The sequence below is a fragment of the Macaca fascicularis genome, chromosome 20 (genome assembly GCF_037993035.2).
Source record: "Macaca fascicularis isolate 582-1 chromosome 20, T2T-MFA8v1.1".
Taxonomy (NCBI): domain Eukaryota; kingdom Metazoa; phylum Chordata; class Mammalia; order Primates; family Cercopithecidae; genus Macaca; species Macaca fascicularis.
The window spans coordinates 51901696-53055128 of NC_088394.1; the positions used below are offsets into that span (position 1 = coordinate 51901696).

At 44.7% G+C, this 1153433-nt stretch overlaps 28 protein-coding genes, 7 long non-coding RNA genes, 1 other non-coding gene and 6 pseudogenes across 104 annotated transcripts; 23 read left to right on the top strand and 19 right to left on the bottom strand.

Annotated features, from left to right (window-relative positions):
* Positions 1-3983: 3983 nt before the first annotated feature.
* CES5A (carboxylesterase 5A) lies at positions 3984-37841 on the bottom strand. The gene is made up of 13 exons (XM_065536844.1): positions 37620-37841; positions 36319-36523; positions 34126-34264; positions 25946-26079; positions 23735-23888; positions 21144-21248; positions 19208-19312; positions 17325-17465; positions 14152-14220; positions 10629-10776; positions 7390-7539; positions 4533-4605; positions 3984-4447 (listed from the first exon to the last, which is right to left on the bottom strand). Exons 1-13 carry the CDS (start codon positions 37690-37692, stop codon positions 4198-4200), a joined length of 1746 nt encoding a protein of 581 aa, XP_065392916.1. The 5' UTR covers positions 37693-37841; the 3' UTR covers positions 3984-4197.
* A 118689-nt stretch (positions 37842-156530) lies between these two features.
* On the bottom strand, positions 156531-358179 carry LOC123566807 (uncharacterized). 6 transcript variants are annotated; one of them, XM_074027002.1, is made up of 6 exons: positions 321774-321968; positions 319000-319079; positions 265530-265817; positions 262723-262902; positions 159590-159642; positions 156531-158615 (listed from the first exon to the last, which is right to left on the bottom strand). In XM_074027002.1, the coding sequence occupies exons 1-3, from the start codon at positions 321890-321892 to the stop codon at positions 265783-265785; spliced, it is 234 nt and encodes a 77-aa protein (XP_073883103.1). In that variant the 5' UTR covers positions 321893-321968; the 3' UTR covers positions 156531-158615; positions 159590-159642; positions 262723-262902; positions 265530-265782. The 6 variants fall into 6 exon arrangements, 3 of the variants coding, with proteins under 3 accessions (XP_073883103.1, XP_073883105.1, XP_073883104.1); XR_012428841.1 differs by lacking the exons at positions 319000-319079; positions 321774-321968 and adding an exon at positions 357992-358179 and having other exon boundaries at positions 156948-158615; XR_012428842.1 differs by lacking the exons at positions 319000-319079; positions 321774-321968 and adding an exon at positions 269174-269284 and having other exon boundaries at positions 156948-158615.
* On the top strand, positions 272422-302711 carry LOC141409266 (uncharacterized). The gene is made up of 5 exons (XR_012428845.1): positions 272422-273277; positions 275234-275374; positions 291052-291112; positions 298277-298342; positions 302615-302711. It is a non-coding gene; the product is annotated as an uncharacterized lncRNA (long non-coding RNA).
* GNAO1 (G protein subunit alpha o1) lies at positions 356939-523972 on the top strand. Of its 2 annotated transcripts, XM_005591961.3 has the most exons (9): positions 356939-357803; positions 358023-358065; positions 437538-437679; positions 494884-495044; positions 501324-501452; positions 503322-503451; positions 517938-518091; positions 521427-521642; positions 522650-523972. In XM_005591961.3, exons 1-8 carry the CDS (start codon positions 357686-357688, stop codon positions 521612-521614), a joined length of 1065 nt encoding a protein of 354 aa, XP_005592018.1. In that variant the 5' UTR covers positions 356939-357685; the 3' UTR covers positions 521615-521642; positions 522650-523972. The 2 variants fall into 2 exon arrangements, with proteins under 2 accessions (XP_005592018.1, XP_005592019.1); XM_005591962.4 differs by lacking the exons at positions 517938-518091; positions 521427-521642; positions 522650-523972 and adding exons at positions 507418-507571; positions 510335-514749.
* On the bottom strand, positions 470022-470553 carry LOC135968872 (uncharacterized). Its single transcript, XR_010583882.1, has 2 exons — positions 470429-470553; positions 470022-470165 (listed from the first exon to the last, which is right to left on the bottom strand). It is a non-coding gene; the product is annotated as an uncharacterized lncRNA (long non-coding RNA).
* On the top strand, positions 510490-514749 carry LOC135968871 (uncharacterized; annotated as a pseudogene).
* A 3988-nt stretch (positions 523973-527960) lies between the features above and the next one.
* AMFR (autocrine motility factor receptor) lies at positions 527961-586036 on the bottom strand. The gene is made up of 14 exons (XM_005591964.5): positions 585577-586036; positions 574517-574609; positions 569309-569473; positions 567851-568003; positions 564800-564840; positions 564505-564637; positions 562620-562753; positions 561366-561476; positions 556188-556378; positions 552917-553020; positions 535353-535487; positions 533601-533684; positions 530421-530605; positions 527961-529552 (listed from the first exon to the last, which is right to left on the bottom strand). Exons 1-14 carry the CDS (start codon positions 585829-585831, stop codon positions 529405-529407), a joined length of 1932 nt encoding a protein of 643 aa, XP_005592021.1. The 5' UTR covers positions 585832-586036; the 3' UTR covers positions 527961-529404.
* On the top strand, positions 536974-561656 carry LOC141409265 (uncharacterized). The gene is made up of 2 exons (XR_012428844.1): positions 536974-537081; positions 561071-561656. It is a non-coding gene; the product is annotated as an uncharacterized lncRNA (long non-coding RNA).
* Positions 586037-590020: 3984 nt separating the features above from the next.
* On the bottom strand, positions 590021-613890 carry NUDT21 (nudix hydrolase 21). The gene is made up of 7 exons (XM_045382713.2): positions 613643-613890; positions 609143-609343; positions 607979-608042; positions 600910-600999; positions 595996-596071; positions 595569-595683; positions 590021-593663 (listed from the first exon to the last, which is right to left on the bottom strand). The coding sequence occupies exons 1-7, from the start codon at positions 613756-613758 to the stop codon at positions 593642-593644; spliced, it is 684 nt and encodes a 227-aa protein (XP_045238648.1). The 5' UTR covers positions 613759-613890; the 3' UTR covers positions 590021-593641.
* A 236-nt stretch (positions 613891-614126) lies between these two features.
* Positions 614127-640527, top strand: OGFOD1 (2-oxoglutarate and iron dependent oxygenase domain containing 1). Its single transcript, XM_005591967.4, has 13 exons — positions 614127-614311; positions 615822-615967; positions 621458-621504; positions 625744-625844; positions 629349-629465; positions 630085-630176; positions 630375-630503; positions 631452-631565; positions 633572-633651; positions 634056-634357; positions 638543-638665; positions 639227-639285; positions 639766-640527. Exons 1-13 carry the CDS (start codon positions 614158-614160, stop codon positions 639925-639927), a joined length of 1626 nt encoding a protein of 541 aa, XP_005592024.2. The 5' UTR covers positions 614127-614157; the 3' UTR covers positions 639928-640527.
* Positions 640528-648300: 7773 nt separating this feature from the next.
* BBS2 (Bardet-Biedl syndrome 2) lies at positions 648301-681462 on the bottom strand. Of its 3 annotated transcripts, none has more exons than XR_012428847.1 (17): positions 681225-681462; positions 675618-675845; positions 671094-671219; positions 670778-670840; positions 669921-669998; positions 667304-667408; positions 667134-667220; positions 663846-663981; positions 663496-663635; positions 662535-662679; positions 662088-662450; positions 660889-661018; positions 659560-659691; positions 658830-658967; positions 657750-657862; positions 649494-649642; positions 648301-648780 (listed from the first exon to the last, which is right to left on the bottom strand). XR_012428847.1 is itself a non-coding variant. In XM_045382942.2 (17 exons), exons 1-17 carry the CDS (start codon positions 681339-681341, stop codon positions 648674-648676), a joined length of 2097 nt encoding a protein of 698 aa, XP_045238877.2. In that variant the 5' UTR covers positions 681342-681462; the 3' UTR covers positions 648301-648673. The 3 variants fall into 3 exon arrangements, 2 of the variants coding, with proteins under 2 accessions (XP_045238877.2, XP_005592026.3); XM_045382942.2 differs by having other exon boundaries at positions 662279-662450; positions 663915-663981; XM_005591969.4 differs by having other exon boundaries at positions 662279-662450.
* Positions 681463-686555: 5093 nt separating this feature from the next.
* On the bottom strand, positions 686556-692900 carry LOC101926672 (uncharacterized). Its single transcript, XR_010583874.2, has 5 exons — positions 692055-692900; positions 691443-691508; positions 690311-690429; positions 689350-689485; positions 686556-687151 (listed from the first exon to the last, which is right to left on the bottom strand). It is a non-coding gene; the product is annotated as an uncharacterized lncRNA (long non-coding RNA).
* Positions 692901-696991: 4091 nt separating this feature from the next.
* On the bottom strand, positions 696992-711630 carry LOC141409267 (uncharacterized). 2 transcript variants are annotated; one of them, XR_012428848.1, is made up of 3 exons: positions 711456-711630; positions 706350-708537; positions 696992-697778 (listed from the first exon to the last, which is right to left on the bottom strand). It is a non-coding gene; the product is annotated as an uncharacterized lncRNA (long non-coding RNA). The 2 variants fall into 2 exon arrangements; XR_012428849.1 differs by lacking the exon at positions 696992-697778 and having other exon boundaries at positions 705619-708555.
* A 25523-nt stretch (positions 711631-737153) lies between these two features.
* MT4 (metallothionein 4) lies at positions 737154-741127 on the top strand. Its single transcript, XM_045382241.2, has 3 exons — positions 737154-737240; positions 739827-739892; positions 740871-741127. Exons 1-3 carry the CDS (start codon positions 737210-737212, stop codon positions 740960-740962), a joined length of 189 nt encoding a protein of 62 aa, XP_045238176.1. The 5' UTR covers positions 737154-737209; the 3' UTR covers positions 740963-741127.
* Positions 741128-746536: 5409 nt separating this feature from the next.
* On the top strand, positions 746537-746598 carry LOC123570700 (U7 small nuclear RNA). Its single transcript, XR_006694956.1, has one exon. It is a non-coding gene; the product is annotated as a U7 small nuclear RNA (small nuclear RNA).
* A 15602-nt stretch (positions 746599-762200) lies between these two features.
* MT3 (metallothionein 3) lies at positions 762201-763755 on the top strand. Its single transcript, XM_005591968.4, has 3 exons — positions 762201-762294; positions 762545-762610; positions 763521-763755. Exons 1-3 carry the CDS (start codon positions 762264-762266, stop codon positions 763628-763630), a joined length of 207 nt encoding a protein of 68 aa, XP_005592025.1. The 5' UTR covers positions 762201-762263; the 3' UTR covers positions 763631-763755.
* A 20525-nt stretch (positions 763756-784280) lies between these two features.
* LOC102135658 (metallothionein-2-like) lies at positions 784281-785187 on the top strand. The gene is made up of 3 exons (XM_005591970.3): positions 784281-784377; positions 784686-784751; positions 784958-785187. The coding sequence occupies exons 1-3, from the start codon at positions 784350-784352 to the stop codon at positions 785047-785049; spliced, it is 186 nt and encodes a 61-aa protein (XP_005592027.1). The 5' UTR covers positions 784281-784349; the 3' UTR covers positions 785050-785187.
* A 15803-nt stretch (positions 785188-800990) lies between these two features.
* Positions 800991-802311, top strand: LOC101867369 (metallothionein-1E). The gene is made up of 3 exons (XM_005591976.5): positions 800991-801089; positions 801674-801739; positions 802088-802311. Exons 1-3 carry the CDS (start codon positions 801062-801064, stop codon positions 802177-802179), a joined length of 186 nt encoding a protein of 61 aa, XP_005592033.2. The 5' UTR covers positions 800991-801061; the 3' UTR covers positions 802180-802311.
* Positions 802312-806496: 4185 nt separating this feature from the next.
* Positions 806497-807837, top strand: LOC102137984 (metallothionein-1F). The gene is made up of 3 exons (XM_005591975.5): positions 806497-806595; positions 807185-807250; positions 807598-807837. Exons 1-3 carry the CDS (start codon positions 806568-806570, stop codon positions 807687-807689), a joined length of 186 nt encoding a protein of 61 aa, XP_005592032.1. The 5' UTR covers positions 806497-806567; the 3' UTR covers positions 807690-807837.
* Positions 807838-812903: 5066 nt separating this feature from the next.
* On the top strand, positions 812904-814247 carry LOC123570532 (metallothionein-1E-like). Its single transcript, XM_045382246.2, has 3 exons — positions 812904-813004; positions 813595-813660; positions 814007-814247. The coding sequence occupies exons 1-3, from the start codon at positions 812977-812979 to the stop codon at positions 814096-814098; spliced, it is 186 nt and encodes a 61-aa protein (XP_045238181.2). The 5' UTR covers positions 812904-812976; the 3' UTR covers positions 814099-814247.
* Positions 814248-815445: 1198 nt separating this feature from the next.
* LOC135968885 (metallothionein-1E-like) lies at positions 815446-816884 on the top strand. The gene is made up of 3 exons (XM_065537421.2): positions 815446-815544; positions 816058-816123; positions 816658-816884. The coding sequence occupies exons 1-3, from the start codon at positions 815517-815519 to the stop codon at positions 816741-816743; spliced, it is 180 nt and encodes a 59-aa protein (XP_065393493.1). The 5' UTR covers positions 815446-815516; the 3' UTR covers positions 816744-816884.
* An 889-nt stretch (positions 816885-817773) lies between these two features.
* LOC102136852 (metallothionein-1F) lies at positions 817774-819114 on the bottom strand. Its single transcript, XM_045382247.3, has 3 exons — positions 819016-819114; positions 818370-818435; positions 817774-818004 (listed from the first exon to the last, which is right to left on the bottom strand). Exons 1-3 carry the CDS (start codon positions 819041-819043, stop codon positions 817913-817915), a joined length of 186 nt encoding a protein of 61 aa, XP_045238182.1. The 5' UTR covers positions 819044-819114; the 3' UTR covers positions 817774-817912.
* Positions 819115-820870: 1756 nt separating this feature from the next.
* LOC102136451 (metallothionein-2-like) lies at positions 820871-822207 on the top strand. Its single transcript, XM_005591971.4, has 3 exons — positions 820871-820969; positions 821563-821628; positions 821973-822207. The coding sequence occupies exons 1-3, from the start codon at positions 820942-820944 to the stop codon at positions 822062-822064; spliced, it is 186 nt and encodes a 61-aa protein (XP_005592028.3). The 5' UTR covers positions 820871-820941; the 3' UTR covers positions 822065-822207.
* A 5707-nt stretch (positions 822208-827914) lies between these two features.
* LOC102136051 (metallothionein-1L-like) lies at positions 827915-829714 on the top strand (annotated as a pseudogene).
* Positions 829715-836155: 6441 nt separating this feature from the next.
* Positions 836156-837490, bottom strand: LOC102139102 (metallothionein-1B-like). Its single transcript, XM_005591978.4, has 3 exons — positions 837395-837490; positions 836726-836791; positions 836156-836388 (listed from the first exon to the last, which is right to left on the bottom strand). Exons 1-3 carry the CDS (start codon positions 837420-837422, stop codon positions 836297-836299), a joined length of 186 nt encoding a protein of 61 aa, XP_005592035.1. The 5' UTR covers positions 837423-837490; the 3' UTR covers positions 836156-836296.
* A 2862-nt stretch (positions 837491-840352) lies between these two features.
* LOC141409268 (uncharacterized) lies at positions 840353-841193 on the bottom strand. Its single transcript, XR_012428850.1, has 2 exons — positions 841115-841193; positions 840353-840781 (listed from the first exon to the last, which is right to left on the bottom strand). It is a non-coding gene; the product is annotated as an uncharacterized lncRNA (long non-coding RNA).
* Positions 841194-846152: 4959 nt separating this feature from the next.
* On the bottom strand, positions 846153-847448 carry LOC102139484 (metallothionein-1E-like). Of its 3 annotated transcripts, XM_065536818.1 has the most exons (4): positions 847184-847448; positions 847106-847112; positions 846760-846825; positions 846153-846244 (listed from the first exon to the last, which is right to left on the bottom strand). In XM_065536818.1, exons 1-4 carry the CDS (start codon positions 847202-847204, stop codon positions 846153-846155), a joined length of 186 nt encoding a protein of 61 aa, XP_065392890.1. In that variant the 5' UTR covers positions 847205-847448. The 3 variants fall into 3 exon arrangements, with proteins under 3 accessions (XP_065392890.1, XP_065392889.1, XP_005592036.3); XM_065536817.1 differs by lacking the exon at positions 847106-847112 and having other exon boundaries at positions 846760-846833; positions 847182-847448; XM_005591979.3 differs by lacking the exon at positions 847106-847112 and having other exon boundaries at positions 846760-846828; positions 847180-847448.
* Positions 847449-850820: 3372 nt separating this feature from the next.
* On the bottom strand, positions 850821-852246 carry LOC102140106 (metallothionein-1A). Its single transcript, XM_005591983.4, has 3 exons — positions 852146-852246; positions 851582-851647; positions 850821-851047 (listed from the first exon to the last, which is right to left on the bottom strand). Exons 1-3 carry the CDS (start codon positions 852171-852173, stop codon positions 850956-850958), a joined length of 186 nt encoding a protein of 61 aa, XP_005592040.3. The 5' UTR covers positions 852174-852246; the 3' UTR covers positions 850821-850955.
* Positions 852247-853802: 1556 nt separating this feature from the next.
* LOC123566757 (metallothionein-2) lies at positions 853803-855140 on the bottom strand. The gene is made up of 3 exons (XM_005591981.4): positions 855041-855140; positions 854383-854448; positions 853803-854035 (listed from the first exon to the last, which is right to left on the bottom strand). Exons 1-3 carry the CDS (start codon positions 855066-855068, stop codon positions 853944-853946), a joined length of 186 nt encoding a protein of 61 aa, XP_005592038.3. The 5' UTR covers positions 855069-855140; the 3' UTR covers positions 853803-853943.
* Positions 855141-860272: 5132 nt separating this feature from the next.
* Positions 860273-861597, bottom strand: LOC102141023 (metallothionein-1E-like). Its single transcript, XM_005591984.5, has 3 exons — positions 861497-861597; positions 860849-860914; positions 860273-860501 (listed from the first exon to the last, which is right to left on the bottom strand). The coding sequence occupies exons 1-3, from the start codon at positions 861522-861524 to the stop codon at positions 860410-860412; spliced, it is 186 nt and encodes a 61-aa protein (XP_005592041.1). The 5' UTR covers positions 861525-861597; the 3' UTR covers positions 860273-860409.
* Positions 861598-863339: 1742 nt separating this feature from the next.
* On the top strand, positions 863340-864161 carry LOC107126435 (metallothionein-2-like). The gene is made up of 3 exons (XM_015443127.4): positions 863340-863438; positions 863546-863611; positions 863933-864161. The coding sequence occupies exons 1-3, from the start codon at positions 863411-863413 to the stop codon at positions 864022-864024; spliced, it is 186 nt and encodes a 61-aa protein (XP_015298613.1). The 5' UTR covers positions 863340-863410; the 3' UTR covers positions 864025-864161.
* Positions 864162-870382: 6221 nt separating this feature from the next.
* Positions 870383-871656, bottom strand: LOC102144029 (metallothionein-1-like; annotated as a pseudogene).
* A 3851-nt stretch (positions 871657-875507) lies between these two features.
* Positions 875508-878401, bottom strand: LOC102142606 (metallothionein-2-like). Its single transcript, XM_005591989.5, has 4 exons — positions 878000-878401; positions 876740-877595; positions 876082-876147; positions 875508-875738 (listed from the first exon to the last, which is right to left on the bottom strand). Exons 2-4 carry the CDS (start codon positions 876861-876863, stop codon positions 875647-875649), a joined length of 282 nt encoding a protein of 93 aa, XP_005592046.3. The 5' UTR covers positions 876864-877595; positions 878000-878401; the 3' UTR covers positions 875508-875646.
* A 184-nt stretch (positions 878402-878585) lies between these two features.
* On the top strand, positions 878586-879924 carry LOC102141421 (metallothionein-2). The gene is made up of 3 exons (XM_005591985.5): positions 878586-878684; positions 879285-879350; positions 879693-879924. Exons 1-3 carry the CDS (start codon positions 878657-878659, stop codon positions 879782-879784), a joined length of 186 nt encoding a protein of 61 aa, XP_005592042.3. The 5' UTR covers positions 878586-878656; the 3' UTR covers positions 879785-879924.
* A 10323-nt stretch (positions 879925-890247) lies between these two features.
* LOC123570533 (metallothionein-1X) lies at positions 890248-891959 on the top strand. Its single transcript, XM_005591990.5, has 3 exons — positions 890248-890345; positions 890945-891010; positions 891725-891959. Exons 1-3 carry the CDS (start codon positions 890318-890320, stop codon positions 891814-891816), a joined length of 186 nt encoding a protein of 61 aa, XP_005592047.1. The 5' UTR covers positions 890248-890317; the 3' UTR covers positions 891817-891959.
* A 122-nt stretch (positions 891960-892081) lies between these two features.
* LOC102146530 (developmental pluripotency-associated protein 2 pseudogene) lies at positions 892082-895819 on the top strand (annotated as a pseudogene).
* Positions 895820-912876: 17057 nt separating this feature from the next.
* Positions 912877-937439, bottom strand: LOC135968848 (uncharacterized). The gene is made up of 3 exons (XR_010583836.1): positions 936928-937439; positions 914361-914442; positions 912877-913688 (listed from the first exon to the last, which is right to left on the bottom strand). It is a non-coding gene; the product is annotated as an uncharacterized lncRNA (long non-coding RNA).
* Positions 937440-937550: 111 nt separating this feature from the next.
* On the top strand, positions 937551-1055733 carry NUP93 (nucleoporin 93). Of its 6 annotated transcripts, XM_005591991.5 has the most exons (22): positions 937551-937633; positions 953534-953726; positions 963763-963880; positions 1004221-1004283; positions 1011092-1011220; positions 1023301-1023375; positions 1027452-1027541; positions 1029654-1029793; positions 1035245-1035377; positions 1036811-1036968; positions 1038112-1038277; positions 1038565-1038658; positions 1039487-1039678; positions 1040397-1040523; positions 1040640-1040712; positions 1041005-1041049; positions 1042543-1042659; positions 1043678-1043796; positions 1045041-1045158; positions 1045596-1045679; positions 1047476-1047604; positions 1050277-1055733. In XM_005591991.5, the coding sequence occupies exons 2-22, from the start codon at positions 953548-953550 to the stop codon at positions 1050385-1050387; spliced, it is 2460 nt and encodes an 819-aa protein (XP_005592048.1). In that variant the 5' UTR covers positions 937551-937633; positions 953534-953547; the 3' UTR covers positions 1050388-1055733. The 6 variants fall into 6 exon arrangements, with proteins under 6 accessions (XP_005592048.1, XP_005592049.1, XP_065393252.1 ...); XM_005591992.4 differs by lacking the exon at positions 1047476-1047604 and having other exon boundaries at positions 1050277-1050543; XM_065537180.2 differs by lacking the exons at positions 937551-937633; positions 953534-953726; positions 963763-963880 and adding an exon at positions 987959-988344.
* Positions 1055734-1069294: 13561 nt separating this feature from the next.
* SLC12A3 (solute carrier family 12 member 3) lies at positions 1069295-1135166 on the top strand. 50 transcript variants are annotated; one of them, XM_074027014.1, is made up of 27 exons: positions 1069295-1069592; positions 1071155-1071301; positions 1072369-1072444; positions 1073771-1073866; positions 1074138-1074277; positions 1074669-1074779; positions 1076415-1076526; positions 1076718-1076848; positions 1081379-1081463; positions 1082351-1082505; positions 1082823-1082930; positions 1083412-1083535; positions 1085602-1085703; positions 1086947-1087102; positions 1088164-1088263; positions 1089253-1089364; positions 1089743-1089883; positions 1090707-1090813; positions 1092728-1092810; positions 1095212-1095289; positions 1096081-1096182; positions 1097615-1097726; positions 1102953-1103039; positions 1105815-1105950; positions 1107858-1107925; positions 1134211-1134307; positions 1135034-1135166. In XM_074027014.1, exons 1-26 carry the CDS (start codon positions 1069311-1069313, stop codon positions 1134302-1134304), a joined length of 3045 nt encoding a protein of 1014 aa, XP_073883115.1. In that variant the 5' UTR covers positions 1069295-1069310; the 3' UTR covers positions 1134305-1134307; positions 1135034-1135166. The 50 variants fall into 50 exon arrangements, 41 of the variants coding, with proteins under 41 accessions (XP_073883115.1, XP_065393164.1, XP_065393165.1 ...); XR_012428852.1 differs by lacking the exons at positions 1134211-1134307; positions 1135034-1135166 and adding an exon at positions 1116660-1117906 and having other exon boundaries at positions 1097102-1097726; XR_012428853.1 differs by lacking the exons at positions 1134211-1134307; positions 1135034-1135166 and adding an exon at positions 1116660-1117906 and having other exon boundaries at positions 1071158-1071301; positions 1097102-1097726.
* On the top strand, positions 1109374-1110493 carry LOC102139988 (small ribosomal subunit protein eS24-like; annotated as a pseudogene).
* On the top strand, positions 1135081-1147091 carry HERPUD1 (homocysteine inducible ER protein with ubiquitin like domain 1). 4 transcript variants are annotated; one of them, XM_005592002.4, is made up of 8 exons: positions 1135081-1135321; positions 1138782-1138859; positions 1138948-1139022; positions 1140249-1140379; positions 1142481-1142603; positions 1143144-1143494; positions 1145360-1145465; positions 1146339-1147091. In XM_005592002.4, the coding sequence occupies exons 1-8, from the start codon at positions 1135175-1135177 to the stop codon at positions 1146501-1146503; spliced, it is 1176 nt and encodes a 391-aa protein (XP_005592059.3). In that variant the 5' UTR covers positions 1135081-1135174; the 3' UTR covers positions 1146504-1147091. The 4 variants fall into 4 exon arrangements, 3 of the variants coding, with proteins under 3 accessions (XP_005592059.3, XP_005592061.3, XP_073883138.1); XR_012428861.1 differs by lacking the exon at positions 1143144-1143494; XM_005592004.4 differs by lacking the exon at positions 1138948-1139022.
* Positions 1147092-1149651: 2560 nt separating this feature from the next.
* On the bottom strand, positions 1149652-1149730 carry LOC123570747 (small nucleolar RNA U3; annotated as a pseudogene).
* Positions 1149731-1153433: the final 3703 nt, after the last annotated feature.

The window sequence follows — 1153433 nt, forward strand, 5'->3', positions numbered from 1 at the left end:
TTGCCAACACAAGCCCTGCTGCCCGTGGGCTGGCCCCCTTGCCACCACTGCTCTGGGTTACACTTCCTCCACGCTGTGGCTGGCCATCCCATTTCCTACCCATCCTTTAATTTCAGACTTGAGCTCCAGCCCATTCATGGAGCACAGTGAGCTCTTTGCAGTGAATTCCCTTGTATCTTGACACAATCAAGTGGCAAGGTAGGATTTTCTCTCCCCAGCCCTTCCCGTCCTGGGGAATAATGAGCCACACTCTTGATAGAAACTTTTAGCAGAGCACACGGGGCAGGACTGAGTGGGATCTTTCCCTGCTGGGGAAAGGGAAGCTAGTCTTGTAGATGCGTTACCTGGGGCAGCACCAGGTGGGGCAGCTACCCAGGTGCAGGGCCTGAGCCCGCTTCCCACCCTCCCCTGCAGCTCTGCCCAGGGGGAATCTGGACTGAGTTCATCCAAGGAGAGGAAATCCCTTATGCCCCTCTGAGGTAGGCCCCTGGAGACTTAATGGGAAAGTCCAAGAAGTGGAAAAGGGAAACACTGCTGGCCCCAACCTCTGTTCTGCTAGTGAGTTTAGTCTTTTCAGTCAGACTTTTCAGGGAGTGGATTGTACCTTTTCCTTTTTCCAAATGTTACAGAGGGAATGGATAACACTATATTGTATAGGTTTTTATATAATTTAACTATTTTGCATGGTTTTATTGTAGGGGCATCTTCAGCGATGAAACACTACCAGCATCTCAGGAACCTCAGAATAGAGAGAAGTGTCTTTCCTTTGTGATAATGCTGCCCTCTACTGGACATGAGGAAATTCACAGGTGAAGACTAATGTTTGTCCCTGCTTCTGCTTTGATTTAATTTAATGGAAAGGGTTCAAGACTGTTTAAAAAAAAGTGGGGAGGGGGGGGAGAGGGAGGCAGTGGGTCCTGGAAAAGTAAATTGTTTATTTTACAATAAGAAAGTGATTAAATATTTTATTTTTTTTACAATGGTGGAAAATTAGAAGTGATTATGAAAGTGGTGTGTACCCATCATGCTGGTGAGCAGGATGTGATTTGGCGCTTTAGGAAAGTGAATTTGTAGAACTTAAGAATATTGATTTATAAAGGCCATGGCCGTTGACCCAGTGCATCTTATGCAAATCTGGATGCCATAAATAATATTTGAAAATAGAAGTACTGGGGTGGAGGTTGCAGTGAGTGGAGATTGCGCCACTGCACTCCAGCCTGGGTGACAGAGTGAGACTCTATCTCAAAAAAAAAAAAAAAAAAAAGTCATTCCCAACATTGCTCATCAAATTATAACCATAAATATACAGGATTAAACTAATGGCTAAAGAGACTATGACACATCAACACCAGGCAGAGGATAAAGCAGATTTTTTGTTTGTTTGTTTTGGAGAGCCTCTAGGAACTTGAAAAATACATATGCCACACTCTTAAGACCTGGTGGTTCTTAATCAGCTGTGTTCATTAAAATGGCAGAAAACTGAAAAAGACTTCTAGGTCCCATCCAAGGAGATTTTGCTTCCAATTGACTGGCTAGTGGCCTGGCCATCGGTATTTTGGAAAAGCCCTCCAAGTGATTCTTTTACTTCCACCCCAGATAGAAAATTCTAAATTAAAGGGGGAAAAAAAGACCCCAAGTGGCACTTAAATAAATGTCAACTTTAATTCCACAAAGCATCTGATTGCATGTGGACAGAAAGAGAAGGAAAGAGGGCCCTATATCTGGATAACTTAGAAATGTGCTCCCCCTAGCAAGATATCTACCAAAATTAGAACTGTATTTGAGGATGCTGGCACTGCGAGCAATATATAAATGATGCGTGTAATGTCATTTAATATGATCGTATTTTTAAAAATGAGTTGAGTGGTGTTTTCTAGCTGTTAGTTTTTCCAAATATCAATATAGAAATTAGTCTTCTGCAGCTGCAGAGGCAATTCAGTTTCCAGCTTGCTTTCATGTGGCCTACAGCCATAAAGTGGCCCAGAGCATCTCTGATCCACCCCTCCCACAACCACCTAATCCAGAGAATGCCTTGGACCATCTGGTGAGAGAGGTAGCTGCGTGGCAGTAAGAGTCCTGCTCTGAAGTGACAAGAGCCTTAAGGTCTAGTTTTGACTTACTGCTAACTTGCTGACACTGCAAACTTGCTGAGTGATCTTGGCTGAATCCTTTCACCTCTCTGAGGGTCACTATGAAATGAGAGGTCAAGAGTCCAAACTTTAACACCTTCAGAGGTTGGGTAATATCAGTGAGTAAAATGGACCAGGCACAGCACAAAGTGGAATGGTGCAGACTGGGAAAAGTGGAGAACTTCTACCTCTGTAAAGGGGGCAGCCACCACTCAGTTCCTGCAGATTACTCTATCTTTGCTGAGGATGGTTGCACAGGGAGTACACTGCAGAAGGATAACACTTTACAGAAGGTGTCATTTGCATCATAGATGCAGACATTTATCCATGGCAGTTTCTGAAGATGTCTGTAGAAGGTTTTGAGGAAGGGGCACCTTGTAATTTGCATAAAAGGTGTAATATGGACCGCCAGAAGTGCTGGTTATAATGTGCGAATGCAGCTCTGTAATAGTATCTTCTGGGTTTTCTTGTTATTGTTGTTTCCTGAAGAAGCTGGAAATATGGCATTTAATGTGAAATTTCCCTAATTTAAATTTGCTGGCCACAAATTCCAAAACATATTTAACATTGTGTGGGCCAAACAAAACACTTCAGGGGGTCAGATTCAGGCTCTGAGTTGGAGATCTCTCACCCAGACGAGTTGCTGGCATCTCAGAAACCCTCCTATTCTATGCATCTTATGTAATCTTGAAGCAATCATGAAGAAAAAATAATGGCCCTGGTGAATTATATGGATATAATATGGATTATGTGACTATGCAAAGTAAGAGTGCATCCTTTGAATGACGGTATTTAACATTCTCCCTACCCTGTGACTAATTTTGATTTGTCCTTTCTTAATGTAAATGCTATTTCTCCAGAGAGAGCCTCCTAAGACTTTAATCTAACTTAGGTTGCCTCTGTTACACTTTCTTGAAAACACCTTATTCTCCTGAGTAACACCTATCGAAGTTACAGTATGAGATATCCACTTGCGTGAATGTTTGCTTAATGTCTGTTTGCTCACTCTTAGGTAGCAGCCAGGTTTTCTTCACTGCTGTATCCCGGTGGGGATACGCCTGGTATATATCAGACGCTCAGTGTAGATTTATTTTTTATTTATTATTATTATTATCTTATTTATTTATTTATTTTTTATTAAGGATTCTTGCTCTGTCACCCTGTCTGGAGTGCAGTGGTGCGGCCTCGGCTCACTGCAACCTCCACCTCCCAGGTTCAAGTGATTCTCCCACCTTAGCCTCCCAAGTAGCTGGGACTATAGGCACACACCACCACGCCTGGCTAATTTTTGTATTCTTTAGTAGAGATGGGGTTTCACCATGTTGGCCAAGCTGGTCTTGAACTCCTGACCTTAAGTGATCCACCCACCTCAGCCTCCCAAAGTGCTGGGATTATAGCTGTGAGCCACCACACCCAGCCAGTGTGGATTTACTGAATGATAGATTCATCTCGACCCCATCACAGAAGCTTCATTTCTTCTTGACATTGCTGATCTGACCCTTGATGCCTAGAATTTGACTTCTAGGTTTTTTTTTATTTTGGATGACGTTAGCTTTCTATGGCTGAGGATACCCCGTCACCCACACGTCTCTCTGAGCCACAGAAGAGACCCAGCTCAAACCCATGATGTACAAGACATCCATATTTGGCTTGTGGCTGAAGCCGCGATGGGCTGGGGTGGTGGACTCACATTTTGGGTAACATTCACAGACATCTTCTCTGATAGAAAGTGGGTGCTGGGGGCAGGGGGAGTGTTATCAGCACAGAATTAAATTCTGCCCCCTTATCCATATTTTACATTCTGATTTTATTTCATATGAGTTATAAAATCATTTTTATGACAACTAATAGGTCAGTTCTTTTCCAAATTTATTGAAGAAATCGTGTTGCCTTCCAAGACAAATTGCACTTTTTGATGTTGAAAAGAATTCCATAAGGATCATTCCTAAGTCCGTAAAATATCAGCAAAAGCAGCTTGTTCTGCAAAGATCCCCATAGAAAGCAGCTGAACTTGGAAAGAAGCTAATGATTGCGGGGAAAAATTGTAGGAGGAGAAGGGAAACCAAAATCACGGAAAGATAACTTCCCAAGGAACACAAGAGAAAAAGAAAGGCTGGAGGAGAGAGAGGAAAATTAAGAAGGAAAGAGGACTATGGAGCGTGTCGGAGGCAGACAGGATCAGGGGGATGGTGCTGGTCCAAAACTCCACCCGCGGTTCTTTGAGTCTCTGTCCGAGGCTCATGTTCAAGTCCAGCTGCAGGTACTGCTCGGTCAGATTATAGGCTGGCCACAGAGGCAGGTCGTCCCCATTGGGATTCCTGGAAGGGAGAGCAGAAACAGGAGTGAGATTTTCCTCCTCACACCCCAGGCCTTGGCATGGGGGAGACTGGGAAGTTTACATACCCAGTTCGAGCAAAGGTAGCCCAGTATTTCATCATCTTCCGGCTCAGCAACTTCTCCTCCTCCGTGGCTCCTTCTGAAGGAGATAATCACAAAATGCTGCTGCTCTCGGTGAGGCTGGGAAAGCCCGGGGTGCCTTGTATTTGATGAATCCCTTTCACACCCCTCCTCCCACTGGAACCTTACAAGCCTACCAAGTCACTGTACCCATTTTACACATGCAGATACTAAAGGTCAGAGCAATGGGCACCTGCCCAAGGAATTGTGGCTTCTGAATGGTGGAAGCTGAACACACATCTTCCCTGTCCACCCCATGTTCCTGCAGCCAGTCCCATGATGCTGCAGGTTCCCTGGGGACACAGACCAGCTTGCTCCCTCTCTCTGTCTCTGTTTTCCCCTCTCTCTCTCTTCCTTCTCTCCATCCTCTCTTCCTTCTCTCTCCCCATCTCTGTCTTCCATCTCTCTTCCCTCTTTTTCTTCTCTCTCTCTCCTCTCTCTTTCGTCCCTCTCTCTTCCTTCTCTCTCCCTCTCTCTCTCCCTTCTTTCTTCCCTGTCTCTCTGTTCCTTCTCTCCCTGTCTTCCCTCTCTCTTGCTTCTCTCTTTCCTCTCTTTTCTTTCTCTCTCTTCCTCTGCCTCTGTCCTTGAACACACACTTTTACAATTAATTTTTGTATTTCTTTATATAAAAAGTAGAAAATCCAAAATGCAGAAAGAGCATCTAATATCCAATGAAAATGTTTCCCTTTCATCTCTTCCCTGCAGACACCCAGTGACCAGCCTCAGCGGCACCTTCCCAAAGACAGGCTCTGCAGGTTCCAGGGTATAAACGGACACCTTTCTACACATCTGGCCGGAGACTGGACACGTATTCTACATATTGCTCTTTTTATTAAAATTGATCTCATAGATAGGACTTGTCACTTATCAAACTGCCATTTGTTGTTCTATGAACATGTAATATGTAAATACATATTTACATGCAATTATATATAAATATATAATGTATGTGTCATGTTTCCGATCTTTTGCTGGTAAAAGCAGTATTTTAGTGTGCATATATATTTTGCACATGTGGAGGTATACTTACACAAAAACTCTAGAAGTAGAATTGACAGGCTAAAAACTATATGCGTTTTAATCTACGTTATTTATTTTTATAAAGATGGAGTCACACTCTGTCACCCAGACTGGAGTGCAGTGGCACCATCATAGCTCACTTCAGCTTCCAACTCCTGGGCTCAAGCAATTCTTCCTGCCTCAGCCTCCCAAAGTGATGGCATTATAGGCATGAGCCACCATACCTGGCTAAGACTACATGCATTTTTTTATTTTATAAAATAAAAACAATTTTTGAGACAGGAGTCTCACTCTGTTGCCCAGACTAGAGTTCAGGGCCATGATCATTGCTCACTGTAACCTCAAACTCTTGGGCTCAAGTGATCCTCCCACCTCAGCCTCCTGAGTAGCTGGGACTACAGGTGTGTGCCACCATGCCTGGCTAATTGTGTTTCTTCTTATTTTTTTTTTTTTGTAGAGAGGAAGTATTACTATGTTGCCCAAAATGTTCTGGACCTGCTGGACTCAAGCAATCCTCCCGCTTCAGACTCCCAAAGTGCTGGGATTACAGGTGTGAGCCACCATGCCCAGCCTTACATGCATTTAAATGTTGATAGATTTCTCTATTAATGTATAAAATTGTTTTTCACGCCTGCTAGAATACATTATTTTAAGTGTTTTGTTTTTTTCAACTTTGATTGATGAAGAATAATTCCTTGCTAAGGATGGTCTGCAGTTTTCTTGTTACGAGGGAGGTTGAGCGGATGTTCATATGTCTAGAAGGCACTTGTGTTTTCTTTTCCACGAACTGTCTGTTTGTATCTGTTACCCAGTTTTCAATTAGGTTATTCTTTTCTTACGAATTTTAGGAGCTCCTTAGACATCAAGGAATTTCACCTTTTGATACATATGTTGTTCACTTTTTCCAGTTTAGGCAGTCCCTGTGCCATTACACAGGATGGGCTCAGGAATGGTTGCTGAGAAATAACAGTGACATTTATTAGCTATTCACTCTTACTTTATGGGGCTTATTTTATTTAGTCCTTATGACAACCTAGGAGGAAGTTCTTTATTATCTGTGTTGTAAGATGAGGATGAAACACTGAAATAATGAATAAACCACAGTGCACAAACACACTCTATATGGAATGTTCTATCCTCTTTGTCAGGAGGCCAATGTGAATAAGTTAAGAGCCTGCATTGTGTAATGTTTCTAACTAAATAGTTTAGTGATAGCTCCTGTGTGTAATTTTCCCTGCAAATTTTTTCTATTGATAACCTCATCTGATTGGTTTATTTTAGGCACCAAATATGTCATAAATTTAAGAATAAACGAGCTAACATCACAAGTAACAGTTCACAAGCCTTTACATGAGCTCATCGGGGTGCAGACCACTTGGAACTGGAATTATGAAAAACATGGTCCTTGCCTCTTAAAGCCTCAGATTGTGGCCTCATGGGATTTCTGGGAAGGGGAGGGAGGGTAAGACCCGTGGTTAAAGAAAAGGAAGAAAATGGTTCTAATATATATCTATTTAAAATTATTTAGATTGCTTGAGCACTCTGAAGTGGCCACACCTGTAGGTTTCAGTACAAAGAGAAGCCCTCATCAAGCAACTGTCACGGTGCTTTTCCATCTTGTCTTCTAAAAATGGAAGTGAGGGCATTTTCCAGAGAAAGGTTGCGTCTGCCTGTAAACCACAGAGGTGATTAAATGCCAACCCCGAAGTCCTCCGGGCTCTTGCATAGTGGTGGGGTAAGCAGGGGGCTTCATGTGAACTGTGGGGAGTGGCCAGTCCCTTACCGAACATAACAATGTCACCCTTCAGGAAGGCACCACCGAACACAAAGCGGACTTCATCAGCGTGGTCGGCTTTGACAAAAGCTGGCTTCGTGTCTTCAAAGCACTGGGGCCGGTGCCGAAACTCATAGAAGTAGACAGGTGCACCAGCATCTGAACAAAGGTCAGGGAAGGTCAGACATGCAGGCAGCGTGGAGCAGGGGGCTGGCTCTGTGTCCCCATCTATTAAGTCTTGGATGTATAGACCAAGGGGTGGGACAGCTCAGAGACAAGAGGCTACCTAAGCCAGCCTCACTTCCCCCTTCCTCATCTGAGGCTGGAATTTCCTGTTACAGCAGAGCTTATATCCCTGGTGATGAAGAGCTCACGTCTGAGAAGTCAGTAGTTCTGCTTCTCAAAAAACGTCCTCCATATTCAACCAAGATCTACCTCGTTGGGACTTTCTCTCAAAGTTCAAGTCTTTTACCCATTCTTGGAAAATACTTTCTTTTCATTACTGAACTGTAAGGGTTCTTCTATCTGGATATGATGATTTTGTCAAATAATTGTATTATGAATATTTTCTCCCAGTCTGTGGTCTGCCTTCTCATTTTCCTAACAATATTTTTAAGGCAAAATGTACATAAGTGAAATCTGCCACTTTAACTATTTGAAAGTATATAATTCAGTGGTTTTTAGTACATTTAGGATGTTGTGCAACTATCACCACTATTTAGGTCCAGAACATTTTCATCACCCCAAACAGAAACCTCAGACCCATTTCGCAGTCATTACACAGTTCTACTTTCTGTCCCTATGGATTTGCCTAATCTGAACATTTCGTATAAGTGAGATCATACAACATGTGGCCCTTTGTGCCTGACTTCTTACACTTAGCATAATGTTTACAAGGCTCATCTGTATTGTAGCATGCATTCATATTTCATTTATTTTTATGGCAAACTGATAGTCCATTGTAAGTATGTACTGAATTTTGTTTATTGATTCATCAGTTGATGAACACTTGGGTTGTTACCATTTTGGCCTATAATGAACAAGGGTGCTATGAACATTCACATACAATTTTTGTTTGAATATCAGTTTTCAGTTATCTTGAGTATACCCCTAGGACTGGATTTGCTAGGTTATATGGAAACTATGTTTAACTTTTTGAGCAACAGCCACAACATTTTTCCGCAGGGGCTGCACTGTTTTATGTTTCCAACAGCCGTGTATGAGAGTTTTGGTTTCTCTATACCCTTCACACTTGTTCTTATTCCTTTTCTTTTTTAAAAAAATTATAGCCACCCTAGTATATAACACATGCAAAAGAATAAAGGTAGATTCTTCCCTCATACTATATAGAAAAACTAACTCAAAATGGATCAAAGACCTATATTTAAAACTAAAACTGTAAACCTTTATATGAAAATATAGTGGTTAATTTCTACACCCTTGAATTTCGCCGTGGATTCTTAGATATGACACCAAGAGCGCAATCAACAATAAAAATGGATTAATTATATTTCATCAAAATTAAAAACTACTGTGCAACTTTGGTGCATTATCAACAGAGTAAGAAGGCAACCCACAGAATGGGAGAAAATATTTGCAAGTCATATATATCATAATATCTCATAAGGGATTGATTTCTACTATATATACATATATGGAACTCTTAAAACCCAACAACAAAAAACAATTCAATTCAAAAATGGGCAAGAGTCTTAAACAGACATTTCTGTAAAAACATATATACAAACATCCAATAAGCACATGAAAAGATGCTCAACATCTCTAATAATTGGGAAAATGCAAATGAAAACCATAATGAGATACTACCTCAAACCCATTAGAATAGTCATTATTTAAAAAACAACAACAGAAAATAACAAATGTTGGTCAAGATGTCGAGAAATTGTAACCCTTGTGCATTGCTAGTAGGAATGTAAAATGGTTCAGACACAGTGGAAAGCAACATGACAGTTCTTCAAAAAAATTAAACATAGAATGACATATGATCCAGCAATTCTACCTCTGCCATATACCCCAGATAACTGAAAACAGGGACTTGAACAGATATTTCTACAACTATATTAATTCCAGCATTATAGTCAATAGCCAATTGTAGCCAATAGCCAATTGTTCATTGCACAATAGCCGAAAGGTGGAAACAACACAAATGTCCATTAATGAATAAATGGATAAACAAAATGTGATATATACATACAATGCAACATAATTCAGCCTTATAAAAGGAGGAAATTCTGATGTATAGTACAGCATATAGGAATCCTGAGACCTTATGCTATGTGAAATAAGCCAAACAAAAGGACAAATATTGAATGATTCCATTTACATTGAGTAACTAAAGTCACTAAAGTAACTAAAACGTCAATCATAGAGACAGAAAGTAGAATGGTGGTTATTGGGGTCTGGGGAAAAGAGGAGTGGGGAGTTATTTTTAATAGGTACTGATTTTCAGTTTGGGATGATAAAAACGTTCTGAAGATGTATAGCGGTGATGGTTGTACAACAATATGAATGTACTTAATACCATTGAACTACACACTTAAAATGGTTAAAATGGGAAATTTTTTATTAAGCATATTTACAATTTTTAAAATGTAAAAAAGAGTATGCCATTTCATTTATAAATATTTACGAATTTTCCAGATTTCCTTTTGTTATTGATTTCTAATGTCATTCCCTTGTGGTTGAAGAAGATACTCTGCATGATTTCCATCCTTTTACATTTATTGGGATTTGTTTGATGGCCTAACATATGGTTGATTCTGGAGGAGGTTGCATGTGCACTTGAGAAGAATGTGGAATCTAATGTTACGGGGTGGAGTATTTGTCTGCCTTTAAAATAGTTGAATTAAAGTCTATTACTTTAGGAATCCATTACTCCTTAAAGCTAAAATGTTTGTTCCATTACTATGTATGGCTAAGATGTTGAGGAAGACATTTCTAGAAAGAAGAAATCCCGGGGGACAATGCCCAGAAAATTATAGGGAGATGAGAATTTTCTACATGGTCCTAAAGAAGGGGAAGAAACAGAAACAACTGATCAACATTCCCAAATTCTGAAAGGCAAGTGAATGACACAGGTCCCCATGGCACGTTCCCATCCAGACACAGACACCCTCTCTGTGAAGGAACAGAGGCAGAGGAGGCAGCCAGTCAGTAGACAACATGGAGCACCGTGGCCACCAGCCTCGCTGGGCTGTGGTCCTGGAGCGGGGTGCCCAGACACTCACCTCGGTGATATCGAGCTGTGATCAGTGCAGGGACCACAAAGAACACATCTCCAAGCAAGTCCAGAAGACCATCTCGGATTTCAGTCAGGGAGTGCTTGTCATGGAAGTATTCATTAGCCACAAGGTGCAAATACTGAGGCGGGATGTGCTGTAAAAAAAAATCTTAGTCATAGGAGATCCAGATCAACCACAGTGGCCAACACGTTAAACACTCACCTGTGCAGGTATGATTCTGAATGCTTTACCCACATTGCTTCATTTAATCCACACAGCAACCCTATGATGCAAGTATCAAAACTAGCCCCGTTTCACAGATTAAGAAACTGAGGCTTAGAGAGGTGAAGTGGTTGGGCCCCAACTGGAAGAACCATGATTCTTTCACAAGTCTATTTGCATCCAAATCCCATGCTCCTGACCACAGGCCTCTCTCGCTCATGTCTCAGAATGAGTCACTCCTGGGCAAAACTGGCTGCATCGTCTGTGGAGCTCAGTGCAAAGTAAAAACATAAACTCCTTGTTAAAAAAATCATTAAGAATTTCAAGATGGTGACAACGGAGCATTAAACCAAATGTAGGACCCTTCTGAGCAACAGGGTCCTCTGTGACTACACAGGCAGAACATCCATGAAATCAGCCCTGCTCCTGGTACCAGCACTGCCTCCAGCCCTTAGCTATTATCTTACCTAAGCTAGTTGGTCTCTTGGAGCCTCAGTTTCCTCATCTGTAGGGATGTAGAGGATTATATGAGATGTGAAGAGAGAAGTATGCTGCTTGGCCCAGAGTAGGTATTCAGTCCTGTTGGTTCCCCCAGGCCCCATTGCTGAGTGCCTTAATAGGACATTCGATGCTTCTCTGACCTGGCAACAGCCTGCCTCCCAGGCTTCTCCCTCTCAACTTCCCCCAGGCACTAATGGCAAAGAGTGCATGGTAAATTCCATGAAGATTCAGGGATCTGGTGCTGTAGGAAATGCTGGAAAGGTGTTGTAGCTCAAACCCGTACCACTAAGACAGCAGCCACAGTCCTTGATGGGTTTCTTTGGAATTTGGAGGCGAGGCAGTGTACACCACATTGGAGAATGCTGCTCAGACTCGTTTATCGGGTCCTCAGGAAGCTGGTGGTTTTTAATCAGGCCAGAGCAAGGGAGGCCTCTGCAGTAGGTCCAGTTTATGGCGTAAGGGCCTGGCCTCTTTGGCCATATAACCAGCAGAACCCATAGTGCTGGAGGTGTCCAAGGTGGGTATAGACGCTGTGTGGAGTCTCAGGTGAGTCCCCATAGGACAGTCAGAGTGCAAAGTCCTAGGGTTCTGGGGTAAGGCTATGCCTTCTGCATCAGAGAACTACTTACTGTTTAAAAAGTAGCCCCTAGCATGCTACCGTGCCTAGGAGAAACACACGCCCTTCCATTCCTCTTGCACTTTCCCACACAACGTACTTCCCACTCTACTAGAAATGTCCTTCTGCTCAGTTGTTCCCCTCCCCTAAGGATCAGATCAATGAGCATCTTCTCCATGAGGCCATCTCCAGTCCACCTGAGAATTCCACTGTATGATTTATAACATCAGTATCTCTCAAACCTTAGTCCCAATTCATCATCAGACAGCTGCAACTTGTCAAACATCCCTCCACCGGGGGGGCCTGAGGGATCTCCGCCTGTAGTGTTTCTTTCTGTTTTCCTTCTTCTTTTTTTTTTTTTTTCCTTTTTGAGACAGAGTCTCTCACTCTGTTGCCAGTCTAGAGTATAGTGGCGAGATCCTGCAGCCTCAAACTCCCGGGCTCAACAATCCTCCTGCTTGGCCTCCCAAGTAGCTGGCACCACAAATGCATACGACCAGGCCTGCCTAATTTTTTTTACTTTTTGTAGAGACAAGGTCTCCCTGTGTAGCCCAGGCTATTCTTGAACTTCTGGGCTCAAACAATCCTCCTGCCTTGGCCTCCCAAAGTGTTGGGATTACAGGTGTGAGCCACTGTGCCCAGTTTCAGAGGGCTTTTCCTGAAATAGAAATCAAATCGTGTCCTTCTTCCTTCTGTTCTCAGTCTTTAGGACGAAGTGTATGCTCATTACATAGCTTACAACAGATGAAAGCATTCTCTCCTGCTGCAGCCAACCCTCAGCTGATCTCTTCACACCCTCTGCTCCCAGCTGGTACTCTTGGTTCTTCCCAGTTTATCCACCCACCCATTCCATCACCAGACAAGCTCCATTAATCTTCCATAACGCTTCTCCCCAAGACAGCTGCCTGTCCCCTTCTGTGTGCACCACAGAGCCTTGGACATTGCTGTGCTTCGTGTGTACTGTACTGCAGTGTCTTGTCATCTCCGTCCACCCCATATTGCACCCCAGTGCCCAGGGAATGCAGGGGCATGTGGACTCTCACTAAACATGTGTTCCATGGACAAGTGAACAAAATGAATATTGGCACTGAGTCCACACTGAATAAACGTTTATGGAAAAAGAGGAAGATGGAAAAAGGAGAAAAGAAAGGAAGGAAAACAATCCATCTCTATATCCTAGTGTCTAGAGTAAGACCAGATACTGCTAAGTTTGTGCAGTGAACGAATGAATGAGTGATGGAACAATAAATGAGTGAATGAATGAGTAAATGACTGGTCTTGCCAGAGCCTGGCCTGATGCCTGGCTGGTGTGTGGTGAATACAGGTCCCTAGTCCTGTGTGTGTTTCAGCATTCAGAGCTTTTCAGACTGTAGGTAGATAATGTAGCACCCATGCTGCATGTTACGACACAGGCTCGGGGTGGGGGCAACACCCCAAAACCCACATTAATGCATCCACAGAGAAACATCTGAAGAGTGGGATAAATAACATGATAAATGTGTGGGAATGAAAATGACTGATAGCCACAAATCAGTTGAGGTCCAGTTCTGCTCCTGGGTGGGTTACAAAAACCCTCTGGATTTTTGGAGCTCTTCCAGGTCAGGGATTGTGGATTGGGTTTATGGGCCTATTGACATAGTTTGGACCTGTGTCCCCCACCAAATCTCATGTTGAATTGTAATCCCTAATTTTGGAGACGGGGCCTGATGGGAGATGATTGGGTCGTAGGGGCAGTTTCTCATGAATGGTTAGCACCATCCCTTTGGTGCTGTTCTCACGATACAGCTCTCACGAGTTTTGGTTATTTAAAAGTGTGTGGCACCTCATCCCTCTCTCCTTCCTCCTGCTCTAACCATGTAAGACGTGCCTTCTTCCCCTTCGCCTTCCACCAAGATTGTAAGTTTCCTGAGGCCTCCCGAGAAGCTATGTAAATGCCAGCATCATGCTTCCTGTACAGCCTGCAGCACCATAAGCTAATTAAGCCTCTTTTCTTTATAAATTATCCAGTCTCAGGTATTTCTTAATAGCAGTGCAAGAGTGGACTAATACACCTGTGCTTAGTAAAGGTCTATTGAATGACTGAGTGAGTGAGGAGTGTCTGTGCCCCTGGCCTCTCCCGCTGAGTGTGACCCAGGGCTATCTGTTAAGTGCATGTGTCTCTGGAATACTGCAGCCTCCCAAGTTACTTACCAGGATGTTTTGTATCAGATGGAGGGCAAGGGACTTGTTGGAGCCACTGAGGATCTCAGGAGCCTCCTTCTGTGGAGAGAAGCAGTGCCCTCTGTAAGCCATCTGGTCATCAGAAGGTAAACCCATCTCCCTGAGGGCATGGGCAGCTGACTTTCACAGGGGAAGCTGGATAAGGAGCCCTGAAGCCCAGGCAGCCACATGTGGAAGTGGCCTCAGTGTCCTGGTCAGATAGTTAATTTCTTCTCACTTTTGATAAAAGGCAGCTGTTCCCTGTCATTCCACCTGCAGCCTTGTGGGGCCTGAGTGGTTACCTTGTGAGAAGGCTCCCATTATGGGCTAAATTGTGGCCCCCTCAAAATTCACACATTAAAGCCTTAACCCCCTGCATTTCAGAATGCAACTATTTGGAGATAGTACTTTTAAAGGGGTGATTATGTTAAAATGCAGCTGTTAGAATGGGCCCTAATCCAATCTGGCTGATGTCCTTATGAGAAAAGAAAGTTTAGACACACAAAGCGATATCAGCACCTTAATCTTGGACCTCCAGCCCCTAGAACTGTGAGAACATAAATGTCTGTGGTTTAAGCCTCCCAGTCTACGGTATTTTATTATGGCAGCCCTGACTGCCTAAGAGGCCCCAACTTGGCTTGGACATCAAGTTCAAAGAGAAGCCAGAAAATTTCCAAACTGGTGTTTGTTGTTCTCCTTCTCAAGACCTTTGTGGGTGGGGCCTCTGAGAAGCCACAGTGGGAGGTCAGGCAGTGGCGGTGAGGCTGGTGGCTGAAAACACAGGTTCCCTGCACTGCCCTCACCACCTGAAAACTTGGCAAGGGACTCAACTCTTCCTGCCTCAGGCTCCTGATCTGTAAGGTGGAGTTTGCAACGAGTACCTCCCGCAAGGGTGGTGATGAGAACTGAGCGAGTTGATAATTGTAATGGTACTTGGTACGTAGTAAGCACTTCATGTGATTATTTGTTAAATTACCATTTTCTGGCAAAATCACAGCTTTAAAACGTGAGGCGTCAGAAACACTATCCACGTGGCAAATGAATTTTCTTGGTATGTTTTCTGCTGAAAATCTTGGGGTAATGAATCACTACGGCAGATACTTAAATGAATACTAGGGCCGTACCTGTCTCCTAGAATCTCAGGGAACCCTCAAGTCATTTAAATTACCCACAAGCATATTTTAACTACAAAAAACTTCTCTGTACATTAAGGAGCTGGGATTTGTTTCTCAGGGATTTCCTGTGGTCTCTAACAGCTAGCAATGGGTTTAAAGGCAAATTCACATGGAATTTGAGCACCCACACAGGCTTTTGAGCTCTGCAAATTCTGTTACTTGAATAACTCCAATATCTAGCATTTACTGAGCACTGACAGTATGCCAGGTTGCTTGATGTATACCTGTGATGCAGGTGCTAAGATTAGCCCTATTTCACAAATGAAGTAGGGGAAGCTCAGAGAGGGTGGGCAACTCCCCTAGTATCACACAGCAGGTAAGCAGAGAACTCAGCATTTAAAGGCAGAGCCTAGGCTGGGCACCACCCCATGCCTGTAATCCCAGCACTTTGGGAGGCTGAAACAGGTGGTCTCCCAAAGTGCTGAGGTCAGGAGTTGGAAACCAACCTGGCCAACATGGTGAAACCCAGTCTCTACTGAAAATACAAAAAAAAAAAAAAAATTAGCTGGGCATGGTGGTAGGTGCCTGTAATCCAGCTACTCAGTAGGCTGAGGCAGAAGAATCCCTTGAAGACAGGAGGTGGAAGTTGCAGTGAGCCAAGATCACACCACTGCATTCGAGCCTCGGCAACAGAGGAAGACTCTGACTCAAAAATTTAATTTAATTTAATTTAAAAGGCAGAGCCTAAACACATGAAAATTATACACCACTGTCTCCTTACTAGCCGGGAGATGTTGGAAAGCTGCTTTAGCTGCTCTGATCCTCAGTTTCTTTAAAATAGGGAAAATCATGCCTGTTTTCAAGTTGTTGCTTGGATGGCCTGTGCTTGGCACTGGAAGGCACTGGGGAACTGGTTACAGTAGTTACAGTGCTGGTTGTCATCACTAGCACCTGCCTTCTTCTTTCTAACACACACCCAGAAATCACTGAAATGCCTTACTGAAGCCATGAACTGTGATTCAGTGGCCTCGTCTGCAATGTGAGGACAAAAATTCCTAGTCCTACTTCAAAACATTGCCCTGGAGGACAAATTAATAATGGCAGAACATGCTTTCACAACTCAATGAACTGGGACTCTGGTTCCAGACAGCCACTGAATGGCTTTGTAATCTGATCTTCTTTATTTTTTAACCCTATTTTGTCCAGCTTAAAATGAGGAGGTCAATCTATATAAATGAGCTTCAACAGTATTAGGAATTTGAACTCTCCACTCATCCACAGATGAAAAGTTTATTTCCAATGAACAGAGTCTTGCTAAGCCACGGAATCAAAAAAATCATGGGTCTTTCCCGGCACCTGGGCCTCAGCTCAACAATCTCTCCCTAGAAGAGCCTTTCCTGACCACCTGTTAACCTCCCTAAAGATACATTCTCTCCCCACTTGTGTCCTTCATAGCATCTATCACTCTCTGAAATCGTCTTCTCAACCTTGTGTCTCATTTGTCTCTCCCCACCAGAGTGTAAGCTCCCAGAAAGCTCATATGCTCAGTTTTTATAAGTCTCTAATAAATGCTCAGTACATACTTGTTGAATAAATAAAATGATTTAACAATTTTGCAACTTATACAACCTTAGCATTCTCGGATGTCAAATGCCAGAACCAAGGCTGGACATGAACAGTTTAAAGGACTGAAGTTTTTCAAACCTATCTGAATGTCAGCTCTGAAGTGGTAACTGCATTTTTTGGAAACGATCATTTATAATATTGTCTGAACAAAGACGAAGTGGACCCATCCCCTCTTTCCTTTTTATATAGTTGTTTCTTCCACCCTAAGCCTCATCACATGAGGAGGAAGGCAGACACTTGTTGTGACTTGACCGGTCCTCACTTGCCCTCTTTCAGAGAGAGGAAAGGTGATCACTGTGTGCTTGGCTGGTGGGCTTCAGCATTTACAACACCTGTTGTCATCTGTGGAAATGCCCAACTGTTGAAGCCAAGAGCTGCATCATGATTTGAGAGAGTGGCAGTGTGAACAACCAGAATTCTTACCATAGGCAGCAGGAAGCCACACTCATGGTTATTGACTCCGATGATGGAAGGAATTGCTTTAAATGCTTTCTGAGACAATAGATCTAGAGGCTCATTAGGAAAGAAAGCACCATCAACCACTCGAGTGAAAGACTTTGCTTTCTGTAATAAGGAAGGAAAAAAAAAATCATCAACTATTTCTGTTCACAAAATCTGCTGTCCCAAATCCTGGCCAAGCAAAGCCAACCCAGTCTAGCACTGGTTTAAATGCACTTAAAAAGTAAAAACAAACACTACGGGCCCAGCTCAATATATCAGTCCCTGGCAGCTCTGCCATGTACTTGGGCAAGGTGGCTAAAGTTGTCTGTGCCTTATTTTCTCATCTGCTAAATGGGAATAATAATAATATCTACCAAGAAAAACAGTGGCTTGTGACATGGTTTGGCTGTGTCCCCACCCAAATCTCAAATTACAGCTCCCGTAATTCCCACATGTTGTGGGAGGGACCCAGTAAGAGGTAATTGAATCATGGGGCAGGTCTTTCCCATGCTATTTGCATGACAGTGAATAAATCTCACGATATCTGATGGTTTTATAAAGCGAGCTCCCATGCACAAGCTTTTTTTTTTTTTTTTTTTTTTTTTGCCCACCACCATGTAAGATGTGCCTTTGCTCTTCCTTCAGCCTCTACCATGATTATGAGGACTCTCCAGCCACGTGGAACTGTGAGTTTATTAAACCTCTTTCCTTTATAAATTACCCAGTCTCAGGTATGTCTTTATTAGCAGCATGAGAAGAGACTAATACAGCCTAGCCCAGAGATACTCAAAGTGTGGTTCCTAGACCAGCAGCATCAGCATCATCTGGGAACTTGTTATAAATGCACATTCTCAGGCCCACTTCAGGCTCCTCAATAAGAAACTCTGGGGTGGGGGCGTAGCCCAGGAACCTTCTTGTAGCTGGTCCTCCAGGTGATCCTAATGCATATTCAAGTTTGAGAATTACTGGCCAAATGCAAAGGTAAAAATGGTGGTAGATGGAGTGGTCAGGACTGTAGGGGTTGGTGTGAACATCTTCCTCAAGTGTCTCCCTGAGCGACAGTGTCTTGGACATGCCTGGATATATTTTGGGTCTCAGAAAGCAACACTCAGCCCTAATCATGGTTTCCTTAGGTTTCTGTTTTGGAATTTGGGTAGAAAGGAGCATATGAAAGAAAGAGTTTGACACTACATCAGGTCCAGGATTTATTATCCATTTCACTGAGTCCAGATGGCTCAGAGTGACATTCAGTACATACCACATAACTAGCAAATGTTAAAATCTGAAAGATAATGATCTTGATCGTTCAAAGACCGTCATCAAAGGCTCTCAAGATTGAAAGGGACATAAAGATCACCCGGTTCAATTAACTGTCACTGACTGAAAGTTTGTCAGAGGTCAGCTAGATTTTGCTTGAATACCTGGAGAGGTGGGCATCTCACCACCTTATAAAGGAGCCCAGTCATTTTCCAGACACCTGAGATCTTGAAAAGTTTTCAGTTATGCAGAACTAAAATGACTTCCTAATAGAACTTCCAGCTCCTGATTTTGACTTCAGCTTCTGGAAGCATGCGTAACAAGGGTGGTCCCTCTCTCCAGTGAGATGCTTTCAGGGACTTAGAGACAAGCCTTGTACTTTGCTGAATCTTCTCCAGGCTAAGTGGCACCCCTGCCCCAACAATTTTCTTAAATTACCTACAAGGGTTCTATACCCCTACTTGTTTTTTTTTACAGCTGTTACCAAGTATCCCCAATCCTCCTCTTTTCTATGTTCCAAATCCAAATAAATAACAGAGGGGTAGGATTAGTTAATCTCTCCATTCAAAGGACAAGCCCGCCCCCAAAACTGCCCCCTCTGTCCTCACCTGGCTGAGGGTCAGCAGCTCCTTGGAGGATTTTGTCCTCAGGCACCTCAGCAGGTCCTCAGAGTCTGACGCATTGTTCCCACAGAAATGTGCAACCACCTGCAGCTATTTTGCAGAAAGGGCCAGGTTAGAGCATGACATTGGAAGCATCTAGGAAAATGGAAGCTGGAAAATGTCCTCCAATCAGACACAGGTTTGTCCTCCATACATGAGTCCATCCTGCTACCCCTGCCTAGCCCCACACCCCTATAATGGAAGGTGCACATGGCGGACAGGTTGCCACTGCATCACCCTCACTCTCTTGCCTGGCTCTCCCTGTCATCTTTAGTGAACACCACAGCTGGGGATGAGAGTTTGCCAGTCTGTGACCGTGGAATGGAATCAAGATTCATGGTCACAAAGAGATCGGTCCTGTGAGCTTGGCTGCATTGGTACTTGGCCCCTCCAGAGTCTAGAAGCCCAATCTTAAGGTGCTAAACAAGACAGAAACACCAAGAGCGAGGAGCAGCTTTGCAAGCTCCTTTATTGTCAGTAGAGGCAGGGCTCCAGATCAGATTCTTAGCTTGTCAGCCCTGCCCAAACCCCAGGCCCACACACAGCCTGGAATGTCCTACCTGTCTTTTTCCTGCCTCTATACCAATCCTCCTCATTCTATAAGGCCTATGTCCTTCCCTCCACGATGTCCTTTCAGGGCATTGCACCCCCCAGAAACCCCTTCCTCATCCAATCTCCTATAAGCTCGATGTTCCCCACCTTCCATGACTGGCCCATTGCTGAACACCTGCTTTCCTTGTCACTGAACCTTCCACATTTGTAGAACTCGCTCCCTGAAAGTGATGGTTCTCAATCTTCTGGGAGTCATGGATACTCTGAGAATCCAATCAAAGTCACAGACCCTCTCCCTGGGAAAACGTGCAAGCATGTGGAGTCTGGCACAATTGTGGGACCACTTCCCAAACCTATCCATGGATTCCAGGATTTAATCCTATCCATGGATAGGTGATAAAAAGATTAGATTGCCCTCAAGTTTAGGATGTGCTTTCTCCACTGATAAGTCCCAAAGCTCTAACAGAGCAGGGAAAATAGTGGGCACCCAGTGATGTGTGTCAAATGAATAAATATATGCCCAAACTGAAAACAGTTTTATGGAGAATGTTACCAAAATCAGTATTTCTGTGTATTGAGGGTATTCTTTTTACAACTTTATAACTCTATGTTACTGCTCTTGGTATACACTGTTACTTTCTGTAAGATGTTTAAGAAAATTTACCACAAAAATGATGAATACTCAAGAGATGGCTCCACAGCCCAGTGCTTAATTAATGTGCATTGAATGAAACAGCTCATTTGTTAACTCATTCATTCAGAACACTTATGGCTGCCTGATATATACCAAGTATTATGTTGGGGGCCTGAAGGACAGAGAGATCCTGGTCTCTAGGGCCTCACGATCTAGTAGATAATTAAGACAAGAGACAGATGAGAAATATCGTGTGATAGATGCCTCTTATAATCCCAAGCCAGACAACACTAATCAGTCACAGTGTTATTTCCCACTGAGCTGGAAACAGCCTCTGAATCTTTCTTAACATAATGTCCTGGGTATCCATTCCCAGCAGAGTAGCGTAGGCACAGAAGAGCTGTATAGGATACAGGGCACTGAGTTATATATCACAAGCAAAGAATCACGGTAAGATGTAAGAACCATAACACGCATACACACACACTTGTGCACACCAGTGGTGTGGCGTTGTGTAGCTAGTTCCATTTCCTGTGGAACCAGATATTTCATGGAGGAACAAGGTTCACCTTGGGCCAGCATGAGGTTCCTTGGGCATGGTCACTAAGGAAAGCCAAACACGTGGTGAGAAGGTGCCCGAAACATTCTCTGCTAACTGAGGAGAGGAAGCTGGCAAGGTGTTAACAGTATACATACGTCCTCACTCTTCTCATAATCATAGGCTTTCAGGTAAGGGATGATGGCCACCCCACTCTCCATGATGGCTTTGTGGAATAAGCCTTCGGCCATGGGAGACAGTATCTGGAGAGAGAACACAGAAGACCCAGGAAAAGTTACTCCCCAGCGACACACATACCATTCACTCCTCTTCAAAGAAACCTTACCAGGAAGCCTCCTTAAAAGCTCTAAGCTTAGAGGGGAAAAAAGCCCTGGTTTGGGGGTTAAAGGACTAGCTGTGAAGGTTTGGGCAACTTACCTAACCTCCCTGAACCCCTGGTTCTTCATGGACTTTGATGTCAAATGTTCAGGCATGTGATTTCTAGCTCCTTCACTTCCTAGCTAGGTAACCTCGGAGAAGTTGCTTAATATATCTATTTTTTTCTTTTTTTTTGAGATGGAGTCTCACTCTGTGGCCAGGCTGGAGTGCAGTGGCACAATCTCAGCTCACTGCAACCTCTGATGCCCAGGTTCAAGTAATTCTCCTGCCTCAGCCTCCAGAGTAGCTGGGATTACAGGGCCGTGCCACCATGCCCAGCTAATTTTTGTATTTTTAGTAGAGATGGGGTTTCACCATGTTGGCCAGGATAGTCTCAATCTCCTGACCTCTTGATCCACCCACCTCGGCCTTCCAAAGTGCTGGGATTACAGGCATGAATCACCACACCCGGCCAAGTTGCTTAATATTTCTAAGTATCAGTTCACTCCCCTGTAAAGCTGGAGTAAAAATTGAGCCCATATCACAAAACTGTTGTGAGGAGCAGGGGAAGTAATCAACATAGAACTCTTCACACAGGGTCTGGTCCAATTTTGATCATGAAATAAAGGCTGTTATAATATATGAAAAGTTAGGTTAATATAATTCACCTTAGAAGGTAATTTTGAAGATGTAAAAAGACCACAGATATTGTCAAGTGCTATTCAGCAGAAGCTTTCTTAACTCACCACCATGTCACTGATTGCTGCAATTAACTTGCCAACTGATGCCAAGGAAATGCTGACCACTGAGCCAGTGGGCCTTTTTCTAGCACCTCTGTACATTTCTCTTCTCACCAGTTTCTTGGCAAGAATCAGGTTTGTTCGCTTCCAAACCTGTTTTGTCATTTGCACTTGTTATTGTAATTACATAATCAATGAAATATGAGAACAAATGAACTGTATGTGTAAAAAGAAAATTAAATTATGTCTGGAAAAAAATTCTTGATAAAAGATGGCTAAAAAATATTGCGTCAGGTCAGGCATAGTGACTCATGCCTATAATCCCAGCAATTTGGGAAGTCAAAACAAGAGGATCCCTTGAGCCCAGAAGTTCAAGACCATCCTGGGCAATATAGCTCAATACAGCTAGACCTCATCTCTAAAAAAATTAAAAAAAAAAAAATTAGCTGGGCGAGGTGGCGCATGCCTTTAGTCCTAGCTCCTTGGGAGGCTGAGGCAGGACAATTGCTTGTGACCAGAGTTTGGTCTGCAATGAACTATGATCACCCACTGCTTGCCAGCCTGGACAACAGAGTGAGACCTTGTCCCAAAAAAATATATTGCTGTCACCGGGCACGGTGGCTCATGCCTGTAATCCCAGCACTTTGGGAAGACAAGGCAGGTGGATCACCTGAGGTCGGGAGGTCGAGACCAGTCTGACCAACATGGAGAAACCCCATCTCTACTAAAAATACAAAATTAGCCAGGCATGGTGGCACATGCCTGTAATCCCAGCTACTCAGGAGTCTGAGGCAGGAGAATTGCTTGAACCCGGGAGGCGGAGGTTGTGGTGAGCCTAGATTGCGCCATTGCACTCCAGCCCGGGCAACAAGAGCGAAACTCCGTCTCAAAACAAATCAAAACAAAAAGCCATATATGTGTGTGTATGTATATATATATACTATACGGATATCTATGTATCTATATATATAGATATATAGATATATAATACATATATTACTGTCAAATCGTGCGTGGACAAGAAAGAAGTAAAATATTTGCAGGAAAAGTATAAAAATCCCAAATGCAGTAAAATCAGGCGGCTTTGCATGCATCTTTAAGTTTGCACCCACTGTAAAGAAACTGCAATTTGAGGACAGCGAATTTTGCGGGTGGTTTATGCAAGATAATCCATGTTGGAACTCGAGTCGGCACACCAACTCTGCAAACATAAGGCTCCATATCAAACTGTTGGTGAGGGAATATACATTTTATGGTTTCAATTAAAATAAAATATTTATATGCATCTTTTGGCATTTCATGACTTAGCTGAGTTTCCTATTAAACAAGTAATTACCACTCTGGTAATTGAATACTAGGGATTCTCCTCTACAAATACAAGGGATTTTCCCTCAAATTATTACTCACTCTGTGACCTCAGGTGATTTATTTAAAGTTTCCCAATGACACTGTCTTGTCTGTGAAATTAGACTGAGCCCCTAACTCATAATGTGTGTGTGAGGCTTGAAAAAGACAATGTGTATTAAAGTGTTTGTTCAACATGAAGGCACCAATCAAATGTTAATAATTCATCATCATTTTTGGAAACTCCTGCACTGAGATTCATTCAAATTACAAAGCAGAGAACTCACAAGGCTTGAAACACTTATGGCTCCCGCGGACTCGCCAAAGATGGTCACAGAGCTGGGGTCCCCACCAAAGAACTCGATGTTCTTCTGGACCCAGGACAGAGCAGCCACCTGGTCCTTGAAGGCCCAGTTCCCCGGCACGTGCTGATCCCATGTGCTGAGGACAAGAGGCAGGGTGAGAATTCTCAGTCAGCCATGGTGTGTTTCCCACAGCCCTGGATGTTGTCAGCAGAGGCTGTGGGCAGGCATCAGTGGGGAGGGGACTGAGAGTCAGAGGCCTGGAGAAGCTAGGGAAACTGGGCTCAGTTCTCACGCTTTGCTGGGATTTGAATTTCTTTGAGAATTTGATGAAAGCTATGCACCCGAGAAGAAATGCACATACAATATTGTAGGTGCAATTTCAAGTATTCATGGGCTCCTCAGAATCCATGAATCCCAATCCATGAATCCTATGTTGCCCAGGCTGGTCTGGAATCCAAGAATCCGATCCTGAGAGTTGGTCTGTACTAGAAAGCAAGGGTTTCCTGGGCACAGAATTTTCCATGAAACTAAATTAATGCTAGTCATAATAACAATAACAGGCCAGACGCGGTGGCTCACGCCTGTAATCCCATCACTTTGGGAGGCCGAGGCGAGCAGATCACAAGGTCAGGAGATCGAGACCATCCTGGTTAATATGGTGAAACTCCATCTCTACTGAAAAATCAAAAAACAAAAAAAACCAAAAATATTAGCTGGGAGTGGTGGCAGGCACCTACAGTCCCAGCTATTCAGGAGGCTGAGGCAGGAGAATGGCATGAATCCGAGAGGAGGAGCTTGTAGTGAGCCGAGATTGTGCCACTGCACTCCAGCCTGGGAGACAGAGCGCCGTCTCAAAACAAAACAACACAATAACAGCAGCTGCAGCAAGTACAGGACACTGTTCGAAAGACTTTAAGGCTAAGAATCCTACAACCCTCACACCTATGAGGTAGGTGGTGCTGGTTTTTCTTCCTTTGCTTCTTTGGGTCTTCTCCACCCTTCTCTGCCCTGCCCCCGAAAAGCTGACCTCTAGGAATGGCATCACCCAGGCCTCAGCTGTGTGCCATGAGGGTGGGCTAGAGAGAGACTGCGATGTTTATCCCACCACCCCATGCTCCATCTCTGATGGGAAGTGTTTGGGCAGAGGCTGCTTTTTTCCACAGTAGCAGCTCATGCCAACTCCCTTCCACTAAACCTGGAGCCTGCTGTCAGGACACCAATGGATACATCAACTCTTTAATTCAGGCACAGAGAGGTTAAACCCCCTTGCCCAAGAGCTAGAAAGCTGCAGTTTTGGGATCCCACCCCCCAATCCTGCTCCCCCTGCCAATTGTATGTTTTCCAGGATGGAATTAATGGGAGAACAAATGAAACAAGTGGAAATGCCATAGAACCAAAGAAATGTCTAGACTGAAAGCATGCATGCAGTGCACACCATATATGCACGTCATCCTGGGGCACATTCTACTCCCCTCCATTTTCCAGTTCCCCAGACTGCTCCTTCCCCTGGTCCCCTCCACTGTCCGTGACCACTGAGCTGGCTCTGACTCCACCTTCTCTCTTCCAGGACCCTGCATCTGGTCAAGAGTCAAGCCCTGCCAATTTCACCTCCATTCTACTGTGGCTCCCACCCTGGACCCCGTTTCTTCATCTCTGTTTATCCTGAGAAGCATTATACCTTAATGGTTACCATCTCAGCCTCGAGCACAGGATTCACAGTCTGGTCACTTATTATATGGGTGACCTTGGGCAAGTCACTTAACCTGCTTTGCCTCAATGGTTCTCACATCTAAAATGGGAATAATGATAGTGCCCACTCCACATGGCTGTGAAGATTGACAGCGCCAGGCAGACAATAAGCATGTCATACACTCATGTTATATACATGTTAGCTATTGCTTTTGTGTTTGAATGACCCCATGGCCTGCATCAAGACAGTGCCTCCCAGTGGGGCTCCCCATCTGCAGCTGGACACCCCTGGCTCACCCTCCACTCGGCTTCAGAGTGAGATTCCTGGTAAACTACTTTGAGAAAGGTAATCCTGGCCCCTCAGTCTGTGTTGGATAAAGCCCAAACTCTATGTACAGCCTGGCATTCAAGATTCACTCGTTCTTAGGTCGCTCGGCATTGTCTCCGGCTACTGCATGCCTGCTCGTTGGGGATCTGGGGTGTCGATTACTTGGAGAGACTCACGTGAAGAAGCCAAATATTCCCAGCCGGTACTGGATGACCACAACCAGCACGTCCTCATAGGCAGCCAGAGCGGACCCATCGAAGATGGAGGCTGAGCCAGTCTTGAAGGCACCCCCTGGAAACCACACCAAGACCTGAGGTGGGGAGAGGAGTGTCCAGTCAACCAGGATGCACCACCTCCCCTCCCCATGCAGGTGAGGCACACGTTCTTAACACCAAATAGAAATGTCCCACTTGCTAAGCGGGGTACGAGGTTTTGTCTTTTGAAGAAGGCCCAGGGTTAAGCATGTGGGCTCTGGCACCTGAGTGCCTGGGTTTGACTCCCACTGCCACTGACTAGCTGTGTGACCTTGGGAAGATTACTTAGCCTAAAGCTCATTTTTCTCATCTGTAAAATGTGAAGAAGGAAAGTATCTCACTAATGAAGTTATCATGAGGTTTAAACAAAATTCTGCATCTAAAGCTCATAGAACAATGAGCAATAGCACATTTCAAGTTTCAAGTGCTCAGAAATAGCTCACTAAATACCAGTGAGCCTGTGACCCACAGGAAGATGGAAACCATTGTAAGCATATATAAGAGCAAAAGCAGCTCAAGGTGTTTCAGAGAAAAGCTCTCAGAGAGAGGAGAGGAAAGGAGGGGAGGGCAGAAAAGGAGAATGGAAGAGGGGAGGGGAGGGGAGGGGAGAAAAAGAGGAGGAGGAGAAAAAGAAAGAGGAGGAGGAAGGGAGAAGGAGAAGGAGGAAGGAGGAAGAGGAGAAGGAGAAAGGATGAAAAATGAAGAAAGAAAGAAGAGAAAGAAGAAAGGTCAGGCGCAGTGGCTCATGCCTGTAATCCCAGCACTTTGGGAGGCTGATGTGGGCAGATTGCCTGAGCTCAGGAGTTTGAGAACACCCTGGGCAATATGGTGAAACCCTGTCTCTACTAAACCAAAAATTAGCCGGGCATGGTGGCAGGCACCTGTAATCCCAGCTAATCAGGAGGGTGAGGCACAAGAATCCCTTGAGCCTGGGTGGCGAAGGTTGCAGTGAGCCGAGTTTGCACAACTGCACTTCAGCCTGGGAACAGAGCAAGACTCTGTCTGCACCCCCCACCTCCCTCCAAAAAAGAAAAAAAAACCGGGAAGAGTAAAAATTGTATTGATTAGAAAAATTGGGACCAGGAAACATAAGACATTATTCAAGTGGCATTATCTCTATTTATACATTTAATAACAAATCCCTTCCATTCTGTTTCTTGAGGTCATATTAGAGATTACAGCCTTTGGGGCAGGTAAAGAGAAGAAAGCCACAGAAGAAAGGGGAGGTAGACAAAGCGCTTTCTTTGGTGCCAGAATCTAGTGCCTACTGTGTGTACAACATGGAGCAAGTCATTTATGACCTTCCTAGGCCTCATCTTCTCCATCTGTGGAATGGGTCCAAATCGTCCTTACCCAGTTAAATCAGGTGATGAACTGTGCCTGGTACACAGCGAGCATTTAATAGACATTACTGTTATGATACAAGACAGCCATCTTCCCCTGGCAGAGGCATGGGGAATGGAAGAGGATGCGAGGGTTTGGCTAAAAAAATAGAATATGCCTTTCCCCCACTCACTGACATAGGGATATTTTATATTCTTAAATGAAACACTTAACATGATTACCTGACTGTCTTCATTATAAACAGAAAAGTTGGAGGATAAAATTATCCTTTTTGAAAAAAGAGAGTGCGCCTAAAATGGCCGAATAGGAACAGCTCCAGCCTCCAGCTCCCAGTGTGAGCGACACAGAAGACGGGTGACTTCTGCATTTTCAACTGAGGTACCAGGTTCGTCTCACTGGGGCATGTCGGACAGTTGGTGCTGGTCAGTGGGTGCAGCCCAACCAGCAAGAGCTGAAGCAGGGCGAAGCATCATCTCACCTGGGAAGGGCAAGGGGGAAGGGAATTCCCTCCTAGCCAAGGGAAACTGAGACACACAACACCTGGAAAATGGGATAACTTCCACCATAATACTGCACTTTACCTAGGGTCTTAGCAAATGGCACACCAGGAGATTATATCCCACGCCTGGCCCAGAGGGTCCCACACCCACAGAGCTTCTCTCGTTGCTAGCACAGCAGTCTAAGATCTAACTGCAAGGCAGCAGCGGGGCTGGGGGAGGGGCGGCCGCCATTGCTGAGGCTTAAGTAGGTAAACAACGCCACAGGGAGGCTTGAAGTGGGTGGAGCCCACCACAGCTCAGGGAGGCCTGCCTGCCTCTATAGACTCCACCTCTGAGGACAGGGCATAGTGAAACAAAAAGCAGCAGAAACCTCTGCAGATGTAAATGTCCCTGTCTGACAGCTTTGAAGAGAGCAGTGGTTCTCCCAGCATGAAGGTTTACATCTGAGAACGGACAGACTGCCTGCTCAAGTGAGTCCCTGACCCCCTGAGTAGCCTAACTGTGAGACAACCCCCCACGAGGTGCAGACTGAAACCTCACACCTCACACAGCTGGGTACACCTCTGAGATGAAGCTTCCAGAGCAAGAATCAGACAGCAACACTTACTATTCAGCAATATTCTATCTTTCGCAGCCTCCGCTGCTGATACCCAGGCAAATAGGGTCTAGAGTGAACCTCAAACAAAATCCAACAGACCTGCAACTGAGGGTCCTGACTGTTAGAAGGAAAACTAACAAACAGAAAGGACACCCACACCAAAACCCCATCAGTATGTCACCATCATCAAAGACCAAAGGCAGATAAAAACCACAAAGATGGGGAAAAAGCAGTGCAGAAAAGCTGGAAATTCAAAAAATCAGAGCACATTCCCCCCTCCAAAGGAACACAGCTCATCGCCAGCAATGGAACAAAGCTGGATGGAGAATGACTTTGACGAGCTGAGAGAAGAAGGCTTCAGACAATCAAACTTCTCAGAGCTAAAGGAGGAACTAAGTACCCAGAGCAAAGAAATTAAACCCTTGAAAAAATAATGGAAGAATGGATAACTAGAATAATCAATGCAGAGAAGTCCATAAACGAACTGATAGAGATGAAAACCATGAATCGAGAACTAGGTAACAAATGCACAAGCTTCAGTAACTGACTCAATCAACTGGAAGAAAGAGTATCAGTGATTGAAGACCAAATGAATGAAATGAAGTGAGAAGAGAAGTTTAGAGGAAAAAGGGTAAAAAGAAATGAACAAAACCTCCAAGAAATATGGGATTATGTGAAAAGACCAAATCTACATCTGATAGGTGTGCCTGAAACTGATGGGGAGAATGGAACCAAGTTGGAAAACACTCTGCTGGATATTATCCAGGAGAACTTCCCCAACCTAGCAAGGCAGGCCAATATTCATCTAGAGGAAATATAGAGAACGCCACAAAGATACGCCTCGAGAAGAGCAACTCCAAGACACATAATTGTCAGATTCACCGAAGTTGAAATGAAGGAAAACATGTTAGGAGCAGCCAGAATAAAAGGTCGGGTTACCCACAAAGAGAAGCCCATCAGACTAACAGGAGATCTCTCAGCAGAAACTCTACAAGCCAGAAGAGAGCGGGGGCCAATATTCAACATTCTTAAAGAAAACAATTTTCAACCCAGAATTTCATATCCAGCCAAACTAACTTTCATACATGAAGGAGAAATAAAATCCTTTACAGACAAGCAAATGCTTAGAGATTCTGTCACTCCTAGGCCTGCCCTACAGGAGATCCTGAAGGAAGCACTAAACATGGAAAGGGACAACTGGTACCAGCCATTGCAGAAACATGCCAAATCGTAAAGATCATCGACACTAGGAAGAAACTGCATCAACTAATGAGCAAAATAACCAGCTAATATCATAATGACAGGATCAAATTCACACATAACAATACTAACCCTAAATGTAAATGGACTAAATGGTCCAATTAAAAGACACAGACTGGCAAATTGGATAAAGAGTCAAGTTTACTGTATTCAGGAGACCCATCTCACATGCAGAGACACACATGGGCTCAAAATAAAGGAATGGAGGAAGATCTACCAAGCAAATGGAAAACAAAAAAAGGCAGGGGTTGCAATCCTAGTCTCTGATAAAACAGACTTTAAACCAACAAAGATCAGAAGAGACAAAGAAGGCCATTACATAATGGTAAAGGGATCAATTCAACAAGAAGAGCTAAGTATCCTAAATATATATGCACCCAATACAGATACAGGAGCACCCAGATTCATAAAGCAAGTCCTTAGAGACTTGCAAAGAGACTTAGACTCCCATACAATAATAATGGGAGACTTAAACACCCCACTGTCAACATTAGACAGATCAACGAGACAGAAATTAACAAGGATATCCAGAAATTGAACTCAACTCTGCACCAAGTGGACCTAATAGACATCTACAGAATTCTCCACCCAAGTCAACAGAATATACATTTTTCTCAGCACCACGTTGCACTTATTCCAAAATTGACCACATAGCTGGAAGTAAAGCACTCTTCAGCAAATGGAAAAGAACAGAAATAATAACAAACTGTCTCTCAGACCACAGTGCAATCAAACTAGAACTCAGGACTAAGAAACTCAATCAAAACCGCTCAACTACATGGAAACTGAACAACCTGCTCCTGAATGACTACTGGGTACATAACGAAATGAAGGTACAAATAAAGATGTTCTTTGAAACCAATGAGAACAAAGATATAACATACCAGGATCCCTGGGACACATTTAAAACAGTGTATAGAGGGAAATTTATAGCACTAAATGCCCACAAGAGAAAGCAGGAAAGATCTAAAATTGACACCCGAACATCACAATTAAAAGAACTAGAGAAACAAGAGCAAACACATTCAAAAGCTAGCAGAAGGCAAGAAATAACTAAGATCAGAGCAGAACTGAAGGAAATAGAGACACAAAAAACCCTTCAAAAAAATCAACGAATCCAGGAGCTGTTTCTTTGAAAAGAAACAAAATGGATAGACTACTAGCAAGACTAATAAAGAAGAAAAGAGAGAAGAATCAAATAGATGCAATAAAAAATGATAAAGGGGATATCACCACTGACCCCACAGATATACAAACTACCACCAGAGAATACTATAAACACCTCTATGCAAATAAACTAGAAAACCTAGAAGAAATGGATAAATTCCTGGACACATACACTCTCCCAAGACTAAACCAGGAAGAACTTGAATCCCTGAATAGACCAATAGCAGGATCTGAAATTGAGGCAATAATTAATAGCCTACCAACCAAAAAAAATCCAGGACCAGACGGATTTACAGCCGAATTCTACCAGAGGTTACAAGGAGGAGCTGGTACCATTCCTTCTGAAACTATTCCAATCAATAGAAAAAGAGGGAATCCTCCCTAACTCATTTTATGAGGCCAACGTCATCCTGATACCAAAGCCTGGCAGAGACACAACAAAAAAAAAGATAATTTTAGTCCGATATCCCTGATGAACATTGACACGAAAATCCTCAACAAAATACTGGCAAACCGAATCCAGCAGCACATCAAAAAGCTTATCCACCATGATCAAGTGGGCTTCATCCCTGGGATGCAAGGCTGGTTCAACATATGCAAATCAATAAACATAATCCAGTATATAAACAGAACCAAAGATAAAAACCACATGATTATCTCAATAGATGCAGAAAAGGCCTTTGACAAAATTCAACAGGCCTTCATGCTAAAAACTCTCAATAAATTTGGTATTGATGGAACGTATCTCAAAACAATAAGAGCTATTTATGACAAACACACAGCCAATATCATACTGAATGGGCAAAAACTGGAAGCATTCCCTTTGAAAACTGGCACAAGAGACAGGGATGCCCTCTCTCACCACTCCTATTCAACATAGTTTTGGAAGTTCTGGCTAGGGCCATCCGGCAAGAGAAAGAAATAAAGGGTATGCAATTAGGAAAAGAAGAAGTCAAATTGTCCCTGTCTGCAGATGACATGATTGTATATTTAGAAAACCCCATCATATCAGCCCAAAATCTCCTTAAGCTGATGAACAACTTCAGCAAAGTCTCAGGATACAAAATCAATGTGCAAAAATCACAAGCATTCTTATACACCAATAACAGAGAAGCAGAGAGCCAAATCAAGAATGAACTCCCATTCACAATTGCTTAAAAGAAAATAAAATACCTAGGAATCCAACTTACAAGGGATGTGAAGGATCTCTTCAAGGAGAACTACAAACCACTGCTCAGTGAAATAAAAGAGGACACAAACAAATGGAAGAACATACCATGCTCATGGATAGGAAGAATCAATGTCATGAAAATGGCCATACTGCCCAAGGTAATTTATAGATTCAATGCCATCCCCATTAAGCTACCAATGACTTTCTTCACAGAATTGGAAAAAACTGCTTTAAAGTTCATATGGAACCAAAAGAGAGCACGCATTGCCAAGACAATCCTAAGCCAAAAGAATAAAGCTGGTGGCATCACACTACCTGACTTCAAACTATACTACAAGGCTACAGTAACCAAAACAGCATGGTACTGGTACCAAAACAGAGATATAAATGGAACAGAACAAAGCCCTCAGAAATAATACCACACATCTACAGCCATCTGATCTTTGACAAACCTGACAAAAACAAGAAAGGGGGAAGGATTCCCTATTTAATAAATGGTGCTGGGAAAATTGGCTAGCTACAAGTAGAAAACTAAAACTGGATCCTTTCCTTACTCCTTATACAAAAATTAATTCAAGGTGGATTAGAGACTTAAATGTTAGACCTAAAACCATAAAAACCCTAGAAGAAAACCTAGGCAATACCATTCAGGACATAGGTGTGGGCAAGGACTTCATGTGTAAAACACCAAAAGCAATGGCAACAAAAGCCAAAATTGACAAATGGGATCTAATTAAACTAAAGAGCTTGTGCACAGCAAAAGAAACTACCATCAGAGTGAACAGGAAACCTACAGAATGGGAGAAAATTTTTGCAATATCTTCATCTGACAAAGGGCTAATATCCGGAACCTACAAAGAACTCAAAGAAATTTACAAGAAAAAAAAACAACCCTATCAAAAAGTGGGCAAAGGATATGAACAGACACTTCTCAAAAGAAGACATTCATACAGCCAACAGACACATGAAAAAATGCTCATCATCACTCGCCATCAGAGAAATGCAAATCAAAACCACAATGAGATACCATCTCACCCCAGTTAGAATGGCAATCATTAAAAAAATAAGGAAACAACAGGTGTTGGAGAGGATGTAGAGAAATAGGAACACTTTTACACTGTTGGTAGGACTGTAAACTAGTTCAACCATTGTGGAAAACAGTGCAGCGATTCCTCAAGGATCTAGAACTAGAAATACCATTTGACCCAGTCATCCAATTACTGGGTATATACCCAAAGGATTATAAATCATGCTCCTGTAAAGACACATGCACACGTATGTTTATTGCAGCACTATTCACAATAGCTAAGACTTGGAATCAACCCAAATGTCCATCAGTGACAGACTGCATTAAGAAACTGTGGCACATATACACCATGGAATACTATGCAGCCATAAAAAAGGATGAGTTGGTGTCCTTTGTAGGGACATGGATGCAGCTGGAAACCATCATTCTCAGCAAACTATCACAAGCACAGAAAACCAAACACCGCATGTTCTCACTCATAGGTGGGAATGGAACAATGAGATCACTTGGACACAGGAAGGGGAACCTCACACACCGGGGCCTATTGTGGGGAGTGGGGAGGGGGGAGGGATAGCATTACGAGATATACCTAATGTACATGATGAGTTAATGGGTGCAGCACACCAACATGGCACATGTATACATATGTAACAAACCTGCACGTTATGCACATGTACCCTAGAACTTAAAGTATAATTTAAAAAAAAAAAAAGATACCTCAAATTTAAAAAAAGTCAGACTCCTTTTAAGTAGTGTCTTTTCTGAAAGCTTACAGGTCACTAAATATGCAACAGATTGGAAAAACAGAACAAAATAAAAATTAAAAGTCAAGGCACTGCCAATAAAGAATCAATCAGAAAAACTGATCACGTGAATCTATCATTTGAATGATTTTTAAAAATTGTTGATGTGATTACATTTCCCTTTTACCCAACAGGGGGTAGTTCCGATTCCAGACATGCAGCTGCACTGCCTGGATCCCAGGCCAAGGTCCTGCTAGCTGGAGCTTGAAGCACACACAGCAGGCAGCCTTACGGGGAGCTTGGAGCCTGCATCGGCGTGGGCAGGCGCATAGATGTTCAGGTACAGGCAGTCTTCTGACGCGCCAATATTGGGGTAATGCACCTTGAGCATGTGTTGATCTAAGCGCAGCCACTCTGAGTTCTGGAGGCACCTTGGAGAAGGAGAGGAGAAAACCCTCAGAAAAAGTTATCAGCAAACTTGCCTGGGAAGGGCCAGTTCTTCTGAGAGCAGGGAGGCCTGGCCGTCTCCTCTGCCTGAGCAGAAGAGGCAGCTACTGGTACAAAGTCCAATCATACCCAAACCCCCATGGTTTCCAAAACAAACAAGCAAGCAAATTATAATTCTCTTTGATCTGGTTCCTGGCTAGGAAAGCACATGGTGTAGAATAATTGCACCATTACCACCCACCACCCTCCTATGCCACCACGATAATATAGACACACATAACAAACCAAGCTGGCCCAACAATTCCCTAAACCACAGAGGGCAGGACACAGTCGAATAACAAGGGCTTTGCCCCTGCGGCTCCCTCTTCTGTCCCCAGAAGAGCAAAGGAACATTTCCAGTCCTCTGTACCTGGAACAAACCGGGATAGACTCCCGCACCCAGGCTTTGCTCAAGCCGGGCCCTCTGCCTCGACTGCTCTCTCCCCATATCTGCGTGCTCACATTCTTCCCTTTGTTTCAGATTCACTCTAACTTGCCACCTCCTCCCAGAAGCCTTCTGAGATTTCTCCAGTTCTACTATATCTCTTCTTTGGAAACACCCACCTACTTTGTGTTCTTTCCCAGAACTTGTCCTAAGCTTGTTCGTGTGCATTATCACCATCCCCAGCTCAGCTCTGAGCACCGGAAAGCCTACGACTCTACAGAGGTTTTAGTCACCTCTGTACCTCAGAGCACCAGCAGAGCATGATACACCATAAGATTAAGTGAGGCTGTCATGTGAATGTTTCTACCATACTGTGTGCACAATCAATGCTAGTTGTTTTCGTAATAGAATAGTGCGCAATATCGCTGCTCGTCTTCTCCTGACAGGTGTTCATGCCTCCTTGCCCCTTTTGTATGTTGTTGATCAGGCCTCAGTGCTTTCAGAAAAGCCATCTCTGACCTCCCATCCAAGCTGGGCCAGGTGGGTTTTTGTTTCCCCTCAGCACCCTTCCCTGACACCCTAATGGTTGCCCTTCCCATCTTATATTTTAACTGTCAATTACTGTTTACATTCCTGCCACCATCACCCCTCTGCATGCTGCCTGAGGACAGCGGTGACTCATCCCCTGCCATGTCCCCAGGCCTAATGGAGAGCCAGTTATCAAGTTGGTTCTCAATGAATATTAGTTGGGTGAATGAATGAATGCACACAACAAATGAGTTTCAGCTTGATGTCCTCAGTCCTTGGACCACATCGGGTCATCTTCTGTGGCTTAGGGAATATCCTGGCACCAAAATTTATTCTACCAGGAACCCATGTGGCCCAACCTGAGAGCTTGACAGAATCTAAAGAGGTGGAAGATTCTAGGGGGATTTTCAAGTCTCACTGCCCACCCAGTAAGTCTCACCTCACCCCTCCACAATTAACCTGGTAACTGCTTACCTACCCGAGCTTGAAAATCTGCAGTGACCAGGAGCTCCTTACCTCCCAGAGTCCCTGTGTCACAGAGACACATCCACATGTTCATTCCACGGGTATTTATGGAGTTCACCATGGGCCAGGTATTGCATCAGGCACAGTTTTGACAGCTGGAGCTGACACCTTTCTAGTGTGGTTCTTCTCAATAAAGCCCCACCCAGTCTGACCACAGAGGCCAGGCTTGGGTGAGAGGTCACAAGAAGATACCTAGACAGTCCCTTCTGATCAAACGACTCAGTAAACCCATCTCAGCACTTCCAGAACACCTGGCTGGTGATCAGTCTCTAGAGAACATTCAGATAATAGTTTCCTGGGATCGGCTCGGGATATTCTGATTCAGAAAGTTCAGAAGGGAGCTTGGAGAATCGGCATATTTTTAAAGATGCCTCCAGCGTCCTGGCCATCAGTCGGTTTAGGAGTCAGGAGATTACCGAACCACTGGCCCGAGTCTCAAGCCCTCTTTTTCCCTCCTCCCCCATCCACGCCAATCCCTCTTCTTTCTCACTGGGCTGCATGACCTGCATTCCTGCCACTCCCAGAGCCACAAACCACCCGTGGGCCCGAACCTGGTCTTACAAATTAGGGTAGGAGGTGGCTTCTCGCAAGTTATCCCAGGGCGATGCAGGCTGAGGGTTCGTAAATCGCAGGGGTCCCAGCGGGGGAGCAGCAAAGGGGACTCCGAGGAACACGTTCACAGGCACAGGGCTTCCCAGCACAGTGACTTGCTTGCCCTGAATCCATCCCAGCCTGGTGTTCCTCTGTGGCCCTTCAGCAGAAGGCCCTGGGGGAACACATGGAGGAATCAGGAGCAGGCTGGGGACAGGCAGGGTCATGGCCCACCCAGCCTGTGGCTCCCCAGTGGGGACATGCTTCCTTCACCCAGAGGCTGTGCAGCTGACAGTATCCAGGTTCCCTCTCCATGAATCCAGGTCCACGGCTTCTTCCAAGATTGCTGTAGAAGTCACCCCATGAGACCACTGACTTAGTTTCTCCTAGGAGCCCAGCAGCACCTAGCCACAAAATCTCCTCCATTCACTCAGGAACCCATCTCCCTTCTGCTGAGAGCTCTTTCTTTCTACAGGATTGACACACACCAAACTCTGTAGATCCTGGGATGCCACAAACTCATCTTCCCAGGGGTTCCTACACTTCTGTCACTCCACACCCTCTGGCACCACTGCCGGCACATCTGTGCAGCACCTGCATGATTACTGGCTTTTTATTTTTTTCTTAAAATTTAATTTCAATAAACTCCTTTTAAAATTTTACCTAGAAGAATTCCAAGTAATGACATTTATGGAATTGTGGTTGGTGAGTTAGGTATATGCTTTTGAATACACATGAATATTCATGGATGAAAATTTAAAATTCTCAAGCAGATGCTTCCTGAAATCAACCCATCTACTTCCAGCAGCATGGCACTTTGGGAGACTGGGCATGCAGGAGTCTCAGTCGCCACACAGAACGTGCAGGCCTGGGAAGGAAACTGCCCGGCTACTTACTTAGCAAGACCCGGGTGTCTTAGCACTGTTTCTAATGTCATTTCATTACTGAAAGTCCTGTCGCTGCAGTCAGGAGTGCAGAAGCACAGGCTCTGCTCCTCACACCTCCCCAGTGCTCAGGATAGTGTCCCTCTAAACCCCTTGCAGCGTGTGAGCAATCCAAGGGCAGAACCAGGGTCTTTTGTGCTCTACCCACCCCAAGAAGGAAGCTCTGGTCCTAGGTTCTCGGCAACACCAGAACATTGATGCCATCAAAGTACTGCATAGCTCTCCACAGACCCTCAGAGACCTCTAAAAAATAACCTCGTTTCTACCAGTGGAAAATCCTCTCCCACCCCATCTTCTGAGAGCCCTCTCCCCCATTGGATATCTCACCCTTGGTGGGGGCTGCAAGGACCCAGATAGCCCAAAATAGGATCTGGCCTGGGTGCACCCAATTCCCACTCATTTGGCTGCCTGCCCGAACTCCGTGAACATCGACGGCTGCTGCTGACCTCAGAGAGCTTCAGTTGGGAGCCAGAAAGAGCTTCTTGTTAACTGGTAAGTGCTGAATAGGCAGGCAGAGGCAGCCGAGTTACTGAAGAACAGCATCAGAACAATATTCTCAAAGGAATTGACCAAGCAAGACTTTCCTGTTCTGATTTACATAAGAAGCTGACGATTAACTCTTGAGTTGGGGAAAGATAATTTGATCAGCTTTGGACTTCCGGGATGGGGGAAATAGAAAAGACATTCCAGACCAGGCAAGACATTTTAGGATTACGAGTGCCAGAGGCCCAAGGATGAATGTGGTTTCCAGCCCCGCTTGTGGGACACAGTGCAGGCTGGAGAAGCCGAGAAGTTTCTGAGAAGAGGAAGAAGGTTGCTGCTGGGACAAGCCAGTGGCTCTGAAGGCACAAACACTGCCAGCTCAGACTGGCAGCCCGGCTGGCCCTGCCAACAAGAGTCTTCAATGGCCATTTGGTCTACAGCCTCCTTGGCAACCTTGAGGCCTCTTAGATTATATTATTTCCCCTCTGGCCCTTCATGGTTGCCACCAAAAAGATTCTCCCTGGACTTCAAATCTGTCCCTTCATCTGACCAGAAATATTATCAATTCTCTACACCACTGCTCACTCAACTGTTTTAAAGCACTTCACACAAACTATCTTGTTGCCAACACCACCACCCCCAGTGTGGATGTCTTTCTTCTCCAGCTTCTTCTTTAAAATCCAATTTAACTGCCACCTCTTCTGAGAACCTTCCCCTGATTCTCCTGAACTTCTCAGTGCTTTGCTTTTCCAACCTCTCTTATTCTCTAATAAACCGTAGCCATGACTCTCTTCCTCCTTGGAGTACACCTTGGACTTTTCCAGGTGCATATTCATCACAGTGTCTTACATGTGCCCTGTGGCTTCCCAAAGCTCAGCTCTAGACCTTTTGTCTTCCCAGTTTGTTCCATTGCCACTACCAAATTCACTATCAATTTACTTGATTTTTTTTTATTTAAATTGAGATTATTTTAAAAGCTGTTATTAAAGAAAATTGTATCTACCTAGTGCAACAAGGATAGTGTTTTGGGAAGAGCAAGCCAATATATCTTGCATTTCTATACCACAAAACCATTCCCTTACCTCTAGCAACCATTACAATGAAGGGGAGGTATATGGTGGAGAAGATCCCCAAAATAGGACAAACAGGAAAATCCGGCCCTTCTGTACAGTGGATTTTGGAAAGGAGAAGGGAAGAGAGGTAGGGAAAGCACCTGTGATGCAAAGTGTCCTGACTCCCCCTCTTAGACATAGGTCCTAAAGGGGTACAGCAATGGGGGAAAGTGATGGGGTGCAGTGAGGGGCTGAAATGTGTGCCAAGGATGAAATGTGTGCTAAGCAGTGAAGGGTTCTCCAGGAGGATACTGACAGAAGGGTTCCACATCTCAACCAACCTGGGGCAGCCACAGCAGAGCAGAAGTGGTTGGGCCAAGAGAGATCTCAGAGAGTGCTCCCACTTCCGTTGGATCCCCAATTCCTTGAAATGGATCCAGACATCACCGTGTGGCTTTGAAGAAAACTCAGAGGTGACTACCAACCTGGCTGGGAGCTAGAGGAGGAGGAGGAGGGCAGGGGGCTACAGATGCGCTTCATGGACTCGATAACAGAGTGAAACCACAGCCTGGCCTGTGCTGGAGCACAGTGCTGAGCACTATGCACGGTGAGGTGGGGCACTGAGCCAGCCAGGGAGGGTCAGTGGGCTTTGATCAAGACGAGAGGACAGACCATGAGCTCACCACGTGAGAATTCATCCTCCTCCCAGGAGCCCGGGCAGCGGGACGTTGCTGTGGAGACCACAACAACGCAAGGACTTCTGCAGGTGGGTCCAAGCTCCCTCTGCCCTCTCACTCATGTGGTCCTATTAGCATCCCTTGACTTACACAGCCTGACACCATCTTGGCAAGGAGTGTGGGTGGGGTGGGGAGCAAATCTGAGAGGCTATGGATTTATTTGAAGTGATTATGCTATCTAAAGAGACCGTTTAAGTTACTGAATAGGACTTTACCAGACTGAGTTAGATATAATTATCTATCATTAACCAGAGGGGCGAAGAATTCTCCATGCTAAAAATGGAAATTAACAAGCATTATATATATACACATACATATGTGTGTGTGTATATATATGTGTGTGTGTATATATATGTGTGTGTGTATCTATGTGTGTGTGTGTATGTATATATAACATGCTATAATACTACCAAACTGAGTCTTTCTCTTCCACAAAATCAGAATGCAAAGAGAACTATAGAGGAAATGGTTTCCTAATGAAACGCCTTCTATTTGCTGTTCTCTTTAGGTACCGCCTCTGTCGCAGGCATCCCCTAATGCACAGGACCTACTCTGTGAGGAATACTGATAATGTCAGGAATCAATGCCACTAGCCTTCATTTACAGAATGCCTTATAGGTACCAGACCCTGGGCTAAATGCTTTCTTTGCATCTGTTACCTAATTTAATGTGATTAGTCTCATTTTGTAGATGAGGAAACTGAGATTTTGCAAGATGGGATTGCTGGTCCAATATCACAAAGCTGAGAAGCAGCAGCTGGGACTAGAGCTCAGGTTTCCTGCCCTTGAGCTGCAGGCTTTGCAATTTGGGGAGGAGGGAGTAGGAAAGGAGAGGCAATAGAAAGATCTGGGAGGATGGGCCGGCTTCTGCAGTTCTTGGGCCATGAAAAATTACTTAATCTTCTAGAAAGCTGAATAACCACCTTGGACCTTGATGTCCCCATCAGTAGCACAGGTCAGTGGCCTGGATGGCCCCTGGGAGACACAGACCTTTGATAGGCTCTCCCTGTTCTCCCAGATTACTCTGCTGAAACCCTGAGGGAGAAAACCAAGATGAGGGCTAAGGACTTGTTCTTTAAGCAGCTTGGTTTAAAACATAGGTTCATCTACCTCTGCCGATAGGTGGTAAAGATCAAAGCCCACTTTGGGATCCTCATAAAGAGAGGCTAAAGGAACCTTGAAGGTACGAGAGCAATGGCAGCTGCCTCAGGGTGGAAACCAGCCTGTAGGTGGACAAAACAAAGAAGTGGTGCTCTGGTGCTGGAATCAGGTCACTAGGCAATGCCCCATACACCACATATGGACCCACAGCTAGGAAGCCTTAAAGCTTCCATCTCATAACCTGTTTCTTCAAACCTCTCACACATTCATATTAAACCCAAACACTTTAACTTGACCTTCAAATTTTTTCTCATCTGACTCCATTCTATGATTCCAAACTAATGCCTCACTGCAACCCCGCTGCTACCCCCACCACTGCACCCCATCACTGCACCCCCACCACTACCCCCACCACTGCACCCCATCACTGCACTCTACCACTGCACCCCATCTCTGTGCACCATCACTGTGCCCCATCATTGCACCCCCACACTGCATCCCACCACTGCACCCCATCACTACACCCCATTGCAGCACCCCATCACTATACCCCACCACTGCACCCCACCATTGCATCCCACCACTGCACCCCATCACTGCACCTCCACCATTATCCCATCACTATACCCTACCACTGCACTCCCACCACTGCACCCCACTACTGCACTCCATCACTACACCCACCACTGCACCCCCACCACTACCTCCATCACTGCACCCCACCACTGCACCCCCACCACTGCATCCCACCACTGCACCCCATCACTGTGCCCCACCACTGTACCCCACTACTGCACCTGATCACTGCACCCCACCACTGCACCCCATCACTGCACCCCTGCCACTGCAGCTCCACTGCTACCCCCATCACTGCACCCCCACCACTGTACTCCACCAATGCTCCCCATTTCTATAGCCCATTGCTGTACTCCATCACTGCACCCCCACCACTGCACCCCACCACTGCATCCCACCACTGCACCCCATCACCGCACCTTCACCATTATCCCATTGCTGTACCCTGCCACTGCACCCCACCACTGCAGCTCCACTGCTACCCCCATCACTGCATCCCACCACTGCACTGCATCACTGCACTCCATCACTGCAACCCCACCATTGTACTACATCACTGTACCCCCATTACTGCACTTACCACTGAACCCTCACCAATATACTTCATCACTCTACCCCACCACTGCAGGCCACTACCTCCCATCCCTGCAAGCCCATGGTTGTGCCCTATCACTGCATCCCATCTCTATACCTCATCACTGCACCCCATCACTGTACCTCCACTCCTGCATCTCATCACTGCACCCCCATCACTATATCCAGTGTTTGTTATATTTTCCTCCCCTGGAATGTTTTGCCTTGAATTCTTTTTTTCTTTCCTTTTTTTTTTTTTTTTTTCAGACAGTGTCTCTCTGTCACCCAGACTTGAGTGCAGTGGCATGACAAACTCCTGGGCTCATGTAATCCTCCCACCTCCATCTCCCAAGTATCTAGGACTACAGGTGCACACCACCACAGCTGGCTAATTTATTTTTATTTTTTTATTTTTGGAGAGATGGAGTCTCACTATGTTGCCAAGTCTGGTCTCCAACTCCTGGTCTCAAGTCATCCACCAGCTTCTGCCTCCCAAAGCTCTGGGATTACAGGGGTGTGGCCAGGCATGGCCCACCACACTCAGGTGACTTCTTTACCCGATGAAATCCTACTTGTCTTAAAGATTCCATGAAAAACCACTTCCTCCATGTAGACCTCCTCATTACCAAATGCTAGATTCATTCTCCTCTTCCCACTCATGCACTTTTTGATGACTCTATTATTTACAATACGCTGCCCTTGTTCTATAGGTGGTATACCCAATGATAATGATGATGATGACTATGACAAGGACCATGTGATCTCTCATGCAGGTCACAAAACTTCAGCCCACCTCGGATTTAAGCCACAGCTGCAGTGGACCGTAGTGTGCAGGCCCAGCCTCCCTTTGCACTGACAGCATACCGCCTGCAGCATGGGTGGGCCCCTGGCTTTCTATTTTCTGCCCCAGGGCAGAAACGTCCCTTCTGTCTTTGCTCAAGTGAGATTAGAACTACAGGACAGGTGGAGTCCCCCAGGAGGAACCCTCAACAGAAGGGCCATGAGAGCTGAGGGAGCTCTGAGGCATTCTGTGTGCTGCATGAAAGTCCTAGGAAGTGGGGCTCCCATTGCTCACAGCAGCAGTCTCAGGAATATCCCCTCGTCTCACCTTCCCTCCTCCCCTCCACCCTTGCTCCCAAGAAATCTACCTTTTTACCCAAATCCCTGCCTCAGGCTCTGTTTTCAGGCACACAAACTAAGTCAGTCGATAAGTATGAGAAGGAGACCTAGAGAGCAAACCCTCAGTGAGATTCTGAAACTGGATCTCCCCGCTAGTCAGACAGCATCCTACTACTAAGACTGTCAGTGGTGGACCGGGATGTGGTTCAGAGGGGTGGGCTGCCCAGAGGCGTGTATTAACGCTAGCACCTCTAGGTCTAGAGGCAAGGGTAATCACAATTATTGCGGCGTTGGCTGCCTTTTGTTAACTGCCTTGGAAATCTTGAAGAAAATGGCAGTCTCAGTTAATCAGCTATTAACACAGAGTACACTGTGAAAATCAGGTCTCCTAGCAGCTTTTAAAGATAGCTGTGTCTCCTGGAACCATAGTTAAACAACACTGAAAATTAGACCCAGAGTTTACTCATAAGGTTAAGGTTGAGCCTATACCCTTGAAAAATCTTCTAAGCTAAAGTTAGGACACCAACAGGGAATGATTGAGACCCTGAGACCTGGAATGTCTGAGACCCCAGACATCTGGATGGATGCACTTGAGAACAATGAATACCTGGCTTCTCCTAAACTCTCCAGCCTGGCAGAAGCAGGCCTGTTCTTACTAGGGGACACCAGACACTTGTACTCTGGTAACAATGCATAGACTTGCCCGGTGATAGATACTTCCCAAGATAAAGCTTTTCCTCATCAAGATCACCCAATCCACTCATTGTTCCAGGCCGGTAACCAGGGCCAAGCTTACGCATAGCTTAAACAAGAACATGAGTCCCTTCCCCAGAAGAAAAGGGCTTTCCTACTGAATGAATTGCATGATGTGGCTATTACGTCCTGATAGGAAGAGAGAAAATCATGCGTGGAGGTGGGTCTTGGATGGTGGTGAGCCTGAGGGGTGGAGCAGAAGGTAAGACTGGGTAGAGAGAATTTATTAGCACAAGAACACATTCTCATGGTGCAGGACTTACTGTCCTCAGAGAATGCCTCGGGTAGATGCTAATAAACTATGAGAGTGGACCCATGAAGCATGGACATGATGACAGCCTACAGCAAATGCGATGGAGATGTTAGAATTAGCCAGTTAGAATGGTCAAGTATTGATGAAGAGATGAGAAGGTTCAGGGATGTGGAACTGTTAAAATAAATACATCTCCTAGAATAGGGACGCACTATCTGATAATGTTTCCCGAGAGTGACAGAGGATCCCTTCACTAGGGCAGTAAGGAATTTGCTAAGCAGGAAGAAATTATTTGAGAAGCTCAGTGGTGATAATCCTCGTTAGCTACCATAGAAATGGGCTCCCTGGTATCAGTGTGAATGAGTCTGGAATAGCAGAGACCAGGTGGTGCTGCATAACCAGAGGTAAGGTGGAGATAATTACCTTAATGGGCAAAAAAACAGTGGCAACCAAGATGCCTTGTCCAACAGAGATCTATGACAATGGCTAATAGATCATGGTGTTCCTAGAAGTAAAGTAGACAGGCAGCCAATTTGAATATTGTTTAACTTGTAAAATCAGAGAAAGTCAAGAGATGATGATTAGAAGTTTATGTCAGCCATAACAGTGAAAAATCACAATCCCTTACTAGATCCTTCCAGACCTGAACCACTTCTCAAACCTACTGAGCTCATGGTTTTAAGGAGTCTGAGTCCTTCAAGAGAGGACTATGCAACGTCACCATAGATATAGTGGCTATAAACATATCCCCAGTCCTTCCCAAGAGTGATTTATAGCCAGGACTTATCTCTTAATGGAAAGTTCTGGATGCACAGTCACTTGGTGCCCGTGGTCTAGCATTTTTTTGATATCAGGAACCACTAATGCACAGAGACAATTCTCAAAGGGGTTTAATTCCCTACTATGGTAGACATAGCCTTATACCAGAATTGCAGGGACCAGATCATGATCCTCCCACTGGAGCTTGCCATAAGCTCCACCTGCACCTTAGACTTTTCTTCTACTTTAGAGGAGAAATCCTAGCATGTTCTGCCCATGGAATTCCTCAAGCCTTCACTGATATGTCCCTTTCTTGAGTTTCCAAAGGGCTCATCTCTCACCCTCTGGATAACAAAGCCTCCAGAGGGCTGGCCACCTCTTGCTCTTCTTGTCCGTTGAACATGAAGTGGCAAACGGAACCTGTGAGTGTGATGTTCTTGGGACAACCAGGCAGGGTAGATGTCTTTGGACTATATTGTGAGAGGCAGCTATCACTGTAACTGAGTATTTTTCATCCCATGTAGATGCGAATTTTTCTAGTTGGAATGGAAAAGACTGAATTCACCAAATCTATAGCTGCAGTATACGTTACAGGAGAAGCCTTATTCACCTGCTCAAGCAGCGATGCCACACCTAGCACAGCAGCTATGATCAGAGTTACCACTTGGTTGAGTGTGCGGTAGTCTACGGTCATTCTCCAGGGGCTGTTCAACTTCTGCAGCAACCAAACTGATGAACTGAATGGAATTGTGAAAGGCACCACCACCATTGCATCTTTTTTTTTTTTAGATGGAGTCTCGCCTCGCTCTGTCACCAGGCTGGAGTGCAGTGGCACGATGGCTCACTGCAACCTCCGCCTCCCAGGTTCAAGTGATTCTCCTGCCTCAGCCTCCAGAGTATCTGGGATTAGAGGTGTGCACCACCATGCCCAGCTAATTTTTGTATTTTTTTTTTTTAATAGAGACGAGGTTTCACCATGTAGGCCAGGATTGTCCTGACGTCTTGACTTCATGATCTTCCCACCTTGGCCTCCCACAGGCATGAACCACTGCACCCGGCCCACCATTGCATCTTTTAGGTCTTTAACAGTGGTGCTAATCTCTGCTATATCACTCTCTGAGGATACAATATTGTTTTTTCTTTACTAACTTGGCCATGAAGTGGGAGCCTACTAGCTTCTGGCAGTTTCGGAGGTTTCTATTTGGGCTTCCCCACTGTGATAGCTCTTACCTCACAGACCATGGATTCCTTATGGGGGATTACTCCAAGTATATCCTTCCCAACTGATGCACCTGGGCACTGCAGAAATGACCACTAGCTGGGTCATTGGCACAGTGAGCCCACTGTGAGCCAGTCTTTAGCTAAAGTTTCATTCACTACGTGGCTCTCGTAGGTCCCCACTCTAACAGAGGAGTCATGGTGACACTTTAGGTCTCTACATAGCACTGTCACTTCAGACTCTGTGTCCATTAGTCCTGGAAATATTTGCTCAGTACGTAGTCACCCGAATAAATAACCATATGCACCTTCAGAAAAGAACTAGAAAAATTATCATGGTATATACTTGCTGCAATTGTGCAGAGTCCTTTCTAAGGACCTGGCCACCTTTTCTTTCAGTGGCTTCAAGATCTGACAATTGGCACAAATCTGGGAACTGAGCAGAAATTTGTAGCGTTTTACTGGGGCAGCCCCTGTCAGCCTTATGCTACTTCTCCATGCTTGCTTTATCCTTTTTCATGGATGCAAAGCAGCACCTATGTCAATAGTCTGTCTATGTTCCCCTATAGACACCACACTCCTTTAACCATCTCCACCACTCCTTACAGGTCAAGTCCCTTTGTCTGATCCTCTGGCCTTGGTGATCATTAAAGTAATTGCAGCCTCCTGCCTTCTGGCAGTTAAATGCCACTACCCAGCCTCAGGATGAGTGACTTTGAGACTCCCTCTTCTCTATCAATGTTAATGAACTCAGCTCTATGGCCACCTCTCCTGCCATGTCCCCTGGCCTGCAGAAGAGGGCCACCCCACCGCCACCACTAAACTTCCTCCTTTTTTGTTGAGACAGGGTCTCACTGTGTTGCCCAGACTGAAGTGCAATAGCATGATCACAGTTCACATCAGCCTCAACCTCCTGTGCTCAAGTGATTCTCTTTCCTCAGCCTCCCAAGTAGCTTTGACTACAGGCACATGCCACCATGCCTGGCTAATTTTTAAATTTTGTGTAGAGACAGTGTCTCCTTATGTTGCCCAGGTTGGTCTTGAACCCCTTGGCTTAAGTGATCCTCCCACCTAGGCCTTCCAAAGTGCTGGCATTACAGGAGGGAGCCACTGTGCCCAGCCTTATAACTAAACTTCTTAGTGATACTGGTGCTCCTTTCAAGAGCACATTTGTGGTGAAGTCTTCAGCCTATGGTTCAACTGTGTGTGCCCTCCCACTACTGCTGATAAGGGCCTTTTCTTAATCTCTCCCCAAGGCTGCTTTGATCTCACACTTAGCCATTATCTGCTCTTTAACAGCTCTCTGTCTCTCATTATCCTTCTGCAGTGTGCAGCTTAGCCATACCTGGCCTACTCTACTGCCTTTGTAGGCTTTGTTCTCCATGTATTTTTCAAATACTTACATCATCGCCCCTCCTACAGCATTCCCCCTAATGTGGGACACTTTTTTCAGATCACCACCAGCAAAATCTAGCAATTGAGTCATCACCTTGTGCCTCATCAATCACCCAAGATGGTATCCTCCACTCCTACTAGGTGATCCAGTCCCAGACCCCCATCTTACCACCTGTCTTCTAAGACCACTTTCTTGGTCTGAGAAGGATTAAACATGCAAAGGAGCCGACACCAGGACAGGATTAAACACGCAAAGATTTCATTAGGGGAGATGCCTATGGATGGGAAGTGGGGAAGGAGCCAGGAAAGTCCAGGAGAGCTGCCAGACTGTGATACAATCTGCAAAGGAGAGATAATAAGGTTGGGTAAAGCATCTAGCTACCATGAAGACTGAAGACGGTCCAGCAAGTGTTTCAGGGAGACTGAGAGCCTATGTCAATCACCAGAGGAGTCTTGAGTCTCCCAGAAATGGGTCTGCCCTTGTATCCCTGCTACACTCAGTTGTTAGCTGGGAGCAGCCTGTGGGAAGCATGGCCTTGATGTAAATGCTGTGACAGACTTCAGCAGCAAGTAGCTGGCGCCCTGGTTCAATGATTGGAAGCCATAGTCAGAAGCCCACAAGGTTCATTCTCATGGCCACTACCTACTATGGGATATCAAGTGAGTAGGCAACCAGAGCTGCCCATTATGAGCTGAGTATTTTCAGATCCAGCAACAAGATGAGGCAAGCACATTTGGTACATTAGAAATTGTGACTGAGCAAGTCTGGCTAGCACAAGAAAGTTACATACACATGGCTGACCCCACGTTGTCTCCCTCTACTGCACCAGTGCTTCCCCTCAATCACATCCGTCCACTACCTCATGGCAGATTCCCTATGGCTAGCTGGTGGAAGAGGCAAACAGGCCTGGTTTACATATGGACTGCCCTAAGAAGATGGGCTAAAATTCAACTGCTACACAACAGCCACTCTCAGGAGTGACCTCAAAAGATAGTGGTGAGAAAAACATCCTCCTTGTGTCCACTTTTAAGCAATATACTTGGTTACCACTTTAAATAGTCACAAAAGAGTTAAAGACATACATGACTTCTGAACAGTGGTGAATGGCTTCGCCAGTTGTTCAGGGGCCTGGGAAGTAACAGATAGGATCCTAAATCAGTGACAAAAAAGTGTGAGAAAGAATCATGAGGATTCATCTATGGGAGTGGGACAGTGTGTAGATCTTTGTGTTTCATGTTAATGCCCAACAAGGAACTCTACAAACAGAGGGACAAAACTCATCCAAGTCATGTCAACCAGCCTCCCTCCTCAGCCGTGTAGTGCTTGCACAACAAACCCATGAATGAATATGAACAGAATAGCTATAGTGGCTAAGCACGGGCTCTGATTCACCAAGGTTGATCTTGGCAATACTGCTCCTGAATGCCCACTGGCCAGCAGCAGAAACTAATATGAGCCCTCACTACAGCACTATCCTAAGTGGGAATCAAACTCTCTTTGGTAACTTGTTGATTATGTCAGACTCCTAACTCTGGGATATGAGGAGACATGGTAGACTCATCCTTACCAGAATTGACACCTACTCAGGATATAGATTTATGGGTTTGCCTTCCCTGCTCACAGTACCTTTGTCAACATCACCACCTGAGGGCCCTTGCCTAATCTGTATCATGGGATCCTATGTAATCCCGTGATTACATAAGATGTAATCACATCAACAAAAGGGAGTTATTTTGTGGTCAAGGATGGGTCTGTGAACAAATGGCCACAGGACCCACTGGTCCTACCACATGCTGCATCCACTGGAAACAGCATAATAGAACAATGGAAGGTCTATTAGGAGATCTGCTAAGGAATAAACTTGGTATCAACACGCTGCAGGGTTGGAATGTTGTACTACAGGATGCAGTATACACTCTATAATACTTGAAATGTGATACTGTGCCTCAAAGGCTAGAATAGACCAGTCTGAGAATCAAGAGGTGAAAGAAATATTGACCCCTGTCACCATCACTCTGCATCACTTGCAGAATTTGTGCTTCATGTTCCCCAGAGGCTAGGCTCTGTGGAATATCAGGTCATTTTTTAGGGGTGGAGGGATGCTTCCACGGGTCAACAGTTGACTGGTTGACCCAGCAAACAGTCCACTGAACTTGAAACTAGAACTGCTCCCTGATGATTTCAGACTCTTGTTACCAGTGGACCAGAGGCAAAAAAAAAAAAAAAAGCTACTAAGTTACTACACTGATTATCATTAAAAACTAGGGCTGTGGCTATATATAAGGGTGCTTTTCTGTTCAGTTACAGAAAATTCATTGTGGCAAGCCAGGTCAACCAAGGTATCAGATCCATCAGGGATAAGGGTCTGGAGCACTTCACCAGGTGGACTTGGACTCAGGCCCTGTTGCAGCAATAGATACTGAACTTGTTCTTCTAATTCTACCGCCTTAGGTCTTTTATGGAGATTGAAGCTGGCACCAGTATGAAGACTATGTGACAGTGTAAACTTAATGTGGGGTATGAGCAGATCTAAGTGGAGCAAGGAGTGGACTGTAAAAGATATTGTCACGGGTGAATGGTGACTATCTGAGGCAGTGACTCTCTGAGGCCGACTTTACCAGTTGTGGGTTAAAAAAGGCAGATTTATTAGACAAAGTATGAAAATATGTTGCAAAGGAGCAATGGGTAGAATCAGCAAGAAAGGAGATGACTCCAAGGAAACAAAGGCTTGCTGGAAATTGTATAGGATGGTTCTTGAGTTGCAGCGTACTGCATGCAGTACTGATTATGGCAAGGTTACAGGGTGCTAACTTGCAATTTTTCTGTCAGCCAAAGGTCTGGTGATAGCTGGGCACAGGAATATTGTGAGTTATTTGCACGGAAGGGCTGTGTCCTGGACCATGAGGAAAGACAAACTTGTAGCTTATGTGCTTTTTCTTTTTGTTTTCCTTCAGTCCTGCCAGCCCGACTCCTTTTTTCTAATTAAGACTCCACAGGTATCTCTAGTGTTCCACATCTCGTCCTCTCTGCCCACCTCTGATTTCAGCTGCAGTTGTTGTAGACTGTACCATGGGAGTACAGATTCACTTCATGTTAACAAATTTCACCTCAATCACGGGGCCATGCAGCTTTCCATTTACTGTCCCCAGGGTCTTCCTGATGTTGGAAAGTCTACCTGGCTCATGCACAAGTTAGCACAGAAGGAAGGCACAACCTTTAACCAATGGGGCAAGAGTCAGTGGATAAAGGCTCCAGCTTCCTGTTATTCAAGTGAACAATTCTAGCAGGTATTCTGTTAATTGTCTAATAGGTCTCTGGAACCAAGACCCAAGTTGACGATAGCAAAAATCTCAACAAAAGACCGTTACATTCACTTTTCCTCCACTACCCTGTTTCATGTTCCCTTATTCCCTTATTCCTGGGATTGTCTGCTAAATAAACTACCTGAACCTTAGTCTTTGTCTCAGGTTCTGCTTTTCAGGGAACCCAGACTAAGATTTCCATTTTCATTTATTGCTTGTGTCAGTCACTGTGCTAAGCATTTTGCAAGCATGTCACATTGAATCTTCACAAAATGCTATGGAGTTGATTCTATTGTTATTCTAATTATAGACGAGGAGGCTAAGACACAGAAAGGTTAAGTGAAGGTCACAGAGCTGGTCTTCAAATCTAGATCTCTGTCTGACTCTAGCTTTAACCATCATGCTATTCAGCCTCTCCCACCAAGGTATGAACTGCATGAGGGCAGGGACATTTTGGATTCACTTTGCACCCTCAGTGACCAGCTCAGAACCTGAGAGCAGCACTTTAACAAATGTTACATTTAAAATTATGAATATGCTTCTCTCTCTAATCTGATAGTTAAAGAGGAGCTTTACTCAAAAGTAGCCTAGAATGACCTAAACCCAGGAAAATATTCAACCCTGAAACCTGCTAGGACTCTAAAGGGGCAAAACTGGATGTGGGCCTAAGACATAGAAAAAAAAAAGATTTTTTCCTCTGTATTCTCATACACCATTCAACACGATGCTTCTGACACCAAATGTATGTATTTCCCCATACACCAAGACATTCTTCAAGAAATGCCAACTAGGTATCTTCTAATGCAATTCAATTCTTACACTATGTACCTGAAGATAGCAGCAAATCGCACAGGTTGGGGGCTCAGTCCCATAAGCCTGCTCCCCACTTCAGATGCCAGTTGCAAGTAGTAGGTTGTGACTCTTACTGGCTACAAATTGGGGTTCCCATGACCCCTCCTTAGATTCAATTAATTTGCTAGAATGGTTCACAGAACTCAAGTAAACACTTCACTCATTTATTGGAAAGGATATTACAAAGGATACAAGTGAACAGCCAGATGGAAGAGATGCAGAGAGCAAGGTATCTGGGAAGGTGCATGGAATGCTTATGCTCTGTCTGGTATGCCACCTGCCCCACCCCTGACCCTAAACCTCCACATGTTCAGCTATCCAGACGCTCTCCCAACCCAGTCCTTTTTTTTTTTTTTTTTTATGAAGGTTTTATTTTGTAGGTGTGATTGATTCTATCATTGGCCATTGATAATTAACCCAACTTTCAATGTCTCTCCCCTACTTTCTAATCACATGGTTGGTTCCCTTGGTGACCAGCTCCCATCCTTGGGTTATGTGGGAGCCCCCAGCCATCAGTCATCTCATTAGAATACAAAAGACACTCTTATTGCTCTAGGAATGTAAGACGTTTTAGGAGCTTTATGTTAGGAAATGAAGGATGAGGATCACTTATATATTTCACAATATCACAGTGGGCTAGTCTTAAAATAGAAGCTTCTTAGAGACTCTCACACAATTGGATTTCAGAACCAAGTCATAGTGACCTTCCAGCCAGGAAAAGATCAGAGTCAACGCTCACTAAAAGAAATTTTGAGTGCCCTTGATAGTAGCATAAGCTGAGTCTGTAGGGGTCTTGCAAACATCCAAGAAGGATGGACTCCATGTTTTCCATCAGGCTGAGAAGGGAGAAAAGGTATGGGAAAGTAGAGAAAGGCAAAAGAAAGGCAGAAAGCTTAAGAAGCATTCCAAGACAACTTGAAAAAAAAATGAAAGAAGCTGAAATTTTTAATTGTAAGAAATACCCAGTTTAGAAAAAGAAAATCACGTTACTTAATTTCAAATTTCAATGAATATTCAGACATGATTGAGGCAGCTTAATGTTCCAGATGTGGGCTTGAGTTATTATTTTTTTTAATTTTACTGTTTTGTTTGTGAATTTGTGGAGGCAAATATAGAAGAGAATTCTGTGTGAGCATTTTAGGATCAATCAATGACAATCTTGCAGGAACTCCTCCAGAGAATAAAAAAGTAGGGAATACTTCCAAACTACTTTAATGAGACCTGTATAACCTTGATTGCAAAACCCACAAAGGACTTTATGAAAAAATAAAAATTAAATAGTGATATATCTTATAAACCTATGTGAAAAAAAATCCTTTAAAATACTAGCAATTCAAATCTAGTGATATATAAAAACATGTATCACAACAAACTGAGGCTTATTCCTGGTGAGGACTAAGCTCTGTTTTTTTCTTATCTTGCCCAAATATACGAGGGGTCTGGGGAGTCTTGCCCTTGTGAACTCCGAAAATCTGAGACAGGTCTTAGTTAATTCAGAGAGTTTATTTTGCCACTGTTGAGGATGGGCACCTGTGACGCAGCCTCAGGAGGTCCTTGTTAGATATGAGTTCTAAATTTCTCTTCAAAGAATCAATATGTCAGTATGTTCAATTCTTTTCCTTCTACTTTTAAACTTAACTTCCATGTAAAGCAAACTTTTTCGATCACCTGCTTCACCCTGACTCATTCTGATTATCTGCTCCACCCTCATTCCAATTACCTGCTCATTCTCCACCCTGACTCATTCCAATTTCCTGCTCTGCCATAACCATTTTTCCTGCCAAACCACTCACACTGTCACTCTCTTTAAATTAGCCAATCAGAATTAGTTTAACCTGTGTGGTCTAATCCTAGCCAATGGGGAATGACACAGCAGCAGGGGCCACACGTCAGGAATAAGAACCCCTTCCCTCCCTTGTCCAGGTGTGCGCTCACCATTGCTCCATCTGTGAGGGCACACCCTTCTATAGAAGCAAATTGCCTTGCTGAGAAGAAAAAAAAAAGAAAATCTTATATTCGAGTGCTATTTTGCAGCACCAAAACTTTAATAACATCCTGATGACGTGTGCCCAAGGTGGTTAGAACACAGCTTGGTTTTATATATCCTAGGGAGACATGAGACATCAATTAACATATGTAAAATGAACATTGGATCAGTCCAGAAAGGCAGAACAACTCAAAGCAAAAGTGGGACAACTCAAAGTGGGGAGGGGGCTTCCAGGTCACAGGTAGGTGACAGACAAACAGTTGCATTCTTTTGAGTTTCTGATTAACCTTTCCAAAGGAGGCAGTCATATATGCATTTATCTCAGTGAGCAGAGGGATGACTTTGAATAGAATGGGAGGCAGGTTTACCTAAACAGTCCCCAGCTTGAGTTTCCCTTTAGCTTAGTGATTTGGGGGACCCACAATATTTCCCTTTCACACCCTACAAACCATAAATTCTCATCAGATGGGTTTTATTTAACCCTCTATGTCATGACTTCCTTTCTAATCTGACTCTAGCATAACATACGTGACAAAGAAGAAAATAAAATATTTTACCCCAAAACATGTTTCTTTGCCATATTTTGAAATGGCCCTGCAAAGCCATCCTTTGTGGGGATAAATTTACATCTGTAAAGAATCTCTATTAACATAGCTAGATCTTTTTCTTCCAGGTGCTCCCAGTCCTGAAGAGATTAACAGAAAGTCTAGCACCTTTTAAAGGCCTGAATAGAAAACATTTGCCATCTATTGTCTCTAAGGGCAGCCACTATGAGATTTCAAAAGAAACTTGGTCTCCACAATCTTTTATCTTAACCTGGACATTTCTATTCTATTGATCCCAGGTCTTTAGACAAACTCAACCAATTGTCAACCAGAAAATGTTTAAATTTACCTATAGCCTGGAGGCCCCCCCATACCCCCAACACCACCATCCCTGCTTCAAATTGCCCCCTTTCTGGAACAAACCAATCTATTTCTCAAATGTGTTTGATCAGTGTCACGTGCCTCCCTAAAATGCATAAAACCAAGCTGCACCCCAACCACCTTGGGTACATGTTCTCTTGACCTCTTGAGGGCTGTGTCACAGGCCATGGTCACTCATATTTGGCTCAGAATAAATCTCTTTGAATGTTTTTCAGAGTTTGACTCTTTCTGTCAACATTGGTGTGCAAGGTTTGTTTAATATTTGAAAATCAATCAGTGTGGTTTACCACATAAAAAATGCCTAGCTTAATACAAAAAACTTAAGCAATTATAATTTTGGCTTTTTAAATTAAAGTTTTTTTCAAAATATAAGTCTGCTTATAAGAGCACTAATGGAATTTTGCTTCCAATTAGGACATAGAAGCTGTTTACAGCTCCCACTCTAACAACAACAACAACAAAAATAGTAGGTAGACTTTTAAAAATTGTATATATAAAGCTATCAAAGAACTATGGACACAGAGAAACCTAATTGAGCTAAATTCCACAGAGGGAACAATTTGTTCCTAAATGAGTACAGATGAATATAGATGAGTACAGTTATATCTTTGGGAGAAGTTGCCAAGTTAAGGTCAAAAATAGGTAAAAGGATTAGCCTATCAGAGGCAGGGGAGTTATTCAGGGACAAGGAGAAATCACCTAAGCTTCTAAAGTCAAATGTGGTTTAGCCTGACAGGTTGAAATCTGGAAAAATGACAAATTCAGCCTTCTGGTCCCTGCCTGACAATTCTCTTCCACAGGAGTTTTTCATTTTTCTGAGTAGGTAGTGGCACTGAGAAGCTGAGGAAGGGCTGGAAAACAGAAAGAAATTTTGTGTATTCACAATGCTTATCTATCAAAGCCCCAGAGAAGTGAGGGATTTGTTTCTATACCTTCGAGACATTTGAAACCAGAGGTCAATCATAACTAATCAAAGCCTCAACCCTTACTCAGCTTAATTTGTGCTTAAACTGATCAGATCAGATCTGTTTTCAATATCTGTGTGAAATAGAAAAAACAATTGGAATCATAAAGAAACAAGAAAATGTGAGCCATAATCAAAAGACAAGTAAGGTCAATAGAATCAGTTCCCATAAATGACAAAAACATTGGTATAACAGACAAGAACTTTAAGGTGATTACTATGAGCACATTTAAAAATTTAGAGGGGAAATTGGACAAAATAAATGGAAATATGAAGAATTTCAGTAGAGAAATGAAAACTCTGCAAGAAACCAAATTAAAATTCTAAAGTTAAAAAATACAACACATGAAATAAAACATTATTTAAATGTGCTTAACAGCAAACTAGACAGTCGAAAAAATTATTAGTGAACTTGAAAAGAGGGTAATATCAAAGAGTCAAACAGAAGCACAAAGTGAAAAGAAGAAAATAAGAAAAATAAAAGCATCAATAACTTAAAATATAATATAAAATGATCTAACCTATGTATAATTGAAATCCAAAAGAGCAGAGAAAGACAATAAAGTTGCACAACTATTTGAGGAGGTATCAGCTGAAAAACTGATAAAAGGCACCAAACTGCATATCTGAGAATCTCAACATATCTCAGGCAAGATGAATACAAATTTAAACGCCAATTTAAAAATCACTTCTTAGTATATTATAATCAAATGCTGAAACTAAAGCTTCAGAAAGTTTTGCCAAAAGCCAAAGAATAAAAGACTCATTGGATTGTAGAAAAAAGCAATAAAAATGGTGGCTATTTTTGTTAGAAGTAATAGAAACCAAAAGATGAAAAAGTAATGAATGAAAAATAAATGTTTTTCTAAAATTTTATAGAAAGAATATTTTTAGAAAATATTCTTCAAAAATGAATAAAATAATAAAATAAAAATAATAAATAATAAAATATGCAGAGAAAAAAAAGCTGGGAGAATGTGCTACCAGCAGACCCACACTGTAAGAAATAATAGGCTGGGAGCAGTGCCTCACACCTGTAATCCCAGCACTTTGGGAGGCCAAGGCAGGCAGATCATGAGGTCAGGAGTTCAAGACCAGCCTGGCCAACATAGTGAAACACCATCTCTACTAAAAGTACAAAAAATTAGCCAGATGTGGTGGCAGGTGCCTGTAGTCCCCGCTACTTGGGAGGTTGAGGCAAGAGAATTGCTTGAACCTGGGAGCCAGAGGTTGCAGATTATGCCACTCCACTCCAGCCTGGGTGATAGTGTGAAACTCTGTCTCAAAAAAAAAAAAAAAAGAATAGAAATAATAAGTGATGTTTTTAGAGGATGTGGGTGACATCAAAGAAAATGATGGAGCAAGGGACTCCAAGGTCCCATTTCTCTACAAAAACAGTAAATATACTAGCAAAAATGTCAGCATAAACTTTATCTGAACACAAAAAGGTAATAAAATCTTTATAATAATCAAACATTCGCTGCAGAAAAAGGTTGCTGAATCTCAACAGAAGAGTTTTGTCACATTTTTGGCACCCTCTTCCACTCTTTAGTTCCATGGCAGTTTTGACGGAGGTAGCCTACAATGCAAGACAAATGCATTAGCTACTGCCACCTAGGACAAAGAATATATCCCAATGGAAAACAAGAGTCCCATGTTGTGGATCCTTGGGGTAAACGATAAACATACCAAAAAGCTTGGGAGGAAAGATGGGAAGTGAGATACCATAAGGGATAAGGGCTTTGAAAGCTCTCACATATTCCTGGGAATCTAGAAGACCACGTGCTTGCCAAAAGTAGGGAGCATACTCAGAAAAAACCTCTGAGGGCCCTAAGCTCTCACATCTGGCTGACCTTCAGACTCTGCCCAAACAGAAGGTTAAGGGTAAGGCAGAGATGTAAATTGTCCAGCTCAGTGTAGAAGACCTGCCTTAAGACACACACACACAGAGTACATTTGCAAAGATTGGAAGAATTTGTTTTATTTTCCCCCCAGGAATTCAAAGAAATCTCTGTCAAATTACTACCTGACTACTAAGCTAACCGAAGACTTAAATGTCCACAATAACAAATAACAAGCTTTCCAAAAATGCGTTTATGAACTCCAACCTATGAGAGGAGCTACATGGGCTGTGTTCAGCAAAGCCATGGGGGCAGCACTGTCCCAAAGTGTGGGAGCCCAACCCTCACACCAGTGTGTTCTAGATGTGGCACATGGAGTCAAAGGATATTATTCTGGAGCTTTCAGATTTAACATCTGCCCCGCCAGACTTTTGACTTGTATGGGGCCTGTTACTACCTTCTTGTCTCAGTCTTTCGTGATGAAAATGTCTACCATTATATCTTGGAAGTGTCTGTTCTACCATTGTTATCTTGGAAGCAAATAACATGTTGGTTTTGTTGTTGTTGTTTGTTTGTTTGTTTGTTTGTTTGTTATTTTACAAGCTCATAGCTGGACTTTGGATTTAAAAATTTGTGCTAGAACAAGTTAAGACATTTAGGACTATTTGGATAGAATGATTGTATTTTACATGTGAGAATAACATGAGTTTGGAGGATCCAGAAGTGGAATGCTATGGTTTGGATGTAGTTTGTTTCCACCAAAACTCATGTTGAAATTTGATCCCCAATGTGGCAGCACTGGAAGGGGGGTCTGGAGGGAGATGTTTAGGTCATGGATCCCTTATGAACAAATTAATACCTTCCTGAGGGGATGAGTGAGGCCTCACTCTCATGAGAATGGATTAGTTCCTGAGAGAGAGGAGAACCTGACGTTTAAGAAGAGTCTATCTTCCTCAGTTTCTATATTAGTCTGTTCTCATGCTGCCAATAAAAACATACCTGAGACTAGGTAATTTATAAAAGACAGAGGTTTAATGGATTCACAACTCCACATAGCTTGGGAGGCCTCACAATCATGGGAGAAGGTGAATGAGGAGCAAAGTCACGTCTCACATGGCAGCAGGCAAGAGAGAGAGCATGTGCAGGGGAACTCTCCCATATATAACCATCAGCTCTCATGAGACTTGCTCACTATCATGAGAACAGCCAGGGAAAGATCCACCCTCATGATTCAATTACCTCCCACTGGGTCCCTCCCATGACATGTGAATAGTATGGGAGCTATAATTCAGGATTTGGGTGGGGACACTGCCAAACCATATCAGTTTCTCTCTCTTGCTTCCTCTCGCCATGTCATTTTTTTGCACATGCCTGCTCGTTTTCCACCTTCTCCATGAGTGGAAGCAGCCAGAGGTCCTCATCAGATGCAGCTGCTCAATCTTGAACCTTCAAGCCACCAGAATCATGAGCCAAATAAACTTCTTTTCTTTATAAATTGTGCAGCATTAAGTATTCTGTTACAGCAACATTAAATGGACTAAGACATCATTGGAGGGATGGGGACACTGAGTGTTAGGATGGAGTAAGGCTGGGGCCAGAACTGAGGTTCCTGACTCTTGGCCAGTGTCTTTCTCCATAGAGATGGTAGAGGTTTCTCACTTTCCTCTGCCAGGGTGGAGGGCTTCACAATCTGACAGGCACTGTAGACTAAAGGGTACATCCATTATCTCATTTAATCCTCATGACAACCCTGGAAGGAGGGTTTAGCCTCATTTTAAATATCACAAAACTGCTTTAGAAAAGTTATTATCTTGTGTAAGGCCCTGAATACTGAATGGCAGAGTCAGCATTTGAAAGTAAAACTTTATACGGAAGTCCATGCCTTTAACTCCTACTTTACCTACCTAAGGAGAGCAGTGCTTATCCTAGGGAATGGATTCACAAATGTCGATTTTCTGTCATTTGGGAACCACAGGAGTATTTCTGCACCCCTAGACTAACCCTCATTCTCCCATCCCCCCATCCCCTATCTCATGGCCTGCTCACTGCTGTGGAAAGAACTCGCCCTCTGCTCTTCTCCAGCTTGTGTCTCCAGGGACTGCTAAGTATTCCATTTGCTACACCCAAGCCAAGAGCATCCAACCCCAGGGTACCACTCCCTGCTGTTCTGCCAGAGAACCATTCCCTGCTGTCCTATGTAGGAAACAAAGCACTTTGCCTAGGGTTAGTGGGAGAGCCAGCAGGAAGCCAGGGGCAGGAGGAGTGATCTATTCATTAGTCTCACCAAAATTCCAAGATGCTCCCAGGAGTAGAAGACAAGAGTTCTTAGAGGAGGGGAACAATGGTTCTAGGGTCTTCTAAGTGGCCCAGGCTCCTGGAAGGGGACCAACATGAAGATTTGCCTTGCTTTTCTTGGGAAATACTTGGCCTTTCTTGTCAGTCAACACCCAACCCAAAAGGGACTAATCCTGTGGAAGCCAGCCTCAGACTAGAGATGACCTGTTGAGAGCCTGGATGCAGAGACACACCTCCAGAATACCCAAATGTTCCTGATGGAAGGACACTGAGACAGCATCTCTTCCAAAGCTCTCAATGTACAATGGGGAAACTAAGATCCCACATGGGACAGAGAGCTTCATGTTTTCATTTTCCTTTAGAAATACTGACAGTTGACCACGTCTTTACCATCAGACTTTAAAAGTTAATTTGCCATCCATAACACATTATTTGTAATAGTAAAAACTGGAGCCAACTCAAATGTCCAGCATTGGTAGAATAAAGAAATTTAGTAGTAGGATAAATAAATTGTGGTATATACATATAGTGGAACACAATACAGCAATGAAAAAGAATGAACTGCTACTTTATGCCATGAAATGAATGAATTTCCCAGATGAAGTCAAACTAAAAAAGCCAAGCATGAAAGCGTATATACTGAGTAAGTCCCAGAATGTAAATTTGAAAAACAGTCAAACTAATCTATAGGGATAAAAGTCAGAATAGTGCTTGCCCTGGTGGTATGGACAATGACTATGAGGATCAGGGGTTTCAGGATGCTCTCAATTTTGTTCTGTGTCATGTGGCTACAAGAGTAAAAATTGGTAAAAATTGATTTATGCACTAGGGATTTGTGTGCTTTCCTATATACATGCTACACATTATACTTCAATTAAAAAGTAAAAGCAATAGTGGGTCATTCTTTAGTTCATACATGTAAAATCATGTGTAGATGCATCAAGAAACCGAAACGTGGCCATAAGATGTCTAGGGTGGGTAGATCTGCAAGACAGGAGTTTGAGTGACTTTTATTTTTTTCACAATTTTCTGCATTGTTTGAAACTTTGCTTACAATAGGTATGCACTGTTTTTAGAATCAGGGAAAAAAGCTGGTTCTGCTTATTTTGAGGAAAAACATAACTGAAGTAAAATAAAAGCAAAAAAACCCTGAAGAGATCTTTAAAAAGGAAGACTTCAAGTGAAGTATAATGGCACATCATAAACAATCAATAAATATCTGTAGAATGAATGAACAACCCCATGAAGTCATTCCGATGGACCAGGAAACTGAGACTCAGGGAGAAGTGCTTTAAAGTCTCATCTCCAATTATGGAAGAAAGATTTTGTCCTCATAAAAGGATGCATCACTAGGAGGCATATGAGGCCCAGGGGCCACTGCCACAGTCAATCCAGGTCTCCAGCACCATGGGAGAAGCTGAGGGCCTTCTTGGAAGATCATCTGGCCAGGCAGGATATGGTGGTCCCAACCCTGGGATCATCACAGGCATGGTCACCTTCATGACCACTTTCCCAGAGACCACTGTGTGTCTGGCACTGGGTTGGCAGCCAAATTTACTTTTCTCAACCACCTCATAATGGAAGTCTTGGTGGTTACATTTTGTAGATGAGGAAGAAGAGGTTTTCTCAAGTTCCTACAACTGGTGTGGCAGTACCTGGGGGAGGCTGAGACAGCGGTACTAAGGTAAGCATTAAAAATCCCATACAACATAACTCAGAATGGATATAAATACACCACAGGTTTGTTTACCACCAGCAAAGCATGTACCTGGCCTACCTAGCTGGAGACTCTCCTGTTTACGTGCCTGCCCTAGGTCCTGATGCTAGCATCTCAAAGGTCCTGAATGCCTGAGCCTATAGAGGAAGGGGGAGAGCAGCTCTGATTGGTAGCACAGAATGGACAGTTCCCTTTCAGGATAGATACAGAAGTCAAGAGCTTGCACTCCCGTTGCCATTATAATGGAAGTCTTCCTGGAGAAGGTTTCCAAATGAGAATGGCTAGAAAACACCTTGCCCTGCTGCATATCCTTCTGAGCTGGGAGCCAGCAACACTGAGGAAGCTGTTGAAATTATCTCCTGAGGCCCCATGAAAAATCCAACTTGGAAAGAGGATCCTGGATTCACATGGTCGTGTTGAGCTGAGAGGCTTCAGGGTTCTGGGTCTATCTGTTGTCAAACTGTCTCCTGCAACACTGGTTCATCAGAAGAGCCTCTGGTATGGTAACATTCCTTCCATGGACCTTCAAAGGAGAATCTCACCTTCTAAGTTTTACTATGTTAAAGCAGTGGTTCCCAACCAAGGTGTTTTTGTCCCCCAGGGGCATTTGGCAATGTCTGAAGATATTTGGTAGTCACAGCTAGTGGAGAGGTACTGATATCTACTGAGTGGAGGCCAGAAATGCCACCAAATATCCTACAGGGCAGCCTCCCACTATTTTCTGGCCCACAAGCTCAATAGTGCTAAGGCTGAGAAACCCTTGGCTAAACATATGATATTGTCTATATTTGAAAATTTTGACCTACAAAAACACCCAGTGATTTCCCATGACTCACACTGAGTTTCAATAGATTTCAGCTGAAGAGAGGATTCTGAAGTATTTTTAAAATTTGCAAGCTATTAATCAAATCCAAACCCCTCCTTGCACAGAAGGCAGCCATGTGGCCCAGAGAGGGTAAGGGGATTTCCCAGCATCACAGGGCAGCAAGTGCGGATCCAGACCTGAATGCAGACCCCCCTTCATCCCTAGTGACCCTCTCTGTCAACACAGAAGCCTGACCTCCATCCCCGGTTCATTTCTCCCACCACGGGAAATGGCTTCTTTCCCACTTACTGCTCTCGTGCCCTGCCCCATGAGAAGTTTCCCAGAGAGTCGTTTCCCATCACAAACTTGGGATGATATTCATTCAGACTCACAAGAAAACCTGTTTGCTTAAAAAGAAAGAAAATGGGAACAAAAGAACCGTATTTTCAAACACCCATGCAAAGTAAGGTCAGCTGTAGGGAACTAAGCAAGATTAACACCCACGAGGTTGATCAAGACAGAAGAGGCATGTGAGGAGCACATTGGGAATGACAGGGCTTTCCTCTAGAGGAATAATAGCTTTGCACCAATGGACAAGGAGCCTTTCACTCTAAAAGAATGAGTCCAGGGAATCCCATAGTAAAGCCTGTGCAGGGACCTGAAAGAGAGGAGGGGAACTTGTCTTCCAGGAAAAATGAAATTGCGATGCCACAGCCACTTTCAGGGGCTGAAGACCCACAGCCTACAGCAAAGCTCTGCTTGTCAGGGCTGAGAAGTTCCCTGGTGCTTGTCCAGGGGAAAAAAGCAAGTGCACCACGCAGATTTGTGGTGAGGAACAAGAGTCGAGCTTACTTTGCTCTGCAGCCAAAAGCCAGGGAGCGGTAGGCAGTTGGACCTGCCAACTTATACAGTATTCAACTCACTCACACTCCTTTGACTACCAAGACACTTAAATCTCATCCACTCAGTACCTTGCCCAAGTTTTATTCAAATACTTGTCTATAAAGCACACGTGGGAAGTGCTTATCCCACCCCGCATCCTCATTGTGTGATAGGGAAACTGAAGCACAAAGAGGAAGTGGTTTGCGTGAGTCAGAAGGAGAGCTGCCCACCTCTCTCGTATCTACACCAGGGCCCTGATATAGTTTGACTGTGTCCCCACCCAAATCTCTCTTGAATTGTAGCTCTCATAATTCCCACGTGTCATGGTAGTGACCTGGTGGAAGGTAATTGAATCGTGTGGGTGGGTCTTTCCCGTGCTGTTCTCACGATAGTGACAAGATCTGATGGTTTTATAAAGGGGGGCTCCCCTGCACACTCTCTCTTGACTGCTGCCATGTAAGACTCCTGACTTTGACATTCATTCACCTTCTACCATGATTGTGAGGCCTCCCCAGCCATGTGGAACTATGAATCAATTATACCTGTTTGCTTTATAAATTACCTAGTCTCGGGTACATCTTTATTAGCAGCATGAAAACAAACTAATACAGGCCCTTTCCCAGAAAGGAAGGGAAATAAAGCCAGCAAGCACATACCTTGTAGGCATCTTAGTAAAAGATGTTTGTTTTGTTTTTAAAGCTTCACACTATAAAGTTAAAATAAAGCCCCTCAGCAAAAAATACACAAAGTTGCCCGACCATACAGTTTGGGAAGCAAATTCCCCATCCTGGCAAGAAAGCCTTCCTCTTACAAACTGCGCCCTATCCTTGGCTCTGGTCTCTCCAGATTTTCTATTTATCGAGGTGGCATTTATATTCCCTGGTGCACTGAGCACCAGCCATAGTGGAGGACTGGAATCACCTGCCAAGGCCTGAATTCCCCCAGCTTCCCTCTGAAGGCTTCCATGGCAAACACTTACACCTCTCATTTTATATGCAGGATTTAGGCCAACCCAAGGGCCCTTGCAAATATTTTTTCTGACCCCACTGGTGTTGTTCCTCTTTTCCTCTTATATATCAATGGGTTTTATTTTAATTTTGAGGCTTACAATTACATTGCAGCTGTGCTGGGATTGTCTGTCTGTTAGCACGTGGCTTTAGCAGCCAGCAGCAGCCAAAATTCCTCATCCTTGTTCCTTTCAACATGGAAGGATCGCAGCCTTGGTGAGGACTGTAATGAGGAACAGGAGAATTTACCCTCAAATCAAATCCTTCCTCTTTGATCTCAGCCTTTTTGACTGTGCATTTGGCTGCTGAATACTGCTTTGATCCTTCTGCCGAAAGCCACCAAAGATTTTCCATGTCCTCTGCTCTGTTTATAGAATGAAACAGAAACTTCATCCTCTGGCAGGCCAGGGCAGCCGGCAGCAGGGGATGAGAAATGTGAACATTTACTTTAATGGTGACTGCATTTGAGGAGGCTGTGATCCATGGAGCAAGGAATGGGTAGCAGTAATTTTTCTTATGTGACAACTTCTGTCCAGTTTGCTCAAGTCCCAAGGATGGTCATCCCCACCATCCAGTGGGAAGAGATGGCCCAGTGTCTTCACTGTTTACCACTTCCTGACCATCAGGACTGACATCTTAAGGACGTGCCTGTGGGAGGAATGTGGGAGAGGAGACCACTTTGGATTCTTCTCCATGTCCTGACCTACATCCTGTGAAATCATTGTTTATCCAAACTCTTCCCCAGAAGATACTCAGGAAGGAGTAGTTATTCGAGGCATCTTTTGCAGCTGTCAGAGTCCTGAACCCAGGGAATTTTGAAGGAAACTCAGAAGACACAAAAGTGCAGTCCCTGTCAGATATAATCTTATGCCTCTTGATTTATATATAGGAAGACATGAAGGGCATCATCCGAATTTCTGCCTCACAGCTGTTGCCTGAGATGCCACCATTGGTGACTCCTTCCTTACAACACACATGCCTGGAGGAAGATGTGGGGTGGTGAAGAACAAGACCCTCAGATGAGGGGATGAGTTTGCCAGACTGGAAAATCCAGGTCAATATGGAAGTAGCAGAGATCAGAAGAAAGATAGGAGAGAGAGAGAGGAAAGAAAGATAAACAGAATAAGGAAGAGGGGCAACAGAAACAAACTGCACATGTTATAATTCTGACTGGGGGAATGGCCATTTCACCTCTACTAGGCATCAGTCTGAACTGAGATCCCTTTGGTCACAGAGTTCTAGACTAGGACTCATTAGTCTAAAGGGATGCAGAGAAAAAAAAAAAAAAAGGACACAACTCCTACATCTAAAGATACTGCCTTTGAGTTGGGGAGAAACAGGGCACTCCTGGTGTGATGCTCACCAGTGCACTTGTGTGGAGGTGTCAACATGCTTTCTACACCAGAATATGAGATTCGAGGGGGCAAGAGCCATAACTGCCTCGTAAAAGGACATGCCTAGCACAGTGCATGAAACCAGAAAGAGGTTCAATCAACATTTGTTTTTAACATACTACTTACAAAGAAAAAAAGAAACAAAGGAATTGAGTGCAGAAAATTGTCACTGTGCAGTGATTTGGGGCAAGATAAATGAGTTCTGGTCTTGTTTCTGCCATTATGAGTATTTTTGAGTGAGGAGGCCTAGGCAAGTCATACCAACCTCTGTGGTCTTCAGTTTTCTCACTTATAAAAAGGGGATTATCATTTTTCCAATCCACAGAGGTATAATGGCAGTCCAACTGCTTTGTAAGCTTTCAGGGACTAATAAGGAAGAAATAAGATAAATAGTAAAAATAAAGGACAGTGAGGGAGAAGCGCTGCTGAGCAGGGTTATCAGGTGGACTTCTCTGCAATTTTACTCTCTCAGCAGTTTGAGATCTTACTGGGGTCTTTCTAGCTCTGATCCTCTTTACAGACCTTTTACATCAGAAATTGCAAGACCTGGAAAATTAACTGTCTTAAATCAAATCATTCATAGAGCCATCAAAGAATTTTGTCTAGTTGAGAGGGATTTCGATTGCAACTCTTCCCCTATGGTATAAAGCCCTGCGTTGTAAGGCAGGGGGAAAGGGAAATATTTACAACCAGATGGGGAAAAAATTGCAAGAAGTTATTACAATCATTAACTTGTAGGCACGTAATAACATAGCTTCAAAATGCATAAAGCAAAGACTAACAGAAAAAATAAGGAGAAATAGAAAATCTATACTCATAGGAGATGATTTTAACAACATAGCCCTGTTAAATAGGGAAATCAGACTATACTTGGATGCTCCAGAGAAAGACTTCTCATGTCTGGGACTGAGGAAAATAAAAATAAAATGAGGAAAAGGAGGTTCCTAGACTTTAATTTCTCTGTAGAGATGAAGAATTGACATGATCACGAAAGAGATCCAGTTCAACTCACTGTGGTTTCATTGGGATTTGGGACCAAAGCCAAGGCTAGAAATGAAATATAATTGTGCTTGTGTTTATTCTCTGTGAATCTCTTTCTTTCTGCACCTGTCAGGGAGGAGTACCAGGATCGGGGCAGAATTGAACTTAAGTGTAGAAATAGCCAGGATTTGATGGCAGAGGGAAGGAGAATTTGTGAGCTTCATAGAAAGTCTGAGAAGGCCAAAGGAAGGCAGATAATAAGGCACCAACTATAGATTCACTCTGAGATCCTAATTCCTCCACTCCTGGACCTCTCAGGGTCAAATCTCTACTATCATTACCACCACCACCTGTCCAGTGATTACACAGGCACTGCATAAATATGTTATACTCATTGTCTCTCTTAATCTTCACAAAACCTATTTCAAATGGGAAGTTTTTAATACTAGTTCCATTATACAAAAAAGGAAACAAGTTCAGAAAAATTCAGTGATTTGCCTATAGTAGCACAGCTAATAAGTGACAAAGTAAATAATAAGTGGAGGAAATAGACCCACCTGGCACAGCATAATGGCACCAGACACTCTCATCTTTCTAGTCTTAGGTCGGGCCTCCCCTTACCACCAGCTAGGGGTCAGTACCCTATGTTTCTAATCCATACCTCCCCCTACATCAGTCTAGAAGACTGCAAGCAACACAGAGTGTCAACTTGTCTTGTTCTCTCCCGGATGCCCAACTCCTAGTGCTATGTCTCACCCAAAAAGGGTATCAGGATATTTTTATTAAATTGAATTGAATAGATTGACAAAAATCATCCAAAATCCACCATACCCAGGCTCCATCCATGCAAATGGAAGCACATGGCTACTTGAGTCTCAAGTTTCATAAATTTTCTTTAAATTTTGGAAGGTTGCTAAATGTGCCAGTGGCCCAGGGCAAGAAGTTCTTCTCCCCAGACTTCTTACAGCAGCAAAGTCCTGCCCTTCCCATCCATGATGTTTCCCAGGCTCTGCATCCAGGCTTTGTCACACAGACAACTTCCTTTGCAGACTAAGCATGGATGGTTTCTACATTGGTATTATAAGGTGGGGGCAGTTTTATGGCTAGGGGTACTCTATTTCCCAGTTGCTTTTCTCCTTTTATCCAGGTTATCCTGGCACTCCCCAGAATATCTTTAAATCTGATTTTTTTTTTTTTTGAGATGGAGTCTCGCTCTGTCGCCCAGGCTGGAGTAAGGTGGCACGATGTCGGCTCACTGCAACCTCCGCCTCCTGAGTTCAAGCGATTCTCCTACCTCAGCCTCCTGAGTAGCTGGGATTACAGGCACATGCCACCATGCCCAGCTAACTTTTGTATTTTTAGCAGAAATGGGGTTTCACCATGTTGGTCAGCCTGGTCTCAAACTCCTGACCTCGTGATCTGCCTACCTCAGCCTCCCAAAGTGCTGGGATTACAGGCATGAGCCACTGCGCCTGGCCCTAAATCTGATTTTTAACGTGATTCTTCCTCCCATGCCCAGAGCAAGTCCCAGTTTCTCCAGGAAAACTCTGTCTTGGTTCTTCTGAGCTCTGCAAAGCACATAGATAAAGTTGGGCCTTAGCATCAAGCTGCTGACGCAAAGTCCTCGTGATTACAAAACTATACCCCCAATGGAGAACAAAGAATACAATGATTAATTGAGAAGTGGGAGGAAAAGGACGCTTTTATTTTTTTTATCACCTAGGAAATCTTTGTACACTTTAGATATGCCACGTCATTTAATCATCACAACAACACTCTCAGGAAGTGTTACTGTCCCCACATCACCTGTAACAATAAGACTCAGAGAAGTTAAGCTCCTTGTGCAAATCCACAGAGAGAGAAAGTGACAGACGGGATTTGAATTCAGGTCTATCTGTCTCCAGGGACCTGCAGCCTCAAACTGGACAAGCAATACGTCCTACAGACTCTGTTACAGATGGTCAACGCTGGTGTCCCTCCAAGGTGCACATATTCCCTGGTCACAAGAAAGACACTCAGGCTTAAACAAGACAATGTCTGACAGAGATCGTCCTCGTTTCCTGGTGAGAGCATTTGAGGAGACGGATGTTGATTGATGTGGTTTGTAATAATACTCATTTTTCTGTAATTACTCCTTGAATTCCAGCCAAAGTGGGCCACACAGAGCTGCAGCTGTACGAGATGTCTGGATTCTCCCAGTCAGCAAAGAGTTGGGAACAGGGTGGTCACAGAGGAGCCAAGCTGGGGCAGAAAAATGTCTCCATTCAGTGAATACTTATCAAATCCTTGCTCCACACCAGACCTTGCAGGAAGGGAGAAAAAAACCTTGAAGTTGACAATGCAGTTCCTTCAGGTCAATTAAAAGTTTATTTAAAGGAGTGCAAAAATAGAAAAAGGGTGGTTTCTTCCTTTGAGGGAAGCCACGGGCATGTGAATGAACACCAGCAGTGTGATGTGCTGGGTACCAGAATTGGAGTATGCTGGGAAGTCCAGAGAGAGGGGCTTCCCAGGGGAGTTGGAGAAGATTTCCAGCAGAGGTGTTTTTAAGACAGACCTTGCAGGCAGGTCTTATGCAGCTGCACAGCAGGTAGGTAAGAAGCTAAGAGGTAGACAGGGGGACCAGCTTGGCTAAAAGCTGTGAGTCCTGAGCCAGCATGGTGTGCTTGAGGCACAGCAAGAAGTTCTGGGTCAGATGCATCCACTGTCCCACCACGTGCTAGCTGGGAGACCTCAGGCTAGTTTGTTTCTCTGTACCTCAGTTTCCTCTTTCATGAAATGGGGAGGAATAGTCTCTGCCCATAGGGTTGTTGTAAAGCTTAAAAAGTTATTACACATCTAATGCTCAAAACAGTTCCTGGCATAGATAGTTGCTCAATTAAGCTAGTTAATTTTATTTGGTGCTGCTGTTGATAATGATGTTGATGACGATGATAAGATACTAATGAGAAATAAGAACAGTACTTTCGGCCAAGGACAAGTGAGTCAGAGCTTCAAGTGCTACGGGAAGAAATGAGAAACTTCATCCCATGGGCAATAAGGGATTCTCTGTTTCTGAATGAAACTACAGCAGACAGAAGAGCATTGGACTTGATACAAAGAAGCCAGCTCCTCAGCATCAGCTACGTTTGTCAGAAAGGGACAAAGGATCCAGCTCCTGCAGCATCAGCCATGCTTTGTCAAAAAGGGAAATGGACTTCCACGATCTCGAAGCCACTGTATACTGAGGATTCTCTGCAGCTTAGCTTTCCCCCTAACTAATTTAATTGCCAAGTGCTATGCATATGAAAGGTTTTGGATTTATTCGGTGCCTCCAAATTCCCAGACATCGTGTGATACTCATAGAGGTAATGTGTGGTTGAGGAAACAAAGTTAATGCTAAGAAGCAGAAGTGTCTCCAAACAGCATGCAATCAAATGGTTAATCATGCTCCTGGGGCTCAGGGAGCAAGTGACATAGGCCCTCAGGGAAGGGGCAGATACATGTGGACCAGCATAGTCAGAGAGGACACCCCCGTTATTCTCAGGTGAGCCCCCCACAGCAGGTGGCGAGGCCAACTCACTCATCCCAGGCTTCCTGGGGAAGAGTACGGAGAGATGAGCTCAACCTGACAGGACAAGTCTCCTCACCACTAAGCCCCTGTCGCTGTCCCTTCTTGTGCCTGATGAGCGGGTCTGTGGAATTAACGAGGAAATCTCCAGGGCTCCTGCGAATTGAGACGCACGGCAGATCTGCTCCACAGGAATCTGCCCATCTTCCTTCTTTCTGTCCCACTCACTGGATCCCTCCATTCCCACTCACCTCTCTCAAAACTGTTAGAAAACGGCTATGGATGTGCCACTGTCGCCGGAAGCCCTCCTAGGCTATCAGAGTATGTACTAGTCTCTTGTCTGGCCTCAGTATTGAAGAACCATCTCCTCCTCCCCCTGCCCTGTCTGATTCTTCATCAGTTTGCTCCCCCGCAGCCCCCATCCATACACCCCTTAAATCAGCCTAACTCTCCAGCTTCATTTCTACTCCTTCACATCTTGGGGCCTCTGATTTCTTCACTCTTCCTCCTTGAACACCGGAGCCTCCTCTTCTTGTTCCTCTTATCCTACCCAATCCCATCGGTCAGCATCCTACTGCAGGCTTCTTGTCCTATAGTGTCTTCTCAGTTTTTTGTTTGTTTGTTTGTTTTTGAGACGAAGTTTCGTTCTTGTTGCCCAGGTTGGAGCGCAATGGAGCAATCTCGGCTCACCACAACCTCCACCTCCCAGGTTCAAGGGATTCTCCTGCCTCAGCCTCCCAAGTAGCTGGGATTACAGGCATGTGCCTCCACGCCTGGCTAACTTTGTATTTTTAGTAGAGACAGGATTTCTCCATGTTGGTCAAGCTGGTCTTGAACTCCCAACCTCAGGTGATCCACCCACCTCAGCCTTCCAAAGTGCTAGGATTACAAGCGTGAGCCACCGCACCTGGCCCCCATAGTGTCTTCTCTGTGATAGTCCACACTAATCTTTCCCTTCTTGATATCTGTATGTTTGAGGTGACCCACAGTTCTCGCAGTTTAGTTCATCTTATGTCTTGTATTGTCCATAAGTACCTTGACTTGTAGGCCTGATTCCCCAAATAGATTGGGTGTCCCGTGGAGGCCTCTCGACTTCTCCACCTGCAGTGGGCATGGTCACTTAGTACCAGCTCCAGAGAGGCTCCCCTTCTCAGGGGCTGAGGGCTGAACCCTTCTTCCTCGTTTCTCTCCATTCCAGACAAAAATTCCCCAAAGAGAACAAAGGAAGCTGTTCATATTTTCTCAAAGAGAATAATATGCAGAGAGAATCTAGAACAGGGAATGAATGTTCCACATTTGTAGATGTGAGGAGTGGAGAGAAATGATGGGATTTATAACAAGCCCACAAAAGGGCAGTTTTCATTTGCCTTGGTTTGAGTAAGGCTATACAGCCTCCTTACCTCTGAGAGACACTGCCCTCCACTTTCCCTCCAGAGCTGGGAGGACTGGGAACTTGGGAAGCCTGAGTGAATTTCCTCATTCCTTTCCACTTGTCCTCAATTCATTGTTGAGGAAATGGAGGGCTAGAGTCTTTCCTGCACCCTCTTTCCCACTGAAATTGGACACAGAATGAGGATAAAAGTTAACCTGCTAATTTCAACCCGCTCCTCAGATTCATCAGCAAAACCAAACTGTGCCTAGAGGTTAAAACAAATCAAACCAAAAGCAAAGCAGGAATGACTGCAGTTAGTCACCAAGGAGAACTATGTTCTACATTGGGGTAGAGCAGAAAGGTGGCAGAGAGGAACCATGGATATTTGAAGGAAAGGAGAAAGCTTTAATTCCATGGGTTGAGCACGTGTGTGTGTGCATGCACACACACACACAGGCACACACACACATGCCTGGAGGCAGAGGAACCTGATCTCACCCTCTCTTGAGTTCTGAGCTACCACGAATAAGAAAAAGGGGCCAGTGGGTAAAGTGAATGACCCACAGGTGAATGGCAGAAGATCTGAGGTCTGTGGCCCCATCTAGCTCTATGTCCGCTGCACTGGCTGCCTGGGAAAGTTAGGAAATTTGAATTTTGGTTACCTCTGCTGGTCTTGGACAAGTTCGTTACCTTCTCTGGGCTCCGTGCCTCCATCCTCAAAATGAGGGATCTGGACCAGATGGTCCCTAAGGAGCCCCCAGCCCTGCCTTCCAAGATGGTGTGAGTGCTTACAGTCTGCTAAGCCCGTTAGACGCATTGCTTGCATGAGTGCCCAGCCTGAGTTGGTCATCCAGCCGCAGAGTTCACTCCAGGACATTCACCTCTGCTCCCTGAGTGCTGGGCAGGTCTCAGCCTCAGTGAGCTTGACATGCCATCTGGACACTGGCAATATCAGGTATGTGACAAGGGGCACCTGCCATTAGCCTCCTCACCTCAGGACGCAGAAAGCAATGGCGATGTGCCCTGTAGCCACACCCCCTCCTCCAGGTCACTCACAGCTAAGAGGCATCCTACAGCCCACTCCTCTAAATGCATCATGCAGCCACCTCCAACAGCCACTGGCCTAAGTCCACTCTGCCATCAAAGAAGCCAAGGTACCTGCTTACCCCACACCTGACAGAAGGAGCTATTCCATGGCTCAGCAAGGATGCCCTTCACCCCAGCGCTCCCAGTCCTCTCCAGCAGATAAAGGTCCACTTCAGTCCACCTCTTCCAGGAAGCCTTCTTTGACTATGCTAGTCCACACTCATCTGCCCCTTCCCTGAAGGCCTATGCCACTTGCTCCCTGAGCCCCAGAAACACCATTAACCATTTGATTGCACACTCTTTTGAGACACTGCTGCTTCTCAGCTTTAACCTTGTCTCCTCAATCACAACGTAAACTCCGTGAGCACCACATAAAGCCCAGGAGCTTGGAGGGACCGAATAAAACCAAAACCTTCCATATGCATGCACTTGGCAATTAAATTAATTAGGGGGAAAGCTAAGCTGCAGGGAATCCTCAATGTACAGTGGTTCAAGAGCACAGAAGTCTATTTCTCTTTCTGGCAAAGCATGGCTGATGCTGCAGGAGATGTGCCTACATCCCCTCGGTGCCCCATACCATTTCTGCACCCTCTGGCCCAGCTGCCCATGGCTATCACTTGCATCTTTGCCCTTGGGCTGCCAACATTCACTGTGCTCACACCACGTGGAAGACTGGAGGTACCAGGGTGTGATGGGTGTCAGGGTAAAACTGCCCCTGCTTCCTCACTCCCTGGCCTGCCCTAAAGCCTGTTTCACACAATTTCCCAGAGCCTCCCTATGGGATTAAGCTCTTGTCATCCACACTGTGGCTGCTTTTCTTTCTCTTTGTCCCCTCCCCACTCATCTGCCAGTGCTCATGCCTCCTAAACAAACTACATTCACTCAGTCCTCTTTTTAGTGCACGAACTGTGCTAAGACAAGAGCGACCCCAGGTCCCTTCCATCTTGTTGCTCTGCACCAGCCCCCGCATGTCCTACTGCTCTGCATGGTCAGACTGTGTCCCAGGTATATCTATGCTCTGGCTTACAGAGAGAAAAAGAGAAGATACTCAGGGAAGCAATTTTCCTGTAAGTGAGTGAAGTAGAAGCTGCCCCCATCCCTTCCTTTCATATGCCTTTGGTGAGAATTTAGCTACAAGGGAGGCTGGAAACACGCCCAGCTTAAAGTCTATTAATAAGGACGAGGAGAAATGATCGTGGTGGACAACATACAGTCTCTGCTACAGAACTTGAATAATACTCACCCATTTATTGTGCTCCAAAATAAGCCAAAACAAAGGTGCATGTCTTTCATGTGCTGCTTTGTTTAATTCTCACATCACAACAGAAGTGTTACTACTATTGTTTGCAGATAAAGAGATGAAGGCAGTGAGAATTTCAGTATCTTACCTGAAGTATCACATGAGTAAACCCAGATCTGGCTTATGGGTTTTCTATTCTGTGCTTATTCCGTTTTTTATTCCCATAAATGTATTTTATCTGGTGCAGTATCCCTACTTGGAAGGTGACAAAAAGGGAGGGCCAGGAAAGGGAAGAGACTAACCCAACTCACATAGAGAGCAAAACGCAGAACTGGGCCAGAATCCAGGGTCCTGGCCACTGACTTGCTGCTTTGTCTATGAAGCTTCCTCTGAGCCAGCTACCTCCAAACAGCTCTTACCCGGACCCAGACCAGTGCCTATGGGGCTGCCAGGGAGAGGGATGTGTATTCTTTGGTCTAGTTGAATTCAGAGCCCCCGTCTTAGACCACAGTTGCATCTGAAGTTTCTAAATAGAAAATCTACTAATCAAGGTGACAGTGATGGCTCAGTGTCCCTTGTTACCTGTGCAACATCCAATGCTGTCAGCTCACAGGCCTTGAATCAACTCCCCGCCCCTCCCAGAAGGAGAGGAACGCGTATTCTCGTGGGCCTGACTGTTGGCACGCAGGCATTAGACAGGGAAGCGGGATTGGGCCACCAGGGTCCTCAGATCCTCCATGAAGTCATCTCCTTGCTGTCGTCAGTGTCAGTTGCCTAGCAACTGCCTTTGGCAGATGGTGGCACTGAGTGCATGCCAGTCTCTCCCATGGCTAAAAATACATTCCGACGACAACAGGTCTATTTTAAAAGATACAATGCGCTCTCAACGTCTTTCCTTGTCTGTGAGGAGCTGTGCTGTGCTGGGTCTCTCTGGGCTTCTGATTTTGTCTGCTAGGGTGGAAGGGAGCATTCGAGGAAAAAAACACACAAGGCCAGGCACCAAGGGGGTACTCAGAAAGTTGTCATGGAGGAGGAGGAGGAGGAGGAGGAGGAATAGGAAAAGGAGGTAGAGGAGGAAGAGAAAGAGGAGAAGGAGAATGAGATGGAGGATGAAGACGGAGGAAGAGGAGAATGAGAAGGAGGAAGACAAGGAAGAGGAGGAAGAGAAGGAGCAGGGGAAAGCCGAGGAGGAGGGAGAATAAATAGTGACCTGGGAAGTAAATGGGTAGTGTTCAGCAGCAAATCCTCTACTTTGGCCATATTCTTTACCTACTGGAGGGTGGGATTAATGAAGAAAAAGCATAGACTCACAGAAGCCTAGAACTAGAAGACACACAATCCCATTTCACCGTTGAGAAAACAGAGGCCCTCAGAGGTGAAGAGAAAAAGGGCTCTTTGCCATCGTTCAGTGTGCAAGAACTGAGCCCCCGGGTGTGGGCACGAGGCCACAGAACTCCAACTCCTCTTGCATACCTACAGGCAGTTTCATCACCCAGCACCTTGTAAGCGCCCTGGGTTCACCTTGCCTGCTGCCTAGACAGAGCAGATTTATCAGGACAGGGGAACTGCAATGGAGAAAATAATTCATGCAGAGCTGGTTGTGCGGGAGACCGGACTTTTATTATTACTCAAATCAGTCTCCCCGGGCATTTGGGGATCAGAGTTTTTAAAGACAATTTGGTGGGCAGAAGCTTGGGAAGTGGGGAGTGCTGATTGGTCAGGCTGGAGATGGAATCATAGGGGGTCGAAGTGCGGTTTTCTTGCTGTCTCTGTTCCTGGGTGCGATGGCAGAACTGACTGAGCCACATTACCGGTCTGGGTGGTGTCCGCCGATCCATGGAGTGCAGGGGCTGCAAAATCTCTCAAGCACTGATCTTAGGCTTCACAATAGTGACGTTATCCCCAGGAGAAATGTGGGGAAGTTCAGACTCTTGAAGCCAGAGGCTGCATGACCCCTAAACTGTAATTTCTAATCAGTAGCTGATTTGTTAGTCCTGCAAAGGCAGACTGGACCCCAGGCAAGAAGAGGGTCTTTTCAGGAAAGGGCTATTATCCATTTTGTTTCAAAGTCAAATCATGAACTGAATCCCTTCCCAAAGTTAGTTCAGCCTATGCCCAGGAATGAACAAGGACAGCTTAAAGGTTAGAAACGAGATGGAGTCGGTTAGATCTGATTTCTTTCACTGTTATAATTTCATCAGTTATAATTTTGCAAAGGCCGTTTCAACCTCACCAACTCAGCCTTTCTGTTTAATCACTATCACTCTGCAGCCTTCCCTGGTTCAAAGAGAGTATCGAGTCCCTTCATGAATGCATTTAGTCATTCATTTATTTAACAAATATTTATTAAGCATCTACTGCCATATGGTGCCAGGCCTTGGAGATACAGCAGGAAACAAATTCACACAGTTCCCATGTCATGTTGCCTGCAGCTCACTAGGTGAGGCAGGCATTGAGCTGGCAAGCACAGGGTGCCCTGTGCTGCAGACATCAGAGTCAGATCCACATCTGGACCTACTTACTAGCTCTGCAGCCACAGACTTGTCATTTAAACAGGGCTGCAAGATAAAATACAGGAGGTCCAGTTAAGTGTGAATTTCTAGTAAATGACAATATTTGAAAATATCAGTATGTCTCCAGTATTGTATTATCTAAAGTTCAACTTTTATATTTTGCAACTATATTTTTATTTGCAAAATCTGGCAACCTTACCCTTAATATCACTTTTGTTCAGTTTCCTCAACTATAAAATGGGGGAAATAGTATCTACTTACAGATAATCTCTTTGGATTAAATGAAAATATGTACATATCTGTGACTGGCAGGTAAATGTCACTTTCTCCCCTCTTCGAGAAGGACTTAACCAGGGGGGTTGGCCTGGCAGATGATGTGTCTGACCCAGTGGTTCCAAAATCAGGATTTTGTGTTAGCCCAGCAGTTTCCCCAGGGTCTGGTAGTAGGTGGTGGGTGGGGGTAATTCTGCTGTTTCCTGAGGATAAGCCAGGGGATGAAGGAAATCTACAAGTGGACACCTGACTTACAAAGAAATCGGGAACCAACCAGTTATCTGGGAGTTTGTGTCGGATGCTTGCTAAGGATATGCCAGGGTTCTATCTAAGACTTGCTGCATCAGAACGTCTAGGGAAGGACATACCCTTTAAACAAAATCCCTGATAACTCTCTGGACTCTAAAGTTTGAGAATTGCTGGTCTGGGGAGCAGGGAGGAATTGCTGCCCCTGAAGAATCCTAAAGGGCTGCTTTAGAATGTGGGATCCTGGCCTGGATCCTGGAACAGAAAAAGGACACTAGTGGGAAACTGGGTGAAATCGGAAAAACATCAGCAGTTTCGTTAATGATATTGTACCCTCGTTAATTTCTTAGTTTTGACCCCTGTGCCATGGTTACATAAGATGTTAACATTAGGGAAAGCTCGGTGACGGGCATATGGGAACTCTCTGTGCTATTATCACTACTCTTGTGTAAATCTCAAATTAGTTCTAAATAAAAAAGTCCTTTTTTTTTTTCTTTTCTTTTAAGCTTCCTTTGGCTCAAAGCCTGCATTGGACCTTTCCCCAGTCCCATTGTGCATCAGAGGCCCAGTGTGTGTGTTGATATTACTCCAGGCTGGAATTAGTTAAGCAAGTGCAGGTAGCTGTGAGCCTCACCCACACCCAAACACACACCAGGTACCGGGAGAGCATTTGCTTCTTCTCATTGCCATTCACACCGGGGCTTAAATGTCAACTCCAATGAATTACATTTTAATCTGTCTAAGTGATCACCCTGGCCAAGGTCTTAATTGGATGCCAGGCACACCCGCTGAAGGACATGCATAATTCATCAGCTGGGAGGCTGCAGAAGGGCTTTCATCCTGGGCCAGGGAAGGGGGAGGAAAAGGAGGGAAAGGGGAGAAAAGAGCAGTGGAGGGCGGTGGAGAGGGAGGAGGGAGAAAAGAAAGAGGGAGGGCAAAGGAGATAACTGGAAGGAGAAAGAAGAGATGTTTGGGGAGGAGAAAAGCTGGACATTAGTGGGAAACTTGGAAGGGAAGAGTTGGAGGAGAAATAGCAGGTGGGGGTGGAGGGGAGGGCAGGAAGAGGCCTGGAATATCTGATCATTGTGCTAACAACAAGGTCTTTAAGCTCCGCTAGAGGCCATCTCCTCCAGGAAGTCTTCATTCACTCCGCCAGGCAACCTTGGGCCCTCCTTCTCTCTCTCCCTTAATGCCAGGATGTACCTCTGTTCACTTTGACTACTCACAGGTCCTATAATGTTTATGAAATCGTCTGTCCTTCTCCAGACCCTGGATTGTCTCTCCTTTGCATGATGTCTGACTTGATGATGGATCACCACTGCCTGGCAGAGTCCCAGTGCAGAGTGTTGAATGGCTGAAGGATGGATTTCTAGTTCAGACAATACAAAGAAACTATCTTCACATCACTGTCCAATGGGTTCTTCTTGCCCACCACACAGGCAAAACCAGACAGTGGTACTGCAATAAAGAAACAGTTTAATAGACACAAGACCAGCCGCACCATATGGCAGACAGCAGTATTACTCAAATCAATCTCAAAAAACTCGGAGGCTAGGGTTTTTCAAGGGTTGTTTGGCAAGCCAGGGATTCTACTTCTGGGTGGGGGCCACAGGACCAGTTGGGTAAGGGCAGGTCCAGGTAGGGCCACTGGTAGTCAGAAATGCAAAAACTTGAAAAGACGTCTCCAATGGCCAATCTTAGGATCTAAGACAGTGATGTTTTCTGCAGGAGTAATTGGGAAAGCTGCATATCTTTTGACTTCTGGAATAATGACTGGCAATGGTTTATGTCTACAACTTAGCAGAATTCAGCCTCCTCACATCCTCTTAACCTGGTGATCTTTCATTAGCTTTACAAAGGTGGTTGAGTTTGGGAGAAGGCCTATTATCATTTATACTATAAATTAAATGTTTCCCAAAGTTAGCTTGGACTAAGCCCAGGAATGGGTGGACAGCCAGCCTGTCTGGCTAGAAGCAAGATGGAGTCAGCCATGTCAGATTTATCTTATCATCATAATTTTGCAAAAGCAATTTCATTAACTAATTAACCCAGATAGGATTTAAATCACATGAGCCCCCTGGCTCTGCCATCAAACTTACTTCAGCTATGTCAATCAAGTTCCCTAACACCACCCTCTACTCAGCCCCAACTTCTGTTTTCTTTTCCTGCCTCCCATCACCAGAGACCAAAAACCACACAGGAAAGTAAACACAGCTTTAGTGGAATTGAAAGGGAAAGTCCATATTTATTTGAACATACCTCCTGCTGCCTAGTCAGGAACACAATCACCTCCCTGTTCCCTGCTTTCCCCAGTCCTCTCCAACCAGGCTTCTCTTCCACTCCAGCTGCTGGTCCAGGTTGCCAATCAACTCCCTGTGGTCAAAGTTAATGACCTCTTCTCAGAGGTATTCACCTTAACTGAACTCACAGCAGCATAGACTTCTCTCCTTGACACAATTTTCTCCTGATTCCTGACACCACACCCTTCTGCTCTTCCTCCTTCCACCTTGGTATCTTCATGCCCATTTGCTCTGCTAAATTTCCTCTGTTTGGCCAAACCTTGAAGGCTGGCAACCCCCAAGGCTCATTCCTCAGAGCTCTGCTCTCCTCTGATCACTGTTCTTACTTTAATCATCTTATCTAGTTCCATGGTTTTAAGTGTCATCAAATGCTAATGGTTCCTAAACACTTACTCCACCTTCAACCTCTCTCTTAAGCTCTAAGCACAAACATTCATTTGAATGTCTGTATTGATTACCTATTGCTGCATCACAAATTATTCCCCAAATTTAGTGGTTTAAAATAATAAGTACTTTTTATGTCACATTTTCTGTAAGTGAGAAATCAAGTGCCACTTATCTGAGTGCTTCTAAGTGCGGTTCTGTCATAAGATTATGGTCAAGCTGTTGGCTGGAGCTGCAGTCTCATCTGAAGGTGTAACCAAGGGAAACTTTGCTTCCAAACTCACCCATGTGGTTGCTGGCAGAGTTCTGTTCCTGGTAGGTCATTGGACCAAGGGTCTCAGTTCCTCACTGGCCATTGGCCAAATGCCTTCTACAGTTCCTTGCCATGTGGGCATCTTAGGCAGCTAACAGAGGGGCAACTGGCTTGCTTTGGGGCAAGGGAATGAGAGAACAAGAAAGAGTACCCAAAACAGAAGCCATGGTTGTAAGCTAATCTTAGGTTCCATCACCTTTCCCAAATTTTGCTTGCTAGAAGTGAGTCATTAAATCTAGCCCACACTCAAGGACAGCGAATTACAGAGGGCATGAACAGCAGGACACAGGGGTCACTAAGGCCATCATAAACATACATATGAAATGAAGTATGTCCATAACAGAATTGATTTTCCCCATCCCAAACTTCTTCCTCAAGTTTTTCCTATCTTAAGAAATAATGTAGCATCATTGTCATAATTGTGCTGTCAACTGGATAAGATGAAACTGTAGCTCTCAGAATCCCCCTATTGCATGGTTCTGTGAGAGAGTTGGCCAAAATAGGAACTTGCACAAGATTTAGAAAGTAGGAAGTGAAGCAGCAGTCAGCATTCTTGAAAGATTATCATAGTCAGATATACTGATGGGTAGGCACCGAGGTACCTGGAGCATCTCTGCTTGACCCCATGCTCTTCTGTTTTGTATCCAGCTTGTCTTTCTAATGGTAGATCTTGCTGACCAACATCTACCGAAGGCCCACCTCCACAGGCATGGCTGCAGGCCCAGAGAGGTACAAACTGCACAGAGGCAGCAGTATCCCATCACCCTCTACATGAGCTTTTCTCACGGCCTCCCCTTGGTGGCTGGATGTACTGGGTTTCTTGAATGTGTCAACTACTGTTCCAACTATAATAAATCCCTCATTCCATAATAATCATAATGCTGGCTCTCTCTTATCTCAATTGAAGTATCTCCTCCCTAGAGAGGCCTTTCCTGGATTTACCTCCCTGTCTATGTTCCATTCCTCCTATACCATTAGATTCTGAAAGAAGTAATCATCAGTAACGCTTACCAACTTCTTACCATTTCCCACATATGGCACTATATATTTTATGCCATCACAGATCATTGTAACATCATTTTTGTAATAAAGGGTGTGTCTAATCCTATTTTCAATGGTGAAATGAAGGCACAAAGAAGTGAAGTATTTGCCCAGGAGCTTACAAATAAGCAAGCAAATCGATAGTAAGAAGAGGATCTGAAACCACTTCTGCCTGACTTCTAACACATTCTCTCCATCACACTATAATGCTTCCCCATGTCTGAAGCTGTAGTTGGGAGTTTCTTAGCCTCTCAATCTCAAGGTCTTCATTTGTAAACCACAGGCACCTCAGAGAACGATCATGAGCATTCATGGTTCTTAGCAAATTTTTATCCCTTCACACTTCCCCAGCCCTACAAATCTCAAAATCCAGGGTGAGTATCTCTACCAAGGTGGGTCTTCAGATGTAATCGAGGTCTGAGCAGAGGATCCATAGGCCTATCCCATCTTATGGGGGCAGATTTCATCCTGGGACCTTGGAAGCACCCTGCAGGACCCCCTATCTACCCCACTCCACCTCTCTAATGGACTGAGACCCAACTCTCAGCCACATAGAGTCAATCACAGAAGGCTCAGGGCTGGGCACCAAGCCTTCTGCTGGGCAATGATTCCCTGCACAGACTGAGTCACCCCAGGGCACAGGCTTCCCTTCCTTCATAGTCTTCACCAGCTTTTTGTGTCAGGCCCTTAAGACTTACCTGAAACTCTTCTGAGGTTTGTGCAACATATGAAGACATATAGTCAGAGAAACAGACTCATAATTTGTCAGGTCAAAGGGCTATGGACAAGCTAGAGTCACGTGAGTGTCACTGTGATTAGTTTCATATCCATTGCCTCCTAGTTAAAGCCCGAGGTCTTCACCTACCACCCAGGGCTCTCTGGAATCTGTCTTTAGCCAGGATTCCTTACCCAAATGATTTTATCTGCTCTTTCCTGAGAAAGTATGGACTCTTTTGCTCCTACAACTCTCAACTCAGAATCCTGCACCCTCCTGGTGACCTCTCTTTGTCTCTTTACCTGCTTTCTACCCTTGTTCAAAGGTACATGTCAAAGCCACTAGCCATATACAGATGAAACAACCTTTGTGAGTGATTTTTTTCTTTTAAGAATTAGAAAAATCGCTACTTTTAAAAAATAAATTTATACATTCCAAAAATGTTTTCCCATCTGTTATCTCATTTTATCTACCAAAAATTATTAGGTGAGTTGGACATAAACCAACCCAACTGTAGAATTGTGGAAATAATCATAGCAGGCACATATGAGGTCCTTCTCTTTGCCCGGCCGTGTGCCAGGCACTTTCTGTGAGTTAAATACAGTGCGTCCTTCCAAAAGTCCTGAAAGGCAGCTATAGCTATTACCGCCATTCTCCAAAAGAGAAAACTGAGGTTCAGAAATATTTAAGAATGCCTGAGACTTCCAGTTCCCAAATGGTAGCATAGAAGTAAGCTAGCTTCACATACTTCCATCACCCTTCCTGACAAACAGGATACCGAAAACAAATATACAGTGCCAAGATTATCATCAGAAATAACCCAGCACTCAAAGATGAGGATGAGACAGTTTTGGGAGCTGCAGAGATGTGAAAAAACTCCAAGAAGGCAGTAAAAGAATTGGACTCTCACATCCATGATGCTCCTCCCCTCATTCTGCCCAGCACCAAGTATGCAGAAAATTGTTCTCCAACTTACTGTTTCTACACTGCAAAAGGTGAGATTGAGAAGAGCAACCAACTTCTCCACCATCTTGGTTTCTCTGACAGGAGACCTCTCTCTGCCTTAACTCACAGAAAGCATCACAAGTGCCTGAAAGGAGAACCATCCTTGATAAAAGGCAGACAAAAAGGGGAGGCAGGACTTACAGCAGAATCACACTGCAGGAGGTTTGTCCCACAGGTCTTCTGTGACTGAATCCCTAGTCAGCCTTCCTGCACTGCTGAGGTATCCCCTTTGAGACTACCCCATTCAGAAAGGGCAGGGCTTAGATCATTTATTAGAATGAAGGTGAACCTGGCTTAAGGCACTACCTAGAATTGAAAATGAGTTAATGACTTAGTGGTGAAGAACCTCTAAACAAATATATCCAATAAAAAACAAAACAAGCCAGCCAGGAAAGATGGAAACAAATAATCCTTCAATGAAAAGACATAAACATACATCCATAAGAAGCAACTGCAGACAGGAACCATGATCTCCTCAGATGGACAAAGCAAGGAACCAGTGACTGACCCTAACGAGATGGTGGTATGTTATTTCTTTCACCAAGAATTCAAAATAGTAGTTTTAAGGAAACTCAATGATCTTCAAGATAACACAGAAAAGCAATTCAGAAATTTACCAGAGAAACTTAACAAAGAGACTGAAATAATTTTAAAAAGCAAACCAAAATCTTGGAACTGAAAAATATGTTTATTGAACTGAAAAAATCATTAGAAGTTCTTCTCAACAACAGAATGGATCAATCGAAGGAAAGATTAGTGAGTTTGAAGATAGGCTTTTGAAAATACACACTCAGAGGAGAAAAAAGGAATGAAGAGCAATGAAGATTATCTACAAGATGTTAAAAGTTATCTCAAAAGGCCAAATCTGAGAATGATTAGTGTTCAAAGAGAGTTCAACAAGAATGGGAGATAAAAAGCTTTACTCAAAGAGAAAAGACTTCCCCAAATTTGAGAAAGAGATAAATATCTAGGTATAGGAAGGTCAGAGAATACTAAAAAGAGCTGACCCAAGTAAGACTAGTCCAAGGCATATAATGTTTATTATAATTAAACTCTCAAAGGTCAAGGACAAAGAGAAGATCCTAAAAGCAACAAGAGAAAAGAAGCAAATATTATACAAAGGAGCCTCAATTTGTCTAGCAACAGACTTCTTAATGGAAATCACACAGGCCACGAGGAAATGGTATTATACTTTCAAAGTGCTGAAAGAAAAAACTGTCACTCAAAATTACTGCATTCAGCAAAGCTGTTCTTCAAATATGAAGGAAAGATAAAGTCTTTCCCAGACAACCAAAAGCTGAGAGAATTCACTACCACCCGACCCATCAGACAAAAAGTGCTAAGAGAAGTTCTTCAATCTGAAAGGAAAAAAAAATTAAAGTGCAAAGAAAAAAAAATTGAAGGCATAAAACTTACTGGTAAAATTAAGTAAACAGACAAACCCAGTATACACTAATACTGTAATTATGGTGTGCAATCCACTCAAAACTCTCGTATGGAGGCCAAAAGACAAATATATCAAAACAATAATAGCTACAGCAAACTGTTAAGAAATGGGTAATATAAAAATATGTAAGTTGAGACAAATGGAAGTCAAAATGGGAGAGGGAGTGGAGTTAAAGTGTAGGTTTTAAAAATTACTTTTCTTTCTATTCTTTTCTTTGTGATCTAAGATAAGTTGTCAAGTCCTTATAATAACTTGTTATTTCTATAAGATATTTTTTGTAAGCCTCATGGTAACCACAATGTAGAAACTTATAATAGATTCACTAAAAATAAAAAGCAATGAATTAAAACATACTACCAGAGAAAATCAACCACAAAGAAAGACAGGAAGAAAGGAAGAGAAGAGTTACAAAGCAACCAGAAAACAAGCAACAAAATGTCAATAGTAAACTCTTACTTAATAATAACACTGAATGTTATCACTGAATGCAAGGGAACTCAATTCTCCAATTAAAAGACATGTGGCTGAATGAATAAAGAAACAAGACCCAACTATTTGCTGCCTATAAGAAACCCACCTCACCTAAAAAGACACAGAGACTGAAAACGAAAGGGTGGAAAATGATATTCCAAGCAACCAGAAACCAAATAGGAGCAGAAGTAGCTATACTTGTATCAGAAAAAATAGACTACAAATCAAAGGCTGTGAAAAGAGACACAAAAGGCCACTACATAATGATATAAAGGAGTCAATTCAGCAAAAGGATATAACAATTACAAATATTTATGCACGCAACACCAGAGCTCCCAAAGTATACAAAGCAAACATTAATAGATCTAAAGGAAGAAGATTGCAATACAGTAATAGTAGGAGATTTTAACACCCTGTTCTCAGTAATGAGACAGATCGTGCAGACAGAAAATCAACAAAGAAACACTGGAGTTAAACTGCACTCTACATAATAAGCCTAACTGAAATTTATAAAACATTTCACTCAACTGCTGCAGAATACACATTCTTTTCATCAGCATATAGAATATTCTCCAGAATAGATCATATATCAGGTGATAAAACAAGCCTCAATACATTCAAAAAAGTAGAAATGATATCAAGTATCTTTTTCCATAACATGGAGTAAAATTAGAAATGAATAACAAGAAGAACGTTGGAAACTTTACAAACACGTGGAAGTCAAACAACATGCTCCTAATGACCAGTAGGTCAATGAAGAAGTTAAGAAGGAATTTAAAAAATTATTGAAGAAAATGAAAATGGAAATACAACATACCTATATATGGGATACAGCAAAAGCAGTAATAAGAGAGGAGTTTATAGCAGTAAACAGTTATATTTAAAAACTAGAAAGACTTTAAAGAAACAATCTAATGCACTTCAAGGAATTAGAAAAGCAAGAAAAAAAGCAAAATTAATAGAAGAAAGAAATAATAAAGATCAGAGCAGAAATAAATGAAATTCAGACTAAAAAAATACAGAAGATTAACAAAATGAAAAGTTGCTTTTTTGAGAATATAAGAACAGATCTTTAGCTAGACTAAGAAAAAAAAAGAGAGACAACCCACATAAATAAAATCAGAAATGAAAAAGGAGACATAACAACTGAGACTAAGAAATACAAAAAGATTATAAGAGACTAGTATGAACAACTATACTCCAACAAATTGGAAAACCTAGAAGAAATAGATAAATGTCTGGACACATACAATCTATCAAGATTGAACTATGAAGAAATATAGAACCTCAATAGACCAATAATAAATAATGAGATCAAAGCCATAATAAAATGTCTCCCAACAAAGTAAAGCCCCGGACCTGATAGCTTCACTGATGAATTCTATCAAGCATTTAAAGAAGTAACAACAATTTTTTGAGGTTGGGCACCAAGATGGCCAAATAGGAACAGCTCCAGCCTGCAGCTACCAGGGTGAGAGACACAGAAGACGGGTGATTTCTGCATTTCCAACTGAGGTACAGGGTTCATCTCACTGGGGCATGTTGGACAGTCAGTGCAGGACAGTGGATGCAGCCCAATGAGTGAGAGCTGAAGCAGAGTGAGGCATCGCCTCACCCGGGAAGCAAAAGGGGAAGGGAATTCCTTTTCCTAGCCAAGGGAAACTGTGACACACAACACCTGGAAAATCAGGTAACTCCCACCCTAATACTGCACTTTACCAAGGGTCTTAGCAAATGGCACACCAGGAGATTGTATCCCATGCTTGGCCCAGAGGGCCCCATGGAGCCTCCCTCGTTGCTAGCACAGCAGTCTGAGATCTAACTGCAAGGTGGCAGCGAGGCTGGGGGAGGGACGTCCACCATTGCTGAGGCTTAAGTAGGTAGACAAAGCGGCTGGGAAGCTCGAACAAGGTGGAGCCCACCACAGCTCAAGGAGGCCTGCCTGCCTCTGTAGACTCCACCTCTGGGGAGAGGGCATAGCTAAACAAAAAGCAGCAGAAACCTCTGCAGATGTAAATGCCCCTGTCTGACAGATTTGAAGAGAGTAGTGATTCTGCCAGCACAGAGTTTGAGATCTGAGAACGGACAGACTGCCTGCTCAAGTGGGTCCCTGACCCTCAAGAAGCCTAACTGGGAGACATCCCCCGCTAGGGGCAGACTGACACCTCACACCTCACATGGTGAGGTACACCTCTGAGACAAAGCTTCCAGAGGAAAAATCAGACTGCAACACTTGCTGTTCAGCAATATTCTCTCTTCCGCAACCTCCGCTGCTGATACCCAGGCAAACAGGGTCTGGAGTGGACCTCAAGCAAGCTCCAATAGACCTGCAGCTGAGAGTCCTGACTGTTAGAAGGAAAACTAACAAACAGAAAGGACATCCACACCAAAACCCCATCTATACGTCACCATCATCAAAGACCAAAGGTAGATAAAACCACAAAGATGGGGAAAAAGAGTTCAAAACTCAAGAAACCAGAGTGTCTCTCCCACTCCAAAAGAATGCAGCTCCTCACCAGCAATGGAACAAAGTTGGATGGAGAATGACTTTGATGAGTTGAGAGATGAAGGCTTCAGTTGATGAAACTTCTCAGAGCTAAAGGAGGAACTACGAACCCAGCGCAAAGAAAGTAAAAACCTTGAAAAAAGATTTGACTAATGGATAACTAGAATAACCAAGGCAGAGAAGTCCATAAATGACCAGAGAGAGATGAAAACTATGACACAAGAACTACGTGACAAATGCACAAGCTTCAGTAACCAACTCAATCAACTGGAAGAAAGTATCAGCGATTGAAGATCAAATGAATGAAATGCATCAAGAAGAGAAGTTTAGAGAAAAAAGAGTAAAAAGAAATGAACAGAACCTCCAAGAAATATGCGATTATGTGAAAAGACCAAATCTACATCTGATTGGTGTACCTGAAAGTGACAGGGAGAATAGAACCAAGTTGGAAAACACTCTGCAGGATATTATCCAGGAGAACTTCCCCAACCCAGCAAGGCAGGCCAACATTCAAATTCAGGAACCACAGAGAATGCAACAAAGATACTCCTCGAGAAGAGCAACTCCAAGACATATAATTGTCAGATTCACCAAAGTTGAAATGAAGGAAAAAATGTTAAGGGTAGCCAGAGAGAAAGGTCGGGTTTCCCACAAAGGGAAGCCCATCAGACTAACAGCAGATCTCTTGGCAGAAACTCTACAAACCAGAAGAAAGTGGGGGCCAATATTCAACATTCTTAAAGAAAAGAATTTCAACCCAGAATTTCATATCCAGCCAAACTAAGTTTCATGAGTGAGGGAGAAATAAAATCCTTTACAGACAAGCAAATGCTGAGAGATTTTGTCACCACCAGGCCTGCCCTACAAGAGCTCCTGAAGGAAGCACTTGGAAAGGATCATCCGGTACCAGCCATTGCAAAAACATGCCAAATTGTAAAGACCAGCGATGCTAGGAAGAAACTGCATCAACTAATGAGCAAAATAACCAGCTAACATCATAATGACAGGATCAAGTTCACACATAACAGTATTAACTTTAAATGTAAGTGGGCTAAATGGTCCAATTAAAAGACACAGACTGGCAAATTGGATAAAGAGTCAAGACCCATCAGTTTGTTGTGTTCAGGAGACCCATCTCACGTGCAGAGACACACATGGGCTCAAAATAAAGGGATGGAGGAAGATCTACCAAGCAAATGGAAAACCAAAAAGGCAGGGGTTGCAATCCTAGTCTCTGATAAAACAGACTTTAAACCAAAAAAGATCAAAAGAAAGAAAGAAGGTCATTACATAATGGTAAAGGGATCAATTCAACAAGAAGAGCTAAGTATCCTAAATATATATGCACCCAATACAGGAACACCCAGATTCATGAAGCAAGTCCTTAGAGACTTACAAAGAGACTTAGACTCCCATACAATAATAATGGGAGATTTTAACACCCCACTGTCAACATTAGACAGATCAACAAGACAGAAAGTTAAGAAGGATATCCAGGAATTGAACTCAACTCTGCACCAAGCAGACCTAATAGACATCTACAGAACTCTCCACCCCAAATCAACAGAATATACACTCTTCTCAGCATCACATTGCACTTATTCCAAAATTGACCACATAGTTGGAAGTAAAGCACTCCTCAGCAAATGTAAAAGAACAGAAATTATAACAATCCAGCTCTCAGACCACAGTGCAATCAAACGAGAACTCAGGACTAAGAAACTCAATCAAAACTGCTCAACTACATGGAAACTGAACAACCTGCTCCTGAATGACTACTGGGTACATAACAAAATGAAGGTAGAAATAAAGATGTTCTTTGAAACCAATGAGAACAAAGATACAACATACCAGAATCTCTGGGACATATTTAAAGCAGTGTGTAGAGGGAAATTTATAGCACTATGTGCCCACAAGAGAAAGCAGGAAAGATCTAAAATTGACACCCGAACATCACAATTAAAAGAACTAGACAAGCAAGAGCAAACACATTCAAAAGCTAGCAGAAGGCAAGAAATAACTAAGATCAGAGCAGAACTGAAGGAAATAGAGACACAAAAAAACCCTTCAAAAAATCAATGAATCCAGGAGCTGGTTTTTTGAAAAGATCACCAAAATGGATAGACCACTAGCAAGACTAATAAAGAAGAAAAGAGAGAAGAATCAAATAGATGCAATAAAAAATGATGAAGGGGATATCACCACTGACCCCACAGATATACAAACTACCATCAGAGAATACTATAAACACCTCTACGCAAATAAACTAGAAAACCTAGAAGAAATGGATAAATTCCTGGACACATACACTCTCCCAAGACTAAACCAGGAAGAAGTTGAATCCCTGAATAGACCAATAGTAGGCTCTGAAACTGAGGCAATAATTAATAGCCTACCAACCAAAAAAAGTCCAGGACCAGATGGATTCACAGCCGAATTCCTCCAGAGGTACAAGGAGGAGCTGGTACCATTCCTTCTAAAACTATTGCAATCAATAGAAAAAGAGGAAATCCTCCCTAACTAATTTTATGAGGCCAAAATCATCCTGATACCAAAGCCTGGCAGAGACACAACAAAAACAGAGAATTTTAGACCAATATTGCTGACGAACATTGATGCAAAAATCCTCAATAAAATACTGGGAAACCGAATCCAGCAGCACATCAAAAAGCTTATCCACCATGATCAAGTGGGCTTCATCCCTGGGATGCAAGGCTGGTTCAATATACGCAAATCAATAAATGTAATCCAGCATATAAACACAACCAAAGACAAAAACCACATGATTATGTCAATAGATGCAGAAAAGGCCTTTGATAAAATTCAACAGCCCTTCATGCTAAAAACTCTCAATAAATTTGGTAATGATGGAAGGTATCTCAAAATAATAAGAGCTATTTATAACAAACCCACAGCCAATATCATACTGAATGGGCAAAAACTGGAAGCATTCCCCTTAAAAACTGGCACAAGACAGGGATGCCCTCTCTCACCACTCCTATTCAACATAGTGTTGGAATTTCTGGCCAGGGCAGTCAGGCAAAAGAAAGAAATAAAGGGTATTCAATTAGAAAAAGAAGAAGTCAGATTGTCCCTGTTTGTAGATGACATGATTGTATATTTAGAAAACCCTATTATCTCAGCCCCAAATCTCCTTAAGCTGGTAAGCAACTTCAGCAAAGTCTCAGGATACAAAATCAATGTGCAAAAATCACAAGCATTCTTATACACCAATAATAGACATACAGAAAGCCATGTCTATGAATGAACTCCCATTCACAATTGCTTCAAAGAGAATAAAATACCTAGGAATCCAACTTACAAGGGATGTGAAGGACCTCTTCAAGGAGAACTACAAACCACTGCTCAGTGAAATAAAAGAGGACAAAAACAAGTGGAAGAACATTCCATGCTCATGGATAGGAAGAATCCAATGTCATGAAAATGGCTATACTGCCCAAGGTAAATTATAGATTCAATGCCATCCCCATTAAGCTACCAATGACTTTCTTCACAGAATTGGAAAAAACTACTTTAAAGTTCATATGGATCCAAAAAAGAGCCCGCATTGCCAAAACAATCCTAAGCCAAAAGAACAAAGCTGGACGCATCATGCTACCTGACTTCAAACTATACTACAAAGCTACAGTAACCAAAACAGCATGGTACTGGTACCAAAACAGAGATATAGACCAATGGAACAGAATAGAGCCCTCAGAAATAATACCACTCATCTACAACCATCTGATCTTTGACAAACCTGAGAAAAACAAGAAATGGGGAAAGGATTCCCTATTTAATAAATGGTGCTGGGAAAACTGGCTAACCATATGTAGAAAGCTGAAACTGGATCCTATCCTTACACCTTATACAAAAATTAATTCAAGATGGATGAGGGACTTAAATGTTAGACCTAAAACCATAAAAACCCTAGAAGAAAACCTAGGCAATAGCATTCAGGACATAGGCATGGGCAAGGACTTCATGTGTAAAACACCAAAAGCAATGGCAACAAAAGCCAAAATTGACAAATGGGATCCAATTAAGCTAAAGAGCTTCTGCACAGCAAAAGAAACTACCATCAGAGTGAATAGGCAACCTACAGAATGGGAGAAAATTTTTGCAATCTACTCATCTGACAAAGGGCTAATATCCAGAACCTACAAAGAACTCAAACAAATTTACAAGAAAAAAACAAACAACCCTATCAAAAAGTAGGCAAAGGAAATAAACAGACACTTCTCAAAATAAGACATTTATACAGCCAACAGACACATGAAAAAATGCTCATCATCACTCGCCATCAGAGAAATGCTAATCAAAACCACAATGAGATACCATCTCACACCAGTTAGAATGACAATCATTAAAAAGTCAGGAAACAACAAGTGCTGGAGAGGATGTGGAGAAAAAAGAACACTTTTACACTGTTGGTGAGACTGTAAACTAGTTCAACCATTGTGGAAGACAGTGTGGTGATTCCTCAAGAATCTAGAACTAGAAATACCATTTGACCCAGTCATCCCATTACTGGGTATATACCCAAAGGATTATAAATCATGCTGCTATACAGACACATGCATAGGTATGTTTATTGTGGCACTATTCACAATAGCAAAGATTTGGAATCAACCCAAATGTCCATCAATGACAGATTGGATTAAGAAAATGTGGCACATATACACCATGGAATACTATGCAGCCACAAAAAAGGATGAGTTCATGTCCTTTGTAGGGACTTGGGTGCAGCTGGAAACCATCATTCTCAGCAAACTATCACAAGAACAGAAAACCAAACAGCGCATGCTCTCACTCATAGGTGGGAACTGAACAATGAGATTGCTTGGACACAGAAAGGGGAACATCACACACCGGGGCTTGTTTGGGGTGTGGGGAGCGGGGAGGGATAGCATTAGGAGATATACCTAATGTAAATGACGAGTTAATGGGTGCAGCACACCAACATGGCACATGTATACATATGTAACAAACCTGCACATTGTTCACATGTACTCTAGAACATAAACTATAATAAATACATAAATAAACAAACAAACAAAAACAAACAAGCAAACAAAAAAACAAGTTTTCTCAAACTCTTCAAAAAAATTGAAGAGGATGGGACACTTCCAAACTCATTCTATGAGGCCAGCATTACCCAGATATGAAAGTCAAATAAGGACACAACAAAAACAGAAAACTACAGGCCGTATCACTGAAGAACTTAGATGCACAAATCCTCAACAAAATGCTAGCACAAACTACATCACATTAACAGAAGCAAGAACTAAAACCACTTGCTAGGCTGGGCACAGTGGCTCACGCCTGTAATCCCAGCACTTTGGGAGGCTGAGGCGGGCGGATCACAAGGTCAGGAGATCGAGACCATCCTGGCTAACACGGTGAAACCCCGTCTCTACTAAAAATACAAAAAATTAGCCGGGCGTGGTGGCAGGCGCCTGTGGTCCCAGCTACTCGGGAGGCTGAGGCAGGAGAATAGCGTGGGCCCGGGAGGTGGAGCTTGCAGTGAGCCGAGATCGCACCACTGTACTCCAGCCTGGGCGACAGAGCAAGACTCCGTCTCAAAAAAAAAAAAAAAAAAAAAAAAAAAAACTTGCTTATTTCAATAGATGCCAAAAAGCATTTGATAAAATTCAACATCCCTTTATGATAAAAAAAAAAAAACCCTCATCAAACTGGGTATAGAAGGAACGTGATCAAAATAATACATGTCATATATGACAAGCTCACAGTTAATATCATACTGAATGGGAAACAATTGAAGGCCTTTTCCCTAAGATCTGGAGAAGACAAGTATGCCCACTTTCACCACTTTTATTCAGTATAGCACTGAAAGCCCTGGCCAGAGTAATTAGGCAAGAGAAAGAAATAAAGGGCATTCCAACTGGAAAGAAAGAAGTCAAATTATCTTTTTTCACAGATGACATGGTCTTATACTTAGAAAAACCTAAAGAATCCACACAAAATCTGTTAGAATTGATAAACAAATTCAATAAAGTTGCAGGACACAAAATCAACATACAAAAATCAGTAGCAATTAAATATGCCAATAGCAAACAATATGAAAAAGAGATCAAGAAAGCAATCCCATGTACATTAGCTACAAAGAATATAAAATATCTAGTAATCAATTTAACCAAATAAGTGGAAAATCTATACAAAAAACTATAAAACACTAATGAAAGAAATTGAAGCAGACACACACACAAAAGATAATCCATGCTCATAGATTTAAAAAATTAATATTGTTAAAATGACCATACTACCCAAAGCAATTTATAGATTCAATGCAATCCCTATTAAAATACCAATGATATTCTTTACAGAAATAGAAAAAAAATTCTAAAATTTACATGGAACCACAAAAGACCCTTAATAGCCAAAGTAATTCTGAGCAAAAAGAACAGTCATAATACCTGACTTCTAAATTTATTTCAAAGCAATTGTAACCAAATCAGTGTGCTACTGGCATAAGAATAGACACATAGACCAATGGAACAGAGTAGAGAACATAGATAAAAATTAAACACATTTAAAGGACAATAAATGATGCTGGGAAAACTGGATATCTACATGCAGAAGAATGAAACTAGACCCCTCTGGCTTACCATACACAAAAATCAAATCAAAATGGATTCAAGACTTAAATTTAAGACCTGAAACTTTGAAACTACTAAAAGAAAACATTGGAGAAGTGTCACAGGACATTGATCTGGGCAAGATTTTTTGTGTAAGACCTCAAAAGCACAGACATCCAAAGCAAAGATAGACAAATAGGATTACGTTAAGTTAAAAAGCTTCTGCACAGCAAAAGAAATGATCAACAAAGTGAAGAGACAACCCACAGAATGAGAAAATGTTTGTAAACTCTCAACCGACAGCAGATTAATAATCAGAATATATAAGGAACTCAAACAACTCAATAGCAAATAAACAATCCAAATAAAAAATGGGCAAATGATCTGAGTAGACATTTCCAAAAGAAGACATACAAATGGCCAACAAGTATATGAAAAACAATGTTCAACATCACTAATCATCAGAGAAATGCAAATCAAAACAACAATGAGATACCATCTCACCCCTGTTAAAATTTCTTTTATCAAAAAGACAGGAAAAAACAGATGCTGGCAAGAATGCAGAAAACAGAGAACCCTCGTACACTGTTGGTGGAAATGCAAATTAGCACAGCCATTATGGAGAACAGTTTGGAATTTCCTCAAAAAACTAAAAATAAAAGCACCATATGATTCAGCAATTCAACTACTGGGTATATATCCAAAACAAAGCAAATCAATATGTTAAAAAAAATCTCTGCATTCCAATATTTATTGCAGCACTACTCACAATAGTCAAAATAGGGAATCAACCTAACTACTCATCAATGGATATATGGATAAAGAAAACATGATGTATACACACAATGAAATATTTTTCAGCCATAAGAATGAAATCTTGTCATTTGCAGCAACATGGACAGAACCAGAGGTCATTATTTCAAGTGAAATAATCCAAGCACAGAAAGACAAATATCACATGTTAAATTGGACTTAATCAAACTAAAAAGCTTCTGCAGAGCAGAAGAAATAATCAACGAGTAAATAGACAACCTACAGAATAGGAGAAAATATTTCCAAACTATACACCTGACAAGGGACTAATATCTAGAATCTACAAGGAACTTAAACAAATAATTCGTATGTGGGAGATAAAAAAGGCAGGTAAGGGTAGAGAGGAGGGGAAGAATGAAGAGAAGTTAATTAATGAGTACAAATATATGGTTTCATGGAAGAAATAAGACCTACTGTTAGCTAGATCTGTACGGTGACTAGTGACTATAGTTTATAACATTCTATCATACATTTTTAAATAGCAAGAAGAGATGAATTATAATGGTTCTAGAATGAAGAAAAAATATTTAAGGTTATGGGCATGCCAAGTACAATGATTTGATCCTTACAAATTATATGAATATATTAAATTATCACTAGTACCCCAAAACTATGTACATCTATTATGTATAAATTTTTTTAAAAGAATAGAAGAAAGGCAGTAAATCTGTTCTTTGTCCTTCAACTAATAACTATAAAGAGGCTTCAACAAAAGTTGTGGAAAATGGAATTAAAAGATAAAAATTAAGAATATAAACTTTATTTATCAACATAAGCTGCATCAAGTTCAAGATACTTTTGTAAGCAATGAAGTTAGCCATTTGGTCCATCCCTAAAGAACTGAGGGTTCTTGCAATTTAACCATGTCAATGAAGTCATTTTTACATTATTAACTGAAGAAAAATGAATGCCCTTTACAAATGTTTTAAGATTCGGAAATAAAAATAAGTCAGAAGAGGTCAAATCAGAACTTTAAGGCGAATGCCTAATGGTTTCTCACCAAAACTCTGGCAAAATTACCATTGTTTAATGACATAAATGAGCAGGAACATTGTCATGCTGGAGAAGGACTCCCTGGTGAAGCTTTTCTGAGCATTTTTGCTAAAGCTGTAGCTTTCTCTAAATATTGTCATAATAAGTAGATGTTATTATTATTATTTGACTTTCAAGAATGTCAACATGCAAACTTCTGTGAGCAACCCAAAAAATTGTTGCTAAGACCTTTGTTCTTGCCCAGTCTGTTTTTGCTTTGACTGAACCACATCCACCTCTTAGTAGCCATTGCTTTGATTGTGCATTGTCTTTAGGATTGTACTGGTAAAGCCATGTTTCCTCTTCTGTTACAATTTTTCAAAGAAATGCTTCAGGATCTTCATCTCACTTATTTAAAATTTCCACTGATGCTGGGAAAACTGGATAGCCACATGTAGAAGAATGAAACTGAATCCCTGTCTCTCACCATATACGAAAATTAACTCAAGGTGAATTAAATACTTAAACAGAAAAAAAAAAGGCTTAAATATAAGACCTGAAACCAGAAAAATTTGAGATGAAAATCTAGGAAAAACCCTTCTGGACATTGATGCAGGCAAAGAATTTATGACTAAGACTCCAAAAGCAAATGCAATATAATCAAAAATAATAAATGGAGCTTAATTAAATGAAAAGGCTTCTGCACAGCAGAAGAAATAATCAACAGAATAAATAGACAACCTACAGAATTGGAGAAAATATTCACAAACTATACATCTGATGAAGGACTAAGATCTAGAATCTACAAGGAACTCAACAAATCAGCAAGGAAAAAAACAAGTAATCCCATTAAAAAGTGGACAAACTACATGAATAGACATTTCTCAAAAGAGGACATACAAATGGCCAACAAAAATATGAAAACAAATTCTTAACACCACTAATCATCAGGAAAATGAGAATTAAAACCACAGTGAGATACCACCTTGCCCCAGTCAAAATGGTCATTTTTTACAAGTCAAAAATCAATAGATGTTGGTGTGGATGCAGTACAAAAGGAATGCTTATACATCGTTGGTGGGAATGTAAATTAGTGCAACCTTTACGGAAAACAGTATGGAGCTTTCTCAAAGTACTAGAAGTAGATCTACCATTTGATCCAGCAATCCCACTACTGGATATTTATCCAAAGGAAAAGAGGTTATTATATTTTAAAAAGTTACCCGCATTCATATGTTTACCACAGCACATTCACAATTGCAAAGATATAGGATCAACCTAAGTTCCCATCAACTGACAAGTAGATTAAAAAAGTGGTATACATACACCATGGAATACTACTCAGCCATTAAAAAGAATCATCTTTTCCAGCAATTTGGCTGGAACTGGAGGCCATTATCCTAAGTGAAGTAACTCAGGAACGAAAAACCAAACACTGCACGTTCTCACTTATAACTGGGAGCTAAGCTATGGCTTTGCAAAGGCATACAGAGTGGTATAAAGGACACTGGAGACTCAGAAGGTGGAAGGGTGGGAGGGGGATAAGGGACAAAAAAAATCCCCTGTTGTGTACAATATACACAGTTCAGGTGACAGGTACACTGAAAACCCAGACTAATCACTATACAGTACATTTATATAACCAAAACCCACTAGTACTCCTAAAGCTTTGGAATTTGTTTAAGAGACACTCAACCTTCACCTTAATAAGAAGTAAATGTCATTTTTTTTAAAAATAAAATAAAATTTCCACTGAGACTCTGCTCTTGTCTATAGCTGATCTGGGTGCAACAGTTTTGACACCCATCAAATGTAAAGTTTGCTCAACTTTTTCAGTCAGAATTTGGTAAGCTAAACCAATTGAGATGTCTATGGTGTTGGCTGTTGATTCTGCTGTTAATCATTAGTCCTCCTCAATCCCTTCCCCCCATCCCCTGCTGTCCCACATGCTCCTGACCTGACCTTGTCTTGACAATTCTACCTGTGTCCCCAGGACTCAGAGGTCCCAGGTGACTCTGACCTGGGACCATGATCATGGGAAGGTCTTCTAGCATGCATCCAAGGCCCTAGATGGATGTCGTTTGCCCTAGATGGATGTCGTTTGCTTCCCAGCCACAGCCTGCAGGATCATAGAAGCAGGTTAAGTTCAGGGGTGGAGCACAATCTGCAACATTAAAGATACAGGCCAGTCCACAGACCCAGGAGGTCTAGGAGCACGTGGCCAGTGGGCTCTACACAGACTCCACAAGCTGGAACCAGGGCTCACCTGGAGGTGAGTGGGTCACATGGGCAATGGAAGGGAGCAGATTAGGGTCTATCGGGGGAGCACATCAGAGTAGCCCCAAGGCATGGCCGAGTCAGACCATGAGATGCTTCCCACTCCCCTTGGAAAATGGCTTCCCAACAGCCTCCTCAAGGGAAGTGGGCGCTTGGCTCGCAAGCCTGGCTGGCGGTCACATAGTGCAGATGGGCTGCCAACAGCATTCCCCTCATACCCCCTCCTCAGAATCCCCAGAAGAGGGGCGAGCAGCATGCCTGCCTGTATATCCCCTCCTGCCGCATTCAGACAATCTGCCTACATCTCCTGTGTGCGCCCCACCCCCATGACTCCCCACATCCACACTGGCCCCTCCACATCCACAGACCCAAGTCATCACTTCAAAATCAGAGTGCTTCAAAATTAGGGCCAGGCCCAACATTTATGGAGACACCCTAAATACTCAGCAATCAAGATAAATACTATTTTCATGCAATATTTTTAAATGAGTGCAAAATATGGCCATGGTGAACAAACTAGCAAAAATTTACATGAAGACAGCATCTGACAGGGCATAGATTGTATTGAAGAAAGTGAGGTCGAATCATGAAAGTGCAGGATTAATTGCCATCTTAATTGAAAATGTTGATATTTTGCTCACAATGGAATGTTTTTTGCATTGCTTTGAAATTTTTTAAAATATTGTAGAAATATTAAGATAGACATATCTTAAGTACTGATTTTTGGCCCCCACTTCAGTTCTGAGACTGAAGTGAGAACCTTACTCTCCTCAGCTTAATCTCAGTTCCGTAAAACCCAATTGTGGTCCCCTCACTACCTTCCTTGGCCCCAGCAGTGGCTCCCCAGTATTGTCAGGGCAAACTCTGTGTCCTCTAGGTCCTCATGGTTAGTTGGGTCTCTGCCCACCTCTTTGTCCCAATCACTAATGGTCAGATTGAACACACCCACGTAGCCATAAAGAGTGTTAGAATATTGAAAATACTTCCTTATCCCAAGCACACCTATACCAAATGTCCCCTGACATCCTCCCTCCTCCTCCAGCACCCCATTAGAACCCCCCACAATTCAGCAGCCAAAGGACCAATGTCTGACCAACTGGATCCCCTAGGCTCTGCACATGCAATATTTTAAATAGTCCCCTGTCCAGCTTCATCCTTTGCCAGGCTCCTCTCCCTGCTCCAGCCATACCAGCCTTTGCCCTGTCTCTCTGAATATGCTGTTCCCTCTGCCTCGTACTTGATACCTTCCCCTCCCTGCCCAGTTATCTCTGACTCATCCTTCAGATCTCCCTCAAGTGTCACTACTGCAAGGAGTTATTACAAGAGAGGGTCTATTATAAAAGCCAGTTTGGTTCTGGTTTTTGCACCCCTTAGCCATGTGATGCCTTGTGGCACCTTGGGACTCTAGAGAGAGTCCCCACCAGCTAGAAGGCCCTCGTCAGATGCAGCCCCTCGATTTTGGACTTCCCAGCCTCCAGAACTGTCCCAGGCTTTTCTGACTCCCTTTTGAATGGTTCTCTTCATGCTGTGAATTACTTCTGTGGTTCTGATCACGGTTGTAATTTTACATTGTTTGTGTGCTTTTCTTAAAATCAGTTTTCTAGTGCTAAACTGTAGGCTTCATGAAAACAGAGAGATTAGGCCTGTCTGTTTTATCTCCAATGCCTATCAAAGTACTGACATATAGACACATAGACACATAGTATGTCTGTTCCCTTGAGAAGGGGAATGGAGGAGATGCATAAGAGCCATTTATAGGATATGTCTTAAGTCATAGACAAAAAAAAATACATATATATATATCCTATTTCAAGATCATGGTGCCTGAAATCCCACCACCAGTATGATTCTGTAAGGTTGGACATTTTTGGTGAATTACCAGATTAAGCCCAAAGCCCCATTATCCATATGGAGAAATCAAGGCCCAGGTAGATAAAATGAGTTTTCCAAGGCCATATAGTAATTAGTGACAGAACCAGGGTTCTTTCCAGTGCTTTTTCCACTCCCTCCTCTGCTATTCTTTCTTCATCCCAGGAATTACTTCCAATGTCCAAACTTCTCTACTGTAAATATTCTTCCTTCTCATTCCCTTCCTGCGTCTATTTTCTACACCACATGTACTAGACAGAATGGAGTTGGGAGCCACGGAGAAGAGAAATCTATGCAGCCAATGAGGAACAGAGGCAAGATCCTTTAACCAAAGGCCCTCCACCTCACCATGATGCCCAAAGGGAATTAGCCTAAGTCTGTTCTGCCACAAAACACTTGGACTTAGTCAATGACAGCCTACTGATGCAAGGTCAAGTGCAATCTTCTTAGCCTAACATGCCAGGCCTTGGATGATCTGGTCCTTCCTCTGTCTCCACCCTATCCCTTGCTATTGCATCTCATATCCCACATTGCAGTCATTCTGGACTGGCCTTAACCCTATTCTCACCCCTCTGATCCTTTATGCATGTCACTTCTACTTTCTAAAAGGCCCTTCTCTTAATCTATCAGGCCAACTAACAGTCCTCAGTCCTTTGGGGCCTGCCTCAGGCATCCCCTTTTCCAGGAAGCTCTTCCAACCTTCCCCCAAATTAGGTTAGATTGGGTTGCAAACCCACTGCACCCTGACTCCTGGCCTTTCACTACTCAACCATGAGATTTCTGAGGACAGGGACCCTGCCTTGGGCACTGCTGTGTCTCTGATGCTGAATCATGTGATGCTTTTGAAGCATCTACCACATGTTAAATGCACATCTGACATGGGCTGCCATGGTGTGAATGTTTGGCCCCTCTGAAACTCATGTTGAAACCCAATTACCAATGTCACATTATGAAGAGGTGGGACTTTTAAGAGGTGATTGGGTCATGAGGGCTATGCCTTCATAAATGGATTAATTCACTCAAGGATTAATGGATAAATGGATTGATGGGTTATCACAGGAGTGGGTTGTTTATCACAAGAGTGTGTCTATTATAAAAGCCAGTTTTGTTCTCTCTCATGCAATTGCTATCCATGTGATGCCCTGTGCCATCTCAGGACTCTGCAGAGTCTCCACCAGCAAGAAGGCCCTCACCAGATGCAACCCCTTGATTTTGGACTTCCCAACCTCCAAAACTGAAAGAAATAAATTTGTTTTCTTTATAAATGACCCAGTCTCAGGTATTCAGTTATAGCAACAGAAAATAGACTAAGACACTGGTGGTACAATGGTGAATACAGGTCTCTGTTCTTGTGGAGTTTACTTTCAGTGGATGAGACAGAGAGTAAATATGTTAGTTAGTTAGTTAGTTAGTTAGTTAGTTAGTTAGTTGCTTAGTTCATTTGTTCATTCATTAAATGACAGATTGTTATTAGTGTTTAAAATAAATAGTGTATTATGACAGAAAATAATGGAGAGGGGAGGGTGGGCAACTCTGGATAGAGTCATCAGGGAGGCCTCGCTGAACAGGGTGAGATCTAACCTGAGACCTGAAGGATAGGAAGGAGCCAGCCATGAGACCAACCAGGTGGAGGAAATGCACAGGCAAAGGCCCTGCAAAAAGAAAGAACTTGTTGAGTCTGAGGCAGAATAAGCAGCTCAGTGAGCTAGGGGCTGATGAGATGAGGTTCAAGAGGAAGTCAGGAGCCAGATCACACAGATTCAGTGATAAGTGCAACAGGAAGCCATTGAAGAAGAACTCTGATCTGGCTGCTGTGTGAAGAATGAATTTGGGGGATACAAAGGTAGGAGTAGGGACGTTAATTAGGTAACTATTCCACAAAATTTGGTAACGATGATGGAAGCTCAGACTAGGGTAGCAGGAGGGAGAAGAAAAATTGTATGAGGATAAATCTGATATCTCAGTAGTTAAGTAACACTCAATACATACAGAGTTTATTTTTTGCCTACATGAGACTCCAGTGTGAGTTGGGAAGTCCTTCATCTTGCAGCTCTACCATTTGGAATACATGGCCTTCAAGACACCCTATCAGGGAAAGAAAGAGATGAAGGAGGCATGTCATGGGTTCTTAACTGTTCTGACCAGGAAGTGCCATATGTCACTTCTCTTCACAGCTTATTGGCCAGAACCAGTCACATGACTCCATTCTAACTGCAAAAGAGAATGGGAAATGGAGGGGAGGACATGAGATATCTCATAAGCACTTTGCAATAGAAATGGGCGTACTCAAGATACACTTTGGAGGTAGAAGTGACCTGACTACACAGATCAGATGTAGGGATTTGGGATAGTAATGATAAAGAAACGGGAAGAGTAAGGGATAATTCCCAGATTTCCCTCATTAGCAATTGGGTGTAGATTTAACATATCCCAAACTAAACTATTGCCCTTTCCTTCCCATGAATCTACTCTCTTCCTCCATCTTAGTTGGTGAAAATTCCATGTTTCTGGTTTCTCAGTTCCAAAGCCTTGGAGTCTTACCTGAATTGTATACTTTAAGTGGGTGAATTTTATCTCACTAAAGCTGTTACTATATGTATATACTACATACATACACATCACACATATGTATATACATATACACACATATCTAGAATCTGTTTACTTCTTTTACCTCCACTGCTACTACCCTGGTTCCAGTTACTACCATCTCTCACCTGGACCACTGAAACACAGCAGCCAGAGTGATTCTGTTATAATGTAAAACAGATTGGGTCATCATCTGCAAAATACACAGCAAAGACTAAAACCACATTATTTGCAATGATCTACAAAGGCCTACATACTATGACCTCTCTTTTTTAACCCTTGACCTCACCTCCTCCTTCTCTCATCTCCTGTTATTCATTCTCATCCACCCACACCAGCCTTCTTGCTATTCCTCCAATGTACCACGGGTTCTTGTCTCAGGGCCCTTGCACTTGTTCCTGCTCTCTGATTTGCTCACTCATACATCTCCTTCTCAATACTTTGCTCAGATTTTACCTTTATAATGGGGTCTCCTTGACTGTCCTATTTAAAATTGTGACCCAACCCCAACCTCAACGTGTTTAATCCCCTTTATTGTATCAACATTTTTAGAGCATTTATCACCTTCTAACATATTGTATAATTAATTGTTATAGCTAGCATTATTGTTCTGTCTTTCCTCACTAAAATGTAAATTTCAAGAGAATGTATATTATTGTTTTGTTCACTGAAGCATTCCAAGCATCCAGTAGACACTCAGTTAGTATTTGTCGATTAAACAAATAAATAAATATGTGAAATGTGTCATCACATAGAATGGAGAAGTCTCTGGCCCATAGTAGGTGCTCAGTAAATATCTGTTAATTCAATATCAATACAATATTGACCCACAGACTGGACTTAAAAATGTTTCCCACTGCATGAGGATAGGGATTAAATGAGATTATGCATAAAGTGCTTGACCCATAGTAGATTCTCAGTAAGTATTAATTTACTATAACTTTGCCTCAAAAGCTATGTTCTTCATTTTATTAGTCAGGATTATCCAGAGAAATAGAACCAATAGAAACCAAGAGATTGTGTGTGTATGTGTGTGCGTGCACGTGCGTGTGTGTGCATGTGTGTACGTCAGGAGAGGAAGAGAGAGTGATTACAAGATACTGCCTTGTGTGACTATGGAAGCTGTGAAGTCCCAAGTTCTGCAGTCAGCAATCTGGAGGCCCCAGAGAGCCCATGTGTAACTCCAGTCTAAGTGCAGGGCCTGAGAAACAGGAGAGTTACTGGTGTAAGTTTCAGTTTGAAAGTTGGCAGCCTGGAGACCCAAGAAGAACTCATGTTTTTGGTTTTGGGTTTTTTTGGTTTTTTTTTTTTTTTGAGACAGTCTCGCTCTGTCACTCAGGCTAGAGTGCAGTCGTATGATCTCAGCTCACTGCAACCTCCACCTCCTGAGTTCAAGCCATTCTTGTGCCTCAGGCACCTGAGTAGCTGGGATTACAGGTGCTCACCACCACATCTGGCTAATTTTTGTATTTTTAGTAGAGATGGGGTTTCATGGTGTTGGCCAGGCTGGTCTCGAACTCCCAACCTTAGGTGATCCACTCGCCTTGGCTTTCCAATGTGCTGGGATTACAGGCATGAGCCACTGCACCTGGTCTAATGTTTCAATTTGAGTCCAAAAAGTGGAATAAAAAAAGATATTCCAGCTCAAAATAGGCTGGAAGAGTTTCTTCTTATCTGTGGGAGAGTCAGTCTTTCTGTCCTATTTCAGCTTTCAACTGATTGGATGAGGGTCACCCACATTAGGAAGGGCAATCTGCTTTACTCAGGCTATTGATTCAAATGTTAATCTCATCTAAAAACATCCTCACAGACACAGCCAGAATAATATTTAGCCAAATATCTGGGCATCCCATGGCCCAGTCAAGTTGACATGTAAAATTAATCATCACATCCATCTTAGAATATGATTTTTTCTCTTTCCATGTATCCAAGGTCCAACCATCCTTCAAGGCCCAGTAAAGAAACACCTCTTCCTAGAAGTCTTCCACCACACTCCTTTTCACTCTGAGTTCTATGCCATTTCTAAACTTTATTTATAGTCAACCTCAGATTCTCTCTGGGTAGATGTCTATGTATAACTTCTTTGCCAGTGCATTCTTCCATGAACTCTCCTGGTGGTGTTTCATTCACTAATGCTTTTTTTTTTTTTTTTTGGCATATTCTTTCATCCATACACACTCCACCTAGTCCTCCTGGCAATGTACACAATATGAGAGACAGGCATGCCTTCCAACTGTCTCATCACAAAGTTATAAGAAATAGAAGTTAATAAACAGGAAGCAACATGTAAAAACATAGAGTCAAAGAGATGACACACAAAAGCTAAAATTTCCATTGCTGCCAATATTCCAATCTGTAGATGGGTCTTTAACAGTCACCGAAGTAGGGAGCCCATGAGCCCATATTCTCAGGCCTGCCTTCTTCCTGACTTCAGTTCAGCATTCTCTAATGTGGTGCTTCAGCTCTCACTCCTCCTTAGAGCCTCTGCACCTCCAGTCTTCCCAGCACTCCAGTAGCCATGCTGTTATTTCTGGACCATCCTCAGCAGCATGCTTAACTTCCCATGATACTTGGAAATCTACCTTCTATGCCTCAAAGAATTAATGGAAGAGGAAGAATTCATGGAGAGACCTGGGGTTTGCCTTGCACAATGTCATCTTTGCAGCTCTGCAATCCCACATCTTCTCCTCCCATATGTGTTTGTATAGAGCACTTACTGGAAAATCCATTTGAGAACCCTCTAAGATCTCTACCCAGTCAGATAATTCTCCTCCCATGCACTTCTGGCCATGATGATCTTTATATCAAAGCATCTACAAGCTGCAAAGTGGAGTCATCCTATGGTATATCTTTTCTATTGGACCCAAGCATACATTGGGTTGCTCCAGCTGGCCCCTAAGTCTGAGGGCCAGTTCTTAGTCCTATCATTTTTTGTGTCTCCCAGACTTTTAATAGTAGGCACTCCTCTAATCCCTGCTCATCACTGAGTGATACCAATACAGATCAGAGGATTAGCTAATTCAGTGGAGGGATGCTTTTTGAGAGTAGACATTGGCTGCCAGTGGCTTCCAGTAGCCAAAATAGTTTTTATTTTAGGTGACAGGGGTCACATAAAGTTGAGGAACACTTTAATGAGGAAAACATTTTTTGAGTATCTATTAAATATAAAGTATTGTACTGTAGCATTTACCAAGTGCTTACCATGTGTAAGGCATCATCTGATATGCTTCATATATATCCACATACCTTAAACAATTTAATCCTGAAAAGAACTCTAGTGGGGGAGCATTATAACTATACTCCCTTGACAGATGAGGAAACTGAGGCACACAGATGTTAAGTACAGCAGCAAATGGGCTATAGGAGACCAGGTAGATACATGATACTATCACAAAGAGCACAGTAAGACAAATACCACAAGAAAACAAAGCAGAGAGTGTAGTTCTCTCATCTGGGATTTCCGTATGTGCTTTGCCTACCTGGAGAATTTAACATGTCCTTCAGGACCCAACTCAAGATCTCTGCATTTTAGTAAAGGCTTCTCTAACCCCTGCCCCCAGCAGAGCTGTCTGCACCCTTCGTTGGCCCCTCCTGCTGGGACAAAGCATTGGCCCAGCCCCAATCACCTTGCATGCTTCCATATCTGCCTCCCTCGCTGGGCCATGAGTTCTCCTGGAGGGCAGGACAGATTGTGCTTCAAGGCCTTCTCAGCACCAGCCCTTGTTGATGATACAGCAGTGAGGCAGGCTTACCTGAAGGCCTTCATCCTGAAGTGACATGTGACTTCCACTCACATTCCATTGCCCGCAGCAAATGGCATGCTTCTGGTTGCGTTCCACACCTGAGACTTTGCCTGGTGAAATTCAGCTATGCCAAAAACAAAAACAAAAACAAAACATGGGGATGGGGACTGCCAGTTGGCTGAGTGACAAACAGGTGGTGGATGGCCAAGCCAAGTGGGCATATCATATTCACACCTGGGACCCCTGCAAAGAGGCGCTTCTGGAACTGTAGGAAAGTTGTGAGTCTGGATGGTGTGGGCTATGGTGGAAGCCTTTGGGACACAGAAGAAGGAGCCCACGCTCCTTCTTCATAATTCTTCTTCTTAATTATCAGCCTGACCTTGGACAGGGCCCTTTCCCACAAGGGTCCTCTTTCTTTCCATAGGCAAAATATTGGGCTACAATCTTACTGTCTTGTGGTTCTAAGATTCCAAGCTCTTGACAACCATGCCAGGCACCTGCCTCATCTATGTGCCAAAAATGTTATGTACCCCCTAGTTTGGCATCCTGAGGAAATTTAGCAAAATTTGCCAAATACTATACAGAAATAAATAATTTTCCTTTCCCATCTTTAAAAATCGTCTTTTTTTCTACTGACCATTTTCTCCTCCTCGAATATTGAGTTCCATGAGTGAATAAGCTATGTCATCTCTAAGTTTCCAGAAATGTAGATTCCATGGAGTGAGGGAAAGAAGGGATGAACCATCTTTTCCCTTTCGTCACAGGAAGCTGCAGCACATTTCCAAAGTAAGATGGGCTTCTAATTATTAAAAATAAACTCTGGCCCACAGCCTGATTTGCACATTAATGTAGCCAGCAGATGCAGACTTGCAAACATGCTCTCTGGCTCCATACTGAGACCCAGCTTCTCTGCCCATTTTTCATGCTGAGATTCTCTAAGGACAACCATTTCTGTTTGGAGAACCATGAAATCAGCTAATTGCTCTCTCAAGGAAGGGGATGCTGCCCTGGGGCTTAAGGGGACAATGGGTCCCTAGAATCTGACTGAGGAGCTTAAGGAAGATGAAAGGAAACTTAAGATATGTAGATATATTGGGAGGCAGGGGTGGATGGATCACGAGGTCAGGAGATCAAGACCATCCTGGCTAACACGGTGAAACCCCATCTCTATTAAAAATACAAAAATTTAGCCGGGCACGGTGGTGGGGGCCTGTAGTCCCAGCTACTCGGGAGGCTGAGGCAGGAGAATGGCATGAACCTGGGAAGCAGAGCTTGCAGTGAGCCGAGACCGTGCCACTGCACTCCAGCCTGGGCAACAGAGTGAGAGACTCCATCTCAAAAAAACAAAACAAAACAAAACAAACAAACAAACAAAAAATATATATATATATGTATTAAGACTATTTTCATATTAAGTGACAGAAACACCAACTGATACTGGCTAATGCAGAGGAAGTGGGGTGGGGGTGGGGTTGTTGCTATTTTGATTTGTTTTGTTCATTACCTGAAAAGTCTAGAATGTGGGAGATGATTACTAGCTTCAGAAATGGCTGGATCTATGCACTTAAGCAAGCTCATTAGGAGTCTGTCTTTCTCTTTCTTTAGCTCACTTTCCTCAATGTGCCCTTTTACTCTCAGGCAAACTCTTCTCAAGCTGTGACAAGATTTCATCCCCATAGGTAAATAACCCCAGTGAAGAGAAATTCTGTTTCCTACTAGTTCCCACAAAAGTCTCAGAAATGACATTTGTACAGTTTGAATCACATGCTTAGTCCTCAACCAATCATTGCAGCCTTGGGATAGAATACATTAACTGGTCAGATCAGAGCACATGGAAGTAGGGTTAAGGTCCACCCCACTCACATCTCATGAACTAAGAGTACAAAGAGGTAGTACCCTAAAGAAAAATCAACATTAAAACCTGGACTAAATATGTACGCCATTCTGAGGACTCTGTATAGTAAATACTAACAGGTAGATAGGGAAGTAAGACCAGAATTCAAAGTACCATTGAATGTTATGAATTATTTTTTCCCCTCTGTTATCCTAGGACCAGAACATGACATGGCCTGACACCCTGATGTGGTCATTAACATGAATAGAGAGCTCTAGGAGACACTCTATAGTTCTGGGTCAAGAAGTAGGAAAGGGAACTCCTACTCTCAGATGGGAATGGACTGAAAAACACCATCGACAAATAAGACCTTACTGACATTTATGGAATACCCTCATCCAACAAAAGCAACATTCAATTTTTTTCAAGTGCGTATTAAATATTCACCAAGATAGATCATGATCCTGGATCGTAAAACAAGTTTTAACCAATTTAAAATAAATGAGATTATACAAAGTATATTCTCAAACTATAATGGAATTAAACTGGAGATCAATAAGAGAAAAACCAGAGGAAGATATCTAAATGCTAACGTATTAAACAACACACTTCTAAATAATTCATAGGTCAAAAAAGAAGTCCCAAGAAATATGAGAAAATATTTCAACTGAATGAAAATAAAAATACAGCCTATCAAAATTTGTGAAGTGCATCTAAAATAGTGCTTAGATGAAAATGTATAGTATTGGTTAAAAAAGAAAGAAAGAAAAGCAAAACTGAAAAAAAGAAAATAAAGATCTCAAATCAGCCATCTAAGCTTCCACCACAAGAAACTAGAAAAAGAAGAGTAAAACAAAACCAAAGTAACCAAAAGAAAGAAAGCAATAAAAGTAATGCAGAATCAATGAAATTGAAACAGAAAGACTATGGAGAAACTTAATCAAGTCAAAGGTGTTTTTTCAATAATTGAAAAAATCAAAATGTGTCTAGCAAGACTGATAGAGGAAAAAGAGAGGAGATACAAGTGATTAATATCAAGAATGAAAGAGAGGACATCACTACAGATCCTGTGTCCATTAAAAATAATAAGGAAATAATACAAACATAAATAAACTCAAAAACTTAGATAAAATTGAACAATTCTTGGAAAACCACAAAAAACAAAACTCATCCAAGATGAAATGAATAACCTAAATAGTCATATAAATATTAAAAAATTGAATCTATATTTTAAAACCTTTCAAAAAAGTCATTTCCAGGCCTGATACCTTTATTAGAAATTCTACAAAATATTTAAAGAAGAAAAAAACATTAATTCTACACAATTTCTTTCAGAAAATAGAAGTGAAGGAAACATATACCCACTCATTTCATGAAGCCAGTATACCAAAAACATACAAAAATAGTGACAAATAGAAAACTGCAGACTAATATCCTTCATAAATATAGAAGCAAAATTTACCAACAAAATAACAGCAACCAAATCAAAAAAACACATAAGTGGAATTTACAGCAGGAATATAAGGCTGATTCAATATTTGAAAATCAATCAATGTATTCTACTATATTAACATTTTAAAAGACAAAACGCATCTTCATATGTAATCCAGAAAATGCATTTGACAAAATGCAACAATTCATGATTTTAAAACAAAGCTCTCCATAAACCTGAAATAGAAGAAAACATCCTCAATCTGATAAAGAACAAATGTAAAAAGCCTACAGCTAACATTCTACTTAATGGCAAATTATGAATGTTTTTCTTATCAGATTGGGAGAAAGGCATGGATGAATTCTCACTGCTCCTTTTTAATATTGTACAGGAAGTCCTAGCTATTTGCAATAAGCACAGAAAAGAATCAAAAGGCATACAGACTAGAAAAGAAGAAATAAAACCTTCTATTTGTGGACAACATAGCATTCTATACAGAAAATCCCAAGGAATCTATAAAAGCTTCTAAAACTAATACCTGAGTTTAGCAAGATTGCAAGGCAACACACAAAATCAATCATATTGCTATATATTAGCAATAACAAAATTTTAAAACAATGTCATTCACAATACCCCTTCAAAAAATGAAATACATATATAAGATCTGTATGCTGAAAACTATAAAAAATATTTATGAAAGAGGTTAAAGAAGACCTCAATAAATGGAGAGATATACCATATTCATGGATTGCAAAACTCAGCATAGTTAAAATATCAGTTCTTCCCAAAATGATCTACAGATTTAACACAATTCCAATAAAAATCCCAGGAAGATTTTTTTTTAAATACTGACAAATGAACTTTCAAATTTATATGAACATGGAAAAGAACTAGAATAGCCAAAACAATTTTGAAAAAAGAATTACAAAGTTGGAGCACTTACACTACCTGATTGTAAGATTTTCTATAAAGCTTCAGTAGTTCAGATAGTGTGGTGTCAGCAAAAGGACAGGCACATAGATAGCATGAGGGAGTTTCTTGGGATGATCAAACTGTTCTATATTCTGATTGTGGCAGTGACTGCACAAATCTATACCTGAGTTAAAAGTCATAGAACTGTACATCCTTCCAAAAGTCAATGGTACTCTCTTATATTTTAAAAATAAAATTTCTTTTTAGACCTTTTCATTGAAAAATAAACTTCCAAAGTGTTAAGTCAGTTCACTGGAGAAAAGAAAATCTTTTTTAACAGACGTGCTGAAACAATCCATATGGAAATGATGAACTTCAACTCTATCTTCATTCCATATGCAGACATAAATTAAGATCTAAGCATAAAAGTGAAAACCATAAAGCTTCCAGAATAAAACACAAAAGAATACTTTTGCATTCTTAGATTAGACAAAGATTTCTTGGGACATTAAAAAGCACAAAGCATAATGAAAACAATAGGTAACACAAACTTAAATTTTTAAATCCCTACTTATGAAAAGACATCATTAAGAAAACGAATAGGAAAAAACAAATAAGGGAGAGGTTTTTGCCACGTTTACATCTGACAAATGACTTGTGTATAACACATAAAGAATTCCTACAAATCAACAATAAAATGGCAAGCTAACTTTTTAAAACTGGGCAAATATGTTAAAAGATACTTCACAGAGGAAGATACACATATAGCTAATAAGAAAGGGTACTTAACATCATGCAAATTTTAACTACAGTGAGACATCGTTTTATGCTCACCAGAATGTCTATTCTAACAATACAAAATGTGGAACCTATGAACCATCTGGAACTCTGGTGTGTCTCTGTTGGGAGTGTAAAATGGTATAACCATTTGGATATCTGAACAGCAGCTTCTACTAAAGTTACACATGCATCTATTGTACGCTTCAACATTTCACTCCTATTTCAACAGAAATGGCTTCACATGTGCACTTAAAATGTGGAAGAGGATGCTCATTGCAGTCTTAATCATAATATCCAAAACTGGAAATAAGTCAAATGTTTTCAGTAGTAAAATAGATAAACAAATAGTGGTATGTCCACACAATAAAATACTATTCCACAGCAGTAAAGAAAAAAACAACCTGGATGAATCTCAAAAACATTACAGTGGGCAAAGGAAGCCAGGCACATAATAGTACATACTGGGCGATTTTGCTCATGTCAAGTTCTAGGACACACAAAACTAAGCTAAGGTGGTAGGAATCAGAACAGTGGTTGCCTGTGGGCTTGGAAGGTTTGCTACCAATGAGCCCAAGATAACTTCCTGGAGGGATGTAAATACTTTGTAGCTTGTTTTGGATAATGGTTTCACAGCTGATTACAATTTTTCAAACTCATGAAATAGAACATTTTAGAGTTGTGCATTTCTATTGTATATAAATTTTTACCTCAATTTAGTTAAAAAAAGAAACCATTTATAAATGCAGCACTTTACTTTCTACAAACCATTTTCACACCCATTCCCCTATTCCCTCCATATAATCTTCTCATCAACCCTAGGCACTAGGAAGATCAGGATTATTGTACGAATGAGTAAACCGCGAGAGATCAGAATGACAGAGTGACTCCCAAGGTCACACACAGAGCAAGCTCTTGCCAGAGCAGGGACCAAAGCCCAGGTGTTAGGACTCCACAGTCAGTGCTCCTTATGCAATACCTTGTTTTTCAACATGTTTTCCCTTTCTTTCAGGCATTACAGAGATCCCCAGTGGCACAGTAAATTTCAGCTTCCTCAATTCTCACCACATTAATCTCTTTTGCATACTCAAATTCTGCCTAAGATTTCATTGAAAAGTTTGTGAATTACTGACGTTACAGATGCTAAAACAAGCATACATATCCAGGGATTTCTCTTTTCCTTTGCATACCTTTGTGGTATAATTTGGGAGACATTAGAGTCCAATTTTCACTCTGGACCAAAAGCAGTTACATCTGTTCGAAACAGTGCAGGCTCCAGGCACCAGCTATTATACCAGAGTACATAGAATAGAAAGACAGGCTGGAGAGGAAGGGCTTTAACCACAGTGTGATATCAGCCTAGTCATTCCCCCTCTCTGAGACTCAGTTTCCCCATTTTTCATACAAGGGGCCTGGACCAGATAAGCTTTAACTGAGTATCCAGTAAGAGGGTCTAGAGCTGGAGGGGCAGTATTCATCTTCTTCTGAAACCTCCCATATGAGTATTATCAGCCCAGGTATCCCACCTGAAAATTCTCTTTCCAGAGAAAAATCGCAAGTCATTGAGCTGAAGGGGACTCACCTCCACGCAGAGAAGTGACCAAGACCTCCAGGATAAATCATCTTCCATTTCCTGTCTAAGGAGACTTCAAGGGATCTGACAACCTGTCTGTATTACTTATGGGCTAAAAAACTGTATTGTGAAGGCTTGGATCCCAGTCTTGGTTCCATCAATAGCTGACAATGCGACTCTGAACAAGACCCCTCTCCTCCAGGGACTTGTCACCTCACCCATAAAATGGAGTTAATGGCCCCTAATGACCTCCTGGGTTGTTGAGAAGATCTAATGAAGTAAAAGGTAAGAATACGCCTTGAACAGAATAAACTCTCTACCACCATTGGGGGCTCTCATCTTTTGGGACAGGGAAGCCAGGGGCATCTTCTAGCACCTGTGATGCGAGCCAACCTTTTTTCCCCATCCCTGTGCAGTGCCACTCAGACCACTAGATGGCGGTAGCTGTCACTTGCCAATTCTGGAAAAAAGGGTGTGGGAGAGCCAGGGGGCCGCCTGCTTTAGGAAAACTAGGCCAAAGCCAGCCCGTTACATCACTTCTGATCCAAGCAGCCAGTTCAGTCTGGATTTTTCCTTATTGCAGGCGACAATGCAAAAAACTTCCAGGCTCCTGCGCATTTCAATGCTAATTGTTAGGCCTGAAAACAGTCTTTAACTCCCAAGGACTGGTCCTGCAGGATCTGTCCCATCTTCTCTTGATACAGGCTTCTCTACTTATGGCCTCCTACTGCCCTCTCCAGATACCCCATACTAATATCCCACCCTCAGCCATGCATCAAGTGAATTTCTCGTCCTGCCTTTAAATCTCAATCCCATTAATCAGGCACTTATTGATATCTACTTGTGTGCAAAGGCCTGCACCAGGGGCCATGCTGGGGTAAGTGGGACCCAGACCCTATCCTCAGGGGAAAGAAAGGGGACTACAGACTACATAAGTTCAAATCCGCCTCTGCTTCTCACTTGCTATATGTGTGATTTGAACGAGTCACTCAAGTTTTCTCTTCTTCAATTTCGTTCATTTTTAAATGGGATTAATAATAGGCTTGTTTTATTTGTTAAATGAGTTCATACTGGCCAGTTCTTTGGCTTGGAATGGGGTCTAGCACTTATTTATTTAATAAATAAAATAATCATTTATTGAGTACCTATTAGGGGTAGGTACATTATCTGATTTAATGCCCATATTAATGGCTCGGAAAAGTTAAGCAATTTGCACAAGGTTATTCAGTGAATCAGAAGCAAAGTTAGAAATTGAACCTGGTCTGTCTGACTCCAGGAGCGCTGCCTTCAGCTGTTCTTACAGAAAGTGAGCAGCTAAACAAACATACCAAGGGACCAGCAAACCTGCAGACTACACTGCCAGTCCCAGCCGCACAGCTGCAAATCGGGCATCCTAAACCTGCCGTTCGTGTCTCAGTGATCCTGTCCTGCATTTAGCTCTAGCACTAACTGGGGACTAACACTAACCTCTAGCACTAACCCCTCCTTGGGACTCAATTTATTCACCTGTAAACAAGGCAGCTTGAAAGATCAGTATTTTCCACGCATGTCTAGTTGTCAAAATCACCTGGGGTCTTTCTTTAAAGTATGGAATTTTGAACTCCACGTCAGGTCTGCTAAAATAGAATCTCCAGGGGAAAGGTCTGCAGATCTATTTTTAACAAGTTATTCAGAAAATTCTTAGGACCAGGAAAGTTAGGAAAGCATCCTAGGCCCAGATGATCTTAGCAATTCTCCCAGCTCCTACTATCACTCAGTCGGGCTCTTGATCTGCCTCCCTAGAAACCCATCATGAACACTATAGTCCCTCTCCCTATGCCCCAGGATTTGACCCTCCTGAGCAATTCCCCATCCTGCATGGATTTGATAGCTCCTTCCTTCCTGTAAGGCGCTTAGGTTCTTAAGGGAGCTAAAGCTATTTAAATAATGAATGGAATTTACTGTAGCATTTGGAATCACTTAAGCAATAGAAACATGATTGCAGTAAAGTCTCCTTAAAAATCTTTTCATCAGGTTAGAAAGAAGATAAAGTAACTTCTCCCTTGACTTTCCTAATAAGCAAATCAGGATGTTTTGACAAGACTCAATTCTAAATTTCTGCAATATCCATTTGGAAAGGTGTAATGTTCACTGTCAGAATAACAGTGCCCTGTTGCCCCAGTCTGATATACCCAGAAGTCGTAGGTGGAACCACATTTCAGGCCAAGGACAGGGTTACCAGCTCCTGTGTCCTGGTGAAGAGCTTTGTGAAAAAAATGGGAAAGAAGCCGCAAGGCACAAAGCCAGCCCCAGCTCCATTCTATCAGCTCGTACTATAAATCCTTTCGATCCTTGTTCTTTCTGTTTGCAGAGTCATCAAATGGCACAACTGAGCAATATTGGCTGCCCATTTTTCCTTCTTTCTGCTGCAGTCTCTCAGTTCCTGCAAGCAGCTGACCTCACTAACCTGAAACAGACCTGAAATTCTCACTGTTAGGCCATGCCCTTGGGCTTAAGGAATGTTTTCTGGAAGAGTATGTACCTTGGGTTGAGTTTTGGAAGACTGGTGTATCAGTCAGCTGTTGCCGTAAGAATGCCACATAACAAAGCACCCCAGTACTCAGTGCTTACAGCATTCAGTTATTCTCACTCATACATATGTGGGTTAACTGGGGCAGCTCTGCTGATCTCACCTGGGCTCAGCTGAGTTTGGCTCTGGCCTTCGGTTTGATCCAGGTGCTCCAAATATCCCTCAGTTCTTCTTGGACCACCAGGCTAGCCAAGACATGTTTCTCTTATTGTGATGGAAGAAGCCCAAGAGGGCAAGCTCACCACTCAAGTCTATTTCAAGCTGCTGCTGACTTCACATCTGCTCACATCCCATTGACCAGAGCAAAGGGTAATGACATACAATCTGCCCAATGTGAGACCAAAACAAGTCACAGAACACAGAAGGGGCATGGGAAGGTTAAAATGGAAAGAGAGTCAAGTACTTGGGGACAGTATCCTGCAGTTGGAATGACACCAGGGAGGGATGCTGGGGAAGCTAGAGCTGGGCTTCATTTGGAATTCACTTAAGCAGTAGAAAAACGGTTGCAGTAATGTCACACCAGGTTGTTTGCATCAAACAAATCACAATTTCAGCAAAAGATCAGATGGAGAAGAGACACTGAGTGACTATCTTGTCCCACCCCCTCAGCTTCCTGATAGCCTGATAGGAAAAGGGGCTTATGGAAGGTCATTAGGCAAGTAAGAAGCAGAATGAGGAATATTATCTGTGCCTAAGCAATTTTCCCATCTGAGATTCTCCTAAACAGTCAGGAAATTAAAATTTCATTTATTTGACAAACATTTATTTAGCATCCACTCTGTGCTAAGCACTGTTCTGGATGTTAGGAACAAAGAAGTGAACAAAACACTTTCATAAAGCTTCCATTCTGCTTGGAGGAGGAACACACTAGATGAACAAGGAACTCCATTGCATGGTGATAAGTGCTATGAGAAAAAATAAACGTGGCAAGGGAGATGGTTAGTGCCAAAGTTGGGGGTGTAGGGAGAGGAGGTTAGTGTCATTGATTGGGTGGTGAAGGAAGGTCTCAGACAAGAGGATATTTGAAATGGAAGTTAAAGGAAGTGAGGGGAGGAGCCATGAAGATATCTCGGTGTTTTCAGCAGGGAGAACTTCAAGTAGGTCAGGAACAAGCTTGGCATGGACTGGGGTGAGCAAGGGGGAAGTAGTAGTAGGAAAGGTCAGCAGGACAGCAGGGGAGGGCCAGATCATAAAGAGCCTTGGGAGCCATGGAAGGGCTAGGAGTTTTGATTAAAATGAGATGGAAAATATTGGAGAGTGCTAAGCCAAGGAGACACAAGAATGGACTTTGGTTTTAAAAGATCCTTTTGACTGCTATGTTGAGAATAGATTGTAGGGGCTAAGAGTTTGGAACCTGAAAGCCAAAAAAATAAAAAAGAGAAAGAAAAAGTGATGTCTATCAATTTAGAGGTTGATTTTGCCCAGGTTGAGGACGTGCCTGGGATAAAGAGACACAAACCACAATAGGATCTGTGGCTCATACTTTTTCCAGGGATGATTTTAAGGACTTCAATATTTAACAGGGAAAAAAACAGGCAGGCAGGGAAAGGAGAAAAAAAAAAAAGAGGGAGGATATGGTCACATTTTTCTGAGGCTTTGATTAGCACTCCCTGAATCCACATGTTGCATGTGAAAAGGAGGGGGCAGAGGAACAGTCAATTATGTATTCGTCTCGCGCTCAGTTAATCTGCACTTTACATAAGATAAAGTAAACACAGAGTACAGGAAGAAGTCGAATATAAATTCATCTCGGGGTAGGCGGTGGAAAGGGGGTACAATTTCTAGTCTCCTCTTGTCCTGTACCATAAAGATAAGCTGTTAATTTACATTGTCAGGGTAAGGGAGGCCCCCTGGGGAGACATGTGGCCTTCTATCTTGCAGCTATTTAGGAACAAAAGGAAAGGCAAGTTTTTTGAGTTACTTGGTCTCCAAGCTTAACTTTTCCCTTGACGTGTTGAGTTGAGGGTCTCAAGATTTTATTTTCCTTTCACAGCGGCAATTGCTGTGATCCAAGTTAGGGATGGTGATAGTGGCTGGAACCCAGGGGCTGGCATTTCAGGTGGTGAGAAAGGGTCAGATTTAGGATCAATTTGGATGGTAAAGCTGAGCCCATTCTCTGATGAATTAGATTAATGTGGTGTTAGAGTTTGAGGTCAGAAATGACTCCAAGATTTTTGTCTTGACTGACTGAATAGATGTAGTTGCCATTTTCTGAGTTGGGGACTGTTGCAGAAGGAGCAGATTTGGGTGGGCAAATCAAAATGCGTGTGTAAGGGGCTGTTGCCTCCCCATACTTTCTGGCTGGCCATATGTAGCTCCTTTCCCCAATCCCAGGGCAGGTTTAAGGGTTTCTGTAGCCAAATATAGCCACAATGGTGCTTTGCTCTGATACATGTAGTAATTTTCAGTAAATGCTTGATCATAGGTTGGGATCCACAGGAAGCAGACCCTGAGATGAAGTTTAGCAGGCATGAGGTTTATTAGGGAGTTGATCTTGGGGTCACTGCCAGTGGAATAAAGGGGAGGAGGCAGATTGGAAAGAGGGAGACAGTGAGCTGCAATGCAGTGTCAGAGAAGCATGGGGAGTTCTGAAGATGAGGTGATCCTTCAGAACTGCCTGAGTTGGGGCAGAAGACTGAGAAAGTGGGCTGCTGGTCACGGGGGGCAAAGCCATTCTTTTATCTGAGGCAATCCCCAAAGGGCAGAGAGCTGTGAGCTGTACCACTGCCAGCAGCTGAGGAAATATGTCCTTCATTCCTAAAAGCAGATCTAGGTGGCACATCACAACGCCCAACACATCCCCTCATGCCAGACATGAAGAAGCAGGCTGAGTTTGTTATGACCATCTCTTCTCCTGCACTAATAATTCACGGCTGGTCAGCAAATGGCAAACCCATCTGAGTTCACAAGCTTTCCAGTCAGAGGTGAGGCAAGATAAGAATATCTTGACAATGAAAATAAACACAAATGGAATTCCCGGTGGAAGGATGCTACCAATGGAACCATGAATTGCAAGTGCAGCTGTTGGCCAGACTCAAAGGGCAGACCCAACCCTGGTAACTTCTAGTCAAACCACTCACTCTCATCTTTGGAACTGTGATTTAAAACATCAATATTCAATACATACAAAGTTGAGGAGGTTGGATAAAAATAGTGAACCAGGCACAATCTCCACATTCCCCTTCTTATCCTAAACTCCTAGAAAAAAAGAAATAATAATAATAAACATTGATGATAACAATAATATAAATAAAATATAATATAACCAGTACAGTATATAAGTAAGAATATAACAACATACAATAATAAAAATCCATAACAGTGTAGGAAAAAAAAAAAAGGGTATCCCCGGTGGATTAAAAAGTTAGGAATGACTGAAAGGGAAAGGCAGATGGAGAAGACTAAAGAAGGAAACCACATCCCAAGAGCACAAAGAAGAGACCTGCTACAAGAAATGAAGGAGTACCAACATCCAAGGCAGCAGGAGTACCCAAGGATGACTGATAGGATGATTGCTTGGGGTTCTGAAGAAAATCAACCTTATGAAAAAAAAGTCCTAAATTTAACCATCTGAAGAACTAAATTGGACATGAAGAACTAAATTTAACAAACTGAAGAACTAAATTCCCATGGAAAGAATTAATAGAATCAATAAGAAAATACTTTATAAAAGTCTAATCAGTATTCTGATGCAAGGGAATGTAGCACACATACAAAATTATCAGATGAAGATCTTGGAAATTACAAACTTGAGTATTGAAATTTTTAAAAAATCAATATATGAGCTGAATATCAGAATAGATAAAAAACCAAGAGAAAATTACTAAGCTGGAAAACTCAACCAAGGACTTTTCCCAGAAAGAGAACACAGAAGGAAACACAGATGGAAGTTAAGAAAAAAGTAAAGAGAAATGGAGAATGAATCCAACAGCATGATAATCCATTTAATAGGAATTCCAGAAATTGCAAATAAGAGTGGAGAAGAAATAATTAAGAGGCAGAGAAAAAAAAGATGGAAGTCTTTAGAATGAAAACAAAAGATGGTAGTCTTTAGATTGAATGGATCTATCAACTGCTGAGTAAGTAAAATAAAAAGACCCACACTTAAGCTTTTTTTGGAAAAATTTACAAGGAAGAAGAGAAAATTCTTCCAACAAACAAAACAGATTAATCAACTTTGGCTGCCATGGCAAAATACCACAGACTGGGGAGTTTAAACAATGGAAATTTATGTCCTCACAGTTCTGGAGGCTGGAGAAGAAAGAGAGTAATAGGAGAAAGTAAGCTGTAAAGAAATAAAAGTTTTTGATATTTTTTGCTGGGAGGATCTAGGAAGTGATTGACTCTAAATATCAGTATGTCTCTTAAAATGCATCAATGCATCAATCTATGGGTTAGCGATAAAAAATAGGATGAATAATTTCAAACAATTATAGAAGAAAAAAATGAAATGAAAAGTCATTTAAGTGGAAAATCTTAGATTTAGAAACTAACATCCAGATACGTGATGCTTGTAAGATACACCTAAAGCAAAATGAGACAGAGAGGTTAAAAATGAAATAATGGAAATAACTATGTTGTGCGAATTCTAAGAAAAGGAAAGCCAAGCTGTAATAATATCAAACAAAATAGAGTTCAAGGAAAAGAACAATGAAAGGAAGTAGGGGGATGGAGTATCCATGTTGATAAAATATAACATCAATAGAGAAGATATCTCACCTATGAACTTTTATGCACCCAGTAACTTAGCTTCAATACAGAAAGCAAAAACGGAAGGATATACAAGGAGAAAGTGTTAATCTACAATCATGGTAAGAGACCTTGTTATTCACCTCTCAGAAATCACCTGATCAAGTAGCTGTGGATCAGGGACAGTCAGAGAGAATTTGAAGAACATACATATTATAATTTTACAGTGTGATCTAATAGACATAGATGTTAAGAAAAGGAGACTTCATTATTTTCAGTCACACATGGAACATTAAAAAAAAAATTACTCATGTAGTAGGCCACAAACGAAATCTCAACAAACTTCATTAGAAAGAAGTCAGACAGGTTACCTTCTGGGACAAAATGTAATAAAATTAGAAATTAATAACAAAAAAATGGCCAAACAATTCTATGCACCTGAACATGCTAAATACCTTTTAAATAACTCTTAGGTTAGCAAAGAAAAAAATATTACTATTTAGAAATGAATGACAAGGAGAGGCCATATATCAAAAACCTGAGATATATACCTAACTCATGAAAATGTATAGTCTCAAATAAAGTTCTTAGAAATGAGGAAAAAATTGAAAGCAAAGTCAATAAGCTCTTTAATTCAAGAAGTTAGAAAGAGAAAAACAAAATAAGCTCAATGAAATTAGAGGAAGATATTAATAAAGATAAAATGCAAAAATTAACTAGAACACAAAAAAATCAATAGTATAGATCAATAAAACTAAAAACTGTTTCTTTGAAAATATCAATAAATTAGAACAGCCTGTGGCAAGACTGAGAGTGAGAATAGAGTGAGTAATGGTCACAAAAATCAACAACTTTAAGACATAATAGAGACATAACATACAAAGCACATTTTAAATTAAAGAGAATTTAGACCAAAATATTTTAAAATCTAAATGAATGAATAATTTCCTGGGAAACAATAAATCACAATAAATAATAAATCACAAAAATTGGTTCAAGGAGAAAATCATGGAAGACCAATAATCGTATAAAAAATTGAAATAGTAATTTAAGATCTACCCCCACTAAAGTGCACCAAAGTGAGAAACTTTATGGTCAAGTTCTAGCAAACATTCAAAAAATCCATAATCCCATGTGATATACTATGCAGGGCATGGAAGAAGATAAAAGCTACTCTAACTCATTCCATGTGGCTACCATAACCAAATACCAACAGTGGGCGGGGAAAACATGGATGAAAGGAACAAGCCAGTATTATTTATGAGCAAAGATACAAAAATTCTATCTAAAGTATTAGAAAGTCAAAACTAGTAAGGTATTAGGAACAAAAAATGTAAGAATAGTCCAACATTAGAAAGCAACTGATGTTCCTCACTAGAGTAAAATCATCTCAATAGATACTGTCAACTGATGCTAAAATTTAATATAATTTAACAACAATTTCTGATTAAAACTAACAAATTCAATTTGTAATGTTTTTATACCATAGACCTACAGTATACATCATAGTTAATGGTAAAATATCAGAAACAGTCCTTTTAAAATCAGCAACCAGGCAAAGATGTCTATAATCACTATCACTTTTCAATATTGCCCTGAAAGCTTACATAAAAACAAGAGAAGAAAATAAGAAATGTAACTCTGAAGAGAAAGAGACAAAACTGTTAGTATTTGCAGTCAATATAACCATCTATCAGAAAAACCCACAAGAACCAAATGTGATTTAAACAAGTTGACTAGATATAAAATCAACACACAAAATTAATAATTTTAAAGTAGCACAGCAATAACTATGTAGAATATTTATTTTCATAACTCTATTCGCAAAAGAAAAAAAAACTGAAAAATACCTCTGACAAATTTCATAAGAAATGTCAGCAGAAGTGGTATAAAGAGTTAGGATGTTAAGGGAAACCCAGTTGTGATGTTATTAGGTGGAGTAGAGCTTAAATACCTGGTTTTGTTTGTTCCGCTTTTTAGTTTTTCTTATTATTTTGCTTCAAATGATATTTTCTTTTAAATTTTTAATTATTATGGGTACATAGTAGATGTATATATTTGTGGGGTACATGTAATGTTTTGAAGTAAGCACGCACTGTGTAATAATCACATCGGGGTAATTGGGGTGTCCATCACCTCAAGCATCTATCAGTTATTGGTGTTAGAAGCATTCCAATTCCACTCTTTTAGTTATTTCTAAATACACAATACATTATTGTTGACTATAGTCAGCCCGTTGTGCTATCAAATACTAGCACAAATTCATTCTGTCTAACTATATTTTGGCACCCATTAATCATCCCCACTTTTTCCCCTGCTCCCCACTGCCCAAGCCAGCCTCTGGTAACCATCATTCTACTCTCTATCTCCATGAGTTCAATTGTTTTAATTTTTAGCTCCCATATGTGAACATTCAAAATGTGTCTTTTAATACCTGCTTTTTAGGTTCTATTTCCCTTACAGTAGAACCAAGCTCAGACAGCAAAGGCCAAAATCAAACACCTGCTTGTGGATCCAAATGTGCCGGGCTTTGCAGGTTCAGTATTTCATTAGCAATTAAGAAAATATCTTTTCCGGAAGCAGAATGAGAGCATACATTGCAAGCAAAGGGAAGGGAGCAGAAAGAAAATTGGAGGAACGTGGAAAACAAAGCCTAGAGACATGCTAAAACTTCTCATGGTCGGTCCTGAGACCGAGGTGAAGCTCAGGAGTGGGAGAGGACAGGTCTCTCCCCCTACACATGCCCCAAAAAACCAGGGTGGCCAAACAGATGGTGCAAAACATTTTTAAACCACTTTTAACACAGTAACTTTTTTTTGCCTGCTTGCTCTTTATTCCTTTAGTCAAAAGTCTTACCAGCTGTCACCATCTCAAGGAAAATGTCAGGGGCTTGTGGCTGCCTGTGCCTCTCCTCACTTTGGTGGGGGAGAGAGGTGTGGAACCTCAGCCAGCTACAGTCCTGGCTGCAGAACTGCTGAAGTGGCCGAGGGTAGGGGGAAGGCCTCTCACAAAAATGAACCCACCATGGAGGCTCCCAGCCAATCTCTTCCACATATCATCCGTTCCAGGGACTAAGTATATATACTTTCCAAAGTACTTTCCCTGGGTTCTTGTCTCCTCTGGACATCCCTGAGACAAATATTATTCCCATTGCATGGAGAGAGCAATGGCAAAGCCCGGCTTCTAGCTTTGCAATCTACCATCTGTGGGTTTTTGGAAAAGTTCCTTTTTTTCTCTGGACCTTAGCTTCTCCACATGCACAAGGAAATTGTCCAAATGTTCTCCAAAGTTGCTTCCAACTCTAAAGCTCTGATGCATTGTCTAATACCAGTTAGACATCCCCGATCCTCCTCTCTGAATGACAGCTCTGGCTGCTGCTTCCCTGACCCCTTCCTTCTGCCCCAGGGAGAGCTCAGTATACACCACATAAATCAGAACCTGAGAACCGCAAGAGGCTACCAAAGTCACTTCCTTAACTTTTTTTTTTTTCCTTCTTTTTCAAACACCAATAAGTAACTTTTTTAAATGGAAGCCAAGTAGGGCTGTTGGTTTCCTGCTGAATCAAAAAAAAAAAAAAAAATTGATGAGTAATTTGCTGAAACTAATTCCCCCCATCTTTTAAAAATCACACATTTAAACTGATTTAAAGAGACCTTTAAAGAAGAATTTAAATTTTTTTTCCTCCTTGTTTAACTATATAATTGTTTTCACTCACAGTAATATTCTCTTGGAGGCGTATGCTTGACTTACTTAATAAATCTTTCTGCACATTTGAAATCATCCATTAGCAATAAGGAGCTTGACACTCCATTACCCACAATAAATTTCACTGCCATTAAATCGCCACATGCCGCATGGAGGAAAGGAGATACCAGGATGGCCTCTCTAAGACAGGGCAGAGTCAGAGCTCAGCATGGAGCCTGCTCCAAGCCTGCCTCTCAGTCTTTAGCCCAGCCCTGGGCTCTCCTGGCAGTCAGGGTATCTATCTAGCCTATCTTGGGGCTGACCCAGAGAGACAAAGTTGGGTGGGTAAATCCACATCTACTCTAAGGCTCATCTTTCTCATTCAGTGGGTTTGGGACTGGGGTCCAGGCAGTAGCACCCTGTGGCTAATACTCACCTTTAGGACATGGCATGGAGCAGGGCAAACCAGAACGGCCATCAGGCTCACCCTTGGTCCTAACACAAAACCTCAGCATCCCAGCTGGCCTTGACACAGAGCCCCAGTCCTCTTGCACATCATGTACATGGTACAGCTGATAAAGAAAAGTCAAATGAGTTCACCACTTTCCTCTACCGTTGCCAGCTGGCTGCATTCTCAGGGGACACTGAAGCGCAGCTTACAAGCTGATGACGTCTCTGCTTACCATGAACGGGCAGCTCCAGCGTGGAGAGAAAGAAAGAAATCATTGACTGGGAGGACCTCAGAATCAGAGCTGAAAGTGACCTCAGAGGCCATTGATTCGGGGAGTTCTGAAGCTTTGGTATGTCAGCATCACCTTGGGAGCTTATTAAACATATTCATGTCCAGCCCCTCCACACACCGAGGAAATTCTAACTCAGAAGGTCTGGGTGGGCCTGGGTGTCTGAAGCCTCAAGAGCAGCAAATGCTGACACATCCAGATTTTTAAAAACCAGTGATTTGGCTTCCAGGTTCTCAACATTGGCTATACAAAGTAATGAGCTGGGGCCAGGCGTGGTGGCTCATGCCTGTAATCCCAGCACTTTGGGAGGCCAAGGCAGGGCAGATCACTTGAGGTCAGGAGTTCAAGACCAGCCTTGCTAATATGGTGAAACCTTGTCTCTACTAAAAATACAAAAATTAGCCGGGCATGGTGGTGCAAACCTGTAGTCCCAACTACTCAGGAGGCCGAGGCAGGAGAATCACTTGAACCCAGGAGGTGAAGGTTGCAGTGAACCGAGATTGCACAACTGCACTCCAGCCTGGGCAACAGAGTCTCGCTCTACCTCAAAAAACAAACAAACAAACAAAAAACCCAAAACCAATGTAACGAGCTGGGAAAGGTTTAAAAGTACCAATTCCTGGGCCTCATGCCACACTGATTAAATCAGGATTTCTAGCTATAAGCCTCAGACATCAGAATTATTTAAAAGCTCCCCAAGAGATAACAATAGGCCATGAGGATTGAAAACGACTGTATGGGTAGTTGTTTTCCCTTACCGAAGGAAACTAAGGCACAGAGAGGGGTTGGAACTTGCCCCAAGTCACACAGCAAGTGAGAAGGATTGCTGCGTAGAACCCAGGTCTCCACCAGTGTGATGTGAGCTCCTTGTGTGCGCCAAGGTACGTGTGGGAAAGGAACAAGTTGGGCTCAGGTTGGTTACTGGTGCCCAAGGAAGAGTGCCATGCCCTGGAAATAACTGTCACTCTTCAGGGAATCAAGCACCTAGGCTGGGTCAATGTTGCTGGTCTGGGACCACACTTTAAGTAGCAAGGGTCCAGATCCCTTTTATTTACCTCCTCCTCCCTTCGCAATCCCAGTATTCAACCGTCAAGCAACAATTCCCAGTTTTCCACAGTCTCCGCACATAGTGAGGTCATGGAAATGAATGCACTTTGTCATCTGGACCTTAGGGAGGGATGCTAAGTGTTGTGAATGAATGGCATGTCAGGTAGATCCTGCTCAGATGGTAAGTGTTCTGAGGGCAGTTCTGAGTCCCCTTCTCTTGTCTCTCTTGGATTGGGCTGAACGGTCAAAATTTGAAGAATGCCCAAGGCCCTGCATGGCCTTGGGCAAGTCACTTCCTTGCAAGAGTCCTATCTGTAAAACTGGGATAGCTAATACTCACCTCCTAGGATGTCATTTGGATTAAATGAGACATTGGATGGAAAGGGCCCAGCACAGGAGGGATGTGTAAAACATAGTTGACTGTCTCCATTTCCTTACAGAGATGCCACAAACAAGGCAGAGACACTGAACTCAGGCTGCCTGGGTCCAATCTAGACTGTTTCACTTCTTAGACCTGGGGCAAGTGGTTAACTTTTCTGGCCTTGATTTTCTCTTCTGTATGAAAACAGCACATGCCACAAAGGGTTGCTGTGAAGTTTAAATTAGAAAGTGCATTTAAGGTGCTTAGCACAGTGCCAGGCACACAACACAGTAAGCACGCCATAAACAGCTATTATTTTGGCTACTGTTGTTGTTACTATTGGTGCTGCAGATCCCTGACCTCCTTTGCAATCAGCACGGTAAATGTTGGGAGCCCTATTCCTGTTAATGGTGGGGACTTGCATGAGACTTTCCACCTTAGGAAACATACCATTATTGCAGTGAGGATTGCAAAGTAAGCCAGAAAGAGCTGGCTGGATTTTCAGCCCCCCTAGCCTGGGACTCCAGTCCTCAGAGCAACTAGGCAATGGTGCCCTTCACATGGCAGGAGGGTATCCCCTGTTGGTGCCTGATGGAGTCTTGTTTATTCCTCTATTAGGGTACTTGTAATATCCGAGTTCAATCATTTTTTTGCCCTCCAACCAAGACCCCAGAGTCTAGGGCCAAGCCTTTTTCATCTGTGTGTCCCTTTTGAAGCCTGGGAAGCAGTAGTTTCTCTAGAATGTTCACTGGATAAATGAATGAGTGAGCTAATGAATTCATACTGGAAATTTTTATTGAATTTAATAAACCTAAACATCTTATTACCCTTTTTGGAGTTGAGCAGTGTGGTGGAGCCCCACTAACAAAGAGCAGGATCTACTACTTATCTCAGGACAGCCAGCCCCGTCAAGGATGGGGACAGTTTGGGAAGAAAAGGGAGCCCACAGGATAGAGGTTTTCTGCTGGCAAAATTCTCTTAATTCCATGTCTGAACTAGGGAAATTTATCTGATGCTCTTGGAAGCAGAGTGTGGAAACTGTGGAGAGGGTTCCTGGAAGGAAAGTCAAGAGGAAGCCTAGAAGGGTAGACTCTGTCCTAGACTGATATCCTGAATCCAGAGCCTCCAGACCACAGAACATTGGGTTAGAGCTTATGAATCAGAGTGAATGCTACCATTTGAGTTGCTTCACCATCACACAAAAGCTTGAATTTCCACTAAAACTGCAATTTAATACTTTAACATAGGGACTCCTCTACCCTAGCAGTGGTGCTGAGTTCCAACCCATTTGTTTCCCCAAAATGGGCAGCATAAGCTCCTTAGAACCATTTCAGATGGTCCCAGCACTGCACAGATGGGGAAAGCAACCAAGAGAAGCTTTGCATTGCCAGGAATATTGATGGTTGGAATGTAATTGCTATTGCAGTGATCCAGGAGCACGCTATGTTGCAAATGAACAGAAACCTGTAACTCTTGCATGATTAAGTCACTTAACTTAGTAAAAGATAGTGTTGTCTTCCTCCTTGTCTTCTCCTTTAGAAGAACAGAAGGTCACAGTCATGGGACTTAAAATAGACCCATAAAAGCCAAAGGTAAGCAGATAATCAAAAGAAATGTGGTAAAGTTGGTCTTCTATTGCACTGTGCACTGAGCATGAGGCAAGAGCAAAATTAATGGGCTCAAGCAAAGTTTAAATGGAGGTAGGCATCTCTCCAACCTTAAGGGCTTTGGGGATTTGTGAAGGTGAGAGATGTCCTTGAAGTTAGTTCCACCTCTGCCCAGGCTCCTTGGAGCAGGGACCATGTCATTGTCAGATTCATGTTACCATCACCCGATACAGTCTCGCTCCCGGCCCATAATAGGTGCTCGACATGTGTTTGATGAGTCTCCAGGATGGTGTAGAAATTACTCATAATTGAAAGAAGACTATGTTGAAAAAGAGAGAGAAGCTTTGCTAGAGGTCAACAAACTATAGCCTGTGGGCCAAATCTGCCTCAAAACATTTTTGTACAGCTCGCAAGCTAAGAATGGTTTTGACATTTTTAAATAGTTGGAAAAAATCAAAAAAAGAATATTTTGTGACAGGCAAAAATCATCAGTGTCCATAAGGTTTTATCAGAACACAGCATATTATTGATAGCTGCTTTTGTGTGTTACAATGTGAGAGTTGAGTAGTTGATATAGAGACCCTATGGCCCACAAAGCTCCAAAAAGTTTACTACAGGGTTTAGTCCTTTACAGGCTTAATCCTCCTGTTCTAAACCTTTAAAATTGGTGAAGAGTTGGGAGAGAGTGAGATACACACATACACACACACACACACACACACAGAAACTTGGTAGCAGAGAAAACTGCTTAACAACCAGAATGTGTTAGTCAGCTTGGGCTGCAACAACAAATTGCCATAGACTTGGTGGCTTAAACAACAGACATTTATATTCTCATGATTCTGGAGGCTGTGAAGTCCAAGATCAAGGCACCAGCAAATTCAGCGTCTGGTAAAGGCTTACTTCCTGGCTTACAGATGGCCATCTTGCTGTATCCTCAGATGTCAAACAGGAGAGAGAAAGAGCACAAACACAAAACCCACTCTGGTGCCTCTTTGTGTAAGGACACCAGTCCCATCATGAGGGCTCTATCCTGATTATCTCATCTAAACCTAATCAACTTTCAAAGCCTCCATCTCCAAATACCATCACATTGGAAATTATGGTTTTAACATACTTGGTGGAGGTCAGGGAATACATTCAGTCCACAGCACAGAGTTATTAAAAATGATATACATAGCCTTGAAAAGAAGTGTTTTCTCTCGCTGGAAGTGTCTGCAGATAGACATGCACTTCTCAGAGATGCTTTCAGAAGTTTCAAGAATTAGGACAGGGAACAGGCAGATGATCTTTAAACCCCTTCCAGCCCTGAGGTGTCCAGAGTTTATGACTCAGACACAATTGAGGCCAGAAGGTGCCAAGGTGACTCTCTGGTCTAGGGGTCTCTTATGCCTTTGGGTTTTCATATTACATTCTCCCTGCTCTGCCTGTCTTATGGGAAGCTTTTCTAATTACAATGAGCTAGAGGCTCCACTGAAGATTTTTCATCTTTCCATCAGGTAGGCATATCCAGAGATACTGGACTGTAAATTCTGAATGTATTTGTTAAACCTAAGTGATAGCAGTTGCTGACAAGGGGAAAGTTATTTCTTTATTCACCAAGTCTCAAAGCTTTTGATATGAGTCAGTCTTCAAACATAAAGGTGACTTTGCAATTGCATATGGTTTTCTCTGGGACCACTATTTCTCATTTGAAGCCGTAAGAGACTGATGTACCTGCAGTTCCGGTCTTCCATCTCAAAGGGTTCTATAAGCTATCTTAACTTAAAAATTTTCCTTTTGGTATCAACACAGGCCAGATTTGGGGTTAGGTGTTGTAGTGGGGATAGGCATGGAAGCTGTTCTTTTGTTTGTTTGTTTGTTTTTTTTTGGTTTGCAAGAGCATGTCACTGTTGCCCAGGCTGGAGTGCAGTGGCATGATCTTGGCTCACTGAAACCTCTGTCTCCTGGGTTCAAGTGATTCTCCTGCCTCAGGCTCCCAAGTAGCTGGGGTTATGGGCATGTGCCATCACACTCAGTTAATTTTATTGCATTTTTAATAGAGATGGGGTTTCGCTATGTTGGCCAGGCTGGTCTCAAACTCCTGACCTCAAATGATCCACCTGCCTTGGCATCCCGAAATCCTGGAATTATAGGCATGATCCACCACACCTGGTGAGGTTGTTCTTTAATCCTGTTCTACCTAATGAATAGTCATTGATGTGGACAAATGAGGGAAAGCCACAGAAGAGAGCAAAGAGCAGGCTGAGCAGCTCCCCAGATAGCTCAAAGTAACCCTGGAGAATCAAAGTGGCTGGAGAAGAGGTTGATGTGGCTTAAAAATATTACTGTCATTTCAGTGGCATGAATCAGGTTTTACTGTAATAATGCTGTGTAACAAATAATCCCAAAATCCTAATGGTTTACAATACTAAGCATTCATTTCATACTCATGGGCCAACTTTAGTTTGACTGTTCTCAACTAGGCTTAGCAGAGCTCCACAAACTAGACTAGACCCATGCTTTGGGTTGTTTCAGATCTCTTCTCTGTGTCTTCCCTCAGAGTGGGACATGTTCTTATAATGTAGAGCAGAAGCTACAAGGGAGCTGGAAGAAACTCACTTAAGGTCTCAGCTTGGAACTTGCACTATGTCACTTCTGCCCACATCCCATTGGCCAAAGCAAACCATATGACCAAGCCCCAAATCAATAGTGCAGGAAGGTATACTAGAGCTATGGATAATCCATGGCTAGGACATAGAGGAAAGAAAGAATTATGGACAAGTAATATAGTCTAACACAGTGGGTGACCTAATGTCCCTTTACTTCACAAACTTTGCTGAAATGCTACAAGAAAATCAAGATCATTTTCCAGACTCATTTAATAGAGCTCAGGGATTATAAAGAAATTTTGGTTTGAGATGGAAAGCATGAGGGTACAGACCATTATTCTGAATACCACTGGTCTCATGAATCCCAGGAGATACAGAAGTTTATGGGAGTTGGGGCTGAATCCTCTAGAACTTAAAGAAAAAACACCAAGCCCACATGAATGCAGTTTCTTCTATCTTCACATCCTTTAAAGACTCTATTTAACCAGTTAGTCTGCTTGCAGTTCACCAAGATTGTATCTTGTGTTTTCACCATCAGTTAACACATGATGGGTTATTTCTGAATACCCAGGATAATGATAAAATAAACAAAAAAAAGTATAGTTCTTTTTATGTGCTTGCTTCTTAACAGTTTACAAAATGTTTTTACCTACATGATCTCCTTTAACACTAACAACCATCCTTCCAGGTAAACAAAAGGAACACAACAAAAGGAAGGTAACTCCATTTTAAGAAGGTTTTAAAAAGGTAAGTGATGTGCCCAAGTTCACAGATAGGTATTAAAGGTCTGGGACTGGAGATGAGATTTCCTAACCCCTTGTCCTCTCTCCCTGCTCCTATCCAGCCACACCTACCTCTGTAATTTTCCTTGGGCACTGCAATCACGCTTCCCTCTTAAGGTCTTTGCACCTTAAGTTCCCTCCGTCTAGAATGCCGTTCCTCCAAATAGACCAGGGGTTTGCTTTCTCACTGTGTTCTGTTCTCCGCTCGATTGTGCCCACTTCAGAGGTGTCTGAGGCACCCTGCCTACAAATATGCATCTCATTACCCTCTATGCTTTTGCTGTCCTTTGCTTTTCTGCATAAGGTTCATCACTCTGTGACGATACATTCTACATGGAGATGTCTGCTTGTGTATTATCTGTCTCTCTTCTGAAATGGGAGCTTTACAAGGGCAGGAAGCTTGTCTATTCACTGCAGTATCTAGCAGCACCCTGAAATAGGAATGGTATATGGAAAATGCTCAGTAAATATTTTTGAAATGAATGGATCAATGAATGGAATAAATTAGCTTTAGTTCTTTCTCTCTCCAGACATAACCCTCTCTGACACCTTACCTATGGCAGGTGTAAAACTTTGCCAAAACTGTCTATGAGCTTCACTCAACCTTTAAGAAGAACTGAGCCCCAAGACACTATCAATGATGCTCCGACCCCACTTTAGGCCCTTCCAGTGGTTGTTCTGGCAACACTGTATGATCAGCAGCCTGGATCAGAGGCTTGAGGAGCCAAACCAGAGTTCAGGAGGACAGCATCTTGTGTCCCTGGAGCAGAGATCTTGAGACAAAGTCCTGACAACTGGCATCTGCACCAGAAGCATATGATAGTCTGGATTGATGCTCCAGGATCTCTTCATAAGCATGGCTTCCTTAAGCCAGTTTCCTACTTGGCTTCAGTACCCAAAAGGCTCCTGCTAAGAGACCCCATAACCCTGAGGATTTCTTTAGCACAGGAAGTACATAATCTTGCTTTGTCCTAGGCCCATCCTGTTGAGAGCAAATGAAGACCCATCTCGACCACCCCATGCAGTGGGAAGAAGACCTTCTCCCCTGCCAGCGTCATCCTTGGTCCATTAAGGGTTATTATGCCACTACTCATCAACAGACACCCAACCCCCACCATAGGATTTTAAAGTAGAAAAGAAACACATGTTAAATAGTCTCTATCTCTATCCAGACATCAAGATACATAACTCACATTATAAGCACAGTACACCTCACATATATGGAACCACCAGCCATGTGACCTTGGCTGGACATCAAAAGCTTTCACTTCTCAAGAGCTTCAGTATCCTTCAATATCCACAAAATGAGAATCTGTCTCAACTTGTTGCTAGAAAGATGCCGAGAGATGATGTTTGATTCTCTAATCTATCTCTAGTGATTTATTTAATGGGTTAGTTTAGCTCTTTCCATTTCAGTTTCCTCTGTCATAAAAATAGGAAAGCCAAATAAATACTAAAGTTCCTGCCGGCTCTAAATGTCTATAAAATGTCTTCAGATTGTTCAATGAATTTGGTAAGCTTGCCAAATATTTTATTTCTGATACAATAAAATACATAGTACATTGTAAACATTTTAATTAGAACAGATTACATAATTTACATGATATATGTTGCATTATGTCAAATACATGTGTGATAATACACCTCAAAATTATGACAATGTGTGACTCACATAATAAAAACAATTATTCCTTCCAGTTCACACGCCCAATGCTTAATTTGATTTGGAGATAAATAAAGCATGGAAATTACCAATTGTCTCATGGTTACAGTGTTTTAAAATACCAATTGCCTTGTAAAATGGATCTGGGGACAATTTATAGCAACCCAGGCTCATCGGAGGGCAGGAAGATGCCATTTCAACTGTCTTATCTTTTCCTGATACCTGCATCTGTCTAGATGTGAGAGCAGGACACATCCAGCCTCCAAAGGAGTGGTATAGGATTTAGTACCACAATCTCCACAAACTTAGACCTTGGATTGCATGGGTGGCAGATCGCAGGGCCAACAGAAGAAGAGCTTTCTTGCATCAAATCTCCAACAAAATGTGAGCTTCACAAGGGCAGGGACTGAGTCTATTTGCTTACCACATTACGCTTGGCACACAACAGGTAGTCAACACTTATTTGTGGAAGGGAAAGAGCAATAAGACGTTACAAAGATCCCAGAGAGGCCCAAGCCATAGGCAAGATGACCTCTTGGTGGGGATATTGCCAAGAGAAGCCTGACATTCCTGGGGACCGGGGATCTAGGTCTTTATGAATCCTGAGATTCCACCAAGACCTACAAAGATGAACACAAAATGGGGAGCTGAGGAGAGACAAGACAGTCTCTCTTTCTCATTTAGGCCCAAAGAGCAATGAATAGATATGGTATTGGCTGAGTTATACTCAGCTGGGTAATTTCTCTTCTGGAACAGGGACTTTCGAAAGCAAATTTACATCTGAAGCTGAGCTGCTGGTGAAATGAATAATAGAGTTCAGCCCAGGCTGGGAAAAGCATGGGCTAAACTATAAGCATGGTCCCAAGAAGAATCAAAGCTTGGCCTCTATATTAGCTTCGTAAGGCTGCCATAACAAAGCACCACACCCTGGGTGGCTTAAAACAACAGAACTGTATTCCCTCACAGTTCCAGAAGCCAGAGTCTGAAATCAAAGTGACAGCTGGGCCTTGTTCCCTCTGAAAGGTCTAGGTAAGAATCCTTCCTTGCCTCTTTCAAGTTTCTGGTGGTTTTCATGGCATTCCTTGGCTTGCAGCTACGTCACTCTTATCTCTGCCTCTGTCTTCGTAAGGACTTCTTCCCTGTGTGTCTGTGTTACTGTCCAAATTTCCCTCTCTTATATGGACAGTAGTCCTGGGATTAGGATCTATCTTTTTTTTTTTTTTTTTTTTTTTTGAGACGGAGTCTCGCTCTGTCGCCCAGGCTGGAGTGCAGTGGCTGGATCTCAGCTCACTGCAAGCTCCGCCTCCCGGGTTCACGCCATTCTCCTGCCTCAGCCTCCCGAGTAGCTAGGATTACAGGCACCCGCCACCTCGTCCGGCTAGTTTTTTGTATTTTTTTTTTTTTAGTAGAGATGGGGTTTCACCGTGTTAGCCAGGATGGTCTCGATCTCCTGACCTCGTGATCTGCCCATCTCGGCCTCCCAAAGTGCTGGGATTACAGGCTTGATAGGACCTATCTTAATCCAGTTGGCCTCATCTTAACTAAACTAATTACTTGGGCAAAGATCCTATTTTCAAATAAAGCCACATGCTAAGGATCCAGTGAACATGAAGTTTTGGGAGACACTATTCAACTGAGCCCAGCCTCCGAGGATTATAATGGGACACTCCCCCTGGGGGAGCATGGCTGGATGTCAGAGCCTAGCCACTCCAACGGCAATGTTTGCCCTTCTGGAGCTCTCAAACCCCTTCTGCCACTAATGTGCCGGCCTCAGGGAGGCGTCCCTGAGGGAAAATCACTGTGCCTCCTTTAAACACGCACACACAGAGTTAGATAGTAGACAATCTGATGGTTCTTTTAAGTCCAGAGGGAAAGTCCTGCCATCTCCACAGGGCAGAGACCCTACAAGATCCTCACCTCCTAAAGTGACCACAAGGATGTGGATATGGCTGAAGTCATACGAATCCAAGAGAGGGAGACCACTGAAGCCAGCATCCCTGCTCCTGACCTCCCTGGATGCTCTAGCAGTCTCTGCAAGAGAGTCCTGGCCCCAGCTCCTCCCCACAGGGCTGTGGCTTAGTTCTTGTCTCCACAGATAAACCAGTAAGCCTCAGAAGGGATGCACCAGATGTGTGTGTGTGTGTGCACACGCGTGCACGTGCGCGCGCACGCGTGCATGTGCTCAGTGCTTTCCTGGAACTGCTTAGCCCTGAGATGGCAAGGGGTTAAGGGGAGAGCGTGAGTAGAATCAGAATACAAGAGGACCTCTCCCTCCTTCCAGTAACCAGTGGAATACTGCTCTGCCAGTTCCACGTGATTAACCTGAATTACCCCTTCACTGAGGGATGAACAGACCTTAAAAAGCCAGCTAATGTGGCATATTCCTGTAGTTCCAGCTCCTCGGAAGGCTGAGGCAGGAGAATCGCTTGAACCCGGGAGGTGGAGGTTGCAGTGAGCCGAGATCATGCCACTGCACTCCAGCCTGGCGACAGAGCGAGACTCCATCTAAAAACAAACAAACAAACAAACAAACAAAAAGCCAGCTAATGTAAGATAATTGTTCCAACAAAATACAGCCTATGAAAGAGATTGGAAAAGAAAGTGGGGTTAATGGTTAGTAATTATGCCACTGAAAATCTAGGCAGCAGCTCCCAACCTCAAACATTTAGCACTGAGGAAAACTCCCAAGCGCCCACTGCTGCCTGATCCCCATGCCTCTCCCAGCAAGCCTGGAAGATGAAGCTTCGGGAATCACCCTCCCCACTTTATAGATGGGGATATGGATCCTTGGGGATCATAATATGGCTAGCAGGAAGTGGCTCCTTCAAGGACATCCAAAGAACCCCCTTCATTTACAGAAAAGGAAGATGAGGTCCAGAGAAGGTGATGCATTGGAACAATGTCACACAGCTGCTAAGATGCCAAGTCAGAACTGAACCCAAGTTTGCCTGACTGGAAATCCAGGGCTCTTTCCACAATACCCCGTGATGATGTGGTTTTGTGGCTTGCTCAGTTTCCCATGGCTAGTGGGTGACGTAATAGGGTCTTAACTGAAATGAGGGTCTTCCCCCTTCTTGTCTAGCCTCCTTTCCCGCTTCCTACTTCTAAGACTCAAAGAGGATCACCTGATCACCAGCTCAGACTTCCCCTTCTTGTTTCACTCTTACTGATGGCCACTCCAGGACCCTCCCCAAGGAGACTTGGCGGGTCCACGTGGGAAGAATGGGAGACCCCATGACTAAGCACTTATTGGAAGGACGAGTCCTTGCCTTTACTACACCACCAGGCTGTGTTCTCAAACTGGGCCAGACATTTGTTATTTTGCATCAGCTCTAAATGCTGAATAGCAGAGAAAAAGTGGGACACGTTGGAACTGGCTTTTCTCAGTGCCAACAAAGTGCCATTATTTTAACTTCATTTGTGCAGTACAAATGAGAAGGAGATAAATGTCGTGTTCCAGCCAGAGTCTATTAGTGGGTATCAACTGTAACACAGAAAGATTGTACAATCTGGCCATGTTAGAGAAGCGGAAGGAAAACTGCACCCGAGGTCTTAGCTCTTACATTCCTTCAACCTGGGGTTTCTGAAATGTGAAGCCAGATAAAAATGCAGACAGTGAATTACATACCTACAGCCAGTTGCCTATACTTGTTCCTCAAATTAAATACTAATTCTAGCTGGGTGACCTTGGATATGTTCCAGGTACCCACTTGAGGTTACCCAAGGTTACCCAGTTAGAATTATTATTTAATTTGAACAAAAAGTATAGACAACCGGCTGGGGGTATGTAATGCACTGCATGCATTTAATTTTAAATTTTCTCATCTGTAAATTTAAGACAATATCTGACCTGCCCGCTATACCATTTTTGTACAAGAATTAAAGAAGCAAATGGAAGGAAAATTGCAACTGTTCCATAAACGTTAATTATGCACTACACATAATATACACACAAAATAATTATGCAGCTAAGCAATTTGGAAGCATATTATAAGTGTGTAAATCAAAATATACTATATTGATGTTTCACTTCCTGATGTTACTTGTTTGTATAATAATCCTGTGAGATCCAATAGAAAAGAGGAAGGAATGTTTAAACCTTTATTCTTTTTGTTTCATTTTAATACATTCTCGTTCAAGTATAGAGCATGTCATATAGAGAAGTACTTGATGAATTTTTGCAAAGTGAATACATTCCTATCACCAGCAGTCAGAGGCATAATTAGGATATTATCAGCTCCTCAGAAGCTCCACACCCAACGTTAAATTAAACTAAATTTGGCCTGAGGATATCTCCGTACTTGAGGCTTTGTATAATGAACTGCAACCTATCTTAGCAGGTAAGCTCACCGAAAGCCTATCTTAGGAGTATACTTTTGTAACAAACGGCTGAGTCTCAGCCAATCAGAGCAGCCAAGCTTCAGTCAATCACAGGTGCCCCACTGATCAGGCCACGTTCAAATAAGGCAAATGCTGAGCTGTAACCAATGGAACTGCCTGTGTACTTCATTTTCCTATTCTGTCCATAAATGCTGCCTGACCCCATTGCAGTCTGGAATTCTCTGAATCTGTTCTGGTTTTGAGGGCTGTCTGATCATTATTTTGTGTGCAAATTGTTCTTTGCTCAACTAAACTCTGTTAAGTTTTAACCCACTCCCTTCGGGCTGGACTGTTTCCCCACCAGAGGAAGCCCCCAAAGGCTTCATTCCCAGGACAATAATCTACTAATCTCCAACCCCCCACCAAAAAAAAATAAAAAATAAAAAAATATTTCTTCATTAGGGATTTCAAATCAAGTCTGAAAGATTTCCATGTCGAAACCGGTCTAATTGACACTTTTACTTTGTCTAGAGTTTTTCTTTTAATAGATTGATGTCAGAGTGGTGTCCAGAGTAGAACTCCAGTGACTCCCCAGGAGCCCTGAGTGAAGGCAAAGGTACCCACCTGGGCCCACTGTGCCCTTTGACTTCTTGCAGCAACTAGGGTAATAGGTAAGTTCTCTCTCAGATCCTGAGCTCCATGAACTTGTATTTTGAGCTCTCCAAGTTTGAGTGCTTTTTATCTAGACTGGGTTAGAAGTCACAAAAGAAACAGGACTGGGTTCTGTAAGGAGGCCTCAAGTATCTGACTAGGTCAGACAGAAACCAGACTGGGTTCAGTAGGTAAGGTTCCCAGAAGACAGGGAATCATGAGTTCAACTGTATCCAAGGAATCTAGAATGCCTCCATCTGGAACTCCAGCCAATTTCATGTGTAAAAACTACAGGCCTGGGACCCGTGCTTTTCTAGAGAAATGGGTGAACCTTACCAAAGGGATTATAGAGTTACAGTGGTCACAGTAGGAAGTTTTAACCTAGGTAAAATTGTTCACTTGTGAGATGCATTAGAAAAGAAGGAATAAAAAATGCCTCAAAAGCAAAGAGGTGTATTTTTTTATTGGTACACAGAGACTTCCAAAAAACTAAATGAACCAAAAATTGCATCTCTAAAAGACTCCTTACAAAAGGCAAACAGGTGCCCATCTTCACAACTACAATAATTACAGGGACCAAGAGGATATACACACACACACACACACACACACACACAAAAAGGCAAAGGTGTGTGTGTGTATATATATATATATATATATAGAGAGAGAGAGAGAGAGAGAGAGAGAGAGAGAGAGTCTCACTTTGTCACCCAGGCTGGAGTGCAGTGGCATGATCTCAGCTCACTGCAACCTCCACCACCTGGGTTCAAGCAATTTTCCCACTTCAGCCTCCTGAGTAGCTGGGATTACAGGCACCTGCCACCACACGTGGCTAGTTTTTGTATTTTTAGTAGAGACAGGGTTTTGCCATGTTGGCCAGGCTGGTCTTGCAATCCTGACCTCAAGTGATCTGCCCACCTCAGCCTCCCAGTATACTGGGATTACAGGCATGAGCCACTGCACTTGGCCCTTTTTTGTATATATTTTAAATCAAAACCAAAGGGTTCCAAACTGGTGAGTTCTGTGTCCCCAGATGTCTTTATTATAAACAGCCAGCCCGCTGGAAAATATATTGTCCATTTTTACACCAGCCATCTGATGGACCCACTCCCTTTGGGGTGCACTGTTTCCCCACCAGAGGAAGCCCCCAAAGTCTTCGCTCCCAGGACAATAATCTACTAATCTCCCAGAAAAAAATAATATTTTTTTCATTAGGGATTTCAAATCAAGTCTGAAAGGTCTCCATGTCCAAATATGTCTAATTGACACTTTGACCATTTTTTGAAAAATATTTGTAAGAATTAGTCCTCTTCGTTTTTCTTTTTTTTTTCTTTTTTTTTTTTTTTTTGTTGTTGAGACGGAGTCTCGCTCTGTCGCCCGGGCTGGAGTGCAGTGGCCGGATCTCAGCTCACTGCAAGCTCCGCCTCCCGGGTTTACGCCATTCTCCTGCCTCAGCCTCCCGTGTAGCTGGGACTACAGGCGCCCGCCACCTCGCCCGGCTAATTTTTTGTATTTTTAGTAGAGACGGGGTTTCACCGTGTTAGCCAGGATGGTCTCGATCTCCTGACCTTGTGATCCGCCCGTCTCAGCCTCCCAAAGTGCTAGGATTACAGGCTTGAGCCACCGCGCCCGGCCCTCTTCGTTTTTCTATTTGATCCTGCTTCTCCCATGGGAACCTCTCAGTCAGCTAATGCCCCTCTTCTAACCCACTGCTGACAAAGTGTTCTAACAACTGTCCCCTTTTTTCCTTGTCATGATCTTTGGTATGCCTCAGAACTCTTTCCTGGAAAAAAAATTAAACAATCAACTGGTCTATCATTCAGTCTTAAAAACAGACAGAAAAGAATGACGCAGTCTCTGACTATAAGGCAAGATTAGAAGTATCCGTGCTGAGTCCAGGCATGCAAAATGCCTGGCCTAGTCTTCAGTGGGAACCACTCACTTAGTATTCTAGCTAAAAGACACAGGCTGAGCTGGGAAACCGCCGATTTAGTCAAATTAGTCTACAAAATATGCCTTTCTGGCATAAGGACTATTTTCAGCTGGTTATTTTGAGACCCTTTTGTAAGAAAGTTTTTCATCTATACAGAAAATTGTCATTTGAAAGAGTGTCTCCCTCCCTGCACTGGGAAAAGAGGGAGGACTAAGTCACTAGAAACCCTTACAATGGAGAAGGCTTTGGCTTAAATTTACATAAGAAGCCTTACCTTTGTTTAAGATGCTTTTTCTGGCCATCTTATCTTAACTGGGCCTTAACCTATATGTTTCTTTCTTGGTTTAGGCAAATAATAATATTTAGGCCTGAAACCTAAATGCTATGCTTTTGATATGTAAAATTCCTACCTTGTTTTACCTAAAAGCCATTCATTAGGAAATACAAATTTAGGATAGAAAAAATTTAGATGGTTATTACAAACAAGGTGAATAAAATGGACAGTTGTGGGGTTAAAAGAAAGGTTTTGTTACAACACTATTGAAGGTTAGATTGACCAAAGGGAGTCCCTGCTGGTCCCTAACATAAGGCCTCAAATCAGCCTGATCCATTTATCCAAGTTTGGAGAAAGTTAAAAAGCCAAAAAGTGGAGATAACAATGAACAACTTTGCTAGCAATGGCTTAGAGAAGTAACCTGGCAGGTCAGTTTAGAAAAGGGCACAGGTTATTTGCCTCAGTCTCCTCACTGGAATGGGTAAAATGGTCAGGAGATTGTCAATCAAGAAAAATGATGCGACAAGTCTCAATCATTTTAGGAGCTTTATTTGCCAAAGTTAAGGACTTGCACCTGGGAGACAGATCAATGCCTTTCTCCGAAGATGATTTTGAGGGCTCCACATTTAAAGGGGAAAGGGCGAGATACTGAGACGTACACAATTTTCATTTAAGAGGTGGGTAGGGAAAAATAATCATTCATGTCTTTGTCTGGCTCAATGAATCTGCATTTTTTTTTTACATAACATGACATAGACAAAGGGGGTAGAGGAAAAAATGCAGGGAATCTGCTTTTACATAAGCTAACGTAGACAAGGTGGGGCAGGGGAGCAACCAGATATGCAATTGTGTCAGGTGGGCAGGGGGGTGACTGCACCTGTAAAGATAAGCTATCAATTCACATTACCATGGTGAATTTTAACAGAAACACCTTAGGGTAAAGATCTTGGAGCTTGCTAGGAAATTCTTTATGGGCAAAATATGGGGAAGGCATGTACCTTTTCATTTTGTAGCCATCTTGTTCAGGAACCAAAGGAGGAGGCAGGTTTGCGTGACCCGGTTCCCAGCTTAACTTTTCCCTTTGGCTTAATAAGATTGGGGTCACAAGATTTATTTTGCTTTCACAAGTTAAAAAAGAGAGATATCCTCACAATAAGTGACTTTTGGGAAGATGAAAGTGGTCTTGGAAGAAGAGATGATGGTTTATGGCAAGGTCTGTCTGGATGGGATGAAGTCTCCTCTCCTCTGATAAAAGTTAACCTTCTGGTTGCTGAGACTCCCTGTGGGGAGGACTGATAACAATTAAGTTCCTCTAGGATAATCTGTCCTTAGGCAGATAAAATGAATTCAGAAAGCATCACCGTTCTTACCTGCTGGTGATCAATACAGCAAAGCAACTTATTTTGGGATGGTCTGAGCCCATTTTATGCTGCTATAACAGAATATCTGAGACTGGGTAATTTATAAAGAAAAGAGGTTTATTTACCTCACAGTTCTGCAGGATGGAAGTACAAGAGGCACGGCACCAGCATTCATTCAGCTTCTGATGAGGGCCATGTGCGTGGTCAAAACATGGCAGAAAAAGTCAAAGGGAAAGCTGACACGTGTGAAAAGGTAAAACCCAAGGGGTGTCCTTGCTTTATAACAACCTGCTCTCAAGAAACTAGCCTGTTCCTAATGCAGCAAAAACTCACTGACCCCCACAGGAAGGCATTAATCTATTCATTAGGGATCTGCCCCCATGACCCAAACACCTTCCACCAGGCCCCATCTCCCAACACTACCACATTGGAGATCCAATTTCAATATAATTTCGCCAGGGATAAACCACAGCATTCCACCCCTGGTCCCCCAAAACTTATGTCATTCTCACATACCACATAGAATCACTTCATTCCAATAATCCCAAAAGTCTTAATTCATTTCAGCATCAACTCGAAAGTCCAAAGTCTCATCTGAGACTCAAGGCAAGTTCCAACTTGACTATACAATCAAAAACAAGTTATTTACTTCCAACATACAATGATGGAATGGCATTGGGTACACATTTCCATTGCAGAAGGGAGAAATTGGCCAAAAGAAGAAAGGAGTAACAGGCCCCATGCAATTTTGAAATCTAGCAGGGCAGACATTAAATCTTGAAGCTCCAGAATAATCTCTTTTAACTCTGTATATCTTTCAACTCCATCCTGGGTACATTGGTGCAAGAGGTGAGCTCCCAAGGCCTAAGACAGCTGACCCTCAAGGCTTTGCTGAGTGCAGACCACATACCTACTCAATCTCATAGGTTGGAGTCAAATGCCTGCAGCTTTTCCAGGCTGAAGCTGCATGTTGCCAGTGGCTCTATAATTCTGGAGTCCCAGTGGTGGCCCCACCCCTTCAGTACCACTAGGCATTGCCCAGGTTGGGGCTTTCTGTGATGGCTGTGTCCCTACAGCAGATTTCTGCCTGGTCTCCCAGGCTTTCCAATACATCCTCCAAAATCTAGGTGGAAGCAGCCAAGCCTCCACAGCTCTTGCATTCTAGGCACCTGCAGACTTAATAACACATAGAGGCCCCCAGGCTTATTCCTTGCATCCTCCAGAGCAGTGACACAAGCTGCATATGGGGCTGCTTGAGCCACAGCTGGAATAACTGCTGAGCTCAGTGCTGGAATTTGGGGAGCAAAATTCTGAGGCAGTGCAGGACAGCAGTGCCCCAAACCTGTGCCCCAAAATCATTCTGCCCTCTCAGGCCTCTGGGCTTGTGATGGAAGAGGCAGCCCGAAAGAATTCTGAAATGCCAGTAGGATCTCTTTTCCATTGTCTTGACAATTAGGAGCTGGCTTCCTTCTATCACTACTAATCTCTTTAGCAACCAGTTACTCAGCCACACCCTTGGTTTCCACTCCTGAAAATATTCTTTCATTCTCTACCACATGGCCAGGCAACAAATTTTCCAAATCTTTATGCTCTGCTTCCTATTTAATTATAATCTCCTCCATTAGGTCATTCTTTTGCTGTCATAATTGAACATAAGCTGTTAAAAGTAATCACATCTCTTCTTGAGCACTTTGCTGCTTAGAAATTTCTTCCGCCAGCTTTGCTATTCCATTGCTCTTAAGTTAGGCCTTCCACAAAGCCCTAGGACATGAACACAATGAAGTCAAGTTCTTTGACACAGTGTAACAAGAATGGCTTTTTCTCCAGTTCCCAATGCCTTGTTACTCATTTTCATCTGTGGCCTTATCAAAATGGGTTTTGCTATCTATATTCCTATCAGCATTTTGGTCACAACCAGTTAACCAATCTCTAAAGAATTCCAAACTTCCTCTCCTCTTTTTGTCTTCTTCTGTGCCCTCACCAGAATTGTCCTTAATGCTTTATTCACTGCAATACAGTGTGTTTCTATCTTGCTCCTCCAAATACTTCCAACCTGTGCCCATTACCCAGCTCCAAAGCACTTCTACATTTTCAGGTGTCTGTACAACAGCACTCCACTCCTTGGTACCAATTTGCTATCTTAGTCCAGTTCTTGTTGGTATAACAAAATATCTGAGACTGGATAATTTATAAAGAAAAATGGTTTATTTAGCTCATGGCTCTGCAAGATGAAAGTACAAAAAGCATGGTTCTAGCATCTGCTTGGCTTCTGGTGAGGGCCATGTGCTGGGTCAAAACATGGCAGAAGAAGTCAAAGAGGAGGTGGACACATGCAAAGAGGCAAAACCCAAGGGGCACCCTCACTTTATAGCAACCTGTTCTCATAGAAACCAATCCATTTCTGCATTAGTGAAAACTCACCCCTGAGGGAGGGCATTAATCTATGCATGAGAGATTTGCTCCCATGGCCCAAACATTCCTGTGGCTCCACCTCCCATCACTGCTACATTGGGGATCAATGTTTTTTAAAAGACAGTGTCTCGCTTTTTCGCCTGGGCTGTTCTTGAACTCCCGGCTTCAAGCAATCCTCCTGTCTTGGTCTCCCAAAGTGCTGGGATTACAGGTATGAGCCGCTATACTCCTCCTGGGGATAAAATTTTAACATGAGCTTTGATGGGGATAAACCACATTCAAACCACAGTAGATGGCATTTCCTGAACTCCTTCAATGGCTATCTTTGCCTAATGGGAAATTCAAACATAACTGTTAAGAGTGAATAAACCAGGTGAATGTAGATGAGATAAAAGTTTATAAATTTGTCATAGTTTCAAAAATCTTTCTCAGTAATTTGAAATTTTAAAGTTATGTTATGTTAAATTAAATAGTTGATATTTATGAAATATCTGAGTCATTTCTAAGTTAAAATACTGAAACATTAATTTCTAAACATAAGTTTAAAGTACATATACTTCAGCTTCTTGTTTTTATATGGTATAGAGAAGCTAAATATACTTGGATCTGTTAGTGAACGTTAAAAAATTGTTCTCTGAGGAAGCACATGTTTCTGGAAACTATGAACTATATATTCATAAAATGTCAGTACATGACAGTTAAAAATTGCTTGTTGGGTCTTCATTAGAATTAAGGCTACAAAGAGCTAAAATTCTAAAATGGTCATTAAAAATGGAAATAACAAGGGAAACAACACCATCATGTGAGGAAAGTAAAATATGCCTTTGGTAGGGAAAATAGACAAGTATGAAGTAGTTCTGTTTTATTAAGAAAAAAAAGACTAGATAAAGAAAATGTGGCACATATATACCATAGAATAGTATGTAGCCATAAAAAATGATGAATTCATGTCTATTGCAGGGACATGGATGAAGCTGGAAATCATTCTCAGCAAACTAACACAAGAATGGAAAACCAAACACTGCATGTTCTCACTCATAGGTGGGAGTTGAACATTGAGAACGCATGGACACAGGGAGGGGAACATCACACACCAGGGGCGTGGGGGCTAGGGGAGGGATAGCATTAGGATAAATACCTAATGTAGAAGATGAAGGGTTGGTGGGTGCAGCAAACCACCATGGCACACGTGTATACCTATGTAACAAACCTGCACGTTCTGCACATGTACCCCAGAACTTAAAGTATAATAATAAAATAAATAAATAAATAAATAAATTGTCGGAAAATTTAAAAAAAGAAAAAAGAGAGTAGTTTTGTCCTAAAATAGAATGACTGGTTGTTCCAAAATGAGAAGAGGAGAAGTGTAGGACAAAAACTGAATGGACAAGAAAGTTGTAGAAAGTTTGTGAAAGATGAATCTTGTGAAAGAAATTTTATGGGTAACCAAACTAGCTAATATGAGAAGGAAATTATTTGTAAGTTTCTCTAAAAATTGAGCAATAATATACTGAAGCAAAACTGGAATTTAGTCCTTTCTGTTAAAAAAACAAGGTTTTCTTAGAGTATTGGCCTCTGCTTTTAATAGGAAATTACGAATGGTTTTTCTTTACTTTTTAGGGTAACTGGCCTAGAAAATAAAGATTCTATGTTTTAACAAGATAATTTTCTGTGCTCCATGTTGTCTTTATTAGATTTTTGATCACTTAAGGAAACTGAGTTCTCACTATGAAAAGAGCTAACATTATTCTACAACTTTGTAACTTTCTGTATTTGCCTTGAAGTCTTTTCATTATCACGTTAAATGAGTGACTGTTGTTCACAATAACCTGTGATTCTATTTTGATTAAGTGTTTTAACACACTTTGGTTTTTTACATACTTCCCAAAAATCAAATTTTAAATTAAGTCTTTTTGACCTTTTGAACTGTGGGGTTTTCCAAATGGGCCCTTGGAACTGATCAAAAGAAAATTGTTCTCTCTTATAAAGGAGATATTAAGCTAATTAGGCTTACTTGATATGGTAAATTATATGGGAAGCATTGTCAAATAAGAAATGATGTTTTACCTCCTTTGAGTCATACTTGTATGAATGTATTATTAATATATATTTTATAAATTATATAAAATTCATAGAAATCTAATAGTCCTGGCATATTGCTATCAGTCAAAATTCTAGTTATCTTAAATTACTATATGCAACAGAAATAACTGTATCTTTGTCAATTGTGTCATCATTGCAATGAAGTCTCCTTGGATCTTCAACCATGGTCACTTTAAGTCTTTTTATTCACAGTTAATTGTTTACTCTGGTACTTTCCTGAGCAACTATAAGCCTAAAGTGTTTCATCTTTAAGAATATTTATGGAAAGGACTCTGACAAGTTCAGGTTTCTGATAACTTTAAGATCATACTATTGGCCTGGGTGAGGATTCCCAGAACTCTAATGAAGAAACTGACTGGTTCATGAAACTGCTAACACAGCATTAAGTGAAACAAGAAGCACAAGAAGCAGTTAAATAAAAGGGAAATGATTTGGCAGATTTTCAGGCTAAGTCAGCCAGTACTAATGTTAAGATAGTCCATTTAAGTGAACTCCTTATGATTGATCCTCAAATTATCTATGATAACCTATTTAACAAACAGTGCTATGCAACTGAGATGGAGAAACAATCGGATTTAAGAGTCTGTAAATCTAGAGTTAAACTCATGAAGAATTTAGACAGCTATCTGGTTGGCTGCCTGGTTCTTTGTGAGTCCTTAAAGCTTCCGTTATTAAAAGTTTTGCACTCCAAAACTCATCATGGACTAGACAAAATGAGACAAAGTATAGAAAAATATTGGTATGGTGATTTTTCTAAAGTTGCTAAACTGGTTTATAACCCATGTTTGGTTTATCAAATCCTAATCTTGAGAAGATAATCAAAGGTTCAAATGGTACATGTCTGCTACCTAATGAGTCATTTGTGCATTTACAGAGGTATTTTATTCAGTTACCACCTTCCATGAGATATGAATATGTTTTTGTAATAGCCTATATTTTCTGGTTGAACAGAAGCTCTCCATGCAGGAAGACCAATACTACAACTGTAAGCAAAAGGTTATTCAAAAATGAATTTCCTTTATGGGACATTTCCAGAGAAATCTACAGCAATAGAGAGACCCATTTTACTGGGAAAATTATAAAGCAATTAAATCAGTTGTTAACATAATGGCACTATCATTGTCCCAGTCATCTTCAGTCTTCTGAGAAGGTTGAAAGAACAAACGGGAACTTAAAAACTGAAATTGGCAAAGTTAACTAAATTGATTATATTGCCTTGGCTAAAGTTATTACCATTGGCCTTAATGGCAACCAGATCCAGCCCCAGTGGAAAAACGTAACTTGATCCCTTATGAAATAGTCACCAAAAGGCCTATGTTTCTAATAATAAAAACTTATGCATCTCCTGCTCTCCTAAACTGATGTGATTACATGCTGCAAGGCTTTAATGCATTATGCCAAAGTATATTTTCACTAGGTAAAGGAAGCTTTTTATTGGATATTTTGGATCATCAGAGAATGACTGCCCTTGAACTCTGCTGGGAGGGACCATGCCAAATTCTTCTCTGCAGCCAAACTTCAGGGCCTCAAATCTTAGATCCACATCTCTCAACTCAAAAGGGTCCCTCCAGACCCTGGGAACTGCATACTTTTTAAAGACATTATGGTAAAGCTGACCAGAAAAGGTTTTTCCCCAGAGGCAGACAGCATCTTCGATTTAGACAGCATTCCCAAGATGGATCAAGACTTCTCTGTCATCAAACTCTTAACTTCTTCCTTTTCCCCCTATTTCCTGATGTCCAAATCTCTTCTCTTTCTTTTTTTTTTTTTTTTTTTTTTTTTTTACACACACACACACACAAAATCCATGGAACATAATTTGTAGATAGATTTATGGTGTTTGTTTTTCTAGCAAAAAAAAAAGAGTGACCATTGGGTTTATGAAGATAAGCTAGTTATCACTGAGGAAAGATTCCAATGGGATTCCTGGGAACTCACTCTCTGTGGTAGTGGGGTACCAGTAATATGAAACTTCAAGCTAATCCATACATTGAAAAAACAACCTTGGACTTTGTGGCCAACCAGACCTCCTAAGGATAGAAGTTCAAATGGGTAGAAGTCACTCTCCAAAAAGTATATAATGACATCTAGGTTCAACAAAATTACTTAATGGGACATCATGATTTCTATCTACCTTTTCCTCAAGCTGGGGGCTTGTGTATGGTACTGAACAAAATTGAATGTTGTACCTACCTCTCACCTGATTTTGCTACTACAGAAAGCTGAACTATAAAGGTGGCTGGTACTGCTGTTTCTTTAAACACTGCTACCAAATGCATTAAGGAAATTTGTCAAGGGAAAGGAACACATGATGTATTTATAGGAGCAACTAACAGTTGGTTGGCAGACATCCGATGGCAAACTTGACTTTTCCAAGGTTTCAAATCTTGACGTTCTTCTAGTAAGTCTCCAGTTTACTATCATTTGTATTAAAGGCTAGGAATGAAAGTGGATACTTGATTAAATCAGACCATTCTACAGAGAACTACGGCCCTAAATTGCCATCATACAATTGGACTATAGCCAAGTGAACTCAAATAATATTGAACTAACTATATTGGCCTGAACTTTAACTTGTGTGATTTAGATCAGTTCAGTTTGTAAAGACTACTGTTAAGGTGTACACTTCGGTCCTTTAGTATTTTCCTCCTGATAGTCATTATAATAGTCCCCCTGGTGTGCTCTATTCTGTAAAGTCTTAAGTGTTTGGATACAGCCATCCATCAAGCACTGAGTGATTTTACTTCAACTAAACCAGCAAGAACATAAATAATTATTTAACTCATGTGATGTCTGACTTGCGAATTCTTATATGGAAACCAAAAGAATCCTTTTATAATGATTACAGAGAGTGGCATCAATGCCCAAAGTTTTGGACAATCTCTCAGAATTGAGAATCTGACCAAAGGGGAGAATTGTTAAACGAAACTAAGTGGCCTGAGGATGCTTCTATACTTGAGTCCTTATGTAACTTACGTTAGTTACATAAATTAAAGTAGGCTACCTTATGTAACTGAACTGCAACCTACTTTAGTAGGTAAACTAACTGAACATTCTGCATAGCAGTAGCTCATTTATTTTTGCCAGGATCCCATTGTATGAAAATACCTTTATTTATTTACTCTACTGTTAATGGACATCTAGGTTGTTCTCAGTTGGAGACTAATACAAATTAAGCTGCTCATAACACCCCTGTATATGTCCTTAAGGACATATACGTAGATTTTTTTGAATATATAACTGAAAAAGGAATGCCGAGTCATACCCAGAGTTGTGAATGTTCAGCCTTATCAGATATGGGCAAATTATTTTCCAAAGTGTTCTTTTAATTTATACTTAAACCAGAAGTGTATGAAAATTTCTATTGGTCTGTGTCCTCACCAACACTTGACTTTGTAAGTCTTTTTAAAATATTCAACCATGCTGATGGGTGTCAATAGTATCTCATTATTATTATTACTTTTTTTTCGAGACGAGCCTCGCTCTGTCACCCAGGTTGGAGTGCAGTGGCGTGATCTTGGCTCGTTGCAACCTCTGCTTCCCGGGTTCAAGAAATTCTCCTGCCTCAGCCTCCTGAGTAGCTGGGATTACAGGCGTGTGCCACCATGCCTGCCTAATTTTTTGTATTTTTGGTAGAGCCAGGGTTTCTCCATGCTGGCCAGGCTGGTGTCGAACTCCTGACCTCATGATCCACCTGCCTTGGCCTCCCAAAGTGCTGGGATTACAGGCGTGAGTTACCACGCTAGCTCTCATTATATTTTAATTGCCCTTTCCTGATAACTGATGAAGCTGAGCACTTTGTCATGTGTTTTTTTGTTTATTTGTTTGTTTGTTTTGTTTTGTTTGACAGAGTCTCACTCTGTCACCCAGGGTGGAGTGCAGTGGCACGATCTTGGCTCACTGCAACCTCTGCTTCCAGGGCTCAAGCAATTCTCCTGCCTCAGCCTCCTGAGTAGCTGGGACTACAGGCACGCACCACTGCGCCCAGCTAATTTTTGTATTTTTAGAGATGGGGTCTCACCATGTTGGCCAGGCTGGTCTCGAACTCCTGACCTTGTGATCCACCCGCCTCAGTCTCCCAAAGTGCTGGGATTACCAGCATGAGCCACCGCGCCCGGCCTTGTCATGTGTTTATTGGCCATTTGGATATCCTCTTTCAGGATGTGCCCCTTCAAGTGTTTCCCGCTTATTTGTATTGTGTTGCTTGCCTATTTTTAATCTGTAGTTCTTTATATATCCTGGATATTGTACTGTAAACATTTTCCCCCTGTGTCCTGCCTTTTCACTCTTTCAATCTTTTACCTTTTTAAGAGGAGAGATATAAAGCCCATAGGGAGGCAACTTGACCAAGATCTCCCAAAAAGCCAGTGGCACAAAATGGGAGGAAAAGCTCATATGATTCAGGTCCCAAGATACCACTCTGTGCAATAAGGAATTATTTTCAGGGAAAACGTGAAAGAATTAGTGGTAATCAACTTACAATTTTCTTCAGAAAGTAATAAAAAATAGTAAAATTGTGTTATGAAAAGTGAAATGCTCATACAAAGAGAAGTGAACTAAGTATTGGGACAATCATGTAAATTATTCAAGCCAAAGGCCTTCATTGCTTCAATTATTTATTTTTTAAGGCTTCAATTTCTTTTAATTAATTTTTTCCAAGTTTCTATTTTGAAAAATGTCAAAACTACAGAAAGATGAAAGAATATCATAGTGAAAACACGATTTTTGCTTTTTACACACGTGTGTGTATGTAGCTAAACTACTTTAAAATAAGTGTCAGACACCATGACACTTTGTTCTCTAATATTTAAGTGTATTTCTACTAACAACAAGGGCGTTCTCCTATGTATCACTAATACCATTATCATACCGAAGGAGTTTAACAGATAATATTATACCATTCAGTCATATTCAAATTTCCTCAGTTTTCCCAAATATATCTTTATGGCTTCTTCTTTTTTTCTTTTATCTAGGATCCACTGAAAGATCATACATTTAACTTAGTTGTCACACCGATTTTATCTCTTTTAATCCAGAGCAGTAGCCTTGCCTTTTTGTGGTCATTGATGACACTGATGTTTCTGAAGAATCCAGGCCTGTTGTCTCACAGAACACCCCATGTTCTGGATATCTCTGATCGCATCATCAGGATTAGATGAAGTTTAAACCGTTTTTCTAGGAATAACCCATGCTACTTTTATTTGAGTCATCAGTGTTTTTCAGACTTGGAATGCACATTACTGGTGATATGTGGGATGGTTTAAGTGGCACCAGGATGATTTTAAGTGATACCATGGATAAGACTTTTTTTTTAAATTTGGTAACACAGCAGTTTTATTTTTTATATAACAGTTTTATTTAGATATAACTCACAGCCATATAATTCACCCATTTAAAATACACAATTCCATGGTTTTTAGTATATTCAGAGTTGTACAATTACAACCACAACTGATTTTAGAACATTTTCATCCCAAAGAGAAATCTTGTCTACTTTAGCCATCACCTCCTAACTACCCTTCATTCCCCTGAAAACATCCCCACCCTCCATCCCTTCCCCCACCTCTCCATCCAACCTCACTCCCCCTTTCCCACTCCCAAACCTAGGCCGCCGTTAAGCTACTGTGTCTGGATATTTGCCGTTTAGGGATGTTTCGTATAAACAGACTATACCATATGCAATCTTTTGTGACTGGCTTCTTTTTTTTAATTTTATACCACCTGTGGGAGTGACTGGCTTCTTTAACTTAGCATAATGTTTTCAAGGCTCATTCATGGGTAGCGTGTATTCGTACTTTATTTCCTTTTATTGTTGAATAATACTGCAACGTATAAATATACCACATTTTATTTATCTGTTTATCAGTTGATGGGCATTTGGGTTGTTTCACCTTTTGCCTATCACAAATAATACTGCTATAAATATTCGCATAGTAATTTTTTGCGTAGATGTATGTTTTCAATTTTCTTGGATATTTACCCAGGAGAAGAATTTCTGAGTCACACAGCACTGTGTGTTTAACATTTTGAGGAACTACCAGGCTATTTTCCAAAGAGGCTAAGCCATTTTACATTGCCATTAGCACTGTATGAAGGTTCACATTCTTCCACAGCCTCACACACACTTGTTATCATCTGCCTTTGTTATTATAGTCATCCTAGTTGGTGTAAGATGATATCTCATTGCGGTTTTCTTCTGCATTTCCCTGATAGCCAATCATGTTGAGCATCTTTTCATGTGCTTATTGATCACTTCTAAGTCTTCTCTGGAGAAATGTCTACTCAGATTCTTTGTCCCCATTTTAATTGTGTTATTTGTCTTTTTATTATTGAGTTGTAAGAAGGGTACTTTTTCTAATAACAAAAATCACTGCTGTTTCTTTGTTAAGAGTTGCAAATGCTTCCTCCCAGTTGGTTGTTTCCTTATTTTTCCGTCAGGCAGAACTTTTATGATGGTTTTTTTGTTTGTTTTTGTTTTGTTTTGTTTTGTTTTTAGAGTGGTTTTAGGTTCACAGCAAAATTGAGAGGAAAGTACAGATTTCCCATATACCCTCTGCCCCCATGCATACATAGTCCCCCCATGACCAACATTCCCCAAGATAGTGGTATATTTGTTAAAATCTATGAATCTATATTGACACATCCTTATCACTCAAAGTCCACAGTTTACCTAGAGTTTACTCTTGGTGTTGTACATTCTATTGGTTTGTACAAATGTATTATAACATATATCCACCACAATGCTAGCATACTGGTTATTTTCATTGCCTTAAAAATCTTCTGTGCTTTCTCTATTCGTCCCTTTCCCCAACCACTAGCAACCAATGATCTTTTCAGTGATCTGGCAACCTCTGTCTTATAGTTTTGCCTTTCGAAATGTCATATAGTTGGAATCATACAGTACAAAAGCTTTCCACATTGTTTTCTCTCACTCAGTGATATGCATTTACATTTCTCCCATGCTTTTTCATAGTTTGATAGCTCATTTCCTTTTTCATTTGTTTGTTTTGGCCCACTTTTATAAAAACGGAAACCAATTTTTGTAGCATTAATTAGTATTTTATTGTCTGGATGTACTACAGGTTATTTATCCATTCACCTACAGAAAGACATCTTGGTTGCTTTCAAATTTTGGCAATTATGATGCTACAAACATTCATGTGCAGGCTTTGGTGTGAGCATAAGTTTTCAACTGCTTTTGGTAAATGCCAAGGGGTGCAATGGCTGGATTGTATGGTTAGAGTATGTTTAGTTTTATAAGAAATCACCAAACTGTCTTCCAAAGTGGCTGCATCATTTTGAAATTCCACCAGCAATGAATAAAAGTTCTTTTTCTTTTTAACTTTTATTTTAAGTTCAGGGGTACATGTGCAGGTCTGTTATATAGGTAAACTTGGATCATGGGGGTTTGTTGTACAGATTATTTCATCACCCAGGTATTATGCCTAGTATCCATTAATTGTTTTTCCTCATCCTCTCCCTCTTCCTAACCTCCAGCATCTGATAGGCCCCAGTGTCTGTTGTTCCTTTTTATGTGTCCATGTGTTCTCATCACTTAGCTCCCATTTATAAGTGAGAACATGAAGTATTTGGTTTTCTGTTCCTGCATTAGTTTGCTAAGGATAATGGCTTCCAGCTTCATCCGTATTCCTGTAAAGGACATTATCTTGTTCTTTTCTATGCTGCATAGTATTCCATGGTATACATGTACCACATTTTCCTTATCTAGTCTACCATTGATGGGCATTTAGGCTGATTTCATGTCTTTGCTATTATGAACAGTGCTGTAATGAACATACGCATGTATATGTCTTTATCATAGAATGATTTCTATTACTTTGGGTACATATGCAGGAGCAGGATTTCTGGGTTGAATATTTCTGTCTTTAGGTCTTTGAGGAATTATCACACTATCTTCCACAATGGTTGAACTAATTTACACTCCCATCAACAGTGTATAAGCTTTCCTATTTCTCCAGAACCTTGCTAGCATCCGTTTTTGTTTTTTTTGTTTTTTTTGGGTGGGGGGGGTTGTTGTTGTTTGTTTTGTTTGTTTTTTGAGATGGAGTCTCACTCTTTGGCCCAGGCTGGAGTGCAGTGGAGTGATCTTGGCTCACTGCAACATCTGCCTCCCAGGTTCAAGCGATTCTCCTGCTTCAGCCTCATTAGTAGCTGGGACTACAGGCACATGCCGCCATTCCCGGCTAATTTTTGTATTTTTAGTAGAGATGGGGTTTCACCCTATTGCCCAGGATGGTCTCGATCTCCTGATCTCGTGATTCACCCACGTCAGCCTCCCAAAGTGTTGGGATTACAGGCATGAGCCACCGTGCCCAGCCACATCTGTTATTTTTTGACTTATTGATACCATTCTGACTAGTGTGAGATGCTATCTCATTGTGATTTTGATTTGCATTTCTGTGATGATCAGTGATGTTGAGCTTTTCTTTCATATGCTTCTTGGCCAAATGTATGTCTCCTTTTGAGAAGTGTCTGTTCATGTCTTTTGCCCACTTTTTAATGGAGTTGTTTGGTTTTTTTCTTGTAAATTTGTTTAAGTTCCTTATAGGTGCTGGATAGTAGACCTTTGTCAGATGCATAGTTTGCAAAAATTTTCTCTCATTCTATAGGTTACCTGTTCACTCTGTTGATAGTTTGTTTTGATGTGCAGAAGCTCTTTACTTTAATTAGATCCCATTTGTCAATTTTTGCTTCTGTTGCAATTGCTTTTGGCATCTTTGTCATAAAATCTTTGCCTGTTCCTGTGTCCTGAATGGTGTTGCCTAGACAGGGTTTTTATAGTTTTGGGTTTTACATTTAAGTCTTTAATCTGTCTTTGGTTGATTTTTGTGTATGGTGTGAAGAGAGGAGTCCAGCTTCAATCTTCTGCATATGGCTAGCCATTTATCACAGCACCATTTATTGAATAGGGAGTCCTTTCCCCATTGCTTGTTTTTGTCAGTTTTGTCGAAGATCAGATGGTTGTAGGTATGCAGCCTTATTTCTGGGCCCGCTGTTGTGCTCCATTGGTCTAGGTGTGTGTTTTTGTACCAGTACTATGCTGTTTTGCTTATGTAGCCCTGTAGTATAGTTTGAAGTTATATAGCATGATGCCTCCACATACCAGCATTTGGTGTTGCCTGTGATCTGGATTTTGGCCATTCTAATAGATATGTAGTGGTATCTCGTTGTTGTTTTAATTTTCATTTCCCTGATAACATATGACGTGAAACATTTTTTATAGGCTTATTTGCCATCTATGTATCTTCTTTGAAAGGGTGTTTCCTAAGACATGTGGCCCATTTTTTTTTTGAGTTGTTTGTATTCTTATTGTTGAGGTTAAGAGGTTTTTCATATCTTATAAGTTTTTTATCTGATATGTATTTGCAAATATTTAATCTCAATCTGGCTTGTCTATTTATTCTCTTGATCATGATTTTTGCGTAGGAAAAATTTTAGATTTTATTGGTCCAGCTTATTAATTCCTTCTTTCATGGATCATGCCTTTGGTATGACGTCTAAAAAGTCATTGCCAAAACCAAGGTCATCTCTTGTTATCTTCCAGGAATTTTATAGTTTTGTACTTCACATTTAGGTCTGTGATCAGTTTTGAGGTTTTTTTGTATTTGAAAGGTGTAAGGTCTGTGTTTAGATTCATTTCTTTGTATATGAATGTCCAGTTGTTCCAGAATCATTTGTTGAAAAGACTATTTTCTGCATTGTATTGCCTTTGCTCATATGTATTGCAATGCCTTTCCTACACTGTATTACTTTTGCTCAATGATCAATTGACCAAATTTATGTGGGTCTGTTTCTGGGCTTTCTATTCTGTCCCATTGATCTATTTGTCTGTTCTTTCACCACATTGCTTAATCACTGTAGCTTTATAGTAAGTCTTTAAGTTGGGTAACGTCAGTCATCTGATGTTGTTCTTCTCCTAAATATTGTGTTGACTATTCTGGGTCTTTGCCTTTCCAGATGAAAACTCACATTACAATCAGTTTCTTCCTATCTACAAAATAACTTGCTGAGATTTTGATTGGAATTGCATTGAATATATAGAACCAGTTGGGAAGAACTGATATCTTAAAAATTTTGTCTTTCTATCTATAAACACGAAATATTCTGCCATATTTCCATTGTATACTTTTATGGTTTCATATTTCACATTTAAATGTTTGACACTTTTGAAATATTTCCAAATGGCTATGCAGTGATTCCAACATCATTTACTGAATTGTCCTATAATTTGGGGTATCTTCTTTATCATATTCTGAATTACCATAGTAGTTGGACCTATTTCCGGATTTTCTATGTTGTTTCATGGGCAGCGCTATTCATTCACCACAACTACCTTGCTTTAGTTTTTGAGGCTTTATAGTATGTTTTTTTTATCTGGTTAGGCTAGCCATTTCTTTTATTTGCAAGTATCCTTCTTACCATTCTAGTTTATTTTTTCAAGTGAACTTTGGAATGAGCTTATCTAATTAAAAACAAAACCCTGTGTATACTATTATGTTAGTTGTAAAAATAAGTTAATAAGAAATGACATTTTATTATTATGAGTTTTTCTATCCAAGTGTGTAGTTATTCCATTTTCTCAAGTCTTCTTTTGTATCTTTGGGGATTTAAAAGTTTTTGTTCCTATATGTATTGCACATTTTTTATTAAGTTTATTCCTGGTGTTATGTCTTTATATATGCATGGCCACTGTAATAGGGTAATTTCTCCATTATATTTTCTAACTGGCTGTTATTTGCATATGCAAAAGTATTGATTTCTATAGTTTTGAATCCTGCCACCATACTAAATTATCTTATTGTTTGTAATTTTTTTTAGTTAATTCTCTTGAGTTTTCCAGATATACAGTCATAAGATCTGCAAATAGTAATAGTTTTACATCCCACTTTTCAATTTTTTTTTACTGTCAATTTCTTTCTCTCGTCTATTTAAATTGGATAATTTCTCCAGTACAATTTTCAATAACGTGAGCATTTTTGCCTTGCTCTTGTTTCTAATTAGAATGTTACAAATTCCTGAGTAATGATGATTTTGGCTTTTAGGTTAAGAGAGATATATTTTATCACATTAAGAAAGTAACCATCTATATCTATTTTATTAAGTGTTTTTTTTAATCAAAGCTAGAACTATCTGCTCTTTGAAAGCTTTATAGAGTTTTTCCTTGTTCCCTTCAAAACTCACATTAAAATTTATGACCCAATGTAACACTATTAAGTGGTGGGGTCTTTAAGAGGCAATTGGGTCATGAGGGCTCTGCCCTCATGAATAGATTAATCTACTGGTGGATTAATGGGTTAATGAATTAATGGATTATTACTGGAATGCATTAGTCATCATGAGAGTGGGTCTGTTATAAAAGCTAGTTTGGCTTTTGTGTCCCTCTCATCCTGCAATGCCTTCTACCATGTTATGACACAGCATGAGGCCCTCATCAGAAGCTGATCAGGAGCAGCCTCCCAGTCTTGGACTTCCCAGACTCCAGAATAGTAAGAAACAAATCTGTTTTCTTTCTCAATTGCCCGGCCTCAGGTATTCAGTTATAGCAACACAAAATAAAGTAAGACATCATCAATACCTGGTGCTTTTTTGGGAAAGTAGCTCTTTGATTATTTTTTTCAATTTCAGTTTATTTAGGTAATTTACTTCTTCTAAAGTTAGTATTGATAAATTATATTTTTCTAGAAAAATATCTATATCATCTAGATTTTTACATTCATCTGCTTAAAGTAGAACCAAGTGGTTTCTTTTAATTTTTTAAAATTTTTCTCTGTTTCTTCATTGTTTCGCCCTTTCAAGTTCTCATTTGTGTGTTTACATTTTGACAGTTATTTCTTAATTATGTTATCTAATGATTTATGTATTTCATTGGTTCAAAGAACTAGAGCTGGGATTGATTTACTAGTACTGTTAATCTGTTTTCTAATTTGTTAATTCCCACTTTTATCACTATTGATACCTTCCTTCTAGAGTCCTTCAATATATTTTGGTATATTGTTTCTAACTTTTTGAGCATAATGCTTAACTCATTTTATTTTTTCTTTTGCTATTTAAGCTATGATTTTTTTTTCTCTGTACACTGCTTTATCTGTGTAGTAGTTTTCTAAGGCTGCCATAGCGAAGTACCACAAACCAGGTATCTTAAACCCAGTTCAAGACTCACAGTTTTCTGAGAGTTGGAAGTACAAGATCAAGGCATGATTAGGGTTGGTTCCCTCTGAGGGCTGTTAAGAAGAATCTGCCCCATGCCTCTCCCCCAGCTTCTGGTGGTTTGCTGGCAATCTTTGTCAGTCCTTGGCTTGTAGGAGCATCACCCTGATCTTGCCTTCTCTTCACGTAGTCTTCTCCCTATATGTGTGTATCTGTGTCCAAATTTCCCCTTTTTTATGAGGATACCAGTCCTATTTGGTAAGGACACCCCTTCTAATGACTTCATTTTAACTCAATTACCTCTGTAAAGACCTTATCTCCAAATAATACATTTTGAGATAATGAGGGTTAGGACTTCAACATATGAATTTGGGTACACAACTCAACCCATAGTATTCCACAAATTCCGATAAAGAGTACTTTCATTACTGTTTTTTCCTAAAACAATCTTCCATTTTGATTTGTATTTCCTCTCTGAGCATTAAGAGAGCTTTTATAATTTCCAGATGGAAGGAGTTTTTGCTTTCTCTTTTGTTATCAGTGTTTAGTTTTAATGAATTATAGTTACTCAGTGTTATCCATACTATATCTATTTTGGGAATTTATTAAAGATTTATTTATGAGTTAATATATGATCACTTTCTATGAATGTTTTCACAGCTTTTGAAAAAACAAAAAGCTTATTCTGTATTCTTTAGTTACATGGATTAATCATGTCTGTCTCATTAATTACTTAGGTATTCTATATCCTTGTTTATTATTGTCCTCTTGGTATAAAATAGACTGAGAAAAGTGAATTAAATTCCCTTTATATTAGGGTATCTGCCTATTTCTTGTGTCTAATTTCTGCTTTATAAAGGTGGATGCTATATTATTTGGCATATAGTTATTCATAAATGTTATCTTAAACTGATTTATATCATTTACATTAAAAGGTACCCTTCCTTCCTTATTTATTGATCTTTGTCTTGAATTCCATGTTGTGTGATATTAAGATATCAATCACTGCTTTCCTTGTGTTTGTATTTCTCTGGTGTATCTTTAACTCTTAAACTTTGTGAATATCTTTGTTTAGATGTATCTCTTACATATAACAGAGTTGTGTTTGCTTTGCGATTCATTCTGAAAATTATCTTAATGAAGATTTACTTTTATTAACAGATAAAATATATTTAGTCTTTGTCCTATCATATTATTTGTACTGTGTTCCTGTTGAATAATTTCATTTTTTAAATCTTTTCATTATGTGGCTATTATGGACTAAATGCTTGTGCTCCTCTCCCAAACCCCACCAAAATTTACGTGTTGAAATCCGTACCCCAATGTGATGGTATTAGGAGGTGGGGACTTTGAAGATAATTAAGTCATGAGTGAGGAGGCCTAATGAGCGAAATTAGTGTTCTTCTAAAAGAGAGCCCAGAAAGTTATCTTGCTCTTTCCACCACGTGAGGATAAAATGAGAAGTCTTCAGTCTGCAGCCCTGAAGACAGTCCTCAGCAGAAGCTGACCATGCTGGCACTCTGATCTCAGAATTCCAGCTTTCAGATCTGTAAGACACAAATTACTGCTGTTTATAAACCACTCAGTCTGTGGTATTCTGTTATAGCAACCTGAACTAAGACACTATAGCTTTTATGTGTAATTATTCTAATATTAAGAAAGTCTGTATTTGTGTTCTAACAGTTGCCTTTATAAGTGTAGTATTATTTTAATTTTCTTAGCTATCTATTTCCTTAGTTAGTTCTTTATTATAAACAATAGTGAAATAATTATATTTTCTCTTTCTTTCCCTGTCATGTTTCTTCGTTCTCCCACATAGCTCAGAGATGAGGACACCACTGATAATTAATAAATATTGATTAGCTGTTACTACTTTCTAAAAACAAAACACAACAAAATGCACACACAATGTCAAGAAAAGAGATTTCATTCTCTTTCCTCTTCTGCCTGGATATTCCACTCTGGTTTGTCTAGAATCGTCTCCCACTCCTGTTTGAAAACATTCTCTCTGACCTAAAGACAGGAAATTTAATACCTTGGAGATAGATAAAGATTGAGTCAATGCAAGAATATATGACACATTCATATTTCCCTGTTACATCCCGATTTCTTTATTGCTTAGGCTCTGAATATGGCCTAAAACCAGAGATTAGTGGGTGAAATCTGAACTGAATCTCTACAGGGCCAACATTCATCAAATGCTGACATTCCAAGGTGCTGGGTCCACAGGACTGAGAACACAAGTCAGGAAATAGAAGCAAATTTTAGGGACTTACCTGATTATCAGAACGAGTCACATGGCCTATGGCATCTGCCTACTGCATATAGCATGGCCATAGGTCTCAGGGAACAAGGCTGCTTTATGCCTGATGAACCAAGGTATTTCAGTTTGGGTAACAAATTATAGAATCATCCCACCTATAACCCACACACATTAAATGTGACAATTAGGTCATATCTAATTAGGCCAGTGATAAGGTAGCCTTGACCATCATTATCACTGTAAATAGAAAGCACACACCTTGATGTTGCCATTGATTGGCTGCCTTTCTGGCTAAGTCTCAGTTTCCTCCTCTGTAAAATAAAGACAAAAAGGGGATGAGTGCATTGATCTCAAAAGTGTATTTCATTGGCATATCAGCATTGGAGTTTTACATAGTTCAACCATTTTTCATTATGATCACATTATGTAGGTCATGGTTATTTTAAGGCTTAGAACAAAAATGCCCAGAAAAGTGCTTTCTAAGTCATGTGACAGTGGTTGAATGACAAGCACTGTTACTATGGAAGATTTCCTGGCACTTACTTTCTTTTGGAAAGAAAAAAAATGAAACATTTCTCTTGATTTTTACAAGAGTTGAGTTCACGGAAAGAAATCTTCCACCATCCCAGGGATGTGCACAAGGTCTATAGGATTCATGAGGACAGCAGTACCCGGTTTGTAGGAATCAGGATCTGAGCAGGGTGTCTTTTGTGCTCACAGAAATTCCAAGCATACAATAGTTTCAGGTGACAGCCAATTCGTGGGAGACTCTGGGGACCTTAATTAAAAGGTCAATTTTTTTGAAAGTAAAATTATTTAACTCAGGATTTTGACAGTGTGCATTAGAAGTATTCATGATCTGTTCTCTCTGGCTGGAGTTCAAACTAACTGAAGCACAGACTTCTGCCTCTAAGGAATGAGTAACAAAGACATTCACTGGAAAAAAGTAACTAATACATATCCCAGACCACCCTTCCCTTGTCCACCTCCATCTCTTGTATAGAATCTATCTTTAAAGGAAAAATGTCTAGAGATGAGACCCAGAGCTTTGGATCCACCTGCTATTTTGGGAAATTTTTCTAAGTATCTTAGTTATACTACATCCTTTCTCTTTCCCTACCTAGAATGACTTATTCATTTGCCTAATCCATAAATTCCACCCTCTTAGATGAGAGGTCAGCACACGTTTTCTCAAAGGGCCAGGTGGCAAATACAGGCTTTGTAGACCATATGATCTCGGTTGCAACTACTCAGTTTTATGGTTGTAGTGCAAGAGTTACTGTAGACAACACATAAACAAATCGGCGAGGCTGTATTCCATCATAATTGTATTTATGGACACTAAAACTTGAATTTCATATCATTTTACTGGTCATAAAATATTCTTCTTTGGATTATCTTTCAACCCACTGAATATGTGAAAACCATTCTTAGCTTATGGGTCATACAAAAATGGCGGTAGATCAACATACTTTGCCAACCCCTCCTCTATATTGTGAGGAACTTGAGAGCAGGGCTGAATGAGAATCATCTCGCTATCTCCTAAGGCTGGGTTTCACTGCCTGACACTAGAAGACATCCAAAACTGTGGAGGAAGAAGTGAGAGACAAAGGCCAGAGAAAGCACAGCAAGTGAATCCATCACACACCCTTGTTGCAAGGGAGGTCAGTCTTTATGGTGGTTAGCAAGGGAGGAGGGAGTTGGGAATTGTTTGGGAATGGGGCGAGGGGAGTGGGGCCTTAATAGTGTCCATCTCACATATTGTTGTGAGGGTAAGTGAAGCAAATGTGTGTAAAGCATTGCACAGAAGCACTCAGTCAATGGAAGCTACTATTATCAATAGGGCAAGCTTCGATATTTTCAAAATCATAAAACATAATCTCTACATTGCCAGTATAAAAACTGCTATTTCTCAAAGTTAGAAAGCCTCACACCCTCATTTCACAATGCCAATAATTACATACATTTAAGGTGAATGAAGACTGAAATAGAAGAGAGAGAGAGAGACTGTCTGTGAGAGAGAGATATTCAGCTATTGATGTATAGCATTCCATATGTACATAGAGTTACACACACACAAACACACACACACACACATGCATGCATTAAGAATAAATGAGGAAAGCCAGGTGTTGACAGATAGGTTCTGCATTCTGAATGTTAAATTAGATAACTCAAGCACTTTCCTCAGGCTAAAATCCTGAGTCATCCTTCTCTGTGTCTCTTTCCCTTTCCCTAGTTAGTCAAAAAGTTCTGTAGATTTTGCACTGCAATATGCCTTCTATTTGTTCTCTCTTTTCCACTGCCCAAGTGCAACCTTTGTCACCTCTTATCCAGACAATTGCAATAACTTCCTAAGTATACCCCTGTCTCTAGTCATTCTGCCCCCTACCAAAACAATCCATTCTCACCTTCTTGCCAGTTGTCTTCTTAAAGCAAACCTCTGACCATGCCACTTTCTGGCTTGAAAAATTTAAATAGTTCCCGGTTGCCTACAAAGTCCCAATGCCTCAAATATTATTCAAGGATGTCCTTACTTGCCCTCAACCTCCCTTTCTCACCTTCTCATTTCCTTACACACTCATAGTCCAGCTTACTTAGAAACTGTTCCCTGTTCTCTCAGCAAATGCCTCCCCTATGCTTCGTGCATTTATCTTAAATCACACTAATCCTTCTTTGCTCTTCTACATCCTACCTAGAGGGATGACAGTAGCTTCAACTCTGTCTCATGGAAGACTACAGAGCACCTAGAATTTTATGGACCATAATTTGTGCAAAATTATCTGATTAAATCAATAAAGCTTTCAGTAATTCCTTCTGATGTTTTTCTAGTCCTGGGACATTTAAATGTGCTGATGACTGACAATTTAAAATTGAAATGTTCCATCAAATGAGCTGGGAAAGAGAGAGTTGATTCAGGACAGCAGGGTCAGGATCAGGACTGGACAAGGAAGAGGCCTGGTTGCAGCTCGGTTTGGTTCTCTTCCTCCCTCTAAATAGAGATGTCAGATGAGCTTTCACATAGCAGAGAGACATGTACTCTGTGCTGACCCCAAGTGGGAAGGAAGCTATTATTATTGGTGCCAGGCATTATACTGGATGTGCCATTTTGCTGCCCAGTTAACCATCCTAATATCTCTTAAGGTAGGGTTTCTCATTATCTCTATTTTCTATCAGAAATGAGAGATCCAGAAGTGAGTAAATTCTTAAAGTCACAGTGTTGGGATTCAAAAACAAGTGTATCTGACTCCAAAATCCCAGTCTTTGCACTTATCCAAGATCATACAGCGGAATAACTAAATTTATTTGTTATTAATTTTTAAAATTGACACATAATAATTGAACATATCCCCTGGGGTACATAGTGCTGTTGCATCTATTCTCAGCTTTTTGGCTATGATCACGTATAGCACAGTGATATACATATAATGCAATACATATAATATAGTAATCAGATCAGGAAAATCAGCATATACATTATCTCCAACATATATGACTTCTATATGTTGAGAACCTTCAATATCCTCCTTCTAGCTATTTGTATATTCTAACTATGTAATACATTATTGTTAACTAAAGTCATCCTACAGTAGTAGACAACAGTAGAGCTTATTCCTCCTATCCAGTTATACTTTTATATCCTTTAACAAATCTTTCCCCGTTCCCCACTTTCCTTATCTTCCCCCACCTCTGGTATCCTCTGTTCTACTTTTACTTCTATGAGATTGACTTTTTTTTTTTTTTTTAACCTTCTACATATGAGTAAGAACATGCAGTGTTTACCTTTCTGTTGCTGGCTTATTTTACTTAATAAAATGTCCTCCGTTCCATCCACATTGCTTCAAATGACAGGCTTTCATTCTTTTTTATGGCTGAATAGTATTCCATTGTGTATATATACCACAATTTCCTTATCCACTTATCTGTTGTGGGACACCTAGGCTGATTCCATTTCTTGGCTATTGTGAATACTCCTGCAATAAACATAGGGGTGCAGATGTTTCTTTGGTATACTGATTTTCTTTCTTTTGGATAAATATCCAGTAGTAAGGTTGCTTGATCATATGGTAGTTCTATTTTTAGTGTTTTAAGGAACTTTCATATTGTTCTCCATAGTGACCATACTAGTTTATATTCCCACCAAAAGCATGTAAGAGCTCCCTTTTCTCCACATCCTCACCAACGTTTGTTATTTTTTGTCTTTTTGATAATAGCCCTTTTAACTGGGATGAGATAATACCTTATTGTGGTTTTCATTTGCAGTTCCCTGATGATTAGTGATACTGAGCATTTTTTCATACACCTGTTGGCCATCTGTGTGTTTTCTTTTGAGAAATGTCTGTTCGAATTATTTGCCTATTTTTTAATTGGATTGTTTGGATTTTTGCTGTTGAGATGTTTGAGTTCATTATATATTTGGGATATTAATCCCGAATATGGATTTGGGATGGAGAGTTGGATGGAGAGTTTCCAAATCTTTCCTCCCACCCTATAGGTTGTCTTTTCACTTTATTGATTGTTTCCTTTGTTGTGAAGAAACTTTAGTTCGATATAATCCCATTTGTTTATTTTTTCTTTTGTTGTCTATGCTTTTAAAGTTTTATTCATAAAGTCTTTTCCTAGATCAAAACCCTGAAGCATTTATCCTATGTTTTATTCTAGTAGTTTTATAGTTTTAGGTCTTCCATTTAGGTTTTTTACCCATTTTAAGTTGAGTTTTGTATAGCGGAGAGGTGAAGGTCTAGTTTTATTCTTCTGCATATGGATATCCAATTTTTCCAGCACCATTTATTGAAAAGACTGCACTTTCCCCAACAGGTGTTCTTGGTACCTTTGTCAAAATTAGTTGGCTATAGATGTGTGGATTAATTTCTGAGTTATCTATTCTGTTCTATTGGTCTATGCTTCTGTTTTTATGTTAGTACCATGCTCTTTTGGTTACTACAACCTTGTAGTATATTTTGAAGTCTGAAATAGTGTAATGCTAGTGTAATGCCTCCATCTTTTTTTTTTTTCTGAGAATTGCTTTGGCTTTGGCTATTTGGAAGATTTTGTGGTTCCATAAATATTTTAGATTTTTTTTATTTCTATAAAAAATGTCATTGGCATTTTGATAGGGATTGCACTGAATCTGTAGATTACTTGGGTAGTGTGGTCATTTTAATAATACTAATTATTCTAATCCATGAGCATGGTATGTTTTCCATTTTTTTATCCTATTCAATTTCTTTCATCAGTGTTTTGTAATTCTCCTTATAGAGATCTTTCACCTCTTTGGTGAAATTTATTCCTATGTATTTTTTCTATAGCTTTTGCAAATGAGATCACTTTCTTGGTTTCTTTTTCAGCTAGTTTGTTGTTTGTGTATAGAAACACTACTGGTTTTGTATGTTTATTTTGTGTTTTATAACTTCATTGAATTTGTTTATCAGTTCTAGAAATTTTTTGTCAGAGTCTTTGTGTTGTTACAATTATTAAATGGAAAGCTTTCAACTTTTCCCCAATCAGTATGATGCTAACTGTGAATTTGTCATAGATGGTCTTTATTCTGTTCAGGTACTTTCTTCCTATAACCAATATATTGAGAATTGTTATGAAGATATGTTGATTTTTATTAAATGCTTTTTCTGCATCTATTGAGGTGATCATATGGTGTTTATCCTTCAATCTACTGATATGATGCACCACATTTATTGATTTGCATATGTTGAACCATCCTTGAATTCCTGGGATAAATCCCACATGATCATTGTGTATTATCTTTTTTTCATGTGTTATCAGATTTAAATTGCTAGTATTTTGAGGATTTTTATGTCTAGGTTCATCAGGGATATTGGCCTGTAGTTTTCTTTTTTTGTTGTTGCCTTGTCTGGTTTCGTCTCAGGATCATGCTGGCCTCAGAAAATGAATTAAGAAAAACTTCCTCAATTTCAATTTATTGAATAGTTTGAGAAGAACTGGTATTAATTATTCTTTAAAGGTTTGGTAGAATTGAGTGGTAAAGCTATCTAGTCTTGGACTTTTCTTTATTGAGAGACTTTTTATTACTGATTCAATCTCATTACAAGTTATTGGCTTGTTCAGGTCTTCTATTTCTTCTTGGTTCAATCTTGGTAGGTTGCATGTGCCCAAGAATTTATCCATTTCCTCCAAATTTTCAAATTTATTACCATATTGCCATTCATAGTAGTTTCTAATGACCCTTTGTATTTCCGTGGTATCTGTTGTGATGTCTCCTTTTTTGTTTCTGATTTTACATATTTGGGTCTTTTCTCCTTTTTCTTGGTTAATATAGGTAATGATTTCTCAATTTTGTCTTTTCAAAAAAATTCTTGTTTTGTTGATCTTTTGTATTTTTGTCTCATTTCATTTATTTCTGCTCCAATCTTTACTATTTATTTATTTCCACTAATTTTGGGTTTGGCTTATTCTTGCTTTTCTAGTTCCTTGAGATGTATCATTAGGTTGTTTATTTAAAGTCTTTCTAGTTTTTTGATGTAGACATTCATTGCTATAAATTTGTCTGTTAATACTGCTTTTTCTGTGTCTCATACATTTTGAGATATTGTGCTTTCATTTTCATTTGTTTCAAGGATTTTTAAATTTTATTCTTAATTTTCTCCTTCACCCATTGGTCATTCAGGAGCATGTTTAATTTATATATATATTAGTATAGTTTAAAATGTTCCTCTATTGTTGATTTCCAGTTTTAGTCCATTGTGGTCAGATTAGATGCTTGGTAAGATTTTGATTTTTTAAAAATGTTTTTGATACTTGCATTATGTCCTAACATTATAGTCAATCCTGGAAAATATTCATTCCTACTTTTCACTGGAGTGTGTTTTTATTAGCAACATAAAACTGGAAGCAGCCATACTGTAGTAGCAAAGCTAGGCATTTTATTTACCAAGATATTTGAGTTATATCCCTAAGTTTTATAAGCTAAAGGTGAAGTGGAAAAGAAAAGTTATAATTTATTGAATACTTACTATGTACTAGGTACTGTGCTAAGTAAGCCTGCTGGTACATATAATTGCATTGAGAGCTCCCAACCCCCTATGAGTAGTTCTTCTTAACATCCACATTTTACAGATTGTAAGACTGAGGCCCAAAGAAGTTAAAATAACTTGACAAAAGCCACACAGATAAAAAACAGAAGAGCTAAGATTCAGTCTAGATACAACCCCAAAGTCATACCCAAATAATTATAATAAAGTAATAAGTGGCATACTACAGAAACAGCAGAAGACATGAGAAACGAAGTGGAGATCAGGTAAGCTTTCACACAGAAAGTAGCAAATAGACTGGGTTTTAAAGCATAGATAGACATCCATTAGGTATTTGAGTTGGTGGAAAATGCATGTGCAATGCCCTGATGAGAGAAAGGGGACCTGTCCAGAAGGATCAGAGGGTTGAATGCCATGGGATTATAGGGCATGCCTTGGTCTCCTGAGTAGCTGGGACTAAAGGCACACACCACCACACCCAGATAATTTTTGTATTTTTAGTAGAGATGGAGTTTCACCATGTTAGCCAGGATGATCTTGATCTCTTGACCTCGCACCACTGCACTCCAGGCTGGGCAATAGAGCGAGACTCATCTCAAAAAAAAAAAATTACTTATTCACTAGGCATGGTGGCTTACACCTGTAATCCCAGCAATTTGTGAGGCTGAGGTGGGAGGATCACTTGGAGCCAGGAGTTCAAAACCATCCTGGGTAACTAAGCGAGACCTCTGTCTCTACAAAAAAATTTAAAAATTAGCTGGGCATGGTAGTGTGTACCTATAGTCCCAACTACACAGGAGGCTGAGGCAGAAGGATCACTTGAGCCTAGAATTTCAAGCCTGCAATGAGCTGTGATTGTGCCACTGCACTCTAGCCTGGACAACAGAACAAGACCCTGTCTTTAAGAAAAAGAAAAAAAGAAACGTGTCAGTGTATATAATACAAATATAGATACATATGTATAAACACACACACACACAAATATACTATACATATACACACATACATACATATATACACACATGTAAACATGTATGCATGTTTATGTATGTATATATATGCATATACAGTCATGTGTCACTTAATGATAGGGACACATACTGAGAAATGTGTCAATAGGTGATTTCATCATTACACCAATGTTATACAGTCCACCTACACAAACCTAGATTATATACTATACACCTAGGCTTTATAGTACAGCCTATTGCTCCTAAGCTACAAACATGTACAGCATGTTACTGTACTGAATACTGTAAGCAATTGTAATACAATGGTAACTATTGTGTATCTAAATATATCTAACAGAGAAAAGGTATAGTAAAAATAGAGTATACAAGATTTAAATGGCACAACTCTATAGGGCACTTGCCATGAGTGGAGCTTGCAGGATTGGAAGTGGTACTCGGTGAGTCAATGAGTGAGTGGTGACAGAATGTGAAGGCGTAGATTATTACTACTTGTAGACTTTATAAACAATGTACACTTAGGTTACACTAAATTTATTTACATTTTTTTCTTTCCTTAATAATAAATTAGCCTTAGCCACTGTAACTTTTTTACTTTATAAACTTAAAACTTTTTTTTGACTTTTTGACATGTGTAACACTTAGCTTAAAACACAAACATGTTATACAGCTATACAAAAAATTTGCTTTCAAATATTTCTTTCTTTACAAAAATATTTTTCTTAAATCCTTATTCTATAAGCATCTTTTTTCTATTTAAATTTTTTAAAACTATTTTGTTAAAAACTAAGACACAAACACACATATTAGTCTAGGCCTATGCAGGGTCAGGATCATCAAGATGTCACTAAGCAATAGAAATTTTTCAGCTCCATTATAATCTTATGAAACCACCAACATCTATGTCATTAACTTAAACATAATTTTGTGGCACATGACACAGCTACTACCGTTACTGCAACTACAAACTCTCAGTATCTCACAGTTACACAGCCTGCCCGGGAACCCTGGGCTTCATTAAGCTCTTAAGACACATTCTTTTTGCAGCCATCAGTCAAACATGAGCCTCCTCTCTAGGTTTTCTCCCATTGCTTGAGGTCCAACACCTTGGAATTGTCCCCAGGAAGGTGATCAAAGAATTGAGATGTACAGTTCAGACTTCAAAAGCAAAAGAGAGACTTGGGTGGTTTGATTTACCAACCAAAAGTGTAAGACAAGAAGGAATGGGAACTGTCCTCGGGGTGGTTCACCTGAGTTACTACTAAGTTTAATTTAGTAGCTGAAACCCTCAGCTCTTGTGTCGACTCAACTCTTTTAATAACTTCTACTCACAATCCGCTGTATCACTCTATTGTTTGTGGGGAAGCCTCTCTCTCTCTCTCTCTCTCTCTCTCTCTTTCTCTCTCTCTCTCTCTCTCTCTCATTTTCTATGACTAGAAATGAGTGAAAAATGCCCACTCCCTCACACGACTTTAACTCCTCTTCTAGTGCTGATTTTCTCCCATTTCCTCCCATCGCCACTTCTTTGCAATGGAAGCGTCAATACTTGTGGGCAGTTTCTTAATTATTAAACACATTTGCAGTTGATTTCCTGGACATAACAAGAGTGCCATTCAAGGTCCCTGGGGCTCTAAGAGTGCAATTCTGGAAGTCAAAGCTTCTCACCTTACCCACCTGCATCGGCCCTCAGGAGGTTTAAAATCGAATGGTTCTCACATCACCTGGCCCTGCAATTCACCCGTCTGATTTATCATACTTGGCTGAGGGCCTAGGACTTGGTTCATAAAAGGTTTCTGGCTGGATATTTCACAACCCAACAGTATATCTGTAATTCATGGTGGTTTGTTTTATATATAGCAGCAGAAATTCAAGCACCCTCACCTGTTTTTGTGACTGTTTTCAAGTGTCATTAACAAAACTTTGAGCACCTAGAAATTTGTTTTTTTTTTTTAAATCTGCCTGAACTTGAGACAATTTCTGGAGCTAGTAGATTAATCCAACAAATAGTTATCCTATACCTGCAATGTGTAAGACGCTGATCTGGAGTAGGGTAGGTGTGGACTCTTTATCTGTTTTGTAAATAAAGTTTTATTGGAACACAGCCACACCCATTCATTTACATATGGTCTATGGTTACTGTCAAACCAGTGATACAGTTGAGTACTTGCAACAGAGATTGCATAGCCCATAAAGCCTGAAATATTTACTCTCTGGCCCTGGATCAGACACTCAACATTTTGTAGCAAATTGTCTGAAGGATCCTACTGGTTCTCATAGAGTTCACCACAAATACTGGTGACTCTTAAAATCTATAGCTCTATTTGGACCTCTTTCCAAAGCTCCAAAATCATAATTTCAACATTCTGGGGGCATCTCCACCTGCTGTCCCAATATTGACTTCCCAAGCTCAATATCCCCACAGGAACCTTTCTTCCTGTGGCATCCCTCATCTCATTTATGACATCATCCCAAAGATCTTGAGCCTTGGTCCCCTGGGTGACATGCCAGGATCTTCCCTTTCCCTCAGCTCCACATGTAACTGCCATGAGTTCCTCCTATACATGTCCCTTATCCGTCTCCTCTATTCCATCCTTGCTGCCATATCTACCTTCATCTCCTGCGTGGACACTGCAGAAGTTGACCCTTTCAACCCTGGGGCTCACCTCACTGTACGGGAATAAGAATCAACCAAGCTAAGGCACAAAGGAAACATGAGATACACGGCTTTTCATACAATTTAGGGGAATGGCTAAAATAACGATAGCCAATACTTACATAGCTCTTACTATATTTGAGGCACAGTTCTATGTAACTTAACTTATGATAGTGCCTTGGAGCCTCATAATTAACTTACGAAGTAGGCATTCTTTCTATCATTCCCATCTTACAGATAAGGAAGCTGAGGTTCAATGAAATTGAATAACATGTCCAAGGTTACAAGCAAGCAAGGGATGGAAATGGGATGCAAATTTAGGCAGTCTGACTCAAGTCTTTGCTCTTAATCACAAGTCTGTGCTATGCTGCCTCTGTTGACCTGAGCTTTTTTGTATCTTGCCAGGGTTAACAACATTCAATCCACAGTCAGATCAGGTCACAGCTTCCTCATCGGCTGGAATGTAGAGAAGTCTTGCACAATGGATCTCAACTTGACATACCAGGAAAGAGGCTGCTCATCCACTAGGCTTCTCCCTCCTAGTGGTGAGGAGTGAAGAGTGAGGCCCAGGGGCTTATCACAGAAAGGATCCCAGAGCTGCAGTGGTGAGGGGAGAACACGATTGCAGGATGGGGCTGGAGTAGTTGGGGCAATTATAGCCTTTAAGCAGGCTTTCTCTTGCATTTGTCTGAGATAAAATCCATTACCAAGTTGCCTTTCTGCTCCCAGATCTGTCACTCTACAAGCTTTTATCCTGAATAGCAACACACTTAAATATTCAGCAAGTGCCCCGCAGAGCAGTAAATACTGAAAGCACACATAAAAGGTCATGGTCTCCATCCCCTCCCTCCTCCCTGGATTTACAGTTTAAGAGGCAAGACCCCAAAGTTGCACTCTTAATAAAATGTGGCCTAAAAATGTAGAAAGAAATTATTTCTTGCCCTGTTTTTTCAACAATGACTTTCTCATGTCTTTGTTGGGTATAATCAGAGGGAGGGAAAAGGCAAAATCATTTGAACAAAGTATATGAAGAATTTACTCTATGCAAAGCTCCGTGCTTGGCATTGAAAGGGATCAACAAGAGTGTCAAATAATTACTACCTTCAAGAAGTGTTCTGTCTAGCAGTGGGATAGGTTCTTTGCCTACATAAATACAACACCATACTATTGCCCATAAAAGGTTTACAGAAGGAAAACAATGGTGAGAACGCTGCTCATTGGGCCCCTGTGATACACTGTGTTCAATGCTGCAAGTCTTCACTGTCTCATATAATCCTTACTGCAACCCTGCAAGGCAGGGATAATTAGCCCCATTTTACAAAAGAGAAAATGGAGGCTACTCAGAAAGGTTAAGTCACCTGCCCTAGAGGAAGAAAAGCTGGGATTTAAACTGAAGTCATGGAGACTCCAAAGCCCATAGTAGAGGCATTATGTAAGTTTCTTTTTGCCCCAGTGAGTGAGTGGAATGTTGAGGGGGGTGATTTGGGCCCGTGCATCCCAAGCAGAGGAAAGAGCATGGGGTACCAGAAGAGGGAAATGTAGGATTTGTGCCAAGGATGGAAGAGGAGGGAATCTGAGAGCAGGTGGAGGCTTTGACTGGGTAATGAGGAGGTTCTCTCATTTGGTGGCCACAGGCTAACCACCATGGTGGTTCCCCCCAAGGGCCTCACATTTTTGGACATAAAACCAGCCTTAGAAATTTCTAGCTTTTTCTGATTTTAAGCCAAATCATGTCCATCTTCCTCAATACTGTTCCTATCCTCTTTATTAGCACAGCCAAATCTTGAGCAATTTTAAGCTGAGCAAACATGGATGTCCAGGGCAGACTGCTTGTCCTTGCAGTGGGCCTTCATGCTCCAGTGATGGAGATGGCAGGAACTCAGCCGCCCTCCCACTAATCCCTTCTCCCTTGGAGAGGAGTAGTTATTGCCTTGCATCTCTGTCTCATCAAAGACGAGCCAAATTGGTTTGTGGGCATTCTACTGGGATTGGTATGTGGCGTGTTGCGTTAATAGAGTGTTTGAAGTATAGCCTTTAGAAAGTATGCTTCCATTTGCAGCATTGTGTCATAGTCAGAGACTCAGCATCAACCACAAGAAAGAACAAAGTCTGAAGTCTACTTATTGGATGAAAATAAGTAGATAAGCAGGGGTAGGAGATGAAGAAGTCTGTGGAAGAGACCCAATCCTTGTTTTCAATAGCAAGCACATTTTCACATTGTCCAAATGACGTCTTATGAGCAGAAAGATTCAAGGTCATTGGAGGAAATAAGCATAAATTAACCAGGCCAATTTCCACAGTCTCTAGAGTGATGTGCAAGGGTGACCTCTAGGGTCAAAGAACTTGGATCATAGACTCATAGCAGAAATGAACAACAGAGATTAGCCCTCTTTTTAAAATGGAAGAAGCTAAAGCCCAGGGAGTACAAAGACTTACCCAAGGTCACACAGATGGTTAGCAGTGGGACAAGATCTGAAGTATCCTGCTTTCCAGCCCAGGGTATGTTTATGACACCATGATGCCTTCCAGGAGAATGTGACCATGAACAATTGGTAAATATTTTAAGATGTCAGAAACCTGAGTATGGGTGCAAAAGGCCAGGGAGGGCTTCAAGGAGGACATCGAAGGATGTGAAATGGGCTTTGAAGAATAGGTGGAATTTAAATGGGCAGAGAGCAGAGGACATTGCAGAGAGAGGGGGATGCCCTCCACCTGCCCAGAATGTGCCAAGCCTGGCATCTCAGTATCAGAAAAAGAAGTCAGCAGATTCTTGTGGTGAAAAATTGCTACAACAGTAAAATTAAATCCCCCTTCCCGGAAGAAATGTAAGCCCTTGTAAGAGATGAGAAATCTAAACCTTTGTGCCCTAGCTTAATAGTTTTCAGAAACCAACAAACTCCTTGAAAGGTTGAAAAGAAAAGGAGGAAAAAACTCAGCTTGCCTCCCTGCTTAAAGGAAGAGTGGTTCCTGCTGGCAGCTGTAAACATTCACAGAGCACCCTGAGGGCTTCAACCACAGCAGGGCATCTTGGGCAGGGACAGAGCTCCCCAGAGCCCGGGACGGGCCAGGTCCAGCCTCCCCAGGGTCTTACCCATTCACCAGTGGGTGGCAGGACCACAGGAGACCTGAGTCACCCTGGTTAATCATGCTCAGATCATTGGCCCATAACAAATCTCCCTCGACTGGAATAAAATGTAGCCTCTAAAAGGATGTAGAAAAAGATGGCAGCTCACATCAAAGCAGCATTTGTAAAATGAGCCCAGGTGAAAAGCCCAGAACACATGCCCAACACAGGATGATGACAGAGAAATAAAACATATTTAAGGAAGAATCAAGATTGAAAAGAAAAATGAACACAACTGTGTCCAGTTGGTGGGATGTTGGATGCTTTTTTTATCTTTGAAAATAATCTTCATTACAATTGTATGTGATATAAATAATAAATAAATACGTTTTGCCATACTTTTTTGAACTTTGCCAGCCTTTGTCTCCAATCCACCCCAACAGATGCTGAGCCCGTAAAGGAATTAGACAAAGTTTTTCTCCAGCACTTGCCCCACCCCTACCTGCCTAATATCCACAATTTACATCCTGCCTTATCTTCCCCAGGCTTAATTCCTTAACCATTATCTCAAACTAATGACTTCTCTCCCTTCTTCTTCCTGCCATCTACCTCCCCCAAATATTTCCTAGTATTGAAGCTCTTCTCAGTGCTAGCAGTGCAGTCGCTAACTTAGTGAAGGAAGGGGCAGGTAGGTTTCCCTCTACGATAATGTGTCTGCTTACTGTAGTTAGATAGTCTGCAAAGATGGGCATTGTCAATGCCTGCCCTCCCTGCATACATAGGCTACTCCCTCTCCTTGCATCTGAGATGGCCTTAATGACCTGCTTGACCAACAAAATGCAGTGGAAGTGACAATCTGGGGGCTTCCAAAGGCCAGGTCCCCAGGGAGAATGGTGGGCAGTAGGGCTGGCTGGGTAGGTTGGGATGCAGTTCTTTAGCAGCTCTCCTTGAGAAGCAGCCCTCTGGGTTACACTGTCAATATGTCCCTGAAGGCTGGGGTCAGTGTAATCTACACCCTCTGCTCCAATCTGGTCACTGATTGTTCCCAGCTGCAAGCTTATTGCTTTGCTGAAAGACTAGAGATTCAAGAATGCAAGAGTTAAATCTAAATAAATCTCCAAAGAATTCAAAATGCACACGTTTTTGTGTATAAAGCGTGCCCCCATTGTGTTTATGAACTGTAGCAAAGTCCACACATTCACTATCCATTAATATTGATGGGCCATGAAGATGCTTTTAGGTGGGAGGGCATGATCATAGCTCAGAATTAATGGGTGAAAGAATCAATCTCATTTCAACCTCTAGGGAAAGGCTGAAGATAGAGCTGGGGAAGGGTCATGTGTACTGTCCCCAAAGTATTAGCTGACCTGGGTTCCCAGCTCTACTGGTAATTTACAGCGTGAACTTGGGTAAGTCACTCTCCCTCACTGAGCCTCAGTTTCTTTATCTGCACAGAACAGAGGATCTCTGAGGTTGCTTTAAGTTTTGACATTTTATGATTCTATGAGAGAGAGGCACATTAAATGAAGTGGAGAAAAGAAGTTCTCACGTATCTGCCATCAACTTCAACACATCTATGGAATTCGGACCAAGTACTAATGGCATTAATGTTTTGCTAGTGCTGTGCATCATAGTGTTTGGCTGAAAATAAGATCAAATCTCAGATTCCCATACAGTTGACTTTTCCTCAAGGCATCTGGAAACTATGACCACAAGTTTCTCCGTGTATCTCTCATTCCTGAGGTCAAATTTCATTCTTGCATGCTTCAATGTAATACATGTAGATTTAGCCTCATGCACAAAAACACTTTCGCTAGGAAAGGGGACATACTCTTCATCAGATTTTCTTTTTCACTTGTTGGGAATGTAATGTAACAACTCCACTGTACCATAAATTTACTTCAATGACTTGGAAAAACAATGTTCAGCTTCTTGATAATACTTAAATTTTATAGTAAAATTACTATAAGCAAGAAGCCATGAAGCTCATGATAAAGGAAATTACCAGCTCACTGACTTACAAGTTGAATGCTCTCAGTTCTTTAATTCAAGAAGTCACCATTAGTTTTATTTAAACGAAAACTTCACAACACGAGGTTGTGGAGTTCACACGAAACTTCACAGCAGTGTAGGTCTCAATATCCCTAGGTCTGAGTACCAAGATGCACTTTCCTATACACCAACAAGGGTTCCCTGTCTCTGGGATTGAGGCCCAGAAAGGGGTTGGAGGTGGCATTTGCTGGCACTAGGACATGGTCAGTTTATGCTGCTTCAGAAATGATGCCCCATCCACCCTTTCTGTAGGTGCTATTCCTCCTCACCTGTGTCAGCTGAGACAACACGACAGACCACCTCTCTCTCTTGCTGAGCAACAAGGTAGGAGTCAAAGAAACTGGGGGATTCCACTAGGAATTCCTCATCATTTCCAACTTGCAGAAAGTAGTGGTGAAATGGAACCTCGAAGCAGAGCTCATTCTGCACCCCTCCCTTTAATATACATCCTGATGAATGCCCAAAGGCATTCTCCTGCTTTCTCCTTTGAGTGAGAGAGATTTGGGGTAAGCAAAGGCAATGCTTAGTTTTGGGGGAAAAATGCTACTATGTAGAAGGGCAGCCTAATGCGTGGTTCTAAGAGTCGAGAGGCAGGATAACACAGTGGTGAAGAGCGTGGACTCGGGACCCCGACTGTCTGGCTTGAATCTCAGCTCTGCCACTCGTCACTGGTGTGATGTTAGGCAGGTTACTTAACGTCTCTGTTCATAGGTCGCTCATCTGTAAAATAGGGAAAGTTACAGTGCTTATCACATGGGGATGTTGAGATGGTTAAATATCAGACATATGAAGCACTGGAGCAGTTCCTGGCACATGCTCTATGTTTGCTATCTCATTGCTGTGGGGGCTTCAGTAGCTACCAAGAAAGCCATAAAATCAAGCTGGTTTCACACCTGCTGGCCTCCCGGTAGACTGTGGCCAACCAAGAAAGAACAACCTTTCCAGGTCCTCCCTACTGGGGAGCTATACAAGTCATGAGCAGCTCCTGGCCTCATCACACTGTGGAGTTGGGGAAGGGCAGTAGAAGGCAGGGGAGTAGGGAGTGGGACCTGACACATGCAGGAGAGTGACAAGGGCAATGACTGGACAGTCAAGACACTGGGTTCCGGCTTCGGATCTTCCTTGGATTATACATTTGACCCCTGTGGGGGTTGTTCTGGGAGGCCTCTGTGGTCTTCCCTGCTAAGACTCTGACACACTAGGGCCTAGCACACCTGCCCAATACCTCACTCTTGGGAAACGAGGTACTGACAACCTCAGCTCCCCTTTGAAAATTCTGACTTGCCATCATCCCCTCACCACCAACTTCTCTAAAACTAGATCTGTAGCCCTTGTACCTGCTTTATCTTGCAGGGTTGGACTCATTCCAGATCCCAGCTGCCTCCCATTCACACCTGCCTCTGTCCTGAAATAAAGTGACCATGCTGGACAAGTTTATGCCCTTTATATCCTCCACATTGCCAGAATCCCCAACATCCTAGGACCCTAGAAGCTTTTAGGACCCCATGGATCGCAGCCTATTGATCACACCCTTTTTGCCTTCAGTAAGTTTAGCTCTTTTCAGGGAAACCCTGAGATAACTAAGCTATACTTGCATCTCTGTCCTTATCAAAATAACAGCACATTTTTCTGGGTTATGTCAGCTCACTGAGCTGTCAAAGACACTTGAGAGGAATCAAATGTTCTTCGTGGATGGTGTGGCCACACACACACACACACACACACACTCACACATTGCTCTTTAAATCACTGTATAGTAAGTCAGGCAAAGACAGAGGGTAGAAGTTCAGGAAGAAGAGAAGTTTATATGCACTCACCCATTCTTCGTCCAGGTTGAATCTGTGGGTTTTAAAAATCCAGCTGTGTCCTGATTCTTACCTTCCTCTAGCTGAATAAAACGTTTGGCCACCAGGGTTTAGTAAACAACTTTGCTGAGTGGGCAGAAAGGAGAGTGGGCTCCACTTGGTGCTGCCCCTGCTCCCCTGTCTCTGCAATGGCTAATGGGCCACATGGTGATAGATGGGGACATGGAGTGACCTCCAGAATTTGTGCTAGAATGTGAATGTCTAACATAGGAAGCCTTATCGAATTTCAGGCAAGTGAGTGATAGCTTTGCCACATGATGAGCTCTCATCAGGTCTTTCCTGACTGATGTTTTCTCTCACTTTGTAGGCTCCCTTGAGGAATACATTTAATTGGAAAAAAACAACATACGGTTTCTACTTAATTAGACCCATCTCCCGTAAAATTAGAATTCTTTACTAAAATATACAAGTACAAGCATTAATCTGAATTAGCACAAATGTTATACTGATAGGGGCTGCCTATTTCAAACCCAGAAATATAAATACATAGATATAATTAGATGCTTTACTCGCCAAGACTTAACTTTCTTGAGTGAATATTTAAACGAGTAGATCTTTACTTTGTGGATGTTTCTGGACGTCTTGAGACTATCTTGACAGCTCTCACCCCCCTCCTGTAAAAATGCATTTATAAACAACATTTTGCCTACATTTCTAAGGTATGCATAGACTGTCCAGAGCCCATCCATGGACTTCTTTCCTCCCCCATCTCCCAGGTCTATGGACCCACGTTGAGAACCCCTCACTTGGTCTCAGCCTTGGTCCTAGCTTAAATGCTATGCATTAAGAACACCTCCTGAATTTTTGCAACATTGGGATTTGAGTAAAATCCTTTCCCTAGCCTAAATGATGTTTTAGATCCTGAGATTTAGTGATGTTTGGCATCAAAAGCCCACGTGAATTTTTCTTTATTAAGGCTTCAACTGCCCTAGCAAAGATTTCTCCCAAATTAATGAAAGATGGGCCTTTATTTGCTCTCTACCTTTTCCACCTTGGAGGCTTTTTTTTTCCAGCTTATACCCAGGAAAAAGAAAATAGAAAATTGTTAAAGAGTAACAAGGTCTTGCTGATTTTTACAGAAACTCATGATTTGCTTTCTTCTAATTAGGAGGGGTTATTTTTTTCTTCTCTTTTAACAAACATATTTAAAGTTCCTGAACGACTTTGTAATCAACAGTCTAAAATATGGGTATACATGCTTAATCTTTCTCTTTAAAGACTCTCCTATGACTTAAACTCTATTGCCTTTTGTGTAAGTTCCCACCACCTCCACCTCCAAAAGAAACAAAATATCTTTATCTAGACCAGAGAAATGGTGTTAACAAATATGCTGTCTTTGTTAGGCTGGAATTCCTCATATCTGATGTCTGAAAATGTTATTCATAACATCCAAATTGGATAAGGCAGAAAGTGAAGCTCTGAGCATTAGTCTCTTCATCTGTAGAAACAAGGCTGATAAAAACACTAACAGTGAAGGGTTGCTGTGAAGACTAAAGGATGCAGTGTGTGTAAAGTACCTGACACAGCACCTGTCACAGGGCAGCTAATAGACACCTTCCAAGAGGGCTCACGCAAGGGTCGCTGCAGCACCACGGACAGCTCCTTGCGCCCGGTCATATTGGAGACGGTCTTCCTTCCTATAGTTTAGGGTTGCTTCACCAGGCTGCCCTGCTCTATGGAGAAAGACTCTCCGGTTCTAAAAAGAACCTTGACCACCTCTTTCTTTTCTGTGTTAAGGAAATGATCCTCTTCATTTCTATCTGAAAGTGCAACCCATCAACATGAAAGGAATCTAAGTTCTCACAGGTTTTGTTGGATTCAATACTTGGAATTTCCATTAGTGTCCTATGGCTAATTCCCCAACCAGCCATGCTTCATAAATACTTATTCCCTGGAGGTGAGGACAGGGACATTAGGGCTCTTTGTATCTCTGGCTCCATCCTTACTGTATTCCTTGACTAGCATTCACTTCCAGAGGGAATACTCTGGCCCTATCTGTACCTTCTTTGACCTGGTGTGTGGGTTTCAGGGCACTTTCCTGCTACATTTAGGACAGCCAGCTCCCACAAGTGAAAATACCAGCCAAGGCACTATCTTTCTAAATAAAACGCTGACTAAATGTTAGCAGGCTTTTTCGTCAGAATGGGGCAGGAGCTGTGAGGGGGGCTGAACAAACATGTAGATGTGCTCTTTGGGGACAGTCATCAGCTGTTCGAGTTCCTGCCACAAGCTGCTCCATGTAGCTGCTCACATAAGAGCATGTGCATCTACGCCCTGTTCTCCCACCTCATCTACACTACAGGGCTCTTGGCTCCTCAGTGCTAGCAGCACAGGTTGGCAATACAGGTGGGCTCTGCAGTTTTGATCTGGAAAATACATGTTAAATTCAGAATTTTGTAAAAATCAATATTAACTCATCATTAGTTGATGTCAGATTAAGTGCACGCTTTTCATTCCCAGTTGTCCCCTGACTATGTGTGGCTCTTAACACTTTCATTTGCATGTGTTCTGCCTCCTGCCAAACTGGTTCTGTCAAATATTAGGAGTTTGATTATTATTTATCAGCTTTTCCCTAAGACAAGTCTTGTTACTACTTGCATGGACAATAGTAACAGCCTCATGCCTTCTTTTTCCACATTTTTTCTCCACCTTCAACCCAGTTTAGAATAGGCTGCCAGATTGAATTTCCTAAAGTTTATCTAAGTATACATGGCCCTGCTTAAAATCTTTATTTTTAATGGTTCTTTACTGCTTACAAAATTACTTACAGACCCCTCACCCTGATATTCCGTGTCCTTGATTTGGATGTAACCAGCTTTTCCTGCCCTTTTTCCTAATAAGTAGCCACCATGTATCAGCTGGATTAATTGACAATTCCTAAACACACTTGTCCTCGTGCCTTTATTCATGTGCTTCTGTCCTTCTGGAATGATCTTCCCCTTCCCATAAAATCCTCCCATTCTTTAAGGAAAGAAAGAATTATTACCACAAAACCCACTCCTTTGCACAATCTTTGCTAAGTAGCAATAAAAGCTAACATTTATTAAGCACTGAGGATATGCAAGACACTGGGCTAAACATATTACAAACATTATATATTATTTATTCCTAGCAAAGATAACCTATTACTGCCTATATTTTTCAGATGAAGGAACTAAAGTTTTTAAGAAGCTGTGCTGTTTGTCTAAGATGTCAGAACTATTAAGTAGTGAAGCAGGATCTGAACCCAGGCAACCTGAGTTCAGGGTCTTCACCTTTAAACTACTCTTCTGTGCTGCTACACTCAACCCCTAGCACTTGACAAACTCTTACAGTGTTTATTCCACTCCATCTCTGTCCTGCACTATAATTATTGTCATGTACGTGTCTTCCTTTCCCTTACTCTGGATACTGAAAGCATTACTAATTTTGTTCTATTCATCTGTATCCATAAACAGCACAGTACCTGAAGCTTCAGTGGGAGGAACCTCAATAAAAAGTGTGGAGGGGGCTGTTAGGGAGAGTATTATAGATGAAGGAGAGAATGTGATCTGCCTCAAGAGGTCTGTGACCATGAGAAAGAACAGAGTAGATCTCATTCTAAACATATTCTACAGTACCTAGGAAATGCCTACTTGTCTGGGGCAAATGGTCAAGGAGCTAACATCATTTCAGCCAGGCAAATCCCAGAATTCAGCTGCAGGGAACTGCAATTTCCAGTCAGCTCTTTCTTCCACCCTTGTCCATAGGGACTGCAAAGGAATAATAGCAAACTAATTCAGAGAGCAAGAGTCGTGATGTGGTTCACCTCAGGAAAAAAGTGTGTGGCCTGGGGGAAGCTAGTCAAGCCTTGGGCTGAGGCAGAGCTGCCTGGAAGCTGGAGGGTGAGGACCCAAGGGGAAGGGATAGACAGGATGACCCACTAATGGGCTCCTTCATACTCTGGCTGTATGGGTCAGGATCTCAGCACCCACAAGTTGGCTGATTTGAGAAAATGGACTCTTCTCAAGAGTGTGGTAGGTGGTAGGGAATTCATGGAGGGAGGGTGCTGTGTACTGGGGTGAATAACAGTAGGGGCTTAAGGGGGTAAGAGGGAGAAAGTGTGGAATGTGGAGGCAGAGAAGCTGTCTAATAGGAGCAGTGACCTTCAGTGAGGTCTCACAGACAGCCCACAGGAACCTTGGAGCAACGTTCTCCCAACCTCATTCTCGTTTTCCTCTAACCACCTACTTAGACTCCTCATTGGCTAAAGCCAACCAAAGCAGCATTCCCAGGCACAACTGCTCTATGTAGCTGCCCACATAAGAGCATGTATGCATATGCCTGGTTCTGCCACTCCATATCCAAGACAGGGCTCTTGACTCCTCAGTGCTAGCACCGCAGGTTGGCAATATAGGTGGGCTCTGTAGTTTTGCTCTGGAAAATATATGTGAAAGACATAGTGCCGGGTGCAGGAGGATAGAGAGTGGACCTGGAGGGGTAAGGGAAAGATGGCCGAGTTAGAGTCACAGTCTAACCTCAGTGACCTTGTGAATGAAGTACAGACTCTCTGAGCATTTTGTGGACTGAACTTTGCTCTCCCCTTCACCAAATTTTTATGTTCAAGCCCTAACCTCCAATGTGACTATATTTGGAGATAAGGATTTGTATTAGTCCGTTTTCACACTGCTATAAAGAAGTTCCTTGAGATTTGGTAATTTATGAAGGAAAGAGGTTTAATTGACTCACAGTTCTGCATGGCTGGGGAGGCCTCAGGAAACTAACAATCATGGCAGAAGGGGAAGCAGGCACCTTCTTCACAAGGCAGCAGGAGAGAGAGAGTATGTGAAGGAGGAACTGTCAAACGCTTATAAAACCATCAGATCTTGTGAGAACTCACTCACTATCACAAGAACAGCATGAGGGAACCACCCCCATGATTCAATCACCCCCACCAAATCCCTCCCTTGACACATGGGGATTATGGAGACGACATTTCAAGATGAGATTTGCTTGGGGACAAAGAACCAAATCATATCAGGCCTTTAGGAAGGTAATAAGGTTACATAGTTCACAAGAATGTGGTCTTAATCCAATATGACTAGTGTCTCATAAGAAGAGAAAGAGACACTAGGGATGTGTACATACAGAGGAAAGGACAGGTAAGGACACAGCAAGAAGGTGACCATCTACATACCAAGGAGAGCAGTCCCTGCTGACCTTGATATTGGACTTCTGGTCTCCAGAATTGTGAGAAAATAAATTTCTGTTGTTTAAGCCACCCAATCTATGGTATTTTGTTAAGGTAGCCCCAGCAGACTGGAACAGAGCAAGAGGAAACCTTAGATAACATTCCATCTGACAGTCAAATTCACAGAGGAGGAGTCTGAGCAGCAACGAGGGATATGCTGTCCCCAACACCTCGTGGCAGTGTAGAGGCGGAGTGTGGACTAGAACCCACAATGGCAAACTCCCAGACCAAAGCCTCCCACGACACCCAGAAACTACAAGTCAGAGATCGTGGGTTAAATCCAACTTGCTAATGTATTTTGTTGGGCTTGTATTCAGTGTTGGGTTACAGCTGAATTGATTTCCCACTTTGATAAACCAGGTGATTTCATATTAATATCCAGATGTTCAACTTCTGTTTAAAAATCAGAAGATATGGCAACTCTGGACTCACATTCTAGGGTATCTACACACAGCCTGAACTGAGCTGTGGCTCTGTATGTCCAAGGGGTCCACACCAACCAGCCTGACATCATGCATGCTACTCTCATTTAGTCACTGTATGGCCCCAATAAGCACTTCAAGTATCGACCCTGATCACACAACCTATTTTTTTTAAAGAAAACATGCATGGATATCAACTACTAATAAACATGCTACCCCTCACAGAAATGCATGCAGTCAGTAGCTGGAGACTGCAAGACTTTGGAAACATGGGACATAAGACTGTCTTCTGGGAGACAAACTGTGATGTCAACCCACAGTTGTTCAGGCTAAGTCATCTTAAAGAAATAAATGTGCCCTGAGTGTATGGTACAGGACAGGAACCTAAATGTAACATAAAGAATGTGCCAATGGGTACAATAGGCTGAACGTTTGTGCCCCCTCTCCCAAATTCATATGCTGAAACCTAGTCTCCACTGGGATGCTATTAGGAGATGGGGCATGTGAAGTGATTAGGTCATGAATGGAATAATTGCCCTCATGTAAAAGGGCCCTGAGAGCTCCCTTGCCCCTTCCACCAAATGAGGACACAGTGAAAAGACAGCCATCTATGAGCCAGGTGTGAGCTCTCAGCAGATGCTTCGACCTTGATCTTGGACATCCCAGCCTCCAGAACCGTAAGAAATACATTTCTGTTGTTTATGGGACCCTCAGTCTATGGTATTCAGTTATAGCAGTCCCAATGGACTAAGACAATCATGTGGGGTTGATTAACCATGAACACTTAGAAAACAAAGTAGAGTCAGAACCAAAAACTGCTGATAACCACTCAAGCACCACTCAGGAAGAGAGGGCTGTAGTCAGAAACACAGCTGGACCATTCCCAGGACAGATAAGGTCCACCTTGCAATGATTGCATAGCCCATTAATCATGTGAATTATTTCATGCTACTTACTCTGAGGCCATGCTCACCAACTCCACTTCAGATCTCAGTTTCCATATAGAAAATGACCAGCCTCTCTCACCCTCACCCTGCTCGAAGGAGACAAGAGTATTAGTTTCCTTGTACTGTGTTGTGCTAGCTTTCTAATAGATTGCATCTGTTTTGGGAGCTTGATTAAAGGGCTCCCACCTCTGAAGATCAATTTGACTCTCCTTGCCCTGAAAAATCTGGTTTCTGCGCCTGTGAGACTGAGCCAGATGTTCCCCTGGAGGCCTCTTGGGAGCCAGCAAGCTGGCCTTTCTGGCACATTTCCTCTCTTCTCCCCTCCTCTACCCCCATGCACATGCCAGAACTTCATCTTTAGCCATATGGCCTCACTTTAAAATAGTAATACTAATAGTACATAAACACTTTAACAAGGATCTTCTGGACACAGAGACTTAATGAAAAGAAGAAACACTTGGATCTGCATGTTCATAGGTGGCTATTTAAATTAATTCAAATTAAGTTAAATTAAAAATTTAGTTCCTCAGTTACTTGCCACATTTCAAGTGTCCAATAGCTACATGTGGCTAGTGGTTGCTGTATAGCTGTACAGCACAGTTATAGAACTGTTAGGAAAGGAGATAAGTGTGAACAGAGGCACTTTTTGAAGGCTCTTGAATCATCCCCCTTGGGCCTCCAGATGCTGCATCTATGAGTGAGATCAGGTTACTTGCAGAGCCAGAGTAAGTGAGGGGAGCAGGGCAAGAGGCTCAGGTCAATCTCTTAGGGCCTGGCTGATGTCCACCTCACCAGCCTCCTATCTACAGATAAACTTGAAATCAACTGGGAGTTCTTCGCAGGTGCTTCATCACTTTTCAGCAGCTGAGGGCTTGCAAAATTCCAAACCTCGGAGGAAACTCCAAACACGTCTTTCCTGGGACCTGCCGCTCACTGAAACTCCACAAAGGGGACCAGAGGGCAGTAAAAGAACAAGCCCTCTCAACAAGATGGCCCTGCAAGCGCCAGGTTCTCTGCCAATTTATTCATTCATTCCTCATCAGAGCTTCATGAGGATGGCAGTGCAGGATGACGAAGGCCACTTTGCAGATAAGAAAACTGAGGCTCTTGGTAAAACACAGAAAAATTTCAGGTGAAGCTAGAATTTGAGTCTTAATTTCCCAACTCCTGGCTTAGTGCTTCTTCATCATATACCATGTTGCCTCTTTAGAAAACAGCTCCCAAGATTGCAAACCATTTGCCCAAGTGGCAGAGGGTTGGGACACATAGTTTGAAAAGGTGAAGATGTCTCCGCACCACTGACCTCTCAATGCAAGGCAATGGGTGAGAATCCAGAGGAGGCCCAGTTTGGATGACAGGGTGGGGACCTTGGGAAACGCACTTCACTTACAATGAGGAGTTCTGCTTTCCAATCTGTAGTGTGTGGATGGTGCTAACGCTAATTGCCTTTTCTTAGCCACATAGGGACGCTGGAATGATAGATGAGATCATGGATGAGAAAAATCATCAGGAAGATGTTAAGAAGCCCAGAGGATTATAAGCCTCCTCCTTCTCAAAATGCAAACAAAAGTAAAGCTAAAATAAACAGGCATTTTTTTTTGCAGTTTTTCACTTTTACGAAAGAGACAAATGTCAAATAAATCAAGTTTACTTCAGACAGATTATATATAAATTTTCCCCTGGGAGTCCACATGTCAGCAAAGGTTCAGCTCAGCCTCCTATACTTACCCAGTTGGTGTCCAAAATAATGAGAATTACTCATAATGATGTAACAAGGCCCTACCAGACCGTGACGGGCCTTCTGAATCACTAGAAGCACATCCCTAGATTTGTATACAGCAGATTTCACTGTACTATCATTATGTGGACGCTGGTAATCTATGTGTTGTATGTATGGCAGCCCTCTTTTAACAGAATATTGCTTTTTTCCCTAATTATTTTGGGAAAATGGGAATTTTATTCTATTACGGAGAATTATTTGGATTTGTCATTGACTTTTTTGAGGTTGTAGCTGCTGAGGGAGAAAAATTTTATTTTCCCTGAGTCTTAACTTTTGGTCTAGCTTTATGTTTCATATTATATGGGTTGCAGTGAACAATGTTTTATGAGATGGGACATGGAAAGTCTCACTAAGGGCCAGCTATAGTGGCATGCAACTGTAATGCCAGCTACTCAGGAGGCTGAAGCCGGATTGCTTGGGGTCAGGAGTTTGAGACCAGCCTGGGCAACATAGCAAGACCCCATTTTAAAAAAGTATATTGAGAATTAGCTAAGTGAGGTGCCATGCACCTATAGCCTCAACTACTCAGGAAGCTGAGGCCAGAGAATCACTTGAGCCCAAGAAGTTGAGGCTGCAGTGAGCTATGGTCACACCAGTGCACTCCAGCCTGGGCAACAGAGCAAGACCCTGTCTCTAAAAAAAAAAAAAAAATGAAAGAAATAAAGTCTCACCAAATAATAGGCTTCCAAGAATAAAAGAGAAGAGCAGCCAAAAGGAGAGAAAGACAGAGTGTGTGTGTGTGTGTGTGTGTGTGTGTGTGTGTGTGTGTGTGTGTGTGTGTGAGAGAGAGAGAGAGAGAGAGAGAGAGAGAGAGAGAAACTGAGCCAACAGTAGTGCTTCTTCCAGTGAATCCTGTACCATCAAGTTCCCACCTGTGAGTGAAAGGATTTCTAAGCCCCCCAGAGAGTTTACAGGGCTGACTCCAATTCTCACAAAGCGAGTCTACACATATCGAACAGCTTTCCCAGCTGCACCAATTCCAATTTAAGAATCATCCTGAAGCACATTGCAAGTGGCTGACAGAACCAGACTTTAGTGAGTGTAATGCTGTCTAATGGAATTCTCCAGGCAATATTTCTTAGCTTTTCAGATGATTCTCATTTCAGCTCAAGCCTATTGATCTCCTGCCAAATGATCTGGGCAGCTATGTGCACTGTTTACTGAGATGCTTCGATTCGTGCCCTGTATTAACCACCCTTCAGCTAAGTGGGGTTCCTTTTCCTTTTCACTCCAGCCTGGATCTCCCTTACCATTTCACTAGAGCAGGATGCACACCTGGAGGACTTTTATTACCCTGCCAGGAAAGTGACTTTTGTTCCAAGTTACCTTTTCTCCCAAAGTCAAAACCATTCCACCCACTCACTTAACAAACATTTTAGACCACTCAAACTAAGGCCTGTCCCCTCAAGCTCAGTTAAATTACCAGAGTTAATCTGAATCCAATTTCCCATGTAAAACGTGCACACACGTGTGTTTAGGGGAAAGGTTGACAAGGTACTGTATGTAAGTATAGGTTACACTCCATAAATAGACTAGAGAAAAGTCTTTGCGATCATGTTTTTTGTATTCAAAATGTACACTTTTCAATCCATCTGGACTCTATCAAGAATCCTCTTCTCTGTGACTTCTGTCTAGGATTCTTTATCTGACTTTGATAAGAATGGAGCCCTTTAGGGACCTGTCTGGATTGTCCAGTTGGATCTGAGACATCTGCCCAAAGCAGAAGCCCAGGCTTCATCTGGGATCGGAGCGGAGGGATGAAGGAACTGGAGAGTGCAGATACCAAGCAAAGGAACTGCATCAACCACTGGGGAGACCATTCCACTGTGGACAAAACAAGGCCTGAGAACCAAAATGTCTGGGTGCTCTTCCAGGTCAGCCACTTGCTCACTTATGACCTTTCCTAAAGATACCTAACCTCTCTGAGCCTGAGAATTTCATTAGAAAAATGAGGGTGAGAAGTGTCCATGTTCCTTCCAGAAAGAAATAGGGCTACATCTGTGAAAATGCTTCATAATTATTGTTTCAGTCAGGTTTGGCTAGGGTATGGTGCAGTAACAAGCAATCCCAAACATCTCAGTGGTTTACCACCACCAAAGTCTATTCATTCCTGGTACATTCCCCAGGGCAGTGGGGCTCCACTCCTTATAGTACCAGAGACCCAGGTGATGGAACTCTATGCTGACAGCTGCTTTCACAGCTCCCATGCCAGGAGGCCAGGGATGTAGTGAATCATGTACAAGTTCTTGAATCTTCCATCCAGAAGGGGCAGATATCACTTCTGCTAACATTTTGCTCACTAAATCAAGTCAGATGGACATGCCTACCTTCAAAGAGATGAAGAAGTACAATTCCATTAAGAGCAAAGGTGCTCTGTGAAACTAATCAACCCAAAGTTTTAGTCTCCTTACTTACACAAGCCCCTTCCAGTCCCCAGGAGACGCCAAAACAACATAATTACCATGGCCATGCTCTTTGTTAAATTTGTAAAGTAAGATCTTTTTGTGTATTTTATGCATTTCTATAAACTTTAGGTCCCATAAAACCTGAATCTGTTCTAGATAGGAATAACCACTGGAATGTTTGTGAATAGCTATGAAGAATAATGAGAATTACCTACGTAAAATGAGCGTTTAAAACATGCTACTCTGTTCTCCCAAGCTGATACAGAATCGGAAGATGGATAGCATTTGACCTAAAAAATAAGGCTTAGGGAGAGTGATGATGACTAGGCTTCCTCTGCTCATCTTCTTCTCTTGGCCCCAAGCCCTCTTGCCACATCGTGCTTTATCTGAGCTTAAGTCTTGCCTCCCCATTAGATCACAAACTACTTGAGAACATAGACTGTGAGCTATGGGCTTCTAAGATTTTAGATTTGGATGTGGCCTTAAAGGTCATATAGTATTATTTAGCCCAATCTGAGAACTTAAAGAGGAGAGGGACTTGTCAAAGTCACAAAACTAACAGGAAGAGCCAGGTCTCCAAACTTTGAGTCAGTACACTTTTCTTTGTATCTCTCATATGGGTCATTAAATACATACATATTACTTGGTGAAACATATTACAAGATCAGTTAAGATGAGAAATGGTGTCAGTGTCACTATTGAGATGTCATTACTTCCTAGCCCTGCACAGCAAGCAATATCCCAAGCTGCACACCAAATATCTCTATCCTTTCAACACTGATCATCACCATCTTTACCTCAATTTCCAGACTTAAGGCAAAGCCAAGGGGAAAGTCCTTGTATATCACATTTCCTAATCCTTCCCACAAAGGCAGCACGCCCCCCAGTCCATCCCATCCACACAACAGACTTCCCCAGTTTTCTCCAACCATGGACCATGTTCCTGGGTCATCTCATCTACTCAGTCGACTCTCCAGTCCTCCCCATCTACCCACAATATTCTTCAATCATCCCTGTTTATTAAATAGACACCTCAGATCTCCCCATTCACACACACATTCCACATTTCTTCCCATTCACACTCCCCAAACCTCCTCAATCACGTACCACTCTCCTCAGTCCTCCCCATTTACACACCACACTCCCCAGTTCTCGCCATCTACATACCAAACTCTCCAGTCCTCCCCATCCACACACCATGCTCCCCAGTCCTCAGCCTCTGCCCAAGACACTCTACAATCCTCATTCACACACCACACTCCGTAATCCTGCCTATCCACACATCACACTCCCCAACCTTCCCTGTTCACAAACCACATTTTTGAGTCCTCCTTGTCCATGCAATGGACTTCCCAATCAACTTTATCCACACACCACACTCCCCAGCCCACGTCATACACACACTACACTCTCCAGTCCTACTCCTGCATGCACCACACTTTGCAGTCCTCTTCCTTTACACACCACACCCCCCAAAGCTCCCAATCCACACACCAACTCCCCAGATTTTCCCATCATCCAGGAACCACACTATCCAATCCTCACCCTCTGCACAAAACTCTCCAGCGTCCTCCCCACCCATGCACCAAATTTCTCAGTCCTCTCCATTCACACAACAGATTCCTCAGTTCTCTCTGTCTAAGCAATAGGTTCCACAGTCAACCCTATCTACACACCATATTCCTCAGTTCCCACATCCACAGACAACACTCCCCAACCCTCCCCATTTATGCATCACATACCTCGGTCCTCCCGACTTTACACACACTCCTTGATCCTCCCCATTCATGTACCACACTCCCCAGTCTTCCCCATTAATGCACCACTCTCCTCCCCATCCTTACACCACACTCCTCAGTCCTCTCCGTCCTTACACCATGCTCCTTAGCCCTCCCCAACCTTATACCACACTCCTCAGTCCTCCCCATCTATATACCACACTCCTCAGTCATCCCATCCTTATACCACACTTCTCAGTTCTCCCCATTCATGTACCACACACCTCAGTTCTCTCCATTCATGCTCCACACTCTCCAGTCCTCCTCATTCATGCACCACACTCCCCAGTCCTCCTCACTTATGCACCATGCTCTCTTGTCCTTTCCATTCATGCACCATGCACCTCATTCCTCTCCATTCATGCACCACACTCTTCAGTCCTCCTCATTCATGCACCACACTCCCTAGTCCTCCCCATTCATCCACCACACTCCCCGGTTCTTCCCATTTATGCACCACACTCTGGTCCTCCCCATTCATGCACTATGCACCTCAGTCCTCCCCATTCATGCACCACACTCTCTAGTCCTCACCGTTCGTGCACTACACTCCCTAGTCCTCACCATTCATGCACCACACTCCCCAGTTCTCCCCATTTATGCACCATACTCCCTGATCCTCCCCATTCATGCATCACACTCTTCAGCCCTCCCCATTCATTCACCACACTCCCCACTCTTCCCCATTCATGCACCACACTCCCTAGTCCTCACCATTCATGCACCACACTCCCTAGTCCTCACTGTTCATTCACCATACTCCCTAGTCCTAACCATTCAGGCACCATCCTTCTCAGTCCTCATTTATGCACCATACTTCCTGGGCCTTCCCATTCATGCACCACACTCTCTTGTCCTCCCCATTCATGCACCACACTCCTCAGTCCTCCCCGTTCATGCACCACACTCCCCCGTCTTTCCTATCCATATACCACACTTCCCAGTTTTTCCCATTCACATACAATATTCACCAGTCCTCTCTATCCACACAATATAGATCCACGCACCACACTATATCCTCCTTTCCACCTCTTCATAATCACATAGACTATTACAGCTAAAAAGGAACTTGGGAACCATTTGTTTAATCCGCATATCTTATTTATTTATTTATTTATTTTCGAGATGGGGTATCATTTTGTTGCTCAGTCTGGCCCCTAACTTCCGGGCTCAAGCAATCTTCCCACCTCAGCTTCTGGAATAGCTGGGTTAGAGGCCCCATATTTTATAAATGTGGAAATGATTTTCAGAGATATTTAAGAGTCTGTTTCCTAGGACTTCTTATTTCAGAGGAAAGCTCAGGGATCCTGATTCTAGAGCAGCTGTACTTCCATTTTTCCAAATCCCTGAAATATGTAGGAGAACCTTATCATTCACTTTACTAATGACTAACGCTAAGTGTCTAAGGGATGGTAAAGACCATTATTGATTATTGTTTATAATCTGATTGCTCTAACCTTGATAATGCAGTTGAATGACTAAATTTTATTTATGGAGATACTTTTCTTTGTGTGTGTGAAGAAAATTTCTGCCTAGAAGCATTGGCCAATTTTTGTTTTAGAATATGACACTACACCTTCTTGAAGTGTCTTCTCCAGAAGTTCTCAGCTGCAGAAAGAGAAGAGCATGAGACTTCTCTGCAGTTGGTGACCCCCTTGCTGCATGTTGCAGCCTTCCGACATGGTCACCAGGCATCTTCACCTAGTACAACAGGCGCAACAGTCAGAGTGCAGGGGGAAAATAGATGGCACACACATACACACACACACACACACACACACACACACACACACACACACACACACTATGACAAGTTGGAAATAGTTTAACAAAGGTATTATTTATGAAGTTGTGACCAAGGTATGGAGAAACCACAAGAGATAGTGCAGTATCCCAGGGCCTGTAACAGCAGGCTGCAGGAGTCGGGTGGGGGACCAGTTATGGATCCCAAAAGTGGAGAACCATCCTGGGAGAGAACCATCTGACAGGACCTGCTTTTCAGTGGAAGGCAGCAGCCAGTTTACAGAGAAACCACAGGGACAGAGATGCAGGAATAAACATCCTGACTTTGTTTTTCTCCTTCTCTCAACATTTCCCACCGGGGCTTCCCATTGGCCAGAAGAAAAACATGTTCTTGGATTTAATCTGAACAAATAACTGTTCTGAGTGGGAAAATGATGGACAATGCCCCTGGCAAGGCAAATAGGAGATATCAGCACAATTTACTCCAACACTCTCCATCTCTAAAAACTATCTTGGCAATCACATTGAAAGTGAAAAGCCCTTCCTCCCAAAGGCCATCTCCTCTCCCTGCCACCAAGTAAAATATCACATCCAGTGCTGGAGGCCCAGAATCCCAATCTTAAAGATTTGCAGAAGTGCTCCAGCCAGGCTCATTCTCTTACAACTGTGGCTTATAGGAAAAATCTTCTTGTCTAATTTAAGCCCATTTCACTGCCTGTTAAACTTGTTTCTATTGATTCTGTCCTCTGAGGAGCTGAAACATGGTGACTCCCTTGGCAATGGAAAGCACCGCAGGTTGAAGGTGAGAAGATGATGTCTAGTCTTTGCTCCATCCCTGCCAGCAGTACCTGAGGCAAATCATTCCATCGCTCTGTGCTCCTCTTAGCTGTCAGGTATTTCACCAGAAGAAAATTACTGCTTTTTAAGTGATGTAGAAAAAAGTACACTTACACCAGGGAAAGATTTTTCTTGATGATTACATCCTGAAATAGAAAATTTCTCAAGGTATCCTTGAAGATGATCATTAAACACTTCCACCCACCAAACCATTTATTTAACATGTTCTAACCCTACTTTCCTCAATTTTTCATTATAAAGCTGTGTTTTCAGCTTCCTAGATTTGTCCTTGATCCTTACCAAGATGAATTTATTTCTCATGAGCTTCTTTTTAGTATCATTTCTAAGAGGATCAATCTGAGCTGCTTAAAGCCTTCCTGGTGTTTGTGCTGTGAACACCTGCTCAGAGCACTTATGCCACTTGTGATTTCCTCCTCAATTCACTGCCCGAGTTAGAACAGAGCACCTAATCGCTCCCATATCTCAGCCAGCCCAGCCAGCCCTGGTCCCCTCTTTTTGGTCTGGAAATGGAAATATTAGCAATTTCTCTCCTGCTGCTTAGTACAGCCTCCAAAATGTCCACCTACTCTTTCAGAGTAGCCAGGGTCATCACTCTTTTCCAGCCATAGTATATTTTCAAAGTTCAACTGGCTCCTATAGCTTATCTGTCCTAACTCTTGTTTTACAAATAAGGGAACCAAATAAAGAGACATGAAGAGGGAATCTTTATGAAATAATTTCAGACTGTAAGTTTCAGTTTCCCTAAATGTAACTGTTCACATATTTCTCAAATCATTTAAAAAATATTTTGTGATTAAATGAACTAAAAAGAAAAAGAAAAAAAACTGGGGCAACATAATAATATATGTTTGATAAAAATCAGGGAGACTTGTTTCTCCCTAATCCTCCCTGCTAAGTATAACCTTAAACCCATATAAAATGCAAGAGGCAGTCAAAGGATTCTGAGTATTGTGAAGAGGAAAGGGGACTTGTTAGGGACCTCAGAACCAGAGAGAAGCATAGCAGCAGGGCATCTTCTGATTTCCCATCCAGCAGAAAAAAGCAATTTGGGTCCAATGTTTTCAACCCCCAATTTAAAAACAGAAAGCACTCAGGTAGCTCATTCCTCCCCTAGATTGAATGGGAGCCCCACTGTCAACACCTGGTATGCCTGATGGCACCAGCAACTGGAATCAAACAAGAACTTCACTGATAATAAGTGACCAGGAAAAGTGGTCTTCTTCCCCACTGGGCTTGAGACTCCTCTCCCTCACTGAGAGACACCAGGTATCCAAGGGACACCAGCAAAGGGAATTCTGCCAGAACAAGCGGCCCAGCTTAGGAAGCCCCTTCATTACCGTGGGCCTGAGATTCCCCTATCCCATGGATACACTTGGTGGCCCAGGATGGGAAAACCTCTTCTGCTGTCCCAGGCAGTGCCAGCGGGGACCAGTGGGAGGGCTAGCAACATCCAAAAAACCAAACAAACCAAAATAACACTGCAAAGCTCTAAAAATTAAACTTTTATCAGAACCACAGCCAATAACAGTAGGCCAAAACTGTGTGCTAAACTTAAAATGACTGCCTGTTAAAATAAAAAACAGTACTAATCCAAACTCCCATTATAATAACCAAAATGTCCAAGATAAAATCAGAAATCACACTGGTCATACCAAGAAACAGAAAAATCACAACTTCAATCAGAAAAAATAATCAACTGGTGCCAACATCAAGATATATCAGATGTTGAGATTATTTATCAAGTACTTTAGAGCAGCCATCATAAGCCCCAGATACTCAGGAGGCTGAGGCAGGAGAATGGCGTGAACCCAGGAGGCAGAGCTTGCAGTGAGCCAAGATCATGCCACTGCACTCCAGCCTGGGTGACAGAGCGAGACTCCATCTCAAAAAAAAAAAAAAAAAAAAAAAAAAAAAAAAAAAAAGCTTTAATAAGAAATTATAAATTATTTGGAAACAAATGGAAAAATTAGAATCTCTCTACAAAGAAATATAAACTATAAAAAAGAACCACGTGGAAATTATATAACTAAAAAATACAATAACAGAAATTAAAAACATGCTGGATGTGTTCAATAGTAGAATGGAAATGACAGAAAGTAGAATGAGTGACCTGGAGGACAGATCAATAAAATTCAACCATTCTAAACAACAGAGAGAAAATAATTTTCAAAAATTATTTAATTTTTTTCCTGTTAAACAGGAAAAAACACAGGGCCTGCAAGACCTGTGGAACAATAACATTGGTATTATTGGAGACTTAGAAGCAAAGAGAAAGAGTGGAGCTGACGGATACATTAAAGAAATAATTGATTTTTTTAAACTTTCAAAATTTGATGAAAAACATAAGTCTACAAATTCAAAAAGGTGAGTTAACCTCAAATTTAATAAATCAAAGAGTATCCAGGCCAAGTCACAATGTGATTAAATTTTTGAAAATTAAAAATGAAGACAAAATCTTGAAAGCAGCCATAGAAAAACATTAGTTTAATTATGGGGGAAAACAATTTGAATGACAGCAGATTTCTCAGTTGAAACCATGGGGGCCAGGGGAAGTGGCATAATATTTGTCAAGTGCTGAAAGAAAGGAATTGCCAACCATAAATTCCATAGCGAGCAAAACTATCCTTCAGAAATTAAAAAAAAAAAAAAAAGACATTCTCAAATGAAAGAAAACTAAAAGAAATTGTCACTAGAAGCACTTCTTTTAAGAAAGCGTAAAGGAAGTTTAACATATAGAGAGAAAATGGTAAAAGAAGGAAACTTGAAGCTTTCAGAAAGAAGAGAGAACAATAAAAATATGGGCACATACAATAGACTACACTTCTCACGACTTTTAGAAATAATATTTGATGATTGAAACAAAAATTATAACTCCTTCTGATACTTAAAACAATAATATTTAAAACTGGGGAAGACAAAGGGAAGTAAGGTTTTCACACTTCACTAGAACTGATAAAATATCGATACTAGATGATGATATGGAATATGTATATTGTAATGTCAGAAAAAAACACTAAGCAAACTTCATACAATGTACACTCAAAAATACTAAAAACAATAAATAGGAGTAAATAGTATCTAAAAAGATAATAGTAAAAAATTTGCAAATAATTGAAAAGAGAAAAAAGATAAAGAAGCATTAAAGATCAACCTAGGCTTTATGAGAATGCCTAAGTACACTGGTTTGAGGTCCACATTTATACTAACTATAAAGTACATGAATTTCCAAGTCAAGAAATCAGCATTACAAATGGTCCTCAGCAAATACTTCTCCTGAGGTCTTGGGAAGAAATTAATATAAAATCACTCCATTAAGAGGAAACACTCTCAAAATAGACCTCATAAGATTCCTACAGGGAAAGCCTCATTAAAATAAACTCACAATGCAAAACTTACAGTACAGGAAAAAATGATCTTGAGAAAAAGATATAATAAACTATAGAAATAGACACCAAGAAAACTTTAACTAACTGAACTACACAAGTGACAATAAAATGTGTGTCTTTTACATTATTGAAGAAACAAAAAGGAATCAATAACATGAGAAAAAAGAGACAAAGCAGATATGAAAAATTACCCAAATGGAATTTCAACAAATGAAAAACAGTAGAAACTCACAGCAACTAGGGTGATATGACTCATGTATACATGTGAAACTATACTTGTATGGGAGTGCAACTGGGAAAAAATGTAGATGCCATCAAAGAATCACAGCCTACTCCAAACAACCAAGAGAAAGAGAGATCACCTGTAAATGGAGGAACCAGAAAACACTTAATAAAGGAAGCAGCATTTGAAATATTCTTTAAGAAATAAGTCATGTTTAAAACAGTGGTCATTTTTGGCCAGCAAATATATCTTTATTTGACCTTCACAATGTATTTCTTTAATCATTTTATTTTGAGGTAATTACAGATTCACATGCAGTTGTAAGAAATAATACAAAGAAATCCTATGTACCATTTACTTCATTTCTCTCAATGGTAACATCTTGTAAAATGATAGTACAATATCACAACCAGGATATAAGAATCTATACAGTCAAAAGAGCCAACACTTCCATCATCACAACATGAAATCCCTTATGCTCCCTATTGCAGCTACAATTTCCTGCCTTCATCCCATCTTTAACCCCTAGTAACCACTAATCTGTTTTCCATTTCCATAATTTTGTCATTTCAAGATTTTGTATCAATGAAATCATACAGTGTGAAACAATGAGATTAGCTATCACTCAGCATAATTCTCAGGAAATTCATCCACATTGTTGCATGTATTAACAGTTCTCTCCTTTTTATTGCTGAATAGTATACCATGATATGGATGTATTATAGTTTGTTTAATCATTCACCCTTTGAAGAACATCTAGGTTGTTTCCAGTTTTGGGCTATTATGAATAAAACTGCTATAAACATTTATATACAGGTTTTTGTGTAAATACAAGCTTCATTTCTCTGGGATAAATGCCCAGGAGTGCAATTGCTGGGTTGTATGGTAATTGCATGTTTAGTATTTTAACAAATTGCCAAACTGTTTTCCAAAGTGTTATACCATTTTACATTCTCACTTGCAGTGAATGAATGATTCACTTTCTCTACATTCTGAACAGTGTTAGGTAATGCCACTACTTTTATTTTTAGCCATTCTGATAGGTGTAGTGATATCTAATTGTGGCTTTAATTTTGCATGTGTCTAATGGCTAATGATGTTGAAATATTTGCATGTGCTTATTTGCCAACTACTAATATACATCCTTTTCAGAAAAATGTATGTGTTTTTTGTGCATTTTCTAATTGGATTGACTTTTTGATATTGATATTTGAGAGTTATTTATATATTCTTTGTTCTGTTCTGTTTTGAGACATGGTCTCACTTTGCCACCCAGGCTAAGGTGCAGTGGCGCGATCTTGGCTCACTGCCCCCCAAATAGCTGAGACTACAGGCGCGCGCCACTACATCGTATTTTTGTAGACATAGGGTTTAACCATGTCGCCCAGGCTAGTCTCAAAATTCCTGACCACAAGTGATCCACCCACCTCAGCCTTCCAAAGTGCTAGGATTACAGGCGTGAGTCACCACACTCGGCCAAGAGTTCTTTATATATTCTACCTATTAATACTAGTTCTGTGTTGGATATACGTTTGCAATTATTTTCTCCCAGTATGTAGCTTGTCTATTTATCGTCATAACAGAATCTCACAGAACAAAAGTTTATTAATTTTAATGAAGTCCAATATATCAATGTTTCTTTGCATAGATTATACTTTTGTTTAAAGACTATTTGCCTAATGTTAGGTCCTAAAGATTTTTTCCGATTTCTTTTGTAAGTTTTGTAGTTTGACATTTTACATTTAAGTTCATGAATAATTTTAGGTTAATTTTTGTATAATATGTGAGACGTAGATCAAGGTTTTTCATTTCTGTTTTCCCTATTGATATCCAATTGCTCCAGCACCATTTGTTGAAAGGCTATCTTTTTTCTCCACTGAGTAGCATTTTTGCACCTTTGCCAAAAATCAGCTGGGCATATTTCTGTGATTCTATTTCTGTGTTCTCTGTTATGTTCTATTGGTCTATGTGTTTATCTGTCTGCTAACATAATTAAGATGCAATCTTAATTACTGTAGCTATATAATAAGTTTTGAAATTGAGTAGACTGGTTCCTCGTATTTTATTCTTCTCTTTCAAAGTGGTTTTAGCTCTTATAGTTCTTTTGCCTTTCCATATACATTTTCAAATACTCTTATCTAAATCTACAAAAAAATATCCTGCTGAGATATTGATAGGAATTTTGTTAAGCCTCGTCCTAGTACATTTTGTGTTGCTGTAACAGAATACTTCAGGCTGGGTGATTTATAAAGAAAAGAGGTTTATTTAGCTCATGATTATGTAGGCTTGGAAGCATAAAAGCATGGCACCAGAACCTGCTCAGCTTCTGGTGAGGGCTTTCCTGTGGCATCACAATATGGTGAAAGGTTGAAGGGGAAGTGGGCACATATAAAGAGAGGAAAACCCCAGGGAATCCTGTATTTATAACTACCCATTCTCACGGGAACTAACCCATTCCAAGAGAACAAATCCAGTCTCCCACAAGCCAGAACTCACTACTGTGAGAATGGCACCAAGCCATTAATGAGAGATCTGCTTCTATGATCCAAACACCTCCTATTGGGCGCCACCTCTCAATACCACCACATTGAAGATCAAATTCCAACATATGCTTTGATGGGGACAAACTCAGGTCATAGCAAACCTGTCTATCAATTTGGAAAGAAATGACGTCTTTACTATGTTGAGTTTTCCAATTCATAAGTCTGTATCCTTCTCCATTTAGTTAGGCCTTTGATCTCCTTCATCAGTGTTTTGAACAACAGTAATGTTCAGAATGCAAGTTTTGTACATGGTTTCTTCAATTTACATGCAAGTATTTTATATTTGAGTGATTGTAAATAGTATTTTTTTTAATTCTGATGTCCATGTGTTCATTGCTAGAATATAAAAATACAATTAATTTTCTAACAAACATTTATCTTGGGACCTTGCTGAACTAACTTATTAGATCTAGGGGTTTTGTTTGTTGTATATTTCTTAGGATTTTCTACCTAGACAATCATGTTATCTGCCACTAACAATACTTTCATTTCTTCCTTTTTTATATGTCTGTCTTTTATTTCCTTTTTCTGCCTTATCGCATTTGCGCTATATTGAATGTGGTAAAAACAGAAATTATTGTTTCATTACCAGTCTTAGGGAGAAATAATTCAGTCTTTTGTCATTAAATATAATCTTAGCTGTAACTTTTTTCTATATTCTCTTTATCAAGTTGAGGAAGTACCCCTCTACTCCTAGTTATATGAGATTTTTTGAAATGAATAGGAGCGGGATTTTGACAAACGCTTTTTAGGCATTCATTAACATCACTTTGTAATTTTTCTTATTTAACCAGTTGATATACTGGATTATACTGGTTGACTTTCAAATATCGAACCAGCCTTTCATCCCTAGAATAAACCCCACATGGCCATCATGTACAATCCTCTCTTCTCTCTCTATGCGTGTGTGTGTGTGTGTGTGTGTGTGTGTATACTATCTGAATTCTATCTGCTAATATTTTGTTAAGGATTTTTGCATCTAAATTTATGTGGGGTATTAGTCTGTAGTTTTCTTTTTGTGTATTGCCTGTCTAGTTTTGCTATCTAGTTAATCCCAACTTCATAAAATAAAAATGTTCCCTCCTTTTCTATTGTCTATAAGAGATGTGTTGGTATTAATTTTTCTTTAAACATTTGGTAAGTTCTCCAGTGAAACTATCTAAGTCTGGAAATGTTTTTTGGACGGAGTTTTTAAAACTAAGCATTCAGTTTTCTTTTTTCTTTTCTTTTCTTTTTCTTTTTTCTTTTTTTTTTTTTTTTTTTTTTGTCGCCCAGGCTGGAGTGTAGTGGCACGACCTTGGCTCACTGCAACCTCCACCTCCCGGGTTCAGGAGACTCTCCTGCCTCAGCCTGCCTAGTAGCTGGGATTACAGGCGTATGCCATCATGCCTGCCTGATTTTTGTATTATTAGTAGGGACGGAGTTTCGCCACGTTAACCAGGGTGGTCTTGAACTCCTGACCTCAGGTGATCCACCCGCCTTGGCCTCCCAAAGTCCTGGGATTACAGGCCACCAAGCCCTGCCGCATTCTGTTTTCTTAATTGAGAACTATTAAAATTACTTAATTAATATTGGGTGAATGGCATTAGTTTATGTTTTTCAAGGAATTAACTCATTTTATATAAGTTTTCAACATTAAATGTGTAAAGTTGTAGATAGTATTCTTGTATTATCCTTTTGATGTCTGCAGGATCTGTATTAAGATCATATTTTATTCTTGATATGGTAATTTGTATCTTCTCTCTATTTTTTTCTTTGTTAGTCAATCAGTTCTTGGAGAGGCTTGTTGATTATATTGATTTTTGCAAAGAATCAGTCTATTGTTTAATTGTTTTCTCTATTGTTTTCCTATTTTTAATTCCACTAATTTCATCCCTTGTCTTTATCATTTCCTTCTTTCTGTTTGCTTTGGGTTTATTTTGCTCTTCTTTTTCTAGGTTCCTGAGGTGGGAGCTTAGAATATTGATTTTAAGCTTTTACTCTTTCCTAGTGTGTGTGTGTGTGTGTGTGTGTGTGTGTGGTGTGTGTGTGTGCATGTGTGTGTATATGTATTTCTTCTTCTTTTTTTTTTTTTTTTTTTTTGAGACAGAGTCTTACTCTGTTGCCCAGGCTGGAGTGCAGTGGTGTGATCTCAGCTCACTGCAAATTTCACCTCCCAAGCTCAAGCAATTCTGCTTCAGCCTCCCGAGTAGCTGGGATTATAAGCATGCCCCACCACGCCCGGCTAATTTTTGTATTTTAGTAGAGATGGGGTTTTGCCATGTTGGCCAGGTTGTTCTCAAACTCCTGACCTCAGGTGATCCACCTGCCTCGGCCTCCCAAAGTGCTGGGATTACAGTTGTGAGCCATGGCCACCCAGTCTTTCCTAGTGTGTGTGTGTGTGTGTGTATGTGTATATATATATATATATATATATATATATATATATATATATAGTGCTACAAATTGTTTTGCAGCACTGTTTCAGCTGTGTTCTACAAATTTTCATATGTTGCATTTTCATTTTCTACAGTTTATTACATTTTTAAACTTTCCCTTGAGAATTATTCTTTGACCCATGAATTATTTAGAAGTCTGTTTTTCAGTGCCAAAGTGTTTGGAGACTTTCCTGTTATTTTTCTATTATTAATTTTTAGTTTGATTTCATTGTGGTCAGAGAACATGCTTTCTATAATTTCACTTCATTTAAATTAGTTGAGATTTGTTTCATGGCCCAGGATGTAGCCTATCTTGGTATGTGCTTATGGGCACTTGGAAACAATGTGTATTCTGTTGTTGGATGGTGTGTTCTGCAAATATTAGATTAGATTCTGCTGATTGATGGTATCATTGAATTCTTCTATATCCTAGTTCATTTTCTGTCTAGTTGTTCTATAAATTTGGAAGAATGTGATGTTGACAACTCCAGATGTAATTATGGATTTGTCTATTCCTCTTTCCAATTCTGTTTTTGTTTCACATATTTTGCAACTCTACTATTCAGTGCATGTGTATTCAGGATTGCTATGACTTATTGGTGGTCTGACCCTTTTATGACTTTATAATGGCCTTTCTGTTTCTGGTAATATTCTTTGCTCTGGAGTTTATTTTATCTAATATTAACATAGCCACTCCTGCTTTCCTTTCATTAATATTTATATGATATATCTTTTTCCATTCTTTTAATTTCGACTGCCTATATAATTATATTTGAAGTGAGTTGTTAGACAGTAGTTTCAATATGTGTTTTAATTCACTCTGCCAATCTCTGTCTTTTACTCTATTATAAACCATTTATATTTAATATAATTACATGTACAGAAGGGCTTAGGTCTGCCATTTTGCTTTCTGCTTTCTATTCTCTCTATTTTGGGTTCTCTGTTTTCTCTTTCTGCCTTCTTTTCTTTTGCCTAACTTTATTCCTGCTTCCTGCCTCCTTGAACATTTATTACAATTACATTTTTATTTATGCTTTTTGAGTGTATTTTTGTATATCTTTTTACTTGTTAATTGTTAATTTAGGTATTGCATTATATATACATAGCTTGTTACACTCTAATAGTGTCATTTGACCAATTTGGGTGAAGTATAGAAAACTTACCTCCCTTAACATGCCCTTACCTTCCCGCATTTAAATACAATTATCTTAAATGTTTTCTCTGCATACACTTAAAACCACATTATGCAGTTTTATAAATTTTAGTGTAACTGTCAAACATAATTCAGAAAACTCAAGAAAAGAAGGAAAGTCTATTGTATTTACCTGTATTTTAGCTTTTATATTTTCTTCCTGATGTTCCAAGGCTCCTTATTTTACCATTTACTTCCCATTTAGAGAACTTCATTTAGCCATTTCTTTAGGGTAAGTCTGCTGGTGATAAATTCTATTACATTTCCTTCATTTGAGAATATCTTGATTTCCCCCATTCATTCCTGAAGGATACTTTCACTGGATATAGAATTCTGGGTTGACAGTTCTTTTCTTTCAGCATTTGAAAACAAACAAACAAACAGACAAACAAACAAACAAAACTGTACTGCTTTCTTCTGGCCCCCATGATTTAAGATAAAAAAATCTGCTGTTATGTTGTTTGCTTGCTTGCTTGCTTGTTTTTCCCCTTCAGGTAAGATGTCATTCTCTAGCTGCTTTCAGGACTTTGTCTTCAATTCTCAGAAGTTCAATTATTATGAATCTTGACCTGAATTTCTTTGGATTTATCCTGTTTGTGGCTCAGTAGATTTATACCTCTTGCCAAATTTGGCAAGTTTTCAGCCATTATTTCTTTCAGTGCTTTGTCATCTTCAGTCTCTCCTGTTCTTTTGGGATTCTGAGAACATAAATGCTGGATGTTTTATTGTAGTCCCACAGGTCACTGAGATTTTTTTTTTTCAGTCTATTTTCTCTGTATTGTTTACATGAGTTATTTTATTGTTCTATCTTCCAGTTCACTGATCCTTCCTTTGTCACTTCTATTCTGTTAAACCTAGCCACTGAGTTTATTACTTCAATTATTTTACTTTTCATTTTTCATATAGTTCTTTATATCTTCTATTTCTTTGCTGAGATTGTCTATTTTTTTTATTTGTTTCAAGCATGTTTATACTGCACATTGAAGCATTTTTATCATGGTCACTTTAAAAATCTTTGTCAGATGTTTCTAATATCTCTGTCATTTTAGCATTGGCCTCTATTGATTGTTTTTCATTCAGTCTGAGATCTTTCTGGCTCTTGGTAAGAAAAGTGATTTTTTTAACTGAATCTTGAACATTTTTTATTAAGTGATAAGACTTCATATCTCATTTAAACCTTTTGCTTTAACTTCATTTCTTTAATGCCATGTCAGCAGGGGGAGGAACAGCACTTGCTTGTTACTGGCAAATGGAGGTAAAAGGCCAGATTTCTCACTGAATCTTTCTTGACACCCAAAGTGATTATGCAGGTTGGGGGGAGAGTTCCTTGTTTCTTCCGGGCAGTGGCAGGAGCTCTGGCTCCCCAGGTGGTCTCCCTTAACACTTGGGTGGCATGGTTTTATTACTGCTGGCTGATAGTGAAAGTCCTGACTCTCCACCAGACCTCCTCCTACACCACCCTAGCAGGGAAGAAAAGAGAACCTCATTACTGCCAGATGGAGATGAAAGTCCATGCTACAAAGTTCCACAAGTGATCTTCACCAACACAAGGTTGAATGGAAGAGGAAGAGGAAGAGCTGGTCATGCAAGTTCTCAACTTGGCTCGATCTGACACTACCCTGATAAGGATGTTGGATGCCTTATTACACCCTCATGGAGGGTAGAACTCAAAGCCCCCCATTTGACCTTTGTTGACATGGCTGGGGATGGGACCACAGTTTTTCCAATAATATTTGGTTGGAGTATAATAGCTACCATCTAAAAGTTGCTAGGCTTTCTCTTTCCTGGTACTTCAGCCAGAGATAGTATGCTTTTGTTGGGGCTTAGCTTTTCTGTGCCCATTGGTGTTTCTGGCTTGTTGACTTCTTCAATTCCAAGTCTGGGATATATGACATAAAAAGAAAGCCCAGGGAACTCACCAGTATGTTAAATCTTGATTCCTGAGATCCTAAGTCTGTCTTCTTTCCACTTTTCAAAGTCTTCTTATACTTGTGTTATAAATACTGTCCAGGATTTTAGTTGTACTTATTAGGAGGAAAAGGGGAATGTGTAACTACTCCATTTGTCCAGAAGCAAAAGTCACTCACAGCCTAACTTTAAAATTTGAATTTGTTGCCAACATAAGTTTTCAAATGTGAGAATTCAGATATATGGTTTCTCTTGAAAAACTGGAATATCTGGCAATATTGGACCCACATTCCAGAATGGAAGTAAATGGCTAGAGTTGCATTGTCCAATATGGTAGCCCACTAGCCGTATATGGGCTGTAAAAGTTTAAAATTAACAAAAATTAAGTAAATAAAAATTTTAATTCCTCAGTCATACTGGCCACATATGACTAGTGACTACTGTATTAGATAGTTCCGCTACAGAACACTTCACATTTCCACCATGAAAAACAGGAAGTTCTTTGCACAGCACTGGATTTGAGTGTAATGGGAACATGCATGTCCTAGTATGCCATATCCTTACCACGTGATAATATATTAGGTCATGTCATTCATTTACCTCACCTGCTGGAAAATTTGTATTTATAATCCCTAATCTACAGGGTAAGTAGGATTTTTGACTTATGGAGATGCAGAGGTAAGCATTCCAGATGGAAAGCCCAGCGGGAACAATAAGGCAGGTGGGAGCTGTGGCCCTAGAAAATCAAGGCAGTTAGCTTTGGACAGAGATTAAGAGAGGAATAGGGAAAGAAAAGCAACATAGATATCAAAGACTCACAGAGAGGATATAATAATAGTCCCCATTTTGCCTCCAACTAGTTGTGTGGCTGGGCTAAGAGGAGACCTTGCCAATCTCACCTTGGATCACTTGCCCTTTTGTTCTCTGAGCCCCAGCTTACACTGGCTCTCTCTCAGCTCATTGGATGTCCCAAGTAACTTCCTTCTTTAGGATCTTCACATTGCCTAAGCCTCAGCCTGGACCACTCTGCACCCCAAGTTTCAACCCTACATGCTGGGCCAACTCCATTTAACCAGCAAACTCCCCTGGCCATTTGTACTCATAGCCCCACATTCAAGTCCATGGCACTCATCACAATGTGTATTTATCATCAACTGGAGTATGTACTTATCTATTTCTCTCTACCCTGCATTTAGCTGTGAGTTTCAAGAGAGCCAGGACCATGATCATCTTTGTCCACTGCTGTATTTTCTGAATAAGCAGAGTGCCTAGCACAGAGTAAACACCAGAGCAAACATTGATTGCTAAAGGTATGAAAGTTCTTCAGACCTTAGTTACTGCATCAGCAAAATGGGGGCAATAGTAACAACTGCCCTTGCATTACAAACATATTAGGAGTATAAAACAAGATAGATGATTTTTACATTTAAGACCAGAAAGCCATAAACATTTTTATTATTGAAAGGAATGGTGTTAGTTAAATAGTAGCCAACTATGAGACTCTCTGGTGGCCCTGTTAGATGGACACAGTATAGAACTCAGGAGCTTAGTTGTAAGCTGAGGTCCCAGAGTTGTTAGAAAGTGGCTGGACAGCACTGCTATGAAATTTGCCCTCATAGTACCCAGTTGATTACTGGATGTTTTGTTTGGCACTAGATCTACTAGCTTTTATTTTAATCTAAAGCCTGATGGATTTCATTCCAGAAGGAGGTACATTTTAGGTCTTAGCTAATTACTTCCAAGTCAATCAAAGAGCACCAAACCTTCTGGGCCTCAGTTTCCCCATTTGTTTAATAAGAATAATAATTGCTGTTCTGTTTAACTCATACGTTTGTAAAGATCATGTGAGACAACTAATGGGAACACAGCTGACAAATTATAATGCACTGTGCAAATGTAGGGTGTTCTTATTTGGAAGTAGTATTTGGGCTTCTTGCCCTACAGTGCTGTGTTTACAGGAGGATTGGCCCAAGGCCAACAAGGGTTTTACCATTAAAGAGTATTCAATCTGAGTGACACAGAAAGAATTCTGAGTGTTGACCCCCAACAAGGCCAGAAAGATAAGAAATGCATTGCAATCTTTGCTAGCTCTATTCCAACACCTGCAGACCCTGCCTGGGGAGGCCTTGGGGCAGTGACTGACCTGATTCATAGTCAGGTATCCGGTGCTTTTCCTTCACTACCTGCAGCTAAGAACTTCAAAGGTAGAGCAGAATGATCCCAAGAGGGTGGACCAACTGAGCCCCACAATTAGGCAAAGCCTTTTCTTTCATCTCAGCGTCCCTGCCCCGACCTGGGACAAGGTGAGGCTGGCATGTCAGCAGCATTCACCTCTCAGTACAGCAGAGGGCACTGGTGCCTTCATCTCAGTCCACACCCAGGCCCATTCTGGAGGGGCGAGTCCTCCTGTGCATGTGTGCAGGTCAGGAGCATACGCCAGGCCCTCTGATACCTGGGAAAAGCACTCCCATCCTCCTCCTCTACCCCAGTGACCACCCCCAACCCCGCTGCAGCCAAAATACATACTCACATGTAGGCATAGAGACATGCAGGCATACACATACGTATATATGCACAATTACATGCGTACACACATATACACACGAAAACACATGTGGATAGACACAGTAGGGAGTTTTCAAGTGAATCCCTACAAACTACTATAGCTTAAGCCATTTAACATCTATATGGAACAACAACAACAACAAGACAATTGCCTCAGGTTGGAAAGCTTGAAATTTCTTTTTAATTACGCAAAGAGATGAGTCCATTCCACCAGACAACCAGGAGTTGGTGCAATCAAGTGACCAGGGGGCTGCAGTCTAGAGATCAAAGAACCTTTTCTAGCCCTAACCAACTGTACCACAGTCTGATGTGACCTGAGGTCAGGTACTACCTTCCTGTGCTCCAGTTGTCTCTAACATGAAATAAGGACATTGGTCTCAACATTCCATGCACACTTTAATCTCCATGGCTCTGTTCTCCCCTGCTTCCTTCATCTTCCAAATCACAGACAGGGGAGGTGTCCTGTCTCCGCTCCATTGCCCAATCCCTGAGAAACAGAAAGCACAAAGCCAGCTGAGCTAGAGGAGCTCCCTTCCTCCCTTCCAATGGTACTTAAAATGACTTTAGGCACTGATGGCGTATAGGGCATCATTTTAAGGTGTATGGGTTTATTTGACTAAATTAGAAATCAAGAAAGAGGTCAAAAATGAAGTCAGATGATGATTTTAAAGGGAACTGAGTTCATTCTGTCTTTTGCCTCGGGTAGGTGGGATCCCATAGGAACCTGAGCTTCTGGGGAGATTTGGAGCTGGGGTATTAAGCCTGTAGTTTTTTTATTCTAAGAAATAGGTTTTAGAGGGATGGGCTAGAGAACCAGCACCAAATTTCAGCAAAATTATGAGGTCAGTGACATTTCTGTTCTGTGTTCCTTCCTCCCATTGAGGGCACCTTCGTGTCCCATTTTCGAGACAGCCATCCAATGGCTTCGTGGCAGACACAACTCCCTCCTGACCACTCCCAGGCTCTCTTCCCACCCCCGGAAAACTGCCCTGGTTAAGTGTAGATCTCTAGATGTCACCTGATTTCAATGTAGGAAAGTGGATTTGTGTCCCGAAAAACCACTTCACTTCAACAAAATAGGTAATGCTATCTATGAGGGGCCAGACCTATGCTAGGAGACAAGTAGGGCAAGATCTTGCCCTCAAGGGACTCCATGAGTGACATTCAACTATGTTCCTCCCTGCCTCCGTTCCCTGACAGTTCAAAGCTGTGAACATGATTCTTTTAGGTGGACTTGAGATCCCAGTTGGCTTGAGGCCTGCCCTTCAACCATCCTCAGTCATCCAGAGGAAGCATGTGTCCTGGCAATGCTCATTCTCCACCATCGCCTTCAAATATTGAACATCTGAACCCAAGAGCTCACCATGTCTTCTCCATTTCCGATCACAGAGTTCAAATGCCCAGCTTATTGATAATGCACTTGGAAATCTGTTTTCTTTCTTCTCTAAGGGAATTGTGTAAAATGTCCATTTCCTCAAATCAAAACATTTCCAAGAGAATTAGCCAATTTGTTGCCTTATTAAAAATAACAGCATTATAAGGGAAGAGATGGCTTGGACTCTGCAGGAGAAAATCAGAAAATTAATTCTTCACAGATTCTTAACTTTCGAAGCACACAGTAGTCCAGTGTGACGGAGTAATCGTATGCTCCTCTGTTTTGCAACTGGGGCAACTAGAGTTCCCCCGTGTCAACCAAAAGACCCACATAGGCATATTCCATCATTGCTGAAGGTTTGAGAATGGTGCCTATCTAACAGGGTGCCTGTCCTTGATCATTACCATGGTGACTGTTTTAATATGTCTGAGTGTGTCTGGGAGGACTGGGCAGTCACACCCAGTGACTCTGTCCCATGCATGTTAAATGGGAAGAGCCTGGGGTGTCAAGCTGTTCATCTGAGCCCCCTACAGAGGACATGACCAGACATCAGGAGAGCAGGTTCTACTCCTAACAAGCTTTCTGCCAGTGGAGCTCTGGGAGCAGAGCCAAGCACCTCCCGCTCCAGGTCTCAATTTCCTCATCTGTAAAACTATGACTTTGGCTTGGAAGCAGGCTGCTGTTGAACCAATTCTAAACCATAATAAAGTTTTCCCTGAAATGAGGAAAGATGAGGCCTGCCTAGTGAGTTCCTCTCAAAGCCATACGTATTCAGTTTTAAAAACTGTCCTTTATCTTCACCACAGGTCTTGCTTACAGATAATGTTAAAATTTCACTTTAAAAAATTAAACAATCGTGCAAATAAATGATAGTTGAATTCTGTTTTGTTTTTAATGTCTTAACTTGGCAAAATTAAAAGTTGGCCAAAAAAACAAAAACAAAAACCAGCAAGTCCTTGTCAGTCCTCAAAATATCTTTAGAATTATACAGGTCTATGAAATTGAAAGAACTAGGAACCACTGGGTTGGATGGTCTCTAAGCTCCCTTCTGGCTGGGATTCTCACTGTGTCTGCCACACCTGTTGATGGAAAGTCCATCACGGCCCTTACTAAGAAAAGTAGTTGTCCATTTTTCAGTGTTTTAGTGGTTCTCAACTATGGCTACACCTAGGTTCACACAGCAGCCTTAAAAAGAATATTGAATCCCCAGCGTCCCTCACCCAAATAAATGGAATTGGAGTCCCTAAGAACGCAGCCCAGGAATGGGCACTTGGTTAAAATCTCTCCAGGTAGTCGCACAAATGTGCAGCTAGGAATAAGAACCACTGACTGAGGACCAGGCGCTGTGGCTCACAACTGTAATCCCAGCACTTTCGGAGGCCGAGGTGGGTGGGTCACCTGAGGTCAGGAGTTCAAGACCAGCCTGGCCAACATGATGAAACCTCGTCTGTACTAAAAATATAAAAATTAGCCAGGCGTGGTGGTGTGTGCCTGTAGTCTCAGCTACTCAGGAGACTGAGGCAGGAGAATCACTTGAACCTGGGAGGCAGAAGTTGCAGTGAACTGAAATCATCACTGTATTCTAGCCTGGGTAAAAAAAACCCACTGACTGAGATGTTCACAGGCCTGAATGTGTAACAGAATAACTTGGGGGAATTTGATAAAAATTCAGATTTCTAGGCTCTACGCCAGACTTACTAAGTCAGAAACTCAGAAACTCAGAATCTCTAGGGCCAAGGCATCTCCATGTTTGCAAACTTCCCAAATAAGTTTATTGCAGTCAGTCCTTAGACTGATATTTATAAATCACAGGTAGCTATTACATGTTAAGTTGGGGGGTCTCATCACTGCTCCTCTATGCTGTTTTTCTGACAAAAGGGTCAATCTGAAATATCAACATCTAGGAGTTTTTCATTTCCCCACAGCATCCTCCATTGGAATGTCTCTGTCTAGGAGTCCAATAACTTCAACCAGCCCATTTCATCTGAATGAATTTGAATTGAAAGAAGGATGAGTAGGTAATGCAGAAAGAGGTAGAAAAGTGCCAGAAATACGGGTTTCTCTGTCACTCTCTTGCCCTGCCTGGCTCTAGATATGCCACATACTTGAGCTGCTTCTCAGGAACGGTGGCCATGACATTAGACCATCCACAAACCCTCTTGCACAGATCCGCAGGTCCCCTAGCACAATACAGCTAGGCCACTGGCCATCAAGGGTAGAGGTAAACTCCCCATGAGAGCATTCATGTTAGACCATTGCTCAGCATATCCAGAAGTGAAATGTTCAGCAAAGCTTCAGCTGTCTACATTCACATTTTTATCAGCTTAAGCTTCCCTTTGAGATGCTGAGCTTTGTTTGCTATGTTCCTAAGCAAAGCCCAAAGGAGTTGGAAACCTTCACAAAATAATATTAAGCATCCAAAGGCTTTTGCATGAAAGAAATGGTTGAGACAAGATCTACTATAAAATAGACTAGTGACAAATGACAGCAAAGAAATGCATCCAGAGCATAAAGACTGTGCTTATGCCTCCAAATCTCCATGAAATGCTCATGAGAATAGTAAGGGTTGGAATCCAGGAGGAAATGCTACATCTAAAAGGCCTCCAATCTAAAGCATCAGCCCTGCATGTCTGCCCTTCCTTAGCCCAGCCTCCCAGCCCAGATTTAAGATATGATTGTTTTTAAAAGGGAGTAACAGACACTGAGCTGGCTCCTGAGAGGATAAGCATTGAACATATGCATTCATTCATTCATTCATTCCATAGTAATGGTAATAGTCAATATTTATTGAGCCCTTATTGTGTAAAAGACACTAATCACTTTTTACCTTTATTTTTATGTATTTTTAATAAAATAAAGTTTAATAAATTTATTTAATAAAACTTAATAAAATAAAGACAGGTTCTCTCTCTGTCACCAGGGCTGGAGTGCAGTGGCATGATCCTAGCTCACTGCAGCCTTGAACTCCTGGGCTCAAAGGATCCTCCCACCTCAGCCTTCTGAGTGGCTGGGACTACAGGTGTGCACAACTATGCCTGGATAATTTTTTTAAAAAATTATATTTGTAGAGATGGGGGTCTCACTTTAGTGCTGAAGCTGGTCTCAAACTCCTGGGCTCAAGTGATCCTCCCACCTTGACTTTCCAAAGTGCTGGGATTACAGGTATGAGCCACTTCACCCAGTCAACACTACTCTAATCACTTTAAATGTAATAATGCATTTGCAATTCACAAAGATTCTTTAAGATGGGTACCATGATTAGCTACATTTTGTAGGTAAAGAAACTGAGACACAGATGGCTAAGTCACTTCTACAGGAACACACAAGAAGCACCTGTAGGAGTCAGGGCCCAAACCTAGACAGCCTGGCTCCAGGAACATGTACCAGGCACTGAGCCAGACATCTGGGGATACAACGGTGGGCGGCCGTGCAGAGTGCCAGGATGGTGAAAGGTTAAGTTCGAGGCCAGGAAGGCAGTGGGAGGGTTGTGGGAGGTAGATCTCCCACTGATCCACCAGTGGCTTTTCCCCTCTGTAGCCTGTTCCTCTGTCTGTAAAATGTGAGGGTGACCTAAATATTCTCTAAGACATCCTTAGATCAAAAGGGATCAGAAACATAAAGTAGTGGACTAGGCTGTGGAACACAGTGGACAGGAGTTTCTGTATGTGTAGAGAAGGAGTGGTTTAAAGAGGGAAAGCAAGCCCCTGAAGAAAGATGGAAAGATCCACTCTGTCCTACTCTATAATCTGGGGGACGGGGGCAGGGGAGGCAGAAAAGGAACCACCCAAAGCCTCCTTCTCTATCATCTGGGAAGCTTGTGCACAACCGACGAGAGAGGGCAAAGCAAAAACAAAAAAAAAAGAAAAAAAAAAACAACAAGAATAGCTTTTCCTCTGCTCCCTGGTGAGTTTTCCTTTAAATGATGTATCAGCTGTCACTATAAAGGGAATTAGAGACACAGGGAGTTTGAGACAGGAACTTTGCTGGTCATTTCAGTGTACATGTTCCCAACAACCAACAGCATCAAATATTCATCCCCATCTGAAAGCAACCCTGCCAAGGCATCAGAAAAGTGCATTTGCTAAATACCTAAACATCTGGACAGCAGCCTTTCCAGAGGAATCAGAGCCAGAGAGAGCAGAGTCAGAGCTCAAAGTGACAGCGTAACTAGCTTAAGCAGATGAAAGGACAAAGGTAGCCAGCCCTGCCATTGAGTGGGGCAGGCTGGTACGAGAAGAGACTTGGCAATGAGCCCCCAGTTTACAGCAATGGCCTTGGCTAACAAACAAAATGTGTTGGTCTCTCCATCTTGCTCCAAGGTCAAAAATGAACCTCCTGTTCCATCTTTATCCCAATCAAACAATCTGATTCTAGGCCACTCTTTGAGCTTGGCAAAGCACAACCAACACCCTTCATGATGTGCTGCACTTTTGCAGATTAATTTGGATCTGTTCCCGTGACAGCAATCAGCCTGGGACCTGATGCTTTTGGCTGAGCATACTTTACAGCTCCTGGTAGCACCAACACCATGAACCTCCCTCTCTTCCCCTCTCTGACTCTCTTTATTTTTGTTTCCTCTCTCTCTAATAAAGCTACCATGAATTTCTTTAAAACGAATATTTTTAAAATGCTATGTTCTAATAGGTAAGCATGGTACTATATGGCCCAGCAATTCCACTCCCAGGTATATATACCCCCCAAAATTGAAAACACACGCCCGTACAAAAACTTGTGCACAAGGGTTCATAGCAGCATTCATCTATTAAAAGAGCTCAAGAGTGGAAAAAACCCAAAAGTCCATTGATGGATGAAGAAATAACAAAATGTGGTAATTCCATACAATGGAATATTATTCAGCCATTAAAAAAATGAATTACTGATATATGCTACAACATGCATGAACCTTGAAAACATTATGCCAAGTGAAAAAAGCCAGTTCCAAAAGACCATATATTGTATGATTCCGTTTGCATGAAATGCCTAGAATAGGCAAATCTATAGAGACAGAAAGTAGATTCGTGGTTGCTTAGGGTTGGGGTGACGGTATGGGGGAGTGACTAACTGCTAATGCATATGAGGTTTCTTTTAAATGAGAGAAAGATGTTCTAAAATTAGATCGTGATAGTGGTTGCAGCACCCTGTGAATATACTAAAAAACATTAAATCATATACTTTAAATGGGTGAATTGTATGGTGCATGAATCATATCCCAATAAAGCTGTTTTAACATGAATATATTCCTTAAATATGCTTTATAATGCAATATCATAAAGCTTACAAGGTATTTAGCTGAACTACATTCTTACACAGCCCTAGAGAAAGCAGAAGTGAAAGTTCTGATTATCTCCTTCCTCCTTTTCTTACTGCAGAGAGATGTTCTCACAAAAGTGGGAAATAATTGCCTAATACATTTCACCTCACATTTCAATCTCAAGCAGATGAAAATCAGGTGTTTTTATAGCTGCAGAGGTCCAAGTAAATGATCACGGTTTAGCCAAAAAGAAGAATGATGGAAACTGGATACACCGAAGAGGTTTTTTTGACATGATATGATAAAATAGAAATATAATCAGGTACAGAAGTCTCACTCTAATGAACAATAGAAAACAGGAGACAATCTTTGGTCCTGTATTGTTAGATATTTGCCTGCAAGAGGCAGAGGAAGTGTCCTAAGACTTCAAGATTCTTCTCTTCTAGTCACACTTCCCTGAGGCAGGGACAAAGGGTTCAGCTTGCCTCCCAGAGCTACTGAGATGGACAATGCCGGGGACCTAGAAAACCCTCGGGTTCTGTCTTCATTGTGACCCCCATATTCCCTGGCAGGATCTCTTTCAGATTGCATTGGCTATTTGGTGCCATTGGTGCTATAGAGCCTTGGCTGTATGACCCTGGGAAGGTTGCTTGACTTTGGCAGTGTTCAACTTCTTAGCAGGAAATTAGTTCCTGCCATGCCACCTCTGAGGCTTGTTCTGAAAGTTAAGTGAGGCTGGGCATGGTAGGTCACACCTGTAATCCCAGCACTTTGGGAGGCCAAGGTGGATGGATCACCTGAGGTCAGGAGTTCAAGACCAGCCTGAGCAACATGCTTAAACCCCATCTTCACTAAAAATACAAAATTAGCTGGGCGTGGTGGCACATGCCTGTAATCCCAGCTACTTGGGAGGCTGAGGCAGGAGAATTGCTTGAACCAGGGAGGCAGAGGCTGCAGTGAGCCGAGATCATACCATTGCATTCCAGCCTGGGCAACAAGAGGGAAACTCCTTCTCAAAAAAAAAAAAAGGAAACGAAATTAAGAGAAATCATGATGGGAAATGCTTTGAAGACTATAAAATACTTTTCACATGTAAAGGTTTGTTCTAACTAATCTGCATCTTGAAACAACGTGAGTTTTGGCCATAGGGCATTAACTCTCAGATGTGAGGGTATCTGTGGTCACATGCAGACCATGCCACTGCAATGTGGGAAGACCCATCAATATTCAGAAAAGCAGAGCCTCTGAGAACCAAAGAATATTGAAATCAAGAGGAACTTAGAAAGTACCTGAATCAAGGGTCCCCAAACCCTGGGCCATGGACTGGTACTGGTTTGTGGCCTGTTAGGAACTAGGCCGCATAGCAGGGGGTGAGCAGCAGGGGAGCAAGCGAAGTGGGGCTCCACCTCCAGTCAGATGAGCAGTTGCATTAGGTTCTCACAGGAGCACAAACCCTATCGTGAACTGTGCACGCGAGGGATCTAGGTTGTGCGCTCCTTTTGAGAATCTAATGCCTGATGATCTGTCACTGTCTCCCATCACCCCCAGGTAGGACCATCTAGTTGCAGGAAAACAAGCTTAGGCTCCCACTGATTCTACATTATGCTGAGTATGTAATAGTAATAGAAATAAAGTTCTCAATAAATGTAGTGCCCTTGAATCATCCCTAAACCATCCCCCACCCCCATGCCATCTGTGGAAAAATTGTCTTCCATGAAACCAGTCCCTGGTGCCAAAAATGTTGAGAACTGCTGATCTAGTAGTCCTTACTGGTACTTAAATCTTCTGCCTAACTATGTTGACAAATAATTCAGAGTCAAATCAATGGACTTTGTGTTCTGATCAACTTAAGCACCGTTTTTTCTACTTAGGAGGCAGATCCCAGCAGACCCACCTGAAAGACTCAACTAAATTAAATCCAACAAATCATTTGTGCGCAGACTTGGGCTAGAAATTGGAGGTGGATGCCTGCTGTGTTGGAGCTTCTGATCTGGTTGGAGAAATAAACTTACGTATTTGAGTCAATCAGAAGACAATTCGAGGCAGTGTTTAAGCCAAACACCAGACGGCATGTAGAGTCCCTGTATTAGTTTCCTATGGCTGTTGTAACAAATTACCACATATTTGGTGGCTTAAAACAACACAAATGTATTCTCTTACAGTTCTGGAGGCTAGGAGTATAAACCATGTTTTATAAGGCTAAAGTCAAGGAATTGGCAGGGCCGGTTCTTTCTATACGCTTTGGGGAGAGAATCTGTTCCGTGCCTCTTCCAGCTTCTCGTGGCTGCCAGCCTTCCTTGGTGTATGGAGGCACCATTCCAATCTCTGCTTCCCTAGTCACACTGCCTTCTCCTCTTCTGCAGTCACAGCTCTCTCCGCCTACCTCTTCTAAGGACATTTGTGATTACATATAGCACCACTCAGATAATCCAACATAATCTCACCATCTCAAGATTCTTAATTTAATCACATTTGCAATGTCCTTTTTGCTATATAAGGCAACATTTGCAGGTTTGGGAGATTAGGACCTAGATATTTTTGGATGCCACAATTCAGCTTATCACAGTCCTCAATAGCACCAATGGTTGGTCGGGTGCGGGGAGCAGTGGGGATAAATCAATTTTGACCAGGAAAGATGGTTTGAGGATAACGGAGTTAGGATCAACTTAAACATGGACAGAATTTGATCAGGAAGAGAGAAAGAAGAGCACTACATTGATCAATAAAAATAATGAAAATAATCAATTAGGCTGGTATTAAGCATCATTTATGAGCTCATATTTGTGCTAAGTCCTTCAATCTGTAGGGAGATCAAATTCCCGAACACTTGGTCTCTGTCTCAAGAAGGCTTTAATGTATTAGGAAATGAAACATATATGTGCATAAAGCAGTGAATATACCACTCAGTGCTTTCCACTGGGAAAAGGAGTTCAGTGTAAGCTGTGGTCAGCACAGCCTCACTAGGAGAAGGGGGCCTTACATGGGTCACCCACTCTTTCAAACAGCCAGTAGGGGTGGGGATGGGCTGAGGAGGATGAAGGCTAAGAGGGGGCAGGAAGCTTGGCAAGAGGCAGCTCACCGGAAACCTTATCCAGCACAGTTACAGTAGAACAGTGGGACTGAAGCCAGGCTCCAGCAAATCAGGAGAAAATGGATGGGTAAGAATTGGAGGCACAGCAAGAAAGAAGGGGAGAAAAATAAGAAGAAATGGGCACTCTTTCTAAAAAGAGTGACCAGTCAGAAAAAATTAGGGGGTGGAGTTTGGTTTTGTTCAAGAGAAGAGAAATCTGATCATACTTGAAAGAGAAAAAGAGGAGGAAAGGGTAAAATCAGAAATCCTGGAGAATGAGGTGATATTCGTGAACTGCAACTTGTAAAAACATCTTTGGTCTGGCACACTGTTCTCAGGATGAGGAAGGTGGCTAAGAACACAGCTCCAGGGTTAACCCTGAGGCCACCTCTCCCCTCTTCATTGGTCCATTGGTGAGGGTAGGGGGCTGCATCCTGCTGGGTCACTTTGACATTTCCCTAAAGTTTGCAGGATTTATTTAGAAACACATTTTAGCTGGCAATAGAGGTAAGGGAGGTAAGAATTATCCCTCTAACTATTTCGGGCCCCATTCCAGTACTAATGAGGTATCAAATCATTAATAGGTGGAGAAGCTTGTTAGCCTTGGCTTCGCGTTTTTGTTGATAGTGAAATACTGTCCTTAAGCCTTCTGTCTCATTTGTTAGCAATGTCCACCTTTTTCAATTCTCTCTAGGCGACAAGAAGGCATGGTATCAGAGGCAGAGAAAAAGGGAGGTGAGCTGGAGGGCAGACAGGTAGGTAGGTGTTCTATGATCTCTGCTGAAAGGATGAAACTTAAACATAGAACCCCTAAACCTTTGGCTCTCAGGTCATGAGAATATTTCAACTCAATTGAACAAGGATTTATCGGGACCTGCTGTGTGCCCGCCACTCTGCTGGATGTTGACACAACATGGTTACGATTTATTTCCTGGCCCTTATGGAGGTCATGCCTTTTGTGGGAGGTAGAATGAAAACAATTACATCCATCAAAATTTCATTCTTCTGTATGCAACACAATCCTGAAAAATAGGGAAAGGTATTCAGGGCTAGTTGGGAACATTGTCATTCTGAACAAAATCAGGATTTGTGGCATGAAGAAAGACAGGAAGGGCCAGGCATGGTGGCTCATGCCTGTAATCTCAGCACTTTGGGAGGCCAAGGTGGCCAGATCACCTGAGGTCGCGAGTTCAAGAGCAGCCTGACAAACATGGAGAAACCCTGTCTCTACTAAAAAATACAAAATTAGCTGGGTGTGGTGGTGGCGCCTGTAATCCCAGCTACTCAGGAGACTAAGGCAAGAGAATGACTTGAACACAGGAGGTGGAGGTTACAACAAGCTGAGATCGCGCCATTGCACTCCAGCCTGGGCAATAAGAGCAAAACTCTGTCTAAAAAAAAAAAAAAAGACAGGAATAACACAGATTTAGAGGGCACTAACCGGTCTTCCAGAGCAACCAACTCTAATACAGTTTAAGGGGGCTGTACCCAAAATAGGAATCAAGTGATATGGAAGCATAAGGAAAGGAGAGATTAATTCTCATACTGGGGTGGATAGGGGGCACCTATTATGGTTGACAGAGACATTTTTTCACCACGGAATTTAGACTTGAGCTAGATTTGAAGAATTATCAAACTTTCACCAGGTTAGAGAATAGGATGCCCCATGGATTTGGAACTAAGAGCACTGAGGTGGGGAAGTGCTTGACAGATTTAGTGAATGGCAAATACGGGAAGAGAAGAGGTATTGGAGGCTGTGGCACATGAGGGTAGAGAGGAATTTGAAGGGTATGCAATACCATGCTGAGGAGTTTTAACTTCATCCTGCATACAATAGGGAGTCGTAGAAGACTTTTTTTAAGTAAACTAAAGAGACAGTAAATATATCAGTTAGCTATTGCTGCCTAACAAATTACTCCAAAATCTCAGTAGCTTAAGGCTACTCCTAACATTTCTTTCTCGTTTACAAGACATGGCTATTTATCTTCTATCTTTGATCCTAGGGAGGATGATACTTTTTTTTTTTTTTTTTAGACAAAGTCTTGCTCTGTCACCCAGTCTAGAGTGCAGTGGCACGATCTTGGCTCACTGCAACCTTCGCCTCCCGGGTTCAAGCAATTCTCCTGCCTCAGCCTCCCGAGTAGCTGGGACTACAGGTACCCGTCACCACACCCCACTAAGTTTTTGTATTTTTAGTAGAGGCGGGGTTTCGCCGTATTAGCCAGGATGGTCTCAATCTCTTGACCTAGTGATCTGCCTGCCTTGGCCTCCCAAAGTGCTGGGATTACAGGAGTGAGCCACCTCACCCAGCCGGCAGGATGATTCTTTGCTAGAAAAGAAAAGCTTAAGAGAAAAGTGGGGACCTGCAGGTGGCCACGCAGCAAGTATCATGCCAGAGCTGCCACTGAGGTCAGAGGGCATACCTCAATTCCTTTGATTCTTCCTTGATCGCTTTCACTGACAGGTGTCCATCTCAGCCATACTCTTGACATTGATTATTTTTTTCTTCATTTTCTCATTGTCTGTGGGCAAACCTGGTCTCATCAAGTAACTTAGCTTCCTCAGTTACACAGATGCCTGCTTCTCTTGTTAGACACACAGGGTAAGTACAATAAAGATTTCTTGCCTTGATTATCATCTTTTTTTTCCAGTTACTTTGCCTGTATCATAAGGTCGAGTGTTATTTACTAATTTCTCTCACCTATGGAGCACCTGTTAGGAATTAGATTCAGCAGCCAGGACATCTTGGAGAAACAGCAACAGGCTGCTCCTATGCTCTCTGGGAACACCGTGTTCATCAGGCTGTCTTGGTGTTTCTGAGCCCCAGTGTTTAATTTATTAACTACTCTTCAGTTTGGTGATGGGGAAGAGACCTAAAATTAATAGGTCCATGCCCTATAATTGATTTTACACCATTCTAAATGGGTTGGGATCAGTTTAAAGAAGGTTTGGAGATGGGTTCTAATCCTTACCAGGCCACTTACTAGCAATAAGTTACCGAAGTCACTTAATATTATTGAACTAGCTTTTTGTGTGTGTAAAATGGGGATAATGATAATTTGCACTACACAGTGGCTGTTGGGGTCAAATAAGGTAAAGTGATATAAATGTTTTGTAAATAGTACTATGCACAGGCACATTATAAAAGTTTTCCAGGAAGCCTACTACCTTTCCTTATATCCTAATTCCTTACCCCTTAAATCTCAATCATAACAATCGTCATCAAAGAGGTCTTCTCAACAAGTCGAATCCAATCTAGTCTGACTTCAAAGTACTAATATTTCTTGTTCTTTCTAAAGCAAGAAAAAATATGATTTCAGGTTATGCTTCTTTCAAAAAAAGAAGTTTATATTTTATATGGCTTTCCATTCCCAACACCACCACATATGAGAGGGATATTGACAGAGAGCCAATTTAGAGGAGAGGGTTCAAGATGGCATAGGTAGGTGATTTGAAAGAGCAAAGAAAAAACAGGAAAAACGAAGACTATTTTGCAACTAGAGGTATGATGATAGCTAAGGTCAGTTTTTGAAAGGACCACTGTGAACCTGAAGGGTCAGGTTTATTTGTTTTTGTTTCAATTTGTTTTGTTTTCTATAGGCCCTTGTCTTAACTCAAGTTTCCTAGGAAACAGAGAGCCTGAGGTAAGGTTTAAGGGTTGAGATTCTATTTGAGAGGTGCAATCCCAAGGCAATGAGAGAGGGGGAAAGAGGAAGTGATTGCTGCGTGACATGTTAATATACTGTGTGATTAATGTCATGTGTTAACATATATCATGAGCCATGGAGAGACACAGCTGATCATTGTTCAGTCCACATGCTTCATCACACAGGTTCTCTTCAAACAGAGACAACGGTAAAAGTGTGCCTTGGAACAGTCTGTGAAACGAAGCAACAAAAGGATATTTACCCTCCTATCATCTTTGCATTGGTCAAAATTTGACCACTCAGGGAATGAACTCCCCTGCATGCCCAGGTGGCCCCTCAGCAGCTATTTGGGATGTCAGATCTCACTCCTTATGGTAGAGCATTTCATCTATGTCTGGAAGCAGTAGGAGTAGCCAAAAACTCCAGATGCATAACTGGTTGGCCAGGCTACAAAGCAACAGCAAAAGGAGATGTGGCCGCTTTCTGGACAAGTGACTGGTGGTCCCCAGGAAATGAAACCATACAGACTCACGCTGACTCAGCGTCTGTAGCTGTCATTCTCAGAGTGGCCTCTACTATGAGCGGTCTCTCAAAGAAGGGCAGACATGGTGGTGGCTGAGATGGACAAGCAGCTGAGGGTGCAGAGATTAGGGTGCCAAGCAGATAAGAAGAGGTACATAAGAGACATTCTATACAGGCTCCTTTGTTCAGTATCTTTTGGTGCCAACTAGGTACCAGGCACTTGCCTGACCATGAGACTACAAAATAAATTAATAAATCTCACTAAGTCACAGCCACTTCCTCAAAGGCATGCACAGCTCTGTAGATGCAACAGAGACATGGGCAAATTATTGCAATATAAAATGATAAAATGATAAGCACAGTATATAGAAGGCATAATACAGAGGCATGCTAGAATGCTATTGCTCAAGCAGAAGGGGAAACAGCCTTAAGAGCTGTACAGATGTGGATTGGGCTGCTTCACAAAGTAGTGGATTTCCTGTCTCTGAAGTGTTCAAGCACCAGCTGCCAGCCACCAAACTAATATGCCATATGGAAGACAAAAGCATCCAGTAGATGAACTAAATGAGGCTTGAGACCACTCCAGTTCTGGACTGCTATATTCTTATGGTGGATTTATACTTGACATCCACAGCCAGATAGCTCCATTGGTTAGAAATTTTCATTAAATATCTACATTTGAGGGTCCCATATAAGCTGGTAGTTTTGTTTCAGTTTTGTCCAGACCATACCCTGAACCCCATCTGCTTGTGTCGTAAACACATGTCTTTGGTCACCAAGAGGGCAGGATGAGAGAGTATGACAGATTGCCTTACTGCTTCTAGCACAGAAAAAATAGTTTATACCAGGAACAGCCAACTGGAAAATATACTAGAACATACAATAGCCGATATAGCAACAAAATTATAAATATCTCTAAACTAATCCCACAAAGAACATATATAATACATAGAATTTTCATGTATTCAAAAAATTTGAACAATTAAAAGGCATTAAAGAAGATGTGAAAAAAGTAAAGGGCCATTCCATGTTATTAGATGGAGCAACTTAGTGTAGAAATGTCATTTCTCACTAAATTAATCCATAAATCCAACGCAATTCCAATAAACATTCCAGCAGAATATTCTGAGGGACTTGAAGACTTGATTCTAAAATTTATATGAAACAATAATGGTACAAAAATAGCAAAATCTATTTTGAGAGCAAAGAGAAGGTATCTGTTCTATATGATAGTAAGATACACTACAAGTCAAAATATATTTTTATGAAGGATGCTAGTGACACAGTTGCAGAGAAGGAGATCAATAGAGCAAAATAAAGAGCTCTGAAAAAAATAGTATAAAATAGGGAAGGATCACAAACCAGTGAGAAAAGGATGGGATGTTTGTTCAATGTAGTTGAGGAAACTGACTGACTCTATGAAGAAAAATCAAGTTAGGTCCTTGCTTCAGACCATACATAAAAATAGTCCCATACATAAAAATAGTCTTCAGACCATACATAAAAATATGTTAAGGACCTAAATGTGAAAAGTAAAATTATTAAAATAATACAAATGAATGTAGATAACGTCTTTGTGACTTTGGAGTAGAAAAGGACTTTTTGAACAAAATGCCCAAATTGTAAAACATATTTAAATTTGATCCATCTGACTACATCAATGAAATTATGCTTAACTAACAACCCCACAAAGCTGATAAATAGGTGGCAAATTGGAAGAAGATTTTTCATCATTTAAACAAACAGATGGATATCTACACCATAATAGGAATCTTAGAAATAAAGAAAAAAATAGAAAATGCAATAAGAAACAAAGAATATAGATATGTTATAGAAGGGTGGGGTGGCCATATCATTTATTAACTTAACCGAGACACCTTAACAGTGAAAAAAGACACTTTGAATAACTTCACCAGGGCAACAGCCAAAAACCTGGACTGTACCAAGAAAACCAGGACTTGTAGTCACTAGATAGAAGGGGAAACTGTAATAGCTAATAGAAGAGATGAAGAGATGCTTAGCCTTATTAGTAATAATATAATTAAATAAATGCAAAATACAATAACAATGAGATACCGCTTTCTACCCCTTAAGGCTGCAAAAATTAGAAAACTGTGTAATACCAAGTTTTGGCTAAATGGGTACCATTGGCAAGTGTTAAATGATGTAATTTCTCTAGCAAACAATCTGACAATACCAAATGGGATTAAGTAGATTTACACTCTAAGGTCCAGTAATTCCATTCTTGCGTATATACCCTGGAAACATGCATAAAAGACCACAAGTAGAGATGTGCAAGGATGTTTTTTTGCAGCACTGTGTTAACAGGCTGCTAGAGGCAACCTAAGTGTCCATCACAAGGGGAGCAGGTAACAAAAAGCAATAGGCGCGTATGACGGAATCAGATACTTCGACTGAAGCCATGACCTGGATGTGTATACAGCAGCACAGATGTCAAAACCATAATGTTGAGGGAAACATAGTCCATACAGAACGAGATTAACACAAGGCCATTTGTGGAAATAAAAGTACATACATAAACAAAACAACACTGTGTGTTTTCAAGGATAAAAGCGTATTCCAGGTCATATATAAAACACATTACAGTGGTTGCCTAGGATGAAGAAAGGATGAGGAAGTATGGGAATGTGAATTGGAAATAAAAAGGTGAAAATACTAAAAGAAAAAAGAAGAGGAACTTTGATCTTTACTCATCATAAACTGATGAGTATGATTAACTCAACAATGAGCTGCTGAGTTAAATAACCAGCCAACAAAAACAAAAATGTTTCTCCCCCATTGAGGATAGGTCCAGCGTGTCACTTTCTAAGATGAAGTCCCTCGGACCCCAGTTAATCTTATCTTCTTTAAACCCTCATTAGTCAGAACCTAATCCCCCAATTTCTTTTTCTCAATCATAGTTCTTTGTCTGCATAGGGGGTCAATCCTCTCAGTCTAGATTAAGAAAAATATGACAGCTTATGAGAAGTTTACAGGAGATCTATCTCACCAAACTCAAGGGCATGCAAATGCCAGACAGGCTCACGAATGACAGTGGCATGGGGCCTACGTTATTCTGCACAGGACCATGTAGTCAAGCTCCCTGTCTACACAGTTGCCTTATTTGCTCTTTGCAGCTGGTTTTCTTTCCCCCTCAAAGACATGTACGTGTCTTTGCTATGGCTTCCACATGTACATGTTCTCCCTTCAAGGGACCAACTAGGTATGCCATCAATATTATGCCTTGAGGTCCATGACATATTCGGAGAGTCCATCAAGTTTATATATAGTTCACCTAGTCTGGTGAACTAAAAAAATTCAGCTAATGCTTTGGCTGAATCCCGGTCAAGGTGATTATAATCACCCACCCTCCAGGCCCAGAAGAGCCTCTCCTGTGTGCATTCCCTTTTCTCTAATCATGTGCTTCCTTCCCACCCTGTGACTGAGGGAACCTTCACTAACAGGTGCAGTAGGTGCAATGTTACAGTTGGAACATTTTAGAGCTGCAGTTTTAGAGTTGGGAGAATACTTAGCAGTCATCACTCAAGCCATCTGAATTTTACAGATGGTGAAATTGAGGTTCAAACAAAAAGGATGAGAGGTCCAATGGCAGAGGACTGTGGGAGCATAAGAAAAATTCATCATTTCTCTATGGTGCCATTTCCATGACTGCACCCAAGCTGTTTCTCTCCTATTTCGGCAGTTAATTCCCTTATCAGCAGCTGAGGACCAAATGAGTAAAAGCAAAACTATGGGGGCCTGAGTAGTTTCAGGTGATCCACAAATTTGACATAAAAACAAAACCAAAAAAGTTCATAAATGAAGGCCACTGTGTGGCAGATGCTGTTAGTTCCCCACCCTCCCAATACCCTTCAGAATGCACCAGCCTACGTCCGGTTGCCAGGATCTGTACCTTTCTCTAGCTGCCTTACTCCAAGGCACCATCAGCCTCCAGTGCTGGGGAGGTAAACGCTCACTCCCAACAGCTCTCAAACAATGACTGACAGAAGGTGGTGTATACATACCCCAGCCCCCTCTCCCTTCAATGGGATAACTTGGAGGCATGTTTCTACACCAGTTCAGTTTCCTCACAGGATCAAGTTCCTCATTCACAGTGGCAGCTGTTCTGATAAACACCCTGTACTGGCTCATTTCCTTTTCCATCTCACTCTGTCTCTCCTGCTGGTGTTTCCTACACCTCCCAAACAACTACTTGTACTTGATTCCTTGTCTCGGGGTCTGTTTCTAGGGAACCCAAACTAAGAAAGCTTCATAAGAGATGTGCATTCTTGGCTGGGCATGGTGTCTCACACCTGTAATCCCAGCACTTTGGGAGTCTAAGGCAGGAGGATTGCTTGAGTAGTTCAAGACCAGCCTAGGAAACATAGTAAAACCCCATCTCTCCAAAAACTTTAAAAGCTAGTCAGGTGTGGTGGTGCAGGCTGACCTAGGAAGCTGAGGCAGGGATTAGAGATTACAGTGAGCCATGATCACACCACTGCACTCCAGCCTGGACAACAGAGTACGACCTCATCTCTAAATAAATAAGTACTTACATAGATAGACAGGTAAAGTGCATTCTCTCTGGCCTTGAGAACAAAGTGCATTGTCAGAATAGGCTAGGTTATATTACTGTAACAAAAATAATTTCAGTGACTTAAAGTTTATTTCTCCAGTCAAAGAAGATATTATGACTCTTCTCAGGTAGCTCTCCTTCCAGTGGCCACTCAGGGATCTCTGCCCGGTCCATGTGTGGCTCTAGTATCTTGGGGGCCTTCTTTTCCAGCCTTGTGGAGGATGGAAAGAGGGAGGATGGAAAATTACAAGATGTTTTAAGGGGCAAGCTTGGAAGTATTCTACATCATTTCCACCCACATTGAGAATTCAGTCACATGATTTTACCTGAATGCCTTTTGTGTGTCCAGGGGGAAAGTAAAGGGGTCAATGAAAGCATCCCATTGTCTTTTCCAAATAGATATACAGGGCATCCGGCTGGAGCCTAGAATGGGAGAATCCTGACTTCCAGGCAATAGCCCTGGTCAAGGAAAAGGTTTTGGCCATCAGCAGCAACCTCTTTTTGGCCTTTGTCTTCCCTAACTCCTGAAGCTACATCTCCTACTGATCCCACCTGCAGATCTTGGCTGGTGTCAGTCATTCATTTAACACACAGTGTATGAGCACCTACTGTGTGCCAGACGTTATGCTAGGCATGGGAGATAAGCTGGTTTCTGAAGCACTGGTTTTGGCCACAGCAATAGGTGTTTCAATAGCCATCACACACCATTCAGTGGGAACTTAGCATCTTTGTTATTGCTGAAGCACTGGTTTTGGCCACAGCAATAGGTGTTTCAATAGCCATCACACACCGTTCAGTGGGAACTTAGCATCTTTGTTATTCAACTGGTTTCCCCGGAGCCAGCCCTTACAGGGCAGGACTAAGTTTCCAGGGAGTCTCCAGCACTGCACATTGCCTCACCCCACCAGGTCTCTAAATCAGGCTGTTCATGAGCCTAGACCTCTGCTGAGTTTCCCTCTCTGGGGTTTGCCAATTTCCCCCAGTCTCCCCTAAGATGGCAGTTCTTAGTCTGGGGCCTACGAACCTGGATGGTAAACAAAGGCTGCATTTTTATTCTCTCTACCCCCTAACTCATGGGTTGGCACATTATGGCCCACAGGCCAAATCTGGTTGGCTCACCACCTATTTTTTCATAGCCTGTGAGCTCTGATCGTCTTTTACATTTTCAATGGTTGGAAAACATAATCAAAAGAGGAATAATATTTCATGACTTGTAAAACTTACATGAAATTCAACTTTCACTGTCCATAAATAAAGTTTTATGGGAACACAGCCATGCTCATTCATTTACATATTATCTATGGCTGCTTTCAAGCTATATCAGCAGAGTTGAATAGTTGCCAACAGAGACCATATGGCTCACAAAACCTAAAATATTTACTATCTGGCCCTTTACAGAAAAGTCTGCTGACCTCTGCTGTAACTGAAAGTTAGCATTTTCTTCGATTATGAATAAAGGCAATAACCAGAGTGGTCACAGTACCTGTGACTTTGTCACCAATAGAATTCACAGATATTTTCATGGCATTGCATTGTTACATATTTTGAAATATCATATATACTTATCATTATTTCAGAATTAAAGCAATTATTAGACCCATCATTTTATCTTGTCATTTTAAAGTATTAAAAAAGAAACACATACATTATTATATCACATAATTGTAGAGTTTTTAAATTTTTCATAGCTATATTTCATTACAATTGTGATCTTACGTATTTTGGTTCAGGTATTTTAAAACATTATTGTAAAAAGGGATCTGTGGGCTTTGCTAAACTGCCAGAAGGTTTATGGCACAAAAAGGGTGAAAGTTCCAGTTCTAGGAGAAAGAGGACCCATCTGGCAAAGTCCTGATTTCCCATCCAGCTCTGGTTAGTTCTCTTGTGCAGAGGGCTAAAGCCATCTCCCTGTATCCCATCAGCTCACTGGGAATGGAGAGCTCCCAGACGAACAGGGAGTTTGTGTTGCCTTACTGGCCCCATGTTAGCACTTGACGCTTGAATCCTTGGCAGCACTCATTTCTTTCCCCAGTATTGCCTGACCACCAGTGCCCTTGCCATGCCCATGGGGCCTGCATCTTGAGCTGCCCAGCCACTCTTACCCAGCCAGCCTCAGGACAGCTTCGACGTCAGGGCCCATGGACTCTGTTAGAGACTTTGGAGGTTCAGTTTCAGGATGGGGGCTGGGAAGGGATGGCAATGCCAGGGCCCAGGGACTGATAGCCCAAGAGGACCCTCTTGCCCTTTCCTGCTCCTGTTTCCTGCAAGAATGTCATCTTTACTAAGTTAGGTCCAGGTTACCTGCCCATCCAAGAAAGATGGGGGCTCATGTTGCTTCACACAGGAAGCACCACATTGGACTTTGTATGGAGAGGCCACATTTACTGCCCCTAAGGTCCCAGCATCTACAGGACCTAGATTCAATAGAGACATTGAATCTAAAATTCCCACTTGGCAATTTGGGAGACTTTAAGGTACTATCCTGAAAAGGTCACATGACTTTTGACTAAGCTATATATACATGGAAACCTCTAGAATAAATATGGAGGACAGGACAGGGTTGCTCCAATTGGCAATATGGTTAAGATCTTCAAATTTATGTTTCTTATTAAATTGTACCTGAACTTTCCTAGCAAGAGAACATGATCACATAACTACGTGTGTGTGGCCCACGTGGGTTTTCAGAGCCAGTGAAGGTAGGACAAGGCTGCTGGGTGCAGCCAGGGCCCTGAAGGAGATATCTGAAAGCAGACACTGTCAACCTGAGGAAAGTAAGTTGTTGTTGAAGACTAATTTCCCAACCCCCTCATTCCTCAGGAAATCTCCTCACAGAGCCTACAAAGTTCTCCTTCTCAGGGCCTTTCTGAAAAGGAAAAGCTCCCACAATGGTCTCGGTGATGGAAAGATAGGCTCACCAAGGATTCCAATATTCAGACATCATCTGCTAAACATTAACCAAGAATCTCCTGGTGAACCCATTAGTGAACCAGGCCTGAGAAAGCTATCCACAGTTTGCCTGGGCTTGCTCAGTCCAGGGAGGGTGCAGACATGAAGCATCAGTCTCGGAGATGGGTGACCAGCCACCTTAGTTTTCCAAGAAAGCCCCAGGAAAACTGGGACAAGTTGGCCACCCTACAAGAGACCTCCAATTCTGCCTTCTAGACCTTGCCAGTTGTCTCACTAGGTGACTTCGAGCAAGTCTTAATTTCTTCATGTATGACATGGCAGCCTGTCATCTTATTAAAACCAACCAGCTAAACATACTATTGAGTCTGTTGGTTGGTACTCCAGGGTCAATATTTATGAAGAACAAAGCTGGTCTAATATCACTGCTTTGATACACACCATCATTATTGCCTCTTGCATTCTCTACTGCATTTCCTTCCAAAGGATATTCACAGCTATAGTCTCATTTTATCCTAACAACTCTGTAAAAGAGAAAAGATAAGCAGGAGAGACCGAAATTATAGTTATCCCCATTCTGCAGATGCACAGACAGGATCCCAGAAAGAAGTGACTTTCTCAAGGTCACCCAGTAAGTAGGCAGGTGGCTCTGTTCTCTGGATTGCTCCTCAGTGCCTTTGCTTAGAGTCATCACATTTGAGCAACTCTGCATGCTGATGATATTCAACCCCACCGTATCTCGTGTGCCACCTACCCTAGTTCTTGCCTCTCTGTGAGAACAGGTCCAGTGTGTCACAGGTAACACAGACTTACAATCACAAAATGGGATACTGCTATGAGGGATATTGATGAGACTTTAAAGATGGAGTAATTGGCTGATAAGAAAATGAGCCCTAAAGTAGATAATAATATTGAGCTCTAAAGGGGATATTAGTATTGATCTGCCTCATCAGGCCTGTTGGGAGGATTAGCTCACTGGCAATTGTAAGAAACTTTGCAATGAAGGAGCACAAATGATAGCACATTTGAGACTCACCTTATCCCCTTTGGGATGCGTCTCCCTAGAGTGATTTAAGTAGTAATCTGGATGCCATAGCAACTAAGACCTGCCTGATGGAACCCTTCATCCCTCTGCTCCCTGTGCACTTCTGTATTCTTTAACTCAGCCATAAGGTGAAGACTTCCCTTTCCTAATAAAACAAAAGTGCAGCAAAAAGCACTTGATTTTTGGCTCCTAAAAGCAGCAGGGGCATGGCAAAAATGTAGGATGCTTTTAAGAATTCCAGCTAGATGCAATACTCTTATCTGTGGCCACAGAAGTCATGGGTGGAAGAGTCATGCTTAGAAAAATCAAAGATGGTCAAAGGGGCTCTGCCAAGTAGGGGCTCAAGAGGGACCATATAGGAGGCATTGATTTTGTGGTTCTGATCTGGAGTTCTCTTTACTGCCATTACAGAAACATTAGCTCTCTCTCACACCCGCTCCCACAACTAGCCCATGTGGAAAGAGTTCTCTGGGTGTTTTCATAATGTCATTATTGTAGTAATATTGGTTTCAGAGTAAGTGTTTAATAAATGCTGACTGATCGATGTTCCGGTGTTTGTGTGTGCATTATGTGCTTACTCACAAGCAAGCTTTTCCAATTTTGCCTTTGTTTTGCACTGAACCACATGCTTTTTTTCCCGAGCCCCTTGTGAAAAAAAGAAATGAATGAAGAAGTGATTTGCACAGTTATGCAGCTTAAAAATGACAGAACCAAGATGTTCCCAGAGCTTTTGACACCAAACCTAGAGCTTCTTCTATTCTGCCCTCCTGCTCTCCATAACCATGCTGCAATCCAATCACAAACCCTCAAGGGGACTTATGTCCCATGTTTGTTTTTATTTTCTCTGTGCTCTAACCAGCTAAGTGTTCACTCAGCAACAGTCATTCATCAAGGGAGGCCATTGAGCAGGGGGTTCTGTTGACTGTGCTAGGGGCAGCCCAGCCTCCCCACTGCCCCAAGGATACCTCTAGGGGACACCTGCAACCCTTCTTTTGCACAGAAAAGTAGTGAAGTTCATGTTGGTATTCAAGATGCCTGCATTTTCTCCCCATCCTCTCAATTTCTTCCCTCTCAAAAGTATTTTAAAGAAAAAGATTTAAAATTGCTTGGAAATTGTAGCAAGATTGCCTGGTTATTGATTCAAATTCTGGCAGGCCTGACTTGAAGCTGTCTCACTTGTTACTGTCACCAATTCCGATTGCTAAAGAGGAATCCTGAGGATTTGGGCTGAAGCCAAATGATCCAGGAATCCCTCCATCCCCCACCCCACCTCCATGCAGGAGAATTTCATATTTCCATTCCAGCTGAGGTCTGTTGCTGGATATTAATTGGGATTTCGGTTGGTGCCTCTCACTCTGGGGTTTTGCTTAAACTAATATTTTTGGTTCTTTGTTCCTGTATCTTAACAGCAGACAACAACCAACCTCTGATTAGCCACAGAATGACAAGAGCTGGGTTTATCCAGCAATTTGGCAGATAAACACAATAACAGTAGCCTTCGAAGCACTGCTATTGGGAATGTGATAGGGAATGTGTTGTGGCAAAGAAATCCTAGACTTTGTGTCATCCTCTGCATAGAAAAAGAATCTGGGTCTATTGCATATTATAAGAAAAAAGGATATTAAAGAGACAATAAGATAATAGTAATAACAGTCTGCTTATATGCTAAAAAGGTTTGAGACACAATCATACAGACCTGAACCTACTTATTTTGTAGGCTGCCTTTAGCAAATTTTCTTTGCTTGGTTTCTATGGAAACTGGAGGCTGCACATGAGCTAGAGACACTCAGTAGTCTTTCCTGGCAGATGTGTCCATTTCAGATATCTCTGATTTAAGTGATGTCATGCTTTAACCACAAAGATTAAAAGAAAAAGTAATACTAATCCATTTGCTGTGCTCACATAATTACTGCTGAGAAAGTCTATGTTGATAGCTACTATTTATTGAGCACTTGCTGTGTGCCAGGACATATTCTAAGCAACCATATATCTTTGCTCATTTAATCTTCCCAGTAGCCCCATTGGTTTAGTATCTGTAACAATCAAGGTCCAGCCAGGAAAACAGAAACCACTCTAGGTCTCTCAAATACAAGGAATTGAATACAAGGAATTAGTTATGAATGCAGTGAAATTGCTGAGAGGCCAAACAAGGGGCTGTGAGGCAGCTCAGAGAGTAGCAAATGTAAGAACCCACTCTAAACCCTGGGGCTGGAGAGACAATGGGAAGAGGTCATGTTTCCTGTGCCAAGTTGAGATGGAGTGGCATGAACTAGAACTATCATGAGAACTCCATGTAGGAGCTGAGACCAAGTTTCCAGTTAAGCTTGTTTTTAGAGTTCTACTGGTAGAGGTTGAGAAAGCTGACACCAGATTTTCTTTCCCTATTTCAGGAAAAGAGAAACATGCTCACTAGCTTAGTGGGGTGTCAAGGCTCTTTCTGGAGGGTAAGGAAATCCAATAACAGCAGAACACTAACCTCTGTTTACCCAACCCCGTGTCATGGTCACCAAGCCCAGGGCATGGGTCAGTGGTTGAGAGGACACTGGAGCTGCAGCCTGGAGCCTCCTCCTGAGGGGTAGGAGCTATCTGGTGGGCACTGGACCTACAAGACTACTACCAGCACATCATAGGAAGCAAAAAGAGAAAGAGGGAGGAATACCCTGTCTTCTCTCTGTCTCCTGCCCTCAGACCTTCTGTCAAGTTCTCCTATTGGCTTGAATCTGGGGCCAGAAGTCAAAGGATTCTGGGAAATGAGTTCCCCTGTGATACAGAGAAGAGTGGAGGAAATGCAAAGATGAACCTGAGAGCAAACTAGTAGTTGATTCGTGGAGTATTTCTATACCCATTTTATGAGTAAGAAAACTGAGGCACAGAAAGATTATTTTCCAAAGACAAACATTAGCAAGTAAAATGACTTGTTATCTGGTTAAATCCACCCCCTTAACTGCTTCATAATATCTTCTGTGGAGGGAAAAAGGATGTCACATACATAAAAATCCTTTATCACATGCCCTTCACCCAAGTAGCCCAGTTGATTATGAAAACATGTAATTGTGGGGGCCTGCCCATCTTAAATTTGCCCATCTGGGGGTTCTGGATATTTATTTAATGTATGCCTATAATTCCAGATGATTCAGCCTGGCTACATACTCATGCCTTGAGTCATAAAAATATGAAAAGGGCATGTCCTGACTAGTAACATGGACCTGGGAGTAAGGGGAGACTGCACTGAGGAGGAACCTCACTTTTCTCATATTGGCTTTGATTCCATTTGGTTAGAGTGTCACAAAGAGGTGAGGGGGAAAGTAGGCAAAAATTCCCAGTTCCTGTTTCCTTCCTTAATGTTTGACCATCTGCTGCTGCTAAAGTTGTTAGAGAAATCTATCAGTGGAAAGCTAAATGTCTACCTGAAAGCTTCATCTTTTCTCTGAATTGGAAGAAGAAGACTGTTTAGCTGAGGGACACCTTGGCAAAACTTGAAGAGAATTGTTTCATCTCATAGCCAGGGCAGACCCTTCCTAGAGGCAGTCATGTCTTCAGAGAGCTTACTTGAAAACCAAGAAATGTTGCAATATAAGGATTTTCAGTGGCTAGCAAGAAGAGAACATTTTTGGTGAGCTTATTTTCCTTGTTTCCGTTTAAATGTATGCTTTATGTGAAGGAACTTCTGTATTTGTAAGGCTAGTCCTGCTTACATTAGCAGACAAATCCATGGAAACGTGCGGATGCTTATCTTCCTTCCCAAAGGGTCTGAAGTGCTTCCCTGGTTAAGGACCGCTGAAGGGGGATGCTTTTCTCCCACTGAATCCCCAAGACCAGCCAGGGAAACTAGTGGACTCTGTTTCTTGCAGGACAGCACGGTTCTGGCCTACCCCTGACCTTAATCCCAGGGAGAAAGCAATTTATGGAAATCGAAGCAAGCAGAGTATAATCCCTTCTGTCCCCCTCAAAAGATTTTTTCCAGAACTAATGAAACTTAAGGCCAGGTAGGGTGGCTTATGCCTGTAATTCCAGCATTTTGGGAGGCTGAGGCAGGAGGATCCCTTGAGGCAGCGAGTTCAAGACCAGCCTGGACAGCATAGCAAAATCTACAAAAAAATACAAAAATTAGCCAGATGTGGTGGCATGTGCTTGTAGTCCCAGCTACTCAGGAGACTGAGGTGGGAGGATCACTTGAGCCCAGGAATTTGAAGCTGTAGTGAGCTATGATCACACCACTGCACTCCAGCCTGGGTGACAGACAGAGTGAGACCCTGTCCCTGAAAAAAATAAAATAAAAATAACTTAAAATAGCTTTGCCATTGACAGCAATAGATATTTAATGGCCAGGAAGTCTTAATACCTACTTTCTCATTACTGATATGAGATGAGATACATTTGCATAACAAAGAGTACCTGTTAATTTTGCCAGATGCCTGGCTAAAGACAAGAAAGAAAAATCCTATATCCTGTGACCTCCATGAGTTTCCTTTAAGTCTGGATCCAGGCTATGTGGGGCCTGATACAGTCCTAGGGGCCCTCCTTAAGAAAAAGAATGTAGAATTAGGACCATTGACTTAGGTATAAAAATGTTTATTCATTTAGAATGAGAAAAGAGATCACAACACATTAGGAAACTGTTAAAAGCCAAGAAATGCCAAAAACTTACAAAATCTAGAATGTAATGCTTTTGTGTTAATACTTTTCTGACTTTTTTACACTTTGTGATTATCCCTTCATACAATAATTCTGTGATATCTTCTATCAAGAGACTAGAAAAATAAATCAGCATTTTCTTCAACATAGTTGACCAAATTTACCTTTTTATTTTTCATAGTTCAGAAAAATTTATTTTGGCTTTACAACTCATTATTTATAGTGAGGTGCCCATTTTTAGGACTGTAGTCAAATATGGAAAAAAACTTCTAAGTGTTTTCTATATATGAGCTAAGACTTAAGGGTATTTCAGGTTTTCTCATGAGGTGATTAATCTTAAACATACACTTTGAAAGGACAGCAGTCACTAACCACTTGTTGTCAATGTCCTTGTTTCTTTATACTAAGTGACTTGGCCTAGAGGACATTGGGAGTGTCCCTAAATGCCACTACTTAACTAGATTATGAAGTGACTGAATGAAGCAGATGCACACCCACTGAACCCAACATCCCCAATTCAGCTTCCCATTAGGTATTCCCTAAAGATTCCCATAGCTATTACAAAGCCACATAATACAAGGGGATAATGACAGAAGGGAAGCTGGCATGAAAAGAGAGAGCAGTCTTAATTGATTGCTGTCAAAGAATTTTTCTGGTTGGCCATGGTGGTGCACACCTGTGGTCCCAGCTACTTGTGAAGCTGAGGCAGGAGGATCACTTGAGCCCAGGAGTTGGAGGCTGCAGTGAGCTACGATCACACCAATGCACTCTAGCCTGAGCAACAGAGTGAGATCCTGTCTCCGAGAGAGAGAGAGAGAATCTTTTCAGGTCCTTGAATGGGGATTATGTGAAGGAGGTACCCTGAAATTTACAATCTAAGCTTTCTTAGTTTGTGATAAATCTGCCTCTGGTTTTATCATCATTATCATCATCATTATTATTATTACTCCTGCAACATGGGGGCTTTCTGGGGATTCCAACAAGATAATGCATACAGATGTGGAACATAACAGGTTGTCAACTGATTGTATTTATCATCATCATCATCATCATCACTGTACTTGGCTCTCAACAAGAGATAAGGAAGGAAAGGGTGTCATGGCCAAGAGGCTTTCTGGAGGAGATGACCCTCCTGCTGGGTCTCAGAGGCTCTCCTTTTACTTTAACACCTGTAGTGCTCAATTCTTTTCAGGTAAGAGCTTGCAGTAACCAATTTCCAGGATACAACAATCTAGACAGAGCAGAGGATATTCAATGGGTTCATATTTGCTGCCATTTTTTCAGTCTGGACTAAAGTAAGAGTATTTGATTATTCAAGTCATTTTAAAATTGATTTTATCATCTTATTGAAACTCTAGGAGTAGCAGAGTTTAAAAAAGGAAGGAAAGAAAGAATGACAAACAACCTCAAATCTCTATTTGTTCGGGATGTTTTAGTTTTGAAAGATGTTGGTAAGGTGATCTACCTGTATCAAATTATTCTATAGAGAAAAGCTTTATGGAGAGACACACAGGCTGGATCTTTCCTCTCCAGAACCAGCTAAAAATAGTTCTCTTCCTTATCTCATGGGAATCTGACCCATCTCAGCCCATTGAATTGGTACCAACAAGTGGTACTGATAGGGGAGAGCCATGCTTCTGTCTTCCCATGGAAAATTACATTTGGTGGAAGAGGTGGGGCAGAGAGTAGGTTCCTGCAGGAGGTGGCACACAAGGCTCCCAGGAAGGTAGGCAGCCTGCCAACCACCTCCTTCAGCAAGCAGAGACACTCTGCCTTCACCCAGACCCCGCCAAGCACAGCCACAGAGGCAATGCCTGCCTTGGCGTGGATGGAGTACTGTGCCATGAGCCCTGTGCATGGCAGTGGTGGCAAGTCTCCTGAGTCCCCAAATCAACAAATCCACCCATCTACCCAGGCCTGAAACTACTCCTGTAGTCAGCCCCTTGGGTTAAGGATGGACAGCCCTCCATACGACTAAGATACAAATGTGTAAAGCCCTCCTCCAGCCAGGCGCTAGCTCTAGAGCTGAGAGTGAACTACTGGATGGCCCAGCTGGCCAGCATGGCCATGAAAGGAAGGGCTGTTCTAGCACCTTGTTCGGGACTCCCCACAGCGCTTTGCAGGTCTAGGCTGCCACTGTGATTCTCCAGACCTCTCTTTCCTGGAGCTACCACAGCCGCCACCAAGCTCACACACTTTCCTTCCATTCCGTTGTCCAAATCCCACCTCTCTGCCCATCTACAGCTCCGACAGAGCCTTTCCAGACCCCACCCATAATGGTCACTCTTTCCCCTGACCTCTCATAGCTTTTCATTTATTTTAAGAAGTGAATTGCTTTTTACATTGACTCATAGTTAGGCATGTCTTTATTTCCATTCTACTGGTTGCTGTGTTTCCACCACGCTTATAAATGCTTGCTGAATAAATGAACAGATGACAGTCTGGAATCAGAGAAGAAGGTCCAGGCATAGATCTCTGGAGAGTGTGCCTGAGGAGGCCCAGCAAGAGTGCTGGGGAGCTTGGAGGGTGACTCAGGATGCTGCGTGTTCTGGGGGTACCAAAGGCCTTAGCAGGGAGAAGGAGGGGTTTCATAAGCAAATCCTGACATCCGATAATGCCTGTGGGCAGTCAGGACCTTTTGGGTTGCAAGAGACTAGAGTTAGTTCAAACCAGCTTCAGCAAGAAGGGTATTCTTGGCTTTCTTGGATGGGAAGGATAGTGAAGTGGCTCACAGAATGGAAGGAAGGGTTCCAGGAACCAAACCCAGGATAGGAAGTGAAACCCACTAAGGACCCAGGAGATGCCTCTCCTCTCCTCTCTTCCCTCTCTTTTTCCTTCTCCTCTGTCCCCTCCTAGATCCTTTTTCCCCTCTCTCCTCATCTCTCTCCCTCTCTTCCTTCTCTTTCTCTCTCTCCATCTCATTTTCACTGTCTCTATTTTAATAGCACTCTCTTTTACATCAGAAAAGTTCTCTCCACATGCCAGAGAAAATAGCTCCTAGCAACTCCAGATATAAATCCTTAATGATTTAAAACTAAGAAAAACTAGCTTTCCACCTCCAATCAGAAGATTCCATGGGAGGCCCCCAAGTGGCCTGGATTCTGTGCGTTCACCCCTTGGACGAGTCACTGTGTCCAGGGATATGACACCATTCTTGGCCCAACTGTGTGAAGAAGGAGGCCAGGCAACATGATTGACAGCTCCACTAGGACCACACGGAGGCGTAAAACAAGAATGTCAGAGTCTCGCTACACTAGCAGACAAGGGCTTGGGGATGGGCTCTTGGAAGGGATGATGGGGAGGACTCAGAAGTAACTTCAGGCCAGGGTGATGATATCAAGACCAGGGATGTTTTTCCAGGCAGGAAAAGAGAGGCCCTCTGAAACTTTGGATTTTTGTCTCTTAAGGACACCCTATTTAAAAAGATCTCAATCCAGCAGCTCCTTTGAACTCTACCTCTAGCCTGAGAGCTGAACCTCAAATGGCAACTCCAATTGTTTGGGTTTTGTTTTAGAGACAGGCTCTCACTCTGTCACCCAGGCTGGAGTGCAGTGGCACAAACATGGCTCACTGCAGCCTTGACCTCCTGGGATCAAGCAATCCTCCTGCTTCAGCCTCCCACATAGCTGGGACCACAGGCATGCACCACCACGCCTGATTAATTTTAAAAAAATTTTTTGTAGAGATGGAGTCTCACTTTGTTGCCCAGGCTGGTCTCAAACTCCTAGGCTCAAGAAATCTTCCCACGTTGGCCTCCCAAAGTGCTGGGATTACAGACGTGAGCCATCACGCCCAGCCTGTAACTCTGCTTCTTGTGACAATCAGCCTTCTGTCAATGCGTCTCAGAGCCTTGCTGCGACGCATAAGAACCTCCAACCTTTCTCACCTATCAAGCTGCACTGGATTAGGACTCAAGCACCTGATTTTGAGCCGTGGCTCACTTTCTCATTTATAAACTGAATTGTGGATAATATCTGTACTCCCTTCTCTTAGAAGTTGTTGTGAAGATCACGTAATGGAATGTGTGAAAAGGGCACACAGCAAACTATAAATTACCACACAAATTTAAGAACTTGCTATTTCGGCCGGGCGCGGTGGCTCACGCCTGTAATCCCAGCACTTTGGGAGGCCGAGGCGGGCGGATCACAAGGTCAGGAGATCGAGACCATGGTGAAACCCCGTCTCTACTAAAAATAGAAAAAAAAATTAGCCGGGCGCAGTGGCGGGCGCCTGTAGTCCCAGCTACTCGGGAGGCTGAGGCAGGAGAATGGCGTGAACCCGGGAGGCGGAGCTTGCAGTGAGCCGAGATTGCGCCACTGCACTCCAGCCTGGGCGACAGAGCAAGACTCCGTCTCAAAAAAAAAAAAAAAAAAAAAAAAAAAGAACTTGCTATTTCAAAGTCATTCACCTCACCTCGCACTTGAGGCTCTATATCACTCTCATTAAACTTTCTTTCATTTGCCTCTTCTGCCTGAATAAAAATAAAATTATGCTTTCTAATTATTTTTTAATTAATTATGGTCCTTTGTAAAAGTGATACACACACATAGTTTTCAAAGGCACTTAGTTTGACAAATGCATGATTAAAACAGTAGCCTTCTGGTCACCTATAGAAATCCCAGATATTTAGCCAGGTGTGGTGTTGCACACCCATAGTCCCAGCTACTCTGGGAGGCTGAGGTGGGAGGATCACTAGAGCCCGGACATTGGAGGCTGCAGTGAGGTGTCTATGATAGTGCCACTGTACACCAGCCTGGGCAACAGACAAGATCCTGTCTCAAAAACAAACAGAAAATCAAAAAACAGATATGCTCATCTCACACCACATTGATGCAAACATCTTAAAATAGCATTCATGCTCATCATTACTTCAAAATTACAGTCATTCTGTCCTTGTTATTTAATGTGCTCATTAAAAAGCACATACATTGCTATATCCCTATTTTGTTTTCTGACATTTTGACAACTCTATTTCAATGTGATCAGTTTCCTTTGTACTCCTATGTGTTTTATGTGCTTTAAAATATTATTGTCTTCATTCCTCTCTTCCTCCTTCTCCCCAATTTTCTATAAACCTTAAACTGCTCTAAAAATAAAGTCTATTAATAAAATAATTTTGTTTCACTTTTTAAAACAACATTATTCTAAGAAGAGATCCATAGGCCTCATCTGATTGTGGGTCCACAGCATAAAAAAAAATACTTCGTATCCTTGTTTCAGTTCAATGTCAGGTGCTAGACCTCCTGGTTTAATCCTCTCATTGTGAAATCATATTCTGTATTTTTGTGCTTTTGTTCTACTTTCTGCATAATTTCCTCAGTTTGATCTTCTGACCCCATCCATGACTATTTTATTGCTGCTGCATTCCCTTTGATAATATCCTGGTCTTATTCCATAGCTGTTCTATCCTCTCATCTTGCTTAGGCCATCAAGTCTGGGGTGTGATTTATTCCTGCTGATCTCAGACTGTCTGTTTGCATGTGGAAAAGGTACTATAAGGTGATTGGGAGTTCTGTATCTAAGTGCAGGGCTTGCTGGCTGCTTGCTTCCCTGGGGGGTTATTGATCCGTCACTAGGCAGTTCATTGTGGGACCCCCACATGGCAGAATCTGTGGATCTTTCCTCTTGGGGAAGTCCATGTCTTCAGGGAGAAATCTCCTAATTCCCTGCTTGGAGGGACTGGGGATGTACAAGTCAACATCTGGGAATCACCCAGCAGGAGAGACTTGGACCTTATCCCTTGTTTTTCATTTAGCTCAGTGCTGTTCACAACTGTTCCTGGCTATTCCCTCAATCTGAACTCTCTCTCATTCAATTATCCAGGGATTAAATCTCCTATTTCCTGCTGGAGCAAGGGAGAAATAGTTGGGGGTTGTTTGGACTGGGGAAGGAGATCCCCTGAGACAGATCTTCGACCCATCTGCCTGTGTTCCTCCCGACCCTCTCCTGGCTTTGATCATTGGTTGGAACCTTCAATTCCTGAGCCCTTCCGAGGTTCTTGGATGCGAGCTGGCCTGCTGCCTCTCAGCTTTCCCCTCTGCCAAGACAGCACTCAGCCTTCCACTTTTCACATTCCCAAGTTCTGCTGATCTTTCTTGTCCGATATCTTTTTCTCTCCATTTTTCTTCATTCTTGTAAGTTTATACCTTTTCTTTGCCATCATGTTAGTGGGGGTTGGGGTAGGAGCTGAGACTACAGAGCATACTCAGCCTGTCGCATTTATCAGCATGTCTTCTAGCCTTCCAGTTTCTCACTTTAGCCCAAAGAATAAAAAAAGGCGCCATCAGTCTTTTACTGATACTTGTGGGGACTTTTATATCCAACTTGACGTTGGTGCAACGTGATTTGACAGCAAGAAAACAGTGCTCTTGAATCTTGGCTGCCAGCCACGGGACCCGAAATGTCAGCACCCATCCTTAACAATAATTAACCTGCAACTACAGGAGATGAACTAAAATATGATAAAGAAAGCAGAGGGCCAGGCGCGGTGGCTCTCTCCTGTAATCCCAGCACTTTGGGAGGCCAAGGTGGGCAGATCACGAGGTCAAGAGATCGAGACCATCCTGGCCAACATGGTGAAACCTTGTCTCTACTAAAAATACAAAAATTAGCCAGGCATGGTGGCGGGCACCTGTAATTCCAGCTACTTGGGAGCCTGAGGCAGGAGAATCGCTTGAACCTGGGAGGCAAAGGTTGCACACTCCCGCCTGGTGACAGAGCGAGACTCCGTCTAAAAAAAAAAAAGAAAGAAAGAAAAGAGAAGTATCCAGCATCCAAAATGGTGATCTTCAGATGGAGTTGGAAATGTCCACCTCCTCCAGACAGATGACCAGGCTAAGGGAACAGAAAGGTATGAGTCCTTCTCTGCCCCTCAGTCTCCACCCAATGCTGGGATTTAAGAGATGAAAGATGGACTGAACGAAGCAAGGTGAGGGAGACTGAGCCCAGACACAGTTCCTGTTAAGAGAGAAGAAAACAATATTTCTAATTTGCCAGGACTCTAATTGGATAGGATTTCTATATATAGGCATGATTATATTTTCTGGGGTCTGATGAAAAATCAGAGGTGAGGTTTGGGTTCAAGAGCACTTTTATAAATAATAGCCTAAGGTCCAAGATTGAAAAATGAAAGTGTCCTGGCTATAGCTCCCTACTCTACTGATGAGAAAGTCTAGCACTGGCCAAATCTAATCTGAGCCACAGGCCTACCACTACACGACTGGAGCAAAATTCAGCAGAACTGGCCACACTGTTGTGGAGAATGGCCAAGTTAATTACTCGGCCACACGCTAGTGCATCAGGACCATTCTGAGAATGCTTCGCCCTAAAACAGAGACCCAAGTGGAAAGAATCATGGGAGGTCTGTTTGCCCTAAAACAGAGACCCACAGTGGACAGAGCAGTGACCAGAGGTGGAAATTCCCATGGGGGTGATATGGTTGGGATGTGTGTCCCCTCCAAATCTCATTTGAAATGTGACCCCCAGTCTTGCAGGTGGGGCCTAGTAGGAGGTGTTTAGGTCATGGGGGCGAATCCCTCATGAATGACTTAGTGCCCTTCCCAGTGGTAATGAGTGAGCTCTCACTCTGTTAGTTCACACAAGAGCTGGTCGTTTAAAAGAGCCTGGCATCTCTCTTGCCGTGTGATGGCACCTGTTCCCCATTTCCCTTCCATCATGATTGAAAGCTTCCTGAGGCCCTCACCAGAAGCAGACACCAGCACAATGCTTCTTGTACAGCCTGCAGAATCATGAGCCAAATAAACATTTTTCTCACTCAGCCTCAGGTATTCTTCCTTTATAGCAATGCAAAATGGACCAATTCAGAGGGCAAAGTATCTCAACTGAGAGATCAATTATAGGCTAAATTATTATAAAATTCCCTGCCTCCAAGAAATTCACTCCAAACACAAATTACACAAATAGTTGGCTACTACTCATTGATGTGATTTGAAAGCAGAAGAAGGAGAAAAAACGTGGGTATTACATTTCTCTTTTCTATATTTAGGTTTCTTTATCAAACTTCCACCCAAAATATAGGAAGAAGTTCCCACAGGACCAGAGCTGCCATGTAAAGATGTGTACCTTGTGCCCTGGAGAGCTCCAGAGCATCCTCAGGTCGCAGGCTGTGGCCATATATGGAACACCCCAGCGTTTTCCCACTTCCAGATGCTATGGTCACACAACACCAGATAAAGCTTTCACAGTGAACAACCAGGCCACACACAAACGACAGACTGAGGCTCCACCCTCTGGGTCTCCGATTAACCACCATTCTAGATCAAGTTATTTTTGCCAGAAGTAGGAACTAAGTACTGTGGATTCTGCAGGGTCTCTCCTAGCAGGCATGTTTCTACTTTTCGTCAAGGTCTACAACTTCCGCGGCCCTCTCTGGGGACAGCCCAGTCAGATTCTGGATGCTTCCTTCCTTATCTAACTGGATACATTCTTTTTTTTTTTTTTTTTTTTTTTTTTTTTGAGACAGAGTCTCACTCTGTCACCCAGGTTAGAGTACAGTAGCGGGATCTCGGCTCACTGCAACCTCCGCTTCTCAGGTTCAAGCGATCCTCCCACCTTAGCCTCCTAAGTAGCTGGGATTACAGGCGCATGCCACCATGCCAGGCGAATTTTTTTTGTATTTTTGTAGAGATTGGGTTTCACTATATTGCCCATCCTGGTCTCAAACTCCAGAGCTCAAGTGATCTGCCCACCTTGGCCTCCCAAAGTGCTAGGATTACAGGTGTGAGCCACTGCATCCAGCCTAGGATACATTCTAACCACCACCACAACCCAAAGGGCACGGTTCCCTCCTTAGTACCACTTCCATAAGAGAGCAGCTGACCATACTTGGCCTCTGAAGATACTGGAGAAGAACCTGGAGTCTCCTCAGAGTTCCTCCCTACCTATCCCATTGTATAAGGTCAGCCACCACTTCTGGCTCCATAGTTTAATACATGGACTAATCTTGTTCCTCCTGGTATCTGTCCAGACCTTGTCACCAAAACCATAGGGAACTTGTCCTCGAAGAAGTACACCCCATTCTTCATACAATAACAGACCATCCACATGGCTTCCCAAACCTCTCCCTTGAGCACAGAGGGGCTTTAGGAACACTGAATGCTCACAGTCCCAGTAGGCTTCATGCAGAAATGATATAATGACCATGTAAATACACATTTACAGTGACAGTCATTATACAGCAGAGCTAAGCCTTAAAGTCACTAAAACGGAATATTCGGATCAAAGTCTTTCAGATTCCAACCTCTCCTTTTTTTGGTTGTAATCTCCCTCCCGCCATGCTACCTGTGGTATTCCATTTTCTTTCCCCCATCTTTGTTTTTGTGAAGATAAAAGCAGTTTGAAATGAGGACTTGAAGTCACCTACCGCTCTGCTAGAAGTTGAAATCTCCTGTTTTTTTCCCTCTCTATGTACAAATATATACTTGTCTTTTATGATCAAAGGTAATGGTGATGCTTCACCAAAAGACAAGTGAGAGTGAAGGTAATAATAATCTATTCACGATCACAGTGAGTCTTTGTACTATTTTGGTCAGGACAGCCTTACCCAATGTCTGAGTACCTCTCTTAGGTAGCTAAAAGTGCTGAAATCTGCCTAGCCCTGTCCCTGAAATCTGCTCCTCACTGCCATACAGTGGAGTACTTCAAAATAATTAGTAATAATAATACACAGTTCATTTATTTCACCATTTGCTGTGTGCAAGCACTGCTCTCAGTTGTTCCGGTGTATTATGTCATTTAATCCTTCTGAAATCCCTCCGAAGTAGGTGTTACTAACAATGCCCATTTTACAGATGGAGAAACTAAAACACAAGAGATTGAGTCACTTGCCTCAGGTTACACAGCTGGTAAGGATTTGGACCTAAACAGTCTAGCTCCAGAGCAGACAGGCGGAGCTCCAACACTCTGCCACACCTTGAGACCGTATGAATAGCTACAGCTCTGCTAAACTGGAGGAAAGCAATGAACAGTTCTTCACAGTTTATCCACAGATATCTCTTTAAAGAGGTAGGGTGTGTTCTTCCATTTAGGCTGCTATAATAAAATACAGACTGGGTGGTTTAAAACACAACAGAATTTTTTTTAACCGCAGTTCTGGAGGCTGGGGAGCCCCGGATAAAGGTGCTGGCAGAGTTGATGTCTCGTAAGAGCCCACTTCCTGGTTGATAGATGGTATCTTTTCACTTTGTCCTCATTTGGCAGAAGCGGCAAGGGAGCTATCTCAGGCCTCTTTTATAAATGCACTAATTTCCCTCATGAAGGCTCTACCTTCATATCCTCATCACCTCCCAAAGACCCTACTTCCAAATACCATTACATTGGGACTTGGGTTTTAACATAAAAATTTTGGAAGGTCACAGGCATTCAGTCCATAGCATTCCACCCCTGACTCCCAAAATTCATGTCCTTCTCACACACAAAACACATTCGTTCTATCCCAGTAGCCCCAAAAGTTTTAATTCATTCCAGCATCAACTCAAAAGTCCAAAGTCCAACATCTCATCTAAATGTCATCTAAATCAGATATGAGACCCAAAGTGTAATTCATCTGAAGGTAAATTCCCCTCCAGCTATAAACTGTTAAACCAAAGAAATTATATGCTTCCAAAATGCACTAGTGGGACAGACATAGGATAGACAGTTCCATAGCAAAAGAGAGAAATAGGAAAGAGGGTAGGAGTAACAGGTTCCGAGCAAGTCAAAACAGTGGCGCAAATTCCATTACACATTAACACTCAAGAATAATCCTATCTGGCTTGATTCTCTGTTCTCCAGGCCCTCTAGGGTGGGGGTCTCACCCCTGGGACCCATTGGGGTTATGTTCCTGCCCCCAAAGTTCTTCCAGACAAGGGTTGGACCCCCAAGGTTCTGGGCAGCCCCACCCCCAGGGTGGCTCTGTGCATGGGCCCTACCCCCGTAGTGGTTCTCTGCCTGGGCCTTGTGGCTCCCTAGGGCTGGGGTCCCAAGCCAGAGGCTCCGCTTAGCCCACCCACACCATGCTGGAGCCTGTCAGAGTCACATCTGGGGTGGCCAAGGAGCATGGCACCAGAGTGTGGGGAGGGGAGCCCATGATGTGAGGCAGTGCCAGGTAGGGTGTGCCAAGGTCCAGCAGGTACTGGTGGCTTCCACTTTGAAACTGTTCTGCCCCTGGTACCCTTACACTCTGGGCCTGTGATAGGAAGTGGTAGTGGGGGGGTGGCAGCTGATGATTTTTGCATTGCTTTTGGGCTCATTCTTCCATTGTCTTGAACAATAGCTCGTGGATTCTGTTGAGATGGCTGATCCATACTAATCTCATCAAATGGTCATTTGTCCACACTCTTAGGGAGTTCTTGTCTGACTACACGTTTTCATTTTAAACAATATAGATAGGCTGAGAATTTTCCAAATCTTCAAGTTCTGATTTCTTTTTTTTTTTTTAATTTATTTATTATTATTATACTTTAAGTTGTAGGGTACATGTGCATAACGTGCAGGTTTGTTACATATGTATACTTGTGCCATGTTGGTGTGCTACACCCATCAACTCATCATTTACATCAGGTATAACTCCCAATGCAATCCCTCCCCCCTCCCCCCTCCCCATGATAGGCCCCGGTGTGTGATGTTCCCCTTCCTGAGTCCAATAGCAAAGACTTGGAATCAACCCAAATGTCCATCAGTGACAGATTGGATTAAGAAAACGTGGCACATATACACCATGGAATACTATGCAGCCATCAAAAAGGATGAGTTTGCGTCCTTTGTAGGGACATGGATGCAGCTGGAAACCATCATTCTTAGCAAACTATCACAAGAACAGAAAACCAAACACCGCATGTTCTCACTCATAGGTGGGAACTGAACAATGAGATCACTTGGAGCTGATTTCCTTTTTATTAATTATTCCATTTTAAAACCATTTTTTATGTCTTGCATTTTACTATAAGCAGTCAAGAGAAGCCAGGCCATGCTTTTGACACTTTGCTTAGGAATTTCTTCAGCCAAATATTCTATGTCATTGCTCACAAGTTCTACCTTCCACAAAACGCTAGGACACAAATACAATTCGGCCAAGCTCTTTGCCACTTTATAACAACAATGGTCTTTTCTCCATTATCCAATAATGGAGAAACATCTTATTGATGTTCCTCATTTCCATCTGAGGTCTCATGAGAATGGTCCTTACTGTCTCTATTTCTACCGATATTATGTATAGGGTTACTTACATATTCTCCAAGAAGATTGAGATATTCCCTAAGGCTCTCCTTTTTCTTTTCTAAGCCTTCACCAGAATTTCCCTTAATGGTCCATTCATGGCAAAGTAATCTTTTTGTAGGATGCGTCTTAAAACTCTTCCAGCCTGTACCCATTATCCAGTTCCAGATCCAATTCCACAATCTTAGGTATTGGTTACATAAGCACCTCACTCCCAGTACCAATTTCTGTCATAGTATGTTTGGGCAGCCATAACAAAATATCATAAACCAGGTGGCTTATAAATAACACAAACTTATTTCTCACAGTTTTTTCTCACAGAGACTGCAAAATCCAAGATCAAGGGGCCAGAAGATTTGGTGGCTGGTGAGGGCCCACTTCCTGGTTCATAGACAGCATCTTCTCACTGCATCCTTACATGGTGGAAGGAAGAAGGGAGCTCTCTCAAGCCTCTTTCCTATGGGTACTAACCTCATGAGGTCAGAGCCCTCATGACCTAATCACCTTCCAAAGGCCTGACCTTCAAATACCATCATACTGGGCATTAGGACTTCACATAGAAATTCTGGAGGGACACAAACATTCAATCTACAGGATAGGGTCTCAGAAAAAGGTTCCGAACTTCACTGGGTTCCCCCTGCCACCGGCCATGGTGGCACTCTGCTGCTCGCCATGTTAGCACACCTTCAGATGATTCTCAAGTGAAATGTCCCTCTGGGATGTCCCAGTTTTCTCTGTGTAGTGCCCCCTCCACACCCTTCATTCCCACCTACTGATCTGTGAAACTTGGTTTGCTCATTGGATATCATGTTTCCAGGCAGCCCTGCAAGTTTTGACAATCCATTGCCTCTCTCTCCTCTCCATTCCACGATCTTCACATTCTCAACCAGTCCACATGTTCCTATGCTAGTTGCCCTTTCCAAAGTTAACATTTCCAAATGGCAAGATAAGTTCGGAGTTATTTAAAAAAAAAATACATGCACTTGAAACATACCATGAAAATGGTGGGCTTTCTTTCTCTCTTTCTTTTTCTCTTTCTTCTTTATTTTTTCTTTCTTTCTTTCTTTCTTTCTTTCTTTCTTTCCTTCTTTTTCTTTCTTTCTTTGCTTCTTTTTCTTTCTTTCCTTCTTCTTAAATATCATCCTTATCCTCCCTGCAGATGCAGTGAGCTCAAGCAGCCTCCTATTTATTGGTTTTCCCAGGGAAGCCAATTTCAGTTCAGTTCCCACTGTTTCATAACACAAGAGCTCAACTTACACACTTCCAAGCAGAGGGATGGGTGCTCAGTTTTGTTTTCTTCTTCCCTCAAGAAAATGCCTCAATCTCAGTTTCAGGCTTAAATAGACTTAACAGCCATGAGCTTTATAAACTCTGGCATGCCATAAATAGTCCTTTTCATCAAAATCTGTAAATCACAATTCTACTGTAAAAACCAGAGCTACTCAGATAGCTGCCCACAGCACTGAGCATGGTGCCTTGCATTTAGTGGCTTTTAATAAAGATTTGTTGATAGACTGATTGATCCAGGTCTTTCATATCAGGTGTAGCCTGAGTTTCTTAGATATTTTTCAGGGGATATAAAGTAAGATTTTTTATTTTTTTTTATTTTTTTGAGATGGAGTCTCCCTCCTGTTACCCAGGCTGGAGTGCAATGGCACAATCTCCGCTCACTGCAACCTCAGCCTCCTGGGTTCAAGTGATTCTCCTGTCTCAGCCTCCTGAGTAGCTGGGACTACAGGCATGCACCACCATGCCCAGCTAATTTTTGTATTTTTAGTAGAGACGGGGTTTCACCATGTTGGCCAGGATGGTTTCAATCTCTTGACCTCGTGATGCGACCGCCTCAGCCTCCCGAAGTCCTGGGATTATAGGAATGAGCCACCGTGCCCGGCCTAAAGTAAGATTTTAAACCAATTCTTTATGCACCAGCCTCTCAGTTCTTATAATCCTTGAGCCCAGAATCTTAGAACCTATTTATAATGCATGAGTTTCAAAGCCCCTATGGGGACCAGAGGGCAAAAGCAAAGGAAAGGCAAACTAGTAAAAGCTTCTACACTCTCTGGACCATGTCACAGTGATAAGTGGGGGTCCTCATAACTCCCTGGAGGAACTAAGAAAGACTGAGGGGCCCTCTGGATCTTAAGAAAAAGGCAAACCAGGAATTTCATTATGACAGTTGAAAGTTTTGGAGTCAAAAATCCTGATGTGACAATGTACCAGCCCTGTGGCCTTATGCAGGTTACTTAGCTTCTCTGGGTCTGTGGTTTATGCACCCAAATCAAGTTGTAGAATATCTGTCAGGATGAAAGGCGGAAACATGTTAAGCCCTTCAGACAGTACCTGGCATGTAGAAAGCATCAAGAGTGTTTTAGGCCGGGCACGGTGGCTCACACCTGCAATCCCAGCACTTTAGGAGGCTGAGGCGGGTGGATTGCTTGAGCTCAGGAGTTCGACACCAGCCCGGGCAACACGGTGAAACCTCATCTTTACTAAAATACAAAATAAATTAGCCAGGTGTGGCGGCATGTGCCTGTAGTCCCAGCTACTGGGAATGCTGAGGCAGGAGAATTGCTTGAACCTGGGAAGCGGCGTGAGCTGAGATCGCGTCACTGCACTCCAGCCTGGGTGACGGAGTGAGACTCGGTCTCAAAAAAAACAAAAAAGGGCCGGGCGCGGTGGCTCAAGCCTGTAATCCCAGCACTTTGGGAGGCCGAGACGGGTGGATCACAAGGTCAGGAGATCAAGACCATCCTGGCTAATAACACGGTGAAACCCCGTCTCTACTAAAAAAATACAAAAAACTAGCCGGGCGAGGTGGCGGGCGCCTGGGAGGCGGAGCTTGTAGTGAGCTGAGATCCGGCCACTGCACTCCAGCCTGGGCGACAGAGCGAGACTCCGTCTCAAAAAAAAAAAAAAAATGTGTTTTAAACAATTAGCATAGCAATATAGTGAGGGAAAGTGTACTGTACTTTTAACTTTATGAAAATTGGGAGTCCATGCATACCAATTACAGTAACTCAGCTAACCAGAATATTCAAGTAATCAGAACACCCTACTTTCCCAACATGCCACGTAGATTGGAGCTCACAAATGAAAGCGTTGAACGGTGAAGAAACAAAGTGGGGATCTGTAATTCATGGATTTAAACAGGATTATAAAACACCGGCAGTGCTAAAATAAAATCATATGATAAATTTTTTAAACAAAATTATGACTTTGGGAACCGGTATCCCATAGGAGCTATTCTAAAATTGCAAGAGGGAGGAGAGGAAGCTGAATTACTACATGCTTATTTTAGTCATCAGACTTTAGTAAGAAAAACGATGGGAGAGGGGCAAACAAATACAACTAAAAAAGTAATTAAGGCCTTGGAAACAGCTGTTGATAAAAACACAGGTAAGGGGATTTTTAGAAAAATTATGTGTAACAAATCTGCAGGTGGAATGAAATGGGTCCCCAGGCAGTGAAGAAACTTGTTCAAAAAAAAAAAAAAAAAGCTTGCTGAATCATGAACAAATCACAAAAGTAATAGTAATAACAGGAAATTTTGCATTAAGTCTTATAGGGAGCTTGGGAGAGGGAGGCGTTTTGGGCAGCTCAGTTGCTTCTAGGTAAAGAGGCACAGCGAGATGACAAAGATAGTAGTGCAAGGCGTGTCCCCTACTCGACCCCCCTCAGTGGCTGGCCATCATATTTAGAGGATGGATTATGGTCAGAATCAGAATGACCAAGACTATAAGGAGAATCAAGGCTGGGCACGGTGGCTCACGCCTGTAAACCTAGCACTTTGGGAGGCCAAGGCCGGCAGATCATTTGAGGTCAGGAGTTTGAGAACAGCCAGGCCAACATGGTGAAACCCCATCTCTACTAAAAATACAGAAATTGGCCAGGTGTGGTGGCAGGCACCTGTAATCCCAGCTACTCAGGAGGTTGAGGCAGGAGAATTGCTTGAACCCGGGAGGCGGAGGTTGCAGTGAGCCAGGATCATGCCACTGCATTCCGGCCCGGGCGACAGGGCAAGACTCTGTCTAAAAAAAAAAAGAAAAAAAGAAAAGAAAAGAAATCAAGTCTGCAAGTGTTCTTTATGCTCTTCTTATGTCCAAGGCAACAAGCCAAGTGGGAGATATAAAGATGATCAAGACTGGCTCTGGATCTCAGGAAACATTGGGACCATAAAGACAACAGCTATAAACACAATAACCCAAGGAAAAGGCCATCAATACTGGGACAGAATTTGCCCTAAGAGTATCAAGAAAGGCTTCCTGTGGGAGGCAGCATTTGAGCTGACCTTGAAGGGATAGAAAAAAAGAATAGGAAAAGTGTTTCAGGCAGGAAAATGGCATTCATCCATCCAAGTATCCATCTGATTAACAAATAGTTATTGGGCACTCACTTGCCGTTAGACACTGTGCTAGTAGCTGACAAGAGACTTTCCAGTAAAAAGAGATAAAGTCCCGGCCCTTGAGGAGCTACATGGGAGGCAGATGTTAACCAAAGCGTCAAACCTTCAGATGTAACTTGCATGTAGCCAATGCCATAAGGGGCACTCTGAGGTTCTGTCCAAGGCTCTAACAGCGACATCTAGCCCAGTAGAAAATTCAAAGTGGGCCCTTGCTGAGGATAGCAGAATGAGATCCGAAGGGTGAGTCAAAAACATCCATGCAGAAAGAGGAGACCGCAGCATTCCCGACATGGGCAGCAACATGCTTTAAGACGAGAAAGAAGCGTAAGAGTAAGTCTGAAATAGGCCCAGAGGCTGGAATGTGGCAAGTGGGAAATAGTGCATGAGAAACAGGGCCACAGAGGCAGGTGGGGTCTTGAGGGTCTTGGTGAGAAGCCACCATCATTTATTCTAAGAACAATGGATAGTATTGGAAATATTTTTATTGGCGTCCTTGTGTGGTGAGAAGATAGGAGGTGGCAAGGTGAGAGTTTTATCTTGGAAAGATGATCTAACTGAAGTGTGGAGACTAGATGAGGGCCAGAGTGGACGAACCTGTCTGGCAGGAGATAGGGTGGAGGTCAGGACTGGGAGGGCAGCAGGAGTAATGGGGAGAAATGATGCCAAGAGATATTTGGTGTAGGTCAACCAGACTGGAAGGTAGATTTGGGGACTTTGGTAAGGAAAAGGGAAGAGTTAATGATACTCCTGGCACTCAGGACCACACAGATGGTGGTTCCAATCCCTAGGTAAGGAAAGGAGCTATTATGGTAGACAGAGATGCACTGTGTGAAGACACATGTGTGAAAATCTGGCTAATATTGTGTCTCCCCCAGTAGACTACAAGTTCCTTTAAGGCAGGAACGGAGACCCTGTTTCTTTTTGCTCAAAATTGTGACCTCGGCAAGTAATACAATGTCTGACAAACAGCAAGTGCTCCGTAACTGCTTGTTAATTGATAGGATGTTGGATGAACGATTCTGGTTTTGGACATGTATAGTCTGAGGTGTTTTAAGGCATCCACAAGGAGATGTGAGGTAAAAAGCTAGATATATGAGCTGCAGCTCAGGGGAGAAGTCAGGATGGGAGGTACAGATGCATGATGGGCCAAGGTCAGCAGAAAGAGGGAAAAGCTCAACAGGCTCTGGAATCAGCCTTGAGGAATTCTAGCATGTCAGGTCCAGGAGTAGAGCGAAAGAGCATAAAGAAGAAAGAGAAACAGCAGCCCAAGTCAGAGGGAGTGTTTCAGGAAGGATAGAGTGGTCAACGGTGTCAATTGCAAGTAAGATGAGAACTGAAGAATGTCCTTTGGGCTTAGCAACACTGAGGTCATCAGTGACCTTTGTGGGAGCTGTTTTTGTGGAGCGATGGGGTGGAAGCCAGACTGGAGGCGGTGAGGAGTGGGAGGTGATGAAACGCTGACAGGGAGTAGACGCAAACCTTAGGAGGAGAGGTGGGGCAGATGTTGAGCAAAGGCAGGAGTATGCCGGGCACATTTGAGCAGTAAGAACAGGCTAGTGTGGCTAGAACAGAGAGTTCCTTGTGCATTTTTTCCTGCCCCAACATCCCCTGATGGACAGACACTCCAGGTTATTAATGAAGATCAGAGTATGAGGAGGAGTTGATTTCACTGAAGTGATGAGCTTGAGTTTTAGAGATGTTCATTTTGCAGGGGGCTTGTGCAGCAGACAAGGGTAAAGAGATGTCTGCAGGGTAGCTGGAAATACAGGTCTGGGGTGGCATCTGCAAACTACAGCCACCAGCCAAATACAGCCTGCCACCTGTTTTTGTACGGCCAGCCCACCAGCTAAGAATGGCTTTTACATTTTTAAATGGTTGGAAAAATCAAAAGAAAAATAATACTTGGTGACATGTAAATCGTATATGAAATTTGAATTTCAGTGTCCATAAATAAAGTTTTATTGGAACACAGCCACACTCATTCATTTCCATATTGTCTATGGCTGCTTCTGCACTACTACAGCAGTTGAAGAGTTGGGACAGAGACCATTGGCCTGCACAGCCTAAAATATTTACTATCTGGCTCTGCGCAGTAAAAGTTTGCCAATCCTTGGTCTAGGGCATAGAAGAGCAACCAGAGCAACTCCTGTCAGTCTACATTTCAGAAAAGAATTAAGTTAAAAAGACCAGACCACGCTGCGCATTAAGGAACACAGGTGGCTGGCCATTTGTGGGGTGTGAAGGGGGTGGCAACGGCCTGATCCTTCTGGGTCTGTGATGGACATCTGCTATCCCTCAACGTGTCCCCCTCTTGCTGATGTAATGAGCAGGTCCCCCACAATGCTCGGCGTAAAGGGTACATCTTCACAGAAACATTTCCCTTCCTTAAGTGAGCTCTCTGCTGTCTTAAACAAAGCTTCTTTCCCTTCTCCTTATGGCACTTGTCACCATGGTAATTAAATAATTATTTGTAGAATTCTTGGTTTAATGCCTGTCTCGCCCACTGGACTGAGAAGCACTATGGTAATGACTTAAGACAGCAGGCTCTAAAAACGGGCTGCTTGATTCCATCCTGGCTCTGGTTACACTGGCTGGGTAACTGTGACTTACTTACCCTCTCCTGGTCTCAGTTTCCTCATTGGTAAAATGTAGACAGTGAGATTCTGTACCTTTCGGGGTTGTGAGGATTAAATGAGATAATAGAGGCAAAGTGCTCAGGGTGGTGCCTGTGATAGCCTAAGTGCTCAGTAAGGGTGTTACCATCAGTAGCCATTCGGATGCGGGGAGCATGGGAAAGGAGTGGGAGAAAACAAGGATGAAACCTGCATTTCATGGCAGCTGGCAGATGGTGATGCCATTTCCCGAGTCAAGGAACATGAGAAGAGGAGTGGGCTTGGGGGACTTGCCACGTCCAAGGTGCCTGGAGACACCCAAGTGGCAATGCAAGGTAGACAGGTGGGAACGGAGCTCAGAGGGTTGTTGGGTGCAGTAGAGGATCGTAGATGTGTGAAGATGGCTTGAAATCGCTGAGGGGGAAACAAAAGATTGTTGGGCTGTGTTTTTGGTGTAGGTAAAAATGCTCTAGCATTTGTCGTAAGTACTCTGTCCACACCTCAATGAACATAAGCTATTATGATGTTATGTTCCTTGGGAACTGGGACTAGCTTGTCCTGTTGACTGCTGGATCCCCAGTACTAGTACTTCAGGCACAGCAGCTAGCATATAACAGATGTTCGACAAATATTTATCAAATAATAAGTAAAGGAATGAAGGAAAAGAGACACACTACATATTAAGTTGATAACCAGGTTGGAGGTTACTGCAAATGTGTGACCTACCCTGGACCATCATCAGCAATCCTCACACATGACGACAGCTTCCTACTTCAAACACCTGTGTCTTACTGCCTAAGGAATTCCCTGGTGACAGGAGCAGGCTGACCCATGCCTGGGGCAAACTGGAAGTGCTAGGGAGTTAACATCTCAGAAGGAGCAAATCTCACCCACTAAGGGATGGCCCTTGGTGGAAAATAGCCAGCACTCTCAGCCCTCAGTTGGACATTCTGTGAGCTGTGCTCTTGCCAAGGAATTGGCTCACATGTGTCCCCAGTGGATCCATGATCACCACACAGCAGCCAGAATTCAGGATCACAGGAGGGTGAAAGCTATGGTCAACTAGTCAAAGGGATCCCTAAACATCTGAATCACAGGTCCTCAAAACAAGATGAAAATGAGGAAATCAGCATTTGGGGCTTCTGCTAGGACCATAGTCATCTGACCCTTCGTGTCTGGACCCCACAGCTTCCTGGAAGCAGGCTGGCAGCTGACCAAGCACTGATGAAGGTGTGAGGCAGCTCTATAACGAAAGACCTGGTCACCATGGACAAATGACATCAGAGTCAGTCTCCTTATCTGGCCAAAAGGAGGTAATTACCTATCTGCTTGCCTCAGAGGTCAAAAGAGCAAACTATTGCAAGAACAGAAAACCAAACACCGCATGTTCTCACTCATAGGTGGGAATTGAATAATGAGATCACTTCGACACAGGAAGGGGAACATCACACACCGGGGCCTATTGTGGGGAGCGGGGAGGAGGGAGGGATAGCATTAGGAAATATGTATAACGTAAATGACGAGTTAATGGGTGCAGCACACCAACATGGCACATGTATACATATGTAACAAACCTGCACGTTGTGCACATGTACCCTAGAACTTAAAGTATAATAATAAATAAATAAATAAATAATTTTAAAAAGAGAGAGTAGAAGAGACAGTGCTTTTTAAGGTCAGAGATCTGAAGACACAGTGGGGAAGATGTTACCAAAGCATCCCTGGGTTCAATTTCCCCAAAAGCCTGCCAGTGGACAAATCCAAGTTGCTTCCTGGGTTTGCCACTTGCCCTGGCTCACCTGTCCCACCTGAGAAGCACTGAGGAAGTGGAGACTGCACAGGTACCACTGTTACCCCCTGCCCCCACCAAGAATCTTCTTTCTTGTGTAGTTTTAGGAGTGAAGGGAACAAAACCGTACAAGGAAGGAGCCAATAAATGTGCACATATCCTGCATCAGCAGTTGGCCCTTTTCACATTCCTCTTTTGACCTTCCTAACGGCACTAAGAAGTAAAACGTCCCCGCTTCAGGTGAGGAATCTGGGGTCCGAGGAGATTAAATAACTCGTCCAAGAGCACACAGATAATAAGTGGCAGAGTGGGGATTTGAAAACAGGAATTTCTGTGTGGCTCCCAAGCCCATGGGCTTTCTACTGTAGCACATCCAGTTCTGCCTGCATCTGGAAAATCCTCTCCAGTGATGTCATAAAATGTTACTGGGCCTCAAAGGTCCTTCCCAGAAGGCTCCAGCCAGTATATTAAGAACATATGAATTTCCTTTTTTTTTTTTTTGAGACAGAGTTTTGCTCTCATTGCCCAGGCTGGAGGGCAATGGTGTGATCTCGGCTCACTGCAACTTCCGCCTCCCTGGTTCAAGTGATTTGCCTGCCTCAGCCTCCTGAGTAGCTGGGATTACAGGTATTTGCCACCATGCCCAGCTACTTTTGTATTTTTAGTAGAGACAGGGTTTCTCCATGTTTGCCAGGCTGGTCTCCAACTCCTGACCTCAGGTGATCTGCCTGCCTCAGACTTCCAAGTGCTGGGATTACAGGTGTAAGCCACAGTGCCCGGCCAGAACATATGAATTTTCTCTATCAGTTAAATACAAATAGTCTAACCCAGCTCTTGTGATTCCTTCTTTGATTCAACCCAACTTCTCCCTACCCTAACTCTGAACATACTCTCACTGTTTCTAGGGGCCAACTGAGAAGCCCGGACATTCAGATCATTCAGACCACAGGGAGGTAAAACCAGGGTGAGGAGAGGAAAATGAAACTTGCAAAGATGCAGAGAGAAAAGGATGCAGCCATGGAAACCACAAGGGGAGGCATGGCCTGTTTGGTTCCTTTCCTAATCACACAGAAATATATGTGTGCCAACATTATCTTTCACTGAAGACACCACAAATTGTCAGTGCCTGGTAAATTATAGGCATTCAAATTATGTAATGAATAAACCAACATGCTCATCCCTCCTTCCTTCTCTCTGTTCGACTTTTGAGCTATGAAGTCTTCCTGGGTTTGGTAATCATCTCCCACATCCTTTGCCCCTATCTTTCTATATCCAATGTATTTCACTCCTGTTAGCATATTGGCCCAGCTGACCCTGGGCTTTCTGCTGGATTGCTGAGCCATTCGTGACCTGTAGTTAGAATAAATTCAGAGACCAGTTACTCCTGAGGACAGACAACCACATGGCAGTGACTGGAGTCACCATACACTCGGCCCTATGTGCACCAGTTATGATGGTTTCTAGACACAGTGATTAAGTCTTTGGCCTTGGAGTTGACAGAGAAGACCTTATAGGTGTGACAGTCTATTTCCAAAGGAAGAGGTCCAGTCTCTCTAGGGCTTTGATTCTTCAAAAAAAAAATCCTGTCCCAATGTCATGTTCTGTCCTAGAATATCAGCAGAACATCAGAGGTGGGCAGACCCATGAGATTTCCCTAATTCTGTTTTGTGCTCAGTGCATAGTTTAAAAAAGGACAAATAGAGAAGTTTGTAAAGTGGCTCCTAGAATTCTGCTTCTGACCATGATGAAATCACTGGTATCAACTGGTTCTGCTATTACAAATGTTTATGATGCTAAACAAAATGTATGAAACAACTATTAATGCTTTCAGATATTGTCAACACATATCACAGGCTTGTCATGCTTGTGAAAATATAAACAATTGAGGTGAGACCCTGGATTTCTGCCTATAACCCAGAACAGAGGAGGAACACAATCAGATAGGAACCTTCCTGAGATGAAGAGACAAGGATCAAAGTTAAGGGAGGTTGAGGTGGCTGGAATGTGAGGGACACAGTACCAAAGAAGAAGCAGCTACAAGGAGAAAGAGCTCCAGACATCCTCGTTGGGTGCCCTAGAGTATTTGTCTAAACATTAAGCTGCATATTTGTAGGATAGGGCTCCAAAAGATCACACAGAGAACAATTATCAGAAAAAGAACAATTCCCAGTGAGCTGTAAACTGAACAACTATGAGAATTTACACGTGGTCCAGGGCGTGGTGGCCCACGTCTGTAATCCCAGTGACTCTAGAGGCTGAGGTGGGAAAATCAATAACAACATTCACAATGTTCTGCATGAAAATAATCAGGAAAATGTAAGCTCTAACAGAAAAATCAATCTTTGCAAGCAGATCAGAAATGACAGAGATGTCGGAATTGGCAGATAAGGAATCGAAAACAGCTATAATAGTTTCAAGGAGCTAAAGGAAAACATGAACCAAATGAGAAGAGAAATGGAAACTACTTTTAAAAATCCAAATAGAACTTCTAGAGCTCAAAATACAGCATCTGCAATAAAAATATTAACTGGATAGGACTAAGATCAGATTAGATAATGCAGAATAAAATATCAGTGAACTTGAACACAAGACAGTAAAAACTATTCAGTCTGACACACATAGCGGGAAGAAGGCTGAATAGACAAAGAAAGACTAAGAGGACATGGCTGTATCAGTCACGGTTCTGCAGAGGGACAGAACCAATGGGATATATATATATGAATTTATTAGGGAGAACTGACTCACATGATTACAAAGGCAAAGTCCCATGGTATGCTGTCTGCAGGCTGGAGAATGAGAAAACCTAGTTGCGTGGCTCAGTCCAAGTCTAAAAGCTTCAAAATTCAGAAAGCCAACAGTGCAGTCTGCAGCCTGAGGCTCTGGGTCTGAGAACCCCAGGGGAGCCACTGGTGCAAGTCCCGGAGTCCAAAGGCTAAAGAACCTGGAATCTGATGCCCAAGGGCAGAAGAAAAGGCATCCCACTCTGGAAGAGAGAGAGAGAGAGGAGCTAGGTTAGCTCTTCATCTAACTTACTTGTGCTTTCAGGGTCTGCTCAGTCCAATCACGTATATACCACTTCCATTCGATAATGGAATGCTGCTGTGCATGCCTGACTTTGTGGCTAGATGGGTCAGATAACACCTACTCCATGATAGGCAGCTCAGGTCATAAGGAAACTTGGTGGCCCATGATCAAGCATTCAGTTTCTATTATATTAAGGCCCAGTAGCAGACCGACTAGGTTTTCTATGTCTCAAAAAGAGAGTAGTAGGCCAAGCGCGGTGGCTCATGCCTGTAATCCCAGCACTTTGGGAGGCCCAGGCAGGCAGATCACCTGGGATCGGGAGTTCAAGACCAGCCTGACCAACATGGAGAAACTCCATCTCTACTAAAAATACAAAATTAGCTGGGCATGGTGGCAAATGCCTGTAATCCCAGCTACTCAGGAGGCTGAGGCAGGGGAATCGTTTGAACCCAAGAGACGGAGGTTGTGGTGAGTGGTGAGCTGACAGTGTGCCACTGCACTCCAGCCTGGGCAACAAGAGAGAAACTCCATCTCAAAAAAAAAAAAAAAAAAAAAGGTAGTCATCTGCAGATGCAAGCAGGACCTCGCTCCAAACCCTCAAGGCCTCCTTTGTGATTCACCTATAGGGACCTGCCAATGCTCCAGACAGCATCCCTATCTGCCACTGACACCTCAAGCACCATGGAATCTGCTGGATCATGTGGTCCAAGAACCAGAGCAGCTTGTGCAGCAGCCTGGATCTGTTGCAGAGCCTTCCCCCGTTCTGGGCCCCACTTAAAACTAGTAGCTTTTCAGTCACCTCATCAAGGGACCAGAGCAGCACATCCAAATGAGGAATGTGTTGCCTCCACAATCCAAATAGGCCCACTAGGTGTTGTGACTATTTCCTGGTTGTAGGGAGGACCAGATACAACTTATCCTTCACCTTAGAAGGGATATCCCGACAGCCCCACATCACTATACCCCCAGAACTTCACTGAAGTAGAAGACACCTGAATTTTATTTGGATTTATTTCCCACCCTCTGTTATGCAAATATTTTACCAATAAGTCCACAGTGGTTGCTACTTCTCATTCACTAGGTCCAGTCAGCTTAATGTCATCAACGTAATGGACCAGTGTGATAGCTTGTGGAAGGTAAAAGCAATCAAGATCCGTGGGAGCTGAGATTATGACATACAGCTGGAGAGTTGACATACCCATGAGGTAGGACAGTGAAGGTGTATTACTAACCTTGTCAGCTGAGGGCAAACTGCTTCTGGTGGGCCTTATGGACAGGTATGGAGAAAAAGCCATATGCTAGATCAATAGTTGCATACCAGGTACCAGGATATGTGTTAATTTGCTTAAGTAAGGAAGCTACATCTGGTACAGCAGCTGCAATTGAAATCACCACTTTATTAAGCTTACAATAATCCACTGTCATTCTCCAAGATCCATCTGTCTTCTGCACAGGCCAAATAGGACACTTGAATGGGGATGTGATGAGAGTCACCACCCCTGCATCTTTCAAGTCCTTGATGGTGGCACTAATATCTGTAAACTCTCCAAGGATGTGATATTGTTTTTGATTTACTATTTCCCTAGGTAGAGGCAGCTCTAATGGCTTCCATTTGGCTTTTCCCACCATAATATCCTTCACTCCCAGGGGGAGTTGGGGGACCAATGTGGAAATTCTGCCAGCCATGTCTATTCCAATTATGCCTATTCTAATTATGCATTCTAGAACTGGGAAAATACCTACAGGATAGGTCCAGGGACCTACTGGACTCACTGTAAATTGGAACTGAGCTGAAACTCCATTGATTAACCTAGCCCACATAATCCCCTACTCTAACTGGAGGGCCACAATGACGTTTTGTGTCTCATTTAAAAAAATCCGGCCGGGCGCGGTGGCTCAAGCCTGTAATCCCAGCACTTCGGGAGGCCAAGACGGGTAGATCACGAGGTCAGGAGATCGAGACCATCCTGGCTAACACGGTGAAACCCCGTCTCTACTAAAAAATACAAAAAACTAGCCAGGTGAGGTGGCGGGCGCCTGTAGTCCCAGCTACTCGGGAGGCTGAGGCAGGAGAATGGCTTGAACCCGGGAGGCGGAGCTTGCAGTGAGCTGAGATCCGGCCACTGCACTCCAGCCTGGGCGACAGAGCAAGACTCCGTCTCAAAAAACAAAAAAAAAAAATTCCTTTAAGTGATCATTGTCTAAAGCAAAGATAATAACAATGTATTGTGGGATTTATAACATATGTAGAAATTAAATATGTAACAATAATAGCACACAGCATGACAGGAGAAATGGAAGCATACTGTTTTAAGGGTCTAATATGTAAAGTAGCATAGTTTTTGGAGATATACTTTGGTAGTTAAAGACACATATTGCAATCCCTAGAATAAACACACACAGAAAAAGAAGAAATAAAATGAAATAATAGTAATATAAACAATAAAATGTATTAATAATAAAATGAAAAATAGTAAAATAAAATGGAATACAAAAAACATTCAATTATTATCATTCAAGAAAAGACAGGAAAAGAACAAAAAATAAATGAAACAAATAGCAAGTTAGTAGACTTAAAGCCAACCATTTCAATAATTGCATTACAGGTAAGTGGACTAAATGAAGAAATTATAATGCAGAAATTGTCAAACTGGACAAAAAAGTAAGACCCAGCTATATTACTCAAGAAATTAACATTATATATACAAACATAGTTTAAAGGTAAAAGTATAGGGAAATGATACACCATGCACACACTATAGCTGGAAGAGCTATATTCATATCAAAATAGACTTCAAGGCAAGGAATATCATCAGAGATAAAGGGAAACATTTCTCTTTTTTTGAGATGGAGTCTCAGTCTGTCACCCAGGCTGGAGTGCAATGGTGCAATCTTGGCTCAATGCAACCTCTGCCTCCCGGGTTCAAGTGATTCTCCTGACTCAGCCTCCTGAGTACTTGCGATTACAGGCGCATGCCACCATGCCCGCCTAATTTTTGTATTTTTAGTAGAGACAGGGTTTCACCATGTTGGTCAGACTGGTATCGAACTCCTGACCTCGTGATCCGCTTGCCTCAGCCTCCCAAAGTGTTGGGATTACAGGGGGCAGATAAAGATTTCATAGACAGGACAGAAAATATACTAACCATAAAGAAAAAAATTGATTAAAATTGATAAATTGAATTGCATCAAAATTTAAAACTTCTTGTCTTCAAAAGACAAGTGAAAAGACACTAAGAAAGTGAAAAGACAATCCACAGTCCAGAAGAAAATACTCATACATATATCTGGTAGGACTTATATACAAATATAAAAAGAACTCATAATGCAATAATTAAAAAGACAAATTGAAAATTTTAAAGATAAATTTTTCAGCAGACATTTCGAAAAGAAAATACACAAGTGTCCAGTGAGCACATCATCAGGGAAATGCAAAGTAAAACCATAATGAGATGTGACTACATACCCACTAAAATTTAAAACACTGACAGCATTGAGAGTTGGTGAGGATGCGAAACAACTGGAACTTTCATACACTGCTGATAGGGGTGTGAAATGGAATCATCACTTTGGAAAACAGTTTGGCAGTGTCAAAGTTGAACATCTTATATTTACTATATGACCTAAAAGTTTCACTCGGAGGTATGCAAATAAGAGAAATGAAAACACATTCACAAAAGGCTTGTGTGTAAACATTCATAGCTACTTTATTCACAATAGCCAAAAATGTGAAACAGCCCCAAATTTAGTCAACATGGACAATCAAGTTGTAGTATAGTCTCTATCATAGAATACCACTCAGCAACAAAAAAATAATAAACAGTAAGGAGGAATCTTTAAAACATCATGCTAACCAAAATAGACTGACACAAAAGACTACAACCTTTATGACTGCACTTTTGTGGAGTTCAAGGGCAGGCAAAACTAATCTATATGAATAGAAATCCAGCAAGCGGCTGCCTGGGTCGGGGGGTGGAAGAATTTACTACAAAGGGGCTCAGAGGTATTTCTGGGGTGATAGAAATGTTCTATATCTTGGTTGTGATGGTGGTTACATGGGTGTATACATCTGTCAAACCTTATCAAAATGAACACTTAAAAAAACAGGCGCATTTTGGTGTATGTATGTTATACCTCAATAAAGTTGACTCTTTTAACAAGAGGTTTTTGTCCTTCAGGAGGTGTCATTCCAGATGGGGAAGCCATATTAGAAACGCAGGGGACTCCCCTGTGGTTCCACATAAGCCAGAAGGGCATTCTACATTACTTTATGCTTTGCATACCTAGGTGCCATGAAGATCCAAGGAGAGGGAGGTGGGTGGCGGACTAGTCAGTGTAAGTTTCATGAGGAATCTGATGCTTGGAGAGAAGGTTTGGAAAATAAATAGACTATAGGGTCTTGGTAAGGTAAAGGATTTATAAGGTAAAGGTAAAGGATTTACCTTATTTATAAGGTAAAGGTAAAGGATTTACCTTATTTATAAGGTAAAGCAAGGTAAAGGATTTATAAGGCTGAAAATGGGCATTCTTGGGGGGATCCTGAGTTGGGCGATGGCAGTGTGAGAGTTCTATGGGTGGGGAATCCGAGGGCAAGAGTCCAGGAAGGAGGCTCTGGAAGGTGGGTAAACACCGACTGATGGAGGTCTGCTCTAGTGAGGTGACCTGGGGATACAAAGGAAGGAGTGGACCTGAGATCCATTCCAATGAGCACAAGCCCTTGGGGGATGCTGGTTGTCTCTTATAGAACCTTCTAAACCATGGAGAGGATGGAGCTGAGACTCTGAAGTCAATTGCCCTAGCTCCAAGCTGGCTCCACCACAAAAAAACTTTGGGAAAATTTCTTAAGCACCCACACCTTAGGTTTCTCATTTGTAATATGGGATGAATAATTCTTAACGTGCAAGGTCATTGAGATGATTAGAGGTGAGGTAGATAAAATAGCTGGCATAAAGTAATAATAAATGAAAGACATTATAATTAGTCCTAAGGTTCATCAGAGATTCCTGAGACCCCCTGTGAGGTGTCTCCTTCCTTTAGGTCTCAGGGGTGGGGTCACAACTATGCCGGATTAGTGAAAAGCAAAACACTAATAAATACATCAATGTACAAGTGTACTCATCATCAAGGACAAGGAACAATAGGTACACATGTCCTTTACATGTGTGTGGCATGTGGTCAGCAAAAAGAGAAGGAGGTGGGTCCCTTTGTCTCTTTCACTAAAAAGCAATGGGTCAGGGCGCCCAACTATGGAAATCTTGGCGAAGGGGTTCATAATTCAGTTTCTCCACTGGGAGAAAGATGCGCTTTTAATCTGCAAATTGATGGAAAGTAGCCTACTTACCCTAACATTTCTGTCATTAAGTGGCCTCCTTGATACTTTGATGCAGGTAACTGTGACTTTCAGGGAATCCTAGGAGACCAATTGTTCCAGACTCTCTTCTCCAGGTAGGGGCATGTGTTGCAGGTGTCAGACAAGCACAAACTTAATACAGTTGCTCAGATCCAGGGAAGATTATTTTTCCTACATTGAAAAAGACAAGCATTTACTGAGCATCCACTGTTTACAAGGCAGGTAGTGTATTAAAGGCCTTACCTGAAGTGCCTGGTATAACCATTCATTTATTCAGCAATTATTTATTGAGTTGCAACAAGAAACTGCGTAAGATGTCAGGGATGCACTGGGGTCAGGGAGACAAGCAAACAGATCACAACCACAGGGTGGTAAATATCACAACAGAGTAGGACCAGGGCAGAGAGGCAACACCTAATCTGGTCTCGGCAGAGGAAGGTGCAAGAAATCTTCCCGGAAGGAGTGAGACCTAAGCAGAACACTGAAGCCCAACTGAAAAGTAAGTTAATCGGGTGAAGGGGAGGTGTGGATGGGAGGTTGTGGGGGAGTGGAACATTTCAGGCGAAGGAAAGAGCAAGCCCTAAGGCCTGGCAGTAAGAGAGACAGAGAGTAGTTCATTAGAGGAATTATTAGCAGTTCACTATGGTTGGAGCAGAAAAATGGCTGCAGCAGTAAGCAAAGGTCTGAGCATGAAAGACTGACAGGCCTGGAATCGAGTTACAGATTTAGCAAATGAAAATACAATTGCTAAACCTGATGAACACTACCTTAGCCAGGTGATCAAGGTCTGCATCGACAGTGGTAAGTCATATGGACAGTACAGACCCTTAATGAGATGTGCTGAGAATGGCTCTTGACCTCTATGGTCTTCCTCCCAAAAAAACAATACCCCAGCCTAATCACGAGAAAAACATCCGACAGGCTGAAGTGAGGGGCATTCTACAAAACCCAAGACCAGTGCTCCTCAGAACGGTCAAGGTCATCAAAAACAAGAGAAGTCTTAAAAACTGTCACAGCCAAGAGGAACTAAGGAGACTTGACAACTAAATGTGATATGGTGTCCTGAACAGGATCCTGGAATAGAAAAGGACATTGGGGGAAAACTAAGGAAATCTAATGAAGTATGGACTTTAGTTAAAGATAATATATAAATCTTAGTTCATTAATTGTGACAAATGTATCATACTGGCATAAGCTTTTTTTTTTTTTTTTAGAGATGGCGTCTTACTCTGTCACTCAGGCTGGAGTGCAATGGCACAATCATGGCTCACTGCAGCCTCGAATTCCTGGGCTCAAGTGATCCTCCCACCTCAGCCTCCTGAGCAGCTAGGATTACAAACGTGCGCCACTGTACCAACTTGACGTAAGATATTAGTTATAGGGGAAACCGGGTGCGGGGTGTGTGGTAACTCTGTACTATCTTTATATTTTTTTCTGTAAATCTAAAATGATTCTAAAATTAAAAGTTTATTTAAAAATGCAGGTTGCCCAGTTAAATCTGAATTTCAGATAAACAATGATTTTTTTTTAGTGTTAAGTATATCCCATGCAGTATTTGAAGCATCATTATACTAAAAAATTATTCAGTGTTTATCTGAAATTCAAATTTTACTGGGTGTCTTGGCAACTCTGCCTTGAAAGGGGTTTACCCTGAGAACAGTAAGAAGGGCAGTGATGAGCTACCGAAGGTCACAGCCAGGACGGCACATGATGTGCCACTTCTACAGCAGATGTACAGGTGAGGAAACTGAGGCTCGGTGATTTAGCCAGTCTCCCCACTAGCTCAGTGGGGAAGCAAGGATCTGAACATGGGCCTGCGTCACCCTAGGCCCGTGTCTGTCCATTACACCTCCAGAGTTCACAAAACTTTTCTTTTCTTTTTTTTTTTCAACTTTTAAGTTCGGGATACACTTGCAGGATATCCAGGTTTGTTACATAGGTAAATGTGTGCCACGGTGGTTTGCTGCACAGATCATCCTATCACCTAGATATTAAGCACAGCATCCTTAGCCATTCTTCCTGCTTCTCTCCCTCTCCCCACCACCCCTCGGCCCCGACACGCCCCAGTGTGTGTCATTTTCCTGTATGTGTCCAAGTGTTCTCATCGTTCAGCTCCCACGTATAAGTAAGAACATGCAGTGTTTGGTTTTCTGTTCCTGCATTAGTTTGCTGAGGATAAGGGCTTCCAAATCCATCTATGTCCCTGCAAAGGACATCACAAAACTTCTTCCAGAAACATCCACCTCCATGAAGAAGAGCATAAATTCGCCCTTGTTGGCCAAAAAAAAAATGAAGTCGGGGGTCAAGAGCACATATTGAGCCTGGAGGACTCCAGTAAAAGCAGGCAGGTACTCCTGAGTACTAAAACACAGGGCCACACTTCCTGCTGGCCACCAGCTCTCCGCGGAGGTCTCCCTCTCCCTCTTCTCTGCCTTCACCATCACAGTCAAACCAAGGATACTCAGAGCCATGAACTGAAATGTTGGAAGGGGCCTTAGGAGCCATTCATTCATCCAATATCCCACTTAGGGCAGGATTCCCATCCACAGTTGTCACCATGAATGTCACCTCCCTGGCTTGGCTCTTAGCTCTTGGCGCCTGTTTGTGGCAGTCTTTTCTCACCTTCAGTTCCCTGCTTCCAGTCTGTTCAGGTGTCAGAAAGCAGTTCACCAAGCAAACTAGACCTATGTGTTAAGTAAAAGTCAGGGGTCTCAAGCAAGGGCCCAGAAGACTCTTCCGTGTGGAAAGAGAAACTTTGTAATGTGTATTCCTGCTGCTCAGGGATGTTTGGGGCTTACCTCCTCCCCACCTTGTTCCAAATAGATGTTGCTGCTTTAGACCTGGGTTCCATAGCGATGAAGTTAAATAACTGCATTTAGCTCAGCACAGCCCAGGAGTTACATTAGCGTATTTTAGTAGCACAAGGGAGAATACAGAGGATCAACAGAAGGGTGACGTGTGCTCGGCCGGCAGAGTCTCCTGCAGGAAATTACTGACGCCAGCCAGCTGCTCCAGGCCCCTGTCGGGCTGTTTCTCCTCCTCTCCTATCTCTCAGGGGATGGCCGTCCTGCTATGGCTTGTCAGCTCTGGAAGACAAAGAGGGTAAAACTCTCAGTCTGCTGAGTGCCTGTCTCCAGCACGTCCCCTCCAGAAGCCACTGCTAAACACAGCCCTGCCAGGGGTGGGGGTGGGAGGAAGTGTCCAGCAATCCTCTTTTCTCTAGAAATGGGATTGGAAATGGGGTAATCGTCTAAATGGGCATCCTGATGAGTCGATAAGCATAACTCCCATTTTATTACGGTGATGAGGCTGCCTGGGCGGGCGTAATCCCTCTGCTGGGCTCCAGGCGATTGCCAGGCAGCCAGCCACTACCCCGCCTCTCCACCGCAGCTGCATTAGTCTGATGGGAAGAGGCTGAGCTCTCTACTGGACTGCATTTCATAATGGCATTTAAAAGTATGGATCCCGGGTCACGCCAGAGTCCAGGACACTGTTGGCCAAACTGCCTCTCCCCCTTCATACATGGTCAAAATGCAGGGCTATGCTCAGCCAGGTAAGATGAAAAAAATGTCAGGGAAGATCCCAACTTAAAATGGATCAAGAAAATATGATATTAGGTTGGTGCAAAAGTAATTGTGGTTTTTGCCATTAAAAGTATTAGCAAAAACCACAATTACTTTTGCCCTAACCTAATATAATGGAAAAACTGTGGATTCTAGCACCCAGCAGTCCCACTAACTCTCTGGGACCTCTATTTCGTCATCTGCATTATGTGATTTGCATGGTTCTTTCCTGCTCTCCCACATAAATTCATAGATTCATGACTCTCCAACCCAGCCAGGAATTCCACCCTTATAGACTAATGCCTTTGTGTTGTAAAGGCGGTTTTATCTTTCATACCTCCCTATTGAAATTATAATTTTCTACTTTATTAATGCACACTTTGTGGGAGAGGAAAACCTGTTAGTAGCTGGAAGCGAGGACCTGAGGGAACAGGACAGGCAAAGGAGGAGTAACCAGGAAGATGCAAGGGGTTCAGGAAGGGAGGTGCAGAGACACCCAAGGCCATGTCATCTGAGAATGGGTAAGGTCTGGGTAAAGGGCTGCAGATTAGGGCAGCTGGTTCTACCAGTGGAGCTCAGGGGCCTACAAAATAAATCATATCATGTGTGTATATCTCACTCCTGAAATGAGGCTTCATCTTTACCCTATTCACTCAGGTACTCACTCACCCATCAGCCAGGAGGCAAAGAGGTACAGAAAAATTAAGACTGCTTTTAGGGCCAAGTGTGGTGGTTCACACTTGAAAGCCCAGCACTATGGGAAGCCAAGGTGGGAGGATCACTTGAGACCATGAGTTCAAAACCAACTTGGGCAACATAATAAGACCTCGTCTACACAAGAATTAAATAAATGAAAATTACCGGGGTTTGGGGTGGGTACCCATAGTCACAGCTACCCAGGTGGCTGTGAGGTTGGAAGATGGCTTGAGCCCAGGAGGTTGATGCTGCAGCGAGCTATGATCATGCCACTGCACTCTAGCCTGAGTGACAGAGAAAGACCCTGTCTCTAGAAACACAGACAGACAAACAAACAAACAAAAAACTAGACTTGGATCCTAAAGCTGGGCCCTAGCAGCAGTGCCAGTATTTAATTGTCATATGACACTGAATAAGTCATTTGCTATTCTAAGCCAGCAAAATAAGGCTAATGCCCACCTTGCACACTCCATGGGCAGGGTTGCCACCTTGCACAACTCTGGGGGGTGCCATGCCCACAGGAGTCTACATGAACTGAGCTCACCAGACCTAGGCAATTCGCAACTTGCACAGCCAAATGTAGCAGCTCGACTTGTAGTTAAAATGTCAAACGACATAAGCTACATTAGCCATGAACACTATTAACACAGCAGTATTATTATATCGGTCACATTCTAGAAGAGGGTGCTAGATATATAAAACACATATCCTTGAAAAGCTGAAATTTAGTAGCATCAAGTTTTACATTCTGTCCAATTCAACGATTATATTACCCTAGTGTTATCTTTGTCATTCAGACTATAGGAAGCATTAAAAAGAATAGGAAAATAGGTGTGGCTCCAAACCTAGGGTGAGGCAAATATTCGTCCTTATGCACAATGTATCTCCCTGGTCCCAAGCCCACTTTGCCCTTGGTACTATCAGCCTCTCGAAATATTCTGAGACACTCAGGGGATCTCAGGGAAGACCAGCCACCATGATGGACATCTCAGATCAGGTTAGGAGGACCAGAAATGTCCAACCCAAGAGGAATTTCCTTGGATGTCACAGCCTCTCACACACCAACTCACCATCAGGTCAGGGCAGCATGTCCTGAAAGCACCCTCTCCTACTGTTATGCACTGAATGTCTGTGTCCCCTCCAAATTTATATGCTGAAATCTAACCCCCAATGTGATGGTGTTTGGAGGCAGGACCTCTTTGGGAGGTATTCAGGTCATGAGGGTGGAGCCTTCATGAATGAGATTAATGCCCTTCGAAGAAGGGGTCAGAGAGCTAGCTTGCTCTCTTTCTGCCAGGTGAGGATACAATGAGAGTCAACTGCTTGCAACCCAGAGAAGCCCTCACCAGAACCTGATCATGCTCTCAGACTTCCCAGCCTCCAGAACCGTGAGAAATAGGTGTCTGCCATTCATAAGTCACTCGGTCCAAGATACTTAGTTATAGCAGCCCAAATGGACTCAGATACCTCCCAACCTTCCACAGGCCACTTTTGCCTGAGAAAGGAAAAAAACCACAGATTTGTGACTCTCCAACTGCCCACTACTCCACTGACTCCAAATCCCCTCTGATTTTTCCTCTGCCCATTGGTGAGGTTCAAGTCAGGCAGGTTAAAAATGTTAAAATAATGTAAAGTTCCTTGATCCCTTGCTGCCCTTCCAGGAGGGGGAAAATGGAAATAGAGAATACTTAAATGCATTTGTTCCCATTTCTCCATTCTCATTCACTGTCCTGATTCCCATCATCTGCATCAGATGCCTCCTAATGTGTCTCCCTGGTCCCAAGACGCGTTACCCTCCACACCTCCACCCCACACGCCTCTCAGAGCTTCTGCTCTAAAACACAGCTCTTGGCCAGTCATGTCCTGGGTTGCAGGCTGCACAGTGCCCCTGTACCCAGAGGGCACCATCTCAGCCACAGGCTTGTTCCCAACCTCACCTCTACCTGCTTCCTCTCACATAACCAACATGGCAGCCCCAAGGAGTGGCTCTCTGTTCCTAAACAACCCTCATGTATCTATTCATTCAATGCATGTTTACTTGAGAGTCTAAGGTGCATGGAGCCCTGCACTGGGCACTGGAAATGTAGCAAAGGCAAACCCTGCCAGGATCCTGGAGCTCCCAACCTTCCAGGGAAAACAGACATCAGTCAGATAACCACAAAAATAAATGTGTGACTACAAACCGTGATAATTGATAAGGAAATGTGCTCTGAGATGTACCAGGCAGAAGGGCTGAAGCAGTCAGGGGGATCCAGGGAGGTTTCCCTGAAGAAGTGATATTTGAGCTTACACCTGAAAAATGAGAAAGGATGAATTAGGTAACGGGGGTGGGAGGGGAGAGTGGCAGCAATAGGAGAAAGCTTTCCAGGCTGAGGGGCTGCCTGGGCTGGGGGCCTGTGAGCAGACTGCTGCCACTCGGGACAGGGCTGGGGGCACTGGGAAGGTCTCCAGGGGCCAGATGATGAGAGGCCTTAGATGCCCTGCTGAGGATTTGAGTCTTTATCCTAAGAGAAATTAGAAGGCATTAAGAGGTTTTAAGCATTGGGAGGGAGGTAGTTTGGGGACCGTGTGACATGAGCAGATTCCAGCTGCAGTGAGAAGGGGCTGGAGGGCTCAGGGTGGATGTGGGAGGTCCATTGAGGAGGTAGGTATTGCCTCCAGTCCAGGCAAGACACACGGATGCCAACTTGGACTGGGAGCTGAGAACGGAGCAAATGAACTGACCAAGTCAGTTTACCAAAGTAGATGGATGGGTGGTGCCATCTGGAAAGATGGAGCACCAGCAGATGATTGGATTTGGGTGAAAAGATCCTGAGGTCTGTTTGGGACAGAATGGGTCTAGGGAGCCTTTAAAGCTCCCAAGTGGAAATAACAGTGGCGGATGGGTCTGGGATGGAGACACACATTTTGAGAGTCATCTGCACACAGACTGCAATGGAAGATATGGACATGAACCAGATTTCTTTATATCACACTTAAAGCCACCTCCTCTTTCCAGTCACTCCACCTGTACCTGCCCCCACGCAGGGAGACAGGTCTCTGCTGCCTCACAGTGACCCCATAGGCCTCTGTATGAGCTCTTGCTGCTATAGTGCCTCTTATATATTGTTTTATGGCCACTCGCTTACATGTCTGTTTTCCCCACTTATGATCCAGGAACTCCGTGAGGACACAGACACATGGCTCTCCTCCTGATGTCCTCAGCACACAGAGCACGGCCTGACCCTTTTGTGAGCAGTAAGTTTTACAGGCCCACTTTTCTGACCCACCACAAAGCCCCAGTACAATGTTGTTCTAGAAAGAGGTGAAAATGCTGGCCCAGACCCAAGAGCCTCATCTAAAACCCAGTCTCAGAGTCCTCAGAGGGGAAACTATCTCACTTCCACATAGAAACCAAGATAGGCATTGAAGAATTTTTAAAAAAGAATGGTATTGATGTTTCCCCACTGTTACTACAGATAAGCAAGCACTCAGGGAATTTAAGGGGGATGGATTGGCAGGTAGAGAAATGGGTAAGCTCGGTCCTCAAGGAGCTTCCAGTACCATCTCTTACTCAGAACTCGCTGTGCTCATTATAAGTCAAAACAAAGTTATGTGTATTTCATGCTCAATATCTACAAAAAATCAAAGCCTCAGTCCTCAAGGAGCATATAATTTCAAGAAAATATAGAACAAACATAGATGAAAAGTTCACTCTGTCAATACACACAGAGCCACCCCTACCCTCTCCAGTGCCTTTTTCTAATTAGAAAAAGGTACCTTTCCACTAGGCAGACACAGCACCTCAGTCAGCAGGATATATGACTGGGCTGGATTCTGGATTTAAGCCCATGTCCCCCTACACTGACCTGACATCTTTGTGCAGTGCACAACCTGCACAACACATATATGACAGGAGTAGCAAGTGCTGATAACAAGGAGGGATCCATATAGGATGGATGAACAGAGACTAGCTAGAATTGATTGGGTAAGAACAGAAGAAACTACTACAAGGAATGCCAGAGGTATATCCAGTGACAAATCAGATTTGACCAAGGCAAAGGGTACACTTGATGGAGTAAGAAAATGAGATTGGGAAGCTTAGTTGGGGAGTAATCAGGGAAGGCCTCAAACACCAAGCTAAGGAGTTTGCACCTGACCTTGCAGGAATTGACCCCGCCTAGGGTCATTATCCTCCTTTCACCAAAGTAGTGCCATGGAGCGTTGGCTGCCAGGATCAATTGTCACCAAAGAAAGTGCCCACTTTCACCCTGAAGGTCATGAAAGATACCACGTAACAAGAAAACAACTAAATATCTTTGTGCTGACACAGAACCCCTAATAAGGTCCAATCCCTTGCATTTGTAGTCTGCATAAAAATGTATGTTTTATGTCCAATATATTTATTGTTACAATAGTCTCCTTTGATTAATAGGATAAGAAAGCAGGGCAATTAAGGACCGTGGTGAAGGTCAAAGAAAAAATCCACGGGGGCAAAGCTGTGACTTGAACCCAGGTCTTTCAATCAGAATCTGATGCTCAAGGGCACTCAGCCTCCCTGCACTTGCCTCGGCAGAGTCCCTCTCTCACCAGTCACCACGCTGACTACTTGAGTTTGCCAGCCCTGGGTCCTTTCCAAGAAAAGACAATGCTTCCAAACAAGCAGTAGTGACATTGATTATTCCAAGCCAGAGGCAGGGGATTCTGGATCATTTCCTTAAAGTACTTGCTCAGCAGCACCCGGGTCCTCACCCTCACTGCCCCTGGTCCCAGGAAAGATATGTACAGTGCTTCATTTACATGAAGGGGAAAAGAATTCCCTGTGGATTTTTGCAGTCTCATTTCCCTAGCTTGTCAAATGCCAGCAGCAAGCCAGTCTGGCTGCATTGTTAGCTTGGTTGCATCTTATTTTTGTAGTGTTTTGCAGATTGCAGCAGCTTTTTTTTTCCAGCTGGGTGAAAACATGTCACCTTTAAGCTTCCTGGTGTATCACTCAAAAGATTTTCCTATTCTCCTTGGACTTCATAATACAGAATTCTCTTCTGCTATCACAAGCCATTTTTTTTCCTCCAGGAAAGAACATAACATTTATTTTTAACACCATCCTCCAAGATATGTGATCAAAATGTAATTTTTTAAAAAACAAATAAATAAAAGACTTTCCAATATGTCATGCAAAGCATAAAAGACATGCTGTTCAAAAGCTAAATTTCAGTCATTGCATTTACATTCCCTTTTTTTTCTGCTTCACCCTTTTGTTACTAAGGAAGTCGGAATGAAAGGGGATTTGTCTCTTTTTCTCAAAAACCCATCTCTCGCTGCTAAGTTTCTCCACACCTGAATTCACACATCTCCCACATCATGATAATTACCTCCATGGTAACCACTCATGACATCACAAACACAATGTGATAGCAGAAGAAATAAGAGCTCCTGAGATCCTGTTGGATACAAATGCCCTGTACGACCTAAGGGCCTCCACAGCAGGAACAAAAGGAATTTTGTCTTGAGATTTTAGCAGAAAAGTAATTTTTGAAATCTATTCTTGGATTTGGACGTTTATTGGATTTCAAAGCTTCTTGCTGCCCAGGAGCTCGTGAATATGGTCAAAGGTCTGTGAAATTTCCAAAGCAGTACCACAGCAGATGAACCTGAAAGCAAACTGGAGGGACCAACAGAGTCCAGCCTATAGACATAAATCCTTAACTACACCTAGACCTCACTGTCCTTTCCAATGGTCAAAAGAAGGGCTCTTGAAATGGCTCCACTGTTTTATAGAAAACAAGGTGTTCCTAAGAAGTCTTTTTCTCCTATCTTTTTCTTACCCAAAATAAAGGAATGGCCCAAACCTCAAGCCAGGCTTACCAGCTATAAACAACTTGGTGGTCAGCAGCCAAAAGAAGAGTGGACACGTCATGGTCATGTGGCACGTACACTATACAAGTTTCACAGAGAAGAATGGAAGCACTTGATTGTTCGACAGAGTGGGGAGATGTGAGAGGAATATTAACATTCACTTTCCACAGGCATTTTTTTCTGCAAATGGCACTGCTTTGGGACTTAAAATTTTATTCCAAATACTATTTAGATGCATCAGGGCTCTCAAAATATGGATTTCAAGTTGGAGACATCAAAGTGCATTATTTACTAAAACCACTGCAGCTTTTCCCCCCTCTCCTTTCACAAGATGCTATTGTAAATTCAAGCTGCTTTAATCTCGGTGATTAAAAAAAAAAAAAAGAAAAGGAAGAAAGAAAAAAAAAGTGCAGCTTGAAGAGGAACTGAACTCACAATCTGGGAGCTAGAAAGTAAATATTACCCAGAGAGTATCTCACTTTAATTACTGGCCCGAACATTGGTTTCAATTTACATGTGTCTTAATTAGCCACGGAAGGGTTCACCTATTATTCTCTAAATACAAAACTTAAAAAGCAAACAGAAAATAGGGAAAGAAAGGCTTATTTAAGGGTCTCCAAGGATTAATCTTTGCATTCTTCTCATTTTTTCCCCGAATTTGGGGATAAAATTTGTCGCAGGGAATTTGATCTTATGGAAACATAGAGTTTGGTTTGTGAACACAATCTACTTCTGAACACTATTTTAGCAAACAGAATTTTAGAAGCATAAGGCTCTAGCAGAGGGCTATACAGAATTTTGCATAAACTAAATAACAACTGTTTCCTCCTGAAATGCAGGAAATCAAGCTTCACGGATACGTTTGCTGATTGGGTGAGTGAATGAGTGAGTGAATGAGTGAAAACTCCAGGCTCCTTTACTCTTCCTACCTTTCTTTAACATCCTTAAACTTTTATTTGAATTTTTTAAAGTTTGTAAATTGTTTTGCTTGTCCATCTTGGACTGTCAGTTTCTGCCACCAAAAAAAAAAAAAAGAGTAAAATTAATTGTAATTGACTTTAAGTTCAAAACTGTGTCACACCAGATTTCTAAAAAGTTGCATTCTCAAAACAACTAGGCATTAACAACTAGGCTTAAAGAAGCCTTAGAATGGCTGTAACTAGAGAAAGATGTGTGGCTGACTGATTTACCGAGGACTAACAATGACACTTGGGGATTAAGCATTTCTGGATTATGAAGACATAACCTTTTTTATTAAGTCTTGAGCCCCTGACTCCAACTCCACCAACCAGCCAACAGTTATTCAAGCAGGTCCAACGGAGTTTCTGCACTGGGCAAGGAACTCTGTTAAATGCTTTGGGGGATAAAAAGAGGTCCAGTGGTGTGGTGGCTCACACCTATAATCCCAGCACTTTGGGAGGCCAAGGCAGGTGGATCACTTGAGCCCAGGAGTTCGACACCAGCCTGGGCAACATGGCAGAACCCTATCTCTATAAAAAGTACAAAAATTAGCCAGGCATGGTGGTACATGCCTGTAGGAGCTACGAGGGAGGTTGAGGATCACTTGAGCCCATGAGGTCAAGGTTGCAGTGAGCTGTGAGCATGCCACTGTACTCCAACCTGGGTGACAGAGCAAGACCCTGTCTCCAAAAAAAAAAAAGAGGTCGAGTACATGGTTGTTAAGAAGTTAAGAAGTTTGTTAAGGGAGGTAGAACCTCTATAGACCTATAGCAAGTACTTGTTCTAAGTTCTAAGGACCGGGAGACCACTTCTAAGTTGGGGGACAATTATGGGCTCTACAGAAATGATAATAGTCAATCTGTGAGGACTGAGCAAGAATCAATGGAGAGGTGTAATATATGCACTGTCCCCAAGCCAAAAGCCTGGTATATATTTAGAATAATGAGTACAGGACTGGTTTTGTAGAGTGTCTGCTGTGGCCAGAGTGTGGAACAGAAAGGGGACCTTGCAGGTCAAAGCCATGTACCCAAGAGTGGATAATATGGTCAGCCTGTGATCTCAGAATCTGTGTAGAAGTGAGAGGAGAAGAGGAAAGGAGTGACAATGGCGTATAATGAGAGTTCTAAAGGAGACTTCTATAGCTTAAGATAGAGATAATGTTACTCTAAGTGTCTCTGGCAGGAGCCAAGAAAGAGAAAGAAGAAACATAGCCTACTATTAAGCTGTTGGGCTCTAGAGCTTACCGAACCTTGCCCTGTTGGCCTGGAATGAGTTTACTGGGTGCTCCATAGATGCAGTGGCTCTCACCCAGTAGCATCTCAAAGGTACTGCTCTGCTTCTAGTAGTTATGCCAATCATGACATAGTAGAAAGCACTGGCAGCTGCTTCTCAGATGGCCACAACCCCAAGACAGCATGTTAGGAACCACTCACCTATCAATCCCAAAGTCCTTAGGTCTTCAGCAAAGCTTGGACCACTTGGCAAAGTCTTCTGTCTCCAGAGGAATGATGGGAAAAGCTATGGGACAAAAATCAGGAGAGTGGTGCTGGCTGATCCTGGCCTGGATATTGACTCCCTGGGGACTTCAGGTGAGTCTCTTCCTTTCTCTGAGACCCAATTTCATTTGTTAAATGAGGAGGTTGGAACAAATACTTGCTTCTATGTCTTGTATTCTATGAGTTGGGATCAAGTGACTGTCCCAAGTTCATGAAGCTACATGGAAGTGAGATCCTAGAACAGATCCTGTGTCTCCTGACCCATCAATCTAAAGTTCTTTCCATAATGCTGGGCTGCATGAGCAGATGTTAAGGGTAAGAGGTAACATTCATTGAGTGGATACCACATGCCAAGTGCTCTCTCTTGTGTGTCTGTACTATATCTAGTTAGTTCTTCCATCGTCATTTGTGTTAGATAAAATTTTCAAATCATTTTACAGATAGGAAACAAACAGAAAGATTAAGTCAATTACCCATAATCACACCATTAGTAAATGCAGAGCTAGGATTTAAAGTCAGTCCAATTCCAGAACCCATTGTCTTCATCTCTACTCTCTACACAGTAGAATAAGAAGGAGTAGCTCAGTGACATAAAGGACATGGAACCTTAAAACAGAAAATATGGCAATCTTTCAGACGTGAATTCACATTGGAAGTATGCGAGCTTTCTGAAGAAATATTTTGGTTAGTGTTGCTTGCCTGCACACCTCCCCACTGATGACCACATGAATAGTCCCTGAGGGATCATTTGAGATCCAGTGGCTTTTAATGTGGTCTGAATGGAGTATGGATAATGACCATATAGAAAATCAGGAGGCAGTGGCCTCCTGGCTGACTCCTCTAGCTTATAAAACAAGGAAAACCAAAACCACCACAGATTATTTTTACTACAGAATAAAACCCAAGAGGAATCATCCCATTGAAATCTTTAGGGAGCCACGCTGACATCACCCTGAGGCACACACACAGGCTCACCCAGCAGACTACAACTTGGATTCACAACTATGCCAAGACAGACATTATTTTAAGTAAAATAAGGGGAGGGAGGACTTAAAACTTCTTTCAGAGGCCTATATGACATGATCTCTATACTTTCTTTTACCTGTAATATCTAAGATCTTTCTTCTAGGAGAGTGAGTTATTTTTGAGCAGATGTTTCTATTGCTAATAAATATGTGTTAGTATGACAGAAAGAACCTTGGATGAAGACTAGTGACTGTTTCTAGGCCAGCTCTTTCACCAAGTGGCCTCTTGACCTTGGCTGGTCACTAGACTCTCTGGAGCCCTAGTTCCTCACCTGTAGAGAAGGGATTGATCTCTCTGAGTCAGCCAAGGACCAGGAGCCCTTGAATTGTGAATTTTGCTAGATAGATCCACCAAACAAAATTGTGATCCATGGAGATTAAATTCAAGTAAGAACAAGAGGCAGTGCTCCTCTGGAAAAGAAATTAAGTTCAGATAAAAAGCTATGCCTTTCTCTGGTTCTGGAAGCTTGGCTGGGCCTGACCTGCTGCCAAGCCTTGGGGGCTCCTCAATCTATCCACACAGCAGGGAGAGCAAAAGCTCCCTCCCTGGGAAGCTGTTTGCATGAAGCAAAGCAGTGCAATCCTCCTTGACCTCCCTGGAGGGAAGGTTTGCCTCCTTCTCAGGGAGAGTTTCCACAGTAGAGATAGTAGAATACAGGACAAAATGAGCTGGACTGGATAGACAAGGCTGAGAGGAAAGCTACATATGAGACCACTGGATCCCTCTGGGATGGGGACACAAGCCCCCTTCATGATTCTGCCTCTTCAGAAAGTGGGTTTTCCCATAGCTCTGCCAGAAAAGCCTTTGTCACATTCTTGATGCTCACACACCCAGATGATGACTGTTTCTCCCTATCCTTCCATTCATGGTTGCATTTACCAAAATTTATATTTTTTCTGAGCCTCTAGGACCTTTCCCATGCTGTCCTACAGAAGCAGATAAGCTTTACTCAGTATTATCTGCATTGTGTAGAGTTGGGTACTTCAAAAGGAACTTCACATTTCCAGCTACCCTGTTGTGTCTCAGGATAATCAAAAGTATTCTGGAATTTTTTCTATGCATTTAAATTTTTCGAGTAAGGTGAAATTGTCAAACCCATTCTAAGGTGGGAAAATGAAGCATGGAAGAGTTGGGATTTATCCACAATTACACACGTAGTATGTGTCATGCCAGGATTTGAAGACAGTCAGTGTGACTCCAGAACTCATTCTTTTTTTTTTTTTTTTGAGACGGAGTCTCGCTCTGTCGCCCAGGCTGGAGTGCAGTGGCCGGATCTCAGCTCACTGCAAGCTCCGCCTCCCGGGTTCATGCCATTCTCCTGCCTCAGCCTCCCGAGTAGCTGGGACTACAGGTGCCCACCACCTCGACCAGCTAGTTTTTTGTATTTTTTAGTAGAGACGGGGTTTTACCGGGTTAGCCAGGATGGTCTCAATCTCCTGACCTCGTGATCCGCCCATCTCGGCCTCCCACAGAACTCATTCTTAACCTCAACTCTCCACACTACATAATACAATAAGAGAGGGAAGCTCAATGACATAGGGACACTGCAAATTTACATACAAATGTATTCACATATATAGGTGTGGCTTTGTTTCCTTTCTGTGTGGGGTTTGCATTTTTTTTTAGGATAAATGGGATCATACACTAGGTACTGTTTAATGAATTGCTTTCTCATATAACATATGTCTTGAAGATATTTCCATGCAGTTTTAGAATACATCAACCTTATTTGTTTATAATCTCAGTATATTCTACTATATGGATATTTATTTAACTTTCTTCCTACTGATAGAAAATTAAGTTTCTATTTAATTAAGTTTCCAGTTTTTCAATTGCAATGCTTCAGTTAATATCTGGTACTGTATGCAGACATATGAATATTTCTGTAGTATAGATTTTTAGTAGTGAAATTGTTTGGTCAAGGAAAAATGCACATTTTTGTAGTAGATTTCTGATAGGGTTTTGCCACCTTGGCTAAGGTCACAGTTAAAGACACCAAGCTGATGTGGACTCCAGAGACAGACATTATGGATGAGTATCCCTATAGCTTACACATAGTACCTCACATATTCCAAGGAGCCTTTACATATATTAGCTAATTTACTCGATAATAAGTTATGAGAGGCGGCCATTCTCATCTTCAGATAAAGAAACTGAGACCAAGCAAAACTAGAGAGATTTGTCCAGGGTCAGTCTGTGAATTAAAATCAGAGTTAGAACTAGAAAAAAAAGTCTCATTTGTATTAAGGCTATTTCATTAAAACCACATTGGTATAATAAATTGCATACAATAAAATGTTTGGTTTGTGCTTGGCTATTAGCATATCCATATATACAAGTTTTTAAAAGTAGACAACATGAGCACAGTTGAGCATTGCAAGTTGTGAGGATAGAAATGTACAAGAGAAGATGGGAGTTGTTTTCCAGTTTGAAAGTACTATGATCTTATGATCCTAGAGAAGTAAATAAATAAAATGAAGAGAAGAACTCAGAAATAAAAAGTAAAAGATACCAAAAAGGGTGGTTGGGATGGGAGAGTCTTACAAAAACTGATCCCAGGAATCCTCACAGAGAGTTGCAAAAAAGAAGCCCTCAGGACATACTAATGTCTTGTGAAAGCCAGAGTAACCCAGGCTCAGGCTTCTTGCCTAAAAACAGTATATAACCTAGAAATTTCTTCTCCAAACCCACAACAGGAAAAATGACAATTACTTAATCAACAGAGGATCTTTAGTAGAATCCACCTCAAAGATAATTTACTCCAAGTAAAAGATTTTACAGTTAAATATTTCTTATGATTGAACAATAGGTATCATTAGATAAAAGAATTTTGAAGAGGAATGAGTAAGCTTCTCTGCAGAAATGAATACAGAAATCTGTTCTTGATCATCTTGATCAGAATAATGACAGAAGGAGGAGGAAACTGTAATGATGTTTTGATAAACTTGCTCAGTCAGGTGCCCTAACATTTACATGTACATTTCAAATAAGGATTCTACAAGGACTTAAGATACCTCCTCTCAATAGCTATAAAGACAGCCTGCCCAGTCTCAGCTCCTTTCACTTAGTTAGTATGCAATTTATCTAGAAATTGTAACTCCCCTCTAGTTCTGACTATATAACTTGCAAATGAGATAAATTAGGACACAAAGACAAAGACTCATACTGAGTAGTGTCTTCAAAGATGATTGTCTATCAGTACCAACAAATGCTTTTGAAAACATAAGCTTTCTCTACTAACTGCTCGTTAAGAAAGAGAGTGAGCGACACACACACACAAGAGAGAGAGGGAATGAGTCCATTTAAGAAACATATATTCTGAAATCTATGTGGTTCTTAAGGAGAAGGTCTTGGATTATGAGAAATAGTTGGCAAGAGATTGCACCCTATTACTGCATACCACTGGGAGTTTGGGCTAGAATTTACAATTTTGGCTTTACACAGGATACTCAGTGTCCTGGCCACCCTGCATAAAAGATTGGCTGTGGATTTTGCCAAGGACTTATTCACATTTCAGCTGACCAAGATCTTCAATAATCGTCTGACTTCTAAACTACTCATTCTGAGGTCTTCTGCAGCAGTCCACGGGAAACAAAAGCCTTCATTTTCATTTAGATTTCTCCGTTGACTGGCTCCAGCAAAGAATCTCTTCTCTCTTTCTCTCTCTCTCTCTCTCTCTCTCTCTCTCTCTCTCTCTCTCTCTCTCGGGATTCTTGATAAATATGTAGCTCATAAGGAGAGCAAGCAAGGGGTTCAATCTGTGACAGGAAGGAGAGGAACTATGACACCTTTGTAGGACTCTCAACAGATGCTCACTGCACAGAGGGCTTGAAGGAACTATGAGATTGTTGTTGCTGTGGCAACCACGCATGCCTAAATGAACAACAAAATTAATAGTCTTAACAGCCTTCGGTGGCATCAACAGGATGACAGCACTTCCTTTACTGGGAAATGTGTACCCTCAATAGTGACCCCACTTAGGTATGGTGCTCATATAAAGAAAAATAATGTTTCATAACAGCAAACAAATAGAACAACCATCATGTGTATGTGCCACACAAACTTCTCTAAGCCACAGACAGCAGCCATGTTACTCTGTTTCCCTGCTGAAGTTAAGAGGCACCTTTCAAATTCCCAGGCCTTTTTGTGGCATTCTATTTAATTTCATCATGCTGCTGCTAGTCTCCTGTTGAGCTTTTGTTGTGAGCCAAGAAGGCTAATGGAGAGCTAAGGGAAACCAGAACTAGACACAAAGAGAAAAAAAAGGTAAAATTAGCTGAAGCCCATAATTGGACTCTGCCTGACCTTGAGGAAGGCACAATACATGTTAATTAAGCAGACTAATATGTTGCTAGCTGGAGGGGCTATTCTAGACAGCAGAAACAAAGTTTAAAACAGGTAAGAAGTTTTTTTTTCTTTCTTTTCCTGGGTTGAGGTTAGTATTCTGGATTTTTCTATATATTTAAAATAATTAGATAAATTTTATCCTTGGGTAGAAATAGGAAATAGGAAAAGAAGCTTTCTTAAGATGTTAGATATTATTAAAAATCTGCTGGGCCAAGAAACATTTTTAGATCATGAGAACTTTTTGAGAAATTGCCCAGTTACTGCTCTATTAATTGAACTGTACAATGAACATATTTGTACCTTTCAAATGAGTGTAACATTCGGATCCAATTTTAGGCAGAAGTTTCACTCCCCAAATGTTTATTATTATTATGACAGAATTAGAAAGAAGAAAATATTTCAGGTTAAATAATTTGTCCAAAGTTCTGGGCAATGCCTACATTGGGAATTGAAACCTTTGTTGGAAAATGTGGACTTGGACATTAAAGCCTGTACTAATTGAACGGGGTCAAATGAATGGGGTAGCTGGCTTAGAACAGAGACAGGGCAGCTCCAGGGTCAGACATCCTAATGCCAGTCAGTCCACTCAGAAATACACTCAAGTTTGCCAAAAAGAATAAGCAAAAATATATAATAAGCTCCATGCAAACCCATCACAGCTCAGCGTATACACAAGACTGATAACAGATTTGAGATTTCACCTTCCTTCAAAAAGAATGAAGTGCACACCTATGCTTACAAATCCCATGTAGCGAATTATCAAAAAATGTTCTAAGTAGATTTTTGAGCACTATAGAATATGAGTTAGAGTCACACAAGTATTGCTGTTTATGATGCTACAATATCAGCCTGATGACATGTTAATTTTGCAAACAAATAGGCAATAGTACACTGCATCTTTATTACACAAAATCTAAGGAATTTATGCCTTAAACACAGTCTTATGAAGTTGTGAGAGTTGTACATGGGAATGAAACTGTCATCTCAAAAGTTCCCTCTCCTCCTCACCCCAATAATGACCTCCTACTATTATAAACCTATAGTAAGTTTTATAGAACAGATTTAGGTGAGAATACATTATTAAAAGTAATTATGTATTCAATACTAAAAATCTCCCTTTGTCAATGTCCTATTTCTGAACTTGAGTGCTGGTTACATGGGTGCATTCACTTTATAAAAATTCATCAGAGCCAGGCACAGTGGCTCACACTTGTTGTCCCAGAGCTTTGGGAGGCTGAGGTGAAAGGATCGCTTAAGGCTAGGAGTTTGAGACCAGTGTAGGCAACATGGCAAGACCCCATCTCTACAAAACAAAAGAAAAAATTAGCCAGATGTTGTGGCACCTGCCTGTAGTCCTAGCTACTTGGGAGGCTGAGGTGGGAGGATCCCTTGAGCTCAGGAGGTCAAGGCTGCTGTGAGCTACAGTCACACCACTGCACTCCAACCCGGCTGACAGAATGACACTCTGTCTCCAAAAAAAAAAAGAAAAAAAAAAAAAAAGAAAGAAAAAGTCATCAAGCACAGCACTATACAATCTTCTGAATGTTAGACTTCAACAAAAAGTTTTTTTAAAAACCTTCTCTTGTTTCTGCACTGCTGATCTCAGATGAATTATACACAGTTAGATGTTGCTTTAGAAACAACACATTTATTCCTATCAATGTGAAGGTTAAAAAAATGTTTTGTAAAGTAATCATATTGTGAAAGTGCATCAAATAAGCTCATTATTTAAATGAATGAAAGATGTGAATTGTATCTCTGACTTGGCCACTAACTGGTGGATGAATTTGAGCCTCTCTATAGGCTTCAATTTTCTCTCAATTAAAAAGGGCTGGGTGAGCTACCGTCCAGTGTCTCTTCCAACTTCAATATACGGTATTAGGTAGGTGCAAAAGTAATCATGGTTTTGCAATTACTTTTTGTTTGTTTGCTTGTTTTTGTTTTGTTTTGTTTTGTTTTGAGGAGTCTCACTCTGTTGCCCAGGCTTGAGTGCAGTGGCAGGATCCCAGCTCACTGCAACCTCTGCCTCCCGGGTTCAAGCAATTCTCCTGCCTCAACCTCCTGAGTAGCTGGGATTACAGGCATCTGCCACCACGCCCAGCTAATTTTTGTATTTTTAGTAGAGACAGAGTTTCGCCATGTTAGCCAGGCTGGTCTCGAACTCCTGACCTCAAGAGATATGCCTGCCTTGGCCTCCCAAAATGCTGGGATTACAAGCATGAGCCACCACACCTGGCCTTGCAATTACTTTTCATGGCAAAAACTGCAATTACTTTTGCACCAACCTAATATTAGGTAGTAGGACAAATGACAAATGAGAATCCTTTAGGTGAATCTCTCTGTAAAACAACAAACCACTTCCTGGTTTATCTCAAGAATTTAAGAGGGAAGAAGGGTAGTTGGAGTGAGCAAAAGTCTGATTGTGTGATAACCTTGACTCATATGACTAGGCCTTGTTAACCACAAGAAAGCCTCAGTCTAGTCACATAATTCTGTAGTCCCCGCAAAAAGGAGAAGTTGTAAATTATTTCCTCCATTAAAGTCTGGAATCAGTAAGACTAGAATTAACCTTTTCCTGCCAAAAGAATTGTGCAGGGTTTTCAGTAGATCTAAGTTTAGTCAAAGGATCTCCTATTCCCCAAACACGTACTGAGCTCCTACTGAATGCCAAGCTTCCCAGTAGACACTGGGGATAAGATGGCAAGAGGGGCAGACTGGGTCCTCCCCTAGGGGCCTCTGAAGCTTGTGGAGGATACAGACAAGTAAGCAAGCAGTTACAGAGGTATTATATTGTACATGCTGTAAAGAGCGAAATAAAAGGCACAGGAGGGGCACATAAAGTTTTCTGGAGCAAGTGATGTCTAAATAATGGGTAAGAGTTAGCCACATAACTATGTGTAGCTCAATGCTAGGAGGCACCGCAGCCTGGAGCTGGCTCTGAAGTCAGGCTACTTAGCTTCAACTCCCTGTACTTAATAGCTGTATGAGCCTGGGTAGGGCTCTTAAGCTTGCTGAGCCTCAGTTTCCTTATTTGTGAAACGGGAATAATTACAGTGCTCATGGGTTGTTGTAAAGATTCAATGAAAGGATCCATGCAAGCCTTCCTTAGCACAGAGCATAACTACTATTACCATCATTACTGATAGTGAGACAGATGTGGGGAGAGGACAGGTAATATTCCAGGCAGAAGGCCTGTGCATAGACAAGCCCAAAGGGGACAAAGAATATGGCCATTTGGCATCCTGAAAGTCATCCAGTCCAGATGGAGAAAAGAGTGGGAGGAATTGGTGTGATGAGGTTGGAGTGGAAGGTGGAAGGCAGGCACTGGAGGGTGAAAGGCCCTCTATGCTGTGTGAAGGGGTTTGGACTTCATCCTGAAGAAATGAGAAGCACTGAAGTCTTCTCAAAGGAGAGGCTCATGATGTTCACGCTCCAATTTATTAGTAGGGGAGAAGTGGGCTGCCCATGTAAAAAGTATTTTTATTTTACCCCAAAGCATTAAGACTCTGCATCCACTAGCCAGTTTCCTCTATAGAGGATAAGGTTCTGTTGGTCACTAATATCCAGGGATTCCCTTCTTTTGGTGCATTCAAGATGCTGGATGCTCGAATAACTGCAGTTAACTCAGGAGAGACATTACAAAAATAATGTAATTCAGCCTCAGAGATCCAGTTCAGAAAATTAACATACTATATCTTTTCATGAGCTATGAGTTGCAATATACAGTAGGCCTCTCTTGAGTCATTAAACTTGCTCTATTAGATTACAGAAAATCCCAGACAACTCACCCTGCCCTGGCTGGATTTTTGTAGAATGCAGATCTCTTTTTTCTGACAGAGGAAAAGCAAGCATGAAACATAGGAAGAGAGCTTTGTGTAGTATGGGGTGCAAGATACACACTTTCTGCCCTTTCTGTTTCTTTAAACCTGACCTCTAACGGAAACTTGAATAAGAACAAATCAAGGCTTCTTGAGATGAGTAAGTATTAGAGTGAAGTCCATATGGGATGGATGTGAGCACTGACATGATTCAACACTTATAAATGATCTGTAAGAACAAGCAAGCAATAAATCTCTGATGCAGTCAACCCTAAGAGCTTCTGGGTAGTTTAATGCCAAGTCAGCATGAACCAACTCAGAGCAGCAGTGGAGAAGAGAATGGCAGGTGTGATGTAAGTGTATTTGGAAGAGAACGGTCCACAGCTCACCTGTAAATGAACTACCAGTTACAACCCAAAAACAACACCTGGAATTATGGTGTGGTCCCTGTTAGTCTATTAAGGCCAGAAAAATTAGAGTATCATCGTGACAGTCACTAAAAGCAAAAGAGGAAGCAAACCACCATTCGTCAGCCCTCTTAACCAAAATGGAGGCACACCCACTCCTAAAATGCCATGTGGCTTTATGGCCATGCACAAAGAAACAGAAAGCAGAAACTGCTGGCACTTTCGCACATCTCCTGTTTGTCCACCACACTAGCTATAGTGTTTTGCACTCAACAACGAGACTTAAGTATCAGTAATGAATACTAGTTTGCTCATGCATTTAATATTTATTGCAAACCGGCTAAATGCAAGGCACCATCTTAATGCCTGGGAGCAATATTTAAAAAGGCGAAATATGCACACTCACCCTGAGTGGCTTAGTCTCTGGTAGATGTGATGAGACTTGGACATTATAACACAGGGCACAAAGTAATAAAAAGCCACAATAGAGGAGCAGATGAAGTGTTATAGGACTATCCTACACATATTTAAAGAATATTATTACGTCAATACATCATATATATATATACACACATATATATATGGTCTATTTTTATTAAGCACATTTGTTTTAAAGTTTGACCTGGACAGCGATGATCATTGTGATTATACTAACTGACAATTCCATTAATGCCCAGAGCCAGCAGCTGATATTGACTAGCAGGTCACAGTGGCAACAGGAAGATGAGAAGTTTCTGAATGGAGCTGCATTCCGAGGCTGCTAACAATAGTGGATATTAAGACAACTGACTTTTCTCTAATGGAGGAAGGTGGAAGGGAGAGTTTATGTAGCTTCCCAGTGAGATCCACCATCGTTTCTCCTGCCTATGCCCACAGGGCACTTGGTTTATCCTGCAATTGCTGCAAGGTGCAAGAGCCCTGCCCTAAAATACTCTTTAAAGGAGGGGAATAAAAAATAGTCTCAGGATGAAGTAGCTGACATCCTGTCTCTTCCCAAGTCAGCTTAGAGAAGGCATTTACTATATTAATACCAACAACACTGTCTTCCCCTTCCCCATACCACTCCAGAAGGTACACATTGGATTTATTTAGGAGATTAATTTTGTCTGTAGAAATACTAGTTCTCCCTAACCCTCATAATCAGAGTTCAAGGGAGAAATCAATAATACTGTAGTAAGGCTTGAGAGATAAATGTCTTTGGGAGCATGACATTTTCATAACTCCTAAATATTCATACCTCTAAGCCAAGGAAACTAGAAAAAGGAGTTTCAATTTTGCCGCTTAACAATGGCAACAAAAGCCAAAATTGACACATGGGATCTAATTAAACTAAAGAGCTTCTGCACAGCAAAAGAAACTACCATCAGAGTGAACAGGCAACCTACAGAATGGGAGAAAATTTTTGCAATCTGCTCATCTGACAAAGGGCTAATATCCAGAACCTACAAAGAACTCAAACAAATTTACAAGAAAAAAACAAACAACCCCATCAAAAAGTGGGCAAAGGATATGAACAGACATTTCTCAAAAGAAGACATTTATGCAGCCAACAGACACATGAAAAAATGCTCATTATCACTGGTCATCAGAGAAATGCAAATCAAAATCACAATGAGATACCATCTCACACCAGTTAGAATGACAATCATTAAAAAGTCAGGAAACAACAGGTGCTGGAGAGGATGTGGAAAAATAGGAACACTTTCACACTGTTGGTGGGATTGTAAACTAGTTCAACCATTGTGGAAGACAGTGTGGTGATTCCTCAAGGATCTAGAACTAGAAATACCATTTGATCCAGCCATCCCATTACTGAGTATATACCCAAAGGATTATAAATCATGCTACTATAAAGACACATGCACACGTATGTTTATTGCGGCATTATTCACAATAGCAAAGACTTGGAACCAACCCAAATGTCTATCAATGACAGACTGAATTAAGAAAATGTAGCACATATACACCATTGAATACTATGCAGCCATCAAAAAGGATGAATTCATGTCCTTTGTAGGGACATGGATGCAGCTGGAAACCATCATTCTCAGCACACTATCGCAAGAACAGAAAATCAAACACCGCATGTTCTCACTCATAGGTGGGAATTGAACAATAGGAACACTTGGACACAGGAAGGGGAACATCACACACCAGGGCCTGTTGTGGGGTGTGGGGAGGGGGAAGGGCATTTGGAGATATACCTAATGTAAATGACGAGTTAATGGGTGCAGCACACCAACATGGTACATGTATACATATGTAACAAACCTGCACATAGTGCACATGTACCCTAGAACTTAAAGTATAATAAAAAAGGAAAAAAAAAATTTTCACTGCCTAAAATACAAGCCCTCTTACCCCCCCCCCCCTTTGTTTTTTTTTTTTTTTTTTTGAGACAGGGTCTCGCTCTGTCAGCCTGGCTGGAGTGCAGTGGCTCAGTCACGGCTCACTGTAGCCTCAAACTCATGGGCTCAAGTGATCCTCTCACCTCAGCTGCCCATGTAGCTGGGACCACAGGCACTCACAACCACACCCAGCTAATTTTTTTATTTTTTTCTGTAGAGATAGGGTCTCTCTGTGTTGCCCAGGCTGGTCTTGAACTCCTAGGCTCAAGCGATTCTCCCACCTCAGCCTCCCAAGTAACTGTGACTACAGGCATGTGCCACCACACCCAGCTAATTTTTGTATTTTTTATAGAAACTGGGTCTTGCTATGCTGCCCAGGCTAGCTTTGAACTCCTGGGCTCAATCCATCTGCCCACTTTAGCTTCCCAAAATGCTAAGATTACACGCATAAGCCACTGTGCCCAGCCAGCTCTCTTACTCTTCTCTGTATGCTCTGACACGGAAAACAAGCTTATGTTGCTAGCTACCTGTGCAGTTATCAATGTCCACCTCTTCATGAAACCTCTTTAATTCATGCAAATAAGAGATAGGCTTTCCCCATTCTCCATCATTTCCACCATTACATTTGCTTTTGCCTCTGCATGTGTTAGTGGCGGGAAGGGCATATTTATACAGCTGTCTCTCAGTTAATAGAACACATTTAACTGGGAATAGAGTTCCTAAATGTAATGCAATCACATTTCAGAATAATGCAAACTTCTTAAGATCATACAAATAATAATAATACAAAAATTTAAATAATACAAAAATTTTCAAGTATATGATGTTATTTTAAATGTTAGCAATGAAATTGATGAAGTAGTATCTATCTGCTAGGTTTCTAATGTACTAAGGTATATTGTTAGATGCTGCACAAGTTTTTTTTAAGTTGAAGATATAGATCCTATTTTTAAGAGGCTTATAATCTAGTTGGGAAGATAAGTTTTAAAATATACTCAAATTAAGTGTAATAATTAAATATTACAACAGTACCAAGATGTCTACTAAGTCCAGAGAGTTTAAGGGATGGAAAATAATGAGTGTAAATGTTAGACTTTATTTCAAAAGTGCTTGGGGTTGTTGGAAAATCACCAAGGCTTTAGGAATTTCTACCTTTCAGCTAGAATCACTGTGATAAAGGGTAAAGTTGATGGCACTACTGTCAAGAGTTTCAGTTACTGTGTTATGTTTGCAGTATTTTTAATTTTGTGCTTTATTCTTTTTTTTTTTAATTTATTTATTATTATTATACTTTAAGTTGTAGGGTACATGTGCATAACGTGCAGGTTTGTTACATATGTATACTTGTGCCATGTTGCTGTGCTGCACCCATCAACTCGTCATTTACATCAGGTATAACCCCCAATGCAATCCTTCCTCCCTCCCCCCTCCCCATGATAGGCCCCGGTGTGTGATGTTCCCCTTCCTGAGTCCGAGTGATCTCATTGTTCAGTTCCCACCTATGAGTGAGAACATGTGGTGTTTGGTTTTCTGTTCTTCTGATAGTTTGCTAAGAATGATGGATTCCAGCTGCATCCAAGTCCCTACAAAGGACTCAAACTCATCCTTTTTTATGGCTGCATAGTATTCCATGGTGTATATGTGCCACATTTTCTTAATCCAATCTGTCACTGATGGACATTTGGGTTGATTCCAAGTCTTTGCTATTGTGAATAGTGCTGCAATAAACATACGTGTGCATGTGTCTTTATAGCAGCATAATTTATAATCCTTTGGGTATATACCCAGTAATGGGATGGCTGGGTCATATGGTACATCTAGTTCTAGATCCTTGAGGAATCGCCATACTGTTTTCCATAATGGTTGAACTAGTTTACAATCCCACCAACAGTGTAAAAGTGTTCCTATTTCTCCACATCCTCTCCAGCACCTGTTGTTTCCTGACTTTTTAATGATTGTCATTCTAACTGGTGTGAGATGGTATCTCATTGTGCTTCTGCACAGCAAAAGAAACTACCATCAGAGTGAACAGGCAACCTACAGAATGGGAGAAAATTTTTGCAATCTACTCATCTGACAAAGGGCTAATATCCAGAACCTACAAAGAACTCAAACAAATTTACAAGAAAAAAACAAACAACCCCATCAAAAAGTGGGCAAAGGATATGAACAGACATTTCTCAAAAGAAGACATTCATACAGCCAACAGACACATGAAAAAATGCTCATCATCACTGGCCATCAGAGAAATGCAAATCAAAACCACAATGAGATACCATCTCACACCAGTTAGAATTTTGTGCTTTATTCTAAACATAGTATGACTTATTAAAATATTATATTCTTCCTTATCCAAGTCCCAAAAGGGTTTCCACTAATTAATTAAAGAATTTCAACTAATTAAGGAATATCTGTACTGTTCAATTGTATTTCATCTGGTTTCTTTTATTTTAAGAATAGTTGACATGATTATTGCCTTCTCTGGGTTCTCTAAAGTCTATAGTAGGTGCTAAAGAATCACAAACACATTCTGTACCTAATAAATGAATAAAGACGTTGTTTGGGAGAAGTAGAGATTCCATTTTGTGGATGCTTTAATTAACAACTGAACTTGTAACTTTCGTTCAAACAAAATAGAAATCTTAATTGCTAACCAAATTAACTCTTAAACTTGAGTTTTAAAACGGCATAGTTTGGGATTCTTCGTTCTCTTTCCCTTCATCTCTAATATACAAAGAACCCAAAAAGGTATAACACCTAGAAAAGACAAAAATTGGCCGGGCGCGGTGGCTTACGCCTGTAATCCCAGCACGCCTGTAATCCCAGCACTTTGGGAGGCTGAGGCCGGAGAACGGCTTGAATCCGGGAGGCGGATCTTGCAGGGAGGCGCAGCTTGCAGTGAGCCGACATTCCGCCACTGCACTCCAGCCTGGGCGACAAAGCGAGACTCCGTCTCAAAAAAAAAAAAAAAAAAAAAAAGACAAAAATCAAAGTTGAACATTTGGATTCAAATTGCAGAGGAAGAAAGGGAATATTTTAGAAAATCGCAAGGGATATGCCTGCTGTTATTGCTTTAAATCAGTTCGAGCACACACTGCATTTTAAGTAGTTGTTTGCCTGGTTTGTGTTATTTTTTTTTATATAAATAAACATAAAACTATAATCTTAAATGCACGGTGAGAACCCAGATAATTGCTTTTAGTTTTATAAGTGAGAGTCGGCTGTGACTCAAAACAGAGAATCTGAAAGCTACTTCTGGAGATGACACTATATGCATTCAAAATGATGCGGGTGAAGGACTTCCTGAGTGAAGCAACAGAGCACCTGTGGTCACTCCAGCCGTCTTTCCAAGCTTTGGTTTCATCCTTTGAGAGCTTCTAGAAACAGGGATTCAGATGTTTATATGTTTAGAAAATGCAGGATCAATTCTTTTGTTGCTAACTATAAAACTAAATTGTCCCCAAACTATTCAACTTCACACTTACATACATAAATTATAACATCATAGTTGAAAGCTTCTAAGCCTAATTACTGTGCCCATATGAAGATTATAATGCACCCCATTCTTGATTATTCGAAGACTAATTATTTAGGCCAGGCACTTAAGCTTGTCCTTATTCCCTTGGTTTTCTGCCATTTGGTTATTTTAAGGTTCACTGGCCTCTTCACATGCAGGGCAGAGGAAATAAAAAAAAACATGAAACTCAAATCAGTAAAATTTAACTTCCCACGTGATCTACTAAAACTTCTGGGATAGAGAAGGCAGATGAAATTAATGGTTAACATGAAGATGGAAGTTCTCAATGTATTTGATTTATTCACAGCGCTCTCTCGCGCGCTCTGTCTCCAGTAATAAGCTGACCAGATGTCTTGAATTAAGTACAGGTAAAATAGAACTTGATGTTGACTTTTTGACCTTCCTGTTTTTTCACTTGGTTGATGGATTATGTCTCTCAGCTCTTCCTCCCTTTGTCCTTCCTTCTCCCTTTCCTTTCTCACTGTTAGCAGGAGTTACATTCATTCACTAAATGACATTCCTTTTATTTTTGCCTTTGAAGGGGGGAATCCCTGGGATTTCCAGGCCTTTTCTATCACACTTTAGTAGCTTTGCTAAGCCAAACCCCAGTTCTATATGCTTATATGCTACCCCTAGTAGAGAACTGGTTACAGTCCTGTGACCCCTCCTGGGCTGCAAGTTTTATCATTTCTTTAATCCCCTATCTGAAATCTTGTCACATTAGCTATTTATGTAGATATTAAAATGACCCAATATCCAGCCACCCAGCTCTCTCTAACCCCGCTCCCACCATGTTCCTCTGTACATGACAAAATTCTTAGCCAATAGGATATAAATCAAAGCATTACTTGTTTCAGTTCTGCCTCCCACTCCATGGGTTGTTCATCAGCCAAAGCTACAACAGTTTCCTGCGGCTTAAACTGTTTAAAATTCTATCAAAAGCTCAGACCACAGAAAGGAAGGATCCCCAGGGAACAGTATGCCTATGAATAAGATCCCCCAAACTCATAGGATTCATCTTCCATTAGCTCTGTGGGGGCACTAAAACCCCTGTTAAGCTTGTAATTTTGTGCCCAATATTAGAAACCACCGGATCCTAGATGCAGCCCTAAACCTGAAGGGTAGTGACCAGCTGTTCTCTCCACCTCCTACCAAAGCCTGAAAGGTTCATCATGGTTCCAGGATAATGAAGGAAGAGTAGAAGAATTCGAGTTACAGGTCACAGGCTTATGTTCAATTACAGCCTTTTCTAGTCTGATCTATGTGATGTGATGTTTTATGTTATATTGTGACTCCCATATCTTAGGTCTATATTGTTATCTACGTCCAACAGACTCTAAGCGTTTCATGTGCACCATCTCTAATCATCACAGCAACCCTGAGGTAGGTACTATTAATATCTATCAGACATTAGAAACTGAGGATAGCCCTGCCAGGAAATAGCAGAGTTGGATTCAAACCCAGACTGACTCCAAAGTCCATGCTCATTCTACTACATTATTTCACCACCCTAGTCCTGACCTATTTATCTAGTCTTATTCTCCCACTTTCTCAAATCTCAAGCTGCCACCAATTGAATCTTGTTATGAGCTAGTCTACAAAGAAGCCCAATCTGTGTTCTTAGTAAGGCCTCATTCCTGTGTAACTAACCAGGCCTTTCACTTAAGACTACTGTAACTTCATCCCGGCCCTGCCAGGGAGGTTATAGCTCCTGCCCAGGATTCCCCAACCAAGGCCAGTGTCCCCATTAAGACTCTTTTCCATGTGGACTTTTTACAAAATCTACCATGAAGAGCAAGGAGGATGAAAATGAAATTGTATGAACTATAGAAATGTAAATGGCATATGGGAGCATAGATTACTAAGAAATGGAAATAAGGATTAAGATAATCTGGAAAGTTAACACCCATCTAATACGAGGTTGATAAATAATAAAATATACCAACAATTGACACAGAAATTAAAATCAGTAAAATAAAATAGCATACATTCCTGAAAGACACAAGGTAGACTTGAACACAAGCAAAAATATCCTCTATTCTTGGATAGGATGATTCAGCATCACATATATATTGGCTCTTCCTAAGTTAATTTATAATTGAACTCAGTTCCAATAAAAATAACAACAAGCCTTTCTAAAGAGTTAGACAAATTGAAACTACAGTTCATATGGAAAAACCATCCTTTAAGAATAGCCAGAAAAATGGTGAAAAAGAGAAACTATGAGGGTGGAGTGGGGAGGGAGAAAGAGCCCCATCAGACAGTCAAACATACTATAAAGCTTCCAAGTTCCCATTTAATCTACAAGTTAAAGAAAGGCTCTTAACTATGATTCAAAACCCAGCAGCAATAAAAGATTAATAATTGTGACTACATAAAACTTTTTGTATGGCAAAATAAAAAAAAACCCACCCTAAGCAAATCAAAAGACTCTGACAAACTAGGAGAAAATATTTGCAGCATATACCACAGACAAGGTGCTAATATCCCTAATAAACAAAGAACTATTAAAAATCAGGAGACAAAGGACCAAAAGTTGAGCAGAAAAATGGAAGGACAACATGAGCAACCACACACACACACACACACACACACACACATGCACGCATGCACAATCTAAAATGGCTCTTAAATGTATGAAAAATAAACTCATAGAGAAATGCAAATTAAAACAACACTGAAATACCATTTCTCATTTATTAGATTGGTAAATAAATTTTAAAAGCATGGCAACACATTCTCTTGGGAAGGTTGTGGGGAAACAAGCACTCCCATATACTGGTGGTAGGAAGGCAAGCTGATGCCACCCTTCTGGAATAGAATTTGGACATTATCTAACAAAACCACACATACACAAAACTTTTGATTGAGTAATCCCACTTCTGGGAATCTAATCTGAACATATACCTCCAATAAGACAAAAATACATATTCTCAAGATTATTCATTGCAATATTGTAATTACTAAATGTTGAAGACACTCTATCTGCCCATTCACAGGACAGTAGTTGAAAAAACTATCATGAAATACTGTATTATATATAGCTGCAAAAAAAAGAATAAGGAAGATCTCTATAAATTGATATAGAGTAATTTCAAACAACAACAAAAGTGCAAAAAGAGTATAGGAAGAGCATAGGAAAGAAAGGGATTTAAGAAAATATCTGTTATTTTGTGCAGAAGAAATACAGGAAGGATAAACTGGTAGCTAATGAACATGGTTACTTTACAGTTGTAGGTGGGAGTAAGGGGAAAAAAGCCATGAGAAATAGTAGTAAGAATAGGGGAGCAACATTCCTCTGAATATACCTTTTTTTTTTTTTTTTTTTTTTGAGATGGAGTTTTGCTCTTGTTGCCCGGGCTAGAATGCAGTGGTGTGATCTCGGCTCGCTGCAACCTCCACCTCCCGGGTTCAAGCGATTCTCCTGCCTCAGCCTCCCAAAAAGCTGGGAGTGCCCACGGCCATGCCCAGCTAATTTTTGTATTTTTAGTAAAGATGGGGTTTCACTATGTTGGCCAGACTAGTTTCCAACTCCTGACCTCAGATGACCCACCCGCCTCAGCCTCCCTAAGTGCTTGGATTACAGGCGTGAGCCACCGTGCCCGGCCTGAATACACCTTTTGTACACCTCGGACTCTTAGAACCATGGTAAAGCTTCATGGTAATACACAGTTTGGAGATCACAAGAACCAGGCTTTCCACTGTCTAAGAAAGAAGTTACAAATGAGGAAAGGAAGCTGGGTGTGGTGGCACACGCCTGTAAGCCTTAACACTTTGGGAGGCCAAAGCATGAGGATTTCCTGAGGCCAGGAGTTTGAGATCAGCCTGGGCAACATAGCTTGACTGCATCTGCCTCTCTACAAAAAATTTTAAAAGTAGCTGGGTATGGTGGCACACGCTTGTAGCCTCAGCTACTTGGAAGACTAAAGCAGGAGGATCACTTGAGCCCAGTAGTTCGAGGCTGCAGTGAGTTGTGATTGCACCACCGCCCTCTAGCCAAGGTGATAGAGAGACTGACTCTAAAAACAGAGATAAAATAAAAAACAAATTATGAAAGGAGAATGGCTAGAACAAACCCTGTGGTGTTAAATTAGAATTAGAGGCATCACAAAAACTCATGAATTGTAAGATAGATATATATATACACAGATGGATACATATATCTATATGTATATGCATGCATTTGAATGCATACATATGTTTCCTTGTTCTGTCCACTTTGAGAAAGCCTAGAAAAAGGGACACCAGTAGCAATAAGAATATCTGGTGCCCAAATCTTGGTCTCTAAATAACATTTTCCAGTGAAAAGTACAAGGGTTCCTTGGAGAAGTGGCTGGTTCTAGAGCTGGGGGAAACGTACAAATGAGCCTGGAATATCTTGGGGTGCCAGAGAGTAAAGAAGTGCTCAGAAAAATGATGGGCCTGTTGAAAGGACACAGAAGCCAACTTGAAGGAGCTCCCCATAGCTGAGTAATGGCCAAAGCTGACAATCTGAGTAACAATAAAGATGATAATAATAGTATTAGATTATAATCCACAGAATAAAATAGTCATGAGTCCATGTTGATCTAAATAATTAATTAAATAAATAGGGTATAACCCCATCACAAAAAGACAAACATTGAATGATTCCTCTTATATGCAGTATCTGGAGTCGTCCAATTCATAGAAACAAAAAGTAGAATGGTGGTTTCCAGGGACTAGGGGAGGGAGAAATAGCAAGTTAGTGTTTAATGGGTATGGATTCTCAGCTGGGGAAGATGAAAAAGTTCTGGAGATGGATGGTGGTGATAGTTGCACAACAATGTGAATGTACTTAATGCCACTGATCCATACACTTAAAAATGGTTAGAATGGCAAAAGTTATGTTATATATATTTTACCATAATAAATTTTAACAATATTTACAAACAAATAATACACAGGGGGAGGAAATAGCTCTTACTTATAGTAGAATTCTAACTAATAAATACAGAGAAAATAAGGCAAAAATATCAAATCTCCAGTAGGCAAACATCAGAGTACTAATTGCTGCAGCAAAAACTACTGATGGATGTTAAAATTATTGGGCATATGATAAGAAACAGGATATTTGCATAGAGTCAAAGTCTCTCCCCCAAAGGTACTTACTAATTACAAAGGGAAAAATCATAATTTTTAAGTAGAGAAACTTTGCAGACATCTTAGCTATGTGATGAAATTTACCACTGGTAAGACATTTTGACATGATTGACACAGCATTAATTCTGTGATACTCCTGCTAAAAGGCATCACCTAAACCCAATCATGAGGAAACATTAGACAAACCCAAACTGGGAAACATTCTACAAAATAACTGGTCTACAAATCTTCAGACACATCAAGATCATTAGAGTTAAAAAAAAAAATCTTTCATACTGAAGGGGATTAAAGAGATTTGACGACTAAACACAACACATGTTTCTGAACTGGATCTATTTTCTATAATGGACATTATTGGGACAATCAGTGAAGCTGTAACAAGATCGGAGGATTAGGTGGTAGCAATATATCCGTGTTAATGTCTTTATTTTGATGATTGTATTGCAATCGTGTAGGAGAAATGTACGTGCTGGAAATATACACTAAAGTATTCTGTGGTAGCAGGGCAACAGATCAGCAACTTATTCTCAAATTGTTTGGGAGAGGGAAGTTACTTGTACATAACTTGCACACAAAAATTCGAGAATGTTTCAAAATTAAAACATAATAATTATTATAAAAAGATAGAGGGCCAGAAAATATAAAAGAATGGGAAGAGCTCCAACATATATCTTATGTAATTCCAGAAGCAGAGAATAGAGGAAGAGTCAGAGAGGCACCATCAAGAGAAATAATGGCTGAGAATGGCCAAAAATTTTCCAGGCTGAGGAATAAAGAAAGACATGAGCCCTCAGACTGAATGTTTATATCAGTTGCTGAGACAGAAAAACAAAAATAAATCCACCTCTAAGCATATCATATTGAAAATTCAGAACAGCAGGGATAAAGAGAAAATCCTAAATACTACCAGGAGGGAAGACAGATTACCTACAAAGAGCCAGTCATTAGACTGAAAGCTTACTTCTCATTGGTAAATTGACACCAGCAGACAGTGGGGAAATAGCTCCCAAGTAATAAGGGAAATAACAAGAATTGTATATGGAGCAAAACCAGTGTTTTTCTGACTGTAGTAAGTCGTGAAAGGATATACTTCAGCAAGAAGAAAAATGAACCCAGAAGGAAGGAGTGGGATATAAGGAACATAATTAGCAAATAAATTAACAAAATATATCAGCATATCTCTTTATGTATTGGTTATTAATAATAACAACTGATTTTGTGCCTTCTAAAATAGGTAAAACTAAATTCTACATAACAATAAAATGGCAGATTAAAGAAGGAACTCTGGATAACTTAAGTTTGGTAACTGGTAAATTCCTTGTTTTGTTCAAAAGAAGAATAGAGAAACTAAAAAAACTATAGATAAAGTAGAAAGCTTAGAGTATATGTTAAAAATGTGAAGAAATAAAAAAATAGAATCTAAAGTTGTCAAACCACTGGGGTAGAGGCAAGGGAAGGGATAATAAAAATGTATAAATCCAAAACAAAGGAAGAAAGAGTGAAAAAAGAAGTAGGTAAAAAGCTTGATAAATAGAAAATAACATAAGATTGTAGAAATAAGCCTAACTATGTCATTAATCATAATCAATGGACACAGATTAAACTCAGTTAATCCAGAAAGTTCCCATAACTATGGATAAAAAAGCAAACACCAGTGACCAGTCACACCAGTGACGGGCTACTTTCAAGAGACACCCCTAAAACAAATACGGAAAGATTGAAAATAAAAAGATGAAAAAATATAGACCAGGCAATACCAGCCCAAAGAATTCTAGTGAGCAATATTAACAGCAGATTAAATGGAATTTAAGGCTAAAAGCATTATCAGAGATAAAGAGCTGCACTTTGAAATGATTTTTTAAAGTCTACAAGAAATATAACTATCATTAACTTGTATGAATCTGCTAATACAGCTTAAGCATACCTAAATGAAAAACTGATAGAATTACAAGGAAAATTGGATAAATTCACATTCACAGTGAGAGATTTTAAGACAACTTTCTCAGACAATGATAAATAAATCAGATGAAGAATCAGAAACACAATTAACAAATGATCTATTGGACTTATACATCAAAAGAATACTACACCCCCCAAAATAGAGAATATATGTTTTTCATATGTATGTGGCATAATTACAAATATTAATTGCTAAGTAGCAAAGTAAGTCTCAACAAAATTCAAAAAATCAATAGCATACAGTTTGCATACTCTGCTTATCACAATCTAGTTAAATTAGGACCAAACAAGAAAAGAGGGTAAAAATGAAAACACCCCTATGTTTGGAAATAAAAATTGCATTTTTATACAATCAAGAATTAAAGAGGAAATGATAATGGGATTGTAAAAGATTTAGAACTGAATTAACAGTGAAAATGCTCATTCTGAAAGTGTTCTTTTAAAACTTGTAGTATGCAGCAATGCCAGCCCTGGACTTTTCCCCAACCTATCACCCAACCCACTGACCTGGAGCCAAGGCTAACAAATTTCCTTTCTGCCTATCTTCAGAATAGAAGAGGGGTAGATATTTTTTTCCAATTTAATCACTGTATGGGTCATTTTTCAAGGTCCTGTACTTATCCTGAAGATCTTCAATCCAATTTCCCACTTTGCTGGCGACCTCAGCTTTGTCTCCTGCTCCCCATTTAAGGTCTATGAAAATTGAAGCTCAAAGGATGAAAACAAGGGGATCTGAGGCTTTCCTCAACTTTCTCTCCAGGTTCACCATTTATTTTAAGATTTAAAAAAAAATTTATTCAGCATTTTAGAAGTTTCAAATTGGGAGGCTTTCTTGGGATAACTAGTCTACCATTTTGTCCAAAATGGAGTGCCACCCTTAGGCACATTACCTATCCCCTCTGTGTCTTAGTTTCTTCCTTATACAATGAGGATAAGAATAAAATCTATAAGTTTGGTGGGGGTAGTCAATGAGGGACTGCATGAAAGCCCCTGGCGCTAGTAAGTACTCAATAAATGCTGATTATTAGAAGCAGCAGTTGTAGTGAACTTAATGCCAATAAGGAGAGTACCAAAAAAATCAATATTATAGAACAATCTCATCTACGAATATAAATGGGAAATTCCTAAGAAAAGTTAAGCCAATGAAACCCAGCAGGGTATAAAGAATACAAAATGGCTAGGTAAGTTTATCCCAGGATGCCAAGATAGTTCCTCATCAACATATATTTGTGTGTGTGTGTATATATATATACACATATACACACACACACATATATATATATATTTGACCATACTAAAATTAAAGGAAAATACTACATGGCATGATCATCCTAATAGTCGATGCATAGAATTTAATCTTCATTCATTGTAATTACTCTTATGAAAGTAGGAGTAACAGAGACCTCCTCAATCTAATAGAGTAACTACATAACACCAAAAGCAAACCTCAGAAATACAGATGAATCTGCAGAAGGATTTCCACTGTAGTCACAAAACACAGAAATCTACTTTCACCATGATTATTCAACATTATACTGGAATTTCTAACCCCGTGCTATCCAATAGAAGTGTATTAAGAGTTAAGAACTGCATAGGCATTTTTAAATTTGCTAGTAGGCAGATTTTAAAAAGTAAAAAGTACCAGAAGTTAATCATAATAATTTATTTTATTTAACCTGATATATCCAAATTATCATTTCAACATACAATCAATTTCAAAATTATTAATGAGATATTTTACTTTTTTTTCATTTTAAATCTTAAAAATCTGGTGTGCATTTTATACTTCCAGCACAACTCAAAGCAGCTACATTTCAGATGCTCAGTAGGCACATAAGAAAATGTACTGAACTTCATATGTAGTCAGGGAAAAGCATCAGGTTGGCAAGCATTAAAAAGTCTGAGAATGTCAAGTATTGGTAAGAAGGAAGATTCTATATTGTGGGTAGGAGCACCCTACCATTTGGAGAACAATATGTAATAAATTTGATGTAGACAATATTCAGTCCAATAATTCCACATCTAGATATATACTTTAGGAAAATTCTTCCCCAAGTGTGTAAATAAATACTTTTGATGGATGTCCTCATAAGCTTTGTTTGTAATAGGAAAAGTTATTGGAAACTCTAAATATCCATAGGTAGAAGAAGGAAAGAGAACTTGAGGTGAACACACACAACGGAATAATACATCACAGTTAAAGTAAACTAAATGTATATGCACTAAGATGGATCAAGCTCAAAAAAAAAAAAAAAGGAGAATTTGTATATTATGATAGAATTTATGTCAAATTTTTAAAATGTATAAAAGCTACATATATTTTAGGCATATTCTATAACTAGTAAAAATATAAACGATATAGTGGATGGCTACACAGCATAATAATCATAGTGGTGCCTCTCAGAAAGAACAGAGGGAAGGAAATGAAAATGAGAAAGGATGGGATCAAAGATTTATCAGTAAAATATTACTTTCTTGATTAAAAAAATGAAGCAAATGTAACATGTCATCTGGAAATTTTATTTGATGGCTACATAAGTGGTACACTGTATTGTCCCTAGCACTTTTCTGTATTTTTTAACATTTTCACGATTATAATCATATAATGCTTCTTGCTATCTGAGTATCATGGATGAAAAATTCTTACTTGCTACACAGACTGAGTCTTTTCCATTGAAAGGAAATTTAGAGGAAATGAAGTCCTACACATGAATGATCTGTGTGTATACCAACATATGGATGCACATGCGTGAGTGACAGGTCCAGTCTAGTATCTAGATACTTGATCTGTGTCTAGAAGAGTGTCTGGAACATAGCAGTGCCTTAATCAGCACTGAGTCCATGAATGCATGAAGTGTGTTGCACTGGTGGACGGGACCTTCAAGAGTCAATTTGCACCAAGGGAGATTTGCCACGCTTGTGCTGTGATTAATTAAAACCATGCACTTGGTTTTCCAGATACATTCAAAGGATTAAACTGGCCATGGGAGGCAGAATGCGATACCTGACCCAGATATTGATTTTTGGTCCAACTGGGGTCTTGGCTTTATGGAAGGAGAAAGGGTATCTAGGCTACAGAGGAAGTGCCTTTTTCCCCATGTTACTCTGAACACAGCAATTCCACTTTGGTAGCCAAGTGACAAAGCATGTCACAAGCTGTCATGAGCAGGAGAGAGTTGGAGGAAGGATTTTTCCCTAAGTCCGCAGACACAGCATGGCTTTAGTTCAGCAAGGACTCCAGGAGACTCTGAATTATGGATTTGCCACAGAAAGCTGTTATGTATCTCTACTAATGAAGCTCCATGGTAACTTGACCTACCATTATATAGGTTTCCATGTCTCCAGATCAAACCACTTTCCCACATAAAACACATATGTACCACTAAAGCTGATCTAACAGCAATTTATAGGAAGACAGATGAATAGATGAAAGATAACATTAGATTAAGATAGATAGATAGATAGATAGATAGATAGATAGATAGATAGAACTCCTTTTCCCTGAGAGTTTCACTCTATTAGATAAATTTAGCTGCAAAAGGATTGAACAAATATGCCAAAACTCATGAGAATTCTCTGTTTTAAAAAAAGTAAGATCTTCAGGAATGTTTTTGCAATTAACTATGCTCCATGTATAACAAACCTAAATACAAGAATTGGCAACCAGACCTACAGATACTGTAAAGAAGGGAATGCTGAGCACTTCATATTGTCTTTTGGCACCAAGTTAAAAAGACCAGGATGTGGTTTCAATTTTGGATGTGCTAATTATGTTTGTCAATTGTGAGTTTTGCTTAATTAATTAGTCATACAAATTTAGCTTGAGTTTTTTTTTTTTCCACATCTAAATCATTACTATAGCAATTAAAAAGCTGCTTTGATTAGCTCCTTTCACAGTATGTAGCACAGCATACTCTTGTCAACTTCCTTTTGACAATCTAGCATTTGGGTACTGTTTGGAGAAAATATATTCTATATGTTTGGGGAAAAATAAAAACCAAGGCAGGAAAGAAGAAAAGTGGCCCAGCAGAAGATAAGTCAACAACTATTGCCACCATAAAATGAGTGAATACAGACTGGAAATTGTAATAACACATGTTCAGGAGGAATACCCAGGGGTGGAGTGAGAGAGTGCTGAATAAACCAGGGACATGTTTCTTTTGGAAAATTAAGATGGGGAGACGGTAACAAAGATAAGTCTTTGACTCCCAATCAATGTCAAAACCTATAAAATACTATAGGAACCAAGCTTGTCTTTGTCTGGGACACCTAGCCTGATTCTCATAATCACAAATAAAGGCTATGGGTAGGGGGCTTCTGCCACATGAATCTCTCCCCATGGCCATTTCATACACTAACAAGCCCAACTGTCAGGGACATTGTGTGATACTAGGTTGAATTTCCTCTTAATTGATACATAGGTGTTACCTTCCCTATGAACCACCCGTGGATGCTGTATCACTCTCCTTTCTGCAGAGTGAGAACTTGACACATAGTGGGATTTAATATATTCCCCCATACCACACTGAAAATTAGAAGCAAATTCAAGAACAAATACAGGATTTTAACTTCCATTCAGAACAATCTGTCAACCAAACCTTCCCATGCTTGCTCCTCACCATTAGCCCTGCAGGCAGGATGATAGCAGGCAACAGCTAATAGGTTATTATATACCCATGATGTTTATAAAACACAGAACCAACAGCAATTATTTAGAGAATATAATGCCATTTCTCATTTTAAAGTCATTCCTAAGGGTAATAACTTTACACATGTGGTATGTCTCAAAGGGTCGCCAACATCTTTAATAGAATCCAACTGTGGAATAGAAAAAATATTTCATCTAAGAAGTGGATCCTAGCTGTCAAATAAAAAGTCGCTGTTGAATGCTGTAAAGTACATTTTTACACCCATGGAACTCATGGAAAAAATTAGAGTTAACATGGATAAAGGGATTTTAAAAGGCGAGAGAGGGAAGAGTTTCTTCAGGAGTCTCCAATGACAAAAATGTGTGCATTTTCTGAGACCTCCAGAATGAATTACTAAGGTATCCTCAAACAAAAGTGGTTTTGCTATTCAGAAATGCATATGTTCGAAATAAAGAAAATTAAAAATTAAAAAGACATGATTCAGATTTTGCAGTTTTTTTGATACCCAAAATCCTACAGCACTCTAAAAAAATTGAAATTAATTTTCAAACTTTACTCAATAAATTTGTCCCCCAAAATATCCCAAATAAGTGCATATTTGGATACATGTACATATATATATGCTGAATATATTCCTATTAAATTCTCATATATTTAGGATTTCTCAATATGACTGGTGCTGGATGAGTCCTGAGATCCGGCCCACATCTTCAGGGATCTCCTTTAGCAATTATGTGCACACACACACACACACACACTCTCTCTCTCTCTCTCTCTCTCTTTCAATTTTCTGTTCTTCTGGATCCCTCCCCTGTGCATATTGATAAACTCATGCCTCCCACTTCAGCATTTTCTCAAGCAATCATGCTCTCCCTCCTTCTGCCTTCACAGCCATTCTCCTAAAGGAGATATCTATTCTCACCATCTCCACTTCCTCGCCACTTACTCACTTCTCAGCCCACTGCAATCTGGCTTCCACTGAAACTGATCCTGCTGAAGTCACCCAAGCCTCTCGATTTGCCAAATCAAGTGAAAACTTCCCCCCGTCTATTTTACAAAGTCTCCCTGAATCGTAGACACTACTGATCTCTACCTTCTTGAAACTCTGCCATCGAGATAACACTCTTCTCTGTCTCTCTTGCACTCTCTCACTGTCTCTCACTGTCACCCCGGCTCCCTCTTTTCAGTTTCCATCACTGCCTCTTCCTCCTCCAATATCTCCCTAATTGTTGAATGTCCCAGAGGTTCTTCCTTACCCTCCTCTCTTTCTCCTAGATTCCTTATGGCAGATGCATTCACACAAGCCAGAAGCCTGGGACTTATCCTAACACAATGTCATCTTCATCTCCATATTCACCTCAAGTCTTATTGATTTTGTACTTTCATTTTCTGCCCAGCCTCTCTGCTCTTGAGCCTACTGTCCACACTGCAAACGGAGAGAGATTAAGAAGTAAATCTGGTCATATCACTCTCCTGCTTACCACCTTCCAGTGTTTCTCCCTCACCTATTATTGTGGATTTATAAGTTTTTTAAAAAGGAATCTTTAGGCCTGGTCTGTAGCTCATACTTTTGATCAGAGCACTTTGGGATGTCAAGGCAGGAGGATTGCTCGAGCCCAGGAATTGGAGACCAGTGTGGGCAACACAGTGAAATCTCATTTCTACAAACAAACAAACAAACAAACAAAAAAAACTTAAAAATTAGCCCAGCATGGTGGCGCTTGCCTGTAGTCCCAGCTACTTCGGAGGCTGAGGCAGGAGGATTGCCTGAGTCTAGGAGGTCGAAGCTGCCATGAGCCATGATTGTGCCACTGCACTCCAGTCTGGGTGACAGAGCAAGCCTCTGTCTCAAATTTTAAAAAAGGAATTTTTTTTTTTTGCACTGGGAGGTAAGCTCTGTGCAGGTTATGCCCGCAAAATGCTTGGCACCTAGTATGTGCTCAATAGACCACTGTTGGGTAAAATGAAATCTTACAATGAAGTCCAACTTGAAGCATGCACACAGTAAAACTGAGAAATTCCCATTAAGACAAGGGTAGGAGCAGAATCCTCCCTGCTTGCCCTGAACATACCCCACCAGTACCCCAGGTACCTCTGTGAACCCGCTACTGATCTGCGGCATATCTGGAAAACCAGAAACCCATGTGATAAAGTGTAAGCTTCCTAGTACGGGATAGAGACCCTTGACAAACTAATTTCTACCTACCCTCCAACATCATTTCTGATTGATCTCCGTCTTTGCCCTTCACTCCAGCCTTGATAGGCTGAATTACTGCCACGCCTGGACATGCAGGGCTTTGCACATGTGGTTCTTTTCTGCCTAGAATACTCTAACCCTCCTTGACAGCCTGGAAAACTCCAACTTACTCCTCAAGAGCAGCTCAAAGGTGAAGATTTTTCTGATTCCACAAGCAAAATGTATTACTCCCTTAGTGCCATAAATATACCTCATACATATCTTTATTATAAGTCTTTTCACACTCTGTATCATTTTTTGTTTACAGGTTTACTAACTCTACTGGGCTATAAAGGCACGAACTCTTTCTTATTTATTTTTGAAACCCAGGGATTAGCTAATGCCTAGTACCCAGGAGATACTCATTATATGTTTGTGTAATAAATGCAATTCTACTGGACTGAATCTTTTTTTTATCTCATATCCTTTTGGTAATGTCATTTTGCATGTCACAGTGTCCCATGTTAAAAACTGACCAGTTAATCTTCTACTATCTATGTTTTAGCAGAAATGAATAGGGATGAAGACTTACAGATTCAAATAAATATTTAGAGATAATGTCTTTTTAAAATTTTACTTTAAGTTCCGGGATACATGTGCTGAACGTACGGGTTTGTTACACAGGTATACACATGCTATGGTAGTTTGCTGCGTCTATCAACCCATCATCTAGGTTTTAAACTCCACATGCATTAGGTATTTGTCCTAATGCTCTCTCTCCCCTTTCCCCCACTTCCTGACAAGCCCCAGTGTGTAATGTTCCCCTCCTTGTGTCCATGTGTTATCATTGTTCAATCCCCACTTATGAGTGAGAACATGCCATGCTTGGTTTTCCATTCCTGTGTTAGTTTGCTGAGGATGATGGTTTCCAGCTTCATCCATGTCCCTGCAAAGGACATGAACTCATTCTTTTGTATGGCTGCATAGTATTCCATGGTGTGTATGTGCAACATTTTCTTTATCCAGTCTATCACTGATGGGCATTTGGGTTGGTTCCAAGTCTTTGCTATTGTAAATAGTGCTTGTGAGTCTTTTTAATTGAAATTGAGATGTCTGAGATCTAATGGGTTATTACAACTGTTCTTCTCCTGGGCACTGCTGAAATAATGTCTTGCTTCTTAGGTTTTATATAATAAGATAAATAAGATAGGAAAAACATGTGGGTCATATTTATTCAATATGAGTGAGATCAATAGAGTATAAGAATGTGATCCCTTAGCAGGTTCAGAAGGGGGCCATCTCTTTAATGATATAAAATCGAAAATGAGAAACATCAGATGCAGAAAAGAAAATTTTAGTTAAAGAAAATTTGATAGCAAATTTAACTCAAGCTATGTAAATGAGACTTCCCAGGGAATGAAAAAATATCTTCTCATTCTCTCCAGCTGGTCTCCAGAGTCGATGTTTCTACAACAATAGTTGCATCAGTTTCCTCACAATTCTGTAACATTTGGGTGCTAAATGCAAACCAGAAAATAAAACTCGGTGTGTTGGTCTCCTGGTAGATGATTTTTGTTTTCCACTTCCAGGGCAGTTTTGCAAATCATGTAGTGAAGAATCATATTCATCTTTGATATATATATCTCAATCAGATTATGGTAACCAGTAATTTACCTACCATCTTATTAGCCAAAAATATCTGGTATTACTTAAGACTTCTTTCTGTATGTACCAATGTAATATTCTTGATGTTCACAAAGATGGTATTGCGGGACCCTGAAGTACCCACTAAATCCTGGAAGAACAATGAAATCCCTTGAGTTTCAAATCCAAGTGTACCTTATTGTATGTATTCTAATTCTCTGAAAAATAGGGACTCATGTAGAGCATATATGGTTGTTTGTGTGTGTGTATGTACCTGTGTGTGTATGTATGTAGAATATTTGTTTGTAACACACCCAGTCCACCACCCATAACCCATAATAAAAAACTTACACTAAATCAGTGGTCCCAGCTGGTCACAATGCCTCACACCTATAATCCCAGATATTCAGTAGGCTGAGGAAGGAGGATCACTTGAAGCCAGGAGTTTGAGACCAGTCTGGACAACATAGTGAGACCCAACTCTAAAAATTTTTTTAAAATTAGCTGATCATGGTGGTGTGTATCTATCGTCCCACCTACTTGGAAAGCTGACATAGGAGGATTGCTTCAGCCCAGGAGTTCAGGGCTGCAGTGAGCTATGATTGCACCACTGCACTCCAGCCTGGGGAACAAAGCAAGACCTAATCTCTAAAAAAATTTTTTTAAATAAATACGTAAATCAGTGGTCCTTCAAGTATGGTCTAAAGACCCTTGAGGAACCTGGAGAATTTGTCAAGAGTTACACAAGGCCAAAACCATATTTATAATAATGCTAAGACATAATTTGTCTTTTTCATTCTCATTCTCTTGCAGATTTGAGTTTTCCAAAGGTTATATGACATGTGATATTGGAACAGGTTGAATGCAAAAACATATATGAGAATCCAACAGTATTCTAATAAACTAGACATTAAAGAGGTTAACAAAAATGTAAAACACCACCACTCTTCTCATTAAAAGTTTGTTTTGGGAAATATAGTTATATTTCATTAAAATGTCTGATGTATGCTGAAATGCAGTGGGAGAATTTGAGATTTATTGTGCTTCCTGAATCTAAGGATTCATGTCTTCTACCTATTCTGGAAAATTCTCACCAATTACCTCTTTAAATATTTTTCATATCCCCTCATTCTCTTTCATCCATCTAGAATATCAGTACAACATATATGTGTTCTTCAAATGCTCACATATTCAATGTTTTTTATATTTTTCCATTCTTGCAACTCTGTGCTGCACTTTAGGTACTTCCCTCAGATCTTTCCAGTTCACTAATTCTTTTTACAACTGAATCTATTTTGGTTATTTAAGTATTCCATTGTATTCTAAAATTTGATTATCACTTTTTTTTTTTTTTTGGAAGTTCTACTTTGTTTTATAAAATCATCAGGTCATATTTATGTGTGTGTTCTTATTTACAGTTATTCCTGATATTGTTTCCTTAAACCCTTTAAAAATATAAAACTCGTTCTATATTCTCTATCTGATTGCTCAGTTATCTGAAGTTCCTGGAAGTCTAATAAAGCTGTTTTTACTGCTTGCATTCATGCATGGAAATCTGTTTCTTTTGGTATGCAATTTTGGATTGTGAATTTATGTTCAATCAAACCTTTTATCCGTGGGAATTATCTTAAGTCTGTTTTCTGTTGCTTATCACAGAATACTGAACCTAGGTAATTTATAAAGAATAGGACTTATTTCTTACAGTAATGGAGGCTGGGAAGTTTTAGGTCAGGGGGCCACATCAGCTGAGGGACTTCTTGCTGGTGGGGACTCTGAAGAGTCCAAAGGTGGTGCAGGGCATCACATGGTAAGGGGACTGAGTATGCTAGCTCAGGTCTCTTTTCTTCTTATAAAGCCACCAGTCCCTCTCCTGTGATAACCCATTAATCCATTAATCTATGAATGGATTCATCCATTCATGAGGGCAGATCCCTTATGACCCAATCACTTCTTAAAGGCCCCACCTCTCAATATGACCACATTGGGGATTAAATTCAACAGGAGTTTTGGAGGGAAGAATATTCAAACCATAGCAGAATCTTAAGTAGCCTAGGATGAAGACAGGAGTCTTTGGAGAGGATTTGCATTTGCTTCTGTTAGGCACCCAAGGTGTCCCAAGGTACTATGTATTAGAACTCCTATCCCACTTGAGGGCAGGCCTGAGGTTATAAATTCTCAGGACATACTTTTCGTTTTTACTCTGTATGCCCAAGCCAAGCCAGACAATTTGCCTTATTATCTCCTTTTGCTAGTTATTTTTTTCTATCCATCTTTTAGGGCTTGAGGGTTCCAGATTATTGTGAGGATCCTAGCTCCTCTCTACACCTTGCTGGGTCCAAGGTCTTATCTTCATGCGGCTGTTGAACACCAAGCATCTTAATTACCTGCAACTATAAATGCCCCAGGGCATCAGTGGCTTCAATGTCTGCTCCTCCCTTGGTTTTCAGCTTCTTCATTTTTTGATCCCTGGAGATTTGCCTTGCTTTTTTGCAAGCTTAGTTCTATATATGAGATATTTGTTACATATTGTTTAATATTTTAGGTGTCTTTTTAAGGGGATTTCCAGGTTATCTTGTTTGCCATATTGCTCAGGAATATAAACTGATACAAATTTCTGAAAGATGAAATCCATATACCATGCAACCAAGCAATTTTACACAAAGAAATTTATCCTTTGCATGGAAATTTGGCAACATCTGTCAAAATTTAAAATGTACATAATTTTTAATCCAGCAAGTCTACTTTCTAGAAATTTATCCTACATATATACTCACACTTATACAAAATGCCATATGAATAATGTTATTTGTTGCAGCAGGCTTTGTGAAAGAATAGAAATTGTCAAATGTCCATCATTAGAAGACTAGCTGAGTAAATTAAACTACTTCCCACAATATTCTGCAATTGTTAAAAAAAAATGAAAAACTTCCATATGATCTGATATGGAAAGATGTTTACGGTGTAAGTTGCATGACTTCTTTACATAAAAAATATAAAATATGAGAAGATGTGCTTGTATATTCATTAAAAGCTGAAAAGATACACAATGGTTAAGGTAGTTTCCTATAGGGATCAGGACTAGGCCATTGTTATACAAAACACTGTACCTAAATGAGAAATTTGCTAACTTGAAATTACTTTTACCCATTTATTAATGAGTAAGAAGTACCTTACTACATTATTAGTAGTAGTGTTACTAAAGGCTTTTAAAAATAAAGTCCTTCTCCCCAAAGTGTTCTGCAACTCTTATCATCTACTACCTGCCTGTCATTCTTTACCTGTCATTTAACCTACCTGTCCTCTGCTGACTTTACTAGGACATTCATTACCTAATGCTCTAAATATAATTTTATAGACTGAAATAGATAGATTTCATACTTCCATCTGTCCTGAGAAGGAATGGTTTACAGTGTACATAAAGGAGTTATATTTTAAATGCCACACCACTGCAGAGGGAAAGGAAGGGCTCACTGAGAATTAACTGAAAAGCCAGCCCTATTGCTTTGGCTACGTCACAGTTTGATCAGCAGGAGAGACTGATTTCAACATCTGAGCCCAGCTGTAGCTTCTGGCTGGAACCTTTGAATTTTCAATGAGCTGCTTAATGTCCAAGGACTAGAAGCTGAGTTAGGCATTTATACAGCTGGGGACATCTTCTGGCATGAGTTTGAAGGTTTTCTTTTGAACATCTTCATTCCTTCATATGATGAACTCCTGGAGATGAGAGTGCACAGCTTGAGTTATCTGATTTCCCATTAGATTTAGATGTGCAAATATAACAAAGCCCATGTAATTTCATATACATTCATAGCCTTTCACATACTAAATTGCAACTCTCTTTGCTTCATTCTCCTTGAAATAGGCTTCATATTAGTGCTGTGATGAAAGCCAGCCCAGATATTATTCTAAATTTTGGATTATAATTTTCACCATATTGTAAGGTTAGGGCATAAGTTACTTCAGATATCTTTGTAGTAATTGGTTGCTTTGTAGATATGGACTTTTTGTGTTTGTTTGAAAAAATGAAGAAGCAGATCAGAAGAAGAGAGAAATTTTCCTTTTAGAAAAATAATTATTTCCTTTTTGAGTTTTTATTCCCATCAAAGTCCATAAGAGTTGACACTGAGGCCGGGCGCGGTGGCTCAAGCCTGTAATCCCAGCACTTTGGGAGGCCGAGGCAGGTGGATCACGAGGTCAGGAGATCGAGACTATCCTGGCTAACATGGTGAAACCCCGTCTCTACTAAAAATACAAAAAACTAGCCGGGCGTGGTGGCGGGCGCCGTAAGTCTCAGCTGCTTGGGAGGCTGAGGCGGGAGAATGGCGTGAACCCGGGAGGCGGAGCTTGCAGTGAGCCGAGATCACGCCACTGCACTCCAGCCTGGGAGACACAGTGAGACTCCGTCTCAAAAAAAAAAAAAAAAAAAAAAGAGTTGACACTGAGCTCTTTGGAAAATGTAGATACATATAAATAGAAATAGCAAAGATGGCAGTTTCTGAAATAATGTAATCTACAGGCACCAGAACGGAATATTTCTTGATTATTGGCACCCCAAAGTATCTTTCTTTTTTTATTATACTTTAAGTTCTAGGGTACGTGTGCACAACGTGCAGGTTTGTTACATATGTATACATGTGCCATATTGGTGTGCTGCACCCATTAACTCGTCATTTACCTCAAAGTATCTTTCATAACAGTCCTCTTCAATGCCATGAGTTTCCTCATTCTTTGTATTTCTCAATCCTCTAATAAAACGCAAACATTTTAGAAAAGACGATCTTTGGAGGCCATGTTCAGTCATTAAATTCTATATCCATCATATCACTTTCCAGTGTGAGAAGCTGAGAAGGACTTAAACACAAGATAGGTAACAAGAAGGTAGTAGACAAGTATGACAGGGAGGTCCATCAGGGTGGCAAAGGAGGAAGGACATTTAGCAATAATGGACCAATACCTATGCATTGAAAAGGTGCTTCACTGAAAAACAGTGAAAATAGAGTTACGAAATAATAGTATCCAGCTATTTAATTTCCTAAATATGGCCAAAGGTATAGTGCAACTGGAAATCATATTAGGAATAAAAACAAATGGGTTTCGTAAAGAAGGTTAGGATTCCAATTCTGCACATACGAAGCTCTAAATAAATATGAAACTGTTTCGTACATGACACACATATGAATTCTGGGTAAAATATTAATCCTCCCAAAATTTAACAAATAGCTAAGCTTAAAAGAAAGTGAGAACTCCCCCAGGTGATGGGAATACAATGGGAACATAAAGCCAGGGCAGTAGGGGAGTGCATGGGTAGGCGATTTAAAACCTAGGAACAGGTTCTGGAGCCTGGGAGCTGGGATTTCACCACCCACAAAAGGCTGCTTCGGGATAGAACAGGCTTGTCCAACCCATGGCCTGCAGGCCACATGCAGCCCAACACAAATTTGTAAACTTTCTTAAAACATTATGAGACATTTTTGTGATTTTTTTTTCAGCTCTTCAGCTATCGTTAGTGTTAGTATATTTTGTGTGTGACCCAAGACAATTCTTTTTCCAATTTGACCCAGGGAAGCCAAAAGATTGGACACCCGTGGGGTAGAAGGAGGAGAGGCGCTGGAACTGAGGCTTCCACATAAAGCCAAGGCCCTTGAAGGGCTGCTCAGACTGGCAATTATCTGCTGTCAGCTGTGAAAATGCCACCCACCAGCTCAGCAAAGCAGTAAGGCAGTTTTTACCTGCCTGAAACGTTGAATAGAGAAAATGCCCCTGTGAGACAGCAAGCCATTCAGATACCTTGGCTGGAAGAACTACCTGAAGGTACACTTCAGGAAAATAGGTAACTGAACCCAGAGCAAAGATGAAGTGTGAGAAACAATGAGGAGGTAAGAAACTGGTAAAACACCAACACCAAAATCATTAAGATATGATTCATTTCATGGATATTAAAACAAGAAAGAACTTCAATACTGGACATGTGAGACTCGGGTTGGATTTCCAAATAAAATCCAGCTATATGCTAATTCTAAGAGCTACAATTAAACCAGAATGACACAGAAAGTTTAAGAATAAATGATGGGGAATTTTGCATCAGAAAAAATGCTAACCAAGGTGCATTTATATTAATATCAAGCAGAAAAAAACTCTAAAGAAAAAACAGTACAGTATCATTAGGAATACATAATGGTAAAAGAGTAATTTACTGAAAGACATAATAATTCTGAATTTATATAAACCTAGCAACATAGCCCCAAAATATATGCAAGGAAAATAGAATTAAAAAGATAAAGGGAAAGATCCACAACCATATTAGATTTTTTTAACATGCCACTTTCATCACAGATAGATCAAAAGACCAGAAATAAGTGAGACTATAAATGATTTGCTAACCCAATTAAGAGACTCCATGCAATGACAATAATTATATAGAATACGACATCCAACATTTTGAGAACTAATATTCTTTTTTCAAGCAAAAATGGAACACATATTAGCACAAAGAAAAATTTCAAAAACTACCAAACAAAATATCACACAAACCAAGATGTCTACTCAAAATATAATAAATTTAGGAAACAATAACAAAAGGTTATTTAAGAATTTTTCATTTTGAAAATTTTAATGTATTTCTAAATAATCCGAGTCAAAGAAGAAATCGCAATAAAAATTATAAAATATTTAGAACTGATTCACAAAGAAAACACTATATTTCAAAATGTGTGCAGCTAAATGAACTAATCCTAAAACTGAAAATTAATGATGTAGGCGACTCAAAATAATAGGAGAAAGTTGATGAAATGAAAAACTAAATATTGGAGCAGAAGTTAATGAAATGAGAAACAACAGAAACAAATCTTGAAGTCGCTTTTTAAAAGAAATTAACTATTTTGTTATCAGGGCTAATCATGGGGGAAAAACAAAAAACATAAACAAAACAGATCTGAAAGTAAAGGGTGAGCTAATCACAGATAGAATAGACATTTTTTTTTTATATCACAAGAGAACAGGCTGAGTAACTTGATACCAATAACTGGAAACAAAAAATTGAATAATTCTCTAGAAAAATATAACTTACCAAAACAGACTCATGACAAATTGAGAAGTTGAACAGCTCTATATCCATTAAAGAATTGGAATTGATCATTAAAAATCTATATCACCCTCTATAATAAAAAAAATCACACCATGCTGGATGGTTTTATTGGAGAACATGTCAAACTTCCAACAATCATCATTTTAAAGTTTTTGAGAGAGTACATAAACACGGAAACTTCACTAACTGATTTTAATAAGACTGACATAACTTGGCACCATAACTGAAAAAGTACCGTATTAGAAAGGAAATTTGGCCAGGTGCAAGGGCTCACACCTGTAATCCCAGCACTTTGGGAGGCCGAGGCAGGGGCACTGCTTGAGCCGAGGAGTTCAAGAAAAGCCGGGGCAACATGGCAAAACCCTGACTCTACAAAAAATACAAAAGTTAGCTGGGCGTGGTGGCAGTAGCCTGTAACCGCACCTACTCAGGAGGCTGAGGTGGGAGGATTGCTTGAGCCCAGGAGTTTGAGGCTGTAGTGAGCTGTAATTGTGCCACTGCACTCCAGTCTGGGTGACAGAGTAAGATACTGTCTCAAAAAAAAAAAAAAAAAAGGAAATTTGTAACTCAGCTCATTTATGAACATATTTGCAAAAGGGCTAAATAAGATACTAGCAGAGCAAAACCAAAAATTTATACTTAAAAAAAAAATACGTATCATTACCAAGTAGAGTTTATCCCAAGGATTCAAGGCTGTGCTAACATTAGAAAATATTTTAATGTAATTTAACATATTTATAAAGGAAAAAAATTATCTTATTGCATGTACAAAAAGTATTATTAAATGTATATGTATTTATAATTTTTTAAACCCTCAGAAAATCAAGAATAAAAGGAAATTTCCTCAACCTGACAAAAGCATACTTTTAAACCCTATAGAAAATATCATCATAATAATGAAACTTTATTAGCATTTCCTTCAAGACAAGAAAGAAGAGAAAAAAAATGTTTGCCATCAGCACAACTATTCGACAATGTGCTGATAGTCTTAACCAGTGGAATAAGACAGAAAAATAAATAAACAAAACTTAATAACAAAGTAATCATTGCTTTGTAGGCAATGATTTGTAGGCAGGTTCGAACTATTTTTAAGGCCTTTGGCGAATTTTGACATTTCTGCACAAAGTCTACCTTTCTAAATTAGAATCCCAAAAACTACAATTTCCAGGTTCCTTTGCTGTTTGGTGTAGATTTGTAATTTTGATTTTCCCACCAGAGGCACCTATTGGAGGCTTTGATCCAAAACTGGGTTGTAAGTCAGATGTTGTTATAATTATTAAAAACATTCCCTTTCAGACTCAAAAGAGTCCTGAGTTGAACAATAAATTGTGCATTTGCTCCATTACATAGACAAAAAGGCAACATGTAGAGATATATTTGACTGATGGAAATCATGACAGAAGCGGCATGGATCTGGAACTCTTAGCAGTGGAAGCCTGGATTTAGCAGCTTCTGTATTACGGTAAAGGACGTGTAGTCCTGGTGCCAGCAACCTGTGTTTCAATAAGCATTGAAGGTGACTCTGATGCATGCCTAAGTTTGAGAACTAATGCTCTAGAAAAATTCTTGCCCGTGTGTACAAGAATAAATACATAAGGATGTTTACTACAGCACTATTTGTAATACAAAAATAAGTGGGAACAACTTTAACATCATCAGTAAGGGAAGGGAATTAAGTAAACTGGCTTAGTTGTACAATAGATTCTATATAGTTCTAGTTCAAATGAATGAACTAATCTCCATAGATAAATTTCAAAAACCTAATGCTGAACGGTAAAAACAAATTGCAAAAGGATATGTATGGCGTGATAACATTTATTTAAAATTTTGAAACACATAACACCAGAAATTATATATTTACGATATTTACATGTGCTTTTTTAAAACACAAAAACATTGAAGGGATCACACATATCAATTTCAAGACAGTAGTTACTTCTCAGAAGGAAGGCGAAAAATGTCTTGGGGGCATCCTTTAATATTTTATAGAGCAAATATGATAGCATTTTGGACAAAGATTCATCAATTTTTGCCATTTCTCTATGCTTTTCTTCATATTTGAAAAATCATAAGTTAAATGGTAAGATACAGGTTTGTTCTTTAAGCTCACTTTCACTTGGTAAATTTGGCAGATAAAATGGTTTTATAAAACATCTGGTAATGTTGCAGTGCTTCATTTCCAGAGGCCTATTGCCAGATAGAAACTCGGTCTATAATCAAAGGTGAATACTGTAAACACCTCAGTAAATATATATTTTTTGGTTCAGTTTATATTCAACTAAATCCCTGGAATTGCTGGCATTCATCAATATAGGGAAGACAAAATACATCAATCCCAAATGAAAACTACAGGAGTAACACATCTTCAGGACTATCTATATATGAAATACTGAGATCTAACGTTCCTTAAATGAGGAGTCTGGGCAAATCTCTCTGTAAAATAAATAATTGTTTTTGAACCTATTTGTAAGTTTCCATTTTCAAATGTTTTATTTTCCCGATAAGTTATATACCTATAACAGTTCAAAAGTAGAGAACTCAGTTCTCCAGCATCGTTACCTTTCCACAATACTGAAAGAGTAACTCAAGCATGCTTTGGAGGAGTAGAGTTGAAATCTAAGACTAATCTGTCTACCCATCTATTTGCTCACATATCTACTATTTTTTTCCATCCATCTGATGCTCAGGTAATCCTCTGAGATGGCTTTCACGTGTCCATTCCAGACTGTTCCAGCATTTTGTATTCAAGTGAAAACCCATGACTGTTAATTTATAAACACTGCATTGACAAATGACAGGTAAGAAATAACAATTTGTAAGAATTGCATTATGTCTAGGATTTTATTAATCTTAAAAAAAATCAACTTAGAATTTCTACTAGGTAACATTAAAATGTATCTGCACACTTACTAAGAACCAGGTTAAAAACAAAAATAAATAAATAAAGTATCACCCATGTGAACTTAAAACACAAAAGCATTTTTACTAATTTTATGTGTATTAAAATTTTATGTATTGCTAATATTTAGCTATTAATACCTACTCAAATATATCAACATTTTGAAGAAATGCAAAAGCTGCTGAAGTGTTAAGAACTCTGAGAAATTGTAGGAAAAATGCAAATGAGACATCAGAGAAGAACTCACAAAGACTAGGAGATTGAAATGGAGCCTTGGCAAAGGATACGAACAGACATTTCTCAAAAGAAGACATTCATACAGCCAACAGACACATGAAAAAATGCTCATCATCAATGGCCATCAGAGAAATGCAAATCAAAACCACAATGAGATACCATCTCACACCAGTTAGAAAGGTGATCATTAAAAAGTCAGGAAACAACAGGTGCTGGAGAGGATGTGGAGAAATAGGAACACTTTTACACTGTTGGTGGGATTGTAAACTAGTTCAACCATTATGGAAAACAGTATGGCGATTCCTCAAGGATCTAGAACTAGATGTACCATATGACCCAGCCATCCCATTACTGGGTATATACCCAAAGGATTATAAATCATGCTGCTATAAAGACACATGCACACGTATGTTTATTGTGGCACTATTCACAATAGCAAAGACTTGGAATCAACCCAAATGTCCATCAGTGACAGACTGGATTAAGAAAATGTGGCACATATACACCATGGAATACCATGCAGCCATCAAAAAGGATGAGTTTGTGTCCTTTGTAGGGACATGGATGCAGCTGGAAACCATCATTCTTAGCAAACTATCACAAGAACAGAAAACCAAACACCGCATGTTCTCACTCATAGGTGGGAACTGAACAACGAGATCACTTGGACTCGGGAAGGGGAACATCACACACTGGGGCCTATCATGGGGAGGGGGGAGGGATTGCATTGGGAGTTATACCTGATGTAAATGACGAGTTGATGGGTGCTGACGAGTTGATGGGTGCAGCACAGCAACATGGCACAAGTATACATATGTAACAAACCTGCACGTTATGCACATGTACCCTAGAACTTAAAGTATAATAATAATAAATAAATAAATAAATAAATAAATAAATAAGTAAAATAAAAATAAAAAAAAGAAATGGAGCCTTAGGAAAAAAGAAGTCAGAGAAGGAAGAAAAAAAGGAGCTTCTGAAAATGAGAAGAGTAACGTGCTGAAGGGCTCATCAAAGAAAAGTCCCAGATACAAATGCTTCACTAGCTGTAAACGATGAGGACCAGTTTATCATGTAAAATGAGAGTACTAACCTGTAGACTGCATTTCATGGTACTGGGAACCAAAGTTAAGCGCATCAAATAAATATATTAAATGTCACGGTGGAATATTTCACTGAAACATCTACTCAGTTATGAGAGCTGTTTTTATTGCACACACGAGAAGCAAAAAAATGTGAAACAATTTATATACAAGAGGGCACAAATATGAAATCATTGTCTGTATTTAACAATAAACCATGTAACTATTTTGAGTTTAACAATCATACCAATTATGTGTTGTATCTAAGATAGCTGATTGTTTATCATGAAATATAAATGAATATGAATAAAATGTGTTGCTATATTATGAATAACAGAAACTGCTAGAACTACATATGTTCAGTAGTTTATGTCACTAATCTCTAGATATATCAAAAATCATAATGCAAACTTCCACAGAGTATCACAGATTTGAGGCATAAACAGAGCTTCCCAAAACTTAAAAGTAGAAGGAAGATGGTATCATCACAAGCTGAAAATCAATGTCTATTAGTAGTTGCTTTTCAGCCCTAAACAGATTCATATGTCAGTTTCACTGAGGATATTGACTATGGCATAACCTCATAGGTTTGACTACGTAAAAACCTTCTCTCCCTGAGTTTCTTCCAAAATTAGATGGGAAGCAAATGTGAGAAGTCTTGAACCAAGTGAAATATTAATTAGGTTCATATACAGTTTGAAGTGTTTGGGGTTTGCTTGCTTTTGTTTTTTGCTAGTGTAATCCTTTAAATACATACACATTTGTTTCTAAACAAACTGATTTATTAGGTGAATTTTAGTTTTATTTTTGTTGGAGACAGAATGTTATTAGAAAAAAAAAAGCACACACAAAAAAAGTTGAGGTTACATTCCACTCCCCAGAGGAAAACATTTTCAAATATTTTAGCTGTTTCTCTTTGTGGTTATCTTCATATTTCTAAATAATATGTTTAAACTTCTGTATCTTGATTCATCAATTCTGGGTGTTTATTGACTTACCATACCATTTTCCACTTACATCCATTTCCTATCCCCATTTTTCCAACATAAATATATCTATTTTCTTTTTTAATTAAAGCAATATTCAATTTGTATTTGCTGGATATTTAAATATCACTCAGTGCTGAGTTAAGTGGTTAACTATGATTACCTCTCCTTTTTGTGCAACTGGTTTTTTTTTGAGTTAACAATTGTTCCTCCTTAAAATCTGCTGAGACTTCTAGACCCTACTACCATTAATAGCAATTCAATTCACTTTCCACATGTTAAAACCAATCAGAAGATTATTTTGCCCTAGAGTCCTCCATCCCCCACTTCCAGTTGGGACTAGTTGCTCTCTAGGCCTAAAGTATAGTTGTCATCCTGGGGTTTTCCTTCAGCATCATCCTGAGAATTTGCTACACACCTTTTTTCCTTCCTGAATCCCGTGCCTCCTTTTTGTTGTTTAGTCCCTCATTGTGGTGGAGCATATCATTCTTCAGCTTCCTGAGAAAAGACAAATGGATAAGGAAGGGAGCTGAAGGGTGTCACCATTCAAAATGCACACTTTAACTGAACCCTCCTATTTCCAGTCCAACATCTCACTCCCTTTCCTTCTTCCTCAGTTTTTAACCTCTTCATGATAGGCTCTGAAATAAAAATTATTTCAGAGAAAGTAATTGTCAAAACTAAAATATATTTCATTTGCAAAAGATAGGATTTGTTGTAGGAAAAATGAATTTATAGGTCCAAAGCTTGGAGTAGTCAGAGTAAAGGGTCTTTACCATAAGTCATACAGTAGGAAGGATATAAGTTACAAAGTAAGGGCATTTCTCAATACATAGGGTGAAAGTAAAAGCCCTGTCTGAGTTCCAGGAGGGCATCTTGGGCAGGGGGAGGGAAACAAAAAACAAAACAAAACAAAACAAAAAACAAAAAGCAAAACAAACAAACAAAAAAGAGAGTAAGAGAGTGGAGACGCAACAAGAGCCTACTTTCTCCCCTGCCATCTTGGAATCAAAAATCTCAGGGAATGATGGAGACTCACAGACAGGCATTACAAAACAAGTGGGCATGCTTGTGCTCCACTTCTCAGAGCATAGCCCAAGAAGCCGCAATACAGCAGAGTGGCAAGGCAAAACATGCTGAAAGGAAGAGAGTGTGTCATGGCAGGATATCACTACATGATACTTATGACTATGGATCCCAGTTACACCCAGAAGATGCCAACACACAATGCCCAAGGCAGAAGGGAAGTCAGCTGGACTGCTATACTGCAATTGCACGTCAGAACACAAAAACTAGATACTCTTCCCCAGGAAGTATCAGAAACCACCTAGGAACTCAGATCATCCTGTAGGTACTCAGGAGACAGGTGAGGAGATGGGAGGAGTTTCTCCTCCAAAGAGTCTAAGTTAAACTGAAAGAAACAGTTTTAATCCAGAATGACTATGTTACCATGAATGGAGAGTTACAAGTGCAGAAATGCAGGTTAATGCACAAATTGAGTTAAGCTATAGAAAAAAGAGAGGATAACATTTCTGCACATCCATCTGGTAGTGTGTAAATTGCAAGCTGCTAATTAACATTAGTGGTTTGGTCTAGGGTTTAGCAAGAAGTCATGCTGACTTTAATTTATACCCCTGGTTGATGGTCACAGGCTATTTCCTTGTAGCAGTTCTCTGCCTTTGAGCATGGGACTTTTATGTCACACACAGAAAGCCACAATGCAGTGACGGGACAGCATCCTCTCACCTCTATTTCTGTACACACTGCATGTTAGCCATATCTACAATAACTCAAAAATGGCTGTATTTCTTACAGAGCCCTTCCAAACTGAGACGATTACCCAGAACTTGGGTTTATTGGCAAAGGGAGAGGCTGGTGGCTGGCCACTATCTTAGGGGAAGAAGGAAGAATTGCTTCAGTGAAATTCTTCAGTGAAAGTTTTAAGACCACAGATCTCAAGCCTTAGTTAGCATGAAAATCACCTGGCAGGCTTGGTAAAACACAGATTATTGGATCACATTCCCAGAATTTCTGATTCAACAGGTCTGGGGTGGGGACCTGAGAGTCTGTACTTGTAATAAGTTCCCAGGCAATATTGATGCTGCTTGTCTGGGGACCACACTTTGACAGAACGACTGCCTTTAAAATATACTAGAGGCTCAGGTCAAAATCTCCCTTACCTATCAGACTACTAAAGCAAAATAAGTACGGTGTATCTGTCCCTTCCCCCTTTCTGTGCCCAACTAAGCTACCTGTAGCAGTTAGGAATGCATTCAGCTGCAGCTAACAGAAAACCCTTCTACCACTGTTAATCAGGATGGAAGAGCACAGTGTGTCATAGCAGGATGTCACTGTATTATATTTATGACTAGGGATCCCAGTTACACCCAACGGATGCCAACACATAATACCCCAAGGCAGAAGAGGCTGGCTGGACAACTTCACTGCAATTGGGAGTCAGTGCACAAGGACCTGATATTTCTCCCCAGGAACTAATAAGGAGATAAAGAATTATATGGCAATGGACAATGCAAGGATGGCACAGTTTCTCAGGGAGATCATAAAGGCCCCATGTTCCTGCTAAACTCTGCTCTGCCAATGGCGTTTTGCTATGTCTAAGAACTAGCTCTCTAGAAAGAGTGGGAAAAACCTGATCTGCAGCATTTGCCAATTTCCATGGTGAAAATATTCCCACCATGGTGATGTCACTGAAGGTAGAGTTAGAGAGAAGTGGGCACAATACCAGCTCCAGCAGCAGCTCTACCCTCTTTAGGATATAGCTTTGATTCTCGAGGTCTCCATTTCATCTCTCAAGATGGCTGCAGCAGGTCTTGTTATTAAGAAAATCAAAGGTTTTCCAGCAGCCTAACCCACCAAATTACTGCCTATGTCTTATCAACCAAAAGATAGCTGATGGCTTGTTAGCTGGAAGATGACTAAAGGGAGGGAGGTTGGAGCAGCTAACAAACAGTGTCTGTCCCCACTTCTCTGATACAATTTTCTCTTCAAGGTTGCCCTTAATATAAATCTGACTTCACTTATATAAAAGAGGGAGGAAAACACACAGTGATACGCTCTGCTCTCTATTCCTCCCAGAAGTGGCCTGGAGTTACACACCACCTCGGGATAGCGTAGTTACAAGCAGTATTTTATGGAAGTAGTGTCAGGCTGAGCCAAAGCCGGGAAGTGTACCTGATTTGTTGGTCAGTGTTGTGAAGGCGTGGTGAGCTCTTCCAGGCTGACAACACATAGCTGACGTGGCTGAGGATGTAGAAGCTGAGTATGATATAAGACTGTCCATGAAGGGCCATTTTCCTGTTCAGATGATCCCTTTTTACTGTACCTCACTGAAGTGAAACTGAGTTATTCTAGAACACAGTGGACCAAGAGCAAAACTGTCAGCAGGACTCAGGCAAACAAACTCCTGGCATCCTCCTCAATAAGTCAGACATCCATTCTTTTCCCAGAGCCCATATGAAAGGTCTGAGACTCTGAGTGTGGCACCTATTGATTATCTAGTAGCAGAAAAAAGAGTTGGACTGAAGCTTGCAAGAGTGGATATTAATCCCATTCTTTCAATAACTATCTCTGTGACCTCGAACCCGTCACATCTCTCCTCTCAGCTTCAGTTAGCTCATCTGTAATTGAAGGAGTTGAACTGTGTGCCTTTGTCCTATGGGTCATCTGAGCATTTAAGCAGGAAAAGCAGCTAAATATTTTTAGGAGGGTGACAGGGATAAAAATTAAATTTCAACCACACTGCTGTTAATACTAAATGGCTACCTAATCAGACCTCTCCTCCAAATTAATCTGTAATGATTTCGATCATAACTTACAGTTTGTGAAGTGCTTGCTTCTATATTTTTCTCCCATCAACCAATTTGATGTAAGTAGGGCAGGCATTTTTATCTCCATTATTTTCCTCCTCAGGGTAATGTACAATTCTCATTCTAGGATTCCCATAGTCTACAGCAGCAATTCTTCAAGCATGGTCATAGGCCACTTGTATAAAATCTCTGCAGGACACCTATTACAAATTCCTCTTCCTGGACTCTATTCCAGATCCACTAAATCAGAATCTCTAAGGTTGAGGCCCTGAGATTTGTTTGCACTTTTGACATAACATCTCCATGTGATTTTTATATAACCCAAATTTGAAAATCACTAGTTTAAAAAATGTATTTGGAGGTACAAGTGCAGGTTCCTTGCATGCATATATTGTGTGGTGGTGAAGTCTGGGCTTTTAGTGCACCCATCACCTGAATAGTGAACCCAATAGGTAGTCTTTCAATCCTCATACCCCTCCCACCTGTCCACTGTTTAGAGTCTCCAATGTGTAAAGGAAGCTAGCATTTGAGGCCTATTATGTGTCAGGCACTATACTGGCTGCTTCATATGAGCTCTTTCATTCAATACTCATAACAACTCAATAAAGTGCATATATATATACGTATATACTACATATCTATATACAGTTTGTCAATAAACTATTTTGGAGTACTTTTATATTTATGGAAAAGTTGCAAAGACAGCAGTGATAACATACCCCTCACCCAGTTTCATTGTCCCTGTTGTTATTACCTTATGTTACCTTGGTTAGTTTGTCAAAATTAAGAAATCAACACAACATTGGTACATTACTGTCAATTAAACTCTCAATTTTATTCAAATTTCACCAGCTTTTTCATTAATGTATTTTTGTATGTTCTATAATCTAGTCCAGGATACTACATTACTTTGTCTCCTCTGATCTGTGACAGTTTCTCATTCTTTTCTTGTTTTTCAACACCTTGACGGTTTTGAGGAGTCCTGGTCAAAGTAGTACAAAATAGTAGAATGTTCCTCATGTTTGGTTTGTCCGATGGTTTTCTCATGATTAGACTGGGGTTATGGGTTTTTAGAGAGAATACAACAAAGGAAAAGTATCTTTCTCATCACCTAATATCAAGGGGTACATAATATCTATATGATATCACCTGATGATATTAATAAAATCTATGCTTGTAATCCCAATTCAAATAGGAAACAAGTTTATCAAGCCTAGTGTTCTATAACTGCTAAATGGCAGAACCAGGATAAAGTTTAATTTCTTTTCTCTGCCATTTTGGTTGCAAGTGACCACTCTAGTTTTATTCTCTTCCCATAAAACCCTCCATTTCAGCTCAATTTGCCATTCTCTGTGTTTCTTGCTCTACTCAACTCCCCTATGTTTTCCAAGTCTTTTTCAGTGTTCAGCTCAAATCCAATCTGCTCATTGAAATCCTCCATGATCCCCAACACACTCTTCTTTCATGAAATTATAGATGCTCCTCTAATTTTCCACTTAGCACATATTGTCTTAACCGCTGTCTTTCCAAGCCAAAATGAAACAATAGGGAGAGACCAGCCTATATGTGAATCCATTTGCTCCTGAGCTGAATAACATTGGTGTCTTACCTTCTGTAGTCTTTCACACTGTATTCAGAGGAATGCTTCTGTTAAAACAAACTAAATATGGCCTGAGAAGGGCTCTGTACTTCTATATTTGAGTCCTTGTGGATGAACTGCAGGCTAACTTAACAGGCAGACAAGACTGAAAACCTAACTTAGGAGTATGTGCCTCTAACAATCACTGAGTCTTGGCCAATCCCAGCAGCCATACTTCAACCAGTCAGACTGCTGAGTGTTTAAACTGTGTTCAAACTGTGTTCAAATAAGGCAGACATCAAGCTGTAACCAATCCATCTGTTTCTGTACCTCACTTCCGATTTCTGTATGTCACTTTACCTTTTTTGTCTATAAATTTGTTCTGACTACGAGGCATCCCTAGAGTGCTTTGAATCTGCTGTGATTCTGGGGGCTGGCCGATTCACCGATCGTTCATTGCTCAATTAAACTTCTTTAAATTTGATTCGGCTGAAGTTTTTCTTTTAACACTTCTAAATTGCAAATCTATACCATTACCATGCTTAAGACTTTTCAATGACTCCCTATTATTTACAAAACCCAAATGTCTACCCTTAACATATAAGGCTCTTATGAGTTAAGCCTTGCCCATTATTTCATTTTTATCTCTAGCCATCACATCACACTCCACTCCACAATATCCTGCATTCCAGTCATGATGAACTACTGGCGATTTCTAAGTGCCCTGTGACTCTTCTGAGCCCTATGCCTCTACACATGCTCTATTATCAGTGAAGAGACCATTATAGAAGACTCCAGTTCACCCTGGCTGATACAACAGGGACAACGATAACATTATGTCATAGGAACGTGAAAAGTAGGGAAGTTGTCCAGCAACTCAACAATGCCATCAAAGACCCAGAGTCTTTGTATCCTTTTGCTTTGCCATCCTCAGAAAATGTGATTTGTCCTCAGGTTGGCTCCCTTCATAGTCACAACATGGCTATGGTAGGTTTAAGCATTCCTTCCAAGCACAGCAATGCCTACAGACAAAAATAAAAAATAAAAATAAAAGAGCTACCTCTTCCAATGTTTCCCTCTTAAGGTCAAGAGACATTTCCAAAGCCCTCCCAGCAGACTTTTTCTTATATCTCATTGGCCAGAACTGGTTCATATGCCTACTCCCCTAAGGTAATCAAACAAAAGGAATGGGCCTACCATAATTATCTTAGACCAATTAGCGCTTATTCCTAAAGGCAGGGATAGAGTCACTCTCCCTTGGGTCAAGTAGAGGAGGGGACACTTGAGCAAAATCTCAACTCTGCCGAAAGGAAGGTAATTGGTATTTGGTGGGCAGCCAGAGGTATCTGCCACACTGCTGTTACTGCCTTATCCTTCTTATCTACTAGGCAAACTCCTTCTTATCCTTTAAGACTCAGCTCAAATATTACCTCTTGCAGGAAGCATTCTCTGATATAACCAAGCAGAACTGAATGCTACTTCTTCTGATCCCCCATATTACTGGGTTCGTAACTCTGTGATAGCACTTATTACATACCTATAATTCTGCTACCTTTAGAAAAAGTGAAACCTTGGAAGAAAGCACCATTTTCTATTCATGTTTGAGTTCAACTTTGTTGAAGGAAAGAGAAGGGAAAAGAGGAAGAAATGAAGGCAAGAAAAAAGGAAAAGAAACTCTCAGGCTGTTCATCTGTAAAATAGGGATAATTTTACTTTCTAATTGTTGTAAAGATTAAATAGAATAATATACAGAAAGCATTCAACACAGTTCTAACACACAGAGTCCTATATATATTTTTAACAACATGGACCTCATTTTGTATTTTTTAATACTATCCTCCCACCCTTTACACACATTTCCTAGCACAACGCTTTGTATAAGTATAGTTGCTCAATAAATATGTTAATAGTTTACCGCAATCTAAAAATAAATTGCAGATTATTGAACAAATTAAGCAACCAGCTCAGTTTCCATATCTTGCTTTCCTTTATTAGATTGCCTTAAAATTTTTTAATAACATTTCCTAAATATTCTATTAACAGAACTCTTAACAGAAGCTTTCCTGCAACCATCCAAAACCTTAGATCTGCACTCCCCCCTTGGGCAACCTTTCACTAGACACTCTTTTGTTTTACAGTCTACTCTCATCAGTATTCTGGGCTTCATTTCATATCTGTCCTTCTGAGGTATGCTTCCCTCCCCTTCCTAACACTTCTTTGTTGCTAAAAATAAGTGATGTCCCTTCAGAGCAAAAACACTTGGCAAATCAGTTAGCTTTTATAGGTACAGCTTTATACTGGTCTCTGTGAGATTGGGGAATGGATGAATTAAATAAAGGAAGAAGCTCACCACCATCTTCTTCTCTCCATGTACTCCTGCATTCCTCAAAGGACTTTACAAAACCCATGTAAAAATAGCAATGCCACACTCATCAAAAATGCAAAAGCTAAAGGATGCTAACTGAGATTTTGCATAACGCTAAAGAGTAAATAAAATAGCCAGTTCATAAGATCGCCAGAAAACATTTTGAGGAAGCATTTAATTAAAGGGCCCCAGGCCCAACTCAACAAAGTAGAGCTGTTGGTGACGATGATTTAACAACCACGCTTTTCCAAGGAAAACCGTAGCATATAACATAGCCAATTTCCTTTAGATTACAATGAATATCTTTTGGACTTCTCTTACCTAGATTATCTCTTGGTATGACACTGTCAGCTTGTGTTCTGCCTGTACTCAGTTCCTTATATATCCTGTGTTGCTTTTTGACATTAACCCTGAAAGTAGCATTGATATATTACCTAAAATATCCTTTTCACCTATTACATATTCAACTACTTGAGATACTCTATTTCCCTACAAGTGAAAATTTTCTATTAAATATGTTTAATAATCCTTACATCTGGTATATGTATAAACATATTCATGTGGATGGATCCATATGTTCATGAGTATCAAGGCATGAACATGTTGCATACATGTATATACTCAAGCACAAATTTGTATATGTACATACCCGAAAGCGAATGTACCTGAAAACGAAATGTGGTTTGACCACTTTGAACTTCTGAAACTCATCTCTGGAGTTACATTGTCCTAATTTCTTTGAATGAAAGTAGTGAAATTGCAGCACAAACTAAAATTGCTTAGAGGCCTAAATTTAAAGGTAACCAGCTCAATTTAGTACTCAATTAAATCCTATTCTGTTTAATCTGTTGGCAGTTGTGTCAACCTGCTTGTCAACTACTATCTTCTGATTTTTTTTAACCTCACCTCAAAAATCATTCTACCTTCTCTTTATTTTCTTGAGTTCATACCAAGTTCCCTACCTGCTATTCAGTATTTCATACATATCCTTAGGGCCATGGTTCTCAAAACCTGATTTCTAGGCCTCTGGTTATTAGCCTTGGTGGCGGGTACCTGTAATCCCAGCTACTCGGGAGGCTGAGGCAGAAGAATGGTGTAAACCCGGGAGGCGGAGCTTGCAGTGAGCTGAGATGGCGCCACTGCACTCCAGCCTTGGTGACAGAGCAAGACTCCATCTCAAAAAAAAAAAAAAAGCTTCTTTAGATGTATAAATAATTCAAAGAGTGAGTCACACAAAAATGGAGATGGGGGGTGGTGAAGAATTAGAAGTATTCTCTAGTGTAGATGGATATTATCACAGAATCATAGAACAGAAAGAGCACATCAAAATCCCAACAAAGTTATAATTGATGGGGTATCCAGCTATTAACTTAGTATCTTCAGTGTTGGGAAACTGATAGCCATCCAAAAGCATGCCTTCCAATCATAACAATGCTGTCTCATACATCAAGGTACTAACTGTCTTCTTGCAGTTTCTACCATTCAAATATTTATCATAAGCCTAGTAGAGTGATTAATCTACAGTAGCATTGAGCCACTGACCCCTTTGGGAATCTAATAAAAATGATGGGCCCTCTTCATAGAAAACTACACATGAAAAATAATTTTTCTCACAATTTCAGAAAGCTTACAAGTTATGTGAAGCCCCTTCATCCACGGACCCCCAGGTAAAGACTCCTCACTCCTGTTTTTTACTGAGTAGAGAAATGGAGGAGAAATAAGCCATGGTTTCCTCCTTCAAGGACCTTACTTTCTGATAGCAAATGCATGTGAAACAGTTAATAGTAATAAGGCAGGATATGGTTAAGTACTAATCATACACTGAGAGACAGAAAATTCTACTTCTGACAACACAGCAAGATAAAATCCTTGCAAATGGCCATTGTACACTCACATTCCATAATGGAGATAAAGTTTTTGTTGAGTTCTCATCTGATAGCACAGCACCAGGGAGCAGAAGAAGGTTCTGGTCATGTTCTGGTACATGATACTCAACAAATTTTTAATGAATAAATAAACCACCATTTACTTATCAGTTGTTTAAAATGTTCCCTGACCTTCCTGAGAAGAAAGTTGAAAAAAACAATAAAATAATTTCACTACCTCCAAGCTTCTTTAGGAATAGCATTTCCATTCATCCCACCTCTTAATTCAAAAATGTCAGTCTTTCTAAACTCAAAATAAAACTCTATGAGACATGTTTTAGGTGAGTTGGGAAAGGTTAAAAGAAATGTGTCCAAAGTTACAAAAACGACACTACAGAATAGAATCCAGAAGGTTCTCATTCCAATAGGATCTCAAGAAGGAAGCACTGGTACTTCCATTTTAATGTCTTAGTAATAATATCTTCTAACAGAGTAATTGGACAGCTTTAACAAGTGGTTAATTTTCTCTGAAATCCAGATGTTACCCTGCTTTCTTTATATGGGGAGACCTTGAAGATCGGGTAAGGAAATACCATCAAATAAGGTAACAGGAAAAATGGCCAGTTTATAATCATTTCTTTTTTTTTTTTTTTTTTTTTTTTTGAGATAGAGTCTCGCTCTATTGCCCAGGCTGGAGTACAGTGGTGCAATCTCGGCTCACTACAAGCTCTGCCTCCCGGATTCACACCATTCTCCTGCCTCAGCCTCCCAAGTAGCTGGTACTACAGGCGCCTGCCACCACACCCAGCTAATTATTTTGTATTTTTAGCAGAGATGGGGTTTCACCGTGTCAGCCAGGATGGTCTCGATGTCCTGACCTCATGATCCGCCCACGTTGGCCTCTGAAAGTGAGCCACCACGCCCGGCCCATAATCATTTCTATTTGCTCTCAGAATTGCTCTGTAATGAAACACAAAATATTTTTTTCTAACCAGGATTGTTGTTCTTTTGTTCTTCACATGCATATTATGTATTATAAGGATGGTTTTGTTTGGTGTCATTTTGTTTAATTAAAAGGATTTTAACTGAAGGCAAAATCTTGCAAGAGAGTCAAAGGAGTTAACACTCTACCAACTATAAATGAAATACATAGCTTCATTTAACTCCTTATACTGTTTTTTCCCAGATAAATCAAATAATTAATGTAATATAAAGAGGGATCAGAATGTATGCATTCAGGTCCCACCTTTACCATCCAATCATTACATGGTCTCAAATCAAATCAAATCAAATCAGACTGAGGTCAGTCTGAGCCTCAGTTTTGCCACCAGTAAAATAAAACTGATAGGATAACAAGACTTGCCTCGTTGACCTCCATGGTTGAATTGAGGTTTTTGTGAGATTATTCACATGAAGACAGTCCTTTAAAACTCTGTATCAGTGTTGAGACAATACAGTTTCAACCAGAAGAGATGCTTAGTTGGTTAAGTTGGATCTACTGGCGATAGTTGGATCTACCTCCACTTGTGTAGTGTCAGAGCCTTAGGGGTCAAACTGGAGTAGTGGGTATAGGAGTTAAGATCACTGCCATACATACTTTTCCTTCACCTTCAACTGTACCTCAGCCCAGTACTACTAGGATTCTAACTAGCTAAATAGCATCTGAGTTGCCCCTAATTTCATGAACATTCAAAGCTATTTTGGGGAAAGGTAAGACACATTTAATTACTTTTCCAAAGCCTGATGGCAGACTAAAAACAACAAGTGAATTCAGCAACTCCAGGGTTCCAGTTTGTTATTCAATTGCCACTTAACTGTTATTAATGTATACTACAATATAAGTATATCCTTATGACACAGTTGATAAATGAACGTGATAAAAGGGGAAAACAGTCCTTATTTTTTAAATTAACATTTACAGAGTCAGGAGAGTTCAGAAAAACAGCAGTTCAAAAGTGTCATCCTGAACAGATGGCTGCTCTCTACATGCTATCTCTGAAGGGGATTTTTTTCAAAGTAAATAGAAACAAATGTTTTGGTGCATTGTGTACCAAAATACGTATCTTACGAGAAGCATTTTCCAGAATGAGATGAGTTTCTTATTAATCACATTTTTACGACAGAGACAAAAACTGATTTTGGAGCTAGTTTAAGACATTCACTGTTATTCTATGATTAAATTACTATTAATAGATAATATGTTTAGTTACTTCTAAGATATTTAACACATTTCATTTTAAATCTGCCCATTCTATCCTCTTGTCCCCTCCTCCACCCCCATTTAGTTTCCAACAACCTTAAGCCAAAAAGGGAGTTTGTCTCTCTTTAAAATATTCCTTTAACATCCAATAAAATATGAATGTCTTTAAGAGAACAATACAGATTGTTCTTTCATTAACTCATTTATTCAATAAACATATTTCAAGGATCAACATTGTGAAAGGGAAAAGTACTTACGAGCCCCAATTCTGTCACTGATAATATGACATTAAAGACATCTCATAATTATTCCTTGCCTCCGTCAGCCATTACAATATTTGACCTGCCCACCTGGCAAACCCTTATATGAATGCTCATTCATTCATTCAGCAAATATTCACTGAGCCCCTACTCTGTGCTGCTCACTGGCATGGTGCTGCAGATCTGGTAGTAAACAAAACAGACACGGGCCTGACTTCATGAGTTCAGTTTAAGAGAATTAACAAAAGGAAACAAAAACAAAAGGTTCTACTTGAACAGGAAGAGTCAGAGAAAGACATTCTAACTTGGAGTCTTCAGGATGTAGCCTCCTTTTGCCCAAGCTACTGGTGAGTAGAGAAATGGTATAGATTACAAGAGAAAAACGTCATTATTGTGCAAAAAGGAACCACCTCATCACTGCTTCATATCCATGTTGGCTCAAAGTATGAGCTAAAAATACAATCCAGAAGTTTCTTCCTTCCTCTAGGTGTGCTTTTTCGCCCTATAATAGCTCACAGTGACATTTTTTTGAAGGGAGGTATTATGCTATAAATGTAAAGATATGACTTTAAACACAAATGCACAAATAAAAGCAGCATTCTAAATAACACAGGAAAATGTGACATCTTCTCTAGTCCAGTATTTCCCCAAATATGGTATGTAGACCACTGAAAGACATGAAATTATTTTAGGTGGTACATAGATAAAGCTTTCTTAATAGTTATGTGTTCATTTTAATGTGTATCAGAAAAAAATATATACCCTGAATATAAAAAACATTATTTCACTGACATTTGGGTTTAGTATGAGGCTGAAGTAGGTAGCACTATAATCATTTACTTTACGTAGCCTACATGAATTACAGGGGCAGGGCTCAGGCATGCCTATGAATGTTTTCAGCCTTCTGCCATAATTTTAGAGACACAGACAGCATAAGTGCTATTAGTACAAGTATACTAGCAATTGAATCTCACATCCTGTTCCATGTGTATTGCTGCAATCTTGTCTGGGATAGGCCATTTGTTACTGGAAATAACAATAGTTCCAGAAACAGACTTGGGAAAGGCCTCACTGGCTCAGTTTAGGTCATGTTCCCATTAAAGCAAACATTGTGGCCAGTGGGATGAGTTTCTTAAATTGGCCAGGCCTCAGCTTCGTTGCCCTCTCTGCAATCTGGGGTTGGGGGTAACCCTACCTAAGCCATATGGATAAACAATAGAGGAGATGTGGTTCCACAAAAGAAAAGAGAGGGACTGCTCCACATTTGTATAATGAGGATAGTATCTCTTAAATCACAGTACTGAGGTGAGGATTAAATGAAATAAAGTATATATTGCCTGATGGATACAATGAGTGGCCCAAAATAAGTGCTCAACAAACGGTGGTACTAGGAGTAATAATAATTTTTATTATTGTTTGTAAATAGGATGATTTTTGTTGCTGTTATAGTAGTAATTTTCTGAAACAGTTTTAGGGTCATATTTGTTATCTTAATTATTTTATTTGCCTATAAGTGAAGGATAATTATTTGAATATAATCTTTGCAGAGCTATTATGTAAAGGTGGCACTTCCTCCAATTATATGCTTAATTTGTTTATTATCTCCATGCCTAATCAAGGTACTCTGAATTACCACAATAAAATTTTCTATATCTCACCAAACAGCTTTCTGCTTCACTCTTAAGTGACACATAGTTTAATCATGACATCATCTTAAATAATTACTGAACCAATAGTGTTAATAATACTATATTTGCAACAATAAATTGCAATATATTTTTCATAGAACCCATATGATTTTGTGAGTTAATTTAGTATGAAACTTACATGAGTTTCAAAATTAAAAGTGGTGATATTAAAAAAACAACAATATCAGCAGGAACTTACTAATGTTGCTAGAATCTTTATTTTTTAAAAGTATATAATGTGATTAGGAAGAAGAGTTAAAACAAACATGAAGACTAAAACATAACAAAATAAAATCATTTATTCCTCTTTGGATCAAGAATTTTACTGTGTGTATCCTTTAAATAACACAGTTAGTTGAAGATTTATGATAGACTAGCATAAAATCAAAAGTTAACCAAAATATTTATAGTAAAACAATATATGAATAACATATATTTGTTTCATAATATTATGAGTAAAGATTATCATCAGCCGGGCGTGGTGGCTCATGCCTGTAATCCCAGCACTTTTAAAGGCTGAAGTGGGTGGATCACCTGATGTCAGGAGTTCAAGACCAGCCTGGCCAACATGGTGAAATTCCGCCTCTAGTAAAAAAAAAAAAAAAAAAAAAAAAAAAAAATTAGCCGGGCATGGTGGAGGCTGAGGCAAGAGAATCACTTGAACCCGGGAAGTAGAGATTGCAGTGAGCCAAGATCACACCATTGTACTCCAGCCTGGGTGACAAGAGCGAAACTCCATTTCAAAACAAACAAAAAAAATTCATCTATTATGATTATTGCTGAGTGTGGTGGCTCACGCCTGTAATCTCAGCACTCTGGAGGCTGAGGCGGGCAGGTTGCCTGAGGTCAGGAGTTCAAGACCAGCCTGGCCAACATGGTGAAACTCCATCTCTACTAAAAACACAAAAATTAGCCAGGGGTGGTGGCACACACCTGTAATCCTAGCTACTTGGGAAGTTGAGGCAGGAGAATCGCTTGAACCCAGGAGGCAGAGGTTGCAGTGAGCCGAGATCGCACCATTGCACTCCAGCCTGGGCAACAAGAATGAAACTCCATCTTAAAAAAAAAATTATTATGAAAAATTCATAGACAATATAAAGCACTGAATAAGTTTCTTCAATATATTGAGTCCTCAGCAAGATATAAAATATAAACCATATCAATTTTAAAATGTAGATATGGTATATTTATTTTACCTTCATTTGTATAAAACTTAACAAGAGTTCGAGAGAAATAAGACAAAGGTAAGTGAAATATTGTCTAAATATCATAAATTTAAAATATTCTAGTTTACAGTCCCACCAACAGTGTAGAAGTGCTCCTATTTCTCCACATCCTCTCCAGCACCTGTGTGTACATGTACCCTAGAACTTAAAGAATAATAAAAAATATATATATATACACATATATATATATATATATATATATATACACACACACAGTCTAGAATAGTCACAGAGGAATTTAAAATCCTAGGACTAAGTGAGGTAATAACCTCTGATATTACAAAATATAAAAGTGATTGCCAAAAGAAACAAAGAATTGAGTTTACCTTAAAGTTAAATCCTATTCAGACTGTCAAATAAATGAAATGATATATTAGCAGAAATGACCAGATTCCTATCTACACATAGTGAAGGCAGCTGAAAAAGCTCCCTGGGGACAAAGCCATTTCTGTTTGTGGCTTTTTTATGTTCTAGTGCTTCCTTACACTGAATCAGTTTCTTACAAAAATATCAAAGACCAAAATGCATATCTATAGTATATACTTTAGTAGAAATATAAATGCATGTGGCTTTCTACCAAAAACCTCAAATGAATTAAGAGAGGCATTGGGGTTTGCTTTTAGTAAAGAACTATGAGTTCCTTTTTCTTAGATTTTTTTGCATCTATATTCATGAGGAATATTAGTCTGTAATTTTCTTTTATTATAATGTCTTTGTCTGGTTCTGGTATCAGGGTAATGCTGGCCTTATAGAATGAAGTCAGAAGTATTTCCTTCTCTTCAATTTTCTAGAAGAGAAATGTTATTACTTCTTCCTTAAAAGGTTAGTAGAATTCTCAGTGAAGTCACCTGGGCCTGTCATTCTCTTCATGGAAAGTTTTTTAACTATAAATTCAATGTCTTTAATAAATATAGGATTATTCAGGCTATCTATTTCTTCTTGACTAAGCTTTGTTAGTTTGAGTCTTTTAGAATGAATTTGTCCATTTAATCTAAGTTGTTGAATTTATTGGCATAAAGTTATTCAAAATATTCCCTCATTATCCTTATTAATATCAGTGTAATCTGTAGCAGTGTAACTTCTCTCTATCGATATTGGTAATTTGTGACTTATATTTTTTTCCTTATCATTCTGGCTAGAGATTTAGCAGTTTTACTTATCTTCTTAAAAACCAGTTTTTTGTTTCATTGATTTCTCTCTACCGTTTTGTTTAATATTTCACTGATATCTGTTCTGAAACATTCTGGTATGTTATTATTTCCTCCCTTTTTCATACTTTGAGATTCACTTACTTCTCCAGTTTCCTTTCTTTCCTCCTCCTCCTTTCTTCTTCTTCCTTCTCTTTTCCTTTTTTTAAGAGACAGGGTCTCGCTGTACTGCCCAGGCTGCAGTGCAGTGTCTATTCACAGGCATGATCACACGGCCTCAAACTCCTGGGCTCAAGTGATCCGCTTTCCTGAGCCTCCTAGGTAGCTGAGATTACAAGCATGCACGACTGCACCTAGCTTCCTCCAGTTTCTTAAAATGGAAAGTTAGGCTATTGATTTGAGACCTTTCTTTAATGCTGTAAATTTTCCTGTAAGTACTGCTTTATCAGCATCTCACAAATTTTAGTATATTTTCACTTTCATTTAGTTCAAAATACTTTCTGCATTCTCATTTGATTTCTTCTTTGATTATAGTGACTTAGAAGTATGCTATTTAGTTTTTTAAAATTTGGAGATCTTCCATACATCTTTCTGTTGCTTATTTCTCATTTAATACCATTGTGGTTAGAGAATATACTTTGTATTGTTTTAATTTTTAAATGTGTAAAAGTGTGTTTTATGGCCTAGAATATATGCTTGAAAAGAACATGTATTCTGTACCTCATGAGTAAGGTGTTCTATAAATGTCATTTAGGGAAGTCTAGTTGATAGTGGTTTTCAAGTCATTTATATTTTTACTAATTTTCCATTTACTTGTTTTATGAATCACTGGGAAAGCAGTGTTGATCATTCCAAATATAATTGTGGATTTCTCCTTTAACTTCTGCAGTTTTTGTTTTATTCATTTTGAGGCTGTGTAATTAGATGCATAAATGTTTGAATTGTTATTTCTTCTTGATGAATTTCTCCTTCCATCATTATGAAATTACATTCTTCATCCTTGGTGATAGTCTTTGCTCTGAAATTTACTTTCTCTGATATTAGCCACTCCAGCTTTATTTTGATAAGCGTTAGCATGGTATATCTTTTTTCATCCTTCTACTTTTAAACTCAACTGTGTTTCTTGTAGACAGCATATATTTTTTATTGTTTTTTATTCAATCTGATAATATCTTCCTTTTAATTGGAGTGTTTATCCCATGTGCATTTAAGGTTAACCATTGATATGGTTAAATAAGTCTAACATCATGCTATTTGTTTGCTATTTTTCCTATTCTTGTATCTCTTCTCCGCTTTTTCAGCATACTTTTGGATTATTTTTATTATTCCACTTTATCTCCTTTGTTTATTATCTATAACTTTTGTTTTGCTATTTTAGTAGTTGCTTTAGGGTTTATAGTATACATCTTTAACCTATCACAGTGTAACTTCAAGTGATACTAGTTTATATAGAAGATCCCTAAATTATATACTTCCATTTCTCCCCTCCTATATTTTTTGGTCATATATTTACTTATGATATGCTGTAAACTCCATTTTGTCATATATTTTACTTATAATATTCACTCCACAGCATATTATATGGTTGATGCAAAAGTAATTGCAGCTTTTACTAACAAAAGTGATGGCAAAACCTAAAAACTGAAATTGCTTTTGCACTAACCTAACATTATTTGTTGTCTTTTAAAGAGGTTTCAATAATAAGAAATGTAGTTGTCATTTCTGGTGTTATTTCTTTCGGTAGGTACCTATTTCCACTGGTGCTATTTTACTTCTGCCTGAAAGACTTTCTTTAGAATTTCTAGTAGTGTAGGTCTAATGTCGATAAATAATTCTGTCTTCTATGTGTGAAAAAGTGATTATTTTGTCTAGATTTTTGAGAGAGATTTTCTCTGGGTATAGAATTCTAGGTTGATAGTATTTTTCTTTTGGTATTTTTCAGATATTGATCCAGTCTTATCTGTAGCATTTCCAAAGAGAAATTGGTATGAATCCTTATCTTTTTTCTCTGTACATAATGCATCCTTATTCCATAGCTGTTTGTAAGATTTACTCTTTATCATTGGTTTTGAGCAGTTTCATTATAATGACACTTAGTGTAGTTTTCTTCAAATTTCTTGTGATTGGGGTTCACCATTGATATGGTTTGGCTCTGTGTCCCCACCCAAATCTCACCTTGAATTGTAATAATCCCCACATGTCACGGTAGGGACCTGGTGAAAAGTAATTGAATCATGGAGGTGGGTCTTTCGCATGCTGTGCTCATGATAGTAAGTCTCATGAGATCTGATTGTTTTATGAAAGGGAGTTCCCCCGCATGAGTTCTCTCTTGCCTGCTGCCATGTAAGACATGACTTTGCTCCTCATTTGCCTTCTGTCATGATTGTGAGGCCTCCCCAGCCATGTGGAACTGTGAGTCAATTAAACCTATTTCCTTTATAAATTAACTAGTCTCAGGTATGTCTTTATTAGTAGCTTGAGAACAGACTAATGCAACCATGATCCTTGGATCTATGGATTTGTAGTTTTCATCAAAATTCAAAATTTTTATTATTATTTCTTTATTGACCCTTATTTTTTTCCTGATTTCCCTTTGTGAACTCTAATTATACATACATTAGCTGGCTTAAAGTTTTCCCTCGCTGCTCTTTATTTTTAAGCAGCTTTATCAAGACGTAATTCACATACCATGAAATTCATTCACTTAAAGTATACATATTAATGGTTTTTAGCATATTCAGAAAATTACGCAACCATTACTACTACATAATTTTAGAATGTTTTCATCACTGAGAAATCCCATACTTATTTCATTAGTTTTCCATGGATACCACAACAAATTACTGCAAACTTAGTCGCTAAAGCAATACAAATGTATTATCTTAGACTTCTAGAGTCAGAAGTCTGAAATGGTCCCACTGGGCAAATAGCAAAGTGTCTGCAAGGCTGCATTCCTTTCTGGAGGCTGTTTAGAAAGACTCATTTCTTTGCCTTTCCTAGTTTCTAGAAGGCACCCACATTTCTGGGCTGATGACCCCCCTTCCTGCATCTGCAAAGCCAGAAACACTGTATCTAATTATTAACATTTCTCTCTCTGACCAAACCTGGGAGAGGTTTTCTAGTTTGAAGGATTCATGTGATTAAATATTCAAGTGGATAATTCAAGATAATCATTTCATCTCAAGACCTGTACACTTGATCACATCTGTAAAGTTCTTTTTGTCATGTAAGGTAACACATTCACAGGTTCTAGAATTAAAATGTGGACATCTTTGGGGACTACTCTTCTGCCTATCACACCCACTAACAGAAACTCCCTCATCCTCCCCCTTTCCCATTCTGGGTAACCACTAATTTACTTTGTTTTTATAGATTTCCCTATTCTGGACATTTTATATCAATGGAATTATATAATATCTAGTCTTTTGTGCCTAGCTTCTTTCACTTAGCATGTTTTCAAGGCTTATCCACGTTGTAGTATTTATCAGTACTTCATTTCTTTTGGATAATATTTCATCGCATGGAATGGATATGTCACATTTTATTCATCAGTTCATCAACTGATGGACATTTGGGTGGTATCTACTTTTTGGCTTATGAATAATGCTGCTAAGAAGATTAAATTTTTATGTGGACATATGTTTTCATTTTTATTGGGTTTACAATTACAAGTGGAATTGTTGTACTGTAAGGTATATTTAATTTTTTGAGGAAATATCAAACTGTTTTCCAGTTTGCTGGTAGGCAGTATCATTTCACATTCCTACCAGCAATTGATGAGGGTTCCAGTTTCTCCACATCCTTAATAGAACTTATAATTGTCTGTCCTTTTTATTATAGCCATTCCAGTAAGTGTAAATTGGTATTTCACCGTGGTCTTGGTTTGCATTTCCTTACTAAGAATGTTGAGCACCTTTATAGGTCATTGCTGGCTATATGTATATCTTCTCTGGGGAAATGTCTATTCAGACCCTTTGTCCATTTTTTAAATTGAGCTATTTGTCTTTTTATTATTGAGTTATACAAGTTCTTTATATATTCTGGATACAAGTCCCTCAACAGGTACATAATTTTAAAATATTTTCTCCCAATAGGAACGCCTTTACGCTGTTGGTGGGAGTGTAAATTAGTTGAACCACTGTGAAAGACAGTGTGGCAATTCCTCAAGGATCTAGAACTAGAAATACCATTTGACCCAATGATCCCATTACTGGGTATATACCCAAAGGATTATAAATCATGCTACTATAAAGACACATGCACACGTATGTTTATTGTGGCATTATTCACAATAGCAAAGACTTGGAACGAACCCAAATGTCCATCAATGATAGACTGGATTAAGAAAATGTGGCACATATACACCATGGAATATTATGCAGCCATTAAAAAGGATGAGTTCATGTCCTTTGCGGGAACATAGATGAAGCTGGAAACCATTATTCTGAGCAAACTATCACAAGGACAGAAAACCATACACCACATGTCCTCACTCATAGATGGGAATTGAACAAGTACCCTTGGACACAAGGCAGGGAACATCACACACCAGGGCCTTTGGGGAGTTGGGGGCTGGAGGAGGGATAGCATTAGAAAAAATACCTAATGTAAATGATGAGTTGATGGTTGCAGCAAACCAACATGGCACATGTATACCTATGTAACAAACCTGCACATTGTGCACATGTACCATAGAACTTAAAGTATAATAATAATAATAAAAACTTCTCCAATCTGTGAGTTGTCTTTTTACTTTCTTGATGGTGTCCTTTAAAGCCTGAAGATTTTAATTTTGATGAAGTCCAACTTACCTATTTTTCTTTTGTCACTTGTATTTATTGTGTTGTATCTAAGAAACCAATTGGTCCAATAACAGGAAGATTTATTCCTATGGTTTCTTATGAGATTTCTTTTTTCTTTAGTTTTAGCTCTTAAATTTAGGTCTATGATCAATTTGGAGATAAAATAATTTCAGCATTTGGTGTGAGGTAGAGGTCCAATTGATGCCTTAAAATGTAGGAATCTAGACTTTTTTTTTTTTTTTTTTATCTGTTTAATTGTCTTGATACCCTTGTCAAAAATCAATTGACCATAAAAGTAAGGATTTCTTTCTGGACTCTTAATTCCATGCCATTGATTAAATGCATTCATAATGTTGAGCAATCATCTATATATGTCTCTAAATATCTTTCCTTGTGCCAGTATTACACTGGCTTCATTACTTTAGCTTCACAGTACATTTTAAAATCAGGAAGTGTGAGTCCTCAACTTTGTTCTTCTTTTTCAGTATTGTTTTGTCCATTCTGAGTCCCTTACATTGTCACATGAATTTTAGGATCAGCCCGATAATTTTTTTAAAGCCAGCTGAGATTTGACAGAAATTACACTGAATCTGTAGATAAATGTGCAGAATATTGCTTTCTTAACATTATTAGTTAAGTCTTCTAACCCATTAACGCGAGATGTCTTTTCAATTATTTAGATCCCCTTTAATTTACGTCAACAATATTTTGTGGTTTTTTTGTTTTTGAGACAGAGTCTTCTCTGTTACCCAGGCTGTAGTGCAGTGACATGATCAGGGGTCACTTAGCCTTGACCTCACTGGCTCACGCAGTCCTCCTACCTCAGCCTCCCAAGTAGCTGGGACTTCAGGCATGTGCTACCACATCTGGCTAATTTTTAAATATTTTTGCAGAGACAGGGTCTCAATATGTTGCCCAGGCTGGTCTCAACTCTTAGGTTCAAGCAATCCTCCCACCTCAGCCTTCTAAACTGCTGGGATTAAGGCGTGAGCCACTGTGGCTGGTCAAATTTTGTAGTTTTGAATGTATTAGTCTTGCATTTCTTTTTCTAGCTACTTTTTTCAATTGGTGAAAATTATATAAATTTATGGTGTACAACATGATGTTTTAAAACACATATTTCGTGGAATGGCGAAATCAAGCTAATTAATATGCATTACCTCACATACTTCCCATTTTTAGTGTGATGAGCACACTTAAAATCCACTATCTTAGCCATTTTCAAGTATATAATACATTGTTACCAACTATAGTCATCATGTTGGACACTAGCTCTCTTATATAAAAAGGATACACTAAGATCAAGTGAGATTTATCCCAGGAATACAAAGTTGGTTTAATATCTGAAAATCAATGTAATATGCTATCATAATAGAAAAAAGAACAAAAACCACACGATCATTTCAACTGATGCAGAAAAAGAATTGTTGGATTTTGTGAAACGCCTTTTCTGCATCATTTGACCAAATCCCACTTGATCACTGTGTATCCCTTTTATACATGGCTGGATTTCTTTTCTAACATTTTGTTGAAAAATTTTGCATCTATATTCATGAGGAATATGGGCTTGAGGTCTTCTTATGATGTCATTGTCTGATTTTGGTTTTCTGGTGACATAGATTAAGTTGGGAAGTGTTTCTTCCTGTTCTATATTTTGAGAGTTTGAGAAAGGTTAAAATTGATTTTTCCCAATTTTTTATTGTGGTAAAATACATATAACATAAAATTTATTATCTTAACAATTTTAAGTGTATGGTTCAGTGTATTAAATGCATTCATAATGTTGAGCAATCATCATCACCATCAGATAATCTATTTTCATCTTGTAAGACTGAAACTCTATACCCATTAAACAGTAACTGTCCATTCCCCACTCTCCCTGGCTCCTGGCAACCACCATTCTCCTCTCTGTCCCTATGATTTTGCTCTATGATTCTGACTACTCTATTTACCCCATACAGGGTAAACAGAGAATTTGTATTTTTGTGACTAGCTTATTTAATTTACCATGATGTCCTCAAGGTTCATCCATATTGTAGCATATGTAAGAATTTCATTCCTGTTTAAGGCTAAATAATATTCCATTCAATGTATATACCACATTGTGCTTACCCATTCATTCATCAATGGATACTTGAGTTGCTTCCACGTTTTAGCTATTGTGAACAATGCTACTATGATCTTAGGTGTATACACATCTCTTTAAGACCCTTTCCATTCTTTTGGGTCTATGTTGAGAAACTGAATTGCTGGGTCATATGTTAATCCTATTTTCACTTTTTTATGAAACTGTCATACTGTTTTCCACAGTAGCTGTACCATTTTACATTCCCATCAAAAGTACATAAGGTTCCAATTATTTCCCAACCTCAGCAATACTTGTTTTTCTTTTAATAGTAGCCATCTTTATGAATGTGAGGTGGTATTTCGCTGCAGTTCTTATTTGCATATCCCCAGTGAGTAGTGATAATGAGCATCTTTCCATGTGTTTACTAGCCATTTGTATATCTTCTTTGAAGAAATGCCTATTTAAGTCTTCTTGTTGAGTTTTAGGAGTTCTCTACATATTCTGGATATTAATGCGTTATGAGATATATGATTTACAAATATTTTCTCCCATTTTATGGGTTGCCTTTTTACTCTGTTGATATTGTCTTTCGATGAACAATTTTTTAAAAAAAATAATGAGATCCCATTTGTCTACTTTTTGTTTTGTAGCCTGAGTGTTTGGTGTCATATCCAAGAAAACATAGCTACGTCCAATATCATGAAGGTTTGCCCTGTTTTCTTGTAAGAGTTTTAGAGTTTTAGATCTTAAATTTAGGCATTTGATTCATTTTGAGTTAATTTTCATATGGTTTTAGATAAAGGTCCAACTTCATTCTTTTGCATGTAAATATCCAGTTTTCCCAGCACCATTTGCTGAAAAGATTTTTTTTCCCCCTATTAAACAGTCTTGGCATCCTTGTCAAAATCATTTGACCATATATGTGAGGGTTTATTCTCAGGCTCCCTAATCTTTTCCATTGTCTATACGGCTATCTTGATACCAGTACCACACTGTTTGCTCACTGTAGCTTTGGCATAAGTTTTGAAATCAGGAAGTGTGAGTTCTCCAGCTTTGTTCTTTTTCAAGATTGTTTGGCTAAATCAGGGATCCTTGAGATTCCATATGAATTTTAGGTGGAGTTTTTCTATTTCTGTAAAAATTGTCATTAGGATTTTGATAGGGATTGCATCAAATCTGTAGCTCTTTTAAGTAGTATTGACATCTTAACAATATTAAATCTGGAACTGATTCTCTGAATGTTTGGAAGAATTCACCAGTGAAGGCTTTTGGGTCTAAGCCTCTCTCTGTGGAAAATTTTACATTACTAATTCAATCTCTTTATTTGTTATAAGTCTATTCAGATCTTTTATTTCTTGAGTCACTTTCAGTTGTTTATTCATTTCATCTAAGCTAATTTTTGGCATTCAATTATTCATTTATAATCTTTTTATTTTGCTAAGGTTAGTTTTAGAGTTTTATTAACATTAAGTTCATAGTAATGTTATGACATTTAATGTTTTAATTATGTAATGTTATGAAATTTAATGACATTGTTTTACTAACATTAAGGTTAGTAGTAATGTTTTCTCTTTCATTTCAGGTTTAGTAATTTAAATTTTCTCTTTTATTTCCCCCTGGTCAGAAAAGCTAAAATCTTATCTATTTTGTTGATGGTTTTGAAGAACCAACTTTTGGTTTCATTAATTTTCACTATTGTTTTTCCATTCTGTATTTCACTTATTTCCTCTCTAACCTTATTATTTCCATCATCTGCTTACTTTGGGCTTAGTCTGCCCTTCACTTCACCTTTTCTATGATGAAGATTAGAATATTGACTATTTTTTTCTTATTTAATATAGGCATTTACAGCTATATATAATATAATACAGGCATCTATAGTCACTGCTTTAGCTGAATTCTACTGGTTTTGGCATGTTGTATTTATATTTTCACTTATTTCATTGTATTTTCTAATTTCTCCAGTCATTTCTTCCACAGTCCACTGATTATTTAGGAGTGTGTTATTTTTTGTATATTGGTGAATTTCTCAAATTTCTTTCTGTTATTAGTTTTTAATTTAATCCCATTGTGGAAAGAGATACACTTTATTGATTTCAATCCTTTTAAATTTATTGAGGCTTATTTTGTGCCCTAGCACTGGTCTAGCCTGGACAGTATTTCATGTCAGCTTGAGAAGAATGTGTATTCCACTGTTGTTGGGTGGAGAGTTCTATAGATGTCTGTTAGGCCTAGTTGACTTATATATTGTTCAAGTTTTCTATTTCCTTTTTAATCTTCTATATATTGATGTTATCCATGATTGAGAGTGGGATACAGAAGTCTATTTTTATTGAATTATTTTTCCCTTCAATTCTGTCAGTTTTTGCTTCATATATTTTGGGGGCTCTGTTGTTATGTGCATATATTTTTACAATTATTATATGTCCAACTGTTATATCTTCCTTTTATCATTATAAAATGTCCCTCTTTGTCTTTAGTAAAAATTTGTGTCTTAAAACCTGTTTTGTCTGATATTAGTACAGCTCCTTTACCTCTTTTGGTTACTGTTTGCATGGTTCCTTTTTCCTCATCCTTCTAGTTTCAGCAGATTTGTATCTCTGAATCTAAAGTGTGCTCTTTTTTTTTTTTTTTTTTTTTTTTTTTTTTTTTTTTTGAGGCGGAGTCTCGCTCCGTCGCCCAGGCTGGAGTGCAGTGGCGCGATCTCGGCTCACTGCAAGCTCCGCCTCCCAGGTTCCCGCCATTCTCCTGCCTCAGCCTCCCGAGTAGCTGGGACTACAGGCGCCGCCACCACGCCCGGCTAATTTTTTTGTATTTTTAGTGGAGACGGGGTTTCATTGTGTTAGCCAGGATGGTCTCGATCTCCTGACCTCGTGATCCGCCCGTCTCGGCCTCCCAAAGTGCTGGGATTACAGGCTTGAGCCACCGCGCCCGGCTAAAGTGTGCTCTTGTAGACAGCAGATAGTTGAATTATTTTTTAATCCATTCTGCAAATCTCTGCCTTTTACTTTGCATATTTAATCCATTTACATTTAATGTAATTACTGATATAATTCGTGTCTGCCTAATTTAAAATTTTCTTTTTTCTCTGCGTATTCATTCTGGATAGTTTGTATTTCTATGCCATCAGGGTCATTAGTCTTTTTTTTCTTTAATATCTAATGTGCTATTGACACCATCTAGTTTATTTTTTATCTCAGACATTATAGTTTTTGTCTCTAGATGTTTAATTTGGGTCTCTTATAAACATTTATTTGCAGTCTCTACTCACAGATATAATGCAGTTATAATAACTTTTAATATCTTTGTCTTCTAATTCTAACATCTGCATCAGTTTTTAGATGGATGGATGACTTTTCTTAATGTGGGTCAGATTTTCTTGGTTTTCTGCATGCCCAGAAATATTTATTTTGATCCAGTCATTATGAATGTTGCCTTTTTGGCTGCTGGATATTTTCATATTTTAAAAAATATTCCTGAGTTTTGTTTTAGGACATGGTTAAACTCTTTGGAAATAATTTGATCATTTTGAATCTTGCTTGTGAGGCAAGACCAATGTATAAAAACATTTAGTCTGAAACTAATTATTCCCCACAACTGAAACAAGACCCTTTTGAGCACTCTCTCCAGTACTTTATAAATTAGGAGACATTCTGGTCTGGCTGACAGAAATAGGCACTATTATTAGACCTGTGTAAGTACTGTCACTGTTCCCCCTAACTCTCTTTGATGGTTATTTCCCCAGTCTTTAACAGTTTCCTCATATGCACGTGCCAATTATTAATTGGAATGCTCAAAAGATTCTCTGCAGATCTTTGGAGTTCTGTGTGCAGCTTTCTTCTCTCCAGTAATTTGTCCTAAGAACTCTAGCTTCCTTGGTTTTCCCAGACTCCCAGCTCAATCTCTTCAACCCATGGAGTCTGCTAAGCTTTACCTGGCTTCCTCCTTTCTGCACCACAACCTAAAAAAAAATCCCTCAAGGCAGTAAGCTGTGGTAATCATGAGGTCACTTCATTTGTTTCCTGTCTGTCAGGAATCACTGTTATTCCTTGCCTGATGTCCAGGATCTTGAAAACCATTATTTCATGTATTTTGCCTGTTCTTTCTTATAGCTGTTTCAGATGGGATGGCAGATAAACAGGCAGTAACACTTATTCCATCTTGACAAGAAACAGAAGACTTTCCCTGGTTTTCTTGATGGCTCCCATGGGCTGCAAATGGCTGAGAATTTTTCCAAACCACAGGGGGTACCTTATGACACACTTGATGTAATGTAAAAGGAAGTCTATAACATGCTCTTCGAAGTATTCCTTCCAAAAATGTTTAATCTGAATCTGAGGACTATTGCATCCAAGTCAGGGTAGGCCTCACATAAGCCACCACCCTACAACCAAGAGTAATTACAGTTGGGCTCCTCCTGTCTCCAGAGTTCCTTTCTCTTTATATCTATATATACATGACTATATGTTACACCTAAAATGGCATACATAGGCACATTGGTGAAGCCAATATTTAAGCATGAATCCAGATCCAAGAGGAAGAAGATACCTTCCTCCATTGTCCTAAAATATAGGCCACTGATGGAGATATCACTGATTCATGCATTTCTAAGTCACTATGTTATCTTTACCTTAGAGACAGCAGGGCCCAAATCACGAGGCAAAATCTGAACTCTTAAAATTCTGATGTACTTGAATGAACTACTAGCCAGAGTGCATCTAGCTGGGCATTATAACCTCTATAAAGTTTCCCCAATCCAGTGAGCAGAAAAATACGAACAAAATAATATTCTAAAGTGTAGCAATATTATGATATTCAGAGATTTCTCATGGAAAAGTAGTTTTCCCATGATCTGTCAAAATCAAGTTTGGCTGGGGATGGAATGGCCCTGATAAGGATCAAGCTCCAGAGACTAGGTTTCTCAAAATGTGGTTTTCCCAAGGTATCTCAAAATTATCTGGAGGGACATGTTCAAATGCAGATTTCTAAGGCCTACTTCAAAGTTACTGAATCACAACATCTAAGGATGGAACCCAGGAACCTGCATTTTTAATAAGCACATTTGGGGATTTTTATTAACATTAAGGTTTGAGAATGACTATAAGCAATCCCACTGGGACTAGGCAAGATAGCAGGTTCATATGACAGGCACCAAAACTCCAAATGTGTAGGCACCCAAAATCCAAATATGTGGGATTCATGCTATAGACGTCTGTTAGGCCTTAATCATGGTGTGAAGGGAGTCTGATAGTAAGCAAAGGATTATTGTAGGTTATTATAGAGGGGAGAGGAAGGCACCATGATGTCAACAGGCAGATATCCAAAAGTAAAGAGATGTGTAGGGAGTCATGCATTGACAATAGGCAAAGTTCCAAACAGACAGATGATCGGCATCAGAGATACAGCAGCTTGTAATAAGAATCTAGTCATGCAGACTTTGGTTTAGGAATTGGCTTCTAATTTCAATGAGGTTGAAGGAATCAAGGTAGAACCCCAATCTAAAAGCAGGGTCAAAGGCAGACACACAGAATCTAAAAGAGGCTTATTACTAGAACTAGTCACAAGCACCAAGGCAATTGCCTACTCCATAGGGCCAGGGTAAGCTCAAAAAGGATCAGCACAGAGACTGATGTGATGCTCAACCACCCAGAAGCGTTTGGATTTTCTTGCTTATGGCCTGGATTAGTCCAGGACCTGTGCCAAGGGTTAGCCTGCCCTAGGGAGCTAAGTGGCCCTGCTGAAAAGCCTAGAAAAGACCTACCTGGCTCAACTTCCCATGCCCTACCTGAATTCTGTTTAAGATGTAAGCCTCAGGATGTTGTCACAGGAGTGATGGTAGTTTTCCAAAGTAGTTACAATGATAGTAGTTAGATGTAAAAGAAGTTGATTCCTAAATAGAGTAGCTCCCTAAAGGAGGTAGGAGGCAGCTGGAACTAGATTCTGGAGCCAACAGCAAGTTATCTTCACCCTTAAGAAATTCTGAAATGTCTCAGCTTAGTCCTCTAGGCCAGGGAACCCAGATGTTCTCTGTGCAATTCTGATTTTCTTTAAAATAGCAGATTACTTTTGTAGTTTAAAAAAAAAAAAAAAAAAGCCTTTTCGACTGGGTACAGTGGCTCACACCTGTAATCCTAGTATTTGGGAGGCCAAGGCGGGTGGATTGTTTGAGCTCAGGAGTTCGAGAGCAGCCTAAGCAATATGGTGAAACCCTGTCTCTACAAAAAATAACAAAAATTAGTCTGGCATGGTGGCTTGCCCCTGCGACCCCAGCTACTTTGGGGGCCTGAGGCGGGAGGATCACTTGAGTCAGAAGGTGGAGGTTGCAGGGAGGCAAGATCGCACCACTGGCTCTCCAGCCAGGGCAATAGAGTGAGATCCTGACTCAAAAAAAAAAAAAAAAAAAAAAAAGGAAAAGAAAAAACTTTTAAAGTTTTTTATATACATACATTGAACATTTTGTTTTAACCTAAAACATATAAATATACATTCATGAACCAGACTGTCTTTTATTTCCTTAAGATGACGTCCTGCTCTTGTCACCAGGCTGGAGTGCAATGGTGTGATCTCAGCTCACTGCAACCTCTGCCTCCTGGGTTCAAGCAATTATCCTGCCTCAGCCTCCAGAGTAGCTGGGATTACAGGCGCCTGCCACCATGCCCAGCTAAATGTTTTTTGTATTTTTTTTAGTAGAGATGGGGTTTCACCATGTTGGCCAGGATGGTCTCAAAGTCCTGACCTCAGGTGATCCATCTGCCTTGGCCTCCCAGAGTGCTGGGATTATAGGCATGAGCCACCATACCCAGCCCATGAACCAGACTTTCAATGAAGAGCAAAGATGTATTTTTCTATGTTATTTGATTGGAGTTCCGATATCCTCTCCACCGATTTCTAAAAACCTTAATTTTTAACTGACAATTGTATAAATTCATAAATCCTTGGTTCCTCATGCTTAGAGCCACTGGTATCTCTAAGGTTATGAAAGCATCATGCTGAATTCCTCCATCCCCTCAATGACACCCTTTCAGCAAGTAATAGCAACTAATATTAGATAGTTGAGTGATTGGTAGGAAGTGAAGAATCAGGAGAACTGTTAGAGCCATACCAGAGAAAATCACAGGAAAGGCAGGAGTGCAAAGATCTAGTGGAGGCTGTGAGAAAAGGTAAATCCCTTGTTAAGCTCATCTGCCCCTTTAGTTACTGTCTCACTCCTGGACTTAGTGACTCCCTTAGCTATACTTTCCCAGCCCCCTGGGATGTTCCCCAATCATCCTACTCACTCACAAAGAAATATTGTCAAAATCAATTGGGTGATGATTAGGAGCCATTATCTGCCTGCTGTGCTGAAAAGGACACAGGGCTATCTGCAGAAACCTTTCATGACAGGCTAAAAAAAAAAATTCCAGTATATCTAGGAGTGGTGTCACTTCTAAGTGCGAAAATCAAAGTCAATCCATAGTCTTTTCATACTATTGGCTTGTTAGGTTTACAAGGTGTTATATTTCTAAAGCAAACACCATACAAAATATGAAAAATTCATGCTTGACTTAAAGGGAGGAAAAAAGTAAAGGGAATCATTTTGACAGTGGAACAGATATATTCAGATTCAAGGATTGAATAAATATATTTGTAACGTTTTCTTGCTTTGCCCTCTGGAGCTCTGGATTCTGTAGTCTCCCTAATGTCAGTCCTCCAGGTTCTCTGTCCTCACAACTCGGATTTAGAATTATGGATAAAAGGTGCCTAAAATCCAATTTCTTGATTGAGGAAACTGAGGCCTGGAAAGTGAATTAAGTCTCCCAAAGTTGGCCAGAGACTAAAAGTCTTGTCTCTTCTTTCTGTCCAGTGTTCTTTTCACTCTGCTGCCTTTCTTGGTATTACTTCCCTTCAGTTTTGAAAATTACTTTCATTTATTATTTGTCCAAACCTACTGAAACTGAAGCTTCACAACACATTTAATAGTTGCATATTATCTACTGCCAATTTCTGGTTTTCACCTTTGAGGGAGTGGATGCTGCAAAATACGGAGAATATTCTGATAAATATGCACTACAAAGATAATCTATTCTGTTGTAAGAGCTAGGAATGATTTATTGGAATAGATATCATGGGATTGTACGTTTCTTGGGTAAAGTTCATTATGATGATCAATAATATCCAACAAAGTAGAAGAAGGATTACTGAGTAAAGTAAAAGCCCACTAAAATATGAATAGCATAATTGGTGCCTGTGCTATTTAAAAAAGCAACTGAGATGAACCTTGGATCTTTGGGAAGTGGCATGATGTGGCAGAAAGAGCACTGTCTTGGAATTCAGAAAATTAAGGTGTCCATCCTGATTATTCCATTTATGAGCTATGTGATCTTAGGTAAATCACTTGAACTCCTCTAAGCTTAATTTCATTGTGCATGCAATGAAAAACAGAAATCCTGGCTATTTGAAATAGCTGTTAAAAGGATTTAATTAAATAATATATGAGAGATTATTACAATTCACAAGTCTGAGACCATATGCCTCTGCATGATGGCAGAGGACCATGTGTGTTTATTCAACAGTATATTCCCACCATCTAACATAGTGTCTGGCACATGGTAAGCATACAATAAATATGGAAGACACTCATGAATTAAATAAATGAAGATAATTATAGTAAAAATATCATTCTTATCACTATTTCTTGCTGTGGAAATGTTTATGGGGGGATAAAGCCAAGTATATGAATAGAGCAGAGGCAGGGGAGGCAAGAAAAGGAACAAAATGATTGGTATCACTTCCTTCCTAGAACAGAAGCAGAGGTTACAGAATCAAAAAAAGAATGATCAAAGTGACCAATCTCCAAATCTACCCTTCTTCTTTCATTGCCTCATTCACCCCACCTCTCAATCCCACCACTGATTTTTTTTTTATGATTGCCTTTGGGCATCGACCTCATTAATTTCAGAGTCATGGTTAAGCCATTGCTTTCAGTGTTTTTATTAAGACCTGTATATGTCATCTCTGTAGTCATTAGAAACAATGCTGTTTTTCATTTATATTGGATGTAACTAATTCAGAGTTCTTTCCTCTTAGACCTCTCCAATGACTAAAATGGCCGGGGGAAAGACAGTGGACTTCAGGGACTACTTGAGAGGAAAATCGATACAGTTCATTTCTTTTTACTTCAACTTCTAAAGGATTCTAGGTAAAAGTCCTACGAGATAGGTGCCTGGTTGAAAATGTATCTCTCACTGAATTGTCCTCTTTTAGTTTTATAGATGTGCTCCATCACACACATAGGAATTTCATAAAAATGTTTTTCTCTGCCACAGAGGTCAGGGCTTTGCAGGCCTTTGGAGAATAGATAACATGCCTAAATGTCAGCTCATCTAAAGAACCATGTTATACGACTGGAACGCCTCGATCTTGGTACTTGGCAGACTTTGGGAACACCTCAAACCACATGTACTTTAGAGAATGCAGACAGGTCACAAAATTAATTCAGTCTAGTCTGGCCAAACACTCTCAACGCACTTCTAAATTTGAACTAATTGATAGCCTCTCCTCCCCCAATTATACTTATTATAGCCAATTCAATTGGTTTTAACTGGATTCACATAAAATTCACCTACTTTTTGCTTTCACAAATATAACTGACAGGAACAAACAAAAATAGTTCTATCTGTAAAAAGCAAGGCAGTAATAAGACTTTGGACCTTGAAGCTTACAGAAGACTAATGAGATAAAGTCTAAAATGTGTTTGAGCTGCATGTGTGAAAGGCTCTATGAAGATAGAAAATATGATAAATAATGCAAGTAACCTTTGTGTCAGGAAAGCTCCTGTCTTCTGGAGGATATAATAAGTATTAAATAAATATTTTACAAATATGTTCCTGCTAATCTTATCTGTCAACTCCAGCCCAGGTAGGTTGAAAAGGACTATTATTCCCATCAAAACAAGTAAGAATCTTAGTTTCTAATGAAAAGTTTTCCAAGAAAATTCCAGTTGGAACCCATGACTTTAGGTAACGCTTTCATATTAAGCCAAGCTTCCGACCTCAATTTCAGCTCTTGGTCCATTTTATTGTCAATGTGAAAGCACTAGTCCTGGCCCCCTCCAACTTTCCACTCTATTCAAGCCAAAGGCATCCCTGTGGGATTCTCTAGCTATCCTAAATTGAAAAAAAAAAAAATCACAAAGCACACCCTCTTTGGGGTTCTTGAACCATCAAAGAACACTCAACAAATTATGTTGTCAACCGTGACCACATAATGGACTTCAATAACTTAAGAGCTCAATTCAATTACCTATAAACCTTAATCTGCTCCTTCATGAAAATCCCTTCACTTAAAAGTACACAAAACCTGTATTTCTTCTTATGACATCTCTTATCCCTAAAATTATAAAGAAGAAAACTAATTTTTTCATGAAATCTACAAAATAACAAAATGGGACACAAAATTGAGCAAAAAATTTTCTGATGGGAATGTCAAAAACATCTGGCAAACACTCTTCTCACAAGCTGGCATAGGCCAATAAATCTCCCATTCGTTTGTTTAAAATCCGTATCATTTCATTTTCCAGAACCTTACTTGAAGACAAGCTATTATCTTTTAGAACTCATCTAATCTTAAGCATTTTCTAGAATAATCAAGTAAAAAAAATTCCACTAAAAAAATTAAAAAGTCTCAGAGGTGGGAAGAGCTTTGTTATATTGTCTGATTTAACTCTTGCCTACTGACTGATGAATTTAGTTAACAAATATTGAAACTGATGACCTGTGGGCAGTGGGCCATCCTTGATCTTTGGGGTAATAAGACAACTTTGTCCCCTAAAAGGAGTTTACAGTCTACTAATGTTTTCCCAAAGTACCTGAGTACTTGGGGAGAAGGTATGAATGTAAAAATGAAGATTCCTAACCTTCGCCTCAGACTTATTGATTCAGAAATTCTAGGGATTAAACCCAGAAATCTGCTCTTTAAAAAGCATCTTGGGTAATTCTTGTGCACAACGTTTGAGAACCACCACTCTGGTAGGTCTGAGAGATGTGCACAAATATGAGTTACGGAAATGCTGAATAGAGGGCTCGTCTTTTAGATACATAAAAAAATTGATCAGCACCTTCCCTCATTAATGCCAGATACAAACTGGGAAAAAAAAGAAGTCATCTATTAGCCAAAACCAGACATTCTTCTAAATCATATTCACCACTAAGTTGGATTGTGAGTTATAACAGAAACACTTAGTGCAGAAATCCAAAATTTCTAGTGACCTACCATTCTCCCTAAAATGCCTAATTCACTGCACGCATTGGCTCAAGCCTATAATCCCAGCACTTTGGGAAGCTGAGGCTGGCGAATCACTTGAGGTCAGGAGTTGGAGACCAGCCTGGCCAACATGGTAAAACCCTGTCTCTACCAAAAATACAAAAAAAAAGTAGCTGGGCATGGTGGCGCTCACCTGTAATCCCAGCTACTCATGAGGCTGGGGCATGAGAATCACTTGAACCTGGGAGGCAGAAGTTCCTGTGAGCCAAGATTGCACCACTGCACTCCAGTCTGGGCAACAGAGTGGCACTCCATCTCAAATAATAATAATAATAATAATACTAGTAATAATAATAATAAAATGACTAATTCACCGTATATTTAGTTTCATTTAGGTTATGAACCACATATTTTCGCCTATTTTCTTCCCGTTAGAGTAGTATTCATAAGGAAGAGTAATTTTCATAGTTTTTATACCCTTTGACAGAAATACAAAAAAACTAGTAAACATAAAAAAAAAGTTGAATTTATAAACATGTGAGATATCTGGGCTTTAAGAAAGTAAGTTCTTAGAATTAACTGGCACATATGGATTCTGTATAAGACCAACACTTTATACACAGAAAAATCACCTGGGGAGTAGCTATCAATGCAAACGGCTGAAGAGTCTGAGTTAGTAAAAGTAAGATGGATAACTGAATTTTTAACAAGCACCCCAGCTAACTCTAATGTAAACTGTTTTGAGAAAACATTCCAGAACTTTCAAGATTTCAAGATTCCAAGCTCGTGACATCCCAACCTGTCTTCATGTCTAAATCAATATATTAAACATAGTAGAGTGCCAGTGCATACATATTTAAATAATCAAAGTAATTTTATATTTAAGTAAAGTATTAAAAGGGAACAAATAGGGGAATTCAGTTTACCTAATCAGAGCCCACATTCTGTAAGTCAGAACTGGGGAATCTCATTGATATAATGAATTGCCCTCGAGATCTAGGAGTTACAAGCAGTAAAAAAGCAACTTAATGTAGGTTCTGCTGTTGTTCATTTTAGAGAGTATATAAAATACTCTAATTACCTATTTTTAAAATTAAAAATATGCTGAATGGTATATGTGTGCAGCAAAGGGAATGGCTGAGGTTGGAGGGAGAGTTATTCTCTGGACATCAGCAATAATCCGAGAAATAAAATTCTGAGGATCATATAAAACCAAATGGAATCTGTCTTTGGTCTAAGCATCTCCCGCTGCTGATGTTAGGATAGTAATTTCCTCATTCCCACAGGAATTAATTGTGAACAATTAAACACTTGTGGTATTATCTAATTACTAATACTTCACAGAGAACTGAGAGATTCTTATCCTCATGTCCTCTGGGGAAACCTGAATATGAGTGGGTTCTGGGGTTGTACGCTTTCTGTAAGTCAAGGAAGCACACTTTATATGTATATATAGCATGCTGTTTCTCAGATAGTCCACAAACATGTGAAATGAGCACTGGCTTACTACTTACAGGTAGTAGTAAGAATAACTGTTCGTGACCCTAAACAGTTAGCGGCTCAGCTTCTTCAGCTATAAAATGGGTACCCAGGTTGATCTGTATTCATGGTCCAGGTTCTTTGCACTCAGACATGATGCTTCCCACGCCATGTGCTTAACTGAGGTTTATGTGGGAGGATCACATGAGATAATTTTTGTAAAAGTGCTCTGTAAGCTGTAAAGCACTATACAGATGAAGCGGATTATTATTAGTCTTTTACGAAGCCCAGCGATAAAGATGCAAAGTGACCCAGAAAAAGAAAACTGAGTAGACAAACCTGAAATACAACATCTATAGCCCCTAGAACAGTTACCCTGTACGTGGTAGGTAGGTGCTTAATAAGTAAAGAAAAACACAAAACAGGTTTGTGCCTCCATCATACTAGCTCTGATACCAAGAAGAAATAAATACACCTAAGGTCAATGATAGTTTCATTTAACCATACAAACCCGAATAATCCAAGAGCCTAAGATTTTAAATTAAAAATTACTTCAAAGAAAGAGCACGGAAACGTGAAATGTGACCCAGCATTCGAAATGAAATAGTTATATTCTTACCTCTTCAGTCTTTCCAATGCAGTCTTGCAGGGATACAGGACCTGGGTGAGGATGTAGAGTGCTTCCCTGCACCTGGTAGATCTACATAACTGTTCCTAGCAATCTCTTGAGGAAATAACACATTCTATAGAATGTTGGGTACCTAAGCTCTCTGTTTTGGATTTGAAAGGCTGCGTTTTAGTTAAGCCAAACCAGATTTATCCCCTAACATTCCCCAAAAAACACGCACAGAAAAGAAGAATGAGGGGGGCGGGTAGATAGAGAAGCAGTTATTCACTTTAGAAAACAATTCTCTATAGGATTCCTTTGTCAGTTTCCTAGACTATGTAAAATGTGATTCAAATTAAAATATTTAAATCACATACCCACAACTTGACATAGGCAGCTATTTGTAAAATGAGGCAAACCCACACTGGGAAATACCAAATTAAAAAAAAAAAAAAAAAAATCAGGGGAAAAAATATTTTCTTCTGGGTGGCCCTAAACTGCCTTCTTTTTCCCCATTGCAAATGTATTTTTATGCTGGGTTACATTTCCAAAACAGAAGTGGTTTTTTTTTCTATGGTTGAAATGAAACAAACAAGTTTGCTTTCAGAGCCACAGAAATGCCCAACTGTTAGGAAAAAAAAAAAAAAACGTTTTCCACTGGCCGCTTGCCTCTCTTATCCCCATGCAACCTTGCCTATTGGCCCCTTTCCCTAGGAGAGCCCCTGGGGCTGTCTGATGGAACTGATTGTAAAACTATTTTGTGCAGTAAAAAATTTGTTTCTTCAAAATCTGAGACCACCCAGAACATGCCCAATCTTTGGCAAATATCGACTGGTTTTCTCAGTATTTGACTAGCTGTACACCGAGTAACTGACCCGGGTTTCTGGGTTTTTTTAGAAGAAATGAGGGGAAAATGTTTCAGAAGATGAAAAAAGGAAGAAAATCTCTCATCCAAGAGTCTATTCAAAATTCATTTTGTGTGTTTCGAAGGGGGAGGACAAGAGAATTTAGTGCAAAGACGGCCTCCACCAAGCTAAACCGTCCAACATTTGCAAAAGCTTTTAAAATAAACTGCTCAGGGATCAGGGGTTTGCTGGAAACTCCCAGTCGCTTGAAGCCCTGTCCCTCCGCTCAGGGCACCCAGGCCTCCCCAAGGGTGGGCACCCCTCCTGCACGGAGAGCGGCGGCTGGGATCTCGGAGCAGGGTCGGCGATGGCCCTGGAGGCAGCGGCTCCCGGAGAAAAGGCCCTGGCTTTTCTCCGCCCGCTCCGTTCCTCTCCTTACAGCCTCGGCTCCCACATACTAAGTGCTCAATAAATGTGGACACAGGAAGCGAAAAGGCCGAATCTGTCCTCATGCCCCCAAGGCGAATTCTGGGGCGGGAGGGTTTATTCCGACCCACTACCACATCGCGTTTCCTGAGGTAACCCGGCCTCGGCTCTGCGGCCCCAGCGGCTGCAGAGCCACTGACAAGGCGGGCTGCGGGCGACAAGATGGAGAGCCGGCCGGAGAGGGACAGAGGCCGCGCTGGCAGCGAGCTGGGGGGCCCACCTGACCGCCGTGCCGGCAGCCCGGTCCCGCGCTCCCATTGACAAGGAGGTCCGCGCCGCCGGCGCTTGGGGCGGGGGCGGGGGCGGAGGCGGGGTGGGCCCCGGCGCGCGCCCGGCCCCACGCCCCGCCCCCGCCAGCCCCGCACGCGCCCACCCGGGGGAGCCGCTGGCTGGGAGGGCTCTGTGGGGAGGGGCAGGCCGCTCCGCGAGCGCGTGTGCGCGCCGCCGACGGCTGACGCGAACCCCGGCGCGCGCCTCCCCCGCCCCGCGCCTTTCCCGTCCCGGGGGCCCGGCGCGCGGCCCTGCTGACGTCAGCGGGCGGCCCGCGGAGCCGGGTGCGCAGAGCCGCTGGCGCACTCGCGCGCTGCACTCGCCTCCTCTCCCCGCCCGGTCCCTGGCGCGCGCGCGCTCGTTCGCTCTCCCATTTTTTTCCCCTCCCTCCCTGCCTCTCTCTCTCTCCCTCTCCCTCGAGCTCCCGGCTGGTCGCGGCTCCCTGGCGCTCTCCCTCTCTCTCCGGTAGGCTCACCGAGCGATGCGAGCTCTGGGAGACAGCGACGCCGCCTCCCGCTAGAGACCTGCCCCCCGGCCCGGCCCCCTGCCCAGCCCTGCCCTGCGCGCGGGGGTCGGCGAAGGCGCCGCGGACGCACCGACGGCTGAAGAGCGGCGATGCACATGCACTAGCAGCACCCCCTAACTCACTCCCTCCACATCCCGCGCCGCCGCCGCCGCCTCCTCCACCTCCTCCTCCTCCGCCGCCGCCTCCTCCTCCTCCGGCAGCCGCGGCAGCAGGACCCACCCTGCCCCCCACCCCACCCTCCGTCGGCTCCGGCTGCGGCTCCAGCCTCGACTATTATTTTATTTATTTTGGGTCGTGCACAAGCCTCAGTGCCTGCAGCCCGCGCCTCCTCGGCCCGCGGGCGCCTCCTCCCTCGGCTGCGGAGCCCCAGACCCCGGCCACACTCGGTTCGACAACCCCAGACCCCCGCCAGCTGCCGCGAGTCTCCGCTGCTGGAATCTTGTTAGCGGCTGGCTTTTTGGGGGGTTCTGGTTTCCCGACATTTTTGTTTCCAGCCCAGGAGAGGATATCGTGATTTTCCCCCCTTGAGCCCAGGCTCTGCTCTCTGGGGGGGTGGGGGGCGCTCCGAGCCGGGGAGCCGTGCCAGCCGAGTCGTGCGGGCTGTGGCAGGGAAGGGGCCACCATGGGATGTACTCTGAGCGCAGAGGAGAGAGCCGCCCTCGAGCGGAGCAAGGCGATTGAGAAAAACCTCAAAGAGGATGGCATCAGCGCCGCCAAAGACGTGAAATTACTCCTGCTGGGTAAGGACCGCCGCTGCTACCCCCATCCCCCGACCCCGGCCACTCCGCACCCCCTGCCGCCAGCTCCCCCACCTCACCCGCGCCCGGGAGACCTGGTCCCCAAGTTGGCACCACCATGTGCCCAGGATCGCCCACCCCCTCGCATGCCTTAGTCCCCCCTCCCCCTGTTCCCTTAAGCTGACACTCACCAGTTTTTCCCCACTGTCTGTGTCCCAACAGGGGCTGGAGAATCAGGAAAAAGCACCATTGTGAAGCAGATGAAGTAAGTCCCTGTGGCACTGGGATTTGTACTTTTAATAAGAGTAATTTTTAAAATCGTTTTTATTACCTTGCTTACTCCACATTGCTCTCCAGGCCTGTTTTTTAATTCGTGCACACACACACATACACACACACACCCCTATATTTGACTCCCCTCCCCCACTCCCTACGTTGGTTCTGGGTCCTCCACCCCAACTCCTGGGTGGGTGTTTTTTGGGAGGGGGAAGGGGAGCGCCTGTAGTTGTATGAATGACAGTGTCCGCCATATTGATCAGAACATCACATTATTGGCATGATTATGATCATTACTCTTGCTTGTGGAATATTTTTTGTGTCTCCCTGCCTCCATTTCTGTGTCTCTGTTTCATTCTGTCTCTATTTGTCTCTCCTCTTCCCTCCATACCTCCGTATCCCCCGAGGTCCGTAATCCCACTTCCCCTGCTCTTCTCCTGGGGCAGTGATTTTGAACTTGGCTAACATGGAGGGGACCCAGCCCTAGACTAGGGTGGAGGATCAAGCGTCTGCTGTTCATGCATTTGGTGCTGAATTGGAGGCTGTGGTTTCTACATACCCTCGCACCCCCCCGCCCCGGCCCCAGAAAAAGAGGGCCAGGGTTAGGGGAGGGGTCGTGTGCTAGGGGAAGAAGTGGGTTTCCAAGCGTACGTGACGGGCACAGTTTTATCCAAGGTAGAGGTGGAAGGGGGAGGGAAGCTGCCTGTGAGGCTGAATGTCCGCCCCTTACTGCTCCCAGCTCCTCTCCTCCCCACCCTCCCAGCATTGCTGTCCTGACACCCGCAGTTTTCGTTCGCTCCGTGGCCTTTATCAATGTATTTTTTTACACTCTGCATAGGCCGTGTTCCATGTAATCTACCCACAATGCGGATTTCAGGCCCCACTTGCCGCCGCCCCCTTCTGCCTTAGCTATCAGTTTCCCCTCCTAATTAACTGGGGGTGGATTTGAGTGATGGTTGAAAATTAAAACAAAATGGGATATTCCTTCCCTTGCACACTTTCTCAATAAGGAGCCTTGCCCCTCCTTTCCACTTGCAGGCTCGCTTCTTGCGCTATCCACTCGGCAGTTCCTGGTGAGCCCACAGGCAGCTTTGCTTGGGGAGGGGGTGGCCGGCAGCGAAGGGGTGTGCGCCCTCCGGGCCTCCAACTTCCGTTGGCCTGTCAGTTCGAGACGGAGAGTTCGTTAAGACCGTTTAGCGAAGATTCCACGTCGCTTTGCTGTGACACCTTCGTGCACACATAGCTCCTAATTAGGGGTTGCTGTGCAGTAAACAAAAATGATTATTTTCCAACTTGACAGAATAGCCGAAGTAATTGCATCGCGTAGGGAAACAATGGAAAATAAAAACCCCTTTCGTGGGAAGGTGGGAATGGGAGTGGGAGACGAAGCACGCTTGCGGTTTCAGAACCAAGATGCAGAAAATCTTGCATGTGTAACAGGCATGACAAGCGGGTTCTAGGCGGCGCCATGATGGTAGGGAGTAGCGACTCGGAGACAATTTTCCCATCTGCTTGACATGTTCTTATTTTTGTTCGAGAGCTCCCTGGGGCTTTCTTCGCAGAGGCCCCCTCGGCTCGCCGCACCCTTCTGAGCCAAGGGTAATTTAGCTTGGGGCTTCTCTTGAGCTTGTGCAACCCAAATTGATGGGGAGGCGGGGCCTCGGGAATTGCTCTTTGCAACAAGGTGCATGTTGCATCTGTCTGGAGCCCTTGCAGATCTGTAAATGCAAGCCGCGCCACCCCTTTCTCTCGAGGGGGGACGTTTTAAAACTTCAGAAGTCTGTAATCAGCAGTGGCTGACTCAGAGCCCGGTAGAAGCCCCAGCCACCTGAGCTGGATGAGGTTTCAGGCGTTGCAAGTGGTGGACAGCGCCCAGCCGAGGCCGGAAAAGTCGATGGGGCTCAGTTCGGCGACGCTCGGCTAGGCTCGGTGCGGTCTGGGCGCGGGGCTCGAAGGGAGTCGGCGGTGTTCGGAGCCGAGTCGGTGTCCTGGCGGAGAGAGCCGAGCCGCTTCGGAGGGGGTCGAACGCATTCGGAAATGCTCGGGGGAGGGGAGGGCGCCGGAGGGGAGGAAGGAGGGGAACAGGCCAGAGTCTGCAAATTAACTTTTCATCCGCCAAAGCAACTGCCTTCGCTAAACATGCCCCATAAATTAGGTTGATTTAATGAGAAGTTTAAAAATATATACTGAATCCCCCAAAGGGGTGCCTTGCCTTTTTTTATTCAAAGAGAGCTGAGCGCTCTGAGGAAATAGGTGTGCCACTTTAGGATGAAAATTCCTGATTATGTACTGGGCAGGAAATCTTAAATGAAGGCTGGATGTAGACTTCCCCAGGAAAGTCCTATGTGTCTTGCATTTGGTTACACAGAGGAGGGGGGAAAATGAAGTGAGTGATGTTTGAGATTGTTAAATCAGAAGTCAGAGCATTTCTTCTTTTTCCCTTTACTTCTTTTTTTTTTTTTTTTTTTTTTTTTTTTTCACCCTTACAGGACACCTTTTTCAAGAAAAATGTCAGGAAAAACAGATTTTGTAGGTAAAACAATTTTTTTTAAAGCACAATACACCAGCTCTCTTTAGGAAGTAGGGTAGGTCTGTTCAAAAGGTCCATCACAAAGGTTTCTGGTCCCTGTTTGGCACAAGGGACCCTGGCGTCCTGTCCTCCTGAAGCATTCATGAATGGCAGCTTTCCCTGTGAGCCCTCCAGCTTGGCTTGAAATACATCAGATCAGGGCCTTGTGCCAAGCTGAATACAGGACTTGTTTTATTAACCACAAAATGTGGGATTGGTGTCACTGTATCCTAGTAACAAATTTTTTTGAGTCCTCCCTTGCAGATATGGTTTTTGAGATGGCCACTTGACTGAGAGTCACTTTAAGTCAGGAGAATTCTGTGGATGGGGCCAGGCCCGAAAATCTAGGTGGCATTTATAGAAAGCAGTTTCCAACTTCCTTGTGCAGTACGATTGGTGACCAACCTATCAGGCCATATGTACTGGTTAATTAGGAAACTGTGTTGTTTCACCTGGACAGATGACATTCAACAGAGAGCCCTCTTTAGGTTATACCCTATGATAACCCAATGATTTCCTAATGGGGGGCTGTAGTCTTAAGAGCTCAGCACATTGGATAGAGAGGAAGAATATGGATATTCAGACATCACTGAATAAAACTTCTTTTATTTAGCATTTCCAGAAAAGAGTCATTCCATTGAGCCTGTGTTCTCATCCTTGTTGTGGTGTGCTAATTAGAAGAAACAGGCTTCTGTATATTCCTATAGTAACTGAGGTTAAATGATAAAGGACCGGCTGGCAGTTGCTATTTAGAACAAAGGGGTAACATCTTCATCAGCCTAGGAACATTGCAGAGATACTGACATAAAGTTCTTCTGCTTGATACGTGTTGTAAGGGGAAACGTGCATCTGCTTAAGAGATACCACAGTTTTAGAGTGTCATTTGAAAAGCCTGATTCTCAGTACTTATATTAAAATTTTTATTTGAACAATAGTGTTTTGGGGTTTTTTTCCCCCTTGTGTGTGTGACTGTGAATTCGTGTGAGGGAGCTCTGTCAGACAATCCAAAACATTTCAGTACTGAGAAATAAACTGATAATTGAGATAGCACAAATGTAATTTTATACATACCATGTGTGAGTAACCACTGACTCTTTTTTTGCATGGCATTTTAAATAATTTTGCTTGTTAGGGGGTCGTGACCTCACCTGTGATACAGCCTCATCATTTTATAGTCAATCAATAAGACTCTGAGTTATTCAGACTAATCAGAAATTTTTTAAAGAACTGTCAATTTTATTTAATTACCAAACCCTTACAAAGAAATCCCTTAACGAGTTGTAATTTTATGAGGTATAGAATTGACAGAATATCACTTTAAGTGATTTCCCAGTTCTGAACAAATAGTGACACCCACTTGGACCATGTACCTGGTGAAAATGTAAAATGAACCGTGGAGTTGCTCTGGGAGCTACAATTTGCCCTCATTCGAGGTGTTGAGTTTTCTGTAATGTTGAGTTCAGGCTATCTGTCTCTGGAGCATTAAGTGGAATTTTTAGAAAGGGAGTTCAAAGGTGGCCATGAGGCATTGCATGCTAGCTGCTAGTCTTTGCCAAAACGGGCACCATAAAAATCGAGCACTTTGGTTGTGCGTTCATTCCCACAGTACCTGCTTAGTGCCATTTTAAAACAAATTTAAGAATTTGCCTGATGAAGACGTCACTGCTCATACAAATATTCCAGCCTGACAAGTGGGATGTGATTCAGAGAACAGACCCTATCCTGTCAGGAAAGGCTGTCTTAAAAGGTCACCTGTCACCAAAAAGCTGATGGTTTTTTTCCTCCCAGCTGACCCTTACTTTGTAATTAGGGTATCTACTGTTTGGTATGGGTTCAGGGCAAGCTTACATCCTTCACTTGATCTTAGCCAAAAGGCTGAGAAGTGGTCAAGCTTGCATTCTTTCAGCACAGTGCTCTTCAGCACCTACTAAATGACAGGCATTAGGCATTAATGGAGGTGAATAGCAACCTGCAGCCATTACTCCATGAAAGTGCAGCCGTCTAAAAGGACATTTCCCACACTTGCCTGCAGGGTCGCACGTTGGGGTAGTATTCCACTGAGAACCACTCTTCTAGATTTGTAGACTTGTTATTTCTGCAGTCATCTCGATGGCTGCTTTGCCTCCCTCCCTTCCTCCCATCTCTATGTTTATTCAAATGGATGCACCTTGCTCTCCGGAGACAGCAAGAGCGTGAACGGAATGTCAGATCAAGTAGCAGATGAGTTCTCTTTTCCTGATGGATGGTGCTGTCTCCCTCCTTACTGTGCACTGAGCTGTAAATACCAGCAGACCTTCCTGCCAGAAGAGTGGCAAACGGTCCACCTGATCTCCTCAGGAGTCAGTTGTGGAATTCTTGAGCCTCAGTTACCTATTGGATTCTAAAGTAGAACCTATATGCTTGTTGGAAAGGGTTGTTTCCAATTAGATGAAATGGGTGAAGCTTCATGAGAATCAACATGGCTGGAAAAGAATGCAGAACGTCTGTTCTATGTGCGAACAGGGCTGGATTAGATTTACGATGCTCAGAGTGGGAGTGTGTCTTATTTCTTTTAACACATGGAACTCCCAGATTTTATTGTGCTTCTTCACATGCCACATCTGCTAAAGATAGGACAAGATCACTCATGTTTTTCAGCTACTCACAATACCCTATCTCCGTTAACACTGGAGATTTAATATGAGTAGAATGAGGCCCTATTTTTCTGATATGTGCTCAGCCCATCTGGATACTGGGACTCAACTCGCTGCCTCCCAGAGTGTTTTCATTGTCATTTCTTATGGAGCCAGACAGACCATTATCACCAGAATACATCTTGATCTGAAAGACAACAGAAAAACTGGTGAAGGGGTGATTCCAAACTGAAAAAAAAAAAAAAAAAAAAAAAAGCAAAAAAACCCAAAAACACATTTTGGAAAGAGTTACCCTCAGAATTGACACTAATAGAGAAAACTTTTGATTCTGAAGAAAGAAAAAGTGTGCCTGTTTGTACATACCCACAGACTTGTGGGTTTACAAGTGGCATATGCTATGAGAACAGCACTCACCTCACTTTCTTACTGATTGCATCATCATAAAAAGCTTGAAGATCTCAAATGAACTCCATCCTAAGAATTTCTTCAAATCTGTGTCACATTCTTATTTTCTTCCATCCCTGTCATTCACACACAGTACTGGTAGAAAGGAATCTGTCCAACAGATCCGTGATTAGCACTGGGGGGAAGGAGAGGAGAGAGCAGTGGCCTGTTCACTGATTCAGAGAAATAGGTAGTTTCTTGTGTTTAGAGAATCAGTTTAGCATGCTTCTCTAAAATTGAGAGGTGGTTAACAGCATAGACTTTGCAAACAGGCTGCCTGGCTTCAAATCTTGGCTCTACTGATAACTAAATATGTGACCTTAGACAAGGCACATAACATTTGGTGCTTCAGTTTCCTTACTGTAAAATGGGACTGATAATGAAAATAATAGGATTGTGGTGAGCATGAAATGAGTTAAAATATGAAATGATGAAATGTGCTTTGAGTAGTGTCTAGAATGTGGAAATCATTATAAAAATGTTAGCTCTAGTTTTTATTCCTTTGATTAGTGGGTGTTCCCTTCCCATATGGAGTTCTCTTGTCAAGTAAGTATGTGGGACTTAGCCGCCCTGAGAAGCAGAAGCGGGGTGCTGTGGTTCATGCTCATGGCTTCTTCCCCTTGCCTGCTCTGCAGCACCAGTTATATAACAAACTGTGTTGTCATAACTAATGTGACATTTTTGATGGCACAGCTGCTTCAGCCCAGGAGACTGGGGTGACATTTCAAAGGGTGGGAAAGAGCACTGAACGAGGAGTCCAGGTCAGTAGCTCTGCCTCTGCGCCTCCGAAGGCTCAGTTTTCTGAAAGAGTTGGACCAGGGATACCCCAAACTCCTTTCCTGTTGTCAACAGTTTATGAAATTGGGAATTCCCTTCGTTTTCAGGGTCTTGATGTTCTCAATATTAAAGCATGAGTTATGGTTTTATCCCGTGGGGGTGTAGGGTATCCATGAAAGTTCTTTTAAGACTAAGTTAATTGCGGAATAGCATCCTCAGCCACGAAGCTTTGTCAGCCAGGAAATTTGTAGTTCTGAGAGTCAATTTGAGAAAAACACCTCTAACCAAACTTTTCATGCAGGCATGGTTCTTAAACCAAAGAGGAGGATCTGAAAATATCTCATTAGTAAGAAACAGGATGTTTCTGGGAGGAGAGAGCCAGTAACATTACAAGAGAAGTGGTTTTTCCGTGGCTTCCAGGATGCCCAGAAGTGGAGACAGCCCTAGCATTCACCAGGGTTGGCTGCATATGAAGAAACTTGCCTGGGTTAAGGTGCCTAAAACCTAGGGAGCAGTGAGATTTGCAGACTAGTAAAAGGGGAGGATCAGGAGAACTGTATTTTAATTTTGATTCACTCTCTCATTTAACTTTGGGCAGATCACTTGGCCACCCTGGGCCTCAATTTGCTCATCTGTTAATTGGGATACGGGTTTTCACTGTAGAATTTCTCAGGGCTCTTTCAGGTTTCCAGCTCTAAGATGCAGTAAATGCAAAGAGAAACTTAGAAGCCTGAAAGGTGGTGGGGAATAGTGGGAGTATTTACCACCCACAGCTTTTATCTGCTGAGCCATCTTTAGTTCTAATTTTCTTTACAGAGAAGAGGAAAAACATTGTGCTTTTCATAGCACCAAAAAATTAAAGTAAAATAAAATCCTGCAAGGCTAATAGTTGGTGCCCTGAATTTGGTCCCCCCACTCTCTTGATTTGTCAGCCATCCTAGAAGCAAGTAGAATGGAGAAAAGAGAAAGGGAGACTAATACATAAGGCTAGGATTTCATAGCTAACAATTTACCTTGGATTCTCTGCCTGTGTCTTAGCCAACAGATAGGTTTTCTGTAGAATATTGTTACTTATGAGAATAGCTTGTCCCGTGCTTTAAAATTGTTCCTGGGGTCACCTGAAGCAAGGATGTTACTTATTTTTGCTCATAGTACAGCAGCATGCCCAATGCCTGGCACAAAGGAGGTCTTAATAAATGTTAGTTAAAGAGAAGGAAGAATATGAGGTATACGAGGAATGAACCTTATTATTCTCCATAAACCAAAATAATCACATTGAAAGCTTTTGGTGGCCATGGAAAGTGTTCATCATTTTCAGTCTATTATATTCATTTGTTTGTCAACATGTGAGCAAATATAGTCATCAATTCCATTTTACAGATGAGGAAGTGAGGTTCAAAGAAGTAAGGTGGCTTGCTCAAGGCCACACAGCTTAGTAGGTGACAGGGTTGTATTCAGACAATGATTTGTCTAATTCCAAAGCCTGTGTTCTTTTCATTGTAACTCCACACCCTTCTTACTAGACCACCACCAGTATGGGCAGTAGAGACCTGGCAGTCTAGGACTTCACACCCAGATGTTGATGGTGCCAGCCGTGGTTGAGGTCAGTGGCTGAGAGAACAGAAAGTGCCTAATTGGTGCTGAGTTCCTTCTGGAGGTGGTAGTAATGGTCATCATATATCACATTGATTTGGATACCAGATTATTCCCTAGCAACCATCTGGACGGGACTTAAAGTAATTTTCCATTACTGCCTCAAAAATAGGGGCCATTTTCAGATTGTAACAGAGATAAGGCTCTGGCTTTGGTGGAGGCAGGTGTCTTGGAGAACTGTGGAAAGACAGGATGATAGGAGATCCATCCATCTGTCCATCCATAAGCATTTATGATTGCCTACTTTGTGGGTAGCATACACACAGTGTCATGGAAGTACAGAGGAACACCTCAGTCCTTGTCCTGAAGGAACTCATGGTCTGGAGGGAGCTACATGTAAAAGAGTCTTGCACTTCAGGGTAGGAAGGGCCACGATGTCTGTATGCACAGTGTGCTGTGGTAAAACAGAAGGCACCCTCTCTAGGCAGGCAGTTCAAGGAAGACAGCCAAGAGAAAATGGCATGAGAACTGAGCCTTTAAAACAAGTGGTAGTTCAGCAGGTCGAAAAAAAGGAATGACAGGCAGAGGGACTGGCATGTGTAAAGGCATTAAGATGTCACCACATGGAACATGCTAGAAGTGTAAAATAGTTTGATTTGACTAGAACAAAATATGTAAAAGGAGTGTTGAGAAATGAGGAATGAAAGATGGGACAGAAACCAGATCATGAAAGGCCTTATCTATTGTGCTAAGGACTTTGGATTTTATTCTGAAGATAATGAGATGCCACCTGAGGGCTGTCATTAGATCACCTGTGTAGACTGGAGAGGATCAGCTCTGGAGGTTGGGAGACCAGATGGAAAGTTACTTCTGTGACCCATTTGGGAAAAAGATTAAGAACTAAGTTAAAGCAGTGGTAGTGTGGGTGGGGAAAGGAAACAGATTCAAGAGATATTTGGGCAGTGGAGTAATTGAATTTATTTGTTGATCAGTTGGAAGAGCATTGAGAAGGAGATAAATTTTAATGAGTATAGACAAAAATGATTCCAGGATTCCTGGTTTGGGCTACTGGTAGATGGTAGTACCATTCCCTGAGATGGAAAAATGCAGGAGGAAGAGAGAAAACTTGGGGAGAAAAGTGATGACTACATTTGGTCATGTTGGTGATTCTTGTGGATCATCCGAGTGGAGATCCTGATGGTGGTTTAGATAGGACACACCTGGGGAGAGGGGTCAATTTGAAATTCTGTGGTCTTTTTGAGTGGTGAGAGCCATAGAAGTTGGTAACCTTAGTAGGCTGAGTGAGAAGGAGAGAGAAGGCAGGGATGTGTCTCCCGTCACAGACATGTTCCAGCTCCAGGAAATGAGAATAATTTAGGAAGAGGAACCTGTGAGGGAAAATGAGAAGAGGTGATCTGAGAGATGAAAAAGAAAACCCAAGGCAAAGTAGCATCATGAAAGCCAAGGAAGAGAAGACTTTCAAGGGCAGGAAGTGGTTAGTTGAGTCAGATATTGCAGTAGACAGATAAGATGAAGATTGGCGGGTGTCCATTGAATCTGGCAAGTTGTTGGTGACCTTGGCAAGAGCAGTTTCAATAGACTGGTGGGAGAAAAGCCAAATTGCAGTGGAGTTAAGAAATGTATGGGATTGAGGAAATCCATGGAGGACCTCTCTCCCGGCCCAAAAGAAACGTGGGCTACAGAAAAAAAAGGGGTGAGAGGTAGGGAGGGAGAGAGCAAGTGTGGGGTCCTGGGAGGGCTTTGCTTTTATAGTTCATTTGGCTAACATGGGAGTAGTTGGATCCATTGAGAAGTTGTCCAGAGCCCTGATGAATTCCATCAATTCCATTTTACAGATGAATGGAAAAGTTGAAGGTATAGGAAGGAGGAAGTGGTAGAAGGAACACAAGCCCTTAGGGGATGGATAGCTTGATCTTGACATGAATGTGCATCTCCTTCCCTAAGACAGACAGGAGGGCAGTAAGGATGGGAAGTTTGTAGAGAAATTCTAGGGTATAATGATGAGGACAGGAAGTTGAGCTCAGGAGAGATGACCCCTAGTGTCTAGTTGAATGAACATGAGAAGAAGAGAGTATATCAGAGAAGTCTTCTCCATTTTGAACCTGTGAGGAAACACAGGAGCAGGGAAGAGGTGGCAGAGAGAGAAGATGGCAGATGAACCCATAAGCATGAATTTCAGGTCCTTACAGGGTAACAGGAAATGTTCAGTTGTTTGCTTGGGAGGTAGTTCTGGCATTTAGAAGAGAGATCTGGGCTAGAAGGAAAAGTGGGCTTAGCTGCCCTTGTGGTCGGGCCGTGAGAGTGGATGTGGTATCCCTGGGGTGAACATGCAGATGGCCAGGAGAGGGAGGGCCCAGGGAAGGGGCGCACCACTGTGGCAGTGAGGAAGGGAACCTACCTTCAGTAGACCCACAGGTAGCTCCAACTGGCAAAAGGAGCCAGAGAGCAGAGAAGCAGGAGGCAAACCCAGAGCACCCTGCCACAGTAGATCCCCAGAAAGGGAATATGCTTCAGGAATTCTGGGTGGCGAGTAGGGTTCTGTTTCTTGGCATTGCCAAGTTAGGTAAGTTCTGAGGAGAGACCATTGTATCTAAAGCTATCGAGGGCCTTTAAAAGTGCAGTTTCAGTGGAGGGAGAGGGATAAAAGCCAAACTTAAAGAATTTTTATGGTAGAAATAGGTCTGGACTGGGAGTCAAGAATCCAAGTTCTCATCCCAGCTCTGTTTCTGTTATTTAGCTTGATGGTCCCCAGGCAAGTTCCTTAACTTCCTTAGGACTTAGTATCCTCACATACAAAATTGGGAAACTGGATTGCGTGATCTATAAGCTTCTACTCAAGTCTTGAGGTCATAATTTGTACTTCCTGCCCAGCAAAACAGATGTTCTTGTGGCAAAGGAATTCCCCTCCTTCTCCCTTGGCCACCCCCAACTGACATAATAAATTATTTAAAAAATTAAGCTTTTTGAACTCTAGTGCTAATTGAGAAAGAAAACTGGGACATCAGCTCAGGGAATTCTGGACACCAGTGCATGTAGTGTCCACGTGTACTCTCCACTGAGAATGTGGGGCCCTGTGAGGTAGGAATTTGTCCTATAATACTGTCAGGGTTACGAGACCCGGATGGTTTGATGCTCTTCCACAGGGAGAAAGGCTGAAGGTGGTTCCACAGTACAAAGACAAAACAACTCTTGGGGTTCCCCTCTTTTTGAATTCACGTAGAAAAAAGAAGGAAGGCTGTAATCTGAGCTGGCTGTGTGCAGGAGTTCCAGCCAGGGCAAACAGCAAGAGCTGGAGGGACCCATGCCTTAGGAGATGGACAAGCCTGAGGGCACCAGTGGGCAAGGGCAGGAGAGGCACCCACTCTATCTCCCTGGTACTCCGTGGCCTCATTGGTGGGAGGACCTTGGGGAAGGGATGGTAGAATGGGGATACGTGGACAACCTAGTTCTGAGCTGTGGCCATTCTTCCTACTCTTAATTCCCCATGTGCTATGGAGGGCCTATTTCTTCTTTGAATCCTTTCCTTAGAATTTCAACCACATGGCCCTCGCTATTCCCTGTCTTCTTTGGTGCGTGTTTGTTCATTCTGTGAAGGCCATTGGAAGACCAACCATACTTTGGCACTTTCTCAGTTTCTAGGAATAGATCCTTTACTAAGATAGACAAGCTCCCTGCCTCAATGACCTTACAGTTTTAGAGAAGAAAGATAGTACAGGAATAATTGAAGGCAAAGATCATTTCATATAGTCATATGTGTTCTAAAGGAGGAAACTGGGATTAAATAATGGAGAGGGATTGAGGGAGATGAGGGGTAAAAAGGCAGGTCAGGAAAGATCTGAGGAAAAGAGAACAGCAGATGCAAGGCCCTGGCACAGAAATGAGCAGAAAGAAGGCCAGTGGAGCTCTAGACCACAGAGAAGGAAAAATAGCACACAATGAGGTTAAGGAGGCAGTTAGGGCCAGGCGCAGTGGCTCATGCCTGTAATCCCAGCACTTTGGGAGGCTGAGGCGGGCGGATCACGAGGTCAGAAGATCGAGACCATCCTGAGTAACACGGTGAAACCCCATCTCTACTAAAAATACAAAAAATTAGCCGGGCATGGTGGTGGGTGCCTGTAATCCCAGCTACTCGGGAGGCTGAGGCAGGAGAATCGCTTGAACTCGGGAGGCAGAGGTTGCAGTGAGCCGAGATCACACCATTGCACTCCAACCTGGGCGACAGTGCGAGACTGTCTCAAAAAAAAAAAAAAAAAAAAAAAGCAGTTAGAAGCCAATGTGCAGGGAAGGCCTGTTGGCTATGGAGAGACATCTGGGTTTCATTTTGAATGCCATGGGAGATTGACAACTTGACCTGACTTATGCATTAAAAGATACCTCTGCATCCTGGAAAAGGCAAAACCACAGGGATGGAAATTACATCAGTGGTTTCCAGGGAATTGGGTGTGGATGGAGCTTGCAAAGGGGCACAAGGGAACTTTTGTGGGTGATGTAAATATTTTCTCTCTTAATTGTGGTGGTGGTTATACCACTGTGTGTGTTTATCAAAAGTCATCAAAACTGTATACCTAAAAAGATTGAATTTTACTCTAAGTAAATTATACTTCAGTAAACCTGACTTATAAAATACATATTTTTTAATCAAATAAAAGAATTGCAGTGAGACTTAACAGAATCCCTCTGGCCGCCCTGTGGAGGGTACATGGCAGGGAGCAAGCCTGGAAACAGGGGCGGTTGCACAGTCCAAGCCATACGCCCCCTCAATGCTGTTCTTACAATTCAGCCTGTGTTATGTGCTGTTCCTAGTGGCTTCCTTACATCAGCTTATTGATGTGTGTTCCTAGTTTTCCTGTTTACCTAGCTTTTCCTTAAAAACTGGTTTGAAACCTCAATGTGGATAGAAACCATCTGCTTCTTTTGTGTGGGCCCATGGGAGATGCTTATTACGTATTACTCTCCTTACATTTAAGTAGTCTTTAACATTTTCAAGCAATTCATGATCTCCTTTGAGCCTTGCAACATCAGGCTGCACATATGTTACCATGTTCCCATTTTACAGATGAAGAAACTGAGGCAAAAATAAGTGAGTATAGCAGTGTGAAAGAAGCATGAACTTTGGAGATTCTGGCTTTGCCATTTGTTGGCTATCAGTGTGATGTGGGAAAATTATTCAGTCTCTCTGAACCTCAGTTTCCTGATTGTTAAGAAAACACCAAAATATAAAAAATAAATAAACACACTGCAGATACACTCTGAGGAGTAAACGAGATAACACAGCTAAAAGCAGGTAGCAGATAATTGAAATTCCCTAAATGGTAGCTATTTGTATCATTTTTGCTATCAGAGAAAACATGATTTATTTAAGGTGATGTGGCCAGTACATGGTAGAACTAAAGCCTAGTTTTTCTGATTCTAGGTGTGTTTCTTTTTCCATCACACCACTCAGAACATTCTTAGTTGTTATCAATTAATTGGTCCAGGGCTAACTACTTTTTACCAACTCAGATGCTTAAATTCAATTGTTGATTATTCAGCAAATATTTATTAAGCACTCACCATATGTTCAACACTGTTGGGGACACAGGATATAATAGTGAGTTAAAATAGGCTCCACCTCTGCTCTTACAGTTAATAAAGCAGAATGGTGAGGGAGCACCTACCTCAGTGTGGGGTCTGGGAAGACTTCCTAGAGGAGGTAACGTTGACACTGTCTTTAAAAGAAACATTTTTGTTGTGATGCAGATCAATATACATGCAGAATGTACATTAATCTTGTATGTTTTATGGACTTTTAAAAAGCAAGCGCTCCGGTAACCATCACCAGGTAAAAAAGTAGGACATTGCTAGTGCCCAAGAATGTCTCTAAATATCCCTTTTTGATCACAACTCCCTGCCTCACTCCTTACTACCTTAACTTTCGTGGTAAGTTTCATGCGTCCTTGCCTTTCTTTAGAGTTTACCACCTACATATGCATCCTCTGATCATTTAGTCTAGTTTCGCCTGGTTTTGATATAATTGGAATCATGCTATTTGTATCTTTCCTTCAGTATTACATTCATAATATCCCAGTTGTATGTAACTGGAGTTGATTTTCATTGCTACATAGTATTCTATGGTATTCATTTTATGAATATTTTTAATTTTTCTATATAGCATTCATAAATATTAGTGGATATTCATGAATGTACTATTAATTATTCTTCACTTCATTGCTATATAGTATGCATTGTTACAGACCAGCTGTGACTATACTGTAATTTATTTATCCATTCTACTGTTGATGTGGCATTTTGTCATTTTGAGTTTGGAGCAGTTATAAAAGATGCTATCAATTGTGTGTGTGTGTGTGTGTGTGTGTGTGTGTGTGTGTGTGTGTGTGTGTGTGTATGTGTATTCTGGGGCACATGCATTTGTGAAGGGTTCTTTGAAGAGGAATTGCTGGGAATCTTCAACTGCATTAGATAATATACAGTGTTTTCCAAAGTGGTAATTCCATTTTTATACTCACAGTAGCAGAAATAATTTCTGTTGTTATAAATTCTTGCCAATATTTGGTACTGTCAGATTTCTTCATTTTTACCAAACCAATAGGCAAGTAGTAGATCTCATTGTGGTTTTATTTTACATAGTCTGGATTGCTAAAGAGGTTGAACAGCTTTTCATATATTTATTGGACATTTGGATTTCCTCTTTTGTGAGGTAGACCTGTTCTTTTGCCACTTTTTAAATTAGGTTGTAATTTTCTTATTAATTTGTAGGTGTTCTTTATATGTTCTAAATACTAGTCCTTTTTGTTTTTTGTTTTCATTACAAGTATTACCTCCCATTCCCTGGCTTGTCTTTTCACTTTGTTAATGGTGTTTTGTGCTGAAAAGATATTTCTCTTTTTTTAATGTAGTCATGTCTTTCAGTCTCGCTCTTTTTGGTTGGTGTTTTTTGTGTGTGTGTGTGTGTGTACTATTTAAGAAGAAGTCTTTCCTTATCTTGAGGTCCAAAGGCTACCCTCTATTTCCCCCCTCTTTAAAAAACTTCGAAGATTTATTTTCTTTTCTATTTAAGTGTTTAATTTACCTGTAGTTGATTCTTGTGTATGATGTAAGTTGTTTTTTCTCTAATGAATACTCATTGGTCCCAGCTTTCTGTCACTGTTCTGTGGGGCCACCGCTGTCATAAGTTAAGCATGTATGTGATAAGCATGCAGGGACCTGTTTCTTGGCTCGTATACCATCCCATTGGACTCTGTTCTTATGACAGTGCCACACTGTCTTGATTACGACAGCTTTATAACATGTCTTGATATTTGGTTTAGCAAATCCCACTCCCCTTGGTCTTCATGAGTGTCTTGGCTCTTTGTGCTTGCATGTAAATGTTAGAATCAGTTTTTGTGATGCACACACACATACATATCCCTATTAGGATTTTGATTAGTATTTATTCGAATCCACTACTCTGAGTAGAATTGATGTCTGTAAATCTTGAGTCTTCCTGATCCATGAGCATGATATGTTTCACCATTATTTATCGTAATTTCTCTTAAGAAATATTTATAATTTTTCCCATGAAGAGCTCATGTACTTTTTGTTAGATTTATAACTAGATACTTAATGTTTACAATGGTTTTGTAATTGCTTCTTTTTTTAAAGAGCGGTTTTAGATTCACAGCAGAATTGAGAAAGGGGTACAGAAAATTCCCATACGTCCCTCCCCACACACATGCACAACCTCCCCTTATCAGCAGTTCTCACCAGAGGGCACAGTTATTCCAGTTGATGAACCTACACTGGTGCATTATAATCACCCAAAGTTCATAATTTACCTTAGGCTTTACTCTTGGTGGTGTACAGTCTATGGGTTTGGACAAATATGTAATGACATGTATCCATCATTTTGGTATCATACAGAGTATTTTGACTGCCTTAAAAATCCCCTGTGCTCCACCTGTTCTTTGTTCCTCCCCCAACTCCTGGCTACCAGGAATGTTTTTGCTATCTCTATAGCTTTGTCTTTTCCAGAAATGTCACATAGTTGGAATCATACAGTTGGACTCAAAAGACTTCTAATATGTAGCCTTTTCAGATTGCCTTCTTTCACTTAGTAATATATATATATTTTCATGGCTTGACAACTTCCTTTTAGCACTGTCTGGATATACCACAGTTGTTCATCCATTCACCTACTGGAGAACATCTTGGTTGCTTCCAAGTTTTGAGAATTATGAATAAACCTGCTGTAAACATTCATGTGCAGGTTTCTGTGTGGACATAAGTTTTTAACTCCTTTGGATAAATACCAAGGAGCACAATTGCTGGACTGTATGGTAAGAACATGTTTAGTTTTGTAGGAAACTGCCAAATTGTCTTCCAAAATAGATATATCATTTTGCTTTTCTACCAGCAACAAATGAGAGTTCCTGTTGTCTGCAGCCTCACCAGCATTCGGTGTTGTCTGTTTTTGGATTTTGTCCATTCTAATATGTGTGTTGTGGTATCTCCTTGTTAGAGAAATTTGCATTTCACTAATGATAAATGATGTAGAGCATCTTTTCATATGCTTATTTGCCATCTGTATATCTCCTTTGGTGAGGTGTCTGTTAAGGGCTTTGGCCCGATTTTTTGATTGGGTCGTTTGTGTTCTTATTGTTGAGTTTTAAGAGTTCTTTGTATATTTTGGATAACAGCCTTTTATCTGGTCTTTTGCAAATATTTTCTCCTAGCCTGTGGTTCATCTTCTCAGTCTCTGGTTAATTGCTTCATTTTTTGAATTGCGTTTTGCATCTGTTTCTGGTATATAGGAATACAGTTGACTTTTGTGTATTGATTTTTAAATTCATCCACCTTAATTGTTGTATAATTCTAATAGTTAATGTGTAGATTCTAAGGCCCAGAGAGGGGAGTGATCTGTCTAGGTTCCTATGGCTAGCTAGTAGCAGAGCAAGCATGAATGCGGTCTTATTTCTGCTGACTTTCAAAGAGAGAATATTCAGGAAGGGTTAGAGAAAGCCAGGTGGGGAGAAGGAAATAACATTTATTGAACACCTGTTATTTAAGATGCTTAATATGCGTGATCAGCTTAACTTTCATTGGAGGCAGATTATTGATAACCCCTTTTTATAGATGAGGAAAATAAGATTCAGAGAGATGATGAAATAAACTTGTTCAGGCATATCCCTGAAAGAACAGTTTAGGGTTGGAGGAGTGCTGTTGCTCTGTTAAGCATACACCAGACTACATGCCTTCTGCATTTGAGCATAGACACCCCAGAACTCCCTGGGCCTCCTACCTCCAGCTATGCTGTCCTCCAGGGTCCCCTCCCAGCCCAGCTCTAGGGCTGCTTGTATTAAAGCTTTGCTAGCATCTTTAGACTTGTGCAGGCCTGGTTACTGTCAACTCTTGGGTTGAGTTTCTGCCCAAAGTTCTGAGGTCAGTCTCCACCCCTGCCCTTCTACATAGTTCCCTCCCAACCAAGGAAATGAGTTCACAACTTGTTGGGTTCTAGGAACCAAATTAGGAGTTGCTCTGGGCATCTTGTTTCAGTCTCGACTTGAAAATGCATTGAGGTTTTATGACTGCTTTGTTATACAGTGGCCTAGACAGAATTTATGGTCTCAGTGCTTCCCAGCACCCCCTCCCCCTTCTCGTTGATTGTCCGGAGCTGCCTGCATACAAGGAGAGAGTTTGCTGCTGCTGGCTGTGCAAAGGCATGGGGAAATGCTCTGTGTGTGAACACAGCCCAGCAGTACTCTATTCAGCCTGACAACTTCCTACTCTGGAACACATGGCTCTTCACGGGGTGACTGTAAATTATGCAACTCCAGAGTCAAAGAATGAGAAATAATGGGGGAAAGGAAGGGACAAACTGCGGACTTTAGCCTGGATCTGAGATGTGAGTGTGCAGACCCAGGCTACTTGGCGATTGATGGGAGGAGAGTCTTCAACGACTGAGAAAAACCAGGAAGTCCTGTCAAGGGACTACTTGTGAGAGTGGCTTTTACTGTTTAAAAAATGTAAATGTTCTTTTCAAGCTCTGTTTACTAATTCAGGGAGAGTTTTAGAAACTTGGAGGGACATTTACAAAAGAAAGTAGTCACATGCGTTACCAAAAGTAATTGAATGCCATACACGGTATGTAACCTTTGTCCTGATGGCTCCAACTCATCCTTTTTCTATTATTGCTTCATGCTAAAGATTGGTACTCCTAAGGGCAATCGTACAGACGCTTGCCCTCCCCTCCACCCGCAATGGTCCTGGAATGCAGTGAACTCTGCTTTGATAAGCTTTGTGGAATGTTCCTGTCTCTTGGCTGACTGTCATCTCTCATGTCTTGATGCTTTCAATGGTCCCACCTCAAGCATTATTCCCTTCTCTTGTTCTGCTCTGAATCTGCGATGGCCCAGAAAACTAAATGACCAGGTTTGTCACAATAGAGTGTACAGCAAGAATAAATAGGACATAAGTGAAGACCTGAGGAACTCTTCTAGAAGTAGAGTGCTTGTGCTTTAGTGCCTGGACGTGTCTGCATTTCTGCCTATCTGTGACACAATATTAAGTATGTAAAAATGAATTGGCAATTGTGAGCTACTATACACATGTAAGTGATGGTGACAAGGTTGCTGTTGTGCTGTGTAGGTGCTCAGAGTTCTTCATTGTGCTTGTCCTTCCTGGCTCCTGGTAGGGTTTCGATTCACAGAAATTGCTGGACAGGCAGCTTCCAAATAAGAGTGATGAACTATCGTTTCTGACAAAAGATGTTGGACTGGCTGTGGCAGCAAGGAGGCGATCGGGAAACTCCCTAGAGCACAGGGCCTCTGGCAGGCTTTTTCTATAACATGACATGGGCACACACAGGGTCAGGCTGCCTATAGTCAGAGACATCCCCAGGAGCCCTGCCCGGTGGCCAGCACCACGGGCATCTGCCCACCTGTGGGAGAACTCAAAGTCTCACAGCTAAGCCAGGCCAGACCCAGTTGCTACTTTTTGGTCAAGACCTGCTGTAGGAATTCTTCTGGGGAAGAGGGAATGTAAATTTGTCTGTTTTCAGATATTTGTAGCCTTTACACAAAAGTTTTTGAAACTATTTGGTTAAAATGCTTTCCACCGAGGTTATTGTTCTTTCATTTTTCTTTTTTCACTCTGCCGATATCGATTGAGCTTCTACTGTGTACTGAGCACCATCTTAGGTGTTGTAACTGAGCAAGGCACACAAAATCTCTGCCCTCCTGGAGTGTTCTGACATTCTTGTTAGGGGAGACAGGCAATAAACAAGGAAAATATATGTAGTAGTATATATCAGTTGGTGACAAGTGCGATGGAGAAAAATAAAGCAGGGAAGGGGCATGAGGGGGAGGGAATGTTGGTTTTTGGTTTTGGGGGTGTTTTTCTGAGATGGGGTGGCGGAGGATGAGTCTTACTATGTTGTCAAGGCTGGTTTTGAACTCCTGGGCTTAAGTGATCCCCTTGAGTGGCCTGAGATTACAGGTGCACGCCACCATGCATGCCTTGATGTTACAGTTTTTTAAGTCGTCAGGGAGGGGGCCATACTAGAAGATGAAACTGGAGAAAAGCCTTGATGGAGGCGAGGGAGCCAGCCATGTGCACCTGGGGGAAGAGTGCTCCAGGCAGCCAGAAATAGACAGTACAGAGGCTCCAAGTCCCGAGTCTGCCCTGCGTGTGTGCGAACCACAAGGAGGTTTATATGTCTGGAGTCACAAAAAACTGGAACAGTGGGTGCCCTCGTGGAGACAGTAGTTTCTCTGGGTGTGGTCTCACTAAACGCAGGGGCGGGAAAGAAATCCCCATCACAGACTCACATGGACCTATGACTTGTGGGCATTCGGACTGTGTTGTTCCCCTGCCAGGCCTGGGGCTTGGGGTTGGTGTCCTGTGGATGTGTGTGTGTGTGTCCTGACAAAGGAGGGACATGGAAAGGAAGGATCCCTTCCATGAATGAAGGGGGTTGATTCTGGCATAATCTGGGAAGAATTCTAGGAAGACTCAGTTATTTTTGGTTGGTTTACAGGAGACAAACACTGAACATGTTGGGCTGCCTTGCCTTGCTGGTCTCGTAGTGGAGGAGGCTCTCTTTGCTGGGACTTCCCGTTGGCCCTAGCTCTGCACCTGCTCTCCCATATCAGCATTACCAGACCATGAGCACTGAGGCTTTCACAGGACAAGGAGCCTGGCCCCAGACCTCATTCAGGGCTGCTGACCCGGCTTTGGGCTCCACAGCCTGGGGTCTAGGTGCAGACTCCTGGGAGCAGAGTCACAGGGGCAGGTTTCCCCAAGTTTAGTGGTATGCAAGTACACACTTTATTTTAATGTGCTTTAGGACAAAAGATTCCTAACACATCAAAACCACATAATTATTGCTTAGGATGAAGTTAAAGTAAACAGGACGTTTTTTAAAAGACACTAAAAATCATGTGGGTGGCACAAAAATCCTATCTAAGTAGTGCTAACCTCAAGTCTGCCCTCAGCATGGGAGTACCAATTTCTGTCTAGGGGTTCTGTTCTCATCTCTTAGGGATGAGAATGTCTTGAAAGAAGTCCTCCTCTGCCATCCTGGGGACATAGTAGCTGTCCCTCTGTCCCAACCCCAAGCCTGTGAGCTGGCCACAATTCTCACTTCTTGCCAACACTTGCGTACCAGATGTTTCTGTCCCATTGCCCGTGCCTGGCCTGGGCCCCCTCACTGCCATCACCTCCCAGCCTTCCTCTGGGTCCAGTGCATAAAGTCTCCTCAGCTGCCATCTAGAAATGCTGTTTCTGCCCTTCACTGCCCTGCTCGGTCACCCTCTGCATTGAGTCTGGGCATTGGCTTGGCTTGGAGGACATAGCATGGTGTAGTGCACCACACTGATCCTGAGTGGACTCCCCCTCCTACAGAATGCCTTCTCCCTGGCACCCACCACCTCCTGCCTCCATACCCATAGCTGCTGGCTGCCTAAGCATGCTTCTTCCTCTTTCTCTATAGATCTGGCCTCCAATTGCCGCTCAAGTCTCATCTGGTCCATGGGATGTTCCTCTGGAAGCTGAACCACACTGATCTCTTTAGTTATCTAATTCTTTTACACAGGATGTCTGTACCCTACCATTGAGAGTTTTTATATGCCCTCAAGGTCCAATAGAGATGACTCCTTTGTCTGGGTGTCGCAGACACACGAGCACACACACACATGCACTATTACTAGAACAGAATGGTCTTGCTCACCACGAGCCTGACACAGAGCTCCGTGCAGGAACCAGTTGAAGAGAAGCGGTTTCAGCACAATGAAGGGTACCAGCCTGGCTTGAATCCTGGCAATGCAACTTTCTAGCTTTGTGGCCTTGGGCAACTAGGTTTGAGGATGATATGAAACAGTGTAGAAATTACTGAGCCCAGTACTAGGAACATAATAAAATAATTGTGGTTGTTACTGTTCACTAATTGGCAAACATTTTCTATATGTAGATTTGTTTCCTTGTCTAGGCTGTAAACCTCCTATGGATTCATGGGGCACAGTGAATATTCAGGGTACATTTACATAATAAGTAGAGTGGTCCATTTACACTGTTGTGGGTTCTCTCATAAATTGGCTGTTAGGTGTAGAAGTTTTTGCAAGGTTATGTGAAACTTCAGTGTACATACATGATACGTATCATTTGTGTGTTTGGTTCCCAGTGGGTTAAGAATTGTTGAGCTTATCAAACCACAGTTTTTTATTGAGTACTTACTGTATACAGGTGAGAGGGAAGTGTATACCCCTGCTTTCTTCCTGATGAGAAGACTTCCATCTCTGACTGCCCCATCTCCTTTCTCCACAGCCTGGGTGTATACCTCTGCTCCCTGTCCCTATAGATCGTGGAGTTTTTAGCTCTCCAGCAGGTGCTAGGACCAGGTCTCAGCAATAGAGGAGTGAGTGGCAGGGCTGTAGTCCACCCTTCTTCACAATTATTTCTACTGCTAGGAGCAAAAAATCCAAAGGAAACATCATCTTGATTTAGGCAGTGGTTACACAGTTGATACAACTATAAAAATCCACTAAAATGTACACTTACAATGTGTATGTTTTATTATAGGTAAATTGTATCTCCATTTTTTAAAAGGTGATCATAATGCTTTTTATTAAGCAAAGGAAGGCCTAGGGAATTAAGCATTGCCCCTCTGAATTCACCAGCCTCAATTCTATCAGGAGAGCCAGCCTCATTCTCAGGAGAGCGGGGGAGGCATTTGAACCCGTAAAAGTCAAGGATACACCCCAGGCAGCCTAGTTTTCCCTACTCAACTCTTAGGCACTGGCCATCCGTGAACCTTCTTCATTCTTCACATTTGCACCAGCGAAGAGATGCCCTGGCACCCGCTTCAGACCGCAGCTCTTTCTTTGGCACAAACCTGCCTGCCATTGTGAATCATAAGTGTTCAAGTCTTGTCTTGCCACCTTGGGGTTTTTTACCTACTGTACAATGGCGATAAGACCTGGTCTGGCTGTTAGGAGTATCAAATGAGATAATGGATGTGAAAGTCTCACAGGACCATAAAATATAAGCTGTCAACAAAGTGCACCTTCAAGCCCAGCTTATTTCCACAGTATTCAAGAGCCACAAGGTTTGGAAGGGTAGTAAAGTCTAGTGATTCAGCAGGTAGGCTCTGGAGGCAGACAGCCTAGGTTCATTGGTCTTGGCCCTGCCACTTACTAGCCGTGGGACCTCGGCCAAGTGCTTATCCCCTTGGTGCCTCAGTTTCTTCCACTGTCAAATGGGAATAATGATAGCACTTACCCCACAGGATTGTAGTAAGGATTAGATGAGTTAATCCAGATAAAGCCCTTGACTCAGGGCTCAGCTATTCAGCTAATATTGCCGGGAGCAAGGGTCTCTGCTGAGCCTTGAGAGAGGACGTCTCTATTGGGCAGAAACAGACAAAACCCAAAGAGATCTCATTTGAATGTAATGCTTCATGTCCTGGCTATATTTTCCATAATTTGGAGCTCAAGATTGATTGGTAAGTTTTTTTCATGCTGAAACCATTCATCTTTCAAGTTTTCCTAATAAATAAGGGCACATGTTCTTGCCTTCAGAGTTTTGCTGCAGCGTCTATCATGAGCCCTCTGATTTACAATTCAGCAGAAAAGTGATAGACTGGGTATTCGTGTTCAATCCAAGGTGATTGCTGCATAGTCATTTTTAACAAGACACCAGATTCGGCTAAACACTTGCAGTGAGGTATTGTGCGTATTAAATTCAGGATGCTGGTCATACAGGCTGAGGCTCTGCATCTTTCTATTGTGAGTAGTGAGTTTAAAAATCACATAAAACTGACAGAGTGGGCTCTGTGCTGCCTAAGGGGGCAAGAGACCCTTGTTATTAGAGTCAAGTGTTGACTCTTTCTCCATCTAGTGAATAAAGTAAGTGAAGTGAAGTATTGAATGAGTGTTTGTGAGGCCCTGGGTAAGGGGGTTACATTTGTTGAAGGGCTGGTGAGTGACAGGTGTTTTAGATGTAAAATTATTTAATCATCAGTCATTATACCATGAATTAGGTAACAGAAAGGGCAGAGGTGAAGATGGCCCCTGACAAAACTTCTCCATACCTATTATATTTTTAAATCTCCCCCACAGCTCTTTGGACAGCCATGTGAACAGATATCTTTGGCCTCTTTTTGCAGGTAAAGAATCTGAGGTTGGAGGCAGGCTGGGACAAGGACCCAAGCCTCCTGAGTCCTAGCCTGGGGGTCTGCCATCATACCTACCTGCTTACAAAAAACTCACCCCTATGTCCTACATATGCTCTTTCTCCCACATATGCTCTTTCCTCCCCTCTGTGAAAAAAAGTACCTCAGAATGTGCTTTCAGAGATCATTCTTTCAAAAATCGTTCACTAGAGCTTACTGTGGCCAGGTTTCCTGGTAAGTCCAGGCTTCCAGTGCAAAATGACACATGGACTTTCTTCTGCAATCATTCACAGCCTTCTGGAGAAGTTTGGGGTCCAAAACTGAGGTTCTTAATGTCTTTTGGGTCACAAACCCCTTTGAGAAACTGATGGAAACTATGAAGAATTTCCTTAGAAAAATGCTCCTGTGGTTTTTAATTTAAAAAACAAATGTTTGCATATGGGGGTTGCTATGGTTTGAATGTGTGTCCCCTACAAAATTCGTGTAGAAACTTAATCTCTAATGCAACAGTATTAAGAAGTGAGGCCTTTAGGAGGTGCTTAGGTCACAAGGGTTCCACCCTCGTGGATGGGATTAGCGTGGGTTTTGTTTCGTTTTTTTTTTTTTTTTTTTTTTTTGAGACAGAGTCTTACTCTGTCACCCAGGCTGGAGTGCAGTGTACGATCTTGGCTCACTGCAACCTCTGCCACTCAGGTTCAAGCAATTCTCCTGCCTCAGCCACCTGAGTACCTGGGATTACAGGCGCCTGCCCCTGCACCCTGCTAATTTTTGTAGTTTTGGTAGAGACAGGGTTTCACCATCTCAGCCAGGCTGGTCTTGAACTCCTGACCTCGTGATCCACCTGCCTTGGCCTCCCAAAGTGCTGCAATTACAGGCATTAGCCACCGCACCCAGCCTGGCATTAGCATTTTAATAAAAGAGCTCAAGGGGACAAGTTCACCCCTTCCATGCCCTTTTGCCCTTCTACCTTCTGCCATAGGAGGATGCTTCAAGAAGGCCCCACCAGACACTGAATGTCAGTGCCTCAACATTGGACTCCCCAACCTCTACAACTGCGAGAAAATAAGTCTCTCTTCTTCATAAATCCCCAGTCTCAGGTATTTTTTTTTTTTTTTTATAGCAGCATGGACAGACTGTGACAGGGGTTAGCAGTCTCCCAGAGGCAGTCTTGGGACCCGCCATACCCTACCTCAAGTGTTCACGGATTTCAGATGAAGAAGTCATGGGGCCATGAGCAGTGGTTCATGCCTGTAATACCAACACTTTGGGAAGCCGAAGCGGGTGGATCTCTTGAGGTCAGGAGTTCATGACCAACCTGGCCAACATGGTGAAACCCCATCTCTACTAAAAATACAAAAATTAGCTGGGCGTAGTGGTATGTACTTGTAATCCCAGCTACTTGGGAGGCTGAGGCAGGAGAATCGCTTGAACCCAGGAGGCGGAGGTTGCAGCAAGCCGAGATCGCACCACCACACTCTCCAGCCTGGGTAACAAAAGGAGACTCCATCTAAAAAAAAAATAAAAATAAAAATAAAAAGCCAGATGATGCAGATGATGAGATTATAGTCTTATTCTTGAGAACGGTTGTTAATTCTCCAAAGGCATCTTGTACCACAGGGTACAAGGATAAAAGCATGGGTGTGACTTTTCTGGTCATCGTCATCATTGTTTCAGGAGTCAAAGTTGTACATGTGTCAATGTCCTGTGGTCTTTGATTTTTCATTCCAGGGTTGGAGGGGAAACCAAGGCAGAGAGAAGGGTAACCAGCACCAGAGCCAGTAATGTCTGGAGAGAATGTAGCCATCTAACCCCAGTGCTCTGCTTCTATGCAGGGATGGCAAGAGGCTAGGTGGGATGTTGAGGGAAACTTAGGAAAAGAGCTGGAAGTCAAGCACAGAAGTTTCGCAATGGGATTTATCAGAGTTTTTAAGATAACTCAACTTTGAGATGAACAGGAGATTGAGAAAGCCTTTATAAGGTCTTCTAAGTGATGCTGACAGCTGAGAGTGGCATGCCCCTGAGAGTCTATGATTATCTCGCAGGAGAGATTTTTATGGGAGCCTTATTAAGAACAGAGCATGTCAGTGGGAGGGAGGGAGGGAGCAGCAGCGTGTTCACAGCTCTGGAGGGCAATTGAGGCAGCCTCCTTGATTTGCAAAGTGCTTTGCAGTCCTTTTTCATTATTTCTGCAACAGACCCATGAGATTGGTAGAGAACCACCCTGCTCCCCACAAATTGTAGAACACTAGGAGGTAGTGGGCTGTCCATCTAAAGGTGTCTTTATAATAACGGGACGGACCCTGGGTTTGCCCCCTCTACAACCAGCCTGATGTGATAACCTAGATTAGAATACCTTCCCACTCCCCAGACCTTGGAGTCCTGTGGTCCCTTGTGTCAGTGACCTCCTCAGAACAAAAGCATACAAGCTTGTCCCCCTATGAGATTGTAACCCCTCAAGCATGCTCACTAGGTGGAGGAAATTCTGACAGCCCTACTCCAGGCTTGAGGCTCACCCTGGAGCCTGGTAACTTCAGCCTCCATCTTAGGTGTGTGTGAGAAGGGAAATGCGGAAATGCAGTGAGCCAGGGAAAAACCCAGGAGAGACAGGTCCTCGGAGAGCGTTTTGTCCAGTCCTTTCCCTTGACACATGGGAGAGCAATGTGACACGCTTTGCTGCTAGTTGGTGAAGACTGGCGATGAGTTGGTAATGATAGCTAGCATGTTTTGAGTGCCACGTCCCAGGCATGGTGCATGGTATCACCCGTGCACCCTGCTAGATGAGCTTTGCAGTGTGGTTGAGTGCCCGTGTTATATACGGGGACCCTGGTGCTAGAGCCCCAGCACCCAGCTCCAGCACCTTCTGGGTGTGTGACTGGGTTTCTTACTGTGGCTGTTTCAAATGGCCACACATTTTGTGGTTTAAAACTATAAGATTTATTATTTTACAGTTCTACTGGTCAGAAGCCCCATTCAAGTTCACCAGCCTAAAATCAAGGTGTCAGCAGGCTGTGTTCCCTTCTGGGGCTTCTAGTGGGAGAATCCATCCGTTCCTTGCTATTTGAGATTGTTGGCAGAATTCAGTGCTTGCCGTCGTAAGAGCCCCCTTTTCATCCTGGCTGGAAATTGAGGGCTGTTCCCAGGTTCTAGAGGCGGCTGCCACATATCTTGGTGGAGGCCCCCACTCTCCTCTATCTTAAAAGCCAGCAGTGGCGAATTGAGTTTTTCTCAGGCACATCTGACTCTTCCTCTATTGTTATATCTCTCTCTCTCTTTCTCTGATCCAGCCAGGAAAGGTTCTCTGCTTTTAAGGACTCATGTGATTAGATTGGGCCTACCCGGATAATCCAGGATAATCTCCACATCTCATAACCTTAATGACATCTGCAAAGTCCCTTTGGCCATGTAAAGTTCCAGGGATTAGGATGTAGACCTCTTTGTCGGGGGAGGGGGCATTATTCTGCTCATCACAGTGATCTAGGGAATTGCTTGACTTCTTGGTTTAAGTGGGGAAGATGATGGTACCCACCTTGGGGTTATGAGGGTGGGACGTGGAACCCCTCATAGCACCTGGAATGTTGGTAAATACTTAGTTGGTGTTAGCTGTGAGAGTTGTTATCAAACCTGTTTTACGGTTGAGGACACTGAAATTTAAGACTTTGAGTAACTCACCTGAAGAACAAGATTTAAACTCCTTGTGAGAAAGGACAAACTGCATTGTATTCATCTCTTTCATCCCCCACAGTGCTGGCCCACAAAAGATTTTCAGTAAATGGATGTTGAATGAATGAGGGGAACCAAAAAGAGTAAATTACTTATCTGAGTTCTGTTAGACTCAGAGAAGGTCAGAGATGAAGGGACTCTCAGAAGAGGTCAAGTTCAAGCCTCTCATCTTATACCTGGGAATCTGAGGCTCAGTGGGGAAGGGGGCCTGCCTTAGGAGATGGGCAGTGCAGAGCCCCAGGATGTGACCAGTGCCTGTCTGGCCAGTATGTCTTCCTTTGGAGCAGGCTGTATTCATTTCCGTGGAGGTCTCTGGATCCTGTGGTCTAAGCCAAGCCAGAAACTGGTCCAGTAGGATAGAAGTGTTGATTCTGGCCTGGCCGCTGGTGCAGCGTCAGGCAGAGGAACTCAGTAGAAGAGTGAGAGTCCTGCCCTTTCTTCCTGTGGTGGCCTTTGCAGAGGCCTATCTAAAGCTTATTCTCAGGCTTCTCTAGACCTCCTGAGGCTGCTCCCCAGTAGAGCAACAGCCAGATGCCCATGGCCCACTCATGCCCATGTTAATCCCTTCTGCTCTGACCTAAGGCTGCATGACATAGATGGGGGACTTGGGGTTTTTTGTTTGTTTGTTTGTTTGTTTGTTTGAGACAGAGTCTTACTCTATCACCCAGGCTGGAGTGCAGTGTTGTGATCTCAGCTCACTGCAGCTTGCCTCCGAGGTTCAAGCAATCCTCGTGCCTCTCTCAGCCTCCCAAGTAGCTGTGACTACAAGCGTGCACCACCACGTCTGGCTAATTTTTTGTATTTTTAGTAGAGATGGGGGTTTCACCATGTTAGCCAGGCTGGTCTCGAACTCCTGACCACAAGTGATCTGCCAAAGTGTTGGGATTACAGGCATGAGCCACCATGCCCGGCCCAGGACTTGGGTTTTAGTCTGCCCATTTACATTTATGGCTTTGTGGTATTTAGGACCATCTGGCTTCTTGGAACTAATTTTTTCATATGTAGCCCTTCTAGACACTTTTAAGGTCTCAACCAATCCTGGTTTCAGGTGCCCTTCAGAGGATGGTTCAAAAACTTTCACATCAGCCTTGGGGACAGAGCTGTGCTGTTATTCCAAGGGCTTCTGGCTCCACTGAGGCTGAACACAACTTGGCAGCCAGTGAAATCTTTCTGGACAGCTGGTAGTGTCCCCCATCTCCATGGGAGCCAGCTAAGGCAGGACAGGGTGCTGACCAGTACCTCTGCTGTGCTAGGCTGCCCCTGACACGAGGCAGCCACAGGAAAAGCCATTATATCTCTGTAGAGCAGCATGTGGCATTTATGCTGTCTCATTGGAATCAGGGCTTCGTTGTCTATTTGTTTGAGGAGGATTGAGCAAAATCTGAATTTGTTTTCCTAGGCAAGAAATGCCAAGTGTCATGATGTCAGGGTTACCAGGTAACTGAGTGGAGGAATGGAATATATGGGTGGTGCCTGGGAAGGGGAGCTAATGCATGTTCCTACTACATACAAGCTCCAGGCTTGGCACTTTTGTGCCTTGCTTACCATGGTTTACTGCAGGTATGATTTGCCCAGTTTTATAGAAGAGAAAACGGAAGTTGGGAGGTGGTGACTCTCCCTGGTCACCCGGAGGGAACTAGCATAAATTGTTTGGGCTCTAGCTAGTTAAATATGAGCTTAGTTCAGTTGCCAAGTCAACATCTGGGTGTGTGCACTCTGTCGAGATCTGATGGGGCTGGAGCCATCTTCTCTGCCTTCTAATGGGAGGATGGAGTTCATTCTAGCAGATAGGGAATCAGTAAAACATGGCATAGAAATCATAGCCTCATCCATTAGTAAGACAGTAAGCATTTATTGAGTCTCTTCTGTGTGCTCTTTCTAGTCACTGGGGATATACCTCATTCAGGGAACTGCCATTCTAGCTTCATGAACACGGAGAAACAGACAAAATGAACTAAATGAGATCATTGCCAGCACTGTGTGCCATGAAGAATGTGGTGGAGGATAGCTGGGGAGCTACTTTAGCTAAAGTAGGCAGGGAGAACTTCCTGAAGGAATGAAATCTCAGCCAGGATGCAAATGATGAGAATGGGGCAGCCATGGAAAGGTCTGGGGAAAGAGCTTTCCAAGCAGAAGGAACGGGAGTACAAAGACAGTACAAAGACAGAGCCAGTGGTGAGCCTGAGTGTGCGGGGAAGCCATTGGAGGGAGTTAATTAGGAAAGAGATGATCTGACTTACTGAGTTTGTTGTGGCTGCTGTGTAGAGGATGGGCTGTGGAGGGGCAAGAGAGGGAGCAGGGAGACCAAGGAGGGGGGCATCATAGCCTTTCAGTTGGGTGAAAGATGGTGGTAACTGGGACCAGGGTTGTGGCAGCAGGCAGTGAGAAATTATTGGAATCAGACAGTATTTTGGAATTAGAGTCAATAGGGCCTACTTATTTTAGGATAGTGGTGTGCTGGTAAACCAGCCAAGGGTGGGAGGGAGGCCCTTGTTGGTAGAGCTTGCCAGTTTCTGTGGTGTAATATTCCCACCACGGCTGGTTTCAAGCTACCCATCTGGCCAGTGAGTGATGCGAAGTTAGCTCTCATGAGCTGGTGCAGCCCACTCCAGCACACCACTGGGTCAGGCCATGGAAGATAGAAGCAAGAAGGACTGAAGAGCATTCCATGGCTTTGGTCTGAGCACCTGGGTAGATGGGGATGCCGTCTACTGAGGTAGGAAAGACTAGAGGTGGAAAGAAAGAGCCTGGGGCAGTGGCAGGAAAAAATGGTTTTGCTCTGGCCATGTTAATTTTTAAATACACATTAGATATCTGTTTTATAAGTTTTGGGCACTTGCATCCTTTATGTCATTTAAGTGTCAGTCCTTTCAATAACTATGAATTTGGTGGTTTCTTCTCCATTCACAGAACAATAAACTGAGGATGCAAGGGACCAAGACACTTAACCAAGGTTGTACAATTAGTAAATGACACAGCTGGATTTGAACTTAGTTGGGTCTGACCCTGCCCCAACAGCCTAATCATCACCCACACTGCCCTCCAGAAAGCATCCCACTCTTAGCTTGATGCTACGTGTTTGGGATTTAAAAGGGGGTCTTTAGGACGTTTTGGAACAGCCTTTACACCAGAGAAGTAATCACAGAATGGTTGCTCAGAGACCAGACTCTGCCCTTTGATATGTTGTGTGGTTTTGTTTTTTAAGGGGTGTGGCAGGTAGGGAAAGAGGAAGGTGGGGAAGGGAAACTGTTAGTTTCATTTTGTTTTATTGGCCCATGTAGTGTGTGTTTTTAGAAAAAAAAAAAGAAGAAAGAGAGAAATGTAATGGCTTTAGACAAGTCTGCACACCCCCACCGCTGCTCCTGGGCTCCTCCATTCCCTGCTGTCTCACCACCTGCCCATCTGACACACGTGACACTTGCTTGGCTCAGGAGGCATCCAGTGTCCCCTGCTCTAGAGGAGCCCAGGTGTAGTGGCCTCCACAGGCAGGCTCTTGGCTTCATCCTTGCACCTCAGGGAGTGAGCACCTGGTTCCCACCCTGTCTGTAGGCCTGAGCCGGTCACTGGGGCCTGGGGTGCATTTGATTTGCACTCTCTACTGCTCCCTTCCTGACCACTGCCAACTACCTAAGACATCACTGTGCTTCAACGGTAAGAGCTGTGGTCTTTGACCAGGCGCAGTGGCTCATGCCTGTAATCCCAGCACTTTGGAATGCCAAGGCAAGAGGATCACTTGAGCCCAGGATGTCAAGGCTACAGTGAGCCGTGACAGTGCCATTATGCTCTAGCCTGAGTGACAGAGGAAGACCCTGTCTCAAAAAAAAAAAAAAAAAAAAAAAAAAGAATTGTGGTCTTTCCAATTCTATACATACTGAAGCAATCCCACCTCTTTCCCTGGCTTTATTGGTATTATTTTCCCTGGTATTATTGTTATTATTTTGCTAACATAATGAGGCTTGGAGGCATTGTTTTCTGTCTACAACCTTTTGGCCTACCTTCTGGTGATATGTTCAATTTAATGGCATTCTTCAGCATTACTAGGCGTGGCTGGAGCTGAGTGGAACCTGCCATCAGGTAGTCTGAGAGAAGCAGACAGCTGCGTAAATGGCTGTGTCTGCCTGGATCCCTTGGACTGAGAAGCCTCCATTCCCTGCCTGGGCAGTGCTGGGCTTGGTTACCTGAAGAGGCATAGCAGGATTGACAGGAAGGTCTCACCCCACGGTTGGCATGACCGGATAGCCCTGAGCATGATGCCAGGGCTGATGGCACTTTGCAGAGCCAAAAAGGGAGGCCATCCTGCCTCCGACTGCCTCCGTCTGCACAGTTATATGTTCCAAGTGCAACCAGAGAGGAAGGCTTCCCCAGGCTTAGCCAGGGCCACTACCAGGCCAGACTGGAATAGGCCGAGACATACTAGAGAGTGGCAGGGTTTCTCCTGGCATTTCCATGTATGTACCTCTTTAGTAAAAGATGTTTGAACTGGTAACTCTGTGTATATGCACATGTATGTGTATATATATGTGTGTGTATATATATACATACACATATATTTATTTATTTAGATTATGTATATTAAAATACATAAATAAAAATAGAAAAATAGAAAAGTTAACTGAAAGTATCATGATTAGAAATGTGATGTTTTCTTCCATGCCCCTATGGATCCTGACCCCCACCTTGAACGTGCCGGCCCTGAGCCAGGAGTAGGAGCTGTAAGTGCATCTCTGCTTCCCACCAGGGCAATGGGAAGAGCTTCGTGGTCAGAAAATTTGGCTCCAAGCCCCAGTTCTGCTAACTCACTTGCAGCATGCTGTGGGCACATCTCCTGGCCACACTGCCCCACTTCTGTCAGGTCTGCATGAATGTCACTTTAAGACCACCCTATGTAAATTAGCACCCCACTGTTACTGCCCCTTCACTTACCCTGCTTCATATTTCTTAAAAGTGCATAGTGCTACTGACGTGTGTGTGTATGTATATATGTTTATTTGTAGGTTTGTTGTTATACATGTTTGTTAGCTATCTTTACTCGTGTAAGCTCCATAAGAGCAAGGATTCTCTTTTGTTCTCTGCTGTGTGCATGGTACATAGTAGGAGCTCAGTAAATATTTGTTGATTGAATGAATTAACTTGGTTTTATATAACCCAGTGCTACTTAGTAAACTTTTGTAATGGAGGAGAAATGAAAAAGACATTAATGCTTGAAAGGAGGATTTGGAGGGTAGAGGCAGAATCATTTTGAGGAATATCTGCTTTGTATAGTGGATACCATTGCTGTTTTTTTTGTTTGTTTGTTTGTTTGTTTGTTTTGAGATAGAGTCTCACTTACTCTGTCACCCAGGCTGGAGTGCTGTGGCATAATCTCAGCTCACTGCAACCTCCACCTCCCAGGTTCAAGCCATTCTCCTGCCTCAGCCTCCTGAGTAGCTGGGATTATAGGCACATGCCACCACGCCTGACTAATTTTTTTTTGTATTTTTAGTAGAGACAGGGTTTTACCATATTGGCCAGGCTGGTCTCAAACTCCTGACTTCAAGTGATCCACCCTCCTCAGCCTCCCAAAGTGCTGGGATTACAGGCATGAGCCACTGGGCCGAGCCCCCATTGTTGTTTTTACACCTGTGAAAACAAGTACTGGGGACCAGGAGCTATAAGTAATTGAATCTCTGCTAACAACCAGGCACTGTTCGTGGATGGATGGATGGATGGATGGATGGATGGATGGATGGACGGACGGACAAATAGTTAGAATTTAATCTTCACAATAACCCAGTGAGATTAAGTTTCATTGTCTCCATTTCACAGATTAAAGAACAAAACAAAAACACAAAACCTTGAGGCCCAGAAACTCAAGTGTATCTAATTCCAAAGTACCTAAAACCGTGACTAACAGAATGCAGGTACCCAGTGAGTGTCTGTGGAATGAAAGAAATCCCAGCTTGTTACACTCTTAGAACTTCTCAAGCTTTTCCACCAAGTAGCTTTTGTGGAAGAAGACGGTGAGTGTGTGCCCAGGAGAGTCAAAGGGCATTGCCTGAAGCAGTTCACCTCAAACCAGAGTTGTGGTTTTTTTTAACATCTGGCTTTTTATTTTAAAAATCCATGTGAATGTCTGTATTATCCTTCATATGGTGAAACAAACTCCTCCTGTTTGTTTTACAGGAAAAATGATGCTTTTGATCATTTGGTCACTTATGTTACATAACTTTAAAAAAAATTCAATGAAAGCTGCTGCTCTGCATTTACTGCAGGAGTGGCATGCTCCTGGCGTGAATTTTGTGCACCTACGAGGTGTCCAGCCTGGTGTACAGTGACCACAGTGGAGGCTGCTGTAGGGCCTGGTCTCTTCCATGCCCCTCAGTGGGATCTCGTGCCATTTGCCCCCTGTGCAAACACAGGTTGTCCAGAGGAAGCGGGACATTCACCTCCAAGCCCCAGCCATCTGTTGTTTCAGGCCTGGATAAGGGCTTCACCTGGGTGAATGGGGCCTTCAGCAAACAGTGCCTCACCTGGTCCCCTGATAAGGGGTTACCTCTCCAGCAGATTTTATAGCTCTGCCCTTCATCCATAATCAGAGCGTGGGTGGGGAGAGACAGAGTATGAAATATCCCTGAAGCTATTGGAATAGCCTTTATGGTTTGTTTTATATAAACCTGTGTTCTGGTGTGGTATGTGAAACGGACCGCTGAGACTCAGCCCACCAGACTTTGATGTCACATAGCTAAGGGCCCCTTTTCTGGTTCATGTTTCAGTGACTGGGTTTCTGAGCATCTTCTCTAATGTAGGGGTCTAGGCTCCAGGATTTCCATTGACTCACGGATAATGGCTTTGTGTCTTTGCTTTCCTCTTCCTGGAAACCGAGTTCAGGCATGTCCAGAGTCATGTGTGGTTTAAAACTGGAAGGGCTCTTAGAGACCATCCAGCACCTTGCATTTCTCAGATAGGAAACTGAGGCCCAAAGACAGAAAGGGAGGCTGCACCCCATTGTGCTCTGTCAGTCTGCAGCCTCTCAGCCCAGGGCTGTGGAGTTGGTGCCCTGGGTGTCTGTCCCGGTCAGGAAACAGCTGAGGCTTTGTTCAGCGTTTCTCATCTAGTTAATCCCCACCTTGTGGGTATGTCATATAGCCAGGACCCAAAGAGAGGAAGAGATGAGGAGAATGAGGATGTACAAGTCCCAAAACAGGACGACATCATTACCTGGGCAGTGTGGCTTATGCTTTATGTGAAAGACTCTGTTGGTCCATGCTCAGACTCAGCCCAGCCTACCCCATGGCCAGGTCCAGATCTTGACTGGCAACTCACCTCCCAGCCCTCTGAAATCCACCGTGGGGTAGGCTCAGAGCACACTCATCCTTACCCAAGAAAAGAACTCCATTCAGGACTCTGCCCAAATGTCACCTCTTCCAAGAGGCCTTCCGTGACACCCTGTCTCAAATAGCAGTCCTCATCACTTGCTGCCCCCATGCTCTGCTTAATTCTACATTTATTACCACTTTTCCTTTATTCATTTGTTCATTTTCTCTTTTCCTTTTCTACAATATGTGTTCCCTGAGAGCCAGGTCCGGGTCTTTGTCCCCAGCACCTGGCTTGTTCTCTGTGAGCAGGGATTGGAGAGAGTGGAACAACTGGGAGTAGCTGGGGGGGACAACTGGGAGGGACTAAGAGAACTGGGAAAGTGGGAGGGATGCATGCGGTCAAGGAAGAGAATGAGCACCCTTTTCTGAACCACTTAAACAAATCTGAATGCAGACTGTGTTTGAAAAGAGCTGCTTCAAGGAGCTCATCTGTGATTCCTTGAAAAATCACCAGGCTTGGTATTGGGCACTGGCACCTGAAGTCAAGGGTTTTTGATTCCCTGGTGGTCCAACCTGTATTTCCCAAGGGACCTTTACTCCTCTGAGGCTCAATATCCTCTCCACCTGGCAGGACAGGGCCCTTGGCAAGGTGGAGCCTGGTCCCAGGAGAAGGTGCACCTCCGTGACAATGTCGTCCCTGGGGCCACCTGCCAGTGCTTTTCCCATCTAGTTGGCAGATCAGAGAGAGAAAGAGAATGTGGGGGCTGGGTGGGGGGGGCGCCCAGACCATCTGGTCCATTCCCATTTATTGCAGATGGGCAAGTGGGACTGATGCCTAGAGAGGGTAAAGGACCTACCTAAGGACACATAGCAAGGCGTTGACGGATATCTGCTTTAAAATGTTTTCTTTACTATTGCTCGTCTTTTGATGCATCCTCCCTCCTACAGCCTCTCCTACAAAAAAAAAAAAAAAAAAAAAATTCACAAAAACTTAACAAGAGTTTCCTAATGCTTGCTGTAACCTAACTGACCCTCTTGAGCCTCGTAGCTCTGAGAAGTTCGTGGATCTTCAGAAATGCACCCAGTAAGATGAATAGTATTTCTGTCTAGAGAGAGTGGTTCTAATGAATCAGGCATTTCCCAGGTTCATATCCTTTGGAATTCTGGTTCTGTGAGCTTTGAATTTGTGTTCTATACCTCCTCTCAAAAGAGCTGTAAGGTCAAGCAAGTGTAGAAAATGCTGCCTGCTACAAAAACTCTTGGAGAGACACAATGGACTTTAACATATTAAAGGCTCTGAGAAGTTCTATAATTAAGAAAAATCCAACAGCTCTTTTTGTGTAATTCAGAGTTTCCCACACTTGTTTGACCTCAGAACTCTTTTTGCATGAAAAACTATTGGCCTCTCACAGAGCTGGTCTTCCTCCAACCACAGACCCAACAGACCACTCACACAAGGGAGTACTCAGCACTTACTTGTCATTTTATACAGTTATGGCTTTTTGTTTTTTCAGTATAAAATACATTGGAAAAAAACATGACATATAATAGGCTTCCTCAAAAGGGGTTGGGGTGAAGTGCCCTCCAGCTAACTTTTTACTTCTCATAACCAGAAAGACAAAAGACAGCTTCACGAAGACATCTCCTCTTCTTTATAACCTTGTGATTCTATTTTTATTGTTCTAAGAGCCTATAGGCTATTTCTATTTTGTGAGTACAACAAAACATGCCCCTTACTCAAATGGCTTTCAAGACAGGCCAGAAGGACTTCACCATAAGGAAAATGCATCTATGACACTTACGTAGCTTGGAAGGTGGAGTATCGTTACACTAAATGGATTTGAATCCTGCCATCACCAGGAATCATTACTTAATCTAGCTGTGTCTGTTTCCTCATCTGTAAAATAGAGTGCTCATAGTACCTGGCTAAAATTGTTTTGAGGATTATATGAGATCTGTGTTTAACATTTAGAATGGGTTCCAGTACAAAGCCAATACTTACCTATTACTGTTATTATCATAGAATGAGAGCTCTATGTAGGCAGTGACTTTGTTTTGTTCACTATTTGCATGCCCCAGTGTCTAGAACAGGGATTAGCACATAGTAGGTGCTTACTAAAGTTTGGTTGGATGAATGAGTGAATGAGAAAATGAATGGAAGGTCTTCTATGTATGGAGAGCAACACACGTTTCTGAGAGTCAGATTCCAGCAGAGAAGGCACCAGATTAAAAGTGAGCTGCTTGCTGTAGGCCAAGGCTTTCGCTTCCTCTGCGATGTCCTCTCTGTGTATGAATGAGAAGCCAGTGCCCAAGAGGATGCAAGTCATGGTGTGGAACTCAGAAGCAGAGCATGAGGTGATTTCCTGGAAGGTGATGGTGTCATCTGAATGTTTCAGGCCTCGAGGTTCCAAGCTTGTGGATTTCTATTCCTGGTTACTACACGCAGGCCTGTGTCTGCCCAGCCAGAGAGTTGCCAGCATGAGAGTTGCCACCATTTACCCTTGGAGCCTCCCAGCGAAGATGCTGCCTGTGGAGCTGCTTTTGAAGGGGAAGTGCTTCTAGGTGTCTGAGGCAGGCTGAGGGCCCCTTGGCCACCTTGACACTCTTGTTCCCCAAAGGCTCCATGTCCCCTTGTCTGTGGGTTGGCACCACATAATGGCATGCAAACCCTTGGCCTGCTGATGTTGATTTTACCTTCTCTTGAGGGAATATAACCAAGGCACTGGACCAAAATAAACAGCCCAGATGCTGTGCTGACCCAGCTCTGCTGGGAAGTATTATATTGATTTGGCCCTAGCCTCTACCTTCAGTAACCTCATCTCTGCCTGAGGCTCCTAAGCTGGGAGGTTGATTCACTTCTTTCTTTGGCAGTGTGTTCACCCAAATACCCACACCCACTTTGTTTATATTCCTAAAGAAGCCAGCATTAGTTATTTTTAAGGACTGTGAGTGGCCCTAGGTGCCCAACCCTCCTGGTCTGGCTGGAGGTAGGAGGTGACACCCCAAGGTGAGTCTACCTGTGTCAACCTCTCTGGCAGGAAAACCCAGTAGCCACCAGCCTACGGAATGCGAAAGGCCTGAGCAAACACTTGTGCAGCCAGCCAGGCTCATGGCCTTGGCCCTCTGACCAGAATGCCCTTAGGCTGGGGGTACTCATGGTTGGTGGGGTGGGGCAGTTCAGACTGATCTCCAAAGAGGGGATTGACAGACATGCTCAGGGCCTGCAGCTGAATACTGTCTTTAGGGAAGTGCAGCTGGAAAGAGGGTTTAGCTGTGATTCAGCCAGGCTGCAGTTCCACAGCCTTGCCCAGGAGGCTTTAATAGCCAGTTTGAGGAGAGCTCATTGAAAGTCTGCATGAACCCATGAACTGTTTCACAGTTGACCCAGCTTTCCAGTTCTGCAGCTTCCATTTTCCCCAGTCCCTAGGTGGTTTGCTTCTCAAATCCAGGGAGTCTTCTCTGAGGGTACAAGCGTTTTTGAGGGAGTGTGATTCAGAATGGGACCAGCCCCTTCCCCTCTGGTCCCTCCCAACTCCTGTTCCAGTGACCACATTGGTCATGCAGGGGGCCCTTTCCAACTCAAAGATCCTCCAAGAGAAAACATTCTAGCATTAAAAATTGAGGAAAACAGTCTATCTCTGTCCCCCTGGTCATCTGCCTGGGCCAGAGAATCTGTTTCACTTGAGGGGTGGGCAGTGTGTGGCCATTGGGAGCTACACTGCATCTGGCTAGTTAATGTTGAGCCACCAGCTGCCTGTGAAAATGCTGTCTATGTCTTTCTTACCCCACAGCTCCTTGGGGAGTTTAAATAAGGTGCTGTGGCACTTGAGTTCTGCAAAAGACACCTATTTGCTGACCAGGCAGAGATGCTTAGCCACAGCTCACAACTCTGAGGGTGCCGTTGGAAGAGGAGGAAGGGGCATGGCATATAAAGCTCATGCCCCCTTGAAGGCTGATGATTGAGACAAGTTATGTCTTCTAGCATTTGACTCCCTCAGAGAGATTGCAGGACTTCCCTCTGATTGCAGGTGACTCAGTCCACTCAGATCACCCAGAAACTTGATAGAGATTTAGAATCTTAAAGAAGACAGAAGCTTAGACACAGCATGTAGCCCAGCCCATCAACAGATGAGGAAGCTGAATGCCGCAGGGATTACAAGGAGGTAGGTAGAGCTAGCAGAACTGAAGGCCAGCGGGACACTACACAGTCCAGGTGAGGGGCTCCCCTGCTGCAGCCTGTGCCTGTCTACCATTTCCCTTTGGCTCCTGGCACCTGCCTGGTCAGGTCTCCTGAACATCCCCTGAGAGCACACACCAATCTGACAGTGGTTCCTAAAGGCAGTGCTCCTAGGAGAATGCCCACTGAGAGGGAGGCTTGCATTTAACATGGGACTTTGGTGGAAATGCAGAGTGTGTCCTGTCCTCCCAGGCCTCCCTGGATAATCTTTCAGGACTGTCCTGCTGTGCAGCCAGCAGCCTCTGTGTCCTTACTCTGCTGGGATCACCCAGCCCTGCCTGGGAGCTAAGAGAGTGGCCTGGCTTGTAAGTAGCCACTTGCCCTTTGGATTAATATGAATATGCATGATTCTGGCAGGAGATAAGATATTTATCTTATTTATTTGACATGCGTGGATTTCATGGCTCTATGTGAAGTAGGAAGGGAAATGGAGTGGTGGAAGTTGGTAGATGGGCATTTTATGTACACGACTTGGACCTTTATCATTTGAAATTTTCACAAAGGGGAATCAAGGCTCTCCTGTTTTCACTGAGATGGTGATTCTTTGAGTCATAGCCTATTTTGACTTGGAGAAGCTGGGCACCAGGTCTCCACTCAAGTTCAGGCAGTCATTCTTGGTTTCACTTCTCAGGTAAAGAGACATGTTCTCCCATCATTGCTTCCTAGATCTTTCCTAAAGATGGTGAACCAGTTGACCTTTGCTGGCAAGTCCACATTGGTCTACTATGAGGGAGAAGAAGTGAGTGGTGTGGGCAATTCTGGCTGAAGTTTAAATTGCAGAATTGAACCTTAGGCATGAGTTTCAAAGTAGATGTGTTGGGGAAAAGAGAGCCTGGGTTAACTGTATCTTTTCTAGTCCCTTCACAAAACACAGACACACACACACGTACAGAAGGAGAGAGAGACGGAGAAAGAGAGAAAGAAATCATTCAGTTTGAATCCATAGAATTGACCCTGGGAGGTAGATTAGAAGACAGAAAGGGAAAGTGGAGGTGGCTTTCTTAGGAGCTTTAGACATTTCCAGGTATGACTTCCAGATAAGTCTGAACCTCAGTGTTCTAGGCCAACCCAGTCAGTTCATATTGACCAAGGTCAGAGAGACAAAGTACCAGTCTTTGGTCACCCTGCAAAAAAACCTGACTCCAGTCCAGTGCCCGTTTCAGTCTACTATGTTACGTCTTTCCTAGAGTGACCTTTCCAAGCTGGTCCATGGCTCACCAGAGCAAATTGTTCTCATAGCATTATGGTTACACCAGCACTTTGTTTCCAAACGCAGTGATCCTCTGTAATTACCAAATACCTATGGCTCTGAAGGACTTTTGAACACAAAGGCAGACTCACCAAGAGAAAACAAAGTCTCACCACCATTTAAAGTTTTCAGATTCTGAATACATTCTGAAAATGGCAGTCAGAAGTGCTTTAGCCAAGGGCCATGTCCCAGGAGCATGTAGGATTGTGCGTTTGGATATCTGTGTCTAGCTTCATCACTTACTGCTGGGTGATCCTGGATGAGTTTCCTTAATTTATCTGTGCCTCATTGGCCTCATCTGTAAGAGGAGAGTTATAATAGAACTTAGGTCATAAAATTTTTGTGAGGATTAAGTGGAATGCTGTACATGAAGTACTTAGCACATTGTTTGGCACAAAATAAGTACTCAAAAAATATTTTCTATCAGTATTTTATTCTTTTGTTTTCAGGTAAGTCTCTCTTATAATTAATTATACATGCTATCAACCAGTGCAAATTAATATGGTATCAAGAATATGAAGAATCAAAAGACTAAAGAGTAATAACGTTAGCTGGTGTGGTTTATGCAGTCATTCGTTAAACAGATATTTGTTAAGCACCGTCTATGTACCTGACATGGAGCTGAATATTGGAGTTGAGTAAGATAGATGTGGTCTTACCTTCATGAACCCCTCCTCTTGCAGGGGAGACAGACATTTAATGAGTAACTACAGCTGTGCAGAGCAATGCCACAGGGTTGCCTGCATCTGAAAGAGGAAAGAGAGGAAGGAGAGAGGAGAAACCATGCATTCTGGTGGCCACCCCACTACTGCAACCAGAAGAACACAGCCATCTCCCTGGAAATCATTCTGTATAAATTTAACTCTAGGGGGAAAAACACAGCCGGTCCATTTCCAAACTGGAATTCTCCCCCCATGTGTTTTTGGGAAGCACAGATGCCTTGGCGTTTTCCCTCTAACAATAACAGAGATTGTTCACAATTATGAATGGTTTTGGTTGACTTCAGCTCCAACAAAACCATGAATCATTTCATAACTTCTGAAATTGCAAAGAAATAACAAACACTCTGGCTCCAGAAAAAAAAAAAAAAAAAAATGGACACATTATGAAGCACAAAGTCATCTAAATGAAAATGTGAATTCTTTTTTGTTTGTTTAGCAGCTGCACGTTGCAAGGCCAGCTGGCAATGGATAAAAGACCCGAGTTAGTATCTAGGTTCCTGGGGTACCACTTGTACAGTTTCTTCTGTGGGATCCATAAGCAGCCATGATATAAACTTCGTTCTCCATCTTTCTCAAAGCTTTGGGCTAGCAGCATTATTTCATACATTTTACAATATTCTGAGGAAGTGAGGGTGAAAGGAGGTGCTTGGGCTGAGGCTTGTGACAGAGGGTCTCCATCATGGGTCCCATCATAGATCCCACCCGCCCCACACACATCTGTGGGATGACTTTTTTTTTCAGCAGGTCTGCTGCATCCTCCTGATATCTGGCCACCAGATGAGGTTTTCAAAATGTGGGACCAAAAGGATCAGGCTTCCCCCAGTCTGTGACAGCCTCTGAGGTACCAACAGGGCCTGGCATTGGAGCAAGGTTGGCTACTCCTTCTCTTCGCTGTTAATCCAGAAAACTGCACCCTTTCCTGAAGGCTGGAGGCACACAGCTATCCTTGATTGCAGTCAAGTCTTGCCTGTACATGCGGCCAGAGGCACAGTGGGTTCTAACACCTTGGGGCTGAGACCAGATTGGAGAGTGGGGGACAAGCACATGACCACAATGCCACAGTCACAGAGTCTTCCTCCCCACCCTGTTAACTTTGTTTTTTCACGTTAATAATGTCAGCATGGTGGTGGCCACCCCAATGCTGCAAGAACATTTGTTGAAAAGACACTTCTTTTAGAAAACAGGCTCGGGGGAGCAATTGTTTCCCCTCAAGTCTGCCTCCACTCCTGATCTCTTTCCACACTGCAGGGTACACAGCAGACAGCAGTAGACTCAGGCCCATTGGCATAGCATGTGCTTCCCACACATGCATTTTTTAAAGTAATAATTTTGTTACACAATTAATGCTTATTTCTCATAGGTAGTGTAGGATATACACACTTTAAAATGGAAGAAAATAAATATAGCCTGTATTTCTATTACTCAGAGTGAATAATAATTCGCATTTGGGTATATATGTTTCTAGACTTCTTTCAATGCATGCGTATGTGTTTTTAAACAAAAGCTAGTATCAAACTGAACACATAATTTTATTGCCCCTCTTTACTCTCACTGTACGCTCTGAACATTTTCCCATATCTACAAATATAATTGCATATCACTTTGTGCCCTGCAGACATCTCTGTAAATTTCTGGAAGATTTTTCCTTTTGTGCCCTTCTCCCTACCATCAGAGATGGAGACAATAGAAAATACGCTTCACTGTCACATCACAGACTCACATCTTGAGCACTGATGTAAGTTTTGCACTAGCCCATCACAGGCACTCTGCCTGAGACCCTTCCTGCTTTAGCTGTGATTATGAGTGCCCAGTTCATCAGCCAACTCATTGCCAAGGTAGAGCCTAGCTCTGTAAAATGCCCACCAGCTTTGGCACCAGGAAAACCATGCAAAGTTGCATTGATGCTACTTACAAGCCCCAAATAGGTGGTCTCAAAAGAGAAAAAAGACTTATGTTTTAATAAAACTCCCTTTAGTAATTAGTTGCTTTAATAAAAGGCCACTTGGGTCACTGTCTGCCTCCCCAACCTAGACTTCCTGCAGTTGGGAAAAACTTTCCAGGGACAGAGAGGGTTCTAGGGACATACTGGTCAGGCCCTGTTCCCAGCCGCTGAGGGCACAGAGACTGACAAGGCACCACCCCATGAGAATGTCTGTACTCTTTTGGAGCCTACATCTGTAGGCGCTGAGGCATCACATTCTTCAGGTTCTAATGAGGAATTATTTCAGTGATGAGTTGTAGAAATAATCATTTAATGTTTATGATTCTGAGGAAAATTTAAGAATTTCTGTATTCAGAGCATATTGACAAATGTGGCAACCACTTCACATAATCCACACACTAGATCCTTGTAAATGTCATTGTTATCACTGGAGCCTCAGCTATGGTTGTCCTTCCCAAGCTGGATGAATAGGACTGCCAGTTATTCACTAAAGATAGAGATAGCACATGGCTTCTCTTAGTCCAGGCTGCTGGGCAGAGGCTATGGCATTGCCCTGGGGTAGGGGGTGCAGGTCTCAGCAACTATCCTTGAGCCATTCAAAAGGGAGTCCTGTCTCCACAAAGATGCTCATAGGTCAGGCTTTTCAGTCAGAAGAACAACTTGCAGTTGTTTTCTGGGGCCACAGGAGATGACTGGATGGGTAGGTGGTCTGGAAAATGAAGAAGCAGGAGGCTTCACATAACACACCCGGGATTTAGGATGGGGACACAGTCAGCCCCAGTGTAATGGAGATGGGAACTCTTCCTCAGGTGTGTCTGAAAGCCACCTCAGCAGCCTCCAGGGAAGTGTCCTCTCATTGGTCTCAGCTCAGTGTGTAGAGGGCTCGGGAGTGGTTAGAGGCAGGCTCATGCAGACACCGTTCCCTGGACTATGCTTGTCTGTATGGTCATGGAGGGATTTTTTCTGCCTCCCCACATCCAAATTCAGCTTAGCAAACTGTCACTGGGCACCCGTGCTGGTGCCTTGACTCTGGTATCTGGCTGAGGAGGCAATGTGAAGACCAGGAACTTCATATCCCAGGGTGACAGCAGTTTTCAGCATCTTTCCTAGAACTGCTTGGTTTTTGAACCATGGCGCTGTTTAATGCTTTTATTGAGTGGTGGGTCCCATATGTGTATACATTTGAGCTTGTCAGTTTGACAGCATTTCTTCTGTTGTCTTGAACTTTTATCTGAGCCTCCTATCAGAATCTAATTTTTCCCATTTCTCTCAACCTTTGCCAAGTCCTCCATGTAATGCCTACACAGGATCTCCAGAGGAACTCCATAGTCTGATTTGGGTTTAATTGGTTGGTCTTAGATTTCCCCTCCCTCTCCAGGCTCAGGGTGCCTCATAGCTGGGCACTGAGGGTGACACACTTGTGAGCTATAGAGCGGGCTGGGGTGTTTCTCCTCATGCACGGTCACCCCTCAGAATGCATAGGATGCTTATAAAACTAGAACAGGATGAGACTCTGTGGGATATGGTTTGATTTACCTCAGCTCGGGAAGCCCACCCCTATGGAGAAGGAGAAGGCAGGGAGAAGCCAAGGGAATGACGGTCAAGTCCAGGATGCCTCCAAGGGGACAAGTGCTCCTTCCAGGAGGTGGCATCAGCACCATCCAGCTCTCTCTAGGGCTCTGTACTCTCTGTGTACTTGGTGGCCCAGGCTCTACTTCCTGCTTTGTGGAGTGGGACCTTGAGAACCAGGCAGTCCTGCCACTGCAGCCCAAGGGGAACATGCAGTTCTTTGCCACAGGCCTTACAGTGCTCTGATGCTGCCCCTGTGGAACTTTTCCCAACCAGTTCAGGGCACTTTGAGGGGCACAGTGATGCTGGGAGCCTGTGTTGTGAGTCCCACTGCTATCCAGGGAAGGCCAGCGTGAATGAGTAGCAGTGCTGGGGAGTGAAACATCACATCTCAAGCCCTGTCAGGCTCATGTGCGGCGCTAGCGATGCAGCACTGACTGCACACAGCATGCCACTCAGTCACTGAGGAGGGGAAGTGAGCCCCTTTTAGTTCACTTCCAGTGCTTCCCATCGAGTTGTGGAGAGAGTCTCCATTGGGCACTAGGATGGCTTAATATCCCTCTAAAGTTTGCCAGTCTTTTGAAACAAGAGTCTTTTATAGGTTTGTTTGCATTGTATTTGTTTTTGTGGTTATCTCCTATTTAAAGCAGGTGATACCATTTAAGGCAATGATGTAAAATTTCCTTTTTAAATAATAACAAATAATAATAATATTTGTTTCCAGTGTATAGAATTAAACTACCAAGCAAATGAAGCATAATGGTATAGGCTATGGCCAAAAATCATGAGGGTAATCATTGAGTGACTCAAGTTTGAGAAATGCTGAACCAGACCTGCTGCTTTCCGTATCCTGCAGTCTAGTGTCCCTTCGTGACAAGGCGTTTGAGAAGGTATTTTGATTGAGTTTATGTTTATACCACTCATGAAGAGCTCCCAGTTACAAGCCTGTGGGAGCTGGGCATGAGCAGAGAAGCTGTGCTGCTTGCTGACAGAAACTGGCCTGAGCTGCAATGGAAAGCTACACTGAGAAGATGAAAAGTCCTGGTCTCAGAAGCCCTGTACCTGGAAAAGGGCTAAATCCTAGGGTGGTCACTGCCAGAGTTAGGGGGTGCTGTGTCATTCATTCAACCCACTCTCCTGCCAGCCCAGGACAGCCTCTGGGGCACAGCAGTGATAGCAGAAATGCTAATAGCAAACATGCATTGGACTCTCACTGCATTCTGGCACTTCACCTGAGTCATTTACTTCTCATAATGCTGAAAGGTAATAGTGGTAGTGGTAGTAATAAGGGAAGGAGAAGAAGGAAGAAGATTAAAAAAATTAATATTTATTGAATATTCACCCCCAAATGATCTATAAATTGAACGGATTAATCCCTATCAGAATCCCAGGTGCCTTCTTTGTAGAAATTGACAAGCTGATTCTAAAATTCAAATGGAATTTCAAGAGATTCAGAATTGCCAAAACAATCCTGAAAGAGAAGAATAAGGTAGGACTCACACCTCCCAATTTCAAAACTTACTACAAAGCAATGATAATCAATACAACATGGTACTAGCAAAAGAATAGGCATCTAGATCAATGGAGTAGAATTGAGAGTCCAGAAATAAACTTATACATCTATGACCAACTGATCTTTGACAAGGATGTCAAGATCATTCAGTGAGGAAAGAATAGTGTTTTCAACAAATGGTACTGGGACAACTGGATAGCCACAGGGAAAAGAATAAATTTGGATCCTTATCTCATGCCATATACAAAAATTAATTCAAAATGGATCAAAGACTTAAAAGAATAAAAACTGTAAAACATAGGGGTAAATCTTCATGACTTTGGCAAAGCATTCTTAAATAAAACATCATAAGCAACAAAAGAAAATAGATAAATTAGACTTTATCAAAATTTAAAAATTGTATGCTTTAAAGCAGTGGTCCCCAACCCCTGGGCCACAGACTGGTGGGAACCCACCAGGCCATACAGCAGGAAATGAGTAGCAGGTGAGTGAGCAAAGCTTCATCTGTATTTACAGCCACTCCCCATTGCTCCCATTACCGCCTCAGCTCTGCCTCCTGTTAGATCAGAAGCAGCATTAGATTCTTATAGGAATGGGAATGCTGTTGTGAAATGTGCATGCAAGGGAACTAGGTTGCATGCTTCTTATAAGAATCTAATGCCTGATGATCTGTCATTGTCTCCCATCATCCCTAGATGGGACCATCTAGTTGCAGGAAAACAAGCTCAGGGCTCCCACTGATTCTACATTATGGTGAGTTATGTAATTATTTCATTATATGTAACAATGTAATAATAATAGAAATAAAGTACACAATAAATGTAATGTACTTGAGTCATCCTGAAACCATTCTGTACCCCCCAACCGCAGTCCATGGAAAATTGTCTCCCATGAAACTGGCCCCTGGTGCCAAAAAGGTTGGGAACTGCTACTTTAGAGGATATTATCAGTAAAGTACAAAGACAACCCACAGAGTGGGAAAAAAAATATTTGCAACTCATGTATCTGATCAGGGATTTGTATCCAAAATATATACAGAACTCTTACAACTCAATAATAAAAAAACAACCTAACTTAAAAATGGGCAAAGGATCTGAATACACACTTCTCCAAAGACAATATACAAATGACCAATAAGCACATGAAAAGATGCTTGTCGTTACTGACCATCAGGGAAATGGATGGAGAAAAAAAGTAGATTACTGGTTGCCAAAGAATGGGAGGGAGCCCAGGAGGGTAAGGGGTGACAGCTAGAGGCTACACAGTTATTTTTCTTTAGCAGATATATGTTCCAGAATTGACTATAGTGATGGTTGTACATATCTGTGACTATACCAAAACAAACTAAATTTTATACTCTAAATAGGGGAATTGTATGACGTGTGAATTATATCTCAAAGCTGTTGAAAACATTTATTGAGCTCCAGGCACAGTTGTAAGCATTTTACGTATATTAACTCATTTGCAGTCACCCTATGAGGTAGGCCCTATTATACGAATATCACCATTTTGCAGCTGAGGAAACTGAGGCAGAGTTGCCCAGGGCACTATTAATATCTCCTTCTAGTGCATAAGGACAATGAGGCACAGAGTTTAGAGTTTGCGTTCTGTCTGTGGTCATACAGCGGGTACAGTGGAGGCAGAATCACTGTGATCCCAGACCCCCACTCTTGGCCACTCGTCATGCTATACTATAGGGAAAGCAAAGGATTCCTGCCCATGGGGAGCTGTAGTCTACTTGAGCATAGGCACATAAATGGGAAAGAGGTTGAGAAACTGTCGGGATAACCACCTACTAATTTGCTCTGAGACTTTAGTTAAGGCACAGAATTCCTGGGCCTCAGTTTCTTGCTCTTTTAAACCAAGTCTTAGACTGGATAAAAGAGGGCCCCATCCTGGGGTTCATGAAAGTAGTAATGCTGGTCTATGGATAACCCTTAGCATTTAAAAAAAAAAAAAAAAAAAAAAAAAACCAACCTAACATTCTATTTGCATTCAGGCCTGGAGAACACAGAGCATCTTTGCTCTTGGCTGTAATTACACCCCACCAGGGCAGTAACCCTGGTTACCTCCAGCTGATGAGAAGCTTTGATTCGCAGTCACGTATCTGACTCTGCTTGACAAGAAGAAACTGGATCCCTCATTGCTTGTTCTGGGACCACTTGCTGGGGAAGGCCCCTCAGGTCTGAGGACTTCCGCTGCTTGGTCAGACTGAGATTCTCTAAGGTCATTTGAACCCCTGGGACTTGCCCTCCCTTGGACTCCCTGGCTTTCCTCTGGTCACTTGGGTCCCAGCTATTTTTTCCACCACAGCCAGGGTTCCCTGTGGCTGGCCCAAGCTAAGGTGGGTGTGCGGGGTGTGCCTGGCCAGCACAGCCAAGCTGAGCAAATGCGTGTGCTGTCAGGAGCATGGACGGGGCTCCCGGTGCTCAGAGCCCACCACCGCTTCTGCTGTTCCTATAGGCAGAAGGCAAGGCCCGATTCCCACTGAGTAACACCTTCTCTAGTCGTGCCTGGGGAGCTCTGCAAATAAACCAGATTGGGAATAGTCAGGGTGTGGGCTACTCATGGCCCCTCGGGTCTATCCAGTGCATTTCCTCTGGCATTAAATTTCAAAGAAAGTTTCACTAAAACATTTTCCATTGGGTAAAATTCATGCCTTTAGGATCAGCCTACACTAGAGTCGTAGGATAGCTAAGCCAGGAGAAAACCCTGGACAACATTTATTTATTTTATAGACAAAAAACCTCTGTTAAAGATGCCTCATCTACCCTGTTGTTCAGGGAGATGTGGCCTCTGCTAGGCTGTTGTGGCTGAGCCGATGATCAGGGCAATTTATCCATTCTTAAAAATCAGGTGAGCCCTGCTTCAGCTCTGTGCAACTGTTAAATTCAGTTTGTATGGATTTGTCTTGGAATCACGGCCCTGGTGTTCCGCTTGATTCAGCTTGGCTGGGGTAACTCTCAGGTCTTTCATAGAAGAGTTCACAACCCTGGCCAGTTAAAGGGTTTTGTGCCCTCAGGCAGTCAGAAAATCTTGTCCACTGACTCATTCATTAACCCACAAACAGAACAAGCATTGCCCTAAGTATTTGGGGGTATGAAAGAAGCTGATGTGGATGTGTTCCTGTCCCAGAAGGAGCTGATGGTTGTATCTATGAAGGTAAGCATTTTTGTAGATAGGAGCACCAGTCACCCTAAGCAAAGGCAGAGAATGCTTAGGCCAGACAGAGGGCTGGGGCACTTGAATAGAAAGAGAGCAATTCTTGGGTACAAGAAGCCTAAGGGAAGTTTTCTGGAGGAGGTGGCATTTGAGCTGGCCCCTATAGAATCAGTAAGATTGGGAAACTGATACGGTGTACTTTCTCTATCAAAACATGGCCCACGGAGAACAGAAAACATAGCAATTGAGACGCAGTACCAAGTCGGGAGGGTAGACTTATAAAAATTGTGAAAAGTGTTGGGAAAGGAAAATGCAGGCATTTTAGGAGAGACTAATGAGAGGTTTATAATTCAGATTGGGCGTGCAGCGGGGTAAGGGGCACCAGGATTCAAACCCGGATCTTAATGTTTCCAGAGCCCACACCCATAATTACTGCCCTGCTTCCTCCCAGCTGAGATCTCTGCAGGGCCCCTGGGTGAATCAGAGACAGAAGTCAGGCCTCCCAACCCCCTGGGTCAGCCCTCTTTCCTCACAGCCTACCTGCTGCCTGAGCTGCTGCCTCAGGCACATGCCTGTGTGCCTGGCTGATGTTTCCCATCAGTGGCTGACTCCACAGTGTGCTCTTGGAGGTGAGGTCAGGGACAGCCCAAGCACCCAGACCGCTTAGGGCAGACATGCAAGTCTCAGGCCCTCCCGAAACAGTCGTTAACCTTTCTTCAAAGGTCATGTTGTGGAAAACCTCTACTGCAGCCTTCCAGCTGTAATCACAAAGGGCATCAGTGAGAAAGCCTTTTCCTGGGAATGTCTGTTCTTGGTAACATGCCCAGGTCACAATCTGGAACATCAGAGTCCTGTTCACAGAAACAGGGATCCTGTTGCAGGCACCCTGGCCCCACCATCGCCCAGGCCTGTAGGGTACTTCTGGATGCTGGGCGATCAAGTTCAGTGTCTTCTGGCTCAAGGCAGCTCAAGTAAACTTCCCAGCTGCGGCCTGAGAAGCACGAGGACCCAGTGTGTCCACCAACCAGAGGTCTTTGTCCTCTGCCCAGGATTTCCCATAAGGAAAAGCTCATGGCTCCGCTGTCCCCCAGCACCCTGCTATGGAGCTTGTTCTCTGTGCGTCCATGTTCCCCGTCATGTGCCCTCCCACTCCAGCGATCATTGCTAGTCTGCTGCTGTCACTTCCCTCCTCCTGTCCCTCCTTTCCTCTCTGACTACCCTTTCCCAGAGTGCAGGCCTTTCCTCTCCTCTCCCTGGGTGTCATTCTCTTCAAAAAGGTTTTTTAAAGAGCAATGTTTAATTTGTGTTTGTTGACTAAATGAATTAATCAAGTAGGGCTCTTCATTATGTAATGCCTTGTACATGTAAAAGATTATATGACATCAATAAAAGGTATTAAGAATAAATAAAATGCCCACTATACCAAGTTAAGGCCCCCATCTATGTGGCCCTCTGCCCGAGTAACAGCCTCCTTAAGTGGCCCTTTTTTCCTCTTCTCTCCCCAGTCTAATCCACTGTCCACCTGACTGCTGGGGCCCTTCTTTGCCCTGCTCAGCTCCCCTCCATTGCTGTCACCAGCTGCCCAGGTCAGCATGGCCCGTCAGCAGAGCACAGAGCACGTGGGCTGGTGCCAGCCATCCAGGCAGAACAGAACTGTGCTAGCCTGCGCCCTGCACCCTGCTATCTCCCTGTCTTGGGGCATACAGTTTCCTTTACCTGGAATAACCCCACCCACATGTCCCATGTCTCTGCCTGTCACACCCACCTTTCCTTCTAGGCCGCAAAATGTCATGGTTTTCCCAAAGCTGTACTCAATTTCTCCACTCAGCTGTACTTCCTCCTTCTCTGAGCGCCTTTAAAACATAGGTGGTTTTGCTTTTCTCTTGCAGCATATCTGACATTTTGCTACCTTTTATTAGGGTGAGGTGTTTTTTTTTTTTTTTCATTTCTAATCTCACATACTGGATTTATAAGCATCTTGTGGACAGCCACATGTCTTTGAATTTGTAGGGCCTAGTAGAGCATCTTATGCATACATAATAGGTGCTCAACTAATAATTGGATTAGAATGGATTGAATGGTCCTCCCCCAAAGCTCACCTCACATCTCCTTCCTGGAAGTCCTATAAAAATAGGCACTTGTCTCCCTAGGGAGAAGGGCTTCTTGGAGCAGGAATGTGGCTGATGCTTGATAAATAATAGCTAGATGAATGAATATTTGCAAGCATCCTGCCTAAGATAGAGGCGTGGACTCAATGCTTCCTGGGGCAGAAAGTTGTTTAAGCTCTATCACTTCTTGATAAATAATCCCTACATGAGGATATTTGGAATTGCCAACTAGGTATCATGTGAAGGCAAAACAATTATGATACTGAATGTGCATTCTCACACACATTGGTTGAGGATTACAGCTCTCAGAAGATTGTTCAGAAAGGCATGATGTCTCTCTGTGGGTCTCTTTGGGGACAGGGGATTTTGAGGGAGATTCTGTCAGCCCAGTCTCAACTGTTAGTGCCTTTAATAAAACACAAACTGATTTTCTTTAGACAACACTAAGAAAATCATGCACAATTCTTTCAAACAATTTTTAACAGTAAAACATATTTGTACCTTTTAATTGTGCTGTCTTAACATTTAGAGAAATTAATATGCAAAAACTTTCACCACTCTTAACTCTCGTTTCTGTTTTCCAGTGCTACCTTCCAGTCTTTGTCCATAGGTATGAAAGAAGCTTTCATTTCTGCCAGAAATGAAATCAAACTTCTGATATTTTCCTGTTATAAACATCAAATGTAACAGGCAAACTTCGTGAACACCTACTGTGTCCAAAGCCATGTACTGAGAAATAGCAGGGGATACAAAAAGAGTTTGTTCACTGCACAAGTTTATACTAAACGCTTGCCCTGTGCCTAGAGCTGTTCTGGTCCACGGGTAACAGCTGTGGGTGAGACAGGTCCTCAGCTTCCAGGATGGAAAGGCAGACACCAAACAGAAAAATATGTCAGGGGCATATAGGCTATGAAGAAAAATAAACAGGGAGGAACTTAGAGAGGGCCACTGTTTTATGAGAGTGGTCAGGGACATTCTCTTCAAGATAACATTTAAGCAGCCTCTGAAGGAAATGTGGAGGTGAGGGAAGAGTGTTCTAGGCAGAAGAAATAGCAAGTGCAAAGGCCCTGAGGTGGGAGTGGTTTTGATGTGTTTAAGAAACAGACGCCTCTATGGTATTAGGGGTAGGGTGGGGAAATATGAAGTCAAGAGAGGGAGCAAGGGGCTAGGACTGGGCTACTTTGGAGGCTACAGAAAGACTTGGACTTTTATTCTGAATGTGGTGGGAGCCCATGGGAAGTGTTGATCTCACTTTGGAGAACAGCTCAGGGATAGGAGTAGACGCAGGGAGATCATTAGGGGGCTCCTGAAGTTTCTCAAGAGAGAGACTCTGGTGGCCTGTATAAGGTGCTCTCCTAGGCCCTACAAATTCAGAGACGTGGGGCTGTCCACAAGAAACTACGGTGGTAGTGATTTAGGGAGGTAGCAGAGCAATCAGGTCCTAGATGTGTTTTGAAAGTAAAGCCAACAGATTTCCTTTCATATTGAATGTAGGTGTGAGAGAAAGAGGAGTCAAGGTTGAATCCAAGGTTTTTGGCCTGAGTAACTGATAAAATGGAGGTGATGGTCTCTGAGATACAGGGAATAGGGGGTAACAAGTTTGGGCAATGAAGTCAGGAGTTTTGTTTGGATTCTCGAAGCTGCATATGGCTCCTCCTAAATTAATGGCAGGTACTGCCACAATACCGTTTCCTTCAGAGCCCCAGCATGGCCTCATCATCTCAACACAGTGCTGCGGAACCCACTCCTAGAATGACAACCATTGCACTTTCCTGGCATTGACAGACAATCCAGTCATGTGCACTGCACTGGGGAGGGGAGAGGAGTGCTGGGGTGGAGGCTGTTCTGTGGACAACATGATCAGGGAAAGCACCAAGGCGGAGAAGAGCTGGAACAGAGCTTTTGTGTCAAGGAGCCACTGGCTGCAAGTAACAGAAAACCCAATTCAGAAGGGCTTAAACCATACAGGAAATTATGAACACATATATCAAGAAGTCTGGAAATCAAACAGGCCCACGGTTGCCCAATGAAGCTATCAAGAACCCAAGTCTTTTCTCTCTATTCTTTGTGCCAGTCTCAGCACACCAGCTGGCTCTTCCCTGCAGCAGCTCCAGGCATTATGGTTTCACCACCTAAATCAAGGGAAATGACAGGGTCCAGCCCCTCCTTATTTCAGAAGCCCTGCTGGGAGACTGGCCCTTACATTGGACAGATTTGGCCCTCATTGGATAGATTTGGGTCCCATGTCTCTTCTTAAGCCAATCACTGGTTAGGGCAGTCGGTTTACATGATGTGCTTCTGCCAATCAGGAGGAGATAGGGACACCAGGACACAGCTCAGACTTGGCCAGCAAGAAATAGAACAATGGCGGATGGCTTGGCCACCAGCAGTGTCTGCTCCAGCCCCAAACCATCAGGAAGAATTGGTACTGAGAAGTAAGAAGGGAGGGCATTCTAGGTAGGGAGAAAAGCATGAGCAGAGGCACAGAAGCATGAAGATACAAGGTTTGTCCCTCACACAAGTTGGCCGGGTTGATGAGTTGTATACAGTGTGGCTGGAACAAAGGCCAGAAAGAAACCATAATTGCTAACCTTATTTGGGGACCTTCTTGGCTTACCAGGGGTCTTCAGACCAGTCCTTAAAAACCACAGATCTAGAAGGCCAATCCATCTCAAGGAAGGAATTCTTGAAGAACTGTAAGCCCTGGCCAATTAGACTAGAAAAAGCCACTGTTAATATTCCCCTAAGCACTTCCACTTTGGGGGAAGATGGAATGTCCTCAGCTTAGTCCCTGTGCTGATGCCAGGTTTAGTTGGGTGGCTCTTGGGTAGAAAACAGAGCACGCAAGACAGAGCTTTCCTTTGGAAAACATAGCCAGAAGCTGATCCTGAATGTTAGTCATCCTGCTTTCGTTTAGATTGTATATCAAACCCTTTCAGGTGCAAATGGCAGAAATCCTACCACACTGACTTAAATAAAAAACAAGCTTAGCCACCTCTCTCCTTGAAAAGTCTGGCTCCTGGGGCTGTAAGGATGTATCAGGACCTAGTGTCTCCTCTCTGGGCTCTGCTTTCCTCCATGTTAACTTCACTTTCAGGTGGATTCACCCCTCAGCCTCAGCTTCAAATCCCCATACAAAGTGTGAGTTTCTTTACTGGATATCCCAGGAAGAGTCTTAATGCTTCTCACTGATTCTGATTGACTTATGTTCGCATCCCTGAACCAACCATTGTGGTTTTAGGGAATGGAATATGTTGACTTAGTCCCCGCCTTAATGACATTGGCCAAGAGTTGGGGAGAAGTGGTTCTTCAAACACTTGATGTTGGCAAAGAGGTGAAAGAATGAATACAAGGCGACCCCAAACCATAAATGTCCAATCTATGATTTTACCCCCGAGTCTAAGAAAGATCTCACATTTTTCACTTTAGCGTCACTTTATGTGTTTTACAGTCTACAACAGGCTATCAGAGGCATCCCACTTAATCCTAATAAGACCCCTATAAAGGAGGCTGGGTGGCAATTATCCTATTTATAGATGAGGAGACTGAGGGTTAGAGAAATGCAGTTATTTGTCCAGGACCATCTAGATCAAAATTGGCAAGTCTGGCCTTTGAACCTGGAACTTGTAACCCCTCGTCCAGTCCTCTTGCCTACCTTCCAGTGAAATTGCCCATTACACTTATGACTTACAATGTGTCTGCCTGCATATTCAAGGCGAGAAGTTCTTAAAACTTCTACAAGTGAAATCAAGTTCACTTCTGTAAGTGAAATCAAGTTGAAGAGTCAGCTCAAGGAGTGCAATATGTAAATGGTAAAATAAAGAACATCATTAAGCTCAAGGGCATGTTTTAATAACAGTTAATTAACTTACAAAATAGCAAATATTTTCTCATTCTGCCGAAATGGGTCCTAGGAAAAAGGATTGTAATATAGAACCCCAGGTGGTCAAGTGCACGTTGGAGTTCCCTAACAGCCTCCTTTATAAAGAAGAGCTTGCCTATAGCTTTGTTTCCTTACTCTCCAGCCTCACCTTCCTTCCCTTGCCTGTGTTCAAACCATTGCCCACTAATAGTTCTGCAGATTCCACGACAGAAGTTAATCTGCTTGGAAGGTTCATCCACTTAGCTTTTCCCCACAGGTGTTATTTTGCTACCTGGTGAGAGGGCCTGCCTGTCTCCCTCTCACTCTGCACTCTAGCACCAGTCAGTGAGGCTGCCATCTTCCCTGATCAAGAGCTGGCTCCAGAGTGAACTTAAAGCACCCTGTTAGATTTCCTGGCATTTGTAAGGACCTTTTCTGGGGCCCAGACAGAACCAGAGGCCTCCAGCCAGAGGTACCAATCCTCTGAGGCCCTGGTGCATGGGCAAAAAATTAGACTTGTTGCCTCCAGAAGGACCTATAAGCAGAAATTATAAGAAGTATAATAAATCATCCTCCTGCCCTCAAAGTAGGGCCACATAAAGGAGGGTAGAGGGAATTCTGTATCAAATGAGCTGATCAGGCCAAAATGTGTGTTTACGACTCATTGAGAACATATTTGCAGGTACATGGTAAACTACAAGTACTATACTGTGCCCCCTTTGGTTGTTAGTCTCTGGATGGCACAGCCAATTGCAGTACAAGGTGGGACAGCCCCTGTGAACCCAAGTCTTCTGACTCCATGTCCCCAAGGCTGGCCCCCTAGATGCCAGGCTGCTGGGCAGGATCCTCAGACAAGGCTAGGGAAAGCAGTGAGTGCTGTGCTTCCTGGGTCAACTTCAGCCAGGCACTGGGAGGCAAAAAGAGCAGTTCAGATGAAGTGGGCACTCTAACGCCTTACTCAGAGCACAAGCTTCCAAGTAACACAGAAACTCAGTTCTGCCACTCACCACCTGAGTGACCTTGAGCAAGTGAGTTGATCTCTCTTGGCCTCCATTTCCTCCTCTGAGGAATCTTCTAATAGTACCTTTCTTGGAGAGTTGTGAGGATGAAATGGGGAGGTGCACACAAACCACCCAGCATGATATCTGGCACAGGGTATTTGCTTGATATGTTCACATAGTGAGGCTAACGTAGGAAGAACTTCTCATCACAGCTCATCCACATCCCTTCATCAGGAATGCTCAAGTAGACCCTTCTCCCATCCTTCCTCCTGGCCCCAGCCCCATCCAGCTGTTCCTTCTTGTGGGCAGTGGAGTGGGCCCTGCCCTCAGGACAGATGTGCCCTGCTGCCCTTGCATGCATTGGCCTGTTCCCCCCGACCAACCCCAACAGCTCACAGGGCCTCCTGGCAGGGGGAGTGCAAGTCACCCTGAGGAGGTGCCATCCGTGCTGGAGCCAGATTCTGAGGCTGCAGTGAGACTTTGGGCTGAAGCACTCACATTGCTTGCCTTCTGCCAGGAGTTCTGCTAGGGAGCTGCCCTCAGCTAACCTCTGAGTGTCTGACTAGATAGCAGCAGCGGCAGCAGCAGCCATGTCTGGAGCCAAGCATTTGAGCAGAGAACAGCCCCTCCTTCTCCTGGGCCCCCTCTTGCCTGGCCCAGGTTCCAGCCAGCTCTGGCTAAAAGACTCCCCAGGGCCGCCTGGATCTGGTGCCAGGACCCTTCATCCGCCTCGTTCCTCCATCTCACCCGCAGCAGCGTGTGACTGACCAACTCCTCCTGCCACTTTGTCTTATCACGAAGATTAGCAGGGAGGAAGCTGGGATGTGGAGTCAGAAGACCAGGGTTGGAGCCCCAGCCCGACTGCTTGCTGGCCTGTGACCTTGAGCAGGTCCCATCCTTTCCACACTTCTGGAAGATGGGAGAAGAGAATCTTTATCCTTTCTCCTTAATTGGGCAAGTGTGATTAACTGTAATACAATGCAGAGTTGCCTGATGAAAAGCATTTAAAGCAAGCCAGAGGTGTGTTTGAGTGAAAGATGAAAATATTCTTTACAGCCCAGTGGGGCGGGTGTTGATCACTCTTCATCTGTTTGGTGTTGGTAGGTGAAAGCAGGCAGCTCCCTGGGCCACTGTTCGGCCTCCGTGCTGAGCCCTGTTACCTACTGGGTCCCTCTCCAGTTCAGTCCCCAAGGGAGGTGTGCACAGACATGGATAGCCAGGATCTGACCCGATGGGCCATGCACTTTGCCATCGCGTGGAAGCAGAGTTGGGGACATGTGGCGGCTCGTGGGATGAAGGGGCCAGACCTGGGCCCTGCCTTCTCCGCAGCCTGGGGTAGCAGGGAAATGCCAACCCTTCCTGGGATTGAGCTTCTAATTAAAAAACAAACAAAAAAATGGTTGAAATTCTAATTAAAAGTTGTATTAAGTTCCAGTGTACACAGGGGGCATTTTTTATAACGTTAAATGTTCCCATTTAAGAACATACGCCTTTTCTTCAAATCTGGTTTTATGCCCTTCCATAATTTTTTTTTATTAAACACACACACATTGTTTATTTGTTTGGGGAAGATAAAATTGTGTTTAATTAAAAAAATAAAAAACGTGTCTTGTAAAATTTGTTAAATTTATCTCTGTGATCAAGTTTTGTAAGTGATCCAGGTCCCAACAAATGATCTATTCCAGATTCAAGGAATGTAGGGCCCTGCATATTTCTAGTAATTCAAATTATATTATTTATTTTCTCTTTTATCTTAATTTTTGCTTATAAGACATGTCCATTTTTGAAATAGACATCTTTGAAATTTCACATTAAAATTTTATTTGTTCCATTTCTAATAATGCGTGCTTCATATATTTAGCTTCTGTGTTTAATGCATTGAAGTTTCTGATGGTCATTAATGTCTTCATAAAATAAGTGTTCCTTTTATCATTACAAACATCTTTATCCTCTGCAGCATTTTTTTAACTAAAATTCCCCCTTGTCTAATTAATTTTGACACTCCTGCCCTCCTTTTGTTTGCATTTGCCTAGTATCTGGTTGCCTATGCATTTATTTTCAACGTTTCTGTATACCTTTATTTTAATCAGTTTTCTTATAAACGGCATGCACCTGGACCTTGGTTTTTGTTTTAATTTCTTAACCGAGTCTGGCATCTTCTGTTTTTAATGAGTAATCTAATCTGTTGACTGATGTACTGGATTTTATTTCTTCCATCTTACAGTATGTTTATAATTTCTTTCCATCAATATTTTGTTTCCCTTGCTTGTGCTGGTTTAATGTAGTTGTTTCAAATTTCATCTTTTCCCCATATTAATTCGAAAGTTCTCTACTTTTCCCTTTCATTAAAGGTTACATTATTTTTCCCTTAATTCATAATTAAACACATATTGCTCTCATGTTATTTGAAAACAAGATAACATGAAATAACTGTTTTATCCCTCCAAGATGTTGCATTCTCTCCCTGCTCTTCCCTGCTTCAGTGGTATGAGATGTTAAAATTGTTTCCCTGTCCCTACTTAAGATGAGACCTTGGAACACTTTTGCTCCCGTCCTCTTCAACTCCTTGATTCTGTTAGGAACATTTAATATTTTTAGCTTTGAGCTGTTGGTGGAATTTCCCTTGTAGTAGGTCCCTTCTATTTTCAGAGTCCTTCTTTAGCAGTTCCATTCCCAGAGCATCTACCATTCTCCATTTAGATTTAGGAGAAAAGGGCGGGGCAGGTGTGTGGCAATCTTCCTTACTCCTCAGGGTTTCCTGACCAGTTCATTTTCCCCAGGTCAAGGAAAAATGTTCTGGCGCGTTTGTTGTTGCTTTAAGTATTTTCCATAGATGAGATGTATGGGTGATAAACTATGAATTCTTGCATGTTTGCTCTAAAAAATGATGGGCAAACTATTTGAGGTCTTTGGTTATCTTTTCTGAGTAGTGTGTACATGGTATTCTGCTCTCTTTCAGCTTGTAGTGTTTCAGATGAGAAGTTCATTGTCAGTCTTACTCTTTTTTCCTTATAGGCAACATTTTCTTTCTGTTTGGAAGCTTTTAAGATTTTGTGTTCATCTTGAAGTTTAGCAATTGTACCAGGGTAACCTATGTGTATGTCTTTTCTTGTGGTCCTTCCTGGAACTGTGTGAGCCTTTTCAATCTGTAGATTCAGTTCTTTTTTTTCTGTTCAGGGCGATTATCTTCTGTTTGTTATTTAATTATTGGCTGTCCTCTCTCAGTTCCTTTTTCTTCTTCTAGAACTCCCAATGTTTTTAAGTTAGATCCCCCTGGATCTGTCCTCCGTGTCTGTTATCTTTTCCCTTATAAGTTATATCTCTTTATATTTTTGCTCTGTATTTGGAGATAGGTTTTCCATTTTGTCTTCTAGACCAGTAATTCACATCTCAATAGGGACTCACCTGCGATAGTTGGGAAGACATTGTTTTAATATGTGAGAAATCTTTTAAGTCTGCCCTGAATTGCTCTAGGGCTCATGTGATGTTCTGCTTGAGTTTTCATTTGTCACTTGGAGCAGCTGTACTTCACTGGGCTTGTACACTGTTCTGACAGATCATCTTCTGCCAGGACTTTGAAGCATATTTTGCGTGTTCTTTGTTCTTTGTACCTCTCATTATGGAGCCCAGAGTGGCAGCAGTCCACAGCTGGTGGGAGTAGAGCTGTCCGTACTCTTGGAGCCAGTGGTGTTGAGGCGGGTGAGCCAGCAGTCTACTCCTGAGACATCTGTCTGCCTTACTTCCCATTCCCCTTTAGCTGCAGGGCAGGGGGTTACAGCCCACTGGTTCAGCCACTTCTTGGTCTGACCTGGGTCAGTCAGGCAAAGCCAGTTTCTACCTCCCCTCTGTTACATCCCAAATTCCACCCCGTACACACACACACTGGGGATCCACAGGTCTTCCTTGGCCAAGTTCTTTCCAGCATCCATGGCTTTTGATCCTTGCCCCAAAGCTCTCTGAAGCTGGTCTCCAAGTAAGGGAGATCCCCACACCAGTTTTTCAGCCTTGTTTCCCACATGTACTTCCATCTGCCCAAAGACCTCAGCAGTTCTGTAACTTAGGATTGGACAGATAGATTAGAGATGATAATCTCTTTCAGGTTGCCATGTTCTCAGGATTTGTTGCCTTTTCTCAGTTGCTGATGGATCAGCTAAGACTAGAAGTCAGTCTCTCTCTCTCTCTCTCTCTCTCTCTCTCTCTCTCATTTTCTCTCTGTCTCTCTGTGTGTGTGTGTGTCTTTTTTTCTGGATAGGCTATCCCTGTGGCTGCACTCAGGGGCCACTAACACCCCCCATTAATCTTTGTCTAGTTGAATCTGATTAGACACTGGACTAGCTTCCAGAATCATGTACTCCAGAGTGCCTCAAATTATAGGATGCACACTGCCAATGGCCCAAGATGAGTTGCAGTGGTGCAGGGACAGTGTTTGAGAACGTTGAATCTCTTGGTGGGAAAGTTGTTTGTTCAGTTCTCTTTTAGTTCTTCTAATTATGGCGAATAGTCTCGAGTTTGGCATTACTATGCCTTTGACACATCATGTCTTTAGCACTCATTAAATTCCCTTTTAATAAAACAGAGAGCAGGTGTCATGCCCAGTCTTCAGTAGGCAACAGTATTTTCTGTGGTGGGGAAGGCTGAAAGGGGACTGGGTTTGGGGGGGAAATTAGTAGTTCAGTTAGGAACCCATTTATTCTGCCCTGCCTAGTGCATATTTAAATGGAGATGTTGAGTCGGCAATCCATGGTGTTAGCCTCGGAGCACTCCAGTGTTTAGATATTGGATTCCTTCCCCATTGCCAACCAATGCAGAAGGTGCCTTTCCCACTTGTTGGCTAAATGTCTTTGCATCGGCTCGCTCAGGAGGTTTGTTTCCCATCACTCTGGGCCACTTCTCAGCAGCCGAGGCCACGTGATTGTCATTAGTGTTCCATGTGTCTGACCAAGCAGCACTTAAGTGCAAACATGGACCATGGCCAAGCTTCCAGCTGTGTAGAGCCTTCTGGCTGTGCATCTTGTTGGGTCCTTGGAGGGGGTATGGTATCCTCCAGTGAGGCTTCATAAAAAGGTGGAAGCAAGCTGAACCGTTTTCACAAATTTGAACATGGTTCGCACTAATGATTCATTGGACCTGTCAAATTTCTGGCTACTGACCATATTTATTAGGATGAAAAAAAAAATCTTCCATTAGTTTAGCACTTTTCCTTCTTACCAACATGCTGGAAACATTTATTCTACCTGAAATGTGAGGTTGATGCCATTAACTGGCTTGGTGAAGGAGTCCCAATGCCAACAGGACCAGCAGGCTGGTAGACTGAGGGCTCTGGCCTGGTGGGGCGTGTGGATCACTGGAGAGCACCAGCCTAGCCCACAGCAGGCAGCCAAACTCAGGTCTCACCTAAGGAGGCAGGCCAGTATGTCAGATTCTTCAGGAGAACCAGAAATCAGTATCCTTTTGTGAAAATTCTTCTGATTTATAAATGTTTGCTTAAAGGAAAAAAAAATAAAAAGAAAAGAAAAACTCAAAATTACTGCAGGCCAAACAAAATACATCTCCCTGGCCCAAATCCAGGCTGCAGATGGCCAGTTTGAGACCTCTGCTACGTGACTGCGGGCCAGCCAATCACTCTGATTCTTATACTTCCCACCATTACTGTGAAACAGAACCACTACCAGGCTTATTGAGGTGGAGATTATGAGCGGGATTCTGCTTTAGCTCCCAGGTCTGCTGCTTACTGGCTCTGAGATGTTGGCCAAGTAGCCAGTTAACCTCCCTAAGCCTCAGTCTCCTTATATGTAAAATGAGGATAACTGTGTTATTCATTCCTATCGTGAGGACTTAATGAGAAAATATACATAAATGTCCAGCACAAAGTTGGTGTTTTGTCAAGAGGAACTGTTGTTACTGTTCAGTAACACGTGAAATGCTTGGAAAACCTGAAGGGGAGTGTTGGGCATTTGACAGTTATGGGTAGTGGCACACCGCCCAGAGCAGAAAACCCCTCGCCTATGGTTCTGTCGTAGTGGGGGGTAACAGGGCTTGATCATGGTGAATATATTCCTGGAGTCCTGGAACTTGCCATTCAGGGAGAGCCCTGTTCCCCAGCAGCTTCCCTGTGGGCTGGTGTCAGAGGCAAGCCTAGCTGCTCTCCCACACATCAGTCTGGACAGACTTGCAGCCTCTGGGCAGCCCCTGCCTGTTACAGAGCCCTTCCCAGGATTGAAAGGTGCTAAGAAGGCAGGGGAGAGTTTCCTGCAGCTCCTCTGGGAGAGACAGGGGATTGGGGCAGGCAATAGCTCTTGGGTGAGAGTAGGCAGGAGACCTTTCAGTCTGAAGTTAGACAGGGAAGCCCTGTGCATTTCTGGCCTCAAGAGCCCCATTGTTAGTGCTTCTCATTTTGACACGGATGTCCCAGTCAAGGCCACTCCTGTACACAGCCCTTTGTTCTTTATGGAAAGTGCTGCCAGGCACACATACACCTGGCTTTAGATGGCATATACATTCTTACACGACCAGTTGAAGAGCCTTAGGGACATTTTGTGATCAGGGGGCATCAGCAAGTCCATGTTGGAGCTGGGGACGTGCAGGAGCCAGTGCAGGAAGAAAGCCTGGTTTCAGAGAGCGTGGGTAGCACCACTTTAGGAAGCCCCTCAAGAACGGGAGCAACACACCTGAAATAGGACCAAATGCATCTTCAGCCTCACATGCTATGTGAATGCTGCCTCCTTGTCAGGGAACGTGATCTGCGCCAGTCAAAGAGGCAAATGCCAGGCCTTGCACTCAGGAGGTATTGGGTAAATGTCTACTGAACTGAATTCCATTCTTGGGAGCCCTATTTGTGCCACATCTAATGTTGGAAATTGTGTATATTCCCTACCCCTTCTCACCATCCTTCCTGGTTTCCAACTGCCCCTGTTCCATACCGTCCTGATCCACATGCATGTTGGAGCTTGAAGCTCAGTGGATACAGAAGTGTCTTGGGACAGTTGTGTCAGCATTGCTGGCCGTGGTGATAATAAGTAGATGTGACTATGATGGTGATCCCAACAGTGTGAGAGCTCTCCCTAGACGGTCTTCATCCATGCATCCGTTGTTCACTCCTTCAGTAGCCATGCGTCTGGCACTGGCCAGGGCTGAGCAGACAGTGCTGGGAGTGGTCCGCAGAAGGGGCAGGGCAGGGGGTTCATGTGATAAAGATTAAGCTAGAAAACTGGAAAGGCATTGTAGAGGGGTAAGAGTTTATGACTCAGGGCCAGTGTGACAACAGAAATCTTCTGATTGTTGGGACCCCCTCTTAATGTGAACATTGTTTAATGCCTTTCCCCTTTTTCGCAGTTGGTCAGAAGTCTTGACTCTTACCAGCCTGGTCTGCTTCCTCTGAATGTGCTTGAAGTCATCAGTATTCCTTGGGTATTTAGTCTGAGGGCCGTCCATAAAGTGGAGAGCTCTTGAGAGCACCCATGTTTGCTAACCATATAACCTTGGGAAAGCTCATTATCTTTCTTATTAACCAGTTTCCTCATCTTCAAAGTAGAGCTAGCACTAACACTTGCATAGCTTTGACTAAGGCTGTTGCCAGGAGGCGGGGGTTGTTGGGAGGATTCAGTGTGGCAGTGTCCGTGAAGCCCTTAGCACGGTGCGTGCACCTGAAGGGGTTCAACAGACGTTGCTACTACTCTATTCCCCCGGACCCAGCTCTTGCTACTGTGGTGTGGCTAAGTGACAATAGGCAGTGTGGGCTGTGGGCCGTTTTTTGTTTTGTCTCTACCTGAAATCCAGATGAGAGTCTGAGAGAGTGGACAGTCTCAGGATGGTAGCTTGAGGGGCCTGTCCTCCTTAGCCTGCTTGTCTTCTACATGCACCAATTTTAGGCTTGATTCACACTGAAAATTCCTCAGCTGCCGGCTGCTGGGCCAGAAGCAGGCCGTTCTCTCAGAGAGGCCCAGATACCATGATGAAGGCTGAGCACACCTACCCTCCTGCTGGCCTCTCAGAGTGCAGCAGAGCCTCTACTGAGCCCGACTCTGAGAGAGCACAGCTGGGCTCACCACAGGGTCTGCCACCCCTACAGCCAAGTGCGTGCTTTGGCTTTGGCAGTCAGAACTCACTTCCCCACCCAAACATCCCTAGAGAGGGGATCGATGTGGAAGCCCACAAAGTGATCTTTGTGGACTCTTTTTTGGGGGGCATGACCACACTATCATGGTTATTAATGAGGAACTTCCATATGCTTGAGAAGGCCTGGGGTGGGAAACCTGGGAGCCGCGGCGGGGCTATTTAAGTCCACCACACAGAGAGTGGCATCCTTTCTGGGCCACATCTACCTCCAGGAAAGGAAGACTGGCTGGGCTGGGTTTTGCTGTGCCTCTCTGTGAATGTATTTCTCTGGCAAGACATGCTGTCACCTGGAATTCTCCCCTACTCTTGTTCAAAGGCCCAACAAAGGGGTGGTGCAGAGGGAACCAGAAGAATGTGGCTCACATCCATGCAGTCAGAGATGTTTGGGGACCTGACCCAATGCAGACATGGCCCTCTTTGTCCAGCAAAAGTTGGCATGGCAACTGACCACTGCCATTTCATTTGAGGAGACGTGAGTTACCCTGGAGAGGAATGTGCATTCAGACTTGCTTTTGGCAGATTTTACCATAAGCAGTCCTCCCAGAGGACATTAGAAATCATGATTTCCCTGAGGAGCCCCGATCTGGGGTGATCTGTACCTTTTGCCTTGAACTCTTTTAGGCAGGGAGCTGAGAAAGGTGTATTTTGTCTGTTTCAGAACACTCACCTAAAATGGTCCACCATCTGGGGCAACGCTTAGGAGGCTCTGTGGCAAATCTCAAAAGCACGTGTGCCAAGCAGCCCACACTGGAGAATGAGGGATTCTGTCCGTGCCCCTTTGTCTCTTCAGGTTGCTGGTGGTATATTGGTGTCCTTCTCTTCCACATCACGTGGCAAGGAGAAGAAACACAAGTCCTCATATAAAAAGAACAGGAAGGGGAAAATCAAGAGCCTATGAAAAGCATTTTCCAGGCTGGCTAGGTCTGTAATGTAGAAGAGACACAAGGGAGTGAAATTCCCCATGTTTTGGGGTTAGGTGGAGTCGGGGGAGGAGTGGACAGTGCTTTGGGATCAGCTGATCCCCAAAATGCCCATAAGAGAAAATGACCTCCAGTATGGCTTGCTTGGCTCAGCCGCTTGCAAAGTGGGGTGGGGACAGATGCTGTCCTATGGTGGTGTAACCCTCAGAGCCCTCAGAACCTGTACAGTAACCAGGCAACCCCTTTCAGATCAGCAAGTCTGTGTGACCATCCGATGCCCTGCTGCCATCTTTCCGAACAAACATCCAAGGGCTATGCAGCTTCAATGCAGTCAAGACTCCTGACTGCTAAGAACAGAAACCTGCCCTAGAGTGACTGAAACACATTGTCTCATATCACTGACTAGCCTAGGGGTACAGTAGCTTCAGACATGGCTGGATCCACGTGTGTGCGATACTGACAGGTGTGGATCGGTAACTCGCTCAGCCCTGGGACTTAGGCTAGGAGTGGGGAGAATCCTCAAAGTGTGAGAAAGGATGGTTCCCCCAAGGCAAGTTGAGCTCCTATCTCTCAAGGAAGGGAGGAGTTGCACAGGCAAAGCAGCAGATGCCCACTACAGCCCTCATTTGCCATTTGCAGAGCTCAGGCTCCCTCAGGCATATTCTGCAGTGAGTCACCACCGCGCCCCACAGCAAGTCGCGAGGGAGCCAGGAGGAACCCAGATAGGAGCCCTCCCACAGGCTGTCAGAGCCCCACCTGGTCTGCTTGGATGACAGAGCCTTTTGGACTTGCCTGGTGTCAGAAAGGGCGATGTCTTAGGTAACCTGGGTTTGTAAAAGCCTTGTCTGTGAGCTGCCAGCCAAAAGACAGCAGCTTTCATGGTCTTTTCTCTTTCCTGTGGTTCATGAGAACACATCCAGGCACTAATGAGCAGGAACATAAATAATGAACAAACATACCGTCGACAGGAAGGCAGGACTTTTTTTTTTCCCCAAAGACTGAACAAGATGAGCAAAGCTCTGCAGCCGTACTTGTGCATTCTCCACAAAATATAATTAAAAAGCTATGCAGTCTGCTCCCAATGTACAGTATTGTTCATATACTAAACATAATGTACTAATAGGAATATTTCACTTCATTATGTCAGCAGAATATGAAAGGGAGATCTAGCAGCTGCCCTTATCAGGCAGATGGGAGACCAGAAATGTTACTTAGATCTAGGCAGTAAAATTGACATTGAACCAATTTGCCTCACTCGTGCCTCTTTTACTGTGTTTAATGAAAGCTCATGTCTGCACATAAGGCATTATGAAGAGGACTCAGAAGCCATAAAGCTCTCTGTCATGTCTCTGCAACATAACCAGTTAATTTAACCATTTGGTTTCAAAGAACAGTTTTGGATTTTCCCAGAAGTAAGCCTACAGAGGACAGCATAAGGCAGCTGTGTGTCCTGACCCTTAGAACCCTGTGAGAACCAAGACGCCAGGGTTGAAGGAGGGGAACCTGTGCCAGTGAGTGAGGGAGTGAGTCTAGTTACAATCACTAGGAAAGGGCCACAGACTCCGAGCCCAAGGGGGTAAGACTGTTCAGTCCGCAAGGTAGAGATGGAATTGGCAGCCAGGGCTATGAGTGGGGGATAGTGGGGAGAGATATGTCCATCTGGGGCCACTGTTGACAGGCTACCCACCTTCACAGAAAGGAGTTATATGTGGAGCCCTCATTTTAGAGCCAAAGAGGTCCCAAGCAATCACCTGTTTCATTCAGCCATTCAACCAACATTGATTGATCATTCGCCAAGTACCAAGCCCTGCTCTGGGCACTACAGTCTGTGAACTCAGCCCTTATGGAGCTCACATCGACATGTGGGGAAACAGACAGTATACAAATAAAAATATGCATACCAGGTGGTGATACATGTGATGAAGGAAAATAAGGAAGAATAAAGGCACGGAATAATGGAGGGAAGGGGCCTTAGTCAGACTGGACTGAGGAGGTGACATCCGAGCAGAGCCCTGAATGCAGTGAGGTATGCAGGTCTCTATTTCAGAGCTCCTCAATCTTTTGTCCAACAAGAACTCTTTGATTATTTGCCCCCATGAGTCACTATGTTTTGTGAGCTGTTGTAACCCAGAAAGGATGCATTTGACAAAGACATAGACGTAGACATAGACATAAATATGACCGTGGCCCTCAGTCAACCCGAGAAACGGGGCAACCACAGGAAGTTGATGCAGCCCAGCCCCAAAGCCAACACCTGACCTGTCCAAGAGGCTGGGCAATACACATAGAAAATGAGTCCAGAGTCACAGTGGCGTGTCCAAGCTTATGCCAGCTGGTCAGCAGAGCTAAGACTTAGACCCCAGGTCTCCTGAGTGATGAAATTGGGGTGGAAGCTGCCACAGTCAGTGGCAGTATTTCCCAAACACACAGGCATGAAAAAGGCGGTGGCTGGAATCTGAGGGTGGATCGGGAGGCCTGAGGTCTTCCCAAGAGGAGGCCGACAGAGCTTCATTGAAGGATTTACTCCACCACCAAGGGGGAGCCCCAGGCCAGGGCCAATGATGCTGGCCTGAGAAGGATTCTTCTGCCCTCATCACCTGGGGTTGCAATGTTGATGGCCAATCTGCATAATAACCTGAGTCTTGTATCTCCAAAGTCCAAGGCATAGTATCTCTAATCTACAGCCAGGGGCCCCAGACCAGCAATGCTACCCGGAAGAGGAGAAAGAACAGAGCTCTAGCAGGCAGTTCTCTGAGCATTACGCTGCTGTGGACCGAAAGCTGGCCTATGCAGCACCCACCTCCACCCACCCCAGCGCTGTGACCAAGGGAAAGGGCAGGGTCCATGTTGTTTTTCAGATAATCACAGCAGAGGCTCTGCACTGGAATCACAAGTCCTGGCCTTGCCCCTGGCTCTGTCTGGTGACAATTGGCAGCTGACATCTTTGCTTCTGGCCAGAGCTACCCCTTATTAAAAATGGCATCTTTATAATAGATTTCTGCAAGTCATTGTCAACAGGACATCCTTCTTGTTTTGTACCAGTCATTCCTCTGGGGGACTGATTTGCCTGTTACTATTATTTTAGAACTCTTTAGAATACCCTTTTATTCTATATTATTCTGATATTAGAATATCAAGTTTTAATATAGTATTAAAAACATAGTATTAAATATAGCATTTTAATATAGTATTAATTACTAATTAATATATTTTATAGTATAGTATATAGTATTAATATAGTATATAGTATAGTATACTAATATAGTATTAATAATTACTAATTAATTACTAACGGGGTTCTAATTATTTTTTAAATAAATGTTCATATACCATACAGCTTCACTGCACAATTAAACAGCTGGATTTTTAGCTGGGTCTTTCTTCTCTTCTTTCCAAATAGCCAAGAGATCCATTTGTGCTCATGTTATTCATCCTCACTCTGTAAGGCCCAGGTGTCACCCAGCCTCTGTCTTGTCCCATCTAGGTTTTGTGGTTTTCTGCCTCCCTTGGGAGAAGCACCCTTATGGTTAGACAAGCCCCCCAGCCCCAGCAGCTGAATCTGAAGCTGGAAAGAGTTCTCGTTCGTGAGCAGCCCAAATGTCCACCATGAGGGGTTTGGTTGAATAGCTCATAGTCCATTCAGATGATGAGACTAAGCAGCTAATAGAACCCCAGGATGACATGGAGCCACATCAATGACTTTTCCCTGAAGTCGTCTCTGGCCAGGCTGGATGGAGCCTGGTGCCCCTCTTCTGCATGCCCACAGCTCCTGGGCTACATAGCAACTCCAGCAGGCAGGCTTGGCCATGCAGGTCGGGCTCACTGCCCTATACCCAGTGCCTGGAATGAAGAAAGCACTTCATAAATAGTTGTTAAAATGAACATCCAGTTCAGTGTAGAAAAAAGCATGTACAGCGTGATTCCATTTCAGGGAAAATAATACTTGTGCGGACTCCCAGGTAAAAGGACTGAAATATACCCCAACATGTGGACGGTGGTTCCCTCCAGCTGGTGGGATGGTGGCTGATATTTTTTTCTTCTTTTTTTGCTTAGCTGTGTGGGCTGTAATCTATAAGTGTTCCAAGAACAGGCCTTTCAGTCAGGGCTGGAGAAGTCAGGGAAAGAGGGGGGAAAGCTGCCATTTAAAAATGATCCACAATTAGAGCAGAACCACTGGTGGGAGGCAAGATGGTTTGGGGACGAATGTGTTTTTTTAAACAGGTGAGCGTTTTAATGTGTAGCTGAGAAAAAATTTTAAGTAGTACGTTTGCCATAGCACTGGTCCCTGCTGCTCCTCTGGCCTCATCCCCCCCCTTTCCCTGTCACTCACTAGATTCAAGTCCTGCTGGCTCCTCGCCATTAGAACACTAAAGGTGCCCCGGGGTCTTTGCACTTGCTGCTCTCTCTGCCTGGCGTGTTCTTCCTCACCAATATGCAAGGCCCACTCCTCATCACTGAGGCCTCAGCTTCATGCCACCTCGTGGCTCTTAACTCTACCCTCCCCCACTAACTACTAGTTTTGTGTTTATTACTCTATAATCATTTGTTTACTTCTTTATGTCTTCCCCTATTGAACTGTGAGTCCTCTGAAGTCAGGTCCTCTGTCTGTCCTGTTCGCCAGTCTCCTGGGTGCTGTGTGAACTGCACCTGGTACATAGCAGTCAGTTCTGTTGGGTGAGAAGAGGAGGATGCCGTCAGTGAGGGGTTGAAGGAGGCTGTAATTTCAGGGATGGCTGAGCTCTGCCAGTCAAGGAAGCAGCCTTTATGCCTGGAAAAGAGCAGAGCTTCTGACCTCCCATCAGGGGCCTCTGTGCTCCTGGAATTCTGGGAAATCAGAAATTAAGGCCCAGAATAATTGCTTTGCAAAACATACACATCTTACCTCTGCCCAACTAGTGGTCCCTCTGAACCCCTCGTTCAAAACGTGAATACTGTCTGGCCCACCACACCCCATTCAGTTGGGTCAAGGCACTGCTGCACCAGGTGGAAGGAGGGCCTGTGGCTTGGGAAACAAGACTTGTGGTCTAGCCCTGCTTTGGCACTGAATTGCCTGAGACTTTTAAATAATATTAGCAGCTGACAGTATTGGGCCCCACTGAGAGCCAGGCCTTCCCCGTACATTAATACCGCCAGTGACCCTGTGAAGGGCCAAATCGTTGTCCCCGTTTTGCAAGGGAGAGACCTACACTTAGGGAGGCTGAGGACTTGCCCACAGTCTGACTGTCAGTGAATAGGAGACTCAGGGTGTGCCCCACTCTTAACAGGTGCTCAGTATATGCATATTCATGGAGGGAATGAATAAACAAAGGAATGAGTGGTGTCCTCTAGGGGATTTGGGCTGCTGCACTTCCTAGACAGCCCTCCCAGTCCCCAGACACCACCACGCCCACACCATGTGCCCTCCGGACCACTGCAGACCACTCCGCTTAGTCCTCACTCTTCATGGTATCCCCTGAGTCAGGAAGCCAGGTCCCTCCTGCGGGTCCAACACCACTGGCCACAAGACCACATTCCAGGGAAAGGAAATACAAGAGCAGAGTTAGTGGGAGCTCCAACAGGGAGAAGAAGAGGGAGGAGGGTCCAGGGGGGGCCCTCTCTCCCCCTCCCCCTGGGGTGCCTGCCCTCTGCTGAGCCCACCTCCAAGTAGGTATGCTGCCAGTGCCTGCCAGTGCCTCTCAACCAGGCGATGTTGATGACATTTCCCCCATTGATTCAGCTTGCTGTTCATACCTTCTCCTTGAGTCAATGGAAGCCTCCTTCAGGAGGGAACAGCAGACCCGTGCCAGTGCCAGCTCCAGGGAAGCCCTACTGACTGGGGTCTCTGGCTTCCGGTCCCACCGACCAGCACGTGAGCTGCCTTCATCCATTTCACACATTCCCTGAGCACTCTGTGGGCCAGGGGGGCTCTGGGAGGCGCGAAGGGACCACACAGTGTTGTCTCCAAGCGCTGGTGCTCCCCTCTTGTCTGGATTTCCCTACCTTGTCTGTCCAGCCAGCACCTGCTCCATGGTCACTGCTGTTTCCTGAGAGGCCGGTCCTGCCCTCCACCGTGCACCTGTACTGTAGGTGCTCCTTCAGGTCATATTTTCCCCTTATTCCCATTGTGATTTATAGAACCATTTGTGACATTACTTCTTCCATATCATTCTTCCCTATTAGAATGCAAACTCCACAAGGGCAGGGATTGTGTCTGTCGCTTTTTTCCCAGCCTGTGATATGGTGGCCGGCACCTAGTAGGTATGCAAATAATATATGAAAAATCAATTAGGGAATCAATGAATAGAGATGCTTACAGAATACACCCCTGTCCCCCACCCCTACAGGAAAGCCTCTAAATTATTGGGAGCTGGATCTTTTGAGACAGAAGGTAAAAACATCTTTCCATTTTGCATTTGATTAGATGTTTTTCTCACCTGGGGTCACCCATCACCTCCCCTTTCCCAGGGGAGCACCAAGGGAGGTAAGAGGCCTGTAGCACAATGGAAAGGCCTCTGGGGGTTTTGTCCCTGCTCTGCCACAAACTAAATGTGCCTATAGGCACATCTCTTCCTCTCCACGTCACAGTTTCCCATCTGGAAAATGACTCTTTCTGTGTGGGCTCTAAGCAGAACCATTTCTTTGGCCAGTCTTCGCTGCAAAGGAGGCAGGGAAAGGAACTCTTCATGAGAAGGGAGTGGCTTTCAGGTGGCAGCCAGCACATCTAACACACGTATCCTTCAACTGGCCCTTGGCAGATGCCACTTTTTTGTTGTTAATTTTCATTTCTTGGCACTAGCCTTATCTTACCATCTAGATTGAGAGGCTCTGGAAGGCAGGGACCAGGCCTCAGAGGCTTTGAAGTCGGAAGAGACCTTCCAGCAGGCTGATCCCAGATGTGTCACTCCAGGAGATTTGTGTGGTTAATGACTCTACCCCTTTCACTCAAGTATTCTCTCTAGGTGAAAATGGTCCCTAGTAGGTTAAACATGAAGTGTCTGTCACTCTCATTGGAAATGACTTGTTTTTCTTCCATATAACAAGTACACATTTTTAAACATAAAACATACAAAGAAGAAAAATTTTTAAAAATCACTGAATGCCACCACCCGAAAGTGATTATTAATACATCTTGTTACATATCCTCACGTAACATCTCCCTCTCCTTCCTTCTCCCTCCATACCACACCCTACCTCCTGCCCCCACCCACAAACAGTTTTTTGAAAACAGCTGCACAGGACACACACTGTAACCAGCATTTTCACTTTACCATCCTGTCCAGATCCTGGTCTCGTAGGTTCTGTGGAGCCTTCAATTCCTGGAATGTGGCTTCCTCCCTCACTGGCATCTGACAGTTGTTTGATTAAAAATGTGTCATGTGAGGCCAGACAGGTCCGTCCCTACCTCCACTGGGGAGGCAGATGGCTCCAGGGGCCATGTCCCATTACTGCCAAGGTCTCCCTGATGGCTGGAAACCACTGGTGCTGGGCATGGGAGTGAAGCACTGGGCCCTGACCCTGATCCAGGCAGCCACAGCACAGCTCTCCGTCAGCGTTCAGAAACACATTTTGTGACACGTTAAGACAGCCTCAAAATCAGGAAATCCACCTTCTCATCCCACAACCACTCCCAACGTGTTCATTTGGTAAATGGTAAATGAGCAGATTCTCTGCTTTAGTCCAGAGAAACCCCCTCTGCCGCCCTTCTTCTTTTCTCCACTGTGGCTTGTTAACCCTTGCTGCTGCTGCTGCTGCTGCCGCTGCTACTGCTGCTGCTCCTCCTTCTCCTGACAAGCAGTGGTCCTCCCAGCCTTCCCTCCCCATAGACCCACTTCCCATCCTCTTCCTCAAGAGGATAGATGCAGGACACCTGACTGACTGCATATTCTCCCCTGTCCCTTGTACCAAGTATGGCAACAATAATAATAGCTAACACTGATTGACTGCCAACTGTGCTGGGCACTCTACATGGATTCATTCTTTTGATCCCAACCAGGAACCAGCTCTGTTACCATGCCCATCTCCCAGGAACAGATGTGGAAACAGAAGCGCCCAGTCTCACAGCTAGAGAGTCTGGCTCTAGAAGCCCCTGCTTCCTGTAGATCATTAAAGGGATTGTGATGGAGGAGGAGCAGCAGTCCAGTCCCAGGGCGGGGGCCAGAGCACTGATAAAGGGAGCAGACGAGGAGCATTTAATCTAGCTGGAGATGGAGTGAAAAGCCATGTGTCCCAGCAGCCTAGGGCCTCTGAGTTTGTGAACCTCCAGAAGTTGGGGGGGAAACCGTATGTGTCGGGACATTTGTCACACTCTCAGAGGAGTCTATGATTCAGAGAAGGAGAATGGCTGCTGGGCCAGATGAGCCTCCAAGGTCCCTTCCAGCTCCCAAGCCTGTGGTTCTGTGACCATATAAGGTCAGCGTGCCTGGGGAGTCTCACTGCAGCTAAGTGCAGTCCTGCACTGCAAGGGGGAAGCAGAAAGCAAAGGGAGCCCAAGTCCAGGCCTCCTGCAGGGTCCCTAAGGCAGCAGAGAGAGAAATGGAGGTGCGGGGAGAACCAGGGTTTCTCCTTGGTTGCCTCTTCCCAGAAAGCTCAGACTCGCGCAGGCGGGCTGGGTTGCCACCCTCTGTCTCTCGCCGTATCCACGTGAGATCTCCTCTCAGCAGCGTTGCCAGGTTTCCAGAGTCCAGCTGGCGGTTTCTGTCCAAAGTCAAACACTCCACAGTCAGCCCTTGGCTGTTCAGACCTCCTGTTCCTCATGGTGCTTCTGGTTTGGTGGCCTGGAACACCCCTCAGAGTCCCTGAATTTTTGGTGGGCATCAATGCAGAATCTAGCTGGATCTCCCTTTGATGTCCTGGCTTTGCAGTCATAAGAAATCTAGTAGGTCCCCACCCTGACACACACACACACACAACACACACACACACACACACACATCTGCCTCCTTTAGTGAGTGCTTTGGAGAGGGACAGGTGTGGGGCATCTGTGTACTCCTGAATCATGTAGTTATGTCTCACCTTATCTGAGCACTGTCTGGAGCTCAGCCCTATGCCAGGAGATATGAGAAGAGAGCAGAGATAAGTGAGATGTGGTGCTTTAATTTTAAAAACTAAAAATTAGTAAACAAGTCTTCTGGGAGATGATCTCTGATTATTATTGTTATCAAGGTATAAAACATGTACCTTTTAGTCATGTCTCTGTTGGTTCTAAGTGGCAGAAACCCAAATGAAGTTAGCTTATGCAAAATTGAGAGGGAATTATTTGGCTCATATCACTCAAAAGTTTTGGGTGGGCTTCAGGCATGGTTGGACCCAGGGACTCAAATGATGTTTCTGGGACTTGATTCTGCACTCTATCGCTCAGCTATGTAGATGAACAGCCCACCTGGGGCTGCTGCAATGTGAGATGCCACTGGCTGTTGCTAAGGTATCTCCTGGAGCCTCGCTCCTGATTTCCAAATCCTGGCCTTGTCACCTCCACGACTCAGACCTGGGCTGTCACATTAGACTGAACTCTCCAGGGCTGTATCTCCAACTCCAACCCAGAGGCCTCCTTTCCTTGCCAGAACATTGGGCAGATACAACAGGGCAAGTTCCAGTGCTTGTTTTGTGGGTGAAATCTCTGGATTCTCCTGGAGATAGGGACTCAGGGCAGAAGGAGCAGACCTGCCTTTCAGCATGTGCCATTTACCAGCTGTATGTCAAGTAAGTGGCCTAACCTACCTGAGCCTCAGTTTCCTCATCTGTAAAGAGGAGATAATTTATCTCCTGGAATTGTTTTGAAGGTTAAATGAAATGACACATGTAAAGCACTTAGCACAGAGGGTAAACCCTCAAACGGGAGCTGCAATTATTCTGCTTATTTTATACTACAAATGAAAGACATTATACTTGCCAGATTTTAACTTTAGAATGAAAATACTATTACTTTTTTTTGGTTGAGACAGAGTCTCGCTCTGTCACCCAGGCTGAAGTGCAGTGGCGTGATCTTGGCTCACTGCTACCTCCACCTCCCAGGTTGCCGCGATTCTTCTGCCTCAACCTCCCGAGTAGCTGGGACTACAGGTGTCCACCACCACATCCGGCTAATTTTTGTATTTTTCAGTAGAGACAGGGTTTCACCATATTAGCCAGGCTGGTCTCGAACTCCTGACCTCGTGATCTGCCTGCCTCGGCCTCCAAAAGTACTGGGATTACAGGCATGAGCCACTGCGTCCGGCAGAAAATACTAATAGCTACCATTTGTTTTATACTTACTATATGATAGGTACTTTTACATTTATTCCTCACAACTCTTTGCTTATGAGGAAACCAAGGCAATTAAATTGTTTACCAGGGACACACAGCTCATCCTATTCAGTGCCCAACCTCTAACCACTGCTCTACTCTGCCTTTCTAGAATGGTGTGGGGAAATAGAAAATAAAGAGGGTCTTATTTGATACATTTAAGTATATTTGCCTCAAATCAATGCTAGAAAGAAAAAAAGAAGAGGAATGTGGCATTAAAAAAAAGCTAGGGAGAAGACTTAACATTTAAAAATTCAGTGTTTTTCTGAGTGGTGGGAGTATGAATAATATTTCTTGTTGGTGAAACCCCATCTCTACTAAAAATACAAAAAATTAATTGGGCATGGTGGCGGGCGCCTGTATTCCCAACTACTCAGGAGGCTGAGGCAGGAGAATGGCCTGAACCCGGGAGGCGGAGCTTGCAGTGAGCCGAGATCCCACCACTACATTCCAGCCTGGGTGACAGAGTGAGACTCTGTCTTAAAAAAAAAAAAAAAAAAATTCTTCTTGTTCTGTATGTATGGTCCAAATTTTCTAGTCTTAAAGTACTTATTACATTGTAGTAGAAGGGGATATAAAATTCTACTCTGAAACAGGAAGCCTATTTTTAACCTAATATAAGCCAGTTTGAACAACTTATAGGGCTAATCATGATTTGAGCAATTTCCTCCAAATTGCAACATTTCTGCAAACTGCAAATGAAGCTTCTTTATCTTGGGACAACCCAGGCAACAGATTGAGACCTGCCAGCAGTATTTTCAGTCCATGAATTGAGGTGTGATAGAAAGGACTGTGAGCTTGGAGACCTGTGTCCTGTTCTTGGCCCAGGCTCTTACCTGCTGGGAGACATTGGGGCAATTACTTATTTTCTTTCAGCCTCAGTTTCCTCTTCTGTCAAATAGTTATAATAAAATCCCACCCTTTCCACCTGATCAAGTGTGTATGAAGATTAATGATATCAATAGGTGTGAAATAGGTTGAGGGAGGTCCCAGAGTCAGCCAAAGGTCTAGAGAGCATTCCCAGGAGAGTGGTAGGGTCTGCTGATCCCAAATGAAGCATGAGAAACTCAATGCAGTGGCTTCTGGGGAAGCATGTCATGCCATGGGGACTAGCAAATCCTGCCTGCACCACTCAGGTCACCCAGAGGGCCCCACTCTCTTAGGAGAATCTAAGTACCAGTTGCCTTTCTTTTCTGTTTTTTAGTATTTACGCTAGAGTTTACAATGTGTATCTTGACTTATTACACTTTACTTTCAAGTAATAATATATTAATACTACTTTTTTTACTTATAAGAATCTTTCTACAGTATAGACTATACTTTCATTTTATCCCTCCCATCCTTTGTGCTATTGTTGAAGTTTTATTTCTATGTATGTTATAAACATCATAATACATTTTTCAGCTTCTTCCCTCTGTTTCAATTTAGATAGTTTCTATTGCCATGTTTTCAAGTTCACTCATCTTCTGTATGTCTAATCTGCTGTTAATCCCATCCAGTGAAATTTTTATTTTAGATACTATATTTTCATCATTTTATATTCCTTTTGTTCTTTTTTACGTCTTCCATTTCTTTCCTCATATGTTCCTAATTTCCTTCAATTTCTTAGAAATATTTAAAATAGATGTTTTAAAATTCTTATTGTGAATTCCATGATCTCTGTCACTCCTGGGTCTGCTTCTGTTGACTGTATTTTCTCCTAGTTATGGGTCATGCTTTCCTGCTTCTTTGCATATTCAGAAATTTTTTGTGTGATGCTGATATTATGAATATTGTATTGTTGAATGTCTAGATTTTGTTGTTCTCATTTAAAGACTGTTTGACTTTATTCTCCAGGTAGTTAAGTTACTTGTAGATCAGCTTGATTTTTTTTTTAAGTTTGTTTTTAAGCTTCGTGAGGGCAGGTCTAAAGCAGCCTTTACTCTGGAGCTAGTTCAGCCCTGTTGCTATGGCATGAGCCTTCTGGCATCTCTGCTGAGTGCCCCAGGCGTTCAACAAGGACTCTTCACTCTGGCTGTTTGGAACTTGAATATCTCCTAGCCTTGAATGAGCTCTGGGAAGCGTTCAACTGATAAGCAACCTGATGCTTGTTCTTTCTTTAGTAATTGTTCCTTGACCAACTGTGGAACCTCACCCTATCCAGCCACAGACTCCAGGGGGACCCCTATGCGCTGTCTGAAGCATCTGAAGTGCTCTCTCTTTGCAGTTTTCTCCCCTCTGGCACGCTGCCCTTCCAGCTACCTCAGCTTTCCTGAACTCACTTTTTCTCTTCAGCTCAGTGAAATGGCTGTGTTCTGCCTGGGTAACCTCCTGCACTGTGGTCTAGTAAACACCTAAAGGCGGACGCCCAGGCCATCATAGGACTCCCCTCCTCGGTCTCCCTTCTCTCAGGGATCACAGTCCTGCACTGTCTATTCTCCAGTGTCTGAAAATGCTTGTTTCATATATTTTGTCTGGTTTTCTAGTTGTTTACAGTGGGAGCTAGGAAAGATCCCTTTGAGATCTCTCTGGGGTGGTGTACCAGGGGCCTGCACTGGTTATGTACTCCCTCAAGATACTTTTACAAAACTGGACTTAGGAATAATAAAAGTGGACAGAGAGTTGATAGGGTCATTCTGATCTGCTTTTTAGAGAATCTCAGAGTGAAGACCCACAAACCAGCACCAAGTGGAATTTTGCAGCAGGAATCATTATTGTCCATCAACTGATGACTGGGTAAATAAAATGTGGTACATCCCTACAGTGGAATACTATTCAGTAATAAAAAGGAATGAGCTACTGATACATGCTACATTGTGAATGAATCTTGAAAACATCGTGTTAAGTGAAAGAAACTAGTCACAAAAGACCATACATTGTATAGTTCCATTTATATGAACTGTCCAGAATAGACAAATTTATAGAAACAAAATGTACATCAGTGGTTGCTTAGGGTAGGGGCAGGGCATGGAGAGTAACTGCTAATGGATACAAAGTTCCTTTTGGGGAGATTGAAATGTTCCAAAATTAGATTGTGGTGATGATTGACCAACCTTGTGAAATACTAAAAACCATTGAATTGTATACTTTAAATGGGTGGAGTGTATGGTATATGAATTATATCTCAATAAAACTGTTGTTGTTGTTTTTTTTAAAAAAAAGAAGAATTTTGAGCCATTTTCTCCTGCATGAAGGTAACGAAGGAATGGGAAGGAGCTGTGGTATAGTAGAAAGGAGGTCTCAGTTATTATATTGGTGCATGAACGTGTCACAAGTAGTGTTCTATCTGGGACTGAAAATGTGACCACAGAAGAGTTTACATAGTTCATTGGGGGAGGACAAATGTGGGATGTTAATCTTAAAATTCGTTTGCTCTTTCTGGATTACTTTATTTAGAAGAGGATTCTTGTGGTTTTGGCATGAGCCCCTCCTTCTAGTTTTCTCTCCTGCCCGGATCCTTGTCAGCAGTGAGCACAATGTTGAGTGGCTAGCAGGCAGTGCCACGTGGCCTCTGAAAGTTGTGACTTCTCCTTTATGTCCTCTTTGTCCCTGTTCAGATCCACCAGAACGAGGGCGGTATGTGGTTAAATCCTAGCCAAGGACGAGAAAGTAGGCAAACCCTTTTATTGACTTTTCTGTTGTCAAAGATAAAGATGGTTATTTGTTCCTCTTAAGTGAATCATTTTACCTTCATTAAAAGCTGTGAGTTTTCTGTGAAAGAAAAATGCATCATCCATTTGCAGACTTTTTCCAGGGATTTTCAACAATATGCCTCTGTGTGTAAACCTAAGTTGGGACCCTGAGCTTTGCTTAAACATATATTGAGTGCTTAATGTATGCCCTTCCTGTTCTAAGTGTTTTCAAGTATTATCAGCACCTCATTGACGGATTTTTCTTTCATTATGTAGGGAATGTGAAAAGACTGCATTTCTTTTTTCCAAGATTCTGTTTTTAAGTAATTTAAGTAGCTTTTCCCTTTAGATTTTATGACATTAATGTAGCAACTCAGTAACTCGGCAACCCAGCTGGACCTGGCCCACAGCCAGCCATTGCTTCTCATGCCTGTGCTCTCTGTGTTGATGAGGACAATGCTCTCATCAGGTGTGGTATGTGTGGTTTTTCTCTAGGATCATCCATGAAGATGGCTTCTCCGGAGAAGACGTGAAACAGTACAAGCCTGTTGTCTACAGCAACACCATCCAGTCCCTGGCAGCCATCGTCCGGGCCATGGACACTTTGGGCATCGAATATGGTGATAAGGAGAGAAAGGTAGGCCCCTGAGTCCATAAGCGCAGCAACAAGAGGTTCTGTCTGTGTTACCCCACTGCCTCCTCTTTATAGTGCTGGGCTGGCTTAAATGAACGAGAAGAGACTCTGCTATGTATGAAAGATATATGGTGGCACAGTCACCAACCTAAGCCATTGCATCCACACCCCTGGCAAACTCCCAGCAAACTCCCCAACTTTGCAAGTTGAGTGTTGCAAGGGCTACAAAACTCCCGGATTTATTTTGCAGATGAGGAAGAGTTGGTGACAGTTTTAAATTGGGGCTGCCACAACACTGTCTAAGTACCTGTCCTTGGGCAATTAACTTGAACAGAAAAAAATATATATTAAACAAAACAAGCCTTGCCTGGCCACCATCTCCCTTCCTTAGAAGAACTTTCCTTGCCTTGCTGTGGAGTGGGGAAGGCCATTGGAACTGACTATCCTTCCTCTTTTATACCAAGGGCTGTTTTCTTCCTCCCCCAGGGAAGTATGAGGACCTACAGGGCTCTCCTTCCTGTAGAAAGTCAGTGTTCTAGAACAGGGACTGTTTGGGGGTAATGTTTCCAGGCTTCTATTAAGTGGTGAGTGGAATAAGTACTCTATAAAAACCTCTAATTTGCAAACATTTGTATTAACTGTTAAGACTGAACTATATACAGCTACACTGGCAAGGCTAAATAAAAGGAGGGAGGGAGAGAGGGAGAGGAGAAAATAGCCTCAGAATTCTATCCAGAAGCAGCTCTTTGTCCCTGTTTGGGACTGAATCTCAGTGATCCTCCCTCTGGGACCTGGAGATTGGAGAAGCGGGCAGAGGACAGGTAGAGCCTCCAAGCACCTGGGCTCTGCATCTGAGCCTCTGGATGTTGAGCATTCATCTCTGATTGTTGTGTGATTTGATTGTACATTATACACACATCCTGTCTTTGCTAAAAATCATCTTCCTCACAGAGGAAAACTGTCCTGGTTGTCTCTGTGTCTGATAAATCATCTGTGACAGGCAGCTTTAAATGTAAAATTTAATATATTATGCACAAAATCCTAATTCCATGGGGCAGAGTCATCCAGGCCAGGCACTGACTCCTCCAGGTGCTGGGGAATTGGGTGACTGAGGGTATGTCCGAGGCCAGCCCGAGGTGGAGAAACTGGGCACTAGCAGGGGCACCTGGGCCCATCTGCTGCTCCTCCTGGAGGCTAAGTTGGGAAGTTGATTCTGCAAAGGAAGCACTTCTCGCTGGAAGACTGGCTTTGGGTTTGGTCACAGAGCCAGGGCCTGTGGAAAGAGGGAATGGGGGAGTGGATGGGTCCATTCACTGCAGGTTGATGATGTGCAAGGCTTTGAGCTAGGTGCTGTGGATACCGGAATGAGCACAGCAGGGAATGGTGTCTGGTTTCAGAAAACACCTATTCAGATCATTAGAACTAGCCCAGATATGTACACTGCTTCGTTCTTCTTAATAGCAATAGTAGGAATGAAAACAGCAACCATTTGTTGAGCACCTACTGGCTGCCAGGCACATACTAAACACTTTACATATACTGACTCATTTTATTTAACTTATTTTATTACAGCCCAGAGCAGGGAGTGCCTCATCTTATCTTCAGTCATGGTACAAGCCACAGGCCTCTGGTCTCTCTCTCTCCCTTTGGCTAAGTGGGGAGCATGGTGTCTGAATCTCAGCCAGAGAGCAGACACAGTGCAAAAGGCACACCCCCTACACACACACACACACACACACACACACACAGGGTGTGTGAGATCTTCCAGGAGCAAATGTATTCATCTCCCAGCCAGCTTTTCCTGAAAATCTCCTATACTGATTATAACCCGGAAAAGTCAATGTGGCTTTGGAATACTTTTCTCCTTCCATTTTGGAAAACATTCATTGTTCCCATGGGATTTTTTTTTTTTCCATTTTATTATCCTGAATGGAGAGATGATTGCTTGGGAATCGCTAGGACTATGATACGTTAAGGACTGTACTGCAGGCCCCTGGGAAACAGGGTCCCTTCTCTGGCTATTTCTCCTCCGTGGAATTTCCCAGTCAAGTAGTCAGCCTTTAAGCAGGAAGGAGGGGAAGGTTCCAATGGAAGGAGAGACTGAGAGCTAAGCAGGACTCCCTGGAGAGTCCACTGGACACAGTCGAGTCCAAGCCCAGTTCCGTTATGGCAGGTGGCACCATGGCCAGCACCTGGCCCATCCCTAGGGCAACACAGACTTGTCTGGTGTGACACTCAGGCACCGCCTTCCTGTATTCTTAAAACTGTGAGGAGCAGGAAAGGAGTGAACCCAAGACCCAGACCACAGCAAGCCAGACAGCTGGAAAAGGCATTCCTGGGAGTGGACTGGTGTGGATTCGCAGCCTGTGGAGCTGGCAGAAGAGAGTGGAAGCCACCACTTCTGTCCTCTCGATAAGGACACATACCAGACCTGAGAGGGCTGCAGTATCTGCTGGTGTAGGGGCAACTCAGAGCCAAGATCCTTCCCTTTCCATGTTCTCATGGAGCTTCCTATCTAGCAGTATAGGCAGCAAACAAGCCCACAAGTAGGTGACTGCATAATGTCAGATAATGCTAAGGGCTGCAAGGAAAACAAAATAAGGTGATGTGAGAGCCTGATCTGGGGGTGGGAGGAGCAGATACTTCAGAGTGGGAGGACGAGGGGACAGAAAGTTCCAGACAAGCACCCAGGCCCTAAGGGAGGAATGAGCCTGGCGCAGAGGAATATAAAGCTCTGTTCAGCTGGAGCTACCTGCAGCCAGGCAGCTGCTGATGTCCAGATGCCCTGAGCCCAGAGCTGGGTCCCCACATTCTTCGCTTGGGTCCCCAGCCACACTCCATCTAGGGGATCTGCCATTTGGATGCTGGGGAAACCACCTTATGCTGTAGAAGTCCAGATCCATGTTTTGGTCTCAACAGAAGAGACTTCCTTCCCTCTCATGTTTTCTTCACCTCTGCTACCCACCACCAGTCATCAGGGGGTGTCTGGAGGAAGACAGCCTCACTCCCACCACCTGCCGAGGCCAGCCAGCCTTGCACTCTCCACACAGAAAAGCACCTAAGAGCTTCCTTGCTGTATCTCAGTGTCAACCCCTAGAACAGGTAGGTGTCGCTGACTTCCCCTGGCAGCGGACTCATCGCCTGTCCTGGCCCCCAGGGAAAGAGGACTGGCCAGTTTTTCCCTCAGCCTCTCTGGTGTGGAGTCACTTGGAGCCCCGTGACTGTGCGTGAGCCTGAACCTGAAAGAACCTCCGCGCAGAGCAAACAGCGGGGACCTCCTTACATCCTTCTGTGGTTTCCACACCCCAGGCCCCAGCCTCAGACTACAGACCCCTCCCAGGGACCCCATGCACTCTCACGCCTCTGGGCCTTCGCTGGGGTGTGCTCTCTGCCTCTAGTGCACTCCTCTTCTCTTCCCCTCTTCCCCGTGGAACTGCCCTACTCAGTAAGGGCCCGCTAAGCTTCATCTTGTCCATGAAGCCTCCTTACCTTTTCCTCCCCTGAGGAAGAAACTCAGCTCAGCGCTTTCTCCATGAAGCTCTTATCTCACACACTAGCATGAAGATCAGTTGTTTATGCATCTTTCTGTAGAGAAGTGGGCCCTAAGGTGTAGTCAGAGTCCTTTGAGCAGCTCATAAACCCGTGAGCCTTCCTTCCAGAACAGGGGACACAGCACACATCTAGGAGATTCTGCATGCAATTTCAGGGGGGCCTGGCCCACCAGCGGAGCCCAGCCTAAGAACCCCTTCATCATTGGAGGTCTTCTGATCAGGGCCTATGTCGTTTATCTTTGGATCACCTCCTCACTCCAGTAGCCAACACAGTGCTCAGCACTTAGTAGGTCTTCAAGACCCATCCCATTAATGGAATGACATTTCTAACTTTCCCAGTGTTCACAGAAAAAAAGGCAAAGTGCCTGTAGCTTTATCACTACATGAACAGCTGTTGATTGAGAACCTACCATGTGTAGGGCTGGTGCTAAGCCCTGTGTGAAGATTCAAAGGCATGTGAGTTGGAGCCTTTAAGGAGCTGGTCATCTTCTTGGGAAGATGGAGCTCACAGGCAGAGTGAGCACAGCCCTTGCACGTGGTGGGCAGGAAGAGCTGCTTAGTGGGAGTGAAGCTGGAACCGTCCCTGAGGCAAAGGTACAGTTTGACAGGTACAGGTGTAGGTGAGCAAAGGCCCTTGAAGCCAGGAAAAAACATGGTAGAAACAGTGGCTGGTAATGAGGGAAAGGAGAGTTAACTGGCAGAGGAGGCCAGTGGCCAGAACAGAGGACTGGGGTCTGGGCAAGGTGTGGGAAAACTGGAAGGTCCAGTTAGGTCCAGATTTGGTGGGCCCTGGAAGGTAGGCCAAGGAGTTTGGGGTTTATCCTGTTAAAGAGATTTTGAGCTGGGATGGAATGAAAGTGAGATTTTAGGAAATTACGATATGGCATGTGCAGAGTGGACAGGGCGGGGAGGGGGATGGCGAGGGAAGACTAAAGATGGGGAGGCAGGTAAAGAAACTCCAGCAACAGACCACGAATAAGGTGCGAGGGGCTAGGTGAGGGGTCAGAAAGGCAGCAGAGTGATGCATAGCAACAAAGGAAATACAGGGGCCTGGTGATTAATTGACTGTTGGAAAAGGATGGGCACAAGGTGGAACCTCAGCCAGAAAGCCAGGAGGCTGGGTGGGATCGGACCACAGAGGGTGTGTCCCCTTCCAAACCTAAGGAGTTTCCAGGTGGGGGAGGTCTGCACATATCAGATGGATAGATTCAGAGAACTGAAGCTCTGGAAATTACTGACTCCAGGATAATAACGGCTTTCCATTTTTATGTTTCAGAGCCTTTATTGGAAAAGGATGGGCCTGTTATTTGTCCTGTTATTTAATAAATTTTCCTTAATGCTTAAATTATTTAATACTAACAACTACGTGTGCAGTGGGTGCTATTGTTGTCCTTGTTTTATAGGTTAAAAAAAAATGAGGCATGGAGAGGCTAAGTGACTTGCCCAGCGTCATGCAGTACTAATTATATATGTATACAGTGTAGACATGGAAGCCTAATAAGACTAGAACCTGTGTGGCCCGGGTCCAGAGCAGAGTCCCATTTAGATAGACGCAGTATGATCAGGCAAAACAAATCATTCAAAGAATCCCATCCTTTATCCGGAGTCTCTCTAAGAACATGAAAAGGGACCAGAGACAGCTCCCCCTGCTGTTCTCAAACATCCTCTCCTGCCTCCCACGTCTGTCCCACCCCACTCCCTTGAGCTGCCTTACTCCCCCGGGTTCTTCAGAGACCCTCTTCTCCACCCCAGCGAGCAAGGCTGGTCCTCTCTCCCCTTCTCTCTCTCCCACCAAAGGGGTTCCGGCTCTGCCGCTCCTTCACTCCTCCCTTTTTCTTCGTCTCCCTTTCCCCTCCCCTCCTATCTCCCTTCCCCCCCGCTTCTTCCCTTTCCCTGTGTCCTCCTCCCTCCTTCTCAGTCTCCTTTTCCTCCTCCCCTTCCCTCTCTTCCTCCCTCCCTCCTCACCCCAACTCATTATTTTGTAAATTGTCTTCACCTGAGCCAAGCTCTCCCCCTCCTCCTTCCTCTAGCCTTAGCCCAGGGCCTACATCTGCATCACAGAAGCAGAGGGCCTTGTTCTGGCTGAGCTGGCCTAAACTCTAACACTGGAAGAAAGGGTTGAGGAGAAACTGAACAATTACAGGATTAGAAGGTTCACTTGGACCAGTGGGGGGATGGGGAAAGCCTTTGAACAGGCCTGTGTTAATACAGTTCCTCATACACACACGTGTATATATAAACATATGTAAAATGTACATGTGTATATGTGTACATCCTTGCATATGTAAAATACATTGTAAACAGATGGACTGGTAGCAGTCATACATTGAACTTGTATGAGACTTTAGTCAGTTGAAAATACTCCAGTTTTCATTTTCTCACTATTTGTGCCTATACCTGTTTCTCTCAACTATAAAATCCTTAAGGGCAGAGCATAGATCCTATTCCTCTAGCACAATGCCCGACACAGGAAGTACTGGATACTAAGTTTAAACCCCAATTCTACCACCAACTATATGGCCCTGGGTAAATTATGTAACTTCTCTAAGCCTCAGTGTTTTGGACGGTAAAATAGTAATGATCCTGATACCTCCCTCGTTCATATCTGCTGTGAGAGTAAATGAGATAATGCCTATAGCATGCATAGGATAGTGCCTGTCACATAGCAACTTCTCAACGTGTGTTGGCAATTATTCTCATTATTTGTCTACAATCGTTGTTTTTGATAAAGTATTGATGAATTCTACTCAAAGCAATCTAGTGAGGAATGGGCAAGGTTTTATCTGCAGTTTTCATGTTAGAAACAGAAGCACAAGGTTCTTAACTGGCCACCCAAGGTCATGTTAGCAAGCCTGGGTCTACTCAAGCTGTGCCATAAAGCCAAATACCAACACTGAAGTTTACAAGACAAAAGACTGCGTTTATCTGCAGGGGGCTGAGTAAGGAGGCAGCTCATGCTTAACACCTCACTTCCTCAATGGCCCTACAAGCAAGGGCTTTTAAAGGCAAGGGTACATTTTAGGAAAGCAGAAGCTACAGGCAAAACCGTAAACCTATACGTGGAGGTTATACATTGGTTTGGCCCAAAAAAGCAGGATGTCTTGTGGGGTGGGCTTTGAGGTCATAGGTAGATCCAGAGATTCTGTGATTTGCAGTTGGTTAGGAGCGAGCTTTTGTCTAAAACCTTGGGGACAGCCAAAATGAATGTTAAGGTCTGGCCTGTAGGTGTGTTTCTCTCCAGGCCCCTCAGGAAGAAATTTAGAAGAAAGATCGGTGGTCAGCGTTCCGTCCTTAGTTCCCGCTCTTCTGAGGTCTACTTGGCTGCAATGGGCATTTTCCATCTGGTGGGGGTCCAGGTTTCTGAAAAACAACTCGGGGACATATGTTAAGATGTTATCTTTAGTTTCCATAGGGAACCAAACATCTTGTGGCTCTAACTTACTTGGGTGGCTATTATTTTAAGCTATTACAACCTCCTTGCTTCTCAAGTTGCTCATTTACTTCTCAAGGCTAGCTAGGTGCCTGGAATTTCCCTTGAAGAGACTCAAGATTTTTCTCTCTTTCCATGCTTTTTCGGGGTGTGGGGGGGCAGCATGCCCCTAACAGGGGGCTCCCTGCTCTATCTCAGTCACCTACCTAAACAGAATGAAAGATGGGTGCCAGCTGGGATTGCCGCCCATGCTCTTGTTCCACCAGGGGCCTTCACTGGAGCTGTATCCCCTAGAGATAATGGTAGCTTTTTGGGAGGCAGAATCAGATTTCACACTTAGTTTTCAGAATGTCATTGGATCTCCTCTGGTAAAAGAAATCTTGACATTTAAGTCACACAGTGGAGCTCAGGACACTATGTTTTTTAATAATCATGGAAATATCGTGGTGCCACCTCTACAATGCAGTGCGGTTCACCTTGTGGTTTGCATGAATTCTGAAACAGATGAAAACAAGGATGCTATCTGGCCTGTGTCTCCCTGAGTCCCCTTGGGCTTAGAGATAACTTTAGTGGTAGTTGATAGATCTGATGGCGGCTGGAGGGTGTAACAGATGAAGCCTTCATACTCCCATAGCCCAAACATGAGGCCAGGAAGAGGATGTAGATGCACCCCATGCTGGGTGCTGAGGCTGTCCACCTACAGCAGCCCCAGACCCTGCCCTGACCCTTTGCCAGCCAGGTGAATAGAGCTTGAAACTGCTCCATTCAAGCCCATCTCATTCTGCTGCTCCATTTTGCAGATGGAACATAGGTTTCATCTGGCCCAAACAGGAAAGAGACTTACCCAGGGGAATATGTGGCAGATCCAGGACTAGAGCATTCAGCTCCCTGCATCACTGCTCAGTCCTCTTTCCATCTCAGCATGCTGCTTCCAGTTACCCAGCCCATTTGGGGACTCATTTTCTTTTATTCAGTTGGTTAATCAATTATTCTATAAATACTTATCACTCAATTACTTACTACTTACAAATGCTTACCTCCTGGGGAAGTGCACAAGATGGCAGGGGTGGGTACAAAGATGCAAAGATCAAGAGGCTCCCAGTCTTGAGCAGAGATGCCAGCCCCAGAATGAGAAGGTAAATGCCTTGGTTTCCAGGACTTCTCCCAGCTCTGAAATTCTAGCTCTCCAGGGCTTAGTGCGGCATCAGCACTGCTCCCTGATCCAAGGCTGGATCGGGCTGCAAGCTCCTGATTTGAAGGAAGGCATCCACCATCTAAGCCCTGCCACAAGGAGCCTGAGACCTGGCTACTGGTACTTTGGCCCAGGGTGGCAGCATCAGTGGCTTTCCCTCACCCTTGTCTAAAAGGAAGAACCAACTCAAAGGAACTGCAGTTTTCAATATGGGAAAGGAAGAGGGACTAAAGTGTCAGATTTTTGAAATGTCTCTTAGCTGCTCCTCCCCCTTAGAGTCTTAGGTTTCCTTAGCTAAAAGTGGTGCCCTCCCCCCAAGCCCATCTCAGCTGCCCCCCAGCAGCACACTGTACTTCATGGTTGTCTTACCCTTGGGGCCAGACAGCAGGTCTGGAAGAACAGGTCAGTCTTGTTCATCATGCCCACTGCTAGCAGGGGTCAGTGAATCCTGTGCCTGAGTGATTCCATTCATCCAACGGGTGTGCTTCCGGGTCAAGTGCTGGCCTGTTACTAGGGATACACATGCCTGAACAGATGTGTCCAGGGAGGAAAGGATGAAAGATGCAGAATACGCTTCTTTCCATGCCATCCTGATCCCTCCACAGCGTTTGCCATGTGTGCTTCCATTCATGCATTCCCACAGCAGTCGCTCAGCCTGGAGCAGGCACTCAGCCTCCAGGGCTCCAGCACGTTGGGCCCTGCAGAGGCCCCAGCCAGCACCTAGCCTTCATCTGGACTGGCCTGCCTTCTCTTCCGTGGCTTGCAGAGTTGAGTGGATGCTCAAGGCTGGGCTGCCATCAGTCTCTACATGTTCATTGCCTGTAGAAAAGGGCATGGAATTTTAAAAAGAAAATTTAATTGAAAGACTTCAACAAACAGTAAACGAAAACTGCAGGCGGTGATGCCTTGCACTTGTGTGTTCTTTCTCTCTCTCACACTCCACCCCCACCCCCCACCACCACTGTAAGCCCTAATTACTCTGCTCTGATGATGGGAAAATCTTATAACCACGTAAATAAATATTCCTCGGCATCAGGACCGAAGAGGTCCCCACCAATCTTGGATGTCTAGGAGCCGCCCCATTGCAGCCCCTCTTCTACCCCCATCCCACCCCACCTGGCAGCTATGCAGGGGTAACTGACAGCCTCCCCTCTGGAGAGGGGTCATTGTGTGTGCATCCTTTGGGCTTGTGGTACCTGTTTCAAGGTGGCAAACCAGCTGCCAAGCAGACCTCAGCCTTAAGAGCCATAGGCAACAGCAGAGAGGGGCCTGCCTGGCCAGCGCCCTGTATTTTGAGACTCCTGGAATATTGAAAATTGAAGAATTCCTGGCCAGGTGTGGTGGCTCACGCCTGTAGTCCCAGCACTTTGGGAGGCCGAGGCGGGCGGATCACCTGAGGTCGGGAGTTCGAGACCAGCCTGAGCAACATGGAGAAACCCCGTCTCTACTAAAAATACAAAATTAGCCAGGTGTGGTGGCGCATGCCTGTAATCCCAGCTACTAGGGAGGCTGAGGCAGGAGAATCGCTTGAACCTGGGAAGCGGAGGTTGCGGTGAGCCAAGATCACGCCATTGCACTCCAGCCTGGGCAACAAAAGTGAAACTCCGTCTCAAAAAAAAAAAAAAAAAAAAAAAAAGAATTCCCAAAACAAGGTCACAAAATTGTGCTGTATTTTAAATACATCTACTTAACAAATCAGTACTTTGGGCCTACCACAAATGCAGTGAAATAAAATTGTGCTCCCTAAAAAAATAATTACAGGATTTGTAAAAGTATTAATTGACATTGCAGTGCTGGCCATGTGGTCCTGTAATGGGACTCAAGTCAGAGCCCTGTGCTGAGCACTGTAGCTTTCACTGTGAGAGGTCTCTCTTCTGACTATGTCTGGGACCTCATTTGGTCCAAGCCCCAGAATTGAGTCCTTTGTTGATGTATAGTCCCTTTCTGGCCACCAGATATACCATGTAGGAGCCTGGGAAACCAGTAAGGTCGATTTTAGTTTGCTGAAGGAAGAGGCGCCAGGGATTGAGAAGGGGTTAGGTTTGTGGCCGCAGCGCCACGTGGGGAAGGCTGTGAGTCACAGGTAGGGTGGGGACAGCCAAGGTGGTATCTGCCCCTGCCCTGCTGGGAGTGTAGGGGGTCACAGTCCTACACATGTGAGATGGAGATGGCTTCCCTAGGAAAACCAGAGCCACTTTCCATCCTCCTGCTACACACACCTGCACACACGCTCATCTGCTTTTGCTTTACTCTGCTCCGTTCCCTCTTCTTTGCCAGGCAACCAACAGTGGTCTTATGTCACTGCTGAAGACCCCACTCTGAGTAAGTTAGGACACTTTGGTTGCAAGTGATGGAAGATACAGTCACACTGGCAAACTGGCTTATTCAAACAAAATAAAATACAAAACAGCCGCAGGCCCAGAGAGTCAGAAATTCAGACACACCTGTGGGGAGTAGGGGCTTGATCAGCAGCTCAGGGGATGTCCCTGGCTTCCCCCATCTCTCCACTCTGCTCCCCTCTATGGTTTTCACCCTCGACTCCATAGCATCACTCCTGCACCAAGCAGGAAAATGGCTCCAGCAGCTAGGTCATCACTCGTAACCTTGTGTGCATCCTGGGACATCAGCAAGCGCAAGGTGCATCTGAGCAGCCACCGAGTTCTGCAAGTCTCTCTCTCTCTGTCTCTGTCCTCTGTGTGTGTGTGTGTGTGTGTGTGTGTGTGTGTGTGTGTGTGTGTCTCATTGCCCTTCTTGACTCAGTCACCATGACCAAGGGGGCTGAGGGGTTCCTGGGACAAAATAAATCCCCCAGAGGAATACCGGAAGCTCCTGAAAAAGGAAATAGAATAGGAGGAAATGGATTCTGGGGAGGCCACCAGCCGCCCACAGATCTCTCCTTCTCATTGGGGCTGCCAGCTGTGCTGCCCCGTGCAGGAGATGACTCATGTCGTAGGGTGGAGGGCCGGCCAGGCTGAGTCCAGTGCAGCGGGACCATGAGATGGCTGAGCTTGGAAGCAAGCCAGCACTGCTGCTCCCATGGCAGCCTCTCCCCCGGGTTCCCATGTGGCAGGACACATGGGTGCACAGCCCCCAGCCCACCATTCACCAATGGTCTTGCCTTTCCACTGTGGCCACAGCAGGGGGCCAGGGAAGAGCGGGAGGTGAAGAGGGGAGATGGGCCAGTAGCAGAAGAGGCCTCCACTAGAAGTCAGGTCCCTAGGAGCCTGCCCCAGCCAGCAACAGACTTAGAGCTAGTCAACACCTCGCTTCAGAGCTGGGGAGGCACCGCCCCAGAGGGCTGCCCAGGGAGGCAAGGCAGGCAGCAGGAGTCAGAGATGTGACTTTGAATCCTGGCCCTGCCCTCCACCAGCCAGTGGACTTAGCACTAGTCACCTGGCTCACTGACCCTCAGATTCCTCATCTGAAAACTGGAGATCATACTAATACCTACTCACAGGGTTGTTATGACTAAAAGAAATGATGCACGTTAACAGCTAAGCAAGGTGCCTCGCACCAAGTAACTGTTCAGTGAACAGTTACTGCCATTTCCCTCCTCTTGCCCATACCTCACTGCCTGTTAGTGAAGGGCCAGGACAGGAACGTGGGTGTGACAGTTGTTTCAGAACCAGAGCGAAGGGTCAGTGTCAAGGCCTCTTTGCTACTACAGGTCAAACAGGTGGTGTCATCCCCTCCCAGAATCAGCTGTCCCTTCTGATTCCAGGCTGGAAGACGGTATGCCTCAGTGCGTGCCCTCTTGCTGGCTTTGTAGGATTGGAGCTGAGGAGGGCTGCTTCTGACTTGGGGCCCAGCATGGCCTGAGAGAGGAACCCAAAGAAATAGAGACAAGGAGAGAGCAGAAGAGATCACAGAGAGGGAGGAGAGTGGCAGACACTGTGTGACTGGGAAACACTGAAATGGCGCTGCATAGACCGTGCACCAGTGTCCAGTGTGAGCAGTGCACTCAGCACAGTACCTGTGCAGAGTAAATGCTCCTGAAACAGCTGCTGCTCTGTTCCTTTTCATTAGGGCTGCCTATGGCTCTGTGAATGTCATTCCACAGCCCCTCCAGCCAGATATGTCTTCTTTCTCCCCTTGGATGCCCTCAGCACCTGACTTTCTCATTCATTCACTGGTTTATTTACTTGAGAAATATGGACGTGGCCTTCTCTGTGCCAACAGCGTGCTGAGTGTTGTGTGCACCATGGTGAACTGACGCAAGCAGGTGTGCTGCTACCCAGAGCTCAGCTGGCGAGCAGGTGGACAGCCTCAGTGATTCCAGAGAGCAGAGTGTCCTGACAGCAGGCCTGCCCTAGCCTGTGCTGAGAACAGGGTATCTGACAAAGAGCTGAAGGGACTGGCACCGTTGGGGCAAACAAGATGGGGAGGTGGGGAGGAAGAACATTTCAGGCAGGTGAAACAGCCTGTGCAGAGGCTCTGAGGCAGGGGAGTCCCATCCCAGTGTAAGGGTCTGAGAGAAGGCCAGTGTGGCTGGAGCCCAGAGGTCGGTGGGGACAATGCAGGAGATGAGGTGGAAGAAAGAGGCAGGGGCTGGCTCTTTCGGGTGAGAAGAGCTTCCAGGCCATGGAAGGAATTTTGGCTTTGTTACTGGCTCAGCAGGAAGCCACTGCAGGTTTTAAGCAAGGTGCAGACATGGCTTCCGTTAGGAGAGGCTTGCAGTGGCCATGGTGAGAAAGGAGAGATGGGCAGCAAGAATGGCAGCAGGGAGAGGGCCTGAGAGGCTCCTGCAGGCATCCAGGGGTGGTCCAGAGAGAGAGTTGGGCATTGCTCTGGGTCTCCGTCATCCACCCAACATGGAGCCCCTGTGGCATGGCACAGAGCATGCCAGACCCTGCAGGTGTCTGTTGAGTGGGCAGAGAGAGGTCCACCGCCCTTAAGCAACACAGGTGGGCCACCAGACCCAGAGCATAACAGCAGTCCTGGCCTCCCTGCACCGGGAGTCCTGGGAGAAATCATCTCCAGACTCTATGCATCCAGAGAGCGGCCACTTCCTTCCCGCAGCCCCTGACCACAGCCCTTTCTGGGTATTCTGACCTCTACTCCCTCCACCCCCACTCCAGCATTAGTTTCCTCATCTGTACAATAGGGATCAGGTATATATTTATGATGATAAAGTAACCCTGAATGGGGCACCCTTGCAATACACTGCACTTCACCAAACACAGCATGAATGTTTCACTACCACTGGCATCCACAGACGTTTCCTGGCCCAGACGGTGAGCTCACATCACCCAGGCCAGAGCTCTCCTTTCCTCCCTACCGAGCCAGCCCAGGAGGAGCTTATTGAGGAGATGTGGATTGGGGGCAGATGTGGACTGGGGGCAGATGTGGACTGGGCGCATTAGCACCAACAGACTCCCCTCCCCCAGTATCTCTGGTCTGAGGTCCCAGGGCACAGTCCTGAAATAGCTCCCTGTCGAATTAGGTCCAGCTTTCCCAGCTCTGTGGGGGCCCTCCCACTTCTTTCCCAGCTTTCTATCTCCCTTCCTCCTTCCTGCTATACTTGTCATGGCAACCCCACTCCCTGCCTGGTGCCTAGACCAGCTGGTTCCCCTGATGATTACTGTCCAAGGAGAGGAAGGGCAGCTCTCCAGGCCCAGGCTGGCTCCCTGGGCACCGTCCTTCAGGCAAGAGCACCTGCTGAGGCACAGTCCAGGCCGGGGCTTCATCACTGTTTTTAGTCTGTGGTTATGGACTTGAATGCTTAAGTCCTTGACTCCCAGATATTTCCCTCCCCAGGACCAAGTCCGAGAGTTATACTCTGCCGGAGTTAAGAAGCCTGATGATAAGGTCACAGACTATTGTGTCTTCTCACGGAGAACCACAGTGCACATTTTTGACGTGAAGCTCTGTGTGATGCAGTAAAGAGCACAGGCTTTGGCGGCAGACAGGCTCCCCGTTGTTTAGCTTTGTGATCTCAGGCCGGTTCCTTAATGATCCTAAACCTCAGTTTCTTTATCTGTAAAATGACAATAATACTAGTGTGTATCAGTCAGGATACAGGCTCATCTACTGTGACAAAGACCCCCCAAAATAACAGTGACGTGACTAAGACAGAAATGCATTGCCTGAGCAGCCCAGATGTGACACAGGGTTGAGCCCTCTGCCATGTTGCTCTGTCACACATGGGGTCTCTGTGTCCATTGCAGGTCTATGATGCCACTCCAGCCGTCCCTTCCAGCCAGCAGCAAAGGGAGTAGGAGTAATGGACGGCTGTCTTTTGCAGAAGGGTGGCTGGATTGTAGGAGGTCTCCATAGTGTAGGCCAAGAGCTGTCTGAGTTGAGGGAAGAGCTGGTGCCAAGCAGTGTTCCACAGGGGTGATTGGAAGTCCCCTCACTAGACCTGGTTATGACATATCAGATTTACTTTTTATCCATGGCCCAGTGATTATCCCTGACCCAGAACATCAAAATCTTAACCCCGTCTGCCCCGGCCACAGAGGGGCGAGCTTCTCTTCATACGACGGGAATCCCCGTCTTGCTGGGCAGCTCCTGGTGGACTACACCGGGGCTGCGCAGCCTTCCAAGGAGCCTTTGCTGTTGCTGTGTCCGGCACTACCCCACCTCCCCAGGGAGGCTTCGCCGACTGCCCAATGCGTCCCTTCATTGTGTGTCCCCATCCCTTGTTGTCGGTGGCAGCCCTGCGAGAGCTTAACTGCCACAGGCCGCTTCCTAGGTAAGCACTTTGCTGTGAACATGCACTTTTGTGCTGGAAGAATCACTGATGCTCTTCTAGCCCAGGATACGGTGGCCAGAGCTCTCCGTGAGTAAATCTGGGAAGACAGACCATATGTCCTCTCGGGAAACCACAGCATTACAGTATCGAAGGCACTCAGTGGAGTCCTACAGTAGGCATATCTGTCGACACACATCCCACCCAGGGCTTCACAAGCATTTTTTTGTTTGTTTGTTTGTTTTGAGTAATTCTATTAAGTTATGTAACCACTGTCTGGAACTTGTTGCTCTCAGGTCGTTCCTCTCACAGAGGGGACACGGAGGCATAGTGTGGGACTGGGCTGAGATCGTCCTACCAGGTGACAGCAGAGCTGGGAAGAGAACCAGGTTTCCTGTGTTCTAGGCCAGGGATTTTCCCACCTGTGTGCCTCTCGCCTGTCCCCACTGAAAGCAAGAACCACCTCCCAGTTTCCAGAAACTGCTCCAGGTCTGCCTTTGCTGCTCCAGGGTTCCTGTCCCATGCACCCATCGGCATCTGGCCCCCCAAACAGTCAGAGGGCAGGGCTGCTGTCTTCCGCTTCTCCTGCTGCCAGATTTGCCCCACAGCATCCAGCCCGCTGGGGAGCAGATCAGCCTGTCACTGAGAATGAAGCACCCAGGTTTGGGGCTGGGCCCTCTTTTTTGCCATCCATCAATTAGAGTGGTTCAGGTTGTCACTCTAAGACCCTCACTTGCACTCCACTTCCCTCCAGGAGTGACAGGAAAGGGCAGCACTGGCACCTCTGTGTGCCTGCACCGTGGCCAGCACATTCCTCATGTCAACCCATTTGATCCTCTTCTCTTGCACCTTGGAGGGCACCGTGTTTCTTGCCAGGACTCTGATTGATATGTAGGTTCTATTATTATTTTCATTCTACACGTGAGAAAATGAAGTTCACGGAGGGGACTAGCCCAAGGTCACACCACTCATAAGTGGTGCAGCTGAGCTCAAACCCAAGCAATTCAGTTCCAGAGTGTGTGCTTTTAACCCAGGGGTCCACAACCCCTGGGCCACAGACCAGTACTGCTCCATGGCCTGTTAGGAACTGGGCCACACAGTGGGAGGTGAGCAGTGGGCCAGTGAGCGAACCTTCATCTGCATTTACAGCCACTCCCCATTGCTCACATTACTGCCTGAGCTCCGCCTCCTGTCAGATCAGCAGGCATTAGATTCTCATAGGAGCGTGAACCCTGTTGTGAACTGTGCATGCGAGGGTTCTAGGTTGTGTGCTCTTTATGAGAATCTAATGCCTGATGATCTGTCACTGTCTCCCATCACCCCCAGATGGGACTGTCTAGTTGCAGGAAAACAAGCTTAGGGCTCCCACTGATTCTACATCATGGTGAGTTGTATAATTATTTCATTATATATTACAATGTAATAATAATAGAAATAAAGTGCACAATAAATGTAATGGGCTTGAATCATCCCCAAACCATCCCCCATTCCCAGTCCGTGGAAAAATTGTTTTCCACAAAACTAGTCCCTGGTGCCAAAAAGGTTGGGGACCGCTGCTTTTAACCCACCCAACGAGGATGCACGCCCACATCATCCACCTTAACTTTCCTACCAGGAAGATCAGTGGGAGCCACCACCTTGGACCAGGCACTGAGCCAAGCACATAGTTGATAGCCAGTGAGTACTGAGAAACCAGGAAGAGGGCAGCCTCAGCCAGCCATCAGAGTGACTCTGGCATCGGCTGTGCCTGCAGCTGGCTGGCCACGCCATGGTCACATCCTGCTGGCAGTCGGACCCGAGGTGCCTCTGAGCAATGGAGGCCTCATCTGCTCCAGTCGAGGCTGATTTTACTACCTTCGCTGGCTCGTGGGGTCTCACCAGCCACCAGGAGAGGAGGGTGAAAAGATCGCTCCCACGTGTCCCCATATGGGGCACGCCAGGAAGTAAGACCAGAGCACATACTTGGGCTCCTGGCTGTAGAAGTTCCCAAGCTATATAGGGAGAGGAGAATCAGGCCTGGCCTCTAAAAGGAGGCTACTTCCTCCTGGGGAAAAGTCAGGGAAGGTGGGAAAATGCAGCCTTCACAGCCCTGTGTCATAAGCCACCCAGCTCTGATAGCAAGAGTGGCCAGCGTGAGGGCCAGTCTTCCCTCTGTGTGACTTTCTGGCCTCTGGAGAGTCAGGAGCTCAGGCAGCCTGGGGTCCCCTGGAACTCAGCAGCAGGGGTGGAGGGGGGGTAGGGTCTTTGTCATGAACCGGAAGCATACCAGGCCTTCACTTAGAACACTGACCCCTCACAGAAAGACCAGCCCCCAGGCCCTGCCCCGGGTGGCAGGGTGACCTCAGGCCCATCCCTTACCCTACATGGTCTCCATTTTTTCATCCATTAGATCTGAGTAACGAGATCTAAGATCGCCCCTCCCCCACCCCACCTCCTTTTTAGTTCTATAAATTCCCCTGGCAGAACTTAATTGCTAAGTTTAGGTGATTGCCAAGCACAAGGTTCTTCCTTTGTATCCAAAAAAGAGAGGTGGGGGGGGGGGAGGAAAAAAAAAACACAGAGTTTCAAAGTTAGGGCGCCTGTGTTCAATTGAAGATTGACTTTCTCTTAAGGAGGGAGTTGTTCCCACAGCCTCCAGGCTGTTAGCAGCAAAAGCAGCCCAGCAGGAGGGGCAGCCCTTGGCAAGCCCCCAGTGCAGGCCACTTGCCCCACAGTATCCAGCGCACTGCGGGGCAGATCAGCCTGTCACTGAGAATGAAGCACTCAAGTTTGGGGCTGGAACCTCGTTTTTGACATCCATCAATGAGAGTGGTTCAGGGTTGTCACTCTAAGACAGGACTATAGCCCGGGCGGGGGACTGTAGAAATGGGCATGGTCCCCACCTGGTGGGGACACCAGTGTGGACTGGCACACATGGGCCACGGAGCCATCGGGGTGAAGCCACTAAATCAGGCAGAAAAACACGGTCAAGTGTTAGCACCACAGCATCTGTGTCAAGGGTAACCATGTCTCAGGGACGCAGGAGACGAGCGGCCCCGTGCAGAGCTGTCAGTTTTAGTCTGATCAGTCCAGAAGGCTCCCGGTGTGGTGGGGAGAGGAAGGATGGATTTCAGTAGCGGCTTGCTAGATGAGGATGAGATGGCAGAGCATACGGTGCAGGCTTGTGGAGGGGGTACGGAGGCCAGGGAGGTCTTTGGGCAGCTGGCTGACAGCACTGTTACAAACATTTTGCACACATTTTATTAGTTGGCCCACTCCCCAAACCCAGACCACATAGGCAAGTGTCCCAGGGTACTATTGGGGTACCTGGAACCCAGAGCAGTGAGGAATGTCCCTGTCCCAGTCCCCCAAACAATTGCACCAGCCTCTCCAGCTTCCCACTGCTTCTCCTGCCTCTCACCCCATCATCTGTGCTCCACACAACAGCCGAAGTGAGCTTTTAAAAATGCATATCTAATCCCCTGCTTAAAAGCGCTCAGTGGCATCTTTGCTCTCAGGATAAAGCCAGCCTTATCTCCTGCAGCTCCTGCCACAAGCTCTGCTGCTGACTCTTTAAATGCCGCAACCTCCTGGCCTCAGGGCTTCTGAGTGAGTTATCTCCTCCATAGAGGACTTCTCCACCACTGCTCCCCTCCCCCAGGCCTGGGTTCCACCGTCACCTCCCCTCCCTTGGAAGCCTTTCCTGACTCCCCAAATAGGCTGGGCCTCTTCTCCTGCCTTTCAGACCCCTGGTGTATGTGCTCACCTGAGTATTTGATCAATGTCTGTGTCCCCTGACCCAACAAGGCTGTAAGGGACAGGGGCAGGGCCTATATGACTTCAGTTGGAGTCAGTCTCCAACACCCAGCATGGTGCCTGGCCCAGAATTGGTGGGTGCTCTATTAAAGTCTGCAGCTAATCCGTGGTAGAGCTGTTCGTGATCCCAGATGTTTGAGTACCTGGCCCATTGCTTTCTGTATGGCCCCTTATAAAATCAGAGCAGGTAGTTAAAATCAGATCCTGGAGACCCAGAATGAGTTTGGAGCCCGAGTTCTAGAACCCACTTGTTCATAGGCCCTCTTGCAGGCCTCAGTTTTTTCACCTGCTGTATTGAAACCACACCTGCCCAAGCACTGTGCAGGAAGTAAACAGTAGGGGTCACACACGTGAGGCATGTGAGAGGGGGTGCCTCCTGAAAGCTGGCTCTGTGCATCCACTCCTGGAACCTGGCCCCTCTCCAGGCAGGGCACAGAGGCAAGCACCCCCAAGAGAAACCCTACACCCATTAGCATTCCCTCCCCACCCCACTGCCTGCAGCCCCTGGCAACCACTGATCTGCTCTCTGTCTCTATGGATTTGTCTATTCTGGACATTTTATATAAATGGAATCATACACTATGTACTCTTTTGGATCTTGCTGCTTTCACTTGGCATAATGTTGTCAAGGTTTTTTCCGTGTTGTAGCTGAATCACGTTTCATTGTATGGCTATACCAAATTTCATTCATCCATTCATCATTTGATGGACATTCAGGTTGTCTCCACCTTTCAGCTACTATGAATCATGCTGCTATGAACATTCATGTACAAGTTTTGTACAGACTCATGTTTTCATTTCTCTTGGGTACATAACTAGGGGCGGAACTGATGGTTCATAAGATAGTTCCATGTTTGACTTTCTGAGGAACTGTCAAACTGTTTTCCAAAGTGGCTGCACCATCTTACGTTCCGATCTTCCACATATGGGGGTTCCAGTGTCTCCCCGTTCTCACCAATACGTGTTATTGTTCATCGTTTTTATTATAGCCATCCTCGTGGGTGTAATGGTAACTCATTGTGGTTTTCATTTGCATTTCCCCAGTGATTAATGATATTAAGCATCTTTTCATGTGCTTTCGGCCATTTGTGTATTTTCTTCAAAGAAATGTCTATTCAGAATTATCTCATCTTTAAATTGGGTTATTTGTCTTATGGTTAAGTTGTAAGAGTCCTTTATTCCGGATATGAGCCCTTTATTAGATATGCGATTTGCAAATATTTTCTCCCCTTCTGTGCATTATCTTTCCAATTTTGTGACGGTGCCGTTTGAAGTCTCACCTCATTCTTCCTTTGCCTCTGCCCCCTTGCCAGAGCCCCTCACTCCTCCAGACCTACTCATCTGTCTCTGTTATTTTATGCTACTGCAACAAAATACCTTAGAATGGGTAATTTAGAAACAACAGAAGTGAATTGCCCATATTTCTGGAGGATGAGAAGTCCAACATCAAGAAACCAGCAGATTTGCTGTCTGGTAAGGGTCTCTTCTCTGCTCCATAGATGGTGCCCTGTCACTGCATCCTCACATGGCAGAAGGGACAAAAGACTCCCTCAAGCCCATTTATAAGGGCACTGATCCCATTCAAGATGGCAACACGCTTATGATCTAATCGCCTCCCAAAGGCCCCACCTCTTAATATCATTGCCTTGGGGATTAGGTTTTGAGCATGCGAATTGTGGATGGACACAGATATTCTGACCATAGCACCATTGCCTGCCCTGACTTCGGGACTTACACTCTTTTGGAGCTTAAGGAACTGGCTCTTTCTTGCTCCCCATTGCTCCACATTCCCCACCAATGTTCCCCAGCGGGCTCTTGCCCAGCAGACAATCTGAACTGCACCCAGGCTGCAGTCATCCCTGAGTTTGGGGACTTCTGAGGCTGTGTGCTGAGTTGTGCCAGTAGCAGGAGGAGCCCACCATTCACTGAGTATCCCCCTGTGGCCACGTGCTGGATGCTCGCAGGCACAGATATATCCCACTGTATCCCCAGAACAATCTCAAAAGATACTGGTATTTTTCTACCCTGTGGAGAAAATGGAGCCAGAATTTAAATTTAGATTTTTTTTTTTTTAAGACAAGGTCTAGCTTTGTCACCCAAGCTGGAGTACAATGGCATGATCTTGGCTCACTGCAACCCCTGCCCCCCAGGCTCAAACCATCCTCCCACCTCAGTCTTCTAAGTAGCTGGGACTACAGGCACACATCACCATACCCAGCTAATTTTTGTATTCTTTGTAGAGATAGGATTACATCATATTGCCCAGGCTGATCTCGAACTCATGAGCTCAAGTGATCCACCCACCTCAGCCTCCCAAAGTGCTGGGATTACAGGCATAAGCCACTATGCCTGGCCAAATTTAGAATTTAAAATGGAGCTGTTCACTGTCTTATTACACAGCATGTTCATGGCTTATGAGCTGCACGTTCACCTCTGCTGTCCTGTTTGATAATTGCCTACTCTGAAAAGGACCCAGTATTTAAAAATACTGGAGAAAGTATTAATACTTCCGTAGGTATAAGCCCTAGTATGGTAGCAACAGAAGTTTCTTGACACTCTGGAAAATGCCCAGCTCCACCTGCTGTAACCAACAGCCCCGAAATCTCAAGGCCTCAACACAGTGAACGTTAGTTCCTTGCTCCCACCAGTCTAATGTGGAAGTGGTGGAACAGGGGTTGCCCTGTCCCTATGTAGGCCCGAGCCAACTCCCCTGTGGTCAGTGGTTCAGCCTCAGCTGAGGGTCTTCTGCTGGACTCCTGGTATCAGGCCAATGGACTGGGGAAGGTCACAAGGGAAGTTTTCGGGGCCGGGCCAGAACTTGGTCCCTGGTCACACCTAACTGCGGGGAAGTCTGTGAAATGCCTAACTGTGACCTCAGGAAGAAGAGATGAAATCCTTTTGTCAGTAGGGAGCCAGTCTCTGGCATAGTGCTCAGGTGCGAATTTTAGCCAAACTGCTGCCAACTGGAAGCAGCACCTTTGCTGGGGTGACAGGTTCATTTTTTTTTGGCTCTGTTGGCTGCATTCTGCTCCTTACTTGGGCCCAGCTGAGCAGTTAAACAGCTTTGCTTCTCTATGACATGACAGAGCACACCTGAAAATTCATTTCTTGGTGCTGTGGTGGTGGCTTCTCACCCTGTCTCCTGTCCCAGCTCTAAAAATGGACTGCCCTTCTGATATGAAAATGCATGACGTCTTTGGAACACGAGTCCCATGTTCTGTGTGCAGACAGTGTGCCAGCAGCTTCTCCCGTGTGATGTCAGTATTTCCCTGGCATGGCACACATACTTTGGTGGAATATGAGGTTAAATGGTACGTGGATAAACTTTTTATTCCTACTTTTGTAGTTGCATATCGGTTTTAATATGTACTTGAAAAAAGATCACTAACGTATCAAACCCACAATTTCATATCTATGACCGAAAATGAGGCTAATTTCAGAGCTGTCCTGATATCGGGTGGGGAGAAGCAATGAATGAATGAGTGAGTTTGGGAACGTTGCATGGGGTGAAAAGGCTCAGATGCCCAACCACCTTGCCAGACTTGCTAGTGTGTGACCTCTCTGCACCCTTCCTCCTCTGTAGCATGTTCCCACATGAACGTAGGGTATAGGAAGCTTGGTGTGCCAAGTGATTAACAGCAGTACCTGGCACATATTTCATGCTTAGTAGGCGATAGGTCCTAATGTTATTAGGAAACACCAAATCATATCACTTAACTGTGCTGACAGTATTGTGACAGGGTTATTACTATACTTTATAGATGAGCTAAGAAAGGTTAAGTTGCTTGCCCAACTGGCAGCAGAGCCATGCACTGACCCCCAGTGTGCCTGACTCCTACCTAGGCCAGGCTCTGCGAGGGGTGTTCACTTGCAATCCTGGCTCTGGCACTAACTTAGGAGGACACTGCAGGCAGGCCCCATCGCTCTCTGGGCTTCAAGCTTCCCATCGGTGGAATGGGGGACCAAGCTTCCCATAGGTGGAATGGGGGACCAGCATAACTCTTTGTGCAGGATAAGTCTCGAAGAATGTGGAGGCTGCTCTCTTTGCTCCAACCACACCAGAAGCCTTAGCTTAAAAAGAAAAAGAAAAGGTGGACTGGATGTGAGCTAGGTGTCTGCATGCAATGCCTCTCCCAGATCCTCTGCCTGTCTCTGGATTCTTGCTGCTGCCTCTCTCGTCACACTCCTTTATGACCAAGCTTCCAACCTACCCCAAGTGTAAACCATCATTTGTTTATCTGTCATCTGGTGATGGACATTTCACTTGTTTCCATTCCAGGACTCTTATGAATAATGCTGCCAGAACACTGATGTACAAGTTTTTGTGTGGACATATGTTTTCATTTCTTGCAGTAACTACCCAGCAATAGAATTGCTGGGTCACGTTGGGAGGGTATGTTAACTGCATAAGAAATTTCCAAACTACTTCCCCAAGTGGTGCTACTCTTGAAAATTCTACCAGCAACATATAAGAGTTCCTGTTGTCCTGCACACTCGCTGACATTTGGATTGCCAGCCCTTTTAATTAACTGCTCAAGTTTGTGCACAGTGGTATTTCACTGTGGTTTTAATCTGCCTTTCCGTGGTGACTAATAATATTTGGCACCTTTTAACATACTTTTGGGCCATTCGTGTATCTTCTCTTGTAAAGTAACTGTTCAAGTCTTTTATCCTTCCCTTTTATTGGGTTGTCTTCTTATTAATGAGTTTTAAGATTTTTTTTAATATCCCCAATACGAGTTCCTTGTCAGATATATGTACTGTTTCATATTCTCTCCCCGTCTGTGGCTTGCCTTTACAATTAGCATTTTTAAATGGATTGTTTAATGAATGTTGATCTATCCACCCTCCAGCTTCCACGTCTAGTCTATACCTCCCTTTCCAGCATTGGGAGCCCTTTGCTAGTTATTTCTATTTGACTGTGAGAGGTCTTCATCTGCAGATAAAGAAGTGGTAATGGCATCAGAGGTTGAACTTGTGGACTCTGGGGTCAGACAGTCCTGGGTCCAAGTCCCAGCTCCCTGGCTCACAGATGGGCAGGTACTTCTCCTGGCTCTCCTGAGCGTTGCTTTTCTGGTGTGTAATATGAGGATAATAAGTCACCTACCTCCTTGTGCTGCTGGGAAGATTAAATGAGATGATGATCTCAGGGGCCTAGCTCCTATCGAGTGCACACAAAGGCTGGGCTGTACCTGTTAGCACTCCTGTTGCTAAGGCACGCTAGCACCCCAGGCCCAGCCCATGTGAAACCACTCCGCACAAAGCAAGCCTCTTCTCCCTTCCATCTTTATATCGAAAGCACCACCTTTCTCCCAGTTATCCAAGCAGAGACCCTGGACTCCTCCTGCCCCTCCATGTCTCACTTCCTGTTGCAGAATGGTTCTTGAATCAGCCCTTCCTCTCTCTGCCCAGGCCACTGCCCTGGTGAGGCAGCCTTCCCTCTCCTTGGTGTTCGTATGGTGCTCCTCACCGAGGTGGTCTTCCTGCTTCTGCCTCCCAATCTTCCACGCTGCTTGCCGCCGACACCAATGTCAAAGGCTTCCTTTCTGAATCAGAAACCTGGCGCTCCTGGGTGGGTGTTTGGGGAGACCACAGGCAAGGCTCAGCTGTCACTGGTGTCTTCCTTGGTTATAAATAACAGGCTCTATTCTTAGCCAACCAGCAGTTAATTCTCCTCCCGTACCTTCCAGAGCCTCTATTAGGGACCTTTGGCTGTCCTTACTGGAGACAGGCCATTCCTTGGCCTTTGGCAGGACCCATTCCTTTGATACGTGATCAGAAAATTTAATTATAAAGCCAATTACTGATTTCCTGAGCTTTACAAGGGAGACAGGAAAGTTTGATTAAGTTTGAATTTGTGTTTGGCTGATTGCCAGCCAAAGCCGAATGGGCTTGTGGGAGATTTCTGTTGTTGCTGATTCTGTTCCTGTTTTGCGGCAGCGCTCTTGCGGTGGGGGCAGGCGCACTGGTGTTGTGTTGTGAGTTTTTTACCCCTCTTACTTGCTGAATGGCTATTCCTCTGTTGTGATGCATGAGATGTAAATCCCCCAAAGACCGGTTGCCAGAGCAACGGGCTGGAATTGAGCTCAGCTAAACAAAGTCCTTCAGCTTTGAAGGGAGAAGCGCTTGTTTCCCATGTGGAGTTGAGTTATAGTGGCCCTCAACAAGGCTGCATTCAAGGATGCCTGCATGAACAGGCATGCAGAGGGGGCCGCTGAGCCTGCTGGAGGATCTTCAGCGGCGTGTCTGGGCTCTAACTGCCTCTAGGACCTACCCAGGGGGACACACAGATGCTGAGGCTGAGGATCAAGGCTATTCAGGGTGCCTCTGCCCAGCTGGTCACCCTCACCCTAGAACCTGCAGGACTGGCCTTCAACCAGTGACAGCCTGCTGGGCTCCAGCTACAGCCCAGCACAGGTGGAGACTGAAAAGCGACCCTTTGTCTCTAGCCAAAGCACTTGCTTTTTCAGATACTTTATGGGAAACCAAACAGAGCCTGTGATGGGACCCAGTTGGAGCTCCCGGTCAGAATCTGAGTCGGTTCTAGAGACCCAAGTTTCTTCCCTAGCAATAAAATGAGGGAATCCTAGTTCTCTGGAAGCTGTAGCCATCCCACAACTCTTCCTACAAGGTACACATTATTCAGGAGTGATGGTGGGGTCCCACTTCAAAGCATCTCCCTCATGCCTAAAATCTCCCAGTTAGAGCCCTTTGGGTGTTAAAGGTTTTTAGGTCTCTAAGAATCCTGGTTAAAGTACTAATACCCCTGGAAGGAGAAGCATCTACCAGTAGGGATTAGCCATCAGCTAACTGAGAAAACTGCCATTTGGGAGTAGGACACGGGATTCCCTGTACCTAGGGTAGGGTCAGATAAACTCCACCTGCCTCCCAGCTTGCTTGAGGCCAGATCCAAATGTGACGTCTTGCACCAGAAACATTCATATCTCTAACATTCATATCTGGTGTGATGTACCAGAGCTCACCAAGCACTCATGCCCTGCCCTGTACCCTCATCCGCGTAGCAAGCTCATGAGCCGGCACTGCCTTGACCCCCAGTTGCAGACAAAGAAGCCAAGGCTCAGAGAGGCCAACCACCTTGCCCAGCATCACACAGCTGGGGAGTACAGAATTTGGACTCAGACCTGGGATTTCTAAATCCAAACCCAAGCCTGTTTCCTGTGCGCACAGTCACCACCCAGTGGATGCCATGGACACTGCGCGCCTGTTTTGTCTAACTGGGGTGTGTGTGTGTGTGTGTCTGTGTCTGTGTGTGTGTGTGTGTGTGTGTGTGTGTGTGTGTGTGTTTAAAAGGTGGGGATTTTTTGTTAAGTTTGAATTTCTGTTCTTTTCTTTTTTAAATGAAACTGTTATAGCTTCCTGGTGGAGTTGTAATTAGGAAATTCTGGGTTAGTCAGCTAGGCAGAATTGAAAAATAACCAGGTGGTGCTGGATGGAGTACTTTTTACCCTCCTTAGAAATTCAGGTTTTGTCAAACTGGGGAGGAGGGAGTTGTGAAGATGGAAAAATGTGTGCAGCTGGGCTGGGTCAGGGAGTGTGTATTCTCTTCTTTATGTAGAACTAGGCGATTAAAAAAATAGTTATCAGGTGGGAGTGCTGGCTCACGCCCATAATCCCAGCACTCTGGAAGGCAAAGGTGGGCGGATCACTTGAGCCCAGGAGTTTGAGATCAGCCTGGGAAACACAGCAAGACCCTGTCTCTACAAAATAAAAATAAAAAATGATCCAGCCATGGTGGTGCATGCCTGTGGTCCCAGCTACTTGGAAGACTGAGGTGGGAGGATCACTTGAGCCCAGGAGGTAGAGGCTACTGTAAGCCATGTTCACACCACTGCACTCCAGCCTGGGCAACAGGGCAAGACCCTGTCTCAAAAAATAAAATAGTTATCTTTGTGTAGGATGATCTTCTGCACGTGCAGATATGAGGCAGCCTATGAAAGATGGTGAGGAAACAGGTGAAGAGGAACCCTGGCTGGCGCCCAGGCTTTGGCAGGAAGAGGATGCGAGCCCCAGATGTGGGTTAAGGGCTCTCAAACCAGGTGCATGCAGAGACTCCATTGTCACGTCCCTTCCAGCTTGCACGTACTGATCAGCGACAGTGATGATGACAAGGGCAGTAACAACTGCCCCCATACGTGGGGCATATATGCCAGGCTCCGAGACACTCCGTCATTTCTGTGTCACTCTGACAGTCTTCATTTTAATAGTAATATGCTTATTTTAATAAGAATCCAAAACATAGCCCATCTAGCTCATGACTGCCCAGATATTAGAATGGGGCCAAAGTAGGGGTTTAACTTTTTTTAAAAATGAGTCAATTAAATGAAACATACGAATATAAGGATGGGGTATCGTGGATTGGACAGAAATTGTGAAAACTAGACAGAAAGGTCTGAAGTTTGGGAAGGCTTGCCTCATCCATATGAGCAGGTAAAATGATTAACCTCATTTTACAGATCAGGAAACCGAGGCTCAGAAAGGTTGAGTAACTTGCCTACAGTCACACAGCTGATAGATGGCAGAGCCAGCACCAAAAGACCCAGGCTTGCCTAACTCCAAAGGCACGACTTGGGGCTGCTGTCCAGATCCACATTCCTACCTTCACTCTCCAGATGAAACCCTCAGTGCTGGGTTAGCTAGCCTTCCTGGGGCTGTCCAGCCCTGGAGAGAGAAGGCTTTCTCACTCCTTTCTGAAGCATGAACAGAGGCAGATCCCACTCTGGGGAGGTAGGGCCCTGGGGCCTGCTTCCTCCAATCTGCTGCGTCTAACTCTCTCAAATAAAAGCCTTTTCAGAAAGGGCCTGGCATGAGGCTGCATGTGACTGGCAGGGCTGTGACTGCCAAGGCTTCACTGTGCTTCCTCGCCCCTGCCCCAGTGCCTCCCAGCCCGCGGCAGCCCCCACCTTCCTTTCTTCCCTGGTCTCTCTTAGCTCTTCCTTCCTTCTTTTTTTGTCTCTGAATCATTTTTTCCAATTAGCTGTTGACTGTCTGTTAAATAATTCTCTGAATGATTTCTAAAAGCCTCCTGATCACTGAAACCTCAGAGTTGGAAACACATTTATATTTATGTGGAACTGAGCTTTTAGAACATTATTAAATTTGCATGGGGAGCTAGCAGAGTAGCCACTTCCCCACAATCCAGATCATGAGGAAGCAGCATCTTCAGCAGGATGGAAATAGTTCCACAAGCCGCTCTGCCTGGTTTATTACTCTACTGGGAGAAATCAGCACAGTCTACCTGGGGCTCCGGAGGCAGCATGGACCCAAACAATGTGAGCAAATGCTGTGGCTTAGAAACCACTCAGATGCCTGTGTTTCATAATCGGCCAGCTTCCTAACCTAGGATTCTGGGGCTGCGACCTCAGAAATGAAAGGCAGATTAGGGTGTGTGTGTGTGTGTGTGCGCGTGTGCACATGTGCATGCGAGTGTGTCTGTGTCTGTGTCCAAGTGTAGCTGGATGTGTATTTCCTGGGGGTGGCTTAGTGTGTGCATGACTACATGCCTTCTGTCTCTTAAGGAGAGAGGCTGTAGCTTTCGTCCCATCTCAAAAGGGCCACCTATAATCCTAAAACATTTGCACTAATGACCCACTATGTACCAGGCGTGTAAGCTGCTAGCTGAGGCCTCTGAGCAGGATAATTCTCATAGAATTTAGAGTTGAGAAAAGGGAAACAAACAGAAAAGGCTGTAGATAGTGGTCAGGCGGTACAGAGAATTTAAATAAATGGGTGGCTTCTCTCAGTCAGAGTGGTACCAGCTGGCCCCTGACTGCAGCTCACCATGGCCAACTGTGTGACATAGTAACAGTTAACCTCTGCTGACTGGTCACCATGCTCCAGGCACTGTCTTAAGTGGCTTGTATTCATTCCTTTAATCCACATAACACCCTGAGAAGTTGGGACTATTTAAACAGATTAGAATGCTAAGGTTTTGTGAGGTCACACAGAGAGCAAGTGACAGAGTCAAGACTGAATCTGGGGTTACTCACCTCCAAATGCTTTCCTGGGTAAAATACTGGCCTCTCCAGACTTAGTTTTCTCATCTTTAAAATGAGTGAATTCCTATTTGGCGTATCCCTGACAAAAAAATAATTATGTTTTTAAAAATATAAACTTTTACACAAATCGATCTGAAAATCAGCGTCCTGCTCCCACTTGGCTCTGGTGCCCTTGATGGAGCTGAAGTCTGTCTGGGGTGGTTCCTGAGTTTTCTTAGATTCCTTCAGGACTGCCAGTTGAACCACCAATGTGTGGAGTTTTATTTAAGCCTCATTTTAAAAATCAGACCATTTGATTTGTCTCCCACTAACTTGTCAAAGTTCCAGCAAGCAGGTTTTAGTTCCAGAAGCCAGGTGCTTGCCACTGCCAGGCCCCTGAGGTGGGCGTTCTCACCAGCCCATTCCCTGCTGAGCCGCCATAGGCCCATCTCCCAGCCCAGGGCAAGGCCACATTTCCTCAGACCCCTGAGAGCTCCAAAGTCAACCTGTGTGGCCGGGGTGAATACAGGCAAGCTGATGTGGACAGTGGATACCGGTGAACAACAAAAATAACAGATAGCCATGGCAGTCAAGTAAACAGAGTTGGGCTTATGCTGACAATACAATCGATGGGGTGGGTTTGACCTTTTTTCTGTTTCAAGCCCCACCAAGAATACTAGTGGACCATGTAACATCCCTCAGTCAAAACATGGGCGTGACTTGGATTTGCTTTTGAGGGTCAAAGAGAAGCCTTACAGAAGGGGTGTGGGGGAGCCAGAAGCACAGACTCTGGGGGTCAGAAAGATCTAGACTCAAACCCCAGCTCTGTGCCCCGGACTTCCTTTTGCCTCTGCCTTGCTCTCAGTGATTTCTTCAGGGCATGAAGGGGCTGCAGGAAGGGCTTTCTCTGTTCGCCCTCTAAGCACTTACCACAGAAGCTTGGCATTTTCCCATTATTTTTATGTATATGTGCATGTGTGTGGAGGGAGATTAGGTTTTTTAAATTTTTTCGTTGCATTCTTTTGTTTTGTTTTGGTGAGTTCTTCATCAAAACCCTGACTTGTGCTTGTTTTATTGTGCTTCTCTTCCCAGTGGAACACAGCTAAATCATTCTGCCCCACGGAGTGGCTCAGTCAGAGTGCCAGATGCGGGTGATTAATAAGCTGTAGTTGCCATCATGTTGAATTGTTACTATTGTCACTCAGTGTGCTGAGCACCTGACTGCCCTAACTCATTTAGAATTCAGCCATCTGTGAGGTGCACACTGTCACCATCCCCAATTTACAGATGAAAATACTGAGACCTTATTAGGGTCTCAGTATTTGGCCTGCTCCCAAATGACTGCTTGAAGCGTTACTCCCTTGATATGGAGGTGTGGGCAGAACATCCTGGGGCTCTGAACGCCCCCGCCCAAGGGTCCTGCCTGTGGGTCATCCAGCAGCAGCACCTCTGTCCAGTCTCACACTGATGTGAACAGTCTTCTCTGATCTGCAGCTCACAATCTACTTCCAGCCCCACTGTCACCCTCTCCCCACTTGTGTGCCATGTTCAGTTCTCAGGGACCCCAGAACCAGCCCAAGCAGACTAAGGTTCCCTGGGTTCTAGAATCTTGATAGCTCAAACCACTGGCTTCTCCCTGAAGGGTTTCGACACACCCCCCCACCCACTTCCTCCCTAGCCTTTGCTTCCCAGCCAGCCCTACCTCCTTCCCAGGATCTACCAGCTAAGCCACCAGTGACCCTGGAACAGTGAGCTAGCCCCTCCTCTCTGTACCTCAGTTTCCCAGCTTGTGTGATGAGGGAGCATAGACAGCAGCAGTTCTATGGGCCCCTCCAGCTCAGACATTCTCCAGATCCCCATCATCTCTCATCTGACAACTGCAGTGGCCTCCTTGGAGTGCTCCCCGGGGGCCACTCTTCCGAGCCCCCAGCCCCATCTGGCTATACACAGCAGCCAGCATGAGCTTTTGAAACAATATTATTTCGCTCCCTGCCTTTAAAACCCTCCGGGACTTCCTACCACACATAGAATACAAGCCAAACTCCTTCCCATGGCCAACAGTACCCTACATGACTGGGGGTCACGCCCGGGCTGCCCCTCCTCAGAAGGTGCTTTGAACACAGCCAGCCTGCCAGCCCCTGGCTGCTAGGAGCTGCTGCTGTGTTGCTGATACCATCACTGTATGTACTGATTTCTCACCCAACTGGTGCCTTAACTTCATATTTAAGGCTTGCCCTGACATTTCCCTTTTCTTACATGTTCCAAATTATTAAAAACAGCTGCTTTATAATTAATTGAACGAATCACAGAAAAACACTTTTTTTTCTGTCTATAAATAATTCCACCTAAACTCTTCTGGGAGGACAAAATGCTGTGACAAGGAACCAGCACACACCTGGCACCTGCTGTCTCCTCCCCAGCCTGGACTTGAATTCATCTGAGCCATCTCTGGTTCCCTCCCCGGCCTAAAATGGGACCTCCACGCTCAGCCGACGTGGGTTCGGTGGAGAAGGGTCGCAGGAGTCCTGAGCAGCTTTTGACTGCTCGTTCTGCCTGCCTGTGGACTGCTTCCCATGATTTCACCACTGCCTTCTGTATGCCGAGCTCTGTGCCCCGTCCCATGCTGGGGTGGGGTGTGCCAGGGGAAGATATCACTCCTGCCCCAGAGGAATCAGTCTTGTTTTCCAGATGGACACTTGGAGACCCAGGCAACCAAGTGGTGTGATGTAGAGCTCAGGGTGGGGTCACAGGAGAGCCTCGTGCAAGGGGCTCTGCTGAGGCCAGCATTTTCTGTGTGGACAGACTCTGACATGGGAGAGGCTGGGAAGTACCAGAGCATGAGTTGGCATCTTGGGTGCGCAGTGACTTCACCCTCTGGAGCAGTAGGAACCCCTCGTGACTGTCAGAGTTTGCGGACTTGCACGCTTGACAAAGCATTACAAAGCGTGATGGCTGACAGCGACCTCAGAGATGATCACATCTAAAGGGTGACATGGATGTGTCTTGTGTGCTTGCTATCGTTGACCCCCAGCTCTTGTCCCCGGCAGTCACTGTGTTTCAGTCATGGCACTGAATCTGCCCTCAGAGTTCTCTCGGGATAGCCATTGCCCCAGGCAGCCACTACCAGTTGGTTGCAGTCAGCCCTTAAGTTGAAGCCAGTTTCCCACCTCTGATCTATCCAATGCGACACTCTCATTTTATAGACACTGGCAAGGGAAAGGGCACTGAAAAGCCACAGCAGAACGCCTATCTTGCACCCCAAGTTTTCTAACCTGCTACTTCATTCCTTTTTAGATCTTTCCCTACCAAGCTCTACCAAGTTCATTCACTCGGCAAATGTTTACTGAGCACCTACTGTGTGCCCAGCTTGTTGGTACATCCTGGATACAAGAGGGCGCCTGGCATTAGGAGCCCAGCATTCAGTGGAGAGACCTGTAAACACAGAACACAGAGGCTGGTGGGAGCCACACTCACTGCCACCCTCACGGGGGAGAGCAGAGACCCTGCCGCCCCAGACTTCAGGGAGCTCCCTGCATCTGCTTTTCCTGATTCTCAGGGCTTTGCCCATGGTACTGAGGGCCTGTGTTCTCTTTAATCCTTCCTGCCATCCCAGGCAGGCAGATTGCAGGTCCCTCTTCAAGCTGGTGCTCTTGAAATATTGTACATCATTTATTCAGCAGGTCCAGGAAGATGCTGTTAATGAAACTTGTTTCTTTATTGTTCAAAATAAGGGATATATTAGATGTGCTGGACTTAACATAACACTTTAACGTTGCTGGGAGCTGACTTTCATGGCCATTGTTCCTAACAAGAGAAGACTGGTGCCTCACAGCCCCTGAAAGGACAAGGGCCCATAATTACACAATTAGGCTGAAACATCAGTTTACAACTTTTTTTTTTTTTAAATGTAGGCAAACTTCACTTTTCTGCCTAGTTCCTGTTTTTTCTTCAGTTTTCATTCACAACTTTCCAAACCAGATAACTTCTTAGGAGGAATATTAGAGGGTTTGAAATTTACATAATAAACAAATGCCTCCACCCCAGAAGACAGCCCTGTACCATCCATGACTGAGTTTCAGAGTTTCACCGACCACCCACCTTGGCTGGCTGAGAGCTGGTGGCCTGGCCCATGCCTCCACATGCAGTCTGCACAGGTGGGGTTGTGTTGATACTCAGCTGAATAGGTGGGTGACAAGGAAGGACACTGTCCACCTCCACTGGAGCGCATCAGCACTCATTTCTCCAGTTGCTCTGGAAGCATCCACGACAGGTAGGGTTAGCCAGCACCTTATGCTGCTCCCCCTGTGACACTGCAGCTACCCTCATGGCTAGTATGCCCCACAGCCAGGCTCTCCTGGGTCTCCTGTTGAGGTGAGCAGAGACCTTGAGAACAGGCTCTCGGCCATTTCTCCTATTTCCTGACCCCACCTTCAGCTCACCCCGCCAGACCTTACCAGGACAAGGAGATGGTACCTGGTGCCCATCTCAACGTATAGCCTAGAGTCCATTTATTCCACGAGCAGCATCTTGTAACTGAACACAATAGTCAGTGAAGCAGATGTGGGCCCTGTCCTCACAGAGCTTACAATTCCCCTAGGCAGAGAAACAGTCATCAAGGAAACAAACCTGTCTAATTGCAATAAGTGCTGTTAAAGAAAATCATGTTAGGATGAGAAAAACTTGCTTTAGATTGGGAGGTGGGGGTGGTCAGGGAAAGCCTTATCTTGGGGGTTAAAGTGAGACTGGAAAAATAAGAAGGAGCCAATCTGGCAAAGACTCGAGTGCAGGAGGAGCCAGTGCCGAGGCCCTCTAGTGGAGAAGAGGCTGGTGTGTGTGCAAAGCCTCGAAAGGGATGGGTGGAGGGCGGGGGTGAGGCTCAGGGGAGGAAGGACCTTGACCCCACATAGACTTGTAGATAGAGTTTGGAATGATGGAGAGAGAACCCTAATTCCCAGCCCCAGGCAGAACTCCACCGTGGGGGCTGTATTCATTTCCCAGGGCCGACATAACAAAGCATAATCACAGTTCTGAAGGCTGGGAGTCTGAGATCAGGGTGCTGGCAGGGTTGGTTTCTTCTGAGGCCTCTGCTCCTTGGCTTGTAGATGGCCGTTTTCTCCCCCTGTCTTCACATGGCCTTCCCTCTCTGTAGTCTGTGTCTCAATCTCTATAAGGACTCCAGTCCTATTGGATTAGAGCCCATCTAATCATTTTAGCAGAATTACCTTTTTAAAGACCCTGTCTCTAAATACGGTCACATTCTGAGGTCCTGGGGGTTAGAACTTCAACCCATGAGTTTTGGGGGAACACAGTTCAGCTCCTAACAGGGAGCTTCCCTGCCGTCCTCTGAGATGGAGCTTGTGCATCAGCAGATTTTGAATGCTGCAGCAGGCTGAGGAGCCCAGTCCCACTGCTTGCTCCCTGTTCCCTCTTTGTTGAAAGGAATGATTGACAGGTGTTGATGGGCGTCGAAGACAAAAGGGCACCAAGCAGACTTTCTTACTGAAGGTTAGTCAGAAGCCTTCCTCGCGTGAGTTAGTGGTGTTAATGCAGGGTCCTAGAATGACCTGGAATCTTCAGCAGCCCACACTCTCGGAAATCCCCTTCATCGTTACGGCAGAATCTGCAGAGTTTAGGCAGGGAAGTGAGTTCACTGGCCAGGACACAGGAGAGCTGGCCACATTGACCCTGCCCCTTCAGGGTTTCCTCCCAACCCGTAGCAGAACCCCTTGCCAGAGAGAGGCCCAGAAAGGGTAGTGCTGAATTTAGTGGGGTGGACTTACGACCAGCCGTCACCAAGACCCCTGAGATCAGTGTTTCTTCAGCCTCCAGGGCTAACCTGCTGAGGGCCAAGGTGCCTGCATACCCACAGACCAGCCTCCAGTCACTGCCTCCACCTTGTGTTAAAGATCAAAATAACTACAAGACGGGAAATGTCCTAGAGAAACTACCTTGAAATTCAGAAAACATGAAGCCAGGCTTCATCTAATTAAGATGACATTTTAAAAAGGGGGGAGTGGGGGGAGGCTTGGGTGGCATTTTAAATTGCAAGCTGATTGTGCAGCCTCTCTAATTTTGGTTCTGAGCAAAGATTCCAACTGGACCAGAAAACAGGACTTCAAAGGCACTGCCTACTGCTGGCCAAGCAAAGGGAGTGAAAAGGGCAGCGTGGGGCCTCGGGCACAATGTGGCCGGGAACTCTGGGCAAAGGCTGGGGGCCGCGGGGGGCTGCAGTCCTTGGGAGCCTGCTGTGCCTCTGAGGAGATCAGTGGAGCCGCGCCTGGGAGGAGAGCTAATTGAGGTAGCGACTTCTCCTTGGAGAGTGTACTTTGGTCCACCCCGGCCCATCTTGGGGGCAGTCACTGGGCAGAACTCTGGCCTGGTGGTCCCAGGCGTGCCCCCACCCAAGTCTCCCCCTGGAGCTACAGAAACAGGCCTGGTTCTTATGCAAAGCGCCCAGTGCCCTCCAGGAGGTGGCTGCTCCCTTCCGGGGACTTCTTCCTGCCAGCCTCCAAGATTCACCAGGCGGAGAAGGCCAGCTCCCTCCTTCCCAGAATCCCGGGAGGGGCAGCCCCAGTCCCTTTCAGCTTGGAGGGCAGTGGATGGGCCTCCGTGTTGGTAGGGAGATACGGTGGCCAGCTGGCCTGGGAGATGAAGCATCGGCCCCCAGAGGCTCCTGCATGTCTCTCCTTTTTGTGCACCATGGCTTGTCTCACAAAGCCAGCTTCACTCAGCAGATTTTGTAGTTATTGTTATTATTACTCATTCTACTGACATGGATCTGGGCACATGCACACACCCCACGATTTAAGTGCTCCACAGTCAGAGAGCCCATTCCCCAGACCCTGGGTTCTCACAGGAGCCCTGGGAAGAGAGCATGGCAGGGAGAACACCATTTACAGTCGAGGAAACTGAGTCACAGGGAGTCACATAACTAGCCCAGATCCTCTGAGGCCACACCCTGGCACTTCCCACAAGTGTGGTGACCTTGCTGGAGTCACTGCTTCCCACTTGACATTTCCTGGTGGAGCCACCGTGGTGTGTCTTCCATTCCCTCAGGCCACTGTCTCACTCTCTCTCAGCAGAGGTCTTTCCTCAGCTCCTCCATAGGAAGGATGGTGAGATGAGCGTGAGCTAACAGATGGGAGGAGTTGAAGGAGCTGGTGGGCAAGGGACCTTGGTTCTTCCATGGTGGCCAGTGGGGAGCACGCAGGGTTCCACTGTGGCACCATTGAAAGACTCAGTGGTGGACGAGAGGGAGATTAGGAGGCCAGTCTGGAGCCGCTGCCCTCATCCATGCAGGGAGGCAGGGGTGTCCTTGCAGGGTAAGGAGAAGGGACAGATTCACACCTTCATGAGGGTAAATGACCTTGGGAATCAGCCAGCTACAGGAAAGGAGAAAGAGAAGAGTGGAGCCAACTTTGGGGTCCCCAGCCTGCATCATGGGAAGCACAGAAATGCCATTGGAATAGAGACTGTGTGTCCCCAAAGAGTGGTGTGGGCTTTCCTGGGGCACACAAATGACCTGGCAGTTTATACAGACCAACATCTTTCGTTTTAATAGTTTTATTATTTTAGTGTATATTAGAAAAATTAGCACACAAACCTCTGGTTTTGTGGATATTGTGGCCTAGGATAAGCTGGCTTTTTTTTTTTTTTTAATGAGTCCAATTTAATAACATTTTTAAAAATATTGAGTCAGCCGTGGTGGTGAGGTGCTGATAGGGCAGAAAGCTGGAGAATGAGGCAGGAAGGAATGTGATGCTGGAGCCTTGGATGGGAAACCAGGAGGGGAGTCCTACTGGGGACACATTGAGTTGAGTCTGAAAGGCCACTAACCCAGAGATTAGGTAAGGGTTATCCAGTTGTCCTCTGCACAGAGGAAAATCAGGCAGGATCTGGCTCAGGGAGAAGGTGACTCGGGAAAGCAAGAAGGGGTTTGAGGACTGAGCCCTTGGGAACATTGGCACCTAAATGTTGGGTGGCGGAAGGGGACCACAGTGGAGACAGAGGAGGGCTCACAGCGGACTGAGGTGAACCGGCACCCACAAGGCTGGGCGCCCAGAGAAGAGGAGAAGTGGGCGTGACGGAGTGGAGAGGGAGGCAGCAAGACAAAAGGAGGAGGAGGGGGAGGACAGTGGTTTGAGGGGGACGCCGGCTCAGAGGACGGGTTAGGATGGAGGGGCCAGAGACCCCCAACCCCACCTTTTCATCAGGTCAAGTCTTAACTTGGGGTGAAGGGTACAGAATTTCCTTCTGGGGGTTTCCCTGAAGTTCATGTGGCTGGATGGGGCATTAGAGGCTTGGGAGGAAGCAGTCCTGGACTTGGTTTCTATGGCTCTCTGCAGGCTCTCTCCCAGGCACGGGAGACAGCCCCCTTCCCACCTGCCTCACTGAAGCTCAAGTGCTCTTCTAGCTGCTGTAGGGACAGGCAGGCAAGGCGGGGTCCCTCTTGCTGCTTCTCAGCTCCCTTCTACGAGGACAGTGGCCACTAGGAGACCAGAAGTTACCATGACAACAAAGCTCCTTCACAGAACAGAGCCCCTGGGCCCCCTGCAACTATGTCCGGGATATTTGAGGTGATCTTCTTCTGTCAAAAAGCATGAGGCCCCAAGCTGGCTTTTAGAGATGGGGAGAGATGGTAGGAGGAGGTAGGGACAGATTCATGTTGTCAGCTCTCCCACCCAGCCAAGGAACGCGTGGATGCCCTTCCCTTCCCATAGGATGCCACACATTCTTTGGGGAGTCCACCAGTGAGCTCATTCCACCTTGAAACCAAGACCAAGGAACCAAGGGTGGGGACAAGGACAGAGAAGGGAGCAGGAGGTCTGTGGGCTTGGAAGCTTGGACTCAGTGGCATGACTAGATCACTGCTGCCTGCCTGCAAGCACTGTACATTCCCAGCCAATCAGGGTTGTTCTCAGGCCTCACAGGACCGGAAACCAAGGCCCTTCTGCTAGGAGAAGAGGCAGGTGAAGTGCGCTGCTTCCAGTCCCACCGCCCAGGGGCCAGACCCGGACCCTCTGCTCCTGCGCGTGCCGCTCTGCTCCCTGAGAGCTGAAGAATGTGCAGCAGTGCCTGCTGTGCTGGGTGCTGGGGCATTGCTCCCCAGAGTGGGGAAAGGACGTCAGTTTTAGCTGGCATGATGGATTAACATGTTGATTTTTATCTCTATATTTGTGAATTCATTTTCATGGGTATTAGAAAAAGATAAAAGCTAGCATATTAAATACATCCTTTCCCAGACATTGTTGGTACTAAATTTCCTTTTGCTTGAAATGAATTTCAGTAGAAAAAGTCTGAAGAAAAATATTAGGTCAGATGCAGTGGCTCATACCTATAATCCCAGTGCTTTGGGAGGCCAAGGCAGGAAGATCACTTGAGGCCAAGAAGACCAGCGTGGGCAACACAGTGAGACCCCATTTCTAAAAAAAAAAGAAAAAAGAAAAAAAATCAGCAGGACGTTGTGTGCTCCCGTAGTCCTAGGTAGTCACAGGAGGCTGAGACAGGAGGATTGCTTGAGCCTGGGGGGTTCAAGGTTGCAGTGAGCTATGATCTTGCCACTGCACCGCAACTTGAATAACAGAGCAAGACTCCATCTTTATAAAGAAAGGAAAGGAAAGGAAGAAGGAAGGAAGGAAGGAGAGAAAAAGAGAGAGAAAGAGAAAGAAAGAAGGAAAGAAGGAAAGAAAAGAGAAAGAAAAAAAATATTAAGTAAATTAAAGTACAGGTCATATACAAACACAGCAAAAATTTAATGATCATTTATTGAGCACCTATTATGTGCCTGCAGTGTTCTGTGGATACAGTGGTGAACAAAAATTATGTGAGTAACTGAGGCTTGAGAGATGCTGCTGTGGAACATGACTTTTACCCTTTTTTTTTTTTTTTTTTTTTTTGAGACGGAGTCTCGCTCTGTCGCCCAGGCTGGAGTGCAGTGGCCGGATCTCAGCTCACTGCAAGCTCCGCCTCCCGGGTTTACGCCATTCTCCCGCCTCAGCCTCCCGAATAGCTGGGACTACAGGCGCCCGCCACCTCGCCCGGCTAGTTTTTTGTATTTTTTTGGTAGAGACGGGGTTTCACTGTGTTAGCCAGGATGGTCTTGATCTCCTGACCTCGTGATCCGCTTGTCTCGGCCTCCCAAAGTGCTGGGATTACAGGCGTGAGCCACCGCGCCCAGCCGACTTTTACCCTTTTTAGGGCGAGTATTGGCACAGCACAGATCTCTGAGACTCCAGAAAACTCATCTATGCTCTTTCACCAGCTTACAGCCTTATTGAGAGGGCACTCTATTGCTCACTAAAGCATTAGAAGAGGGACCGTACTCAGTAATCCACAATGTAGGATAAACAGAGGTCAGATGTCAAATAGAGAACAAAAGCCAGGAGAGGAAGGACAATGGCAGAATGTGTTAGTAAGAGTGCCCCTAGCTGCTATAACAAATACACCCAAAATGTTTCATGGTTCAGATGCAATAGGTTATTTCTTGCTCATCTACTAGTCTGGGGCAGGTGTTCTTGGTGGGTGGGTGGCTCTCCTCCACACAGTGACTCATGGACCAACACCTTCCATCTTATGGCACTACCACCCCCTAGGATTTTGTCATAATCTGCGTACAGGAGACACACTCACATCTTAAGAGCCTTGACCCAGAAGCGGTATGCTTCACGTTCACATTTCATTGATTTCAACTTGGTTACATGGCAGGTTGTGGCCTACAGAAAAGTTCCCAACTAGCAGGCCATGAGAGGGCTGAGATCCAGTGCACCTTCCGTTTTCTAAGCCTTACAACCTGCAGAAAGGAACTCCTTTTTTCTAACTGTACTGGCTGGCTCTATCTACCCTGGCCAGGGTGCGGGGCTTGGGAGTGGAGATGGGGGAGAGAGGCATGGAAGAGGGTAAGAGGAGTGACAGGGATGAAGGAAAGCAAGAAATGCCTTGGAGGGGAGTGGAACCTGAGCCCAGGTGGCACTTGGTGGCCCTGTAGTTTCAGAGAGTGAGTGCCAACCTGAGCCGGTTCCCCCTGCCCCACTGGGTTAGGAGCTGCAGTGCTGACTTCTCACCGAGTGAGCCCTGTGCAGCTCTTCCCCAGCAGATGGCAGAGTTGACACCCTTCCCCACCTGGGCCTGAGCCCATACCTAGAGTCACCCAGTCTGTCAGGGAAGATGAGGATGGCAGGGCTAAGTAGAGGCCATGCACCCTGATCCCAACCTCAGAGAAAGCTGTTGGGGTGATGGTGCCTTGGCTGGAGCAGACCACCCACCTGGCCCAGCGCTGAACTGAGAACCTGAGGGACACATCCTCTCCCTCCTCCCTCCCTGCTAACATAGCCTGGCAGATGAATCCCAGAGGCTTGGCTCAGCCCCTGACCCCCTGTACCCCAGGAGCCAGGCTCTGGGAGTCAGAGAAGCTGGCATCCAGCCCTGGCTCCACGGCACTGTCCACCTCCTGCCCCAACCAGCACGGCCTGCTGGGACCTCCCTGCCTAGCCCAGCTGCTGCATGGCCATGGGCGCCACTCTGCCTCACCTGTGTTTTAGTTGACAGGAGTGTTTGTCACCCTTGTTTTTACACCTGTCGCCATCCCACCTGCCACATGTAAACACTACCAGCATCAACACGGTAACGCCAGTTCCCCTGGGTGGGCACCAGCCCAGCCCTCTGGGAGCTGAGGAGAGCAGGTGATAGCAGCTGGAGAGGTCCCAGGGCCAGCCTTCCCTGACCCTGCCCTCGGGGAGACAGGGCTGCCAGGCTCTGGGCCAGCTCTGCCCCTGGCTTACTGATGGCCCCACCTCCTACTCCTGGGCCTCCATTTCCTCTCAGAAGACGAGGCCACTAAATCACAGGGAAGCAGGGCTACACGGGGCTGGCGATGTGGGCTCCGGAGTCAGGCGGCTGGCATTCAATCCCAGCTCTACCACCTACTGGCTGAGGGACCGTCGGCAAGTCTCATAACCCATCTGATCTTCGGTTTGTCTGAGTATAAAATGGGGGAAATGATAATAGTTGTGAACATCAAATGGAGTAAGGCTCCTGGTAGGTGCTCACTAGACACTGGCTGCTGTCATGATCTCTTGGGGTCCCTCCTTGACACCAGGCCCCTGAGTGCATGTGTGGTTGTGTGTCTGTCTACCTGAGCCCCAAGGCTCGCAGCAAACACTGAAGCGGCCACAGCCTGGGCTTGCTGTATCCCTCTGGACTGGTTGGCTCAGCCAGCCCTGACCCCTGAACCCAGAGGGCCCTCCTCAACCCCAACTCTGACAACCTTCCTGCCACCACTGACTTTCTGCAAAGACTCATAATTCTGGATTTCCTTCCTGAGGTGGTGGCTGTAGCCGAAAGCCTCACTCTCACCCATGAGAAGGTCTCCTGAGAATGAGCCACACCTCCACAGGTGGAGGCCTCGCCATCCAGCCCTGGGATATGCTGCATGGGATGGTCTGCCCAGGGCCTTCCAAGTGGGACACATGCCACTGCTCTGTGAGATGAGATGGCTCAGTGGGACAAGGCTCACACATTTAATAGCATGGGCTCACCGAGTCGGAAAGTGGTTCCTTCTTCTCTCTCAGCTTGTCTGAGAACCTCAAAAAAGAAAGTCTCAGACTGGTGCTTGGACCCTCGTAACACCTCTGAACCTATCTCCTAGGTCAACAGAGAGCAAGGCGTCAAGCCCAGAGCCTTCAACAGGCAAGGGATCCAGAGAATTTAGAATCCTATTCTGCTCTCATTGTAGTTATTCTTATGGGTATTTTCTATTTAAAATACTTTATACACGTTCTTCACTTATCATAGGGATATGATGTTTATAGGGTAAAAAGATGTGTCAAGGAAAAACAGTAAGTATTGCCCATTAGCTAATGCAGGACTTCGGCAGAACTTATGAAGATATTAGAGTATGATGTTTGGGAAAGAATGCTCTTGTCCAGCAGCTCTTAAACATTTTGGTTTATACTCCTAAAAATTATCAAGGACCCCAGTAAGCATTTTGTTTATGTAGGTTATATCTATCAATTTTTATTATATTAAAAATTAAAATTAAGAAAAATTTAAAATATATATTTATTTGAAAATAACTATAATAAGTCCATTACACATTAATATAAACAAAATTTTTATGGAAAAGTACTGTATTTTTCAAAAATATTTTAGTAAGGAGAATGTCATCGTTTTACGTTTTTGCAAATCTCTTTCATGTCTGGCCTGATAGAAAATGGCTCGGTTCTCACACGTGTCTCTGCTGTCTCCCTGTTGTGATGTGTTGTTTTGGTTGAAGAAAAATTTGGCCCCACACGAACAGGGAAGGAGTATTTTACTAGCCTTTTCAGATAATTATTCTTTGAAACTCCCAGAACTTGGCAAATGGTAGTTTCTTAAAGGAGAGTTGCAATGTGGAATCTGAAAGTGTTACCAATGACCCTTCTTTTATTACTTTTTTTGAGACAGGATCTGTCTCGCCCAGGCTGGAGTGCAGTGGCACGATGACAGCTCACTCCAGCCTCAACCTCTGGGCTCAAGCAATCCTCCCACTTCAGCTTCCCCAGTAGCTGGGACTACAGGTACACACCACTCCCAGGTGGCCACCACGCCTGGCTAATTTTTTCTAATTTTTTGTAGAGGTGGGGTCTCACTGTGTTGCCTATGCTGGTCAATGACCATTTCCTGTTCTGTCACGTTAAAATTCACTGGCTTGCCTTGCACTTTGAGTGGATGGATCTCTTACCATGAATGATTTTTAACACCATTTTGGTCATTTGGAAAATATTGGTTCATGAGTTACACAGATCTGAATGTTGACACATTTCAGCGCATTACACCAAAAACTCACATTTGTTAATATCGACACTGATCTTTGAGAAAAGCTTTAGGTATTGGGAAGTTATCAAGTTTACAGTGGTAAACACGAGTCTTCCACAATTCTGGGTTTTCACTTGAAAGCCAGAATTTTATAATTTTGGTAACAAATACGTCAGTGATTTTCTTTGAAATCGTGGCTCACTGGTTCATTTTTGGGAGAACTTCTGCCAGAGACCCCAGTCTGAAATCCCATTGCTGGCCTCTCAGGCTTTTCAAGGAAAAGCAGTGTCCCATAAAGGAAGGGGCAAGTCCAGCTTGCAACTCAACCTTTCCCCAGTACAGCCACCACCCTTACATTTGCAGCATGGGTTTTGTGCCTACTTCCCATGTCATCGTCACACAGAATTCTAAGACATGTACCCAAGAGTGGAATTTTTTTTTAAGTCGTAATTTTTACTCCTTCACCAACGACGTTCTTCAGTCCAGCCAGCATTTGCTTTCTTGGGCATGCATGGTCGTAGGGAGTGCAATGGCAGCTCTGCAGTCCAGCGCCGAGTCCAGTGCCGGCGCCTGGCTTCTGGCTAAGGGGACCATGGCTGTATCTGCTGCTGCTACTTTTGCACCATCCGTGCAAATGTTAACGCTGTTAGGAAGGCAAGTGACATCTTAGTTTTGTTATGAAAATAGTTTGGGGCTGGGCGTGGTGGCTCAAGCCTGTAATCCCAGCACTTTGGGAGGCCGAGACGGGCGGATCACGAAGTCAGGAGATCGAGACCATCCTGGCTAACACAGTGAAACCCTGTCTCTACTAAAAAATACAAAAAATTAGCCGGGCGAGGTGGCAGGCGCCTGTAGTCCCAGCTACTCAGGAGGCTGAGGCAGGAGAATGGCGTAAAGCCGGGAGGCGGAGTTTGCAGTGAGCTGAGATCTGGCCACTTTCCTCCAGCCTGGGTGACAGAGCGAGACTCCGTCTCAAAAAAAAAAAAGAAAATAGTTTTGATTTCATGGACCCCCCTGAAAGGATCTCAGAGACCCCTCGGGGTCCACTGGCCACCTGTTGAGAACCGCTGATCTAGCCAATCCCTTCCTTATGCACTGGGGACACTAAGACCCCAAGAGGAGAAAAGACTTGCTCAGAGTCCCAAAGCCAGTCAGAGGCAGAGACCTGAAGCCCAAAGCTCTGAGATCCTGGAAGCAACATGATCTGCACCTTTTCTAACAAAACAGTATCTGGCCACTCCGATGAACGGCACAGGAGCCAGTGTCCCTGGGGAAGGGACAAGGAGGCAAGAGGGATGAACCAGCCTGGGGAGAGGCACCAGTTGGCCAACCCTGTCAACTTCAGGACTTGCCCATTCCCACCCTGCACCTTGTGTGTAGTGCTGCAGCCTCCATCTTTTCTCTTCCATGGCTGTGTTGCTAATGTCTCACAGCCGAGGCGGCTGTAATTAAACTATTCACCATCGTCACTTCGTGTTCTGAAGAGATGAGGTTGGCCATTATCATTTTTCTTCCCTTTGAATGAGCTCTGTGTGGGTAATTTCATTCTGCCCTCGTTCATTTCTTAGAAATTTTGTCTATCCAATTTAGTTCTTTTTTCCTATCTTAGAACATTGGGCTTAGGGGAAAGGAGGTGGAGGGTGAGGGCATCATAGATTTGGAAATTTCTGTCCCATTCACCTTAAAGCTTGTTTGGGACAGGATAGTGCCTGCTTGGTGGTGCGGCTATCCAGAGAGCCCCCATCCAGGAGAGATACCCAGGAGGTGTAGAATGGGGGTCTGGACCCGCCAAGGGGAGAAGGGCACCAAGAGAAACAGGCACCACTTAAGGCTGTCCCAGAAGGGCAGTGGTTGAAGCTTTGGACAGACGGCGTCCCCACCCCATTCCTGGTGGTCAGAAGCCTTGCTGACATGAAAGCACCCCTGCCCCTGGGGGTCCAGGACAGGCTTCTGTTGCTGATGAAAGTGAGCAGGGGCCAGGCACGGTGGTTCACACCTGTAATCTCAGCACTTTGGGAGGCCGAGGCAGACAGATCACGAGGTCAGGAGTTCGAGACCAGCCTGGCCAACATGGAGAAACCCCATCTCTACTAAAAATACAAAAATTAGCCGAGCATTGGTGGCAGGCACCTGTAATCCCAGCTACTCGGGAGGCTGAGGCAGGAGAATTGCTTGAACCTGGGAGGCGGAGGTTGCAGTGGGCCAAAGATCGCACCACTGCACTCCAGCCTGGACAACAGAGTGAGACTCTGACTCAGAAAAAAAAAAAAAAAACATGAGCAGGGCCTCCATCCTGCGTTTCCTCTCCCCGCCGTGCCCTGCCAGGCCTCCACTAGCTCCTCTAGGGCCCCCATGCCCACTCTACACAGATGCTGGCAGGACTGACAACCCCCCTGCTCCTGCAGGAAGAGGCCAGAAGCCCAGGCCACACAGAAAACGTGAATGTCCCAGGCCCCAACACATGAAAGGCCTGGCATTTCCTCTGCCAGGCTCTATGAGGAAGTGTTTTCCCCCACCAGGGCTGCCCCAGGATGGACACTGGCTGGCCCACCAGGGGCAGGGCACCCCCTCATAGGCATGACCAGCAACCCGGCCAAGAGGCTGTCTGTGCTCGAGCCCCTGAGCCATCTGCGTGCCCACAGGGTGGCTGTCCTAAGTTTAACGTTCTAGGGCTGCATGACCCCACTGCTGTCCTCAGGCCCTGCTGATGGCTGCCAGGGCCATCTGGTGCCTCCAGGACCCACTGTGTTGCCTGAGTCTCACCTCACCTCTCTTTAATTCCCTCATCACCTCTCGAGGAGCCCCCAGGAAGACCCATGTCTCCCAGACACAGCCCGTCATGCCACCATCCACAAAGCTGTTCCTCCTGAGGCCCAGCCCCTGCCTCCTTGGGGTGGCCTCCCTCCTCCCCAGCTGGCGCTGATGGGTCTGATGTCCCTACTAGACTGCAGGCATGGGCACGGCAGGGTCCAGGCCTGGCAGTTCTGTTGCCAGCACTCAGCCCTGGGCTTCACACGGAGATGTCCTCCGGTCTGTGGAGAAGGAAGATTCCTAGGTCTATGGCTCCTGCTTAACTGGGCCCAGGGCCAGGGATGGGAAACTGCACCAGATGCTGATAAGTGGTTTCTGGGTGAAAACTTTCAGGTGTGCGGGAACCAGTGACAGGGCCTCAGAGGACTTGGGCCACAGTTGTCTTCCCACCCCCTGGCCCCTGGTTCTGGAAGGAACATAGTAAGCAGCTTCTGTCTAGGAAAAACCTGCTTCTCAGTCATTGGAAGATCCCTGAGTTCTGAGGCTGAAAAGGAAAGAAAGTGAGGATCAAAAAACCCAAGCCTTCTTTACCTCCACAGGAGGCAGCCTGGGTCCAGGCAGGGAAGGTTCTCAGAAGGGCTTAGCACAAATCCTGGGGAACCCAGAAGGTTTGAACTGCTTTCTCAACGCAGGTGGAGACTTCAGGAAAGCCTTCCTTAACACAGCCACGGACCCCCTGACACCGAGGGGACCATGGGACAGAGGCAGGGAAAGCCACAGCAGCTGCTTTCCCTCCACCCCGTTGTGTTCAAGGCACCAACTACTGGGCTGGGGAGATTCCCTTTATGTTGAATGTGAAAGTCCTTAAGGCCCAGACCCCACTGAGTGTCTGCCACCTAGCAGGTGTAAATGGATACATAGTAGATGGGTGAATGGATGAGTGGATCAAGGAGAGAATGACTGGGTGGGAGGCGAGTTGGATCAAACAGGAGTGGATGAGTAACTAAGGGATAGATAGATGCCAGGGAAGAGTGGAGGGGATGGTGGTGGATTGGGAGGGATGTGAGTGGATGGATGAACTAGGGTGGCTGATGGGTAGATGATGTATGGATGGGTAGGTGCACAAGGTTTGATAGGTGGGTATCCTGGGTAGGTGGTGCAGGATGTGTGGCTGGCTGGCGGGAGACGGGGTGATGGATGGATTTGAAAGAAGAGAGTGGGAGGATCATCATCCTAACTGTAAAAGGAAAGCAAGATTAGAGATGGTACTGAATCCTTGGTTCTGCTGCAGGATCTTTTTGGGGAACCAGGAAGGTTCCCTTCCCTAAAGCAATGGGGGGTCCATGAGGTCCCCTTCCTCCTCGAGAGACCCTGTGAGCTGACGACGTTCTGTAGGTCCAGGCCTTGCTCGGACTCCTAAGCCCAAGCAAGGAAAGAGCCACAGCCGCCAAATGCCTGCATCACCCCAGTTGTTGCCACTACCAAAGACTCGTCACAAATGTCTAACGTGCCCCTGGGGTGGCGATTTGGTACCACTTCCACTGAGAGTCACAGGCAGAGAGGCATCTGCCAGCCCAGGGCCAGGAGAGCAGACCCCCGCCCCGGAAGAGAGTCTCCCCACTGTTCTGAGACCCAGCTGCAGAGAGGGAGGGGCAGGGGGCTCTCTCCTGTGCGGGAGAGAACGGAGAGAATGTGATGGTATTTCCTCAGATGTGCAGGCCTGGGTGGGATCGCTAGTTACTAAGTACCCAGAATTCTCTGCCAGCTGGAATTGTAGTGCCCAGGCTGGGCCCCCAGTGGCTGGGGTCTCTCTGCCCCTTCCCATTGAAGAGCAAGTCGGCAGCCCAAAGAAGGCAGCGATGGCCGCCAGGCCCGGTCCTGCAATACCTGGTCTCTGGCTCGGCGGGTCTAGCTCACCGCTCCCTCTCCCATTGGCCTGTGCACTCCTGCCCCCTGGTGGGTACAGGGACAACTACAGTACATGGGGCAGGGTGGGGCCACATGGAGGCTTTTCCGTGCAACTGGAGGACTGGGTTTGTGTGTGTGTGTGTGTGCACGCGCGTGCATGTCTGCAGACTCACACTTCACTTGGCCTAAAAGATTAGAGATGAAGGAAAGCTCTGAGTGATCCAAAGCAGCTCCTCAAATGGAAGGGGTTATTATAATAATTACTATGATTATTGTTATCAAGATTATCATGCTTGCCTAGAAAGTCTTGTACAAAGCAGGCTTATTTTGTGTCAGCTTGTTGTTTGTGTCTGAGGCATTTCATCTTTGCTTATAATAACTAACATTTGCGGGCTTCTTTCATGTTGCAAAGCTGTGTCACATCCTCAGCCCGTTTTATCTGCACAAACAGCCCTGTGCAGTGGGAAGTAGTGAGAGAACAGAGGCTCAGAGGTTAAGTGTTCTGTCCAAGGTCACAGGGCTAAAAAGATGCAGAAGCCAGGATTTGAACTTGGGTCACACAATTAAAATCCCTGTTCATTCCCCCATCATATCCTTGGTTCATTCCCCACCTCATCCCTTGAGAGAGAAGAGGCCTTTTATTAGGCTTTAGCTCCAAGCCTCTTTGCCACTGATATTTGCTGAAAAGCTTACATTGCCATGAAGAGAAGGGAAGGGTTTTGAAGACTCAAGTGTTAGAAGTGCAGTTTGCCATCCCGGTTTCACACAAAGAATATACCTGGGCTTTTCCAAGTCACTGCAGTATCTGACGTGTGAGTGGAGAATGTGGTCTTCTATCCTTGTCGCTAAGGTTCTCTTGGTCACCATCACCACCCCTGGGGTGTGGCACAGGACAGACAGGCATCTGCTACATCTCTGAGAAGCAGGGAAGGAGGTGCTATGGCAAGAGAAGCTGGTGCAGGGGGACTGTCTATGTCCTGGTGGGTAGGAGCTGGGTGCACAGGGGTCAGGGCCCTGACTGGGCTCTGGGAGCCTACACCCCTCCTCGGAGCATGGGTTCTATCTCCGGGGACCAGCTGGCTGACTGGAGAGAGATTTCGGGAAGCAGCACCCCTCCCTGCTGGGCACCATGGGCTGTTATACTGATTGTCACCGGGATACAGCTTCCCCAGCACACTTGTGACCAGCCGCCAGCAGCACATGTCCTCGTGGCAGGACACAGGGCCTGTGTGCCAGGATAAGGGACCCCCTGTGTACTGCCAGTTCCGGAGCGTCACTACCCCACCACCTCCTGGGCATCCTGCTCCCCAGCAGCAGCCCAAAGCAACCCACTTCTGGGGGACACCTGTACCAAGTTGCCCACCCCCTCTCAATGCTGGAATGTTCCCTGGGCCCTGTCTCCACAGGCCTCTTCCTCTCCCTGCCCACCCCTTTCTCCAGCTGCTCACAGGTGTAGTGCAAAGTTTACATAGGGGGTTCTCCAGAGCCTCGAGGTTCCCCCAGAATGCCTCACCTCCACCATGGCAGCTTCGAGCCATTTATTTGTCAGCATTAAGAATGAGATATCATTTAACCGGAAAGATTGTACTGGTTACTATGAAAAAATATGTTCTTGCTGTCTTTAAATCATGGATGTGGAAAAGTCCTGTAGGTGGCCTTGAGAAATGACAACCTGCCCTGGCCTCCTGATCCTAAACCCCTAAGAATGGCATCTCGCTTACTGTTAACACTCAAATGCGCAGCCCCAGCCATGCCCTGAAGAAGAGTCCCATCCTCCTCCCATGTCCCCGATCATCATGAGGGTGGGCAGGTTGCTCTTATCTCTATGTGGCAGCCCTGGGCAGCCCATGGGGTGGAGCCATGTATACTCATCCACTGGGTGGGCACCAGCGCAGCCCACCCCTCAGGGCCATCCCTGTGCTCACTTCCCTCCGATTGTTCACACAACAGCCTTGCAAAGAAAATGATGGTGCTGTCATCCCCATTTTGCAGGTGAGAACACTGAGCCTCAGAAAGGTGACACCCCTTGCTCAAGCTGGAAGCTAAAGCTGGAGCTCAGGTCTGGGTAGCTCCTGAATTTGCAGTCTGAAGCCCCCAGAAGGCTGCGTGGAGCAAGACTAAAAGTCCAAGGAGGGAGTGAGCAGAGGAGGTTCCTCGAAGGGTGTGGGGTGGCAGGAGAGTCAGATGTTGGATTCCATGGTGGATTCCAGCAGGCGCGGAATGATGAGGTGGGGGCATTCTGGGCCCTTAATGACTGCAAAACCCATCCCACCTGCACCTGCACATCTGAGGAAACGCAGTCAGGTTTTTCCTCACACACAACAGAGAGCCCCTCCCCTCGTCTCTGTAGCTGGGCCTCAGACCCATGGGGACAGTGGTGGGAAGAGGGGCCCACTCCTTCATGCCTCAGGCAGACACGCATAGCCATGAACTCCTTACAGGACTGCCTGCTACTGAATCCCCCAGACTGCCTTTAGTGTGCAGCACGTGGCCAGTGCTCACAACACAGCTAGTGCCTTGCCAGTCCCATGGGAGAGAGAGGGGCCGCCCACACAGGAAACAGCACACGGCATGTGGGCACTGTGCATGGGGTGTGGCCGGATAGTAAGAGAGGATCGGATTCAGATGCCGGGAAAGCCAGTGGTGCTGCGGGAATGGGAGGGTCTTCCTGCAGGAGGTAGGCCCCACATTAGCCTTGGCAGATTAGGGAGCGCAATAGGACTATGTGGGGTACAAGTGCAAAAATAAACCGAACAAACAAACGACATATCCTCCACTGGATTTTTCAAAGCAGGGGATTGATCGACTCAAGTAACTAGAAAGCCCAGAGGTCTCTGTGGCTGCAGGCACAGCTGGATCCAGGCATTGACATGTTATCATGACTCAGGTGCCTCCCTCTCAGCTCTGCTTTCCTCAGTGATGGCTGCACACTCAGAGGGGCCCTCCCTTTGAGAGCCTCCCTTTCCTACTAGCTGCTGCAAGTGTCCTGGGGCTGGCTGGTACTGGAGACTGATTGTTAGTCTAATTTGACAAATAGGGATTCTTTGCCTAAGCCAGACTGTTCACAGGCCAGTGAGATGGGTTGTCCAAGCCTAGAGCATGTGTCCACCCCTAGAATCAGGGGAGATCCAGCTCAACGCAAACCGCTCAGACTGGGTTGGAGAAGGGTGCTTCCCTTCTGGGAACTAGGGCTCTTCTGCCAGAAAACAAGAGAAAAAAGCCACAGAGGCGGAGAGGGCTGGGCAGAGAGGAGCGGGCAGGCCTTCACTGCCACCTGGAAGCGGTCATTGCCGTCTCTCCTGCAGCACTGCCTGGGCGGGAGCACACAGTGAGTTTTCTAAAGAAGTCAGCTCTAGCAGTCTGCCCTGTGTAAACGCTCACAGGCCGGACCTGGTATCTTCATCCATTCAGGCTACTATAGCAGAATACCATATGCTGGGTGGCTTATAAATAACAGAAATTTATTTCTCACAATTCTGGAAGCTGGGAAGTTCAGGATGAAGGTGCTGGCAGATCAGTGTCAGGTGGGGGCTACTTTCTCGTGGACGGCCCCTTCTTGCTGTGTCCTCACGCGGTGGAAGGGGTGTGGGTCTCTGGGGCCTCTTTTATAAGGGCACTGACCCCCTTCGTGAGAGCTCCACCTTTAAGACCTAATCACCTCCCAACAACCCCATCTCCAAATGCCAGCATCTTGGGGGTTAGGATTTCGGCATAAGAATCTTAGGGGGACGTAAACAACCAGACTGCAGCACCTGGTGAGTCTGCCCAGAGGACATGCGTGTGTTTTGTCATGTGTCATATGGCCTGGGCACCCAGGCATGCTCTAACCAGCAAGAAACAGCAGTGTGGTGGGGCCGTAGCAGAGAGAACGGTGCTAGAAAATACCCCACACACACCCCCCATAGGCCCAGGAGGAGCCTTGGATAGGAAATTCAGGCTCAGTGTGAGCCCCGTCCCCCAGACCCCTGAAAGCAGGCAGACAAAGGAGCAGGGCCTCCCCTGGCTCTAGTAATTGCTTGTGAAGCCCGCCACCCTCCTTTGTGCTGGCAAAGCCCCTCCTTCCCCTCAGGCCTGGCCCTTCCGTCTTATGCATCTCCCTCCCCTCTGCTTGGGGGCTAGGTTAGGTGCCAGTTAGTTCTCAGCTCGGGCCTCAGGCGGCCAGGTCTTGTCTGAGATGTCAAGTCCAGAGCTGCTGGCTGTGGCACACAGAGGACGCTGACTTTGAGTCCAGGCTCTCCTTACTGACGGTGTGATCTTTAGCAAGCTGCCTCACCTAAGCAGGATACCCACCTGCCATAATCACTAAATGAGATACAAACTGACAAGAGCTGGAGGATAGATAGGACTGAGTGAGAAACTGGGGCCAAGCCTCATATTAAAATGCCAAGGATCCATACATCCTGCAAACGTGGCTAAGCACCAGCTCTCTACCAGGCGCTGTGTGAGGCCCAGGTACCGCGAGAAGTCAGGAAACGGTCCCTGCCATGAGTACCAGGCACATACAGCACCAGCTGTACCGCGGTGTGTGCTGTGCGCTGTGGGAGCAGGGAGGTGGGCTTCCCTGAGGAGGTGACATTGGAGATAGGGTGGGACGGAGACCAGAGTGATCTGGGCAGATGGAGCACCTTAAGGTAGGATTGCCAGCTTATTTGGGGAACAGGAGTAAGGCTGTGTGACTGGAGCCCCATGAGAGGGGGAAAGTGGGAGGATGTCAGGACAGAGAGGCAGGCAGGGGCTTCGTAGGCCCCAAGGAGTCTGGAATGCAGGAATGATGGGCAGCTGTTGAGAGGAAGAGCTATACCCATTAGGATTAAGTTTAACTGAATACCAGAGACTCTGGAAATTATGCCTTAAATAAGACAGAAGTTGAATTTAAGTATTAAGAAAATACACACTGAAGATAGTGTGAGGATGACTTCAAGATAGTGTGGAGTCTGGCCCCTGACCTAGGCTGCTTTTGGGTCACTATTCCACTATCCCTAGGGTGTTGACCTTGTCTTCATGATCCCATTTATCTGCTAGAGCTCCAGCCATCACATCCAAGTTCCAAGCATTAGGAAAGAGGGAATGAGAGAAAAAGGGTGCTCCTTACCTTTAAAACAACCTTCCCTGAGGCCTTACTTCACTTCAGCTTACCTGTCATTGTGCAGAATTTGTCACATGGTCACAACTAGCTGTAAGCAAAAAAAAAAAAAAATTCAGCCTTCTCGTTGGATATCAGTGTGCCCAACTAAAAATTTCTGGATTCTTTTCGTAAAGGAGAAGGGGAGAATTGACATTAAGAGGAAACAAATGGTCTCCTGCTGTGTGAGGAACAGGCTGAAGAGGAGAAGGACCAAGGCGGGGAGGCCTTGGGAGGGAACCATGGAGGCCTGGACTCAGAAGTAGAGGAGGAGATGGGGAGGAGCAGACAGCTGAAAGCAGATTTGAAAGAGGAACCGCAGGGCACTGGGCATAGGAAGGTGCAGTGAAATCAAGCAGGTCTCCCGGTCTTTGAGTTTGAGGGGTTGAGCCAATGTGGAAGACAGGAGAGAGCAGGAGGGGCGGGGGCCCAGGGGGTGTTGCTGCCAGCACAGGACCCCTCCCAGCCCGCAACGGGAAGGCCTAGACCCCTGGGCTGTCTGCTGGAGAATCCCAGGAAATCATCTATCCCAGATGTCCCTAAGCTGTAGAATGCATCCCACTGCAGTGGGACCCATTAAATTCCAGGCCACACATGGAAGCTCAAACGTGGGAGCACAGTAGTTTTGTGGCCTCGGTTTGTAAATTGTACCCTCTTGAGTGTCCTCCTGCAAAGCCTGTTGTGGCTCCAGGGCCCCTACATTAGCGTGTGATCCTCAGGTCCAGGGAAGGTCTTGCCTCATAGGTGTCCCCTACCCTGCTCTCGGGTCCTGACTTGTTCTGACTCAGCTGCTCCACAGATCTGCAGAAACCATGAAGGTGGGGCCCAAAGAAGGAAGTTTGGAAAACTCTTGCCAGGTCCACCACCCGCATTCCTCAGATGGGAAAGTACCCCGAGATTGCCCGAGGTCAGCCAGGCGCGAGGAGCAGGATCGCTGCAGGTCCCTGACTCATAGTCCTTGCACTGTTTTTAGCCCCAGGTGGAGGCGCCGCCCCTGCTCACCCACCTGTTGCTGCCCTGAGTCATCCCTGCCTGCCTGGGGCACCCAAAGCCCAGGCCCCAGGGCTGGCTTTCCAGGTCACTGCTGCCAGGGGGGCTCGGACAACCTTCATGCCCGGTGAGGGCGAAGTCAGACCCCAAGGACTGGGGTGTTGGGGATACTGACCCTTGGGAGCTGGGTCAGGTCAGCATGGGGACTTGATCTTCCAGCCTCTGCACCATTGTAGCTTCCTTCCTAGGACAGGCAATGGGAGGGGGCACAGCTGCCAGAACTTTCTCACCGCCCTTCTGCAGTGGACAGGCTCTGACATGTAAATGGCACCTTAGCTGGACAGCTCAATTCTGGATGAGCTTTGGCCTCACACTTCTTTTGTATAGACCTTTTGTTGGCCACAAAACTTCCAGATGCTGACCTCATTTTCTTTGTGTCTCTCCCATCCCCAAGGATGCCTGCAGACTTTCAGTACCTCCCACTCCCTTCTAGAGCCACGTGCCATGGGCTGGGCAATCAGTCTCTCTCCTCTGGCCTAATCAGAGGGTTGGGAGTTGAAGGGGTTTGCGGCAGAATAACTGTCTAATAATAATACTGCATGCAGCCGGGCGCTGTGGTGCATGCCTGTAATCCTAACACTTTGGGAGGCCAAGGTGGGTGGATCACCTGAGGTCGGGAGTTCGAGACCAGCCTGACCAACATGAAGAAACCCCGTCTCTACTAAAAATACAAAATTAGCTGGGCATGGTGGCACATGCCTGTAATCCCAGTTACTTGGGAGGCTAAGCCAGGAGAATCTCTTGAACCCCGGAGGCAGAGGTTGCAGTGAGCCGAGATCATGCCACTGCACTCCAGCCTGGGCAACAAGAGCAAAACTCTGTCTCAAATTAATAGTAATAATGTACACATGAATAAAATATCCCAATTCTGGAGAGCCCGTGAAATCGGGGAGATGGTAGGCCTGGTGTATGCCACTCCCAGACCCCAGTGGGGTCTCGGTCTCTCTACTTGGCTCCAGGACTCATGCAGGCTGAAAGCAGGGGTAAGGCAGCTGGAGGAGGGCCCCCAGCTCCCTGCCTCCACCTCCTCCAGTGCTGAGCATCTTGTCTCGGGCCTGGTAGTAGTCAGGGTCTCTGTGAGTGTGAGTGGCAGAAACTAATGGGACGGGGCTCACAGGCCAGGTCACATGAAGGGTAAGGGGATCCAGCCTTGGGGACCTAAATACCATGACACTTCTCTGCTTCTTTCTGGTAGCTTTATTCTGAGAGGCTTCTCCATGGGTTGGGGGACATTGGTCTCAGTGATACTAGTGGCTTTGGGGCCACATCCTCCTAAGCTTCCCCCTTTGAAAAATCCCAGGGAAAGACTACAGGTGGCCCAGCATGGTCACATGCCCACCAGCCACCTCCTCCACTCATTGACCCTCTTCCTTGCCTTGGCATCTAACACCTGGTTCCCAGGGCCTGGCATGGACTGGAAGCTGGCCTGGGCTCCACAGGACTCAGGGTCCAGCACACTCCTGGCCCAGCCCTGTGCTCCCAGCCATGCCTCTCCCTGTTGCTGGGACATCTCGCAGTGCCACTCAGCTGGTGCACACCCTGAAGCATGGTGCCCCGGGCAGGCAGTGGTCACTAGGCAGGGATGTTCTCAGGGCCTGCAAGGATTCAGCCAGGGACAGAGGGCCACTCGGGTGGTGGTCAGCTTGCACTTTGGTTAGGAGAGTGGTCTGAGCAAAGTCCTGTCAGCCACAGAGACATGTGAAGAGCAAGAAGACAGGGTATGTCTGGTGCCGGGGCTGAGACAGGGGTTTGCTGTCCTCAAGACAGCGTCTAAAGGTTTAGGTTCCTCTAGAAGCTTCCCTGAGACAAGGATTTGGGTGAGACAAGGAGTTTATTTGAGAGGTCATTTCAGGAAGCACCGAGGCAGTGGGGAAGCCACACAGGAAGGGAGGGAAGCCAGGAAGGGGAACTGACGGGTGGCCTGCCACGTTGGCAGCTGGGGCTCCATCCTGTGGGATCCTGTCTGACTGTGTAGCTTGTCTCAGAATTGCCTCCCTGGGAGGGCAAGGAAGCCGGGGTATTTGCCCATTCCTGTCTGTCCTGGGCACCGACTCCCAAACTGTGCAGCCAGCTATACACCCGAGGCAGTGAGCTCCATGGGCAGAGGCAGGAGGGTGGCCCGGGCAGCACCTGCTCTGCTCTCACCTCCTCCGAGTTGGACACTAAAGGCTGTGGCTGCCTCAGATGGAGCGCAGATCTTCCTGGGCAAGGCCAGTTCAACTGTGGTCTAGACCCCTCTACCAGGCACTGTCGGCCATCCAGGGTGCTCTCGGCACAGGGGGGTCTGATCACAGAGGGTGGGCCTGGAGTCCGAAGGCACCTCATCTTGAGTCCCAGCCCTGCCACTCACCATCGGGTTGTGAAGTGAGTGTCTTCCTCTCTGTGGCCCTCAATTTCCCCACTGTGAAGTGGGGATGGTAATACTGTATTAGCTGTGCCACAGCAATGCCGTCTAACAAGCCTCTCCTAAACCCAGCCACTTAGTTCTGCTGCAGATCAGAGACCCAGGGCAGGCTCCACTCTGTCCCGTATCCCACCCCCAGGACACCAGCTCCCCAGGTCCGCTTCCCAGGATGAATGACAGAGCCTCATGGCGATGGCAGGGCCCATGAGGACCAGCAGGAAAATGGCCTCTCAAGGAGCTGGCACAGTGCCACTCCTGCACCATTCTGTGGACCGTGGCGAGTCCTGTGCCATACTCAACATCAAGCAGACAGGAAATGTACAGTGCCTTTAGCAGGAGGAGCTGAAGAGGCACAGGACAACGGGTGTGGGCAGAGGAGGGGTGAAAGGCCCAATGACACAGCTCCTGCCACTCGCTCTTGAGGTGGGGGAGGTTCTGAGGACGGAGTGTGTCCACCAAATCCTTTGTACACTAAGTACTACTCCCGTGTGCAAGGTGGCAGTGACAGTGCCGTCCTGGGATGTCTCCAGGAGCCTTCTTGTCTTCAAAGACCACCACACGCCTGGTTGTGATGTTACATGCATGTGATTGTAGTCTTTGAAAACAGGTGACCCTACTTTGATATTCAGGATGAGGGGAAGGGGAAGAATCCTGTTAATTATGCAGTACTTTTTCTGTAATTTCAAGAAGGCTCAGCCTACACTTGTGCACCTTAAGCAAATTCAGTTACACCCACTCAGACAAGGAGGAAGGGAGGAGGCAGAGGAGGAGAGCGCTCCAAGCTCATTACCTGTCCTTTCCCATTCCCATGTTTCACCTGACCTAGGGGCTTCCCCTGCCCCCAGAGAAAGGTAGGCCCCAGATCACAAACAAATCAAGAAAAATTAATAAAATGGCCTTTGACTTTGAGCAATCCAAGGACCAAAGTTCTTGAGATTTAATGTTGGCATGAGATATTTTTGCCATCTGCACTCACTTGGCAACCAGCCCCTCCCCTCCCCCAGTCCTGAGGCACAGCCCCCCCTGTGGCCCATCCCTCAGCTAACCAGAATTCTCCACCGAAACACCTGCTCCTCCACATAGCCCAGTTCTAAGGACTCCATTCCAGCCTGCGTAAGAAGTGTAGAAAATTACAACTCAGCAAAGAACATTGATTTTTTTTTCTCCCCCAAACAAAATAACTGTGTTTTCAGGATGAAAGCAGAGCTGCTGGTTGAGTTGGAGGGTGGAGAACAGAGCCCAGCCCACTCTCCCTTCCTGCCCCAGAAAACTCTGGGGCCCCATGGGCTGTGGCTTGGAGCTCTTGCTTTAGGATGTCCATGTGGTAGAAGGCCCCACAGGCCCCATGAACCCCGACTGTGCATGCTCAGGTCGTGGCCCTGCCCAGAGCAGGCTGTGAGCTGAGCCGTGGTCCTGCCACCCTGGCTGGGCCCTCATCACAGTCCCAGCCAGGGGAGAGCCCTTGGCTGGCAGGGGTCTTCTGTCCCCACCGAAGTCTCAAAGCCCACCATCCACCTCTCCTTACAGGCTGACGCCAAGATGGTGTGCGACGTGGTGAGTCGGATGGAAGACACCGAGCCCTTCTCTGCAGAGCTGCTTTCTGCCATGATGCGGCTCTGGGGCGACTCAGGAATCCAAGAGTGCTTCAACCGGTCCCGGGAGTATCAGCTCAACGACTCTGCCAAATAGTGAGTGTCCCGGCGGGCGCACAGTCTGGAGCCGGGCAGTGATGCGGGAGTGGAAGGGGACTGGCGATGGGGATTGGCAGAGCAAGGATTCTCGTCTGAGGTCATGCCTGCCGGGAGATGTTCTACTACAGGTGGGGGGTGTCAGGAAGGAATGAGAAGGGGCCTCTCTTCCTGCCCCCCACAGGAGAAGGAAGAGGCCAGAGAAGGCAGAGGACACAAGAGACAACCACACAGTGGAAATTCCCAGAGGGCGGGACCTTGTCACTGGCCTGTCCCAAGGAGTGCCTGGCATTGCAAAAAGACGGCTTTCAAGTGTAGCAGCTTTGGTTTTTCATGGGGAGCCCCTGACCCCATAAATACAAACCAAACCAACAGCCATACAGGGAGAAAATAAATGGTGCCATTTTGTTTTATTTTAGAGAAAATAATAAGTTTTCCATTCCCTTATCTTCAAAATTAAAAATAAGGGCCAGGCGCGGTGGCTCAAGCCTGTAATCCCAGCACTTTGGGAGGCCAAGACGGGTGGATCACGAGGTCAGGAGATAGAAACCATCCTGGCTAACACGGTGAAACCCTGTCTCTACTAAAAATACAAAAAACTAGCCGGGCGAGGTGGCAGGCGCCTGTAGTCCCAGCTACTCGGGAGGCTGAGGCAGGAGAATGGCGTAAACCCGGGAGGCAGAGCTTGCAGTGAGCTGAGATCTGGCCACTTCACTCCAGCCTGGGCGACAGAGTGAGACTCCGTCTCAGATAAATAAATAAATAAATAAATAAATAAATAAATAAATAAGGAATATGTAGGTCTAATTAATATAATAAATGTATACTTTAATACTCTGTTATAACTAAATAAGGGAGATGACAGGAGGGCAGGAGGATGGAAGGAGGAAAGGAAGGGGACAGAGGGAGAAAGAAGAGGAGAGAAGAGAAGATGGAGAAGTGGGAAATGGTAAAAGCCGGAGCTGGTTAGAAGGTGCTCCCGGCTCTTCCCATGACCGCAGGTCACAGGTCCATTGGCTGCAGCTTTATCACTCTAGGCATCTCCAAGGAAATCCTCACTGCTTCCGTGCCCTTGGCCCTAGATTGGAGGCTCCAGAGCCCGGGGATGGTCAGTGTCGGTCAGGGACATGTCTTCTGTCATGGAGACACTGGGATTGCCCCCTTGGCTTTTGGGAAACACACCCCACTTTTGCAATTGCAATCTGGTACCCATACATTCAGTGGGGACTTTCTGCAAGGAGCCTCTGCACTTTACCCCACTGGCTGGGAAGACTCTGACATGATCCAGTCCAGCCATTTTCACCAGGTCTTCTCAGCTGGGGCCAATTTGCCTCCAGGGGACATTCAGCAACATCTGGGGACATTTTTGATGGCTGCAGCTAGAGTGGTTCTCCCGGCAGCTAAAGTGGTGCTCCCGGCAGCTAGAGTGGTGCTCCCAGCATCTAGCAGGTAGAGGCCAGAGATGCAGTTAAACATCCCGCAGTGTGCAGGATGGCCCCCACAACAAAGAGTTGCATGGCCCCAGACATCCATAGTGCCAAGATTAAGAAACCCGGATCTACGCAGTGCCAACAGACAATGGCTGAGGCCAATGTTCACTCCTGGACATTTCCACAGGCCACATGGCAGCCAACAGACTAGGGGCTTGAGCAAGGCCAGGAGCAGCTTCCCATTTCTGCACACCTAGATTGACCACAGGGCAAATGCCAAAGTCCTGTGAGTTCCAGGTGATGACTACTTAGGTCCCTGGGCCTGATGAGCTCCCAGGGACACCCTGGGGGTCAGGGCAGTGAGCCCAGAAGCTCAGTGTCCACCATTCCGTATGCTCAAATCACAGACCAGAGCCAGGCAGGAGAGAGTGACTTTCAGCTGCCCTCCTCCCTTCTCCCACTCCTTGTCCCTGCCCTGCCTCCTCCCCAAGAGTCAGCAAGACCCTCAGGGGCCTTTAGGGCCAGCTGGCCCAAATCTGCCTTCTAGTGGCTCACCAAATCCTGCTCTCCACTTACATTTTTACCCATTTCACTAATTATAACATGAATCCATTACAAAAAAAAAAAAAAATTTAAACAAATGCAGAGGCATATAAAATGAGAAGCAATCTTCTTCCTACTCCCCTCACCAGCCCTGCCCCTCCCACTTTTACCCACTTCCATTTATTTGTCCCAGTGGCATCCAGAAAAACTTGATCCTCCGACTCAAAATAGTATTTACGGCCACCCACTCTGGAATCAAGGGAGCTCAGCTCACCTTCCTTCCTTCCACCGCTCTCCACCTTCACCTCCGGCTTTTTGCTAGTTACAGGATTATTTTTAGTTCTTCCGGTGCTTACCTTTATAACTTTAAATAAGAAACTTGAGTCAGTATTTGTCAACTCCCTACCAAGTAAGCTGAGGAAATTCTCCTCCCTGCAGCCTCGTCTCTGCCTTCTTTCAAATTTTCCACTTCCCAGGTTGATGATGTTACTATTCTCTTCTGTCACCATGGCTGGGCCTTCTGTGTCTCCTCTCTGGGAGAGGGCGGGAAAGGCAGGGGACACACAGGTGCTCAGGGCCGGAAGGGCCTGGCACGTTTCCTGTCTTAGCAGTTAGACCTCAGCTTCTGACAAAGTCTTGGGCCCAGTATAGAAAGCAGATCAGAGTAGGTTTGTTGTGCTGGAAAGGAGAGGGAGGCCTCACAGGGCTGCCACAGCACGTGCTTCCGGAGGGTGCCACTGACACCCTAATGCCCCAACCACCAAAGCACCTCTCTGCCCAGCCCTTCACAGGGGAGGGACCAGGGCACAGGCTCCTGACCAGGCTCTTCGTGCCCCCCGGCCTCTCTGAGCAGGGCTGACTCTCCCCTCTGGATAACCACCTAGAGGCGGGTCCCAGAAACCCTGAGCACATCCATCCAGGGGCTGTGAAAGGTACTCTGGGGCCTGGTTGGCGCTGGGTTTCCTCAAATCCAGTTCCCTACTGCGTTGTCCATGCTGGCATCCGAAGTTTCTTCTCCTCGCCTTCTCTCTTGACCCTACTCCTATCGGGCTCTTGCTCCTCCGCCTGCTGAGATGGCTCATAGCCCAGTCCTATCCTGGGGGCTGCTCCATCAGCCTCCTCCCACTCAGGGCTCAGGGTTCAGTCCCCCAGTACCTGGGACCTCCTTTCACTCCCAGCACCCTCCTCCTCTCGGGCTGCCCTTTCCAGACTCCCTCAATGCCTCCTGCCCACCCACCCAGGCAGTTGGTGACAGGGGAGGTCTGCTGGGGGCTGCTGTATCCTGTCCCCAAGCTCCATCCTAGAAGCACCTCCTGTCGAGGACTGGTGCCTGGTGACCTTCTCCTGTCTCGTTTTAAACACCTTGTACACTTGGACAACTCTCGAATTCATATCGCCAGCCCAGCCCTCCCTCCTGACTTCTGCCTGCTCAGTGTCTGTTTGAACATCAAATGAATCTCAAGTTAACATGAGCCCGTGGGACCCCTGGCTCCCATCCTCCCCATAGAACCTGCTCTGTGTGCTCCTCCCTCCCTGTACATGTGTCTCATTCCACCACTTGGAGATCTCTCTACCTCTGCTCATCCTCCTGTATCCCACACCCAGGCCACCAGCAGATGCAGCTCCTCTGGCAGGTACATCAGATGCTGACCACTCACACCCTCCACAACCACCCCCACTGTGCCAGTGCCATCTGGTGATGACAGCAGCTCTGCAGGCCCCACCCGCTGACCTGCTGTCTTGACAGCAGCAGGGCTGTTGTCAACATGCTTCTGGCCAGAACCCTCGAGGGGCTCCCGTCTCACTCAGAGTAAAAGCCCAAGCTCTGACAATGACCTCAAGGGCCTGCTTGCCCCAGCCGGACTCTGGCCACCCTCACCTCCACCACCTTTCCCAGCCTCACCCACCACCTGGCCCCTCCACGCATGCTTCCTGCCGCCCCACCTGCCAGTTTTTCCACCGGGCCACTCGAAGCCCACTTGCTCCCTCATTCCCCTCAGTCTCCCCTGTCCAGACGCCTTCCCCAACTACCCTACATCAAATAGCAGCCCCCAGCAGGCCTCCCCCATCACTAATAGCCTGATTCGTTCTCTGACACTACCTCCCGATGTACTGTATCTCTGACTCTCCTGTTTATCACCTCACACACGTGTGTACACTCCCCCGGAACGCAGGCCCTGGGAAGGTGGGGCTGTGTTGACTGCCCCATCCCCAGCTCCCGGAACAGTGGGTAGGTGGGATGGGCAGCAGGTGCGCAGTCAGCCTTCCCGACTGGGTTGCTAAGCAGTTCTCCCACACCTCACCCCACCCTCCACAGCCGTCTCCTTGCATGAGGCTCGGCCAGCACAGAGAGGCCATAGGGCCAGGTTGCCCGTCTAAAGATGGTTTGCCCTGGCTGGGAAAGGAAGAGCTGGACCAGACACTTCCAGGCTGGTGTCCAGCTGCAGATGCGGGGGACGCCCTCACAGCTTGGAAGCAGAGGTCATGGGCGCCAGGGCAGGGCAGGCACAGAGGCTTGGGAGGGGCTCCTTCTGGCTGAGACCAGAGCCTGCCCAGATACCACTGGCTGGCGAGGAGGCTGTGGGGCTGGGGGCACGTACAGGTTTGCTCTGCAGCCTTGGCTCCCTCACCCCCATCCCCACATCGTGCCCTTCCATGGAGGGCAGTCAGGCTCAGGAGAGAAGACCGGGAGTCCTGTTTAAATTTTTTTTTCTGGATTTTTTAAATGCTAATAGAGTCCAATTTAAGAGCATAGGGTCTGGAGCCAGTCAGAACTGGACTGGAATCCCAGCCAAGTTCATTTTTATTTTTTTTTTCTTTTTTCTTTTTTTTCCGAGACAGAGTCTTGCTCTGTCACCCAGACTGGAATGCAGTGGCACGATCTCAGCTCACTGCACCCTCCGCCTCCTGGGTTGAAGCGATTCTCCTGCCTCAGCCTCCTGAGTAGCTAGGATTACAGGCGCCCAGCTAATTTTTGTATTTTTAGTAGAAACGGGGTTTCACCATGTTGGCCAGGATGGTCTCGAAATCCTGACCTCATGATCCACCCACCTCGGCCTCCCAAAGTGCTGGGATTACAGGCGTGAGCCACCACGCCCAGCTGCCAAGTTCATTTTCTCTCAATGTGACTTCAAGCTTACCTCCCTGAGCCTTGGAATCCACCCTTTTGTTTTCTTTTCTTAGCGGCATTCTCACAAGGATTGTCACTGGGTTCTATCAGTGAACACCCTAGCTGGTGACGGCATCTGCCCTTCCCAGCCCTGTGGACATTCATGAGCTGGTCAGCATGCCCATCTCTCATGCAGTGGTGACTGCAGGTCCAGCCAGCAAGCTGGCCCCTAGCAGGTCCTGGAGCAGATGCTCCACATCGTCCTGTGGTTCAGACACTCGGGGCTCCTCCCTGTGGGCTGCTTGTGGTTCACCCTGGCAGCTGGGATGGGTGGCCTGGCAGGCTCCATGGATCACTGAGTCTTCCTTCAGGCCTGGCCCAGCTCCCTACTTCCTGGTTTCCCAGATCCTACCTGGCTTTAGATTCAAACTTCACCCATAATGAACCCCAAAGCTCTTGCAGGCAGCATCCTCTCAGTGCTTGGCCTGAGGCCTGGGCAGGTGACATGCAAAGGCCTGGTCTGTTCCCACAGCAAGAGGGAGCAGGGATAGAGAGCCTTGATTCCAAAGACTGGGTCCCAGGGAGGCCCAGCCACTGTATGGCTGTGTAGCCCTGAGCCTCCAAGAGCGTCAAATTGGAAGGGGCACACAGACCCCTTGGTAAGTGAGAAGGAAGTGTGGAGAAGGCAGGGAGCTGCTCGGGGGCCTCCGAAGCCCCAGAGAGTAATAAAAGTATGGCCTCTGGGGCCAAGGGTCTGGGTCATGGCCTCAGGCGAAGTACTTACCTTCGTTGAGCCCCAGTTTTAGTACATTTAACTCGGAAATTACGTATGAAACACGGTTACACATGGAAAGAATAGAACCTATCTGTTGGCCGTTATTATTTTTTAAATGAAGAAATGACAAAACAGTATTATTATAAACATGGTAGTCTCATATAAAAGGTTGACCTTGTCTAAGTGTCCCAGGAGCTGCGTGCGTAGCCCTTTTGGCTATGAATGAGAGTGTGAGGCCAAGACCTAAGACCCTCTTCCTCAGTCGCCCCCACTCCCTGTGGCCTGGGATGGAGGTGATATCATTTCCACAGTGACCTGGAGGGGCCCTGACTGAGACTGGACTCTGACGGTGGGTGGCCTGGCCAGTCCTGAACGATGTTCAGGCGTTTGGTCCATGGTCCCCTGTTTGTTGCTGTCCTCAGCTACCTGGACAGCCTGGATCGGATTGGGGCCGCCGACTACCAGCCCACCGAGCAGGACATCCTCCGAACCAGGGTCAAAACCACTGGCATCGTAGAAACGCACTTCACATTCAAGAACCTCCACTTCAGGTGAGGCCCAGGGAGGCCCCCAGGCCCTGGTGAGGGCTAAGAGGGGACATGCCCAGCCTCTCAGCGCATTTCGTCGGCAGCGCCCAAACATCATCCTGCCCCAGGGACCCCACGGGTTGGGGCAGGCAGCTGGATACCAGAGGAACCTGCCTGTGTTTCCGCCGAGTTTAGGGGCTGTGGTGCGCAGGGAGGCTTCCTTGGAGAAGATTCCCAGAGTGGGGCTGTGAGGAGGAGGGAGGGTTTGGACAAGGAGGGCAGCCCGTCCCTGAGGTGACTTCTGAGGAGGAGGAGGAGGTGGGCTACCAGGGGGCCCTTCCAAGATCACCTTATGGGGAGGGGCCGAGAGTGGGGCTGGGTAAGCCCAGGCTGCCACTGTGAGACCCTGAGGACCCACGTCACCCCACAGCTGGAAGGAGCAGAGCGAGCGGACCCACCTTCTCCTGGTATATGTGGGAAGCTGAGGCCTAACAAGAGCAGAACTTTCCTCAGGCACGGAGCGCAGCTAGAACCCAGGGGCTCTGGGCCTCAGAGCAGGGGCCTGATGGGTGAAGTGGTTCCCCGGGTCCTGCTGCAGTGCTGTGTCCCCACCTGCAGTAACCCGCATGCACGGAGGCCTGGGAGCCCTTGCTCCATCCTGCAGGGAACAGAGGCCAGCACAGAAGGGGAGGGCAGGGACCCCCTGCAGGGAGAGCTGAATTCTAATATTCCCTGCTTCCCATGTCCCCAGCTCCCGCCCACTCCTGTTCAGACTGAGGGGCGGAGGCTCTGGGCCCAGGAACCCCTAGGCCTCCACGGATCTGGGAAGCAAAACCTTGGTCAGAGCAGGCCTGAGGGGCCTCCCTTGCCTTCCCAGGCTCCTTGGTCTCTCCTGCTCCTCCAATGGGAGCACAGGATGGGGATCTCAGCTCAACCTGGCCCAGCAAGGCAGGGTCTAAGAATAAGCATTCTGGAGGGGCCACAGAGGCCATCCACCAACGCCCCTGCATTACAGATGGGCAGGTGGAATCTAGGGGAGCCAGTGATAGAATGAGAAGCAGACCCATTCCTTGCTCCGAGCCCACTCTTAATCTCTGCCTGCAGTCGCTCTGTTGTGTCCAGTGGGACCAGGGATCCTTCCCTGTCCCCCTCTGGCAGGCTGTGTGTCAGCAGGCGTCCCAGATCTAGGAGGCTGCAGGGCTTCTCGCTCTGGGGATTGGGGTGGGAGACTGACCTTTTACTTCTAGGACATAAGTCCCACCTGCCCACAATCTCTCCCAGAGTTTTTGTGCCCCCTCGGGAGTAGAGTCTGAGAGGCGGAAGAGGCCAGGCTCTGATCTGCCAGAAAGGGGCCGTACCGGGCAGAGGTGAGAGCGCCAGCTTTGTCCACAGCCAGACCCAGCTCCACCGCAGCTGGACTCTCACCAGCTTGGGCATGTCCTAAGCCCATGGGTGGCTCACTTCTGCCATCCACATAACAGGTGACATCTCCTGCCTGCTTCCCCCCCACGCTGGTTTGGAGTTTGTCCAGAGCAGACCCAGGAAGGAATAGACTGAGAGGAGGGTGCTTCTGAAAGGACTCTCAGAGTCCTTCCTGGGGGTGGCTCAGGTGCGCCCCCTTAGTAAAATACCTCAGATGCAAGGGCAGGTCTTTGAGTCGTGATATGTGAGCACAGCCAGTCCCAGGACAGACTCTGGGGGCAGTGCCTGGGGATGACAGTGATCCAGCTGTCTGTCAGCACCTGGAGTGACGAGGTCTTCTAGTAAGGGCTTCTAGTGAGGCTCTGAGCACCGTGGCCCCCATCCTCTGCCTCTCAGCATGCTCACAGCTTGATCCCCAGGCAGCCCTCACCTGCCTGGACCCTGCACCTACCAACTCCCTGCCTCCTACAGGCTGTTTGACGTCGGAGGCCAGCGATCTGAACGCAAGAAGTGGATCCATTGCTTCGAGGACGTCACGGCCATCATTTTCTGTGTCGCGCTCAGCGGCTATGACCAGGTGCTCCACGAAGACGAAACCACGGTAAGTGGCCTGGGCCCCCCGGGCAGGGGGCAGCACTGAGGAGACAGCCGCAGGACAGGTGAGCCCTGTGAGCACTGGGCCTTGGGTGCCCACAGTGGCTCTGGGGTCCAGCCAGCTGTCACGGTTAGAGGTTTCCATCATGGGTGGGCCGTGCCGGCTCTCTCCACCAATTCTGTATTGCCAAGGCAAGTGCCTCATGATGCCAGTGTGACAGAGCCTATGTGTGCAACCTGATCACACATAGCCATGCAGAATGTGCCTCTTCCGTAACTTGGTGGAGTCACAGAGGCCATCAGGCCAGAGCAAAATTAAGCAAACCCTAAAAAACCAGGAGGCAGCCAAGCAAGAATGTACATGCAACAGAAATAGCAGTCTTAGCCTGACAGCCATCCCTGGGGCACTGGCCTCAGATGCTGCTGAAGCAGTATGGGGCCGGGGATGCTGAGGAAGAGGTGGGGAGGGCCCAGGATGCTGCAGGAGAGTTGTGTGGGGCTGGGGGTGCTGGGGAGCAGTGTGTGGGGCTGATGGGCCAGGAAGGGCAATGGGGATGGGACATGCTGGTGAGTGACAGTCATGGCTCTGGGCTCCTTTGCCAAATGCCAGATTCACATTCAGCCTGGGGCCTCAGTGAGGGGACATTCCCCTGGGAGAGTGCAGCCTTCCTCTGGGCCTAGTCCTGGCTCTGCTACTCACTGGCTTGCTGCTGAATTAGGCAGCACCTTTCCGGCTCAGTTACTGTTTTCCATAAAAGGGGGATAATAATAGTACCTGCCTGTTGGGGGCTGTCGGCAGTGGGATGGGTGATCCATGTGCAGCGCTCTGGAGCTGTTTCTGGGACAGCAGTGCCAAGCTGGTGGTTGTACGGTGACTGGTGATTGCCCTGAGCCTGCGGGTCTACTCCATGGTCCCCTTCTGGGCTGCAGCCCACCAGGCACCGACAGGGTCACTGGAGATAAGCCCCAACACTCCTGACAGTGGGGCCCACAGGCCGTGGGGTCACAGCCTGGCATCTGTCATCTCCTTCTGTCTGGAACACGTGCAGACCCCAACCCACGCCTCTGCGGGCTGGCACCGAGGGTTTGAGGTTGGAGGTGGAGCTTGTTGTCATGCTGGGCCTTGAGTGAGGCCTGTCTTCTCTCTGGGTCTGTTTCCTCATCATTTCTGGCCCAACTGGTCCACTGGGCTTTGCGAGGATGGGATGAGCTTTGGGGTGTGGGCTACTGGGCACAGTGCTATAGGGAGGAGGAGCCGCCGCCCTGAGGGGCTTACACAGAGTGATGGGGCTTTGGGCTGGTGGTGTGGGTAGTCTGGACCCGTTCCGTGTACAGGCTCACCCGCCTGGCTCTTCCTATTTCAGGCCCACCTGTACCCCTGACTTGGGTTTCTGCTGTAATTGTTCTCAATGGCATCTGCAGGCAGTGATGTCAGTCACCACCAGCTGAGTCTTGATGCTGAGTGGGGCAAGGGTGGATGCACTTCCTGGGCCATGCTTGGACCCAGACTCACTGGTCACCCAAAGCCCAGGTCAGCCTCCTAACCACGCGCCCGCACAGTGACTGCCCAAACATTTCCCACTCCCCACTGCTGGGCTCTATGCCACTGGGGCCACTGCTCCAACTCCTGGGGTCTGAGCTCCACTTGGCTCATCTTTTTTCCCTGTGTCCACTATGGTTTCAAAGACAGCAAAGGAGCTGGAGGCAGGAAGCCAGGAGGGCCCTTCCCCCTGGAATCCAGCCTCTCCCTGGACTTGCCCTGCCAGGCCTGTGGGTGGCTTCAACCCCAGTCCCAGGCCCACCAGCCATGGGGCTGGGCTCTCACTCACCTCTGGAAGATGGAAACAAAGGGACGTCTGGGTGGGCCTAGCAGCCACAGGCCCCAAGCTCTGCGGCCCACGGCTCCCCAGTGAGCATGAGCCTGGTGCTGGGCCTGGCACTGGGTGACCTTCCAGCCTGTGGGCCTTGTTGCCTGGAGCACTTGCCCTCCAGTCTTCTCCACCTTCTCTCACCTTCCTTTTTCCCCGTTTCCCCCACCCTTCCACACAAGGGCTGGAGCAGAGGACCTTGGAGAAGCCAAAGCACATGGAGCCAAGGTCACAGGCAGGCTCTTCCTGTGTCCTTCCTTCCCCAAAGCTGGCCACCCTTCACAGCCCGGGGAAGAATAGCAACTCGTGCAGGGAATGGGGATGACTTTGCAACCTGACAGCAGCCACAAAGGCAGCTCATTACCGTGGTGGCAGCAAGAATACTGCTGCTGTAGAACTCAGCAGTCGTCGCCGTGTGCTGGGGGCGCGTGCAGAGGTGGCAACTTGGGAGTCAGACAGATCTGGTCCAGGGTCTAGCGTCGCCCCTGCCACCTCTGTGATCATGGGCAACCACCCCACCCTGCCCGGGCCTGCACCTCCTCCTCTGTAAATGGTGACGATGGTAGAATGGCCTCGCAGGCCACATGAGGACCACTGGGCTAAAAGCTGTAAACGTGCCTGTACGCAGGAATCATCACTCAGTGAATAGCTCCTGCGGCTACTACATTCAGACGCCATGGCTAGAGATCAGGTTCTAGGATGTGGGAGCTCTGTCTGCCTCAGAGAGGCAAGAGCCAGGCCCCAGGGACTCAGGCTTTGGTCCTCAGCCATCCTCTAGTCAACGCTGCGCATCCCTCTCTGGCCTGGGGTGACAGCTGGGGTGACAGCCCGCGACAAAGGTGTCTGGAAGCAGCTCCTGGAGCCAGGCCAGGAGAGCCCTGGGGCTGGTGGCTGCCACTGGCCCTCCAACCGCCGTGTCCACTGCATCCCGGGAGCCCGAGAGCCTGGTCCTGGCCTCGTACCTGCTCTCAGCACCACCCAGCCGGGCCTGCGGCTGCCACAACTTCTCCACTACCACAGTCGCCGCCACCGCCTGCAGGGCCTTATCTTGCCAAACCAAGGCCAAAACCAGTTCTGAGAGACCCTCCAAGCCCGGAAGGTATGAAGCACCTCCCTCCAACCGAATCCATCAGCTAAGAGTTGAAAGCAGCAGGTTCTCAGGGCGCCGCTGGGTGACTTTGCTGTGACAACTGCCCAGCCTGCCCCTGCGCCCGCACTCCTCTCCAGCCACTTGGCCTGGGCGCCTCCTACCCATCCTGCATCTCTTGCCCTGTGGTCCACAGGCCCAGGATGGCCATGGCCCCTGTGAGCCCGCACAGAGCTCTCTGCAGGAACTGGCCGGGTGCCCTGGCCCTGAGACTGGTTGAACCAATTTTTCAGTATTTTTCTCTCTTTCTCCTGTTGGGTTTTTATCTTCTTCTCTGTTTTAATCTGTTTTGCTGTGTTTCATCTTGGGGTTCCTCTGGCCCCTCTACTGAGAAACCAGCCCCAACAACCAGTTCTCCCAGAGCCTCCCCAGCCCCAGCCCACCAACGAAACCACCAACCACACCAAGGCCACAGCAAGCTCACCCCCGAGACGCCATCCCCCTGGTGTCTGCTTCCAACTCGGGATTAATTCGAGGATCTCTTAGTCCTCGGTTAATGTTTCCCAACTGAATGCGTGCACCCTTCCAGCCTTGCTGTCGAAACCGAATGAGACCCTGGTAGAGAAATCTGCATGAGCGGGGTTCCGCGCAGATGCGTTCGGTGGTGGTTGCGGCCCCTGCCCTGTACGTGCATGGTGCATGTCCTCTCCATGAGCTGGAACCTCTCCAGTGACCTCACTGCCCCCACCTGGGGCCAGCTCTCTTTGGAAGGGGGCAGCATCCCCCAACCCTGCCCGGCCCTGCTCCGCCCCGTCCTGCCTGCGTGTGGAATGAAACAGGACCACGTCCCGTCTGTCCTTGTGGATCCTCCCGTCTCCGTCCTGGTGGTCTCTGTCCCGGTGGTGCGTCCAGCCACATTGGTGGACCTTCCCTTTGCTTGTCCCGCTGTGTCATTGGCCGTGGTGGGTCAGGGCTTTGGATGCTGCCGCCCCTCACTCACCCCTCCACTCTGTTGCAGAACCGCATGCACGAATCCCTGAAGCTTTTTGACAGCATCTGCAACAACAAATGGTTCACAGACACGTCCATCATCCTGTTTCTTAACAAGAAGGACATATTTGAAGAGAAGATCAAGAAATCCCCGCTCACCATCTGCTTTCCTGAATATACAGGTAGAGACCCCTCCAGGGACAGCAGGCCCCCGAGGGAGTGGGCCCATTCCCAAAGCCCAGTCCACCCTTCCTGCGCTCTGTGGATGCCCCCGACTCTGCCACAGAGAATCCACACAAACGGGCCCCGCCCTGCCCCCAGATTGTGCTCTAGCGAGGAGGGGCAGCTAGCTGGGGCTTCCTCATCAGGGAAAGCAGGTGGAGCCCTGGCTCTGCCACTTATGAGCTATGTGACCATGGTGGCCTCTGGGAGCCTGAGCTCCACTGTCTGCGCACAGGGGATCTCTGTGACAAGAGAACGCTGAGAAGATGAGGGGCGGGGCACAGAGGCTTGGAGTCAGGCAGCCCAAGGCTTATGGCCCAGCTCCGCCACTCACAAGCAGCTCAGGCAGGTCATGCAGCCTCTCTGAGCCTCAGTCTCTGGGTCTGTGAGGTGGAGTGATGGCTGTCATTGCCCTCGCCTCCCTCACCGGGTGCTGTGAGGAGGGAATGAGCTGATGGGCACGCAGAGCTTCGTGTGGTGCTCACATCGGAAGCTCCCCGCCTGTCTGCTCTTGCCTTTGGGGTTATGCCTGTAACTCACACGGGGCTGCTGCAAGATTCAAATCACATTGCTTTGCAAGCAGCAGAGCCCTGGCCCCCTACATAGGGTGCTAGGGATGAGAGGCCAGCCCTGCCAGTGCTGTGGTGGGTTTACCTGACCATGGGGTGGGTGGGCAGCCAGGAAGGCAGCATGACCAGGGTCTCCTGAGGAGCTGCAGGGTGGCGGCCCTGGTCAGTGACCCCAGAGCGGTTACAGGGCCCCAGCATAGCCCGGGTGCCCATCAGTTCTTCTGAGATGGCGAGACCCTGACCAGAGAAGTGAGTGGGAGGAGAAGTGGGGCACCCTCAGCCCGACCTGCCCTGAAGCCTGGAGGGCACAGAGCAGGGGCCAACAGAGTCCCAGTGGGGCACCCCGGGGGCTTGGGGCCAGGCAAGCAGCACAGCTCTCCTACCTCCTACCTCCACCCATCCCCCATAATCAGACTGAGTGCCTGGCAGGCCAGTACCCAGGCATGTCCAGCTGTAGTTGAGTAGGGCTCAGCCTCCCTAGAAGCTCCCAGCCAGCTTCCTCTCTAGCCATAGTTGAGGGCCTGTGGATCCTGCCCTAGTGACCTGGGCTTGTGGCCTTTGGGGCAGTGGAAACAGGTGGGGTAGGTCAGTTACCAAGGCCAGTTTGGGGCTGAAGTGGGGAAGGAGGAGGGGACAAGGGAGGCTGAGTAGTCAGCTGCAGTCCTAGGACACTCCCTAACCTCCAGCCCAGATTGAGCAAAGAGCTGAGGTCTGGCAGACCCTCCAGGCTTTCTGCACAGCAGCCTACTCCAGCTTAGAGCTGTGGCTCTGAACTCCAGCTCCCCTCCCTGCTGCCCCCTCCACGGATTGTCACAGCCCTGCTTGTGCCTGGCAGGGATTCCTGGAGGCTGAGGGCCTTCAGTGCAAAGCTGGGGTCCTGTTCTTCTGCCCCTTCCCAAACTAGAAGCTTCTCTTCTAGACTCTCCTCTCCCTGTGTCTACCTGGGAACCAGCTCAATGTGGTGTCCCCGAGGAAGGTAGCATCTGAGCCAGGCGGTTGTTAATCCCCTGTGAGTGAACATCAGAAACAAGAAGTTTGTAGGCTCTTCCTCCCACCTGGCCCAGCAGTGGCCGCAGGAGGTGATGTCAAAGCCTGCTCTGTGAACTCCTAAAGGCAAAGGCCCACCCACAGGGCATGCATCAGCCAGGGCTACCTGCATGAGCCCAGTGCCCTCAAACCTCCTTGCACGTGACCCACGGTAAGATGCAACATTTGCCTCAGGAGTCCATAAATGACTGGGCGTGGTGGCTCATGCCTGTAATCCCAGCACTTTGGGAGGCTGAGGTGGGCGGATCGCCTGAAGTCAGGAGTTCGAGAACAGCTTGGCCAACATGGCAAAACCCCATCTCTACTAAAAATACAAAAATTAATCGGGCGTGGTAGCGCACACCTGTAATCCCAGCTACTTGGGAGGCTGAGGCTTGAGAATCACTTGAACCTGGGAGGCAAAGGTTGCAGAGAGCTTTGATCACGTCACTGCACTCCAGCCTGAGTGACAGAACAAGAACAAGATTCCATCTCCAAAAAAAGAAAAAGGAGACCATAAATGCATGTATAAAAGGAAAATGGAAGTTTCACGAAACAGTGCTCCCTTTAATACAGGTGATTGGCTGGGCACAATGGCTCACGCCTGTAATCCCAGCACTTTACGAGGCTGAGATGAGAGTATCACTTGAGCTTAGGAGTTCAGGACCAGCCTGGCCAACATAGTGAGATCCCATCTCTATTAAAAATAATAATAGTAATAATTAGCCAGGTGTGGTGGTACATGCCTGTAGTTCCAGCTACTCAGGAGGCTGAGAAGAGAGGATCAGTCACTTGAGCCCAGGAGGTGGAGGCTGCAGTGAGCCCTGATTGTACCACCACACTCCAGCTTGAGCAACAGAGCAAGACCCTATCTCAAAAAAAAAAAAAATAGATAAATACAGGTGATATACTGAGAGACCTGATATTTTGTATCTTTCATGACTTTTACACTGTCCCACTGACTGGATCCAGGACCCCCTATTGACTTTGCTGACCCCTCAGGTCCCCTCCATCAGGTTTTCCCTGTGCAGTTGTCTCTGATGGCCACACAGGCCAGGCTGGGTTCGTCCACGCCAGGCAGTCCCATGGGCCTCTCGCCTCACCACACCTCGCCTGTTTGCTTTGCAGGCCCCAGCACCTTCACAGAAGCTGTGGCTTACATCCAGGCCCAGTACGAGAGCAAGAACAAGTCAGCCCACAAGGAGATCTACACCCACGTCACCTGCGCCACGGACACCAACAACATCCAGTTTGTCTTTGACGCCGTGACGGACGTCATCATCGCCAAAAACCTGCGGGGCTGTGGACTCTACTGAGCCTGGGCACCCTGCCCGGCACCCTTGCCCTGCCTGGCCTGCCGCCCCCCTCCCCTGGAACCAGGCTCCACCACTCTCAGACCACTCTTTGCACTTGAGGAAGAAGACCCCAGAGGCTGGCACCAAGGGAGGGAGGAGGGAGCATCCTCCACCTGCACCCCCCAAAAGAACTCGTGGTAACGCATGGGCGGGGCGGGGCCGCTGAGTGCATGCTGCAAGGCCAGGAGACTCCGCCGCTCAGAGCTCAGAGCCTCTGCGTCATCTCTGAGTGCTTTATCAGGAAGCTGTGGGGGCAGGGCAGGGCCGCCGTGTGGCCCAGATGGGCACACCCTGCACCTGATGTCTCACTGGAAGCCTCAGTGTCCTCCTGTCATCTTGCATGGTGCAGTGGCGCAGACAGCCCTGCAGCAGGGTGCTGGCAGGGCGGGGTCATAGGAGCCATCCTTCCGCTGTGCCTGGGGTCTCTGGTGGAGGGCAGTTCCGTCAACGAAAGCCAGGGTGGGACCAGGTCAACTTGGTATGGGTGGGAGGACTCAGGCCTTGGCGATGGCCTCCATCTCCCTGCTCCCTCCCCTGGGTCTCAGCCCTTCCTCCTCTGGGTCGTCCTCACTTGCCTTTGCTCTCCCAGAGAACCCCCACCCCTGACTCCTCCGAGTTCTGGAAATGCTTCTTGAGACTGACTTATGGCTCAGATAGATGGTGGCGGGGAGGGGAAGAGGGAGAGGTGGGAGGCACGGGGGAGGTAGGTGGAGGCTCCTGTGTCGCCTGGGCTGGGGCCTCCCGCCCAGTCCTTGCAGGCCAAGGGTGACCCATTTCCTTTTTCCAGTCACCAGGAGCTCGGGTGGTCACTCTGAGGTGTGAATAGATATGTTTTTTCTTCAGTCCACACTGAATTCAACTCAAACCAGCAAAGGCCTTCGGGCTGGGGATTCTGTAGCTGCAGAGGTCTGGGCGGGACGGAAGGTGGGGTATGGTGTGCAGCCAGTGCCCTGCCTCACTGTCTTGGTGAAGAAATCAGGGAGTTTGTCCGCAGCCGTTGGTGTCTTCTCAGCCCCTGGGGATAGAGGACAGCAGGGGATGGAGCTGACACCCTGGAGTATTTGGGCCCAGGCCAGCACAAACACACTCCCCTGTCCCCCACTCTAAAGGGAGAGTCCTAGGACCCCTTAGAGGAGGCCTCACTGCCCAGATCCCTGAGCAGAAGAGGGCGGGGTAGCTTCTCCTGGGGACGCAGGTCTGGCTGGCCTTGGGCAACCAACACACCTCTCCCACTCCAAGATGCCTCCAGGTGGCTGAGGCCACCGCCCACACCCAGGCCAGTCGTGTGCTTGTACAGCAGGCTGTGCCTGGGGATGTAGATGTGCCATGGAGGGAGGAGGGTACCCCCTACAGGCCTCTGCCTCCCTCCTCAAGCCCTCTGTTCTCCCTGCCCCGACTCTGGACACTGCTTAGTCCCCGGACAGGCAGGGCCCCTGGGTTTCCACTTGTAGCCCCCGGACTGCCCCAGAGCCAGGAAGCGCCAGTGCCAACAGCTCTGGACTTGTTGGACCCACAGGCACAGAGCTCTCAGTGGGGCCCAGGAGACCCAGGGACCTTCCATAGTGCCAAATGCCTGCAGGGACCAGTGCCTGGGAAGCCTCTGGCAGCCAGGCTGCGGGAGTCCCCCATCAGCCCAAGTCCATTCTGTTTTGTGCACCTCGGTCATGTTTTGGACCTTGCACCAGGTGCTGGGGCGTGGCAGAGGACAGGCCCTGGGAATCCAGTGTCCTACCATGGACATTGGGCAGCTAAGCCATCCTGCCCAATATGGAAGACATGGCAGTTATTTCTCAGCAGCACCACCCTGGGTGAGGCCGGCTGTGCCCCTAACTCTGCTCCAAACTAACCCCAGGCTCAGAAGCAGCTGGCAAAAGGGGGATGCTGGCCACGCTCCACCTCTAAGGCCATCACCCTGGAGGTGGAAGTCACTGGGCTGAAGGGCTCTTCATATCCCCCAGCAACCTCCCTCAGACCACAGTGGCCAGAGCACCAGGCTGGGTCCAGGCTCCTGATCCAGGCCTTCCCTGTCTATAGAATTGGGGCTGGAGGAGTGGGTGCTCAGGCCTTCCCGCCGTCCATCCCCGGCCTGCCTTTCTCTTCCCTTGGATGCTCCAGCCTCCTCAGTTTCTTGCACTGCTCTCAATCCTCCCACCCTGGCCGGCGGGGGGTCCTTGGCCCTCAGGGGTATCCAGGGAGAAATTATCTCCCTGTGCGTGACGCCTGTCATCCATGTCGTAACCAGTAGCTCCACCTTGTGGGTGGCGACTGAGGGTGACAGATAAGATTTGGCTCCGTCGTGGATGTGGATGTGGGAGGAATGTTGTGAGTGACCAGACATGGGTGCGTTTCTAATCCACAGTGGTCCTGTGTGTGCCCTGAGGGGCCATGCTAACCTCTCCTATGGCTCGGATTTAGCAGGCCAAGCAAACTGATTTCTACAAAGAACGTCTTTGCCAAACTCATGAAAATTATGCCTGCCACTTTCATGCCTATGGGCCAGTTTTGTGACCTGCGCCACTGGCAATCATAAGAACCAGGTCTTGGCCTTCCCTCTGAGCACCAATAGAGGTCCCCAAGGCTCTCTGGCCTGAGTAGGGCATGGGGTCTGCCCAGCCCCAAGCAGACCCATGGGGTCTGCCCAGCCCCTGGGCCCCTGGCCAACAGCTTTGGCATTCTGGGTTCCATGGGGACCCTGGAGCTCAGGCAGAAGACCACCATGCCTGCTGCCAGGACGCGGCTGTCTGCCAGGCCCTCCCCACAGCCCAGCTCCCTCTGGCGGGAACTGGAGGCATCTCTGCCCTCCATGGTCTGCACTGGTCTTCCCTGAGTGTTCTTAGGAGCAGAGGCAGCCCCAGGTTCCCACCTGCAAGCCCTGTCACTAAGCTGTCTACAAACCCCAACAGGGAAGACCCCGGGGTGGTCTCACCAACGCCCTTCCCTTTGGCCAACATGAGTCCTGCAGTGGGGAGCTTAGCCCCTGCTCCCACCTAACACTCTACAGTTAGCACCCAGGGGTTGATTCTGGAAGTTCTTCCTTTTTCTAGCCTGCATCCTTCCTGGTCACCCCCTTTATTTCTCAGTCTGACCTGGTGCACTCTTGGCAAGTAAGTTCCCTGCAGTCCCAGGTGGATATTTAATGAGCACGCCAACTGTTTCCTCCAAGTCAGCGAGTGGCCTGCCCTCCTCCTTTTCAAGAAGTCTGGGGCACAGAGCCTCCTCTGGCTGCCTCTTCTCTTCTCTGAGCCTCTGGGAGCCTTCAGGCACAACCTGGCAGTTCTTAGGAGCCGAGACCTGAGGCTCCAGCTCCCCCGCCACCAGAGATTCAGTGTGCAGTGCTGAAGGCAGTCACCCTCAAGCAGTTCCTGCTGTCAGGCTGCAAGCCTAGAGTGCAGGATCCCAGCAGCCCAGGGAACAGGACCGGGGCGTGAGCTGCTGCCGTGGGGTCTGTGGTAGGGCTCCCCATCTCCCACCCCTCAGCAAGAAGAGTCCTGAGCCCACCCTGCCCAGAGAGGAGCTGGGGCCTCCAGACAGACCCCACTCCAGCCAGATGAAGGCCCCTGTCAAAAAAGAGGCAGGCGGGGGGGAGAGCAGAAAGAATGGCCCCGAATCCAAACTCCTGGATCCCCTTCTTGAGAGAGGGGCTCCCCCTGGAAGAGAAGCTCTCATCCCCAGGCCCAGTGCAGCAAGACCACCAGCAGAGACCCACTGCCCTTCCTGGCAGAGCCAGCAGCTCCGAGGCACTACTGCTCTCCTCCCTTCCCTCCCCACTCTCCCCTCCCTTTCCCTCCCCTCCACACCCACCCTGTTACTCCCACAGCTCTGGGCAGCCAGGCCCTCCCCTCCTGCCTCCTGGTCTTCTCTACTCCGCTGGTTCTGACCCATCCCTTGGCTCTGCTGGCCATCCCTCACCCTACCCCTGCTGAGTACCTTCTGCCTCCCCACACACCCCCCTTCCCCGTCTAGGCCAGGTGGGCTCAGGTGTCCCAGGCCCTCCTTAGAAAAGCCGCCTCTCTCAAGTGCAGTGGTCCCCTCCCACCCCCGTCGCTGCCGCCCACCCCGTATTAACTGTAATTTTGTAAGAAGAGTGACTTGTTGGTTTAATAAATCTCTAGTTATTGTAATAATTTATTGGCTGCCATAATGTATTTATTAGTCGCCTACCGTTAATAAACAGTGCCCGCTTTCCTAGCATGAGTGTGATGTGTTGTCAGGGCCCAGGGAGCTCCTGCCAGGGGCACTTGCACGATGTGTGTCCTCGGGCCCTGCCCCATCCTGGTCCCAGGACTGCGGGCAGCCTGGCGGAGCGGGCACACTCCTGCTGGGGACGGAGAATCAGGGCAACTGGGCGCCCTGCCCTCCTGTCAGGATCACCATCTGGTAGGAGGCTGCTCCGTTGCTGCACTGCGCCGAGCCACCTTCCTGTCCTGGAGAGCTTGGTGCCCACCTGGACACTGCTGTGGGTGACGCAGCAGTGGCCATGGTTGTACTGGCACCGCTTCCTGCTGCTCCTGGGCCTCCACTGCAGCCTGGGGCAGGTGGAGGTCTCGGGGGTTGGCTGTCGGCCATCTGTGACCTCTGGCTTCTTTCTCTTTTCTCGAATGGTGGTATCTCTTCTTTGAATGTAGCCCGGCGTCTGCTTCCTCCGGGGAGCTTGTGAGGATGAGCTGTGCTCTCAGCTCCTTGGCAATGGGCTCCACGCAGCGTGCCAAGGGAGGGCAGTCAGGCCTGGGGGGCTGGCAGGGGTCTCAGTGCCGGCGCCTCCCCTGCCCTGCAGGATCTCCCCTCCTCACTGCCCTCCCCAAGTCTCCAGGATCAGCCACTTTTTGGGGCTCCCTCCAAGGCCCTCTCCCCATAAAAACAGGCTTGGTTATGCCTGTCCTCTGCTCCCCAAGTCCTCCCCTGCGCTGCCACTCCTGGGACCACAGACTGTGCGTCATCTTTCTCCAGCTGGACTCTCAGCTCTCAGAGAGCAGGAGCCTAACGTGGTCATTCTTATATCCTCGGGGCAGCCCAGCAGAGAGCCCTGCACGTAGATGCCAGGCAGTACTGACCGGAAGAGTGAGTGCATGTGAGTCATGCTCTGTGGCCCTGAGGCGTAGGGCTGTGGCGGGGGCTCAGCCTTAACCAGTGGAACTGTGGAGCCTGAATGAGCCGGCTTTGATTTCTCCTCCACACCTAAGCTCAGTGGCCAAGGGGGCACAGTCCCCACTCCCAGCTCAGGTCACTCTAGTGGCTGCTCCTGGCAGTGCCTGGGCAGATGTGCAATGGAGGAGGGAGCTTGGCTCTGGCTGTGGGTTTCCAGCTCTTTGTTACGCAGCTGCAGGCCGAGGTGGCTCTGTGGAGTGGGGAGCGTGTTCCTGTGGAATCATTGGGGTCTCAGAACCTCACCACTCTGGCCTCATATGCGGCTCAATGAACTTGAGTGTGGACGGCCCGAGGCCCTGGACACAGGTTCACTGGGCCTCCCAGAAGCCTCCGGTTGCCCTTTTCTGAACAGACCCCAATGAGGTGGCTCAGGGCAAGCGAGATCTGCTTCTTCCCGGTGGGATCACACAGATGACAGGAAAATGCTCCTGGAGACTGAGAATGACTGAGGATGGGAGAGTGATGAGATCATGTGCGTTTACTGAGTCTGTTCAGCAGAATGAAAGGCCAGTGCCATGTACTACAGCTCCTGGGGCTGGGGAATAAAGCCATGCCAGCTGTCCAGGTGCCCCTGAGAGGCAGCTGAGAACTCTGCCCCTCTACCTACCAACTTCAGCCAATAAGAACCAGGGGCTGGGGCTGGCCGCCTTTACAGGTCATGGTAGAATGATGCAGGCATCGGGGAGATACCGAAGGGAGGACTGGCTGTGAGATGCGCGGAGCCCGCCATGCTGCTGTTAGTATTGATTCCTCGAAAGCCCCACAGCCTGATACGGACTGGAGAGACCCATTGCATAAGTTCTGGATCTGGCCCATCTGTGTCACCGCAGTGTCCCCTCAGGCCGGATGAGGTTAAGTGACATAAGGCAGGGAGAGCGCTGGTACAGCATGGTCCTCGGTGACTGGTGTGGTCACTTCATCTTCGTCACCCTCCTTCTGCTCAGAGGGGGACGGTGCGGCAGTGGAACCAGCAATTCCTCAGCACCCACAGTGTGCTCATCCCTGGGGGAGATCATCTCCCCATAGATGCCCAGTGGCATCTACGCCAGCTCTCTTCTTTTTCCTGTTACTTGTGTCACTCTTCTTATTTCAGAGGTAGAGTTTAGCCTGGGTCACCTCTGAGCTTTAGATCCAGGGAGCTGGGTTTACAGTGGGCAAGTTTCCAGGACTAGGACAGGGTTCTTGGGGAAAATAAGCGGAACTGTCCCTTCCTCCACCTCCCTGTGCAGGAATGGATTCAGTCACAGAGACTAAGATGCCCTGTGTACTGCTGAGAAACAGACTACCCAAGTGAATGTGCTCAGGGTCCCAAAGCAGAGTTTTTGCCCAGGGCAGAAGGCTGGCCCCTCGGTTCGGCTTCTTTGGGGTGCCCATCATGTTCATCCATTTGCTAAACAGGCTCCTGTGTGCAGGGCAGCCCTCCACATCTGCCTTGCTTAGAACACCATGCAGTGTCAGATGCGGCTGAGGAGGACCCAGCCAGAGGAGGTGCGGCCAGTCCCCCAGGCACTCCTGGAGGTAGCCCTGCCAGGAGCCTCTCCCCTGAGTGGTGGCCCCCAGGAGGCTGGCAGGACGTGGCATGCCTTCCCCTCAGGCCACGGGAAGGGCCTGGAGTCTCTCACCACTCCCAGAGGACATCCCCCCACCCAGGATGGGCCCGGGAGGAGAGGTCTAGGCAGGAAGGGCCAAAGCCCAGCTCTCCGGCTCCAGTCCAGACTCCACCACCCCCAACACACACACACAGAGGCACACACACAGGCGCACACACACTCAGGCACATGGATGCACAGGCATGCACACACAGGTGCACACACATAGGCACACATGCACACGTGCACACACAGGCACACATAACAGGTACACGCGCACACACAGGCACACAGGCGCATGCACACACACGGCCACACACACGTGTGCTGGGAGACCTTTGCATAGCTGGGAACTCTGCAGTGGGGAGAGCCTGGGTCACCCTGTCCTCAGCCTCCCCAGAGAGCCATGGCTGGTGCCCAGTCCAGTCTCTGCCTCTGGCCCCAACATGACAGGTTCTCTGGAAGCAGGGAATGAGACGTGCTGTGAGGTGTGACTGATTCAGGTTCCATCTGGCAGCCTCTCGGAGGAGCTGCCGAGTAGCCCAGTCCCTCTCTGTCAAGCCTAATTCTCTCCTTCTCTTTCCCTGTCTCTGTGTCTCCCTCCCGCTGTCTGTCCTCTCTCCTCCCTTCCTGCGGCCGCAGAACCGCATGCACGAGTCTCTCATGCTCTTCGACTCCATCTGTAACAACAAGTTCTTCATCGATACCTCCATCATTCTCTTCCTCAACAAGAAAGATCTATTTGGCGAGAAGATCAAGAAGTCGCCTTTGACCATCTGCTTTCCTGAATACACAGGTGGGTGCCAGGCAGTCCTGTGCAGGGGGAAGCCTGCCCCTGACAGGGACCCATGGCTCAGAGAACAGGCTGCTCGGCCAGCACTGCTGGGGCTAGCTGGCGAGCGGGACCCATTGCAGGAGTCTGGTGGGGCGCAAAAGAAAAACAGCACTGTGCCACCAGGTTTGGGCTTCCCAGGACACAGCCCTCAGCGTGGTGAGAATGGCCCCTCCTAAGATATATGTGGTAGGACCCAGTCACTCAGGAGTGACATTGTGGGGAGCAGGGGGCAGGACGGGATCACAGGCTTCCCCCTTCCTTCTGGTCACCCTCTAGGAGAGATCTCAGGATAGCCTCCTGTAATCTCAGCAGTGGCCTCCCCTCACCCCTGCCCAGGGCCACACAGCACCTTTGCATGAAACCAAAAGGTGGACACATGGCTTGTGAGCAGGGTGTGGGCTGCCTCTTGGCCCCACCTGCTTTCTCTGCTCCCTGTTTCGGTGCCCAGAACATGCTTCATCTCTGTGCAGCCGCCCAGCCAGACCACTCCACCCGCCCCACATCGTGCCCGCCTTCCCTCCCAACCCCAGCCCCGTGCCCGCCTTCCCTCCCCAACCCCAGCCCCGTGCCCGCCTTCCCTCCCCAACCCCAGCCCCGTCGCACCTCCCCTCTCCCCTTCTTCCTCCGCCCCTGGTCTTTGCCCCAAATCCAACCACTCCAGCTATCTGCAAGCCTCCTCCATCCTTGCCTCAGTTTCTTCTGACTTCTCTGGGGCTTTCTTCTTGCTCTCAGGGGAATGTATCACAGACCTCCCCACCCCCCTAAATGAAGCTCTTTCCAAATGGATGATGAGGGAGGGTGGCTTCTGTGGGATGGGCCAGCTCTGGGCTGCTGCTAATGCCTAAAAGCAGCGTTGATGGGATGCCAGAGCCCAGCCCTGGTCCCTCTAGGGGCCGGGAAGCTTCCAGAGGTCCCTGGGGTAGGAGTCGCCTTTGCAGGCTGCAGAGTATGGAGGGCCAGCACCCTGCCATGGAGCAGGAGGTGTCTTGTCATCCGCCAGGTCAGGGCACAGGTTGGCTCGGCCAAGAACCCATGTTCTGACAGCCCCGGAGTAAGACTTTGGGCTCAGTCCCAGGGCCACATGGGTCCCCAAGCCCAGCCACAGGGCGCCACATCCAGCATAGGTCGATGCCCGTCTCCCCACCCTTCCCCACAGCTGGGAGCAGTGTGTGAAGAAGGCCTGTCAGCTGGTTCTGAGCACAAACCGTGTCCTCACTGACAGTCCATGCTGATGTGAATTTGCAAGGTGGTTCTTGCTCTTCCCAAGGTGCAGAGTGGGAGGTGGGGCCAGGAACTATGCACTGCGCTCAAGGCTCTCGAACAAAGAAAGACCCAATAGGGCAGGCAGCCCAGGTGGCCTCTGCAGCCAGACCACCTGCAGCTCAGCAAGTTGCTCAGTCACCTGTGCCTCATTCTAATCTGGTCAACACAATGGATAATCATGCCCAGCCCAAGGATGACTGGAGGCACAGCTGCTTGGTGCCAGGTCTACAGAAGCGCTGGCTGTGGCTGCCATTGGTATTATTCAGAGGATGGAAACTAGGGGAGGGGGAACTGGCCATGGAGAAGGTGCCCTCTGCAGGATGGAGTGAGGGCAGGAGGCACAAGACAAGCCCCGAAAGGCCAGCCCCAGGTGGCCCTTAGGCAGAGCCAGGCTATAGCCCACTCTGGGCAGCCACTGCTGACCTCTCCTGGCCACAACAATGGAGTCCAGCAGGCCCCCGCCGGCCAGGGCTACCCTCAGAGACAGGCCCAACCCTACGGCTCTTTCTTGTCCAGTGTCCCACTGGGGCCCGACTTGGGAGTGGCCATTCTCACTGCTGTGGAGTGCAAGCACTAGATGCCCCCGCAAAGGGCAGTCGGAACCTGGGAAACATGAGTTCTCCAGGGCCTTCAGAGGGATCCAGTTTGAATTCAGATATCATGGATGACAGATGGTCACCAGTGCAGTGGCCCCATGGAGCACAAGCCTGTGAGGGCACAAAACAAGCAGCACGGGTGGGATGGGAGGTGACGTGTGGGCCACCGTGGCCGGGTGGCAGCAGGGCTGTGTGAGTATGCTGGGCTCGGCAGACACAGGGAAGGCACGAGGCACTCCTCCCACCTGGACGGCTGTATGTGGCCACCTTCCACCCTGGGCTGTGCCCGGTTCGGCTCTCTCCAGACAGGAAGCTCCTGGGCAGGGTCCACACGGGCTGCTTTGTCCAATCCTTAACAGCTGTGCTGGGCTGGGCATCTCTGCACCAGCGAATCAAGGATGAGGCTTGGCCCTGTGGGTCCAGGCACTCCTACTGGGCTGCCCAGAGCTGATCTCTGCCATGATAACCCACCCAAGGATGCCCCCACCTCCTGCCCCTTGCCCCTTGTACACCCAAGGAATTGGTGGGGACAGAGGGCCCCCAGTTGGCACATACATGCTGATGTCCCCTTAAACTTCCCACCTTGGGGACATCGATGCCCCCATGTCCTGGCCACTCGCTCAAGAACCACGACTACTACTGATATGCTGCCAGCCCTGCCGAGTGGCCTCTTAAAGGAAACCAATGAGGAAGGAGCACAGGTCCCGGGTAGGCCCCTCTCCAGACTTTGTTTTCCTGGTTTATTGGAATCAGCAGGATTGGTTTAGACCATGGGGCGGTGCCTCAATTTGCTCATCTAGGAAGCAAAAGGGATCATCTGTGGCCACTGCTCTCCCAGGCGGGCTCCTGGGTGGATTTTGGTGTGAAAACAGTAAGGGATCTTGCAAAGTCCAAAGCCGGGCAAATGCTCGCCTGTGTGTGGTTGGTGCAAAAGTAATTGCAGTTTTGCTATGAAAAGTAATGGCAAGGCCGAGCGTGGTGGCTCACGTCTGTAATCCCAGCACTTTGGGAGGCCGAGACAGGTGGATCACCTGAGGTCAGGAGTTTGAGACCAACCTGGCCAACGTGGTGAAACCTCGTCTCTACTAAAAATACAAATATTAGCTGGGCGTGGTGGCAGGCATCTGTAGTCCCAGCTACTCGGGAGGCTGAGGCAGGAGAATCACTTGAACCTAGGAGACAGAGGCTGCAGTGAGCTGAGATAGCGCCATTGCACTCCACCCTGGGCAGTAAGAGCAAAACTTCGTCTGAAAAAAAAAACTGTTATTTAATTTAAAATGCAACTACGGCTTGGAACTGCCCAGCAGTTCTTCCTGCTGCCTTCCTCTCATCCCACTTCCTGGGACACGCCACAACCCACTTCTTGTCTTCACGTCCCCAGCCCTGTCCACCCACAGTGCTCACCAGGGCCTCTCCCTGTTCTGTGTCTTGTTACAGGCCCCAATACCTATGAAGATGCAGCCGCCTACATCCAAGCACAATTTGAAAGCAAAAACCGCTCACCCAACAAAGAAATATATTGTCACATGACTTGTGCCACAGACACGAATAATATCCAGGTGGTGTTCGACGCCGTCACCGACATCATCATTGCCAACAACCTCCGGGGCTGCGGCTTGTACTGACCTCTTGTCCTGTATAGCAACCTATTTGGTAATGATTCCAGCACCTACAGAACAGCTTGCGTGCGCGCGCACACACACACACACACACACACACCACTAACAAATGCAAGTTGGTAAATAAACTTTAAAGAGGCATAACAAAACCTTATATATATATACAAATATATATTTAAAAAATCTTTTTAGTTTGTACTAGAAAGAGCTGCAGACAGAACTGACCACCATCCCATAGCTCATGGAGGTTTTCCTGGGACGGCACGTGAGCATGCACGTGTGTTTGTGTACACACACTCACACATGTCCAGACGGGAGCTGGGTTTGGGAGTCCCTCCTTTTGAGGATCGCCCTGGGGTGTTCCTCTCTGATCCCCATTTCTGAGAGCAGGGGAATGGCAGAACAGCCCTGGCCTTGGCCCAGCCAGCTCTCTGTGTTCCGCCCTCGGAACCTCTGCGCCCTCAGTTCCGTCCTGCTCTTGGCAAATTCCAGACCCTTTCAGAAATGGCCAGCGCCCTAAGCCTCTCCTTACTCTACACTCCCAACAACAGAACAATTTAAGGATGCTTCTCTTTCGGGTGGTGGTGGTTGTTAATTTCAGGAATTTAGAAGAATCATTGCTCCGACCAATCCACTGTCTCCTGAGTTTTCTTTATTCATGTTAAGATGGCAAGAATCAGAGAACAGGGAGACTTGGTGTGCTTTCTAAAAGCAGCTGACAGGAGGGGACCCACGTTCACCTGCAAAGTTGAAGCCAGCCCAGCTCCAAGAGGGCACATGGGAAGGCGGGGAGCGAGGGGAACAGGCGTGGCCTGGGGAGGGCCGGACTTGTGGGCCTGACCCGAGTCAGGGTCCCAGGGGGGCCAGGCTTCCCCAGGCGCTGGGGATGGGCTTCACTGGGGTTCCAGACCCCTCGTGCTGCTGCTCCATCTCGCCCCACCCCAGCATTAGTCAAAATGTTCTAGGGTTTTTTGGTTGGTTGGTTGGTTCTTAAAATCAAAGAAAATGGTCAGACTGGACCCCTTATCTCTCTCTCTACAGACTGCTTCATGGACTCTTTGCTGTTGACGTTGATCTCCTGGTAGCATGACCTTTTGGCCTTTGTAAGACACACAGCCTTTCTGTATCAAGCCCCTGTCTAACCTACGACCCCAGAGTGACTGACGGCTGTGTATTTCTGTAGAATGCTGTAGAATCCGGTTTTAGTTGAGTCTTCACATTTAGAATTTGAAAGGAAAAAAAAGAACATTTCTCATGTGCTTTGTAGCTTAAAAAAAAAAAAAAGGAAAACTCACCATTTCATCCATATTTCTTTCTTTTTCTTGCAAAACAAACATACCCGTCTGCACCCACGCCGGCCCCCGTCCCACCTCGCGGCGCAGCCCTGGCGCTCCTGCTGGGGGGCAGGGCCCATCTGCCGCCTGGGGTCCCGGTGCGGTGCACCGATCCGAGGAGTGTGCTCAGGCCGGGCTTTCCAGAAGGCCACAGGCCCCTGCAAACCCTGCTGCCTGCCGGCCGCCCAGACACCACAGACGCCACCTCGCGGCCCTAAGCCACTCCCGCCACATGCTTACTCCAGGTTTGTATAGAAAAAGCACAGCTCTCACTGGCCAGTAGCTGCCAAAAAGAACACCCATCGTATATGGAAATCCAGCCCCATAGAAAACAATCTGCCCACCAACCCCCTTTCTACAGATAGCCTTTGTGGGGTTTTTTGGGTTCTTTTTTTTTTTTTTTGTCCTGCTGAGTACTATGTATTACACCCCCAATCCAAGATCAGTTTTCCTAGTCTTTGGGAAACGGGTTGTGGTTTTTTTCCTTTGCTGTGTTGGATTTCCGGTCCCGGCTGATACCCCCCTTCGTGTGTGCGCCCCTCCCCACCTCTGCCTTTGTTTCGGTGCCCTGTGTCCGCTCTCTCATGTGGGGATGTTTGTGCTGCAGACAAAAAGAACAAAAAAAAATTTTTAAATACCACAAGATGGAAAAAAAAACACAAAAAAATTTAAAAAGATGGAATGTAGTGTTTACATTAAAGCCACCGTTTTCATGACCAATCCTATGTCATTTCTACTTTGACTAATATCCAAACCCCAAACCTCTTCACGGTTTCACTTTTAAGACTTAATCTTTGCTGAAGAAGACCAGTCACAGCCATTTCAAATAAAGAGGAGGCAAAAAGACAAAACACACAAAAAATAAAAATAAAAAAAAAAAAGGAAAAAAGAAAAAAAAGCCCACGGGTCTTTGTAAGCCTTTCTATTCCCAATCGGTGAGGTTTCTGTGATATCTTACACACTGCCAGTCTACTTCTCTGACTAATGGAAAATTCCTGTGTAGCTCAATAAAAGAGAATGTTTGTCTGTACTCCTGAGTCTCACCCTGTGCCTTCCAACAATGGTTATTTGGGGTGGGCTTCATTCTGGCAGGAGAGGGAAGGAGGGACTCGGCCACACACGCTGGCAGGCCGGCAGTTAGGAGTCCCTGACAGGACCTTCCCATCCCCAGGGCCGTCACTGGGGCCCCAGCTCAGAGCACAGTTGACGCGACCACTGCCCAGTGCCACCTGGGAATGAGGGCAGGGGAGCTGCCACTTTCTCCTGCTATGTCCTCTCCTCCCGGCTCCTGGCCCCTCCTCACCCTCAGCAGGTTGTTTGCTTTCGAGAAATGAGGTGGAAGTGGGGATTAGGAAGGAAGAAATACAAGGAGGGCAGGCGAGCCCCCTCTCCTATCATGCAGGATCCTCTTTCTTCTGTAGCCAGCGGTTCCCCCACAGTGGGAGGAATGATCCCAAGAATGAGGCCAATTGCCTGAGCCCATCTGCACCCAAGAGTTCCCAGCCACTCACATGCCCAGGACGAGCTTGGGCCCAGCCTGACCAGGAAGGCTGCCTTCAATTTGCTCCCTGACTACACCTGGATGTCAGGAAGGCCCCTGCAGACCAAACATGCAGAGGGTAACCCAGCAGTGCAGTGGGGCGTGCGGAGTCTGATCCTTGTTCCTCCCCCAGACTGTAGGTCTCACCCATCCCCTACATCGGCCCGCTTTTGCTGTAATAATTAGCAAATGGGTTGCAATAAGGGCCTGGAGGCAGCAGCAGCCCACTGAACTCCTTGCATCATATCCACGTGCCACTTACTGGCCAAGCGGCCAAAAGCATCATGTATCATGCCGTCTTCAGTGAGATGGGGGAGCTGCCAAAAGGTCAGTTACCTGGAATCCTCTCTGCATCCCAACAAATGGGAATTAGAGGCTCAGAAAGGCCTCTCTCGGGCAAGTTCCAGCAGCCTTTTGAATCAAGGGAGTGGAGGCAGGGGATATTGTTTCAGAGACTACGGAAGAACAAGAGGCACTGTTATGAATACCCAACCAATACAGGCACCCCTTAAACCCCTTCTGCTTTTCCCCCAGTTCCCCAGACCCCAACTTGTTATCTGCAGAGAGGGGCACATGACCTACCTTCTCTATTGAGGGGAAGGTTTGCAATCCAGGCCCCAGTTTGACTCTGTAACAAACCAAGATCCACATGGAAGGCTGAAGGAAACCATGACATTTTCTATATATGGCATATTTGAATTTCTCTAAAAACTGAGCCATATTCTCGTAGGGTTCTTTCCCAACTTTCAAATGAGTTTTGCGGATAAAACCAACAGAAGTTTATTTGCCTCATTTTTCTTAGATGGGAGGTCATAGCATTTTTTGGAAAGGATGCAGCAAAAAGGCCAATTAAATTGCAACAAGGAGAGTGGGGGCAGAACCTATCTGTTATATATATTTTTAAAGATCCTTTTCTCCCTCTAGCTTATCTGTGCACACAATTGGAAAAAGCTAGTTCTAATTAGAACCAAATCAAATAGGAGATTTACTTCCAATGGTACCTAAAAACCTTCTAGAAGAAATTCTGAGAAAACGGCCTCTATTCAGGAGGTAAACAAAAGGTATCCATCATCGCCACCTGTGGAATCCCTCCAGGTCTGATCTCTGCCCTGAAACTCTACTGAGAAAGTCGAAGAGTCAGAGTCACCATGAACCTCTTCTGGCTCTGGGGGCTGCCAGATTCCTGACTGTTCTTTGCCCAGTTAGACCACCCAATGAAGACGGGGCTCCAAAATGCGCCTTTGCTGCCTAGCTGGCAGTTGCTTAGGGCAATAAGACAAGTAATTAAAAGAGTAATTCTCTAAAGGGGGGAAATGAACACAAATAAAACTACTGAGATTATAAAAAGCAGACCCAACACATTTTTTTTTTCTAAACCAGGACTAATAACTGACAGTGATGTTGGAATGCTAACATTCAGAGAATGATCCGAGCAACATTCCGGCTGACATCAGATCTGAAACCAGTTAAAATCCTTTAAACACTGAAACCGCCTGCTTTAGATGCCCTGCAAGATTTAAAAAAAAAAAAAAAAAAAAAAAAGCCCTTTCACTGCTACAGCCAATTCCATTCCCAGAGAATTAGTTCCTTTTGGTTTGATATTTGTGTGACTTTTGATGTTTGTGGATAAGGCATTGCCACCTGGGAGAGTATCTTTGGTTAAAAAGATCCAAAACCCAGAAATACCAGCTGTTTGTCCCAGCTAAAATCGGGTAATACAAGATTTGAAAGGATTTCAAGAGCTCTACGGTTAGAAGTCAGCTTAATTAAAACCTGATATTCAGGATATATGTTTATATTGGTAAGGCCTTCCTGCTTTTTCTCTTTTGGGATCCTGTTTTTGGTAATTTTTTTCTAGTTGACTGGAACCCCCTCTTTAAAAAAAAAAAAAAAAAATGATGTGCTTGTTTCCTCTGTGCACTTCGTTTCCTAAAAATCATCCTCCCACTTACTTCCCCTCTTCCCTCCTCTTTTTTCTTGGCCATCTTGGCTACCACATGAAAAGATCTAGAGGGAACCTCTAATGACTCAGAGCTCTTAAGGAAAACAGAAAAGGCATCACAGACTCCTCTCTTGGGGAGAAACCTGTTTTTCCCCCGCAGAACCAGAACCCCAAGAGTTGCAAGTGGACAGATTCCTCTCAAGTCAACTCTGCCCTCTCGTATTTCATGACTGATCTCCTTGGTCCCAGAGACTGCTCTGTCCCGCACTGTGAGAGCCTGGCCCTGCGTGTGTGAGGGCTGCCAGAGGCGGCTCGCTGCGGTTGTTTACAGTAAGTGACTATCTACAAGCTCCACAAGTGATTCTAACATGCAGCCAAGGTTGGAACCACGTCTAACCTAACAGATAAGCAGCAGCCCGGCAAGACGGAGGCTCCAGATGACGGAGGGCCTTCGAGGGCAGGTAGGCGGCCGCTGCTCCTCACCAGGGCTTGTTGGCAAGGCCGTGGTTTCCTTTTCCATGTGTGTCCTGCTCCAGCAGGACTGAAAGTCACCACTGACAGGATCAAGTCGGCTGGCTACAGATAAAAGGGCACATTGTCTACTCAGCCCAAGTGGAAAATCAGGCCCAAGAGGCCACCTGGGCACCTGGATTCACATCAACACAAGGAAAATAGCCACATGGTCCACCATCCTCTATGGTACATAAAAGCCTCAACATTCAAAAGGCAACAAAAACTGACGAGAATCCAGGAGGTCAACAAAACAGGGCCACTAAGAAAATGGAGAGGGCAACACAGCCTCATTCCAAAAGAGCCCACAGAGGCCAGGGGCAGCTCAACCACCATCCGCCAGAGCACCCGGACGCTCCTGCTGCTACGCTTACAAACCCGGACCCACAGCCCGACCTGAGTGCTGCTTCTCCAGGGGCTGGGTGTGAGGACCATCTGCCTGACCCTGCAGTTAGCCAGGGCAGCAAAAGGGGTCCTGGGAGGGGAAGCCCCAGCATAACTGCCACTACCCTCAGCACCTGTCCCGGATGCCCCCAGGAAGTGGTGAAATCCTTAAGTATCCAGGTGTAAAATGGAGGACAGACTGAGGACTTCACTTCTTGGATCATTTTAAGCTACTTAATAAGCCCCTGCTCTAAACACTGTGGTTTGGCTGTTTTGTAATGTGTCAAGACCCTCTAAAATTGATCCAAATAATTTTGTCTTCTCACACATCAGAAACATGTGAATATGTGGAATTAGTGGCACCTATAGTGGGTGCAATGTGTAAAGCATAACGTAATTCGAGGAGAGTAAAATAATCTTCTGTTACCCACTTACCTGAAAAAAAATGATATAAATACAAGGGGAAGAAAAATGCAGTTCTGCCTCCTCCACATATACTACTAGGAAAAATAAAAGTTCCCAATTCAAAAACATGGGAAAAACCCTCCAACCAAAATAGTACACACAAAATCCAAATCAAAATGGGGTTTAACGTTGGCACCTCTGGAAAGAGATGCCTTAGCTTCCAGCCACACACATCAGTAGAGTTTGCTTTTTATTATTATTACTGTTGTTTTACAATAAAAACAAATAGCTATGCTCTCAGCAAAACAAAATTTTTTTTTAAAAAAATCACAGAAATTTACTAACAGCATTTCAAGGTAAGGCTTTTGAAAGATTTATTGAAATAAATTATCTTTGCCTAAAAATTTACCTATCACGTTTTTCAATTACTTTTCAACATTCTAAAAACTTTCAGTTATGTAAAATACATTTAAACTTTGCCAATAATTGTAGATAATACTGGATTCTTCCCAAAAGGACTACCACAAAACAAAGCTTTCAAACAGTTCAAAAAAAAAAAAAGTAATCCAGTGGGGCATAAAACTGAAGTCTGCAACCTAAGACTGCACGGTTCAAATCCTTAAAGTTAAACATGTGAAGAATTTGAAGAGATTTGGGACCTGGGCCTGCTCCAAGGCATGTAGGTTCACACCTTACCTTCTCTGCTGAATTAAACCAGGAAGAACACAGCTAGGAAAACGCAGTGCTCCCAGGATGAAAGATACAAAAGTTCTCTTTTATTTCTTTAATAAAGCCCTTCGAGGTTTACTCTCCCATCTTGCAAGGCCCACATCTTGTTCAAGGACCAAACTCACAGGCTTTAGCATTGCCTAATGTACTTGACCAGTGAATGAAAACCATAAACCAAAGCTTGCTGCTTAACCACTCCGCAGGTCCAGAGGGGACAAGGAAATGCTGAGAGGGGAGGGAACCCATGGGGCACACTCATGAGATGCAGGAGCACCAGAGTTCGCGGAAATCAAGCCGGCTTTGGACTGGGGGATCAGAAAGTCCCAGATACAGTGGGACAGAAAGGGGTGATTTTGTCACACCCTGCAGCCCTGGGGTTTCCCCTCCTCTGCTCCAGGTATTGAACCAAGAGTTATTTTTCCAAGACGCCCTGCTGGCTCAGGGGTGCCTGAGCCCGTGGGCCTGGCCTCTGGCACAGTCTACGTGCTTCCACAACAAGGACAGCGGTTTGATAACAGATGTTACCCCATGATGTGGGGGCGGGCTCACACTGTGCGTCTCCCCGACACTCTTCCCACTGGATGTGGTGCTCAGGACACCTGCATTTGTGGGATGTACACACGAGGCAGGAATTGAAGTTGCCTGCTGCAGGCAGGCGACTGCTCACTTCCTCCTGATCATCCCCTACCCCAAGCAGTCCAGTCAACACCAGAAGAGATCATGCCTAGAGTTAAAATTTGCAGTGTTTCTAAGGGGAAGAGAAATGTCACATAGAAAGTATTACAAAGAAGGATTAAATTTGTCAGCTGTCCAAACACTATAAGACCACATGCTTTATACAGCGGCAATGCAGTCAAGCCCGCTTCTCCACACAGCGGGCAGAACTGGGACAGGCCTCCTCCGGTCGGTTGGGCACAGGGCGCAGGAGGCAGCTGAGGAAGGCAAGGGAGCGCTAGGAGGTCTGCTGCTTCTGAAGCCTCCGTTCCGCGGCGGCAGCCAGCATCCTTCGACGCAGGGTCACCGGGTCAGAGGACGCACCTTCCGAGGGAAGGAAGCTCTCTGAGGCCGCATCATCTTCAGAACTTTTGTTCAAGAAACGTCTAGAAAAAAACAGAAGTTTTTTCTGTCTCATGGGAGAGATGGATTGCTGTGGAACACAGCCAGAAGGCTGATTCCACATCTCCCCACGTCCAGGCACCTTCATGAAGCTGTCACTCAGCACCACCTCATGACCAAGACATCCAGCCCCCAACAGATGGGAGCTAGTTCTCTCTGCACCAGGGAGGAACCCTTCAGTGCTGCTCCGTGCTGTCTCTCTGTGCCCTTCCCCTCTACCCACAGACACAGCACAGAACCCTCACAATCACAGGGTCTGCCAGGGCCCAAACCCACTCGATGAACACAGTACTGGCCCTGTCCTCAAGAGCTGGAACAAAACCCCCTCTATCTACAGGATACACCTGCCGCAGCTGCCACCAACCATGGGGGTTTGACGCACAGATGCTCCATGTGTGTTCATAATGCTCGGCTGAAAGGCAGAGTGGTCAAGAGGGAGGACACCTGGGAGGCAGACGCCAGGGCCAGGCCAGGGCTAACCTCTCCGGCCTCCACTTCTTCAGCTCTGTGTCGGCCGAATGGGTTAACAGAGATCCCTCTTAGAGCTGTGAAAATGATTCATATAAAGGGCTTAGAATAGGTTGGCACACAAGTGCTCCCTTGGCAAGCGTGGCCAAAGGGGCACAGGAGATAACTGAGAGTACCAGCATCAGAGGTAGACCAGTAGGGGCCAGTGTTACCAGATGCTCTGGATTTTTCAAGACAGGCTTGAAATCTGAGTTTTAGGTTGGCATGTAATGGCTTTTCACTGTTGGCATCTGTTTAAAAAGAGAAGACGTGGGCCTGCCAACGGCCTTCAGCCACTGGTTTTTGACCTGGATTATGCCAAGCGGGGCTGGAGAAGCGACTCACTTGCGAGCTTGCTGGAGGAGCTCGTCCTTACGCTGCACCAGCATGCGCTGTCTCTCATCAGCAGACTTGGAGAAGCGGCTCCCACGAGCCTCAAAGTCTTCCACCTCACTGGGCTCCACTTCCACCTCGCCAAAGTCCAGCGTCTCCTCCAGGCGAGGACTGAGGTCCAGTGGCACACGCTCGGTCTGGACATGGGGCAGCAAGCAAGGAGGCAGCTGTGAGCACAGGCCTCCCTCCTAAGCAGGTTCCTCACCTACAGCGCACCCTAGACAAGGCAGTTCTGGATGCAAAGAGAAGGCTGCTGCCAAGCAGGGAGGCAGAAACTAGGAACCACAAGCTACAGCTAATGGAGCAGCAGCTTCCCTGAGGGCAGGCCTGCTGCCTATAGCTTGAGTAGTACTAAGAACAGGGCCTGACTCACACAGAATGTTCAGTATCAGAGGGATAAGGAAATGATTTCCAGCATGAAAAACTTAAGCACCTTCAACCTGCACTCTCAGAATATGCTACCAACACGACAAATGTGAGTTTACATCCTGGGAATTTTCTGTTCACTTCTACTAATTGCTCAAAAATGTAAACCAGTCTTATCAAATCTTCTGCACAAATTTTATATCCTCAATTGACTCTGAAAACAGAGGTAAAAAGGAAAACTGCTAAGCATCTATTTATTTATTTATTTACAGAGCGGGTCTCACTCTGTCACCCAGGCTGGAGTGCAGTGGCACAATCTCGGCTCACCACAGCCTCAACCTCCCCAGGCTCAGGTGATCCTCCCAACTTAGCCTCCCAAGTAGCTGGGACCACAGGCTCATGCCACCACATCTGGCTAATTTTTGTACTTTTTGTAGAGACAGGGTTTTGCTTTGTTGCCCAGGCTGGTCTCAAAGTACTGGGCTCAGGCAATCTACCTGCCTCAGCCTCCCAGAGTGCTGGGACTGCAGGTGTGAGCCACTGTGCCCAGCCCTAAGGATCTTTTGAAAAGAGACAGGATAGATTATATGGTTCCTTGGCTTTGGTTGAAGCTCCAAAGTCCACGACAATGCCCAGGCACCCCCGCGTCCTGGCAGGTGCCTGACCATCTGCGCTGCTCATGCTCCCACATGCAGCCCTGGGCTGGCCAGGGTCAGCCCATCGCCTGCTGCTAGGCTGTGACAGAGCGGAGGTGGGTGCAGCTGAGAGGTAGGCTGTTTTACTTCAGAGTCCCTGCTGGAGCTACCCTCATTTTTTCCTGCCTTCAGCTAAGCTTGAGAGTGAATTTCAAGAGAACCACTCGTATCCCCTAGAGTCAAAGGACGGGGGACCTGGTGGCTGCCCACACTTGACAAATCCACAGAAAGAAACTGGCAGAAGTCAATAAAAACACAGCAGGTGGGGAGCTGTGACGGGAGCACGCTTGCCCTTCCACTGACAACAGACAACACTGTGTGTGTTCCGGAGCTTGGAAAGGCCTCCTACACAACGGAACCAACCTAAGGTTGTTGAAAACAACTCTGCCCTAAGGACCACTTGGAGAGGTAATGGGACCCCCATGAGGGTGGGAGTGGTCATCAATAGCCAGCCCAGGGTCAAAGGAGGAGTTTCTGGGGCCAGAGAGGGACAGGGGGATAGTTGGCAGAACATGTACACACACACACACAGACACAAATAGTTGGCACATGTATGTACGTACATACACACACACACGCTGGGGTCTCACTGTCCTATCCTATCCATCTCCTCTAAGCCTGACCCTAGGGCAGGTTAGAAAGAACGGTGAGTGAGGAGGCGAGGAGATGTGAGAAGGACAAGAGCCGCCCACTGCGGCCCCTGCTCTGTGCAGCTGCATGCCTAAGACCAGCCTGAGCGGGGCAGGGCAGAGATTAGAACGGAGGGAGAGTGGAAGGGCTTACTTGGCTACAGTGAGGTTTCTGTTAACTGTTACTCAAGGACTTTTTCTTCACAAATGACCAAAAATGTTGCACAGCAAGGTTTCTTGTGAAACACATACTTTCCTCTATTTTATATATATATATAAAATCCAGAAATCTTCATGCTAACTCTAGAAGCAGAGGTGGAAAATCAAGACAGGGACTGAATGTGCTGTACCCACAGATGCCCCCAAGTCCACCCAGCGTCCATATCTCAGCTTCACCAGCTATCCAAAAACTGGAAATGCAGACATGGACCCCCTTCCTTAGAAGTCATGCACCATTTCACAAATGATGCATAATCCAATTACAGATGTGGATATGAAAATCTTAAGCCAGTAGTGTTTACTGGCCTAGTAGTGTTTACTGTTTCCTATCTGTAAAACACGAGAGGTGAAAGCTTGTGTCACTCACCAGTGCTTCTAGAGGAGACCTTGCGCACCCCGGTAAGGAAGGCAGCACCACCCTAGACCCAAGCCAGTGTGCAGGAAAGCCCTGCACGGCGCCAACACAGAAAGGCCAAGGAGGGGTTGTTCAGTTTTTATTTGTGGTCGCATAAGCAAGTGCTCTGACAGTATGGTAACTGAGGAAGCAAAGGGAATCACAGAAGAGGAGTGGGATCCAGGACCACAGATGTAGGGAGGAGGGCGCAGGTGGGGGTTGGGGGAGGTGGCGCCTCGACCCTGCTGCTTGGAGTTAGGGTGGCCACCTCAAGGCACCCAAAGTGGGCCAACAGACAGATCTGGTTCTCAAGAAAGCCAGGCTTCCCCCAGCCCCACCCAGCCTCAGGCAGTCTCAGTTTTGCAAAATGCACGGAAGTATCTGGAAATCCTGAGTTTGACAAGTGAGGTGGGGGGAGGGCATCTCAATGGCCTCGGCTCCCTGGAGAGCTTGCCCTAGGCCATCCCCATCTGGGTTTAGATGGGTCCAGGCACCCTCAAGGTCCTCAGCCCAGCTTCCTTCTGTCATTCCACTGGCTCTCACTCAGGCTCAAGGTGGCAGGGCTGGCCCAGGGGAAGACAACCCCCTTCTCCTCCAGCATGAGGGCAATCCCCAGGCAATGGCTGCCAGCTCTGGGTGGAAACAGGCCACACCACGGGCACAGCCTGACTGGCTGCCCTTCATTATTGGGGCGGATACAGCACAGTTTCTTCTGTCCTCTTGCCCTAAGCCTTGCAAGCCTCAGGACTGAGGAAGAACCACTGCCGGGACTGGACCACATTCCGCCTCCACAGCTCCATGAACTCTCTCACTAGAGTGCGGGTCTTACCTGAGCAGAAGTTTCTCCCTCTTCCTGGTCACTGCTTGGCCTTTCCACGGGGCTGTTCAATGCAGGTCTGATGCTATCTGACCGCTGGAAGAAAAACAGCACCACAAACAATCCAGAGTCACTCAGAAATCAAATCACAGACTCAGGGAAACCCTGGTGTGCAGAGGGAGCTGTGGTACCCAACCCAGCCTGTAACTCTAAGGAAGTCTACAGCACCACAGAAATTAAAATGCCATAAAGATTAAAAGCAAGACAAAGGAGCCTGGGGCCTAACCTAGAGTTCCAAGTCTTAGAGTCAGCAACTGGCCCCACAATTAGTTTGCTTTTGAGTAACAGTAATTAGACAACAAAAACAATGATAACAGCAGAGAACACAGACTGAACACGTAACTTCAGCATGGCACCAAGGAAAACTGGGACATGACTGTCTCATCTATCTTCGCATCCTATGAAACAGGTGCTGCTGTTACTGTCCTTCTAGCCAGTTAAAGATCTCACACAATGCTGCAGACACTCTGGGGACCGGCCAGTAAGGTCTCACCACCTCAGTGCTGGCTGGCCAGTGTCTGTATTTCATTGCCTGAGGACTTTCTGTGGCTGTATGAGGTAGTTCAGCCACCCCCAGAGGCAGACCTCAGCCAGTGAGGGAGAGAATTCCTCTGTGAAGACACCAGCTCCTCATCTCCTGCGAGGGATATGTTCTGCACTGGATCCCAGAGGCCCCAAATGGGAAGGAGCTTCAGCTACCCACAGTGGTAACCTGCTTGATAACAAACCCGTTACTGGCCACCCTCCCCTCCCCAGCTCACATCCCTACACACAACCTGTGATCCCTGGGACCACTTCCCAAACTAACTATGTGCATTCAAATCCTTGTCCCAGAGTCTGCCTTCGGGGAAATCCACAGCCAACAGCCAGGTCAAAGAGCTGAGAACTGGGAACCACATCTAATATCTCAGCCCATGTGACTGAGTCTATGCTGTTTCTTCTTCAAAGAGTCTCAGGTTTTAGAATTTTATTAATAGATTTCCACATATTTTTACATATTAAAATTGAATAATCTGGGGTAGATTATTCCCTGGTCATATGCAAATTCCATGGTCCTGCCAGAAGGCTCATCTATATTAATACTTCTTATGCTCATCAAAGTAGAGATCTGACCTTTTTAAAAATCAAAAATACCACCTCAGATAGATGAATGGTAGCTAGTGGAACACCAAACCAGTATGCAAAGCCAACTAGGGACAAATGGCACAGCTCCTAGAGCAGGGGGTTGGCAAACTGCAGCCTGAAGGTCAAGTTCACTACTCTACTCTACTTACTTATAAATGAGCACAGTCTTGCTCATTTACTTAAATACTATCCACGGCTGCTGTATAGTACTATGACAGCAGAATTGAGAAGCGACAAAGATTGTGTGGCCTGAAATGCCTAAAATATTTATTACCTGCCCTTTAAAGAAAAAAATGTTGCCAATCCTTGTCCAATAGGAACCAACACTATGACTTCCTGGACTGGCAAGGGCAGGCTGGTTTGGAGTATATATTTGAATAACAAGCTACTCAAATACTCACCTTATCTTTGATGTGTCTGTTCTCAGTTATTCATTAGGCAAAGTTAAGAGAGTTGATAGAAACCATTCATTAAGTCATAAATGATATTGAGCTGTTAAGTAACTAAACAGTTAACCTACAGTATTCAATCTTTGTGAAGATAGAATCCATTTATCATGCTTTAAAACCCCAGTTTTACCTGTGTAGGAAAAGGTACTTGAATCCGTCCTTCTAAAATGTTGTCTGTTGTTATTTCAACTGAGCGTGTCAGCTGGAGGTCCTGCAGCACTAGATGGTATGGAACCTGGGGAAACATCTCTTGAATCTGATGAGCCTATAGGAATACAAATACAGAGTCCACAGAAACGTTCACTGTCAACAGTTGCTCACTGAAGTCACAGTGTCTGGCAGGCTTTGGGCAGTGAATGTGGCATCATGCCCTGAAAACACAGGTAAGGGAGCCACCTTTATTCGGTAGGTTACCTTCACACTGTAGTCTCTTTAGTATTTTTCCAGGAAGCCAAACAGGCAACTGTGGACAGCATCAATTTCAACATAAGAAGAGCACAGAAAACCAACTGGATCCCAAGAGAGGCTCGGCTAGAATATTCTAGTTTTAAAAAGTGTTCATTTTAACTACCATTCGAACCAGCAATCCCACTACTGAGTATATACCCAAAGGGAAAGAAACCATTATATATAGCCGGGCGCGGTGGCTCACTCCTGTAATCCCAGCACTTTGGGAGGCTGAGGCGGGTGGATCACCTGAGGTCGAGAGTTCAAGACCAGCCTGACTAACATGGAGAAACCCCGTCTCTCCTAAAAATACAAAATTAGCCAGTCATGGTGGCGCATGCCTGTAATCCCAGCTACTCGGGAGGCTGAAGCAGGAGAATCGCTTGAACCCAGGAGGCAGAGGTTGCGGTGAGCCGAGATCATGCCATTGCACTCCAGCCTGGGCAAAAAGAGCGAAACTCCGTCTCAAAAAAAAAAAAAAAGAAAAGAAATCATTATATATGAAAGATACATGTGCTCATATGTTTATTGCAGCACTATTCACAGTAGCAAAAATATAGAATCAACCTAAGCACCCTTCAACACAGGATTTGATAAAGAAAATGAGGCACATATATACCACGGAATATTACTCAGCCATAAAAAAAAACAAAATCGTATCTTTTGCAGCAACACTGATGAAACTGGAGGCCATTATTCTCAGTGAAATAACTCACGAACATAAAGTCAAATACCGTATGTTCTTATAAGTGGGAGCTAAACAATGAGTATGCATGGCCATCAAGAGTGGAATGACAGACATTGCACTATGAAAGGTGGGAGGGTGGGGGGGTACGAGGGGAGGGTTGGAAAACTACCTATTGGGTACAATGTTCACTCTTCAGGTGAGGTAACACTACAAGTCCAGACTTCACCACTGCGCAATACATGCATGTAAGAAACCTGCACTTGTAACCTGTAAATATAGCAAATAAATAAATGTTTTAAAGTATTCATTTTAAAGCTCAAAATATCTTGGGTATAAAAATGTGTTTTCCTTTAAGATATAATTTCTAAAGGGAAAAAACTTCTGATACACACAGCATGGATAAAATTCAAATACATTTTATTAGGTGAAAGAGGTCTGACTCAAAAGCCAGGCGTATGATTCCATTTATATGGCATCTGGAAACAGGTAAAATTATGGGGAAAGAAACTTGATAAGTGGTTGCCAGGGGCTGAGGGTCGGGGAAGGAAGTGGTTGCCAGGGGCTGAGGGTCAGGAAAGGAAGTGGTTGCCAGGGGCTGAGAGTCAGGGAAGGAAGTGGTTGCCAGGGGCTGAGGGTGGGGGAAGGAGGTGACTACAAAAGTGTGTCCGGAATTGGTGGGTTCTCGGTCTCACTGACTTCAAGAATGAAGCTGTGGACCCTCACGGTGAGTGTTACAGTTCTTAAAGATGGTGTGTCCAGTGTTTGTTCCTTCACATGTTAAGTGCTGATTTGTGTATTTATAAACCCTGAGCTAGACACAGAGTGCTGATTGGTGCGTTTACAATGCTTTAGCTAGACACAGAGTGCTAGACAGAAAAGTTCTCCAAGTCCCCACTTGGTTAGCCAGATACAGAGTACCGATTGGTGTATTTACAAACCCTGAGCTAGACACAGAGTGCTGATTGGTGCGTTTATGATCCCTTAGCTAGACATAAAAGTTCTCCAAGTCCCCACTATCCTCGGGAGTCTAGCTGGCTTCACCTAGTGGATCCAGCAGCGGGGCCAGAGGCGGAGCTGCCTGCCAGTCCCGCGCCGTGCACCCACACTCCTCAGCCCCTGGGCAGTTGATGGGACTGAGCGGGGTGGAGCAGGGGGCGGCTCGGCAGTGCGGGAGCCCACCGCGGGGATGGAGGGCGGGTTCGGGCATGACGGGCTGCAGGTCCCGCCCTGCGGGGAGGCAGCTGACGCAGAGTCCTGCCCTGCAGGGAGGCAGCTGACGCCCGGGGAGAATTCGAGTGCAGCCCCGGCAGACCGGCACTGCTGGGGGACCTGGCGCACTCTCTGCAGCTGCTGGCCCAGGTGCTAAGCCCCTCACTGCCAGGGGCCGGCGGCGCCGGCCGGCCACTCCAAGTGCGGGGCCCGCTGAGCCCACGCCCACCCGGAACTCGCGCTGGCCCATGAGCACTGTGAGCAGCCCCAGTTCCCGCGTGCACCTCTCCCTCCACACCTCTCCGCAAGCAGAGGCTCCGGCCTCGACCAGCCCAGAGAGGGGCTCCCACAGTGCCGTGGCGTGCTGAAGGGCTCCTCAAGCGCCACCAGAGTGGACGCCAAGGCCGAGGAGGCACCAAGAGTGAGGGCTGCTAGCCATTGTCACCTCTCAAAAGGACACTGTGGAGTTTTGGAGGGTGAGGATCAAACTGTTCTATATCTTATGATGATAGATACACAATTATGTGTTGAACTGGATGTTAAAAAGGGTAAATTTTTACTCTATTTCAATTATGCCTCAAAAAAAAAATTATAGAGAATGCAAATTCCTTATATTGCCCTGGAGCTGTAGTTTTCAAACTGTACTCTGGAGACATCTCAGAGTTTACGTAGGGCTCTAGGGTGGGTGTATGTGTAGGGAGAGCAGGCATAGGCCTGGCCACACCACCATCCATACTTTCATTCAAGCAGCTCTGGATTTTTTTCCCACATATGTAAATTAATTCTATAAATGTTTACATTCAAGGTTTTATTTTTGGAAAGGTTCTAATAACTAAAACAAAAAACAGGAAGAAAAAAATAATCGCCTTAGAGGCACAATAAAGTCCCCCTGAGGTATTAGCTCCTAGGAACGTGTTGTTCTGACTGTAGAAGGAGCAGGGAGTATGTCAACGTCAGGACCTTGAAGGAAAAGGTCGGCACCAAATTCTGCTTAGAGCTCTTGCTGGGGGTGGAATGTTGGCAAGATAAGCAGTGCCCAGGGCCCCCAGGGCCTCCTCGTTCCTGCAGTCGGCTTGTTTATGTAAACATGAGTTGATCATTATTTTCCCAGGTCAGGTCAAACCTAACTGGGCAAGAGTCCATAAAAACCTCTAAAATCAGATAAAATTTCTCTTTATTCTTACACAGCTTCTCCTTCATTTCCCAAATAAAAAATGCCTAAGATCCATTTTACTAGACCAAAGCTTTTCTACCAGAAAATCCAGCAAGTTAATTATTAGATCTTAATAAAAAATGCATGGTTCCAGTAAATTAGTTGTACCAAAAATAGTCCACTCCAAACCATCACAGAACTGGAGGAAGAACAGCCAGAGCCTGCCTGAGAATTCTAAACAACTCCAAGAATGGAATTCTGATTCCTAGGAGGGTTGCACACCCTTGAAGTCTGACTTTGTAAAGGAGGCAGGTGGGGTGGTCCAGCTGCAGAGCTTCAACAACTGCCTGGCCCCAAAGAACCCCCACAATGCCTGCCATGAGCCCAGCAGTAGCTGCACTGGGCTACCAAACTCCCAGGCCACCTATGCACACCAAGATGTCACCCTCACTCTCTGCTGACAGCCCAGCTGAGGTTTAAGGAGAAAGAGGAACCAGGAGAGTCATGCTTCCTTCTTCTTTTATTATGGCCCCAAACAGATAAGATTCGCCATCTTAACCATTTGTCAAGTGTAAGTGAGCCCTCAGTACCACTATATAGGTGAGTTTCACAGGCTGATTCAGCCAGCCCTGGATCAAGTGTTACGTTGTTACTGACATGTACTGTATAGTTAGGCCGAGGATGGCTGTGTCTGTACTGAACACGCACAGGCTTTCTTGTCATTATTTCCTAAACAATGCAGTGTGTAACAGCCATTTACAGAGCATTTACATTGTATTAGGTATTAGAAGTAGTCTAGAGATGACTCAAAATATATGGAAGATGTATGCAGGTTATATGCAAAGAGTATCCCTCTCCCCTCGCCTTTTTTTTTTTTTTTTTACCTTAAACTATTAAGGGTTAAAGTGTCCCATCTTATATCAGAGACTTGAGCATCCATGGATTTTGGTATCTGAAGGAGGGGGTCCTAGAACCAATCCCCAGATATCAAGGGATGACTACATAGTGTGGCAGTGTTAATCACAGGCACATAGCTGTGCAACAGATCTGAACTTTTTTATCTTGCAAAACTGAAACTATATCTAAGGGAAACACTCCTATTTCACCTCACCCCAGCCCTCCTGCAGTCATCATTCTGCTGTCTGTAAGCGTTTTATGTGGTATTTGTCTTTTTGTGGTAGACTTATTTCATGCAGCATAATGTCCTCCAGGTTCATTCATGCTGCAGTATGCAAGAGGATTCCCTTCCTTTTGAAGTCTGAGTACTATTCCACTGTACAGGTTTGCCATATCTTCCTTATCCATCCATCTCCAGCAGACATTTCAGTTGCTTCCACCCCTTGGCTGTGAGCCACGCCTTCTTTTTAAACCAAATCTCAAAACGCCTGTAGCTAGATATCCATCCTTCCTCACAACCCTCTCTCCTGCTCAGCTCCCCACCCTAGCCTAGCTTGTTCTTTCAGTTGACTCTTCTACTTGTTCTGTCCCATCAATCTCTACCCCTCTGGTGATCATTCCTATGCACATACCAGACGTACTTTCGAATCTACCCTTAAAAAAAAAAACAGGCCGGGCGCGGTGGCTCAAGCCTGTAATCCCAGCACTTTGGGAGGCCGAGACGGGTGGATCACGAGGTCAGGAGATCGAGACCATCCTGGCTAACACGGTGAAACCCCGTCTCTACTAAAAAATACAAAAAACTAGCCGGGCGAGATGGCGGGCGCCTGTAGTCCCAGCTACTCGGGAGGCTGAGGCAGGAGAATGGCGTAAACCCCGGAGGCAAAGCTTGCAGTGAGCTGAGATCCGGCCACTGCACTCCAGCCCGGGCGACACAGCGAGACTCCGTCTCAAAAAAAAAAAAACAAAAAAAAAAAACAGCCGGACACAGTGGCTCACGCCTGTAATCCCAGCACTTTGGGAGGCCGAGCCAGGTGGATCACTTGACGTCAGGAGTTCGAGACCATCCTGGCCAACATGGTGAAACCTCCATCTCTACTAAAATACAGAAAATTAGCCAGGTGTGATGGTGCACGCCTGTAGTCCCAGCTACTCAGGAGGCTAAGGCAGGGGAATTGCTTGAACCAGAGGTTGCAGTGAGCCAAGATCCCGCCACTGCCCTCCAACCTGGCGAAAGAGTGAGACTCAGTCTTAAAAAAAAAAAAAGGTGGGGGGGGGAGCGTGGAGGAAAACCTGACTTGTAACTGACAAATTGCTACAGACTCAGTGTAACAACTCGGAGAGGTAAAAATTCCAGGGCACTCAGGCCGAGGGAGCTCCCCTGTAATACCGTGAGATTCGGTGCCAACAGTGATCCTACAAGCATCCCCTCCTGCTTCCAGCACAGGGAAGGGAAAAAGCACCTCAGTGAAATCAGCCAGGACACTCTGTTCTTAACAACGTCTGCCCTCAGGAGAAACTACTCAACCAGAACCTCATCTGCTGGGGTCTGATTAGAGCTGCACCCACCAGAGGGAACTCCAGTCCACTCGAGCTATCCTGTCCCACAGGAGGAGGGAAACCGGAGAAGTAGGTTGAAGTTCACAGTCCAGAGCACGGGCTCACTAAAGGATGGAGCTCTAATCCCAGGACTACAGAATACTTCTTTCCCTCCCCCGGCACCTACATCACGACAGGCCTGTTCACCACAGCCCCTTTTACACAGTACATCGTGTTCAACTATCATGAAAAAATTATAAGGCATACTAAAATGCAAAAAACTCAATTTGAAGAGGCAGAGCAAGCATCAGAGCCACACAGAGCAGAGATGCTGAAATTAACAGACTGGGAATTTAAAACTATGATTAATATGCAAAGAGCACTAATGGATAAAGTGGACAGCATGCAGGAACAGACGGGCAGCATGAGTAGGCAGATGGAAATCCTAAGAAAGAACCAAAGAGAAGTGCCAGAGACCAGAAACACCAACACGAGCGAAGAATTCCCGTGGCAGGCTTATTAATAGATGGACCCAGTTGAGGGAAGAATCTCTGAGCCTGAGATACACACTTTGAAAATGGAAAAGCAGGCCAGGTGCAATGGCTCACACCTGTAATCCCAGCATTTTGGGAGGCCAAGGCAGATGGATCAACTGCGGTCAGGAGTTCAAGACCAGCCTGGGCAACATGGTAAAACCCCATCTCTACTAAAAATACAAAAATTTAGCCATGCCTGTAGTCCCAGCTACTGGGGAGGGTGAGGCAGAAGAACTGCTTGAACTTGGGAGGTAGAGGTTGCAGTGAGCCAAGATTGTGCCACTGCACTCTAGCCTGGGTACAGAGTAAGACTCCATCTCAAAAAAATGGAAAAGCAAAGAGAATAAAAACTGAAAATAACAGAGTAGAAAATTCAGGGACTGTGGGACAACTACAAAAGGTGTAAACGCACTTAATAGGAATCGCAGAAGGAAAAGAGAAAGGAACACAAGAAGCATTTGAAATGATAATGGTTGAGAACTTTCCCAAATTAATGTCAGACACCAAACCACAGATCCAGCAATCTTACAGAGTGCCAAGCAGGACAAATGCTAAAAATAAAAAAATAAAAAAATAAAGAAAATAAAAGGACACCAACGGTATAAAATCCAAATTATAGAGAATCAAAGATTAAGAAAAACATCCTGAAAGAGGCCAGAGGGGAAACCACCTTACCTCTAGAGAAGCAAAGACAGGAATGACATTGACAGCTCCTCAGAAACCCCACAAGCAAGAAGATAGCGAAGGGAAACATTTAAAGTGTTAAGAAAAGACTCACCAACAGAGAATTCTATACCCCACAAAATTATCCTTCCAAAGTGATGCAGAAACAAAGACTGTCTCAGACAAACCAAAGTTGAGGGAATACGTTGCTGTGAGACGTGCCTTACAAAAAATGTTAAAAATAAAAAATTGATGAGAGAGAAAGAAATCGATATAGGTCAGAAAGCTCAGCTCCACATAAAGAAAGGAAGAGCATCAAAGAAGGTATAAATAAAGATAAACAAAAACTGTTCCTTAATCTAACAGAACATTCGGTTCAAAATAACAGCAACAGCGCATTCAGTTTATGTGTGCTCGTGCGTGTGTGTGCTTATGTACTCACATACAGGTGAAATGAATGACAACAATGATACAAGGGACAGGAGCGAGGAATTAGGATTGTTTTGTTATCAAAAGGTACTCACACTTCCCATGCAGTGGTACAGTGTTATCTGAAAATAAACGAATTAGTTGCAAATGTATATTACAAACTCTAGAGCAACCATTAAAACAAGCTTGTCCAACCCATGGCCCACACAGCTTTGAATGCAGCCCAATACAAATTTATAAACTTTCTTAAAACATTATGAGATATTTTTAATTTTTTTTTTTTTTTAGCTCATTAGCTATCATTAGTGTTGTATTTTATGTGTGGCCCAAGACAATTCTTCTTCTTCCAACGTGGCCCAGGGAAGCCAAAAGATCGGACAACCCTGCATTAAAACAAGTAAAAAGAAGTATACTAATACGCTAAGAAAGGAGAGAAATGGAATTCTATAAAAATGTTCAATTAAAACCACAAGAGGCAGAGAAAGAGTGGAAGACAAAAATAGGAACAAAAAACAAGGGCAACAAATAGAAAACATTAACAAAATTGTAATTATTAATCCAAATACATTAATAATCACTTTGAACATCAATGGCTTAAATGTACCAAATAAGAGAGGTTGTCAGAGTAAATAAAAAAAAAAACAAGACCTAACTGAATGTTGTTTACAAGAAACCCACTTTAAAACAAAGACACATACAGATTAAAAGAAAATGGATTAAGAAAAATATACCACACCAACACTAACCAAAAGAAACCAGGAGCAGCTATATTACTTTCACAGAGCAAACATCAAAGCACGCAAAGTTATCAGGGATGAAGAACAGCATTACAAAATGATCATGGGGTCAATTCTCCAAGAAGACATGGCATCTTTAAAGTATATATACCTGCTGCACAGTGGCTCACGCCTGTAACCCCAGTACTTTGGGAGGTCGAGGAAGGCAGATCACTTGAGGTCAAGAGTTTGAGACCAGCCTGGCTAACATGGTGAAACCCGTCTCTACTAAAAATACAAAAATTAGTCGGGTGTGGTGGCACATGCCTGTAATCTCAGCTACTCAGGAGGCCGAAGCAGAAGAATCGCTTGAGCCCAGGAGGTAGAGGTTGCGGTGAGCCGAGATCGGGCCACTGCACTCCAGCTTGGGCAACCAAGTGAGGCTCTGTCTCCAAAAAATAAATTACTTAATTAAATTAAATTAATTAATAAAGTATATACACCTAACAACAAAGCATCAGACAAACTGAGGCAAAAATTAAAAGAACCACAAAGAGAAACAAATAGATTTGGAGACTACAACACCTATCACAAATGAGTTCGCTAGTGAACTCTACCAAACATTTAAGGAAGAAATTATACCAATTCTCTACAATCTCTTTCAGAGGATAGAAGCAGAAGGGATACTTCCTAACTCATACTATAAGGTTAGCATTAATACTAAAACCAGAGAAAGATTACAAGAAAACTACAGACCAATATCTGTCATAAACACATAAGTAAAAATCCTCAATAAAATATTAGCAAATCCAACAATGTATAAAAATAATTATACACTACATCCAAGTGGTATTTATCCCAGGTATGTAAGGCTGGTTCAACATTTGAAAATAAATTAATATAATTCAATATTACCAACAGGCTAAAAAAGAAAAGTAACATGACCTTATCAATAGATGCAGAAAAATCACTCGACAAAATCCAACACCCATTCATGATAAAAACTCTCAGTAAAATAGGAATAGAGGGGAACTTTGTCACTGTGATAAAGAATATCGACAAAAACCCTACCACTAACATCATGCTTAATGGTGACAAACTCAAAGCTTTCACATTAAGATCAGGAACAAGACAAAGATGTCCCATCTAACCACTGCTTTCCAATGTCATCCTGGAAGTCCAAACTAATACAGTAAGACAAGAAAAGGTAAACAGATTGGGAAGGAAGAAATAAAACTCTTCAGATGACATGCTCGTCTACATAGAAAATCTGGAAGAACTGATAAAAATACTCTTGGAACTAATAAGCAATTAAAGCAAAGTTGTGAGATACAAGGTTAACAATACTAGAGTCAATTGCTTTCCTATATACAGAAACGAGCAAGTGGAATTTGAAATTAAAAGTGCAGTATGCTTTATATTAGCCCCCACAAAACAAAATATTTAGGACAAAATACGTATAAGATCTATATGAGGAAAATTACAAAATCTTGATAAATGATAACAAAGAAGAATGAAATAAATGGAGAGAGAGTCCATGTTCATGGACAGAAAGACTAAATATTGTCAGGATGCCCATTCTTCCCAACTTGACGTACAGATTCAATGCAATCCCAATCAATATTCCAGCAAGTTATTTTGTGGATATTGACAAAATGATTCTAAAGGTTATATGAAGAGACAAAAGACTCAGGATAGCCAATACAATATTGAAGAAGAACAAAGTTGGAGAATATGACACTGCCTGTCTAAAAGACTTGTTACAAAGCTACAGCAATCAAGACTCTGTGGTATTGGCAAAAGAACAAATAGATCAATGGAACAGAACAGAGAGCCCAGAACTAAACCCACATAGTTAGCTGATTTTCGACAGAAGAGCAAAGGCAATACAACAGAGAAAAAGATACCCTTTTCAACAAATGGTGCTATAACTGGCCATTCACATGCAAAAAAATAATCTAGACACAGCCCTTATACTCTTCACAATAACTCAAAATGGATCACAGGCCTAAATGTAAAATGCAAAACTATAATGCCCCTAGAAGATAACAGAGAAATAAATAACCTACGGTATGGCAATGACTTTTTAGATACAACACCAAAGGTACGATTCATGAAAGAAAATAATTGATAAGCTGGACTTCATTAAAAGTAAAAAGTTCTGCAAAAGACTGTCAAAAATAAGATGACAAGCCACAGACTGGGAGAAAATACTTGTAAAAGACACATCTGATAAAGGACTGCTATCCAAAATATACAAAGAATTTTTAAAGCTCAACAATAAAAAAACAACCTCCCTCGTCAAAAAAATGGGTATAAGACCTTAATAGATACTTCACCAAAGATAGATATACAAATGGCAAATAACAATATAACAGGTTGCTCCATATCATATGTCATTAGATAAATGCAAAGTAAAACAAGACACCACTACATATATATTAGAATAGCCAAAATCTGGAACACTGACAACACCAAATGCTGGAGGATATGGAGTAATGGGAACTCTCATTCACTGCTGGTGAGAACGCAAGATGATACAGCCACTCCGGAGGACAATTTGGCAGCTTCTAAGAAAACTAAACAATTTTACCATTTGATCTAGCAATCATGCTGTTTAGCATTTTGTATTAGTCCATTTTCACACTGCTGATAAAGACATACCCAAGACTGGCAATTTACAAAAAAAAAGAGGTTTAATCAACTTACAGTTCCACATGGCTGGGGAGGCCTCACAATCATGGCAGAAGGCAAGGAGGAGCAAGTCACATCTTACATGGATGGTGGCAGGCAAAGAGAGAGAGCTTGTGCAGGTGAACTCCTCTTTTTAAAACCATCATATCTCGTGAGACTTACTCACTATCATGAGAACGGCAGGAGAAAGACCTGCCCCCATGATTCAACTACCTTCTACCAGGTCCCTTCCACAAAACATGGGAATTCAAGATGAGACTGGGGTGGGGACACAGTCAAACCATATCATCCCGCCCCTGGCCCCTCCCAAATCTCATGTCCTTATATTTCAAAACCAATCACACCTTCCCAACAGTACCCCAAAGTGTTAACTTATTTCAGCATTAATTCAAAAGTCCACAGTCCAACATCTCATCTGAGATAAGGCAAGTCCCTTCTGTCTATGAGCCTGTAAAATCAACAGCAAGTTAGCTACTTCCTAGATACAATAGGGATATATGCATTGGGTAAATACAGCCATTCCAAATGGGAGAAATTGGCCAAAACAAAAGGGCTGCAGGCCACATGCAAGTCCGAAATAAGGTATGGCAGTCAAACCTTAAAGCTCCAAAATGATCTCCTTTGAATCCATGTCTCACATCTGGGTCACGCTGATTGCAAGAGATGGGTTTCCATGGTCTTGGGCAGCTCCACTCCTGTGGCTGCTGTGCAGGGTACAGCCTCCCTCTCGGCTGCTTTCATGGACTAGTGGTGACTGTCTGCAGCTTTTCCAGGTGCACAGTACAAGCTGTCAGCGGATCTACCATTCTGGGGTCTGGAGGACAGTGGCCCTCCTCTCACAGCTCCGTTAGGTGGTGCCCCAGCAAGGACTCTGTGTAGGGGCTCTGATACCACATTTCCCTTCTGCACTGCCCTAGCAGAGGTTCTCCATGGAGGCCCCACCCCTGCACCAAACTTCTGCCTGGGCATCCAGGTGTTTCCATACATCTTCTGAAATCTAGGCAAAGGTTCCCAAACCCCAATTCTTGACTTCTGTGCACTTGCAGGCTCACCACCACCTGAAGGCTGCCAAGGCTTGGGGCTTGCACCCTCTGAAGCCAGAGGCCCAAGCTCTACACTGGCCCCTTTCAGCCATGGCTGGAGCAGCTGAGACACAGGGCACCAAGTCCCTAGGCTGCACACAGCACAGGGACCCTAAGCCCCACCCACGAAACCATGTTTTCCTCCTAGGCCTCTGGGCCTGTGATGAGAGGGGCTGCTGTGAAGACGCCCTGCAGATATTTTCCCCATTGTCTTGGGGATTAACATTCAGCTCCTGGTTACTTATGCAAATTTCTGCAGCCAGCTTGAATTTCTCCTCAGAAAATGGGATTTTCTTTTCTATCACACTGTCAAGCTGCAAATTTTCCAAACTTTTATGCTGTTTCCCTTTTAAAACTGAATGCCTTTAACAGCACCCAAGTCACCTCCTGAACTTTTTGCTGCTTAGAAATTTCTTCTGCCAGATACCCTAAATCATCTCTCTCAAGTACAAAGTTCCCCAAATCTCGAAGGCAGGGGCAAAATGCCGCCATTCTTTTTGCTAAAACATAACAAGAGTCACCCTTGCTCCAGTTCCCAAAAAGTTCCTCATCTCCATCTGAGACCACCTCAGCCTTGATTTCACTGTCCATATCATTATCAGCATTTTGGTCAAAGCCATTCAACAAGTCTCTAGGGAGTTCCAAACTTTCCCACATTTTCCTGTCTTCTCCTGAGCCCTCCAAACTGTTCCAACCCCTGCCTGCTAGCTAGTTCCAAAGTTGCTTCCACATTTTTGGGTATTGACAGCAGCACCCTACTCCTGGTACCAATTTACTGTATTAGTCCATTTTCACGCAGCTAATAAAGACATACCCAAGACTGGACAGTTTACAAAAGAAAGAGGTTTAACGGACGTTCCACATGGCTGGGGAGGCCTCACAATCATGGTGGAAGGCAAGGAGGAGCAAGTCATATCTTATGTGGATGGCGGCAGGCAAAGAGAGAGAGCTTGTGCAGGGAAATCCTCTTTTTAAAAACCATCAGATCTTGTGAGACTTATTCACTATCACAAGAACAGCATGGGAAAGACCTGCCCCCATGATTCAACTACCTCCCACTGGGTACCTCCCACAACACATGGGAATTCAAGAGGAGATGTGGGTGGGGACACAGTCAAACCATATCAGCATTTAACCAAGGAAGTTATGAACTTATCTCTACATAAAAACCTGTACACAGATGTTTATAGCACCTTTATTCATAACTGCCAAAACCTGGAAGCAACCAAGATGTCCTTAAGTAGGTGAATGAATTAACATATTGTGGTATATTCAGACAATGGAATATTATTTGGTGCTAACAAGAAATGAACTATCAATCCCTTAAAGATATAAAGGAAACATACATGCAAATAATTAAGTGAAAGAAGCCATCTGAAAGGCTACATACTGCAGGATTCCAACTGTATGACATTCTGGAATAGGCAAAGCTATGACAATAGTAAAAAGATCAGTGGTTGCTAGAGGATGGGGGAGGAAAGGAAAGGCAGAGAGTGCTTACAGAATCTTTAGGGCAGTGAAAATACTCTATATCATGTGGATACATGTCACTATGTATTTGTCCAAACCTACAGAGGGAACACAAATGTAAACTATGGACTTTGGGTGATTATGATGTGCCAACACAGGTTTATCAACTGTACCAAATGTGCCCTCTGCTGAGGGATGTTGATAATGGGGAAGGCTGTGCATCTGTGGGCACAGGAGGTATACAGGAAATCTCTGTACCTTCTTAATTTTGCTGTAAGCCTAAAACTGCTCTAAAAAATTAGTCTTAAAAACAAACAAAAAAGACTCATGAGTATTCAAAAGAATTAGAAGCAGGGTCTCAAAGAAATATATGCCTACTCATGTTCACAGTAGCATTATTCATGATAGCTAAAATGTGGAAGCAATGCAAGGGTCCATCGACAGATTAATAGATAAATAAAAAGTGGTATATACATATAATGAAGTATTACTCAACCTTAAAAAGGAAGAAAATTCTGACCCGTGCTACAACATAAACCACGATGACATTATGCTAAGTGAAATAAGCCAGTCACAAAATGAGAGATATTGTATAATTCTACTTATATGAGGTACCTAGGTAGTTAAACTCATACAGAAAGTAAGTAGCATAATGGTTGCCAAAGGCTAGAGGGAGGGGAGAATTAGTAGTTAACTGTTTAATGGGTATAGAGCAAGGGTATCCAATATTTTGGCTTCCCTGGGCCACACTGAAGAATTGTCTTGAGCCACACATACAATATACTAACACCAACGATAGCTGATGAGCTTAAAAAAAAAAAAAAAGGCAAAAAAATCTCATAGTTTTAAGAAACTTCACAAAGTTGTGTTGGGCTGCATTCAAAGCTGTCCTGGGCCACATGCAGCCCACAGGTTGGACAGGCTTGGTACAGGGTTTTGATTGTGCAAAATGAAAAGAGTTATGCAGATGGACAGTGGTGATAGTTGCACAATGTGAATATACCACTGAAATGTGCATCTGAAAAATATTAAAATAGTAGATATAATGTATTTTACCAAAATAGAAAAATTTTAAAAAAAATTCACTTTCTTAATCTTGTCTGTCAGAAAAAGAATATGTACTAGCATTGGCTTGTATGTGCCTATAAGCCTTCTGGAGCAACATAATACATAAGAAACTAACCCAGGCTGTTAGGGGGCGTAGAAGCTGGGCACATGGGAAAAAGATGGGAGCATGACTTCACTGTATACTCCTCTCTAGGTTCTGAACTTGTAAATAAATGATCTATTCAAAAATCTTAAACAAATGAAACACTCCCCTGGATGCCACACTCCTATCAAGCTACCACCTCTACTGCTCTGTCCTTCTTTGTAACATACTTCCTGGTATGGTCTATTTCTTCAGCTCCCATTCATTTCAATCTACCACAATCTAGTGTCCAAACCCTTGGGCCATGAAAAGTGCTGGTTCTTTTCCAGCTAATCAATCACTCCCACTCTGCCAAATCCAATATGCACTTCTATGAGTTCATCTTGTAAGAATTCCACACGCTTGACTCTTCCCTCCTGGAAACCCAACTCCTCTGTGCTGTGCTGCCACCTTCTCCTGGTCTTTTCCCTCTCCACCAGCTGTCATGGCTCCTCCCTCTGCCAGACCTCTGAACATGGCAGGACCTAGAGCTCAGATGTTGGCCCTCTTCTCTTTGCCCCCTGCTTTAGATGTCACCTCCAGGCTTCAATCTCCCAAATGTGCATCTCTCGCTTGATCTACTCACTGAGGTCTAGAACTGCCTACAGACCACTGCAGACTTACCCAAACAGAACACCGTGACCCATCCTCATGCCTGTTCCTCCCGAGTCTTCCCATCTCAGTACATGGTACCACTGTCAACTCAGCTGCTTAATTCAAACCCAACAAGGCAGCTTCCATTTCGCCACTTCTCTCATCCCCCATATCCAACCAAAGCACCAAGTCCCACCAGCTCATCTTATAAAACTGTCCTAAACCTGCCACTTCTTTTCACCTTTATTACCAATACCCCTGTCCAAGCCCCTATGTGAGTTTGCCTTGACTACTGCAGCAACATCCTAATTGCTGGTCCTGTTGCTTCCATTTCTGACCTTCTATAATTCATCCTCCTCCCAGAAGCAAAATCATTCTGTTAAATGTCCTGTCAGTCCCCTGGTGGTGGTGGTGGGGTCTGTAAGAAGCTTTGAATGGCCTTCTAATACTTTTACAAGATCTAAATTTGCCTGTGGCCTGTAAGACCCTGCATGTTCTGGCTCTGAAATCTCAATTTATATCACAGTCTTGCTTCCCTACTTGCTAGGCCCCAACCATAATGACCTTTCTCAGTTCCCAGCACTTTCTTACCTCATAGCCTTTGCACCTACTGTTTCCACTGCCTCCTCTCCCCCGATCCAGCTCCATCTCATCCTTCCTGTTTTAGCATACATATTACCCCTCAAACAGAACATCTCCAAATGCCTCCTCTAAAATGCTTCCTCTGCCTCTACCCACCCACTCCACCACACTGCCTACCTTACTGCTACCAGAGCACTCATCACCATCAGCAGTCATCTTATTTATATTTATGACCTGTCTCCCCAGTTAGTATCTACCCTACTTGAGAGTAAGACTTGAGTCTACCTTACTGACATTGCAGGTGCTATGCTCGCCACAGTGCCTATCTCAGGAACAGGCTCTCAGCTCAAATTTGTTCAGTCAGTCAATAAGGATTAACTAATGAATAAACCAACGACCTTCCAAAGCACTGGCCGGGCTTATGCAGGTCAGCCAGAGCCCTAATCCAAGCAGGACTAAGGTGGTTTGCACTGGATTTGCACTGGTTTGCACATGTTTCTCCATCATTGTAAAATAATAACACATTGCTTTGGAAAAATACAAAGAAACTTGAAGTATTCAAACAATATCCTTGAGCCAACAATACACCTCAACATTTCAAGGCACATACACACGTGCATGCATACACACACACACACACAATTTTTGGAGGCGAAGGAGGAAAAAATGGGGAACAAAAACATACATTTGGTGAGCCTCATACAATTTTTTTTTTTTTTTTTGAGACAAGAGTTTCACTCTTGTTGCCCAGGCTAGAGGGTAATGGTGTGATCTCGGCTCACTGCAACCTCCATCTCCCGGGTTCAAGCGATTCTCCTGCCTCAGCCTCCCAAGTAGCTGGGATTACAGGTGCATGCCAACATGCCCAGCAAATTTTTGTATTTTTAGTAGAGACAGGGTTTCACTATATGGGCCAGGCTGGTCTCGAACTCCTGACCTCATGTGATCCACCTGCCTCAGCCTCCCAAAGTCCTGGGATTACAGGCGTGAGCCACCATGCCCAGTCTCTTTGCTTTTTTTAGAGATGGGGTCTCACTCTGTCACCCAAGCTGGAGTGCAATGGTGTGAGTATAGCTCACTGCAGCCTCAAACTCCTGGGCAATCAAGCCATCTGCCTGCCTCGGCCTCACAAAGCTCTGGGATTACAGGAGTGAGCCACAGTGCCCAGCCTCATAAAATTTTTAATGCAAGGCACATCGTTCACTCCAGTCGATAATTCCCCAAAATATTTTGGCTAAAGGCTATATGCAGTGGCTCACGTCTGTAATCCGAGCATTCTGGGAGGCCAAGGCGGACGGATCACTTGAGGCCAGGAGTTCGAGACCAGCCTGGTCAACATGGTGAAACCTCGTCTCTATAAAAATTAGCCAGGCATGGTGGTCCATGCCTATAATCCCAGCTACTCGGGAGGCTGAGGCAGGAGAATTGCTTGAACTCAGGAGGTAGAAGGTACAGTAAGCCAAGACTGCACCACTGCACTCCAGCCTGGGCAATGAAGGAAGACCCTGTCTTTTTTTTTTTGGCTAAAATCAAAGGAGTCCCAAGGTAGGCCTAGATTACAACAGAGTGAACCTAGTAGTGTTCAGAAAAGGTTAGATTATCCGCCAAAGAAATAAAATGAAAGTTTCAAAATTTAAAACACAGGAATGTAAACAGTCCCAGTAAATAAAAAGAAGCCCCTAAAATTCCTTCTATTCTGCCAGAGCAGAGTAAGACCAACAAGGTCATATACCCAGCACACACGCTCTAGCTGTTCCTTCCCTCCTAATTCCTAGTCATCCTCTTAACGCAGCTAGCAGGCCTTACCATTGCATTGAGCTGGGAGTTGCTGGCCTGTGTAATGCCAAGAATGTTGGTGGTGTGCATCACTTCAACCGAAAAACTTGGCAGCCAGCTCGCAATCCGAGACCCTGAAACAAACAAGAATCCAGAATAAGTTTCAGAGCCCTGACTCCTTCCCCCATCATCTGCTCTCACAGCAGCCGCTGTAATGGCTGGTGTTCCCTGAGGGCTTCCTATATGGCAGGCCTCTCATGCCAAGTGTTCCACGTGGACTAGCTCATTTAATCCTCACTACATCCCACATGGTACCTCCTATTATCATTCTCCTAGTATCCTTCTCAAAGATACAGCACTAATACCCTTGGTCTTTGGTCTCTGAGGCACTCAGAAGTTAGGGGACTTGTCCAAGATCACACAGTTTAACTATGATGGCCAAGATGTGAAGCCAGACAGGCAAGCCCTAGAACCCTTCACTGCTGAGCAATCCTGCTTTCCAGGGGGGCTGGATGCAGCCCAACCCAGCACCCTCACGCGCTCAGCCTGGGAGATGAAGAAGCTTTTCAAGGCTCTAAGCTTCTATAACACATGAGCTTTGGCTCCTCTCTTTCACGAGCTACACAAATGACTATTCATTTGGAGGCATTTTCACATTTACTTTCAGGAAGTATTTTTTCTTTAATCTTAAAAGCCTTGGTTTTCTGATTCAAAATTCTTTTTAAATCATGCTATTCTACAACACAGGCTTGTAGACTAACAGCACCAAAAAGTCTGCTACTTCTGTTATTTCCCGAAGAAAACAGGAGCCCAAGATACAACAGCACCAAGAATAGGCTGTAAAACAACCCAATATCAAGCTACACGTTTAAGGCTGCTTTTCATTCCTTCACAAAGAAACTCTGATGCATGGAATAGAAAATCAAGTGTGGCCAGGCGCAATGGCTCACACCTGTAATCCCAACACTTGTGGGAGGCTAAGGCAGACAGATCACAAGGTCAGGAGATCGAGACCATCCTGGCCAGAACGGTGAAACCCCGTCTCTACTAAAAATACAAAAATTAGCCAGGCATGGTGGCACGTGCCTGTAATCCCAGCTACTTGGGTGGCTGAGGCAGGAGAATCGCTTGAACCAGGGAATCGGAGGTTGCAGTGAGCTGAGATCACACCACTGCAGTCCAGCCTGGAGACAGGGTAAGACTCCGTCTCAAAAAAAAAAAAAAAAAGAAAGAAAATCAAGTGGAATGGCCATCTCAAAGGTCTTGAGATGGGTACAAACAAAATGTACCCATTTAAGAAATGGATACTTATTTCATGTACTAACTAGGGAGAAATAAAGTTGAGTTTATCTATTTTGACTAAAGTTTTAGTAGTCATAATTCATAAAATAATGGATTGGATAGCCAGGTCTCATCTCCAATATTGCTAGTATATTTCAGAAGTTTTACCTGGAAGAGCCCTTCATTCACAGCCACCAAACCAGGCCCCCTAAACCCCTCTAACATTCTGGGCGCAGCCAGCCAAGTAGCCCCACCTACTCTTTTGGAAGATATGACTCTACTCCCCCTGGTCCTTTCTTTGAAGGATTTCACCAACATGACACCATCCCCACTGTACCCCATTCTTGAAACTCAAATTGGGGATGTGAATAGCACTACTGCTAACAAAATTCCAGGGACACTTGTGTTACAGTAACAATTATAAACATGAACTCACAGAATTTAGCAGTACTGGACTGTTGAAAATCAACAGCAGCTTAATGTGAATTAAGGAAGGATGATCAACCAGACCCTGATATGTCACAGCCTTAGAATTTTAAGTGTGGTTTTCATTACAACTCCTTTTAACACTGCTGGGAGGCAGAACATTTATATTTTATGGACAAAGCAACAGGGTTCCAGCTCTGATTCTGCTTGTGGTACTCACTAGAAAGGCTTCTCAATGATCCTTCATTATATGCTTAAATGCTACACAAATGCAATACATTATTAGGAAAGGTTAACTATTGAGCTAATTAAGTGTGCTCCTCGAAGGCATGGTTGATTTAGTTTTACTTCTCCACCCTCCTGCCCCACCCTGCCCATACTGACATGGAATCGGGCAAAATGCCTGGCATCCCTCTGTTTGTTCTATCTCTATCCATCTGTCTATCCATCCCTCCCACCTAAATGCTTTCAATTAAAATTGAAATACAGTCAATGCGTAGCTTAACAACAGGGACACGTTCTGATAAATGTGTTGCTAGGTGATTTCATCGTTGTGCAAACATCATAAGAGTGTATTTACATAAACCTAAATGGTATAACTTACTATACACCCAGGCTATATGATATAGTCTATTGCTCTAGGCTACAATCCTGTACAGCATGTTACGGTACTGGAGGCAGTTGTAACACAGTGCTAAGTATTTGTGTATCTAAACATATCTAATAGAAAACATGTAGTAAAAATATGGTACAAAAAAACACAAAACACCTGCATAGGGCACTTACCAGGAATGAAGCTTGCAGGATTAAGGCTGCTCTAGGTGAGTCAGTGAGTGGTGAAATGTGAAGGCCTAGGACATTACTGTGTGCTCCTGTAGACTTTATAAACACCGTACACTTAGGCTACACTAAATTCATGACAAAATGTTTCTTTCTTCAATAAATTAAATTTAGCTTACTATAAGTTTTTTACTTCATAAACTTAATTTTTAACTTTTTGACTCTTGTAGTAACACTTAGCTTAAAATCCAAACACCCTGTACAGCTATTAAAAATATTTTCTTTTTTATTCTGCAAGAGTTTTTCTATTTCTAAAAGTTTTAATTTTACTTTTTAAATTTTTTTGGCTAAAAACTAAGATATAAACACACACATTAGCCTAAGCCTACACAGGTCAGGAGCATCAGTATCGCTGTGGTCCACCTCCACCTCTTGTACCACTGGAAGGTCTTCAGGGGCAGCAACACGCATGCAGCTGTCATCTTCTAGAATAACAATACCTTATTCTGGAACCTCCTGAAGGACCTGCCTGAGGCTGCTTTACAGTAAATTTTTTTTCTATGTAAGTATGAGTACACTTTAAAGTAATGATAAAAATTGTAGTAAATACCAGGCCACAGGAATTTTTTAGGTCCATTATCATCTTATGGGACCATTGCCGTATATGCGGTTTGTCATGGACTGAAATGTCGTTATGGGGCACATGACTGCATAATATTAAACTGGTCTGTACAGGGCAATTTATAATTAAAATAGTATCTGCCTAGGGGAGAACATCCCTTAGGTATAGTTTTAGAGGTTGAAACCAACTAACCATCGAAATGGAAGAAGTGATTGTGTTGGTTTAAGCGAGGTCTCCCTTCGGCTGCTGCTACAGGAACCAAATTCTCATCCAAATTCTCTCCTTGATGGTCTTCCCTGACACGATTATTGTCAGCAATATTAAGAGACATTCTGCATGTTGGACAGGAGGTGTCTTGTTCTAGCCAGGAACGAAGACAGGAGCTACCAAAAAGTCCAAAAGAACATACGTCAGCATCCTCGACTGTTCCTTAGCATACTTTGTAAGAATTCACCCAGAAGTACTCTGGATCTGTCAAATGTGCTCCAATTTGATTTTCTCTCCACCACTAGTGAGATTTAAGTGTTAAGAAGCATTTATGGACATTACCTCTTTGCCCTACTTCATTTTAATACACTTCCAGCGTGTCCTGCTGGGAACATGAATTCTTTACCATATGAAGTCATCTACCAAGCTCCTGGTTGTGACCCCTTTTCAATGGGACTTCCTAGCATGGCTCACCATCTTCTCATCCAATTCTATTTGGCTACTTCAAAATCCATGTGGCTGAATCATCCAACACCCTGGCCTCTCGTATCCTTGAGTCCTCCACTCTGACGCTCACATCTTTCACTCTGCTTTAGCTACCACTAGCACAGTCATAGCCTTGGCCTTGTCTTCAAAATCTTGATGTCAAAAATCTCACTCATTCACTCAAGCTCCTCTCCTTCCAACTCACTTATCTGGCACCAAACTTGCTAAGACCTCCCATCTGCTTTTTCCTTAAGCATGACAGCCCTACAGGTCCTTACCTCCCCGTTCCCCTGGCTCACCTGTAACTTCTCCTCTCCATTCACCACCTCAACCTCCTCCACCCTCTTCTCTTTGCATGCTGCTTTCCCAACAAGGCTGAAGCTTCTTTTGCCCTCTCTCAGGAGATGATAATGCATTAATTATGGTAGACACTCAGTAAATACTTGAGGTGTCCATTAAAGGAAAGGATACTAGAGTAAGAAGCAGAAAATGTGAGATCAGTCCCAATTCTCCCTCTAACTAGCTGTGTGATCCAGGCAAACCCTTCAGCCTCTCTTGACTAGTCCTCTCCACTAAAGAATGAGATGGCCGGATGAATTAATCTCCAAGGTCCCTCCCATTTTATGAGAATTTGTTATCTTTCTCTAAGGGCGCAAGTAGGCACTCAATAAAAATGCTGTATCTTCTTTTAAATATCTATGAACATGTGTAGATATAAAGTTATAAAGGAAAACCTCACCATAATACGATAATCCTCAGAGTCTCCAGCAACCAAATGGTACATAAGTAACAGGAGTTTCCTAGAGGCCAAGATAGAGCTACTTCTTACTCACTCCGTGTCATGAGAGTGTGTGACAGTCGTCTGTCTGTATGTATATACCCAACTCTATCATATTTTGCAATAATTAAATACCTATAATTTGTCTGTGATAATTTAGTCAAATAAGTGATTTTTTTTAAGTCCACTTCTCCTAGTGACACCCTGAAATCACACCACTAGTAGAATAACATTAGCCTTGCGGGGGATTACAAAAGTATGCAAGATCCTTGCCTTCCAATAACGCTACACTGTGACATACTTTTTATAAGCAAATCTAAATTTATTTCACAGAGTGCAAAATCCTCCCACATTAAATATAACAGCCTAAAAACTCCAAGGTGAGTACAACTAGTTAGATATAGTTTTCTGTTTTGAAAAAAATGCTAGAGTTCCTTAACTGAGAGAAATCAAACTTTAGAGAGAAAACGGATCTATTCACTGGACTCTGAAATGTTGTAAAAATATCCTCTATAGCAACAAATTATCTAGCTATTGTGTCTGCAAGAATATAGGCATTACCTTTATCACAAATTAAAATGAATTTGCCTTAGATTCTCAGCACACAATCATTCCCAAAGCTACAAAGTAAAGCCAACCAAGAGCACATCCTAACAACTATTTGTTCACTCAACCCGAGGCAGATAAGTGTTTTAAAATTAAATCCTAACTCTTAAGCAACCACTGAGTAAAGAAGAAATCACTTTGGGAAATGAGACACTTTGAGACAAATGAAAACAAAACCACAACGTATCCAAACTTATGAGATGCAGTGGAAGCAATGCTCAGAGGCCAATTTGTAGCAGAAAATGCCTAAAAAGAAGAAAGCTCTCAAGTCAAAAACCTAACTTTATGCCTATAGAACCAGAAAAATAGCAAACTAAACCCAAAGCCAACAGAGGTATCTAGAGTAATTCATAGAGACAAAATATAGAATGGTGAGTGCCAAGGGCTTCGGGAGAAACAGAGAGGGACTTTCTGTATACTGGAGACAATTTCAGTTTCATAAGATGAAAAAGTTCTGGAGATAGATGGTGATGAAGGCTATACAACAATATGACTATACTCCATGCCACCAAACCATATACTTAAAAATAGCTAACAGTAAATTTTTTGTTATATTTTACCAGAATAAAAAAACTATATTTAAGAATTATTACTAAAAAACAAAACAAAATTCACCATAATGAGATAACACTTCACACCCACAAGAATGGCTATAATAACAAAAATAGAAAATGACAAGTGTTGGCAAGATGTATGAAGAAACTAGACCCCTCAGGTATTGTTGGTGGGAATATCAAGTGGTACAGCTGCTGTAGAAAACAGTTTGGCATTTCCTCTAAAGTTAAACAGAATTATCACGTGATCCAGAAATTCCACTCCTAGGCATATACCCAAAAGAAGTGGGAACAAGTCCTCAAACAGATACTTCTCACAAGCACATGTTCCTACCAGCATTATTCATAATAGTCAAAATGTGGAAACAACCCAAATGTCCACCAATGGATGAATGGATAAACTAATTGTTTAATTTATAAAATTACTTAAATTCACCCATAAAATGTAATGAAGTACTGATACATGCTACAACTTGGATGACCTCAAAAAATATTAAGCGAAAGACGTCAGTCACAAAAAGTCACGTTATATGATTCCTTTATATGAAATGTCCAGAATAGGTAAATCCATAGAGACAGAAAGTGGATTAGTGGTTGCCAGGCGATGGAGAAGGAAGGAATGAAGAGTGCTTACTTAGTGACTATGAGGCACTATTGTGGAGTGATAAAAAGGTTTTGAAACTAGCGAGAAGGGTGGTTGCATAACATTGTGAACACATTAGCAGCCACTGAACTGTACATTTTAAAATGGTTAAATGTATATTATCTGAATTTTGCCTCAAAGAAATTAAATCATAGAATTAATCTAACATATGCTTGAAGATATTATTTCTGAGCTAAAATAGAGTTATTCTGAGTTTATTCTTCCCAACTAGCCTCCAAGCTCCTTAGGGGCTAACTGAAATAATTTTGAGAAATGTGTGCAAATTCCCTGGTCTTCCCAACCTCAACGAACGTGCACCGCTCTACACCCAACTGTCCAACCCGCACAACTAGGGAAACCCTGGCACCTCTTTCATTCCTCACTTTCCCTCAGCTGGTCTAGCACCACATCCTTCCTGATCCCCTCAAATCTGTCTTCTCACTAACTCTACTTGTACCACCAGAGTCCAAGTTACAATTTCTTTTTTTTTTTTTGAGACAGAGTTTCGTTCTTGTTGCCCAGGCTGGAGTACAATGGCGTGACCTCAGCTTACTGCAACCTCCACCTCCCAGGCTGAAGCAATTCTCCTGCCTCAGCCTCCCAAGTAGCTGGGATTACAGGCACCCGCCACCACGCCCAGCTAATTTTTTTGTATTTTTAGTAGAGGTGGGGTTTCACCATGTTGGTCAGGCTGGTTTCAAACTCCTGACCTTGGGTGATCCACCTGCCTCAGTGTCCCAAAGTGCTAGGATTACCCCTGAACCACTGCAGCCATTACTAACCAATCCCCCTGGATCTCTTCAAACAGCAAATCTTACCCGCCAATCCTTACTCAATGTTCAACAGCATCTCACCACTCCCAGTGGTCCTCCAGACCCTGCCTATGTGTCTTCTGCCTCAGCGGACACCTTGTCCTTTACTCTCTGGGATCAGCCACACAGCTTCTCTTTTAGTCTCTTCCATTTCTTCCTGCTGCACAGATGCACCCTCTCTCTCAAGTACCTAGTACCACCTGATCCCTCCTTTTGTTGACTTAACTCCTACTTATCCTCAAGAGTCACTTCCTTCAAGTTTGAGTCGGATTTTTTCATTACAAGCTCTCAAGAACTATGTTCCTTTGCTTTAAAGCACTTATCTCATTGATACTTTAAAATTCATAAATATGCCTGGTTCTGATTCACGTTTGAATCCTCCGTTCGACTGTAAGCTACAGGAAAGCAATGACCACACTAGTCATTTTCATTTTATCCCCAGAGCCTAACACAGCACTCAGCACATAAAAAAAAAAAAAAAAAAAAAAAAATCTGTCAACAATGTGTTGAGTTACTGAGACTCTAGCTCCAAAGCCCTATATAAAAAAGAAGAAGAAAAACCCTTTGAGACTATAAAATAAAGAAAGGAAGATTAAAGATGCAAAGATCAGAACTTTCCCAATATGCAAAATTGAAAACACATGCAAAAGGCCAAAAGATACCTCAAGGTCCATTAACATCAAAACATCAAACTTATACACACAGTCATTTATGTGAGACAGACAGAGCCCCAGTGACATCTTAGATCTACTTCCATCTGGAAGGATTACAGAAGAGACTATTTGTAATCCTTGATAACAGACACAGCTCTTTTGTGCTGTTTAGTGGTCCTGGTCTACAACCCATCTCAATCCACTTCTCTGGTGAGATTTTAGGCTTCTTTTGGGCATATACAAAATGCAAAATTATATATTCTCTCTCTCCCAGTTAGATAATAAGCTGTCTGAAAATAAGGACTCCCCGCTAATCCTTTCTTTTAAATCTTACAGACATATTTGCTGTACTTCAGAGCTAAAATGGAGAAGAAATATGAAGACAGTTACCATACCCAGAAATTAAGATGGCAAACTATGGGAGGGAAACAGTCCTATGATGTAGGGAAGAGGCTAAGGAACAAAGAAGGACACCCAAGAGCTTCCCAGAACACGCAGTGCCAGCAGCAAGGCCAGGCGGAGGTAATGTCCCCACTCCTCCACTAGGATGAGTCTCAAGCCTGGGTACAAAAAGCACCCACACACCCTGGACAGAACACCCGTCCCACAGGGCCCTTCACAAAGCTCCTACTTGTGGAAAAGATGTCCGCAGGGCAGTTTCCGCGCAGCCTGCATGGAGTCCCAACAGATGGCACAGTCGTCATTGTTGACAGCCAGCTCCTCTGGAGTTGCAACTGCAAACCTGTGGAAACAAAACAAGCCCAGCAGGAACCTTGGTCAGTTCCACACACACACTAAACACCACTTGATAGACTGCACCTATATCACAGCACAGTTACAGAGAAAGCGTGTTCAGCAAAACATTCTTGATAATCAAAAATATAATTTACCTTCAAAGCCCATTAAAAAGTGAGTGAGAAACTTATGCACAGGAACTTTGTCTAAATAATGGCTGCTAGGCCGAGTGCGGTGGCTCATACCTGTAATCCTAGCACTTTGGGAGGCTGAGGCAGGAGGATCATGAGGTCAGGAGTTCAAGACCAGCCTAACCAACATGGTGAAACCCCGTCTCTACTAAAAACGCAAAAATTAGCCGGGTGTGGTGGCGGGCGTCTGTAATCCCAGCTACTCAGGAGGCTGAGGCAGGATAATCGCTTCAACCCAAGAGGCGGAGGTTGCAGTGAGCCGAGATTGCGCCACTGCATTCCAGCCTGGTGACAGTGCGAGACGACGTCTCCAAAATAGTAATAATAACAATGACTGCTTTTAGTGAAGACATCGGAGAACATATCCAGACAAATCAGAGAAGTAAGGCCCCCAGAGATCCAATCTGTGTCCCTGGCCACAAAGAAGTGATCCAGGCTGTCCCCCTGGGCACAAAGAGGATACCCATTAATCTTGCACCTCCAGGCATGGTTTAGCCTCAGCTTGGCAAAAGAGTGCCTCCTTCAATGAGGTTAAGTATGTGTGTGTAAACATGCATATGCAGAGAATAATTGAGACCCACTTTCACGAAATGAGCAGGACAGAAGCCCAATGAAGCGTCTATTTGATAATAATGACAATAAAATCATGACGAATAAGAGCCTAATACTGAGCACTACGTGCCCAGTACTATTCTAAATACACGAATTATCTCACCAAATTCTCCCAAAGGTTCAGGCAGAAGGTTCTGTTTTCATCCCTAATTTAGAGATGAAGTAAACTGCCCCAAATCACCCAGCACCTAAGCGGGGATTCACACCCGGGCAGTCTGACTCCAGAGCCTCTCCTCTCCACCACTGTTAGCAGTTTACAAACATGCATTCTGACATACTCTGGAATCTGTTGTTATTAAAAAGCTAAAATGAGTAAACTTAGGCAACATCAACTTATGTTTCCTCACCTGGCCTCCATGTTCCCAACCACACGCAGATAGTTCTTGTGCCGACGAATTCGACGCTGCACCTCATGAAACAGGTAACGAAGCTGCATAAAGATGACCAAGCTAGCCATGGATAACCAGATGTTGCCAAATAACTTAGAAAGAAAGAGAGTAAAATACACGGTAAAAGTGAACATGAACTTGCTAGTGATGAAGGCGCAGTATGCAGCAGAAGCTCTTCACTGTTGGCGATGGTGAACTGCAATATTTTTCAGAAAGGAAATACACAGATGTATCTCATTACTCTAAACAAGGCATATCCTCGTCTGCCTAGGTGCTCCACTGCCAGTCATCTTTCCTGAGAAACTCATCAGAAATGGAAAAGCTTTATGCAAAAAGATGTCTATCCATGAAATTATAAAAGAGAAAATATGAAAATGAACAAAATGTCCAGCAGAAGAACAGTTAGGTTGTAAACTTATATAATGTAAAATTATATACTCATTAATTACATTTATTTATATTATACAACTACATATTACACTATTATATTTGTATATGTAACAGTTCTGAAGGTCAATTATGGGAAGACTATATTAGATAAATAAAAAAAAGCAAGATATAACTAATTTTATCAAACTAATACATGATAAAAAATATGTAAAAATGTGAAATAGCAAACAACCGAATATAATCTAAATAACCCACTGTGAGATGTGGTTTATTAAATCATGGTACAGCTATCTGAAGACATTTTTATCCTGAAAGTATTAAAACGGCTTAGAAGAACTGATGCTAGCATAGGAAAATGTTCATAATACATTTTTAAAACTATATGTCTATATGTCTAAAATATCTCAATTTATGAAGGTATGTACTCAAATACATAAAAAGAAAACTGTTAAAAGAAGCAGTTAAACACAACAAAATCTTCAGGAAACAAGCATGAGGAAAAAAATTAAAATTTAAAAAAAGAAGACAAAAAAATCTTAAGAGTTATCTTTGGCCATTTGTCCCCTTTTTGAGGGGGGAGGGAGGCTTTTTTTTTTTGAGATGGAGTCTCACCCTGTCGCCCAGGCTAGAGTGCACTGGTGCGATCTCGGCTCACTGCAACCTTCATCTCCCAGGTTTAAGCAATTCTCTGCCTCAGCCTCCCCAGTAGCTGGGATTATAGACGTGAGCCACCACGTCCGGCCGAGCCTCTTTTTTTAAAAAAAAGAATTACATGCTTTCTTTAAAAAGTATGTTTTCAAAGTTTCTTTCAAAAAGCAGACTTAGAAATATGCCATGTCTAGCCCAATAATTTTTAAATGATACTTACTGGGCTTATAATTTAAATAAACTGCCCACCAACTATTTTAATTCTCACCATTACTAGATCACTGAAAGGCCAACCAATGAAGCAGATCTATGACACTGTAACTTCTAACATATCAAAGTAAAATGTAAACAATGATGGTAGTAGGAATGTAGGAATTAAGTATAAAGACTTTTTTTAATTACAAAGATGGAAAATGTATGAATCCATGAAGTAGCTAACACTGCAGGAATTCCCATTACCACCTACAAAGTAACTGCTAAATATTTAAAGCCATAGAAACTGGGGAAAGGCAGCTCCTTACTTTCATGCTAAAAGAATAATCTATTGACTTGGTCAGCAGAGTTAACTAAGTCTCCCAGGACAACAAACACCTCCTGAGTTAGGCACCAGCCAAAGCAATTCCACGGCACTGCCTTACACCCAGTGGCAAAAAGAGGGAGGGTTTGCAGCCACATTCATTTTTAGTCTTTTAAGTAGTCCATCCGCATCTTATTCCTAAAGTTTCATTTTTTAATAAAGAAACCATTACTGTTCCTGATTCTGAAAGGCTTGCCCTCTGTTAGAGCTTCTTCTGAGGAAACTTACCAACATGTGAATATGGTGCATGAGGTCCAGGGACAGGAGAGTGAGCTCCATGACGAAGTCTGTGTAATAGACGTACGTCCCCTTTCCTTCCCACGTCCCTTCGTGATTGAGGTCCCAGAGGTGAATTACGTATCTGTAATGAAGAGAGAAAACACCTTAGTAATTTACTGTTACAACTGAATTTGGTTTAATCATACTGTAATTTAGTCAGATTTTTATATATTTCATACCTGCTACATCTTAAAATCAACTGTATGAGTAGGCCTCAATCACCTCCCTCTCCAGTTTCACTCACCGTAAAATCACATGTGCAGTCCTCACTGTCACAAGAAGAGACTATAAAAAAGGATATTTTCTTTTTAGTAAAATTTAGCGTTGCTCAGACCAAACTTATTTTTATAAAATGATAAAAGACAAACATTTCTCAGTTCAATTAAAAAGCAGATTGTTCAAGTTTACCCATTATTTTATTTTCTCTGCTTCAAAGTTCCATAAAATATTTTTATGACATAGAAACTCAACTTTTATTGAGGAAAAGTCCTGTTAATAAGTGACAACCAATTACACCTATCCCCTGGGAATCCCCCTACAATCTTGAGGTTTATCCTGGTAGTTTGACCATCAATTCTATTTCACACAGCATTAAGTCACTATCACTGATTACTCAGAAGGGTGATGCTGTAACTCCAAGTATAGTTCAGGTACTGCTATCGTAGACATGAGGACCTGCTCTCTCCCTAGTGCTTTGTGCACTCCCTTTGTCCACCAGCAGAAAAAAGAATGAAAGCAAGCAAAAGCAAAATAAGGCCAGCCACATCACACCTTTAATCCCAGCACTTTGGGAGACCAAGGCAGGAGGATTGCTCAAGCTCAGGAGTTCAAAACCAGCCTGGGCAACATGGTGAAATCCCATCTCTACAAAAAAATACAAAAATTAGATGGACATGGGGGCACGTGCCGGTAGTCCCAGTTACTTGGGAGGGTGAGGTGAGAGGATGGATTGAGCTTGGGAGGTGGAGGCTGCAGTAAGCAGAAATTGCACCACAGCACTCCAGCCTGGGTGACAGAGCCAGACCCTAGACTCTGTCAAAAGCAAAAGAAGAGAAGAGAAGAGAAGTGAAGAGAAGTGAAGAGAAGAGAAGAGAAGAGAAGAGAAGAGAAGAGAAGAGAGAAGAGAGAAGAGAGAAGAGAAGAGAGAGGGGAGAGGGGGAAGGGGAGAAGGGGAAGGGGGGAGGGGAGGGGCAGACAAAATAAGCCTCTTGTGACTTTTTTTGTTTTTTTTTTTTTGTAGAGACAAGGTCTTTCTATGTTGGCTAGGCTGGTCTTGAAGGGTATTTTTTATTATAGAAATTGATGGCCAGGCACAGTGGCTAACACCTGTAATCCCAGCACTTTGGGAGGTCAAGGCAGGCCGATTGCTTGATCTCAGGAGTTCAAGACCAGCCTGGTAACACGGCAAAACCCCATCTCTACAAAAAAATCAAAAATTGGCCTGGCATGGTGGTTCATGCCTGTGGCCCCAGCTACTGGGGAGACTAAAAAGGGAGGATCACTTGAGCCCACAAGGTGGAAGTTGCAGTGAGCCGAGATCGCACCACTGCACTCCAGACTGGGCAACAGAGTGAGACCTTGTCTCAAAAAATATATATATATATTTTTCATTAAGAAAAAAGTCCTCGGCCGGGCGCGGTGGCTCAAGCCTGTAATCCCAGCACTTTGGGAGGCCGAGACGGGTGGATCACGAGGTCAGGAGATCGAGACCATCCTGGCTAACACGGTGAAACCCCGTCTCTACTAAAAATACAAAAAAAAACTAGCCGGGCGAGGTGGCGGGCGCCTGTAGTCCCAGCTACTTGGGAGGCTGAGCCAGGAGAATGGCGTGAACCCGGGAGGCGGAGCTTGCAGTGAGCTGAGATCCAGCCACTGCACTCCAGCCTGGGCGACAGAGCGAGACTCCATCTCAAAAAAAAAAAAAAAAAAAAAAAAAGAACAAAGTCCTCTTAATCTAGTAGAATAAAACTATTACATTGTTTATGTTTTAGATTAAATTCCCATTTGTAAGTGAAAAATATTTTACAGGAGAAACACTATGAATATAAGAAATTATTTAGTTTAAAATATCAAATCTGTAATATGATAAATTATCTTAAAAGAATAAACACTAACAAGCTAAAATAAAAGTATATACTATAGTATGATCTGACAGGCCTAAGTTAATTGGGTTTATTTTTAGGTATATCCTTTTCAAAGTTTGGACTAATATTAGCTGAAAGTTAGAGAACCAAAAGAAGGCAAATGTAAGTAGCATTCTAACTGTGCTTTGCAATATAATATACCTAAAGCAATAAGTCATTATAAATAGATTTTTCAACAGGTTTTGTGTCAAGATGAAATACAGTTGCATATTTTTAAAATACAGAAAGTATTCACCTAAGATTACATATCCTAGTGTTTATATTAGGACTATTGTATTTTAATTATATTATAATATGATAATTAACATTATATATTTAAATGTTCCTTTTCTAATTTTACTTACACTACTAAATGTACTCCAAAATGAATGCTGTCAAACAGAAATAAACTTTAACTCTGCTCTACCAAATTCCCAATTAGTAGTTCACATTTAGTAAGTGTTTTGACATTAGCCAATTAGCTTCAGTTTATCTAATATCTCATTTTTTAATTAACAATACTAATTATGGGTATTTTGCCTTTGGACTAAGGAAAAAGCAAATACAGCCATTAAATATAAGGACATACAAAGAATTTTTGTTTTGTTTTTTTTTGAGACGGAGTCTCGCTCTGTCACCCAGGCTGGAGTGCAGTGGCGTGATCTTGGCTCACTGCAACCTCTTCCTCCTGGGTTCAAGCAATTCTCCTGCCTCAGCTTCCCGAGCACGTGGGACTACAGACGTGCGCCACCATGCCCAACTAATTTTTTTTTTTGTATTTTTAGTAGAGATGGGATTTCACAATATTGGCCAGGCTGGAGAATTTTTATTTCTACTGAACAGAAATTGGTATTTTCAGAAAGGTTTAAAAGAGTAAAAAATTTTTAAATCTTAAAGTATTCATGAATAGACCAGATTTTTCCTTCAAAATTTACATATTCATCATTTTGTAAAATCTTTATCCCCTATGTAAAGAAAGAATTACATAAAATACCACACAAAAGCATTCAGTACCAGTACCCAGCACACAAAAAGGAACTGAAATGCTTGTTAAAATGAAAGACCAAATATCCATCTGTCATTTCCTGGGTGAAAATAACCTGTCAAACATCCAGCTTCCTTGAAAACAGACAGAAACACAATCTGAGAAAGTCCTGCGTCCAGCATCTCACCTCTGCAGCCATGAAAGCCAAGGTGTGCATTCCGTGGGTGTAGCCGGTGATGCAGCAGACGGCCGCCAGTCCACAGCAAGAAAGCAGCATGGCAACCAACAGGGACAGGACTCGACCGTGGCTGCTCATTGGCGTGGTGGGCGAGAAGGAAAGCTGAAATGCACACAGTGGGAAACTGCTCATTCTTCTTCATGGAAGTGTTAAACTTCACTGAGAAATTCAAGGTCCATCTTGGCTTCTCTACTTAGGGTTCTGTGCTAAGCACAGAAAAGCATCCCACTACTATACGGTCCTATTCTACAATAACCCAAATATGAGCATGAGCTGATATTTAGAGATCCCTGTCATATAATATACTGAATATAACAATATGCATTATATTTTTATCCCTTACTCTCAAGGATCCTCCTAGCACTGGGATTATAAACCCCTAGAAGCAATGTTCTGAGGGTATACAACTCTCTCCTCTCACCTTCAACAGGACTCAGGACATGCCTGTTCTGTTGTATTTCTTTCTTAATCTTGCTCTAGTCCTCCTCTCTGAAACTGGCATTCCCAGTCTATTAGGGCTAGAACAACTGAAATGCAATCCAGGCGCAGATTTACCACTATTACAATGTGATGTCAGCACTATGCAAAGAGAGGCAACTGTCTGAAAAGAAGGCCTGGAGCTGTAACTCCTGAGGTCGCAGGCGGAGATTAAAAAAACCAGTTTGGGAGGTTAGAAGTTCCTGTTTGTGGCTTCAAATGAGGGTTGAATGTGAAAGAAATAAAGGTTTGAGAGTGAGATTAACTCACACCAAGGTGCAAGGTCCATGTGGACTGGGTAAAGACAGGGAAAAACACGGCCCTGGAGTGGGTTTAACTGAGGGGCAGCATTGTGGGTGCACATTTATCTGGGACTCATGAGACTACTTCAGGTCACTAATGGGTGGGGGTTCACCCATACAGCTATGATCTGAAACCAAGTGACAGATCTTGTACCAGACACAAAAGGATTCACTTCTGCAACCAAGGAAGCTAAGGGAACTAATTCAGTCCTGGCCCGGGGTGGAAAGAGTATAAACTAGTCAGAAAGAAGAGCTCCAGGAACCAGGGTAAGCTGGGGGAGACAGAAGGAGACTGGAACAGAAAATATCTAGAAAAGACCAGATTTTATTGTTTATGTATCAAGGTTTCCTTGCACTGTGAACAAAACAGTCTGCATAGGTGAAGTGACCCCACGTGAGCTGTAATGTAAACACTATGGGATTGGGAAGAAAGCTCACCAGGAGACTACGATTCTGCATCTCTTGGCTGCTGTAGAAAGTTCTTCAAGAAACAGGCAATGGGGGCCTGATCTAGAAGTCTTCCCAGGAGAGCCACCTTGACCATGCCTGCTGTGGCTCATTCACGTTACACAATTCAAAGCTGGCAAACGTGTGACTAAGCAAGCAAAAAGCTTGGCTAAAAACTCACATATTCAAATCGATCCTTGCAGAGCTGAACCATCAGGTGCAGAAAGACAAGTCCGGCAAACCAGAGGCACCACATGACCACCTCTTCCACTGTTTGGACATTCAGCACACCAAAGATGAAAATGAACTTGTAGAAAATAAAATTCCAAAATTTGTCTTTGAGATGCTAAAAAAGAAAAATGTTTATGAAGGTGAGTACTATCACACCTACCCCATTTGAGGGAAGTTACCATAACAAAAGCTGGTTTCTATGGAAGATGTATTCCACACTTGGCTTTCTAACACTTGTCCTCAAGAAAACAGAAGAAAAAACAAAAAGCAGCCATCTGAACAGAGGTAAGACACCCAGAAAGTAATCTATAAACTCTGGACTATAACCCTAAATCAATTATGGTATGTTAGCTATTCAAAGGATAGTGATATGAGTTTAGTAACTTATGTATTAAGAAATAGGCCCAACGCAGTGGCTCATATCTGTAATCCCAGCACTTTTGGAGGCCGAGGCAGGTGGACAGCTTGAGCTCAAGAGTTTGAGATCAGCCTGGGCAACATGGTGAAAACCCATCTCTACCAAAAAAAAACAAAAAAACAAAAATTAGCTGGGAGTGGTGGTGCATACCTGTAGTCCCAGGCCTACTCAGGAGGCTAAGGTGGGAGGATTGCTTGAGCCCAGGAGGTCAAGGCTACAGTGAGCCATCATCATGCCACTGCACTCCAGCCTGGGCGACAGAGCAAGACCATCTCTCAAAAAAAAGAAAAAAATGCTTACATTTTTAATGCACAATGAAAAAGAATGGTAAGGGCTATCATTTTTACTACTTCTACCTTCCAGATTCTCACACAATAGAAAAGATTAGACTTTTTTAAAAAAATTACTAAATTAAAAAATAACACAATCACTTGCCAGCCCATAATAAATGGGGCATAAAAAGGACAAAGAAAACAAAAAATGATGCCTTACCATTTTTATGAATTTTCCTGTCTTTTCCCTATGTGCAAGACACATTAATTTTTGCACAATGCTTTCTTTCACCTATCGTATTGTGAGAACCTTACCAATGTCAATGAATATTCTCTGAATATACCAATATACCGTTTTAATGGCTAAAGATGGACACTGAAACTGTTTTAAAATTTTCACCATTCAAAGAAACATTACAATGAGGGCCAGGCGTGGTGGCTCACACACAAAATCCCAGCGTTTTGGGAGGCCAGGGCAGGCGGATCACTTAAGCCCAGGAGTTCGAGACCAGCCTGGGTAACATGGCAAAATCCTGTCTCTACTAAAAATACAAAAATTAGCTGAGCAGTGGCACATGCCTGTAATCCCAGCTACTCAGGAGGCTGAGGCACGAGAATTGCTTGAACCTGGGAGGTGGAGGTTGCAGGGAGCCATGATCGTGCCACTGCACTCCAGCCTGGGCAACAGAGTGAGACTCTGTCTCAAAAAAAAAAAAAAAAAAAAAAGAAAAAATTGTGCTGAATATTTTTGTATGTATCTTTGTATGAGTTACTTCAGCACTGTCAAATCAAAAATTGCAAATGTTTTTATGGTTTATAGTAAAATCTACCTAACTTCCAAATCAGTCCTGTAAGTATATATTCTCATGGGCAGTGTGTATGCATATTTGCTTTACTGTACTCTTTTACACAGAGGGCTTCCAGTTTTAACAATCTTCACTAACCCTGAAATAGGAGAGAATAAGGAGGGTCTAGTTCACCCCACATGTTAAAATAGACTATCAAGCCGTCTAGGGGGCTCAGGGAGAACTGAGTGAAGAGGATAATTATGGAAGCATGATTCTAAGTGCGTATATATATATGTGTGTATATATATATATATATATATTTTTTTTTTTTTTTTAAAGAGACAGGGTCTCACTCTGTCATCCTGGCTGGAGTACAGTGGCCCAGTCATAGCTCACTGCAGCCCCAATCTCCTGGGCTCAAGTGATCCTCCCACCTCAGCCTCCTGAGTAGCTGGGATTACAGGCACATGACATCATGGCTAATGTTTTTTATATATATATTTTACAGAGATGGGGCCTCCCTCTGTTGCCAAGGCTGGTCTCAAACTCCTGGGCTCAAGTGATCCCACCTTTGTCTCCCAAAAGAATGCTTTTATATGTAATTTGGAACCATGTAATTGTTTCAGAAATTCAAAAAATAAACAGAAAAAAGCAAAATGTACTACAAATTAATAATGTGACTCCTTAAAGATTTTGAGAACTTAAACGCACTGTACTCTGACCAGACATCTTTCGTAGAGAACAAAATAAAGTGGAAAAAACTCATAGACTATGCCCTAACTCGATCCACCAAAAGGGCAGAGACACCCCAGTAACAATGAGCACACTCAGTCAGTATACAACTTGGCTTCTAAATATCATTGCCCAATAACATGAACTAGGAATCACTGGTGAATGTCTGTTTCCAGACCTGATGCAGGAAAAGTACAAGGTGAACTTAGGACATTTTGTGCCCTGGTTTTGAATGATACTGCCACTTGGCTCTGCCATTTAGTTTCTGTGTGACCTTGGGAAAGTCACTTAACATCCCTGTGCTTTAGTTTCCTCATCTATACAATAGGTCTTACAATAACAGCATATACCTCATAGAATTTTTGGGGGAATTATACATAATATATGTGAAATGGTTAGACAAGTGCCATACTAGGCACTAAGCACTTAAAAAAAAAAAATCAAAAAGCTTCCTTGCTCTAAACCTCCACTTAACATTTTAATCATTTTAGATATTCGATGTCTTTGCCTCTAGCATTACTCTATTTCTAGAACTTTAAGCACCCACAGAGCAAACCCATGTCAATCCTAGGGATTTCTAACTCAAAATGGTTCCTAATTGATGCTACTGGATGACATTAAACATCAAATAAACCAACATAGAACAGCAGGGAAGATGCGATCGATGCTGAAAAAAACAAAAGTGGAGCTGGATAAGAAATATGCTCATTAGGCCTGGCGCGGTGGCTCAAGCCTGTAATCCCAGCACTTTGGGAGGCCGAGACGGGCGGATCACGAGGTCAGGAGATCGAGGCCATCCTGGCTAACACGGTGAAACCCCGTCTCTACTAAAAAATACAAAAAAAAAAACTAGCTGGGCGAGGTGACAGGCGCCTGTAATCCCAGCTACTCGGGAGGGAGAATGGCGTAAACCCGGGAGGCGGAGCTTGCAGTGAGCCGAGATCGCACCACTGCACTCCAGCCCGGGCGACAGAGCAAGACTCCGTCTCAAAAAAATAAATAAATAAATAAATAAATAGGCTCATTATAATTACCTCTGGATCTAGTAAAAAAAAATCTCTAAAATACTCCAAGGTTATACTTTCTATAAATTTCAACCTGATAGAACTAACCTTTTAGGGAAAAGCAAGTATATAAAGCCCACTGGTGCCAGATCAATCCACCAAGTCTGCCTGGCCTGACCAATTTCTGGTCTACAAATAAAAAATTTGAAGAAAAACTTGAAGAAGTATCAAAAGAAGCATTTAAGCCAGTAGAAGTGGCTCACACCTGTAATTCCAGCACTTTGGGAGGCTGAGGCGGGCGGATCATTTGAACTCAACAGTTCGAGACCAACCTGGGCAGCATGATGAAATTCTGTCTCTACAAATACCAAAACAATTAGCCGGGTGTGGCACATGCCTGTAGTCTCACTCAGGTACTCAGGAGGCTGAGATGGGAGGAGACTGCTTGAGCCCAGGAGGTTGAGACCGCAGTGAGCAGAGATCACACCACTGCACTCCAGCCTGGGTAACAGAGCAAGACACTGTCTCCAAAAAAAAAAAAAAAAAAAAAAAAAAAAAGACAGCATTTAGAACCTATCTGGGAGACCTCTAGAGTTGATACTGGAGAAAGTACTGAATACTAACTAATGAAAAATCTCTGGGAATACAAAACAGTCCTGTTCACAATGACATTCAAGGGCTCAACCACCAAGTAATACATGTCAGCTCTAAACCAGGTCTTCAGTTGATTTTATAAAAGGAAATTTGGGTTGAAAAGGGTAGGTAAGGAAAGAATGGAACATTCTGAATACAAAGTAAAGCTGCTGTTGTGCTTTTCATGTAGTAGGTTCCTGTGTCTTATCACTGGGATAAGATAGAATAAAACACAGTTTTGTTCTTATGTTGTGATTTTGAAGGCCAGTTCTAAATTCTTACTTTAAAACATACCATGCCAGGCACGGTGGCTCACGCCTGTAATCCCAGCACTTTGGGAGGCCAAGGCAGGCGGATCACCTGAGGTCAGGAGTTTGAGACCAGTCTGGCCAACATGGCAAAACCCTGTCTCTACTAAAAATACATGGATTAGCTGTGGTGCACACCTGTATTCCCAGCTACTTGGGAGGCTGAGGCAGGAGAAGTGCTTGAACCCGGGAGGCAGAAGTTGCAGTAAGCTGAGATTGAGCCACTGCACTCCAGCCTGGGTGACAGAGCAAGACTCCATCTCAAAAAAAAAAAAAAAAAAAAAAAAAAAAATCTACACCCTACCCACTCAAATCCTCAGGGAACTGCCAATCTATACGGTATGCTTGTGGCATAATTCTTCATTGAAAGCGTTCCCTGCCTGTTCTGAGTCACTTTCCAGTTTCAGACAATCTCACCCAAAACAAGAACAAATCTCCTAATTTTATGCTTTTAGAATTCTTAATTCACCTTCCCACAGAGAAAATTGTCCTGGTAAATTCTTTTGGAAAAGAACCCACATTCTACAGAGTGACATTTATGATCATTCAAAATCAAACAAATCTAGGCTTCTCTAAAAACGACATTCCTAAAAATCATGAAGAAAAACAGCCATAAAAAACAATATTGGGACAACTTGGCTGCACTGAATATGAACTGTGGATTAGACAAAGTATTTTTTCAATGTTAAATTTCCTAATTTTAATCACTGTGCTGTAAAAATGCCTTTGCTCTTAGAAAATGCAAACTGAAGTATTGAGGGGTAAAGGGGTAATGATGTCCACAACTTACTCTCAAATGAATCAGAACAAAAGTATGTATAAATAAAAAGTGACTATTAAAGCAAATGGAACAAAATATTAACAACAGGCGAATCTGGATAAAGGGTATATAGGAGTTTTCTGTAGTATTCATGGAACTTTTCCACACATCTGAAATCATAAGAAATACAAAGTTTAAAAAAAAATCTAGTCACAAGAATCCATCCTTTCAGTGTAGCCTTACCTGTCTCTCACTTACTCGAAGAGGGCCAAACACGATACACTGGATGAGCTTTGCCACCAACATCAAAACACAGCAAGCAGTATTTACTAGAACCTGTAAACAAATCGGAGAAAGGAAGTTTATTTCTTCCTGCTGAAAAATAAAAGCAGCTCTAAAAATCTCATATTAGGAATTCAGCCATCATTTCCAGTGACTGAGCCTTTCTGGTTCTCTCCCAATGCAAGATAAGTAATATCTGAAAAGGCACACTGTTCTGGGCAGTGGGTGTTAGGGGTAAGGATTGGGAAGAGAGGCACCAGCTTACCAACTAAGTCACAGCTCTTCTTCCAATATGCACCCTCCAGCAGGCCACCTTATCTTTCATCCTTAACTGAATTGTATGTATACTTTGTACTCTTTGTGCAAAACTACATGAACCTTGTAAACTGCAGGTCCTTCCCAAGTACCTCATTTCCAACATTATTTTGATAGCCTTAAAGAAAACTGTTCTAGAAATTGAAGTTACCATGAATAGTAAAATCCAGCAGGCAGAGATTCTACCCTGCCAAACAAATAGGAGGCAGGGGTAGGAGTGTGGATGGTCACAAAAAAAGTCTCATCATGAGAAACTAATAACCAAAAAATATAACAGAGAGAATATTTTAACATTTATTGGAATGGAAAAATCTTTCAACCAAAAGATAAATGTGCTCCATGCTTGGTGTTGGCTTTGAAGTAAAGCTTCTGTGGCACTGCAGTGGGGTGGAATGGGGAAAACAGAAGGAAAAGAAAACTGGTGAGAGGGGCTAAGAGATGAAAGGCAACCTGGGGATACCAATGCAAAACTAAGGCCTTCTTCAACAGTCTATGAGAAAACTTAAAAAACAAAACAAAACAAAATAAAACCCTAAATGATGAATATCCTTACACCTAAACACCAAATCTTAATGCTTACAAAATGGAAGAGTTGGCTGTCTCCAACCCAGAGATTACTGTGGGGTATCACATTACTCTGAATGACTCCAAAAAGCCAAAAGGACCTTGATAAAAACAGTACAGATGACTTGTTGAGAGCAAATGAAAAGGAACTCCAATTCAATGTAAAGCTGCTTCTGCCTCTGATTCACTACATTTACCATATTACCCTTGCCAAGTCATTCTTCCCTCTACTTTTAAAAGCAAATGATAATTTTAAAGAAGAAAGAAAGGGGACAGAAGAGAGTAATTTAAGAAAGCAAGATCCCGAGGCCGGGCGCGGTGGCTCAAGCCTGTAATCCCAGCACTTTGGGAGGCCGAGACGAGAGGATCATGAGGTCAGGAGATCGAGACCATCCTGGCTAACATGGTGAAACCCCGTCCTACTAAAAAATACAAAAAAAAAAACTAGGCCGGGCGCGGTGGCTCAAGCCTGTAATCCCAGCACTTTGGGAGGCCGAGATGGGCGGATCACGAGGTCAGGAGATCGAGAGACGATCCCGGCTAACACGGTGAAACCCCGTCTCTACTAAAAAATACAAAAAAATAGCCGGGCGAGGTGGCCGGCGCCTGTAGTCCCAGTTACGCGGGAGGCTGAGGCAGGAGAATGGCGTAAACCCGGGAGGCGGAGCTTGCAGTGAGCTGAGATCCGGCCACTGCACTCCAGCCTGGGTGACAGAGCAAGACTCCGTCTCAAAAAAAAAAAAAAAAAAAAAAAAAAAAAACTAGCCAGGTGAGGTGGCGGGCGCCTGTAGTCCCAGCCACTCGGGAGGCTGAGGCAGGAGAATGGCGTAAACCCGGGAGGCGGAGCTTGCAGTGAGCCGAGATTCGGTCACTGCACTCCAGCCTGGGTGACAGAGCAAGACTCCACCTCAAAAAAAAAAAAAAAAGAAAGCAAGATCCCTGAGATCACCTCAGGGTCTGTTTAGTACCTCACACCATCCCTCCCTTGGGAGAACAGTTAAGGGCAGCCCTGATTCATTACAAATGATTAAATTTAGTTCTATTCTGTCTGCCTAATGGGCCAAAGTATGTAATATATTTTTAATGGATTGAAACAAAAATAGTTCTGCTGAAAAAATAAACTGTTTTAGTACTTAAATCCTTCAAACAACCAGGAACAAAAGCTGAAACTAGTTGCCCCAAATATCCTAATTTGTGTAACAGGCCAATTCAAAATGGTCCAGATCACCAGGAGCGTGGTGGCTCACACTTGTAATCCGGGCACTTTGGGAGACCAAGGTGGGAGGACTGCTTGAGGTCAGAAGTTTGAGACCAGCCTGGAACACACAGCAAAACCTTGCCCCTACTGAAAAATATATAAAATTTTTAAAAAAGAAAAAACAATTCAGGTAACTTGAAATGTTCATTTTTAAGGTGATGAAATAGATGCTAAAGAGACTCACCTTCATTGTGATCTAACCAGTCAATCTCAGCCACATTAACTAAGAGAAATGTTGTAAGACAAAACCACAACCCCTCATGTCACATCCCCTAGACAAACATGCCCCAGCTTTATTACGACGCAATTTCTTAAAAGAATTCTTCCTGTTTTTACATGTAGTCATACGAATTTAAAAAATAAATGCAACACATTTAGCACTTGTTCGAGGCATGTGGGAAATCAGAAAAATGATGGAACTCTGAACCCTAAACTCAAAGAACTTTTAGAATCTACAAGAGATAGAACATGGTAAGCAGTTTAACAGAAGGCCAAGCAGGCTACCATGAGAGTAATGATGGAGAAAAAAAACAAATTTAGGGGCACTTAAACATTTCTCTATTGAAAACAGCACTGTCACACACATCTCAAGTTATCAAACAAAAAAAGTATTATTTACTATTTCTCAAACTCTTTAAATAAAAGTCTATTTTTTTTTCTGACAGTCTCACTCTGTTGCCCAAACTAAAGCACAATGGCGCAATCTCCGCTCACTGCAACCTCCGCCTTCCAGGTTCAAGCTATTCTCCTGTCTCAGTCTCCCAAGTAGCTGGGATTACAGGTGTGAGCTACCACACTAATTTTTGTATTTTTTTGTAGAGACATGGTTTCACCATGCTGCCCGGGCTGGTCTCGAACTCCTGGGCTCAAGTGATCCATCTGCCTCGGCCTCCCAAAGGACTGGGATTACAGGCATGAGCCACTGTACCCAGCCTAAATAAGTCTTTGAATTCAAATAAGGTATAAAAAATGTGTATCTTTAATTTATCAAAAAAAAAAAAAAAGTAAAAGTCTCTTATAATCCCATCACCCATAGACAACCACTTCCTATTTTAATTTAAATGAAGATTTGAAAATTAACATGGCTAAGCAGGAAAAAAAAAAAAGCTTGAGTATACTGATACTAAAAAGGGAATTTATGTAAAAAGGAGAAAAGCTGTTGTGAACTTTGTAACCAAAGCTACAAAGGATTGAAAGCAACTGAAAATTATTTTAAGATTATAAACAAAGTTTTTTAAAACACCTTAATGATTATTAATAACATTACATGTCTATTTATAGAAAAATGCCTTAATTATAATGATTATATGTTAATTACAAATACTGACCAGGCACAGTAGCTTACACCTATAATCCCAGCACTTTGGGAGGCCAAGGTCGGGGGATTGCTTGAACTCAGGAGTTCAAGACCAGCCTGGCCAACATAGTGAAACCTCATCTCTACAAAAGATACAAAAATTAGCCAGGTGGGATGGTGTGCACCTGTAGTCCCAGCTACTGAGGAGGCTGAGGTGGGAGGATCTCTTGAGCCCAGGAGGTCAAGGCTGCAGTGAACTGTGATTGCACCACTGCACTGGGCAACAGTGCAGCCTGGGCAACAGAGTGAGACCTTGCCTCAAATAAATAAATAAATAAATAATATTGTGTTATACATATAACTTCTCAACTTCAGTTAACAAAGGCTTGAAAAACTGTAAATACAACTGAGCACCCCTAATGCAAAAATCCAAAATCTGAAACGCTCCAAAATCCAAAACTTTCTGAGCACCAACATGGTGTCATAAGGGGAAAATTCCACACCTGACCTCATGTAATGAGTCACAGTCAAAATGCAGACTTACAAGAGGTTACTGAGTGTCCCTAAGGGAAAAATGAAACTGCCTTCAGGGTATGTGTATGAGGTGCATATGAAACAGAGGAATTTCACATTTACATTTGGGTCTCATCCCCAAAATATCTCATTATGTATATGCAAATATTCCAAAATCCAGGAAAGAAATCCCAAATCTAAAACTTCTGGTCCCAAGCATTTTGGATAAAGTATTCTCAACCTATACTGAAAGAAACTTAACTGGAGCATTCCTTATTTAAAAGCAAATCCCATTGGCTCATGTCTATAATCCCAGCACTTTGGAAGGTCAAGGTGGGTGGGTTGCTTGACTTCAGGAGTTCGAGACCAGACTGAACAACATGGTGAAACCCAATCTCTACTAAAAACACAAAAAACGTAGCTGGGCATGCTGGTGTGTGCCTGTAGTCCCAGCTACTTGGGAGGCTAAGATGGGAGAATCACCCTAGACACAGGGAGGTCGAGGCTGCAATAAACCAAAATCACACCACTGTACTCCAGCCTGGGCAATCGGAGTGACATTGATTAAAAAAAAAAAAAAAAAAACTGCTTAAAAAGTAAACTAAAATAAATAAAATAAATCCCTGGGTCAGGTGCAGTAGAACATGCCTGTAATCCCAGCACTCAGGGAGGCAGATGAGGGAGAATCACGAGGTCAGGAGTTCGAGACCAGCCTGGCCAACATGGTGAAACCCCATCTCTACTAAAAATATAAAAATTAGCCAGGGGTGGTGGTGCTCACCTGTAATCCCAGCTACTCAGGAGGCTGAGGCAGGAGAATCACTTGAACCCGGGAGGCGGAGGTTGCAGTGAGCTGAGATCGTGCCACTGCACACCAGCCTAGGTGAGAGTGAGACTCCATCTCAAAAAAAAAAAAAAAAGAAAAAGAAATCCGGGGTCAGGCGCGGTGGCTCACGCCTGTAATCCCAGCACTTTAAGAGGCCGAGGCCGGCGGATCACGAGGTCAGGACATCGAGACCATCCTGGTTAACACGGTGAAACCCCATCTCTACTAAAAATACAAAAAATTAGCCGGGCTCAGTGGTGGGCGCCTGTAGTTCCAGCTACTCAGGAGGCTGAGGCAGGAGAATGGCATGAACCCGGGAGGCAGAGCTTGCAGTGAACCGAGATCGTGCCACCGCACCCCAGCCTGGGCAACAGAGCGAGACTCCGTCTCAAAAAAAAAAAAAAAAGGAAATAATATGTGCACATACATGTTTGTATAATATGTAAGTGTGAACTGTCAAGGACTTGATCAATTTGGGTATTTCTTAGTCTCCTACTTAACACCAGCACTTACTACAAGAATCTGATAATTGCCATTTCTGGAAGAGAGAAGCAGGTAACAGGGAGAGAGCGAGAGATCTACTTTTCACTGCATATCACTTCTGTACCCCTTAACTTTTTTTTTTTTTTAAATTTTAGACGGAGTTTCACTGTGTCGTCCAGGCTGGACGGCAGTGGCGCGATCTCAGCTCACTGCAACTTCCACCTCCCAGGTTCAAGCAATTCTCCTGCCTCAGCTTCCCAAGTAGCTGGGATTACCGGCACCTGTTACCATGCCTGGCTAATTTTTGTATTTTTAGTAGAGATGGGTTTCCCCATGTTGGCCAGGCTGGTCTCTATCTCCTGACCTCAGGTGATCCTCCCGCCTCGGCCTCCCAAAGTGCTGGGATTACAGGCGTGAGCCACCATGCCGGGCCTGTACCCCTTAACTTTTGTACCCTGAGCATGCATTATCTATTTTTTTAAAATTTTTTTAAAGTTTAGAATCTACTAAACTAACCTGACTAGTTCTACAATTCCACATTATTTTTCTCACCATATGAGTAACAAACCAAAACAAGTTTGCCTGTTACAGCACAATATTTCAACTATGGCTGGGCGTGGTGGCTCATGCTTGTAATCTCAGCACTTTGGGAGGCCAAGGTGGGTGGATCACCTGAGGTCAGCAGTTCAAGACCAGCCTGGCCAACATGGTGAAACCCTGTCTCTACTAAAAATAGAAAAAATTAGCTGGGCATGGTGGCGCACTCCTGTAATCTCAGCTACTTGGGTGGCTGAGGCAGGAGAATCGCTTGAACCCAGGAGTCGGAGGTTGCAGTGAGCCGAGATCATGCCATTGCACTCTAGCCTAGGTAACAAAGAAAGACTCTTGTCTCAAAAAAAAAAAAAAAAATTCAACTATATTAAAACACTTCAGAATGTTTCTCATAGCTATAGTGCTGTCAAAGCTTCAAATCATTTTTTAAAAATTCACCAAATGCCTTTTTTTTTTCCAGTCTACACAAAATAAAAACAAGTTTTACTTGTCCCTGTTTAGAGTGTAGCAGGTCAGGCAGCAGTGATCCCAGCAACTCTGACTTACTCAAGGCTCAAAATTAATTCCCTTCACTCCAAGGCCCAGGAGGAAAATGTCCCCTCCAGAATGGTTCTTACTCTTCCACTGGAGAAAACAGAAACTAAATTATAAAATAGTTAGGCCTGACTGTGAGGAAAAGAGAGGAAGGTGCATTTATCACCATGTAACCCTACAGGTGTTTTTGACCCTGTAAAATGTTGGCCACCAATGGGGGCTTATTTATGAGCTTGCAAAGACACGGGATTAAACTACCAGGAACTGTTTCCAAGACACGGTCAACCTGGATATTTTTTAAGACACCTGCCTACACCAGCACCACTCCCCCACACCCCCTACCATTTGGTGGTTTCCTCCCTTTAAGGACAATCCACGTACTGTTACCTCTCTGCAGGCTCCCAGAGACAAACACATTATACAAACATGCACACACTCCCCCCCCTCATCACATAGATGATGACTGTGTTCCTCCTTTAACAATACTAGGGAAATAGATGACAGTCCACATGCAAAGCACACCTAGGAGGTGATCAAATAGTAGTCCCCTTCTCCCTTACCCAGAAGGCATTCCTTTTATTTTTAATTTATCTAGGCTCACATCCAATTATTCACAAGTTTAGTGTTTTTTCCTTCAGCTGCCCCAACACTTCTGGAGCTAACATTTTTTCCTCATATACCTTGAAATAGTCAACTCATAGAGACTCATACCTAGGAAGTCACTTTCAGCTCTTTTGTTTTTTTTTTTTCTTGTAGAGCAGGGGATCTCACTATGTTGCCCAGACTCCTGGGCAGCTCCTGGGCAACTCCTGACCTCAAGCAATCCCCCCACCTCCTGCCTCAGCCTCCACCTCCCAAACTGCTGAGACTGCTGGTGTCAGCCACTGAACCCAGCCCTTAAGTGTTATAATAATATGAAAATAGGCTCTTTAAAATAGGAGTCAGCCAATTTTTCTCTAACGTACTCTCAGACAGTGAATATTTTAGGCTCTGGAACTTCCTTAATTTATTTAATTTGTTTTACAACCCTTTAAAAATATAAAAAACATTCTTAGCTGTTAAGACAAAAATAGGCCTAGTCAAATAGGCCGCGAGTTTGCCAATCCCTGTTCTAAATGGTCAATTCACTTTTATCCACTTTTATTTGTAGTTATTTTTCCCTTTGAGAGTTCTATTTAAATGATATTATTTGCACAATTAATCAGAACCTTGACACTAGTTTCATATTTCTATCTCTCCATTTGCATATCTTGCTCTTAGAATTTTAGAAGCAGATATTTAAGAAAGCAGAAAAGGGAACTAATAAAAGTAATAAGTAAGAATTAAAAAATGAAAAAGCCAAAACACCTGAACAATCCAAAACCATGCTAGAAGGGACCAAGAGGGAGCTGAATAGAAGCATTATCTGAGCAATGTAAAATAGCCCAGAAATGAGTAACAAAATAAAAACTCATCTGAAATCAAACTTTAGGGTGGAAGTTTTAGAAAGACAAGGGGAAACAAAAGGTCAGGTCAAACCCACATATCTGTTAGTGTAAAAACCCAGAAGCCTCCTCCCAAATCCGTTCTCAATGTCATGTATGAGGGCCACCTGGAGAGGCCCCCTTGGGAGGAGGAAGTTATAGGTCACTAGATCTCCCGTCCTCTTCCCACTCTACATAACTCTATCTTCCACACTGCTCCCAGACTATCTTCTGAAAGAAATCATGACAGCACCCCTATTCCTCCATGCCCCACCCCCACTTAAGCCCCAATACTGTCCACACTTGGTAGAGCAAGCAAGGTCAAGGTTACATGACACCATACTCCAGCCTCTTCCTAGGTTAGTTTTTCAACCACTAGTGTCCCTCAGATCACCTAGGGCATTCATTAAAATGAAGATTCCAAGGCTCCACCCTTCTCTCTGAAATGGATCCCCAGGGAAACTACACTTTACAAGTACCCCAGATGACCACATACCAGGCTGCCAGAGGTCCACACTTTGAGAAAGAAACCTTCAAAGGGGTTGCTCACCTCCTCCTCTCACAGCAGAGGCACCTGCCCCACCTCCTTCACCCCCCAGTCTCCTCTTCACCTTCTCAACCTCCCTCTTAAACCAGAAGATTCAACAGATTTTTTATTTAACAGCCCAGCTTCCAGACCACCCTGCCTGTGCCCAGCACTGTCCTCCCCCAGCCAGACCGAGCTCCACATGCTGGTTTCTTTATCTGGAATACCCATTGCTGCTGGTTGAGACCCTTCCCACCTTCCAAGATGGTTCAAACACCACCTTCCACGAACCCTTCCCTAGGCACAATTCCTTTCTTTTTCCTCCAAACTCTGCTGCATTTTATTTATCTATTATCACCTGTAAAATTGTGCCATATTACTGAGGGTAGGGGAAAGTGTTGTTCACAGATATGCCCTCCAGAGTGCCCAAAATAACACCTTCAAAAGGTTTTAAATTGAGTTTGTTCATGAAAAACCTCCTGTGATGCTATCAGACCGATATTATTCTAAACTGTGCTCCACAAAGATAAGTTTTAGGAACTGCAATATGTTAAACAATATCTAGCAGGACTTGCACTGGCAGAAGGATCAGTCTTTGTTTTGTCTTACTTGGCCTTGGCAGGCAGTGTTTGTGAAAAAGTTGAATCCGAATTCAACAGAACTAGGGGAGGATCCAGTTGACAAAGGCACCACCACATAGGGTATTCACTCAACAATCTTATCTGTCCCACCACTGGGGAAGGCTTTTGAGATTGTCACTTCTACTCAGCTGCTAAAGCAGAAACTACATAAACACTGAGTGATGAGACAAACTCACAGTGAGCACATGGAGGCTCTGAGAAACCAAAGCAGGCCAAAATAAACACGTGGAAATAAACACCCAGAGGAAAGATGGAGGAAAAACAGCACTAGGATCAACTGAGAAATGAAAATATCATCAGCAGAGAGTAAGAAGTGATAAACTTGCCAGAGGTAAGACCTCTACTGAAAATGCTGGAAGAAAAGGAAATTTCCTAAAAAGTAATCATCATCACAGAAAAATCAACAGCCTTTTATGTAATGTTTTCTGAAGAGGTATTAACCTTAGAATCTGAACATGGCTTTTATCAAAAGAAAGTCCTGCGGGGGAAAATCCATTAAATAATGCCAAGGTTGTTATATAAATAAAATAAGGGTTCCTTCTCAAAGGCTTATTTATATCTCAGACTTAAAAAATATCAAAGACTACATTATAATCTTAACATATGGCAAAAACACTCTCTATATCACTTTAAGTTGTTTACCTGCTAACTCAAATGCAAAATCAGATTTGAAATTAAGCAAGAGATGTGGGTGAGTTCTTTCTCTTCTCCCTTCTTTGGGTCTGTAAAGTTCAGTTTTACACAGCAGTAGACAAACAGGAACTTCACCCTTCACTGCCTTCTACTGAACTCTCCATCAGAAGGACCAGGAGACTTAATCCACAGCCCACAGAGTCCATAAATCCCACCGCTTCCTGATGAAGCACAGTGGGACTAATTATAACAAATGAGTTGCATATCATCCTGTCAACTTGGAATATTAATCTCTCAGTCATTTACAGCCTACTTTCAACCCCAAATGGGAACTTGGAAGGAGACAAAATACAAGAAGCCATATTAAATCCAAGTGAGACTTTAAATCCTGGAGAAACTTTTCTGATCACTGTGGGATTTACGTAAGTATTCAAGGCCAAGGTGAAAGCAAAATTCTGTAGCCAAAATATCATTGATCTGCTCAGTCTGAAATTATCTATTCTAATGAAGGAAACCAGCATGTGTGCCTTATCAATGCTGCTTATCTCGCGGGGGCAGACAACCTGGAAACTGCGTTAGAATAGATCCTCAAATAAGAAACATTCAGTTAACATGATGGGCTGCCTCTTGACACTGCGAATGTTTTGCTGTGTTCATACATCAAAGGAAAACTGTCATGAATCATCAGGTAAAGGCAGCAGAAAAGGAAGCACAGTTTGCCTGGTGTTTGTTTCATTAAACAGCTCCCAAAGGGGACAATCGAATACTAACCGGCAAAAAAGTTGTAGGAGACGCCTCTCTCCAACTGGAATGTCCAAAGACATCCAAGTGCTGAAAATTCCCCCATACTCAACGTCTGAATTCTCCCCTCTGCCCTCTCCTTTTCGTCGGAAGAAAACCCGCTAACAACAATCCCATGCTTGACCAAGTGGGAAAAGCTTTCAACTTCCCTCTACTTTGTCCAACCCTAGGGATAACGCACTCCCAGATCCCGACCTCCCCTTGAACCTGCCCTCTGAGATCTTAGTCTAGTTTCTCCCGAGGGTCCCCAGCCCCTTCCTCCCCACTGCCCTTTAACCCCTTCCCCTGCCCTGGGCCCCGTCCGCACCCCAACGCAGACCCTCGCCCGCCGCCTCCCCGACTCCCTTCCCGGAGCCCCCAACGCTGCCCTGCCCCTCGGGGCCTCCTCCTCGCAACTCCACATGATGTTCCTCCCGCCCGCGGTTCCCCCCCGCTGCCCCCCAGCGCCTCACCACTCTACCTAGGCAGCGCTCCCGCAGGCAAGGCCGCGCCCCCCAGGCGCTTGCCCTCCGGGGTCCCTGGCGCAGGGGCCCCTTGGCCCACCACGCCCCCCGCGGATAAAGGGTGACGCAGCGGACCCCGTCCCTGCCCCGCGGGCCCGGTCGCCTCGCTCACCCACACGAAGAGGCTATCTGAGAGCAGGTACTGGGCCACGTCGCGGGCCCGTGGTCCCCCCGCGCTCGGCCGGGCGGGCGCCGGCGGCTCGGGTTGCAGCGAGGCCGTTAGCTGGTCCGGCTCGCCCGGGCCGACCTCAGGCTGGCTGAGCGCGCGGTAGGCGCTGATTATGGTGCCCAGCAGGGCCAGGCCGCTGAGGCCCGTGTAGGTGCGGAGGCTGGGCCAGGGGAAGCGCTCGAGGAAGAGCAGCGGCATGGCGGCAGCGGCGACCTCCGGTCTCCGGGCCTCCCCGCGCTGCGGCCGGGCCCCTGCCGCGGTCTCGCGAACGGCGCCCACGGGCTCTGGCGTCGCTGTCGCTGCCGCTGCCGCTGCCGCTGCCGCCGCCGCCGCCGCCGCCACGCCGGGCCGGGCCGGGCCGCTCCTGGCTGCTGGCGCCGCTCCGCCCCGCGCTGCTCCCGCTGCTGCCCCTGCCGGCGCGGAAGAGCCTCGGCGGGCTCCGGGCAGGCCACCGCCCCCAGCGGGACGCGGGCGGGACGGGCGCAGGGGCGCGGCCTTCGTCCCCCGCCCCCAGCGGTCGCGCCGCCGCCTAGCGGGCGTAGGCCCAGGCCTCAGGCCCCGGGGGCCGGCACCCAGCATCATCCGCTGCCCGCACCACGGCTCGGCTGGGCCCACGGACACAGAGGGCACCTGCTCCGGCCGCGGCGCGGGCGTCACTCGGGCCCGCAGGCGCTGACGGGCGGGCCGGGCCTCAGGGCGCGGGGGACCCTGGCCACCAGGCCGCTGCCCACTTAACCCCCACCATTAACCCTCTGAAGCTAGTTACCCCCAAGCACTCCTAGGGGCCGAGCAGCTTCCCTGGTGCCCAAAACCCCAGAAGAAAAAATATTAACAGTCTTTCAAGTTTCTGCTGTTTACTAGTAGCCTCCAGCAGAAACTAAAAAATGAACCTGATTTAGCGGGAAATAAAAATGTGTTCCCTCATACACCAGAAGTGAGAATGTCAAATGGTGCGGCTGTCTTGGAAAATAATCTGCCCTTTCCTTAAAGTCAAACAAGAGTGACCATTTGACCCAGTAATTCCAGTCCTCTAAGAAAAGTGGAAACATACCTCCACACAAAACTTGTACACAAATGTTGATACCATTCTAACAACCAAAAGATGGAAACAACGCTAATGTCCATCAAGTGATGAGTAGATAAATGTGATATATCCATACAATGTACTATTCGGTCATAAAAATGAACTACTGATACATGCTACAATAGGGATGAACCTTAAACACGTGCTAAGTCAAAGAAGACAGCCACAAAGGTCCACGTGTTGTGTGATTCCATTGATATGAAATGTCCACAATAGGCAAGTACATATACAGACCCAGAAAGTTGATTAATGGTTGCTTAGGGATGGGAGGAAGAGGGAAGGTAGGGGGTGATAAAGGGCACAGGTTTCTTTTAAGAGACAGGGTCTGTGGCCCAGGCTGGAGTACGTACAGTGGCAGGAGCATGGCTCACTGCATCCTCCACCTTCTGGGCTCAAGAAATCTTCCTGCTTCAGTCTCTCCAGTAGATGGGATTATAGGCATATGCCACCACACGTGGCTAATCCTTAATTTTTGGTAGAGACAGCGTCTTGCTATATTGTCCAGACCTGTCTGTGGCTCCTGAGCCCAAGTGATCCTCCCACCGCGGCTTCGGAAAGTGCAGGGATTACAGGCGTGAGTCACTGGCTGGGACAGGTTTGTTTTCAAAGTGATGAAAATGTAAAATTGAGGTGATGATTGCACAACTCTGAAAAATCATTGAATTGTACACTTTAAATAGTTCTATCTCAATATGTGAATTGTATCTCAATAAGCTGTTACCAAAGGGAAAAAAATGTTACCTTGGGAGTTTTATTCCTTTTGCATCCCCAAGGCCTGTAATACTTCCCAGCCCAGAGTAGGTGCTCTGTAAATATTTGTAGGATTTTCCAAACTTTCTAAAGAAAAGGACCAAATTATCTTTCAAAGTCTTTCTTCATGCCTAATATTCTAAAAGTCTATTAACTATAAAACAAAAGATCTCTCAGGCTTACCATTCCACTTTGGAAATTTTAGAAACATCTTGTTAAAGGGTCTTTGATGAACGTTTAGTTTTACCGGGACAAGGAGAGGTCTTACCTTTGTACACGTGCATTTTTTTAAAACAAGGTCTATATGAATACTAGACTTGAGTTCACTTTGGTTTTTTTCCCACAGCCATGCAATTAAAATGCTACACTTTAAACTTTATCAGTAAAACAAAGGAAAACTTTATTTTGAAAAAATATTGTAATTTTCAGGGAAGTGTTCTACTTTACAGGTCAAGATCTGGGCCATCATAACTTTTAAACCACTAACTGGTAATCTTTATTCAATCCTAGCCACAGTAGTTCTAAACTATCACAAACCAAATTTGTCCTGTCACCCTTACAAACAGGCTGCTCTTAATAGATCTGCCCTTATTAAACTTTTAGAAGCTTGGACTTTCTGAAACTTCACATGAACAGGGGAAGTTAACCCAACTATAAAAGCTTATTTTTTGTTTGCATTTTTAAAGAATGTAAACGGTTTGTGTTTGGATCTTTTACTAGAATTAGTAATTTTTCTACCATTACTTTTTCCTTTCCCACTCCAAGAAGGTACTTTGCACACCCTTGTCTCAAGGAAGGACATTTTGGCAATAACCAAACAAGTCTTCTTAAGTCTTAACCAATACTTCTAGTTCTTGGTAATTGCATCTTACTCCATGAGAGGACCAGGGGAGGAGGCAGGACCCAAAAGGGATGAATGCTTAATGTGCCTGGGGAGACTGAATCAACATACAGGCTACCTGTCAGCTGTGTCCCAAGCCCCAAGTGTGGCGGACTGATGACAGCATCAGACTTTGAGAGGCTGGTCCTGCTTGGACAAGAATCAGTAGAGTCCATGATGAAAGCTCGAGCTTCCTCGTCACCACCACCTTCATTTCAGAATACCACTATGCCTTCTAGATTTGAGACTTCAAATAGCTCCTTCATTTCCATTATGACTGATAGACTGAATTTCCTGCCATCTTTGTGGGATGGTGGTTCTGACTTGGTTTGATTTAAAGGGAATAAAATAATTATTTCAGGCAAATCAGTTTGTGTGGACTAAGATTCATACCTAGATACAATGCTATTTTCATTTTTAAAATATCTCAAGTCCTTTCATATTCATGACTTCATTCACCATCATGTGAGACTGGTTGAGTGGCTTTGTTGTTGCTTAAGATTCTCAAAATCCTAGAAGCTGAACTTCACTATCTAATCCAGTAGCTTTAAATGTATTCCCATGGCATGCTAGTGTTTCATCAGCTGGACCAATATGTTCCACAGCTAAATCTAGCAGAGAGAAAAATAACCAACTCTTCAAGTTTTTAGAGGAAAAACTAAATTAATGGATACATTGCTATTTGTAGCTTTTCTTTCATATTTATTTTTCTTTTTTTTTTTTTTTTTTTTTTTTTTTGAGATGGAGTCTCGCTCTGTCGCCCGGGCTGGAGTGCAGTGGCCGGATCTCAGCTCACTGCAAGCTCCGCCTCCCGGGTTTACGCCATTCTCCTGCCTCAGCCTCCCGAATAGCTGGGACTACAGGCGCCCGCCACCTCGCCCGGCTAGTTTTTTGTATTTTTTTTTAGTAGAGACGGGGTTTCACCGTGTTAGCCAGGATGGTCTCGATCTCCTGACCTCGTGATCCACCCGCCTCGGCCTCCCAGAGTGCTGGGATTACAGGCTTGAGCCACCGCGCCCGGCCTCATATTTATTTTTCATAGACCTCTGGTGCCTGCTATAAAATACACAAGTAGTAAAGTTTTCAGAAAAACCTTTCAATTACTTTCTATCAGGTTTCATTCAAACTTCTGTTCAGATATAAAGGCTGAAAAGGCTATAGTTTTATCAGACACACATATATTCCCATATTTTGGGTAAACTTTCTATTTAACATGACATTGAATTACACAGTATTACATATGCAGCAGGCATAGTGTGTGTCATAGAACATTAAGAATTCCAGGCAAGTTTGAGAAAATAACTAAAGGAGTCAACCCTCTCTTTGCAGATGACGAAACGGCCTCAGTCCCCAATGATATGGACTACACACAGTTAACAACGCAACTTCTAACTTCTGGCCTTCATGTTCCAAATCTAGTGACCCTTTCACACCGCAGGAAACTAAGTCTGCTAAAAACACTACTAACACATAATGGGATGGGTGGGAGTGTGTGGGGCACAAGGCGAGGGCAACATCAATGACCCGGCCATCAGGCCCTTGCTATTATGCTAAGCTGTCTCTTACCTAAAGGACCTCGGCCGCTCACAATGAAGAACCATGCAAGATTTCTACTAGCACAGTAGGGTCAGCAGCCACACATACAGGACTATCCCAAAACAATCACAGAGTCATTCTCTTCCAAATATTTTTTATTGAAATGACAATAAAATAAAAAAAGAACAGTGATCACTTTAACCAAACTTTTACTTTACAAATATAAAAATATAACCAAAACTTGTTTCTTTTATACATTTCCCATAAACGTAATACCAGAAAAGTTCTCAAAGCCAAACTATAAATGATGCTTGTATACTATGATATAAACACAATAACCAAAAGTTTAAATTTCTAAATACATGACCTTTCCATCAACAGAACAGCATAATCAATATATCTTCCCAATTTATCTCTATTTTTACGATATGATCCATTACTAAAATACAAAATACACCTAAACTGGCCCAATCTAGACTTACCTAGGTTTTAGTAAGTTTTTCCCCACAAAAACAAGCTTAATAAATATAATACAAGCTAATATTAAAATGTGTTTTATGGCTCAAATCAAATTACAGTATTAAGTTTCTCATCACGATTTGAACAACAAAAGCAAACTGCTTGAAATGAGTCCAGTTTAACCCAAATAGTCAATGATGTATAACAAGTGGGGTAAGTATGGGAAAATCAAATCTTATGCTACAGAAAGTTGACTTATACTACAGTCAACAACCACTAAGCCTTCTTTGGCAATGAAACTTACAAAACTGCAAACTCTGAAGCAGTCTCAGTGATTGGCACATACTGTTCCAAACACTATGAACTACAGTAAAAACATTAAGTTTGAGGATGGAAAAGCTACCCCAAGCATTTCATCTCAAGTGACTGAACAAGTACTGTAAAAATAAAGTCATTAAAAAGCCGAGAGCATAAGAGCACAACATTTAAGGAAGGGAATTTTAAGCCGATTGCTTGCTGGCCTGTTGAATTTGAAGTACTTCTACCTCTCACTTCTAATTAAACATGGACGAAAACAGACTGGCTAATTTGGTTACACTTCGTCCAAATACAATGTTAACTTAATGGAACCCTTAAATATCCAAAATAATAAGTGAATGCTAGTTATAAGACAATAAAAAGTTTAAAATTCTTCCAAATGTGCTGTTAACAGTACAAATTCAAGTGCAGAATTATTATGCCATTTTAAGTATTATATACTTTTTTAAAAAATCACAATGGTCTTCCATCACATGGCGAAAAAACAAATTTCACTCTTCTCCAAAGGGGTAAGTCCATCCTAAAGGTAACTACAAACAATTGTGTAAAACTTTATAGTTTTTTCCCCCAATCTATTCAACATATTCCAGTGTCATTTAGTAGTTTTATATAGAATCTGCACTATACTTGGATTACTCAGGGAAAATAAGATGACATATATTGTAGTTTTAGAACGCAAATGAGAGCTTTCATTTTAGACAAATGTACAACATAGGAGCCACTAAAAAATATGGGTCTATTAATCAAGAGCCCATTTCAAAATGATTCAGCATTTAGTATGTAGATCTGGAATGCAGAGTTTCTGGAAGTATTAGAACTTACGTATCAAAAGAACTTAGTGTTAAACAGTGCACTTATACCCTCTTCTAATACTGTAGACATCTACCAACCAGATTTGATTTCCCCTAGTTCTATTATTTCCATCAGAAAACCAAAAACAAATTATTGGGATCCACCTGTAACTGACCAGAGCAAAAAGTTTTTAAGACTTCCGTTTATGTGTTACGAATTTTACATTCAAAACCAGATCTCTTACATTCCAAGGTTAGTAACCCAGCCATCCTGAATCAAAGGCTTTTCTCAACTAGGCCTTAGTGTATGGATGACTGGCTCATGTACTTACTGTATATTGGGAAGAAGTGAAAAAGTGGGAAGTGAAGAATTTGTCAAAGTTACAAAGAACATGAGTGGCCTCAAATCAGATGACTCTTCAACTCAAACACTCCTTACTGAGAGCACTTTATAAAACACACAACAAAAAGTCTACCTCTCTCTATCCTCCCCAAACTGCAAAAGTGAACATCTGAAATGTGGCCACTGTAGCTTTTCCCTCAGAAGCAATCATGGAAGGTGAGCTGAATCAATCCATCTTCATATCCACTTCCTCCAATCTAAAGGTCTTGCTCCCTGATCTAAAGGAATAGCTGAAGGATGCAGCTAATGGATGAGCTTACCAGCAAAATACATGAGAAATATGCTAATGTAGGCTAGAGGGGTAGGACTGTTAGGGGCAGGAGGGAAAAGGACAATTCACAGAACTAGTGGCTTTTTCAAAGGAAATCAGGGGGCATTTTTGGTCATGGGGACTGGTACTCACCTACCACTAAGGACACGCACAGTTACTCACTACTTAACTACCATGTGAGGGTTTGGCATGACCCCAACTAAAAACACTTGAGTGTTTATTAATATAATTGCTCAGCTACACTTGGCCTGATTTTCTCAAGTATCATATACCTTTGTCATCACCCAATATTCAGGAAAATAGCCCTGTGACTGGTACCATACTAATCAAAAGTTCATTCCTATTAAAAACCCTTTTTTCCTTAAGTAGCTACATCTGGCAAGATTCCTTTTTACATTAAGCCTACAGTCAAGTCTATAATAAGGCATACACACTACACTTTGATCATTAAATAACGACACAACCAGCAAACTCCTTTGCTCTAATATTTTTTATTCCCTCAAATTTGATCTGAATTTATCAGTACTTTTTAAAGTTTTTAAAATTTTGTATTTTTCTCTTAACCTGACAAAATCTGTCCTCTGCCTTACCCCCAGTTTTTGGTTGATTCACATTATTCCAAAAATATTTTCGAAGGCTCCGTCATTTGCTAAAACCAAATTTTCTTCTCTATGTATATAACTTCAAGTTAATTGAATATTTGTGCAATCTCAGAGTTCAAAACCTAATACGTCCAATTTTAGAAATTTCCTTCACAGATCACTATTTTTACCATGGCTTTAAGAATAAGACACATAATTTTGCAACAGCACAAATAATTAATATCCCCATTATGTGAAGAAAACTGAGCTCTAAATGAGTCTCTTCTTATACCAATTCCTATGATTGCTGATCAAGCCAATTTTAATAGTTTCCTGTACGTTTAAGGTCTGTTGCTTGCAAACCAAGGCCTGGATGGTTATAAAATGTACTGGCCAGTGAATTATATTGGGAGTTCTCTGCAACACAATTCATTTAGGAGTTGCACCTTGGACTCAATCAGACAAACACAGTTTTCAAAAGTAATGGAAGCTCTTCATCATAAAAATATAATACAGTCTTGGAGTATGTGCCCAAGAATGGTATCAAAGCAAGGGTTCAATAAACTTGACTGACCTAAACCTGTCATTGTGTTGTAACATTCACCATCCTAAGGTGGAGGGAAAAATGATCCTTACCTACAAGAATTTTAGAAGTTTAATGAGAAATTAAAATAAAAAAAGAAGTCAATTTTCTTTAATGTTGTACAAAAAGTATGAGTAGAACCAAAAGTAAATAAACATTATCACATTTGTTTACACCACTATCTAGTTCTTCATATTAATTTTACTATTCAAACAAAAGAAAGTAGGTGGCAATTTAGGGATCGCAAAAGAGATAAAACCAAAAAAACTTTTCTACCACATTTATTCTACACTGTATATAGCTGTGCTCACAGAGACAAGCGGCTTCTTTTACTTCTCCACTGCGCAGGAATTCAGTTGTATATAAAATTGAACCTGAATTTTAAAAAGAACAATACCTTTATTAAAGACAGTACATACTACTTTCCACGTAAGATAAAGAAATTTATCTGGATGTTTCTACCCTCTCTTAACATGTCTGGCATTTTCTTTTTTTCCCCTTCAAATGCCTTTTTACCATCTTTGGCATTTTCTACACCAATTTTCTCCCACTGGTCACATCTTATGCATTAAAAACACTGTTGCTGAATACTTATAATAAAAAAATTAAGACTATAAATTTGATTAATTATCCACTATTAAGTTCCTTAATGCTGGAAAAGTTTCTACATGTCCTTATACTCTGACTACTCAGCACAGATACTGCACTTGGCAAGTAGCTGTTTGAATAAATAATATGACTCTTTTTCCCCCATATGCATTTCAACTTGTAATCTAGCAGGAGGCCCAAGTGGAGTGACAAAAGATAAAGTTTGATTAGTGACGAAGTAGAAAGAGCAATTTCATACTCAATAAGCTTTCACAAAAGGCCAATTTCACTAACATTTATTAAGTATGTACCAGATTACTGGCACTGTTGTAAGCATTTTATATGCATTATTTCACTTGGTCCTCACAATCCTCTGAAGTAGAGACTACTATCCCCATTTACAGATGAAGAAACAGTCAAATAGGTAAAATAGTTTGTTCCAAGGTCACATTGCCAGCAAGTATTGAGACTGTGATTCAAATCCAAACACTGACTGCAGAATCTACATTCATAACCACCATATTATTCTGCAATTCCTATCGATGGCTGGCTCTAATAGAGACCTCAACCAGTACAAGTCAGTTTTTAAAAAACTGCATTTCGGTCGGGCGCGGTGGCTCACGCCTGTAGTCCCAGCACTTTGGGAGGCTGAGACGGGCAGATCACGAGGTCAGGAGATCAAGATCATCCTGGCTAACAAGGTGAAACCCCGTCTCTACTAAAATACAAAAACAAAATTAGCCTGGCGTGGTGGCGGCGCCTGTAGTCTCAGTTACTCAGGAGGCTGAGGCAGGAGAATAGCGTGAACCCAGGAGGCGGAGCTTGCAGTGAGCTGAGATCATGCCACTGCACTCCAGCCTCGGCAACAGAGTGAGACTCTGTCTCAAAAAATAAAAAAATAAAAAAAATAAAAAACTGCATTTCTTATCACTCTAACTGCCTAAAGATTCAAACCCCATGTAAAAGTTCAGGACCTAATCCCACAAGCCTCAATGTGGGCCAAAATATAGTAAGTTTCAAAAAAGGAAAGAGAATATATTACACCAAGATATTCAATTTGCCACCTTTTTTTTTTTTTTAGATGGAGTCTCGCTCTGTCACTCAGGCTGGAGTGTAGTAGCGCGATCTCGGTTCACTGCAACCTCTGCCTCCTGGGTTCAAGCAATTCTCTGCCTCAGCCTGAGTAGCTGGGATTACAGGCGCCGGCCACCACACCTGGCTAATTTTTGTATTTTTAGTAGAGATGAGGTTTCACCATCTTGGCCAAGCTGGTCTTGAGCTCCCAACCTGGTGACACACCCACCTCAGCCTCCCAAAGTGCTGGGATTACAGGCATGAGCCACTGCATCCAGCCAATTTGCCACATTTTTATACAGACAACTCCACTCATGTTTACACACTGTTGACTATTTAACCATCTCTTCTTTGAATAAAGACATCAACCTTAACTCTTAAGAATATCAGAATTAGGGAAGAGCATTTGCACAAATACCAGAATGTCATGCCGAAACTTAATAGTCTGGGAATGGTATTAGTCACAATTCATCTATGGCTTGCACATGACCTAGGAGACTACTAGAATAGTTTCCTTAAAGACCAAAATTCATGAACCATACCTTCTCAAGTGGCTCAGAATATTTTAAATTTTACAGTTAATATGGATGAACCAAAAAATGTTCAACTTTCTGTACCTGCTCAACAGCTGAGGGAGACTAGAAATGATGGGTCCATATCCTGGTGCATTGTCATACAATTCAAACAATGGTGCAGCTACCAGCTTGTAATTTTTAGGGACTGCAAACAAGGCTAAAATAAAACAGAATTCATTATTATAAGTTCTTATATAATCACTGCTTCCATTTCATTTTTAAATTAATTACCAATTTTACATTTAACAAAAAGTTTAAGAAAAAAGATAATCTCATTAACACATTTTGGTTATGTCTTTTAAGGTACATTTCCTAGTCACAGATTTTAAACTAAAAGCATGGTGTGTATTTTTAGTTTTACAATAAACCCCAAATTCAAGGAACTTTGCGAAAAACACAAATAGAGGTATCCTTGAAATTACTGTACAGAAGTTTTTAGATGGTTACCTTCGAAAACAAACTAACTTACCTTTTTCTTGAAGCTGAACCAGAAACAACTTCTTATGTTCCTTAGGCTTTGTAATATGTGCAGGAATATATGGATACTGAAATTACAAATGAATACAACTTTAACATGTATTCCATGGCTTCATTTCTTTACATGCTTACTCCCCAGTATAGTATAAACTGTTGGGAGAAGCATACTACTTTCTGTTCTCTTTACCAGGACTTATCTAACAGATACACTAGTAAATAAATGCTTTAATGCATATAAAATAACAAGCAGTAAACCAGTCAACCATTCAAGATAAAATATGTAGTCACAGGATTTATAGCTTCAGATACTTACAACATAATGAAGTCTGATTTAATTAGTATCTTTAATAAAAGGCTTTTGTTTGTTTGTTTTTTGGGTTTTTTTTTGTTTTTTTTTTTGAGACAGTTTCGCTCTCGTTGCCCAGGCTGGAGTGCAATGGCGCAATCTCGGCTCACTGTAACCTCCGCCTGCCGGGTTCAAGTGATTCTCCTGCCTCAGCCTCCTGAGTAGCTGAGATTACATGCATGCGCCACCATGCCCAGCTAATTTTGTATTATTAGTAGAGGCAGGGTTTCTCCAGGCTGGTCTTGAACTCCCAACCTCAGGTGATCCGCCTGCCTCGGCCTCCCCAAGTGCTGGGATTACAGGTGTGAGCCATCATGCCTGGCCTAAAAGCTGTTTTGTTTTGTTTTGTTTTTAAATATATATATAGGCTGGGCACTGTGGTTCACGTCTATAATCCTAGCACTTTGAGAGGCCGAGGCAGGCAGATCATGAGGTCAGGAGATCGAGACCATCCTGGCTAACACGGTGAAACCCCGTCTCTACTAAAAATACAAAAAATTAGCCAGGCATGGTGGCGGGTACCTGTAGTCGCAGCTACTCGTGAGGTTAAGGCAGGAGAATGGCATGAACCCAGAAGGCAGAGCTTGCAGTGAGCTGAGACTGTGCCACTGCACTCCAGCCTGGGCAACAGAGCGAGACTCTGTCTCAAAAAAAAAAAAATAACCATCATCATATATACATATATATGTGTGTATCAGTACGTTAAACAGTCTAGAATCCTGATGTAGACCTGTTTACTACATTAAAAATTCAAATATAGCCTGTGAGGCATTTGACAAGATGCTTCTTGCTCCTCCTCCCAGCCCCAACCTCAAACCTCCCCGTATCCCAGGGTGCATGTTTCAGGAATACCAGAAGAGCAGTCTAAATGAAGTTTTGCCAGATGGGCAAAGCCAAAGCCATTTTACTCGATGAAATTTAGAGAATTTAAAGGGATGAAGAGAATCAGAGAGGGAAGTTGCTACCCGGGAAGGAAAAATTCTGACACAGAGAACAAAAAAAAAAAAGTCTAAGGGTTATACAATTCTTGTATAAATCCACAATACACTGAGAAATCTACTTTTGCTGTTGGAGTTGTATTTGAGCGGGGGAATTTAAAATTGCTGAAAACAGATAAAAGGGGAAAGTGAGATAAAAGCAGAAGCTGCCAAAAGGAGGTATTAGCATCATCCTCAATTTACATAGAAACGCATGCTAAGAGAGGCTAAGTATCTTTCCCAAGATTACTCAGCCAAGTTGTGAAGCCAAGATTTAACTGTATCTATTCAACTCTTATCTAATTATAAAAGCCTATGTTATTTTCCACTATGTTACTCATTGGCACCTAACCAGTATTCCAGTTAGAATAATTATATACTAGAGCCATCCCTAGGGTACAATGAATTGAGGCAATTGTCCCAGGCTTTGGAGGTTCCTTAAACTGTCATGAAAACCAGATACAATAACAGTCGCAGAGAAGTGAGAAGTGGCTTGAACAGCACAAGCTAAGAGATCTGTGGATCGCATACAACAAAAGTTCCCAAACCATGACCAAACAAAATGAGTAGCATTTCCCCAAATTTCCTCTGCTGTCAAGGCTACGTGTTCCTATTTTTTTAAGCCTTTCTTCTCTGGTCTTAATGTTTAAGTCGACTGTAGTTTATACAAAAAGACTGAGATAGGGAGATGATAGGCTCCTTTTCCACTGACACCTAACTAACACTCTAGGCTTCCTAAATAAATCAATACACTTACCTTATATTGAATACCACCAGGGCAAACTCTAGGCTTTAGTGAATGAAGGGAACTGTCCTAGGACAGTGGTAGGGGAGATGAGTGAGGATATTCAGAAAAGTTATCTGGAAAATGACTGGGGTCACTACTAAGGATTTTTCAATTAGATCAAGGGATGTTCAGAAAGCCGAAAAAAGTTTAGAATAATTGTACTATGTATCTTTGAACAAGTAACTTCACTGTTTCCATATGAAATTGTTCTTCCTTAAAGCCAAGATGTGTTCCTGGCAATTCTTAGTGAACACCAGCATCAGCTTCCACAGCTCCTATCTTCCTGTCCCTCTGCCATACGAGGGAGTCAGAAGCAAAAGAAAAGAACAGTCTTTTGCTTGGTTGATATTTTGTGCAGCGCTTGACCTGAAACATCTTGTCATGTAAAGGAGCTATAAAGTCATAGGGCTTTTTAATTTGCCTAAAGAATTCAGGATTCAACTTTAAGAAGTTCCACCATTAGCAAAAATAGGAATATTTGAGCATCAGTAACATTATCACTCATTATCGTGGATTAAAATATTTCAAATTATTTAAATCCAAAAGGTCATACTGACACTTTGAAGGTCAATGAAACATGTTTGTGTGTGTGTGTGTGTGCCCCCATTACACTACCTCCGATTTCAGGGCAGCTGTGTTTGAAAGGTATCAGAGAGTTCCCTGTTTGCTGCCACTGTCTCAACAAGCAATCAGACTCAACATGGAAGTGCAAGGGAGTTCATTATCCCATGGGGGATAGGAGTCCCTAGCCATCTATCTTTCTGACAATTACGAGGTACATTCCACATGGTTCCCAGTCCTTAACAGAACAAACCCAGTTGCCCACAGGTGTAAAAAGATCAGTAACATGCCCTGTCTTACTTCTGCTGCTTCTGGTCTCACTCTCCCTGTATTCTGCTGCTTCCTGGAATCACCTCTCAAATTGCCTGTACCCAAGTCTTGGTCTTATCCTCTCTTTTGAATAAAGTCAAGTCTTTAGATGATGGTAAGGAATTAAATCATTCTTCTGAAAAATGTTAAGTAAAGGAAAAGCAGCATATATTTTTTTTTCTACACAAACCACATACTTCAGTAGTACATAAGTTTCTTTTTACATGAGGATCACAACCCTTATGAATTCATAGACCAGGAAATGATCATCAATGAGCTGCTAACATTATAAAAAGAGACAACCAAATATTTTTAAATTCCTGATGGAAGTACACTATACCACTTGCGGTAGACTGCCTTAAGATGACCCCCAATGACTCCTGTTTCCTGGTATTCACTGCTTTGTGTAGTCCCTCCTACAGTGTACCAGGGTTGGCTTGTGTGACCAACAACATACTGCAGAAGTGATGGTATGCCACTGCCAAGATTAGGTTATCACAGACTAAGGGTTCCTACTTGGGCACTCCTCTAGCACTCTGTCTCTCACTATCTCTTGGAACACACAGCCTGGGGGAAGCCAGCTGCCTGAGAGTTGTCCTTTTAGAGATGTTCTCATGGCAAGGAACTGAGGGAGACCTTGAGACAACAGCCAGCAACACCTGAAGCAAAGCTTTAGTCTAACAGCCCAGATGAAACCGAGAAGTCTGCTAACACACAAGTGTAAGCTTGAGATCAGATACTTTAACCCCAGTTCTGCCTTATGATGCAGTCCCAACTGACAACTTGACTGTAACTTCATGAGAGAGCCTAAGCCAGAACCACCCTAAGCAACTCCCAGAGGCCGAAAGGCTGCTAAATTTTGAGGTAATTTGTTATGCGGCAATAGATAATATACCACCTATGACAAGCCTTATTACCCCTCCCCAAATTAACTGAGCCTGAATACAATTTCTCAATCTAACTATCAATTTGCATGACACACAGGGGAAATAACTACATATTCAACAACAACAGGGGAATGCAATCAGAATGGAAACATTCGCCTATTTTCATTAACAAATAAAATACAAGGGAAAAAAAGGTGCCAACTGTGTAAAAGAGACTTTAGAGACTATCCTAATCCAAACAAATTATAAAAAGAAAATTGAAATAATCAGGATATGTGAACAGTGACTATATATTTGACAATAATATGGAATTGTTTTAGTATGATAATGACAGAACTACGGTTGTTTTTAAAGAGATCCTTATCTTTTATGATTCACAATGAAATATTTACAATTGAAATGAATAGCTAGGATACGCTTCAAAATAATCCAAGATAAGGGCAGGAGAATGGTGCGGTGGAACAAGGGGCTGTGATGTGCTAACTGTTAAAGGCAGATAACGGGTAGCGCAAGTCATTCACTTTTACCATTCTCTCTTCTTTTGTATTTGTTCTATTTATTTATTTATTTTGAGAAGGAGTCTCGCTCTGTTGTCCAGGCTGGAGTGCAGTGACACAATCTCGGTTCACTGCAACTTCTGCCTCCCAGGTTCAAGCAATTCTCCTGCCTCAGCCTCCTGAGTAGCTGGGATTACAGGTTTGTACCACCAAACCCGGCTCATTTTTGTATTTTTTTAGTAGAGATGGGGTTTCGCCATGTTGGCCAGGCTGGTCTCAAACTCCTGACCTCAACAGGTGATCCACCCACCTTGGCCTCCCAAAGTGCTGGGATTACAGGCATAAGCCACCTTGCCCAGCCTTGTATTTGTTTTACATTTTCCTTTAAAATAAGAAGTGCTTGGCTTAATTTTGTAATTTAAATTAAGGAGGGAAGAAAAGAAAATTTCAAGTCAAATTCTACTTTAATCTTTTTTAAAGTGGCTAGAATTAAACGAGCTTTCTGCTTCCAAAATGCCTAGCAAATATAACTGAACACTAACCTGAGGAGGTTCAAAATTTGGTCTCCACCAGTTACCAATGCAGTCATCAATGACCCAGTCTTGCAAAACTCCATCCTGACGACCCAGTATCTGTCAAAAAGAAATAAGACAGCCAGTGAACAACTAAATATATGTACTCACGAATCCCCTTCTTCAGTGAAAAGAAAATTCTTAGCAGTGCTCCTAATAGAGACAAAGGGATAATATGCCTTCCATATAGATTTCATCTCTATAATCTGTTATTATAGATGTCACTCTGCCCAAGACATATAATATTAGTTCAAAATTGGCAAGCTAGTATTAACATAAAAACTGTGTTCAAAATTCAACTTTCATTTTTATTAATTTGTATAGCAGAACATTAAACTTATTTTAATCAAAGTCATACTCTACATATTTTAAGTGGCCAAAAACAGTTCCACAATGTTCATGGTGAGAAACTGCAGTTCTCTGTCCTGCTTCACCCATTCCCACTGGCTATAACTTTCAACTCTTGGTTGTTTTTCCCCTATTTGCTTCTATTTTTAAAGCGTTCTTCTTGGTCTTAAATAAACGGTTTATTTTAGGGTAGTTTTAGATTTACAGAAAACTTGCAAAACTTTAGCAGAGACTTCCCATATACCCCACACCCAGTTTCCCCTATTGTTAACATCTCACATTAGTAAGGCACATTTGTCAAACTAATCAACCAATACCAAGACAAGGTTATTAATTGAAGTCCATATATTATTCAGATATCCGTAATCTTTAACCTAATGTCCTTTTTCATTTTTCAGTCCCAGGATCCCATCTAAGATACCATATTACACTTAATCTTCATTTCTTCCAAGGTTCCTCTATATTGTGACAGCTTTTCATATTTTCCTTGTTTTTGATGATCTTGATAGTTTTGAGGAACACTGGTCAAGTATTTTGTAAAACATCCCTCAATTAACTGAGGTTATGAGCTTTTGGGAAGAAAAATAGAGGTAAAAGGGCCATTCTCATCACCATCATATCAAGGGTACACGCTGCATCAATGTGGCTTATCACTAATGCCAACCTCGATCACCTGGCTGAGGTACTGTTTATCAGGTTTCTTCAATGTAAAGTCATATTTTTCAAAACTTTTTTTTTTTTTTTTTGAGACGGAGTTTTGCTCGTTGCCCAGGCTGGAGTGCAATGGCACAATCCCGGCTCACTGCAACCTCCGCTGCCCAGGTTCAAGTGATTCTCCTAACTCAGCCTCGTGAGTAGCTGGGATTACAGGCACACACTACCATGCCCAGCTAATTTTTTGTCTTTTTAGTAGAGACGGGGTTTCACCCTGTTGTTCAGGCTGGTCTCAAACACCTGACCTCAGATGATCCGCCCGCCTCAGTCTCCCAGAGTGCTGGGCTTACAGGCATGAGCCACTGTGCCGGGCCTCAAAACCACATTTTTCTAAGAGATAGGGTCTTGCTCTGTCACTCAGGCTGGAGCGCAGTGACGCAATCATGGCTCACTATAACTCCTGGCCTCAAGCAATCTTCTGGCCTCAGGCCCACAAAGCACTGGGATTACAGGTGTGAGCCACCATGCCCAGCCAAAATATTCTTTTATGATGGTTTCTTGATTTTTCATTTTCATTTTATTTTTCTGAGACAGAGTCTCGCTCTGTTACCCAGGCTGGAGTACAGTGGTGCAATCTCGGCTCACTGCAACCTCCGCCTCCCGGGTCCAAGGGACTCTCCTGCCTCAGCCTCCCGAGTAGCTGGGACCACAGGTACCTGCCACCACACCCAGCTTTTTTGTATTTTTAGTAGAAATGGGGTTTCACCATGTTGGCCAGGATGGTCTCGATCTCTTGACCTCGTGATCCACCCACCTCGGCCTCCCAAAGTGCTGGGATTACAGGCGTGAGCCACCGCGCCCAGATTTTCATTTTAAAAACTTTTTTAAAAGCCTATAACCCTCTATTATGAATGAGAATTTAGATATTAAAATCACATGACCTAGTTATACTTTTTCTTCCAGCATCTTCCCATTATCAATATTTGGTTAAGTCAACATTCAGTATTTAAGTTAGTATGATCAGGTAGATCAGTCACAACAGAGTAACCATATCTCCTCACTTGTTCAATCTTCCTGTTCTTTAGTTAGTAACTTTCATTTCCTTTGCTATCACTAAATTCGTTTCCCACATTCTCCACGAGAATTTAAATTTCTTCTCAATTCAAATATCAATTGTCAGTTATTCTATTAATTTCATCTTTTCTAAGACATGTTTTTGTTTTTTTCAAGACAAGATCTCACTCTGTCACCCACGCTGGAGTGCAGTGGTGTGATCTCCACTCACTGCAACCTCCACCTCATGGGCTCAAGTGCTTCCCTCACCTCAGCCTCCCCTGTCCCCCAGCCTCCCGAGTAGCTGGGACTACAGGTGCAAGCCACCGCACGAGGCTAATTTTTCGCCATGTTGCCAAGGCTGGTCTCAAACTCCTAGGCTCAAGTGATCTGCCCATCTTGGCCTCCCTAAGTGCTGAAATTGCAGGCATGAGCCACCATACCCAGCCTAAGATACGTTTTTCTATCATCCTGCTGTAATCTGTACTTGATAGTCTCAACCCTGCTTCCCAGCTGGAGTCCTAGGGTTTCTCTTGGTCTCTCTCCTATGTTGTTAGATCTTAATATTTCTAATTCTCTATCTTCTTATTTTATTCCAGTTTGGGGGTGAACACCCTCTAGTAGCTTCCTGAGAAAAGGTACAAGAGATGAAATTTTTTGAAACTCTGCATGTACAGAAATAACTTTTACCCACACATTTGATTTATAGTTTGATTAGAAAATTCTTGGACAGAGATCATAGTCTCTCAAAATCACAAAGACAACACTCCACCATCCTTTAGCTTCCAGAATTATTTCTGGGTAGTTTAATGCAATTTCTGATTTTGATGTTTTGCATTTAACCTCTCTACTTACCAATCCTCCACCTCCCACTTTGGAAGCTTTTAGGATCTTTTTATTTGTTTGTAGGATCTAAAATTTCATGATGACATGCCTTTGCATGGATCTTTAAACATTCACTATAGAAGCAAGGCCAGTAGGCCTTTTCAATCTAAAAACTCATGCTCTTTGAGGTTTGAGAAATTTTCTCCAATTATGCTTTACTAATTCTTCCTTTACTCTGTTCTATTTATCTGTAGTTTATATTGGTCCTTCTAGAATGACCCACTAATTTTATCTTTTCTTACCTACATTCTATCATCTTTTCATTCTATTTTCTGGTAGAATGAAACTCTTAACTTTTTACTGAATTTTTTATCTCTTCCAACATTTTTTTAAATATCCATGAGGTTTTTGTTGGCTAAAATGCCTTTTTAACAGCACTGTTTCACAGATGCAAAATCTCCTCTTATTTAACCAAGAATATTAATCACAGTTTTGTCAATGGTTGAATTTACTGCTTCTGTTAAGGTCCTTTTGCTTCTTTTGATCTCTTTCTTGTTAAGAAGTTTTCTCCAAAAGCCTGGTGATATTTGGTTGTGTACTCACAAGGTAGAAGCAACAAGAGGCTTAATTGTCACCTCTGTGTGCATGAGTGATAGGACTACGATTTTTTTTTCTTTTTTTTTTTTGTAGACGAAGTCTTGCTCTGTTGCCCAGGCTGCTGTGCAGTGGCGTGATCTCGGTTCACTGCAACCTCCACCTCCTGGGTTCAACTGATTCTTCTGCCTCAGCCTCCTGAGTAGCTGGGATTACAGGCGCCCGCCACCACACCCGGCTAATTTTTTTTTTTATTTCAGTAGAGACGGGGTTTCACCATGTTGGTCAGGCTGTCTCTAACTCCTGACCTCGTGATCCACCCGCCTCGGCCTCCCAAAGTGCTGGGATTACAAATGTAAGCCACTGTGCCCGGTCCAGGACTACATTATTTCTATAGAAAATTCTTGCTTTGTTTTGGATATGGGTTGTCTCCCTGCCCCCAAACTCATGCTGAAATCTGATCCCCAATGTGACAGTGTTGGCAGGCAGGGCCTAGTGGAAGGTGTTTAAGTCATGGAGGTGGATCCTTCATTAATAGTTTTAATACCCTTCTGCCATCAGGAATGGATTAGTTCCCTGGAGACTGGGTTGTTCAAGAGCGTGGCTTCCCGGATTCACTCTTGCTTCCTCCCTTGCCATGTCATCATCTCTTTGCACATGCCCACTCCCATTTTGCTTTCTACCATGAGTGGAAGCAGCATGAAGCCCTCGCCAGCTACCCAATCTTGCCACCACAACTGGTGAGCCAAATAAATCTTTTTCTTTATAAATTACCCAGCCTCAGGTATTCTGTTATAGCAATATTAAACAGACTAAGACAGCTCCAAAATGGCAGTATCTGAAGTTTTTCTTGGACTGGTCACTTTTTCCAGAAACAAGATTTCCAACCCTCAGCCTGGGATATATAAATCTAATTGTTGGCTGGGCCTGGTGGCTCATGCACGTAATCCCAATGCTTTGGGAGGCTGAGATGGGAGGACTTCTTCAGGCCAGGAGTTTGCGACCAGCCTGGGCAACATAGCAAGATCTCTATAAAAAAATTTTTTTTAATTAGCCAGGCATCGTGGCACACACCTGCAGTCCTAGCTACTCAGGACGCTGAGGCAGGAAGATTGCTTGAGCCCAGGAGTTTGTGGTTACAGTGAGCTATGATCACACCACCATCCTCTAGCCTGAGGAACAGAGTGAGACCCTGTCTCTAAAAAAAATAAATAAGCTTAGACCGCGCACGGTGACTCACATCTATAATCCCAGCACTTTGGGAGGCCAAAGCAGGCAGATCACCTGAGGTCAGGAGTTTGAGACCAGCCTGGCCAACATGGTGAAACCCCATCTCTACTAAAAATACAAAAATTAGCTGGGCATGGCAGTGGGCACCTGTAATCCCAGCTACTCTGGAGGCTGAGGCAGGAGAATCGCTTGAACCCAGGAGGCAGAGGTTGCTGTGAGCAACCATTGCTCACACTGGATATCACACCACTGCACCCCAGCCTGGGCAACAAGAGCAAAACTCTGACTCAAAAAAAATTTTTTTAAAATAAGCCCAATTGTTAACATCCTGTCAGCCTAATAGAAGTCCAAGAGTCTGACTATTCAGAATGGGAACTCTTGCTTATTCTTCCCCATCCCCTAAACTTTTTTCATTGCTACCTGTTCTCTGATTCAATTACTACAGAGAATCAATCATCAGCCAGTCTTTGCCTAATTACAGAGTGGGGAAGACAATCTAGATACACAGATTGAACATCCCAATCTGAAACTCCAAAATCTCAAACTTTTTGAGCACTGAAATGATGTTCAAAGGAAATGCTCAGGCCGGGTACGGTGGCGCACGCCTGTAATCCCAGCACTTTGGAAGGCCAAGGAAGGCGGATCACCTGAGGTCAGGAGTTCCAGACCAGCCTGGCCAACATGGTGAAACCCCGTCTCCACTAAAACTACAAAAATTAACCAGGCATGGTGGCAGGTGCCTGTAATTCCATCTACTGGGGAGGGTGAGGCAGGAGAATCGCTTAAACCCGGGAGGTGGATGTTACAGTGAGCCGAGATTACACCATTGCACTCTAGCCTGGGTGACAAGAGAGAGACGTCGTCTCAAGAAAAAAAAAAAAAAAAAGGAAATGTTCATTGCAGCATTTCAAGTTTTGTATATGGGATGCTTAACTGGTAAGCATAATGCAAATATTCCAAAACCTGAAAAAAAATCCCAAATCCTAATCACTTTTTTTTAAATTTTTTTGCATATATAGTAGATGTATATATGTATGGGGTACACAAGATGTTTTGATACAGGCATGCAATGCATAATATTCACATCATGGAGAACAGGGTATCCACCCCCTCAAGCATTTATCCTTTGTGTTACAAACAATCCAATTATACTCTTTTAGTTATTTTAAAATTTACAATTAAGTGATTACTGACTATAATCACCCTATTGTGCTATCAAATAGTAGCTAAACACTTCTGGTCCCAAGCTCTCAGACAGGGAATACTCAACCTGTATAAATATACTTCATATATACTTTGAACCAGTCCAGTTTTCAGCCCATGCATGCCCCCACTTTCATAAGTACCTAGCACCTTCAGTTCCTCAGTCATTCTGGTACTCTGCAGTGTTGGATTCTGCCTGCCTGTCTGTTGGACTAAGGTTTCTGCCAAGTTAGTTATAATTTGCCCATCTGTTTTCCAGTTTCCAAAAATTTTGCTTTTGTGAGTCTCTCATTTTGCACTCCCTCAATCCTACTGCACTTACATCTTTGTACCAGACATTACATAAATGGAAGTCCAAGCACAGTAAATGTTTAAGAGTTATAATACATTTTTAGAAATACTAGAAAGACAAACCAATAGGTCAAAAGTAGGAGAATTACAGGTGACTTTAGTTTTGTTTCTCCTTTGCTTTTCTGTGTTTGCCAAGCTTTTTGCACAGAGAATGTATGAGTTTTGTAAAGGGGGCAGGCGGCAACTGCATGTTAAAGAAGAAAACAAACATTGAAAACAACTTACAGTCTCAAAATCCTCAGTATCTATGCATTTGGCCCCAAGTCTTTACATGCAGGCATTACAATGATTTTTTAAAAGTAGAATAATTTGGGCAAAGTCTAAAAAATATGTGAAAAAAGTGAAAACACAGGCGTCTTTCTCTTTTCAAAATTCCATAGAGGCCTACTCTTGAACAAAACTACCTGCATTCAAACCTCTAGCTCTACAACACACTAGCTATATAACAAGAAGTAATTTAAACTTATTAATATCTGCTTCCTAGAGTTGTGGTGGTGATTAAAGGAATTAGCACATGTAAAGCACTTAGAACAGTGTCTAGCACAGTAATACTTAAATGTCAGTTTTTATCATTGCTGTGACACAGTTTAACATTTTAAAAATTGAAGTAAGTGTAAGTTCAACTTGTAAAAAAAATCAACATTGTACTAACATTCTGGGGTTTAAGTTGTATTTATTGAAAACTCAATATTCCAAAATAAACATCCTTTTTACAAGACATTAAAAGCCAAATTAACTATTAAGTTGATGGTATGCAAAGTTAGGTTAAACAGAAAAATACCTCTGTCATTAAGCGTTTTAGTCCTTCAACTTCATCTTCTCCTGGGTTAAGTTCACCACCAGGTCTGTATAAAAGTTAAGAATTTCAGCTTTCAACTTAATGCAATTTGGAGATAACAAAGAACACAATAAATGTTATGTCTATCAAGTCACTAAGTAACATATTTCAGTGTAATAAGGCAATCAAAACAAGTATCAAAGTGAAGGGGGAGAATATGCTTGAATTCATGTCAATTCCCCAGACTAACAGTATACAAACCCTAGGTTTTTTTCCTCTTTGTATATATTTATTTTTATTTTATTGTCGATTCAAGGGGTACATGTACAAGTTTATTACATAGGTATATTGTGTAATGCTAAGGTTTAGGCTTCTAGTGAACCAATCACCAAAACAGTGAACATAACATCTAACAGGAAGTATTTCAACTCTCGCCTCTCCCTCCCGCTCCCCACCTTTGGAGTATACAGTGTTCATTTTTTCCAACTTTATGTCCATATGTACCCATCACATAAACCCTAGTTTTAAACCAACAGAATACATAACATAGCACAAACATAAACAAAATTGCTAACCACCAGTCCATCCCAATCTCGTCTCTGGAAGCTATCTGATGATAATGGAGTCTAGAAATGCCCAGAGAGGAATGGATCATATTCTTTAGGCCTAAACAATGGGACACTTTTTCAAGAGCGCCATCTAAGTATTGGAGACCTTTCTTTTTGGTATAATCTAGTCAAATAGTTGTGGATCAAATGTTTGAGAGATGCAGGAGCTTAAATGACAAAAAAATAAACTGTTATCCACAAAAACCTAAGTCATCTTAAGAATAGGAAATGCAAATCATACCAAGAAAGAAATACCAATTGTTCTTGGTGATGCTACAATGACATCTAGACATTGATCTTGAACTCAACTATTCCACAGGGTTTCTACCAAGCTCAATCACTAACATCGACAACATATAGAAACACGCAGATTACTAGTTAGGAAAATAAACGAGCACCGCAATGGAGAAAAATTACTCGTGATTTTCTCTTTTTAAAGACATCATTAACAGCAGTGTTTGTTGAAATAAATGACCGAGGGCTAAAATTGTAGTCCACAGCTGCATAAACAGCAATCCTACTAAAAACTGTCTTGCTGTTAATTTCCAACACTACTTACAGTTTGAAGAAAGTTGTTCCCAGCTGTAGCAGTAACACATGGGGTAGCCGGTGCTCATGTACAATCAGAACCCCTTCTACAGTCCTCCTCATTCCAATTTTATCAAATTCTTCCCTCATGCGCTGAAATCTGGCTGCCACAGAGCTGTCCTTCTCATAGAGGGGCTCTTTTGTACCAAAAGTATAATTGGTAAGAGGGTACCTGTGATCCAAAGACAAACATCTAACATGAGAACTGAAGAATATAATTTACCATGACAGACATTAGCATAAAGAAACCACAGTACAAAAAAAAAGTGCATATGTTGTACTCAGAGACACAGGATTTGTACAGTTACATAACTAAAGTTAATGAGACAGTAGAGATTGGAATCTTGTTCTCTGGACTCTTAAAGCCAGAGCTTCCGGCCGGGCGCGGTGGCTCAAGCCTGTAATCCCAGCACTTTGGGAGGCCGAGACGGGCGGATCACGAGGTCAGGAGATCGAGACCATCCTGGCTAACACGGTGAAACCCCGTCTCTACTAAAAAAAAAAAATACAGAAAACTAGCCGGGCGAAGTGGCGGGCGCCTGTAGTCCCAGCTACTTGGGAGGCTGAGACAGGAGAATGGCGTGAACCCGGGAGGCGGAGCTTGCAGTGAGCTGAGATCCCGCCACTGCACTCCAGCCTGGGCGGTGGCTCAAGCCTGTAATCCCAGCACTTTGGGAGGCCGAGGCGGGCGGATCACAAGGTCAGGAGATCGAGACCACAGTGAAACCCCGTCTCTACTAAAAATACAAAAAATTAGCCGGGCGCGGTGGCGGGCGCCTGTAGTCCTAGCTACTCAGGAGGCTGAGGCAGGAGAATGGCGTGAACCCAGGAGGCGGAGCTTGCAGTGAGCCGAGATCGCGCCACTGCACTCCAGCCTGGGCAACAGCGTGAGACTCCGTCTCAAAAAAAAAAAAAAAAAAAAGCCAGAGCTTCCATGAGATCAAGCTACTCCTCCATACTTTAACTTTCAAGTGTAGATAACACTATCCTTAAATGCTTAGAGAAATGGTTATCTGAACATTAGTAATCCTCTGGTTTTAGACCATGGCTGCTATTCCAACAAGACCAATTTGGCTAATAATTAATGTCCCCCTGCATTCCTCTGACTACTAATCTAATCAGAAAGTTTTAATTATGGGTGCTAATGGCTAATCTCTTTTTTCTAAAACTAAGCCACCACTTTTCATCAACATCCCTCCAGTTATTTTCTATTTCTCTCAGTCAACTATCCTCAGATTTTTCTTGCACCACAGCCTTTCCTTTTCACAGCAACTCTTCTACTTTCTCTTTCTGTCCTCTAACCCTATTTACTAGCCTTGGGCATTTATTCTATTCAGTCTCCTTATTGTTTCCTTCTCCTCATCTGAATCTTCTACCCACCCCTTTACCAAGAATTTAAAATATGGCTCAAACTGTTAAAGACAGTTTTCATCTTGCCTAATAAGGATCAAATTTTTCTTTAAAGATACTTAAAAATTCCATACTTATATGTCGTACGCCCTTAATTAAAGCCTTACAGCAAGAAGCCTTTGAGTAAGAATTTACGCCACATTTGCCCACCTATAGTATCTATTCTACCAAAAGCCCTTGACATTAATAGTCAACATTATTGCATCTACTACACTCAGCCATTCTTGAAAGGGGAAAAAAATCAAGGTTGCCAAAACTTTAAAAATTACTTTAAGGCCGGGCGCAGTGGCTCAAGCCTGTAATCCCAGCACTTTGGGAGGCCAAGACGGGCGGATCACGAGTTCAGGAGATCGAGACCATCCTGGCTAACACGGTGAAACCCCGTCTCTACTAAAATACAAAAAAAAAAAATTAGCCGGGCGAGGTGGCGGGCGCCTGTACTCCCAGCTACTCGGGAGGCTGAGGCAGGAGAATGGCGTGAACCCGGGAGGCGGGGCTTGCAGTGAGCTGAGATCCGGCCACTGCACTCCAGCCTGGGCAACAGAGCTAGACTCCGTCTCAAAAAAAAAAAAAAAAAAAAAAAATTAATTTCAGAAGCCAAGTTCTAGGCATATGAAAAAGCTATAAAAGAATTAAAATATACCATTTCAAGGATGCTTTAAAGATTTAAAGAACATCCCCAGTAGACCCAAGGCTAAATCTAACACCATCATCCATAGCAGCGGCAGATATGCTACACAGCACGATGTGCCAGGCAATTTTTTCAAACGCTTTACATATATTAACATTTAATTCTCACAACCTGAGTTAGAAAGAATTAAGGATAGCCATTACACATCTCTGTTGCAAGAGCCAGCTCCAATATATCAGTAATGTCAAGATGAAATGTCAGAATTTTCACCTGTGAAATCAGAGTGCCAGCCCAGACATACATATTGTTCTCATCATACTGTGAGCTTCATAAAGCAGGGGCTACACCTTACTTCCTCACCACTGTATATCCAGTATTGTGCACAGTGCCTGGCACAAAGTAGGCATTCATGCAATATTTCCTGAAAGAAAATATACTGGGGAGGCCGGGTGCGGTGGCTCAAGCCTGTAATCCCAGCACTTTGGGAGGCCGAGACGGGCGGATCACGAGGTCAGGAGATCGAGACCATCTTGGCTAACCCGGTGAAACCCCGTCTCTACTAAAAAATACAAAAAACTAGCCGGGCGAGGTGGCGGGCGCCTGTAGTCCCAGCTACTCAGGAGGCTGAGGCCGGAGAATGGCGTAAACCCGGGAGGCGGAGCTTGCAGTGAGCTGAGATCCGGCCACTGCACTCCAGCCTGGGTGACAGAGCGAGACTCCGTCTCAAAAAAAAAAAAAAAAAAAAAAAAAAAAAAAGAAAATATACTGGGGAGAGCGCATTTGTTTTCAACTTAATATTAACTCAGGTGAACTTAAGTTCACAACACAATGATTATTTCTGAATATTTATATTTATATAGGAGAAGAAATGTACTGTAAATCAACCCATAATTTTAATAGAGCGAAGATTAAAATCTTGCTGAAAGCTAACTATTTTGCCAAGTTAATTCTACATAATGGCTTGGTGCAAATTAATTCAGTAATCAAGACAAAACAAGAAAAGACTGTGGGTTTTAGCTCTAATCACCACTGAAAGTAACCCAGAAGCTGTGCTTTCATACTTTTAAAAAGGATAACATTTGCCTTTACCATTTGATGGATTTTTTTCTTAATTTTTAAAAACATTTTTGTAGAGACAGCCTATGTTGCCCAGACTTGTCTACAACTCCCGGCCTCAAGTGATCCTCCCACCTCGGCCTCCCAAGGTGCTGGGATTACAGTCTTGAGCCGCCACTCCTGAGGACTTTTATACACACAACTATCGACTAATTCCAGATTTTATAAACCCAGCATTTCCATCATCTAAATTTCCAAGCCAACACATTTTACAAAATAAAACAATGTTAACCATCTTTTCAACTTCAAATCACTTTGGTTGGCGGACGGAGAGAGAACGTCCATTTATTTTAATATAAAACAAGAGAAACACCTAAACTGCCCTACGAAAACATCAATACCACCAAATCCTTGCACTTGTACACAGACTGGCATAAACTGGCCACTTTCCTCCATCAGGAAAATAGAGGCACCACGTTGCCTCGAAAACAAATCCTCAGACACGATTTTAAAAAGCATTACTGACAATTTCTTCAGACATCTCAAACGTCAATTACCTGCTACAGCGAGTCTGCTGCTGAGAGTGACCTTGAAATGCAATGGTTTCAAGTGTTGAAACGGAAAGGTGTTGAAAATAAAACACAGCCCACAATGGGTTTTCTGGTACAAACATTCTGGTTCCCTCCAGTCTGAAAGCCCAACCATAGCAGCATCCTTACTCCCAAGGAGGGGCCTACTTGGGGTGCCTGGGATGCTGGCGTTGAGACATCATCAGACGACGCGAAGGCATAAGGCATGAGGCAGGGCAGACAGCCCTGAGCACATGAATAACATGTGTTGTATTCATAAACCGAAATATTTAAGTAGCAATTAAAAGGAAAAAAACTAGACCTAGGCATTACAGCTGGATCTCGAAAGCTTACTGTCAGAGTGAAATGTGCAAAAATGATACTAGGTTATACCATTCGTACCACATCAACAATCACAAAGCAATACCATATACGTGATGCCAAAGCATAAACATTTCACGGGAAGGATAAAACACACACACACACACACACACACACATTTTGAAGTTGGTTACCTCTGGAGAGGTGGGGAAAGGATGAGTTAAAAGCAAACTCCGTTTTTCCCCATTATGACCGAATACATAGGATGGGAACAAGCCTTCCTTTACAGAAAAGGACTCTTAACTCCCGGAGGTAGGAGGATGAGAAAGGGGCCTGAGGGAGCGAGGAAGGCGCGCATCCGCCAGCGGGAGTTGGAGGCTGGGAGGTGCGGAGGCGTGAAGCAGGCCGAAAAGCCGGGGACGCGCGGGAGAGTCTGTAGGAGCGCTCACGAGAGAAATGCCCGCCAAGGCCGCCCCGCACTTACAGATTGATGGTGCGCTCCAGGGTGAGGGGCTTGGTCTGCTGGATGTACTTGTTGCCGAACTGAGTGACCCCCCGGGGCCAGCCGGTCTGCGAGCGATTGGGCGGTACCACAGACATGCTGGCGAGCTCCGGCGCTGGCGGCGAGCAGAAAGTGGGAGGCAGGGGAGACTTTCCCGGTGCGGGAAGCGGTTATCTGCAACCCCCTCAGCAGCTACCGCCCGCCATTAACAGGAGAGCGCAAGAGGAGGCGTAGGCACGCCGGAAGTGAACCCGGAGCCTCTGGCGGCAGGAAGTAGAGAGGAGGTGGCCTGCCAGACCGAGCGCCATTGGGCCAATAGCTGGTGGGATGGCTGCAATAGCTGGAGCTCCCATTGGTAAACCGGGTATAGGTTCCGCCTCCTCTTGCTTTGGTGATTCCCATTGGAAACACAGTAAAGGAGGCATGCCGGGAATTGTAGTCCCCTCAGGAAAGTAGCGTCTTGATCAGTGTGGCGTGGTTCTGTACCTTGGGAGGAGATGAATGGGAAGCGGCCAGCGGAGCCTGGCCCAGCCCGGGTGGGAAAAAAGGGAAAGAAGGAGGTGATGGCGGAGTTTTCGGACGCTGTTATGGAAGAAACCTTGAAAAAGCAGGTGGCTGAGGCCTGGAGCCGCAGGACGCCGTTCAGTCACGGTAACCGGGTGCTCTCAGGGAGGGGCCGCCACGCAGGGATCTGGGGACCTCTGAAAAAGCCCTGGGACTCGCGCGCAGCCCTGGGTAGCGGGGCCGCCAGGGAAGACGCTCTTGGAGGACTTTGACCACCTTGTATCCTCCTGCCTCGGCTGCTGCTCCCTTTCACTCCAAATTCGGTTTGAATTTAGAAATGTGAGAAAAGGGAGAAATGGAGGCCGGAGAGTTTTGGGAAGCAGAGGGTATGCAAGTGATAGTTGCATTCTGGAGTCACAGATTACTGAGTTAGAATCCTCTCCCCTGATTGCGCGTCGCCGGGCAATGGAATTAACCTTATTGAACTTCAGTTGCTTCCTAAGTAAAATGGGATAGTTCATAGTATTTACGTCAGAAAGTCTGTGAATGGGAGCAATACACTAATGCTTGCAAGCTTCAGTAAATGTTTCCCTGAGTAAGGCCCAATACACATCTGGACAAATACGGGAGTAGCTGATGTCATTTCTCCTGCAAGGGCGTTGCTCGGCTGTCCCAGGAGAGTCTAGCCAGGGCATTTGTGGCGAGCTGCCAGCTCGGCTCCCTAGTGTACTCGTCTCTACGCGCCTGTAGTTTGACTCCATGTTGTATGAAAATAAACGCGCGTTGACCAAGGAAAGGAGCCTACGTTGAACGATTCCAGCCTCAGTTTTAAATATCACCTTATGTGTTCAGAGCTCTGCTTCATGCGCCAGGCATCCCCTTCTAGAGTTTGCCGTAATTTCTCTTTCGTTGTCAAGTGCTTTGAAGAGGTGAGTCCTGGGTAGGCTGGATGCCTATAGAAAACGATGGCGTAGTGTTAAAGTGCAGGCTCTGTTCTCTCAGTTTCTACATCTGTAGGATGGAGAGAGTGATAATGTCTCCCTCAGAGCTGTTGAAAAGATTAAATGAGATAATGGGCCTGGGACATGGTAGGTGGTGCTGATGATTACAGGATGGGGATCTAGCCAGCTGGAAGCAGTGGGTAAATGTTGGGGTAGAAATCAAGGAATTAGAGGCGGTTATGCCTGAATTGACCTGAATTTTTTTTTTTTTTTTTTTTTTAAGTACAGTAGGTAGTAAATGCCTCTGACAATAACTTAGGAAAAGAAAAAGCAGGGAAACTGTTGGCCAGTATTGCTACTCTCATTTAACATGCTACCCAAAGTTTGAGGGAAATGAATTAAGAATCTAAAATACATTCAATTCAATATGTAATCATTGAAACACATTTTTAAAAAAGAGTAGGAACCTTGATTTAGTGACATCACCCATCACTCATCTCAAGGACTGTGTTGTAACCATAGTATATTTAAAAAGTAGTATTTCATGGGTAAAGAAGAAAGGTCAGAGCTTATGATATTTTCCCCAAATCTTAGACTTTAAGTATTAGGTTCCCCAAAATTCATGACCATCCCCTTTCGTATTAGCGGTGCTGTGTTACTTGGGGGTCAAAAATACAAAAGGAAAAAAGCCATAGATAATATTTTCCTTCCAACAGAAGTCATTGTCATGGACATGGACCCTTTTCTTCACTGCGTGATCCCAAACTTCATCCAAAGCCAAGACTTCTTGGAAGGGCTTCAGAAGGAACTGATGAACTTGGACTTCCATGAGAAGTATAATGATTTATATAAGTTCCAGCAGGTATTTATTCCCCTGCCACATTAACTCTTCCAGCTCAGAAATTCACTGTCTCTGAAATCATTCAATACCTTTTGCCTTGAGGTTTTAGGATGGGTTTGCCTTGAAGGGTCCTTGCATTGACATTGTTAAGAGCATGCCTTCATTTAACCAAGCTTACTGAATGTTAACTATATGTTAAGTGCTGTAATTATTATATGGAAGCCTTAGACAGTGCCTGTCCTGTAAGACTTCAAAATCTAGTGTTTTAAGTGCAGGCTCTGTACTCTCAAAGACTTCTCAGTTTCCTCATCTGCAGCATGGGGAAAGTGATAATGTCTTCCCCAGGTACACAGATTTCTATGGGTCTCATGGCCTTGCCTCCTCTTGGATGTCTAGTAAGTGTCTGACTCTTGAGTCCAAAACTAAACTCCTGGTCTTCTCTAAATTTGCTCCACCTGCAGTTTCCCCATCACAGTTAATAGCAACTTGATCTTTCCAGTTGCTCAGGCCAGAAGTGATAATAGGGGTGAAGGTGATGGTGATAGAGATAGTGAAGAAACAAATTAAGCCGATGAGTGAATATGTATAAACAAAGGGATTAAGTACATGTGGGTAAGTGGTATGATGATGAAGAGAGTTGTACGTTGGGAGACAATTGCCATTTAAGATTTTGAGTTCGGGCTGGGTGCAGTGGTGCATGCCTGTAATCCCAGAACTTTTGAGAGGCCAAGGCGGGTAGATCACCTGAGGTCAGGAGTTCGAGACCAGGCTGGCCAACATGGTGAAACCCTGTCTCTACTAAAAATACAAAAATTTTCTGGGTGTGGTGGCACACACCTTTAATCCCAGCTACTTGGGAGGCTGAGGCAGGAGAATTGCTTGAACCCGAGAGGTGGAGGTTGTAGTGAGCCGAGATCACATCATTGCACTCCAGCCTAGGCAACAAGAGCAAAATTCCATCTTGAAATAAAATAAACTTTTGAGTTCATGTTTTTGTTTCAGGTGGCTTGCTATATTACAGTATGGTCTACATTGCAGTAGGGCAAAGAGTTAATATTCTTTTTTTTTTTTTTTTTTTTTTGGTGGACAGTTTAATTGGGCAGAAAAGACGATCTCTTTTTTGTTTTTTTTTTAAGGTTGGTTTTTCTACCCTGGAAGACACAGCCTAGTCTAGGTATAGAAATACAGGTCATTGGTTTCCCCAGTTTGGGGGTATATCTTTCAGTGCATGGAGGATGTCACTCTTAGAAATCCTTTGTAAACCTCAGGGACATCTGTGCTTCAAGTTGGGAAAAAAAAGAAAAAAAAAGACAAATGAAAAGGTGAAGATTTTTTTTTTTTTTTTTTTTTTTTTGCATTTTCCCATTTTATTTTATCTGGGATAAGAGAGTAAGTAACGAATTTCTCTCTCTTATTCTTCTATGCTAGAGCTGATTGGTCAGATGGATATATCCTGACCTTCCCCAGATCTTTCTGTCTTTGGGCCTTATACACATGACTGAATTAACCAGGATAAATACATGAAAGATATGACTCTTAATAATTCAGAAAGCTGAAAACTAAACTGCTTTCCATGGTAAGGTTGCACAAAACCACAGTTGCCTGCTATCGTAATTATCACACACTTGGCCTCTTGTTGTTTTAGGGCCATATGCATCTGATTACTAAAATTGAAACATCAAAATAGTTTTTACTTAATGCAATTTGGAAGATTAAAAATACTGGAAGAGGGCCCAGTACAGTGACTCACGCCTGTAATCCCAGCACTTTGGGAGGCCGAGGCAGGTGGATCACCTGAGGTTGGGAGTTCGAGACCAGCCTGACCAACATGAAGAAACCCCATCTCTACTAAAAATACAAAAAATACAGGGTGTGGTGGCACGCACCTGTAATCCCAGCTACTCAGGAGGCTGAGGCAGGAGAATCGCTTGAACCCGGGCGGTGGAGGTTGCAGTGAGCTGAGATCGCGCCACTGCACTCCAGCCTGGGTGACAAAGTGAGACTCCACCTCCAAAAAAAAAAAAAAGAAACAAAAACTGGAAGATAAAAGGCAAAATAATAAAAAGAGCCTTGGGTGATTGAAAAAAAAAGGAGCTGCCATTACTTTGGAAGTTTGGTGAAACTACTATGAATAATTTTTACTGTTAATCTCTGTTAGACAGGAACTCTTCACCCTGACAGTAGATGTAAAACCTGGTTTCATTCTCCTGCCCCTTTAATCCTCATCCATGCCCTTTTCTTTGCTTGTGGTATGAATTGACTTGATAATTGGGTCTCTGACATCTTCCAACTCCCACAACCAACTCTGTCATTAGGAGTTGCCCAATATTCTGTATTTTTTAAAGCAAGCATTATTGAGTGCATAATTTATGCCATGCTAAGTGCTTTATATTTATTCATTAAATCCTCAAAACAATCCCATTACTATACCTGTTTCACAGTTGAGGAAACTACATTAGTTTTTCTTTTTCTCTGGATCATTCCCTTCAACATAACAAAAAGAAAAAAAGCTGTTAGTTCTTATCATAAGAAAAAACAAAGTTCTTGACCTAATTTTCCCTTCTGCTACCACCCAATTGCTGTGCTTCTCTTGACAGCAGAATTTCTTATAAGAGTTGTCTGCACTGTGTCCAATTCCTCTCCTGTCAGTCTCTGGTAAGCCCATTTTAATCAGGCTTTTGCTTGTACTACTGCACTGAAACTACACTTGTCAAGGTCACCCATAACCTCCATGTTACTAAATCTGATAATCAGTTTTCAGTTCTTCCTTGGCTCATCAGCAGCATTTGACCTACTATATCACTGTTCTTGCTGGAGACATTTTTTTCACTTTACTTTCAAGTTACCATGCTCTCTTGGTTTCTCTTCTTCCTCAGTGGCCATTTCTTGTTAGCTTCCTTTGCTAGGTTTTCCTCTTCCACCTGACTTCTTAATGATAGAGTACTCTGCATCCTAATGCTTGGCCTCCTTCCCTAGGTACACAGATTTCTGTGGGTCTCATGGCTTTGCCTCCTCTTGGATATCTAATGAGTTTCTGACACTTAAGTTCAAAACTAAACTTCTGGTCTTCTCCCTCTAAATCTGCTCCACCTGCAGTTTTCCCCATCACAGTTAATAGCAGCTTGATCTTTCTGGGGGCTCAGGCCAAAAAGGAGGTCGTGCTTGATTCCTCTCTCACCTTATATCCAGTCCATCATGAAACTCTGCTATCTCCACCTTCAAAATACAGGCAATGGCCACATGACATTTTCTGTCAACAACAGATACAATAGTGGTCCCATAAAGTAACACCTATTTTTACTGTACCTTTTCTATATTTAGATATGTTTAAATACACAAATACTTCCTATTGTATTGCCTGTGGTATTCAGTAGAGTAACATGCCAGGTTGTTTGTAGCCTGGAAACAATAGGCTATACCATATAGCCTAGGTGTATAGTAAGTTCTACCATCTAGATTTATGTAAATGCACTCTATGATGTTGGAACAACGGTGAAATCACCTCACAACAAATTTCTTAGAGTGTAAATGACATGCCACTGTATATCCAGAGAAGCCCACTTCTTACTACTTTCACTGCCAAAGGCCAACACCAGGCTCAAGCTCTCTGTGTCTCCCAGGGATTATTCTATTAGTGTATCAACCATTTTCCCTTCTACTGTTGCCTGCTTAGACAGTCGCTGAAGTCATTGTATTTTTTTAAAATGTAAATGGGCCCAAGATAATTAAAAATGTGTTCCCATAAAAACTTGTACACAAATGTTCATAGCAGCTTTATAATTGCCAAAAAGTGGAAACAATTTAAGTAATGAATAAACAAAATGTGGCATACCCATAGAATGGAATACAACTCAGCCATTAAAAAGAATGACATACTGATACTACCACAACATGGATGAACCTTGAAAACATTAGGTTAAGTGGAAGAAGTCAGATGCAGAAGGCTATGTATTATATGATTCCATTTATGTGTAATGTCCAGAATAGGTAAGTGGTTGCCAGGAGCTGAGGGGAGGAGAGAAGAGGGAATGACTACCTAAATGGGCACAAGGGTTTCTTTTTGGAGTGCTAAAAAGTTCTGAAATTAGGAAGTGCTGATGATTGCCCAACATTGTGAATATACTAAAATCCAGTGAATTATACACTTTCAAGAAATTGAAATTATGTGGATTATTATGTGTTAGGCAGATATTATCTTTAAAATTGTTATTTCTCAAAAACTCCAATGACTCTGGTTTTTTTTTTTTTTTTTTTTTCTTTGCTTCAGGAATCATCAGGTGAAGCCTCTCATTTCTTTTCTTTTTTTTGTTTTTGAGGCGGAGTCTCGCTTTGTCGCCTAGGCTGCAGTGCAGTGGCCGATCTCAGTGCACTGCAAGCTCCGCCTCCTGGGTTTACACCATTCTCCTGCCTCAGCCTCCCAAGTAGCTGGGACTTCAGGCGCCCGCCACCTCGCCCGGCTAGCTTTTTGTATTTTTTAGTAGAGACGGGGTTTCACCGTGTTAGCCAGGATGGTCTCGATCTCCTGACCTCGTGATCCGCCCGTCTCGGCCTCCCAAAGTGCTGAGATTACAGGCTTGAGCCACCGCGCCCGGCTGCCTCTCATTTCTTTAAGTCAAAGCCAAAGTACTTAAAATGGCTTTAAGTCCCTTATTACTCTTTTTTTTTTTTTTTTGGACGGAGTTTTGCTCTTGTTGCCCAGGCTGGAGTGCAATGGCGAGATCTCGGCTCACTGCAACTTCCGCCTCCAGGTTAAAATGATTCTCCTGCCTCAACCTCCTGAGTAGCTGGGATTACAGGCATGCGCCACTACGCCCAGCTAATTTTTGTATTTTTAGTAGGGACGGGGTTTCACCCTGTTGGTCGGGCTGGTCTCAAAGTCCTGACCCACCCACCTTGGCCTCCCAAAGTCCTGGGATTACAGGCGTGAGCCACGGCACCTAGCCCCACTATTGCCTTTTTGGCCTCATCTACTACTGCCCTCCCTCTCCATCTCTGCTCTTGCAATAGCTTGAATAGGCCAGGCATGCTTCATGCTCAGGGCCTTGAATGCTTTGTGCCTTGATATTCCCTTGCCACACTTTCCAGCCTCCTTCAAGTCTTTGTTTCACCTCCCTGAAGTCTACCTTGGCCAACCTATTTATAATTGCAAACCACTCTCCAGGCTGAGCACTCCCCATTCTTCTTTCCCTGGGTTTCTTTTTTTCCCTTATGCACTTCTCACCATCTTTATACTAATCTGCTTTTTGTGTCTGTTGTCTATCTCCCTCAACAGGTGTAGAAAGTAGACTATAAAAACTTAAGTATTTGTTTAATGAATAAACCCAGAGAGTAATAACTTGGCAAGTCACAGACCCATCCAATGGAGGGGCCCTGTATTAAACCTAAGCAGCCTGGCTTCAGAGTCGGGGCTCTTAATGACAATGCTAGGACCAGAACACTCACTAAACAGCTCTCCTTTGTGTGTCTCTTATGTGAAGGAAATCCCTTTTTTTCTCTCTTTTCATGATCAAGTCTGATGATTTGAAGAAGAGAAGAGAGCCTCACATCTCTGCTTTAAGGTAAACAATCATATTTGTTGGGTACTAAATATGTGCCAGGCAGAGTAGTAAGTGCTTTAAATGTTACAATATTGTGTATGTCATATAATTCTTGTTGACATTGTTAACCCACTTTGTAGAGGAGGAAGGAGACCAAGAAATTGAGTTTACATAGCTTAAAATTAAGGGAGCTAGCATACAAACCTAAGTCCGTCTGATTCCAAGACCCAAGTTCTGAGTGATAAAATGCTCAATCTTGTTAGTAATCAAGGAAACAGAAGTTAACACTGGAGATACCATTTTTCACACATTGGGTTGGTAAGTATTAAAAATAAAAACTCTAGTGTTGACAGATATAGATAGATACCTTTATACACTGCTGCAGTCTTTCTTAGAAGATGGTTTTATTTATTTTTTTATTTTTTATTTTTGAGATGGAGTCTCGCTCTGTCGCCCAGGCTGGAGTGCAGTGGCCGGATCTCAGCTCACTGCAGGCTCCGCCTCCCGGGTTTATGCCATTCTCCTGCCTCAGCCTCCCGAGCAGCTGGGACTACAGGCGCCCGCCACCTCGCCCAGCTAGTTTTTTTTTTTTTTTAGTAGCGACGGGGTTTCACCGTGTTAGCCAGGATGGTCTCCATCTCCTGACCTCGTGATCCACCTGTCTCAGCCTCCCAAAGTGCTGGGATTACAGGCTTGAGCCACCGCGCCCGGCCAGAAGATGGTTTTAAAAGATGTATCAGAACCCTTACAAGTATGCATATCTTTTTGTAGAATAATTTCACTTATAAGAATTTATCCTGAGGGCCGGGTGCGGTGTCTCCCGCCTGTAATCCCAGCACTCTGGGAGGCCGAGGCGGGTAGATCACCTGAGGTCGGGAGTTCGAGACCAGCCTGACCAACATGGAGAAACCCCATCTCTACTAAAAACAAAATTAGCTGGGTATGGTGGCACACGCCTGTAATCCCAGCTACTCGGGAGGCTGAGGCAGGAGAATTGCTTGAACCCAGGAGGCGGAGGTTGGGCTGAGCCATTGCACTACAGCCTGGGCAACAACAGCGAGACTCCATCTCAAAAAAAAAAAAAAAAAAGGAATTATCCTGAGAAAATAAGGATATGCTCAAAGATTCCATACAAGATTATTTATTGTAATATTGTTTATAATATTGAAAAATTATATACAAATTTTATGGCCCATGGAGATTTAAACATAATAGTACAAAACATAAAGTGGAAACTCTACAACCATTAAATATGATACATACGAGTTTTGACACACGAATGTGGTAGTTATCTATTTTCTCAATTCTAAGAAACTTTTAACATTTTAACACCTCTGGGATCTAGTGTCTCACACAATCACTTTTGTGTCCTACTTTAATTGACAGCATTTTTTTTCTTAGTAATATATAAAATAATGATACTTAACACATTTTTGTCAAGAGAAAAAAAATAATACACACAATTTGATGCTTTGTTGTTTTTTCTGACCAGTGGATTCACATCACACGATCTTATTTTAAAAAGAGATACACACACCTACATTTGGGTGTCTGTGTGTACAAAGTAAAAGATTTGGAAAAATAGAGTATTTAACTCTTGCTAGTAGGAATACAGATTTTTTTAACAGTTTTTTGCTTACATGGGATTTTTTCCTAGTTTCTATAATAAGTATATGTTGCTTTGTAATAGCTGTTTTTCATCTATATGATACAAATTATTCTCATTATATATTTTTTTCTCTGCAATACTTCCATGTATTATAGGCAGCTTGCACAGTTTATTCTAAATCCTGAAGTATTGCTTGTGTGTTAACTGTAACACATTATGTTTCATATTTACTTAGATTTTTTTCCCCCTAAAGAAAGATTATCATGCATTAAGGCGTTATCTCCTTAGTTCACAACACCCCTCTGCTAAGCATTTCATGTGGGACTGAGTTACATTCCACACCGAAGGCTTACAGCCAGATGGTGAGCAAGCTGCAACTCCTTAATCATTACAGAGAGCTGATCTTTTTATTTCCCACTTGGGTTCTGTGAGTTCCTTCATGAATACAATTAACAAATGCTAACAATGACAGAAAATAAGCCCGACCTTGTGACACTTTCATAGTAGAGTAGAAGAGCTTTTTCTGGAATTTGTGAAAGCTGATGTTACCAGTAAAGGATTTAAGACTATTAGTTGCTTAAAGTATCACGACTTGAAGAAATACTTCTCACTCACATTATCTGAAGCCTGGTTCAGCAGTTTGCTATCCTGACCCATTTTATATGATTTGCAACTCTGCCTTTAAAAGTTATATGGACTGACTGAGCACAATTATTTTATGGAATGTTCTTTAAGCTTGTTCACAGCTGATAATGGAATTTTTTGGTTTGAGTAGTATATAATACAAAAAGGTATTTCATAATGAAACCTTAGAGATCAACCTGGAGATTTGATATTTAGTTATAAACAGGACAGTTCTATTTTATGGGAATTTCAGTTATGTGCATTTGGAGTAGGATGATCCAAAAAAATATTAAGTATCTTTGTAAGCGTAATTTGAACTAATGTAAATCTTTTAAAAATGTTTTTAATTCCTCAAGGTTAGTAATAATTCATAATTTCAAAGTTGATTGGTTGAGTGAGTTATAAATTGTGTTAAGAGATTTCTACATGGAGAGCCAGTTTAGCTGGTAAATGGAAGCGTTCACCATTTTCTATTGGTATCCTGTTAGCATCAGAACTTCTATGAAAAATTATACTCATTATTATGCATTTAATTCAACACTCATCATTATTGCCATTTAAAGTTGTTTTAATCTTCTAAAACAGTGCCACCCAAGTGTTCATTAAATGGTGGTACCAGTATTAGTGCTTGTGATTTATAATAAATGTATATTTGGTCTTGGTCTCTATTCCTGGCACAGACCTCTCTGACCTTCTGCAAGGGAAGAGGGGTTGGAGGTTGAGTCAATCACCAATAGCCAGTCACCTAATCAATGATTCCTTCGTAATGAAGCCTCCATCAAAAACCCTAACCAAAGGAGTTCAGGATTGCTGAACCCATGGAAGTGCTGGGAGGGTGGTGTACCTGGGGAGGACATGGTGTGGAAACTCCACACCCCTTCCGCATACCTCACCCTATACGTCCCTTCTGTCTGACTGTTTCTCAGTTGTATCCTTTTATAATAAACTGGTAATCTAGTAAACAAACTTATTCTGAGTTCTGTGAGCTATTCTAGCAAATTATCAAACCTAAGGAGGCAGTAATGTGAACCTCCAGTTTATAACTGTTTGGTTAGAAGCATATGGGTCACAACTTGAACTTGTAATCAGTATCTGAAGTGGGGTTGGGGGAGGGGGCACACTGGGGGCAGTCTCATGGGACTAAGCCCTTAACCTTTATTAACCCCTGGTAGAAAGTGTCAGAATTGAATTGAATTTTAAGACACTCAGCTGGTGTCAGAGAATTGGACAGTGTAGGGAGATAAGCCCACACATTTGGCATTGGAAGTGAAGTAAAGTGTGTAAAGAAAAACAGTTGAGGCCAGGTGCAGTGGTTCACGCCTGTAATCCCAGCACTTTCGGAGGCAGAGCCATGCGGATCACTTGAGGTCAGGAGTTGGAGACCAGCCTGGCCAACATGGGCAAAACCCCATCTCTACTAAAAATATAAAAATTAGCCAGGCGTGGTGGTGCACGCCTGTAGTCCCAGCTACTCGGGAGACTGAGGCAGGAAAATCGCTTGAACCCAGGAGGCAGAGGTTGCAATGAGCCGAGATCATACCACTGTACCCCAACCTGGGCAACAGAGCAGGACTCTATCTCAAAAAAAAAAAAGAAGAAGAAAGAAAAGAAAATATAAACAGTTGAGCTTTCCATTTTAGTGCTGAAAAACTTGTCTGAAAACCAGTAACTTGGACTAGAACATTGGTGTGATGGGTTGTTATGACAAAGGCCAAACTGCTGCCTTGATAGGGCATACTTTAAATTTAGGAGAAAGAAAATACTGAGAAAACATGAACCATTAGAACAAAAACTAACAAAAACAATGTAGATAGAGATTTACATTTATTTTTCTGGGAACATTAGACTTAAACTATGCAAATTTGAACTGAGAAACATTTCTCAGAATGTCTCAGATGTGATCTGAGAATGGATCTCTTGAATACAATGTGATCTCCAGGAAAGAAAAGTTGTGGCCTAGATCCAAATCGTTGTGGCCTAGATCCCACACTGTGGCATAACAAATTATCTTTTGTTTACATTTCTAGGAAAATTCTGTTTGAAGATTTCCGGTCCTGGCTTTCTGATATTTCTAAAATTGACCTGGAATCAACCATTGACATGTCCTGTGCTAAATATGAATTCACCGGTAAGGAAGATAAAGACCTGGTGTCTATAAGATTTAAAGGCTTTAATTCAACATGAATGGAGAGATGGTATCTGTGCACCAAAACATTCAACTGAATGTCCCTGCAAAGCATCCGGATCTTCCTGATGAAGACCCAGTTCATAGACAGAAATACCTACCTTATTGGAAGGCATAAGCAGTGGTTGTCTTTCAGAATATGATGAAAGCTACTGACCATATTTTCAGCAAAATCCCCATGACATACATACACACCAACTGTACATAAAATATCAAGAAATTCAGAGTGATATATAAACTCTATTCTTAGACTTCCTAAGGAACAACCATCTCCTTCAATGCTATTTTCCCTTCTCTTTTTTATTTTGAAGGCAATAAGTGAAAGCATTCTTAAAGGAAAAAAAAAAATCAATATTGTAGGTATATAGTGTAAAACCATGATAGCCTTCTTTACCTTCTCCCTGCTCCCTCTTCTCTTCAGAGGTACCCATTGTCACCAGTTTGGGGTGCATCCTTCCATTTCCCTTTCTGAGCATATAAATGTTTTTTTTTTTTTTTTTTTGGATACAAGCTTGGTTTTTCACCCAGAAGGAAAAGGTTTTTTTCTTTTTTAAATTTTACTAAATAAAATAATCATTTGAGTGTGCTCTCATACACTGTCCTGGAAGTATAGATGGCTCACAACTTTTAGAGGATGACTTGGTGATACATAGGATCATAGGATATCTTCATTTACTGCCATGTTTTCTTTTTTGTTTTGTTTTTTGTTTTTTTCGTTTGTTGGTTTGTTTTGAGACAGAGTCTCCCTCTGTCACCCAGGCTGAAGTACAGTGGCACGATCTCAGCCCACTGCATCCTCCACCTCCCGGGTTCAAGTGATTCTCCTGCCTCAGCCTCCTACGTAGCTGGGATTACAGGCATATGCCACAACGCCTGGCTAATTTTTGTATTTTTAGTAGAGATGGGAGTTCTACCAGTTGACTAGGCTGGTCTTGAACTCCTGACCTCAAGTGATCCACCTGCCTTGCCCTCCCAAAGTACTGGGATTACATGTGTGAGCCACCATACCCAGCCAGTATCTTTTTTTTTTTTTTTTTACTTTGAAGTAATTTCAGACTTGCAGAAAAGTGGCAAGCATAGTACAAATAATTTATTTTTTCCTGTTTTACTTGAGAGTAAGTTGTTGGCATGATGTTCTATGACCCCTGAATACTTCAGTAATTTCTACAAGGACATTCTCCTACATGATAATCATAAACCATCAGAATCAGGAAATTAATGTTGATGCCTTATTCAACATCAATGGATTATCTAATCCCCAGGCTCCATGCAGGCTTCATTATTTGGTCCTTTATAGCAAAAAGACCCAGTCCAGGATTGCATGTTGCATTTAGTTATAATATTGTCTCTCCAGCGTCCCTCAATCTAGAACAGCCCTTCCATCTTTCCTGGACTTTCATGATCTTTATGCTTTAGAAGACTTACAGATGAGTTATTTTGGAAAACTTTCCTCGGTTTGGGATTGTCTGGTGTTTTCTCATGATTAGATTCAGGCCATATGTTTTTGGCAGGATTACACAATTGATACTGTGTTCTCACTGTATCAGGTGGTGCATGGTTTCAGTGTGTCACATGATTAGTGATATTAACTGTGATCACTTGATTAACGTGGTGGCTGACATCAGGTTTTTCCACTGTTCTTTTTCTCTATCGGTATGTATTTTGTGGGGAGATACTTTAAGATTATGTAAATATCCCATTTCTCATCAAATTTTGATTTGCTTATTTTAGCATTCTCTGATGTTTCTTGCTAAATTATTACCATGAAGGTTGCCAGATGGTGATTTTATAACAATAATTTCTCTACATTTATTGTCATTCCACTCTAGAGAAGACATTTCTCCTGATATATTTATTCATTCATTTGTTTATATTGGTATGGATTTATGGATTGCTATTTGTGTAATGAGCATGTTATCAGTTACTGTCATTATATTGATGCTCATACTGTCCCTGATTTATCAAGGAGAACCCCTTCAAACTGACTTCTGTGTCCTTTTGCTATGTCCCCATCATTCTTTTTTTTTTTTTTTCTTACTTTCTGCAAAACAAGATTTTCCATGCCAAGGTCCTAGAATGACCTGGAGTTGGCCATTCTTCCAAAGAATCCTGGTTCTTTTTAGTGAAGAATGATACTTAACAATCAAGATCTGGACTCTTAAGTGTCTTTGCTATTAGGGTGTCACTGCTCCCAGACCCTTTCAGCGTGAAGAAGTGGTGAATATCTGTATGCATGTACATACACACATGGATGCACACACATACATTTACATTTGGAGTGTATTTCTTTTTTTTTTTTTTTTTTTAGACTGGGTCTCGCTCTGTTGCCCAGGCTGGAATACAGTGGTGTGATCTTGGCTCACTGCAACCTCTGCCTCCCGGGTTCAAGCGATTCTCCTACCTCAGCCTCCTGAGTAGCTGGGATTGCAGGCATGTACTACCATGCCCTGCTAATTTTTGCATTTTTAGTAGAGATGGGGTTTTGCCATGTTGGCCAAGCTGGTCTCCAACCCCTGACCTCAGATGATCCACCTGCCTTGGCCTCCCAAAGTGCTGGGATCACAGGCGTGAGCCACCAGCATGCCCGGCCTATATTTCTATATACAGATCTATAAAACTATAGATATAGGAAACTGAATTCACGTCGATTCTTCAAGTTCCAATTGAACACCACAGGATTCATTCTAGATTTCTGCATTTCCATATTTGTAACTCCATTCTTGAGCAGTGAAAAACCTGGCTCCCATTATCTTCAATGTATTTATTCATTTATTGCAACAATTCCTCCACGTGTAATTGGTTGCAGTTCACCATAGCCTTCCCTCCCTCTCAGCCTGCACAGATGCCTATCTTGCTAGCCCCACGACATGGCTTTTAGAAGTTTCCCTCATGAAATTAATGGGAACAAGTGCAAAAGATCCATGTACAATAATGTTCATTAAATTAGTCTTTATAATAGCTAAGAAACAGAAACAACTTAATTAACAATAGGAAATCTATTAAAGGGGGGAAGGAGGTAAGTTCATAATCCATATAGTGGAATAACTACAGCCATTAAAAGTGATGCCAAGTGTGTATATTGACAGGGAAAGATACTTGCCATGTAATTTAAAAAGCAGGCCACAGATAGCCACTGCTGGATGCTACTCTTTTAAAAAAGTAAATACATATATGCAGGAAAAATACTGGAAGATTATATGTAAAAATATTGTTCATGGTTATATCTGGATCTATCTAATTATGTGCTCTTTAGAGTTTTTAGAATTTTCTGTATTGACTTATTTGTTTACTTATAAAAGAGGAGAATTGTCATTTTAAAGCTGGAAGACCTTTAAAGCTGGAGCGGACATTACAGTTGAATGTCAGATGGACTGATATTAAATGCACAGTCAGGTGTCAGCTGGTCACTGTCTGCAGGGATCTAAGGTGTGCATTAAACTATTGCAGATGCCCTGCTGTGCCATGATGATGAGCTGGAAGGGCGCCGGATCGCCTTCATCCTATACCTGGTTCCTCCCTGGGACAGGAGCCTGGGTGGTACCCTGGACCTGTACAGCATTGATGGTAAGATAAGTATAAGTGCATGCACTTCACCACCAGTGGCCACTTCTGAGTTAAAGCTGAGTTGATTCAGTATCATGTTCTTATCTACAATGTCTGTACTCCTCAAAGGAAGTGGAAGCTATTTATTATAGTGACTACCTCAAGGGGAATAAATGCCAGCCCTGACAACCACCTCTTTAAGTTAGATTTGAAAATGACTCCAGAGATCAATTAGAATCCATTTAAGATGAGAAACAGTCAGACTGAGCTTCTGAATACTGATTGTGGAAGGGTAGAGTACATACAAAGCTGCCTGTGGCTATGAATCTGCCAGGACCAGTCCATTTGACAGAAAGTCAAGGTTTTTTTGAATGTCTAGCACCAGAAGTTGACTCCAGGAAACTTTGAGAACTTATTCCAGCCCTTCTCAATAATAGATGGATGGTGTAGTAAGAACAGATGCCACGTAGTCAGACTTGCAAGTATGAGTGAAACAGATGGAAAGGGCAGTATTTCAGGGTCTGAAGGGCACATCAAGATGCCCTCAGAAGTTTGGAAATTGTCAAGAGTAAAATGAGGCAGCCTGGAGGTGGTTAATGGTAATGAACCACATTTATGGATGTGTTCTCTCCTGGTGCAGAACACTTTCAGCCGAAGCAGATTGTCAAGTCTCTTATCCCTTCGTGGAACAAACTGATTTTCTTTGAAGTATCTCCTGTGTCCTTTCACCAGGTAAAGATTGTAAGCCACAAATAGAGTACCAAGGATTATGCTTTTTAATCACCCATTATCCAAACATGACAGCTTCCTGTTAGACTTGTTATCCGATGTTGTTTTAATGCTTAACATGGAGGACCCTGAAATTAATGTGCATTGGCAGTAATCCCCCTTATTCTTCGTGTTGATGTGCTCCTGGGCTTGTCCTTTCAGGTGTCTGAAGTCCTGTCTGAAGAAAAGTCACGTTTGTCTATAAGTGGCTGGTTTCATGGTCCATCGTTGACTAGGCCTCCCAACTACTTTGAACCCCCCATACCTCGGAGCCCTCATATCCCACAAGATGTAAGAAGAATTGCTGATATCCTTACCTTAGGAGTTATAGCATATCATTTGTTTCTCCGATTTTAAAATTAGCTGTTCCTTTTAATGAAACTGTACCTTGAGCTTGCCCCGTCCCTTTCCACTTCTCTTTTTTTCTTCCTTTTTTTTTTTTTTTTTTTTTTTTGAGACAGAGTCTTGCTCCATTGCCCAGGCTGGAGTACAGTGGTGCGATCTTGGCTCACTATAACCTCCACCTCCTAGGTTCAAGCGATTCTCCTGCCTCAACCTCCTGAGTAGCTGGGATTACAGGCGCCCACCACCATGCCTGGCTAATTTTCGTATTTTTAGTAGAAACAGGGTTTCACCATGTTGGCCAGGCTGATCTCGAACTCCTGACCTCAAATGATCCACCCACCTTGGCCTCCCAACGTGCTGGGATTACAGGTGTGAGCCACCGCACCGGGCCTCCACTTTTCTTAAGTAAACTTTTGATAGTGTCTTTCTTTTTTTTTTTTTTTTTTTTTTTTTTTTTGAGACGGAGTCTTGCTCTGTCACCCAGGCTGGAGTGCAGTGGCCGGATCTCAGCTCACTGCAAGCTCCTCCTCTTGGGTACAAGCCATTCTCCTGCCTCAGCCTCCCGAGTAGCTGGGACTACAGGTACCCGCCACTTCGCCCGGCTAGTTTTTTGTATTTTTTAGTAGAGACAGGATTTCACCGTGTTAGCCGGGATGGTCTCGATCTCCTGACCTCGTGATCCGCCCGTCTCGGCCTCCCAAAGTGCTGGGATTCCAGGCTTGAGCCACCGCGCCTGGCCTGATAGTGTCTTTCTCAAGCAGAGTTTCCCAGTACTTTAATAGGAGAAACTTATGAAGTGAGGATTTGCATGTATTTTATTAGTGTGAAATGATGTAAGAGCAAAAGCAATAGGAATTATTAACTCACATTTTGCATCTGCTGCCTTTTCATAAGCATGAGATTTTGTATGATTGGATCAACCCTACTTATCTGGACATGGATTACCAAGTTCAAATTCAAGAAGAGTTTGAAGAAAGTTCTGAAATTCTCCTGAAGGAGTTTCTTAAGGTAGGTAGGCTTAGCGTATGTTGTTCTGAATATTTTGTTTGGCATGCAGTTTTGCTTCCTGAATGGGTGCATAGGCATCACTGGGGAGTTTTTGTTTTGTTCCTGATTAGAATGTTTATGTCATTCCCGTCTTCAAATGAAATACAGAAATGATGATAACACTAACAGTATCAGCGGTGTGCTTAGTGGGTTAAGAATCCCTTGGGTATTCCTCAGTTCTCTAGAGTCTTAAACACACACACACACACACACACACACACACACACACACACACACACACACAAGCTTCCACCCTGAAAAGGAGTTGTGTGTAGTTACCTTTCTATTCATCTAATATGGTGCTTCTTATTACTTTTAAAAATAGATTACTAATAGAGCAATATCTGTTGATGAACGTTTGACAGTGATGAGGCAGCTTGTTATAGTAGAAAGAGATTAGAAATCAGAAGACTGGCTGGGCGCAGTGACTCACGCTGTAAACCCGAGGTGGGCAGATCATCTGAGGTCAGGAGTTTAAGACCAGCCTGGCCAACATTGTGATACCCCATCTCTACTAAAAAAAAAAAAAAAAATTAGCCGGGCATGGTGGCATGTACCTGTAATCCCAGCTACTCAGAACACTGAGACAGGAGAATCACTTGAACCTAGGAGGCAGAGGTTGCAGTGAGCTGAGATTGTGCCATTGCACTCCAGCCTGGGTGATGGAGCAAGACTCCGTCTCAAAAGAAAAAAAAAGAAAAGAAATCAGAAGACCTATTCTCATGCCCTGGCTCTGGTTTTACTAACCTGGGCAGATCACTAAATCACTCTGGGTATTTATTTTGTCTTCAGTTAAACTGGGATTCATACCTGCCTTGTCTTTCTCACAGAGTTGTTGTGAAGGCCAATAAGATAACTTTTGCTGGCATGGCACTTTACAGTGGGTCCCATGGAACCATGGTCCCAAGAGCTATTCCTCCAAGAAAAAAGGTTGAGAGACTCTACATCCTGTCTCTCTCTAGGAATTTTATAGCTGACATTAGCATATTAAGATTTTGAGAAGTATTATAGTAAATAAACTGAATACCCTATTCAATTGAGTTTACCTAAACCATGCTATGGGATCTTTCCTTTTTCACACATTTATAACGGATAGGACTGCTTGGGAAACTGAATTAAACAAATAAATGGAAAGCCTCTTGTGGAGAATATTTTAATAGATTAACCAGCTTCCTTGTGTCGTACTTAACTTTCTGAATTTAAAATGGTTATTAAATTAGGGGCCTAGAGAATCTGAATTGTTATACAGAGATTGTCATGGTAATGACCTTGATTGTAATGCAGTTTAATTTTTTTATCCTCACAACATCTTGTGAATTGTATTATGGTCTGTATTATGATCCTCATTTTATAAACGCAGCAGTTTGGGAGGTTGAGCAGATTGACGTAAGGTATATAACTACTTAAGAGAATGAGCCACAGTGGCACTCAGATCTCTTGACTAAAGCAAGCCGATGATGTATCCAGTCTTCACCCTGGCTTTACCACAGCAGGAGTAGGGGATCTTGTATGAAAGGAGTGAGAGTCGGCCAGGCGCAGTGGCTCTGGCCAACTCCCAACACTTTGGGAATCCAAAGGCGATGGATCACCTGAGGGTCGGGAGTTCGAGACCAGCCTGACCAACATGGAGAAACCCCATCTCTACTAAAAATATAAAATTAGCCAGGCGTGGTGGTGCATGCCTGTAATCCCAGCTACTTGGGAGGCTGAGGCAGGAGAATCGCGTGAACCCAGGAGGTGGAGGTTGTGGTGGGCCGAGATCACGCCATTGCCCTCCAGCCTGGGCAACAAGAGCGAAACTCTGTCTCAAAAAAAAAAAAAAAAGAAAAGAAAAGAAAGGAATGACAATCAACTGCGCCTTTTAGGAATTAGCCAGATTGGTGTTTGGCAGAGCTGCTGTACCTGCCAAACCAGTGTGGGGTAATAGGGAGATCTGCTGACTGCTGCTTTATCTGCTCATTTTCTAGCCTGAGAAATTCGCAAAAGTCTGTGAGGCCTTGGAGCATGGAGATGTGGAATGGAGTAGCCGAGGTCCCCCTAACAAAAGGTAGAACCCGTCATCTGAGATATTTGCTTCTACATTCAGCACCTATAACTTTTTTTTATAACTAGTAAAATGACAAAAAGCCTAAAGGAAAAATACACTGAGGTGATGACAGGCAATTCATGAAAGAAAGTCAAATAACCAACAGGAAAAAATATACAATCATGCACCAAAGCTCACACCCAATAATAGGACACTTGCCCTAATGATGTTTTGTTCTCAGGGACATCCAGTAGCAGGATGTCCTAACCAAATCCTAAGAAAATCTCACTATTGTAATAACTTGTGCTTTAGTAAGCTGTGCCAAGATTTAGGAAGAGAGGTACAAAGCTAATGATCAGCTTTTATCCCATGAGTCATTTTACATCTGTGGCTCTGCTGAACAACTTGACATTGCTGTTTTTCAGGTTTTATGAGAAAGCTGAGGAGAGTAAGCTTCCTGAGATATTGAAGGAGTGCATGAAGTTATTTCGCTCTGAGGCACTATTCTTGCTGCTCTCCAACTTCACAGGCCTGAAGCTTCATTTCTTGGCCCCTTCGGAAGAAGAGATGAATGACAAAAAAGAGGAAGAAGCCGCTGATAGCACTGAAGAAGGGACTAGCCATAGTCCTCCTGAGCCAGAGAATAATCAGACAGCCATCAGCAACAACAGCCAACAGAACAATGACCAGACAGACCCAGAGCCAGAGGAAAATGAAACAAAGAAAGGTAAGCTGTTGTTAGGATTTGTCCTCACTTACCATTAACCATTCACCATTCAAACATGTATTCATTCAACAAACATTTACTGAGCATCTACTGTGCCCTAAGCCCTATTTCGGGAGCTGAAGAACAAAACAGACAAGGTCTGTGGTCTTTGGGAGCTTACATTCTGGTAGAAGAAGACAGAGATTATATATACAAACAACAAGAAAACGTCAAGTAATGATAAGTGCTATGCAAAACATTGTAATAGGGTTATATGACAAGAAATGACTGAGTAGGCCGGGCACCGTGGCTCACGCCTATAATCCCAGCACTTTAGGAGGCCGAGGCAGGCGGATCACCTGAGGCCAGGAGTTCGAGACCAGCCTGACCAACATGGCAAAACCCCGTCTCTACTAAAAATACAAAAAAAAAAAAAATTAGCCAGGCATAGTGGTGAACGCCTGTAATCCAAGCTACTCAGGAGGCTGCGGTGGAAGAATCACTTGAACCGGGGAGGAGGAGATTGCAGTGAGTCGAGATTGCACCATTGCACTCCAGCCTGAGCAACAGAGACTACAACTCAAAAAAAAAAAAAAAAAAAAAAAAAAAAGAACGAAAGAAAAGAAAAAGAAATGACTGAGTAGCCTCTTAAATAGGTGATCTAGAAAAGCCTCTCTGAGGAGTGCCATTTAAACTCAGATCTGAATGTAACAGCCTAAGAAAACTTGCTTGAATTTAGACAAACAAGTAGAAGGAAATTATTACAAGTAGAAGTTTAATCATCTGCAACCAATATGGAGAAGAGAGAAATACAAGAAATTTAAGAGGTAACACTCCTGTGAAAATACTGGCACCATTAACCAAGTAGCGACAAATTCAGCTTAGATGTTTCAGCACTTATTACTATGTCAGATGAGAATATCTGTCACCCAGTTTACCATTCCCTGCTTCCACTCAGATTTCTTGAAAACCCTGTGCAGTTAGGAGAGCAAAGACAAGGGGTGGATACTTGGGGAAACAAAATCAGTGGTTTGAGATGCTAACTGAAAGCAACATAACTCATTCTGTGGCCTTCCAAAACCGACTGACCAGTCACTTTGGCCACTGCAGATATTTAGAAAAACCAGACCCAGGTGGCTTTTTCTGTGCTATTTTAATACACAAGGTAGCCTTTCTTTGAAAGATTAGTTTTCCGTGTTAATTGATACTGGCATTTATGCCCAGACCCTAAGAGGAACCAGACTCAGTATCCATGGAGCCTCAGTCTCAAAGGGATTTTTTAAAAACTTTATCCACTTCTGTTTGATTTTGTTTTGTTTTTTGAGACAGGGTCTTGCACTGTCACCCAGGCTGGAGTGCAGTGGCGCAGTCACAGCTCACTGCAGCCTTGACCTGGGCTAAAGCGATCCTCCTGCCTCAGTAATCCCAGGTAGCTGGGATCACAGGCATGTGCCACCACACCCAGCTAATTTTCTTGATTTTTTTTTTTTTTTTTTTTTTGTAAAGATGGGATCTTGCCATGTTGCCCAGACTGGTCTCGAACCCCTAGACTCAAGTAATCCTCCCATCTTGTCCTGCCAAAGTGCAGGGATTATGAGCGTGAGCCATCACACCTGGCCAAAACTTGTCCAGCTCTATTCCTTTTTTGGTTTCATTTTTATGGGAACCTGCAACTTAGGATAAAATCTATATGGGCAGCCAAAAGATGCTTTATTCCATTGTTGAGCATCTACTGTATACAAGAGGCCTTGGGCCAAAGCAGAGTAGGGAATACAAAAGTGAATGAGAAACGTCACTGATTACAAAGTTTACCATCTTGAATAGAAGCTATAAATCTTGGCAAAAACTATCAAATTGCTGGGCATATGATAGCAGTGCTAAACATTGGCATAGATGGGGCACATCTAGTGAGATAACATTACAGACCTGATAACTTTAAGATGTTTTTAAAAAACTAACACGTCAATTTCAGAATGTTTAGAAAACAAGCAAAAGGAAAATAATCATCTATAAGTGGCTATATTAGCATTTGGAATATATCCTTTCACTGTTTTTTTTTTTTTTTGCTATGTAGACATATACATGTATGCACATATGGGGGGTATATTTTTACACATGTATTTTTAATGTAATAATGATTATTGATATAATGATATTAATGATATGATTTTAATATAATAAACAGAACATATATATTGTTCTGTAATCTTTTTTCCACATAATAGTTCATAAACCTCTTTCTCATCCTTTTACATCCTTTATAACGATAGAACAGGTTTATACACCCTCCTCACTTAGGAAACCCTTCCACCAAAGCAGTTTTTTGGATTTTTGTTTGTTTGTTTGTTTGAGATGGAGTCTTGCAACAGCCAGGCTGGAGTGCAGTGGTGTGATCTCGGCTCACTGCAACCTCCGCCTTCCAGGTTCAAGCAATTCTGCCTCAGCCTCCCGAGTAGCTGGGACTATAGGTGTGTACCACCACGCCCAGCTGATTTTTTGTATTTTTAGTAGAGGTGGGGTTTCACCATGTTAACCAGAATGGTCTCAATCTCCTGGCCTCCCAAAGTGCTGGGATTACAGGAGTGAGCCACCACGCCCTGCCCACCAAAGCAGTTTTACATGTATCTGCTTTCCAACATAGCATTTCTAGATTTTATTTCAAGAATGTATGCCACAACTGAAAGTTTTGAAAAACACTGTTCTCTAGTATAATTTTTAATGCCTGCAATCTATTGGATCAGATGACCTTAACCAGTCCTGTGTTGAGCATTTAGATTTTTTCCAGTTCTTCACTGTCATAACAAATGATGCAACCATTGTGTCTTCAGAATGCTTCTCAGAAGTATGGTGATACATCAAAGACTGCTCAAAATTTTAAGGCAGTTGCCAAATTGCCCTCCCCAAAACTTGTGTCAGTCTGCACTCTCACCAGCATTGTACATGATGATGATTTCATTCTTCCTAGCAAACTTGTATTTTCTTTTCCAACTTGCTTATTCTTTAGGTGAAAATGGCATTTGCCTATCATTGACTAATGGTGCATGGTTGTATATTTTTCCCTTTTTTGGTTACTTGATTTTTTTTCATGAGTTGCCTGTCATTACCTCAGTGTATTTTCCTTTGGGATTTTTGTCATTTTATCAGTTATTAAAAAAAAAAAAGTTACATATAGGAGTATTAACCTTTTTTTTTTTTCTGAGGTAGAATCTTGCTCTGTCACCCAGGCTGGAGTACAGTGGCGTGATACCAGCTCACTGCAACCTCTGCTTCCCAGGTTCAAGCGATTCTTATGCCTCAGCCTCCTAAGTAGCTGGGATTACAGGCACACGCCACCATGCCCAGCTATTATTTTCGTATTTTTTAGTAGAAACGGGGTTTTGCCATATTGGCCAGGCTGGTCTTGAACTCCTGACCTCAGGTGATCTGCCTGCCTCAGAGGAGTATTAACCTTCTGTTTAACAGGTTGTAATAGTTTATTTTTTAATTTTGTTCAGCATGGTTTAAATTTTATAAAATATTTTAGTAATCAGGTCTATCTTTGCCTTTCCTGGTTTCTACTTTAGGTAATAACATGCTGAGAAATCGCTAAGGTTAGATAAAATAATAATCATGGTTTTTTTTATATATATATTTTTTGCAACTAGACTTCTTTTCCATCTGAAATTTATTATTATAGAGAGAAATCAAACTTCAACTTTTTTTTTTTTTGTGAGATGGAGTTTTGCTCTTGTTGCCCAGGCTGGAGTGCAATGGCACAATTTCAGCTCACCACAACCTCTGCCTCCTGGGTTCAAGCAATCCTCCTGCCTTAGCCTCCCGGGTAGCTGGGATTACAGGCATGCACCACCACGCCTGGCTAATTTTATATTTGTAGTAGAGTCAGGTTTTCTCCATGTTGGTCAGGCTGGTCTCGAACTTCTGACCTCAGGTGATCCGCCTGCCTCGGCCTCCCAAAGTGCTGGGATTACAGACATAAGCCACCGTGCCCAGCCCAAAATTCAACTTTTTTACCCCAAAATAGAGCTGGTAATTTCTGACAATCTTTTATAAGGCTGGATTGGTAGAATAGCACTTCAATCAAAGGTTTGAAAGGAATGGTTTCCCTGTATTGCTGTATCATTCCTAATTATCATTCCCTTACAATCTAACAGTTCTATCAAGGTTATTTTTTAAAGTTGCTCATCCTTCTTTTTTCTTCCTTCTTAGAATCAAGTGTCCCCACATGCCAAGGGGAACTGAGGCGTTGGAAGACTGGTCACTACACTTTAATTCATGACCATAGCAAGGCTGAATTTGCCCTAGACTTAATTCTCTACTGTGGCTGTGAAGGTAAGAGAGTGGAAAGCAAGCAGTGAATTATTCCCCATAGGAGGGGCAGTCTCTTCTGAGGGACCCTTTCCAGCTGAACCAATTCATAAGTAATTTGCCTAGTTCAGAATCTCAGATCACGGGATCTCAAAGTCGAAGGGATTTTAGGGGTCATGAGTTCCAGTCTCCCAGTTCAAAATAGGATTTATATCTGTGACTAGGGAATGGGGAGATGGACCATGCCATAATTTTCCCTTAAGTGTGCTCCCAGATCTATAGATTTTATGTAATTGCCTTTCTGGGAAAATATTTAGCATTTAATTCTCTCTTAATTTTCTTATTCAAAGTTTTTTGAAATAAGTCTGCATTTCAGTTCAACTGTCTCAGGAAATTAGGCATTTAGGGGAAGGGAATCCATGACAAACTAGATGATAATAAGTTCAAGCTCATAAGTCATAGAACCAGTTACTGCTGAACTCCCAGATTGCCCACTGTTAAGCAGCATGGGGTCAGTGATTTAAACAGATGATGCAACTCTTGCAATGAGGGCTTTCTGAATGCTATTTGTTTTTCTCTTGTAAGGCTGGGAGCCAGAATATGGTGGTTTTACTTCTTACATTGCCAAAGGTGAAGATGAAGAGGTAAGTTTCTTCTGATAGCAAACTATCCTTTTTAGTTATTCAGAATGCTTTCATTTTTCAAAGACCCAATTTTTATGACCTTTTACCAATATCTTTAGCTAATAAATCTGTTGGTCTGCCAGGCAATGGTTCTAATTTCTAGTAGAAAATACTCAACATGGAATAAAGATGCTAAAGGATACTCAGTAAGTATTTATTTTACCCTCCTGAGAAATTCCAAATTAAGAGCCTTGTGCATTGCCACAAATCTTACAATGTATAAGAAATAAATATAATAGGTAAGTACCTTTCTAGTTATATGCTGGAATAGGGCTTGTTGGAAAATGGCTTGACAGCCACCCCTAGTAAAGGTTCATTCAGAGGACCCCTCTATCCCCAGATTAAGTGCTTGGTATGGAAACCATCTGTTCCATGGTTAATCATCCAAGAGTTGAGAATAAGTTCTATGTTCTGATGTGTCATTGTATTTTTCTTTTTCAGCTGCTAACAGTGAATCCAGAAAACAATTCTTTGGCATTGGTCTACAGAGATAGAGAGACTCTGAAATTTGTCAAGTATATTAACCACCGAAGCCTGGAACAAAAGAAAACCTTCCCAAACAGAACAGGTTTCTGGGACTTTTCATTCATATATTATGAATGACAGCACTGGACAAAGCTGAACAAAAATGTGACCCTTCGTCAGTACTGGGAAGTCTGGAAGAGCTAAGCATGGAGTCAAGGAGAGCTACATGGTAGCTTGCCTGACAGTGTTCTTAAAACTGGTTGTCTTTTACTAGGACTCATAATGACTGTCCTCAACCAAGACCTTGAGCTTGGAGCTACATACTTATCTCTTGATTTAAAAAAAAAAAAAAAAAAAAGTTGGCTTTTTTAAAACATTGAGTCCTTCTTTTTCCATATTGGCTTCTTCAGTGAATTTTTAACTTCAATCTTTTTTTTTATTGAGGTAAAATATTTATAACATAAAATTGACCAGCTTACCCATTTTTAAATATGCAATTCAGTGGATTAAGTACATTCCCCTTGTCCAGCCATCACCATCATCCATCACCAGAACTTTTCCATCTTCCCAAATTCTGTGCCCATTGAACAATAACTCCCCACCCCCCTTCCCCTAGCAACAGCCATACTTTTTGTCTCTGTCATCAACTTCACTACTCATATTTCTCATATAAGTGGAATCATTCAGTATTTGTCCTTTTGTAACTGGTTTCACTTAGCATAAAGTCTTTATGATTCATCCATGTTTCCAGCGTTTCGGTTTTTTTAGAAAAACTCGTAAGTTATTGCAGCCAGGCATGGTGGCTCATGCCTGTGATCCCAGCACTTTGGGAGGCCAAGGCAGGCGGATCACCTGAGGTCGGGAGTTCAAGACCATCCTGACCAACATGAAGAAATCCCGTCTCTACTAAAAATACAAAATTAGCTGGGGTTGGTGGCACATTCCTGTAATCCCAGCGACTCAGAAGACTGGGGCAGGAGAATTGCTTGAACCCAGGAGGCAGAGGTTGCAGTGAGCCAAGATTGTGCCATTACACTCCAGCCTGGGCAACAAGAGTGAAACTCTGCCTCAAAAAAAAGAAGGGAAAAAAAAATGATTGCAGATTTTGTTCTTCTCAATCATGCTGGTTTAGAAAATTACAGAGCCTTACATCCTGATCATGCTGGACCTTAGAATTCTGACACAGTGAGTCATCACATTTCCTCCCACTGCCTGTGGCCTTGTTCCACCATGACTCTCACAGGACAGTGTAGGCTTAGACAATGTGTAGTATTACTCCTTTGGAAAGGGTCTGGCCTACCATCACATGCCCCAAGAAACTTCTGGTTGGTAAAGAAGATAGGCTGCTTATTGCCATGTGTAGTCACTTCCAAGTGCCCACTGCCTTTCCATCCTGGAGTTTTGCTCTGTCGCCCAGGCTGGAGTGCATTCGCGCGATCTCCGCTCACTGCAAGCTCCGCCGCCTCCCGGGTTCACGCCATTCTCCTGCCTCAGCCTCCCTAGAAGCTGGGACTACAGGCGCCCGCCACCATGCCCGGCTAATTTTTTTGTATTTTTAGTAGAGACGGGGTTTCACCGTGTTCACCAGGATGGTCTCCATCTCCTGACCTCGTGATCCACCCGCCTCAGCCTCCCAAAGTGCTGGGATTACAGGCGTGAGCCACCGCGCCCTGCCTGCTTTTTATTTTAAGAGATGGAATGCTAAAAAGCCACATCAGAATGCCAAGAGGCTGTGCATCTTGTTAATTTTTTTCTTGAACTGTTCCAGGGAGTTATATCATAATTACCTATGTGTGGTATGCATGGGTGGATGAAAGATGCTGTTCTCATTCCATCCCAACACAGTCTCCTTCCTTTCTCTTTTTTACATTTATTTTTAGCTTTTGCAGTAGCATTTAGTGTGGGTTTTACTAATTAATAGAAAAAGCACTGGGCCTTTAAACTTCTTAACCACTCTTCTCTTTCATCTCCTAAAACTTTGAATATTCATTCTTTCCTGAAGTTTGCATTTAAATGAAAATGAGTTTCGCTTTGTCTTTTAGGTTTAGTTTCAAAAAGGTTTAATTCTGTACCCCAGCCAGTTACGAAATGTTTTAGCAGGTATGCCCTTGATATGGAGATTTATTTATTTATATATATTTTTAATTTTTATATTTATGTAAATATATTTATATATTTTACGCATGTAGTAATATTACGCATGCAATATTAGTTCTATTAGTACTAATATTAGTAGTTATAAAACACTAATTTTTAAATGATGAGATAAAAAGAAATATCTAGAACTAGTTCTAACATTGTCTTCCCTTATGCATATGGTAACGAACCATTTTACACAATACTATTTTGGAGACCACAATTTTGTGTGTGCGTGTTTGAGACGGAGTCTCACTCTGTGGCCCAGGCTGGAGTACAGTGGCATGATCTCGGCTCAGTGTGACCTCTGCCTCCTGGGTTCAAGCAATTCTGCCTCAGCCTCCTGAGTAGCTGGGATTACAGGCACCCGCCTCCACACCCAGCTAATTTTTTAAAATTTTTAGTAGAGAATGGATTTCACCCTGTTGGCCAGGCTGGAGACCACAATTTTTTAACCATAGTGTAGCAGCACTCAAGTGGGACTGCGAATGCTTTGTTACTAATGGTTTATGTCACAGCTTGCCTTTTCTATGTTCCAGCTGACTGAAGGTCATCTCACTTGCCTTCTGTTGTGTTTTCATGAGTGAGGAGAAAGGGTGTCAGTGGCATAACTTCAGGAAGAGCCAGGGAAAAGTGCTTAGGTAGGTGACACTGTCATGTATGCCAACCTTGGAAAATAGTTTGAGACTCATGGCTGTAGGTACCATCCAAGGCCAATTTTCCAATTATGGAAAGCCAAATCTAAATCTACCTCACAAATGTTAAAAATGTGCTTGTTAGTGTCTCCTTTATCTCAGTGTGTTTATAATCTGTCAACACACCATCTTTTATACACTACAAAAAGGGACTCGGGTGTCTGAGGGGAGAGAATCCCTAAGAGCCCAACTCTGATGTTGCTATCAGTTACATCATCTACAGCAGCACCTCTTAGACTGTGAAGGATGGTGTAACTTACAGATTGTGTTTCTGCACTGAAGACACACAGTGATAGCGAAGCTTGTTTTCCTTATAGTACTTCATTTTGCATCTTGATTACTTTTTAGGGCCTGGGGCCAATGTCAACAACTGTTAGGTAGCAAAAGAAGAATTAGAACATGGGCATCTTTGTTTATACCTCTTTCAGATAAAAGCTATGATATTCACCTATAAAATACATGGTTTCTCTCTTTATTCTTAATAGTGAGTCTCCAATTCTTATAACTCCCATTTTTATCCCCAAAGAAAATAGCTCCATGGGCCCAGCACAGTGGCTCACACCTGTAATCCCAGCACTTTGGGGGGCCCCAAGGTTGGCAGATTACCTGAAGTCAGGAGTTGGGAGACCAGCCTGGCCAACATGGTGAAACCCTATCTCTACTAAAAATACAAAAATTAGCTGGGCATGCTGGTGCATGCCTGTAATCCTAGGTACTTGGGAGGCTGAGGCAGGAGAATCGCTTGAACCAAGTAGGCAGAGGTTGCAGTGAGCCGAGATTGCACCACTGCCCTCCAGCCTGGGCAACAGAACGAGAATCCGTCTCAAAAAAAACAGCTTTCTGTTTTTTCAGACTTTATTATATAAATAATACATGCTCATTGTGAGGTAATAACATGTAATAATCTAAAGATCACCTGAAATCCCACCATCCTATGACAGCCACTGGTAGCTTTGTCATTTTTCAACTTGGCTAGACTGAACTACATTTCCCAACTCTCTTCCCTATGTCTCAGGTTAGGATGAGCCACAAATTCCTATGCCAGATCTGCAGGGTCCAATGCAGCAGCCCTTGAGTAGCTGGCACACCTTGCCGGTGTGAACCACACCTGTGCCTGGGCCTGCAACCACTCCACCTTCCCCTGGATGGATCTTCCTTCAGCTCCTCTGCAAAGGGTCTGTTTCAGCAGAATGCCCACACCATCAAGGTCAGAAGCAACAAAAATGGACAGATTTTAGCATCCTCATGGGCTCTAGCCCATGCCTGTGGGTTGCAGTTTGTTCTCCCCAACTCCACATCTTTTCTGACTACCTGCCCTATGGCCTTCAAGCTCCAGCACTGGACAGGAAGAGAACAGCCTTACAGAGACTACTTCACTACTTCTTCTTTTTATGTTAACCATACTGGAAATGAGGAACATTTTCACAAAACTTGTGAACATATTTGCATAAATAAAACGTCTAAGGAAGTACCCTACAAATAACATTAGTCCTTAATTTTAAGGATGTGGAAAATGAAGGTTCCAAGAAAAATAATCTGTTAGTTTTGAACTAGGCTTGTCTACTGTTTAAAGATTCCTCTCAAAATTCCACCAAAGTGTGGGTTTCTTCCCCCACAGAACACCCCTCACCCAAAAAAAAAAAAAAAATCAAAGCTTGGGTTACCTCTCCTAGACCAGTATTTTTTTTTCTTTATTATTATGATTATTATTATTTTGGGATCGAGTCTCCCTCTGTCACCCAGGCTGGAGTGCAGTGGTGTGATCTGAACTCACTGTAACCTCTGCCTCCCAGGTTCAAGCAATTCTCGGATTACAGGTGCCTAACACCACACTGGCTAATTTTCATATTTTTAGTAGAGATGGGATTTCACTATGTTGGCCAGGCTGGTCTCAAACCCCTGACCTCAAGTGACCCACCCACCTCAGCCTCCCAAAGTTCTGGCAGTTATTTCTTGAATAAGAAGTTTTGGGGTACATTATCTCGTCAACACCGTGACATACTTACCACTACTAAACAAGGAGGAAGCGCAAACCCTGTTGAAAAGGTCCTGGGTTGAGGAGATCTAGTGAAATGATGCCAGAGGAGAGCTCTCCAGCCTGCATGGAACTGGGTGTCCTGATGATTCTCTTCTGATGCAAAATCAGTCCACAAAGACAATTTAAAAATGACTTGGGAACTGTCCATGTGACATCACTTTTAGGAAAAGCAGATTCTGTACTGTACAGATCACAAGATGACTCCGGAGCTAGAGCATAGAGTGTGGGCAGGGGCCAGATGGAAAAAAGGCAAAATGCGAAACACCAGGCTGTAATGGGTGTCTTACTGTACTTGAGTTTCCAAATGAAATTGGAGGTAATTTAGTTCTATAATGACAGGACTGTGCATTGGCAGATCTGTAACTGCTAATTATAAAATTTGAAACATTAATAACAATGTTGAAAATCATTCCTGTAAAACACTTCTAGGGTTGCATAATAGTTTTAAAGTTCCTAGTTCTTTGATTTCTGAAGCTGCTGACAGGCGTATTGAGGACAGATAATCCCAAGCAGAGCGGCAGATGCTATTCTATGCTCAAGGCATTAGCTCAGCACTGGGGCGAGGGTGATGCTGGTTAAGATGCAGACACCATTCTTGCTTAACAGGGGATTAAGATTTAGGTAAAGAATTTAATAAGGGTTAAGGAGTAGACATGGGAGAGGAAAGGTCACCTAAGGAGAGAGCATTTGAGTGGGGCCTTGAGGTACTGGATAGGCAGTCATGGTGGGAAATAATAAAAATTACACTCTTAAAAATCCTCAGAACCTGAATTATGGTACTGAAAGCTTTCTCTCAGATATCAAAATCCTCAAAGTCAGCTTTAAATGACAGCTCAGTGCTCAAAGCTTCAATATAATTCAGCAGTGAAATACCACTTCGCCGTAGCTTCTAGAAGTATTCAGATTCTATCAGGATAGAAACATATGGCAACAAAATAGAGAAATTGCTGATAAACTCATTTCTCCTTGTCCAGTTTTTCCTCATTCCTAAGCTGAACAGGATGAGTTCTAAGTGGGGGAAAAAAAGGCAGTTGCATGTTTTATGAATGTTTTCACTTCAGCCAGTCTTTACTTGCTTGGGAAGTTTGGAGTCGAAGAGGCCCTGACTATTTGGTTCCAACACCTCCTTCACACCAGGGCTTACCCAGCTGTGGGACCCTGTACAGGACACTCTGTCTTGGAGCTCAGAGCCTCATCTGTGAAATAGACACTGCCATCAACAGGATCAAATTACTGTGAAAATAACCTATAAATCAGAACAACTTAAGATGTCTTGCTGCAGGTCAATGCCTTCTAGCCTGGCCATGAGTATTTTTAGGTCTAAGAAGGAAGTTTTTTGGCTTAAGAACAACAGAGTGACCTTTGATGAGATTATGTTACTAGACTCCCTAAAAATGAATGGCATTATATAATTTAAAACTAGCACCAACTAGAGATTTTAATCTCAAATGGTATAAATTAGACTATGGTTAAAACAAAGACTCAACAGTAGGACTCAAGTTTTGTCTTGAGTCACTAGACAGGTCACACAGGTCACTAACTCTGTGACCTGAAAAGGAGGTTATCTATGCCTCAGTTTCCTCCTCTGTGAGGCAGATTTATTTATTTATTTATTTATTGGAGACGGAGTCTCCTCTGTCACCCAGGCTAGAGTGCAGAGGCACGATCTCGGCTCACTGCAACCTCCATGTGAGGCAGATTTACGATGATACTTTACTATTTTGGAGACTGAAAATAATACAGTATATGTGGATTATCTCTTGAGTTTATAGGTTGAAAATGGAAAACAAAAGTATTAGCATATTCTCATAATTAGGACTCCATAAGGCTTACATTTCAGATACAGGAGGGCCGATCCTAAAGTGGCCACATCAAAATCAGTAAAATTAATGTATACTAACCTCAGGGAAATGCACCACTTCCACTAAACTATTATGCTATGCTATTATGCTAACTATTATGAATGCTATTAAGATATTAAAACTAACTGAAGTTTCACTCATTAAACCAGTCCTGAAATCTCCGTTAGGGCAAAATTTTTCCTAAAGAAGAGACTGCTAGCTGTTGGCACAAATACCAGCGTTCTCACAGGCACACAGCTAGATTCCATCTCCCGGCCTCCCCTGCAGATGTGGTCACGTGATTCGATGGAATTCCGAGTGGAAATGATAGTGTGCTACTTTCAGACCACACTTTTAAAAGAAGCCATGTTTTCCTCTTACTCTCTTCTACCAGCTTAGCTATACGGTCATGCTCCACTTAACAACAGGGATACAGTCTGAGAAATGCATCGTTAGGCTATTTTGTCATCATGCGAACACCGTACAGTGTGCGCTTAAACACACCTAGATGGTATAGCCTACTCAACACCTAGGCTATATGGTATAGCCTGTTGTTCCTAGGCTACAAATCTATACAGCATGGTACTATACTGAATACCGTAGGCAACTGTAACATAATGCTAAGTATTTGTGTAATTACACATAGCTAAACACAAAGGTACAGTAAAAATATAGTATTATAATCTTATGGTGACCTAAACTTCATTATCTGGCACATGGCTGTAAATAACCACAAGGCCCTATGACAGCCCTTGTCAAATAGTGTTCCAAGTGAGATAATAAAGCCCCACTGTCCTAAGACCTCCCTCCACTGTATGTACTGAATGTGAAACTAGTCACCCAAACCTTTTTCCTTAGGCTTATTCCTTTAGGGAACTCAGGTAGAAAAGTTTGTCGTAGGGGATGACAGAGCCACATGATTAAAGGAACCTGGGTCCCTGCATAACTATGGAGATATCCTTACAGAACAAATGAAAAATGAGTCATTATGATTTTGAGGTCTATTTGTTACAGCAGCAAACATTACCCCAACAAAGTGATCACTCTAAATTGACTCTTCCTTAATGTAAATTTGTTGTTTGCACCCACCTTTCGGTGATTAACAAGCACACAAATCCAAATATCCACTTTTTTTTTTTGAGAGTTTCGCTCTTGTCACCCAGGCTGGAGTGCAGTGGTGCGATCTTGCTCACTGCAACCTCTGCCTGCTGGGTTCAAGCAATTCTCCTACCTCAGCCTCCTGCATAGCTGGGATTATAGGTGTCCACCACCAAACCTGGCTAATTTTTTGTATTTTGAGTAGAGACCGGGTTTCATCATGTTGGCCAGGCTGGTCTCAAACTCCTGACCTCAGGGGATCCACCCGCCTTGGCCTCCCAAAGTGCTAGGATTACAGGTGTGAGCCACTGCGCTCAGCCCAAACATCCTTTTTTTTTTTTTTTTTGAGACAGGAGTCTTGCTCTGTCACCCAGACTGGAGTGCAGTGGTATGATCTCGGCTCACTGCAACCTCCGCCACCTGGGTTCAAGCAATTCTCCTGCCTCAGACTCCCAGGCAGCTTGGACTACAGGTTAGTGCCACCACACCCGGCTACTTTTTTGTATTTTTAGTGGAGACGGGGTTTCACTGTGTTAGCCAGAATGGTCTCATCTCCTGACCTTATGATCCGCCCGCCCTGGCCTCCCAAAGTGCTGGATTACAGGCATGAGCCCTGCACCCAGTGCACATTTTTGTTTTTCTCTACAAAATACAAATGGGCAATTCTGATTTGGTGGTGATTTTATAATCAATCAACACAAAGTTTAACATCTTTACCTTTTAATTAAAAAGTAGATAATCAATTTGAAAAGTACAAATTCAGTTACAATTTCAAGAAAAAATATGTATTTATATACCATAAATAAGCAAAAATTGGACTCTGAAGCCCTAATACTTCAAAAGCATTCATCCTATTCCATACAAACCTAGTATTATTCAGCAACAGTACTACTGATTTTAAAATAGAAAGTGAATCTATCTTCACAAGTAGTTCTCTGTCTTTAATTTATACAACTCACCAAGGTTATTTTCATTCTTAGCACCTAGGGTTCACCAGGGTATGATCCAAAGCAAACCAGCATAGGTTTTTAACAGAAAATCTTTGCCAAGAACTTCATGACCTGTATTTTCCTCTCCTATGAAGAAGCTGTCCCCACTCGCATGATTCTGAACAGTGTGTTGATGTTATTACTTCGAATTGCATCCCGACAAGCAGTGATCACCTGATTCTTTGGTTTTCCAACTGCATGAGAAGAAACATCAGGAACCAAAAGATTGTTAGATGTGAAATTATAAAATTAGAGGCCAGTTTTAAAACAACATAAAACCAGGAGGGAAAATAGTTATATGTGAAATATAACTAATTTATCTTACCATTCTCTAAAAAAGATAACTTGGTGAGGGAATTTATTGAAAAAACTGACTTAAAGACTGTCTCAAACCTAGAAACCAACAGTCGGTTTTACAGAAAAGGATCAAAGCTCATAGTCACCTAGCAAAGATTATTTCTAAAGAGGTCAAAACATCAATCCAAAACAGCGGAATTCAGGTATAAATCTCTGGCTATATTTCTGCTTCCTTGGGTTTACCCTCTTGTTCTTTTTCTAAATTTTTAAGTTAGACACAGCATTAATTTTCAGTCTCTTTTTTGCTAATTGGGCCTTGATGGTTTTATATATGCTTATATATTTCCTTTGGGTTATATATAGTAGGTTTTTCTTTAGAGGATGCAGGAAGATCTAAGAAAAAGAGCTGAAGGTTTTCTTTCCCTTTGAAGTCCGGAGACAAAAGCCAAACACCAGGCTGACTGGCTGAAACACAAGTGACTGGTGCCAGCTCTGGAGTGTGAAAGGTATGCTACTTTCAGCCCCAATATGAATTATTGGATGTTACCACTATCTTCAATGAGTTCCACCAAAAACATTACAGATGAAAGTGCAGTGTTAAGAGACTTACCCCGCAGACGACCTGCTCTTTGAATTGCTTGATTTACTGCTTTGAGGTTTCCCAACAGCTCTGTGTGATTGTTACTGCGAATTTTATATCCATTTAGCAAGTCTCTATTAAGGTCATACAGTTCCATATAACGACTCTTCATTGTTTTCCTGTGCAAATCAGTAGAAATTTGACATCATTTCATGTTGATACGGCAAGCTTTAAGAAAAACTTGCAAACTTCTTGGACATACAAAGAAAAGAAGACACTATTTTTAAGCTATATTTTCATTAAAATGGAGTAACTGCTAGTTTGCTTTGAAAATATGGATAAGTTCCACAAAAATATTCTTTTCTTTCCAAATAAACAAAAGGCAAATGGCCTTCCTTGGTTACTGGTCAATGGTTGGTTTTGATTTAGGTGGTTAAGAATTCTCAAGCCCACTGTGCTGGGAGTACGGACAAGTGAGCAAGGTGACAGCTCACCTTCGAAGTTTAAGATGAATATTCATTCAACTAATTTGGCCTGGTTGACAACTCAGCCTTGTATTTTATCAAAGTTTTAAAAACAAAGTCATAAAATTAAAACAGAAATGAGATCTATACTACGCAACAATGAAAATGACTAAAGAAAAATATAGCTGAAGATACCAAATGCTAGCAAAGAAGTGGGACAAGTGGAACTCTCATGCATTGTGGACAGAAATACAAAAAGCTGCAACTACTTTGAAAGGTGATTTGGCAGTTTCTTATAAAGTTAAACACACACTGTACGACCCAGCAATCCCATTGTAAGGTATTTTACCCAAGAGAAATGAAAACATATGCCTACAAAAAACTTGTATGCAAGTATTTATAGCAGCTTTATTCTACTCACCAAAATCTGGAAACAACCCAGTTATCCTCAATTGGTGAATGGATAAATACCATATATCCATACAATGGAATACTATTCAGCAATAAAAAGGAACCAACTACAGATACATGCAGCAATGGGGATGAATCTCTAAGACATTATGTAAGTGAATGAAGCCAGACTCAAAAGGATATATAGATATAGATATCGTATGATTCCATTTATATGGTATTTTGAAAAGGGTAAAACTATAGGAAAAGAGGCCGGGCACAGTGGCTCACACCTGTAATCCCAGCACTTTGGGAGGCCGAGGCAAGTGGATCACCTGAGGTCGGGAGTTCGAGACTCGCCTGGACAATATAGTGAGACCCTGTCTCTACCAAAAAAAAAAATTAGCAGGGTGTGGTGGTGTGTGCCTGTAGTCCCAGCTACTCAGGAGGCTAAGGTAGGAGGATCACTTGTACTTGGGAGGCCGAGGGCTGCAGTGAGCTGTGATCACACCACTGCACTCCAGCCTGGGCAACAGAGTGAGATTCTGTCTCAAAATAATTGTTTTTTTAAAAAAGAATGATATTGTCAAATGACGTGACATGTCAGACCAATGGACTAGTGCAGAAAATCCAGATATAGATTCAACTGTGTACAGAAATATGATATATGATAAGGGCAGTATCTGAAATCATCGTGAGCATGATGAACTTTAAAAGTAGTAGTATCAGGCCCGGCACCATGGCTCACGCCTGTAATCCCAGCACTCTGGGAGGCTGAGGTGGGTGGATCACCTGAGGTCAGGAGTTTGAGACTAGCCTGGCCAACATGGTGAAACTCTATCTCTACTAAAAATACAAAAAAAAATTAGCTGGGCATGGTGGCACATGCCTGTAATCCCAGCTACTTGGGAGGCTGAGGCAGGAGAATTGCTTGAACCAAGAAGGTAGAGGTTGCAGTGAGCTGAGACAGCGCCACTGCACTCCAGCTTGGGCAAAAAGAGCAAAACTCCATCTCAAAGAAAAAAAAAAAAGTAGTATTAAAATAATGCAATGTGGCCAGGCACAGTGGCTCACACCTGTAATCCTAGCACTTTGACAGGCCAAGGAAGGCAGATCGCCTGAGCCCAGGAGATCAAGACCAGTCTGGGCAACATAGCAAGACCCTGGCTCTACACAAAAATTAGCTGGCTATGGTGGCACATGCCTGTAGTCCCAGCTACTCCAGGGGCTGAGGTGGGAAGATAACTTGAGCCCAGGAGATTGAGGCTGCTGTGAGCTGTGATCTCTCTGCACTCCAGCCTGGGTGACATAGTGAGACCCTACACACACACACACACACACACACATAATAATATTATAATAATAATGCGACAGTCATATGGAAAATGATAAAACTGAGTTTATTATTTATATGAACACGAGGATAAACTCCAACTGGAACAGAGACTTAATGTAAAAAAGGAAAATGTACAAGTACTAAAGGAAAACAGGTGAATTACTACTCTATTCCCTGGTGTTAAAGAAAACTTTTCTAACAGTAACACAAAATGTAAAAGTATTAAGAAAATGTGGCTGGGCACGGTGGCTCACACCCGTAATCCCGGCACTTTGGGAGGCCAAGGCGGGCAGATCACCTGAGGTGACACGTTTGAGACCAGCCTGGCCAACGTGGCGAAACCCTATCTCTACTAAAAATACAAAAATTAGCCAGGTGTAGTAGCGCTACTTGGGAGGCTGAGGCAGGAAAATTACTTGAACCTGGGAGGCAGAGGTGGCAGTGAGCCGAGATCATGCCACTGCACTCCAGGCTGGGCAACAGAGTAAGGCTCCATCTCAGAAAAAATAAATAAAGTATTAAGAAAATGAGTGATCAATTTGACTACATAAAAAATTTTAAAAGCTCTTACAAGGCAAAAACCAACATTAAAGCAAAAATTTTTTTTTAAATCTAAGCACAGGGAAAACCCAAATGACAAACTCAGGAAAACATATCTGCAACTTACACCACACATAAGAGATTAATATACCCACTATGGTTTGGATGTGGTTCATCCCCACCAAAACTCATGTTGAAGTTTAAATGCCAGCGGAGCAGTGTTGGGAGGTGGGCCTAGTAGGGGGTGTTTGGGTCATGGGGGCAGCTCTCTCATGAATAGATTAATGCCATCTCTCAGGAGTGAGTTCTCACTCATGCAGGAATGAAGTAGTTCTCAAAAGAGCAGGTTGTTATAAAGCGAGGGCACCCCTCAGGCTTTGCATCTTCACACATGTCCCCTTCTCCTTTGACATTTTCTGCCATGTTTTGACCTCATGCATGGCCCTCAACAGAAGTCAAGTGGATGCCAGTGTCATGTTTCTTGTAATTCCCAGCCTACAGACCCATAAGCTAAATCAACTTCTTTTCTTTATAAATTACCCATTCTCAAGTATTCTATTATAGAGGCACAAAATGGACTAAGACAGTACCTGATATGTAAACAGACAAATAGTTCACACAAAAAAGAAATGCAAATAGCCCTTAATTAAAACAATGAAAAATGCCCAGTGCTGAACATAATAAATGGCTCCTAAAACTCAACAGCGAAAGAAAAAAAAAAAACAACACTAGTAATCCAATTAAAAAATGAGCTAGGGACTTGAATAGAAATTTATCCAAACAAGAAAAACAAATGACCAACAGGTATATAAAAAGATGCTCAATGCCACTAGTCATCAGGGAAATGCAAATCAAAACCTCAATGAAATATCATTTCACCTCTGTCAGGATGACAATTATCCAAAAAAAGACAACAAGCGTTACCAAGGATGTAGAGAAATTGGAACCCTTGTACACTGCTGATTAGAATTCAAAATGGTGCAGCCACTACAGAAAACAATTTAGAAGTTCCTCAAAAAATTAAAAAAAAACTACCATATGATCCAGCAATCTCACTTCTGGGTATTTATCCAAACAAACTGAAGTCAAGACCCTGAAGAGCTATTAGCACTCCCACGTTCATCACCACACTATTTACAATAACCAAGATGTGGAAAAAACATAAATGTTCATCAACAGGTGAATGGATAAAGAAAATTTAGTATATATAAACAATGGAACACTATTCAGTCTTAAAAGAGATGGAAATTCTGCAATATGTGACAACATGGATGAACTCTGAGGATGTTACGCTAAGTGAAATAAGCCAGTCACAGAAGGACAAATATTATGTATTTGCATTGAGTATCTAAAATAGTCAAATTCATAAATCAAAGAGTAGAATGATAGTTGAAAAAGGGGAAGAAGAAATGGGAATCTGCTTACCAATAGTTTTAGTTAAGCAAGAAGAATCAGCTCTAAAGATGTGCTGTACAACACTGCACCTATAGTCAACGATAATGTATTATACACTTAAAAATGTGTTAAGAAGGTAGATCTCATGCTGTGGTCTTACCACAATAAAATAAAATTTAAAAAATAAAAATGAAAACTAAGAGACCATTTCTCATCTACTGGAGTATGCCAACACACCCCCCTGGTGAGGCTGAAGAGAAACAGGCAATCTCATACATTGCTTATGGGAATACAAAATGATGTAACACCTACGGAGAATTTGACAAGATCTTGCAAAATTCTGTATGCATGCATCATTTACTGCAGTAATCCCATTTGTTAAGCCTTTTTCTCAAAGGTATCCTGGCAAAAATAAAAAAAGATTTACATAACAAAACTATTCATTAAAGCATTATCTACAGTAGCAAAAGAACAATCCAAATAGAGGAAACTGGCTGAAAAACAGTCAGAAAATGGAGTACTATGTAGCTGTAAAGACAAATGAGATGTATTTCTCTATACCATGGTGGAAAAATCTCCAAGATATATATTTTAAATGTAAAAAGCAAGGTGGAAAAAAAAAAAAAGAAAAAAAAAAAGCAAGGTGGAGGCCGGATGCAGTGGCTCACATCTGTAATCCCAGCACTTTGGGAGGCCAAGGTGGGAGGATCAGTAGATCCCATGAGTTCAAGACCAGCCCAGGCAACATAGTGAGACCCTGTCTCTACAAAAAAATAAAAAATTAGCCGGGCTGGTGGCTCATGCCTATAGTCCCAGCTACTCACTAGGCTGAGGTGGGACAATCCCTTGAGCCCGGGTGGTCAAGGCTGCAGTGAGCTGTGACTGCATCACTACATTCTAGCCTAGGTGACAGAGCAAGACTCTTATCTGAAAAAAAAAAAAAAAAAAAAAAAAAAGCAAGGTGGAGAAAAAGATGTATACATACTATGACTTAATCTAAGATATGAAGAGGTGTGTGTGTATATATCTGTGTGTATATAGTTAAATATTCAACTGGTTATAGTAAAAGGGAGAGAACAAAAAGAAGGTCACAGGAATGGAAAGTTAGACTTTTCTGTGCATGCCTGTCTTATAGATCTAACTTTGGAATCACAAAAAGGTTGTAGTAAATATGTAATAAAATTAAACCAAAAAGGTAAAAATGCCAATCCTCCAAAACTGAGAGCAAAATAAAACAAGGAACCTAACTCTGTATCAAATCTGTGGCATAACCAAAAGAGAAATAATCTCAAATGATTTTAAGATACAGTAATTTGACTGAAACTCCCTGCTGGGATATGCCCTAAAGGCACAAAAAACTAACACAAAAAAAAATCTTAAACTGTTTTCAGCAATCATATTGTTGATAACAACTTGGCTAATATTCTTAAATGTTGTGTCTGTGCTGTAAAATGAAGCAAATAAATAGTTATGTTGATACTGATTGAAGCCATGATATTCCCCCACTTTTTTAAAAGAGATCTTGCTCTGTCATCCCAGGCTGGAGTGCAGTGTCATGATCATAGCTCACTGCAGCCTCAAACTCCTAGGTTCGAGATCTTCTTACCTCTGCCTCCTGAGTAACTAGGACTACAGGCATGCACCACCATGCCCAGCTAATTTTTTTTGTTTTTTCTCAGAGACTGGGTCTTGCTATGTTGCCCAAGCTGGTCTTGAATCCCTGGGCTCAAGTGATCCCCTCACCTTGGCCTTGCAAAGTGCTGGGATTACAAGTGTAAACTACTGTGCCCAGCCTGAAGCCATGATTTTCAATGTGAGAGAGAAGAGATGCAGTAATAAAATCAAAGTTAAGAGCCTATATTCATAAATTTGAATGGTAAATAGTATGAACTCATATTTTCTCATTGAAAAAAAAATTTCCTAGCTCTATTCACTGAAAAGGCCTAAAAACAATAATCAACCCAGTAGCAATGAACACCTTTAGTGGTCAGACCATGATCTCTAAATACCATTTCTCATGTAAAAGAACCAGGACTGGAGAGAAATGGCTGGTTCCATATTTAGACTGGGCATGTACCAGATAAGCCTAAAACATTTCATCACACAAGAAAACAAAGAACCAACCAAATTAATGGGACCATGTCCAAAGGCAACTGTATCCAACCTAAAGAGACTTCTATAGACCCACAGACTGGAAAATCTAGCTGCAAAAAAATAATAATAACTGATATAAATTGAAACACATTAAATATGTTCAAATATATGGGTATATAAGGACTTAAAAATCTCACTGGTCACTTAGTGCATGCTGGAGACCAATGCATTATTTTAAAGCCATTAAATAAAGCTGATAAAGAACCTGTCTTTCCTGTACAAACTGTACCTCAGGGAACCAAGTAATTCATTAATTCATGAGGGAACATTATTTTTCATAGAAGTAGTTCAACTAACATATGAAGAAAATAACAGAATTAGAATATCACTATTTTGCAAACCCCAAAAGAAATAATGAATCTAGGCAATGATCATCAATGGCTGATAATATCATAAAAAGAAACAATCAGAAATTGCATGCTTCCTCACGGAAGTAAACAACACTACTCAGGAAATATTCTTGCCAAAATTTGAAATTGAATCTAATCAAGCCTCCAGATCCACCACTATCCCTTCTACACAGGGGACAGAAGAATAAAGTTAACATTACCACAAGGATACAACCAGCAAAATCCAAAATGGGACCCCACAGGAAAGGGAGAGAAGAGACTGAATGGGCAAGCAAAAGCGTGGATTAAAAGATTTCCAACCAAATCCAATGTATGGTCTTTGATCTGGATCTTGATTTGAACAAGCCAACTTAAAACACACATGTCCACATTTATAAGACAACTGGGAACATGTAAACAGATGAGATATTTGTAATATTAAACAATTATTGTATTTTTCTAAGTGTGATATGGCATTGTGGTTTTTATACATACATGTGTATATATACATATATGTGTGTGTATATATATAATATTGAAAGGCCCTTTGTCTGAAATAGTTGTGGCTAGAATTACACAATGTCCAAAATTTGCCTCAAAATTATCTAGTGCCTGGGAGGGGAAGAAGGTGAGTGTAGAGATGAAAAAAGATCAGTCTTTAGCTGATAACTGTTGAAGCTGGGTGGGTGGTATATATGAAATCATTATGTTCAAGTACCTTTGTATGTGTTTGAAATTTTCAATAATACAATTATCTTAAAAACCATTTACCTCTGAGCAAAACCATTATAATTATTTGCCAATAATTCAGGCCTCTCAGAAAAAAACACAAGCAGCACTCTGGGTGAACTCTTGCCCCTAATATATACATATAAATTTCATCTATGATTTGTTAGCTATTTTACTGAATTTTTCTCAGTACATTTTATTGGCAAGGTAAATTTGGCATCCTAGCAAGCACCAAGGAAGACCTGCACATACTTAACTTTTTTATTGTAAAATATTACATATTCAGAAAAATTCACAGAATACTTAACAAAGTCAAACAAGACATCAGACAGGAAGTTTCCCAATGTGTTTTTTCTGAACATAGTCCCTCCTTCTCTGGGAGAAAATACTATCTTATATGATAATCTCTTCCCTGAATTTATTTATATTTTTATTTATTGCATGTTTCCCAAACTATACAGTTTACTCTTTTCTCTAACTATACACATGGATACATTTTATAGTCTTTTAAGTCTTTCAGTGTGTATTATGCTTATCAGATTTTTCCTTGCTCTTATGTGTCATGGAGATTCATATGCTCTCACTGCTGTGTAGTATTCCATTGTATGAATATATCACAATTCATCCACTGTTGCTACACTGTTCATGCTAATTTGGATCGTTTCCACTTTGAGATTTTTATAAACAATGGCTTTACAAATATTCTTATATAAATATCCTGGTTTATAAGCATACATATAACTAAGCTGTAACTTTCTCTAAGCTATAAACCAGGAATAGAATTGCTGGGTCATAGAGGACATGCATTTTCAACTTTACTGATAATGCCAAGTTATTTTCCAAAGTCAATGTAACAATTTATACTTCTACTGGTAACATCTGAGAGTTGCTATTCCATACTGCTCACATTTTTAACCTTGTACCTGTTCTAACCATGACAAATACTCACATGTCCCTCATCAGACGAGCATCCTCAGCTCCGACCAGCAAACTTCGGATCAGATTAGAATGATCAGCCATGTCAGCACTGAGCTTCTGATGCACTGAATGATATTCATCCACCTGGAGACCATGAACACTCAGGAATGAAAAAGGCCTCACAAACTTCTTGAACCCAGACAAATGAAAAGACACCATTTACCAGATACAGAGACCCCTTCTTTCCTCTATTCATTTATACCAATTAAGCTACTTCCCGTTATTTCATCTCTTTCTTAACAAGTTAACTCATCTGTGCTGCCTCCAATTTCAACAGGACACTCCATGTGAATCTTCCCCATGCTTTAGTACCAGGAGCCCCCATAACACACATATTAATATTTCAGGGATTTGCAGTGGGAATATTGTATACTTTGGGGCCAATCACAATCCTCTTTATTTTGCTCTTTTATCTTGAATTTGGGTTTTTGGAAAGACCTAAACTGAAGACCAAAGCAGATACTACAAATAAGATGAAGAGCTAACAAAGGAAAATGTTAATGTTTAAATGCATCACTTTAAACTAAAGAAAGCAAGCATGGTGCTCAAGAGCTAAACACTTCCTTTTATAAAAGAAATCCTTAGGGCCGGGCGCGGTGGCTCAAGCCTGTAATCCCAGCACTTTGGGAGGCCGAGACGGGCAGATCACGAGGTCAGGAGACTGAGACCATCCTGGCTAATACGGTGAAACCCCATCTCTACTAAAAATACAAAAAACTAGCCGGGCGAGGTGGCGGGCGCCTGTAGTCCCAGCTACTCGGGAGGCTGAGGCAGGAGAATGGCGGGAACCCGGGAGGTGGAGCTTGCAGTGAGCTGAGGTCCGGACATTGCACTCCAGCCCAGCGACAGAGCGAGACTCCGTCTCAAAAAAAAAAAAAAAAAAAAAAGAAATCCTTAAGTAGTAAACTCTCTAATACTAGTTCAATTTTTACTTCAAGAATTGCAAAAATTCTTGAAAACATCACTACAAGTACATCTGTAGTATCATTAATCTCCTCAGATATTATTAGACTACCACATTCTCACAAATGCATCTACCACGTGCCCTCACCTTCACTAGCACCTTTCGTAATTCCTCAAAATAGACAGGAAAATCCGCTTCTACCTGAAGGTCTTCAATAGCAAAAAATGATGCCATTGACTGAATGATATCACCAGCCAAATCAATATCATCAGTATTTATAGTGATCTACCCAGAGAAAAAACAGACAAGTTTAGCATCTTCAGCCATTAAACAAACTTAGCTAAAATGGTACCTGAATTTCCCCATACTCATTATATTATACTACTATATATATAATATATATTATAAATATTATACTCCTATAATATTTATAGGCAGTGTTGAAAAAGGTAAGTTTATCTCTCAAAGAAATTACAAACTGCATTATTTCCAGCAGCTAGCTAAAAGGTAAATCCTCTAGCCTTAGAAATGAAATGACAAAATCATCCAAACAATGAAAATGTTTTTGTTGACTTCTGTATTCTCAATTCTTTCCAAATTAGACAAGGAAGAGATGAAGGGAAGGAGGTAGAAAACATCTATTCTAGATTATACCCCAGTGTCTAAGATGGTAACACTAACAGACTAAGTTAAACCATGTGAAAAAAATAAAACAAAACATGTGGTTTTATGACCTTGACATTGATGTCCCCCACCTCACTTTGGACTGAATGGTAAACACCACATGAGAAATCCATGCCCTTCTCATTCCATGGTCTAAGTGTTTGAATAAATAAATTTAAAAAAGAAATCTATGCCCCATTATATTAAACATTACCTCTCCAGTAAGTTTTATTTTTATATACAGGTGGCCACCATTCCGTAAAGATGTGAAACACACTTGAAATGGAGCATTCTGAATGTGAGTGTCTTCTGGTAACAGAAAGTTCTGACTGAGCCATACAACAGCCTTAAAAATGAACACAATGAAATAAGCCTCCACTTTTAAGGTACAGACATTCTTTTTTTTAATATGCCTCTAAATATGAAGGTACAGCCATTCTTGAGGGAAGAGTTCTCCTTTCTAGTTTTACTGCTTTGTTGAGGATAAAAAAAAAAAAGAATTATATGTCATCCTACACCAAGAAAATACTAAAACACTAGTCACACTCCCTTTTCTCACCTCACCCATGCTCTTAAGTAACATTCATAATTATGCCTGGCCCCACAGCAGATATGATTTCATTGCGTCTTCTACTTATACATAGTCTAATATGCAATGTACAAATGATTCAGGTATGATGCTGATTCTGTTACACAACAGCTCTTCTGTGGGTATAACCTGGACAATGTAGTGTGCTTAAAACCATTCCATTCTATTCTTTAAGAAGTGTAAAATGAAGTATACATGGGCACACACCACAGATATATCCACACAATAAGGAAAATATAAGTTTTAATGTTAATAGCAGCAACACCATGCAGTGGCTTGCAACACTGGTTCCACAAGAGAACCACCCATGAGACCTTCTGGAAGGGCCCAGCTGTAGAGTTTGTGGTTCCACCGGCCAGGCAGAGGGCTGAGAATCCACATGATTAAAAAGTCCCACCAGGAATTCCAAAGCCCAGCCAAGGTTAAAGTCCACCGGTATCAGTTCTTTCAAATGTATAAGGTGGTACTATTACACCAATCATGTAATCCTTGGGCTCCCCCAAAAAAGGTGGGTAAGATTATCCTCACCTACAGATAAGAAAACTGAGGCTCACACTGGTGAGGGGAATTCCCCAAGATCACTAAGAATTTAATGAGTTAACGTAGCCAAAAACGTTCTTAGCTCCAAGTCCCACTATCTTTTCATCTTGCTGCAGGTTCCTCTTGAAATACTACACCAGGACAACCACACTAAGACCACAACGGAAAGAGAGGAATTAAACACTGGTAAGAATTCACCAATAACAGGATTGCTCAGGTGCTTTTTCAAAGTGAGAGAAGATATGTTAGCAATATTTTTATTACAGGTTATAAGCCACCCCCAAGTTAGAGAATTCTTTCATATCCTATTTACTGCCACCAATATAACTCATTCATGTAATTTTCCCTTCTATAAATAACATCTAAAGGGTTCTACTGTGTAAAAGCATTGAAAGAGAAAAGCGAGATACTCACCCTCTGTGCCCGTTCTGCAATGGTAAAGTTAACATAACTGATTGGCTCACTGGCAGGGTCCAGGCTGGTCAGCGCATACATGGAGAATCGAGGGAGCTGTCTTGTCAATTCAAATACATGAAACTGGGTGCTATGGCCAATCAATGAAACATAAGAGAATTGCTTTATATAGAATGTTGCTTCAAAATGCAAGGCCCAGAAAATAAAGCCACTTCTGGGTCATCAAATGATATTTAAGGGTTTCACTTAAGAAGGAACCCTCAAAACACTTGAGGCTTAAAGTACTATAGTAATATATAAGGTTTAGGATTTAAAGATAGCATGAGTCTACATATATACCTGCATGCACTAAGGGTTTAAAACACCATAAAGGGGATGTAAAAAGTCTCTTATCTTCCACAAATATAGCAGGTTTTCTTCACTAGCTGAGATTATGTATGACTGTAATATAAAGTTGCATCCTAACTCTTGTAGTTTTAGTGGCCAATACTACAAATTGACAAATTATCAATTAAACATTTTGTGATTATGAGATCACCTGACTAAAAACAGAAAATAACGATCTTAGCCAGGCGTGGTGGCTTGTGCCTGTAATTCCAACACTTTCGGAAGCCGAGGCAGGCGGATCACCTGAGGTCAGGAGTTCAAGACCAGCCTGGCCAACATGGTGAAACCCTGCCTCTACTAAAAATACAAAAATTAGCAGGGTGTGGTGGTGGGCGCCTGTGGTCCCAGTGCCCGGAAGGCTGAGGCAGGAGAATGGCTTGAACCCAGGAGGTGGAGGTTGCAGTGAACCGAGATCACCCCACTGCACTCCAGCCTGGGCGACAGAGCGAGACTCGGTCTCAAAAAAAAAAAAAAGAGTCTCAAAAAAAAAAAAAAAGAGATGGAGTCTCGCTCTGTCGCCCAGGCTGGAGTGCAGTAGCAAGAACTCAGCTCACTGCAAGCTCTGCCTCCCTGGTTCAAGCCATTCTCCTGCCTCAGCCTCCCAAGTAGTTGGAACTACAGGTGTGCACCACCACGCCTGGCTAATTTTTTTTTTTTTTTTTTTTTGTATTTTTAGTAGAGATGGGGTTTCACCATGTTAGTCAGGATGGTCTTGATCTCCTGACCTTGTGATCCGCCCGCCTCAGCCTCCCAAAGTGCTGGGATTACAGGCATGAGCCACTGCGCCCTGCCAAGAACCATCTTAAACTTACATGTCAGTTTTTTCTTTTTCTTTTTACAGGTTTCAAATTGAGGAAATAAAAGGTCACGGGAAACTTTGGGTAGATAGAACCATGAAACGGTTTCTCAAGCCCCCAGAATCCACTGGGCATATGGAAAATATATATATCTTGCCCTCCTTTAAGTGCTGTCTTGAAATGAACTGTGACTTGCAAAGGGTCACCTGCTTCTGTAACCCACGAACGCTTTCAAGTGCAGATCCACAGGGACGTCTTTGGGAGGCGCAATAGGGATGCAGATGGAACTGGAGAGGTTGTGAATGCTGGGATGTACCACGTGGCTTTCACCTGTAAAAATTCCCTCTGCAAAAATCAATACTGCTCGGATGATGGTGTCTGCAGGGAAGAGGAAAAACAGTTTAACACCGACTCCGAGATGGCGCAGGTGCCTCTAAACACCAGCTGTGAGTACTGTCTTACCATTAGAAGTAGAAATGCATAATTCTGTATGAGCAGTTTGGGTCTCACTCCCCAGGCTGACTGACAGCGTGGTGTGGAGCCTGGTATTGGCTGGGATTATGCCCCGATGCCCATCAGCCTCGTTCAGTGGACTGGCCAATTCAGCCTGCAAAACACCCCAACCATTTCCTAGTCAGTCAACAAAACACTGAACTAATATCAATTTTAAATAACACTGCTATTCAGCTTCAAAAGACAGAGCTTCCAGAATCTTATTATTATAGTAATCTGATTCTTTAGAATTCAGAGAACTCACCTCATTAGTGCTCCCTTGCTCTATCTGGCCCTGTGGGAAAATACCCTTGCCTCTTTCTATGGCTATGGTCCACTGTATCCCACCATGCCTTTTACATTTTTAAGTATTGTTATTTTAAAGTAAGCAAAGAAATTCCATTGGTACACCAAATTCAAATATAGTAATGCACGACAGGACAAATTAAAGGAACATTTCAGCCAGTTTGCTGTATACACACACACAGTTTTTACAATTGCCAATTTTTAAATTATTTGTTTTTGAAAAAGATAAAAGACATTCTATACATATTGTTCTTGCCTTTCGTCACTTAGTAAAACGACAAATACCCTTCCACATCAGTCCAAGTATTCACTCTTTGAGCTGCTTAATATTCCCCAGCACATACTCCCTACTGCTGACAAACACCTAAGTTGCTTCCAGCTGCTTTCACTGCTATAAATAAATAGTGCTGCAAGAAATGTCCTTGAATAATCAGGAAAACATTTCTACGGTTTAACTACCTGGAAGTGAAACTTCAACATCAAAGGATATATCCCCTCTCAATTCTGACACTGGCAAAAAAAAGGCCACACCCTGGCAATGACACTGTCATTCTTCCGCATTTGCTGATCCTCCTGGTCAGTCTCAACATTTCAGCCTCCATTACCTGGTCACATTAAGACCTACCTTGGCATTTTCCTCATAGTTACGGAGTTCCAGCAACAGATTCTGCTTCTTCTGACTCAGCTCTCGGATCAGGTCCTGCTCTACGCTGGTGTCCATGAGGTTCCCCTTCATCTCAGCCGTGCCAGGAAGATAGCCCCGGACTGAACAGAAGGAAGAAACTCCAAGCATAACCAGGTATACTTTTAGGTCATCAATTACCTGCTCTTAAAAACAAAAACCTAAGTTCTCCCCAACTTTGGTGAATTTATTAGAACTACAGGATCTCAGTACTTCTGGTGAAATTTCCTGACATTCTGACCCACTCAAATGGAAAATGTGACTTTTTAAGCATTTTTCTCATCCCAATTTACTTTCCCCATCCACTGAGCAGCAGATTAACTGCATGTGGCCATCCATCCGGTAATCTCCCTCTACCACACCGGCAATTGCAGAAGAAAAATTGTCCTTAAAGATGACCTCCCCAGTTCGGTCACTTCGAGCATCAACCTACAAACAAAACACAAATTTAAAAGTTGCTTATGCTACACATTTAAAAACCACAATTTAAAAATAAAAATCAGCTTTAAAGGTCATTTAGTCTAGCAGTTTTCAAGAGTATTCTATGAAGCCCTACGACTTCTCAGGAGATACATATGACTGCTGGGGCCAAGAGGGACCCTAAAGAGCCTCAAGCAGCTGTGCTTTCTTCTTTTTAAATAAAAGCTGTTTTTCATATTGGCCTTCACACAATGCTTCATTTGAAGAAATGTGTCTGCTAAGAGGCAGAACATATAGTACACACAGCACAGTGCAAAACGGCATGGGCTTAATGGCCAAACTGCTCAGGTTCAGAATCTAGCTCTGCCACATACTATCCAAGGCATCTTGCAAGCTTCTTAACCATTCTGTGCTTGGTCTTTTCATCTGGCAATCAACAACCAGAACATGGAGAAATTCACAGTACTATACCTCATTGGGTTATAATGAGGCCCAATAAAGTTAACATATATCAACAGGGCCAGACACACAGAAGTACGTAATAAATGTTAGCTCTATATAAAAATTGCATCTTTATTATATATAAGTGTGTAAAGTATGTTGAATCTGAAGTTCAAAAACTACAGTTAGCCCAATCTTCCACCACACAACCTTTTACAACAACCCTGTTAAGAGTTTCTCTTCCACACAAAAACCATTCAGATCTTTAGAGAGCTCTCCTATCCTCTAAGTCTCCCATTCCCAAGAGAGAGAATAAAGAAATGACTGATCAGAAACAAATGCATCTCAGAAGTGATCATAAATGACCATCACTTAAAATGATTGATGATTATGAGGCCGGGCACGGTGGCTCATGACTGTAATCCCAGCACTTTGGGAGGCTGAGGCGGGCGGATCACGAGGTCAGGAGATGGAGACCATTCTGGTTAACACGGTGAAACCCCGTCTGTACTAAAAATACAAAAAATTAGCTGGGTTTGGTGGTACGCACCTGTAGTCCCAGCTACTTGGGAGGCTGAGGCAGGAGAATTGCTCAAGCCCAGGAGGTGGAGGTTGCAGTGAGCTGAGATCGTGCCACCGCACTCCAGCCTGGGTGACAGAACAAGACTCCGTCTCAAAAAAAAAAAAAAACAAGGTGATTATGTTCCAGGCAAGGACACAGGTATTATCAACAAAAGGCTAGCTACAGAAAATCTAGCAGAGCAATCATTTCGATGACCAATGCTACTCACTATTTTTGTCTTTTCATAAACAATCTTCTGGGCAAAACTTTGCAATAAAAACATAAAGTAATTTAGGTTACAGCCTACCCTTTGTCTACAGTATATCACTGTCAAGTATCCATGCTATTAATAACATCATGGAAGCCCGAAAATTATCAATGCTAAAGCCTGTGAAAGAACGAATGACCTGTATTTTTACCAAAGCACATTAACGTAGCCCTCTAACTCAGACTAACCTGAACTTGCATCTTTCTACTAGTTAAAGCCTAGCTACCTAATGGCTTCTACCATGGCATTTCCACAATATTTAGCAAATAAGAAGGCTCATTTACTAACTAAGAAGCAGGACTATAAATTAATATTTCTGTGGATATTCTGATCTTTTGCTTAATCCAACAGGGAGGTTTTACCCTGAAAGGAAAGGATGGCCCTCCAACTCATCAAATGACATACAAAAGACAAAGTTAACTGGCTGGCAGCATTTATTTAGTATTTTCACACCCGTATTCACAAGTTGGATCTGTATATTTCCTTTCTGTATATTTCTGTTAAATGTAGATAATCAGTTTTTCCATTTATATAATTTTCTTATCTTTTTCATGCTCAGGAACAGATTGCATAATAGAAAGTCCTTAAAATTTCAAAAGCATTTAACTATAAAAACATCTAGGTCAAGAATTATATTTCGAGGTAACCTGACAAGTTTTCAAATCTAGTAGTTTTCTAATTCTTAAGTCAGTCATAATAATTTATATTCCCTCAAAATATGATCCACTGCTATGATCTGAATGTTTGTGCCCCCACAAAATTCCTATCTTGAATCCTATTAGCCAAGGTAATGAATGGTATTGGCAAGTGGAGCCTGTGGGAGGTGATTAGGTCATAAGGGCAGAGCCCCCATGAACAGGATTAGTGCCCTACAAAAGAAGGCCCAGAGAGATCCCTTGCCCCTTCCACCCTGTAAGGCTCCTGTCTATGAGGAAGTGGTCCCTCAACAGACACTGAATCTACCAACACCTTGATAGCGGGTTTCCCAGCCTCCAGAACTATAAGAAATGAATTTCTGTTGTTTATAAGCCACCCACCCTATGATATTTTGTTACAGCAGCCCAAACCAACTCAGACATCCATTTCACAGATTTTCATATTTCTTAATAAGCAACTATACAGTCTTATAATTTTTTAGTACCCCTACTAATGACAAAACTAAGTGGAGAAGCAGAAATCAACAGAGTAGCTTTTTAGAATCTGTTCTCCACATAACACCAAAGGAATGTTTACAAAGGTGCTAGAGAAAAGTAAAGATAAACCAAAGAAGAAAAGGTAAGAATTTGCTGATCCCCTTCAGGCAATCCAACACTGACAAGACAAGAAAGCGAGGGCAAATGGTATCCATGGAGATCTGGCAGCTACCTAGGCAGCTTCTAAGAAGACAATCCTGACTTGCCAAAAGACTGTAAAAAATTCTGATTTGAAGTTAAAAAAGGAAAGTAAGCAAAAGGATTTTATTTTAAAGTTATAGCTCAGAAAACAATATGCTAACATGATTCTTCCCATTAGTGCTAAGTTGTCAGGCAGTTTTGAAGATTTATTAGAAAAGAGCTATTGAAACAATTCCTTAAAACTCTTTTTTACTGTTCTACCACCTAGAATCAATCTGGCTGATGGATTCTCAGTACTTCAAATAAGAGATTTAGAAAGAATCTCCTTGAAGATTTCCCCCAAACACCTCTTATGAGACTTAACCGTCTCTCACTCTGCAGCTCTTGACAATGATAGCAGGAATAATGTGTCAAGATTATTAAGTTAAATGTGAAAACACTGCCAAGGAACGAACTGAAGTTTACATCCCAATGTTACTGTTCTAAGTCCTACAGCCAATACACCTTGGACAATTATTACTCTGAATTATACCCGAACTTTGCTATTCAAACTTACCTTCCCATTGGACCAACCAGTTATCAGTTCATTCACTCCATCAGAATTAAGGTCAAAAGCATGAATGCTCATGGCATGATTTTTCGACTGAAAAAGAATTTCAATAATTAGCACAGAAGTCTCACAGTAAGTATCAAGTGCCTGAATATGAAAGGCTGAATTATACTAACTTTAATTCTCCAGTATCGAGCTGTTTTGTCATAAACTCCAACTGTGCCATTGGAAAGGGCATAACCAAATCGACTGCCATACATGGGACAAAGAGAGGTGACTACCTGCAAAACAATCCATAAAAACACAACATCTTTTCATTAAGGCCCAGTTTACTGTCAAGTACAGCTTTGTAAGACTTCACACTCCTTATTACAACTATGTTAAAATTAGATTTAAAAGCGCTTCCAATCCATTAGTGGGGAATGTATTCCTCTTCTCTATGATACATGTCATCTACTTCACAGTTGTATAATCAGATTTAAATAAACTCACAGAGTTTTGTGTTTTAGAGCAACCTTATGTGGCAAGTTTCAGAAAATTATTTTTAAAAAACACAAAAAAACTGAAGGACTAAGGAAGAAATAAGCTAACTACACTGCATATACAATAGATATATGTTCACCCAAGAGGCTTTAATGATTAATACTTAACTTATAACATTCTACAGTCTCAATTTTTAAAAGACTTGTAACAATTCACAATTGAATATCTTACTTCATGTATATACTTTTCTTTCTATGACATAACTTGTTTGCTAGAGGTAAAAGAAAGAACACATAATCCTTTGAAAAGCAAAAACACAGGCACCTGTATTTGTTTAGTATGTTACAATATATAGAATGCATATATGATACAGAAATATGTATAGGACTGTTCAAGAATTTGACATCCTTAAAAGGACAAACTTTGAGGTACTGAACAAAACTTTCCTTTAAAGTTAAAACCAAAGCTTAATGATATCCATGATCCTGCAGATCTACTTTCTAATTCTGCTCCTAATACAAGAGATATTAAGAAATAAATTGTATAAAGCAGAGAATAGTTATATAATTTCCTTTACACCTACAGCTTTTCTACAAAACCACCCACTTCACTTAACTATGAATACAAAGTGCTGTGTAGGATCCCAGAATTATTTAGCTCAAGGCATTCTTCTGACAATACTTCGTACTGTTCAACTGCCAAATGAATCATGATTTTGCTGATCTGGGAAAAGATATCTGAACTAGGAGCAAAACCTAACAAAGAGAACAGAAAAATGACCCTGCAAATGAACAATGCTATGAAGTCCATTTTCATAAATGTAGCCCCCGATTCCTGAGCTCCTTTACTGCTTCCTTAGTTCACCAGTTTCTTCCTTTTGTGGACTAGAAGATCAACAAGTCCCCTCAAATCCCTAACCCTATTCCAGGTTCTTGTCCTCTTTTCTAGGATTTAGGAAAGAGGCGTTTCAAGAATTCAGTCGCCTCACATCTAGTATTAACAAGCAGTAAAAATCCAACAAAATCTGAATGATTCCCACCAAAGAAGGAAAGATTTACCACAAATTAGAATGAAAGGGATATGAGAATGCGGGACACAGCATCTATCAGACAGGGATTCTCAAGTTGTTTTTTTTTTTAGTGGCGGGGGAGGTTGCAAACCCCTTTGAGAATCTAATGAAGGAGAAAGCACACCTAAGTACATACACACAAAACAGACTCCCGGGCCGGGCATGGTGGCTCATGCCTATAATCCCAACACTTTGGGAGGCAGAGGCGGATGGATCACCTGAGGTCAGGAGTTCAAGACCAGTCTGGCCAACATGGCAAAACTCCATCTCTACTAAAAATACAAAAATTAGCTGGGCGTGGTGGCAGGTGCCTATAATCCCAGCTACTCGGGAGGCTGAGGCAGGAGAATCACCTGAACCTGGGAGGCAGAGGTTGCAGTGAGCCAAGATCACGCCACTGCACTCCAGCCCGGGCGACAAGAGTGAAACTCCATCTCAAATAAAATTTAATTTAATTTAATTTAAAAAAAAGAAAGACCATGTACAAGTAACTTAACAAAAAATGTAACATCAGGCCAGGCCCGGTGGGTCACCCCTGTAATCCCAGCACTTTGGGAGGCCAAGATGGGCGGATCACTTGAGGTCAGGAGTTCAACAGCAGCCTGGGCAACATGGCGAAACCCCATCTCTACTAAAAATACAAAAATTAGCCAGGCGTGGTGGTGCATGCCTATAGTCCCAGCTACTCATGAGGCTGAGGCATGAGAATAGCTTGAACTTGGGAGGTGGAGCTTGCAGTGAGCCAAGATCGCACCACTGCACTCCAGTCTGGGAGATGGAGTAAAACTCTGTCTCAAAACAAACAAACAAACAAAAAACCAGAACATAATTTTCCTCATCTATGGAAATAATAATAATTTATCTTCCTATTAGGGTTGTTATAAGGATTCAATATGTTACTTCATATAAAGTACTTACAGCACAACCTGGCATACGATGGGTACATAATAAATGGTTGCCATTATTATTATTTGCATGTATTAACTCATTAAAAGAAATGCCTTTTGTATTTAACTATATTCAATAATTTTTCTCTATTTAATCAGTCTTTTCAAAATATATCTTAATTAGGATTTTTGTTGCTTTTCTTTCCATAACATACAGCTCTGTCTGACCCCCCCAGTTTTCATCCTAAAACCACCTGGGTTGGGAGCTGCCCCAGCACTCTCACTTGGTGTTTCATCTGACGGTGCTAATCTAGCTTGCCCAAGGTTACCACAGTTCGAGGTGGCGCTTCTTACCTCTGTTTCTGTCATTTCTGCCACAATCTCATCTTCCTTAAAAACTCGAATATCAAAATCCTCAGATCCAACAAGAAGCTGAAGGGGAAATACCATACATGCTTAGGTGAGTAAGTGAAAACAACAAAATTTCCATAAACAAAACAAAAAAATTGCACAATACTTTGCATGCTGTTTCTGCCACCCAAGATTGACAACCTCCTAATAGTCTGATGCTCAGAAATGCTCCCTCTAATGGGAGGATCAGAAGATTCAGTCAGTGAAGAAACAGGGGCTACAGCAGCTTTTATCCTGCCATAGGAGCTGCACATCTTGCCAGAATACGTTATTTCCCTGAGTACCTGAAAATGTTCCCTGGATCAGCAACTTTCTCTGCCTACAGATGGAAGCCCTGTTCAAACACCAGAGCCCAGTGTCCATGGACAAGAGAGGGGCAAATCAGTGCCCAACACAGCACTTCACACCAACTGACTCCTCAAGAAGCTAATTTCTAGGGTAACCATAATTTCAAAGGCTAAAAGCCAAACTCTAAAACATTTAGATTCCTCAAAAAAGTTGGCCAAAATTGAAAACTACATACAATATGGTTTCAAAGCATTAGGAGCAATTTATAAGACTGTGAATATAACTGAAATCCCAACTCTTCTACCCTCTCTCCCCTCTCCTGTGTCTCTGAAACACCATGGCTTTGATCTTTGTACTTATGACACAAGCACAAGTGATTTATTGTTCAAAAGAGAAGAGAAAGATGAATAAGGCCAACTTCTGATCATTTAGGCAACAGAGCACCAATGTCACTGTCATGGCAAAATTTATTTGGCTGAACACACAAGAGAGGTATCTCCTCCCCCACATACCTCTTTCTTTCCATCACCATCAAAGTCACACAAGGCCAAGGAATTAACATTGTCTCCAGTAACCTGAAAATAAAACCCCAAATCATTAGTATGCCATCATTTTTCCATTTACTCCAAATATATTAACTACATGAAGGAGAGGATTACACAAAACACGAATGAATGCTATTCAAATTATTCATATCCTTTTTTAAAGAACAGAATTATAAATATTGTTCTATATTTTAATTACTCAGTGGAGTTGGTGGTTAAAAAAGAACAACATTAAAAGTGAAAATGCTTAAGGGTACCAAAAAGAATGTTTTCTTCTTCATACCGTCCAAAAGAGATCTCTTCCTTCATGATTAAAACCCTGCAGAGCACAATTGCCACCAATAATCGCAAGAGGGGAAGAAATGTCTCCCAACGTTCCCAGCACAATTGCATTTGCCCCATCTGCTACCTAAGAAAAGTAAAAGGACACATTATCTTAGACACAATAATCTGCAGGCACACTGAAGGTAATGTATACCCATATTTTTATTTGGACACCCAAATTCCTCTGTCATCATTTGTGAGAAGCCAGATGGTCTCCTGAGAGGGCAGCCAGGGCTGTCCACTGAGACCTAACCCTGTGGCTTTTGCAAGGATGAGCACAGATACAGGGTAAATCAGAGCCTTGGCTTTCACACTAAGCCACTACAAAATGCAGCTACAGTACTCTGTGGGCCCTCTGGGACCACAGGTTTCAGAGGGCAAATTCTCCGGAGAATCAAGACTTATGCCTTTAAGCACCCAAACTTGGTAATTTATTTTAACTGTTTTGGATGGAAACCTTTTTAATACTTGTAATCCAGTTCTTTACTACTCTTTTTAACTTTACTATTCTTTGTACTAAAGAGTACAAAGAATAATAAAACACCCATGGTCCCACCATCCAAAATAAATATTTTAAACTTCTTGAATAAATTACATAAGTTAATTTATTTTTGAAAGACTCAGGGACATCTTTGTAAACACTGTTTATGGTACAGGAAAATAACTGTTACTTATATAATCTTTAAGTAGGAAAACTATGAAGATTGGCTATATAGGCAAGAAAAGGTTTCATAAGAAATTAAAACTGTTAAATGGCCAAAGAAATAATAAAGTTAAAAGGTAAACAATGAAGTGGGAAAAAAAACCTTTGCAATATAGAAGACAAAAAGTTAATATAAGAAGAAGGTTAATAAAAGGCAAATAAATACAAAAATGGTAAACACCTCAACCAAAAAATTAAACAGGAAATATTAGAGATGAAATACACTCAACAAACATGAAAAATGTTCTTTCTCACTGTATATCATTTTTCACTTTTTGGATTAGCAATGAAAAAGAACAATAATATTCACTACCAGTTAGGGTGTAATGAAACAGGCATGATCATCATTGAGGGGGGTGTGGAAAATGGTAATCTTTCTAGGGAGGAATTTACCAATATCTATCAAAAATCTCATTTTTAAAAAAGTCTTTGACTAGGCAATTGTAAAGCTGGGTCTTTGTAATGTTAATTTATGTGTCAACTTGGCTAGGCCATGGTACTCAGATATCTGGTCAAACATTATTCTAGAGCTGTTGTCAGGGTATTTTTCAGACGACATTAACATTTAAATCAGTAGATTTTGAGTAAAGCAGATTATTATCCATAATGTGGATGGGCCTCACACATTATTTGGCCCACACATTAATTGGGCCAAATTTTGAGTAAATTGAGTAGATTTTGAGTAAAGCAGATTATTATCCATAATGTGGGTGGGCCTCACACATTAATTGGCCCACGCACATTATGGATAATAATCTACTTTACTAGTAAGTCCTTCAATACTTTCTATTAAGTACTTTCTATCAAGTATTGAAGGACTTAATAAAAAAGAGACTGACCTCCCCGAAGGAAGAAGGGATTCTACCAGCAGACAGCCTTTGTACTTGAGCTTCAATATCAATTCTCTCCTAGGTCTCCAGCCTGCTGTCCCACTACACAGATTTTTGACTTGCCAGTCTCCACAACTGTATAAGCCAATTCCTGAAAATAAATATTTCCCCCTCTAATATGTACATATCCTATTGGTTCTGTTTCTCTGGAGAACCCTGACTAATATAGTCCTAAACTTAATTTCACTTCTGAACAAAAACAATGTGACCTTGAAATAGGCAAAGGGCAGAAAAAGTCCTAACCACTAAAGAAAAAATGTGATCAGTTGGACTTCATAAAAATGAAAAACTTTTGTTCATCAAAAGACACATGCCTACTGGAACAAGCCACAGACTGGGAGAAAATATTTAGTATATATAAATCTGATAAAGAACTTGTATCCAGTATATCCAAGAAATGTCTACAAATCAATAATAAAGAGACAAACTACCAATAAAAAATAGGCAAAAGACTTAAGACACTTCACAGAAGACACATAAATGGACAACAAACACAAGAAAAGGTGCTCCGCATCAATGATTATCAGAGAAATGCAAAATGAAACCACAGTAAGATATCACTTCACACCTTCCAAAATGGCTAAAATTAAAGACTGGCAACAACAAATGTTGACAAAGGATGTGGAGCAACTGGAACTCTCCTACACTGCAGACAGGAGTGTAAAGTGATACAACCACTTTGCAAAAACAGTTGGGCAGTGTCATAAAGTTCTTATAAACCATACAGTCCAGCAATTCCACTCCTGGGTATTTACCCAAGATAAATTAAAACATATATCCACAAAAAGTCTTATACAAAAAGTCTTATTAAAAACAAAAGTCCTATATGAAAATGGTTGTTAAAAACTGAAACAACCCAAATGTCTATCCACTTGTCTATCACCAAGAGAGTGGATAAACAAACCATAGTATGTTTACACAATGGAATATACTATTTTTGTTACTTAGCAACAACAACAAAAGATACTTTTATATGCAACAACATGGATAATTCTTGCAAGCATTATGTTAAGTGAAAGAAGCCAGACACCAAAGAATACGTTCTGTATGATTCCATTTGTATGGAGTTCAACAACAGGAAAAGCTAATCTAAGCCGACAGAAGTCAGAACGGTGAATGTCTATGGGAGATAGAAACTGACTGGAATGGGGCACAACAACATTTTCTGAGGTGATGAAAATGTTCTATATTTTTATTGGGGTATTGGTTACAGGGATCCAAACTCATTGAACTGTACACATAAGGTCTGTGCAATTTTCATGTATGTACATTTTACGTCAACAAAAAAAAGAAGACAACCAGTCAAATGCAGTGGCTCACATCTATAATTATAACACTTTGGGAAGCTGAGGCAGGAAGACTGCGTTAGCCCAGGAGTTTGAGACCAGCCTGGCCAACATAGTGAGACCCCATCTCTCTAAAAAATAAACAATTAGCTGGGCGTGGTAGTACACACCTGTAGTCCCAGCTACTCAGAAGGCTGAGGTGAGAGAATTGCTTGAGCCCATGAGGTCAAGGCTGCAGTAAGCCATGATCATGACACTGCACTCCAGCCTGGGTGACAGAGCAAGACTCCGTCTCAAAAAACAAAAACAAAAAGAAAGAAAACCATCTGCATTTTCAGGAACTTATCCTCAGGAAATAATTAGGGAAGTGGTCAAAGATATACAGTTATTACACTATGAACTGTAATAGAGAAACAATGGAAATAACATAAATGTTCAACAACATGGAATGGTTAAACAAATTATATTAACACAATGAAATACTATAGAACCAATAAGAATGACATAACGGGTATGTAGTAACTTCATATAAAGATGTTCACAACATATTATTGAATGAAAGAGCCACACATAATAGCCAGGGAGTTAAATGTCCATTAACTGATAAATGGATAAATAAAATGTGGTAGATACATACAATGGAATATTATTCAGCCATAAAAATGAATTACTGACACATGCTACAACATGGATCAACCTTGAAAATATTATGCTAAGAAAAAGAAGGCACTCACAAATGATTACATATTATATAATTCCATTATTTATGAAATGTCTAGAATATGCAAACTTCTAGAGACAGAAAGTAGATAACTGGTTGCCTAAGGTTAGGAGGTTAAAGAAAAATGGGGAGTGATACTAAAGCGTATGGATTTTCTTTTGGGGGTAATAAGAATGTTGAAAATTGATGATGGTGATGGTTGTACAGCTCTCTGGATACACTAAAAACCACCGAATTGTATACTTTAAGTAGGTTAGTTGTACATGTGAATCATATCTTAATAAAGCTGCTATAGGGTAAAAACAAGTAAAAGGCTACATGTATATATGATCCAATTTTACTACAAAATGTATTCATATATGCTTGGTAAAAAATCTCAGTTCAAAAATTCAAGTGTGAAGTGTTATTTTTAGATGAAAAAACAGGTGTAATTTCTTTTACTTTTTACTTCCTTATCTTTTCTGTAATAAACATGAATTGCTTGGGTATTAAAGTTGCAGCAGCCTGTAGGTGGTAGGCTACAGTAAGGACTTCTCCTACAAACTATTGCACTAAACTTGAATGCGAGTCCACCAGGAGACCTGTCTACTGGCTTTCCAGGTCTTGGTTGAATTTTCAACAGGAGATCTTGACAGATGGTGGTATCACAGATACACCTCATAGAGATAAGCTCGAGTGTCACCAAGTGATTAGCAACCATAACCAAATAAGTAAGTTCCGAGTACATAAAGCAGATGTTAATAGCAAAATCTCCATGTTGTTTATGTACACTATAACAGTCATATAATCAACATACCAAAATAAATGATCTGATCTCTTCTAAGCATAAAAAATGGACATTAATGAATAATGACAATTTTATGGTTATAAAGGTCATACTTGCCTCTCTGTAGAACAAATCCGAATTATTGTAGACATCATAAGCCAGAAGATTAGTCTGTGTCCCCACTAAAAGGGCATCATAGCCAAGCTCAGGGTTCAATACGCCTGCAGTCAGGCAGCTGACTGCCTGGTTAATGTTGAGAAGAGAAACATCAGATTCCAGGGGGCTCTGGAAGACCCTGGATGCACTGACATGCTGGTTCCGTGTATGAGGATTATGAATAAAAACCTGAAACAAAAATAATTAATTACATTCCCTTAAAATATAAAAAATTATTGTCATACATTTTTTTTAAAAAAAGAACCAGGTTACTAACACATCCACATTAACAAGAAGTCACTTTAATCTCCTATGAAACTTAAAACACTCGTACATAGTTCAATACATGGACAACTTTCAGTCATTATGAATCATGGAAATCCAGTGGTTCTTAGCCTTGTAAGGAACAGGGTAATGAACAAGATCTAGTCACTGTTTACCAGGCCAGCTTACATGCTACCCACCAGCAGGATGTCAAAGCACTCTTAGAAGCTAGCCTTTTCCTGATCAACCTAGAATAAGCTGCTACCAGCTTCAATGCGATTGCCACACACCAAGAAGATTATGGAAAACAGAATAAACACTACCTTTATTATCTTTCATCCGAGCACCTAATGAATTCACTTCCTAGACCTTAAAATGGTCTGCTACTTAGTAAACCTGTTTCACAAACTTAAACCGAGTCATGCAAATCAAGTATCTTGAAAGCTTTCATAATTTATACCAGTGACGTAGAACTAAGTAATTAGACCAAAGATAATCAATTCAACAGTTTCAACTATCATAAATATAATCTGAGTGTCTGCATAAATTATTCAACCTTCCTAAACTTCATCTGTAAAAAGGAGGTTTGGACTAGAAAATACATTCTCCACAGGGGCGAGATCACTCCCAGGACAGGTAAATGGGTTTGCAACACAGGAATCGTGTAGCCCTTCGCAGGACCACAGGACCACAGTACAAAAAGAGATATACAGTATATCTGAGGTATCAGAATTTCACTGGGGAAATCTTCATGGTCTAAAAAAGTTCCAAGGTGGGCAACATGAAAAAAAAGGTTGGGGGGATGAAAAATACTGGACTAGGGGTCCCTCTAGCCCCTTCTATTTCTAAAATGCATAAAATTTACATGAGTATTTTATCTCTTTCACATAAATCCAAACAGAATTAATTTTAAATTAATACCTACCCAAGGTAGCCTATTCAACAAAAAATAATTTTCAAAAGAATTGACTAAAAACATAGAAAAGATGTGCAGCCACTGAACACTGCCTTCATGTTCCGTCTGTGTAACACTTGACAACATGCTTTGGTCAATGTTAATTGCATTTGAACCTGACATCAACCCTTGATTTTCAGATGAGGTCGGAAGAGTTAAGGCCCTTTGCCAAGGTCTTGAGACCGGTGACAGGGCTAAGACAAGAGCCTGATGTGCTCCAGACCCTGAGCTCCAGCCACCACCACATCACACTTCCTTTTATAACAGTTCTGAACAAACCAATTCTTACAGAGTTTTCCACAAATCCAATATGCTGAGAAAGAACAGGAGGGGAAATAGCTTACAGGCTCCATATTCATTCTTACTGGAATGGAAAGAGTTTGCAATTTTTATCAAGAGCAACAAGGGTCTCAGGAATCAGACTTTCCCCCAGTTCACTCCTGCTGTTCTCTGCACCCAGAGAGTCCACAGGGAAACAAGTCTGTCCCTTCAGGCAAGGAAAGAAAGCCAACCTCAGTCACATGACAAAAGGACCACTCCCAGGGTTTCCAAAGGACTGGCTGAAGTTCACACATCTGTTCTAGCTGAGGAGGTGCTGCAAACAAGGTAAATTCAACTGACCCCTAAGCATTACCGTGAGAGAAAAAAATGTCCCCAGAGGAAAACTCTAATGTTCACCCTGCAACAGATTCCTTTTATTTATTTATATGTTTTTTGAGATGGAGTCTTGCTCTGTTGCCCAGGCTGGAGTACAGCGGCACAATCTTAGCTCACTGCAACCTCTGCCTCCCGGGTCTCAGCAATTCTCCTGCCTCAGCCTCCCGAGTAGCTGGGATTACAGGGGTGCACCACTACGCCCAACTAATTTTTGTATTTTTAGTAGAGACGGGTTTCAGTTGGCCAGGTTGGTCTCGACCTCCTGACCTCAGTTGATCTGCCCATCTTGGCCTCCCAAAGTACTGGGATTGCAGGCGTTGAGCCACCATGCACGGACAGAGACTCGTTTTAAAAATATCCTTACTGCCGGGCGCAGTGGCTCACGCCTGTAACATCAGCACTGGGGGAGGCCGAGGTGGGCAGATCACAAGGTCAGGAGATCGAGACCATCCTGGCTAACACGGTGAAACCCCGTCTCTACTAAAAATACAAAAAATCAGCCAGGCGTGGTGGTGGGCACCTGTAGTCCCAGCTACTCGGGAGGCTGAGGCAGGAGAATGGTGTGAATCTGGGAGGCAAAGCTTGCAGTGAGCTGAGATCACGCCACTGCACTCCAGCCTGGGTGACAGAGCAAGACTCCATCTCAAAAAAAAAAAGGATATATATATCCTTGCTAAGACCCAGAGTCAGCTCCATGTTCACAACAGGGTCCCAGATGTAATGATAAAGTCCTGTTTCTAGAGATGCAGGCTTTAACCCTAGCTGAAATGTTTTAATTGCTTTTAAGAGAATATATCCATAGCATTGAGTGATAAAATACTAATTATTTTTAAGGTCTCGAGACAGAAGATCAGGTCAGAACTTTTTAGATTTGTTTATAGGGCTGAACACAAAGTATCTATCCAATTACACAGGACAAAGGATCTCCTTTATTTTATTTTATTTATTTATTTATTGGCCATTTTCGACAACAGCCCTAGAATCAAGCATTCCTGCATTCCACTCCAGGTCACACCCTATCTAAGGGCTGCCCTAGGGACCTCTCCCTGATCTCCCTGTTTCTACTCTGATACCTACCTTCCTGCATCCCATCACAGAACATCTGTTCTCCACATACCAGCCAGTTAGCCTTTATCTAAAACATAAAGCAAATTCCATCACCCACTTTATCAAAACCCTCAGGGACTTCCCAACTTACTCAGTATAAAAACCAAGGTCTTTGCCATGGCCTTTAGGTTCCTATATGATCTGGCTTGTGGTTACCTCATGGCAACCCTCATTGCCTTCCAGCCCCAGTGGCTTCCTTGTGCTCCTGAAACACATCACGCGTATCTCCAGCTCGAGGCCCTTGCACCTGCAGATCCCTTTGCCTGCAAGGCTCTTATCCCACAAATCTGCAGAGCTTGTTTCCTCAGTTCCTTCAAACCTCTTATCAAATGTTATTAGAGGCCATCTGACCACCTATCTAAAACAAAAACAGTAAGCTCCCATCATACTGAATCCCTTATTGTTTTTCTCCTACGAAAACACTTGCATATTCGGTTAACTGCCTGGTTCCCCCTCTCAAATGTAAGCTTCGAGGGGGCAAAACTTGTCTGTCACATTCTCCAATGCACCTGTAGGGCTAAGAACACTGCTCAGCACATAGTAAGCCGTCAAATTAGGGGCTGAGTTAAGATCAATGGGATATTTTCAGTCCATTTATGTATCTGCTATGCACCTACAGCACAACCAACATGAAGTTCTTTTTGGCATTTGTCAGTGCTTTTTTTTTTTTTTTTTGAGACCGAGTCTCACTCTGTCGCCCAGGCTGGAGTGCAATGGCGCGATCTCGGCTCACTGCAACCTCCACCTCCCAGGTTCAAGTGATTCTCCTGCCTCAACCTCCCAAGTAGCTGGAATTATAGGCATCCACCACACCTGGCTAATTTTTATATTTTTAGTAGAGACAGGGTTTCACCATGCTGGCCAGGCTGGTCTCGAACTGCTGACCTCAGGTGATCTGCCCGCCTCAGCCTCCCAAAGTGCTGGGATTACAGGCATGAGCCGCTGCACCCAGCCTGTCAGTGGCTTCTAACTGTAACAATAACTAACATCATGACGTGCCAGATCCCGTATTAATAGCTTAACTCAGTTATACTACTTAATGAAAATGCAGCCTTTCTTTTTACTTCCATATCTCAAGGCATATAACATACAATATACGTGGAAGGGTCCTAAAAACTATAAATTGTTACACAAATGCTAACTTATTAAATCCACACTGGGTCAGACAACATGCACTCTGACTACATTCCACACTTTCTAGTTGAGTGGCCCCAAGCACTGTGTTGAACCTCTCTCAACTGCAATTTCTAGTCAATAAAGTGAGAATCATAAAAAGAAAATAACAGGTAACAATTAGTGACCATTTCCTGTATATCAAGCGCTTTATATTTGCTTCCTGTATTGTCAAATGTATTAACTTTAAAGCTCATGACTCCACATATTAGGTACTATTATTAAGTGCCTTGCCCAAGGTCATGAAATTAGTAGATACTGGAGCCAAGAAACACTATACCTATGCCATGCTGCCACCCTTGGCCTGGTAGCAATGATGCTGAGATGACTCATGTAATAAAGTTCTGTGCCTGTTATTAGCCTTGTCACTACATTCCATGTATTTTGGGCATGCCGCCGTCAAATACACAGGGCTCTGATTTGCCTTGTCTGCTAACTTTCGGACTATAAGCTTTCTGAAAGTAGGGACTCCTTTCACATCCGAGTCTCCAAAATCTATACGGAAGGTGTTCGGTAGAAGTCTGGTGAATGTTAAATGATCATGTCTCTTTTATCTCTTTGACTCTCACATCTTGCCCAGTAATCACACAAAGTAAGCACCTAATACTTAGTGAATAAATTATGGAGAAAGAACTGAATGTACATGGGCAAGGATCAAAGTGCAATTTGAGTAAGTTTTGTATTGCATTCTTTTGTCGTTGTTGTTCGGTAAAGGAGCAGTGTGAGAGGCTGGGTGCAGTGGTTCACGCCTGCAATCCTACCACTTTGGGAGGCCGAGGCAGGTAGATCACTTGAGGTCAGGAGTTCCAGACCAGCCTGGCCAACATGGTGAAATCCTGTCTCTACTAAAAATACAAAAAATAGCCGGGCGTGGTGGTGGGCGCCTGTAATCTCAGATAGTCGGGAGGCCGAGGCAGGAGAATTACATAAACCCAGGAGACGGAGGCTGCAGTGATCCGAGATCGTGCCACTGCACTCCAGCCTGGGCGACAGAGCAAGACTCGTCTCAAAATAAAAAAAAAGAAGAAGAAAAAGAAGAAGCAGCAGTGTGAGAGAGTGGGAGGAATTCCGAGTTCCAAGTGACAAGCAGAGGCCCTTGGCTTGAATCTGGGGTCGGTTATTACTGGAACCCGAACCAAGCCCCTTCCCTCCGGAGACGTCTATTTTCTAAGCTCCTTATGTCCAGGGACCCCGACCTCGCCTGACGACAAGAAAACGTCAACTTCTCAGAAAAGTTCTTCCTCTAAGACCCCACTGTCCTCTGTAGGATGGAGCTACGAGGCGCTAGCCGACCGGTTGCCGGGCAACACGGGCTGGGGGCGGGGTCGGAGGGGGGCGGAGTCCCGGGGCGCGGCCGGCGGAGGTTCCGGGGTTCACCGGGGCCCGGGCTCCCTGCGGGTGGGAGCGGTTACCTTGCCCGCTTGGGTGGCGGCCGCGAGGCACGGGTGAGTCCCGTCGTAGCGCCCTATGGCCACCATGCGGGGGCTGATTTTGTGGCGCAGTTTCAGGGTGAACACAGGCAGCAGCATGATGGCGGCGGCTTAGGGGAGGAGGGCTGGAGGCTCAAGGCCAGCGCAGCGCAGCCGGCTTCACGCGGCCAGGTGAGGAGTGCAGAGACACTACCTGCCGGGCCCCAGCCGCCTCACGCCTGACGCGAGACAGCGCCGGACGAATCCGTCCACGTACCGCCTGCTGCTCCTGCGGCTGCGCAGACCCGTCCGCTCCTTCTGCGGCTGCGCGGTAGAGCCGCGGCGCCTTGTGCGGCTGTGTGGTGGAACCCCTGCTGGGCTGCGGCTGCCGTTGATTCCCACTGCGGTGATTTACCTCTGTGAGTTGAACTCCACTGATGAGCCTACAGGTTCAGCCCCGAGGCTTCCCCTTCTAGCACCACAACCAAACTGCACCCTGCAAACTTCACACAATGCTACGCAACTCCAGAGAGTCATTAATTCAAGATTTATTTCTTGAGTGTCGGCTCTGTCCCTTGCTTTAGCCGTTGTGTGGAGGAAAACCATACCAATCCTTAGACTCACGTTCGGTTTAGGGCTCCCGGTAAGGCTCCCTATATATTTTTAAGTGCAAACCTGCAAAATTGAAAAGTGACCAACAAAATTTCCTTGAGGGCCTATTGTGTGTCAAACACTGTTCTAGGTAATAAATAGCAAACAAAAGACAAACCTCCGCTTTCCTGGAACTGACATACTAGTCAGGGGAGATAAACACTAAACAAGAAATGCATGTAATTTGGTAGTGAGTACCAGAGAGGAAATTCAGGGAAGGAAAAGGGGAGAGAGGGTTGGAGGGAATGCAATGTTAAGTAGGGTGGTAGGAAAGAGACCTCTCTGAGAAAGTGACATTCAGGCAAGGACTATTAGGAAGTGAGGAAGCCAGCCTCGAGGGAGGGTGTTCCTGCAGAGGAACTTCAGGTGAGGCACCGGGGCTCACTCTGCTGCCTTCTGGCAATGGACAATCTGGGGTGAATGATGAGATGAGCAAGGACCGCTAGAGGAGGCTTGGAGTAGCCAGCAAGGAAGTACAATCAGGAGAGTATAGTGTCCTGGAAGCTCGAAGAGAGGGTGGCCAGGAGGAGGAAAACAACTGTGTCCGATGCTGCAGGCAGGGCTTGAAAGATGAGGTCTGGGCCGAGGGCGGTGGTTCACGCCTGTAATCCTAGCACTTTGGGAGGCCAAGGCGAGTGGATCACTTGAGGTCAGGAGTTCAAGACCAGCCTGCCAACATGGTGCAACCCCAACTCTACTAAAAACACAAAAATTTGCTGGGTGTGGTCGTGGACACCTGTAGTCTCAGCTACTTCGGAGGCTGAGGCAGGAGAATCGCTTGAACCGGGGAGGCGGAGGTTGCAGTGAGCCAAGATCATGCCACTGCACTCCAGCCTGGGTGACAGAGCGAGACTCCATCTCAAAGAAAAAAAAGACGAGTTCTGGAATAGTCTTGATACTTGCATTTTGTAATTACAGTTATATGAATGAGCATTTTTTTTCAAGCCTATTGGTGTGTCTGTGACTATTTGTAACCTCTTTTGCAGATAATATCAAAATACTAATGTTAAAAGACTAAGATTCGTAATCTTTTTAAAATTGATTTTTATTTTATTTTATTTAGAGACAACATCTCATGTCACTCAGGCTGGAGTGCAGTGGTGCTATCACAGCTCACTGTAACCTCGAACTCCTGGCCTCAAGTGATCCTCCAGTTTCAGCCACCCAAAGTGCTAGAATTATAGGTGTAAGCCACTACTCCCAGCCTAAATTTAAAGATCTTGATGGAATGTAAGACCTGAGCCAGTGGCCCTCCAGTCCCCCTCTGATGGACCATGCTTCTGAGACCCAGCCTCTTTCTACCTCATCTCCACCCCTACCCTTCTGTCACCTGTCTACACCCTAAGTCCTATAGCAGCTCCCTGACCAGCCCTGCCATGGAAATTACCCTGGGTCATTGGAACTTACTTTGTTTTGTGATGTCCCTTCTCTTTAGTCCCCAGATTCTACCTACACAAAATCATCATTTCACTGAATCCACTCAGCTGTATTACTAGCTGATCACAACTTGATCAGCTACCTCTCCCAGGAATAGCTTGAAAGGAATGACTCTCTAATGGACATCATTTCAGATCCTTTATTTTTTCCTGATAAACATTTATGGAGGGTATCCATGTTCTGGATGGTGTTCAAGGACCTAGGGATACAGCAGTGAACAAGAAAGATATAATTCATACCCTTATGGAGTTTACATGCTCTAGGGGATAGGAAGCAACAGACACTAAACATGAAAATAAGTAAGATCATTTCATCTGGCGAGAAGGCTGATGTGCTAGGGCTCAAGAAGGTCTCTTAGAGGAAGTAACATTTGAACCAAGAACTTTGTGACAAGTAAGTGGCAGCCATTCAAAAATGTGAGGGACGGGCAGTCTAGACAGAGGGAACAGTAAGGGCACAGGACCAGTTTGGACATGTTTGAAAACCAGAAAGAAAATAATGTGGCTGGAGCTTAATGTATGAGAAGGGGCCAGGTCACCTAGTGCTTCTGAGCCAGACCAAGAAGCTTGGGTTTTACTCCAGCAGGCAGACAAGTCCTGGACTTCTATGTAAGGCTGGTCTTGGCCTCTGTTCACCTGGCCACGCCTTACTTACTGTATGGACTGCCTTGGTGGCCTCTAACTTTGTGATTTCTCTTCCTAATAGGACATTACAGTCATCAGCATCAACATCATTAACATTTACTGAGCATATTTTGTTGTTGCTGTTGTTGAGACGGAGTCTCGCTCTGTCACCCAGGCTGGAGTGCAGTGGCGCGATCTCAGCTCACTACAAGCTCCACCTCCCGGGTTCACACCATTCTCCTGCCTCAGCCTCCAGAGCAGCTGGGACTACAGGCGCCTGCCACCTCGCCCGGCTAATTTTTTGTATTTTTAGTAGAGACGGGATTTCACCGCATTAGCCAGGATGGTCTCGATCTCCTGACCTCGTGATCCACCCGCCTCGGCCTCCCAAAGAGCTGGGATTACAGGGGTGAGCCTCCGCGCCCGGCCTTACTGAGCATTTTTTAGGTGCCATTCTAAGAACTTTATATGTATCATCTCACTTAATCATACAATAATTCTACAACCCTACATAGGGTTATTGTATGATTATATATATAATGTATAATAATATATGATTATACAATAATCCTACAATCCTACATAGGATTGTAAAATGGGATAACCATACAATAATCCTACAATCCTACGTACACCTGACAAAACTTTACCATTGTTACTTCCTCTATAACTCTTCATTGGCTCCCTATTTTCAATCAAAAAGAGTCCAAGCACTTCAGCAGATTACACAAAGATTTCCAAATTCTGACCACTGTTGCCCGCCTCATCTTTTGCTTCTTCTTTCTTCAGACTTGATCCTTCTCAGATGCCATGTCTAGCCTCTCTGCTCAAATTGTGCCCTCTACCCAGAATGTCCTTCCCCTCCCTTCATAACTTCCCCCCGTCCTTGAAGACTCAGGTTGGACATCACCACTCCAGCAAATCATGTTTGACAGCCTCCCTCACTGCTATTTCCACCCTTAGGAGGCAGCCACACTTACCCTGCGCTTCCATCAGATCATGTATCATAATGAGGGTACTTGAGTTTAGGATATCCCTAGAGAGATAGGGAATACCCCATCCTCCCTGCCAAGCACTGATCAGGGCAGGGGACTTACAGGTTTTCCTCTGAGGAGAAAGGCCCAGGGCTGACCCTCTTCTGCCAAATGTCCAATAATCTTCTCTGCCTCCCAAGACTCACCAGGAATCATTGGTTCTTCCGAGGAGACCCGTGTCATCCTCACATCAGTGAGAGCTGGGACTCCCGAGGATCTAGTCCTTGAAGGTGGGACAGGAGTTGAGAGCTGGTGGGCTCTAGGGAGACAGCACTACATAGCAGGTAAGCCTTTGACCCTCAACCATATCACACCCGGGTTCAGATGCCTCCTCCATCAGCCACTAGCTGAGATTTAGGCCCACTATTTAATCCCAGTTCTCATATTTATTGAGCATCTTCTCTGTGCCAGGACTACACATACTCTTTTTTTTTTTTTTTTTTTTTTTTTGAGACAACGTCTCACTCTGTCATCCAAGCTGGAGCACAGTGGTGTGATCATAGCTCACTGTAACCGGAAACTCCTGGCTCAAGTGATCCTCCTCCTGCAGCCTCCCAAAGTGCTGCAATTAGAGGCATGAGCCACAATGCCCAGCCACATACTAACTCATTTAATCACCACCACCCTTGGAGGGAGACACTGTCATCATCCCTGTTTTACTAGAGGGGAAACCAAGTCATGGGAGACTCCATGATGTAAGCCTGAGGTCACACAGCTAATAAGCAGCAGAACCAGGATAGCTGACCAGGTGGTCAAACCACAGAGCCTGACCTCCTCACCACTGCACTTTCCTGCCTCCTGCAGTGAACCTCCCTGAGCACCAGCGTCCTCATCTAGAAAAGAGAAATATTAGCAGTCCTCATTCTTAAAGCAAAGCCTGGCCTTCAGTAAGGGCTCCCAGAAATGGTTATTATTATTACCTCTAGGTGAAAGCACTGCCTTTGACTAGTTAGGGTCACTGTTCTAACAAATTTGATCTTTTTTCTTTTGCTAGTAGGTAGCATTGCTCCCAGTTTCCTTTTGGCCCTGGGATTGGAAAACCAAACTAGTAGCCAAGTTTTAGTGGGAATTGGTCAGGACCAAAATTGAAGATCCTAATTTCCAAGGGCGGGGGAGCCTGATGGGAGGGTGCCTTAGGCCACACCTGCCACCTGCCACTCCGTCTTCTTGTCCTCACATTGAGTTTGCAATGCACCCCCACTAGAGGGTGTGCAGGTGTAAAAAACAGAGATTCAGGCACCTCAAGACTGGATTAAAGGCCTGGAGGGAGGCAGCATGGAGGGCTCCCCAGCACAGGAGATTCCAGCAGCTGCAGGGCCCACCTTGAGGAGCAGACTTGGGCAGGGAGGCCACCTGGAGAAGGACTTCTGCCTTTTTCTTTATGCACTGTATATGTTTTTGTTTGTTTGTTTGTTTCATTTTGTTTCTGAGATGGAGTATCACTCTGTCACCCAGGCTGGAGTGCAGTGCAGTGGCACGATCTTGGCTCACTGCAACCTCCGCCCCCTGGGTTCAAGCAATTCTCCTGCCTCAGCCTCCCGAGTACCTGGGATTACAGGTGCCTGCCACCATGTCTGGCTAATTTTTGTATTTTTGGTAGAGACAGGGTTTGACCATCTTGGCCAGGTTGGTCTTGAATTCCTGACCTCATGATCCACCTGCCTCGGCCTCCCAAAGTGCTGAGATTACAGGCATGAGCCACTGAGCCCGGCCTATGCACTGTGTATGTTTATGCTGTTTTTCAGCATGTTTGTTTTACTTTTGTAATTTAAAACAAAACAAAACCTTTAAAATAAAGTAGTGTAAGGGCAGGGTTGTCTGTGGATTTCAGGAATCCAAATCCAGGGCCTCCCCCACCCTTCTTGATCCAGAACCTGCCTATAAAGGACCACAGTCTTCAGTTTCCCCAAACTCTTTAAGGCAACTGGCAATTAGGACCACTCCTCAATTCGCAGAGGGACAGGGTCCGAGAGACCCCCGGGACAGAGCAGGCGGAACAGGGCTGGACTCCGTGAGAACTTTCCACCCAGCTTCCCTTAGGGAGCAGTCCTCCCAGGCTTCCCGTCCTTCGGTCTTTCATCACTTGACTTCCTTTCTGGAATTCCTGGTAACTCTGTGATGTGTCTGCTGTGGGCTGTGGGGGTAAAGCTCTCCATGTTGGTCTCTTCTGTCAGCTCATTTCACACTTGCAAGAAATGAAATTAAGAATCATATGTTCAAAGTCACTTTGCAGTGTGTCATATGAAAAGCAGAAACAGTACCTTCCGGTCAGTAGACAGGAGGAAAAGCTACGACTGCTACTAATAGCTAACATATGTTGAGCACTTCCTACATGCCAGACTGCTAAATTATTTACTTATATGATCATCTCAATCTTCCCAATAATCATGTGAAGGAGGTAATATTATTATCCCCAATTTATGGATCAGAAACGAATTCAAGCCCAAATTCCACCACACCACACACACATATCCCACGGAAGTGGTAGGAAAAGCCACTGAAATCAGTGTTAGTTACCTCCCACCCCCACCCTCAGAGACCCATCAGAACCCTGGATACCTAGTGGTGCCAGAAAAGGGGCAGAGGGTCTTGGACCTCCAGTTTCATGTTTGTCACAAGCAACCTTGAGATATCCAATCACATGATACCCTTGGCCAAGCTCCCAGTGGCCTCTTGTTATGGTGGATTCTCTGACATTTTCATGGGCTCGAAAATCCCTGGAGAGGCCACACGTCCCAGTGTCCAGGATCCCCTATCCCTCAAAGCATTGTGCAGCCCTCCTCTCAGGCCCTTGCTCCACCCCCAGGTGAGGCCAGGGTCCACAGTGTTTCCTAGATGCTTATAGATCAAGCCTGTAAATAATCTTGGAAAGAGTTGCTGAAAATGAGACTAAGAGAGAAGCACTTACATTAAAATGGAATCACTGCACATCTAGAATGTGTCCTGTACAGGGAGGCCAAGGTGGGTTGATCACGAGGTCAGGAGTTCAAGACCAGCCTGGCCGACATGTTGAAAGCCAGTCTTTACTAAAAATACCAAATTAGCTGGGTGTTGTGGCACGTACCTGTAATCCCAGCTACTCGGGAGGCTGAAGTAGGAGAATCGCTGGATCCCAGGAGTTGGAGGTTACAATGAGCCAAGATCATGCCACTGCACTCCAGCCTGGGAGATAAAGCGAGACTCCATCTCAAAAAAAAAAAAAAAAGAATGTGCCCTGTACAGATAAAGGAACTGTTTCTAAAGCTCCCCCACTGTAGAGTTTTTGAAATTGTATTCTGTTATTCTCCATTCACCTCTCCAGATCCATCCTCTCTCTCCTGTCTCCTGGTCTATGCTAAGAAGGCCAACCGTGGCAGATTTCATGGCCCGTTTCCTTGCACCATCAGGTAATCAGATGATGGGAGGGGAGAAAGGTCAAAAAATTGATTCCTCTCCTGCTGCTGGGTGTAATTTTGGCAGTGGTTATATTCCTCTACCTACCACCACTGCTTCTATCGGGTAGTTCCTGAACCTCTACTCCAACTTTCCCTGGGCCCTGTAATGCCACCTCTCTCTCTCCTTCCTTCAGGGTTAGGGACAGTGACAGTTCCCAGTGTGCTAGTCTCTAGGTGCTTCATCATCTCTCCTGGATGTCCCTAATCCTGCCCACACCTCTGTAAATTGTCCCTTCATTAAACTCTGGTTCTGTTGAAAGGTAGCAGGCTCTTCCACACCAAATATACCATTTGGCATGAGGATTATTTTGAGCTGAAAGCAGCTGAGAAGAAGTAGATATAAGAAAAGCTTTCTGTTTGCCTCTATTTGCCTAAAGCAGGACATAGGCATCCCTCCTTCCCTTCCTACTGGGAAGGACAAAGGTCGATTAATGAAGATGTCTTCAGGGCCTTATTAGATCAGAGGAATCTTCCTAACAAATTTTTCTAACCAGTCTTTATCTACCATTAGTTTCTTGTATATTTGCCTTCCTACAATTTGCGATCCCTTGGACTCAAGGTCCTTTTTGTCTTATCACTTCTCTAAAAATGTATTGTCTTTTGTCAGAGATACTATATAAGCTGGAATTCTAAATCACCTCTTTGAGAATTACTCATTCCCTGGCTGTCTCCCATGCACGTGTGATATATACACGTTAATACAATCTTGTTTTTCTCTTGTTAATCTGTCTTTTGTTGCGAATGCTAGCAGGGGTCCCAGCTAAGAACTCAGAAAGGTAAAGGGCAAATTGTTTTTCCTCCCCTAAACTGTAAACACGTTGTACTCCCTCTTTCCTGCTGGAAACTGACTGTTACACAGACTGTGCTTTTGAGTTGGCCTTGGTGAAGAAGGTTCTTTTTGGAGTTAAGCATCAGGGTTTCCTGTAAGGGTCATGTGGCTACAGCTCACCTCTGCCTCTCCCCCAGAATGGCAGCATGGTCCAGCATCTTCTCTCGCTCTCTCCTGGTCCAAATCTCTACCCAGTCACAGTCACCTCCCAGCAGTCTCTCTGCTCCCACTTTGCCTTCACAAATCAGCCAAATATCTTTATTTTAAAAAGAGAGAAAATAACATTTTGCAAGATGTAACCTTTAGAGGAAAATGGGTAAAGAGACTTGAGGTCTCTCTATATTATTTCTTACAGTTGCTTGTGAATCTATAATTATCCCATAATGAGAAGTTCAATTTTTAAAAGTTCAAAGGTAAGAACAGAGGAAGATCAGGGAGCAGTGTGAAAGACACTATGAAGAAAACACAGAAAGAAAAGATGACTATGAAATCACTGTGCTGGGAAAGGGAGAAGAATTGTTGTCACAATTCAAGGTACTTAGGTAGCTAGCTCTCAGCTTTATCAGTATCCAAAAATGGCACTTCAGAATTTAGACATCGGGGAGGAGGTGGGGATGGTGAATGGGTACCAAAAAAATAGAAAGAATGAATAAGACCTACTATTTGATAGCACAGCAGGGTGACTGTAGTCAATAATAACTTAATTGACATTTTGAAATAACTTAGAGTATAATGGGATTGTTTGTAATTCAAAGGAGAAATGCTTGAGAGGATGAGGGGACAGATACCCCTTTCTCCAGGATGTGCTTATTTCACATTGCATGCCAGTATCTCAGCATCTCACATAACCCATAAATATATACATCTAGGCACTCACAAATTTTTTAAAAATTAAAAAATAAAATAGAGAAAAATCAAGTAAAAATATTGTTTTAACTACTAAACAAAACAAAACAAAAAAACAAAATGTCACTATCAAGATGCTTCCTCAACATGAACTTTCAGGAATTGCGGTCACAAAAATACAACAAAGATGGTAGAGTTGAGAGACTGGAGACTGGAGAATGAAGTGCACACTCACCAAGATCCCGGCCTGTCCTGCACTGGTTTCAAAAAGGTCTAGAGCTGTGCTCTCCAATATGGTAGCCTGAGTCATATGGCCATTGAGAACTTGAAATGTGGCTAGTTCACTGAAATAAGCTGTAAGCATAAAATACAAGACAGATCTGCAAGAATTCACATAAAATAAGAATTTCAAATATCTAACTGATATTTTTATATTGATCATATTTTGAAATCATAATATTTTGCATATATTGTGCTAAATAAAGTATATTATTAAGGTTTTTATAAATGAGAAAAGTCCTGGTGTGAAAATATTTTCAACACTTACTGAATAAACCAAAGAAACTCTCACAAGTGTTTTGTTCCCTTTTGGATCACTTCCAGCAAAATACAAATATACTGTTATTTCCCCTATTTAAAAAAAAAAAAAAGCTTCCTCTGCCAAGCACGGTGGCCCATGCCTGTAATCCCAGCACTTTGGGAGGCTGAGCAGGCGGATTGCTTGAGCTCAGGAGTTCATGACCAGCCTGGTAACATGGCAAGAGTCTGACTCTACCAAAAATACAAAAATTAGCTGGGTGTGGTGGCACATGCCTGTGGTCTCAGCTACTCAGGAGGCTGAGGCAGGAGGATTGCTCAAACTTGGGAGGCATAGGTTACAGTGAGCTGAGATCGTACCACTGCACTCCAGCCTGGGTGACAGAGTGAGACCCCCTCTCAAAAAAAAAAAGAAGCTTTCTCTATGAATAAATAACTCCAAATAGTATATGTGTACTTCCTCCACTCCGGAGGTGAAGTTTAACTCTCCTCCCATTTATAGATGGGCTGGACTTCATGACCTGATTCCAAAAAGTAGATTATGGAAAGGGAAAAATAGTGACTTCATAGGAGGGTACCTGGCAGACACCATTTTAACCAAGTGACCAAGGTTAACATCACCAGCGATAGAATTTGGTGTCAAATACTCCCTGATATGTTGGGATGAGAAGGGCATGTCATCTCTGTGGTTTTCTTCCCCAAATCTATAAACTCTAATCATAAGAAAACATCAGCTAAACCCAAATCGAAGGACATTTTACAAAACACCTCACCAGTTTGCCCCAAAACTGCCACGTTCGTGAAAAATGAAGAAAGTCTGAGAAACTCACTGATCAGAAGAGAATAAGGAGACATGATTACTAAATACAATCCTGGGTGCACTCCTGGAATGGATCCTGGAGCAGAAAAAGGACATTAATGAGAAAATTGGTGAAATCTGATTAGAGCTGATAGTTTGGTTCGTGATACTGTAGCAATGTTAATTTCTCGGTTTTGACAAACATACATGGTTATGCAAGATGGTAACTCCAGGAAGTTGGGCAAAGGATCTGCAGGATCTCTTGCCTAAGGCTGGAGATTGGGGTAGTAATAGGAGAATCAATTGTAAAGAGAACTTTTTGGGGTGATAAGAAGGCTCTATCTGTATTTTGATTGTGGTGGTGGTTACATAGTTGGATATATTTGTCAAAACTCACCAAACTGTACATTTAAAGTGACTGTATTTTGTTATTTGTAAATTATGCCTCAAGAAAAGTGATTTAAAATATTTTTAAATTAAAAATGGCCAAGCGTGATGGCTTACACCTGTAATCCCAGCACTTTAGGAGGCCAAGGTGGGTGGATTGCTTGAACCCAGGAGTTCGAGACCAGTCTGGAAAACAAGGTAAAACCCTATCTCTACAAAAAATACAAAACAATTAGCTGGGTGGGGTGGTGCTCACCTGTAGCCCCAGCTACTTGTGAGGCTGAAGTGGGAGGATGGCTTGGGCCCAGGGGGTCAAGGCTGCAGTGAGCCGTGATCACAACATTGCACTCCATCCTGGGCAACAGAGTGAGACTGTCTCAAGAAAATAAGTTAATTTTTAAAAATAAAATCATGTCAGTCCCATATATAAAATTATCCAGTGGCTTCCCATTACACATGGAATAAAATCCAAACTCCTGACCTGGCCTACAGAGTTCTGGTGTCTGGAAATCGTTCCAACATATCAAATTTGGTCTCACCTCCTGGCCTTGGCACTTACAGTTCCCTCCACCTGGAATCCACCTGAAATGTTCTGCCCCAAATCTTTTCAAGTCTAGCTGTGAAGGGGTGGGGTCTGAGCCTTCTGCACCAATCTCAACGTGAAACTAAGCACCTCCTACTCCAGGTTCCAGATCTCCTCAAGCTCCAGCCTAGGCTTCTCGGCTCATCTGAGAATCAAGACTCAGGCATCCACCCCTGACTTCTGCCCGTCCCCAGTGGAACTCAGATGGGTCTGCAGGCCCTCCTAACTTTGGTCGAACTCAGAAGTCTCACTAAGCATCCCTCCCAGCTCTACATCCTAGCTTAACATCAGCCTATCCCTCTTCACACACTTCCCTGGCCTGGCTTCCCCGGCAAGAAACATTCTAGCCTAATGTCATCCAAGCACCTTCAACAGTTCCTGGCACTAGCGGGTGCTCTTTAAATATTTGGTGAATGAATGATTGCCTATTTCAATAAATCAGTATTCACATCTGAAATAACTCATTTGGCAGGACCTACTATACCACCTTACAATTCTCTCCACCTGGAATGCTCTGCCCCTAGATTGTTTCAAACCTGGCTCTTACAATCAGATCTCAGCTCAACACTCCCTTCCTCAGAGAGGACTGCCCTGCACCCCTAGTCTCTCACATCACCCTGCTCTATCTATCCCAGCCTGTAGGATTCACCTACATAACTTCTCCCCATTGAAAAGTACAGAATAGATTATATGGTTTTGCACTAATAAGCATTGAGAAGTGATGTTTCTTTTTCTTGTTTTGCACCATTTACCACCTCTATATCATGCAGATAACATTCACTAAATGCAATCCTGGGTACAATCCTGGACTGGATCCTTGAACAGAAAAAGGACATTAGTGAGAAAATTGGTGAAATCTGGAGAGTGTAGTTTGGTTAATAATATTATAGCATATTATTACTATAAGTATCCTTAGATTCTAGGCATCCTTAAGATTGTAGGCAACATGAGTGAGCCAGAGACTACGGAAGCAAAGAAGGGAAGCCATGGGAGAGTGATCACCATTTGCACACATATGAGGATCAGGACTTCATGTTTTTATAAATAACAATAAAGCATCGCATCCTCAGTCATTCAAAGATTTATTCAGTCAATTACTTTTAGGAAAATCAGAAAGATTTGACCCACCGGGATCCAAATATCATAATAGCCTTACCAGACAATTCACTCCAAGCATTTTGATTAATTTTTGTTGATATGGTTGTTACTTTTCTAACATTCTCTGGCTTTTGGCATAAGCTTCTTTTTTTTTTTTTTTTTTTTTTTTTTAGACAGAGTCTCGCTCTGTCACCCACACTGGAGTGCAGTGGCACAATCTCAGCTCACTGCAACCTCCACACCTCTACTTCCCAGGTTCAAGCAATTCTCCTGCCTCAGCCTCCCAAGTAGTTGGGATTACAGGTGTGCGCCACCACACTGGGCTAATTTTTGTATTTTTAGTAGAGGCCAGGTTTCGCCATGTTGGCCATGCTGGTCTTGAACTCCCGACCTCAAGTGATCCACCTGTCTCCGCCTCCCAAAGTGCTAGGATTACAGATGTGAACCACCATGCCTGGCCAGGCATAAGCTTCTGATTTTGAAATGACTATATAACTTACATGAGTTGTGATTGTTTTCAATCTACCAACCTACTCTTCTTAATCTTTTCATTGTTAGGATCTGTAAAAAACTCCTCCCACTTTCATCTCCACCTGCCAAACCCACAGTAGTAAATGAAATTGATGGGAAGGTGTGACCCGAGATGTGCTAACAATAACAAGCCTGCTTTGCCAGAGCAACAAAGAGCTAAGAAGTCTTCAAATGATTCTGAAATTAGAGGAGGCCACACCTGGATGCAGTAAGCCCAGGTCTCAAGGGGCAGAGGAACCGGCTTCTGGCCCATCCTGTCCTGGGTTTAGATCAAAGCTGATAGCTGGAGTCTGTTCCATTTTCCAAGAAGTGTGCTCTTTATAGCCCCCTGGAGCCATTCCTGGGTGCGACTAGCATCAGACGCTGGCTCAGGCTTGACTCAGCTTTAGTAACTACCTATTTGAGCGGGAAGCCAACCTCTGGAGCACCTGCTCTGGAAGGTTTGAGTTTTTCTACTTTGGTACAAACTCCTATAGCTGAAAGCAATATGCAGCTTTGTGAATCTGAACATCATGTCCTCAGGGGACATGGAAGACTAAAGGAAACTCCAAGTTCCATTTCCACATTCATGGCATTTCCAGGTAGGAAGGAGCCAGAGAGATCACCAGCCCAGGCTTCTGCCCAAGGCGAGAATCGCCATCCTGCCCCTGTGTAAATACTTCCTGTGTGCGGGTGGCTCACATCTCACATGGAGGCCATTACATTTCAATGCAGTTCCCACGCTGAGACCAGCCTGGACAATAGAGCAAGACTCTGTCTCTACAAAAAAAAAAAATACAAAAAAATTAGCTGGGCATGGTAGCATACACCTGTAGTCCCAGCTACTCGGGAGGCTGAGGTGGGAGGATCGCTAGAGCCCAGGAGGTCGAGGCTGCAGTGAACTATGATCGCACCACTGCACTCCAGCCTGGGTAACAGAACAAGACCCTGTCTCTGGAAAAGAAATTCTCAGAAATGCCCAACTCATAATGAGCCACATTATCAGTCTGTGGAAACGGATTGGCTTCATCACTCTGCCCATGTCAGCTTCTCGGGTACTTGAAGATGTATCGTCTTCCCTCCAAGCCTCCTCGATGCTGAAACCCCCATGTGGCCCCTTCATGGGATCCTGGGGAATGCAATTCCTAGTTTTTTAATCAACCTGGGCACACTTTAGCATCACATCTTCCTTAAGGGACCGGCTCTGAGAGAAACAGAACTCTAAAGCAGATGTGGACATGTCATGAGAACCTCCTCTGGCTCCCTACACCCAAAGTCTCCCTTTCCCTCTACCCGCCTCAGCTCCCAGAGGTAACACAGAGATCAGGGCCGTGCCAACACTGTAGAACTCTCCAGAGGAAGATACCGAGAAACAAAGATCAGCGCTCCCCCCTCCTTTTTTTTTTTTTTTTTTTTTTTTTGGCAATTGATTAGAGGTTTATTTTGCCAAGGTCAAGGATGTGACTGGGAAAAAGAAACACAAGTCACAGTAGGATCTGAGACCTGTGCTTGTTCCAAAGAGGATTTTAGGAACTTTGATACTTAAAGGGGAAACAGCATTATCCCCTTTGATATTTAAAGGGGAAAGAGCTTCCTCTCCTCTTCCTCAAGGAGAGAAAGGGAAATAAAAAAGGAGAGAGAGTAGGCAATGAAGCCAAGTGGTTACATTTTTGTGAGGCTCTGATTAGCGCTCAGTGAATCGATACATTTTTTTGTGTGGAAAGAGGGAGTAGGGGAAAAGTCAGTGATGCATTTTCTGGTGTTCAGTAACTCCATTTTACATAAGATAAAGTAAGCATGCGAAATTACAGCTATCTATTTGGGAACAAAAAAGGCAGTCTCTTGCATGACTCAGTTCCCAAACTTAACTTCCCTCCAGTGTAGTGAGTTTGGGGTCCCCAGATTCTCTTTTCTTTCAGCAGCAGCAACTATGTCCAGCTTGTCCTTGGCAGTTGCATGCTACCACTTAGCCCTGCCATCCTGAAATCCAATTACTCCCATTTGATTTAGGTTTCCTAATTCAGTGACTGCAGTTCCCACTGTTAAGTTCTAGCCTACAGAGAAATCACAGTACTGCTGCCTTTTTTGTTTTTGTTTTTAAGACAGGGTCTCGCTCTGTCACCCAGGCGGGATTGCAGTGGCACTATCACAGCTCACTGCAGCCTCAACCTCCCAGGCACAAGTGATCCTCCCATCTCAGCCTCCTGAGTAGCTAGGACTACAAGTCTGTGTGCCAACACACCCAGAATTTTTGTATTTTTTTCGTAGACATGGGTTTTGCCATGTTGCCCAGGCTGGTCTCAAATCCTGGACTCAAGACATCTGCCCACCTCGGCCTCCTCCCAAAGTGTTGGGATTATAGGTGTGAGCCACCATGCCTGGCCTCACAGAGCTTCTTAAGGATGTGGGGGTTCCTCTCACAGATTTATTTCTGACAGGACTGGAAAAATCATGTCTTTTGGACCCTCCCAGTGTGGTTGACTAGGTCTTAAATGACAAATCCATCGACAAAAGTGAACTGGCCGAGGTGCTGAGGGGCTTGATGGATCCCTGCACAACACAGAAAAGGCGTGCTTACCTGCAGAAGGCGTGCTCACCTGCGGAAGGCATGCTCACCTGCGGAAGGCGTGGTCACCTGCAGAAGGCATGCTCACCTGCAGAAGGCGTGCTCACCTGCGGAAGGCGTGCTCACCTGCGGAAGGCGTGGTCACCTGCGGAAGGCGTGCTCACCTGCAGAAGGCGTGCTCACCTGCGGAAGGCGTGCTCACCTGTGACTGTGAAGACGTGAAATGGAGAGTAGGATTTGGGACACCACACAGGATAAACAGGCAAAAGGGGAAGCTGGGACCACCTGTTTTGGGGTGACTCAGTATCTCAGAATGTGAGCTTGGTTTGTTTTTTTTTTTTTTTACGTAAATTTCTTCTTATTGGAGAAAAAAAGAAACAAGCAAGACTTGGCAGTATGTTTTTTAGACATAGATACCAATGAAACAAAAACTGCATTTTAAATTTTTTTAAAACAATTTTATTTCCAAAGATTACTGGGGAACAGGTGGTGTTTGGTTACATAAGTAAGTTCTTTAGTGGTGATTCATAAGATTTTCGTGTACCCATCACCCGAGCAGGATACGCTGCACCCAATTTGTAGTCTTTTACCCTCACTTCCTTCCCACCCTTTTCCCCTGAGTCCCCAAAGTCCATGGTGTCATTCTTATGCCTTTGCATCCTCATAGCTTAGCTCCCACTTATAAGTGAGAACATACGATGTTTGGTTTTCCATTCCTGAGTTGCTTCACTTATAATAGTCTCCAATCTCATCCAGGTTACTGTGAATGCCATTAATTCATTCCTTTTCATGGCTGAGTAGTATTCCATCATATATATGTGATATATGTATCATATATATCATATATATCTGTGGATAAGGAAACTTATCCATATATATGTATATATATACACCACAATTTCCTTATCCACAGAATGTGAGCTTGTTTAGAGATAGGGGCTGTGCAGAGAAAATCAAAGTAGGGTGTCATAATCGAATGCATTATCCAATATGACTGGTGTCCTTATAAAAAGGGGAAATTTGGACATGAGACACACACACAGGGAGGGTACCACATGAAGATGAAGACAGAGATCAGGATGATGCTTCTACCAGCCAAGCAATGCCAAGGATGGCCAGCAAACCACCAGAAGCCAGGAGAGGCGTGGAACAAATTCTTTCTCACGGCATCTGAGGGAACCAACTCTGCCAACACCTTGATCTTGGACTTGTAGCCTCTAGAACTATGAGAAAATACATTTCTGTTGTTTAAGCTGCTCAGTTTGTAGTACTTTGTTAGGGCAGCCCAAGCAAATGAACACACCACCCCTAGGCCTAAAGGAATAAGGAAACTCTGTCTCAGGAACCCAGTGAGAGGGCACCTAGCTGGAGCTGCTGGAGGCAGCAGTGTAAGCAGGAAGCAAGCACTGAAAATCTCAACCTCCTTCTCCTCCCACCCTTGTCTCCTGCCTTGCTTAAGCCACCTGGAAGCCAGTGAGGAAAGGAGGTGGGGGATGCAAGCCAAGAGTATGCACCCACTTGGAGAGGATGTTGTCCACGCTTCCCTTCTGACCTATCTATGTGGGGTCCTTAGTTAATGGAGCAGGAAGGGAACTCAGGAGCACCTGATCCAGCCCTTTCCTTTGACCCCTGGGGAAACTGAGTCTCAGAGGGGAATGTAAGAACGCAACCAATCAATGCAGAGTCAAGGCTAAGTCAGTTCTCTTGACTCCCCGCCATGCGCTCCTTCTGAACAGCAGGGCTGCTTTTTATCGCTGGTGTCTTTCACCTTCCACTCACCCACCTGAGCTCTTTAGCCCAGAGCCTTTTAGAAATATTTCTTTAATTTCTTATTTGAATAGGTAATACTTTGATATACCAAATTAAAAGGTATAAAAGTACATACATGAGGATGTGGAGAAATTGGAATTCAATCTTTGTTCATTGCTAGGGGAACTGTAAAATGGTGCTGTGGAAAACAGGACAAGTCCTCAAAGATTAAACAGAATTACCTATGATCCAGCAATTCCACTCCTACGTATATACCCAAAAGAAAGGAAAACAGGCCGGGCGCGGTGGCTCACGGCTGTAATCCCAGCACTTTGGGAGGCCGAGGCGGGCGGATCACAAGGTCAGGAGATCGAGACCACGGTGAAACCTCGTCTCTACTAAAAATACAAAAAAAATTAGCCGGGCGCGGTGGCGGGCGCCTGTAGTCCCAGCTACTCAGGAGGCTGAGGCAGGAGAATGGCGTGATCCCGGGAGGCGGAGCTTGCAGTGAGCCGAGATAGCGCCACTGCACTCCAGCCTGGGGGACAGAGTGAGACTCCGTCTCACAAAAAAAAAAAAAAAGAAATGAAAACAAGGACTCAAAAAAACACTTTCATCAATGCTCACAACAGTATTATTCATGATAATGCTTCCAGCCTAAAGGCAGAAGCAACCCAAGTGTCCATCAACAAAAGAATGCAGAAACAAAACATGGTCGGTACATACAATGGAATATTATTCAGCCATGAAAAGGAATGAAGTTCTGACCCCTGCTGTAGTATGGATGAACCTTGAAGACATTACGTTAAGTAAAATAAGCCACCTACAAAAAGACAAATATTGTATGATTCCACTTATGTGAGGTACCTAGTCAAATTCATAGAAGCAGAAAGTAGGATAGAGGTTACCAAGGGCTGGGGGGAGGAGGGAATGGGGAGTTATCGTGTAATAGGTACAGAGTTTCTGTTGTGGATGATGAAAAAGTTCTGGAAATAATGGTGATGGTTACACAGCTTTGTGGCTTAATGTCACTGAATTGCATACTTTAAAGTGGTTAAAATGGTAAAATTTATGTTATATATATTTTATCGCAATAAAACGTATATTTACTTTTTTTTTTTTTTTTGAGACAGAGCCTCTGTCACCTAGGCCGGAGTGTAGTGGCATGATCTCAGCTCACTGCAACCTCCACCTCCCAGGTTCAAGTGATTCTCCTGCCTCAGCCTCCTGAGTAGCTGGGATTACAGATGCCCGCTACCACACCTGGCTAATTTTTGTGTTTTTAGTAGAGACGGGGTTTCACCATGTTGGCCAGGCTGGTTTCAAACTCCTGACCTTAGGTGATCCACCCTCCTCAGCCTCCCAAGGTACTGGGATATTTACTTTAAGGCCAGGCATGGTGGCTTCACACCTATAATCCCAGCAGTTTGGGAGGTCGAGACGGGTGGATTACTTGAGCCCAGGAGTTCGAGACCAGCCTGGGCAACATGGGAAAACCCCATCCCTACAAGAAATAAAAGTATATTTACTTTAAAAAGGACATAATGTGTAGAATGAAAGAAAGTCCCCCTCCCATCCCAGTCCTCGCCACCACAATCCCCTCCCTGGAGACGCCCCACTGACAGAGTTCCCTGGGTCTCCTTCCACACATGGTCTGTGGTTACACAGGTAAGTCCTCTCTTCTTAAACATACGCCTTACCTAGCTTTTGTGTACTCCATAAATGGTAGAATACTACATGCACGGTTTTATATTTTTCTTTTTTCATTTCATATGCTTTAGAGAGCATCCTCATTTTTTTAAGGCCACATAGTATTTCTGCACAAAGCCTTTTATGTAGGAACTGTTCCACTAATATTTGAAGATGACAACAATTGCATTTTAATAAGTACATTATCTTAACTCCAAAGAATGAATTAGGAATGGTAGAATTTCAGGCCAGGTGCGGTGGCTCATGCCTGTAATCTCAGCACTTTGGGAGGCCAAGGCAGGAGGGTTGCTCAAGTCCAGGAGTTCGAAACCAGCCTGGGCAATGTAGTGAGACCCCATCTCTATGAAAAATAAAAAATTAGCCAGGAATGGTGGTGTGCGCCCATGACCTCAGCTACACAGGAGGCTGAGGTGGGAGAACCGCTTGAACTCAGGAGGTCAAGGCTGCAGTGGGTCATGATCTCACCTCTGCCACTCCAGCCTGGGTGACAGAGTAACACACTCCATCTCCAAAAAAAAAAAGGAAAAGAAAAGAAAAGAAAGAAGGAAGGAAGGAAGGAAAGAAAGAAAGAAAAGGAAAAAAGAAATGGTAGAATTTCATAAACCTGCAAAGTATGTGTATGCACGGAGAGAGGATGGGATAGGAGTTTAGTCTTTTAGGTCAGCTTTACAAAGTTTACGGGGGCCACATCTGGCAAAAGTGCTAGATGCTGGTTACAATAAATAACAGCCAACGACTGTATGGCTCTCATCCCACAGCAGCTACTGTTATAAGCACTTTAACCATGTTGACTGACTTAATCCTCGCAACAACTTGATGTTGTAGGTGCTATTATTAATTGCCCCCATTTTACAGGTCCGGACTCTGAGGCAGGAAGAGATTAAGTATCTTGCCTAAGATCCCCTGGCAGTGAAGGACAGAACCAGGGATTGAACCCACAGAGTGGGACTTTAGGGCCCTTGCTCTTGTTTTGTTTACTACATGAGCTGCCTCTCAGGCACGCAAACACTTACTGAACTTCGTGCCAAGCCCTGGGCTTCCTACTGAGAGAAATATAATGATTCCTTAGCCACAAACCTCACCCTCGAGGAGCGACAGGGACACAGTTCACCCCAATACAAGGCAGACAACTTATCTGTGTTATACAAGAGGAACATATAGAATGTTCTGGAGGCTAAAGGAGAGATGGTACCCAACACCGAATGCCATGTGGAGGATGTGACACTTAGATATGAAAGGGAGCAACAGCCATTTGTTACATCGAGTCTTCCTGACAATTCTATTATCCCCATTTCATAGGTTTAAAAAGATTACTATAATCCTAACACTTTGGGAGGCTGAGGCTGGAGGATTGTTTGAGCCCAGAAGTTCAAGATCAGCCTGGACAATATAATGAGACCCAGACTCTACAAAAAAATTTTTTTTTTAATTAGCCAGTATAGTGGTGCACACCTGTAGTCCCAGCTGCTTGGGAGGCTGAGGCAGGAGGATCACTTGAGCCCAGGATGTCAAGGTTGCAGTGAACCACGATTGCACTACTGCACTCCAGCCTGGGTGACAGAGTGAGACCTTGTCTCAAAAAATAATAATAATTAACTGAGGCTCCCAGAGATGCATTAAAGTGGTGGAGTTGGGATTCTCTCCCAGGCTTCTCTAACTCAGAGCCGTGCCTTGCCAAGACAGCCTGGCAAGGTCTTCCCCACGCTGTTCACATCAACCCATCAGGGATGTTTGGGTTCTTTAGTGGGCTTGGTGCGAACCACCATCCTTGGCAGGGCTGCACCGGGCAATTAACAAACCAAAAGCACTTTGAAGATAAAATTGTCCATAAAAAGGGCTGGTTCCCACAGGTGCAGGCAGTGAGGCAGGGACAGTTTGTGGGGAGGCTTGTGGTGATGACAACATGGGATCCTTGAACAAGGAGGCTGAGTTTCCAGGCCCTTCCAAAAATCTCCTTCTCTGGCCCTGGGAAGCTATGATTTGAAACCATCCCTATAAAGTTTATAAAATTAATCAGCTGACAAGGGAGGGAGGGAAGTGAAACTAAACCAAGCTTTCAGGACATTCAGCATTAATCACTAGGTCACCTTGCTCCCTGGCCTCTTTCCTCATGGCCATTCACTGCCTCTTGCCCTCGAATGACATAAACCCTGCCACCCCTTAACTGCTCTGTAGATAACAACTTGAATGTTGTGAAATGTTGTTTTCCATTTGAGATAGTCTTTCAAGTCCTGCGTAACAGTGAAAGTACTGACGTCAGCTGGTCTGAAGGACTCCACTGACATCAGCTGGTCAGAAGGACACCATGAGAAGCTGACACACCAAAAAACCCAGTTTCCACATCCTGATGATTTCATTCCTCTTACCCCAACCAATCAATGGCCTCAATTTTCCAGCCCCTCACCTGCCATGATCCTCTTAAAAACCCCAGCTCAGCCTGGGTGACAAAGTGAGACTCTGCCTCAAAAAATACCCCAGCCCAGCACTCCTTGGAGAGATGGATTTGAGTCTTCTTCTATCTCCTTATGTGGTGCTCTGCAAAAACTTTCTCTGCTGCAAACCCTGCTGTCTTAGAGTATTTTTCTGTTACTGTACCATGGTCATACGAACTTGTTGGTCCTATAACAGACTGAAGGCAAAACATTCCAAACTTCAGCATGCAGCACTGTCCTCTAAATTTTGCCATAACTATGTTCTACTGTGCTATAGTTTATTTAGTACTATCTTCATTAAATTAACTCACTTAAAAATTATTCATCCTGGCCAGGCACTGTGGCTCACCCCTGTAATTCCAGCACTTTGAGAGGCCAAGGCAGGCAGATCACCTGAGGTCAGGAGTTCAAGACCAGCCTGCCCAACGTGGCAAAGCCCCGTCTCTACTAAAAATACAAAAAATTAGCCGGGCGTGGTAGCAGACACCTGTAATCCCAGCTACTCAGGAGGCTGAGGCAGGAGAATCGCTTGAACCTGGGAGGTGGAGGTTGCAGTGAGCCAAGATCGCACCACTGCACTCCAGCCTGGGGGTCAAGAGCAAAACTCGGTCTCAAAAAAAAAAAAATTATTCATCCTAAGCACTTAATCTTTGTGAAATTATTTTCAATGCATTTATAATTTCTTTTTCATATACATAAATTAAAACTATTTAAAACAACAACAACAAAAGTTTTTCTGTGGATCATCTAAAAACCTCTCCCTTTTGGGAATGCCAGGCTAGGGCACCTCTCTCACCTCTAACCCCACACTTCCTCCTGCTCCATGACTTTTAGCAACTTTCTTTTCTTTCTCTGAGCCTCAGTTTCCTCATCCCCAGATTCCTTGCAGCTCTTATATAAGGAATTGGTGAAATGCAGCCTCAAGCCAGTCAGCCTGGGCTAGAATCCTGGTCCTGCCCTTTCTTGCAGTGTGACCTCAGGCAAGTTATTTAGCCCATCTCTGCCCCAATTGCACCATCTGTGAAATGGACACCACTTCACAGGGCTGCTGAAGGGCTTTGCGTCTCCTCTAAGAAGCCCACCCTGACCGTTTGATTGTATACACCACATGTTGCCTACCCCGGCGACTTCTGGGCCTGTTTACTTGTACTTTTTCCCATAGCATTTATTACCTTCTGACAAACAACTGCATGATCTAACAAACTGCATGATTGATTGGTTATGTTTACTCTATTTCCTCCTGCCCTCTCTGAGAATGTAAATTCCACGAGGCCAGGGATATTCACCAGTTTTGTTTGCTGATGCATCTATTCCAAGTACCTAGGTGGAAGACTGCCTGGCCCTCAATTAATATTTATTGAATGAAGGGAACGACTGAATGACTCCTGAGTCTCATAGCCTCCCACACGGGGTAAGAACCCCACATCCCAGGAAAAGTCAGTAAAACCCCTGACCAAAGAAAGTATTCCCTTCAGTTTCATAGTTTGAAGGAATAGGGGCTATTGGGGAACAGTCCCTGACTCAAAGGAAGGCAGTATTTTGGGCTTTCTAGAAGTACTAATGATACATCAAAGGAAGTGAAATTGTCATCAAAATCAATGCCTTTCAGCAAGTCCAGCAGATGTGGGCGGGGCTGCTGTCCTGTGGGTTTTGAAAGGGGTGTGTACTGGGAGAGCCCCCATGGTCACCTGCTGGCTGTGATTTCTACCTCCCTGTTGGGTTGGGAAGTTGTAGTTACTTTTACTAAGTGCCTGCTAAGTACCAGGGACTTCCTACAGATTAGTTCATTTATTCCTCAAAACAGCTAAATGTTGGCTGGGTGGGCATGGTGGCTTACGCCTGTAATTCCAGTGCTTTGGGAGACCGAGGCAAGAGAATCTTTCAAGCCCAGGATTCAAGACCAGCCTAGACAATATAGAGAGACCCCACGTCTACAAAAAATAAAAAAATTAGCCAGGTGCAATGACACACACCTATAGTCCCAGCTACTTAGGAGGCTGAGGCAGGGGGACCGCTTGAGCCCAGGAGTTCAAGGCTGCAGTGAGCTCTGATGGCACCACTGTACTCCAGCCTTGGCAACAGAGTGAAGACCTATCTCTAAAAAAACAACCAAAAAACAAAAATACAAATAAATGTAGTGGTGGAATTATGCCTATTGTACAGATGAGGAAAGAAGGATGAAAAAAGGAGTGAGTTGCCCAGGGTCACCCAGCTGACTGATTAGTACCAGAGTCTGGCTGGAACGCTGCCCTGCTCAGGCTTAGGCTTACCGTCCCAGTCTATAGCTCCTGCTCATGGCGCTCTCAGACCCTCACTCCCACCATTTGCCTCTGACCTGTGGATCTTGGGCTTCCCTGAAACAGGACTGGAACGAGCTTCCTTAGATGCTGATGTAGCAGTATATCTATTCACCATGGAAAGATGGTTACAGCATCACTTGAAACCCAGACCTTGCTTTCTGAGCCCAAAGGAGTGTCCCACCTCATCTACTAGACTGGTCTCCAAGAAATCTTGCCTGTTTCTAGAGGGATCAAAGGAGCCTGCTGGCCAGGTGTGGTGGCTCACGCCTATAATCCCAGCACTTTGGGAGGCTGACGTGGGAGGACTGCTTGAGCCCGGGAGTTTGAGACCAGCCTTGGCAACATAGTGAGACTGTTTCTACAAAAAAAAAAAAAAGAAGAAGAAGAAGAGGAGAAGGAGAAGAAGAAGAAAAAAAAAGAAAAGAAAAGAAAAGGAAAAAAAAGTAGTTGGGTGTGGTGGCACATGCCTGTAGTCCAGCTACTATACTATACCATATAACTATATTATCTATTCAAAACAAATAAAACTGGCTGGGCACAGTGGCTCACCCCTGTAATCCCAGCACTTTGGGAGGCCAAGGTAAGCGAATCACCTGAGGTCAGGAGTTCAAGACCAGCCTAGACAACATGGTGAAACCTTGTCTTTACTAAAAATACAAAAATTAGCCAGGCATGGTGGTCGGCACCTGTAGTCCCAGTTACTCGGGAGGCTGAGGCAGGAGAATCGCTTGAACCTGGGAGGTGGAAGTTGCAGTGAGCCAATATCATGCCACTGTACTCCAGCCTGGGCGACAGAGTAAGACTCAATCTCAAAGAAAAACAAACAAATAAAACTAAAAATAGTGAATGTTAAAAAATAAAGATGATCACAATTTTTGATTGGGGAGGTTGCAAAGTAGCTTGTTTAATATAAGCTAATTGTTTTTGTGTTTTAAAACTGTATGTATGTCACTAGTAATGGGACAAACTGACATCACACACCTCTCGGCAGGACAGACTGAGGACACAGCATCATTTCTGTTGCTGACAGAAATGCAGAAACTGTTATATCTAATCTTAAGAAAGTTTATCAGGCAAACCTTGAGGGGCACTCTATATAATAACTGGCCTATACTCTTCAAAACTGTCAAGGTCAGCCTGGCTTGGTGGCTCATGCCTGTAATCCCAGCACTTTGGGAGGCCAAGGCGGGTGGATCGCTTGAGCCCAGGAGTTCCAGACCAGGCTGGGCAACATGGTGAAACCCCATCTCTATTTTTAAAAACAAAAGAAACCTGTCAAGCTCATGAGGAAAAAGAAAAGCTGAGGAATGGTTTCACGTGAACAGAGAATAAAATACAGGACAACTAAATGTAATTGTTGTTCCTGGGTTAGATCCTGAACCAGAAAAAAAGTTGCTGTATAGGCCATGAGTGAGATAATTGTGGAAATTTCAAAAACTGTGGTCATGGGAGGCTCAGATGGGTCATAACACACATCAGGTTGGTCATTTCCTGGGCTACATACCTTGTATAGAATAACATTATACAAACAAGTTCTCTTTAGAGTTCCAGTACACTTATAATAACAATAAAATAATAGGACCGTAGCAACCTTTTGTCCTACCTTAGTGACTTGATATATACACTGAGAACAGCTCTCAGTCTGAGGAAGGTCAGTTGAAATCCTTACTGTACAAGTCCAGATTTTAAGGAAAATGAGTCCTGTGATGAGTTTCCTCATGCTTCGGCCATGCGTGGACCAGTCAGTTTCCGGGTGTGACTGGAGCAGGGCTTGTCGTCTTCTTCAGAGTCACTTGGCAGGGGTTGGCGAAGCTGCTCCCGTCCACATGCTGCTCACAGTCTACTGATGTTCAAGGATGGTCTCAGAGGTTGGGCCTGCTAGAATAAACTGAGTCCAACACCTCTACACAGTTATGTTCAACTGGGCTCTCTGATACCGGGAGCAAGGTGGTGGGGTTTAGGGTGTTGCAAACTTCAATGGTTATGTGGGGATTTTCACATAGTAAGCTTTGGTACTTGGTTAATCTAGCATTTCTTAACCAATGATGTCCTTTGGTATTTATTAAAGTTACCGCAGCGTGGAGGGCCTTTATATTCAGGTTTTGCCTAAGGGTTAGTTTATCTGCTTCTTGTGCTAACAGGGCCGTTGCTGCTAGGGCCCTTAGACCTGGGGGCCAGCCTTTGGAAACCCTGTCTAGTTGTTTTGAGAGATAGGCCACTGACCTTGGCCAGGGCCCCACAGTCTGGGTTAAAACTCCAACTGCCGTTTTTCTCTTTCTGACACATAGAGTGTAAAGAGTTTTGTCAGGTCAGGTAGCTTCAGGGCTGGGGACGACATGAGTTTTTCTTTTAACTCATGAAAACCTCATTGCCATTGGTTGTAATAGATGTAGTTTATCTAATCTACATTTTTATTAACTGTCACCCACCAAAATATGGACTTAAATCCTGCAGCTATTTGATTTCAAGTTTTAAATTGATCTGGTATTCCTCATGGGACTCCAATTGCATCTAAACAGACATGAGAGTCTAAAGACCCATAAGGGGCTTCTCTCACTTTACGATGTCCTATTTTTTTTCCTTCTGATTGATGAAATGCCAGGGTGAAAGGGATAGCCAATTGGACTAAAGTATAAGTGCCACTCCAGTTATTCAGCAGAGTGCCCAATAAAAGGTCCACCACAATACCACCACGCATCCGCTCGGGGATGAACAAGGGCTGACTGATAAGCTCTTGAAAATTCTTAAGCTCATCTCATCCCTTCAGGTCTCCAAGGAATGCTGTTTCCTCCCTGTTGTGAGAGACATGAAGTGAACTTAGTATTGGGAGGGAGAAGCTGGATGGCCCTCGGGGGCTGACCTGAAGGGTGCCGGACTTCAGGATATATCAGAGAGAGCTTGGCATGACTTATTACTCCAGGCTGTAGAATTCTGGAAAAGAGCTACCATGCAGCCTATGCCTGGTCGACTGGAGGACCACCTTAGTGGAAGGGGGACAATCTGGGCCTCTGGACTGCCATGTGCACAAGCATAACAATTGCTTTTGTTTAACGCACAAATGGAATATTTGATCCATTTTAACCAGGCATTTGCATCTTGATATCCTGTCTTAATTGCTAAAGTTTGTTTTAAGTCTTTAACTTCTATGATCCTCTAGTAAAATGAATGTATGGTTTTAGGAAATTACAAAAACTGGTTGGGGCAGTCAATCTTTGCTCTTTAGTGGTCCACAGAACGTTGGACCAAATATGGCATGAAAGCTCTACATCGGGGGGCAAGACTCATGGTTGGCACTGGAGTCTTTATCAAAATCTCCCTGGATTAAATGGTCCTAGTTTACCAGTGCCCAGTCTGAGGAGAGTCAGGAGGGACAGAAGTACTTTTCTGAAGTAGAAAGCTGTCTTTGACTTGGCAAGTCCCCCACAGGGTATAACAAGGCAAGCACTAAATGCAATAGTTTGAGGTGAAATTGATTTGGTTATGTTAATAACTAGATGGTCAGCAATAGAGCACAGAAAGAAGAAAGAGTAATAGAATAGATGAAAAGAGTTAGATTTTTCTTAGCTTTAGTTTGGTAGGATTTTCCTCTGGGACTATGGCCCACAACTCTGGAGGGGGTGGTGCTTTCTTGACTCGGGTGTGATGAGTCCATCCTTTTTTTGCTGTACGAACAGCAGTCTTGGTGGTTAGCAGCACAAGGTAGGGTCCTTCCCAGGATGGCTCGAGTTTTTCTTCTTTCCACCTTTCGATGAGAACGTGATCTTCAGGCTGGTGCTGGTTTACTGGAAATTCTAGGGGTGGTACATGTGCTAAAAGACTTTTAGTTTTTGAGAGAAAGGAAAGTGGAAGATAAACCAAGTATATACTTTCTAAGAAATTGACCTTTTGTTTTAAATGTGGGGACCTTGGCAGTGGACTTTATTGTCCTTAGTGCCTTTTTACTGAGAAATTTCCTTTAGCACCTATTTTTATTAGTTTTTAGACCAAAGAAAGCTAAACACTATTTTATATTTAATAATGCTTTTTGTATGATTTTTATACCAGATAAGCTAAATGTTATCTTTATATTAGTGTGTTATTAATGTTAAACCTAATTTTAATAAAACCTTGTAGACATAGTTATCTAATTTTTAATGTTTTACTATAGGGTAAGATTTTATAGACCCTTTTAACCTTTTATAATTTTTGCTAAAGAGCAGGTTGGTGCTTTAAGAAAAACCTGTTATGCTTTTACTTTAATGTCCAGTCCACAGAAAAACTGGATGATACTTATTTAACTTTAGCTAATATGTTAAACACAGAATTTTCTTTACAATTAATGTTTTAAAACTTGCTTAAATCTTCAAAACAGGCCGGGCGCGGTGGCTCAAGCCTGTAATCCCAGCACTTTGGGAGGCCGAGACAGGCGGATCACGAGGTCAGGAGATCGAGACCATCCTGGCTAACATAGTGAAACCCCGTCTCTACTAAAAAATACAAAAAAAAACTAGCCGGGCGAGGTGGCGGGCGCCTGTAGTCCCAGCTACTCGGGAGGCTGAGGCAGGAGAATGGCGTAAACCCGGGAGGCGGAGCTTGCAGTGAGCCGAGATCCGGCCACTGCGCTCCAGCCTGGGCGACAGAGCAAGACTCTGTCTCAAAAAAAAAAAAAAAAAATCTTCAAAACAATAATTTTTTAAACTTTTTAATGTAGGTAAAAATATACATTCTTATGCCTCCTCATAAGGTTACTTATGCTTCCTCATAATGGTTACTTTTAAATTACACAACATTTTTTGCATAAATTCTTTTTTTAACACACTTATTTTTATAACCATTTTTTTCTTTCATGACTTTTACAGGCAATTTTTCAACATGCCTTAACTTTCTGACTTACTACAAACATTTCTTTCTTTAAACAACCAGTTAATTTATTTCAGGACAAGAATTTACCATATAACACTCTTTTTATATAAATTCCACCCCCCCCCTTTTTTTCCCTTTTCTTTTTTCGAAGATAATAACCATTTGTTTCCAAAACGAACCTTTTTTTATGTCTGTGTACTAGACTGTCTAAGGCCACAAGAATAGAAGTTACTATAATACAGGTTACACTGTTTTTCTTTTTTTTTTTTTTTGAGACGGAGTCTCGCTCTGTCGCCCAGGCTAGAGTGCAGTGGCGCCATCTCGGCTCACTGCAAGCTCCTCCTCCCAGGTTAACGCAGTTCTCCTGCCTCAGCCTCCTGAGTAGCTGGGACTACAGGCGCCCGCCACCACGCCCGGCTAATTTTTTGTATTTTTAGTAGAGACGGGATTTCACCATGTTAGCCAGGATGGTCTCGATCTCCTGACCTTGTGATCCGCCTGCCTTGTCCTGCCAAAGTGCTGGTATTACAGGCGTGAGCCACTGCGCCCGTCTGACACTGTTAACTTTTAGCAAACTTTACTTTTGTTGAAAATCTTGTAAGTTTGGAATTTTAATTATCCTTTGCTATTATTAAGACCTTGTTTTGTCCAAATTAGAATTAGTATAGATGGCTTTTTTTTTTTTTAATTACCCGGAAGGAACCATCAATCATCCTGTCCTGAAGGGAGTTCCTCTTAGGTCTGGTCAGACCTTCGTATGGTAATTGAGATTTAGATCCCCTGTTAGGAAACCTGCTGGGTTAAGGGAATTTTCAGCGGTTAATGTTAAATCATCTTTTTCTTTCTTTCTTTCTTTCTTTCTTTCTTTCTTTCTTTCTTTCTTTCTTTCTTTCTTTCTTTATTTCTTTCTTTCTTTCTTTCTTTCTTTCTCTCTTTGACTTTGTCTCTCTCTCTTTGACTTTCCTTTTGCCTCTGTCTCTCTCTCTCTCCCTGTCTCTCTCTTTCTTTCTTTCTCTCTCTCTCTGTCTCCTTGACTCCCTCTTTGTCTGTATCTTCCTCTCTGTCTCTTCCTCTCTCTTTTTGCCTCTTTTCCTCTCTGTCTCTTTCCTTTCTCTCTCTCTGCTGGTCTTTCCTTGCCTCTGCCAGTCGCTTATGCTGCTGTTTTCTCAACCACTGTGTGTTGGGGGCGGGGGTCTAAAACCAGCTGTAACCAAGTGTCTCTGTATGGGAGCTGGTCTGGGAGCCCTGGCTTACAGGTTACCTTGTGCCATACCTTTGAAACAGGGGACCTGTCCAGGCTTCCTTCTAATGGCCAACCTACCTCTAATGCTGGCCAGTCTATCTTACACAAAGTTTTAAGTTTTCCTGGTGTCATAGTATTCCTTAGTCTCCCTTAAATGCTTTTTTCTGAAATTTTTCAACATAAGTTCCTAGTGGGGTGAGCTTACTTTGTGCCTCACCCGTGTTTCCTAGAGCCAAAACACCATGCTCACACCACACACACACCACAAAACAAAGAACGGGTAAAAAGGGCACACACACACTTTAGTAATTTACACCAAACCAAAATCAAAACCAAAATCAGAGTATCCAAAAATCCAAGCCAGGTCAAAACCAGAACCAAAGTATCAAGCAATCCAAGTCAAGTCAAAAACAAAAACCAAAGTGCCGGTATAGGCACACCGTGGGTGATCAGGCCTCATTTCCACTCAAATGGAGTGGGCAAGTTCCCAAGACCGGTCCTATCAAGCAATTCAAACCAAGTCAAAACCAAAACCAAATCAAAGTGCTGATAAAGGCACGCTGTGGGTGATCAGGCCACACTTCCACTCACATGGAGTGAGCAAGTTCTCAAGACTAGTCTTACCAAGTTTCAGATGTCTGGACTCCAAGTATCAGTTCCTTCCCAGTGTTCAGCCACTGCGTTGATCCTCCACAGGGGCCTGCCAGGCACTGCTCTGGCGAGGCGTCCAACCGGAGCAAATGCCTACCCAGGAGCGCTCTCAGGATCCGCGTCGCTCGGGCTGGTCAGGGTCCCCCACAGGGATGTTCCACAGGGCAGGCTTAAGCAGCCTAAGGAGCTGCCTCGACCATCCACCAATCACCTCGCTTCCCAGTCAGGGAACCAAGAAATGTAGCAGGACGAGCCGCAGACAAAACCGCTCAGACACCAAGTTAAAGAAGGAAGGGATTTATTCAGCCAGGGTCATCCGCAAGACTCCTGTCTCAAGAACCGAGCTCCCCAAGTGGGCAATTCCTGTCCCTTTTAAGGGCTCACAACTCTAAGGGGGTGCATGTGAGAGGGTCGTGATCGATTGAGCAAGCAGGGGGTACGTGACTGGGGGCTGCATGCACCGGTAATTAGATCAGAACAAAACAGGGCAGGGATTTTCACAGTGCATTTCTACATAATGTCTGTAATCTATAGATAACATAGCCGATTAGGTCAGGGATCGATCTTTAACTACCAGGCTCAGGGTGTGACGCCGGGCTGTCTGCTTGTGGATTTCATTTCTGCCTTTTAGTTTTTACTTTTTCTTTCTTTGGAGGCAGAAATTGGGCATAAGATAATATGAGGGATGGTCTCCACCCTTACTGGAACATTTGGACCAATGTGTGTCTCATCATGTCCAATGACTCATGTCTCCTTTCAGGTTTTCTAGCTATAAGCCCAATAGCGATAATTTACCAAGGTGTTGGGTATGTGATGGCAGCCCATGCCAAGGGCAGCCTCCCTATCCCACAGCAGGCCTGTCCTGGGACGTTGCAGGGCGTCTATCTGCCCATCCCTGAGAAGCAGCACTTCTTAGTCACTCTGGGTTCGTTTTCTCCCCACGTCTTTCAAAGCTTCGATGGGAACAGAACACTTCGTTCAATAGGAGGCCCTGAAAGGCCCTTTTGTGCAGCATCCGTCCCAGGAACCAGCTCAATGTTCTCTGAAAGAAAAAAGGCTTGGATAAAGACTGGCATTTTAAGAACCCTGGAGGTCAGGCCCTTGGTAATGAGCCTCATTAGTATGCAAACACACGCAGAGCAAAGCTTTAGCTCCTCCTGAACCTAGCTCTTTGCAGATGTTGATTTTATAGGTGGGATTTTTTTTTTCCCCTTCAGCATCTGTGGGGTTGCTGCACAGGTAGGAGATTTTTTTTTGCCTGGAAATGTAGCTGAGACAGGTCACTTCCCAGGCATTCTGCCAGGTTCTGCATTTCTGTCCCAAACAGGAAGTGGTCTCCTGGCAGATGTATTCTATTTATAAACAAATGAGTATGATTAGTTAGCCTCCTCCCACTTCCCTCATTCCCCTACAAACATGGTGGTATCCTGATCCATTATCTTGACCATGCCTGCATTGTGCACAGAGCCTGGGTTTTGGAACCAGATACACTGAGGCTCAAATCCTCACTCTGCCTCTTCCTGACCTTTGCAGATGACTTCTTTGAGCCAGTGTTTTCCTCTCAAATACAGTTTACAATAGTACCTGTTTTGCAAGTGAGGTGCCGGTGTCTTAGGATGCTAAGATGCAAAAATGAGATTTGGTGACCAGAGAAGAATACAATTAGAAGCAACTCATTGGCCAAGATTTTCCTGTAAGGAGATGAAATCAAGGAAGTAACTACTGAGCTCTGAAAAAATGCAATCAAATCCTAACATTTCCTTTTGGGTTGAAACTCAGAAACTTCCTATTACCCTCAAGGTAAACACAGACACACGCGCACACACACACACACAAAAACAACAAAACAAAACAGAACCAAAAACACCCATACTCTGGCTCCAAAGGCTCTGGGTGTGTGTGATTTGGCTCCTATTCACTTCCTAGCTGCCAGTCTATCGTCTGACCTTGGGCTCTGGGGCTCTGAAGGTCTGAGACTCCTTAAGCTCCCTCATCCTCCCTCCAGCCTCTGATCCTGGAAGCTCCCTCTCCCCAGGATATTCTCCCATCCTCTCCTCCCCGCTGGCTAACTCCAGCTCAGTGTTCAGATTTCAACTGTAGCATCACTTACCCAGGACTGGGGGGTGTTAAGCCCTTAAAAGGGTTATTTGCTTCTGTGGCTTCTAGGGCCCCTACAAGTTCCACTTTGTAACGCGCACTACACGTGGAATTTTTTTTTTTTTTGAGACAGAGTCTCGCTGTGTTGGCCAGGCTGGAGTGCAGTGGCTCAATCGCGGTTCACTGCAACCTCTGCCTCCCAGGTTCAAGAGATTCTCATGCCTCAGCCTCCCAAGTAGTTGAGATTACAGGCACATGCCACCATGCCTGGCTAATTTTGTTTGTTTGTTTGTTTTTGTATTTTTAGTAGAGACAGGGTTTCATCAAGTTGGCCAGGCTGGTCTCGAGCTCCTGACCTCATGTGATCCACCCACCTTGGGCTCCCAAAGTGCTGGGATTACAAATGTGAGCCGCCGCACCTGGTCATGCAAGTGGAATTTCTGATTCCCTATTTTCCTTGCTGGGTTTGCAAGCTCCGTGGGGATGTATTTCTACCTGGTACCATGGCTGGCACAGAGAAGGGACTCACTGAGTACCTGGGTGAGAAAGAAAATGGGAACTAAAGGAAAAGATAGGGTAATAGGGGAGATGTGAATATACTGGGGTGCTCCCCAGGTTCCCACAGCAGAGCACAGCCACTTGTTCATATACCCTCTGGATCACACCCCCTGGACATGGGATGAGATGAAGCATATGGTAACACTTTAAGGAACAAGCCTTTGAAATCCCCTTCTGAGCTTTACTGTGTACTTAGCTCTTTCTTCTGCCTTGGAAAGCTTCAAAGTCATTTCTAAGCCCTAATTACCCCACACACCACAGCCCCAGGCAGCCGCCAAACTTGGCCAAACTTGGCCTCAACCCTCCCAGTTGCAAATTAGAAAACTGAGCCCCAAAGTAAAAGCTTGCCTGGGGCCCAAAGAGAAAACCCACCTGAAATGTCCCTTGTTCCTCAGGAAACCACCTATGGAACAAGGGCTGAGGGCTGAGAATTCTTTGGGCCTCAGTTTCCTCACAGGAGTGTGAGACGTTCCCTGCTGTACAATTCCTTGATTCTCCCCTATGGATTTACCCAGTTCAGGAGCTGCAAGGAGGTAACACCCAGGCTGCCAAATGTGTTGTGAGGATCTCAATGTTGTTTTTTTCAATTGGAGATTTTGTATAAAACTATCTATTTAGAGGTTCTTTTGAAAAATCAATATATCTGGCAACACTGAACTCACTGTTTCCATCTCCATATGTATAAAACTGGCTGCAGTTGAGCAGTAGCTGCCTCTTTTCTACAGGTCATGTTTTCTCTGCTTTGCCACAGTCTCCACTGTTCCCTATTGTCTCTGACCTGGCTCACGTTACTCATTTGTGAAACCTGCTAAACCCTGTAGGCATTTGATTCACAGCTCTTGCAGTAAACACTTTCCCCTTAGTCACTACTTCTAGCTATACTGGCGTTCTCTCAGTTTCTCAAAAAAGTCAAACTTTTTCCAGCCGCAGGGTCCTTGCGTATACTGTTCCCTCTGCCAGGAATGCTCTTTCCTCCACAAGTTGCAGCTGAAGGGTCACCTTCTTTGTCTGAATTGGATTTCCCTTCATGTATCTGTATTCTTCCATGTCACATATCACACTTTGTGATTACTCATGGGTGTGATGATTTGTCTGTCTTCTCTCTCCCCTATTAGAATATTAGAATTAGGAGGGCAAGGACTTGCTTAAAGGATTGCTACCTCTGAAGCATGCAATCTAGAGCTGGGTACATCTTAGGACCTTGGTAAATATTTGTGTGATAAATGCATGAATGAATACATGAGCGGGTCTCTGCCAGGCATCCGTTCCATGAGAAGTGGCCGCTAGGTGCAGTGGCTCACACCTATAATCCCAGCATTTTGGGAGGCCAAGGCGGGTGGATCACTCAAGGTCAGGAGTTTGAGACTACCCTGGCCAACATGGTGAAAAACAAACAAACAAACAAAAAAGACAGAAAGTTAGCTGGGCGTGGTGGCATGCCTGTAATCCCAGCTACTTGGGAGGCTGAGGCAGAATTGCTTGAACCTGGGAGGCGGAGGATGCAGTGAGTCAAGATTGCGCCACTGCACTCCAGCCTGACACAGCACTCCAGCAACAGAGCGAGACTCCGTCTCAAACAAACAAACAAACAACAACAACAAAAAAGAAGTGTCCAATCATCCCATCTTCCTGCTTCCTGTGGGGTTGGTAAAAAGATGTCACTCTCTGGCCTCCCTATGTCCTCGGGCCCGATTCAGCAGGTACATGTGTTCTACTTCTCCAGAAGCCCTAGGATGAAAGGTGGGTGAAGACACTTTAGGAGCATTTGCATTCAAACCTGGGTATATTTGTCAGGCAACTACAGATGCCTACAGAGATCAAAGGGATGATGAGATGACAGAGCTAGGAAATGAGGCCTTTTCTCCACGTGGAGAAAAGGAGGCTTGGCTTGAATTAGATCTATAAAGTCCCAAAGTGGATGCAGAGGGATGGATGCTTCAACGATTAGAAGGATTCGAGGTCTCCCTTGAAGTTTAAAAGAGTTCAAGGCAAAGAAGCATCTCCTCCAACGGCCTTGACTCAGAAGGATCTTACGGAGTGTTCTGCTCCTGAAGTGCCACCCCCCAGAAGGAACAGCTCCTTGTCATGGTTTAAAAGTTGTCCATGTTTAAAAATTGCAATATCACCTCACCCCCCACCGCCTCCCTGCCACACACACAGTCCTGATTTTCAATTTCTCTATAAAACCAGAAGAGCTAAGCCGGGCATGGTGGTTCACAACAGTAATCTCAGCACTCTGGGAGGCCGAAGTGGGCAGATCATTTGAGGTCAGGAGTTCAAGACCACCCTGGGCAACATGGTGAAACCCCATCTCTACTAAAAATACAAAAATTAGCCGGGTGTGGTGGCGCCCACCTGTAATCCCAGCTATTCTGGAGGCTGAGGCAGGAGAATCACTTGAACCCCAGAGATGAAGCTTGCAGTGAGCCGAGATTACACCACCTGTACTCCTTCTTGGGAGACAGAGTGAGACTCCATCCCTGCCCCAATTCCCCCCACCGAAAAATCAGAAGAGCCAGCAAAATTTGACCCTTATTCCCAAATCCCAATATTCAACTGAAGCTCAGACAGTTTGCCATAGTCCCCACCCACCACCCCCTTTTACCTACAGTCAGCCTACTTCACTCCTATGTATTAACCACCTAGCCCCTGAATGCACTTAAGTTTGCTTTCTTTAATTCAAAGTTTCCCAGGAATTCATCAGCTCTGGATATTGTTGACTCTAAGGTGATTCCCAAATTGAGATGGGGCTGTTTGCTCCTGGCTGAGCTGGGAACTGAGGGGCCTAAGGTCTACACTTTCCCCAGCCCCCTGCCTCCCAACTGCTGACCTCTAGGTCCTGTAATTCTAGCACTGGGGCCAAGCACTTCAAAGCCAAACAAGATCTAAATTTAGTTGGCACACATCCTCTTTGGCCTCGACCTGTTTTCTTCTGCCAGGCAGAGCCTTCTGCACTCTGCTCACTTCCTATTAAAATTAACAAGCGTTGCAGGCAGGCATCAAAGGCCGGGTTGTGCCTTTAATATTCTAGGCAGGCCCAGGCTGTGATCACAGCCCCTCCCGCTTCCTCCCTTCCAACTGAACTGGGGAAAGTGGTTTGGCTGGGAGTGCCAGAATCAGAACATTGGCCATCCTTGTCTGTTTGATATCTGCACGAAGGAAAATTCCAGGGCCAGTAGAACATCCCCACAGCAATTTTCTTCAAAGTGCCCTGCAAAAACTGGCCAATTATTCTTAAGAAGCACCCTTAAAGGGATATGTTATTATCCCTATTTTATTGGCAGAGAAACTGAGGACAAGTGGCTTGCCCAAGGCCACAGAGAGAGAGAAAAAGAGAGACAGAGAGAGAGAATCAAAGCAGTGACAGCATATATCTGTGTCCACCCCAGGCTCCCTCAGACCTGTATCTGGCCCAGGAATTCTAGCACACCCAGGCCTTCATGCCCAGCCAGGGTTGTCGTGGCCACCCTGTCTCATTCTCAGGCTGGGCTCCCCAGATCCAATCTGTGTGAGGACATTAGGTCAGTAACCCACAGGCACTACTGATGGGGGCAACAAGCTCTGTCATCAGCCCCTTTACAACACAAGAAATGAATGCTGCGGCTAATTATTCTCCTTCTATAAATGCTCAAACTGTTGCCTTTGTTTTTTCTACTTAACATTAATTGGAGGTTATCTGATTTATTTTTATTTTATTTTATTTTTTTTGAGACTGAGTCTTAACTCTGTCACCCAGGCTGGAGTGCAGTGGCACTATCTTGGCTCACTGCAACCTCCACCTTCCAGGTCAAGTGATTCTCCTGCCTCAGCCTCCTGAGTAGCTGAGATTACAGGCACACACCACCATGCCCAGCTAATTTTTTGTATTTTTAGTAGAGATGGGGTTTCACCATGTTGGCCAGGCTGGTCTTGAACTCCTGACCTCAGGTGATTTGCCCATCTCAGCCTCCCAAAGTGCTGGGATTACTCCCAAGCGCCTCCCAAAATGCTGGGATTACTCCCAAGCACCTCCCAAAGTGCTGGGATTGCTCCCAAAGGCATGCACCTGGCCTGATATATATATGATTATATACAATATTTTAATATTTTATATACATAAAATATATATATTTTTAAGAAAGGGTCTCACTCTGATACCCACTGAACTGCAATGGCATGATCATGGCTCACTGCAGCCTCGACCTCCTGGGCTCAGGTGGACCTCCTGCCTCAACCTTCCAAGTAGCTGGGACCACAGGTGCACACCATAATGCCTGGCTAATTTTTTAAACTTATTTGTGGAGATGGGGGTCTTGCTATGTTGCCCAGGCTGGTCTTGGACTCCTGGGCTCGAGCTATCCTCTGGCCTCAGCCACCCGGAATGTTGGGATTATAGGCGCGAGCCACCTCACCCAGCCAATGATCTTATTATTTTCAGAGGACTATATATTCATACTGGAGAAATCAACACACAATCAGTGTACAATGGTCTGGGTTTGTAGTGAAATCCCTGCTAGGTGGGTAAGGACTCTCTGGTTTGAGCCTTGGTCCTGCTACCTGAGGGCTGTTCAAACAGAAGCTCACAGATCCCAGGGATTTCAGAACAGGAGGAAACGGTGGAAATCTGGAAACCCGCTCTGTGTCGAGCACCCTGCGAGGGCTGCAGGGCCTGAGCTGCTGAATTCACACCCATGTCTTTGGAGGAAAAGCATGAGCAACAAGTGCCTAGGACAATGAACAATCAGTGAGGTTTCTCCCAAGAGTGTCTATGATCCCAATGCCTTCTATACAAACTAGTTTTGGGGAACATTGGCTTGGGGAAGGGGTTGCCCCTCTGGAAATCTTAGGAACAGGCATCCTCCAAAAGGTTGTCTCCTTACTCCAGGAACAGAGCTGGGAGGGGCCTGAGTAGTCTTCCAGGTGTGAACACCTCATTCTTTCAAGGAAATGGAGGCCCGGGCAGGGAAGTGAACTCGTGAGTGAGTGATGCCAGTGGGTGAGTCTGGAGGATTCAGATGCTCTGAGTCCCAGGCTGGTGTTCTTGCACTAGGAGAGAGAAAAGAGACAGGAGACAAATGAGAGGTGAGAGGGTAAAGGAAGAATGAGAGAAAAGGAGGAGGAGAGAAAAGGGAGAAGAAGGAAAAGAAGAGATGAGGCCAGACGCAGTGGCTCACACATGTAATTCAAGCACTTTGGGAGGCTGAGGCAGGCAGATCACCTGAAGTCAGGAGTTCGAGACCAGCCTGGCCAACATGGTGAAACTCCATCTCTACTAAAAATACAAAGTTAGCTGGGTATGGTGGCAGGTGCCTGTAATCCCAGCTACTTGGGAGGCTGAGGCAGGAGAATCGCTTGAACCCAGGAGGTGGAGGTTGCAGTGAGCCAAGATGGCACCATTGCACTCCAGCCTGGGCAACAAGAGCAAAACTCAGTCTCAAGAAAACAAAAAACAAACAAACAAACAAAAAAACGGAGCACGAGAGAAGAGATAGGCTCTTTTTAAGGTGCACTGGGGCGCCTTAGTTAATTTCACATCTGAGCATATGGTTCTGTGATGCCCGCCAACGACTTCTTTTCTGGGTGTCTGAACTCTTCAATGACATCATAAAACCTTCTTTGTACCACAGGTTGAACCACATGGCACTTTGTGGGGTCCTCGCGATTGCTTCATCCAAGAAGTTGGTTCTGCAAATGGCCACACTCCATAGCCGCCTAAGAGGTTTCAAAGGCACCTGGAGTTTCCTCCCCAATTTGCCAGCCCACTCAGCTGAGTCGCATTGGGGTGGAATGATAGGCAAGGCACTTCCCCTGTGGGCCTCAGGCTCCCAATCTGCAAATGGGGTTTAGACTAAGAGAAAGTTTGGACCATGTTCCTGCTCTTAGAGCTCTGGCATATCTAGAATTTTGTCAATTCCAAGTTACTCTGCTTCTCTCCTTCTTCTTCAAGTATTTGTGAGAGGCATTACAGACCAAGTCCAGAACTCCTTGCTATGAATTAATTACAACTGGAAGAAAAAGGTTCTAAATGAACAGGGGATAAAGTGCCAGGAACCTAACACAGACCTTGCTCAAGTCGGTAAGACCATCCCTCATGGGGTTAGCAACCGCTTTTGGTGGACGTGAAGGCCGAGGGCGCTGATCCCGGCTGCCACCTCCCTCCACTCCCCAGCTACTTTGGGCGACCTCCCTGGGGACATACCAGTATGTTCATCATCTTCATCTTCCAAGGGCATTTTTGAGCCTCCTAAACTGGAAAGTTATTAAAAATCAGAAGCGTGGAGAGACAGAAACACCCAGTGTGTCTGAGAAAATGATATAAATTGGGATTGGTGTGTGCTGTGTCCGGCCAAGCAATCATGGGGTGCAGCATGTTAGAAACAACACTGGACCACAGAGAGGAGGTCCACATGGCCAGAGAATTTACGATAGCGTGCTTTGCCTCAGTAGTAATTAGGGAAATGTAAATCCACAACCAAGGAAGTGACATTTCATATCTGTTGTATCTGTCTCAACCAGAAGGCTAACCCAAAGCCTAGCACACTGTTTAACTGGCAAAAATTAGAATCCAGGCATGGTGGCTCACACCTGTAATCCCAGCACTTTGGGAGGCTGAAGTGGGAGGATCACTTGAGCCCAGGAGTTTGAGCCCAACCAGGCCAACATAGTGAGACCCCCATCTCTCCAAAAAAAAAAAAAAAGAAAAAAGAAAGAAAAGAAACGATTAGAAAGTCTGATAATACCAAGTGTTGACAAGGACGTAGAGAAATGGATACTTGAGTACTTTGCTTGTGGGAGTGTCAACCTCTACAGTGAGTGATTTGGGAATATCTAGTAAAGTAGAATAAGCACATTCCCTTCAAACCAGCAAGTCCACTCCTAGGCATGCCCCCTAGAGAAACTGATGGATTTCAAATAAGGAAATATGTCTATGTGGACATTCATTGCAAGAGTGTTCATCATAATGAAAAGGTGGAAATGTCTGTATGCCCATCAACAGGGAAAAGGAGAAACTGTGAAATAGTTCTATAGTAGAATACCATAAAGCAGTTAAAATCGTAGGTCAATTTTGAAATTTCACACTATCATAAGATCTCTGGCCACGCGGGGCCCCTCTCTGTGGTCCAGTGTTCTTTCTAACATGCTGATGCTGCAGCCTGTGATTGCTCGGTGGGACATAGCACTCACCAGTCCCACTTTGGGACCAGTTTATATCATTTTCTCAGACACACAGGATGTCTCTGTCTTTCCACACTTCTGATTTTTAATAACTTCCCAGTTTAGGAACAAAAAAGACAAAAAAAGATAATAAGCTACATGGCGAATGATGCCATTTTATACAAGGTTTATAAACCTGTAACACAAGACTATGTAATTTTTATAGACACATACATATGCAGTAAAAGCAGAAAACTATGCGTGGTCTGGAGACAGTATAGGTCATAAAAAATGAAAGAAAACTATGTGGACATGATAAACACATAATTTGTAAAATTGGTTCCCTGGTTTGGTGGTGGAGTAAGAACGAGATCAGGGAAGATTACACAGGGAGTTTCCACAGTCTTTGACTTTTTTCATCTCTTTAAAAAATTGAAATGAATAGAACTTAATGTTAGTATTTGATAATGTGAGAAGGTTTCTTTTTTTTTTAATTTATTTATTATTATTATACTTTAAGTTGTAGGGTACATGTGCATAACGTGCAGGTTTGTTACATATGTATACTTGTGCCCTGTTGGTGTGCTGCACCCATCAACTCATCATTTACATCAGGTATAACTCCCAATGCAATCCCTCCCCCCTCCCCCCTCCCCATGATAGGCCCCTGTGTGTGATGTTCCCCTTCCTGAGTCCAAGTGATCTCATTGTTCAGTTCCCACCTATGAGTGAGAACATGCAGTGTTTGGTTTTCTGTTCTTGTGACAGTTTGCTAAGAATGATGGTTTCCAGCTGCATCCATGTCCCTACAAAGGACACAAACTCATCCTTTTTGATGGCTGCATAGTATTCCATGGTGTATATGTGCCACATTTTCTTAATCCAATCTGTCACTGATGGACATTTGGGTTGATTCCAAGTCTTTGCTATTGTGAATAGTGCTGCAATAAACATACGTGTGCATGTGTCTTTATAGCAGCATAATTTATAATCCTTTGGGTATATACCCAGTAATGGGATGGCTGGGTCATATGGTACATCTAGTTCTAGATCCTTGAGGAATCGCCATACTGTTTTCCATAATGGGTGAACTAGTTTACAATCCCACCAACAGTGTAAAAGTGTTCCTATTTCTCCACATCCTCTCCAGCACCTGTTGTTTCCTGACTTTTTAATGATCGCCATTCTAACTGGTGTGAGATGGTATCTCATTGTGGTTTTGATTTGCATTTCTCTGATGGCCAGTGATGATGAGCATTTTTTAATGTGTCTGTTGGCTGTATGAATGTCTTCTTTTGAGAAATGTCTGTTCATATCCTTTGCCCACTTTTTGATGGGGTTGTTTGTTTTTTTCTTGTAAATTTGTTTGAGTTCTTTGTAGGTTCTGGATATTAGCCCTTTGTCAGATGAGTAGATTGCAAAAGTTTTCTCCCATTCTGTAGGTTGCCTGTTCACTCTGATGGTAGTTTCTTTTGCTGTGCAGAAGCTCTTTAGTTTAATGAGATCCCATTTGTCAATTTTGGCTTTTGCTGCCATTGCTTTTTGTGTTTTAGACATGAAGTCTTTGCCCATGCCTATGTCCTGAATGGTACTACCTAGGTTTTCCTCTAGGATTTTTATGGTATTAGGTCTAACATTTAAGTCTCTAATCCATCTTGAATTAATTTTCGTGTAAGGAGTAAGGAAAGGATCCAGTTTCAGCTTTCTACTTATGGCTAGACAATTTTCCCAGCACCATTTATTAAATAGGGAATCCTTTCCCCATTTCTTGTTTCTCTCAGGTTTGTCAAAGATCAGATGGCTGTAGATGTGTGGTATTATTTCTGAGGACTCTGTTCTGTTCCATTGGTCTATATCTCTGTTTTGGTACCAGTACCATGCTGTTTTGGTTACTGTAGCCTTGTAGTATAGTTTGAAGTCAGGTAGCGTGATGCCTCCAGCTTTGTTCTTTTGACTTAGGATTGTCTTGGAGATGCGGGCTCTTTTTTGGTTCCATATGAACTTTAAAGCAGTTTTTTCCAATTCTGTGAAGAAACTCATTGGTAGCTTGATGGGGATGGCATTGAATCTATAAATTACCTTGGGCAGTATGGCCATTTTCACGATATTGATTCTTCCTATCCATGAGCATGGTATGTTCTTCCATTTGTTTGTGTCCTCTTTTATTTCACTGAGCAGTGGTTTGTAGTTCTCCTTGAAGAGGTCCTTTACATCCCTTGTAAGTTGGATTCCTAGGTATTTTATTCTCTTTGAAGCAATTGTGAATGGAAGTTCCTTCATGATTTGGCTCTCTGTTTGTCTGTTACTGGTGTATAAGAATGCTTGTGATTTTTGCACATTAATTTTGTATCCTGAGACTTTGCTGAAGTTGCTTATCAGCTTAAGGAGATTTTGGGCTGAGACAATGGGGTTTTCTAAATATACAATCATGTCATCTGCAAACAGGGACAGTTTGACTTCTTCTTTTCCTAACTGAATACCCTTGATTTCTTTCTCTTGCCTAATTGCCCTAGCCAGAACTTCCAACACTATGTTGAATAGGAGTGGTGAGAGAGGGCATCCCTGTCTTGTGCCAGTTTTCAAAGGGAATTTTTCCAGTTTTTGCCCATTCAGTATGATATTGGCTGTGGGTTTGTCATAAATAGCTCTTATTATTTTGAGGTACGTTCCATCAATACCGAATTTATTGAGCGTTTTTAGCATGAAGGGCTGTTGAATTTTGTCAAAAGCCTTTTCTGCATCTATTGAGATAATCATGTGGTTCTTGTCTTTGGTTCTGTTTATATGCTGGATTATGTTTATTGATTTGCGAATGTTGAACCAGCCTTGCATCCCAGGGATGAAGCCCACTTGATCATGGTGGATAAGCTTTTTGATGTGTTGCTGAATCCGGTTTGCCAGTATTTTATTGAGGATTTTTGCATCGATGTTCATCAGAGATATTGGTCTAAAATTCTCTTTTTTTGTTGTGTCTCTGCCAGGCTTTGGTATCAAGATGATGTTGGCCTCATAAAATGAGTTAGGGAGGATTCCCTCTTTTTCTATTGATTGGAATAGTTTCAGAAGGAATGGTACCAACTCCTCCTTGTACCTCTGGTAGAATTCAGCTATGAATCCATCTGGTCCTGGACTTTTTCTGGTTGGTAGGCTATTAATTATTGCCTCAATTTCAGAGCCTGCTATTGGTCTATTCAGGGATTCAACTTCTTCCTGGTTTAGTCTTGGAAGAGTGTAAGTGTCCAGGAAATTATCCATTTCTTCTAGATTTTCCAGTTTATTTGCGTAGAGGTGTTTATAGTATTCTCTGATGGTAGTTTGTATTTCTGTGGGGTCGGTGGTGATATCCCCTTTATCATTTTTTATTGCCTCTATTTGATTCTTCTCTCTTTTCTTCTTTATTAGTCTTGCTAGTGGTCTGTCAATTTTGTTGATCTTTTAAAAAACCAACTCCTGGATTCATTGATTTTTTGGAGAGTTTTTTCTGTCTCTATCTCCTTCAGTTCTGCTCTGATCTTAGTTATTTCTAGCCTTCTGCTAGCTTTCGAATGTGTTTGCTCTTGCTTCTCTAGTTCTTTTAATTGCGATGTTAGAGTGTCAATTTTAGATCTTTCCTGCTTTCTCTTGTGGGCATTTAGTGCTATAAATTTCCCTCTACACACTGCTTTAAATGTGTCCCAGAGATTCTGGTATGTTGTATCTTTGTTCTCATTGGTTTCAAAGAACATCTTTATTTCTGCCTTCATTTCGTTATGTACCCAGTAGTCATTCAGGAGCAGGTTGTTCACTTTCCATGTAGTTGAGCGGTTTTGATTGAGTTTCTTAGTCCTGAGTTCCAGTTTGATTGCACTGTGGTCTGAGAGACAGTTTGTTATAATTTCTGTTCTTGTACATTTGCTGAGGAGTGCTTTACTTCCAATTACGTGGTCGATTTTGGAGTAAGTACGATGTGGTGCTGAGAAGAATGTATATTCTGTTGATTTGGGGTGGAGAGTTCTATAGATGTCTATTAGGTCTGCTTGCTGCAGAGATGAGTTCAATTCCTGGATATCCTTGTTAACTTTCTGTCTCGTTGATCTGTCTAATGTTGACAGTGGAGTGTTGAAGTCTCCCATTATTATTGTATGGGAGTCTAAGTCTCTTTGTAAGTCTCTAAGGACTTGCTTTATGAATCTGGGTGCTCCTGTATTGGGTGCATATATATTTAGGATAGTTAGCTCTTCCTGTTGAATTGATCCCTTTACCATTATGTAATGGCCTTCTTTGTCTCTTTTGATCTTTGATGGTTTAAAGTCTGTTTTATCAGAGACTAGTATTGCAACCCCCGCTTTTTTTTTGTTCTCCATTTGCTTGGTAAATCTTCCTCCATCCCTTTATTTTGAGCCTATGTATGTCTCTGCGTGTGAGATGGGTCTCCTGAATACAGCAGACTGATGGGTCTTGACTCTTTATCCAGTTTGCCAGTCTGTGTCTTTTAATTGGAGCATTTAGTCCATTTACACTTAAGGTTAAGATTGTTATGTGTGCACTTGATCCTGCCATTATGCTATTAACTGGTTATTTTGCTCGTTAGTTGATGCAGTTTCTTCCTAGCCTCGATGGTCTTTACATTTTGGCATGTTTTTGCAATGGCTGGTACCGGTTGTTCCTTTCCATGTTGAGTGCTTCCTTCAGGGTCTCTTGTAAGGCAGGCCTAGTGGTGACAAAATCTCTAAGCATTTGCTTATCTGTAAAGGATTTTATTTCTCCTTCACTTATGAAACTTAGTTTGGCTGGATATGAAATTCTGGGTTTAAAATTCTTTTCTTTAAGAATGTTGAATATTGGCCCCCACTCTCTTCTGGCTTGGAGAGTTTCTGCCGAGAGATCTGCTGTTAGTCTGATGGGCTTCCCTTTGTGGGTAACCCGACCTTTCTCTCTGGCTGCCCTTAAGATTTTTTCCTTCATTTCAACTTTGGTGAATCTGGCAATTATGTGTCTTGGAGTTGCTCTTCTCGAGGAGTATCTTTGTGGCGTTCTCTGTATTTCCTGGATTTGAATGTTGGCCTGCCCTACTAGGTTGGGGAAGTTCTCCTGGATGATATCCTGAAGAGTGTTTTCCAACTTGGTTCCATTTTCCCCCTCACTTTCAGGCACCCCAATCAGACGTAGATTTGGTCTTTTTACATAATCCCATACTTCTTGCAGGCTTTGTTCATTTCTTTTTCTTCTTTTTTCTTTTGGTTTCTCTTCTCACTTCATTTCATTCATTTGATCCTCAATCGCTGATACTCTTTCTTCCAGTTGATCAAGTCGGTTACTGAAGCTTGTGCATTTGTCACGTATTTCTCGTGTCATGGTTTTCATCTCTTTCATTTTGTTTATGACCTTCTCTGCATTAATTACTCTAGCCATCAATTCTTCCACTTTTTTTTCAAGATTTTTAGTTTCTTTGCGCTGGGTACGTAATTCCTCCTTTAGCTCTGAGAAATTTGATGGACTGAAGCCTTCTTCTCTCATCTCGTCAAAGTCATTCTCCGTCCAGCTTTGATCCGTTGCTGGCGATGAGCTGCGCTCCTTTGCCGGGGGAGATGAGCTCTTATTTTTTGAATTTCCAGCTTTTCTGCCCTGCTTTTTCCCCATCTTTGTGGTTTTATCTGCCTCTGGTCTTTGATGATGGTGATGTACTGATGGGGTTTTGGTGTAGGTGTCCTTCCTGTTTGATAGTTTTCCTTCTAACAGTCAGGACCCTCAGCTGTAGGTCTGTTGGAGATTGCTTGAGGTCCACTCCAGACCCTGTTTGCCTGGGTATCAGCAGCAGAGGCTGCAGAAGATAGAATATTTCTGAACAGCGAGTGTACCTGTCTGATTCTTGCTTTGGAAGCTTCCTCTCAGGGGTGTACTCCACCCTGTGAGGTGTGGGGTGTCAGACTGCCCCTAGTGGGGGATGTCTCCCAGTTAGGCTACTCAGGGGTCAGGGACCCACTTGAGCAGGGAGTCTGTCCCTTCTCAGATCTCAACCTCCGTGTTGGGAGATCCACTGCTCTCTTCAAAGCTGTCAGACAGAGTCGTTTGCGTCTGCAGAGGTTTCGGCTGCGTTTGTTATTGCCCTGTCCCCAGAGGTGGAGTCTACAGAGACAGGCAGGTTTCCTTGAGCTGCTGTGAGCTCCACCCAGTTCGAGCTTCCCAGCAGCTTTGTTTACCTACTTAAGCCTCAGCAATGGCGGGCGCCCCTCCGCCAGCCTCGCTGCTGCCTTGCCGGTAGATCACAGACTGCTGTGCTAGCAATGAGGGAGGCTCCGTGGGTGTGGGACCCTCCTGGCCAGGTGTGGGATATGATCTCCTGGTGTGCCTGTTTGCTTAAAGCGCAGTATTGGGGTGGGAGTTACCGGATTTTCCAGGTGTTGTGTGTCTCAGTTCCCCTGGCTAGGAAAAGGGATTCCCTTCCCCCTTGCGCTTCCCAGGTGAGGCAATGCCTCGCCCTGCTTCAGCTCTCGCTGGTCTGGTCGGGCTGCAGCAGCTGACCAGCACCGATCGTCCGGCACTCCCCAGTGAGATGAACCCAGTACCTCAGTTGAAAATGCAGAAATCGGCCGGGCGCGGTGGCTCAAGCCTGTAATCCCAGCACTTTGGGAGGCCGAGATGGGCGGATCACGAGGTCAGGAGATCGAGAGACGATCCCGGCTAACACGGTGAAACACCGTCTCTACTAAAAAATACAAAAAAATAGCCGGGCGAGGTGGCGGGCGCCTGTAGTCCCAGCTACTCGGGAGGCTGAGGCAGGAGAATGGCGTAAACCCGGGAGGCGGAGCTTGCAGTGAGCTGAGATCCGGCCACTGCACTCCAGCCTGGGTGACAGAGCAAGACTCCGTCTCAAAAAAAAAAAGAAAATGCAGAAATCACCGGTCTTCTGTGTCGCTCGCGCTGGGAGTTGGAGACTGCAGCTGTTCCTATTCGGCCATCTTGCTCCGCCCCCCGAAGGTTTCGTATTTAATTCTCGATTCTGGTCTGTTTTAAAAATAGTTGAGAATAAAATATAATTTCTATTCTATTAAAAATATTTCTTAGAGACACGGTCTCCCTCTGTCACCCAGGCTAGAGTGCAGTGGCACAATCATGATTTGCTGCAGCTTCTTGGCTGGACCTCCTAGGCTCAAGCAATCCTCCTGCCTCAGCCTCCAAAGTAGCTGGGACTACAGGTATGTGCCACCACGCCTGGTTCATTTTATATTTTAAAAATTATTTTTAATTATTATTATTATTTTTTGAGATGGAGTATCACTCTGTCGCCCAGGCTGGAGTGCAGTGGCACGGCTCATGCAATCTCCACCTCCCGGGTTCAAGAGATTCTCCTGCCTCAGCTTCTCAAGTAACTGGGATTACAGGCAGGTGCCACTGTGCCCGGCTAATTTTTTTGTATTTTTAGTAGAGGTGGGGTTTCACCATGTTGGCCAGGCTGGTCTCGAACTCCTGACCTTGTGATTTGCCCGCCTTGGCCTCCCAAAGTGCTGAGATTACAGGCGTGAGCCACCGCGCCCTGGCCATCATTTAAAAAATTTCTTACAGAGACAAGTTATCCCTCTGTTGCCCAAGCTGGTCTGGAACTCCTGGGATCAAGTGATCCTCCTTCCTCGGCCTCCCAAATTACTGGGATTATAGGCATGAGCCACCACATCAGCCAAAACAATAATTTGAAAAAGAAGAAAAAACATAGAAAAGCACTGAGCCATGAGCTCCGTCCACTTGGGACTGCAGACGCAGATCTGCTACAAATCTCTGTTGTCCTGGGCAAGTCCACTAACCTTGCTAGGCAGGGCCTGTATTCAGCAGTTTTCCAACTGGTTCTTACTCAGCACTATCTCCCCTGGTACCATAAAGGCATTATGTGTGAGGGGGGAAAGGTGGGATGTACAGGATAAAACAGATTTTTGAAAGAGGAGTTGCCTGCGTAGATAGGGAAAGTTGGGGACAGATGGACCTAGCATCCCACCTACAGCAGCCCCTACCATTCTCCACGAACCCTGGGGCTCTGAGCATGCACAGCTTGAATACCCCTAGTCCAGCCCCAACATCCCATGAGGAACCTGGAGGCTGCCTAGACTGGCAGAAATGAAGGGACAAGATTAGAGTGAGATGGGTGAGGCCGGGCGCGGTGGCTCAAGCCTGTAATCCCAGCACTTTGGGAGGCCGAGACGGGCGGATCACGAGGTCAGGAGATCGAGACCATCCTGGCTGACACGGTGAAACCCCGTCTCTACTAAAAAATACAAAAAAACTAGCCGGGCGAGGTGGCGGGCACCTGTAGTCCCAGCTACTCGGGAGGCTGAGGCAGGAGAATGGCGTGAACCCGGGAGGCAGAGCTTGCAGTGAGCCAAGATCACGCCACTGCACTCTAGCCTGGGTGGCAGAGCGAGACTCTGTCTCAAAAAAAAAAAAAAAAGAGTGAGATGGGTGAGTTGCCTAGGACACAGCATTTCAGGAGGTGCTCACTCTTGGGGTGGTTCAAGTGCCCCCCTGCCCTTGTGTGCCCTCATAGAAACCCTGCCTGCGCTCTCCTTTTCTGATAGTCATGGACACACTCATCACCCCTACTAGAAAAGCAAGCTCCTCAAGACCACGGCTCAGCTCTGTGTCTGGTTCACTCACCCCATCCAGAGGGCAAGCTCAAAGCTCGGCATGCAGTAGGTCTTAAATATTGTTGCTGAAAGATTGATTAAAGAAGGACAGAAGAAAAAAGAAAGGTAAAAAATGGCTGGGCAAGGTGGCTCACATGTATGATCCCAACATTTTGAGAGACCAAGGCAGGAGGATCATTTCAGCCTGGGAGTTTAAGACCAGCCTGAGCTACACAGCAAGACCTGGTCTCTACAAAGAATTTAAAAACAAAATTGGCTGGGCGCAGTGGAGCACACCTGTAGTCCCAGCTATTCCAGAAGCCAAGGCAGGAGGATGCCCTGAGTTCAGGAGTTTGAGGCTGCAGTGAGCTCTGATCATGCCACTGCACTCCAGCCTGGGTGACAGAGTGAGACTCTGTCTTAAAAAGAAAGAAAGAAAAGAAAGAAAAAAAAAACAGAGGAAGGAGAAAGCAAGCAAAGAAGAAAAGAACAAAGAAAAGAAAGAAAAGAGGAGGGAAGGAAGAAAGAACGGACGGGGAGACTCCTCACCCTCTCCAAAGCCAGCATCTGGGCTGCCAGCCAACCTGGACCAGTCACTTTGCTGCTGGGGGCAATGAGTGTGGGTAATTGTTGGCTTCAGCCTTACTCATCCTTCCTGGGGGCTGTGTGCAAAGCAGAGGGTTTCACTTGCCCAGTGGGTACTGAATTATAGCTGTGGAGCCGAGTCCCATGTAATTAACCAGCAGCCGCAAGCCCCGGAGAGTCTGTGAAGGTTGCCTAGTGCACAGGTGGTTTGGGCCCTGAGCAAGGCAACTCCTAATTAGCCTTGGCCTGGTTTTTACAATCCACAGCGCTGGGACCCACCTCCTGGGAGGCTGGCTACACATTGGCTGTGGAGTTCCTTACTGGGGCTCCCAGAGTGGAATTGGGTCCCAGAAAAGCAGAATTTTGCATGTGTTTGTGCATATATTTGGGTTGGGAAGAGAGGCTTCCTTAGAACTACTCTAAGAGAGTAGTTCTTCCATTTATAATCATCTTCCTTTTAAAGATGACACACTGGTGTTTAGAGAGGTGACGTGCCTTGTTGAAAGCATTGGGGCTGAACTCCAGATATATGTGACTCCATATCAAGTTGCCTTATCCCTCCACTATAAACACTATAAACATGAAACCTTAATATCATTTACCATTCCTTGAACACTTGGTGCGTTAAATGTCAGACCTTTATTTTCTCAATTCTCACCATAACTTCATGAATAGACCCACTTATCCCCATTTTGTAGTTGAAGTTCACAGAGACAAGGGGGCGTGTCTGAGGTTATGCAGCAAACAGAGAGAGGAGCCAGGATGAAAACCAAGTCTGAAGGTCTGCAGCCCATGATCTTCACCGTGTTGTCTCTTGCTAGGGAGTGAAAGGCTGATGAGAAACGACAGTCAGCATGGGGAAGACTGGACCATAGCTTACTCTCTGGATGTTAATGGTTGATGAAGCTGGGAGGCAGAAACATACACATTGTACCTCAGATACCATTGCACTTCTTCACACTGATTAGGTGGGCACACTTTTCAAAGTCTGAATAAAGGAAGTGTCGGAGGAGGTACTGGGGAAATGGGGACTCTCAGAAATTGCTAGAAGGAGCATAAATTGGCATAGGATCTTTGGAGACCAATTGCCCCATACAACCTAGCCATCCTTCTAGGGAGGAATGAACACTCATCTATCTACGTAACATGAATGGGACTATTCCTTCCTTGCAGCATTTTTGTAATAGAGGATATGTGAAAGCAAGTTAAATGTCAGTAGGGGAATGGATAAGGAAAATATGGTGTATTCATACAATGTGATATCATAATCAGGCATCAGCATAGATAGATCTCAAAAACATGGTGATGGGGCCGGGCGTGGTGGCTCACGCCTGTAATCCCAGCACTTTGGGGGTGCTGAGGTGGGCGGATCACCTGAGGTCAGGCATTTGAGACAAGCCTGGCAAACATGGTGAAACCCCGTCTCTATTAAAAATACAAAAATTAACTGGGTATGGTGGCTGGAGTCTGTAATCCCAGCTGCTTGGGAGGCTGAGGTAGGAGAATCGCTTGAACCTGGGAGGTAGAGGTTGCAGTGAACTGAGATCATGCCACTGCACTCCAGTCTGGGCAACAGAGTGAGACTTCATCTCAAACAAAACAAAACAAACAAACAAAAAACATAAAGATGGAAGGAAAAAACAGTTGTAGAACAATATTTACGTTATAGTACCACTTATGTACTTTTAAAAAACACATAAAGCAATACTGTATACATGTATACACATACATAAGAAAAGAATAAAAACAAGAATGGAGAGAATACACTTGAATTTTATCATTGACTTCCTTTGGAGAGAGGGGGGAGGAGTCTGGGAAGAAATATAAAAGGAACTTCAATATATTCAATTCAACAAATTGAGCCCCTGCCTTGTTCCAGGTACTTTTCTGGACACTGAGTATATGGTAGTGAGCAAAACAGACCAAAATGCCTGCACATGTGAAGCTCACATTTTGGAAAAGGAGTCAGACAATAAACTAGACAAATATGCAAAATATATAGTATGTTTCATGGTGAAAAGTACCAAAGAGGAAAAAGAAAGCAAAATGGCACACACATAGTGTGGAGATTTCAGATAAAGTGGCCAGAGATTACCTCACCTGAAGGAGAGGAAAAATATCTCCAGATAGCTCAAGCAGATACCTAGGGGAAGATGTTTTAGAGATGTGCAAAGGCCCTGGGGCTGAGGCATGATTGACAAGTTCAAGTATTGAGCCGGCAGAGAGGCTGGGAAGTGCCATAGAGACAAAGGCAGAGAGGGAACAGGGGCTGACCTGGTGGCCAAGAGCTTTTTTGTTTACTAGGTGAGATGGAAAGCTTCTAATGGATTCTGAGCAGAGCAGTGACACAATGTAACTTTTTTCTTTTCTCTTTCTTTCTCACTTGCTTTCTTCCTTTCTTCCTTCCTTTCTGTCTCTCTCTCTCTCTCTTTCTTTTTTTTTTTGACAGAGTCTCGCTCTGTTGCCCAGGCTGGAATGCAGTGGCAGGATCTCAGCTCACCACAACTTCCTCCTCCCAAATTCAACCAATTCTCCTGCCTCAGCCTCCAGAGTAGCTGGAACTACAGGCACGCACCACCATGCATGGCTAATTTTTGTGTTTTTAGTAAAGACAGGGTTTCACTATGTTGGCCAGGCTGGTCTCGAACTCCTGACCTCGTGTTCCACCCACCTCAGCCTCCCAAAGTGCTGGGATTACAGGCGTGAGCCATCATGCCTGGTTGTAACTTTTATTTTAATAGAACCACTCTGAGTGTTGTGTGGCTAATTAGGGGGTTTGGAAAGAGGTAAAAAGGATAGCAAAAGGAGCAGAGGCAGGGAGGCCAGTTAGGAAACAAGTGCTGAGTCTAGGGTATATGATGGTGGCTCAAATCAGGTAGCAGCCATGGAGGCAGACAAGACTGCGGGAGGATCTGGCAGGAGGTAAGCAGGAGCTCAGCTGAGGACAGGAGGAATTTGAGATGCTGTTGGACATTCACATGGAGGTATTGAGTAGCAGCCAGGCTACGAGATTGGAGTTCGGAAGAGAGGCTGGGTTGAAGCATAAGTTGGGGGCAACCAGCACATAAGTGGTGTTTAGAGCCATTAATCTGTTAATTTTTTTTTTTTTTTTTTTTTTTTTTTTGAGATAGAGCCTTGCTCTGTCACCCAGGCTGGAGTGCAGTGATGCAATCATAGCTCATTGCAGCCTTCAATTCCTGGGCTCAAACATTCCTCTTATCTCAGCCTCCCAAGTAGCTATGACTACAGCTGTATGCCATCACACCTGGCTTTTTTTTTTTTTTTTTTTTTTTTTTTTTAAATAGAGGCAAGGTCTTACTATGTTGGCCAGGCTGGTCTTGAACTCCTGAGCTCAAGCGATCCTGCTGCCCTGGCCTCCCCAAGTGCTGGGATTATAGGCATGAGCCACCGTGCTCAGCCCTGTTGAATTTTTATTTCTTAAAACAGCTGAAGCAATAGGGCAGTGTCAACATCTGTTAATTCTGGGTGGTAGATACAGTGGTGTTTGGAATACTATTCTTTGTACTTTTTAGTATGTTTCAATTTTTTCTAATAAAAAATTAATTAATAAACAGCTTATAAAGCCACAGAGGCTTTAATGTGCTGAACAATTCTGTCACGAGGCCTTTGGACGTAAGGCATGAGTGCCAGCAACAAGCTGAGAAGTCAAATTCAAATATCCCCCGTCACCAACCTAAGCTCAGTGGCAGGGCTTGGCCCGTCTCTCTGGGCTCCTGTTTTTCCTATTTGGACAACGAGGGGCTGGCTTCTGACTTAGCAGCGTTCTTCCAGTGCTGATCCTCTGGGATTCAAGCTGGTGCCCCATAGGCCACTCTGCCCTCTCTGATTTTACCCCCAGGGTCTCATGCCTACTCCTACATATAAGGCCAGAAATACCCCCCAGGAGAGGCCTCTGTAGGTGAAACGTCAACTTTGCTTCCAAACAGAGAGAAACTGCAGCAAAGAGAATCAGAAAGGACAGTGCCCCATGCTCTCTTGGCCCTGGGACTCAAAAGTTCCATTGAGTGTAAAAGCTGGGAGCCCCGACGCTAAAACCCCACAATATTTACGGCTGATGAATGCATCCTGCTCAGGACTACAGAACCATATGGTGATCTATGAGCCTGAAACATGCAAATGGGTGGGTGGCCAAACCAAACTACCAATTTGTATTAGATACAGATCGTGATAATCCTATTAATAGTAATAATGTCGGTGATAATAATATTGCGCCAGATTTTGAACTCAGTGATTAATATGTATTCTCTCATTTAACCTCCACAACAACAGTGCTGTAGGGTTGTCATTTGCACGAGCTTGATTTTGCGGATCAGGAAACTGAGGCTCAGAGAGGTCAAGCAGCTCTGAGTCTCAGAGCTCAAACAAGTCTCCCTATGCTGCCCAGGCTGGTCTCGAACTCCTGGCCTCAAGCAATCCTCCCGTTTCAGCCTCCCAAGGTTCTGGGATTGCAGATATGAGACACCGCATCTGGCCTGGTTTTGATATTAGCATTCAGTTGGGGCCTTAAGCAACTTCACACTGTCCATCATCCAAGGAAAAAGCGATTCCTGGCCTAGGCAGAGGAGGGAGAGAGATGGCTTCAATAAGGTGAAGGAAAATCCCTTCCTGTCTCTGGTCTCACTTGGTTAAGCCAGACCTTCTAAGCCATTAATACTTGCTGGAGGGCAGCCCAAGAGGTGGAGGAGGCTGGGCCTGCCATGAGAGATGTGCCAGAACTGGGCTGGGGGTGCAAGCCTGGGAAGATGGATCCAGCTTCAAGACTCTGGGAGCAGCCACACCTGGTCATGGATCTCCTGGGCTGAGATGTCCTCCAGACCTTCTGAACCATAAACTGCTTTTACTCACCATTGGCTCCCCAGTGCCCAGCACAGTGCCTGACCCTTGGAGGGTGATGAATGAATACATGTCCCCTACTAGGCTGTGAACTCCTTTAAGGAGGGCACCACTTGGGGATCACTACAGTATTGCCCCCTCCTCCCCTCCCCAGTGCCTGCCACAGTGACCTGCTGATGACCATGGAGCCAAACCCCTTTCTCCTCATTAGAAGCTCTCAGCCCAAAATCCATGGTTCCATGGGTCAGACTGAGGCCCAAGTGGTCCTTATGGATGAATGATGGAGACCCCACCAAGCTGAGAACTTGGAGGAATGATCTCCCATGGTTATGGCCAGGCCCATTTTTCGCCTTTCTGAATGGCAACAGCATATTTCAGCAGAGGTCCTCAGTAGAGCCACACGCAGGAGATACATACATTTGTCCACTCGTCACTCACTTAGTCATTTGTTCACTTATATATCCACTCTCTCACTCATGCCTTTGGTCCTTTGATTACTCATCTGATTAATTCATCCATTCATCCAACATTGTGCAGAATGTTGAATGGGTTTAGAGATGCTTCAGGCACAGGTTTTTTACCTGAGAGCTCCCAGATTGGGGCGAGAAAGGTAAGAGCCATCAACACAAATAATCATACAGCAGCTTAGCAAGTAGTAAATGTCATGAGAAATATACAGACACATCAGCCAAGGGATAGAGAGAGAGATTTCTCCCAACTAAGAAAGGGAGCGATCAGAGGTGGCTTCCTGGAGGAAGTGTAATCAGCACCAGCTCCAGAATTTCTCCATGGGGACTGGGTGCAGATGGCAGCTTGTCAGGGAAGCTTGAAGCTTCATCCTCTATAGGGCACTTTACAAAAGACTGAAAAGTAGGCCGGGCATGGTGGCCTGTAATCCCAACACTTTGGAAGGCTGAGGCGGGCAGATCACTTGAGCTCAGGAGTTCAAGACCAGGCTAGGCAGTGTGGCAGAACCCCATCTCTAATACACAAAAAAATTAGACAGGTGTGGTGGCTTGCGCCTGTGGTCCTAGCTACTTGGGAGGCTGAGGTAGGAGGATCCTTTGAACCCGGGAGGTGGAGGTTGCGATGAGCCGAGATCGAGCCACTGCACTCTAGCCTAGGCAACAGAATGCGACCCCAACTCAAAACAAACAAACAAACAAATAAACTGAAAAGTACTCAGCTGCCCATACCAAAGAATGGGGTTATAATGGAGAGTGAAGAGGTGGTTAAATCTCCCCCAAGTCCCCTCTTGCTGCATCTGCTTTGTGTGTGGTCTAGAAGGAAAGTTTGCATGCTCTGGGTGGGCACAACTCCCTGATTTTCCACCCTTTCACTCATGAGGAGGGTGTGGCCAGTAGAGGTTCTTGGTGGGACCTTCTAAAGCTCAGGGCCAAGGATAGAGGCCCCCACCTGCCCATAGTAAGGGGTTTTACAGTCAACCAGGGAAGATAGGATGAGGCCCCAAGCTGAGGCAGGAGGAGCCCCTATGAAGGAGGAAACAGAAATGGCAGATAACAGAATGCATAGGACTTATAGGACTTGGAGACAGGGTGGACGTAGCTGCTGATCTGAGCTGCATGTGTGCATTTGAGCCTCAGCCTGGTTCCCTGAAACCTTGCCAGGTGGGTGGGTGAGGTGGGTGCAGCCACCTGCACCCCTAGTGAAAAGCCACCCAAATGACTGTACTGCTCGGTCTCTCCTCTGCCCTCCTCCGCCTACTCTTCCCAACTCCCAGCCCAAGGTGCCTGGCTGGGCCGTGTGCAGGGCGTCTGGCCCCAGGGAGAGGTGGGGTGAGCTGCAGACTACACCCACATGGCTATAAATGGGGAGCCTCTGGCTGCTGATCACTCAGCCTCCCTTCCCCAGCCGTGACAGCACTGGAACCTTTCGGACACCTGGACCATGGACCCCAGGGAATGTGTCTGCATGTCTGGTGAGTAAGGAAGCCCTCCCTGGGGTCTGGGAACCTTGGACCAGCTTCCTACAGGGAGTCTGCAGGTCCCCGATGAAAACTTATCTTCCCTCCAATTAGGAGCCACCAATGGGGTTCGTCCTGGGAGCTGACAGGTGGACTGGCCACCTGTGAGGCAGCTCCTACTCTCTGTTGGCTCCCAGCCTGATTTTCTAGAATTGATATCCTGGCTCAGGGAATGGCTGACAGGGGACCTGCAAACTTTGGTCCTTCTAGCATTGGCCCCTAAGGGCACCCACCAGAGTGAGGAGAACGCTGGTCCAGAACCTGGCAACCTGGTTTGGGTCCATCACTGCCATCCCCTCCCTGGTGCTTATTCTTTCTGGTCCTCACTTTCCTCATCTGTAGACTGAGATTCCTTATTCCCAGCCAACCACATCCCAGAGCTGCTATGAAAGTGCTAAAACCATTAAGCACCTGCAGATGTCAGGGGAGTTGTGGACTCCCCTAACTTATGTGGACTCTTGAGTCACTGAAGCTGCTTAATTCCACAGGAGCATGTTGGTCAGAAGGAGAGAAATCGGGGTTCAAAGCCATCCTGGGCTTTTACAATCATGGAAATAGTATAAAGAAGTCTCACAAGTCTGGGTGCTGTGGCTCACGACTGTAGTCCCAGCAATTTGAGGCTGAGGCAAGAGAATCACTTGAGACCAGGAGTTCAATACCAGCCTGGGCAACATAGTGAGACTCCATGTCTACAAATTCTTTTTTAAACTTACCTGGGTGTAGTAGTGTGCACCTTAGTCCCAGCTACTCAGGAGGCGCAGATGGAAGGATCGCTTGAGCCCAAGAATTCGAGGCTGCAGGGAACTAGGATTGCACCACTGCTCTCCAGCCTGGGTAATAGAGCAAGACCCAAGGAAGGAAGGAAGGAAGGAAGGAAGGAGGGAGGGAGGGAGGGAGGGAGGGAGAGAGGGAAGGAAGGGAGGGAGGGAGGGAGGGAGGGAGAGAGAGAAAGAGAGAAAGAGAGAAAGAGAGAAAGAAAGAAAGGAAGGAAAGAAGGAAGGAAGGAAGGAAGGAGGGAAGGAAGGAAGGAAGGAGGGAAGGAAATAAAGTCTTACAAGACTCCTTTGTCTTTTAACTGGACATCTCTGTACCAAAAACTTGCAAAAGAGGCAGAAGCTTCCAGCATTTTGAAACTGAAAATGAAAGATGGGATAATTTTTTTTTAAGTGTAGATAGTCATTATGGTATAAAACCAAGGTGGTGGCTCACATCTGTAATCCTGGCACTTTGGGAGGCCAAGGCAGGATGATCGCTTATACCCAAGGAATTTGAGACCAGCCTGGGCAATATACTAAGACCCTGTTTCTACAAAAATTTAAAAAATTAGCCAGGTGTGGTGATGTGTGCCTGTGGTTCCAGCTACTCAGGAAGCTGAGGCAGGGAGATCACTTGAGCCCAGGAGCTTGAGGCTGCAGTGAGCTGTGTTCCCACCATGGCACTCCAGCCTAGGTGACAGAGCAAGACCCTGTCAAAAGAAAGGAAGAAAGAAAGAAGGAAAAAGGAAAGAAAGAAGGAAAGAGAAAGGGGGAGAGAGAGAGCGAGAGAAAGAGAGAAAGAAAAAAGAAAGGGAGGGAGGAAGAAAGAGAGGAAGGAAAGAGGGAGGGAGGAAGGAAGGAACGATGAAAAGAAAGAAAAAGAAAGGGAAGAGGAAGCGAGGAGAGGGGAGGGAAAGGGAAAGGAAAGGAAAAAACAAAACAAAGTGTGGCTCTGTGGCTCTTGTTTTGAGTTCACTGATGTTCCTTCACCTTTCTTAAACCATTCATGGTTTTCATCTTGACTTGTGAAGGTGACGAGGGTGTAAAAGGGTTTTTTGTTTGTTTGTTTGTTTGTTTGTTTTAAGACAGAGTCTCACTCCATCACCCAGGTTGGAGTGCAGTGGCACGATCTCGGCTCACTGCAACCTCCATCTCCCAAGTTCAAGAGATTCTCGTGTCTCAGCCTCCCTAGTAGCTGAGATTACAGGTGTGTGCCACCACACCTGGCTAATTTTTTTTTTTTCTTTTAGAGATGGGGTTTCTCCATGTTGGCCAAGCTGGTCTCAAACTCCTGGCCTCATGTGATTCACCTCCCTTGGCCTCCCAAAGTGCTGAGATTGCAGACGTGAGCCAGTATGCCTAGCCAAGAGAGGGTGAAAGGCTTTGATAGTTCTCAGAGGAACCTTGGGCTTGGAAACATTGGCCTCGTCTGTTGGTTCTCATTATACTTAAGAATTATTTGAGTTGCTTTTCAAAAATATGGACTCCATTTCCCCACCAAGACTTATGAATCAGAACATCTCAAGGGTTGGTCCCAGGAATCTGCATTTTTACAATTATCCCAGGCATGATTGATGCAGCCATGTCAGTTCCCATCCATGGCCTATGACTGTGGACTATTGCATGGTTCTTGACACTGGGGTGATGCTCAGTAGCCTTGTCACCCTCTCGTCCAGCCAGTCCCTAAGGACAGCCCAGAAGCCTTGCCACTGTGACAATCGGCATCATGCCTTGTTTCCCACTCCATCTCCATCCTCACGTTCGTGGTGGCTGTCCTCTCTTCCAGGAGGAATCTGCATGTGTGGAGACAACTGCAAATGCACAACCTGCAACTGTAAAACATGTCGGAAGAGTGAGTATGGTGACTGGGGGCACCATGGGCTGGGAGTTAGAAAAGTCTCATCCAGGCCAGGCATGGTGGCTCACGTCTGTAATCCCAGCACTTTGGGAGGCCGAGGTGGGTGCATCACCTGAAGTCAGGAGTTTGAGACCAGCCTGGCCAACATGGTGAAACCCCATCTCTACTAAAAATACAGTAATTAGCTGAGCATGGTGGTGGGTGTCTGTAATTCCAGCTACTTGGGAGGCTGAGGCAGGAGAATTGCTTGAACCCAGGAGGCAAAGATTGCAGTGAGTGGAGATCACGCCATTGCACTCCAGCCTTGGTGACAAGAGTGAAAATCAGTCAAAAAAGAAAGGAAGGAAGGGAGGGAGGGAGGGAGGGAGGGAAAGAAGGAAGGAAGGAAGGAAGGAAGGAAGGAAGGAAGGAAGGAAGGAAGGAAGGAAGGAAGGAAGGAAAAAGAAAAGAAAGAAAGGTCCAATCCCCATTCTCAATCTTCCAGCCACGGTGGATTGGGGCTTGCGGGGAGGGAGTCTAGATGCCTTTTACCCATTTGGGAGATATCTGAAACGAGAACCGTGTAGAGACCTATGGCAGAGCTCTCCATGGCTGCAGCCTACCCAGGGATGAGGCCATCCATAGCGTTTGGAGCAGGAAAAAGACTGAGGGGAGGTTCTGTTCTGCCGAGTGGTAACAGGGATAGAGCACTGGCCTGGCGTCATGAGCCCTAGGTTCTAGTGTTGCCTTTGCCACTGTCTCATGACCTTGGCAAACCTCCTTTCTGTGGGCTTCTGATGGACTCTAGATGGCCCCTGGGATCCCTTCCAGTTCTAACATCCCTCAACTTTCTGTCCCAGGATTTTTGCTAATGTGGATTGAAACCTCATGCACACACCCCTCTTTTCCTACTTCCTCTAAGTGGTGGGAGGGGCAGTGGTGAGATGGGAGTGTTGACCCATAGCAGATCTGCGCATCTCCTGACTCTTTCAGGCTGCTGTCCCTGCTGCCCGCCAGGCTGTGCCAAGTGTGCCAGGGGCTGCATCTGCAAAGGAGGCTCAGACAAGTGCAGCTGCTGCCCATGAAACCCATCCATCGTGCCCACCTCTTCCCAGGAGAGAAACCTGGGAAGTGTCTGTACAGTGCATGAATCGAGAAGGTGGAATAATTGTACAATAGGTTGTGCTTTTTATATATTTGCCCAAATGTGGTGTTGGTCACATTCATGTAAAGTACTTGGGGCAATAAAGTTTTCACTCTCTTGGTTGTCTGGTGGCTCAGAGCATTGTTTTACCCTAACCCAGCAGGACCAAAAGGGCTGCTTCTGTTGCAGATCCTGTAACCGCCACCCACCTGTACCTGTGACAGATGGTTGCCTACTGCAAGCTCCTGCGACTCTGCCTGGGGACTTTCTCCTCCTGCACAAGCTTGCTTGACCCATGCACAGGACAGGCCAGGAGTATTGAGGAGCTAAAGTCCCTGGGAATAGCCCTTCGCTAATGACAAGTGTAGGGCGGTGGGTAAATATCCCAGCATCTTTACCCCTCAAAAGGAACAACTCTGAGACTCATTCTATGCTGTCTCCCAGAAGTCTCTAGAAGCACTGAGCTTCAAAAGCTCACAGAAGTAACCTGCTCATTAGTGTAATCTACAGTGGCCTCCTTCCTTGCCTCACCTCCCCAGTTCCCCACCATTGCTTTCTGGGATCTCCACCCAAAGAAACTACTTGATAGGGTCTGCTTTGTGGGTAACCTAATCTTGGCCAGGCTCTCCTGCCATAGCCCAGAATGACTCATTGTGCAAACATAGCTGTTTAATGGGTTTGAGCACTGAATCACTCATGAATGAAGGCTGTGTGTATCTAAAGGAAATCTCCAAGGTCAAGACATTGAGGGCATTAGCTGCCCTGGTTTGGTTATTTGGACCAGTCTTTAGGACTGGATGACCTGGAAGGCATGAACCAGGAAGAAGACGCTGGTGGAGGTGCAGCAACAACATCCTAAGCAGAACTCCTAGGAGACGACTTTTTGGCTAAACAGCTGAGAAAGCTGAAGTCCCTGGAGGCTGGCATTGGAGACTGGGGGTGATCCTCAACTCTCACCCACACCACCATCCTCAACAGAGCTGAAGACAAACCCAAGCTCTGAGATGATTTTCATTCATGTCATCAAGGGCCTGAACTAGGGCCCATCAGAGACTAGAGCGGCCTCCTCCTCCACCAGCCTCTGTCAAGCAATCGTCAGATGCAGGAGTGGGTGAGCATAGAGCCTTTGCCAAGGTCACAGAGCAGCCCCAGGGTGGGCTGGGCTCAGCTAGCAGGATTTACTGCGTGCTTCCTGGAACTGATCACTTTCATAATCCACACTATCATTATCCCTGTTTGGAACTTAGCCGGGGCCTCCCTAGGAAGGTTTTCACCCTCTGTCCATGAGTTGTGCCTTAGATGCAGAATCATAGTGCAATGGAAACAGCTTGGCCCTGGGAGTCAGACACTCTACCCCTCCCTGGCGACATGACCTTGACCAAGTCATTTACCCTGTTGAGGCTCAGTTTCCTCATCTGTGAAATGCATCTCCTTCACAGAGTTGTAGACAGAAACTGTAGCATAGAATCTGTGCACAGAGCAGGTGCTCCATTAACAGGGATTTTAGCAGAACTACAGCCTATCCTAGACTTCTGTTGCTTGATCTCTGAAAAGGCCCCTGCCAAGTCATTCTCTGTCATCGCAGAGCTCTTAAGCACCTTGAGAAGGACACAATGCAAGGGATTATACCTTCCAGGGGAAAGAACAGTCCCTTGTGCCTCCAGCAAGCAGGTTGGCCACTCACCCTGCAACCTCAGCCTCAATACCCACTGAGATGCCAACTCATCTCATCCAAATGCCTTTAGAGTAGGTACTTCTGCAGGATCTCACTTACTCCCATCACATCCTTGAAAGGGAGATTCAGCCTTCAGATTCTCATATTAATAATAATAATATCAACAACTAATATTTATTGAGCATTTAATATGTGTTCAACACCTAATAAGTGCCAAGCATTGTCCTAAGCAGTTTATAAACATCATTTCATGGACTTTGCACTATCAGGACCACTTCAGAGCCAGACAACCAGGGCTCTGCACTGGGCCCTCTACTTTAGAGGACCTGGTCTTCCTCTTCCCCACAGGAGAGGAGTCCGAGGGTCCCAGGAGATCAGTCCAACTAGAACTCATGCTCATTCCTCCCATAAGTCCCCCATCTAGCACTGTCTAGACAATACTTTGAGTACCTGGGATCCCAAAGGCTAGTTCTAGGGTCTGCGTAGTCCCCCTCTCCCACCTGTCTATGCTTCCTGAAGGTGCACCATGCCATCAGTCTGTACACTCCTGGGCCAGAAGGATGGCCAAGGGCAGAGGTATTCAGAGATGGGAGGATGTGTGAACAGAGATTGGACACATGAGTTTTTATGTCTACATAGAGTGGAGAAGTCAGGGTGGAAAGAGCAAGGGGTGAACTGCACGTAGGCCTCCATTCTTGATTTTGCCCTAGGCTCTGCAAGTGTTAGGGGCAGGCCTGCACTAACAACACTGGAAGAGAATCCTGTTAGATAATAGGATCCTCTTAGATCCCCCACTTTGCAGAGGAAGATGCTGAGGCTCCAGGAACGTCAATGGCTGAAAGTCACAAGACTTCCAAGGGGCAGAACTGGGAACTGAGCTCAGGTCTGCCTGACCCAGAGGCCATGCTCTTGTCTATGTGATATGGATGAGGCAGAGAGGAGGCTGCAGGCAATGCTGCCCCAGATCCAGGCACGAAGAGTCTTTGCCTGGGGCCTTGTACTTTAGACAGCACATACACCACAAGCACACACGTGTGTTAAAGCAGCGGCCCCCGACCTTTTGGGCACCAGGGACAAGTTTCGGTGGAAGACAACTTTTCCACGGACAGTGGGGCAGGGCGAGATGATTTGGGGATGAAACTGTAGTTACATTCTGATAAGGAGCACACAACCTAGATTCCTCCCATGTATAGTTCACAACAAGGTTCTCATTCCAATGGAATTCCAATGCCACCTCTGATCTGACAGGAGGCAGAGCTCAGGTGGTCACATTCACTTGCCCCACGGCCTGGTTCCCAACAGGTCACCGACCAGTCCTGCAGCCCTGGGGTTGGGGAAGCCCCTATTAAAGAATACTTGGGGACCCTGTCACTCAGGATCTTGTATTTGCCATTACAGTGTGGTCAAGTAATCCTAAACATCTTCTCTGGTGACTAACACTGTTCAGGCCCTGGGAAACACTTCTCCATCTCTTGCCCTATGTCCTCAAAACAAAGAGTGACTATATTTGAATGCCAGGACGGTTTTATAGATTGTCCCAATGCTGATGTCAGAGATAGACACTGTCTTCAAAGTACAGGGAGGATTTAAGTGTAGAAATTAGAAAAAAGACAAATTAATAAACTCATCAAATCCTCCTCAAAAAGCATGAATGCAACCGACTCTCATGTCACACATCATTTCCCATGAGAGTGACTTGTCCATTTCCTCGCTTTTTTTGTTTTCCAATTTGTGTTTCCAGAATATTTATGATTTTATGCTAATTGCAGAAGCTGCACAAGGCAACTGAGGAATGTTTTGTAATATTAAGCAATTCATATTATTCACATAAATTCACATTACTCTAAAATTGGTGTAGATAGAGCTATAGCTATAGATAAATATACAGATATACATACTATGGACTGAATGTCTGTGTGCCCCCAAAATTCGTATGTTGAAGCCTAAATCCCCAGTGTGATGGTATTTGGAGGAGGGGCTTTTAGGAGGTGATTAGGTTGTAGAGTCGAGTCCTCATGAATAGAATCAGTGACCTTATAAGAAGAGATGGGCTGGGCCCAGTGGCTCATGCCTATAATCTCAGCACTTTGGGAGGCCAAGGCAGGCAGATTGCTTGAGCCCAGGAGTTCGGGACCAGCCTGGGCAACATGGGAAAACCCCATCTCTAAAAAAAAATACAAAAATTAGCCAGGCATAGTGGCACACACCTGTAGTCTCAGCTACTCAGGAGGCTGGGGTGGAAGGATTGCTTAAGCCCAGGAGGCAGAGGAGGAGGTTGCAGTGAGCTGTGTTTTTGCCACTGCACTCCAGGCTGGGCAACAGAGTGAGACCTTGTCTCAAAAAAAAAAAAAAAAAAAAAGAGGCACGAAATGATCTCTCTGTCTCTCTTCTCACTGTATATGAGGATACAACCAGAAAAAGGCCACGTGTAAACAAGAGAGTGGACTCTCACCAGACACCAGATATGTCTGCGCCTCGATCTTGGATTTCCCAACCTCCAGAACTATGAGAAATAAATTTCTGTTGCTTAAGCAACCTAGTCTATAGCATTCTGCTATAGCAGCCTGAATTGACTAAGACATACATAAATATGTAAGATATACCTTTCTATATGTAGACAGAATTTTTAAATATTTCAACTGGATGAACATCAAGTTCTAGAAGAATGAATCATTTTATTTTAATAAAAATATTTAATAAAATTTCATTAAATCCTTAAGAAATTAAATAGGCCGGACATGGTGGCTCAAGCCTGTAATCCCAGCAGTTTGGGAGGCCAAGATTGGCAGATCAGCTGAGGTCAGGAGTTCAAGACCAGCCTGGCCAACATGGTGAAACCCTGTCTCTACAAAAATACAAAGCTTAGCTGGGCATGGTGACATGTGCCTGTAATCCCAGCTACTCAGGAGGCTGAGGCAGGAGAATCGCTTGAACCTGGAAGGCAGAGGTTGCAGTGAGCCGAGATCTCACCATTGCACTCCAGTCAGGGCGATGAGAGTGAAGCTCCGTCTCAAAAAAAAAAGGAAGAAAGAAGAAAGGAAGAAAGGAAGAAAAGAAAGAGAGAAAGAAAGAAAGAAAGAAAGAAAGAAAGAAAGAAAGAAAGAAAGAAAGAAAGAAAGAAAGAAAGAAAGAAAGAAAGAAAGGAAGGAAGGAAGGAAGGAAGGAAGGAAGGAAGGAAGGAAGGAAGGAAGGAAGGAAAGAAAGGGAAGAAAGAAAGAAAGAAAGAAAAAGAAAGAAAGAAAGAAAAGAAAAGAAAGAGAAAGAAAGCAATTAAATAATACCAGGACATTGAAGCTGGATGGAGAAATGTAGATGATCTTGGCGGCTTAAGAATTCTTAAGCACATGCGTCTCTGGGATGACCACCTCTGGCTGCCTCATAACAGTAGAAAAATAACCCCCTATTTAGGGTTTCAGCCACTGTTCAGCTAAAAGCAATCTGATGTATTGTATAACCATGAATAAGTCTTCCATGCTCTGTCTGTTAAGTTGTTATGAAATTTGGAATAAAATAAAATTTGAAATAAAATGTCAAATAAAATTTTAAAGCCAGATGTGGTGGCTCACGCCTGTAATCTCAGCACTTTGGGAGGCTAAGGCAAGAGGATCGCTTGAGCCCAGGAGTTTGAGGCTGCAGTGAGCTATGATCATGCCACTGCACTCCAGCCTGACAGAGCAAGAGTCTGCCTCTAAAAAATAATAATAAACAAATAAATCAATCATTTTTACAATATTATGATTATGTAAGTACTGTTTACTGGAGATCCAAGGATAAATGGATCCACAAAGAAGAATATGTAACTCCATAACTCCGTATCAATAAACGTGGACCACTTAGAGAAAGAAGTTAAGCTCTTTTAGAATTTGTCTAGCAGATTTTCCACTTCTCACCAGAAAACCCATACAAAAATAGAAATAAAAGAAAGAAGAATATTCTTTTCTGAGACTTGCTCAGAATCAGGTCACATTTTAGTTTGCTTACAATTTGGACTATTATTTCCTTACAGGACTTTTTTGTTTTCCTGGCATTTCAACTGTCTTTTTTCCCCCTTGTGTAGGCACATGGGCAGACATGTCTTTTTTACTTTATCATTAAGATCATTCTATTTTTTTTTTTTTTTTTTTGAGACAGAATCTCGCTCTGTCGCCCAGGCTGGAGTGCAGTGGCACTGTCTCGGCTCACTGCAACTCTGCCTCCTGGGTTCACACCATTCTCCTGCCTCAGCCTTCCGAGTAGCTGGGACTGCAGGCACCCGCCACCACGCCCAGCTAATTTTTTTGTATTTTTAGTAGAGACGGGGTTTCACCGTGTTAGCCAGGATGAGTCTCGATCTCCTGACCTCGTGATCCACCCGCCTCGGACTCCCAAAGTGCTGGGATTACAGGCGTGAGCCACCGCACCCAGCCAAGATCATTCCATTTTTAATCACGCCATTTGTTGAGTGATCTAATATTCACTGACTTGTTTCCAGATCTGCTATACAACTGTCATTCTGGGATATATTTTCATTGCTCTCCTAGTTTAGAACCATTGCTTCTTGGATTTCCCTGTCATTCTCTATCTTGGATTCCTTTTCATTTTGCTAGAGTACATCCTCAAGCAATTTTTTACCAAAAGGATGAATTGGGAGAAACTTCAGTGTCCCAAATGTCAGAAAGTATCTTTATTTTTCTCTCATGCCTAACTGACAGTTTGATTGGATATCAAAGTTAAGTTCTGTTTTGTTTTGATACGGAGTCTCGCCCTGTCGCCCAGGCCGGAGTGCAGCGGTGCGATCTCGGCTCACTGCAACCTCTGCCTCCCAGGTTCAAGCGATTCTCGTATCTCAGCCTCCTGAGTAGCTGGGACTACAGGCACACACCACCACACCCAGCTAATTTTTGTATTTTTAGTAGAGACGGGGTTTCACCATGTTGACCAGGCTGGTCTTGAATTCCTGACCTCAGGTGATCTACCCACCTCCACCTCCTAAAGTGCTGGGATTACAGGCACGAGCCGCCGTGCCCAGTTTAAGTTCAATACCATTTTCTCTTAGCACTTTGGAAGGCATTATTCTATTGTCTTCTGAGAGTCAGTGTTGCTGCTGTTGTGAACACCAACATTACCTACCTGCCTTTTATTTCCCACTGGAAGCTTTTGGGTGTTTAACTTATCCTTGGCACTCTAGGATATGTAGTATGGGTCCAAATTTGAATTTTTTTTTTCATTCAACATGCTCTGTGTTTGCTAGGCCTTTTCATTCTGAAGAATAACATTTTTTTCCCCTAAAGTCTTGGAAAATTATTTCTTTAATAATTTTCACCCCTCCATTCCATTTTCTCCTCTAAAACTCCTATCAGTGGTTACTGGTTTTCCTGGATCAATCCTCTATGTCTCAAAATATTTTCCTTTAGTATGCATCTATTTCTGTCTTAATGTACGTGGGTCTCTCTCTCTCTCACCTTTTTAAGTGAGACATTAGAAAGTACTTTTTGTAGTACTTTCACTGATGTTTAAAAATTTTGTCAACCATACTTAAATATATAAGACCCTCTTCTTCTTTGAATGTCTCTTCATCATAATATTCTGTTTTTATTTTATGAGTGGAGGTTTTATTTTTGAGACAGAGTTTTGCTCTTGTTGCCCAGGCTGGAGTGCAATGGCGCGATCTCGGCTCACTGCAACCTCCGCCTCCCAGATTCAAGTGATTCTGCTGCCTCAGCCTCCTGAGCAGCTGGCACTACAGGCATGTGCCACCACGCCTAGCAAATTTTGCATTTTTTTTTCTTTTTTTTAGTAGAGACCGGGTTTCTCCATGTTGGTCAGGCTAGTCTTGAACTCCTGACCTCAGGTGATCCACTCGCCTCTGCCTCCCAAAGTGCTGGGATTACAAGCCTGAGCCACCGCGCCCAGCCTGGAGTCATTTCTTGAATCATTCCGATGAGTTAAAGGGTTTTAATTTCTTATTGTTTTCTTTTTTTTTTTTTTTTTTTTGGAGGTCTAAACAAATATTTATTGAATTCCTATTATAAGCCAGATTTTATACTCTGACCTAGGGATAATATGTGGTTAAGTTTTCCTTGAATTATTTCTGCTTCTTTGAGCTGAAAGAAGGCTCTGTGGGTGAGTGGAGCTTGCTGACTGGCAAGCTTGGTTTTAGTGTGCCCAGTGGGGAGATGGTAGCCAAGTTTGGCCACTCCTTAGGGTCAAAAGAAGAAGGGCTATCTTCTATGGGGTCGACCCTTATCTAGAAGCCCTGACTCCTCCTAGGCTGGTTACTCAATTTCTTCAGAGAAAATCTTGCAGTCTCAGCCTGGGGGAAAATGGTGGGGCTGCCCAAAATAGTGGTACGGGGTTGTCAGTGTGACAAACACATGTCAGTTCTACAGCCAGACCTTCCATTTAGCTGCCATCTTGGTTTTTACTCCTGCTTCCTCTTCTGCTCTCTCGGCCTCACCTCACCCCACCAAACCAAAACAAAGCACACCAAAATCTCCTACAGACTTCCTCACTTCTTGATTTGAGCTGTGGCTTTCTTTACTCTCATTTACCCATAAATGTGATTTAACTCATTCCAGTATTCCAGAAATGGTAAAATCTCTGATCTCTTGATGTACTGTCCCAGCCACCTCCCCCAACACAGCTCTTTAGTTGGTTTTTCTTTTCCCCTCTTTATCCTTCTTTACTTTCTTTCAATGTGTGTTCAGGAGGAGGAGAGGAACATCCATGTGCTCAGCCTCCCATCTTGAGCCAAAAATCTGAGCGAGGCTTTTTACTGGTACGATTTTGAATCTTTATGATAACTCTGCAGTATAGAGATTATTGTCCATTCCACAGGTGAGGAAAATTGAGACTCAAGGAAGCGAGAGACCTCGTCCCAAGCTCAAGCAGAACCAGCTGGTGGAGAAGCTTTAAGGCCATGAGGGAAGGTGAGCTGGAGGGGAAGAAAGGTCGCAGGGATAAGTGAGCAGAGTGGCTATGTGTGGCCCTGAGGGATAACACTTGAGCATTGAGAGGAAACACCAAGGAAACAGATTTTAGGTCAAGAAAAATAAGAGCTCTCTCATGGTAGAGCAGCCTAGAGCAGGAAAGTGCTGTGTCAGGAGGCTGACACATCATGGCTTGTGTTCCTGTACTGCCTAAGGGACAATGGCAACCTCAGAGAGGCTGTGACCCACTCTGCACCTGCTCAGGCCATACCTGGACTGGGGTGGAGGCCAGAGGAGGGTGTGGTGAGAAGGCAGGAGGAGCCCAGATCACAGGACAGGAAGGCAAGGTCCTCATGTGGGCTGTAGGGGGCACTCCAGGCCCAGAGACAGGGGCAGCAGGAATCATCTGAGTTTTGAGGGCGGACGTTCTCACTTCACTCTGGCTGCTGTTGGGGCCCAAGACAGCCTAGAAAAGTCGTGGGACCTTCACACATGGCTGCTGGGAGGACAAATCAGGACAAGCTCTCCAAGGGCTCAACAGGCCATAACAACGTGCAAATCACCCAGATTCACAAGGTGTGGGCTTTTAAAATAATTTGGCAATATATGATGAGTACATCAAAGAACCATAAAAACAGTCTTCCTGCTTGACCCCGTCGTTTTACTTCTAGAAACCTATTTTAAGGAGTTCACCATAAATTCAGAAAAGAAGGAAAAAGAAAGCTGGGCATGGTGGCTCACACCGCAATCCAGCACTTTGGGAGGCCAAGGCAGGTGGATCGTTTGAGCCCTGGGAGTTTGAGACCAGCCTGGGCAACAGAGTGAAGCCTCATCTCTACAAAAAATACAAAAATTGACCAGGCATGGTGGCTCATGCCTGCGATCCCAGCACTTTGGGAGGCCGAGGTGGGAGGATCGCTTGAGCCCAGGAGTTCAAGACCAGCCTGGGCAACATAAAAAGACTCCATCTCAGTTGTCAAAATATTTATTTAAAAAACATTTTTAATACAAAAATTAGCTGGGTGTGGTGGCACACACCTGAAGTCCCAGCTACTTGCAAGGATCAGGCAGGAGGATCACCTGAGCCTAGGAAGTCAGGGCTGCAGTGAATGTTTGCACCACTGCACTCCAGCCTAGGTGACAAAGTGAGACCCTGTCTGAAAAAAAAAGAAAGACAGCCTTACTCACAAAAAGATTCACTGCAGTACTATTTACATTTGTGAAAAACTGGAAACAACCTAAGGTCCAAGTCTACGAAAATGTTCAAGTAAGCTAAGACTATTAAAAATACAAAACAGACCGGGTGCTATGGCTTATGCCTGTAATCCCAGCACTTTCAGAGGCTGAGGCAGGCAGATCAGTTAAGGTCAGGAGTTTGAGATCCACCTGGCCAGGTGAAACCCCTGTCTCTACTGAAAAATACAAAAAAAAAAAAAAGTAGCCAAGAGTGGTGGTGCATGCTTGCTACTCAGGGATGCTGAGGTTGGAGAATCGCTTGAACCCTGGGACAGAGGTTGCAGTGAGCCGAGATCATGCCACTTCACTCCAACCTGAGTGACAGAGTGAGACCTTGTCTCAAAAAAAAAAAAAAAGCAAAAACACAGAGAATGGTTATAGCAAAACCTAAACAGATAATAGGCCATAAATTAGTTATGCAGTGGTTTTTCAAAAAGAAGCCACAGAGAATACAAAATACTGAAATGAAATATACTAAAATGTCAACAGGGATTGTGTTCAGATCACAGTAAAAGATAATTTTTACTTTTCCTTCTTTCTGTGTTTTAGAATTTCCCAAAATTTTCTGAAGTAGCATTCTTTAAAATAAATAAATACATTCTGAAAAGGAAAAAAAAATAGCATGTATCCTTTGAGCCAGAAAGTTTACTTTAAGAAATGTTGTATGGAAAGGAAAAAAAGAATCATGAATATACACATACAAATGCTCCCAAGATGTTTATCACAGCATGAATTATAATAGTGAAGATTTGGAAACAATCAAAATGTCTCAAAGTAGGGTAGTGGGTAAGTCAATTATGGAATGAATCTATTAAAATAAAATTGTAGAAGTGAAATTCATGTCATGGATGTTCACAATCTACTGTTAAGCAAGGAAGAAAGTCATTTATAAATCAGCGTGTACTGTGGGCTTCTAATTTTATATTTAAGTTATATATGTACTTTTCATATTTTTCCAGAATTTTCTACAATCAACAGAGAAGGAAGAGGAGTTGGGGAGAAGAGCTAGACCCAGGTGGAGACCCAGGTGTTTTTAAAATCTGAGGCACAGATGACATGAATTATCAAATTTAATTTTGAAGACAAGGAAAGGGAAGAATATTTGGAATTGAAAACATCTTGGAAAAGTTGGGCCATTTGATGACAAGAGATAGAGGCTAAATGGAGGATTCCCCCTTCTCTGTACCTGCCTTACTGTCCACCTTCCCTTGCAAATTACTTCCCCAAGTGTCCTCCTTTGATCTGACATATTTGAGCCCCCAAACACCTTTGTCAACAAGGCAGGGGCACCCCATGACACTCTGCATTTGATAGAGGCCAAACGTGCAAGTTGGCAATAAGGCTGGGATTGTGAAGCAGGTTTTCTGATTTCCCCGGCTCTTTTCCTCACATGTTTGAGCTGCTAAAAATCAAGACAGGTTTGTTACCTGCCTTGATAAAGTGGAGCAGGATATCTCAAATTTGCCAATATTGACATTTGGGGCCAGATGAGCCTTGGTTTTGGGGGGTTATCCTGTGCATTTTAGGATGTTTGGCAGTATCCCTGGCTTCTACCCACTAGAACCAGTAGTGCCACTGCCCCCCAACCCCACCACTATCAAAAATGTTTCTAGACATTGCCAAATGACCCCTGGGGGCAAAACCACCCGCAGCTGAGAACCACTGAGATCAACAAGGAGTGAGAGGGATCTTTGATGCCCCAAGGTCATTCCTGGGAGAAGGCAATGCTGCCTGTTCCTGCACCTGGGAAGCTAATAACTAGGAAGGGAGAGAGGGGAGACTAGTTTATGCAAAATGGCGTGGGTGCTACCAATCTACTATGCAGACTCCTAGCAGCATTTTTATTCTTTCCTTCTCTTTTCTTCTTTTATTTCTCCTTTCCTTTCCTTTCCTTTCCTTTCCTTTCTCCTTTCCTTTCCCTTTCTTTCTTTCTTTCTTTCTTTCTTTCTTTCTTTCTTTCTTTCTTTCTTTCTTTCTTTTCTTTCTTTCTTTCTTTTTCTTTCTTTTTTCCCTCCCTCTGTTGCTCCCTTCTTTCCTTCCTTCCTTCCTTCTTTCTTTCTTTTTTTTTTTTTTTTTTTTTGAGACAGGGTCTCACTTTGTCACTCAGGCTGGAGTGCAGTGGCATGATCTCAGCTCACTGCAGCCTCAACCTCCTGGGCTCAAGCGATCCTCCCGCCTCAGTCCCCCAAATGCCTGGGACCACAGGCACGTGCCACCACACCCAGCTAATTTTTTGTATTTTTTGTAGAGATGGAGTTTCACCATGTTGCCCAGGCTGGTCTCAAACTCCTGAGTTCAAATGATCTGCCCGCCTTGGCTTCCCCAAGTACTAGGATTACAGCACTTAATAAAAGATCAACACATGGGTCAGGTGTGTGAGACACCGCACCTGACCCATGTGTTGATCTTTTATTAAACAGCTTCCTCCTCACCCAGGCTGTGGGTTCGTGAAGAAGGACATTGTCTTACTCATCTTTGTATCTGGCGTTCCTAACACAAGGTCTGGATTAAGGCTGTGCTCAATAGATATTTGTGGTCTGAAATGAAATTCACCACCATGTTACTCTTTTAAGCCAAGCAGGATGATGGGGGCTACAGGGTAACTTCATGCCTCCGTATTTAACTCAGCCTGACTCTTCATGACTCAGCCTTCAAGGTGTCCCACAAAAAGAATTAGCCCAAAGTCAGACTCACTCAATTCTCACATTCATTCATTCAGCATTCAAAGGACATTTCAGGTACACAGGGAAATTTGCTAAGCACAGGAGTGGGCAGTGGGAGTGGAAGGAATCATCCCTCCTGGCCCCCAACTTCAGGGACCTCAGAGTCTGTCTTGGAGATGTCAGAATATCTTGTCTCCTCTCCTATAGGGAGAATATATCTCGACAAGACCCCACAGAAGTGCCAAGGAGGGGAGCTTACAGCTGGCTGCAGGCAGGAGTGAAGGCTTCCCTGGAGGAGGTGGCATTTGAGCAGGGCCTAAAAGGATACATAGTTTTTTTGTTTTGTTGTTTTGAGACAGGCTGGAGTACAGTGGAAAGGTCTCAGCTCACTGCAACCTCTGCCTCCCAGGTTCAAGTGACTCTCCTGCCTCAGCCTCCTGAGTAGCTGGGATTACAGGCATGTGCCACCACACCCAGCTAATTTTTGTATTTTTAGTAGAGACAGGGTTTCACCATGTTGGCCAGGTTGGTCTCAAACTCCTGACCTCAGGTGATCCACCCGCCTTGGCCTCCCAAAGTTCTGGGATTACAGGTGTGAGCCAATGAGCCCGGCCTGAAATTTCTTTTAAAAGGAAATCTCATATCACTACTGTGGAAGAGATGCTGAATCATTTGCCATAAACAGGAGGTAACCATGGAGACAAATACAGAGAACATAAAGCCAAGTTATTGGCCGGGCGCGGTGGCTCAAGCCTGTAATCCCAGCACTTTGGGAGGCCGAGACGGGTGGATCACGAGGTCAGGAGATCGAGACCATCCTGGCTAACACCGTGAAACCCCGTCTCTACTAAAAATACAAAAAAACTAGCCGGGCGAGGTGGCGGGCGCCTGTAGTCCCAGCTACTCCGGAGGCTGAGGCAGGAGAATGGCATAAACCCGGGAGGCGGAGCTTGCAGTGAGCTGAGATCCGGCCACTGTACTCCAGCCCGGGCTACAGAGCAAGACTCCGTCTCAAAAAAAAAAAAAAAAAAAAAAAAAAAAAAAAAAAAAAGCCAAGTTATTAAATGTCTAGCTAGGTACTGTGGTATGGTGGGGCTCCCCTGTTCTTTCCTGATTCCTCACCCCTTTCTCTGTTAAAAAGGGGAGCTGGGGTTGGGCACGGTGACTCACACCTGTAATCCCAGCATGAGAGGTTGAGGCAGGAGGATCACTTGAGCCCAGGAGTTCCAGATCATCCTGGGCAACATGGTGAAGCCCTGACTCTACCAAAATGAACAATCAAACAAACAATAACAAAATACCCCAAAAACCACATACACACAAATTAGCCGGGCATGGTGGTGTGTACCTGTGGTTCCAGCTACTTAGGAGGCTGAGGTGGGAGGATCACTTGAGCCAGGGAAGTCAAGGATGCAGTGAGCCATGATTGTACCACTGCACTCCAGCCTGGGTGGCAGAGCAAGACCCTGTCTCAAGGAAAAAGAAGGGAGGGAGGGAGGGAAAGAGAGAGAGAGAGAAGGAGAAGCTGGGCGCTGAGAGAGAGAAGAAAAGCTGGGCACTGAGAGAGAGAAGAAAAGCTGGGCACTGAGAGAGAGAAGAAAAGCTGGGCACTGAGAGAGAGAAGAAAAGCTGGGCGCTGAGAGAGAGAAGAAAAGCTGGGCGCTGAGAGAGAGAAGAGGAGGCACTGAAGGCATCTTAGCTCCAAGCTGAGTCTCCTTGGAGCAACCAGGAAGATTCATTAAGAACTGAAAAGAGAATACTTTTCAATGTGATTCAAGGTTATTTCATACACTCATCTCACTTTGGGAAGCTAGACCAGTGGAATCAGGCTTGGAGTCAAGAGACATGGTTCAGGTTCTGGCTTCATTATAACTTTGCTGTGTGACTTTGGACAAAATCTATGCTGTCTCTGAGTTTCCTCATCTGCTGAAATAAGCAGATGGTACTCACAGGATGAGTTTTCAGAAAGAATCTCAGGATTTCTACTCAGACCCTGGTGTAAGTGGGGCAAGGATGTCACAGGTGAGCGATAGCTATCTGGGCCAGGGGTGTAGGGGTAAAGGAATTTACCAAGACAGTTGTAGATAAAGAAAGGCAGATTTATTTATTTATTTATTTTTTTATTTTTTTTGAGACGGAGTCTCGCTCTGTCACCCAGGCTGGAGTGCAGTGGCCGGATCTCAGCTCACTGCAAGCTCCGCCTCCCGGGTTCACGCCATTCTCCGGCCTCAGCCTCCCGAGTAGCTGGGACTACAGGCGCTGCCACCTCGCCCGGCTATTTTTTGTATTTCTTAGTAGAGACGGGGTTTCACCGTGTTAGCCAGGATGGTCTCGATCTCCTGACCTCGTGATCCACCCATCTCGGCCTCCCAAAGTGCTGGGATTACAGGCTTGAGCCACCGCGCCCGGCCCAGATTTATTTTTTAAAAGTATGAAAATACATTGCTGGGGAGCAACTGGCAAAACCAGCAGAAGAGGAGCTGACTGCAAGGAAACAAAGGCTTTCTGAGGATTTTATAGAATGGAACTTGGGCTGATAGGGAGCAGCAGGGAGCTTAACTTATGTTCTTTCCTCAGCGGGGGTGTTTGATAAATTGAGGCGTTTAATGGTAAGTGGGAAGTCTGCAAGTTATGTACGTGATCTGCACGGGCCAAGGTAGACCTAGAGCTTATTTGCTTTCTCTCTTTGCTCTCTCTGGTCCCACCGGTCTGACTCCTTTTCCCTAATTAGGATTCCATAAAGGATAGGACAGGGGAGGAGGGGCATTTTGCCAACTTGAGGGTAAGATCTCCGGGCATCAATGATCCAGTGACAATTGGGAAGTCGACATCACAAAAGACCTAAAAGAATGTAGGTCCCCAGAAGCTAGTTCCTGTGGCTCACAGTAACTGCACCAGGCTGAGAGATTTGGCCTCCTCCGGATAAGTGCTGGGAGGAGGTTGTTGTGGGCTGGAACTTGGTCCAGGCCAGGATCTGCTTGGAATGGAGAATCTACCTTCACGGAGAGGTCTAAAGTCAGTGTTTCATTTTGTTTTGTTCTGTTTTTCTTGTTTTTGTTTTTTTGAGATGGAGTCTCACTCTGTCACCCAGGCTGGAGTGCAGTGATCCAATCTCAGCTCACTGCAATGCCTCCCAGGTTCAAGTGATTCTTCTGCCTCAGCCTCCCGAGTCACTGCGATTACAGATGCCTGCCACCACGCCCGGCTAATTTTAGTATTTTTAGTAGAGGCGAGGTTTCACCATGTTGGGCAGGCTGGTCTCAAACTCCTGACCTCAAGTGATCCACCCACTTTGGCCTCCCAAATGCTGGGATTACAGGCGTGAACCACCACGCCTGGCCTAAAGTCAGTGTTTTGATGTCCTCTTGTGTGGGAAACCATGTACACTATCACAGGCCAGGCTGTGGGCTGAGTCAGAACTGGTGCAGGTCATGTAGGGCCTGAATGGGGCATTTCCAGAGGTTGAGGACCTGCCTTGTAGGTAGAGAGAGGAGGCAGGATGACTTTCTTTGTTGCAGATGAAGATTCCGCAATTCTGTAAAGTTTGATTGGGGTATCAAAGCATTATCAACTATCCAGGGGCCTGGTGGGTAGCATGCCTAATAACTAGAATTCATAGTGGATTGAATTAAAGACATCAGGGCAGGCTGAAGAGTAATGCACTTAGATTTAAGTCCAGGGTCTGCCTCCACGACAAGCCACTGAATCTCTCTGAGCCTCGATTTCCTTCCCTACAAAACGGAGTTAACAATGCCTACCATAAGGATAACTGGAAGGAGTCCATGAGATAATATGTGAAGGAGTCAGTGAGATAACATGAGATTAGCTCCCCACAGTGCTCTATATGGTACCAGGTACATGGTAAACTCCCAGCAAGTGGAAGACATTGTCCATAGTAGCCATTAGCAGTCATCTGGTCAACCCCTGTGAAAAGAGGGGCACAAATTGAGGAGAGGCTTCCTTGCATTCACCACACCACTTACTAGACAAGCTGAAACTAGAAACCACGGAACTTCTAGACCCCTGCCCTTTCTCTCGCTTCAGCTGCCCTGTGCACAAAATTGTTCATTCAACATTCATTCTACTAACACATCCAGATTTCTCCAAGAAATGACTTTATTTGTAGATTTGCATATTTGCAAACTCTTTTTGTATACTGTATGCCCAGGCTCCTAAAATCCTAGCCAGTTGTTCAGTCCCAGGATAGTAAATTGGGAAACTCTTTGAGAGCGATGCAACAGTCTTAATCCTGCACTGGACCAATTTCAGCAGGGTGTGGGGTTTGCTGGGGTCTTGCTTTTTTTCTGAGATCATCTGGGGATTTTCCATCCCTTAGTGTGACCTTGAGTGATCTCCACCCCTCAGCCTACTGGTCTTGCCTCTTGGCCCCAGTCAAATTGAAAACGTAAAAGTTTCTGTGAACTCCCTTCTCCCAGAAGCTCTAGGATTGGGTACAAGGTCTGGATTGAGGACTGATGTCTGTGACTCAGGTGGCCCATGCTGGCATCTGCAGTACTGTACCAATTACAGGCCACAGGTGACTATGTTTCTGGAAGCACAGAGCTGAGGCCAACCATGAGACTGGGTGTCAAGCAGGAGCTTTAGGAACCCAGGCTCCCTGCAGAGCCCTCACCTGACCTCTTCATTTGTAAATGATGAGAACCAATGTGGTGAGGACCCTGCTGTAAGTCTTTTCCCAATGCCATCCCATTTAAGTCCCTAACAAATCTATTAAGCAGGAACTATTATTACTATTACTATTATTTTCATTTTACCGTTGAGCAACTCAAGGCACAGAAATGTTAAGTTGACCTAGTTAGTAACCTGCTATGGTGTTTGTTTGTTTGCTGTAGAGAAAGAAGGGGTCTTGCCATGTTGCCCTGGCTTGCCTTGAACTCCTGGGCTCAAATGATCTTCCTACCTCAGCCTTCCAAGTAGCTGGGACTACAGGTGCACACCACCATGCCTGGCTGCCATATTACTATTAAGCGGCAGAGTCACACTGTAAACTCAACTAGCATGACCTCAGGCTCATTCATTCGTTCGTTCATCAGGTAAATGTGTCTTGAATGTCTATCACATACCAGGCACTGTTATAGGCACTCCAGAGACACCAGTGAACAAAAACAATGATTCTTGCTCTTTCTTGCTTAAATTCTAGCAGAATAGAGACAACATATAATGATTACAAATAAATAAATTATTTAGTTTGCTTGTGAACGTTAAATGCTATGGAAAAAGGGAAGATAGAGCAAGGTAAAGGAGATGAGAAGTCCTGGGGCGTCGAAGCATGCAATTTTACATAGCGTGATCATGACTGGCTTCACAGAGAAAGCAGATTTGAGCAAAGACTTAGAAGTAAAGAAAGAAAGCTGGGCGCAGTGGCTCACGCCTGTAATCCCAGCACTTTGGAAGGCCGAGTCAGGCAGATCATGAGGTCAGGAGATCGAGACCATCCTGGCTAACACGGTGAAACCCCATCTCTACTAAAAATACAAAAAATTAGCCTGGCGTGGTGGCGGGTGCCTGTAGTCCCAGCTACTTGGGAGGCTGAGGCAGGAGAATGGCGTGAACTCGGGAGGTGGAGCTTGCAGTGAGCCAAGATTGGCCACTGCATTCCAGCCTGGGCAACAGAGTGAGACTCCGTCTCAGAAGAAAAAAAAAAAAGAAGTAAAGAAAGAAGGGAGTGACTTGCACGGTTATCTGGGGAAGGAGAATCACAGGCTACAGAAACATAGACAAGATAACTTCGAGTTTTTGTTTGTTTGTTTGTTTGTTTTTTGAGATGGCGTCTGGCTCAGTCACCCAGGCTGGAATGCAGTGGTGCTATCTTAGCTCACTGCAACCTCCGCCTCCTGGGTTCAAGCGATTCTCCCGCCTCAGCCTCCTAGTAGCTGGGATTACAGGCACCCACCACCATGCCCGGCTAATTTTTTTGAATTTTTAGTAGAGACGGGGTTTTACCATGTTGGCCAGCATGGTCTCAAACCCCTGACCTCAAATGATTCACCTGCCTCTGCCTCCCAAAGTGCTGGGATTACAGGTGTGAACCACCATGCCCGGCCACTTCGAGACGTAAGAATTAACAAGGGGTCAGAAAGGATAAAGGTAGGGGAGAAAGGGACCTCCTGGAATGATAGACCTGCATGGCATGCTCCTCACAGAGGCTGAGAACTGAAGGCCACATGCAGGATGAGGGGTAGGGGGTATCAGAAAGATGCTGTGGTTTTCAGACCCCTCAATATCCTGGCCATCCTTGGGACAGGAAGGAGGTTGCTATGCCAGCTCTGAAACCTCAGTCCCAAAGAAATCTGCGAGGCCTGAGGGAGATTGCGGGGTAGGCAGCTTCGGGTGAATGTATCCCAAGCGTGAAGGTCCTAGATACAGAAACCCTGAGGTTCAGGGCCTAGAGCAAAGAAGTTAGAGGTCACAGTGCCCTTAGGCAAAATGAAAGCAAAGAAACAGATGACTGGCTGATGCTAGAGCTGGCGAACTCTGAGATCTGATATTCCAACTGTCCAGTGGCTAGAACCTACACTGTCCATGTGAGAGCCTACACTGGAATACAGCCTCCGACTCTCCATACAAGGCTCTATTTTGGACCTTGGTTAGCCTTGGTTGGCTTGGGTACCCCTCTCCTGTGGTAGCACAGCATGCAGCGCCTCTTGCCCTGCCCAGTGCGGGCTTTGCTTTAAAAATTCTCATCTCAGGATGAATTTCTTTACTGGGTTACTCCAGTGTGAGTAGTTCTTTGTCAAACACCTCCTCTGTCCCTGCCTTCAGTTGGGGGCCATCTTTTTTGCAGGGAGGTGCAGGGTCTTGCTCTGTCATCCGGGCTACAGTTCAGTGGTGTGATCAGAGCTCACTGCAGCCTCAAAGTCCTAGGCTCAAGCAATCGTCCCACCCCGGCCTCCCAAGTAGCTAGGGGTACATGTGCTCCCCACCACTCCTGGCTAATTTTTAAAATTTTTATTCTATTTATTTATTTTGTAGAGATGGGGTCTTACTATGTTGCCCAGGCTGGTCTCAAACTCCTGGCTTCAAGTGATTCTCACCTTGACCTCCCAAAGCATATGGGGATTACAGGCGTGAGCCGCTGGCCTTGGGAGTCATCTTAATGCTCGACTCCATCTACCCCGAAACACAGCCCCTTCTGTGAAAGCACTGGCAAGTAAGGAAGATTTTCAGAAAGTCTCAGAGGGACAGCAGAGACGGTGACAGTCAAACACTTCACAATAACTTTTTTTAAAATGCCTTTTACAGAGGTCCTCTCCCAGCTCTGGTCCCTTCTTTGCTGCCCCCAAACTTCAATGACCTCTCTCCTCTCCCCTTCTCGGGGTCTCATTCTCACTCACACTACCCTGCTCAGTCACAAATGATTCTCCTTGGCAGCTTAGACTTCTTTTCCTTTCATTTTGCACCGAAATCCCTTATATTCATATAAATATTTATCAATCTTATTTTACCTAGGCTCTCTTTTCTTTTTGAGACAGGATTTTGCTCTGACCCACATTGGAGTGCAGTGGTGCAAAAAGGCTTACTGCAGCCTCCCCAACCTCCTGGGCTTAAGTAATCCTCCTGCCTCAGCCTCCCAAGTAGCTGGGACTACAGGTGCATGCCACCACACCCAAATAATTTTTTTTTTTTTTTGAGACGCAGTTTCCCTTGTGTTGCCCAGGCTGGAGTGCAATGGCGTGATTTGGGCTCACTGCAACCTCTGCCTCCCAGGTTCAAGTGATTCTCCTGCCTCAGCCTCCCAAGTAGCCGGGATTACAGGCACCTGCCACCACACCCAGCTAATTTTGTACCTTTAGTAGAGATGGGGTTTCTCCATGTTGGTCAGGCTGGCCTCCAACTCCCAGCCTCAGGTGATCTGCCCACCTCGGCCTCCCAGAGTGTTGGGATTACAGGCGTGAGCCACCATGTCCGGCCTCCTTTTTATAAATAGAAAAATCTCACCGAGCTGCCCTGATTTTAACATGCCCCCCACTGACAATCCCTCTAGGTACCTGAGTTCTGAGTTCTAGGCCTGGCTCGGCCTCAGGCTCATTCTGAGACCTACGCACATTCCCGCTTCTCTGGCCTCACTTTTTCTTACTTACGATGGAGGGTTAGGAGTCAAGGACCTGAAGATGCCAGGCGGGACAGCCGGGAAATGGAACACGCCCCTTGCCAGTGGCACTCGGAGGGTGAAAGAGTCAGTGTCGGGCTCAACATGAGGAGCCTCTTTCTGCCCCCAGCCCAGCAACCCATTTGAACAGATCTGGCATCCGGGAGAATTCTCGAATGAAGGGGAAGAGAGGAAGGGAAGAGCTGGGAAATACGCAAAGCGCCTTTTCCTCCACTTTCGGAGATGGTACGTGCGCGCTTCCACGCAGTGGCGGCTGCTGCGGCGGGCACGTCCCCTACGGGACCCACGCGGGGAGCGGACTGGCAGCGCGCGCGTGGCGGCGGCGAGTGGGTCGTGCAAGCGACTGCGGGGTGGGAGTGGGGGCGCACGCGCGGGCGTGGGCGAACGGGCCCTGGCCGTGCACACACACGGCGGGGGCAGGGGACAGATGCCGCAGTGCGTGCGCCGGAGCCCAAGTGCACAAACGCAAAGAGCCGGCGCGGTGCGCAGGGGCGGGCGCCCAGCGGGCTTGGCATGCGCGCCCCCGCCCGGGGCTATAAAAGCATCGCCACCTGCTGCCACTAGCCAAGCCGCGCGTCCAGTTGCTTGGAGAAGCCCATTCACAGCCTCCAGCTGCTGCTCGCTTCGACATGGACCCTGAGACCTGCCCCTGCCCTTCTGGTGAGCCCCCGCCGCCGCTCCCATCCTGCGGCACTGTGCGCCCTTGTACCTGCAAAAAAAACCCACGCCCCGCGCCTTCGCTCAAGGACACTTGGGGGAAGGGCTCCTTATTCCCTATTCTTCACCTCCTGAAAGGTGGGCATGCCTGTGTCGCGGAGAACAGGGAGACTTGGTGCCCCATCTCCTCGTGACAGGCGTGGGGACCCGAGTTTGTCCACATTAACCCTTCCTGTGGCGTCGCCCTCTCTAGGTGGCTCCTGCACCTGCGCGGACTCCTGCAAGTGCGAGGGTTGCAAATGCACCTCCTGCAAGAAGAGTGAGTGCGGGGACCCTTCCCCTCTGCCGCTGCCCCCTCTGCTCTGCGGAGTTGGTGTCTCACCACGCAGGATACGCAGGATACGGAGAGACCGCCAGGCCCCAATCCCGTGGTTTCTGACTCTTGCTGGAACAGAACCACCCGGGAAGACATTAAAATACAGATGCCCTTGCCCCACACCCAGGAATTGATGGCCTAGGCATGGAACGAGAGGTTTTTGTAAATCCCCGGAAGACTCCAATGGCAGCTGGGATTGAGGACTGCTACACTGGTCCAGTCTTTCCCGCCCCACCCCTCAAAACCCCCAAAACCTGGGGAAGCCATTAGGGAGGCTGGGGCTCAGCTCTGGAGTTCCGGTCCCTTGGCCTCTCTCAGGCCTTACAGATCCTCTCAGTTTGATCTCAGAATCTCCCCAGCTCACAGCAGTGTAATATGCATAGAGACTAAGAGGTGGGAGGAAGGCTCCCTTCTTCCCTAGGAATAAGACCAGGCACAGGTCCCCACCCCCTCCCCACGGCTTTCCTGGGCCCCCTACATCTGCGTCATATCTGCCCCTCCCAAGTTTATCCTTCAAGGCCCCTTTCAAGGTCGTTTACCCTGTGATGCTTTCTCCTTAAGGCCTAGTACCCACCTAACCTGAGCTTAAGCCCACCAGCCCCCAGGACTTCCTGGCATCCACCCAAGGGGCTCTGGTCTATTTCCTGGGTACCTCTCTCCTGTGGTGGTGCAGGATGCCACTGCCGCGACTTAGATGCTGAGTCAGAGCAGGTGCGAGACTAAGAAGGGGGCTGTGACCAGCCCTGGCTGAATGAACGAGGATGACTCCCCACCCAGCACCCTTCCCTCCCCTTTGATGGGGACGGATTTCGGGAGTGTGCATCAGACTGGTCATCTTCCATTTTATCTGCAGGCTGCTGCTCCTGCTGCCCTGCGGAGTGTGAGAAGTGTGCCAAGGACTGTGTGTGCAAAGGCGGAGAGGGGGCCGAGGCAGAGGCAGAGAAGTGCAGCTGCTGCGAGTGAGGAAGCACCCCTCCATGGAGATAGTGCCAGGTGGCTCAGTGCCACCTATGCCTGTGGTGAGGTGTGGCTGGTGTCCCCTTCCCCTGTTGACCTTAGGGGAGTGGCAATAAATCCCATGAACAGCATGAGCCAAGGACTGGTCTCTTCTTAAAGGGGAGAAGGATGCGGAGCAGTGGGGGGGTCTACTCCAAGGGAGCCACCCAGTTGAGTGAAACCCTGGCTGGGCGCGGTGGCTCACGCTTGTAATCCCAGCACTTTGGGAGGCTGAGGCGGGTGGATCACCTGAGGTCAGGAGTTCAAGGCCAGCCTGGCCAACATGGTGAAACCCTGTCTCTACTACAAATACAAAAATTAGCCGGACTTGGTGGCAGGTGCCTGTAATCCCAGCTACTCGGGAGGCTGAAGCAAAAGAATCACTTGAACCCAAGAGGTGGAGGTTGCAGTGAGCTGAGATCACGACACTGCACTCCAGCCTGGGCGACAGAGCAGGACTCTGTCTCAAAAAAAAAAAGAAAAAAAAAAAAAAGAAAGAAACACTTGAGACTTGGCCACTGGTCTGTTTGGGGCTGGGGTGGAGCCTGGGGGACAGAATGCGTTCTCCTCCACCTTCAGATGGCACCGCACCCTCCTGCTAAGTCAAGTTCAAGTCTAGGGAAACAGGAGAGACCAGGCTCATCTAGGTTTGGCCCTCTCCAACCTCCTAACCTCACTTTCTTCATCTGTAGAATAGAGTTAGGGGGAGTTAAGGCCAGCCCCTAGCCTGTGGGGCCTGTGAATTTGGGGATTTTCTAGTTGCTTCTGCAAAGCTGTCTGTTTTCAGATTTATCAGAGGAATGTCCAGGAGGCCCAGGGGCTTGTCTTGGCTGACGGTCAGCTGCATTCCCAAGGTCACCACCCTGAGTAGCCTGTTTCCCCAAAGCACATTGTTCGGTTCCCTTTCACATTTTCTCATTTGGCAGTTTGTCTCCAGCCCCTCCTGTCTTCAAAGGTAATAAGAGCTTTTATCCACAGTGGTTGTGATCCAGTCCTTGGTGAAAGAGAACACTCAGGTTTACCTGGGTGAGCTAAGAAGGGAGAAACAAATTCTGGGAGACAAAAGTTTCCCAGTAAAAGGATACAATGCTCTGAACACATCACTTTTCCTCCACGTTAGTTTTTGCTGACAGTTAATTCAAAAGCTCACCAGGAGATATACACATACACATACACACACACACACACACACACACACACACACACACACACACACACAGGCTGAGTTTAGAAAAGGAGAATGCAGGGAAAGCCAAGCCAGCTTTGAAAAGGAACAACAAAGGGAGCTTTCTCCAACCTGGTAGCTCCACTTGTTTCCAAAGCTCTGGAAAATGGTGGAGGGTCAGGAATAGATCAATTGCACAGAGGACAGTCCAAAAACAAACCTCTGTGTTGCTAGAAACCAATGGGAAAGTACACACTACTCAGTGAAAGGTGTTGGAACAGTTTGCATGTCTGGCTAATTTTTGTAGAGATGGGGTTTCACCATGTTGCCCAGGCTGGTCTTGAACACCTGAGCTCAAGTGATCCACCAGCCTCAGCCTCCCAAAGTGCTGGGATTAGAGGCAGGGTTTTTTGTTTTGTTTTGTTTTTTCTGTCAGGCTGGAGTGCAGTGGTGCCATCAGGGCACTGCAGTGTGGACCTCCAGGGCTCAACCAATCCTCCCACCTCAGCCTCCCGAGTAGCTGGGACTACAGATGCATCCCACCATGCCCAGCTAATTTTTTTTTTTTGGTAGAGGCTGGGTTTTGCCATGTTGCCAAGGCTATCAGTATGATTTTTAACTTCATTTTACAGATGGGGCAGTAGAGGTTGGGGAAATTTGCATGAGGACACACAGCTAGAGTGGTGTGGTATAGCCAGGATTTGAATACAGACTGTCTAATTGAAGGGTAGCCCTCTAAACTTAAGCATGCATTGTTTTCTTGCTTCTGGCTTGCCTTGTGTTACAAAAATCACAGAAAAAGAAGCAAAATCACCTCACATACACTAATATGGCTAGTATCAGCAATACAAAATAAAAAGTGTTGGCCAGAATGTAGAGATATTGGAACCCATGTGCCTTGCTGGTAGGAATGTAGAATGATGCAGTGCTGTGGAAAACTGTAGTTCTCAAAGTTAAAAATAGAATTCCATATGACCCAGCAATTCCACTTCTAGGTACACCCCCAAAGAATTGAAAGCAGAGTCCTGAAGCGGTATTCTTACACACATGTTCATAGGATTATTTATAATCGCCAAAAAGTGGAAGCAATCCAAGTGTCCAATGACAGATGAATAGATAAACAAAGTGTGTTATATACATACAAAGGAATATTATTCAACCTTAAAAAGCAAGGAAATTTGACATATGCTACAACATGAATGAACCTGGAGGACATCATGCTGAGTGAAACAAGCCAGTCACCCAAAGACAAATTCTGTGTGATTCCATGCGTATGAGACACCTAGAGCAGTTATAGTCTATCTACACAGAGACAGGTGCAAGTGTAGGATGGAAGTTGCCAGGGGCTGGAGGGAAGGATGATATGATTTGGCTCTGTCCCCACGTATCAGGCGAGGGACCTGGTGGGAGGTGATCAGATCATGGGGATGATTTCCCCCATGCTGTTCTCATGATAGTGAGTTCTCATGAGAGCTGATGGTTTTGAAAGTGTTTGGCAGTTCCCACTCTGTTCTCTCTCTCTCCTGCCACCCTGTGCAGAAGGTGCTTGCTTCCCCTTTGCCTTCCATCATGATTGTAAATTTCCTGAGACCTCCCCAGCCATCCGGAACTGTGAGTCAATTAAATCTTTTTGCTTTACAAATTACCCAGTCTCAGGTAGTATCTTTATAGCAGTGTGAAAACAAACTAATACAAGGTGGAAGTTGAGAGTTGTTTAATCAATATAGAGTTTCAGTTTTGCAAGATGAAAAGGGTTCTGGAGATGGGTTGCAGACAATCTGAATGTACTTATCATTACTGAACTGCACACTTAAAAATCTTTAAGATGGCAAATTTTATGTCATCGTATTTTACAATTTTAAACAATAAACAAAGCTAAATGATGAAGGACAATAGTTTCTATTAATATACTGTGTGCTGTGGATTTAATTATGTCCCCTCAACAAAATTCATGATGAAGCCCGAAGTCCCAATGCGACTATATTTGGAGACAGGGTTTATAATGAGGTAATTTAGGTTAAATGAAGTTACAGGGGTGGGGCCCTCCAACTATAGGGTTAGTGTCCTTGTAGAAGAGTCACCAAGAGCTCACTTGCTCACCTGTCCTCTTGTGCATGAAGAGGTCACGTGAGTACACCTCTTCTTTGTGAAGATAGTGAGGTGGGGGAGGCCTATGAGCCAGGACAAGAAACTGACCATGCTAGCACCTTGATCATGAACTTCCAGCTTCCAGAACTGTGAAAATATAAATGTCTGTTGTAAGCTGCCCAGTCTATAGTATTTTGTTATAGCAGCCGGAGCTGAGTCATATAGTTTGTGTATATAGTAGTCCCCCCTTATCCAAAGTTTCACTTTCCAGTTACCTATAATCAACCACAGTCCAAAAATATTACACACAATAAGATGTTATGAGACGAGAGAGAGGGAGATCACATTCATATAACTTTTATTACAGTATGTTGTCATAATTGTTCTATTATTTGTTAATCACTTATTGTGCCTAATGTATAAATTAAACTTTAACATACCTATGTACACATAGGAAAAAAGATATATAGGGCTTGGTACTATCCACAGCTTTGGCATCCACTGGGGATCTTGAAGGTATCCCCTCTGGATAAGGGGTGCTACTGTCTACATACATATGATCTTTTGTACACACACACACACACACGGTTGACAAAAGATCAGTATATACAATATATAAATAGTTTCTATAAATAGATAAGAAACAGACAATGATTTAAAAATTAGGCAAAAGGCCGGGTGCAGTGGCTCCCGCCTGTAATTCCAGCACTTCGGGAGGCTGAGGCAGATGGATCACCTGAGGTCAGAAGTTCAAGCCAACATGGCAAAGCCCCATCTCTACTAAAAATACAAAAATTAGCCAAGCGTGGTGGTGGGCGCCTGCAATCCCAGCTACTTGGGAAGTTGAGGCAGGAGAATCACTTGAACCCAGGAGGTGGAAGTTACTGTCAGCCGAGATCGTGCCATCGCACTCCAGCCTGTGAAGGGGTGGCCTGCCCCTCCACACCTGTCGGTGTTTCTCTTTAGGTGGAACGAGAGACTTGAGAAAAGAAATGAGACACAGAGACAAAGTATAGAGAAAGAAAAAGTGGGCCCAGGGGACTGGCACTCAGCATACAGAGGACCCGCGCACCGGCACCAGTCTCTGAGTTCCCTCAGTATTTATTGATAATTATCTTTACCATCTTTAAGAAAAAGGGAAGTGGCAGGACAATAGGGTCATAGCAGGGAGAAGGTCAGCAGAAAAACATATGAATAAAGATCTCTGTGACATGAATAAGTTTAAGGAAAAGTGCTGTGCCTTGATGTGCATATGCAAACATCTCCATAAACATTTTCAGTGCATAAAGAGCAGCATTGCCGCTAGCACGTCCCACCTCTAGCCCTAAGGCGGTTTTCTCCTATCTCAGTAAATAGAACATACAATCAGATTTTACACGGAGATGTTCCATTGCCCAGGGATGGGCAGGAGACAGATGCCTTTCTCTATCTCAACTGCCAAGAGGCCTTCTTTCCTCTTATACTAGTCCTCCTCAGCACAGATCCTTCACAGGTGTCAGGCTGGGAGACAATTAGGTCTTTCCCTTCCCATGAGGCCATATTTCAGACTATCACATGGGGAGAAACCTTGGACAATACCTAGCTTTCCTAGGCAGAGGTCCCTGCAACCTTCCGCAGTGCAAGTGTCCCTGGGTACTTGAGATTAAGAGAATGGCAATGACTTTTAACAATCATACTGCCTTCGGGCACTTGTTTAACAAGGCACACCCTGCACAGCCCCAAATCCATTAAACCTTGAGTCACCACAGCACATGTCTCTTGCAAGGACAGAGTTGGGGATAGGATTACAGATTAACAGCATCTCAAATACAGAACAAAATGGAGTATCTTATGTCTACTTCTTTCTGTATAGACACAGTAACAGTCTGATCTCTCTTTCTTTTCCCCACAAGCCTGGGCCACAGAGCGAGACTCCATCTCAAATAAAGAAAAAAAAATTAGGTAAAGGATATAACTAAGCAATTCATGGAAAAATAAACTTGAAAGGCTAAAGAACAGGCCGGGCGCGGTGGCTCACGCCTGTAATCCCAGCACTTTGGGAGGCCGAGGCGGGCGGATCACAAGGTCAGGAGATCGAGACCACGGTGAAACCCCGTCTCTACTAAAAATACAAAAAATTAGCCGGGCGCGGTTGTGGGCGCCTGTAGTCCCAGCTACTCGGGAGGCTGAGGCAGGAGAATGGCGTGAACCCAGGAGGCGGAGCTTGCAGTGAGCCGAGATCGCGCCACTGCACTCCAGCCTGGGCTGGGCGACAGAGCGAGACTCCGTCTCAAAAAAAAAAAAAAAAAAAAAAAAAAGAAAGGCTAAAGAACAAATGAAATGAAATAGAATGAATATTTTACTTCATTATACCAAGGAAATGGAAACTAAAATAACATTTTGTCATTCATTTGGCAAAATCATAAAAGGTTGTTTTTTTTATTAATAGTGATGGGTAGGGGACTGGTTACATACCTCCATCCCCTGATGGAGTGTAAATAGGTACAGCCACTTTGGGTATATACTTCACCCAGGATTGTATTATCATCTGTATCAGCAGAAGTCTCAAAACAAGCTAAATATCCTTTAGTAGAGAAGTAGACTTTAAAAATGATCATAATGGGCCAGGTGCGGTGGCTTGCACCTGTAATCCCAGCACTTTGGGAGGCCAAGCAGATGACATGGGGCCAGGAGTTTGAGACCAACCTGACCAGTATGGCGAATCCCCATCTCTACTAAAAATACAAAAATTGGCCAGGCGCAGTGGCTCAAGCCTGTAATCCCAGCACTTTGGGAGGCCTAGACGGGCAGATCATGAGGTCAGGAGATTGAGACTATCCTGGCTAACACAGTGAAACTCCGTCTCTACTAAAAAATACAAAAAACTAGCCGGGTGAGGTGGCGGGCGCCTGTAGTCCCAGCTACTCAGGAGGCTGAGGCAGGAGAATGGCGTAAACCTGGGAGGTGGAGCTTGCAGTGAGCTGAGATCCGGCCACAGCACTCCAGCCTGGGTGACAGAGCGAGACTCCGTCTCAAAAAAAAAAAAAAAAAAAGTTAGCCAAGTGGTGGTGCATGCCTGTAATCCCAACTACTCAGGTGGCTGAGGTAGGAGAATTGCTTGAACTCAGGAGGTAGAGGTTGAAGTGAGCTGAGATCTGCGCTCCAGCCTAGGCAACAGCCTGTCTCAAAAAAAAAAAAAATCATAATGAACATCTAATAGAAAGAATGAGGTAAGACTTGGATACTGCAGTGGAAACACCTCCACAACTTACCATTAAGTGTAAAAAAAAAAAAAAAAAGCTGTAGAACAGTGCATATCATATAATGCTATACAATACATATAGTATAATGCTAATTATGTAAAAAGAGAATTAAAAACTCCACATTTGTGTATAGAAAGGAAATGGAATTTTCCAGGAGAATCAAGGGGGTCTTTAGCTTTACACATATTAATGTTCACTTCTGTTTGGCTAATTTTTAAGTACGCAAGTGAATAGTACCACTTACCTTTTTTTCACTCAACAATATGTCTTGGCCAGGCATCGTGGCTCACACCTATAACCCCAGTACTTTGAGAAGACAAGGTGGGAGAACCACCTGAGCCTAGGAGTTCAAGACCAGCCTGGGCAACAAAGTGAGAAGTGGGACCCTGTCTTTCCAAAAAAATTAAAAATGAGCCAGGCCCCAGGCACGGTGGCTCAAACCTGTAATCCCAGCACTTTGGGAGGTGGAGGCGGGTGGATCACGAGTTCAGGAGATCGAGACCATCCTGAATAACACGGTGAAACCCCAGCTCTACTGAAAATACAAAAAATTAGCCAGGCACGGTGGCTGGCGCCTGTAGTCCTAACTACTTGGGAGGCTGAGGCAGCAGAATGGTGTGAACCCGGGAGGCGGAGCTTGCAGTGAGCCAAGATCGCGCCACTACACTCCAACTGGGGCAACAGAGCAAGACTCCATCTCAAAAAAAAAAATAAATAATAAATAAAAAAAGATGAGCCAGGCATGGTGGCACACATCTGCAGTCCTAGCTACTTGGGAGGCTGAAGTGGGAGGAACACTTGAGGGAGTTTGAGAGAGCAGTGAACTATGATCATGCCATTGCACTCCAGCCTGGGCAACATAGCACAACCCTGTCTCAAAAAAAAAAAAAAAAAAAAAAAGAGAGAGAAAGAAAAAAAGAAAGAAAAAGAAAATGTCTTGACAATTTTTCCATATTAGGAGATAAAGATCTAATAACTGCTACAGAAAACATCATGGAATGGTTATATCATAGTTCATTCTGCAACTGTCTTACAAACTGATGGATGGACATTTAGGTGGCTTCCACTTGTTTCAATATGCAGACTGTGCACCTGTGCCAGTGAGTTTCTCTGAGTTATAAGCTGAGATGTGTAATCACTGGAGCACAGGAAATAGCCCTTATTACTTTTCATGTATCCTGCCAGACAGCCCTCCACTGAGGCTATTTCAATTTGCATTCCACCTGCAGTGTCTGAGAATTTTCAATGCTTTATCTCTTCATCAGCCCTAGGTGTTAACCTTATATTTTGTCGACCTGGTGGGTGAAAAATGACATCCTAGGTTCTAAATTGCATCTTTTCTTTTAGCAATGAGGTTAAGCATTTTCCTACTGGTTTATTAGTTGTCATTTTCTGTGAACTGCTATTTCATGTTCTTCGTTCTTTCCATATTCAGTTATTTGTCATTTTCTTATTGATTTGTAGAAGCTCTTTATATATTTTGGTCACTGATCCTTTGTCTTCCATCTGCTTTTTGTTTTTCAGAAAGTTTTCAAAGTTTCTGGCCTCCTTGTGATATTCTTTTATTTTTTAACACTCTTATCAATGTACAGTTTACATGTCATAAAATTCACCCATTGTAAGGGTGCAATCCAATGATACTAGCAAATTTTTAGACTTGTGCAACCATCTCCACAATCCAGTTTTAGAGCATTTCCATCATCCAAAAGTTCCCTTGTGCCTATTTGTAGTTAACCCCTGCTCCCACCCCTACCCCTAGGCAACCACTGACTTGCCTTCTGTTTCTATAGGTTTGCCTTTTCTAGACATTTTATATAAATGGAATCATACAATATGTAGTCTTTTGCATTTGGCTTCTTTCACTTAACATAACGTTTTTGAGATTCGTTCTGCTTTGTTGTATGTATTAGTAATTCGTTCTTCCTTTACATTACTGAGTAGTGTTTACATATTGCATTTTGTTTATCCATTCACCAATTGATGGGCTTTTGGGTTGCTGTCATTTTTTGCTATTTTGGATGATAGCTATATTTATAAATGGCTGTAAACATTTATGCATGAGTATTTGTGTGGATATATACATATATGTATATTTTCGAGATGGGGGTCTTGCTATGTTGCCAAGGCTGGCCTTGAATTCCTGGGTTCAATTGATCTTCGTACTTCAGCCTTCTGAGTAGCTGGGACTACAGGTGCTTGACTCTGTGCTCTACTTTGCCATATATTTTTATTTCTCTTGGGTTGATATCTAGGAGTGGAATTACTGGGTCATATGGTACTTCTGTGTTTAACTTTTGAAGAAATTGCCAAATTGCTTTCCAAAGTGGCTATACCACTTAACATTTCCACCAGCAATGCATAAGTATTTCAATTTCTGCACATTCTTACCAACACTTTTTGTTGTCCGTCTTTTTTATGATAGCCATTCTAGCAAGTATAAAGTAGTCTCTCACTGTTGTTTATTTTTATTTATTTATTTATTTGAGACGGAGTCTTGTTCTGTCACCAGGCTGGAGTGCAGTGGCACGATCTTGGCTCACTGCAACTGCCACCTCCCAGGTTCAAACCATTCTCCTGCCTGAGCCTCCCAAGTAGCTGGGGTTACAGGCGTGTGCCACCATGCCCAGCTAATTTTTATTTTGTTTTAGTTTTGCCAGGATGATCTCGATCTCTTAACCTTGTGATCCGCCTGCCTTGGCCTCCCAAAGTGCTGGGATTACAGGTGTAAGCCACCACGCCTGGCCTCACTGTGGTTTTAATTTGCATTTCCCTAGTGACTCATGATGTTAAACATCTTTTCATGTGCTTATTAGCCATCCATGTATTTTCTTTGGTGACATATCTATTAGAAGGTTTTGCCCATTTTTTTCTCTTTTTTATTGTGGTAAAATATATATAACATAAAATGTACCATTTTTAAGTGTACAGTGCTATGGCTTTCATTACATTTACATTGTTGTGAACCGTCACTATCGTCCATCTCCAGAACTTTTCCATCTTGCCCATCTGAAACTCTATCCATAAGACACTAACTCCACCCCCGCCCCACCCCCACCACCACCCAGGCCTGGGGCCACCTTTTTACTGTCTGTCTCTGTGGATTTGACTATGCTACTTGCTTCATATAAACTGGGATCACACAGTATTTGTCCTTTTGTGTCTGGCTTATTTCATTTAGCATAATTTTTTTTTTTTTTTTTTAGATGGAGTCTCGCTCTATCGCCCAGGCTGGAGTGTAATGGCATGATCTCGGCTCACTGCAACCTCCGCCTCCCGGGTTCAAGCAATTCTCCTGCCTCAGCCTCCTGAGTAGCTGGGACAATAGGTGCCCATCACCACTCTGGCTAATTTTTGTGTTTTTAGTAGAGATAGGGTTTCACCATATTGGCCAGGCTGGTCTCGAACTCCTGACCTCGTGATCTGCCCACCTCAGCCTCCCAAAGTGCTCACATTACAGGTGTGAGCCACTGCGCCTAGTCATCATGTTTTTAAGGTTCATTTACTTTGTAAGATGTGTTAAAATTTCATTCCTTCTTAAGGCTGAATAAATTTTCCATTGCATGTCTATGCCATATTTTGTTTATTCATTCATCAATGGACATTCAGGCTGTTTCCACCTTTTGGCTATCATGTGTAATACTGCTATGAATAGTGTTATACAAATATCTGTTTGAGTCCCTGCTTTCAATTATTTTCGGTATGCATTTTTGCCAGTTTATTTTTATTTTTATTTTTATTTTTGAGACAGAGTCTCGCTGTTGTTCAGGCTTGAGTGCAGTGGCATGATCTTGGCTCACTGCAACCTCTGCCTCGTGGACTCAAGCAATTCTTGTGACTCAGCCTCCCGAGTAGCTGGAACCACAGGTGCACGCCACCACACCTGGCTCATATGTATTTGTTTTTGAGACAGAGTCTGGCTCTGTTGCCTAGGCTGGAGTGCAGTGACACAATCTTGGCTCACTGCAACCTCCACCTCCTGGGTTCAAGTGATTCTCTTGCCTCAGTCTTCTGAGTAGCTAGGATTACAGGCGTGCACCACCACACCTGGCTAATTTTTGTATTTTTAGTAAAGATGGGGTTTTGCCATGTTGGCCAGGCTGATCTCGAACCCCCGACCTCAAGTGATCTACCCACCTCAACCTCCCAAAGTGTTGGGATTACAGACGTTGCCCTTTTTAAAATTCCATTGTTTGTATTATTGAATTGTAAGAGTTCTTTATATATTCTGGATACCAGTCCTTAATCAGATATATGCTTTGTAAATATTTTCTCCCAGTCTTCTGGGACTGTCTTCTGATTTTATTGATGATGTTTTTGAAGCACAAAACTTCTTAATTTTAAGAAAGTCCAATTCATCAGTTTTTTCCTTGATAAATTGTGATTATGGTATCATATCTAAGACCTCTTTGTTTAATCTAAGGTCATAAAGATTTCTCCTATGCTTTCTTCTAGGTGTTCTATGTTCTATAGTTTTAACTCTTAAATTTAAATCTATGATCCATTTTGAGTTAATTTTCGTGTATAATGTGAGGTAAAAATCTAATTTCTTTCTTTTTTTTTTTTTTGCATGTGGATATCCAGTTGTCTCAGTATCATTAGTTTAAACATCTACCCTTTCTCTATTGAATTGTTTTGAGACCTTCATCAAAAATCAATTGATCATACATGTGATTTCCTTTTAGACTTTCAATCCTGTTCTATTGATCTATGCCTGTCCTGGTACCAGTACCACACAGCCTTGATTACTGTGGCTTATTGTAACTTTTGAAATTGGATAGTGTGAGTCCTCCAACTTTGCTCTTTTACTGGTTGGGTTCTTCTTTATCTTCTGCCATTCAGCCTTTTAATGACATTTTTTGGCTTTGCATGGGATCGAGCACACAGGAGACGTATATATCCACTGAGTCTGCATCTCAACCCAGCCCTCCACACGGTTTCATCACAAAAATATTTATGGATGCCCAAAAATCACCATGCCCTCTGCTGGTCACTGGGGATACATGAAAAGAAACGGTCTCTGCTTTTCAGGGAACTCACAGACTGATGGGGAGGATAAGACTGTTGCAAGAACAACCTGAGTGGAATCCTGGATGCTTTAGAGCTGGAAGAGAAGTCCAGGCCAAGGCACGTAGGCTGTGCCCATTTGATAGATGGGAAGACTGCGGCTCAGGGAGGGAGGGAAGGTGCAACTCAAAATCTCTGGGTGCTTTAAGAAGGGAGAGATGGTCAGGCGCAGTGGCTCATGCCTGTAATCCTGGCACTTTGGGCGGCCAAGGCAGGAGAATCATTTGAGGCCAGGACTTTGAGACCAGCCTGAGCAACATAGTGAGACTTCTGTCTCTACGAAAATTTTCTTAAAATTGGCTGAGCATGCTAGGGCATGTCTGTGGTCCAGCTACCCGGGAGATTGAGGCAAGAGGATTGCTTGAGTCTGGGAGGTTGACACCACAGTAAACTGTGACAGAGCCACTGCACTCCAGCCTGGGTGATAGAGTAAGACCCTGTCTCAGAAAAAAAAAAAAAAAAAAAAAAAAGAAGGGAGAGATGCCATCATGTTGGGGGCTCAGTAAAGACTCCTTGGAGGAGGGGGCATTTGGAGGATGGTAGAAGAGGAGCAAAAACCTGGAGTATGTGTTTGGAGAAGGATGTGGCATGGCAGGGTCCGATCCAACAGCAGAAGCACAGGGCTTGGGGACAGGTAAGACAGAGAAGGAAAGTTGAGGCCAGATGGGTGAGGAAGGGATGATGCAGCAGGATTTTAGCTTCTCCCTGAATGCAGATTTTCCAAGCTGGCTCTCCACAAGTCAGGCCTCGCCCTTCACAGAGTCTCCTTCCAGCTCCTGGCAGGATCCAATTCTCTCCATTCCTCTGCATTATTAAGCACCCACCATGAGCCGGGCGCAGTGCCAGGTGCCAGAGCTAGGACGATGAATGCAGCAGACACAGCCCACAGCCTCGTGGGGAGACAAGGATTAAACAAAAACCACACACAGTACCGGCTGCTGGGAGAGGCTGAGGGACAGAAGGCCAACCTCTCAGGCTCTGGAGCTCCAATGCCTGGTGTGGCCCTTTCTTAGTGAGTGACTGGCAGTGTTACTTAACCTCTCTGAGCCTCGGTTTCTCCCTCTGTCAAATGTGGATAATAACAGTCCCCATCTTATAGGGCCGTCGAAAGGACTGAGTTCACATGTGCCAAGAATTGAACAGCTGGCACGGGATGTGTGATATAGAAAAGTGTTAGCAGGTTGGGTGTGGTGAGTCACACCTGTAAGCCTAATGCTTTGGGAGGCTGAGGCAAGAGCATCACTTGCGGCCAGGAGTTCAAGACCAGCCTGGGCAACATAGCAAGATCCCATCTCTATTAAAAATAAATAAAAAGAAAAGTGTTAGCTTCTTTCTTTTTTTTTTTTTTTTTTTTTTGAGACGGAGTCTCACGCTGTTGCCCAGGCTGGAGTGCAGTGGCGCGATCTCGGCTCACTGCAAGCTCCGCCTCCCGGGTTCCCGCCATTCTCCTGCCTCAGCCTCCTGAGTAGCTGGGACTACAGGCGCCCGCCACCACGCCCGGCTAATTTTTTGTATTTTTAGTAGAGACGGGGTTTCACTGTGGTCTCGATCTCCTGACCTTGTGATCCGCCCACCTCGGCCTCCCAAAGTGCTGGGATTACAGGCTTGAGCCACCGGTGTTAGCTTCTTTCTTACTGGCAACTGTAATTGCAATAAGTCCTACAAAGAAGGGATGTGCTTGATGGTAACAGATGGATTTGGCCTATTTGGGGTTCCAGGAAGGCTTTCCTGAGCAAATTGCCTTTAAACTGAGACCCACCAGATGAAGGAGACAGAGGGTTAAGGAGAGCATCCAAGACAAAGGAAACAGCACTTGCAAAGAGTCTGAAGTCACACAGGTATCAGCACCTTTGCCCAGTGGTAGCCAGGCTTTGAAGATGGTCCCAATGATGCTAGACTCTGGTGTTCATGCCCTGGTGTAATTCCCTCCCCTTGAGTACAGCCTGGACCTAGTGACTTGCTTCTAAAGAATAGAATACTGGCCGGGCGCGGTGGCTCAAGCCTGTAATCCCAGCACTTTGGGAGGCCGAGACGGGCGGATCACGAGGTCAGGAGACCGAGACCATCCTGGCTAACACAGTGAAACCCCGTCTCTACTAAAAAATACAAAAAACTAGCCGGGCGCGGTGGCGGGCGCCTGTAGTCCCAGGTACTCGGGAGGCTGAGGCAGGAGAATAGCGTAAACCCGGGAGGCGGAGCTTGCAGTGAGCTGAGATCCGGCCACTGCACTCCAGTCTGGGCGACAGAGCGAGACTCCGTCTCAAAAAAAAAAAAAAAAAAAGAATAGAATACTGAAACAGGGATGGGAGATCACTTCCGTGATTAGGTTACAAAAGATGATGACTTCTTAATTCAAATATTAGAAGAAAAAAAGAAGGGAGGAAGCTGTTTTCCAAATAATTTGGAAAAGGGAGAAATACCTATTTTATGGAACAACGGAGAGTACTGAGAGAAGTGAAGGTTTACAAAGAGGATTTCTACTATATGGAAACAATCTGTAGAATGAAAACCTTCACCTGGGTTGACTATAGATTGTCAATGGTATGATTTTTCTGATGTTTATTTATTTGTTTTTGAGGCAGAGTCTCGCTCTGTCACCCAGGCTAGAATGCAGTGGCGCGATCACAGCTCACTGCACCTCCACCTCCTAGGTTGAAACTGTCATGTGTGTCCGTGTGAAGAGACCACCAAACAGGCTTTGTGTGAGCAATAAAGCTTTTTAATCACCTGGGTGCAGGCAGGCTGAGTCCGAAAAGACAGTCAGCGAAGGGAGATAAGGGTGGGGCCGTTTCATAGGATTTGGGTAGGTAAAGGAAAATTACAGTCAAAGGGGGGTTGTTCTCTGGTGGGCAGGAGTGGGGGTCACAAGGTGCTCAGTGGGGAAGTTTTTTGAGCCAGGATGAGCCAGGAAAAGGAATTTCACAAGATAATATCATCGCTTAAGGCAAGGGCAGGCCATTTTCACTTCTTTTGTGGTGGAATGTCATCGGTTAAGGCGAGGCAGGGCATTTGCACTTCTTTTGTGATTCTTCAGTTACTTCAGGCCATCTGGGTACATACGTGCAAGTCACAGGGGATGCAATGGCTTGGTTTGGGCTCAGAGGCCTGATAGAAACGATTCTCCTGCCTCCGCCTCCTGGGTTCAAGTGATTCTCCTGCCTCAGCCTCCTGAGTATCTAGGATTACAGGCACCGCCACCAGGTTCAGCTAATTTTTGTATTTTTAGTAGAGATGGGGTTTCATCATGTTGGCCAGGCTGGTCTCGAACTCCTGACCTCAGGTGATCCACCCACCTCAGCCTCCCAAAGTGCTGGGATTAAGGCATGAGCCACTGCGTCTGGCCTATTTATTTATTTTAATTTTTTAAAAATAGAGATGGAATCTTGCCCTCCCTACCCAGGCAGTGGCACGATCACAACTTACTGCAGCCTCAACCTCCTGGGCTCAAGCAACTTTCCCACCTCAGCTGCCCAAGTAGTTGGGACTAGCAGTGAGTACCACCACATCTGGCTACTTTTTAAAATCTTTTGTAGAGACGGGGGTTTCACTATGTTGCTCAGGCTAGTCTCAAACTCCTGATCTCAAGCGATCCTTCCACCTCAGCCTCTCAGAGTGTTGGGATTATAGGTGTGAGCCATCGTGCCCGGCCTAATTTTTCTGCTGTTTTAAAATGAAAAGTTTCCTGTTCATCCCCGCCCCATATGGCAGGGGAGAGAAGGGGACTGTATCCTGCCCTGGGCCACTATCATATCACTATTTGGAGGCCATGTGATTGAGATCCCATGCCTTGGATGCCTCTTGAATAAAGTTAGTATCATCTTTCGCTAAGAATGAATGAATAAAAGACGATGACAAGACAAAATTAGCTGGGCGTGGTGGCGCACGCCTGAAATCCCAGCTACTTGGGAGGCTGAGGCAGGAGAATTGCTTGAACCTGGGAGGCGGAGGTTACAGTGAGTCTAGATCGCACCATTGCACTCCAGCCTCGGCAACAAGAGCAAAACTCTGTCTCAAATAAATAAATAAATAAATATTAAAAAAATAAAACACTACGACTTCTCTCTTGCTCCCACCCTTGTTCGCACTCTGGCCCTCTCACTGGCTCGCTGTCCTGTGGTGAGATGCTCTGTAGAGGGACCCACGTCACAAGGAGGGAAGCCGCAGTACCATAGCCCACAAGGAACCAAATTCTGTTCACAACCACATGAGGGAGCTTGGAAGCAGATCCTGTCCCTGCTGACACTTGAGCTGACTGCAGCCCTGGCTGTCACCTTGATGGCTATCTATAAGACATCCTGAGCCACAGGGCCTAGCTAAGCCTGTCTGATTCCTGCCCACAGAAACTATGAGATAGTTCATGTGTGTTGTCTTGAGCTGCTAAGTAATTTGTAATGCAGCAAGATAACTAATACACCTCCAAAATGAAGGCAGCATCCGCAGAACGAGGAAGAACTAAGAGCGGATAGATGGTACCTGTGATGGGGGCCACTGAGTCACAGAATCTCCCGGGGAAGAAGGAAACTAACCTCTTCCTATCCCCCTATTTAATGCTGGGATCTGCTGGCCTCTGCTGTAGTAACAGGGAACTATCCCCCAAGGGGTCCCTTCCACTCATAATCAGCTCTAATTGCAAGAAAGGCCTTTCTGGCTGGGTGCAGTGGCTCATGCCTGTAATTCCAACACTTTGGAAGGCTGAAGCAGGAGAGTTGCTTGAGTCCAGGAGTTCAAGGCCAGCCTGGACAACATAGTGCGACCCCATCTCTACCAAAAAAAAAAAAAATCAGCCAAGTGTGGTGGCACACACCTATAGTCTCAGCTACTCAGGAGGGTTGAAGTGGGAGGATCTCTTAAGCCCAGAAGGTTAAGGCTGCAGGGAGCTATGATCACACTGCTGTACTCCAGCCTGGCAACAGAGCTGAGACCCTGTCTTTAAAAAAATAAAATAAAGTAAAAGAGATGGGAGGAGAGGGAAGGAGAGGAGAGGAGGGGACCCTGCTACCTGGAACACAATCTTTATTCCTGTAACCTTACCCCCTCCCCACCGACTGCGATTGTCCTGATTCTGCCCTTAGGACCACAGAAAGCAAGCCTAATTTCCTCTTTTCAGCATGGCATAAACATGTAGGTATGGGTTCAAATCCCAGCTCTGCCACTTACAAGCTATGTTACCCTGAACAGATCCTGTAACTCTTTAGCGCATCATCTGTAAAATGGAGACAACAGCACCTGCCTTATAGGACTGTGTTAGGCTTTAAGATAAACTCGTAGTGTTCTTAGCACAAGTCTTGACTCACAGCAGGAGCTCGATATTATTCCCCATGACTACTATGGCAGATTAGACACGCCTGAAATTTGTTGACTCCTCCCTTCAAGACAGGGGGTCTTGTTCCCCTCCTCTTGAATCTGGGCAGCTTCTCTCACTGCTTGACCAATAGAGTGTGGTGCAAGCGACCTGTACTAGTTTCAGGGTCCAGGGTTTAAGAGACTTGCAGCTACCACTCCCGTCTCTTGAAACCCTCACCTATATGACCTGAGTCTAATTGCCCTGAGGCCACCATGCTGAAGAAGCCACATGTGGCGCTCTGGTCAACAGTTCCAGCTGTGCCCAGCCTCCAGCCATCACTGCCAAAGTGCCAGATGTGTGACTGAAGCCAGCTTAGATTCTCCAGACCAGCCCATCCACCAGCCGAACAGCACCGAGTGGCCTCAGCTAATGACACATAAAACAAAAGAATCACCCAAGTGAGCACTGCTCCAACTCCTGACCCACAAATTCAGGAAAGAAAATAAAATGGTCGTTGTTTTAAGCTGCTAAATTGTGGGTAATTGGTTGCACAGCTACAGATAACTGGGGCAACCACTGCCAAATATTTGAAGGTAACTGTTCCCTTCCAGATCGAACCTGCCTCTCTCTCTCAGCTGATGCTCACATGATAGGGTTTTGGGCCTTAGGACCCCTATGATCAGCTGTCTTCTGGACAACGGAAGCCCAACAATGAACACGGCCCTCAGGGCAGAGGGGGATTCTGCCCAACTATGCCAGTGAGGACTCTATCTGGAATAATTTAAGCAAAAAAGGAAATGATTGGCTCATAATGGCTTCAGGCATGGCTGGATCCAGGTGTTCCAAGATATTGTCAGGCTCCATTTCCTTTGTGATTATTTTATGTTTGGGCTCTTCTCACAGAGCCAAAAAGCTTTAGAAACTCACTCAACTTCACTTCCTCTCAGGTTCAAGTCCAGATGGAAAGACCATCTGCCATTCTCCCAGCATTCCCAGCAAAAATCTCACTGATTCTCTTTGGTTCGTGGCTGTGTGGCCCAATCAGAGCCAATTACTGTGGCTAGGTAGGCAGAATGGCCTAGGAGCTCATGGATGGGACATACTCCATCAAAACCATATGCCCTGGGAATAAGGAGGGGTGATTCTTCAAAGGAAAACCAAGGATATCATCACAGAGGAAGGACAAGTGGATGGCTGGGCAGCAGACCTATATGTATCCACCCCTGCACCTAAAAGGAGAATGAAAAACATAACTTCTCTCACTCTACATGGCATACCTCTCTTAATGCAGCCCAGGGCCGCAGCATCACCTCACACTGATGACTCACACCAGATATGCGGGGGGATGTTTTTCCTCATCCAATGTTGCTTGGTTTCACTCCCTCATCCCCTGCCAAGTCAGGGATGCAAACGTGCAGGTGGGTCCTCCCTCTCCACCTCTGTCCCAAGCACACCGCGGCTTCTGGGGGCATGGAGAAGAACAGACTAGGCCTGTGGCCTGCTCCACCTTCCCTGAGTCACTCTCCCTCCCTCCCCTCACAGAGTCAAAGTGATTCAAAGGAGACAGCTCAGGCCCACAAGCAAGTTTTACCGCCAGCATGGCTGGCACAAACCCAGGGCTAGAACCGATGCTTTTGAGGGCAAAATAAGCTCTTCTGTTTCTTCACAGAGTTGGATTGTTTGCCTTGAGTGGATAGGTGACCATCTGAGTTATTAGCAACCAGGGATTTGGTATGTAATACTGTGCATACATAAATAACAACAACAAAATCGGCCCACTGCCCAGAGAGCTCTCAATCCACAGAGCTGCCAGACGTCATGAGATTTCAAAAGATCTTGGCTCTAAAATCAGAGTATGTTTGGATATAAATTCTAGTACAACCCAGTCATTTGACAGATGAGTAAACCAGGGATCAGAAGAGTCCAGGCATGTAATCGCCCCAAGGTCACTGAGCAAGTGAATGGCCGAGTGACCACTGAAATTCAGTACATCTGAGAGCTCACCCCTCCTGCCCTGTGCGGTGTTTTTACTTGAGTGAGCACACAGGTCCCAGGGTGGTACAGAGGTGTTTATTTTCATTTTGTAGTCGGCCTTCATACAAGGTGGGGGCTGGGAAGGGAAGAACAATCCAGGCCATTACCCTCATGAATTCATTTGACAAATATTTATTAAGCATCTACTGCAAACTTGGCCCTGTGTTGGAAGCTGAAGACACAATTCCAGAGGCAGGCGATGACTGCCCTTGGCGTTTCCAGTGGTCAGGGGTTGGTGAGGAGGGGCAGAGACACCAATCCAAGAGTCCCCACAGTTTATACATACCACAGGCGTGGAAAGCGCCAGGAGGGGAATGAACAGGATGTTTACCAGCACCTCCACGGGCAGCCACAGTCATGGGGGACAGGACAGGGTCCCCAGAGGAAGTGAGATTCGGCTGAGCTAGGAAGACGTTTCCACAGGAACTTACAGTAAGGGTTGCAAGGACAGCCTGTCCTCCCCGCCCCCGCCCCACCACCTCACTAAACTCCCACTGCGGCAATCAGCATTTCCTAAGCCTGCCAGGAAGCTTCCAGTAACCGCTTCCTGACTCCTAGCATGACACACTTCGGGCTTTCCGAGGTTGATGATCTAAGACCCTTACACAGCGCCAGACACGTGCAGACAGGGAGGCAGGATGTGCCTCTCCAGACAGGAATCTGGATGCCACCTGGGCTCTTCCCCTCAGCCTCCACAGGGGAAGAACATTCTTGTGGGGGTTTTCCCTTCCAAATGTCTCAGGGCGATTCCAGTGTTCCCGCTAGTTCTTCCCTTCCCAGGCCAGAACACAAATCCTTCCCCCTCCCTGCCTGGCAAACACCTTCTTACCCTCAGGCCCAAGGCAATGGCCCACCTCCTCCCAGGCTGGATGGGGTCTCCTCCTCTCTGTTCCCCCAGCCCCTGAGCTTCCTGAGGACCAAGCTTGTGGCTTCTTGTCCTTATTCTCCCTCCTTGGTGTCTCTATGTTAGAGGACCGTCAGCATCTGCTGGGGCCTGGTCGCATTCACCCTGCTCTGCCACTCACTAGCTGTGTGACCCTGGACAAGTAACTTCTCTGGACCTGCAGTTTCTCCTCTCTACGATGAGAATACGGGAGAGTCCTTATCTTATGGGTTGTTGCAGAATGAAGTGATATCTCACACACAACACACTTCCTACGGTCCCTGTTGCACGCTCAAGTACTCAACATGCAACGGATACGTCATCAGTAACAACTCCACGGGTTTACTGTGATGCTGCACAATTATTAAGCCTTGACTGTCGCAGAGTTGTAACCTGTCTGCACTTCCAACCAGTTTTCCACGCAAGCAGCATTCCCAAGTCCCGCTTTCACCCGCGCGCTAACGGCTCAGGTTCGAGTACACGACAGGAGGGAGGGAAGCTGTGCATACGGCGGGGGCGCACGGCGTGGGCACCCGGTACACCGTGTCCTCCCGGTACACCGTGTCCTCCCGCTACACCGTGTCCTCCCGGTACACCGTGTCCTGCCGCTGCACCCAGGTCCTTCCGCCCCGAGGCGTCCCCGGGGCGCACGTGGGCGGGCTTCAGGGAACTGACCTCCCGCGGTCCGTGTGCAGGCCGGGTGCGCCCGGCCCGGTGCGCGCAGCCGGGTGTTTAGCTGGGAGCCGCGAGTGACTCAGCGCGGGGCGTGTGCAGGCAGCGCCCGGCCGGGGCGGGGCTTTTGCACTCGTTCCGGCTCTTTTCAGCTATAAACACTGCTCGCAGCGCTCCGCTCCACCACGCCTCCTCCAAGTCCCAGCGAGCCCGCGTGCAACCTGTCCCGACTCCAGCCGCCTCTTCAACTCGCCATGGATCCCAACTGCTCTTGCGTCGCCGGTAAGGGGCTGGGGATGCCAAGTATAGACTGTAGCGCTAGAGAAGCAATTTCTGACCCCTCTTTCTTTCTCTGATCACTCAATTTCAGGACAGGAGTTGCTCCTTCCCAAAGCGTTTTAGGGTATTTTTCAATCCATTCTAGGTTATTCGGAGCCCTCCTTTTACCGTTAAGGAGATCTGAGTTAATGGCTTGCTCAAGTTCCCAGGAATCGGTTGTGGACAGAGGAACTCTGCCCCGGGCTCTTAGCACGCCGTCCCACGTTCAGGTATCCAGGGACCGTTATCACCTCTGTCTTTTCTCCTTGCAGGTGACTCCTGCACCTGCGCCGGCTCCTGCAAGTGCAAAGAGTGCAAATGCACCTCCTGCAAGAAAAGTAAGTGGGATTCTCTCTTTCCTCTAACCCCTCACTGTCCTCCCAGCCTGTCCCCTCTCCACCATCCTCAGGGGAATGAAAGCAGTCTGGGGATGCCCCATTACGCGGAAGTTGTTGCCTCCTCAGTGATCCTTATCAGGGAAAGCAGGAATCCTTATTCCCTGTGTCCCTAGTAGTCATCTCTGCCGCCTCCTCTCTGCCTCCAGGCTGCTGCTCCTGCTGCCCTGTGGGCTGTGCCAAGTGTGCCCAGGGCTGCATCTGCAAAGGGGCGTCGGACAAGTGCAACTGCTGCGCCTGATGCTGGGACAGCCCTGCTCCCAGATGTAAATAATGCGACCTCTACAAACCTGGATTTTTTTATGTACAACCCTGATCGTTTGCTGCATTCCTTTTTCTATGAAATAATATGAATGATAATAAAACAGCTTTGACGTGATTCTGCCTCTGGTTTCCTTTATATGCCTTAAAAATAATGGACTGGGTTGAGCGATGGAACTGAGAGGGCTCTACCTGGGCTGTGGATGGAAATGTGAGCCGCTAAGAAAGAGTGCATTCTAGCAAGCCAGGCTACCGCACTGAACTTCATCTTCTGTAAAACTGAATGGCGTTGAGCCAGATCGTATGGGGGCAGGAGGGACACATACGTGATCACTTTCAGTTTCATGTCAAATATGGCACAGAAACTTCTCCATTCCTCATTTTCACTTTCTGATTTCCCTGCCCAACTTCAGTTCTTCGTGGGATTTTAGACTTGAAAGTGACTACAGAGGGTGAAATCCAGCTCCCCAGTGGCTAGAATCTGACATCCGGTTTCCCAAACTCCCTGTGGTGAATGACCAGTTTTGTTTTCCATTAGTCACAGACCTAAACTCTGGTAAAATAATGAGTTAATAAGAAAATGAATGCTTAAAGGACACAAAATACAAAGACCGTTTTTTAGATTCAACAGGAAATGTTCAACAAATATATGGAGAACAAATTAACATAGGAAAAATAAAAGAATGATCAACACTACACATTTGTCCAAAGTTGTGTGTTGCATCCTGGTAACAGTTCTCAGACTAGCCCCAGTGTGTGGCTGGCACACCCTGAGCAGCACTGATCCAGACATCCCCACAAGGAACCATCAGGCTTGTCCTGCCCAGTGTCACTGACAGGACACTTTCAGACCCCTGAGAGCTCCCCGTTTTGCCTTGGTTCTGAATCTTTGTAAGTTCCTCCCAAGGTCAGGCTGAAATTACTTCTCTCAAATTTCAGCCGTTGGCTACTTAAACCAGCAAAGTGGCTGGGGATGTGGAGGGAAATGCCCAGCATGTTCCCAGCAAGATGCAGTGTGTGTGATCACGGGTTGCAGATGAAGTTCTTCCTGTCTGCCCACGCAGGGGTGATGGCATTCAGCAGTTTAGAGGGTGTGGTGCCGCTCATTAGAAAGGAGTGAAGCTCTGAGTGACTTGTAATTAAAGCCAACGGTTAGGCCCCTGGCTATGTGGAGGGAATGTTATTTGAAGTTCAGTCAAAGAGGACGATGAGTCCCTTGGCCCAGGAATCAGGAGCACACTTGCCTGAAGGTGCTCCTTATAGAGAGAGTTTTAGAAGGCAGCCTGTGCCAAGGGCATGGGTTTTCATGTCAGGCAGTCCTAGTTCACAGCCCACTTTACCACTTACTGGCTGTGTGGCCTGGGCGAGTCACTCAACCTCTCTGAGCCTCAGTTTCCTCATCTGTAGAAAAAAGATGGTATCTCTATTTATGGATTAAGTGAGATCTTGGCCTGGCTCCTGGCTAGGGTTTAATAACCATTAGGATCATTCTGTTTACATGGACTTTGTTGGAGACAGAATCTCTCTTGATAAGCTCTTGGGGAAAAACGGGTCTGGGAAGAATTAGTCTGGGTTGGAGGCTGGGGCGTGGAATGAAGTTTTCCTGACTGTGTACCCGGGGGAGGGTGGATGACTTCCTGCACAAAGCCCTCTGGGATTAAGATGCTGCCACAGCATTTGAACAAACGTAAGAACCATTCTCATTGTTCCTATCATTTGAACACCCCATGAGCCAGTGAAAGAGTGAACGTGCAGGGACGAAACTGATTATGTCATCTTCCAGAGTAGTTAAGCAACCTGCCCAAGGTCACACAGCTTAGAAGTCAGAGGCCGGAACTTTCACTATAGCTGGTCTCTCATCTTGGCTACAGTTGGCAGATCATGATGTCACTGGGCTCTAAGCCCTGCCTCTCAGAGTTCAGAGCTGGGTCAGCCCTTGGTCAGTTAGCCATTTGTGTCCCTGGCTTGAGAGGTGGCATACTGAGGCCAAGAGAGGTCACAGAGCTATGTGACCTCAGCTCAGCGCTCCTTCTACTGCTGCCTCACTACCAGATTTTCAGTGTCCTTGTTTTTCACGGAACATGGTGACACAGGGTGGTGGTTGAGGGCATTAAGATGCAGTCAGCATGCATGGCTGCAAAACCTAGCTCTGTCACTTATACCTGAGTGACACAACCTCTCTGTGGCTCAGTCTCCTCCACTGTAAGATAGGCTGAATAATAGGGTCTGGCTGGTGACAGCAAATGACTTAATACATGCAAAGAACTTAGAATAGCACTTGCCATGTATCAAGCAGACTACAATATTAGCTATGATTTTATTTTATTTTGTTATTTTATTTTATTATTATTATTATTATTATTTTATTTTTTTTTTTTTTGAGACGGAGTCTCGCTCTGTCGCCCAGCCCAGGCTAGAGTGCAGTGGCGCGATCTCGGCTCACTGCAAGCTCCGCCTCCCGGGTTCACGCCATTCTCCTGCCTCAGCCTCCCGAGTAGCTGGGTCTACAGGCGCCCACAACCGCGCCCGGCTAATTTTTTGTATTTTTAGTAGAGACAGGGTTTCACCGTGGTCTCGATCTCCTGACCTTGTGATCCGCCTGCCTCGGCCTCCCAAAGTGCTGGGATTACAGGCGTGAGCCACCGCGCCCGGCCTATTTTATTTTATTTTATTTTATTTTTTTGAGACAAAGTCTTACCCTGTCACCCTGGCTGGAGTGTAGTGGGGTGATCCCAGCTCACTGCAACCTGCACCTCCTGGGCTCAGGTGATCCTCCCATCTCATCCTGTTGAGTAGCTGTGACTACAGGCACATGCCATCCCACCTGGCTAATTTTTATATTTTTAGTAGCAATGGGGTTTCATCATGTTGGCCAGGCTGGTCTTGAACTTCTGGGCTCAAGTGATCCGCTAGCCTCGGGCTCCCAAAGTGCTGGGATTACAGACATGAGCCACTATGCACAACCTAGCTATAATTTTATTATCTTTATTCATAGCATAGGGACGTTTTTCTACCTCCAGACCAATAAGCCAGGCCTGCTGTTCCCAGCCATGCGACCTCTACATTCCTCATCAACTACCTGAGCATGTTAACTGTGGTCCAGAGAGTCTTCAGTCTTCCCATGAAATTGTGATCAGCACTGGATACAGAAAACCATGAGCAGGACAGTCCATGCCCTTGTGGCACATACAAATGGATGCCTGCCATATCTGCTACCACCTACATCACAATTTTACTTAACAATTCTCCTTTAAATGATTCATATTTTCCAACATGCATTTGTATTACTCATGGTTTCCCCCAAGACACAGAACCAATAAAATGTCCCTAGATAGATAGTGATAAAAAGAAAGCTTTAAGAAATTAGCTGATGTGATTGTGGGGATGGCTGGTCTAAAATTTGCAAGGCTGGCTGGCAGCATGGGAATTCTGTTAGAAGTTGTTATTATAGTCTTTCATCTGAAGGTGGTCTACAGGTAGAATTCCTTTCTCTTCCAGGGACCTCAGTCTCAGTTTTTCCTCTTCAGGCCTTCAACTGATTGGATGAGGCCCACACACATAATGATGAGTAATCTGCTTTACTCAAAATGTATTGATTTATTTTATTTTTTGCAACAGAGTCTCACTCTGTCACCCAGGCCAGAGTGCAGTGGTGCGATATCAGCTCATTGCAACCTCTGCCTTCTGGTTTCAAGCAATTCTCCTGCCTCAGCCTCCCAAATAGCTGGGATCACAGGTATGCACCACCACGCTAATTTCTGTATTTTTCAAAGAGCAGGTAATTTTTGTGTTTTATTTAACAGATTAAGCGGCTAATTTTTGTATTTTTAATAGGGAAAGGGTTTCACCATATTATCTAACTCCTGGCCTCAAGTGATGCACCCACCTCAGCCTCCCAAAATGCTGAGATTACAGGCATGAGCTACTGCGCCCAGCCAAAACCTACTGATTTAAATGGTAATCAGATCTAAAAAAACACTTTCACAGCAACATCTACATTAGTGTTTGACCAAGCAACTGGGTATGATAACCTAGCTAAGTTGACTCATAAAACTAACCATTGCAGTCCACCACTTGTTAATTTGGCAGACATAAACATCTCCTTAAACTATACTTAATGTTAAAACAAGGTCATACCTCCACCTAACGTGAGGCAACTCTCCTGTGTATGCCTGAAATTACACAAACTCTCTTCCCAAAACTGATTGCAAAATCCTTGAGGCATGTTCCTTGACATCCTATAACCTAAATAGTATGATATAAAGTTAGCAATACTTAAATATTGTGATGTAAGGTTAATACGTCCCCTGTTATATGACAATGGGATAAGAGACGGAAGAAAACAAAAATATTTGCCGCACATGCGCGCGCACACACACACACACAGTTATAACAACATAATGAAGAAATACCCATAACAATGACATTCCTCATTTCCATACCTGTAACTGGTCACATGGTCATAGCTGCTATTTATAGCTTCCTTCTTTTACAACCTAAAAGAGGTGTAAACCTCTTGTTTCAGCAAACACCTCAATCAATGGTGGTTCTTTACTTGGTGGGGTGACCTAAACCTTCATTCTGGAAGGGTCTGGGCCATGCATTCCTGTCCCAGTTGGGATGTTTCCACTGGCTTCAATCACAGGACATGGTAATAATAAGAGACACCCTAAGGGATCTCTTGTATTCCAGACATCCTCCTCCTTACCTCCATTGCAGAGATTGTGATTACAAAGAAGTAACCACAATCACCCTAGCCAGAATAGTGACTCCTTTCTTTGCCTGTTTTTTTTTTGTTGTTGTTTCTTTTCTTTTCTTTTCTTTCTTTCTTTTTTTTTTTTTTTTTTTTTTGAGATGGAGTTTCGCTCTTGTTCCCTAGGCTGAAGTGCAATGGCGTGATCTCAGCTCACCGCAACCTCCGCCTCCCAGGTTCAAGCAATTCTCCTGACTTGCCTCCTGAGTAGCTGGGATTATAGGCACGCGCCACCACGCCTGGCTAATTTTGTATTTTTAGTAAAGATGGGGTTTCTCCATGTTGGTCAGGCTGGTCTCAATCTCCTGACCTCAGGTGATCCACCCACCTTGGCCTCCCAAAGTGCTGGGATTACAGGTGTAAGCCACAGTGCCCAGCCTCTTTGCCTGTTGATACAGAAGTCTGAGGACTCAATGTGGCCTGGTGGGACTCAAAACTTCCAGTTTGATGGAATCACTGTGTCTCCCAAGGAAGCATTCCTCCTTTTGGAACTAATACCTTGAGACCAGCAAAGCATAAAGTCATGGGGACAGGAAATAGATATTTTGATTCTACAGATGAGTAAGATTTTTGTAGGCTGACTCCTCTGTTTGCTCGTACGACCACCATGATCAACTAGCCAACACCACAGGTCTCTGTGAATCATATTATTCTTTTTATTTGAGAGAGGGTCTCGCTCTGTTGTCCAAGGCTGGAGAGCAGTGTCATGGCACACTGCAGCCTCGACCTCCAAGGCTCAAGTGGTCCTCCCACCTCAGCCCCCAAAGTAGCTACAACTACAGGCAGGCACCAACACATCCAGCTGATTTTTGTATGTTTGGAGGGTAGAGACAGGCTTTTGCCATGTTCGCCAGGCTGGTCTCAAACTCCTGAGCTCAAGTGATCCACCTGCCTCAGCCCCCCAAAGTGCTAGGATTATAGGCGTGAGCCACTGCTCCTGGCCTGCAAGTCATACTATTCTGCTTTCACTGTGCCATCCATGACAACAACCAGGCCCATGCTGCCTTTGGCAATTAAGTGCTGTTGCTTGGCCCCTGCCACACTGGGACCAAATTATCGCCATTGCATTTAGGGTTCCCAATTCAGCGGCAGCAGTTTCCACTGAATTTCTACCTGCAAAAAAGAGTGACCACACAGCCCTTCCAGGATGGTAGGTGCCCCTCACAAATTTATTTCTCATAGATGTGGTGAAAGTGGTATCCTCTGGACACTCCCAGGTTGAATGGGCAGGTAACACTTGATAAATCCCCTCTGACATCTGTTTTACTCAAAGACTACTGATTTAAATGTTAATCACATCTTTTTTTTTTTTTTTTGAGACCGAGTCTCACTCTGTTGCCCGGTCTGGAGTGCAGTGGCCGGATCTCAGCTCAATGCAAGCTCCGCCTGCTGGGTTTACGCCATTCTCCTGCCTCAGCCTCCTGAGTAGCTGGGACTACAGGTGCCCGCCACCTCGCCCGGCTAGTTTTTTGTATTTTTTAGTAGAGACGGGGTTTCACTGTGTTAGCCAGGATGGTCTCGATCTCCTGACCTTGTGATCCGCCCGTCTCGGCCTCCCAAAGTGCTGGGATTACAGGCTTGAGCCACCGCGCCCGACCTTAATCACATCTTAAAAAATAACTTTGCCGCAATATCTAGGCTGGTGTTTGACCAAGGAACTGGACACTTTGCCTAGCCAAGTTGACACATAAAACTAATCATCACATATATTTAAATGAAAGCAAAGTTTTCACCAGTGCTAAAATCAAGAATCAGTCTTACTTATAGACATAGATTACTCTAATGTGTATTTCGTGTATATATACATATTTAATAAATTTCCCATCTCCATCACTTTGCAAGCTGTCCAGGGTTGAGAGAGACGCTTCTCCCCGATTAAAAAATTTCTTTCTTTCTTTCTTTTTTTTTTCTTGAGACGGAGTCTCACTCTGTCACCCAGGCTAGAGTGCAGTGGCGTGATCTGGGCCCACTGCAAGCTTCCCCCTCCTGGGTTCACGCCATTCTCCTGCCTCAGCCTCCCGAGTAGCTGGGACTACAGGTGCCAGCCACCATGCCTGGCTAATGTTTTGTATTTTTTTAGTACAGATGGGGTTTCACCATGTTAGCCAGGATGGTCTCAATCTCCTGACATCGTGATCTGCCCGCCTCGGCCTCCCAAAGTGCTGGGATTACAGATGTGAGCCACCGCGCTCCGCCCCTGATTTAAAAAGTTCAAGCAGACCTGCACAGGGGCTCATGCCTGTAATCCCAGCAGTTTGGAAGACCAAGGCAGGTGGATCACTTGAGCCCAGGAGTTTGAGACCAGCCTGACTGAGCAACATGATGAAATCTTGTGTCTACCAAAAAAAAAAAAAAAAAAAAGCAAAAAATTAGCCAGGCATGACATGGCCTGCACCTGTAGTTCCAGCTACTTGGGAGGCTGAGGTGGGAGGATAGATTGAGCCCAGGAGATTGAGGCTGCAGTGAGCCATGATCTCATCACTGAACTCCAGCCTGGATGACAGAGTGAGACCCTGTTTCAAAATAATGATAATAATAATAATTTTAAGCAGCACAGTGGTGTTGCAGACGTATCTTGGCCAAAAGAAATCCTTATGTTTTCTTTCCTCCTCTTGGGAAGCTGACTGGATTCAGGTAGCATAGCACCATTTCATAGAGCCATAACTTTGGGCAAGTTACTAAGGCTCTTTGTGCCTTAGTTTTTCCATAGGAAAAACGTGTTTAGAATAGTATTTCTCTTTTATTGTTCTTGAGAGGGTTCAAAAAACTAAAATGATTAAACAGACTCACGCAGATTGTTGCATAATAGGAAAATTGAAAGGTAAATACTCTTATTGAACACAGATTCTGCATCCTCCGGGTCTGGAGTCACCTAAGCAGATCCCGCCCTTGGGGGCACTCCATATTTTCAGGACTACTCTCCTGGAGTTGGGTGGGCACGCTAGGGTTTGGAGGAGCCCCTGCAGAATTTTGTGTAAAGGAGGCCCCAGACAAATGTGCCCATACAACTGCTCAGGCATGAGGAATGGAAGGGTGGGCTCGCCTCCACCCTGTTGCTGGGCTCAAGAGAAAGTGGCAGAAGGACCATGGTGGAGATAATAACAGGCAGTGCTAGAGGGCAGGAGGGCAGAAAGCAAGGGTCACATCCATGACTGTTCTCTGCACACAACTCCCTCGCCGCGCTCGCCGGCTCAGGCCTATCCAGGGACGAAGCTGGGGTTGCACACCGGCTCCAGGAAAGGCGAAATACCGCAGATGGGGTGGTGGGGGTGAGAATATTGCGACCACCAGAGGCTGGGTTCCCGGAACGCTCGGGGACTGGGATGTCCAGCAACCACAAGGAAATGCGGAAAATGGAGAAGTTGTGGGGAGCAGGACGGCAGGGGCGCCGCGGACGAGCGGGTGCACAGGCCTGAGCGAGCGAGCGAGCGCCAAACAAGACACCCGCGGCGCACACCTTGCGCCCGGCCCGCCTGCTGCTCACAGTTCCGCCCTGTACCCACAGGAGGCCGAGACTCAGCTGGGCGGGTGCAAGCGCGGGGCGGGGCCTCTGCGTACGGTCCCATCTCCGCCTGCAGAGGGAGCAGCCGGCTCCAGGCTCCAATGCGCCTTCCAGCTGCCTGGCGCCTTCCAGCTGCCTGACGCCCTCTTCGCCTCTCCCCTCCTCTCTTGGCTGGAAATGGACCCCAACTGCTCCTGCGCCTGAAGCCCGGCTCTGCGCCTGGGAATGCCCAATTCCCAACCACAGTACAGTGTCCCTGCGTTTGAGGAGGTCGCATTTTGAGCTCTGAGCAGAAGGGGACCCTTTACTTCGTCCAGTACTTTCTCCTTGGAATAGCTCCTGAGAGCATTGCGCTCCTCACTGTGCCTCTGTGTCACAGCTGAGTGTTCTGAGGCTCAAGGCTGCCCTGTTCCACGTCACCTGGTTGGTCAGGGGGCTGCTGGCCAAGCCCCAATGCTCTGTCCAGGCTCTGAGCAAGCAGGGTGGGTGGGAGGCAGGAAACACTGCGTCTTTGAGATTCAGGACAGGAGGTTTTGGGCCCCAGTCCGAGTCTTCCTGGGTTGTGTGTGCATCTGCGACCTTCATGGTGGGGTAAAATAGGAGGGTGCTTGCGCTTCCCAGCATGAGTGGAGAGGACGTGGGGCTTGTCTCCCTCTGTCCTGAGTGGGAAAGGAGCTCTGAGGGCTGGCCCTGCACAGAGGATGGTGCACTGGAGACTCAATGACCCACTGCTGTACCTTGTGCATCTCACTCACTGCTCACTGCCTTTATCTCTTCCTTCCAGGGGCCTCCTGCTCCTGTGCCAGCTCCTGCAAGTGCAAAGAGTGCAAATGCACCTCGTGCAAGAAGAGTGAGTGTGGGGCCATCTCCAGGAATCTGGCACTGTGGCTAAACTTGGGAGGGAACCCAAGGCTGGCCTGGAGTGCACGCTTCTGGGGAACGCCTTTCTTTGCCCCTGTTGGCCATGTCATTCCCTCTCCAGGCTTTCTGCTCTGAGTTCGAATGTGGCAGGGCAGCCTATTTCTATTGAGACACAAACCCCAAAGGTACCACCTGTGGTCTCAGAACAGAGCTGTGCCAACCTAAAAAGACATCCTCCAGGTTTGGAGTCTGACCTCGAGCCAGGCCTGCTGTTGACACAGGGAGGTGCCTGATTGAGTCTGCTCTGACCTTTCACTCTCCCTTTTTGCCCAGGCTGCTGCTCCTGCTGCCCCATGGGCTGTGCCAAGTGTGCCCAGGGCTGCATCTGCAAAGGGGCATCGGAGAAGTGCAGCTGCTGTGCCTGATGTGGGGACAGCTCTGCTCCCAGATGTAAATAGAGCAACCTGTACAAACCTGGATTTTTTTTTTTTATACAACCCTGAGCCATTTGCTACATTCGTTTTTCTATTAAATATGTAAATGACAATAAAACAGTTTTGACTTGATTGTGACTCTCCTTTCCTTTGTGTGACTTCGAATTAATGGACCAGGGTTAGAGATTGAACCAGGAGTTGAGAGACCCGGGCTCTGGATGGAAATCTGAGTCGCTAACAATCTGAGCGCCTTCAGGCAAGCCAGGTTACCTCACTGAGCTTCATCTTCTAGAAAATGGAATTGCACTGTACCAGATCATAATGGGGGGACATCCATGATCACCTCTGGTCATATCAAATGTGGCACAGAAACTTCTCCATCTCTCATTTTTATTTTCTGATTTCCCTACCCAATTTCAGTTTCCTCATCAGATTTTAGGCTTCAAAGAGATGACAGGGGTGGAACCCAATTCGTCAGCTGCTTGATTCCCACACCGGGCTTCTCAGACTCCGTGGTGAAGGAACTTTTTACTACCTATGCTTCCCAGACATAAACCTTTTTTTAAATTTTGGTGTGTAAAACACTGATTTCAGAAAATACATTTTTAAAATTTTGTTATTTATACAAAAAGAGAGAGATTTCTCAAGAGGCTGATAGCAAAAGGCCATTGTGGATCAGAGCCTGATGAAACTAGCAATTTTAGCCTGGCATAGTCCCAGCTACTTGGGAGGCTGAGGTGAGAAGATTAGTTGAGCCCGGGAGGCGGAGGTTGCCGTGAGCCAAGATCATGCCAATGCATTTCAGTCTGGGCGATGGAATGAGGCTCTATCTCAAAAAAAAAAAAAAAAAAAAAAATGTAAAATAAAAATAAACTAACAATGTTTCAAAAATCTGGTTACAAAGAAGAAAAGGGAAGCCATCCCAAGGCTGGGATGCTGCTACCTGCTCCCCAACTCCTGACCGCAGACACCAAGTGACAATGAGGCTGGGGAAGGCTGCATGGCCTGAGCCTTGGTGCTCCAGATTGACACTTGCTTCAAAATCTTGGCTTTGGCAAAAACCATGGCAAGTTGATGAGTAAACTGTCCTGCTGAGCGGTGTGGTGGAGGATGCTTCCTCTTAGGTGGGAAGATAAATATAATTATGTCAATTATGGAGAAAATGAAATCAAACACAAAATTCAAAACACAATTTTTCACATTTAACAGGAAAGAATTCAATAAATGCATAAAGAAGTAACAGAAAAATTGGCCGGGCACAGTGTCTCATGCCTGTAATCCCAGCACTTTGAGAGGCCGAGGCAGGCGGATCACCAGAGGTCCGGATCTTGAGACCAGCCTGGACAACACGGTGAAACCCCGTCTCTACTAAAAATACAAAAATTAGCTGGGCTTGGTGGCAGGAACCTGTAATCCCAGCTACTCAGGAGGCTGGGGCAGGAGAATCGCTTGAACCCGGGAGGTGGAGGTTGCAATGACCTGAGACCCTGCCACTGCACTCCAGCCTGGGTGACAGAACAAGACTCCATCTCAAAAAAAAAAAAAAAAAAAAGTAACAGAAAACTTGATTTACAAACTCTGCACATATGTTCATGAGTGATGTACACTATAGACTAGAAACGATGGACTGGTGCCATTGTGTGAACCACACACTTTCATCTGCACTGGCCATGAAAACCTCACAAGGATACCATCAGCTGGGCTGAGGGCAGTGGCTCAAGCCTGTAACCCTAGCACTTTGGGAGGGTGAGGCCAGCAGATTGCTTGACCTCAGGAGTTCGAGACCAGCCGTGGCACACAGCGAAACTTGTCTCTACAACAAATGCAAAGTGTAATTGGGCTTGGTGATGTGTGCCTGTACTCCCAGTTACTCGGGTGGGGGGTGAGAGAGGGTGGGTAAGGTGGGCGGATCGCTGGAGCCCAGGAGGTGAACGTTGCCATGAGCAGAGATCTTGACACTGCACTCCAGCCTGGTTAATACAGCAAGACTCTGTCTCAAAAAGAGAGAGAGAGAGAGAGAGAGAGAGAAAGAAAAAGAGAATTAGCCTGCCCAGAGTCACAGGACACTTGCTGACACCTGAGAGTTCCCTGTTGTGACTTGGCTCTGAATCTTTGAAAGTTCTGCCCAAGCTCAAGCTGAATTTTCCCTTCCAAATTTCAGCCCTTGACTATGTCAATCCATCAAAGTGACTGGGGCTGTGGAGGGAAGAGCCGAGCATTTTCCAAGCACGATGCGGTGTGTGTAATCATGGGTTGCAGATGTTCCCGTTTGCCCACGCAGGAGTGATAGCAGATCCCGCAGTTTGGGGAGTGTGGGAGTGCTCATTAGGAAAGAGTGAGGCCCTAGCTGACTTGTAATTAAAGCCAGTGATTAGTCCCCCCTGGCTATGTGGATAGAATCCTATTTGATGTTCAATCAAAGAGGAAGATGAGTCTCTTGGCCTAGAGGTCAGGGCCACTGACCTCTCTGTTTCCCTGTGAAGAGATTTCAGAAGGCAGCCTGAGCCTAGGGCATGGGTTTTGGTGTCAGGCAGTCCTGGTTCACAGCCTACTTCACCACCAAAAAACAAAAAAAGTGAGAGTCTCATCTTTGAAAGAGAAAAAAAAGCAACTTTGGAACTGGGTAACAGGCAAGAGTTAGAAGAGTTTGGAGGGCTCAGAAGACAGGAAAATGTGGGAAAGTTTGGAACTTCCTAGAGACTTGTTGAATGGCTTTGCCCAAAATGCTGACAGCGATATGGACAATAAAGTCCAGGCTGAGGTGGTCTTATACGGAAATGAGGAACTTGTTGGGAATTGGAGCAAAGGTGACTTTTGTTGTGTTTTAGCAAAGAAACTGGTGGCATTTTGCCTTTGCCCTAGAGATATGTGGAACTTTGAGCTTGAGAAAGATGATTTACGGCATCTGATGGAAGAACTTTCTAAGCAGCAAAACATTCAAGAGGTGACTTGGGTGCTGTTAAAGGCATTCAGAATTATAAGAGGAACAAAGCATAAAAGCTTGGAAAATTTGCAGCCTGACAATGCAATAGAAAAAAAAAAAAAACCCTTTTCTGAGGAGAAATTCAAGCTGGCTGCCAAAATTTGCATAAATAACAAGGAGCAGAATGTTAATCCCCAAGACAATGGGGAAAATGTGTCCAGGGCATGTCAGAGGACTTCACGGCAGCCCCTCCCATCACAGGCCCAAAGGCCTAGGAGGAAAAAGTGGTTTCATGGGCTAGGTCTAGGGTCCCTGTGCTGTGTGCAGCCTAGGGACTTGGTGCCCTGCATCCTAGCCACTCCAGCCATGGCTAAAAGGGGCCAATGTAAAGCTCTGGCTGTGGCTTCAGAAGGTGCAAGCCCCAAGCCTTGGCAGCTTCCACATAATGTTGAGCCCGTGAGTGCACAGAAGTCAGGAATTGGGAACCTCTGCCTAGATTTCAGAAGTTGTATGGAAATGCAGAAGTTTGTTGTAGGCGTGGGGCCCTCATGGAGGACCTCTGCTAGGGCAGTGTGGAAGAGAATGTGGGGTCAGAGCCCTCACACAGAGGACCTACTGGGGCACTGCCTAGTGGAGCTGTGAGAAGAAGGCCAGCTCCAGTCCTCCAGACCCCAGAATGGTAGATCCACCAACAGCTTGCACCATGTGCCTGGAAAAGCCACAGACACTCAATGCCAGCGATATAAGCAACCAGGAGGGGAGCTGTAAAGCCACAGGGGCAGAGCTGCCCAAGACCTTGGGAACCCACCTCTTGCATCAACGTGACCTGGATATGAGACATGGAGTCAAAGGAGACCACTTTGGAGCTCTAAGATTTGACTGTCCTGCTGGATTTTGGACTTTTATGGGGCCTGTAGCCCCAAAACATTTTGGCCAATGTCTCCCATTTGAAATTGCTGTATTTACCCAATGCCTGTACTACCATTGTATCTAGGAAGTAACTAACTTGCTTTTGATTTTTCAGGCTCATAGGCAGAAGGGACTTGCCTTGTCTCAGATAATACTTTAGACTGTGGACTTCTGAGTTAATGTTGAAGTGAGTTGAGACTTTGGGGGACTGTTGGGAGGGCATGATTGGTTTCAAAATGTGAGGATGTGAGATTTGGGAGGGGTCAGAGGCAGAAAGATATGGTTTGGCTGGGCTTCTATCCAAATCTCATCTTGAATTGTAATTCCCACAATTCCCAAGTGTCATGGGAGGAACCTAGTGGGAGGTGATTGAATCATGGGGGCAGGTCTTTCCCATGCTGTCCTCGTAATAGTGAATGAATCTCATGAGATCTGATGGTTTTAAAAATGGAGGTTTCCCTGCACAAGCTCTCTCTTTGCCTGCTCCCGTCCATGTAAGACATGACTTGCTCCTCCTTGCCTTCTGCATGATTGTGAGGCCTCCCCAGCCATGTGGACCTGTAAGTCCATTAAACCCCTTTCTTTTGTAGATTGCCTAGTCTTGGGTATGTCTTTATCAGCAGTGTGAAAACAAACTAATACAATGGGTGAGGGCATGATGGTGCAGACAGTATGCATGAGTGCACATCCCACCTCTATCACTTTTAGCTGTGCCTCACAACCTCTCTGTGTCTCCTGTAATAGGAGCATAATAATGGCATCTGGCTTGTAAGGTGAAAGAATCTTATACATGTGAGGAGCTTGGAATGGTGCTTGGCAAGCATTCTACAATATTAGTTATTGCTTTATTATTTTTTAAAAATAATTATACATTGCATGGGGGATATTTACTTACAGACAAAGAAGCCAGGCCTGGAGTGCCTAGCTGTATATACTGTCATTGTCATCTACCACATGAACATATGTCATGTGGTCCAAAGAGAGCCATTCATTGCTCCCATAAAATCATCCTCAACCCAGGGTTATCGAGCTACGAGCAAGATTCTCTCCCTCATGTCAGATATAAAATGACTGGCATTTCTGTTACCACCTGCACACTTTTCTTACCATTTTATATTTAAATGATTAATATTTTCTTAAATATATTTGTATGAAAAGCAAACTCTTTTCCACCTCCAAAAATGAAAATCAGTCTTATCCATACATAGAAGACAGCCAGGAAAACTATAAATGTGTTTTGTGTGTGTGTGTGTGTGTGTGTGTGTGTATTACACTTATGGATTGCTTTTGCCACTGCACATGGTTGAGCTTGTGGCTTGCCATTGTTTAGAAGCTTTCCAGCAAGAGAGAAGTGCTGATGACATACCTGGGCCAAAGGAAGGCTTGATCCATGAACACTTTCTCTTGAGGGGTTGGTTGGATTCAGATCAGTGAGAACTTCTCAGCTCTGTGACTTGAACCAATTACTTTAACTCTGTAGTAGCCGTCTGTTTAGTAATACAGGTTCATAAATAGTATTTTTCTTTAAGATCACAAAGCAAGTGGTTAAGACACCAGTACAGACTCAATGTTATGCATTGAGCCTGGAATATTGAAGAGATCAGCAATATTGAAGAGAAACAACCATTTATCTTGCTTTTTATTTTTTTAGAGACGTTGACTCCCTATGTTGCCCAGGCTGGACTCGAACTCCTAGGCTCAAGTGATCCTCCCAAGTAGCTGGGACTACAGCAGTAAGCGCCACCTCGCCCAGCTTGCTTTTTAATTTAAAGCAGGGTCTGCATATCATCTGAAGTAATCTCTCTTTGGGGACATCCCGCATGTCCAGAACTGCCATCCGGTATTGTGGCCCGAAGGCTGTGGGAAGCTTGGAGACTTATACACAAAGGAGGACCTGGATAAATGTGCCCGTACATCCTCACAGGCAGGGCGAATGGACGAGAGAGAGAGAGGCCGACCCGTGTTCCGCGTGTTACTGTGTACGGAGGAGTGGGTCCGAGGGACCGCGGTGTGGGCAGGGACAGGCAAGGCGGGAGACGAGGAGAAACGAAAGCCACATCGGTGGCGGATGTTCTGCACACAACTCGCTAGCTACCGCACGTTCCCCACTCCGCACTCAGCCGATCCCGGGACGGGAGTAGGAGGGCTGCACAGGGACTCCTGGACAGGTCGAGCTGAAAACTTCGGGGCGAGGGGTGGGGTGGAGACGCCCGCGATGTCAAGGCCGGGGTCCCGGAACACGCCGGGAGGAAGGTGTAAGGCAACCTCGGGGAAACCGGGAAGAGCGGCCTGGACCTCGGGAACGCCGCGTACCGCCGGGCGCACAGCCCATCCCGCGCGAACAGGCGCCAAAGGGGCGGTCCCGCGGTGCGCACCGCTCAGAGTTCACGGGATGGTGCGCCCGGCCCTTCTGCTGCGCACAGCCCAGCCTAGGATCGCCGGCAGAGCGGACTCAGCGGGCCGGGTGCAGGCGCAGAGCTGGGCCTCTGCGCCCGGCCCGACCTCCGTCTATAAATGGAGCAGCCGGCTGCAGGGCTCCAGTGCACTTTCCAACTGCCTGACTGCGTTTTTGCCTTACCGGTGGGAGCTCCAGCATCTCCTTGGCTCGAAATGGACCCCAACTGCTCCTGCGCCACTGGTAAGGGAAGCTCTAGGCCCTGGAAGCCCCATTTCCCAGCCCTATTACAGGGGGTCTCTGGGTTTCAGGAGGTCGCATTTAAAGTTCTGAGCGACGGGGACTCCATTACTTCGTTAGGTGCTTTCTTCCTGATCACGCCCCTGAGAGCACTGCCCTCCTCCCTGGGCCTCTACCTCAGACTTAAGGATACTGAGGCTCAAGGCTGAACTGCTCCACATCTCCCAGTTGGTCAGGGTCCTGCTGGCTGGGCCCCAGTGCTCTGTCCAGGTTCTGAGCAATCAGTGTGGATAGGGGGCTGGAGACATTGATTCTTCAGGGTTCAGGACAGAAGGTTCTGGCTCGCAATCTCAATATTCCTGGGTTGGATGTGGACGTGGGACCTTCCTGGTGGGGTAAACAGGAGGGTGCTTGCCCTTCCCAGTGTTAGTGGAGAGGACATGCGGCTTCTGTTCCTCTGTCCTGAGTGGGGAAGGAGCTCTGAGGGCTGGCCCTGCACAGAGGAGGGGGCACCTAAGACTCACTGACCCACTGCTGTACCTTCTGCATCTCACTCACTGCCCACTGCGTTTTTCTCTTCCTTGCAGGTGGTTCCTGCACGTGCGCCGGCTCCTGCAAGTGCAAAGAGTGCAAATGCACCTCCTGCAAGAAGAGTGAGTGCGGGGCCATCTCCAGGAATCTGGGGGCTGTGGCTAAGATTGGGAGGGAACTCAAGGTTGGCCCTGAGTGCTTCCTTCTGGGGAACTGGGATTTCTTTGCCCCTGTTGGCCATGTCATTCCCTCTCCATGCTTTCTGCCCTGAGTTCAGATGGGGCAGGGAAGCATTTTTCTCTTGGGACACAAACCCCAACTGTACCCCCTATGGTTTCAGAACAGAGCTGTGCCAGACAAAAAAAGCATCCTCTGGGTCTGGCGTCTGAGCTCGAGCCAGGCTTGCTATTGGGACAGAGAGGTGCCTGGTCCAGTCTACTGCCACCTCTCACTCTCCCCTTCTTCCCCAGGCTGCTGCTCCTGCTGCCCCGTGGGCTGTGCCAAGTGTGCCCAGGGCTGTGTCTGCAAAGGGGCGTCGGAGAAGTGCAGCTGCTGTGCCTGATGTGGGGACAGCTCTGCTCCCAGATGTAAATACAGCAACCTGCACAACCTGGATTTTTTTTTTAATACAACCCTGAGCCATTTTCTGCATTTCTTTTTATATTAAATATGTGATTGTTTTATTGTCATAAAAGAATTTTGACTTGAATCGTATTCTGTTCTTTGTGTGTCTTGGAAAAAATGGACTGGGTGGGGGTTAAACCAGGAGTTTAGAGACCAGGCTCTGGATGGAAATGTGAGTCACTAACAATGTTAACACTTTCAGGCCAGCCAGGTTACCTCACTGAGTTCACACTTCTGTAAAATGGCATTGCACTGTGCACACCATTTTGGTGGGGGTAGAGGGGGTATATATGATCACTTCCACTCTCATGTCAAGTGTGGCACAGAAACTTCATTCCTCACTTTTATTTTCTGATTTTCCTGCTCAACTTCAGATCCACATTGGATTTTAGGCTTAAAAGTGGCTACAGGCCGGGCGCCGCTACTCAGGAGGCTGAGGCAGGAGAATGGCGTGAACTCGGGAGGCGGAGCTTGCAGTGAGCCGAGATCGCGCCAATGCACTCCAGCCTGGACTACAGAGCGAGACTCCGTCTCAAAAAAAAAAAAAAAAAAAAAAAATGGCTACAGGCCGGGCGCGGTGGCTCACGCCTGAAATCCCAGCACTTTGGGAGGCTAGGTGGGCGGATCATGAGGTCAGGAAATCGAGACCATCCTGGCTAACAGGGTGAAAACCCATCTCTACTAAAAAAAAATACAAAAAATTAGCCGGGCGTGGTTGCGGGCGCCTGTAGTCCCACTACTAAGGAGGCTGAGGCAGGAGACTGGCGTGAACCTGGCAGGCGGAGCTTGCAGCGAGCCCAGATCGTGCCACTGCACTCCAGCCTGGGCAACAGAGAGAGACTCCATCTCAAAAAAAAACAAAAAAAGTGGCTACTATAATCCCAGCACTTTGGGAGGCCAGGTGGGCGGATCACGAGGTCAGGGGTTTGAGACCAGCCTGGCCAACATGGTGAAACCCTGTCTCCACTAAAGATATAAAAAATTAGCTGCACGTGATGGCACGTAGCTATAATCCCAGCTACTGGGGAGGCTGAGGCAGGAGAATCGCTTGAACCTGGGAGACAGAGGTTGCAGTGAGCCGAAATCCACCATTGCACAGGGCGGAAAATGAGGGCAACAGGGAGAGACTCCATCTCAAAAAAAAAAGTGGCTACAGTGCTGGAACCCAACTCCCCAGTTCCTCGAATCCTACATGGGTGCTATGATTTGGATGTTTCGTTACTGCCAAATCTCATGTCAAAATGTGACCTGCAATATTGGAGGTGGGAACTAGTGGAAGGTTTTGGGGTCATGAGGACAGATCCCTAAAGAATGGCTTGGTGCCATCCCATGGTGAAGTGTGAGTTCTTCCTCCGGTATTTCACTCCTGAGCTGGCTGTTTAAAAGAGCCAGACACCCTCCCTTTTTCTCTCTTTTTTCTTGTCTCTCCACCAGATGTGCCTCATCCTTGTTGGCCTTCTGCCAGGAATGTAGGCTTCCTGCGACCCTCACCAGAGGCAGATGCCAGCACCACACTCTGCACAGCCTGCAGAAGCTTATGAGAATCGCTTGAACCTCGGAGGCAGAGGTTGCCATGAGCCAAGACTGCACCACCGCACTACAGCCTGGGCAACTGAGATGCTGTCTCAAAAAAAGAAAAGAAAGGAAACAGCAAAATGGCCCCAGTGAGCACTGCCCACTGAGCAGCACTGCCCAGCACATCCCCACAAGGAACCATCAGGCTTGGTCTGCCCAGTGTCACTGACAGGACACTCGCTGACCCCTGAGAGCTCCCTGTTGTGACTGGGCTCTGAATCTTTGGAAATTCCTCCCAAACTCAGGCTGAATTTGCCCTTCTTTCTTTCTTTCTTTTTTTTTTTTTTTTTGAGACGGAGTCTCGCTGTGTCTCCCAGGCTGGAGTGCAGTGGCGTGATCTCGGCTCACTGCAAGCTCCACCTCCAGGGTTCACGCCATTCTCCCGCCTCAGCCTCCCAAGTAGCTGAGACTACAGGCGCCCGCCACCACGCCCGGCTAGTTTTTTGTATTTTTAGTAGAGACAGGGTTTCCCCATGTTAGCCAGGATAGTCTCGATCTCCTGACCTCGTGATCCACCCGCCTCGGCCTCCCAAAGTGCTGGGATTACAGGCTTGAGCCACCGCGCCCGGCCTGCCCTTCTTTCAAATTTCATGTCGGATACAGAAGAATGCCCTTTCTGTTACTACTTGCACCATCTTTTAGTTAATATTTTATACAGAAATGATTATTTTCTTACACGTACTTTTATGAAGAGCAAACTCTTTTCCGCCAGAAAAAAATGAAAATCAATCTTGTGCCACACATGGAAGATAGCCCCAAATTAATATGTGTGTGTGTATTACACTTACGGATTGCTTTTGCAATCGTGGTAGAGCTGGTAGCTTCCTGTTGCTTATTTGGGGATTTTTTGGTTGTTTTTGTTTTTGAGACAGAATTTTGCACTTGCCACCCAGCTGGAGTGCAATGGCGCAATCTGCAACCTCTGCCTCCAAGGTTCAAGTGATTCTCCTGTCTAGCCTCCCAAGGAGCTGGGATTACAGGAGACTGCCACCATGCCCAGCCAATTTTTGTATTTTTAGTGGAGACGGGGATTCACCATGTTAGCCAGGCTAGTCTCGAACACCTCACCTCAGGTGATCCATCTGCCACAGCCTTCCTAAGTGCCGGGATTACTGGTGTGAGGCACCTTGCCCAGCCCCTGTTGTTTAAAAGATTTCCAGCAGTACAAAAGTGTTGATGATATACCTGGGCCAAAGGAAGGCTTTATCATGGACACTTTCCTTTAAGAGGCTGGCTGGATTTAAATCAGTGCACAGCTTTTTATCTCTGTGAAGACCAGCCAGTTACTTGGACTCTTTTCTTTGTAGTCCTGTGATTAGCAAAACGGGTTCATAGATAGTATTTCCATTTAGTATTGCTGTGAGGATTCAAAGAATGAAAGAGATTAAAAAGGGACTGGTATAGACTCTACGTTATGCAATAGTCAGCTATACTGAAGAGAAATAACTGTATCTCTTGCTTTTTAATTTTTTTTTTTTTTTTTTTTTTTTTTGAGACGGAGTCTCGCTCTGTTCCCCAGGCTGGAGTCCAGTGGCGCGGGATCTCAGCTCACTGCAAGCTCCGCCTCCTGGGTTCACGCCATTCTCCTGCCTCAGCCTCCCGTGTAGCTGGGACTACAGGCGCCCGCCACCGCGCCCGGCTAATTTTTGTATTTTTGGTAGAGACGGCGTTTCACCGTGTTAGCCAGGATGGTCTCGATCTCCTGACCTCGTGATCCGCCCGTCTCGGCCTCCCAAAGCGCCAGGATTACAGGCGTGAGCCACCGCGCCCGGCCTTTAATTGTATTTTTTTAAAGACGTTGACTCTCTATGTTGTCCAGGCTGGACTCGAACTACTGGGCTCAAGTGATCCTGCCACCTCAGCCTCCTAAGTAGCTGGGACTACAGCTTCTTGCCACATCACCCATCTTGCTTTTTAATGTAAAGCACGGTCTGCATATCATCTGAAGTCATCTCTCTTTGGGGACATCCCACATGTCCAGAACTGCCAGGCGGTACTGTGGTGGCCCGTTAGGCTGTGGGGAGCATGGAGACTTATCTGCAAACGAGGACCTGGACAAATGTGCCCACACATCCTCTCAGGCGAGGAGAATGGACGGGAGAGAGAGGCCGACCCGTGTTCCCCGTGTTGCTGTGTACGGAGGAGGGGGTCCGAGGGACCGCAGTGTAGACAGGGACAGGCAAGGCGGGGGACGAGGAGAAACGAAAGCCACATTGGTGGCGGGTGCTCTGCACACAACTCGCTCGCTACTGCACGCGCCCCGCTCGGCACTCAGCCGATCCCGGGACGGGAGCAAGAGGGCTGCACACGGGCTCTGGGACAGGCCCAGCTGAAAACGGTGGGAGGGGTGGAGTGAAGACAGCGACGCCAAGGCTGGGGTCCCGGAACACGCGGGGAGAAAGCTGGTAAACAACCGCAGGGAAACTGGGAAGCCGGCGTGGACCTCTGGGAAGCCAGCCGCACAGCCCTTTCCCGCGCGAGCTGCCGAAAAAAGGGGGCGGTCCCGCGCTGAGCACAGCGCAGAGCTCAGGGTATGGTGCGCCCGGCTCTTTTGCTGCGCACAGCCCAGCCCGGGAACGTGGGCAGCGCGCACTCAGAGGGGCGGGAGCAAGCGCGGGGCGGGACCTCTGCACCCGGCCCCACCTCGGTCTAAAAGAGGAGCAGCCGGCTGCAGGGTTCCAGCGCGCATTCCAGCTGCCTGACCTCCTGTTCGAGTCTTTGGTGGGAGCTCCAGCATCTCCTTGGCTCGAAATGGACCCCAACTGCTCCTGCACCGCTGGTAAAGGAAGCGCGTCTCTGCGCCCTGGGATCCCCATTTCCCAGCTCCAGTACAGAGGATCTCTGGGTTTTAGGAGGTCGCACTTTAACTTCTGAGGGGAAGAGGACTCCTTTACTTCGTTAGGTGCTTTCTTCCTGATCACGCCCCTGAGAGCACTGCCCTCCTCCCTGGGCCTCTACCTCAGACTTAAGGATACTGAGGCTCAAGGCTGAACTGCCCCACATCACCCAGTTGGTCAGGGTCCTGCTGGCTGGGCTCCAGTGCTCTGCCAGGCTACGAGCAATCAGGGTGGATGGGGGGCTGGAGATATTGAGTCTTCAGGGTTCAGGACAAAAGGTTCTAGCTCGCAATCTCAGTATTCCTGGGTTGGGTTTGCACCTGGGAGCTTACTGGTGGGGTAAACAGGAAGGTACTTGCCCTTCCCAGCGTGAGTGGAGAGGACATGCGGCTTCTGTTCCTCTGTCCTGAGTGGGAAAGGAGCTCTGAGGGCTGGCCCTGCACAGAGGAGGGGGCACTGGAGACTCATTGACCCGCTGCTGTACCTTCTGCATCTCACTCACTGCCCACTGCCTTTTTCTCTTCCTTGCAGGTGTCTCCTGCACGTGCGCCGGCTCCTGCAAGTGCAAAGAGTGCAAATGCACCTCCTGCAAGAAGAGTGAGTGCAGGGCCATCTCCAGGAATCTGGGGGCTGTGGCTAAGGTTGGGAGGGAACCCAAGGCTGACCGTGAGTGCATCCTTCTGGGGAACTGGGATTTCTTTGCTCCTGTTGGCCATGTCATTCCCTCTCTAGGCTTTCTGCCCTGAGTTCAGATGGAGCAGGGAAACGTGTTTCTCTTGGGACACAAACCTCAACTGTACCCCCTATGGTTTCAGAACATGGCTGTGCCAGACAAAAAAAGCGTCCTCTGGATCTGGCGTCTGAGCTCGAGCCAGGCTTGCTATTGGAACAGGGAGGCGGCTGGTCCAGTCTACTGCCACTCTCACTCTCCCCTTCTTCCCCAGGCTGCTGCTCCTGCTGCCCCGTGGGCTGTGCCAAGTGTGCCCAGGGCTGTGTCTGCAAAGGGGCGTCGGAGAAGTGCAGCTGCTGTGCCTGATGTGGGGACAGCTCTGCTCCCAGATGTAAATACAGCAACCTGCACAACCTGGATTTTTTTTTTTAATACAACCCTGAGCCATTTTCTGCATTTCTTTTTATATTAAATATGTGATTGTTTTATTGTCATAAAAGAATTTTGACTTGAATCTTACTCTGGTCTTCTTTGTGCACCTTGGAAAAAATGGGCTGGGTTGGGTGTTAAACCAGGAGTTTAGAGACCAGGCTCTGGATGGAAATGGGAGCCACCAACAATGTGAACACCTTCAGGCCAGCTACTGAGTTTACACTTTTATAAAATGGTATTACACTGTGCACACCATATGGGTGGGAGTCATACATGATCGCTTCCTGTCTCATGTCAATGTGGCACAGAAACGTCATTCATCATTTTTATATTCTGATTTTCTTGCCCAACTTCAGATCCAAATTGGATTTTAGGCTTAAAAGTAGTACAGTGCTGGAACCCAACTCCTCAGTTCCTTGAATCATACGTGGGTGCCATGATTTGGATGTTTTGTCAGTACCAAATCTCATGTTGAAATGTGTCCTCCGATATTGGAGATGGGATCTAGTGGGAGGTTTCAGGGCCATGAGGACAGATCCCTAAAGAATGGCTTGGTGCCATCCCATGGTGAAGAGTGAGTTCTTCCTCTGGTAGGAAGAGCTGGCTGTTTAAGAGTCAGACACTGTCCCCTTTTCTCTCTTGTTCCCTGTCTCCCCACGTGTTGTGCCTGTTCTCCCTTGGATTTCGACCAGGATTGCAGGCTTCCTGCAGCCCTCACCAAAGGCAGATGCCTGTACCACACTTATGCACAGCTTGCAGAAGCGGAAGTCATAACAAACTTTCCTTTGTAAATTACCTAGTCTCAGGGATTCCCTTATAACGACACAAACAGGCTAACCCAGTGGGGCTTTTCAAACACTGTGGTGAAGGGACAGTTTTTATTTCCTATCTATCACAGGCTTAAACCTTGGTAAGTGTAATAGTATTGATTATGGAGATAATGAAATACAACATAAAATACAAAAGTCATTTTTCAGATTCAATGAGAAATAATTCAATAAATAGCCGGGTGTGGTTGCTCACACCTGTAATCCCAGCACTTTGGGAGGCTGAGGTGGGCAGATTATGAGGTCAGGAGATCCAGACCATCCTGGCTAACATGGTGAAACCCCGTCTCTACTAAAAATACAAAAAAATTAGCCTCATGTGGTGGCAGGCGCCTGTAGTCCCAGCTACTCAGGAGGCTGAGGCAGGAGAATGGCGTGATCCAGGGAGGCAGAGTTTGCGGTGAGCCAAGATCACACCACTGCACTCTGGGCGACAGAACGAGACTCCGTCTCAAAAAAAAAAAAAAAAAAAAAAAAAATCAATCAATAAATAACAGGAAATGAAAGATGTACAAACTTTGAACATATGATGATGTTCATTGCAGACCAGAAATAGCAAACTAGACCAGTTGTGGTGGCTCAGGCCTCTAATCCCAGCACTTTGGGAGGCCATGGTGGGCGTAACACTTGAGGCCAGGAGTTCAAGACCACCCTGGCCAACATGATGAAACCTCATCTCTACTAAAAATACAAAAATTAATTGGGCATGATTGCATGTAATCCCAGATACTCGGGAGGCTGAGGCAGAAAAGTCACTTGAACGCCGGAGGCAGTGTTTGCAGTGAGCCAAGATTGCGACACTGGACTCCAGCCTGGACAACAGACTCCCTGTTGTGGCTTGGCTCTGAATCTTTGGAAATTCCTCCCAAACTCAGGCTGAATTTGTCCTTCTTTCAAATTTCAGCCCTTGACTACTTCCAACCAGTAAAGTGACTGGGAATATGGAAGGACATGCACAGCATGTTCCTGGCAAAATGAAGTGTGTGTGATCATGGGTTCCACATGAAATACTTCGCGTCTGCCCATGCAGGAATGATGGCGGATTCTGCAGTTTGGAGGATGCAGTGGTGCTCCTTAGGAAAGAGTGAGGGCCCTGGCTGACTTATAATTAAAGCCAACAATCAGTTCCCCTGGCTATGTGGAGGGAACGCTATTTGACATTCACTCAAAGAGGAAGATGATCCTCCTGGCCTAGAGGTCAGGAGCACGCTTGCCCACTGCTTCCCTGTGAAGAGGAGACTTCAGAAGGCAGCCTGCGCCTAGGGCACAGGTTTTGGTGTCAGGCAGTCCTGGTTCACAGCCCACCTCACCATGTACTGGCTGTGTGGCCTGAGTGCATCACTGAAACTCTCTGAACCTCCAGTTCCTTATTTGTAGAAACCAGATTATATCTCAAAGCAGCGATTAAATGACAACATGGTCTGGCCCCTGGCTAGGGTTTAATAAATAATAGCAGTTATGATCATTCTCTATACACTGGTTTTTTTGGAAAATGAATCCTGTTAAATCCCAAAGCTAAGAGAAACCTTATGGGTTTGAAAGCATTGGTGTGGATTGGATGCTGGGAATGGAATTGCAACCAAGCTGACCCTGCCAGGAGGAGTGTGGATGACCTTCTACAGAAAATGCTTTTCAATAAGATGCTGCCCCCACCTTTGAGCAGACATAAAATCCGTTTCCATCCTTCATATCATCTGATCACATGACCTCAGGAACGACAGCCACAGGCCTCAAGACTGGGACAGCAAATATGCAGGGCCTGGAGTGCTTATGTTGTCTTCCAGATTAGTTAAGTAACATATCAAATGTCATATAGCTCAGAAATGAAGGGATGAATGAACCTATGCTACACCTGATCTGTGGCCCTGGCCACAGCTGGTAGATTATGATGCCACTGGATGCTAAATCTGGCCTATCTCAGTTCAAAGATACAAAGACTCTTTGGGATGGATGAATGTTGCTCTTGGCTTGACAGATGAGAAATGAAGCCCAGAGAGGCCACAGAGCTGTGCATGACTGTCCACAGAGTGCACTTCCTATTGCTGCCTCTGTGCTAGATTTTCGGTGTCCTTATCTTTCATGTGACTTGCAGAGGGTGGTGGGTGAGCGTATGATGCTGCCGTCAGCATGGATAAGTGCAAATCCCACCTCTGTTACCTTTAGCTGCATGGCACAACCTCTCTGTGGTTCAGTCTCCACTGTACAAGGGGTATAAGACTAACCTCTGGCTTATAGGATTAAAGGATTTAATACATATAAGGAACTTAGAATGGTACAAGGGGTGGGTGGTCTACAATATTAGCTATTGCTTTTTTTGTTCATTTTATGGAGCATAGGGGATATTTATTTATTTGCACACAAAGGTCTGGAGGTGCTCAGCTGTGTACCCTCATCTACCACACCAGCACGTCCTGTGGTCTAAAGAGAGCCATTCAGTGTTCCCATAAAATTGTAATCAACACTAGGGTTATAAAGCCATGAGGAAGATTCTTGCTTCATGTCAGATACAGAAGAATGACGGCCATTTCTGTTACCACCTGCACCATCTTTTAGTTAATACTTTACGTTGAAATGATCAATACTTATTAAATATATTTTTATGAAAAGCAAATTATTTTCAACCTGAGAAAATGAAATTCGATCTTGTCTCACACATGGAAGACAGCCCCAAATTATTGTGCGTGTATGTGTAAGTGTGTGCGTGTTACACTTATGGATAGCTTTTGCCACTGTCCTTCGTAAAGCTGGTAGCTTCCTGTTGTTTATTTGAGGGTTTTTGGTTTGTTTTTTTGTTTGTTTGTTTTTGAAATAGAGTTTTACCCCTGTCAGCCAGCTGGAGTACAATGGCCCAACCTGCCACTTCTGCCTCCCAGGTTGAAGCGATTTTCCTGCCTAAGCCTCCCCAGTAGCTGGGATTACAGGCGACCGCTACCATGCCAGGATAATTTTTGTATTTTTAGTGGAGACAGGGTTTTGCCATGTTAGCCAGGCTGGTCTCGAACTCCTGATCTCAGGTGATTCATCCGCCTCGGCCTTCCTAAGGGCTGGGATTACAGGTGGGGGCCAAGGTGCCTGTCCCTGTTGTTTAGAAGATTTCCAGCAATAGAGAAGTGTTGACCACATACCTGGACCAAAGGAATACTAGATCATAGTCACTTTCCTTTAAGAGGCTGGCTGGATTTAAATCAGTGCACAACTGTTTACCTCTGTGACGACCAGTCAGTTACTTGGACATTTCCTTTGTAGTCCTGTGATTAGCAAAACGGATTCATAACTAGTATTTTCCTTTAGGATTGCTGTGAGGAGTCAAAGAATGAAAGTGATTAGAAAGGGACTGGTGTAGACTCAATGTCATGCAATAGTCAGTTATACTGAAGAGAAATAACTGGATGTCTTGCTTTTTAATTTTATTATTTTAGAGAATTGACTCCCTGTGTGGACTAGGCTGGACTCGAACTCCTGGGCTCAGGTGATCCTCCGGCCTCAGCCTCCTAAGCAGCTGCCACTACAGCTTCCTGCCACCTTCCCCATCTTACTTTTTAATTTAAATCAGGGTCTGCATGTCATCTGAAGTCATCTCTCTTTGGGGACATCCCACATGTCCAGAACTGCCAGCCGGCTGTGGGGGTGGCCGGCTAGGCTGTGGGGAGCATGGAACTTATCTGCAAAGGAGGACCTGGGCAAATGTGCCCCCACATCCTCTCAGGCGAGGAGAATGGACGGGAGAGATAGAGGCTGACCCGTGTTCCCCGTGTTGCTGTGTACGGAGGAGCGGGTCCGAGGGACCGCGGTGTGGAAAGGGAGAGGCAAGGCGGGAGGCGAGGAGAAAAGAAAGCCACTTCGGTGGCGGGTGCTCTACACACAACTCCCTCGCTACCGCCAACTCCCCGCTCCTTACTCAGCCAGTACCGGGACTGGAGCAGGAGGGCGGCACCAGGACTCCGGGACAGGCCCAGCTGAAAACGGCGGGGCGAGGGGTGGGGTGGAGACGCCCGCAACGCCAGAGCTGGGGTCCCGGAAAGCGCGGGGAGGAGGGTAGAAGGCAAATTCACGGAAACTGGGAAAGGCGGCCAGGACCTCCGGGACACCCCGTACCGCCCGACGCACAGCGCCTCCCGTGCGAACGCGGGACAAAGGGGCGGTCCCGACGCGCGTCCCAGCGGAGCTCCAGGGATGGTGCCCCCGGCCCTACTGCTGCGCACAGCCCAGCCCAGGACCGCGGGCGGCGCGAACCCAGGGGGACGGGTGCAAGCGCGGGACAGGGCCTCTGCGCCCGGCCCCCTCCCGTGAGCATAAAAGCAGCAGCAGGCTGTGGCGCTCCACCTCGCCGTCCACGTGCGCCTTGCTGTCTCTACATTTCTCGCTTGAGATCACCAGCCTTACCGCGGCTCGAAATGGACCCCAACTGCTCCTGCGCCACTGGTAAGAGAAGCCCGACTCTGCGCCCTGGGTTTCCTATTTTCCAGCCCCAGTGCAGAGGGTCTCTGGGTTTGAGGAGGTCGCATTCTAGGTTCGGAGCCGAAGGGGGCTCCTTTACTTCCTTAGGTGCTTTCTACCTGATCACGCCCCTGAGAGCACTGCCCTCCTCCCTGGGCCTCTAAGTCAGAGTTAAGGATACTGAGGCGCAGGGCAGTCCTGTTCCATGTCATCTAGTTGGTCAGGGTCCTGCTGGCTGGGCCCCAGTGTTCTCCAGGCTCTGAGCAATCAGGGTGGAGAGGGGGCTAGACGCATAGAGTCTTCAGGATTCTGGGACAGAAGGTTGTGGCTCGCAATCTCAGTATTCCTGGGTGGGGTGTGCAGCTGGGACCTTCCTGGTGGGGTGAAACAGGAGGGTGCTTGCCCTTCCCAGCGTGAGGGAGGAGGGCATGGGGCTTCTGTTCCTCTGTCCCGAGTGGGGAAGGAACTCTGAGGGCTGGCCTTGCACAGACGAGGGGGCACTGGAGACTCATTGATCCACTGCTGCACCTTCTGCATCTCACTTACTGCCCACTGCGTTTTTCTCTTCCTTGCAGGTGTCTCCTGCGCCTGCGCTGGCTCCTGCAAGTGCAAAGAGTGCAAATGCACCTCCTGCAAGAAGAGTGAGTGCAGGGCCATCTCCAGGAATCTGGGGCTGTGGCTAAGGTTGGGAGGGAACCCAAGGCTGACAATGAGTGCATCCTTCTGGGGAACTGGGATTTCTTTGCCCTTGTTGCCGTTTCATTCCCTCTCCAGGCTTTCTGCCCTGAGTTCAGATGGGGCAGGGAAGCATTTTTCTCTTGGGACACAAACCCCAACTGTACCATCTGTGGTTTCAGAACAGAGCTGTGCCACACGAAAAAAGCATCCTCTGGGTCTGGCGTCTGAGCTCGAGCCAGGCTTGCTATTGGGGCAGGGAGGTGCCTGCTCCAGTCTACTGCCACCTCTCACTCTCCCCTTCTTCCCCAGGCTGCTGCTCCTGCTGCCCCGTGGGCTGTGCCAAGTGTGCCCAGGGCTGTGTCTGCAAAGGGACGTCGGAGAAGTGCAGCTGCTGTGCCTGATGTGGGGACAGCTCTGCTCCCAGATGTAAATAGGGAGCAGACCTGCACAACCTGGAGGTTTTTGTTGTTTTTAATATAACCCTGAGCCATTTTCTGCATTTCTTTTTATACTAAATATGTGAATGGCAATGAAAGAATTTTGACTTGAATCTTACTCTGGTCTTCTTTGTGTGTTTCGGAAAAAATGGAACCGGGAGGGGGTTAAACCGCGAGTTTAGATACCAGGCTCTGGATGGAAATGTGAGCCACTAACATTGTGAAGACTTTCAGGCCAGCCAGGTTACTTCACTGAGTTCACACTTCTGTAAAATGGGATTGCACTGTGCACACAATATGGGTGGGGACCATACACGATCGCTTCCAGTCTCATGCCAAATGTAGCACAGAAACTGCATCCTTCATTTTTATTTTCTGATTTTCCTGCCCAACCTCAGATCCACATTGGATTTGAGGCTTAAAAGTGGCTACAGTGCTGGCACTCAACTCCTCAGATCCTTGAATCCTACAAGGGTGCTATGATTTGGGTGTCTTGTCACTGCCAAATCTCATGTTGAAATCTGACTTCCAATATTGCAGGTGGAGCCTGGTGGGAGCTTTTGGGGTCGTGAGGACAGATCCCTAAAGAATGGCTTGGTGCCATGCCATGGTGAAGAGTGATCTCTCACTCTGGTAGGTCACTCTAGACCTGGCTGTTTAAAAGAGTCAGGCACCGTGCCCCACATCCTCTCAGGCGAGGCGAGTGGACCGGAGAGAAAGGCCGACCCGTATTCCACTTGTTGCTCTGTACGGAGGAGCGGGTCCCAGGAACCTAGGTGTGGACAGGTACAGGCAAGGCGAGGGCGAAGAGAAACGAAAGTCACATTGGTGGCGGGTGCTCTGCACACAGCTCGCTCTCTACCTCACGATCCCGGTTCCGCACTCAGCCAATTCCGGGACCGGAGCATGAGGCTGTGGCTGCACAGACTTCGGGACAGGCATAGCTGAAAACGGTGTGAGGGGTGCGGTGGAGACTACCTAGACGCTAAGGCTGGGTTCCTGGAATGCACCGGGACTAGAGTGAAAGGCAACCACGGGGAAACTGGGAAAGGTAGCCAGGACCTCGGGGACGCCGCGTACCCCGGGCGGACAGCCATTGCCGCGTGAGCGGGCGCCAAAGCGTTGGGGTGGTCCCGCGGTCCGCACCGAGCAGAACTCAGGGAACTGCGCGCCTGGCCCTTATGCTGCGCACAGCCCAGCCCAGGACCGCTGGCGGGGCGGACTTAGCAGGGCCGGTGCAAGCGCGAGGCGGGGCCTTTGCGCCCGGCCCTCTTTCCCTGAATATAAAAGCAGTCGCTGACTGTGGGGGCCTCATCACGCCTTGCATATGCGCCTTATAGGCTCTCAACTTCTTGGGCTCTCCAGCCTCACTGCGGCTCGAAATGGACCCCAACTGCTCCTGTGCCACTGGTAAGGGATACTGGCTTTCTGGTTCTTAGGGTACCTATTTCCCCAATACAGGATAGACGTCCCTAAGAATAAAGGTGTTTTTTGAGTTCTAGCTAAGTGGAGCCATTTATTTCATTGATCTAGTGCTTTTCCTCTCAGCGCCTTCATCACCCCTAGAACATTCCTATTCTAATACCTCCCATTTCAGAGGCAAGAGGACTCAGGCTCATAATTCTCCTGCTCCATGTCACCCAGGTAGTCGGGGGCTGCTAGGCTGAGCCCCAGTACACTGTGCCGTTCCTGGGGTGGATGGGAGACAGGGGTTAGTCAGGGGTTGTTGCCTTTTCAGGATTAAGGACATAAAGCCCATCCTAACCTCTAGGGATAGAAGTAAGGTCAGGCTTCATGGTGCCCTGAGTTGGACAGGAGCTATCTATCTACCGGGCCTGGCAATGCACTCAGTTGGGAGCATTTGTTGACCAACTGCTGTTATCTTCTGCATCAAATTCACTACTTTTTTCCTCTTCCTTGCAGGTGGCTCCTGCACCTGCTCTGGCTCCTGCAAGTGCAAGGAGTGCAAATGCACCTCCTGCAAGAAGAGTGAGTGCGGGGTCATCTCCAGGAATCTGGGGCTGAGCCAAGTCAGAGGCAGGAACCCAGAGCTCAGCAGGCAGGAGTAGGCCAGTGGTCAATTTCCCATCTCCCCTTCCCCAACAACTGATTCAGGATCAGAGCCAGATCTTTAGACATGATTGATTCCCAAATTTCATTCTTAAAATAGACAAACTAAGGCCAAGAGAGTGCACCAGCCTGCCAAGCACAGACATGACACCTAAGGACTTTCCTCACCTAAGTGTATGGTTCTGGGGAGCCAGCCTTCCTTTGCCCTTGATAACCCCAGTCACTGCCTCTCCAGCCTTCTGCCAGGTCTGGGGCTCAGATGTGGATAAGAAGCTCTTCACAGAAGACCCTCACTCGAAAGATCCGCCACTTATCGCCCATCTCCAACAGTGCATGCCATCCTGAACTAAGTGTCCTCTGGGGCTGGGGACAGAGCTTGAGCCAGGCCTGTTTGAGGGCAGGGAATTCCCTGGTCAAGTCTGGTCTGACCTCTCATTCTCTCTTCTTCCCCAGGCCGCTGCTCCTGCTGCCCCGTGAGCTGTGCCAGGTGTGCCCAGGGCTGTGTCTGTAAAGGGGCATCAGAGAAGTGCAGCTGCTGAGACTGATGTCGGGAAGGCCCTGCTGGAAGATGTAGAAAGAGCGACCTGCACAAACATGGAATTTTTTCCGTACAACCCTGACCCATTTACTGTATTGTTTTTTTATGAAATATGTGAATGATAATAAAATTGTTGACTTAATGCTGGCTCTGGTTTTCTTTGTGTGCCTTGGAAATGCATCTTGCTGGGAATATGCTGGTTTGAAGTAGTCAAGGAATGGAACTTGAAAGAGGAACAAACTCAGCCTGAACTTGGGAGGAATTTCCAAAGATTCAGAGCCAAGTTCCAACAGGGAGCTCTCAGGATTCAGCGAGTGTCCTGAGTGTGCTGTCTGTGATGCTGGCTAGGCCAAACCTGATGGTTCCTCATGAGAATGTCCTGCCCTGTGCTGCTGAAGGTGTGTGGTCCACAGTGGGGCCAGTCTGCTGTTTCCAGTCTGCAATGCAAATCATCCATGAACGTATGTGCAGAGTTTGTAAATCTTCCATTTTTCTGTTATTTCTGTATTTATTGAGTTTTTTTGATGTAAAATGTAACAAGTGGGTTCTATATTTTGTGTTTCATTATCTTCATAATTAATATTACTTTATTTACAAAGGTTTAGATCTGGGATGGATAGAAAATGAAAACTGTCTCTTCGCCATGGAGTGTGAGAAGCCCCGTGTAGGATTCAAGCAACTCAGGCATTGGAATCCACCCACTGTGGTCACTTTCAAGCCTAAAATCTGCTGAGGAACTGAACTTGGTCAGGGAAACCTGAGAATAAACATGAGGAATGGAGAAGTCCCTGTGCCACATTTAACATGATTGGAGCTGATCGCGTATGTCTCCATCCTCATATGGAAGCATGATCCGGCACAGTGCAGGTGCATTTTACAGAAGATGGAGGTCTGTGATGTAACTGGGCTTGCCTGAAGGCACTCAGACTGTTAGACGCTCACATTTCCATCCAGAGCACAGTCTCTAATCTCCCAGTTCAATCTCCCACCCCAGTCCCTTATTCCCAAAAAAAACCACAGGAACCAGAACCAGAATCAAGTTTGTGTTTAATTATTATTCGTATATTTCACAGAAAAAGGAATGTAGCAAATGGGTCAGGGTTGTAGAAAACAAAATCCTGGATTTTATGTGCCATTCTGTTTTCATCTGACAGCAGGGCAGTCCCGACCTCAGGCGCAGCAGCTGCACTTCTCTGACGCCCCTTTGCAGATACAGCCCTGGGCACACTTGGCACAGCCCAGGGGGCAGCAGGAGCAGCAGCCTGGGGAAAAAGGGAGACAGAGGTCACAGCAGACTTGACCAGGGAGCTCCCTGTCCCAACAGCAGGCCTCACTCGAGATCAGACCCCAGCCCCCAGGGATCCTTAGTTCAAGATGACACGGCTTTGTCAGGAGACAACTGGTGGATGTTGGAGTGAGTCTTCCTGTGAGAGACTGCCCAGCCCCACAGGAGCCCTGGACAGAGCAGAAGACTGGAAAGGCAGTGCTGCTGCCTTTCGGGGCCAGAGGAAGGCCTACGGGGACAAGTGAAGGCCAGTTCCCCAGAAGCAGGCATTCAGGGCTATCCTTGGGTTCCCTCCCAACCTTAGCCACAGCCCCAGATTCCTGGAGATGGCCCCGCACTCACTCTTCTTGCAGGAGGTGCATTTGCACTCTTTGCACTTACAGGAGCCAGCGCAGGCGCAGGAGACACCTGCAAGGAAGAGAAAAAGCCAGTGAGTGGTGAATGAGATGCAAAAGGTACAGCAGTGGGTCAATGAGTGTCCAGTGCCCCCTCCTCTGTGCAGGATCAGCCCTCAGAGCTCCTTTTCTACTGAGCAGAGGAAGACAGGCCCAATGTTCTCTCCATTCATGCTGGGAAAACCGAGCACCCTCCTGTTTGTATTCCAAAGTCAGTCCCAGGTTCCAGGCACAGGCTAGGAAGACTACGACTTCCACATTCTGTCCTGAACCCCGAAGAGGCAATGTCCCTTGCCTCCCATCCAATCCAGATGCTCAGAGCCTGGTTAGATAATTGGGGCTCAGCCAGCAGCCTCGTGACCAACGGGGTGATGTGGAGCAGGACAGTCTTAAGCCTCAGGACCCTCACCTCTGACACAGAGGCACAGGGAGGAGGGCAAAGCTCTCAGGAGCTTCGGCAAGAGGAAAGCACTGGACAAAGTAAAGGAGTCCCCTTCACCTCAGATCGCAAAATGCGACCTCCTCAAACCCAGGGACACTCTCCATGGTGTCTGGGAATTTGGCATCCCAAGACAGAACCCGCGGCCCCTTACCAGCGGCGCAGGAACAGCTGGGGTCCATTGTAAGCCGAGGTGAGACTGGAGTTCCAAAGCGAGAAGTAAAGAGGCAGTGGAGCAGGTGGAAGGCGTGGTGCAGCTCCACAGCCAACGGTTCTTTTTATAGTCAGGGGAGGGGGCCGGGAGCAGAGACCCCGCCCCGCCCTTGCACTCACGCTGCTGAGTCCCAGCCGCCCGCGGTCCTGGGACAGTCTGCGCGCAGCAGAAGGGCCGGGCGCAAAGCACCCTGAGCGCAAGCAGGTCGGTGCGCAACGCCTGGCCGCCCCTTTCGCAGCGGCTCGCGAGGGAGGCGCTGTGCACCCGGGTGAGCTGCTTCTCTCACCCTGCCGGGCCTTCCTAGTTCCCCGAGATTACCTGCTACTCCCGCTCCTTGGCATTCTGCGTGCCCCGAGATCGTGACCTGCGCCCCACACCCCCGGGCCTGCCCACTCCCTTCTCAACAGCTAAGCCTTTCCTGGAGTTCCAGTGCAACCCCCCTCTCTTGTTCAACTGTCTGGATTGGCGGGAGGAGGGAGCATAGCAAGGGAGTAGTGTGCAAGGGACAGGCGGAGGATGCGATCTTGGGATCTCTGGCATTGCCTGTCCCTGTTCCCGTCCCCACCTCAGTTCTTCCACCACGTTTCTCCTGTGCACAGAAACACGGAAGACACAGGGCCCTGCCTCCCTCCCATCAAAGTATACTTATTCATATCCCTCTATGTCTCTGTTTTGCTTCCAGCACTGACCTTGATGCTTGATTTTGTTTAAAGATTTCAATCAGTGAAGAGATGAACATACCTAGGCCATAGGGAAACTTCATCACTGACCTCTCTCCCTTGAGAAGCTGACAGGATTCACACCCATCAGTGCCACTTCCCAGCTCCCTGACCCTGGGCTTGTGGCTTGAACTCCTTGTATTGTCATTGTCCAGATTAGGAATACGGGTTCATAAATAGAATGCATGTCCCTTTATGGTTGCTGTGAGGGTTTAAAGACAGAAAGTGACTAAACAAGACCAAACACAGATCCATGTAATGTAGAGTAATAGGAACATGAAAGGAAAAATAAAGCTCTCTTGCTTTCTAATTTAATGCAGTATCTTCATATCACCTTCAATGATCCCTCTTCTAGGGACATCCCACACTTTCAAAACTGCCATCCTGTAGTGGGGTACCCGGCTAAGCTGTGGGGAGACCCTGAAGAGATTTATGCAAAGGAGGACCTGGACAAATGTGGCCCATTCAGCCCCTCAAGAGTGGAGAATGGAAGAGAGAGAGGCAGAGCCCTGTGTATTCCCTGTTGCTGTGTAGAGGAGAAACGTGGCCAAAGGACTGAAGTAGGAACCCGGACAGGGAGGATAAGGCCAGAGATGTGAAGTTCGCACCCTTAATCTACCCTTTGCACACTAGTCCCTTACTATGTTCCTTGCTTTGGCAGATCCAGAAAGTGGAGCATAAGACTGGGGTTGCTTTGACTCCAGGAAAGGCTTAGCAATTGACTAGAGACCTCGGCATTGGTGAAGTTTGGTGGAAAGCCAGAATACTGGTAGGCGGAACGCCAATGGGCGGGTGTAGCAGGCAACCTCAGGGAAGCTGGGAAGGCCCGGCAGGGTGAGAGAAGGCTGCGCACGGGGGGCACAGCGCCTCCCTCGCGAGCCGGTGCGAAAGGGGCGGTCCCACGTTGTGCACCAGCTGCTCTCAAGGGACCTTGCACTTGGCCCATTTCCTGCGCACAGCCCAGCCCAGGAACGCGCGCGGTATGGACTCAGCGGGGCGGGTGCAAGGGCGGGGAGGGGCGTTTGCGCCCGACCCACTGTCTTGACTATAAAAGCAGTCGCTGGCTGTTGAGCTTCACCACGCCTTCCACGTGCACCACTGCCTCTTCCCTTCTCGCTTGGGAACTCCAGTCTCGCCTCGAGTTGCAATGGACCCCAACTGCTCCTGCTCCGCTGGTAAGGGGCGCCCGGGTTCTGTGTCTTGGAATGCCAAATCCCCAGACACCATGGAGAGTGTCCCTGGGTTTGAGGAGGTCGCATTTTGCGATCTGAGGTGAGGGGGACTCCTTTATTGGTCCAGTGCTTTCTTCTTGGCCAAGCTCCTGAGAGCATTTTCCTCCTCCCTGTACCTCTGTGTCAGAGTTGAGGGTCCTGAGGCTCAAGGCAGTCCTGCTCCACGTCACCCCGTTGGTCACAGGGCTGCTGGCTGAGCCCCAATTATCTAACCTGACTCTGAGCAACCAGATTGGATAGGATACATCGCATGGGAGGGGACATTGCCTCTTCGGGGTTCAGGACAGAAAATCGAAGTCTCAGTCTTCCTGGGCCGTGTCTAGAGTGGGACTTTCCTTTGGAGTATAAATAGGAGGGTGCTTGTTTTTCCTAGCATGAAGGGAGAGGACATGGGGCTTCTCTTCCTCTGCTCTAAGTGGGAAAGGAGCTCTGAGGGCTGGCCCTGCACAGAGAAGGGGGAACTGGACACTCATAGACCCACTGCTGTATCTTCTGCATCTCACTCACCGCTCGCTGGCTTTTTCTCTTCCTTGCAGGTGACTCCTGCACCTGCGCCGACTCCTGCAAGTGCAAAGAGTGCACATGCCCCTCCTGCAAGAAGAGTGAGTGCGGGGCCATCTCCAGGAATCTGGGGCTGTGGCTAAGGTTGGGAGGGAACCCAAGGCTGGCCCTGAGTGCTTGCTTCTGGGGAACTGGCCTTCCTTTGTCCCTGTAGGCTGTCACTGCCTGTCTAGTCTTCTGCCCTCTCCAGGGCTTATGTGGGATGGGGCAGCTTTCTCAAAGGAAGACCCACTCCAATGTCCACCAGTTGTCTCCTGACAAAACCATGCCATCCTGAAATGATGGTCCTCTGGGGCTGGAGGGAGGGATGGAGATCGGCCTCTGTTGGGGCAGGGAGGTCTCTGGTGGAGTCTGCTCTGACCTCTCACTCTCCCTTTCTCCCCAGGCTGCTGCTCCTGCTGCCCTGTGGGCTGTGCCAAGTGTGCCCAGGGCTGCATCTGCAAAGGGGCCTTGGACAAGTGCAGCTGCTGTGCCTGATGTCAGGATGGCCCTACTCCAAAGTAAAAATAGAGTGACCCGTAAAATCCAGGATTTTTTTTTTTTTTTAATAAATCTTGACCAATTTGCTACATTCATTTTTCTGTGAAATATGTGAATCATAATTAAACGCTTAGACTTAATTCTGGTTCTGGTTCCTGTTGTGTTTTTTGGAACAAGGGATGGGGTGGGAGATTGAACTGGGAGTTTAGAGACTGGACTCTGGATGGAAATGTGAGCCCCTAGTGGTCTGAACGCCTTCAGGCAAGCCCCGTTAATTCACTGAGCTTTATCTTCTGTAAAATGTACCAGCACTGTGCCGGATCATATGAGGATGGGGACATATGTGATCAGCTCCAATCATGTTAAATGTGGCACAGGGACTTCTCCATTCCTCATGTTTATTCTCAGGTTTCCCTGACCAAGTTCAGTTCCTCAGCAGATTTTAGGCTTGAAAGTGACCACAGTGGGTGGATTCCAATGCCTGAGTTGCTTGAATCCTGCACGGGGCTTCTCACACTCCATGGCGAAGAGACAGTTTTCATTTTCTATCCATTCCAGACCTAAACCTTTGTAAATAAAGTAATATTAATTATGAAGATAATGAAACACAAAATATAGAACCCACTTGTTACATTTTACACACAAAAAAACCTCAATAAATACATACAGAAATAACAGAAAAATGGAAGATTTACAAACTCTGTACATATGTTTATAGATGATTTGCCTTGCAGACTGGAAACAGCAGACTGGTCCCACTGTGGACCACACACCTTCAGCAGCACAGGCCAGGACATTCTCATGAGGAACCATCAGGCTTGGCCTAGCCAGCGTCACAGACAGCACACTCAGGACACTCGCTGAACCCTGAGAGCTCCGTGTTGGGAGATGGCTCTGAATCTTTGGAAGTTCCTCCCAAGTACAGGCTGAATTTTTTCCTCTTTCAAGCTCCAGCCTTGACTACTTCAAACCAGCATATTCCCGGCAAGATGTAGTGTGATCATGGGTTGCAGATGAAGTTATTTTGAAATGTTGCTTTTCATTTCATCGTCTCCATAATTAATATTAGTTTATTAACAGAAGTTCTCAGAACACAGCTATGGCAGATTGTGCAGCTGGCTGATTGTGGAGATGTTCCTTAGGAAGGAAACAGTCCCTGGATGTCTTGTTAATGACAAGTTAGTCCTTCCATTTGTGTGTGGGGGGGGATGCTATTTGATGTTCAATCAAAGAGGAAGATGAGTCTCCTTGCCTAGAAGTCAGGACCACACTTACCTGCTGCTTCCCTGTGAAGGAATTTCAGAAGGCAGCCTACACCTAGGGCATAGTTTTAGTTGCCAGGCAGTCCTAGTTCACAGCCCACTCCACCACTTACCGGCTGTGTGGTTTGGGCAAGTCACCCAAACTCTCTGAGCATCTAGTGCCTCATTTGTAGAAAGGATATTATTCTCAATGCAGGGATTAAATGAGAGAGTGGGCCGGGCACAGTGGTGCATGCCTGTAATACCAGCACTTTGGGAGGCAGAGGTGGGAAGGTTGTTTGAGCCCTGGAGTTTGAGGCAAGCCTGGGCAACATAGAGAAACCCCGTCTCTACAAAAAATACAAAATTATATGGCTCTGGTGGCCTGTGTCTGTCTGAGCTACTCTGGAGGCTGAGATGGGAAGATGGCTTAAGTCCAGGATATAGAGGCTGCAGTCAGCCAAGATTGTGCCACTGCACTGCAGGCTATGCAACAGAATGAGACAATGTCTCAAAAAAAAAAAAAAAAAAGGAAAAGAAAAAGAAAATGAGAGAGTCACCTGGCTGCTGCCTAGGTTTTAATAAACAAAGGTGATTATGATCATTATCTCTGCACTGACTTTCTTGGAATAAGATACCATTAACTCTACCTTGTCCCTGGAGAAGTTCTCATTGGTTTGGAAGCATTGCTGTGGATGGGATGCTGTGGAGGGGTTGCATCCCCAGCTGATCCAGTGCTAGGAGGAGTGTGGATGTCCTCCTGCAGAAAGTCTTCTGTGATAAGATGCTGCCCCAACATTTGAACACACATAAAGTCCTTTCCCATCCTTCATGTCATTTAACCTTCATGCAACCTGTTAAATGAAGGTCACAAGCTTCAGGACAGGGACAGAAAATATTCAGGGGCTGGCGTGCTTGAATCGTCTTTCAGAGGAATAAAGCAACCTGCCCAATGCCACACAGCTGAGAAGGAAACGGATGAATGAACCTATGGTACAGCTGGCCTCTGGCCCTCCCTACAGCTGGCAGATCATGGCATCCGTGGATGCCAAACCCTGCCCATCTTAGTTCAAAGCTATAAGGGACCTTGGAGATGAACAAATTTTGCTCTTCACTTGAGAGATAGGAACTGAAGCCCAGAGAGGTCATGGCTATACACAGCCATCTGTCTGCAACCCAACGTGCTTCCAAAGCAGCCTCCCGGCCAGATGTTCAGCGTCCTCATCTTTGCATTGACTTGGTGGCATAGAGCACGGGGTAAGGACATGATACTGCAGTCAGCCTGCATGAGTGCAAATCCCACCTCTGCCACTTTGTGTGTGACGCAACCTCTGTGTTTCAGTCTCATCAACTGGAGTATAATAATATCTGGCTTGTAAAATTAAATGATTTAATTCATGTAAAGAACTTAGAATGGTGCCTGGCAAACGGTGAGTCATGTATAACATCAACTGTTGCTCATTATACATCGCATGGGGGATATTTATTTACCCACAGACAAAACAGCCAGGCCAGATGTGTTCACTTGTGTATCCTGTTATTCTCATCTACTACATGAACATGTGTCCTGTGATCAAAGGGACATTCGCTAACATTAGGGATATAAACCTATAAGCATGATTCCACGCCTCAAGTCAGATCAAAAAGAATATCATTTCTGCCCTCACAGTCACTGTACTTTACTTAACATACAATATTGAAATTATTAATATTTTCCTAAATATATTTTCACTTAAAGCAAACTCTTTTCCAGAAGCGAAAATGAAAATCAGTCTTATTCCACACATAGAAGGTAGTCAGAAGAAGTATAAATGTGTGTTGTATGTCTGTGTATATATATTGCAGTTATAGATTGCTTTTGTCACAGCTCATGATTCAGCTTGTGGCTTGACATTGTTTAAAAGATGTCCAGCAATAGGGAAATGCTGATGACATACCCGGGCCAAAGGAAGGCCTGATCATGGACACTTTCTCTTGAGAGGTTGGCTAGATTCAAATCAGTGGCAACTTTTCCATTCTGATGTTGAGCAAGTTGCTTAAACTTTTTGGTATAGCTGTCAGATTAGTAAAGTGGGCTCATAAATAGCATTCCCCTTTAGGATTGTGGGAGGGTTCAAAGAACCAATGATTTAAGGGGGCCTGGCAAAATCTAAATGTTATATGACAGCATGGAAGGAAAAGAGAGAGGCTGACCCCCGGGTGCCAGGTTCTGTGTACAGGGGGAAGGAGTTTGAGGGTCCTAGGTGGGAAGAGCGACAGGCAATGCAGTGGGGAGGGCGGGGAAGAAACCAAAGTCACCTCCATCCCGCACATCTGCGCACGGCTCACTTTCTCTGCTCCAGGCTCCCGCCAATGAAGAAAGTGAGCACGAGGGTGGAGCTGCACACGGACCCGGGAGAGGCAAAGCTGATGACGAAGGTGCGGGGCGGGGATGGGGAAAACGCTACCACCTGGGAATGTCACGTACCTCCAGGAGCACAGCCCCTACCGCACGAGCGGGCACCAAAGGGGCGTCCCCGGGGGGCCCACCAGGCTGCATTCAGGGGATGGTGCGCCCGACTCGCCTGCTGCGCACATCACAACCCAGGACCGCAGGCGCAGGGGATTCCGCTTGGGGGTGGGGGAGGAGGTGCTCTGCCCCGGGCCCCTTAACTATAAATTGAGCTCCCGGTTCCTAGAATCCACCACGCCTCCCACCTGCTCCACTCCTTCTGCGCCGCTCTCTTAGAAACTTCAGCTGCAACTCTCGAAATGTACCCCAAGTGCTCCTACTCCACTAGTAAGAGATGCGGGGTTTCCGGGCCTTAGGATCTCCATTTTCATTCCAGAGGATAGAATGTTCCCGGGGCAGGAGGGAGGTGCATTTTGAGCTCTTCCTAAAGCGGCCTCCTTTACTTTGCACTTCTCTTGCTTTCTCCCTGCCAAGCGCCTTCATCACCACTTAGAATGTTGTCATCTTCCCAGCGTCTCCCATTTCTGAGTCGAGAAGATTGAGGCTCAAACTGCCCTCCTCCGGGTCACCCAGATCGCCAGTAGGGTCCTGGGCTGGGACCCAGTGCTCTGTCCAGCATTAGAGTTGCTTGAGGTGGATGGGAGGCAGGAAGGATTCCTGACATAAGGCCATGTGGAGTAAAATTAGGAGGGCGCCTGCCCATCTGAGCTTATGTGGAGAAAAGGTGGGGCTGGGCTTCCGTGTGCCCGAGCAGAACAAGGTACCAGGTTTCCCGTGCACTGAGCAGGAGGATGCTGAGGGCCTGCTCCTAACCCGGCACCACACTCACTGCTCACTGCCTTTTTCTCTTCCTTGCAGGTGGGTCCTGCACCTGAGCCAGCTCAGAAGAAAGCAGCATCTTGGCACACGCCTGTAGTCCCAGCTACTCTGGAGGCTTAGGCAGGAGAATTGCCTGAGCCCGGGAGACAAAGGTTGCAGTGAGCCCAGATCGAGCCACTGCACTCCAGCCTGGCCGATACAGGGAGATTCCGTCTCAAAAAAAAAAAAAATCTATCTGTCTATCTATCTATCTATCTATCTATCTATCTATCTATCTATCTATCCCTCAATAGAGAAGTGCTGACAACAAACCTAGGCCAAAGGAAGGCTTGATCATGGACACCTCTTGAGAGGCTGGCTAGACTCAAATCAGTGACAAGTTTTCAGCTCTGTGATGTGGAGCAAGTTACTTAAACTTCTTGCTACAGTTGTCAGATTAGTAAAACGGGTTCATAAATAGTATTTCCCATTAGGATTGTTGGGAGTGTTCAAAGAATGAATGATTTAAAAAGGCCTGGCACATTCTAAATGTTACATGATAAGAACATTGAAGAGAAATACCGAGTTCTCTCCTTGATTGAAAGCAGGGTCTGCATGTCATCTAAAGTCATCCTCTTTGGAGGGCATTCCTGATTTTCAAAACTGCCATCCTGCAGTGGGGGTGGCCAGCAGGCCTAGGGTAGTCCGGGAGAATTATATGTAAAGGAGGACAAGGACAAGTGTTCCCGCCATCACCTCAGAGGAGGATGGAAGGAAGAGAAAGAGGCTGACCCGTGGTCGCCACGTTCTGTGTACTGGGGAAACGAGTTTGAGCGTCCTAGGTGGGAAGAAGGACAAACAATGAGAGGGGAGGGCGAGGGAGAAGCAAAAGTCACCTCCACAGTGGCTCATCATAGAGCTGCACACGGACCCGTCGAAGCCAATGGAGCGGCAAAGCTGATGGAGACGGTGCGCGGAAGGAGGAAGGGAAGTTGGGGATAGCGCGACCACCTGGGAATGGGAAACGACCCTCAGGATGACAGGGGCGCGGCCTACCTCTGGCAGCACAGCCCCTCCCGCAAGAGCAGGCCCCAAAGGGGCAGCCCCCGAGGGTCCACCAGGCTGCACTCAGGGGATGGTGCGCCCGACCCGCCTGCTGCGCCTGCGGCGCACAACTCAACCCAAGACCGCAGGCGCCACGGATTCCGCGTGGGGGTAGGGGAGGGGGTGCTCTGCACCCGCCCCCATCCTCTAACTATAATTTGAACACCCGGTTCCTGGAATTCACCAGGTGTCCCACCTACCCCACTGCTTCTTAGCCTCTCCATTGGAACCCCAGCTTCACCTCACCTGGTCATGGACCCCAACTGCTCCTGCTCCACTAGTAAGAGATACCGAGTTTCGGGGCCTTAGGGTCTCCATTTTCATTCCAGAGGATAGAATGTCCCCGGGGTAGGAGGGAGGTGGATGATAGCTCTTCCTAAAGTGAACTCCTTTACTTTGCACTTCTTGTGCTTTTTCCCAGTCAAGCGCCTTCATCACCACTTAGAACGATGCCATCTTCCCAGCACTTCCCATTTCTTTGTTTCTTTCTTTCTTTTTTTTTTTTTTTAATACTTCAAGTTCTAGGGTACATGTGCATAACGTGCAGGTTTGTTACATAGGTATACATGTGCCATGTTGGTGTGCTGCACCCATCAACTCATCATTTACATTAGGTATTTCTCCTAATGCTATCCCTCCCCCAGCCCCCCACCCCCTGACAGGCTCCAATGTGTAATGTTCCCTGCCCTGTGTCCAAGTGTTCTCATTGTTCAATTCCTACCTATGAGGGTTTGGTTTTCCGTCCTTGTGATAGTTTGCTGAGAATGATAGTTTCCAGCTTCATCCATGTCCCAGCAAAGGACATGAACTCATCCTTTTTTATGGCTGCATAGTATTCCATGGTGTATATGTGCCACATTTTCTTAATCCAGTCTGTCGTTGATGGACATTTGGGTTGGTTCCAAGTCTTTACTATTGTGAATCGTGCTGCAATAAACATACGTGTGCATGTGTCTTTATAGTAGCATGATTTATAATCCTTTGGGTATATACCCAGTAATGGGATCCCAGCGCCTTCCATTTCTGAGGTGAGAGGACTGAGGCTCAAAACTGCCAGGTCATCCAGAGAGCCAGTGGGGTCTTGGGCTGGGACCCAGTGCTCTGTCCAGCATTAGAGCTGCCTGAGGTGGATGGGAGGCGGTGAGCTTTGCCTCTTAGGGATTCCTGACATAAGGCCTTGTGGAGTAAAATTAGGAGGGCACCTGCCCATCTAAACCTGTGGGGAGAATAGGTGGGGCTGGGCTTCCGTGTGCCTGAGTGGAACAAGGTACCAGGTTTCCCATGCACTGAGCAGGAGGATGCTGAGGGCCTGCTCCTAACCCTGCACCACACTCACCGCTCACTGCGTTTTTCTCTTCCTTGCAGGTGGGTCCTGCACCTGTGCAGTCTCCTGCAAATGCAAAGAGTGCACATGAACCTCCTGCAAGAAGAGTGAGTGCGGGGCCTTCCCTGAGAATCTCGGGGCTGGGTTAAGTCAGAGGAGGGATCTCAGATTGTGCAGGCAGGAGCAGGCTCATCACTAGCTTCCCACATCCCCTGAAACGGATTCAGGATCAGAGCTAGAGGAACATTAGAGATGGTTGATTCCCATCCAATCTTCATTCTTAACAATGGGGAAACTGAGGTCACAAGAATGTATCAGCTGGCCAACCATAGACCTGATTCTTGAAGACTTTCCTCACTGAAGTGTATGGTCTTGGCGAATTGTCCTTCCTTTGTCTCCACAGTCCCAGTCACTGCCCGTCCAGTCTTCTGCCCTGTCCTGGCTCAGTGGGGCTGAGCAAGTTTTTCATAGGAAGGCTCTCACTGCAAAGATCCACCATTGTCTCCTGACAGAGCACACCATCCCGAACGAAGGCTCCTCTGGGTCTGGGTGCGAGCTTGAGTCAGGCCGGCTGTTGGGGCAGAGAGGTGCCTGTTCAAGTCAGCTGTGACCTGTCCCTCTCCCCTTCTTGCCCAGGCTGCTGCTCCTGCTGCCCCATGGGCTGTGCCAAGTGTGCCCAGGGATGTGTCCGCAAAGGGACATCTGACAGGTGCAGCTGCTGCGCCTGATGTATGGAAAGCTCTGTTCCCGGAAGTAGAAAGTGTACCAACCCGGAATTGCTTTCCGCACAACCCTGACCCATTAGTACATTTGGTTTTTCAAAAATAAAATAATAATAAAAGTTGACTTTATTCAGGCTCAGTTTTATTTTGTGTGCCTTGGACAAAATTGACCTGATACTCGATAGAGCTGGGATAAGGGACTGCACTGAGAGTCCAGTCACGTGCATGCTGGTACCATGTCCTATCACCTTTCACACTGAGTGCCTTAAGGCAAATCACATTACCTGTCTCAGCTACAAAATGTAAAAGCATTATACATGTAGGCCGGGCATTGTGGCTCACACCTGTCATCCCAGCACTTTGGGAGGCAAAGGTGAGTAGATCACCTGAGGCCAGAAGTTCAAGACCAGCCTGGCCAATGTGATGAAATCCCCATCTCTACTAAAAATACAAAAATTAGCCACGAGTGGTGTCAGGTGCCTGTAATCCTAGCTATTCGGGAGGCTGAAGCAGGAGAATCACTTGAACCTGGGAAGCGGTGGTTGCAATGAACTGAGAATGCACCACTCTACTCCAGCCTGGGTGACAAGAGCGAATCTCAATTAAAAAAAAAAAAAAAAGCAGTATACATGTAAGAGACATAATGGTATGGGCATCTGTAACAGACCTAAGCTTTGGCAAAATGAACTAATATGAATTAGTATGAAATACAAAAACAAAATCCATTTTTAAACTCAACAGGCAAATTATTAATATAAATATATAAAAATAAAATAATACATATGAAAAACAATAAATATATGAAAAACAAAATATATGATTATAGTTAAATAAATAACAGAAAAATAAAAGAATTTACAAACATTGCATATCTGTTCGAGGGTGTGTATTTCACACTGGGAATGGTGCATAGACTGACCCTCGTGTGTGGATCACACGCCTTCAGCAGTGCTGGCCTGGACATGCCCGAAAGGAACTATCAGCCCTGAACTGCCCCATGTCACTCATGGAACTCTCACTACCACTGAGAGCTCCTTGTTCTGACTTGGCTCTAAATCTTTGGAAGTTTCTCCTAAGGTCAGGTTGCAGTCTCCTGCTTTAAATTCCAGCCCTTGGTTACTTCAGGCCAGCACAGTGAATAGGGAGATGGAGCGAAGTGTCCAGCATTGTCCTGGCAAGCTGACTAGAGATAGCAACTGGGGCTCCCAGGTGAAGTATTTGACTCGGCCTCTGCAGGGGTGATGGCATATTCTGTAATTTGAAGGGGTGTGGTGTGCATTGAGAAGGATGAGGACTGATCATTGCTACCGACAGCTGGTCCCTCCAGCTATCTGCTCAGGGAATTGTTATTTGCGGTTCAATCACAGGGAAGATGAGACAGGTGGCCCAGGAGTCAAGCCCTAGATGGGCTGCAGGTGCTCTTTGTGAAGAGGGAATTTCAGAAGGGAGCCTGGGCCAAGTGCAGGCTTTGGTGTCACACAGCTGGGTTCACAGCCCACTTCACTCCTTACGAGCTGTGTGGCCTGCACAAGTCACTTAACCTCTCTGAGCCTCCATTTCTCATCTGTATACAAGAGATTTTATTTCCATGTAGGGATTAAATGGGACAGTGGCCTGGTACTAGTGGCCTAGGGCTTACTGAACAGTGTTATTATAATCATTTCTCCATGTGGACTTTCTAGACAGACAATCCTGTTAGCTCCCATCAAGCTCCTTGGAAAAGGCCCATCTGCCTGCAAGTGTTAAGTGGACTGGAAGTTGGAGATGGGTTTGGAGTCTTGCTGTTCTGGTCTCAAGGGCATGTGGATGACCTCCTGTACCAGCTCTCTGGGATAACACACTGCTCCAGCATTCAGACAGAGAACACGCCTTGCCCACCTTTCAGGTCATTTGATCTTCACACAAACCAGAGACACAGTGAATGTGCAGGGTTTGGTGAGATGGTGCTGTCTTCTAGAGGAGTTGTACTGTCTTCTAGAGGAGTTAAGCAATCTTCCCAGGGTCACACAGTTCAGAAGTAAAGGCATGAATGAATATAGGCATGAATAAGGCATGAATGAAGCACAACTGTGGGTGTCCTCATGCCCTCTCCGGAGGTCCCGGTTGCGCTGTGTGCAGCAGAAGGAATGGGCGCAAGGTCCCCTGAACGCAGCTCCCTGCACACCGCGGACCATCCCTTTGGAGTCGCTTTGTGCCTGCGTGAGCGGCTTCTCTGCCCTCCAGCCCGCCCTTCCCAGTTTCACCGAGATTGCCTGCTACACCCGCCCCTTGTGGTTCCAGGAACCTGGAGATGCTGGCCTTCGCCCCGCCCCCCGCCCCCGCCCCCGCCCTCGCCCCCGCCCCGGTCCTTAGTCCACAGCTAAGCCTTTCCTGGAGTCCCAGTGCAACCCCAGTCTCTTGCTCCACTCTGTGGATTGGCGGGAGCAGGGAGCCTAGCAAGGGAGTAGTGTGCAAAGGACAGGCCGAGGATGTGACCTTCGGATCTCTAGCATTGCCTGTCCCTGTCCCTGTCCCCCCACGTCAGTCCTTTGGCCATGTTTCTCCTGTGCACAGCAACACGGAAGACACAGTGCTCTGCCCCTCCCCCTTCCATTCTTCACTCTTGAGAGGCTGAATGGGCACATTTGTCTGGGTCCTCCTTTGCATAAATCTCTTCAGGGTCTCCCCACAGCCTAACCGGGCACCCCACTGTAGGATGGCAGTTTGGAAAATGTGGGATGTCCTCAGAAGCGGGATCACTGAAGGCGGAGTTAGCGGTGAGCTGAGATCGCACTATTTTTGCACTCCACCCTAGGCAACAAGAGTGAAAATCTCTCTCAAAAAAAAAAAAAAAAAAAAGGGAAAAAAGAAAAATAAAAACTTAAAATAAGAAGACAGGGGGTTATTTCCCTTCAATATTGCTAGCTATTGCCTAAGAGTGAGTCTGTGCCAGTCTCCTTTTAATCATTTTCCTTGTTTGAACCTTTACAATAATTGTAAAGGGAAATACTACACATGAACCCATATTACTAAACAGACACCTACAACAAAGAAAGTTCAAGGAATGTGCTCATCGTCACAGAGCTAAAAAGCTGTGCACTCATTTGAATCCAGCCAGCCTCTCAGGAGAAATTCTCTGAAATGAAGCCTTCCTTTGGCCCAGCTATGTTTTCTCTGTTGCTGGAACTTCCCTATGGCTTGAAATCTTTTAAATAATAACAAGTCAGGCTGGGCACCGTGGCTTACGCCTGTAATCCCAGCACTTTGGGAGGCCAAGATGGGCAGATCTCTGCAGGCCAGAAGTTCAAGACCAGCCTGGCCAAATGGCAAAACCCCGTCTCTACTAAAAATACAAAAATTAGCCAGGCGTGGTGGCACAAGCCTGTAATCCCAGCTACTTGGGAGGCTGAGGTTGCAGTGAGCCAAAATTGCACCACTGCACTCGAGCCTAGGTGCCAGAGACAGACTCTGTCTCAAAATGACAAGCTATCAGCATCAGCTTGTCATAATGACAAGCTATCAGCTCAACCATGGGCAACGACAAAAGCAATCCATAAGTGTAATAAGCATATATACACACACACATACACACATACACATGCACACATATATACTTTTCTGGCTATCTTCTACATATGGATAAGACTGATTTTCATTTTTGGTGGTGGAAGAGAGTTTGCTTTTCATAAAAATGTATTTAAGAAAGTATTAATCATTTCAATATGAAATGATAAATAAAATGTGCACGTGGCAGCAGAAATGGCAGTCATTCTATATGTGACATGAGGCACAGCATCTTGCTCATAGCTTTATAATCCTGTGTTGATGACATTTTTGTGGGAACAGTGAATGGCTCTCTTTGGTCCACAGGACCCGTGTTTGAGTGGTAGATGACAATGACAGCATACATACATAACTAGGCACTCCAGGCCCCGCTGCTTTGTCTATGAATAAACAAATATCCACTATGCTATGTGTAATGGTTGTTTTAAAGAAGCGATAGCTAATATTATAGACTACTCACCACTTGCCAGGCATCATTCCAAGTTTCTTACATGTATTAAATTATTTAATCCTACACGCTAGATGCCATTATCATATACCTTTTACAGGGGAGGAGACTGAGACACAGAGAGGTTGCAAGGCACAGCTAAAGTGACGGAGGCGGGATTTGTACTCCTGCATGCTAACGGCAGCATCATGCCCTCACCCACCACTCTATGCCACCAAGTCACAAGAAAGATGAGGACACAGAAAATCTGGCCCAGAGGCAGCAGTGGGAAGCACATTCAGTTGGCAGTCACTTTCCCCTGCACAGCTCTGTGACCTCTCTGGGCTTCAATGCTCACCTCTCAAGCCAAGTGCAAAATTGGTCTATCCCAAAGCATGTTTATAGATTTGAACCAGGGTAGGCAGAGTTTAGCATCCAGTGACTAGCAGATCATGCTCTGCCAGCTGTGACCAGGACAGCAGGCTAGGGGTAGCATAGGTTCATGCATCCCTTCACTTCTGAGCTGTGTGGCCTTAGGCAGGTTGATTAACTACTCTGAAAGACAACACAGGCCTGCCAGACCCTGCATATTAGCTGTCCCAGTTCTGAGGCCTGTGGCTCTCATTCCCAAGGTTGTATGAAGATCCAGTGATACAAAGTGTGAGAAAGGCTTTTGTGTCTGTACAAATGCCAAGCAGCAGCATGTTATCCAACACCACATTCCTCCTGGCAGGATCACCAGGCTGCAATCTCATTCCCAGCCTCTAATACAGCCTCTAATACAAACCTATGAGCCTTTCTCCAGGAGGCTGTTGGGATTTAACAGAATTTGTCTGTCTAAGAAGGTAGTGTAGGCTAGGTGCAGTGGGTCACACCTGTAATCCCAGCACTTTGAGAGATGAAGGTTGGCACGTCACTTGAGAGCAGGAGTTCCAGACCAGCCTGGTCAATATGAATAAACCCTGTCTCTACAAAAATACAAAGCTTAGCCGGGCGTGGTGGTGTGCACCTGTAATCCCAGCTACTCAGGAGACTGAGGCAGGAGAATTGCTTGAACCTGGGAGGCGGAGGTTGTAGTGAGCCAAGATCCCACCACTGCACACCAGCCTGGGCAACAGAGAGAGATTCCATCTCAAAAAAATTAGTTAATTAATTAAAAATAAATAAAAAGAAAGCGTAGAGAGAATACTCGTAAGCCTCATTATTTATTTATTTTTAATTTTTTTCATCTTTTTTTCTTTTTTCTTTCAGCGATGAGAATCTTACTTTTTTTCTGGTTGTGAAGCAGGCTGTGAACCAGGACTGCCTGACACCAAAATTCATGTCCTAGGCTCAGGCTGCCCTCTGAAATCTCCTCTTCCCTGGGCAGCAGTGAGTAAGTGTGGTCCTGATCGCTAGGCCAGGAAATCCATCTTCCTCTTTGATTGAACATCAAATAGCATGTCCTCCACAGAGCCAGGGGGACTAATGGTTAGCTTTTATTATAAATCAGCCAGGGCCTCACTCCTTAATGAGCACCACCACACCCTCCAAACTGCAGAATCCTCCATCACTGCTGCATGGGCAGCCAGAAGAACTTCTGCAAACCAGGATCACACTCACTGCATACTGCTGGAACATGCTGGGCATCTCCCTCCATGTCTCCAGTCGCTTTGATGTTCTGAAGTAGGCAAAGGCTGAAACAAATTCAGTTTGGGCTTGGGTGGAACTTCCAAACATTCAGAGCCAAGTCACAGCAGGGAGCTCTCAGGGGTCAGCGAGAGTCCTGTCAGTGACACGAAGCAGAGCAAGCCTGATGGTTCCTTGTGGGGACGTGCTGGGCAGTGCTGCTCAAGGTGTGTGAGCCACACCCTGGGACCAGTTCTGCTGATTCCTGTTTGCAATGCGCATCAGCAAAATATGTGCAAAGTTTGTAAGTCTTTCATTTTCCTGTTATTTGTGTGTATACTTACTAAAATTTTTCCTGTTGAATATTAAAATGGTTTCTGTATTTTGTGTTTGATTTCCTTTTATCTGTAATTAACAGGATTTTATTTACAAAGGTTTAGGCCTGGGATGGATGGGAATTAAAAAGTGTTTCTTCACTGTGGAGTGTGAGAAGCCCCGTGCAGAACTCAAGCAACTGAGGAGTTGGATTCCACCCCGTCATCACTTTCAAGCCTAAAATCTGATGAGGTACCAAAGCTGGGCAGGGAAAACAGAAAATGAAAATGAGAGATGGAGAAGTTTCTGTGCCACATTTGCACATTTGACATGACCCGAGGCGATCACGCATGTCCCCCCGACCCCGTCATGTGATCCGGCACAGTGCAGTTCCATTTTACAGAAGATGGAGCTCAGGGAGGAACCGGGCTTGCCTCAAGGTACTCAGACTGTTAGGGGCTCACATTTCCATCAGAACCGTGTCTCTAAATTCTCAATTCAGTCCCCCACTCCAACTGTTATTTCCAAGCCACACACAGGAAAGGAGAGTCGAATCAAGTCAAAAGTGTTTTATTGTCATTCACATATTGAATAAAGGAAGGAACATAGCAAACCGATCAGCGCAGTTTGAAAAAAAAAAATCCAGGTTAGTACTGGTTGCTCTATTTATGCCTGGGAGCAGTGCTCTCCCAACATCAGGCACAGCAGCGGCACTTCTCTGACGAGCCTTTGCAGACACAGCCCTGGGCACACTTGGCACAGTCCACGGGGCAGCAGGAGCAGCAGCCTGGGGAAGAAGGGGAGAGTGAGAGGTCACAGCCGAGTTGACCAGGGACCTCTCTGTCTCAACAGCAGGTCTGGCTCAAGTTCAGACCCCAGACCCAGAGGATGCATTTTTAGGTTGGCACAGCTCTGTTCTGATGGTGCATTTGAGGTTTGTGTCCCAATAGAAAAAGTCTGCCCTGCCCCATCTGAGCTCAGAGCAGAAAGCCTGGAGAGGGAATGACCCAGCCAACAGGGGCGAAAGAAGACCAGATCCCAAAAGCATGCACTCAGGGCCAGCGCTGAGTTCCCTCCCAACCTTAGCCACAGCCCCAGATTCCTGGAGATGGCCCCGCACTCACTCTTCTTGCAGGAGGTGCATTTGCACTCTTTGCACGTGCAGGAACGAGCACAGGCACAGGAGGCACCTGCGGAAGAAAAAAAGGCAGTGAGCGGCGAGTAAGGTGCAGAAGGTACAGCGGTGAGTCAATGAATGTCCAGTGCCCCCTCCGCCCCCTCCTCTGTGCAGGGCCAGCCCTCAGAGCTCCTTTCCCACTCAGAGCAGTGGAACAGAAGCCCCATGTCCTCCGCCATCACGCTGGAAAGGGCAAGCACTCTCCTTTATATACCCTATCAGGAAGTTCCCAGCTCCACACACAGCCCAGGAAGACGGGGCAGGAGGCCAAAACCTTCTCTGATGAACTCTGAAGAGGCCTCCTGTCAGAGTCCCCCGCCTCTCATCCATCCCAGCTGCTCAGAATTAGAGCAGAGCATTGGGGCTCAGCCAGCAGCCCCCTGACTAGATGGGTGACATGGAGCAGAACAGCCTTGATCCTCAGAATCCCTAATTCTGACTTACAAGCACAGAGGAGGGAAATGCTCGCAGGAGCTTGGCCAAGAGGAAAGCACTGGAAGAAGTAAAGGAGTTCCCTTCAACTCAGATCTCATAATACAACCTTCTCAAACCCAGGGACGCTGTGTACGGTGGCCAGGAATGGGCATCTCAAGGCCCAGAGCCAGGCGTCCCTTACCTGTGGTGCAGGAGCAGTTGGGATCCATTTGGAGCCAAGACGAGCCTGGAGTTCCTAGGCAAGAGACGAGAAGTCAGTAGGGCAGGTGGGAGGCATGAAGGAGACCAGGAGCCGGCTGCTCCCTTTATAGTCAGGGGAGGTGGTGGGGTGCAGAAGCCCCGCCCTGGCCCTTGCACTCACCCCTGCTGAATCTGCACTGCCCGTGGTCGCTGGCTGGGCCGTGAGCAGTGGCCTGGCCTGACTCAGGACTGTCAACATCTTTACCTCCCCTGGATACCGTGTGCAAACCCAGCCTCGTGTTCAACTTCCAGGATCAGCAGCAGCGGGAGCATAGGGAGAGAGTTGTGTGCAAAGGACTGGTGGAGGTTGTGACCTTTGGATTTCCCCCCTAGCCTGAGTCTGTCCCCACGTGGTTCCCTCAGCCACATTTCTCCTGCGCATAGCACCAGGACAGAGACAGGGCTCTGTCTCCCTCTCTTCCATTCTTCACTCTTGAGAGGCTGAATGGGCACATTTCTCTGGGTAATCCTTTGCATAAATCTCTCCAGGGTCTCCCCACTGCCTAGCTGGCCACCCTACTACAGGATGACAATTTGGAAAATGTGGGATGTCCCCGGAAGAGGGATAATTGAAGGTGACATGCAGACCTTGGATGAAATTAGAAAGCAATTTCCTTCCATATTCCTACTACTCTACATAACGTTAATCCATGTTAGGCCCTGTTTAGTCACTTTCAATTTTGAACCCTCACAGCAACCGAAAAGGGACATACATTCTATTTATGAACCCATATTCCTAATCTGGACAATGACAATACCAGCAGTTCAAGCCACTAGCCCAGGGTCAGAGGGCTGGGAAGTGGCACTGCTGGGTCTGAATCCTGTCAGCTTCCCAAGGGAGAGAAGTCAGTGATGAAGCTTCCCTTTGGCCTAGGTATGTTTATCTCTTTATTGCTTGATATCTTTTTTTTTTTTGAGACGGAGTCTAGCTCTGTCGCCCAGGCTGGAGTGCAATGGCCGATCTCAGCTCACTGCAAGCCCCGCCTCCCGGGTTCATGCCATTTTCCTGCCTCAGCCTCCCGAGTAGCTGGGAGTACAGGCGCCCGCCACCTCGCCCGGCTAATTTTTTTTGTATTTTTTTAGTAGAGACGGGGTTTCACCGTGTTAGCCAGGATGGTCTCGATCTCCTGAACTCGTGATCCGCCCGTCTCGGCCTCCCAAAGTGCTGGGATTACAGGCTTGAGCCACCGCGCCCGGCCAATTGCTTGATATCTTTAAACAAAACCAAGCGTCAATGTCAGTCCTGGTAGCAAAACAGAGATGCAGAGGAGTACGAATCAGGAGAATTTGATGATAACCTTCTATGTGTGGAAGTTAAACTGATTCTTTTTTCAGTAGTGCTAATGAGTTTGGTTTTCATATAAATATATCTAAGGAAATAGGATATTTATTTGAAGAAAATAAATTTTAAAGAAAAATGTTGAGTCACATATTGGTGCAGGTGGTAGCAGAACTGGCAGGCATCCTTCCATCTCTGTTACGGGGACAGGGACTGTCTTGCTCATGGCTTTATATTTCTGGTGTGAATCCCTATTTTGTGGGAAGAGTGTAGGACCCTGTCGGGACCTCAGGTCAATCCTCATGTGGCTGATGAGAAAGACAGAGGACATCAGGCCTGGCTCTTTTGTCTGGAGTAAAAATGTCAACTATGCTATTGTCTGAGTCCATTTGGGCTGCTATCACCAGATACCTTAGACTGGGTACCTTAAAACAGCGGAAATACATTTTTCTCAGTTCTGGAGGCGTGGAAGTCCAAGGTCAAGGCACCAGCATATTTGGAGTCTTGTGAGGGCCCCGTTCCTCATGGATGTCTCTTTCTTGCTGGGTCCTCACATGGTGGAAAGGGTTAAACAAGCTCCCTCAGGCCTCCCTTATTAAGGACTAATCCCGTTCATGAGCACTTTGCCTGCATACCATAGTCACTTCCCAAATGCACCACCTCTTAAAAGCAACACAATGAAAGTTATATTTCAACACCTGAATATTGGAGGGACACAGGCATTCAGGCCATAGCAGCCATGAATAATAATAACAACAAATAGTGGTTAATATTATAGACCACTGGTCATGTACAGGCACCATTCTGAGTTCTTAACATCCATTAAATCATTTGCCTCTACGAGTCCAACCCTATTACAGTCATGTGTCACTTGATGAAAGGTATGCATTCTAAGAAATGTGTCTTTAGGCAATTTCGTCATTGTGCAAACATTGTAGAATGTACTCACACACACCTAGATGATACTGGCTACTACACACCCTAGGCTGTCTGCTTTAGCCTATTGTTCTTAGGCTTCAAACCCATACACTGTCAGGCAATTTTAACACAATGGTAAGTATTTGTGTAGCTAAACATAGAAAGGTATAGTAAAAATGCCATATTATAATATTTATTTATTTATTTATTTATGTTTGAGACGGAGCTTTGCTCTTGTTGCCCAGGCTGGAGTGCAATGGTGCAATCTCGGCTCACTGCAACCTCCGCCTCCCAGGTTCAAGCTATTCTCCTGCCTCAGCCTCCCGAGTAGCTGGGATTACAGGCATGGGCCACTATGCCTGGCTAATTGTATATTTTTAGTAGAGACAGGGTTTCTCCATGTTGGTCAGGCTGTCTTGAACTCCCAACCTCAGGTGATCCACCCACCTCGGCCTCCCAAAGTACTGGGATTATAGGCGTGAGCCGCCACGCCCAGCCTCCTATTATAATCTTAAAGGAATCGTTTTTAGCTGAAGAAGTGATCTGAGACAGGGAACCTGATTTTCCTCAGGGCACTCAGAGTGTAAGGTGATAGCACATGGTCCCGGCACCCAGGTCTCTGGACTCTTAATGCAATCACACATACCAGCTCTCTTGAGTATGGGGTCCCCTATTTCCAAGCATGCAAAGAAAACCAGAGCCAGAAGAAGTCAACAACTTTTATTATCAGTCACATATTTCATAAAAGAGAGACAAATACAGTAAATGGGTCGTGGCTGTCTGGAAAAAATGCCAAGTTTATATAGGTCGCTCTTTCTACATCTGAGAGCAGGGCTGTCCTGGCATCAGGCACAGCAGTTGCACTTGTCCGACGCCCCTTTGCAGATGCAGCCTTGGGCATGGCACAGCCCATGGGGCAGCAGGAGCAGCAGCCCAGGGAAGAAGGGGAGAGTGAGAGGTCACAGCAGACTTGACCTGAGACCTCCCTGCTCCAACAGAGGCCTGGCTCAAGCCCTGCCTCCAGCCCCAGAGGACCCTTAGTGCAGGCTGGCATTGCTCTGTCAGGAGTCAACTGGTGGATCTTTGGGGTGAGGGTCTTCCAGTGAAAAAGCTGCCCAGCACAACCTACACCTGGGAGAGAACAGAAGACTGGAGAGGCAGTGACCTGGGCACAGGGACAAAGGAAAGCCAGTTCCCCAGAACCGTATGCTTAAGTGAGGAAAGTCCTGAAGTGTCAGGTCTGTGCTTGGCAGGTTAGTGCACGCGCATGCCCTCAGTTTCCCCATTTTAAGAATGAAAGTTGGAAATCAACTATCTTGTGTTTTTCCAGCTGTGATCCTGAATCTCTTGCCAGAAAGGGGATGTGGGAAGCTGGTCACTGTCCTGCTCCTGCCTGCTGAGCTCTGGGGTCCCTCCTCTGACTCTGCCCAGTCCCCCGATTCCCACGGAAGGCCCCACACTCACTCTTCTGGCAGGAGGTGCATGTGCGCTCTTTGCATTTGCAGGAGCCAGCACAGGTGCAGGACGCAGCTGCAGGGAAGAGAAAAAGGCAGTGAGTAGTGTGTGTGGTGCAGGGTTAGGAGCAGGCCCTCAGCATCCTCCTATTCAGTGCACAGGAAACCTGGTACCTAGTTCTGCTCAGGCACACGGAAGCCCAGCCCCACCTTTTCTCCACACAGGCTCGGATGGGCAGGCGCCCTCTTTTTCGTACCACATGGGGACTTCAGTGGGGAATCTTGAAGAAGCAATGTCTCCCACCTCCCTACTAGCCCAGGCAGCTCAAATGCTGGACAGAGCACTGGGTCCCAGCTCAGCACACCTCTGGCCTATCGGTGACCTGGAGCAGGGGCAGTTTTGAGCCTCATTCCTCTCACCTTAGAAATGGGAGGCGCTGGGACAATGGTAATGTTCTTAGTGATAATAATAAAGGTACTTGGTAAGAGAAAAAGCACCAGAAGTACAAAGTAAAATAATCCACTTTAGGTAGAGCTCAAAATGCACCTGCCTCCTGCCACAGGAACATTCTATCCTTTGGCATGAAAATGGAGATCCTAAGGCCCTGAAACCCAGCATCCTTTATCAGTGGTGCAGGAGCAGTTGGGGTCCATCTGGAGACCAGGTGAGGCTGGAGTACCTAAGCCAGAGGCGAAGAAGCAGGCAAGCCGGTGGGAGGCGGAACAGAGCTCAGGAGCCACCACTGGCTTTGCAGTGAGGGAGGAGTGCCGGGCGCAGAGGCCCCGCCCCAGGTCTGGCCCCCGCTCCCGCAGTGTCAGAGGCGCCCTAGGGTTCACGGCCAGGCTGTGCGCAGCATGCGGCCCGGTGCCGGATCCTCCCTAGCGCAGCCCGTGGGCACCCTGGGGGCGGCCCTTTGACTCCTGCTTGCTTTGCAAGGGTTGTGCTCCCGGCAGTAGGCGGAGTCCCTACTATAATCCCGGCCCACCGGAATTTCCCGGGGATTGGGGTCCACGCCTGCCCCTGAGCGGTCCGGGAACCCAGCCTCAGGTGGTCGCGGTATCCCCAGCCCATAACCCGCACCAGTGACTTGAGCTTCGCCTCTGTGGGAGCCTGTGTGCTACCCCAGCCTAGTGCTCATGTCCCTAGATAGGACCCAGGCGGAAAGTGCAGCGAGGGAATTGTGTGCAGAGGACCAGCCTCCCATGTGACCTTTGTCTCACCTTCATTGCCAGCCAAGTCCTTTGGCCATGTTCGTCTTGTTCACAGCAACAGAGCAGACACAAGGCTCTGCCTCCTTCCCTTCCATTGCCCACTCCTGGGAAGGTGATGGGCACATTTGTCCAAGTCCTCTTTTGCTTTAACTTCTTGGGGCTTCCCACAGCCTCGCTGGTCCACCAAGCCCAAGGATGGAGCTTCCCAAAACTTGGAATGTTCCCAAGGGAGCGATCTTTTCCCTGATGTGCTCACCCTTGCATTAAATTAAGAAGCATGAAAAGTGGTTGTTACTCTCAGAATTCTTTTTTTTTTTTTTTGAGACGGAGTCTCGCTCTGTCGCCCAGGCTGGAGTGCAGTGGCGCGATCTCGGCTCACTGCAAGCTCCGCCTCCCGGGTTCACGCCATTCTCCTGCCTCAGCCTCCCGAGTAGCTGGGACTACAGGCGCCCACAACCGCGCCCGGCTAATTTTTTGTATTTTTAGTAGAGACGGGGTTTCACCGTGGTCTCGATCTCCTGACCTTGTGATCCGCCCGCCTCAGCCTCCCAAAGTGCTGGGATTACAGGCGTGAGCCACCGCGCCCGGCCTACTCTCAGAATTCTTAACTGTTACAGAGCTTTTAGTCTCAGCCAGACCCTGTGTAGTCACTTTGGCTATTTGAACCCTCACAGCAACCCTCAAGGGGAATACTCTTTATAACAGCGTGTTACTAACTGGACGGCAACACAAGGAGATAAATAATTAGCCCAGGACAGAGGGTGGAAGTGTTGCCGCGGGTCTCAATCCACTCAGCTTTTCAAGGCAAAGACATCAATAATGCAACTTCTCTTTGGCCTGGGTATGTCTTCAGCACCTCTTTATTGCTTGAAATCTTTAAACAAAAACAAATGTCAAGATCAATCCAGAGGGCAACAGAAGTGATACAGAGGGATACGTATAATTGTGTGGCTACCTTCCATGTCTGCAAGGTGAGACTGATTCTTATTTTCTTTTTTTTTTCTTTTTTTTTTTTTTTTTTTTGAGACGGAGTCTTGCTCTGTCCCCCAGGCTGGAGTGCAGTGGCCGGATCTCAGCTCACTGCAAGCTCCTCCTCTCGGGTTCACGCCATTCTCCTGCCTCAGCCTCCCGAGTAGCTGGGACTACAGGCACCCGCCACTTCGCCCGGCTAGTTTTTTGTATTTTTTAGTAGAGACGGGGTTTCACTGTGTTAGCCAGGATGGTCTCGATCTCCTGACCTCATGATCCGCCCGTCTCGGCCTCCCAAAGTGCTGGGATTACAGGCTTGAGCCACCGCGCCCGGCCGATTCTTATTTTCAGTAGTGTCAAAGAGTTTGCTTTTTTTATAAATGCATTAAGGAAATATGATAGTTTAAAAGAAAATGTTACAGAAAATAACAGCACAGGTGTTGGCAGAAATGACAAGAATCCTTTTGCATCTGTTATGCAGACAGGGACTGTCTTGCTCATGGCTTTACATATGCAGCGTGGATTCCAATTTGTGGATGGGGAGGGGTCCCTCTCTGGTCCACAGGTCATATGCTCATGTTATTGATGGGAACAACATGGGACATACAGCTAAGCCCACCAGGACTGGCTTATTTGTCTGGAAATATAAAATGTTCCTGTGCTATGAATAAAGGTAATAAAATCATAGCTATTACAGACTACTTGCTAAAGGCTATATTAAGTTCTCTATATGAATTAACTGATTTGTTCCTACCAGCCAGACCCTGTTATTATGCACAGGAACAGGGTAGGAGCCTGAACCACAGAGAGGTTGTGTCACCCAGGTATAAATGACACACCTGAAATTTACACTCATGCAATGTCATTCCTTCAACCGCCACCCTATGTCACTATGTCATGTAAAACACAAGGACACGAAAAACCTGGCACAGGGACAGCAGAGAGAAGAGTAATGAGTTGGTAGTCAATCTCTCTTCATAGCTCTTAACCTCCCTGAGCTTCAGTGTGCCATCTATCCAGTCAGGGCACAATTGAGTCAACTAACCAAAGGTCCTTCCAGCTAAGAACTGTGACAGGCAGAGCTCAGCATCCACTTACATGATGATCTGCCAGCTCTGGAGAGGGCGTGAGGACAGCTGTACCCTAAGTTCCTCTATACCTGTAGTGCTGGGTCATGTGACCTTGGGCAGGTTCTTAAGTACTCTGGAGGACAGTGTCCCCTGCATGGGGAGCCTCTGCACACACTGTCTCTCTGGTTTGTATGAAGATCAAATGACTTGAAGGGTGGGAAAGGCTTGTTCTCTTTCCAAATGCTGGAGCAGTGTCTTATGCTGGAGAATTGGTGCAGGAGGTCATCCACATATCCTTAAGACCAGATCAGCAAGACTCCAAACCCATTCCCAACTTCCAGTCCACAGTCATGCTTCCAAGGAACTGGACCTTTCCCAAGGAGTTTGATGGGATCTAACAGGATTCTCTGTCTGGGAAGTCCATGTGGACAAATGATTATATCAGCATTCTTCATTGAGTCCTAGCCAGGTCCGAGGCAACTATCACATTTCATCCCAATGTAGAGATATAATCTTCTTTCTACAAATGAGTAAATGAAGCCTCAGAGGGGTTAAGCACCTTGCCCAGGTCACATAGCCAGTAAGGGATGAAGTGGGCTGTGAACCTGCTTGTGTGACACCAAAACGCCTGTACTTTGCCCAGGCTGCTTTCTCTTCTTGTTTTATTTTAATTTTTTGTTTTACATAGAGAGAAGTTCTTACTATGTTAGCCAGGCTGGTCTGAAACTTCTGGCCTCAGGCAATCCTCCTGCCTTGGCTTGAGCAGAGCATGATGTGAGCCATCGAAGTGGTGTGAGCCACTGTACCTGGCCAGACTACCTTCTGAAATCCCCTCTTCACAAAGCACCTTTAGGCCAGCATGGTGCTTACTCTTGGGCCAGGTGACTCCTCTTCCACTTTAAATGACAAATAGCAATTCCCTCACCAAATAGCCAAATAACTAACAGTTGCCATGAAGTACAAAACACCTAGGGCCTTCCTCCTTCCTACTGAATATCACTGTACCTTACAAAAGATGTGAAGCGTTAGTATTTTATTTTTCCTGTTATTTTGTTCTTGCTGTCTGTTTTGAGATTTCCTTGTTGAACATAAAAAATGAACTTTCTCTTTTTATTTTTCATACTTATTCATTCTATTTTATCTCACCAAAGCGTAGGTCTTTGACTGATTCCTGTGCCCTCATATCATCTGGCATGATGCTCTTACATTTTTTTTTTTTTTTTTTTTTGAGACGGAGTCTCGCTCTGCCGCCCAGGCTGGAGTGCAGTGGCCGGATCTCAGCTCACTGCAAGCTCCGCCTCCCGGGTTCACGCCATTCTCCTGCCTCAGCCTCCCGAGTAGTTGGGACTACAGGCGCCCGCCACCGCGCCCGGCTAGTTTTTTGTATTTTTTAGTAGAGACGGGGTTTCACCGGGTTAGCCAGGATGGTCTCGATCTCCTGACCTCGTGATCCACCCGTCTCGGCCTCCCAAAGTGCTGGGATTACAGGCTTGAGCCACCGCGCCCGGCCGATGCTCTTACATTTTTAGCTAGGAAACTGACCTGAGACAGGTGACCCGAGTTGTCTTAAGGCCCTCGACTTATAGGATGATCCCAGTTCTGCTGGGTCTGAGGTCTCTTATTTCAGGACACCCCTCAAAAAATTCAGAGGCAGAATAAGGCCAACAATGTTTATTATCATTCCCATATTTCACTTAAGAAAACAGACATAGTAAATGGGTTAGGTTTGTATTTAAAAAACAAACTAGGTTTGCAGGGGTTGTGTTATTTACATCTGGGCACAGGGCTGTCCCAACATCAGGCGCAGCAGCTGCACTTCTCCGATGCCCCTTTGCAGACACAGCCCTGGGCACGTTTGGCACAGCCCACGTGGCAGCAGGAGCAGCAGTCTGGGGAAGAAGGGGAGAGTGAGAAATCAGAGCAGGCTTGACCAGGGATCTCCCTGCCCCAACAGAGGCCAGTCTGAAGCTGTGCCTCCAGCCCCAAAAGATGCTTAGTTCAGGATGGCATTGCTCTGTCAGGAGATAACTCCTGGATCTTTGGGGTGAGGGTCTTGCCATGAAAAAGCTACCCACCCTTCCTGTGCCCAGGACAGGGTAGAGAACTCAAGAGGGAGTGACATGCGCTTTGCAGTAAAAGGAGGGACAGTCTCCTAAGTGAGGAAAGTCCTCAAGTATCAGGCCTGGGCGTGGCCGGCTGGTGTGCTCTCTTGGTGTCCCCATGGTAAGAATAAAGATTGGGGATTAACCATCTCTGGTATTCTTCCGGCTGTGATCCTAAGTCATTTGCTGAAGCAAGAGGATGTGGGAAGTTCGTCATTGGTCTGCTCCTGCCTGTGGAGATCTGGGATCCTTCCTCTGACTCTGCCCAGATGCCAGATTCCCAAGGAAGGCCCCACAATCACTCTTCTTGCAGGAGGTGCATTTGTACTCTTTGCATTTGCAGGAGCTGGCACAGGTGCAGGAGTCACCTGCAAGGAAGAAAAAGGCAGTGAGCAGCGAGTGTTGTGTGCCTCCCATCCACCTCAGGCAGCTCAATGCTGGACAGAGCACTGGGTCCTAGTTCAGCACATCTTTGGCCTTCAGGGTGACCTGCAGCCGGGCAGTTTTCAGCCTCAGTCCTCTCTCCTCAGAAATGGGAGGCACTGGGAAGACCGCAATGTCCTAAGTGGTGATGAAGGCGCTTGGCGGCGAGAAAGCTTGAGAAGTGCAAAGCAAAGGAGTCCACTTTAGGAAGAGCTCAAAATGCACCTGCCTCCTGCCCCAAGGGTGCTCTATTCTGTGGTATGAAAATGAAGATCCTAACACCGGAAACCAAGCATCCTTGGCGCAGGAGCAGCTGGGGTCCATTTGGAGATCAGGTGAGGCTGGAGTTCCTAAGCCAGAGGTGAAAAAACAGGGGGGCCCGTGGGAGCCGGAACAGATCCCAGGAGTAGGCCGCCTGACTTTACAGTCAGTTCAGGGCGCAGGGTGTAGAGGCCTGGCCCCAGCTCTCACAACTGCCCAGCGCAGTGTCAGCACCGCCCAGGGTTCAGGGCCGGACTGTGAGCACCAGGCGGGCGGGCGCAGGATCCTCCTTAACATGACTGGTGCACACTTCGGGGGCGGCCCTTTGGCTCACGCTCACTCTGGAGGGGCTGTGCTCCTGGTGGTACGCGGCGTCCGGCTGTAATCCCGGTCCTCCCGAATTTCCCGGAGATTGCACTCCATTCCTGCCCTGGGCGGTCCGGGAACCCAGCCTCAGGTGGTCGCGGTATCTCCACCCCAGCAGCCCGCATCAGTGACCTGAGCTTCGCCTCTGTGGGAGTCCATGTGCTACCCCAGCCTAGTGCTCCTGTCCCTAAATAGGACCTAGACGGGAAGCACAGCGAGGGAGTTGTGTGCAGAGGACCAGCCTCCCATGTGACCTTCCACCCACCTGCATAGTCACCCAGGTCCTTTGGCCTCACTTGTCCTCTTCACAGCAACAGGCCAGACACAGGGCCCAGCCTCCCTCCCTTCCATTCTCCATTCCTGAGGGGGCGATGGGCATATTTAAGTCCTCTTTGGCTTTAACTTCTTTTGGGCTTCCTGCAGCCTAGCTGGCCCACCAAGACTAAGGACATCCAAAGCTTGGGAGGTCACAAGGGAGGGCTCTTTGCCCTGATGTGGTGACCCTGCATTAAATTAAGAAGCAGGAAAAGTGCTTACTTCCCTTTCAGAATTCCTGACTATTGCAGAGCTTTTGGTCTCGGCCAGACCCTGTTTAGTCACTTTGGCTACTTGAACCCTCTCAGCAACCCTCAAGGGGAATACTCTTTACAATGGCATCTTACTAATCAGACGACGACAACACAAGGAGATAAGTAACCAGCCCAGGACAGAGGGTGGAAGTGCTGAGGCAAGAGAATAGGCTCTGGTGGCAGTGAACCTAAAACTGACTCACAGTTTTTCTAGAACTAAACCAAAAGGAAAACCCCAGCTTTCTACACCCAAGTAACAAAAGGACCAAAGGCTACTTCGTTTGCAACCCCTCTCCCCTTTGTCTGCATGGCAGATGAGAAATTGAAAGTACCTCTGATTTGTCCCTTATGACAACCAATTGGACTGCCTTGGACTACCTCTTCATTTGCATAGCAGTAACTTTGTAACTTCACTTCAGCTTCTAATTGGTTGCTTTCTGCCATCAGTCAGATAGGGGGCCACTACTTCATGTACATAGGGAGTACACTAAATAACTAATGGGAAACCTCTGGAGGATATTTAAACCATAGAAAATTCTATAACCAGGCCCTTGAGCCACTTGCTGGGGCCAGCTCCCACCCTGTGCAGTATACTTTTGTTTCCAATAAATCTCTGCTTTTGTTGCTTCATTCCTTCCTTACTTTGTGCATTTGTCAAATTCTTTGTTCGAGGTGCTGAGAACCTGGACGCCCTGCGCTGGTAACAGTGGTGCTGTGGGTCTCAATCCAGGCAGCTTTTCAAGGGAAAGAGGTCAAGGGCAAAGCTTCCCTTTGGCCTGGGTATGTCTTCAGCACCTCTTTACTGCTTGAAATCTTCAAACATAAACAAATGTCCAGGTCAATTCTGAGAGTGACAGAGGGAGGTATACGTAACTTTATGGCTGCGTTCCATATCTGCAAGTGGGACTGACTCTTTTTCTCAGTAGTGTCAAAGAGTTTGCTTTTCCTATAAATATATTAAAGAAATATGATTACCTAAGAGAAAATGTTAAAGAAAATAACAGCGCAGGTTATAGCAGAAATGGCAGGAATCCTTTTGCATCTGTTATGCAGACAGGGACTGTCTTGCTCATGGCTTTATGTATCCAGTATGCATCCTTATTTGTGGACTAGTGGAGGACTCTCTCTGGGCCACAGGTCATGCGCTCCTGTTATTGATGAGAACAACATGGGACACACAACTAAGCCCACTAGGCCTGGCTTTTGTTTAGAAGTAGAAAAGTATCCCTATGCTATGAATAAAGATTAAAATCAAAGCTATTACAGACTACTCAACACAAGCCAGGCACCATTTTAAGTTCTTTACATGTTTTAAGTGATTTGCTCCCACCAGCAGACTCTATCATTATGTTAACTCACAGTTGAGGAGACTGAGCCACAGAGAGGTGGTGTCACTGTCATATAAACGATACAGCTGGGATTTGCATTCATGCATGCTGACTGCATCATGGTGCCTTCAACAACCATCCTATGTCACCGTGTCATGTAAAACCCAAGGACACTGAAAGTCTGGCACAGAGACGGCAGTGGGAAGGGCACTGAGCTAGCAGTGTATCCCTCTGCATAGCTCTGTGACCTCTCAGCCTCAACACGCCATCGCACCCATCAGAGGCACAGCTGCACTCACTGACCAAGGGCCCTTCTAGCTCTGAATTGTGACAGACAGTTCTACAAAGGAAGAAGTGGGACTCAGAGAGGTTGAGCAACCTGCCTAGGTCTCCCAGCCCAGGACAGAGGTGGTGAAGTGGGCGGTTCAACAAGACTGCCCTGACCCTGATCCCCATGCTCTTTGCACAGGCTACCTTCTGGAGCGCTTTCTTCAAAAGGGACACCTGCAGGCCAGCATGGTCCTGATTCCTGGGCCGCTTGACACCTTTTCTTCTTTGAACATCAAATAGCAATTCCCGCAACAAATGGCCAGAGGAACTAATTGCTGCCATTAATTACATGTTACCTGGGGCCCTACTCCTTCCTAGTGACCACCACCACAATTTAGAAACTGCATAATAGGCCATCACCTCCGCATAGACAGACTCAAAGGACTTCATCCGGAACTAATCCTTCTCTGTACTCCATCTTGCTGGGAGGATCCTGGGTAATTTCCTACACTCCGCCAGTTACTTTGCTTGCCTGAATTAACCAAGGGCTGGAATTGAAGGAGGAACAGATTTCAGCCTGACCTAGGGAGAAACTTCTGAAGTTTCAGAGCTAAGTCACAACATGGAGCTCTCAGAGATACTGAGTCACATCAGAGATCCTGGAGAGGCCAAGACTGATGGTTCCATGTGGGGATGGCCTGGCTGGTGCTGTTGAAGGCGTGTGACGCACATACTGGGGCCAGTCTGTGAACTGTTTCCAGTCTGAAATATACACCCTAGAACAAATGTGTAATTTTATTTTTCCTATTTTGTCTTCCATATATTTATTGAAATTTTCCTATTCAATATAAAAAATGAATTTGGTGTTTTTTTCTTTTTGTCATACTAATGGATTTTATCTTACCAAAGCTTAAGTCTGTGACAGATTCCTGTGGCGTTATATCACCTGTCACCATGCTCTTACATTTCTATTTAAGAAACTGACCTGAGGCAGGTGCCTATTTGCCTTAAGGCCCTCAGTGTGTAAGGTGATAGGACAAGGTGCCAGCACCCAGGTCTCTGGATCCTCAATGCAATCCACTGTCCCAGCTCTGTTGGGTATGGAGTCCCCTATTTCCAAGGCACACAAAGAAAACAGAGCCAGCATTAAGTCAACAATTTTATTATCATTCACATATTTCATAAAAAAACAATACAGTAAATGGGTCAGGGTTGTATGGAATAAATTCCATGTTTGTGCAGGTCACTTTTTCTACATCTTCTAGCAGGGCCTTCCCGACATCAGTCGCAGCAGCTACACTTCTCTAATGCCCCTTTACAGATGCAGCCCTGGGCACACTTGGCACAGCTCACGGGGCAGCAGGAGCAGCAGCCTGGGGAAGAAGGAAGAGCGAGAGGTCAGACCAGACTTGACCAGGGACTTCCCTGCCCTCAAACAGGCCTGGCTCAAGCTCTGTCCCCAGCCCCAGAGGACACTTAGTTCAGGATGGCATGCACTGTTGGAGATGGGCGATAAGTGGCGGACCTTTTGAGTGAGGGTCTTCTGTGAAAAGCTTCTTATCCACATCTGAGCCCCAGACCTGGCAGAAGGCTGGAGAGGCAGTGACTGGGGTTATCAAGGGCAAAGGAAGGCTGGCTCCCCAGAACCATACACTTAGGTGAGGAAAGTCCTTAGGTGTCATGTCTGTGCTTGGCAGGCTGGTGCACTCTCTTGGCCTTAGTTTGTCTATTTTAAGAATGAAATTTGGGAATCAATCATGTCTAAAGATCTGGCTCTGATCCTGAATCAGTTGTTGGGGAAGGGGAGATGGGAAATTGACCGCTGGCCTACTCCTGCCTGCTGAGCTCTGGGTTCCTGCCTCTGACTTGGCTCAGCCCCAGATTCCTGGACATGGCCCCGCACTCACTCTTCTTGCAGAATGTGCATTTGCACTCTTTGCACTTGCAGGACTCAGTGCAGGTGCAGGAGCCACCTGCAAGGAAGAGAAAAAGGCAGTGAATTTGATAAAGACAGCAGCAGTTGGTCAACAAATACTCCCAGCTGAGTGCATTGCCAGGCCTGATAGATAGATAGCTCCTGTTGGACTCAGGGCACCATGAAGCCTGACCTTACTTCTATCTCTAGAGGCTAGGATGGGCTTTATGTCCTTAATCCTGAAAAGACAACAACCCCTGTCTCCCATCCACCCCAGGAACGGCACAGTGTACTGGGGCTCAGCCTAGCAGCCCCCGACTACCTGGGTGACACGGAGCAGGAGAATTATGAGCCTGAGTTCTCTCGCCTCTGAAATGGGAGGTATTAGAATAGGAATGTTCTAGGGGTGATGAAGGCGCTGAGAGGAAAAGCACTAGATCAATGAAATAAATGGCTCCACTTAGCTAGAACTCAAAAAACACCTCTACTCCTAGGGGCATCGATCCTGTGGCGGGGAAATAGATACCCTAAGGACCAGAAACCCAGGATCCCTTACCAGTGGTGCAGGAGCAGTTTGGGTCCATTTCGAGCCGTGGAGAGGTTGGAGATCCCAAGCAAGAAGTTGAGAGCCTATAAGGCACACGTGGAAGGCGTGGTGGAGCCCCACAGCCAGGGGCTGCTTTAATAGTCAGGGGAAGAGGGCCGGGAGCAAAGGCCCCGCCCCGCGCTTGCACCCGCCCGGCGCTTGCACCCGCCCCGATGAGTCCGCCCCGCCCGAGGTCCTGGGCTGGGCTGTGCGCAGTAGAAGGGTCAGGCGCACAGTTCCCTGAGTAGCGCTGGGTGCCGACCGCGGGACCACCCCCGCTCCCCGCTTTGGCGCACCGCTAACGGGCTTTGCGCCCGGGGTACGCGGTCTCCCCGAGGTACCAGCCGCTTTTCCCAGTTTCCCCAAAGTTGCCTTCCACCCTAGTCCCCGCGCGTTCCGGGAACCCAGCTTGGCGTCTCGTTAGTCTCCCCCCCACCCCTCGCACCGTTTTCAACTCGGCATGTCCAGAAGTCTGTGTGCAGCCACAGCCTCCCGCTCCCGCTCCCGGATCGGCGGAGTGCGGAGTGGGGACCGGGCGGTAGCGAGCTAGTCGTGTGCAGAGCTCCCGCCACCAATGTGATTTTTGTTTCTCCTCGCCCGCGCCTTGCCTGTCCCTGTCCACACCTAGGTCCCTCGGACCTGCCCCTCCGTACACATTAACACGGGGAACACGGGTCGGCCTCTCTCTCGCTTCCATTCTCCTCTCCTGAGAGGATGTGGGGGCACATTTATCCAGGACCTCCTTTGCAAATAAACCTCCATGCTCCCCACAGCCTAGCCAGGCTCCCCACTACCGGTTGGCAGTTCTGGACATGTGGGAAACCCCCAAAATGAGACGATTTCATGTGATGTGCTGACCCTGCTTTAAATTTAAAAGCAAGATGGGGGAGGTAGCAGGAAGCTGTAGTCCAGGCTACTTAGGAGGCTGAGGCGGAAGGATCACCTGAGCCCAGGAGTAAGAGTCCTGCCTGGACAACACAGGGAGTCAACGTCTCTAAAAAAATAAAATTAAAAAGCAAGACATCCAGTTATTTCTCTTCAGTATACCTAAGGCATAACATTGAGTCTATACCTGTCCCTTTCTAATCACTTTCATTCATTCACAGCCAGCTGTGCAGTGACCCACCAGAGGAAGAACTCACCCTTCACTATGGGATGGCACCAAGCCATTCTTTAGAGATCTGTCCTCAACCCTAAAACCTCCCACTAGGCCCCACCTGCAATATTGGAGGACACATTTCAACATGAGATTTGGCAGTGACAAAATATCTAAATCATAGCCCTTATGTAGGATTCAAGAAACTAGGAACTTGGGTTCCAGCACTATAGCCACTTTGAAGCCCAAAATCCAAGTGGATCTCAAGTTGTGGAGGAAAATCAGAAAATAAAAATAAGGGGTGAAGTTTCTGTGCCACACTGGGAATGAGACAAAGCGATCATGTACGGCCCCCACAGTGCAATACCATTTTACAGAAGTGTAAACTCAGTGAGGTAGCCTGGCTGGCCTGAAAGTTTTCACATTATTAGTGGCTCATATTTCCATCCAGAGCCTGGTATCTAAACTCGTGGTTTAACCCCCCACCCAAGTCCATTTTCTGTAAGACACACAAAGAAGACCAGATTAAGATTCAAGTCAAAATTGTTTTATTGCCATTCACATATTTAATATAAAAAGAAATGCAGAAAATGGCTCAGGGTTGTATTAAAAAAAAAAACCCAGGCTGTGAAGTTTGCTCTATTTACATCTGGGAGCAGAGCTCTTCCCACATCAGGCACAGCAGCTGCACTTCTCCGACGCCTCTTTGCAGACGCAGCCCTGGGCACACTTGGCACAGCCCACGGGGCAGCAGGAGCAGCAGCCTGGGGAAGAAGGGGAGAGTGAGAGGCGGCAGTAGACTGGACCAGGCACCTCCCTGCCCCAATAGCAAGCCTGGCTCGAGCTCAGACGCCAGACCCAGAGGATGCTTTTTTTGTGTGCCACAGCTCTGTTCTGAAACCACAGATGGTACAGTTGGGGTTTGTGTCCCAAGAGAAAAAGGTTTCCCTGCCCCATCTGAACTCAGGGCAGAAAGCATGGAGAGGGAACGACATGGCCAACAGGGGCAAAGGAAGCCCAGTTACCCAGAATCAGGCACTCAGTGTCAGCTTTGGGTTCCCTCCCAACCTTAGCCACAGCCCCAGATTCCTGGAGATGGCCCCTCACTCACTCTTCTTGCAGGAGGTGCATTTGCACTCTTTGCATTTGCAGGAGCCGGCGCAGGCGCAGGAGACATCTGCAGGGAAGAGAAAAACGCAGTGAGCAGTGAGTGAGATGCAGAAGGGACAGCAGTGGGTCAATGAGTCTCCAGTGCCCTCTCCTCTGTGCAGGGCCAGCCCTCAGAGCTCCTTTCTCACTCAGGACAGAGGAATAGAGGCCCCATGTGCTCCCCACTCACACTGGGAAACGCAAACACCCTCCTGTTTCACTCCACCAGGAAGGTCCCTGCTGCACACCCAACCCAGGAATACTGAGATTGCGAGCCACAACCTTCTGTCCTGAACTCTGAAGACTCTATGTCTCTAGCCCCCCATCCATCCTGATTGCTCAGAGCCTGGAGGAGAACATTGGTGCCCAGCCAGCAGGACCCTGACCAACTGGGTGATGTGAAGCAGGACTGCCTTGAGCCTCAGTATCCTTAACTCTGACTTAGAGGCCCAGCGGGGAGGGCAGTGCTCTCAGGGGCGTGATCAGAAAGAAAGCACCTAAGGAAGTAAAGGAGTCCCCTTCTGCTCAGAACTTAAAATGCGACCTCCTCAAACCCAGAGACCCTCTGAACTGGGGCTGGGAAATGGGAAACCCAGGGCGCAGAGTCGGGCTTCTCTTACCAGTGGCGCAGGAGCAGTTGGGGTCCATTTCGAGCCGCGGTGAGTCTGGAGATCTTAGCGAGAAATCGAGAGACAGCAAGGCGCACGTGGACGGCGTGGTGGAGCGCCACGGCCTGGGGCTGCTTTTCTATTCAGGGAAGGGGGCCGGGCGCAGAGGCCCTGCCTCGCGCTTGCACCCGCCCTGCTGGGTTCGCGCCGCCTGCGGTACTAGACTGGGCTGTGCGCAGCAGAAGGGCCGGGGGCACCATCTTCTGAGCTCCGCTGGGGAAGCGCCGCGGAACCGCCCCTTTGGAGCCGGTTCGCGCAGAGGGGCTGTGCGCCCGGCGGTACGCCCTGTCCCCGAGGTCCTGGCCGCCTCTCCCAGTTTCCTCGAAGTTGCCTTCCACCCTCCTCCCCGCAGGTTCCGGGACGCCAGCCTTGGCGACGGGAGCGTCTCCACCCCACCCCTCGCCCCGCCGTTTTCAGCTGGGCCTGTCCCGGAGTCCGGGTGCAGCCCTCCTGCTCCCGTCCCCGGATCGGCTGAGTGCGGAGCGGCGAGCCTGCGGTAGCGAGCGAGTTGTGTGCAGAGCACCCGCCACCGATGTGGCTTTCGTTTCTCCTCGTCCCCGCGCCTTGCCTGTCCCTGTCCACACCGCGGTTCCTCTGACCCGCTCCTCCGTACACAGCAACACCGGGAACACGGGTCGGCCTCTCTCTCCCGTCCATTCTCCTCGCCTGAGAGGATGTGTGGGCACATTTGTCCAGGTCCTCCTTTGCAGATAGGTCTCCATGCTCCCACAGCTTAATGGGCCACCCCGACTGCCGGCTGGCAGTTCTGGACATGTGGGATGTCCCCAAAGAGAGATGACTTCAGATGACATGCAGACCCTGCTTTAAATTAAAAAGCAAGGTGGGGAAGGTGGTGGAAAGCTGTAGTCCCACCTACTTAGAAGGCTGAGGCGGGAGGATCACTTGAGTCGAGGAGTTCGAGTCCTGCCTAGTCCACATAGCAAGTCACTGTCTCTAAAAAAAATAAAAAGCAAGACATCCAGTTATTTCTCTTCAATATACCTGACTATTGCATGACATTGAGTCTGCACCAGTCCCTTTTTAATCACTTTCATTCTTTGAATCCTCACAGCAATTCTAAAGGGAAATACTAATTATGAACCCATTTTGCTAATCACAGGACTGCAAAGAAATGAGTCCAAGTAACTGGTCGTCACAGAAGTAAACAGTTGTGCACTGATTTAAATCCAGCCAGCCTCTTAATGGAAAGTGTCCATGATCAAGCCTTCCTTTAGCCCAGGTATGTCATCAACACTTCTCTATTGCTGGAAATTTTTTAAAAAACAGGGGCTGGCCCAGTGGCTCACACCTGTAATCCCACACTTAGGAAGGCCGAGGCTGATGGATCACCTGAGGTCAGAAGTTGGAGACCAGCCTGGCTAACATGGCAAAACCCTGTTTCCACTAAAAATACAAAAATTATCCTGGCTTGGTGGCAATTGCCTGTAATCCCGCTGCTCAGGAGGTTGAGGCAGGAAAATCACTTGAACCAGGGAGGCAGAGTTTGCAGCTTGGGCCATTTCACTGCAGCTGGGCGAAGAAGGTGAAACTCTGTCTCAAAAAATAGAGACAAAAAACCCCCAAATAAACAACAGGAAGCTACCAGCTCTAAGATGGACAGTGGCAAAAGCGATCCATAAGTGTAATACATACACACACACGCACACGCACATTAATTTGGGGCTGTCTTCCATGTGTGGGACAAGATTGATTTTCACTTTCTCTGATGGAAAAGAGTTTGATTTTCATAAAGTATGTGTATGAAAGTATTAATCATTTCAGTGTAAAATATTAACTAAAAAATGGTGCAGGTGGTAACGGAAAGGGCAGTCATTCTTCTGTATCTGACATGAAGCACAGAATCTTGCTCATAGCTTTATAACCCTAATGTTGATTACAATGTTATGGGAACACTGAATGGCTCTCTTTGGACCACAGGACATATACTCCTGTGGCAGATGAGAATAACAGGATACACAGTTGAGCACTCCAGGCCTTTGTGTGCAAATAAATAAATATCCCCTATGCGCCATAAAATGATAAAAAAAAAAAAAAGCAACAGCTAATATTATAGACCCCACACCCCTCACACCATTCTAAGTTGCTTGTAGGCATTAAATCCTGGGCTGGGCTGTGCGCCGCAGAAGGGCCAGGGGACCCCTTTGGCGCCGGTTCACGCAGGAGGGGCTGTGTGCTCGTGTCCCTGAGGTCGCGGCTGCCTTTCCCAGTTTCCTTGAAGTTGCCTTCCACCCACCTCCCCGCGTGCTCTGGGATACCAGCCTTGGCTTCACAGGCGTCTCCTTTATACCTCCATAATACAGAGGTTAGTATTATGCCCCTTGTGCAGTGGAAGAGACTGAGCCATAGACAGGTTGTGTCATGCAGCTAAAAGTAACAGAGGTGGGATTTGCACTCATGCATGCTGACGGCAGCATCATATACTCACCCACCACCCTCTGCCACCAAGTTACATGAACGATAAGGACACAGAAAACCTAGCATAGAGGCAGCAATAGGAAGTGCACTCTGTGGACAGGAATGTCCCCCTGCACAGCTCTGTGACATCTCTGGGTTTCAGTTCTCATCTGTCAAGCCAAGAGTAACATTCGTTCATCCCAAAGAGTCTTCGTATCTTTGAACTAAGATAGGCAAGATTTAGCATCCAGTGGCATCATAATCTACCAGCTGTGGCCAGGGCCACAGACCAGGTGTAGCATACGTTCATTCATCCCTTGACTTCTGAGCTATGTGACGCTGGGTAGGTTACTTAACTAATCTGGAAGACAACATAAGCACTCCAGGCCCTGCATATTTGCTGTCCCAGTCTTGAGGCCTGTGGCTGTCATTCCAGAAGTCATGTGATCAGATGATATGAAGGATGGGAATGGATTTTATGTCTGGTCAAATGTTGGGGCAGCATCTTATTGAAAAGCACTTTCCGCAGAAGGTCATCCACACTGCTGGCAGGATCAGCCAGGTTGCAGTCCCATTCCCAGCATCCAATTCACAGCAGTGCTTTCAAACCCATAAGATTTCTCTTACCTTTGGGATTTAACAGGCTTCATTCTCTAAAAAAGGCAGTATAGAGAGAATGATCATCATTGCTACTATTTATTAAACGCTAGCCTTGGGCCAGATTATGCTGTCATGTAATCCCTGCATTGAGATATAATCTGCTTTCTACAAATAAGGAACTGGAGGCTCAGAGAGTTTCAGTGTTGCACTCAGGCCACACAGCCAGTACATGGTGAGGTGGGCTGTGAACCAGGACTGCCTGACACCAAAACCCGTGCTCTAGGCGCAGGCCGCCTTCTGAAGTCTCCTCTTCACAGGGAAGCAGTGGGCAAGCGTGCTCCTGACCTCCAGGACAGAAGGATCATCTTCCTCTTTGACTGAACATCAAATAGCGTTTCCTCCACATAGCCAGGGAAACTGATTGTTGGCTTTAATTACAAGTCAGCCAGGGCTTTACTCCTTCCTACTGAGCACCACCACACCCTCCAAACTGCAGAATCCTCCGTCATTCCTGCATGGGCAGGCGTGAAGCATTTCATGTGGAACCCATGATCACACACACTTCATTTTGCCAGGGACATGCCGGGCATGTCCTTCCATATTCCCAGTCACTTTACTGGTCGGAAGGAGTCAAGAGCTGAAATTTGAAAGAAGGGCAAATTCAGCCTGAGTTTGGGAGGAATTTCCAAAGATTCAGAGCCCAGTCACAACAGGGAGCTCTCAGGGGTCAGCGAGTGTCCCGTCAGTGACACTGGGCAGGCCAAGCCGGATGGTTCCTTGTGGGGATGTGCTGGGCAGTGCCGCTCAAGGTGTGAGAGCCACACACTGGGGCCAGTTTGCTGTTTCCTTTCTTTTCTTGTTTTGGGACAGAGTCTCAGTTGCCCAGGCTGGACTGCAGTGGCACAATCGTGGTGCACCACAACCTCTGCCTCCGGGGTTCAAGCAACTCTTATGCCTCAGCCTCCCAAGTGGCTGGGATTACAGACGCATGCCATCATGCCCGATTAATTTTTGTATTTTTAGTAGAGATGAGGTTTCATCATGTTGGCCAGACTGGTCTTAAACTGCTGGCCTCTAGTTATCCACCTACCTTGGCCTCCCAAAGTGCTGGGTTTATAGGCCTGAGCTACCATGCCTGGTCTGGTTTGTTGTTTCTGGGCCACAATGCACATCATCATATGTTCAAAGTTTGTACATCTTTCATTTTCCTATTTCTTTATGGATTTATTGACCTGCTTTCCTGTTGGATCTAAAAAATGGGTTTTGTATGTGGTGTTTTATCTCATTATCTCTATGATCGATACTATTACATTTACCAAAGTTTAAGTCTGTGATGGATAGGAAGTAAAAACTGTCCTTCACCAAAGTGTTTGAAAAGCCCCATTGTGCTAGCCTGTTTGCATTGCTCTAATGGAATCCCTGAGACTAAGTAATTTATAAAGAAAAGAAGTTTGTTTTGATTTCTGCTTCTGCAGGCTGTGCAGAGTGTGGTGCAGGCATCTGCCTCTGATGAGGGCCGCAGGAAGCCTGCAATCCTGGCAGAAGACCAAGGGGGAGCAGGTACATCACATGGAGAGACAGGGAGCAAGAGAGAGAAGGGGAGGGTGTCTGGCTCTTTTAAACAGTCAGCTCTGGAGTGACCTACCAGAGGAAGAACTCACTCTTCACCATGGGATGGCACCAAGCCATTCTTTAGGGATCTGTCCTCATGACCCCAAAAGCTCCCACTTGGCCTCACCTGCAATATTGGAAGTCACATTTCAACATGAGATTTGGCAGTGACAAAACATCAAAAGCCTAGCACCCTTGTAGGATTCAAGGAACTGAGGAGTTGAGTACCAGCACTGTAGCCACTTTTAAGCCTCAAATCCAATGTGGATCTGAGGCTGGGCAGGAAAATCAGAAAATAAAAATGAGGGATGCAGTTTCTGTGCTACATTTGGCATGAGACTGGAAGCGATCATGTATGGTCCCCACCCATATGGTGTGCACAGTGCAATCCCATTTTACAGAAGTGTAAACTCAATGAGGTAACCTGGCTGGCCTAAAAGTGTTCACATTATTAGTGGCTCACATTTCCATCCAGAACCTGCTATCTAAACTCGTGGTTTAACCCCCACCCAAGTCCATTTTTTTCCAAGACACACAAAGAAGACCACAGTAAGATTCAAGTCAAAATTGTTTTATTGTCATTCACATATTTAATATAATAGGACATGCAGCAAATGGCTAGGGGTTGTATGTAAAAAAACCTCCAGGTTGTGCAGGTTGCTCTATTTACACCTGGGAGCAGAGCTCTTCCCACATCAGGCACAGCAGCTGCACTTCTCCGACGCCCCTTTGCAGACGCAGCCCTGGGCACACTTGGCACAGCCCACGGGGCAGCAGGAGCAGCAGCCTGGGGAAGAAGAGGAGAGTGAGAGGTGGCAGTAGACTGGACCAGGCACCTCCCTGCCCCAATAGCAAGCCTGGCTCGAGCTCAGATGCCAGACCCAGAGGATGCTTTTTTTGTGTGCCACAGCTCTGTTCTGAAATCAAGGATGGTACAGTTGGGGTTTGTGTCCCAAGAGAAAAATGCTGTCCTGCTCCATCTGAACTCAGGGCAGAAAGCCTGGAGAGGGAATGACACAGCCAACTGGGGCAAAGGAAGGCCAGTTCCCCCGAAGCAAGCACTCAGTGTCAGCCTTGGGTTCCCTCCCAACCTTAGCCACAGCCCCAGATTCCTGGAGATGGCCCCGCACTCACTCTTCTTGCAGGAGGTGCATTTGCACTCTTTGCACTTGCAGGAGCCGGCGCAGGTGCAGGAGCCACCTGCAAGGAAGCGGAAAAAGCCAGCGAGTGGTGAATGAGATGCAGAAGATACAGCAGTGGGTCTATGAGTGTCCAGTTCCCCCTCCTCTGTGCAGGGCCAGCCCTCAGAGCTCCTTTCCCACTCAGCAGAGGAAGAGAAGCCCCATCTCCTCTCCTTTCATGTTGGGAAAACCGAGCCCCCTCCATTTGTATTCCAAAGGTAAGTCCCAGTCTCCAGGCGCAGCCCGGGAAGACTGCGACTTCCACATTCTGTCCTGAACCCCGAAGAGGCAATGGCCCTTGCCTCCCATCCAATCCAGATGCTCAGAGCCTGGTTAGATAATTGAGGCTCAGCCAGCAGCCTCGTGACCAACGGGATGATGTGGAGCAGGACAGCCTTGAGCCTCAAGACCCTCACCTCTGACACAGAGGCACAGGGAGGAGGCCAATGCTGTCAGGAGCTCGACCAAGAGGAAAGCACTGGAAGAAGTAAAGGAATCCCCTCACCTCAGATCGCAAAACGCAACCTCCTCAAACCCAGGGACACTCTCCATGGTGTCTGGGAATTTGGCATCCCAAGGCACAGACCCGGGCGCCCCTTACCAGCGGCGCAGGAGCAGTTGGGGTCCATTGCAAGCCGAGGCGAGACTCTGGAGTTCCCAAGCGAGAAGCCAAGAGGCGGTGGAGCACCTGGAGTGCGTGGTGCAGCTCCACAGCCAGCGGCTGCTCTTATAGTCGGGGAGCGGGCCGGGAGCAGAAACCCCGCCCCGCCCTTGCACTCGCCCTCCTAAGTCCCAGCCGTCCGCGGTCCTGGGCTGGCCTGTGCGCAGCAGACGGGCCGGGCGCAAAGCACGGTGAACGCAGGTCGGTGCACACCGCCTGGCCGCCCCTTTCCCACCGGCTAGCGCGGGAGGCGCTGTGCACCCGGGTGAGCTGCTTCTCTCACCCTGTCGGGCCTTCCCAGTTCCCTAAGGTTACCTGCTACTCCCACTCCTTGGCGTTCCGCGTGCCCGGAAATGCTGACCTGCGCCCCACACCCCGGGGCCTGCCCACCCCCTTGTCTACAGCTAAGCCTTTCCTGGAGTCCCAGTGCAACCCCAGTCTCTTGTTCGACTGTCTGGATTGGCGGGAGCAGGGAGCATAGCAAGGGAGTAGTGTGCAAGGGACAGGCGGAGGATGCGACCTTCGGATCTCTGGCATTGCCTGTCCCTGTTCCCGTCCCCACCTCAGTTCTTCCACCACGTTTCTGCTGTGCACAGAAACACGGAAGACACAGGGCCCTGTCTCCCTCCCGTCAAAGTATGCTTATTCATATCCCTCTATGTCTCTGTTTTGCTTCTAGGACTGACCTTGATGCTTGGCTTTGTTTAAAGATTTCAATCAGTGAAGAGATAAACATACCTAAGCCATAGGGAAACTTCATCACTGACCTCTCTCCCTTGAGAAGCTGACAGGATTCACACCCAGCAGTGCCACTTCCCAGCCCCCTGACCCTGGGCTAGTGGCTTGAACTGCTGGTATTGTCATTGTCCAGATTAGGAATACGGGTTCATAAATAGAACACATGTCCCTTTATGGTTGTTGTGAGGGTTCAAAGAAAGTGACTAAACAGGACCAAACCCAGACCCGTGTAACCGTAGAGCAATAGAAACATGGAAGGAAAAATAAGCAGCTCTCTTGCTTTCTAATTTAATGCAGGATCTTCATATCACCTTCAATGATCCCTCTTCTAGGGACATCCCACACTTTCAAAACTGCCATCCTGTATTAGGGTACCCGGCTAAGCTGTGGGGAGACCCTGGAGAGATTTATGCAAAGGAGGACCTGGACAAAGGTGCCCACTCAGGCCCTCAAGAGTGGAGAATGGAAGAGAGAGAGGCAGAGCCCTGTGTCTTCCGTGTTGCTGCGCACAGGAGAAACGTGACCAAAGGACTGAGGTAGGAACCGGGGACAGGGCGGATAAGGCCAGAGATGTGAAGTTTGCACCCTTGGCCTGCCCTTTGCACACTGCTGCCTTGCTATGTTCCTTGCTTTGGCAGATCCAGAAAGTGGAGCACAAGACTGGGGTTACCCTCGACTCCAGGAAAGGCTTAGCTATTGACTAGAGACCTGGGCATTGGTGAAAGTGGGGGAAAAGACAGAATACTGGGGTAGGCAGAAAGCCAAGGGGCGGGTGTAGCAGGCAACCTCAGGGAAGTTGGGAAGGCCCGGCAGGGTGAGAGAAGCCGCACAGCGCCTCCCTCGCGAGCCGGTGCGAAAGTGGCCGTCCCACGGTGTGCACCCCGCTGAGCTCAAGGGACATTGCACCTGGCCCATCTATTGCGCACAGCCCAGCCCAGGACGGCCGGCGGGGCAGACTGGGCAGGGCGGGTGCAAGGGCGGGGCGAGGTGTCTGCGCCCGGCCCCCTCCGCTGACTATAAAAGCAGCCGCTGGCTGTTGGGCTCCACCACCCCTTCAACGTGCACCACTGCCTCTTCCCTTCTGGCTTGGGAACTCCAGCCTCTCCTCGGGTTGCAATGGACCCCAACTGCTCCTGCGCGGCTGGTAAGGGGCTCCCGGGTTCTGTGTCTTGGGCAATGGACACTCATTAACTCACTGCTGTATCTTCTGCATCTCACTCACGGCTCACTGGCTTTTTCTCTTTCTCACAGGTGACTCCTGCTCCTGCGCCGGCTCCTGCACGTGCAAAGAGTGTAAATGCACCTCCTGCAAGAAGAGTGAGTGCGGGGCCATCTCCATTGTCTGGGGCTAAGGTTGGGAGGGAACCCAAGGCTGGCCCTGGAGGCATGCTTTTGGGGAACTGGCCTTCCTTTCTGCCCATACCTTGTCACTGCCTTTCCAGTCTTCTGCCCTGTCCAGGGCGCCTTTGGGGCTGGACAGCTTTCTCATAGGAAGACCTACCCCAAGTATTCCCTAGCTGTCTCCTGACAAAGCCATGCCATCCTGAACTAAGGGTCCTTTGGAGCTGGAGGCTCTGTTGGGCAGGGAGGTCCCTGGGCGAGTCAGTTGTGACCTCTCACGCTCCTCTTCTTCCCCAGGCTGCTGCTCCCGCTACCGCGTGGGCTGTGCCAAGTGTGCCCAGGGCTATGTCTGCAAAGGGGCGTCAGAGACATGCAGCTGCTGCGACTGATGCCAGGACAGCCTTTCTCCCAGATGTTAATAGCCAGACATGTACAAACCTAGATTTTTTTTTTATACCACCTTGACCGGTTTGCTACATTCTTTTTCCTATGAAATATGTGAGTGATAATTAAACACTTTAGACATGATTCTGCCTTCAGTTTCCCTTGTGTGTTTTGGAAATCAGAGACTGGGATCAGGGATTGAACTGGGAATGCAGACTCCTGGGCTCTAGATGGAAATGTGAGCCCCTAACAATCCAAGTGCCTTAAGGCAAGCCAAGCTGCCTCACTGTGCTTCCTCTTTTGCAGAAAGGAATAGCACATCGTCAGGTCATTGGTGGGTATCCGGGATACAGGACCACCTTCATTCTCAAATGCTGCACAGAAAATTCTGAATGCCTCCTGTTTCTTCTCTGATTTCTCTGTCCAACTTCAATTCCTCTTTGGATTTCAGGTTCAAAAGTAACTACAGGGGATGGAATCAAACTCTTTAGTTATTTACTTCTACACGAAGCTTCTCAAACTCCAGGATGAAGGAGGGGTTTTTCATTCCTATCCATTCCACACCTAAACCTTGGTAAATGAAATAATACTAATAATGGAAATCATGAAACTAAATTCAATATACAAAATCTGGCTGAGCAGCATGACTCACACCTATATTCCCTATATTTTGAGAGGCAAATGGGAGGACCACTTGACACCAGGAGTTTGAGACTAGCCTTGGCAACATAGGGAGACTCCTGTCTCTAAATAAATAAACAAACACTTTGCAAAGTTTGGTGGTGCAAGTCTGTAATCCTAGCTACTTGGAGGCTGAGGCAGGAGAATCCATCTAGCTCAGGAATTGAAGGCTGCAGTGAGCCATGTTTTCACCATTGCACCACAGTCTGGGTGACAGAAGGAGACCTCATAAAAAAATTACAAAATCCATTTTTAGGCTCAACAGGAAAAAGTTCAATCAATATAAAAAGAAATACCAGGAAAATTACAACTTTATAATCTACATATATGTTAATGGATGCTGTGCACTACAGACTGTAAATAGCACACAGGCCCTAGTGTGTAGATTACACACTTTGAGCAGCAGTGGTCATGACATCCTCACAAGGAACCATCAGTCCTGACCGGACAGTGTCACCAACAGGACACTCGCTGACCCCTGAGTGCTCCCTGTAGTGACTTGTGTCTGAATCTTTGGCAGTTTCTCCCAAGATTAAGCTACTTTAGTTCTTTAAATTCCAACCTTGATTAACTCAGGGGAGCAAAGTGACTGGGGATGTGGAGGAAAGCATCATCGTGGCAATGCAGAGTCATGAGAAGGACTGGGTCCAGATGAAGGATGTCGTGTGCCAATGCAGGGGTCACGGCATATTCTGCAGTTGGAAGGTGTGTTGCTGTTCATCAAGAAGGAGTGAGGCATCACCCTGGTGACTGGTAGTTAGGCCAACAGTAGGTTCCTCTGGCTACTGCTTCAGGGAATTGCTATTGCTGTTCAATCACAGAGGAAGATGAGTCAAGTGGCCCAGGAGTCAGGACCATGCTTGCCAGCAGGTGCCCTTTGTGAAGAGGGCAATTCAGAAGGCAGCCTGGGTCATGTGCAAGTCTCGGTGTCACATAACCAGATTCACAGCCCACTTCACACCTTCCTGGCTGTGGAGCCGGCACAAGCCCCTTAACCTCTCTATGCCTCCATTTCCTGACTTGTAGAAAGCAGATTATAAATTTATGTAGAGATTAAGTGTGACAGTACCCTGGCACCTGGCTTGGCCTTAATAAACAGTGCTGTTATAATCATTTGTCCACGTGTGCTTCCTGGAGAGAGAATCATGTTAGATCCCATTAGGCTCCTTGGGTAACACTAATCTGCCTGGAGGTATGATGTGGACTGGAAGTTGAAGATGGGTCTCTTGTTGATCTGGTCTCAAGGGCATACGGATGACCTCCTGCACAAAATTCTCCAGGATGATACACTGCTGCAGCATTTGGACAGAGAACAAGCCTTTCCCACACTTTGAGTCATTGATCTTCACACAAACCAGAGACATTTTGAATGTACAGGGTCTGGCGAGATTGTACTGTCTTCTAGAGGAGTTAAGCAATCTGCCCAAGGTCACACAGCTCAGAAGTAAAGGGACGAATGAATCTATGCTATGGCTGTCCTCATGTGCTCAACATAGCAGCAGATCATGATGTCAGCGGATGCTAAGCCCGGCCCCTCACAGTCCAGAGCTGGAAGGGCCCGTGGCCAGTTAGCCCTGCTGTGCCCTTGAAGGCAGCTGGGCAGCTGAATTCCAGAGAAGACCCAGAGCTATGCACAGGCTCTGACTGCCAACTCAGTGCTCTTCCCAATCTGCCTCTGTGGCAGGTTCAGAGTCCTCATGGTTCTCATGAACAGGTGACAGAGAGTTGTGATTGAGGGCATGTTGCTGCGGTCAACCTGCATGTATGCAAAACCCAGCAGCGTCACTTATATGTCAGTGACATAACCTCTCTGTGTTTCAGTTTCCTGCAGTGTAAAGGGGTAGAATGTACTCATGTGCCAAAAAATACCATATTGGCCAACTCTAGACAGTGTATATAATGATGGTCCCATAAGGTTATAATAAGGACATTTTACTGGACTTTTTAACGTTGAGCTATGTTTAGATGCACAAATATTTACCATTGTGTTACAATTGCATATAATATTCAGTAACATGCTGTAGAGCTTTGAACCCTAGGAGCAATAGGCCACACCATATAATCTATGTGTAGTCTATGTGCGTAGTAGGTCATCATCCTACCTAATCAACACTCTGTGATGTCTGCACAAAGATGAAACTCCTTAAAGATGGGTTTATCAGAATGTATTCCCATTATTAAGTGATACATGAGTGTAATAGGGATAGTTTCATAAAAGTAAATGATTTAGTGTATGTAGAGAACTTAGAATGCTACCTTGTACATCGTGAGTGCTCTACAACATTAGCTACGATTTCATTAGTGTCAATCATGGCTGCTAGGGCTGGAATGCGTGTACCCTTCCAAAATTCATGTGTTAAATTCTGATTCCTAGTGTGTTGCTTTTAAGAGGTGCTGCATTTTAGAGGTGACTACACTGAGAGGACAACGCGCTCATGAGTGGGACTAGAGCCTTAATAAAAGACGCCCGAAGAAGCGTCTTCTTTAACCCCTGCCACCATGTGAGGGCCCAAGAAGAAGAATAAGACCCTCACAAGACTCCAAATATGCTGGTGACTTGGCCTTATACCTCATCCTCCAGAAATGACAGAAACAAGCTTCTGGTATTACAAATTACCCAGTCTATGTTATCTGGTTATAGCCTCCCAAACAGACTCAGACGATAGCACAGATGACATTTTTACTCCAGGCAAAAAAAAAAAAAAAAAAGCCAGGCCTGGTGTCCCTCCCTGGTGTCCTCTGTCTGACTCATCACTCACATGAGCACTGTCCTGTGGCCCTGACAGGGTCCTACACTCTTCCCACAAAGTAGGGATTCACACCAGAAATACAAAGCCATGAGCAAGACAGTCCCTGTCCCCATAACAGAATTGGAAGGATGCCTGCCAGTACTGCGATCACCTGCACCAATATGTGATGTAATGTTTCTGTTTCAAATGACTCCTATTCCCTTAGATATATTTATACAAAAAGCAAGCTCCTAACCACTATTGGAAAAAGAATCAGTTTAACTTCCAGACACAGAAAGTTGCCATCAAATGCTCCTCATTCATATCTCCTCTGCTTCTGCTGTACAACATAATACTGTACTGAACACTGAGGGCAATTATAATACAGTGGTATTTGTGTATCTAGATGTAGTTAAACATAGAAAGGTACAGTACAATTACCTTATAACCTTATAGGACCACCTTCCTATACGTAGTGCATCTGTAACTAAAACGTGCTTATACAGCACATGATGTATTATTATATTCTGCCCCTTTTACAATCCAGGAAACTGAGCCACAGAGAGGTTGTTTCACCCAGGTATACAGCATGATATATCTGGGATTGGCACTCATACAGGCTGACCATAGGATAATGTCCTCAACCACAACCCTATGTCACCCTGCCATGTGACACATGAAGACACTACCTCTGGCACAGAGGCACAGTGGGAAGAGCACTGAGCTGGCAGTCAGAGCCTCTGCATAGCTGCATGTCCTCTCTGGGCTTCAGTTCCCCAGCTATCAAGTCAGGGGCACAATTGGGCTAACTAACCATGGGCCCTTCCAGCTCTGGAATGTGAGGGACTGGGCTTAGCATCCATGGACAGCATGATCTTCCACTACGGCGAGGGCATGAGGACACCCACAGCATAGATTCATTTGTGCCTTTACTTCTGAACTGTGTAACCTTGGGAAGATTGCTTAACTCCTCTAGAAGACAGTACAACTCCTCTAGAAGACAGCACCATCTCACCAAACCCTGCACATTCACTGTGTCCCTGGTTTGTATGACAATCAAATGACTTGAAAGGTGGGAAAGGTGTGTTCTCTGTCTGAATGCTGGAGCAGTGTCTGATCCTGGAGAGCTGGTGCAGGAGGTCATCCACATGCCCTTGAGACCAGAACAGCAAGACTCCAAACCCATCTCCAACTTCAGTCCACTTAATACCTGCAGGCAGATGGGCCTTTTCCAAGGAGCTTGATGGGAGCTAGCAGGATTGTCTGTCTAGAAAGTCCACATGGAGAAATGATTATAATAACACTGTTCATTAAGCCCTAGGCCACTAGTACCAGACCACTGTCCCATTTGATCCCTGCATGGAAATATAATCTCCTATATACAGATGAGGAAATGGAGGCTCAGAGAGGTTAAGCGAGTTGTGCAGGCTACACAGCTCGTAAGGAGTGAAGTGGGCTGTGAACCCAGCTGTGTGACACCAAAGCCTGCACTTGGCCCAGGCTCCCTTCTGAAATTCCCTCTTCACAAAGAGCACCTGCAGCCCATCTAGGGCTTGACTCCTGGACCACCTGTCTCATCTTCCCTGTGATTGAACCACAAATAACAATTCCCTGAGCAGATAGCTGGAGGGACCAGCTGTCGGTAGCAATGATCAGTCCTCATCCTTCTCAATGCACACCACACCCCTTCAAACTACAGAATATGCCATCACCCCTGCAGAGGCCGAGTCAAATACTTCACCTGGGAGCCCCAGTTACTATCTATAGTCAGCTTGCCAGGACAATGCTGGACACTTCGCTCCACCTCCCTATTCACTGTGCTGGCCTGGAGTAAACAAGGGCTGGAATTTGAAGGAGGAGACTGCAGCCTGACCTTAGGAGAAACTTCCAAAGATTCAGAGCCGAGTCAGAACAAGGAGCTCTCAGGGGTAGCGAGAGTTCCATGAGTGACATGGGGCAGTTCGGGACTGATAGTTCCTTTCGGGCATGTCCAGGCCAGCACTGCTGAAGATGAGTGATCCATGCATGAGGGTCAGTCTACACACCGTTCCCAGTGTGAAATACACACCCTCGAACAGATATGCAATGTTTGTAAATTCTTTTATTTTTATGTTATTTATTTAACTATAATCATATATTTCGTTTTTCATATATGTATTGTTTTTCATACGTATTATTTTATTTTTATATATTTATATTAATAATTTGCCTGTTGAGTTTAAAAAGTGGATTTTGTTTTTATATTTCATACTAATTCATATCAGTTCATTTTGCCAAAGCTTAGGTCTGTTGCAGATGCCCATACCGTTACATCTCTTACATGTATAATGGTGTGTTTTTTTGTTTGTTTGTTTGTTTTGAGATTCGCTCTTGTCACCCGGGCTGGAGTACAGCAGTTCGTTCTCGGCTCATTGCAACCACCGCCTCCCAGGTTCAAGTGATTCTCCTGCTTCAGCCTCCAGAATAGCTGGGATTACAGGCACCTGATAGCACTCCCGGCTAATTTTTGTATTTTTAGTAGAGGTGGGGGTTTCATCACATTGGCCAGGCTGGTCTTGAACTTCTGACCTCAGGTGATCCACTCACCTTTGCTTCCCAAAATGCAGGGATTACAGGTGTGAGACACGATGCCCGGCCTACATGTATAATGCTTTTACATTTTTTAGCTGAGACAGGTAATGTGATTTGCCTTAAAGAACTCAGTGTGAAAGGTGATAGGACCTGGTACCAGCATGCACGTGACTGGACTCTCAGTGCAGTCCCTCATCTCAGCTCTGTCGGGTATCAGGTCACTTTTGTCCAAGGCACACAAAATAAAACCAAGCCTGAATAAAGTCAACTTTTATTATTATTTTATTTTTGAAAAACCAAATGTACTAATGGGTCAGTGCTATATGGAAAACAATTAAGGGTTCGTACACTTTCTACTTCTGGGAACAGAGCTTTCCCTACATCAGGCGCAGCAGCTGCACCTGTCAGATGTCCCTTTACAGACACATCCCTGGGCACACTTAGCACAGCCCACGGGGCAGCAGAAGCAGCAGCCTGGGCAAGAAGGGGAGAGGGACAGGTCACAGCTGACTTGAACAGGCACCTCTCTGCCCCAACAGCGGGCCTGGCTCAAGCTTGCACCGAGACCCGGAGGAGCCTTCGTTTGGGATGGTGTGCTCTATCAGGAGACAATGGTGGATCTTCGCAGTGAGAGCCTTCCTATGAAAAACTTGCTCAGCCCCACTGAGCCAGGACAGGGCAGAAGACTGGACGGGCAGTGACTGGGACTGTGCGGACAAAGGAAGGACAATTCGCCAGGACCATACACTTCAGTGAGGAAAGTCTTCAAGAATCAGGTCTATGGTTGGCCGGCTGGTGCCTCTTGTGACCTCAGTTTCCTCATTGTTAAGAATGAAGATTGGTTGGGAATCAACCATCTCTAATGTTCCTCCAGCTCTGATCCTGAATCCGTTTCAGGGGATGTGGGAAGCTAGTGATGAGCCTGCTCCTGCCTGCACAATCTGAGATCCCTCCTCTCACTCAGTCCAGCCCGGAGATTCTCAGGCAAGGCCCCGCACTCACTCTTCTTGCAGGAGGTTCATGTGTACTCTTTGCATTTGCAGGAGCCGGCACAGGTGCAGGACCCACCTGCAAGGAAGAGAAAAAGGCAGTGAGCAGTGAGTGTGGTGCCGGGTTAGGAGCAGGCCCTCAGCATCCTCCTGCTCAGTGCACGGGAAACCTGGTACCTTGTTCTGCTCAGGCACACGGAAGCCCAGCCCCATCTTTTCTCCACACAGGCTCCGATGGGCAGGTGCCCTCCTAATTTTACTCCACATGGCCTTCTGTCAGGAATCCCTTAGAGGCAATGCTTCCTGCCTCCCATCCACCTCAGGCAGCTCTAATGCTGGACAGAGCACTGGGTCCCAGCCCAGGACCCCACTGGCTATCTGGGTGACCTGGCAGTTTTAAGCCTCAGTCTTCTCAGAAATGGGAGGCTCTGGGAAGATGGCAGCGTTCTAAGTGGTGATGAAGGCCCTTGACGGGGAAAAAGCACGAGAAGTGCAAAGGAGTTCACTTTAGGAAAAGCTCAAAATGCACCTCCCTCCTGCCCTGGGGACATTCTATCCTCTGGAATGAAAATGGAGATCCTAAGGCCTCGAAACCCGGTATCTCTTACTAGTGAAGCAGGAGCACTTGGGGTCCATTGCGAGTCGAAGTTCGGCTGGAGTTTCTAAGGGAGAGGGGAAGAGGCAGTGGGGCAGGTGGGAGGCGTGGTGGATTCTAGGAACCTGGCGATCAATTTACAGGTAGAGAAGGGCGCCGGGTGCAGAGCACCCCCTCCTCCACCCTGACGCGGAATCCGCGGCGCCTGGCGTCCTGGGTTGGGATGTGCGCAGTAGGCGGGTCTGGCGCATTATCCCCTGAGCACAGCCTGGTGGGCCCCCGAGGGCTGCCCCTTTGGCGCCTGCTGGTGCAGAAGGAGCTGTGCCGCCGGAGGTACGTGGGGCCCCTGACACCCTAAGGGCCATTTTCCATTTCCAGGTAGTCGCGTTATCCCCATCCCCCGACCTACACCTTTGCCACCAACTTTGCGTCCCCCGGGTCCGTGTGCAGCTCCATCCTTGTGCTCACCTTCTTCATTGGCTGGAGCTGGGAGCAGAGAGAGTGAGCCGTGTGCACATGTGTGGCCATGGAGGTGACTTTTGTTTCTCCCCCGCCCTCCCCCCGCATTGCCTGTCGCTCTTCCCACCTAGGACCCTCAAACTCCTTCCCCCTGTACACACAACCTGGCGACCACGGGTCAGCCTCTCTCTCTTCCTTCCATGCTATCATATAACATTTCGATTTTGCCAGGCCCGTTTAAATCATTGTTTCTTTGAACCCTCCCAACAATCCTAAAGGGAAATACTATTTATGAACCCGTTTTACTAATCTGACAATTATAACATAAACTTTAAGTAACTTGCTCAACATCACAGAATGGAAAAGTTGCCACTGATTTGAATCTAGCCAGCCTCTCAAGAGAAAGTGTCCATGATCAGGCCTTCCTTTGGCCCAGGACTGTCATCAGCATCTCCCTATTGCTGGACATCTTTTAAACAATGTCAAGCCACAAGCTAAACCATGAGCTGTGACAGAAGCAATCTATAACTGTAATATATATACACAGACATACAACACATTTATACTTCTGGTTGTCTTCTATGTGTGGAATAAGACTGATTTTCATTTTCGCTGCTGGAAAAGAGTGTGCTTTAAATAAAAATATATTTAAGAAAATATTAATCACTTCAATGTTGTACGTTAAGTAACATACAGTGACTGTGTGTGCAGAAGTGACACTGTTTTTGATCTGACATGAGGCATGGATGGAATCTTGCTTATAGCTTTGTATCCCTAGTGTTGATGACTATTTTATGGGAAGAACAAACGTCTCTTTTGACCACAGGACACATGTTCATGTAGTAGATGAGAATAACAGGATACACAAGTGAGCACATCTGGCCTGGCTGCTTTGTCTGTGAGTAAATAAATAGCCCCAAGCTATGTAAAATGAGAAAAAAAAAAAAGCAACAGTTAATGTTGTAGATGACTCACCCCTTGCCAGGCACCATTCTAAGTTCCTTACATGAATTAAATCATTTAATTTTACAAGCCAGATATCATTATACTTCAGTTGATAAGACTGATACACAGAGGTTATGTCACACACATAGTGGCAGAGGTGGGATTTGCACTCATGCAGGCTGACCTCAGCATCATGTCTTTACCCCCTGCTCTATGCCACCAAGTCAACACAAAGATGAGGACACTGAAAGTCTGGCTAGGAGGCAGCAGTGGAAGCACATTTAGTTGCAGTCAGATCTCTGTGCATACCTGTGACCTCTCTGGGCTTCAGTTCCTATTTCTCAAGCCAAGAGCAAAATTTATTCATCTCCAAGGTCCCTTATAGCTTTGAACTGAGATGGGCAGGGTTTGGCATCCAGGGATGGCATGATCTGCCAGCTGTGGGCAGGGCCAGAGGCCAGCCGTACCATAGGTTCATGCATCCTTTTCCTTCTCAGCTGTGTGGCATTGGGCAGGTTGTTTAATTCCTCTGAAAGACGACTTAAGCACGCCAGCCCCTGAATATTTTCTGTCCCTGTCCTGAAGCTTGTGACTTTCATTCAACTTGTCGCCTGAAGGTCAAATGACATGAAGAATGGGAAAGGATTTTATGTGTGTTCAAATGTTGGGGCAGCATCTTATCACAGAGGACTTTCTGCAGGAGGACATCCACACTCCTCCTGGCACTGGATCAGCCAGGGACGCAACCCCTCCACAGCATCCCATCCAGAGCAATGCTTCCAAACCAATGAGCCTTTCTTCAAGAGCAAGTTAGGATTTAATAGTATCTTCATCCAAGAAAGTCAGTGCAGAGAGAATTATCATAATCACCACTGTTTATTAAAACCTAGGCAGCAGCCAGGCCACTGTCTCATTTTCTTTTTTTGTTTGCTTTGGTTTTGGTTTTTGTTTAGACAGTCTTGTTCTGTTGCCTAGCCTGGAGTGCAGTGGCACAATCTTGGCTAGCCTCTATATCCTGGACTTAAGCAATCTTCCTATCTCAGCCTACAGAGTGGCTGGGACCACAGGTGTATGGCATCACGCCATCTAATTTTTGTATTTTTTGTAGAGACGGGGTTTCTCCATGTTGCCCAGGCTGGTCTCAAACTCCTGGGCTCAAACAACCTTCCCACCTCTGCCTCCCAAAGTGCTGGCATTACAGGCATGCGCCACTGTGTCCGGCCCACTCTCTCATTTAATCCCTGCATTGAGAATAATCTCCCTTCTACAAATGAAGCACTAGATGCTCAGAGAGTTTGGGTGATTTGCCCAAACCACACAGCCAGTAAGTGGTGGAGTGGGCTGTGAACTAGGACTGCCTGACAACTAAAACTATGCCCTAGGTGTAGGCTGCCTCCTGAAATCGCTTCACAGGGAAGCAGCGGGTAAGTGTGGTCCTGACTTCTAGGCAAGGAGACTCATCTTCTTCCTTGACTGAACATCGAATAGCATCCCCCCCACAAATGGAGGGACTAACTTGTCATTAATAAGACATCCAGGGACTCTTTCCTTTCTAAGGAACATCACCACGCTCAGCAAGCTGCACAATCTGCCATAGCTGTGTTCTGAGAACTTCTGTTAATAAACTAATATTAATTATGGAGATGATGAAATCAAAATGAAAATTCCAAAATAACTTTACCCGCAACCCATGCTGACACTGCATCTTGCCGGGAGTATCTGGTTCGAAGTAGTCAAGGGCTGGAGCTTGAAAAAGGAACAAACTCAACCTGAATTTGGGAGGAATTTCCAAAGATTCAGAGCCAACTCCCAACAGGGAGCTCTCAGGGTTCAGCGAGTGTCCTGACTATGCTGTCTGTGACGCTGGCTAGGCCAAGCCTGATGGTTCCTCATGAGAATGTCGTGGACTGTGTCTGCTGTCCCCAGTCTGCAATGCAAATCATCCATGAACAAATGTGCAGAATTTCTAAATCTTCCATTTTTCTGTTATTTCTGTATGTACTTATTGATTTTTTTGTGTAACATGTAAAAAATGGGTTCCGTATTTTGTGTTTCATTATCTTCATAATTAATATTACTTTATTTACAAAGGTGTAGGTCTGGGCTGGGTAGGAAATGAAAACTGTCCCTTCACCAGGGAGTTTGAGAAGCCCCGTGTAGGATTCAAGCAACGCAGGCATTGGAATCTACCTCCTGTGGTCACTTTCAATCCCAAAATCTGCTGAGAAACTGAATTTGGGCAGGGAAACCTGAGAATAACCATGAGGAATGGAGAAGTCCCTGTGCCACATTTAACATGATTTGAGCTGATCGTGTACGTTGCCTGTCCCCATATGATCCGGCACAGTGCAGGTGCATTTTGTGGAAGATAAAGCTCAGTGAGTTAGCAGGGCTTGCCTGAAGGTGCTCAGACTGTTAGAGGCTCACATTTCCATCCAGAGACCAGTCTCTTAAACTCCCAGTTCAATCTTCCACCCCAGTCCCTTATTCCAAAAAACACACAGGAACCAGAACCAGAATCAAGTCTAAGTGTTTAATTATGATTCACATATTTCACAGGAAAAGGAATGCAGCAAATGGGTCAAGGTTGTATCAAAAAAGCAAAAAATCCTGGATTTTACTAATCAATCTATATTTGGGAGCAGGGCTGTCCCAGCATCAGGCGCAGCAGCAGCACTTGTCCAACACCCCTTTGCAGATGCAGCCCTGGGCACACTTGGCACAGCCCACAGGGCAGCAGGAGCAGCAGCCTGGGGAGGAACGGAGAGTGAGAGGTCACAGCAGAGTCGACCAGCGACCTCCCTGCCCGAACAGAGGCCTGTCTCCATCCCTGCCTCCAGCCCCAGAGGACCATCATTTCAGGATGGCATGGTCTTGTCAGGAGACAACTGGTGCCACTGGGGTGGGTCTTCCTATGAGAAAGCTTCCCCACCCCACATAAGCCCTGGAAAGGCCAGAAGACTAGACAGGCAGTGATGGCCTACAGGGACAAAGGAAGGCCAGTTCCTGAGAAGCATGAACTCAGAGCCAGCCTTGAGTTCCCTCCCAACCTTAGCCACAGCCGCAGATTCCTGGAGATGGCCCCGCACTCACTCTTCTTGCAGGAGGTGCATTTGCACTCTTTGCACTTGCAGGAGCCAGGGCAGGTGCAGGAGACACCTGCAAGGAGAGAAAAAGCCAGGCAGGCGTGAATGAGATGCAGAAGGTGCAGCAGTGGGTCAATAATTGTCCGGTTCCCCCTCCTCTGTGCAGGCCCAGCCCTCAGAGCTGCTTTCCCACTAAGAGCAGAGGAAGAGAAGGGCCATGTCCTCTCCCTTCGTGCTGGGAAAACCAAGCACCCGCCTATTTGTATTCCAAAGGAAAGTCCCAGGCTCCTATATGGCCCAGGAAGACTGCGACTTCGACTTTCTGTCCTGAACCCAGAAGAGGCAATGTCCCCTCCTACCCAATGCTTCCATTCCAATCCAGCTGCTAAGAGTCAAGTTAGAGAGCTGGGGCTTAGCCAGCAGCCCTGTGACCAACCGGGTGACATGGAGCAGGACAGCCTTGAGCCTCAGGGCCCTCAACTCTGACACAGATGCACAGGGAGGAGGGACATGCTCTCAGGAGCTTGGCCAAAGGAAAGCACTGGACGAATAAAGGAGTCCTCTTCAGCTCAGATCGCAAAATAAGACCTCCTCAAACCCAGGGACACTCTCCATGATGTCTGAGAATTCGGCATCCCAATGCGCAGAACCCGGGCGCCCCTTACCAGAGGCGCAGGAGCAGTTGGGGTCCATTGCAACAGGAGGCAAGAGTGGAGTTCCGAAGCGAGAAGAGAAGAGGCAGTGGTGGACGTGGAAGGCGTGGTGGAGCCCAACAGCCAGCGGCTGCATTTATAGTCAAGAAAGGGGGCCGGGCGCAGACGCCCCGCCCCGCCCTTGCACCCGCCCCGCCGAGTCAGCACCGCCAGCTGTTCTGGGCTGGGCTGTGCGCAGCAGATGGGCAAGGTGCAAGTTCCTTGAGCGCAGCTGGGTGCACACCGCAGGATCGCCCCTTTTGCAATGGCTCGCGAGGGAGGCGCTGTGCACCCGGGTGCGCGGCTTCTCTCACCCTACCGGGCCTTCCAGCTTCCCTGAAGTTGCCTACTACACCCGCCCCTTGTCGTTCCGCCTACCCCAGTATTCTGGATTTCCCCCCACCCCCACCAACGCCCAGGTCTCAAGTCGATAGCTAAGTCTTTCCTGGAGTCGAGGGTAACCCCAGTCTTGTGCTCCACTTTCTGGATCTGACAAAGCAAGGAGCACAGCAAGGCAGTAGTGTGCAAAGGCAGGCCAAGGGTGCAAACTTCACATCTCTGGCCTTATCTGCCCTGTCCCGGTTCTTACCTCAGTCCTTTGGCCACATTTCTCTTGTGTACAGCAACACAGAAGACACAGGGCTCTGCCTCACTCTCTTCCATTCTCCACTCTTGAGGGGCTAAATGGGCCACATTTGTCCAGGTCCTCCTTTGCATAAATCTCTCCAGGGTCTCCCCACAGCCTAGCCAGGTACCCCACTACAGGATGGCAGTTTTGAATGTGTGAGATGTCCCCAGAAGAGGGATCATTGAAGGTGATATGAAGATCCTGCATTAAATTAGAAAGCAAGAGAGCTGGTTATTTTTCCTTCCATATTACTATTACTCTACATTACACAGGTCCGTGTTTGACCATTTAGTCACTTTCTATCTTTGAACTCTCACAGCAACCCTAAATGGACATGAGTTCTATTCGTGAACCCGTATTCCTAATCTGGACAATGACAATACAAGGAGTTCAAGCCACTAGCCCAGGGTCAGGGGGCTGGGAAGTGGCACTGCTGGGTGTGAATCCTGTCAGCTTCTCAAGGGAGAGAGGTCAGTGATGAAGCTTCCCTATGTATGGCCCAGGTATATTCATCTCTTCACTGCTTGAAATCTTTAAACAAAACCAAGCATCAAGGTCAGTCCTAGAAGCAAAACAGAGACATAGAGGGATATGAATAAGCATACTTTGATGGGAGGGAGACAGGGCCTTGTGTCTTCCGAGTAGCTGTGCACAGGAGAAATGTGGCACAAGAACTGAGGAGGGGAAGGGGAAAGGGACAGGCAGTGCCAGAGATCCGAAGGTCGCATCCTCCGCCTGTCCTTTGCACACTACTCCCTTGCTATGCTCCCTGCTCCCGCCAATCCAGACAGTTGAACAAGAGACTGGGGTTGCAAGGCTTAACTGTTGGCAAGGGGGTGGGCAGGCTTCGGGGTGTGGGGCGCACGCAGGTCAGGGTCTCGGGCCGTGCGGAACGCCAAGGGTGGGGGAGTAGCAGGTAATCTCAAGGAATTGGGCAGACCGGGCAGGGTGAAAGAAGCAGCTAATCCGGGTGCACAACGCCTCCCGCGCGAGCCGGTGCGAAAGGCGGAGGCCAGCGGTGTGCACCAACCTGCACTCAGGGTGCTTTGCGCCCGGCACCTCTGCTGCACACAGCCCAGCCCAGGACTACTGGTGGCTTGGACTCAGCTGGTCCGGTGCAAGGGCGGGGCGGGGTCTCTGCTCCCGGCGCCTACCCCTGACTACAAAAGGAGCCGCCAACTGTTGCGCTTCACCACATCTTACACGTGTTCCACTCCCTCTTCCCTTCTCGCTTGGGAACTCCAGTCTCGCTTCAGGTTGCGATGGACCCCAAATGCTCCTGCGCCGCTGGTAAGGGACGCCCGGGTTCTGTGCCTTGGAATGCCAAATTCCCAGACACCACAGAGAGTGTCCCTGGGTTTGAGGAGGTCGCGTTTTGCGATCTGAGCTGAAGGTGACTCCTTTATTCTTCCTTGAGAAAGATTCTTTCCTATTCTTTCCTCTTGGCCAAGCTCCTGAGAGCAGTTGCCCTCCTCCCTGTGCCTCTATATCAGAGCTGAGGGTCTTGAGACTCAAGGCTGTCCTGCTCCACATCACCCCGTTGGTCAGGAGACTGCTGGCTGAGCCTCAATGCTCTAACCAGGCTCTGAGCCGCCGGATTGGATGGGAGGCATTGGATAGGAGGGGACATTGCCTTTTCGGGGTTCTTGACAGAATGTCGAAGTTGTAGTCTTCCCGGGCTGGACCTGGAGCCTGGGACTTTCCTTTTGAATAAAAACAGGAGGGTGTTTGGCCTTCCCAGCATGAAGGGGCTTCTCTTCCTCTGCTGAGTGGGAAAGGAGCTCTGAGGGCTGGCCCTGCACAGACGAAGGGACACTGGACACTCATTGACCCACTGCTGTACCTTCTGCATCTCACTCACCTTTCACTGGCTTTTGCTCTTCCTTGCAGGTGTCTCCTGTGCCTGCCCTGGTTCCTGCAAGTGCAAAGAGTGCAAATGCACCTCCTGCAAGAAGAGTGAGTGCAGGGCCATCTCCAGGAATCTGGGGCTGTGGCTAAGGTTGGGAGGGAACCCAAGGTTGGCCCTGAGTGTGTGCTTCTGGGGAACTGGCCTTCCTTTGTCCGCCTAGGCCATCACTGCCTTTCCAGTCTTCTGCCCTGTCCAGGGCTCCTGTGGGGCTGGGCAGTCTCTCACAGGAAGACTCACCTCAACATCCACCAATTGTCTCCTGACAAAGCCACACCATCCTGAACTAAGGATCCTCGGGTGCTGGGGTCTGAGCTCAAGTTAGGCCTGCTGTTGGGACAGGGAGCTCCCTGGTCAAGTCTGCTGCGACCTCTGTCTCCCTTTTTCCCCAGGCTGCTGCTCCTGCTGCCCCCTGGGCTGTGCCAAGTGTGCCCAGGGCTGTATCTGCAAAGGGGCGTCAGAGAAGTGCAGCTGCTGCGCCTGAGGTCGGGACTGCCCTGCTGTCAGATGAAAACAGAATGACACGTAAAATCCAGGATTTTGTTTTCTACAACCACGACCCATTTGCTACATTCCTTTTGTCTGTGAAATATGTGAATAATAATTAAACACAGACTTGATTCTGGTTCTGGTTCCTGTTGTATTTTTTGGGAATAAGGGACTGGGGTGGGAGATTGAACTGGGAGATTAGAGACTGGACTCTGGATGGAAATGTGAGCGTCTAACAGTCTGAGTGCCTTCAGGCAAGCCCAGTTACATCACAGACCTCCATCTTCTGTAAAATGCACCTGCACTGTGCCGGATCATGCTTCCATATGAGGATGGAGACATACGCTATCAGCTCCAATCATGTTAAATGTGGCATAGGGACTTCTCCATTCCTCATGTTTATTCTCAGGTTTCCCTGACCAAGTTCAGTTCCTCAGCAGATTTTAGGCTTGAAAGTGACCACAGTGGGTGGATTCCAATGCCTGAGTTGCTTGAATCCTACACGGGGCTTCTCACACTCCAAGGCGAAGAGACAGTTTTCATTTTCTATCCATCCCAGATCTAAACCTTTGTAAATAAAGCAATATTAATTATGAAGATAACGAAACACAAAATATAGAACCCACTTGTAACATTTTACACACAAAAAAACTCAATAAATACACAAATAACAGAAAAATGGAAGATTTACAAACTCTGTACATATGTTCATGGATGATTTGTATTGCAGACTGGAAACAGCAGACTGGCCCCACTGTGGACCACACACCTTCAGCAGCACAGGGCAGGACATTCTCATGAGGAACCATCAGGTTTGGCCTAGCCAGCGTCACAGACAGCACACTCAGGACACTCGCTGAACCCTGAGAGCTCCCTGTTGGAACTTGGCTCTGAATCTTTGGAAATTCCTCCCAAGTTCAGGCTGACGTTGTTCCTCTTTCAAGCTCCAGCCCTTGACTATTTCAAACCAGCATGCTCCTGGCAAGACACTGTGATTGTGGGTTGCAGATGAAGTTATTTTGGAATTTTGCTTTTGATTTCATCATCTCCACAATTGCTAATACTTTATTTACTGAAGTTCTCAGAACACAGCTATGGCAGATTGTACAACTGTCTGAGTGTGGAGATGTTCCTCAGGAAGGAAAGAGTCCTGGATGTCTTATTGATGACAAGTTAGTCCCTCCATTTGTCGGGGGGATGCTATTTGATGTTCAATCCCTGAGGAGGAAGGTGAGTCTCCTTGCCTAGAAGTCAGTACCACACTTACCTGCTGCTTTCCTGTGAAGCGATTTCAGAAGGCAGCCAACACCTAGGGCATAGTTTTAGTTGTCAGGCAGTCCTAGTTCACAGCCCACTCCACCACTTACTAGCTGTGTGATTTGGGCAAGTCACCCAAACTCTCTGAGCATCTAGTGCCTCATTTGTAGAAAGGAGATTATTCTCAATGCAGGGATTAAATGAGAGAGTGGGCCAGGCACAGTGGCTCATCATGCCTGTAATGCCAGCACTTTGGGAGGCAGAGGTGGGAAGGTTGTTTGAGCCCAGGAGTTTGAGACAAGCCTGGGCAACATGGAGAAACCCCGTCTCTACAAAAATTACAAACATTAGATGGCGTGATGCCATACACCTGTGGTTCCAGCTACTCTGGAGGCTGAGTAGGGAGGATCACTTGAGCTCAGCATGTAGAAGTTGCAGTGAGCCAAGATCGCGCCACTGTATTCCAGGTTGGGCAACAGAACAAGACCCTATCTCAAAACAAAACAAAACAAAAAACATAAACAAAGCAAAACAAAAAACAAAAACAGAGAGAGAGAGTGGCCTGGCAGCTGCCTAGGTTTTAATAAGCAATAGTGATTATGATCATTCTCTCTGCACTGACTTTCTTGGAAAAAGATATCGTTAAATCCTAACTTGCTCTTGAAGAAAGGCTCATTGGTTTGGAAGCATTGCTCTGGATGGGATGCTGTGGAGGGGTTGCATCCCTGGCTGACCCAGTGCCAGGAGGAGTGTGGATGTCCTCCTGCAGAAAGTCCTCTGTGATAAGACACTGCCCCAACATTTGAACACACATACAATCCTTTCCCATTCTTCATGTCATTTGACTTTCATGCAACTTGTTGAATGAAAGTCACAAGCTTCAGGACAGGGACAAAAAATATTCAGGGGCTGGCGTGCTTGAGTCATCTTTCAGAGGAATTAAACAACCTGCCCAATGCCACACAGCTGAGAAGGAAAGGGATGAATGAACCTATGGTACAGCAGGCCTCTGGCCCTGTCCACAGCTGGCAGATCATGCCATCCCTGGATGCCGAGCCCTGTCCGTCTCAGTTCAAAGCTATAAGGGACGTTGGAGATGAACAAATTTTGCTCTTGGCTTGAGAGGTAGCAACTGAAGCCCAGAGAGGTCACGGCTATGCACAGGGATCTGATCGCTAACTCAACGTGCTTCCACTGCTGCCTCCAGCCAGACATTCGGCGTCCTCATCTTTGTGTTGACTTGGTGGCATAGAGCACGGGGTAAGGACATGATGCTGCAGTCAGACTGTATGAGTATGAATCCCACCTCTGCCACTATGTGTGTGACACAACCTCTGTGTCTCAGTCTCATCAGCTGGAGTATAATAACATCTGGTTTGTAAAATTGAAAGTTTTGATTCATGTAAGGAACTTAAAATGGCACCTGGCCAGGGGCGAGTCATCTATAACATTAACTGCTCCTTTTTTTTTTTCCTCATTACATATAGCATGGGGGATATTTATTTACTCACAGACAAAACAGCCAGGCCAGATACGCTCATTTGTGTATCCTGTTATTCTCATCTACTACATGAACATGTGTCCTGTGATCAAAAGGGACATTTGCTCTTCCCATATAATATTAATCAACTCTAGGGACATAGAGATATAAGATTTCATGCCTCATGTCAGATAAAAAAATCTCATTTCTGCACTCACAGTACTATATTTTACTTAACATAAAACATTGAAGTGATTGATATTTTCTTGAATATTATTTTTTATTTAAAGCAAACACTTTTCCACCAGGGAAAATGAAAATCAGTTTTATTCCACACCTAGAAGATAGTCAGAAAACGCCGGGCACGGTGGCTCACCCCTGTAATCCCACCACTTTGGGAGGCCGAGGAGGCCAGATTACCTGAGGTCAGGATTTCGAGACCAGCCTGGCCAACATGGTGAAACCCGGTCTCTACTAAAAATACAAAAATTACTGGGCATGGTGGCACACGCCTGTAATCCCAGCTACTCTGGAGGCTTAGGTAGGAGAATTGCTTGAGCCCTGGGGACAGAGGTAGCAGTGAGCTGAGATCACGCCACTGCACTGCATCCTGGCTGACAGAGGGAGATTCCTTCTCAAAAAATAAATAAATAAATAAATCCCTCAATAGAGAAGTGCTGACAACAAACTTGGGCCCAAGGAAGGCTTGATCTTGGACACCTTCTCTTAAGAGGCTGGCTAGATTCAAATCAGTGACAAGTTTTCAGCTCTGCGATGTTGAGCAAGTTACTTAAACTTTTTGTTATAGTTGTCAGATTAGTAAAACGGGTTCATAAATAGTATTTCCCATTAGGATTGTTGGGAGTGTTCAAACAATGAATGATTTAAAGAGGTCTGTCTCATTCTAAATGTTACACTATAAGAACATTGAAGAGAAATATCCACTTCTCTCCTTGATTGAAAGCAGGGTCTGCATGTCACCTAAAGTCATCCTCTTTGGAGGACATCCCTCATTTTTAAAACTGCCATCCTGCAGTGGGGTGGCCGGTAGGCCTGGGGTAGTCCCAGAGAACTATATGAAAAGGAGGACACTGACAAGTGTGCCCGCCATCACCTCAGAGGAGGAGCATGGAGGGAAGAGAGAGAGGCTGACCCGTGGTCGCCATGTTCTGTATACAGAGGCAACGAGTTTGAGGGTCCTAGGTAGGAAGAGGTACAGGCAATGCAGGGGGAGGGCGAGGGAAAAGCAAAAGTCACCTCCACTGCCGTTCATCTGCGCAAGGCTCACTCGCTCTGCTCCCCGCTCCAGCCAATGAAGAAGGTGAGCACGAGGATGGAGCTGCGTAAGGACCCGGGAGAGTCGAAGCTGATGGTGACCCTGCAGGGCGAGAGGAGAGAAGGGGTTGGGGAAAGCGCGACCACCTAGGAATGGGAAATGGCCCTCAGGGTGGCAGGGACGGAGTACTTCTGGCAGCACAGCCCCTCCCCGTGCGAGCGGGCGCCAAAGGGGCGGACCCAGGGAGCCCACCAAGCTGCACTCAGGGGACTGTGCGCCCGAACCGCCTACTGCGTACCGCCCACCCCAGACCACGGGCCCCGCGGATTCCGTGTGGTGGTCGGGGAGGGGGTGCTCTGCACCCGGCCCCCTCCTCTAACTATAATTGAACTCCCGGTTCCTAGAATCCACCACGCCTCCCACCTGCCCCACTGCTTCTTAGCCTCTCCCTTGGAACTCCAGCTTTACCTCGCCTCCTCATGGACCCCAACTGCTCCTGCTCCACTGGTAAGAGATACCTGGTTTCGAGGCCTTGGGATCTCCATTTTCATTCCAGAGGATAGAATGTCCCCAGGGCAGGAGGGAGGTGCATTTTGAGCTCTTCCTAAAGTGAACTCCTTTACTTTGCACTTCTTGTGCTTTTTCCCCGTCAAGGGCCTTCATCACCACTTAGAACGCTGCCATCTTCCCAGAGCCTCCCATTTCTGAGAAGACTGAGGCTCAAAACTGCCAGGTCACCCAGATAGCCAGTGGGGTCCTGGGCTAGGACCCAGTGCTCTGTCCAGCATTAGAGCTGCCTGAGGTGGATGGGAGGCAGGAAGCATTGCCTCTAAGGGATTCCTGACAGAAGGCCTTGTGGAGTAAAATTAGGAGGGCGCCTGCCCATCGGAGCCTGTGTGGAGAAAAGATGGGGCTGGGCTTCCGTGTGCCTGAGCAGAACAAGGTACCAGGTTTCCCGTGCACTGAGCAGGAGGATGCTGAGGGCCTGCTCCTAACCCGGCACCACACTCACTGCTCACTGCCTTTTTCTCTTCCTTGCAGGTGGGTCCTGCACCTGTGCCGGCTCCTGCAAATGCAAAGAGTGCACATGCACCTCCTGCAAGAAGAGTGAATGTCGGGCCTTCCCTGAGAATCTCGGGGCTGGGCTGAGTGAGAGGAGGGATCTCAGATTGTGCAGGCAGGAGCAGGCTCATCACTAGCTTCCCACATCCCCTGAAACGGATTCAGGATCAGAGCTGGAGGAACATTAGAGATGGTTGATTCCCAACCAATCTTCATTCTTAACAATGAGGAAACTGAGGTCACAAGAATGTACCAGCCGGCCAACCATAGACCTGATTCTTGAAGACTTTCCTCACTGAAGTGTATGGTCCTGGTGAATTGTCCTTCCTTTGTCCGCACAGTCCCAGTCACTGCCTATCCAGTCTTCTGCCCTGTCCTGGCTCAGGTGGGGCTGAGCAAGTTTTTCATAGGAAGGCTCTCACTGCAAAGATCCACCATTGTCTCCTGACAGAGGAGGCTCCTCCGGGTCTCGATGTGAGCTTGAGCCACGCCCGCTGTTGGGGCAGAGAGGTGCCTGTTTAAGTCAGCTGTGACCTGTCCCTCTCCCCTTCTTGCCCAGGCTGCTGCTCCTGCTGCCCTGTGGGCTGTGCCAAGTGTGCCCAGGGATGTGTCTGCAAAGGGACATCTGACAGGTGCAGCGGCTGTGCCTGATGTAGGGAAAGCTCTGTTCCCGGAAGTAGAAAGTGTACGAACCCGGAATTGCTTTCCATACAAGACTGACCCATTAGTACATTTGGTTTTTTTTTATATGAAATATGCTAATGATAATAAAAGATGACTTTATTCTGGCTCAGTTTTATTTTGTGTGCCTTGGACAAAAGTGACCTGATACCCAACAGAGCTGGGATGAGGGACTGCATTGAGAGTCCAGACTCATGGGTGCTGGTACCAGGTCCTATCACCTTACACACTGAGTGCCTTAAGGCAAATCACATTACCTGTCTCAGCTAAAAAAATGTAAAAGCATTATACATGTAGGCCAGGCATCATGGCTCACACCTGTCATCCCAGCACCACTTTGGGGGGGCCGAGGTGGGCAGATCACAAGAGGTCAGAAGTTCAAGACCAGCCTGGCCAACGTGATGAACTCCCCCATTTCTACTAAAAATACAAAAATTAGCCACGAGTGGTGTCAGGTGCCTGTAATCCCAGCTATTCGGGAGGCTGAAGTAGGAGAATCACTTGAACCCAGGAAGCGGTGGTTGCAATGAGCTGAGATTGCGTCACTGCACTCCTGCCTGGGTGACAAGAGGGAAACTCCATCTCAAAAAAAAAAAAAAAAAGCAGTATACATGTAAGAGACATAATGGTATGGGCATCTGCAACAGACCTAAGCTTTGGGAAAATGAAATAAAATGAATTAGTATGAAATTAAAAACAAAATCTACTTTTTTATATTCAACAGGAAAATTATTAATATAAATATATGAAAATAAAATAATATATATGAAAAACAAATAATACATGAAAGACAAAATATATGACTATATTTAAATAAATATATAAAAAACAGAAAAATAAAAATGTACAAACATTGCATATTTCTCCTAGGGTGTGTATTTCACACTGGGAACGGTGTATAGACTGACTCTCGTGTGTGGATCACTCACCTTCAGCAGTGCTGGCCTGGACATGCCCAAAAGGAACTATCCATCCTGAACTGCCCCATGTCACTCATGGAACTCTCGCTACCCCTGAGAGCTCCTTGTTCTGACTCGGCTCCGAATCTTTGGAAGTTTCTCCCAAGGTCAGGCTGCAGTCTCCTCCTTCAAATTCCAGCCCTTGTTTACTCCAGGCCAGCACAGTGAATAGGGAGGTGGAGCGAAGTGTCCAGCATTGTCCTGGCAAGCTGACTAGAGATAGCAACTGGGGCTCCCAGGTGAGGTATTTGACTCGGCCTCTGCAGGGGTGATGGCATATTCTGTAGTTTGAAGGGGTGTGGTGTGCATTGAGAAGGATGAGGACTGATCATTGCTACCGACAGCTGGTCCCTCCAGCTATCTGCTCAGGGAATTGTTATTTGCGGTTCAATCACAGGGAAGATGAGACAGGTGGCCCAGGAGTCAAGCCCTAGATGGGCTGCAGGTGCTCTTTGTGAAGAGGGAATTTCAGAAGGGAGCCTGGGCCAAGTGCAGGCTTTGGTGTCACACAGCTGGGTTCACAGCCCACTTCACTCCTTACGGGCTGTGTAGCCTGCACAAGTCGCTTAACCTCTCTGAGCCTCCATTTCCTCATCTGTATACAGGAGATTATATTTCCATGCAGAGATCAAATGGGACAGTGGCCTGGTACTAGTGGCCTAGGGCTTACTGAACAATGCTATTATAATCATTTCTCCAACTGGACTTTCTAGACAGACAATCCTGTTAGCTCCCATCAAGCTCCTTGGAAAAGGCCCATCTGCCTGCAGGTATTAAGTGGACTGAAGTTGGAGATGGGTTTGGAGTCTTGCTGTTCTGGTCTCAAGGGCATGTGGATGACCTCCTGCACCAGCTCTCTGGGATAACACACTGCTCCAGCATTCAGAGAACAAGACTTTCCCACCTTTCAAGTCATTTGATTGTCATACAAACCAGGGACACAGTGAATGTGCAGGGTTTGGTGAGATGGTGCTGTCTTCTAGAGGAGTTGTACTGTCTTCTAGAGGAGTTAAGCAATCTCCCCAAGGTCACACAGTTCAGAAGTAGAGGCATGAATGAATCTATGCTGTGGGTGTCCTCATGCCCTCGCCGTAGTGGAAGATCATGCTGTCCATGGATGCTAAGCCCAGTCCCTCACATTCCAGAGCTGGAAGGGCCCATGGTTAATTAGCCCAATTGTGCCCCTGACTTGATAGCCTGGGAACTGAAGCCCAGAGAGGACATACAGCTATGCAGAGGCTCTGACTGCCAGCTAAGCACTCTTCCCCCTGTGCCTCTGTGACAGAGTTAGTGTTCTCATGTGTCACCTGACAGGGTGACATAGGGTTGTAGTTGAGGGAATTATCCTATGGTCAGCCTATATTAGTGCCAATCCCAGATGTACTATCATGTATACCTGGGTGACACAACCCCTCTGTGGCTCAGTTTCCTGCCCTGTAAAAGGGGCAGAATATAATAATACATCATGTGCTGTATAAGGACATTTTAGTTATAGATGCACTACATATAGGATGGTGGTCCTATGAGGTTATAAGGTAATTGCACTGTATCTTTCTATGTTTAGCTATGTCTAGATACACAAATACCACTGTGTTATAATTGCCTTCAGTATTCAGCAGAGTAGCATGCTGTATAGGTTTGAAGCTTAGGAGCAATAAGCCATATCACATAGCCTAGGTCTGTGGTAGGCCATAATATCTAGGTTTGTTATTATACACTTTACACTGTTTGCACAACCATGAAATCAGCTAACAATGCATTTCTCAGAATGTATTCCCATCACTAAGCAGCGTATGACTGTAATGGGGTCTGACTTGTAGAAATACAGGATTTAATAGGTATAAAGAAATTAGCATGGTGCCTTGCACATGGCAAATGATCTATAATATTAACTATTATTTTGTTATTTTTATTCATGGTTGGTATGGCCTAACTGCTTGTGTGCCTCCAGTATTCATATGTGCAAATCTAATTTTCAGTGTGTTGGTATTGAGGTGGTGCATTTGGGAGGTGACTGAAATAAGAGGACCTAGTGTTTATGAATGGGATTAATAAGAAAGGCCTGAGGGAGCTTGTTTAACCCTTTCCACCATGTGAGGTCCCCAGCAAGAAAGAGACATCCATGAGGAACGGGGCCCTCACAAGACTCCAAATATGCTGGTGCCTTGACCTTGGACTTCCACGCCTCCAGAACTGAGAGAAATATATTTCTGCTGTTTTAAGTTACCCAGTCTAAGGTATCTGGTTATGACAGCCCAAACATCTCAAATAATGGCATAGTTGGCATTTTTACTCCAGACAGAAGACCCAGGCCTGGTGTTCCTGTGTGTCCTCTGTCTTTCTCATCAGCCACATGAGCATTGACTTGTGGTCCGGACAGGGTCCTGCACTCTTCCCACAAAATAGGGATTCACACCAGCAATATAAAGCCATGAGCAAGACAGTCCCTGTCCCCATGACAGAAACGGAAGGATGCCTGCCAGTTCTGCTACCACCTGCACCAGTATGTGAGTTAACTTTTTCTTTCAAATGATTCCTATTTGCTTAGAGATATTTAGATGAAAAGCAAACTCCTTACCACTACTGAAAAAAGAATTAGTTTAACTTCCAGACGTAGAAGGTTGCCATCCGATTATGCTTATTCATATTCCCTCTGCATCTCTGTTTTGCTTCCAGGACTGACCTTGATGCTTGGTTTTGTTTAAAGATTTCAAACAGTAGAGAGATAAATATACCTAGGCCAAAGGGAAGCTTCATTATTGCCCCGTCTCCCTTGGGACGCTGACCGGATTCAGACCCAGCAGTGCCACTTCGCAGCCCTCTGACCCTGGGCTGGTGGCTCGAGCTCCTTGTATTGTCATTGTTCAGATTAGGAATATGGGTTCATAACTAGAATGCATATCCCTTTAGTGTTGCTGTGAGGGTTCAAAGATGCAAAGTGACTAAACAGGGCCTAACATGGATTAATGTTATGTAGAGTAATAGGCATATGGAAGGAAAAATAACCATGTTTCTTGCATTTTAATTTAATTCAGAACCCGCATATCACCTAAAATGATCCCTTTTCTGGGGCATCCCACATTTTCCACACTGTCATCCTGTAGTGGGGTGCCCAGCTAGGCTGTGGGGAGACCTGGAGAGTTTTATGCAAAGGAGGACCCGGGCAAATATGCCCATTCAGCCTCTCAAGAGTGGAGAATGGAAGCACGGGGGCAGAGCCCTGAGTCTGTTCTGTCCCTAAACATGAGAGAAACGTGGCCAACAGACCGAGGTGGGGCCTGGGATAGGGACCGGCAATGCAGGAAATCCGAGTGTCACATCCTTGGCCTCTCATTTGCACACTGCTCCCTCGCTATGCTGCCCCCTCCTGCCGATCCAGGGACGTGATCCAGGGGCTCTGGCAAATGCAAAGCTACACACAGTGGAGCGGGGGTTGGGGGTGTGTAGACGGCTGGGATTCCGAGTTTCCTGGCACTTCTAGGAAAGGGAGAGGCAGGAAATGTCAGGGAAATTGGGAAGGGCAGGCAGGACGCCAGGGACGTCACGTACCGCTAGATTCACAATAAGCTGGGTCAAAAGGTCGGGCCCGGCGGTGCGCCCGACTCTGGGCTCACGGGGTGATGCACCCGGCCCAGGATCGCTGGCAGTGCAGACTCAGCGGGGGCGGGTGCAAGGACGGGGCGGGGCCTCTGCGCCCGGCCCGCTTCCCGCGCTATAAAGGGAGCCGCTGTCCCCTGGGTTCCACACCCCTTTCGTCTGTCCCGCTGCGTGTTTGCCTCTTCATTGGGAACTCCTGCTTCTCCTTGCCTCGAAATGGACCCCAACTGCTCCTGCTCGCCTGGTAAGGGACACCTGGCTCCACGCCTTGGGATGCGCGTTTCCCAGCCGCAGTACAGACTGTTTCTGGGTTTGAAGAAGTCGCATTTTAAGTTCTGAGCTGAAGGGGCTCCTTTATTTCGTTAGGTGCTTTCTTCCCAATCACGTCCCTGAGACCACTTCCCTCCTCCCTGTGCCTCTAAGTCAGAGTTGAAGGTACTGAGGCCCAAGGCTGTCCTGCTCCATGTCACCCAGTTGGTCAGGGCGCTGCTGGCTGAGCCGCAATGCTCTGACCAGGCTCTGAGCAGCCAGAGTGGATGGGAACGCGGGGGGCTGTTGCCTCTTCGGAGTTCAGAACAGAAGGTTCTTGCTTCCCCCCTTCTTAGGCTTCCTGGGCTGTGTCTGGAGCCTGGGACCTTGCTTGTGGGGTAAAAGCAAGAGGACACTTGCCCTTCCCAGAATGAAGGGAGAGGAGATGGGGTTCTCGTCCTCTCCCCAGAGTGGGAAAGGAGCTCTGAGGGCTGGTCCTGCAGCACAGAGGAGGGGGAACTGAAGCGTTATTGACCAGCTGCTGTACCTTCCGCATCTCACTCACTGCTCACTGCCTTTTTCTCTTCCTTGCAGATGGTTCCTGTGCCTGTGCCAGCTCCTGCAAATGCAAAGAGTGCAAATGCACCTCCTGCAAGAAGAGTGAGTGCGGGGCCTTCCCTGGGAATCTGGGGGATGGGCCAAGTTAGAGCGGGGAACCCAGAGTTCTGCAGGCAGGGGCAGGCCTATGACCAGCTTCTCCAAACCCCTCCCTCAATACCTGATTCAGAATCAGACCTCAAAGTGCCTTAAAAATGGGTGAATCCCCGTCTCTTATTACCAAACTAGAAACCAAGGCCCAGAGAGGTTACCAGGTAGTGTTGGGAACAAAGCTGGAATGTGAATCTAGGTCTCCTGCCTCCTGATGCAGCCTTCTTAACCTTTCTGGGTCCTGAAGCACTTAAGGCCCTGGATCTTGGAGACCCCAGGTGATTTGGAACCTGATGATCCAGCCCTTTCCTGCAGAGGCAGCCCAGAGCTTCCCTGGCCTTCCCCAGAATTGCTGTGTCAAGGGTTTGCCCCCTGTCTGATTATGAAGATTTTCTTCATTTAAGTGTAGGTTTTGAGGAACTGGCCTCCTTTTGTTCCCATACCTGTCCAGTCTTCTGTCCTGTCCCGGACTCAGGTGGGGCTGGGCAGCTTTTTCATATAAAACCCTTATCCCAAAGATCCACCAGTTCTCTCCTGACAAAGCCATGCCATCCTGAAATGATGGTCCTCTGGGGCTGGAGGCAGGGCTTGAGCCAGGCCTCTGTTGGGGCAGGGAGGTGCCTGATTGAGTCTGCTCTGACCTCTCACTCTCCCCTTCTTCCCCAGGCTGCTGCTCCTGCTGCCCTGTGGGCTGTGCCAAGTGTGCCCAGGGCTGCATCTGCAAAGGGACATCGGACAAGTGCAGCTGCTGTGCCTGATGCTAGGACAGCCCTGCTCTCAGATGTAAATAGAGCAACCTGTATAAACCTGGATTTTTTTTTTTTTTTTTGGTACATCCCTGACCCGTTTGCTACATCTTTTTTTCTATGAAATATGTGAATGGCAATAAATTCATCTAGACGATTCTGGCTCCGGGCGCCTCATTTGTCGTTGGGTATATGGCACTTGGTTCCAGTTGGGTTGTAGGAAACCCAGATTGTGGGGCATTTCAGACAGGGGACCATGGCAGTGGGGGTCTGTGTGCAAGGTTCCTGCAGTCCTGCCTGGCCTTGGCTCTCCTTTGTGAACTGTGGTAAACTAGGGGGTTTATTCTACCACCCTCTAGCAACAGTTAACAGGTAGTAGCTGCCCTTTTTGTGTAGTTGTGACACAGCCTATACTCACCGGCCACCTATGGTGCACCTACTGCATACACAGTGAGGCATGGGGTTCTCAGTGGTGAGGGGAACAGGGAGCTTATGGACTGCTGGGGAGAGAGAATGATAGAATAAGGAATCTTGTAAAGGAGAAGGTGCTGTGACTGAATGCACTTGGGGTGAGCCTGAATGAAGAACTCTTTCCACTGGGATCTGAGAGCTGCATTCCTGCAGAGGGCACAGCTCCAGCAAAGGTCCGGAAGCGGGGAAGAGCCTGGCACTCAGAAGGCGGATGTGTGATTGTGTGAGGGGAGAAGCCCATGTTCCCTTTGGAGAGGAGAGGGCAGAGGCCACATGCCTCATTAATCTGAAGGATGGCCTCACTCAGCACAGCTGAACCACTTGGAGAGGCTGGAAAAGTGCTCAAGCCGGTAATCCACTTCCCCCATCCCTGCAGCCCCGTTTCCGATTTGTTTAGGGCTAAGCAGGCCCGGGGAACCTACCTTTTACTTTTTAATAAGTACCTAGGGTTGCAACCCACTGAAGCAGTCACACGGAATTATTTGGTGAAATAAAATGGCCTCTGCCAGTTCCTCTCTGGTCTCAGGACCATGAGGTATTTTCCATCCCAGCTGCTATTTGGAGCAACTCTCCAACATGTGGCTGCCTGTCCTGGTGGCTGAGGGAACCTGGAGGTGCCCAGCTTCTGGCTGGCTGTGGAGGGAAAGGCTGGCAAGCCTCACCAAGCAGTGTGGCAAGTGTCTTCATGGAGACCAAACCAAGCTCAGAGGGCAGATCTGAGCCTCCTTGAGGGCTCATGCTAGGGAAACACCACCTCATTGAGGTTGGGCTGGTGTCTGAGGTGCCATCCTCTGGGGAGAGAATCTGGCAGGAACCTCATAAGGCATGGGCAGGAGTGTGATGTGGGCACCACCCTGTTTGAGATTTGGTCCAGAAGCCCTGGTGCCAGAGTCACAAATGCACCCAGCCGTTGCTCTTTCATAACTCTGTTTTGGGAAATTGCAGCTGCCAAACCTCTCAAGGGATAGGTACAAAATGTTTTTGCCAGGTCTGACAAACACGATCATTCAACTCACGACTTCTTTTCCAAGTCATGTGTGAAGTGGCATCCTGTTCCATCCATCACCCCCAGTCCTGAGCCCCATCTTCCTTGGGGCTGGGTGGGGCATGATTATTGTGGATGTCTGTTAGAAAGATTAATTTACAGTCATTCACATTTTTTTTGATGTGGCTCTTATTGGAACGCCTTGTTTAATTTCCAGAAGCTTCAGTGTCAAGCACACCATCATGAAACAGCCTGGTAAAGCAGTTAAGTGCATCAGCTCTGGAGCCAGGCTGCCTGGCTAGACCCACAGCTCCATTAGTTGGGAGAATTACGTCATCTCTCTGTGCCTCACATTTCTTAACTGCAATGTGGGGACAAATAGGACCTACCCCATAGGGTTGTGGTGAGGTTGAATGTGGCTAGCACTGTCCCTGGAGCATATCAAGTCCTCAGTAAGTGTGGGCCAGGTTTGGTATCTGACAATCAGTAGGCGATCCATAAATGTTACCTACGTAATTTGATGAGCACTTATGGGACCCCCTTCAGTATGTAAACCATTGTACTGCCCACAGAAAGGTAAGATAATATATAAATAAGACTCAATTCCCTTGCTGGAGATCTTATTTAAGTCTCTGTTGAATTCAGGGAGCAATTATTTACCACTGCAAGATGCAGCTGCTGGGCTGGGACAGAAAGCCACATGAGGGCTAAAGATTTCTATCTCCAGGAGAAGGACCCATTTCATGCTGACTCTGGGATAGGCTGGGCGTGAGACAGGCTAAGACAGAGGTATGGATGCTTTGGGAGAAGAATGTGATTTAGCCGGGCCAGGGGAGTAGGAGAAAAACATTCACTTGCCTGGGCGCAGTGGCTCATGCCTGTAATCACAACATTTTGTGAGGCAGAGGAGGGCAGATCGCTTGAGCCCAGGAGTTTGAGACCAGCCTGGGCAACATGGCAAAACAACGTCTCTACAAAAATAAAAAAAGAATAAATTAGCCAGGCACGGTGGCATGCACCTCTAGCCCCAGCTATTCAGGAGGCTGAGGTGGGTCGATCACTTGAGTCTAGAAGGTCGAAGGTACAGGGAGCTGCGATCGTGCCACTGCACTCCATCCAGGGTGGCAGAGCAAGACCCTGTCTCAAAAGAAAAAAAGCCAGATTATTTGGTAGACATGGGGGTCTCACCACGTTTCCCAGGCTGGTCTCAAACTCCCAGACTCAAGCGATCCACCCGCCTGAGCTTCCCAAAGTGCTGGAATTACAGGCGTGAGTCACCGCGCCTGGCTTAATTTTTTAAAAAACTTACCACCAAATGGTCAAGACAGGGATGTTGCTGAAAATGTCAGACTCAAATTTTGACAGCAGCGAGAATAATTTCTTTGAGGGGGAAATAGATGATGAGGAAAGTATGATTTTTGACACTGGTGCCAGTTAAAGATGATCCAAATATAGAACAAGTGTTCCTTCAACTTCTGATGTCAAACCGGAGAAATCTAAGAAACATAATAAAGTTCATCTACCTCAAACAAATAAACAATTCACAGCTCCACAAAAGCTAGATGCAAAATACCAGTCTTTCCCTTGCTGACCATTTTGCCTCCCCTTAATAAGTTGTGTCAGGAGACACAACTTGGTGGAACTGGTGTCAACAACGAGGTTTGACTCCTAATGGCAAGAAAATAGAAGTTTATCTGAGGGCCAGGCATGGTGGCTAATGCCTGTAATCCCAGTGCTTTGGGAGGCTGAGGCTGAGGTCAGGAGCTCAAGACCAGCCTGGTCAACATGGTGAAACCCCATCTCTACTAAAAATACAAAAAAACAAGAAACAAAAAACTAGCCAGGCATGGTGGTGTGCACCTGGAGTCCCAGCTACTTGGGAGGCCGACACAGGAGGATCACTTGAACCCGACAGAGGCTGCAGTGAGCCGAGATCGTGCCACTGTACTCCAGCCTGGGCGACAGAGCAAGACTCCATCTAAAAAAAAAAAAAAAGTTTATCTGAGACTCCATAGACACGCTTACCCTGAACAACAGCAAGATATTCCTGAAATGTCACAGGACACCAGATTGCAGCCATGGTCGAGGAAACGCAAGGCAGCGACCGAGGGAGCAAGGCTTCAGAAAAGTCTTGAGATGGATGAGAAAGCAGAAGAGACTAATACATTTGAACATTTGAAGTGATAACTTCAGCTCAGGAAGCCATGTTGGCATCATGGGCAAGAATTGCTGTGAGAGCTGTTCAGCCTAAGGCTGTGAATTCATGTTCTATTTCAGCTTCTGTTGAGGCCTTTTTGATGTAAGCCTCTGGTGTTGGGTGTCGTGTGGTCCATGGCAGACTTATCTCGGCAGACACAAAGGGTTGGGTACACCTGCAGTTTCATGCAGGTCAGGCCTGGGTGCCTACCACCGATAGGAGGATGATTTCTCTCTTCTTGTTACCTGCCTGCATTTTCCCATCCCTATGCGTAAGATAGTATGTTATGTGCTGACTGTGCTAAGAGGAATAAGATAACGAAAAGATGAATGACAATGGAGAAGCAGCAGCAACCTGTTTGAATACTATGTACTAGAGAAGGAGAGATATACTTTCACACCATGCAACATACTATGAAGGAATGGAAGCAAAGACAATTTGAATGAATCCTTGTGATCTACAAAGCAAAATCATAGTGAGTAGGCCTCCACAGTGAAGATGGTTGACTAGTGACACAGCCTCATCTAAAGAGCTCCACAGAAAGTGAGTCTGAAAACCCATTAAAATAAAGTCACAGCAATGGGCCTTAATAAAAACAAAAACAGTCCGGGTGCGGTGGCTCAAGCCTGTAATCCCAGCACTTTGGGAGGCCAAGGTGGGTGGATCACCTGGGGTTAGGAGTTTGAGACCAGCCTGGCCAACATGGCGAAACCCAGTCTCTGCTAAAAATACAAAAATTAGGGCATGGTGGCACGAGTCTGTAATCCCAGCTACTCAGGAGGCTGAGGCAGAATTGCTTGAACCCAGGAGGCGGAGGTTGCAGTGAGCCGGGATCGCACCATTGTACTCTAGACTGGGCAGCAAGAGTGAGACTCTGTCTCAAACAAACAAACAAAACAAAACCCATTTACTCATTCATTCATTCATTCATTCATTCATTCATTCACACGATCACATCTTGGCCACAGCAGATAGAGCTTTGATGGGTGGGCTGGACAAGCAGGAGGCTAACTCTTCTGGAGGCGGCTGTCCCGACACTGCCCAATGTGGATGGTGAAGGCAAACTGAACCACTCAGATCCTCTCTTCTGAGAGACCTGAGGGGCTAACAGGGCTGCCAGAGCTCGTGATATAACTGGAGCTGCATCATGAGAATACTAAAAAACCCACCCTGAATAGTAGCCATGAGGACAATTAAACCAAACCACATGCCTGCTTTTCCATGGGAACTGCTATATATCTCAGTCCTCCAGGGACCCAGAGAGGCTGAACATCTGCTGACAGGGGTCACGATGATACCCACCTCCCTTTGAATCCTGAAAACAAACTCTATCAGTCAGGGTTCCTTGGACACAAGCAACAGAAATGGATTCTAGCTAAATTAGGCAAAACAAATTCATTGGAAGGATACTGGGGATCCATGGAGTCAACTAGAAGGATGGAGAACTAGGCTCAGAAAATGGGTGGTTGCTGTGAGTGGTCAGGTACCAGGTCATGTCACAGGAGCAACCCGGCTGGGCTGCAGCAGTTTGCACAGCTATCACCACTGCTTCCGCTGTCCCCAAATGCCCACACCACTGCCATTGGCCACTGGTACTGTGAATGAGTTCTAAACTATTCATTGAATTCTTTACCTCCAGCTTAGGATTCAAAGTCTCAGGAAGTCCACTGGCTGGCAGTGGGGAGGAGAATCTGGCCACCTTCAGGTTCCCTAGTGGGACATAGGACCCTGCACACCCTGAGACTCAGCCTGTGGAGTTTCTTCCTATACCAGGAAGAGTCTTTGCAGAAGATCAATGAGTCATTGGGGAGAATTTAATAAAGGAGTTGTTTACAAAGGAGCAGGAAGGATTAAAAGAAATGAACAAAAGATGCAAAGACTCCCAGGCCTGCAACACTGGGGAGCAATTGCCAGGCCCAGGCATGGCTACCCTTGGAACCCAGAGAAAGTAGCTGCAGGAGAGGATGTCCCAACGGGAGCTGTGACTCTCAGGTTGCCACTCAACTTGGTGAAGAGGGAGTCCATTCAGTGACCTCCTCTCCATTCTGTGACCTCCTCTTCTCTCCCGTCTCCTGCCAATGCACTCATTGGCTGAACTCAAACAGATGCTGGCCCTACCGCTCCCTCCCTCTCTCTGGGTGGTGGGAGGAGGGTGGAGAGTGGGTCTAGAAAATACTCAGCACACCCGCAAATAGAGTATGTCCCGTCACTAAAGGCCATGTGCATCTCTTCCTTACACCCTGGGAGAATGGAACTAATCTAAAGACAAATACAGCTTAAGGGGTTGGAGGGGGTCAGGGGTGATGGTGGAAGCCATGTATGGTGGAAGCAGGAGTCAGGGTGGGATGGAGGTGGTGCAGGCATTTGAGGGCTCTCAGAATGCCTGTCTGCAGATGTGGCTGAGCAATTCTGCTCAGAGCCCTGTGAGGAGTGGAGGTGGGGGGAGAACATGAATCACACACCTGTGTGTCCCCATGGGATGCTTACCTGGCTCCATTTGTGGCATCACAATACCTACTAAGCCACCCTTTTTTTTTCCTTCTTTCCAGATTTCTTTTCTTTTTTCTTAATTTTAGGTTTGAGGGGTACATGTGAAGGTCTGTTACATAGGTAAACATGTGTCATGGGGGTTTGTTGTAAATACTATTTCATCACCCATGTATGAAGCTCAGTTTCCAATAGTTATATTTTTTGCTTCTCTCCCTCCTCCCCTCTCAAGTAGGTCCCAGTGTCTGTTATTTCCTTCTTTGTGTTCATAAGTTCTTCTCATTTAGCTCCCACTTATAAGTCAAAACATGCAGTATTTGGTTTTCTGTCCCTGCTTTAGTTTGCTAAGGATGATAGCCTCCAGCTCCATTCATGCTCCCGCAAAAGGCATGGTCTTGTTCTTTTTTATGGCTGCATAATATTCCCTGGTATATATGGACCACATTTTCTTCATCCAGTCTGACACTGATGGGCATTTAGGTTGATTCCATGTCTTTGCTATTGCAAATGGTGCTGCAAGAGCCACCTTTTCAGGGTAATCCCTGGGGCCATCCCTGGCTGGCCGAAGCACCATATCCACCTCCTGCCCTGGGTAAAGCCGTGAACTCAGCGAGGCTGGCCCTAGTTCCCCTCACCCTCATCAGCCATCCTTTCTGGCCCCCTCCAGCCTCCACAGACAAAGATTATCCCTTCCTGCAGAAACACACAACTCTTCTGTGCAGGGAATGGGAGGCTAGGTTGGGATGGAAGGGTTGGCTGCTTTTCAGGGGTCAGAGCCCCTCCCTTCTCTGAGCCTCTGCCTCTGCTGGACAGACTTGGGGATTCTTGAGTCCGCATGGGAGCAAGCAGAGACAAGGCTGGGAAGTTGTTGTTGTCACCCAGGCCTAGGTGATATGAAGGGCTCAGTGGTCTGGTCCCCTGGGGATTCCAGAGACAACCTCACAAAGCTGGGGTACAGACCTGCACCCCATCACCAGCCACCTGGGCCTGTCGAAAATATCATTTCCATCCTGGGGTGGGCGTACCCCCTCAAACCTGAGCAAGGCTAAGCCAGAACCTACACCAGGAGGTCAATAAGCTTGGTTCTCCCAGCCTGGGAGAGTCTGCCAGCATCAGTGGTCCTTCAGAGAGACAGGGCAATGCTTCACCCAGAGAAGTGACTCTCTGGGGTGCATTTGGGCTGGCATAGGCATTGGTTAAGTTTGACTGTCTGGTATCCATCTCCCCAACTTACTTTAGGGGAATTCCCCCACCTCCATTGGGCACAGCCTTGATGGGAGGGGAGAGCCAGGAGCTGGCTTCAGCTATAGAAGCTGGAGGGCCGTTCTCCAGGGAGCCTCAGTCGATTGGATGTTCCCTTTGGGAACTCTGAGACGTGGGGTAGAATGTGTCTCCAAGGACACCCATCAGAGATGCACACCCCAACCCCACAGCATTTGCCCCTACAGCCCCCACCTTTTACTTTACCCATCCAGTAAATGACCCTTAGCTTAATTCTTTTTTTTTTTTTTTTTTTTCTTAGATGGAGTCTCCCTCTGTCGCCCAGGCTGAAGTGCAGTGATGTGATCTTGGCTCACTGCAACCACCACCTCCCCTGTTCAAGCGATTCTCCTGCCTCAGCTTAATTTTATTGCTTGCAACCAGAGTCTGCACAGACATCCCTTTGGTGGGAAAGGTGTTGGTGGCGTGAAGGGGCTTTCTCCATGGCATCACAGGGCCATCCACTGTGACCAAGCAAGACTGCCCTCACCTGACATCCAGGGCCTGAGACTCTGAGGGCGGAACTGGATGGGGAACTGGATATCACGTCTCATCCTGGGGCAACGTTCCTTCTTGCCTGGGCCTGTGAGACACACCCTTGGGTGAGCAGGTAGGCGGTTCCTGCCCTTGGGGCCTGCCACTCTCAGGCCTGGGAAAACTTACTTTCCTGGCAAGGATTCAAAGTTTGTAACAGTCCGAACTGGCTCTTCAGAGTCTGGTGGATCACATGGGCTGAATCCCGGGTATGAATGAAAATGCTGAGGCCAGGCGCAGTGGCTCACACCTGTAATCCCAGCACTTCGGAAGGCCGAAGCAGGCAGACTACTTGAGGTCAGGAGTTCGAGACCAGCCTGGCCAACATGCGGAAACCCTGTCTCTGCTAAAAATATAAAAATTATCTGGGCGTGGTGGGATGTGGCTGTAATCCCAGCTACTACGGAGGCTGAGACAGGTGAATTGCTTGAAGCCGGGAGACAGAGGTTGCAGAGAGCCGAGATCGTGCCACTGCACTCCAGCCTTGGTGACCTGGGTGAAACAGTGAGACTCTGATTCGAAAAAAGAAAAAGCCAAGCCAAAATCCCCAAGGCAAGCTCCCCTAGAGGGAAAGAGGCCAAAGAGGGCATATGTGCAGGGCCCTCAGCACCCCTGACTCCCCTCTAGCACACCCACCCCAGTATGGACCCTTGCTTCTCATGGAGGAGGGGATGATAAGGAAAGGCTTAGAGATGGGAAAGAGTCTTGTCTGATCAAGAGGGTTAACGGACAAGGAAACAATGTGACTGGGGGTATTCATTTATTAATTCCTGGCTACTTCCACTGTGCTGGGCCTGTGACAAGGACTTATTAATAACAGCGAATAAGATAATCCTTGCCCTCCTGGGGTTCTTAGTCTATGGCATGAAGACAGCGGAGTCAAGAACACAAATAAATTCAACATAGAGGGAAAGAAGGCAGTGTGGCATCAAACCAGCTCCCGTCACTTCCCACCACCCCATAAACTCCCACTATCCCCCCTGCTATGGGTCCAAATCACCACCTGCTTCTCCTGGATGACTGCTCCAGTTTCCAACCTGCTCTCCTTAGTCTGTCCTTGCTATCTGAAGCCTACTCTCAGCCCAGAAGCTACGGGGATCTTCTGCTCCCCCTATGGGAAATTATGCTCCTTAAGGGCAAAGACCTACATAAATTATTTGGAATTCCTTTATACAGGAGGTTTTTTTATTCTCCTTTATTTGTAGGAGCTTCACTGGTCCCTGTCTCACTTCGTGTGAAAGTCAGAGTCCTTACAATGGCCCTCAGGGCTGAAATAGAACCTATGGATCCATATCCTGTCTTGATACTTTGGAATTTTAAATTTCTGCAGATCAGATGGGTCCAAAATGGTATCTCGTTGTGACTTTAATTTGCATTTTCCTGATCACTAATGATATTTATTAGTGATCTTCATATATTTATTACCATTTATGTAGTTCCTTTTCTGAGAAATGCCTGTCTATATCTTGTCTAATTCAAAAAAATTTACTAGGCCGGGCATGATGGCTCATGCCTGTAATCTCAGCATTTTCAGAGTCCAAGATGGGCAGATCACTTGCACTCAGGAGTTTGAGACCAGCCTGGGCAACATGGCAAAACCCTGTCTCTACAAAAAATATAACAACAACAAATTAGCCAGGCGTGGTGGCATGCACATGTGGTCTCAGCTATTCGGGAGGCTGAGGTAGGAGGATTATTTTAGCCCAGGAGTTTGAGGCTGTAGTGAGTCGTGAGGGTGTCACTGCACCCCAGCCTAGGTGACAGAGCAACAGAGCAAGACCTTGTCTCAAAAAAATTAAAAATAAATAAATAAATAAATAAATAAAAATCACCAAAGTCCAATGCTATTCAGATTTTCTCAATTTCTTGCCTAATGCCTATTTTCTGTTCCAGAGTCCCATCCAAGATACCATGTAGTTTGTGGGTCTCCATAGGCTCTCCTGGGCTGTGATCATTTTGTCAGATTCTCCTTGCTTTGGTAACCTTGACAGTTTTGAGGAGTCCTGGGCAGATGCATTGTGGGATATCCCTCTGCTGGAATTTGTCTGATGTTTTCCTCATCCTTAGACTGGAATTAAAGGTTTCTGGGAAGAAGGCAACAGGGTCTTCCTCATCACGTAGTATCAGTGGTATAATACTATCGATATGACTCATCACTATTGATGTTGACCATGATAACCTCGCTGAGCTAGTGTTTGTCTGGTGTCTCCACTGTGAAGTTACTCTTTTTTTTTTCTCCTCTTTCCATTTACATGCTGTATTCTTTGGAAAGAATGGGCTATGGGCTAGGCACGGTAGCTCATGTTGGTAATCCCAGCACTTTGGGAGGCTGAGGCAGGTAGGACTGCTTCAGCTCAGGAGTTCGAGTCCAGCCTGGACAACATAGCAAGACCTCGTCTCTAGTAAAAATAAAAATAAAAAAATTAGCCAGTTGTGGTGGCGCATACCCAAAGTCCCAGCTACTCAGGAGCCTGAAGTGGGATGACTGCTTGAACCTAGGAGATCAATGCAGTAAGCCCTGATCACACCACTGCACTCCAGCCTGGGTGACAGAGTGAGACCCCGTCTCAAAAGAAAAAAAAAAAAGTCACTATGTACAGCCCACACTTAAGGAATGGGAAGTTATGCTCCTTGAGGGCAAGGACCTACATAAATTATTTGGAATTCCTTTATACATGAGATTTTTTTTCTTCTCCTTTATTTATACATTCAATTGTTTAGTTATATCAGAATGGATTCATGGATATGTATTCTATACTTTGGGTTATAATCCAGTATTAGTTTATTGTATTGCTCCAATTGTTCCAGCTTTGGCAACTGGGGGCTCTTTCAGGTGGCTCCTGTGTCCCTTTGACATATCCCTATCCTTGTGGACTATCTTTTTTTTTAGTACTTCATTACTTTCTGTTTGCACCCATTTTTCTATGAGTTACTTGTATGACTCTTATTGCAACATTGATGTTCTTTATATATGTTTGAATTGCATCCCTCACCTAACTGAGTCCTTTCATGGGCAAAACATCTTAGTTTTATTTGTTTTTATTTTTACTTTCATTTTTTGAGATAGGCTATCACTCTGTCACCCAGGCTGGAGTGCAGTGATGCCATCAGGGCTCACTGTGATGGCAGCTGCCACCACTCTAGATGGCCTGCTGTTGCCATCACGCGGGCTGCACACTCCACAGATCAATCAGGAGTCCCACCCTCCTGGTTGGGGCTGCAGCCACCCAAATTGTGGCTGCAGATCCAAGCCACCTTGTGTTCTTGGGGGGCCAGGAGCAGGCAGGAGTTCTGCCCCCCTGGATGGGGCTGCAGCCACCCAAGTTGTGGCTGCAGACTCAGGCATCCCTGCACTCCTGGGGGACCAAGAAGGCCTCCCCATGACCTTACAGGCTCAGAAGTGTCTGCTCCCACTGCCTGGCTGCAGTGAGTCATGATTATTGCCACTGTACTCCAGCCTGGTGACAGAGGGAGTACAAAATACAAAGCAAAACAAAATATAAAAACAAAAACAAAAATATCCCAAAACACCCAAAAAAGCCAGAAAACCTAGAGCGATTCTCTTTAAAGTCAGGAATGAGACAAAGATGCCCACTGTCACCTCCTATCCACATTCTGTTGGAGGTCCCAGCCAGAGGAATAAAAAAAGAAAAAGAAATTAGAAACATAAAGATTGGAAAGAGAGGAATAAAATGTCATTATTTGCAGGTAATGCATTCATTTACATAGAAAAACAAAAGAATATACATTTAACTTGTTAGGAATAATAGGAGCGTTTAGTAAAGTGACTGCGTATCTCCAAGAGTCATTTGTATTTCTATATACCAGGAGCAAACGACTAAGAAGTGCAATTAAAGAGTAAATACCATGTACAGCATTATCAGAAAATACCAACTGCCCAGGAATATATCTAACAAATAATGTTCAAAATTGTTATAGGGAAAATTATAGAACTTTATTAAGAGATATTAAGACTTTCTAAACAAAAGGAAAGATAAACAGAGGCTCTGAAACCAGCCAGTACTGGCTCATGGGAGTCAATTGTTAAATTTTCACAAATTTTGCAAACCACTTTCAAACCCAACATTTACTAAAAATTATATAAACTTACAATTACATAGGTTATATTAAAAATAAAGGGAATAGGCCAGTGCGGTGGCTCACTCCTGTAATCTCAGCACTTTGGGAGGCTGAGGCAGGCAGATCATGAGGTCAGAAGTTCGAGACCAGCCTGGCCAACATGGTGAGACCCCCCCCATCTCTACTAAAGATACAAAAGAAATTAGCCAGGCGTGGTGGTGCTTGCCTGTAATCTCAGCTACTCGGGAGGCTGAGGCAGGAGAATTGTTTGAACCCCGGAAGGCGAGATCATGCCACTGTACTCCAGCCTGGGCGACGGAGCAAGATTCCATCTTGGAAAAAAACAAAATAAATAAAATAAAATAAAGGGAATAAATATTCAAAACTCATCAGTTCTTAATTGCTACATTATATTTTATTATTATGCAGGCCAGAAGTCTGCATAACATTTCTGTAAAGGGCCAGGGGTAATTATTTTAGGCCTTGTGGGCCATATACAATATGTGTTGCATATTTTCTTTTTTCTTTACCTCCTCTTTCTCTTCCTCCCCCTCCTCCTCCTCCTCCTCCTTCTCCTTCTCTTAAAAAAAAAAAAATTTGAAAATGTGAAACCATTCTTAGACCACTCAAATCTTACAATTTTTTAGGACAAGCCAGAAATCCAGATTTTATGTAAAATATCCAAGTTTTAAAAAGATTGTGTGGATCCCTGAAAATATTATGCCACCTAAAATTAGCCAGACATAAAAGGACAAATATTTTATGATTCCACTTACATGAGGTGCCTAGGGGAGGCAAATTCATGGAGATAGAAAACAGAATAGAGGTTACAAGGGACTAGTGGGAAAGGGAATGGGGAGTTATGTTTAATGGTATAGAGTTTCTGCTTGAGATGATGCAAATGTTCTGGAAGTGGATGGTGGTGATGGTTACACAACATTGTAAATGTACTTAATGCCACTGAGTTATAGACCTAAAAATGGTTACAATGGTAAATTCTATGCTATGCATATTTTACTGCAGTAAAAAATTGCATTAAAAGAAGAGTCAGTTCTAGGAGCTTAAACTAAAAAAAAAAAAAAAAAGAAGAAGAAGAAGATAAGACAAAAGAGGCTCACCTGAATCTCAACACTTTGGGAGGCCAAGGTGGGAGGATTGCTTGAGCTCAGGAGTTTGAGACCAGCCTGCGCAACAGAGTGAGACCCCATCTCTTAAAAAAAAAAAAAAAAAAAAATTAGCTGGTCATGGTGCCTGCACCTGGAGTCCCTGCTACTTGGAGGCCAAGGCCCAGGACTGCTTGAGTCTGCAAGGTTAAGACTGTAGGGGCCTGTGATTGTGCCATTGCACTCCAGCCTGGGCTAAAGAGTGAGACCCTGTCTCAGTAAGTAAATAAAATAAAGTAAAAGAAAAGAAAAGAAAGAAAAAGATGGTGTGGACCAAAGAGGGCCAGGTTTGGACAATTTGCAGCTTCTGGTTGGAACATCCCTGTCTGAAATACTAATTCTCATCTATTTCCTCTCCACCCAGCAAAATTCTGCTGATCCTTCAAGGACTGGCCCAAACGTCATCCCTTTTTATTCCCCACAGCTGAAGGTCTGGCAAGAGTAGGCCCACTTTTTTTTTTTTTTTAAATTTAGATAGAGTCTCACTCCGTCACCCAGGCTCTGGAGCGCAGTGGCATAATCTTGGCTCACTGCAACCTCGGCCTCCTGGGTTCAAGTGATTCTCCTGCCTCAGCCTCCTGAGTAGCTGGGATTACAGGAGCCCACCACCACGCCCAGCTCATTTTTGTATTTTTAGTAGACACAAGGTTTTATCACATTGGCCAGGCTGGTCTCAAACTCCTGAGCTCAGGCGATCCACTTACCTGGGCCTCCCAAAGCGCTGGGATTACAGGTGTGAGCCACTGCGCCTGGCCTGTGGGCCCACTTTTATACATGGCAGCAACAAGCTGAGCTAAGTGGTGGTTCTTTTAGAGCCGCGTTCTCTAACTTGCCCCAATCCTCACCACTCCCCATTCCATCTCCTACCTGCCTGCTTCATCTCTTCATGTTACCTCCCTGGCCCTGTAGGCATCTGAAATTTCAATTCCTGCAGACTGTCAGTTCCTTGAGGACAGCGATAATATCTTCCCAGACATTATGGGTGATTCCCCCTGCTACATCCTAGACCAGGGGCTGGGCTACAGAGAGAAGAGACACAGGAAGCTCAGGTTTCACATCATGAGAGCAGGACTTTGTTGGTTTAGCCCAGGTTGTCTCAGCCTTGTCATACAGGTTCAGATCATCCTTTGCTGTAGGCCTTCCTGTGCATTGTAGGATGTCTAGCATTATCCTTGGCCTCAACCTACTAGATGCCAATAGTATTATATACCCCTACTTGTGACAACTAAAATATTCCTAGATTATGCCAAATGCTCCTGGGAAGCAAAATAACACCAGTGCCAGTTGAGAACTGGTTTAATTCATTGATCAGTTTATCAAGTAAGTACTTTCTTAAAATTAAGATCCTAGATAAAGGCAGGGGGATTCTAGGCAGGTTGAAAGCTGGGTATGTTTAAAAAAAAAAAAAAATCAGCAACACAATTCAGCTATGATTACCAAGAATTTAAGTGCTCCCCTGCCCACTGTCACAGATTCCCCGCCCTTCTGTTCACTTGGCAAAGCCTAGAGTATGTTTTCAAAAGGCACTGACTTTGCTTACTGGACGTTTGCTGTCCCCTGGTGGTCATTTCTCTTTATTGCAAGCTGATGGAAATCCCAGTTCAGTGTCACTAGTCAACCCAACCAGCACATCAAAAGGTTAAGCCGATGGTGAAACCCTGTCTCTACTAAAAATAGAAAAATTAGCTGGGCGTGGTGGCACATGCCTGTAATTTCAGCTACTTGGGAGGCCGAGGCACGAGAATCGCTTCAACCTGGTAGGTCGAGGCTGCAGTGAGCCGAGATTGCGCCGCTGCGTTCCAGCCTGGGTGACAATGTCAGACCCTGTCTCCAAAAAAAAAAAAAAAAAAAAAGGTTAAGACTGACTGTCAGACTTGCTTTCCTTAGATTCCAGAAAGAAGCCCTGGGGCTCACAGCTCAGATCATGTGAGAGGTGCACACACAGGCCCTTGAGAAAATAGTCTGGAGTTAGCAAGAGCTGAAATAAGCAGTGACCTGCCCACTTTCCTTGGGCCTACCCTAGTTTGAATGTTTAGGACACCCACTCTGCCCCTACCTTTCCCTACTGCTAAAGGTTCTACTTGAAATGCATTTATAATTTATGATCCAATGCATCTGAATTCTTTCTGTAAGTATATTTTTGAGAATTTTGTATACTTGGAGATAATTAGACACACTCAGGGTGCCATAAGAGAGGAACATCTTATATATACATCAAAGCAGTGTTTTCCAAATTTGTCTGATCATTAGAAATAGACAGATTAATGCATGGAACCTTCCAGCACATTGTTAGGAGCAAGGCCCTCTGGGAATCCTGTGTCGTGGGGTGTCAGAGCTGTTGCTAGAGTGACTCAGTGAGCTGGGTGACCTTGAGGGTGAGGAGTCTTCCTGACCCTCAGTTTCCAGGCTTGAGCCACCTCCCTGTCCATCCAGGCCCAGATAAAATGGTTATCTGAGGTTTAGACTTGGGCAGAAGTCAAGTTCTTTGGCTGTTTTTAAATTGAACAATACAGATGCTCCTTCACTTAAGGGGGCAGGAGGGTGCTGCATCCTGATAAGCCCATCATAAGCTGAAAATATTTTAAGTTGAAAATGCATTTAATACTCCTAACCTACTGAACATCATAGCTTAGCCTAGCCCACCTTAAACATGCTCAGAGCACTCACATTACCCTACAATTGGGCAAAATCATTGAACACAAAACCTATTTTATAAGAAGGTGTCACACATCTCATGTCGTTTATTGAATACTGCACCGTAAGTGAAAAGGTGAATGGCTGTATGGGTATTTGAAGCACAGTTTCTACTGAATGTGTTTGCACCATTGTAAAGTCAAGAAATCCGAAGGTGAACCATTGTAAATTGGATATTAAATAGCAATAACAATGAAGTTTCAATGGGCTAGGAGATACTTCAGGCGATTGCAGCCAGAACTGTGATGTATTTTCAACACAGCCACGGGATTCATCCTGGTAGAACAGGTCACTCCTCTATTCCAAACCCTTCCATGGCTCGCCATTTCTCTTGGAGCACAAGCTGAAGTCCTTATGTTGGCCCTAAAGGCCCTTCAGGACTCTCTCCCACCACCCACATTTGCCTCTTCCTTTTCCCCAAGATCACCAAGAATTCTTGCCTCAAGGCCTTTGCACCTGCTGCCTGGGGGCCTGGGATGCTCTGCCAGCTGGCTCCCTCCCTCCCTCACCTCTCTCAAGTCTTCACTCAGCTCCCTACCCCTCGGAAACCCATCTCACTCCTCTTCTAGCTTTATTTTTTTCCCTGAGCTTCTGTCATTATCTAACCTCCCATACGTTTATTTGATGTGTTGTCTACCTCCCCTAACAGACTCCACACTCCACAAGGGCAGGGATCTTGTAAATGGAAAAATTCTTTCTTACTGCAGACATTAACTGGCAGGGTGTGGTCGGCCGCGGTGGCTCATGCCTGTAATCCCAGCACTTTGGGAGGCCGAGGCAGGTAGATAATCTGAGGCCAGGACTTCCAGAGGAGACTGGCCAACATGGTGAAACCCCATCTCTACTAAAAATATGAAAATTAGGCCTGGTGGTGCAAGTCTGTAGTCCCAGCTACTCGGGAGGCTGAGGCAGGAGAATCGCTTGAGCCTGGGAGGCAGAGGTTGCAGTGAGCCAAGATGGCACCACTGCACTCCAGCCTAGGCAACAAAGTGAGACTCAGTCTCAAAAAATAAATAAAAATAAATACATACATAAATACATAAATGGCAGGGTGTATACTTAAGAAATAAGTCACACTCTGGACATGGTGGCTCACACTTATAATCCCAGCACTTTGGGAAGCTAAGACGGGAAGATTGCTTGAGCCCAGGAGTTTGAAACCAGCCTGGGGGACATAGCAAGATCTCGTCTCTACAAAAGAAAAATTTAAAAAATTAGCCAGGCATGTTAGCATGTGCTTGTGGTCCCACCTACTAAGGAGGCCAAGGCGGGAGGATCACTTAAGCCTAGGAGGTCGAGGTTGCATTGAACCGTGATTATGCCATTGTACTCCAGCCTAAGCAACAGGGCAAGACCTTTTCTCAAAAAAACAAAACACAAAAACTAAACAAAAAAAGTCAGACAAGGCAAACTTGCAAATTAAATATCTCCCTCTTTGGAAATAGGGGCAGTATTTGAAGGAAAACAATTTTAAGTTGACATATATTATGTCATTATAGGAAAAGATGCTTTATAATGATGCATCTTTATATTTGATGCATCTTTATAATGAACATCTTTTTGACTTAGCACATGAAGCAATGTAATGATCTCACATCTTGGTTTTATAGGCCCAGAGGAGATCTGACCTATATTTTCCCTTCTTATTACCTTAAAGATTTATTCAGTCAAGGAAGGAATAAGAACAGCAAAGGGCAATTGTGAAGTAATCGTCCTGAACTTCAGAATAGCCACACTGGCAGATGAGTGCCAAGAAATGAACCGTGATTGCTGCTGTGGCTCTAATAAAAACAAGAATTTCACCCTCAATGGTTCTGGGGTATGAGGTTCTGGAGTCAGTGTCAGACATGGCATCTGAAGGCTTGGGGTCAAGTCCTGTCTCTGCCATTTACTGGCCATGTCACTGTGGGCCGCTAACTTATTTTGCTATATCTCAGTGCCCAGAACAATGTCTGGCACACAATAGGTACTTAGTGAGAAAGAACAGGTAAGCAAGAAGCTGGGGTGGCAATGCACCTTTGGGTGTACTGGGGGTGGGAGGAAGGGTCAGAAGACCCCTGGGATGCACAAGGAGGCCCCAAGTGGGGAAGGAAAGGCACATGTGAAAGACTCCTCTGTTGAAGGTCTCTGAATAATATAAATTTCACCAACTATAATTGATGCCCAGGGGCCACCTCAGGGTGGACAGTGGGGTTGGGGGGTGCTGCCAGGAGGTCAGAGGTCAGCAGGGAGGGCCTGGCCTGGGCATGGAAGCCTACACATCCATCCAGTGTGGGCCTGTGGGGTTTGTGCCTGCTATGGGGGTCTTATCCAAGGCTCAGAGAGCACTGAGGAAAGAGCAGCCTCTTTTTGGAGGGAGGGGCTGGGGATCAGGAAACCTTGCATGGGGAGGCCTTGAGCAGGGAGAATGAACTGGACGCACCCAGGAGGTGAAAGTAGGGGAATATCTTGGCACAATAATGATACTCTAGTTTCTTTTTTCTTTCTTCTCCCTTCCTCCCTCCCCCAACCTTGATTGCTGAAGTCATATATGCTTTCAGTAGAAAATTCATAAATTATAGAAAAGAACTAAGAAACTCTCACCACCCAGAGATGATCCTTGTGAACACTTTAGTGTATATCTATGTAGTCTTTGGCATTATTACTTTTTAATTATGCATGATAGACAAATACATTCTTCTTGTAAAAATTTAAAACACAACAGATAAGTCTTAAGTCTCAGTAGTCAGCCAACCCCACTCCTGGTTCTTTCCCTTCAGCCCTTATCACCTCTCAGATCAGATGGCCACTTCTTCAGGGTAACAAATAGCACTCTGGACTATTCTTTTTTTTTTTTTTTTATGAGATGGAGTCTCGCGCTGTCACCCAGGCTGGAGTGCAGTGGCCGGATCTCAGCTCACTGCAAGCTCCGCCTCCCGGGTTCACGCCATTCTCCTGCCTCAGCCTCCCCAGTAGCTGGGACTACAGGTGTCCGCCACCTCGGCCGGCTAGTTTTTTGTATTTTTTAGTAGAGACGGGGTTTCACCGTGTTAACCAGGATGGTCTCGATCTCCTGACCTCGTGATCCGCCCGTCTTGGCCTCCCAAAGTGCTGGGATTACAGGCTTGAGCCACCGCGCCCGGCCTGGACTATTCTTTATATACATAGAAATATAGAGACTTTTCTTTTCTTTCTTTCTTTTTTTTTTTTTTTTTTTTTGAGACAGAGTCTCGCTCTGTCACCCAGGCTGGAGGACAGTGGCACAATCTCGGTTCACTGCAACCTCCGCCTCCCAGATTCAAGCAATTCTCCTGTGCTTCTCCTGCCTCAGCCTCCTGAGTAGCTGGGACTACAGTCAGACACCACCACACCTGGCTAATTTTTGTATTTTTAGTAGAGGCAGGGTTTCACCATGTTGGTCAAGCTGGTCTTGAACTCCTGACCTCAAGCAATCCACCTGCCTCAGCCTCCCCAAATACTGGGATTTACAGGTGTGAGCCACCACACCTGGCCCCTGTTTTTCTTTATTTTCTTTCTTTCTTTCTTTCTTTCTTTCTTTCTTTCTTTCTTTCTTTCTTTCTTTCTTTCTTTCTTTCTTTCTTTCTTTCTTTCTTTTTCTTTCTTTCTTTTTCTTCCTTTCTTTTTTTTTTAATAGACAGGGTCTTGCTCTGTCCCCCAGGCTGGAGTGCAGTGGCACTGTCATAGCTCCCTGCAGGCTGGAACTCCTGGACTCAAAAGTGATCCTCCCACCTCAGCTACCCAAGTAGCTGGGACGACAGGCAATAGCCACCACATCTGGCTAATTTTTTTATTTTTATTTTTTGTAGAACAGGGGTCTCACCATGTTGTCCAGGCTGGTCTCAAACTCCTGACCTCAAGTGATCCTCCCATCTTGGCCTCCCAAAGTGCTGAGATTACAGGCATGAGCCAGCCTCTCAAGTAGCTGGGTCTACAGGCATGCACCACTGAGCCCGGCTTAATATGGTACAGTTTTAAACGCCATTTTCCTATTAACAGACATTTAGGCTGAACCCATCTCCTTTCCCGTGTGGATTTCTCTATCTAGAAGTGGAATTGCTGGGTCAATGGGAAAGTACATTTCAATTTCTTTTATTTTCTTTTTTTCTAAGCTTTGGGGTCTTGTTCTGTTACCCAGGCTGGGGCACAGTGGTGCAATCATGGCTCACTGAAGCCTTGAACTCCTGGGTTCAAGCCATCTTCCCATTCAGCCTCCCCAGTTGCTGGGATTACAGGTGTGAGCTGCAGCATCCAGCTTTCAATTTCTTAATATTTAAAAAAATCTGCATACATATAGACTTACTATGTTATATATTAGCCAGTTTTTTCACCTAACTATACAGTGTGAGCTATTTCTAAATACCATTCAATATGCTACAGCAATTTCTCCATCCATTTGTAATATACATTTTATTATGGAAAATTTCAAACATATACAAAGGTAGAGAGAATAGTAAAATGAACCCCCATGTACCCTTTCCTTGAGCTTCAATAAATATCAACTTTTTTAATACTTCATACAGCACCATTAATGATGGCATAATATGTATCACAAGCATGTTTTATAATATATTGAGTCTGTTCCTTATTGTTGGAAAGTTGAGATTGTTTAATTTTTCACTATGACATGTAGGATTTAAATGCCTCGCCTTTGGTAACGGAAGCATGGGAGTGTTTTGCCCTGGTCTCCACTTAGCCCACTGCTGCCTCTTTTCTGCCCACAGACACCCCCTCTCCTACTGTAGGGTTGTAAGGAGTTGTCTTACGTCCAAGTTTCTCAGACACAGAGCTGGAGACAGGGATTCAGGTGCATGTTATCATGGTCAACGACTGCCTGGGGGCTAGCTGGGCATGTTGGCTCACGTCTGTAATCCCAGCACTCTGGGAGTCCGAGGCGGGCAGATCACTTGAGGGCAGGAGTTTGAGACCAGCCTGGCCAACATGGTAAAACCCCATCTCTACTAAAAATACAAAAACTAGCCGGGTGTGGTTGTGGATGCCTGCCATCCCAGCTACTCAGGAGGCTGAGGCAGGAGAATTGCTTGAACCTGGGAGGCAGAGGTTGCAGTGAGCTGAGATGGCACCACTGAATTCCAGCCTGGGTAACAGAGCAAGACTCTGTCTCAAAACAAACAGACAAACAAACAACTGGCGGCCTAGGGGCAGTGTCACAGGTGATGAAGGAATTTACCAAGACAGTTGTGGGGAAAGAAAGGTAGGTTTATTAGAGAAAAGCGGGAGATGTGTTGCAACGGAGCAACGAGCAACACAGCAGAGGGAATGCTATCTACAAAAAGGCAGGGGCTGCAGCGGACTTTATGAGGTCATGCTGCCTGGGCTAAAGGCTTGCAGACAAGAAGCTTGGGGGCAGGTGGGCAGTGAGTTGAATTCTTGCAACAGGATGTTTGGGTGCTAGTGAGTTGTTTGCAGTTGACCCTATTTCTCAGAACATTCACTCCCCTCTACCCCTGTGTCTGTTCTTGCCAGCTAAGCTCATTTCCAATTTTCTTAAAAGAAAAAAGCTTTTCTTAAAAGCTCCTTACGGCTCCACACGCGTGACTTATTAGAGGAGCAAAGGAAGCCGAATATGGAAGGAGAAAGCCTCAACCTGATCCAGGGTGCTCTAGAACAAATTCCTCCCACTGAACTGTCCTGCTGTGGGGCAAGGGGGTGAGCGCTTGTTCTGTTGTCAGTCACCATTTGCCCCCGGGGTGGGGTGTAACCTGCCAGGCATCCTCAAGGGACGCACTGGCAGCAGCAGGAGGATGGTGACAGCTGGTGGGGGGATCTGGAGCACCCACACGCCCACATCCTGCACAGTAAGACCCTGACTGACACCTATTTACAAGCAAGGCTTATAAAGAAGCATCTGGGGGGTGCAAGGTGAAGGCAAATCTTCAGAGCTCTTGGATCAGACTGGGAGATTTGGGGTTGGAGAAGCAGGCAGCCGGAAATGAATCTGTCTTCTGTTCATATCTGGCTGCAAAGCCCACAAATGCCCAAGCTCAGGCTGCAGCTTGATGTGGAATGAGATGGAAGATAGGGCCGCATGATAGCCCAAATGGAATTATAAAAAGAAACAACAACAACAAAATCAGTCAGTAGAAAGGTGGCTGGAGACAAAGGGAAAGGTGGAGGGGAGATAACCCTGAACTCTGGCAGATGTGTAGGCTTTTGGACAAAACAAAGGAGAGACCTGGCAGAGGATCGTTCGAGTCTGAGATGGAGCTCCTGTTTGTTAGGAGATGGGGGCATGCAGGCAGGAGAGCAGTCTCAGAAAACCCCGGCTCAAGGTGCAGGGGAGAGTGGGTTCACAGAGGGCTAAGCACTCTCATCCTTCAAAGGCCTGGGCCTCTGAAGGTCACTGGCCTGCTGCCCATCCTGGTGCAGATTACCCCGGAGGGAGAGGAGAGCAGACATTGCCATCACCCCGTGCTACAGCACACCCACAAATATGTTTTATTTTTCTGCAACATGGGCTACAAAAATCAAAATCTTAAAAAACCTAGATCTTCTGGAGCCCTGGGCCATCGTTTCTGCATAGTCTGAAGGGCACATCTCAGTAATGGCCACCCCCTTTAAAGCAGTCCTGCCACAGGCCACACCATTCCCTAATGCATCACACCTGCCGCTTTAATCGTTTACAATACCAGGTTGGCCCTGCAGGCGGTTGTGGCTTCCCACTCACCCAGGCTTTGAGAAGTCCAACCTCAATCATCTTGTTTTTTTAATCTTCTATCATCTTTTGAGTTTCCATCCTCTACCTCCAGCTACAGGGATGAGTCCAATGTTCAGAAAAGTGAGGGTGTCAAGGGGCAGTGGAGGGGGAAGGCCAGCCCAGAGGGTAAGGACCTGAAACTGTCTGGGTTAAAATCCTGGCTCTGCTACTAGTTGTGTGAGGTAGGCAAGTTGCTTAACCCCCCTGGATTTTTAGTTTTCTCATCCATAAAATGGGAATAATGAAATGAGTAAATACATGTAAAACTTAGCATTGATGAAGTGCTCACTAGTGTCACCCATGACTGTGATTACTAGCCCAGACACTGTTGTCACCAGGTATCCTGCTGCACAAGCAAGCTGCTTCGGGGCTGGCCATTGGCCGCAGCTGCTCTCAGCAGGCCACAAAGATGCCCTCCCAGCCACCCTCACCACTGACCACCAGCCTCCACAATGGAACCCTGTCTACTCCCCCAAGACCCCAGTAATAGGCACCAGTGTCCCCAGACATTCTGGTACCAGCTGTATCTGAGAGCCTCCTTCAGGGCAGTGTGCAGCAGACCCAAGACCTTGTGGTCCTCCAGATTTTAGAGAACCACTCTCATCAGAGCCACGCTTATCCACACCTTCCTCCCCAGCGTGAGCAACGCCTGTACATTCTGTCTACTTACATCAAAATTCCCCAGGGAAGGAGGGGTAATAAAAATGCCCCAAAATGTCAATTCCCCCATCTCATTAGTCACCATCTCTGAGCTCAGGGCTAACAATTTATACACACACACACACACACAGAATTTTTTTTTTTTTAGATGGAGTCTCGCTCTGTCACCCAGGCTGAAGTGCAGTGGTGTGATCTTGCCTTACTGCAACTCTGCCTCCCGGGTTCAAGCAATTCTCCTGCCTCAGCCTCCCAAGTAGCTGGGACTATAATAGCATGCCACCACACCTGGCTAGTTTTTTGTATTTTTAGTAGAGACAGGGTTTTGTCATGTTGGTCAGGCTGGTCTCTACCTCCTGTCCTCAAGTGATCTGCTCCCTCGGCCTCCCAAAGTGCTGGGATTATAGGCGTGAGCCACCGCACCCACATACACAGATATTTGGGGGTAAAATTACAGTAACATTTGATAAAATGCAGAAATATATGCATATATAGATATATAGATAGATATAGATACGTGTGTGTGTGTGTGTGTATATATATATATATATATATATATATATATATATATATATATATTTTTTTTTCCCCCCCAAGGTGGAGTCTCACCCTGTCACCCAGGCTGGAGTACAGTGGTGCAATCTCGGCTCACTACAACTTCGCCCTCCCGGGTTCAAGCAATTCTTCTTCCTCAGCCTCCTGAGTAGCTGGGATTACGAGTGCACACCACCACTCCTGGCTAGTTTTTGTATTTTTAGTAGAGATGGGGTTTCCCCATATTTGCCAGGCTGGTCTTGAACTCCTGACCTCAGGTGATCCACCCGCCTAAGCCTCCCAAAGTGCTGGGATTACAGGTGTTAGCCACCATGCCCGGCTAAAATGCACAAATCTTAATGGCAGTTTGACTAGTTTTGACAAACGTATACCACCATGTAACCCATACCTCATTCAAGATCTAGAACATGTCATCACCCTAGAAAGTTCCCTCATCTCCCCGCCAGTCGATACCCCACCCCTCCCTGACCAGAAAGCACTGTTGTGATTTCTATCCCATATTAGTTTTGCCTGTTCCTGAACTTCATGTAAATGGAATCAGAGAGTGTGTACTTTTTTGTTCTGGTTTCTTTTACTCAACCCAATGTTTTTGAAATCCATCCATATGGTTGTATGTGTCATGAGTTTGTTTTTTCATATCTCTAAGTAGTATTACATTGTATGCATGTATCACAGTTTGTTGATCCATTCTTCTTTCATGGACATTTAGGTTGTTTCCAGTTTGGGGATATTATGAATAAAGCTGCTATAAGCATTCTTGTGCAAGTCATTTTGTGGACTTGTGCTTTTATTTCTCCTGGATAGACACCAAGAAGTGGAATTGCTGGGGCTCTATTAGAATCTGCCAAACAGTATTCTTTTTTCTTTTTCTTTCTTTCTTTCTTTTTTTTTTTTTTCAGATGGAGTCTTGCTCTGTCGCCAGGCTGGAGTGCAGTGGTGTGATCTCGGCTCACTGCAACCTCCACCTCCTGAGTTCAAACGATTCTCCTGCCTCAGCCTCCTGAGTAGCTGGGGTTACAGGCACGTGCCACCACGCCCAGCTAATTTTTGTATTTTTAGTAGAGACAGGGTTTTACCATGTTGGCCAGGATGGTCTCGATCTCTTGACCTCATGATCTGCCCGCCTCAGCCTCCCAAAGTGCTGGGATTACAGGCGTGAGCCACAGTGCCCGGCCTATTCTAAAGTGGTTGTAGGATTTTACACCCCCCACGGGCAGAATATGGGAGGTCCAGTTGCTTCACATTCCCGCCAACACTTGCTATTGTCAGGCTTTTAAATTGTGGCCATTCTACTGGGTGTGAAGTGTTATTCACTGTGGCTTTAACTTAGATTTCCCTGATGACTACTGATGTGGACTGTTTTTTCATGTGTTCATTGGTATTTTTGTATTGTATTTTATGAAGTGCCTATTCAAATCTTTTGCCCATTAAAAAAGTCAGGTTGTCTTTTTAATTATTAATTTGCAGGAGTTCTTTGTATATTTTGGATACCTGTCCTTTGTCATATATGTATGTTGAGAAGATGTCCTTTTAGTCTATGTCTTGTCTTTTCATTTTCTTCAGCTTATGAGACCAACATGCTGCTTGCTGCACAAAGAAAGCTGCCCTTTTCATTTTCTTTTTTTTTTTTTTAGATGGAGTCTCACTCTGTCGCCCAGGCTGGACTGCAGTGGCACGATCTCAGCTCACTGCAACCTCTGCCTCCCAGTTTCAAGCCATTCTTCTGCCTCAGCTTCCTGAGTAGATGGGATTACAGGCACGCACCACAGCGTCTGGTTAATTTTTGTATTTTTAGTAGAGGCGGGGTTTCACCATCTTGGCCAGGCTGGTCATGAACTCCTGACTTCAAGTGATCCGCCTGCCTCGGCCTCCCAAAGTGCTGGGATTACAGGCGTGAGCTACAGCACTCGGCCACACTTTTCATTTTCTTAACGATATCTTTTGATTATCAGAAGTTTTCATTTTTCCTGAGGACCAGTTTATCATTTTGTCTCTTTTGTTTAGTGCTAGTTTTCTAAGAATATTTGCCTACTGACAATTTATATTTTTTAACAAACTTCTCAAGTAATTCTGTTATGCACTAAAATTTGAGGGCCATTGGTCTCAGATAATGAAGCACTACTGGCTTTTTTTTTTTTTTTTTTTTTGCCCTGGTTGACACCATTTCCCCTAACATACATGCCTTTGAGTGCGTGTGCATACACACACACACACACACACACACACACACCTGCCACATAGAACAAGAAACCCAGAATTTAAGAACCAAGAAATTGTGGGTTAGAGACAATGGGTTTGCCCTACTATCTATCCCCTCTTCCTCTTAGTAATAAGAACCTGATAAGTGTCTGGGACACAGACATACAGCCAAAACTACATTTCCCAGACTATCTGGCAGCCAAGAGTGGCCATGTGACTGTTTTGTCCGATGATTTGTAAGTGGAAGTGGATGTAAAACTTTAGGAATGTATCCTTGAAAGGGACGAGGCGCCCCTTCTGGTCCCTGTCCTGTTTCCTAATGGCTGGAACAAGAGCATAATGGCTGGAGATCCAGCAACCATCTTGGAGACTGAGGCAGGATGCTAAGAATGGGGGAGTAGCAATGTAGGTGGCCGGGTTCTTGATGACTGAAGCCACCACCTGGCCTAGATGGTTTCTCTTCAGACTTCTCTCATGTGACAAAAATAATGTCTTATCTTGTTCAAGCCACTAAGTTTTGGCATTATTGTCACCATTGTTTTTTGTTTCTTTACATAGCTGAATTGAAGTCTAATTTCTACACCTGGCTGCTATTCCTGTGAGGGGATAGGGAAAATCAACTTTTTGGTTTTTGTTAATGGATGCTTAGCTTGTTTGTGCTGCTATGACTGCATACCACAAACAGTGTAATTTATAAATAATAGAACTTTATTTCTTACAGTTCTGGAGCGGTTGGGAAGACAAAGATTAACGTGCTAACAGGTTCAGTGTTTGGTGAAGGTTTGGTTTTTGCTCCAAGATGGCACCTTGGACACTGTCTCCTCACATGGCAGAATGTAGAAGGGCAAGACAAAAACAAGCCAAAAAGGCCTAACTAGTTCCCTACAGCCTCTATAAATGTCATTGTTGTCAACAGGTGTAACAAAACAATGGGCTAAGCCATGCCCAGCCAAACCCACAGCATAGAAGTTATTCCTGTTCTGTTCGGATTGTTGTATTTCTTTTATTCATCGCACATGTGTAGTAATGGTTTATTCTACACAGGGCTTTGCTTGAACTGAACTATTTTCATTTTATTTGTGGTAATTAATTTCAGGAAAAACAAAATAGAGAAGTTGATTTTTTTTTTTTGAGACAGTGTCTCCCTCTGTCACCCAGGCTGGAGTCCAGTGGCACGATCTCAGCTCACTGCAGCCCCAACTTCCTTGGGCCACGGAATCTTCCTGCTTGAGCCTTCCATGTAGCCAGGACTACAGGCATATGCCACCATGCCCAGCTAATTTTAAAACATTTTTTTTATAGAGACGAGTCTCACTATGTTGCCCAAGCTTGTCTTGAACTCCTGGCTTCAAGCAATCCTCCTTCCTTGGCCTCCCAAAGTGCCAAGATTACAGGCATGAGCCACCACACCTGGCCACACACTTCCCAGTTTTAACTGAACCATGAAACTAAAAATCAGACTTCTCATAATACAAAATCAAATACATTACAAAGAGTAAATGCTGTGAAGACACTTAGGGATTAAAAAGGCATGTAAACTTATTTTTCCATGAAAAAAAATTACAACATTGTCAGCCAGATGAATAAAGAAAGTTTGGTTTTTGCCTGTGCATCCTTTTTCCTGACTTTTTGTTTGACTTTTTCAGATTTTTAAAAATTATTACCTATTCTAAAAAAGAATGAGACCTCTAAGACAGCCATCAACCAGGGGGCTACAGCCTCCAGCTTGTGTGTTCCACGGTTTTCAGAACTGTGGTGTTGGTTTACTGAAGTCTGAGTTCTGCCCAGTGGCCAGCATTGGGCACAGTCTTATCCCTCAAGGCTGATAAGATCTAGACAGTAACATTACAGAACAGCTGCACTGGCAGACCCCCAAGAGGGGTCATGTATAGGAGCTGGTCTTCCCTGCTATGCCACACATGCCAGTGTTAGCCCCAGTTTGGGTCAAATTTGAGTTAAGACTCTGCCTTCAAGCAACTGGATAACTTGGGTGACTGGAGCCTCCATTCTGAGGGTCTCCTGGCAGGTCATTCAGGACCTTTTTAAACTGAGATTCACTGAACACCCACTAATGGACACAAAGCCTTCAAGGGCTTCCATTCTAGTGAAATTTATGCACAAAACAAAAATTGCACCTGTAATCCCAGGCCTTTGGGAAGCGGACACGGAAGGATAACTTGAGGGAGTTTGAGACCAACCTGGGCAACATAGTAAGACCCCATCTGAACAATTCTTTTTAAATAACTGGGCATGGTGGTATGTGCCCATAGTCCTAACTACTCCAGAGACTGAGGCAGGAGGATTGTTTGAGCCCAGGAGTTCGAGGTTACAGTTAGCTATGACTGCACTCCAGCCTGGATAACAGAGCAAGACCATGTCTCTATATAATAAAAATAAAAAATTGCAACTTTTTATGATGTATGTAGGGTACTTGACAGCTTTGCACTGGTGGGTGAGGAGACCTCTACTCAATTCTAGAGTACTGGGGCCACCGGTCTTGCCAAAAATAAAATGGTTAACACTTACTGAGCACCTACCATATGCAAAACTCTGTTCTAAATCTTTCACATATATTAAGTAGCTCAATCCTTATAACAGCCCTTCATGATAGGCCACTATTATCCCCATAAGAATACCCACAATGTAAAAGAAGTAAATCCCTGGAAAGTAAATGGGGAGAGGTTCTTGGTATAGTTACCAAAGAAGGGTGTTGGAAGGCCTCAAAGCCAGCCATATTCACTACTGTTCGCCATACTTGTTTGCTGATAATTAATTTTCTTCTGGGTTTACAGAGAAGGACTAAGTTTTCTGATTTCTTTCTTCCTCTCTTTATTTTTTTCTTTCTCTCTCTCTCTCTATTTTTTTATATATATATATATATACACACACACACACATATATATTACACACACACACACACACACATATATATATATATATTTGTTTTTGAGACAGAGTCTCTCTCTGTCACTCAGGCTGGAATGCAGTGGTGTGATCTCAGCTCACTGCAACCTCTGCCTCCCAGGTTCAAGCAATTCTCATGCCCTAACCTCCCGAGTAGCTGGGATTACAGGTGCCCACTACCACGCCGAGCTAATTTTTGTATTTTTATTAGAGATGGGGTTTCACCATGTTGGCCAGGCTGGTCTCAAACTCCTGACCTCAAGTAATCCACCCCCTTCAGCCTCCCAAACTGTTGGGATTACAGGTGTGAGCCACCGTGCCTGGCCTAAGTCCTCTGATTTCTAAGAGTGGCGATAGCTACAAGTCCGTTTCTGTTTTCTACTTTCACTCTTGGGGACACTTTTCTTTTATCATTTAAGTTTTTTTTTCTTGAAACTCCAGCTGCAAATACATTTAATAATCAACCACAAGAGAGCCCTTGACAGATGGGCCTTGAAACAGATGGCTCCATTGAAAGGCAGCAATTAAAATTGGAGGGTAATTTGAACCAATCAAGAAGATGGGGTCTCTTGGAGGCAAAGTTTCTACAAAAACCGAAACCATCTCCCCCAACCTCCTTTGGTACATTTTTCACCCCCAGATGAGCCTTCCTGTGGGTGGATCCAACTTTTTTAAACATCTGGAATGTTGAAAAGGAAGAGAGAGAAGCCCTTGGGCCTTGTCAATCAAATTCACTTTTCTTTTGGCAAATTCAGCATCAGTGACAAATTGCGCAATTTGACATAAACAAAGTTGATAGATGTAGGCAAAGCTGTTTTTAAACAGCAGCAATGGAGAGATGTGTAGGATGGGGATTTTTCTCATTCAACAGTCAGTATGTTTAACAACAAATAGAACAACCAGATGTTGAAAAAAAAACCTACCACCTTGACAATGTCATCTGATAGTCAGCCGCTGCTGATTAATGTGTGTGGGATTCATTCCAATCTCAATTCAGAAAGCCGGCAGGAATATCCATGTAAGGACTTCTCTGGATAATTCCTTAACAGAGTTAACTAAGGGCTCTAAATTCACCTTGGAGGCTTTCTTAAGATAAAAAGAACTGCCCTTGATTTTTTTTTCTTTCTTTCTTTCTTTTTTCTTTTTCTTTCTTTCTTTCTTTTTTTTTTTTTTTTTTTTTGAGGCAGAGTCTCACTCTGTCGCCCACACTGGAGTGCAGTGATGTAATCTCATCTCACTGCAACCTCCGCCTCCTGGGTTCAAGTAATTCTCGTGCCTCAGCCTCCCGAGTAGCTGGGACTACAGTCACGCACCACCACACCTGGCTGATTTTTGTATTTTTAGTAGAGATGGGGTTTCACCATATTGGCCAAGCTGGTCTCAAACTCCTGACCTCAAGTGATCCACCTGCCTTGGCCTCCCAAAGTGCTGGGATTACAGGCATGAGTCACTGCACCCAGACTGGCATGGATTTCCGAAGACTTGAGTGCAATCCCCGGTCTGCCACTCTCTCCTTACATGACTTGGGAAAGTCATTCAATCCCCTTGAGGCTTAGGTTCCCTATAGGATACATAATGATGATAAATTCTGCCCTGGTTACTCCTAAGTTGTTGCAAGGCTCAAGTGGAGTAATAGCTGTCGATCAATTTTTCCCTAATCTAAAATTTTTGAGAAATAATTACATCCAGTAAAATGCACAAATCTTAAGTGTACAGCTTAATAAATTTTTATGGCCATGCCTACTGGCACCTGCCCTGTAATCCTAGCACTTTGGGAGGCTGAGGCAGGCAGATCGCTTGAGTCCAGGAGTTGGAGATCAGCCTGGGTGATATGGTGAAACCTCGTCTCTACAAAAAATACAAAAATTAGCTGGGCGTGGTGACCTGCACCTGTAGTCCCAGCTACTTGGGAGGCTGAGGTGGGAGGTTAGCTTGAGCTGGGGAGGCGGAGGTTGCAGTGAGCTAAGATCGTACCACTGCACTCTAGCCTGGGTGACAGAGTGAGACCCTATTTCAAAAAAAATACATTAAATAAATACACAAATAGATAAATAAGTAAATTTTTGCATATGTATACTCCTGTGTTGCTACTCAGCTCAAGATATGGAATACTTCTGACACTCCAAAAAGTTTCCTGTGCTCTTTCCTGGCCCATAGTTCCAATGAACAATTATTCTCACCTCTATCGCTAGAGATGAGCTTGCTTGTTCTTGAAATTGAGATAAGTACAATCTTATAATATGTATTCTTTCATGTCTGACTTTCAATTGACATAGGTTTTGGGGATTCATTTTTATTGGTGCAGCAGTCAGTGGTATGTTCCTTTCCATTGCTGAGTAGTGTTCCACTGGGTGGCTATCCCAGTTTGTTTATCAATTTTTCTCCTGTGGGTAGACATCTGAATTGTTTCCAGTTTGAGATTATTATGAATAAAGCTGCCGTTAACAAAAGACCATGAGATCGGCAGAGGAAGAGGGAGAGCTTTATTCTCTCTATATATGGAAAACAATCTGTAGAATGTGGAGGCTCAGTCTTCAGCATAAGTGAAATCTTACTCTGGGAAGAATAAAGGTAGAGCTGGCTTCAGTAGGGAAAATTCTCACCCTGGTTCTCAATTAGGTCTGCTTATACAAATGAAGGATTCAAACTGGTTCAGTTCTGATTAGTCAAAATAGTCCAGTCCTAAACTGGGCGTAGTGGCTCACACCTGTAATCCCAGCACTTTGGGAGGCCCAGGCGGGCAGGTCACTTGAAGTCAGGAGTTTGTGATGAGCCTGGCCAAAATGGTGAAACTCCGTCTTCACTAAAAATATAAAAATTAGCCAGGCGTGATGGTGCGCACCTGTAATCCCAGCTACTCAGGAGGCTGCGGCAGGAAAATCGCTTGAATCCAGGAGGTGGAGGTTGCAGTTGGCCAAGATTGCGACAGTGCATTCCAGCCTGGGCAACAGAGCAAGACTCTGTCTCACCAAAAAAAAAAAAAAATAGTTGAGCCCTGATTGGTTGGTTTCTAAGCCCTGAACCAGAAGTCTCTATCAAAGGTTTCTTTCGAAAGGCTCAGTGGGGGGAGGGGCAGTTTATCTTCTCACTGAAAACAGGCACTAGTTTGATTTGAGTGTAGAAAAGGAGGTCCTGTGACACTTTTACATCTTTCTGAGATCACAGAGTATGTGACTGCTCGATCATTGCCTGATTCTGTTTTAACTTCGAGTACCTCAGTTTGCCATGGGAAGTCCATTTTGTCTGTTAGCCAGGAGCATATTTCAACACTGCTATGAACATTTTTGTACAAGTATTTTTGTGTGCATGTGTTTTAATTTCCCTTGGGCAAATAACCCAGGAGTAGAACACCCGAGTCATAGGGTAGGTATGTGTTTAACATTCTTAGAAATTGCTAGTTTTCCAAAGCCATTGTGGTTTGTGTGTGTGTGTGTGTGTGTGTGTGTTTTGTTTTGTTTTGTTTTAACAGGGTCTTGCTCTGTTGCCCAGGCGGGAGTGCAGTGGCACAATCATGGCTCACTGCAACCTTGACTCCCTGTGCTCAGGTGATCCTCCCACCTTAGCCTTCCAAGTAGCTGGGACTACAGGTGCGCACCACCACATCTGGCTAGTTTTTGCATTTTTTGTAGAGACAGGGTTTCACTATGTTACCCAAACTGCTTTTGAACTCCTGGGCTGAAATGATCCACCCACCTTGGCCTCCCAAAGTGCCAGGATTACAGGAGTGAGCCATGGCATCCAGCCATAGGTGTGTAATTTTATATTCCCTCCAGAAAGTTGTGAGAACTCTAGTTGCTCTAGATCTTTATTATGCTTGTTAACTTTAAACTGTGGCTCCCTCTACAATGTAGGGGATATCACTGTTACTCTGAGGGAGGAGAGGTAGTGTTGGGATTAATACAAAGCATGGGTCTGAGTCTTGTTTGAATCATTGTTCTGCACTGGGCTTGCTACACGGCCTTGAAATACTGAGGCCCTCTAGCCTCATTTTCTGCATCTGTAAAACAGGGCTCTCTATAGCATCCCTCTCTGAGAGTCATTGTGAGGGTTAAATGGGAAAAATCTTGTAGAGACCTTAGCACAGGGCATTGCACACAGTTTGTGCTTAATTAGTGATTGCTGTGGTCTTTCTCTTTTTTTGTTTTATCTTTCCTTCCTTGTCTTCTTCTTTTTTTTTTTTTTAATGGAGTCTCGCTCTGTCCCCCAGGCTGGAGTGCCATGGCATGATCTTGGCTCACTGCAAGCCTTTCTTGTCTACTCTTTAACAGATCCCAGCAGGAGAGAATACCTTTAAGTCCCACATATCTGTCAGGAGTGCTGACAGAGCCTAATAATTACGATCCATTTTACAGGGTAGGAGCTGTCCACCTTTTTTGACCAGAAACATCTTTACTGCCCCCAAGATGGGGGCAGTATACTGAGGATGGCAGAGCAGAGAGATGGAAAGATTGGGGAGTTGCTGAATCGACCAACCTGACACTCACCTTACCACTGGACTTCTAATTAGTTGGGCTAATACATTTTCTTACTGTTTAGGCCAATTTCAAACTGGTTGTTTGCAGCTCAAACATCCCGACTGGCAGATCAAATGGTCCCAGACTTCCTCCACTGAGCCTGGACTTGGGATTTGCTCTCAGTATCCTTAACCCTTGGCTTCCCACAATCTCAACCAATCGCCAGGGGTTGGTGTTCTAGAGAAAGCCCATTTGCTATCCTGGATAATGTCAAGTCACCTTCTGTGCCGCTGACATGAAAACCCATCTGAAGGGCAAAGTAAGAGGCTTCCCTTTTAAGCTTTTAATGACTTTTTTTTTTTTTTTTTTAATTAAGGTAGAGTCTCACTCTGTTACCCAGGCCACAGTGCAGTGGCACAATCTTGACTCACTATAACCTTCACCTCCTGGGTTCAAGTGATTCTTCTGCCTCAGCCTCCTGAGAGCTGAGACTACAGGTGCGTGCCACCATGCCAGTTAATTTTTGTATTTTTAGTAGAGACGGGGTTTCATCACTTTGGCCAGGCTGGTCTCAAACTCCTGACCTCAAGTGATCTGCCTGCCTCGGCCTCCCAAAGTGCTGGGATTACAGATGTGAGCCACTTTGCCTAACCAAAGCTTTTAATGAATTTTGAAGAATATTGCTGATCACTCAGCCACAGTTCACCAAGCTTTATGTAATTTGTGACTCCCCACTAAGAAATCGTCTCTGGCAGCAGCAGCTCAAGATAGGGGGTAACAATTAGTGGAGCTGGATTCTGTCTGTTACTTAAGAAATATTTCTTGCTTTCCTTCCATGAACCACATGCCAGGTTTTTTTATTGTAGCATAATTAATAATATATGTATGGTAAAGTGCACAAATCTTAAATGTGCAGCTCAATGAATTTTTAAAAAGTGAATACATCCAGCACTCAGCATCCAGATTAAGAAATAGAACATTAAGAGATCTCAGAAGTTTCCTTCATTCCCCTTCCCAGGCAACAACCACTCCCTACTTCATGATAATCACTGTCCTGACATCTGTCACCATAGTTTAGTTTTTCCTTACTTGAACTCTATATAAATGAAATTATACTTTTGTGTCTAGCTTTTTTTGTATGCCATTATGTCTGCGAGATTCACTCATGTTGTTGCTTGCGGATGGAGTTCATTCTTTTTTGTTCCTGAATTATTTTATTATATGACCACAACATGATTTATCACTTCTTCTGTTAATGGACTTCCGGGTTGTTTCCACTGTTGGGCTAGTACAAATAGTGGTGCTATGAACATTGGTGTATATGGCTTTTAATGAAAATATGTACACATTTATGCTGAAGATAGATGATAGATAGATAGATAGATAGATAGATAGATAGATAGATAGATAGATGTACTAGGTCATAGAGTATGTGTATATTTAGTTTTAATATATTTTGCCAGTTTTCCAAAGTGGTTGTCCCTATTTATAAACCCTCGGCTGCATATGATGGTCCCAGTTCCTCCACAACCTCTTGGACAGTTAGTATTGTCAGTTTTAAAGCATAGCCATTTTCTCAACATCATTAGTTGTCAGGAAAATGAAAACCAAAACCACAATGAGATACTCTGCACGTCTATTAGAATGCCTCAAATAAAGAAAAAAACTGACAATATCAACTGTGAGCAAAGATTGGAGCAACAGGAACTCATACATTGCTCCTGGTGAGAATGATACAACCCATTGAGAAAATAATTTGGCATTTTCTTATAAAGTTAAATATATGTGTGTCATATGACCCAGAATTTCCATTGCTAGGTATTTATTCAAGGGAAATGAAAACATATGTTTACACAAAAATTTGTACAAGAATTTTCACAGCAGCTTTATTTCTCATAGCCAAAAACTGGAAATAACCCCAAACATCCATTAAAATGAATGGATAAGCTGGGAGTGGTGGCTCACGCCTGTAATTCCAGCACTTTAGGAGGCCGAGGTGGGTGGATCACTTGAGGTCAGGAGTTCAAGACCAGCCTGGCCAACATGGCAAAACCTCGTCTCTACTAAAAATACAAAAATTACTGGGGTGTGGTGGCGCACACCTGTAATCCCAGCTACTTGGGAAGCTGAGGCAGGAGAATCGCTTGAACCTGGGAGGCGGAGGTTGCAGTGAGCCGAGATCATACCACTGCACTCTAGCCTGGGCCACAGAGCAAGATTCTGTCTCAAAAAACAAAACAAAACAAAGATGAATGGATAAATAAAATGTGGTATATGCATATAATGAATTCTACTCATCAATAAAAAGGAATGAACTATTGATACAGACATCAACATGGACAACATAAAAAAAACATGATGCTGAGCAAAATAAGCCAGACACAAAAGATAAAGGGTGATTCCATTTACATGAAATTTAGCCAACAGGCATTGACTGCAAAGGGACATGAGGGAAACACCAGGATGATGGAAATGTTCTACATCTTGATTGTGGTGATGATCATACAGATATGTACATGTACTAAACATATCTAAGTGTATTTTTTTTTTTTTTTTTTTTTTTTGAGACGGAGTCTCGCTGTGTCTCCCAGGCTGGAGTGCAGTGGCGTGATCTCGGCTCACTGCAAGCTCCGCCTCCCGGGTTCACGCCATTCTCCCGCCTCAGCCTCCCAAGTAGCTGAGACTACAGGCGCCCGCCACCACGCCCGGCTAGTTTTTTGTATTTTTAGTAGAGACGGGGTTTCACCATGTTAGCCAGGATAGTCTCGATCTCCTGACCTTGTGATCCACCCGCCTCGGCCTCCCAAAGTGCTGGGATTACAGGCTTGAGCCACCGTGCCCGGCCTCTAAGTGTATTCTTAAAACAAGTGCATTTTATTTTATGAAAGTATCCTCTGTAAAGTATCTACTTATTCTGGTCTGATAGATATGTAGTGGTTTTTCATTATGGATTTAATTCTCATTATCCTGATGACCAATTGTGTTAAGCATCTTGCATATATTATTGGCAATTCAGATATTGTATTAGTCAGGGTTATCCAGAGAAATACAACCAATCAGATGTGTGTGCATAGATAGACAGATAGATAGATCAATCTAACACAATTATGAAGGTTGACAAGTCTCAAGATCTGCAGTCATCAAGCTGGAGATCCAGGACCTAGAAGAGTGGTTGGTGAGTTCCAGTCCCAGTCTGACAGTCTCAAGACCCAGGAAGAGCTGATGTTTCAGTTTGAGTTGAAAGACAGAAAAAAAAAAAAAAAAAAAACCCATGTTCCAGCTTAAAGATAGGTGGAAGGAATCCTCCGTTACTCAGCCTTTGCATTTTTCTCAGGCCTTCAACTGATTGGATGTGGCCCACCTGCATTAAGGAGGGCAATCTGGTTTACTCAGTCTATCCATGCACATGTTAATCTCATCCAGAAACACCCCCCCAGACACACTCAGAATAATATTTGATGAAATGTCTGGGCATTCGATAGCCCAGTCAAGTTGACACATACAATTTAACCATCACATATCCTCTTTTGTGAAATACCTCTTTAGGTTTTTACCCATTTCTAACAGGATCTGTCTTTTTCTTCTTGATTTATAAGAGTTCTCTATATAGTCTAGATATGAGTCTTAGTTAGATAAGTGTATTGCAAATTTCTTCCAGCGGTTTGCCTTTTCACTCTCTCAGTTCCATCTAATTTATCAGTCTTTTCCTTATGGTTAATGATTAGTGTCTTGTTTAAGAAATGTTTGCCAACCCCCAGAACCTCTAGGTCATTAAGTCTATTATCTTATCTTTAAGAAAGCTTATTGTACTTTCTTTTTTTTTTTCACATTCCGGTCTATAAGCCATCTGGAATTCATTGTTGGTATATGGTGTGAGGTAGGGATGAGATGAATGCTGCTGTTCTTTTTAAAATTTTTATAGAGCCAAGAGATTCAATACCACTTATTGAAAATAGAATCTTTTCTCTCCCTGAGTTACTTTTTAAAAAATCAGGTAATTATGTAAGTGTGGGTCTGTCTCTGGGCTCTCTATTCTGTTTCATTGGTTTATTCATTCTTTTGCCAAGATCATCCTTTTTAAATTATGACAGCTTTTAAATAAGTCTTGGCATCTTGAGGCATAAGTCCCTCTCCCACATTTTCTTCTTTAAGAATTTCTGAAAAGAATGTTTTTGGCCTTTTGCATTTTTAGATAAATTTTAGAATCAGCTTGTCAATTTCCATTAAAAATGTGCTAGGATTATGGTTGGGATTGCATTGAATCCATAAATCACTTTGGGGAGAACTGGCATCTTGAGTCTTCAATCCAAAAACTTGGCTTATCTCAACATTTATTTAGGTCTTCTTCAATTGCTCTCATTAATGCCTTGTAGTTTTTAGCATCAAAATCTTGTACATCTTTTTGTGAGGTTTAATCCTATTTATATGATTTTTATGCTAATGCAAATGGTATCATTTAAAATGTTCATTTTCCAGTTGTTTTCCATAAATATATAGAAATATAATTAATTTTTGTATATTGACCTGTTTTTTACAGCCTTGCTAACTTCATTAATTGATTTCAATATTTTGTCTGTAGATTATTTTGGATTTTCTTCTTATGTATTCCTGTCATCTATCCATGATGGTGATTTTATTTTTTTCTTGCCAATCTTTATACCGACTATTTCTCCTTCTTGCCTACTGCACTGGCTAAGACCTCTAATACAATGTTGAATATAAATGGTAACAGCTGACATCTTTGTTATGTTTATACGACTTTAGGAGAAATATTTATATTTTTCCACTAAGTGATATTTGCTGAAAGTTTTTTTTTTTTTTTTTTTTTTTGAGACGGAGTCTCGCTGTGTCGCCCAGGCTGGAGTGCAGTGGCCGGATCTCAGCTCACTGCAAGCTCTGCCTCCCGGGTTTTTACGCCATTCTCCTGCCTCAGCCTCCCAAGTAGCCGGGACTACAGGCGCCCGCCACCTCGCCCGGCTAGTTTTTTGTATTTTTTAGTAGAGACGGGGTTTCACCGTGTTAGCCAGGATGGTCTCGAACTCCTGACCTCGTGATCCGCCCGTCTCGGCCTCCCAAAGTGCTGGGATTACAGGCTTGAGCCACCGCGCCCGGCCTGCTGAAAGTTTTTTATAGATACCCTGCATCAGATTAAGTTCCCATCTATCCCTAGTTTGCTAAAAGTTTTTACCATAAATACATGTTGAATTGTATTAAATGCTTTTTATTGGCATCTATTAAGATAAACATTTATTTTTCTCATTTATGTTGTTAGTGTGGAGAATTACATACATTTTCTAATGTTACATTCTTGGTAAAAAAAAAAAAAATTCTTCATATGATCCTGATGTATTATCCTTTTGCTATATTGCTAGATTTGGTTTCTCAATATTTTATTTCAGATTTTTGCCTTTATGTTTAGTAGGGCTGTTCTTCTATTTCTTCTCTTGTAAGGTCCTGTCAGGTTTTGGAATCAAGGTTGTGCCAGTCTCATTGAACTAGTTGGCAAGTGTTCTTATTTTTTCTGTTCTCTGGAAGAGTTTATGTAAGATTCGTATTATTTCTTCCTTAAATATTTGAAATAATTCACCAGTGAAGACACCTGGAGTTTTCTGGTTTTGGTGTGTTTGTTTGATTTGGTGGTAAGTAGATGTTGTGTTTTGAAATCCTGTCTGTTCCAGAGGCCTTGACGCTTGCTGACCCTGCATAGCTCCACATGGCTGCTCCTTTGGGAATCCAGGTCTCTGCTCAAATGCCACCTCTTCAGAGAGGTCCTTCATTACTTCCCCAGCTGAAGCAGCACCCACTGTCCTCAGCTACACTTTCAATTTTTTTTTTTCTTCTTGAGACAAGGTCTCGCTCTCTCGCCTAGGCTGGAGTGCAGTGGCTCAATCATAGCTCACTGTAGCCTCGACCTCCTGGTCTCACGTGATCCTCCCACCTCAGCCCCCCAAGTAGCTGGGTCTACAGACACGTGCCACCACACCTGGCTAATTTTTGTATGTTTTGTAGAGATGACGATTAGCCATGTTGCCCAGGCTGGTCTTGAACTCCTGAGCTCAAGTGATCCCCAACCTTAGCCTCCCAAAGTGCTGGGATTACAGGCATGAGCCAATGCCCCTGGCCCTTTCTATTTTTTTACATACAGGCTTCTCACTCCCTGAAATTAACCTTCCCTGAAATCTGTTCATTTGTTTATTGTGTGTTTGCCGTATTAGAATGTGAACTCCATGGGGCCAGGGATCCCGTCAATTTCATTCGTTCTGAATCCCCAGCACTCAGCACATAGCAGCACTCAACAAATATTTTTCAAGAGACTAAATGAAAGGAGGTCAGATGGAGGCCCTTTCCCCATAAAGTCATGAGAGAACAATAAATCATTTTTATTTTTTATTTGAAATGGAGTCTTGCTCTGTCACCCAGGCTGGAGCACAAGGGTGCTATCTCGGCTCACTGCAATCTCTGCCTCCTACGTCCAAACAATTCTCCTGCCTCAGCCTCCTGAGTAGCTGGGATCACAGGAGCTCACCACCCGAACTAATTTTTGTATTTTTATTTATTTATTTATTTTGAGACAGAGCCTTGCTCTGTCACCAGGCTGGAGTGCAGTGGCATGATCTTGGCTCGCTGCAACCTCTGCCTCCTGGGTTCAAGCGCTTCTCCTGCCTCAGCCTCCCAAGTAGCTGGGACTAGAGGCACGCGCCACCACACCCAGCTAATTTTTGTATTTTTAGTAGAGATGGGGTTTCAGCATGTTGACCAGGATACTTTCAATCTCTTGCCACGTGATACGCCCATCTCAGCCTCCCAAAGTGCTGGGATTACAGGTGTGAGCCCCCGTGCCCAGCCAAATTTTTGTATTTTTAGTAGAGACAGGGTTTCACCATGTTGGCCAGGCTGGTCTCGAACTCCTGACCTCAAGTGATCCGCCTGCCTCAGCCTCCCAAAGTGCCGGGATTACAGGCATGAGCCACTGTGCCCAGCTGAGCCTTACTTTAAAAAATGTTTTAATAGACTTTTTTTTAGAACAGTTTTAGGAGCACAGCAAAATTGAGCCAAAGGTACAGAGATTTTTCACATACCCTCTGCCTGTACACATGCCTAGCCTCTCTCATTACCAACATCCCCCACCAGAGTGGTACATTTCTTACAACTGATGAGCCCATGTTGATGCATCATGATCACCCAGTCTGTAGTTTACATTAGGGTTTACTCTTGGTGTTGTACATTCTGTGGGTTCAAGCAAATTTATAATGCCATGTATCCAAAAGTCTCATCTTTTTAATAATAAAAATTGACCATTGTCTTGATCGAACTTACACAGAAACAAAACCATGCAATATAATTCTGTATTCCCTGCCAAGTTACAATGTCATTTTGGAACAAAATGCAACGAACATGAAAATAAAACTTTCTCGGCTTCTTTGTAAATAGAGCTGTTTAATATTATTTTGTTAATGGATAGAATAAAATGTAATCTGATGGTGAAAGCATTCTTCTTGACATTGTGGAAAATGCCTCCCTATATTGCATGTGATGGGAAAGCAATTCGATTGGGAAAAGCTTACTGAATTAAGCTTACTGAATTCTGGCCTATTGACCTTATAGCAAGCATGTTAGATGAGATGCTATAAGGGCTCAAGTAATACCTGAATCCTTCAGGATTATTTTGATTGCAAGTGATGTAAAACCTCAGTGAAATTGAGCAAAAAATAAAATTTTCTGGGTCATGCAACAAAACATTCCAGGGATAGGGTTAGCTTTAGGCACAGCTTGATCCAGAAGCTGTGTCACAATGTCACTTGAGTACAGGCTCTCTCTCCATCACTACATTGCTTTCTTCTGTATTTTCTTCCTTCCCAGACAAATTCTTCCCTTGTGGATAATAAACAATTGAACAGGTCGGGCATGGCGGCTCATACCTGTAACCCCAGCACTTTGAGAGGCCAAGGAGGGCAGGTCACTTGAGGTCAGGAGTTCCAGACCAGCCTGGCCAACATGGTGAAACCCCATCTCTACTAAAAATACAAAAATTAGCTGGGCGTGGTGGCACACACCTGTAATCCAAGCAACTAGGGAAGCTGAGGCACAAGAATCACCTGAACCTGAGAGGCGGAGTTTACAAGCCAAGACTGTGCCACTGCACTCCAGCCTGGGCAACAGAGTATGACTCTGTCTCAAAACAAACAAACAAACAAAATTGTAAAGGAATAATGCCTACAAAAACATCTTCACAGTTCTAATTTATTCCAGTCATAAAGAGAACCGTCTGAGCAGAACATCTTAAGAGTGCATTTTCTTGACCCTGTTGGGTTATAAACCAGGTCCTGGACCAGTGCCTGTGGCCAGGGTACTGCAGTACTCTGCTCTGATTGGCTATGCCTGAGTCACATGCCACCAATCAAAACACAGGGACTGAGATTTGGGGCAGGAACGCGCCACAGGGGAGTCAGTGTTAAAAGATGTCTCATTAGAGAGCAACTGTCTGGTAATACGGTATAGTGCATTGAATGCACATCCCATATACTCAATGAGTTCATCTGAAGACTAAGAATATTCAAAAGCACAATTCAACCGGATGAGAGTACAAAGGCCTGTGTTTGTTTGATATGATCATGCAGCCAAAAAAGGTAGAGTTATACACTTGGTATGTGTAGAAGACATGCAAAATCTGTGTTACAATACAGAGTTCCATCAGAGACTTCCTTTGAAAAACAGGATTCTTTTAAATGTTTGGGACCCAGTAGGACTAAATGAGGGAAGGTAAGAACTCTCTGCCACCACCCAGCTCCCTTTTAAGTAGGAAAGAGCTTGAAAATCCCCACCTCTGAGAAAGGGGCTTTGCAGGGGCTCTGGGGCACATCTCAGAACAATTCTCAAGGCAAAGGCTCTTGAAAGATTCTGAGCTCAGATAAAGTGATGTTTAAGAAAGCTCTTCTGGCAAGGCATGGTGGCTCATGCCTGTAATCCCAGCACTTTGGAAGGCCAAGGTGAGTGGATCATGAGGTCAGGAGTTCAAGATCAGCCTGGCCAACATTGTGAAACCCTGTCTCTACTAAAATAAAAATTAACCAGACATGGTGGCGGGCACCTGTAATCCCAGCTACTCGGGAGGCTGAGGCAGGAGAATTGCTTGAACCCAGGAGGCGGGGGTTTCAGTGAGCCAAGATCGCACCCCTGCACTCCAGCCTGGGCGACAGAGCAAGACTCCATCTCAAAAAAAAAAAAAAAAAGAAAGAAAGAAAAGCTCTTCTAAGCTATGTAATTAATTGACAGACAGAAACAGCTCCAGAAATTGCTCGGTTACAGATCTTGCCACCAGGAGATTAAAACTCCTGTCTCTGTGGCATTTGGACGAGACGATAGTTCAAGGAATGGCATTAGAGGTGAGTTCAGAATCCTCAAAGGAACTTCTTTGAATCATATACCTGGGCAAATATTGGGAAGCTGATGTTGGTTATAACTCTGTGCAAACAAAACAAAACCAACCAACTCAGTTTTAGTGTATTTTTTCTGATTACGGGAATTATGCATGGTCATTTCATTGCAGAAACCTTGAAAAGTACACTAGCTTTTAAGGACTCATTTGTGGTTTCTCAGCCAGGAGAGATGTCATTCCCACTTGGTCATATTTTGATATCCTCTTTCTTTGTCTCTTGTGTGTTTATTTATTTAATTTTAAGACAGGATCTTGTCCTGTAGCCCAGGCTGAGTGCAGTGGCGTGATCACAGCTCACTGCAACCTCCACCTCCTGGGCTCAGGTGATTCTCCTGCCTCAGCCTCCTGAGTAGCTGGGACTACAACCATCAGTTACCATCCCTGGCTTACTATTATTATTATTATTATTATTATTATAGGGATGGGGGTCTCACTGCATTGCCCAGGCTGGTCTTGGAACTTCAAGGCTCAAGTGATCCTCCCACCTTGACCTCCCAAAGTGCTGGGATTACAGGAGTGAGCCAATGCACCCAGTTCTCTTAAAAACAAAAAACAAACAAACCAAAAAACGCAAATAATATATTGTTTATGCACAGATACATTTGTGATAAAACTATAAAACATTGGAATGATAAATATGAAATGTCAGATTGTGGTTATCTCTGGGGATAGGAAGGTATATGGGAAGACCATCTGGAAAACTGCAAGGTTTTTTGAGATGAGGTCTCACTCTGTTGCACAGGCTGGAGTGTAGTGGCATGACCACAGCTCACTGCAGCCTTGATCTCCTGGGCTCAGGTGATCCTCCCACCTCAGCCTCCCCAGTAGCTGGGACTACAGCTGCACACTACCACACCCAGCCAATTTTTTTGTATTTTTTGTAGAGACAGGGTTTCACCATGTTGCCCAGGCTGGTCCTGAACTCTGAGGTTCAAGCTACCCTCTTGTCTCAGCCTCCCAAAGTGCTGAGATTACAGGTGTGAGCCACTGTGTCCGGCCACTTTTTCCATTTAACATTACGTTTCCAAGATTCATCCATGGTGTATCTGTGGCTGAAGCACACTCCTTTTTCACTGCTGTGTAATGCTCCATTGCATAATATCCCACAATTTATTTATCCTTTTTTTTTTTGGTTAACAGATATTTGGATTGTTTCAAGTTTTTTGCTAATATGAACTGTGCTGCTATGAAGATTCTTGCTTATAACCCTTGTACATATGTGTAAGAGTTTCTCTAGGGCATATATCTAGGAGTTGAATTGCTGGGTTTTACAATGTAGAAATACTCAGCTGTAAAAGGCAAGTGTCCTGGATTTTCATCTGGCAATGTTGCACAAGCATTTGTCTATGTCATTAAAAGTTGTTGTTTTTTTTTTACATAAAAGAAAAGCAAGGTAAAAGTATAAAACATTATTCAGATGCAAGATATTATTATCTCTGTGGATATTCTCTGATCACAGCAGAGTCTGGTTACATATTTAATAGCTTCAGGGCAAAGGCCACATTCATACATGTTGTTAATCAGCACCAATTATTTATAGAGAACTCACAATATGCCGGTGTGAGGTATTAAAAATAAACAAAGCTGGACACTAGTTGCTATAGACTTCTTAATGTTTGTGTCCTCCCCCTTCAAATTTATATGTTGAAACTCTGCCCCCCATTGAGATGGTATTAAGAGGTGAGGACTTTGGTAGGTGACTGGGCCATAAGAGTGAAGCCCTCATGAATGGAATTAGAGCCCTTATAAAAGAAATATTGGAGAGATCCCCTCACCCTTCTTCTGTGTGTGGTTACAGGGAGAAGAGTGCTATATTAGTCTGTTCTCATGCTGCTGTGAAGAAATACCTGAGACCAGGTCATTTAAAAAGAAACGAGGTTTAATTGACTCACAGTTCCGCGTGGTTGGGGAGTCCTCAGGAAACTTACAATTATGGTGGAAGGCACCTGCTCACAGGGCGGCAAGAGAGACAGTGAGTGCAAGCAGGTGAAATGCCAGACGCTTATGAAACCACCAGATCCCATGAGACTTACTATCGCGAGAACAGCATGCCAGAAACTGCCCCCCATGATCTGGTTACCTCCACCTGGTCTCACCCTTGACATGTGGAGATTATGGGGATTATAATTCAAGGTGAGATTTGGGTGAGGACACAGAGCCAAACCATATCAAGTGCTATTTATGAATTAGGAGGCAGGCCCTCAGCAGACACTGAATCTGCGGGTGCTTTAATCTAGGGCTTCCCAGCTTCTAGAACTGTGAGAAATAAATTTCTGTTGTGTGTAAGCCATCCAGTCTATGGATGAGTCTGACCCCACTTGTCCCTGCTCACCATCTTCCAGCCACACACCCCTTCTTTCTAGTCTCCAAACACTAAGCTGGCTTCCCCTGGAGACTTCACTCTTGTTCCCTCTGCTTGGAATTCTTTGAAGCCGGAACTTTGCAAGCCCCATCCTTTCTCATCCTTCTTTATTCAGCTCAACATGTCACCACCTCAGAAAGGCCTCCCTTCAACATCCAAGCATTCTCTCTCCCATTACCCTGTTTTTTCTTCATAGCTCTTCTTGTGAACTGCAGTTACTTATTTATTATATTTTGTTTCCCCTGCCAGCCTGGGAACTCAGTGAGGGCAGCGATCTTGTCTGTCGTGGTCGCCACTGTGTTCCCAGCTCCTAGACTAGGGCTTGGCCCTTGGATGGCGCTCAAGGAGTAAGAAATTCCTTTAACTTAGGGAATTCTGGAATCGCTTTCTCCCGGCAGAGCCGACTCTAACCAAGTGGGAAAGGTGAGGTCTGCGGCTGCCTGTGGTCCAGGGGTGACGGTTTGGCCCAAGGCCCTGCCTTCGTCCCGCCCCCGGCCCCGCCCCTGTTCTTGTCCTTCCCCACGGGTCTCCATAAAGTTCATTTGGCGGCGCGCCGCGCGAGGGCTTCTGGGAGCAGCCGGCCTTGGCCAATCAGGAAGCGGGGTAGAGCGGCGCGAGAAGCGGCAGCCGCGTCCTCAAGCCGGCACCTGAGCGGCGGAGACGGCTGTAGTACAAGGTAAGGGTGTGTCTGGTCGCGTTCTTCCGACCCTGGGCTTGTCCTTGAACCCAGGACCCCGTGACTGGGTGGAGCGCCGTACCCACGCTCGGAGCCCCGCAGCTCACACTTCCCGTTCTCCTCATGGCAGCCGGGCACGCCTGACGCCGGCGACACAACGCGTTGTCGAGCCGCCCCAGAAAGAGTCGGGCTGCACCCCTGGGTGTGCCTTTCATTCGCCCACTTTCTGAATGCAGAACCTAGGCCTCCCGACTCCCCCTTCCCCACTGTGGCGCCCTCGCGCCACGCCCCTGCCCTCACCTCCACCTAGTGCCCCGCGAGCCCACCCTTCCTAAGCCTGCGCCACAATGCCTGCCTGCTTACCTTCCTGACCGTGCCCTGCCTGCTCGCCTACCCCTCGTGGACATACCCTCTAGAGAGGCATTGCCCTGCGAGGGAAGGGGTCTTTGGGGCGAGTGCAACTTCTCCCAACCCTTGGCTTACCTTTTGTACATCCAAGAGGATGCTAGTGGTTGGAACCCAGGGGTGGCCCACCCTTCTCTGTGCTTACTCCATCCCGTCCTCTGCAAAGGGGAAGCCCAAGTTCACTGGCTGTCTTTTGGAAAAATTATGGGGCCGGCCCCATGGGTCCTTGGTGAAAGTGTGAAAGACCCGTTGACAGAGTCTCTGGTCTGGGTTTGCCCTTCTGCTAGACGTGAGAAGGAGGTTTTATTTATTTAATCTTTGTTTTGACCGAGTTGTCTTTCAGCAAAAGCGAGGATCACCTTTTTGTATTCTTTCCGGGGGATGTGGGAGGGTATCCTCGGTCATCCTAGCTTTTCTTCTTTATTTTTTTTCTTTAAATCTTCCTTTGTGCATTTGTGTTTGCAATATTTTTATTTTCATTGATGGTGATCTCATAGCATTAAATACCTACATATCAGAGGCTAACAGGTTCCTTATTTATATCTCCATCGCTGGCCTCACCCCTGACCTTTATCCAGCCACCCACTTAATATCTCCGCTGAGATGGATGATAGGCAACTCAAATTAAACATGCCAAGAGAGGGCTAGGAAGCTCCCCTTCATTACCCTCCCCAAACTGCTCCTGTTGCCCTTTCTTTCATCTCAATAATAGGAAAGACTCTGGCTAATAACCTTTGAGCCATCGTTGACTGCTCTCTTTCTTTTTGTTTTCTTTCTTTTTTTTTTTTTTTCTTTTGAGACAGTCTCCCTCGGTTGCTCAGGCTGTAGTGCAGTGGTGCGATCTCGTGTCATCGTGTCACTGCAACCTCTGCTTCCCAGGCTCAAGTGATGCTCCTGCCTCGGACTCCCAAGTAGCTGGGACTACAGGCGTGTGCCACCTCGCCTGGCTAAGTTTTGTATTTTTAGTAGAGACGGGATTTCACCATGTTGGCCAGGCTGGTCTCGAACTCCTGGCCTCAAGTGATCTGCCGTTTCAGCCTCCCACGAAAGTGTTGAAATTACAGGTGTGGGCCACCACACCCAGCCCTCTGTGATTAACGCCACAAATAGTACTTGCCACCCTGGGCCAAGTCACCACCTCTGGTTTGGATTATTGAAATCGTTTCCCATTTGGTCTTCCTGCTTCTGTCCTGGCCCCTATTTTTTGCACAGCAGCTAGAGGGATCTTTTTAAAACACAGGCTGTCAGATTGTATCATTCCTTTACTTAAAAAAAAAAAAAATCCCTCCAATGGGTCCCCATCTCATTAATATGATAGACTAACCCCTTTACAGTGAGCTATAAGGCTTTACATAATCTGACCCACTGTTACTTTCTCAGTCTCATTTTCTGCTCCCTCTCCTTTCACACGTTAGACATGCTTTGGCCTAGGGCCTTTGTGCTTGCAAGTTAATATCCATGTAGTTTGCACTCACTTCTTCCAGGTCTTTACTAGGGAGGTACCTAGTGAGGCTTTCCCCATTTCCCACCTCCCTTCATTGCTTTAGTTGTTCTTAGCACTTATATTTTATGTATTTTTCTTGTGTATTGTTGTCCTCCCCCTGTAGAATGTGAGGAGATTTTTATCTGTTTTGTTCCCTGATGTGTTCCTAGCACCTAGGTCTGGCACACAGTAGGTGCTCAAAAAATATGAACTAGATGAATGTTACTGGCACTCTGGCAGGCATGGGGATGCAGTGGTGAATGAGACAGGCCTGCCCTCATTGAACTGATATGCCTATGGAGGGTACCACTAGCAATAAAAGCACAGATAGGAAGTGTGATGTCAGGGCTGTTTCTTAAAGGAGGACAGGGATATTTGAATAGAGACCTGCTTGAAATGAATGAGCAAGTCATTGAACTATCTGAGAGCACTGCTGGTAGGGGGTAGAGCAAGTGCAAAGCCCCTGCAGTGTGAGCAGCTGGAGATGTAGTGAGTCTGAGGGTCTGAACCAGCTTCTTGATGGACTAACATAGAAAATAAGGTTAATGGATGTGCCAAGGAGAGGGACAGGTTGGAGCAAAGATCTGAAGGTGAGAGGGGTCACTCCTCATGAAAAAGTTTATTTAAAGAATATGGAGTTAGAAGGAAGATCTTTCACAAGGTGTGTTCAGGGAACAGGCCACTTTAATTCAACAAACATGTATCTGGTACCTATTATGTGCCAGACTTAATGCTGAAGACTCAAGAGTTGAGCATCTGTGGACCTTACCATATAGGAAATTTGCCGCTAGAGAGGGAGACATATGTGTGATGAAATAATCACAACTACTGCACTAGGGAAGAACAGTATAGAAGATACAGAATAGTGTGGGAGGGGATTGGCAAAGGTGGGACTTTCCCAGCTGGCTGCAGCATACATAGGAGTTCCCCATGTGACAAGATAGGGTTGGGGATGTGTTATAGAGAGTGTGTACTTAGCACGTACAGGAGTATGAAGGGAGGAAACAGGCATCCCAAAGAATAGAGAATTACTAGGGTATAATTGGGGGAAGGTAGCAAGAGATGAGGATAGTAAGGGTGGCAGTGTCTGTTCTGTGGAGAGCACCCTTTATAGCTCTGTCAAAACATGAGCATCTTATTCTGTAGGGGATGGAAGGTGTCCCTGATGGACTTAAGGCAGGAAAGCATTTCAGAAAGACCTCCCTGACCATGGGGAGGCTGGTTGGAGGAACAAGAAGGCTTGGTCGGCATGCAAGTCAGAGAAGTGGCGAGAGATGAGGGTATGACTTTGCAAAAGGTTTGAGAAGTAGATCTTGAGATTGGTTGAGTATTGAGGAGGTGAACAGGGACCCCGGGGGGACTCAAAGGTGGTTTCTGGCTTACTTGACTGCATGCTAATTGTTTTACCGAAAGAGACTGGGAACCCACGAGAAGGAAGCATTGGTGGTGGCAGTGGCTAAGGGGAGAGAAGTGATGAGTCTGATTTGGGACATGTGTAGTTTGAGGCATCCATGAGTCATCCAGGTGTAGGTATTAGGTGGACAGTTGGAAATACTGGCTTGGGAAAAGAGTTGGGCTGGACATAGAGATATGAGAATCCCCTTTGTTTTGGTAGGTTAGAGTCCTCCTAGCTCACTTATTTGTTTTATATTAATGTCTATTAATACCTACATCTCTTCTCCCCTAAATAACATAAAGTTTGAAATATTTTGTAGCTTTATACTTTTTTATAGCTTCAACAGTGCCCTCAAACAACTAGATCCCCCACACGCATTGCTAACTGCCAGAAGAACCTTCCTCAAACCTTGCCAGAAATTCCTACATTGATCTATAAGGTACACCAAAGTTACAGTCTTCTCTTCCTTCATTCACTTAACACATATTTATTGAGCATTAGGTGCTGTTGTTCAGTGCACGAGGAATGGGGCTGTGGACAGACCAGACCAGGTTCCCAGACCCAAGGAGCCTATTAGGAGACAGACAGTAAATGAACAAACAGGTAGACATGTGATGCCAGAAATTGATAATGTGCTACCAAGGAGATAAAACAGAAATGTGGTAGAGTGGACAGTGGGACTGCTTTAGCTGGGGTGTGCTGAGAGGCTTCTTTAAAAAGGAAACCTTTGAGCAGAGATTTGAAGGAAGTAAGGGGGTGAGCCAGGTAGGCATTTTGGAGGAGAATATTCCTGCAGATGCAGAGGAAGTAGTGACTGTGAAAGCCCTAGTCAGCAGTGTATTTAGCGTATTTGAAGAAGAGCGGAAGGTCGTAGCACCAAAGCACATAATCCTGGGGAAGAGTGGTAACAGAAGAGTTGGGTCAGGAGGCAGTCATGTAGGCCTCATAGCACAGGGTAAGGACTTTGGATCTCAGTCTGTGAGTGTTGGGGGCTATTGAAGGTTTGAGCCCCTTCAAAGGCTCCTTCCCAGTGTGGTGTGGAGAACAGGCTGGGAAGTGGGAGGGGACAAAGTAAGAACAGGGAGACAGGAGGCTACTGTATCACCTAGATGTGACACATGAGAGTGGCTTGCATCAGGATGATAGTGTTAGAAGAGACAAAAAGTGGGTCTGACTTATGTATATATGAATAAATGTAGTGTAGAAATGAATTGCTAATGTAGGGTATAAGAGGAGAAAAGAAGTCAAGGACAATGTCAAGGTTTTAGGCCTGAGCAGCTTCTAGCATGAAGATACCATTTACTGAAATGAGGATGATGGAGAAATTCCAAGTCCTTGTTAGATGCTAGAACATGGCCTTCTCCTTCTAACCCCCCCCACTCCATGCACCTTACTCTCTGTGCCCATCTCTGTCTTTGTGACACGGCTGTTGCCCCTGCTGAAAAACCCGTGTACCAGTCGGCTCCTTTGGACACGAGAGGTCTGCTGTGAGGATGACATTAGGTTATACAAATAAAGCCCATAGTGGGGACTCATACGCAAACAGAGCTCAGGAGATGATGTTGGGCAAACAAATGAATGGAGTAAAAGGAATTTAGATGAGGGAAAATTTCTGTAGGTAATGTGTATTGAGGAAGACCATTTGGTAGGTAGGACTTGAGTTGGTGCTAAAAATGATAGCTAATGTTTATTGAGTGGTTACTATGTGACAGGTGAAGGAGATACAGTTATTTTTCCATTTCACAGATGAGGCCCAGAGGAGGGCAGAGTCATCCAGCTAAAGAGTGAAGGAGCTGGCTGGAGCTCAGGGCTGCTGTGGAAGGTTGGGTAGGTGTTTCTTTTTGGGAAAAATGGCACAGAGCAGGACATGTACAAGGATGGTCAGGGACCAAGTAAATCAGGTGACTGGTACACAAGGTTTACTCTGGGAGGTAGAAAGTTAAAAGCAGTATCTCACCTGGATCCCTGTGCGTGGGAGCCAGTGAGGTTTTTTTGAGCAGGGGCAACAGCCATGTCAGAAAGAGAGATGGGGTTGGGCGCAGTGGCTCACGCCTGTAATCCTAGCACTTTGGAAGGCCAAGGCGAGCAGGTCACCTGAGGTCAGCAGTTCGAGACCAGCCTGGCCAACATGGTGAAACCCCATCTCTACTAAAATACAGAAGTTAGCTGGGTGTGGTGGTGCGTGCCTGTAGTCCCAGTTACTTGGGAGGCTGAGGCAGGAGAATCGCTTGAACCTGGTAGGTGGAGGTTGCAGTGAGCTGAGATCTCACCATTGCACTCCAGCCTGGGGGACAAGAGTGAAACTCCATCTCAAAAAAAAAAAAAAAAAAAAGGAAGATAGAGTAGGGTGCATGGAGTGGGGGGCAGGGCTAGAAGGAGGAAGGCCATGTTCTAGCATCTAAGAAGGACTTGGACTTAAGGGAATGAAGGTCTGGCCTTGGGTGATAGTGATGGGGGTGAAAGCAACAGTTAGAGGATGTTGCAAAAATACAAATACCGCATGCTATTTAAATCTGTTTAGGAGCTGGGCACAGTGGCTCACACCTGTAATCCCAGCACTTTGGGAGACTGAAGCAGCGCATCACCTCAGGTCAGAAGTTTGAGACCAACCTAGCTAACATGGTGAAACCCCATCTCTACTAAAAATACAAAAATTAGCCCAGCGTGGTGGCACATGCCTGTAATCCCAGCTACTCGGGAGACTGAGTCAGTAGGAGAATTGCTTGGACCCCAGAGGTGGAGGTTGCAGTAAGCCGAGATCACGCCATTGCACTCCAGCCTGGGCAACCAAGTGAGACTCCATCTCAAAAATCAATCAATCAATCTGTTTCGATAATGAGAGTTTGGAGAGAGAGGAATCTCATGTTATCTGAGTCTATAGTATTTCATTTCCTGAGTTTTAGCTAGAGAGTAGCAATAGTTTGGATAATGAGGAATACCTGCCTGCTTGCTGTGGAAAAATGTACCTACATGTGTTTGGTTTCTGAGTCTGAGAGTGGAGGGACACCTGTAAGTAAACAATCTGAGGGCACACAGAGACACAAAGGAGAAGGGTGAGTTAGAACCTGAGAGACAGAAGCCAGGGGCAAAGGCGGAGGAGGAGTTGGGGGTGGATAACTGCATTTGGAGACATGGTGGGTGTGACAGTTATGTGCTTGAGAGGAGATGCACCAGTGGTGCCTGGAAACTCACGGTTGGAGTTTGAGTGCTCAGGGGCAGGTGTGGATTTGACAGTCATTGCCATTGAGGCTTCAGGGGCAGTGGTGAGACACACCCTCTGAAGTAGGGAATTTAGAGCAATATTAAAATTAACAAGTTATTAAAAATTATGTAAGATCACATATACTCATGGAAAGGAATTTGCACTGACAAGGGAATCAAATGAAAAGTAGAAAAGTCTCCCAACTCTCACCTTCGTAATGCTAGATTGTTTCTTGCTAAGTTAGTGCTTTGTTTCTTGCTATTCCTTCTAAAAAACTGTGAGTCAACCTTAAGTATACTGCTCAGGGAATTTTTACACATTTATTCACTCTTGTGACCACTGTCCATATTGAGATACAGAGCATTTCTGGTACCTTGGTCAGCTCAGACCACCGTAACAAAATAACAAAATATCTGTTGTTCTAGCTTAAACAGAAATTTATTTTCTCACAGTTTTGGAGGCTGGAAGTCCGAGATCAGGATGCCAGCATAGTTGGATTCTAGTGAGGGCCCTCTTCCCAGCTGCTCACTGTGTAGTCATGGCCTTTCTTTGATGTGTACGTGTGGGGAGAGGTAGGTGGAGGAAAGAACGCTTTCTGGTGTGTCTAAGGACACTTATCCCATCCTGAAGATCCCACCCACGTCACCTCATCCGAGTCTAATTGCTTACCAAAGACCCCATCTCCAAATACCATCGCATTGTGGGCTAGGGCTTCGACATAGGAATTCTGAGAGAACACAATTCAGTCCTTACTACCCAAAAAGCTCTGCTGTGCTTTCTCCCAATCAGCACTACCCCAGGGATAACCAGTATTCTGATCTCTAGCACCATAGATTAGTTTTTATTGTTTTTAAGATCCATATAAATGGAGTCATACAGTGCTTTTTTTTTTTTTTCTTTTTGTGTCTGGCTTCTTCAGCTCACTGTGATGTCTGTGAAATTCATCCATGTTCTGTGTAGTCTGTAGTTTGATCTTTTCCATTGCTGTGTGTTTACCAAGGTAGGAATATACTGCTGTAAAAAGCCCAAGTGGGATAATTCTGTACATGCAGTGGTTTTAAAATTATTGTGGGAGGAACCCAGACTTTTGTTACAATCTGCACACCTTCTGCCTCCCAAGATGTGACAAGCAAAAATGTCTCTGGCTATTGCTGAATGTCCCCTGTGGGGCAGAGTTGAGTAGCATTGGTTTAGAGAGAAGAGCAAGAGCCAGAGCCAAAGCCAAAGGCCTTTGGGGGCTGACTTGGCGATCTGCCCGTGTATGCTAGTTGTAAGACAGCTGGTATCATTCCTAAGGTTCTCTGTACAGATAATTTCCATCACCACTAAAATGCGGCTGTTTCCCAGGAAGCATCAAGTAAGTTTATTAAAACATCTCACATTTGTAAATTCTTTGAGGTGAGCAGGCTCTTAGATACCACCTGAGCAACCCCCTCATCCAGAGAGGATCCAGCCCCAGGGTCAGAGGGCTGGTATGCGATGGAGCCAAGCTGTAGTCCACAGCACTTCCCAGCTGGGCCTTCTGCAGGACTGGACAGCCAAGAGTTTATCAGAAAGTTACTTATGTGGATAATTTATTTTTCTTTGTGATGCCAGGTTATTACTTCTCTTTGCTCATTGAAGAGGAAATAATACAAGTGATATTTTATGTATCAGGAAAGCTGATACTATGCATTCCTTATTGCAAATATTGAGTCATTGAGGGCAGTACTGCTACTAAATCACCCCAGTCTTTCTCTTCTGTCTAGGTTAATTTATTTTAGGTCTTTGTTTTCTCCAGAACTCTACCTTCTGAATAATGATAAGGTCTAACTCTTTTACTTAGTCTCACAGGGCTATAAAGAACTTTCTAACAACAATTTTTTTTTATCCTCTCCTCTCTCTTCCAGAGGTGTCTGAAACTGATGTCAAGATGTAATTTTTGGGGGGTTGTTATTGTAACTGACAGCTGACAGATAATAGTAAAAAGTGGAATGATACTGTTATCTAGCTAGTTTATGCATTCAAAAGAGAGGAGAACAGAATCAATATTAAACTTTAGATACCTTGAGTGAGGTTTTTCTCATCAATCTTGGATGAGAAAAGAATCAAAGAATCAGAATCATTCACAAGAATGTTGAACACCATTCTTGTGTTTTACTCCTGTCATAATGCGATTAATAAGGTTTGAGGGCAAAGTTTCTGCTTAAAATTAAATGCTAAATTTCTTTTGAATCACACCTTCATTATGGAAGTCTGGATTTATAATAAAAAGCATATTTGGTAGTGGACAATACAACATACATTTCAACATTTTAATTGTCTTCCACAATTTCTTAATGATACAAAGTTGTGATTAAATAAGTTATAATTTGGGATTAAATATTTACTAAAAGATTTTTTGAAGCAGAGATGTTTATAATTAAATGATAAAATGTTGCCAAATTGGCAACTTTGGAAAAAAGCTAAAATAGCATTTTACAATGATATAAATCAGCAGAGTTTATAAGATACTTTTATGTATCAACAGCTCCTTGAAGTAGGTAAGAATTATCATTTTTGATTGATGAGGAAACTGAGACAGAGAAATTGGGGTTTTATCTCAGAGGGAGATCAGTTTATCTGCTAGTCAATGAACAGTCTGGATTGGAACCAGGTGTTTGGGTTCACAGTGTAATCTTCTCACCCATTCTGTCTAAAATATGTTTTTTTTTCCATTTCTTTTACTGTTATTAAAAACAGTACTGTTTACTGTTATTTTACTGTTATTTAAAATTTTTTAAATCAAAAATAATTATTTAAAATAATCAAAAAAGGAAGAACATTGTCAGTTGTACATTTGGAAGAAAAGATATAAATAGCAACATCTGTTACTTTCTCTGATGTATATAAAATCTCCCCCTTTGACAACATAAAAAAAAATAACAGTGCTAACAACTGTCTTTTTTAGGTTGCATGATCTTTGAAGTTGAAAGAGACAATATTTGGGTATGTTACCCAAATTAGAATTCCTCAGTCAGTATTGTTTGATTGTACTGAAATTCTGCAGGAAAATAGCTGGTGTCATCTCCCCATGCAAGTCAGTGATTGGAGAGACATTTCTTTAACATGGAAGAAAAGACAGGTGGCTTTGTCTTTATTCTTTCATCCTTTTCTCAGCCCTTTGTATTTCTTGGATAAATGTGCTGTTTGGATTGTGGGTGATAAGGAAAAGGGAAAATTCACATGGGTTTAATATGTTCCATTATACTTACAAAGAGCAGTGAATTCCCTTTAGCATCCTGTGCATTAGGTCAATGGGACAGGCATCGTCGTTTACAAAACAGATTTCTTCCCCAAATATGCTTTCCAAATGAACAGTTTAAAGAGGAAACAAGATGGCAACACACCTATTGTGTCACTCATTTTATCTTTTTAGCAATGTTTTCACACTGGGGCCTAGTTAGGGTAGCTTACTTATCAAGTCTAGCTTCAATACCTTAGGCCCAAGGGTTGGCAAACTATGGCCTATGTGCCAAATAAACTAAGAAGGATTTTTACATCTTTGAATCCTTGGGGGGAAAAGAATCCAGAGAAAAATATTTTATAACCATGTGAAAATTATATGAAACTCAAATTTAAGTGTTCATGATTAATGTTTTATTAAAGTACAGCCATGCCTGTTGGTTTACATATTATCTGTGCCTGGTTTCAAGCTATAACAGCACAGTTGAGTAGTTGCTACAGAGCCTGGCCCACAAAGCCCAAACTATTCACTACCTGTCCTTTTACAGAAGAAGTTTGCTCACTCTTGCCCTAGGAGACTAGAAACTGGGCAAGCGTTTGACAGATATGTCTAGGATGGATGGCTCTGAGGCTCTTTTATAGCTTCCTTTGTTTCATTTTCCGTTTCTCTTTGTCGGCTTTGGTGCTTTATTTTTCTGGAATATATCCTGGGAGTAACATAGGCTTAAGTCTAGAGAGCTAGTGAATAATAGCTATTTCTGGGATGACTCAATGATTCCCCAGCTTGAGAGTCCATAAGGCCTGAGTAAAGGAAGAGAGGTATTCTACTTGTGGCTGGTGCTTTAAAAATAAAAGAAACCAATGAACTAATAATATCAGAAAGCAGATATGTGGGATTTTAATATAATAAGCATGAATACTATAACAGACAAAGATTCAGACCATCTACAAAATCCCGAAGGGGCCACTCTTAGAGAATACTGATTTACAATGGTTTAGAAGTGTTTAGCTGTTTGAATATTTAAGTATCTACTCTTTTCTGGCTCGATTAAATATTTAACATAGTTAATATATTTGGAATGTGGAAATGATTTTATTTTTCGTAAGACTCACATGTTAATAGTAAATGAACTGAAATTATTTTGTGCATTTTTGCTCTGCCTTTATATTTAGTTCGTTTCACCTTATATGCAGTTTGGGAATTTTTTCCACCTCATTTGTGAATGTTGATATGCCCTAAAGGGACATGTGTTTTAGACACTAAATGACAGGTGAACACAGACCAGCATAAGGAAGTAGAAGTTTGGCCAGCCCTTGGTTTAGCTCTAGGTAGGAGCTCTCTCTTTCAAACTGTGGCTTTTACTTTTTTCATTTAGTTCATTTGCTCAGTGTCCTCTAGGTGTGGTGAAGAGATCTACATTATGGGACCTTTCCACTGATAACATTCCTTATTTTTAGCATAGTGGGGTATCCTACTGTAGCTTCAGAAAAAAGGCGGGTCATTGTCCTTTGTTTGCTTGGTGGCAGCAGTCAGGGTGGGGAACTTTTTATTGAAGTGTGATACACAAATCGTGAGTCTAGACTGACTAATTTTCTGAGAAGTGAGCACACCGTCAACCAATGGTTAGATCAAAAAACTGAAAATTGCGAGCCCCCTTGAAGCCGTCCTCATCCTTCCCCTTCTGTCCTTCCCCCGACAAGTGTGACCAATCCTGCCTTCTAACAACAGTGATAAGTTTGCCATTCAGTTTAAGGTTCTCAGTTGCCCGGGTTGTTGAGGAGTTTCTATGGAGGCTCGGTAGCACTTCTGCCAAGTCCTGCTTACATGGAGAGTAATTTGTTGCCCAAGGCCCTGATACTTTGCGATGCTCTCTGAAGTGCCTGCCAGTGTTGCCTTGCCAAAGGATTCCTAACCACGCCCTGGAGCTTAGTCACTGCTGTCGTAAAGGAGCCCTAGTGCTGTTCCGCTGTCCCTGCTGGCCTTTTCCTGTGCAGCCCCACTTGTGCTGCATTGACTGCTCCGGCTCCTGCTTCCATGGTTTCTTAGTGTTGCTTCTTCCTGTGCCTCTCCTCCATAGTTCCCCAAGGATGCAGCTGGTGTCCAGGCTGCATGGCCAGATTTTCCCAACGCAAGGCTTGGACTTCAGTTTTTTCCCCCCATAGATCGTTTTAATTGTCTCTACTGGACAAAGCTTACTGAGGTTATTTTCATGATTAGTTTTTAGTCTCTTGGTCAAAGTTGACTTAGTGGTTTAATCTCTATATTTTGTGGCTAAATTGATATTTTGTGGTGGGGATAAAAATTGTCCTAAATTTATGAAATTAGGCATAAATTGAAGCATTTTAGTGCAGTGGGATGATGAATACATCAAAGTATAGATTTAGTTGCACAATGAGGGTAGCAAAAAATGTATAAATTTGGAAACTTTAATAAAACTTTTTTGTATAATTAATTTCTACTGGTTGAATAATAATGCAGGACATCCAGTTTTTCCCAAATGTAGTATTTCATACATACCTCTCTTTTTTGCTGTGCAGACATAAAACAAGCTTATTTTCTCTTTACTTCTACCCTGAAGTTTTGTAGCAAAATTCTTTCTATATGTGTCTGTTTCTTTTGGTTTCTAATTCTGTTCACCTGGTTTTTGGTCTTGATATTTAGAGGGAAAGCACTAGTCTGGACCAAGTGTGATATGAATTCATGCCATTTAGACTGTCACTGCCTTATGCTGTGCTGCCTCAGAAATGTTAAGTATCATTTGGTAGTCTGATACCAACTGGAAGGGAATGTTTTTGTTCAGGTCTCTGCTTGCTAGTGGGTGCCCGTTTGGCAAGGGAGTGCAGGAAGCCTTTGAGAAGGACAGACTCTCACCAACGGAAGAAAAACCCCTCCTATTTATTCAAAATATGAGTACCTACTATGTGTCAGGCACTTCTACTGTTGTAGAAGCTTGGGGTACGTCAGTGAACAAAACACTGTGCTTGTGCAGCTTATGTTCTTGCAGAGGTGACAGACAGTAAAGGAGATGGGGGATTGCTGGGGGTGGCTTGTACTTTTAAACAGCTTTCTAGGTTGGCCTCAAAGGCAGGGTGATAGGTGAACTGAAACAGATAGGGAGTCAACCTTGAGTGTTTCTGGGGGAGGAACATTCCAGTAGAGGAAACACGCAGCGCAAAGGCTGTAAGGCAGGAATGTACCTGATCCGTTGGGGACCAGCAAAGAGGCCCCAGAGTGGCTGGCACCCATGAAAGGAGTGGAGATAGGGCTGGAGATGAGTCTGAGTGATGAGAGGAGGTGGGGCCCCTTTTGTAGGGTTTCATTCTGTACAAGAGGTTTAAGCAGGAGGCATGTGATCTGACTGACTGTAAAAGGATCAGTGGTTGCTGGGTTGCTATAGACAGAATAGACTGTGGGAGGCAAGGGCTGAAGCTGGGAGGTTTGGGAGGGAGACTGCTGAGAGAGTCTAGGGAGGCAGCTTGGATGTGGGGAGGTGGCCAGGTAGAGATGGCGAGGACAGGCAGATTCTGGAAGTATTTTGAAGGTAGATTTGAAGGGCTTTGTTGGTTGATTGGATGTAGGATATGAGTTATGGGCCATCATGGATTTTGGTCCAAACAACTGAGTAATGAAGTCTTCACACACTGAGAAGGCCAAGGGGCAGGTTTTGTGGATGAAAAGTTAGAGCCCAGTTTTGGGATATTACATTTAGGATGTTGTTCAGAGATTCAACCTTTATTTTACCATTGTCAAAACCATTATATATAATTAACTTAAAAAAATCTTTATTAGACCATGCTAAAGTAAATAACTGATTTTGTATTAATTACTTATACCAAATTCATTGCTCAAAATCTTTGGGGTGGGCTGGTCATTTGAGAAGCTGAGCATTTCCTTTGTCTGACATAGGAATAAAATATTAGATGTATTTCTTTCTTCCTTTATCTTTCTTTGTCTTCTTTTTTAATAATGGAAAATTTTTGTTTCATTCGGTTCTTTATTTAGGGATTTCCAAAGTTTTCCTCATGAATGAAAAAAGTATTTTCTTTTCCTTGACTCTGTTAGAAAAATTATGTTTATCTTAGAGTAAAAATAATGGGCGGGGCGGGGGGGGGCGGGGGTGGGGTGGGGATCCGGAGAAGGGAATGCTTTGTTTTTCTTTTCCCTTTCTGGTGAATGACCATGGTTTTGTGTAATTAGTAGAATGTCATTGGCCTTGAACATTCCTGAGAAAACACATTTCTCTGTCAGGGCGGAGTAGTTGTTTAAAAATGCCCCTCTCCTCAAAATTCTTGTGTTTCTTCCTCTCTCCCTGAGGATACCTTCCTAATTCTCCCATCCCGATTTTCTCACAAAAAAAGATTGCAAATTACAGCCTGATTATATTGGGTCAAAAAAAATTACAATATTTGTTTAGAAACTTGAGGTTAAGAGTTATTGTGTATGTTAATTTTTCTTGAAGATTAAAGTCAGCTTGGAACTTCATAAAGAATACCAAAGTGGCTTTATGTTTACTCCAGCTGAGCTATTTTTGTTTTACCCTTGTTCCCTTGCCTTTAAAGTTAATGTCCTTTAATGCTCATTCTTAAAAGTTCTTAATGGATTTATGGCAGTAACAGTGTCCTTTTGACAATTAACCTGTGCTTCATAGCTGACATATAATTATTCGCCAACATGACAAAACCTGTCTCTACTAAAAATACAAAAAAGCCGGTAGTGTCACCCTGGTTGGGTGTGGTGGTGCACGCTGTAATCCCAGCTACTTGGGAGGCTGAGGCATGAGAATTGCTTGAATCTGGGAGGCGGAGCTTACCGTGAGTCAAGATCACGCTACTGTACTACAGCCTGGCTGACAGAGCGAGACTGTCTCCCAAAAAAAGGAAAAAAGTATAACAAGAGCTATTGTACAAGTAATTATTTTAACAAAAAATTTTCTTATTAACCGTTTAGCAATGTAATTTTTTTTTTTTTTCCCAAGACAGTCTCACTCTATTGCCCAGGCTGGAATGCAGTGGTGTGATCTCGGCTTACTGCAACCTTCCGTCCCCCCCGCCCCCGCCCCCGCCCCCGCCCCCACGGTTCAAGTGATTCTCCTGCCTCAGCTTCCCGAGTAGCTGGGATTATAGGTGTGTGCCACCACACCCAGCTAATTTTTGTATTTTTAGTAGAGATGAGGGTTTCACCATGTTGGCTAGGCTGGTCTCTAACTCCTGACCTTAGGCAATCTACCCACCTAGGCCTCCCAGAGTGCTGGGATTATAGGCGTGGGCCACCATGCCCAGCCAATTTTCTTACCATGGTGCTACTTTTTATCTTCTGTTGATTTAATTAGTGGTAGGAGTTAAAAACATTCTCTTGGTCAAGAATCTTATGTAAGAATAGTGCAGTATATATTCTATACTATTGGCATTTCTCAAAGTAGCAGGTACAGTAACAAATCGAATGTCCTGAATGTCGTATATAACAAGCAGGCACAGATCTGTGCTCTCAGTAACCTTGTAAGATAAAGAATGTATGATTGGAGACCTGGACATGAGTATAAAAAAAAAAAAAAGAAAAAAAAAAGAATTTATTCTATGTTAGTGAAGGAGCAGGTGTATTAGAATAACAGTAGGGGAGAGAGGGAGAGTTAGTGGTGGTTAGTCCAAAGATTACCTGTTTTCCTGGTAGTAGAGAGTATTCTCGGCATGTAACTCAGCCTCTGTGGACTGGAATTTGTTCTTTCTGCTCAGGAGCCTCACAGAGTGGTTGTGAGGATCATTTGAGATAAGGTCTTATAAATTGCCTGGTGCTTTTGGGGTGGTAGTGTTTTTCTAAGATGGGTGAAGAATAAGAGGTATAAGGTGACTGTTCTTTAAGCCTCCTAGAGGTTGCCACAGTGGTTTCCATTTCCTTATCTGCTTTGAGTCTGTGGAAGGAGGCAGGAATTCTGGTCCGTGACTTGATATCCATGCATTTGTTCTGATGGCAGAAATCAATCTCGGGGCTGTCAATATGCACAGAAATGATCTGTTTTTTCACAGCCTGACTCATTTTCTCTGTCAGGCCTGTTTTTGGGCTATGTTCAGGAACAAATCCTGCTTGTTGATGAGCTGTGTCCTCGTCTGTTTACAAAAAGTTCTGCTGTTTCGTTAAGCTTGTAACAGATTCAGGCAGTGTTTGAAACCTGTCTTTCCCTTGTTTTAGATCTTTTCATTTTTTCTCCCATCTAGGATCTGCATCTCCAATGGATACTGAGGGGTTTGGTGAGCTCCTTCAGCAAGCTGAACAGCTTGCTGCTGAGACTGAGGGCATCTCAGAGCTTCCCCATGTGGAGCGGAACTTACAGGAGATCCAGCAGGCGGGCGAGCGCCTGCGTTCCCGTACCCTCACACGCACGTCCCAGGAGACGGCAGATGTCAAGGCGTGAGTACTGGTAGGGAGGCCCCTTTAGTACTGGGTGGCTTAGGGGCAGGATCTGTTTCTTCTTTCCTGCCTTGAATTCAGATCCAATCTGTGAATGACAGCCACTAGCCAGATTCTTGGGAACTCAGAAAGGTTTTATAAAAGGACAGCAGCCTTGGTTTGTTTCCCTGCTTCTCAGGTTTTCTAGCCTGTCTGATATCACAGGGAGAGATGATGAGCTGATATCACAGGGAGAGATGATCACAAGGTAGGAGGGGGTAAAAGAGTTCTGTCATGCTGAATCTGGTCACAGTAGTTCCTGCTTGGGGTCAATGACCGTTGGGTCATAAATGGCTCCTGTTATGTTAATACATATGGGCCCCACAGATAAGTGTTACCTTCAAAGCCAGAGAGCACTCAGTGATGAGGACAGGTTTTAAGAGCATTTGGAAGAAATTGATGAGCAGTTAGTGATGTGAAACCATCCAAGTGAGGAATGATTCTGTCTGCTTGTTTTCACTGACCTGGGAGGCTGCTTCTGAAAGGCCTTGGAAATACAGTGCCCCCAGCTGATTGTAGAACAGGAGAGTGGGTGAGCCCCAAGAGAGTGCAGCTGGGGAAAAGTGCTGACTGACTGGGCTGGCAGCCACTGCTGCCACACAGCATCAGTTGGGCTGTTGATTCCACAAACATGTGTTTAGGATCCACGCTGTGCCAGGTCTGGACTATCTCTGGGGCGACAACCATGAATTAGACATGGTTCTTGCTCTCAAGGAGCTTATAATGTGGGGAGTGGGGCAGAAAAAAACTATGCTGCTTTCCTTAAGAGATGTGATTTACTGATTATTTACTGTGTGTTACAAGCTTGGCTAGACTTAAGATTTTGCTTAATTTTCACAATCATCATTAGGCTACAATCTCCACATTACAGTTGAGCAACAAAGGCTCAGAGAAGGCAAGTAACTTCCAGATCACACAGCTGGCGAGTGGTAAAGTAAGGATTCATACCTAGTGAGGCTGACTCCAGAGCGCATACTCCTCTGATCATGATGGAAGGGCATGGGAGGATGGAGAGGGTGCTGCTACTTGTACCTTTGATGGGTCTGGAAAGACACTGAAATTCTGTGCAGGAAATATGGGAAATTGTCAGTCATCTCCTCAGTCTTCATTCCTTGAACTTGAGAAAGAACTAAGTGCTAGTGTTAATGTGGTACATTGTCTGCTCTAAGCATTTAACAGATGTCACGGGAGTATTATGTAGGAGTGGGCTACATTCTTGTTCTTGAGAGCTGAATGTTTTGGCTGCTCTGTCGAGTCAGTAAGGATGTTGTGGAAATTCTTCTGTAGGCCTCCCCAAAATGTTATTTTCTAAAATAACTAGTTGGTTTTGGTTCTGTTGGCATTGGTAAAGGCAAGTCAGAGGAACCCTGGCAGGGATTTTTCACCCTGCAGCCTTGCAGCTAAGTGCAGCCAACTGCTTCCCTACACTGCTTTCTCACAGCCCAACCAGCCTTTAGACACTTCTGCTAACTTGCCTTCCCTGTAGGCTCCTTACCTGCTTCTCCTGGCTGCCTACGGTTACCCCCAGTCTTGAGCATGCAGGCTTTGTGCTGTATGCAAAGATGCTGCTGAAGCAAAAGGCCCATGATGCCAGCTGAGTTGCTATAGTTATAATTTAATTGCATCAGCTTTACAACCTATTAAGAGCAAAAAGGGAAAATGTTTTCTTGGTAACAATTATTGGTCATGCTCTTTTTCTTGTAAATTTCCATTCTTTTTCATCTCTTTCTACCTCAAATTCATTATTTTAGGGAGGAGGAAGTTGGAATGTTGAAAGAATGGGTATAGGGTGGGGCAGGTGCTTAAAAAGAAACCAAAGGGCTGATGACTGTATTTTTCCATCTTCTTGATAGGCAGAGACATAAAGTGTGGTGTGAATATTTTAGTACATACAATATGAGGGCAGAAGAGAGAACTGAGTAGGAAAAATTTTCTTACATGAAATAAGTTTTGAAAGAAAATTCTGTCCTTAAGATTTTAGATTATAGATTTAAGATTGAAATGTTATGTGCCAAATTTATTTATTTGTCCAAATACACTGTGTTGAATATTTTGTTTTAGAGAATAGCTTTGGTAGCTTTTTTTATGTGTGTGTTTGATCTTTTAAAATTGTTCAATTTTTTCACACATAAAGAAGAGTATGCCTAACATATATAAAGATGTAAATCTGGGTTTGCAGCCCATGAGCTACATCCAGCCTTAAAGTTTTATTGGAACACAGCCAGGCTTATTTGTATTGTCTGTGCTGCTTTTGTGCTACAGTATGAGAGTTGAGTAGTTTTGACAGAGATCATGTCCCCTGCAAAGCCTGAAATGTTTACTATATGCTGTTTACAGAAAAAGTTTGCTGACTCTGGTATAGATAATAAAATGAATGAATACTCATATGCACATTGATCAACTGAAACAGAATATTGAGCTGGGTGCCGTGGCTCATGCCTGTGACCCCAGCACTTTGGGAGGCTGAGGCAGGTGAATCGCTTGAACTCAGGAGTTCAAGACCAGCCTGGACAACATGGCAAAACTCATCTACAGAAAATTAGCTGAGCATGGTGACACGCACCTGTAGTCCCAGCTACTCGAGAGGCCGAGGTAGGAGGATTGTTTGAGCCCAGGAGGTCAGAGGGTGCCCATCATCAATTGCATACCCCTCTTTTCTCATCAAATATGCTGCACTAGATTTTTCCATTCAGACTCTGAAATCAGACAACCTAGAGGTGTATAAAGGAAAAGCCAGTAGTCACTCTTTCTCCCTAACTTTGTCATCCAACATAACCAATGTTATTAATTTGCTTATTTTTTCACATACTTTTCCATGTTCATGCAAAGCATATGTAAACATTTATTTCCCCAAAGTTTTACAGCACATTATAACTCTCCTTGTGATAATACTATAAGATGTTGTTTAAGCTCTTACTGTTTGTCAGGCACCGTGCCACACACTTTATACGCATTATGTAATTTCTTTTAAAAATAACCCTGTGAAAGTGTTATGTGTGTTTTAAACTTGAGGAAAGTCAATAGTGAGTGGCCAGGCTGGAATTTCAAATCCAACTTAGTAAGAATTCCTCATATTTGTATGGTACTTTTCAGTTTCTGAAGGATTGTCATAGGCACTGTCCTGACTGGTCTGCAGTGCCTGAGAGGTAGGATAGGCATTTTTCCCCACATTTAACAGAGGAAGAAACTGAGGCTTGGAAAGGTGATGTATCCAAGATTTTCAGTAAGTGACAGGTGAGACTTGAACCCAGGCCTCCTGACATTTTATGTGCTTCCCATGTATGCTGGGAACAGTCCTTGTCCTTTTACTGTCCTGGAACTGGAAGGAGGCTCCAGCTTCTGTGACTTTCTGCTCATGGGGGACTGCCTGGCTTTTGGAAATTGAAGCAGGTAGAAGGCAGGGAACCTTCTAAGGATTTTTCCACCCTTACAGACTGAAAGTTTCTAGTACTGGCTTTCTTTATAAAGCCATCCCTACCCTAGATTCCCTGTCTCCTTCATCAGTCCTTTCTCTCCTGCATATGCATCATATAAGCCATATACTGCATAAGCCACACACTGAACAGTTTCTACAGATGTCCACCACTTAAATGACCTTTCTTTTCTAACAATTCTAGTAGCTAATTTTTAAATTCTGAGGTTCTCAAAATCCTGGTATACGTTAAAATTATTTTGGCACTGGATACATTCTTATGTGTCTGATAAAGTACAGCACCATGGGACAAAATTTAGACATAGCTAACAAAATTGACCCAGCAATTCCACTTCTAGGGTTTTGTCCCAAAGATATACTGGCAAAAAACACCCAAGAAAACCCTGTGCACAAGGATATTCATTACAGCATTATTCGTAATAGCAAAAATTGAAAACAAATGTCCATCAGTAGGTGACTAGTGGAATAATGTAGTATGTCTATGTAGTAGAGTACTCTTCAGTAGTACAAAGGAATGAGAGTATACAGTAACATGGAGTGATTCCAGGACATATTAAGTAAAAAAGTCAGGGTAGAGAAAAGTGTTTAGTACTCTATCATTTGTATAAGAAAACAGGTGAAAGACATCCCATGTTCATGGATCAGAAGACTTAATAGTAATATATTAATATTCCCTAAATTGGTGTACAGATTCAACACAGTCTCTATCAAAATCCCAGCTGGGATTTTTTGCAGAAAGTGACTAGTTGATTCTGAAATCCATATGGAGATGCAAGAAACCTAGAATAGCCAAAACAATCTTTAAAAAGCAGAAGAAAGTTGGAAGAATCACACTTGCAATTTCAAAATTTACTACAGAGTCACAGTAATTAAGACTATGGTACTGGCCTAATGACAGACATGTAGATTGATGGAATGGAATTATTAATCCAGATAAACCCTTGTGTCTGTGATCAGCTGATTTTCAACGTAGATTGATGGAATGGAATTATTAATCCAGATAAACCCTTATGTCTGTGATCAGCTGATTTTCAACATGGGTACTTAAACCATTCAGTGTGAAAAGAACAGTCTTTTCAGCAAGTGATGCTAGGACAGTCATGTCAAAAGGACCCAGAAACCAAGTTGAAGAGGCTTCTACTGGCCAAAGATGAGATGATTTGATCATCGATTAGGATAATTGCATTGGATTGAAACATATCAAATATGTTTAAAATTTATGAGTTTATATACTAAAACAAAACTCATTGATTGCCTTTGGAGAGTACTAAAGAACCAACTCATTATTCAGGGTAATTACATAGTTGATTTTAGAGTTTCTTGGAATGGAAGTATTCTAGCTAATAAAGATGGAATTAGGATACCACCATTTTGCAACCACTGAGGAGTAAATGGATCTAAGCAATCATCATCAAGACTGCAAATATTTCAGGTGGACATAAGCAGATATTAAATACCTCTTAATGTAAAGTATATAGTAATCTAGCCATAAAAATAGTGGTACCTCAATCTAATCAAACCCTTGGAACTTTGAATTTGCAGGAAATATAGAGGACAAAGGAGCGTGTTAAATGATATCATGGGGATTCCGTCAGTAAAACGTTTTCTGTGGGAAACTATAGACTTGCTACTGTGAGTGTAGTCAGTGGATCAACAGCATCGGCATCAACCATGAGCTTTTTATAAATGGAGACTCTCAGGCCCCATCCCAGACCTATTAAATCAGAATCTACATTTTTAACAATGTTTCCAGGTGATTCATATGCACTTTTTTTTTCTGCTCTGTACCTTTGTCATCACATGTACATTTAAAGCTTGAGTAACACCGCTTTACGAGATAAATAATCCAGAGTCTTCAACAAAGAGATTATAAGAAAAAAAATGAGATGGAGGGGCAACCTGTTGATGAAAAGAGATTTAGGAGGCATATTAATATTAATCATCCACAAGTAGAGACCTTATTTGGATTTCATTTAAACAAACACAAATTTAAAAGTTGTGAAAAAATTAGGCAATATCTTGGATATGCTTCAAAATAAGCATATTTGTTGATAGAGAAAAATAGGTAGGGATGTAGATGAAACAGGGTTGGCTATGACATGCAAATTGTTGGGGCTGGGTGATGGGTATAAGGAGGTTTACTATTTTAATTTTTTTTTTTATGAAGAAAAGAGGTTTAATTGATTCACATTTTCACAGGGTGTACAGGAAGCCTGGCTGGGGAGGTCTCAGGAAGCTTATAATCATGGCAGAAGGTGAAGGGGAAACAGGCACATCTTCACATGGTGGAGCAGGATAGAGGGTGAAGGGGGAAGTGCTACGTACTGTTTAACAACCAAATCTTATGGGAACTCACTGTCATGAGAACAGCAAAGGGGAAGTCTGCTCCCATAGTCCAGTCATCTCCCACTGGGTGCCCCCTCCAACATTGAGGATTACAGTTCGACATGAGATTTGAGTGGGAACACAGAGCCAAACCATATCATTCCACATCTAGCCCCTCCCAAATCTCATGTCCTTGTCACATTTCAAAGCACAGTCATGGCTTCCAAACAGACCCCCAATGTCTTAACTCATTCTAGCATTAACTCAAAAGTCCAAGTCCAAAGTCTCATCTGGGACAAGGCATGTCTTTTTGCCTATGAGCCTGTAAAACCAAAAACAAATTAGTTACCTCCAAGATACAATGGTGGTACAGGCATTGGGCAAATGTTCCCATTCCAACAGGGAGAAATTGGCCAAAACAAAGGGGCTACAGACCCCATGCAAGTCCAAAACCCGGAAAGGCAGTCATTAAATTTTAAAGCTCCAAAATAATTTTATTTGACTCCATGTCTCACATCCAAGCACACTGATGCAATAGGTAGGCTCCCAAGACCTTGGGCATCTATGCTCCTTTGGCTCTACAGGGTACAGCCCCCTTGGCTGCTTTCATGGGCTAGTGTTGAGTGCCTATGGCTTTTCTAGGCACATGGTGCAAGCCGTCAGTGGGTCTACCATTCTGAGTTCTGGAGGATGGTGACTTTTTTCTCACAACTCCACTAGGCAGTGCTCCAGTGGGGACTTTTTGTGGGGGCTGCAACCCCACATTTCCCCTCCACATTGCTTAGTAGATTCTCCATGAGGGCTCTGCCCCTGTAGCCGACTTCTGCCTGGATATCCAGACATTTCTCTACATTCTCTGATGGCTGTTGGGAGGCTCCCAAAATTTTGTGTATTTAATTTTTTTCTATAATAGCTTTAAATGGGTGGGCCACTACAATGGCTGTAATAAAAAAGATAGTAACAAGTGTTGGTGAGGATGTGGGAAAAATTGGAATCTTTATACATTGCTGGTGGGAATGTAAAATGGTATAGTTGCTTTGGAAAACAGTCTGGCATTTCCTCAAAAGATTAAGCATAGGGTTATATGACCCAGCAATTCTGCTCCTAGGTATATACCTAAGAGAAATGGAAATGTATACTCACACAAAAACTTGTGCAGGAATGTTCATGGCATCTTTTAAAAATAATAGCCAAAAGTGGAAATAATCCAAATGCCCATCCACTGATGAACGGATACATAAAATGTGGTATGTCCATGCAATGGAATACTATTTGGCAATAAAAAGGAATGAAGTACTAATACATGTTTCGACATGAATGAACCTTGAAAGCATTATGTTAAATGAAAGAAGCCAGTTACAAAGACTGTGTATTGTGATTGCATTTATGAGCAATGTCCGGAATAGGCAAATTTATAGAGACAGAAAGTAGATTAGTAGTTGCCAAGGGATGGGGGAGGTTTGGGGGGGAATGGGGAATCACCACCTATTGGTCAGGGGTTGCTTTTTGGGGTGATGAAAATATTCTAAAATTGATTGTAGTGATGGTTGTACAATTTTATGAATACATAAAAATCACTGAATTGTAGGCCAGGCATGGTGGCTCACACCTGTAATCCCAGCCCTTTGGGAGGCCAAGGTGGGTGGATCACTTGAGCCAGGAGTTCAAGTCCAGCTTGGCCAACATGGGGAAACCCTGTCTCTAGTAAAACTACAAAAATTAGCTGAGTGTGGTGGCATGCACCTGTAGTGCCAGGTACTGGAGAGGCTGAGGCACAAGAATTGCTTAAACCTGGGAACTGGAGGTTGCAGAGATCTGAGATTGCACCACTGCACTATCCTGGGCAACAGAGCGAGACTCTGTCTCAAAAATAAATAACCGAATTGTATACTTTAAATGATAAATTGTAAAGCTGGGTGCAGTGGCAAGCATCCTTAGTTCCTGCTACTTGGGAGGCCAAGACAGGAGGATCTCTTGAGCCCGAGAGTTTGAGTCCAATATTAATCACAACTGATCATAGTCGTTGGGAGGAAAGTTTGGACTAGGTTACTCCTGAAACTAGGTGATTCTAATGTGCAACCAGGGTTGAGACCCACTCTTTTTTTTCTTTTTTTTTTTTTAATTTTTAAAAATTTTACTTTAAGTTCCTGGATGCACGTGCAGAATGTCCAGGTTTGTTACATAGATATACATGTGCTGTGGTGGTTTGCTGCACTTATCAACCTGTCATCTAGGTTTTAAGCGCCACATGAATTTGGTATTTGTCCTAATGCTCTCCCTCTCCTTGTCCCTCACCCCCTGACAGGCTCCAATGTGTGTTGTTCCCCTCCCTGTGTCCATTGTGTTCTCATTGTTCAACTCCCACTTATGAGTGAGAACATGCAGTGTTTGGTTATGTGTTCCTGTGTTAGTTTGCTGAGAATGATGGCTTCCAGCTTCATCCAGGTCCCTGCAAAGGACATGAACTCAGTCTTTGATGGCTGCATAGTATTCCATGGTGTATATGTGCCACATTTTCTTTTACCAGTCTATCATTGATGGACATTTGGATTGGTTCCAAATCTTTGCTATTGTAAATAGTGCTGCAGTAAACATATGTGTGCTTGTGTCTTTATAGTAGAATGATTTATAATCCTTTGGGTATATACTCAGTAGTGGGATTGGTGGGTCAGATGGTATTTCTGTTTCTAGATCCCTGAGGAATTGCTACACTGTCTTCCAAAATGGTTGAACTAATTTACACTCCCACCAACAGTGTAAAAGCATTCCTGTTTCTCCACGGCCTTGCCAACATCTATTGTTTCCTGACTTTTTTAGTAATCGCCATTCTGACTGGCGTGAGATGGTATCTCATTGTGGTTTTGATTTGCATTTCTCTAATGATTGGTGATATTGAGCTTTTTTTCATATGTTAGTTGACTGCATAAATGTCTTCTTTTGAGAAGGGAGACCCACTCTTATAGAGAGTTAACTATTTAGGATTATTAGAGGAGAGAGGAAATATATGGCAACCTGGAGGGAAAGCCCCGGGAATGACATCATAGTTGACCTGGAAGAGACAAAAATCTATAGGAAGGAACTTCTGGGTAAATGTAATCTGTCGCTGTAGTATTTATTGGATTAGAACTACATATGTGAAATTCTTTCTCGTCTCCAATAAGTCTGTTAGTTCAGGATTGAAACTTTTAGGTGTTATACCTATTGGTATACTGACTATTAAATTACTCAAAGTGAACACAAATGTTATCAGTGAAAGTTTTCAGTACTAATTTATAGTCCAGAAACAGTCTACAAATTAATGGACTGGATGTGGTGGTTCACGCCTGTAATCCCAGCACTTTTGGAGGCTGAGGCAGGAGGATTGCTTGGCCAGGAGTTTGAGACCAGCCTGGGCAACACAGCAAGACCCTGTCTGTAAATAAAATTAAGTTAAATTAATTGAGTTCCCATAAGTTTCTTTTTTCCAGAGAGTGTTCTAGATATTAGTGCAATCTTTTCTTTAAGAAAACAACCCTTACATTGTTACCTTGCCCCAGGTGAGTAGAAATAAAGCTGACTATTATTATTCCCATTTCTCTTCAAAAGCATTTACTGGTCAGATAACAGCCTTCTATATTATTAGACTGGGCAGCAGAGAGGGAACCTGCAGATGTGCTGAAGATGGTGTTTGGCTTTTGAAGGGAAGCCATGGAGAACTGACCTTGAATTCTGGTTTGATTGCTCCTGGGCAAATCATTGATCACCTTGAACCTTTAGTTTCCTTAGCTCATGAATGACGTTTATACTAGGTTACTCCTGAAACTTCTACAATGTTATAGTTCACTATATCCATCTGCCACTTCCTGACTCTGTGACTTTGGGCAAGCTGGTTAGCCTGTTTATACCTTAGTTCTCTCATCCATAAAATGGGGATGAATGATAGCATGTACCTCATGGGTTTCTTTACTATGACATGTTTGGAGCTGTCTAGCCTATGGTAGTAGTATTGTTTTATTCTAGACAAGGCTCTCAAATTCAGGCATGCTTAGAATTTGAATCTGTTACTACAAACTACAGTGTTATGGCTCTTATTCCATGTGATTTCTATGGAAAGATATAAAACAACTATGTAAAAGTGTCTGGACAGTATATAGGAAGTTTTGAATGGAAAATACTCTCCAGTATTTGATGAAGCATATTAGATGTCCTAATCCTACTTTTCCCCTTACTTATGTCTCCCTATTGTGTATCCTCACATAGGTCAGTTCTACTTGGGTCTCGGGGACTTGACATATCCCACATCTCCCAGCGATTGGAGAGTCTGAGTGCAGCCACCACCTTTGAGCCTCTTGAGCCCGTGAAGGACACTGACATTCAGGTAAGGACTGCCAAGTGCAGGTGGAACCCAGAGCATATAACCCAGGCTGAAGACCCTGGCCCTTTATTAACCAGCTGATTAAGGAATTTCAGTTTTCTTTGTTAATTTTCTTCTTCCTCAAATATTAAGAGAACAGTAGATTCAGCTTTGGAGGTATAGTGGAAAACATTGGGTTATTTTCAGAGCTCTCTGTGTAGCTGAATTTAAGAAAGCAATTCCAACCTGCACTTTTTAGATTATTATAATTAGGAGAACAGATTTCTCTTCTTTCCTTGGGTTTAATCCAAGGCTCAGAGACATTAGTCTCAAGTTTCTTTCGCTTTCTTTGCTGGATCTCAAATAATTTTACTATTCGTCTTCCACATTTCTTTTTTACATCTTGCTTGTATTGGTTGGCAAAGAGCTGGGGAAAACTTAGAGTACTATTTACTGAAACCTACTCAATGATTTCCAAGAAGTGTTTGGCTGCATTAGTGGCACCAGGAAATAGTCTAATAGAGCACTCCAGTCTCATTTAACCAAACATGCCACTAGCAATCAATAGCTGTTTTAATCTAATCAGAAACTGACATAAAATTGTTAAGGAAAAAACTCACAGTCTGTTTAGTTTTTGAGGAATTGGAACACTGCATTTGCATTAGTGAAGGGACAGTGGGGCACCATTTTATTTTTTTTATCGTTGATTTACCTGAAAATGAAAGGATGCCTCCTGCGGAGGCAAATTCTAGTAGAAATGGGCAATATTATTTGGGCTCAATTTGAATTAACACTCTTTACCCCAGTACCCTTCCTAAGAACCATTTTAGTCCATCTAATGGCCACATTTCTACTGCATTTATTTGAATTCAGAAACCTAAAACTGTACTTTGAGTTGAGAGTTGAAGAACTATAGATATTTTTCCTATTGCTGCTATGTTCCCAAAGTATGAAAATCCAGTTTTTCCAGTTTTATATGCTAAATCATATTTGCCTGTCAACTTATAATTGCCTTCTCATTTCCATGTAATCTTAAAATGGCATGTATACCTTTTAAACTTTTTTTTAAGTTTTAGCTCCCCTCCCCCATACAACTGCTTGAGGCTATCTATTAACAAATACGTATAACAGGGATGAATAATCACCATATATTTTGGGAGTATTCCTAATAATGTGGAAAGAAATGGCACCTGCTGAAAGGGTTTTTGTTTGTTTTTAATGTTGAAAATACCAAAGAAATTGTTTGTTTGAAAAACAAAGTGTTTTTTACATTTTCTTTGATATTCTTGGAGTAGATATTTTGAATACTCAACAGCATTTTGTGCTGCACTTCATGCATTTCCAGTGATGTGAAACTCCATTTTTTTTACCTTAAGGTATTGACAGGTTTGTAAATGTATTGAGTCATAATGATCATCTCATGTAACCTTGTACTTAATCAAGAATACCCTCCTTCAACACTGCCGTTAGATGGTTTTCTGACAATATATGCTCAGTTACATCAAAGAGAATTTCTTAATTTGCAAAGAGCGCACCAGAGCTTTGGTCCTGTACCACTGAGAAATCTTTGAACTTTGAGATTAAGGATGCTTCCTTTTCAAAAGTTCACCTCTTGGCCAGGCACAGTAGCTCATGCCTCTAATCCCAGCATGGTAGGAGGCTAAGGTGGGAGGATTGTTTGAGCCTAGGAGTTCAAGACCAGCTTGGGCAACATAGTGATACCCCCTGTATTTGGCCATTCTTGCATTGCTATAAAGATATACCTGAGACTGGGTAATATATAAAGAAAAGAGGTTGAATTGGCTCATGGTTCTGCAGGCTGTACAAGAAGCACAGCACCAGCATCTGCTTCTGGGGAGGCCTCAGGGAGCTTTTACTCATGGCAAAAGGTGAAGTGGGAGCTTGCACGTCACATGGTAAAAGCAGGAGCTAGAAAGAGTTGGACGGGGTGGCGGGGGGCGGGCAGTGGGTGCCACACACTTTCAAACACCAGATCTTATAAGAACTCACTGTTATAAGGACAGCACCAAGAGGATGGTATTAAACCATTCATGAGAAATCTGCTCCCATGATCCAGTCACCTCCCACCAGGCCCCACCCCCAACATTGGGGATTACAGTTCAACATGAGATTTGGCAGGGACATGTATTCAAACTATGTCACTCTGTCTCTACAAAGATAAAAAATTATCGGGGTATGCTGGCGCACTCCTGTAGTCCCAGCTACAGCGGTAGCCTGAGGTGGGAACATCACTTGAGTCCAGGAGGTTGAGGTTGAGGCTGCAGTGAGTCCTTCCTGTGTGCACCACTGTACTTAAGTCTGGGTGACAGAGCAAGACCCTGTCTCAAAAACAAAAAACAACTCACCTCTTCGTTGTGCTGTTCCAGAATAACTTCAAAAATGCAAAATGGTCAGTCCAAGATAACTTTTGATTAATTAGGAATTGATCATCTAGACCTGAAGTAAGTTTAAGGCTTACTAGTTTTGAAATGAGTTCTCTGTTGACTTCATCTTCTTGCCAGCAAAGGCTTAAAGGAGAAGATTTAGCTTTGGCCTGATCGGGGGAACTCTGTTTTATCAACAGGGATTGGAGGTTTTAAGTTGTATTGTGTGGTTCAATTGACCTGTGCTTAAACTTCTATACACATATCCTTCCCTGACTTCTTGTTTAGTAACCAAGTGTAAGAGCCAAGCCAGCTTGCACTCCTGGCACGGAGTGATCCTCCTCTTAATTCTTCTCATAATGTGTTGGTTATCCAAGAAGAGTAAACTTGGACATTTTCAGTGATTTGTCTTTAGAAAAGCCACATATACTATTTGATGGACTTTTTTTTCATTTCTTTTAATTGCTTAATTGAGATATAATTCACATACCATAAATCTGATGCACTCTTGTAATTGAACTTCTGTTTTTCAATCAGTACATTTTTTTGAGGTGAGAATGCACCCTAATTCCATGTGCTATCAGTCAGAGTGAAATTATTATGTCAGTTTATAAGCCACTTAAAGTACTGTTCATAAAAAGGAAATGCTGATGCATTCTTTGACAAATACTGTCCAGGACTTTGTACTGTCCATTGTTTGCATTACTTATAAGCTTAAAGGCATTTTGCCATGTATGCATTGTCCTTTTCTATTTGGTAAACATTGATTATATTTCCTTCTGCTTCTAATGGAGCTTGAAATTAATATGGGTTTTTGTTGTTACCATTTCGTTGTTTGTCATAATCAATAATGTTTGTGTGCATTGTGAATGCATTTTTTTTAAATTGCTGTGACCAGCAGAGGTAGTATATTAAAGAAATGCCACTAAAATATATGTATGGATGATACTAGTAGAATTTTTTTAATGTTTATTGATTTTATTTTTTGGAAATGGTCATAAAGAAGGCCTACATTTGTATAATAGAGGTGAAGAGTGATAACAGGACATGCTGCTAAAAGAGCTGTACTGGATCTTTTCTAAATGACTTTGTAGTGCTTGGGAGTGTGTGTCCTGTCACAGAGATCCACTTGCTCACTTCTGTCTTTGGAGAAATAAATATTGAGGGCATATTGCACATCTTTACTGTGATCTGAACAGACCTAATGTATCATGGATAATGTATTATATAATAATAAAGTGCAAATGTACATAGTTCAGTTATATTCTGGGCTTTTTCACTAGATTGCATGTATATTTCAAGAAGTCTGTGCAGAAATAGCCTGAGTTGGCCATGAAAATGGGAGGTGCAGTTTCTCAGCATTAGGCTATAATATTTTTCAATGGCATTAGACTTTCAAAATAACTAAGAGTGGAATTGGAATGTTTCTAACATAAAGAAATGATAAAACACTTGAGGTGAAGGATATCCTGATTGCCGATTTGATCATTACACATTGTATGCTTGTATCAGAGTATCATGTATACAACATGAATAAATATAATTATGATGTATCCCTAATAATTAAAAATATTTTTAATGGCATTAGACCATTGTAGAGCAATAATAAATAATTGCCAAACTTTATTAAATTCCTAGGGATGCTGTAACAAAGTACTGCAAACTTGGTGGCCTAAAACAACAGAAGTTTATTCTGTCACAGTTCTGGAATCCTGAATTTTGAAATCAAGGTATTGGCAGCACCACATTCTCTCCATAGGCTCTAGGGGAGACTCCTTTCTCTTCTGGCTTCTGACTGGCTCCTGACATTCCTTGGCTTATGGCAGCATAACTTCAGTCTCTTCCTCCGTCTTCACAGGGTTCTTCCTTGTGTGTGTCAGGTCTACCTTTCATGTCATATAAGGACACCAGTCATTGGATTTAGGACCCACCGTAAATCCAGGATAATCTCTTCTTGAGATCCTTAATTACATTTGCAAACACCCTATTTCCAAGTAAGGTCACATTTACAAGGACCAGAGGTTGGGACCCGGATATATCTTTTTGTGGGACACACACTTCAACCCACTGTACTTATAGTGCCAGAAATTTTAAAACTGTTACTGTAAAGAATGAAGCATCTTCAAATCTAACTCCATTTCACATCCATGGGCAGTATTGGGAGAAGATATCCATTGCTAGTCGTTCAGTACTGCAGGTCCCAACTAAGTCTCTCTTGTCATCCTCATCATTCTCTTTTGAGCCTTTGGGAAATGAGGGTGACTACTTATCTCTGATTTCAGAATTTAATAGTAGTTACTCTTTCTAAACATGTTAACAGTCTGTAATGTATTTGAGAGGTGTATCTAGAGACATTTTTCAACTAGAAACTCTCTGCTTCTTAAAGTATTAAATATGTAGTTTTTAAGGTAAGTATAGATGGCATTAAGTTTTGGCATTTTTCCAAGGTAGAAGGAACTGCTTGTGTGTGTATATATATGTAAATACCCAACCCATTCTTTTTTCTTTTATAACTTATATCTTTGCTCACTGCCTTCACTTGTCCTGGAACATCCAAGCCCTAATTTCAGTCTAAGACCCTAAGGCTTTCCTTAGATGTCACCTCTTCCCTAGTCTTAATAGACCTGTCTTCCCCACAGCCTCCAAATATAGTATATTGGCTTCCATGCTTAGGAAAAGACAAAACTTTCTGAATGCTTCCTTACAAAATAAATAGAAATCTAGATTATGTTGTTGGAATTGACTTAGCAGCCAATTCTAATCTTAGTTAAGTGAAAATTCAGCTCCTTCTACCACCGCCCTCCCCCCCAAAAAAAAGACTCTGTTCTGAAGGTCTTCATAATCTGCCTAAATCTCCAGATGGAAATCTGTCCTATATGAGTAAAGAGGAAAAGAAGTGATAAACAGGATAAAATACCTTAAAAAAATTAGAGTCAAGGAAACTGATCTACCATATGTAAGACTAAAGGTGTGATAATTGACTGTTAAAAACTTGTTTTGCTTGCCACACACTGTGTCTATAACATATTCATTATTTTCTTCCTTTTTCTGTCCTTGGAAATGTAGAATATGCTGAAACCACTTTTAGTTTGTCTTTTAAATAGTAAAATAGTAATAGTAAGAAGAAACTAACTGGCTTTGGTAAGTATAAAAATGAATCAATGGCTGGGTGCGGTGGCCCGCACCTGTAATCCCAGCACTTTGGGAGGCTCAGGCAGGCAGATCACTTGAGGTTAGGAGTTCAAGATCAACCTGGTCAACATGGTGAAACCCGTCTCTACTGAAAATACAAAAATTAGCTGGACGTGTTGGCGCACGCCTGTAATCCCAGCTACTTGGGAGGTTAAGACAGGAGAATCACTTGACCTGAGAGGTGGAGGTTGTGGTGAGCTGAGATGGCACCACTGCACTCCAGCCTGGCCGACAGAGAGAGACTGTCTCAAAAAATAAATAAAATTTAAAAATGAATCAATAGTGTTGTAACCCCTTATCACCTGAATTATTTTTATAGTCTATCTTTCAGTTTTCTATCTTCTGCTCCTTAAATGCAGCTATATATAACAGCAAAGAGGAAAAGTAGTTGCTCACTAATTGGGTGTTTGTAGTACTGGCAAGTTGTTGGTTGGGAACAGGTTGCAGAAATCCTGTGGCAGTTTGTTGGAAAGAGGGTCAGATTTGCCTAGAATGATTAGTATGCTAATAGCTCTTCAGGAATTACTGGCAAAATATTAATATTGAAGAAAAAGTGCAGTAAAATTTCCTTAGCTTGAATCAGTTAAGGGAAAGTACAGTCTGAATGGGTAAACAGTATCTTAATTCTAAGACTGAAAGAAATGCAGTTGTCATTTTCATCTGTTTCTGAAACTGAAACTGCTAAGTATGTTTACCAAAGAAAAGTATTATTACCAGACCTGCTTTAGCAAATCTAAGGAAGAGATGAAGTTCTTAAGAGTTGCATCTGTTTGCATACTGATGATTTGTGTAACGATTCTGAGAAATGGTTTAAGTAGGCAGAACATCCCTGTCTTCCATCTTGTTTCTGTTCTTAATATGCCTGAGTAGGCTCTTCTGCACAAAATGGTGATCTAGCCCAAATTGGATGATTTTGAACTGATGAACTGTGGACCCTGAAGGAATAAGACTTTACTCTCTAAATATTTTCACATAATATACAAATATAAGGTACTATTCCATGGAATTTAATGGTGTGAAGGCTTTTAGTTAAGCATTTGTGTTTATTGATCTCCTTTGTTATATTCCTCTTGTTCCTAAGAGAATGAACAGGATGTTCATGATACCCTTTCTTTTGAGTTTTTAGAGGGATTTAATGGATATTTGAACCTTGGTCTTTCTCAGCTTATGACAGCTGCCCATCCTGGACTTAAAACAACCTATAGTTAATGCTCCTGGGCTCAGAAGGAGTGATGAATCTGATAATCATCATATCCAAAGTCTGTTAGTTGGAGAGAAATCCTTTCCTGGAACACTGGGTACATTTTAGGCCAAGATTTGGGTGTAGTGACTGAATTGCATGTAGAAAAGACATTACATCTTACTGTGCCATGTTCTGGTTCAGGGACAATAAGTGGTGCCAAGCTTTGTCCCCTATGTGAACACAGTGGTGTCTACATCACACCTACTTAATAAACATATTTGCTGTTCCTTGTCATTAAACCCTGACCCAGTATAAATCTTAGAGTTGGTAAAAAACCAGTAAACCTGTAAAAAAAAAAAAAAAAAAAAAAGTGTCTTCACAGAGGCAGGCTAATGTGGCATCCTCATTCGTGTTTATAATTAGGTAGCGTAATGCTGATCACAGTGGTAAGAAATTGAAACGATTTAATTTTTCTGCCTGTCCGTGATAAGGGAAAAGGTAGGCATTGTGGTCTGGTGGCAAAGTATGCAATTACATTAAAGTATTCTGTGAATGGAATTAAAAATGGTAACTTTGGAATAAAAATGGGTCTGGGGAAAATGTGAAAAACTGCTTTTATGTGAGCCAGGGAGATAAGATTTCAGCCTTTTTATTTATCCATTCACACTTACTCCTGAATGCAGAGCTTTCAGAATAAGCAAGTAAATGGATGCTGAATGCATTCTGAACGAGCAGGAAATGACAGGCTTTTTTGTCTTCTAGGAGTTTTCTTATATCCTGTAGTGAGCAAGAGAATATCAATTACCAACTTAAAGAAGAAAGAAGTTGGAATGGTTCTCTAAGAGTATTTTGGAACAAGCCCCATGGCTAAAATATTTATCTGACATTTTAATAGAAGACTTCAGATATTGACCAGGCTCTGGTGCCTTCGAACTGGAGTTGAGTCGTCCCCTCCCTCCTTCACCAGCTGTCTCTTAACCTGCCGATATACACTGATGCCCCAGCACTCTGGAGATGAGAAACATAGATTGACATCTTCAGTCTGGCATCTATAAATTGCTTGGTTGCAGGAACCAGAAATGGGCATGTCTTTTTATCTGCTGAACTACTTGATACTGGAGTAGTTGTGATTTAAATGGTGATTAAAGCCTTGTCAAATATTGAATGTTTTACTGTAGATCAGTCTGTTGTTCTCAGATGGCAGCCCTTTACCCAGTGTGCCACTTTGATCTGCTTGCCACAGCACCTTGTGATCTCTTATTTCTGTTTTGGAATGTTCGATCCAAAGCTGTGCAGGCCTGCAGCCTGATGTGGCAGTTGGCAAACTGAGGCTTCTCAGTTACAAAACTTTGGGGCCCAGGTTGTTGGTGTCTCACTAAAAATCCATGATCTGCGGTGGAACTGAGAGAGGGGATTACATGGAGGGGAGACCCTTGGCTTTATTTCTTTTTGTTTGTTTGTTTGGTGGAGACCAGGAAAAGAAGCTGGGAGGTAAGACGGGCAACATCCCCTACTGACAAGACCTAGACTTATAATTTTCTTTTTTTTCCCCAGGGTATCAAGCTTAGGCAGCAAGGCATGCCTAATTCTTCTTTTTCTTTTTTTAAATTTATACTTTAAGTTCTAGGGGACATGTGCACAACATGCAGGTTTGTTACATATGTATACATGTGCCATGTTGGTGTGCTGCACCCATTAACTCATCATTTACATTAGGTATATCTCCTGATGCTATCCCTCACCCCTACCCCCTCCCCACAATAGGAGCCGGTGTGTGATGTTCCCCTTCCTGTGTCCAAGTGATCTCATTGTTCAGTTCCCACCTATGGGTGAGAACACGCGACTTAGCATTTTCTTTTGCTGCAGTGTTCTAAGAACCAGTGTGTATTGCTATGTTTTAAAACATCTTTCCATTTCACAGATGCTCAGCTTCCATCTTGCACTTCAGATATGGAGAGGCTGAATGTGTTCCCCAAGCCCAGGTTGCTGGCAGCCATGCTGGGACTAAGGCCCTTGATTCTGACAGCTGCTGGTCTGCAGCGATCACAAGATCAACAGTGGTGCACGCACCACTTTAATTATTCTGGAGGACAGAAGGGCCAGTCCTTGCCTCTCACTGTGGAGTGGCTGTGAGGCTGAGATGCCATCAGCAAAATCCTGCCTGTGCTTTCCAGAAAGCTGCAGCACTTGAAGCATTGCAGCAGAATCTGCTGAGCAGGGCTGGGCATGACACAGCTGCCAATAAATTATTCAGAAAGAACCCTTGTCTTATAAGACATATTTGCAATGAAGACTAGGCTATTTGTTTAATTTATAAAACAAAAGGGACGGAGGGTTAGGTCAGCAGAATGTAAGTGGGAGTGTGGATTTACTTGCTGATTTTTAAAAATTACTGACTAATTTGGTTTACTTATTTGAATGGGATGAACAAAAGGATATGGGGGAGAGTTTCTTCCACTCCTCTCTTTTCTTTAAAAAAAATAGTCTATTTTAAAATGCTGTTGCTATCTTAGGGACAGGTAGAAACAGCCATGGAAGGTTATATGATATGCTTGATTTGCTCAAGGTACCAGAATACACTAGTATGATATTCCCTGGGAGTTTTCTCTCCTCTTCTAGTAGGTTCTGTCACTTTCACAGTGCACATCAATCTGTCTCAACAGGAGTACCAGTCTCTAAATGAGCAGGGCCTGGCGGACCCTTGAAAGTTTATGGGCATTTACAGGATCATTTAATTCTGTAATGAGGTCCTAAACTGCCCCAGATGTCTTAGCATTGAATGAATATGGTGGTGGGTGTTATTCATTCAAAAGGTGCTTTTACTGAATCAGTGCTTCTCAAACCAGTTTTTTTTCTTCACTTTGCCTCAGACTGAGAGATACTTTTATAAAATATAACAAAAATGAATTACTAGGAAAAAAAGACATGCAAAATACAAGCCCTCTTTAAAATTGGATTTGATAGCTATAAAATTACTCAGTTTGCTATAAAAATCTCTAAATCCTTATTGTCGGTTTTTGCACTTAACTGCTGCAGACTGGGAGCAAACCATTTGCGGACCGGTGTGCCTTTGACCATATTTTGGGTACCACAAGTTTAAATAGTTGTGTTTTTCTCTCCTTCCTTCTTCCTTCCCTGTTTCTCACCATTGCAGTGAAACATAATACCAGAGACACATTAAATTCTTGTCTTTTGGCCAGGCGCAGTGGCTCATGCCTGTAATCCCAGCACTTTGGGAGGCTGAGGTGGGCGGATCACCTGAGGTCAGAAGTTTGAGACCAGCCTGACCAACATGGAGAAACCCCATCTCTACTAAAAATACAAAATTAGCTGGGTGTGGTGGTGCATGCCTGTATTCCTAGCTACTCAGGAGACTGAGGCAGGAGAATTGCTTGAACCCGGGAGGCAGAGGTTGCAGTGAGCCAAGATTGCACCATTGCACTCCAGCCTGGGTGACAGGTGCGAAACTCTGTCTCAAAAAAAAAAAAAATTTTTTTTTTTTTTTGGCCAGGTGCGGTGGCTCCCAGCACTTTGGGAGGCCGAGGCGGGCGGATCACGAGGTCAGGAGATCGAGACCATCCTGGCTAACATGGTGAAACCCCGTCTCTACTAAAAAATACAAAAGATTAGCTGGGCGTGGTGGTGGGCGCCTGTAGTCCCAGCTACTCAGGAGGCTGAGGCAGGAGAATGGTGTGAACCTGGGAGGGGGAGCTTGCGGTGAGCCGAGATGTGCCACTGCACTCTAGTCTGGGTGACAGAGCAAGACTCCATCTCAAAAAAAAAAAAAAAAAAAAAAATTGACTTTTGTTTTACCCTAGCTAACATCAGGGAGGAAAAGCCAAGGTTTATTGAACATTTATTATGTTCAGATGCTGTGCTAAGCACTTCCTAGGCTTGCTCATTTAATCTTCCCAGCAACCCTCTGAGGTGGATACTTATTGTTAACTCCATGTCACAGATGAGAAAGCTAAGGCTTGCAGAGGCTAGGTATGCCAGACCAGAGCTCCAGTCTGTTGATTTGAGTCTAATTCTGTGCTCTTAGCTGCCTAGGCTTTAAATTTCATTTGTAGACTAAGACTGTTTTCGTAAAGGAGTGAATTTTTTCAGAATGTATTAGAAGGAGGAAAGTTAGTGAAAGTATAAAATAGAAGTGTAATTGATCTTTCATTTAGAGCAAAATAAAGAGAAGAAAGCCCACAGTGCCGGAGAAAAGTATACCATCTTTTGAATGGATGTGGTAGGCATAGCTCTTATTTACACAAGCTTTAGTAGTAAAATAACAGTGATTGAGGGAGAAGCCAGAACATACTTTCTCAACCCTGATGTGAACTCTTGCGGAGTGTTGGGAGGTGGTGGTTGAGGGGCATTCACTTTGCAGAAAGACCAAACCTATTTCATCCGTTTATCTCCAGGTGCTTGCTTTTTTTTTGCCATAGTTTTCTGCTTGCTGAGCTGTCAGTTTAATTTACTGTCTAAAACTCAGCCTATTATTTTTCAGGTTTGCTGCCCTACAGGTACACTGTAAAGGATTTCTGTGAAATCCTGGAGCAGCTTAGTTTCAAAATGCCAAAGCTTTGTGCTTTTGAAAATAGGTTGTGTTCAGCTTCTTGCTTGATCATCTTTGTTTTGTTTTGCTTCTGAAGCTGAACTTGAGTTAGAAGCATGATGCTAGAAGCAATTTAAAGGGCACATCAAGTTTTTACTGTAATACTGAACTATTGATTGTTGACTTATTTGTAGGTTTAATGCAAACCCATTTCCTTACTTAGCGTCTGACTGGCCATTAAGCCCTGGCAGTGTGCCGGAATGTTGAAATCTTGTATTGCATAATATGATTTGTCTGTCTAAGGGTATTATGTGTATTTGGTTTTAAAGACACAAAGCCCTCAACTTTGTGTGTATATTCCAGGGTACAAGACAGATTTCTGTACAGCAAAATGCTTCACGTCTAAGAGTGTAAAAGTGAGGAATTGACTTTCAGCTGAACATTAACACCTGATGTCTTCAAACTGGTACTCTTTGGGCTATCTGGCTTTTATAAACACAATCTAGCATAACAGAATCTAGCATAACCGAATCAGGAAGAGAAGCCTAAGCAGGGAAGGGAGAAGGGGTGTCAATGAGTATGGAAGAATAGGTGACAATTAGGTTTGCCTGGTTCCACTCTGCTGGCGTGGAGTTGAAATTAGAATCTAGGTAAAGATCTGGTGTAGTGTCCTGTTCATGGAGAGAGCTGGCCAGGGGCTCAGGAGTGGTTAGAGAAGTCATCATTGGTCACAAAAAACTTTCACTATCTTCTTTCACAGCCTGGGCATCTTTTGACTGGAATAAAAGATGTGTTTTCACCCCTCGAGTTAAGGCTGAGGGAGTGAGATGACAAAAACATTAAATCTGTGACTTTGAGAGCAAATGAGAACCAAATGGCTTTAAGCAGGAAAAATTGACTTCCCCCATCCCCACCAATCACAAAAATAAGATGGGCTTAATTCAGAAAATTTGGAAAATGGCTCCATAGTCACTTTCTTGACTGCTGTACTCCCCCTTGAAATTGTTAGAACAGGTACCATTTGGGGAGTGTTGAACTTTTTAAACCAGATACTTGAAACAGTAGAACATCTGCTGTTTGAAATGACAAGGAAAATTGATAATAGAGAAGTGAGGGACTGGTACATGAAGTGTGTGTTAGAAATAGACTGTAAAAGTGGCCCTCATAGGCCGGGCACAGTGGCTCACGCCTGTAATCCCAGCACTTTGGGAGGCCAAGACGGGTGGATCACGAGGTGAGAAGATCGAGACCATCCTGGCTAACACAGTGAAACCCAATCTCTAGTGAAAAATTAAAATTAAAATGTGGACCTCGTAGCTCAAAATTGGTCAATTCCTATAAATTGATACAGTGTCTTTTCCTTTATTCTGTAATGGAAAGCTTCCTTATGTGCAAAAAGGAATCAGAGATGTGCTGATTTCATGGACAACCCTTACATCATTTCATTATCCCCTCAAACTATTTGGAAGGCTGGTTATTGAGAAGTTCTGTGACTTTGTCCTAATTTGGAAGATTTAGGGGGAAGTAATAGGCCTGGAACTTTGTATAAACTTTGAGGGACACATCACAATAATCTTTTCATTTGTATAATACTTTTCAGTGGGCTTTGTCATTCTCTTGTTCCACACTGCAGTGTATAAGATGGATTGATTGAGTGTTGGCATCATCTTTATTTAAAAGGGGAAGAAATTGAGACTAAGATAGTTACTATAAAAGGTGGAATTTGAACCCAAATAATTCCTTTTTTTTTTTTTTTTTTTTTTTTTTTTTTTTTTTTTTTTGTGAGACGGAGTCTCACTCTGTCGCCCAGGCTGGAGTGCAGTGGTGCAATCTCGGCTCACTGCAAGCTCCGCCCCCCGGGTTCACGCCATTCTCCTGCCTCAGCCTCCGGTGTAGCTGGGACTACAGGCGCCCGCCAGCACGCCCGGCTAATTTTTTTTTTTTGTATTTTTTTTTTTTAGTAGAGACGGGGTCTCACCGTGTTAGCCAGGATGGTCTCGATCTCCTGACCTTGTGATCCACCCGTCTCGGCCTCCCGAAGTGCTAGGATTACAGGCTTGAGCCACCGCGCCCGGCCCCAAATAATTCTTTATACCTTGCTTGTCCTGTAGTCTTACTTTTCTTTCTTTTTTTTTTTTTTTTGAGACGGAGTCTCGCTTTGTCGCCCAGGCTGGAGTGCAGTGGCCGGATCTCAGCTCACTGCAAGCTCCGCCTCCCGGGTTTACGCCATTCTCCTGCCTCAGCCTCCCGAGTAGCTGGGACTACAGGCGCCCACCACCTCGCCCGGCTAGTTTTTTGTATTTTTAGTAGAGACGGGGTTTCACCATATTAGCCAGGATGGTCTCGATCTCCTGACCTCGTGATCCGCCCGTCTCGGCCTCCCAAAGTGCTGGGATTACAGGCTTGAGCCACCGCGCCCGGCCATCTTACTTTTCTTATGCCTTGCTGAGGAAGGCGTCAAGTGATGGATTCGTTGGGTAAATGCCATATTATTCTTTTCTGCAAAGACACTAAGCCAGTTCTTTCACCACTGGTCGAATTTTGTAATGGTTTGTCCCTGCCTTTCCTCTGACTATTTCTCACCTGTTTTCTATGGAATGACATTTCCATTTATTCCCTCCAGCATGAAAGACTTGCTGGTTAACTAAATTAGGGATGGGAATGCTACTTAGAAGAGTAATTTGGCATGATTGGCTTCTGTGGACTATACACTGAGTGGTGATAAACCTCATTTTTTCCATCTGAGATATACTTTGGAACAAAAAGTGATCCTGATGTTTGTTGATACTGCTGACATAGTTTACTGCTGTTTTCCTTTATGTGAAGTGGTGCTGGGTTTATGCTGTCTGAGTAGGTCATTGCTGCCAAGCAAATGAAAAGTAGCAAACTGAAACAAATGCCATATTTGGAACTTTAGGTGGACTGGAAGGAATGTCAGGGGTTTTAGAGCAGATTGAAGGAAATATTTCTTTGTTTTGTTTTTGTTTTTGCCATTATATTGCTTTCTGCTTTATGCTGGATACCGCCTGCTCTGTTCCCTTCCCTTTCTCATTCTTTTTCTTTTTTAGTCTTTTCTCCTTTCTTCCTTTCACTTTTGCTTTCCTTCTGTCCTTTGCATCCCCCTCTCTGCCACCTGTCCCCTTGCCTCAGCCTTTTTAGACTGGCTGTCAGCAGGAGCTGCCATTGCTAATGGGAGTGTACCAGATGCCTCAGTGGTATTGAGGGCAAAAGAAGGGTAGAGAACATGGTTGGGTATAATTTTTTCTCATATTTCTGAAAGTGTGAGCTGTAAAAACATGGCTGTTAGAATGGCTCCCACAGCTTGGCAGTATGCACCCACCAAAGCTATCTTCCTGTGCAATGAGCACAATTGGAGAGAGAGATTGGACTCCAGATTCTTTATACCTTGTCCTGTTGTCTTACTTTTCTTATGCCTTGCTGAGGAAGGCGTCAAGTGATGGATTCGTTGGGTAAATGCCATATTATTCTTTTCTGCAAAGACACTAAGCCAGTTCTTTCACCACTGGTTGAATTTCTTAATGTTTTATCCCTGCCTTTCCTCTGACCATTTCTTACCTGTTTTCTATGGAATGACATTTCCCCATCGGGGGCCCGGAAGCTCTATGGGAGCCTAACCTTGCTGTCCATCAGAGGTAGGCCTCTTCCTTGTTTCTCCACTGCCCTACATACTCTCATTACTTGTGTTTTCTGCATTGGCAAACCCCAAATAAATGGAATTTAGTTTTATTTGTCTAGCCAGTTTGCTCATGTTCTGCTCTTATAATACGTACCCTGAAGTGCATTTCCTTACTCCAGCCGTTGCCTGAAGCCTCTGCTAATTTTCTACCCTTGTTTTTTAGTGTCTGACTCAGCTTGGTATTGAGGGCCTGTAAGAGTTTTCTGTTACAGTACTGTGATATTGTGAAATATGTATTTGGTCTTGGACCCTGTTTCCTCCAGCCTGCTGGGAAGGGAGAGGAGCTGAAGGTTACGTTGATCACCAGTGGAATCAGGCATGCCTACATAAGGAAGCCTCCATAAAAACCCAAAAGGAAGTCTTCTGTGTTGATTGTCATTGTGTTGTGAGAGCAGAGGAGACACAGTTTGAATTGGTTTGTCCTTACAAGTACTTAGTAAGCCGAGGTTTGAGGTGAGAGTTACAACTTATTTATTATTAGAGGATTGATTACATATTAAAGCCAATTCTAAGTAGAGGGAGAACAGGGAAAGAAGACATTTGGTTGTATTTCTTGTGTTTCGGAAATGAAGTTGTAAATTAATCTACCTCCCAACCTCATATATGCTTTTCACCATTTGTTAATTATTCATTCTACTTTCTTTTTTGAGGATGGGGCAGTGTTATGCGATGGGGTTTATTTTGAAGCAACAAGTGTATTGCAGAGCCTTTTAGGCATCTAGGCTTTTCCTTGAGGGTTAGGAAGGGGAAGGAGCCACTGATCTCATCTCTAGCTCAGATTGGGTTTAATTTATTCCTCCATTCCTCTCCTGCCCTGAACACCTTTAGCAACCAGAAAAAAGCCTTTTGATCAGTGATTCTAGAGTGTGGTGCTCAGACTGGTAGCATCAGCATCACCTGGAAACTTTTAAGAAATGTGATTCTCAGGCTCCTCCCCAGACCTGTTGAATCCAAATCTCTGAGGGTGCAACCCAGAGTCTGTGTTTTAACAAGTACTCCAGCTTGAGATCTACTGAATTAAGTGATAACAGAAGTCTGGTGTAGGTAAACCTACTTTTCTAGGTGTCTCTGCCAACTTTTAAACTCAGTCCACCTGTGGACTAATACTGATTTTTTTTTTTTTTTCACTAAACAAACTGTAAACAAAGCAGCCTGCAAAGCAGTGTATTTATCTTTTAAGTGTTTGAGTCCATAAAAAATTTATAACCACCTTTGTTTTTATCTTTGCTTCATCAAGGACATAGTGTTCAATATAATATATGTTTAAAACATATATATTTTAAAACTTACAACTTATAATTTGTCAGTTATAATTGTTTACATCATAGAGGTATTGAATCTGATATTAAGGCTGTAGCTCAAAATATACTACCTAAAAAGTAGTCAAAGCCCAGAGGAGAATAAAGAAGAGAGGGAGACATGGGAAAGGGAAGTGGGAGGATTAATAATCCCATCTTAGTTAATCATCATTACCCTCTCTGATTGCTGTGAGCGGATGTGCTGTTGCTTCTGCAAATGTTAATAATTCATGGATGGACTATGCCAAAAGAAGGCCTTAAATCTGGTCTCTCAGCAGATTAAATACACCGTCTGCCATCAGTAGGAGCCAGGAGAGATGAAAGATGGATTTGTTGTTTTTATTCATTAACCTGATTTCTCTACCTTTCTCCCAACTTCTCTCATTCTCATTTTGTTCACCTTTTCATTTGCTTCTCTCTGTGTGCCCCCCACACCCACCATTAAATGTGTGCTAGGGATTTTGGGTCTACTGTTAATGACATTAGATTTTACTTTTCCTTAGCTGCTAGTAACAACAGATGCCATGAGAGAAAGCAGAGAAGCAGAATAAGTATTTCTTTGGAAATGTCTAAATCAGTCTGCATATTTGAAAAATGTATTAAAATGTGCTGCCTGTGTTTTAGAAATCATTTGAAATGGCTTCCCTTGGCTTTGAAGAGAATCCTATTGTATAGATAGTTGAAGATACATGCAGTGCTCTTACTTTATCCTGGTCTGGTGGTATTTTCTCATTTCGCAGATGAAGAAACTGAGGCATGAGGTGAATGATTTGGTTACCTAGAACCCAGTTGTTCTGACTCTATTTTCAGTATGCTTTCCGCTGGACTTGATCACTGCTTGATTTTAGAATTCATATGTGGGTGGTCCTGTCAGTCACCAGATTAAGTTTTATTTTGTTTTGTTTTGTTTTTGAGACAGGGTCTCGCTCTGTTGTCCAGGCTGGAGTGCAGTGGTGTGATCTGGGCTTATTGCAGTCTCCACCTCCCAGGGTCAAGTGATCCTCCCACCTCAACCTCCCGAGTAGCTGGGACCACAGGGGCATGCCACCATGCCTGGCTAATTTGTTGTGTTTTTTCTAGAGACGGGGTTTCACCATATTGCCCAGGTTGGTCTCAAACTCCTGAGCTCAAGCAATCCATCTACCTTGGCCTCCTAAAGTGCAGAGATCACAGGTGTGAGCCACCACACCCAGCCCAAATTAAGTTCTAATAATGTGTAGGTAGCTTCATAGGAACACTTCACCAGATTAAATGCTAAAGATAGTTTGCCAAGAAACACTACAGTTGGAAAAGGCTGATGACCATCTGGAGTTATGTAGATATTTCTAGACTTCTGAATAATAATGCTCAGCAATTTATAGGTTAATCAGTCACGTTGAGCACTTATTTGTGCATGATGCTGTGTTAAGCACTTTAAGTGGATGTAATATAGTCCCCATTCTTATTACAGTTTCAGTGTTTTAGGTTTTCCTGAGGGAATCTGGCTTAAAATGCTCCAGTATCTTCTTAAGGGTGTGAGATGGCAAAATAGTAGAACTGGAAACATTTTGGTCTCCTCAGTAGTTTGCTGGAGGACTTAGTGTTAAGAAGCATGTTAATAAAACTGGACCATTGTTTTTAAAACCATTTGCGCGTCCCTGCTGGAAGGCTGATGGAGAGAACAGTGTGGGGAAAGTGGATTTTAAAATCAGCCTGTTTTTCCAAAAAAAATTTTAGAATTGCAGATCCTTGTGCCCCTATTTTGAGATGAGGAGGGCACAGGCACAGGGATGAAAGCCCAACCCAGTATTTTATAGGGCCCCATAGACAAGGCCACCCCTCCCTTGCCATGGTTGTCTATCCTGACCTGAAGTAGGGGTGAAGAAAGGCAGGGGTGCTCTCACCTCTCTCACCCTTCGTGTAGGACCAGTATCCCACAGGTCATCACACATAGTTGCTATTTCAAATTCATTTTACTGTCATTTCTCAGCATTTTTACTCTGGTTATAGTTATTTTTTTTTCTTAAGGTTTATATCCTTGAATATACTTTTATTTGTTGGTGCCAGATTTTTTTTTTCTTTTATCGCTTTGAGGAATGCTATTTTCAATTTTATAATAGGGATTGATGGAAAAATAAAATTTTGCCTTTAAGTTTTCTTCATAGAAAACTTTCAGAAAGCTACATTTTATTTATGTTAGTGGGTAAAACTCTAACCTGATAATGAAAGAAATAATTTTTTTCCCCCTTGTTTAAATCGTTGAGGGTTGGATAATTTTAATAATCCTTTTCTTTCTGTGGAGGAGTCTTTTATTTTGTATTTTTCTTACCAGTATCTGGCCATATCACTGTTTTCCAGATAGTAGCACAAATAATGAATATGTGCAAAAACTATATAAAAATTAAGGTTTTAGTGTCTTTTCTTTAACATAATAGTAAAATTATGATGGACTCTGCTTTTAATAAGCAAATCCAAATCTGAATATCTGGATTTGTAAAGAAACCTTGGGACAATGTTCAGCTTTAGTATTCCTTCAAATAACAGCTTCCCTGCTGAATTTAAAATAGAATTTGTTTAAAAGAATTCTATTTACAATCAACCTGGCAAGAAATACATCTGTTGTGAAAAGTACATTGGTAACAAGAATTAACAAGCTAGAAGCCATTCTTGTGCAACCACCACCATCCCCCATGTAATGACTTAAAATTCCATGAAATCTGGGGCTCTAGCAGGCACCCATGCAGTTTTCCTCAGTATATGTCCCATAGTGCTGTGCCAAGAGCTCTCTCTGTAAGAAAACAAGAAAGCCAGTTCTTGGGCCCAAAGCCAGGACCTGGGCCAGAACCTGAGTTTGAGTCTCTCTGTGCCTGAAATTTTGTGGCTATGAATCCAATAAACATATATCTTATTATTCCATTTATTTTTTACTGTGGTAGAACTTCTTCACATATTCTACAAGTTCTTGCTGAAAGTCTCATTTGTTCCCTCTGTCTAAATACCAAGGCTTAATAGATGCTGAGAGAGAGACAGAGAGAGAGAGAGAGAGAGAGAGAGAGAGTGTGTGTGTGTGTGTGTGTGTGTGTGACAGAAACAGAGACAGACCGATAGGAAAAGAGCCTTTCCCATTTTGATTTTCGGAAATCTGGGAGCCTGCTTAAAACTGTAGTGAATTGCCTGGGAGAAATATTGAGAACTATACTTCCTCTTCCCATTTTAGCCTCTTCCCATTAGTAATTGCTTTTATTGGGGAACTACTTCTTGAAAACACATTTAAAATGGAAATCTTCTGAAATTTCTTTCATCCAGGTGCATTTCGTGCCTGGCCCACCTATAAACCCTGCTGTCACCCTTTTGGTTTATAGTCATATCAAAGGCAGAACCACCACTCTGGGGAAGTAGGAACTTGGTAGCCAGGAAAACTTATTTTTCCCTGTTGTTTCTTGACCGCTGGGCAGTCTAGTTTGTGTATCAGCAAGAGAGAATGAACTGTAATTTGTTTTATTGCTAAATAAGGCTGTGCAGAAATCTTCTGTTTTTTTATTGACTGCCTAAATCTGGTGTTCCTCACTTAAAATAATATTCAGGATGAAATGTCGTGATAAATTAGCAGATTGCTTTTTCATTCTTAGTGGATTAGTAAGGACAGATGAGCTGTGAATGCCATACCACTGACTTTGGGTCAGGCCTCTCATTTCCCCAAACCTCCCTGGCTCTACTTGCATATAATAAGGAAGCCAAGCTTGGGAATTGAATACTGTTGGTAATGATGCTTAGTCACAAAAAAGAGCTTAGTGCCTCGGCACATTGGCCAAGAACCGCCTTAGTATTTTACCACCTGAGGCTGGAATTATCTCAGGGAGCTGAAAAGATTTGAAAGAACAAGCAAAAGTAATATTTAGCTCTCCTTTAAGTGTAACTGCCTGCATCTACCTGGGCAGGGCCTGGTAAACACTAATAAAAATTAAGAAGTGGTTTTGTTGAGTGCCCATTAAGGACAGCACTATGGAGATAATTCGAATAAATACAAATTCTTTATGCTGCCCTCTGGAAGTTTGTCTTCTACCTGGAGAGCCAACATCAACATTCCTGCAAGATCAAACTGTCCAAGCTGTGTAAAGTGACAGACAGACTGAATGATTCTAAATGCCATGGGAGTTCAGAGGCATGGAAGCGGTTAATAACGACTGAATTCTGGGGTAGTTGGGAAAGACCCCCTGGAGCAGATGGGCCTTGAAAAATGAAATGGGTTTAGTTTGCAGGACGTGAAAGAAGAGTAATAACCTGACCAAAGTCAGGGAGGTAAGAAATGGAAGTTATGTGCTAAGAAGAAAAATCTGTCAGGGAAGGGCAGTCAAACATGGAAGGAGTGACTGCCAGGCAGTGGAGTGTAGGCGGTAGGTGTTGAAAGTTTCGGAGCACATAAATGTTGAGAAGAAAGGAGGGAGGGCATGGCAATGCTTATGGAAGTTGGTTTGGCCAGTGGAAGGATAGCTGCTAGATGACATTCAGAGGCAATTGTAGTAATACAACTTTGAGGTGACGACAGCCAGGACCAATGTGGTAGCTGAGAAAACAGAGGAAAAAGATGTGTGAGGGACATTTGGGATAAAACATCTGCCACACGTGGTGCCTGATGAGCTTAAGAAGGATGTTCAGAAATTGCGTGAGGTTTGGGGCAAGGAGAAGGATGGGTGCTTTTTGTTGAGGCTAAGGAATTGGAAGATTAACTAGATTGAGAGTTGAGATTTCATTTCCATTTCTGATGTTCTGGTAAGCTATCACTGTGGACATGCTCCTGAAGCATTTGGAGATGGGGTAAGAAAATTGCTCAGAAAACAGCTTCATACAGAATTTTCGAGAGCCACGGGCCTAGAGAGAATTGTGGCAGTAAAAATAATGTGTAATAGGAGAAATGTTTAGCAGGAGGCAAAGGGCCCAGGTCTTAGCGAGAAGAAGCCAGGAGGAGGTTGGTAGCGGTGGGGGTGGAAAGGGAGCAGGGACCCAGCTATCCCAGCTATATCTCAGAAAGCTGGGAGTTTGGTCATAGAGGGAGTCATCACCCAGCCTCACCTGACTTCCTTCTTTACTCTTAAAAGCACTTACCCACCAGTACTATTACTTGATCTTCCCAGCAGCCTGGAGAACTTGGTAGAAGACAGAGCAGAGCCCACTAGGTATCTGTAAAAGTTTTTCTGGGTAAATCCTGTATATGGTCACTGTACTTTAGAGCTCTACAGTTGTTCACTTGAATGTTATTTTACCTGGCAATTATTATAGCTCTACTTGAACCACAAAAGTTCAGTAGCTCCCTTTTCTAGACTATAATCTCTACATTTGTTTAAGTGAGCCCACTTTAATCCCTTTTATTAATAAATGCTGGATCCGTTAGTTTTTAACCCTTTTCTTTTTGTGTTGGTTTTTGGTGTCTAGGGTTATATAAAGCCAAAATACAAAATTAAACAATGGACTACCAAATTTAGGAGTAGATCACTTTATGTTCAGTTAGTGACAAATAAGTAGAGAAGCACCTCCTTTGTAAGGTGACTTCTTTGCAGCATTTTTGTTGTGACCTCCTTGCCTATTCAGGCATCTGGGGTCTGAAGGCACTTCTGCTCTGAGGTCCTTTCCAGCCAGCATATCTTGCAGCTCCAAGCCAGACTCTCATCTAGTTTCCTTGGGATACTTGTAGATGGAGGAAGAAGGGGCTGAGCTGATTTAGAATTTATTCTAGCTAGCATAAAGAAATACCCTCTTAATTTATGCTGGCAATACTAAAGAGGAAAAATGTCTTAACAGTGACTTGGTGAGGTTATTTTCAGTAAATAAAGAGGGTTTTCTTACTTCCCTGTAGTGAACCTCAGATGTGTCCCTTGGGAACAGGTTTTACATCCGTGAAATAGTTTGACTTTAACCACACTTGGGTCTTTGGGTTCTTTTCATCCCCAGGCAGAGACTCCTATTGCTGTATATCCACCATGCTCCAGTACAGTATTTATTTGATCAGAAACAAAAGAGTTTGCTTCTTGCACTGGTTCAGAGAGAGGTCCCCCAGGATTGTCTTTTGTTCAGTAATTGAAGCATAAGCTGAGCCTGGTTAATTTCAAAGCTACCCTCAACACACACGTTTCTCCCTCCCTCCTTGTGCCGTTTTCTCAGCTGTTGGGGTACCTTGTATTGGGTCTGGAACAAAAAAAGCTTGATTGTTGAATGTTAGCTACAACTACTGTGACATCTGCTATGGCACCACATAGCACTGTTGGTGCAGTTAATTTTAAGTTAGGGTAAGAAAACTAGAAAGCTCTTCAGCTTTACAGTGCTTGTTAACACATGCACCTCCAAATTATGCATTTGGTGTTATCACAATGAATAAAACAAAGGAAATCATGAGTTGATTTTTATGCTAGTAACATAAGTTCTTTCATTGTTATTCACTGTTCAGACCCCAGTGTGTTCCTATGTTCATTCTTTTTAGTTTAGTTGGGTTTTTTTGTTTGTTTTTGTAAGGCAGAAATGTCTGAAACATCTCAACTCTGGGTATTTAATTGGCAAAAGTTCTGATATAAGAAATAAGTTAATTATATTTGTTCTTTTAAAGGAACAATGTAGGTTGGTTTTGCTTCTTAAAATACAAAAATAATGATGGTAGATGAGTAAGAACCGTCAGTAGTCAAATTCTGTACGCTAAATAGCCAAGTTAATATTTATATAAAAATACATCATGAAATTGGCAAATATTATGTGGCTTTCAGGTTCTGCAGTATAGATGTTGGTTTTGCAACCAACAGATTGCAATCTTAGGGTTTGTGGGGTTTGTTTGTTTTTTTTTGAGGAGAGAATGGTTCTATTTTTCTTTTGCAGTCTGCACCATGATGATGGCCCATCACCTGACCAGCCTGACTTTAATCATCTGGTGCCTTGGTCTTAGCGTGGCTCTATCTTTGCTTTTTCACAAGCTTTCCTGTAATTGTACAGTTGTTTGCTGCACTGAATTTCCTTTTTTGACAGTGAAAAACATAATATTTTAATGTAGTCTTTAATTTTCAAGTTACATGTTAAAACATGGAGGAAAAAAATCCCTTCCTGAGTTGCACTGTTAAAAAAATTGCAGTAGAATGGGAATATTCATTACTTACACATCATATATTTTCCCCTAAATGTTGTACAAAGAAGTGACAGTTGAGCTGAGCATATGTTAATAAAAGGTCTGCATTTTCCTGTGTCAGTGACAGTTTCATTGGCTGAATATTCCTGAAATGCAAATAACCTCTGTTCTTTTCAAAGCTATAATTAATCTGAATAGTTATTAAACAGTATCAAAATCTTTTAACTACTAAGAGGCCAAACATTTAAGATGGCGAATTTACTGTTCTGTTTGAAGGACAGTACAATTGACAAGGGCACAATGATCCGAGATGCTTCTGTATGTTGTATCTACACATACTGTAGACTAAAATGGCAGAATCTGTCTGCTGCTGTATAAAATCTTTTAACTACCATTTATTTTAGCATCATGGCATGTGCAAATTCCTGCTGCTCAGTTAAGGGACCAGCTTCACAACTGGTGTTACAATCTGTGGCCACAGCACTGCATCACAATGCAGCAAATGCATTTTCCACATTAACCAAACATGACAGCTGAAGCGATTATTAACCGTGCAAGATGTCGGAAGTCATCAAAAATTCACATCAGAGTAATTGCAGTGGTTTGGGTTGGGGGAAAAAAGTATCATAGCATTCCTTGCCTACATGTTTCTCTCCCCCTCTTAAATCTTAACTTGGTACAGTCCGTTAACAATAAAATACCCTTCTGTAACCTATAAACTGTTACTCCCATCAGTTTGTGCTTTCAAACTGACGGCTGACTTCTCTGAATTTGTGTAGAGCACAACGAATGGTGATGCTGTGCTCCGGGGGCTGCAGTGCACCCTTTTTAAAGGGACCTTGCAATCTCATTGTTTAATTTGACTCTTTAGTGCTTCAGTCACATCAGCACTTGCAGAGGGGTTGTTCTTTTCCTTTTTCTTCTCTCTCTCTTTTTCTCTTCTCTCTGTTCTTCTCCCCACCCCCATCCCACAATTCAGGCAGTTTGGGGTGGGAAAAACTTGAGCACTGGTTCCGACAGAGCTCATCTCATATAAGAAGGTATGGAAGAGCTGCAGTGACCGACAGCATCGACCGTTCTGTAACTCCTTAAATTTAAGAGCTGCAGGTAGGATTGCCCGTGTTTTAAGAAATTAAGACAAATGCACCCTGGTAAATAGAGTGGCAGCATGTTGTTGCAGTGCCTCTGAAAGACAAGGTCTTGGTTTGTTTGAAAATTTGAGATAAATTTGGAAGTAGTTAATTCATTTGATAGAAGAAGTACTTGATTCTTCTGAGAATTGTTCAGATTTGTATCTTGCCATTCTAATATTTTTCTTTTAAAAATCTATTGGGTGGGGCAGCATTTGCTTAAAGATTTGAATAGTTGGTTATTGGGATTTTTGTGAACTTCTTCTTTAAGTAGCAAGTAGTGTGGTCTTTAGGATTTTTAAAGGAGATACATGTGAAGTGCAGAATTGTTGCATGAGGTGGAATATGAAAATAGAATTTGTTTTATTTGCTAAAACCAGATCCTTCTTTGAGATTGCAGGTGAGAGTGAGAGAGAGTGTGTGTGTGTGTGTGTGTGTGTGTGTGTGTGTGTGTGTGGTGTGTGTGTAGGATTCTTTAGGAATTCAGTCCTTTATATTTGGTGATTAGGGAAAAAGTACCATTAGAAATTTTTTGAACTATCTCACGAAATGTTTTAGCATAAGGCTTGAAATGAGAAGAATTAAATAGTAACACCAAAGATGAGGATTCCTAAGTATTTACTAAATATTGGCAATTTAAATTGAGATGGTCCTTTTTTATTTCTTAAATTCAGCCTCAAAAGAGGTGATAGGAGTCCTTTAAGTATATTTCAAATTTTTGGCTAAAGAATATAATTTGTGTAAGTGAAATGAAAACTTCCTAAGTCGTGTAAGCATTATCTGGAGGGTGATAGAATTATAAATGTTGCCTGTAATACTTTTAATACTTTGATTAATATCAAAGATACATTTAATTCTGCATTATAAAGCAGCTTGTTTGTTGTCTTCCCTTAAAAGCAACAACAAAATACGATGATGTATATGGCTTTTTATCCTAAAGAATGTATTTGTATTGTGGGACCTGTGGCGTCTGGACCTCTTTCTGAAGCTTGTACTTGGAAATTGTTCACCCTAGTTGAGGGGTTTATTTCCTTTTGGAGGTGTGGGGACTTTCTTTACTCTTAACAATAGGAAGACTTGAGGAGCTGTCAGTTGTGGAATAGAGGAGAGCTGCTCAGCAGAGGGAAAAGAACTGTGAGAATTCGGCTCCTCTTGGCATTGGAGTTCTGGATTTACCCATGACTAAGATTCCTTTGAAACTCTGACCCAGTGCAGCATTGCAAAGAATCGATTTCTGAGATGAGACAATGAGATGTGGTTTGCATTTTGTAAAGATGGAGGAAACCTCTAACACTGACCCTGTATGGGAGATGACTCAATTATCCATGCCTTGGTACAGTTGCAAATTATTCTCCTTTGTCTGAAGTGGGTGGATGCCAGCGCCTTCATCAGAGCTCCTTAATTTAATGTATGGAAAATGTCTCAGCCACCATTTTTAACAATTAGCTGTATCATGGTCGAGGTGAGCTGGATTCTGAAGGCAGCTGCAAGGCCATTTCATTTACATTAGGTTCTATGGCACAGAAGCTTTGTTACTGTAAAACTAAGAAAATGAATTTGCACATTGTATAGAAGAGTTCTTTAGGAAGGTGGAGAATATTCCCACAAAGAAAATGGAATTCTTTTGTCTACAGTAAGTATTTCTTTTACTCATATAGCGGGGAGAGGTTGAAAATTTGCTTTTGGTTGAATGTGCAAAATAGACTTTTAAATGAACGCTGCAAATATGAAAAGTATAACACAGAGGTTCTTGGATTTTTTTTAAATGTATTTCTCAAAAACCAGGTGTGATATATATACTTGAAATATAGGTTTTATGAGTGATTTTAGCACATGATTTTAATTATTCATCAGTAGTTTAAGTTAATGAGAAGTATGAATTTATCACTAGTCATGAATGGAAATAACACTTGAGAGGAAAAGGAAATCTGAATATGGTAAATTTAAAAGAGTTCAGGTTTCTTTTCCCTGTCTTTTAAAAGCACTCTGTTTTCCATTCCTGAAAAGAATTGCTGGATTTTAATTTTAGTTTCTTATTTTTGCTCTTGTTTTTTATGCAAATGCTTCCAGGTTAATGACCTGTAATAGCTGATTAAAATACACAAGAAACAAATGTTTTGACAAAACAAGATTTTTGTTTTCAAAGATCAATAGATTGAGGCTTTCACTCTCACTCATGGGAATAATTTTTAGTGCCTTCTACTTGATTAATAGTTGTGACTTCAAAGCTGCTTGTGTAAAACTCCTGTTTGTAATTGTAAGCTTATAAATCTTGATTATTAAAATTAATTGGATTTGACCCAGCTTATTTCTTTGTTTCTTTGTACTCTTACTAAGAGGAAAGAAGTGGATTTTAACTTTGATTTGTGTTTCCTTTAAAGGCTGAAGAATTTTTATCTTTTAAACCCTGAAGAATTTATAGTGAGTGTATTTTATAGTAAACTTTACCATGAAGAATTTGCTCAACATGCTTTATTAGCTGTTTCAGGAGTTGAAGCTTCACAGAACTGGGTATCTGAGAATCCTTTTAACTTGATATCAAATTTATAAAGCCAGCTGTTCTTCTAGGTCTTGTTGCACTAGCTCTTGTTTATCCTACTCAGTGAGTGCTGTCTTCTCTAATTAATAGATGTTGGAAGCTAGGGAGAAAATGATTTTCTTCACATCAGCCTTTTCATTGACATAGGAAGGTTCAGTTGTTTTAAGCCCTGATTAGAATCCTACAAGATCCATAAATCTGTGTCACAAATATTAATTTACAGAATAAGAGCCTAAATTTCAGCATAATTTTTTAATTCTGGGGACAGCATTTAACATGTTTAAATATATGGTAGAATGCAAAGGATTCTTTTCCCTTGGTTTTTATGAGGCTTGTACCTTGAAAGAGTTTTAGGTCAGCAAATTAGAACTCCATTTTAACTGCAGATTTGCTTGCGTAAAATGTTTGGTTGGATGACATGGGGGGTGTCACAAAGCCTCCCTGTGAAATTTTTACACTAAAACTTGGTTGAAGATCCTGGTCTTTTTTCCTTTTGCTGGCTTTATAATAAGGCTAGGTATTAAGTACCCTGGGGGAGGTAGCAGAGACCGAGTTTCTTCCTATATTCTTTGCCTCCACCATGGTCTACTCAAGTTTGGCTGCTCGGAAGAGGCTGTCCTTTCTGGTACTTGTAGGGGATTCCTGAACCTCTTCAATCTGGAAACTTCAGTTTTCTCATGAAATTTTAGCCTGGCTAATAGTGAAGAATCAGGGATTGGTTCTTTTTGCAACAAAAAGTGTATTTGTATCAAACCTTTGACTGCTCTGGCAGTACCATAATGTGGATAAGCAAGCATGTCAGCCAGCTCGCTAGGAAACATTCCGTGGTACTAAGATGGCAGAGAGGAAGGAGTAAAATGGCGTCACCAGGAACACTGTGATAAGGGGTGGACCGCACGAATTATTTTCTTTCAATTAAGTTTGAAGACACCTTTAGGAGCACTGCCTTGCCTATTTACAGCCATTTTTTATTGTTAGAAGAGAAAAATTTTGAGATTTGCGAAGATTTAATTAGCACTTATATGTAGATGGCTTCAAATGTTCCTTTTAAGAAATTGATGGCAAATATGGTTAAAATAGAATTCAAAGTATTTTGTATTAATACTTCTGAAATGCCTTGTTTTATGCTTTATTTTTCTTTTTTAGCGTAAAAATTTACTCCTTCCAATATAGGGTGAATTTTTAGAAAACAAAGGACAGCATGCTTCTCCTTTATGGTGAGGTGAAGTAGCATTCCTACGAAACTATGTTATTTGTCTCTGGTTTTCATTCTGGCTCTTTGTGGGTTTTAGTTATTTTGTATATAAAATATGTATTTTGGCCACCTTCAAAAACAAAGCTTATTTTCTTTCTTTTGTGGTTCAGGGTATGGATTATTTTGCACGTGAACAGTAGTCATAGTGGTAATGACAGTGTTGATTTCTCACCTGTTCCCACCTCTCATGGAGTTGGAGTTCTGGTGCTGGCCTTAGAGTTTAGTGCAATCAGCTCATGTTACAGTTAAGTAAAGGAAGGCTTAATTGCGGTTAAATAACTTTCTCAAGGTTATACATCTGGAAAGCAGTCGATTTTGCCCTAAATCTGGACCACCTGACTCCTAATCTGTGCTGCGCTGTGTCTCTGTCTGCATCTGACTCCATTTCTTTCTCTGCCGGCTTGCTGGTGACTGATTGATCTAATGGATTGAGCTTTCAGCAAAGTCTGTCTTGTCTTTGCCTTAGCAACCTAACTCACAGAGATGTTCCTTTTCAGCTGTGCCAGAAATTGCTTACTGAGCTGTGCTTGGCGTCTTCCCGGGCCTGTGTTAAAGATGATAAGCATTTATAAACAAACATTTAAAAATAAACTCTATCTTGCAAGTTGAGCTTTTGGGTCCATTGTGTTGACTCGGCGTGAAGTCTCCTGGGATGGGCAGAGTTGTTACGTTCATGTATTGTAAGCTAGGATGGAGCCAGGCATTCTGACATGTCCTTTCAGCGGGTCATGGCCTCTTTAAGTCTAGGTGCGAGGGGTCCTGCAGGGCAGAGTCTCCCCTTCTCCTCTCTGTAAGGATGAGCTAGGTGAAAGGTGTTAGCTCCCTGTCAGTTTCAGGCAATTTGTATTTGAATAATGGTCTTACCATCCCTCTTTCTGTTGCCTGTATTTGCCACTCCAGCTAAGCAGTGTTTCATGTTTTTCATACCTGTGGTGATAATAGTGAGTGTTGCATTCTGCAGTATTCCTCAGCTCTGACAGGGTAAAGTCACAGTGTTTCCAAACTTAATTAAGGTTTTAGAGAGTGTGAAATCACCAATACTGTTGACAAAGGAATACCTTGACAAATTCCATTTAAGAGAACGTGAAATTACAAAAGGGAAGGTCTGTTTGTTTTAGTAGTCTCCAAACAAATTCATTTTTGAAGAAAGAATGTCTGAATAAGAAGAAACTGCAGCAAAACCAGAGCTCCCTTTTCTGTGACAGATCTGTGATGATTGGTGCTCCAATCCCATCAGCATAAGCATTGCTGCATAGCAGGAGGAGCTGTGATTTTCAACTGCAGTGTAAATGACTGACACCGTGTACCAGCAGGAAAATGTGAGACTTGGTTCCCCAACATTGTCCTAACAGCGCTCCTTGTGCTTGCAAAGTAGAACTCAAGGCTTAATCCTGAGCGCTGTAGAAACCAGCCTGGCAAAGCTGCTCAGCTCCCACCTGACTGACTGCGAGACACACCCTCTGCTATCCTTTCCTGCTCATGGCCCCCAAATCTTGATTTTGTTTCTTTTTTCCAAAGGGAAAAAAACACTAGATATGACAAAGCTGGGGATCTGTGTGTGTGCTTTTAATAGTACAGGATTGCTTTAGTGGGTTCTTGTAGGGTAGGTTTCAGGAGCTGTGGGAAGGAATGCTGGTCATGATAAAGGCCATTATTGATGCATTCCCGTTTTATACTGCAGTGCGGTTTTAGCATCCAGAGTCCTTTGGATGTGGATTAATCCATTTCAAAGGTAGATATCAGTTCCCTAAAGACATATTGAAACATTTTTTATCATCCCTGAATGTATCTTCCTTACCTTGCCCATCACCTTAGCGTGACTATGAGATTAATATTTTTTATATCTATTTATGCCTTGGGTGAGGAGAGGGCTCTGCTGCTGCTTTTTAAAGCCAGACATACTGTGACACACTGTTAATATTCCATTTGCGAAGCTAGATTGAACCATTTTCTCCTCCAAATCCTCTCTTTTCTTGTGTCTCCAAAGTTTAGCCCTAGCCTTTTTGGAGTGGTTGCGGGAAGGGGATATAATGCTCACAGTTACCCCTGCTTTCTCTCCTGGGGTTACCTCAGCAGTCTGAGAGCAGTTGGCTGGCTGCTCTCCCTCCCCCCACTGGACTTCTGTCACTCCTGTTTCCCCTACCCTCCCAGGAGAGGAGAGAGAGGATGGCCAGCAGAGGCCCTACCACCACAGCCTGGCACATCCTGCTGCATCACAGCCCTTCTCACTAGGACACGCACGGGCTCTGGCCCGATTTTCTGGAGGTGGTAAAGTAGCGGTACAGAGCAAGTCAATTCCTCTCCCTATTCCTCTTGTAACCTCCAAAGGAAAGTTGCTTCTACAACCCTAAAAGGGTAGCATAGGGCTTTGCTGGATTTGGGAGAAGAAGGAGGTTTTGCTGAGAAGCATTTTTTTCTCCCATTGGTGCCTGGGTAGCCATGATTTATCATTTTATTCATTTATGTTATGCCCTTAACTTGTTTCCACTCCATACAGAGTCTCAGAGCCCTTTAGTAACTGAGCTGGAAGGACTGCTTTTCTTCCTGGGATGACCAGAGAGAGAAGTAGCAAATAACAGAAATGCCGCAGGGCCCCTAAAAGGGGCAGAACTAGCTTTGCAGCAGTAGCCCTGAGATTTAAAATGACCATCATAGGAATGCCCTTAACCTTGGCCTTCCTCCCCAAGTGCAGCAACAGATGTGCTAAGCAGCCCCAGCTTGATACTGTGGTATAGGTATCAGAAGAGCCATCTAGTACTCATGTGCCTACATTGTGTTGACAAGGGAGATGTGTCATGCATCTCTGGTCTCCTCAGTACCCCACCACTGGAATGGCATGTCCCCATTATTGCAGATGACTTTCCCTGTAGCTTTCCCCTCTGGGTCATGGTGAGTCCCACCTCTTATTTATTTATTTATTTTACCCAATGCTGAAATCTTTGAAGTTGGGTTTTTGTTGCATGATAATTTTTTTTTCCCTTTTTTTGGGAGGTGGAGGGGTGATAGTAGGTAGGGTCTGTGAAAGGCATTTGGATAGACTTACATTAGTGTCTCTGAGGCCTGTGGCTTTCCCAGAAGGCAAAGGTGCAGATGGAATTATATCACAGCTATAATGGCATGCCCCTGAAGGGACCAAGCATGCCAGCACACTTGGGCTGAAGTGCTGCCTGTAAAGCCCTTTCTGGTCCAGGAGGAAACACTGCCCAGTGCCATGTGTTGTCAGGTTTTGAATCACCTTATGCACATTCAATTCTCTTTAACCTGTGAGAATTTATAGACCATTCTGAAAACCAATTTAAATCATGGGGGCAAGTAATTTGTTTTGCCTTAATGGACACAAATCCATCACATAATTGTGTGGACATTTTTTTAGCCCAATAGCAGAAATCATGTACAAAATGGAACCCAGCAGTCTGACAGTGACAGATGGCCTGGTGCCCGCACAGTGCCATGTTATATCGCCAAGGTCTGCCACCTGTGGCTCCAGAGCTGCCTGCAGCAGTGATGGATCTGCTGAGCTGGCAAATGGTGGAACTCCACAGCCACTCTTACAGCGTCTGCTGCCACCTGCTGAATGAGAGCAGCTAGGCTTTTGCATAAATGCACAGCAAGAAATCATATAACAGCATTAAAAACATATTACAGTTGGCGAATGTCAGCTCTGCCCGCTTAGCACTGCTTTCTGCAGGGTTATTTTTGAAGTTATATATGCACTCTGTGAACGAACAATTCAAAGTATTAAAATTTTTGTAGAAAACAAGCAGTGGGGCCAGGTGCGGTGGCTCACGCCTCTAATCCCTGCACTTTGGGAGGCCGAGGCAGGTGGATCACCTAAGGTCAGGAGTTCGAGACCAGCATGGCCAACATGATGAAACCCCGTCTCTACTAAAAATACAAAAAATTAGCTGGGCATGGTGGCATGCACCTGTAATCCCAGCTACTCAGGAGGCTGAGGCAGGAGAATTGCTTGAATCTGGGAGGCAGAAGTTGCAGTGAGCTGAGATGGTGCCATTGCACTCCAGCCTGGGCAACAAGAGCAAAACTCCATGTCAAAACAAAACAAAAAACAGTCAGTGGAACTTTAAATATCTGAGTTGGAGAAGAAAGCCCGGACTTGCTATTCAGTCTATATTCCTTGCAGAAGGAAATTCAGTCTCTCATGGGCCTTGTAAGCTGACATTTTATGTATTCTTATTTTATTGCAGTAATAGTGGTCTAATAAAATAACCAAACATGCTATAAACCCTTATGGAAGTTCACCCAAATCTTGAAACTGCTCAAATTTAAAAATTTCTCTGTTCATTTTCTGGGCTTTATCAGTAATGAACATCTCTTTGCACTTGAAAAAATCCTTGAGGCGCTCTCCGTGTGGGCACCACAAAAGGGAGCTAATGAAAAGCAAGTCCACACCATCTGATAAGCCCAGAGGCTCTCCAGGTACTGGCAGGATTTCTGTTGTGCTCATCTGAAAACAGTATCTTACTTCATCCTTCCTCATTTTCTCCATAAGTAGTTTTTTACCTTTGTACTAATTTTATCCAAGAGAAGTTTTTAGAAGAGGTCATTCATTTGTTCAGAAATTGGCAAGAAGGTTTGGGAGAGGTTCAGGGAGTAATTATTTTACTTACAATGAGCTGAAGCAAAGTAATGGTACAACTTATACTTCTGTCTTCTTAGAATGTGGATACTTCTCCATTGCACTAACTAAAGTACTAACTTTAGTACTAACTGAATACTTAATAGTATTCTAATACTTATTGCAATTCTTACTTTATCTTCAAGCAGATCCTTTATTGATTAACTGCTTTATTATATTTTCTTTACTCTTTCATTGCTTTCTAGCTGTTGCTTGTGTCTTAGCAATGGTTTGTCAGCAACAATGACCATTCCTGATGTCACTGCTCATTTTGTGTTGATGTTATTTTGATTTGGAATGTTGGCTACAATTTCCTATTAATTTGTATGTATTGTACATATTAAAATGAGAGATGATACCTCATTTTTGTAGCACCCGGCATCTATTTTTGTGTCATACCAGATACCTTCTGGTAAATGTCCAGCCTGCAGTAGATGCCTCACTTTTACATTTTGATATGGTGGATTGCTGGTTGGTCTGTTTAATGGAAAGAGACATGAGATAGTCTCTTGGGTTTTGAAGGCCATGAAAACATGACTATTGCTTTGTAAGCCCAAATTAGATTCTTGTTTATTTAACAGGAAATTTGTATGTTCATCAATTCAGACTTTATATAACTGTCCAACTGTCCAATCGCTTATCTGCTATAGGTGGGAAGGACAGAACTGTGAAAGAACCAGTGTGAGCACTTTTTTGCCATCTGACTTTCCTGGATAAGGTGGATACTGAAAATTTTTTTTTTTCCACACAGACTCTTATTTATTGTAGTTTTCACTTTTGAGAACAAATAAGCCAAGAGAATTTGGCCATTTGGCAAAAACAAACATCCTTTTGCTCGCTGCCTTTTTCTACAGTAGGAATTAGCTACCATGTGTATTCTGAAACCAAGAGTCTGCATGATAGGTAAAAATAAGGCAGTTTCATGCCTTTCTTGACCTGAGCCATTTAAGAGCCACCTTGGCTGCCAGGTCCTTGAGATGTGACTACATGTTCCTTAGGAGAATCAAGTTAACCAGATGTTACATTCTGGGTTGTTCTTTGCCAGGATACGTTGCAAGGCAGCCAAGCACTTTCTCTGTCAAAGATGGAACACATGACTGGAGATACTGCTTGGGCAGATGTGTGGCATTTATTGTTCCACAGCAATAATAGTAGCACTATTTTGGAATACTATGGTGTTGACCTCTAAAGCAATGAGTTCAAGCTTTTAGACTGTGACTCACACACACACACAATTACATATATATAGTTGAAACAAAAGTTTCACAGAACAGTACCCATACCACATCTCTGTTGCATTTGTTTTATTAAAAAATGCTGTTTGGGCCAGATGTGGCAAGAACGTATAATCCCAGCTACTCTGGAGACTGAGGTGGGAGGATCACTTGAGCACAAGAGTTTGAGGCTACAGTGAGCTGTGATTGTGCCACTTGTCTCTAGCCTAGGCAACAGGATGAGACCCCATCTCTTAAAAAAAAAAAAAAAAAAAAAACTGGTTGATTTCATGACCCAGTTGTGAGTGTTGAGTCATATTTTGAAAACCGCTGTTCTAGAGGAATGCCAAAAACTTGACATTTCTTGTTTCATTTCTTTCCTATGTAATGTATGGGGCGGGGGGTGGGGGGAGGAATAAATGTGCAAGCATAAAATGCCAGTTTATCTCACCTTGATTTGCTGTGATGAGAGATGGCATGGAGAGTGGAAAAGGGAAAACAATGGGTCACAAAATTTGGGTTCTGAGTCTGAACTTGGCTACATATGAACTGGGTCATCTGGACATAGAACCCCACAGTGCTTTTAAATTGGTAGAAGCTTAAGAAACCATTTGGTACAGCTCACTCAACTTTTAAACCTCTGTTAAGGATATACTTCGAAGTATGATCCAGTTAAGTAGTATTGAGAGCTTTGGGTTAAAAATGAGGGCTAGAACCAGATGTGCGTAACACGCTTATACTTGGCACAACATAATCACCATTTAAGTGTTAGCTATTATTAGTACGCCATAAGTATTCTCTGAGCCTCAACTTTATTGTTTGTAAAGGGGAACCTGATGATTAAAACAGATTTAAGGAAATTTTACTCTCCTCCTGGGTTCCATCCTTTTAGAGAAAGAAATTTTTTCTTTATTTTTGCTGTTTAGAGGTTTACCCTTCCATAAGTATCTCAGAAATAGTGGGTCTTGAGAGTCGGAACTATGTTTGAATGTTGCCTCTGCCTCTTCCTGGTCGGGAATTCTTGCTCAAGTTAGTTAAATGTGAAAATCTCAGCTTCTTACCTGTAAAATGAGGCGGGGGCGGGGCGAGGTAGGGGAGAGTGGGGTGATCATGTCTGTTCTTTCATATTGTTAAAGGATTAGCAGTAATGTCTTTGAATTGTCTGGAGCAGTGTCTGGCCCTTAATTGCTTCCTGAATGGTGGCTATTATGTGTTACAGAAAGCTGAAAACCAAAACACATTTGAGGAGCCAGTTAGGCAAGGGTCTGTTTCAGCACACTGGCAGTGAGGAGCAGTACACAGATGGGGAAGTCAGGAGGAGTTAGTTTACCTAGCTGGCCTGCAGATGTTTTTGGGGGCGTTCTTTATTGAGCTGACCCACAGCAGAAGGATCAGATGGGGGACTGTGAGCAATTATAAGTGCTTGTTGATGGGAATGAAGGGATAGCAGTGATGGGGAGCTCTGAGGGTCATCATTAGATGCTGGCATCTACCAGCAGGAGGTGAATTGTTGGGCTTTTTCTGTGCCCAGGGGGCATCTTGGTGGCAGGGAGCCAGTTCATCCTTCAAGTTCCAGCTCCCTTCTCCAGAGAACTCATTTTCCCATCAGCTATACACGTACATCTCCTGGGTGAGGCATGAGAGGCGTCTCACAGGAGGAGGAGTTTGGAGGGAAAGGAAACACGTGGGTAGGAAAGGGAAGTCAGGAGATCTGTGGGGCACCTGGACTGAGGCAGGTGTGGTTCTGCCTAACTTTTTAGTTCTTTAATTCCAGTGGGCTGTTACTTCTCCTTGAGTTGTGGGTTCTTTGAAAGAAACTAACTGCCACTAGATGGCACACAGATCCTAGCAGTATTCTGGTGTATAAGTTACTGTTTTATACTTTGGGAGGCTGAGGTGGGCAGATCATGAGGTTAGGAGTTCACGACCAGCCTGACCAATATGGTGACACCCTGTCTCTACTAAAAATACAAAAATTAGTTGGGCGTGATGGCACATGCCCATAGTCCCAGCTACTCGGGAGGCTGAGGCAGAGGAATGACTTGAACCCGGGAGGCGGAGGTGCAGTGAGCCGAGATCGCGCCACTGCACTCTAGCCTGTGCGGCAGAACGAGACTCCGTCTCAAAAAAATAAGTAAATAAAAATAAATAAATAAATAAATAAATATATATATGTATATATGTTACTTAAAAAATTGTTTTGAAAAGACAGACCACTAATGTGTTTTTTTAAAATAAAATATGATGTATAACCTATTTAGCACTTCATTTTAGAAAGGATGAAAAATTAAAATTCAAAATCTATTTTGTGAGCTCAGTTTGTGCTTAGAGTCCAGTTTTTGAAGTATGTAATGGTTAATGGTCTTTGTTTATATGTGGGTGAGGTTTGACTCACACACATGCTTCATTTATCGAGAGTTGTAAAATGTAGCTTTATAGTAAATATTTTAAAGACTGGAGTAATCTATCCCAAAGCAATAATGTCTTTTTTTCTTCTGTTTCATTCTTACTTGAAATTTTATCTCTCAGAAATTTGGGAATTGCATTTCTTGCAGAATATTATTTTGCTTTTCAACAAATGCGTCTGGTCATTGCTTTGCATTTGTGTTGTAAGTGTGTGAGAGTGTGTGTGTGTGTGTGTGTGTGAGAGAGAGAGAGAGATATGAACATGGGTGCCATTAAAAGAATGGGATGGGCTAGTCATTGACTGGAAAGAACAGAGGAAGCCCAGAGAAGGAATGTGACAGAACATCAGACTTAACCCAGGTCCCTCCCCTCCCCATAACCAAAAAGAAAATATTAGACCAGGCTTTGTGAGGCAGTGGTAATCCCCTCCCCTCTCCCACTACTCCCAAGCGTAGCTTGTTTGGACAGTCAGCAGCATAGAGGCAGGCAGCCACAAAAAGGTGCCACAGAGCACAATTCATGACTATTCATTGTTTGGGAGCATTAGTCATTGATAATAGTTTCACAGCTTTGTTTATGAACGGTGACACTAAAGCCTTTAGCTTTAGCCACATTGGAGACCACTATTGAAAATGTATTTATACTAAAGGTTTGTTGACTTGACATAATCATTTGCTATGAAAGGTACAAACAAGGCCCATTAAAATCTGCCATTGTTTTATGTCTGGGTCCCCTGTGATGGCCAAAAGCAGGTAGGTGGTGTCAAGCTGCCGCACCCTTCTGAATGGACCATGTGGGTTCCTAGCTTCATGTGCTCTGGTTTATTGATGTCATTACCATTAGGCAAATGACCGATGCCATTCCCCATTCCACCCCAGTTATCAGTATATGTATTTAGAGAGTCTTCGTGTTGTGTCCTCAGAGCTGCCTGAGAGGCTATGCTGGAGGAGTCTTATTTTTATTTTTATTTTTATTTTTTGAGATGGAGTCTCTGTTACCCAGGCTAAAGTGCAGTGGTGCGATCTCAGCTCACTGCAACCTCTGCCTCCCTGGTTCAAGCGATTCTCCTGCCTTAGCCTCCCAAGTAGCTGGGATTATAGGTGCCTGCCACCACGGCTGGCTCATTTTTGTAGTTTTAGTAGAGACAGGGTTTCACCATGTTGGCCAGGATGGTCTCGAACTCTTGACCTCAAGTGATCCACCCACCTTGGACTCCCAAAGTGCTGAGATTACAGGCGTGAGCCACCACGCTTGGCCATGGAGTCTTTAAGAGGGAACTATTTCCTGGGCTCCTGGTCATTGTCCCTGTCCATCCCAGTGCACTGCCCAGGTTTTGGGGTGTGACAGCACGTGTTGGGGAGACTTAGGCCAATATGTAAGGAATTTGGGAAATCTATAATTAGTAATGTTTTATTTAAATGTACATCCCCAGTATTATCCTGCCTCCGAACCCACCTCCCCCACCTTCTTAAAAAGACTAAACAGAATACACTGAAGTGCCACATAATGATGTTTTGGTCAAGAACAGACCCAAATATACAACAGTGATCCCATAAGATTACAATACCATATTTTTGTTGTACCTTTTCTATAATTAGATACACAAACACTTACCATTATGTTACAATTGCCTGTAGTATTCAGTACAGTAACGTGCTGTACAGGTTGGTAGCCTGGGAGCAACAAGTTATACCATATGTAGCTTGGTGTAGTAGGCTATACCATCTAGGTTTATGTAAGTATATTCTATGATGTTCATACAACGATGAAATCACCTAGTAGGAGGCTTTCTCAGAATGTATCCCTGTTATTAAGTGATGCATGACTGTATACTAAAACATTACAGTTGTTAAATTACAATGATCAAAAACTAACCGTAACAGTAAGTTTCCAATGCAAGAAAATGATGGTGTTTTAATTTAGCTTGTCATTTTAAAAGCTTTTGCCAAATTCTTCTTTGTATTACGTTTTCCCAAAGTTTCTTTAAAAAGCAAAAACAGAGCTGGGCACAGTGGCTCACACCTGTAATCCTAGCACTTTGGGAAGCCAAGGCGGGTGGATCACGAGTTCAAGAGATTGAGATCATCCTGGCCAAAATGGTGAAATCCCGTCTCTACTAAGAATACAAAAATTAGCTGGGCATGGTGACATGCGCCTGTAGTCCCAGCTACTTGGGAGGCTGAGGCCAGAGAATCGCTTGATCCCAGGAGGCAGAAGTTGCAGTGAGCCGAGATGACGCCACTGCACTACAGCCTGGCAACAGAGCGAGACTCCGTCTCAAAAAAAAAAAAAAAAAAGGCAAAAACACAAGGCTGGGTGCAGTGGCTTACGCCAGTAATCCAAGCACTTTGGGAGGCAGATCACTTGCAGTCGAGCCAACACGTTGACCTCATCATGGCCAACATGGTGAAACCCTGTCTGTACTAAAAATACAAAAACTAGCCGGGTGTGGTGGTGCACGCTTGTAATCCCAGCTACTTGAGAGACTGAGCAGGAGGATCACTTGAATTTAGGAGGCAGTTTACAGTGAGCCGAGATTGTGCCACTGCACTCCAGCCTGGGTGACAGAGCGATTTTAGACATGTATAAATGCACCAGTAGTGGCATGCTTGTACCTTGCATTGGAGTGTAGGTAGATCTGATTTGTAAGGTAACTTGAGTTCTTCATATTACAACTAAGACTTTGATCTCTACATGTCAATTGATGGGTCATCTTCCTTGTTCCTACTCAGCCCCCAACCAGCCCAAGCTGTGGAAAAGAAACTGCCCCCTTGTATGAAGAGCAAGGTGTTGGCAGGGAAGTGCAGTGTATATATCTGTCTGTCTGCAACTGTGGCTGTCAGAATAGTGTCTCAGCCCTTTTCCTATTGGATCTCGGCTGAAGCAAATAAGGACAATGAACAGCAGCAAAGAGATCATCCTGGGCATCTCTTTCGTTAATAGAAGTCACCAACAGATCTAAATCTAATCGATTCTAATAATAGAGCTACATATATTGAGCCTTGGGTCAATAACTTGATTACATTATCTTATTTTTTTACAAACAAGTAAGCTGAGGTTTAGGGAGTTTGGGTGACCTGGCTAAAGTCCTGCTACTAGTAGTAAATGGAGACACTAGGATTTGAAACTGCCAAATTTCAAAGCCTATCCTTTTGGCCATTGTGTTACTGTGTAGTCGCATTTTGCAGGCATTTAACCTGTTTATATTAAACTAGACTTGTAGGCTGTCTTTTCACCCTACCTATATTAAACGAGCAGTGGAGCAGACCTGAAACAGACAGAGCACATGGCAAAACCCTGGAAGAAATGTGTAAAGAAAGGATTTTTAGAATTTTCCAGACGTTGGCCAACAAGCGAAAAGCACACAGACAAATGGGCGATGATGATGTCCTCAATGTTAGAAAGAAATTAATATAAACCAACAGAGAAATATAGACTAAGGAACAGTTAGAGGAACTGTGACTAGCTCCATCACCAAGGCTGTATCTGCAATATGAGCCATTTAGGAATTTTGAAGGACAGTCTTGATTTTCCACTTTTTACATGTTTACAGGATATAGAACCCCACACTATTGTTTCATGGGAACTTTACTTTCTAACAATCGTCATGTGCTCCCAGAATGGAATAAACTAAGAAACATCTGTAAAAGTCATCTATTTTGATGTTTTCAAATTGGGAGAGATTTGTGAGGTGGAGGTAGGTAGCGTACTAGATACCATTATGGTTATCGTTTGTCTCTCAGTATACTTTTGATTTTTTGAAAGTTAGTTTTAAGTTGTGTTAATTTTTCCCCCATTTGTAGGGCTTTCTGAAGAATGAGAAGGACAATGCCCTGCTGTCTGCCATTGAAGAGTCCCGGAAGAGGGTAAGAAAATTAACCAAAATGTAGATGTATACAGATGAGGGCAAGAGGGTTGGGCGTGGTGGCTCACACCTGTAATCCTAACACTTTGGGAGGCGGATGTAGGAGTTTCGCTTGAGCCCAGGAATTCAAGATCAGCCTAGGCAACATAGTGAGACCCCATCTTTACAAAAAATGCAAAAAATTAGCTAAGCATGGTGGCACACGTCTGTGGTTGCAGCTACTCCGTTGGCTATGGGAGGGTTGCTTGAACCTGGGAGGTAGAGGCTGCAGTGAGCCAAGTTGTACCACTGCACTCCGTCCTGGGGGACAGAATGAGGAGTGAGATCCTGTCTCAAAAAAAAAAAAAAAAAAAAAAAAAAAACCAGATGGGGGCAGCAGTATATACTAGGGGAGTGTAGTGTAGGATCTGGAAGCTGGAATCTCTCACATGCCCAGTTCTCTCCTACAGAGAGAGTTCTACAGGAACCATTTTTTGAGAAGAATACCATGCTTTATAACTCTGTATGTATTTAGTGACTGCAATGCATCTGAGACACTGGACTGGACAATTAACTATTAATCTTAAAATGGAAAGACCAGAAAATTATTGGTTTCATTGTTATTGTATAAATGGTATTGTGGTTTCTACTGAATCAGCAGTTCAGAAAAGCAGCTGTGATCGCTGACAGTTTCCTTCAACTTATTTTCCTTTTATTACACAGTATTGAGTGGACCACCTTTTATATTAACAATTTCTCCAAGTTCAAACACACACACACACACACACACACACACACACACACACATAAAACTAGCTCCATGCTTGAAAAGATGGTAAATAAGTTCACCTAAGAGCAGCCATTATATGTGCAACAATATTCTGCAACAAGCAGTCGTGCAAGATACTCAAAGATTGTTTAACATGTGAGTTATCTCCGTTTATTTCTGACAAAGATCCAAATATCAAAATCTTTCTATAACATCCCATTATAGTGAAAGAGATTTTTGGGCCCTTGGGGCCTTATGGTGAGAGAGAAGAAAGGCTAGTTGTCCTGTGGAATTGGTTATAGAAGTGCAGCTTTCCCCAGGAAGGAGGCTGGCAGGGTACATTCCATCAGCTAGCAGTAGCCCTTTCTGCAAAGGGAGTAGGCTTGAAGTGAGACCTCTGTTTTGCTGTTTACTTATTTAGTTCTTATATCCAATGAAATTTATTCATTAGTTGTGTAGTTCAAAAATAATAAAGTGAAAAAAGTGTTGCTTCTCAGTGTGCTTTATTAAAATATTCTGTGAAGGTGAACATGTCTCAGTAGTACTGAGGAGAAATAGGGCTCGTTATTTAAATGACTGATATGTTTCATTATCAAAATAAAATTCCCATCATGTGCAGTGGCTCATGCCTGTAATCCCAGCAATTTGGAAGGACAAGGCAGGTGGATCACTTGAGGTCAGGAGTTCGAGACCAGCCCAGCCAACATGGCAAAACCCTGTCTCTACTAAAAATACAAAAATTAGCCAGGTGTGGTGGTGCACACCTGTAGTCCCAGCTACTCAAGGGGCTGAGGCAGGAGAATCGCTTGAACCTGGGAGGCAAAGGTTGCAGTGCACTGAGATCGCACCACTGCATTCCAGCCAGGGCGACAGAGCGAGACTCTGTCTCAAAAAAATAAATAAAATTCCCAAAATTTCATTAATTATATTGTTGGTGATAGTACTTAGTCACAGATAGAGAGAAATTCACTTGATTCAGATCTGAAAATATTTTTAAAAGGGTTTTCTTTTGGTTCACACATTAAGTGAGTTACCAACATTGATTCTCCTGCTGTAAAGGACCAATGAAATTAAATTAGGATTGTTGAATGCTACCAAGCTTCATTAGTCCATTTACCCCGCAGAATGTGTTTCTGGAATTGGCAGTCTCTGAACATTGTGCCATACTGAGACTAAATTTGCAGCCAGCCAAAACATTTAGGTGACATACCACAGTGCAAAATGTGTGCATATGTGTTTGTGAGGGAGGCATTCCAGTGTTGGGAGCCAGCCTAGGGGGAGACCTTTGACCTGTCTGGACACCAGGAAACTGCCACTGAGCAAGAATCATTTTCACACAAAAAGTGAGCAACTTTCTGGTATTTTTGTGACTGTTTTATGTTTGAATAACTTGCCAGTGTCCTGCTGAAATGCCAAGAAAACAAGCTACAAAACCACAAGTGTGTCCTGTCTTTCCCCATTTGGCACATCCCAGCAAAAACGGAACAACATTATCAGAACATATGCAGTGTTTCTAAAAGCCAGCAACAGTGCAGTAATAAACGGGTGTGAAGTCAAAGCATATTGCCCTCTTCCCTTTATGAAAATGGGGTTCAAATGCTCCCCACCTGCTCTTAATTCAGCTGCCCAATTCTTTCCATGCTTTTTTTCTTGTGTTCAAAGAGAAATATTTTCCACACATAGTAACTTGAAAGATTCAGATTTAATTTATAATAGTTTCTCCACTGTTTTGTCATTTTTTGTGGTTTGTTTTTGCCTTCCTTTTAATTTTTAGATTTCTCCGTACTCTTCCAGTTTATCCTTTTTCTTTTCCTTTGAGTTTCTTAACACTGTTTCCCACCTCACCTTAGACTCTCACTGCCCTCCTCTTCTCTTAGTTGTTAGTTGAGCAGTTCTGTTGATTCTGTCTCATTAGTTAGCATTAGTTAGCAATGCTTCCTCTAGTTAGCATTCTTTGCACTTTAGTTCAGTGGTTCGGATGTGGATATAAACAGAATAGGTTGGAATGGGACAGATGGGTGACTAATCATCCCTGATTAACCCACAGATTGAATGTTCCATTACCTCTAATGTAATTAAGATAAGCTGGGGGTGATGCAATTAAGGGAAGAGAATTTTGATATTGGATCATTTATTTATTTTTTGAGACAGGGCCTTGCTCTGTCACCCAGGCTGGAGTGTAATGGTGTGATCTCGGCTCACTGCAACCTCCATCTCCAGGGTTCAAGTGATTCTCCTGCCTCAGCCTCCTGAGTTAGCTGGGATTACAGGCATCAGCCACCACGCCCAGCTAATTTTTGCATTTTTAGTAGAGATGGGGTTTCACCTCGTTGGCCAGGCTGGTCTCAAACTCCTGACCTCAAGCAATTTGCCTGCCTGGGGCATTTATTTTTATTTGAAACTGCTTATCACACTAATGGTAAATAGAACTACAGCAGTGTTCATTCAGGTTATGAGGGTGTTTCTAAATGAGTAGCCTGGCATACTTTCAGATACATCTGAGGATTTGAACCCAGAAAGCTGATAGTGTTCAAAGCACTTTCAAAGTACTAAGCAGGAGTTCTTGGCACACAGGCAGGCAGCCCAATTAACAGGGAATGGTTAATTCCTACTGTCGTCATTCTGACCCTTACCTGATGCTGAAAGTCTGTCTCCACTGTCCTCTTCAGCAGTTTCTGTGGGTGGTACATTGTCTGTTTTCTTTAATTGCCTTTGCTACTCTGCCACTGTTGGCCAGAGGTCTTGTCCTTAAGAAAAAGACTTAGTACACTTTGTGGTGCGCTCACTTCGTGTTGCAGCTCGGTAGGCTGTATAATGTATCAACCTTCCCCTGCCTCCTTCTACCCTACCTGATCCTCTTGCCACCTGGTCCTCCATTTGACCTTGCTGGGAGAGGCTAGAGGCTGAGGAGGCAGTTGGTTTGACCACTATGTGGGAAAGTTTTAGACAAAATTGTGGCTCACACTTGTCTATTCTTTCTGGACAACTTCTAAGAAAATTATCTCTTCCCCTCCACCCCACCTTTATGTTCCATCATACTTCTCTTCATTTAAAATGCATAACTTTCATGTTTAAGTTTACTGGTGTGAGCAAGAAGCAAAGGTTTTTCTCTGGGTATTTTTCAGCTCAGGCTAACTGACTGGAATGGTCCATTCTGCCTGACTCTCAGTGAAAAGAAAAAAACCAGTTGGAAGACTGTTTTTAAAGTTTGTGATTATCGTTTCTCCTGTGTCTGCAGAATATGTATTAGAAAAGGGTCCAGCAATGCACCAGCCTTCTTCCTAATCATATGTCTGTGTGTGTGTATGTCTGATGTCCTTTTTTCACATTTTAATAAATATTGGTCTAATTCGAAACATCCCAATTGTAGGAAGAGTATATGTATGTGATTTTTTTAACAGTTCCCCAAAGCTCATGCATATCAATATTATCAGTATAAATTATCTGGGTTGCCAATAATAAAGCAGGCATTGCTAATACTCATTCCCTTATTGTTGCCTAATTAGATGCCAATCTGAATGTAAATGAAATGGCTTTTTGAAAAGGCTTAAGCTGATGGGAAACCTGGTCTGCCAGTTGAAGAATAATAGGCTAAGAATAGTCATAATTCAATATATCTGTGTTATTTTAATTCTCAGATTTTTTTTTTGTCATCTTCCTTATTCCCTCTCCTGCCCCCTCCCCAGATTTCCTTTCTTTTTTCTTTACCTTCTGAATGCCTTTATTTTGGCAGCTACCTGCAACTACTAGTAGACAGTGGCTTTTCAGTAACTTTGAGTAGACTGGTAGGCAGTTTAATCCCAGAAGGCTATTTTTCTTTTGCTGGTTTACTTCCTTCTATGAAAATATTAGTGTTTCTTTAAAAAATAAAATAAAATCACTGGGGCCGAGTGCAGTGGTTCACGCCTGTCATCCCAGCACTTTGGGAGGCCAAGGTGGTCGGATCACTTGAGGTCAGGAGTTCGAGACCAGCCTGGCCAACATGGTGAAACCCTGTCTCTACTAAAAGTCTTAATACAAAAGTTAGCCAGGTGTGGTGGTGCATGCTTGTAATCCTAGCTACTTGGGAGGCTGAGGTGGGAAGATGGCATGAACTCAGGAGGCGGGGTTTGCAGTGAGCTGAGATCGTTCCACTGCACTCCAGCCTGGGCAACAGAAAAAAAAATGTATAATAATAATAATATAAAACACTGGGAGAAACTTTTTTTTCCTTTTCTTAGATGTTTATTATATCGTAAGATACTATTGATTTTATAATCCATCATTATTTTATATGCTACAAAGAAAAATTACTGCTATGATATACGATCTAATTTCAGAGCTTATATAAAGATGTTTATATTAGTAAACACATGGAAAGATGCTCAACATCACTAGTCATTAGGGGAACATAAAACCACAGTGAGATACCACTTTACACCCTTTAGGATGGTTACAAGCAAAAACAGGGGGAGAAAAAAAATATATATATATATATGGTTTTTATGTTTTTGTTTTCTGTGACAGTCTTGCTCTGTTGCCTAGGCTGGAGTGCAGTGGTGCAATCACAGCTCACTGCAACCTCTGCCTCCTGGGTTCAAGTGATTCTCATGTCGCAGCCTCCCAAGTAGCTGGGATTACAGGCATGCACCACCACACCCAGCTGATTTTTGTATTTTTAGTAGTAGTAGGTTTTCACCATGTTGACCAGGGTGGTCTTGAACTCCTGACCTCAAGTGATCTACCTGCCTTGGCCTCCAAAAGTGCAGGGATTACAGGGAGCCACCTTGTGTGGCCAGAAAAAAACGTTATTAAGTGTTGGTGAGGATGTAGAGAAATTGAAAACCTTGTGCACTGCAGGTAGGAATGTGAAGTGGTACAGCCTCTATGGAAATAGTATGGAGGTTCCTCACAAAATTAAAAATAAAATTACCATGCAGTTCCACTTCTGAGTATATACCCAGAAGAATTGAAAGCAGGGATATTTGTATACCCACGTTTATAGTATTATTCACAAAAGCCAAGAAGTGGAAGCAACTCGGGTGTCCATCAGTGAATGAATGGATAAAGAAAATGGTATATTCATACAATGGAATATTTTTCAGCTTTAAAAAGAAAGGAAATTCTGACACTTGCTACAACTCTTAAGGACATTATGCTGATTGTCTCTGGCCCATTTCACTCACAAAAAGACAAATACTGTATGATTCCATTTATGTGAGGTACCTTGAGTAGTCAAATTCACAAAAACAGAAAGTAGAGTGGTGGTTGCCAGGAGCTAAGAGATGGTGGTGATGGTTGCACAACAGTGAGAATGTACTTAATACCACTGAACTAGACACTTTAAAATGGTTTATATGAGCTGGGCACCGTGGCTCACACCTGTAATCCCATCACTTTGGGAGGCCGAGGTGGGCAGATCACCTGAGGTCAGGAGTTTGAGACCAGCCTGGCCAACATGGTGAAACCCCGTCTCTACTAAAAATATAAAAATTAGCTAGGCATGGTGGCGGGCACCTGTAATCCCAGCTACTCAGTGAAGTAGGGTATGTTGCAAACAGTTGTCAGCAAGTTTATTTAATTTTTTCTTTGGAGACAAGGTCTTGCTCTGTTGCCCAGGTTGGAGTGCAGTTTGTTTTGTTTTGGGACAGGGTTTTGCTCTGTCACCCAGGAGGGAGTGCATGTTGCGATCACAGCTCACTGCAGCCTCGACTTCCTGGGCTCAAGTGATCCTCCCACCTCAGTCTCCCAAGTAGCTGGGACTATAGGTGCACACCACTGTACCCAGCTAATTTTTTGTAGAGAGGGTTTTGCCATGTTGCCTAGGCTGCTCTCGAACACCTGAGCTCAAGCAACCTGCCTGCCTTGGCTTCCCAAAATGCTGGGATTACAGTTGTAAACCACCACGCTCAGCCAGTAAATTCTTTAAAGATAATTTTTAAAGTAGATTGCTTTTTCTCTACCTGTGGAGAAGTGGTCGGTCTGGAGGGCTTTAGGTTTCTGTTGGGTCTTAAAAGAAACCATGTTTTTTTGTTTTTGTTTTTTTTCCTGAGGATCATTGTTCTCTGTTCCTTTCTGACAGACCTTCGGCATGGCTGAGGAGTACCATCGAGAGTCAATGTTGGTCGAGTGGGAGCAAGTGAAACAGCGAATTCTGCACACACTGCTGGCGTCAGGAGAAGACGCCCTCGACTTTACTCAAGAAAGCGAGGTAGCTTGAATGCAAAAGATAAACTACTCTTAATAAAAACATGAAGTCAAAGAATGCTTGTCTACTTGACTAGTATTTTTGGCACAGTGGATCACTGTCTTCCTCTTGAAACACTTAGCTTTTAGAATGCCACATTTGCCTGGACTTCCTCCAACATGTCTGCCTGCTTCTACTTAGTCTCCTTTGCTGAGCTTTCGTCAAATTCCCTGACCTCTATAGGTTTGAGTGTCCCAGGGCTCAGTCCTTGACCTCTTCAGTTTCTCTCTCAGTCACTGTCCTGTGATTTCATCTGGGCTTGGGGCTTTAAATACCTATCATCTCTATGTCAAAGAGTTTCAGATTTACGCCTGCAGCCTTGAACCTTAGTGCTAATTTATCTAGTTAATTTATCTAGCCAGTATTAATTTATCTAGTTGCCTTCTTGGCACTGCTTGTATGTCTCGTTGCCATCACAGGTTAAGTATGTCCAGAATTGAGTCATGATAGCAACTCCTTCCCTATCCTCCTTCTCTTCTCACAGAGTTCCCTATCTTTATAAATGGCAGTTCCAGTTTTTCACTTGCTCAAATCAGACACCTCAGCCTCTCTTTTGTCCTCTCCATCTTGCCCATTTCACACCCGGTCTCTTTCACATGTTGACAAATCCAGTTAACCCTGCCTTAAAATATACCCAGAATCCAACCACTTCTCATTGCCTCCATTTTTAACACTCTGGTACAAATCACTGTCATCTCTTGCTTGGATTATTGAATTGGCCTCCTAACTGTTTGTTGTTATTGCCCTGTAACAGATTACTCCAGACCTGGTTTGTTGAAAACAAGTGGTTATTTCTGGCTCAGGGTCTCTAGGCGCAATCAGGGTATTGGCCAAGGCTGCACTCATTTCAAGGCTAGATGCAAGAGGCATATACTCGCAAGGTCATTCATATGGCTGTTGGCAAGCCTTAAGTCCTCTCTGACTCTTGGCTGCAGACATCATTTTCTTTTCAAATGAGCCTCTATATTGTGCTGCTCAACAGCATGATAGCTTGCTTCCCCTAGAACAAGAGGGAAGGGGTCTGAGGGAGAGCTAAAGAGCCCCCAAGACAGAAACTATCATCTTTCTGTAACTTAAAAGTAGTATCCCACCTCTGTTGGTCAGAAGTAAGTCACTAAATCTAGCCTACACTCCAGGGGAGAGGATTATGCAAGGGCTTGACTACCAGGAGGTGGGAGTTATTGGGGCCATCTTAGAGGCTGCTGACCACTCTGGTCTTTGTGCTTTTGCTGTTGCACGCTGCTACAGTCTCAACACAGCAGCAAGAACACAACTTAAAGGACAGGTTAGATTGTGTCACTTCTCTGCTCAGAACCCTTCAGTGACTCTCATCTCATACAGAATGAAAACCAAAGTCTTCACTTTGACATGTGGGTCCCTACAGACCTAGTCTTGTTGCCTCTCCAAGCTCATCTTGTGCTGCTTTTCCCATTGCTCTTGCTGCGCCAGCTGAACGGGCTCCTTACAGGTTGCTTCAGCAAACCTGGTAGCCCTGCTTCTGCCTCTGGTCCTCTGCGCTTCCTGTTGCTTCTGCCAGGAATGCCCTTTCCCCAAAGGACTGCATGGCAGTCTCTCTCACTTCCTTCAAATATTTACGCAGTGCCATCTCAGACCTTCCAAGGCCCTGAAATCCAAATCAACCCCTTCTTATTCAACACTTTGCATATCCCCTTCTCTTGCTGTATTTTTCTTTTTGGCATATCCTTCTGTGTGCCATAGTATATGTTTTATGTCTTTATATTGTCTCTTTCTCCCATTAGAATGTAAGCTTATTGAAGATAAGGATCTTTGTTTTGTTTATTCCTTTATCTCCAGTGCCTGGAAGAGTCCCTGGAACACTGTAGATTCTCAGGAAATATTTGTTGAGTGAATCATTTGACTGTAGCTAACTTCATGCTAGCTGAAGTATTAGGGATATATTGAAACAGTGTATTTTAGAATGGTTATGTTAAGTAGCCCTTTTCTTAATTGCCAGTGTTAATTGACTGGCAGTAGTGCTAAGTTGAGATTTTTTTTCCCTTTTTAAAATTTAAAAATATAAGCAGTGTGGCCAGGTGTGGTGGTTCACGCCTGTAATCCCAGCATTTTGGGAGGCCAAGGAGGGCGGATCACAAGGTCAGGAAATCGAGGCCATCCTGGCCAACATGGTGAAACCTGGTCTCTACTAAAAATACAACAATTAGCTGGGCATGGTGGCATGTGCCTGTAATCCCAGGTACTCGGGAGGCTGAGGCAGGAGAATCGCTTGAACCAGGGGAGTCAGAGGTTGCAGTGAGCTGAGATCCCGCCACTGCACTCCAGCCTGACGACAAAGCGAGACTCCATCTCAAAATATAAATATGTATATATATGCAGTGTGGTTGTATGATTCAAATATTAAAGCACCTTGTCCCCAAATACCCTATTCTCTTCTCCCTTTGTCTTCCCCATAGGTAGTCACTATTAGTACTTTCTTGTGTAAATTTGCAAAGTGTCTTTATACAAGTATATGAGACTGTATATGCTTATCCCCATTCCTTCTTACACAAACATTAGCTACTGCATGCTCTGTTTTGCATTTTTTCTTTCTTCCCTTCATGTATCCCAGAGATCTTTCCTGAGAGGGATTTTGAGGCTACATCCAGGAGCAGCAAAAAAGAGTGTCTCACTTTATCTGTGATTTTTGCCTTGTGCCAGAGGGAGCCAGGGCTTGCCACACATTTACCACCCAGGTGTTGAGGAAGGACAGCCCTGGGCTTTTTCCTAGCTTTTCCAGTTCAGGGTGACTAGTTCTGAGGCTTTGTCCAAGTTATTTAATTAACCCTGCAGACCTTCAGGGTCTTTACTGATTGAAATGAGATTATTGGGGAAGATAGTGATAATGTAAAGCACCTGACCCATAATAGCAATTCCCTATTGTCTTTTAAAAAGCAGTTTCATGTAATTTAGAGGTGAAGATTTAAAATTATGTTACAAAAATTATGTTACAAAAATTATAGTGCTAGATGTTTTCAGGTAATATCAGTGCTTCCTGATAAATCTTTTTTTTTTCCCTCAAGTTATTTCATGAGTAGCTAAGATTCTTTTTGCACATCGAGATAAGAAAACTGAGGCTCAGAGAGACACATAATATGCTGGTAAGACTCAGGACGGTTGGCCTATGGACTCTTACTCTACTGAGGTCTAGGTCAAAGATACATAGGTTGGCAAAGGGTAACTGCACATCCGGTATCTATTCCTGGTTTGTTCCTGATTTAAACACCAAGGTTTTTGGTTTGGTTTTGTTTATTAAACTAGCCCCCAAATAAATAGATGCCAAAGTCATTGTGTTGGGAAATTGCTCATTAAGGACCCTGTCCCATATTTCTTAGACTTAAAGATTTCAGACTGAAATCAGAGTCTTTGGGAACGAAGAACAAATGTATAGTATCGTTGGTCAGCCTAATGTTTCTTTCTCAATTCTTTGTGAATCTCAGCAAATAATTAGAACAGCTCATGGTTTTATAAACTTCACTTTTTAAAATGGTGTTAATAGGTTGTGTTCTGTATTGGGATTTGGAAGTAATTATAAATTGATAATGGGATGTTCTTTCTTGATTGCTCTTCTCTTAAAAATAGAATAGTCTGTTTAGTAGACTCTTCTTACTTGACCTCAAGTCCCCTTGGAAGGGAGTTATCTATGCTTTTGCTGTTCTCTATTGTGACACCTGGCAGAGTAGATAGTTTGTAAATGTTGGCAAGTGATGCATATAGGTCTTTCTTCAGATTATCCAGGAAACTGCCCTTTTCTGGAATCTTACAGATTTTGTTGTTTGTTGTTTGAACTTTTTTCCTGATGTATAACGTATATATGGAAAAGTGTGCAGACGTAAGTATGCAACTCAGGCTGAGTGCAGTGGCTTACACCTGTAATCCCAGCATTTTGGGAGGCTGAGGCAGGAGGATCACTTGAGTCCAGGAGTTTGAGACCAGCCTGGGCAACATAGTGGGACCCCGTCTCTACAAAAAGAATTTTTTTAATTAGCTGGACATGGTTACATGCTCCTGTAGTCTGAGCTACTCAAGAGCCTCAGGTGGGAGGATCGCTTGAACCCAGAAGGTTGGGGCTGCAGTGAGCTGTGATTGCACCACTGTACCCCAGCCTGTACACCCAGCCTGGGCAACACAGTGAGACTCTGTCTCAAAAAATAAAAATATTTTTTAAAAGTGTACAACTCAATCATCACAAATGGAACACACCCAGATGAGGAAACAGAACATTACCAGCACCCCAGAAATCCTCTCTGTGGTCCTTTCTGGTCACTACCCCTGTCAACAAGGGAAACCACCGTCTTGACATCCAGTATCATAAATTAATTTTGCCTGTTTTTGAACTTTACGTAAATGGAGTCATACAATATCTACTGTTGTTTCTAGGTGCTTTTATGTAACCTTTTGTGTACTATTGGATGTACTTTTAAGCCATTCATTCTCATGGCTAAATAGTATAACTGCAATTTGTTTATCCATTCTAGTATTAGTGAACCTTTGAGTAGTTTCCAGTTCTTTTATAAATAGTGCTATTGTGAGCATTTTTGTGTTTTGGTGAGCACATATTTACATCTCTGTTGGGTACACCTAAGAGGGGAATGGCTGAACCAGAGGGTATGCATGTGTTCCGCATTAGTAGATACTGCCAAACTGTTTTCCAAAATGGTTGTATTGGTGTTGGTGTACCCTCCCACCAGCAGTATGTGAGAATTCCATTTGTTCCATATCTTTGCCACATGTGATGTTTCTGTCCATTCCAGTGTGTATGTGGAACCTTGTGTTTTTATAGGCCTTTCCCATATAATTTCCTTCAAAAGAATGAAAAGGTGATATCTTCACATGGATAGACACTTTGTCCACCCTCTTTATAGGAGAATACACAACGTAAAAGGCATAAAAGACAGGTTTTGGTATTCAGCAGGCTTTGGGTCCCCAAGCCTGGGCTTCCTCATTATGAAATATCATTTTTTTGTTGTTTTTTTGAAACAGAGTCTCACTCTGTCACCCAGGCTGGAGTGGAGTGGCGTGATTCTCGTGATCTTGTGATCCGCCCGCCTTAGCCTCCTGAATAACTGGGATTACAGGCATGCGCCACCGTGCCCAGTTAATCCTTGTATTTTTAGTAGAGATGGGGTTTCACCATGTTGGCCGGGCTGGTCTCGAACTCCTGACCTCAAGTGATCTACCCTCCTCCCCTTCCCAAAGTGCTGGGATTACAGGTGTGAGCCACTGTGTCTGGCCATGAAATGCCTTTCTTGAAAAACTGTTGTTGTAAGGAATGTAGAATATGTAAAGTGGCCAGCCTGGTGCCTAGCATAGTGTACACAATCAGCACATTCTAGCATTCTTTGTGCGATTGTTGGTGTTTGGTAAGATACACATTTTTACTTTAATCATTTTGATATGGATCCATCCCTTTTTAAGTGTTTTCCTTGATTTATAAAGTATCGTTAGGAATCAAAAAAATCTTTGCATATAAATAGAGGAGATAATTAAGGGAGTTTGATGATATCTAAAACATTCTTTTCTGGGCACCTTATTGTCAGGAATAAGGTCATTGGAATACAGAGTCATTAGTTAAGAAGGCAGTTTCACATCATTTTGAGCTGACCTTAGCACTTGAAGGAAAATGTCCAAATTTGGGTAATATAATATAAAGAGAGGCTCAAAGCTCTTTTTTTTTTCTAAGCAAAAAGTACGCTAGGATATAGTGGTTTCTGAAACATGATTTTCCCCCATGCCTTCCAATAATAGGAGTTTCCCCCAGTTCTTTCTAAAGGAGACATTGGTAATATCTGTTCCTAGCAAGTTTTTTTTTTTGAGACAGAGTCTTGCTCTATTGCCCAGGCTGGAGTGCAGTGGTGCAATCTCGGCTCACTGCAAGCTCCGCCTCCTGGGTTCACGCCATTCTCCTGCCTCAGCCTCCCGAGTAGCTGGGACTACAGGCGCCTGCAACCACGCCCAGCTAATTTTTATATTTTTAGTAGATACGGGGTTTCACTGTGTTAGCCAGGATGGTCTGGATCTCCTGATCTTGTGATCCGCCCGCCTCGGCCTCCCAAAGTACTGGGATTACAGGCGTGAGCCACTGCGCCCGGCCCCCCTAGCAAGTTTTAATAAAGGAAATGATGCTTCAGTAGCATAGAGTCAATTTGGGAAATTAATTTCCTTAGGATATCATTGGAAGAAAAGGGTATATTTTTTAGAGGAAAGTAGGAATTGAAAGATTGTTACTAACTCTTTAAGTTGTGGTGTGAATAAAAATGATATGCTTTGAAACAAAAATGAGACCCCTGGCTACGAATCCTCGCATCCCAGTTTTGTGTCTGCTTAGCGTGAGGAAGAACTTCCCTGTTGAGGCTTGCATGACAGCATGCAAGATTCGAGCAGTTTGGGGAATCCATGATGTACCTTAGCCAATTTTTAAAACAACATTTAAAGGTAAATTTAACCTGAGTGTAGTCTACTGACTGCTTTGTGATATTAGACATAGTCAATGGGCAATCCCTTAATGTATTGTCTGGAAAATGACTCAGCAAGAAACAGGCTCATTAGAGAAGCTGAACTGTGGCTTAATGAGTGTAGATAATGGTAACATTTCACACTATGATATGTGAACAGTGTATGTTGAACATAGTCGCTAATTTTGATAACTGTCTTAATACCATATTCCATCACTTCTCAGTCATGCATCTGTTTTACATCTCAACATCTCTCAAATCAGGATATGTCTTAAATTCAGTAGTATATCATTAACAGCATTTTAAAATTTCTTAGTGATACATAAAATGACAGTGTTTTACAATAGGTGGACTATTAGATGAAATGAAATACAGTAGAATATGAACTAACAGTTTGAAAACTGCAGACCATAGGATTCTGAACTGTATTTTGTGACTCCCTGGCAGTTTCCTTGGGGATGGACCCAGTTCACCTGTTAGGGGTTTGAGTAGGAGTTCAGGTATAGAAAGTGCTCTGCTGCTCTTTCAAAAAGATTTTTTAAAAACCTCAACTCAACAGGCCCTTGATTTTATTGTCGTGATGTATCATACACAAACTGTCTGATCTTGTGTGCTCTTCTGACAGTAGAGGAGTGTAGACCCACTCTGCTGCTCTTCCCATCCTGCACCCAAACACAACCTGTCAGTGATGCACACCCTTCCAGTTTCTCCAAGGTGCTTACATGCACATTTGTATATCTTATCGATTTATTATCACAAATAGATATTATTTTGTATATTCCTATAATTTTGCATTATGTTGTTGTACATATTTTACAACTTCTCCTAGATTGGTACACGTAGGTGTCTGTCGTTTTTTAGTAGTTATAATAGTGTTCCAGCCTATGTGTGGCTTAGGTATTCTTCTCATTTTGTCCATGGTCACACAGTCATTAGTAGGGTTAATAAGGTCACACAATTATTAGCTGGGTTGTGTTTAGGACCCTCGTCCTCTCTGGTCCCTGGTTGGTGTTTTTTTCCTGGTAGTACTGGACTTTTGCATACATATTTTAAAGCTAACTATTGTGAATTAATCACCATGTTTCCATTTTGCTTACATAAAGCCAAAACATTCCACTTAGAAGTTAAATTCTTTTCCATCTGCAGCATCATCGTATTTTCTTACTACCCTATATTCATTTTGCTAGGAGTGCTAGTTGCATTCCTTTTTTTTCTTTTTATCCCCCACCTTTGAGACAGGGTCTCTGTCACCCAGGTTGGAATACGGTGGCGCAATCTCAGCTCACTGCAACTTCCGCTTCCTAGGCTCAAATGATCCTCTCGCTTCAGCCTCCCAAGTATTATAGCTGGGACTACAGGCGCACTCCACCACACCCAGCTAATTTTTGTTTTTGTTTTTTGTAGAAACGGGTTTCGCCATGTCACCCAGGCCGGTCTTGAACTCCTGGACTCAAGCGATCCACCTGCCCCCAGCCTCCCAAAGTGCTAAGATTACAGGCATGAGCCACCACGCCCTGCCTGCATTTCGTTTTTTCTAACTAGAATATGCTTTCCTTGGAAAAGATTTTTATGCATCCCTGGATACACTTTGTACGATAGTAGGTGCTTAATAAAAGTTTGCAGTTCCCTCCTGCCACTTTCTATCCCCATCCTGTCCTGGAATGGCTGTCTTGGGAACACCATGTACTCTGATGAGACCTTTCTCAGTTTGTACTCCCAGAGGCTGCTGTTTTTCCACATATATGTCTCCAGACTCCTGGGTGAGCTGCTTGTTTTCCTCTAAAAGAAGAAACCCTATCGTCTTCCCTGCTCTTTTGATCTCTGGCTCTCTGCTTCTGTCAACTTGTCTTGTCGTCCTTGCTATGGCTCCGCCAGACCCCACTGCAGAGAACCCCAGAGATTAGTGGCTTTCCCAGCCCTCAGGCAATCCCTGGCTGTGGAATTCCAGCTAAATATTTGCCGGTTCCTCTGTTCAGGAATGTGCAATCCTCTTGTGGATAATTGACTTTATGTGTGGTGAAATAGCGGCTTGGTCAAGGGCAACTGAAGGATAGGTACCTTTGAAAACAAGAGCATTAGGCAAAATTAATTTAAATGGAAATTTGAAGGCTGAAACCCAACTACTTTTTAAATGGATAATTTTAAAAATTAGGTTTTTAGCACTGGAAAATATTTCTCAAGGCTGTTCATGTATATTTAGCCACAACAACTGTGTCCTTGCAAAAATGCTTTAGTGCTGTTCTCCTTTTCATTTCTTTGTTTATTCTCCTTGACTAAGTTACTGGAATTAACGGGCTTAGTGCTGTGTCCTGTAAAAAGACTGTGGAATCTCCAGCTTTTGGATAGCTCTGTTTTAGAAAGGTGGCTGTCTTAGAGAACAGTCCTTAATACAGTGTTAATGGGAAGACTCAGAATGAGTCCAGAAGTATAAAATGCCCTGGCTGTGGAGGGGCTTCCATCAAACAAGGAATGTGTATTCATTGTAGAAAAACGAAATGAGACTTTCAGCCTACACAAAGTAAAATACTTTAGGTCATATTTCTGAGGTGTCCATATCTGTCCATTGTTGTTGAGCATAGGATTTGCTCCTGTGTTCGTTGTGGTGGTTTCTTTTTGTTTATAAAGTGATAACAGCTAGCATTTATTGACCATATGTTGGGCACTGTGTTGAGGTCTTCCACTTATTCCTCACAACAGTGCTGTGAGGTAGGGATTCATACTATTTTTGTCCCCATTTAACCTTCATCCCAATGCTATGTGGTGGATACCATTACCACCCCCCACTTTACAGCTAAGGAAACTGAGGCTTAAAGGGAGCAATATGCTCCAGGTCACATTGTTATAAGTAGTGGATCCAGGATTTCTTACTCCTCCTCCTTCTCTTCCCTCCTCCCTCCTCTTCCCTCCTCTACTGTTCTCTGATAACTGTTCTTGGAGAGTTACCCTGGGCTGCCCTGGCAGGCAGGATAGAGCAGTGGCAAAGAGTACAGAGTGTGGTGCCAGACTGTGGATTCAAGCCGCTGCTTCCTACTGAAGTGAACTTGGGCAAATTACTTCACCTCTCTGTGTGCCTTTGTGTCTTCACCTGTAAGATGAATAAATAAATAAAAGTACCTACTACATAGGGTTGTGGAGTTAATAACATGGAAATTCAAACAGTGCTTGGCACATAGTAAGTGCTCATTAATAGCTATTGTTATTGTTGTAACCCAGTGGTGTTTAAATTAAATCTGTGTTTCAGGTAGGAATGCTTTCAGCTGTGAGTAGTGGAAACTTTGAGGTTTAGTAGCTTGAATAGGGGTGTATATTTCTCACCTACGAAGATGTCTGCAGGTGTGGAGAGTGTTGATGTTAATCCAGTTGCTCTGCAATGCCATCAGGGACCCAACACCTTTCTGTCCTGATACACTACCCTCTCTAGCACATCCACCTACTTTAGGTTCACAAGATGGCTGTAGGAGCTCTAGACATTATATTTGCATTCAAGGCAGAAAGAAGGGGAGAGAGCTGAAAAGTCATGACAGTCCCCCCGCCTCAGCCCTCCAATCAATAAAAGCAGAAGCTGTCCCCAGGTATACTAGCAGGCTTGTGTTTTCATCTTATTGGCTAGAACTAGGGTGTGCCATTCCTTGCTGTAGTAGATTCTGGAAAAGGATATATTCAGTGGTTTATAGGGATCAGCACATGAGGACCTATTGTTAAATTTTCAAGGAATTTGCAATATAGTTGATATCGCCTTGAATAGCTTGAAATCTGCCATGGTGGGAGAATTTAAACCACAGACACCAGCAAATGCTAGCCATCGTCCCTTTTCCCACGAGCTGGCTGTTAAAAAACATTTACCCGCACACTATTGGGTACATTTATTAGATTGGTGCAAAAGTGATTGCCATTGAAAGTAATGGCAAAACCCGCAATCACTTTTGCACCAACCTAATAACTCTAAATGCCAGCTTGAAAGGTGGCAGAAGGTAAAGATGTGAGAAGTAGGAATTGGGAATGGTCACTGGGCCAGCCAGCAGCATCTACCAAGATCAGCGAACTGTTTAAGCTCTTTTAATACCAGTGATAGTTGGAGATCAGAACTGAGGGGACCTCTCAAGATCATCTAGGATAGCCCCTTCATTTGACTAATGGGAATCTGAGGAGGTGCTTTGCTCCAGAACCCAAAGCCAGGGAGTGAAGTGGCCCTCCTAGAACCCAGGCATCCTTGACAGTCCAGTGTTCATTCTCCAGAACCAAGGGCTTCATACTGCCTTTCTGATAACTCCCCTTCCCTTTCTTCCCAACTCCTGGTGCATGCCCACTGTACTCTTCCTTTTACCAGCTTCATAGTGCTGGGAAGCTTGGCTGTTATCATCTCCATTGGTTTCACAGAAAGCCTAGTTTAAACTGATTTATTTTAGATTTTAGTGTATAGAACATTCAGCTTTTTTTAATAAATAAGATAAGCTTAAAGAATTTGATCTCTGCTATGCTACAGTACAAACTAATCAGTGGGAACTTAAGAATTTACCTAATTTTGATCTGTATTTCTTTACAGAACGAATAAGCTTAACTAAAGATGAATATTCTTTCTTAAAAAAGACTGAAACTTTTTTCATACACAGTCATGCACTGCATGTGTGATGGTGGCTGGCTTCATAAGTTTATATCATATTTTTATGTGCCTTTTCTATATTTAATTGTGGTTAAATATATACATACTTACCATTGTGTTACAGTTGCCTACAGTATCCAGTATAGTAATAGGTTGTACAGGTATGTAGCCTAGGAGCAATAAGCTATGCATACAGCATAGGTGTGGAGTGGGCTAAACCATCTGGTATGTGTAAGTATACTTTATGAAGTTCACACAATGACGAAATCTCCTAATGATGCATTTCTCAGAACCTGTCCTCATTGTTAAGTAATATATGACTGTATTTTTATCTGACTCTCCTCTTCAGATTGTAAGCTCTTTGGGGACAGGCTTTGCAGGCTGGCTTGTTTTTGTTCTTATGGAGATGGATATACACACAGCTGTGCATGTGGCAGACACTTAGCAAATATTAACTGAATGAAGGTCCAACTTGCACTCGTCTCACATCTTCAGATAACAGAAAAGTAATCAGCAACTGTTGTCTTATTGTGGACCCAAGTGTGGAAATGTCTGAATCAGGTGTTTGACTCTCTAAACTGCTTTCCCTCAACTGCTTGATACGATTAATGAAAAAGAGGCCCACTGATAAAAACAATGGCCTCACTAGTGTGAAGACAAGGGGAAGCTTGAGATTGAAACAGAATGTTGGAAAGATATACATTTCCAGAAACAGTCATTGAGATATCGATAGGGTTTATCCAGCCCCTCACTCTTTTTTAATTAATCCAGTCCCATGCCTGCTCTCTTCTCATGTGTTCACAGTAAAAGTTGCATGTTATTGAAATCCCTAAAATCATCATTTTGAGGAAGTCCTAACTAGGAAACAGACTCTCAACAGCTCTGTCAAAGACAAGAATATGTTTATGTGATTTTATTTCTTCACATGGCTGAATACTGTCCCTAACTGATTCTGAATATGTATTTATCCACAGCCAAGCTACATCAGTGACGTGGGACCCCCTGGTCGAAGCTCTCTGGATAGCATTGAGATGGCCTATGCGCGGCAGGTGAGTGTGCTCTCAAGGGGGATTAAGCCAGGAAATTCCTTTGTGAACCTCTAGAGAATAAAAGGGAACAAAAACTTGTAAAAGTCAAACCCTGAAAGCAAGTTGTATTTTTTCATTTAGAGGACTAGTTAATATTTTACCATAGGCCACTGGAGAATTCTATCAAATAGGGTAATAGAATTACTCACATTTGATTTGAGGAAATTGAAATCTGTCCTTTACACTGACCACAGCATCTCAGTATGCATTTTTGGCAACAGTCCCATGTACAGTAAAGCTTCAGGTAACTGCGCTGCTTAGCAAATGGAGTTCTGTATTAACTGACTTACCTGGTAAGCTGGTGGTATTAACAAATCCTTTTTTCACTCTTTGTCGAGAGAAATTTTCTAAATGCTTTTCTGTCTTGATAAGCATAGTGTATTCACTACTTAATACCACTGTTGTCCTAGAAAAGCTCATAATATTTTAGGGATCATCCTTCTGGTTGTAGATGAGGACCGTCCAATAATATGGATATGGATTGAGATGCTTTGTGGTAAGCACAGGAATTCTGTTGGACTGAAACCACCCTGAGGACCATACATAACCTGGAACTGACTTTTTAAATAAAGCAGTGCCAGCTGACTTTGTGCTTTATTGTAATTTGCTGCTTTTCCCCACAAAGTACAAAGAAGGAAAAATATTCCTGTTTCTTGAATTGAGGGCAGTGGGCCTTCATCCCCTTAAGATTATCCTCCACCAGCAGTGGTCCAGGAATATCTGCTCAGCCATTATCACCTCCTGGATTCTTTGAGGGGGTCCCGGGGGTCCCACTTATGGCCCTCAACATTACCCACCTCATCCTCCTCCAGCCTGGAGTAGGGTGGTTGGAGGCAAAAACAGAGCAGCTATGGAGGTGAGCAGGAGGCAGTGAGAAACTGTTAGACCCTGTGCTCTTTTACCAAGGTCCCTCTCTTCAACTGCCAGTTATTTAGTCAGTGGAGTTCCACATGAATTGAGTTACCTGGTTAGCTGATGGTATTATCAGAAGTCCCTCTTTTACCCTTTCTTGAGAGAAATTTTCTAAATGTCTTTTTAAAAATCTCTCTTCTTTGGGGTGCCATTGCCACTTCAAACTCCAGACAGCTGAAGCCCCCAGCTTCATCAACTTCCCACACATGAGATCCCCTCCTTCCAACCCCCTCATGTTTTGCCACTGGCCTTCATTTATTTCCTCTTGCTCCAATTTTATACCTCTCTCTTTTTATTCCCCCTGTGCATCTGCATCCTTTACTCGTCACCTTCATTGTATGGCTGACTCCTCTATTGCCATGGAGAGAGTCCTGATGAATTACAGGCTTCTGAAGAGAGAGACTGTGTCTTCTACACCTGCAAGGACTAAAGATGTCATTAACATTTCATAGCACATACAACACCGAAATATTGTGTCTGTTTACACGGCTGTCCTCTCCACTAAAGAGTGAAGCTTTATATCCCATGTTGAACAGTACCTTGCAAAGGAAGGCCTGTAAGAAATGCTCATTGAGTGAATAAGTACTACATCATGGTTTAAAACCATTTTATTGATTGGTTGGTTGGGTGCTTGAGACGGAGTCTTGCTCTTTCACCCAGGGTGGAGTGCAGTGGTGCGATCTCAGCTCACTGAAGCCTCCGCCTCTGCCTCCCAGATTCAAGCGGTTCTTCTGTCTCAGCCTCCCAAGTAGCTGGGATTACAGGCATGCACCACCACACCTGGCTAATTTTTGTATTTTTAGTACATACCGGGGTTTCACCATGTTGGCCACGCTGGTCTTGAGCTCCTGACCTCAGATGATCCACCCGCCTCTATCGGGAGAACCCACTCCCGATATTTACGTGGGCTCTTTTCTGTTTCTTAAGTGTCTCGGCTGGTTTGAGAAATAAAGGGAAAGAGCACAAGAGAGAGAAATTTAAAGCTGGGTGTCTGGGTGAGACATCACATGTCGGCAGGATCTGTGATGTACCCCAAGCCATAAAACCAACAAGTTTTTATTAGCGATTTTCAAAAGGGGAGTGAGTGCACGAATAGGGTGTGGGTCACAGAGATCACATGCTTCACAAGATAATAAAATATCACAAGGCAAATGGAGGCAGGGCGAGATCACAGGACCACTGGATGAGGCAAAATTAAAATTGGTAATGAAGTTTCAATGAAGTTTCGGGCACGCATTGTCGTTGATAACATCTTATCAGGAAATAGGGTGTGAGAGCAGACAACCTGTCTGACCAAAATTTATTAGGCGGGAATTTCCTCGTCCTAATATGCCTGGGAGCTCTACAGGAGACCAGGGCTTATTTCATCCCTTCGGCTTCGACCATAAAAGACAGCACACCTTAAAGGGGCCGTCTGTAAGCCTACCTTCAGGGCGCATTCTCTTTCTCAGGGATGCTCCTTGCTGAGAAAAAGAATTCAACGATATTTCTCCTATTTGCTTTTGAAAGAGGAGAAATGTAGCTCTGTTCTGTCTGGCTCACCAGCGGCCAGTTCAAAGTTACCTCTCTTGTTCCCTGAACATCGCTGTTATCCTGTTCTATTTTCAAGATGCCCAGATTTCATATTGTTCAAACACATATGCTCTGCACACAATTTGTGTGCAGTTAACGCAATCACAGGGTCCTGAGGCGACATTCATCCTCCTCAGTTTACGAAGAAGATGACGGGATTAAGAGATTAAAGACAGGCATAGGAAATTATAAAAGTATTAATTTGGGGAACTAATAAATGTCCATGAAATCTTCACAATTTATGTTCTTCTGCCGCGGCTTCAGCCGGTCCCTCCATTCAGAGTCCCTGACTTCCCGCAACACGCCTCGGCCTCCCAAAGTGCTGGGATTATAGGCATGAGCCACTGCGCCCAGCAAAACCATTTAATCTTCATAACAGCCCTGGAAGATGAATGATACTGATGTTCCCCATTTAACGTGGAGGAAACTACAGTTCAGCAGAGTCGTGATTTGTCTAACATCACTACTTTGGGAGAGCAAAGACTTCATATACAAAGTGGAATCTTCCACAAGAAGATTTAGAACTTAACTAGTTAAGATTTAGAGCTTACAGTTCTAAATCTTAACTAGTTAAGTCCTGTTCACTTCCGTAGTAGGATTTAACTGGTTCTAAATCTGGAAGAGTGAATTTACGATTTCTACTATCATCATTTTAGCTCCTTGAAAATAAAATCCAAAGTAAGAGTGGTTTTCCCATAGCTTAAATATCACATAGTTCATTTTCCTTAAGAAAATCTTGGCCGGGCACGGTGGCTCAAGCCTGTAATCCCAGCACTTTGGGAGGCCGAGACGGGCGGATCACGAGGTCAGGAGATCGAGACCATCCTGGTTAACACGGTGAAACCCCGTCTCTACTAAAAAATACAAAAAATTAGCCGGGCGCGGTGGTGGGCGCCTGTAGTCCCAGCTACTCGGGAGGCTGAGGCAGGAGAATGGCGTGAACCCGGGAGGCGGAGCTTGCAGTGAGCTGAGATCCGGCCACTGCACTCCAGCCCGGGCGACAGAGCGAGACTCTGTCTCAAAAAAAAAAAAAGAAAAAAAAAAGAAAATCTTACCTGAAGAACAGAGATTCTTTCCAGGAGAAATGGATATTCCACATGTGCCTCTCCTGCTATTCTAACACTTGTGGAGGGAGGCAGTGCCCAACATTCCTCACTCCATCCATGAACCCTATACCAGGGCCATTCCGTCATTTTGAAAGAATTGAGTCCTTTGCCTTGGTTATTTGAAAGCAGCAGCCAGACCCCTTCCATTCTCCTGTCTTCCCCGGGTGCTTCCTCACTAGGACAGAGAGGCATAGACCTGCCTGTGGTTCTTCTCCCCCTGGACCCCGCTGCTCCCATTCCTCAGGTGTTTGGAAGCGGGGGTGGCAGTTAGCTTTAGTGTGTTATCCACAGCCCCAGCACAACTGGGGAGCTGGCCAGTGTGCATGGCTCAGCCACTCCAAGGAAGGAAAGGTTGGCTGAAGTTTCTGCCGGCCATTGCCTGCTTCAGGGGGTTTTAAAAAGAGAAAGTAGATACTGTGCCATTTACTTTGCTTTTTATCATTTCAGATTTATATCTATAATGAGAAAATTGTAAATGGACACCTGCAGCCTAACCTGGTGGACCTTTGTTCTTCCGTCGCAGAGCTGGATGATAAGGTAGAACCTAGAGCTAACTCAAGTAGAAACCGGGGTCCAGTGTTTTGATGGGGCTAGCAGCTTGCCGACTTGGCTGAAATGTGCTGTGGAAACACCCCATTCTGTGGAATGAAATGTTAACTGTTCCTCAGAGTTTTATTTTAAATAACTTTGGGTGGTTTTCTTGATGATGAATTTTTAAAAATGCGTCTTCAAAAGGCCCTGCCAGTATCAATTGATAGTCACAAGAGTTCTCTTCAAGCCGTATTTGCTTTGAAGTCCCATCAAGCTTTTACTCCCCACTTACCAGTTTCCCTCCTTACACAAGCAATAGACTCCTTAATGAGAGCTGAATTGTCAAGGTGATGGCTTTTCACACCTGTGAGCCCTCGAACTTGACTCAGGTGGGACTTTTGTGTGCATTCTTGATGTACCACTGGTTCTATTCCTCTGACAAACACATATACTGCCTTTATTTATTCTCCTCCCTCACCCCTTACTCCTGGCCAGTTTTCTGCTCCAAGGGGCAAAAAAATAAAAATAAAATAAAAAAATAAGTGGATGGATGGCTACTTGGTAGGTGGCTAGGAGGAAGGAAGAAAGGAGGGAAGGCTATTATGGAAGAAAGCACCCATACACAGATTTTTTTTGTCTTTTAAAAACTTGCTCAGCCCAGTGTTGTGGCTCACACCTGTAACCCTAGCACATTTTGAGGCTGAGTTTGGTGGATTGCTTGCACCCAGGAGTTCAAGACCAGCTTGGGCAACATGGCAAGACCTCCTCTCTACAAAAAATAGAAAAATTAACCGGGTGTGGTGGCATGCACCTGTAGTCTCAGCTGCTTGAGAGGCTGAGGTGGGAGGATTACCTGAGTCCAGGGAGGTCAAGGCTGCAGGGAACCATGATCATGCCAGTGTACCCCAGCCTGGGTGACAAAGAGTGAGGCCCTGTCTCAAAAAAAAGTATCTAACTTTTAATTTTTTTTTTCTTTTTTTTTTTTTTTTTTTTGAGATGGAGTTTCACTCTTGTTGCCCAGGCTGGAGTACAATGGTGAGATCTGGGCTCACTGCAGCCTCCACCTCCTGGGTTCAAGTAATTCTCCTACCTCAGCCTCCCGAGTAGCTGGGACTACAGTCACCTGCCACCATGCCTGGCTAATTGTTTGTATTTTTAGTAGAGACGGGGTTTCACCATGTTGGCTAGGATGGTCTCGAACTTAATTTTTTTAAATAGTAAAATATAAGATAACCTAAACAGATCTAAAGAAGAAAGTCAGGTTTCACCAATCATTCCACCACCTAGGAAGAGTCACATTTGTCTGGACAGTCTGAAGTTTTAATTTTTGAGAGAGACCATGAAAACAGGCTTTTCTCTTTTGCTTTGGAACAAGTATAAACCTTTTTCTTCAATCAGTGCTATCCTCTAAGGATTCATACATTTAAAGTATTGCCAAGGGTTCAGGGAACACGTTGTTTTTAAGGAGCGATTTACAGGCAGAAGGATTCTGGGGAGAGGGAGTCCCAGCTGTGTGGTGGTAACACAGAGGAAAGAACGCCCGCTCCTTTCCTGGGAGGCATCTTTTGAAGGGAGTGAGTGGGAAGGAAAATGGGAGGCTGTGACACTCACCAAGTAAGGTAAAAGCGGTGGCCCCTGGAGCGTCTCTGGGAGGACGAAAACCTGTATTATTAGGTTAAACTCTTATTTTAAGCCTTTAGAAACTCAGATAACCTTGTAAGGACTGAAATGCAGCTCTTGGAGTTTAAACTCCTAGAACTTTGGATGACCGTAAATGGATTCCTGCTCTCTGAAGGGATAACCCGCTGAGATTCAGTGTTCTTGCAACTTGTGTGTAGTTTTAATTATGTATGTGGTTATGTCAGACCTGGAATAGTAATTGATATGAAAACCAACTCAGGGCAGGGGTAGGGGGTGCTTATCGGTGGATGGAACTCTGAAGTCTGGCCAGCAGAGGCGCATCTTCTTCACTGAGCTTAAGCCTAGCAGTCACAGACAGATGACATTAACCTCATCCCCCACCTTACTCTGCCAGCCTTGGAGGTCAGAGTGCCACAAAGAACCACATAATTTCTCTGACCCTGCAGCATTGTCACATGCAGTATTGTTTATATGCAGAGCATTTCTGACATGTGGACCATGGTAAAACAAATGACAGACGTGTTGTTGACACCGGCAACTGATGCCCTGAAGAACCGCAGCAGCGTGGAAGTGCGCATGGAGTTTGTCAGGCAGGCCTTGGCGTACCTTGAGCAGAGGTAAGGCAGCAATAGCACAGTGGGGCTGGCTTTCAAATCCCTTGCAGTCAACCGTTTCTCAGATCTTAAGTTGTCCTCAGGTTAAGTGTGCTGTAGCTGGTATAATTTAAGATTTATTATGGTCGGGCGCGGTGGCTCACGCCTGTAATCCCAGCACTTTGGGAGGCCAAGGCGGGCGGATCATGAGGTCAGGAGATCGAGACCATCCTGGCTAACACGGTGAAACCCCGTCTCTACTAAAAATACAAAAAATTAGCCGGGCGTGGTGGCGGGCGCCTGTAGTCCCAGCTACTCGGAGGCTGAAGCAGGAGAATGGCGTGAACCTGGGAGGCGGAGCTTGCAGTGAGCCGAGATGGCGCCACCGCACTCCAGCCTGGGCGACAAAGCGAGACTCTGTCTCAAAAAAAAAAAAAAAAAAAAAAGATTTATTATGTTAAATTGAACAAGGCTCAGAGCTGTAATCTTGTTTCAGAAATCCTGTTTTACTTACCTACCAGGACTGTTTCTGCAGTCACACATTAAAATAAAAATCACACATTAAAAAATCATGGTAGGTGAGCACTGTTCGAATTCCCTTTTTCTTTCTCCATACTCTGTCTCTTAATACGTAAAGCCATAGTGCCTTAGGTCATAATCTTTTTCTAATGTGGTTCAGCCATTACTCCTTAGGCTCTTTTTTTTTCTCTCCACATTCTAATTTTACTCCCAGGCATGTTACTACCTTCAAACCCTAGGAAAACTCCTTTCCCCTTATTTTCTGACTCTACTTGGTTAATTCCCCTAAGTCAGGGTCATTCCCAGCTGATAATGCCTGTGATTTATGCCCGGGTTTCTTTGCCACTTCCTCACCAATCAGAGCTGGTCACTGAGGGGTTTGTGGCAGTGCCTTTGTGCCCAAAGTATTGTTCCCTTCGTTAGTAGGACCCATGCCATCATCCCTCCCTGTGGATACTCCTTCCAATTCTGAATTGGCCAGCAGGGATTGCCATGAGTGTGCAATAGAATCTCTTTATTTTAGAGACAGGGTGCTGGGCCCCTCCCTGCTGGCTTGAGAAGAGAAAGCCAAGTTGAATACACTTGCAAAATTACAGGCCTTTGCCACTGAGCCTCTGCACCTGCCAGCAGCCTTGCAGTGAGATCGCCTTTTGTCAATAAAACAATACTTCCTTAGGAAGTCAGAAGATTTCCTTGTATGTTACTGAGGTAATTCAAACTTGGTACAGCGGAGAATAGGTTTTTATACCAAATACTATATTAATTAGACGAGAGCTACTGAAATGAACACCATCAGACACATTACACTCACTAGCTTCCATTCCCTGGTTAAGAAAAATCTGGAGCTCAAAATGGATTTTTATTCTCCTAGTATAGGAATAAAGGGTTTATAAAATAATTCTTCTAAGTGTTGGCTGAATTTTTGTGATTGTTTTGGGTTTATCAATCTTCAGCCATAAAGAACCTACATATGTAGCAGCATTTATTCGTTACCAGTCGGCAAAATGAGTCAGAACTTCTTATGCTATACAAAAACTTCTAGGAATTTTTTTTTTTTTTTTTTGGTAAGACAGGGTCTGGCTCTGTCACCCATGCTGGAGTGTGGTGGCATAATCTGGGCTCGCTGCAACTTCTCCCTCCCAGGCTCAAGCAGTCCTCCCACCTCAGCCTCCTGAGGTGTGTGCTACCATGCGCAGCTTTTTTTTTTTTTTGGAGATGGAGTTTCGCTCTTGTTGCCCAGGCTGTAGTGTAATGGTGTGCTCTTGGCTCTGTGCAACCTCCACCTCTCAGGTTCAAGCGATTCTCCTGCCTCAGCCTCTTGAGTAGCATGGTAGCCTGCCACCATGCCCAGCTAATTTTTGTATTTTTAGTAGAGATGGGGTTTCACCATGTTGGCCAGGCTAGTCTCGAACTCCTGACCTCAGGTGATCCACTGGGTTCGGCTTCCCAAAGTGCTAGGATTACAGGCGTAAGCCACCGTGCCTGGCTTAGGATTTTTTTTTATTTTTATTTATTTTTTTCAGTGAGTGTAAGTGTATGACTGCTCATGACTGCTTTTTTCTTGATCACTCTGATCCTTAACACTGGTGCTTGACTTCACCAGTGGTACTAGGCTGCTTTCCTTGGTTTTAAATCGCTGGTAAGCCAGTCCATTTCTTTAAGTCTTTTCGTTTAGTTTTTAAAAGTATCTTGTTCCATTAATTTCTTTAACAGTGCTTCTTGGAGCTATTTGGGAATTTCCTTTCATAATTGTAATCTTAAGTTTATTTTTCACTCTAGTGGCATCACTCTCTGATGGCATCTTTTGTAAGCATTCATTGTCACCTTTGATAAAGGGGATATTTTAGAATAATTATACTCAGTGTTAAAATATTTTTCTCTGCTGCTCATTCACTGACAGTATGCATATAATAGTTCAAGTGATACAATGCACCAGATGGCAAAGTAGACCGGTCCTAAATAATTTTTCAATTATAAGGCTGAAATGTTGTGAAAATGTAGGATTGGTCTGTCTCTTCCCTGCCACATTCCAAGATTTAAGGCATGATATATATATCTTAGCCCTCAAGGAATTTAGACTTCTTCAGTTTAGGCCCTTGTCAGCACATGGACTGTCTTAATTCAAATTGGAAGAGACCATAGTGGGCATCTGTTTGTCCTGGCTGCTACAGGACTCCTCAATTTCTTATCCAACCTCTGCTTATAAATACTTCCAGGCCAGGCGCAGTGGCTCATGCCTGTAATCCCAGCACTTTGAGAGGCCACGGTGGATGGATCACCTGAGGTTGGGGGTTCGAGACCAGCCTGGCCAACATCGTGAAACCCCGATTATACAAAAATACAAAAATTAGCTGGGCATGGTGGTACACGCTTGGCACAAGTCCCAGCTACTTGGGAGGCTGAGGCAGGAGAATCACTTGAACCTAGGAGGCAGAGGGTGCAGTGAGCCGAGGTCATGCCACTGCATTCCAACCTGGGCAACAAAGCAAGACTCTGTCTAAAATAAATAAATAAATAAATAATTCCAGTGATGGGGAACTCATTAACATTTGTTAAATTTTGTTTGTTTTTCATTATAAAAATGATACATGCTTATTATAGAAACTTTGGAAGATGCTAAAAATAAGACTTGAAAAAAGAGGGGAGGACCCGTATACCATCTAGAGGCTCCTATTACCTTGTTATATTTCTTTTTTCCCCCCTGTTCTTGAAGTCTGAGTATTTTTTTTTTATAACCGCATAAAATTTCATTGAGTCAGCCGGGCATGGTGGCTTACGCCTGTAATCTCAGCACTTTGAGAGGCCGAGGCGGGCGGATCACGAGGTCAGGAGATTGAGACCACCCTGGCCGACACGGTGAAACCCCTTCTGTACTAAAAATACTAAAATTAGCCGGGCATGATGGCACGCACCTGTAGACCCAGCTAGTCAGGAGGCTGAGGCAGGAGAATCACTTGAACCTGCAGGGCAGAGGTTGCAGTGAGCCGAGATGGCACCACTGTACTCCAGCCTGGGGATAGAACGAGACTCCGTCTCAAAAAAAAAAAAAATTTTTTTTTGTTGAGTCTGTTTCCTGTTATTAAGATTTAGGTTGTTTGTTTCACTCTCTCTGTTGTTTTACTTAACCTGGTGTTGAAAACCTGACTTTTTGAGGTAGTCTGTGGTTTTTGACAAGAACATACTATATTTAGAAAGTTATTACATTAACCACATATTTGGGTATCTGTGAATTGGACTATTTAATCTTGGTATGGAAACACTTAAAACTACTACAGAGGATTTTAAGAAGCATGCTAGTAAATAAATGAAGAGGGAATGGTAGAAAAATCATCAATTTGCAACCACCAGTGTAATAACTGGTTCAGCAAGGACCATCAATGGAAAGTAAAACCGTTGAGTAAAAGATTGTTGAATAGAATACTTACATGACGTCCATGTATTGCCCCACAGATTACTTGTTAAGTACAAAGATAATAATAAATTGTAATGGAGAAATCTGATGGACACTTTTCAAGCAAGTGAATCAAATCTAGTGTTACCAATAAAGAAGCAAACCTGCTACCTATGTCATTGTGGGATTCAGTGGGAAATGCCAGCATTAGCTATGTAGGGCTACTGTCAAAAAAGTTGAACCTGAATCAAATAACAATCCAGCTTAGATACTCTACCAGACAGCTGGCCTGGACTCTATAAATAAAAGGTCAGTGTCCAGCTGAGCATGGTGGCATGTACCTCTAGCCCCAGCTACTCAGGAGATTGAGGCAGGAAGATTGCTTGAGCCCAGGAGTTTGAGGCTGTAGAGTGCTTTAAAGGCACTTATGGGCCAGCCGTGGTGGCTCTTGCCTGTAATCCCAGCACTTTGGGAGGCCAAGGCAGGTGGATTACTTGAGGTCAGGAGTTCGAGACCAGCCTGGCCAACATGGTGAAACTCCATCTCTACTAAAAATACGAAAATTAGCTGGGCTTGGTGGCCCGCGCCTGTCATCCCAACTGCTTGGGAGGCTAAGGCAAGAGAAATGCTTGAAAACCCGGGAGGCGGAGGTTGCAATGAGCCGAGATCACGCCACTGCACTTCAGCCTGGGCGTCTAGAGTGAGAATCTATCTCAAAAAAAATAAGAGCACTTGTTAATAGACACTGCTTCCCAGCCTGGGAACCACAGCAATACCCTGCCTCTTGAAAAAAAGAAAAAGATCATTGTCATGAAAGAAAAATAATGGTGGAATTAATGGAATTATCTTAGATTAAGGGAAAGTGGCTTGACAATTATATTTTCTTGATGAGATTCTGGATTTAAAAACTGTAAAGGAAACTATTAAAAAATTGGTTTATATTTTTGATAATAATAAGAAATTAATGTTAAGTTTCTTGGTATTGCAATGATATGGAGGTTAGGCAGGAGAAGGTCCTAGTTCTTCAGAGCCATATGGTATTTACAGATAAAGTAGCCCCTGATTTTTATAACGTATTTTCAAGTGGTTTGGGGGGAGAAAAAAGCACAAGTGTGTATGTTATGTGTGTGTGGAGAGAGAAAACATAAAGAAATGTTAAAAATTGGTGGATCTAGGTAAAAGGTTATGTGCATTCATTGAACTTTTTGTAGGTTTGAAAGTTTTCAAAATAAAAAGTTTAACAAGAACCCACCAGAGCATTAGGCTGTGAGCTGGAGCGATTATTATTCTGTATATCCACCCTTAATGTATTTGAAGTCCACAGTTGTGTTCCTCCAGGGATTCTTTTGAGTTTCCGCAGTGATGAGAAATCTACTGTGATCCACAGCCCACTGAGTAAATAATATAGTTTGCTTCATTAAGCATGTATTGTTTCCTCTTCTGCATTGAGCTTGAAGTCTAGGCCCTGCCCTTCCAAGCTACAGTGTAATGTCATGGATATGGGCATAGAGATGTGTAATAAATGTTTTCAATCTTCCCTGTTTTTTCCTTTAAAATTTTTCCAGTTATAAGAATTACACCCTTGTGACTGTCTTTGGAAATTTGCATCAGGCCCAGCTGGGAGGGGTGCCTGGGACTTACCAATTGGTTCGAAGTTTCCTGAACATTAAACTTCCAGCTCCCTTGCCTGGACTACAGGTACTGACAACTTTCTCTGTGTGATCAGTTACACCCCCAGAGCAGTTGCCCTCAGATTGGCATTTTCAGTTAAAATGAGGATATGTGTGGAGACTACTGTATGGAGATGAGTTCAGAGAGGGGTGACGACAGAAGGTGAAGACCTCTTAGGAGGCTGGTAGTATAGAAGTCCAGGTGATGGTGGTAGTTGCTCAGCCCAGGGTGGAGGAGAGTGCATGGAGAAGATGCCATTCGGTTCTTGACATGTTTTGAAAGCTGAGCCAGTAGGACTTGCTGAAGAACGTGGATTTGAGTGTGAGAGGCAGAGTCAGGGATGACTTCTGAGATTTTTGACTAAAACAGCTGGAAGAATGGAGTTGAATGTAGTTTTTAGGATGTGGTCTCTTCTCAGCTCATGGTCCAGTTGGGGAGATTATCATACAGTAATGCAAAGTGCTAAACTGGAGCCTTATGCAAAGGGTGGCAGGATACAGACGAGATTAGCTGCATAAAGAAGGTGAGATTCTCACTTGCTCTTAAAGAATAGGAGTTCACCAACCTGAAGTTTTGGAAAAGAGTATACCAGGAGGAGGTAACACATGCACAAATGCATGGAGGCAGGAGAGAGTATCTGGAGGACTGGGGTGCACAGTAGGGCTTGGCAAGCTTGGGGCCCACTAGTGAAGGCCTTAAGTGCCAGGCCCAGCACTTTGGACTTAAACAGCTCAAAGGGGTTTAAGTGGGCAAGTTCAGATCTGGGTTTTAGAGAGAGTCCTGCTGAGGGAAGGGTGGAAGTGCCAAGAAAGGAGGCCTGAGGCCTATTTCTGGAGGAGTTGAAGAAAAGCAAAGAGAGAAGCGTAAGCGCAGGCCGCTGTGCAGACAAATGGCAAAACCAGACTTGGGATAAATAAGCTGTAGTATTCAGAGAGTGGGAACAGAGCTATCTCTCAGATCCCCTAGTGCCCAGCAGTACCTGACACCAAGATACTGAGTAAAATTTTTATGACGTTTTATAAACGTGAGTACTATAAGGGTAGTCTCTTACTGGTCAGTGACATCTTTAGCCCTTGCTTTGTGGGGGTTGTAGGAGTGCATGTGTATATGTTATCACAAAAGAACATCACCCAGTTACTGTGGGCCCCTGGGGTTCCATGGAAAAACCACAGGGTAACTTTGGATCAGGTGGGGTACATAGCGCTTCAGAGGAAAAGCTCTGGAGCCATATTGTTACTTAACAGCTTACTTGGACAGATGACTTAACGCTTCCATGCCTCAGTTTCCTTGTTTGTAAAACAGGGAGGAAAAGGCTGTTAATGGTTCTCACCACAGGGAGCTGTTGTGAACATTAAGTGACTTATTTTAAGGAGAGGGGCTTAGCTTGGTTTTAGCACATATGAAAGCAGTCAGCTCAGCTTTTTTTTGTTTATTTTGAGCACTTACTGTTCCTCTTTTAGGATGGAGAGGTAGAAGGCCATCCTGTGTGGGCACTAATTTACTACTGCATGCGCTGTGGAGACCTGCTTGCCGCTTCACAGGTAGTTAATCGAGCCCAGCACCAGCTGGGAGAGTTTAAAACCTGGTTCCAGGAGTACATGAACAGCAAGGACAGAAGGTATGGTAAATGAGGTGGCACGCCCAGTGGTAGCCGTGCAGAATCAAAGGGGCGACCTTCCCTGTCGTTATTCTCTTTTCCCTGGACAGGCCCAAAACAAGTTTCTGCTTGGGGGAAAAAGGAGGTTTTGAAAGCAAATAGAACTCTCTTGGGAATAAAGAGTGAAAGGATAGAAGAATGCCCCATTCTGATGCTGATGTCTAGGCATGCGTGCATCTGTGTTTGGGAATTTTCCTGTTCCTACAAGGGAGGGGCTGGCTCAGGAGCATGATGTGAGTTGTTCTGTAAATCTAAGGCACATCAAGGATGCTTTATAAAATGGGACTTTTTAAAAGTTACATTTGTTAACACTTAGTGCTTCCAGTATGGAAATATGTTGTCATGTACTTCATAGCTTAAAGGCTAGAATTAGAAGTTAGTAAAATTGAAATATAATCATTGAATTAATTCATTAAGTCTTTACGTTCTCTTGCATTAAGGAACTGCTAAGCATTAATTTTCCTTGGATTTTTGCTAATGTAATTGGACTTAAGTTCATACTCAAACTGAGGTTATTATATATATGTACATGTATGTAGAAGAAATGATGGCGGTTACTGTAGTTGTACTTGTGAAAAACTAGGATACTTTTCTTGGCAGCATTAATAATGTCATGTCAAGAGATTGCCTCAAACCACAAGCCCCTGTCTTGCTCATATTAGAATTAAAGTAGGGTTAATGTCTTAAGGTTCCCCCAGAAGGAGATTTGAGTGCAAGTTGTTTTTTTAGGAGGTGATCTCACATGAATAAGGGAGTGTGGAGGCCACAGAGGAGCTAAGACAGTTAAGGGAAGGATTCACTCCTGTCCATCGCTGCTTGAGTGCTGCTGGGGTGTGGAATGGAGTTCTAATTCCCTGGGATTTCTGACCTGTCCATGAAGGTCTCAGCAAATAGAAAACTGGCAGGCCAATAGATGCAGGTGCTGGTAGTTGCAAGTCAGGTTAAAGTGATGGTGCCGAGGGGAGGGGATAGGGCAGAGACAGTCTCTCTTACCCCGATGAAGGAAGGCTTCCCTGCTGTTATATGTTTAGGACTTGGGATGCTTTCAGATGCCCTTGAGGATTTTTATTGAGTGTGTATCTGTCTGTTCCTTTATGTCTGTAGATTGTCCCCAGCTACAGAAAACAAGCTCCGGCTGCATTACCGCAGAGCCCTCAGGAACAATACAGATCCCTACAAGCGGGCCGTGTACTGTATCATTGGCAGATGTGACGTCACCGACAACCAGAGTGAAGTGGCAGACAAAACTGAGGATTACCTGTGGCTGAAGGTAGGCATGGTTTCCTCTGCCCACACAGGGCTTTACCCCTTTTCTGTGCTCATGTCCCCAGAAAGATTTTACCTGCATAATGTATGATGCCAATAAGGTGATCAGGACCAGCGGGGTCCTCGTCTCCTGTCCCCATTTTTTATTGTGTAATTCCCAGCTCATAACCATAGCCTTAAACACAGCTTCCAGCTGACATCATTGAGCATGGCTGCTGAACAGCTACAACTCTGTGCGTGTGGCTCAGGGTGTAGTTTGTACTAATGCATGTGTTTCTCTTGGGGATTTAGTTGAACCAAGTGTGTTTTGATGACGATGGCACCAGCTCCCCACAAGACAGGCTGACTCTCTCACAGTTCCAGAAACAGTTGTTGGAAGACTACGGTAAGATCCTGGACATAACCACCTTTCCCTTCTCTTGTCCACTTAAGGTGACTACCTCAGTTTTCCTCTGGGAAAATTTTTCATCTCTGAACTTTTGTCTTTCTTTCAAAACTCCTATAGATTGTCAAGGCAAAACAGCAAACCTACCATTCCAAATTCAAATAAAGGGCATGTGGCCTTAAGTAATGCATAAAACTTATATGGTCATACACAAAAATCTATTTTCTCTAATTCTTTGAACTGTTCTAGTAGACATATGCTCAGAGAGAGACAAAGAAGACGTAGCTGTTGCTTCCTAGTAGATCTTACTAGTCACTAGATCTGAGCACAAAGGAGAGAGACAGAAATAGCCTTTCTTCTTTCCTCCCCCCTATTTTTTAAAAACTGAGAAGAAAAGAAGATTCCAAATAATGGTTACCAGTTGTTGCATTCAGATTTCTGTGACTATGAGTAAACTGAAACTCCTTTGAAATCTGCATTTCTTTCCTTGAGTGACTTAACAGGGTAAAGGAGATAGGCACTCTCTGTGGTCCATTTTAAGATCCTTAACTCTGTTTCTCTCCCACCTAACGCAAGCAGCTGGAGTTTTACAGCACAGTCAAATTTCTAGTAATGTTATGAGGTCTAGAGAAGATGGAGGAGCCAGGTCACATTTCACATGGCAGTTTACTGTATTCAGGGCCCCCTTGATCAATTCAGGCTCATGCTGGTGCTTTCTTCCTGCCCATCTAGTCCTGTGGGCTCACAGGCTGCTGCCTGGGGGTTGGGCCACCAGTAAGCACCTTCTTTCTGAGTTGGTTTTATCTCCTCTCCTCTCCTCTCTCCCAGGCGAGTCCCACTTTACGGTGAACCAGCAACCCTTCCTCTACTTCCAAGTCCTGTTCCTGACAGCGCAGTTTGAAGCAGCAATTGCCTTTCTTTTCCGCATGGAGCGGCTGCGCTGCCATGCTGTCCATGTAGCACTGGTGCTGTTTGAGCTGAAGTTGCTTTTAAAGTCCTCCGGACAGAGTGCTCAGCTCCGTGAGTATTTGGGATTGGGTTTACAATAATGTAACCACAGCACGTCCCTCTTTGGGCGACGGTGGCCACAAAACCACAACCAATAAGGATTTGAGCAAAGGGTACCAGTCATTTTAGAGCATGTGGACAGTTGAGCTTTTTAGATGATTAGTGTTGGGGTTCTTGCTTCCCCGCCCCAAGCATTGGTATTCCCTTGGAAGTTAAGTATATAAAGTGCTGTTCAAAGTGCTAGCTTTGTGGCCAGTCTGATTGCCTGGAAAATGGTGAAGAAGCAGCCCCTAGAGTTATGGGTCTGATTCCCATTAGGGCCCTGGCTTTAATGACATTGGAAACCCCAGTCAGGCATATGCATACCAGACTGGGATGAGAGAGTCAGGGGAGAGAGAGGAAGTAAATGTGGATGAATGGCTGCGGGTTCCTTATTGGTATAGCAGAGTCATCCCAGAGCATGTGCCATAATGGTCAGTTGGATTATCTTTTCATTCAGAGACCAACATATTAGTAATTTAAGGCAAAGTGCTGTTTTCTCCACGCTGGGCCTGGGGACAAATTGAGGATAGGGTGGTAAAAGGGACTGGCCAAAGCTTATATTGGCAAACATTGACTGGGCTGCAGGAGTAGAGGCTGCTGGGTCTGTGGATTCAGCTTCCATAGTTTCTGGGTTGCATGGGTCAGAGGAGCAGTGTGGTTGTGACCCATTCTGACCCCCACGATGCAGTCAGCCACGAGCCTGGTGACCCTCCTTGCATGCGGCGGCTGAACTTTGTGCGACTCCTCATGCTGTACACCCGGAAGTTTGAGTCCACGGACCCAAGGGAGGCCCTCCAGTACTTCTATTTCCTCAGGTAACGTTTGCTTTTGACCATTTACTTCAGCTAGTTTCAATTTCTGCCATTCTGAGAATGACCGTTAGAGACCTTATATCCAGACTAGAAACTGAGTTGATTTTTTTCCCTTACAGGGATGAGAAAGATAGTCAAGGAGAAAACATGTTTCTGCGCTGTGTGAGTGAGCTTGTGATTGAAAGCCGAGAGGTAAGTGGGTTTCCTTTTCTCTCCTCCCCATGGTTTTCAGTGTGCATGTTCCCATGTTCATTCCGTACTGCATGTTTGCTTCAATATGGTTGTGGTGGATAAGGCCTAGGGAGTTTTTAGAGTTTCATTGGTTTCTAACAGTGAAAATATTTATTTCAGTCACACTGATTTTTAGTTTGCGTGAGACTTATCCCATTCATCCCATTTGATTCCTCTCTTTTTTCTCTAAAGACTTATGGATTATGTTTATATCTTTGTCCAATAATTTGAGTAAACTTTTTTCCTTCCACAGTTCGATATGATTCTTGGGAAACTAGAGAATGACGGAAGTAGAAAGGTGAGTTAAATGCATCCTTAGAGAAATGTTCGTTAGCTGTTGGGGATTTATAAATATCAAAAGAATACACTTAGATTTTAAGATTCAAGGTACTAAAGATGCAAATCTGAACAGAGTTGCTTAATTTAAAAAATGGAATGAAAATTATGGGCCCAGATGATGACCTTGGTTTTACACACACTTTATATCTCCTTAAAATATGTTAATTTGTGATTACAAAGCTTTTTTATTATATTCAGAATATTCATTTGTTCATGCCTGTCATTTTTTGAGCTGAGAATGCTATTATACATTTCTGCCATTCTTGGCTCAGAAAACATGCAAGAAAAAGAAATTGATTACTGCACCCATTCTCCCAAGATGGAAAAGTTAGATGTGCACTTGACCTCCTTCAAAATGCAGTTTCCAAGGGCTTTGAACTCCACAGTGACCCTGGAAATACTCCTGGAAGGCCTGAGGGATTTCAGGACTCACTATGCCCATTGGTTGTCATGGCAGGAGGGTCAGAGATCCTGTTGTCAGAGACCAGTCCTGGCCCTGAATCTCCCTGTGGCCTTTAGAAAGTCACTAGCCCCTCAGGGACTGACTTTTCTCATTTGTAAAAATGAGTGGTTTGGACCCAGCAATCTGTAGATGAGCTCACACTGCTCACAGCATCTACCTCAGAAGAAAGGCAAGTGACAGTGCTGATGACAGTGGCCTTGGTTATTGGGCAATGACAATCACCAGGCATGGTACTGAGTGCTTTGCATAGTTTCTTCTTTAACAGGCTGTACTGGGGCCAGGAGGCTTCCAGTGTGTGTGAGTTGACAGAGCTGGAAACATAGATAAGACCTTATCCTCTCCTGCCTCCCAAGTGGCAGGGCAAGTCACCTCGACCTGGTCCAGCCCTGAGAGTCCAGTGCCGGTGGAGAAGCAGAATGGCCAGGCAGAGATATTATGCACTTGCCTTCATTCTCCCAGGGTACCTAAGGCCTCTCTCATGCTCTCCTGAGCATTTAGTTGCTGTCGAGTGGTGATGGTGATTTTTTTTTAAGAAATGTCCTGTTACCACTTGCCATGTGTTTTTTCAGCACTGAGTTCCTTTTGCCATCTGTCTTAGAAAACAAATCCAAAATCTTTCAGATATTTTCTCTAAGCCTCCTGCTTTTTCTCTGTGGTTCCTACTCATCAGCAAATTTAAAATCATTGATTTCACTGACTCTCTGGGTCATTTTGGAAAATTAGAAAGCACAGATGTCTTATTGCTGACTCCTCTGTGCTTCTAGTAAGTCTGCCCTTTCATGTGTAGTTTCCTTGGTCTCTTTTATAGTTTTAATAGGACTTTATATCTTCAAGAAAGCCAGAGTCTGGCTGATGGAGTACATGTATTGCCCAGGGCAAGCAATTTCACTTGAAGTATTTTTTGGGTCCTAATTGCGTCTCTTTGTTTAAAATAATAGCTCTGTGCACCCGTCTGTCTCTTCCTCCCCCTCCATAATTTGTCTTGTCAGCCTGGAGTCATAGATAAGTTTACTAGTGACACAAAGCCTATTATCAACAAAGTTGCTTCCGTGGCAGAAAATAAAGGACTGTTTGAAGAGGCAGCAAAGCTGTATGACCTTGCCAAGGTATAGTGTGCCTTCTTCCTTCTTCTGCACTTCACAGGTCTGCCAGCCTTTCGGCATTAAATGTGCAGCCACTTCGACAGTGTCGTTGTTGTAGCACCCTCCCTGTAGAGGCGTTTGCTCCAGTGCTTAGACAGTTAATGGTCCAGTCAGGACAGAATTCCCATTTTACAGCTGTATTTCTTCCCATAAGATTTTTCTGACCAAACAACATATTGAAAGGATGTCCTGCAGGCATTGAACTATTGTCTCACTTGGCAGCAGAATTAGCATCCATCACATTTCCATGGTGAAGCCACTGTTGAAAATGGCATTATGCTGACCCTGGCAGCCACAGACACACTGGGGAACAGTAGTATTAGAAGATAAGACCACATCAGTGTGCAGAAAGGAGTGAAAGAAAATAAGACCACAGCTGGGCATTTTGAGATGACTAGAATACATGTTTCTACCTAAGAACAAATGATGACTAAGAACATATGGTAGCTGCTAAGGATTCTATGACCTAAACAAGATTACATTCTCTTCTTTATCAGCTGAGAAAAGTAGACCAAAAAAACAGCTATAGGCCAAGTGCAGGGGCTCACGCCTGTAATCCCAGCACTTTGGGAGGCCAACGCGGGCACATCACTTGAGGCCAGGAGTTTAAGACTAGCCTGGCCAACATGGCAAAACTTCGTCTCTGCTGAAAATATAAAAATTAGCCAGGCATGGTGGTGCATGCCTGTAATCCCAGCTACTCAGGAGGCTGAGGCACGAGAATCACTTGAACCTGGGAGGCGGTAAAAAATGCTTTGATTGAGGTATAATTAAGATGTAGAAAAATGTGCAATAATTATATGTACAGCTTGACGAATTGTGCATAGGTGTATATCTTTGTAACCACCATCCAGATCAAGATACCAAACATTTCCATCCATCACCCCAGAAAGTTCTCTTTGGTGGGTAGGGGGCATTATATACTTGTTCCTTTTATTGATTATTTTATTGATTGCTTCCTTAATTTTAAAAACGTGAGCAGAATGCTGACAAGGTACTGGAACTGATGAACAAACTGCTGAGCCCTGTCGTCCCCCAGATCAGTGCCCCGCAGTCCAACAAGGAGAGGCTGAAGAACATGGCACTCTCCATTGCTGAACGGTAAGCCAGGAGCTGACTCCATGGGACCCTGAGGGTGCCACTGCCAGTGCCAGGCCACCTTTGCCCACCCAAATGCATGTTCAGCTTTACTAGGTAACAGCAGACAGCTTTCCAAAGTGGTTCTTCTAACTCATCATGCCACCAGCACTGCATGAGTTCCTTTGTCCCCACATCAGAACTAGCACTTGGTACTATCAAACTTAACATTTTTGCCAAAGAAATGGGTATGAAAGGGCATCTCAGTATTTTAGTCATGCACATGAAGTTTAATTCTAGGCATTATGCTCACCTATATACTGTTGTATACTCTCATCAGCCCTCTCAAAGGCATTCAAGACCAAAGCTAGTGATAGTTGGATGGGGGAGATTCTTAGAGGTGTCGTGGCCAGTGTTTCAGACAACCTGGATCCCCAGTGAGTTAACTGAATTATCAGACTTTCAACTAGTTTAAGTCCCAGGCTGAGGCTAACAACATTACTTTTTGTGCTCTCTATAGATATTGCTAATAAAATGACCCAGAGAAAACTGGGTTTGGAGTGCTTTCCCAGGGTAACACAAAAGAGCATTCTTTGGTAAATGAGATATCTCCACCTAGCAAACAATCCCTAGTGATGGCCGCTCGGCTTTTTGCCCGTCAGGACCTCCTACCTTTCATGAAGATTGGATGCTGAGATGATGGTCAAGGCTGGAGAACCACGCTCCATGTGGAGTACCTGTAGGTGGATTCATACCAAGTCCACTATCAGTGCTTGGCTGTTTCAAAATAAACACCATTTTACACTCTTTAATTAACTTCACCCAGAGAGCTCAAGAGGTTTTGATGCTTTTTATGTATTTTTTGTATGTTGAGACAGGGTCTCCCTCTGTCACCTAGGCTGGAGTGGAGTGCAGTGGTGCAGTCATAGCTCACTGTAACCTCGAACTCCTGGGCTCAAGCAATCCTCCCACCTGAGCCTCCTGAGGAGATAGAACTACAGGCACATACCACTACACCTGGCTAATATTTTAATATTTTGTGGAGATGGGGTCTCGCTGTGTGTCCAGTCTGGTCTCTCACTCCTGGCCGGTGTCTGACTCCTGGCCTCAAGCAGTCGTTCCGCCCCAGCTTCCCATGTAGCTGAGATTACAGGCATGAGCCACATGAACCATACCCCACTGTCTTTTTAAATGCTATTCCACAGTTATGGATTACACAGAAATTCCTGATACACTCTCACTCCCCCCACCCCGTTTTTGTCTTTCAGGTATAGGGCTCAAGGAATAAGTGCAAATAAATTTGTGGACTCCACGTTCTATCTTCTTTTGGACTTGATCACCTTTTTTGACGAGTATCATAGTGGTCATATTGATAGAGCTTTTGATGTAAGTTTCAGGAAAGGTGTTTGAAGTGCAGGTTAATGTACACCCTTGAAAATTCAAAACACTGCATGGAATTTACTTAAAACAAAGGAGCTGTTGCCAGTATGTTTGTTAAATGAAGAAGGACAAGTACAATCCTGGGACTTAAAAGGATTTCCTGTGTTGCTTTATTTTTTCCCCCTATTCCTTTCCCCTTTAATCTGAAAACAGATACATTTCTCAAAGTAATTTGAAATCTCTGAATTTTAAAAAATGTGTCAGAAAATGAGGATAAGAATTAAGTTACTAGTTAGAATCAAAGCCTTTCTGTGTACACAAGGGAGAATGGAGTTTTCTATGAAGAAGCCCTTTGGAGTATGTGAGGGTGCTGACTTCACATGTAGAGAGATGAAATGACTGTGATGATTGTCTTACATGGGGCTGGTGGTTGTTTTAAACAGATAATTGAGCGCTTGAAGCTGGTGCCCCTGAATCAGGAAAGTGTGGAAGAGAGAGTGGCTGCCTTCAGAAATTTCAGTGATGAAGTAAGTTCCTTCTTCCTGAGTTATGGAATTCCTTTTTCCCCACTTCCACCAAAAGCTTTTTCTTTTCCTGTACCTAACAGCTTTAAGACTTCTAGTTACAGTAACTATCCAGACTGAGTTTTCCAGAGTGGTTCCCTTTCAAATACCTTGGCCTGGCTTTTCTGTGAGTGCATACATCCCCATCAGATTATTGTCGGAATTCCTGATTGAGAAAATACAGTCATTTCAGTGATTGACATGTTCTTGGGAAAAACAGGTTTCTGGTTGATCCTGTGAAGTCTGGTTTAATTCTTCTATTATCCACTTGTACTAGAGGGTATTTTGGTGCTTAACTCTGATCATCTTTAAGTAGTTCCATTGGGTACATGAAACACATCATGATGCACTGCCACCTTTGCCCTCCCTGATCTGTTTTGTCTAAAGAAGCAAATTCAGTGACTGTGACTATCACCCCATAAGCCCCAGAGCTACTGTCTGTCTGTCGGGTTTCTAGCATATTGCCAACATCTAGCCCAGGGTGCTCAGCTGGGCTGCATACTGGCATCTCTAGGAGAGTTTCTAAGAACTCTCATGCCCAGACCCCAGAGATTCTGGTTTCCCTGACTGCTGCAGCCCAGACCTCCCCGAGTCATTCCAGTGTGTGGCCCAGGTAAATTCATCTCTAGAACTACAGACACTCAACTCAGCTCTCAACACTATGCTAGAACCAACTGCCTGGCTCTGGGATGTCACTAGTGGTTTTTCAGTTTAAAATTATTCCTCATTGAGCAGATGCCTTTTATAAAATGTCTCTGGCCAGGTGCGATGGCTCACGCCTATAATCCCAACATTTTGGGAGGCTGAGGCAGATGGATCAGCTGAGGTCAGGAGTTGGAGACCAGCCTGGCCAACTTGGTAAAATCCCGTCTCTACTAAAAAATATAACAATTAGCCAGGCATGGTGGTGCATGCCTGTAGTCCCAGCTATTCAGGAGGCGGAGGCATGAGAATCGCTTGAACCCAGGAGGCAGAGGTTGCAGTGAGCTGAGATTGCACCACTTCACTCCAGCCTGGGCGATTGAGGGAGACTTTGTCTCAAAAAAAAAAAAAAAAGTTTCTGTTTTAGAGAAAGAAGTAAGGCCAGTTCTGCACATGAAGAGGTTATGTTGACTACTGTGGTACACACAGTTCAGAAGGTCTTACCCCTTGCTGACTTTCCCTTTATACCTGCTGTGGTTTCTACCCTTAGCCACTTGCTCCTTTGTTATTTCTAGCCTTTCCTTGAATACATCCTTCATTGCATCAGAGATTAAAGTAGTACACCAGGGCCTGCCCTTGTAGACACTCCCAAGGACTCTGGTAGGGCCATGCAGATCCAGTGGAAACAGCCCACTGACTTTGAGAGAATGGGGAGTGGTAGGGACTGTGGAGAAGTAGCATGTGCACCTGTACCTCCTGACATTCAAATTCAAATTATGTATTGGCATCCACTCTGCTGGCCAGTCTAAGCCTAATGCTAACCAGATGTCAGCATGCTTTTTTTGGCTTGCTGCACCTGACTAAGGGAAAAACAGCATAAACAGCATAAAGGAGCAGAAACAGTAACCACCTGACCTGAGCAGCATTGCTTGGGGTTTTTTCTCACACTTGATGTTTCAGTGCCATCAGCTCCTTTTGGGTGACTGTGTGGCTCTCCACCTGGTAATGGTGAGGAGTGATGCGACCAGGCCCGCCTGGAGCAGCCCACCCTCCCTCCATCTGTGGTTGGCCCGAAAGGCTTGGTTCTTGTTCTTTACTCCGTTTTTCTCTCTGTGTAGATCAGGCACAACCTCTCAGAAGTGCTTCTTGCCACCATGAACATCTTGTTCACACAGTTTAAGAGGCTCAAGGGGACAAGTCCATCCTCATCATCCAGGCCCCAGAGAGTCATCGAGGACCGCGACTCTGTAAGATCCCAGCATTCACGAGAAACATTGCTGAGCACCACCTTTCTGGTTTGGAATCCGTTGCACTCTTATTAAGAGACCACGTGACCCAAAACTGCTCTTTCTCCTTAGTACCTGGCAGCTGGATAAATCTCGTGTTAGGGGGCTCCCAGAGGAAATCAAACATTAAAGGGATTGCTGCTCTTCTCAAGCTTAAAAAAATAAAAAGAAGTGCTAGGTCTGCAAATCTTACCTTTTAACAGATCACACAGAATGCTAATTTCTAGTTGACTCCTTAAGAACTTCCTGCACATTTTAAAAGATAAGTTTATTTTGTTAGTCCTAGCTCATTAGTGAACACTTCTATTAAAACCATACTTTGTTTTTGATCAACACATTAATTTAATGTGAACCCTTGTTTCTCCTGTCACGGTGTTCACAGTGACCCTAGAGAGGTAACTAGCACAGCATCTTATCCCCTCTCACAGCTGAGGAAACTGAGCTGTGGAGTTGGGAAGCAACTGCCCTCAGGTGGCAGGTAGGTGAAGGGGCCATGTCTGGAGGCTGGGTCTCTGACACCTGTGCCCTTTCTGCTGCCTGTGGGACCTCTGGCAGTGCGTGGGTCAAGTGGAATCCAGGTAGCTAGAACCCTGGGGCTCACAGCATATGTTGTCTGATTACAAAAAAAAAAGAGCAAAGGTATTTTTTGACCCAATTAAACCGTAAGGGGATAGTACAATGGTGTTTTCTTTTCTTTTCTTTTTTTTTTTTTTTTTTTTTTTTGAGGCAGGACCTGGTTCTGTCGCCCAGGCTAAAATGTAGTGACATGATCTCAGCTCACTGCAGCCTCCACCTCTTGGGCTCAAGCCACCCTCCCACCTCACCCTCCCAAGTAGCTGGGACTCCAGGTGTGCACCACCACACCCAGCTGAGTTTTGTACTTTATATACAGATGGAGTTTTGCCATGTTGCCCAGACTGATCTCGAACTCCTGAGCTCAAGAGATCCCCCCAACCTCGGCCTCCCAAAGTGCTAGGATTATAGGTGTGAGCCACCGTGCCCAGCCCCACAATGATGTTTTTTAAAATTACCTTTCCTTTAACATTTCCGCTTAATTTTTGATGAGACTCTCAGGATCTCGGTGTCTAACATCAGACTTGGTTTTGGCAGCCAAGAAGCCATGTTCTGTCTTCTGCCTCTGAGGATGTCTGTGAGCTCTTTCCACTGTGACCCCACAGGCATTGTTGTTGATAAAACTTGTGCTTAGTGAAAGATGGTGGAAATTTCCACCTTTAGGAATGTGGGTAACAGTGCTCAAGAGTGGTCCACTGAAGTGGTCAGCCCGTCCAGGTGCGCACCAGAGCATTTGCTGGTCTTCTCCCTACCCTGGACAGATAGGAATCTAAACGCCAGATGTGCCAGCGGTGGGCTCATGGTGCCTACCACTTGGCAGGAATCTTTTTTGATAATAGAAACCCAGTGCAGTGATGTTTGTGAATGTGAGTATTGAGATAGTGGATACTTCTTGGTGCTCTGTGTGCCACTTACAGTTCAGGCAGGCTTGCCCACTGAGAGGAGCTGGTCTCTGGCAGGCCATGTCCCATGTCTGAAGATCATTCTCCTGCCTGCCTTTTGCCCACCACTCTCCTTTTTCTTTCTTTTTCTGAAAGGTAGGGGCGAATAGGATTAAGTAAAAGGTTATATATAAAAGTTGCGTGCCCAAGAGGTCTGCAAGCCCACTGATGTCCTTGGTTTCATGGTTTAAAGTGAGATACTGCCCAGTAAGGGAGTGAATCCTTTTACTTGAACATCCCTAGAGCTCATTTCAAAGAGCCCATGCACTTTCATTCACTTCTAAAGAAAATACAATGGGTATTCCTATCACAAAGTCGGATTTCTTTTTGTTTGGACATTAGTAAGGACATGCACTCGCTAGTTTGTTTTACACATCAGGTAAAAAGCATTTGCTTTTCAATTTTCTTCTGGAATGGTCCTTAAGTAAGCCTAGTAGATGACTCTTCAGTTTTTCTTTAAATTCTTGTTACTAGTCCAGAAAGGTGTTTGTAGATTCTCCCTTTCTAGTCCAGATTTCGTTTAAATTTGTAGGGCCACCTTTTTCCCTCCTGGAACAATCCAGGAATTCCATAAATACTGTTGCCTGGGGAAAGAAGGGCTAAGCATGTATGTCAGGAAGGGAGAAAACAGGAGGAACGAAAGGAAGGAAGAGGAAAGATGCATGGGAGGAAGAAAGCCGGCGTGGGACTGCACAGTCACAGCCTTTGCCTCCGGTGTTACAAGGGCTTCATGGGGCTCTGGAGACTCAGATCCCTGTGAAAGCAGATGGACAGAAACCAGCCAGAGAGAGAGGCTCTGAAAATTGGAGCAGGCAGTTCTGAAGCTCAGGGCTGTGTCAAAAGCTAGCCAAATGTGTTGGGGCGAGGCGGCTTGCCTGGCAAACCCATCTGCTTTTTGCTTAGTAAATGGGTTTGGATGCCTGTGGAACAGGGGCCTCGGGGGACGAGCTTTGTTAACTTTGTGTCATGCTGAAGGAATACGACAGAGGAGGGTACGACTGTCATCCACCCACCAGGGATCTGTCCCTGACACCCCAGGGTGGAGGATGGAAGAACATGGAATAGTGCCCTGACTCAAAAGTTAACCAATTTCCTTTGCTTCCTTCCCTTTTCTCTCAGCAACTCCGAAGTCAAGCCCGAACTCTGATTACCTTTGCTGGAATGATACCCTACCGAACGTCTGGGGACACCAATGCGAGGCTGGTGCAGATGGAGGTCCTCATGAATTAAGTGCCATGCTTTGGGGACATCTGGGTCGGCACACTGTCAGTACATCAGGCACATGGGCCCACTAGGGTGGGGTTTCTGGTTTTGTTTCCGTTGTGTTTTGTTTTGGTTTCTGTATTATGTATTTTTGTCAACACCAATAAATTTCTTTGATTTGTATTTCTTTTCAACATTCTTTTATTTTCTTTTTTTTTTCCTTTGAAATTTTGTTTACATTTTTATTTGTGTAATGGGGAATGCTGTCACTAGCTCTTGGGCCAGGGAATGAGAGGCTATGTAGATATTCATTATTTGGTTAAATTGACCTTAAATAATTAAAAATTTACCCAAAATGAGCCAGGAAACAAAGGCTTTGGGAGTTACTTTTATTTAGTTACAATATTCTATATAGCAGAGTCACGATTCATTTTCACATTTTTATTTGAATGTGAAAGTCAACCTCAGCCTTAGAAGATGTAAGATTTGTGTGTGAAATATCAAGCACTCCATGTCCTCCTCTTCTTGGGTGTGACTTAAGTCCAGATGGTCCAAGACCATCCCCCAAATCATCAGCTCTGATTGTAGGATTCATCAGTTTGCTGTTCTCTTGTAATCCCAGTGGAGATAAAAGCATAGACCTAGAAAAAGCCTTAAGAAAGAAGGTTGCAGGTGCCCCAACTTGTACTTGAGGAAGGGGTAAACCTTGCCACTGCACTCCTCTGTAACTGCTCCACTGTGAGTTGACTGCTCGGGCTTATACACATCCCTCCTAGAAATAAGTTTAAACCTGTCTTTCCCTTCTCTGGTGGTCAGTTCCTCTGCTCAGACGACCCCCATCGCTCTTCCCCACTCATGAAGGCAATTGGCCAGGCAAGCTCATGGGTCACATGCTGAGTCTGCAGTGTACAGAATCCAGACCACCACATGGCATCAGCACTGTGGGTGTTTGCTCCCTGAGCAGTAGCTGTCACCCATCATTTGCTCCATTTCCCCCACCAACAATCCCAAAGCCCTGAACTAAACCAGAGAGGAAATTAGGTCGTGTTTGTTCCTTAATGGGCCAACGAGCCCTGAGACACTGGGCAGCGGTCTGTTCTGCTGGTTTGATGGATGGATCCCTGAGGTAGACTCTTTCCCAGCAGAATGTTAAGATCCCCAAAGGGTCCCCAAAGATGCCTTTGCTTGTAAGGAGAAGTTTCTGTCTTGTCACAGGGTGTGGTCATCCCCACCGTCCCCCAGTTGTTAAAATAATTGTTACCTTTTCTTTTGGGAAGAAATAATCTGTAGATAATGGGACCAACTGCTGCTTATCGGTAGGATTCCATGTTCCAGGAAGGATGCAGCCTGAGGGTCAGTGGAGCTGTGTTCTGCCTTCCTCCTCTAGTCTCATCTTGTCACCCTATCTTCAATTGAGCTTTACTAGAAAGTCTTGAAACGTGAGCCCTTTAGAGGACTTGATTTAGCAAGTTGTGCCCTGCTTAAATGTGCTGATTTAAGCTAATCAAATGATTTAATAGTGCTTTTTAAAAAAGAGTACTCCTGGCCAGGTGGGATTGCTCACACCTGTAATCCTAGCACTTTGGGAGGCCGAGGCAGGTGGATCACCTGAGGTCAGGAGTTCGAGACCAGCCTGGCCAACATTATGAAACCTCATCTCTACTAAAAATACAAAAATTAGCTGAGTGTGGTGGCAGGCACCTGTAATCCCAGCTTCACAGGAAGCTGAGACAGGAGATTTGCTTGAACCTGGGAGGCGAAGGTTGCAGTGAGCCGAGATTATGCCACTGCACTCCAGCCTAGGCAACAGGGTGAGACTGTGTCTCAAAAATAAACATAAGAGTACTCGGTGGACTTTTCATAAAGTGCGACTTAGTGCTTTGTTTTTCTAATGCTAGATTTTACTTGCAGATAGAAATATAACAATGCCACAAATGAGAAGGCTCAAGTTGTGAATGTGTTTGCTCCTGGCTTATCTCTTCTTCACTATCCCATGAGAATCGTGGATTTGCCTTTCCTTGCATCGTGCAGTTCTACTTGTCCCAGAGAGAACTGCACACCAGCCCTGCATCCGGGGAGATGAGGTTCTTTGACCTGTAGATGAGTCCTAAAATGAGAAGGGAGAGACAAGCAGCCAGACCTTGAGCTACGCTGCTAGGGGAGCTGTGAGTTGGGAGAAAAGTGGTCACTGGTTGGCAGTTGAGGACTTGCTGAGAGAGACATTTGTAGGAGAAATAAGATAACTAGGTTCATACCAGAAGGGCCAGGCCTCGGATGGCGCAAATCCCAGTTCTTGTCCTACCAGCTGATTCTGTGATTGGGCACAGGCCTTGGATTGTGCAGAGATGCGAAACAGGCTGAATTTGCAAGGCTACAACATCAGGTTGTCATGTACCCATGATTACAGCTTATGCCCAGAAGTCATGACCCTGTGACAGGTTATTGGCTTAAAAACTCATATTCAGTTCACTTTTTCAGAGAACTAACTCTTTCCTTAGATGTTGGGCCAGGATTTCACTATTTACCCAGAGAGACTAAGAGAAAGTGGCACTAGGCGTCTCTTGTCTTCCAGATGTGAGCTTTCGATCTTTCTAATGAAATTGGGGGCACTTGGAGGCTGTCAAGGTTTGTTCCTGTCTCAGAATGGCTCATAATAAACTCACTGAAACCCTCAAAGGAAAGTACTGACTTGATCTGGATCCTTTTCAGAGGCCTGGAGATTTAATTTCACAGATTCTCTTCTTTTGGCTTACCAACCACAACAAAAAAAACCCTTGACTCCCCAACTTCAGAGGGAAAACTGAAGCAAAACTGGTGAGCTCTGCCACAACAAATGCCTTGCCTTTATCAATAACTCATGAGCCGGGTGGGCTCCTCAAAGAGCAGGAAGCGCCCGTTTACACTGGGGCCAGGATGCAGACCCAGCTCCTGTCCTCCACGAACTTACAGTCTAATTAGAGCCTCTTAAGGACAATTTGGCAGCCACTGTTACTCTTCTGATGCATAATTTAAATCCTAGAATAGGTAACTTTAAAGCAAAGAACTATAGACTTTTCCACAGTGTCCAGCATTTGCTGACCGAAAAAAAACCTGAGGGTGATTTTTCTCTTTGGATTTTTACCCTTGCCTGCACCTAGCCAGAACCCTTAATACTAAATTTAGCAATCATATGTAGCTCTGCCAACACCCTCCTGCTTTAGACTGGATCTCTACTATCCTTTTTCTCTATTAGGCACCAGAACCTTTGTCTAGTTCATTAGGTAGTTCACATCACTTGCCACATTTCTAGCATGCCACTCAGGAAGTGACTTTAGGATACTGAATGCTGAGTCACAAAATGAAGCCCTGGGCTGGCGGGTTGCCCCAGGCCTGCCAAAGTCTTGGCAGTCCCCACGCTGACTGGGAACTCTCCCTTAGCCTCAGTCAGCTGGGAGAGGAATTGAGCCCTGCATCAGCAAATAGGGGGAGAGTGTTACATATAAAATTCTTGATAGAAATGTGCGTTTTATATCAGAATTGGGCTTTTGTTCCTGCATCTCATTAAACAGGAGTTGTCTAGAACTATGTAAGAAAATATCCCCCATCCTTTATCCTACGCTGAATCCAGAAGTCATCCCATCTCCCGCCATCTTCTGACAATTCCATAATACTGGTATCCCTCACAGGGCAGGGACAGGAAGGAAATAAATCTATCTTTCTGCCACTTGTTTCCAACTGAAAGGAAAAAAGTTACAAATTACTAAAGTGTCCTGAAAAGAGATTTCAAGTGGTCTGTGCTGCTTTTTTGCCTCATTACACACATAACTTGTGATTGGCTAGAGAGGTCACATGTATTTATCAGCCAAGTTTCCATTTCAGCAGATCATTTCAAAACCTCTTTGTGCTGGGCCGTGCTAGGTAGCTGGAATATCTGAGGTAAATCAAGCACTGATTTGTTCCCGAAGTTGTGCATAATGCTTTAAAAGTGGGCTGGGTTTTTTTCCTCTTGGCCCGGATCACCTAAGTGAAGTACTCGTTGTTCTAAGTTGCTAACCCAGGGAAAGAGGATATTTTCCTGTCCTAACCTTGGTTTTTGAAATAAGCTTCTCCTGTGTGCCCTCCCTGGGGTCTCTGGCCCACAGCGGATCGCTCAGCAGATATGTGAATGAGCAGATGCTTTGCTTTGGCCTCCTGTGCCAAGCTCCTCCCCACATCCTCTCGAACAGCTCCATGTGCCTAGATTCAGACTCCGTGATTCACCATGGGGGCCCTTAATAGGCATTCAGTCTGAAAGAAGGTGGAGGAGAATAATGTCTCCCAGGATGAGATGAGACTCAGGGCTGTTCCTTCAAAGACAGAAACTTTCAGAGCTGCACAGCAGCAGGGAAACATTGAGAAGGGGGTGGAAATTTGATGTACTGTGAATAACGAAGGCCAGATCTTTAAAAAGAAAAAGGGAGGGGGTGCTGGCAGAAACCCAGCTGCACTGGCACACTGTACGCCCGGCTGCCTTTGCCCTTGAGCTTCTATTTCTTGGGGATGGGGAGGGCAAAAACGTTTGCCCTGGACACTGGCTTCTGTTTGAGCAGGAAGTGGGGAGCCAGTGATCCCAGAGGGGACTTCAGTATCAGAACATATGCTTTGGTGGCCTCAGCAGACCTGGCCTAGGCAGGCTTTCAGGCGGCACTCAGGGCTTTATGGCCTGCAGATAAGGCCCCTTCATCTGGGTCAGACTTAGCAAATAAAAATATAGGACACTCAATTAAGTTTGCATTTCGGATAAACAGTGAAGAAGTTCCTAGTGTAAGTATGTCCCAGTTCTATGTGGCTTCCCTATCTGGGCTTGCCTCTGCTGGTACTTGCTGCCCAGAGACCTTCAGGCCTGCCACGGGCTGCCGGGAGCTCTCTAGTGGAACTGGATTACCCTGATTTTGTGCATTGTTTGTGCTTGTGTGGGCATCGGAAATGACAGTGAGATACACAGTTTTGAAGAGCTCAGCAGGCAGCTGAGCGGGATAATGTGGGCCCCTGTTGACCTCAGTGTCTGTCATCTACTGTGTGTTTTTCAACCAGAAATTTCAAATGCTGTGTATTTTAGAAAGAAAGGAAAGAGGCAAAGTACAGCCTTTCTCACTTGATCAGTAACTTGTGTTAGAAACTCAGTGGGGGAGAATTCTTTGCGTTTTTCAGTTGACTGATTATTTTCCTTTTTTTCATTTTTGCTTTTCTCAAGTCACTCTGTGTGGTGCTTGTGGGAGAAGGGAGAGGGTGGGAGAGCGTTGGTGGATGTGTTCTGCATGTTCCTGTCTGTACAGTAACTTGTGCATTTACTCTGTTTAGGATGGTTCCTTCACCACCACCCCTGTCTGTAGCCAGTAAATTTCTGGAATGTTCTCCCAGAGTGCCATGTGCCCCCTTTGTTCAGTCCTTCAGTGGAGCAGAAACCTTTCTCAGGCCTTTCCTGGGAATATCCTTAGCTGAGGCACAGCCTGGGGGCTCCTCAGAAGGTGACAGAAGTGCCTCTACCTGGCCTCGGAGGTTAATGAGCCAGGCCTGCCTCTTCTCCACTCCCTGCAAAGAAGGCTCCTAAGGCTTATCCAGTCCCTGGGTCTGCGAAGTCCCCAGAGGTCTCTGTAAGTACAGGACTCCCATGCCAGCTCTGAATTTGTGCTTTCTCCCCATGAGCTTCAGAATTCTGGGGGGAAAGGTCAGATTCTGGCTGCAGGTGTGGTGGGACAGTAAGTCAGAAGCATTCTGGTGATAAACCCAGCATGCGGCATGCATTCTGGGGCTGGGAACAGCTAAGATCTGTAACCCCTTATTTTAGACCTTGAGTGGAAAGCATTTTAAATGGAGGTTGAGAGCCACTTATTGGCCTTGGGGAAGGAGAGCCGGAATTTGGGAGCCATGTTTTGGTGGGGTGGCAGAAGAGGCTTGGTCCTGACCTTGGAACAAATGTCTCCTGCTCTCTTAGACAGTAGCTGCCTGTGCTTTTGACCAGGGCAGGTGTTTTCAGGATCGGGGGAATGGGATTCTGCTCGAGGACGTGCAGATGGCTAAGGGAGTAGGGTGTTCATATCTCTCCACCTGAGGACCCACCCTAACACGGTGATGGCAGGTCAGCTGCCCAGTGGCCTGTGTGCTATCCCTGACGGGGCTCCACAAAAGAGTTTCAGCCCCTCCCTTTGCCTGGGGCCCTCAGCTTGTGCTGGCATCTGAGAGGCCATTTCCTGATGAGTCACCTGGGAATCTGGGCCTCAGACCCCATCAGCCGGTTTAATGGCCTCCTGTGGGACTGCACAGCACCTCCTGGAGCTGGGGCTGGCGGCCTGTGGCTGTGGAGGGGAAACTGTCGGGCTGGGAATGGTGGTGAGGGGGCCTCTGGGGGTAAGGGTGGCCCTGTTTATTTGGGTTTCTTTTTTTTTTTCTTTTTATTTGAGACAGAGTTTTGTTCTTGTTGCCCAGGCTGGAATGCAATGGTGCAATCTCAGCTCACCGCAACCTCCGCCTCCCAGGTTCAAGCGATTCTCCTGCCTCAGCCTCCCAAGTAACTGGGATTACAGGCATGCGCCACCATGCCCAGCTAATTTTGTATTTTTAGTAGAGATGGGGTTTCTCCATGTTGGTCAGGCTGGTCTCGAACTCCTGACCTCAGGTGATCCGCCCACCTTGGCCTCCCAAAGTCCTGGGATTACAGGCTTGAGCCACCACACCCTCAGATTTCTTAAGAGCTGAAGGCTTTTCAGTTGGGTGAGGATTCTTTCTGGGTCCTCAGTTAAAACCATTAGAATGCCACCCAAATGGCAAAGGAAGAAGACAAAGTTAAGCCCATTGGTCCCCCCAACATAAGTGACACCTCAGCTGTTCCTGGAAATGGCCAGGTTTGCATAGAAGCCCTGAAAAGCAAACAGCCACAGAGAAATATGAGGACTGATGGTGGGAAGTGAGGCCCCAGAGGCTGGGGAAGCTGCAGTGCTGTTGCGGCGAGAGACATTTTCGTTGGAGAGGTTGGCTGGAAATTCTTTTTCCTCAGTTTTCCCAAATGTGTCCTTCCCATAGCACCAGTCTAGAGGCATCACCCCCACCACACCACTGACCCTACCACACTCAGGGTAGGTCTCTGATCAGCTTGACAGAGCAGTTGGCTTGAATTTTTAGGAAAATTTGAACCAAACCAAAAAGGACACTTTTTTTCTTCAAAAACAGACATTTAAGATGTGGCCCTCTGGTGGCTGGCAGCTGTCAGTGGCATCAGAAAGCACAAGAACATCAGACTTCCTTGAAAACTAAATTCTGAAAGGGTCTTCTCAACAGCGGGAGGCGGAGGATGGGAAGAGGGAAAGGTAAGGAACATGGAAGGACGGTGCCCTGGCCGGAGGGAGCAAGTCCTGGCCAGGCAGTCGCCCCGCACCGCAAGGCTTCAGAGCTTGGGAGCTGCGAGTCCTTCCATTGCGGGGAACCAGTTTGCTCTTGTAGGAAGCAGGCACGCCAGTTTCTACTCCATCAGGCCACTGGGAAGAGGAAGTTAAAACCTGTTGCCTGTCGCACAGGGGGCTCTCCATAAATAAACGTTCATTGTAGCCACCCAGCTCCCTGCCTTGTGCAGACGGTCTCCAAGACTGTAGGGACGTCCTCCACCACTGGGCTTCTGCCCTTCAAAACAGGGCCTGCACATGGGTGCAGGTCAAATCAATGACTCCCACCTCAGGGATGCCTTTTTTATTTTTTATTATTATTTTTCTTTTGGCAAGAGACAAAATTAGGTCAACATTGATGAGCCAAAATTTTGCTAATGGGGAAAGACATTGACATGTCAAGTTCAACTTGCGGTTCCTGTTTCTTTAGGAACTGCTAAGTGGAGAATGCAGTTCAAGAAATGTTTAAGGGTCTACCTCGTGCCAGGCATTATTCTAGGCACAGGGTCACAATGGTGAACTGAATCAAGATCTCTGCCCTCAAGGAGCTTCCTTCTTAGTGGAGTGAGAGACAATAAGGGGCCTCTTCCTATAAGGGTCTCTCCTTCCAGGCTGACTCAAGAGCTTCACTCATCCATTCAGCACCTGCCATGGCCCTTGAGGCAGGGTCCCATTCTGTCACCTTGGTTGGAGTACAGTGGCGCGATCTCGCCTCACTGCAACCTCCGCCTCAGGGGCTCAAGCGATCCTCCCACCTCAGTCCTCTGAGTAGCTAGGACTACAGGCACGCGCCACCACATCCAGCTAATTTTTATGTATTTTTTGTAGAGATGGGGTTTTGCCATGTTGCTCAGGCTGGTCTTGAACTCCTGGACTCAAGTGATCTGCCAGCCTCAGCATCCCAGAGTACTGGGATTATAGGCGTGAGCCACCGTGCCTGGCCCACTATGGGGTGATTTCTGAGACTAAGGTGCAATCTCTGCTTTCTGAGGTTCACTGTGTGGTTGGGAAAAAGAGAAAAGCAGGTTATGTACATGTGCACACAGACACACCATAATCAAATAGGAAGCCTTAAGAAATGCCACAAAAAGCCTGGCATGGTGGCTCACACCTGTAATCCCAACATTCTGATGGCCGGGGCAGGAGGATCACTTGAGCCCAGGAGTTTGAGACCAGCTTGGGCAACATGGTGAAACCCTGTCTCTATTAAATATATATATATATACAAAAATTAGCCAGGTATGGTGGCATGAGCCTGTAGTCACAGCTACTTGGAAGGCTGAAGCAGGAGATCGCTTGAACCCGGGAGGCAGAGTTCAAGGCTGCAGTGAGCCGAGATTGAGCCACTGCACTTCAGCCACTTCAGCAGCCCCTGTGACAGAGCAAGACCCTGTGTCAAAAAAAAAAAAAAAAAAAACCCACAAGGAAGGGCCATATAAAGGGGAAAGATTCTGGCCAGGGATACAGGAGCTGTCTGCAAGTGACCAAGATTCAGACCTACAGAGATGGGAGAACACTGTATGGGTGTGGCCATCCTGCTAGCCCAGGATGCAGGGACCCCCCAGGTCCCGTCGGTCTGGCCGCAGCTGGCCTGCATAATATGCCCCAGCGGTGTCATGCAGCTGTTAATCTCTCCCATGACCCTGAAGCAGGAGAAACAGCAGGACTCAGGTGAGTTGAGGGGCCTGCCAGAGGTCCCAGGCCTCATGTTCATCCCTTACCTGGCCAAGCAGAAGCCTGACTCTAGGGCATCTCCCTTGTTCAAGAGGTAAGTATGTGGTGGGTATGGAGGGGACCTGGGGTGTATGTGGCCCGTGAGGCAGAGAGATGAGTCAGGGGTGGTCTGACTTGGGGACACATACTTGTCTGTGCAAACCAATAATTATAAGGTTACCTATTGTCCTTGGGCAATTAGTCCAGCACAAAAGGGCTGGTATCCAGTGCATGTATTCCTGTGTCTAACCAGGAGAGAAAAAGCTCTTTAAAAGCCTTTTACAACATGAAAGATAACTAAAAAAAAAAAATTTTAGATCAGCAATCCCTTTATCAAGAAGAGCCAGATTCTGTGCTGCACACAGCCCTAGTTAACGTCTTCCCTCCAGCTCCGCGCCAGCTCTGCAGTTCATAGCCCTGGCTTCATCTTAGCATCACCCAAGGAGTTTCGACGCTACTGATTTCCAAGGCCCTGCCCCCTGAGCTTCCCACTTAACTGGCCTGGGGAGGGGCCGAGGCACTGATTCTTATTTTGTAAAAGTTTCCCAAGTGATTTTCATGCCCTGCTAGGGTCAGGAACTATTGCTGTGACTGAAGCAGGGAGTGATGAAGTAGGCCTGTGGCCCTTTCTAAATGTGGAAATCCCCCAAACCCCTTCCCCAACACAGATTTTCATACAATGTCTGAGACGTACTAAATAGGAAGACACAAATTCTATCTGGTTAGGGAAAAACATGCACCACGCCAAGTCCCATTGGGTCACCTTGCCCACTCTATACCCCTCAAGGTCAAAGCCAACCTAGCCTCCGTCCAACGTGGTTTTTAATGTTGGGAAGTTAACCATTAAAAATGGTATCAGAGGCTGGGCACGGTGGCTCAGGCCTGTAATCCCAGCACTTGGGGAGGCCTAAGCAGGCGGATCACTTGAGGTCAGGAGATTGAGACCAGCCTGGCCAACATGGTGAAACCTAGTCTCTACCAAAATACCAAAAAAATTTAGCCAGATGTGGTGGTACGCGCCTGTAATCTCAGCTACTCGGGAGGCTGAGACAGGAGAATGGCTTCACAGATTGCAGTGAGCCAAGTTTGCGCCACTGCACTTCAGGTGAGCAACAGAGTGAGACTCCCTCTCCAAAAAAAAAAAAAAAAAAAAATGGCATCAGATAAAGAGCATCATTGTGTGTGAGGGGCTCAGGGGGCACATTTTTCAGGAAATCAGAAGTGAATGAGCACTTGACAGCTCTGGTTGGAACCCAGGGACCCTGATCAAAGATACTCTTTCCCAGTGTCTGGCTGCCCCTGGCCTTCCCGCATTCACCACTGGCAGGTGCACTGAATGGGCTTGTCGTGAGCCTCTTCAGTGCACAGTGCTGCCGCTAACTGCAAGCTCCTTCCGGGTAAGGAGCTGACTTCTGTTCCCCAGACCACCCCTCAAACTTCTGCTGTGGGGCTCCATACCCTGCAGGACCTGCACCGAGCCAGAGCACGAAGGTCCACCGTGGCCCCAGCCTGGAGTGCAAACTCCCCTTGGAGGCAAGCCCCAGTGCCTTTTTGCATCTGAACCCTGGGGTGCTGGGTGACCACTGGCAGAAGACCCTTTAGAGCTCTGCTGGGGGATGGTAAGGAGGTCAGCCACTTATTTCAGGTATTTGGCAGAGAGTCAACCAGATAATGTTGGAGAGCCTCTGGATACTGAGCTTCTAGGACTCTGAACGTTCTCTGCTTTTACATGCATGCAATGCCTGTCAAGGTCTGGGCTCTGATGACTCTAAAAGCCAACTCTCTGCGTTTCTGCTTTTGGACCTGAGCTCCTCCTCTTTCCACTCCTCCCTCTGCCTCAACTTCTAAAAATTAAAAAGAAACCAACAAAAACATTAGCAGCTGCCCTTACCAAAAAGCACTGCCTTAAACAAGTAGAGGATGACTGCGTTTTCTCCCACCTTTCTTTTCTGGTAGCTTAAGGGCTAGAACCAAAACAAACAAACAAAAAGTTGATATTTGCAGAGCATTATTAATGTCTTCCAAAATGCTGCTTTCGTAAATCCCCTCTTAATATCATCAGAAAACCCATGGCTGGGTAGAATTATCTCCATTTGACAAACGGTGACCTAAAAGCACCAGGTCAGAAAGTAGGCTGAACAGATCTCAGCCAGGCCTCTCCGCTCACATCCTTCCTCACTCCCTGGACTGGGCCTGGCTTGAGGGAGTGGGTTGGGAGCTTAGCTTTCAAAAGCAGCTCTGAGATTCTAGGCCTCCTGGTTCTGGTAGCAGGAGCAAGTCATAGGCCCCTAGACTCCAAAAATATCCATTAAAGAGTGTTCTGATTTGAAGTCTACCTGTGGAATTCAAAATGGAACAGAATGATCATGTTTCTCCTATTGCTTTCAAGAAAAAAAGAAAAGGTTTCCAATGAAATTTGAAAATGAAAGGCTGGCCGGGCACAGTGACTTACGCCTGTAATCCCAGCACTTAGGGAGACCAAGGCAGGTGGATAACTTGAGCTCAAGAGTTTGAAACCAGCCTGGGCAACAAGACCCTGTCTCTACATAATATTTTAAAAAATTAGCTGGGTGTAGTGTAGTCGCAGCCTGTAGTCCCAGCTACTCAGGAGGCTGAGATGAAAGGATTGCTTGAGCCTGGGAGATGAGGCTGTGGTGAGCTGTAATCGCACCACTGCAGTCCTTGGTTTCTTGGGAGAGCACGTTGGCAGAGTCATCAGGGTGGAGGAACATATGCTTGTGACTGTTATTACAGGGCTGAATTTTTATTAGAATTACTGCTCCAGTTCGTGTTTATGCAGCAGGGCTGAGCTCCAGCTAAACCTGCATGGACAGATAAAGGGTTGATGGGGATTCATTCATTCATTCATTCATTCATTCATTCATTCATTTATTTATTTATTATGAGAAGAGGAAGAGGGGAAGAAAGTAAATCTCACTCTTTTATCAGGTAATGACTACTGATCATGATTGCGCTTTCTGCCTTGGCTGCCAGGAAGCTCCAGACTAACACTGGACTTTGTCCTTCTTAAATAATTGCTTATCTATTTGCTTTTTTGTGTCATCTACCTCACTCTACCCTGGTACAAGCCAGAGGAAATCATCCTCTCTCTGAACCCGTGTAGCATTTATCCAGGGATTTATGTATTCCTGCCTTGGCTTGTGGCTATTTGTTGGCCTTACCTCCCCTGATGAATGGTATGCTCCTGAGGACTATGACCATGCCTTATCCTTCTGTGTGTCCTTCAAAATAGCCAGATTGTGTTTAATGCATATCTATACGTGTGGAATGAATGTTGGCTAGATAAGATTTTTTTTTAAGTCTGTCCATGAAGAAAAAGGAACTAGGAGTACTCCTTTCTTTTTCTTTTTTCTTTCTTTTCTTTTTTTTTTGAGACAAGATCTCAGACTAGAGCCTGGCAAACACAGTTCACTGCGGCCTCAACCTCCTGGGCTCAAGTGATCTTCCCACTTCAGCCTCCCAAGTAGCTGGAACCACAGGCGTGCACCACTATGCCTGGCTAATCTTTAAATTTTTTTGTAGAGACGGGATTCTCTATGTTGCCCAGGCTGGTCTTGAACTCCTGGGCTCAAGCAATCGTCCCGCCTCAGCCTCCCAAAGAGCTGGGATTACAGGCTTAAGCCACCACACCTGGCTGGGAGTCCTTCCTTTAACAATGAAAATGTCCTAACTCATCATGTATGTTTCCTTGTTGGCTTTAACTCATCATGTATGTTTCCTTGTTGGCTTTAGCTATCGATAGCTTCAAGTACTTTAAAGCACTTTAGTGTCAAAGTGCTATAACATTGTCCAGGTAGAGGACCAGGACTGCAATAGACACACCTGTGGGCTCCTCAAGGCTCAATTTCTTTCTTGCTTTTTTTTTTTTTTTTTTTTTTCCAGACAGAGTCTCACTCTGTCGCCCAGGCTGGAGTGCAGTGACGCGATCTCGGCTCACTGCAACCTCCACCTCCTGGGTTCAAGCGATTCTGCTACCTCAGCCTCCCGAGTAGCTGGCATTACAGGTGCCTGCCACCACGCCCGGCTAATTTTGGTATTTTTAGTAGAGATGAGGTTTCACCATCTTGGCCAGGCTGGTCTTGATCTCCTGACCTCATGATCCACCTGCCTCAGCCTCCCAAAGTGGTGGGATTACAGGTGTGAGCCCCTGCACCCATCTTCAAGGCTCAATTTCTTGGTCCTGGTTGCTGAGGAGGTTGCAGTCCAGCCTCTGGCTTCCTAGGCCTTCCCAGTGCCCTGTACCTCCATTGTTTCTCTGCACCCCCTGCATTGTACAGGTTTTTTTTTATGTGTGTTCCCCTCTTCCTCACAAGCATCAAGTCTGTGAGCCCTTGTGGGCAGGGACCCAGATTCCACCCTGTGCACCCCTGGGCCCTGGTGCCATACTGGCCTGGGGCAGCCATTGGTTGGGGAAGATGTTGTATGGGTTCATCACTGTCTCAAAACCAGAGGAGCCACACCCCAGAGGAGGAAGCCGGCGGAGTTCTGGTATCGTTGCTGCAGCTGGTGTTGTGAATCAGGCCGACGAGCAGCGCATCCTCTTACCCGGCTATTTCACGACACCAGGGTTGCATCATACCCATCCTCTCCAGGCGAGCCTCGTGGGACCGGGCCGGACGCAAGGACCTGGGGATGGGGTTGGGGTGGGAGTCTGTGTGTGAAAGCTTGTCCTCTGCAACCCGCTGGATCTCAGCCCAGACCGCTCCTCAAAATCACCTGCAGCTTTCAAAAAACTCTGATGTTTGCCCCTCACCTCCTCTTGCTCAGGTCCACAGAATCTCCCATTAGAATGTGAGCTCTAGGAGGGCAGGGTCTGTGTCTTGTTCCCTGTGGTGCCTTCCTTGCCTAGCACAGGGCGTGGTGTGCAGTAGGGACTCAATAAACGCAATGGGGTGAAGAAACAATTAGATCCCTTTTAGCCTCATCTGCCACCATTTCTTCCCTCCTTTCCCCACCCCACAGCACTATGTGGGCCTCAGTCCCACTGCCTCTCCCCCTGCACTGACCACACCCCTCCTGAGCTCCTTTCCCTCCTCTCCCCTGTCCTCATCTCCCCTCCATCCTCACCCACACACCTACCCTCCCCTCTCCCCTCCTTCCTCTGGACAGCCTTCCTCCTCTGCTGGCCAGTTGCATGATCTCCTTGCTGGTCTATCTGCCAGGTTAGGCTGTGAGGTTCAGTGCTCGGTACACAGGAGGAACACAATAAATGCCGAGTTGCCTCTGTAGCCGCAAAGACAGGAGGCCCTGAGCTTCTGAGGTTGCAGCAGGGCCTTCTGTCCTTAGCGTTTCAGGACCTGCATCTGGGGTTTCTGCTTCTCTGGGATTTCCGCTTCTCCGGTTTCCTGACAGCTGAGAGTTTCCGCTTCTTCACTGCTCCTGTTCTGTCTGAGATCCAGGAGATCCGAAGGGCCCACGGCACTCAGCCAGGGGAGAGGGATGCCTGGCACTGGTAGAGGAGGCATTTCCATTTTGCTGCTGCAAAGCTGGGGTTCACCCAAGTCAGTTTCATGCTCAAAGTCACACAGAAACGGCCAGAACTGAGACTCTTTGCAGCCAAATCAAGGGCTTTGCTCCAGGCACATAGAACCTCAGATCAGAAGGGCCTGGCCCATGGGTTCTCCCGGAAGCCAGAGTCCTGAAAGATAGGGACTGTGTTTGACCTAGCACTGTGTCCCCACTGACCATCAAAAAGAGTGCCTCTGTAAACATTTCTGAAATTGATTAAATTCCATCCAAATGCAACTTCCCCTTCCTGGGGATCTGTGCTTCGGGACAAGGTGTCTGACAGTCTCTCAGCATGTCCTGTTGATGAGTCCTTCGAGGGGACCTGCTAAAACCCTATCTTACCCCATAGAGAGGCAGAGGGGCAGAAGAGGTTTCTTGAAGAAGCAAATGTCCCCCTGCTGAACAGAAAGGGACTCTGGAGCTGAACAGGCCAGGGTTTTCTGGAGGGAGGAGCGAGTGACTTGCCCAAGGTCACCCTTGGCAAGCACAGTCAGGGCCCCTCACTCTGCCCAGGGCCACAGCGCTGCTGGAAACCAGCCCGGGCCCCTTCAGGCTCCTTCTTCTGTGAGATCTTAATCAGGAATTTTCCACAGTTGCCCAGGGACAGGGTGTGTAGGAATGGTGTGAGCGGATAAAGGGCAGCTGTGATTTTCGCCAGACAAATGGCAGTTTAAGAGGGAGATGAGCGATAAGATCTGCCCCGAGGGCCCCATGAGGGACTGAGCAGAGAGAAGCCTCCACAAATCCTCTCCCCTAACAAAACCAGGGTGGGGCCCTCAAGCCTTCAGCCCCACTGGCAGATGCCTCTCTGAGGAGGGGCTGGGAATCCAGGGAAGTGGGTAGGGAGGCCTGTGGGTCATTAAGAGGTGCCCTGAGAAGATTTAAAAATTAACACCTATGGTAAATGTATAAGCTTTGCAAAAAAAAAAAAATGCACAGTGATCGTAACCTTTGGGGTTTGTCATTGAGGTCCTGTTATCCTCAGCTCACCTCTAGATGCGAAACTAGAGGCTGAATGCTGAGCTGAGAGGGCCTGTGGAGTGGCCAGTTTCATCAACCCTGCTTGGGGTCATTCTGTCAGCCAAGGATTTCCACGGAGCCATCCTTCGCCCTCTTTGCTTCTGTGTCCCCTTCATAATTCAACAAGCGTTTGTTGAATACCCACTCTGTACTGTTTTGTTGCCTGGGATTATCACTGAACAAAACAGGGCCAGATCCCTGCCTTTGTGAGTCTAACAAGGTGGATGAAATTTCTGTCTCCTCCCCAGAAAAGTGCACTGACGTATGAAAACTTATCCATGATTGTGTGGGACTCCTAGACCCTCATCTTGGAGGTGGACTCCCCAACAGTGTTTGCTGCCCTAACACCGGCTGAGCATTTCACCTACCCGTTCTGCCTGGCCCTACAGCTGAGTAGGTACACCTGTCCCCAGTACCTCTGGACGAGGAGTAAGAGGGTTAGCAAGGGGGACAGAGTGAGCCAGCCAGGCCTACCTGTGAGTTCTCAATCACCCAGTGCTGACTTGCTGTTGGGGGTCATGGAGCCCTAAGGATTTCGAGCACTGTAGAGCCAGTCCTGTGGGGGACCTGTGTGAACTCTATAAGCCCAAGTCTAAGAGGCAGGGCTACGGAGGGAGAGGAGGTGTGTCCCTCCGTATCCTTCCCAAAGATGACCAGAGCCAGAGCATAAGCCAAGCTCAGATGTCTAGAGCTGGCGATGGCCTTTCTATCCCCTGCCTCCAGGAAGAGCAACTTATTCTCTAAGAATCAGGTCAGGGGTCCCCTCCTCCAGGAAGCCTTCCCTGGCTGTCCCTACTCTGACCCTCCTCCAGGGACATCTCTCCCATTGCTACCCTCACTACACAGCTGGGCTGATCTGTTTCCACACTGATTTCCCTCACGAACTGAGCAGCTTCGTGAGCACGGGCACAATGCCCACCATGGGTGTCCTTGGCTCCTATCGCCACCCATGGCATGGTGGGTGGTCAGTAAAGGTTTGTTGGGTGAATGGCAGCAAGATGGGAAACTCAGCAGAGGTGACAGATCAGTGATTTTCTTGTGAGCCACTAGGTCACCCTACTTCTGAGTAGCAGACTCCAAGATCGGGGGGTGTGTGCAGGGCATTCAACAGGGAGCCTCTTGGGGTCAGTACTTGTGGGTAGAAGGGAAGGAAGCAGGGCTGGACAGAGGGAGAAGTAAGCTTCGGTGTATACCCAAAGCCTCAGCTAGGGCAGGGTGCCAGGTCTTTATACCCATATCCGTCAGTCATTGAATGCTGGCCTCTGAGAAGAAAGGTGACCACAGGTGAGGCCAGCACCATAGGGGCTGACACTGAGAGCCCTCATAACAGCTGGGAAAATACGCCCTCCATTTCTGGTGACACATCAAGTGTGTGCCCACTAACTCATCTCTCAAGACCCTGACTCCCCTCTTGCATCCCCTGACAGCTCAAATTTCAACCACTTCCTCCCTGCAATGGCTTAGGCACCTCTGGTAACGAGAGTGCGGCTCCCATGCCACCAGCATTCAAGGTGTGGCCTCAGAGTGCTGGCAAAATTGGGTCCTGACCTGGTCCAGCACTGGTAGGGGGACTGCTCCTATGGGAGCTGTGGTGCCTTGTCTGGGATGGTTTCAGGAACCAGGAAAGGCGCTGGCTCCCCAGGCTTTATAACCCAATGGCCCTGCAGGCAGAGCCCAGGGAAACCCATACTTTGGGTGGTGCCTAGGGGCCCTGGAGGCCACCGGCTGGTCCCAAGCCCCAGGGCTTGTCAGTCTATTGGTGGATATGGATTCCAATTCTGACCTGCTGAACTCTGGTTTGAAGTTACTTGTAAATATACTGAGATGTCTCTGGAGGGACACATAGACGTTGGGAGACAGGTTGGAGCTAAAGAGACTAACTTTGGGTGTGTGTGTGTACATCTTTTGAAATGTTATACCAGCTGGGTGCAGTGGCTCACGCCTGCAATCCCAACACTTTGGGAGGTGGAAGGCTGAGGTAGGAGACTCACTTGAGTCAGGAGTTTGAGACCAGCCTGGGTAACCAGGGTGGGGTGGTTGGGGTGACTTGAAACCCCATCTCTACAAAAAGTAAAAACAAATTAGCCAAACATGATGGTGTGTCCCTGTGGCCCCAGCTACTTGGGAGGCTGAGGAGGGAGGATTCTTGAGCTCTGGTGGGTGAGGCTTCAGTGAGCTGTGATTGTGCCACTGCATTCCAGCCTGCGTGACAGAGGAAGACCCTATCTCAAAAAAAATTATGTAATTCATCTATTCAAAACTACTAAATAATAATTTAAAATTATTTATTTATTTATTTATTTATTTTTTGAGACAGAGTCTCTCTCTGTTGCCCAGGCTGGAGTGCAATGGCTCAATCTCAGCTCACTGCAACCTCTGCCTCCTGGTTCAAGCAATTCTCCTGCCTCAGCCTCCCAAGTAGCTGGGATTACAGGTGCCCGCCACTACGCCCAGCTAATTTCTTTTATTTTTAGTAGAGACGTGGTTTCACCATGTTGGCCAGGCTGGTCTCGAACTCCCAACCTCAGGTGATCTGTCCACCTAGGCCTCCCAATACAAAATAAATTTTTTTTTTTTTTTTTTTGAGACAGAGTTTCGCTCTTGTTGCCCAGGCTGGAGTGCAATGGCGTAGTCTCGGCTCACCACAACCTCCGCCTCCTGCCTCCTGGGTTCAAGCAATTCTCCTGTCTCAGCCTCCTAAGTAGCTGGGATTACAGTCATGCGCCACCACACCCAGCTAATTTTGTATTTTTAGTAGAGACGGGGTTTCTCCATATTGGTCAGGCTGGTCTCGAACTCCCGACTTCAGGTGATCCGCCCATCTCGGCCTCCCAAAGTGCTGGGATTATAGGCATGAGCCACCATGCCCTGCCCTAAATAAATTTTTTAAAACCAAATACTAATATGAGAGGTTTTTGAACTCTTATAGAGTAGGACCCATAGTGTGTCCTCAGGCCACCAGGCTATCTCTAGGATCCCTTATAGGACCCCTCAGGGTCCTCTCTGACAGCTGTTCCTTCTTGGGTCCTGGCTGGAGATCTCTGCTGCCCCCAGACTCAGAGGAGCCACTCCAGGACTCAGGGAGTGGCTGGCTTTGGGCCAGCCCAGCCCTGCAGATCCAAGGCGGGTCCTCTATCTCCACAATCAAATGGTGCTCTGCCTCCCGCCCTGTCTGGGGACCCTGCTCACCAGCCACAGGCGGTTTAGGCCAACCTCCCTGCCTCCTCCCCAGTGCAGACGCAGCCTATAAAACCACCCTATGTGTCCTTGCCGACCCTGGACACCCAGGCGACAATGGCAGAACTGCCCTCCACAGAGACGCCTGGGGACGCTACTTTGTGTAGCGGGCGCTTCACCATCAGCACGCTGCTGAGCAGTGATGAGCCGTCTCCACCAGCTGCCTGTGACAGCAGCCACCCCAGCCACCTGACCCACGGCAGCACCTTCTGCATGCGTACCTTCGGCTACAACACGATCGATGTGGTGCCCGCGTATGAGCACTATGCCAACAGCACCCAGCCTGGGGAGCCCCGGAAGGTCCGGCCCACACTGGCCGACCTGCACTCCTTCCTGAAGGTAAGTGCTATCTCAGAAGACTGGCCACTTCCCTGCTGTGTGACCTCGACACAGTTACCTAACCTCTCTGGGTCTCGGTTCTGTCATCTGTGCCATGGGGATGGAGGAGTGTCTTCTTCCTGGATTGAGAGGCCCCAGTGAAATAGTGAAGCTGCAGAACTCTGCACACATGTTGGAATGTCTATCAGCCAATCACTAGAACCCCAAAGGTAGAGTGGGAGGCCTAGAGAGGTAATGAGCTTCCAGTGAGTAGAAGCATGCAAGCAGGTTGCACACACCTGAAAGAGATAGGGAAAGACGGGCCTGGGAAGGTTCACCTCAGACAGGGGGCTCGCCAGGCTTGCTGCCTGGGAGGCTGGACTGTGAAGAGTGGAGGGCTGGAAACTGGATTGTCATGACCCTTGTCTGGCCTCCCTTTTCCCATGTGACAATTGGGCAGAATTGTTCTTTTTTCTTTTTCTTTCTTTTTTTTTTTTTTTTTTTTTTGTTGTTGTTGGAGACAGAGTCCGGCTCTGTCACCCAGGCTGGAGTGCAGTGGTGCAATCTCGGCTCACTGGAACCTCCACCTGCTGGGTTCAAGTGATTCTCCTGCCTCAGCCTCCCGAGTAGCTGGGATTACAGGCGTGCACCACCATGGCCAGCTAATTTTTGTATTTTTAGTAGAGATAGGGTTTTGCCATGTTGGTCAGGCTGGTCTCGAACTCCTGACCTCAAAGGATTCACCCACCTTGGCCTCCCAACGTGCTGGAATTACAGGCATGAGCCACCACGCCCAGCCCAGAATTGTTCTTGATTCTGAAGCTAAGACTTGACAAATTGACAGGACTTTTCCCCACCCTAGAGCAAACCAAGACATGGCCCTTTGCTCCACACTGAGATGAAGTGCCAGGAAGAAAGCCCCAGAGGAGGGCATCAGTCACTTGGGGCACAAACCAGGAGACCTCCCAGTGCCCCAGAGGTAGAGGCCTGGTTTCAAGACCCAGCCCTCCAGGGACCAACTATGTGGCCTTGGACAAGCTTTCACCTCTCCAGGGTGATAATAATCCTGTCCCCCGTTACAAGGCTGGGCAACTGCCTAATCACTTCCAAGACCACTGCTGTCCCAGGGGGAAGAGGTGTTATGAGCAGGAGCGCCCAGGACTCCCAGTCAACCGTGGCATCTGATCTTGGCTCACTGCAACCTCCACCTCCTGGCTTCAAGAGATCCTCCTATGTCAGCCTCCTGAGTAGCTGGGACTACAGGTGCATGCCACCATGCCCAGCTAATTTTTGTATTTCTTAGTAGAGACAGGGTTTTACCTTGTTGCCCAGGCTGGTCTTGAACTCCTGAGCTCAAGCGATCCACCCACCTTGGCCTCCTAAAGTGCTGGGACTACAGGCATGAGCCACCGCTCCTGGCCTAGGGAGCATTTTAAAAGCCCCTCAAGCAGCTCAACACCCAGTGGGCTGAGGGGCCGGGGGGTGCCCGGTATGGGGCACAGTGGTGCAGGTCAGTGGGCTGGATGCAGAGTCGCCGTCCCTAGCACCCCTACCTGCCTGACTCGTGGTCTCTGGGCTGCCAGCAGGAAGGCAGACACCTGCACGCCCTGGCCTTTGACAGCCGGCCCAGTCACGAGATGACTGATGGGCTGGTGGAGGACGAGGCAGGCACCAGCAGCGAGAAGAACCCCGAGGAGCCCGTGCGCTTCGGCTGGGTCAAGGGGGTGATGGTGAGTGGGGTGTGGGTGCTGCTTGATGTCCAGAAATGGGGGTGGGGTGGCAGAGCTCCATCCAGGCTCAGCTCTGACTCTCAGGCCCTGGTGGGGCTTCAGTTTCCCATCTGTACAATGAATTCAATGAGTTAATAGATCAATCAATAATAGATTATTGCCTGCCAGGAAGTAATTAGAAGAAACTGTATTTCCCTAAAAAGCCACCAGGGGGCTGCACTAAACACACAATTCCGTAAATGTGTTTTTCTCCTCCATGAAGTGAAGGAAAAGGTTTGCTGTAGTGTAGAGCAGGATTAAGTTTCCAGACAGTAGAGAATCAAGTACATTTGGCTTTGGAGACATTATGGGACTTTACAGAGGGGATCTTATGGGGTGTAGAAGGCTTTAGCCCTGCTCTGGGAGGCAGGAGGCTGGGGTTCTGATCTTAACGCTGCCAACTTGCTGTGCCTCCGTTTCTCCATCTGAACCACGAGCCCTCCCCGACCCCCAGATGCTCATATTCAGAGCTGGGATCTCCCTCCCGGGCTGTGTTGCCAGAGCCGGGAACAGCCCTGCAACTCAGTGGGGCCGGCAACTACACCAGCCCCTCCCACCTGGAAGCTTCAGCCTCCATCTCGGCCTTTGGTTTTGCTTTAAATTTGGAAGCTGAAGTCACAGCCCCCTGAGCTCTGATATCTGCTTGTACATGGGGCACTGGCTCACCTGGCATTTGCTGAGCTCCCTGTAAATGCCAGGCTCTGGATCAACTGCCGACCACTGGGGCCATGGTCGTGCCTGGCAGACACAGGATCCTGGGCTTGGGATGGATACAGTGAGGGGGGACAGTGCTCGTAGCCCAGCGTCAGGCCTCAATGGGAGGGCGGGAGGGATAGGTGGGTCTCTGGGTGCCTCTCACCCTCTTGCCCCATAGAACCAGACTCGGAACCTACTGACGTGGGTGAAGAAGGGACCCAGTTGTCCCCAGGGCCTAGGTGCTTGATACCCTGCCATAGCAAGGGACAGGGACTTGTTGTTTGGCCTTGGGGTGTCCACCCAGGTGCCCTCTGACCCCCCTGTCCTCCCAGATTCGTTGCATGCTCAACATCTGGGGCGTGATCCTCTACCTGCGGCTGCCCTGGATTACGGCCCAGGCAGGCATCGGTGAGTGCCCCTCTGGGGAAGAGGAGGGAGGGCCTGCCTGAATCCTGTTCTTCCCAGGCCCCGAGGTTGCAGGATTAAACTTGAGCTGCAGAGACCAAAGGGCCAGGCCTGCTCCTCCCTGGTGCCGTCTCAAGCCCCTGCAGTGACAGGGGTCGGGGGGTGTGGCAGAGGCACGCTGGACATGGGGTCAGTAGGCCTAAGGGCTATTTGCCCTCAGTAAGCCACTTAACCTCTCAGAGCTCATTTCTACCTCGAAGCATGCAGGTTAGAAAGTTGCCCTCTGGCCGGGCTCAGCGGCTCACACTTTGGGAGGCTGCAATCCCAGAACTTTGGGAGGCCGAGGCAGGTGGATCACGAGGTCAGGAGTTCAAGACCAGCCTGGCCAACATGGTGAAACCCTGTCTCTACTAAAAATATAAAAAAATTAGCCAGGCTTGATTGGCGGGTGCCTGTAATCCCAGCTACTCGGGAGGCTGAGGCAGAGAATTGCTTGAACCTGGGAGGCAGAGATTGCAGTGAGCCGAGATCACGCCACTGCACTCCAGTCTGGGTGACAGAGTATGAGACTCCATCTCAAAAAAAAAAAAAAAAAAAAAAAAACTTCATTCTGTAGCCTACAGCTGCTCTGTAGCCTGCTGTGTGACTTTGGGCAAGTTTCTTCACCTCTCTGAGCCCTGGATTCCTCATTAGGAAAATGAGGGTGATAACAGAACATACCTCATGGAGCTGTTGTGGGATTTACAGGATGCAGGTAAAAACACAGCACAGATTTGGCTCCCAGAGGTGATCACAGAGTGGTAACTGCTACTTTATTTTTTTATTATTAAATGAGGGTAGCTTCCCCCTCATGCCTAACAATCCAACAAATGCTGGCTCAAGGGCTCCCTGGCTATTCAGAGTATGGCAGGAGGTAGACAGAGACCCTTTTTTTTTTTTTTTTTTTTGAGATGAAGTCTCGCTCTGTCGCCTCAGGCTGGAGTGCAGTGGCGTGGTCTCGGCTCACTGCAATTGCTGCCTCCCAGGTTCAAGCAGTTCTCTGCCTCAGCCTCCCAAGTAGCTGGGATTACAGGCATGTGCCACCATGCCCAGCTAATTTTTGTATTTTTAGTAGAGACGGGGTTTCGCCATGTTGGCCAGGCTGGTCTTGAACTCCTGACCTTGTGAACCGCCCGCCTCGGCCTCCCAAAGTGACAGAGACCCATTTTTCAGATGAGAAAACTGAAGCTCAGAGAAGGGAGATGAACATAGGTTGCATGGTGAATGAGTAGGCAAACTGGTGCTCCTCCCCGGGAAATGCCCTGCCTAAGCTTTGGGTGCTCCCTGCAGTCCTGACCTGGATCATCATCCTGCTGTCGGTCACAGTGACCTCCATCACAGGCCTCTCCATCTCGGCCATCTCCACCAACGGCAAGGTCAAGTCAGGTGGGCCATCCCCCTTCCCACCAAGGCCCTCCTCTCGTGGGCTGCTAATCCTGGGAACAGGACTCCCAACTTCCCCAACCCAATGGGACACCCAGCTGCTCCTGTGGTTCCAGGAGAGGGCTCTAGGCAGGCTGTCTACACCACGAGATGGCCTCAGCTGTCTCCTGCGCCGTGGGTCCCGTGGCCACCCTCTCCTGGCCTCTGCCTGCCCCGAGTCCACCCCAGCGAACCGACTCCTCTGGTTTCATGGTTCCCGACTCTGCCCTGATAGGTGGCACCTACTTCCTTATCTCCCGGAGTCTGGGCCCAGAGCTTGGGGGCTCCATCGGCCTCATTTTCGCTTTCGCCAATGCTGTGGGTGTGGCCATGCACACCGTGGGCTTTGCAGAGACTGTGCGGGACCTGCTCCAGGTGAGGCCGGGGGCTGGACCCTGGGTAGAGGGATCCGGGTAGCCCACTGCACTCTCCTCCGCCCCGTCTAGGCGGGGCCCTCCTGCTCCCTGCCTGACTTCACCCATCAGGAACCACAGCCTGATCACTGTCACTGAGAGTGACAATCTCACCAATAAAGACCATTCCTTTCCCAGAAGTCCCTTTTGGCGGGGGTGGTGTGTGGCCTTTAGGGCCACATTGTCCAGGCCCATGCAGCAGCTGCTTTGCGGACACGATGGCAGGGGTGGTGCTTGAGTTAATGTCGTCCTAGAAGAGTGCACCCCACAGGAGGTGCCTCCTAGGTGGGCAGAGTCTGGGGGATGGGGAGTTCAGAGGGTGGCTTGCAGCCTGGCCCATTTTCCCTTCTCAGGAGTATGGGGCACCCATTGTGGACCCCATTAATGACATCCGCATCATTGGCGTGGTCTCCGTCACTGTGCTGCTGGCCATCTCCCTGGCCGGCATGGAGTGGGAGTCCAAGGTGAGGAGGCCATGGAGGAGGGGGACGTGGAGGTGGTCACGTGGAAAAGCGGGGGTCGCCAGGCCTGGGCCCTCCCTTGTCCTCTGCCTTTTTTCTTTTCTCTTCTCTTCTCTTCTCTTCTCTTCTCTTCTCTTTTTTGAGACAGAATCTTGCTCAATGTCCACCCTGGAGTGCAGTGGTACTATCTCGGCTCACTGCAACCTCCACCTCCCAGGTTCAAGCGATTCTCCTGCCTCAGCCTCCTGAGTAGCTAGGATTACAGGCCCCTGCCTCCACACCCAGCTAATTTTTGTATTTTTTGTAGAGACGGGGTTTCACCATGTTGGTCAGGCTGGTCGCAAACTCCTGACCTCAAGTGATCTGCCTGCCTTGGCCTCCCAAAGTGCTGGGATTACAGGTGTGAGCCACCGTGCTCTGCTGCTTTGTATCTCTTTTGTGTGACAATCTAGGTTCCACATGGCCCAGGGTGGGCATGGTGGCTCCAGGGGCTGGGCACCCAGACTCCTTCCGTCTTGTGCTCCCTCCATCCCTGCACGTGGCCTTTGTCTACCTGGTCCACCATGCCCACATGCCCTCCAGTCAGAGGGAAAGCAAAGAAGGGGGAAATGAATGGGAGGGAATTCCCTTTTCTCTTTCTTTTTGTGGCACCATCTGGAAGCTGCACTAGTGCTGTCGCACATGGCTGCGAGGGAGCCTGGGGAGGTGTGGCCTTCAGCTGAACCATGGATCCTGCTGGCAGACTCGGCCGGACAGGCCCTACAGGCAGGGCAGGACCTGGCCCCTGCAGCCTGTCCTCTCCCTATATTCTCTGACCTGCAGCTGTCAGAGGGTGGCCTCCTCTCTCTTCCTCGGATGCCCTTCCCCGGACAGTTCTCTGGCTTGTTCGTTCTCCCACTTTAGGTGTCTGCTAAACACCTCTCTGGTGACACCTTCCCAGGCCATCCTGCTAAATGAACTCCAGCCAGTCCCCATCACACTCCCTCTTCTTTCTTTCTTTCTTTATTTGTTTTTGAGATGGAGTCTCGTTCTGTCACCTAGGCTGGGGTGCAGAGGTGTGATCTCGGCTCACTGTAACCTCTGCCTCCTGGTCTCAAGCAGTTCTCCTGCCTCAGCCTCCTGAGTAGCTAGGATTATAGGCGCCCACCACCACGCCTGGCTAATTTTTGTGTTTTTAGTATAGATGGGGTTTCACCATGTTGGCCAGGCTGATCTCAAACTCCTGACCTCAGGTGATGCACCCACGTCGGCCTCCCAAAGTGCTGAGATTATAGGCTTGAGCCACTGCATCCAGCCTGTATTTTTAGTAGAGACAGGGTTTCCCCATGTTGGCCAGGCTGGTCTCAAATTCCTGACCTCAGGTGATCCTCCCACCTCAGCCTACCAAACCTCTTCTTACTTTAAATTCATCCTCCTTATTTATCAGCCAAGACAAGAGGCTTTAGTGGTCTTGAACTCTGTACCATCTATATTCCCAACTCCTTGAACAGATCCTGCTGCATAATGGGTGTTGAATGAATGAGTGAATGAATAATGGAGAAACGGGCCCTGGGCAAATCATTTTCTGGCAGGGCTTCCCAGAAAGGTAGAACCAGATTATCTGACCTCTGGGGTCCTTCGCCACCCCCCCCAACCCAGGCCCAGGTGCTGTTCTTCCTTGTCATCATGGTCTCCTTTGCCAACTACTTGGTGGGGACGCTGATCCCCCCATCTGAGGACAAGGCCTCCAAAGGCTTCTTCAGCTACCGGGGTATGTGCTGATCGAGGCCCTGACCATGGCTCTGGGGACAGGGACTCTCTGCCCAGGAATCTGGCCCATTGTGTGGACACTGGGAGGATGGGATTACCCGATCCCATGGTCAGGGGCTGTCTGCCCATCAGGTCCCAGCAAGGGGGGGTCAAGCCCTCCAGGTGAGCCTTACTTAGGCCTTGCTTTTCCAGCGGACATTTTTGTCCAGAACTTGGTGCCTGACTGGCGGGGTCCAGACGGCACCTTCTTCGGAATGTTTTCCATCTTCTTCCCCTCGGCCACAGGCATCCTGGCAGGGGCCAACATATCCGGTGACCTCAAGGTGAGCAGAATACCCGCCCCTCCTGTGTCCTGGCACCGCAGAGGGGCTATGAGCAGAATCCTGCTTCCTGCTCTACTGGCATCTGCCACTGGGCACTGAGACCTGGGAGGCAGGGCTTCTAAAATCCAGTCCAGTCCAACTCAGCTCAGTTCAACCCAATCCAACCGATTCCATTCCGTTCTCTGGTTGTTTATGAAGACCAGCTGTATTCTAGGCTTGAGGGGCACCACGAAATGGCTAGGTTCCTCCCTAGTTCCCAGAACTCTCAGCTTTAGGGGAAGACTGGCCCAGCTGTGACCTTAAGAACTCAGCCTTGCTCATGCATATCTGGGCTGACATCCTCCCAGGGCTCCCCACTGCGTTGCTGCAGGCAGGCTTCTTGGCTTGGCGTTCAAGGCTCCAGCCCACCTATCCAGCCTCATCCCTGACCAGGGCCACCCTTCCCATGAGCCTGCTCCAGCCCTAAGACTCTACTGCTTTGCCCATGTTACCCTGTCCCTCCTCCACACCTTTGCCTGTGCTGCACTCTCTACCTGCAACTCCGTACACTTGCTTTTTTACCCTGAAAGTTTTGTTCTGTTTCTCTTTCTTATTTTTTTTTTTTTGAGCTGGAGTTTCGCTCTGTCATCCAGACTGGAGTGCAGTGGCACGATCTCAGCTCACTGCAGCCTCCGCCTCCTGGGTTCAAGTGATTCTCATGCCACAGCCTCCAGAGTAGCTAAGACTACAGGCACCTGCCACCATGCCCAGCTAATTTTTTTTTTTTTTTTTGAGACGGAGTCTCGCTCTATTGACCAGGCTGAAGTGCAGTGGTACAATCTCGGTTCACTGCAAACTCCACCTCCCGGGTTCACGCCATTCTCCTACCTCAGCCTCCCGAGTAGCTGGGACTACAGGCACCCGCCACCACGCCTGGCTAATTTTTTGTATTTTTAGTAGAGATGGGGTTTTGCCATGTTGATCAGGATGGTCTCGATCTCCTGACCTCAAGTGATCCACCCGATTCATCTTCCCAAAGTGCTGGGATTACAGGCGTGAGCCACTGCTCCCAGTCTGTTTGTCTTTCAAATACCTCCTTCAACTATCATCTCTCGCAGCCCTTCCATCAGAGTCATGGTTCCCCCAGCATAACGATGTCAGGCCAAATGCGTATCTGTTGCCCTGGCATCTGGAGAACAGAGACTTGCCTCTATCTCCCTATTCCTTCCCAGCTCAGAGTCTGGCACATACTAGGTGCTCTGTACATGTTTGCTGACTGAATTGTGGTGAAATGCAGTGTTTGAGCAGTAATACAAAGTGCTGCACCATCGGGGAGAAGGAGAAACTAATGTTAGCAGGAGTTCCAGCAGAATTTCTGGGTGCAGGAGGTGCCAGAGCTGGGTTTTTTTTTTTGTTTTTTTTGTTTTTTTGTTTTTTTTGAGACGGAGTCTCGCTCTGTCACCCAGGCTGGAGTGCGGTGGCCGGATCTCAGCTCACTGCAAGCTCCGCCTCCCGGGTTCACGCCATTCTCCTGCCTCAGCCTCCCGAGTAGCTGGGACTATAGGTGCCCGCCACCTCGCCTGGCTAGTTTTTTGTATTTTTTAGTAGAGACGGGGTTTCACCGTGTTAGCCAGGATGGTCTCGATCTCCTGACCTCGTGATCCGCCCGTCTCGGCCTCCCAAAGTGCTGGGATTACAGGCGTGAGCCACCGCGCCCGGCCCAGAGCTGGGTTTTGAAAGATGAGAAGCTGGCGGAGCCTTTGCTCAAAGGAGGTGGCAGGCAAGAGGGGGTGATGAATGCGGAGCTAGCCCCATGCTGGAAATCACAGCTAACCCCTACCCCAAACCTCCAGTCTCATTTGGAAGGCACTCCTTGATGCATTTTCTTAAGCAAATTAAGGACTGTGCATTGAGCCAGGCACAGTGGCTCATGCCTGTAATCCCAGCACTTTGGGAGGCCAGAGCAGGTGGATCACTTGAGGTCAGGAGTTTGAGACCAGCCTGGCCAACATGATGAAACTATGTTTTAGGCTCCACTAAAAACACAAAAATTAGCCAGGTGTAGTGGTGGGCTCCTGTAATCCCAGCTACTCGGGAGGCTGAGGCAGGAGGATCGCTTGAACCCAGGAGGCGGAGGTTGCAGTGAGCCAAGATCGCGCCACTGCACTCCAGCCTGGGCGACAGAGCAGAACTCCGTCTCAAAAAAACCCAAAAAACCAAAAGGACTGAACATGGAGGTGACTGCGAAGCCAGCCTGGCTTTAACTGGCTACGCACCAGGCGGTGTTCGGCAGGGCCTGGAATTTGGAGAACAGCCGGCCATTGGTTTGTCTGGGGAATGGCCAGCAGAGGCCTGGTCTGCCTGCTCTGAGGTCCCGCAGAGGTTGGGCCTGTGCTCAGACAGCCTGGATTCCATGGAGCCTCATTAGATCGTTGCCTGGGAATTTATCTCGATGCCTCATCAAGCTTTTTAGGTTACCAGCCAGCTGGCGTCAGCTGTCTCGAAGCTGGTTGAGGCCCGCACCTGCACTCTGTCCTAAATGCCCTCAAGTTTTAAGGGGCTCTTGGATGGCCTCCACCTATCCTGTGGGACAGCATCCTCAGCAGCAGAGCCACTGTTGGTGGAGCCCTCACTGTGACATTTCGGGCAAGTCCCTTTGAAACTCCCTGGGCCTCAGCTTCCCCAATTCCAAAATGGGACGAGTCCAGCCCCCACCTTGCAGGGCGGTGGGGAGGATTCCATGCGCTAATTCATGTAAAGTGCTTAGAATAGTGCCTGGCTCAGAGCAGGAGCTAAGAGCTTCTTGTCATCATTGTCATTTTTACCATGATATAGACAAGCAAGCCAAGGTCAGAGAGGTTTGGGGGCCTGCCCAGGACTAAACAGGTGGCAGAGGAGCCGGAATACCAGTTTCTAAAACAGAGAGGCCTCAACTACATCACCATTTCATCATCCAACAAATATGTTCTGTGTGGCCTCAGGGCATGCCCCTGTGCACAATACTGCCCCAGCCCAACAGCTCACATTTATTACACTTATCCCCTGCCAAGTTATTTTCTGATCTCACAGATGGGGAAACTGAGGCTCAGGGACGTTAAGGGGCTTCTCCCAGTGTACACAGCAGGGAAGAGGTGGGCTGAGATGTGGACCTGGATGTGCCTAACTTTGTTAAATGCCCAGGCAACAATCTCGAAGTTAGTGACACATCCAGGTCCACATCTCAGCCCACCTCTACCCAGCTCACCTCTTCTCTGCCTGCCTCTTCCCGGCACATCCAGGGACTGAGATCTCAGATCTAGATGCAGGAGGTGGGATGGGGGTTGATGGCTGGCGTATTTGTGTTTTCACCACAAATTGGGGGGCTTAAAAACAGACCTATATTCATTCCCAGTTCAGGAGGCTAAAAGTCCGGGATCCAGGTGTCGGCAGGACCAAGCTCCCTCTGAAAACCCAGGGGAGAATCCAGAGAATTAAGAAATATTCCTAATTTCTGGTGGCTGCTGACAATGGCTTTCATTGGCTGGCAACTGCGTCACTCCAATCTCTGTCTCTGTCTCACGTGGCCTTCTTTCATCTGTGAGTCCTTTCCTTGCAAGGACATCAGTCATTGCATTTGGGGCCCACCCTAATCTGGTGTGACCTCATCTTCATTAATTGCACCTGTAAAGACCCTGTTTCCAAATAAAGCCACATTCTGAGGTTCTGGGTGGATGTGAATTTTGGGGGACACTATTCAATCCACTAGAGGCAGGGTGGGAGGCTGGCGTGTTCTGTTGGCTTTGGAGCTAGGGACCCCATGTGCATGGCCCAGTTGAGTCAAACAGGTTTGCCGGGCAGAGCTGGCAGGTCCATGCCTGCAGGGGCCCCACAGAGCCCTGGGGTGGAGATTCCACCCAAAGCCCTGCCTCGAGAAAAATAAAAAAAAAAGAAAGCAAGAAAATATGAGCAGAGATTTATTTCTCAGAACGATAGGAGAAAGTTTGGAGTGTATTCTATTTATTGTTGAGGAACCAGACAAATCAATTGGTGCATAATGATTGAACATGCCGTGAGGGCTGGCGGGGAGGGGAGTCCTGGTCTAGGATCTCAATGTGGATTAATTTATTTCACCAACATCCCTGACAGATAAGGGGCCGGGGTGTGAGAGCACAGCCCCCTGCCCAGCTGGCCGCCTGGAACTGAACCCGGGCAGGCCGACTCCAGAGCCCACCACCCTACCCCTGCCCTCACCACCCTCAAAGCAAGCCCTGGCCAAGTGCCCTCTGTGGCTCAGGCGTGGAGCTGTTGAATTCCTTCTCTCTGCCTCCATCTCCCAGGGGCTTGGGTGGAGCCTCCGCCCTGTGATCTCAGTTGTGTTCATCCCTCTGTGGGGGTCCTCAATCATGAGGCTCTTTCCTCTCTGTGCTGGAACGGGGGCTCTGAGGGGCCAAGGTCAGAGGTTGCTGTCCCCAGCCTTAGCCTTAGACAAGGAGGACAGGCCTGGAAGGAGGCCCAGGGGCTGCCTAATGTCCTCCCTCCTTCCTTCCCTCCTTCTCTCCCTCCCTCCTGCAGGACCCTGCTGTAGCCATCCCCAAGGGAACCCTCATGGCCATTTTCTGGACCACCATTTCCTACCTGGCCATCTCAGCCACCATTGGTAAGTGGCTGCCCCAGACAGTCAGGAAGGGGAGGGACCTGGCCTCCACCCTGCCGTGTCCCAAACCCCCCACCACTGCGGGGATCAGAGGGTGGGGTTTGACTCTCTAACACGGAAAGCTGGGCTGGGAGGGTATGACGACCTCAGGATGTGAAGCCTTGAACCTATCTCTAGGGTATCTTGACAATGATCAGAGCATCTTCATGGCGGTGGGCATGGTGGGGTCAGACCAGGCTCCTTGGGTCCCTTAAGGGCCCAGATTCGTAAGTGTGAAGATCCTACAGGACAAAGCTAGGAGTGATGATGATGATAATACCAGCAACTGACTTCCCACGTGCCCAGCCCTTTGCATGCCAATCCTATCACTGTCATTTTCCCTATTTCACCAAGGAGAAAATGGGGGCTCAGAGATATTAAGTGATCTGCCCAGGGTCACACAGCCACTGAGTGGTGGAGCCAGGCTTTGAGCCCAGGCCTGGGCTGTTAACACCTGCCTTGAACTGAGATTCTCACAGGTGCACTTGCTCCCAGTGGCCCCGTTTGAGGCAAGCTGTTCACAAATGGCCAAGGGACTTGGTCCAGCTCACAGCCACTCAAGGTTTGAGATCCAGGTCTCCGATCTAAGGAGGACGTTGTGATCTTGGTCACTTAAGCTCTACGCCTCTGTAAAATGTCAACAACAAAAATAATAGTAATGCCTGCTTGGAGGTTGTTGTAAAGTACTTAGCATGGCTCCGGGCACACCTCCATTGTCATCATTATCATTGCATGATGAAGGGACAGCTGCCCGTCATCTGCAGTGTCTCACCCTCTGCAGAGGTGGGGCTGGAAGAGGACAGAGTAAGGAGGGAAGGGAGACCTCCCCACGCTCTCCCTCTTCCTCTCAGGCTCCTGCATGGTTCGTGATGCCTCTGGGGTCCTGAATGACACGGTGACCCCTGGCTGGGGTGCCTGCGAGGGGCTGGCCTGTGGCTATGGCTGGAACTTCACCGAGTGCACCCAGCAGCACAGCTGCCGCTATGGCCTCATCAACTATTACCAGGTTACCGCCAGGAGGGCTGATCCACCAGACTCATTGGGGGCTGGGTGGAGGCTGCAGGGCCCCTTGCGGGCCTGGAAGTTTGTGGGGGGGGGACAGTTTTGGGGGCCGAGCCCTAGGCTTAGGGGAGAGGGGTTCAGAGCCCAGGTCTGTCCAGTCCTGACCTGTGGGTGGACACTGGGATCTCCAGGGATGGGTCCTGGACTCAGATGGAGGCTCAGGACCCAGCCCCTGCCCGCAGTAGGGAATGAGTTGCCACAGATGGGGGCTCCTGGCTCAGCCCCCCCACCATGGAGTCCCTGAGCCCCAAATCCCCACAGACCATGAGCATGGTGTCAGGCTTCGCGCCCCTGATCACGGCTGGCATCTTCGGGGCCACCCTCTCCTCCGCCCTGGCCTGCCTTGTCTCTGCTGCCAAAGTCTTCCAGGTGAGGCCACAGAAAGGGGTCGAGATGATGGGGGGTGAGGAGCCTGGGCTAGAGGCACAATAGGGCGGGTACCTGGCTGACTGCTACAAACAGTGGAAGGTGTCATTAGACCGGGGTCTCTAGCCAGAAGGGAAAAGGAGCTATCAGCAAACTCTTGAAGGAAGCAGCCCCTTCCAGTGGTGTGACTTGATGAACACCTGCAGCCCCCACCACACACTCCCACCTGTGCCACCTGCATCCTGTCCGCAACTCCACCATTCAAGCTCTACCCAAAGCCATCCACGCCCTGGTCATGCCCTTTTACTGTCTTCACAGTAGGGCGGAGGGAGAGTGATCATCCCTATTTAATAGAAACAGACACCAGGACCCAGGTTGGGGAGGTCACAGAGGGCACCGAGCCGGGTCTGGAGCTCAGGTGGCCCCAGGGGAGGGGAAGTGGCAGGTTCCAGCCTGGGGGTGAGTGAGGCCTCTGGTGCTGCAGTGCCTTTGCAAGGACCAGCTGTACCCGCTGATCGGCTTCTTCGGCAAAGGCTACGGCAAGAACAAGGAGCCTGTGCGCGGCTACCTGCTGGCCTACGCCATCGCCGTGGCCTTCATCGTCATCGGTAAGGCTCTGCCAGGGCTCACAGGGCCCGGCCTCCTGTTCCCCTCACCGGCCATGAGGGGCATGGGGGCCGGGCTTTTCTCCTGCCTCCTCATCTCCCCGCCCCAGAGCCCCGCCGGGCCTGACAATTAGTGGGCACTCAGAGGCTGTCTTGAGGGGTGAGGCCCCACCTGGGAGGAGATGTCGGGGGGCCATGTGATCCTTCCCCTTCCCACCTCCAGGCAAATGGCTCCCAAACCATGTCAGGCAGCAGAGCCTTCTGCTTTGTTAGAAGAGAACTTACCTGTTCCCCAGTCTGCATTCGCGTGTCCTGGCAGCTAGCATCCCACTTCCCTGGGTCTAAACAAACCCCCAGAACACCTTTGGAGCATGGGACAAGCTGACTGGTCCCTTCTTGGGATGGGATACCAATGGCTGGTCAGTATCCTCATAGGTATATAAACTAGATAACCCAGTTCCTCAGACCTGGGGCTTCTAGACTCCTTGGGCTTCAAGATGGCAGATATCTTAGGAGAAAAGAGCCCAGGTAATCGGTTCATTAGATCAACTTCCTATCCAGGCTTTGCCATGTGCCAGTTGTGTGACCTTAGACAAGTTACTTCACCTCTCTGAGCCTCATTTTTCTCATCTGCAGAATGGGAGCAATAGTGCCTAACAGGTGTGTCTCAGATGGGCAGGAAAACACCATGTGTGCAGGAAGATCTACATGCATTCATACATGCACACACACTCACATGTGCACACGCCCGGTACTTGCCTAATTTACTTAGCTATGGAGGCAGAACTCGCTAGGAGAGAGGTGGCCATGCTGCGACATGATGTCCCCTGGCCCCTGCTTCCTATGCAGGAGTGGGGTGGGGGTAGACTACTGGCCAGCCTCCCTGGGCTCATGGGCACCCTCCTGCCACCAGTGAATCCATGCTGTTCAGGCTGGCATCACAGTCCATGAGATTTGCCCTGATAGCCTAGTCACTATTACCCAAGGGAAGCTTTCCAGACACCGGGTGCTACTGGGTCCTGAACCACATGAAGAGGTGGCAGGGATGGAAAAGTCTGGTCAGACGTGATATTCTCTGGCCCTGTCTCTGCTTCCTGCTCACCGGGGCCCAGAAACACATTTACCTGCAATGTACCCTGATTCAGATTCGATGTCCTTTCATCTGGGTGGGTCTGACTTGACTTCAGACTGAGGATCCGGGCAGGGTTCTTAGGTGATTACATGAAATCATGGACAGAGGACCTGGCACATTGGTGCACGCTGTGTTTTGGGATCACCAGAAGCAGGCCCCGAGACAAGGATTCATATGTGAAAGTTTATCTGGGGTGCTGGGGGCAGTGGCAGGAGAGGGTAACAGGGAGACGGGGAAGAGGAAGCAGTTCTTGGGTGGGTGAACACTGGGGTACCACTGGGGTGGAGCTGTGCTACGGCCTTAGCTGTCCTGGGTCACATTGCAAAATGTATTTCTGGCCCGGCACAATGGCTCACGCCTGTAATCCCAGCACTTTAGGAGGCTGAGGCAGGCAGATCATTTGAGGTCAGGAGTTTGAGACCAGCCTGGCCAGCATGGTGAAACCGTTTCTACTAAAAATATAAAAATTAGCTGGGCGTGTTGGTGCACACCTGTAATCCAAGCTACTAGGGAGGCTGAGGCAGGAGAACTGCTTGAGCCCGGGAGGCAGAGGTTGCAGTGAGCCAAGATCATGCCACTGCACTCCAGCCTGGGCAACAGAGCAAGACTCTGTCTCAAAAAAAAAAAAAAAAGTATTTCTTGCTGTCATTTGTGGTCGAAACAGTATGATAGCAACTACCCTTGGTCATCCCATAGCCTGGTGGGGTCTACTGTCACACTGACCCCCACTGTCTTAAAAGCTGGATGTTTACAGTTTACAAGACACTATCCCTTTGAGCTTCACAAAAGGATGGACCCATTTCACAGATGAGAAGGTTGAGACTGACTGAGCCTTGGTGGCCTGTCTGGGGTCCCCCACCCTGGGAAGGAGAGTGCCAAGCCAGTCCTTGGCAGAGTTACCCAACAGGCTGTCCTCTCTCTCCCTGGGTTCCTGAAGCTGAGCTCAACACCATAGCCCCCATCATTTCCAACTTCTTCCTCTGCTCCTATGCCCTCATCAACTTCAGCTGCTTCCACGCCTCCATCACCAACTCACCTGGTAAGCAAACCCTTCACCCACCTCAGGAGGAGGCACCCAGGGGCTAGGGGGAAAGGGAGCATGGGGTGGGAGTGTGAGGCACGGGTGGAGGTTGGCAGCCCAAGGTCACCTCTCAATTTAAAACCATTGAAAGGGAACATTAATAGAATAATAGCTCTTGGCTGGGCGCGGTGGCTCACACCTGTAATCCTAGCATTTTTGGGAGGCTGAGGTGGGCGGATCACTTGAGGTCAGGAGTTTGTGACCAGCCTGGCCAACATGGTGAAACCCTATCTCTACAAAAATACAAAAATTAGCCGGGCATGGTGGCAGGCACCTGTAATCCCAGCTATTCGGGAGGCTGAAGCGGGAGAATCACTTGAACTGGGAAAGGGGAGGTTACAGTGAGCCGAGATCACACCATTACACTCCAGCCTGGGTGACAGAGCAAGGCTCTGTCTCAAATAACAGTAATAATAATAATGATAATAATAATAGCGGCTCTCCTTTCTCAAGCACTGACAGCGTGCACTTTACATGGATTCATACATTGTTTACCATCTGTAGAGGTTTTCCAGTCTTTTCCTTCCCCAGTTTTACAGGAATCGGGAGCCTGATTCCTCAGAGAAAGAGAATTGCCCAAAGTCACAGCTAGACTGTCACACACAGTGCTGCAGGTTGCACACTGCATAACTCTAGGAGGCGCCATTCATATCATAGATTTCAGACATTTGCGTGTTTATGATGGAAAACTTCTGGCAGATGGCAATAAAGAGTCTTGAGGAAAACTTTTTCTAACTAGCTCCAAATTGCCATTGCCTTTTACCAGGCCACCTTTTACATAGACCCCAATGTTCATGATGGCCCTGGAGTTGCGCCATGAGGCAGCTGTCACTAGTGGCAGCCCTGGCCTGGCCTGTGGGTGGGGGAAGTCAGGCAGAATCATGTCCTTCCCCCTCCATCTCACCCTCTTGGCACCATGGGAGCTGGTGCTGTTGCTGACATGGGATGTCCTGTGGCCGTATTTGGCCAGAGCTGGATGCTCCTGGTGAAATGCCAGCCGAGGCAGGTGTGTGGTTTGCCCCAGAGCCTGTAGACCCAGCCCCAGGAGGCAGGGTGGGTGGTGCTCATGGCTGGCGGGTTCAGGCTGGGACCCCGACTCTGGGCACTGCTCGCATTACTGCCAGGCCCTGCCCAGCAGCTCTGGCCTAGAAGGAGGCTCCAGAGTGCCAGGCATGTCCACTGATTGGTGCCCTTGGTCCAGGGTGGAGACCTTCATTCCAGTACTACAACAAGTGGGCGGCGCTGTTTGGGGCTATCATCTCCGTGGTCATCATGTTCCTCCTCACCTGGTGGGCGGCCCTCATCGCCATCGGTGTGGTGCTCTTCCTCCTGCTCTATGTGATCTACAAGAAGCCAGGTGTGCATCTCAGCTGCGAGGCTGCGGCCCTCCTCCCCCAGGGTAGCCATGCAGGCGGCCCTGCCCTCTGCCCCTGGCTGGAGAGCCCTGAGTCGGGCTCTGTGCTGTCCAGGGCCCCTCTCTGCCCCTCCCCTTCATCCCTCCCCATGTGGCAAGGAACCCCAAGGGACATCCCCACTCAGGGCCCATGCCTCGACTTCTCAGCCACCCCTAGGCACCCAGGACCCGGGAATCCCCTGTCCAAAGGACCCTGAGTGAGCTTCCAGGGCCTACGTTGGCCTCTTCCCTAGGGCTGTCCCCCAAGAGGGGTCAGCAGGCTGCTGTGCACACCTAGGCCTCAGGGGTGGCCGAGGGCTGGCTGTGTGGATGGCAGGCAGACAAATCTTGGACTCTGAGCAAGGTCTCTACTTGTCTGCAGGCAGGGACCCTGGGGTGGCAGCAACCTAAGGACGGGAAACAGGGCTCTGAAAAAGCCTGGGATTCTAAGTCTCAACCTGGGCTTCTAGGCAATCGTGAAGGTTTGGCAAGGCAGGAGGATATCGTGTGGAGCTTGATGTATAACTTTTTTGAGGGGGGACTAGGGGGCAGAGTCTCATTCTGTCACCCAGGCCGGAGTGCAGTGGCACAGTCTCCGCTCACTGCAACCTCCACCTCCCGGGTTCAAGCAATTCTCCTGCCTCAGCCTCCTGAGTAGCTGGGATTACAGGTGTGTGCCACCACACCTGGCTAACTTTTGTATTTTTAGTAGAGACAGGGTTTCACCATATTGGCCAGGCTGGTCTCAAACTGCTGACCTCAGGTGATGCGCCCACCTCAGCCTCCCAAAGTGCTGGGATTACAGGTGTGAGCCACCGTGCCTGGCCTTGATGTGTAATTTTTCAACGTGCAGCCACACGGTCTGCAGGCCTCCACCCTATAGGCTGCCCACCCCAGGTAGCCCTGCTCCCATGGGTGCCCAGTGCCTTGAGAAGGCCAACATTGCCTCCATCCCTCCACATGTCTGGTTTCTTCTACTGATTCCTAACACTGCTCTCACCACTGCTGCTCCCTTGCTCCCCCAGAGGTAAATTGGGGCTCCTCGGTACAGGCCGGCTCCTACAACCTGGCCCTGAGCTACTCAGTGGGCCTCAATGAGGTGGAAGACCACATCAAGAACTACCGGTGAGCAGAGCTGCCGGGACCCACCTGGGACCCCGGGGCCGGTGATGGCTCCACCCTGGGAGTTTCCAAGCCCAGACCTGTCACCTGACCCAGGCAGACCCAGGGTGTGTGCAGCCTCCACTGAGAGAGGGAACAGAGGTGGAGGAGCCACCCAGCCGCCATGAGACAGGGGTGGGCATATCCTGATGGGGACCAAGCAAGTCAAGGGGCCTCTCCATGCCTCAGTTTCCACAGTGGAAATGTGCTTTGTTGTCGAGGTGATTGTTGCTGCAGCTCCCATCACAGTATCCCCGGAACCAATGGTGACGAACCTCCCCTGGGCACCGTACCTTCAAAGCCAATTCCCCTCTTTGTCGAGGAGGATTATGCACCTGCCATCCCCTTCCCACCAGATCCTAATAATTATTGGCAATATCTATTTTTGTCATGCTTACCATGAGCCAGGTGCTTGCAAAGTGTCTTACACAGCCTTACAAGAACCGGCTGAGGTCCAGGAAATTACTAACCCAGTCATGGACAAGAACACTGAGGCACAGAGAGGTTAAGTAACTGGCCCCAGGTCACACAGCTGATGAGTGGCCGATTAAGTCTGGATTCCAGTTGACTCAGGTCATGGCCCTTGACTACTGTCATCTGCTGCCTCTTGAGTAACCTGCCTGGGTAACTGATGAGTTTGTAAGTGACAGACTTCCTCACTCCCAGGCTTTGTTCTTTCCCCCACCGTGCTGGGCTAGGCAGGGCAGGGGAGAAGCATGGGGGGTAGCATTTGGTGGCCTGAGCAGGAAGGACCAGGGAGACTAGTGTGGAGGTCACCAAAAGAGTCGGAAGAGCCCCAAAAGTCACCCTGGATTTATAGGCAGGAAGCCAAGGCCCCAGGCATGTAGGGTCATGCTGGTGGCCACACCGCCATTCAGGGAGCCTGGGAGGTGCCTTTCGCACCCCATGGGCTCTCTCCTGATGGCTCCTGCTCTTTTCCCTTCCTTCCTCAGCCCCCAGTGCCTGGTGCTCACGGGGCCCCCCAACTTCCGCCCGGCCCTGGTGGACTTTGTGGGCACCTTCACCCGGAACCTCAGCCTGATGATCTGCGGTCATGTGCTCATCGTGAGTGGCCCCTGGAGGGGCGCAGGGCAGTACTCCTGGGGGAGCCGCTTGTGTGTGATGTCAACCCACAGAGTGGGGGCCGAGGGAATGCGGAGCAAGGGGTGCCCAGTCAGGCACCCCCATGGATCCCATTCTCTCCCCCTCCTGGCCCCTCTTGCTGGCTTCTCCCCCAGCTGCCCTGCCTCTTTTCTGCTCCCTCCCTCTGCCTTCCTCCCCGCTTTCTCCCCTACTCCTTGTGTTTCCCTTATCTGGGCAAAAGAAAAGGGCACTGTGGGTGCTGCCAAGTCCCTGGGGCAGCCTCCAGGGCAGGAGAGGGGCTGAATCTCAGGCTGGAGGGTAAAGGCAGCCAGTGATGTCCCCTGTCTCACCCACCTATAGGGACCCCACAAGCAGAGGATGCCTGAGCTCCAGCTCATCGCCAGCGGGCATACCAAGTGGCTGAACAAGAGGAAGATCAAGGCCTTCTACTCGGATGTCATTGCTGAGGACCTCCGCAAAGGTGTCCAGATCCTCATGCAGGTGCCGTGGACTGGGGGCTCCCCTACAGGACTTATGGATCGGTGACACAACCTGGAAGGCAGAAAGTCTTGGGGGCCCCTTTGCTTAAGCCTCTTTTGCTGCAGAAGGAGCCCCAACTTCTTTTTTTTGAGACTTGTTTTGCTTGTCACCCAGGCTGGAGTGCGGTGGTGCGATCTCAGCTCACTGCAACAACATCTGCCTCCCAGGTTCAAGTGAATCTCCTGCCTCAGCCTCCTGAGTAGCTGGGATTACAGGCACCCGCCACCATGCCCGGCTAATTTTTTGTGTTTTTAGTAGAGACGGGGTTTCACCATGTTGGCCAGGCTGGTCTGAAACTCCTGACCTCGGGTGATCCACCTGCTTCGGCTTCCCGGAGTGCTGGGTTTACAGGCATGAGCCACCATGCCTGATGAGAGCCCCAGCTTTCTTATGTCTCCAGATGTGCTGATTCTGGGCGCTTTTTCAGAATGCCCAGGACCTGGGAAACTGACCTGGAAGCCTGTGGGGGCTGGTGTCACCTTGGCCAATTCTAACTTTCGGGGGCCCTGGGAGGGATGTAGGAACTAGAATCGAGGATTCTGGAATTCAGATATTTCCTCCCATCAGCCATCTTTCTCCCAATAAAGTTTTGTTTTGTGCAAAACAAATTTTTTTAAGATTGCATATATATGTGTGTGTGTATGTATATATATATATATATTTTTTTTTTTTTTTTGGAGAATCAGCACATCTGGAGACATAAGAAAGCTGGGGCCTCTGGCCAGGTGGATCACCAACTCTGCCCCTCTGATGGGTTCCCCATCTCACCCCTATCCCCTGGCAGGCCTCAGGTCTCGGGAGAATGAAGCCCAACATTCTGGTGGTCGGATTCAAGAAGAACTGGCAGTCGGCCCACCCAGCCACAGTGGAAGACTACATTGGCATCCTCCAGTGAGTCAGGGGAGAGGAAGGGGCTTGGGATCTGTTAATTGGGGCCACTGGGCCTTGAGAAGTGGAAAAGAAGTAGTGGGTGCTTAAAAAGTTGAGTCCTGCTGGGCAAAGTGACTGGCATCTGTAGTCCCAGCTACATGGAAGGCTGAGGCAGGAAGCTCACTTGAGCCCAGGAGTTGGAGGCTGCAGTGAGCGAAGATCACATTGCTGCACTCTAGCCTAGGTGAAAGAGCAAGACCCTGTCTTTGAAAAAGAAGTGGAGTCCATTTGCTCAAAGCTAAAGAAGAAACAGGCCCGTCTCTGACCTATGAGTCATGGACACCAAAGCCAGCTGGGGCCAGGCAGGTAGCACCATGAGTGAAGCGGGCCAGGCATGGGGTGATAGGGAGCAGTGGAGACTGTGGCAACTCAGTGAGAGTGGCTCTTACTTGACTCGTGTCCATGCAGGATGGGCTCTAGTGCCCATGCGGAAACGTGGGCCCAATGTTGCCAGATCTTTTAATTTTTCAGAGGAACTACAAACGTGAGTTTTTAGGTGAGAACCTCATGCCTCCCTGTGGGCTCCAGAAGGTGCACAGGGAGCCAGTCAAGAACTCTGAGGCGGTGCCCCTGAACAGGGAAGTAAGACCAGGCCCTGAGGACCGAACTCCCTGGGGACTTCAGGGCTGACTCCAAACTCTTATCAGCACTTGCTGTGTGAGGTCCAGAGATGCCTGCCTGAGTGGCTTTTCTGTGTTGATGTCATTGTTTGTGGTATCACTGAACAACACGAAGCTGAGGGCTGGGGCCCTGGGACCTGCTTCCAGGTATGCTGTTAGCCAGCTGTAGGACTCAGAGCAATCCTCTCAGCTGCTGCTAATAGAATTATAGCAGCAACTGATAGAATACCTGATCTCCAGCCTCTCTCCACCTCCAACATTCCAAACCTTCAAAAAGCAGGGCCTGAAAGGTCCTTTACCAGAGATATGTGATCTAAGGAGCCCAGGAAGGGCAATGCACAACCCATTGGCCCAAACCGCAGTGGTGGGTGGGCTCTTGGGCACTGTGTCAATCAGGCAGTACATACATCTTTGGAACAAGAGTCTTCCAGACACCTTTAATTTTTTAAATTTATTTTATTTTATTATTTTTATTTTTGAGGCAGAGTCTCGTTCTGTTGCCCAGACTGGAGTGCAATGGTGCGATCTTGGCTCACCACAACCTCTGCCTCCCAGGTTCAAGTGATTCTCTCGCCTCAGCCTTCGGAGTAGCTGGGATTACAGGTGCACTCCACCACGCCCAGCTAATTTTTGTATTTTTTAGTAGAAATGGGGTTTCGCCATGTTGGCCAGGCTGGTCTCGAACTCCTGACCTCAGGTGATCCGCCTGCCTTGATCTCCCAAAGTGCTGGGATTACAGGCATAAGCCACTGCTCCCGGCCTCCAGACATCTTTATAGATAGCCTATTGCAGGAGTAAAGCTTTTCTCATGGGCATGTCTGTCCTTTGGTCTACAGTCTCAGCCATATGATTCTAATCCCAGCTGCTTACTCCCTTAGCTATGTGATCATGGGCAAGTTACTCTCCAAAACTCAGTTTTTGCATCCATAGAATGGAGGTAATAATTACCATCCCCACCTCCATGGGCAGAGTTGGGAGGAATTATCCAAATGTATCAGGAGGACAGGGCTGACTTGGTTCCCCTGAGTACCGGATCTGCAGGATCCACAGTGCCACAGACTGTAGAGCTGAAGGAGTCCTGGGGTACTCTCCAATTCTGCCTGTACAGTATACAGATGGGGAAACTGAGGCCCAGAGAACAGAAAGGGTGTGGTAGGAGGCAGAACCAACTCTAGACATCTGGTCTCCTGGGTGCCAGGTCACCTCCCCGGTGGGATCTCAGGGAGAAGCTGGACCTCATCTCCTCTCTTTCCAGCGATGCCTTTGATTTCAACTATGGTGTGTGTGTCATGAGGATGCGGGAGGGACTCAATGTGTCCAAGATGATGCAGGCACACAGTGAGTACATGCCTTGCCCACTCCCAGAAAGTTCTAGAACCTACTTTTTTTTTAATGGCAGAGGGAAAAATGAGTAAGAAATAAAAGGTTACAGACTCATAGAAAGTCACCTCTTTTTTTTTTCTTTTTTTTTTTTTTTGAGACAGAGTCTCCCTCTGTTGCCCAGGCTGGAGTGCAGTGGGGTGATCTCAGCTCACTGCAAGCTCCACCTTCCAGGTTCACGCCATTCTCCTGCCTCAGCCTCCCCAGTAGCTGGGACTACAGGTGCCCGCCACCACGCCTGGCTAATTTTTTGTATTTTTAGTAGAGACAGGGTTTCACCGTGTTAGCCAGAATGGTCTCGATCTCCTGACCTCGTGATCTGCCCGCCTCTTAGTGGTCCATTAGAGCCCATAAGGTTTCCCAGAAAGAGAAGGCAACTCGTTCAAGGTCATGCTTCCCAGCTGTGGCAGAGCCAGGACTGGAACTCAGAGTTCCCCGAATCACAATCGGGTCAGGGCAAAAGGATCTACTATAGGCCAGACATGGTGGTTCACACCTGTAATCCCAGCACTTTGGGAGGCCAAGGCGGGTGGATCACCTGAGGTCAGGAGTTCACGACCAACCGGGCCAACATGACGAAACCCTCTCACTACTAAAAATACAAAACTTAGCTGGGCATAGGGTTGGTGCACACCTATAACCCCAGCTACTTGGGAGGCTGAGGCAGGAGAATCACTTGAACCCAGGAGGTGGATGTTGCAGTGAGCCGAGATCACGCCATTGCACTCCAGCCTGGGTGACAAGAGCAAGACTCCATCTCAGAAAAAAAAAAAATGGGTTGTAATAGAAAACCAGGAAAGAGGGGAGAGGAAAATGCCTGCAGGAATATGCTGGAATATGAAAATACATAATGACCAGGAAAAAAAATCATGCTATGGATATTATGAGACCATCTCCCCAGTGGAATAAAATAAAGTACTTGAACAGCTGCCATATTAGCATCTGTTTGTCCATATCATCATCCAGTTAATAGAAAGACGTAATTCCCACTCCTCACTCAATATATAGATGGAAGTGGTTTTTACGGTAAATAAAATTAGATTTGCAATAAGACAAAAGTAATGATTCAGGACTTGGTTAATGTTAAGTTTAAATGTACATATCATATTGAGAATTTTCTTTGAATGTATAACAAAACAAAGTGCTACTGAGCGAACATTATTGTAATGTAGTAAAGCAGAATGTAAATTCCTTGAGGTCAGCAAAAAAAAAAAAAAAGAAAAGAAAATAAATAATGACCATGGGAACTGGGCATTTTGGTCCACTGAATAGGGATGTGTTTTGCATTTTAAAGTCATATATGACTGCAGACTCTGAATTAAAAAATATTTAGAGAGGCGGGGTGTGGTGGCTCGTGTCTGTAATCTCAGTACTTTGGGAGGCAGAGGCAGGTGGATCGCTTGAGTCTAGGAGTTCAAGACCAGACTAGGTGACATAGCAAGACCCTAGTCTGTTTTTGTGTCTCTACTAAAAATAAAAAATTAAGCAGGTGTGGTGGCACATGCCTGGAGTCCCAGCTACTTGGGAAGCTGAGGTGGGAGGATATAGCTTGAGCCCAGGAGTTTGAGGCTGCAGTGAGCCATGACTGTACCACTGCACTCCAGCCTGGGTGACAGAGAAAGACTCTGTTTCAAAAAACAAAAACCAAACAAACAAAAAAAGGAAATATCTAGAGGTGTGAAAGCAATAACGTTTATGGCAACAAATGGGAGGCAGTGCTGGAGAGACTGGGAGCTTGGAGTCCGCGTCTCTTGCAGCCAGGGGCTGGGTCCATTCATTAGTGCCGTTGCTGAGTGCATGCCTGGCACACAGCAGCTGGTCAATAACTATTTATGCAACCACTATTTACAGAGCAGTAACTCCGCTCCTGACCAACTCTGCTCTTGGTGCTGGGGTTACAGGCACGGCAAAGCCAAAAAGCCTCTGCTCTTGAAAAGCTGACACTCCAGAGGGAAAAGCAGACGCTTCCCAGTGGGCCCATAAGTCATCTCAGATCATGAGCGTGTCTTGAGAAAACAGGTGCAGGGCGTAGTGGCCAGCGAAGGCCTCCTTCAGGAGGGGGCCTCTTGCTGAGGAGGCCAAGGCTAGGGAAAGTATGTTACAGCTCGGTGCGCACCCACCACCATGGCCCAACGTGGGGATGTACTTGGCCTGTTTGACAGGCCAGGCATGACTGGAGTGTGAGGAGCTGGGCAGGAGGCAGGTCAGAGGGAAGCCAGGGCAAGGTGCAGTGGGGCCGTGGAGGCCAGGCGGGGCCTTGGGACTTTCTTCCTGGCATTAAGGGAGCCCTGTCAAGGAGGAACCCATGGTGCCCTCAGACAAGGAGAGCCTGTGAACAAAGCTGCCTCTTCTTTTGCAGTTAACCCCGTGTTTGACCCAGCGGAGGACGGGAAGGAAGCCAGCGCCAGAGGTGCCAGGCCATCAGTCTCTGGCGCTTGTCAGTGTTCCCACTCAGAGCTCAGGGCACTCTCATCCTGTGGGGCAGCTAGGGGTGGGCCACCTGGGAACCTGGTCGAGGAAGGTGGTTTTTTCTTGTGACAGTGGTGCCTGAGTAACTGGAGTTGGGAACTGGAGGGGCTTGGCCATGTCAAAGATTGCCAGCAGCCAGGCGCAGTGGCTCACACCTGTAATCCCAGCGCTGTGGGAAGCTGAGGCAGGAATTCCAGGCTGCAGTGAGCTGTGACCACACCACTACATGCCAGCCTGGGTGACAGAGTGAGACCCTGTCTCAAAAAAGGAAAAAAGATTGCCAGGAGGTGGAGAATTCAGGGTCAGAGAATGACGGGGACCCACCTAGCAGGCTCTGGGGCCCTTGTCCCACCCCTGCCAAGGCCCCTCTAGCCATGCAGGGTGGGGCAGGATTTTCCTTCGTCCTCTCCCACCATCACCCCGGGAGGCAGGGGGCCTGCAGTGCAGGCGGGAGGGCTCCTATGGGCATTTGTGAAGGGCGCAGGGAGGTGTTTAAGGGAATGGAGAGTGCATTTCCCTACCTACCCAGAGGGCTCTGGGACTGCCTCCACCCCCAGTACTCACCAGAATCCCAGGAGAGAGAAGCTGAGAGCAGGTCAGGGGCACATCACAGCACTGAGCGTCCTGGGCCCCGGTTCCTGTTCCACCTGCCAGAGAACCCATGTTCAGCATCAGAAGGGGTGTTGGTGGGGTCCTGGGCCAGGCCTGCCAGGATGCGCGGCAGCTGGCTCTGCTCTGACCCGTCCCCACCTCCTGCAGTGGATCCCAAGGCCCTGGTGCAGGAGGAGCAGGCCACCACTGTCTTCCAGTCGGAACAAGGCAAGAAGACCATCGACATTTACTGGCTCTTTGACGACGGAGGTCAGTGCCCACCTTGGATCAGCCCCCCTGCCCGGCAGGGGTGGGATGGGGTGGTCTTCCTTCCCTTTCCTTCCTGGCCTGCTCTCAAAGGGGACAGGGGCTTCTGGACCCACCAGTGAGCTCAGGGGAGCCTGGAGGGACCCCTCTGTCTGGCCTCTAGTTTTTTGGTTATAAAATGGGAAACTTTGAGAGAAGAGCTGAAGTCGCCATAAGATGGAATCTTCTGACTGGATGGCCCTTAGGGGCACAGGCAGGTGATATAAATGGGGAAATGGGCAGTGCCCAGGAAGGCTGGAGGAATATTTTTCACTTCACAATGAAAAATTTCCCATTAAAAAAAAAAAAGTGACTTTCAGCTTTATTCCTGCTACCTTTGATAGAGTCACAGATAGAAAGAAAATATCTTTGCTCCAATGGAACGAATCCTATTAATAATTGCCAAAATAGGCTGAGCACTTACTACCTGCCTGACAGGGAATTCCCTACCTAATGCAGTCCCCAGGTAGGAGCTGTCATGATTAACTCCCCTTTATAAATAAGGAAACTGAGGCACAGAGGATTACAAGGTGATATGTGACAGCTAGTCCTTGGTCTTGTGTGGAGAGACAACAGAGAGGGCTGAGGGCTCCCACACGCTGGTCAAATATTCACTCTTCAAGAACTGCCAATGACCTGGATTCCTCGACTTTTATGGGAAACTCCTCAATTATGAAATGACAACTTTTTTTTTTTTTTAGTTCTTTTTGAGATGGAGTCTCGCTTTGTCACCCAGGCTGGAGTGCAGTGGCGTGATGTCAGCTCACTGCAACCTTCGCCTCCCGGGTTCAAGCGATTCTCCTGCCTCAGCCTCCCGAGTAGCTGGGACTACAGGCACCTGCCACCATGCCCAGCTAATTTTTATATTTATTTATTTATTTAGATGGCGTCTCACTCTGTCGCCCAGGCTGGAGTGCAGTGGCGTGATGTCAGCTTACTGCAACCTTCGCCTCCCGGGTTCAAGCGATTCTCCTGCCTCAGCCTCCTGAGTAGCTGGGATTACAGGCGTGCACCATCAGGCCTGGCTAATTTTTTGTGTTTTTAGTAGAGAGAGGGTTTTACGATGTTGGATGTTGGCCAGGCTGGTCTCGAACTCCTGACCTTAGGTGATCTGCCTGCCTTGGCCTCCCAAAGTGCTGGGATTATAGGCATGAGCCACAGCGCCCGGACGCCAGCTTTTGTATTTAAATACACTGCACAAGCACAAATAAACCCTACCTCACAGAGCACCATGTGCAACTTGGGTTTAGTCAGGCTTGTTCATTATACAGATGGGTCGACTGAGGTCCAGCGAGGAGAGGAAGGGGTTTGCTAATGGCAGAGCGGGGCAGGAACCCACATAGTGCTCTGTCCTGAGTGTATTCTTGTCATGACTCACGGGGACTCTCCTTGCCAGGCCTCACCCTCCTCATTCCCTATCTCCTTGGCCGCAAGAAGAGGTGGAGCAAATGTAAGATCCGTGTGTTCGTAGGCGGCCAGATTAACAGAATGGACCAGCAGAGAAAGGCGTAAGTGCGGAGGGCTGGCCCCGGGCGACTGCAGGGACCAGTGCCATCTTAGCTTCACCCAGGACTGTTCCCCTGCCCCGATCCTCTGCCACCGCCCCCAGGTGGGCTCTGAGATTGTCCCAAAGCCCAGGGCCAGCTCTCTCCAGGCCATGGCAGTGGGCAGGGGCAGGAGCAGGAGCAGGTTTCTCTCCATTCCAGAAGTTGCTCTGGTTTCCTGCCCACTTCAATAAAATGCAGACGCCCTAGGCTTTGCTAGACAGGGAAGGGAGTTAGGTTGTAAAGTCACAAATCTCTGGGTTTGGACAACAAGAAGCATAAAAATAAGAAAGAAAAGGAATCTATTTTTTAATTGAAAGTTAAAAAAAGGCAAGAAAAATTGAAAAAAAAAAAAAGATAAAAAAGAAAAACAAATAACAAATCTCCAGGAGGAACTTGTATGAAATGAAGGATGGGCTGGGCCAAGGCAGTTGGATCGAGACCAACCTGGGTGACATGGCAAAATCCTGTCTCTATATTTTAAATTTTTACATATTTTAATATTTTCTTTTTCTTTTGAGACGGATTCTCACTCTGTCACCCAGGCTGGAGTGCAGTGACCTGCTCTCGGCTCATTGCATCCTCCGTCCCCTGGGTTCAAGCAATTCTCCTGCCTCAGCCTCCCTAGTAACCGGGATTAGAGGCATGTGCTACCATGCCCAGATAACTTTTTTTTGTATTTTTAGTAGAGACAGGGTTTCACCATGCTGACCTCAAGTAATCCGCCCATCTCGACCTCCTAAAGAGCTGGGATTACAGGTGTGAGCCACTGCGCCCGGCCAATATTTTAAATTTTTATATAAATATTTTACATGCATTAAAAAATTTAAATATATATAATTTTTTGAAACAGGGAAATGAAGGATGGAGAACATGTCTCCTCCTGAGAAATGAAGTAGGGGCTAGAATCCTTTAGGGCAGCAGTCCCCACCCCTTTTGGCACCAGGGACCGGTTTCGTGGAAGACAATTTTTCCACAGACTAGGGAGAGAGTAGTGGTTTTGGGATGATTCAAGCTTGTTACATTTATTGTGCACTTTATTTCTATTATGATTACATGGTAATATATAATTAAAAAATTATACAACTCACCATAATGTAGAATCGGGGGGAGCTCTGAGCTTGTTTTCCTGCAACTAGATGGTTCCATCTGGGGGTGATTGGAGACAGTGACAGATCATCAGGAGGGTTCTTGGCCCTCTAAGATCCTGCAAGAGGGTTCATGGCCCTCTAAGAGTCTAATGCCACTGCTGATCTGACAGGAGGCAGAGCTCAGATGGTAAAGCAAGCGATGAGGAGTGGCTGTAAGTACAGATGAAGCTTCGTTCACTGCCCTGCACCCGGTTCCTAACAGGCCATGGCTGGTACCTTTTGGCAGCCCTGGGGGTCAGGGGCCCCTGCTTTAAGGCAGTGTCCCCAATGCATGGGATGCAGGCTCTGGTGAGACAAGAGGTGACTTTAGTGGCCAGGGATTGAGGCAACAAATACCACTGGGTCTTTTGGTGAGAAGTCCTTTTAATTCTCCTCTAATTCTGGGGCTGATTCTGCAGAATGTCCTGGTTTAGCCTTGGCCTGTCCTTCCCTTTGGTAACCTGTGCTTGTCTCCCTGAGCAAGAGGAGTAGACTGCACACATGGGCTTGGCAGGCAATGGCATCTGGCCAGAACTTAGTGACCCTGGTTTATCAACATAGGTTTTATTGGTCACCTCTTCCTGGCAAGAGGTGCTGGTTTTCTGTTTAAAACTGTGATGTTTTAAATCCACTGGGCACAGTGGTTCTGCCTGTAAATCCTGGCACTCTGGCAGCAGGCCAAGGCAGGGGATTGCTTGAAGCCAAGAGTTTGAGACCAGGCTGGGCAACATAGTGAAAGCCTGTCTCTACCAAAAAACTTAAAAAAAATTAACTGAATGGTGGCATGTGCCTGTAGTCCTAGCTACTTGAGGCTGAGGCAGGAGGATCACTGAGCCCAGATCAAGGCTGCAGTGAGCTATGATTGCACCACTGCACTCTAGCCTGTGTGACAGAACAGATACTGTCTCTATTTTTTAATAATAAAAATAAAGTAAAATTTAAACAAATAGACTCATGATATAAAATTTCCCTTTGAAATGTATCTAAGTTTGGGCCAGGCGTGGTGGCTTATGCCTGCAATCTCAGCACTTTGGGAGGCCGAGGTGGACGAATCACCTGAGGTCAGGAGTTCAAGACCAGCCTGACCAATATGGTGAAACCCCACCTCTACTAAAAATACAAAAATTAGCTTGGCATGGTGGCATGTGCCTGCAGTCCCAGCTACTCAGGAGGCTGAGACAGGAGGATTACTTGAACCCGGGAGGTGAAGGTTGCAGTGAGCCAAGATTGCGCCACTGTACTCCACCCTGGGCGACAGAGCAAGACTCCATCTCAAAAAAAAAAAAAAAAAAAAAAAAAAAAAAAAAAGTGTCTAACTCAGAATGTGAGTTGATTTAAACAGAAAAGGAAGTAAATAGTGAGGCAGGTGGCACACAAGTATGGAGTTGACAGGTGTCGGCAGGTGGAATCGGGCAGCTGCTGCTTTGAGCAAGGTCAGGTGAGGTGGGAGATGGTAGGCTGGAGGTCGGCTGAAGGATGCAGACAGATGGGGTGGTTTGCCCAAAGTCATCCAGTTAATTAGCCGAAGAGAAGAACCCCTGCCCGGTCGCTAGTGTCCTTTGCAACTATCCTGGCTGTGATGCCCCAGGGTCATAGTAGGAGGGGATCTCCCGGCCCACACCACCCGGTCCTATGCCAGGATGGCCTCCCATGCTCCATTCTCTAGTCACCCACAGGTGAGTTAAGGGAAACCCAGCAATCTATTGCTTTCTCCTCACCCCCACTAAGAACTTCTCCCGGGAAAGCCCCTTTTCAGCAATGCTAAGGAAAGTGTTGCTTAGGAAAAGCAGCATTTGACTTCTCTGTGATCTCCAAAAAATAAATAAGATACGAGATTGCTCTGCAGTCTCTGCTTCCTGTGCTGGCTCTGAATGGAAGCTGGGTTCAGTAGGTTTGGTATAGCTCAAAGCTATGGCAGCCTGGGTCAACAGCATGCCCTTGGCGGGAGGGTTATGTAACCCTTCCTCTGCCTCCCTCTGTCCCTTGATGGGCCACATCCTCTGCTCTCTACATAATCCTGGGGCAGATCTATGCTGCCCTTGCCTAGGCAGAGCCCAGGCCTGCCAGCCTCCGCTGCTACTGCACACCAAGCAAATCTACCCACGGCTCTGCTTTCAAAATTTCACTCCCCAAGATCAGGGACCAGCAGCGGCTTGACTGCTAGGCCCCAGCCTGGTCCTCCAGGCTTGTCTCCCATTTCTTCCTCTCTCCCAGCACACTCCGTGCATCCCAGCCAGCTCCTCACTGCCCTGTTTCACCCCCTGCACCCTGATGCTTTCCCTCATTTTGACTGTTCCCCACCAACCAGTCCAGTGGTCCCTAACCAGGCTGGCACATCGGATTCACATGGGGCATTGCCAAAACCACGTCCTTCCCCGGGCTTCTGACTCAATGGTGGGCAAGGGGGTGGGGGAGGGCTCAGGCAGGTGTATTTTTTTGTTTGTTGGTTTGTTTTTGTTTTGTTTTTTGAGATGGAGTCTCGCTCTGTCACCCAGGCTGGAGTGCAGTCGAGTGATCACAGCTCACAGCAACCTCCGCCTCCTGGGTTCAAGTGATTCTCCTGCCTCAGCCTCCTGAGTAACTGGGACTACAGGTGCCTGCCACCATACCCGGCTAATTTTTTTTGTATTTTTAGTAGAGATGGGGTTTCACCATGTTAGTCAGGATGGTCTTGATCTCCTGACCTCATGATCCGCCCACCTTGGCCTCCCAAAGTGCTGGGATTACAAGTGTGAGCCACCATGCCCTGCCAGTTGTATTGTTTTTTGTTTGTTTGTTTTGAGATGGAGTCTCGCTCTGTTGCCCAGGCTGGAATGCAATGGCACAATCTCAGCTCACTGCAACATCCACCTCCCGAGTTCAAACAATTCTCCTACCTCAGCCTCTTGAGTATCTGGAATTTTAGGTGCATGCCACCACACCTGGCTAGTTTTTGTATTTTTAGTAGAGATGGCATTTTGTCATGATGGCCAGGCTGGTCTCAAACTCCTGACCTCAGGTGATCCATCTGCCTCAGCAAGTGTGTATTCTCAGGTGTAATCTCAGCACCCAAAGTGCTGGGATTACAGGCTGAGCCACCGCGCTCAGCAGGTATATTGTTTTGAAGGCTCCTTGGGTGATTTCAGTGTAGACCCTCCCCTGCCCCACCCGCTTTGGCCTGTAACAGTCCTACCCCTCATTCACCATCCAGCCAGATTGCCACCTCTGCGAAGTCTTCTCTGATGGCTACACACCACAGTGGGCTTCTCCTTCCCTGTTAGATGCAAAGTCAGCGCCGTCTGTCTTGCTACTCCTGGTTCTGTACCTAGTTTCTTGTGTGTTATCTTTGCTTCCTCAGCCACTCTAGAATTTCCTTTATTCAACTTTCCTATCCCTTAGACCTTTGTTACTCAAAGTGTTGTCTGTGGACCAGCAGCATTGCATCCCTGGGAGTGTATTACAAATGCAGAATCCCAGGCCCCACGCCAGACCAGCTGAATCAGAGTCAGCATGGTAACAAGATCCTCAGCAGCTGCGTAGACATGTGAAAATTTGGGGTGCACTGGTACAGAGATGGCCACCAGATACTTGGGAAAGTCTGGTCAATTACTTTTCCGTTTCACTTGTCATCATCTACCCCATTTTATGGGTATTCATTTCCTGTCTGCCCCTACCCCTATGTTCCACAAAGGCAGGCTTTAATCTGTTTTCCTCACTGCTATGTAGTCAGTAGGTGCTCAGTAAAAATGAGTTGAATGAATGAATAAATTTTTAAAATTCTCAGGCTGGGCATGGTGGCTCCTGCCTATAATGCCAGCACTTTGGGAGACCGAGGCAGGATCATCTGAGGCCAACATGGCGAAACCCTGTCTCTACTAAAAGTACAAAAATTAGCCAAGCACGGTGGCACACATCTGTAATGCCAACTACTTGGGAGGCTGGGGCATGAGAATCGCTTGAACCTGGGAGGCAGAGGTGGCAGTGAACCGAGATTGCACCACTGCACTCCAGCCTGGGAGACAGAGCAAAACTCTGTCTCAAGAAAATGTAATAACAATAAACCTCTCCATGTGTCCTCCAGGATCATTTCTCTGCTGAGCAAGTTCCGACTGGGATTCCATGAAGTCCACATCCTCCCTGACATCAACCAGAACCCTCGGGCTGAGCGGTAAGTTCTGTTTTGTGGCTTCCAGGCAGAAGGGCCAGCTGTATGCCTGAAGACCCCTCTGCCGGCTGCCCCCTTTTTCCTGGATAAGCTGGGAGCAAGGGGCTCTCCTCCAAGCCCTTCCTAGATGTGTCAGAGGGCACAACTTCTGCAGTGGCTGTGGCCAGGGCATGTCCCCTCCCTGGGGCTGAGGGGACCCTGGGCAAGGCCACTGCAGCCCCTGACGTTGTGTTAACACATTGGTGCTGGGAGTGGGGAAATGGTGAGTGACCTGGGCAACAGCTTCCTTCCTCCTTCCACGCGAGGGCAAGAGCACAGACTTTAAGCAAACCCCTGTGTGAATTTGTAGCAATGACCAATGGTAGGTTCAGCAGGGGCTGTTTGCTTTCCAAATGGTATAACTTCATCTTCTTCAAATAAGACACTTACAAATGGGATTTGCATTTAGTCAATCAGTGTGCATGAGGTTTTCCAGGACTCTCTCCTCACTAAAGTATGTCTCCTCCTGACCTCCTAGCCCTAACTTTTCTCTTACATCTCCCAGCCATAATGATGTCCCCCACGGACAGGGAAGGAAATCAAGACAAGCGGAAAGGAGCTATGTAATAGTCATGGATACATTGGCTCCAACCATTTGTTAGGAGCTGTGCTCGGTGCTGCAGAGGCAGAGATGAGGAATCTGCAGCCCCATCCTCCAAGCATAGCTGCAGGCTGGTGCATGCCAAGGGCAGTCGCAATGCTGCAGAGACAGATCAGGGTGTCAAGGAGAGTAGGGTTGTCTCTGTTGGTGGAAAAGCAAAGCCTTGAGAAAGGCTGGCCTCGATGATCAAAAAGAGATGGGTGAGATCTTCCAGGCAGAAGAGGCAGCAGGAGCAACATACAGACCCCATCTAGCATCTGATATTTATTTATTTATTTGTTTGTTTGTTTATTTGTTTATTTATTTATTTATTTGACAGAATCTTGCTCTGTCACCCAGGCTGGAGTGCAATGGCACGATCTCAGCTCACTGCAACCTCTGCCTGCCAGGTTCAAGTGATTCTTCTGCCTCATCCTCCCGAGTAGCTGGGATAATGGCGCACGCCACTGTGCCCAGCTAAATTTGGTATTTTTAGTAGAGACGGGGTTTCACCATGTTGGCCAGGCTGGTCTCAAACTCCTGACCTCAGGTGACCCACCTGCCTTGGCCTCCCAAAGGGCTGAGATTACAGGTGTGAGCCACCACGCCCAGCCTAGCATCTTATTTAAAAATCCCCTCCATTGACCTTTCATCTGCCTCCAGCTCCTGGACCATTTCTCTCCTTGGCACAGCCAGACTCCAAGATGTTTGCACTTTGTCGACGCCTCCTCCCCTCCCCTAATCTTCTTGCTCCCAACCCACTGCCCCCGCTGTCTGAGACTACTCTTGCCAGCATCATCAGTGACCTCCACGTTGCCACACCCACGGAGTTCGTTTCTGTCCTCTCTCTCCACCTTTCAGCTGCACTCGACAGTGATCCTTCTTAAGATCGTGCTTCTTTTGGCTTCCAAGACACACCCTCCGCTGGTTTCCTCCTGCATCAGGGGCCCTTCCTCCAGTTCCTCTGCTGGCTCTTCCTCCTTGACCTCACTTGCCCTTGCTGGCATCCTTGGGGTTCGGCCCTGACCCTCTTCCCTTCTCTCCCTTTACTCTGTCCCAGGTGAGCGCATCCATCCCTGTGGCTTCAGATAGCAGATGGCATCATCTGAATGCCGATCAGCCCTACATCTCTTTTTTTTTTTTTGAGGCAGAGTCTCACTCCATCACCCAGGTTGGAGTGCAGTAGTTCCATCTCAGCTCACTGCAACCTCCGCCTCCCAGGTTCAAGCGATTCTCCTGCCTCAGCCTCCTGAGTAGCTGGGATTACAGGCGTGTGCCACCACACCTGGCTAATTTTTGTATTTTTAATAGAGATGGGATTTCATCATGTTGGCCAGGCTGGTCTTGAACTCCTGACATCAGGTGATCCACCTGCCTCGGCCTCCCAAAGTGCTGGGATTACAGGTGTGAGCCACCGTGCCCGGCCCCAACCCTAAATCTCTATCTTTAATGATGTGAATCATGTCGCACAGAAGACCCACCAGCAGCTTCTGGTCTCTCTTGGAGCAGATAGGGAAGCCCTGCCCGACTAGGCCCTCACTGCCTGCCTGTCCTCACCTCCTCCCACCCTTCCCTGCACTCACCTTGCTCCAGCACACAGGCTCCTTCACTGCTCCTCATATGAGCCAAACACGCTCTGCCTCGGGGCCTTGCACGTTCAGTTCTGTTCGCTTCAGCACCCCCTGTCCCGTGCACAGCTGGCTTTGCAAGGACAGACTTCCTCAAGTCCCACAAGGGCCTTCCCCACCCGTTATTCTTTGTCCCAGTACTTGGTTGTCCCTTCATAAAGCTTCCACTTCACATTTATTTACTACTTGCTTATTACCGTGGCTCTGTGAGGACTGGGGACACAATCTGATCTGGTCACTGTTGTGTAGGATGGAGCCTGGTACAGAATCATGCCCTGTAAATACCTGCTGGATGGTCGAGTGGGTCGCAGGTCAGTGGTTGTGAACAACTTGTGAAAGTCCAGTTGGATGCCAGACCCAGCCTTCAGAGCTGAATTCAACATGGAGGCTACTTTGTAAATGGCACTGTCTGATGGGTTTCAGCCTGAAAATGGGAGCTGTGGCACCACTGCCAGCTCCCTGCAGGGACCTGGCACCCCTGGAGATGGGGTTATCATCTCAGCCGGCCTCAACCCACTCTCTCGTCCCCAGCACCAAGAGGTTTGAGGACATGATTGCACCCTTCCGTCTGAATGATGGCTTCAAGGATGAGGCCACTGTCAACGAGATGCGGCGGGACTGCCCCTGGAAGATCTCAGATGAGGAGATGAGGAAGAACAGAGTCAAGGTGGGGGAGAGGGGTGGGGGTGGGAAACACAACACATCACTGGGTCAGGGACGGGTGTCCCACATGTCTTGAGCTCCCCCAGCCCCTCCCCTCGATCCTCCACCCTGCCTTCCACTCCGGCCCCTGAGGGATCCTCAAACCACAGTCGCTTAGGCTGCTGAGTAACCTGGCTGTGGAGCTCAGTGCTATACTTCACCTGGGAGCCTGGTCCTGCCAATCTTGAGTGAGCTCTGGCAGTGGGCATGACTGCCCAGAGTCCTCCTCCCTCTCCTCCCCACTTCCTCTATGCCGAGTGGAAGAGATTCCTGAGACTCATGGTGACGGCCAAGGTATAATCTGTCCTGTTAGGCCAGGCGTGGTGGCTCACCCCTGTAATCCTGGCACTTTGGGAGGCCGAGGCAGGTAGATCACTTGAGGTCAGGAGTTCATGACCAGCCTGGCCAACATGATGAGACCCCATCTCTACTAAAAATACAAAAAAAAATTAGCTGGGCATGGCAGGTACTTATAATCCCAGCTACTTGGGAGGCTGAGGCAGGAGAATCACTTGAACCTGGGAGGGAGAGGTTGCAGTGAGCCAAGATCGTGCCGTTGCATTCCAACCTGGGCAACAGAGTGAGACTCCGTCTCAAAAAAAAAAAAAAAAAATTGTCCTGTGTGCCACCACAGCTGCCTGACCTTCCCTGCTTAGCCTCTATAGACCCTACCCTTGCCACAGCTCAGAGCCATGGTGCCCTTTCCTGGACAGCACCTTCAGAACTCTAAGGGCTAAGAGAGGGTGTGGCCTCCTCCTGTAGCCGTGCTGTGACCGTGTCAAGGTGGAGTGGGCTCTGGGAGTGCGGGCGATGGGGTCAGGGGGCGGGTCCCACTTCTACCCCCAGTGTCAATCATTCTCCACCACGAGAGATTTTACCCCCTGGGGGACATTTGGCAACCTCTGGAGACATTTTTGCTTGTCACAACTCGGGGGTGGGGGTTGCTACTGTCAGGCAGTGAGGAGAGACCTGGGATGCTGCCAGACATCCTATGATGTGCAGGACACTTCCCACAGCAAGGACTTGTGCGCCCCAAATAACTATAACTACAGTGCAAGGTCTAGAATCCCTTACCCAGGTGAACTCCCTTCCCCTCGGTCTCCTGGTCTCCAGGATAAGGCATCCGTCCATGATCAGTGCCTGCGTGTCAATCATTTCTGAACAATTTGAGATAGGCCTTGGGTTGGAAGGAGTCTCCCACCCCCAACCCAGTCCCACTCAAGCTCGGGGGACTTCCCTAATCTGTCAGCCCTGAGACCCCGCCCCAAAGGGCCCACGCAGCCATCTGGCTCTTTGGAAAATGCTGAATAAAACCTCATGTTTGAAGGAGACCTTCCAATACTCTGTTACAGAAGAAGTGGGGCGACCTGTCTCTGCTCCTAGCTCACCTGTCTTTTCTAGAGTATTTTTCATGTACCAGGCCCTCTGCCAGGTGCTTTTCCATAGGTTGTCTCATTTGATCCTCCCCAAATTCCCCTGGAGAAGGTACCATCATACCCATTTTACAGATGAAGACAATGAAGGCCAGGGAGGCAACCTGACTTGTTCAAGTTCTCTCTGCTACGAAATGTGAGAGCTGAGATCTGAACCTAGTAAGGTGTTCTTTCTTCCCTCTACCCTGCTGGTTATGGCCATAAAGTCAGGCAAGGAAAAACCACGGAAGGCTTCTTGGCGGAGGTGAGCTTGGTGCTCCATTACTCTGAGGGTCCCCTTCTTCCTGGAGGAAGGAGAGTCTATACGAATTCATGAGGCAGGAGAGTCTACAAGTAAATCGTTAATCCAGTTGAAAATATTAACGAGGCCATGGACGTGGTGAAGGGTCGAGTGACCTTGAGGATATGGGAAGTGACTACTCGACTTTCTCCTGCCCAGTCCCTTCGGCAGGTGAGGCTGAATGAGATTCTGCTGGATTACTCCCGAGACGCTGCTCTCATCGTCATGTAAGTAGTACCTGGCTGGTGGGAGGACCAGTCTGTCAAGAGTCAGGTGTCTTAGCTCTGGGAAGGGGCTCAGCGGGGGCACCACAGAGGACCCGAGCCTTCCCCTGGGAAGCAGAAGGGCCAAAGTTCCCATAAACATAGCCCTGGTGATTCTCAGCACGTGGCTGGGTCTGAGCCCGGCCTATACCTGAGCTCCAGCTGGCAGAGGTCGAGGGCCTCATGTGTCCCAGGCATCAGTGACCGCCCCTTGTCATTGCTTTTTCCTGTTGGCTGCCTTTTCCTACCAAATTTCACTTGGCAAAGAGGGAACCCAGCTCTTTCCAGAGGGACATTGACTTCTGGTTGTTCAGGAATCACTTGGCCCTCCTTGGCTATCGGCCATTCCCAACTGATGTTGGTTCCAAGCCTGAGCAACAGAAACAGAGGCCTACCCCAGCCCTGGCTCTTCCTACTGGACCCATGTCCAGTTCTGAGCCACCCCTGGGGTGTGTTAGCCAGGGCTGAGCAAGCAGAATGTGGGATGGAAGTGACATCTATGCACCTAAGGTCTCAGGGTGGCTCTGCTCTCTCTGAGGCCTGTAAGAAGAACATGATCAGCCAGGCACGGTGGCTCACGCCTGTAATCCCAGCACTTTGGGAGGCTGAGGCAGGCGGATCGCCTGAGGTCAGGAGGTCAAGACCAGCCTGACCAACATGGAGAAACCCTGTCTCTACTAAAAATACAAAATTAGCTGGGCATGGTGGCACATACCTGTAATCCCAGCTACTCGGGAGACTGAGGCAGGAGAATTGCTTGAACCTGGGAGGGAGAAGTTGCAGTGAGCCAAGATCGCACCATTTCACTCCAGCCTGGGCAACAAGAGTGAAACTCTGTCTCAAAAAAAAAAAAAAAGAAAGAAAGAAGAAGAACATGAGCAGCCAAGCCCTCAGCTCAGGGGACAAGGGGTCTTTGCCAAGGCAAGTAACTGGCCTCTCCTGCATTTCCTGGGGGCCAACCACCTGGGAATCAGACAGAAGGGATCTTTCGGCTCTGGTGGTGCAACCCACTCCTAGACCTGTCATCATCTACCTGGACTGAAGATGCCAGGTTCTGCAGAACAGCCGAAACGTCCGTGGACTCTGCTTGTTCATATCCTGAAGCTAGGATCAACTACACAATTTGCAAGGCCTAGGACAAAACGAAAATGTGGGGCATCTTGCACAGAATATATTAAGAAGGTCAAGATGTGGCCTTCCCTTTCAAAGCAATCTCCCTTACATTCTCACATAGGATGTATGGAATTTGTTTTTTAAAAAATCTCATGGTGGTGGAAAGGAGGAGGGGTGGGGGTTCAACACAACTGATGATAGGTTGTTCATTGATGTAGACAGATGATGATGTGGGCATGAAACTTCAGGGTATCATTTTTCAACATTCACCTGTTTCAACGTTTCCATAAATCTGCAAAATGCGTCCTGCCTTGGAGAGCAACCACAAGTGCCTCATCAAGCTTGCTTTTCTCTGGCAAGAAGGTCCCCAAAAACCTGTCACCACACGCTGTTCTAGGAAGATGTGCTCAGATAGGAGGGATCCTTCAGCTCTGGTGATAGAACCCATTCCCAGACTTGTCACCATCTGATCTGGACGGCAGATGCCAGGATTTAAGGATCTTAGATTCATGAGAGGAGACCTCAGAACAAGTGGTCCATTGAGGGTGATAAAAGCAATTCAAACTTATGTTCCCACTACTTCTGTTGCTTGAGTACTATATAAGTTGCATGCATCCCTCACTGCTGTGTCTGGAATACCCTCTTTCAGGAGAGCACCGGCAATGTTTCTTTTAGGTAGTGTAAGTGCCCCTTTGAGAAGATCAAAACAGCAAATGGGTTCAGACTGAAAATGGCCAATGGCTTCTAGCAGATAAGTAGATAAAGCTTGAGGATATGCATCCTCCTAGGTCTCACCAAACGCTAGCAGCTAAGCAACCAGTTTGGAGACCTGACCTGGAGGTTTCTGGACCTCCAGTCTGTCTTAAGATGTCCATGAGGGTTTTTCCTCCCTGGCTGTCTGAGGATTGACCGCCATCACGAATGAATCAGTAAGTATCCAAACTAGGAAGGTCATGACCAACTGACTACTTCAGAGGAAACAAATGGTCATCTATGTCCTTCACCTGGGAAGGCAACAATACCTGAGATAGAAATTCAGGACAAACTAGCCAAAATGTACAAGACCACACTGAATATCATCTATGCATTTGGATTTAGAACTAATTTTGGTGGTGGGAAAACAACTAGCTTTGGCATAATTTATGATTCCTTGGATTATGCAAAGAAAAGTAAACCCAAACATAGACTTGAAAGACATGGCCTGTGTGAGAAGAAAAAGACCTCAAAAAAACAATGAAAGGAACGCAAGAACAGAATGAAGGAAATTACGGGGACTGTAAAGGCCACTGTTGGTGGCAAAAGGTGGGCTGGAGATTGGATCACAGCCAAAGGAGTAAAGGGGCGGCAGTGATGTTATCTGCGGCCATTGTGGATTTTCTACAAGAAGATTAATAAACTAAAAACTCTCACGTGAAAAAAGATGCCCAGGAGAATTCAAAAGGCACTAGCACCAATTACTCTTCATTGACAGGACAGAGGTAAAATTTTTGCTTTTACCAGTTAGCGGAATTTTGTCACCAGGAGAGTGGTTCAGGCAATTAGAAACGTGCTTGGGGCTGGGTGCGGTGGCTCACGCCTGTAATCCCAGCACTTTGGGAGGCCAAGGCAGGTGGATCACTTGAGGTCAAGTGTTTGAGACCAGCTTGGCCAATATGGTGAAACCCCATCTCTACTAAAAATGCAAAAAATCAGCCAGGCCTGGTGGTGCACACCTGTAATCTCAGTTACTCGGGAGGCTGAGACAGGAGAATTGCTTGAACCTGGGAGGCAGAGGTTGCCGTGAGCCAAGATCGTGCGACCGCACTCCAGCCTGGATGACAGAGCTAGAATCGTGCTTGGATAATACTCAAACGCTACTTCTATACACTAAAGCAGCTTTCAGGAATCATGTCTTAGAACATTCAGGCTGGTATAGCAAAATACCATAGGCTGGGCTTATCAATAACAGAAATGTATTTCTCTAGAGGCTGGGAAGTCCTAGATCGAAGCTTGGTAAATTCAGAGTCGGAGGCAGGGCTGCTTTCCTGACTCATGGATGGGCCTCCTTGCTGTGTCCTCACTTGGTGGAAGGAGCCAGGGAGCTCTCTGGGGCCTCTTTATAAGAGCTCTAATCCTATTCATAGGTCACAGGGCTCCACTCTCATAACCTCATCATCTCCCAAAGGCCCCACCTCCTAAAACCATCACCCTGGGGATATGGATTTCAACGTGTGAATTTTGGGGGGACATGAATATTCAGACTGTAGCAAATGGTTCTGACTTATAGTTTCTGTTCTTCCCAGTCACTGCCTAGGTGCCAGTAGACAGTAGAGCATGCAGAATTCTTCGTGATTCCTAATATCCTATGCAGTGTGCAAACCCTTCTTAGCAGATGAGTGTAAGAGCACAGAAGTCTAACAACAGACCAGAAACAGACCATTGTCAGTCTGCCCCTGGGACACAGTATTCCTCATGCCCTGATGTCCCTAATGCCAGTGTGTGCTTTATTTATTTTTTAAAGAATGATTGCATTTATTTCTCAGATAGTGATATAACTTTTTTTTTTTTTTTTGAGACAGAGTCTCACTCTGTCGCCAAAGCTTGAGTGCAGTGGTGTGATCTCAGCTCACTGCAACCTCCGCCTCCTGGGTTCAAGTGATTCTCCTGCCTCAGTCTCCCAAATACTGCTACCTTACCCGGCTAATTTTTTGTATTTTTAGTAGAGATGGGGTTTCACCATGTTGGCCAGGCTGATCTCGAACTGCTGACCTCAGGTGATCCACCCACCTTAGCCTCCCAAAGTGCTGGGATTACAGGCGTTAGCCATGGTGCCCGGCCGCAGATAGTGATATAATTTATAGTGTAGTCAATCAGGTTGAACTGTCACTTGCAACACTTTCTTGTGTGACTTAAACAAGGCATTAAAAAAAAAAAAAAAAGAATGTCAAGATGGTGACAGCAGGGCATTAGACAAACAAGGGACCCTCCTGAGCAGAAGGCCCCATCTGACTGTGCTGGTTGCACACTGAGGCAGCTGGCTCCGCCCAGAACAATGCTTCCTGGGGCTTTAGGGACATATTTTTTTTTGTACAAAGAAAGTGCTCCATGTTTCCTTGGAGAACAGCGATAAGGAAAGGGGCTGGGCTTATCTCCAGACCTCTTGCCAACACCTAGCAGAGAATGTTCCTAGGGCAAGGTTGGTCCAGGGTGAGGGCTGGGTCCGAGTGCGAGACAGTGGAAATGGCTTCGTCCTGGGATGCCTCCCCAGACTCTTCCTTGGGTATGATGCCTGGTGGGTGTGCATGGGTGTGCCAGACCACAGCTTGACGTGCCACCTCTGTTCAGAGAGGCATGTGGGCATTTTGTCTATGCCATTAGCCCACTGTGTGGCCTTGGGTAAGACCCCATATCTCTCTAGCCTCAGTTTCCCTAATTATAAATAGTTAACAAAAGTATTTCCAAGATTCTCTTTCATGCTAACATGCTGTGATTCTAAGTTTATTTGTCATTAAAATGAGTCAATCTCAGCTGGGCTTAGTGGCTTATGCCTGTAATCCCAGCACTTTGGGAGGCTGAGGCTGAAGGATTGATCAAGCTCAGGAGTTGAAGACCAGCCTGTGTAACATAGTGAGACCCTGTCTGTACCAAAAAAAAAAAAAAAAAAAAAAAGAAAAAGAAAAAAAAGAATCAGTCTCTCAGTCTCTTAAGCCATAAGATGAAGAATTTCATCCCAGGAGGTGACCATCTATTGGAATCTCTCCCTTCCCAACCCCCATCCCCACCACCGTCCCCCAAACTCACAGGGAAAACCAATCCCCCACCCACCAGCCTTTGTGGGGTTCGCCGATACAAGTAATTATAAATCCAGTGACCCAAGAGAAGACCCCTGCCCAGGGCGTCCTACCCCATGCCAGTAGCTACAGCTGTTGCCCAAAGAGGCCCCAGCTATTGGGCCACGTCCACCGGGAGGACAGAGCAGCTGCATCTTTCCATCACTAATCTCCAACCTGGAGCCATGCCTAGTGTTTTTCTACAAGTTCAGTCAGAGGGTCTGCTTCATCAGAACGACCAGGGGACTGTGGAAAATGCAAGTTCCTCAGTGCCTTCCAGACCAGGCTCTAGGGTGGAGCCCAGAAATTCTGAGGAAGGGGAAAAAAAAAAATCTCCCAAGCCTTCGTGAAATGATTAGATCACATTGTCTAGCATTTGGGAGAGTATGCTTGGGGCATTTTCTAGAGCGGGTTTGAGGCAGCACTTGGTCGACTGCTGTTCACTAATCAGTGGGTTATCAAATGGCCCCAGGTTTGAGCTCAGCTACCCCAGCACAGCTGATAAACCAGCCTCATAAAGAGCCCAACAACCTTTGACTAGCCTAGCAACATATTCCTGTTGGGTCCAGATGCCTCTTTTTTTCTAAAAACACTCCCTCCTCAAAGCCAAACAGCAATAATCAAAATAGTAATAATCAACACTGCATTTTATGGCTTGGGCCTCTATATGATACTCAAGGCATCAGGCCTTATGAATTTGCAAAGCCCTAATTTTAAGACAGCGTCTCACTCTGTCACCCAGGCTGGAGTGCAGTGGCAGGATCTCAGCTCACTGCAACCTCTTTGGTTTTTTGTTGTTGTTGTTGTTTTTGTTGTTGTTTTTGTTGTTGTTTTTTCTCTTTTTGGGCCTCTTTGGTCCTATAATTTTCTTTGTTTTTGAGGCAGGGTCTTACTCTGTCACCCAGGCTAGAGAGCAGTAGTGAGATCTCAACTCACTGCAACCTCCACCTCCCGGGACTCAAACAGTCCTTCTACCTCAGCCTCCAGAGTAGCTGGGACTACAGGCACATGCCACCAGGCCTGGCTAGTTTTTTGTATTTTTTATGGAGACAGGGTTTTACCATGTTGGCCCAGGCTGATCTCCAACTCCTGAGCTCAAGCAATCCACCTGCCTTGGCCTCCCAAAATGCTGGGATTACAGGCATGAGCCACTGTGCCTGGCCTCAAAACTCTATTATAATCACCCCCTCACTCCTACTTTAGAGATGAGGAAGCAGCTTCAGAGGAGTTAAGCAGCTTGGCCAGGGGCTTGCAGACAGGAAGTGGGAATTGCATCTGGAGCTTGTGACTGTGGTTCTGATGCAGGGCTGTCTTTCACATCTAGGTTAGATCTGAAGCCGCCTTTCTTTGTGGCTAAGAGATGTAATTTTGAAAAAAAAAAAGTTCCTTTGTTCTGGAACAGCTTTATTTCTGAAGATTAGTAGCTCAAGGCGTGCACATCCTATGAGCAGGAATACAGCACGTCAGTGATTGGTGTGGGGGCGGGGTGATTTTAAAGACAGCTGTCTCTTGGACAGGTGGACAGGCTCTGCTGGGGGAGGGAACTCCCAGCTGAAGCTTAAAAGTCCACCGCAGGGGTGATGGGTGTTCCCCACCCCCATGATGCAGGCACCATTTCTCTCGTGGCCTTTGACGTTTCTGAATTCAGTCCCTGAAATCATGTACTGCTTCCTGGATGGCGTTGTCTGCCTCTTGCATAACTGATCGGTCAGGAGAGTTTGGTCTCAGTAGTCCTATGTCCCTTTCCCCTAGAAAGTCACTAAATATTTGAACTCAGATGACTATAGCTTAATGAAATGGCCTTGGGCCAACCCGCCTTCCCTAATTTTTGAGACCTTTTTTGTTTGTTTGTTTGTTTTGAGACAGTCTCACTCTGTTGCCCAGGCTGCAGTGCAGTGGCGCAATCACGCTCACCGCAGCCTCGACCTCCCAGGCTCAAATGATCCTCCTGCCTCAGCTTCCTGAGTAGCTGGGACCACAGGTGTGCGCCATCATGCCCAACTAATTTTTGTATTTTTTGTAAAGACAGGGTCTCACCATGTTGCCCAGGTTGGTCTCAAACTCCTGAGCTCAAGTGATCCACCCGCCTCGGGCTCCCAAAGTGCTGGGGTTACAGGCGTGACCACGCCCAGCCCAGGACATTGCTTTTTAAAGGCGGGTAGGGCTTGTCCCAAGTGAAGCTTTGTGGATGGAACTTCAGGTATGACATAGCTGTTTAGGATCCCAGTTACCCTTCTCAGAGGAGGTTGGAGTTGCTGTGAGCAGAGGCTGCTGTGGAGGGAAGATGCCAAGACCTCGGTTCAAGTTCCAGCTTTGCCGCCACTGGCTTAGCTGTCACGTGCTGGTCAGTACTAAGTGCTGATGACAGCTGCTGACCTTACGGAGCGCTCACTGTGTGCCAGGCATTGTGCTGTGCCTGCGTGTGCTTTGCCGGCTTTAGCGTCGCAAACATCCTGAGAGGGAGGTTTTTGTGTTCTTGCTTTAGAGAAGAGAAACTCTGCAAAGGTCATCTGGCTGAGGAAGTGGCAAAGCCACGACTCAGATGCCAGAGCCCGGCTCTGATCCCAGCGCTCCAGCATCCTCCTCCTGCCCCAGTTCCCCCAGCTGTGAAGGAGCGCCGTGCTTCGGGCCCTGCCCATTCCCTAGGGGGATGTACTTGGGGAAAACAGACATTCAAGTGAGTCGCACGGAAGGTGCTGGTGCTCCAACTTCACGTGGCACCAGCTGGACCTGGGAGACTCTGCTGGAGCTCAGAGACCTTCCCGAAGCCCAGAGCTGGGCAGCTGTGGCCATCCCAATGCATTTTTGGAATTCTCCAGATAGTAGAAAAGTCACTTCCTGAAATAGTTGGAAGACAGGGCTGAACAGCATTCCCAGGGCATCGTTTTATTCACGCAGCATTGCACAGTTAAGAGAAGGGGCCTCCCCATAGGCAGTGGTGGAGTCTTGCTCCCAGGGCCTCCTGCACAGGGCAGGAGGCAGGACAAGAACACTGAGCTGGACAATGAATGAACAGGAACATATCACATTGCTGTGGCCACAGGCTGGCACAGGGCTGAAGAGGCAAGCCTGGCATGAGGCGGGTGGCCTGATGAGAAAGGGTCTCCCACTTAACAAATATATAACTGAGCCCGACTGTATCAGACTGTGTTCTGGGCACTGGGAAAAGGGGAGTGAACAAGACAGATCAGGCCTGCTTGTGAGCGAACATTCTAATGTGGGGAGACAAGCACATAAATCAGAAGATGCTGTTGGGGCTGTGGAGGGCTCTGAAGACAGTAAAGTGGGATGATGTGAGGAAGAGGCGTGGGCGGCCTGCCCTGGAGAAGTGACCAGGGAAGGAGGTGGGTGAACTTGCCTGACTCAAAGGAAGTGACCAGGTGCAGAGCTGGGGCTGCTCTTCCCGCTGGGTGGGGAGAACGTCAAGTGCAAAGGTTGGAGGCAGAAGTGAGCTTGGCGTTTTTTTAGGAATGGAAAGAAAGCCACAGGGCATCGGGAGTGAGCAAGGCGAGGGTGGGAGGAGGTGAGGTCGTGGGCTTGGCAAGGACTAGATCCCACGGGGCTTGTGGGCCATGGCTTTGTTTGGAAATGCTTCATGGCAGAAGGTCCATTCTGGGTCATGTTTGTGCGGAAAGTGGGGAGGTCATTCTTAGGGTGGGTGGAAGGAGCTCTGAGGGACAGTAAACAGACTCGCTGTTCTGAAAACAAACCAGGAGCTGGGCGTGTGGAGAGGCCCCATGGTAATCTCTCCTCTGCCGCTTTTTCATGCTTTGCAGCACTTTGCCCATAGGGAGGAAGGGGGAGTGCCCCAGCTCTCTGTATATGGCGTGGCTGGAGACCCTGTCCCAGGACCTCAGACCTCCAGTCATCCTGATCCGAGGAAACCAGGAAAACGTGCTCACCTTTTACTGCCAGTAACTCCAGGCTTGGCCATCCCTGTCCACGGCTCTGGGTGCGTGGGATGAGTTGGAACTCGGCTGCCTCCAGTCCACAGGGATGAGACTCATATTGTGTTGCACTTTAAGTGGCAGCATCTGATGATCTCACCGAAAAAGATGGTAGATTGCCAAATCTGGCTGGATTCCACTTCATGGGACACATTCTCTGGGTCTTGATTTTATGGGCTAGAGAAACAGCAGATGGAGCTGCAAGGAAAACTCTCTAAAGGATCCTATTCCTTTTAAACACTTTCTTTTGATTTTGATGACCATTAATTAAGAGTTCAGTCTTTGATTTGTATGCAAATTGGAGTCTAAATGCTGGGTGTGAATCTTGACAGTTTCTACAGACCTTCCTGGGTGAAAGTTCCTAAACCATGCCCTGCTTCCTCCAGTAGGAGAATGGCAGCCCCACCTGTAGGACCTACAGGTTCTCTAAGGAATGCAGGGCTCTCTCTGAGCCTCCACAGCCAGGCAATTTTTTTTTTTTTTTTTTTTGAGATGGAGTTTTTTTTCTCTTGTCGCCCAGGCTGGGGTATAATGGCACGATCTCAGGTCACTGCAACCTCCGCCTCCCGGGTTCAAGCATTTCTTCTGCCTCAGTCTCCCGAGTAGCTGGGATTACAGCAACTGCCACCACGCCCAGCTAATTTTTGTATTTTTAGTAGAGACGGAGTTTCACCATGTTGACCAGGCTGGTCTCGAACTCCTGACCTCAGGTGATCCACCCGCCTCGGTCTCCCAAAGTGCTGGGGTTACAGGCCTGAGCCACTGTGCCCGGCCCAGGCAAATTTCTCACTCCTGTCACCTTCAATAATGGGTCTTTGATGTCTTCATTGGTTCTTTAGACGAGGGACTTTTTGAACTTTTTTGGTTGCAACCCACAGTAAGAAATATATTTCACACTGAGACTTGCAACGCGCACACACAGAAATGGCGAAAACAAAAATGTCACAAAACAATACTTACCCTTCCCTGGGGGACGTCCTCCAGTATGTTCTGTTCTATTTATTTTTCACTGTTGGTTGCAATCCAATAAAATGACTTTGGGATCCACTCATGGGTGGGGACCCACACATTTGAAAGGCATGGCCAGCTTTCTGTTGTGCCCTGCATTTGTCCACACACAGGGAGTCCGGCTGAGCTGGGTGTCATTGCCATTTTCCCAGCTCATCTTACGGGGAAAAAAAGCGGATTGACAGAACACATGAGGAGGGGTATTGATGGCAGGAGAGTCAAAAAAGCGTCTTAAAGAAGGGGCAAGGTTGAAGGAGTCTAGTGGCAAGGGGTAAGATTTCAGGCATGGTTAAGAACAGAGGACAAGGCTGTTAAGAACAGAGGGATGTAGAGATGGCAAGGTTGGCAAGGATCAGAAAGGCAGGAGCAGGTCCAAGCCAGCCCAAGACCAGGTGAAAGGAGAGGGGAGGAGGAGCCACCTGCAAGAGATGGAAAGAGCAGGCGGTAGACGGGGCTGGCAGGGAGGGGCTGTTAAGAGTGGGGTTGGAGGTGGGAGAGAAGCTGGGACAAGGGAGATGGAGAAAGGACCTATACCTGGCTCACAGAAGGCATCCAGGTCACGACACATTGAACATCCCCAGTGTTTGAGCCCCCAAAGCTAGGGTGCAAGGGCACTGGCATCGAATGCCAGTGGGTGAGGCTGAGCGAAAGGGTATTTGCAGCTCTAGACATAACCAAGAAGCATAAAGGTGAGTTGTTTGGTGGTATGACTGCCTGTGCCTTCTTCCAATGGCTCTGGGGTGGCTGAAGGAACAGACACCTTTGGGTTTCGTCAGCCTCCTCCAAGACTGCTGCAGTGCCTACACTTTAGACTTCAGAAGGAGACTAAAGACCTGTAGAATTTAGAAGGAGATCTGAAGTCTCCTTTTTGGAGTTACAACCCAAAGGATGTTAGCATTTCTCAGGTCATCCCACTGCAAAGCCCAGAAGGCTTGGGCCTCCCAGGCTGTTCTAAAGCCCCACTGTCTGACTGCCTTAGGGCCTGCTGCGAGGGACTGGGGCCTGGCCAAGCTGACTGGGAACAGCTCTCCTGCTCCGAGGGACCTGGAGGATGGGCCTGCCTCCGAGCCGTTGAGCTGGACCCTGGGACAGTTCTTAACTCCAGATAAGGGGAAGCATCCATTAGGGAATGTTGGCCTTTCTAGAGCCACATGGAAAACAATTTTCTGGTTCTTCAAACCTCAAGGAGTCCTTGGTCCAAAAAACAGAGAATGTTTTGGCTTTGGGTGTCAAAAAAAAAAAAAAATTCATGATGTCAGAAATACTATGTTTTTAACAATAATAATAGCTTTGTTAAAAAAAAAAAAAAAAAGCTTTAACAGCGAGGCCATAAACAATGAAATGAATAAAAACTATGGTCACTCAGTCAACGGAACTTATTTGTTTTGGAACACACTGTTTTTCAACTCTGCTGAGTGTTTTGAAAAAAATTAACTATTGTTTTTCCAACCCTGGATTGAACTTTTCTCGGAGCCCCTACTGGTTCTGCAGGTCATAGTGCCAGATTTCGACATAAATATTTATAGGAGCCATTTATTTTCCCTTTGATTCTCTTCCATGCATTTGCAGACTCACGGGGAACCATTTTTGTCAGCCTTTATCAAAGTCTCCCAGCATTTCCCATCTTGCCTGACACAGAGAGGCAACAGGTTGAGTGGAAGGAGCCATGGCGAGGCCACCAGGAGACTGGGATTTGAGTTTCAATGTCTCCCCAAAACTGGCTGTGTTTTGCCCCTTCACCTCTCTGGGAGGCCTCCAGTCAATGAAATGAAAGAATTGAACCAGAACAGGTGTCCCCAGCCAGCTGACCTGACAGTGACTGCTGTTTGGCCCAGGAGTGGTTGACAAAAATTGTGGCTGCATCAGGAGGTGGGGGTTAAGGGGAAGAGGTACACATTCCTTGGTCACCCCCAACCCACTACCCTTCCCAGCCCACCACTTTCTACTCCCCTGTGGTGTGAGCCTTTGGATCCAAGGAGTTTGAGTTTCTCTAGATCATTATTTGGCCTATTAGGGTAAGAGATATAGGGCCACACTGCCTCTCTGTCCCTGCCTTTGGATGACAAAATGCTTCCCATTTAGGAGTTTGTGCGGTAGGAAGTCCTATCCATGAAGCCTTCCCTTCCTCTGTGCTGGCAGAGGAGGGAACCATCAGGGTCAGGGCCAGCCTCAGCCCCAGTGGCCGCCCCAGCAGGGGCTCCTCCCATCTCTCCCCTGGGATCCACTGCCCAGTTAGCTCCCAGTTTTGCCCTCTGCATTTCAGCCTCCAGATTTAGTATCCTCCCTCAGTGCCTGCCCAGACTTGCTATGACTTTGAAGTAATTACAGTACCACCTATTTTTCACCCAATGGGCTCTCTGGGCTCTGCTTACCCAGGCAAAAAGCTGTGGGCCGCCTTAGCACATGGAGAGTCTCAGTGCAGATGAATTTCCTTCTAAAGCCCTGCCTGGACTGTCTAGAGTGGTGAGGGGCAGGAGGGGTTCACAGGGATGAGACCAGCTGAATGTTCCAGAAGAACCGCCTGGCTGGGAGGCCTTCAGGCACATGCAAAGCAGCCAGGTTTGGTTCATAGCTGTGTACAGCTCAGGATGTCAGGGAAAAAATGCTGCCAACTCCAAGAATGTTCACAGAAATGGGGCGCAGGAAAGCCCAGCCACCGGCTTCATTGGTAATTTCCCACTCGAAGTGAGGTTTCATCCTGTGACCGAAAGCAAAAGTACAACATACGCACCCACTTCCTAAAAGGGAGTCATCACAAATACAGTTCTATAAATACTCTCAGGAGAACCAGCTGGCTGGGAGGCCAGAGAGCAAAATGTCTGATAGATGAAAGACAGTAGCAAGAAAGGACAAGTGGTTTTATTCTAACTCATAAAAGTTACAAACAAAACATTCTACGTTTGCAAAGGAGGGAGCAAACACATAAGGTCAAGGGTATTAGGAAAGTCTTTATAGGGAACATGGTGTACAAAAGGGGTACACGTTCCTTGGCCACCCCCAACCCATTGCCCTTCCCAGCCCACCACTTCCTACTCCCCTGTGGTGTGAGCCTTTGGATCCAAGGATTTCGAGTTTCTCTAGATAATTTTTTGGCCTAATAGGTTCCAGAGATTGGTGGGATTCAATAGAAAGACAGAAATGAGAGCTGGGGTGGGAAGAAGGCTTTCTGGGCAGCAGGGGTAGCTTGAGCAAAAGACAGAGTAAGGATTTCCCTGGGCATGTTTGGAGAACAAGAAACAAGCCAGTTTTCCTGGAGTGTGAGGCAAGTGTGCGTAGGAAATTAAGACTGGGCCAGGCGCGGTGGCTCATGCCTGTAATCCCAACACTGTGGGAGGCCAAGGCAGGGTGATCACCTGAGCCTATGAGTTTGAGACCATCCTGGGCAACATGATGAAACCCTATCTTTACAAAAAAAAAAAAAAAAAAAAACAACTGGATGTGGTGGTACGCACCTGTGGCTTCAGCTACTCCAGAGGCTGAGGTGGGAGGATTGCTTGAACCTGGGAGGTTGAGGCTGCAGTGCTGTAATTGTGCCACTGCTCTCCAACCTGGGTGACAGAGCAAGACTCTATCTCAAAAAAAAAAATAATAATAATAATGAATAAAAAAAAGAGGAGGAGAAGTAGCAGTCATGTAATATGAAGGGCAGAGTAGCAGGCTTAATGCTGAAGGGAAAGAGAAAGCAAATTGATTTGAGTTTGGTACGTTAAGTGTGAGAATACCCAGGTGGTCAGAACTGTGGTCCGGGAGCCTGGGAAGAGCTCAACGTGCTCCCTGTTAGCCTGCAGCTCTTTGAGAGCAGTGACCGTAAACAGATTTGGGAGTCATAGCTTGGGTGAGATCAAGAGAGAAAGTACAAAGAAATAACAGGGCTAGACCTTGGGAAGGGCTATATTTAGGAGGCAGAGTGAAGAAGAGTCAGTGGTGAGGCAGACTTGAAAAGAGCATTGGAGGGACAGGAAGAAAACTCAGATCACTGAGGAAGCACCAGAGAAGGGGAAGAAAGAAGCTCAGAGTTGACCACGTAGTACCTGTCTGCAAAGGGGCTGGAGCCACTGAAGGTGCTGTTGAATTTGGGGTTGTGGCATCATTGGGAGCCTTGCAGCGAATAATTAGGTAAAGCGGCAGGTCAAGGGCCAGGGATTGAGGAATGAATCTGTAGATGGGAAAAGAAAACAGCAGCTCTGCTTAGAGACTTCATACTTGAGTAAGTCAGCAATGGAGATATTGAAGGACACAGAGTGGAAACCCGAGGGAAGAGTAGACTCAAGGAAAGGTGCTTTGACTGTTGTTATCATAGGGCGTGTATTAGGGTAATGCTAAGCTATGCTGCAGTAACAAACTGTCCTCTCAATGTGAGAGGCTTACATGACAAAGTTCTGTTTCTGTTACAAATATTCCTACCACAGTCGGGCAGCTCTTCAGGGTTCCTCTTCTCCACATCAGGACTCAACGATCAAAATTACTCCTGTCTTGGGAAGCCACCACCTTGACCAGTAGCTTCCAGCTCACCGAAGAAGGGAAAAGAGAGCTGGAGGGCCACGCACTGGCTTTTAAATGCTTCCACCCAGAAGGGATGTTATTTATTTCCACTCAAAGCCCATTAGCCAAAGCCAAATAGTCACATGGCTCCACCTAACTGCAAGAGTGCTGTGAAATTTGGGGGAAGATGTGAATATTCATTGAACAATAAATGTCTCTGTTACAGAGTGAGGGTGAGTAATAGAGACCTGAGTGTATCAATAGGTCAGAGGGGAGAGATTGACGATGGAAGGAAAAGAATAACTACAGAAAAGGTAGCGATGATGAATCAACAAAATGTGGGGACATTTTTTCCACACAGCAGGAAAGGTGTAGCTGAAGTCTGGTAGCCCTGGGGTGCAAAACTCTCAGGACCCTTGCCCCTGTGATCTGCCCTAGCAGGGCCCCTGAGCACCAGGTCAAAAAGCAAACATGGAAATTGCAGGTGACATGTTCCCCAGCAATGGGGCTGGCCAAGCAAAGAGGGAAGGACAAGGCACGAGGGAGGGATCCAAGAAGGATGACCGTGAGCTCCCAGGTGGATGGGGAGACCAGAAGTGAGCTGCAAGACTTGACAAGACTTGAAATGCTAGTAGCATAAAGACAAAAAGAACCTGCAGGCTGGGCGTGGTGCCTCATGCTTGTAATCCCAGCACTTTGGGAGGCCAAGGCAGGCGGATTACTTAAGGCCAGGAGTTTGAGACCAACCTGGCCAACATGGTGAAAACCCGTCTCTATGAAAAAAAAAAAAAAAAAAATTAGCTGGGCACGGTGGTGGCCACCTGTAGTCCCCGCTACTCAGGAGGCTGAGGCAGGAGAATCGCTTGAATCCAGGAGGCAGAGGTTGCAGTGAGCCAAAATGGTGTCACTGCACTCCAGCCTGGGCCACAGAGCGAGACTCTGTCTCAAAAAACCCCAAAACAACAACAGCAACAAAAACATGCAGTGGGCCGGGCACAGTAGCTCACACCTATAATCCCTGCCCTTTGGGAGGTCAAGGCAGGCAGATCACTCGAGGTCAGGAGTTCTGGACCAGCCTAGGCAACATGGTAAAACCCCCATCTCTACTAAAAATGCAAAAATTAGCCAGGCGTGGTGGCATGCACCTGTAGTCCCAGCTACTTGGGGGCTGAGGCAGGAGGATGGCTTGAACCAAGGAGGTTGAGCCTGCAGTGAGCTGAGATGGTGCCACTGAACTCCAGCCTGGGTAACAGAGTGAGACCCTGTCTCAAAAACAAACAAACAACAACAACAAAGAAGAACATGCAGTCGATGTGGGAGACGGGGAGATGGAGAAGAACGAAGTTTGTGGTCAGTACATGTGCACTTCACAGCTTGACATTCTGGAGAAACTAAACATCTTGAGCACACCAAACTCTAAGGTGTCCACCATTTGCCTATGAGGTCTACAAAGGTGGGACTTGAGATGCACCTTTTAGTTGCCGGATGGGAGGGAGACCAGGGGAGGGCCCAGGGCAGCTGGAGGGGACTCAGGGTGGGGACTGTGGACCCAACAGGCACAGGAGTATTTCAATATCTTAACTGCTGAAACAGCTGAAAGACTGCACGTCAGCTTTGAGGGTGAACATATCTGACTCATCTCTTACCCTAGGGTGCAGCACAGGTTAGCAGAGTAGACACCCGATAAATGTCTGCAGAATGAATGAATGAAGAACAAATGAATGGATCATACCAATGGGTGGTAGAGCAAAGTGGAGACAAGATAAAGGGAAGTGAGCTAAATATCGTGAGAGTGTGAGCTGGACGCTGGAGCTGTTAAGGTGGGCAAGGGGTGGAGGGGAAGCCTGTGAGCCAGTTGCCAAAGTGCTGAGTGAGATCTTGAGAGAGAGCCCTGGAGGTCAACAGGTTGTACTTGCAGACAGGTAAACCTTCAGATCAGAAAAGGGAGCTGAATGATGACAGCACATGGACATGTGGGAGGGAACGACACACACTGGGGCCTGTCAGTGTGGGAGGAGGGTGAGGGGAGGGAGAGCACTGCGAAGAATAGCTAATGGATGCTGGACTTAATACCCAGGTGGCTGGGTGCGGTGGCTCATGCCTATAATCCCAGTACTTTGGGAGGCCGAGGCAGGCAGATTGCTTGAGGCCAGGAGTTTGAGACCAGCCTGGCCAACATGGTAAAACCCTCTCTCAACTAAAAATACCAAAAATTAGCCAGGCATGGTGGTGGGCACCTGTAATCCCAGCTACTTGGGAGGTTGAGGGAGGTGAATCTCTTGAATCTAGAAGGCGGAGGCTGCAGTGAGCTGAGATTGCACCACTGCACTCCAGCCTGGGTGACAGTGAGACCCCATCTCAAAAAAAAACAAGAAACAAAACAAAAAAGAAAAAGAAAAAGAAATACCCAGGTGATGGGATGATCTCTGCGGCAAACGACCATGGCACACATTTACCTATGTAACAAACCTGCATAACCTGTTCATGTACCCCAGAACTTAAAATAAAAGTTGAAATAAAAAAGAAAAGAAAAGGATGCTAAGATATGCACCAAATTAGATGCAGGTATGCTCTTATAAGCACTCCACTGAGCCTCCTTCAGTGGAGTGATATTCCGGGTCCTTTCCTAGAAAAAGACAGGGTTGGTTAATGTCAGACATACTAGGGGGAGAGGACTGGAGCCTGTACACAAAGAACTACACCCAGGGGTTAATTCCAGAGATCTCAGTGATGGATATGGGCCTAGGGCAGGAAAGGCCAACTGGGCCACGTCAGAGATGAGAGTTGGAGGAATAAATGCAGGTGTTTGCAATGGGCTGATAAAGACAGGAGGAGAAGTCCAGGACTTAACGTGAGGGCTCAGCAAGCAGAAATAAATTCATGGAGGAGATCAGAAAGTCCCACCATTTGAACAAAAATGTTGCCTTACGCTATTTCTGGTGTCTTACGCATCTTTGCTGAAGTGCTGGGTTTAGTCCTCTGAAGTCAGCTTGGGGAAGGTGGGAGTTTTCCTGGGGGAAGAAAGAAAGAAACTAACACGGGATCAAAATCCTACTTAGGGTACAGAATAGTCTGCGTACAAGAAAACGTACATGAGGCCGGGCACCGTAGCTTACGCCTGTAATCCCAGCACATCAGGAGGCCGAGGCCAGTGAATCACCCGGGGTCAGGAGTTTGAAACCAGCCTGGCCAACATGGTGAAACCCCGTCTTACTGAAACTACAAAAATTAGCCGGAGGTGATGGCAGGCACATGTAATCCCAGCTACTCGGGAGGCTGAGACAGGAGAATTGCTAGAACCCGGGAGGCAGAGATTGCAGTGAGCCAAGATTGTACCATCGCAGTCCAGCCTGGGCAGCAAGAGTGAAGCTCCATCTCAAAAAAAGAAAAGAAAAAAAAAGAAAAGGTACATGACATTAAGATATATATTTTTTTCTTTTCTGTTTAAAGTAAAATGCTGGACAGCAATCAGAATATTTAGAAGGAAGCTATGATGGGGGAAAAAGAATGTGAGCTTCAGAGGTTACCTGGGGCCTCCAAGTTCAGCCATGACCCTTGCCCTAGATGCTGACCTGGAGGGCGGGCTCCACCTGACTCTTGTTTGTCCTGGGTCCAAACCTGGTCAGCCAAGGACAGCCATAAACCTGGCATGCTCTAGGGCAAAAGCAAGTATTTACTGCTGGAGAGATGACCAAATCAGGTAGACAACCTCCCATCTACCCATCCTCTCCAGGATCTAAGTCCTTTCTTGGGGTAATCAGTGAAGGTTTCCTATGTGTGGTGGAGGTTGTTTTATTGCCTGCCTTCCACTCTTGGAAGAAAGGCTGGGGAGTAGCACTCAGAACAGGGAAGCCCAAGCAGGGTTTTTTTCTTTCTTTCTTTTCTTATTTTATTAGAGAGAGAGAGTCTCACTGTGTTGCCCAGGCTGGTCTTGAACTCCTGGCCTCGAGCAATCCTCCAGCTTCAGCCTCCCAAAGTGCTGGGATTATAGGCATGAGCCACCGTGCCAGGCCAAGGTCTTTAAAAAATTATGGTAAAAGACATAACACAAAATTCACCATTTTAACTATTTTATTTTTTTTTTTTTTTTGAGACAAAGTCTCACTCTTTCACCCAGGCTGGAGTGCAGTGGTGGGATCTCAGCTCATTGCAACCTCCACTTCCCAGGTTCAAGCGATTCTTGTGCCTCAGCCTCCCAAGTAGCTGGGATTACAGGCACAGGCCACCAGGCCCAGCTACTTTTTGTATTTTTTTTTTTCTGTAGAGACGGGGTTTTGCCATGTTGGCCAGGCTGGTCTCCAACTCCTGACCTCGAGTGATCCGCCCGCCTCGGCCTCCCAAAGTGCTGGGATTACAGGTGTGAACCACTGTGCTCGGCCTTAACTATTTTAAAGTGTAATTCAGTGGTATTTAGTACATTCACAGTGTTGTGCAACCATCACCACTATCTCGTTCCAAAACATTCTCATCGCCCCAAAAGGAAATCCTGGACCTATTAAGCAGTAAATCCCCACTAACCCCTGGCAAGCATTCATCTGCTTTCTGTGTCTATGGATTTGCCTGTTCTAGATATTTCATATAAGTAGATACAATATGTGGCCTTATGTGGCCTTTTGTGTCTGGCGTTTTCACTTAGCATCGTGTTTTCAAGGCTCGTCCATATTGTAGCATGCATCAGCACTTCATTCCTGTTTAAGGCTGAATAATATTGCATTGTGTGGATATACTGTATTTTGCTTATTCATTCAGTTGGTGGACCTTTGGGTGGTTTCCACCTTTTGTGCTATTATAAATAATGCTGCTATGAATATTCATGGACAAATTTTTGTGAAAAGTGCTTTCAATTCTTTTGGGTAGATAGTTATCTAGGAGAGGCATTGTTGGGTCATCTGGTAATTCTCTGTTGACTTATCCAGCAACTCTGGGTATGCTGTAAAACTTTCTAAGGGCTGAGTTTAACTATCAGACCCATTGTTCTGCTGCCATAGCTTGGCCCCCGTTGTCAGTCTTGACTGGTCATACCCTCTGGTGTCTCCTATTCAAGAGACACTTTGAGGTTCCCAAAAACTAGCTCAGTTTTCATTTTCTTCCATTTAAAAATCGTGTGTAACAAACACCTTTAAGAATCAGGTAGCGGCCGGGCGCGGTGGCTCATGCCTCCAATCCCAGCACTTTGGGAGGCTGAGGTGGGTGGATCACGAGGTCAAGAGATTGAGACCATCCTGGCCAACATGGTGAAACCCTGTCTCTACTAAAAATACAGAAATTAGCTGGGCGTGGCAGCGGGCGCCTGTAGTCCCAGCTACTTAGGAGGCTGAGGCAGGAGAATTGCTTGAACCCGGGTGGCAGAGATTGCAGTGAGCTGAGATCATGCCGTTGCACTCCAGCCTGGTGACAGAGCAAGACTTCGTCTCAAAAAAAAAAAAAAAAGAAGAAGAAGAAGAATCAGGTTGCACAGGGGAGTAACAGGGAAGTGGGTGCCCCAAGTCCTCAAAAGTTGATAACCACAGTCTGAGATTCCCCTTCCTTCAAACAAAAACACTTCCCCTTCATGGGCCACAGTGTTAAGGGAGGATTTGCCTTGGGGAGCTACTTCTTGTAGAGAAGGGAAGCTGCTTCTGGCTTAGCGAGGGCAGGAGAGTTGCTGTGGGAAGGGTTTCATTAGTATGGAACAGGACGTCCATTTCCTGGGCTAAAGAAGGTGGCTCATGTGGGTGGCCAAATTAGGACTTCAGAATGACATAAAAAGCACAGATTCTGGTTGGAGTTTAAATGACTTCAAAAAAAAAAAAGAAAAAGAAAACAACAACCATGAGTTCAAAAAACAAAGTACGGAAGTTCAGGAGGGCCTAAGACACCAGACTGCTTCAAATAAAACATGAGTACTGGCAATGATCTCTGGCTGACTCGCGTTTTGCAAAGGCCCATTCTCTACCTTCACAGCCTGATTGTAAAATAAGATAGGCCTTGGTTCTTCCATTCCTGTCTGCATCTCAGAATGCAAACATGAATTCGATCACAACAGAGTGACAGCAACACTGCAGCACTACCACAATCAAGTTAAAGAGTTTCCGTGTTTCTTTCATTTCCACATTTCCAGAAATCCCATTGAACACTGTGGATTTCCCTTCAGCTTACTAACTTGCATTCCCTCACATGCTTTCTCTCCCACTTTCTTTCTTTTTTCTACTTTTTTTTTTTTTTTTTCTGAGATGGAGTCTCGTCCCATCGCCACGCTGGAGTGCAGTGGTGCAATCTCGGCTCACTGCAACCTCCGCTTCCCGGGTTCAAGCAATTCTCCTGCCTCAGCCTCTCGAGTAGCTAGGATTACAGGTGGGTGCCACCATGCCCAGCTAATTTTTGTATTTTTAGTAGAGACAGGGTTTCACCATGTTAGTTAGGCTGGTCTTGATCTCATGACCTTGTGATCCGCCCGCCTCACCCTCCCAAAGTGCTGGGATTATAGGCATGAACCACCGCACCCGGCCTATGTTTTTTTTTTTTTTTTTGAGATAGAGTCTTGCTCTGTTGCCCAGTCTGGAGTGCAGTGGTGTGATCTTGGCTTACTGCAACCTCTGCCTCCTGAGGTTCAAGCAATTCTCCTGTCTCAGCCTCCCAAGTAGCTGGGATTACAGGCACCCACCACCAGGCCCAGCTAATTTTTGTAATTTTAATAGAGACAGAGTTTCGACATGTTGGCCAGGCTGGTCTCAAATTCCTGACCTCAGGTGATCTGCCTGCCTTGGCTTCCCAAAGAGCTGGGATTACAGGCATGAGCCGCCGTGCCTGGCCCACATTTCCTCTTGAATGAACTGATCAGTCTCCTGGCCTCGAGTCTCTCCCCCTTCATAATGACGTGGATCCATACTGATTCTGATCTGTCCTTTCTACTGCTCAAAAACCTCCAGTGTCCACAAAATAAGGCCCACACTCCCAAGGGTGACCATTCAAAGTCTTTTCTGAGCTGGCCCCAAGACTTTTTTCCAGTCTTACCACTCATTATTATCTGATATTGTCATTATTATAATGATAACGATGTGGTCATTATTCTTATTTAAAAGTATACCCTGGCCAGGCGTGGTGACTCACGCCTGTAATCCCAGCACTTTGGGAGGCCAAGGCAGGCAGATCACCTGATGTCAGGAGTTTGAGACCAGCCTGGCCAACACGGAGAAACTTCGTCTCTATTAAAAATACAAAAAAATTAGCCAGGCATGGTGGCAGGCATAATCCCAGCTACTTGGGAGGCAGAGGTAGGAGAATCACTGGAACCCAGGAGGCAGAGGTTGCAGTGAGCTGAGATCACGTCACTGCACTCCAGCCTGGGTGACAAGAGCGAGACTCCATCTCAAAAAAGAAAAAAAGTTCTTGCAGTGATTTTGTTGCACAGCAAGATTTGGGAACCACTGTACTGGACTCAGTCCAGTCCTCTAAATATTAATGGCTAACATTTATTGAGCACATAGTAAATGTCTGGGTTTGTCCCAAGAACTTAACAACTTTGTGCTATTTAAGCCTCACAAAAACCCTATGAAACAGAAGATACTATTATTATTATTCCTATATTTCCTATTTTACAGATGAGGAAAATTAGGTAGAGAGGTTAAGTAACTTGCTTAAGGTCACATAGTAAGTGGCAAAAGCCGGATTTGAAAACAAGCAACTGGGGTCTGGCCCCATGAGTTGAACCAGTGAGCTCTACCTGCCCATTCAAATTCTGCATATAAAGTCACTGGCACTCCATGGTGTTTAGTCAGTAATTGCTGCCATTATTATTTTTATTCAAATCTCACCCATCCCAGAATTCAACTCAAATTCTACCTCTTCTATCAAGTTTTCTCTGACTCCCTTTCTTTTTTTCTCAATGTAATCATAGATCCTTCAGAAATGTATTCGACTTTGGGATAGGCTTTTATTTCTGTGTTTTTGTTAGCATCCTCATTATACTTGTAAAGTCATTGAGAGTAGGGTCATGCTGTGTTTATCTCTCTATTCCTGGCATATTTGTTGACCTGAATTTAACATTTTCCTAAATGCGCTATAAGCAGAATCACCGAATTTCTTTCTTTTTTTTTTTTTAATTTGAGACTGAGTCTCGCTCTGTCTCCCAGACTGGAGTGCAGTAGCATGATCTCAGCTCACTGCAACCACTGCCCCCCAGGTTCAAGCGATTCCTGCCTCAGCCACCTGAGTAGCTGGGATTACAGGTGCCCGCCACCATGCCTATTTTTTTTCTATTTTTAGTGGAGACGACATTTCACTATGTTGGCCAGGCTGGTCTCGAACTCCTGACCTGAAGTTATGTGCTTGCCTTGCTCTCCCCAAGTGCTGGGATTACAGGCATGAGCCACCACTCCTGTCCCCAAATTTCTTTAAAAGGAGCTATCTCATTGGGTGATAACTCAAGAGAGAATTGCAGAAATTGGATTGCCTTTTCCCTAGGGGAAAAAAATGCAAAATCGCACTCCTGAACTTTCTTTCTTCTGAGTGGGAAGGGATAAGATATCTTAACATCTTAAGGGGCCCTGAGGCTTGTCACTGCAGGTGAGGGGAAACCACACTACTGGCATATTTGATTTCTCAATGCAGCTGTCGCCTCCTGCCTCGCTGCTTCCTTTAAGGCCTATGTTGGTTTGACCTGGGCTTGCTCCACTGGTTAGCTTCTCCCTAGTTGCAAGACTACCAGATCATAATCAGTTATTATCTCCCATCCTGGTGTGTGAAAAGCTACAGAATTTGTGGGGCCCAGTGCAAAATGAAAATGCAGGGCTTCTGTTTAAAACTTATTAAGAATTTAAAGATAACAGCAGAGCATTAAACCAAGCACAGGGCCCCATCTACTACATCGTCACGCCCATGAAGCCAGCTTTGATGAAAAAAGGGTTAGGCCAGGCGGTGGCTCGCACCTGTAATCCCAGCACTTTGGGAGGCTGAGGCAGGTGGATCACTTGAAGCCAGGAGTTCGAGACCAACCTAGCCAACATGGTGAAACCCCGTCTCTACTAAAAATACAAAAACTAGCCTGGCGTGGTGGCGGGCACCTGTAATCCCAGCTACTTGGGAGGCTGAGGCAGGAGAATTGTTGAACCCAGGAGGTGGAGTTTGCAGTGAGCCGAGATCATGCCACTGCACTCCAGCCTGGGCAACAGAGCAAGACTCCGTCTCAAAAAACCAAAAAGGTCAGAGCCTTCTCAGCAGACCAAAACCAAATGCAGAAAGCTGAGTATGGGGACAATTTATTTCCAAAGCCCTCAACCTCTCATCTTAATATAAAGACAGCTGAGAAAGAAACCACCCTGTATTCTGTGTTATATTAAGGTTGACTACTGTGGGCTGAACTGAGTCCTCCAAAGAGATGCTGAAGCCCTAAGCAGTACCTGTGAATGTGGCAGCATTGGGAAATAGGGGCTTTGCAGATGATGGAGTTAAGATGAGGTTATTAGTGTGGGTTCTGATCCACAATGACTGGTACTCTTATGGAAAGAGGAAATGTGGATACAGAGCCAGACATGCACACAGGGAAGATGATGTGAAGAGACCTACACAAGGAGAACCCATGAGAAGATGAAGGCAGGTTGGGGTGATGCTTCTATATGCCAAGGAACGTCAAAGAGTGCCAGCAGGCCAGGGGCGCTGGCTCACGCCTTAATCCCAGCACTTTGGGAGGCCGAGGTGGGCGGATCATGAGGTCAGGAGTTTGAGACCAGCCTGGTCAACATGGTGAAACCCCATCTCTACTAAAAATACAAAAATTAGCCAAGCGTGGTGGCAGGCGCCAGTAGTCCCAGTTACTCGGGAGGCTGAGGCAGGAGAATTGCTTGAACCTGGGAGGTGGAGGTTGCAGCGAGCCAAGATCGTGCCACTGCACTCCAGCCTGTACAACAGAGCAAGACTGTCTCAAAAAAAAAAAAAAGAAAAAGAAAAAAAAAAGTGCCAGCAAAGTACCCAGATAAGAGAGGGGCCTGGAAGATTCTCCCCCGAGACCTCAGGAGGAACTAACCCTGTGGACACCTTGATCTTAGACTTCCAGTTTCCAGAACCAAGACAATAGATTCCTGTTTCTTAAGCCAGCCATCCTCAGCCTTTTTGGCACCAGGGACCAGTTTTGTGGAAGACAGTTTTTCCATAGACCAGAGGTGGGGTGGGGGCATGGTTTCAGGATGATTCGAGCACATTACATTTATTGTGCACTTTATTTCTATTGTTATTACATTGTAATATATAATTAAATAATTATACAATTCACCATAATGTAGAATCAGTGGGAACCCTGAGCTTGTTTTCCTACAACTAGACGGTCCCATCTGTGGGAGATGGGAGACAGTGACACCCGAAGGATGTTACTTATGTGGAGTCTCCTCATTTTGGTTGCCGTCACTGCAGAAAACCCTGCTTCACAGAGATAGGATGTTGCAATAGGCCAGGGGTGGTGGCTCACACCTGTAATCCCAGCACTTTTGAAGGCCAAGGCAGATGGATCACTTGCGGCGAGGAGTTCAAGACCAGCCTGGCCAACATAGCAAAACTCCATCTGTCTCTACTAAAAATAATAAAATATATACATATAGCCAAGTGTGGTGGCACACTCTTGTAATCCTAGCTACTCGGGAGGTGGAGGCATGAGGCATGAGAATGGCTTAAACCAGAGAGGCGGAGGTTGCAGTGGGCAGAGATTGGGCCATTGCACTTCAGCCTGGAGACAGAGTGAGACCCTGTCTCAAAAAAAAAAAAAAAAAAAAAAAGGATGTTGGAAATGAAAGGCTTTTCAGTGCTTTTGTGGCCATCTCAGGATTAAAGCCTAGACTTTAATCCAGGACATGTGGAGATTTGAAGTTGTCTCAAACATTCTGTTTTGTTGTTGTTGTTTAGTTTTTTTGGTTTTGTTTGTTTGTTTGTTTTTGAGACAGAGTCTCACTCTGGAGTGTGATGGCACAATCTCGGCTCACTGCAACCTCCACCTTCTGAGTTCAAGCAATTCTCCTGCCTCAGCCTCCTGAGTAGCTGGGATTACAGGTGCGTGCCACCATGACCGGCTATTTTTTGTATTTTTTAGGAGAGACAAGGTTTCACCATGTTGGTCATGCTGGTCTGGAACTCCTGACCTCGTGATCTGCCCGCCTCGGCCTCCAAAAGTGTTGGGGTTACAGGCATGAGCCACCTCGCCCAGCCTCAAACATACTTTTAAGGCCACCAGATGCAGCTGTACAACTGAAGTACATACACTTGCCACTGTAAAGCCTGCCACCAGATGCAACTTGCCACTCACTGATAGTGTTCTGATACGAGCCTGCAAACAATTGATTTATCATGGCCTCTGTGCAGTGAAACTTCTCTGCTAATGTTAATCCGTATTTGCAGCCACTCCCAGCACTAGCATCACCAACTCAGCTCTACCTCCCATCATCAGGCATTCGATTCTTGTAAGGAGCAAAGCCTAGTTCACTTGCGTGCACAGTTCACAATAGGGTTTGGCTCCTATGAGAATGTAATGCCCCCGATCTAACAGGAGGCTGAGCTCAGGTGGTAATGCAGCGCGATAGGGGGCAGCTGTAAATACAGATGAAGCTTGGCTGCTGGCTCACCTCCTGTGGTGCCGCCTGGTTCCCAATAGGCCAGGGACTCATAGTGGTCCATGGCCGGGGGTGCGGGCGGGGGGTTGGGGACCCCGTCTTAAGCCATCCAGTTTGTGGCACTTTGTTATGGCAGCTGCAGCAGATGAATATACCCACCAGCCAGACCAGGCTCCTCCTGTTACCTTCCTGCCCTTGGCAAGCTCCTGACAACACCTGAAAAAACAGATGTCCCAAGGCGGTTGGAACAAGGAGATGGCCGGGGCGATGTCAGTTTTGTTTTTCAAGACTTTTTTTTTTTTTTTTTTTTTTTCCTACAGAGGAGGAGGAAGAAATGCCTACAATACAGAGGTCTTTATGGTCCCACTTTGGGAATCGGAGAACCCCGCCCTCCTCGTCTCAGCCCCAATTTAACAGGTGCATGTGTATCTTATAAAGTGATGCCCTTTTGGGGGGGGTCCAGTGTGCGCAGGACTGTGGCTGACTTGTCAATCATCATAAGGGTGATGTCCCAAACATTCAAGTCTGAGGCCCAGGGAAATTGTCAACAGCTGCCTGGATGCCTTCATCCTCCCAGCCCAAGGAAGATCTGGCCTCGCTCCTTCGTTGTCCTTAGGAGCACGTGGTGTTCTCCTAGGTGGGCCTGCACACGGGGTCGCCCAGCCTTTCTTTGAGGGCCGAGTGGGTAGTCTTCCCCTGTAGGACGCGCTTCCCTGTAGGTTTCCACGTGGGGCCACCGGAGGCAGAAAAACGGGAAGTGGGCACTGGCACCTGGGGTGAAAAAGGGGGGGGTGCGGCTTTGTGAGGAAACAATTTGCAGAGACTGCTAAACTGGGGTCTGCTGGGATACCCCACTCCCTACCCCCTGCCTCGGGCGCCCTCAGCCACCAGAGCTGGGGGTCCCCCAGGTCTCAGGCCAAGCTCCCCGCGCGGCCTGCAGCGCACCCAAACATGGCCGCCGAACTCGGGTTCCCGGGGCGCAGCCGCGCCTCGGGGTGACGCAGAGGCGGCGGGTTGCATCAGCCCGCGCCCACGTGCTCGGTCCGCCCTCTGCCACCCGGATCCGGGCGCCGATTGGGCCACGTTGGGACAGTGCCTCCGCCTCAGCCAATGGGCGGCAGCCACAGAGCGTTCTGTCCGCAGAGCCGGGCGCGGGGCTCCTATAAAAGGCGCCCAAAGCGGGGGCGCGCGCCCCAGAGACGCGAACGGTCGTTGCGGAGGTTGCGAGCGGCTGCTACGCCACCTGTCTGGCACCTCGGAGCGCAGAGGAGCCCCGACGCCGCCATGGAGTCCGAGACCGAACCCGAACCCGTCACGCTCCTGGTGAAGAGCCCCAACCAGCGCCACCGCGACTTGGAGCTGAGTGGAGACCGCAGCTGGAGCGTGGGCCACCTCAAGGCCCACCTGAGCCGCGTCTACCCCGAGCGTCCGGTGAGAGCGGCCCCGAATTCCCGCCCCTAGGCTGTGGTCCCCCGCCCTCTGCTAGGAATGCCACGTCCGCCTGCCCTGTCCTGTGGCCTCCTCCCCTTAACGGCTGCGATCGCCCGGCCGGTCACCTCCCCGAGGGCTGTGGTCTCTCCTTCCCTGCCCCGCCGACGCTGGCTCCCCTCTGTTGCCCAGGGGCCGTCAGTAATCAGCAGCCTGACCTTGGGCGAGTCATTTCACCCTCCAAGCCTCTTTCCCCCCAGCTGCCAGGCAACTCGGTATTCCTAACTGAGCTTGCATCCAATGGCTAGAAGTAAGAAAACATCCGTGCTGCAAAATGAGGTTTCTGAACGCAGCCTCTCTGCGGGGAGAGGAGCGGGCAGGTGCCACCCGGGGCCGTGGCTTGAGAAACCTGGGGACCGCCCAGACCCTGTGGACGGAAGGCCCCACACCCAGAAGCAGGACGTGGCTCTTCTCCTCCCTGTCCACCTTCCGCCGTACCCCTCCCTGTCGCACTGGACCGCGCAGCCATTGCCGAGTCCCGGGGTGGAGCCCCGTGCACTTTCTGACCAAGAGCGACTGAGAAGGGAAGCAGGCAGGAGTCGCCTTCAGTCTGGTTTTAGGACGGCAGCCTCTCCATTATTAGCAAGACTTCCTTGCTTTGTTTTGGTTGACGCATCTGTCAACATCACCCTTAGCACCGCCTGCCCTGGCCACCACGTGATGAGGCTGTAAGCTGGCCCTTCCTGTATTTACTTTCTGCTCTGATATTATGTAAGTGTCAGCAGTGTTCTTCACTGCCCACGAGCATAATTCTTCATCACACAGGAGAGGGCATCCGGGCAGGAAAAGATAGTGAAGTCGTGAGTTCCAACTTGTGGTAGCGCCTGTGTCTGTTTTTGTTCCATATGGTTAAGAATGTTTTAGAAGTGAGTTTTCCTTCTGAGTTGTTATTTTGAAATTTGCGTATTTATTTCGTAAGCTTGCATTCCATGTCCTCTAGAATTCACCCTGGCACATTTTTCAGTTTCACTATAACTGCTTCCAAGAAACTGGGTGCCTGTGTTGCCATGAGAATGGCTATTGGGTACACAAATTGGTGAAGCAGGTGTAGCCTATGGTTGCATCATATGGCAAAAGGCAGGGTTTTGGAGGAGGGTTTTTCTTGAGGGCTTCCTTTGGTGAGGAACGCGGCTCCCATCTGTTCAGTCTGAAGACCTAAGATTGTAAACAAATACCTCTCAGGTATACAAATTTGTGTCTAAAAATTATTATGGCTGAAACATACTTATCATTTGTTTTCTGTGGTAGAAAATGATATATTATGAGAAGGCCTACTTTGTAATAGTCGTTGACTTTACTTAATATTTTTCTTTTTTTTTTTTTTTTTTCTTGAGACGGAGTCTCGCTCTGTCACCCAGGCTGGAGTGCAGTGGCCTGATCTCGGCTCACGGCAAGCTCCGCCTCCCGGGTTCACGCCATTCCCCTGCCTCAGCCTCCCGAGTAGCTGGGACTACAGGCGCCCGCCACCACGCCCGGCTGATTTTTTGTAGTTTTAATAGAGACAGGGTTTCACCGTGTTCGCCAGGATGGTCTCAATCTCCTGACCTCGTGATCCACCCGCCTCTGCCTCCCAAAGTGCTGGGATTACAGGTGTGAGCCACCACGCCCGGCCTATTTAATATTTTTCAAATCAGCCATCTGCGTGAAGACTCAATATCAAGTTAGGCCTTTGAAAGGGGGAAAATGAAAACCACTGGCAGCTGTGGTTTTCTAGCCTTTTCTAGTGGTTGAACTCTAATAAATGCAGGACCCTACATATACAAAAGGTACTGTTCTACAAATGTATGTATATATTAGCATTTACCTTTAAAGTTCTCACCTGTCAGAAAACCGGTGAACACAGCATTCAGTATATTTATTTTGGTTCAGTTACAGTGTCAAAAAGTCCTGATGTATATGGATAAGTAGATGCACTTTTTGCCGTTTTGTTTGTTTTAAACAGCTTGCTTTAATTATCTCAAGCTACTTGGCAGGAACACCTTTATTCCAGGTTTTGCATAATCAGTTATTCTGGCACGAGTAGATTAACACCTTGGTGATCTCCAATAGACAGTTTATATGTTAATATTATTTGAAGCCATTATTTTTAAGTACAGTTTAGAAGGAGTTTCAAATAGATTTTAAAAATGAGATTTGTAGGCCGGGCGCGGTGGCTCAAGCCTGTAATCCCAGCACTTTGGGAGGCCGAGACGGGCAGATCACGAGGTCAGGAGATCGAGACCATCCTGGCTAACACAGTGAAACCCCGTCTCTACTAAAAAATACAAAAAACTAGCCAGGCGAGGTGGTGGGCGCCTGTAGTCCCAGCTACTCGGGAGGCTGAGGCAGGAGAATGGCGTAAACCTGGGAGGCGGAGCTTGCAGTGAGCTGAGATCCGGCCACTGCACTCCAGCCTGGGTGACAGAGTAAGACTCCATCTCAAAAAAAAAAAAAAAAAATGAGATTTGTATAAAAGAGTGTGCAGTCCCTGTGGCGTTAAAATCGGTGATATGGAGAAGAGGGGTGGGAATTGTGACACTGTGGCAGCAGATGACCTTGGACAAGTCAGTTTTTCAGACTTTCCTCCCTTAAAATAGGGATACTAAATCTCACAGGGTGGTTGTGTATAATGTCACCCACATGCCATCTCCTCTATAACTGCATTTGTATGCCAAGAAATCATCTGTGAAGGCTTCAGTTTAGGATAGCTTCACATTATTTTGGAGCACTGCTAGGTGGATTTGGTTAAGGCTGGCCTTGGGAGTACTCTGAGTTTTCTCTGAAACCGAACTCGATTTGGTTGTAGGTGCCCTGTTTGCTGTTTGTTGCTTTTAGTAACAGGAATCAGTTTACCTGGGAGTTAAGAAGTACATTGCCATAGGTTTGGACTGGAGATAATTTGCCTTTTTTTTTTTTTTTTTTTTTTTTTGAGATAGGGTCTCACTCTGTTGCCCAGGCCGGAGTGCAGTGGCGTGATCTTGGCTCACAGCAACCTCTGTCTCCCGGGTTCAAGTGATTCCCCTGCCTCAGCCTCCCGAGTAGCTTGGGTTACAGTCACAAGCCACCACACCCAGCTAATTTTGCATTTTTAGTAGAGATGGGGTTTCACCATGTTGGCCAGGCTGGTCTTGAACTCCTGACCTCAGGTGATCCACCCGCCTTGGCCTCCCACAGTGCTTGAATTATAGGCATGAGCCACTGTGCCCAGCCGATAATTCGCCATTCTGTGTTTATTTGCATGTTAGAGACCAGTTAAAGACACTTTCTAAACAGAAGTTTTGTATGTGGGGTTTTTGAGCAGGTATTTTCCCGTGATGCTGGGGGGAAACACACATAATCAAATTACTTGTATAAAACAGTTTCTTCTGTGTTTAGGAACTTTTGGGGGTGAAATGCTGACCTGTGTTTTTCTTTCCATGATCAGTGTCCAGAGGACCAGAGGTTAATTTATTCCGGGAAGCTGCTGTTGGATCACCAATGTCTCAGGGACTTGCTTCCAAAGGTACCTCACTTACACATTAACCTCTGAATGTTTTTAAGCACTCACCAGGTTAGGTTTAGGTCCTTAAGTGCCTTCTTATTACTTTTAGCAGGAAAAACGGCATGTTTTGCATCTGGTGTGCAATGTGAAGAGTCCTTCAAAAATGCCAGAAGTCAGTGCCAAGGTGTGTCTCCTTCTACATGATGATAACAATTTGTATCATTCAGACTTTCAGGGGAGTAATAAAAGAAGTTGGATAAAACTTTTATTGAGAGACTGTATGGTGTTATTACCAAGTAATATTTTGTTTCTTTCCTAGGAATTAGAAACTGTATTATCAACACAAGTGATAGGTTCATAGTAGCAGATTGTTCCATTACTGCTGTAGTGGAAAAGTGGAGTTACATATTGCACTATCTTCTGGGATATGATTTGATCTATGGTTACTGTGTATCGAGATTACTGAACTAACACTGATTGGATTTTTATTGAATTTAGCACACAGCAAGTTTTTTCAAAGGAGCCATTAATTTTTATAAAGAGTACAAAAGTGAATATATTTCCTCTGGAAATTTTCATTATGATTAGTTGGATAGGAAAAGATCAGAGTCTTTATCAAGTGATCTTTAAAGAATTTTTTTTTTTTTTAAATATGGTCTTGCTATGTGGCCCAGGCTTTTCTCAACCTCCTGAGGCAAGCGATCCTCCTACCTCAGCCTCCTGAGTAGCTGGGACTACAGGCATGTGCGACTGGACCTGGCTCTAAAGACTTCTATGTGACAGACAAAAACATTTATTTTTCATTTCACAATGTTTATTCACATATATGGTGTTAGTATTCTGGTGTAGTGATGCACTCTAAATTTGCATTATATTTCCTAGAACATCTGAACAGAGCATAGGAAATTCCCTATTTTGCCATTATCAATTCTAACAAAAATCTTAAAAGCACTTTACCATTTCATTTCCCTGCATTGTAATTTTTAAAAAATGATCAAAAACAGTATCATACCAAGGCTTACTTGTATGAGAATACTATTTTAGAAAGTTTGGGCCGGGTTCTATTTATAAATCTTGTTGGTCAGATTTCTGCAATGAGTAAGTTTAGCACCATTATCAAGAAGCTTTCTCACCAATGACAACTTCATTGGAAGATTTTAATGAAATTTTAATGAAAGTGTAGCATCGTTACTGTAGGGAAAAAAATGAATATGTTAGCATCTGTGTATTGAAAATTGTGTGTAATAAATGTCAGACTTTTTTACATAATGTTGCTTCTATTTAATTTTGTCACGTTCAGAGGTGGGGGGTAGGAGACATTAAGCCCTTGACAGCAAAATAATTCCTTTCGCTTGATTTCAGACAGTTGCGTCAGCTCCCTTGTTCTGTGTTCATGTTACACTTATTTAGGTGGCTGAATCCACAGAGCAGCCCGCTGGTTCTAATCGGGGACAGTATCCTGAGGATTCCTCAAGTGATGGTTTAAGGCAAAGGGAAGTTCTTCGGAACCTTTCTTCCCCTGAATGGGAGAACATCTCAAGGTGAGTGTTATAATAAAGATCTCGGCTTATGCAACGTGAATGTGCCTCATTTGCATCCATTGAAGAGTAAGGTGTGTTTACACGTATATAATCAGAACTTTTAAACCTACAGAATTTTGCTTTACAAATAGCTTCGCTTTAAAGATGTCTTATATATTTAACTTTTCTTAATACACAGCCTTTTAGTATATACAAATTTAAAAAGTAGGCAATGCATATATTGAAAAAAAAATGTAAGTGTTTTATCCTTCCATTGTGCTGACCACTTGGTTGCCGTCATGCTAGAAAATTGCTGCTGCAGGAGAAAAGCTGTTGTAAGCATTGTGCAGCTGCTTTGCTGAGTGGCTTTGTGCTTTATTGTAACAATGGGTGACAACAAGGGAGAGACTGTTTAAGAAGTATTATTCCAGAGACTTGGGGGTACTAGGAAAGTTGGCCATTTTTTATAACCATTAAAGCTTTTCTTTAGAGCAAAAGTCAAAACTAAATGCTGTGTTCTTTGGATTTTTATAGCTCTTGGAATACCTTGTTTTTTGGGAAAAATTCATTAACTACAAGTTGAAATTCTATAACTCTCCAATTCCCCATCCCCCTTTTCCTAGTAGTTTTTATATGCAATATTTTATAAAGCCAGGTGTTTCAGGAGTGAGTTTTTCTTTTTTTTTTTTTCCCTTAATGGAACTTTCAAATATAAACAACAGTGGGGACTAGATAATTAATCCCCACACCATCATCCAGGCCTGCCTAATAAATAACAATCAGAGTTTTACCATACCTCATCTATTACCTTTTCCCCTTTTTTTTTAAAGTATTTAAAAGTAATCCCCAGTTATGTTATTTCATCCCTATATACTTGAGTATATAACTATGAAAACCTTTTAGTTATCCTGTATATCTAGAATGCCATTATCAGATCTAACAAAAATCTTAAAAGCACTCTATCATTTCATTTCCATGCACTGTAATTTTCTTAAATGATCAAAAACAGTATCATACCAAGGCTTACTTGTATTGGAATACTATTTTAGAAATACTCTGTGTATGGAATTTAGTTAAAAGATTGTCAGCATATAAATTGGATAATTATTGGATAGAAAATTATTGGTTAGAAAAACTTAAAACTTCTTCCCTTATTCTGATTCAACTATTTCTAACTTGAGAATTGAGGCTCGTATTTGACTTTCTGAATCTCACCATAGTTAAACTTGATTTCCTTTAACAAATACTTATTGAACAGCCAGTACATATAACTGTGCTTAAGGATATGAGTTGACCTGCAGGAATGACCACATAACCAATTTCTGATCTTCGGGCAATTCTATTATGCTTTCAATTTTGTGATGTGCTACTGAAGAAATACACTGTGTAAGAAGCACAAAGCCAAAGATAACCCACATACACCTGCCCTATGAAGTTGAGGGCTGTGTGGCCTGATTGAAGAAGCGTGCATTTGACATCAGACCAGCTCTGAAATCCAGCCTTGCTACTTAACTAGCTCGGTGACCTTGTGTAAAGCCCCTGTCTTCCCTGAGCTGTACTTGGGTTCCCCTTGTAAAATCTCCTTCGTGAGATTGCTGTGGATACAGCAGCCTGTACAGGACCCCAGGTAGTCAGTAAGCATGCGCAGGTGATGCCACATGCACACATCACTATAGATACAGATGGAGGGTGGAGGAAGAAGTGTGGATATCAGGAGGATGGGAGAGATTTCCTTCAGGAAAGACTGGGAGAAATGTGACTTTTGAGCTGCCCTCTAAAAGATAAACAGTGGGTTGAGACTTGCAGTGAGACTCAACAAGTCAAAACTGAGCAGGGATCTATCTACTTAACCCCAAAAGGTTGTTTATACATGCACTCAGCAAGTAGGTGGCAAGGGCTGTTGTTTTCCTGTGGGATAGGACTGTGGTAGAAGTGCTGTGTCATTTAGTACCTTCCGTGCTTATGGTACATGGGTGCATCATACAGTCATTTACCATGTAACTGCCATAAATCCCATTCTTCTGTCTCTTCCATTTGAATTCTAGATTTTAATTTAAACTTAGTTTTCATTTGCTCATACTCAACCCACTCAAAATGAGTGTTTTTTTAAATCTGTGTATAGGCCTGAAGCTGCCCAGCAGGCATTCCAAGGCCTGGGTCCTGGTTTCTCCGGTTACACACCCTATGGGTGGCTTCAGCTTTCCTGGTTCCAGCAGATATATGCGCGACAGTACTACATGCAATAGTGAGTCCTTCCCGCTGTGCTGGGTGTGGCCAGGGCTCCCGGGAATTGAGAGGAATTTTATCCATGTTACCTGTCAAGTTCAGAATGGAGGGATGAATGTATTTTCATCAGTCTGCAGAGCCCTGCTCTGTTTGGTCTGTGGGTGGAGTAGAGTGTAAATGACAGCTGTTACCTGATTTGTATATTGACACAAGGGTGTTTTTGTCTGATACACAGTTTAGTGACTTTATTTAGAACATGTTACTTTCTTTTCAATTTGTGGTACCTTCAAAGTTTTGTGAAGATTTTAATTTGCTACTGTGCCATAATCTTACAGTGGCCTTGATGTTTAATTCCAGGTGAAATTCACCACGTGGCTTCTCTTAGAAAAGGCATTTATAGATATAGTTAGTAAGGAAGTTCTTCACTAAATTGAAGGAAAATCAAATGCATATCTACCTACTTCAAATTCTTAACAGTAAAAGACTGCTGTGTAAATAAGCCACAGCCTTCACGGTGCTTTGGTCTCAACAGTATCTGCCTCTGTCATTTTTATTTTAGTTTAGCAGCCACTGCTGCATCGGGGGCTTTTGTTCCACCACCAAGTGCACAAGAGATACCTGTGGTCTCTGCACCTGCTCCAGCCCCTATTCACAACCAGTTTCCAGCTGAAAACCAGCCAGCCAATCAGAATGCTGCTCCTCAAGTGGTTGTTAATCCTGGAGCCAATCAAAATTTGCGGATGAATGCACAAGGTGGCCCTATTGTGGAAGAAGATGATGAAATAAATCGAGATTGGTTGGATTGGACCTATTCAGCAGCTACATTTTCTGTTTTTCTCAGTATCCTCTACTTCTACTCCTCCCTGAGCAGATTCCTCATGGTCATGGGGGCCACCGTTGTTATGTACCTGTAAGCAGATGGTTTCTCTAATACAAATTACGCTACATTGTGTTCACACTAAGCAGATTTTGCTCTTTTTTGTTTTTTGTGTTTTTTTTTTTTTTTGAGACAGAGTCTCGCTCTGTCACTCAGGCCGGAGTATAATGGCACGATCACTGCAACCTCCGCTTCTCGGGTTCAAGCGATTCTCTTGCCTCAGCCTCCTGGGTAGTTGGTATTACAGGCACCTGCCACCACGCCTGGCTAATTTTTGTATTTCTAGTAGAGACGGGGTTTTGCCATATTGGCCAGGCTGGTCTCGAACTCCTGACCTCAAGTGATCCGCCCACCTTGGCCTCCCAAAGTGCTGGTTTTACAGGCGTGAGCCACTGCGCCTGGCTAGATTTGCTCTTTTTTGAGCAATCTCAGTTACTGTAGAAGGAGGTGTGTTTAAATAGTATATCATTCTGTGGCTGGGCGCAGTGGCTCACGCCTGTGATCCCAGCACTTTGGGAGGCCGAGGCAGGAGGATCACATGAAGCCAAGAGTTCAAGACCATCCTGGCCAATATGGTGAAACCCCGTCTCTACTAAAAATACAAAAAATTAGCCGGGTATGGTGGCGCGGGCCTGTGATTTACTTGGGTAGCTGAGGCAGGAGAATTGCTTGAACTGAGGAGGCAGAGGTTGCAGTGAGCCAAGATCGCACCACTGTGCTCCAGCCTGGGTGACAGAGCAAGACCCTGTCTTAGAATAAATACATAATAAATAGTATATCATTCTGGCACTTTCAGCACAAGGAATTCATGCCTTGGTTGGTTGTATGGTCCCAAGAACATATCAATCCTGTATTAATACAAGAATATTCTCTTGTCCTCTAGATAAGCTACCTTACCTTCCAGGCTCACAAACCAGAATTATGTAGCCATACTGAGGCATGGAACAGCAAATTGTATTTGTTTTGAATGAGAACATATTTGCCTTTATCAGGCCACAGCTGCCTTCCAGGGTAAAGGTCAGGCACTGACTGTTAGCATAGCCCTGAAAGGCAAGGGAATCTTCACATACCTGACATTTGGTTTTAGCTGTGGCCTGGAGCAGTACTCACCTGGGGGTGGTTTTGTACTCTCTCTCCCCAGGGGACATTTGGCAATGTGTAGGTATTTTTGTTTGTCACATCTAGGGGAAGTGGTCCTGCTAGCATCTGGTTAGTAGAAGCAAGAGTGCTGCTGAATTTTCTACAATGCACAGGACAACTCCCACAGTAAATATTTGGCTCAATATGTCACTAGTGCGAAAGCTGAGAAAGCCTGGCCTGGAGTGATGAGTCTTCGTGGTTGAAACTAAAAGAAGAAATTTTCCTTTATAGTAAAAATGGATTTTTATTTTAGCTTTTAAAAATAAAAAATAATTAGAATATAATGAACACTCAAATATCCACAATTAATCATTGCTAATATTTTGTTATATTTGTTTTAAGACTTGGGATTTAATTGGTTTCTTCAAATCAAACATTTAGTTAATATTTTCTGTAGTCTCTAGAATCATATATTTAAATGACCAAATGTAGGTTGTCATTATGTTATATATAATGATAGTTTTGTAGGTATATGCTTTCTCCCCACTTTGTGCAGGTTTTCAAGGGCAAGGTTTAGTTCATATAAATAAGCATTTATTGAGTGCATACCATGTGCTAGGTGCTATTTATATTGCTGGGTGTGCAATGATGAATAAAACACAGTCCCTCCCTTCAGTGGTCAAACGCCTCTGTAGATGGGTCTTGCAGTGAGCTTATCATCAGGGTACTGCTATGATTAGAGGTGGGGAGCCTTGGATTCTTGAGTAAGTCTCACTGTGACATCAGCTAAGATGGATTTTTATGTGCTTCCTTTGAAGGCATCACGTTGGGTGGTTTCCATTTAGACCGAGGCTGGTTCAGAACTTCCCAAATGATGGTCCTCCTCCTGACGTTGTAAATCAGGACCCCAACAATAACTTACAGGTATGGAGCCTCCCGTGAAGCCCAGGCAAGCTTGACATGATATGCTAGGCTCTCAAATCCGTAACCTTTAGATTTCCAGCTTGTGGTTTACCATTTTATTGGGCTAAATATTTCATGATTTGTTCACATTTCTTCTTAGAGCAGCAGCTATTTTTAAAACATTGAATGTGCCATCACATTCTATCACATATTTTTGACATGTGGCAATTTGCATTTTGGCTTAAGTAAATAACATTTTTTTAAACCCACTATTTTGAGCGTTCAGTGGTCTGTAACAGTGTGTTATACCATAAGAACTGGTATGAAGTGGTTAACTACTAGTTTAATAATAGTTGAAGCCTGGGTGTGGTGACTCATGCCTGTAATCCCAGCACTTTGGGAGACTGAGGCAGGTGGATCACCTGAGGTCAGGAGTTCAAGACCAGCCTGGCCAACATGGTGACAACCCATCTCTACTAAAAATATAAAAATTAGCCGTTCCCGTATTCTCAGCTGCTAGGGAGGCTGAGGCGGAAAGATGGCTTGAACTTGGGAGGTGGAGGTTGCAGTGAGCCAAGATTGCACCGCTGCACTCTAGCCTCGTGACAGAGTGAGACTCTGTCTCAAAAATAATAATAGTTGCAGATCTAGTTGTTTCATTTGCTCTGCTATTTGCTGCCAGGAGTATTCAAAACTCTGACAACATCAACACGGTTGTGCTGTGGAAGCCTGAGAAAGAGCCCTATCCAGCCTGGGACATCATGCCCTGGGGTCCTGGCTGCCTGCTGCTGTGCCTGTGGGGCGGGGGGCAGGGATTTACCCTGCCCTTTCCTAACATTATTTGGTATTCATCACAGCACTAATCGTTTTCTCATTGTGTTTCATTACCTGTAGGAAGGCACCGATCCTGAAACTGAAGACCCCAACCACCTCCCTCCAGACAGGGACGTGCTAGATGGCGAGCAGACCAGCCCCTCATTTATGAGCACAGCATGGCTTGTCTTCAAGACTTTCTTTGCCTCTCTTCTTCCAGAAGGCCCCCCAGCCATCGCAAACTGATGGTGTTTGTGCTGTAGCTGCTGGAGGCTTTGACAGGAATGGACTGCATCACCTGACTCCAGCTAAGATTGCCTCTCCTGGACATGGCAATGATGAGTTCTTTAAAAACAGCGTGGATAATGATATGCTTTTGTGATCAAGCAAAAGCAGAAACGTGAAGCCGCGATACAAATTGGTGAACAAAAAATGCCCAAGGCTTCTCATGTCTTTATTCTGAAGAGCTTTAATATATACTGTATGTAGTTTAATAGGCACTGTAAGTAGAAGGCCTTAGGTGTCGCATGTTTATGCTTGAGGAACTTTTCCAAATGTGTGTGTCTGCATGTGTGTTTGTACATAGAAGTCATAGATGCAGAAGTGGTTCTGCTGGTACGATTTGATTCCTGTTGGAATGTTTAAATTACACTAAGTGTACTACTTTATATAATCAATGAAATTGCTAGACATGTTTTAGCAGGACTTTTCTAGGAAAGACTTATGTATAATTGCTTTTTAAAATGCAGTGCTTTACTTTAAACTAAGGGGAACTTTGCGGAGGTGAAAACCTTTGCTGGGTTTTCTGTTCAATAAAGTTTTACTATGAATGACCCTGGGAGAGACTCCTATCATCCTAGCAGTTTACTCTGCGTTTGTTGTATCTAGATAGTCAACAGTTGAGTTGCCAGTGTTTAACCTGAATGCTTGTTTTTCCAGAGAGGATTGTTTGTGCCAGTAAGAATGATCAGGTAAGGCCATGAAAGTTTTTGTTGGTGTTTGTTTTTGAGATGGGGTCTCACTTTGTTCCTTGGGCCAGAGTACATTGGCTACTCACAAGTGGGATGGTAGCGGGCTACAGCCCCAAACTCCTGGCTTAAGCCACCTCTTGCCTCAGCCTCCTGGGCAGCTGGGACTACAGGCATGCACCATCACATTCAGCTTAAAAGTTTTAATTTACTAAGAATATACCTGTGTTTCCCCCATTTCGTGATTTAAACAGTGCTTGCTTATATAGGAACCCATCAAAGTTAAATTCCCCACATTTAAAGTTAGTAGTTAGTGGTTTCACCTTGGCAAATCTGCAATAGTTTCACCTGCTCAAATTTCATGCTTTTTGTAAGCTGAGCTTATGTTTGTAATTTTAATCCTTTAAATACTACTGTGGTGACTAATCTTTTTTTTTGTTTTTTGGTGGTGGTTTTGTTTTGAGACGGAGTCTCGCTCTGTCACCCAGGCTGGAGTGCAGTGGTACGATCTCAGCTCACTGCAACCTTCGCCTCCTGGGGTCAAGCGATTCTCCTGCCTCAGCCTCCCGAGTAGCTAGGATTACAGGCGCCCACCACAACGCCCGGCTAATTTTTTTGTATTTTTAGTAGAGACGAGGTTTTACCATGTTGGCCAGGCTGGTCTCGAATTCCTGACCTCAGGTGATCTGCCCGCCTTAGCCTCCCAAAGTGCTGGGATTACAGGCGTGAGCCACCGTGCCCAGCCAGCAACTAATCTTTAAAGCACAGTTTTATATATTTTTACATGAGTAATGTTATGGTAGGTGTTCTACTTGGCAAAGTAAATCAGCCTTTTGTGATCATTTAAATGAATCCTTATTGTAAACATTGTTTACATAAGATAAACATTCGCTAAACAACTCATGGCAAGACGCTGGGTAGGTACAAAGATGTCTTATGTGTGGTTATACTTTCAAAGCCAACTGAAACCCTTTTGTAAGGAGTTAAATAGCAAAAAGTTTCAATTAACTGTGTGCCCCTGGAACAGAACTATCAGAAGGCAATGAATATTCACAAATTGCGAAGAGATAATTTGCTTCAAGGAAGAAATGACTTGTAACTAGAGTGGGTATGAAATGATGGGGGAAAAATGTTGAGGTGTGAAATTACTCACCTTCTTTCCAGTTCAAGGAAAGAAGGGTAGCAGCAGGAGTAAAAGCTCAGCCACAGGATGTGCTCTTCCTGCCAAACAGCTGGATTCTGCACATGCTTGGGAATGAGGTCCTGCTAGTTTAGGAAAACGAACATTAAGGATTCCCAAAGTCTTGGGTGGAAAAGCCTGTTTCTTTTCAGAGGCAAGGCCATCACCATTTGGCAAAGGGCGCAAGGCCCCAGGCAGCTGTGGTACCATCTGCTTCTAAAGGAGCCGAGGTTTCACCCCCTGAAATATCAGTTTGTAGCTTAAACTCTAGGTTCTACAGGTCCAAAATAAATAGTGCCAGGAAGGTGCCCCTGAACAGAGCTGTCCAGGGTTCAGATTGGCACCCCATCTGCACGGGGGCAAACGGGACTCTCAGCAATTAAGGCCTAAGACGGCTGACAGGTGGGACGTGGCAGAAATTCAGGGCTTCCACCACAGCTGCTCAATGTGGCATGATCATGGGCCACACACCACTCTGAATACTTAGGAAATTATTGGTTTGGACCTTTATTAAGTAGCAAATAACTGAAAAAACAAAACCCCAGATATCAGTTCTGGCTATAGCAGCTTTCTAAGTCTGTGTTTTTAAGGTGTAATTTCTTGAATCCTAGTTCTGTAGAAGAAACACTCCACCCCCGCCCCTAAAAAATGAGCTTCATGATCAAGTACATTTTGGAACCCGCAGGTTGATCCAAATTCATAAATTTCTTCACTGCAGGCCTTCTGGGGCCTTTAATATGCCTGAAGCTGGGGCTTTCCCTTCCTGAGAACGGCCTAGGACTATCCATGTGCCTCATTTTGGGAAATTTAGTAATGAGTTACTAAATCAACACTTCCTTTGGCATTCTACATAGCAAACATACTTTGTTAGATGTGACATCTTACACAATAAACAATGGAGATAAACTTTTTTAAAATTTATTTTTGGCCAGGCACGGTGGCTCATGCCTGTAATACCGCACTTTGGGAGGCCAAGGCAGGTGGATCACTTGAGGTCAAGAGTTTGAGACCAGCCTGGCCAACGTGGCGAAACCCTGTCTCTACTGAAAATACAAAAATTAGCCAGGCGTGGTGGTGGGCGCCTGTAATCCCAGCTGCTCGGGAGACTGAGGCAGGAGAATCACTTGAACTCGGGAGGGGGAGGTTGCAGTGAGCCAAGACCGCGCCATTGCACTCCAGCTTGCGCGACAGAGTGAGACTCTGTCTCAATAAATAAATAAGTAAATGATTTCTTATTTATTTATTTATTTTTACCAGTGCTCTACATGTTCAGAGAAACTTCTCTGGTAACCAACCATAGAAATGATCCCTGAAAGTATAGTCTTAGGAGATAAATATTCTTTCCATAGCCAGGAGGGAGACGAGAAGCCATACCTGTCTACAGTCTGACTGACAAAGGGGGAGGCTCCAGGTCCCCTGGAGAATCCCAGGTTTTATGGAATAATTACTTGGTCCTTTTCAAAGTACTTGAATGTATGTAGGATAGTCTCTGTCTTATCAGCCAGCCCTGCGATCTAGGTGTTCTCCCATTTTGTAGAGGCTTGCAGAGATGAGAGACCTGTCTTAAGGTCTCAAACCCATAACTGGCAGATCTGAGACTATAAATACTCCCTCTCAGGAGTGGACCTCTTCTACAATTTTTTTAGCAGTCCTTATGTGCCACATATGGCGTGGGGGCCAGGAGACAGAATGAGGCATAGGTTGGGCATGGCCCCTGCCCTCTTGGGTCTTGTAGTCGGCTGTGGGTGGCAAGTACAGCAGCGAGGGCAGACAGGTGTGAGGAGTTCGAGGACGGGGAAATAACACCCGCAGCCCCATCCCAGCACTCCCGCGCAGCAATGGATGTGTGCCACCGACACAGGGGCCGCAGGGTGAGCAGGAGTGACAGGCAGAGAGAGGAAGAGAGCTCTGCCGGTGCAGAGGCGGAGGGAACGTGGTGTGGGAGAACTGGAGAGAATTCCACATGAGTATGAAGTGGGTAGGGAGATTGAGACTGGAGAAAAGGGGAAGCCGGGGCTGCTGACCATGCAAAGCACTGAAAGCACAGCACTCCCAGCCTCAGGGTCCTCCACGATTGGAGACTGAGCATGAATTCAGAGGAGCTTGTGGAAGTCACCCAGTCAGGCCCAGAAATCTTACAGCGCATCCCTTCCCTTACCCCTGTCATAAATGGGAGAAGACAGCATCCACATGATGCAGGGGAGAGTGCAGGCATGAGCCAGCAGCCATACTATCCCCTGCATCTGTCCTCCTTGGCTATGTTTTACACCCCCCACCCCTTAGAACATTGTAGTCAAACTAGGGAGTATTAAATTGGCTGGTTGCTCCCAACTACACTGGACAAAGTGGAGAAAACAAAGGATGAGCTCAGAGTTTCAAATTCCCAGCTCAAGCTCTGCATAAAAGCACACCTCTTCATGGCTTAGAGTGTGCACCTTTCTCTCTGGGGCCTGGTGGGACTTGAGTCTAGTTACAGGTCCCGAAAAGAGGGGAGGGCATAGGATCTAAGAAAAATCCAAAGTGCCCTGCAAGGCAGCTACCTCGGGGAAGGCCATACTTCCAAAGGCCATACTTTTCTCAAAGGGTTAAGAAATTGTGATGAGGTCAGGCACGTGGCTCACACCTTTAATCCCAGCACTTTGGGAGGCCAAGGTGGGTGAATCTCTTGAGGTCAGGAGTTCGAGACCAACCTGGCTATTGGGGTGAAACCCTGTCTCTACTAAAAATACAAAAAAATTAGCTGGGCATGGTGACTTCCTTAGAAGAGACCTTTATCTCCTGTAGCTGCAGGGCTGAGATTTCTGAGCTCAAGTGATCTGCCTGCCTCAACCTCCCAAAGTGCTGGGATTACAGTTGTGAGCCATCCTGCCTGGCCAGGGCTAAGACTTGTGAAAAGGAAACCCAAAGTCTCATCTTGCATGTGGCTGAATTATGTCGCAGATCAAATTCCTGAATTCCAACCTTGCAGGACGTCTTCAGTTAAAGTGAGGGCAACTTGAAAATTGGAATGGGAACATAAAGGAAGATTCCAGTAAAGCTGGGGACATTGAATCCCTAAATTCTGTTATGCTCCTTGCCAGCAGAAACAGCCCATCTACCCCTCCCTGGGTCCAGCTGTGTGGACACAGATTCGCAGCAAGTGTGAGGGTGTTATTTCCCTACTGTTGTAATCATCACACTTTCTTTTTCTTTCTTTCTTTTTTTTTTTTTTTTTTTTTGAGTTGGAGTCTTGTGCTGTTGCCTAGGCTGGAGTACAGAGGTGCAATCTCGGCTCACTGCAGCCTCCGTCTCCTGGGTTCAAGCAATTCTCCTGCCTCAGCCTCCCGAGTAGCTGGAACTATAGGCACGTACCACCAAATCCAGCTAATTTTTTTGTATTTTTAGTAGAGACAGGGTTTCACCCCAATAGCCAGGTTGGTCTCGAACTCCTGACCTCAAGAGATTCACCCACAGCCTCCCAAAGTGCTGGGATTAAAGGTGTGAGCCATGCGCCTGACCTCATCACAATTTCTTAACCCTTTGGGAAACCATATGGCCTTCCCCGAGGTAGCTGCCTTGCAGGGCACTTATGATTCTTCTTAGATCCTATGCCCTCCCCTCTTTCCTGGACCTATAACTAGACTCAAGTCCCACCAGGCCCCAGAGAGAAAGGTACAGACCGTGAGCCATGAAGAAGTGTGCTACACGCCAAAAGAACTGCATGATTTTTCCAATTTATACAGACAAATCCAAGAGATATGTATAGGAATAGATTTTAAGGGTGTGAGATCATGGAAGGACCATAGTGTTGAATCTGGCTGAACTTAACGATATGGGCCCACTAAGCAGAGATTCTGAACTCAGTGCTTTAGCATGAGGGGTTAGAAAGGGCTCTAACTTGGTTGGTTGGTTGGTTGGTTGGTTGGTTGGTTGGTTGGCTGAAACATGGACCAAAAGGTAGGTGGCCTACACTGTTCCTTATTTTGTTATTACTATATTTGTATATTCATATACAAACTTGTATGCTATGATATATAATACATATTATAGCTATAAAACAAATCTTTAGGCCAGGCGTGGTGGCTCACGCCTGTAACCCAAGCACTTTGGGAGGATGAAGCAGGTGGATCACGAGGTCAGGAGTTCAAGACCAGCCTAGCCAACAGGGTGAACTCCCATCTCTACTAAAAATACAAAAATTAGCTGGACATGGTGTCAGGCACCTGTAATCCCATCTGCTTGAGAGGCTGAAGCAGGAGAATTGCTTGAATCCGGGAGGCGGAGGTTGCAGTGAGCCGAGATCATACCACTGCACTCCAGCCTGGGTGACAGAGCAAGACTCCGTCTCAAAAAAAAAAAAAAAAAAAAAAAAAAAAAAAAAAAAATCTTTTGTTTTTCTTTCCTCTCTCATTCCCTTATCACCTACCATGAGATGGATCATCACAGCATTGAAGTGACAGGATGTCAAGCAGAAGAGTAAACACCACCCAACAATGTTGCAGCCTCTCTGGGGAAAGGATTGGCATGTTTTCTGTTGTATGCAGGACGGTTGAGTCATGTTAGGTGGAAGTATAGCTTTGTTACTGTCTTTATCTGGAGATTAAGTGTGGTTTAAGGAGATGCATACAGGTGCCAGGTTGACAAAGAGAGTACTGTGATGATTAGTTTGATGTGCAAACTTGGCTAGGCCCAGTTATGTAATCAAACATGAATCTAGGCCAGGCTTGGTGGCTCACACCTGTAATCCCAGTACTTTGGGAGGCTGAGGCAGGCGGATCACCTGAGGTCAGGAGTTTGAGACTAGCCTGGTAAACATGGTGAAAATCTCTACCCATCTCTACCAAAAATACAAAAATTAGCCTGGCATGGTGGTGTGCGCCTGTAGTCCCAGCTACCTGGGAGGCTGAGGCAGGAGAATCACTTGAACCTGGGAGTGGACACTGCAGTGAGCAGAGATCATGCCACTGCACTCCAGCTTGGGCAACAGAGTGAGACTCCATCTCAAAAAACAGAAAACAGAAAACAAAACCCCCGTGAATCTAGGTATTA

Excerpts from the sequence above, each read along its gene's own strand:
- CES5A (XM_065536844.1), bottom strand. The coding sequence starts at position 37,692 with ATGAGTGGGAATTGGGTGCACCCAGGCCAGATCCTATTTTGGGCTATC. Across the intron at positions 26,080-34,125 it reads ATGCAGGCTCCAAGCTCCCC|GTCTTGGTGTGGTTTCCAGG; the intron begins GTAAGGCTGCCT and ends TCCCCACCTCAG. Across the intron at positions 4,448-4,532 it reads GCTACCTTTGCTCGAACTGG|GAATCCCAATGGGGACGACC; the intron begins GTATGTAAACTT and ends TCTCCCTTCCAG.
- LOC123566807 (XM_074027002.1), bottom strand. The coding sequence starts at position 321,892 with ATGGCCCTTCATGGACAGTCTTATATCATACTCAGCTTCTACATCCTC. Across the intron at positions 319,080-321,773 it reads AACACTGACCAACAAATCAG|GAAGCTGAAGAATGATATGC; the intron begins GTACACTTCCCG and ends GTCTTTTCTCAG. Across the intron at positions 265,818-318,999 it reads GGATTCAGGAAGGAAAAAAG|AGCTGACAAGCCATAGCAGG; the intron begins GTGTGTAGCAAA and ends TTTGTCTTCCAG.
- GNAO1 (XM_005591961.3), top strand. The coding sequence starts at position 357,686 with ATGGGATGTACTCTGAGCGCAGAGGAGAGAGCCGCCCTCGAGCGGAGC. Across the intron at positions 357,804-358,022 it reads CGTGAAATTACTCCTGCTGG|GGGCTGGAGAATCAGGAAAA; the intron begins GTAAGGACCGCC and ends GTGTCCCAACAG. Across the intron at positions 437,680-494,883 it reads ATGGTGATAAGGAGAGAAAG|GCTGACGCCAAGATGGTGTG; the intron begins GTAGGCCCCTGA and ends CTCTCCTTACAG.
- AMFR (XM_005591964.5), bottom strand. The coding sequence starts at position 585,831 with ATGCCGCTGCTCTTCCTCGAGCGCTTCCCCTGGCCCAGCCTCCGCACC. Across the intron at positions 556,379-561,365 it reads TGCGGACATCTTTTCCACAA|CTCCTGTCTTCGTTCCTGGC; the intron begins GTAGGAGCTTTG and ends ACTTTTTGGTAG. Across the intron at positions 529,553-530,420 it reads CTCCTCCAGCAAGCTCGCAA|ACGTTTCTTGAACAAAAGTT; the intron begins GTGAGTCGCTTC and ends GTTTTTTTCTAG.
- NUDT21 (XM_045382713.2), bottom strand. The coding sequence starts at position 613,758 with ATGTCTGTGGTACCGCCCAATCGCTCGCAGACCGGCTGGCCCCGGGGG. Across the intron at positions 609,344-613,642 it reads CTGGAGCGCACCATCAATCT|GTACCCTCTTACCAATTATA; the intron begins GTAAGTGCGGGG and ends TTTGGATCACAG. Across the intron at positions 601,000-607,978 it reads TAAAACGCTTAATGACAGAG|ATACTGGGTCGTCAGGATGG; the intron begins GTATTTTTCTGT and ends TCTTTTTGACAG.
- OGFOD1 (XM_005591967.4), top strand. The coding sequence starts at position 614,158 with ATGAATGGGAAGCGGCCAGCGGAGCCTGGCCCAGCCCGGGTGGGAAAA. Across the intron at positions 629,466-630,084 it reads GGACCTGTACAGCATTGATG|AACACTTTCAGCCGAAGCAG; the intron begins GTAAGATAAGTA and ends CTCCTGGTGCAG. Across the intron at positions 630,504-631,451 it reads GCCCTCATATCCCACAAGAT|CATGAGATTTTGTATGATTG; the intron begins GTAAGAAGAATT and ends CCTTTTCATAAG.
- BBS2 (XM_005591969.4), bottom strand. The coding sequence starts at position 681,341 with ATGCTGCTGCCTGTGTTCACCCTGAAACTGCGCCACAAAATCAGCCCC. Across the intron at positions 661,019-662,278 it reads TTCGTGGGTTACAGAAGCAG|CACCCAGTTTCATGTATTTG; the intron begins GTGACCCTTTGC and ends GATTGGCCATAG. Across the intron at positions 659,692-660,888 it reads TTGCAGAACGGGCACAGAGG|GCTGTTGTATGGCTCAGTCA; the intron begins GTGAGTATCTCG and ends TTCATTTTTAAG.
- MT4 (XM_045382241.2), top strand. The coding sequence starts at position 737,210 with ATGGACCCCAGGGAATGTGTCTGCATGTCTG. Across the intron at positions 737,241-739,826 it reads GGAATGTGTCTGCATGTCTG|GAGGAATCTGCATGTGTGGA; the intron begins GTGAGTAAGGAA and ends CCTCTCTTCCAG. Across the intron at positions 739,893-740,870 it reads CTGTAAAACATGTCGGAAGA|GCTGCTGTCCCTGCTGCCCG; the intron begins GTGAGTATGGTG and ends TGACTCTTTCAG.
- MT3 (XM_005591968.4), top strand. The coding sequence starts at position 762,264 with ATGGACCCTGAGACCTGCCCCTGCCCTTCTG. Across the intron at positions 762,295-762,544 it reads GACCTGCCCCTGCCCTTCTG|GTGGCTCCTGCACCTGCGCG; the intron begins GTGAGCCCCCGC and ends CGCCCTCTCTAG. Across the intron at positions 762,611-763,520 it reads ATGCACCTCCTGCAAGAAGA|GCTGCTGCTCCTGCTGCCCT; the intron begins GTGAGTGCGGGG and ends TTTTATCTGCAG.
- LOC102135658 (XM_005591970.3), top strand. The coding sequence starts at position 784,350 with ATGGATCCCAACTGCTCTTGCGTCGCCG. Across the intron at positions 784,378-784,685 it reads CAACTGCTCTTGCGTCGCCG|GTGACTCCTGCACCTGCGCC; the intron begins GTAAGGGGCTGG and ends TTCTCCTTGCAG. Across the intron at positions 784,752-784,957 it reads ATGCACCTCCTGCAAGAAAA|GCTGCTGCTCCTGCTGCCCT; the intron begins GTAAGTGGGATT and ends CTCTGCCTCCAG.
- LOC101867369 (XM_005591976.5), top strand. The coding sequence starts at position 801,062 with ATGGACCCCAACTGCTCCTGCGCCACTG. Across the intron at positions 801,090-801,673 it reads CAACTGCTCCTGCGCCACTG|GTGGTTCCTGCACGTGCGCC; the intron begins GTAAGGGAAGCT and ends TCTTCCTTGCAG. Across the intron at positions 801,740-802,087 it reads ATGCACCTCCTGCAAGAAGA|GCTGCTGCTCCTGCTGCCCC; the intron begins GTGAGTGCGGGG and ends CTTCTTCCCCAG.
- LOC102137984 (XM_005591975.5), top strand. The coding sequence starts at position 806,568 with ATGGACCCCAACTGCTCCTGCACCGCTG. Across the intron at positions 806,596-807,184 it reads CAACTGCTCCTGCACCGCTG|GTGTCTCCTGCACGTGCGCC; the intron begins GTAAAGGAAGCG and ends TCTTCCTTGCAG. Across the intron at positions 807,251-807,597 it reads ATGCACCTCCTGCAAGAAGA|GCTGCTGCTCCTGCTGCCCC; the intron begins GTGAGTGCAGGG and ends CTTCTTCCCCAG.
- LOC123570532 (XM_045382246.2), top strand. The coding sequence starts at position 812,977 with ATGGACCCCAACTGCTCCTGCGCCACTG. Across the intron at positions 813,005-813,594 it reads CAACTGCTCCTGCGCCACTG|GTGTCTCCTGCGCCTGCGCT; the intron begins GTAAGAGAAGCC and ends TCTTCCTTGCAG. Across the intron at positions 813,661-814,006 it reads ATGCACCTCCTGCAAGAAGA|GCTGCTGCTCCTGCTGCCCC; the intron begins GTGAGTGCAGGG and ends CTTCTTCCCCAG.
- LOC135968885 (XM_065537421.2), top strand. The coding sequence starts at position 815,517 with ATGGACCCCAACTGCTCCTGTGCCACTG. Across the intron at positions 815,545-816,057 it reads CAACTGCTCCTGTGCCACTG|GTGGCTCCTGCACCTGCTCT; the intron begins GTAAGGGATACT and ends TCTTCCTTGCAG. Across the intron at positions 816,124-816,657 it reads ATGCACCTCCTGCAAGAAGA|GCCGCTGCTCCTGCTGCCCC; the intron begins GTGAGTGCGGGG and ends CTTCTTCCCCAG.
- LOC102136852 (XM_045382247.3), bottom strand. The coding sequence starts at position 819,043 with ATGGACCCCAGCTGTTCCTGCGCCGCTG. Across the intron at positions 818,436-819,015 it reads CAGCTGTTCCTGCGCCGCTG|GTGTCTCCTGCGCCTGCGCT; the intron begins GTAAGGGGCCGC and ends TCTTCCTTGCAG. Across the intron at positions 818,005-818,369 it reads ATGCACCTCCTGCAAGAAGA|GCTGCTGCTCCTGCTGCCCC; the intron begins GTGAGTGCGGGG and ends CTTTTTCCCCAG.
- LOC102136451 (XM_005591971.4), top strand. The coding sequence starts at position 820,942 with ATGGACCCCAACTGCTCCTGCTCCGCTG. Across the intron at positions 820,970-821,562 it reads CAACTGCTCCTGCTCCGCTG|GTGACTCCTGCACCTGCGCC; the intron begins GTAAGGGGCGCC and ends TCTTCCTTGCAG. Across the intron at positions 821,629-821,972 it reads ATGCCCCTCCTGCAAGAAGA|GCTGCTGCTCCTGCTGCCCT; the intron begins GTGAGTGCGGGG and ends CTTTCTCCCCAG.
- LOC102139102 (XM_005591978.4), bottom strand. The coding sequence starts at position 837,422 with ATGGATCCCAACTGCTCCTGCACCACAG. Across the intron at positions 836,792-837,394 it reads CAACTGCTCCTGCACCACAG|GTGCCTCCTGTGCCTGTGCT; the intron begins GTAAGGGACGCC and ends TTTCTTCCGCAG. Across the intron at positions 836,389-836,725 it reads ATGCACCTCCTGCAAGAAGA|GCTGCTGCTCCTGCTGCCCC; the intron begins GTGAGTGCGGGG and ends CTTCTTCCCCAG.
- LOC102139484 (XM_065536817.1), bottom strand. The coding sequence starts at position 847,204 with ATGGACCCCAGCTGCTCCTGCGC. Across the intron at positions 846,834-847,181 it reads GACCCCAGCTGCTCCTGCGC|CCTTGCAGGTGACTCCTGCA; the intron begins CAAGGATGCTTG and ends TGCCTTTTTCTT. Across the intron at positions 846,245-846,759 it reads ATGCACCTCCTGCAAGAAGA|ACTGCTGCTCCTGCTGCCAC; the intron begins GTGATTGTGGGG and ends CTTCTTCCCCAG.
- LOC102140106 (XM_005591983.4), bottom strand. The coding sequence starts at position 852,173 with ATGGACCCAAACTGCTCCTGCACCACTG. Across the intron at positions 851,648-852,145 it reads AAACTGCTCCTGCACCACTG|GTGGCTCCTGCACCTGCACT; the intron begins GTAAGGGATCCT and ends TCTTCCTTGCAG. Across the intron at positions 851,048-851,581 it reads ATGCACATTCTGCAAGAAGA|GCTGCTGCTCCTGCTGCCCC; the intron begins GTGAGTGCGGGG and ends CTTCTTCCCCAG.
- LOC123566757 (XM_005591981.4), bottom strand. The coding sequence starts at position 855,068 with ATGGACCCCAACTGCTCCTGCGCCACTG. Across the intron at positions 854,449-855,040 it reads CAACTGCTCCTGCGCCACTG|ATGTCTCCTGCGCCTGCGCC; the intron begins GTAAGAGAAGCC and ends TCTTCCCTGCAG. Across the intron at positions 854,036-854,382 it reads ATGCACCTCCTGCAAGAAGA|GCTGCTGCTCCTGCTGCCCC; the intron begins GTGAGTGAGGGG and ends CTTCTTCCCCAG.
- LOC102141023 (XM_005591984.5), bottom strand. The coding sequence starts at position 861,524 with ATGGACCCCAACTGCTCCTGCGCCGCTG. Across the intron at positions 860,915-861,496 it reads CAACTGCTCCTGCGCCGCTG|GTGGCTCCTGCACCTGCGCC; the intron begins GTAAGGGGCGCC and ends GCTTCCTTGCAG. Across the intron at positions 860,502-860,848 it reads ATGCACCTCCTGCAAGAAGA|GCTGCTGCTCCTGCTGCCCC; the intron begins GTGAGTGCGGGG and ends CTTCTTCCCCAG.
- LOC107126435 (XM_015443127.4), top strand. The coding sequence starts at position 863,411 with ATGGACCCCAACTGCTCCTGCGCGGCTG. Across the intron at positions 863,439-863,545 it reads CAACTGCTCCTGCGCGGCTG|GTGACTCCTGCTCCTGCGCC; the intron begins GTAAGGGGCTCC and ends TCTTTCTCACAG. Across the intron at positions 863,612-863,932 it reads ATGCACCTCCTGCAAGAAGA|GCTGCTGCTCCCGCTACCGC; the intron begins GTGAGTGCGGGG and ends CTTCTTCCCCAG.
- LOC102142606 (XM_005591989.5), bottom strand. The coding sequence starts at position 876,863 with ATGCAGCCGCTGGCTGTTGGGCTCCACCACGCCTTCCACGTCCACCAC. Across the intron at positions 876,148-876,739 it reads CAACTGCTCCTGCGCCTCTG|GTGTCTCCTGCACCTGCCCT; the intron begins GTAAGGGGCGCC and ends CTCTCCTTGCAG. Across the intron at positions 875,739-876,081 it reads ATGCACCTCCTGCAAGAAGA|GCTGCTGCTCCTGCTGCCCT; the intron begins GTGAGTGCGGGG and ends GTTCCTCCCCAG.
- LOC102141421 (XM_005591985.5), top strand. The coding sequence starts at position 878,657 with ATGGACCCCAAATGCTCCTGCGCCGCTG. Across the intron at positions 878,685-879,284 it reads CAAATGCTCCTGCGCCGCTG|GTGTCTCCTGTGCCTGCCCT; the intron begins GTAAGGGACGCC and ends TCTTCCTTGCAG. Across the intron at positions 879,351-879,692 it reads ATGCACCTCCTGCAAGAAGA|GCTGCTGCTCCTGCTGCCCC; the intron begins GTGAGTGCAGGG and ends CTTTTTCCCCAG.
- LOC123570533 (XM_005591990.5), top strand. The coding sequence starts at position 890,318 with ATGGACCCCAACTGCTCCTGCTCGCCTG. Across the intron at positions 890,346-890,944 it reads CAACTGCTCCTGCTCGCCTG|ATGGTTCCTGTGCCTGTGCC; the intron begins GTAAGGGACACC and ends TCTTCCTTGCAG. Across the intron at positions 891,011-891,724 it reads ATGCACCTCCTGCAAGAAGA|GCTGCTGCTCCTGCTGCCCT; the intron begins GTGAGTGCGGGG and ends CTTCTTCCCCAG.
- NUP93 (XM_005591991.5), top strand. The coding sequence starts at position 953,548 with ATGGATACTGAGGGGTTTGGTGAGCTCCTTCAGCAAGCTGAACAGCTT. Across the intron at positions 953,727-963,762 it reads GAGACGGCAGATGTCAAGGC|GTCAGTTCTACTTGGGTCTC; the intron begins GTGAGTACTGGT and ends ATCCTCACATAG. Across the intron at positions 963,881-1,004,220 it reads TGAAGGACACTGACATTCAG|GGCTTTCTGAAGAATGAGAA; the intron begins GTAAGGACTGCC and ends CCCCATTTGTAG.
- SLC12A3 (XM_015443220.4), top strand. The coding sequence starts at position 1,069,311 with ATGGCAGAACTGCCCTCCACAGAGACGCCTGGGGACGCTACTTTGTGT. Across the intron at positions 1,076,527-1,076,717 it reads AGGCTTCTTCAGCTACCGGG|CGGACATTTTTGTCCAGAAC; the intron begins GTATGTGCTGAT and ends TTGCTTTTCCAG. Across the intron at positions 1,082,506-1,082,822 it reads GCCTCATCAACTATTACCAG|ACCATGAGCATGGTGTCAGG; the intron begins GTTACCGCCAGG and ends AAATCCCCACAG.
- HERPUD1 (XM_005592002.4), top strand. The coding sequence starts at position 1,135,175 with ATGGAGTCCGAGACCGAACCCGAACCCGTCACGCTCCTGGTGAAGAGC. Across the intron at positions 1,139,023-1,140,248 it reads TGCCAGAAGTCAGTGCCAAG|GTGGCTGAATCCACAGAGCA; the intron begins GTGTGTCTCCTT and ends ACACTTATTTAG. Across the intron at positions 1,140,380-1,142,480 it reads GAATGGGAGAACATCTCAAG|GCCTGAAGCTGCCCAGCAGG; the intron begins GTGAGTGTTATA and ends ATCTGTGTATAG.